Here is a 1,129,458-nt window from a genome sequence, read left to right as displayed (position 1 = left end):
CTTAGGGCTTAGAATCCTAGTGAGAGTGATTTCTGTATGCCAAAAAAGTGATAACTAAAGTAGAGATTTCCAAACTTCCTTGCTTCATGACACTCTTGGTATTCCATAATTTTTTTCACTGTGTCCCTAGGCCAAAAATAATACCTAATTGTTCCATTTATTAAATAGCTATATCCAAACACCTTAGTAAGTGCTTATGTTTTAACAAGTAAGGAGTTATATGAAAAGTTAATGCAAAATATTTGAAAAAAATCATTTTTCTTACATGCTTAACTCGAATTAGTTTTTAATGGATTGTAGCATGCCCATCTCAGAGCTTGAAATCAGATTGCAACCACAACTCTCATTTCCTGTTCCACATTGTTTCTTGCATGGTTTTATCATGCAAGATGAAAAAAGATAAAAGTTGTTTTATCAGCTTAACAACTACCAAAAATCCAGCTTTGCAAAGATATATGTTACCATCAAAAGGAACAAAGTGTGATTCTATTGAAATCATGAATTACCTTGAGCTAGTAGGTTGCACAGTGTCTGACAGATGATGAATATTGCTGTATTTCCTTAGAAAATGTACAGCAGCCCATGGAACCCCAGTGAGTTCACTACAGTTTCCTAGGGTGCCTGAGAGCACGGTTTGGGAACCATGGCACTAAGGCAAAAGTCCCAATAGTTTGGCCAATGTTAACTGTCTCATTGTTTTTCTGGTTTGATGGTCATATCATGCCTCCTGTCCCAGGCCTAAGGGCATTTGAAGTCGCAGAGAGAAGGTCAGGTCAAAGGTTACAGGACATGCCCAGCCCTTAAGCTGTGGTCATGTGAAATCCTCCAAGCGTTGGAGATGGGCGCGAAGCCTATGGTTCTCCAGGATTGCAGATGTTCTCTGGGCCAAAGAAAGAACACCCTGAGGCAGGGGCTGAGTGATCTGCCCACAGTTGATGGGCCTGGGAACTTGCCAGGATCATCCACCTTTCCAAATGGTGAATTGTAAATATAAGCATAAAGAGGAAGCGGCAATGAACATTTCCCCTGTCACTGTCTTCAATAAAACTACAGACTTCTTTTGCAGCTCCTGACTGCTATTCTTCTGGGCTGGCTGAGGGATCACTGTGCATCTGTCATTGTGCTCACTAGAATTTGCCCTTTCTCCTATAATAAAGGATGAGTATTCTCAGCCCCTTCTCCACCTCCTTCTATGAAAGTGGTGTTTCTGACAGAGAATGTCCAAGCCTGAAAGGTGGGTCTCTAAGCTGCAGGTGGGGGCTGTGATCTCCCTCCTGTTGGGATACTTGAAAGTAAGATTTTTCTATCTATAACCTTCTGCCCACCTTCTGACTGAGGGGCCAGGCTGAACAGGGGTCCAGTGGCTGTCGGATGGAAGGACATACACTCATGTGCTATAATTTTCCTTTTGTTTCTGGAGCATTTACTGCCTTTTGTCAAAATTTATAATCTACTTGATACTCATTATTGGTTGTCCAGTACCCAACATATGGGACTGACAATAAATATTTGTTAAACAAAATTTAGCAGGACTGAAATATGGTACAGGATGAGTAGGAAATTGGGTTTGAGACACAAGGCCAAGGATCAAAGCTAATGTGGCATTTCTAAGGGGCTTCCAAGGGTCATTAAAGCCAAGTTTTAAAAAAACCAGGAAAGAGTCGAAAAGTCAAAACTACCAATTGAGAGTATCACTTTGGTGTCACCAAATAGTGTGTGCTATGGCAGAGTCAGGATTTTCTATTTCTTTGATGCTTGATGAGCAGCTTAGATCCCTACAAAGAGTTTTTAATGGAATCAAAGGGTCTTTAATAACCTTTTCTTTAATGGAATGAGAATAACGTAACTTATTCTTCAACGGTTCAGAAGTGGGTGGGTTCCAGCACAAGACTGTGGTGAGATTGTAGGAGTCTCTGTAGCAGTGGAAGTATGTGAGCCTGCTGCCTGATGAAGACATTGTCATCTCCAACAGAGAGTATGGAATGGACGTGGGGAATAGATGAAGCATAGCATGTGTGTTATTGTAGTGTGATGACATGCTTGACTTTAAAAATTAAATGCAACTGGTTTTGATTTACTACAATATACCGTTCCTGAAGGAAAGACTTGTCAGCGCTCCTATTCCCCTCTCCATCTCTTTCTGTTTATTTTAGGATCACCACCCTACCTAGATCCACTTGTTCACTCATCTGATTAGGGTTTATCACATGACTTGCTACATGTTGGTCCCAATTGAAACATTCATGATATAAAGATAAGCAAGATGTAGATGGGACCCCGAGAATCTCACAGTATTTCACATGATCCCCAAAGTGAGATCTCTGGGCACTCATCTCAAATGTTTCTGAAGAAAAGGACCCAGGGCTGAGTAAGTTTGGAAACCGTTGAAATCACTCATTAAATGTGTGTTTTTACCGAAGGACCTCTCAGAGCCTTGATTCTGGGAATGTGCATTGCAAATTTCCAAGACGGGGTCTTCTAGTTCACTGTGTCTGAGAATTAATTTTACCAGAGGCTCTTTTATTTAAAAAAAGAAATCTAACTAGTATGGTGTTCTTGGGGGTTATATTTTGGAAAACTCTGGCCCAGGTAAAATGTTTTTTTTTCCTGTTCATTAGACCGTGTCCATCTCTGCTTCTGCCTATCTTTCTTCACATTCAGAATTTCCCTCACTCTCTTCTGTCAACAACCATAGCTTCTAGATCTTTCTTTGTCACCTCTATTCAACCTCATTCAACTCAACCTCTTTTATTTGATGCTATATGTCCTTTCTTGACTGAGGTCCTTAGCTTTACTAACTTGAGGCATCTAGCACACCTCAATGCTACTTTCTGTTTGTTTCTCACAACCATGGTTATCCCGGAAGTCCCTGTGGCTCCAGGATCTCCTGTCTGGACCAGATCTTCACAGTAGCCTTTCTCCTCAGGCAAATCTTGGAGAAGATTTGCCCGGGTTTTTCTGACCAGCAGAGGGCCCTTGGTAGCTGTCTAGTGACCTATGGGCATAACTACCCTTCCAAAGCTTAACCCTATCTAAATTCCATGTTTCAGTGAAAACATCAATTTCTGGAAAATGTGTTACTCATCTCTTTCCTCCATCAAATGCTACTCATGACAAGCACTTCTGGGGAGCTCACATAGTGTTGACGACAAGGAGAGACATCTATTTATTAAATATGTACATAGTGATTATACTGAGTCAAGCACAATGCTATTGTGTGAAATCCATGACACTATTATTATCTCAGGTTTACAGATGGGAAAACACCTGAATGATTAAGTAACCTTTCCAGGGTCGCACAGCTGGCAGGTGGTGCAGCCCATTTGCCCCAGGCAGGCTGGCTTCAGAGGCCATGTTCTCTACTGCGACACCTCACTGGCTCTAAATGTAATAGAAAAATTATATGGCAAATCAGAAAGTGCTAAGTGCAAAGAAAAAAGTAAAAGGAAAAGGAGAATTTGGGCCTGGTAGAGGGGATCAGGCAATCAGGTGGAGCTGGGAGGGGGTAGCTGTGGCTTCTACCGTGGGGCCAGGACAGGCTCATGGAGAAAGCGCCCTCTGAACAGAGACATGTAGGGGTGAGGGAGTGTGTTTCCACTGTCAAATGAATAGAAATCTCTGGAGAAGTGTGTTCCAAGCAGAATATTCAAACCCCAGGAGCAATTCTGGAAAACGTTCATGTGGGAGGGACTTCTGCATGCAACCACTTTGGCCTCCAGTTTGCCTGAGTCCCACCCCTTGTTTCTGAATTCCACTGATACTGTTCTCTTTGTACAAAGGGCACCATCCATTATCAAGAGCCATAGCACGGTGGCTTCTGCCTGTCTTTCTTCAAATCCAGGCCTTTCCTCACTCTCTTCCCTCTATCAGCCACTATAAGCTTGGAGATCTTTCTTTGACACCTTTAGATATTTCCCCATCTCCCCTTTCCCTAAATCCAAAATACTGCTATCTCTTTCCCAGTAGATTCATCACACTATCTCATTCCGATATCCATTTAGATCTCGGCATATAGTCTTGATAAATTAAAATTTCAAACTTACGTAAAATGTTCTGCCTATTCTCCCAAGGACATGTGCTATGTTTTATAATGAAATTTTAATCTTTATTTTTAAAATAATTTGTGCAAAGAGAAGGCATCTGGCTTTGTTTTATCTGCTACAGAAAAGGGATCATGTCATGGATATATTCTTTACCAGAAATGGGCAATTATTTTGCCTTCCAGCTGGATTAGAGAGAAAAACAGGCTCACCTTAGCAACAGCATTCTGATGCTGATGTCATCACCTCACATCATTTTGGTCTCATGTCACTGCATTCTTTCTCTAAAATCTCAAGCCACAGCTTTATAGATCTCTGCATTTAGAAGGCTTAATGAAAAAGGAAGAAATAACCATACTTAAATATTCACTGAGTCATTCTAATCTTGAACTCTGTTAGCAGGTCCCTTTTCCACAGAAAAACAAAATGAGAATTGTGCTTTTTCTACTCCAGTTTCTGCTGCAGCTTTGCCTGCAACCCTTGTCTCTCTCAAGCTCAGGCCCACACACTCCTCCTCTATACCCCCAACCCATGGGATTGCCAACCTCTCCAACAAGCCTGATCACTTACAAATAGAATGATTTTATTTCGCAAAGCAGTCCAATCCTGAGACGATTATGGTGAGCTTACAATCACGGATCCTAGGGCTAGAAGAAATCTTTCTTTTCATCTACACCCTAGCTTCTTATTTGAAGACGAGGAAGCAGACAGCAAGACAAGGCTTACTTTTGTAAAAGACAGAAAAGATTTTAACTCCCTGGAAGTTTGTGGCTCCTCAAAATTTCAATGAGGATTCTCATAGGGTGTCAGATCATGCATCAAATGTTATGTACCTCACCCCTTCCCCCACCCCACCCAACCCCTGCCTTCCTCTCCCTGCTACCCTTTCACCACCCCCTCCTCCATACACAAAAATCCCATATACCCAAGTCACTAAATCACAGCAGCCAGAAATCCTTCCCACACCAGGAATTGGACTGAGTCCCTTCCACTTAGAAGTTTCAATACTGACTTTGGTCTCACAGCAAATAACATTTAAAAACTGAGCACTTTGGGAGGCCAAGGCGGGTGGATCACTTGCGGCCAGAAGTTTAAGACCAGCCTGGCCAATGTGGTGAAATTCATGCCTGTAACCCCAGCTACTTGGGAGGTTAAGTCATGGGAATCACTTGAACCTGGGAGGCAGAAGTTGCAGTAAGCCACGATTGCACCACTGCACTCCAGCCTGGGCAACAGTGTGAGATTCTGTCTCAAACAAAAACAAAAACAAAAACAAAAACAAAATTCACAGTTGTATAGAATTATTTAAATTGTGTTTATGTATAGTTACAAAATTTGTATATATCAATATGAAAAATTCACTGTCAATGAATAGAAAACTATCCACATACATACTACACTTTGGTAAAATCAGGCTCTCCATTTTCAAAACCACAAGCTATGCCACAAAGACAAAGACTTCCTTTACAAGCTTTCATCACACACTAACCGTCATGTTCTAAAAGTAATTTTAAAAGTTCTCAATTTGCTGGGTCCCTGACTAAGAAACACAGATGACATTTTTAATCTATTTGAATCTTAAAGTTATTTTTAACATAATTAAGCATTTATAACCTTGCTTTATAGATACATACTCTGAGTTATGTAACATCATTGAGCTAATGCTTTGGACCACACTTAGAAAAAAATCTCTGTTCTTAAGATTTCACATTTAAATATACTGAGGACACTTTGGGTTTTTTTGGTTAAAAGTCAATGTCGGCCAGGTGTGGTGGTTCATGCCTGTAATCCCAGCACTTCGGGAGGCCAAGGCGGGCAGATTACCTGAGGCCAGGAGTTTGAGACCAGCCTGGCCAATACGGTGAAACCCCATCTCTACTAAAAGTACAAAAATTATACAGGTGATGCACACCTGTAATCCCAGGTACTTGGGAGGCTGTGGCATGAGAATTGCTTGAACCCAGGAGGCGGAGGTTGCAATGAGCTGAGATTGTGCCACTGCACTTCAGCCTGGGTGACAGAGCAAGACCTTGCCTCAAAAAGTTAAAAATAAAAATAAAAAGAAGTCAGTGTCTTTTTTTAAAGAACTTTTTAATATTGACAATAGCCAAACAAAAAGTTCATCAAACTTCTAGAAAACTAGAAATTTTACCAAATGAGCAATGAGTACACATTTTTCATAGTGTATAAACTAATAAGTATTAATTGCCTTAATTAGACTCGCTGACACCCAAATAAGGGCTTTATCATCATTCTCAAAGAAGACAAAGGGGCTAACTAATTTATCTTTATGTCTTCAATATTGGAAAGATTATTATAAAGCATTAATTGCACACTCTCCTTTGAACACTACTTTGCAGTAATTTATCACTTCATACTCACTCAATCTGGAAAGTCACTTTCTTTACCTTCACTTTACAAGTAGAGAAGTTGAGGCACATCAGGTTAAAGACTTAATCCTGGGCCTCTAAAGAACCTAGTGGCTGACGTGGATTCTGTGTAAAATTTAGGCCTCTTAGTGGGGCAAATACTCACAGTCTAATCCTAAAAGTGGAGCAAAGATTCGTACTCTATTAACATGTTTTGACAGGGAGTTGGCAAGCTGGCAAATTTTGGTGGGTTCTCTTGTTTATATAGAAGAAAATAATAATGGGTGACATTATCCTAGAAGTAGAAAACAGAGAACTTCCTGCAATATTTTAAAGGAAATATAGGGATTTAATTTAAAATATAATTACCCAAATCATGTCTTTCAAGGATTTTGAATTCATTTGTTGTACCTTTTTAGCTGGTTGGCTGGCCAGTTTGATTTGTTTGCCCCCGCATTTAAGAACTCTGTTGGATGTAAAAACCACTTACAGTCTGATCAAAATAATAATTTTTAAGTGTACATTCTCAGTTTACTTAATTGCTGAGTTTATGTCCAGGGAGGGCCACTGTGTATGACCATGAAGGTTGTATGCGGAAAATCTCTAGAGCATTATTTAGGTCATACTTAACATTCTACAGTCCACATTCTTGAAGTATATGTACCGCTGGAGTTGTATAGTACACAACCTACTCAACTGTACACATCTGCCCAGTTAACATCTTTAGATTAAGGTTAGGGTTGAGGAGGGTGAATGTTATTAGAGGTTGATCTCATTATTAGGAGCTTCTCACCTTTGGATAATCTTTGTGTTTCTGCCCTGGCTCTTTCCTAGTTTTGTCATTATTTTTCCAAATTTCTCAAGTCCCTGACCCACATGCATCTACCACTGAGACTTTTTTTACATGGCCTGTAATAGGGTAAAGACTAGGGACTAGGATTTCTACACCCCGGGAGATTGATTAGATAAATCCATGAATCAGCTTTTACTTTTGTAGTTCTAGGAACAATCCGGTTCTATCGTACAATCTGGGCCAAGCTGTAGGTTCCACAAAAGGCTCAAGTTCCAGCCCTACAAAGGAATCGGAGATATGTTGTCCCCTCCCTAAGTCACAATAATGATCCTCAACCATTGATTCCTACATCTATTAATTGGCACTATTCCTGTCCAAGTCTTTCTCATTGTTTTCCTGCTAAATAATGGTCCCACAACATGATCTTGGAAAATAAAAAAGAATTCCCCTTTGGGCTTATGTGGGAATCAATGCATACTACATTGTCCACTTGGAGATTCACACTGCACATGAGCATATTAAAAGCTCTGAGAAGTCCTGCAAGAAACAAAAGTTTAATTTTGTTTATCTCCAAACTATTAATTTCACAGACTCAACACCAGTCCTTGAAAGCAGCTGGGAAGGAGGCTGTACCCTGCAAAACCACAGGGGCAGAGCTGTTCAAGACCATGGGAACTCACACCTTACATCAGCATGACCTGGATGTGAGACATAGAGTCAAGGGAGATCATTTCGGAACTTTAAGATTTGGCTACCCTGCTGGATTTCAAACTTGCATGGGGCCTGTAGCCACTTTGTTTTGGCCAATTTCTCCCACTGCCTGTACCTCCACTGTATCTAGGAAGTAACTAACCTGCTTTTGATTTTACAGGCTCATAGGTGGAAGGGACTTGCCTTGTCTTGGATGAGACTTTGAACTGTGGACTTTTGAGTTAATGCTGCAATGAATTAAGAATTTGGGGGACTGTTGGGAAGGCATGATTTGTTTTGAAGTGTAAGAACATGAGATTTGGGAGGGGCCAGGGGTGGAATTATATGGTTTGGCTCTGTTCCCACCCAAATCTCATCTTGAATTCCCACCTGTTGTGGGAGGGACCTGGTGGGAGGTAATTGAATCATGGGGGCAAGTCTTTCCCGTGCTGTTCTCATGACAGTGAATAAGTCTCACAAGATCTGATGGTTTTAAAAAGAGGAGTTCCCCTGCATGAGCTTTCTATCCTTGCCAGCTGCCATCCATGTGAGACGTGACTTGCTCCTCCTTGCCTTCCACCATGATTGTGAGGCTTCCCCAGCCACGTGGAACTGTAAGTCCAAATAAACTTGCTTCTTTTCTAAATTGCCCAGTCTTGGGTATGTCTTTATCAGCAGCATGAAAACGGACTAATACACTCCTGTTAATATAAAAAATGCACATTGGGAAATGCAAATCTGCAGAATAACAAGTTCAATAAATAATGCTTCTCTGCATAATTTAAGACTATCCCCTAACCTCACTCTCATTGATTGCTGGTTTTTAGTGCCCATCATAGAGTGTGTAGCACAACCTTGGCCATTTACAGGTTTTCTCTAGCACTTTAGCTGTATAATGAGTTGAGCTTCAAAATGAATGCATGCAGGAAAGGGAAGGGGATCCAAGGAGGTAGGGAGAAAGTCGTGAGTAGAGGGAAAGGAAACACAGCAGAGGGACAACAGGCATTCAAGGAAGACAAGCCTGTTACCTGCCCTTGTATTACTAAATCCATTTTTCAAAGGAGGAAACTGAGGCTTAGCCAAGTTAAATAACTTGCTCAAGGTCACACTACTAGTTTGGTCATGACTTTAACCTGAACCCATATTGCAGACTTTGAATCCCATGCCATTCTCTTTCCATTTCATTGTATTTGGCATAGTATTACACTATTATCATTATTACTACAATATTACACTGTTATCATTGTTACTATGTTATTACTATTATCATTATTACTATCATTATTACTACAACTGATTGAGCAGGCTCCAATCAGTTCTCAAGTTCAAGTCCTATCTCTCTCACTATTAGCATGTGCCATTGCCTGGGGTCTCCTGTCCCTAAGATTCTTCTTTATCTCTGTAACAAGGATATAGCAATTCTCATGGGATTGTGGGAGGATTAAAGGAGTTAGTGCTCAGAAAATAATAAATATTAAATGTTGCCAATTGTTTTTATTATGACAATTCATAGCTTATTTCTCACACTTCACAAGATTCACAGCCAAACCTAATTATCAACACTCAGGAGCTACTGGAATAAGAAATAAAATATAATCCCCCTCCCTTCCACTCCCATAAAGCTGAAGGAAAGCTAAGAGATCTTAATATATGAAAAGTGAATCACATGCTTATCAAGTAGACTGTATGACATCCTCAGTCACGATGCAGTGAACAAAGATTGAAAGAACTGGGCATGGAAACAGAAAAGAGAAAAAAAGTCTACGTGGCTTGCTCTCTGAGGATCAGAACTGTAGAAATCACGATTCAGACAGGGGAGTAAATTTTGCTGGGTCAAATGCTTTCTCTCTGATTCATTACTGTAGATATGACTGATAGAGAAGAGAGGATGTTTACTGAGCGCTAAAGCCCTTCTCTGACTACTCATTGGTTTTTATATTGATTGATTTAATAGCTTTGATCTATAATCTCAAAAATAACTCATTTTTTATCATAGCAGTGAAGCTATTAGTACTTTCCTGATGAGGTAGACTGAGCACTTCACATGGGTTACAAAACAAAGGAAAATACATGTAAAACATTTCCCAATATTTCAAAGATTTCCTTCTTTGTGTTGTCTTTTGTCTTAACAAATTTGATTAAATTTGAAATTAGAATTTAACGTCAGTCATACATGTAATTCTTCCATATATTTTGATAACACAGAGTTGAATTTTGTGTTCTATTTGGGTCAGCTATGTAAATCAACAACATTAATGAGCTTTATTAAATCATCTTAGTAAAAGCTCAACTGTCTTAACTGTTTACTTAATTCTACATCCAACAAAAAACAGCTGTCACCTTCTGACAGATGTATTTCAAATGAGAGTTTTCTTCTTACAAGGAAAAATTGATCTAAGGTGTAATCCAACAGAAATGCCATATTTAGAGTCTTTTAAAAGGATACTCCCTTAAGTAATGAAGGACTTAAAGATTCCAACTTCCTGCTAAGAAGGAACATTAGGGAAGACAAGAAGTTCAAGGAGAACACTCTGCTTCTGTCATATACTTTATATGCAGAACTTTACTCTGTAGAAACCACTGAATTATCTTTTTTTTATTTTTTATTTTTTTTAGACAGAGTCTCGCTCTGTCACCCAGGCTAGAGTGCAGTGGCACAATCTCAGCTCATTGTACCTCTGGCTCCTAGGTTCAAGTGATTCTTGTGCCTCAGCCTTCTGAGTAGCTGGGATTACAGGCATGTGTCACCAAGCAGGTGCTAATTTATATATATATTTTAAAATAAATATATAAATAATTTATATATATTTTAAATATAAATATATAAATAATTTATATATATTTTAATATAAATATATAAATAATTTATATATTTTTAAATATAAATATATAATTTATATATTTTTTAATATAAATATATAAATAATTTAGATATATTTTTAATATAAATATATAAATAATTTATATATATTTATATATATATAATTTTTTTTTTTTTTTAGACAGAGTCTCACTCTGTCACCAAGGCTGGAGTGCAGTGGTGCAATCTCAGCTCACTGCAACCTCCACCTCCCGGGTTCAAGTGATTCTTCTGCCTCAGCCTCCCGAGTAGTTGGACTACAGGTACGTGCCACCATGCCCAGCTAATTTTTGTATTTTCAGTAGAGATGGCATTTCACCATGTTGGCCAGGATGGTCTCAATCTCTTAACTTCATGAACCCCTGCCTCAGCCTCCCAAAGTGAATTTTTATATTTTTAGTAGAGTTGGGGTTTCACCATGTCGGCCAGGCTAGTCTCAAACTCCTGACCTCAGGTGATTTGCCCATCTCAAAACAACGCTGGGGTTACAGGCCTGAGCCACCGCAACTGGCCTGAATTACCTAACAGACGACAATTACATTGACTTGGGGGACCCAACACTGAAGGGAGTTCGAGAGTGAGGCCAAAATGGATTGGGCCGCAACACACTCCCTGCTCCTTAAGAAGAAAACGTTTTCTAAATAAGTCTATACATCATTTAGTGGCTACATAATTAAGAATTTTTTCAAGATTCTTAAGAAAGTATAGTTTTTTTCTTCCTGAAACAGTCAATTTAAGCAATTTATGCAAATAAATGCTTCACAAAAAAATGAACTTAATGTATTTAAGGAAATAAAGCTAGGAGTTCCTGATATTGGTAATACTTTGCTAATGGCTTCAAGAGCTTATGTGTACTTAGACTGACAAAATTGTCTTCTTTTGAATGTGTGTTATAAAGTATTTTAAATGGATGTTTTGTTATTTTAGATAAGCCTTTTTCTAAGATATTTAATAGCTGACCAAGGCACTAAATTCAAGTCCCAACCTTCAAACTCTTTATGGATGAGATCTTGGACTCTATAACAAATCCCAGCCCTCGCCTCACTTGCGAGCCTTTCACATAAAAGTGGGGCTCACTGCGTTGAGAAGACGACCTTATCCTGTGGCCTGTGGGAGAAGGTCACACGGTTGCTTTCTCCCAGAAAGAGTACATGTGTTGCTGCTGCCTCTGTCTCGGGTAAATCCAATCCTCAGAGAGACAGCTAGACTCAGCAGACAGACCCCAGGTCATCAGGAGAGGGAACTGGCCTTTGCCAGTTAAAAAGGATTGAACTACACGTTGCAACTACAAGTTTTGTATTTCTTTTAGTACTTATTTACCTTGTCCATTCATCCATCCATCCATCCATCCGTCTGTCCATCCGTCTGTCCATCCATCCATCCATCCATCCATTCACTTATCATTCATTCAATTAAGTGTTTATTTAATACTGACTATATGCCAGTCAGTGTTCTAGGCATTGGAATCTTTTAAAGACTAAATACAGGTCCTCATGGAGAAGAGGGAGATTGATAATTAACTAACTAAAGGAATTACATAGAGTATTTAAAAATGATGAAGGTTAGGTACAGTAGTAAAACAGAGAAAAGGGATGAAGAATGAAGAGTCAGGCAGTGCTTGACAGTATCAATCAGTTGGCAGGGGAGGCCATGCCAAGAGGGTAATATTTGATCAAACACTAAAAGGAAGTAAGGAAGCAAGGCATAGAGATACCCGTGAGCACAGCTTTTGAGGTAGAGGAAACAGCCAGCACAAAGACCTTGAGATAGAAGCATTTTTCCCCGGAGCACAGAGGGTTGGGGATGGACGTGGTAGGAATACAGGTTAAACTAGTAGCAATGTGGGATGGGGTGATGGCCAGTGGTGCTGCAGGTGGTGTACAGAGTCATATAATATTATAAAGACTTGCGCCTCTATTCACAGAATTATTGATCCGTTTGTATTTGCCAATTTGTATGTGAATTAACAACACCAGGACTTGTTTTTACATCTATACACATAATAGTGTTTAATATGGGCACTGGTAAATTTCTGATGACCCCCAGAAATGTCTTCTGCAAAGCAGTGAATCTTGACCTTTTTATTTGCAAATGGTCTATATTATGAATAAAGTGCTAGACCCTTAATTCTGGTAAGAGGCATACTTCCCTACAGCTTTCCCATTGTCCAGCACAGCCCTTGTCAGTGAATCCTTCTGGTCTACCCATTACTCTAATCATGTCACTCCTCCCCAAAGGAAGAAAGAGAAGCTCAGAGGTGGAAGGCGACCTGAAGGAGGAGGAGCACAAAACAAGAAGTGGAGCCAAAGGGAGTCAACACTGAGCAATTCCTTTCACAATAAACAAAATCTACTGGCTGTGACAGACAGCACATAGTCCAGCCCCAGTTCAAACCCAGCCACTGTCCAGCCCCAGTTCAAACCCAGCCACGGCACCCACTTCTCAGCTGAACGGAGGAAACGGGATTGCTTTGATTTGGGTAACGGTTCATCTTTATAGTCAAGAGCATTTCTTGTCTTTTCCGTTCTATGTTCTACAGTTTAACCTTTTGACTTCCTTGCTGCATGGCATTTGAAAACTTTAGTGGGCATTTTTTCTATCTCAAAACCTAGGATAATGTTATTCACGTCTTTTGTTTAATACTTATTTTTTTTTTAAACATTGCAGTAGATAAGGATTCTAGGAAACAGAAAACCATGGAGATAAGGCATCAATGACAATAACAGTCATTACATATTAGGTAAAATTTGAGTGATTATGAATGTGCTAGGGGCTATTCTAAGGGACTTACATGTATTATTTCATTTAATTTTTACAACTCTGGAAGGTAGGTACTTTACACCCATTCTATAGATGGAGTACCGGTAATTGGCAGATCCGAAATTCAAATCTGGCCCATCTGACACCAGAGCCTAAACTCATCACCTTAATGCTCTAGGGGCGGTGTTTGTTAAAGTTAACTTTTCGTTATGGAAAAACTAGAACATTAATAGAAGTACTGGGAAGAGTATAATAAGCCTTCATGTATGCATCACCCAATTTCAATAAATATCACATAAAGCTAGTTCTATTTCATCTATTTCCAGCCCAACACAATGTTATTTTGAAGTAAATCCAAGATATCAGATCGCTTCAACTACAAACATTTCAGTATGTATTTCTAAAAGAGAACATTAAAAAATATAACCACAATACCATTATCACATCAAAAATATTAACAATAATTCATTAAAAGCCTCCAGTCTTAAATGTCCAGCCTCAAGCTGTGATTTAACTATAAGGTCATAATCTTTTAGGTGTAATATGATTTGGTACATATGAAGAAATAAATCTACCAACCCACTAATCACATCATTTGTATTCCAGCATTAACACTTAGATGGTGTTTGATCAAATGAGACTATTTTGCATGCAAGTTGCTTAGGCCATATATTTCTCCATGTGGCAGAGTAGAAAGTAATAGGATTTAGAAAGTTTAGGTTCAAGTTTTGTTGCTGTGATTAAGCATATCACTTATACTCATAAAACCTCAGTTTCCTATATATAGAAAGAGGGGTTTGAACTATCAGTGATAAATAATTCAGAATTTTCAACTTATAGAACCTTCTGAAGATTATAATTTCAATATATCTACTGATAAAGCTCCAAAAAATTATAATGAATAAAAGTTTTTAGTAGACAGAGCTTTCTAAATTTGAAAAAAATAGAATCACTGGTGTCCAAAAGGAATAATAAGTAAATAATTTCAAATAGCCTCTTTCCTGACTGATATTCAATATATTTGTCTATCTATCCATCCATCCATTTATCAATCCATTTGTTCATCCATCTATGTGCCTACTTCTATGCTAGCAAGAGGCATGTCTAAAGGTATTTTAAAATAATATGTGAAAAGAACAGAAAACACAGTCAAGCATGTGAGGTGCAACATTATAAGTATAATCATACTTTGTTATGTGACACGAAGGAAAAAGAAAAAGAAATAATTGGAAACTGGAATGCGAATCAGACAGGAGGACTATGTGTTTCTAAAGGTAAGATGGTCTTTTGAAGTCCCACTTTTCTTCTTATGGGCAGATGACTCTGACCCCAGCTCGTTTTACCAAGAAGAAAGTGATAGATCATTAAAAACTCATCACTCAGGGGCTCCAAAGGAGAAGTGGCTTTCGAAGAAAGTTTTTTTTTCTTCTTCTTTTTGGTCCATTAGCTTAATCAGTGAGAGAGATAGAGGAAATAATCTCAGAGGGAGAAGAGGGTCTGAGGTCATAGTAGGGAAAAAAGGGTAAAGATAGTTGATGAGAAATGAACTTTCATAAACAAAAGTAGAGTTTTAAAGGAAATAAGTCACAGCATAGTACCGCAGGACCTTGGGTGGAAGGTCAGGCAGCCAAGGTTCTCCAAAAAGTCACTCAGTCTACCTCCCTAAAGCAACTGGAGTTTTTCTCCAGGAATGGAGGGTAGAGTGACATGCTTCCTTAGCCCACAACAATGCAATAAGCCTACTTAGTTTAAAACACTTCACAAGTCCTTCACTCATCTTTCAGTGGTGTCTGTAGGTGCTATAATATGAAATAAGATACCCAAACACAAATAATGTTTGAGGGATTCAGTGAATTGCAAATTTTAAAGAGATGTGGCTAAAATGTCTTTAAAACTGTTTGCTGTCAAATCATGAAAAATGTAATCCAAGAGGATTTTTTGTTGTCCAATGACTATTAATATTCTATATGGAGTGATTACTTGTAATGTAAATATTATGAGTAGAAATTCTTACAAATGTGGTGTGTCTACTTAGCTAAGCCGGAACTATGTTTCTCCAGATTCCTTTCCTTGTATGGTTCTGGGTTAGTACTTGCCACAAGAGATATTTGACATGAGATGTAGACATGACCCAGCAGCCATCTTTCCTGAATCCTGAGTGTTAATGCAGGTCCCAGGCACTGTGGTGGATTGTGCATGATGAGGCTAATTGACCAGCTCACCTGGTAGGTGTGGCTCAGCATTTCAACTGACCGCTCCTCCAGTTCCCCAAAGATCTGCTCCTTACACCTCTCCAAGGCCTGGAGTGGGTGTACGTGCAGCTCTGTGCTGAAAGGTACCAGCATCTCCAGCAAGTGGCCCACAGCATGGAGGCTGGAGGTGGCTAGAGAAAGATGCAGGCTCCCATTTGTCTTGTGGGATCCAGTTGAATTTATGGGGCTTCAATTCATCAATGTAGACTCCTATTTGCTCTTGCTCTCAATCATTTCCAGCTTTCATCTCCATTTGCCAGTCTGGCAGATCCAAAGACCACATGTTTCAGGCTCAACATAGGTGCAGAGCCAACAGCCTGCAGAGATTTCCCCACTGGCTTCCACAATTGCAGGGAGGTCTAACCCCAATGAGTCCCTTAGGTTTTATCATACAAAGCAGTTCTGCTTCTTGATCAAACCTTGAGTGATACAACAACCCTATAAGATAAGAAAACTATTCAAGGCCAAATTAAGGAGACACCAAAAGTCCCCACATTTGTCAGTGGCAAGGTGAGGATGTGGATATAGGTACATCTGACAGATAGCCTGAGCTTTTAGCCACTGCGCTGTCAGCATTCCATTCCATGAGATATGGATCAGAGGCTTCCCAGGGATGAGAATTTCTTGGTCTCTCTAGTTAGACGTAATCTCTCTCCATACCCACAGCATTTTTTAAATGTCTTGTATAGCAATTACACATTCTGTGTTCGATAATGGTTGTCTATGCACATGTTTATTCATTCATTCCACAATTAATACTTAAGCCCCTACTTTGTGGCAGGCATAGATCTTGATGCCAGAGACACATCAGGGAGCACAATAGACAAACTCCTTGCCCTCATGGAGCTTTCATTCTAGTAGGGAGACAGACATCAGATCAAAGAGTGTGTATATAATACATGAAGTGGCCATAGCTGCTATGGAGAAAATAAGGCTAAGATAAAAACTGCCATATAGAAAGTGCTGCCCTTTTCAAAAGGGTGGTTAGGAGAAGGTTTTCCGACAAGGTGATGCCAGAGTAGAGACATGAACGATGTAAGGGAGCCAGTTCTCAGATCTCTGGAGGACCAGTATCTAGAAAGAGAGAATGGCAAATGCAAAGGCCAGAAACAGCAGGAGGCTGGGCATGTTTGAAGAACAGCAAGTGTGACCAGCACTCTTGGCCAAGGAGAAAGGTGGATATGGATAAGGTCAGAGAGTCAGTGGGGCAAATCATGCTGGACCTTCCACAAGCAGTTTGTAAGATCTATGGCTTGTCCTCTGAGTCACATGGGACGCCACTGGAGGGTTTTGAGCAGAGAAGTGACTGATCTGACTCACACACTGAGAATAGGTAGGAGGACCGGTGGGAGCAGGAGGCCAGTTAGGAGGTTATTGATTATGGTGGTAGGCAAGAGACAGTACTGGCTTGGATTGGAGCAGTGGCAGTGAAGATGGTAAAAAGTGGAGGGTCTGCATATATTTTGAGGATAGATTCAATGGGTCTTTCTGAAGGATTGTTGTGAAAAGAAAAAGAGAGAGAAGCCAATGATGGTTCCAAGGATTTTGGCCTGAGTGCCCAGAAGGATGGAGTTTCCATTTACTGCGAATGAGAAGACTATGGGAAAAGAAAATGAGTGGAAGGGAAGTCAAGGTTTTGATTAAAGACCTGTTAAGTCTAAGACGCTGTATTAATCAGGATTCTTCAGAGAAACAGAATTAATATAATGTGTATATATAGATTTATCATCAATTTATATATTAAATATATCTTAAATATATATATTAAAGATTTATTATATACCCTGCAGATCTTGGGACTTGCCAGCTTCCATGATCATGTGGTTGGCAAGTCCCAAGACCTGCAGGGTGAGTCAGCAAGCTGGAGACTAAGGAGATCCCATGGTGTATTTCCAGTCCGAAGGCCAACAGGTTTGAGACCTAGGAAGAGCCTATATTTTACTTTGAGTCTGAAGGCAAGAACAGAGCCAATGTTTTAGTTCAAAGGCCATCAGGCAGGAGAATTCTCTTTAACTTGGGGAGGGTCAGACTTTTGCTCTATTCAGGGCTTCAACTGATTGAATGAGGTTGAATCTCATCCAGTCTCATCAATGAGGAATCTGCTTTACTCAGTCTACTAATTTAAATTTTAATATCACCAATAAACACCCTCAGAGGATCACCTAGAATAATGTTTGACCAAGTATCTGGGCATCTCATGGCCCAGTCAAGTTTACATATAAAATCAACCATGGGAGATGCCTATGAGATGCTCAGAGGAAGGCAACTCAACATGAGTCTGAGATTCAGAAGAAAGGTCTGGTAAGAGTCTTATTTCTACTAATATCTTTCTAACTTGCTAAACATTTGTATACAGCATAGAAGTAGGAGCTCAATACACAACCATAGAATTAAATAAATAAAAACAACCACAAAACAAAGAATAAAAATCAGGCGAATGTTTAAGTAGTTAATAACCTTAACTGTTTAATTGGATCACAACATAATCCAAATACCCAATAATATTATTCTCTAGAGAAACATTACATTACTGAAAATAAAAATTAGAGGAATTAGAAATACTTCAAATAAAGTAGTAATGCATTCATAGATCAAAGAACACAAACAAATGTTCATGTGATTTTTATCAAGAGAATTAAATAAGAGAAAGAAAGCACCAAAAATGAGCAAAACCGGCTAGAAAAAAAATAGCTAATCAAAAACTGCTTGAACAAATGAAAAACCATCTCTAAGGCAAATGAAAAGAAAACTGGTTATAGCAGAGAACTTTGGGAGATTATCAATACTGTTCCAGGAAAATGAATAAACATTAAACTGAGTTTGACATGTTAATGGAATAAACATAGAAACTCAATAACTAGGAACCAGAAATCATCTTTTAACCAAGGATGTGTAATAGATAGTCTCACAAAAATATGAATCTATTGCAGAGATTAGGAAGTCATTCTTTTTTCTTCTGATTTAGTAAAAGTGTAGGGGGTATAAGGCAGAATAATCGTGCCTGCAAAGGACAATAATTTCTTAATAACAATAGAAACACAATATCAAGACAATGTATCTACCTAAGAAATAAAGTGCATTTGTTACTTCAACTAGAGAAAAACAATGAGCTGAGTTTACAGATAGGAGAGTTAATATGGGAGGCATCTGACCTCCCAGTCAAGTAGCAGGCTGAATAATCAATGTCTTTTGAGGTTCTGTGACTCTGCTTTTTAATTTGCAGTATCACTGAAAGCAATTTCCTGGCATTCCAGAATCTAGCTCTAGGGGCAAAGTAATTGGTGACCCTTGGTCTATGTAAACAATCTGAATAACAAAGATCACAAAAGGGACATTAAAGGGACATTCAATTTAAATTGCATCTTTCTAGGCTGCTGGTCCTCAAAGAGGGATCTTCAGAACCATATGGTGGCAAAAGATACCTTGGAAATGAGGAAGGTTAAGGAGAAAGTGTGTAAGGAATACCACAGTAATGAGAATTGTGGAAATGTTCTGGTTATTCTTTGTCTCTCCTTCACACCACCTTTCTGTGCCCAGAAATTGATCCTCTATGGACACCCAGGATTCATCTCCCGGACACTCAGGAGGAAGACATTTTTCTTCCTCATTTTGAGCATCGTTTCTAGAAGTCACTATGACCTCCATAGCTATAGGTGTTGTCCTGGGCTCCCTCCTCCATGGCTCCAGTAACACTTCCCCTCCAGTCCCCTCCAGACCTAAAGGTGATAATGGCTTGCTGCTCTTGCTAATCTCTGGGTGCCTTAATACCTCCTGTAGGTTCACTTTACTATGCCTACACCTCTAAATAGCCGTCTGTTCCTCAAAATTTTCTGAACCATTTAAATTGAATTCTGCTTCTTTGAATGACAAAGGAGTGCTAAATAATTTTAAAATGGCAACAAAAAGGGGAAGGACAGGAACTGTATAGCCTTAGAATCCCTAGAATACCTTCCAGGATACTTCAAATGTAGTGCAATCTTAATACTTCTCTGCAGAAATTGTTGGTGAATTATAGGCTGTATGCAAAGATGTGCATTTCCTATATCAGTTGGATCCATGAGTCTCTCAACAGTAATTTCTCAGCCTTTACGGTTTTCTACCTTGCCCACAGAGAATACCAGAGGGGCAGAGCTTCAACCTTGGAGGGCACAAAAGGGTAGATTAGATTATATTTCTTATTGTCTTATGGAATTGATATGAGACACGGCAAGGGTAAGATTAAGGTTGAAATTATTTGAAAACTAATGTTCCTTAAGCTAAAACGAATGCAGCACTTATACACACTTGTCTTGCTGGGACTATAGCAGTCCTTGGAGATTATTCTTCAGTTACCTTTTACTGATGTTGTCCAGTGTAGTACATGTATACAGCAACACTTGCTGTACCATTAGAGAAAAAAAACAACATGCTGTAGAATATGAGGCTCTCGTAATTAAAATGGATCCTCACCATGTTACATGTCAATTGGCAATATTAAAAATGTCCAAAATTACCAAGAATCAACCGTTAGTGAAAATGCACCTAAAACCTTTTAAAGTCACTTATCACATCTAATTATCTGATACCAGGTATTATAATTATGCTATTATGTATAATTTTAGTACCATGGCTTAGATCATGTTAATTCACCCTATATGCCATATTGAATTTCTAGCCTAAAATTATCAACATACTGATTGCAGCAAGACTAAAAACGAGCAAAGACAGTTATTCTAAGAGCCTTATAAACAAGCATATTTATTCATTTTTGAATTTATTAGACAATTTTTTTTCTGAGCACCAATTTTGTGCTATGTAAGGTACTAGATTCTGGTGATAACAGTGACAAATAATATGTCCTTGAGGCACACACAGTCTACAGGAGAGCAGAGTTGGGAGAGACAAATGTTCTAAATAGGGGGCCATGCCACAGTAGAGTGAATATGAGGGGCATGAAGGTATGAGTTGGCACCCTTGGGGTGGGCTGGGGGACAACTGAAATCACAAATGAGATAATGCCTGAGTTCTCGAGAACAAGGCATAGGCAGAAGATTCCAGGTAAAAAGTAGTGTCCTGAGAAGAGGATGTTCCATCGAGAGGTCGCCTCCAGATTGATATGGCTGCATTTGTGTTACCAGAAAGGGGTCCCAATCCAGACCCCAAGAGAGGGTTCTTGGATCTCACACAAGAAAGAATTCGAGGCGAGTTCATAGAATAAAGTGCAAGCAACTTTATTAGAGAAGCAAAGAAACAAAAGAATGGCCACTCCATAGGCAGAGCAAACCTGAGGGCTGCTGATTGGCTATTTTTATGGTCACTTTTTGATGATATGCTAAACAAGGGGTAGATTATTGATGAGTTTTCTGGGAAAAGATCAGGGATTTCCCAGAAATGAGAGTTCCTCTCCCTTTTAGACCACATAAGTTAACTTCCGGGCATTGCCATGGAATTTGTAAATGGTCATGGCGCTGGTGGGAGCATCTTTTAGCATGTTAATGCATTACAATTAGCATATAATAAGCAGTGAAGGCAACCAGAGGTCACTTTTGTCACTGTCTTGAGTTTGTTGGGTTTTGGCCAGCTTCTTTATCACATCCTGTTTTATCAACAGGGTCTTTATGTCCTGTATCTTGTGATACCAGCCCTGCTGACCTATCTCATCCTGTAACTAAGAATGTCTAACCTCCTGGGAATGCAGCCCAGTCGGTCTCACCCTCATTTTACCCTGCCCTTATTCAAGACGAAGTTGCTATGGTCGGAATGCCTCTGACAGTTCCAGGATTATACAAAGAGATGTTTGTGTATGAGAAAAGGGGCTGAATGGGTGGGCAGAGGTCTTGTTTGCCAAAGGGTTTGACTTGTGCTATGTATTTTCTGGAGATCACTGATATTTTTAATAAGTTTAATTCATTTGGCCACTTAACAATTATTTAAGGAGCCCACCTATGTACCAGGTACAGTGGTAGGCATTGAGGATATAAAGGTGAACCAAATGGAAAGGATCCCTCTCCTTGTGGAACTTATATTCTAAAAGGAATGCAATGGGGCAAACTCACTGAAAGTAAAACAATTTGATGAGTAAAGTAAGTACAATTTGTTATTAGTGCTATGATGGAATTATGATGCTGGCATTGAGAATTGTGCATGATGGGAACAGACTTTGAGTGGTATGTTCAGAGAAGACCTCTTTAAGAAGGTATCATTGAAAGAAAGATCTGAAAGCTGAGAAATATCCATTCATACACAAAGTCGAGTGAAGAATGTTGTGGAAGGATGTTCCAAGTAACATTATGCCCTGAGATGGGAGAGGAGTTTGACCTGTTGCAGAAACTAAAAGACCAGGGAGGCTGGAGCATAGCGAGAGAGAAGAAAGTGACCCAAAATGATGTGGGAGGTGTGATCAGGAGTCTGCCCTTGGAAGGCTGTGAGGTTCATTGAAGATGCTCAAGGAAGACAGTTAAGGGCAGTAAGCAGTGTGATGACATGGCCTGACTCTGGCTACCCGCTTCTTGACGTCTCTCCTACCACCACTAAAGCCTCAGCCACTGTGGTTTCCCTTCCAGACAACTGCCACATGCTGATCTCTCCACTCCCACTCTTGCCTACCTGCAATCCATTCTCCACCTAGTAGCCAGAGTCACTTTACCTTGATTATCACGTTTAATCCCCACAAAATCCCAAAGGTAGAAACTATAGTTATCTACATTTTACTGATAAAATAATTGAGGTTCAAATATTTTGCTCATGTTTACCTAAGCCAAGATTTGCAAACTCAGTTCAGCTGCAGGATTTGTGCTCTTAACCCATACATTGTATAATACATCCTCCCCATTTGTCAACTTTAATCTCAGCGGAAGCCAAGTCCAGCCCAGTGTCTACCAAACATACTTTTCAGTGTTCTGCTTTTCCACTATTGCCACATCTCACCCTCAACCGTCGTAGGGCCCTTGGGCCCCACCAACTTGGCAGAACCAAAATCCAACTAAAAGAGGGTATCTTTGCCCCCAGGCTGGAATGTCTAGGATGGAAAGTGTTTCAGAGAATGCATCGGTCTGCTGGGGAGAGCGGAACTGCTGTTCCTTTCTCACCTGCTGGGTTTCTCTTTTCTTCGCTTCTGACTTCCTCCTGACAACCTACATTAAGTCTGACCCTTTGCACCAGGCACCCAACTGCAGCCTTCTTTCAAAACAGCTCTTGTCCTCCATGTAACCACCCAGCTAAAAAAATGTCAGGGTTCTTTAGACTTGGGTGGGAAGTGGACAGCAGCTTGGACAAAGCTATCACATCAAAATGGCTGCTGGGTCTCTCTTGATTGAATTGTCTTGGGACTAAAGCCCAGAATTGTAAACTAACGTCTATTTTTCACCCGCTGGCTTCCTGGGTTTGTTTCAGCCTTCGGGTGAAACTATTGGATACTGGACATCCATACACACCTTGACTTCACTTCCTTTTTATCATAACTTACACCTTTAGAGGCATTGCAGCTGAGCTGCTTGTTTGAGAGTGAAAGCTAATACTATGTTTTTCGAACTGTGGCCACAGGTTCCTGGGCCCACCCTAAGTCAGAATCTCTACAGGTCAGGTCCTTGGCTAATTCTAATCTTTGGTGTCTAAAGGCTCTTTTCAGCCTTTTCTCAGGATCGTGGGTTTCCTGATTGCCAAACCATGGACAGGAAATAGGGCAGCTCAGCTGGGCACCCACGAGGCTGTTCAGGTTCAATAATTCTTGGGCACCCTCTGTCTATATTGAGGAGTTCAATTTCCTCTGCTTTCCAACTGGTTTCACCCTTGGAGTATTAATTATTTTCTTAAGCTCTGGTGTTAGCCCAGCCTTCAATTCCAAATTCTTCACTCTCACTTCTGCCTCTGACTGTTTGCATTTGACACCTGCCAGGTGGACCGGGTCTGATCTTATCTCCTCTAGTGGCAGATCAGTTCCAGCCCAGGGTCATATCTATTCTAATAGCGAAGATAACACAGAAACGTAGGGGTGGAGTCAGATCTGATCTAAATTAAATAGCTGGTACATTTTTGGGAAAGCGTGAACAATGAAGATTTTTTCCTCTCTTTTTTTCTGAATCCATATGCTTTAATATTCTTTCTGCTTCAGTATCTGAAGATGTTATTCTCTCATACGAGTTTCTTCCTTTTGAGGATTTGAATGTTAACCTCTAAAGGCCAACCAAGCTGCCACAGTAACAGGCCTGGGGTCAGGTTATTTCTGTGTTTTAGAGCATATAGCTAAAGACTCCCCATCTTACATAGCTACAGCAGAGAATAAAAGTTAGGAAATGCATCACAGTCATCCCTGACCTATAAACACCCAGATTATGACTGTCCTGTATAGAGGCATGTTCGATGCATGGGTGAAACATTTTCTTCTCTTTCTTTGAGAGGCCATGGCAGATGCAGGGTGTGGGATCCCTTCTGGCCATGTGCCAAGTACCCGGAGCAGCTGCAGAGGGATCCCCCTTCCTAAGCTTCTTCTCATTGGCAGGGTGGCATCTCTCTGAGCTGTTCTGAAAACAGCTGATGTCTACTTGCAACATTTTGAGCTACCATTCATGAATACATTTGCCTATAGGTACAGTAAATAAATAATCATGCTAGTCCACAAAAATCCTTTTAATCCAAAACACAGCAGAATTATTCTTCTTACATTTTGCCTGCACTTCCATCAAATAGGCATGGAGAGGCTGGCCTAACATGGATAACTTGTGTTTCTGTGTAGCTTGTGTTAATAACCTCACACAACTGCCGCAGGACTTTTCCTTAGTTCAGCTAAAGACGGGGTCCTTGTCCGTCCCACAGCCATGAAAATTCAAGCTGGCAGATGGTTTGCAGGGTGAGTAAAGCAGGGTTTTATTGGGTGAAAAGGAAAAAAGGGAAACAGGGACTCCTCAAGGCCAGAGTTCATCTAGTGTGCTTACTGCCTCGCAGCTTGAATCCCCAGCTCCACCCAGGAAGAGGAGGGGCCAGGCTCCTCCCCACTGCAAAGGGTTCACACTTCTGTGGCTCCACCCCAGTGCACACCCTTCCCAGGGCGCAGTCTGGTTGGAATTTTTCCGGGGACCCCCTCCCACCTGGCTGCCTCACAACCAATTTGCAAGTGAACACAACTCTCATGGAAATTGAAAAAAAGTCTTTCTACATAGGGTGCTGGTGACAACTCTTTTTTTAAAATCAGACCTAATCATTCCACTGTTGTCTACACAATAGTATGACTTCATTACAGGCATGGATTTCCAAGTAAATTATTTTTTTTTTAGTTTCATTTGACTTGTTTTTTAATGAACATGCTCATCTCTCATTAAAACTTTAAGTGTTATTATCTGGAATAAAAGCAACCAGAGCTATTTTAGCTAACAGATGATAGGTTTCAAGAGGAGATGAAATCAGTTCCTGATTTGCGAATGTTTGGAGCTGATGTATTCTAGCGCTCCTATAAATCCAACCTCAGGCTTCAAACTCTTTCAAGTTGGCCTCTGAAGAACAAAATTCAGAGGAGAGGATAACTGGTCACCATGACGGGAGTCATCCCTCACAGGAGTTAGCCCTTTATAACTCAGGGCTCCTCCATGGGCACTGCCTCCTTGACTATGCAAAAGACAGGTGGTTCCACTTTATGGATGAGAATATCAGGCTCAGAGAAAGTAAATGACTGGCTTGGGATCATAGAGATGTATGTGGACAAAATTATAGCCTTTTGACCTCTAAGTCCATTGTTTTTCTGCTATTCTACACTCTTGTTTTAGAGTAAATATCTGATCTGTAATAAACATGGCTTTTCAAGGCTTAGCATAGATAATTCTGGGAAATTAACTTTACCTCTTCCGATCTCATGTTCTTCACGTGTTAAAACAAAAACAAAAACATTTTCTCTTTCTTCCTCTATTGTTATAAATAGCAAATGAAATGCAAACAAACTGTGGTGCGCCATCCAACGGGAAGGGAGTATCAGTATCCTGGTCTTCATAAAGTGCTGGGGATCGCTGCTAGTGCTTGTTTCTTCTTAAACATTTATTTACACAGAACAAGGGAGCTGGAAAATGTACTCAGATCACCGTCAGCATCCTCGAGGGCATGGGTTGCTTTCAGGAAGGGCTGAGCTTCAGCTCCTGTCACCTGCTGTGGCTGGTTGGAATCTGCTTTCTGCCATGCTAAGATAGCACATGGAAACTAAGCCAGGGGTCCACTGCGGCAGGTGGCCCGAGCCCCACGCTGTCTTACACACTGCTGACACTTGTGGTTTGAACTCCTCTGCCCAAAAGCAGACTGAATGATAAAAAACATATCAGGCTGAGCTATCTGGTGTTTTTCTCCCTCGTCGTTGTAATCAGGCATGATTGAAAAAGCACTAGGTAGCAGGTGGCCCACGCAGAGTCACCAGCTGCACATGCTGTGCATGTGGTTCTGAAAGTAAACATTAATAACCATTTGCTGAAAATTGGTTAAAAGTCCTTATCTGTCCCTTTAAGTTGTGATCATATTAATTTTATTTGTGTGTACTGTGGGTTCTGTACATAGGGTGATAGATGAGCCAAGAAGACCAAAACATGTATGTGTCCACACATGTATATATAGACATAAAATATGCATACCCATTTACACACATATATGTATGCAAATGGACACACACATACATATTTACATGTATGCTCATGTGTGCATGCATATATACAGGAATGTAGCCACACATACTTATATGTATATGCTTATGCATTTGTACAGATGTATACACATGAGTATATATACACACCTACATGTATTTATATTTCCTCCCGTACACAAATGAGGAATTATTTTGGTTATTTTCCTACCACAACATTTAGTTTCATCCTAACAAAACTAAAATGTACTCCATCTACCTTGAACTACCTCCCTCCCTCCCTTTCTCCCTTCCTTTTTCCTTTTCCTTTGCAATAGGCATTTACTGATTTCCACCATATGCCAAGTACCTGTAGAACCAAGATGGAAGGCACAGTCTCCATCAACAATGAGTAAGAGATACAGGTAATTAAATCGACCTTAGAATTCAGTGATTGAGTGTTTTGACAGTTAAGTATAAGAAGTGTGGAGATGGCCAGGAACAGTGGCTAACGCCTATAATCCCAGAATTTTGGGAGGCTGAGGTTAGGGGGTCGCTTGAGGCCAGGAGTTTGAGACCAGCCTGAGTGACAGCAAGAACACATTTCTTTAAAAAAAAAAATACAGAAGTAGAAGGTGGAGCACATTGTCCACCTTGGAGTGACAAAGTCTCTCTAGATGGAGGGATGTATGAGTTGTTCAAAGGATGAGATGGTGTTAACGGGAATAGAAGGGTCCCAGATGGACAGATGAGTCTGTGTGGGTCAAGGTGTAGCGGTTTCAGAGGGCATGGATCTTTCAGGAATTTTGGGCAGTCTTGGCTGAAAATAAAGGAAGGAATGAGGTCTGGGTTGGGGGAAGTGGACAAGGGAGTATGACAGTGAGAGGAGACAGATTGATAGGAATCAGGTGATGGAGAACTGGGGTGTCAGGATAAGAAAGTTAGACTTGATGCTTGGAGAAGTATTGGCCCTCTGCCTAAAAGAAATCAGGGTGGGCTGAGTGAAAAATAAGCTTTCAAAGATGCATGTTCTCTTTGCCTTTTTTTTTTTTCCTTTCTCTTTTGGCTGGGTTTTCACATGTGTTAGTGTTCTGGGGGAATTATACGTGCATCAGACACGTGCAGATGTTTGGTTCACTCAGCTGGTTGATTCAGAAAGCTGCAGGAAGCAGTAGGTCAGGCTAAGGAAAAGGCATGCATATTTCAATATGTGTGTGTGGCAGGTGTGGGTTCTATGATCTGAACAGAAATGCAGGGGAAGAGGAGAGCCGGTGTATCTCCCAGCAAATGTCTCCACTCTGAGATGATGGGTATGATTATGGCCCCAGGAATGGTGATAATTCCTGATATTTGTGCATGAGTGTACTTGTCTGGGAGTGCCCGTATGCCCACTTAGGAACTGTTATTTGGGGAAGCATCCTGTGAGGTGTTTGAACATGGATCGCGAGCCCCCCGTGCAGAGGAGAGAACCAAGGTCTGGAGTGGTGATGGGATCACACCCCCTCCTTGATAATGGCTTCAGCTGAGACATTTGTCGGCCCAAGTACCTCCTAAGGTTCCTCTCAACTTTTGTAACTTCATTTTAAGGACAATTACTCTGTGGGTGAATCTAGGGAAAATATTCCCTCTGAAACCTAAAACAGCCTTGTTCTAAGCATGAATCTGTCAGTGGTGGTGATGAGAAACAAAATGTTTCCCAGCAGATTTCTCTAGTAAATCAAGGGCTACATCAATTCTCCGTGGGTTAGGGTCTAATATCTCAGTCCTCAGTGCATTTAAAGAAAGATATTATGCCAGTTTCTTTTTTTTTTTTTTTTTTTTTTGAGACGAAGTCTCGCTGTCGCCCAGGCTGGAGTGCCGTGGCGCGATCTCAGCTCACTGCAGGCTCTGCCGTCCCGGGGTTCACGCCATTCTCCTGCCTCAGCCTCCGGAGTAGCTGGGACTACAGGCGACCGCCACCTCGCCCGGCTAATTTTTGCATTTTTAGTAGAGACGGGGTTTCAGTGTGTTAGCCAGGATGGTCTCGATCTCCTGACCTGGTGATCCGCCCGCCTTGGCCTCCCAAAGTGCTGGGATTACAGGCGTGAGCCACCGCGCCCGGCTTTTTTTTTTTTTTTTTTTTTAAGCTGCATAGTTTGAGGGTTCCCGGTGGCAGAAGGCAACAGACAGGTTTGGCTTCCTAATTACATTAGGCAGTACTATGCATGGCTCTGGGACCTCATTCCTAATGTTTGCTGCCACAGCAAAAATAGGAGATTGCTTCTCCTATTTTTGAACCTTTTAGCTTCTCTTTCATTTTCCCCATCTCTGGCACAGACAAAAGCCTTTGAGTGACTTGCTACTTAGACAAAATCCTGGAAGAATATAAAGGAAATGTGAACAGGGACTAAATCTCAGTGGTGGATTTAAGATGGTATTTATTATATGTCTCTATTACTTTGTACTTATCTCTTCTTTTTGGTAATGAGACTATCTTTTATAAACAGGAAAACAATAAGACTGGGTCCTTTGTGAAAAAATAAAAATTACATACTTTCTAGTCTACACTCCAAAAGAAACTTGGTTTGTGCATTTCTTAACATCTGCACTTTCTAAGTACTCGTCTGTTAGTAAAGATCAGGTGGGATCTGCAAGAATCTCATTCTCCATAGGACAGAATGCACAGGACAAGAAATTCTTTGAAGATGGAATTCTCACTATTTTGAGGGTGGCAATAAGGCAGGGGAAGCCAGTGGGTCCCTACAAAACAAAGTCATTGAGTGATCACTTGGGAGCCTCTGAGATCCAAGATTAATATATTATCTCAACCTGGTGATACTCTTTGAGCACTGGAGGTGTCACGCGTGAAATGCCACCCTTTCCACCCCCTTTTTTTTGGTGTATGATCAAAATATCAATGCCTGTATTGTGATATAGAATGATCATTTGAAGTTTTATCATCAGAGTAACATGATAATAGGAATCACTTCTTTCTGTAATACTAATCTAATCTTAGAAGGATGATTTGCTGTGATCTCCAGATGAATCTGAAAGTATCCATAGTTGGAGATGGCAGATCCCGTGTTTAGACCAATGAAGGCCCAATATAGTTTTCTAGTCATATGGATAGTCATTCTGACCTGCTTTATTAATTGATCAACCAATTTTAATATTATGAGTATATAATACAATGTATAACTTTTATTAAAAGATAATGGTAGCTCAATTATACTAAAATAATAGCCAAGGTCTACTCTAACCAGGGCTCCTGATGGTTAGGTAAACTAAAAATATCCCAGAATGAACATCTGAGCAGCTCTCCGTGTAGGAGCAGGAAAATAGAGTGTACACCGTAGGAAGTCAGAGAGATCTAATGGAACTCTGAGGCTTGTGGATGAGATGACTAGGTGTTGCCAGTAACCAGGATTGGATTACAGGAGAAGGGGCAGGATTTGGGGAAATTACGAGCTCAGTTTCAGATGTGTTGAACCTAAGCATCTACGGCAGCATGCCTAATAAGTATGGGTCTGAAAATCAGGAAAGCTCTGGGGTTATGAAATTTACCCATCTGGAAACCGTCGTCTCACCTCCCCTTTTGGTGCTTAGCTGAGCACTGTTCCTGGGCTAGAATCCCAGGTATTAAGGCCAAACATTGAAGAGACAAGGGCTGAGTTATCAAGAGAGAACATCTAGGCTGAGGGCAATCTGGCTCAGGAATCTAAACCTGGAGGAGCTGGGTCTAGAGAAAAAGCCCAGGCATGGGCCATAAGTAGCAAAATGAAGAGAAGCAGTGGAATGTCGGGTGAGAGGTAGCATTCTGAAGGAAGGAGGAGCCACTAGAGGAAAGTCATGGGTGATTTTTATGGAGCGCCTAGCGCCTTGCCTGTCAGGGTGGAGGGAATTTGATTAGTTTCCTGTGGCTGTTGTGATGAATTAACACAAGCCTAGTGGCTTAAGACACACACATTTACAGCTTATAGTTCTGGAGGTCAGTCCCAATGTGCTTTTGTGCTGAAATCAAGGTGTGGGGGACCCATGTCCCTGCTGGAGATTCTAGGGGAAAATCTCTTTGTCGTTTCCAACTTCCGGAGGCTGCTCACATGCCTCTGCTCATGGCTCCTTCCATCTTTAAAGCCTCTCACTCCAACCTCAGCTTTCGTGGTCACAGTACCTTCTCTCACCCTCTTATCTCCCTCTTATCAGGTCCATTGTGAGTACATTGAGCTCAATATGGCTAATCCAAGATAATCTTCAGATCTCAAGATTCCTAACTGCAGCTGCAAAGTCCCTTTTTCCATGTAAGGTAACATATTCTCAGGTTCCAGGAATTAGGATGTGGACATCTTTGGGAGAGTGATTATTCAGCCTCCTGGAGGAATGTAAAGGCATTCTGGAAAACCTGATTCTCATTCCAAGGTATTTCAGATTTATGAAATATTTCTTTTATAAAACTAAGTTATTCTCTATTCAGTGATGTGAATTATTTACTGCAGGTCAACTTCAGGTCACCACATTTTGTACTTAACTCTCAATTTGGGATTCTTCTTAGAGTAATTCGGGACATCATGGATATAAATTTTATTCTTTGTTTTGGATATCAAATATCATCATAACTTAAGGTATGAACACTCTGTTGAATATTATGCAACAATTAAAAGCATGAAAACATGCAGACACACAAGAAATAATTGAGACAACATATGTGCAATATGAAAATAGCCCAAAAGGAAATATATCAAATGAATAATTGTTGTTTCATTAGAAACATGGGAATATGTCACACTTTGGTCCTTTTCTCTAATTCTCAAGCATTCTACAGTAAAAAAAAATTTTGGCTATTTTTGAAAAGTGACATACCAAAGAATATGTGTCTGACTCAGGGAAGAGATGGAGGAATAAATTATTATTGCCAACTGCAGACAGGAGGTGAAAACAGTGAAAATGGAGGAGTCGAACTCCCAACCTCAGGTGATCCGCCCGCCTCAGCCTCCCAAAGTGCTCGGATTCTAGGTGTGAGCCACCACACCCAGCCCAAGAATAGCCTGGCCAACATGGCAAAACCCCATTCCTACTAAAAATGCAAAAATTAGCCAGCTGTGGTGGTGGGTGCCTGTAATCCCAGCTATTCAGGAGGCTGAGGCAGGAGAATCACTTGAACCCAGGAGGCGGAGGTTGCAGTGAGCCAAGATCATGCCTGGAAGTCAGATAGTCACTGATGCTTGGTAGTGGAGGGGTTATTTCCAGGGGTGAGGGGGGAACATGGAAGGATGGGGATGGTTATTTTGGAGACCATGAGGATGACAGCTGGAAATCATTGCTTAGGGAAGGAAGATGAGAGCAAAACATCATGGAACCCAGGGAGCAGTAAGGTTAAGTAAGCTTTTTTGTTGTTGTCCTCTTCTTTTGAAAAACAATTTTTTTAAGAAAAGAGAGATTATTCTCACGTCTTACCAAAACTTAAGTAGATCTGTGTAACAAGAGCTAGACTATATTGAATGCACACTTTAGAATTTCCTAAGTTGATACCCTCTATATCTTGTAGGATAGAGAAACAGTGCCTGGTAGCAGAATGAATGTGAGAATAGTCTTTTCTCCCCCTAACAAGCTATGGGAAAGATACTTCCATTCAATGAACCTCAGTTTCCTCATTTTTAAAACCCATGGTTTGGATCAGATAGTTTCTAATGATCATTGAAGCTGTAAAACTTTATATCCATCTCTGAAGTCTCTAGCTCCATTTAAAAAGTCTTAGTTTCATTCTCTCGTCAGAATGATTAGACCAAAGCATGACTGTGAAAAAAAGAGACTGGGGATTTGGTTTCATATCCAAATGTCTCATTCCTGTACAGGCCAAATAATCAGCTCACTTGCCTGGAAGCATGTTTATGGAAGCAATTCAACAACTGAGAAAGATTGGTAATGCCAGAGAAAGTGGAACAATAATTCCTCCCTTTTATTCATATCAGATAACAGGTAAATACCAACCATCCACCTAGGCAAAGGATTGAAAATTGCCATTAAGAGAAAAATTAAAGAAAGTCCACAGGACAATGCCCATTTTACCTTCCTGTCAGAGCTGGGCAAGGTGCTTTTGGAGGCGTACCCAACTGTGGGCGTAAAATTGTCAAACTGTAAAACACCAGGTGCTGGCCACTATGTGCTTAGGAGAAATGCAAATGGTATCTGGGCAGAGAGGATCCCATTGGGTATTTGGCAGAATATGATGACAGTTTGGAGAGGGCTCAGAGAAGGGTAGAGGGAGAGATCAGTAGGATGATGAGAAGGTGTTTGCCAAACCTGTATTTCAGGCAAGAAGGGGAAGACATTTTATGAGTGCACTGGAAACCGAATGAGTCTTCTTAAGTTCTATGTGATTAAGAACAGAGGTAACTAGAGTTTAAGAAACATAGCTGCTGAATTTTGGGTAACTACTATGAAAGATAGAATTTGCCATGATTTCTATTAACTATTATAATACCAGGACTAAATTGTTGGGATAGAGAGACACACAGAGATCAGTGATACTGAACCATGAAAACAGAAGAGAAAATCAAATTAGAAAAACATCCATAGCCACATATGGATTAAGATTTCCTCAATTCCTTGTTGAAAAGATATTAGAGTTAACACAACCCTAGTCCATAACCTTTGATTTTGATGCATCTGCATTTATGTTTGACTTAACTATATAGCAATTACGTATTAAACTGTACGTACTTTCCTTCTGTAGTAATGAAGTCAGACTTTTTATTGATATTGTAAAAATCTTGAGTTTATTCTCCAAATATAGCAATAGATATATCTATACTTGGGGTAACTCATAATGAGCATTTATTATTCCCCTTTCCCCCAAGATCAACCCAGTTTCCTTGCTAAGACTAAATACACAATGGAGAGGAATAATTCTCAAGAAGGAATTCAAGATGCTCTTGGGAGGGAAATGTGTTTTGTGCAATAACAACCACCACCAACAAAAATCTACGTGTGCCCTTATAGCCACTTCTTGATTGTTGCCTAAAATTCACCATATCTTCGTTTCTATCTTGACAGTTCAAAAAATGTCTGAAAGTTAACTTTCCTAACACGTCAAAAGTGCGTTAACCTCCTCTTCCTAAAGGAAGATAACCCGAAGTCTTACCAGTTACCCCATTCATCTCCAAGCCTAGATTATCTGAGTGATGTCCATGTCTCATCTCATTCCATTGTGGTGTCTCATCAGTTTTCCACTTTAAAGCTAAATGGCATAAGTGTCACCAATATGCACCATATAAGATAGTGGAGGAAGGTAGAGGAAAGAGAAGGAAAATCACATAAAACATTTAATATATGTATTGCATAGCAAAGAAGGAAAAATAAGTAATAGCTGCAAAGATTAGTTCTGTTATCTGTCACCAGTGCTAACTGAATATTTATGACTTCCTTCGTCCACCTGCTGCTTTGACTTCCCTTTGTGTGGGGTTCTCTAACATGTGTATATTCTGAGCCCTGGTAGATCTACCTGTTTAGTTTGCATGAGTCATCAGTGTATAAGGTATTGCAAGGCAGCATCCATAGGATTGCCTGGGTTCCATCCATATGCCTTCCTTCCACTTTTGTGGCAGCATCCTATTATCTTTTAATAGTCAAAGTAAAATACATCATCCTAAACACTAACCCTCAGCACCATAAGACAGGGAGAAAAAATAAATTAAAAATAAAAAACCCCCACTAACCCTTCTTTTGCTTGTTTGTCCAGTGGCAATGATGAGCCTAAAATAACCAGGTTACAAGGAAGTACTACGCCTTTAGAACCATTCTGTATCCATTGATGGAAGGACAACTTTCTTGGGCACTAAAACTTCTCAAGCAGAAGATCTCAGTTACAGGCGCAGGAAACAAAGCTTTCACAAGTAGCTCATTGGACATAACCATAAGAGACATCATCTTCATGGTGGCTTTGTATTCTGTGTATTGAGGCTGTAACAATGTCAGTCAAGATGTGAGTAGCCAGAGAGAGAATAGCTGTCCTCTTACTGAATGGTGCTTAACTGAGATTGATATATCATATATTACAGTCACCAAAGTCATGCTTAGACTGCCTCCTGAAAACAGCTGAACCAATTTCTAAGATGACAGGCTTTAGGCACAAATTATCTTTCCTATACATGTTCAAAAGGGAGAATATTTTAGGAGCAAAACACGTAAAACTTTTTTTGGTAAAAACAACTTGGTTTCAGCACTACTATACATTTCATCATTTCCCCTGGCTCATCCATTAAATCTCCCTATGTTTCTGAGTTTGATTCTATCAGATTAGGGGAAAACACTATCTCACTTAAAAATTGCGTTCCTTTTTTAAAACTACCTATTCAACAAGCATTTACAGAGTCGTGTCCCTACACATGTGGCGGGCAGAACAGTGGTCCCTAGAGATGTCAACATTCAAATCCAGGAACCTGTGAATATATTATCTTACATGGCAAAATGCATGGTTAAATTAAGATGTGATTACATTCAGGGTCTTCAGATGGGGAGATTGTTCTGGATTATGTGAATGGGCTCCATGTAAGCGCAAAGATCCTTATAAAAGGGAGGTCAGAAGGGTCACAGAAGGGGATGTGACAATGGAAGCAGAAGTCAGAGAGAGAAGGGGAGAGGGGAGAATGGGGGGGGAGAGGGAGGGAGAGAGAGAGAGAGAGAGATTGACTTGAAGATGCTACACTGTGCTGCTGGCTTTCAGGATGGAAGAAGGAGCCATAAGCCAAGGAATACACAGTGCAGATGACCTCTAGAAGCTGAGAAAGGCAAAAGAATAGATTCTCCCTTAGAGCCTCCAGAAGGAATGCAGCTCTGCTAACAGATTGATTTTAATAAAATGTAACCCATTTGGGCTTCTAACCTTTAGAACTGTGAAATAATAGATCTGTGTTGTTTAAGGCCACCAACAGATAGATTGTGACAATTTTCAATTTTGTATAGCAGTGAGCAGTGATAGGAACTGGTACAACATTTTTTTTTTTTTTTTTTTTTTTTTTTTTTTTTAGATGGCGTCTCACTCTGTCGCCCAGCCTGGAGTGCAGTGGTGCCATCTCGGCTCACTGCAACCTCTGCCTCCCAGGTTCAAGCGATTCTCCTGCCTCAGCCTCCTAAGTAGCTGGGACTACAGGCGTGCACCACCATGCACCACACCCAGCTAGTTTTTGTATTTTTTAGTAGAGAAGGGTTTCACCATGTTGGCTAGGCTGGTCTCAAAGTCCTGACCTCGTGATCTGCTTGCCTCAGCTTCCCAAAGTGCTGGGATTACAGGTGTGAGCCACCATGCCTGGCCGATCACACCATTTGATAAAAAATGGTAAATTTTTTATAAATATCAACTCAGCCCATTCTTCTATTCAATGTTTTCCAGAATTGTATATCCAAATGACTTCTGGTAAATCATCACCCAGTGGTCTCAAACACATCTCAAGCTCAAAAACTGGTAACTTCTCCCTCAAACTTGGTCCTCCTCCAGTATCTGCTTTATCTGTGACTGGCACCATCGGTTTCTCAGACGTTCAAGCCAGAAACCTGGAGGTCATCTTTGATGCTGTTTCCTCAAAATCCCTAACCAAGTCATTACTAAGTCTTGTAGAGTTTACCTCCTAATTCTCTCTGTTTCAATTGCATCTCTCCATCTTCACCACCTTAATTCTACCACCGTAATCTTCCATCTGCACAATTCATAACTGGTTTTCTCTCATACATACCTTATACATTCTCTGTACTTCATACAAACTCATTTTTTTATGAAAATCTGGTCAGAAATTGTTCATGCTCTATGCAATTGAACAGTTTTCTATTGCTCTTTAAGACAAGAATCTATAAGGGGAACAAAAGGCCCTGTGACATCTGGCCCTTGCCCATCTTTCCAGCATCATCTCTGGTCACTGACCCCCTAACTCTCTCTACTGTGGCCACCCTGGACTTCTTCTTCTGTCCCCTTGACATTCCATGCTCCTTTTCTCCTTGGGGCCATCACACATGTTGTTTCTTAGCTGGGACAAGCACGGACTGGATTTTCTGGCCCAGCAGCATTCTTAGGAGTTGGGACTGAGCAGAAGAAGGAGCAAAAGGCCCAGAGAGTCAGGGCATAGTTCAAGGGAACCTGGTGATGTACTCTTACATGTCAGCAGGTCAGGAAGCAAGCAAGCCTGGAATTTAAGTCCAGGGAAGCAGGGAGAAAGCACTTTGCTAAGGAATCAGCCCAGAAGACAGTCCAGACAGGAACCTAGGTTAGGGAAGTGCAATGGGAAGACCACCCCCCACTCTGATGCCACCCAGGAAATGAGTTTGCTGTGGCCTAACAGTTGTTTTCTGAGTATATTTTCGTGTCAAATAGAAAAAGTAGAACCTTTGGAGGAGGTGTGAAGAAATGAAGAGCGACTAGAGGAAAATAGAGAGTCAGAAGTTGCAGTAGGTAAGTCAAAAGAGAAGATGATTTAACATGGTCAAATAAGGGAAGAGAATTCATGGTATTGAACAACAAAAAAGTCAGTAATAATGGCAGGTGAATAACTAAGTGGCCAGTGAGAAGTGGAGGCAGTGAGTAGTGAACACTAAAGCTGGCTTGTAAAGAGAAGTGGTGCATTACGTTAAGGGAGGCGTTGCTTGTTTTGAAATGGGAGAGGCTGGTCCATGCTGATATGTCTGTGAATTACTCCTTGTTCTTCCTTATTGTGGAAATGATCAGGTCTTCGATTATTTGTTTTCACCAAAGTGATTCAAGTAGTTCAAAGACTACTAAGAATACGTATAATTCCCAGCTTCAACTATTTATCTCAAATTAAACATTTAAAGCTATTTTGATATATACCATTGTATTTCTTTTTTGTTTTTGTGTTTTTGAGACAAGGTCTTTCTCTGTCACCCAGGCTGGAGTGCAGTGGTGTAATCATGGCTCACTGCAGCCTCGACCTCCTGGGCTCAAGCAATCCTTCCACCTCAGCCTCCCCAGTCGCTGGGACTATGGGCATGCACCATCATACCTGGCTAATTTTTGTATTTTTATGTAGAGACAGGGTCTCACCATGATGCCCAGACTGGTCTTGAACTCCTGGGCTCAAGTGATCTGCCTGCCTTGGCCTCCCAAAGTGCTGGGACTATAGGTGTGAGCTATTGTGCCTGGCTTACTATTGTATTTCTAAGCAGTGTTTATTTTAGACATTTCTATTGATTCTCTCTGCTATGAAAGATGAGGCTGAAGCACCCTTGGAGAAATCATATGGGCCCACACACGTTTCTCCTCTATTTTCCCAAAATGGTTGTATAACAATTTTTTACTTAAATATTCAGTCTTTACTATGTAATTATTATTCATGTTGAGCCACAAAGTACGCTATTACTGCTTTTTCCGTTTTGTACAGCTTGTTTTTTCATTAAATTTCCCTGTGCTGATCATTAATTATTCCACGTACTGTCTCATAGAACTGTATATTCGTCTCAGATAGTTAAACACACAAATAAATCAGTTCCATTTTCATAGTCACGGCTACCATTTAAACCATTCTCAGTGTCATCCTCCATCTAGCCTCTTGTTCAAATCTACCCTAGTTGGTCCCTCCTCATGCCAAAGTGCTATGTTCCTCGCATTTTCTTTGCCAGAATCCTGTGGATTTACTTCCATTGACTTTTTCTGTGTAGTATCCACTGTTTCCAAGACTCAATGTCTTTTTATTTGTTGATTAACTCTGACATTTTGGTAGTGCAACATCTCAAGGAGCTTTTCCAAGAACACATACATAGGAGGTAGATTTTTGAAATCTCAAATGTCTGGCAATGGATGCAACTTACACTTATACTTAATTGATGGTTTGTCTTAGAGAATTCTAGGTGGAAAATCATTTTCTACCACAATTTGAAGATACTGTCTCATTTTCTTCTAGCCGCCAATACTGTAATTGAGAATTCTGATGTTATCCTAATTCTTGACCCTTTATATGTAACACATTTTATGTTTCTGGAAATTTTTGAGATTATATTTTTACTTAGCATTCTGAAGTTTAATTATGATGTATCTTGTTTACATTTTCAGTCTTTGTATCTAACAGGCATTTTCTAAAAACACATATCTTCTCATTTTGGAAAAATGTTCTTATTATTTGTTTGATGATTTTCTTCTCCAACTTTTCTCTATTTCTTCATTCTGGATCATTGGACCTAATGCATTGGTCTCCTGTTTTTATATTATTCTTTTCCATTTGCCTTTTCTTTTTTGTCTTTTTGTTGTACTTTACCCTGGACTTTATCTTCTGAAACTCCTACAGAGTTATTGATTTTTGTTACCATAATTTTTAAGTTTCAAAAGCTTCTAATTCCTCATCAAGAGTTCTATTTTTATGGCATCATATTGTTCTTTCATGGCTGCAAAAGCTTCTCTTATTTCTCTTTTTTCTTTGGAGACAGAGTCTCTCACTCTGTCAGCCGGGCTGGAGTGCAGTGGTGTGATCTCAGCTCATTGAAACCTCTGCCTCCCAGGTTCAAGTGATTGTCCTGCCTCGGCCTCCTGAGTAGCTGGGACTACAGGCACATGCCACCATGCCTGGCTAATTTTTTGGATTTTTAGTAGAGATGAGGTTTCTCCATGTTTCCCAGGCTGGTCTCAAACTTCTGAGCTCAGGAAATCCACCTGACTCAGCCTCCCAAAGTGCTAGGATTACAGGTATAAGCCATCACACCTGGCCAAAGTGTCTCTTATTTCTATGGCAAAGATAACTATACATTTTTTTGTACCTTGCTTCGTATCCATTTCTCACCATTTGTTTATTCTCTATATTTTTTTTTCTGCCCTTCAAGAGAGAGAATTTTCTCTATTGTCTGTGGATCCTTGACTATTGGTTTATATTTAATAGTGAGAGACTAAAAATGTTGTTTGGTGAGATGTCCAATTGCAGTAGTGGCAAAGTAGGTCGATGTAGGGGAATTCTCCTACAAAGTATAATTGAAAAAATATAATATACCCTGAAAGTCTGCTGGGAGGTAGGACAAGGCTATTAAGGTATTCAGGACTTGAAGGACTGAAATTTCTAACTGAAGAGAAACATTTTGAAGTGAGACTTGCATTCTTTAGAACTCTTCCCCTCAAAGTATCTACAAATTCTTATGCAGGCTGAGCTGTACTCATTAATGATGCTGTTTACCCTCTTGCAATACATTGGTGGAAGTCCAGGTGAGTATTGCATCCTCTGAACCCTCTAGAGGAGTATAATGCTCCGGAGAGGCTTTGAGGTTCACATGGGCAGGGCTGCACTGCTCCATCTTTTATGCCTCCCTCTACCATCTACTGTGGAAATTAAGGCCTTTCCACTTTACTGTGGACCAAGCATGTTCAGGCTTCTATTAGCAATGAGTTTGCCCCAACCCCTGGGACCTTGGCCAGGGTATTTAATTCTGTGTTCCAAAAAAGTGCCCCCAAGTTAATGTATTTTTGCTTTGTATTCTGCAGTTTTATATTCTGACCTCCTTGATCAATCACCCCCAAAATATAATGCCAGGGGTACTATACAGACTTAATATATCCCTGCTAATTCTTTCAGTTTCTTTGATGAGCATTCTTCCTTCTCTTATCAGACCCAGCATGTCCCTGGCCAGGATATGCTGAGATTTAACTCGAGCTATTTGCCTGGCAGAAAAGAGAGGAGGGAAGCATGTGTTTACTTTTAGAGGAGAAGCTTCTACAGATTCTTCCAGCATGGCAGAGTAATAGCTTTTGCTAGGGATGGGACGGCTGGCCACCTCAGGGGTTTCTGAGTATTCAATGTGTGCAGAGCCAAAATCCTGGGGGGCATCCATCCAGATATACCCATCTCATGTTTCAGGGTTTCAGATTTTCCTAACCAGGACTCTGATCTTAGCACAACAAGCCTGCTTTGGCTATGCATTAAAACATCACTGGAGGTCTGCAACTCTATCAGGTCCTGAGTCTGCCCCTTAGCTGTGTCCACTTTTCAACTGCAGCAAAATAAGTACCTTTTTTTTAAGCTACCAGAGAGTCCCTCTGGCTCTCACACTTATTGTCCTCAGCTTCTCATCACCCTTTTGCAGGGTGGCAATACAAGTTTGTAATTACCATCCAACTCTGCTCTTGTTGGGGGCATTGTTCTCCACTTAGCTTTTAAATACCTGATTATCTGGAATCATCACACTAGCAAAGGATATTAACTTCTACTGGGACATTTTTCCAGGTCAACACCAGTGACATCTTCAGCAATTTGGCCACCATCTCATTCCAGGGGCAGTCTGTTCTCCATGTTTACTCAGGATGGGGTCCTCTTTGCAATCCAGGTGGTGTGTGGGTCAGTCCCTGGGCCCATCTTTGCACCCGTTTTCCTGGATCACTGTTAGGATCACTTGGTCAGTTCAAATCCTCTGAGAAGAAGACTTCAAGTCAGGATTCGTTGTATAAGAGATTTACTGGGGGAGACACCTATGAAAGATAAAGGGGGAAGAAGTAGGAGTGGGTAGGAGGAGCCTTCAGGCAGCAGTGCAGGTCTGGCACCTGTGAGAGGAGAGAAGGAAGGAAGGATTGGGTAGGAAAAGCCCACGATTGCAGTGTAGTTTTTAGAGTGGCTTGGCCAGGCTGTTGGGAAGTCCCTGAGACTTCCCAAAGGTTGCCTGTTGGAAGAGTCTTCCACAACTGTAATGTTCACTCATTGGCTGAATGTAGCCCAGGGACACATGGCCTCAATGCTCCTATGCTCTCTGCAGGGTATTTTCTTAAAGGAAACCTGAGGCACACCTCCACAGCTGCCACAGGTAATTATTTTCTCAACATGAGAATTCTATAGTCTCCTTCCCAGGGATCCAAGTCTGGTTCCCAGTAGTCTGTGAGCTGAAGTGGGAGAAAGGACTGAAGATGCCATCATCAGTTTGTGGACTGTCATTGAGTCTTTTTTTTTCCAGGGTAGTGACTCACCACCTGTTTCCACTGGCCTTAGTATTCCAGAGTCTAGAGAGTCTCTGCTTTCATTTTTCCAGAAAAGAAACCTTCTGATGCTGAGATAAGGGAGATCATTAATTGGCGTTGAAGTGTGCAGATGTGATCTAGGAGTCTGCTTCTTCTATAGCCAATCCTGTTTTCAGCCATACTCTGTGAGCCTGCCTTCCAAAATACCTGTTTGCCTTTGATCCCTCAGTTTGTCTTGGGGTTTGCAGCACATATTGATTTGCTTTTTGTTAGCATTTCCCTATGAAGACATGTAGCTTTCAGCTCTTTTCCCTCTGCTAAGTCAATCACCACTTATCCATCCTCTTTTTATCTTCCAAACTTGGTTGACATTATTCATTCATTGTAGACTTTGTTTCTGGTTTTCTTTGTCCTAATGAGTCTGTATAATTTTTATTCCTTTGTTCTTATTGGCTTGGAGGAGTGAGTAGAGGTAAGGAATAGATGCAACTGTAGTCAAGAGAAGGGTCAACTTTTCTGTGTAACCAGAAGACAGACAGAAGAAATCAGGTACTGAAAAGTCTGGCTGTAGAGTTAGGAAGTTAAAGCCATTCCCTCCTGAATGCCCTGTCTTTTCTCATGCCCAGCTGCCCACGCACCAGCTTCATTCCAGAAGCAGTTTATATTAATGATGGCATTTTTCACCCTGCCTAAGAGAAATCTCATTTTTCTTTGTGTTTACCTTAGAATAGAGAAAAGCAACTTCTAGAAGTTTACTTTACTGCAGATGCTTTGTACAAAGCTCTATAGGTACAAAAATGGGCAGTATCTGGCTCTTGCCTTTAAAGAACTTATAAACTAGTGAGACAGATGATATAAAATGACAATTTTAGCAGAATGTGATAAATTTTTATGGCACATGAATTTAGGGAGTTCCATGGAAATGCAGAAGAGGGCCCCAACATCAACCCGGAACTTAAGCAAGATTCCTAAAGAAATGGAGGTATCCGATAAGTACTGAAAGATGATTCCACATTAGCCAGGCAAAGATAGAAGGTGCAGATATTCCAGAAACAGGTGATGGGTTAGCTAGCATGTGGTGGTGAGACATATCCTGCTGTTTGTGGGGAACAAAGAGGCAAGAGGAGGAAGTGGTAGGTTTAGAGTGGACTTAAAGGAGGCTGGAAACGGGAAATGGCTGGATCACGGGCTTCTTTGGTTCCACTTAAAGAGGAGGAGTGACATGTCTGATTTGGGTCTTAGAAACATCACTCAGGCTATAAAGACTAAGGAGAGGCCAGGGCAGGCAGGCAAGTGGAAATGATGGCCTGAACCATGTTGGTGATGCCAAAAACTGGGACAAATGAAAGGCAGTCATTGGAGCCAAGACACTAGGCTGGACCTCACTCCTCTGCCAATCATTTGTGCACTAAGTCCTTCAGCCTCCTTCCTGCATAGTGGGAACCACAATCTCTGCCTTTTGGTTAGTTCTTTGTATTAGAGAAGACAGTGACCTAGTCCATATTTGCCTGACATAGCACTTGGCACATAAGCAGTTGTTTTTATCCCTTTCCTCATTCCACATTTCTAAGTAACTTCCAATTCCCCTCAGTGTCTTACCTTTGATTCATAGCTGTTTTAAGAAAATTGGAATGACAAGGAAACAGTCTTAGTGGATCCTTTTGCTTTAGACTAGCCTGGACCAAAGCCCATCCATTCATCGTTACATTATTTTTACAGATGCTTGTATACATACACACACATATACATACAACACATCCCTTTTCTTCCTCACTTTTCTTCCATACTCATTTCCCACTGCTCCTTTCCTCCATTTGATGGACGAAGAACCCCAGTGAGTTTTGATGATACCCAGAAATTTTAAGATGTATCAAAGATGTCATGGTCATGCAACTTGTGTAATTACATATATATCTATATATTTTTTTTCGAGCCTCCACTCTGTGCTAAACACTCTTCTGTGCAAAATAGGAAGCACCAAAGAAGAAAACTCTCTGTCTTCACTGAGCTCTGGAAGAGGTGGAAGAGATGGGAGACTTACAGTTACATGCTGACCTTTTCAGTCATTTGGAGGCCTCATGTTCTAGGCTCTTAACTGATAGCGATGAAGCCACCAACAGGTGTGAAAGGTGTCCTCTTATTTACACACTATTCCTTTGAATAGTGTGATTAAGTTTTCATTCTTACAGTTCTATACTATGACCAATTTGATAAAAGATTCTCATTTAACCATGCTGTCTTCATATATGTAAGCTTCCTTGATATCTAAAGAGTGTGAGCTCCTGAGCCAAGTCCAGTGGAAAATTTGCAGTCTCTTCTAGGATTAGATGAAGACCCAAGAATTCATCTTGCTACAGTGGGACAAGACTTGTCACAGATAGCTTGGATTTATGGGTGCTCTTCCACAGCAGAAATCGTTTCACCTTTTCAGGTGACCTTTACAGAATCATAAAATCAATCAGTTTTATTTGACATCCAAATCAGAATGCTGCCCTAAATAGATTGCTAGCACTTTACCTGGAGAACAAAATAGAGGAAATAGGAATGTGCCCAGGGCTAGGTGGAAGACGGCCCCGGAACAAGAGTGCTACTATTTAAAGTCCACACAGAGGACTCAGTGGACAGAGCTCCTTGAGCACTCTGTGGCTGGGGTCACCCTGGTTACCTCTGCTCCACTGCCCGTGATCCTGGTGGATACCACAAAAACAAGCTCTTCACCCTCATCTAGAGATGGACAAATGAAAATAAAGTGGCAGACCTGTATTAGTCTGTTTTCACTCTGCTGATAAAGACATATCCAGGACTGGATAATTTATAAGGAAAAAGAGGTTTAATGGACTCACAGTTCCACGTGGCTGGGGAGGCATCACAATCACGGTGGAAGGCAAAAGGCACATCTTACATAGCAGCAGGCAAAGAGAGAATGAGAGCCGAGCAAAAAGAGTTTCCCCTTATGAAACCATCAATCTCATGTGACTTATTTGCTACCATGAGAAGAGACTGGGGAAACTGCCCCCATGATTCAATTATCTCCCATAACACATGGGAATTATGGGAGCTACAATTCAAGATGAGATTTGGGTGGGGACACAGCCAAACCATATCAAGACCCAGAATGAATTTTACATAGGTCCATCCTCCTCTCTATCCTGTATGACTTGCTGACCACAGGAATCTAGGTAGACTTGGGTGGGAAAAGGGGCATAATTCTAAATGTATTCTCTGCAGGCAGATGGCATATATTTGGCTTGGTAAGTTTCAACTCTAAATGATTTATGTAATGAGGATATCAAGAAAAGTGTATGAAGTATGCCAGTGTGTGTTGTATATTGTATGTACACATGAATATATTTAGGTAGCTTCAAAAAAATTTTTTTACAGCTCTAATGATTTTGCAAAACTGTCTTCAAAGGAATTTAATAAGCCGAGAAACCAATATAATATAGTAGTTGCCAGCAAGGATTCTGGCACTGTCAGCTTTCAAATTCCAGTTCTATAACTTACAAATGGTGTGGCTTTTGGCAAGATCCCTAACGACTCTATGCCTCTATAGTTATGTTTCCTTAACAATAATAGCACTTGCCTTATATATGAGAATTACATGAGATAATGTATAAGCTCTAATAATTTCTGGCTTATAGGAAGTGTTATATATGAACTACTATTACACTTAAGTGGGCATAGTTGAACTCTGGAGAAAGAGCTAGGGTTGAAGTGGGGAGACAGTCCTGTGCAAACTGTGAGATCAGACAAACCTATATTTGAATTCCAGTACTTCCACTGTACAACTTTGGGTGAGTTACTTACTCAGTATAAAACTGTCTTTGCAAAAATTATGTCAGTGAGAAAATTATGGCAATGGAGGAGATTTGATCCAGCTCATCTCCCTCTTGCCTTTAGCCTTCAATCTGCCAAGATAGCTTTGGGAGACATGTTTATAGTTTAAATGATAATAAGCCTTCTCAAAAACTTAACCACCTATGTGAAGCTAATAAGAGACCACCAGGCTAGGGAGAGGAGAGGAGCCTGAATTCTGCTAAACTGTAGACATGAACAATTGCCAGCCATTATTCCAGAGGTCCTGCAGATAACCTCACTATTGTAGAACCTGAGATTGGCCTTTTGAGATTTTTCTTTCTCAGATTTTTTGCATGTCTGATACCCATGGCTCCACCTGGATCCACCAACCAGTGGCTTCTGTGCCCCCACCCAGAAGCAACTGAGTGCAAGAGAACAGCTTCAGCTCCTATGATTTCACCTCCAACCCAACCAATCAGCAGCAAGCACCCACTGCCTAGCCACCCCCAAACTTCCTTTGTAAAATCCCTAACCTACGAGCTTTCCATGATATTGATTTGAGTAATAAGTCTATCTCCTTGCGTGGTGTGGCTGGATTCATGTCAATTAAACTCTCTCTACAGCAATGCTGTCATCTTTGTTTGTGCAACTGGCAGGGAGACTCATTGGGCAGTTACAAGTATGGGATACTTATGTTCCATAATTATTACTAAGAGTTTTAAATGAGATAGCACATGTGAAGCACTTAGAAAAATGACTGGTTCGCAGCTGATAATAAATGGGAGTGGTAATTATCAGTATCATTCACACATATACACATGCTTTACATATAATCACAAGCTTACATATAATTCTTGTCTTTCAGCATGTAGAATTTAAGATGAACTCAGGCAAGTAAGGAAATTGACATTCTAGTCACAAAAAACTGAAAGGGGTCAATGTAACCCTATGAAGTGCAGTGTCAGAATGACCAGAATTACCACTGTTAAGATGATAATAATTTCAGTCATGCAGTAAGGTGATGGTTGTCTGGATGAAGTCACAATGTAAGTAAAGGATGACGAGATCCTTTTTTATTAGCAACTGGATCTTTTCCCCAAAATGCACTAAATTGAAGCCATCACATTTAGATTAAAGTCAAGAAATCAAGTGCAGCATTGTGAGTTCCATGACGAAGGGCCACATCAAGCATTGTGGCAGCACTGTAGGGAAATAACCTCCCAGAAAACCACCTCATCATCAGTTAAATAAAATGATGGAGCTCCTTTTAAGCATACATATTAGACAAGGTTTGGAAAGATTGGCACAGTCATAAATGGAAGGGCAGGCTGCAAGAGTAGTGTATACTTTTCAACTTGGCCTTCTCACCCATACAACCATAAGCCCTGGGAAGGAGGAAGATCTTCAAATGCGAAAGACTATTACATGGTCATTTCTGCATTCATGATGCCATTTAGAAACACAAAACGCTTTCAAAATAAAACATTTGGCTTCAGCCAGCTTGAGTTTTCTCAGAAAACTATGAAATCAGAGAAATCTTGCTTTTGTGAAATTTCCAACCAATCTGCCTCTGGTTGGGGACATATGGAGGAAGTATTCGAACATTGATAGATAGAAACGAAACCATCCGTTTTTCAAGCCCTTCTTGTCACCACTCTATGTCTGGTGTCCAGCAGAGTGTCTGAAACACTATTGCATTATTTGGTTTTTCAATCCACTCTTGGAGGATCTGAATGTAAGAAAATGAAACCACCTGAGTTGATTAGCCCCTTCGTTTCATTTGACAAAGTAGTGTCCAGTAAGAACTACAAGAACAGAGTAATCAAGTAAGAGTTACCCCAGATTATGGAGTATTCAGCAATCTGACTTGGATACATCAATAAGAAGTTATTGGTCCCTAAAATGGCTGTTGACAGGCAGGCTGTGTAGAGGGCATCTCTGAGCATACCCTGTACATTTCTGAAAGAAATCCAGAAATGAGAAGCCATGCGACGAAGGGGGGAGTAGATGACCTTTGCCCGCAAAGGACACAGCTGCAGGTCTAGGCTCCAGCACTTTCTGTCTTTGGTGATTTGGGACACCTTCTGTAACCTGTCTAAATTTCAGATACCTCCTATGTAACATGGTGAGAATAGTAAAAGGTCCCCAAGAGGCTTCTGAGAGATCAGATGAGACAAGGCATGAGAAAGCACTTTGTAAACTGCTGAAGTGCCACAGAAATGTTATTAAATTTACTGTTTCTGTAAAACATGACTTGGCAGTCCTTGAAAAAACACTGCACCATATTCTGTTCTAAATAAATGCAGATAGAAAATTGGGACCCTGAGTGATTATTTGTTTACATTATATTGGTATCTCTTCATTATGCTTAATCAATTCAACAAATACATAAAGTGCCTATTGTGTGCCGGGCACTATTTAAACGCTGAGGAGACATTGGAAAATAAAACAAACATCCAGACTCTCATGGCTGGTTTTCCAGTGGGGACACAGGAAAACAAATCAAGTTAAAAATTATTTAGAATATGATAAGCTAGTAAGTCCCAGGGGAAAAAATAAAGCGCAAAAGAGAGATAAGGATGGGGAGTGCAAAATTTATATAATATTCTCTTTTATTTATATAATATCTGTTTTTTCTTCATTGTTCTTCATTTATTGACAGTTTTGGAGAGCCACAGGGAAATGAAAGTTAATTTAGGAATTAATTAGATTTGATAAGTTTTGAAGCTGATCTTTTTAAACTTCTGGATTACATTTGGTTTTAATTAAAACATACGCAAGGCCGGGCATGGTGGCTCACACCTGTAATCCCAGCAATTTGAGAGGCTGAGGTGGGTGGATCACCTGAGGTCAGCAGTTCAAGACCAGCCTGACCAACTAGTGAAACCTCATCTCTACCGAAAATACAAAATTAGCTGGGCGTGGTGGCACATGCCTGTAATCCCAGCTACTTGGAAGGCTGAGGCAGGAGAATCACATGAAACTGGGAGGCAGAGGTTGCAGTGAGTGAAGATTGTGCCATTGCACTCCAGCCTGGGAAATAAGAGCCAAACTCCGTCTCAAAAATATATATATATATATCCAAACAAAAATTATAGACCTTGTCTTTTTTCTTTTCTTGTTACCAAGTGTGTTGATGTGACAATATATTAATTTAATTTGACAAATATATAGGTTAAGGGACAAATAATTTTTTAAACATGATACAGACCCTTTCTGAGACAGAATGAAATGCACTCATTCCCCTGACCTCATTTTCTATTTTCAAAATGGTCTCAACTTGATGAGGCACAAAAGACTCTGAAAGACAGGAATGTCACTACTTCTAAGACCAGGCCTATGATATATATAGAATGGAGACCTTTAGTTAAATCCTCTGCTTTATGATTAAATTAGATTGGTAATTAGCTATTACCCATCTAAATATGTTAAAGGAACTGATTTATTTAAAAAGGAAAATATAATGGATAAGTCCAATTTGAGGTTAATTTTACTTTTTAGAAAACAATAGACTTTTATAAATAAAGGAAATTAATTTCTTCTAGTTTTCTTTGCCTGCGCTTTGTCCCCTTTACTTTCTAGGTTTTCCTATAAAAATATCTACTTTCTGGTTTTCATTTATTAGACACACTTTTTTTCTTTTTTTTTTACATAAAGCATTAATGAATCTTTCCATGTTTGGACAACGATGATGGCAACATTGTGGAGCATGTAAATGAATTCATACAATCAAGAGACAGTTCTGACAGCAATTCATCTACCTCTTTAAGCTAAAGGCACCCTCTTGCATATGTTCTTTGTAATTTATTTTGCTATTTTGGTTTTGGCCTCGATTCCTGGGATTTTAAGTTGAATGACTCTGTGCTATTTTATTAATTGCTATTCTCAATATAGACAAGCAGCTGCCTAATTCTTTACATTTATTTATTCATTAGTTCAACAAATATTACTGAGCATTTACTCTGTGCTCTGTAATATTCAAGGCATTTCCCTTTTCTCAACTTTGTTACCAGAAGCAGAGCCCAATGGGGAGAATCAGATTAGAACAAGACCTGGGTAGTACAAATTTCAGGTTGTTGAGTTTTTCTCCCCTGAATGCTACAAATCAGAATACCCAGAATTGGAAAGAACTGTGTTGTATTAGCCAAGGTTCTCTAGAGGGACAGAACTAATAGGATATATATCTCTATCTATCTATCTATCTATCTATCTATCTATCTATCTATCTATCTATCAATCAAGGGAAGTTTAGTAAGTATTAACTCACACGATCACAAGGCCCCACAATAGGCCATCTGCAAGCTGAGAGCAAGGAGAGCCAGTCTGAGTCCCAAAACTAAAGAACTTGAAGTTTGATGTTCCAGGGCAGGAAGCATCCAGCACGGGAGAAAGATGTAGGCTGAGAGGCTAGGCCAGTCTCCTCTTTTCACATTTTTCTGCCTGCTTTATATTCTAGCCTCACTGACAGCTGATTAGATGGTGCCCACCAAGACTAAGGGTGAATATGCCTTTCCCAGCCCACAGACTCAAATGTTAATCTCCTTTGGCAACACCCTCACAGACATACACAAGATCCATACTTTGCATCCTTCAATCCAATCAAGTTGACGCTCAGTATTAACCATCACATGTGTCTTCTCACTCTGTGGCTACCTTATGCCTTATCTACCTGTCTCATCCACACCTATACTAAGGTAAAGATAAAGGGGATCCACTACTGTAAGTGCATGAATATGTTAACAGACTACAAGGATTGTTTTCAATTCATACTATTCATGTGCTACCTCATTATTTAATTCAGAAGGAAATATCCCAAATAATACATCCTTTAAGTTTTAAAAAAGTCCATGTCTGCCCCTAATATTTTCTTTACCCAACATGGAATGCTATGTTGATATTCCAAAGAGACTCATACAATTCTCTCCACTCCTGTTAGATCTTTAACAAACACTGCAACTGTTACTTTGTGTTTGCATAGCAACCATGCTTCACCCAGAAAGGCTTTCTATTTACTTATCAGAAAACCTTGATAAACAGTAGCCAAAGAGGAGGCAAGCACAATTTCAATGATGGAGAAAGTCTACACAAAGTAATAGCTTACAGCTCCTGCGTTTGGAAACAGGCTTCAAGGCTCTTGATATATAGAGGAGATTCTGTATGTCATGGCCAGTCTGAATTATATAAAGAGAAAATAAAGAGACTAGACAAGGTGGCATGCTTTTTGAAGTATACACCTCTTTTCAATAAGCATAACTATATCATACAGTTTTCAAGTTCTAGATTCTGATAAATAGCATTGTTCTTGAGGGAGCATCCTGGATGTTAGGGAGTCGCTAACACTCAGAAGATGTTTGACTTGTTGAGTGTCTCTATTAGTGAGGATTTACTACCCTTTACATTTCATAATTCGCATTATTAAAACATTTTAATTTTTTCTAGGAATAAGTCCATATTACAATGTTGAATATGATTTTCAAACTATGCAAACCCTAAACCTCCCAACTGAAATTTTGATTCACTCTCCCTTCCTCCAAATAATTAATTCAGAACTAAAGGACTCATAAAAGACATTTTAAAAATGATGTCAGGATGATTTTTTAAGAAAAAGTAGCTCATCTTGGGTCAGTGCTTTAGATAATAGAGTTTAACTGTGTCACAGATAGAGATGAAATGTAATAGCAAAGCCCCAATTAAATTACGGTGACAGTCCCCTTTTAAAGAACTATTATAAAAACATTCATTTCTCCTCATTTCCTTCAGGCTATATTTTAGCATAGACCCTTAAAATTTGTTTTGAAAATGAAGGGTTTTTTTTTTCTTTTGGACATAGGGTCTTGATCTGTTGCCCAGGCTGGAGTGCAGTGGCATGATCTCGGCTCACTGCAACCTCCACCTTCCTGGTTCAAGCAATTCTCATGCCTCAGCCTCCTGAGTAGCTGGGATTACAGGTGATCACCACCATGCCTGGCTAATTTTTGTATTTTCAGTAGAGATGGGTTTTTGCCATGTTGGCCAGACTTGTCTTGAACTCCTGACTGCAGGTGATCCGCCACCTCGGCCTCTCAAAGTGCTGGGATTACAGGCGTGAGCCACCACGCCCAGCCTTGTTTTCTTTTTCTAAGAATGGAAACTTAATGAGAACTGCTTGATTCAGCCCCACAGGAAGGCCACACCAGATCTTCATATGTGGCCAAGGAGCCCTGGTCACTGATGGACGGGCATCAGACCAGGAGCAAAATCAGAACAGGGTTTCTCCAGAATTGAGAGACATTTTCCCCCTTGGCATTATTTAGAAACAGAGAAAATCAATCACCTCCTTTTTAATTGTAAAAATTTGTATAAATTTGGCTCTGTCTTAAAGGATAATATAAACATTAATATACCACTTTACCAAAAAAAAAAAAAGTTTCTGTTAGGCTACAGCACAATAGTGATATTTACATGGTGCCATTTTCACTTCTGTCTTTGCATTTTGGCTGCTGCTTCACCTAAACTTGCAATTAGGCATTTAAATTGTTTTCTTTTGCACACATCTTTTTAATTGTTCATTGATTGATTTATTCATTCATCTGCTCATTCCTTATTTATTAAGGACCTCCGTGTGCCAGGCATTGCACTAAGAGACACCAGTTAATAAAGCAGAGTCGTGGCACTGAAAAGAACCAAAAGGCACAAAAATCCCAATATGCCAATCTGATTAATGCCTTGATAAAATATAACCAACTGGGTGCCATGGCTCATGCCTGTAATCCCAGCGCTTTGGGAGACCAAGGAGGGTGGATCGCTTGAGTCCAGGAATTCAAGACCAGCCTGGCCAGCATGGTGAAACCCCGTCTCTAATAAAAATACAAAAAATTAGCTGGACATGGTGGTGCACACCTATAGTCCAGGCTACTTGAGAGGCTGAGGTGGGAGGATCCCCTGAGCCCAGGAGGTCAAGGCTGCAGTGAGCCAAGATTGTGCTGCTGCACTCCAGCCTGGGTGACAGAGCAAGACCCTGTTTCAGAAAAAGAAAAAAGTAAAAAAGTAAAAAGAAAAATAAAATATATCCAAGGTACTGTGCTAGAAAGTTCTGCAGAGGATTCTTCCCTGCCTAGTCCAGCTTCTGGTAGCCCCAGGCATTGCTTGGCTTGTAGATGCAAAACTCCAATCTCTGCCTCTGTGGTCATGTGAGCGTCTTCTCCCTGTGTCTGTTTGTGTCCCTGTGTCCAAATTTCCCTTTTTCTTACAAGGACACCCATCACAGCGGATTAAGGGCCCACCCCTTCCCTGAGGATAGGGGGTGGTTGCTGAGAGTGTGTGCAGGTGTGTGCAGGGAGATTACAATCACAGCCTCTGCCGTGTGAGCGAGAGGAAGAGCAGGTGCTTTTATATAAAGTTGGCCACCCCCAATCACCCAGTGGGTATTCAGGTAAACTAGGCTCCCTTGATGCTGCAATTCTTCTCCCACCATCTGCTCAGGTGGAACAGTTTTGAGAAATCCTGAGCTGGAAATACAAGGTGCGGAGAAGGGGCAACTGCCTGGCCTGGCACCCCATAGAGTTTTGGAGATCAGTCCCCTTCCCAGATTTGGCAAATTCTACCACAGCTGAGAAGTGCTGTGCCTGGACCAGCTTCCACCCTGTCCCATCCCAGTTAGGTGGTGAGGGCTACCTCCCTCTCAGGCTTCCACAGGGCAAGGCTGCTCTAGGGAAAGCCTGGCTTCTTTAGCTGCTGGACTGCTCATTTTATTGTTTACAAGTTTGAATACGTGGTATCTGGACCTCGATTTGTCCTTTTTTCCAAACCACAAATATTATAGCCTGGAGAAAAAAAAGAAAGGAAGAGTGGAGTCAGATCACCAAAGATGTTATCCTTCAAGCCAGACCCTACACCCTGATGCTGCAATGCTTCTTCTGCTTCTTGCTTTGTTACCCTCGAACCTTTAAGCACACAGCACATTCTTTGTTGTTGGTGTTGTTGAGAGTGGTGGTGGTCTACAAATCCCATCACTCTGCGGCTCAGGTTGACAAAGGAAATGGTTTTCTTGAGTATCTCAGTGTTGATCCCTTCGTCTTCCCCTGAACCTCAGAATCTGGTTCCTAGGAAACAAGATTCTCACGACCTTTGTTTCTTGCCATCATTTCCCCAAATATCCTGACTCTCCTATCTCTCTCACTCAGTCTATAGTCTTCTCCCATTATAGATTTTAGCTAGGCATTCAAAAATAAACCTGTTTTATGATAGATCTCAAAAGATAAATTACTAAAAAACATTATCTTTCGTAGGTTTACACTCCTGTGAGCAGTATGCACAGATGAGTATGTTAACTCCAGCCAGTCTGTGCTGGTGGAGAGAGGCTGAGCTGCACAATGTTCTTTTTCTTCCATAATGACTGCTGACTTCCTCTTCAGAACAGTGGAGAAACAGTGAGGAGCGCTAGATACACATCTATCCCAGGGCTTTAGAACCTGCTCTTCGTATTTTTATAATTCCCTTAGCTATAAGCAGCAGGAACTGCAGTCATAAGACAAAGCAACCTACACATATGAGTATGCATGTTAAAAGTAACAGGTGTGAAATAGAAAAATACACCCACCTCTCCACCTAGGAGAAGTTACTTTGCAAGAATCCAAGTATATAAGCCCCGACTCATGGACCTAACATTTCCACTTATGCAGGGTTGCAATCCGGTAAGCCGTCTCTTTCCTCTTCTCCTACCACACTTTTCAGTCTTAGAGTCGATTTGATGTAGATCTTAGTTGGATGTTGATACGCTTTGGGTCTGTGTCCCTGCCCAAAATCTCACGTCAAATTGTAATCCCCAATGTTGGAGGTGGGGCCTGGTGGGAGGTGATTGACTCTTGGGGGCGGATTTCCCCCTTGGTGCTATTCTCGTGAGAGTGAGTGAGTTATCATGAGATCTGGTTATTTAAAAGTGTGTAGCACCTCCCCACCTTCTCTCTCCTCTTCCTCCTACTCCAGTCAGCTTCCTCTTTGCTGTCCTCCATGATTGAATCTGATCAAATGCTACTGTACTTCCTGTAGAGCCTGTGGAACCACGAGCCAATTAAACCTCTTTTCTTTACAAATTACCTAGTCTCAGGTATTTCCTTATAGCAATGCAAGAATGGACTAACACAGATGTACTCCTCAGACCCTGTATCCTGCATTAAATTTTTTATCTTTGTAAGAAATAACTATGTGTTCAAAAATAAATCCCAAACACCATGCAAGTGTGTGTACCAGTTCTAGGTAATCTGTACAGCTCACGGCAACTGAAGACATGGCAAGCACTCATTTGTCAGCTGCTCTCAAGTTCCCAGTTATTTCAGGAATGTTTATATTCTATCAGTGTGATGATATAATTCATGATCATCTAGAGTATACTATTCTATGATAGATATGTATTTTTGACACTTCCAAGGTGATGCTTAAACTTTCTGCTCATTCATAAATTACAGTTATAGTATTAATTATAATGAATACTCAGAGTTGTTTGTATAAATTTATCCTGAAACTGAGCCCAAGGTGTTACTGCACTAAGGGCAGTGCAGTACCTTTGACTTTCACACTACAGTAAAAGTCACTAGAATAGCTGGAAGTTCCAACATGTTCTGGGAGTTTCAGACTTGAAGTCCAACCCTGGCATGGAAACTACTCAAAGACTATCCTTACCCTCAATGGTGAGGTTCAATGTAGCTGCAAAAAAGTTTGAGATGATGATTCTAATGGGTAAGCAATGAGAATGGACCCCAAAGCTTGTAGAGGTGGTGGGCAAAAGCAGGTGCTGAGCTCTTAGCCACCAGAGTATGCACTCCAGTGGGATTGAACTTCCTCTCAATGCTAAATGCCATTGGGAACCACTCTGTGATGGCTTCAGTAAAAGACAACATCCAAACCAGTGCTTTTCAGACCTTACTATGCAAATGAATCACCTGGAATTTTCTCAAAAAGAAGATAAAGGACTTCAGTATGTCTCAGGTGGGACTTTCAGCTTTCAATTCCTCATTTCTAAAAGTTTCCAGGTGAACTGATGCTGTTGTCCATAGGCCACAATTTGGCAACCAACAAATATCTTCAAAAAACCACAGAAAATTCCATCTTTAGTCTTGGACAGAACTTGGCATGACACTATCTCAACTGAAAAATTGAGAATTAACTCTTTCCACTTTTGCCCAAACTATAGTGTTAGAAAAATGTAAGTTTAAAGAAGTAAACTATTGATTAGTGAAATAAAATAAATCCCTCTTCAGAAGGCTGTAAAATCAACAACTCTCTGGCTGCACCCATGCTAATAAGAACAAGTTTGGAAAGCCAGAATTCCTGATTCTCATTCTAAGGAGTTTATTCTTAAGAATGAAAAGCCAATGCCAATAAATATGGATTAGCTCAGCTCTAACAAAGCGATGAGTAGCCATGTAACTGAAAGCAAATTTATGGGCTTCCCTGCCTAATTTTGTGGGTGTGTGTGTGTGTGCATGTGTGTGTGTGCGTGTCTAGGTGCCTCATAATCCAGCTACTTAAATTTAGTGTCACCTCATTTTCTATACTGAGTTTTCAAAGAGTGAAGTACAAACTAAATGCAGTTCAACAAAAGCAAAGAAATTAGGCCATATCTGTTCTTAATTTCTAGTAAGCAGGTGGCATCCTGTTTCAGTGGACTTATACTTAACTGGCAGCAAAAATTCCTTTCAGCAAAAGCACTCTGAGATTTATTGGAGGGGCTTCTTCTTGCCTTTTGCAGAAAGCACAGAGCAGCCAGCTCACAAGGTGAGCAAAATGCAGTTTGGAATTTTCTTACAACTCAGCTGAAATGACGCAATTGGCTTGACAGGCAACCATTTTGTTGCAGAAGGCTCTTTCACCGTAGAATTAATGTTACAACAGAGAGCTTTCCCGTAACAGCAATAGTGTTTTTTAAACATAAGAAAATTACTTTTTTCAAAGAATAAAAAGAAATGAGCAAAGCCTCCAAGAAGTATGGGACTATGTGAAAAGACCAAATCTACGTCTGATTGGTGTACCTGAAAGTGATGGGGAGAATGGAACCAAGTTGGAAAACACTCTGCAGGATATTATCCAGGAGAATTTCCCCAATCTAGCAAGGCAGGCCAACATTCAGATTCATGAAACACAGAGAACGCCACAAAGATACTCCTCGAGAAGAGCAACTCCAAGACACATAATTGTCAGATTCACCAAAGTTGAAATGAAAGAAAAAATGTTAAGGGCAGCCAGAGAGAAAGGTCGGGTTACCCTCAAAGGGAAGCCCATCAGACTAACAGCGGATCTCTCGGCAGAAACCCTAGAAGCCAGAAGAGAGTGGGGGCCAATATTCAACATTCTTAAAGAAAAGAATTTTCAACCCAGAATTTCATATCCAGCCAAACTAAGCTTCATAAGTGAAGGAGAAATAAAATACTTTACAGACAAGCAAATGCTGAGAGATTTTGTCACCACCGGGCCTGCCCTAAAAGAACTCCTGAAGGAAGCTCTAAACATGGAAAGTAACAACCGGTACCAGCCACTGCAAAATCATGCCAAAATGTAACGACCATCGAGACTAGGAAGAAACTGCATCAACTAACGAGCAAAATAACCAGCTAACATCATAATGACAGGATCAAATTCACACATAACACTATTAACTTTAAATGTAAATGGACTAAATGCTCCAATTAAAAGACACAGACTGGCAAATTGGATAAAGAGTCAAGACCCGTCAGTGTGCTGTATTCAGGAAACCCATCTCACGTGCAGAGACACACACAGGCTCAAAATAAAAGGATGGAGGAAGATCTACCAAGCAAATGGAAAACAAAAAAAGGCAGGGGTTGCAATCCTAGTCTCTGATAAAACAGACTTTAAACCAACAAAGATCAAAAGAGACAAAGAAGGCCATTACATAATGGTAAAGGGATCAAGTCAACAAGAAGAGATAACTATCATAAATATATATGCACCCAATACAGGAGCACCCAGATTCATAAAGCAAGTCCTGAGTGACCTACAAAGAGACTTAGACTCCCACACATTAATAATGGGAGACTTTAACACCCCACTGTCAACATTAGACAGATCAACGAGACAGAAAGTCAACAAGGATACCCAGGAATTGAACTCAGCTCTGCACCAAGTGGACCTAATAGACATTTACAGAACTCTCCACCCCAAATCAACAGAATATACATTTTTTTCAGCACCACACCACACCTATTCCAAAATTGACCACATACTTGGAAGTAAAGCTCTCCTCAGCAAATGTAAAAGAACAGAAATTATAACAAACTATCTCTCAGACCACAGTGCAATCAAACTAGAACTCAGGATTAAGAATCTGACTAAAAACCGCTCAACTACATGGAAACTGAACAACCTGCTCCTGAATGACTACTGGGTACATAACGAAATGAAGGCAGAAATAAAGATGTTCTTTGAAACCAACGAGAACAAAGACACAACATACCAGAATCTCTGGGACACATTTAAAGCAGTGTGTAGAGGGAAATTTATAGCACTAAATGCCCACAAGAGAAAGCAGGAAAGATCCAAAATTGACACCCTAACATCACAATTAAAAGAACTAGAAAAGCAAGAGCAAACACATTCAAAAGCTAGCAGAAGGCAAGAAATAACTAAAATCAGAGCAGAACTGAAGGAAATAGAGACACAAAAAACCCTTCAAAAAATTAATGAATCCAGGAGCTGGTTTTTTGAAAGGATCAACAAAATTGATAGACTGCTAGCAAGACTAATAAAGAAAAAAAGAGAGAAGAATCAAATAGACGCAATAAAAAATGATAAAGGAGATATCACCACCGATCCCACAGAAATACAAACTACCATCAGAGAATACTACAAACACCTCTATGCAAATAAACTAGAAAATCTAGAAGAAATGGATAAATTCCTTGACACATACACTCTCCCAAGACTAAACAACGAAGAAGTTGAATCTCTGAATAGACCAATAACAGGATCTGAAATCGTGGCAATAATCAATAGCTTACCAACCAAAAAGAGTCCAGGACCAGATGGATTCACAGCCGAATTCTACCAGAAGTACAAGGAGGAACTGGTACCATTCCTTCTGAAACTATTCCAATCAATAGAAAAAGAGGGAATCCTCCCTAACTCATTTTATGAGGCCAGCATCATTCTGATACCAAAGCCAGGCAGAGACACAACCAAAAAAGAGAATTTTAGACCAATATCCTTCATGAACATTGATGCGAAAATCCTCAATAAAATACTGGCAAACCAAATCCAGCAGCACATCAAAAAGCTTATCCACCATGATCAAGTGGGCTTCATCCCTGGGATGCAAGGCTGGTTCAATATACGCAAATCAATAAATGTAATCCAGCATATAAACAGAACCAAAGGCAAAAACCACATGATTATCTCAATAGATGCAGAAAAGGCCTTTGACAAAATTCAACAACCCTTCATGCTAAAAACTCTCAATAAATTAGGTATTGATGGGACATATTTCAAAATAATAAGAGCTATCTATGACAGACCCACAGCCAATATCATACTGAATGGGCAAAAACTGGAAGCATTCCCTTTGAAAACTGGCACAAGACAGGGATGCCCTCTCTCACCACTCCTATTCAACATACTGTTGGAAGTTCTGGCCAGGGCAATTAGGCAGGAGAAGGAAATAAAGGGTATTCAATTAGGAGAAGAGGAAGTCAAATTGTCCCTGTTTGCAGATGACATGATTGTATATCTAGAAAACCCCATTGTCTCAGCCCAAAATCTCCTTAAGCTGATAAGCAACTTCAGCAAAGTCTCAGGATACAAAATCAATGTGCAAAAATCACAAGCATTCGTATACACCAACAACAGACAAACAGAGGGCCAAATCATGAGTGAACTCCCATTCACAATTGCTTCAAAGAGAATAAAATACCTAGGAATCCAACTTACAAGGGATGTGAAGGACCTCTTCAAGGAGAACTACAAACCACTGCTCAAGGAAATAAAAGAGGATACAAACAAATGGAAGAACATTCCATGCTCATGGGTAGGAAGAATCAATATCGTGAAAATGGCCATACTGCCCAAGGTAATTTACAGATTCAATGCCATCCTCATCAAGCTACCAATGCCTTTCTTCACAGAATTGGAAAAAACTACTTTAAAGTTCATATGGAACCAAAAAAGAGCCCACATCGCCAAGTCAATCCTAAGCCAAAAGAACAAAGCTGGAGGCATCACACTACCTGACTTCAAACTATACTACAAGGCTACAGTAACCAAAACAGCATGGTACTGGTACCAAAACAGAGATATAGATCAATGGAACAGAACAGAGCCCTCAGAAATAACACCACATATCTACAACTATCTGATCTTTGACAAACCTGAGAAAAACAAGCAATGGGGAAAGGATTCCCTATTTAATAAATGGTGCTGGGAAAACTGGCTAGCCATATGTAGAAAGCTGAAACTGGATCCATTCCTTACACCTTATACAAAAATCAATTCAAGATGGATTAAAGACTTAAATGTTAGACCTTAAACCATAAAAACCCTATAAGAAAACCTAGGCATTACCATTCAGGACATAGGCATGGGCAAGGACTTCATGTCTAAAACACCAAAAGCAATGGCAACAAAAGACAAAATTGACAAATGGGATCTCATTAAACTAAAGAGCTTCTGCACAGCAAAAGAAACTACCATCAGAGTGAACAGGCAACCTACAAAATGGGAGAAAATTTTCGCAACCTACTCATCTGACAAAGGGCTAATATCCAGAATCTACAATGAACTCAAACAAATTTACAAGAAAAAAACAAACAACCCCATCAAAAAGTGGGTGAAGGACATGAACAGACACTTCTCAAAAGAAGACATTTATGCAGCCAAAAAACTCATGAAAAAATGCTCACCATCACTGGCCATCAGAGAAATGCAAATCAAAACCACAATGAGATACCATCTCACACCAGTTAGAATGGCAATCATTAAAAAGTCAGGAAACAACAGGTGCTGGAGAGGATGTGGAGAAATAGGAACACTTTTACACTGTTGGTGGGACTGTAAACTAGTTCAACCATTGTGGAAGTCAGTGTGGCCATTCCTCAGGGATCTAGAACTGGAAATACCATTTGACCCAGCCATCCCATTACTGGGTATATACCCAAAGGACTATAAATCATGCTGCTATAAAGACACATGCACACGTATGTTTATTGGCGGCATTATTCACAATAGCAAAGACTTGGAACCAACCCAAATGTCCAACAATGATAGACTGGATTAAGAAAATGTGGTGCATATACACCATGGAATACTATGCAGCCATAAAAAACGATGAGTTCATGTCCTTTGTAGGGACATGGATGAAATTGGAAATCATCATTCTCAGTAAACTATCGCAAGAACAAAAAACCAAACACCGCATATTCTCACTCATAGGTGGGAATTGAACAATCAGATCACGTGGACACAGGAAGGGGAACATCACACTCTGGGGACTGTTGTGGGGTGGGGGGAGGGGGGAGGGATAGCATTGGGAGATATACCTAATGCTAGATGATGAGTTAGTGGGTGCAGCACACCAGCATGGCACATGTATACATATGTAACTAACCTGCACAATGTGCACATGTACCCTAAAACTTAAAGTATAATAATAAAAAAATAAATTTAAAAAAAAGAAAATTACTTTTTTCTCAGTAAATATAATGACCTTGGAATTACACAAGGGTGAGTATGAATGAAGCAAGACTTGGTTTGGGACTAAAAAAAAATTATTTAAAACCTGGATTTAAAAAATATATATTAACCATGGATAAAGAGAACAATTTAGAATGAGAGAATGGAAAACATATTTCCAACTCAATGGAAAATAGCTACAAAAAAATTCCAAAGTCCATGTGTGTAATTAGTTTCATGGTTCCCTGAAATCTAAACTAAGGAAACAAAAACCTCTAAAAATGAGTTCTTTTAAAAAGCATGGTCTCCCAGGAGTTTGGGCTCATCTTACAATTGAACATACCACAGTTGAAGGGACGATTACTCATAATTCTGACTGCATAGGAGTCATAGGTCTGTCCAAAAGGTTTTTTTAATCAAAAAAGTCCCCAATACTCTTAGCATCGCCTTCTCAATACTATTTATGCAGTACTCAATATTGGTCCGTCTAATCTTAGAATCACCTCTTTCAGCGAAGGTGAATTTTAGTTGAATCAGCTTGTCCATCCATCCATCCATCCATCCATTCATCCATCCATCCATCCATCCATCCATCCTTATACCATTTATTTATTCAGGAAACATTTACATAGTATCAACTATGTGTCTAGTTCTGCTAGACATGAGGGATAAAGGCAGAGTAAGACTCAAATTCTAGTTTGTGTTGCCTTCCTTGCATCATCCAAACGAATTTAATCACTCCCTCTTTTGTACTCCTGTTGCTAATCCATATATTTAAAAAATCAGCTGGGTAGCCTGTAATCCCAGCACTTTGGGAGGGCAAGGCAGGCAGATTCCTTCAGGCTAGGCGTTCAAGACCAGGCTGGTTAACATGCCAAAACCCCATTCTCTACTAAAAATGCAAAAATTAGCTCGGTGTGGTGGTGCATGCCTGTAGTCCCAGCTACTCGGGAGGCTGAGGCAGGAGAATTGCTTGAATCCGAGAGGTGGAGGTTGCAGTGAGCTGAGATTGCACCACTACACTCCAGCCTGGGAAAAAGAGCAAGACTCTGTCTCACAAGAAAAAAAAAAAAAAAAAAAAAAAAAAACCAACGGGTAAAAAATGGGGTTAAAAGCCTCTGTGAAAGCTAAAAGCCTTATTTAAAATTTTTATGAGAATGGGAAGAATCAGTCCATCTCCAGTCTAACTTTTTTTACACATCAAATTCTCTTTTATGACTTTGGGCTTCCAGAGGAAGAAATTCTGTTTATTTCACTTACCAAGTCTCCCCAACTTCTAGACATGTTAGACAGAAATGTTGAATGAATGAAGGAGTGAATGAATGCCTTTTATTCCTGAGCATACTGCACAGCCTGGCAGAATATTTATCCTACAGAAATATTACTACATGAAACAATTCATAAAGTTAACATTTACTGGATAGCACAGACTTAGAAACTCATCATTGGAAGAGAGTTTGGAAAGTCTCTTCTACATAGAAGCATGTCAAAGGATAGGAGTGACATATAGGAGAAATTTATAGGCACAACATGTTTGGAAGCCAGCACATTGACAAACTGTCCAAATTTTAGGAAGTCTCTTGGTAAAGTAGACATGGTCAAGTAGTTGTCTACTTTGTTCTCTCCCCCTTGTAAATGGGCACCAGGACTCTGGGCTGGGTGCAGTGCTTTAAGGTTTGTGGCTGCCAGAGGTACATATTATGCTTTGATCCAATCATTCTGAGACCAGTTAGACCTTCACAGATAATTGTAGCCTCATAAAAGGTTTTCTGCTTTTTCCTAAATAGTCTTTTTCTTACTGTATATTTACTTTTTAATCAAAATTACATGCGTTCATAGCTTAAAAATGAAAATTGTTCTATGAGGTTCATTTTTTAAAAATCCCAACAATCTTTTCTCACCTGTTGCCAGCTACCTTAACTTTTAACTATTTGTTTGGATTATATCTACATTTACCTAAATAATTTGCTTGCACTGTTTCTTCTTAATTTTTAAACTCTTTATAGAAGACTAAACTTTTGATTTTTCACTTCTTCCCCCTCCAAGAAAATACACACACACACACACACACACACTCACACACACGCTCAAACACACGTGCATGTGCTCCTCTTTCCACATTCTTTCTACGTAATTATATTATGATGTTTGGATTGAGAGACAGTGTTTTACATTGCTCTGAGTCAAGAACACACTATTCACAGCTGAGCCATGTAATGTACTATTATTACATTTCTTTTCTTATACTACATTTTTATGTCCCTGGAGTTAGTAATTTTTTACTTTTTTATTTGGAGGGGTGCTGCTTAGTTTTCTATGTGCCAATTGCTAATTGTACAAACTCTTTACCAGAAATGTAAATCTTCTTATATAGACACATTAGGTCTGCTATTTATTCTTCTTTTTTGAGAGATTTCTCCAGAGCTCTGTCTTCCTGCTCCAATCTAGAGTTAATATTCTCTAGATTTACCACTGAGATGTCATCCTGGGACCTCTCTTTGCCAGCATCCTGGGAGATTCCCTTGGTGCCTGTCTGTACTTGATTACTTGTTTCTTGGATCCAGTGTCTTTTTTCTTGATATACTCCCTCATTTGAGAGGATCTTATTCTCCATTACATTCCTGAGAAAAGGTGCAAGAAAGGTGCAAGAAAAATTTTTGAACCTTGAATGTCTGACAATGTCTTTATTTTATCCTCTCAATTAATTGATGATATGGCTAGGTATAGAATAGTGTATTCGAAATCATACCCGAAGAATTTTGAAGGCAGGCATTGATTATTTATCTCTTCTTTCCAGTGTGGTATTGAGGAGTCTGATGCTATTCTGAATGTTGATTATTTCTTTACTTTCTGAAAGCTTTATACAATTTTTTCTTTGTCTCTAGTATTCTGAAATTTAAGAATGATGTGCTTGGGGCTTGGGCCTTTTTTATCCATTGTGTTCACACTTGGCTGTACTTTCAATGTGAAAACTCATGTACTTCACTTTTCAAAATTTTATTTGTTGTATTTCTTGGATTTTTTTTCCTCTCTGTTTTCTCTTTTTTTATGAAACTCTTATCATTTGATTTTAAGCCTTCTGGATTAACACCACATTTTAAAAATATTTTTCCCTCATTCATTTATTGCCTTTTCCCCATTCTAGAAGGTTTTCTGAACCCTATCTTCTAACTCATCTATTAAGCTTTACCTTTTTCTTACGTATTTTTTAATCTCTAGATTCCTTTTACAAGAATGTTCTGAATGTTCCTTTAAAAAGACTTCATCTTCTTTGTTTCATGAATGTAATCAATCTTTTTGAAGTGTTCTCACTGCATTGTCTTTTTTAATTTCAAATTTCTTCATCTCTTTATTTTCATCTCTGACTTTCAGGTTGGCAGATTTCCTAAAATTACTGGTCATCCTTGGTTGTCTGCTTACAGATGAGTGGGCTGATAAAGTGCTGTTGGAAGATCTTTGTAGGTGGGCTTGTTGTTAGATGAAATATACTATATAGTAATCTGGCTGAGCATTTCATGGGGTAACTCATTACTATAAGTATTTCCAGGTCTCCCATATCTTCTCCAACCATTCAGGTTCTTCAGGGAAAAATCTTGTAACCTATTACCTAAAAGGTATTATCCTGGCTGCTTAAACATGGGCATCAAACAAAGAAGGGGGATGAAAATGGAGGCTGTCTGATAGTTTGGTGTGTAAACTTCCATTTAATTTCTCTATTTTCATCAAACCTGAAACCTGAAACCAGTTTGCACAGGCTCACAAAAAGCTGATTGTGTGCATCTCTTCCCAACTCCTTGACCAGAGACTTTATGCTGTCCATTTGAAATTAGCTTTGGTGGGAGTATTTACACCACTGCAATTGGCAATGACTACAAATTAGAGCCCTAGTTGCTCCCCAGCTTCCAAGCTGATAGTTAAACATACGCAGAGCACCACCGAACACACTATATCTGCTGTGTATGGTGTTTTCCCATGCTAGAACCCCTCTTTTTTTTAACCTCCTTGAAGAAATATACTTGTCATCATCTGCCAGGTTTGGGGAAAGGAAACATGATCACAGGGTTGTATAGAGTGAGAGAGGGAATCCAGGGTTTTACTGTATTTTAAATATACTTTTAAATCATCCCCTATTTGCAGCCCTCTTTTCACCCCCACTTTGAAAAGCATCTGCCACCGCCATTCCTGGTTTCTGAAGTGCAATTCAGTTTGCTTCCTGGCTTCACCCACTGATAGCTTAGATTTCACCTTTCTGGGATCTGCCAAGGCAGTGACCATTCAGCCACCTGCTTTCCAACTTGCAAAGTTAGGCTTCTGTTGCCCCTGCTCCTCTTTGTTGAGGGTTTCTGTCTTTTTTAACCTCTTATAGTCCTTTTAGTAGTTTGAGGGAGCTTGAGTAGTTTCAAGATTGACCTTGAAAATGCAAGGTCAATCTGCCTTTTCTATCCAAAAGTCTAACTGAAAGGAGGATGTTGTGTTAGGGGCAGGCCAAAAGTCCTGAATAGTTCAGAAATACTCTGACTTCCCTGGGCCCTGGGCAGCCCCACAGTCAAGGTTACCTGTCTTGAACTACAGTTAATAACTTTGCCAGGCATGGTGGCTTACAGATGTAATCCCAAATACTCGGGAAGCTAAGGCAAGTGGCAAGAGGACCACTTGAGGCCAGGAGTTTGAGATCAACCTGGGCAACATGGCAAGATCTCGTCTCTAACAATAACTTGTAGCTTTGTCAGGCCAGGCATAAACAGCCCCAATTATTGGTCAAGACTGCAACTGAGGGCAAGGTGAGAACCACATTGAGTGAAAATGAAGCCCTCATGTATAGGTAAGCATTTGCCTGACTATATTCAAGTCTTCACCAACTGCTATAAACTTGGTAACTCTTTAACTTCCTGAAATTTTACTCTTATTGGCCTTTGTAAAATACATGTTATTTTTTGTCTTAGAAAATTTTTCATGTATCAGGGCAACCTGAAGAGACCATGTGGCTTTGACCCATGACCTGTAGGTCTAAAAACTCGTTAGAATGTACTTGGCAATTGAGAAATAGATAATCTTGCTCCTGCTTCATGTAGCCTCAAGGGTCATACCATTCATCTTGTTAAATTCGGCTTTTCGACTCCAAAAAGTGAGGAAGCATCTCAGCATGGATAACTCTGAAGAACAAATGGCATTACTGGGCAGATCACTTAACGTAAACATATGGTGGGCAAGTAGAAAGCCTTGCTGATTCCTTTTATTCTGTGTTCTGTGCACCCACCAGCAGTGAGTGTAGGATGGCTGATTACTGTGGATTGGAAAAACTCTCCATTTTTGGTTACGAGATTGGCAACAATTTCTGAGACAAAAGCACGCCTGTTGCAGCAGGCAGCCATGCAGTGCCAGAGCACAATTGGAAAACCTGTCCTAAGTTGTCAGCCCTGACCCTCAGGTGATTTTGTTCGCAGAGAGCTGGTGTGTGATATGGTGGGGTGTTTCAGGCCAATCATTCAATGGATTTCCTAATTTCGCTTCTGGGAGAACAAGTCCCCTGCAGAGAGAGGAGGGAGAGGCATCTGCCCTCTTAGGAAATAACTTTCAAATATGGGAACCAAAACAGACAAATGATGCCATTAGAAAAAATTGTAGGGGTGGAAGAGTAAGCTGTCTGTCCATGATCTAAACAATTGGAGTTAGAAACCTGCAGGTCCCAACCTCTGCTCCACCAAGTTCTAGTATTAGTTTGTGTTGGGCAGCTGACCCTCTCTAAACCTCTTCCTTCTCTTCTGTAAATTGGAGGTAATAATAAGAACTACCTGTTTAAGCTGCTGTGAAAGTAGGTAAAAAAGGAGGCAAAGCTCTTAGCCCACAGCTAACTCATAAGCTCCTTAAGTGTTTGCTATTATTGGCTATGACTGTGGGTAGCATGTCTGCCCCTAGTCAGCTAGAGTCATACCAAGGTGGCTACTTGTGAAGCTATAGCCCAATGAGGTTTTAGGGGAGCACTGGGGCTGCTCTCTAGCAAGCAGAGAATGACTTAGTGAACCTGAGGAAGATGCAGAGTTGACATTAAATATTTACTAAGCATGCACAGTGTACGAGAAAGCAGATGAATTTATCTCCAGGAGCTCCAGGAGCACTTCACTTAAGACAAGGTATTAAACTTCCATCTGAAGCCCGAACATATCATCATTTAATCACTAGTGAGAAGGTACCTTAGGAAGCATAATGTTACGTTTCCGTAATGGCTGCCAGGGCTGAATCTTGTCTTATCACTTTCTCTCCCCTCTGTTTTACACCCACACAGTTCACTGGCAAAGCCCTGCATCTCCAAGATAAACAGCCACAGCCACAGTGGATCTTGGCTTCAGCACAGGCTTGTTTCACCAAATCTACACACACAGCAAACATATTGCGTGGAAAGTCCCCAAGTTCAGAGTTGAGTTGGAGCCTCTGCTCCTGTCTAGGCATTTTTGTGAAATGGAAATGTTCTTGTGTGTATGCATGTGTACAAGTATGTGTATGTTAGTGCATACGCAAATGTACATGTATTCACCCTAGGAATAGAACTAATTAACCCACTTTTACTTTGAATACCAGTAATTATTACTACGGAATTTCATTTTGGATTCCATCACATCTTATGAACGACATTCACTAACTCTGAAAATACAAGGTATACCTTAGCATAAATATCTTGAAATTTCCCATGGAAGACAATAATGGTGATTTGTCTTTTCTATGATGCTGCCTCTTAGTCTGCATGATCATTTTTTTCTTTTTAAATAGACTTTATTTAGAGTAGTTTTTTGTTTCACAGCAAAATTGAGCAGAAGGTACAGAAATTTCCCATATACTCTCTGCCCCTGCTCATGAATAGCCTCCCCTGATTATTGGCATCCCCCAAAAGACTGGTACATTTGTTACAACTGATGAACCTACATTGACACATCATTATCACCCAAAGTCCATCATTTACAATAAAGGCTAACTCTTGGTGTTGTACATTCTGTGGGTTTGGACAAATATATAATGAATGGTATGTAACCATGGGTTGTTTTAATAGTTCTCTGGGCCTTACCAAATTGAAAAAAAAAAGAAAAGCACTCTAACAGAGATTGTCCTTCTTCTCAGGTTCTACAGGCAGAATTGTCTCAGCTAAGAAATGCAGAGCTACCTCTTTAGGCAGAACATTTGCTAATCATATAAGAAGCCTCTATTTTTTGAAATTTCCTTCCCAGAGGTCTCAACTGGACGTTGTGAATAAACACTTGTCTATGTCAGGAGTTTACTGTGCTTTGTTATTCTTTTCCTCTTCTGTAACCGGTCGCTCAGCATCTTCTTTCTCAACCATGTATCCTTAACCATGCCGACTCCTCTTCTTTCCAAGGGCAAACCTGTACATTGGCAGCTCAGGGTGAACAGAGCATCGACTGGCGTCTGACTCTCCTGCCATTTCTAGTTGTCTCCCTTTGCTGCCCGGAGCCAGGACGTCCCCCGCCTTCCTCTTCCCACTACTCTCCTGCTCCTGCATTCTGTGTCTTGTCTTTTATTACTGCCCTCTAACTCTGGAACCCACTTTCTTACCTCCTTATTCACAATCAGCTGCCTCTCTTGCCTTCAGACCATGAATTTCGTCTTTTATCCTCATGAAAACAAGCCTTGGACATCAGGTAAACCAAGATCTGCATCTCCACTGTGTCAGCTCAATGCCATCCTTCCTGGATACCTACATGGACTCTGGCTGTAATGCTATTTCTTTCCTCTCTAGATTTTAAGGACTTAGAAAGCTGTCATTTTCATTGGCTCTATTATATTTTTCCAGTACCAGATATCTCCTAAACTTTAAACAACATGAGAAATGGATGTGAAATGTACTATTTCATTTACAAGATGAAGAATCAGGTAAATATGAGCATTTCTTTATTTAATCAGTAGGTAAAAAAAAAATCATTCCAGATAATCAAAGCAGGATCATTCCTAGCCACTGGTGGACTATTTCTTTACACTCAGCCAAAGTTACAGTGCTTGGTGGGGAGGAATGATTATGGAAACAGAGGTAAGGACAACTGCCAATATGAACATACATTCTATAAACACAGCTCAAATTACCTTCATACATTTTGAACTTAAAAATCTCACCAATCGACAGACAAAAAACATTCCTCTAAGTATCTATGTCTGGAATAATATAAAGTGAACAGACAGTGCATTCAGCACAAATACTGTTCAGTACTTCTCATGCTTCCTGCAACCTGCCTACTTTTCCAGCAAGCAAAGGAGCAAGAGAACCAACCATAGTAGTTCATTAACCTTTTCAAGTTTCCAGATGCTGTTCTTGTCTCTGTTTGGATAACTGCCATTATGTTCTGTTTCCAATGTAATCTTGTATCTAACACTCTCTTCCAGATACTGTTGACCTCTGCCATATTCCTACCAAAGTATACAAAACAAAAAGAGGTCTGCTGTGGTCCATAGCATAGCAGGAACCCCCCATGCCATTCACAGACAGATCCAATGGGAGTTGCCTTTTCAACTGAGGGATGGCAGTATGGTTTTTCTTGAGAAAGAAACATCCAAGCCAGAAGTAGCCTGCAGGGCTTCTATTTGGTCTTGCCCACCTCATCCATCAATGCTCTTGTTGGGTCACTGGCCATGGTCCCCTGGGAACAACACATCCTGAGCATCCCAGATAGCTGCTTTTTGGCTTTGGGTAGGAGGGAAGAATAGCCATGCATTATAATGAAAATTCTAGAATGTGGCTTTGGATTCTGAACAGGGGAAAGGCTTCTCTAAAGTCAGAGCTTCAGGCAATTTTTCTGTCTCAATTATCCCCACAAGATTAAGGTCCTTCCTTCCATACAATCCTCTCCATAGGTCTTTTGTTCCCCAGTGTGCTTTCTGAAAGCCCACCAATCAAGTGAGATCCCTGGCCAACAGCACTCCTTCTGTGCTCATTTTTCATTCATAGGTAATATTTGTAAGCTGCAAACCTCATTTCATTCTGAACAAATACATACGTTCATGCCTAATGCTTGGATGGAATGTTAGTGAAGTGTTGTGGGGCTTTTGTTCACAATAGACTGGATCTGTTGTTGGCAAAACTCTTTTAGAAAGTAGAACCTGCTGGGCGCGATGGCTCACGCCTGTAATGCCAGCACTTTGGGAGGCTGAGGCGGGAGGATCACAAGGTAAGGAGATCAAGACCATCCCAGCCAACATGGTGAAACCCCATCTCTACTAATATATTAAAAAAAAAAATTAGCCGGTTGTAGTGGCACACGCCTGTAGTCCTAGCTACTCAGGAGGCTGAGGCAGAATAATTGCTTGATCCAGGGAGGTGGAGGTTGCAGTGAGCCAAGGTCATGCCACACACCACTGTACTCCAGCCTGGTGACAGAGTGAGACTCCGTCTCAAAGAAAAGAAAAGAAAAAAGTAGAACCCTTTCTGCAAGTAAAACCTGACATGGAAGCCTACTATACACATCTGATAAAAATGCAACTGCTCAGGTGAGAATCAAGGTAGATCAATTGCTTGGTCTGCCTTGCCTTGTTTCAGGGAGCAGCCCCTGAGGGAACCAGGAAGAAGCCTTATAGCACCAGAGGGCAAGGGCTCAAGAACTCAGAACTAGACCACTTGGCAGGCTCTTTTCTGCAACAAACTATTATTTCATAATATAGTTACACTGTGCAGTTCCAAACACCATCCAATGCCCATATCTTTTAGCTTTTTTCAATGGAAAAATAATGATGGCCTCAAATATATAGCTTGAGGAATAAGTAATAGAATACGTGCTGCCAACTAGTTATGAAATAAAGTATGCAGTTAACATCAAGGCCCATGCCCTCACTTCATATGGCAAGTTATCACTGCAAGCTACTGGGCACCTGCATCCTCAGACACCTAGGTTCTTTTTCCTTGGACACTTTTCTCTTTCTTCTCATCATCCTCTCTCTTGCCTCTTACAGTCCCTTTTGCTCCCTCCTTTTCTCCATATCTTCCCTGACCTCTCTTTTCTCTCTTTCATTACCAATTCTTTCTTTCTCTTTTCTTTCTTATCATGTTGCTTTTTTTAGCCTTTGTTTAGCTTCTATCTACTCCTTCAGGATCAGTCAGGCCTGGTCAGGTTACAGTGCAATAACACGCATCTCCCAAATCTCAGATGCTTAAAGCAACAAAGTTAATTTTACAGTCTTTCCACAGGCCCGTCACAGGTTGCTCATTGGAGTTGCTCAGGGACCCAGGCTGATGAAGCAGCCATTTTCTCAAATGTTGGAGAGAGAGCATGTAGGGAAGCCTGCGTTCTTTCCTGAAGCTTCTACCTAGATATGAAATATGCATCACTTCCCACATATTTTATTGCTAAAGCAAATTACACAGACACAATTTAAATTGGTGGGGGAAGCACAATGCTACCATGTGCCTGTAAGTTTAGAGGGTTCTAATATTTGAAATTCGCCTAATGAGTACCACTGTCATTATGTAACCTTCACAGCTCTATGTCAGGGTCCTTCCCAATACTTTGCTTCTAATGTTCTTTCGCTCTAGCCCTGCACCTTGACCTCCTTATTTGTTCCTATTTGAGATCTTCCTTATTTCCTCCTCATCCTCCGCCGTCATGTGGTGGCTGCACCAAGAGTAATTATAAGAAGTATCACTCGGCTGGGCGGGGTGGCTCATGCCTGTAATCCCAGCACTTTGGGAGGCTGAGGTGGGCGGATTACCTGAGGTCAGTGTTTCAAGACCAGCCTGACCAACCAACATGGAGAAACCCCATCTCTACTAAAAATGCAAAATTAGCCAGGTGTGGTGGCACATGCCTGTAATCCCAGCTACTCAGGAGGCTGAGGCAAGAGAATTGCTTGAACCCGGGAGGCAGAGGTTGCAGTGAGCTGAGATTACACAATTGCACTCCAGCCTAGGAAACAAGCACGAAACTCTGTCTCAAAAAAAAAAAAAAAAAAAGAAGTATCATGTCTAGAGGCAGGGAGAGGAGCTTCATGGTTTTTAATGCACAATTTCTGGGATAACATGGTTATAGTCCTCTAAGCAGAAGAGAAGGCAGTATCAGGATCCCACGGGTATCTGGCCCTAGCTCAGACCCCTCCTTCACGGAGGTGCGATCCTAGCAGACACTGCTCATTCCCAGCTGTTGCTGCTAAGGTGAGGTTTCTGGAGGCTCAGTCAGAGCAGCCGCTCCCTTTTCCCACTCCACGTGGCACCACATTAATAATCATTTAAACACAGCTGGGTGCGGTGGCTCATGCCCGTAATCCTAGCGCTTTGGGAGGCCGAGGCAGGCAGATCACTTGAGGTCAGGAGTTCGAGACCGGCCTGGTCAATGTGGTGAAACCCTGTCTCTACTAAAAATACAAAAATTAGCCAGGCATGGTGGCGGGAGCCTGTAATCCCAGCTACTCGGGAGGCTGAGGCAGGAGAATCACTTGAACCCAGGAGGCAGAGATTGCAGTGAGCGGAGATCATGCCACTGCACTCCAGCCTGGGTGACAGAGCAAGACTCTGTCTCAAAAAAATCAAAACAAACCAAAAAACTCATTTAAACACTCTTCCTCCATAGCCATCATTGAACTATCCAAAAATAAGTCAGGGTAAAACCATTCCCATTATACTTTATACATACAGAGAAATTAAATGAAGCAAAAATAAAAGAGAGTTTACTCAGTATCAATCATAGTTAGAATGAATCCTAGGAAGTAACTGCATTGTAAAGTTATACAGAAATCCGTAAGTTAAAGTTAAATCTTGGCTATCAAGAAAACATCATCTGGGAATTAAAGAAAGGTGAGTACATTTATTTGAGTACAAACATTATTCATTTCATCTGTACCAGGAACTAGTAAACCAGAAGCCAGCAAACCTATCATACCTGCCTCCTGTTCTCCACCTTGCTGAAGAGTCACATGCAGTTTTGCATGTTAGACTCCCCTTCTGGATAGATTTCAACGGCACAGGGGTTTGGGGAATTTAGGAAGTGTTGATGGCAGGAAGGTCCTTCAAAGAATTCTAACATGTTGCCAAGAGTGCTGAGACCCAAATAAGCTAATGGCTATGTGGTATGATCAAATACAAGTTGGCCTAATATTGGGAGTGGTTACAGATAAATAGCTGCTTATATGAGATGACAAAGGACATAGGGAAGGTTTTCAAATGCTTCCCTCAGTGTTGACTATGTTGACAAAACTTTACATACAACCAGAGAATTCTTCCTTCAGGATTTTTTATTTTTATTTTTTAGTTTTCAAGAAGCACCAGTAAAAAAGAAAATATAGCAGGGAGCCACAACACTCATTTTTAAGCTATTATAAACTAACACCATATTACAGAGGTAACTGACATGATAAATCTGGGCTAGGTAGCTAGGTAGGAAGTGAAGAGTTCATGGTCCTAAGAGGATCTGATCCGGTGCTTCTTGGGAAATGGGAAAGACTGAAGACAAGACCTGCTACCTTCTCTCTCTCTCTTTTTTTTTTTTTTCCTAAAGAACAGCTCTGATTTTTCTCAAGGCAAACTAAAAAAATGTCTAAGATAAAAAAGCAAAACCCATCTTCCCAAAGTTGCATGTTGGTTGCATTCCCTGAGCCCCTAGCTATATCTGAGATTTCCCTTTAGGGAAAGTCCACAGGTTACAATTCCTTGGGTAGGGTCCATTTAAGTTGTTGGTTAGAGACGTGGGACAGGAAGCGGAAGCGGAGGTCAGGCTGAGAGGAGATGCCTAGGAAAGCCGGGGCACAGAGCAAAGCAGCCGTGGAGGCGTGCATGACCAATGCAGAGCCAGCCATAGACTCTTCCAAGCCTCCTTCGAGGAGGCCGGTGTGGGGAGGTGGAAAATGTAGGGATGAGCACCCACACTATGTGTGGAGGTGTTTCACTTTAGGTTTTGATGAACTAAGACCTAAGAACGATCGAGTTTTCACAGTAGTTCCAAACACTTTCAAATACATAACCTAGTGGAGATTGTTTAGACAAGGTCCTTGCCTTCAGCATTTGATGATTCTATTTATAATTGAGAAATCAGAGGTGAATCTATCGTCTCAATAATTATGACAGGCGACATTCCATTCTTTCTAGGAAATCAACCACTCCTGGTTAATGAGTTTTTAGAATGCAGAATTAATACCTTATCTTTTCTAAACTTTCATATTAAATCAACAACTTTCTACTGTTTTATATACAGTTAAGAATAAATAAGCACGGTTATAATAGGCATCAATTCTCATTAAATGAGAAAGCTTTAATTTAATTGATAGAGAAACCCTTTGAGTTTTTACCCCATTAGTTTTCCCTTTTCCCTGTCTATCAATTTCTACCGGTTGCTAGTCAATTTTTTTTCTTTTTTGTTTTGCAAATTAACCTTCTCTCTGGTTCAGTTCCTTAGGTAAAAAATACTAGCAGTGCCTTACTTTAGCGAACTGAATATTCTGAGCTATAGCCAAGGAGAAAAGGTGATCACACGGTGGCCTTCCTCTACCGGGGTGAATGCTCCAAGGCTCCTCAGACACAGCTCTCCATTCTCTGTGCAGCCTCTGCCTTCCATCTGCCTATGAACAAACAGCTACAGGCAAAGTAGTAGCTCACAACTCCAGTTTTGCATGGGAGTGACTCATGTCACAGAGAATGTGAGTCATTCTCTGCTCCAGGGGAGTTTACACTCAGGCTTAGCACAATCGTCCTTTTCCCTAGCCCTCCTCCCTTCCCCGCAAGCTTTGAGGACTTTGAACTCCATAAAACGATCCTATAGAATAAAAGAGAGTAGTGACAGGGTGTGTGTGTGCAAACTGTAGTGTGCACAGAGGCACCAAAGAGGTTGTAGACATAACTCATCTGCAATTAAAGACTGCAGAAAAAATATGTGAGCTACTTTTAAATGAAGAATATTCAGCATAAAGAACAATTGGAAAAATTCGAACATGTATTATCTCCTCTCAATAAATACTATTTCCTCAAAAGAACTGGCACAGTTGGCTGGGAGCGGGGAGCATTTTCCTACTCTTATGAAGATGGTTTACATTTGATTTGCATTTCAGATTTTTTTTTTTTGTAAATTACTGAACATACATCATGTAGTCAGACCCATCTTATGAAACGCCATCCTTCCTGCCATCCTAGGCACGCTCTCATGAGACTCCCTGCAGTGAGAGCTTGTGTCTAAATGTCAGATGTAGGACAGATATAAAGGACAACTTTGGTCACAACTCTGGGCCAAAATGATTACCTTTTGGGTTCTTCTCCTATAATCATCTTTTTTCAGAGAGCTTGTGGCTTATTCGTTTGCTCAAAATAAAGCACATTATTTTTCATAAGAGAAAAAGAAACTGAGCTTATGTGATCTAAAAGTGTTAAAGTATAGCCAATATGTATTATTAGAAGCAAATATGTTCTTTTTATAAAAGACAATGCAAAAGCCTTTCTAGACATTATTTTTGTCAGAATCTGCCAGAGAGAGAGAGATGGGCACAAGGAGTATTTCTCAGACGCCAAATCAAAGAGAAAAATCTTAGGAGAGATAAACATTATGTCATGTTTCTGAAACTTCCTGATTATACTTAAAGTAGACCATCTGTCCCCAGTGACGGAACTCACTGGATGAGACCTTGAGGAATGTAACTCTTTGTAAAATTTCTGAAACATTGAATTTGTTCCCCAGTAGTCCAACTTTGTAGCAAATCTGTTACCCAGATGTAAATTTAGAAGCATCCGAGTTCTTGGCTCCCTAAAGGAAGAATTTCAATTTAGAAGAGGCATTATAGACTCTAACAAGAGAAGAATGGCTCAAAACCTAAATTACCCCAAACAAACCAGGATGCAACATAAGGGAAGTAAGTGGAGAATTCAGCATTAGGGAAAGGTGAATATGAGCTGCTCTTACCACTGAGAGAAAAATACTGTTACTGCAAACAAAAATGAAACTCACAAATATGATCCAAATGTTAAATGTATGCTCTGGTTTTGAAGAACAAATTCATTCCTCACTAAGCATTTTCCTAAGCGTCATTCAGTACATGCACAAACTCAAACTTGACATGACATCTACCAAAGGGGTGTGTGTGTGTGTGTGTGTGTGTGTATCTGCCTGTATATCACCGGTCTTCTACAAAGAGGCAGATGGTACTAGGGAAAAAAAGCTGACAAACAGAGAACCGCAATATAAATCGTGATACAATTCTTAAGTTGAGTAAAAATGGGACAGGAGAATCGTACAAAAATTCAGCAAGAAAAGCTTGAAGGAAAAAAAAAACGTGGAGGAAATGGTGGAAAGCATCAGGAAGTGGAGCAAGCTTGGAAAAGTGAAGTGGGAGAAATGCTGAGTGACAGATGCCATGGACCTGTAAGGGAGGCAAGAGGATGGGTCCAGCCTATGGAAGAAAGCAGAAGAAGGGAACAGCCACTTGTGAAATCCCAAGAGGTAAGAGAGACAGAGGAAGTGATGGCTGAAGGTCAGGAATGTGGCATCCTCCCTGCCCACCACAGCTGCTGCCTCTCCCTGCTGTGATGGGGCTGAATGTTGGTAGTGAAATGGATTGATCAGCCTCCCAAACCTGCCTCATGGAGGCCTCTGGTTGTGGGGATCTTTGGAGTCTCAGGCAATATTCCCTCCATGTGTGTCTGAAGCTGGGCCATGACACACAAGGAGATTCTGTCCGCTTCTTGCACAGAAGCCCTCTGAGTGCACTTGGACATGGTGGTTTGAAAATCAAAAAGACTCCCCAAAATGAATCTGACATGTTCACAATGTCACTAATAACCATTGTACTCATGGCAATTATCCCCTAAATAGGTTTTATAAATCACTACATTGCTTTCACACTGCCAAACCAAGGTTGTAATTTTCCATTTCATTAGATTTATCATAGTTATGATAGTTTCATATAATGAACACCATATACCCATCACCTAGAATTTTAAAGTGTTAGCATTTTGCTGGATATACTTTAATTTTTTAATGTAGTATTTAAAGTAAATTCAAGATACTACATTTTACTTCTGAAGACTTTAGTAGCATCTCTATAAACTAATCTTGTTCTATATAATCACAATACCCATAGGGCACCTAACACAATTAATAAGACCTGCATATCATATCATCCCTGTTCTCTATTCAAATTTCCCCAGTTGTTGCCCCAGTGAGTTTTATGACTCATTTATTCAAAGCAGAAGCCAATCAGTGTTCACAAATTGCATTTACTCATTATATTTCTTTATTCTCTTTTAACCTCGATCAGCCCATCCACACCTCCTTCCCTGCATGTTTCTTTTCATGTTCTTGACCAGGAGGAGAGACTAGCAGGGGTCTTAGGGAATGCTCTACCTTCTGGATTTGTCTGATTATTGCTCATTGAGTCATTTATCTTGGTTCTCTAACCCCTATATTTTCTATAAACCGGAAGTTAGATAAAATTTATTGTATACATTTGGCAAAATGACTGCACGGATGCTGCTGCATCGTAGCAAATTGCATCAGGATCCGCAGGTGGTCCTATTTTTCGTGATGCTGAAAGTGATCTCTGGGATAAGGTGATGGTAACCTGATCAACATAGCTAGCATAATCCTACTTCTTAATGCTCAAACTTGCCAAATAAACTGCCCACTGGCAAAGTTTTCTGTGCTTACAGCAGTCACAAAGCCCAGGCCAAAGTCTCCCTCGGCTCCTTTGTCCAATGCCCCACCACTCTCCCCTTTCTTGGACCCTTCCCATTGGGCTAGACCGAGAGACCATTATTCTGTTTCTTGTGCTCGTGGAATGACTGGCAGCAATAAGGGCTAGCATAAGTATCCAGTGAAGTCGAGTAGAACTCCAGCACCTAGTGTGCCAAAACAGTAGGTATATTTAATGAACTAATTAATATGGGCTAATCTGGTTTGATGGGAGAGTGGAGGGTGCTATGGACTGAATGTTTGTGTCTTCCACCAAATTCCCATGTTGAAGCTGGGCACGGTGGTTCATGCCTGTAATCCCAGCACTTTGGGAGGCCAAGACAAGCCAATCACTTAAGGTCAGGAGTTCGAGACCAGCCTGGCCAACATGGTGAAATCCTGTGTCTACTAAAAATACAAAAATTAGCCAGGCGTGGTGGTACACACCTGTAATACCAGTTACTCAGGAGGCTGAGGCATGAGAAATGCTTGAACCCGGGAGGCAAAGGTTGCAGTGAGCTGAGATTGTACCACTGCACTCCAGCCTGGGTGACAGAATGAGAATCTGTCTCAAAAAAAAAAAAAAAAAAAATTTCCATGTTGAAACCTAACCTCCAACATGATGGTATTTGGAGGAGGGGCCTTTGGAAGGTGATTAGGTCATGGAGGTAGGATTAATGCCTTGATAAGAGGTCCCAGAGACTTTCCTGGCCTCTTCCCCTATATGAGGACACAGAGAAAGGATAGCTATTTAGGAACCAGGAAGTGGGCCCTCACCAGACACCAAATCTGCCGATGCCTTGATTTTCAACATCCCAGACTCCAGAACTGTGAGAAATAAGTTTCTGCTTGTAAGCCACCCAGTCTATGATGTTTTTGTTAGAGCAGCCTGAACAGACTCAGACAGAGGGCATAAAGCAGAAAAGAGAACACAAAGGAGTGGACATTTTATGGGAAATGGAGGGATGAAAGCCAACATTTTTGGAGATTTTTTTTAGACTTGTAGCATGATGTAGTATGGTAGCTAAGAGTTGAGACTCTAGAATCAGGAGACTAGGATTGACACTCCAATTGTCGTCTTTTCTGGCTGTGTGCTCCTGGGTACCTAATGTAACATCACTGGACCTTGTTTTCTCACCAGTAACTGCAGATTAAGGAGACTTTCCTAGTCTGGCTCCATGGCGAATAACGGTATGTAAAGTTCTTAGCACAGTGCCAGGCACACAGGAAAAGATCACCGTATAGAGGTTGCTACTATTGCTAAATCCAGCAAGGCATTCAGCGGTCATTTGCTGGTGCCTATTTTCCCATTAAACTCTCACAAGAGATGTCTTGGGAAAGTCTGGAGTGAGGGAAACCCATCAGAAGCAGTCGTTGTATGGAGGTCAGGAGTTTTGGTCAGAAATTCCCCCAATCCGACCTGATCCAAGTGATATGGCTTGGCTCTGTGTCTCCATTCAAACCTCATCTCCAATTGTAATCCCCAGGTGTTGAGGGAGGGACCCGGTAGAAGGTGACTGGATCACGGGGGCGGGGGGTGGGGGGTGGTTTCCCCCATGCTGTACTCATGATAGTGAGAGAGTTCTCATGAGATTCTGGTTTGATAAGTGTCTGGCGTTCCCCCTGCTCACTCGCTCTCACTCTCTCCTGCCGCCTTGTAGGACATGCCTTGCTTCCCCTTCTGCCACGATTGCAAGTTTCCTGATGCCTCCCCAGCCATGTGAAACTGTGAGTCTATTGAACCTGTTTCCTTTATCAATTACCCAGTCTTGGGTAGTATCTTATAGCAGTGTGAAAACAGACTTACACAGCAAGTATGGGTCAGAGATAGGTGCAAGAACAGCTAGAATGGAAAACTGTCTCTTCTTTAATGACACGGGGCTGGGGGCTTCCCAGATGCAGAATTGCCTCTTGCTCTTTTCCACCATGGGGATTCTAGGGGCCTGAAGCTCTCTCTTTTCCTTTAATCTCCTTGGGGAACACTTTCTGTATTCAGCAGGCCTATGGGTGACGTATGGCACACACCAACATCAATGGAACGACTCCTCAGCTCAGACAGCCTGGGATGCCAAATGCCAGGGAGAAATGTGGGAGTGCCCACTGCAGGGTGCTTAGGGGGTTTGGCAGGCAATGGGATGTTCTCCTTCTCCTCTGCAATGACTGGCACTAGACTTCCTGGCTCAGTGCGTGGCTCTCAAACAAGAAACCTCCTGTTCCTTTGGGACTTTCATAATGTGGTATTGCATTTCAATAATCAAGGCACTTTGTATTCCATAAAAGGGAAAGTCAATAACTTCTACCACTTACAGTTTTACTCTGATAGGAATTAAAGTTGAAGCTTTTCCATTTCATTGAGCCACCCACAAAGGGGAGAGAGAAAAGCACTGAACTCCTCAGAAAGCCCACGTTTGAGCAAAACAACCAAATAAACATTCACACTGCAGCTTTAAGATAATTTTCCTGAGTTCCACTTTTAACTTTCAGTGCAGCTTGTCAGGAGGCTGATCTCCTTCATTTGGGGAAGGTTCTACAGGATATAGCTCTCGAAAGAATGAGATACAAGTCAGCAGATATTTATTAGGCACTTATGACATTACCAACCTTAGTTACCAGCCTTAGGTGAATGTCTCCCAGGAGCTTTAGAAGGCACTTGAATCATGAGACATTTCCCCCATCTCTGAAAAGCGTGAAGAATGTGTGTGGGGAGGGTGAAGGGCTTGGCGGAGAGAAAGAGGACACTGAAGGTGATCAGCCCCTCTCTCCACCTCCAGCATACTGGGAAGGCATCCGTCTTCATCTCATTACCAACTCATCAAAACAGCACCATCTGGTCACCTGTTTTGCAGAGGCAGCCCCCATTTCCATTTTTAACAGCATTGCATGGAGCAGGGGATAGTGGGGGAAACCAGTGGCTGGGAGTCCTATGCCACTCTCAACATGAATGCTTACAGGTACGCTGGCACACACTACCAATGAAAAGGATTTTTTAAAATAATGATTCATTGTGAGTGGTTTCCTTCAATTTTTTAAATAAAAATCACTAACTATTTTGGTCGCTTTTAGGGCTTCTGATCACACATTCTGCAGACTCCTGGAAGCCTTAATAGCCACTAGCCTGTACAGTCCATAGGAACATGATCATTTTATTTATTGATCTCTCTCCATCACCTAAGCACAGTTCTGGGCTCACAGAAGGTGCTCAGCTGTTTCTTGCGGGAATGAACAGAAATGGTCATTAACGTGAAATGAAGGATTCTATGATTTCTTTCATTAATTGAATGCTTACTATGTGCCAGGGATTTCTTTCCCTATGTTATTTCACTGGCTACTCTCAACCACAATATGAGGTAGCTATCCTCACTTAAGCACGAGAAAAATGAAGACCACAGAGGTTTCACACAGGTCGAAAGTGGTGGAGCTGATATTTAAATACAAGTCCATCTAGGCCCGAAGTCCAAATTGTAAACACCATGAAAAGAAAAGGCAAAAGCTAGGGAGAGAGAAAGAAAAAGTGGAAAAATGTAATGTTATCTTTAAGAGACTTTTTTTTTTTTTTTTTGAGACAGAGTCTCACTCTGTTGCCCAGGCTGGAATGGAGTGCTGTCATCTCAGCTCACTGCGGCCTCTGTCTCCTGGGTTCAAGCAATTCTCCTGCCTCAGCCTCCTGAGTAGCTGAAACTATAGGTGCATGCCACCACACCTGGCCAAGTATGTTTGTTTTTGCTTTTGTATTTTTAGTAGAGACAGGATTTCACCATGTTGGCCAGGGTGGTCTCGAACTCCTGACCTCAAGTGATCCACCTGTCTTGGCCTCCCAAGGTCCTAGGATTACAGGCATGAGCCACTGCATCTGGCCATCTTTAAGAGACTCATAACCTCTCTACAGCGACAAGACACACTCTCATGAAATAAATAATGCAACACACAGCACAATAAGTTGCCTAAAACAGTCACTCAAGTTCAGTTAGCAAATGCTAAGAGAGGTCAAAGCTGGGGCAGATGAATGCCACTGTGTATAATCAGGGAAGCAGTGAGGTTTCAGGTGGGCTTAGAAAGCATTATGCTTTTGATGGGAAGTACTGTGAGAAGGAGACTGTGGTGGGGTGGAAGGGGTACAGTGGAACCACACTAGCAGATATGCGGCAACTGGTGTCATTCAGTTTTAACACACCTGGCCTCACTGGAGCGGGTGCTGAGTAACATTGGGGAATTACAGTATGTAAGGGGGAGAGGTGGGGAGCAGAAGGGTTACAAGCTTGGTAGACCTTCAAGGATAAGATAATGCATATGGATTTAGGCAGAAGAAGCCACCAAACACCTTGATCAAGCAAGTACCATGGTGAAAGCAGAGTTCCAAGAAGACTTGCAGGCGGTGGGCAGGATTCACTGGAGGCAGGAGCCTGGAGGCAGAGAAAGCCTCTGATTTTTCAGTCTCCAGGGAACTTGAGGAAAAGCGGAATGTCTCCTTCACTTAGCCATACCTGAGGGCATGGACAGCTCCATGGAGAAGCACAGACATTTGCCAAGGCTGGGACCAGGGTTAGATGTGGGTAAATATTTGCTTTGCCTCAGCTGGAGAAGATGGAATTTTAATAAAGAGGCAGCGTGACTCATGTCACAGAGTGTACCAACAATTCTGGAAAGAGCCACTCCAGAAAATGTCGAATGGCAGGCAGTCACTTGATGAGCTTCCAGGAAGGACCCCTCTAACACTTGATATACACACATGCGTGCACATGCACACACAGACACATGCACACTCATATACATGGACACATATACACGCACACATATACACACTTAAACACATTCACATGCATACATATACATTCACATACACATTCACACATGTGCACTTTCAGTGGCACCAGCACCACTCTGACCTGTGGTGTCACTCTGGGTCCAACAGCATCTCCTGAGGATACCTTGCTCGGCTCTCACACTCGTCCCAGAGCCCTTGCAGATGCAGCTTTCCTGAAAGCAGTGCCGTGTGTTTGGTTGTGATTACAGGAGACCGAGGGCCAACCGGACTGTGCCCTGTGACACTTTCGCAATGAAATCTACCACAGCATCTGCAGAGGGCAGAATTCTGAGGTGCCCCCCACCCAGGGTCTGGCCTACAGTGTCCTGCCCTATGTGATTCTCCTCCTTTAGGGCTGGTGGACCTGGACTTGCTTCCAAGCCATGGAATATGCAAAGGAGATGGGATGTCACTCCCATAATGATGTCCCATCACTATATATATATATATATATATATGACTTGCAAGTAGAGAAAGAGACACTCTCTTGCTGGCCTTGATGAAGTCAGATGTCACATCATGGAGAACCAGTCAGAAGGCCGATGGAACCCAGGGTGGGGCCCCCCCAGCTGAAAACCAGCAAGAAAACAGCCACCCAGTCCTACAGCCATAAGGCGATGGATTCTGTCGGCAACGTGACAATGAGTTTGCAAGTGCATTCTCCCTTGGTCAAGCTGCTGGATGAGAACATGGCCCAGCCAACGCTTTGATTATAGCCCTGTGAGAGCTGAGCAGAGGGTCCAGTTAAGCCATGCTGAAACTTCTGATTCAATAAATTGTGAGACCATAGATATGTGTTGCATTAAGCCACAATTTAGTGGGAATTTCTTGTGCCATAAGAGATAATTAATACAGCCCTCATCTTCCCATCTTCCACAGGAAGCCCAATATAGTTGTGTGATATATTGGGATACAGATCCCCTTAAAAAAACAAACAAAAATCCTGGAAGGTCGGAGCACGGTATAATGTTAAACATGAGAATATGAAGGCTAAAGTTGTCACTAACTGACTATGTAACTTGGTCAAGTCATATTCTTTCTCTGGGGCCCAGTTCTCTCCTGAATTTGATAGAATGAGGTGAGATGGTCTCTAAGTTTTCTTTCAACTCTAATAGATTGATTTATAGAACTGATGATCGAATGAACAATGTGGAGCATCTATTGGTGTGGCATGCTGAATGTTATTATACTTTATCTCATTTCAACTTCAAAAAAGTGCATCTTTCAGATTTTTACTGGAGTGCCTTGTAAAGATAAGTAAACTGAGGTTGAGAGAAGTTTAAGAATTTGCTCAAGACCACAAGCTCTAAAGTGGGAGAGTGGGAAATCGGACTTTCGATCTTTTGCTGGATTACATGCGCCAGAGCCCAGGAGAAAGTCTATTCAACTATCTCACTAGAAGCAATCAGGGAAAGAGAGAGAGAGAGAGAAAGAGAGAGAGAGAGAGAGAGAGAGAGCACGAGCGCTCAGAAAGGGGCTTGGAGTTGCAAAAACCGAGTAGAGGGCCATGTAAGTGGTAATTCAATCTGACAGCTAAGACTGAATAGATTGCCAGTGGTGGCTTTGAAAAAGTTAAATCATCAGGAAAGTTCATCAGAGGTCATTTTAGAGTGCAGAGAAGGAAAGAAATTAGGAATTTAGGAGAGTATCTTCCACCATGCCCTAAACACCGATTGTTCTAAATTGCTTTTTGTGGCCTAGACCTCTCTCCCCAACTCCAGACTTATCTCTGCAGCCCTCCTGGTGGTCCCAGTTTCCAACTTATCATATTCAAAACCAAACTCATGGTTTCTGTTACCAAAGGCACCTTCATTCTTGGTCCTTTATCCTGGTAAAATGATTTATCATCCACCCATAGGGTTTTCAATCTCAGCAACTCCCTTTGCTTATTTCTTATGTCTTACTAGTCATACAGACCTGTGAATTTCACCTCCCAAAGGTCTTGAGTCAATCTTCAACTCATTATCTTAACTCAAATTTCCATCATTTCTCTACTGGCTATTTCAATGTCTCCTAACTAATCTCTCTGTTCTTCAGCCCACCCCTTTACTCCTTTCGTAAACAAGTTCATTTTCCACACTGATTCCAAAGTGAACATTCAAAAATGCAAGTCACAGTTATAGCCCTGTAAAGACTCTCTCCAGCACTAACCAGATACATTTCAAACTCCTTGATATGGCATGCAAGACACTTGCTATCTGGCTTCTGCCTCCTTCTGCAACCTCATCTCCTACCACACTTCTTCTCATCCACTGAATTCTACCTTTGCTTATTGATCGTTCCATGTTTGTGTTCCTTTGCTTAGATTATTCTCTGCAATGTCCTTCTAAGTTTTGTCTATATACTCATCTTTTCAAAGCTCATGTGTCTCATCTCCTAGGATGGGGACCCCTCCCAGAGCAGCTTCATTGCACATGGGGACCCCTCCTAGAGCAGCTTCATTGCACATGGGGACCCCTCCCAGAGCAGCTTCATTGCACTTGCGGACCCCTCCCAGAGCAGCTTCATTGCATATGTCCAGAATATTATTCACATTGTATCCTAGGGGCTGTAAGTCATGTAGAATATCAGATACATAACCCCGCTAGAGGTGTATAGTAGGGCAGTACTGCATACCATCCTAAGTGAACTTGATCTCTCTCCCAAAATGAAGTCAATCTGGGAAGATATTTGTTTCCTTCTCTAGACATTAAGGTAAGCTCTTTAAATATAAAGACCATGTCTTATTCATCTTTGAATTCCTAATGCCCAACACAGTGACCCATGAATTGTAAGCTCAAAATAAATCTTTGCTAAATGACTGAACGAACAGTAGTATGCAGTCTTCAAGGATCAACATATGAGAGGACAAGAACATAAACTATCCATTCAGATTTAGAATCCAGAAGAAGGGACAGGATTTTGAGTCCAGCTTAAGTTGGGCCCTTCTGATGCACACCAAAGAGAACAATGCCAACTAATTGACTGGAATGCCATTAGTCTGATGATGCTGGTGCAGAAAAATAGAGCCAGTTTTTTCCAACTGCTTTTGATACACACACAAGGTATTTTTGCCCTTGGTGAAAATCTCAGTGGGCTTGATTCCAGCCACATGGAATGGATTTTTTTTTTTTTTTTTTTTTTTTTTTTTGCCAACTTAGGAAAAACTTGGCCATTTCAGCACAATCTAAAACATGTCTGTAGAAGATAAATCAATGTCTAGGTAGCTTTCTGGAGAAATGTAGGTAAATACTTAATTGTAGGTAAAATTTCCAAGACTAGGATAGTAGGAAAAATTCATTTTATTTATATATTAAGAAATCAGTCTTCCCATCCAGCCCTGTTTCTTCCATTTCTTCCAGCTGAACAGCTGAGTACATGAATTTTAGACTGCAGTAGAATCAGAGACTCTCCAGGGAATTTAAACTCAGTCACATGTCCAGAAACACATACATCTTCATATTGGGAAATAGGTTATAGAGTTTCTAGCCTTTCCCAGTTGGATATGGGCACTTTGGGGTGGGGCAGGAGAGAGAGAGAGAGAGATTATTCCAAGGCCCTTAAACTGGTCTGGTTTATTATAGAAATGCCACAGTCATATGCTCTGATACGATATAAACCTACTGTCTGAGAAGAGTAGCTTCAGAATTGCAGGGCATATACAGTTTCTTCTTAGTCTCAGAACCATTTACCAAGCTTCTCCAGGGTCTCAATTGCCAGACTCGTTAGGAATAGAAGTGGAATTCACTCAACAGCTCTAGACTAGGACATTAGGAAGACATGGCCTTACGCTCAAGAAGCTTATATTTACATCGGTCAACTCTTTTTTCTCACTTCACTTAAATATATCCACTACTCCTACTTTTCCAGAAAGGAGATTTGGAATCCTCAGGAATAGCCTGACTTTCAGGCTCATAGGTCAGTGTGTATCTGAGAAGTATACTCCAGTCTGAGAGCTCCTGGAAGTAAAAGTTTTCTGGTCAGGAGCATCTCCATGAAAGGAAATCTCCATTAAGAAAAATAACTCCCTTACATACTGGATATGCCACTTGACCAGGGACTCGAAGGTCAGGATTACCACTCACTCTTAGAAGTCCCCAAGTGCCCCTTATATCTCTGTGTCAAAGCTGATTATGCCAATCCAACCAGAGCTGATAGATCATACTGACTTGGCCATTTGAACCCATGCACTTACGCCCTCTGGGATTTATGCTTTTAGAAATAAGCTAAACCAATTTATACATATGGCCATTCACTTTGGGTACACGGTAGACAGCACTGTGTGTTGAAAACAAGACATTATTCAAACTTTTGAGGCTCAATAGGCTTCAAATGGGACAAATGAAACCTGACAGGTAGTATTACCTGAGGTGAACTGGACAGGTTTTTGGCACATGAGCTGAGGTGTTATTGAATGCAGGGAGAATTAAAAGAAGGGGCGAAGATCATACTCCAAAGAGGCAACATAATTTCCCAATGAGGCAATGATGTCCGCATGTTCTGCAGGTATGATGGTGAATGTTGACTATGTTATCTACAAAAGGCACCACATTGGGACTCACCATTAGCCCCTTTTGCCTAAACACATACTAAAACAGGACTGAACTCATAAACTCTTACATGTTACACAGTCGTCAGAAAGATTCTGACATATTAGGAAGTGTTAAAGACTGGAAGATGAAAGGAGCAGGATTTTAACCTGATTCTTGGACTAATCAGCTAGAAGAATTTGGGCAAGTCATTTAAATTCTCTTGGTCTCATGTTTCTTATCCATTGACAATTTTTTTTTTTTTGTACAGATGACCCCCAAGATCCCTCCCAGCTTTGAATTTGGTTACTAGCTGATTTTCTTTTCCCCTGTACTCTGTATTCATTATCCTATATATCAAAAGACATGCCAAAAGGCTGAATCTTATTGCTGCAAGCCAGGGAAGAGGAGTATAGTTTACCAATATGTAAGGCAAGTTCCTTGGAGGTATGGGTGTAACCATAATGGGTTCATTGCCTGGTGCACACAGCAAGTCAATATGCAAAGACACCAAGTTACAGCAGAGAAAAAGGCTTAATTTTAGAGTCATTGACCAAGGAGAAGGGAGGGAACCTCAAATCCATCTCTGAGGAATTTGGGGCTAGTGTTTTTAGGGGTTGGAGTGGGCTGAAGTGTGGAGACGGTTGATTAGTCGAAGAGTCCAGGGCGAAGTCATGGGACAGGGAGGGGAAGAAGCTGTGTTCTCATGCTGATCCCATTCCTTTGTGAGGGTCCTCAAACTGGTTGCTGGAATTCAGGGTCTGGAAAACATCTTAAATGACTGACCCTTAAACAAAAGCCTTATATGATTCTAATCTCAGAGATCCTGTCTATAGGAATAATACGAATGCAACTCAATTCTTAAGCAATCTTAGGACTCTAATGTCAGAAATCCTATCTAGAGGAACAACGGTATGCAAATAGTATCCAGTGCCATGTGACTTTTAGCAACAAGGAAGTGGACCAGAGTGCAGCCTGATTAATTGTAACTATTTTTCTGTCCAGAACCAAGCATGCAATTCTTGTCAACCCTGTGGGGACAGTTTCAAGGACTGCATCTTAATCATGTATTTTATTCTGAATGCCCAGCACAGTGCCCCACACAATCTAGAAGTCTGAAAAACTTAGGACATGAAAGGACAATTCCTAGTTAGAATGGTGGGTGGGAAGTGGTTGCACAACTAGACCCTCTTGCCTCCAGGTGGGGGCATGTGACTAGTTTTTGCAACTGAGTATGAACTTGTAAACCAAAAGTAAAATTCTAAGGCCCACAACCAGCTGAATGGGCATCCCCACCCCTACTCCCTTGGCCAATAGGATCCTACAGAAACCTGAAAATCTAGATCAGGCCATGACAGAAGAGTTGGGGGTAGCGGTCAGGCATGCCTCATTGTACCCCCTCCCTCTGGAATTCAGGCACAACTAACCAGGGTTAACAGTAAAACAGATCCTAAGACTGACAACACAGACTCTTTGTGGCAGTAAGATACAAAATTCCAACCTGACTCTGGTATGGTATCACAAGACAGATAACAAACCCTGAAGGAAATCAAAGTACTTTACTGCAAAATATATTTATTTGACCTATTTTGAAATGGCCATGCAAATTGTGGGGGAAATTTGCATTCTGCAGAGCATCCCCTTCCCTTTCCAGGATCCAAGAGAGATTTAACTAAGAGTCTCACACCTTTTAAGATCCTGTAAGAGACATTTACCATCTATCCTCTCTGAAGTCTGCTACCTGGGAGCTTCATCTATACAACAAGAACTCTGGCTTCCACAACCGCCCTTATCTTACCTCAGACATTTCTTTCTCCCGACTTCAATTCTTTAGGAAAAGCTTAACTTTTTCAACCAATTGCCAATTAGAAAATCTTTGAATCCACTTGTGACCTGTGAGGCACCCCCCTCCTTTGCCCAGAGATCCTGCCTTTCTGGACCAAATCAATGTATACCTTCCATTAATAATTTATGTCTGTGCCTATAACTTCAGTCTCCTTAAAAATGTATAAAACTGAGCTGTAACCCAATTACCTTGGGCACATATTCTCAGGACCTCCTGAGCCTGTGTAAAAGGCCACAGTCACTCACATTTGGCCCAGAATAAATCTCTTCCGACATTTTACAGAGCTTGCCTTTTTTGTCAATGAACTCTAGTGATATGTGTCCCTTCCAAGACAAGTGGATGTACCTTCTTCACCCTTAGAGGCCATGTGCTGAGGACGATGGAGTTCCTGGGTCCCTGAATGTCCAAGTGGAGCTGAGCACCCCATTCCCCACTTGCACCAGACTTCTGAGAGAACTTCTATTACAATAAGGCACTGAAGTTTGGGGGTTGATTGTTATAGCAGCTGTTTTGCTTTAATGAGCACACAGAGTAACAACTGCCTGAATGCCAAAGCACATTAGATTTGCAAGATATGGCAGGGTGGGGCAGGAGGAGGGAAGAAGAGGGACCAGAGGCTAAGCAAGCCTGGTCCAAAAGCCAAGGTTACTCCCTTATTCTGAAGTCTAGGAGAAGCAAATCAGAATTTGATGGCCTTTTAATACAGAAAATACTGTCTTGAGGTTTAAATATAGTACTTATGATTTCTATTTTAATGACAAGGAAACTGAGGCTGTCAGTGACTAAATAATTCATCCCAGAAACAATAAATGAGTGGCATGACTAATATATAAACCCAGTTTGGCTCCCAACCTTGTGTTCTTCCCCCGCATACACAATGACTCTTGGTTTCATTCTTACTGCCATGTAATAGAAATAGCAACCTTTCACTTGTAGGGCCCCTGTCTGCTTCGGCACAGGGAACTCCTTCACACCTGTCCATACTTCCACGAGGAAAGGGAGTGCTGTCCTCTTCTCCACGACCACAGCAGATCTTGTTGTACCCCAGGCCTGCCTCCTGCCTCCAGGGTGTGCAGTCTTCCAGATTTCTTGTTAGAACAGGAAGGCCTGGATGGAACCCCAAGCCCATAGGACCCGTGCTAATGTCCACACCCTCAGCGCCTGAGGCCAGAAATAGGCAAAGAGCCAGACCAGGTAGTGTGGCCAGCTGATCCCATTTGAACACAGGACTTTCAGTTAAAACTGGGAACAGAGGATGAGTTAGTCACTACACTTGCTTTTCCGCAGAGAGGCCAAGGCTGGTGTTGGAAGAGCAGAGACCCTCCTGCTGGGTGGAGCGCAGATGGGCAGGAGCCTCTGGTGTATGGCAGGGGCTTGCAGCCCTTCTTGCAAGTGTAGAGTTACATAATGACACGAAGATGGATATGATTCATCAGCCCCGAGAGGGGAGGAACACACACACACCTAAATATAATTTACAAGTGGCGCCTCTTGATGGTATTGCACAACCGAATTAGCTCCTTAAAAAAAAAAAAACACCCACTTTAAAGCACAACAGATGATCTGTACTTATGCTCCAAAGCATAAAAAGTTTGCTCTGGTGGCAGAAATGCCTGAGACAAACAGGACAGAATTTGGATTCAGTTCTGAGAGAATTGTCCTTGTTACTGCAAAACACCCCATGTCCCAGATGACTTCCAAGATTAAAGTCCTGATCCGACTGTATGTATCATATGCCTGGCTTTTCACATGACCACTTACTTATTCGAGAGCTCGCTAAGTACACCTAATTCCCTCCACCACAACGGGAAGATTGATAATGACTAACAGAAGACGGGGGGCGTGTCGAGTTTGTGAAAGCTTGCATCTGGACTGGTAGAAATCTCAGCTGTATTGCAGAATGATTGATTCCTCCAGGGAGAAGCAGGCTCATGGGGGAGAGGAGGATTGTAACAGCCAAGGGTACTGCAGTTTCAAACACCTAGAACTGAGAACTGGGGGTGGGGTGGGGGCTGGCTCTGGAAGCACCCCCGGAGTGCTGCCCTGCTGAGTTTATTTTGAAAGTCTGTTTTGAATTTGCAGCACTGCCTCTTTAGGAGGGTATTTTAAGATGCTCTGCCAACCCACAAGGCCTCCAAGTAGCTTTTGTTTCTGTACTCACACAGATGAGGAGCTAAACTAATTGAGAGAGTGACCCAAATTTGTGAGTATCACAGAGTATCACAATTGGCCTGAATTCCTGCAGCCTCTGCATGAGTCTATATTCATGTCCATTTGGAAGTCGCCCCTGGAACCCTTGCAAAAATGTCCTCACCCACATATAATCAGCAAACACATCATCAGTTCCCCTCCTAAGTGGTGATGTCGCAAGGTCCCATGAAGAATTTCAAGGGCTAAACTCTTTCTGAGGCTTTTGTTCATATAAACACAGCTTAGCAAAACAATTACTGTTTTCTTTGTTCATTAACAGCACAGTGCAGCTTGTACTCAGATATCTTCCTTTAATCGAAATAATTTGGGTGTCCTGGTGTTGATCTACCCAAGGTTGTAAGAGAAGAAGATTCACCTTACAACCTTGAAGTGTTTTCATTTTCACTCCTCCAAGCACAGTTTTCTAGGCAAGAGCACTTCAAACCATTGTCAGAATTCACGGAAGAAAATAAAAGGGGAAAAGTCTCTTTGCTCTCTGCCTACCCCTGTCCGTCCTCCGCCCCAACACACACGCAAGAAAAGGGAAGAGGCATCTAAGGTAAGGGACAGGAGTGCAGGTCCTACCAGGGGGCCTGTCGGAGAAGGCTTGTTTCAGATGGGCATTTTCTATTTAGTTTATAGGTCTCTTTCTCCCTTCTCCTTATTCCCAGCTTCCAATCTCCCTCATGATTAATAGATACGCCAGAAAGCTTCTTATTCTCACTTTGGGAATTATGCTTATAAAAAAGAGTAATTTGTGCAAAAAAGCAAGTTGCTGAGAGAAGGTGGGCAGGCAGAGCTCAGGAGCTTGTAAGGAAAAGGTTCGATGAAGGCGTGTGGGTGGCCTGCCAAGCACCACATGCAGGAGTTGGTGGGGACAGAAGGAGTCGTCTAGGCCTGGGCTATTGGGGGCACACTCACCTGCATTGCATCAGTGTCTGCCCAGAGTCCCATCTCCAGGTCAACTCAATGGCTGGCCAAATCCCAAGTCAGTCTGATTTCTTTCTTTCTTTTTTTTTTTTTTTTTGCTGGAGTCTCGCTCTGTTTCCCAGGCTGGAGTAGTACAGTGTTGTGATCTTGGCTCGTTGCAACCTCTGCCTCCTGGGTTCACGTGATTCTCGTGCCTCAGCCTCCCAAGTAGCTGGGATTACAGGCACACACCACCACGCCCAGCTAATTTTTGTATTTTTAGCAGAGATGAGGTTTCACTATGTTGGCCAGCTGGTCTCAAACTCCTGACCTCTAGTGATCTGCCCGCCTCGGCCTCCCAAAGTGCTGGGACTATAGGCGTAAGCCATCACACCTGGCCTGGTCTGATTTTTTTCTGAGGCATAATTGAAATTGGGGCTCAGGGATGGTGTGTTGGGGCAGCATTGCATTGAGACATTGCACTGGGGGCAGAGAGACTGAATCAAGCACTAAATAGAAACTTGGAGAGAAAAGTGGGAAGAAAAAGGAAGAAGAATATTGAATTTCCTTGAGCCTTGCTGGTCTACCGGCCAGGAGCATTGACATCTGCTGGAAACTCATTAGAAATGCATAACCTCAGGCCTCAACCCAGACCTACTAAAAAGGAACCTGCATCTTGACAAAATTCCTACGCACGAGAGAATATGAGAAGTGCTGATGTGGGTTATCACCTGGGAGCTTTGAAAAACGACCTCCACCTATTTCCCATCCTCAGGGCTTCCCGGTCAACTGGTCTGAGGCAGGGCACAGGCCTGAGTACTTTTTAGAAGCTCCTCAGATGACCTTAATGAACATCCATGGTTGAGAACCAGTAGAGTGCAATACAGCAGTGGTTCTCGAAATGTGGTCTTTAGGCCAGCAGCATCAGCTTCACCTGAGGACCTGTTAGAAATGCAGATTATTGGGCCCCATCTAGACCTATACTGAATCAGAAACTCTAGAATTGGGGGCCAGCAATCAGCATTTTAACAAACTCTCCAGATACTGGTCCAGCTTTGAGAACCACTGTTATAGAAGGATCCAAAGCAGAAATAAGAGCTATAAATGCATTCAATTCTACTACTCAAAAACCTCTGGAAAATATCCATCACCTGTGATATGAAGTCCAGACTTTTCAAATGACATTCCAGGCTCTCCATGAATTAATCCAGCATGCTTTTCTAAACATATCTCCATACTTTCCTTGAACACATGCTTTTAAAATGAGTGGATCGGATACTAGAGTCCCTTCCAGCTATAAAATTTAGTGATTCTGTGCTTCCAAAGCTATACCTTAGGCTAAATTCACTATTTCCCTGAATATGACAATATATTAATAGATGCTTACCTTGTTTGTCTACACAGGTGTCTCTCTCTTTCCATCTTCCCAGGTCAGGTGCTGCTCATTCTTCAAGGTTAGGTAGAAATGCTACCTCATCTACTAATTGGTTTCCCCAGCCAGAATGAACCTCTCTCTCTCCATATTTTTCATATCACTTGCTCATCGCATTCACTTCATTGTTTTCTATTAGTCATCTGCTTGATGCTTTGGCTCTCAGCCATATTTACTGTTTCTTGAAACAGAACAGTGTTTTATTCTTCTTCTTTAACCACTCCCTGCCTTTGGGTGTCTAGCACAGCCCTCTGCACACAGAAAGTGGCATATAAATATTGATTGCATTGAAACGAATGGGCTCTCAAGACAATTGAGACTCTATGATGAATCATGACTGGTTTTTCAAATACAGTAAGCAAGCAGAGAATGCTAAACCAGCCAACAAGAGCACAAATATCACGAGTCTAATGAAGGTGACTCTGTTCCCGTGATTTGGTTTCAAAATAAGTCTAAGTCACATACTCAACTGAAATCCAGAAAAAGGAATGATATCAAATTTTATACTGGCTGGTCCACATGAGTTGCTGAATAATTATTTTGTTAGATAAATTTTTAGATGGATATTGATAGAAAAATTTCAAGACAAAAGATCTTGAGAACTAAAGAGTCTTTATTTTTTTCACCAGTGTATACTAAATATAACCTTTCTTGAAATTTAATATGGATTAACACTCCCAGACACATTACAAATTTTATCTCTTTATCTTCACAACCCTAAGAGAGAGGTATTTTTGTTCTCCTTTTCCCTGGATAATCTTGGGCTCCAAGAGGTTAAATTCCTCAAGGCCTTCTGGCCAGATAAGAGGCAGGATAAGGAGCCACACTCTGATCATGCCAAGTCCAGACAGAACCTTTACTCTCTACAATAAGAGAGTAAAGAGAAAGATGCCTGGTATTTCAAAGATTTCTAAATACCTATTCATCCTATGTGACTAAGTAGACTGTGTGTTTATTTCTCCTTTTTGTGTTTATGTTGTTAACTATATGCTTCTAGATAGTAAGGCAACAAGCCTTATGAGAATGGTTACTGATGTGCCTTTTTGTTTGTTTGTTTGTTTTGAGACAGAGTCACGTTCTCTCACCCAGGCTGGAGTGCAGTGCGGTGATCATGGCTCACTGCAGCCTCGAACTCCTGGGCTCAAGAAATCCTCTCTCCTTGGCCTCTCAAAAGTGCTAGAATTACAGGCATGAGCCACTGTGCCTGGCCACTGATGTGCCTTTTCCTGAAGAGATTAAAGCGGAGAGGAGGAAAGAGAATAAGAATGTGGAAGGAAGAAACGAAGTCCATCTTCTAGGTAGAGTGGGATAGATCTGAAATGCGTCTGATGTTTCTTTAAGAATACTACATGAGGAAGATTTAAATTTGTATCTGGTAACATACGGCACAAACATAGGCAACACAACCTACCAAAGCACGTCAAGGGCAAAAGGCAGTGGCTTCCAGTAGTCAGTTGCAGGCACTGTCACCAATGTGCTGAAGAAATCTACAAATTGAATGATTTTGTCCTTTTACCTTCCTTTATCAACAGCATCGCCAAGCTCTGTTCCTCAAAGTGCTGTCTCATTTCCTCCAGCTCTAGAATCTTTATGTTTTTGGAACATCTCCCTATAGAAGGAATCATCTCCCTTCTTGTTTCATAGTTTTTTACATTTAAAAATGACCTCTTGCCCCACACCCCCACTTCTCAATCTTCCACCTTTATTCAGGACTGCCAATTTCTCACTGGGTGATAGAGTCATTTTACACTAAGGAGTGAATGACTAATAAACATTTCCAATCAGAGGAATGCACCTGAAAAAAGACATATATAAGACAATAAGAAAGAAATGATGATTAAGTGAGTTTTCAAGTAGTTAACATGTAGAATTATTTCTAGGTGGGGTCCAAGAATGGGTATATGTTTATTGCAGGGTGGACTGGGATTCTGATTCTCTCTGGTTGGTCTGAGAACAAAATTCAATATGGAAATTGAACTCAGAGAGGCTCTGATCCAAGTCAAGCACAATATAAGAACAAAGAGGCTGGAAAGAGAATCAGGAATGTTTAGGTCTAACCTGGAAAGAAGAGCTTAGTGCCACAAAGCAGAGACCAAATGGAGCAATGGAGGCAATAATGCCACCAATGGAAGTTGCCATGGAAACCCTCATCAGCAAGCAGGCAATTGGATTTTGGAAACTGACCGAAGCAAGACTTGATGGCAAGAGAGAGAAGAAAAGGATGAAGCCCTAAAATGAAGTCAGACATTGAAGACGAATGGAGTGACCCCATTGCCCTTGTGCCAAGGAAAGTGCACATCACTGGTACATGACTAAACATGACAGATCTGAAAGGCCAATCTCTCCAGCCAGGAGGTCCATGAGCAAATGTGTGAGAATCTGCCTTTTGGTGGCATTACAGAGCTCATGATTCATCCTGCAGAACCATGTGATAGGTGGGTGGAATCTCTTTTAAAATATTTTCAAGAAGAATAGGTAGCATGTCCATACCTAATTTTTAGCAGAAATTATTTCTCCACTGAAATATTAAGAGCAGAGGCAGGTAAAATCATTACCGCCATGATTTTTCCCACTCAGTATCCCCTTCTGAATGTGGATATGAGGATTGTGCCAGCATACCAAAGATTGATTTCTCTGTTTTCTGGCTGAAACTGATCCTGAAATTATATGATTATATGGACTTACAACATTGGCACTCGTAATGCACATGGATTGGTTTTCCATAAATTATCACTTGAAGAAAAGTCTGTGGTACTAAATGTACACATGTGGTTACAAAAATTTTCCAGAGAGGAAAAGCCGAGAGAATGCCAGAGAAAAGAAAGAACTCTTTCAGCATCACACAGGAACTACAGAGGGCTGATTCAAAAGTGGAGTATACACATACGACTGATCCCTGAAATATGGAATGAGAGATTCCTCAGGACAATGAATAAGCTCTTGGAAATAGTGTATATTAGAAAAAAGTAAAACAAGTTACCATGATGTAATATTGTATGTAGCAAGAAAAGAGCAGGTGCCATCAGGAATTTGAAGATCTGCCATGAGTGTTTCTGACCAGAGTAATGCTTCTATGTTCAATAATATAATATATATGCATTATGATCCTAGTAACTTCCTTTTGTAATTATAAGTTATATCCCAACTTGAGGCTGGCTACAAGAAGGACTTGAAGTGAAATGACAGGATAGAAAAATGCTATGCTTTTAAGGAATTGCTATGTTATTAGCTTAATGCTATAACCTTGACAGGCTCAACTGAGGAGTGTGCTGGGACTTCAAGTCCAGACTAGAATAGAAGAAAAGAGACTAGAACAAAAGAGGGATGAGGCATGACCAGGTCACAACAGCAAAGTTGGTGTATGATTTGTCACCTGGAGAGAGGGGGCGAGGATTTAATGGTTAATCACATTGACTGGAACCAAAAAGGAGATTATAGCCAAAGAATGAGTAAAGAACTAGAGCAGATGTTTCCAGGCAGTAGTAAATATTGAAGTTGAGTGATGGCAGCCCTTTGGTTCCAGAAAGGTTGTCCAATTCAGAGCACGACTTCAAGAGGTAGAGTAGGCATGAGAGTTAAGGGGTGAGAGTTAAGTCCCCTCATATGACAGGCCAGTAAAATTTAGGAAAGGCACCAAAGTCTTAGACAAGTGGGCTGGGATCCACCACGTGGGGTTGAATTCATGCAATGGACCCAAAACACAAGCCAAGAACGTAAGCAGGCATGGAATCTTATAGATTTCTGCAACCACAGAGGGAATAAAAGGCTACATCTTAGCAAGCTTGAAGCTGAGACTTGGCTTAAAATCATTTCCATATAATTGACTGCCTGATTTGTGGTAGTCAAGGTTTGGTTGAGAAAGGAGAAACCACTGCAGATATTTCCAGCAGAAAAGATTTGATGCAGGGAGTTTAAGGTTCACAAGACCTTTGGGAGGCTAAGGGAACAAAGGTCAGTAAGAGCTGCTTTTAGAATTTAAGAAAACTTACAACTATAATTTGTCAATTAACAATTAAAAAGTAAAAACATTAAAAAAGAATTTAGGAAATCAGGAAGTTCAGGAATTGCAGGAAACTTTAATCAAGATCTCAGATGCCTGCAACAGCCCTATAGGTGATTTACAGAAGGACTCTTGGAAGTCATGGTCAAATCTCACGCAGGCCATCTGCAAAAGTCCCTAAACCTGCCTGTTGCTGCCACAGGAACAATACTTCTGTCTCCTTCTCTTCTACCTCTGAATTTCACTCAATATCTTCCTATTCACAGAATTGAAGGAGGCTTCTGGGAAATGTAGTTCCCAGGCTTCGAAGCCCCTGTGATCCAGAACACAGAAAGGGGGAAAGAGATAATCTGGCACAAGGCCTAAGTGAAAAACAATATCCCGAGTGGAGGTAAAGATGTGATACTAAAATAACTCCCAGAAATGGGTCAGATTGAAACAGGAATTTGGTAAGGCTGGGGCGTGGGATGAACACTGAGGAACAAAGTCCAGTAGATCCTGTGGAGGCAGCAGATGCTACGTAAGTGCTTGGAAGGACAGATTGAAGAGCAGGTGAGACCATGTTGGGTAAGACAAGCAAGACGGGGTGTATGGTGTGTGCAGTGCTACTACCTCCAAGAGCGACATGATCCACTTTATGTTCTAGAACTTTCATTAAAGCATGGGGTATAAATGAAAGGCATATAGCACAATTGTCTGGGAGGCAGGATTGCCAGTTAAAAGGAAGCTTCTATAGTCACCCAGCCATTTAACTGATAATTATTGAAAATGTCCTATGAACAAAACATTCTTCCAGACTAGGAAAAAATTAAAGTAGCCTGAATTAGAGCAATAGTATTGGAGCTAGAAAGAAAGAGAAATGTGAAAGGAAATTGAGAAAGAAGTTGATAGAACTTGACAACTGAATGGAGAGCAGGTAGAGAGGAGTCCAAATGGGACTCACTAACCTGTGGTCTGGGTAACCTTGAGTAACAACTGCTCATTGAGATGTGGAGCATGGAATACAACTTGAACTTGTGTGGTTCTGTTTTGGATAGGTTCTGTGTGAAGCCCGTTAGGATGTATAAATGGAGAAGTCCAGCGACAATGGAGATGTGGGGCAGATTGGCCTTCTGCATTCCTGACGGACCAACACAGCTGGCCACACATGCAAATGGAAGTAACAATGACCTACACGTGTGATTGTGGAGGCGCTGATAAGGGCCATCCATCTAGAGAAGTTGTTTCCTCATTCTATGCCCTAAACCAGTTTGATGTCTGAAATCCAACTATTAGCACTTCACACTGTTAGCATAAAGTTAAAGCCTATTAAGCTTTTGCATGTGAGTACCTCCCTACAAGCGTGGGAGACTGGAAAGGCCACTTAAGTCACACTTAGCCTGAAGACAGTCCCAAACATTGATATGTCCCAGTTAACAACTGCTCTCAGAGTTAAGAACATGGCCTTGAATAACTGGGAGAAGAAGAACCTTTGGATCCTACATAATGCAGCGATGGGTCAGAGAGATATCAAGTGTTCATAGACTGGGAAAACCTTCCTGCAACTCTGTCTTCTGTCTTTCTTTATAGGCCCCCTTCATGCTTTATAATTTTTACTTTATTTCTCTATTAATAACTTGATTGTTGAAGCCTCAGGAAATTCCAAGGCTATTTCTCCCATCAAAATGAAAGAAATGCATTAAATGGTGCATTCCCATTAAGCTATGATTTACATTATATGTAATGTATATTACATATACATTAATATAGATTAATAAAAATGGAAGTACTCTGTTGGAGGGGAAATATACTAAAAAATCTCTTAGGGCTATCTGAATTAACATGAAATAATACCAAACACAGAGAGAGAAAACAAGAGAGAGAGAAAGGTATTGACTGAGAAAAAAAGCAGGACTGGAAACCTGCAGCCAGCTAAGTGGTGTGACTCATAGCTCTCAGTTTTTGGTAGACAGCTGAAGCCAGAGAACATTCAGAGCTGTAGACAAACACTTAAATTCGGTGTCCTGGTAGAGCAAGGGCTCCCACTGTAACTGCCTGTCCTGCAGTGCATATAAGGTCATCATTGTTATGTTGATTAATGAAGCTCCTGAGAACCCCTCCTGGCTGAAAACAATGGGTGTTACAAATGGTTCCAAGTAAATCCACAAGATTGTTCATTTCAACTATGCCAAAGAGTTCAACACAACAATCATGGGTCAAGAGCTATGTCATATACGCCACAGAATTCGGGATTGTTTCAAGTCATCAATGAGTGGAGGAAAATACCCTAAAGTGGTGATTCCTAGTGTTCTCCCTGGTTCTAGGAAAGTGTAGGGCCCAGAACCTTCCCCAATTTCCCAACCAGGCTGCTGTTGCATTTATGTACTTCACTTATTTATATGAACATTAAGACTTTTGTCCAAAAACAGATTGGAAACCACTGGCTGAAAGAATTGGCACACCTGACAGATGTTAGTTGGAAACAAGGTACAGGAAGAAAACACGAAAAAAGATGGACAGTCACGTTCCCGTGAAGAAGGGTTTACTTCAGTGGTGTGCTAGAGCCAGCTCGCACCAGCTCACAAGAACCAACTGGGCACATCTCCCCACAGTCTGGCATTCACTGACTCCAGTTTGGTAGTTTATTGTTGACCATGGTGGGAGTTTTTACACCATAGAAATTGTCAGATGTGGCCGGGCACGGTGGCTCACACTTGTAATCCCAGCACTTTGGGAGGCCGAGAAGGGCAGATCACCTGAGGTTGGGAGTTTGAGACCAGCCTGACCAACACGGAGAAACCCCATCTCTACAAAAAATACAAAATCAGCCAGGCGTGGTGGTGTATGCCTGTAATCCCAGCTATTCAGGAGGCTGAGGCAGGAGAATCACTTGAACCCAGGAGGCGGAGGTTGTGGTGAGCCGAGATTGTGCCATTGTACTCCAGCCTGGGCAACAAGAGAGAAACTCCATCAAAAAAAAGAAAAAGAAAGAGAGAGAGAGAGAGAGAGAGAAAGACAGAAAGACAAAGAAAGAAAGAAAAAGAAAGAAAGAAAGAAAGAAAGAAAGAAAGAAAGAAAGAAAGAAAGAAAGGAAGGAAGGAAAGAGAAATCGCCAGTTGCCACAAATCAGGGCTTTTCTTCTTTTGCTGCCCCCACCTCAATACCCCTGAGAGTCAGTTATAAAACATTTATCAGCATACCACTGGGACTGAATCCAAAAATAACTTGGCCAGCAAAACAGCCAAAGCCCTGTGAAGCTCTGACCAATGGCCTTCTAGGCACAGTCAAGTTAGGGATAGCGTGGAAGTTTGTAGAATCTGGAAAAGGGGAAGGAGTTCTTTTTGGGAAACACAGCTTTGTTATGCAGTCAGACAAGGCTATAGACAAGGGACCTACCAGTCAATATGCTAAGGAGGGTGTGGTAGGTACCACTCACATGGACAGGGAAACTTTTCTCATTTGATCAGGGAGTCCAAATAGATGAATAAGGTGGGTGAGTTGAGAAAGCTGGGATTCAGAAGGGCATATATACAGGGCACTCTGACAGCTAACCTCTGCTTCCTCCCAAGTCTAGACAAAAGCAAATCAGACTTCCACGAGGCATTCCTTAGACATCACAGAGCACTTTCCTCGAGCAAGGCTCAGCAGACCCTGGGTGGGGTAACTGAGGGAGGCAGCTGCAGTTCCTTCTGAGAGATGCTGGATGGATGCCATCTTGTCTCTGATGTCGGAGGCTTCTGCCTGGCCAGTGCAGATTGCGGAATCTCTTCTCTCCCTTCCTGGGTTCCAGGATTCCTCTGACAAGACATTTTGTTAGCCCTGACATGGCTTCCAGCAGGAAGGAAGAAGGGCAGAAACTGTTAAACACAAGAATAGGAAAGGTCCTGGAAAACTCATGGAAGGGGAAACTTGGTTCCGCTTTAAGGGAGAAGTTGATTTGTTTAAAGGAGTCTGGGGATAGCCCTGCCCTTGCCTGAAAAGGCCTCTTTGTAGGTCCCTCTGAGCCATGCATGTTTAAGATGTAGGGAAATCAGCTCAGAGGATCGACACACACAGCCCCCTGAAGCCATGGAGTGAGCTCCTCATTTTAAGCAGCTGCCTGGCAATTGTGTGTCATTGTCATGGGGCAGTCGAGCATGAGAGTAGGGGTGACAGTGCTTGTTCATCTCAATCCTGCGACCCAAGTTCAAAGGGAACGTCTTCCCAAAGAAGGCTGAGTGTCTGCAGAGGGCGGCACACTCCTCCGATGGCTTCATCTGGAAGAGTAAATTTTGCTTCCACATGAAAAATGGACTTATTTAGAAAAAGGTTAGGTGTACACATGGGTAGCTTTAGGAGCTGATATTCCTAAGACTTAACAAGGGAGTAAGGCAGTGACCCTGACCCATCAGAATAGTTGCTGGCCTCAGATCTAGGGGCTGGGGTGGGGGTATTGCAGGCTCCTGGAGAACCCCATGCTGTACCAGCCTTAACCCTTTAGACAGTGGGTTGTGGGGACCCCCTAGAGTCCCGGGGTTGGAGTGAGGGTGGCCGGGCACTAAGAGGACACTGTGCGCTAGAGCAGCACCAATGCATAGGGAAATGTCTCAGTATTTTAATGAGTCAACCCATACCTGTGGACATTCCCTGCCTACATGGACCAAGGGGAAAAACTTCCCACTCTGCCCCGTGCTTCAGTTCAGAACCTTGCTAATCATGTATCTGACCTTGTGAGCTGAAGAACAGGAATCTGGATTTAAATTTCTCAAATACATGTTAGATTTCGAGTAGGTTCTTTACTTTCATCTCTCTCTTAACCTCTTCCATTTTTTGAAGAACACCCTTTGATGTCACTCCGATGACGTTTATTAATTATCTTCTCCAAACCTGCTACGACACAAGAAACTTTAGTCATAGTACTGATTCACACTCAATGTTCTATGTTTAGCAACTATCTGAGAAGGATCTGAGTCTGCATTTAGCCCTAAATAGCTACAAATAAGGGAGTAGCAGCAGCATCCCTTCAAAAGCCTTTTTTAGGAAGTGCTGTGCCAGGGGTGGGATGACATGCCAGGAGCTACAGGTGAGGAGAGCCGCTCTCAGCCAACAGGAAACCAAGGTAGCGGCTGATGAAAGCAACAGAGTTGTGTACTACAGAGCAGCATCCCCCCTTCCTCGAGACAGGTTGTAAGGAAACACTGCAGAATGTTTATCTGTCTGCCCAGCCCTATTTAGTGAAAAATGATTGCTCTTTGCCTCTTGTTACCATGCTCAGATGATACTATGGCAACCAGGCTGCACAAAAGGGGAAGGGGGGGGGCTGACGCTGCTTAGCAACTTGAAGATTTTTAAAAGGCAAGTACTCATTGCAACAGCAACAGTTTTTAAAATGCCAGTTTTCAGGAGAGAAAAGAGAAGAACATTAGAGAAAGCAAATGGAGATGACACAGTAGAGGAAAAGAAAGAAAGGAGAAAGAAAGAAAAAGAAAGAAAGAGAGAGAGAGGGAGGGAGGGAGGTGGGGAGGGAGAGAGAGAGAAAGAAAGAGAAAAGAAAAGAAAGAGAGTCATCTGCATGTCACCTTTTCAAAGCTCTTTTTTGTACATCCTCACAGAACTCGCAGGAGCTTGGCTGGGTCTCTGTTCACTGGTGGGGAAACTGAGGCTCACAGGGTGAGTGGCGTGCTCAGGGTTTGTCAGCGAGTTGGGGGCAAGGCTGGGACTAATATGCAGGCAGCCCAGTTCCAAATCCCACACTCTTTTTACAGCTTCATGCTTTGAAAAAAAAAGTAACCAGGAAATCTGAGGAAGGGAAAAAATAAAATCACACGAAACTGCCAATGGTGTGAAAAGGATGGGCATCTGTTTCAGGTAGAAACTCAGCAAAAAGCACAAAAATACATTTGAATGTATTTTCAGAATTAAGTTGAAACGACAAGGTGTTTTCTATGTGATTCATTCATTCATTCACTCATTCAGTCATTCAGGGCAAAAAAGAGGTGGCACAGACAGTATTAAATTCCAGCATTCCTTGAACGAGCAGGAGGTTGCCTGTTTCTGGAACGTATAGGATCTGGACGAATTCCTGGGCACTGGAAGGATTCAGTGCTGAGGGGATGGAAGAAGAGAAGTGGAGAAAGGAGGGGAGGGGGAAAGTCTTGCCCTGGTTTAGGAAGAAACTGTCTTGAGTAGGACAAACATCCATCTAGATAAATGACCACATCATTTCAACCAAGACTATGTAAACCAAAGACGGTTCAGGTTCCAGTCTGCATTCCTCACTGGCTGATATTACATTTCTCAGCTCCTCTGCCACTCCAGCCTTCCACCCTTGGAAGCAAAATGCTAGATGGCTTACAAAACAGAGCTCGAACATGGAGCGACTATGGCGCTGAGCTTGTCTGGAGGTCCCAACAACAGGCAACGACAACACTAAGGAAACATCCTATGTCAGGCTAACGGGCGTTCTCTGAGGCAGAACTTGATAGAATGGGTTTCTGTAGATTGTGCCCTTTCTTTAATTAACTCAGTATTTAAGAGATGCCATTCAAGTCAGACCAAAGGTCTAAACCAGAACTGACCTTTCTGAAGCTGGCACAAGTTTTGTCTTTGTTTTGGGCTCTTTGAAGGGTGAGTGGATGGAGGAGCCCAGGGGTGAGAATAAGCCAGTGGGTGGAGTTTCCCGCTGCTTAGCGGCTCCTCGAGGGGCCCATTCCATAGACATACACGGAGGGCCTCCTGCGTGCCTCCCATGTGGGTCTCCTCACGCTCCTTCTCTCTGCCCCCCTGCACTGAAAGGACTCTGCAGGGCCCAGAGCTTCAGTTTTCCTCATCTTGGTGCCTGCCTCCCGGGAGAAGCCACGGCTGCCTTCCTGATTGATAACACAGCGCTGACAAGACAAGTGCTGCTTTGGGTTCCAGTGGTCACAACCAAGCTATTCTTATGCTCCCCTCCTCATTGTTTCCACTCGTTCCTAATTGCACTTACGCAGAGGGCTCGAGAAGCAGTAAACAGACGGCCTTCTCCTATACTCACAATTAGCTAGAAGAATCCAGGTCAAGCTTTTCCAACCTGCAGCCCATGGGTGGCATGTGGCCCAGGACAGCTTTGAATGCAGCCCAACACAAATTCTTAAACTTTCTTAAAACATTATGAGTTTGTTTTATTTTTTTAACGTGTCAGCTATTGTTAGTGTTAGTGTATTTTATGTGTAGTTCAAAACAATTCTTCCTCTTCCAGTGTGGCCCAGGGAAGCCAAAAGATTGGACACCCCTGGTACGTGGTCTGTGATGCCCCCAACTAAGCAGATGTCATCTAGCATTAGTTTTAAGGAGTCAGGCCAGGTGTAGTGGCTCACACCTTGAGCCCAGGGGGGTTTCAAGGCTACAGTGAGCTATGATGGCACCACTGCACTCCAGCCAGGACATCAGAGCAAGACCCTGTCTGTAAGGCGAGGTGTGGTGGGGAGCCAAACTAAGGGTGGGGCATTGTGGGGACTGCTCTTACTTCTAACACAGTAACTATGAAATGAGTGAACTTCTGGGTTCTAGTCCTAATTGTGCCATTCTTCACCTCCACCTCCATCCCCACTACATGCCCCAACCATACTGAATTTCATAAGAGCCCCAAATATACATCCCCACCTCCATTTGCACTGTCCCTCAATGTGTGAAGAGCCACTTACTACCTGACAGAGCAGAGCGCTCTATCTCTGACCCGGGCAGTTAATAATTACAACTTTCAAATTTCCTATCTCATTCGATGGGGAAAAGCCAACAGCAGTCACCCAGTGGGGGCTAGAGAACAACACTCCCATCTTAGGAGTCATAAGAATCAGAGAGAAGAAGTTTCGCCAAGTCCCTCCAGCTTCAATTCACCTGGCAACTAGTAACAAGCTAGTAAGGTTTGGGAGAAGGCCCGACTCCAAATCCCCTGTTCATTACAGGATTTGGAAATCTCGTTTTCTTGTGGCTTATGTTAATTAAACTTAAACCCATCTTTTAGAGCAAAACAAAACAAATACACTTACTCTTTCAAATATTGGCCTTCCAAATATTTGAATGGAGCTCCTGGGTGCCCTCCAGGGCTGCGCTTCTCACACTTTAAAGTGCGTGGATAAGTCACCTGGGGGCTTGTGAAACTGCAGATTGGGATCCAGCAGTTCTGGGAGGGAGCGGGTATAACAGACCCTGTCTACACTGCAGGAAACCCAGCCTCTACCTCCTCCCAAACCACTTTCAGAGGTCAAAAAAATTATGCAGTCTTTCGAATTAAATTGAAGACTTGCCACCTTCTTTTTGTTTCATGTTCCCAGGCACTTACAAAAGTGCCTGACTTACCTCAAGCACCGAATAAATCCTATCGAATATGTCTGACAGAAGGAGGCAGAAACGGTCAAATTAAATACCTCCCCTTCCTCATCCCTGCCCCCTCCTTGGTTTAGAAAGGGCATCTGCTTCTGCCACGTCACTAAACTTATCTGAATATCGCCGTCATCATCTGTAAATTGGGAATAAAAATGACTCCTTTTGGGGCACTGGAGACATCAAACTGCGAGAGGACCATAAGCGTGGAGATGCTTAGCAAATGTCATGAGCGCCCCTCAAGCAAACCAGAACCAAACAAAGCAAAAACTAAAAAAAAATGTGGACACATGGCAGTTGCCAAAACACTGTGTACTTACTTAAGTGAGGCAGGAAAAATGCTTCTACCGAAAAGAACACGGTGCAGGAAGAGCTCATTAGGCCTTCCCGAAGGGAACGCAGTAGCTTGCTGCTCGCCCGCAGGGCCGTGGGACCGCGCCGGGCGTCCTCTGCCGCCCTCTGCTGGACGGAACCCCCCAACCGCGCCCGCGTGTCTGGTCACAGCGCGCCGGCAGCGCCCAGGGGACCTGCGTCCTCAGCCAGCCAGTTATGTAACACCAGACTGCATCCAGAGCAGGCTTGCGAAGAGGAAATCACTGAGTTCATGACGCATCGATTCAAGCTGATAAGAGGAGGGGAGGGCAAGAAAACATTGTGTCTTTCCAACGTTCGAGGTGCTAATGAATTTAATCTGCAGAGGAACCCTAAAAAGCAAGGAGGGTCATTCTTGTTTTGTGGCGGAGCAAAGTGAGGCTCGGGGGGACTGGATAAATTACCGAGGGGAACATGGCTTACTGAGTGGCCCGACCAGGTTTTGAATTAGGGCCATTTTGATTACAGACACCAGGTTTCTATACCTGAGTCTGCCGTTAATTAGCTATGGGAGCGGGACCCACACACTTAGCCGTGTGGGGTCCTGGTGTTCTTTGCGGAGAGAGGGGTTGATGGAGGTGACCCTAAGGGTTCATTTCAGCTCTCACATTCTGAGCCAAGCCTTTTTTTCTTTCTTTTTTTTTTTTTAATGTGCTGTTGTTGTGTAGAAATAAATTGTTCGATAATCCTCCCCGCCCACCCCCGGCGGTGGAACCACGCATTTCTCATCAAGCAAGACAGCACCAAGCATGCCAGGGGCCCTGCCAAAGGCTACCTGGCTTCCATCCTCTCCAAAATGATCTACAGGCTTAGAGCTGTGGTCTGTGAACAAACTTTCATGTTTTAAAGATCCTACCATGGGTGAAATATATCAAAGGATCAGCCTTGCCTGCCCAAGATACGTCATTTATGTTGCAGAGAAAGGAATATTACAAATTAAGCATGTTTATCCTATGCTCATCAGGGTCCAGGAGAGAGAGACGCACATTTGTACATTCTCCAGGGTGAGTCCCTGAGGTTCCACTTAATGAGCTGGTGGGGTCATTTATCCCTTATTAAGCAGACTAGCTCTCAATCTGAACCTTCCCTCAAAAAGATTTAGTTTGATTCCTCTCTGATATAAAGACAGTGGACACTTTAGTCTTGTCTAGTCTGGATACTGACTTACAACATGCTTCTGCTTCATTGGAAACTTCAGCTCAGGAAATACTTTAAGGTTCCCCCTCCCCACCTCTTGTGGGGCTATGAAGCATCTCTCCCTCTCAATTTAACTGGAAATTTCAAAGTTTAAAAGTGCACACACTGGAAAGCACCATAGACATTATATGTTATAATTCTCTCATTTTATGGCTGTCAATCAGGGCTATTTGTTCACTAAGGACATTTCTCTAGAAACAATAAAAAGATGACTGAGCATCTTCTCCCAGACTTTGGATGGTACCTTACATGCATTGGCAGGAAGCCACAAAGAAAGCTGAGTCAGCACAGAATCAGGGCAGCCAACAGAAAGTTAGGATTCAGCCTGTTTATCACATTCGCCAGCTAAAAAAAGTCAGGTCTAGGGCCAAAAATACATGAGCCCCTTTCCCAGAGCTCTTCCCCTAGAAAAATATCACGCCTTGAGAGCTACTCTGGTCTCATGGAAACACCATACCTCACATTACCTAAGAAGGCCCAAGCGACGTCCATCTCTAAAAAGATGATAAAATACCCATCAAGCCTCCTTAGTCAGAGGCAGCCACATTGCAGCCAGAGACCGAATCTGGCAGGGTTTCCAGACTTATAGTACACGCCAAGCATAATTTAATGTGAGTATGATAAACAGTGATGGATCACTGACAGTCTGCGATGCTGTCAGGGCAAGGGTTCCCCACCATTCTGATATTGCAGCAAGATACCAGGAGGCCAGCTCCATCCCCTGAATGCTGTCATGCCAGCCCAGAGAAAACTCCTATTCCTATTCACTTCAAAATAATAACAATAATAATCATTTCTCTTTATTTTTGGTCCCCTTCACCATTTTCTCTGTTAACTTAGAACCTCTGTGGTTTGACTTTTATATCATACCATCCAGAGAAGAAACTATGTAAGAATCAAGTTGGGCCAACAGGCAGTGTTTCTTCTTCAGCTGAGGAATGTGGAGCCCCCGAGGGCTTGGGCAGGAGAGGACAGGAGGGATTGTCACGAAGTCCCAGGATGAACTTGGCCCATGTTCCAGGAGCACTTTTTTTTTTTTTCTGATACAGAGTTTCCCTCTTGTCACCCAGACTGGAGTGCAATGGCACAAGCTAATCTCACTGCAACCTCTGCCTCCCAGGTTCAAGCAATCCTCCTGCCTCAGTCTCCCAAGTAGCTGGAATTACAGGCGCCCGCCACCATGCCCAGCTAGTTTTTGTATTTTTAGTAGAGATGGGGTTTCACCATGTTGGCCAAGCTGGTCTCGAACCCCTGACCTCAGGTGATCCACCTGCCTTGGCATCCCAAAGTGCTGGGATTACAGGCGTGAGCCACTGCACCTGGCCCCAGGAGCACATTTATAACTCACAGCTTTTGGGGGGTGGGGAAGGGAGAGATGACACAGAAATATTATGAAGTAGCAAGTAAATTTTGCATGGGTTTTTAGGATGAAACACAATATTCTAAAATGTTGTTTAATTTTTTAAACATTTCCTTTACATTTTAAACAAAATTTCTTGTTTGTACCTGGTTGCTTCAAGCTTTGGCCTCTAACCTCTTGGGGGCTCACATATGGAAAATATAAGATTAGATATTATGATAGTTAATATTGAGTGTTAACTTGACTGAAGGATGCAAAGTAGTGTTCCTGAGTGTGTCTGTGAGGGCGTTGCCAAAGGAGATTAACATTTGAGTCACTGGACTGGGAAAGGCAGACCCATCCTCAACCTAGGTGGGCACCATCTAATCAGCTTCCAGCAAGGCTAGAATATAAGCAGGCAGAAGAACGTGGGAAGACTAGACTGGCTTAGTTTTCTGGCCTACATCTTTCTCTCATGCTGGATACTTCTTGCCCTTGAACATCGAACTCCAAGTTCTTCAGCTTTGGGGCTGAAACTGGCTTCCTTGCTCCTCAGCTTGCAGATGGCCTACTGTGGGACCTCACCTTGTGATGGTGTGAGTCAATACTCCCTGATAAATTCCCCTTTATATATACAGCTATCCTATTAGTTCTGTCCCTCTAGAGAACCCTAATACAGATATTTAATCCTACCTATTTTTTGCCTTGGAAAGATAGTTACTACTACTACCACTTCTACTTCTACTACTAATTACTATTCTTACCACAATTACCACTACAAATTCTACCACTAAATTTCCTGTTAAATTGTCTGAGAGTCATACTACTACTACTACTATGTGCTCCCTTTTTCTCCTGTTTTAAAAATTGGAAAATACCCCAGTCTCCAGGGAGACAGGACCACTGCTAGGTTCTGCAGAGCCTGAAAATACAGTGCTTTCCTTGACTTCCTGCCTAAAGAAATATCTATTTAAGAAGTACTAATGGCTAAAAATAATAAGAAATAATAACAACACAGAGTATTTGCTGACATGGTGGCCATCAGTGTTCTCAAGCTTGTGCAAACTCACCCCAGATGCCCCACGCTAACATTCGCAGGACATGCTGGGGCACATAGACGAGGCTGTACATGGCCAGTGGCCTTGGCATGGGGGTCCAGCTACCCCAGGCATCTCCTTTCTTCAATAAGGAATTCAGTAAGTATTTGTTGAATGAATGAATCATGTTCTTTTCCAGTTAAAAGCAGACTGAGAGCATCAAATCTATTGGAAACACCAGCAAGTACCATCACAGAACCCAGAGGAGAAAATAGCAGACCCCTGTGTCATGAGTGTCACATTCTGACCTCTATAGATAAAGGCTCCTTCATTTATAGAGGTCTGAATCCAGGCTTCTCCACTGTTCTCCTCCTGCACCACCCTAGGAACTGAAGGGACCAACACCACACATGTGACCTATCTGTGGCACTCCAGGGGTGATTCGATTTGGCTCTGTGTCCCCACCCAAATCTCATCTCGAACCTGTAATCCCCACAAGTCCAGGGATGGGCCTGGTGGGAGGTGATTGGATCATGGAGGCAGTTTCCCCCATGCTGTTCTCATCATGGTGAGTGAGTTCTCATGAGCTCTGATGGTTTTATGAAGGGCTCTTCCCACTTCACTCACCGTTCTCTCTTTCCTCCCGCCATGTGAAGAAGGTGCTTACTTCCCCTTCACCTTCCACCATGATGGTAAGTTTCCTGAGGCCTCCCTGCCACACATAACTATGAGTCAATTAAACCTCTTTCCTTTGTAAATTATACAGCCTTGGGCAGTTCTTTATAGCCATGTGAAAACAAACTAATACAAGGATCAAGATTTAATTTAGCCTATTTATGGCAATAAACCATTTGGACAGTTTTTCATTTATGAAAACAGAAAACTTCTCTTTGGTCTAATTAGTCCCAGATGTGAAGGAGTGTTTATTTATGGAGGTCTGAATGTGACACTCACGACACAGGGGTCTGCTATTTTCTCCTCTGGGTTCTGTGAGGGCACTTGCTGGTGTTTCCAATAGATTTGATGCCTTCATTCTGTTTTAACTGGAAAAGAACATCATTCATTCATTCAACAAATAGTTACTGAATTCCTACCAGGTGGTATGCACTCTGCTAGGCACTGAGGGTATAACGATGAACAACCACTGTCAGGTTCCCGCCCACCACGGAACTTTCCATCTAGGAAGGAAGGCAGATAAACCAGCAAATGCAATGCAGCTCAACCAAGTGAAATAGAGCCTGATGCATGGCACCCAAGAGCAGATTTTAGGCCAGACCTTGGGAACTGGAAGAGACCTCAGGAGGAAGTGAAGGGTCTAACCTGGGAGCTGAGGCAGAACCATCAGATGCTGGTGACGGAGACAGGGTTGCAGGCAGGGGCAGCAGAAACTGGAAACCACTGGGTAATGCTGGACGGTGGAATATTGGGAAGGTCATGGAGAGAGATGAGCCTGGAGTTCCAGCAAGGGTGGCTGAGATACAGTAAAAAAAAAAAAAAAATGTAATAGGTCCTTGTCCCCAGTTCCTGGCACAGAGCTCCTGAAACTCTTTTAATTTACTGAGTGATAGAGGTGAGAAGAACTATTTTTGTTATTTACAATAAGCCCCTTTATCTGAGTTTAATATGTTAATGAGATGGCTGGTGGCTGGGGTCCCTAAATGGCTTCAGGATGGGGCCTGGTTGCCAGAGGAGCCAACCACAGTCTTTGCAGGTTGGCACTTTCAGCCCCACTTCCTAAGCTCCAGGGAACGGAGATGGGTGGGGGATTGAGTTAATCGCTCATGGACAATGATTTAGTCAGTCAAGCCATGTAATGGAACCTCTGTAAAAACCCTAAACAACAGAGTCCAGAGAGTGTCCAGGTTGGTGAACACATGGAGGTGCTGGGAGGGTGCCATGCCCTGAGAGGTCATGGAAGCTCTGCACCCCTCCCTCATCTCTGGCTCTAGGTTGCACTTCCATTTGGCTGTTCCTGAGTTGTATCCTTTATAATAAACAGGTAAATGTGAGTAAAGTGTTTCCCTGGGTTTTGTGAGCCACTGTAATAAAATTTGAAGCCTGAGGAGGGAGTTGTGAGCAGCCTCTGACTTTGTAGCTGGTTGGTCAGGAGCATGGGTGGCTTAGACTTGGAATTGGCATCTGAAGCATGGTGGGGGGTTAGGGAGTAGGCAGTCTCATGGGACCAAGCCCTTTACCTGTGGAGCCTGTGCTAACTCCAGATAGTTAGTGTCAGAGTTGAACCGAGTTGTAGGACACCTAGTTGGTGTCCAGAGAGTTGGAGAATTGATTGGTGTGAGGAAAAACTTCACATCTTTGGTGTCAAAAGTACTGTGAGTAAAAACAATTCAGAAGTGGGAATTCAAATCTGCATTGCCAGTGACATCCCATCCCAGAGGAGCTGGCACATCACCACCTCAGGATTGGTCCTCATCGTTTTTGGCTGAATAGGTCAGGCCCACTCTCCACTGTCACTATAACTTATGATCTGATGTAATTAGGGGCTGTCATATAGACGCACTCTCCTTTGCTGGGGGTGTGAGAATTTGTGTGATAAAACATAAAGCTGCTGGTAGCTGTTTTCCTGGCATCCAGTTTTCTCCTAATAAGATATAAGCAAGTGTATTAGTCTGTTTTCACGCTGCTGATAAAGACATACCCAAGATTGGGCAATTTACAAAAGAAAGAGGTTTAACGGACCCACAGTTCCACATGGCTGAGGAGGCCTCACAATCATGGTGGAAGGTGAAAGGCACATCTTACATGGTGGCAGACAAGAGAAGGGAGTTTGTGCAGGGAAACTCCCCTTTCTAAAACCATCAGATCTCATGAGAACTATTCACTATCACAAGAATAGCAGGGGCAGGGAAAGACCTGCCCCCATGATTCAATTATCTCCCACCCAGTGGCTCCTACAACACGTGGGAATTGTGGGCTACAATTCAAAAACAGATTTGGGTAGGGACACAGCCAAACCATATCAGTGAGTCTCTGGCCTCCCAGCCCTATCCGAGGCTAGACCCAGGGGAGGGAGAGATGTCAGCTACCCACCCTGGAATGGGCCTCAGAGGAAGCAGAGCACCCAGACAGGGCCAGGTTGCTCCCATGTTCGCTTCTCGCTGCATTCTTACATCTTCATGAGCTCAACAACTTTTATTACCGATACAGTTTGGTTATTTGTTTCCTCCAAATCTCATGCTGAAATGGGATCCCTGATGTTGGAGGTGGGGCCTAGTGGGAGGTGTTTTGGTCATGGGGGTGGATCTGTCATGAATGGCTTTGTGTTGTCCTTATGGTGATGAGTGAGTTTTCTCAGCGATCTGATTGTTAAAGACAGCCTGACACTTCCTGCTTTCTCTCTTCCTTTCTCTCATCATGTGATGCCAGCTACCCTTCACTTTCTGCCATGAGTGAAAGCTTTCTGAGGCCTCAGTGCAGAGGCTGAGGCCATGCTTGTACAGCCTGCAGAATCATGAGCCCAACAGACCTCTTTTCTTTATAAATTGTCTTACCTCAAGTATTACTCTGTAGCAATACAAAAATGGACTAATACAATCACAGTATGTGTGTGATGGGAGCGGGTGGGGGGGGGGGGGCAGGGAGAGAGAAAGAGAAAGAGAGAGAGAGAGAGAGAGAGAGACTTTCTGTGTTGGGAATTATTGGGATGACAAGAATCCCAAGAGGCCTGAACATTCCTGCTTACCTATATCAGGTATGAGCCCAAGAAACAAAGGCAGAGAGCTGAAGATTAAAGAGAAAAAGTACAATTTGAATCAGAGCAGGATGGCATGCACGAAGCCATTATGTCATTCCTGGAGTCAGCGCTGTGGCCTGTCCCCTATCCCATGCTGGGGAAGCCATGATCAGGATTCTCTCTACACTCAACTTTCTCACAGCCAGCACTCACTTATGAATGTTGATTCCCCTGTCCTTCCTTTCCTTCTGGCCTTCAACAAATATTTTTTGAGAATGTTCTATGCATCAGATACTATGTTAAGAGCTGGAGATAACCCCATACACAGCTGTGGGAGTTTCAGTGATGCAGCTACTGTGGAGAAGAGTCTGATAGTTCCTTAAAAGGTCAAACACAGAGTTGTCATACAATCTGGCAATTCCACTCCTAGATATACATCCAAGAGAAGTAAAAACACATGTCCACATAAACATTTGTGCATGAATATTCATAGCAGCTTTATTTATAAGAGTCAAATGGGAAAAAGTCAAATGTCCATCAACTGACAAATGAATGTATAAAGAAAATGTTATATATAAACACACACATGAAATATTATTTAGCAATAAAAAATATGAAGTATTGATGCATGCTACAACATGGATGAACCCTGAAAACATGTGACATGAAAGAAATTAGTCACAAAATACCCCATAATGTATGATTCAACTTATTTAAAAAGTGCAGAATAGGCAAATTTATAGAAAGATAAAGTAGATTGGTGGTTGCTTAGTCCTGGAGGAAGGGAGGGGAAATTGGGGGGTGATGACTAAGAGATATGGGGTTTCTTTTTGGGGTAATGGAAATGATCTAAAATTGATTGTGGTGATAGTTGTTCAACTCTGTAAATATACTTGAAACCACTGAATTTTAAATTTTAAGTGCGTAAAAAAATAACATTTTAAACATTCTAAGGTTAAAAGAAAGAGTAGGGCTTGGATTCTATCCCAGAATGCTTATTCTGTAGCAGTTCTCATTAGTTGCCCCTGTCGGGCACTTTCAGATATATAGACTCCAGAGCTACACACCAGATCACTGGACTCAGAATACATAGATCTCTATAGAGCTATATAGACCTACCTGTAGCTATATCAATCTAGCTAGCTAGAGAGACATATATGTATGTATTTATATATATTTCCACAAGTGACTCTGATGCATTGGTATTGTTACACCTCTACCTATTTCCCATATATTTTAAAAAAGAGTCCCCAAATAGCTGCCACTTTTGGAAGACCTGGAGGCAATAGGAATTTTTATTCTCCTCCTTTCCCAGTTTTATGCCCCCTGCCTCTCTTCAACACAACTGATATTCCACAAAGCTTACCGCTGTTTTCTTCTTCACTATACTCCTTTTCTTAGCTTTTCAAACTAGTTCTGAGGTATACAGTTATTCCTTGGAGAAAGAAGGAAGAGTAAATGGGCAGAGCAGTGCCTGAATCAGTTATGACTACAACAGGTTAGATTAAAATTTGAAATCTGAATTGTGTGTGTGTGTTGACTATGGAACACAGCCCAATATCTATAATGAAAAACCCAGGATCTCTAGTAAATCTGTTTGTCCCATGATACACAAATCAATTCTAACCTTAGTCTTGGATACCACCAAAAGTTTAGATTCAGCTTGAAACTTTGATGATATTTTTCTTACCAATAGAGTAGAAAAAGACAGAGGTAAGGATAAAAAAGAAATGAGAATGTCAAGCAAAGATAGTTTACTTCCAGTTTCTTACTTCCATTGTTACTTTCATTTTAAAAGCTGTAAAAGCGATTGAGAAACCACAGGGTCAGGAGGATAGGAGAAAATTAAGATAGACTTTCTGTATGCAGTTGACCAAGAGAAGAGGACAATTGTAGGAAGCAATAAAAAGAGAAGTAAACTACAGGGAGAAAAAGGAGGGGGATTGGGGCCTGGACTAAAATGTGCTGCTGGAAAATGTGTATTGTCAAAACTGACATTAGAAAAAGTAGAAATCCCAAATAATTCAATTATCTTAGACACTCTCAAAACATTATCAAACCTCCCAGAACAGTTTGGGAACTAATTATTTTTAGGTGAATTTTTTCAAATCCTCAGGGATGTACTTCCTATTTTTCATAAAGAATCTAAGAACATAGAAAAATGCAGACCAATTTAGATTAACCCAATTTATTTTATTAAGTCAGAACAATTCTGTTAATGAATCCTGAAACATTTTCCTCTGATTGTCTATCTTTTCTTCCCTGTGCCCATTCCTTCTTTCCTTCTCACACACACAAATATAACTATCGATTGAAGTTAACTGATAGCTCAAAAATTTTGACAAAAGTCCCACTAAACTACTAGAAAACTATATTTTTAACAGGTAGTAAAATAATTCACTACAACCAAAAACATCATCAGAGTTTAAAATAATATAACATGTTTAATAAGTCATATCAGAAATATTTATCTGTATATAGGAAAAGGCATGCAATTAAATTAAAAAACATTTCTTTCTTAAAAAGAAAGAGGAATGGAAGCATACTTCTCAAAAACATAAAGTTTTCTTCAAAGCAACAGGCAGCAGCATATTTAACAGCGCCAACTAGAGCCATGGTTACTAAAATCAGGTCCTAGAGTAAGGAGCACACTATCATAATGATTAATTTACAGTATTCTGCAAGAAGTGTCTAATGCATTAATTCATAAAACTTAACTATCCTTCAAGAAAGAGGAAAAAGTTATAATTACTTGTGGGATATACAAATTACCCAAAATAAATCATGGACACTCTTTCAGAATGCCCAGGAGAGAAAGTAAAGTGAATGGGTATGAACAAATGTATAAAAATACATCTAATTTTTATCATCTCAGCCCAAAATCTCCTTAAGCTGATAAGCAACTTCAGCAAAGTCTCAGGATACAAAATCAATGTGCAAAAATTGCAAAAATTCCTATACACCATTAACAAACAGAGAGCCAAATCATGAGTGAACTCCCATTCACGTTGCTACAACGAGAATAAAATACCTAGGAATCCAATTTACAAGGTATGTGAAGGACCTCTTCAAGGAGAACTACAAACCACTGCTCAATGAAATAGAGGAGGACACAAACAAATGGAAGAACATTCCATGCTCATGGATAGGAAGAATCAATATCATGAAAATGGCCATACTGCCCAAGGTAATTTATAGATTCAATGCCATCCTCATTAAACTACCAATGACTTTCTTCACAGAATTGGAAAAAATTACTTTAAAGTTCATATGGAACCAAAAAAGAGCCCTCATTGCCCATATAATCCTAAGTAAAAAGAACAAAGCTGGAGGCATCAGGCTACCTGACTTCAAGCTATACTACAAGGCTACAGTAACCAAAATAGCATGGTACTGGTACCAAAACAGAGATATAGACCAATGGAACAGAACAGAGCCCACAGAGATAACATCACACATCTACAACCATCTGATCTTTGACAAACCTGAAAAAGACAAGAAAGGGGGAAAGAATTCCCTATTTAATAAATGGTGCTGGGAAAACTAGCTAGTCATATGTAGAAAGCTGAAACTGGATCCCTTCCTTATATCTTATACAAAAATTAATTCAAGATGGATTAGAGACTTAAATGTTTGACCTAAAACCATAAAAACCCTAGAAGAAAACCTAGGCAATACCATTCAGGACATAGGCATGGGCAAGGACTTCATGACTAAAACACGAAAAGCAATGGCAACAAAAACCAAAATAGACAAATGAGATCTAATTAAACTAAAGGGCATCTGCACAGCAAAAGAAACTACCATCAGAGTGAACAGGCAACCTACAGAATGGGAGAAAATTTTTGCAGTGTACTCATCTGACAAAGGGCTAATATCCAGAATCTACAAAGAACTTAAATTTACAAGAAAAAAACAAACAACCCCATCAAAAAGTGGGCAAAGGATATGAACAGTCACTTCTCAAAAGAAGACATTTATGCAGCCAACAGACACATGAAAAAATGCTCATTATCACTGCTCATCAGAGAAATGCAAATCAAAACCACAATGAGATACCATCTCACCCAGTTAGAATGGCGATCATTAAAAAGTCAGGAAACAACATATGCTGGAAAGGATGTGGAGAAATAGGAACACATTTACACTGTTGGTGGGAGTGTAAACTAGTTCAACCACTGTGGAAGACAGTGTGGCAATTCCTTAAGGATCTAGAACTAGAAATACCACTTGACCCAGTGATCCCATTACGGGGTACATACCCAAAGGATTATAAATCATGCTACTCTAAAGGTACATGTACACGCATGGTTATTGCAGCACTATTCACAATAGCAAAGACTTGAAACCAACCCAAATGTCCAACAATGATAGACTGGATTAAGAAAATGTGGCACATGTACACCATGGAATACTATGCAGCCATAAAAAATGATGAGTTCATGTCCTTTGCAGGGACATGGATGAAGCTGGAAACCATCATTCTGAGCAAACTATCGCAAGAACAGAAAACCAAACACCGCATGCTCTCACTCATAGGTGGGAATTGAACAATGAGAACACTTGGACACAGGGCAGGGAATATCACACCCCAGGGCCTGTCATGGAGAGGGGGCCTGGGGGAGCGATAGCATTAGGAGAAATACCTAATGTAAATGACGATATATTGGGTGCAGCAAACTAACATGGCACATGTATACCTATGTAACAAACCTGCACATTGTGCACATGTACCCTAGAACTTAAAGTATTTTTAAAAAAGTAAGACTCAATAAAAGAGAAAATACTAAAGTAAGTTGTTGAATAATATCATTTCTAGAAAAGAAAAATACAAATAAAACACAGAAGGAAATCAAAGAGTAGTAGAAATATAAGACTTCTTATCCAGGGTTCCCAAATAGAAAAAATATAAACTAATAAAACAAGTTTATTTGAAGTAGCGATTATTTGTATTATCAAATTATATATACACGTATTATATAATGTGCAGTCATAGATATATATAAAAAAATTAATCCAAAAGTTAATCCCAAAATCCAAGAAACCCTAACACAATAAAATTATTTTGAGTCCTTAAAAAAGTTATCCAAGTTTAACAAAGAAGGAAACAACAGACACTGGGCTCTATTTGAGGGTGGAGGATGGGAGGAGGGAGAGGAGCAGAAAAGATACCTACTGGGTACTGGGCTTAATACCTGGATGATGAAATAATATGTACAACAAATCCCCATGACACGTGTTTAACTATGTAACAAACCTTCACATGTACTCGCAAACCTAAAATAAAAGTTAAAAGAAAAAGTTTTCCAAATTTAAAAAACAAACAAAAAACACATCTATTTTTCACATGTATCACCAGTAATTTAAAATACAAGAAATAAATCTCTCTTCATAATATCAAGAAAATCATAAAATATGTAGAAATAATGTTACATCAGAAATACAGAAGACATATATGAATTTGTGATTCTAAGAATTAAATAAATGGAAAAGCTCATATTTCTGGATAGGAAGACTTAATAAGGATTTAAAGCATTTTAATAAAAGCCAAGATTTTCTGTGTAATTTATTAAAATGATCTTGCATTATATAGAAAAAGAAATAATAAGTGAAAATAACCAAGAAAAACTGAAGGAAGGAAATAATGATATTGAATTAATCTGCTCCCCAAGAAAAATCTTACTATAAATTATAATAAATAAGTCGGCATGCCAGTATTGAAAAAACATACAGACAAATGAAACAGAATAGTATCTTATAGGTTTGTTATATATAAGATGTAAATAAATAACAAAGAAAGTAAAAACCATTGGGAAGAAAAGTGTTATGCAACGGTTGTTAAAATTAGCTAAAATCAGGAAAGTCAGTCAGTTTGGCAGAAACCACTAGTTGCTACCCAATATCTAGTCTCCCCTTCTTCCTTAGCAACAGAGCCTGAATTTCTTTAGGAATAGTAGTGCTGAGTTATATGATTCCATCTCCCAGCCTTTCTGGGTTTGGCTGTGGCCCTGAGAGTAATCCTAGGCAATGGGATATGAGTGGAAATGCACTGTGGGATTTTGAGAAAGATCCTTAAAGGGCGCTGCCTCAGCCAGGAATGACCCTCTGGTTTCCCCTCCTTCCTCTCTCTTCACCTGGAATCTTGAAATTACAGCTAAGTTTCAATACCTATATAAACTGTAAAGGACCTTAAGAAGACAGAGCACTAACTGGTACACACACACACACACACACACACACACACACACACACACACACACCCCACATGAAAATATGTATAACTGGAAAAAGAATTCCTATCTTTTGAATGGACATATACAAACAGACATGAATTAACAAGAAAAGAAAAAATAATGAAATCTAAAACAGCTAAAATTTTGACCAAAGGGGAAACATAAATATTCATTCAAATATGAGATTTCAACTTATTTAGTAATCATGGAAATGCAAATTAAAACCACAATGAGCTACCTTTTCATACTGTAGTAGTCTGTTCTCACGCTGCTAATAAAGACATACCCAAGATTGGGTAATTTATAAAGGAAAGAGGTTTAATTGATTCACAGTTCAGCATGGCTGGGGAGGCCTCACAATCATGGTGGAAGGTGAATGAGGAGCAAAGTCTTACATGGCGGCAGGCAAGAGAGCTTGCGCAGGGGAACTCCCACTTATAAAACCATCAGATCTTGCAAAACTTATTCACTACCACAAGAACAGTATGGGGGAACCACCCCCATGATTCAATTATCTCCACCTGGGCCTGCCCTTCACACGTGGGGATTAGCACAATTCAAGGTGAGACTTGTGTGGGGACACAGGCAAACCATATGACATACCATCAGACGGATAAAAAAAGTTTATCAATTTCGAGTGTTGATAAGAATGGTGATCTGGTAGGAATTGAATGGTAAAAACAATTTAAGAAATGTTTTGGCATCGTATAGTCATTTGGAGAAGAACATCACTTAAAATCCAGCATTTTCACCCTAAGAATATCTCTTGAACATATACTTCAATGGACACATAATAATAGTTGTGGAAGCCTTATCTGTAATAGGTAATGCTAGAAACAACCAAAATCAAGGGTAGAATAAATAAATAAATGTGGTATATTCTTAGAGTAGAATATTAAACAGCAGTGAAAATAATTTTTTTACAAGCACCAATACCGATGAGTCTTAAAATTTCATGTTGATTGAAAATACCAAATCACAAAAAAATATATCCAGTGAATTCTGTGTATATAAAAGTCAAAAATATGCAAACCCAAACAATGTATATCACATGGATGGTAATACTATGCAGAAAGGTGAAATAATTGTATCTTCTTTTTACATTTCTTTTTTTAGCCACCAGAGATCCTTCCATGGGTATGCATTGCCTATGCAATAAGAAAAAGTGTTCTAATGAGTATTTTTCTTTTTTTTTTTCTTTTTCAAGAGGAGGCCTTGGTAGTTCTATGCTTTCGTTCCCAAGGGTCCCGTTTCCTGCCCCTCATCCTGGAGTTTCTACCAAGGTTTCTTATTCCCTCTTTCCCGTTCTCCTTTTCATGAGTTTTTTGTTGTTGTTGTTATTTTGTTTTGTTTCATTTTGTTTTGTTTTTGAGACTGAGTCTTTGCTCTGTCACCCAGGCTGGAGTGCATTAGCATGATCTCGGCTCACTGCAACCTCCGCCTCCCAGATTCAAGCCATTCTCCTACTTCACTCAGCCTCCCAAGTAGCTGCGATTACAGGTGCCCACCACCATGCCCGGCTGATTATTGTACTTTTAATAGAGACGGGATTTCACCATGTTGGCCAGGAACTCCTGACCTCAGGTGATCCGCCCGCTTTGGCCTCCCAAAGTGCTGGGATTACAGGGGGGTGCCACCGCACCTGATGAAGTTTTATTTCTTTTGGCCACCATCTGTGGCTTTGGGACTTAGTCTTAGTTTACACACCACCTAACTGGGAAATAACTGGGAAAGAGTGAGTTCATAAGGAGTGAAATCACTGGTTCCACTGATTTGGGGAATGGAGTAGAAATGGGTAAAGAAATATACTCCTGGCACAGAAGGATTGATGTTCACAGAGGTTAAGTTCGGGAAAACACAGAATGAGTTCTGAAATCCATACATTTGAATTACAAGGGATTTCATGTAAAAGGAGGAGAACAACGGCCTTTTCCAACTTTTTGGATGGTATCAGAGTCTGTTTTGCATATAAAAGCTTGTTTTAGTGCTTTAGAAGCACGACATTTAGGATGCTGAAACTAATCTTGCTTTGAATCTTAACAGTTTCAGACTTCACTTACCACTGATACCAATTTGCACCCGCTCATTATGGAAGTTGTTTCATTACACATGAAATAGGAATGCTTAGCCCTGCTACTGCATCGTTGATCTTGACATAGTTCTTGAGTGGCTTTCAAATATTTAAATATATGTTTAAGCTAAGCATATCTTAAGGAATTCCTTTAATTTTTTAGAATTTTTATCACAGAAGTTAAAATTACAGAAATTAGTGGTAGAAATCAGTGGTTCACACCAAGGTGATTTTGTTCCCCAGGAGACATTTGGCAATGTCTGGAGATATTTTTCTTGGTCCCAACTGGGTCTCGGGTGGGTGCCTAATGGGTGGAGGCCAGGGGTTCTGCTAAACATTTTAGAACACACAGGACAGCCCCCTCAACAAAGAATTATTTAGTCCCAAATATCAGGAAGGCAGAGGGTGTGACTCCTTGGTGCAGACTAACAGTGAAGAGAAAGCTGATTGATATTCAAGCCTTTTTATTGTTTTGAGTATAAAAGTCTTAGACAATGTGCATCAGCTTCATTGGTTCTTCCTCAGATGACAGCCTTCTTTCCTTGTGTAGTTAGCCAAATGGGTCAAAGCTATTTATGTTTCTCAGTAGTCAACGAGCGCGTTACCTCGTAGAATGCCTTATTTGAAACTTTCGTTTTGTCCTCCACTACTTCATCTGTTGGCTCAGATGGTGACCAAATTTAGCTGCCTAACTCTCCAGGAGTCACAGAGCTAAAAGTGTTTCATTTTGTATTACTGAGGAAATCTAGTGCAAAGACGGAATGTGTATCAATGTCACAGTGATTAAGGATTTCACTTTTTCCTTCAAAATCTAAACATTTTTATTTTCTGAAGCAGTCTAGTTGTGTTAATTTTGGATAAATGAATGAAAAAAATAATCAAAACTAACAAAAAATCAATGTCAGTGTTGGTTCTCAGACTATGAGAAAACTAATAAGAGACCACAGTGGCTTCATAAAGACAGTTGCACTCAACTTAGCCTCATGATCAATTATTTTAATTAACTCTTTCAAGGCGTCTGGCAGAATATTTCCCTCGGTCTCAGTGAGTTGAATACTGCAGACCATGGAAAATATATCAGAAGGACATTAAAGTATCATCTTGTACAAAATCAGCCAACCTATGACCACTGGCTGGACAATAATAATAATAAATTATTGGCCACGTATTGTGGTTCATGACTATAATCCCAGCACTTGGGGAGGTTGAGGCAGGCAGACCACTTAAGCTCAGAAGTTCAAGACCAGCCTGGGCAACATGGCAAGACTCCGTCTCTACAAAAAATACAAAAAAATTTTTAGCCAATTGTTGTGGCACACACTTATGGTCCTAGCTACTCAGGAGGCTGAGGCAGGAGGATCACTTGAGCCCAGGAGGATGAGGCTGCAGTGAGCTGTAATTGCACTCTGGCCTGGGCAACAGAGTGAGATTCAGTCTCAATATAATAAAATAAAAATAAAAACTATTATGCAAAAAATTAATGGGACAGCTTATTAAAATAATGCAGATCACCAGACACTGCCTTTAGAGGTTTGGATTAGTAAGTCATGGATGGGAGCCCAGAATATTTAACAAGCACCCCAGATGACTTGAAGTAGGTTGAGAAACTCTGGTTTAAGATGGTTTGCTTATAGTTCCTTGCTTGCCCCATCAGTAAGTTATTAAGGGAATTTCTCTTTCATGCCTGTCTTTTAGTACAGAGATCAGTAATACTGATTTAAAAGAAGTAACCTCGATTAACCCCTGCTGTGGAAATGGTTGGCCCCAGTGCCTGGTCTCTTTTGCCAAGGCTAAATCAAATTAGATGTCACATGTGAAATGCTTTCTAAATTGTAAAGAGGAAAATAAGCCTATTTTCATGTACTCAGCAAATAGCTTATACGTTGCCTCTCACACAACAACATACCTAGTGGCATAATGAAACCGAGAAAACCCACAGAATATCACAATGTGATTTTGCATTGTTCACTCTCATTTATCTCTTTATTTTTATGCCACTTAAGAAATATGGGAGGTACATGTGATATTTTGATATAAATATATAATGTGTAATGATCAAATCAGGGTAATTGGGATAGCCATTGCCTCAAACATTTATCTTTTCTTTGTGTTGGGAACAGTACAATTCTTCTCTTCTAGTTATTTTGGAATGCACAATACATTATTATTAACTATGATTACTATACTATCAAATACTAGAACTTATTCCTTTTATCTAACTGTATCTGCAATACAGATTGTAATACATACATTTGATAGATTGGCATTCAGAGTATACTAAAAACTTGTAAATTCAATAAAAGAAGACAAACAACCTCATTAAAAATAGTGGGTAAAGTCCATCATCTGGTGAATGGACAATCAAATGATGGTGTATCTATACAATAGAATACTTCTCAGCAATCACAAGTAACAAATGAGTGATATACACAACTTGAATTATTCTCAAAACTTGGAAATCAGTTAACACAGAGAGACATAAAAGACTACATGCATACTATCATTCTATCTATGTCAACTATCATGCCAAAGCCTTTGTTCTAGGGGGTTGTTTGAAGATTTGGAAATATAGAAAGGGACTATTTTTTTTTGTCTTTTAAAAAATATCTTCTAACTATTCTTGTACCCCCAAACAGATTTCTCTTCATCCTCTCCTCCTCCTTCCCTCCCCAGCCTCTGGTAAATGTCACTCTACTCTCTACCTCCATGAGATCCACTTTTTTAGCTCCCACATATGAGTGAGAACATGCAATATTTGTCTTCCTGTGGCTTATTTCCCTTGACATAAAGATCTCCATTAAAGCTTAGAAAACAAGAAGGACAAGTAGACATGAACTGACAATGTCCAGTTGGATGAAAAGAGCCCCCGATTCAAAGAGGTTTTGAGTCCTGGCAGTCCATCATGGAGAAGGCAGAGCAGGATTCTGCAGAAGACCCAGCAGAAATAGACAATCCTGCAGAGAGTGCACTGGCAGGTTTTCCAGGGAGACTCACACATTTGGACTTACAATCAGAAGGCTTGGGGGCCTGGCCTGGCTATCTGTGGTTTCACTTATAACTTGTGATATACCTGATCTTGGTCAAGATCCCCATTTTTGGAGATAAGGACAATCGCATTCACCTCAGATCATCACTGTGAGGATTGAAAGAGATAATGTGTGAAAAAGAAACCACTGCCCAAGAAAGCACCTGTTTCCTGCTGCTGGAGTCCTATATGCCAGCTCACACAATTGGGCAATGCTCACAAAAGACCCAGATGTCAAGTAGTGACTAAAATCAATTTATTATTACATACCAACACAGCCAACTGTGATGGGAGTTTGACAAATGGGTTGCTGAGTATGAATACGAATGGGCAGTGCTAAAAGTCTAAATGTTGGCATTGAGGTCTTATTTAATTGATCTGGCCCATTTATCTGAGTTCTGCTCTACCCTCCAACACACACACATGTGCACAAGCACACACACACACACACACACACAGAGGGGCAGGAAGAGAGAGCTTCAGTCTCATTCTCCCCAGCTAAGGTAGCTCTGCTTTTCCAATAGCATTCATTCTACTTCTGATGACTTGATTACCATCTTCTACCACCTTTTAGCTTCACTGAGAGGTCGCCGAATCCTAAAATTTGCCAGTAAAGACCTGAAGGGAGATGACCTGCAGTCAACTCCCACCACCCATCATCATAGCTGCCCTGGAAGGAGCAGGACTTTTACAGGTGTTGCAAATCACACATTTATCTTGCCCAAGAGTGTGCTTGACCAGCGAGGGAAAGTTGGAGTTGAGAGTAGCACATAGCAGCCAACAGAGGAGATGAAGATTTCCACAGAAACCTTGGCTTTGCCCGTTAACAGCTATCTGTGGGACCTGCCTGGAAGGACGAGTCTCTTATCACCGAGTATTCTGCTACCTCAAAGCTACCCCACTATTACAGGTGAAAAATAAAAATAAATTGCTTGATATGACTGTTGCATAATTGGAACAATGGAAAACATTGCCGTTTTTTGTTTTTGAGTCCGAGTCTCACTCTGTCGCCCAGGCTGGAGTGCAGTAGCGTGATCTTGACTCACTGCAGCCTCTGCCTCCCAGGTTCAAGTGATTCTCCTGCATCGGTCTCCCAAGTAGCTGGGACCACAGGCGCGTGCCACCACAGCCGGCTAATTTTTGTATTTTTAGTAAAAATGGGGCTTCACCATGTTGGCCAGGTTGGTCTCGAACTTCTGACCTCAAGTGATCCACCCACCTCGGCCTCCCAGTGTGCTGGGATTACAGGTGTAAGCCACCATGCTGGGTCAACATTGCCTTTTTAATGCAATCAAATAAGGGTAATGCAGATTGAGCACATCGAGTTTGTATGTTTTTTTCTAATTATGCTTTATTCCTACTTCGATTATTTTTTAAAAGTCAGGTTTATTGAAGTTGAAGTTGCATAACACAGAATTTATCATTTTAAGAGTTTAATTTCATAAACTTTGAGATGTGTATATGGTTAGGAAACCACTACCACAATTAACATAGAGAATATTTCCTTCACCCCAAAATTTCCATGTGCTCCTTTGGAGTCAACCATTCCTCAACTCCCCAGCACTGAGAAATCACTGATATGATTCCTTACACTATAGTTTTGATTTGTGCAGAATGTCGTGTAAACGGACTCATGCAGTATGTAGTCTTTCCATCTGTCTTTTTAAACTTAGTTTTATGCTTTTGAGACTCATCCATGTTATTGCATGCATCAAGAGTTGGTTGCTTTTTATCACTGAGTAATATTTCCTTGTATGAGTGTAAAGTAATATGTTTATCCACTCATCAGTTGATAGTTATTTCTTGGCAGTTCTAAATAAATTTTGCAGGTAGGCCTTTGTGTAGCCACATTTTTTTGTGTGTGGCTAAATACTCAGGAGTGGCATTGCTGGGTTGTATGTTGTACATTAAGTGTAGGTTTAGCTTTACAATAAACTGTTAAATCATTTTATAAAGTTGCTGTGACATTTTGCATTCTGACCAGCAATGTGTGAGAGTTTCAGATGTGTTGCATCTTTTCTAGTCTTTTCTATTGTCAGCTTTTAGTTTTTAAATGTTAGCCATTTTATTTTATTTTATTTTTTGAGAAGGAGTCTCACTCTGTCGTCCAGACTGGAGCGCAGTGGCATGATCTCGGCTCATCACATCCTCTGCCTCCTGGGTTTAAGCAATTCTGCCTCAGCCTCCCGAGTAGCTGGGATTACAGGTGCCCACCCCCATACCAGGCTAATTTTTTTAATTTTTAGTAGGGTTTCACCACGTTGGCCAGGCTGGTCTCAAACTCTGGACCTCAATGATCTGCCCACCTTGGCCTCGCAAAGCACTGGGATTACAGGCATGAACCATCACACCTGGCCTATTTTTAAATGTTAGCCATTTTAATAGGTTGTAGTGCTGTCTCATAGTGGCTTTAATTTGTATTAATAGTTTTTCGATGTCATTGAGCATCTTTTCATTGGTTTATATGCCTTTTGTATCTCTCTTCTTTTTTGTTTTAGTTTCTTTTCTTTCTTTTTTTCTTTTTTTTGAGACAGGATCTCCCTCTGTTGCCCAGACTGAATGCAGTGGTATGATCATGGCTCACCGAAGCCTTGACCTCCTGGGCTCAAGTGATCCTCCCATCTCAGCTTGCAGAGTAGCTGGGACCACCAGCATGCACCACGACACCTGGCTAATATTTTTGTTTTGATTTTTGTAAACATGAGGACTCCCTATGTTGCCAGGCTGGTCTCAAACTCCTGGGCTCAAATGACCCTGCCATCTCAGCCTCCCGAAGTGCTGGGATTACAGGTGTGAGCCACTACACCCAGCCTGTATTTCTTTTTTTATGAAGTGCCTGCTCAAATCTTCTGGCTGTCCTTTAGTTGTATTGTTTTTCTTACTTTCAGTTCTTCATATATTCTTGATACACATTCTTTATCAGGTATGTATTTTAAAATTAAAATTATTTTCTCCCAGTCTTTGTCTTGTATTTTCATTTTCTTAACAGTATTTTCCAGAGCAGATGTTTTTAATTTTGATGAAGTTATGCAATTTTTTTCTTTTATGGTTTGTGCCTTTTGTGTCCTATCTAAAAATATATGTTCAAACCAAAGATTACAAAGATTTTTTCCTATGTTTTCTTCTAATGGATGTTTTATAGCTTAGCTCTTACACTTAGTCTATGATTCATTTTGAGTTAATTCATATCTATAACATGATATATGGATTGAGATATATTTTTTATTTCTAGCTGAATATCTAATTTGAATATAATTTGTTGAAAATTATCTTTTCCTCAATAAATTACCAAGACGCCCTTGTCAAAACTCAAGGGAAGTAGATGTCTAGGTTCTCTTTCTGGACTGTCTATACTATTCCATTGATTTATGTCTATCCTCATGCCAATACAAGAGCATTTTGATCAGTACATCTTTCTGGTAAACTTTGAAACTACATAGTATGAATTCTCCACTAGGTCCTTTGCTTTTTCATATATATTTTAGAATGAACTTAGCAATTTCTACCAAAAAAATTCCTGCTGATATGTTGATTGGTATTGTTAAATTTTGTAGCATCAGTTTTACATTTTTACAAGATTGAAAAAAATTAAAAGAGTAATATTTTGTGGCATGTGAAAATTAGATAAAATTCAAATTTCAGTGTCCATTAATAAAGTTGTAGTGAAACATAGATAAACTTATTTGTTTATATATTGTCTATGGCTGTCTTCACACTGAAACATAGTGCTGAGTAGTTATAAAAGGGACTATATGATCTACAAAGCCTCAAATATTGATGATCTGGCCATTCTCAGTTAACTTTAGAGAGAGAGTTTACTGACCTCTGATGTAGATTACTGATTTGAGAGTCTTCTTGTTTTCTAATACGGATATTTAATGCTATAAATTTGCCTCCGAGCACTGCTTTACCTGTGTCCCACACATATTGTTGTTGTGTTCTTATTTACTTAATTCAAAATATTTTCTATTTCCCTTGTGACTTCCTCTTTGGCCCATTTGTTATTTAAAAATGCATTGTTTTATTCTCAAATATTTGAGGACTTCCAGATATATTTTCATTATTGATTTCTAGGCTTAATTCCTTCTTTTTATCTCTTTTATTATTTGGCCTAGTGTTATCATACATTTTAGTTTTACATGTTATAAGCCTCACAATATAGTGTTGCTATTTTTACTTTATAACATTAATTATATTTTAATGTGAAGAAAGAAAAAGAAAGTATTTTATATTTACCTTCATTTCTAGCCTTCCTGGCATTCTTCATGTCTTTATAAATCTTTTTGTAGTTGCATTTTTCCTGATGAGAAAATACTGTCACTCTTATCTTTGTTTCTCTGTACTTAAAGTACAATTGTTTCATGAATACCTGGGCCACCAAGCAGGTGTCCCTTGGGTCTTTTTCCCTGCCCTCAATATTTCTTGTGAACATCTTATGGAAGCACATGAAAAAGAGATTGCAAGTGTATATGAATTACCCTTATATCTGGGTCCCCTGGCTATACCTAACTTGTTTAGTTACCTATACTTGGCCTTTAAACATGTACCATTTTAGGTTATTTCTTTATACCCACTTATATTCACCTCTTCCTTCCATACTCTGCTAAGATGAAGCCATTTATGTGTTTCATCTTACCTTGGAGGGACTTGTAACTCACTAGAACTCAATTTAATTCGTTGCTATGACACGTTACCTTTTTGATTGGCTCAAAAAGTTTTTATTTTATAAATTTTTAAACTTTTTTCATTATTGGATTTGAAAGGACATCTTCTATAGATTTCTAAATCCCAAGTGAAATCAGAACTCAAGCATTTATTTAAAACTGTCTTCAGAGACAGTTTAAAATCAACAGGAAAACTGAGTCTGTTGATCCCCTTTGCACATCTTTTTTAAATCACTTACGATATTCCCAGCTTCACCCATCTTAATCCCCCAACTTGGCTCTAAATGCCAGTTTGAAAAGCCAAGTTAACCTTCACAGAATTAAGATGTATAGTCTTTGAATATATTAAAGGATGTGTTACAGGCTCTCAAAGAAATTCTTAAAGAGGAGTACTAAAAACATGTGAAAATTAGAATGTGTTTTGTCCTCGAGTTAATTGCTTTGAAATGTAACACTTATTACATGTAAGAGATTTTTGATCTGTTCATTTAAAGGAATCAGTTATATACCTTTTTGATAGAAGAATCATAGTAGTATTCTTCCAATGGCACAACATCAATAACTCTTTCTTTGACCAGCAAATAGACATTGAGTACCTTCTAGGGACTCCGTTAAGTGAACTCAGGTATCAGAAGGACATTTCAACATGACTTCTTTCACCCCAGAGAATAAGAAAATTTACTCTTAAACAGTATGCTTCCAAGGGCAAATTCTAGAGAATAAGAATATTCAAAATTTTACAGTATTTATTATGAGTGCAAAGGAATTCAAAGAAGGGAAAGAGCATGCCCTGGAGAGGCAGGGAAAGCTTCAAGGAGCTTGAGATGAACCTGGAAAGATGGCTTGAATTAATATTAACAAAGGGAAGGAGAGGAGAGAGGCCTGCAAAAACACAGAGGCCGGGGCTTATGAATAGGCCAACCTGGCTGGTGTGGTGTTTGCATATTAGGGCACAGTGGGAAATGAAGATAGGTTTGGGTCAAATTGTAGAATGCCTTTAAACATGAGAAGAGGAGTTTAGATGTTTAATGTCTTAGAGAAGAGGAAGTGATTGTAGACTCTGGAGCAGAAGAAATGCCATGATAAAATATATATTTTAGGAAATTTTAACTAAAAATAACACTTGGGGGTTTTAGAGCAGGAATTGTAGAACAGTCTATTTTAGCAATACAGGTATGAGAATCTGAAATAGAATAATGTGCAAATTGCTCTAGGCTTCCATATTTTCATATTGATATTATTTTCCCCAGAATTTCTATGATATTTATCCCTATCATTTATTTGTCAGTTATTTACTATCTGAATAGTAGTCATCCTATTTTGGCATTTCACATACCTCCTTCCCTAAATTACTTGCTGGGACCATATTGTATATTTAAACTTTTTAATGCACCAGTAAGTTCCTAAAATTGTTTGCCCACAATTGGAAAAAAAGAAAAATGAGCAAGATTATTGATATTAAGTACATTACAGAATTTAATTTAAAAATCTTAATAAGAAATGTAGAAGATAGAAGAGATAAACCTAGGAGATTAAATGAATAATGATATACTTAGAAAATGATTTCTTGTGGTGATAGGGAAAGTTGGTGAGTTAAGTTTTAGCTGTGTAAGATTTAAGGATATCCAACTAGAAATATTACGTTGGCTTTTGAAAACAATGCAAGTTTTCATGTTTTTACCTATCACTTATCATAATCTCTTCTTATGACATTATCTTATTATGACATCATTGATCACCTACTCTGTTTCAAACAATTGTGAATTTTATCTCTGTAAGTATGGTAAATGTAGGGTCTATATCTAATTTATCTTTGATTTCCTCAAAATACTTGGCATAGTTTTACATTATAGGTTATCAATATACATTTGTTATATCAATGAGGATATTGACAAATATTTACAAGTGTTTCTCAACCTCAGCAGTACTGACATTTTAGACTGAGTGGTTCTCGATTCTGAGGGCTGTCCTACTTACTGTAAGATGCTTAGCACCATCTTTGGCCTCTGTCCACCAGATGCCAGTAGTATTCTCATTCCCCAAGTTGTGACAATTAAGAGTATCCAGACATTGTCAGATGTCCCCTGGGGGAGGAGGTGGCACAACATCAGCCCTGGTTGGAAAACCACTGGTTTAGATAGATATAGGATCGGGATATCAATATTTAGGAGTCATTTGATTACAGATTATACTTTAAGTCTCGGTTCCATAACAAAATGGAACATAGAGAAGAAATAGCTGATGGCTAAGAACAAGCTTTGGATAACGAGTATAAAATTGCAGGGGAGTGGGTAAGTAACAAGGGAGTTTCCAAACTAGTTACTAATTCCATAATCCTCTTATTCTTGGTACATAGTATCAGCTCAGCAGTGTCCAATAGAAGCAGTGTGAATCACAAATGTAACTTTAAATTTTCTAGTAGCCACGATAAATAAAAAGAACCAGATAAAATTAATTTTAATAATACATACTATTTAATCCCATATATCCAAAGCATTACCATTTCAATATGTAATGAATATAAAATGTTAATGAGATATTTACATTCTCTCTTGCATGAAGTCCTTGAAATGGCTGTGTATTTTACACTTATTTCCATTTGGTCTATTCATTTTAAGTGCTCAACAGCCACATGTGCTAGTGTCTACCATATTGGATAGAGTAGGACAATTTAATCGATTTAAATAAATGTTTTCTTGTCCCTTTAATTAACATCATTATCATTTTCATAAAGGGAGCTACAATGCCTACTGACATGTCTGAAGTGTTTGCAAATTTACTTTTTACTTTATAAACAGTAAGTCACTTTTTGGGTGTGGAGTTCCATGAGTTTTAATAAATGCATGGAGTCAGGTAATCATTACCACAATCAGGATATAGAAAATTCTCACCTCCCAAAACTCTTTTGTGCTGCTCTTTTGTAGTCAACTTCTCCCCCTATACCTAGTCCCAATATTTTTATTTTTGGGGAGTAAGATTCTCCCCTTTATCAAAAACAAATTTCAGGAAAAAAAGACGGCAAACAGAAAGACAGTTAAGGAAGATGCAACCCTTGACATTTGAGAGTATATTCCTTTCAAAAGCTCATTTGCAATTATAGCTCTGCTTGACTTGAAGTCACACAAGCCCACTCAGAGAGGAGGACATGTGCTTCCCCTTCCCCCACATTCATCTGTCATTCCTCTGCAGGTTACAAGAATAGGAAGGCCTCTCCCAGAATACTCCCTATGACAGATGGTAAAATTACGCCAGGAGAGACCCAGAAGAGGGATGCAGGCAAGAACTACACAGGTGGGAGACTTTCCACAGAAACAAGGGTCTAAAGAGGGCCCCCATCAGATGCTAAACAGTACTTATGCTTCACTTTCTGGGTCCTCAAATTTCTCTCTTTCATGGCTTCTTTGCTCTCTTAAGGAGAGACACCTGGGAACAACAGCATTCTAATGCACGTGCAGTTCCTGCAGTGGACGGGCCTGGATTGCTGACCTTATTAAAGTGTAGGTGACTTGGGTTGTGCCAAACACCGTGAGGGCAGGTGTCCTTGGGCCAACTGACAGCAGTAGCTCTGGCTTTGCTGTGACTCTCAGCATTTCCATTCTGTTAAAAAAACCTAGGAAGCAGATGGGAAGAGGCATGTGGAGGCACCTCCCTCACATATATGTCACCATTGGCACCCAGGTTGGGAAGAGGAAGGTCGCCTGTTTGCTTGATGCTGTTCCAGGAGCTCATTCCTACTATGCTGCCCTTAGAATCATACTTTTTCTACTTTAAGTTTTACAGAAATAGAGTTCAGCAAGTCACTCACACACCCTCCAACACACACCCAGACATACAATACACACAGGCAAGCACTTTACCCTTAGTTCACGTTCTTGAATACTTGTCTTTGCATTTTGCAAATGTAACAACACAATTATGTTCTTCAGGATGCAGGTCTGTTCCTGGACCTCTCCTTAGTATTCTCTATGCTTTATCTACTTCTAATATCTCTTTTTATCGCCCACCCACCCTTACATAAATATAAAGCTTAAAAAACATCAAGAGATTGCGAGAACATAAAGGAATGCACTGACCTAAAGATATATGCACTAACTGGGCAAGTACTTTGAGTAACTATTTTGTAAAACTTTAAGTAGAAAAACAATTACATAAAAGCAAGAATGTCCTTTTGACCTCACATCTTATTCCTCCCACAATCTCCCAGCAACATGCGTATACTGGAAAATCTGGGGACCATCCCAAAACCTGCATGTCTGCAACAGATGACTATTGATTAGTTTATCCAAGTCATTTCAAGTTTACCACACAGTTCGACTAAATCAAGGATCCTCATTGGCATATTTGGAAGGGAAAATGTCCTGTTTATTGGAGCTTGCTAGGCAAAGTAGAAAAAGGGAAGTAGTGGCAGAGGCAGTGCCATATGTTCACAAATTCTTGTTTCGTTTTCTTCCTGGGAAAGTGGGAAGATTACCTTTTTCCAGTCCCCACTGCCAATTGGATTCTGACTAATGAGATATGAACTGGAAGTGTTACATGTAACTCCCAGATCTAGTACCTAAAACCGCCCACTCAAACTGCCATACACTCCTTGTGGGTTAACCTGACACAGGACATCCCATGAGGACTCAAGACCCCTGGGAGAGTGTAGCCACTGAATGGGAGGAGCCTGGGTCCCTGCGTGAGTGTGGAGCATAGCCTCTACCCCCAATTCATTAAACCACATTGGATTGTGAGGTGAGCAAGAAATAAAACCATTTGAGTCACTGAGCTTCTACAGTTGTTTGTAATCCATAGCATTTTTCACTTCCTGATCAACACAGGTACCAACCACCTGACTGTCAACTTTCTTTATCTCTGGCCTCAAGGTAATTAATTGTACCAGATACTCCTTTGGGTTGGATGTAGCTGTGAGAGGTATGATGCTTATCACTTTATGGTGACCAAGGATTATCAAGTGTCCTGTCTGATTTGACTACTGTCTACTATCCAACTTTTATTTGCTTGGTTTGCCTGTAGAAAAAATCATTAGGGACAAATTGGGTCTCCTGACATCACTGAGGCAAGCACCAGTTAGATACTTATTGAAGCCTGATTGGTGGTATGCTGGTAAATGTTAAACAACTGGTTCTCTTGGAAAAATTATATGCATACGTATTAAGTACATATATTTATTAATTTTACTGATATCAAGAATATGCAGCACACAATTCACAAGTAATAATAAAATGTACAATATTTTTATAATAAATTTATACAGCGAGTTGTCTTTTGCAGAATGCTTTCATTGATTTTTGCCAAATTCTTGCATCTACGGCCAAACTACTATTGCAATTCAACCATGATTTGACACATAGAGTTGCATCCCAATTTGCCAACTCTTTTTCTAACACATTTATCGTCATTATATCTGATATATGGTCTACCATTAAACTATTTGTCACCTTCAAACAAATTATATTCATTAAACTGAAACTTCTTTCAACTTCGGCACTACATATATTAGAATTTCACTCACTTGTGAATTACACGAACAACTGTTTTGCTGAATTAGTTAATAGTTTTTGAATACCGTCAGAATATTTTCCCAAGGTTGTATGCTAGTGACAGTGTAATGGCAATCCACATGACCCCTTTTTTTATGTTTAACCTGTATTATTAACATGTTTTTCCATCAGTATTTTAAGTCTAGTTGAGAGATTGGCAAATGTTTTCTGTAAAGAGACAAATATAAAATATTTTAGGATTTGTGGGCCACATAGTTTCTCTCGCCACTACCCAGCTCAGCCATTGTAGTCCAACAGCAGCCACAGACAAAACAGAAACAAGTGGGCATGGTTGTTCTTTAATAAAACTTTAGAGAAAAAGACCATAGGCTCAATTTGGCCCACTGATTTTGGTTTGCCAAACCTTGTCTAGATAATCAAAAAAACTATAAATCCAGCCTTGATTTGTAGGGTTTGTCAGTTTGTGTGGTGTAAATACTCCCACCATGGCCAATGCCAGGCTGATGTGAGTTGGGAAGACATGCAGTAGCACGGTCTCATGTGATATTTCCACCATTCATATGCAATAGAAAGAACTGCAAGAGCATAGATGATACTACAATGTAATAAAATAATTAGGAAGTAACCTCGTGTATTTATCACCTGTGTTTTTAATGTAATTTAATTGCAAGACTATGTAATTTAACTGTAACACTATATAATTTACTTTTAATAATGACTGCATTTCTGAGATCATGACACTGCACTCCAGCCTGGGTGACAGAGCAAGACCCTATCTAAATAAATAAATAAACAAATAAAGGCTGTGTTTAACAACTTGCTTACAAAATTCTTGAAATTTTTTATTTTTTTATTATTATTATTATAATTATTTTACTTTAAGTTCTCGGATACATGTGCAGAATGTGCAGGTTCGTTAAATAGGTATACATGTGCCATGGTAGTTTGCTGCACCTATTAACCCATCATCTAGGTTTTAAGCCCTGCATGCATTAGGTATTTGTCCTAATGCTGTCCTTCCCCTTGCCCCCACTCCCCAACAGGCCTATTTTTATTTTTTATCAATACATAGTTATACACATTTATGGTATACATGTGATATTTTGATACATGCATACAGTGTGTAATGATCAAGTCAGAGTAATTCAGTCATCCATTACTTTACACATTTATCATTTCTTTGTGTTGGAAATGTTCAAAATCTTCTCTTCTAGCTATTTTGAAATATACAATAAATTATTGTCAACTATATCATCCTACTGTGCTACAGAACACTAGAATTTATTCCTTCTTTCTAACTGTATCTTTGTATCCATTAACCAACCTCTCTTCATCCTCCTCCTCCCTACCCTTCCCAGCCTCTTGTAGCCATCATTCTAGTTTATGAGATCAACTTTTTTAGCTCCCACATATGAGTGAGAACATGCAATAAAATTTTTGAAAATTTATTAATCGGGTCTCACAAGAGTGTATAATCTTGTTCTACTACATCACTTGATCCCAGTTTCTCTTCTCCACAGCTGTTGCATCACAGTAGAAGCATATCTTTCTTTATTTATTTTCTTCAAAAGCATGGTTAGAGTTATTAGAAAGTAAATATTATTGAATCAGTTATTTTGCTCCAAAGATAAGTTTGTCAACACTTAAAACTCAAAGCATCCATCAATCCTTATTCATATGTTCAATGTTATTACAGATTCATTATATACTTTAAAGTAAAACATGTTCAATATTTTCCTTACACATACTTTGACTATAACTCATTCTTATTTAAGGGTAGATATGACAGATTATGATGTTTGAAAAAGTCTTATACACAACCTTTTACCCTTTTTAAACATCCACTCCAAGTTTAGATAATCAAAGCCTCAAATGTAAATAAACTGCAGCAAAAGGGATCTTTTAATAGAAAGTCTATGCATGAAGTAACCTGGTTTAATGAAAAGGATGCTGTCATGATTTGATTCTGTGTCCTCACCCAAATCTCATGTTCAATTGTAATCCCCAGGGTTGGAGTTGGGGCCTGGTGGGAGGTTACTGGATCATGGGGGTGGTTTCTCATGGTTTAACATCATCCTCCTTGGTGCTGTTATCACAATGGTGAGTTCTCATGAGATCTGATGGTTTAAAAGTGTGTGGTACCTCCCCACTCACTTGCTTCCTCCTGCTCCCACCATGTAAGATGCCTGCTCCCACTTTGCCTTCTGCCATAAGTAAAAAAGCTCCCTGAGACCTCCCCAGAAGCAGATGCCGCCATGCTCCCTGTACGGCCTGCAGAACTGTGAGCCAATGAAACCTCTTTTCTTGTAAATTACCCTGCTCAGGTTATTTCTTTGTAGCAGTGTGAGAACTGACTAATACAGATGCCAACTTTAGCATTTGAGAAATGTAGATTCAAAACCCTGCTTTGACACCTGTAACTTATGTAACCTCTTTAAGCCTCAGTTTCCTATTCTGCAAAATAGGTCATAAAGTTGTCAGGAGGCTTAAATCAGAAAAAAAAAATGTGAAATACTTACCACAATGTTCAGTTCATATAAAGCATTTGGTAAATACAAGCTATTATTATTATTCACTGAAATTTTCATATTACTGCATTAAATTTTCTAATAATGAAGCTGGTGATGTTAATAGTGATTTAAATGCTATACTGAGTCACAATTTTAACAGTTCCATATTGGGACTGAGGACCTAGTATTTCAGATACATATATCCTCTTTGCCATATATCAGGTACTAGCAGTTGTGGTACATAATCAAAATTTCTCAGATCTGCAAGGTTGAATTGGCAATTACCAATTGTCCATGTGGTAAACTAAGCTTCTACATACTTTCAAAATAGATACAACCATCCCAAAATGGCCTGCTACCACTTGAAAATAACCTGGTGGCCTACTGCCTCAGCGATTTTCCCACCTTACTTGGTAAAGCCATGTAAGAAGGCTAACCATAGCTGCATAGATGCACTTGGTGAAGGTTAGCTTTACCTCCTCCTGTTGTGTCTCAGGGATGGGTAGTGTTAGATTTGACCATGATGTTAAGATTAAAGCTTCATCCTAGACTATTTATACAAATACCCAAATAATTGTTTGGGGAGATCTCTTATTAACTTCAATTTGAAGTGAAATACAGTGCCATCAAACATGCTTGAGAGTTTCAACCCAGTATGTAAGGAGCACAGAGGCATATTTTGGTATTGTCATATATTGGTTTCTTCTTTTTTTTTTTTTTTTAAGATGGAGTCTCGCTCTGTCACCCAGGCTGGAGTGCAGTGGCGCGATCTCGGCTCACTGCAAGCTCCGCCTCCCGGGTTCACGCCATTCTCCTGTCTCAGCCTCCAGGCATGCGCCACCACGCCTGGCTAATTTTTTTGTATTTTTAGTAGAGACAGGGTTTCACCTTGTTAGCCAGGATGGTCTCGATCTCCTGACCTTGTGATCTGCCCGCCTCAGCCTCCCAAAGTGCTGGGATTACAGGCGTGAGCCACCGCGCCCGGCATGTATTGGTTTCTTTATCTCCTACAGCTTTTAATGGTGATAGCAAAACCACATTAAAAATTTGATTCACTGTTTCACTTTGAATTTTCCCAAGTTCCTATGGAAATGACCCAAAGTATAGCTTTTATTAACATTTTATCAAAACTTAGACACTCATGGCAGTAATCAAAACTCATATTCTAGACCACCTAAGAGTTGCTGATGACATCAATCCCATGTCATCAACTGATGATAAATAAACTTGGTACATTTGGTGAAAACATTTTCTTCATCATACTCAGAACATACATTTAAAAATAACTATGTGCTCATTTGCTTTGATTTTTTCAAATAGGAGAAATAAAACAGTCACCAGTCCCAATACTGGTCAAACAGCTTCCTGAAGAAATGAAAAAGTAACTTCTATTCTTTTTGTTTCTGTTCTTGCTTCGTTTTTTCTTTCAAGGAATATGTACTTAAATGTGACTTCTATATTTTGATAACCAGATACCTTACAGCAATTTGCCATTCTTGAGCTAAGCTGTATTTTGCTCTCTTTATCTTTTAATTCTCCAATTTCAAGCACATAGGAAAGCCCTTAATATTTTCTTGCCCAGGGAATTGTTGAAGAGCGGAACACAAAAGCCCTAGGCTCTTCCTGCCTTTTGTGAAAGCCTAAATACAGGGAAGAGATTACGCTGGGCTTCCCAGAGAACAGGCGGGAGGGATGGCTCTTTACGGGAATATCTGTGAGGTAAGAAGGGGAAATATTCTTTAGCAGTGGGCTTTGTGAGACATTAACAGAAATGTTCAGCATGCCCAGAAACTGCTTTGGTAGCCTTGGGAAGAGAACCGGTTTTCGTAACTTCAGCGATCAGGAAGTTGCAGCAAGAGCTCCTTGAGTCACAGGGGCTCCTAATGAAGGCAGTGCAGTGGCAAACAGAGAAGAAAACTTGGTAAGCAGTGGAACTCTCTGCAGAACAACTCTCTTCCTACTTCCACAGGTAGATAAAGTCTTACCTGGGCAAAGAATAGATATGAGAGAGAAAGAGAGAGAGAGAGAAGCTTTTCCTTCCTTTTTAAGGATGAAAAGATTTGAATACAAAAATATATTATTTCTCTTTCTCTCTATATATTTTTTCAAGACAACTTATTTGAGCTCCACATATTGGATGCACACAAACATCTAAAAGAATAACAAAACAAAGAAAAATATTATACAAGAAAAAAATTCCGTAGTTCAAAAAAAGTGATGCATCTGAATTATCGGAGGAAACGTTCTGTGAAGAGACAGATCACGCACCAAGCTGACTTCAGCAGAAAACTGTTTTTAAAATGTAATTTATATTCTCAATGGATTCCATAAGGTATTATATAAATGAAAAAGGAACAATTTGAGAACAAGAAAGAATACTTTCAGAGAGAAACTGTTGGACTAAAAATGGCAAATAGAGTGGAGGCCTTAAAGAACAGAATGAATAGTAAATCAAGAAATTAGATAAACAGCTTGTGAAATTCTCCATAGCTCAGAGTGAGAAAAAAAAAACCCACAAGTAATGACTATAAAAAATTTAAAAGCAAAAAGAATAGATCCAAGAGATGTAATATAAATAAAATAGGAAAGTTGTCTTCATTTATTTTCCTACAGAAAAACAGTAACAAAAAAAGGTGTTTCTATGCATCTGTGTGTACGTTGAGGAGCATGAGGGTTGTCGGGAAAGGAAGCAGAGGCTGCCACAGGTGGAGTATCAGGTGATCCACGACAAGCAGAAACTGTATTTTAAACCTTTTATTGTGTTTTTAGAATTATTGCACATATAAATTGTATCCCAAAATATATCCAAGTTTTTATTTTTTAATTTTCCTTTTTTTCTGAGATGGAGTCTCACTCTGTCGCCCAGGCTGGAGTGCAGTGGTGCAATCTTGGTTCACTGCAACCTCCTCTGCCTCCCAGGTTCTAGCGATTCTCCTGACTCAGCCTCTTGAGTAGCTGGGATTACAGGTGTGCATCGCCACACCCAGCTAATTTTTGTATTTTTGTAGAGACGGGGTTTCATCATGTTGGCCAGGCTGGTCTTGAACTCAGGTGATCCAACCACCTCAGCCTCCCAAAGTGCTAGGAATAAAAAGCACTAGGATTATAGGTGGTGTGAGCCACCATACCCAGCCCAAGTTTTTAATTTAACATCATGGGAAAAAACGTATTTCACAGAGCATTCTGCTACTTGCATAAGCTGCTGAAAAGTGCTAAAAATTAGATCAACATTTAAATATATATTATTACACATAACAAATAAATGACTACCCAAAAAGTTAAGGAAACATGGAAGTCACTTTTGTTTTGAGAGTTTGGCAATCCCAATTTATTATAATCTTTGATGGCCTTCTCAGTGGACAGAGACTGGACAGAAATCCAATGGCCTATACAAGATGGAGCATGCTATAAGAAATGCTCTGCAGTCCAACTCCCTGCACCCCTTATCACACACCCCTCAAAAAATAACTGCTGAGATTCCAAGTAATGTACTCAAAGGTGTGGGCAAACCAAAGTAGTAAAGCTCAAGGGGAGTTTCCTGCTAGTTTTGAATTATTTGGTTACACAGGTAATGTAAAGCCTGGAATTTGGTTTAAGGCAATTATAGAATTATAGGGACCACAAGTGCCTTGGAGAAGCAAAATTAAACACTTTCTAGAGGGAAGTACCTCCACTATATGCTCAACTAATTTCTGCAAATAATTTTCCATATGCATTGTAGCACACAGCCAAAGATACAACCAAACACCCAATGAAATTAGTCTTCATGAGTAAAACCAGAAAAATAGAAAACAGCAAAATACCCTAAAATACTTCATATATTGGGACTGTTAGACACAGACTGTAAAACAACTGGGCTATGTATAAAGAAACACTCAATAAGCTTAAATATATCTGCAGAAACACAAAACCATTTTTAAAAATGCAACATTCCATGTTTGAAAAATAATCAGATAAAAGTTTTATAAATTAAAAAGAAATTAACCTAGTTTGTTTTTTTTTTCTTTTTAAAAGATGGCTTTAACAGCAAATTAGACACCCTAAAAGAGAGAATTCCTAATCTGGAAGATAAGTTAGAATAAATTAAATACACACAAAAAACAAAACTAGGGGTAATAGAGAAGAGAGAATAAGAGTCAGAAGATAAAGTGAGAACATTTTAAATGTATAGAACCAGAATTCAAGAAAGAAAAAAAATTGAATGGGACAGAAGCTATATTTGAAGAGCCACTAATGGCAGATTAGACAGTGAAGACAAAATTGATGAATAGGTCAACAGAAATATCAAAACTGAAGTCATAGAGAGAAGAAACACTTGAAGTTACCTAAAGGAGCATTCATGATATGGGGCAGAACAATAACATGTAAGATCTTTGTAATCTTAGCCCCAGGAGAAAAGGATAGAATAAATGAGACTAAGTCAATATTCAAAGAGATGATAGCTAAGAGTTTTCCAAAGATGACAAACGGCACCAGTGCACAGATCCCACCAACCCAATGAATCCAAAGCAAGATATATAAAAAGAAATCTACACCTAGATGCATTATGGAGAAACTGCAGAAAATCAAAGACAAAGAGAAAATCTTAAATGCAGACAGAGAATAAAGATAGATTACCTTCAAAGAAACTACAGTAACACTGACAGTTGACTTCTCAACATAAACAATAGAATACAGAGGTTTGTGGAGTGGTATCTTCAATACATGTAAAGAAAATAACTTGCAAGTGGAATTTTATACTCATTAAAATATCTTTTAAGACTAAGGTGAAATAAAGATATTTCAGTCAAATGAATCTTAGGAGAAAATACATCCATAAGAGGTAAGTCCACACTGCAGATTTACTACCTAAGGGGGAAATGGACCAGGTCTAAGAAGCAGGCCTGCTTCTGAGTGACCCAGGTGAGGTTAGAGAGTGCAGAGAAGCTAAAGGTATAGGGGTAAGGTGGAAAGCTGAAAAGTGCTAAACACCGGATCAACATTTAAATATATATTATTATACATAACCCATAAATGACTACCCAAAAAGTTAAGGAAACATGGAAGTCACTTTTGTTTTGAGAGCTACATAACAAAGTCCTGATGAGAAGAAAGGGTTGCTTTAGCTTTTTAAAGTATACCTTCTTTGTTTCCATCATACTACCAGCCTGAGATGGTTGTAAACACTCCCACATAAATTTCAAGCCTAATAATGGACAAAACAAGACACAGACAGTGTAAGACAAGTAAGGGACATCCCACCTAACTTTCTTCCCAGGAAACCGTGCCCCCTATTATCTGAGCTGGCTACTTCACGACCAAGAATAAAATGTTAGGGAAACGGGATGGAGAGAGGGAGGCCAAGTCTATTCCCAAATATTTAAGATTCTTACTTTGTAAAATAACTGGTATTGAGAATGCTGTCAGGACAATTCAGTCATGAGAGGGAGCTAGTAAGACTTAAAATGTAAACTCTTAATGATATCTTAATGAATCCAACAATTCTACAACTAAACAGCCCTTTGCTGAGCTCAGAGGCTCTCAGGAGAAGCCTTGAGAGCCGTTGACTAAATAAATCCCCATTGCTACTGAGCTGATGCCTGAGTTGCCCAAACAAGAAGCTGCTCAGGCTAAGTGCTGTCACCTCCACCCACGACTTTGATTGGGGCATATGCCTGAAGACACTATTGCTTGCTCTGTCCATGGGATTTCTAACTGCTGTGTATAGATATGTATATCTATTTATAAATGTGTGTTTATATATGCATACACATATACATATAAACTCTTACAGCTAAAAGGGCCTTAAAAAATAATCTTTCCTCCTTCACAAAATCTAAAATATCCCCAAAGTAATAAAATTGGTAATATCTGAGTGATAGAATTATAGATGGTTACTTTATTAATTTTATGAAATGTTAGGTTACATTAGTAATGGTAAGATTTAAGATTGAATAAATAAAGCAATATGATTCTTTCACAGAAATCTCTATAATTGCTAATAAATAATTCTTACAATTTATGGTTTTATATATAAATGTACACATAAAAATTTGTGTATCTCTGTATATCTATTTATAAGTGTATGTTTACATATGCATACACATATACATATAAACTCTTACAGCTAAAAGGACCTTAAAAAATAATCTTGCCCCCTTCACATAACCTAACATTATCCATTGTGGCCTGTGGCAATTTTAAACCTACTTATGTTTGAATTTCATATTAATCAGCTGATTTGCCTGGAATAGCAGAGAAAGATATAGTCACTGGATACGAAAGCCAGAGGAAACTTAGCAGACTCGATTCAGCCCCCTGCCAGGAAAATGATTAATTTATAATCATAATAAGAGGTGACTAAGGAAATCAAGCCCAAGTTTGTTAACAGGTGTATCTTGGGAGTAATTATGTCTGGGCCAGAAGCCAGTTTCAAGATCACTGTTTTCTAAGTAGAGTTTTATGTTTAGTCCCTTTGCTGTGTTTACACAAGACAAAAACCAAACTGGCAATTGAACCATTTTAGTCAAAATGTTAGAATATCATTCATTTAGTTGGTCAACATGATATGAAACCATCAAATTAATAGATTTTTTGCCCTAAATTGAACAGATGTTTTGGTATCTGTAGGCATAGTCTTTCTCTATGGGATATTAAGGATTTTTACCTTCAAATATCCTACACTCCAAAGTAATCTTCAACAGAGACTTAACTCATATATACATCATACTTAAAAATCTGTTAGTCAATTTCAGGTAGATTAAAGAGTGATTTCATTGTGAAAGATAAAATAATAAAGCTTTCAATATGGAAGAATGTGTTCCATAAGATAAGCAAAGCAAACATTTTCTAACAGGATACAAAAAGCACTAATCATAAAGGAGAAGACTAATGAGTTGAAAACTTTTCTTCATCTAAAGACACCATTTAGAGTATGAAAAGACAAGCCATAATAAGGAGATAATTGCAATGCAGTCTGGGTCCACATACAAAACAGTGATCTTATAAGATTATAACATTGTATTTGTACCACATCTTTTCTACCTTGAGATATGTTTAGATACATGAATACTCACCATCCTGTTATAATTGCCTACAGCATTCAGTACAGTAACATGCTACCCAGGTCTATAGCCTAGAAACAATAGGCTATACCATATGGACTAGGTGTGTAGTAGACTATACCATCTAGGTGTGTGTAAGTACCCTCTATCATGTTCGCACAAGGACAAAATCACCTAATGACACATTTCTCACAACATATCTTCATGGTTGAGCGATGCATGATTGTATTTTCAATGACTAGGAACTCATATCCAGAATATTGAAAGCACTTCTACATGATAAGAAACGCATAGACAACCCAAACAAAACATGGACATAAGATTGGAACAGTCACTTTACCAAAAAGATCGATAAACATATGAAAAGTTATTCAACATCATTAGTTATCAGAAAAATATAAGTTAAAACTAAAAATATGATCCTACTATATGCCTAACAGAGTGACTATAACGGAATAACCTGACATTATCGAGTGTTGGTAAAAATGTGGAGCAGCAGGAAGTCTTGTACACTGTTCATGGGTGTATTAATCGATACAGTGCTTTTTAGTACTGTAAGACCTACAAAAGCTAAACAGAGGTACACTCTATGACCCAGAATTCTACTCATATATGGTTTCACATATACCAAAAAAAGGCATTTACAAAAATCTTCATAACCAGTAAAAACTCAAATGTCCATGAGTAGTGAAATGGAAAAATAGTGGTATATTCATCTAATGGACTACTATACAACAACGAATGTACTACTGCTACACCCAAAGCCTGGGTAAATCTCACAAACATGTTGAGAACATAAACCAAAAACAAAGACACACTCAAAGTTCACATCATGAATAGAAAGTGACATGACAAAGTGGGTTTATGTTTTTTCCAGCCATGGCCAGCTGCTCCTGGGGAGATAGGGAGAAGGCAGAAAGTGGGATGAATCCAGGGTCTGGGCTTTCCCAGATGATGGCAAAGGGAGGGAAGGAGACAGAAGATAAGGGCACATGCAGAGCAATACGTAACTGTGAATGTGAACCATAGGCTCTAAGTTGGGTAAGGCAAGTGAAAACTCCAGGCCTCAACGGTTTGTAAATCCTGGTGGGGTAGGATAATTTTTGGAGTTGGGGTACATGAGAGAGTGATCTGGCAAAAGATAAGAGGTGATGATGTCAAAGCAAGGGGACTGAAATTGTGATCAGGACTTACTAATGCACAGTGCATGCAGTACTTACTAATGCACAGGTCTAGGGTGTGACTGTAGGGGTGGGAGGCCAAGACAGGGCAGAGTACCGTTGGAGAACGGCCCTCTTCTCCAGTGGTCATTAGAGAAGAGGAGACCACAGAGTTGAGAGGTTGGAGAGTTGGGATGGTCATTTTTGTTGAATCAGCAGGAACTATTTCAGGACACAACTAGTGGGCCAGAGCTACAATTTTCTGTGACAGAGGACGGTGCTGGGGTCATTGTATAAGTAAGCCTAATCAGGCAGAGTAACTGGAGTGGAGACTGAATGCTTCAATGATGAAAGGGGAGAAAGGTCTGAAAGCAAAGGAAGAAGCCCAGACCTGTGACTAACAGGGCTGAGAGCAAGAAGCTGCCGGGAGCAAATTGCCCTCAGAGGCAACCACGTCTCCTTTAGAACAAGCATTTAGAACAGAGAGTGTTTTGCTACTGAGTGGCTCATTGAAAGAGCACAGTGAGGGGCTGGTGGTCTGTGATAGGGTCATTTGGGGGATCTCATGGGATGGAAATTCATGTGTTAAAGCACATGGAGGTCTTTGGACTCCTTGTGGTACTTTTTTTTTTTTTTAAGAGGTCTCATTGTGCACTGTGTTGTCTGGGCTGGAGCGCAGTGGCATAATCATGGCTCACCACAACCTCAAACTCCTGGACTTAAGGTATCCTCCTGCCCCAGCCTCCTGAGTAGCTAGGACTACAGGTGTGCACCACCATGCTTGGCTATTTTTTAAAATATTTTTGTTGAGATGGGGTCTTGCCATGTTGCCCAGGCTGGTCTCAAACTCCTGGCCTCAAGTGATCCTCCCACCTCAGCCTCCCAAAGTGCTGGGAATATAGGTGTGAGCCAAAGTGCCTGGCTGCTTGTTATGCTTAAAGTAAAGTGGAGCAGTGGACAGGATGGAATGAGTGCTGAGACTGCTTACCCTTTGGTGAGGCTGAGGGCTGGGGAGGGAGGAGTGAGCAAGTGAGGCTCTCTTCACTCCAACCAAGGCAGGAATAGAGGCTAAGGGAGCAGCTGCGTTAGAGGAATGCAGAACTCCCAAATTCCAAGCATCCATGATAACCACCTCTCCAGAGAAGTCTAAACAGGCCTGTTTTGGAAGTGAGTGCTAAGAGCAGGCAAATGGGAAGAAATGTCTGCAAAATATCTTTATTATTTTACCATTAACACCAATATTTCTAGGTCAGAAGGAAGTTTGATGAGCTCACCACGCAAGACTACATGGTTACTGACTGGAATGGCCATCAGGAGGGCAGAGAGCCACTGCGCCTCTTTCTGCTGAGGGTTGTGGATACAGATGGGAATTTGAAACCTTCTTTCCTGTTTGTGTGAAAAATTCAGACTACTGGTAAATTCTACCCTGGAAACTGACTATGGGTCAATGGGAGTCCGCTGGCGAATGGATACCGCCTGTTCTGTTTCCAATTCATCAGGAACCATGTGGAGAATTAATATCCTGCCCGTCCAGAAGGAAGGGAGTTATTATGGACAGCAAAGAGGAAAGGTAGCCAAGTTCAGATGTTCCCCAGGCTGTGGCTGCTGAAAGTCAAACAGTATGAAGTATAATGGTAAGTGGGGGGAAAGAAAAACTCAGCCAAGAATAGAAAACAGCACCTTGAGGGGCTAAGGGACAAAGGAGAGCGCTGCTGTCCTAAGATCCGCTCCTCCAAAAAGAGTCACCTTTTTGGTGATTTGATTTCACCACGAAACTGTTTGCCCAGAAGGTAAGTCGTCAGTTAAGGCCAAGGGGGAGGGGCATGTGAAGAGAAGAATGTTTCAAGCTTTTAGATCTCACGCAGTAGAAAAACAAAACCAGGAATCTATTTCTTTCACCTGCCAGAATGACGCTTCCCTTCCTCCAGCTAATTGCTGCTCGGAGAGTCCAGCCTTCTTGTATTAGCATCCAACCTGGATTACTTTCCTGCAAGCTGATGACATGTAGGCTGGCAAAGGGCAGGTCTGGAGAACTACTGAGTTGGAATCAGAACATTTCCATATAGAGGTGGCACACTTTGCCCCGGAATAATCAGAGAGTAAGGTGTCTGTATACTTCTTGGCTGGCTGGAAATCTCTACTTGGGTTTCAAACCTTAGGTCAGGTTCGCCAAGGCTCTGGCATCTCATCTCTGGAGAGCGAGGTCAGTTTTAATGGTGGAAATTAGTATGAAGGAGAGAGGATGAGCTTCAAGGTGAAGGGAAGCAGCTGTTTAAATAGCCACAGTGTTTACATCATCCTAATCACTGCTGCCCAGCCATTCTCCTGTTTATGCTGGAAGAAGCCCCGCTGGTAGGGGGAATCCCAAGTCAGAGCTTCAGACCAAAGAGCAGACATTAAATTCCACTTAAATACTGGATGCTCTCCCCTCCCAATTGTTCTGGATGCTGCTATACTTGCCCCCCTGCCTAGGGGCCCCATTATGTAAGAGGTCCCAAATAACCATCGGTTGTACTTGCTTTCCTGTTGCTCATGCCTTATCCAGCCGAAAGATCAAAAGCAAATGGAACCATAGTGAGATTCTGCACCACCCATCGGGTTTCTGTAGCTCCAGAGAGGGCGAATGAGCACGATGATCACATATTCCCAAAACCGGCCAGGTGCTGGGCCAACAGGTGATTTACTGCTGTGGAAAGCCAATAGGAGATTACTGAAGGGGTCAGGCCATAGGACATCAGTGGCTAAATGATTTCCTAATGGCCTGAAAGAGTCACAGTGCCTCCCTCCCTGACTAATTTCATAGCAGAGGGTGTCCTTTGGACTAGGGAGAGAAACTGGATTATTAACCCTAGCTGGATGGTTTTTAAGATAAGAGGAAAGAGGCTTGAGGCTTAGGGGAAATGCAGAAAGTTGAAAAATTTGGTTTTCCTAAAAGAGATGTGTCACAGGCATATTTATGGTTTTTTACATCATGGAACATCTGCTTAGAGGATGTAAAGTTTTTAACCCTTGCACTCCGGGGGGCTGTGTGTGTGTGCGTGTGCACGCGTGCGTGCACATGCATATGCATATACACACGCATAAGCAGATTTTACATACAATTGCAGAGCTTATGTACTCTTAAAGTTTATCCATTAAGCCCGGTTTAAGAAGTTCTGCCCTCTATAGGTTAAGAGGGAAATGCTTCATCCAATAACAAAATCTTTTGAAAACTTCAAAAATATTTTATATTGGTCGGTAGGAATTCCTCATTGCAACAAATAAGTAGATATTGGTTTTTCTTCCTCTTCTATTGAAGTACATTCCCGCACATTTGCCTCTAGATTATTTTTCAGGCATCCCTTGTCAATTTGTCACCTCTAGAATTAAATATGGGTAAAACTTAGTCATCTATTAACAAAATACGCACTTAGCATTTATAATGTGCAAACAAATATGCTAAGAGTATTCAGAGTAGCCCTGCCAAGTATTCAGAGATGAACAATGCATGCCCTAGATGCTCAAAGAGATTCTGCTATAAAAATGAGATACTTACAAAAACAGCTCTAATATGACATAGAATGTGGCATAAAAAAAGAGTGCAAGGTCAGAAGAGGAGAGTTCAATTCTGGGTGATGTAATCTGGAGTAGCTTCATGAATGACATGCAATTGAAACTAATGTTAACTAAGTGTTTTTCAAACATTTTTATTCCTATACCCTCAGTGAGAAATACATTTTGTGTCATAGTGCAGAACACACATTAATGTAGATCTGGAATAAAAATTTCACAAAACAGTATCTTCCCATATTATGAGATATATGCTCTGTTATGTCCCATTCTACTCTACTATACTCTATTGATTTCCACTTAACCAAAAATTCTGGTTGGGACCCATAAACTTTATTTCCCAGTGCAATGAGTTGTTGCCTATTATCTAATAAACACTGCCTTAAAAGATGGCAAGGATGGGGTATTTTGCATTATGAATATCGATCAGTCTTAACAGAAATTGTATGCTATAGGTATCAGTTTTATCCCTGTTTTTCAGATAAGGAAACTGAGACTTTGAGAGGTTAAGTTACATGTCTAAGGTCATGCAGCTCTTACATCGAGCAGCGGGGATTTGAGCCCAGCTCACGGTGACTATGTGAAAACCCATGGAGGGAGGAAACAATATTTGGGGAAGTGTGCAGCTTGGCTTTCATGTAGGGTATAAGTAGGAAAATTAGGAGAGATGATTATAAAAGGAATTATATCATTCATTTAGGTAAAATTATTTTTGTCTTTAATCCTTTATCTTATTCCCAACTTCCTCCTGGAAAATCTCCCTGAATCTTCAGTCTGATTCTCCCATACCTGGTTTGTAGTTATACCCATTAAGAAATACAATGTAACTCACAGGAACTTGTTGAAAATTTACGTGCTCAGGAAAACAGAATAAAAATATAACAAGAGACCTATGCCCGCAAAATCTTACTGAGGTAGAAATACCTTACATAACATAACTACAGGTATGTCAACCATGCACATACATGTAAAGTGTAAATTTATTTTCTAAAATGCCACATAGATGGGGCAAATTATAGGTACAATTTGGTAGGCAGGAAAAAGAGGACATATTTTCAATGGGTTCTTGGAATGCTTTAGGAAACGGATGGGAACTGGAAGGATAATATAAAAGGAAGATACAGTCCCAGGTAAGATAGTGACAATGTGAAGTTCAAAGAATACTTGGGTAAGGGCTTGTGGGAGGTAGACAGAGAAAGGGGACAGGAGGTGAGAGCAACTGAAGGAGGTTCAAAGGGTGGTGAAGAGATTCAAGGCTGGGATAAGATTATGAAGGACCATCGATGTAGTCGTAATTAAATTCTCATCTTCTATGTTTAATAGTCAATGTGGACTATACATCTGATACATCTAAACTGAGAATTTTATTCTTATAATAGCAGAGAGAAAAAGTCTAAGTATGAAAACAAAGCAAAAACCTAGCTTGTGTTTAAAGCTTGGAAAGTAATCTCTTGTATCATTTAATTTATTATTAGTGTTATTTCTGTGTATGCTCATATACATGAGAGCACCCACCCTTTGAACTGACCTGGGAACACTTCAGAGTTAATCTGCAGTCAGTGCTGTATTTATATTTTGAGAAATAATGAGGCACTCTCATTTTTCCTCTTTTTTTAATAAAATGCTTTCTAAAGTAATGGGAGGCATATCCATTAGAAAGAAAACTCAGTAGTTTAGATTGCTGGGTTCAGGTTCTTAATAATGACTATTAGTGCAGTGTTAAGGTACCATAGATATCAATCCTCTTCCTATTCTAAAAGTGATCATTTTAGTTCTGTGTTGACTCCCTGGATTATTTGCTATGTGTGTTTTTAATGTATCACCTGTTCAATAGAAAATGGATCTCAAAATATTTCTTTGGATGATCTGTGCTTTACTTTCAGCATCAATACAATGGTAGAATAATTCATGAACTAGACCCACTTTGAATGGCTATTAAAAACAAACATAAAAAGGTGTCTTTAACACCTTCCAAATTCTAAGACAACTGCTATTACAGTTTCCACTGGAAAAGTGCCTCTAATAGCCCAATACTCTCCTTTCAGGATTGGCTCGGTAAGAAGGAGGCAATGAAGGTTCTTAGCTAATATTAAAGCATCAACTTGGTCATCAGTTGGGTTTTGTGTGTGGGATTTTAAAAGAAAGTAACTAGCCGGATCTTACTCTCTCTATTTTGTGTGAACACTGCTAAAAATGGTTTGAGCGTCAAGCATTTGTTCTCGAAAAGTGCACCTGTCTGAAATACAGTTGATTCTTGTTATTCACATTAGCTATGTTTTAGAAAGTTGCTGTAAACACTGATTTAGCAAATATTGAATCATTGCTCCTAGGAAGAACAAAGGGTTAAGTTCCTGTGAGCCTTGGGTAACATTTTCATTCATTGATCAATACGTAAGTTTATTTTATCTGCATTTTTGTTTAAAGGCATCCATTTACTATATATTAATTCATTAACATTAAACTTATACCCAACAGCCCTATAACTCATGTCCTATCTAATACATGTATTTTCTCCGGAAGGCATATCACAGCCTTCCTGTACTCAGAAACACTGGACGGCACTTCCACAATATGCTCTGAGGGCCACTTTGAGGAGTGAAATCACCAACAGCAAGCACAAAAATGAAAAAAAAAAAAAAGGCACTGCACAGGCTGTGCAAGGACACCTGTTGGCTGTCTGAGAGCTGAAGCTAGAAGGTAGGGTTGCCTGGTTTCCACCTCATCTGGCACATGAGCAGCCAGAGACTCGGATTTTTGCCCCTATGGGCATGTCTACAGATGACTGGAAAAGAGCTGCAAGTATTGATTTTGGGGTCACGAATACATTTTAGCAAGTAGGTAAATTAGCAAATATGGAATCTGTGAATAATGAAGATTATGTCCTATTTCTGTGCTACCCTGAATTTATGTGGATATGTGATGATTTTAACAACACTACGGCTCAGTTATGCGTGTGACTCATGCTAGTTTTAGCGCCATTTAGATTTTGAACTGTAAGTTTATCTTGCATGATTTTATTATTTCTTTCCATCCCACTTAAAGAAAGGTAGAGAATTGCCTGTGGTTTACTGGTAGTGGTGACGGTGAATTTCCTCCGGGGCATGAAACTAGCTTTCCAGGGGTAACACGAATCAGCTACAGAGCAACACAAAAGGAATTAATAGAAATGTAATCTCAAAAGGTACTTCTGTTTAAAACCACAAAATCTTATGTACTATTTATTATCTGTGGGTTGAAAATAAATTTCAGAATCCAAAGAGGATTGAAAGGGTACAACAACTAAAGGATTGTTTGACATATATGAGTATTTTCTGTTTTTCACTGATTGTTACCAGAGACTAGAATTGTATGATTAAATGAATGGAAATATTGTATCTGTAATGATACTTAGAGAGACTTTATAAATATGGCGGTCCTTACACTCTTTCATACTTATGAGAGGAAAATTTTTGCTGGAGTATGTGAAAATGCTGATCAATTTGTCTGCTCTGCTCACATTTTTCTCAGATCATTTGTGTCTACAGCTGAGAGATGTGAAGCCATATCATGCGACTTTTCCTGCCCAGAGTTGATTAGACCAGGAATGGACACCTGACCCAAGATGGGCTAATAATAATTGTTACCCTAGAGTCATCATAAACAGGGCAAACCATTTAGTGGAATAGAGTATCCAGAAATAGATCCAGAAAAATGTATAAATTTGACAGATGACAAAGGACATATTTCAATTTCTTGAGGAAAAGACATTGTAATGCTGGTGCTAGCATAGTTTGCTCTCCATCTAAAAGAAATGAAACCAGACCCCGATTTCACAAGATCTACAAAAAATATCCATGATGATGTAATATTTTCACGTAAAAATAAAATCAATAAAAATATTTGAAGAAAGTATGTGTTAATATATCCTTGGCTGGAGAAGAACTTCTTACACAGATTAGGAAACTCAAAAACCATAAAGTAAAAAAAATTTTGAATATTAAAAAATCTTATTATGAAATAAATCCTAAAGAGAGTCAGAAGATGAACAGTGGACCAGAAAATATATTTTAAACAGATATTGGATTTAACAGAGTTGACTGCACCATCATCCTTGAAATATCTCCAAGTATTTGAATTTTATCTACAATGCTACACTCTCATGCTTTCTTTTCTACCTCACTCACTGATTGCTGCTTTCCAGCCCAATTTACTCCTCTCTTCTCCCTCTAAATTTTGGAGTACCCTAGAGTTCATTTCTTAGCTCTTTTTATATTTCCAGATGCCCCCTTGGTGATTCCATGGGATCCCATGCCACCAAAGGTCACTTACACTCTGAAGATTCACAATTTAACATCACCTGAACTGCTTCCCTGACAGCCAAACTTACCTTTCCAACACCAACCAGCACCTTCCTGTGGTTGTTTAATAGGCATCTCTATCTCAACATGTCCAATCAAGGACCTTTGATTTTCATTCTCAAAATGATTCCCCATCCCCACTCTAGCAATACTTGTTTTGCTAATGTTATGGTTTGCTATGGTTTATTTGGCTCCACCAAGTCTCATGTTGAAATTGATCTCTAGTGTTGGAGGAGGGGCCCGGTGAAGGCATTTGGGTCTTGGGGGCAGATCCTTCATAATAGCTTGTGCTGCCCTTGTGATAATGAGTGAGCTGTTGCTCTTAGTTCCCATTGGAACTGGTTGTTGGTTGTTGAAAAAGGCCTGGCACCTCCTCTGCCTGTCTCTCACCATGCAATCTCTGCATGTAGGCTCCCCTTCCTTTTCCACCATGAGTAGAAGCCTCCTGAGGCCTCACCAGAAGCAGATGCTGGGGCCATGCTTATACAGCCTGCAGAACCATGAGCCAAATAAACATCTTTCCTTTATAAATTACCCAGCCTCTTGTATTCTTTGATAGCAACACAAATGAACTAAGATAGGTAAATATTAATAGCACCAAGCTTTTGTTTAAGCCAAAAACCTGAGAATCACCCTTACTTCCTGCTGAAACCTCACATTCTACATCTAGCCACTGAAAAAGCTGCTTTGCATTATTTTCAAAATACATTCCCTAGGGCCGGGCGCCGTGGCTCAAGCCTGTAATCCTAGCACTTTGGGAGGCCGAGGCTGGGGGATCACAAGGTCAGGAGATCGAGAGACCATCCTGGCTAACACAGTGAAACTCCATCTCTACTAAAAATACAAAAAAATTAGCCAGGCATGGTGGCAGGTGCCTGTAGTCCCAGCTACTCGGGAGGCTGAGGCAGGAGAATGGCATGAACCTGGGAGGCAGAGCTTGTAGTGAACTCAGGTCACTCCACTGCACTCCAGCCTGCGCAACAGAGCGAGACTCTGTCTAAAAAAAAAAAAAAAAAATACATTCCCTAGACACCCATTTGTCCTTGTTCCTTACACTGTTCTCATCATTGAACTGCGATAATCTTGCTCCTAGATTACTACAATGGCCTTGTAACTACATTCCCCATCACACTCTTGACTTCCTCCATTTTATTCTCCATAAATGACCAATATGATAAAACAAAAGAAAACATAAATCAGACCATGGTTTCCCTCTAGTTGTAAGCCTCCAGTATAATACCATCTCACTTAAATAAAATGTAATCTCTTCCCCATGCCTCTAAGTCCCTAAATGACCTGGCTTTCCTCAAGCTCCCAGCCTTTTCCTCTGCAAGCTCACTTTCAACACTGCATTCCAGCTACATGGACTTTCTTGCTGTCCTCCAAAGAAGTCAAGCTTGTCTCTTAGCATGTGTACTTCCTTTGCCTGGAATACACCATCCTCAGGTTTTACCATGACTTTTTCTTCATGTCATTTGGAAACTTTTTCAAGTGTTTTAAGGTTTACTCAAACCATATTTGAAACCCTTCACCCCTGTCATTTTCCATCTATCATGATGTTTCCCCACACTGCTTGACATTACCTGAAATTATATGACTTTAGATTACTTGTTCCTTGCCTCTCCCAGTAGAATGTAGGCTTCACGAGAACATATACTGTGCTTTGTTTACCACTGCACTCCCTACCTTCAAAAGTGCCTGATAAGTAGTAGGCACTCAATGGCTGTAAATCAGATGAATAAATGACCCACACGGTGGGTTAATCTGCCAAACATAGAGTGCCTACAATATATAAACCATCCAAGGAATGAATGGATGTGACCAGGGCATTGATAAAGAAGCAAATATGATGGATCCTACTAATATATTGTAAAAGGTCAATATCATTAGTGTCCACATAACTGCATATTAAAACACTTAGATAACCTTTCCACTTAGAAGATTAGTACCAATTAAAAATTACTGATACTATTCACTGCTGAAGGAGATATGAGGAAATGGTCATTATTTTACACTGCTGGAGAAAGTTTAAATTGCTACTAAAATAATCTGGTAATAAATATTAATGTGAAAAATGCACACTCCTAGGAATGTTCTAGAGAGAATCTATAATATAGATTTAAAATCACATAGAAAAAAACTCTATTGCAGAATTGCTTGTAGTATTCAAAAGTAAACATTCTTTTTTAAATTTTATTTTTTAATTGACAAATAGTAATTGTTCATGTTTGTGAGGTACATAGTGATGTTTTGATGCCTGTAATAGATAATAATGAGACCAGAGTAATTAACATATCCATCATCTCAAAAATTTATCATTTTTTTGTTTTAGGAACATTCAATATCCTCCTCCTAGCTATTTGTAACTATTAATATAATATGATTGTTAAAATTGTTGTCCTGCAGTGCTATACAACACTAGAACTATTCCTCCCATTTGGCTGTAATTTTGTATCCTTTAACAAATCTCTCCCTGTCCCTCCCTTCCTCCTATCAGTCTCAGCCTCTCATATCCTCTGCTCCACTTTTTATTTCTATGAGATCAACTTTTTTTAGCTTCCATATATGAGTGAGAACATGTGGTGTTTAACTTTCTGTTCCTGGTTTATTTCACTTAACATAATTTCCACCAATTTCAAAAATGGAAATTCTAATGTCCCTCAATAGTAGAGAGATTGAATGTTTTAGGATATGTCCACACAATAGAATACTATGCAGCTATTAAAAAAAGTAAAGGAAATTTATGCATCCTAACTTGAAGGGGTGCCCAATATACCACAAGATTGAAAACTGGAAGTTAAAGGATAATGTGTATAGTGTACAAAAAGCAAACAGCAAACAACAAAAACCTGTGTGTGCGTGCTTGTGTTCACACAGGCTTGCAGAAGACAAGAGAAATGCAGTAACACTAATCTGTTAGGATGATCTCAGGGAAATACAGGGTAGAATGAGGGAGGGGTGTTAGTTTTTCTTTACGCATCTTGTATTTTAAAATATATTTTATAAAATTTAATTTAAAATTATTTATTTATAAAAGAATAAAAGTGGCAATGAAGTTAATAAGCCACTGACTCTCCTTAGTTATGCAGAAGAATACATAAAGAAATTAAACTAAGGAGTTTTATATTTTAAAAATTAAATCAGAATTAGAATAAAATAACGCTAGCAGATTTGAAAGTCTTGATAAAAGTTCACTTTTATAGAATAGATATATTATCAAAATGACTTGAGAGAAAGAATAGAAATCTTCTATTTCTTTCAATAGAAATAATAACTATTAAAAAATTAAAACCATTATCGAATAATTACTTCTCCAAAGTTAAGCCCTGATTATTTTAGCAGTAAATGCTTTTAAACTGATGATTTCAATACCACAAAAACAGTCCCAGAAAGGAAAAGCCTATAGAGTTGTTTTATTCATTCCACTGAAATGGAAATATCTATAAGTGCGTGTCAAATACACACACACACACACACACAATGAGAAAGACTACATCCATCACCTTTCTGGGGAAAAGTGCAAAAGCAGAGAACCAGAAACTTTGAGCAATGTTTGGAAGAAAAAGCAGACTGGATCAGAAGGGTGTAGAAACCAGAGAAAGAAAAATATTACACACAGAAAAGAAATGTGCAGACTAAAACCACACTTTTCCCCACTGAAGCCTTGGGGCCACTGAAGCCTGGAAAGGCTCATGCAATTCTTTGAGCAGAAATTGATTTGAGCTCCAACTTGAAACATGTAACCATTTTAATCTTATATTCCTTGAATAGCATATACTAATGAACCATAGTAAAATATTTTTTAAATTACAGATCTATAAGGAAAAGTTGGCAAAACTGTCAATACGATGGGAGACTTCAGCTCTCGAGCAACTGATAGACCAGGCAGACAAAAAAAAAAAAAAATCAGAAAAGATATACAGTATTTAAACAATAAGAATAATAAACACAATCTAATGGCTGTTACTAAAATAGTCTCCTACGTGTCCATCAGTCAGGAGTCACCCAAAGAAAGGAAAACCACTTTAATTATTTAACACAGGGTCGAGGGGATAGAGTGCAAGAAATTGGTTCCACGTGTGAGAGAAGAGTTGCAATGACAGATGGGTTTTGTTGAGCCAAGAGATTAGCAGCGGCAGGAAGCCACCACCGCTCCAAAGCTGGGATCAGTAATAATAGACAGCTTTTTCAAGGAATTTTACCATAAATTAGTTGGAGAGGGATTTGGGGTCAGGGTTTCATTTTGCTTTTTCAAGAGACTTCTCTGCTTGCTCCTGGAGGGAGAGGGTTTGAGCCTCCCCTTGGCTGTTGTGGATAGAAGTTTGAGGTCTAAGGGGAGAGCAGCTTAATCAAGAACATACAGAGGTGTGGGTCGGCCTCTCAACTGTCAGAAAAAAATACCTAAATATATTACACAAGAATAATTCCCTGAAACAAATCTGCAGATTGAAGCAGGGGCACACTGTGGTCCCCAAACTCTGCAATGTAGGAGGCTTAACACAGAGAAATATTCTGGTTTAGTGGTTGCGCTTCAAAGGTAAAAAAGGATTTCTTCAGGCATCCGAGCTTCAATATCAAATAGCCTAAACAGAGAAAGCCATTAGGCAGACCTCCAACTTCTCTATGGTGATGTCAATTATTAGCAGGCATTTGCTACTAGGTTCTGAAGGAGAGAGTGACTGAGAGCTACCGTGTCAGAGCAAATGTCTTTCCATCAAAACCAGCTACATAGTGGGGCCCAAAGCAAAATGAAAACGAGGTACCCCTAGATACAAAATATATTAAGAATTTCAAAATGATGACAGCAGAACATGAATTAGCCCAAGCATGGGGTACTTCTTGTCTCAGCGCAAGATTCTGTGTTGCTGCACGGGCTGCACACTAACAAAGTCAGCCCTGCTTTCAAAGATTTAGGAAACTTTCAGGCTTGCCCATGAAATACAGTGTGAGCCCTCTTCAGCAAATTCCTTGATGACAAAAAACCTAGAGAGGAAATTAAATAAAGAGCTTAGAAATGAAGGCTCTGCACTGGTGGAGAGCCTTGAACTGATTTATATATAAAACAAATTCTAAACAACTTTGGGAATTATCGTTACAGAATACAAATACTTGAAACAGGAAGAAGAATGAAATTGCTAGTGCATTCATCTAGCCCTGCAGGTAAGCACTTGACACTACCTAAAATCATATTGTGTTTTTAATGAGATGTAATGATTCTACACTGAGTGTTTTATTTGGTATCTTCCCTGGTATCTTCATGTCAGATTGGTAATGTGCTGACGTCTTAACAAGGTTTGAGGGAGGTTCATCTCACACAGAGCATGAAAACCCATTTATCATGCTCTGAACCACAAAAGAATCTGGAAGACTATAGAAGAATCTTTTGTTGGGAAATATCTCATGGAGTGAAGAAACATTTACGTGAGGATGAAGTGATCTCACTGGTTTTACTTCAGTTTATTTTTCTTCTATTAAATTTGGATAAGTTACATTTAATCCTTTTATTGAAAAATACATTATTTCGTTTTTACAAAAGTATGAATGTTAATGATTATTCACGTGTGATGGGATTTGAGTATTTTACTTTCATCTTTCTCTTCTTTGTCTTTTCTGTATTAATTAAATTATTTGTAAGTGTCATATGTAATTTTTACAGAAGCTAAATTTAATTTTATTTAATTAAAAAAATTAAGTCAAATATTACCCCACCCAAAGGTTCCAGTCCACAGAATTTTATTGGTGAAATCTATAACAACTTCAAGGAGCTGTATTTACTTTGTTTGAAAGAACAGAGAGCTAGAAAATTTCCAACTTGTTCTGCAATATATCATTGATACCAAACCAAGACAATTAACTACCAAAAAACAGACATATCAATCGCTTTGAAGATAGATGCAACAATGATAAGTAAAATCTTTTCAGGTGGCCACACCCTTTCAAATCCAGCCATGTGGGTGTGGGTTTGGGTGTGGGGGTTGGGGTCACAAGAGAGTTGTGTGGACATCGAGAGCCTAGCATACTTTTGCATGGAAGCCATGGAGATGTTCTCCTCCCCTGTCTCTGACACCCTGAATAACCTCTACTAGACTGAGGAAAATGTAGGCCCAGGGGTACTAAAGGGGTCCCAGGGATGGGCAGAAACTAAATTGGACTGCTTGGGTTCAAATTGTGGTGTCTTAACTATCACCAGCCTTCTTCAAGAGAGGCTACTGTCATGGACTGCTAAGATGGCATAACAAGGGTAAGGCAGTGGAAGAAATCCATCCAGAGTATAGGTCATAAGGAGTGCATTGCCTGTGGACAGTTTTGGAAACAACAGCAAAGACAGCCAAGCATTAGTCTGCTTTATGTTATCACCATGAGTCTAGTTTCAAACAATGTCAGTGATAAAATGCTCCTTTGTGGAAAAAAATCATTTCCTTCCAGGTTTACATTTTTAAACAAGATTTCAAAAATTGTATTTATTTGTTTATGTGAATTTACAGATGACAAAGTGTGTACGCTTGTGGTGGACAATGTGATGGTTTGATATATGTATCAAATACAGAATGTTTGAATCAAGCTAATGAACATATCCATCACCTCACATACTTGTTATTTTTGTGATGAAAACATTTAAAATCTACTCTCTTAGCAATTTTCAAGTATACTATACATTATTACTAATTATAGTTGCCATGCTACATAACAGATCTCCAGAACTCATTCCTATAGTCCCACTAAAACTTCGTACACTTTGACCAACATTTTCCCATTTCCCCAGCCCCTGGTAACCACAATTTCATTACCTATTCTTTAATAAATGCTGTGCTTTACATGAAGTTAATTTCAAAGATCTCTCAGTTATACAGTCAGCCCTCAACATCTGCATAATTAGCTACATGGGATTCTTTTATGTTTTATTTATTTATTTTTTGAGACAGTTTCACTCTTGTTGCCCAGGCTGAAGTGCAATGGCGCAATCTCACCTCACTGCAACCTCTGCCTCCTGGGTTCAAGAGATTCTTCTGCCTCAGCCTCCTGAGTAGCTGGGATTAAAGGCACGCACCACCACGCTGGGCTAATTTTTGTATTTTTAGTAGAGACAGGGTTTTGCCATGTTGCCCACACTGATATTGAACTCCTGGCCTCATGTGATCCACTCGCCCCATGGGATTCTTTTCAAGAGTAATGTTGTACTGGTTTGGAAAAGTTTGAGTTTGCTTCAGGAGCTGTTTGTGTCACCAACTTCAATGGCACCACACATTCTGTGTTTAAGCTGCAAGTTAGAAATAAACAATGACAGTACAATGATTATAATGACAAAGAAAATTTATGTTATTCCAATTCTATCAATCTATGTGATTTCTTGGACTTTTTATTTGGATTTAAAATTTGGATAGCCATAGGTAGAAGAATAAAACTGTACACTTATCTCTCACTGTATACAAAAATTAATTCAAGATTCATTAAATAATTAAATGTAAGACCTAAAATTATAAAAATTGTAGACGGAAACCTAGGAAAAACAATTCTAGCCAATGGTCTATGCAAAGAATTCATGACTAACAGCACAAAGGCAAATGCAACAAAAACAAAAATGGACAAATTTAACTCAAATAAAAAGCTTCTGCACAGCAAAAGAAATAACACAGTGAACAGACAGCCCAAAGAATGGGGAAAAATACTTGCAAATTATACCTCTGACAAAGGACTAATATCCAGAACCTAAAAGAAACTAAAGGGGGGTGGTTCTAAGATGGCCGAATAGGAAGAGCTCCAGTCTATAGCTCCCAGTGTGAGCAACGCAGAAGACAGGTGATTTCTGCATTTCCAACTGAGCAAACGGCACACCAGGAGATTATATCCCATGCATGGCTCGGAGGGTCCTACGTCCATGGAGCTTCGCTCATTGCTAGCACAGCAGTCTGAGATCGAACTGCAACATGGCAGCGAGGCTGGGGGAGGGGCACCTGCCATTTCTGAGGCTTGAGTAGGTAAACAAAGCCACTGGGAAGCTTGAACTGGGTGGAGCCCACTGCAGCTCAAGGAGGCCTGCCTGCCTCTGTAGACTCCACCTCTGGGGGCAGATCATAGCCAAACAAAAGGCAGTAGAAACCTCTGCAGATTTAAATGTCCCTGTCTGACAGCTTGGAAGACAGTAGTGGTTCTCCCAGCATGGAGCTTGAGATCTGAGAATGGACAGACTGCCTCCTCAAGTGGGTCCCTGACCCCTGAGTAGCCTAATTGGGAGGCACCCCCCAGTAGGCGCAGACTGACACCTCACACGGCTGGGTACGCCTCTGAGACGAAACTTCCAGAGGAACGATCAGGCAGCAACATTTGCTGTTCACCAATATTCGCTGTTCTGCAGCCTCCGCTGCTGATACCCAGGAAAGCAAGGTCTGCAGTGGACCTCCAGCAAACTCCAACAGACCTGCAGCTGAGGGTCCTGACTGTTAGAAGGAAAACTAACAAACAGAAAGGACATCCACACCAAAACCCCATCTGTACATCACCATCATCAAAGACCAAAGGTAGATAAAACCACAAAGATGGGGAAAAACAGGGCAGAAAAACTGAAAATTCTAAAAATCAGAGCACCTCTCCTCCTCCAAAGGAATGCAGCTCCTCACCAGCAACAGAACAAAGCTGGACGGAGAATGACTTTGGCAAGTTGAGAGAAGAAGGTTTCAGACAATCAAACTTCTCCGAGCTAAAGGAGGAAGTTCGAACCCAATGCAAAGAAGTTAAAAACCTTGAAAAAAGATTAGACGAAAGGCTAACTAGAATAACCAATGCAGAGAAGTCCTTAAAGGACCTGATGGAGCTGAAAACCATGGCACGAGAACTACGTGACGAATGCACAAGCTTCAGTAGCCGATTCGATCAACTGGAAGAAAGGGTATCAGTGATGGAAGATCAAATGAATGAAATGAAGCGAGAAGAGAAGTTTAGAGAAAAAAGAATAAAAAGAAATGAACAAAGCCTCCAAGAAATATGGGACTATGTGAAAAGACCAAATCTACGTCTGATTGGTGTACCTGAAAGTGACAGGGAGTGGAACCAAGTTGGAAAACACTCTGCAGGATATTATCCAGGAGAACTTCCCCAAATTAGCAAGGCAGGCCAACATTCAAATTCAGGAAATACAGAGAACGCCACAAAGATACTCCTCAAGAAGAGCAACTCCAAGACACATAATTGTCAGATTCACCAAAGCTGAAATGAAGGAAAAAATATTAAGGGCAGCCAGAGAGAAAGGTTGGGTTACCCACAAGGGAAAGCCCATCAGAGTAACAGCTGATCTCTCAGCAGAAACTCTACAAGCCAGAAGAGAGTGGGGGCCAATATTCAACATTCTTAAAGAAAAGAATTTTCAACCCAGAATTTCATATCCAGACAAACTAAGCTTCATAAGTGAAGGACAAATAAAATACTTTACAGACAAGCAAATGCTGAGAGATTTTGTCACCACCAGGCCTGCCCTAAAAGAGCTCCTGAAGGAAGCACTAAACATGGAAAGGAACAACCGGTACCAGCCACTGCAAAAACATGCCAAATTGTAAAGGCCATCGATGTTAGGAAGAAACTGCATCAACTAATGAGCAAAATAACCAGCTAACATCATAATGACAGGATCAAATTCACACATAACAATATTAACCTTAAATGTAAATGGGCTAAATGCTCCAATTAAAAGACACAGACTGGCAAATTGGATAAAGAGTCAAGACCCATCAGTGTGCTGTATTCAGGAAACCCATCTCATGTGCAGAGACATACATAGGCTCAAAATAAAGGGATGGAGGAAGATCTACCAAGCAGATGGACAGGCATCTGTCCATCTGTCCAAAAAAAGGCAGGGGTTGCAATCCTAGTCTCTGATAAAACAGACTTTAACAAAAATCAAAAGAGACAAAGAAGGCCATTACATAATGGTAAAGGGATCAATTCAACAAGAAGCGCTAACTATCTTAAATATATATGCACCCAATACAGGAGCACCCAAATTCATAAAGCAAGTCCTTAGAGACCTACAAAGAGACTTAGACTCCCACACAATAATAATGGGAGACTTTAACATCCCACTGTCAACATTAGACAGATCAATGAGACAGAAAGTTAACAAGGATATCCAGGAATTGAACTCAGCTCTACACCAAGTGGACCTAATAGACATCTACAGAACTCTCCACCCCAAATCAACAGAATATACATTCTTCTCAGCACCACACCACACTTATTCCAAAATTGACCAGTTGGAAGTAAAGCACTCCTCAGCAAATGTAAAACAACAGAAATGATAACAAACTGTCTCTCAGACCACAGTGCAATCAAACTAGAACTCAGGATTAAGAAACTCACTCAAAACCGCTCAACCACATGGAAACTGAACAACCTGCTCCTGAATGACTACTGGGTACATAATGAAATGAAGGCAGAAATAAAGATGTTCTTTGAAACCAGCGAGAACAAAGACACAACATACCAGAATCTCTGGGACACATTTAAAGCAGTGCGTAGAGGGTAATTTATAGCACTAAATGACCACAAGAGAAAGCAGGAAAGATCTAAAATTGACACCCTAACATCACAATTAAAAGAACTAGAGAAGCAAGAGGAAACACATTCAAAAGCTAGCAGAAGGCAAAAAATAACTAAGATCAGAGCAGAACTGAAGGAGATAGAGACACGAAAAACCCTTCAAAAAATCAATGAATCCAGGAGTTGGTTTTTTGAAGAGATCAACAAAATTGATAGACCGCTAGCAAGACTAATAAAGAAGAGAGAAGAATAAAATAGATGCAATAAAAAATGATAAAGGGGATATCACTACTGATCCCACAGGAATACAAACTACCATCAGAGAATACTATAAACACCTCTATGCAAACATACTAGAAAATCTAGAAGAAATGGATAAACACATACACTCTCCCAAGACTAAATCAGGAAGAAGATGAATCCCTGAATACACCAATAACAGGCTCTGAAATTGAGGCAATAATTAATAGCTTACCAACCAAAAAAAGTCCAGGACCAGACGGATTCACAGCCGAATTCTACCAGAGGTACAAAGAGGAGCTGGTACCATTCCTTCTGAGACTAATCTAATCAATAGAAAAAGAGGGAATCCTCCCTAACTCATTTTATGAGGCCAGCATCATCCTGATACCAAAGCCTGGCAGAGACACAACAAAAAAAAAGAGAATTTTAGACCAATATCCCTGATGAACATCGATGCAAAAATCCTCAATAAAATACTGGCAAACCAAATCCAGCATGATCAAGTGGGCTTCATCCCTGGGATGCAAGGCTGGTTCAACATACGCAAATCAATAAATGTAATCCCGCTTATAAACAGAACCAATGACAAAAACCACATGATTATCTCAATAGATGCAGAAAAGGCCTTTGACAAAATTCAACAGTGCTTCATGATAAAAACTCCCAATAAATTAGGTATTGATGGGACGTATCTCAAAATAATAAGTTATTTATGACCAACCCACAGAGAATATCATACTGAATGGGCAAAAACTGGAAGCATTCCCTTTGAAAACTGGCACAAGACAGGGATGCCCTCTTTCACCATTCCTATTCAACATAGTGTTGAAAGTTCTGGCCAGGGCAATCAGGCAGGAGAAGGAAATAAAGGGTATTCAATCAGGAAAACAGGAAGTCAAATTGTCCCTGTTTGCAGATGACATGATTGCATATCTAGAAAACCCCATTGTCTCAGCCCAAAATCTCCTTAAGCTGATAGGCAACTTCAGCAAAGTCTTAGGATACAAAATCAATGTGCAAAAATCACAAGCATTCTTGTACACCAATAATAGACAAACAGAGAGCCAAATCATGAGTGAACTCCCATTCACAATTGCTTCAAAGAGAATAAAATACCTAGGAATCCAACTTACAATGGATGTGAAGGACCTCTTCAAGGAGAACTACAAACCACTGCTCAACAAAATAAAACAGGATGCAAACAAATGGAAGAACATTCCATGCTCATGGATAGGAAGAATCAATATCGTGAAAATGGCCATACTGCCCTAGGTAATTTATAGATTCAGTGCCATCCCCATCAAACTACCAATGACTTTCTTCACAGAATTGGAAAAAACTACTTTAAAGTTCATATGGAACCAAAAAAGAGCCCTCATTGCCAAGTCAATCCTAAGCCAAAAGAACAAAGCTGGAGGCATCATGCTACCTGACTTCAAACTATACTACAAGGCTACAGTAATCAAAACAGCATGGTACTGGTACCAAAACAGAGATATAGACCAATGGAACAGAACAGAGCCCTCAGAAATAATACCACACATCTACAACTATCTGATCTTTGACAAACCTGACAAAAACAAGAAATGGGGAAAGGATTCCCTATTTAACAAATGGTGCTGGGAAAACTGGCTAGCCATATGTAGAAAGCCAAAACTGGATCCCTTTCTTACACCTTATACAAAAATTAATTCAAGATGGATTAAAGACTTAAATGTTAAACTTAAAACCATAAAAACTCTAGAAGAAAACCTAGGCAATACCATTCAGGACATAGGCATGGGCAAGGACTTCATGACTAAAACACCAAAAGCAATGGCAACAAAAGCCAAAATTGACAAATGGGATCTCATTAAACTAAAGAGCTTCTGCACAGCAAAAGAAACTATGGTCAGAGTGAACAGGCAACCTACAGAAAGGGAGAAAATTTTTGCAATCTACTCATCTGACAAAGGGCTAATATCCAGAATCTACAAAGAACTCAGACAAATTTACAAGAGAAAAAACAGACAACCCCATCAACAAGTGGGCAAAGGATATGAACAGACACTTCTCAAAAGAAGACATTTATGCAGCCAACAGACACACGAAAAAATGCTCATCATCACTGGCCATCAGAAAAATGCAAATCAAAACCACAATGAGATACCATCTCACACCAGTTAGAATGGCGATCATTAAAAAGTCAGGAAACAACAGATGCTGGAGAGGATGTGGAGAAATAGCAACACTTTTACACTGTTGGTGGGACTGTAAACTGGTTCAACCATTGTGGAAGTCAGTGTGGCGATTCCTCAGGAATCTACAACTAGAAATACCATTTGACCCAGCCATCCCATTACTGGGTATATACCCAAAGGATTATAAATCATGCTGCTATAAAGACACATGCACACGTATGTTTATTGCGGCACTATTCACGATAGCAAAGACCTGGAACCAACCCAAATGTCCAACAATGATAGACTGTATTAAGAAAATGTGGCACATATATACCATGGAATACTATGCAGCCATAAAAAATGATGAGTTCATGTCCTTTGTAGGGACACGGATGAAGCTGGAAACCATCATTCTCAGCAAACTATTGCCAGGACAAAAAACCAAACATCGCATGTTCTCACTCATAGGTGGGAATTGAACAATGAGAACACTTGGACACAGGAAGGGGAACATCACACACCGGGGACTGTTGTGGGGTCGGGGGAGGGGGGAGGGATAGCATTAGGAGATATACCTAATGTAAATTATGAGTTAATGGGTGCAGCACACCAACATGGCACATGTATACATATGTAACAAACCTGCACGTTGTGCACATGTACCCTAGAACTTAAAGTATAATTTAAAAAAAAGAAGAAACTCAAACAGCTCAACAACAACAAAAATAACAAAACCCATTAAATAGTTCACAAAAGATATGAGCAGACATTTTGCAAAGATATATAAATGGCCAAATGAAAAGCATATGAAAAAATGCTCAACATCACTAACCATTACAGAAATGCAAACCCAAACCATGATGAGATACCATCTTACACCACTCAGAATGGATATTTTAAAAAAGTCAAAAAATAACAGATGCTGGTGAGATTGGGGAGAAAAGGGAATGTTATGTACTCCTGGTGGGAATGTAAATTAGTACAACCTCTATGGAAAACAGTATGGAGATTTATCAAAGAACTAAAATTAGAACTGCTATTCAATTCAGCAATCCTACTCCTGGGTATGTACCCAAAGGAAGAGAAATTACTATAACAAAAAGATACTTGTACTCACATGTTTATTAATGCAGTATTCACAATAACAAAGATGCGGAATCAACCTAAGTTCCCATCAATGAATAATTGGATAAAGAAAATATGATATGAGATATATACATATACACACACACACACACACATATACATACACACACAACATGGAATACTGAATACTACTCATCGCTAGAAAAGAATGAAATCATATCTTTTGCAGCAACTTGGATGAAACTGGAGACCATTATCTTAAGTGAAATAAGTCAGAAACAGAAGGTCAAATATGACATGTTCTCACTTATAGGTGGGAGCTAAATAATGTGTACACATGGACATAGAGAGTAGAATAATAGACTTTGGAGATTCAGAAAGGTGGAAGAGTAGGAGCAGATGAGGTATGAGAAATTACCTAATGCATACAATGTGTTGTCTTTGAGTGATGATTACACTAAAAGCACAGAATTCACTGTTAGGCAATATATCCATGTAACAAAACTGCACTTGTTCCCCCTAAATCTATATAAATTTTTTAAAACCTGTGAAACAAAGAGCTCACTGAAAGGGGTTATATTTTTATTTGGTAAATGAATGTTTTAGTTCAAATGTGAAATATATTCATTTTACTTCATGATTATTACTAACGATAATTTTGTGGTACAGAGACGGGGGTGGTAAAACAGTGAAGAACTCCACACCAGGAGTGAGATAAGCCCCTGATGCTGACTCCTGTTTTTTTTTGTTGTTGTTGTTTTTGTTGTTGTTTGTTTTTGTTTTTGCTTTTTTTGAGACAGAGTCTCACTCTGTTACCCAGGCTGGAGTGCAGTGGTGCGATCTCGGCTCACTGCAACCTCTGCAGTGCAACCTGAAGGGTCCAAGCGATTCTCCTGCCTCAACCTCCCAAGTAGCTGGGATTACAAGCATGCACCACCACGCCGAGCTAATTTTTTGTATTTTTTTTAGTAGAGATGGGGTTTCACCATATTGACCAGGCTGGTCTCGAACTCCTGACCTCAGGTGATCTGCCCACCTCAGCTTCCCAAAGTGCTGGGATTACAGGTGTGAGCCACAGCGCCCGGCCAACTCCTGTTATGATGGGGACATGATAGGGCAATCCCCGGGACAGCAGACAACCCTGGGTAGAGCCAGAGTCTTCCAGGCATAGGGCATGTCTCTTCTCATCTCGGGCGACAGAAATCAGTACTGGTCTCCTGGCCTGAGTAAGAGCCCCAAACGATGACAGAAAGGGGATGCAAGAAAATAAAGAATGGGTTTCTCTTGGCTAGTTGGATGAAGACTGGTATTCATAGTAATTTGGATTTTATGTGCAGATTTCTGCTTCTGGCATGATAGGTAACTGGATGTGAACTTACCTTCTCATCATAAACAAATCAAAAGCCAGACTAAAGGTCGAGGCAGTTATGTTCAGATGCTGGACAGCAGGAAGCACAGGTCTGTGATCTCTGAGATGAGGAGAAGGAATGAGGAGGGACGCAGCTCTTTTCTTAGAGAGACTTACTAGAGAACGGTGCAAGGAGGGGTTCCCAGAGAAAAGTGTGGTGCTCTCTGTGAGATGAGGCAACAGAGAAGAGAATGTGGGAAAGAGGAAACCTCTGAAATTTGTTGGGTAGCGTAACAGACAGGAAAGTGCTATATGGCTCCAGAATTATGCGTAGGGTTCCCTTTTAGGCTGAATATTAAGTTTGTTAAGTGTAGGAGACTCTATGAATTGACCAATTACCAAGGAGCTTTAAGCCGAGCAAGTCTCAGAGCTCACAGAGAACTAGAGAACTTCAAGTTCCATCCAGCCAGGGCACTGCACACCCAGGACATTCAATAAAGACAGCAGAGGGGTCTGGCTTTGGTGGTGGGACTGAGCTAGTCCTAGAGTATAGGTTATTTTAAACCCACTGAACAAAACTTAAAAATAAGCCTGACAATAATCAAGTGGTCCACAAGTAACATAAGTACCTTCTTAAGCAAAGTTCAATATGCTTTACAGGAAGGTAACAAAACTTGGAATTCAACGAGACAAAATCCACTATGTCTGGCATCCAATACAAAAATACTTTGTAATGAAAATCCTTCCCATAGGAAAGTATCAGACCCAGATGACTTCACTGTTGAATTCTACTCATCATTTAAAAAAGAAATCAAACAATCCTTCACAAATTCTTCAGCAAATAGACTCACTTTATGAGGCCAGCATACTTGCACAAAAAACAAAAACCTTATAATGAAAGGAAACTGCAGACCAATATTCTTCATAATATAGATACAAAATCCTTAATCAAGTATTAGAAAAATCAAACTCAGCAATATATTAGCAAGATATAGACACATATTATATATATATACACACATATACTTATCTGTATATATACATGCACAGAGATAAATATATTTACATGCATACACATATACATGCATACACCAATGTTTATGCTAAATTTTTATATATTAATTGAACTGTACACTTAAGATTCATATCAGTCTCATATACATATTATACCCTTTTTACAATTATAAAAACATGAATAGGACAAAATTAATTGGAAAAATATTTACAAATTCTGCATCTGATAAAGGATTTGTATAAAGAATATATAAAGAACTTATGTAACTCAATATTAAAAAGACAAACAACCTAATTAAAGAATGAGTAGAGGATCTGAATAGCTATTTTTCCAAAGTAGATATACAAATGGCTAATAAGCACATGAAAAGATGCTCAACATGATTAGTCATTGGGGAAATATAAATCAAAACCACAGCGAGAAATTACTTCACATCCACTAGAATGGATATGATCAAAATGTCAGGTAGTAGTAAGCATTGATGAGGATGGGAAGAAGTTACAACCTTTACACACTCCTTGTGGGAATGTAAAATGGTGTAAACACTTTGGAAAATAGTCTGACACTTCTCCAAAACGTTAAACACAAAGTTATCATTTGACCCAGCAATTCCATTTCTAGATATATACCAAAGAGAAATGAAAACATATATTCACACAAAATCTTGCACATCAATATTCATAACAGCATTATTCATAATAGCCAAGAAGGCAGAAATGACCCAAATGTCCCTGAACTAATGAACAGATAAACAAAATGTGGTATACACATACAATGAAATATTGTTTGACCATAAAAAGCACTAAAGTACTGACACATGCTACAACATGGATGAATCTTGAAAACATTATGCTAAGCGAAAGATGTCAGTCACAAAAGACTACATATTATATGACTCCATGTATATGAAATGTCCTGAATAGACAAATCAATAGAGACAGAAAGTAGATAAGTGGTTGTCTAGGGCTGAAGGGATGGGAAGGTCTAATGTTGGGAGTTTTTGGAGTGGTTGTTAAAATGTTCTAAATTGCGCTGGGTGCAGTGGCTCATGCCTGTAATTCCAGCACTTTGGGAGGCCGAGGTGGGCAGATCACTTGAGTTCAGGAGTTCGAGACCAGCCTGGCCAACATGGCAAAACACTGTCTCTACTAAAAATACAAAAATAAGCTGGGTGTGGTGGCACATACCTGTAATCCCAGCTACTCAGGAGGCTGAGGCAGGAGAATTGCTTGAGCCTGGGAGGCAGAGGTTGCAGTGAGCCAAGATGGCACCACTGCACTCCAGCCTGGGCAAGAGGACGAGAGTCCACCTCAAAACAAACAAAAAATGTTCTAAATTAATTGTCGCACCACTGTATGAACATACCAAAAACCATTGGCGTGTATACTTTAGGTGAATTATATGGTATGCAAATTATAAATTAATAAAGTTATAATAAACAAATGCCAGAAAAAGAGTGGGTAAGAATGCGGAAAATATTGAAAGATTCAGAGACTGTGGATGAATAAATAGAGACAATCGCTGTGGAAGGCAGTTTAGTATTACAGAGTGAAATGAAATATCACACACCCTATGACTGAGAAATGCCACTTCCACGTGTGTGATCTAAAGCAGTCCTACCCCATGCGTGATTAGATAAAGAGCTTGTATCAGAATGTAAACCAGGGTAACTTCCTCCCCTGAGAAAGACTTGTTATGAGATGTCAGGTGAACTAAAAAGTGTGTTTTGGGACACAGTTGATGCTACTTGATTACAGAATCCTTATCTCTCCATAGACTGTAATAAGTTGTAGATGAACAGCCAGTTTGTGGACTACCCTTTAAGTAGCATCAGTCTAGAGAAACTTGACCTTGTGGACAAAGAAACATAAATGGTTAAATCGTGTTACAATGGTTAAAAATTAGAACAATCAGTCCATTAAGTGAATTAATAATAGAATTGTGGAATACTGATTTGATAGAATACCATTTAGTCACTAAAAGGAAACATATATATTTGTAGATGGAAAGATCCCAAAATATATAAAATATACAGAATATATATATTTACATTAATAAAAATTCATACAAATTAATACTCTTTTATGTTCCTGAAAACAAACATATATGTATTTTTAAGAGACTAAAAAATATATATTAAATTCATGATAAAGGCTACCTTTGGGGAAGGAAGGGTAGAATTCAAACTGGGAATAGAGAGCAAAAGGGACTTTGATTTTGTCCATAACGCTTATTGTATTTTCTTTCTAAAAAAAGATTTAAATCAAATGTGTCAAAATGTTAACAGCTTTCAATGATGGGTGGTAGGTTCCTGGATATTTGCTGTTATTTGTACTTGTCTATATTTTTAAATTTCTCAAGAAAAACAACACAATAAGGTGACTGTACTTTTAGTAAATTATGGCTTCATGTTACCCAGATATCTGCTCCAGTTATATTGAGAAACTAGAAGTGTGAAACTCCACCATCTGTTAAAGAAATCTTGACATCCATGGGTAGCAAAGAAACATCAAAAACTAATGTTAAGACCACATGACAGAGCAAATATACTTGACAACATTTAGATTATTTTATTAAGCAAGGGATCCTGGAAACAAAACCAGATTTCACTGTAGAGTCAGAGAGGATAATGTAGATCTTTGAGGTTAAATTATCAATGATATTGATTAAGGTTTCATATATGATTATTCATTGATTTTTCTGCTGGGTAGGAATAAAGATAATTTTTAGCTGAATAAAACTTGTTAAAAGTACAAGCTGTTCTGAGGAATTCTTATGTATATTCCAGGCTGTTATTACAGGATTAAAGTGTTAAGTGTGGGGAGGAACACAACATTTGAAGAATCTCAGCTCAAGGGCCCTCCCTCACTAGAAATGAATTGTTATTCTGACTCATCTTTTGTGCAGACGAAATTCATTATCTTTCAAGCACTTGCATGACTGTGAGGTTATTTCCTTGCTGAACTTTTGTACTGGAGACATGCTGAGGACAGACTATGGTGAAAATTTCCGAAAGTAGGTGCTTGCTGTGTAAATACTTTCCTTGATAAATGATGTCCCAATTAATACGTAATTGTGCAATCATGTAGTCATTTTTTCATTAAAAAGTTACTGATGCACTTAAATTTCAATTCCAGTCATTGGTTTACAGCAGACAAATATACAAAGTATAAGGCAAAATATTGATCTAGATAAGCTCATAGGTATTAGGACTTTTAGAGAAAATGAAGTTTTTGCCTTTATCTAGTAAATCAGTTCAACCAACTTTTAGTTAGTCTTTGCTAAGTACCAGATACTTTGTAAGGCATGGAAACTGTAAAAAATGGAAATTATATTTCCTACCTTTTAGGCAGTTGTCAAAGAGCATGGAAAACAGATATGTAAACATATTTATAATTCAATGAGATGTTAAAAAATAATATAACTTAAACAATTTTAAGCCCCATGAAGGCAGGACCACATTTTCCTTTCTCATAGCTCTATCTCAGAACTTAGCCTAGTGCCTAAAGCATTGAATATACTGAAAAAGTATTTAACTTGTTGTCTTAGTCTGTTTGGGCTGCTGTAATAAAATACAAGATACTGAATGGCTTATAAAGACAGAAATTTATTTCTTACAGTTCTAGAGATGGGGAAATCCAAGATCAATTTTCCATCAGATTCAGTATCTGCTGGGGGTCACTCTCTGCTTTGAAGATGGTGTCTACTTGCTGAGTCCTCAAATGGTGAAAAGGGTGAACAGGCTTGCTTAAGCCTCTTTTATGAGGGCACTAATCCTGCACATGAGGGCACTAATCCTGCACATGATGGCAGATTCCTCATGACCTAATGATATAGGGCTTAAGAAGAAATCACTTAGGCAGATAGCAACGGTATGGGCGTCCTTGGTAAGGTTTTTCTTTTTAATGAAAAGCAGCCCCAAATCATTTTCTAACAAAGAGCAGCCTGCAAGCTGGGAGCTTGCATGGATGAATGCCGGCAGGAACTAAGGACTAGACATTTTCAAGATGGCAGCTCCATCTTCCCTTCTCTGCCATCCATACGTGCTGTAAGGAGCAGACAGGATGGTACCCATCAACTGGAAAGCCCATTTACATAAGAAGATTAGGGTGGGGTGACCAGCCTTCACTGTGCACTATGTAAACGTCATAGCTGATTGAACCAATCTATGAGCCCTATGTAAACCAGACACCACCTCCTCAAACTGGACTATAAAACTTGGCACATTCACTGCCAGCCTGTCCTTTCCACTCGGAGACCCCTTCCTCTATAGAGGAAACTGGTTCTCTTTCTCTTCCCTTCTACCTATTAAACCTCCGCTCCTAAACTCCTCATGTGTGTCCGTGTCCTAAATTTTCCTGGTGCATGACAACGTACCCCAGAGTATATACCCCAGACAACGTGGCCGCTTCACTAATAATCCCCGGAAGTCCTCACCTCTTAACATTACCATTTTGGGGAGTGGGTTTCAATGTATGAATTTTGGGGTGACATAAACATTCGTAGTATTTGTTAATGAGCAAAAGTACTGCCGAAGAGAAAGTGATTATGATAGAAGCCATTTTTAAATCTTATGTTATCAGCTGGGAGCAGTGGCTCACGCCTGTAATCCCAGCACTTTGAGAGGCCAAGGTGGGCAGATCACGAGGTCAAGAGATCGAGACCATCCTGGCGAACATGGTGAAACCCCGTCTCTACTAAAAATACAAAAATTAGCTGGACGTGGTGGCACGTGCCTGTAGTCCCAGCTACTCAGGAGGCTGATGCAGGAGAATCGCTTGAACCCGGGAGGTGGAGGTTGCAATGAACTGAGATTGTGCCACTGCACTCCAGCCTGGCAACAAAGCGAGACTCCATCTCAAAAAAACAAAACAAAACAAAACAAAAAAACAACTTACTTTATCATGGCTAATTGGTTAATCCAAAAGTTTAGTTGAAATGGGTAGCCAAAGAAGACATACAAGCCTTAAGCATTTTTTTAAAAAATAAAAACATCAAATTTTAATTTTTTTTTCATTTTCCATTAATCTTTGGAAAAAGAACCAAAGATTCTTTTTTGTGTGTCCAACCCTACAAATTGGAAAACAGGCCTCTTTCTTGTGTAAACTATATTTATAATGTATCTTCCATGATTTTCAGTTTCAATGTATTTATAGAGCAGGGAACTGAAAAAGACTCATAGATTTTTGTTAACTATAGTCACTGTGCAGTGCTATTGAACTAGAACTAAGATTGTGAATGTTCCCAACACAAAGAAATAATAAATGTTTGAGGTGACAGATTTGCTAATTACCCTGATTTGATTACTATACATTGTACACATGTATTGAAATATTACATTGTACCCCATAAATATGTACAATTACTTTTTCAATTACAAAAAAAAAAGATACTCTTGTGAAACATCAGAGTTTCCTATCCCTCTAGATTTTTATTGTTTTGGAAATTTTCATATCTATTTTTCCTATTTAGTTTTTGAACTTCTTTGTGTGTGTTTTTGAACTTAGTCTTCATGGAGTCTTCGCAAAAGAACATTCAAATTAGCTTTCAGAAAGATATTAAATATATCTTTTGCCTATGCACATTTTCTTGGCTTGGATAAGCATTAGTTAAATTGTATGATTACAACAACAGAAACCACTGGTATAAGTGGTTTGAAGTGACTTTTAATTAGCCGACATTTATTTAATGGGAAAGCCAGTTGTGGCACTGCAGAACATCCTAGTAGAAGCCTGTATTGGGCATTTTGTGGGCATTTTACAGAGCAAGGGAGAAGGCTGGCTACTGAAGAGAGTTTAGGAGTGAATATTGTTAAGAGAAACCATCTATAATAATATCAGAAGAGTTGATGAGAAACCAAATTTAAAAGATGGTTAAGATTTTCTAGGTAGACTAGAAAGATAACTCTTCCAGAAGAGGCAACAACTCTTGCAAAGACACAAAGGTTTTAAGTAGGACCATGTTTAGGGGAAAATTGGCTTATTACTATATATCCTTATAAGCATTTTCTTAAACAAGTATTAATAGTTGCTTTTTCCAAGAGAGATATAACCAGGATTATCAACCCAGTCATTATTAAGGTGATTCACTAAGATAATCAATATAGTTGCTGTTTACACGAACCTATTATTGAACACACCCTCTCTAGAGAGTTACCATTTGATTTTGCATGAGAATAAAAAGAAGGAAGGAAGAAAAGAGGTGGGAAGGAAGACAGGAGGGAGCATACATAAATGGATTCAAAGCCAAATCTTTTTATAAGCATAGTCCTTACTTGCATGATACCACACTCCTGGTAAGCTTATTAAGGGTTCTTCTACCATCATGCTCAGCAAACTAACACAAGAACAGAAAACCAAACCTGCATGTTCTCACTCATAAGCGGGAGTTGAACAATGAGAACATGTAGACACAGGGAGGTGAACATCACACACCTGGGCCTGTTGGGGGGTGTGGGCCTAGGGGAGGGACAGCATTAGGAGAAATACCTAAGGCAGATGACAGGCTGATGGGTGCAGCAAACCACCATGGCACGTGTATACCTATGTAACAAACCTTCACGTTCTGCACATGTACCCCAGAACTTAAAGTATAATTTAAAAAAAAAGTTAGAAAGACCAACTTTAGAAATTATTTTACTTATTTACATAAATCTTCATCACACACACATAGATTCAATCCCTTTTTAAAAACACAACTTTATTTTTGAATATGAACATAAGATCAATCATAAAGTCATAATTTCAATATTATATTGTAAATACTACAAATTATCATTATATTCCAAAAATATACCTAAATTCTCATAAATAGCTTCCCCAGAAAAATGATATGTCATAGAGGGCTCATGGAAGTCATAAAATTATTAACAAGCTATAAAATAATAAAGATTGTCACTTAATTTAAAGTATTTTTTTCTTTGAGACGTTATAATTTTGTTTTTTAAAGAGGGAAATTTCTTGAGGTGACTGAAACCTTACCATAGAGATTGCTAATTTTTAAGATTTTTTTCCAGTACATTTTTTTCTTAAGATGCTTAAATTCTCTTTTCAGAAACCTTTCTAATGTTTCAAAGAATCTAGTTTTTGTAGTGGGTTTTAGTAGGCCCATTTCAGACTGTATGAAAATATTTGCTAAAATACCATGGAAACAAACAGAAAACCAGATCATGGAAACAAACTTTCATTAAACAGTCATTTTTGCTTTTAGACTTCCTGTATTACAACTAAAAAGATCTGTTTTAATACTTTCTTCCATTATTTGTGGATAAATATTTTTACTATTTTGTATCAAAGTAAAACATGTTCATGCTCTTTAAAGTCAAAATTTCCTGTTAGATTTATTTATAAGGAAAAACAAAGATTCTTTGTCCTGTCCATTTTTAACCCTCACTTAAAACTCTTTCTGCTTTTTTTGGGAATTTACCTTATGTTTTAAAATAATAGTCTCATAATGTTATTTCTTCATTTTTAAATTTTAGATATCTATAGATTTGTATTATGATAGATGAGGTTTTGTGTTTTTTTAACTTTTTTCAAAAAAATTAATTTTTGTGGGTACATAGTAGGTATATATATTGATAGATGAGATTTAATTTTCTACTATCTATCTCCCCCCATTTTCTCAAAACACTAATATAATTATTCATTCATTCAATATTCATAGTTTCTATTATTATGACATAAATATTACAAGTGAACAATATTGTGTATTTTTTTGTCTCATGTCTTCTTGTTTTTATCTGATTAATAAATGGTTTGTAGTTTTGTTTTTGTTTTTTTGGTTTCTTTGCTTTTTGAGAGAAGGTCTCACTCTATTGCTCAGGCTGGAGTACAGTGGCATAATCACAGCTCACTGCAGCCTCAATCTCCCAGGCTCAAGCAGTCCACCCACCTCAGCCTCCCAAGTAGCTGGGACCACAGGCATGCGCCAAATGCCTGACTAATTTTTGTATTTTTTGTAGAGATGAGGTTTTGCTGTGTTGCCCAGGATGGTCTTGAACTCCTGGACTCAACCAATCCACTGGTCTCAGTCCCCCAAAGTGCTGGGATTATAGGTATAAGCCATCACAACTGGCCTGTTTTATGTTATCCTCTTTTATCTTTTGCTTGCTAAATTGACTATGTCTGTTCTGTATTAATATTTTTATTTAAACTCTCCACAGGAACAGGAAAACTCCCGTGGCCAAATGCTGTTTCTTTTCATTGTGGAACAGCCCTCTTAGAATCTTTCGGCTCCCACTGGGCTCAGTGGCTCACACCTGTAATCCCAGCACTTTGGGAGGCCAAGGCAGGCAGATCACTAAGTCAGGAGATTGAGACCATCCTGGCTAACATGGTGAAATCCTGTGTCTACTAAAAATACAAAAAAATTAGCTTGGCATGGTGGTGGCAGGCGCCTGTAGTCCCAGCTACTCTGGAGGCTGAGGCAGGCAGGAGAATGGCGTGAACCCAGGAGGCAGAGCTTGCAGTGAGCCAAGACCGTGCCACTGCACTCCAGCCTGGGCGACAGAGCGAGACTCCATCTCAAAAAAAAAAAAAAAAGAATCTTTCTGCTCCCGTGTGGAAGAGTTGCCCTTTTATCTGCTGAAGGGCTCTCCTCTGGAGACTTGGGGAGTATGTCTCTCTTTAGCTCTCATAATACTTGATTTATATATCTTGATGCTTCAGTATTGGGTACATAAATATTTACTTGCTAAACTGACTTCTTTATCATTATATAATGACTTTCTTTTTCTCTTTTTACAGTTTTTGTCTTGAAATATATTCTATCTGATATAAATGTAGCAACTTCTGCTCTTTTTTGGTTTCCACTTGCATGGAATATCTTTTTCCATCCCTTTATTTTTAGTCTATGTGTGTCTTTATAGGTAGAGTGAGTTTCTTGTAGGCAGCATATGGTTGGGTCTTGGTTTCTATTCATTCATTATCTCCATATCTTTTAATTGGATAATTTAGTCCATTTACATTAAATGTTACTATTGACAGGTAAAGATTACCACTACTGTTTTGTTATTTGTTTTCTGGTTGTTTTGTTGGTCTTCTTTTTTCCTTCCTTACTTACTAGCTTTCTTTATGTAAAGAAATTTTCTCTGGTCAAATGTTTTAATTTCTTACTCTTCTTTTGTATATTTTATAGGTTTTTGTTTTGTAGTTACCATGAGGCTTGCAAATAACATAAGCAATTATTTTGAACTGATGTCAGCTTAACTCTGATTACGAAGAAAAGGAAAAAAGAGCAAAGATAAAACTAAAAATCTCTGCACTTCAACTACATCTCCCTTCTAACTTTTTGGCTTTTTTTTTTTTTTTTTTTTTTTTTTTGAGACAGAGTCTCACTCTGTCACCCAGGCTGGAGTGCCGTGGTGCAATCTTGGCTCACTGCAAACTCTGCCTCCTGGGTTCAAGCGATTCTCCTGCCTCGGCCTCCTGAGTAGCTGGGATTACAGGTGCTCACCACCATGCCTGGCTAATTTTTGTGTTTTTAGTAGAGACTGGGTTTCACCCTGTTGGCCAGGCTGGTCTCAAACTCCTGACCTCAGGTGATCCACCCACCTCCACCTCCCAAGGTGCTGGGATTACAGGCATGAGCCACTGCACCTGGCCAACTTTTTAACTTTTTATTGTTTCCGTTTATATATTTTTATATCGTCTATCTTTTAAAAAGTTTTTGTAATTATTATTTTTGATAGGTTTGTCATCCTACTAAATATATGAACGGTTTACATGCTGCAATTATAGTGTTAGAGTATTCTGTATTTGTCTGCATATTTACTATTATCCTTTTATACCTTCAGATGATTTCTTGTTGCTCGTTAATGTTCCCTTCCCCTTCCCATTCCCCTTCCCCTCTCCCTTCCCCTCCCCTCCCCTCCCCTCCCCTTTTCTTTTTTCTTTTCTTTTCTTTTAGACAGCGTCTTGCTCTGTTTCCCAGGCTGGAGAAGTGGCCTGATGCCAGGTGCAGTGGCATGATCTCGGCTCACTGCAACCTCCACCTCCTGGGCTCAAGCAATCCTCTCACCTCAGCCTCCCCAGAAGCTGCGTTTACACCACACACTACCACACTTGGCTAATTTTTATATTTTGTTGGTAGAGAAGGGTTTTTGCCATGTTGCCCAGTTTGGTCGCAAACTCCTGAGCTCAAGTGATCTGCCCACTTTGGCTTCCTAAAGTGCTAGGATTACAGGCATGAGCCACTACACCAGGCGTCATTAACGTCCTTTTCTTTCAAGTTGAAGAATTCTTTTTAACATTTCTTGTAAGTCAGTTCTGACTTACAAAAGCCCTCAGCTTTTGTCTGCGAAAGTTTTCATTTCTTCTTCATATCTGAAAGATGATTTTTCTGTATATAATACTATAGGTTGTTGCCAGTGTTTCTTTTCCTTCAGCACTTTGAATATGTCATCCCACTCAATCCTGGCCTTAAGGTTTCTGCTGAGAAATCTGTTGCTATACATATCAAAGTTCCTTTATATGCTATTTGCTTCTTTCCTCTTGCTGTTTTTAGGATCTTTTCCATATCTTTGACCTTTGAGAGTTTGATTATATGCCTTGAGGTAGTCTTATTTGGGTTGAATCATTTTGGTGTTCTTTAACCTTCTTGTTCTACTCTGATCTTTCTCTCTCTATCCTCTTTAGGGCCAGTAACTCTTAGATTCGGCATTTTGAGAATTTGTCAGTGGGCTTCATTAAATTTTTTTTTTCTCTTCTGACTGTGTATTTTTATACAGCCTATCTTCAAGCTCATTACTTTTTGTCTTCTGCTTGATCAATTCTGATGTTGAGAAACTGATAAAATTTTCAATTTGTCAATTGAATTTTTTAGCTCCAGAATTTCTGCTTGATCTTTTGTTTTAATTTCTATTTCTTTGTTAAATTTCTCTGATGGAATTCTGAATTCCTTCTGTGTTATCTTGAAGTTTATTGAGCTTCCTCAAGATAGCTATTTGGAATTCCCTATCTGAAAGGTCATGTTTCCATCACTCCAGGATTGGTCAGTGGCGACTTATTTAGTCCTTTTGTTGAGCTCATGTTTTCCTGGATGTTCTTGATGCTTGGGGACATTTGTTAGTGTCTTGGCATTGATGAGTTAGGTATTTGTTTCAGTCTTCACAGTCTGGGCTTATTTATACTCATCCATCTTGATAGGGCTTTCTATGAATCCAAAGGGGATTGAGTGTTGTGTCCTAAGCCTGTGGTCACTGGCTTAGGACAGTGACTACTGTCCTAAGGGTTGTTGTCCTAAGAGTTGCACAGGAATCCTGCAACTCTTTCAGACTCCTAGATACACAGCCTTGGTGGACTTGGGAAAGATAAGCGAGAATTTCCTGGTTACCAGGCAAAGTCTCTTACTCTCTTTCCTCTCTTTTCCTCAATCAGATAGAGCCTCTCTTTGCTCTGAGCTGCCTGGAGTTAGAGAAAGGGTGACACAAGCACTCCTGGGGCCACCATAGCTGGCATTGCACAAGGACACACTTGAAGTCTTGCAGACTAGCATAGTACTGGGGCTCACCCAAGGCCTGCAGCGACTACTTACTGGTTGCTTCTCGTGTTTGTTCAAGGCCCAAGACCACTTTCATCAGCAGGTAGTGAATTCTGCTGAGACTGGATCCATACCATCAGGGCAGTGAATTCTCTTCTGGCCTAGGGTGGGTCTAGAAATTCCATCCAGGAAAAAAAGACCTCAAATCTTCTTGCTCCTTCTCCCAAGCAGAGGAGTCTCTCCCAGGGCTGTACTTCCTGAGCTGGGGGAGGAGTGACGCAGGCACTCCCTTGGCCACCACAGCTCCTTTGGATTGTACCATAAGTCCACTGCCTCTGAAATTAGTGCAGCACCAGGGCTTGCCCAGGGGCTGCAGTCCTTTGTGGCCTGACTGCCACTCAAATTTATTCTGGGTTCCAGCCAGTGGTGAAGCTGGCTAGAACTCACGTTCCTCCTGCTGGAATGAGGAAATCTCCTCTGGCCCAGGCTGGTCTAAATGCTGCCTCGGTGGGCACCAGCAGAATTATGCTCTGTGTTGTGTTTTGCCATGACAAGGCAGGACTGAGCTTCAATGCAAAGTCACACCTCACTTCACTCTCTCTGCCAAACTCACAGATTCTTTTTCCATATGCTGCCTGGGGTTGGGGAACGGGTAGTATAGCCAATGCAAGACTGTCTGTCCTACCTTCTTCAGTGCCTCTTTCCTTTATATTATGTTCAAACAAGGTACTGTGATTACTCACCTGATATATTGGTTCTCATGAAGGTACTCTCTTATGTGGATAGTTGTTCAAATTGGTGTTCCTGCAGGAGAGAGATTACTGGAGGGTTCTATTCAGCCATCTGGCTCACAAGTAGATTTGTTAAACAAAAGGAATAAATGTTCAATATTCCAGAACTTACATTTTGCCAAGGCAAGGATTTCCATCTGTTTTATTTAATAATGTATCTCAAGAACCTATCATATAGTGAAAACTCAGTGAATATTTGTGGAATAAATGAATTCCACTGAGACTGGGTCCATACCATCAGGGCAGTGAATTCTCTTCTGGCCCAGGGCGGGTCTAGAAATTCCATCCAGGTAAAAAGACCTCAAATCTTCCTGCATTTGTGGCAGTGCCAAGTTAATACAAGGGTCAAGCAAAAGTTAGGCTTTACTGCTATATCAATATAGGCTTTGTTATTATATATCTAAATTTATATAGATGGATACATTATGAACACATATGCATGTATAAAATACCTTTATTTTAAAACATTTGATATAAACCTTGAAGTTGAATACAATTCTAAGGTGAAATTCATCATGGAGGGTTTTCTTGGAAAAAGCAATTCAAGCAAATGCTAGAGGAATAAAAATACTTGTTCAGCTCCACAGTTTGGAGTCTTATAGATCCTGGTAAGTGCCTGGAATTCTAGGTAATGGGGTCAGAGATGTACTGAAAGGTTAAACTAGGGTAGAGACATGGTCAGATTCCCACCTGAGATAGGCGAAGCTGATGGCCATGTTGGGATGGACTCAAAGGAGGCCATGGGTCCAGAAGAAGGCCTACTCTATGAAAGTTTCTGTAAGGGACAAGAGAACTAGTAGGCTTGAGAGATATTTGGAAGACAATCCACAAGACAGTGATTGACTGTAGAGTCATGGTGAATGATGAAATGGTGTCAAGACCCACGGACAACTGGATGATTGTAGTCCCACTCACTAAGACAGGCAATACATGAAGAGGTTGGGGATGAGAATACATGTTGAGAGATTGAGATGCCTATGCAACATCCAGTTGGAAATGCCAAGCAGAAAGTTAGAGAAATGTAAAGTTTGCTGTAGAGTTTATCTATAAACATGTGGATAAAATAGCTACATACATGCATATATGTACACACATATCTTTTAAAAAATAATTTTCCTTTAAAAATTATGGGTACATCATAAGTGTATATATTTATGGGGTACATATGATGTTTTGATACAGGCATATTGCATTAGTTCATTTTCACACTACTATAAAGAACTTCCCTGAGACTGGGTAATTTATAAAAGAAAGAGGTTTAATTGAGTCACAATTCTGCATGAATGGGGAGGCCTCAGGAAACTTACAATCATGGCAAAAGAGGAAGCAATCACCTTCTTCACAAGGCCACAGGAGAGAAAAGAACAAAGGAGGCACTTCCGAACACTTTTAAAACCATCAGATCTCGTGAGAACTCACTCACTATCATGAGAACAGCATGGGGGAGATTCCCCACCATGATCCAGTCACTTTCCTTCGTCGACATGTGAGGATTACAATTCGAGATGAGATTTGGTTGAGGACACAGAGCCAAACCATATCACATACAATGTGTAATAATCACATCAGGGTATTGGGGTATCCATCACTTCAAGTATTTATCCTTTCTTTGTCTTAGGAACATTCCAATTCTACTCTTAGTTATTGTTCAATATATAATAAATTATTATTGACTATAGTCAACCTGTTGTGCTATCAAATACCAGATCTTATCTATTATACACACATATACTCCTTCATCCATAGCTACATGTAACTATATATTTATATGTGAAGATGTAATTTATCTCATATACCTATATAAAAAGAAGTTTATCAGTAAGAACTGTTGATATAACTTTATATGAGAAGTGAGTCCTGGTTTAAATATTGATTTCAGACATATGAAATCAGAAATATCTGATATGTGTGTAGATAAAGCAATGGATAGTTATTTTATTTCATATATAAAAATATATGAAATATATAAGATATGGCACACACTGATGTTCCAAAATTTTATCATGGAAGTGAATGTATTCTAAATGGTTAACTCTGGGAGGTCACAGAAGTTTAAAAAAATTGTTATATCATGGTATGAAATGCTTAAATTTAATATTCTGCAAAACTCTTACACACAAACATCAAAGATGAAAAATTCCATGCAAAAATGGAGAAGGAAATAATAGAGGAAGACTGCAAAACCATCTGACACAGTGACTCAGTTGGATACTATGAGAAGAATGCAGACTGGGGACTGAAGCTTCTGCCCCCATACACTAGGGCTCCTGCAGAACATGGTGACTCCAGGATTCTACAGTCTGGACCTAGGGTAAAACTGGGAAGCAAATTTTGGCTGCCATATTGTCTGTCCAAATTATTTTTTAAAATAAGTAGTTTTCATAAATATATGCTCCCTCTGACAAACACACTGTCTGTACTGGATATAGGGCCAACCTTAGCATTAAATTCCAAATGAAAATGGGAGGAGACTTCTTACTCAGGTAAACACAGAGTAACTTTGACTTAAGACCTGCATTGTTTGAGTTTTTGCTTGTCACCAGCATGATACAAGGGAAGATTATGTTGTGTCCCCATCTTGTGGCCATGATATGTAACATTGAGCATAAAGAGCCATAGTCCACTTTGGAAGTATATGTATTTGTCACTATCTTAATCTCAAATTTGTTATCCAAATTGTCCCCTTTCTATAAGACCTCTCACCTGACATTCACTACTCACCCCTCCCACACACAAACTCACAGCCTTAATAATTATTAATGACCTCAACTATCTATAGCCTTTCTAATTTCAGTGGTCTAAAATTTATGCTGTAATCAGATTACAATTTGCAAAATAAAATGTAAGAGGTTACCTTAAGTAACACCTCTTTTACACAGAGTATTTGTTTTTCCATTCACACCTCCCACACCACTGCCCTACCCCTACCACCAGCCAACAAATTATGTCTTTTTTTGGAAGCTTAATATTTAACCAGTTGAGTTTTGAAGCATTTGAAACTTTTGCCTATTTAAAAACTGACTTCCTGACTTATATGAAATTTCTGTATGAGTAGCCATATACTAAATAAAATTTAAAATTTCAACCCTTTAAACATTTACCAACTACTGTGCATATCAGCCAGCCCTCAATCCTTCTCTCTCCTGAAACTTACTCCATCACTAACACAAACCCAGAGTGGTGATGGAAACAGCATGGGCTCAGGCACCATCAGGCAGACAAATTATAATAGTCTGTAGTCATGTGCCCATCATGCCCATTGATCAATATATTAAATAAAAATAAATGTAGAATGAACCATGTTATGTTGAGAGAGACGTCAGAGATTTTTGAGATGCAGATCCTTCACGATACCTGAGAATGAACATGTATTTTGCTTAGAATCAATGATGGGTAAAACCTTCTGAGATCAGCAAGAGGGAAGATATCTTTTGCTAATGAAACTAGAATTTTAAAACAGTGATCCTCACTGAACAGTATACTTGGGTTGTGTGGAGGGTGGCGGCAGGTCAGAGGTAGGCAAAGCAATTACCAATATATTTTTTAATTTTAGAAACGAAGGAAATAGTTTGGATCTGTGTCCCCACCCAAATCTCATGGTCAATTGTAATTCCCAGTGTTGGAGGTGGGACCTGGTGAGAGGTGATTGGATCATGGAGTCGGTTTCTTATGCTTTAACACCATCCCCCTTAGTGCTGTCATGGTGATAGTGAGTCCTCTTGAGATCTGGTTGTTTAAAAGTGCGCAGCACCTCACCCCGCTCTCTTGCTCCAGCCATGCGAAGCGGTGTTTCCCCTTCGACTTCCACCATGATTGTAAGTTTCCTGAGACTTCCCCAGAAGCCGAGCAGATGCTGCCATGCTTCCTGTACAGCCTGTGAAAGGGTGAGCCTCTTCTCTTTAAAAACTACCCAGTCTCAGGTATTTCTCCATAGCAGTGAGAGAATGAACTAATACAGAAATTATTTTGTCCTACGGACTACAGAAGTTAAAGCTTTGAGGAAACTCTTCCCAGATGGCGGCTGTGACTCTCTAGGAGGGAAGGAAGATGTTGAGATTTTCAAGTTTATCAAAATGAGCCAAGGATCAAAAGTATCATGAAACACTGCTCTGAAAAATGAAGGATAGGCTGGGTGTGGTGGCTCTTGCCTGTAATACCAGCACTTTGAGAGCCAGAGATGGGCAGATCCCCCAAGGTCAGGCGTTCGAGACCAGCCTTGCCAACACAGTGAAACCCCATTTCTACTAAAAATACAAAAATTAGCCAGGCATGGCGGCACGCCTGTAGTCTCAGGTACTCCCGAGGTTGAGGCAGGGGAACTGCTTGAACCTGGGAGGTGGAGGTTGCAGTGAGCCAAGATCACGCCACTGCACTCCAGCCCAGGCAACAGAGCGAGACTCCATCCCCCTCCCCCCCAAAAAAGGATATTATGCCTGGCTTTTACTCCCTGATTTAAAATCTTTATTTGGCTCTCTAGTAGAAAGCAGGTTGGTGGCAGGTCTAGAGAGAATACTTGGACCCTATTCCTATTTTCAAACTGTGTAAGAAATCACTTAATGTTTCACATTGTTACCTCTCTCTGATGACCTGTTATGTTTTCAGTATTAAAACTCCTTTATTACAAGAGTTTCATTAAACATACTATTACCTCCCTAAAGGCCAAGGCTGTTATAAACATATATTTTTTTAATTCCATTTTTTTTACCATAAAGGTAATATACATTTAGTATAAACGAATAAATTCAAACATTGATACAGAGAAAAAGGAAAGTTCTTTTTATGTAGAGTGAAGATTAGAGACGAAGTAAAGGTCATGGCATGGTGGTTAAACACAATCTGACGTGGCCGTCTTATAGTAGGTAATTCCATCAAAAACCGGTGTCAAATATTCGGCTTCTATGGTAATCACCAGGCCTGCCACTAGAGGGCAGACATGCCTAATTTTGTGATTAAATTTTCTGGAAATGGGATTGAGGCTTTAAGGAGTTTTTTGCAGACCTGACAAGGAAGTAAAACAAAAACAAAACAAAACAACCGCCCTCCTCAGCAATTTCTTAAAATACAAAAGAGAGAAAGAAAGGAAAACTGGCTATGTAGCTTTGCTCAGTTCCATTCAAAACACTGGACAGCTACACATTTTCATGTGTATGCAGGTAAGCAAAACATGCTAGCAAAATATGGCCTGTGGCTAGAAATTTCAGGATAAGAGAGAGAGTACAAATGCTTTTAAGAATCTCTCAGAGGCCAAATGACCAAGAAGGTAGAAAGTCAGGGTAGATGCTATGTCTCTCTCCCACCCATAAACGTGGATAGGGTTCTAAAAATTGAGAGATTTCCGGCCGAGCGCGGTGGCTCACGCCTGTAATCCCAACACTTTGGGAGGCCGAGGCGGGCGGATCACGAGGTCAGGAGATCGAGACCATCCTGGCTAACGCGGTGAAACCCCGTCTCTACTAAAAATACAAAAAATTAGCCGGGCGTGGTGGCTGGCGACTGCAGTCCCAGCTACTCGGGAGGCTGAGCCAGGAGAATGGCTTGAACCCGGGAGGCGGAGCTTGCAGTGAGCAGAGATCGTGCCACTGCACTCCAGGCTGGGCAACAGAGCGAGACTTGTCTCAAAAAAAAAAAAAAAAAAAAAAAAGATTAACCAAACTGATAGATAGTACTCTTTGAGTGAAAGGAGAGAAAACAAAAATTAGAAATATGAAGAATGAAAGAGCATATCACTCCAGTGATTGAAAGGAAAATAAAGAAATAATATAAATAACTTTATGCCAATAAATTTAAAAACTCAAATGAAAAATAAAACCTCCCAAACCTGATACAAAATAAGCAGAAAATTTTATTAAGGAGATTGAATTTGCTATCAAAATCCTTCCCTCAAAGAAAATGTCAGGTCCATATAATTTCACCTGTGAATTCTATCAAACACTTAAAGAAGAAATAATAGTAACTGTACACAAATTATTTTGGAAAGCAGAAGAGGAAGAAGGAATATTTCCAACTCATTTAATGAGGCCAGTACCATCCAGATATCAAAATATAAAGAACACACAAACAACAACAAATAAACCTTGCAAGAAAAGAAAATTATAGGTTAATATTACTCAAGAACATACAAGTGAAAATCCTTAACAAAATATTAGCAAATTGAATCAGTCAATATAAAAGAAGAAATAATACATCATGGGGTTCATTCCAGGAATGAAATGTTAGGATAACATTTGAAAATAGATGCTGTTCAGCATGTTAACAGAATAAAGATGAAAATTCATATGATTCTGACTTCAGTAGATGCAGAAAAAGAATTTGACAAACTCTGGCTCCAATTTGTGATTAAAACTCCTACAAATGAGGAATAGAATAATAACCCCATCTCCATTTTTGGTTCTGTGGAGATGGCTGAGGGCTCCCATGAGTCACACATGCTTGAATCTCTTCAACCAGCCCTGATGTGACTATATGCTCTGATCTTTGCATCCTTCTGAGGCACTAGCAAAAGGTTGTCTAGCCAAACTCTCAGTTTCTCCTCCAGAGTGCACTTTCTGATGGTAAATCTCCTAATTTTAGAACTTTTGCAATCTGCATAAACAGAATTTTTCAAATCACTGAGTGTTGGTTTTATTTCACTTAGTAGTTGTTCCCTCGATGTATTTCTCTCCTTTTGCAGTTTACTGTAAGCAGGAAGAAGAAAGCAGGTCACTTCCTGAGCATGTTGCTGGGACATACCCTCAGCTAAATACGCAAGTTTATCTCTTACAAGCTCCTGCTTCCCACATAACTGCAGGACATAATTCCAGGAAGCTTTCTGCATTCCCTAACAAGGCTCTACTTTGCCCCACTTTCCAATAACACAATCCTCCTTTCCTTCTGAGTCCTCACTTGGCAGCACCTTTAACGAAGGTTCTACAAACAGTCTGTTGGTGATGATTTAGGTATTCTCTGAGACAATACAAGAAGGCTTCTCACTTCCTTCTGACCTCTCGCCAACAGGATATTCCCCATCCATATTTCCCCTAATAGCCTGCTCAAGGCAATCTAGTCTTTTTTACCACATTCTGCAAAATTCTCCTACCCTTGCTCATTACTCAATTCTAAAAGCATGTCTATGTGTTTGGCACTTGCTGTAGCAGCATGCTACTTCCAAGTAGCAAAATCTGTATTCATTTTCTACTGCTGCTGTCATCAATTCCCACATTTTTTTAAATTTAAAGAACTTCACTTTCTTAAAAGACTCATAAAATTTGAACTTCAAATGGTTATAAACATATTATGTACATTTACCAAGGAAAATAAAATATATCCAACAAGTTTCTTTGTTGGTATATTTTTTAATGTTATAACCTGACGTCTTATTCCAATAACATTTGCTCATTGCAAAAAACTTAGAAAATACAGATAATAAAAAAGAGAAAATAAAAATCATCTATTGTCCTGCTACCCAGAGTTTCTGTTGACTCTATATGCACACGTGTCTGTCCACATCTATCTTATCTATATCTCTATCCAAATAGATACACATGTAGAGACACATACACAAACACATGTATACACAATTTTTACAAGTTGTATTATTATATTAAACTTTTAACAATACATGTTAATGGTAAGAATACTGCTATTCATCAATATTGTGTTCTTCTCTACTTCTAAGGGCACGAAATGACTTACTTCCCTCTCCTTTGAGGTTTGATGTGGCCGTTGACTTTGGCAAATAAAACGTAAGCTGAAGTGACATAAGTTACTTTGAAGTAGAAGCATTTTAATCCCTAGTAGTAATGATCTGATATGCTCTTTTCCTGCTGTAACTCGGAGATGGAAAAAAAGAGATTTTCCCATAAGAGGGAAATATCTGGAAATGCTAAACCAACACATACAGGGTGGACAGCTGCCCCGAAGAGTCACCTGGTTCTATATGTGCCATTGTGTAAGGCACTGAGAACTTTGGAATTGTTCTCAAACTACATTATGTCTATCTCTATTTATCTAGTTTATTCTGACCAGTAAAATCTTTAGCATTGTTCTGACATTAAATGTTCTACAAAATCATTTAAATGGCTAAATTACACTTTATTATACGAATGTGGTACAATTTATTCAGCCAACTTTTTAGTGTTGCATATTTAAATTATTTCCATTTTCTAAGTTTTTATAAACAATATGGTAAGGAATATATTTTTAGTTAAATTTTTGCTCATGTTTGTGTTGTTTTCTTAAGGTACAATCATGAAATGGAAAGTCATAATTTAAAAGATACACAAAACCATAAGTTTTTCATGTATAGCGTCAAATCATCCTACAAAAGATTATTGACAATATAATCAATGGCATAAAGAATACATGATTTCTCTATTTGATATAAATATTCTATCTATCTACCTCCCATACATTTCCCAAATTTAAAGGTGAAAATGATGTGCAGGCTTATTTCTGGGCTCTCTATTCTGTTCCATTTATCTACTTGACTGTTTTTGTACCAATACCATGCTGTTTTGGTTACTGTAGCCTTGTAGTATATTTTGAAGTCAGGTTATGTGATGCCTCCAGTTTTGTTCTTCTTGCTTACTATTGCCTTAGCTATTTGGGCTTTTTTTGGGTTATATATATATACACACACACACGTGTACACACACACATATACATATATATGTGTATATATATATATACACACACACACATACATATATATTTGAGACAGTCTTGCTTTGTTGCCCAGGCTGGAGTGCAGTGACCTAATCTTGGCTTACTGTGACCCTTGCCTCCTGGTTTCAAGCGATTCTCATGACTTGGCCTCCCCAGTAGCTGGGACTACAGGTGCGACCACTACACCTGGCTAATTTTTGTATTTTTAGTACAGATGGGGTTTCAACATGTTGGCCAGGCTGACCTCACGTGATCCGCCCACCTCAGCCTCCCAAAGTACTGGGATTACAGGCATGAGGCACCATGCCTAGACCATATACATTTTAAAATAGTTTTTTCTAGTTCTGTGAAGAATCTTGTTGGTAGTTTGACAGGAATAGCATTGAATCTGTACATTGCTTTGGGCAGTATAGCCATTTTAATGATATTGATTCTTCCTATCCATGAACATGAAATGTTTTTCCATTTGTTTGTCTTCTTTGATTTCTTTGAGTAGTGTTTTGTAATTCTCATTATAGAGATCTTTCACCTCCCTGGTTAGCTGTATTCCTAGGTAGTATGTTTGTGTGTGTGTGTGTCTGTGTGTGTGTGTGTGTCAATTGTAAATGAGATTGCCTTTCTGATTTGGCTCTCAGTTTGGCTGTTTTGGTGTATAGGAATGCTAATAATTTTTGTACATTTATTTTGTATCCTGCAACATTGCTGAAGTTGTTTATTAGCTGGAGGAGCTTTTGGGCTGAGACTATGGGGTTTTCTAGATAGAGAATCATGTCATCTGCAAACAGGGATAGTTTGACTTCCTGTCTTCCTATTTGGATGCCCTTTATTTCTTTCTCTTTTCTGATTTCTCTGGCTAGGTCACCCAATACTACGTTGAATAGAAGTGGTGAGAGAGGATATCCTTGTCTTGTGCTGGTTTTCAAGGGGAATGCTTCCCGCGTTTGCCCATTCAGTATAATGTTGGCTGTGGGTTTGCCATAGATGGCTCTTATTATTTTGAGGTATGTTCCTTCAATACTTAGTTTATTGAGAGTTTTTAACATGAATGGTGTTGAATTACATCAAAAGCTTTGTCTGCATCTATTGACATAATCATGTGGTTTTTGTTTTGGTTCTGTTTATGTGATGAATCACATTTATTGATTTGTGTATGTTGAAACAAACTTGCATCCCTGGGATGAAGCCTACTGAATCATGGTGGATAAGCTTTTTGGCTGAATTTGTTTGCGAGTATTTTGTTGAGGATTTTTCCTCAATGTTCATCAAGGATATTGGCCTAAAGCTTTCTTTTTTTGTTGTGTCTCTGCCAGGTTTTTGTATCAAGATGATGCTGGCCTCATAGAATGAGTTAGGAAGGAGTCCCTCCTCCTCGATTTTTTGGAATAGTTTCAGTAGAAGTGAATGGTAACAGCTTTTCTTTGTACATCTGTTATGATTCAACTGCGAATTCATCAGGTCCTGGGCCTTTTTTTATTGGTAGGCTATTTACCACTGATTCAATTTCGGAGCTTGTTATTGGTCTGTTTAGAGAATCAGTTTCTTCCCGACTCAGACCTGGGAGGGTGTATGTGTCCAGAAATTTATCCATCTCTTCTAGGTTTTCTAGTTTGTGTGCCTAGAGGTGTTTGTAATCGTTTCTAATGGTTGTTTTCATTTCTGAATTACCACAAATTTATTGGCTTAAACAACACAAATTTATTACCTCATAGTTATGGAGGTCAGAGGTCTGGAATAAGTTTCACTGAGCTAAAATCAAGGAGTCAACAAGGCTGCCAGCTTCCTGAAGACTCTAGGAGAGAATCCATTTTCCTGTTTTTTCCAGCTGTTAGACACCACCTGTGTTCCTTGGCTCCTGTCGTGCATCCCTCTGACCTCTGCTTCTGTTGCTATATCCTCCTCTCTGACTCTGACCCTGCTGCCTCACTCTTATAAGGATACTATGATTTCACTGGACCCACCCACATAATCCAGAACCATCTCCCCATTTCTACATCCTAAATCATATCGGCAAAGTCTCTGTTGGCATAACAGGTAACACATTCACAGGTTTCCAGGATTAGGACAGGGTCTTTTGGGGGGGCATTATTATATCTACCACAAATGCCTTTTATCAGGAATTATATTTTACTTGCTGTTACTATGGCTTGTTTTTATTAATTTTCTTATATATCCTTTTTATCCACTTATTTTCAACTTTCCTCTGTCATTTTGTGCCAAGTGTGTCTTTTGCATACAGGTCTTTTAAAAGTTATTATTCTTTTAGAAACGTCATTTGAAATTTCTTTCTCTGAAAGAGATAACTTACATACCTTTTGCAGATGTGTTAATTTTTAAAAGTCATCTTATGTAGATATCCTTTTCTCTTCAGGTAAGTTTTCTTTATAATAATCTTGATTCTCCAAGGCTGTTTTCTTCTCTTATAGGGCTCATAGAAAAAGTTTAATGTAGAGAAAATTATGGTCTGTGAATTTTTTTCCCCCATCTTTTAAAAAAAGACTAAGTGTTTGACAGTTACCTGGAAATCTGATTCATCTTCCAGACATCTGACTGTGCTTTTATTCTGGTATTAGATATGTCTTTTTGGCTTTAGTTTTGATGTCTTAGCTTTCAAATCCACAAGGATTATAAAAACCACGTACCTGCTAGAACAAGGGGTAAAAAGCTTGAGTAAGACAAATCTCAAATTGTTGAGAGCAATATAGCAAGTCATTTATATTAATGGCTTAGCATCTATATGTAGTATATTGTTACAATTTGGCTATGCTAATAGCTGTAACAATATATTACATACAATATAAGAATATCAGTCTTGAATGAGATGATTTCTTTCCTTTAGAAGTTTTTCTTCTCTGGGCTGGGTGCAGTGGCCCACACATGTAATCCTAGCACTTTGGGAGGCCGAGGTGGGCAAATCACCTGAGGTCGGGAGTTCGAGACCAGCCTGGACAACGAAAAAACCCTGTCTCTACTAAAACTACAAAATTTAGCCGGGTGCGTTGGTGTGTGCCTGTAATCCCAGCTACTCGGGAGGCTAAGGCAGGAGAATCACTTGAACCCAGGAGGTGGAGGTTGAGGTGAGCCACTGCACTCCAGCCTGTGGCAACAGAGCAAGCAAAACACACATCTGCAGTACCGCGACTAAGGGAAGATTCATGTTCAACCCTACCATGGATTGGTTTTTTTCACAGACTGAACCCTTCATTCCTTACCTCCACTCTGAATCTCTGAATTGAGTGACACCTGTACGTAAACTTCACCTGGAAAGCAGATAACTTAGTTTTGATGGTATACGAAAACTCCATTCGTGTATAGCTCTGCCTCTCTTTATGTTATTATTGTCACAGATTACGTCTTTATACATTGTGTCCCCATCAACACAGACATAGTATGTACAGCTGTCTTTTAAATCAGATAGGTAAAAAAGAATAACAAACAAAAATTCTGTATTTATACTATCTTTTGTATTTACCTATGTAAATACATGAGTATTAACTGGCTAGTTTTATTTCCACTTGAATCAGAATAATAGGTCTGATAATTCTAAATGATACGATTGATGTTTACCTTAACCTTATCAGTGTTCCTGCTTTTTCTCCATTGTATATATGTGAATAATTCACTGATAAGCAGTGAATGTCCTGTATTAAAGAGCCGTTCATTGACTCATGCTGCAAGCACCCATTGAGCACTGGACATTGGACTCTGTGAAGCAAGTGATAAACTGTAGACTGCCATCAGAGAATTAACCTTGGAGGGGAGGAAGCTGACATGCATCACCAGGTAATTTTATGATAATTTCATAAGTGCAACATTTACGACTATGTACCATTCACCATGGGAACACATCAGATCCAGCCCTGAGTAATCAGGAAGGCTTCCAAGAGAGGGGCCAGAAAAGGAAGGAAGGTGTAAAGGAAGATAAAATTGAAAAGATCAGCAGTAATTTTAAAAGATCACCTTGTCCACAGTGTGAAAACTGGTGTCTACAAAGGAAAATGTAGAAAAGGTAAAAAGCCAGGTGGGAGGTTATTAGCATTCTGTTCATGATGGGGGAGAACCAGGGTAGTGGTAGAGAAGTAAGCAAATTCTTGAGTCATGCAAAAGTGAGAAGTGATCGAATGTAGTGATTGTCTGGAGGTGGAAGGTAGGAGGTGGGTAAAAAAGGAATGCCTGTTAGATGTCTGTCTTGGGCAAGACAAGAGATGTATATCTTTATTTAGAGAAATAATGCAGAAGAAGGAGCAAGCTGAGAAGTTGAGAGTTGGGGGAAGGGGGATGCTAGACAGGAGGTGACTTTGCCTGGGAAAGAACCAGGTAGAGCTATCCAGTGGGCTGTCATTCAGTTGCCTTTTTTTGCATTTAAAAGATACGTATTGATCAATTTCTATGTGCCAGACACACTACTAGGTGCTGAGAAAACAATGCGCAGCAACATAGCCATTGTTCTTTCCCTTAGGGAATCTGATGGCAAAGGACAATAACATCTAAAAATTTTTTTCAAAAGACAAACATAGTCATCATAATAAAGAACATAAGTGAAATTACCATATTAAATCCCAGGAGCTTTGGGTGCTCATGGGAGGTGTGCTGTAACATATTGAGTGTTCAGAAAAGGCTTTCTAGAGAAAGAAATGTTTAAATTTAAACCTAAATAACATGTAGGACCTAGGAAGAATGTGTGATGGCATAGACAGGGGACCAGAGGAGCAGAAAGGAAGCCGGACGATGGACATCTTTCAGACAGGAAAGTACTACAGCCTGGAGATGCAAAAGATTAGATGGAATTCTCTTGCAATGGGCAGAAAATTAACATCACTGGAATACAGATTGTGAGTAGGCAAGAGACAAGAGATAACATTTAATAAAGTAATTAGGGGTTCAGGAAAGGCACAAAGCGTCTTATAAACCAGACTAAGAACTTGTGCTTTACTTGAAATAGGGTCACCAACCACTCTAGTTTTCCTGGGTCTGAGAACTTTCCCAAGACACAGGATTTTCAGTGCCAAACTGAAATAGTCCTGGACTATTCAGAACAACTGGTCACCCTAGAGAGCCATTTGATGGTTTTATGTAGAGGTTTTCATGTATGATGAGGTTGTAGATTGGGGAGACCACTGTGGCTATGATATGGAGAAAGAAGGAGACTGATGAAGATGAAATATGATGATGGCCAAGCTGGGGCAGGGGGAGGTTCAGTAGAGACAGAGAAAACCTGGGTGGGTTTGTTAAATTTTAAGAGATGTTATAATTAGACAGATGTGTAACAATTTAATGAATGAATGGGTTTAATGTGTGAGAAAGGCATGCGGGTGGTGGTGGTGCCATTTCCTAATTCCAGAGGGAGAGAAGTGGCTTTATATGATAATATGAAAAGTTCTATTTCAGACATATTGAGTTTGTAAGGTTGTCAGATAAAATAATAGGACATCCAGCTAAATTGGAATCTCAGGCAAGGAATGAGAACATTTTTAGTTTAAGGATGTCCTGAAGAGGAATACTTATGGAATGTACACACAAAAAGAAATTCAGTTTTAAATGAGTGTTCTGGTAACCTTATGAGTTTGGGATGCCTGGAGACATCTGAATGGTAATATTCTTTAGGCATTTGGGATGTATGGGTTTGAACTCAGAAGAAAGGTTTGGCTGAAAGGCCAGGGCAGTGCAATCACAGCGAATTTTTTATTTTGTTAGAGAATCATTCCACAAAGTAAGCATCACCATTTAGTTCCAAACTATTTATGACCTAGGAATTTGCATTTCTCATGGGAAATAATTTTGAACATTAGTTTAAGTGAAGGCAGCCTCTTTGCTCCTCGTCTAGTGCTGACAGTCACCCTCCAGCTGCCTTCTTATTGCCAACCAATTTGACCAAAATGTAACCCACATCCAGAAGTAAAGACCGACAGCCTGTCCTTTTGCCAAATGAGCTTTTGAAATCACAGGACCAAGTTAGAAAAGTGTATTGATTGATCTTAGAAAAGTTTTACTTAATGAACCAGAAAACAACGTCTTCGAATTTAAGCAGAATATATTCCCTGACCATTCTAGGCAACAGAATTTGCGAGTATATAAGCAAACATTTTGGAGTAGCAGATATTTTTTAAACCTCAATTAATATATACATCTACAAGTGATGCAGTTTAACAGACATCCTAGTAATTGATCGTGGAATGGCTCAAATAATTGATGATTTTATCCAAATGTTACTGAAAGCAAATATCATGGTGATTTTTCAGAAGGCTACCCCTCTTTTAAATCTATTTTCAAAAAGTAATAGGATATTTTCGGGAATAAAGTTGTACAAACGCCACAGCCACATTTTTCTGGCTTGCCGGAAGACCTTGCACATTCCTGCTGCCTTCAGGGTGAGCACAGGGCCCAGGGCTGTGTCTGGTTTATGCCTGCATTCTCAGAGAGTCTAGCAGAGATGCTTAGAATGCCTTTGAATCAGCCTCATTTCCATCGCTTTTGGTCCCACCTGCTAGTACAGGACCTTCAGGCTCTATAAATTCTCTCTCAATTATTTCCAGGAATTAATAGAGAGTGCTTTGCATGTGCTGAGAAACAAGTTTAGTTCACTACCACCCTGTGGCCAGGGCTGTTTCCCAGCCCCTATGGTCTCAAGTCGTGGAGTCCCACCGGCTGCACCGAGTTAGAATGGATCTATGCAGATCACAGAGGAGCGCCTTCCCGTATTCCTCATCCACTGTGCTGCTGCCTCCGAGGTGTCAGAGGGACAGTAGGTTGTCTGAAACTTACTGTGCTTTGTAGAAGTAAGGAGACAGATTGCTTTCCCATTTTGTGCTATTTTTTTTTTGTATTCATGCCAAAGCAACGTTGCTTGTACGCAGTGGCTTACAGAATTTTTAATAAAATAGCTCTTGTTCTCCATTATAACCTTCAGTCAACGCTGAACATTCAGCGCTAAGAGACAACAGTGACATCTGCTGGTGGAAGGAAGCACTTTCAGCCACAACTAACTTTTTTTTTCTCAGTTTATATGAACCTTTAGTCAACACAACACTAACCAATAAGAATGGTTCTATTGGCCACAATTATGTTATTTTAAAAGTGTTGCACTGTATATTCTTACTGATGAGCATATGTTATTTACTATTTGAGTAACGTACATATAAGATTCTAACCAAAATGAGTGAGCAGGTCAGAAAACTGCCTAGAGGACCTGATATTTCTAGGATATTTTGAAATGGAAAAATAGGAGTTTACTAGTTGCTTTTGGCATGATGTAGGACAAGATTCAAACTCCAGTTGTACAAAGGCACAAAACAGACAAATGAACAACAAACTTGTATTACAGTCAACCATGCTAGTACAGCATGGCGATTAGACACATGAACCCTAGGGTGCAGAGCTGGGTTTGAATCCCAACTCTTCCACTTAACAGCAATAACCTTAAGCAAGTAACCATATTTCTTTGTGACTCAGTTTTCTCATCAGTAAGGTGGGAATGAAGACAATCATATCTATATTATAGGGCTGTCAAGAGGACTAAATGAACTAATATGTACAAGTGCTTAGCATGTTCTCTGGCACATAGTAAGCACTCTCTGTGTATGATTAAGTAACACATATTTAAGAATTATTATTATTTAATGATTAAGTATTATTATTTTTAGTATCCTTATATATTTAAGTATTATTATTATTACATTTAGGTAGTGTTATGAAATGTTTCATATTAATCCTGAATGATTATCTGGAGAAGGAGAGGGAGTAAAATAAGTAAAATAAAGAACACTAAAAATATCAGTTACTTCATCATAGCCAACTTGATGGCAAAATGAATCTGCCAGGCAACCCTAAAATTTATACACTTTCTTCCAAAATTAAGAAGAAAAAAAATTTAGCTTTTGGTCAAGTAAAAATTTCTGATTTAGTTCCATTTCTACTAGCCATGGAATATACTGAAAAATTCAAGAGAAAAAGTAGAAAGTCATTTTTTTGCATTAGAACAGAGTCCTTTTAGGATTCCAGATGAATGGTTTTGTTTTCTAATTTTAAAATAGCTATACCTTAAAAATATTAACTAACAGGCATTAAATTACAGATTAAATATAAGAAGATCCCAAAAGCCAGCATATGTTAAGTGGCATCACTTAAATCACATTAATAAAAAATTTACCTAATTAAAAAAACCACCACAAGTGTGTTTCTAGAAAATGACAACAATAACCATGATTTGCCCTACGGTCAGTACATATTCAGACTAGACCTCTTTGTGTGTGTGTGTGTGTGTGTGTGTGTGTGTGTGTGTGTGTGTGTGTGTGTGTTTTGAGACGGAGTCTATACCTCTTTGTGTTTTTGTGGGTTTTTTTTGTTGTTTGTTTTGATTTGTTTTGTTTTTGAGACGGAGCCTTGCTCTGTCGCCCGAGCTGGAGTGCAGTGGCACGATCTCGGCTCACTGCCAGCTCCGCCTCCTGAGTTCACGCCATTCTCCTGCCTCTGCCTCCCGAGTAGCTGGGACTACAGGCACCTGTCAACACGCCCGGCTAATTTTTTGTATTTTTTAGTAGAGACAGGGTTTCACGGTGTTAGCCAGGATGGTCTCGATCTCCTGACCTCGTGATCCGCCCACCTCGGCCTCCCAAAGTGCTGGGACTACAGGCGTGAGCCACCGCGCCCGGCCCTCTTTGTAGTTTTAGAAGGTAAGTTTGCACATGCCGTTAGGCCACAGTGTGGCAGAGGTACACAGATTCGCAGAGAAACAGAGCAGCAACGTGTCAACACTTTTTCTGTACCAACCATATGGGGATTTTTTTTTTTATATTCTTAAGTTTTTATCAAACATATGCACCAGCAAAATTAGCAGAATTCTACTTCTCCATGTTGTCCAATGGAGTAATTCAGGTCAGTTTCATAATCATATTGAAAGACTAAACTCATATAAGAGGGCAGAAACAGATAAAATGTTATACATTTAAATGTTTCAGTCAGATTTGAAGTTGTTTTAAGTAAAACAACAACAACAAAAAAGGCAGCCTATCAAAAAATGCTTGCCTCATCAAAAAACTCAATACATTTTGATCTGCTCCAAGGACAGACTTGAACAACTTACTGATAAACTAAAATTAGTTCATTTGTAAACAATATGTGGATAAAAGTATTGATATTGGATGAAACAATATCAATATATTTGTAAGGAATTTCAAGGTAAAATACCAAAATGTGTTAATTTGTTGTTTGCTCCTAATTAAACTCATTTTCAAACGGGATTTTAAAAAGGGAAATAGATATCTACAGATGGGGCCCATCTATGACCGCAAAACCCACATCAAAACACTCCAGCAGTCAGTGCTTCAACCATCAGAAAATCTCTCTCTTGATTTTTTCAGAATATCCAACGACTAGTAAAAATAAAATGATTTGTGAAGACTTTTTAAAAGCAAGCTAAAATATCGCGGGTGAGACGCTCAACTACACTCAGGCTGCCAGTTTCCCTGCATATCCAGGCCAGCCCTGAAGATGCCAAAACAGAAACAGGAGATTGATAGAAGATACAAATACAACAGATGCAGAATTAAAACAGGGAAATAACTACAAATAAACAGAAATTATAAATGTGTGTGTGTGTGTGTGGCTATACAACTAAGTCGCGATAAACTTTAAAACCTAGGTGAAAAAGATAAATTTCTAGCAAAAACAATTTTAAAAAATTGAAGTAGAAAACACAAATGAACTAAAAACCATCTTAAAAAATTGACATTGTAATAACCAAAGAGCCCAGGCCAAAAATGTGGTACGAATGCATCCTAGCAAGCTTTTAAGAAACAGCTAATCATTTCCTTCTGCTAATAGAAGTCAGGCATTATTTTTCTGGGCAATGCAGTCATTTTGAATCTCTGCTAGAAATAACAAACAATATAAAGTAGAACTCATACTGAAAGATCACTCCAAGTTTTCCTCCAGCTGGTTTTTAGATCTGAGGGTCTAACACCAGCTGGGCTCGTGTTTCCTTTACTCACACCTGGTCCATTCGAAGGGCAAGTCTTTGGCCATGCCCTACATTAGCTCCTGAGCCAACCAAAACCAAAAGATGAGTCCACAACCTTCTGCATCCACCAAGTTTTATTCAGGTACAGTTATTACTGCAGATAGACATGCTGAGAAGTTTCTTAGCAGGAGGATTTTATGGAATCCTAGTTATTTCAACAAACTTATGTATAGTACCAGCTCAGTCTAATTTTCAAAATGTACAGCAGCAAGAATCATTTTCCAGCCTTGAGACTGCTGAGTCCTTGCTAATTCACAGGTGGATCAATATGGTTGATTTTCAAGTGGCCTTTAATATGAAACACACAAATCAGCTATACCTACATAAAGCTGTGGCCCACAAAAGATGTGTCCTAAACTCTTGAACCAGGCAATTTTCTTATTATAGAATTGTCCTTGGACCCAATCCATCTAGATATATGAGCTAATACTGTGTTGTTACTATCTATTAAGATGCTTTTGAAGTTATAAACACTTATTCATTCCACTATTTTTTATATGGCCAGCTACAGATTAAACAGAGCTCAAGACTCGAGAGAGAAATGGATGAACAAGACTGTCTTAGTCTGTTCTCATGCTGCTAATGAAGACATACCCAAGACTGGGAAATTTATAAAGGAAAGAGGTTTAATGGACTCACAGTTCCATATAGCTGGGGAGGCCTCACAATCATGGCGGAAGGTGAATGAGAAGCAAAGTAACATTTTACACGGCGGTAGGCAAGAGAGGATGTGCAGGGGAACTTCCCTTTATAAAACCATCAGATCTTGTGAGACTTATTGGTTATCACAAGAACAGCACAGGAAAAACCTGCCTCCATGATTCAATTGCCTCCCATTGTGTCCCTCCCACAACACATGGGGATTACTATAATTCAAAGTGAGATTTGGGTGGGGACACAGAGCTGAACCATATCAAAGACAGACAAGTTTCTTTCTGTTATAGAATTTATATTCTAGTGAAAGAAGGCAATTAAACATATAAGAAATGACTCAATTTATAATAATACCTAAAATGAGGGGGAAAAAAACCCAGGGTGATGGGGGTTGCTGGGAAAGCTAGATAAAGCACTTTTGGAAGACTTCCTGGAAGAGTTGATATTTGAACCAAAGCTGAATGTTAAATAGGTGTGAGTCTGGGAAGATCAGACAGGGGAATCAAAAAGCTAAAGCCCTAAATTTGAAATCAGCTTTCTGTGTTCCATAAACATCAACAAGGCCAGTGTGCCTGCAGGTGGTGAAGGAGGAAAAGAGGAAGAGGAAACAATTTCACAGAGGTAGGTGTTCATGCAATAACATAGGGCTTTGTGAGCCAAAGTTATAAGTGCTGTGAAAAATTGGGATTCTACTGTGTGTTTTAGTGCTAATGCGTTTTAAAAACAATTTATTATGGCTTGCAAATTATTACAAGGAAAAAATACTACTTAGGTCTGTTTCTAGTTTTAAAAGAATCTGCATAGTCCTTTTATGGTGTTGGTTTCATTAGAGATAGATGAGGGAGATCAGAGTGAAGTAAGTAACATATGATTGGTGGGTAAAATTCTCTCATGAAAAACTTAGTTAACAATTTTAGGTGAACAAACATGATTTTCTACACCAAAACAATCTTACCAATGTGATTTCCTCTGGTAGATATTCTTAGTCTCAAGGACACATGTCAATAGCCCTTGGAACTTGTAAGAACCCTTTCGAGATTGCTAAGAAGGTCTAAGAGCTTTTCTGTAAGTAGACAGATGTAAATTCACCCAATGAGGGCATAAGAATAAGCAAAGATTTCACTTAAATTTGTGAGTAACTAGTATATATATATTACCTATATTGTTCTTTTATTTATCCATAAGCGAGTAATGCCAGTTGAGCTGTTTTCTCAAGAACCATGCCAACAATCTTCCATTCTTTCAAGATTTCTTATTAAACTCTGAGTGGAGGCCTGCAGCTTCCCATATAGTTACTTTTTTTTGAATTAACAAATATGGGTGTTATAATTAACTCTTTCTACAGAAGTTAGATTTTATTCTAACAGAAATCCATTGGAACAGAAAGCAATGCTGCCTCCAATGGCAGCAGAAGCCATTGGAGGTTTTTGAAATAGGAGAACAATATGATATAATTTATATTTTAAAAAGAACACTATAGTTGCTGCCTGAATAGATATTAGCAGTCTAGAGTGAAAGAAGAAAGTCCTAACAAGAGGCTTTGGTGGTTACTAGGTGTCTGCTGGTGGTGACTCTGACTGGGGGAGATGTGGTGATAGGTGATTAGATTTGGGAAATAGTTTAAATTGCAGCCAACAGGACTTACAAACCAGATGGCGATCTGGGAGAAAGAGTTCAAAGATTGGAATCAAGAATGACTTCTAGGTTTGGGGTTTGAGCAATTGAATAAATGCTGGTACAATTAAATGACTTGCAGATTTTGCAGATATGGTACAGAATCAAAAATTGTTAGGCATCCGAAATTTAAAGTGGCCAATGAGACATCCAGATAGAGATGATTAATAGGTAGTTCATTATATGTGAATGATAATTAAGGGAGAGTTCTGGGCAGATATGCATTTACTTCATGGGATTGAGTAAGACTTTCTAGGGAAAGAGTACAGATAAAGAAGAGGCCTGAAGGTTGAGCCCTGAGTCCTTTCAGCATTTACAGAGCAGAATGGCAAAAGAATGCAACAAAGTTGCAAAAAAGGAGAAGCCAATGAGGGTGAAGGAATTCCAGGAAAGCAGAATGTCTGAGAAGATAAGTGAGAAAATTATTAAAAATACGTGAGCTTGGCCGGGCGTGGTGGCTCACGCCTGTAATCCTAGCACTTTGGAAGGCTGAGTCGGGTGGATCACATGAAGTCAGGAGCAAGACCAGCCTGGCCAACACGGTGAAACCCTGTCTCTGCCAAAAATATAAAAATTAGCCAGGCGTGGTGGCAGGCGCCTGTAATCCCAGCTACTTGGGAGGCTAAGGCAAGAGAATCACTTGAACCCGGGAGGCAGAGGCTGCAGTGAGCTGCCATCACGCCATTGATCTCCAGTCTGGACAAAAAAGCAAGACTCTCAAAAAAAAAAAAAATAGCTTGGGAGATTGCCCCTGGACATGGGAATCCGTGTATAATAAGCAGGGCAGGCCCTGGTATGCTGCTGGAAAAAATAGTCCAACAAGAATTTATTTCTCACTCATGCTGCACGCACAATGCAGGTTGGCCAGGTGCTCTACTCATTGTAGTCACTCAGGGACATGGGCTGATGGATGTTGTGTTTTGACAGATGTTCCAGGATTGACAGGGCAGGGAAAATGGACATGGCAAGTTATGCATTCACTCTTAAATCTCCACTTGGAAATGACACAGGGCCTTTATTGTTCACATCTCATTGGCCAAAGGAAGTCATGGCCTCAGCTCACTTCGAAGAGGTTAACAGAGGCAATGGTGCCATGTGCCCAGCAGGAGATAAAAACAGGTGCCTGTAAACAGCTCTAATGACTACCAAGCAGTGGGTGGCACTGGTGATTAGTACAAGCAGGAGAGTAGTGGTGCTCTGCATCACTTGGATACGCCTAGAAACCTCAGCAGTATTTTAGAAGCTTCTCAGATTTATTTGCCTTTTCCCAGGAAACCAGCAAGAAGGGATAACTTTTCTGCATGCTATTTTACCATGGCATAGAAAAAAAATCTGTTAAAAGTTCCAGTGCTTTCTCCTGTGACACAGTTCAGGAGACACAGTTCACGACACCACACTGCCTTAAGTGTAAATTCCTGATCCACCACCTGTGTGCCATGGTCTAGGGTTTTTGCTGTTTTCTAATTTTAAATTTTAATTAAAATAACTTTTTTAAATGCACCACGAAGAAATGTAACAGAAATGCAAAAATGATTATAGGCAGACAATAGATAATGAAAATTCTTTTTAAACAGAGATTCACAATAGGAAAGAAACAGTTTTAATATAACATGTATATATTAATTATAAACCATAAGAGTAAACACTTTCCAAATATTAGCAAAAAATGCCAAAAAATTGTATCCTCCCATTCTCTTGAAATTGTGCTAGACACTAAATATCTTAATGGATAAAATTTAATGGACAGAATTGTTGACCTGATAAAAGACGATTAGCTAGCAGAAAGGGCAAAAGAGAACTTTAAGGTTTAACAGGAGTAGCAGGTGTAGACAGCAGCTAGTGATGTGAAGACTGAGGGAGATGTGAACTAGGGAGGAATGCAGAGATCTTGAGGAGGACCCTGCAGGGCTGAGACTCGGGGCCTCTGGGCTGAAGGAGTAGCAGCTGGAGGAACACCCGTCCTGGGAGAAGGACTCCCATGTGCCTACCTGCTCTGAGACCCTGACAGCCTCAGCCACTGCAGTGAACTCTGCTGGGACCACCACTTTCCCTGTGAGTAGATCTCAGAAGGAAAACAAAAAGCAGAGAGAAAGGACAGTCCTGGTGTGTTAAATGATGTCTCCCCAAAAGATATATTGAAGTCCTAACCACAGGTAGCTGTGAATATGAGCTTATTTGGACATAGGGTTTTTGCAGACGTAATTAAGACCTAAGTTAAGATGAGGTTATACTGGAGTAGTGTGGGCCCTTAATCCAATATGACTGGTGTCCTTATAGAAGAGGAGAAGAGATACAAAATCAGACACACACAAAGAGAATGCCATGGGAAGACACAGACAACCCGAGGGAAGACGGCTCTAGGGACCGGAGAGGCACATCTATAAGCCAAAGACTGCCGGCAATCCCAGAAGCAAGAGGAAGGAATTGTAAAAGGGATTCTCCTCTCCAGCCTTAGAAATATGGCCCTCCAGATACCCTGATTTCACACTTCTATCTTCCAAAAGAGTAAGAGAATAAGTTTCTGCTGTTTAAGCCACAGCCTGTGGTACTTTGTAACAGCAGCCCTAGGACAGAAATGCAAGTCTTGCTGCCTCCCTTCTGGGCTCTCTGTTGGCCGGCAGAGGAGAAATGAATTTTGTGGAGCCCACTTCACAAACTATGATAAAGAAGGGTGAGTGTGGAGCTCAGGGAAAATAAGATAATAGCTGGTACAATCTGTTTGGCCTTGGTTAAGTTGAAAAACTTCTTTGATGCTCAGTTTCCCTACATGTAAGAGGGTGAACAATATTATGGCTCCTCATAGGGGTGTTGTGAGAATAACTGAGAAGGTGCACATAGTTGTGGTTTTGTACCTGCAAAAAAGTATTTAATAAGATGTGTCTTCATATGCTTAATATTTCCAACATGTACTGAAACCAAAGGAGAAGTTTTCTGATTCACTGAGGGAATTTACCCTGCTTTGGAGGAAAGAATAGTTGATAAAATTTCAATTCTCATGATGATTTAAAGCCTGTGCATCTGGAGACGGGAGAGGAAACCATCGTAACCCCTATAAATCCATCCAGCCGAAAGACTCTACATTTGGGATAACTCTCCCACAAAATCTAAATTAACATACATCCTTAATCCTTTCAGCATCCCTACTAACAAACTGATTTGAGGAGGAAAACAGAAGAGCCAATTAAAAATAAAGAATGTTATATAACAAACATCAACAATGGCAATACCAAAACACTGGGCTGCTTTAGTTCTGTAAGGGAGCACCTTCTACCACCTCTAACTTGCCTGGGTTGGAAATTTTTATTGCTATCTGGACACACAGGCACATTTCCCACAAAGCTAAGGGTCACTGGTGAATCTATTTAAATCTCTTCCATTTTGGTTAACAAGCTTAGCTTTGAAATTAAAGAAAAAAAACCCTGAATACAAATTGGGACTCATTCTAGGAGACAGCTGGAGTAAGTTTGCTCTGGGAAATATTTAAGGAGACTACAGAAATGCAGACTCTTCTCTACTTCCCTTAAGCATATCACACTCAGGAGTCACCAGAGTTGGCCTCAAGGAAAGGGCAACGTGAAAACTTAAAATAATTTTTTAAAATTTTTTATTTTGCATGAGCTTAAGGGGTAAAAGTTCAGTTTTTTTACAAGGATATATTGCATATTGGTGAAGTCTGGACTTTTAGTGTAACTATCACTAGAATAATGTACATTATATTCATTAAGTAATTTGTCATCCCTCACCCTCCTGCCATCCTCTCTCCCTTCTGAGTCTCCAATGTCCATTATTCCACACTCTATGTCTATGTGTATACTTTATTTAGCTCCCACTTGTTAGTGAGAAGATGTAGTATTTGACTTTATGATTTGGAGTTATTTCACTTAAGATAATCATCTCCAATGCCATCATGTTGCATAAAAACGTTCAGGTCTGTTAATGCTTCACCAGGCCTGGCCTCCAAAGACGCCCACTCCCTGAAATAACTACCCTACCTTGGTTTATGGTTACCATGCACCAAATTGTGTAGTCAGCACTGGAAAAACAGAAGTGAACAAGATAGTGAACAAGAAGTGAACTTACAGTCTAGTGGAGAAGACAAACCCTGAACAATAATTCATGTGAGATGGTCCTTCTAAATCTCGCTGTGTTTAGAACTTCCTGAAACATTTGTGTTCAGGTCATCCTGAGACTTGCCTGTGGTTCCTTATTGGATCCTGAAAGGGCCTGTCTTAATTCAAACTTGTTCTTTCAGAGCACAAAAGTCCAAAACTTGTTGCATACCCAAAGGTATCTGACTTCTGCTGACCTCCAGGAGCTCTTTGGCCAAATACCTGGCTGACGTCAAATGTCCACTTGCTGTACATCTCTTAGAAATTCGCTCAAGAAAGTGCTGGGAAGTTGTCTGACTTTGAGTCACCCCATTGTGATATCTGGTTTTGAGGAACCACCCTACCTAGGTGAATGTCCTTGGGAGGTGAGGAAATAGTAAATGTCTACGAAGTGGTCACCTGAGCACAGGGAGAACTATGCAAGTTTAGTGTCCAATAAAGTGTGCTGGAAAGATTGAATAGACTAGTCTTCAATATTTAAGCATTAATTGAAAATTCATGAAAAACTCTTTTAAAAAGGAATTCACAGAAAAATCCCCCATTTTCAAGAGGAGGTCTATGGCATTTCAGCATCACTCTCTGAAATCCTTGAAGATCTGGCTTCAGTGTTTCATTTTGCAGTGTGGGGTGATTGAGCTGAAATGAACACGAAATAGTCATTAACAGAGTCAGAATTAGGGGCAGTAAGCTGTGTGCAGTGGCTCATGCCTGTAATCCCAGCACTCCGGGAAGCTGAGGCAGGTGGATCACTTGAGGTCAGGAGTTCAAGACCAGCCTGGCCAAGATAGTGAAACCCAGACTCTACCAAAAATACAAAAATTAGCTGGGCATGGTGGGGGGTGCCTGTAATCCCAGTTACCTGGGAGGCTGAGGCAGGAGAATCACTTGAAACCAGGAAGCAGAGATTGCAGTGAGCTGAGATCGCACCACTGCACTCTAGCCTGGGGGACAGAGCGAGACTCCATCTAAAAAAGAAAAGAAAAAAAAAAAGAACTGGGGCAGTCATGCCAAGATTCTATTGCAGCAAACAAACACGACACATGTATACCTATGTAACAAACCTGCACGTTGTGCACGTGTACCCCAGAAATTAAAGTATGATAATAAATTAATAATAATAATAAAATTTTAAAAAGGAGAAAAGATGACCATCTATGAACCAGAAAGTAGACCTTCACCAGTCACCGAATATGCTGGCACCTTTATCTTGGACTTCCCAGCATCCAGAACTGTGAGAAATAAATTTCTGTTGTTTATATATAAAAAAATGCCCCTTATCATCTAACATATGCTTCTGATCCCCCTGCCACCAAGAGTGAGAAATGCTATTAAATTCTATTCCATACCAATGTAGCATGGAATCAATACTGCTTCACAGGAACTATGCAATGGACCAGTACTTTTGAGTAAGGAGGCCTGATGAAATATATTTCCATACGATATACCAGTAAATATGGTGTTTATTGGCAAAACCAGCCCTATGTGTGAGCAGAGGTGTTGGCATCTCTAGGACATGCTTTGAGATTTCTTGGAAGATGAAAGGTGTCAGTCTCTAGTCTTCAGTGTTCCATAAAGGCCTTCAAAAAGAGCTCTACGTTGTGAATAGGCTGACGGATTTTGAGGACTTTCAAAGGGGAGCCACATTAAGAAGGCTTAGTTTTTATGTTGAGGCCATTACTATGGCTTATCATATAACTAAAAATAGGGCTCTGAGGGAGAGATACTCAGGTAGGATCTTTGAGAGGATTACCATATTGATTTCCTCCATAACTAAGTCCACTTAATTGTTGTCTGTCGCATTCATTTAGTACCACAAAAGAAGAAAGCATGGGATCAAGGTGGAGTTTGGGCCCTGGAGTTAGATTTCTTGAGTTTCACGTTTTGGATCTGCCACAGCTATTGGACCTTCGGCAGTTATTCAATCTGTCTCATGATCTCATGTGTAAAATGGGAATAACGATAGAGCGAACTTCATAGAACGAGGTGTTATTTGGCATTAATAACACCCAATAGGTAGACATAAAATAGCATATTTTATCATGCATCAAGCCTTTCCTCCCAACTAGATAGTGAACTTATTTTAGATAGGTGTGAAATCTTAGATATTTTTATTCCACTCTGCCTGGCATGGTGCTAGGCACTTAATAGTGATACCTAGCATTGCAAGAAGAAGAAACTTAACAGTTTCTTTTATGGTATATTATTATATGTGCAGTTTTAAAATTTTTCCAATATTCCCACAAAACCAGGAGGTAGATAGGAAGTTATTTTTATTGAGAAAATAGAAACCTTCAGAATTTAATAACTTGCTTGAGGCCATGCAGTTAGAAATACCCAGAGCCAAATTCTGAAATATGATGGTTGTTATTACAAACCCAATGGCTGCCCTGCCCATGTCATCAGCATATCTTTAGTAGGCTCCCTGTTAATATCTGTGGCCATTTTGGTTGATTGATGGGAACACTAGTCATGGAGAATGCTGAGTGCCTGGGGAAGTTCCCCAAGGAGGATCTGAGACACACTGAGGATATGGTGCCCTTCTACAGTGCTCTAGACTCAGCCCTTCCCACTGGGCTTGCTGAGCTGTAGGCACCACGTCTTTGGTATCTGGCTACATGCGGAGCATAGGTCACTAACAGAGAGAGAGAGACTGACAGCAACAGCAGAGGCAAGCCTAGACTGGCCTTTGTTTATCCTTGCACACATGTGTGGCTGGGGTCAGTCCACAAGGGCAAGGAGAGGATGGATGAACACTACTACTCCAACCTTGGAACACAGCACACTATGCTCCTGAATGCCACAGACCTGTCTAATTTTCATTCCTTGCTCCCAGGGAAATGGCTGAGGGGTAAGAGCTTGTTTCCTAAGCTCTCCATAGCACACGAAAAGACTCATGTGGCAGGAATGCAGCTCACTAGAGAAACATGTACACATTACCCATGATTATTTCTGCTGATATGCAGCAAGATCATTCTTTGAAGAAAGTGAAAGAAGTAAGGAGTGGTTGTCAACTGGCCTGTTATGTCTGAGAACAGATTATTTGCAAAGTCCTAGTATACCCCTGGTTTCCAGTAATATAATAAAAGGAAAGCTTGAATTGTACACACAGCCAGCTTAAAAAAATGTCAGTTGCAAATAGACAATTTGCTATTTCAAAGCCCTCAGGGAGGGAAACTGTTATTTTTTACTCCTCATTTTTTTCTCCTTCTCTTTTTCCTGCACCCCCCCCAACCGTGTGTGTGTGTGTATGTGTGTGTGTGTGTACACAATGCTGTGGAATGACCACATGGCTCCTTTTGGGTAAATTTGCAAAGATCTTCCCAATTCCCCTGTTGTCTCTTAAGACATAATTATTTATAATTTGTCCCCCTGTGGATGGAGAGCCATCCAGTGTACACAGAGGCCACCTGGGATGAAAGTGTCTAAGAAATTACACATGTACAAATGCAATGTCCAAAATATATCATCACTCAGGGCTCTGAGCTAGAATGACCCAGAATGAAGAAAGGATGATGGCTGTGCCACCTAAGGCTAAAGGAGTTGAGATGCTTGTGTGCATGCAGTCAATCAGAGAAAAAACTGCAACAGAAGATAGCAACCATCCAGCTCATTCATAACTTACAGAATCAGTCTGTGGCATCCAACAGGGAACCGGAGATAACAGAAGCCATCTGGATGACTTCAATCAAAATAAACCAATATTTGATGTCTCTTGTCAGCTATAAACACAAGAAATAGGGACTTAAATGCTTCCTTTTAACTGATACTTCTGAAAATGTTCTTAACTTTGCTAACTTTTCCAGGGTTGCACCTGAAGACAGTTAAACAAATGACTTCCTAACTCAAGGCCAGGTCTGACTTCCTGTGTATGCTACCCGAGCAGTATCCCAGCGTCCCACGCTTAACAGGGTCCCTCATTTGGTTTGATGTTCTGTTGTGGCTGTCTTGAAATTCCTAAGCATGTTATCTTCGAGCTTGTGTTTTGTAAGTGAAATGTGACAGGACAATGGAGCATGTGAGTCACAGAGGAGTTACGTGTAATATGCATGTTCACCATCATTCCTTGCAGCCCTGTTTACAAATAGCATTCACAATGCCCAGTGAGCAGATAATTCTGGTGGACCCACAAGGCCGTGGAGTTCAGCGATACTTAAAGCAAGTGCTGGGTGAGTGTGTTAGGTCTACACCTGGGTAAAAGGGGCATTGACAGTCTCCATAGGTCCTGCTTTCTGTCTGAACCAACACTTGCCTAACATGCAGAAAGAAGGTAAGGGCATCCTAAGAAACATTAATGTGCAAAAAACTCTGTTCCCTCTTGTCTTGTGTTACGTCCCTGAATAAACCAATGGCTTATACTGACAACAATGACACAGAATTAGGGAAGGATAGGGCAATCCATAGTTCATCTTCCTTTCAGTCTTTCTGACTCATCAGTAAGCCAAAGAGAGAGACCGCGTTGTTAGAGTATGTGTATATGAAAAAGTGAGTGTTTCCATTATCCTGGTAAAAACGGAATACACATACATATGTGAGCTTTGAAAGTCAACTTGCATCATTCTGAAGATGCTTCACACTAGTTAAATGCTCTTGTACTTGCATTTAAAACTGGCATTGCGCTATACCAACAGTAAATTTCATGCAAATACTTTAAAATTTTAATTTTTCTTTAACTTAGAATGATATTACCTACCAAATAAAAAACCCCACCATGGCAGGTCAAGAGAAAGACTGGAAAAAAAAGAAAAGCTTTATTTTAACATCTGTAAAGGAAATTTTCTCCTGCTTTTTAAACTAAGATCCTCAAATTTTCAACACTAAGACCTGTGAATTATATAGCTGGCCTTGCTCAAGGTCTAAATAAGTGCATAGGACTATGGTGGAAAGAACTGTGTTAAGTGCACACTCCAGGTAATAATGACCAGAGAGAACACTGTCCTGGAGCTCAGCTCTCCCAACAGGAAAGTGACTGAAGCCCAAAGCCACTGGGTACAGAACATGATTTAAAAAACAAGACTTCCCTTGAGCTGTTCTTTTATCACAATTGGCCTGGAAGGTTGGTTTTCAGGAGGAAAGTCTTCCAGCACTTCCATCTCTACACTGTCTTTACACATTCTCAAACTCACTGCTATCCACCCAAATGGAAATCACTGGGTTACAACCACAGAGATGAAAAAAATTCAGGTTAATGTAAAGAAGTCATAAAAGAACAGAGTGAGAATATTTTCTTTTCAAATAAATATGTAATAAAATAACAAAATATGGATGTATTTCTTCAAAGAATATAACTTTGAGATCATAATGACCTTATTTGCCTTTAGTTAAACGTAAAATAAAACAGAAAGCTCAGATATAAAGTTTCAAAGGACTTCTGAAACCACAGGATGAGTGATCAGTCTCCTTTGACATAGAGAAGAGGGTTAGGGAGGTTTGCAAAGGCTAGGAATAAACCACCTTTGAAGACAGAGTAGAGATGAGTGAGTCACTCTCTCTGAAAACCTAGATCAACCAAATGAAGCATACGTTGTCTTTCCAATTATCACTAGACAGATAATTGTAAGAATTTAACAAAGGTTTGGACACAGTTAAACCCACAATTTGGATTAAGGCAGGATTTACAATGAAAGAGGATTAAATTTTTTTTCAACTTAATGAAATATCAATCTGCTATAATTAGGAAGGAATTAGTAATGAACAGCTTAATAATTTTAACTAACAATCATATATCAGTGTGCAAAGCAGAAAAGACTAGACCCTGAGGATTGTCTATGAAAATTCAAAGAAAGGAATAAATAGCTACTAAAACTAAATAGCTTATTATTTTATTTTTTTCTAAAAGTGATGACTAAGATGAGCTACTCTAAGATTCAAAGGATGCTATCTTTACATCTTAGCTGCACCACATTCCATTTCAACCTCCTCTTATTCACACCAACTCCTCCACATCCAGACCCTGTCCATCACAGAGATAAACTTGTCTGGTTTATTGTTCGTAAAACCCAGGCTAGTTGAAAACTATTTTGGGTTTCTTACTCAAATCAGATTTCAACTGTGATTTTTCAAAAGTCAATAGGTTAGTACAGTGGCCTGTTGTGTCAACAGAGCCCTGGAAAAAAATTAATCATGAAAGCAATAGAAAAGGTCAAAAGGAAGAAACTGAAAATGCTATAATAAAGACATCCCAGAGCCTATTATGTGTATTTCTCAGGTGTTTTAATTCAAAAGCAGAAGCATGACAAAGAAAATAAGATGATAGTGCTGAATCATGGTTGCTGAAAGGGAAAGGTGACATAAGATATTAACAGGGCATGGAAACAAATTTCAGCAGCTTATACTGACTTAATATTCTCTAAAGAATCTAATGAAAGAGCAGGAATTCTAATAGAAGTAGGAAAAGAATCTCTGTCAACAAATTATCTTTTAAGTATTAGGTGAAGTTAATGAAACTGGCATCGGCTGCTATGGAAAATACAGACAATCATCATTTCAGCACTGAAGAATGTGAAGTTTTGAACTTTTGTCAGAGTGTATGATTAATGTTGTGTTCACACAGTGATAGAGCAAGGTAGAACTACAGGAGTTGACGGCAGTGCTGGAACAATTTTCTACCATTCCAGTCCACCTTAACCATCCTATGCTGGTCGTCAGTAATGCCACATGGGGCTCAAAAAATCACAAGCTGCATTATGGGTATCTTGGCAATGGAGAGAATGTGGGGATCGTTTTACTATGGTGGGAATCTGAATATGTGCATGGGTGGAATGGAGTTTCTTCATGATCTTAGAGTTGAAGAGAAAGAGCGTTTATGTGATATGCTGGTATAGCAAAGCTTCCTTATGCTGGCAACGGACTTGGCACTGGGCCTTGAATCTGTTTATCTTTCAAAAAACCAGAAGATAGTTTAAGGAACCATGTGATTCCCATCCAAAGCTCTTTTAATAATTTCAAAGGTCCAAAATAAAAAAAAAGGAAATGAAACTTTAACCACGTAAGTAAACCCCAGAAGTTGAAAACCTGAACAAATAACCAAAAAATAATATATAATTAATATAACCCAACATATAAATACTATCAAACGTGTGAAAGATTAAACTTTAAGGTAATAACAACAATTAGGTTTCTTTCTTCAGAGAGTTTTCTAGAATTTTTTTTCTTAGTAGAACCTTGCTGATAAAATATTTGAATTAAATACTGCCCAACAGAAAAACTAGTGGACAAGAAGGTGCTGACAGCTTTTATCACACTTCCCTACTTAAAACACTTCCAGTGGTATCAAATTACACGGCCTGTGTAATTTGATCACAATTATCACAAACTTCGTGGCTTCAAACAATACATATTTATAATCTTACCGTTTCTGCGAGTCCAGGGTTAGGAGTCCGAGCACAGCTCACTTGGTCCTCTACTCAGGGGCTCACCAGACTGCAATCAAGCTATTGTCCAGGGCTGGCTTCTCATCAGAGGCTCAATGCGGAGGGATCTGCTTCTAAGCTCCCGCAAGATGGCAGATATCATTGCCTTGCAAGCTGGCAGATATCATTGCCTTGCAAGCTGGCAGATATCATTGCCTTGCAAGCTGGCAGATATCATTGCCTTGCAAGCTGGCAGATATCATTGCCTTGCAAGCTGGAGGATTCAGGACACTTATTTTTTTTAGGTTTAGAGAGAGGATAGTTTCTCCACAATATGCTCCCATTTTACTTTTTAGGACTTAGCCATCCTTCTTGCTCCCCTAGATTTACTTTAAAAAAAAAAAACAAACAGTATTTCAGGAAAATTGGGCCTCATGCTATTACCTAAGTACTTTCTTCTGTTCTCAGCCACTGTATTTTTGCATAAACGGACTCCTTTTCCTGAAATTCCTTCTTACAAACACCTACATTTGTTGAAGGTGTATCTCAAATGTATGCTGTATTTCTTTTTGAAGTGAAACATTTTGCTGATGATTCTTGTGAAATTTGTCAATCCTGCCATTTGTTTTTGGTTCGTTTCAGAGTAATTATCTCTCGGAAGCACTGGCTACTGCCCAAAAGTACATCCCAAGAAGACGACTGAGCCATGGAGTAACCCGCAGACTCCAGACTGCTTCGTCACTGCATTATCCCTTTTCTTTCCTTTGATTTCTCAGTCTTCTTGTGTTTTCACGTTATAGCTGTACATCATCTCCTCAGCTCCGCCTGTCCTGGTTGTCACTGGTTTTCCAAATACTGTCTCTGCTCCAAGTTAGAGCTACCCTCACCTGCTCTCAAATTGCCTTCCATTGAATTCTCTTCATTGAAATGCTTAGTTCTCATCCTCAGCTGATCTTTATTCAGTAAGTGCCCTAACTTTAGAGTGTGAGAATCACCTGCGGGAAATGTATTTTTATGCAAATCCCTGGGTTTCCCTCCCAGAATATGTATCAGTAGATCTGGTGTGGGTCCCAATAGTTCATATTTTTTTCAAGCTACATAAGGTTCTCCGATGCAGATAATCTGTAATCACATCCTGAGGAACCAGTTTGTACCTATTCAACCCCACTTTCTAATTTCGAGTCTTTATCAATTTTCTCGTGGTTCCTTCTTTAACCTCATCTCAGTCAATGTCAGCAGATGACTGAGCTCGGTGGTTCTCAAATCATAAAGTGGTTCCTTTATGTTACAACAACCTGGGAGGCTCATAGATAACCCAATACACAACCCACTTCTCATACTAATTGAGTCAAATGTTTTTTGGAGTTATTTTTTAATCAAGGTATAATTACATACAGTAAATGCACAGATACTAAGCATATAGTTCAATGAGTTTTGACACTTGTATTCATCTGAGTAACCAATGCTGTAATCAAGATATAGGACACTTATATCAACCTAGAATGTTTCCTCTTGCCCTTTCTGGTCAACCTCCCTCTCCTCCAAAAAGTAACTACTATTCTAGTTTTTAACCTCTTTAAGATTACTTTTTGCCTGATGTTAATGGAATCAGGATGGAATCATGGAAGTGGTTTCCTTTGCTGCTGACTTCTTTTGCTAAACGTAATGCTTTTGAGATGCATTCACGTTTGGCATCATTATTATTTAAAAATTTTGAAGTATTTACAATGTGCCATCAAGTTTGAGAATCAAAATTCATTTTAATCTTTTTCACCTTCAACTGCATATTATGATAACCTACTGACTGTTAAAAATATCAGTACTTAGCCAGGCATGGTGGTTCACCCCTGTAATCCCAGCACTTTGGGAAGCCAAGGCGGGCAGATCACTTGAGGTCAGGAGTTCGAGACCACTATTTTATGTCCATTGTCCTTCAATCATCTGTCTTCAATCTTTCCACTGACTTTTTTATTTCCCTCACTCTACACTAAACCTTAGGTTTCCTCTATCCTAAAGAAGGAATAAATTTAAAACCCCTTCTTTTAATTATGTCACCCTTTAAGCTACATCATTATTTCTTTCTTTCCATCATTTCCAGCAATTCGTAACTTCCTATTTTACTGTTCAACCTATTGCACAAACAAGCTTTGGCCCCTACCACCACTGAAATGGTTTTGATGTCACCAGTGATTTCCTAACTGCCTGATTCAATCTTTTCAGCTTAGTTTTCTTTTTTTTTTTTTCTAAGACAGGGTCTCACTCTGTCATCCAGGCTGGAGTGCAGTGCATAATCAGGCTCACTGTAGCCTCCATACTCCTGGGCGGAAGCAACCCTCTCGCCTCAGCCTCCCAAGTAGCTAGGACTACTACAGACGCGTGCCACCATGCCCAGCTAGGTTGTTTTTTTTTTTAAATTTGTATCTTTTGTAGAGACAGGGCCTCATTATGTTGCCCAGGCTGGTCTTGAACTCCTGGCCTTAAGCGATCCTCCCGTCTTAGCCTCAGAAAGCACTGTGATTACAGTTGTGAGCCACCTGCACCCTGCCTCATTCTGTTTAATTCTTGACCACTCTTTCCCCATATTCTTTTCAGATGCTCAATTGATTGGACAGTGGCCAGTGGGAGACAGCTTAGTCTCAACTAGCAACAAAAATCTGAAGACCTTAATATTAATTAAGGTCAAATGAGGAATCAGATTTATAGTTCTAGTAATAATTACCTAGTAACTATAGGCAATTGTTATTGCTTATTTTGTACCTATTTAACATGCTGCGTAGTATCCAAAGAGGAGACTATAAACTGCTCTCTCTTGAGATGCAGACAATCTTGTTGAATGGGCAAGACTCAAGTTTATAAAACTATTGTCATTTTTAAAATTATTAAGCAGTTTAAAAATGAATAAATGTTATATTGTATGGTATAAACTACAAGTACAGCAAGTATTCAAGTGAGAAAAAATGTATTTCTTGGAAAATATACTCATAGAGTACTATATTAAACCTGAAGTAAATTATAAGATTCAAATCAGAGAGGTGGGGTAAGAAGGATAGTTCACGCAGGGGCACTTGCACCAGCAGAAGCAAAGAGCTCCATTTCTCAATGACGGCTTTCTCTATTCTTTGGCTTTTTTATACTCCTCTTCTAACACTTCCTTTAGTCTCCAATTTCCACCTCTCCCTGCTTCCATGGGTCAACACACTTCACACTATAACTCTTCCTGAGCAGACTGGCAACCCCATCTCTTAGCTGTGCCTCCTGTCTAGATCTATTAGCTGCCTGGCTCTTTATCCACCTCTAGAAGATCCTAACAGCATCTCCCAAATTATACTGGGATTGAATCTAAGGAAGAACAAACTAACCAATCTCTTTCTCAACAGTTTTCTATCTGCCCCAGAAGAGTCCTTTTTTCAAAGAAATGTCCACAAGGACAGTTCTATTTTAAGAACATTTAAAGATCATGAAGTAATGTTCACATAGAAGCATAGCAGGTGGCTTACATTGGCACAACAATATCATACTTATTTTTTCGAAGAAACAAAGTTTTGCCCTTCTAAATTTTCATAATTAAGATCCCTTTAATCTAGATTTGGCCTTATGAAGTGATCTGTCTGACTCTGCTTTTTCTAGACAGACTAAAAAATGCCTGGAAATGAAAGTACTTTTCCAGCTAAGTGAGTTGCTTTCAAAACTAAAGTCCAGGGCTCAAACTTCTAGTACTCTCTCGCTCCACTATACCATAATGTCATCCTTCTCACCAAATAAATATTATAGGAATCTGGAAGGCATCACAATATCTGAATTCATTGCCAACAGAGTATAGATCACACAGATTGCTTTATTTAATCAGTACATCTTAACTGAGCAATTCATTTTGAAGGCAGTAGAAAATAAGTTAACAATTTTTCAAAAATCAAGACAATTCATCTCATGAGAATACTGCTATTATATCAAACATATCATATTGTGGCCAAAGTTATAAAAAAGTCAGATAAGACCATACATGGTTAGGAATGATAAGGTCAGTCATGGTTGGAATACTATCTGGAAGCATGATCATCTGAAGTTGAGTATGACGATGTTCAACTGATTGGACAGAGGCTCCAATCAGGAAATAGAGTGGTCCACGTTATCATCAACTATGTGTTCCTTTCTAAATAAAACTCTGAATAAGAACCAAGATAATTTCTAATATTTTACCCCGGCTAACCCCCAGCTGAACCATTAATGGCTCTTTGGAGAATGCTGTAATACTAACTCTGCTTTCTATGCAGTGTTCCACGGGGCTTTTTGGCGCAGAAGGCTTTAAGATGTCACTGCTTCCTAGTTAGAGAAGTTTTGAGTTTCTTGATTGTCATGACGATAAACCCCATTTCCTGCTTTAAAGGAACAATTGCAGCACATCACACAGGTGACACCTGTGCCGCTCAAATAGCTATAAATTTAAATGCTAGAATCTTGTTCTATTTGCTTCTCATTTTAAGGAAGAGAGTGCATTTCTGAATCTGGGCAAGAAACCAATTTTAAATAGAAGTTGAATTTTACCCTCATATAAGTCTTTGATTTAGGGTTGTTAAAAGACAACCTCAAGGTCCTAAATTTGAAGTTTAATGTACAATCTAAAATAGTGACATCACTTTCTAACGCAAGTTGCTTTAAAGATATATATTATTCTCTTTACATAGGGACTAGGATCTTTATTGGTTAGTATTTTTTTTCCTGCAAATTACTATTATTTAGAGAAAGAATTTGAGTTGTGGTAAGACGTAATGTTTAAAGGTAAACATTAAAAGATATAAGACACAATTCGTTCATAATAATCATCTTGTTGATGAAGCCAATTTAGAGTATTGGATTACAGTATATTGTTGTCTGAGAAAGCAATAGTTTCAATCAAATGACCTAGCCACCCACAGAATGTGGTAGTAAGAACAGAGGGCTTGGCACATAGGTTTTACACAGACCTCTATGGCTCTGACCTCGGGCTTGTCATTTGGACCACTGTAATTCTGTGTCCTCCTTTGAAAAGTGAATACATAGGACTGAACTTTTTAAAACGTCAGTTTAAAAAATTATAGTAAAATACACGTAAAAATAAATGTACTATCTTAACCATACTGAAGTGTAGTTCAGTGGCATTATTATTGTGCAACAATATTGTTATGCAACCACCCCACCACCCATCCACAGAACTCTTTTCATCTACCAAAATTGAATTTCATACTCGTTAAACAATAGCTCCTCATTCCCTCTCCCCACAACTCCTGGCAACCATTATTCTAATTTCTGTCTCCATAACTTTGACAACTCAGGCACCTCATATAAGCAGAATCATACAGTATTTGTGCTTTTGTGGCTGGCTTCTTTTGTTTAGCATAATGTCCTCAGGGTTTCTCCACGTTGCAGTATGTGTCAGAATTTCCTTCATTTTTAAAACTGAGTAATGTTCCATGGAATGTATACATCACATTTTCTTCATCCATTGATAGGCACTTGGGCTGCATCCACATTTTGGCTATTGTGAATAATGCTGCTATGAACATGGGCGTGCAAGTATCCGTTTGAGTCTCAGCTTTCAATTCTTTGGGGTATATTCCCAGAAGCAGAATTGCTGGCTTGTGTCATAATTCTATTTTTAATTTTTAGAGGAACCATTATACTTTTTTTTTCCATAGCACCTGCACAATTTTAACTTTACAGGACTGGATATTTTTAAATGTCCCTTCCATGTCTAGAGTTCTAGGACCCAGTACTTGTTTTTCAAATAACCTCTTTAAGTCATTTCCTCATTAGCTGGAAATCCTGCTCACTGTGGAAAAACACTGGGATGTCTTTTACTTCAGAAAGCCTTCATTTGGGTTTAGTGCCCTCCCAGCCCCTTATTTACAAGTGGCAAGCCCTAATCATGTTTTTAATTTATTTCTTGTTTTCCTATAAGACATCAGCTCCTGAAAGCAAAGATTATGTATTATTCTTCAATATCTCCACAGTGCTTGACACAGAATAATCAAACAGCAAATATCTGATGAATGCATAGGTGGGAACAAAACAGGGTCAACTATTTCCAAATGAAGAATTGAAAAAATGATTAAACATAGTAAAATTAGAGAACATTTTTTCTCCTAATGCAAAATATTTTCCTGCAGAGGCTGGAACTCAAATAATCAAAATGATAAGCACGATAATAAAAATGCCTAACTAGGGCTATCCCAACCATCAGCCAGGGCGGAATCTTTCCACCTGGGCCCTGGTGGGACACCTAACCTAATATTCTTGCTCCTGCTGGCTGGCATTCCCAGAGGATGGTCTATACACGGTGTTTGATGCCCATCAACATGGAAGTGCAGAAGAGACATTCAATGCCCCTCCATGGAAGAGCGAAGAGGGGCATTCTCCAAGCACCCCCATTCGCTAATACAGTGAACTCCTCTTTGATGCTGGAAGAGATCTTGAAGTTCAACGGTTCGGGGGGCCCTAGTATACTGGACGATGTGGCTGAGGTTCAGAGAAGAGAAAAGGCGATTCCTAAGTTATGTAGCAAGAAGGCAACCTACCCCCTAGATCTGGAGATACAGACAAACGCTCTTTGCAGGGATAGAAACTATTTTTAAGGCACCTTGCTAAGCGCTGGAGGGCAGGGTTGTAATTGGATACAGGGAAATGATAACGCTTCAGTAAGTCGCCTCCATCTCACGCTAAATAAGAGGCACTGGACGCCTGGGCGACAGAGCGAGACTCCGTCTCAAAAGAAAAAAAAAAAAAAAGAGGCACTGGGCTGTAGGAGAGTGGTGAAATTTCTGGACCAAGACAAGGCGGCCACAACCCTCCTGGGGCAACAACCCTCCCGCCGGGCTGGTGTTTTGGAACCTCTGCAAACACTTTCTCCTGGGTCAGTTTCCCGCCAAACCGGGACGGAGGATGTCCAGAGGTCCCGGGAGTGGAAGCCGCTGTCCCTGTGTCCACTGGGAAGTGGGCGAGGCGGGATGCTGCTGGCCAGGCTGCTCGGGGCGAGGACCCGAGAACACGCACTTGCTCTCTGGGCCTCGGAGGGGTGGGAGGGGCGGGGCGGTGCGCAGCCTCCCCGGGACAGGTCTGCGGTCCGGGACCAACCAGGCTGCACAGGCACTCGGGGCGCACGTCCGCCTCGCCAGGGCTGCCAGGTGAGCCGCGCGTGATCGGGGAGCGGGGCCCACCGGCCGGAGGGAGGGGGTATAGGGGACCCTGCCCTGACCCGGGAGCGGAGACGGGAGGTGCCTGAGGAGCAGGGGAAAGAGCACCCCCGCACGTCCCTGCAGCAGGCAGGGTCGGACGGAGCAGCGCCCCCTTCTTCTTTGGAGGCAGCAGGAGCACCCCAGATCCTGTGGCGGGAGGCGAAGTTTCATTTTGGGGAACAAAAAGCCCAGGGCGAGAAGACATTTGACTTGGAGAGAACTGGGGGAGTTAGGGATCGCTGATTTCATCTCATACTTTTTTTCATACCCAAGCGAGGGCTCTGGGAGGTGGGCAGGAAGAGTGCTTAGGAGACAAACAGAGTCAATCCCTCACCCCATTGATCACCGCCCCGCTGAATGTTCTCAAAGCTCACCCTGCATCGTGGTGGACTGTGTGGTGTTGGAAACGACCAGACACTGCCCAACCCCCACCCCAACAAGCGAGGAAAATGTTTCCCCTGAAATGTCTTTCTCCTCTGTCTTGTTTTTTGTTTCGTTGCTATGGATTCGTGAACTAGCTTGTAATGGTCTCTAAACCTCTAACTTGTATGTATAATATTTACGTGTCCATGCATGCATTTTTCTGAAGCGAGCTCTCAGAAGTTGTATTTGTTTCTCCCGAAGATTAAATAGGCAAAACCATATCTTTGGGCTGCATCAACATGACCTCTTAATAGTCTTCAGGGAAACTGAGTTGCAGATTCTTATTTAACGAATTGGGGATTGGCCGGGTGTGGTGGCTCACGTCTGTAATCCCAGCACTTTGGGAGGCCGAGGCAGGTGGATCACCTGAGGTCAGTAGTTCGAGACCAGCCTGGCCAACAGGCTGGTGAAACCCTGTCTCTATACAAATACAAAAAATTAGCCAGACGTGGTGGAACGGGCCTGTAATCCCAGCTACTCTGAGGCTGAGGCAGGAGGATCTCTTGAACCCAGGAGGTGGAGGTTGAAGTGAGCCAAGATCATGGCCACTGCACTCCAGTCTGGGCGACAGAGCAAGATTTCGTCTCCAAAACAACAACAACAATAATAACACAAACAAACAAAAAACCATAAAGGGGGGGGGGCGGTTGAGGGAAGAGCCTTGAGGCTCCCAGAAGGGTTGGGGAGAAAGATTCCTTCAGGGACCAGGGAGGACAGCACTTACCCAGTCACAAATTTACCTGTTTTAAGAATTGGTCTGTTTTCCACCAGTATGAAGTACAATTAGTTTTCAAATATGTAGACTGGGAAATCAAAGTAAGTCTTTGTGAATGAAAGGTCTACTTAAGTTTCTTTTTGACAACCCAAAGTGACCCCAGCTTCGGAGCTTCCAAGGACTCTGGAGAGAAGGTAACAGATGAAGTGTTCCAACTGTGCACCTCCCTCGTCCATTGGCATCTTGGGAAAAGGAGGAAAGAACCAACTGTGACCTCAGCGTGGGAGCAGAACCAGAAAAACCCAGGGAGTCTGGGGGAGAGGAAGGAGAGCAGGGAGAGGTACAGGCATTGTTGGATAATGAGCTTAACTTATCCAACAAAACTGATCTGCAAAACCAACAGGCACCTTAGGAAAATCACATTTCATCATTAATCCCACTTTCCTTGTTCCCAAATGGGCAAGAGTACTCTGTGGAGGTGAAGTAGTATCTGCTGCCGCTTAACTGGATAGCATTTCTGATCCTGCCTTCTTTACCCACAGAATCTTGGAATCCCAATCCGTGAGGTTCCCGGGTGTGCTGGCATCAGGACAGCGGTCCACGAACGGTGTGTTACCCAAATATTGACATCCTGCAGCTAGCCTCAAACAATCACAGCTACTTTCCAATTTCAGAGAAAAAAAGGCTAAAATCGTAAGCTTTTTCTTAACAATTTTTTTTATTTCTTAATTTTTGTGGTTACATAGCAGGTATATATATTTATGGGGTACATGAGATATTTTGATACAGGCATGCAATGTGAAATAAGCACATCATAGAGAATGGGGTATCCATCCACTCGAGCATGCATCCTTTGTGTTATTAATACAAACAATCCACTTACACTCTAAGTTATTTAAAAATGTGCAATTAAGTTATTATGACTATGGTCACCCCATTGTGCCATCAAGTAGTAGGTCTTATTCATTCTTTCTACCTTTCTTTTTTTTTTTTTGTACACATTAGCCATCCCCTCCACCAGTCCCCCACTACTCTTCCCAGCTTCTGGTAACCATCCTTCTACTCTCTATGCCCATGAGTTCAGTTGTTTTGATTTTTAGATCCCATGAATGAGTGAGAACATGTAATGTTTGTCTTTCCATGCCTGGCTTTTTTCACTTCCCATAATGACCTCCAGTTCTACCCATGAGGTTGCAAATGACAGGATCTCATTCTTTTTTATGGCTGAATAATACTCCACCATGTATAAGTACCACATTTTCTTTATCCATTCATCTGTGGATGGACACTTAGGTTGCTTCCAAATCTTGGCTACTGTGAACAGGGCTGCAACAAACATGGGAGTGCAGATAGCTCTTTGATATACTGATTTCCTTTCTTTTGGGTATATACTCAGCAGTGGAAATGCTGGATCATATGGTAGCTCAGTTTTTAGTTTGCTGAGGAACCTCCAAACTGTTCTCCATAGTGATTGTACTAAAATTATAAGCTTTTTCTTCACAAGTTTATTCCAACCTTTGATGCTGGCTTTTATTCATGCTGAACCTAGCTTAGTTCACACTTATATTTTTGGTTATGTTAAAGCTGAATACATCATTATTTCTTGCTTGCAAAGAACCCATTGGTTTCAAGTGATTTGTAACCTCCTCACGTTTGAGAACTACTGTTGTAGAAAGAGAAGGGAATATACCCAGGGTTGTGCCACATTTGTCTTTAATGTCCTTTGAGTTGAAATGATTTGTTTGTGGACCATCTGGTGTTCTGAGTTGTGGCAGTGAATTGTACTGGGCCCTGAAGCTAGGGAGGAAAGAAACAGCTTCATCCTACCTGCTCACAGCCCAGACCGGTTTTTTGTGTGCTGTTCTTAACATCACACGTATTTTGTAAACTCATACTTTTATGAGGTTTTATGGAACACAGATTAAGCTTCCTAGTCAACCCCTCCACCCTTACAATTGGCTAGTCAGTCTTCATTCAATCTGAATTGAACTATTATTTTTCAGAACAATAAGGCAGTTGTTTCTACCTATAACCCATCTTTTCTTCACAGAATTATTGTTTAAAATGGTCTCCATAACATGGCTAAGGGTTTATTTGGCAATGACAGGAATTGTAATTTTGCTTCCTACTTTAAAAGTCATGAAAGATCCAAGCTTGCTTTTTTTTTTTTTTTTTTTTTTTTTTTTTTGAAACAGAGTCTTGCTGTGTCACTCAGGCTGTAGTACAGTGGCTCAATCTTGGCTTACTGCAGCCTACACCTCCCAGGTTCAAGCGATTCTCATGCCTCAGCCTCCCAAGTAGCTGGGACTATAGGCATGGGCCACCACACCCAGCTACATTTTTTTTGTATTTTTAATAGAGACGGAGTTTTGCAGTGCTGGCCAGGCAGGTCTCGAACTCCTGACCTTGGGCGATCCGCCTGCCTCAGCCTCCCAAAGTGCTGAGGTTACAGGCTTGAGCCACTGTGCCTGGCCTAAGAACCAAGCTTTTTTTAGAATGATAGTTGCCACTTCAGTAGCCCTTCAGTACCATATAAGTTTTGCTGATGTTACTGGTTGTTCTTTAATGCATTCAGCAAATATTAATATTTACTGCACACCTTCCACGTGCCAGCCCCTGGGGTGTGAGGTGACTTGTGTTTTGCTTTCAAGGAGCTGACAAATAAGCAGCTTGGACTTGAATTCCCTCCCCTTCTCTTCCTCTCACGTCTCTGTTGAGGCAAATCCCAATTAGAATGAAATAACTCTGGAGAATTATTTTGGGCGTTACTAAAACTATCTTTACTTCTTTGCTCCAGAAGCAACATTAGCTACTTAGTGGCCTCTTGACATAATCTAAGAACTGTCTTTGGGACGTGCTGCTTCTGGGACTCCTTGGCTGTGACCATTTTCTTTCAAGTTTAAGTGACTTCCTGCTCCTTATGCATGAGTCCATTTAAGACATTCTGCCAAGGGAGAAGCCATCCACTGTGGTTGCCTGGCTTCAGAGCACTCTCACTGGTCAGCAGTCCCTGACTCCTATGACCTCCAGTGCTGTGTAGATGATAGTTTCACGAATAGCACTTTTAACATCTCTGTTGCATTAGGTATTATAAGTAATCTAGAGATGATTTACAGGAGGATGGGCATAGGTTACGTGTAAATACAATACCATTTTACTTTTATATCAGTGACGTGAGCATCTGCAGATTTTGGTATCCTTGGGGGTCTGGGAACCAATGCACTGCAGATACCAAGGGACAACTCTACAGTGTTTGATTTATTGAGCTTTCTGAGATATTCAGTCTTTTCCTGTCTTCACACTTGTTGTTCCCTCTATTATTTAGGGTAATCCTGATGAAAATCAACCAAATACACATGAAGAGACAGCACTGAGAGGTAATGTGCTAACTGGTCTTTGTGATTACAGGCACTTCAGATTTCCCTCTCGCCTACTCATTGTGAGATGCAGCCCAGCCCTGCAACAAGACTGACACAGTCGTATCCTGGCTCACCTCTAACTAGCGGTTTGACTTTGAGCACATCACTGCCTCCTCTGTGCCTCAGTTTCCTCTTTTGTTGAATGGGGATGATCACAGCACTACCTCACCATTTGTTGTGAGGATTAAATAGATTCAAATATGTAAGACACTTACAGTAGTGCTTTGTACACAGAAGGCACTATTATTTTTTATTAATCCCTATTTTTCCTTCCCAACTTCATCTCCCAATATCCCATAACCATGCTGAGTTCCTTACAACTCCCCCAGACCTCCTGGACTAAGTGAGATTTGGAAGAGTATACTCAGGGCAGTCAAGAAGGACTGATTCTGCTAATTTAGGATTTGTCGAGTTGGGTTAGTTTGAAATATACCTCTGTACTCCTCTCAGGAAATGCTGGATAGTGTAGATTTAGTATCAGATAATAGTAATAATGGTGGCAGACTCTGATGTTTCCTCCTTCCCTTGTGATCTCAGTAGTCTTGTACCATTCGTACATCAAATGACTTAGCAACTAACAATCACCTAATATTTTTTAAGCTTTTCTTATGTGCCCAGTAGTGAGCCAAGAGTTTTTCTTCCTATTTTTAACATACTATTGACAGCTCCATGAGGTGGGTTTATATTTTGTTAAAATAATTTGCCATGTCCACTTCCCCAGTAGACTGTGACAGTGGCATATACATCTGTGTGTGTTATTCAGTTTGTATCTCTAGGACTTGACAGAGGACCCAATACAGAGTGGGTGCTCCAGAAATGTGGACTTGGATGCATTTCACCAACAGCTATTTACATCCAAATAATAAGCTAATTATAACTCTTCTTCTAGATGTACTTTTCTCATTGCAAAAATTCAGCATCAAAATTTTTAAAAACACTAATAAGCAAGAAGAAGGAAGTTAAAATTGCACTCCTTCCAGCCCTAGAGAGCTTAATCAACTTGCTTAAGAACATGCTACTAAATGGCTAATCTGAGCATCAAAATCTGGCCATCTGGCTTCAGGGCTCAGCCTCCTAATGGTTGCATTATACCATTGATCCCGCCCCATCCACCCCAACACACACACTCCCCTGCACAAACAAATTATGTTAGCTATTAAAAGGAATTGGAAGGGTGGAAATGTGCAATTAAATCTACCACAAATACAATGTTGCAATGCGTGCAATCTATATTTTTAAAATTTACAGTATTCAGTGTTTTCCTGTCTTCACACTTGTTCCCTCCATTATTTACGGCAATCATGATGAAAATCAACAAAATACAGATTGAGAGGCAGCACTGAGAGGTAATGTAGAAAGGGAATGGCTTTTGAGTCAGACAAATGCGAGTGTGGATCCCAGCTAAGCCCCTAGATGTGTTACCAGAGACGAGCCGCAAAACATTTCTCAGTCTTAGTCTCTTGTAAAATAGAGGTAATAAGAAACACTTTTCAGTATTTTGTGACATGTAGAAGTAAGTGATGGTGGCATGCATCACACTTGGTTAATAGTAGGTCCTGTTGTTAAGTCTCTAATGGCGATACCCTATGGCTTCTCCAAATGGTGACCTTGCCAAATTGTTTTCCAAAGCGACATGTGGCTTTTTTCTCCCAATCCCTCATTTTAACTCTCATGGTAATTTAACTTTTATATTTTTATTAGATGCGTTTAGTAACTTGCCTCATAGTCATTTTCTTGGAAATTCAATTTCTTCTCCACAGGGTCTCTTTTGAGATTAAAGAGAGAGAAGTGGCAAATTTAGGATGTTAGAATAATTTTCATTTAAAAGTAGATCCTTGTTTTTTATTACCCTATCATTAATGTTTTCTGTTTTCCTTTATCAGCGAGTTACTGCTCATTTGATTCGTATTGCCAAACTGAACTCTCTTGTTTTCTTGCAAGATGAAAGGAGACAACCATGAATGAGCCACTAGACTATTTAGCAAATGCTTCTGATTTCCCCGATTATGCAGCTGCTTTTGGAAATTGCACTGATGAAAACATCCCACTCAAGATGCACTACCTCCCTGTTATTTACGGCATTATCTTCCTCGTGGGATTTCCAGGGAATGCAGTAGCGATATCCACTTACATTTTCAAAATGCGACCTTGGAAGAGCAGCACCATCATTATGCTGAACCTGGCCTGCACAGATCTGCTGTATCTGACCAGCCTCCCCTTCCTGATTCACTACTATGCCAGTGGCGAAAACTGGATCTTTGGAGATTTCATGTGTAAGTTTATCCGCTTCAGCTTCCATTTCAACCTGTATAGCAGCATCCTCTTCCTCACCTGTTTCAGCATCTTCCGCTACTGTGTGATCATTCACCCAATGAGCTGCTTTTCCATTCACAAAACTCGATGTGCAGTTGTAGCCTGTGCTGTGGTGTGGATCATTTCACTGGTAGCTGTCATTCCGATGACCTTCTTGATCACATCAACCAACAGGACCAACAGATCAGCCTGTCTCGACCTCACCAGTTCGGATGAACTCAATACTATTAAGTGGTACAACCTAATTTTGACTGCAACTACTTTCTGCCTCCCCTTGGTGATAGTGACACTTTGCTATACCACGATTATCCACACTCTGACCCATGGACTGCAAACTGACAGCTGCCTTAAGCAGAAAGCACGAAGGCTAACCATTCTGCTACTCCTTGCATTTTACGTATGTTTTTTACCCTTCCATATCTTGAGGGTCATTCGGATCGAATCTCGCCTGCTTTCGATCAGTTGTTCCATTGAGAATCAGATCCATGAAGCTTACATCGTTTCTAGACCATTAGCTGCTCTGAACACCTTTGGTAACCTGTTACTATATGTGGTAGTCAGCGACAACTTTCAGCAGGCTGTCTGCTCAACAGTGAGATGCAAAGTAAGCGGGAACCTTGAGCAAGCAAAGAAAATCAGTTACTCAAACAACCCTTGAAATACTTCATTTACTTAACCAAAAACAAATACTTGCTGATACTTTACCTAGCATCCTAAGATGTTCAGGATGTCTCCCTCAATGGAACTCCTGGTAAATACTGTGTATTCAAGTAATCATGTGCCAAAGCCAGGGCAGAGCTTCTAGTTCTTTGCAATCCCTTTATTGAGCTCCTCCACTGGGGAGATATAAGAATGGGATGCATGTATATCAGCAAAGTATTCAGACATAGTATTACAAGCTATTGGAACTCAGAGGCATCTTAGAGAACATCTGTTCCCACCAACTTACTATATATACACGGAAACCAATTTCTTACCCTTGCCCTAGATTGCTCAGTAAATTTGTGCCAAGATAGGAGAAAACCAATCTTTTCACTCATCATTTCATGCTTCTCTGCACTCTGGGCCTATTTGTATTGAACCATTAGACAATTCAAACCACTACTTGTATCTTTCTTAATATTTATTTTTTACATCTCAGAGCTCTACAATTTGTTTCCTTCAAGCTTAACTTTGAGATTATAAAACTGGGTTTAGCCAGTTCTGTATATTACTTCAAGCCAGTAAGATACCCTTGAAATAATTCAAGGACATCCATGCAAATAGCTGAAATTAGTACCTGCAATATATTTGGAGTATTATGTCTTTATTGTTGTTAAAAATTTTTATTGAATTTATGAAAATTATCAAATTGTATTCATCATTATTAACATGTCCTGGGGAAGGAAGGGAAACTTTCTAGGACAGAAGTCACTTTCAATATCATGTATGTATTGGGTGTTCAATCACATCTAACACTGTTTTGATTTTTGTGGGAAAATATTCCAGGAAACACTAATTCTCTTTAGACTCCTTGTTCTTTTATGACTACAATGAACATATGTCTATGTGATAGCTAAAGATATTTTTGAATTGTATGTGTGCTTAATTATCAGTAAGTATAAATATTTGAGAAAACACCTGGTCTGGATGTTTAAAACCCTCATAAACATGTTGGTACAGTTAATAAACTTATTTATAATTATGTGATAGGCTGTTTGGTCATATTTTTCTGTGAAAATGCAGTTTTATCACTATTATATTTACATGAAACTTATTTTCTCTATGGTTAGGAAAAAAATAAGTTAAGAATCAATAATATTATAGAATAAGGCTGAAATAGTTGACTTACACAGAGGGAAGGGTACCATAGAAATTCTTCCTGATGTTCCAGTTCTTCTAGGACATGACATCTGACTTAGACTTAAGTGAGGATATTCATCAGGAACCTCTTCAGAGCAAGTTGAAAGAAGGAAGAGCAAGCCGATGGATCTGAACATGAAGTTTTCTGGACAATGGTGCTTTTTGCAATCCCTACCTTCTGAGCCATCTTCTTCTGAGCCTTTCTATAACATGTGGAATAAACTATTTCACTAGAGGACCCCAATTTGCTCATCTGCCCTGGTTGTACAGCATCGAGAAGTATGCAGAGGTCCACCTGGAACTGCTAGCTCTTTTTCTTTTCCCTGATGCCTAGCCCAGCCCCTGGGCTATCACTAAAGTGCAGACAGACTTGCCTGTATTCCACTGCTGTCGTTATTCTAGCCTTGGGCACAAACCCCTTTCCTTTCTCTCCTCATCTTTATTCCTTCTTATTCCAAAGAGTTGGCCGGGCGCGGTGGCTCACGCCTGTAGTCTCAACACTTTGGGAGGCCGAGGCGGGCAGATCACGAGGTCTGGAGATGGAGACCATCCTGGCTAACATGGTGAAACCCTGTCTCAAAAAATTACAAAAAATTAGCCGGGCGTGGTGGCGGGCGCCTGTAGTCCCAGCTACTCAGGAGACTGAGGCAGGAGAATGGCGTAAACCGGAAGGCGGAGCTTGCAGTGAGCCGAGATTGCGCCACTGCACTCCAGGCTGAGCTACAGAGCGAGACACGGTTTCAAAAAAAAAAAAAAAAAAAAAGAGTTTACCCACCAGAGAAAAGCCACTTCAACATCCTTCATGTCTTTCTCAACTCATCTGTGTAGCTTCTTTTATTTTTTACCTTCTTCCTACCAATGTACAGAAAAACAAATCATCCTTCTGGCAGGAATTCTTGCACTTTATCTCTGGTCTTTATTTTGCTCTCTTAGGGACCTTGCTCCAACACTTAATCTCACTTTCTCACGTTTTTAATATTTTTATTACCCTGGATAATTGACCTCAGCTTGGAAGCATGCATAATTTTCCATTATCCGAAAAATGCCTCCCCTTGATTAAGCTTTTATGTCGTTCTGTTACCTAATCTGCTTCCCACAGCTGTGGGTTGGGTGCAGATGACAGTCTGCCCTCTAGGGTTCTTCCGATAGAACAGAATCACAGAGATCCAGGCTAAATTTAATTCAAAGGATGAGTTTTATTTTACAAAGTTAAGAGTTCTGGGTTATTTGTGCTGAAGGAGGCAGTTTTGAACTGAGGCCAAAAAAAGGGATTGATGATATTTCCCAGGCTAGAATGGGACCTGTGTGACCTTGCTGCATACAACCAGGCCTAGGCAGAGGAAGACAGAATGAGAACAAAAGAGCAGAGCTCTGACTGTGTCCACCAGGGCACAGCTACTCAGGTCTGCTCGCTGTCTGAGAACCGAAAGCGCAAGTCAGGCTCACTGCACCTGCATATGGGGAAGCCAGAAAAACCTGTTCCAAACTTCTGAGACATGGTAATCCCTTGCGATATTTGTAACTGTGTATTGTGGACATTTTCAAACAGTCACAAAATTTAAAAAGGAGCCAAATGGCCTCATGTAACCCATGCCTTAATTTCATCAATAGCCAACATCCCACCCTTCAGGTTTTCTCTCTCTCTTCCCACATCTTTGCTGCTAGAATATTTAAAAGCAAATTCTAGACAACATACAGTTTTACCTACAGATGCTTCAACACAGATTTCTTTCAAAACATACAAAACCAAAACAAAATAATAACTGATTTCTCAATATTATCTAATACTAATCCATGTTTCATTACCCCTGTTTCCCCCCAAAGTATGTTTATACAGTTTTTTTTTTCAAATCAGGATCAAAGGAAGCTCCATGCATTGCATTTGGTTGATATGACTCTTCAATTTATTTTAATCTAAAGGAGCTCCCCTTTTCCTAATTAATTGCCATTTATTTGCTGAAGAAATCAAGTCAAGTCATTTGTCCTATAGAATTTTTCACATTGCAGGTCCGACTGTTTTAATTCCATTTTGTTATTTATCACATTCCTCCAACCTGCATATTTGCACTAATTTGGAAGGTAAAGTTATAGGTTAGATTAGATACAGATTGTTTGTTGTTATTTCCTTCCCCCTTTCCCTTCCCTTCATTTCCCTTCCCTTCCTTTCCCTTCCCTTCCTTCCCTGTTTTCTTTCATTCCTTTCTTCCTCCTTCTCACCCCTCCCTCCTTCATTTCTTCTTTCTTTTCTTTTTATAGGAACACTAATTCACCTAGGAAGGTGCTTGTGTCTGACTGTCCTATGCTTAGCAATTGAGCAGGATTTTCAGGACGTATTATTCTGATCGTTATATCATAAGTTCCCCATCTTCTCCCCCTTCATAGCTTTATGTTTAGTGTTTTCAGTTGCTCATTTCTATTTTGATCCACTAGGTTACTTATAAAATTCTAACATTCCTCTGCTTTTATTATAGTTTTTCTAGAAAAGTCTTTGACCCATCAAAATTTTATACCCTCCATTCTTAACATAATTCTCACCCATGAATCTAGTTACTCTTTCTTTTCTGGCAAGGCAAAGGAAGCAATGAAAAGGGATGTGGGAGCTGCCTCCTAGTACTTCCTCAATGAGATCGTAAGGGTTGACGGAAATTTTGACAGGATTTCCTTTCAATATGGGCCAAGTTTTTGTTCTTTTAACATTTTGAGGTTAACAGCCAATCTTATAAGCCACAAGATTGAAGCTGCCCTCTTGAGGGAGGAGATTAACAGAGGAAATTGCCTTACTGTTGCTGTGCTTCTCCTCCAAACCCACCCTAGTGTCTTTGTGTACCCTCTTGGATCACGCAAGACATTTACACTTTCCTCCAGAAAGCTCTGAAAAAGACAGAATAAAACACTGATTAACTACAAGGCCATGTAGCACTTGAGGACTCCTGCTCTAATTTTATTCTTAAATTCTATCCAGCAACATCCTTCTATATAATCTATCTGATATTTTACAATGAGCTCAAATGTTATCAAACAATGTAAGGCAGGTAACATAAAAAATGCCTGAAGCATGAGAGTTCTTTCTATTATTGAGTTCTCAGGAAGAAATTAAATTATAACATGCAATGATCTGTTTTTTAAATTCTATTTCCTGTCTATGCTTCTGTCTGAATATTTTCCATCAATCTATTTCATTTCATTAATCCTACCTTGTACTGCATACAATTTGCCATTAAACCCATCCATTGAATTCTTAATTTCAGAGATTATGTTTTTTCATTTATAGAAGTATATGTGGTTCTTCTTATTAATTCTACTATTTCAGTGAGTTTGGTTGTCTTTCAAATCTATTTTGTCTACCTCTTTCTATATATTCCAGAACTGAATAATCATAGGTATTTTAAAGTTTTTATCTGTCCTTCTAATATCTGAATTACCTTTGGATCTGCTTCTATTGTCTGTCATTTCCTTCATGCCTATTGGTCATGTGATCCTATCTTCTTTCATGTCTATTAATTTTTTATTGAATAACAGAAATTGCATACGGAAAGATCAAAGAGGATCCTTTGATAGGCTTACCTTTTCTTCAGCCATGAAAATAGACTTGGGAATGTATTTCTTTAAATTGTAAATAGAAACTGGACTGGGCTGAGACTAGGTTACAGTTTTGGTACAATGCAGTTTATCTCTGATTTTCCTTTGTTACTGATAGTTAGAGTTTATTTTACATATATATATATATATACATGTTTGTGTCTAAACATAAGTATATTATATCATATATATTTGCGTTTATATATTTTGTAGACGGTACATGGTGAACCCTGTTTCTATCCCAGCTAACATCTCTGCCCTTAGCTGGAGTATCTGGTGCACTTATATTTAATGTAAGTATTGATATGGTTAGGTTCAAGTCTACTGTCTTGCTATTTTTTAATTTGTCTCTTCTTTTTTGTATCTTTGTTGTTTCTTTTGTGTTTCCTATTAGAAGAATAAAATATTTTTAATATTACTTACTTCCTCTATTGTGGATTCTTAGCTATATTTTTAAATTCTTTTATTTTATAGTAATTTTCTAGGGCTACAAATATCTTACCTCAAGTATCAAAAATTACTTAGAGTCAATTATGTTTCTTTTTTATTTCACACCTAAATTTTTCCACTCCGTACTGTCATCTTTTCTCTTCTCATTTCATACTTGATACTTTGTATTTTTCACTTCCCACTTCTTCTATGTTCAAAATATAATAACATTATAACAGTATTATGCCATTTACTCACTCTAACTTCTGTTCTATTGCTGTCAAAACTTGTTCTTTTAAATGTATTATAAACCCCAGTTTACATTGTAAATATGTTTACTTTACTCTGTTGTCCTTTAAGAAAATTAGAGTAAGAAAAAAATAGTCTTCTATAGTTTCCTACTTATTTACCAATACCATGCTTGTCATTTCTTCCTAAAGATAGGAGTGTTCATCTGATATCATTTTCCTCCAAACAAAAAACATTCTTTAGCATTTATTACAATGCAGGTGTGCTGAAGAGAAACTTTCTAAGCATTTATTTATCTGAAAATATCATAATTTAACTTTTTTAAGAAAGATGTTTTCACTGAACGTAGAAATGCCACTGGATGAAGGATTGCCACTTTTAATTTTAGCACTTCAGAGATGTTGCTCCATTATCTTTTCATTTCTACTGTTTCTGATAAAAAGTTCGCTGTAAGTCATATCATTGTTTCCTGTATGTAATATGTTTTCTTTATCCTCTGGTTCTTTTCAGATTTTCTCTTTATTGCTGTTTTAAAGCAAATTGGCTATTCTGTGCCTAGGTGTAATTTTCTTTGTATTTATAATGCTTAGGAATTATTAATATTCTTCAATCTTATAATGTACTCTTTTTCATCAAATTCAGAAAATTTTAAGCATTATTTTTTCAAATATGTATTCTGCTCCATCTTCACTCTTCTTCTTATGAAACTCCAGTTACATGTATGTCACACAACTCAATATTGTTGCACTGGTCACTGAGACTTCATTCATGTCTTTTCAATCTTATGACACTCTATTCTTCAGATCTATTTAAAGTTAATTGTTTCTTCTATTATCTCCAATTTACTGTTAAGCTCAATGAGTAAACTTTACATTTCAGTTATTTTTATTTCTTGGTTCTATAATTTCTTTTTTTTATTATACTTTCAGTTCTGGGATACATTTGCAGAATGTGCAGGTTTGTTACATAGGCATACACATGCCATGGTGGTTTGCTGCACCCATCAACCCATCATCTACACTAGGTATTTCTCCTAATGCTATCCTTCCCCTAGCCCCCTACCCCCCTACCCCCTGACAGGCCCCAGTGTGTGATTTTCCCCTCCCTGTGACCATGTGTTCTCATTGATCAACTCCCACTTATGAGTGAAAATATGTGGTGTATGGTTTTCTGCTCCTGTGTTACTTTGCTGAGAATGATGGTTTTCAGCTTCATCCATGTCCCTGCAAAGGACATGAACTCCTCCTTTTTATGGCTGCATAGTATTCCATGGTGTATATGTGCCACATTTTCTTTATCCAGACTATCAATGATGGGCATTTGGGTTGGTTCCAAGTCTTTGCTATTGTGAACAGTGCTGCAGTAAACATACGTGTGCATATGTCTTTATAGCAGCATGATTTATAATCCTTTGGGTATATACCCAGTAATGGGATTGCTGGGTCAAATGGTATTTCTAGTTCTAGATCCCTAAGGAATTGCCACATTGTCTTCCACAATGGTTGAACTAATTTACACTCTCAATAACAGTGTAAAAGCATTCCTATTTCTCCACATCCTCTCCAGCATCTGTTGTTTCCTGACTTTTTAGTGATCACCATTCTAACTGGCATGAGATGGTATCTCATTATGGTTTTGATTTGCATTTCTGTAATGACCAGCGATGATGAGCTTTTTTTTCATAAATTTCTGGGCCACAGAAATGTCTTCTTTTGAGAAGTGTCTGTTCATATCCTTCACCCACTTGTTGATGGGGTTGTTTTTTTTTTTTATAAATTTGTTTAAGTTAATTGTAGATTCTGGATATTAGCCCTTTTTCAGATGGATAGATTGCAAAAATTTTCTCCCATTCTGTAGGTTGCCTGTTCACTCTGATGATAGTTCCTTTTGCTGTGCAGAACTCTTTAGTTTAATTAGATCCCATTTGTCTATTTTGGCTTTTGTTGCCATTGCTTTTAGTGTTTTAGTCATGAAGACTTTGCCCATGCCTATGTCCTAAATGGTATTGCCTAGGTTTTCTTCTAGGGCTTTTATGGTTTTAGGTCTTATGTCTAAGTCTTTAATCCATCTTGAGTTAATTTTTGTATAAGGTGTAATGATTTTTAATCCCACTTCTCTGTTGGAGTTTCCTTCTTCACTAAACTGTGTTTTTCTTTTAACTCTAAACATACCAAAATAGCTGCTTTCACATTTTTACCTATTAAATCCAGCATTTGGTTTTATTACTTTCCTATTGCTGCTATAACAAATTACCACAAATATAGTGACCTAAAACAACACAATTTTACTCTCTTTCAGAAGTCAGAAGTCTTAAATCAATTTCACATGGCTAAAGTCAAGGAGTTGGTAGACCTGCATTACCTCTGGAGGCACTGGAGGTGACTCCATTTCCTTGCATTTTCCAGCTGCTAGAGACCACCTGCATTCTTTAGCTCATGGTCCCTTCACCTATCTTCAGAGCTGGTAGCATGGCATTTTAAAATCTCTCTGACCTCCACTTCTAATTGAACATCTCTCTCTGATGCTGATTCTTCAGTTTTCATCTTGTTGTAACTCCCGTGATTACACTGGGCCCACCCAGATAATCCAGAATAATCTCCTCATCTCAAAACCCATAACTTAATTACATCTGCAAAGTCTTTTTTGCCATGTAACGTAACATGTTCTTAGGTTCCAGGGATTAGAATGTGGACATTTTGAGAAGGTTAGTATTCAGTGTACCACAGTCGGTCACTTTAAAGTCATTTTCTAATGATTTTTTTCCCCTTAGCTATGGCACATGTTTTTCTGTTTCATGTATCTACCAACTTTTTACTGATATTATAAATAAATCATTGTAGAGATTCTATTACTATCTCGAAGACTTGGGTTTTTTTTCCTAGTAGACAGATAGATTACTTGCTAATCACCTTGAAACTGTGTTGGCTTAGTTTTGTGATTTTTAGGAACATATTTTGTGAGAAGTCCAAGATGTTTACCAAGCTCTTCTAATACAGTAAGACCCAATTACCAAATTCAATTTCTCCTGTAGTCTTGCTTAGACTTGGTTTTAGCCTTTTTTTTCCCCAAAGAATCTAGATTAGGGCTTACTCTGGAGCATGGTCTTTGCTTTCTGCTGCCTCAGCTAGATGAGTTAGTAAGATGGTAATGAGATAGTTTTTCCTTGGTGTCGGCTAGAACTCCAATGTTCTTGATCATTGCTTAATCACTGCTCTCTCTGTTCCCATAGCTTCTTTCTGATTAGCGTTAAGTCGTCTCTCCCTGCAAACACAGCCCTTGGCACAGAAATTGGAGAATTTTTACCTCTTCTGACCATGCTTCCCTCTGCCTTGGTGCCCTGCTTTAAATCTTTCAGACACTTCATGTTGAACACCGACCTCTGCCTCCTCAGCTCAAAGGGACCATTGTCTTCTGTTTCTATTCCAGATTTTTGTGCTGTGTTCAGGAAATTATGCCAGACCATGAGCCAGAGAGGTGGGATGATTGTAGGGCTCACAATATTGCTCTATCTATCATCCCATGCCTGGAAACATTTGATTAATGTATTTGATCTAGTTTCATTGTTACCAGTGGGAGAGGCTCTCCCTTATATTCCACTGTGATCTATTCCAGGTGAGGGAGCAGAAGCTATGTGGAATGCCTCCTGCCTTTCCCATTAATGCTGTTTACTATTTATCCTTCTAAAGTGTGAGATACTTCAATTTAAATATGGCAGTTTAACCATGACTCTTCTCCCCTAAAATGATACTAAAATAATAATGGTAATATTGATATGAACAGGAGGCAGGAGAGCAGGGTCGCTGTCAAGGGCTCCACCCTTAAGCTTGGACCCATGGCCCTAAATGAGAACAGGCATTCCCATTTTCATGTCCAAATGTTTCTTTTTCCAAAGCCACCCTGGCCTGCCATGGCCCCCAGTCCTGTAGCCATACAAATCCCAAACCCCCAGCTCCACGAGTAGAAGAGCAGAAAGGCAATAGAGCAACACAGCAGAGAAGGGGAGAAGAGAGGAGCATCTTAACCTTGAGGGAGTTGGAGAGGAGATTGACAGCCAGATGGTCAAACTCATGGGGAAGATCATCCTCCCACTCCATCCCCTTTCCAGCTCCCCATCCATCCCACTGAGAGCCACCACCATCACTTAATAAAATCCCACGTTCACCATCCTTCAAGTCCATGTGACCTGATTCTTCCTGGATGCCGGATAAGTACCTGACTACCACAAGGGCAGAGTTTAAAAGGCTGTCACCCTGACTCTCCACTGAGCTGATTTAACACTTGGCTGTCCATGGATGGCAACTACTAAGAGAGCATTAATTGTAACACACCCTAGATGCTACTGTAGGGCCGGAACCCAAAAGCACTTGCCCTGGCTCCTGCACCTGCCCGTCTGCATGCTCCCCGTCCTTTAAGTGGTTGGAGCACGTGGCAGCTGAGCAAACAAGCCACAACCCTGTCATAAGTCCCACAAGGGGGTCAGGGAACTCTCCCATTTCAATGTAACTGTAAAGATATTGAAAGCTAAAAGCTTACGGATAAATGGTGAAACAAAAGGGACCCAAAGCTGGTAGTGGAGAGAACCCAGAGACAGAGTAGTACATTCTGCTTAACTCCAAAATGTTCAGGAATTAGGGCTGCCAGTTACGTCTGAAAGAGGATTATCAGTAGACCTGACAATAGGAAGTTTCATGTAAAGCCTGAACAAAAAGCAATTACGCCCCTAGATATCATCCCTTTTCCTGTGCAAACCAATAATTACCTATCTTCTACACCAGGAGAATTCTTGGCTTTTCATTCTGGAGTGGTTGAAAGAAGGAGCAGAAAGATTCTTGACCTGAGGACAATACATATAGTCAAAGGAACGGTAAAAGTGAGGTCCTAAATTTTGGATAGAAACGCTTGGCTCTGATAACAGTGGCAGCTCATACTTACCTTTCCTGCCAGAATATTGTAGCATTCTTCTCTAGGGAAATGGAAACTACGGCAATGATAGATACAACTTATATAGCACTAGTGATGTGTTGGGCTGTGTTTTAACTGCTCTCTTTATGAATGCACAGTCTGACTCCAGAGCCCATGTATAGAACCACTACACTATGCTGCTTTTCACAAAAAGAGAAACTATTTAGATACCAACAGTTGAGGAACAGCTCAGCCTGCCCACCCCACAATGGCACCCACCAGTTGATCTGCCTTGCCAACTCAGCTTCTTAGTGCCATACTCTTAAATATCAGCATGGACAGTCATTAATAACACAGCAACTGGGGAAAGTCAACAACAGGAATCAGAGACTCCAAAATGATCAGACAAGAAAAATTAAAAAGAAAGCACTCAGAGAAACAAAAACCCTGTAGGAAACATAAGAAAATTTCAAAAAAACAACAAGACTCTCAGAGACATCTTTAAAACAGACCAGGAGGCTCTAAAAGAATGAATTTTAAAGAACAAAAAAGAGCTCTTAGTTATCAAGCCATGCTAGTTCAGTGGGGTTATTTCTAATGCCCTCCACTAACTGCCTACAACATGAGGTTTGCACCAGAGAACTGGGGGGTACTCCTGGCATCCCCTTTCCATTTATTTTAACTGTTTGATATTTAGAAGAAAGTCTTAGAGGCTAGTACTATGAGGCCAGAATTATTTGCTGGTTTTAGTTCAGGTGAAGCATTCTTTCATTTTTATTTTATATGCATTTCAGAGGTTTTAGAGGAGATTTTTTTTAAAGTGCACCTAAACCACTTGGTTTCTTAGAGTTGCTATATGTCTTCTTTCTTATTCTGTCTCTGCATATTATATGACATATGAATATATTTTCTATGGTTACATAGTAACAATTTGTTTTCCCTTGTTTAGAAATATTCCTATAGCCTGAACACATTGTTTTTCTTTCTGAAAATGCTTGCTAATACTACATTAATGCTTGTAAATAATTTTTATTAATCACAATAGCCTCCACAAACATTTGAAAAATGAAACACAGATGCAGAAAATATTATTTATTTAGTATATTTATTTGTTGAGCACAGAAACTTATAAAACAGAGGAATGCATAACTTATGTGTTTAGGATCACAATATCAGCTTAACGTCTATTTGAGTAAACTAACACCAGCATCTTTTGAACCCCGACTATGTGCAAAGTACTGTGCTATACCCTTGAGATATAAATCTTAATAATGAAACAGTACTCTTTCAAAAATACCACATTCTTGGAAACTAACTGCATTATTCATATGTGCCTTTTAGGTTGAGTGTTTGTTATGCTACATTTACTTATCAAAAGTCAGTGAAATGTTTGTCTAGTTCTTTTTGCCATTACCAGTTATCATTATCTATTTGTATTTTAAGGAGTGCACCCAAAGGATGCATTTCAGGAACTTATGTAACTATCTAAATCTCTCTCACCAACAACCTTAAAGTGTATTCTAAGTATACACAAATATCCTGGGGTGCTAACTGTACATGGCTAAATGCCCCATTTATCTGTTTAAACCCTCTAGGAGATGAACAGTAAGACAGTATTTGGTATTACGTACTTAGTATTATCTCATTATCAGAGGCAACACTGTAAATATATGAATCTTACACCAAGAAAGCCAAAAAATCTACATATGCATCATAAGAGATGGTCAAACAACAAGCCATCTTTTTCCCAAACGTTTTCTGATTTACATAGTCTGTCAAAAAGTTTAAATAACAGTGCTTTTTTTTAAATTTAAATTCAGAGGTAAAGCCAGACAGCATTCATATTAAAAAATTAAAACAAGTCCAATATTAAATCCCCTATTCAAGTTTTAACCATTTGTGAAAGCACTGATAAAGTTCAGTTTTTGTGGCTCTTGCTCTAACTGCTTAGCTCAGAGTGGGCAGTTCCATCTTTTGTTGTTTGTATTCTTGAAGCACTTGGGCAATTTATCATACAGGACTTGGATTATCACTCTTCTATGTCAATGTGCTTTTTTTTTCCTTGCGAGATTATGAACTTCTCCAACACATGGTCACATATTTATTTGTGGTCCCCGCACCCAATAATACACTAGAAGTTATGACACAGAACAACAGCAAAAAATGAGCCTCTTTTAGAATGAGAAATATCTGCCTTTTAAATCCCAATTCTTACCTGACCAATAGCTGAGTACAGAAAATTCACGCCTAAATGGAATCTTTGTATTGCCTTTGATGATGAGAGAAAAGACTTATGTTTCTGGTAACATGTTAGATTAAATCCATTGCACAACCTGCCAGTTGAAAACAATGAAAATGGCTAAGTAAAATCTTCTCATAAACCCCTATAAAAATGCTCACTGAGCTAAGAAACTAAAGAATCCACAAAGAGAAAAAATAAATATAAAGGTGAGAAATTTAGAAGTCAGTAGGCAGTACAAGCACCAATTTTCCCAATAGTCTCTTCAAAATCCTGGTGGGTTTTTCACCTACATCTTGATATCTGTGTTGGGATGTGTAGGATGATCATGCACCCTGGTTTTCCCAGGATAGTACTAGTTAATGCCAGTTGCCCTGGTATAATTATTAATAGTACCCACTTCTATTCTCAAAAGCGTCTGGAATGATATATAGTCACAATAAACATGGGAGAAAGGACATGAGGTATGCAATTCAACAAAGGTGGGGATTGTAATAGTAGACTCTTGCAAAACTCTGAATGTCAGTAGGCCATGTTCTCCACGTTAGGGTGAACAATAAATAAGGCTGGGGAAGAGAAGGGGGCAGCATGTAAAATAACCTGCATTGACTTTGACACTGGGTAGAGGGAAAATAAATTTGCCCCTGAGAAATCATAGTCAGCATCAAGCTTACATGTCAACTTGTTGTTACTTGCATGTTAAAAACTGAAGCTCAAGTGGGGAATTAATTTTAAAGTGATTTCCAGATGGGCAATACCACCAGGCAACTGGCAGAAGCATATAGAAATCTCTTTAAGAGATCACAAATTTAACACAGGTCTCAAAGGACTCCTATTGGTTAAGTTTCCAAGTATAGTGAGAAACTCACATTAAAAAGGAAATCACAAGAAATGCCAAGAAAAAGGCACAGTGAGAATTAGAATTAGAACCTCAAAGATTTCACAGATGAGAAAGATCTGAAACTGATTGTAAAATAGGATGTTTATTTTATTTCAAACAATAAAAGAGAGGCTTGAAATGAGCAATGAAAATGAGACTATTAAGAATGATTAAACTTTAAAAGAAACAGACTTCTAAAAATAACAAGTATAATAAAGTAAAATTTAAAAAAATAATGGATTGGTAAAACAGGAGATTAGATACAGCAAAGAGAGAATTAATGAACTGGAAGCAAGATCCAAAAACACTATCTGGAATACAACCCAAAGGAAAAAGAAACAAGAAAATGAAAAATATGAATGCTAGACCTGCAGTAGAGAGCGAGAAGATCCATTATATATGTGAGCAGATTTTCAGAAAGAGATAGAAAAGAATGGGGGAAAAAGCAACATTTGAAGAGAGATTGGCTGATAATTTTCGAGAATTTTTGAAAGCTCCTAAGCCCCCATGTTGTAAGTCCAATGTATACAGGCAGGGTAAATCAAAACAAATTGACAACTAGACACATCAGATGAAACTGCAGATCATCAAAGACATATCAGAAAGTCAGCCAGAGAGAAATGAAAAATCTCCTACAGAGAAGGATCTGTAAGACTGAAAGCTGACTTTTCTCCTTTTTTAAAAATTTTGTTTTATTTTACTTTAAGTTCTGGTATACATGTCCAGAACATGCGGGTTTGTTACATAGGTAAACGTGTGCCATGCTGGTTTGCTGCATCTATCAACCTGTCACCTAGGTATTAAGCCCCACATACATCAGCCATTTGTCCTCATGTTCTCACCTCACTCCCTGCTCTCTAACAGGCCTCAGTGTGTGTTGTTCCCCTCCCCTCCCTGTGTCCACGTGTTCTCATTGTTCAACTCCCACTTATGAATGAGAACGTGCAGTGTTTGCTTTTCTGTTCCTGTGTTAGTTTGCTGAGGATGATGGCTTCCAGCTTCATCTGTGTAAGGACATGATCTCAAAATTGCAAAATATAAATCATAATCACAAAAATATAAGTCATAAAAAAGTGAAATATTATCTTTAGTATGTTGAAAGAAAATAGTTGTTTACCAAGAATTCCGTATCTAGAAAAAGTAGCTTTTGAAAATAAAGGGGAAATGATGACCTTTAGAGGTAAAGAAGAGATAAAATGTTCACCACTGAAAGACTTTCACAAAAGAAAATTCTAAGGAATGCGCTTCAGGAAGAAGGGCAATCATGTCAAATGGATGGTCTTAGAGACAAGAAGAAATAGTGAGTGCAGGGATGGTTGTAATTGTTACAGGTAGTAAGACAGGCATAAGTGGGGCAGGAGAGGGCTCCCCCCAGCCACCCACCAGGAATGTCAGGTGATCATCAGTTGATGGTTCAGGAGTTATCATATTGCCTCTCTAAAAGTGATAACTTAGCAGCCAGCACCAGGGAGAGACAATCTTCTGATGGCCCACAGCTGTCACACTAAAGTGTTAATTGAACACAGGCACCAGGGAGAGGCAACTTTCCAAACAGAGAAAACACTTCCTCAACACGGTGTGCATGCTCACCAAGCATAAAGAGGGCACTATGCATGCAGGCAGCCCAGCCAAAGGGAAGCATCATGGGAAAGGGGCACAGGAAGCCAGAGGTGGGCCAGAACGTAAAGTCCTAGGATCAAGGTTAAGCACTGCATTTTCCCTTCCAGTTTCCCTCCTGAGTCTCCTCCAGGTGTACTTTCCTTTCTTTCCTGCTCTAAAGCTTTTTAATAAACTCCTTTAAATAAGCTTTTTAATAACTCTTGCTCTGATACTTGCCTCAGTTTTCTTTTCTGCCTTATGCCCCTCAGCTTAATTCTTTCTTCTGAGGAGGCAAGAATTGCGGCTGGCGCACACACATACGGATTTGCTGCCAAGTAACTCAGATACCTTCTACCCCTAACGTAATGATCTAGGTAAAGCTAAACAAAATTGACTGTGTAAAACAATAATTATAATGTCTAGTTTGCGGCTTTAAGAAACAAGGCAAAACCTAAACACTGAGAACTCTTGATATGGCTCCGATGACTGAAAAAAACACCAGGGTCCTTTGCCTTGTGATGATTTAGATAAAATGACACAGACACAAGTAGAGTGGTTTTAAGGAGCAGAGAGTTTAACAGGCAAGAAAGAAGAAAGAAGCTCTCCAGTACAGAGACAGAGGGAAGGGGACTCTAAGCCAAGAGAGGAAACCCTGAGTGTGGCAGAAAACAGTCAATTATATTAGGAGGCTGGAGGAGGCAGTGTCTGATTTGCATAGGGCCCAGCGGATTGGTTTGACCAGGTATGTCATTCACATAGCCTGCAAAAAAACTGGCCATCCCACCCTAGCCTTTTAATATGCAAATGCAGGGCACCATGATGTCCTGCACATGTGGGGTTATCTGGGGGTGGCTATGACTCTCAGCAGATGGGGTGACAAGGAGAAGAGGGAGGGAATCACCATAGTGGATGGACCCAGTTTCTTATGGCCAGCATTTGCATATCAAAGCCTGCCGGCCTGACCCTTCCAACTGCTTTTCTGCTAGACAAGAAATGTTTCTAGAGCTGCTTTAAAAGAAAGAAAACCTTTCCAAGGACCTCTTATCCACTCTATGTGCCTAAAATAATTTCTTAATAACTCCTATAATATTTACCCCGGAGGAGATGTCATCCTCACTACTGTTAGGGGGCTTTGGGCCACAACTCTTTCTGGCTACTTCCTGCCGCAAACGGGCGTCCAGTGGGAACAGCAGCTAGGGCTCCTCCTGGGGTCGATCTAAGGGTCCTTGGCAGAATGTTACGTCCATAGGTGGTTCTGTTTGCAGCCCCATTTGGCGTTTGATTGCTTCTAAACAAGATGAAACAATTCGAGTTATAGTATTGAGTATACAAGGTCTAAATATTAATGCAAGGCATATAAGCAAGAGGGGGCTTAATAAAAGAGCTAAACAATTCCATAAAGAAGACTGGAATTCATTTAACAGCCACTCGGGGCTGAAGCCTGCATTTTCTTTTAGCCTGTCAATAATTTTGATTTGATGCATTTTCTCTTAGCCCGTCAATAATTTTGATTTGATCTTTAAGTACCTGTAGATTTTCCTCTACTTTACTAGAGGTGTTAATCCAGAAGCAGCATGTTTAATTTAAAAGTGCACAGGTGCCTCCTACTTCAGCTGTAAGGACATCTTAGGCCCATCTATTTTGTGCTACTACTGAGGCTAAAGAGTCTATACATTGTTGTTGTGCCTCTATGGCACCCACAATTGCCTTCCATCCTCATTGCGTCATAATGGAGATATTAAGTACTGATCTTTCAAAGAGAGGGATGCTCGTAAACCAGAATAGACCTCTGGCTATGGAATTTTCCATCCATGGTTTTTCCAAGATGGGATTGTCTTATGCATGCCCTCCTCAGTCTGCCCTTTCAGTTAAATCTACATATTAGGGTATAGTTATGATAGCACTCTTTGTCCGGCATATTAGAGATAGTGTAGTTTCTAGAAAAGAGCCTAAGTTAGGGATGTCCCCAGATGATGCTGCCTTCTCAGTAGAATTTAAAAATAACAAGTGGGAAACTACTGCTCCTATAGTACGGGTTCCCTTCCAATGCCTTGGGAGGATTAGGTGTCCAGGAGCCACACAAAAAAATTCCTTGTAGGGACGATCCTAAGTTGTGCCTTGTGAGAGACACCAGCAGATTTTTCTCATATCTTAGAAGTTTCCCTTCTTTACATGTAATAGGGACATCCTTGGGATCAGGACATCCATATTTAAGATAGTCATTTACAATGCTGTTTGGAATTTGACAAGCCAAGTGAGAAGGGTCCACCTGACAAATGAAGTTTTGAAAAATTAGAGACATAATATGCCCTGGCCAATATCTCAGATGATCCTTGTGGCAAGTGCTGTTAGTCCAGATGTCTCCAGTTTGCCCACAGATCTGTAAGCAGCTACTATTAGCAAACATCATACAAGGGTCTGGAATTCCATGAGGGGGCATGTTTGGAAAATTCCCTGTGTCATTCTTTACATTATAGTCAAGGTGGTTGCTTAGAGCATGCTACTCCCATTGAGACTTCCAACCAGAAGGAAAGACTAGATTCTGAAAGCTCCCCACTAGGCCTTCTGATCCTTTTAGATCACCCTTGTTGCACTCTCCTCCCCCACATCTTTGAACTATCAGCAATTACAAGTGTGATGTTACCATATCTGAGATCTCCCAAGTATGGCCCTTTCTCACTGCTTTTTAAGCACAGGGAAGCATTATGCAGTCAACTTTTCCCAGCCTGAGGGTGTGGGGAGAGTGTTCTTTGGCACTGGGGGCAGAGTGTTCTCCTGATAGGAGTTAGTTACACAGTTGAAAGTGCTCCCATACCGTGTCCCATCAGGTATCTCCTGCAGAGCTAAGAGTGAAGTGGGGAGAGTAGGATATACTGGAGATAACAGAGCTGGAGTAGCCGATGGTACAATTGGAGGGGGACTGGAAGGGTTATGACATTCAATAGCTGTCTTAGATTGCTCCTCTGGAACCTCCTTCAGCTCTGGGGAACTATTCCCTGTGGGCTTGCCTGCCATGGCTGCTAAAAGAACTGGGTTGATTGTACAGAGCTTGTAAAGGTCTGGGCTGTCTCATAGGGCAAAGGCAGTCTGCACATAGTGGACCTCAATCCATTTGCCCTTCTGCCTGCAGAAAAGATCCAACTGTTGGATAATATTAAAATCAAGGCTTCCCCCAACAGGCTAGGTTTGTCTGTCCCCAAGATGGTAAGAAGGCCGTGCCCTTGTGCAATACAATATGAAGGGCTTTTTCTTCAAAGTCTCAGAATTGAAGGAGTCCCAGTGCTTTAAAATACACTCCAGGAGAGTGCATGCTGAAGACAATCTGTTACCCATGTAGAAAGAGAAGTGAGAATAAAGGTGTCCTTTTAGTCTCCTTGCTTTCTGTGTGTGACCCAGGGTGGAGAAGAAAACAGCGGGGGTGTCCCCCCAATTATTCCTGGGTCCTGGCACCCTGTTAAATATGCTGCCCATGACTCTAGGTGTGATCCTCTAAGCCATAGCACCAGAGGAACTAGACTTTTGAGACCTAGTCACGCTTACTCAAGTAGTCCTAGTCCTCTGCCTATTATTTCCCTTTGACCTCCTAGACTTGTGTGACCTGTGTGCCTCCTTAAAAATAAAATGGATCTCAGGAAAAACTGTATAATTGGACAAGGCCCCTTTAATGGCAAGGCATGCTAGATTGAACTCTATATCCTGCTATTATGGCCCATGCTAAAGCATTTACCCTTAGAAAAATGGTTCCAGTTAACTTCTGGACTTAAAATGCCCTTACTAGTTAAGTACTGTCTTAATCGGAGATGGAATAGGTACCTTAAAGGAACGCAGGAACCTAATGGCGGTTTTCCTGCTGAGGGGACGATATCGAGACTAAAATTTGGCTACGGAAGACATTTAACTCCTAACTGTTGAGAGTAGAATTTTCCCGTTCATGAAAGAGGCTTAGAGCCTGATTTCTAGTGGTGCAAAAGGAAGCTCATGTTACCATATTAAAAAAAAAAAAAAAAAAAAAAAAGCCTCATAGCCTCATGAAGAGGATTTCTATTTCCAGTAGGTGGCGATGTTGGCTTAGAAATACTATGTGCTCGCCAGGGTGGGGGTGGGGTGTGGCGGCGGGGGAGTGGGGGGAGGTGGGGGGAGAGAGAGCGAGAGAGAGACTGTTGGTAAGGGGAACAGAAGATTGGAACAGCATTCCTGAGCTACACTCCCGGTTACTAAATTCCCACACATTTGACACAGAGAGAGTAAGAGACTGCGGATAGGAAAAGGAAGGAGAGTTTTGGGACAGGATAGCTGGGGATTCTCTGCCAATACCCGAAATGGGCTGTTGGAGGCTAGGTTCGGTCCAGAGGCCTTTTGGGTAACGCCAGGAGGTGCCCTGGCCAGAAATTCTCAGTTGCCTCAGAACTTTTTCCAGCCGTGGGGAGGTTTTCCCACAAAAGGAAACTGATTCACAACATGGCCAACATTCCTGATGACCTGTGGATATTTGGGGGTTCTCCATGTTCTCACCAGCAAGTCTGTCATCTGAGTCTTTAGAACAGCAGGCACAATCAGCCTATTTAACCAGCTGATGGATGCCCATTGATTGATTTGATTTGATTTTAAAATAGAGGCTAAGATCACCTCAGAACGATAAAACAGATTTTAAGCTCACTCCCATACTTACCACGCTGTACCTTGGTTTCCCAGCCACTGCACTAAAATGATACGGCTCTGATGACTGGAGGAACACCAGGGTCGTTTGCCTCGTGGTGATTTAGATAAAATGACACAGACACACGTGGGATGGTTTTAAGGAGTGGAGAGTTTAATAGGCAAAAAAGAAGAAAGAAGCTCCCCCGTACAGAGACATAGGGAAGGGTGCTCCAGGCTGAGAGAGGAAACTCCGAGAGGTGGAAAACAGTCAGTTATATTAGGAGGCTGGAGAAAGTGACGTCTGATTTGCATAGGGCCCAGGGGATTGGTTTGACCAGGTATGTCATTCACGTAGCCCACAAAAAAACTGGCCTTCCCATCCTTGCCTTTTAATAAGCAGGGTGCCATGATGTCCTGCAAAGTGAGGTTATCTGGGTGCGGCCATGATGCTTAGTACACAGGGTGACAAGGAGAAGAGGGCGGTAATTGCCATATTGGATGGACCCAGTTTCTAACGGCTGGTATTTGCATATTAAAGCTTGCTGGCCTGGCCCTTCAAGCCACTTTTCTGCTAGACAAGAAACATTTCTGGAGCTGGTTTAAAAGAAAAAAAAAACCTTACCAAGGACCCCTTAAACTCTGTATCTGCCTAAAACAATTTCTTAATAACTCCTATAATACTATTAGCATTTACTTTGGGAGAAGTGATACTGTAATTAATACAGCAAGATCTTTACATTTGGGAAGAGAGTAGACACATTGACTAACTTTGGCTGCGTTAAATTTCAATGTGAGAACATCAAGGAAAAAAATCTCAAAAAATAAATTTAAAGAATTTAAAATCTAAGGCAACGGAAGGAAAATATTGAACAAGAAAAAGAGAGCATAGGAGGAGTAGCACAGAGGACGTAGGAAAGTTAGTGTCAATATTATTTATCTTTAATTGGGTTAATATATCACAAGTGTTTATTGTCTTAATAAACAAGCAAAGAAATAAATTAGGCAAAGGAAGACTTTGCATAGACCAGTGATGAGAATCTGTCATGAACCAAGGAGTATTACTAATCTAATTCTGTTTACCTGAGAGTTTTAAAAGATGAATAAATACATAAATGAATGAATAAATAAATATCAATGAACCCAAATGAAATCAAGAAAGAGGAGGGAAACAGAAGCATAAGAGACAAACAGAAGCCATAAAATAAGATAGAAGAATAAATACAAATATGTCAGTAATCACAATAAACGTAAAAACACTAAATGTTCCAGTTAAAAAATAAAGACTTTCAGACTACACCAAAAGTAGTATAATGTATGCTCTTTTAAAGAGACAAATATAGAGTATAAACACATTGGTAGATTTTTGTCTGTAGATTTTAAGACACATTTAAAACAACTTACTAACTTATGAATAAATTTTAAAAATGGAACAGAGCTATAAGAATGAAAGAAATAGAATTAGAAATTTCAGATATTCCAGTTAAGAAACACTAAGTCTATATGAACATGCAAGTAACTTCTATCAAAGATGCAAGAAGAGTCAAATTTCAGTTTTCCATAAAATATTATGAATGGAAACATGGATAATAGGCTAGCTTTTAACAAAAGCTGGAAAAAGAACAGTAGAGGGAAGAAAAACTTACGAGTTTTATTGTATTACATACAATAAAATAAACACATTCTTAGGCACTGATGTAAAAAGTCCTAATGAAGAAAAAAAGAAAAACTAAATCAATAATGCATTTTTAGCAGAAAACAATACAACATACCTAAAATGAGTTTTTAATTTCAGGAATGTAAGATTGGTTAAATATTAAAATCAATTTGTGTAATTCCCCTTATTCATGAACTAAACAAGAAAACAATATAAGCTTCTCAATAAATAGGAAAAGATTAATAAATTTGACATACACATTTGATACAAACTCTTAGCAAACTAGAAATAGAAGAGAACCTCCTTAGCCTACCTATCTACCAAGGAACCTCTGATAAATATAGTACTTAATTGTAAATCATCAACAGCCTTTCCTTAATATCAGAAACAAAATGACGATGTTCACTGTTGTTATTTTTATTCAATGTTGTACAGAATTCCCTATCTTGGGGTCAGCAAACTGTGGCCCATTAACCCAATCTAGTTTACTCTCTGTTGTTATATGGCCCATGAACTAAATGATTTTTTCATTTTTAAATGGTTGGAAAACAATCAAAAGAATATTTTTGACACATGAAAATTATACAAAATTTAAATTTAACTGTCCATCAGTGATGTTTTATTTCCTTACGTATCATCTATTTTGATACTATAACTACAGACTTGTATACCTGCAACAGATACTGTATGGACCACAAAGCCTATCTGGCCCCTTATAGGAAGAGCTTGAAGACCATTGCTTTGGTTGGCAGAAAGACAACAAATTAATTAGTTAAAAAGTTAGTTTTGCTTTGGTATAATTTACATACAATAAAATTAATCAACTTTAAATGTACCATTAATTGTGTTTTGAAAAATATGCACAGCTGTGTAGTCGGCACCACAATCATGATACAGAACATTTTTTATCAGTCTAAAAAGTTCTACATGCTCTTTTTTTGTGAGTTCTCTTCCCTCACATCCAGTCCCTGAGGATCTCTGATCTGTTCTCTTCATTTTCTAAAATTTCCTATAATGGTATACTGTGTCATCTTGTTTTTGAACTTCTTCCACTTAGCATAAAGCTTTAGAGGTTTGTCAATTTTTTTTGCTGTGTCAGTGATTCTTTCCTTTTTGTTGATGATTAGTATTCCATTTGTGCAGAAATGACTGGATTTATTTATACATTTCACCATATGAAGGAAACAGGTAGTTTCCACTTTTTGGCTGTTATACATAAATCTTCTATAAATATTTGAGTACAAATATTTGTGTGACTATATATTTTCCTTAGGGTAAATACCTAGAGATAAAATTGCTGGTTCATATGGTAAAGGTGTGTTTAGTTTTATTAGAAGCTGCCAAACTGCTTTCCAAGGTGGCTGTGCAATTTTCCATTCTCAACAGCAATGAATAAGCATTCTAGTTGCTTCATTCATTTGCCAGCAGGTGGTACTGTAATTTTTTTTAAATGTTGCCATTCCAGTCGGTGCGTAGAGATAGCAGGTTGTTGTAATTTGCATTTACCTGATGACTAAAAATGCTGCATCTTTTTTATATGCACATTGGCAATTTGCGTATCTTCTTTTGTAAAGTTTGCCTAATTATAAAGGGGTTATCTGTCTTTTATTATTGAATCGTAATTATTCTTTATATATTATGGATATAAGTCTTTTATTAGATATATAGTTTGCAAATATTTCCTCCCAGTTTGTGACTTGATATTTCATTTGTCTAAAAATGTCTTTTAAAGAGCAAAAGGTTTTAATTTTGATGAAGTTCAGTTGATAGTATAGTTTGTGCTTTTTGTTCCCTGTAAGAAATCTCTTTGCCTAGTCAATGGTCACAAATATTTTCCACTGTTTTCTTCTAGAAATCTTACAGTTTTAGCTCTTACATTTAATTACATTTAATCAGCTCTTACATTTAATGATCGATTTTGGGTTTATTTTTTGCATGGTGTGAGGTAAGTGTCAAAGGCCCTTATTTGGCATATGGATATCAAATTGTTACCGCAACAATTTACATTATTTGTTTATCACTGAATTACCTAGTCATTTTTGTGAAAAATTAATGGTCTATAAGGGTCTATTTATTTATTTATAATGTATTTATTAACTGTCTATTCTGTTCTATTATTTAATACATCTATTTTTAGTCTAACGTCGCACTCACTACTGTAGTAATGAGTAGTGAGTGCGATGTAGTATGGTAAGTCATGAAATTACTTAACATCTTCCAGGTTTGTTCTTCTTTTTATAATTTGTTTTGAATAGTCTATGTCCTTTGGCTCTCCATATACATATTAGAATCATTTTATTAATTTCTCCAAAGAATGTGCTGACATTTTGGCTGAGATTGCATTTAACCAACAGGTCAAGTGAGAAGGAACAGTACTCTAGCAATATTTAGTCTTCCCACCCACAAACATGGTGTATCTTTCCATTTATTCAGGAATTCTTTAATTTCTTTCAGAAACTTTTTTGTAGTTTTCAGGATCCATGTCTATTACTCTATCCTGCCCAGAAATTGAAATGGCTAAAGTATAAGGCTGAAAGGCAGAAAAAAAATACAAAAGTTGTAAGACAGAAATAGCCAAGACATGTCGAAGAACATAATTGGGTGGAGGTAATCAAGCTCTACTACACAGTTATGTGAATTTACAACCGTGTAGTGTTGGTATGGGGTTATGAAAATTAAACATTGCGAGGTAGTGGGAAGCCTAGGAGCTGATCCTCATGGATTTGGAAATTTGATTTATGATAGAGCAGTCACTGCAGGTATGTGTGGAAAGAATTTCTTACCAATAAATAGCGCTGGAAAGGCTGACCATTCATATGGAAATATAGATTCCCATATCACAGCTTTTACACAATTAATTCTCAGAGGATTGATAACCTAAACGGAACTACGTAGTACTGATAAGAATATAAACTCTAAAACTGTGGTGTCTCAACACAATAAAAATTTATTATTCGTTTTTCTGAATCAGTGTAGGTGTTCCTGGTCAGAAGGTAGCTTTTGTCCACACAATGATTCGGGGACCCAAACTCCTTTCGACTCATGGCTCCTCCACTGCCCAGCACCTCAGATGCTTCTTTTTCATCACCCTCTTCTTATGTGCCAGTGGCAATCACTGGTCCCTGTTCTCTCCATTGGTCCAGTTGTAGATATTTATTATATGGCTATTTAGGGACTAAAAGACAATTTATGTGGTTACTGTCCCCAACCTCAAAACATAAAGAAAAAGCAGATTAAAGATAACTGCAATATAAAATATCCTTCAGAAAAGAATAGGAGACAATAGTCAAATGAACTTCAAAATCCTGCCATATAGGCATTAGGAAGACTCCGTTCCCTAGCTACAGAGGAAGTTCCTTGATGAGACTCAAGTCCGTTCTCTAGGGGAAACTTCCTTTCCGCACTTCTCCACTCTCTCAGAGATTCTTATTTTTTCTCCTCTAAGGCAGTTTCAAGCTTTCAGCAAGCATCAGAATCACCTGGGGGGCTTACAGCACACATGGCTGGGCCCCATCCCTAGAGTTTCTTATTCAGTAAGTCTGGGTAATGTGCATTTCTAACATTTTCCTGATTGATTGTGATGCTGCTGGCCTGGGGACTACATGTGGAGAGCCCCACTGCCTAAGAACCCATCTGAAATGAGCTTTGAGGGGTCTGCCCTCCTTGAGAGGGCTGGATCTTCACTGCCAGCTTCTTGCTGGGGCCGGTTTATTGGAGGCATGAGGACTATTTTAAAATCACAGGCTTTTTAAAGCCAGATTGCAGTTTATTCAACAATATAATTCCCATGGACACAGTAGACTTCTCATCTATTCGATTTCAGTAAATCCCACGTATGAATAACTACATTCATTCTTCCCTCGACATAATTCTCAATCTGATTTATGTCTTTGCTTTCTGCTCCCTGTATCCCACCATTGGCTTTCTCAGTGTAATGGCAGATACCTTGAGGCCATCTCATAAAATAACTTTGAATTGGAAAGAAACAACCTTAATTTGATCTTCGCCACAAGGCCTAATCCTTTTGTGTAACTGAGAATTCCTAATGAGTCTTTCTTGCTCTAAGTATTTTTTCATTCTAATTTTTAAATCATGGTTTAGGGTACAGAAATAGCTTTGCCAATCCTTGAATCTCTAAATTTCTGGACTTTCTCCACTCCTTTCTATCTCTGCTCTCAAGACAACCACTTCTTGCTTGGACTCATCTTTTTCTTTATATACCTTGAGATAAGAGTGAGTAGAAACCAACACATGGTAACATTTTTAGCTCTTCGCAACTACTTCCTGCAGAGCTACATATCTACGAGGCATTTGATCTGCTTTCAGAATTACAGCAGGCACCATTTTATGCTACTGCATAACAGAGATCTCCATATTTCTGTCTTGCTTTATCTTTTTCCTTGCTTTCTATCACCCATCCACTATGTCAATGCCACATATTTTAGAATTTGTTAAGGTAGGTTTCCACTTGTAGGTACCAATTTCCACATTGGTTAGGGTAATACTACGTGATGAAATAAAATAGCCAAAAATTTAGTGGCTAACACAATAGAAATCCTTTTTTTTTTTTTTTTGCTCAAGTGGCTGCTGAATATGCGTGTTCCTGGTTGGCAGGTGTCTTAGGTAAGGCTGCTGCAATAAACTACCATGGACTGGGTGGCTTATGAATGACAGAAATTTACTTCTCACAGTTTTGGAGACTGGAAGCCTGCAATCAGGGTGCCAGCATGGTCGAGTTCTGGTGAAGACCTGCTATGAACCAAGAGTTCATAGAAAGTTATCTTCTTGCTGTTCTTTCTGGGGTCCCTTTTATCAGGGCACTAATCCCATTCAAGAGGGCTCTGCCCTCATGACCTAATCACTTTCCAAAGTCCCCACTTCTTAATACCATTGTATTGAGAGTTAGGATTTAAAATATAAATTTCGGAGGAACACAAACATTCAGTTTATAGTAGTAGGCTATTTACCTACACATAGTCATTCTAGCATCTATGTTCCTTCCACTTGTGGCTTCATCAGATCCTAGGATCCCAGAGTATTTGCATCTTTGTGGATGGGGAAGGAGATAATTTATCACTTCTTATATAAGCATGACATCACGTCTACTCGTATTCCATTAACAAGAACTAGTCACATGATCCCATCTAGATGCAAACAAGGGTTAACCAATCACTGACTGAGCAGTTTCTTCCTGACAATTCTATCTTCTGAAGAGAATAAGCACAAGGACTTGGTGGACAGTTAGCCTGCTTTACCACAGACCCAAAAGGGTGCAGTAACACTTTAGATGACATAGGACACTATTCTAAGAATCTAGGGGAAAAAGGATTTTTTAAACAAGCCACCAACCACATAAACCACAAATAAATTATTGATAAATTCAACTCCATGAAAACATTAAGAACTTCTATTCACCAAAATATACCACAGGGAGAGCAAAAAGACAAGCCTCAAACCAGGAGAAGATATTTGCAATATAAACCCCTGACTTTACCTATCTAGAAGATATAAAGGACTTACAAATGAATAAAAAGACAAATGGTTCAGTAGAAACTATAGGTAAAAATATATCGATACATACATGAAAAGTTGCTTAAACTCATTAGAATTCAGGGACACGCAAGATTGAGCTACAGAGAACTGCCATTTCGTATCTATCAGGTTGGTACATATTTAAAAGCTGGATAATATGAAGTATTTCTGAGGCAGTGTGGTGCAGTAAACACTTTTTACAGAGCTGTTAGGAAAGAACATTTACACGCCAATTTGGAAAACAGTTTGGCATTACCTCATAAAGGTAGTGGGTACAAGGGTATTTATTTTCTCATTATTCTTTTAAACTATGCACACACATACACACAACACATATATAATTTATTCCACAACATAAATATTTAAAACAATAATCTTTTGAGAATATGACATAAGAATTGTAGAAAAGGTGATTTGAAGTCATGCTGTAACCGCACTGGGCCTATTCTGTAACACTTGATACCTCTTCTTCATTCTAGTTTCATATTTAGAACTGTTCCTTCCTCCCATCATCATATAAGTAATGGATAGCATAGCTTCTTAGATTAATATGAAAGAGCAGTTCCAAACCAATCCACCTGATCATCTTAATCTTCCGAGGGTTGATGAATAAGGAGGCGAGAGTGCCACGCCAAGATCTCCTTTCCATCTCACCCCCCAGTCCTCTGGAGGAAGCACACCTTCTGTTTATGTCAAAAGGGTTAATTAACAAGAGTTGGTGTCACTTCCAATAATTACTAGGAATTAAAATTTACAGAAGGCACAACGAGGGCCTGGCAGCTGTACCAAAATAAATCTGCCTCTGATCATGCAGCCGCAGCTGTTACATCTCAGAACATATTTTCCAAATCACCTTGGCTTTTTCAAAGCCCAAGCATGAGTATGACCAGATTCCCACAGAGTTCCTTGGACTTGAAAACAGGAAGATGGGCCCAACAAAACACCATATGGATCTACCCTCTGGCCTTCAAAATTGAAGGGACTCATTTTCCTTTTTTCGGAGGACTGAGTTTCAAGCATTTGCTGCAGCAGCCAGAATTTAAGGCCATACATAAACTCTTCTCTTTTAACTTTCAAATGGAAATAATGAATTATTATAATAAACTGTAATATGTAGCCTAAATGAGACAGATCCTCCAGCACAGAGAAATAGTTTGAAAAATAAAGTAGAGGTTTACACCTATCTTTGTGCAACATGAGGTGAAGTCATCCTAGAATCCCTTGGTATCCTAACGGCCCTCCAGAAACCACTTTCAATGTTAAATTGAGAGCACAACCACTCCTTTAAAAATCCTTAGGCAAAATTTTGCTTCCTAATCATACATCACCTTGACGCCAATGCCAGAAACAAAACAACCACTAGAGGGCAGAGAACCTTATTAGAAATAAAAGCGCCTCAAAGAATGGAAAGCTTGAAATGCCTTCTCAGCCATATATATTAATTGCTGCGAAAGACAACATGAGGGTGGGTTGTTTATAAAATCTCTTTCTATAAAACCTGAGTCTTCCAACAAATATGAACCAAACTGGAAAAATTAGTGAATGTACATATTTTTTTTTTTCACTGATGAGCTGCGGTTCCTAACCTACCTTATAATTTAATTAACCCACAGATAACTGTTTTAAATTTTTTTCCATCCATTAGAGTCCTTTGCAAAAAGAAAAGTAGTATCCATTAAAGACTGCATGTTAGAAAAACAACACCTTCCTAATTTATTCTTAGAAAAGATTCGAAGGGAACCCTAAACCCAAAGAGATGGTGGGATATGGTGTGTGGAGATTTCATTTGGGAAAATCAGGATCCTGTTTTAGGAATCCTAATTTGCCCTGGGCTTGTTGGGATATAAGGTAATGACCATGTGGCTAGCTAATTCTTCAACTTGTTGATTTCTGGCTTTTGTTTGCATTGACACAGGCGGTTGTTATTGGTGGTGATGTTCATCTTGTGTTTCTGTGTGTCTTTCTCTCCAGAATGAAAGAAATGTTTTTCAGCTTTAGGGTCCTGCTTCATGACAAAAAGGAATTTCTAGGTCGTGCTACAACTTCCCTTGTCAACAACATTCCTTCTGTGTCTGCTGAGGTACAAAATATCTCCATATAACCAAAATCCCTGTGAGCTACAAGCTAACTCAAATAAGCATTGATGCATAAAGAAAAAATAACCTACCCTGAGGCTGCACCTGCCTAGTAAAGAATGGAGCAGAGTATGTGGGCTGAAAAGGAGATGCTTAGGGAAGTTTTTATTTATCCCAACTGGCAATCATTAGTTTCAAATCTGCATGAAGAATGGAAGTCAGGAGATAAATTGTGAAAAAAGAGTAAAAAAGAAAATCTTATGGGTTATTTGGTTAAATGGAGCTTGTGGAAGATTAGAAAAACAAATAAAAATGAAAAATGAACCAAAGGAGATACCCTATTCTAATTGAGCGCATGTGGAAAAAAATTTCCACATGGAAACTGCTGTTATGTTGTCTTTGAGAATAGGAACACGGATGAAGTGCAGTTGGAAGCTTTTGAATGGAACCCTCATCTTCAGAATAGATCAAAGAATTCCGTAAAAACTCATGTAAAATCCCTGTGGATGTCAGAGGGATCTCAAGTAAGCAGAATCCACAATGATTAAGTTTCCTTCTAAAAAGCAGTATGTGTGCTTAATTCACTACTTGGCTTGGAGTGTACTACAGTGGAGACATTTTATTTAGAAGTAACTGAGAAAAGCTGTTAAACATATAATAATGATAATGGTAATGATTATGATGTTGGTGACAATGAGAACAAACTCCTTGTAGTGCTTGGTTGTAAGCACTTCCCATATATTAACTCATTTAGCCCTTATAATAACTCTATGAATTAGAAATTATTATCTTGATGTCCATATTATGGAAGGAACTGAATTGAACTACAGGGAGATTAGAGGACTCACCCAAGGTCACATATAGAGTAAATGGTGGAAGGGGAGCTGAAACTCAAGCAAGTCTGTTTCAGGGGCTACACTTTTAACCATTGGTTAAGCTGCTTTTCTACACAATAAAAAATGCTTTGTTCACATTTTTCTTAGTACTTATTGTTGTGTGAGTAAAATGTAGAAATCTGTAAACCCATGTAGTTCAGGTGTCCCAGCCCAGTTGACTTGGATCCCTACGCAGATTAAGAAGTATGCCTCATGTATGGTGAACATTAAATCGATGCTGACTTCTTGCTATCTGTACACATTATCATCCAGATTGTGAATTTTAAAATATACAGTAGTACCTCAAATATTTCATTTTAAGGAATCAGATCTACTTATGACAATGTTAAATGGAAATCCATGTGATATGGTTCGGTTCTGTGTCCCCATGAAAATCTCACGTTGAACTGTAATCTCCAATGTTAGAGGTGGGGCCTGTTGGGAGGTGATTGGATCATCAGGGTAATTTCTCATTGCTTAACACATTCTGTTGGTGCTGTCATCACAATAGTAAGTTGTCATGAGATCTAGCGTGCAGCACCTCCTCCTTCTTTCTTCCTCCTGCTCTGGTTATGTGAAGTGCACTCTCCCTTTGCCTCCTGCCATGATTGTAAGGTTCCTGAAGCATCCCCAGAAGCCAAGCTGATGCTGCCATGCTTCCTGTACAACCTGTGGAACTGTGAGCCAATTAAACCTCTCCTCTTTATAAATTACCCTGTCTTAGGTATTTCTTTATAGCAATAAGAGAACTTACTAATACACCATGTTAAAAGGGAATCCTCCACAATTTTGCAGATTCTTGTCACCTGGAAGGAGTTGTTTGGAGTAATGTAAAGAAGGCAAGTTCAGCCACTGGTGTCGCCTACTCAACACCTCATCTCCTCCTGTATTATCTCTTCCTCATTCCCACTTTTTCCTCTTTCTTTTCTAGACCTGGCCTAACACTGAAGGATCATAAAAAATTTGCTTTCACCAAGAAGTTCAGAAACTTTAACATGACTGATGTGATAAAGTGTTGGGTCTTTCCCTGAAGGTAAGTCTTCCTCCCATTAATCATTTTAAAATAGAACATAGGCCGGGCATGGTGGCTAACACCTGTAATCCCAACACCTTGGGAGGCTGAGGCGGGAGGATCACTTGAGGTCAGGAGTTTGAGACCAGCCTGGCCGACATGGTGAAACCTCATCTCTACTAAAAAAATGCAAAAATTAGCCTGGCATGATGGCACACGCCTGTAGTCTCAGCTACTTGGGAGGCTGAGGCATGAGAATCACTTCAACCTGCGAGGTAGAGGTTGCAGTGAGCTGAGATCTTGCCACTGCACTCTAGCTTGGGAGACAGAGCGAGACTCCATCTCAAAATAATAATAATAATAATAATAATAATAAAATTCCATGACTTTGATCAAACCTGAAGGAACTCCAAAACCAAAAAAAGGTTGAGGGAGGATCTATGTGGCTCTGTGTGCATTGACATAATTTACCTACTCTTGTACTCCCTGCAAACATTAAATGCTGTAAAACATGGGTTTTCTATTTAATCAAATCATACACATTTAAGGCTTTTGCTTAGCAAATTTATCTGAGCATTGGCTTGACATTTTTAAATTATGTAATCGTTAAGATAATCCTTTAGACCCTGGCTTTCGAAGTGTGATCTGCACATCTCTGAAGGTCCTCTGGATTCTTTTGAGGGATCCAAGATGTCAAAGCTGTTTTTTGTAATACTACTAAAAAATGTGTTTTGTTCTTCTCACTGTTTGTCATTTACCCTGCTGATGCAAATGTAGTGGTAGGTCTAACTGCTGGTCCCATAGCACAAACCAAGGCAGTGGTATTAAGCTGTGCTAATAGTCATCACTTTCTTCACATCCACATACTCGCAGCAAAAAAGGAATATTTCAGTCTCACTCAGAATGCTTCTAATGAAGCAATAAAATTTATTATTAATTTTTTAAACATCTAGATTCTGAAATGAACATGCTTTTAAGGCTGTGTGTGACAAAATGGGGAGTATGTGTAAAGAATTTCTGTATTCTTCAATCCATAGCTGTCTTGTGCAAACACACTTGTGCAATTACTTAAGTTGCAAGCCGAACTAGCTGCTTTTTTCATGGAACATTATTTTCTTTTGAAATAGTGACTAACAGGCAAACTGTGCTTTTCAGACTTCTGCATTTGGCCAAGAGTTTCGGAAAATCAACAAAATGCACCTGTCCTTTCAAGGAACAAAACTGACAACATTTGTTTCCAGTAATAGAGTTCAAGCTTTCATGTGAAAATTAGAATTATGGAAAATTTGTATCTGTCCCATGAGTTTGACAGCTTCCCAATTTTAAAAGGCTTTTTTGATGAGATTTGTGGTAATATTAGCAAATGTTATTTTTTTGCATTGAATAATGAAATATGTCAATATTAGGAAAATACTTAACTTAATAAACCAGTAGGTTCCAAATGACCACTGCATAAGCATTAAAAAATCAAACAAGGGTAAAGATCTATTCCAAGTGAAGATAGGCAAAAATTTTAACCTAAAAGACATGAAATGTTGTTTCAGATATTTCACATTGCAACTAATCTTTAAGAAATTACCGTATGTTGCGTTTTGGTGTTGCATCAAAGAAGAATGTCCAAAATCGTCTGAAATGACTCGTAAATATACTTCTTTTTTTCCATGTATTTCAACCAAAACAACATATCCAAATTACTTAATTAGAGCCCATCTATCCTCTAGTAAGCCAAACATTGAGGAGGGTTACAAAAACTGTAAAACAATGCCACTCTTCTCACCAGTATTTATTGCTTTGGTAAGTCTTAGTTTTTATAAATATATATTATTTGTGCCACTGTGTAATGGGTTTATAATTCTCATTTTAAAATAATAATTTAAATTTTTTTCCATTTTAATTTCTAAAATGCTATGCAGTGATAATATTAGTCACATTAAACAAAGCTCTTTTAAGTCCTCAATACTTTTTTTATGAGTGTAAAATAGTCCTGAGACCCAAAAGTTTAAGAAATTCCGCTTTAGATATCTAGTCTTAGTGGCTACAAGCTCCATGTCTTATCATGACAGAAGTGCCACGCAGTAGTGCAAAGGCTGTAAGGTTGTTGTCTACATACTTGAGTCTGATCATGACTTACCCATTTACCAGCTCTGTGGTCTTAGCTAATTAACTTGGCATCCCTCAGCCCTCAATCCCTTTACTTGTAAGATGGATATAATAACTGCTTAGAATGTTAGACAGCTTCTATGAGTTGCCACAGGTAATTGGCCTATTCCAATATCTGGAATATAGTAGGCAATAAATACATAGCAGGTCCTTTCTGTTTCCCCAGGTGCCTATATCCATTCTACAATTATGTTGTATTGCCTCTAAATCCTTTCATTTTCCTCCCAATATTACACCAAAAAACATTTGCTTATTTCTTACATAATTAATACCTTCTCTAAATCCCTTCTTTTGACAAAATTTTCTAACCAAAGTAATACACACATATGTATATATATCAGAATATAATACACACCTATGTATATATATGAATATAATATATATACAGAATATATCATAATATATATACAGAATATACATATCAGAATATAATATATATGATATATATATAATATATCAGAAATAAACGGAAGCACAGGTAATAACTAAGGTCATGCAAACAATAAGCACTGGAGCCAGAACTCCGCACAGTACACCACTGGTTCTGTATGCATCAAGTTAATATATGACTAACGGAAAATTGACTAAGTCACATCAATATCTGCTCATTTTAGAAATTTCAACAGTTTCCCCTCCCTCCTTGCATTACTACCTCCATTGGAAAACAGACAGACCTACCATCATTTATATGGGTAGACCCAGCCAACACACTTACTCCTCTTCTTCCAGGTAGTAGCTTTTTGTAACTGGAGTTACTTAAACACAATCAGATAATTGCTTCTGGTGGATAAATAGAAATAATTTAATATTTTCCTTCCACATAATTGCATTTTAATCAATTTATTGGATCAATCCTTTATTATTAATTGTTGCCTGACAGCCTATATTAACTATCTTTAAATTGCCGGGTTTGGAGAGAAAGGGAAATTGATTTTTGCTTATATCAGCATGTTTGTATCCAACAGATACTGAAACTATTTTTTTTTAAAGAACATAATCACATAAATGTCTGACACACATTGTATATAAACTCAAGTAGTAATTTCAAAACACATCATAATTTTTAGAACAGATGCTACAAAGCTACCAGAAGAATCTAAACAAGCCATTTTTGGGTGCCATGGGAATACTTTGCTTAATTTTTTCTTTTTCTTACTTAGGTGTTAAATGACTGTCATTATTTATATCATCTCCTGTGCCTAATCAAGTTAATGCATATCACCAAACATTTTTCTACAATAGGACACAACTTTTAATATTTTCCCCTAGTTCAGTGCAAAGCTTTATAGATTCATGGAATATTAAAGCTTAAGGGGCCCTGAGGGACCATCTAGTTTATCCTTCTAAATTTACAGGTGGAGAAATTACTGGCACTGTACATGGTTCACAGTGGGGAGTAGAGGCAGGGATCTGGAATGAAGGAAGGATGGGATTTGGATTTCTTTTTCTAAATTTCCTTGTCAACTCCGGTGACCCTCTGTCTTCAGAATTCTTTTTCTCTACTATGTGTTTTCTTTGATCCCTGTCCCTTTTTCTCTGTCTTGATGGCAACTGAAACAGAGGCTACAGATCTTTCTCCTTTATGCCCCAAAATTCCACTCTCTTGATGCAACCATAGGAAATAGACTTTCACTGGGAATAAGTTGGAGTAATGGCGTGAGAGGATTTTGTCTCGTCACGATATGGGAGAAGACATTAAGCTGAATATTAGATTTCTCCCTTCTTAAATCTCTCAATGATTCTGGCAATTTCTACCTTCTGGTAATTTCCACCATGTTCTTTATATATCTTCAGCTTATTACCAACTTCTCTCTCTTGTGTCTTCTCCCAGCTCCATACTGCTTTTCTGGGGACACAGTTCTTTAATCTAACTCTGTGTTCCTGCTAACTCATCCCCTTGAGGCCTTACTTTTTGTTAACTTCAGTTTTTTAGTGTATTTTCTTAAATAAAAACAGTTATTTCCATAACAGTAACTCTGATGCCAACAACAAAATAATATATATACGTTATATTTTATAAATATTATATCTTAGCAGAAGTATACTTAAGGGGCTTTTTGAACAACTGGCAAAAGTGCTTAATTCTACCAAGGGAGGTCACTGTCTTAGTCAATTTGGGCTGCTATAATGAAAAAAATAAAACCATAGACTGTGTGGGTTAAACAACAAATTTTATTTTTCACAGTTTTGGAGGCCAGGACTTCCAAGATCAGGGTGCCAGCAGATCCTGTGTCTAGTGAGGGCTCTCTTCCTAGTTTGTAGATGGCCACCTTCTTGCTGTATCCTCACATAGTCAAGAGGGAGACCATCTCTCTTGTGTCTTATATAAGGACACTAATCCCATTCACGAGGGCTCCATTCTCATGACACAATTACCTTCCAAAGGCTCCACCCTCAAATACTATCACACTGAGCATTAGTCTTTAACATATGAATTTGGAGGGGTGGGGCACAAATACTCAGTCCACCAGAGTCAGATAAAGCAACAACTTTTCTCTGGGAATAAAAGGAGGCAAAATTGGGGAGAAAATTATATCAGGCTAATAGACCAGGTAAAGGTGAATATAGTACAAGTGGCAGATTACAGGGGGTAGAGGGTGCCTAAGGTTCATGGTTCCTATGGCTGGTGGGAGAAAATGATAGGCAGTTGCATACAGGGGCGGATATCAATAGGTCTTCTTATGTTGGTAGGGAATTCACATGGGGATCCAGGGCACTTGGATCTGGTTCATTAACCTCTTTCCCAATCAGACCTGCTCCCCATCCACTCTGGCACTACCTTAGTTGGGTCCGTCACATCTTTCTTGTACTATTACATTGTTTTAAGGTACAGAGATGAGGAAAAAAATGAGCTTCAGGAAAATAGACCCCTAACTCAGGGTGTTTAGAGGAAAATATGTGGAGAAGTAGTAAGACTGAAGCTGGAGAGACAAGCAGTAGCCAAGACTCTTTCCAAGGACAACTCTGGCATCCCTCAACTCTCTTTCAGATCCCAGCTAACAAACCACCAACCCAAATGTATTTATGCAAACTCCAGGCAGGAGCATGCTTAACGTAAAAACCCTTCTTCTGACTCTCCTGCAAAAGAAACATAACCAATTTGCATTTCTAGCAAATTTCCAGCATAGTATAAAAGTTTATTACAAAAATGAATATCAAAATAAAAATATTTTATTGGTAGAGATCGAAGAAACTAGTAGAGAAACTCCATATTTATGAGAACTGGTTGTAATAACTTTAGTTATTTGAGACCATCTATGCGAACATGGAAATAGCCTCATTATATGTAAACACAGAATAGTAGTTATTAAAATTTTATTCTTTTTGTACTGTACTCAAACAAAAAGAGAAACAGAACCTAAGGTAGGTTTTCTATGAACGTGGAATCAGAGAAACAAGTATATGTGAAAAGAAACTGCAGAGTTAGCAAATATTTTCTGGAATATCTAAAATTTTTATTAGAAAATCCAAGATGCCACATAGCTAGCGCCAGCTATTGGCCTAACCTTAACCATGCAGACCTGGCCATGCCCTGCATGGGGATGTCCACAGTCATCCAAACCAGCAGGCTGCCTTTTGAAGTGCTCTCTGCCACATCACATGTATACACATGCCTGCATATTTTTTCTCATACACAGAACTATCCTGCAAAATCTGTATTACTCTAAATTTTACAGATGAGACAAAAGTCTCAGCTACTGAATGAGTGCTCAAGGCTATAGAATTGATAAGCCAATATATAATTCAGATTCTTGCTTCTCAAAAGCTAGCCCTTTTCTCCTCGCACCTTCCTGTTCTCATGGAATCAGCTTTTCCCATGGGACTTATAAGCTAGCTAGAGTCTTAAAGCCTTTCCCTTGATATATGTTGCAAGAAGATAGCAATAATTTGAACCATCTAAACTTGTGGTTCATAGTTCAAACATGTTTACTATTTACTCATGAAGTTCTTTTGAATACTAGTTGTCCCTACTTTGCAGATGTAAGCTGAAACCATGCAAAATGGTTTTAATAGTCAATGTGAAAATTCTTTCTGTAACTTTTAAAAATTTTTTGTGAAATCATTACTCTTGTCAAGTTTGTAAATGTACTAAAAATGATGAAAATAGTAAAATTAATGTTTAGTATACTATAATTGAAAACACAAACACTGAGGATGAAAGCATTTTATTATTTGTAAAAAATTAAGAGTGCTTTAGGATATGAGGGCGATCTGGCTGAGACGTCTGTTACCCTATTGATCGCCAGGGTTGATTCGGCTGACCTGGCTGGCTAGGCGTGTGTGCTCTTCTTCCCTCACCGCTCTATGTGCATCCCTCCTGTCCCTCCCTAAGTGCGCGCTCCGTGGAAGAGGTCGTCCCCCAGAGAAGAGGACCAGTCTTTGAGCAAAGGTATAGGAGTAGCTGCACCCCCATGCTAGACTCTCCAAACAAGCTCTTTTGTTTTTTAAGACGGAGTCTCACTCTGTTGCTAGGCTGGAGTGCAATGGTACGATCTCAGCTCACTGTAACCTCCACCTCCCTGGTTCAAGTGATTCTCCTGCCTCAGCTTCCTGAGTAATTGTGACTACAGGCGCACACTACCACACCCAGCTAATTTTTGTATTTTTAGTAGGTATGGGTTTTCACCATTTTGGCCAGGATGGTCTCGATCTCCTGACCTCCTGATCTATCCGCCTTGGCCTCCCTACGCGCTGGGATTACAGGTGTGAGCCACCACGCCTGGCCAACAAGCTCTTAAAAGTAATTTAGAGCCATGGGTGGCTAGGACTGGGGACATGGCTGCCACTTAAACAGCAGAAGGCATGAATGCCGGTCGCTGCCAGCTTGGTTCCAGTGGGGACGGTGTCTTTCACGATGAGACGATGAAACTTTAACAGCTGGCACTGGATAATCAGAGAGCACTGCTTAAGAAGAAGCAGAGAAAAAAGCACCTTCAGCCATCAGCCATTCATGGTGCAGCCAAATCCAGAAGTCAGGCTAAGTTGGGTGAAGCCAAAGGCCAATGAGGAGCGGACTCCTTTGATGGACTCTCATACCCCCCCCCCCCCACAGAGCAATGTCGTCTTCATGGCATTGATGGTCTGGCTGCTGTCATGAAGCCAGATGCTCAAGATTTGGAAACCAAAGTTCATGTTCTTTCAGTCAGCTCCCCTGTTCTGGGAGAAAATGCTGAAGAGAGTGTTGATGGGGAAAACACCTTGGATACTGCTTCCAAGCCAGATCTTCAGAAGATTTTCCAAAAACAATAGTATCTCAGATAGTCTGAACTTTGATGAGGAGACTGATGGCGAGGAAGAAGAAGGAAAGAAAATAAGATCCCAGGCTACATATTCAGAAAAAGAAAGACCCAATTCCGCATCCAGCCTGCACTCGACCACAGATGCAAATGCTTCCGGTTCCTATGCTGCTGCCCAACCGGCCGGTAACGAGCTGGGGGAAGTGGAGGAACTGGAGGACTTTGCTTCCGTTTTCGATTTTGCAGCCCAACCGCTGCATAACCGGCTGCGAGAAGTGGAGGGCCTGGAGGACTTTTAAGCATAGTCCTGCCCCTTGAAGTGTCACAGTAAGATGTCATATAATCAGGGATAAAAAAAGGAATGGATTGGGGCCCCTGCTCCACTTACTGTATATACTTGGAAAAAGAAGAAAATCAGAGACATTTCTTCTTACAGCTAGAAAGCGGGAAAAGAGCAAATCATGCAACTGCCTTATCTCCACTGATCCAACTGATTTATCTCGTGAAGGAGGAAGGTATACTGGCAAACTTAGATCCAACCTCAGGGGAACCAAGTTTACAGTTTATGACCGCGGCGTCTGCCCCATCATGGCCGGAGTCTGGTAGGGAAGGCTCACACACGGCAGGAGCTGGCTGTCGTCTCCTGTGAAACAGGTGAAGTGGGATCTGAAGGTCCTAGGAAAATGTCTGTGACCATTCCCGAAATGACGGTGAATCACGAGCGGATCCCATTTCAGCCATGAAATAACTACGACAGCTTGTTCTCAAGATGGCAGAACAAAACTATGGTCCGGGTGCGGTGGCCCACACCTGTAATCCCAGCATTTTGGGAAGCAGATGCGGGTGGATGGCTTGAGGCCAGGAGGTCGAGACCAGCCTGGCCAACGTGGCGAAATCTTGGCTCTACAATACAAAAATTTACCGGTTCAGTAGCGTGCCTGTCATCCCAGGTATTCGCGGGGCTGAGGCACGAGAATCTCTGGAACCCCGGTGCTGGAGGTTGCAGTGAGGCGAGATCGTGCCACTGCACTCCAGCCTGGGTAGAGCGAGACTTTGTCTCAAAAACAAAAAACAAAAAACAAAAAACAAAACAAAAAAAAAAAAACAGGTGGCAGGAGAGGCTTTGGGGAGGATTCCCAGTGAACGCGAGCCCTGCAGGCCTAGGCAGGGCTTTGGGCTTTCTTCTTGGCTCCCTGAAGCCTGGATCATGGGCACGAAAGGTGTTTTGCTAAGTTTTTTGGATTATCAGCACCCCTCTGCGTATTATGTGACTCATAGACCAGTTTGCCCTTCCCAGAATGTGTCTGAAACTTGAGAAAGCAAGAGTTCTGTGAGCTCTGCTGTCAGCACCGTTCAGCCACAGCCCTTGTGCACATAACTGCCAGCATTGGGCGAGGCACCTGTGGCGGCTGCTCCCTTTGATTTCCCTTCTGTGGACTGACCTCTCATCCCTGCCTATGCTACACCACATTAGATAAGCATGTTAAGGAGAGCCAACTGGGAGCTGCGAAGACCCTTGGCTCATCTCCCACTGACAAGTCCCACCTGCTGGGTGTGGACAAGACTGTTTCCATCTCAGTCATGCTTCTCCTCAAGTGCCTCCCGCACAGCCGTGCCCAGAAGCCTCACAACTCGTCACCATCACTCCTCCCCCACTCTCCACTCCCCTTCCCCACACTGTCATCCTGAGGCACTGCCTGGCAAGCTACCTTCACTGAACGCAGAAGCTAAGGAGAACTTAACGGTGGGCCTACTGGACCTCATCCTGTTCTTCCTCCTCCCTCTGGCTTAAAGAGATATATAAATAACCTAATTTCACATAATTCCCGTTTGTGTGTGCAATTATTGGTTTTATATAAGTCCTATTTATACCTTTTATATGTTATAGAAATAAAAGTTAATTTCCATAGAAAAAGAGAGAATAGGCAGTGCTTACCTTCTTCTCATCATAAAACTGACAACATGGAGCCAGCATCTTTTCAATGCTTTATCCGATTGTCATACTCCTTTCTAAATTTAGATCAGCTTGCACCGTTGTATTCTTTGTGTCTTCGATGTCTTGAAGTATCTCTGAGAATTCCTATAATGTGAAGTTTTCTTCTTATCAGCTTCACTTCCTCTACGACATCTTCATTCTTTTCTTCACAACCATTCCCCTCATTTAGGTTGACAAGCTCGCCTTCACTAAGCTCCTCTGGCTGCATACTGAGTCTCTCAATGGCAGCAGCATCAACATTCCCATGGCCGGCTATTGCTTCTATGAATCCATTTATGTTTGATTTGAATTTCACATCCAATGCTATCAATTTTCATTTTTGGTTGGACAGCTTTTTTGGCCAATTCCCTCTCTTGATTGCCTATTTTTATAAAATGTCTCATAGGTCTATCACTGGGAGACAAAGAGGGAACACAACTACATGCCTTTGTTGTCTGTGTGGAAACTGAACAAATAACAAATGCAACAGTGACTGATCACCAGTACACTTTAAGAGAAGTGATTAGGTTGGTTACTGATCATGATGTACATCTGTTATTTACAAAGCGATTTAAGTAGTGAAGAGCTTGCAGCAAAATTTGTACTTCATGTCATTATTCACAATCTACCATGGGAACTAAAATTTAAACGAAGATGTTGGGTGGGCGCGGTGGCTCACACCTATAATCCCAGCACTTTGGGAGGCCGAGGCAGGTGGATCACTTAAGGCCAGGAGTTCAAGGCCAGCCTGGCCAACATGGCGGAACTCCATCTCTACCAAAAATACAAAAATTAGCCAGGCATGGTAGTGCATGCCTGTAATCCCAGTTACTCAGGAGGTCGAGGCAGGACAATCACTTGAACCCAAGAGGCGGAGGTTGCAGTGAGCTGAGATCATGCCACTGCACTCCAGCCTGGGGGACAGAGTGAGATTCTATCTCAAAAAAACAAAAACAAAAAAACCCCCAAGTTGTTGGGGCACTGACGTTATTCAACTAAACCATGATGACTGAAATTCACGCAAAGTGGAGTCATGTACAGTGAGGGCTACCTATATAAACATAATCAAACCCTGGAGTATTCTGGGATGGACGCCACTTTTTTTTTTGTCATATTGATTACTTTCCTTCCTTGTGTCTCTGACCTCAAAGGCAGTAGAGGGTGATGGCTTAACTGATCCTGGAGTTAAATTGCCTTTGGTTGCAGACTAGACTGCCGGTTCCTGTCTGGAACTTGTCTCACACCTGTTTTTCTCTGCTCCTCTATTTTCTCATCTGGTAAAACTATAATAATGACCAACCCTATCTTGTAGAGTTTTGTGAGCATTGCATGAAAGAATCTATGTAAAACCCTCAGCATGTATCAATCACAGAATAAAAGCCCAGTAAACACTTTTATTTTGATGACATTATTACTCATAGTAGGTGGTTCTGAAAAGTTATTTATTTAACAAATATTTATTGATGTTCTGCTATGTATTTGTTGCTGAGAATATAGTGGGGAAAGGTTTTTCCCCATACAGCTTACACTCTAGTGAGGCAAACATGATTTGTTCATTACAAATTAATATTCATTTAGAAAGATAAAAAATAAGCCTATGAAAAGATAGAAACATATAAAACTAATAGAAAAATAATTTCAGATAAATCATGTTAAATGCTTTTTTAAAAGTGAGGTTGTAAAACTGTTAAGTGCAGAAGAAAAAAAATAAGTGAATTTTTTGGACAGCCTAAGAGCTCTGCCCATGCTTTACGTACCTGAGAAAGAGTCACCTTTAGTCTTTCCCAACACAAATCTTTAAATCTGCCCTTTAGAAAATTATTTCCATGATGATGTATTTGCCTAGTTCTTGAAGTGAAAGAAAAAAACTGATTTCACCAATATTTACTTACTGCTGTTAACAGATCTAATGTTGAACAGCAGTTGGCCACCTCTGTACCCATTGCGAGTTTTTATCTTCTTTTACAGATGAGTGTATTTGACTATGTCATCCCAGACTTTCCTTACGATAAGTTGAGGTATTTGCTCATATAAATATTTCAGGAAGCAATAAAAGGAGACTTGGAAAGAATGCTTGAAGAGGAGATAGATCTATGTCCAGATCCTCCTCCTATAACACTTAGATGTGTTCTCCCTGTTCTTTAAGCAGAAAAACAAAAAGCACAGTTCTAAAAATACTTTATCAGTGCAATATTTCCAGATTTGAAGACTTTTAGAGAGGGCCTAAAAAGGGCCCAGCTAGGGGCTGACAGAGTAGCTGCCCTGTCTTTAGAATGCAGGCTATGAAGGGGACATCAGGCTCTCATCGTAGCACACATGGAATGTGGGAGGAAGCATTCTCCATGAATATCTTTGTATTTTGAAGAACCTTAATTATAACAACAGTGGTATTTTGACAATTCTCTCAACAATGTGGAGGAAAGGAGGCTTGGTGCTCAAATGATGTATTTCCTTGATTACTCTGAAGCTTCTCTTCATGTGGAGAGGGTCTTCTTGCAGTGTGAGGCAGACCGCTTGGGCATTCAAGGAGAAGGGGTGGGTCCTGTTCCACAAGGCAGATTAGCTGCAACCATATGCATGTACAAAAGGAATAATGAGGGTAAAACCACACAGTAGCGATTGCGAACTTTCTGCTTCCAAATTCTCCCAAGCTTTGAAGTAGGCGAAGTACAGGGCCTGCTGTCTCTGCTGAACAAATAGTAATGGTTCCAGCTGCATCCTCTCCTATACCATCCACTATTCCTTCAAAGAACTGAAAATAGAAGAAGCCAGCTTTCAAATAAAAAGTGCATATCCCAGCACTTTGGGAGGCCGAGGCAGGTGGATCACAAGGTCAGGAGATCGAGACCATCCTGGCTAGCACAATGAAACCCTGTCTCTACTAAAAATACAAAAAATTAGCCAGGCATGATGGTAGGCGCCTGTAGTCCCAGCTGTTTGGGAGGCTGAGGCAGGAGAATGGTGTGAACCTGGGAGGCAGAGCTTGCAGTGAGCCGAGATCACACCACTGCACTCCAGCCTGGGCGACAGAGACTCTGTCTCAAAAATAAAAATAAAAAAAAAGTGCGCGTCATTGTTGGTGGATCAGGTGGGCATCTTGGTGCAAAGGGTTGGGATGTGTGGCTTGTGAAATGAAGTTTGTTTTGAAAAATGGTAATGCAATCTTCTTCAGAGAAATTCATGTTTAAAGAATGCTCAAAACACTGAAAATAAAATTTAAAAAGAAAAAGAAGATCAGCAATAAAGCTATTAGGAAATACAGGTCAAAATCAAGGATTCATTAACTCGATATATATTTAATGAGAAAATACTTTATGCCAGGCAGGGCTGCTGTGTATGACTGTGCAATGTGTAGACTGCAGAAGAGCACTCAGCTGCTCACAAAGAAACTATATAGGGTGGTGGAGGCCCTAGAGTCAGACAAGTTTTTCTGTCTGGGGATAAAATGGTGAATCAAATAGACAAAGTCTGTCTCCTCACAGAGCGTACATTTCAGTGCAGGATGCAGACACATTAGTAGGAATGTATATGACAGTGTGTTGAATGTCATGTATGTGGAGTGTCATGGGTGCATGGAAGAGGACCTTGATCCACAGAGAATCCTTCTGGAGCGGCTATAGCTGGCACCATGGAGTACAGGCTGACACCTGTACATTTGTTGCTCAAATGACATATTTCCTTAATTATTATAAAGGTTGTCTGCATGTGGAGAAGATCTTCTCCCAGTGTGAGGCAGAGAGCTTGGGCATTCAAGAAGGGGCAGTTCCTGTTCCATAAGGCAGATTAGCCACAACCACACGCCTGAACAAAAGCAACAATGGGGGTAAACCCACACAGTATGTGAGCAATGGGAGCGCTTCAGACAAAGGGAGTGAAATTGGCAAAAGCTCAAGCAAAAGAAAGGCCTGATACTTTCAAGCCTCTGACTGAATTCAGTTTTAAGTGGAGCATCAAGAGTAAGGATGGAGAAGGAGCTGGAGAGGGAGGTAAGGGCTTGCTCACGCACAGCCCAGTCAACCATGCTAAAGTGTTTGGAGCAGTGAGTGAATGTTTGCAAGCAGGAAGGGGGAAGGGTCCCAGGATCTGCATTTTGCAAAGACCATTATGAATGTCAGGTCCAGATTGATTTGAGAGGAACAAGAGGAGAAAAAGGATGCATACCACACATTGCAGATTTTACTTTGGAAGCTTGTAAATAGTCTATTAAAAAATTTAAATAAATTAAAAAGGAATTAGTTAGAATTGAAAGTAAAATTCCATAAATGACCTTACCCATTTATCCACTTGGTGACAAAACCACACAGAGAAAAGTTGTTCTAAGTGATTTTAAAAAACATAAATGATTGTGTAACCCCAGTGGGATATACCCCAAGGAAAAAAATTCCCTGCAAAAAATCACTTAAACTGTTTTCAGTAATTGTTGGAGGAAATGTTAATATAATTATTCTGAGATTTTTAATCTAATATATGTAAAGCCATAAAAACATTGTAATTTTAAAGGAATTTAAAATTCGTAATACAAGAACAAGAAGGAATTGTGTTTGTATTACAAATGGTAGAGACTTAAAATTTTTTTTTAGGGAAAACACGTGAACGACATTTCTGGTGATAACAGGTGGGGCCCAAGGGTAGTCTGAAGTGGGAAGACAGAGACAAAAAAGCAAAATTATTCTACAAATTAAATAATAAGAAATTTCTGTTTTCTCTTAGCAGCTCAAGAAGGAAGGAGAATTTGAGGAAGGCTGAACTCAAAGAGAGGTGATAAAATAGAGAGAAAGGTCTCTGGAGAGATCAGCTACACCGTAGCTAGCTGGGACCTGTGGAGGACAAAGATCATTATGATATTCCCTGCAGCAGGAAGCAGCAAATGAACTGTCAGGCCAGTGAGGTCTGACACCCAATTATAAGTTGTCAAACATATACACAGTGTCTTTCCATCATACCTACATTTGTTAACGTTATTTTTATTTACCTTCTGTTTTGTGTCCAGCACTGATATTGTGCTAAATCCTTCAGACAAAGTTTGGTGCTTTCATGACCTGACTATGTGTTTGCAGTAAGTGTTTGGAGAAATGAGGGAGATGAGAGAAGAAGTGCTGTGTATGTTCACATTTTGGGGCACAGCAGTCCCCAGATCAGCTGGGGAAGCAAGGTGAGCTAGTGACAAGTTGGCCAGAAAGTATAGATGAGCAGCTAGAAACAGGAGTGGAGAGAGACAGGGTGAACCGGGGGGTGGGAGAGAGAGCTGGAAGTCTTAAGATTAAGCCAAGAAGTGTGGCAATAAGATGTTGTCACTCTGAGATGGGAGGGAGAGGTAGTCTTCATATTATGCCATATTAGATACTTATAATTGCTTGAGAGTCATACCTATGGATGTAATCTCTGCTATGCACCAACTAGCCATGAGAATTGTGGGCAAGCTATTTCATGTCCCAGAGCTTCCTCAATTTCTTACTCTGTAAGTTTCTCCTTTGTTCTTATTTGCTTCATGGCACTGGTTGACCCCATCTGTTCCTGCTCACACACAGCCAATGGATCCACAACACACAACTGCACGGGCCCAGAGGTGGCGGGCTTCACTCTCAATCACTAATTTCCAAATAGATCTGGAAAAAGAAGTTGATGAAGGGAGCTAGGTGAACTCACGGTAGTTCCTAAGAATCCCCTTTCCTTGAATGCTCAGACTGATCCTGTTTTACAGACCTTTCATGGCCCCAGTATCTTGGCACCATTTGTTATGCAAAAGTTTATCTTAGGCAGATGGGATGTCTCCAAATCTTCCATTTGCCTGGCGAGCCTAAGACAGTGTTCTTGATGTGCTTTTGCTGCCTGCCCTACTCAGCTTGGCGTTGCCTGGTGGTGGTCACTGTGCCTGTGCAGTCTCTCCATTTCCTAATGTCAGGCTCAATGCAGGGATGTGGGCTGAATCACAATTGAGGGGCGCACTGAGAGCTGAGGGAGCACTGAGAGCTGAGGGAGCACAGAAAGGTTGAGAATCAGTGAGCAAATTACCGAGTCCTTGAGGAGTTTAAATATATCTGAAATCTTGCAGCAATACAGCCAGTCCCTGGAAACAGGGTTAAATTTCAAACTTAAGCATTATAACACGTGTCTATGAAGTTTCTGTTTTGCAATGCTTAAAACTCCGGTTGACACTATGGGGCTGAGAAAAGGCCCATTTTTACTTAAAGCAATAAGTGTGCCATTCACCAAGGCAATGCTACCTTTCCCATGATAAATGGAACTGAAGCTCTTTTTGGACTGCTACCAAAAATATGCTGAGGAACATCTATCACATAAACGAGATTCCTTAATTGTTTAGCATAAAGATTTTCCAGCATTCTAAATAAATTGATTCCTCCTAGTTTAAACAAGAAAATGTGTCTTTTTTTAAAAGATATAAACAGTGACAGCTATAGAAGGATCAAATACGAAAAGAAATTTCTTCCATTAAGTCATTTCCAGAGGTTGTCGTTTTCTTAAAGACCACACACACGCTTACTCACACCCACACATACACAGGACTAATACAAATTACAGCTGACTGGGAAAATCTCAACAATTTTTGCTAATTTATTTTGTTGGCTTTTTCCCCCTAAAAATGGCAGCAAAAATGAATAAAATTGTGAAGCTCTGCACAGTAATACAATGTTACCATGAAGAAACATGTAGAGTTGCTAATCCCATGCATTTAGTTGTTTAATTGATTGTTTTTATATTTTTTAATTCAAGAAGAGTGACATCAACTTGAAGACCCCATAAGATACTAACTTCATACAGGAACATTTTTTGCTTCTTTTGATTTTTAGGGTTGACCTCACTTTTTCAGAGCCACACATTTAATAATAATGCATTAATAGTAATGCATTTAACTGTAGTGAACGCAAATGTTAAGTGTATGGTTTCAGTGGTAAACCTAAGATACGACCCAGTTTCTATCTAGACATCTTCCATTAGCCTTTGCTCTGACTGGTTTAAGAGAGATCCTACTTTCAACTTAAACAGAATAAGGACATCAACTTGCATTCCCTGTGCTCTTAATTAGTGTTTCCTACAAACAATAAGGTAAAGCAAATAAACAGAAAAAATGCACAAGGGGTGTGAAATTCAATTCCTGGAAGAGGACAGTTGACGGTCAATAAGCTCATGAGGCCATGTTCAACCTCCCTTATAAAAGAGAGAAAGGAAGATTAAAGAAACAATATGATGACATTTCTCACCTGCTCAGCAGATCAGCCAAAAATTAGAAGTCTGACCACCTGAGACTGGGTAAGGACGTGGTGTTATGGGAACCCCACTCGCTGCTTGTGAGGTTACACATCTATATGTATATTTTGAAGGAAAATTTGGCATCATCTAGAAAAGCTGTACTTTTTTTATTGTGAAATATTTTTAGTATACAAAAAAGGTAGAGAAAATATAATAAACCTCTATGTACCTTCCATCTAGCATGAAAAATATACACTGAAAATGCTCTGTTTATCTTTCCTCATTCCCCTTTTCCTCATCTCAAGTGAAACCACTGTCTTGAACTTGGCATTTGTCATTTTTCATGCTTATTTCACTACTTATGTATGTATCCATACACAGCATCTTTGACCTTTACATAAATGGTATTATATTGTATATTCCTTCCTGCAACTTGGGTTTTTGTTTATTCCCTTTTTCTTGAGCTAAATATTATCTTTATGAAATTTATCCACATGTTAATTTATCTATATATCCATGATATATGTAGCTGTAGCTTGTTAATTTTAACTTCTTATAGTGTTCCTTTGGTAAATACACTGCAGTTTATTTTTTAGTCTCCTACAGATGATCAATTAGTTTTATTTTTCCAGGTTTTTTGTTTTTTGGCTCTTATAAACAGTACTGCAATAAGCATTCCTGTGTGGATATTTACTGTGAAAATGTGGGTGAGTTTTTCTGGGTCTGTATTGTACTCTACGGAGTAGTATGGGGTAGTTTGGAAGAAAACTTCTCAACCTTTAACATGCATTTGAACTTTCTAAAAATGCAAATTCTGATTCAGTAAATCTAGCGTGCGAATAGAAATTCTGCCTCTCTAACAAGCTCCAAGGTGATGGCAATGTTGCTGGTCCATGGACCAGGCTGGGCGTTTATGAGATCTCAGAGCTGTTTGCTTTCCAGGCAGCTTCTTAGTACATCCCTGTGAGGAAACATCAGCATGCTTGTAGTCTCTTCATCTATACCACAAATGGCATTATTCTGGTTTACTCTTTAATACTGAATGGACCACTTTTCACAGGATAACCTTTCCAAAAAACTGAATACGCCATAACAAAGTCTTTAAAAGGTACAATACCATTTTTTTTTGAGACCGAGTCTTGCTCTGTTGCCCAGGCTGGAGTGCAGTGGCGTGATCTCAGCTTACTGCAACCCTTGCCACCCAGGTTCAAGCGATTCTCCTGCCTTAGCCTCCAGAGTAGCTGGGATTACAGACGCAGGCCACCATGCTCAGCTAATTTTTTGTATTTTGTAAAGACAGGGTTTCACCATGTTGGCCAGGCTGATTTCGAGCTCCTGACCTCAAATGATCCACCTGCCTTGGCCTCCCAAAGTGCTGGGATTACAGGTGTAAGCCACTGTGCCTGGCTGAGATACAATAGCATTTCTTTGCGAAGTCTTAAAGTTGTTATAAAACACGCCTTGAATTTGATATATAGGTGAAGTTATCTGTCAGCATTGGCCAGGCGCTGGTGCTGAGCACATATAGTGCTGGAGTTAAAGGGTTGCGATGGCATTTGCCCAGGGGAAAAAGGCTGTGTCCTTTGTCTTTTATTTTCTTAACTAAGTAGTGAAATGTGTTTATCTGGAGGTTTTTCGTTTTGTTGTTTTGTTTTATGGTATGTGTTTTGTTTTAATAAAAAATGTAATGAATGCACTTGGCAAAGAAAACCAAAATTAATGTGTGAAAAAGAATGAAAGTAAGTCTCTCCCCACTCTGTGCTCTGGGCCCTCTCTTTAGAGGCAAGTGCTGCTGCCAGTTTCTTAGATACTGTAGCAGAGACCTTTACGGTGGCCTAATGACCCCCGACTTCTAGTTTCCCACCCTTGAGCTCTCTCATCCCTTGAAGAGGGCAGGACCTATGACTTGCTTCTGACCAAGAGAACACAGGAAAGGGGGCGGGCTATATGTGATGACAATTATGTGATGATGTGACTGTGTTATGAAGACTGTAGTGCTATCTTGCTTGAGTTTCTTGCTTGCTTGCTGACTTTGAGGAAGCAAATGGCCATGCTGAAAACTTCACATGACAAGAAACTGTGGGCAGCTGGTAGAAGGTGAGAGTGGCCTCCCACGGACAGACAGTGCTGGTAGAGGAAAGCGCTCAGTCCTACAACCACAATATTGGATTCTGCCAGCAACCACATGGGTTTGAAAAAGTAGCTCCTTCTCCAGTCAAAACTCCAAATGAGAACACAGCCCCAGCCACCACCTTGATGGTAGCCTTGCAGAGAATCTGACTGAGCCATGCCCAGACCCCTAACCCGAAGAAACTGGGAGGTAAGTGTGCGTTGTTCTAAGCACTAAGTTTAAGGTGACATTGTTATACAGCAATAGAAAATTGATACAGTATCTTTCCATAAATTGTATGTGCAAAATATTTATACATGATTATTTTTGTTCCAATCTTGGAAATTATTCAATATGGTCATGTATACATCTGCCCTCTTAATTTTTAAGGCCGCATAACATTCCAGTGATTGAGCATTCAAATTTTATTTAGCCAGTCCCCAGTTATGGATTTTTAGGTTGTTTTCCTAAAAGACCCCACTCTGTCACCAGAAAAACCTGAAAGTGGCTGCAATGCCTCGAGATAGTAAATTATTTTTTAACAAACTTCTCTTTTAGTTCCCACTTAACTGTCCACTTTGTCTTTTTATTATTTCTTCCAGCTGAGGTTTTAAGCAGGGTTGCTAATCATCCTGGTTTGCCCAGAACTAAAGGGTTTTCTGGGATGCAGGACTTTCAGTGTTAACACCAGGACAGTCCCAGGGAAAAATGGGACAGTTGGTCACCCTATAACCCCTTTAAAAGTACAAATAAAAGGAAAAAGGTGAAAATCCCCAAAATTGCGGGTGACTTCCTCAAATCTCAGCCAACAGAGAAGGAAGAGCATTTCTGATACCTGGCTTCTGCTGGCAGAGGGTCTGCTCATCTCAGCTTGGGGTTCCCTTTGAGGCCTCTGCTAAAAGTAAATATGTAAGTTTCTTTATCTAATGCAAGAATGAAAGGAAGACTTTGGGTTTTCGGAACAATAATCTACCTCTTTTTATCAAAGGGATAAACCACTCAACCTAAAAGAATAGTTATCCACATAAGGCTTGGATTATCACCTCATAAAGCAGCAGGATTCTTCTATTATCACCTAAATAAAGCTGCCATGAAGCTGGAACAAATAGGCCAGGCAGAGAGAGTCTCTGCAAAACGAGAGGCTGTGAATTATAAAGGCTTTAGAAATCTGCGGCTGCAGACTGGATGATGCTTGCATTTGAGTCAGGCTTGCTAGAGGCCTTGAGCAGATGACTTCATGTCTCTGAATCTCAGTTTTCTCATCTGTTGGGTACGGTGCATGGCAGGTATTTAATAAATACAGGTTCCACCTCTCTTCCTTTCCTAGGAGAGGGAAAGTAGGTGATACTGGATGGGCAGAGGTGGACATGTATTCCAAGAGGAGCAGACATGCAAATTCTAACTGGATGTTGCCCAAAATATTAAGTGCACTTGGAAGGGGGCACTGAGAGAAACACTAACAGAGTGTGTGACCTGCCTGCTATACTCAGAAAGGGGAAAAACTAAGTTTATTGAGCACACTTTTACTATATCTAAGAGAGACACCAGCAAATCTGCTGAGTAGCACATTTGAGTGTTTCCACAGGCATGACGGTTAGAAGCTGCTTTCTCACGCCAATGGAAAGATGGTCTGCTTTAAGTTTACTACTTCATATTTCATTGTAGGCATTAAAAGCTTTCATTCTCCTTAGGAGGAAAAATACCCCGTCCTTTCATATACTTGAAAATTATAAACTAAAGCACCTTTTAGCCTTCTCTTTCCAACACTCAAAAAACCCAATTCATATACCATTTCCTCAGAAACAGTAAATGTATTTGTGAGGCAGCTTTGGGCCCTCCAACCACAGCTGTCATTACACAGTCACGGTGCTCAGAGACTCTGCGAGAAAGCTGTTACCTGCACTTGCCAGTTCAGTAGTCAGGCTAAGTGGAATAAAAAGGGCCCCAGGCAATAGGCATCATCCTTTCACTTTGATACTTCTGAATAGAGACACAGATGCCTGTGTGCTTGCTGTGTTCATTTGTGAGTGTCCTGTCTGCAGAAGAGCAGTTAGAAAATATCTAACGGGGGAAAAAAAAACAAAACAATCAAATGAGAGTAATAAAATGTAATGATTACAGAAGGCCATTCAGGATTTTTAGAACAAACAGGAATCTGGAGTCTTACTTGTTTCACACCAAAGGGTGTTATCAGAAAGAGAGAGCTGTGGTTCAACCACTGTCTGTGGGTCATGGGGACAAGGAAGGGAGCAGCTGAGAGGCTTCCTTGGGGGCACATACAGTGGGAAGAAACAAAAGAAGGTGACAGCCCATTCTGCTTCCTTCTCTACATTTTGTCCTCTTACCTCTCTCATTGCCTACTCCCACACACCACTCTACCTCCGAGATATTTCCGTGATCAGCCTTCTGACCCTCTCAACCTACAATGTATATAGCCATTTTAAGAAGAAGCAGGGATTGCATCTCTGAAAATGTCACTCAAGCTTTCTGCAGGAATCATTTATTTTGGTCTCCTAGGTTACTTCAACTTAGATGAGGTCTGCATCTTTCACAAGTACATACTGAGAGGGGGCAGATGAGAACTTCAAGCTTCAGGCAACAGGATGTAGATTACCCATATTCAACAGCAACTGCAGCAGAAAAGAAAAATGTATTTAGAGGATAAGTAAGTCAATAATGACACGTGTTTTCACTTTGAATTTTTCACTGTCCTACATCATCCATCCATTTATCAGACATTGATTCAGCCCTAGCTATTACCCCACTCATGTTCTCCTTTTCTTTGTAAACACCTTTAATTCTCTTGCTCCTCTGAACCAGCCTGGGCAAGACGAACACTGGACAAATGAAATACTCACTTATTCCATTCCTGCAGCGGAGCAGCCACACATTCATTTAGCAAAGCACACAGTTTTATGTTTGTCTCACTTTAATACAGGTTCAGACATTTCAATATTTCTTGCTAATCATATTATAGATCTCCGGTAGAGTCTGTTTCTCATTCTCTAAAATGACCTTTTGACACATTACTCTCTTGACTCAAATTTCTTGTTTCCCCTTTACCCTCTCACTGTCAACAGAAAACCTTGGCTTAAAGTTCTAAGAGGAATTGGGAGCTATCAAATGAGAAGTCCTTCTTCCCCTTACCTCCACTAAATTGACCAACACACAAAACATGAACCTAATCTTTTTTGTCTTCTCTTCATCTGCAGTGAATAAACTCTCTCTGCTTCTATCAACCACATATTCACCATCCTCTCCTTCCTTCCCGAGAACTTCACTCATGTAAGTGCCCCTTCTCTCTCCTGCATCACCAGCTCCCTCTTTGTTCCAGCTCAGTCCAATGCAAAACAAAAGTGCCCTCAATCTTTAATACAATACAAAACAGAACTTCAAAAAACTCTCCTGATATATTTCCCCACAGCTACTAATCCATTACCCTGCTTTACCCTCTTCAAGCAAACATCGTGGAAAGAGTTTACTAGAGTTTCCATCTTCACTACACGCTAGTGTTCCACTAAAACTGCTCAGTGAAGTTCCCAATGACCGTCACTTTGCAAAATAAGGCAAAATATTTTTTATTACCTGATTTCTCAGCAATATTTGATGCAGGTGGACATGATTCCCTCTTGAAACACTCTTTCTCATTGGCTTCTGCGATAGCACTCTCTCCTGATTTTTCTATCACTTGCTGTGGCCATGCCTTCATAGTTACTCAATCTCAGTTTCTTCTTTTGACTCTTGCTGCATCTTGCTTCTTCATGACACTGAAACGTTGGAATGTCCACAGGGATATGACCTAGGGCCCCTTCTTTTCCCAATCTATACTCTTCCTAGGTAGTTCTACATGTCCCATTTAAATATCATTTAGAAGGAAATAAGTCTCACATTTGCAAATATCCAGCTCTTTTAAATGCCAGACTCTTACATCTAACTGATTACCTATTAGCTTTACTCAGCAACATATATCCCAGTCTTTCTCATATCAGTAAGTGATTCTTGGAACTAAGGGTTAAGAACAAGATCAAGTTCTTCCCGTTTTCTTTATTTTCTTCCTCATATCTAATTCATTGGAAGGTTCTGAGAGCACTTCTTCTGGAAAACACCCTGAATCAATCTGCTTCTCTCCATTTCTAATGCCCCCACCTGAATCCAAGCCACCATCATTAATTATCTAGATTATTCCATTAGTCCCTCACTGATGTCCCTGCTGCCACATAGGCATTATTCCTATTTTACACATTAGAAAACTAAAGCTCAAAGGAGTCAAATGTCTTTATTCATTCAAAAATGGTTTTGGGCACCTGCTTTGTGCCTCCAGACACCTGCCTGAGTGGCATGGTAAATAAATGGCAGTGCCAGGTCTCTCTGACACTGAAGCCCTATTCTCAGTCTCATGCATCACACTGCTTTCAGGAATGCTCCAGAACATTCCTTCTAATGCAGAGACACACAGAAAATAACCCAAGAACAATGTACCTACACATATGCCACATGCTTCTCAAAAGCAAAACCAGATTAACACAGCCTGAAGGCTTTGGAAATTTTCTCAAGAAAGTCAAACTGGTCTATGGGAATTTCTCTCAAGGGACCTGACCTCTTTTCCTTTACCTATGGGGGTGGCTTCCCATACCTGGAATGCCTTCAAGCCACATGCCTGGCTAGTAACTATTGGGCTCTGCAAAAGCATCACCTTAAGTAGGGAGCTTTCCCTGGCCTCTCTAAACCAGCGAAGGCTCCCCTCCTCCATGCTCACTGGTTGTCTGTGTTTACTTTTATCATGACACTCCTCACACTGTACCACAATGCTTGGTTTATACTTACAAAGAACTTTGTCAAATGCTTTAAAAATGTTAGGTACAATTGATAAATCTAGACGGAGATACTTTAAAAATCCATAAAGAAAAGTCTAAATATCTAACTCCCCTTTGCAAAACCTGACACTCCTAATCGTGTTCACCCTCACCAGCTTAAACTTCCTGAAAACAAAAGATGTTCTAAATGCTTACTACATACATGGTTGAATGGAAATGTTAAGTCATGTCAGTCACTACACCAGTGTGTAGTGATTCTTCCTTTTGGTTTGTCCTTTTGGTTTGTCCAACTAAAAGGCTCTTCCTTTTGGTTTGTCCAACGACTCACTCAAGACCATTTGCCCTTCTTAGCAAAATATTTAGTGTCTCCTCAATTCCTAGTTCTATTGCTAAGAATTTTAGGGGCCTACTCTGTCCAAAGAAGACAATACTGCTTCCAGATGTTAGGAAGAGAGAGAGTCCTGGAAAGTCCAATAACCTGCAGCCCCAGAAGCATTTGAGCAAAAGACTGCGTGGTGTAGATCTCAGTGTATAACTGTAGCAGTGCCGCTGTCTGGATCAGGGCGACGGTTTTCAGAGGAATTCTAGAGTCAGATGCCAACTTGGGTTAAGGCCATCCCTCTTCCCAAACCCCCTGAGGGGTTTGTGTTGAGGTTAGCTAGGCCGGATCTTCCTTTCTTTTCAATGATTTCTTCCTGGAGAGAAGCGGGGTTGTTGATGTCTTTTATAGCAGGCACGCCTTACTTAGAGGCACCGGAATCCACTCTTACAAGTCCTTCTAACTTTCAATTTCAGTGAGCAGGGAGTGAGGTTTCAGTGTTTTTTCCTTCCAGAAAGCCTGAAGTTTTTTTGTTTGTTTTTGTTTTTGAGACAGTGTTTCCCTCTTGTTGCCCAGGCTGGAGTGCAATGGCGTGGTCTCAGCTCACAGCAACCTCCGCCTCCCGGGTTCAAGTGATTCTCCTGCCTCAGCCTCCCGAGCAGCTGGGATTACAGGCATGTGCCACCATGCCCGGCTAATTTTGTATTTTTATTAGAGACGGGGTTTCTCCTTGTTGGTCAGGCTGTTCTTGAACTCCCAACCTCAGGTGATCCACCCGCCTCGGCCTCCCAAAGTGCTGGGATTACAGGCATGAGCCACCGCGCCAGGCACAGAAAGCCTGAAGTTTTTAGGCAACTTGGTTCATACCAATTCCAGATTCGTGTTTCAAACAGGTCTCAGAGAGGCAACTTTTGCCAACCCACAAGATGTTCTATTATAACCTTGCCACATGAAAATGGATGCCTACCTTTTTGCCTTGCATTTACCTCAGAAATGCTACACGGGTGATTCTTCTTATCAAAATAAAAATACTAGCCAGGCAGGGTGGCTCATGCCTGTAATCCCAGCACTTTGAGATGCCGAGGCGGGTGGATCACTTGAGGTCAGAAGTTCGAGACCAGCCTGACCAAAACGGTGAAACCTCGTCTCTACTAAAAATACAAAAATTAGCCGGGCATGGTGGTGGGTGCCTGTAATCCCAGCTACTCAGGAGGCTGAGGCAGGAGAATTGGTTAAACCCAGGAGATGGAGGTTGTAGCGAGCTGAGATCACACCACTGCACTCCCGCCTGGGTGACGGAGCAAGGCTCTGTCTCAAAATAAATAAACAAACAAACAAATTAAAATCTTTCTTCAACTGGAGGCAGTATCTGGCATAATTTAGAGGATAATTTTTGCCTCACCTGATCACCAGTAGCCCCGTTAGACATGGGCGATAGGGCCCTACATTTTACATAACATGATAAAAGTTAATTGAATTAAAATATATGGTTCCTGCTATCACTGAGGGTCCAGTGCTCAGGGTGAGCACAGTGACCTAATGGTAAACATCTATTTTGGAGACCAAAACTGTGCAGGCCCCAGGGAAAATGCTTCTCCATGTTTTGCCCTGTGGGTCCTCTGGAAGCCATGTGGGTTGTTCTGCTGCCAAGTCAGAGAGAATGAACATGCTAATCTTTCCTTTCAAAGAGCATGAGTACAATATGCTTGAATAACAAAGTGGGTTTTTTTCTCTGACTAGTGCCAAGTGTTCATCTTCTTGTGTCTCTAGGTGTTCCAATCTGTGGTTCCGCAGATACTCAAGAATTCATGAGATATTGCAGCAGTTGCACATGCGTGGCTGAGGGACATTTTGAAGCACTAACAAGTCATATTCCTGTTAAATTTGTATAAATATATGCCTAGATGTGATACGCATGAGGGTCAATGCTTATTCTTCATATGGGCAACTAGGAGAGCTGTTCATACTGTTTAAATAGCATCTTAAATTTTATCTTAAAAAATATGTTCATAATTATGTTATTAATTGTTAAAGTATTGTAAAATTTTAGCTTTATTTAAAGATATTTAGTATATATTAACTATAATTCTTTTTTTGTCTTTTAGTTTTAATAGTCATTCTGAATATTTCAAAGGAAAAATAACTGAAAAGATACAAAAATGATGTTTTTAATTTTTATGTCTATTTAAATTGCATTTCAATAAAATATATTCAAACTTTAAACACTTTACTGCAATTAATTTAATTTTTAATTAGTTAGAAAATTACTTGTAAACTAGAATGCTCATTGTGTGAAAATATTAATTAAAACTGCACAATTAGCAAATTTTGCTGAAATACAGACAAGAAAAATAGATTTCATGAAAAAATAAATTATGAGTTCTTTATTGTCTCTAGTTTATTACTAATCTAAATATTGCTGGTTCATTCACAGAATGTACAGGCTTGCACAATAATAGAATTCAGTTACTTTGGTATTTTGCTGCTTTTCAGTCATATATCTGCTATAGCTATATATCTATTTTGTTTATAGAAAGAAATACATATATCCAGATAGGGTGACAAAACATGTTGTATTTAATGGATTTTTATCATAACTTATGACTTCTAACTATTAAAAGTTTTAAGTGGTATGGAGGCCTGTTTGGACTCTTGCCTTGGTTTCCCATGAGTTTTTGATGTGGGCCAGCTGATGGTCATTACCTGAACCAAGTAGCAGTACCGGTAAGAAGAAGGTTTTCTTCAGAGAGAGGCAAAGTTGGGGACAGTTTAAATGGCAGCAACCACATGTACATTGGCGTGATGGTTAATACTGAGTGTCAATTTGATTGGGTTGAAGGATACAAAGTATTAAGCCTGGGTGTGTCTGTGAGGCTGTTGCCTAAAGAGATTAACATTTGAGTCAGTGGGCTGGGAAAGGCAGACCCACTCTTAAGCTGCGTGAGCACCATCTAAACGTGGAGAGGTTAGACTGGCCTAGCCACCCAGCCTCCATCTTTCTCCTGTGCTGAATGCTTCCTGCCCTCAAACATCAGACTCCTAGTTCTTCAGTTTTAGGACTTGGACTGGCTTTCCTTCCTCAGCTTGCAGATGGCCTATTGTGGGAACTCATGATAGTGTGAGTTAATACTTTATTAAGTATTTACTTAATTACCTACGCTTTACATTAACTACCCTTTATATATGTATATCATATTAGTTCTGTCCCTCTAGGGAACCCCGATGAATACAATTGGCAAGCGGCATTTTTTTAAAAAGGACTATTTGAAGTCTTGAATTGTGCTAGGATAAATCTGAGAGGTGCACCTGGAAAGGTGATTGGGTTGCAGCTTGTGAGGCACTTCTGATTCTGCTTTTGGGGGTTTTGCCTGAAGGCAGAAAGGACAGTCACCCCATGAAAGGTTTTAGTCAATAGAGCAACATGGGTAACCTAACTGCTTCAGAAAAATCTCTTGGACCAAATCAGGAAGCTTACCTGGAGGGGATTACGGCTGGATAGATGGAGAGTCAGTAGTAAATTATTGTAATAATTTAGGAGAGAGGGGACGAGTTTCCCAACTAAAGTAAGCAACTAAACAGAGGCAATGGAACAGAGGGCGACACTGGATTTAAGCAGCATTTCTATGCAGCTTAGATGTATGTGAATGAGCAGTTCAGACCTCAGTGCTTCCAGACTGCAGCAGCAGAGATATTAATATTCCACTTACTTTTGAAAATTAAGTTGGTTTTGGGCTTCTTCATACTGCATAGAATTCAAGCATCTCATTGTGATGGATGGCGGATGGGAAGGGGAGACCCTGAAACTGTGTTTCTGCAGACTGACCATCCCAGCCCTCAAGAGAAGTGGGAACTGGGTATCTTGTCTTCATAAATGGATGTACTTTTTCTTCCAGGTGACTTGGGTTTTAGTTTTAATGGCTGTTGAGGCTCTTCATTCAAGGTGTTTTGTTTTGTTTTGTTTTGTTTTGTTTCACCAAGAATGCAACTGTATGCAAAGTTGGATTAATGCATGTTCATTGCAGCAACAGAGATGACACACCCTGGGGAAATGTGGGCCATCCCAAGAAGGGTTTTAATAGGATCTGAGCTTCTGCAAGGTGCTTTTTGGGAGAATTCCAGGAAGCAGGGATATGTTCTGGATAAGGTATTGTCAGAAAGCAGGGGTAATCTATGATTGGGTATCTTAATGAATTTTGTCTAGAAGCAGAAAAAATGGAAAGAGATTAAAGCTTTAATTGATAAAGAAGAGGCAGTCACACAAGTTCCCTAAGAGAGGGGTGGCCAGGTGCAGTGGCTCACACCTCTAATCCCAGCACTTTGGGAGGCTAAGGCAGGCAGATCACCTGAGGTCAGGAGTTTGAGACCAGCCTGGCCAACATGGTGAAAGCCTGTCTCTGCTAAAAATATAAAAAAATTAGCTGGGCATGGTGGTGCACGCCTTTAATCTCAGCTATTTGGGAGGCTGAGGCACAAGAATCACTTGAACCCAGGAGGCAGAGGTTGCAGTGAGCCAAGATCGCGCCACTACACTCCAGCCTGGGTGACAGAGTGAGACTGTGTCTCAAACAAGCAAACAAAAACAAAGAGAGGGAGATGCTTGGCTATTTCTTGTGGTTTGCACAGTGACCATGTCTTTGTCTGTGTTCTGACATGGTCACCAACTGGCCTTGGTTTTATCTTTTTTTTCCACCTTGTCTGAAGGTGATGGTCTGTAAGACTGATTATGTTCAACAAGGAAACCCTGAGGCAAGGGAAATAAGGGTTTTAATATTAAATGATGATATGGGGGAGGGTGGGAAGCCTAAAGTGAGAAGGAGTGATAGGAAACTTGCCCTCCAGACAGAAAAGTGGTCCACACTTGGGGCTACTACTGCCCCCAAAGCTGCAGGGGCCTTGCTCAAGTTCCCAGCAACTTCTGAGTCAGTCCTCATCAGTAACTCACCCCGCCGTCACCTAACTAAGCATTGCACTAAGAGATGGCAGCTGGGTTTGCAGGCAGAGGGCAACAAGCTACCAAAGCCATCAGCCTTTGATTCACCACAGACTCTGAAGCCAGACTGCATGGGTTTGAATCTTCTCTCTGCCACTCAGTTCCTAGCTTTGCCCATCTATGTTCTGTTTCTTCTTCTAAAATTGTGTATACCTTGTGGGATTATTGTATGAATAAAGGAATCCATACATGGCAATTTCCTAACCTAGTGCCTGGAGCATTGTTATCTGTGTCAGCTACTATTGCAATTATTATCTTCTCCCACAGAGCGCCCAAATACCCTGACCACACACACCCATTTCCAGAATCCCTTGGACTTCTGCAGGATGGGGAGGAGGGACCCCTCTCACACTTAAACTTAATGGTTAGACAAAACAAGTTAGAGCACCAGGGCAGATTATGGTGAGTGGGTAGGTCTGTTACATGGTAGTTGTGGAGCAAGCATGGCATAGAGTCTGAATCTGGGTGAGGCATCTGAGTTGGTCCTTCCAATCCCCCAGGCTCTGCCTGTGGTTACCTATAAGGCAAGGGGCATGGGGGCACGTGCAGAAAAACTGCTGAGCACAGTGATTCAGAAATGCCATTTTCCCAGTCTTCTTTCTTTCAAATGCACACTTTCACACACAACAGATCCCAGATAAGGCTGATAAAACTATCACGATTTTTCCATTTCAAGAAGGGTCAGCTTCCAATGACAGGGAGGGGCTGTAAGCAACGAGCATTAACACAAGTAAATCACAAGAATGGGCTCCACATGCAGCAGTTCTCTTCCTTATGAGCCTTTAATGTCTTCTTTCGTCACTGTGGAATATCTTATTTACTCTCTGCCAGAGCTTTGGCTTCAGCCCTTCTACTAGCCATAAAAGTAACAGCCAATGTTTGCACAAAATGACAAATCAGACAAGGAAAATATTATACATGTGGAGTACAAATCCACCTGAACTCCTTTTGATCTCTTATCACAAGGTTATTTGGATGTGCCAGAGTAAGAGGATTTAGTTCTGTTTCTTATCAATGCAAATCTTACAAGCAAGAGGAAGAAATAGGTAAAGTTTGATTTGAAGGGCAAAGGGACAGGTCTCTGTCCAAATCCCTATCCTCCATAAAATCTATCTCCCCCATTGGTCTATTGCTTAATATCAAATATTATTCTTTGGGGGTATTTGCATTTCAAGATGTGGCAAGAGTTTAAGTTGCAGGAGTAAATCTCAAGTTGTATAATTCAACATCAGTTAGTCTACAGTAGAGATACTTGCTTCAGCATGGCAGGTCGAAGTCCAAGGACATTGGGCTATAATTTGATACTTATGTGGAAATAGATAAGGGACCACTTGGACTCTAATGATGTAGCCAGTTCCTTTTAGACCTTTTAGACTGTGGCCACTGTATTCTGCTTTTGCTATTTTGCCTGCTTATGGTTCTACATTACGAGCGAAAAGTTGTTGACGTGGACCATGATGAAAATAGTTTAATTAGCTGCTTAATAAAAGTGCAGCAATTGTAACATCCCACTTCCTAAAAGCCTATGTTAGTTCCTAGTGGTAAATTACCAACTGGGTAAAATATCTAGGAGGTTGAAGATGACTTTTCTAGGATTGTGTTCTAAGGGAGGCCATGCTCTGACCTTAGGAAAAGAAACCATAGACCAAGGTAAACCAGTAAGAACTGTTCAACCATTATGGAAACAAAAGAATGGGACAAGGCATGGCCTAGATGAATGGAGTCCAGGAGACTTGACTCAAGGTCAGGATATTCTACTTTGTCACAAAACCTGAAATATACCTTAAATACTTCATCTTAGAGAGTGAAAGCTTCTGAATGTGCCAGTAAAGTATAGCTTTAACTCCACATGCAATTGATTGTTTTACTCAAGAGTGCGTGATCCGGGGGAAATCAGATGTCACTACATTGGAAAATAATGACACTCTTCAGAGGCAGCTACTATATATATTTCTGGTAGACAAATTTTCATCAACCTACACTGTGTTAATTTGTATACTGGATGTCAGAAATGGTTTTTTATTGGTAAGAAATATTGCTCTGTTGACTAGTATGAGGACTGTTAGAAGTGGGATCTCACTGGTAAAATTCAAGGTTTTCTTTTTCTTTATTTGTTATTTTTTAAATTATACTTTAAGTTCTAGGATACATGTGCAGAACGTGCAGGTTTGTTACATAGGTATACATGTGCCATGGTGGTTTGCTGCACCCATCAACCCGCCATCTACATTAGGTATTTCTCCTAATGATATCCCTCCCCTAGCCCCCCATCCCCAAACAGGGCCTGCTGTGTGATGTTCCCATCCCTGTATCCATATGTTCTCATTGTTCAACTCCCACTTATGAGTGAGAACATGTGGTGTTTGGTTTTCTGTTCCTGTGTTAGTTTGCTGAGAATGATGGTTTCTAGCTTCATCCATGTCCCTGAAAAGAACACGAACTCATTCTTTTTTATGGCTGCATAGTATTCCATGGTGTATATGTGCCGTATTTTCTTTATCCAGTCTATCATTGATGGGCATTTGGGTTGGTTCCACGTCTTTGCTATTGTGAATAGTGCTGCTGCAATAAACATACATGTGCATGTGTCTTTATAGCAGAATGATTTATAATTCTTTGGGTATATACCCAGTAATAGAATTACTGGGTCAAATGGTATTTCTAGTTCTAGACTGAGGAATCACCACAGTGTCTTCCACAATGATTGAACTAATTTACCCTCCCACCAACAGCATAAAAGCCTTCCTATTTCTCCACATCCTCTCCAGCATCTGTTGTTTCCTGACTTCTTAATGATCACCATTCTAACTGGCGTGAGCTGGTATCTTATGATTTGATTTGCCTTTCGCTAATGACCGTTGATGATGAGATTTTTTTCATATGTTTGTTGGTTGCATAAATGTCTTCTTTTGAGAAGTGTCTGTTCATATCCTTCACCCGCTTTTTGATGGGGTTGTTTTTTCTTGTAAATTTGTTTAATTTCCTTGTTGATTCTTGATATTAGCCCTTCGTCAGATGGGTAGACTGCAAAAATTTTCTCCCATTCTGTAGGTTGCCTGTTCAACTCTGATGATAGTTTCTTTTGCTTTGCAGAAGCTCATTAGTTTAATAAGATCCCATTTGTCTATTTTAGCTTTTCTTGCCATTGCTTTTGGTGTTTTAGTCATGAAGTCTTTGCCCATGCCTATGTCCTGAATCATATTGCCTAGGTTTTCTTCTAGGGTTTTTATGGCTTTAGGTCTTATGTTTAAGTCTTTAATCCATCTTGAGCTAATTTTTGTATAAGGTGTAAGGAAGGGGTCCAGTTTCTGCTTTCTGCATATGGCTATCCAGTTTTCCCAACACCAGTTATTAAATAGGGAATCCTTTCCCCATTGCTTGTTTTTGTCAGGTTTGTTGAAAATCAGGTGGTTGTAGATGTGTGGAGTTATTTCTGAGGCCTCTGTTCTGTTCCATTGGTCTGTATATCTGTTTTGGTACCAATTCCGTGCTGTTTTGATTACTGTAGTCTTATAGTATAATTTGAAGTCAGTTAGCATGATGCCTCCAGCTTTGTTCTTTTTGCTTATGATTGTCTTGGCTATACGGGCTCTTTCTTGGTTCCACATGAAATTTAAAGTCGATTTTTCTAATTCTATGAAGAAAGTCAATGGTAGCTTGATGGGAATAGAATTGAATCTATGAATTACTTTGGGCAATATGGCTATTTTCATGATATTGGCTCTTCCTATCCATGAGCATGGAATGTTTTTCCATTTGTTTGTGTCCTCTCTTATTCCTTTGAACAGTGGTTTGTAGTTCTCCGTGAAGAAGTCCTTCGTGTCCCTTGTAAGTTGTATTTCTAGGTATTTTATTTTCTTTGTAGCAATTGTGAATGGGAGTTCACTCATCAATTTGGCTCTCTGTTTGTCTGTTATTGGTGTACAGGAATGCTTGTGATTTTTGCACATTGATTTTGTATCCTGAGACTTTGCTAAAGTTGCTTATCAGCTTAAGGAGGTTTTGGGTTGAGACGATGGGGTTTTCTAAATATACAATCTTGTCATCTGCAAACAGAGACAATGTGACTTTCTCTCTTCTTATTCGAATACGCTTTATTTCTTTCTCTTGACTGACCACCCTGGCCAGAGCTTCCAAAACTATGTTGAATAGGAATGACGAGAGAGGGCATCCTTGTCTTGTACTGGTTTTCAGAGGGAATGATTCCAGCTTTTGCCCATTCAGTATGATATTGGCTGTGGGTTTGTCATAAATAACTCTTATTATTTTGAGATATGTTCCATCAATACCTGGTTTATTGAGTGTTTTTAGCATGAAGGAGTGTTGAATTTTATTGAAGGCCTTTTCTGCATCTATTGAGATAATTATGTGGGTTTTGTCATTGGTTCTGTTTATGTGATGGATTATGTTTATTGATTTGTGTATGCTGAGCCAGCCTTGCATCCCAGTGATAAAGCCAACTTGATCATGGTGGATAAGGTTTTTAATGTGCTGCTGGATTTGGTTTGCCATTATTCTATTGAGAATGTTCGCATTGATGTGCATCAGGAATGTTGGCCTGAAATTTTCTTTTTCTGTTGTGTTTCTGCCAGGTTTTGGTATCAGGATGATGCTGGCCTCATACAATGAGTTAGGGAGGATTCCCTCTTTTTCTATTGTTTGGAGTAGTTTCAGAAAGAATGGTACCAGCTCCTTTTTGTACCTTTGTTAGAATTTCGCTGTGAATCCATCTAGCCCTGGTTGGTAGGCTATTAATTACTGCCTCAATTTCAGAACTTGTTATTGGTCTATTCAGGGATTTGACTTCTTCCTGGTTTAGTCTTGGGAGGGTGTATGTGACCAGGAATTTATCCATTTCTTCTAGATTTTCCCGTTTATTTGCATAGAGGTGTTTATAGTATTCTCTGATGGTAGTTTGAATTTCTGTGGGATCAGTGATGATCTCCTCTTTATCATTTTTTATTGTGTCTATTTGATTCTTCTCTCTTTTCTTTTTTATTAGTCTGGTTTGCAGTCTATTTTGTTAATCTTTTCAAAAAACAAGCTCCTGGATTCATTGATTTTTTGAACGTTTTTTCGTGTGTCTATCTCCTTCTTTTCTGCTCTGATCTTAGTTATTTCTTATCTTCTGCTAGCTTTTGAATTTGTTTGCTCTTGCTTCTCTAGTTCTTTTAATTGTGATGTTAGGGTGTTGATTTTCAATCTTTCCTGCTTTCTCCTGTGGACATTTAGTGCTATAAATTTCTCTCTAAACACTGCTTTAGCTGTGTCCCAGAGACTCTGTACATTGTGTCTTTGTTCTAATTGGTTTCAAAGAACTTATTTATTTCTCCCTTAATTTTGCTTTTTACTCCGTAGTCATTCAGGAGCAGGTTGTTCAGTTTCCATGTAGTTGTGTGGTTCTGAGTGAGTTTCTTAATCCTGAGTTCTAATTTGATTGCACTGTGGTCTGAGAGACTGTTTATTGTGATTTTCATTCTTTTGCATTTGCTGAGGAGTGTTTTACATCCAATTATGTGGTCAGTTTTAGAATAAGTTTGATGTGGTGCTGAGAAGAATGTATATTCTGCTGATTTGGGGTGGAGAGTTCTGTAGATGTCTATTAGGTCCATTTGGTCCAGAGCTGCTTTCAAGTCCTGATTATTCTTGTTAATTTTCTGTCTCGTTGATCTGTCTAATATTGACAGTGGGGTGTTAAAGTCTCCCACTATTATTGTGTGGAAGTCTGAGTCTCTTTGTAGGTCTCCAAAAACTTGCTTTGTGAATCTGGGTGCTCCTGTATTGGGTGCATATATATTTAGGATAGTTAGCTCTTCTTGTTGCAGTAATCCCTTTACATTCTGTAATGCCCTTCTTTGTCTTTTTTGATCTTTGTTGTTTTAAAGTCTGTTTTATCAGAGACTAGGATTGCAACCCCTGCTTTTTTCTTGCTTTTCACTTGCTTGGTAAATCTACCTCCATCCCTTTATTTTGAGCCTATATGTGTCTTTGCATGTGAGATGGGTCTCCTGAGTATAGTACACCGATGGGTCTTGACTCTTTATCCAATTTGCCAGTCTGTGTCTTTTAATTGAGGCATTTAGCCCATTTACATTTAAGGTTAATCTTATTATGTGTGAATTTGATCCTGTCATGATGCTAGCTGGTTATTTTGCCCATTAGTTGATGCAGTTTCTTCATAGCATCGATGGCCTTGACATCTTGATATGTTTTTGCAGTACCAAAAACATACAAATTGGATGGTATCAGTTTTTCCTTTCCATATTTAATGCTTCCTTCAGGAGCTGCAATAGGGCAAGCCTGGTGGTGATAAAATCCCTCAGCATTTGCTTGTCTGAAAAGATTTTATTTCTCCTTCACTTATTAAACTTAGTTTGGCTGGATATGAAATTCTGGGTTGAAAATTATTTTCTTTAAGAATGTCGAATGTTGGTCCCCACTCTCTTCTGGTTTGTAGGGTTTCTGCAGAGAAATCCACTGTTAGTCTGAAGGGCTTCTTTTTGTGGGTAACACAACCTTTCTCTCTGACTGCCCTTAACATTTTTCCTTCATTTCAACCTTCACGAATATGATGTTTAAGTGTCTTGGGGTTGCTCTTCTCATGGAGTATCTTTGTGGTGTTCTCTGTATTTCCTGAATTTGAATGTTGGCATGTCTTGCTAGGTTGGGGAAGTTTACCTGGATAATATCCTGAAGTGTGATTTCCAACATGGTTCAGTTCTCCCTGTCACTTTCAAGTAAACCAATCAAATGTAGATTTGGTCTTTTCACATAGTCCTGTATTTTTTGGAGGCTTTGTTTGTTCCTTCTCATTCTTTTTTCTCTAATCTTGTCTTCATGCTTTATTTCATTAAGTCCATCTTCAATCTCTGATATCCTTTCTTCCACTTGATCGATTCGGCTATTGATACTTGTGTATGCTTCACAAAGTTCTCTTGCTGTGTTTTTCAGCTCCATCAGGTCATTTATGTTATTCTCTAAACTGGTTATTCTAGTTAGCAGTTCCTGTAACCCTTTATCAAGGTTCTTAGCTTCCTTGCATTGGACTAGAACATGCTCCTTTAGCTTGGAGGAGTTTGTTATTACCCACCTTCTGAAGCCTACTTCTGTTAATTCATCAAATTCATTCTCCATCCAGTTTTGTTCCCTTGCTGGTGAAGAGTTGTGATCCTTTGGTGGAGAAGAGGAATTCTGGTTTTTGGAATTTTCAGCTTTTTTTGTGCTGGTTTTCTCCTCATTTTCGTGCATTTGTTTACTTTTGGTCTTTGATGTTGGTGACCTTGGAATGGAGTTTCTGAGTGGTCATCCTTTTTGTTGATGTTGATGCTATTGCTTTCTGTTTGTTAGTTTTCCTTCTAACAGTCAGGCCCCTCTTCTGTAGGTCTGCTGGAGTTTGCTGGAGGTCCTCTCCAGACCCTGTTTACCTGGGTATCACCAGCAGAGGCTGCAGAACAGCAAAGACTGTTCCTTGCCCCTTCCTCTCGAAGCTTCATCCCAGAGGGGCACCTGCCAGGTGCTGGAGGGAGCTCTCCTGTATGAAGTGTTTGTCGACCCCTGCTGGGAGGCATCTCCCTGTCCGGAGGCACAGGGGTGAGGGACCCACTTGAGGAGGCAGTCTGTCCCTTAGTAGAGCTCGAGCACTGTGCTGGGAGATCTGCTGCTCTCTTCAGAGCCCGTGGGCAGGAATTTATGTCTGCTGAAGCTGTGCCCACAGCTGCCCCTTCCCCCAGGTGCTCTGTCCCAGGGAGATGGGACTTTTATCTATAAGCCCCTGACTGGGGCTGCTGCCTTTCTTTCAGAGATGCCCTGCCCAGAGAGGAGGAATCTAGAGAGGCAGTCCGGCTACAGCGGCTTTGTGGCACTTTGGTGGGTTCCACCCAGTCCAAACTTCCAGTTGGCTTTGTTTACACTGTGAGGGCAAAACTGCCTACTCAAGCGTCAGTAATGGCAGATGCCCTGCCCCCCACCAAGTTTGAGTGTCCCAGGTGGACTTCAGACTGCTATGCTGGCAGCGAGAATTTGAAGCCAGTGGATCTTAGCTTGCTGGGCTCTGTGGGGGTGGGATCCACTGAGCAAGACCACTCGGCTCCCTGGCTTCAGTCCCCTTTCCAGTGGAGTGAACGGTTCTGTCTCACTGGTTTTCCAGGCACCACTGTGGTACGAGAAAACAAAAAAACAAAACAAATAAAAAAAACTCCCACAGCTATCTTGTTGTCTGCCCAAACGGCCTCCCAGTTTTGTGCTTAAAACCCAGGAGTCTGGTGGTGTAGGCACCCGAGGAAATCTCCTGGCCTGCAGGTTGTGAAGACAGTGGGAAAAGTGTAGTATCTGGGCCAGATAGCTCTGTCTCTCACTGCACTGTCCCTCAGGGCTTCCCTTGGCTAGAGGAGTTCCCCAACCCCTTGCACTTCCCAGATGAGGCAACACCCCACTCTGCTTCTGCTCACCCTCTGTGGACTGCACCTACTGTCTAACCAGTCCCAATGAGATGAGCCATTGACCTCAGCTGGAAATGCAGAAATCACCCACCTTCTGCATTGGTCTTGCTGGGAGCTGCAGACTGAAGCTGTTCCTATTCATCCATCTTTCCCTGGAATCAAAATTCAAGGTTTTCAAGATATGTAGATGAGCTGAAATATTTTAGAGACAGTTTCCCCATTCTGCGCCCCTCACATTTTGCAATGATCAGAGTATAAAAGCCCAGCAAGGCCTATACACTGCACATTCAGGAGTGGCACCTGAGATCCCTAAACAGTCCTTTGTCCAGCAATTAGCTAGAATGATTTCTGATTATCTGATGCTGACTATAGAGTCAAAATATTGTCTCTGAAATGTTGTTGTGCTGGGTTCAGGAGAACGTTTCATGCAAATTATGGCAAGAACACTTAAAAGGACTGAGAGCTGGAACTTCATTAAACTTACAGAATATTTTATGCAAATCATTTTTGCCTCCTGGCTTAATGTTATTTAATAAATGTATTGCATGGGGGTTCAGCATGTATAACATACTCTTTATAATCTGGTAGTGGGACTGTGGATTAGTAGCCATCCCTTATCTACTGCAATCATTTTTGGTAGCTACTGTTCTCTACCAAACCAACAAAACACAAAGAATTATACACGACCATCTTTTCACCTTTTCAGGATGTAATTTGAAATCATTTTCTAGAAGAAGAATTACATTTTGTGATATGTAAATACTTTTCCAAATATAAGGTTCTATGAGAACATTTTTCTGGGGATACAGGGGAAGGCAAGGGATACCAGACTACAGTAAGAAAAAACTTTGAGGTCTTGAAGTGGAGATGGCATTGAAAGAGAGCATTAGAGGGAGTTAGAGAAACAGATTTTTTCCTTGCTTCTGCCACCAAACAGTTATCTGTGATTGGGTTTTCCTCTTGGTCTTCATTATTCTCAGCTATAAAATAAAGAAGATGAATAACAAAACCTCAAAGATTCCTTCTAGTTCTCAAGTTCAATGGCTCTCATTTGTAGAGTCCCCAGAGGACAGTAGTAAATAATTATCCTCATTTGTTTGGCAAGCCACCAGGAAAGCCTTTTCATCTCGATAGACTAACCCCCCAGCCTGAAATTCACCTAACTGGAAATGCACTTAGAGGGGCAATTCTCCTTTTCAATATAGTATTACTGGGGGAGAGTGGAATTTATTTATTTTTTGCCTCCATGTCTTAGTAAGTACATAGATTTTTTTAAATTTTGTTTTTCATTGACAAATAATAATTGTATATATTTTGGGGATGCAATGTGATATTTTGATATGTGATGTTTGTATACATTGTGGAATGGCTAAATCAAGCTAATTAATATATTTGTCACCTTACATACTTATTAATATTTTTGTGGTGAGAATATGTAAATTCTAAGTTTTTAGACATTTTGAAATATGCATACATTATTATTCAGTTTCTGGTTCCAAACTGGTGGCATACAAACAAGCTGGCCTCACTCTCCTCCACAGAAAATAGAAAACAAATATACAGCACTGAGATATCCCAGAACTCAAATATGAGGATGAAACAACTACCAGGGCCACAGAGATGTAAAAAAACTCTGAGTAGGCAGCAAAAAATCAGACTTCAGTATCTGCAACACCCCTCCCCACAATCTGTTTGGCACTAAACACATGGAAAATTTCCCCCTGACTGATGGGTTTCTACACTGGAAAAAGTGAAATCAAGGTGGACATCAGCTTCCCCAAGATCTTGGGTTCCCTGGCAGGAGATCCTGTCCCTGCTTTAACCCAAAGGAGACATCATCAATGCCTGAGGGAAGAAATATTTTTGATGACAACCAAAGACAATGATGGGAGGTGGGATTACCATCCCCAGCCCTGGAAACTCTGTTCTGCATCTTAGCCAGAGGAGATACCAAATCAGAGTGAAAAAATTAAAAATAAAAGTAAAAATTGGATGGGGGATGGAGTTAAAGCATAGGGTGTCTTTTTTATTTTTTTCTTTATTTGCTTTTTTCTATTCTTTTTTGTGTGATCTAAAATAAGTTGTCATCTCTTCAAAATTACTTATTATATCTATAAGATTTTTTTTGTAATCCTCATGTTAACCTCAATGCAAAAATCTGTAATAGATACACTCAAAATAATTAGCAACAAATTAAAACATACTACCAGAGAAAACATACCACTGTCTTCACTTAACCATAAATGAAGGCAGTAAGTAAGAATAAAGGAGTTATAAAACAAACAGAAAACAAACAACAAAATGGTAGTATTCAGTTCTTACTTATCGATAATAACATTAAATATAAATGGACTGAATTCTCCAATGAAAATACATACAGTGGCTGAATAGACAAAGAAAAAAGACCAAACTATATGCTGCCTACAAGAAACCAACTTCACCTATAAAGACATACATAGATTGAAAGTAAAGAAGTTGAAAAAGATATTCTATGCAAGTGAAAACAAAAAAAGATCAGGAGTAGCTATACTTATACCAGATAAAGTACACTACAAGTCAAAGATTTAAGAAGGTCACTATATAATGATAAAGGGGTCAGTTTAGCAAGAAGATATAATAATTATAAATATCTATGTACCCAATACTAGAGTACAGAAGTATATAAGGTGAACATTAATAGATCTAAAGGGAGAGATAGACTGCAATGCAATAACAGTAGGGGACTTTAACTTTCCACTCTCAGTAAAGAACAGATCATCTAGATAGAAAATCAACAAAGAAACATTGAAGTTAAACTACACATTATACCTAATAGGCCTAACTAACATTTACAGAAAATTTCACCCAAATGCTGTAGAATATACTTTCTTTTTATCAGCACATGGAACATTCTTCAGAATAAATTATATTTTAGCCCACAAAACAAGTCTGAACACATTGTTAAATGTAGAAATCATATCAAGTATCTTTTCTGACCAAAATATAATAAAACTAGAAATCAATAACAAGAGAAACCTCAGAAACTTCACAAACACATGGAAATTAAACAATGCAGTCTTGAGTGACCAATGGGTCCATGAAGAAATTAAGAAAAAAAATTAAAAATCTCTTGAAACAAATTAAGAGGGAAATACATGATTCCAAATACAGCAAAAGCCGTAGTACAGTTGTGTTTATGCCAATAAATGCCTACATCAAAAAAGTAGAAATACTTCACATGAACAACCTAATGATGTACCTCAAAGAATTAGAAAAGCAAGAATAAACCAAACTCAAAATTAGTAGAAGGAAAGAAATCATAAAAATAATAGCAGAAATAAATGAAATTGAGACGGAAAAGACCCAATACAGATCAACGAAACAAAACATTGCTTTTATGAAAAGATAAGCAAAATTGACAAATCTTTAGCTAGACTAAGAAAAAAAAGAGAGAAGACCCAAATAAATAAAATCAGAAACAAAAAAGGAGACATAACAGAAATCCATAACTGAGACCACAAAAATACAAAGAATCATTAGAGACTATTATGAACAACTATACACCAACAAACTGGAAAACCTAGAAGAAATGCAAAAATTCTTGGACACATAAAACCTACCAAAGTTGAACTATGAAGAAGTAGAAAGCTTCAACAAATCAATAATGAGTAATGAGATCAAAGCTATAATAAAAAGTCTCCCATCAAAGAAAAACCTGGGACCTGATGACTTCACTTCACATTTCAAAAAGAACTAATGCCAATTCAACTCAAACTCTTCAAAAAAGATTGAAGAGAATGGAATCCTTCCAAACTCATTCTATGAAGCCAGCATTACCCTAATACCAAAACCAGGCAAGAACACAACAAATAAGAAACCACAGGCCAAATCACTGATGAATATAGATGCAAAAACTGTCGGCAAAATACTAGCACATTGAATTTGACAACACATTAATAAGATCATTCATCAGGCTCAGGTGGGATTCATTCCAGGGGTGCAAGGCTGGTTCAACATATGCAAATCAATAAACATGATACATCACATTAACAGAACCAAGAGAAAAACACCTATGATTATTTTAACAGATGCTGAAAAAGCATTTGATTAAATTCAGCATCCCTTCATGACTAAAACCCTCAACAAACTGGGTATAGAAGAAACATATCTCAAAATAATAAAAGCCTATATATTCATTCTAGAACCTGGATGAGAAAAATAATAATAACAGTAATAATAATAAAGGCCTATATGACAAACCCACAGCCAACATTATGCTGAATGAAGAGCAAATGAAAACCTTTCCTCTTTGCCCACCTCCACCACTTTTATTCAGCAGAACACCAGATGTCCTCTGCTCAGAGCAATTATGCAAGAGAAAAAAATTAACGGCATCCAAATTGGAAAATAAGTCAAATTAGCCTTGTTCGCAGATGACATGATCTTATACCTAGAAAAACCTAAAGACTCCACCCAACTATCATTAGAACTAATAAAAAAAAATCAGTGAAGTTGCACAATACAAAATCAATATGCAAAAATCAGTAGCATTTACATACACCAACAGAAAACAACCTGAAAAAGAAATCAAGAAAGCAATCCCATTAACAATAGTTACAAAGAATATAAAGTACTTAGGAACCAATGTAACCAAATATGTGAAAGATCTGTATAAGGAAAAGCATAAAAGTATAAAACACTGATGAAAGAAATTGAAGAGGACATAAAAACATGGAAAGATATTTTATACCTATAAATTGGAAGAGTTAATATTGTTAAAATTACACTACTACCCAAAGCAATCTAAAGATTCAATGCAACCTCTACCAAAATACCACTGTCGTTCTTCACAGATATAGAAAAAACAATCCTAAAATTTATATGGAAATATGAACGACTTCAAAGCTAGAGGCACCACACAGCCTGACTTCAAAATATACTACAAAGCAATAGTAAACAAATCAGTGTGGTACTGGCATAAAAACAAATACATAGGTCAACGGAATAGAATAGAGAGCCTAGATATAAATCCATGCATTTTTAGCCCAACCCATTTTTGACAAAGATGTATAACAGGAAAAGGACAGTCCTTTCAATAAATGGTGCTGGATAAACTGGATAACCATATTCAGAGGAATGAAACTAGAACCCTCTCAACATATACACAAATAAAATCAACATAGATTAAAGATTTAAATCTAAGATCTGAAACTGTGAAACTACTAGACTAAAACATTGGGGAAATGCTTCAGAATGTTGGCCTGGGCAAAGAATTTTTGTGTATGACCTCAAAAGGACAGGCAAAAAAAGCAAAAATAGACAAATGAGATTATATCAAGCTAAAAAGCTTCTGTACAGCAGAGGAAACAATCAACCAAGTGAAGAGACAATCCACCTAATGGGAGAAAATATTTGCTAACTATCCATCTGACACTCAAACAATAGCAAAAAAATAATTTTACTAAAAAATGGGCAAAAGATCTGACTAGACATTTCTCAGAAGAAGACATACAAATGACTGACAGGCATATGAAAAATATTCAACATCACTAATCATCACACTAGTTAAAATGGCTTTGTATCAAAAAGATAGGCAATCTAAAGGAAGTTTAGATTGAGGATGCGGAGAAAGAGGAATGAACCCTCATTCACTGTTGGTGGGAACGTATCCCAACAATCTACTTTATGAGATCCACTTTTCTGGTCCCACATATGACTGAGAACATGTGACATTTGTCTTTCTCTGTCTGTCTTATTTTGCTTAACATAAAGTCCTCCAGTTCCTTCCATATTGCTGAAAATGACTGGATTTCATTCTTTTTAATGGCTAAATAGTACTCCATTGCATATATGTACCACATTTTCATTATCCATTTTTCCAATAATAGGCACTTAGATTGATTCCATATCTTGACTGTTGTGAATAGTGCTACAATAAACACGAGAATGCAGGTACCTCTTTGATATGCTGATTTCCCTTCTTTTTGATAGTACTTAGACGGGGAATTATTGGATCATTTGGTATTTTTAGTTTTTCTGAGGAACATGCACACTGTTCTCTACAGTAGCTGTGCTAATTTACATTCCCACTGCAAGTGGGAAGGTAAATGTAACGCTTTTCATTTTTAAAATGCTTTTTTAGTTAGATGTTGTATGTTATAGCTTGACTATATAATTTGTTTGTATTTCTTCTTCCATTTTTCCAGCTTTGTTTTATTGTTATTGTTCTATTCAGTGTTTTGCAAATAACATCTATTCAATAATTTTTTAAAGTTTATTCTCCTCAAAATACTGCCTTTAAAGTTTATTCCTCACTTTCTACCTTAGTTCATGCATTTTTTTTTCTTCTTAGTAGCATCATTTCAGTTAAAAGATAGGATAGAAGGATAAACAACAAACACACCAGGACAAAAACCTGTAAGACTATAAGGGTGTTTTAAAACTGGAATAAACATGATCAATACTCTTCTACTTCAGTAACCCCTCTGTGGCCATATGGGTTGAGATACTCCTGTGGCTCTAGTGGCCCATGTTCAAGGTTTATCTTGCTTCTAAAATTCTGATTGAACCAGAAGCTTCAGGAAAGAACCACGTTATCACCAAGTCCTTACATGGAAGGAGTACAAAATCACTGTCACCAAGCCAGCGGGCAAAGCCTGAGCTCTGAGCTTGTAGCTCCTTCGATACTTTTATTCAGACTATAGAAAATCAGCATTCCAGAGTGAGGGCAGTGTAGACTGTTTGTTGATCCTTCTGCTCAGTTCCAGAATTATAAGATAGGGTGCTTTTACTTTCATCTGCTCCAGAGGGTCAGAAAGGCCCCTTGGAATTATTGCTTTTGCAAACTTTCTCATTGACAACTCAAACTTAAAGTGTAATTGGACTCATATTCATGTACCCATACTCTGTTCAGATTGAATTTTAACAAGAAAATACAATTTTTTTCCTGGTTTTGGTTCTTCTTTTGGGTATTAAGATCTGAAATTCTACAGCTACAGAGATGAGATGCTAAAGCTTTTCAACCACAGGCAGTCCTCTATTTAAAAGATATATCCTAAATTGGCATTTATCTCCAGTTCCAGAGTTGGAGAGTGGGTAGTAACATCTAAGTACCTCAATGCCAGAAATAAATGGCTCCTGGGGTTAGGGACACCAGGAGAAAGCAAGGACAGAGGTTGGCAGGGTGTTTAAGAATTATGGAGATTCAAATATACAGCTTCTCTATCTCTATAAACTCAACAGTTAAATAAATGGTATTGGAAAGACTCTGTTCTCTCTGAGTATGAGGACTGTTTCTGTATTTTGCATCTGTCCACTGGGAAATCTGATTTTAACAGGTAAATCATGTAAGAGGAGATGGCTTGACAGCTTTTGAGAATCTCATCTATTTCTTAACTTCACTCCAGAGATATGAATGTACTAATTCCATCAAGACCAAATATTTCCATCAGCATAATAATGTTCAGATCCCATAACTGGGTTATCATACATTTGGGAATTTATTCTGAGGAAATAACTCTAAAGAGAAGATATGATTTTACCTGTTTTTTGGCTGCAAAATTATTTATAATTGCAGAACCATTGGGATTGACCTTAGAGTCACACAAAGAGGGATGGTATATAAATGATGATATTTTCTTGATGGATTAGTAAAAATTATTATTATTAAAACCATGGAATAGTAAGAAAAGAGATTTACAGTTAAATGATAGTGAGAAAACAAGAACATAAACTATTACCTGTGTTTTGATTACAAATTTTAAAGTTGTTTATAAGAACCAGGAAGAGAAAGGAATGGAAAGCAAAACAAAACTGTCAGCAGTTGCTGATGGAAGTTTAGATGATCTTTCTTGTTTTTATTGTTCCTTTTGTGGTTACCGTGTAGTCTAATTTTGAAACAGCTGTTTTGCAGAGAAGCAACTGGGAAGTTCTGGTCTCTCCCAATATTTTCTAAGTGTGTTTCATAGGACACTAGTTAGGTCTAAAATGTTAAGGCATCCAGCGAAAACGAAAGAAAGCAAAACAAAAAGAGATTTTGACGAAATGAATGTTATATACATTTGATGTCAAAGTTGTCACTATAGGGTTCCTTAGAGGAATGGTCCCCAATCTTTATGGCACCAGGGACCATTGGTGGATTCCCTTTTGTGGAAGACAATGTTTCCACAGCCCGGTGAGGGGATCCAGGGGGATGGTTTTGGGATGAAACTGTTCCACCTCAGATCATCAGGCATTAGCCTTATACGGAGCGTGCAACCTAGATCCCTTGCATATGCAGTTCACGATAGGTTTTGTGCTCCTATGAAAACCTAATATAGCTGCTGATCTGACTGGAGGCAGACCTCAGGTGGTAAAGCTTGCTTGCCCATCGCTCACCTCCTGTTGTGTGGTCCAGTTCCTAACAGGCCATGGATCAGGGCTGGTCCACAGCCCAGGGGTTGGGGACCCTTGTCTTAGAGCCTTCAATATGCTAATATAGAACGTGTATCTCCCAAAAGGGAAATAAACATGCAGCCTTTTAAAGACACAGCAGACCACAGAATCACATCTCAGCATCTCCCTCCAATACACACACACACACACTACACACATATATATACACACACAGGCATTCGGCATGCCCAGTGTTCTGCTGAGCAAGCTGTAGGTAATTTCGGGTCACAACTCATGCAGTCACCTTGCTCTGTCAAAACTAAACAAACACTTCTTTAGTGTCCAGAGTGTAATGGGTGGCTTAGCAATATCTTTTCATCTTTCAAGGTCTCACTCAAGTGTTGCATCCTCTGTAAAAACCTTCCCAACCCCAGGCAGAGCTAATCCTCACTTCCACTTTGTTTCTATTCCACTTGGCTTTTTGTCAGAACACATTGTCTTCTTTGACAATTATTTGTGTTTGCTCATCAGCTAACACAGCAATGTTCAGTTCTTGCTGTGAGTCAGAATCAACTGGGAACCCGACTACAACATAGACGCCAGGCATGACCTTCAGACACTCAGCTACATTCAGTCTAGGGGACAGATTTTGGCACAGCCTGATTGAGGACCATGGAGACAGTATCACTGCCTCCAGGCCAGAAGCAAGTTTTATTTATCTTTGTATTACCAGTGCCTGCCACTAGTGGGTGGGCACAAACTTTTGCGAAAAAATGTGCCATAGCCAGGAGGATCACAAGGTCAGCAGTTCGAGACCAGACTGGCCAACATGGTGAAACTCCGTCTCTACTAAAAATACAAAAATTAGCCAGGCATGGTGGTGGGCACCTGTAGTCCCAGCTATTCAGGAGGCTGAGGCAGGAGAATCACTTGAACCCGGGAGGTGGAGGTTGTAGTGAGCTGAGATCATGCCACTGCCCTCCAGCCTGGGCGATAGAGCAAGACTCCATCTCCAAAAAAAAAAAAAAAAGTTCCATAGCAAGAAATATATTTGCTTAAAAACTGGTTTTCTAATTCCTTCGTGGGAAATAGCACATTTTGGTTAAATAAATTCATTAATTTGCTATTTTGGTCATGGAAAGATAGCTACCAAAGTATCCATGATGGGGAAGAAGAATACAAAAGTTTAGCAATATGTGGAGGACCATGAAGAGAGAGAAATCTCATGCAAACCACAATGTCCGATGTTAACTCTTCTGTTTTGCTTCATTGTTTTACAATGCCTTGCCATTATTCTCAAACCTTAAGGTCTCAGTACTCCCCCATAATGTCCTGCAGTTCAACTAGCCAGGGCCTGAGCTGTGCTGGACCCCGAGTTATCACCTAAAAGGAAAATCAATCAGAGCCGAGGGTGGGGCTAGGTGAGTGTCATACTTACCTTGGGTGCCAAAACAAGATAAATATTTAATGCAGTATTTAAAAAATCAAATCAAAGCAAAAAATTCAACTTCAACAAAATATTAATATTTTAAATAAAGTCAGGATCCGTCCCAGTGATGTGTCAAGCCATACTTGGCCTAAGGCACAAAGAAACACCAGTAATATTGATCCTGCCTTTATGTAAAACTTTGGTATTATGTTCACCATGGATTTCTGCATTAATTTGGATTGTTTCATGTATTGCATTAAATAGTGTTTATCAAACACACCATTTATCTTGATTAGTGTAATGTTCAGTGTTCTCTTCTATTTCGCTACTGAGCAAGGACCTCATTGTCTCACCTTAGTCTCAACCCTGACATGGACACTTGAAAACTTCTCTGAAATTGGTCTTCCAACTTTGCAGAGAATGTTCTGTTGAGAACACACCCAGCCCAATTAAATTGCAAGGAAGAAAGCTAACGAGCAAATCCCTTCATGTCAACATCTATAGACACAGAATTTCTTACAGAAGAAAAACGATTATTTTCTGAAAATAGAAGTTTTCAGACTGGATCCCTAGTGGCCTAGTCTAGTTAATATAGACTGCATACAACCCCAAGCTGGGGATTGTCTTAAGAGTGGCAGAAATTGGAGAAGAGGTTGTTGAAACATGGAAAGAAATACACCAAGCATCTGTGACAACATTGGCACATCTCTGAGATAGAAAAGCTAGGAGTCTCTATCCTGAGATCTTGGGCATAGAACTTCACATGCCTCAGTGCCATGAGTTTTCTGACTTACAGCCCACAAATGTTTGTTAGGATGAAATATAGTCAGCATTTATAGGTACAAATTTTTACTCTGACCGAATGTAAGGAGAAAAACCACTGAGGGATACACATATTAGAGTGATTACTGCAAAGGAATGTATAGAGGGGCTGTCAAATATATGGCAGAACAAAGTATTTCTGAGACTATTTTATTGGGAACTCTTTGGAACAAAATGAACTGGAATAGCACAAGGGATTTATAGGAATTCTTGAAGTATTCTTTCCAGGTAAGCTAAATTAGGATAAAGACATTTGAGAGCAGAATTGGCTGTCCTTAGGAAAAATCTATAACAGCAAGGTCAGCACTGAAAGTCCAAAGCAGACACAGGAAGTGGAAGTCGCTGCAGGTCAGATTCAGCAATGAGATTGTGTCCCTGACACCAAGACATTATGCCAATCTTGACCTCCACTCCGGTGCCATCCACTCTGCTGCAACTCTAAGGCAAATGGCCATGAATAGAAGAGCTGCTGCTCATTCGTCTTGTACTTAAGAACCCAGAGTCTGTTTGGGAAAAGAAAATGGTACAGAAGAATGGAAACCAAGCCACCCAGGTTTTGGGAACTCAGCATTGTCCCAGAGCCTGCTGGTAAGGGCTCCAGGTATGGAAAGGGCAAGCAGAGCTCTGATGAGGAATGCTGGCTGCACAGAGTGCCCAAAATAGAAGGAGCATTGCCCTGCTCTGAATAGGGGTGTTGGTGGGAAAACTTCCTATAGAGAAAGAGCCTGCCAGCCTCAGAATGAGGAGTGCTCTTGTCTCTGAGCCCTGCCACTAAGGGGATGCTGAACACCTATGCTTCCCTCTCAGAAAGCCTGCTAGTAACTCCACTCTGTGAAATGAGGTTCCCTAAGAAAGAAGAAGAAAATAAGAGCTGTAATAGTAGAGATCTTGCATGGGGAGTGTGAGAAGCTCACTTCATAGTGAAGCTTAAATGCACTGCTCACGATGTAAAACATATACATGATGCAGGTGCATTGTTGTAAACCATCCTCTTTTGGGGATCAACTTGAATAATTCAGGCTTTCTCAGAAAATGATGTGTTTCTGTCTTTCCTGAACTCCCACACATCTCTTGGGGTACAAATTTAAGGGAGAGATGCCCTTGCAGGGGATGCAAACGTTTTGATGAGAGGGCAGGTGTGGTGGCTCACACCTGTAACCCCAGCACTCTTGGAGACCAAAGCAGTTGGATCACCTGAGGTCAGGAGTTGGAGACCAGCCTGGCCAACATGGTGAAACCCCATCTCTACTAAAAATACGAAAAGTTGCCGGGCATCATGGTGCATGCCTGTAATCCCAGTTACTTGTGAGGCTGAGGCAGGAGAATCACTTGAACCTGGGAGGCGGAGTTTGCAGTGAGCCAAGATCGCACCACTGTACTCCAGACTGGATGACAGAGCGAGACTCTGTCTCTAAAAAAAAGAGAGAGAGAGGAAAAAAAAGGTTTTGTTGAGAGAAGAATGTAATAGAGAAACAAACAAAACAATTGCAGTTTATCCTTGAATAATGCAGAGGTTAGTGGCACCGACCCCTACAAGGTATAAAAAATTATGACGTTTGACTCTCCCCGAATTTAACTACTAATAACCTACTATTGACCAAAAGGCTTCCTCATCACATAAACAGTTGGTTAACATATATTTTATATGTGCTATGTAGTATATACTTTATTCCTACAGTAAACTATGCTAGAGAAAAGAAAATATAAAATTAAGAAAATAATCAGGAGAGGAAAATATATTTACTATTGCTTAAGAAGAAGTGGATCATCACAAAGGTCTTCATCCTTGTCTTCGCATTGAGGAGGCTGAGGAGAAGGAGGAAGAGGAAGGATGGTTTTGCTGTCTCAGGAGTGGCAGAAACAGAAGAAAACCCACATATAAGTGGACCTGTACAAGCTTGTGTTGCTCAAGGATTGACTGCATTGATGACATATCTGTTGTAGTAAGAGTCCTTCCTACTGAGATGAGGAACATTTGTGTATGTGTAGCAAGACGTCTTGATGGGTCATTCGGGCCAGAGTTAGGAAGCACTCAGGCATGGCCTAGTTAAGCAGGGTTCACGAGAGACAGCCATGCCACTCTGCCTGGTAAAGTGGAAGACACTGTAGAGTTTCAGGAAATCATCGTGATGGATGACATGCTCTGCTGGATAGTGGAGGTAAAAGCAGACACTACAGGAAAGGCTGAGACCACGGTGAGGGTGTTGGGCCTTGGGGAGAGAAACCCGTGAAACAGAAACTCACTGTAGAGCATGGTGGTCCAATGCTCTATTTAAAGTTATCTGCTGTGCTTAGCTGTGCTGTTATCTCTAGCCTCACTTGTACACCAGTTAGTTAGTAGAAAGATACTAACCACAAGTGGCTTTCATGAATTGGGTTTTGAAGACAAGGCAAAACAAAACCAAAAAGAGTCAGTATTCTGTAGGTTGGTAATGGGGTGAAGTGAAAGGAATAGTCACAAAATGTGCGCTTCAGGGGAAAATAAGAATAACACTGAAATATAACAAGGGAACAAAAAAGAGATGAGAAGAATCAAAAGCCCTTGAAAGTCTTTGGCGCAATGGCAGGTGGAGGATGGAGAAACTGGAAATGGGGTTTCCTCGTCACATGAGAGTGGAGCTCCAGCCATTTCACCTAGCTATTGCAGTGAAAGGTGACCCCATAAGGCTGGCAGAGAGGAGGACTTCCAGGTGACTGACATAGAAATGAGGCTTAAATGCCATCACATGCCACATAATGGCATAATAGAGTTTCTTTTCCCAGAGTAATAATAATGCACTTGAGAAAAGGCTTTTACATGAGTAAAGAGAACATTATTTCTGAATATTTAATGCAAAATTGCCATAGAATAAAATGATCATTAAATATGTAAATGCTATTTACACGTGCTTATTACTCAGATAACTCATCTCTTATATAATGTGATCTCTGTGCCCTAATTTGTCACTTGGTCATGAACTCCACAAATCAAAATCTAGGGCAGCTTCTCACAAAGAAGCAAGTTGATGAAATGCATACTCAAAAAAATCCCTTTTCACTGCTAACAGTAGGTTTCTGCATTTGGTCTTGCTGCTCTCAACCAAGGGAGAAAAGATGGCAACAAGCACCCTACAAAAAAACTGATGTAATGCCAGGTGGTGAAGGGTCTTTGGATCAAAGATAAGTCCAAATATTCAGTCTCAAGTAGAGAGGAGTGGTTGCCATAGTCTCTTTTAACGTAGTACTAAGCAAAATATTAAGAATTTTTTAAATTGCCCTTTGTTCATCACAAATGAGCCAATTTTCTACTTTCCCATGAGGGATGCTTAAGTGGTATTTATTATTTCTAAAATAGAATAAAATGAAGCTGGCAATAGCTTCCTCACTTGTTCTGATGCTCATTAATGTGCTTTTATTTTTCCTTTCATCAAAGGGACCAAGTTACTCAAAGTGCCGAATTTCAGCCTTGCCTGTCCCCCTCTTCCCTGCAGAGCTACTGAATCAGAATCTGCATTTGAATATATCTCCAGGTGGATTGTATCCAAGTCCATGCTGGTTTTATAAGTGTCACCTCGGCAAGCTGGAACTACATTTCCCAGGGTCTCGTTGCTGTAAGGCCTCAAATTAGAATTGGCCAAAAGAGAAACCTCCATGAGATTTCTGCCACAAGGCAGAAGTGAAACAGCACCCTTTGCTCTCCAAGAGTCTCCATGGCTGCCATGAGACATATAAATATAGTCCCCTGAGTTCCAGTCTTTCTTAGTTCTCTCCCACTCTACATCCAGCTCTTCTTTCGCAGGAAAGACAAAAGTGTCATCCTTTCCATCACAGGAACTCTCAGCCCGCATCCAGACACAGAGGCAGTAGCCTTCCGTAGACTTCACTGCCACCCCTTCTCATTCCCACTGGCTTCTAAGATTTCCCTGGAAGCTCCAGCTGGTCCTCACCAATGGACATTGCATGTCAAAGCTTCAGGAAAGGGAGGTTCGTTAGTGACTTTTCTCTAATTCTCCAACTCTACTTCCCAGCTCATTCCTTAGTTCTAAGAGATCCAATGCCTCTAATAAACCCCCTTACTCCATATTGCTCATAGTGGTTTTGCTTTCTTGGTAGAACCTTAGTAATACATTGATGTTTAGAAACACTGGTCTAAGCTGCATGTATGCTTCACAAGAAACATTGCTAGTTAAAGATTTTCAGCAAGCCTGTAGCCCCATGCCATTACAGAATTTATCTGAATGACGTGGGTGCTTTTCAATCAGTGTTGCAGGAAGATTTGGAGGTCTCTTACAATTTTTGGTGAGTGTCCGTTATTTATATTACTAGAACTAGTTAAATGGAGGTAGTAGAGCCTGGGAAGCCTATTGACGTTGGTCCAGCTTGGCTGGAAGTTTCAGCTTGGAAGAGGTAGGTGGTAAAGGTGAACTGTTCTCACTTTGAACACCTTATCCTCATCCTTAAAATTTTTTCTGGTTTATTTTTGAGTGATCAGTTGCAAGCTCTTTGAATTCTGTGTTGATTATATCTCTCATTTGCAAGTAACAGACACCAACCCCAAACCAGCCTAAAGTGGTTAAAAGCATTGCTTTTTGTTTTTTCTCTCTTAACTGAAGCATTGTTTTTTGTTTCATTTTGTTTCTGTTGTTGTCGTTGTTGTTGCAGGGAGGAGTCAATTGAGTTTCAGGTGTGAATTGATCCAAAGACTTAGGTGACGTCATGGGGATTCACTATCTCCCCATCCCTCTGCTTTCTGTCTTTCCTTCTTGGCCTCATTTTTGGAAAGATTTATTTCAGTGACAGTTGAAGACACTTCACAGCTCTAAGTCCAGTTGAATAAGAAAGAGGACACTGACTTTCTGGTCATCCAAGCAAAATTCTGGGATTAGTCCAATGGGACTTGATGAGCTGGCATATATGTCCCTTGCCTATTTATGACCCAATCATTTGGCTAGGAGAAGGGATGCTCTGATGATCCAGGTCAAGATCATAGGTATAGGTCCACCCTAGTAGCTGCAATTGGAATGTCCGCTACCTGAAGTACCCTGTAGTCCTGGGGACTAGCACAAACCACCTGGGGCAAGCACAAACCACCACCACCACTGTAATGGAATAGGTAGATGGTCACTTCAGGCTCTGACTGTAATACACTTTAAATTTTTCTATACTAGTTATCTAGAAAGCAAATATAACAGGACATCACAGTTTATACATTTTAAATGCATTAAATGTTCACTGTTGGAATTTTTGAAAGTGCAAGAAAGTATAAAAAGAAAAAAAAATCACAGTAATCTCACTACCAAGAGAAAATCATTGTAATCATGTAGGTGCGTAAACATTTTTTCAGGTAATTTACTAAAGAATATTTTCCATATTATTACATATACTTCTATACTGTACTTTACAATAGTTGCCTGGTTTTCCTTGCATTACATTGTACACCCCACCAGTTCAATGTCGAGAGACCTTTTTTATTGTTTCTAAATTACAAACATTATGCTTAAATTACTAACACATAAATCTTTGTGATTACCTATGATAGTCTGGATGGGAGAAATACCAAACAGGGAACTTGCTGGATTAAAAAGCATAAACATTTTTCAAATTCCCAGCTTATTGCCACCCATAAATGCATTATCAATTTACACTTCTATCAGCTGTGCATTCTGCTACTTCCTCAACAATGATTATTAAAAGTATATTTTATGCTTGTCAATGTGATGAGCAAAAATAATGTCATTATTGTTTTCTTTTTTATTTGTGAAGTTAAACCAATTTTTCGTGTGAATATTTGTGCTTTTATGCATTTCATTGTGAACTTCCTCTTCAGTTCCTTTGCCCATTTTAAAAATTGAATTGTTTATCTTTTCCTAATAAGGAAAATTATCTTTTCCTGATTGTTCTGTTAGGCTCTTTGCATACTAGGAATCCTTTATAATATATGTTACAAATATTTTTCCCAGGTTAACATATAATTTTAAATTATTTTCAAAATCGAAACTCACATTTCCATTTATTTTTGTGGACCAAATAATCTTTCCATTTATGTAACTTGCTTTTAGTATCATTCTTAAAAATGCCCACATTCACTCCACTAAAAAGAAAAAACATAAATTCCTAAGTCTCCTTCAGGCATTCTGTGCTGTTAAATGGTTTATGATGAATATTAGTTACCCATTGATATGATTATCCCAGTAATGCTGCTGTTCCCCCCAATCCTGATATCCAAGAAGGCAAAACAAAATAGTAATTTCTGATGTCAAATAATGTTATTTGCACTGTATTCCCCTATGAATTTGGGTCTCTTTTCATTTGGAATCATTCATTTCTGGTGATACATTTCTCTATTCTAGTCCCAGAAACACATTGTTTAACAACTGTTGTTTGGTAGTATATTTTATTTTCTGCAAGTGAAAGTCATGTCTTATTTAAATTATTCAAAATTTGCATATTTTATTATACATTTTTGGACATGATGTGGAATAATTTTGTCAAGCTAAACAAGCCGTTCTGAGGTTTTTACTGAAATTGCTTTGAATGTATAAATTAATTTACAAGTTAAAGTATTTCTTCCCATCCAGTAGAATTTTATATTCCTTTCTTTTTCCCAAAAAGAAATTCGATTTCTCCTTAACTGAATGTGTTTTAAGCCCCATGAAACAGGATGACCCTTTGTCCACATTCGGAAATCTCAGTCTTGGGCTGACAGCAGTAAAAATGCTTATCATGTTTTTTCTTCCTAATCGACCTTCTGATCTATTCTGGCATTGCCACGGCTTTCCAGGGAGGTCTGGGAAGCTCTCTGACAAACTGTCGATAGCCAAGTGAGATGTGACCTTGGAAGCCCCACCCCTCCATAACAGAGTGACTGATAGGGCCCCTCCCATGGTCCTCTCTCTTAAAGGAAAGAAGACAATTTGCAAACACTCAGCCTAAAGTATGCTCCTTGAGGAAAGCTAGCCAGAACTCACAGTAGCAGAACGGGTCATTTTCTTCTACCTCAAAGCAAGTTCTCTTAGAGCAGCAGGAAATGAAGTGGTATTCACACTATCAATTACACCAACTGTTTACCTCATGAACTCAGCTGCAGAGACAGCCATGTTCCAGACCAAAAGAATTTAATAAGCCCATGGTAACCCTGCAGTAACAAGCACCTTGGCAAATTCAAGGTCTGAATTCACACGATTACAATCCAGCTGCCAGGAAGGTGCCATCCCATTATTGACTTATAATGCTATGTTATTTATTGGGATAATTATGCTTTTCTATCCCTCTGGGGCTCAGAATCAGAGAAAGTAACCAATGTATTCTTATTCATTCAGCATGTGAGCAAATTTCAAGTCAGAATAGATCTCTCCAAGATCTATTATACTGTATGGAGGCACCCTACAGGCTTTGGTCCCTACCCCTAAAGATTACAGGGGCTAACAGGGTATTGTATAAATCGGTGGGAAGTTGGTTCTTGTAAGTTCAGTGAAGCAAAATTTCTGTTTTGTCAGAGCAATTTTGCCTGGAACTCTCTCACTCACTGCTCTCAAATGTAAGCAACTTGTTCCTGCTCTCAGAGCTTCAGAGCTTCTTTATAATACTGTAGGTATGAAAATGAAATGTTTACATATTCAAAATTTGGCTATTATTTTATCATAATTTGCATATATTCTATGTTGCATATATTCTAAATAACCCTACAAAGAAATTATTATTGCAGATGAGGAAACAAAGGCTCAGAGTAACTACATGACTTATCTGGTGGACACAAGTAAATAATTCTCTGTTTCCTGAATATAATTCATTTGTTTACTTACCTGATTTCCTGCCAGGTTTCCTAAATCTTTGAAATCAGACATCTTCTAGCTAGATCCCTAATGCCTCAGCCCCTGGTGTTGGCCCTGATATAGAGTAAGAATTTAATGAATATCTGTTGAGTAGTAGGAAAATTTTGGGCTACAAGCCAGTACCAGTAAATGATGGGATCCAATCTCAGTCCTAATAATTATAAACCTTGTGAACTTGGGCCTACTACTTTTCTCTGCACTTCATTTTCCTCATCTCTAAATTGGAGCTAATAACACCAAATCAGACCAAACTTCTCTTTCTCACAGGTTTGTAGTAAGGATTAAATAAAATTCAATATAGGAAAGAATTTTCAAATACATTATGCAGTATGGATAAAATGAAATCCATCTTCTCAAATATCTGCTCATGGAAAGGTTTAGCCTAGATTGGAAGAGACCATTATGCAAGTGACATAGAGATCAGAGCTGTTTCTGTAACATCAGAGTTTACTGAGCCTGTTCCAGTGGATCCTTCTTGCTGATCACTGATCTCCAGTCTCTGAATCATTTTGCATGGTGCTATAGAAAGATCTATGAATACAGAATCAAAATATATAGGTTTAATATTAGTTTTGTCAGCAATAAGCCATGTGGTCAAGTTATTTAAATCCTGGGCTTCAGTTTTTATCTTGTTTTCTATAAAATAATGATGGTAGTAGTGGTGATAAGTATGTGTGTGGAGGGAGAGGGTGGAATGGCAGGGGATGGATTAAATTGTCTCTAAATGACATTGCAGCCTTATTATTATGTTCAAATTAGAGTTTGGAGAGAGTGGTGTGAATAAGATGGATGCTTAGAGTTTGAGGTATATGTATGAGCACGCAGGGTCATGGATAAAGAATGAGAATCCAGAATGCCATCTCCCCTCTCCCGCTAAAAGAAAACATTTTACACACAGAGGTCGCAAGTAAACCTGCTGCAGGGTTGGACCTACTTCCACTGGGGTTGGAGTTAGTTCGAATGCGGATCTATCCCTAAGTACCTTCTAACTGGATAGCTTCCCCCATTAAAGAGCCCTTGGAGCCTTGGGCAGCCAGCCCCTGCTGTCAGGGCTTTGGTTGTTGACTTCTACAGTGTGGGGTGGGGGGAGGGGTACTCACGGGAATGTTGTCAACAGCATTCACATGATCCTCTGAGGCCAGCACAAACCATCAGACACTGTCGCTTTTGTCTTGCTCTGACCATTACTCCTGGTTGTTTTCTTTCTGAAGGTGTCTGAGGCTCCAGCCTTTTCCTCCATTTCCCTAATAAACATTACCTAGCAGCTACAATTCTCCTGCAATACATCTGAAAAATTCATCACTTTTTTGGCGGGCTTTGAACTTTGCTGCTTGCTCAGAGGATGGGATCTAAATATGAAACTGATTACTTAGCAGTGGGAATAATACAAATTTCATAAACATCAAAGTCCTATTTTTCTGTTGTATTTCACATTAGTTTCACGTGATTCACATCCATTGCCATATTTTACCTTAAGAAATGGATCTATGTGTGAAAAAAAATGTATTCTTGTGAGGTTTGCAATGGAAAATTTTCCAACATCAACCATGTTATTGTATTTCCTTAGCACTGGTTAGTTACAGACCCTGCTGTGGCTTGATTCACATTCATGATAAGAGAAAACAAGCCTCTTAAGGCATCCTTGAAGTTAAGGATGAAGAAAAATGCCTTAAGGAGACATTTCAGCTCCAGAGTACAGCTCAGAGCCACCAAATCTGTGAGAAAGCTGATGATGAAAGACAAAAATATTTTTTAGTCATGGATTTTATAAGCTAAACCCCAGGGATTAGTTCTTGGTGGTGGAAGAATGTGAGAGGCACATTGGCAAAGAGCCTGCTGAATAATTGTAATGGCCTTCCCTACAAATAAAATAGTTTTATTACTTTGTACCTTTGCTAAGGACTAGGGTCTAGGGAAAGTCAGGCAGGCAGAAAAAGATAGTTGTCTTTGACTTCAGTGGTGGAAAATATATTCCCAAAATAATCACACTGGACTATGGAGTGCCACTGGAAGAACTCTTTAAAAAACAAAACCCCTCCAAAACACACACACACACACACACACACACACACACACACACACACACACACACACACACACAGAGTAAATCCCTGAGGTCCAAACTCAACTGGAGCCTCAGTACTGCCCAGCATTCTTATAGCTCCTTTTAGACTGCTATCTTCCATTGTTCGGAATGGTTATTTCAAGTCTTCTCCATTTATCTCCAAGTGTCCCAAGCCACCTTCCTCAAAGACTCCCCAGAGATAACACTGGGTCCAAGTTCTTAATAAAAGTAAAAGCAGCAGGTCAGTACTCCCTTGACTTTCTGTTGTTCAACAGGCAAACTTAATTTCACTTGCACCAAGTTAGTTTACTAGGCCTGCCGTAACGAAGTGCGAACTGAGTGGCTTAAACAACAGTAACTTACTCTCTCACAGTGCTGGAGGCTGGAAGTGTCAAATCAAGGTTGATTCCTTCTGAAGGTGGTCTTGGAAAATCTGTCCCATGTCTCTCCTAGGTAGTTTGCTGGCAATCTTTGGCTTTTTTTTTTTTTTTTTCACCTTCTGTTACATTTCCTGATCTCTGCCTTCACCACATGGCTTTCTCTCTATGTGTGCATGTTAGTGTCCAAATTCCCACCCCCTACTATTAAAAAAAATTTTTTTTTTGAGACAAGGCCTTGCTCTTTATTCAGGCTGGAGTACAGTGGTGCAATCATGGCTCACTGCATCCTTGACCTCCCCAGGACTCAAGAGATTCTCCCATCTCAGCTTTCTGTGTAGCTGGGACTACAGGCATGCACCACCACACCTGGAGATACATACATACATATATATATACACACACACATATATACACATATATATAGTATACTATATATATGTATACATATACTGTGTATATATGTATACTATATATATAGTATACTATATATGTATACATATAGTGTGTATATATGTATACATATATATAGTATACTATATATGTATACATATAGTGTGTATATATGTATACATATATATAGTATACTATATATATGTATACATATAGTGTGTATATATGTATACTATATATAGTATATATATACTATATATAGTATGTATAGAGTATAGAGTATATATATATAGCACATATATAGAGTATATATATATAGAGTGTATATATATATAGTATGTTGTAGAGATGGGGTTTTGCCATGTTGCTCAGGCTGGTCTCAAATTCCTGGTTCAAAAGTACTGGGATTACAAGCATGAGCCACCACACCAGCCTCCCCCTTTATATTGTCTTATTTTATATTTTGAGACAGAGTCTCACCCTGTCACCTAGGCTGGAGTACAGTGCCATGATCTCGGCTCACTGTAGCCTCTGCCTCCTGGGCTCAAGTGATTCTCCTGCCTCAGCCTCCCGAGTAGCTGGGACTATAGGCATGCACCACCATGCCCAGCTAATTCTTGTATTTTTAGTAGAGATGGGGCTTCGCCATGTTGGCTAGGCTGGTCTTGAACTCCTGGCCTCAAGAGATCTGCCCCCCTTGGCCTCCCAAAATGCTGGGGTTACAAGCATGAGCCACCATGCCTGTCCTCTTCTTTTTACAAGGATATCAAACATATTGGATTAGGGACTTACCTTACTTCAGTATAACCTCATCTTAACAATTACATCTGCAATGGCCTTATTTCCAAATAAGGTCACACTCTGAGGCAGTAGGCGTTAGGATTTCAATACATGAATTTGGGGGAGACACAGTTCAATCCATAATAAGTATCCACCTTTAACCCATGACTGATCTTTTCAAAAGTACATTTCCTTTTAGGTGTGGCTACTCCCTCCACAGATGTTCTGGAGTCTGACCATTGCTGCTACCTCAGAAACACTATTTAATCAGGCACCTCCTTGCTTCTCAGCAACTACAGTTGTTCCTTTCATACAACTCATTCTAATCAGCATTTAACCAAGTTCACCTTTCTCCCACCTCAAGAAACAACTGCAACAACAGAGGCTTTCATGAGCCTCACATCCCATGTGAGCTTTGGCCCTGTGCTCTCTTTTCCTTTGCAGTATACATCAGCTCTCTCCACTTGCTTATAGCCTGTTCACTCAGTTCACTACAATATGGCCTCCTCGCTCCTTACTTCATTCACATTACTATTGTTAAGAACAGGGGATGACTTTGCTCTTGCTAGATGCAATGGCTCTACAGGCTTCCTCTTACCCAAGTCTTCATCAAGATTTAACACTGGTGACTTATCCCAACTTCTGGAAGTCCTTACCTGTTTCAGATTCCACACTTCCATATTGCCCTTGAAACAGACTTTGCAAAAAATTTAACAATAAGAAAATTATGGCAGTAAAAGAGATCTGATCTAATCCACCCCCGTCTTGCCCTTCCCTTAATTATTCTTGGGCTTTTGGGCCAAGCTAACTTTGGAAGACATTTAGATTATGGTTTAAATGATAATAGCCCTTCTCTAAAACTCAACCATCAACCATCTTTGCAAAGCTAATGAAGTCCACCAGGCTACAAGGAAGAGAGGAGCCTGATTCTGCTAAGGTATGTGCACTTGTCACAAGATATTCCTGCAGATAACACCACTACTGCAGATTGGCCTTTTGAGGTATGTTTTCAGGAATTTTTTTTTGCATGTCTGACATCCCGGGCTCCACCTGGCTCCATGTGGGGATGGCTCCATGTGGACTCCCCAACCTTTCCCTTGTGGCCACACCCAGGAGCAATTCAGCTCAGATGAACAGCTTTGACTCCCTATGATTTCATCTCCAACACAACCAGTCATCAGCAAGCACCCATTATGTGACCACTCCCACTCCCTTCCCCAAATTGCCTTTGAAAACGACAGGACTTCAGGGGGATTGCTTTGAGTATTAACTGTCTCCCCTGTGACATGGCTGGCCTCATGTCAATTAAACTTTCTTTACTGCAATGCTGTGGTCTTTGTTTGTGCAGCAGGCAGCAAGAACCCCTTGGGCAGTTCCATTCTCATACCATGATTTTCTTTTTACCTCGCTGGCTGATACATCACAGTCTCCTTTGCTGATTCCTCTTTGTGAATCCTTTAAATGTCAGATGCCCATCTTCAATCCTGTAGACTCTCCTCTTCTGTGATGTCTTCCAACCTCAAAGCTCTAATGACTACCTGTATGCTCTTACCCTCAATTATATTTCAAGCTAGGATTTCTCTCCTGAGGTCCAGACCTATGTGAATAAAACCAGTGGACATCTTCAGATAGATATCCACAGACAGCTTAAACTCAACTTGTTCCAAACTGAATTCATCACAGGTCATCAAAATCTATTTCTCCATCTATGCCCAATATCTCAATGGCACTGTTATTTTACGTTGTGTCTCAGCCAGAAAACATGGATTTTTATTTACGTTTTTCTTTCCCACAAACCACATCCAATTACACCGATTCTTTGGACTCTCTCTTATCTTTTGAAATTCTCCAATTCTCTTCCTGGCAGTCCTTATTTCAGGCTATAAGCATCCTTTTCCCAGGCAACTGCATCAGCCTCCTAACAGGTCTCCCTTTCTCTGATCTTGCCATCTATGATGCATTGTCCACACTACAGTCAGAGCAACCTTTCTCATAATCTGTCCTATGCATGACTCCTTAGTAGCCCTGCTCCGTAGCCTAATGGAGAGCTCCAACCATTCCGAAGCTCTTGCCGGTCCCCAGTGCCTCACGATTTCCCTCACCCCACAGCCTTTATGCACATTGCTGTCACAGGAATGTCCATTCTTCACTCTTTTATCCTGTACTACCAACCCTCCAATTGGAAAACTCATATCCCCAAAACTGGCATGAAAAGTACTCCTAAATTTTCCCAGACCAGCAGGTTACTAGCTTTCCTAACTTTTATCACATCATCTATTATATATATATATATATATATATATATATATATATATATATTCTATATGTATTAACATATTCCTTGAGGACTAGGAATTTGCAATGTGTAGTTAAGAAATAGCTTATTTCTCACTGCACAGCACAGAGGCTGATATGTAGTAGTTGTTCAATACATGACTGTTTTGTTTTGTTTCTAGAGACGCTGTGTCACCCAGGCTGGAGTGCAAAGGCACCATAGCTCACTGCAGCCTTGAACTCCTGGGCTCAAGCAATCCCCTCACCTTAGCCTCCCAAGTTGCTGGGTCTACAGGCATGCACCACCACATGCAGCTAATTTTTTAAATTTTTAAATTTTTTGTAGAGACAGGGTGTCACTTTTTTGCCCAGGCTGGTCTTAAACTCCTGGGTGCAGGCTATAGTCCAACTCAGCCTCCCAAAGTGCTGGGATTATAGGTGTGAGCCACCGCATCCCTCCATAAATGTCTATTTAATGAATGAATAAATGAAATGAATAAATACATGAATAAATGATCAAGCCTTCAGAGATATTATTAAAACAAACCATATTTGACTTAAATAGCAAAACTGGAGGTGGCACATTTTGAAACCCCAAACAAATGTAATCAAATACAGGTAAGCTAAAAAAAAGAATCAGAAAGGCCCCCAAATGCTTAAGTACGTGGATAACTTTTAAGAACTCATTTTGTTGACAGTTTTAAAATACCACCTAGGTGTTTGTAAAGAATATTCAAGGTCAGATTTGGAAAAAAATATAAACTCCTCTTCATTTGCACATTGATTAAAAAATAGTCTTCCTACTGTTTCAGGTAGTCAAAAGCACTACAAAACAGACTTATTGGGATCTGTGTGTAATAAAAATGAAGTCAATGGCAGATTTATACTGCTAGGAGAAGCACATTAAAGGCTGCTTCTGTCACTGTCTCTGAAGGAAGCCTCTAGACTTTCCCACAGGGTTCAGCCTAGCATAATAAAATAGCATAAAGAGTATGAACTTCTAGTTCTTCTATTTGTAGTATTACAAGGTAATATTGAACCTTCATTGAACAGAGGAGGAGACATTTCTTAAGTCTAAAACTTAATAATAGCAAATCCTGTCAACCATCAGAATATATCCAAAATCTAGCTAGTTTTCACTACCTCTTCAGCTACCCCTTTTGTCTCCAATCACCAGAATTTCTTGCCTAGATTATTCTAAGGTCTCCTGACATCTGCCCTTGCGCTTTGACTTTCTGTTCTTAACATAATAGCTAAGGAGATCCTGCCCAACAAAAGTGAAAGCATTTTACTCCGCTGTATAATTCAAAATAAAAACCAAAATGCTTATAATGGGCTTCAACATCTTACAAGATCAGCCTCCCCATCCCCAGCCATGAACACTCTGACCTCACTTCCCCTCTCTCCTTCCTCAGTCACTCAATTCTAGCCACACTGGCTTCTTTGTTTTTCTTTAAGCACTCCTGGCATGCTCCTGCCTCAGGGCTTCTGGAATTCCTGTTCCCCCAAACGGAAGCATTTTTCCCAAACATCTCCATGCCTTGCTAATTTGCCTCCTCCACGTCTTTACTGTAATGATTACTTTTCTGCGGCATCTTCCCCGTCCACTTTATTTTAAATTACAATCCTCTGTCACCATTAGCACTCTCTGTTTGCCTTTTTTGCCTTATTTTGCTTCTTAGCACACAATTCCATCTGACAGTTCGCTTATATATTTGTTTCTTTAGTGTTTGGTTTCCCACATTATACGCTCTTTGGGATTATTATCAGCTCTTGTTTACTGATGCATTTCCCTGCATTTAGAACAGTGTCTGACACATAGTAGCCGCTCAATAAATAGCTGTTAAATGAAAATAAAATATCAAATTTGAAGACCACTTTAGCCAGGAGGACATAGAGGATCAAATTAATGTTCCCACTAAAAAAAAAATAAAAAATGGACAAGATAGATGAGGGTTTTTTTTTCAGATATTTGACAATGGGAAGCACAGAAAAGGACAAGCAACAAAGTGAGCCGCAAACTTGCCCCAGCTTGGTGCCTTAAAGGAATTTACAGGGTGCAATGCAGGAAGAGGCTCAGCAATATACCTAAGTTGAGGAGACAAAATCTAGGGAGCCCAATGTGGCTAGAACTCACAGGGAAGAGGAATGGAGAGGAGAGAGTTACATGGAGAGGCTCCAGACATCCATGGGAAGATCCCTTTGAATTTTCAGCTGAATACTGATCAGTGCATGCATGTGAAGAAACTACATCAGACCCGGAAAAAATAGCAGGAAGGATCTGACAGAATCATCCTCAATGATTGCACCAGCCAGAGTGGAAATGCCTCCTCACCCATAGAGCATCAAGTACAATCCTCAGAAGGATATTGTCACAGTAATGAGGTAAAGAAGAACCAGACTAAAAGTTGTTCTGGACCCAGCTAGCACAGCTTGAAAACAAACATGAAAAAGATCAAATTGTTTCCAAGTAATTTAAGTGTGTCTCTGAACAAAGACCAAAAATATTTAAGAGAATACAAAATTCTCTAGCAAACCATAATGAATGCACATTTCATAGCATCTGACATCCAAACAAAAATAAACAGGCATTCAAAGAAATAGGAAATTCAACCCATAATGAGCAGAAAAAAGTAAAACAATAGAAACTATGCAGAAATAATATTGTATACATTGAATTGTATCCCCCACTGCACCAAATTTGTATGTTGAGGTCCTAATTTGCAATACCCAGAATGGAATCTTATTTGGAAATAAAGTAATTGCAAAAGTAATTAGCTAAGTTAAGATGAGGTTTAGGGTAGCTCCTAAAGCAATATCACTGGTATCCTTTAAAAAGGGATAAATTTGGACACAGAGAAAAATATGTATAAGGGAAGATGATGTGAAGAGACACAGAAAGAAGATTACCAACTGCAAGCCAAAGAGAGAGGCTTAGAATTGATCCTTCCCTCATAATCCTTAAAAGGAGCTCACCCTGCCAACATCTTGATTTCATACTCTGGCCTCTCAAACTATAAGGTAATACATTTATTTTGTTTAAGCTCATTTTGTGGACTTTGCTATGGCGGCCCTAGATAACTATTGCAGACATCAATAATAATATTAGTAAAGAATGATATAAATATAAACAGTAGACTAGAAAAGGTAGAGGAAAACATGCACATGATAAACAGACTTTTAGAAAATATCTTTAGAAGATCCAATTTGAAGTTATATTGATGAAAACAACAATATTTGAGACCAAAAAATACATGAAGGGAATTAACAGATTCTACCTACAGAAGAAAAGATTAGTGAACTTGAAAACACAGCAATAATAACAACCTGAAATCCAACACAGAGAAAAAAAGACAAAAACAACAAAACAAAAAACCAACCCAAACCAAAAAGAACAGTATTTGTGAGTTTTGGAACAGGTTTTAGTAGCCTAACACAGGAAATTGATGTCCTAGAAGAAGAGATTAAGAGAAAAATAAATATTTGAAGAAATAACGGCCCAACATTTTCCAAGAAGCTTAATAAATTCCAAGTAAAAGAAACATGAAGAAAATTACATCAGGGTATATCTGATATGGTTTGGCTGTGTCCCCAGCCAAATCTCATCTTGGATTGTAGCTCTCATTGATACAGGAGCTAGAAAGAAATTATTTAGGCAGATAGTGAGGGTAAAGGAGTCCTCGGCAAGGCTTCTCTTTAAAAAAAAAAAGCAGCCCCCAAATCATTTCTTTTCTAATAAACAGCAGCCTGAAAAATCGAGCTGCAGACATAGATAAGCAAGCTGGAAGCTTGCATGGGTGAATGCCAGCAGCTGTGCAAAAAGAAAAGGGCTACCTGGAAGCCTGGTATGTTCAACATGGAAGCTTCATCTTCCCTTTTCTTTGTCACCATGTGTACAGTAAAGGAAGAGGCAAAATGGTGCCAGCCAAGTAGAGAATCCATCTGCATAATAAAAGATTAGGGTAGGGTGGCCAGCTTCTTCATGCACTATGCAAATGGAACACCTGGTCTGGCCAATCTTTTGTGCCCTATGTTAATCAGACACCACATCCTCAAGCTCATCTATAAAACCTTCTACATTTCATTGAGGAAGCAGCAACCCATTTTCTCTGGGATCCCTCTCTGTGCAGAGAGCTCCTCTCTTTCTTTCACCTATTAAACCTTTGCTCTTAACCTTACTCCTTGTGTGTCTGCATCATTGATTTCCTTGGTGAGAGGCAACAAACCTCAGGTATTACCCCAGATGAATGATGCTGCTTCACCATAATCCCCACATGTCATGGGAGAAACAGGGTGGGAGGTAATTGAATCATGGGGGCTTTTCTTTCCCATGCTGGTCTCATGATAGTGAGTAAGTCTAACAAGATCTGATGATTTGATAAAGGGCAGTTCCCCTTCACATGCTGTCTTGCCTGCTGCCATGTAAGATGTGCCTTTGCTCCTCCTTTGCCTTCCACCATGATTGTTAGCTTCCCCAGCCATGTGGAACTGGAGTCCACTAAACCTCTTTTTAAAAAATAAATTAACCAGTCTTGGGTATTTCTTCACAGAAATGTGAAAATGGACTAATACAATAAATTGGTACCAAGTAGTGGGGCACTGCTGTAAAGATACCTGAAAATGTGGAAGTGACTTTGGAACTGGGTAACAGGCAGAGGTTGGAAGAGTTTGGTGGTCTCAGAAGAAGACAGGAAGATGTGGGAAACTTTGGAACTTCCTAGAGACTTGTTGAATGGCTTTGACCCAAATGCTGATAGTTATATGGACAATAAAGTCCCGACTGAGGTGATGTCAGATGGAGATGAGGAACTTGTTGGGAACTGGAGCAAAGGTGACTCTTGTTATGCTTTAGCAAAGAGACTGGCAGCATTTTGCCCCTGTCTTTGAGATCTGTGGAACTTTGAAAGTGGGAGAGATGATTTAGGATATCTGGCAGAAGAAATTTCTAAGTGGTAAAGTGTTTGAGAGGAAGCAGAGCATAAACCTTTGGAGAATATGCAGACTGATGATGCAACAGAAAAGAAAAACCCATTTTTTGAGGAGAAATTCAAGCTAGCTGTAGAAATTTGCATAAGTAACCAGAAGCCAAATGTTAATCGCCAAGACAATGGGGAAAATGTCTCCAGAACATGTCAGAGGTCTTCATGGCAGCACCTTCCATCACAGGCCTGGAGGCCTAGGAGGAGAAAAATAGTTTTGTGGGCCAGGCCCAGGGCCTTGCTGCTTTGTGCAGTCTCAAGACTTGATACCCTGCATCCCAGTTGTGGCTAAAGGGGGCTAATGTAGAGCTCAGGCCATTGCTTTAGAGGGTGCAAACTCCAAGCCTTGGCAGCTTACCTGTGTTGTTGGGACTGAGGGTACACAGAAGTCAAGAATTAAGGTTTAGGAACCTCCGCCTAGATTTCAGAGGATGTATGGAAATGCCTGAATGTCCAGGCAGGGGTGTGCTGCAGGGGCAGATCCCTCACGGAGAACCTCTGCTAGGGCAGTGTGGAAGAAAAATGTGGGGTGGGAGCCCCTATACAGAGTCTCCACTGGGGCACTGCCTAGTGGAGCTGTGAGAAGAGGGCCACCATCCTTCAGACCCCAGAATGGTAGATCCACTGACAGCTTGCACTGTGTGCCTGGAAAAGCCACAGACACTTAATGCCAGCCCGTGAAGGCAGCAGGAGAACATCTGTACCCTGCAGAGCCACAGGGGAGAAGCTGTCCAAGATCATGGGAACCCTTGTCTTGCATCAGCATGACCTGGATGTCAGACATGGAGTCAAAGGATATCATTTTAAAGCTTTAAGATTTGACTGCCCTGCTGGATTTCAGACTTGCATGGGGCCTGTATCCCTTTGTTTTGGCCAATTTCTCCCATTTGGAACAAGTATATTTACCTAATGCTTGTACCCCCATTGTTTGTAGGAAGTAACTAACTTGCTTTTGATTTTACAGGCTCATAGGTGGAAGGGACTTACCTTGTCTCAGATGAGGCTTTGGACTGTGGACTTTTGAGTTAATGCTGAAATGAGTTAAGACTTTGGGGGATTGTTTGGGAGGCAGGATTAGTTTTGAAATGTGAAGACATGAGATTTGGGAGGGGCTGGATATGGAATGACATGGTTTGGCTGTGTGCCCACCCAAATCTCATTTTGAATTATAGCTCCTATAATCTCTACATGTCATGGGAGGGATCCAGTGGGAGGTAATTGGATCATGGGGGTGGGTTTTTCCTGTGCTGTTCTTGTGATGGTGACTAAGTCTCACAATATCTGATGCTTTTATAAAAGGCAGCTCTCCTGCACAAGCTCTCTTGCCTGCTGCCATGTAAGACATGCCTTTGTTCCTCCTTCTCCTTCCGTCATGATTGTAAGGCCTCCCCAGCCATGTGGAAGTGTGATTTCATTAAACCTCTTTTTCTTTATAAGTTACACAGTCTCAGGTATTTCTTCATAGCAGTATGAAAATGGACCAATACAAGATGATAATAAATTTTTTTTTTAGTGGGAAAAAATGTAAGTAGTCAGAAGGGAAGAAAGAACATATATACACAGGGACAAAGTTAAGAATGGCAGCAGTGTCAGAAGTAATACAAGAGAAAAGCAGGAGAGCAACATCTTTTAAGTACTGAAAGAGGAAAATTATAAACATACAATTTTATACCCAGCAAAACTATTTTACCAAAAAAAGTTAAAATAATCATAATGTGAAATGGCTCAGACTGTTAATGCCTTGGCTTTGCTCAGAAAACTTGTAGATATGCAAGCAAACCATGGACAATTGTCTGCCAACAATAATATAAAATCTTATGTACCTAATAACAAAACCTCAAAATAGGGTGGGTGTGGTGGCTAATGCCTGTAATCCCAGCACTTTGGGAGGGTAAGGCAGGCAGATCAATTGAAGTCAGGAGTTTGAGACCAGCCTGGCCAACATGGTGAAACCCTGTCTCTACTAAAAATACAAAATTACCTGGACATGGTGGCACGTGCCTGTAGTCCCAGATACTTGGGAGGCTGAGGCAGGAGAATCACTTGAACCTGGGAAGTGGAGGTTGCAGTGAGCTGAGATTATGCCACTGCACTCCAGCCTAGGCGACAGAGCAAGACTCCATCTCAAAAACAAAACAAAACCAAACCAAAATATATGAAGCAAACTATTATAAATAAAAAGAAATAAATACATCTAAAATCATATAGGAGATTTCAATATTCTTCTTCCAATAATTGATAGAATATGTATGCAGAAAATCAGTAAGGCTATATAAGATCTGAAGAACACAATTAACAAACTTGATCTAATTGATATTTATGAAACATTCTATCTACTAGCAGCAGAATTGACATTTTTTATTAGCACACATGGAACATTTACCAACGTAGGTTATTTCTAGTATATAAATGAACTCAAAGTAAATTTAATAAGATCCATAAGAACTGAGTAATATAAAATGTTATATGACTATAGCAGAATTAAATTATGAATCAATAACAAAAAGAAAGGGGGTTTCACCAATTTAGGACACTGAACAACTTACTTAAAAAAATTATTTTTCAATTTTTAATTGACAAATAATAATTGTGTATATTTATGAGTATAACATGATGTTTTGCTCTATGTATGTATTGTAGAAAGATTCAATCAAGCTAATTAACATGTTAATTACCTCACCAACTGTCTCAATTTGTTTTGTGCTGCTGTAACAGAATACCTGAGGTAAGTTAATTTATCATGAAAATGTATTGGCTCATGGTTCTGGAGGCTGGAAAGTTCAAGATTGAGTGGTTTGCATCTGGGGAAGGCCTTCTTGCTGCATATCTTATGACAGAAGAGAGAGCAAGAGACTGAACTTGCAGCCTCAAGCCGTTTTACAATGGCCATTAATTCATTTGTGAGGGTGGAACCCTCATGACCTGAATGTCTCCCATTAGGCCTCACCTCATAACACTGCTTCACTGGGAATCAAGTTTTCAACACATCATTTTTGGGGTATTCACATCATAGTGCCAAATTATCTTTCTTTTGGTGGTGAGAAAATTAAAAATCTATTCTTTTAGCAATTTTGAAATATATAATACATTATTAACTTTGCCCACCATGCAGTGCAATAGATCACTAAAACTTATTCCTCCAGTCTAACTGAAATTTTGTATCCTTTGATCAACATCTTCCCTTTCCCCATCTCTCTCCCTTCCCCCAGCCTTTGGTAATCACCTTTCTACTCTGTTTCTACCAGATTGACTTTTTTAGATTCTGCATATAAATGGGATCATACAGTATTTGTCTTTTGGTTCCTGGTTTATTTCTCTTAGCATAATGTCCTCCAGTTTCATCCATGTTGCTGTAAGTGACAGCATTTTCTTTTTTTTGAGACTTTACAGTATGCCACTGTGTGTATGTGTATGAGTGTGTGCTCATCAAAAGACAAAATTAAGAAAATAGCAAAATACAACACATTTGTAACACAAATATCTGACAAATAACTTTTATCCAGAGTAATTAGGAAACTCTTAAAACTCAATAATAAAAAGAAAATAACCTCATTTTGAAAAATGTACAAAAGACTTGAAAAGACAATTCAATTCAAAAGAAGACATATGGGCTCCAAGTCACTGTTGCACAGCCTTGGTGCCGCATACATGTGGGACAGTCCCAACCCACCTTGCTCTCTAGTACTTGTAAGGCTTTTCTTTTCAAGATGTCTGAGGAAGTACACCATGGAGAGGAGGAGGTGGAGACTTTTGCCTTTCAGACAGAAATTGCCCAACTCAGGTCTCTTATTATCAATATTTTCTATTCCAACAAGCAGATTTTTCCTTCAAGAGTTGATTTCTAATGCTTCTGATGCCTTGGACAAGATTCTCTATGAGAGACTGGCAGACACTTACAAGTTGGACAGTGGTAAAGAGCTGAAAATTGACATCATGCCCAACCCTCAGGAATACACCCTGACTTTGGTGGACACAGGCATTTGCATGACAAAGTTGATTTCATAAATAATTCAGGAACCACTGCCAAGTCTGAGACTAAAGGATTTATGGAGGCTCTTCAGGCTGGTGCAGACATCTCCATGATTGTCAATTTGGTGTTGGCTTTCATTCTGCCTATCTGGTGGCAGAGAAAGTGGTTGTGATCACAAAGCACAATGATGATGAACAGTGAGCCTGGGAGTTTTCTGGTGGGGGTTCCTTCACTGTATGTGCTGACCATGGCAGGGGTACCAAAATGATCCTCCACCTTAAAGAAAACCAGACAGAGTACTTAGAAGAGAGATGGGTCAAAGACGCAGTGAAAAAGCACAGTTCATAGGCTAACCCATCACCCTCTATCTGAGAAAGGAAAGAGAGAAGGAAATCAGTGATGATGAGGCAGAGGAAGAGAAAGGCAAGAAATAATAGGAAGATAAATATAATGAGGAAAAACCCAAGATTGAAAATGTGGGTTCAAATGAGGAGGATGACAGTGGTAAGGATAAGAAAAAGAAAACCGAGAAGATCAAAGAGAAATACATTAATCAGGAAGAACTAAACAAGATCAAGACTATTTGGACAAGAAACCATGATTACATCACCCAGGAGTGTGGAGAATTCTGTAACAGCCACACTAATGACTGGGAAGACCACTTGGCAGTCAAGCACTTCTCTATAGAAGGTCAGTTGGAATTTAGGGCGTTGTTGTTCATCCCGTATCGGGCTCCTTTTGACCTCTTTGAGAACAATAAGAATAAAGACACCATCAAACTCTACGTCCTTCATGTGTTCATCGTGCACAGCTGTGATGAGTTGATACCAGAGGATCTCAACTTTATCTGTGGTATGGTTGACTCCGAGGATCTACCCCTGAACATTTGAGAAATGCTCCAGGAGAGCAAAATCTTGAAAGCCATTCACAGAAACATTGTTAACTGGTGCCTTGAGCTCTTCTCTGAGTTGGCAGAAGACAAAGAGAGTTACAAGAAATTCTATGAGGCATTCTCTAAAAATCTAATGTTTGGAATCCCCGAGGACTCCCCTAACTGGTGACACCTGTCTGAGCTGCTGCACTTTCACAGCTCCCAGTCTGGAGATGGGATGACATCTCTGTTAGAATATGTCTCTTGCATGAAGGAGACACGGAAATCCACCTACTACATCACTGTTGAGAGCAACGAACAGGTGGCCAGCTCTGCTTTCGTGGAGTGAGTGCGGAAGCAGGCCTTTGAGGTAGTGCATATGACTAACCCCACCGATGAGTACCGCATGCAGCAGCTCAAGGAGTTTGATGGGAAGTGCCTCATCTCAGTTACCAAGGAGGGTCTGGAGCTACCAGAGGGTGAGGAGGAAGAAAATGGAAGAGTGCAAGGTGAAGCTTGAGAACCTCGGCAAGTTCATGAAAATAATCTTGGATAAGAAGGCTGAGAAAGTGACAGCTTCCAATAGACTTCAATCTTCACCTGCTGCATTGTGACTACCATCTATGGCTTGGCAGCCATTATGGAGCAGATTGCGAAAGCCCAGGCACTTTGGGACAACTCTATGATGGGTTACGTGATGGCCAAAGAGAACCTGGAGATCACCGTGACTACACTATTGTGGAGACGCTGTGGCAGAAAGCTGAGGCAGACAAGAATGACAAGGCTGTCAAGGACCGGGTGGTGCTGCTGTTGAAAACCAAGCTGTTCTTCTGGCTTCTTCCTTGAGGATCCACAGACTCACTCCAACTACACCTGCATGATCAAGCTAGGTCTAGGTATCAATGAAGATGAAGTGACAGCAGAGGAACCCACTGCTACTGTTCCTGATGAGATCCCCCCATTTGAGGGCAATGAGGATGTGTCTCACATGAAAGGAATAGATCAGGAGTTCACGCTTGGAAACCTTGTGCGCTCTGTGTAGTGTTCTCAGGGCTCCAACCACAGCCTTGAGTGGCCCTGTCCCAGCTGCCTCACTCCAATGATTTCTAGTGTTTTTTCTCTCCCATCCTTGTATCTAAGGCAGGAAACAAGGGCATCAAGCCCCATTTACTCCCTAATTTGACAACAGGATTGGATGTTGTGTATTGTGGTTTTTTTTTTAAATTTTGTTCTGAAATTAATCTATGAAAAATAAAGAAGCTGCCATTTTATACAAAAAAAGAAGACGTATGAGTAGCCAGTAAGCAAATGAAAACGTGCTCAAGACTTTAGTTATCAGGAAAATGCAAATTAAAACCAAAGTAAGATACTACTTTATACTTACTAGAATGGTTACAATTAAAGATGATAATACCAAATGTTGGCCAAGAGGCAGAGCATGGACTTTCATACATTGCTGACTACAAAACAGTACAAACACTTGGGAAAACGGTTCAGTAGTTTTATTCATTTTTCTAAATAAAAGCAAATGTATCTTAACCTAAGGCAGAGGAATTATACTACTAGATATTTACTCAAAATAAATGAAATGAGTTGTAGGAATTATTTGTATATTCTGGTTATGCGTTCTTGGTCATATTGCAGCTATCTTCTGTCACTCAGCAATTTGCCTTCCCCTGTCTTAGTATGCCTTTAGACAAACAGAAATTCTTACTTTTAAAGTAGTCCTACTTATCAGTCTTTCTATTTACAGTTAATGCTTTTTATGTCCTGATAAAACATATGTCCATAAAATGACATAAAAAGCAAGAACTAGAAACAACCCAAATGCCTATCAACAATTTAATGGATAAACAAACTGTGGTATTTTAACGTAAATACAATAATAACAATAATAATGAAGTGCTGATACAACAACATAGATTAATTATCAAAGCGTTGTATTGAGCAAAAGAAACAAGGTACAAAAGAATTCATGCTGAGTGATTCTATTTATATGAAGTTCTAGAACATTCAAAACTAAAATATAGAAAGCAAGGTGGCAGGGACGAAGATGAATTGACTAGAACGAGCATGAAGATGACAGGGTGATAGAAATATTCTAGATCTTGATTGGAGTGGTAGTTACACACATGTATGCATTTGTCAAAACACTTCAAACTACATTTAAAATCTGTGCATTTTATTATAAGTAAATTGTACTTTTACTTAATTGTACAATTTAATTTAAATTGTACATTGTACCTTTAATTTAATTTAATTTGTACCTTTATAATTTACAGTTTAAATAAGTACCTTTACAATTTGAAAGTATGTAAGGAAGGGGTCCAGTTTCAGTGTTCTGCATATGGCTAGCCAGTTTTCCTAACACCATTTATTAAATAGGAAATCCTTTCCCCATTGCTTGTTTTTGTCAGGTTTGTCAAAGATCATATAGTTGTCGATGTGTGGTGTTATTTCTGAAGCCTCTGTTTTGTTCCATTGGTCTATGTATCTGTTTTGGCACCAGTACCATGCTGTTTTGGTTACTGTAGCCTTGTAGTAAGAAAAGCACACCTTTCTTTCTTAGAGAAATAAGGAAAAGAAAAAAAAAAGCACCTCTCCCCCTCTATAGACACCCATGAGGACATGCAGTAATTAGATAAAGAACTTGAAGCCATGACGTAAAAGTGGCATGATCAGAGTGAATCAGGCTCATAGAAACGAGATAGTATTTCATCCAGCTTTTCAAGGCATACGAACATCTTCCCTCTGGAACACATAAAGACGTGCACACAAGTAGTGAAAATTACTTTCGATTGCCCTATAAGAAGCATCTAATCTTTAAACGTTTCCAGAGACTTGTGTGTAGGTTCTGCACCTGGTATCTAAGAAAGAGAGGCTTGGGACTGGGCAGACATTTGTCCAGCTGAAGATTTGAAGAGAAATCAAGTGTCAAGCACTATTTAGCACAAGCTATCTATTCTGAAGCCACTTAGCAAACAGGTATCGGCTAAATGACTACTTTGCTGTCTCAGGAGAATGGGGACAAAAATCCCTGAAGTGAAGCAGAGACAGGTGGGATTTCAGTGGCCCTTGCAGCATGACAGTTACATTGTTCTATGATTAGCCTTACACATGTCCAGCCTTAAGTGCAAACAGGAGCACTGTTGACATATTTTCAAGACTCCTCTGGAGGTGAATGTACTGGCTTTCAGCAAAATTTGACACAGCAGAGAATAAGGTGTGCTGTGCTCTTAGCTGCTTGAGAATTACAAATAGGTTTATGGTACAATAGATCTGATTTGGAAACTACATAAAATGGAATGATCTGTAACTCTCATTAAAAACAGATATTAAGAAAATACAGCGTTCGCCTACAGCCTTTGTCTTCAAGTTTGGATTTAGCAAATACTCATCATTATTCCTGCTTTCCCTCCAAGGCCTTGGGCCTTCCATAGTCAATGAGAGTTTCCCAATGCAGTCAAGTATGAACAGGAATAAGATGAAGCAATGAGCTGAGATGCGGAGCAGAGGGGATTCTTGGCACCTCTCTGCTGAGAGGCAATAGTTGGCTCTTCTGGTAGAGACTTTGCAGCTCATCGAAAATTATTTTACTGCTGTAAAGCGTTACCTGAAACTCCTCCACTGCTTCCAGCTACTTATCTTGCTTTTGCAGATATCTAGTGGCATTCTTGCAATCCACTGTTCTTAGCCACCTACAAAAGACAAGCTCCAAACAACTGCCATCTTCTCAAGTATTAGAACTACCACCATATGCCACAGATATGGAAAGCAATATCAGTAAATACTATTTATGTAAAGAGCTCTTGCAAATCAACAATGTAGCACAAAGCGCCTAGAGAACCTAGAATATAATTTACAAAAGAAGAAATACAAATCTCTAATCTATGTTAAATAGGTTCAGGTGTCACTAGTGAGCAATTTAAGCACAAATGAACTAGAGCTTTTCATGCCTCAGATTGGTGGTGATTTGGAAAATATGAGTATATGGCAAGATAAGTACTTGTATGCACTCTTAATGAAACTGTAATGTAATGGAAACCTTTCAGGGAAGCAATTTGGCAGTATGTACTCAGTGACTTAAATTGTTTCATGTCTTTGAATCAATCATTCTTCCAAGACAGTCAAAAAGAAATAAGCATGCTTGTAGACAAGAATGTATGCACAGGGATGTTTATCAGAGTTAGCCAAAATTGGAAACCACATAAAGGCCTAATAAAAGAGCAATGGCTAAACAATATATGGCATATTATGGAATATTATAAATCCATTATAATGTTCATGGATATTATGAGAAAAATATTCAAGAGATAATGTTAAGTGCAAAAATAGCATAAGTGAGCAAATCTATGAATGTATATTTCTCAGAACAAGAAGCCTTAGAGGTTGGCAATTCTGTGAAAAGATGTCAGAATTCCAGAGCAGTCAGAAAAATATGAATAAAAATAAAAATGGGATACTGATTTACAGGTACCATAATAGCAAAAAATTAGAAGAGCACATGATACAAGGGGTCTATAATAAAGTGGGAAGATGGAGACTTGAATAACACTGGAAAGCAATATGGTAGTACTTAAGATAGTCAAGGTCCCATGACTTTCTAATTGCATACATGGATATGTATTGCAGAGACATTCTTACACAGGCCCTTATGAGGACACATAAGAGATGTCTGTCATGACAATGACTATGGCAAGGAGAAGTCAGAGTAACCTTCATGGTCAACAGTGGAGGAAATAATAAGCAAAATGTAGTAAATGCATACTATATAATGACAAAAACTAGATGGTGCACACATCAATAAATATGAAAAACAGTTTTCAGTGGAAAAAAGGGAAGGATAGAATGAGATTTTAGGAAAAATTAATATTAAAGAACACGTACAGGCCAGGCACAGTGGCTCACACCTGTAATCTCAGCACTTTGGGAGGCCGAGGCGGGCGGATCACGAGGTCAGGAGATCGAGACCATCCTGGCTAACACGGTGAAACCCCGTCTCTACTAAAAATACAAAAAATTAGCCAGGCATGGTGGCAGGCACCTGTAGTCCCAGCTACTGGGGAGGCTGAGGCAGGAGAATGGCGTGAACCTGGGAGGCGGAGCTTGAAGTGAGCTGAGATCATGCCACTGCACTCCAGCCTGGGCAACAGAGCAAGACTCCGTCTCAAAAAAAAAAAAAAAAAAGAACACATACATAAAGGAATGCAATATATTGCATATATCAAAAACAATTTATATCACTGCAACATATTTCATATATCAAAATTAGTAGGGAAGTATCTTTGTCAGAAAGAAATAATGGTAGTTTTTATTGTTATTATTATTTTATTGTACTTATAATAGAAAAGAGCCTTGCTTACATCAATGATCAATGACTAAGTATTCTACAACCAAAGACATGATGCATTCAATGTTCTGTACCTAAGTTGTTATGTTTTTTGTTTTTTTGTTTTTTTTTCCCGAGACGGGGTCTCACTCTGTCACTCAGGCTGGAGTGCAGTGGCGTGATCTAGGCTCACTCCAACCTCCACCTCCCAGGTTCAAGCGATTCTCCGGCCTCAGCCTCCCGAGTAGCTGGGATTACAGGAGCATGCCACCACAGCCGGCTAATTTTTGTATTTTTAGTAGAGATGAGGTTTCATCATGTTGGCCAGGCGGGTCTCAAACTCCTGACCTCATGATCTGCCCACCTCAGCCTCCCAAAGTGCTGAGATTACTGATGTGAACTACCACGCCTAGCCCTAAGTTTTTTTAAAGAGCTGTATATTCAATTCATATCCCACACAGTCCCAATTTCATAGTAAATATGCAATGAAACACCAGAAGGAAAGAAAAACATTAAAAGGTTAATAATGGCAATCTCTGAATTTGATTTAATTATTTATCAATTGCTTTCTTTGTATTTGTAGCAAGGGTCCAAGCTCTAGCCTGTAATGAGCCCGCTGTTGGGATTTGAAGATGTTTATGCATAGTAGGGTGGGTTGCGGTGATGGGGTAAGGGGTGGTCTTGGTCCATTCAGACTGCTATAACAAAATACCATACACTGGGTAGCTTATAAATAACAGAAATTTAATTCCTGGAGTCTAGGAACTGCAGGATTACAGTGCTGTCAGATTCATTGTCTGCTGAGAACTTGCTTTCTGGTTCATGGATGATGCCTTCTTGCTGTCTCTTCACATGATAGAAAAGGCAAGGCATCTCTCTAGGGCCACATTTACAAAGACATTAATCTCATTCATGAGGGTTCTTCCCTCATGACCTAATCACTTTCCACCTCCTAATTCCATTGCATTGGTGATTAGGTTTTAACATGTATTTGGGGAGACACAAGCATTTGGATCATGGCAGTGGGCAAATTAAGAGTCAGATTAATTTTCTCATGGGAAAATCCCAGAGCTCAGGCACTAAAGAGGTAGCAAACATATTCTGAAGACCTGTCCTTTGGCATGGAGCTTAGGGCAAGGGGGATGGGAGCCATAGTCAGAAGACAAGAAGTTCTTCTCTAGTGTCCTATTGCCTCAGTAAGAACATATGGCTGGTTGTGGGGGGATAATGCTGGTCTCCACATTTCTGTATGAAACCAGTCAGAGGTTGAATTGCATCAAGGGTTTTTTGGCTACCAAAGGGTTCCGGAGCTCCAATTTCTTAGCGGGGGTTTGGGGTGTTTGGGGAGGTAGAGGGAGTGGGGCTCTGAGTGGTCACTTAAAGAAGCGCCCCATCCCATCACTCAGTTTTGTAGGCAGCTGACACAATTGAGGGTGACCATAGCTGTGGAAAGGGAATGGAAGAAATGCCACAAACAATGACCTAAGCTATTGTGAACATGGGTCCATGACTCTTGCTCTTTGGGATTCTGTGAGAGTCAATTTTACATGTCAATGTGACTGGGCCATGGGGTGCCCAGATTGTTTCTGAGAGTGCCCGTGTGGGTATTTCTGAAAGAGAATAGCATTTGAACAAGTGGACTCAGTAAAGTAGATTGCTCTCTCGGTATAGGCAGGCATTATTCAATCCAATGAGGGCCAAAATAGAATGAAATGGCAGAGGAAGGAGGAATTCACTCTTTTTCTTCCTGCTTGCCTACCTGAGCTGGAATATTCATTTTTCTCGCCCTTTTACAAAGACTTACACCACTGGGTCCCCTAGTTCTCAGGCTTTCTGTCTTGAACTGGAATTACACCACCAGTTTTCCTGGATCACCGTCTGACAATGGCAAATTGTGGGACTTCTTACTCTCCATAGTCATGTCAGTGCATTCCTGGTTTTATACAAATAATTAGTCCTTTTCTCTGAAGAACTCTGCCTAATACAGATTTTTAACACAGTCTAGAAGTAAGGGGGATAGGAGAGAACAATAACTGTTCAGGGATTTGAGGACTTGCATTAAGGAGGATAAAAAAATCAGTGAAATATGAATCATTATTAGTAGGTTTTCAGGTTGCATGACATGAAGAAATGTGTTATATGTTTTCTCTATTTTTCAAGCATTCTGTATATAAAGGAAATGTATTACTTTATAATGAGAAAAATGTTATAATAAATTTGAAAGTAAAAGTCTCAAGTATAAAAGAAAAATGTGGAGGCAAGGTATTTGCAGTAGAAGTCCTGCTGACGTTTTCTTCTCTTTCCAGGCTTTTGTTGTCCCTGTTGGCCACTTCATCCAGGCTTTGTGCTGGAGCCTGGGAAGGGAGAGACGAAAAACGCTACTCTGTTTCCAAACTACCTACAGACTCTTCTGTAAGGCTCTCTAAATGTGATTATTCTGACATAAGATATTTTAATTCTATAGTTCAAGTTAAAGGACTATTTCTAGGGTTATAGATGCCACATCTCATAGAAGGCTGTACTCCCACACAGTGACTCTTAACAATTAAAAAATTATATTGCATATTGTTTTCCTTCTGCAGTTGGAAAGGACGAGGTTAGAAGTATCATGGGATAGTATCTTCCAGGAAGCATCTTCTGCCTAATTTCTTGGATGCCCTTGGTAAGTATCCCATAGTCCTCTCCCAATAGGCCTTTCACCCCTGTTTCTTCCCCCTACTCAATCCTAGACCTAGGGCAAACTTTGGTAAAACTGATTGGCTTCAGGACTTTGCTCCCTCTTCTCTGCCTTTTTCACTTCCCTAGTCTTCCTCTTCCCCCATCCTTAGGGAGGTACCCAGTACTCTCCCAATGCCCTCAATCTCCCATTCTCACAACCTTCCCCCAAAGTCAAACTTTCTACCACAGGACTATGCACACCAACACATTTTCTCCCTCTACCTCTTCATCTTAATATTTCCTTGCAGAGCTGTATTTGCATTTTTAAAGCAAATATTATCACCTACGGATCTGTTAAGAATGCCATGTATTTTACTTATTTTCTGCTTCTCTACACATTCTCTCTCACTTCCCAACTATGATATAAAGTCCACAAGATCAGTGACTTTTGTTTCTTATTCTCTGCTGTAATCTAAAATCAGTGCTTTGCTCATACAGAAGATGCTTAATAAATATTTGTTGAAGGATGAATGAATTAGTGAATTTGAGGGAAATAATCTGGGTAAAGGAAACTTCCAAGCAGCCCTTAAATTAAAAACTAGTAGGTGATAGGCTATTCCATTCACTTATTCATCAGATATTTGTAGAATAACCCACTAGTCAATCACTAGCATGAGGGAATCGTGGTCGATAAAACACAGTGCTTGCCCTGGAGGGGCTTAGAGTCTAGAAGGATAGAAAGATCAATGGAAGCAAAATAGTGTGGAAATCACTACAATTGAGTAAGTGTGGAGTAGGAGCACAGAGGAAGGGCACCCAGTCTAATCTGGGGGGATTCCATAAGGGCTTCAAACATCTACCTGGGTTGGGACTGAGAAGTGAGTAGGAACAGCAGAAGGGTTTGAATTAGGGCACTTCTGGCAGAGGGAAAAATTGTGCCAAAGCTTGGAAGTGAAAGAGGGCAGCATGTTCTGGGCCTTGGCGCTGTACAACTCAAGGTGGTGTTCTTCCCGTCGTGTTTTAAGTGAATAGCTCTTCCAGGCTCTATTATGGAAACAGCTAGTGGTGATGGTTGCACAACATCATAAATGCACTGAATGTCACTGAATTGTACACTTCAAGAAGGTTACTATGGCAGATTTTATATTTATTTACCACAATAAAAACAATTTTAAAGTATATAGCTAAAATACATAAAAAATGTTATTATAGAGGTATTTCAAGGTATTAGTATACTGGATTTTATAACATTTGAGGTAATTTTTAGCTTTTATAATTTGTAATTTGCCATGATTTTTTGTCTCCTTTTGAGTTAATTTTCATATTACAAAAATAAAGTGAATAAGTAATTGGTATAATTGTTGCCCAAATGATATACTTGAAGAATAGCTAACTGGTAGACCTCCTCCTAGCATGTTTAATCCTACAGAAGCTCTGGGCTGTGAATACAAGTATCCTCTTTTCATGGGTGAACAAAGTGAGCTCAGCAGTTAAAGAACTTGCCTGTGAGCATCTAATCAGAAGGTCTGCCTGATTTTGAAGACTGTGCTTGCCCTCACTGCATGATGCCACCTCCCATTTGAAAACTACTACTTTAGATTATTACACGGTTAATGAGAAAAACCACTGAGCACAGTCTATAATTCCTTTCTAAGTAAATATATGCAAATAACCAAAAATTTTAGACTGCAAACTGTGAACTTTCCCTCTAAAAGAAGGAGCTCCTACTCAGTCCTGGCTCAGCCACTAACTAGTTGCAGAGCCCTGGAAAAGCCATTTAGTTGCTTTGGGTCTCAGTGACAGCATCTGTAAAAGCCAAGTCAATAATATGTATTGAGTGGCCACGAGGCACAAGACCCTGAGTGAAGATCTGAAGGATCTTGAGGTAGAGTCAAAAGCTCTGCTCTTCACAAACTCAGGATCTAGTTGAGGAGAACAGAGAGACCCAAGAAAGACGGCCGGGGCCTGAGGACAGAACTAATTCTGTCTGGGGAGGTAATACTAGATGAAGTGAGAGAAAGAAATTGATAGGCATGAAATTAAGTCACCAGGCTTTGTTTTGTGGGGGCTAGAGGTGAGGGCTTTTAGGAGCAGTCAGTGAAATCGGTTTTTCAGGTTACCTGGGTGGGTGAAACCCTGCCTTGCTCTCTTTAGTTGTCATCTCCATGGAGTACTCTCGAGTGGCTGTAGGTAACTTATGGGGGTCAGGGAGGTAACCTATTCTCCATCCTTTGCACAGTACACAGGCACACTACACACACCCCCACAGAAAGATGAAGTACTTTGCTGTTGGTTCTCGATGGTGGAAAACCACTGTGCAGAACAGAACAAGGGTAGGAGGCTGGCAGGGAGCCTTGCAGACACTCTCACTTCTGTGTACTCCCAACCCAGGGTCTCACTCCCCCACTACCCTGGTGTCTCTATCAGCACATGGACTTTCCCTCATTCCACGAGTCTCTGTAAGACTCTCTTTTGAGGCCCCACCCCGAACTCTACTTGCTTTAACCCCTCACATTCCTCAGAGTCTTGATTTCCACCATTCCCTTGCTGGTCATTCCTCATGATTCCTCCTTCATCTTAGGATCCTTAGAGGTGAGTTGTGAGTCACTCTATTCCCTCTCCTTTTTGTTTCTGCAGTTGGGTTATTGGAGGTGAGTCTGAGGGTAAACTCTGAGTCTTGAGGGTGAAGTAAGCAACAAGGGTCATTTTTAAAGAGGAAGATTCAGAATGGCAGCCTTTTTGATCTCCTCCTAATACCTAATTATATTCTAAAGTCTTAATATATTAACTTTGTCTGTTCCTAGTTCTTAATTTTTAAAAACTTGACCACTCAGAGGACCATAGACAAAAGATCCTACCATCTCAGATACAAAGGAGAGAAGGGTATTTCTGGTAGAGCGATCAGAAACAGCAAAGTTGAAAAGATGGGAATATCCATGACATCAAAGACACAGGAATAGTCTAATCTATCCAGTGAGTAGGGTGCTGCAGATTGTGGTAGAAAATGAGTCCTCAGGAGTAAATTAGGGCCATTCTTGAAAGGTCTTGAGTGTTACAATCAGATATGGTGGTCTTTATTCTGTAGTAAATGAGAGGTGATCACTTAAAGGTTCTGGACAAATGAAAAAGTGATTATGTATTAATTTTAGTTAATTCTGAGAGTTGTGTAGAATGAATTAAAGGAAAGAGAATCTAGGAATATAATTTGCTTGTTTATTTAACAGTTAATTTATAAGTTGTCTACAGTGTGCTTAGAAGTAAGTGGTGAATAAAATGGATAAAAATTCCTGCCCTCACAGTACTTATAGGCTATGAGTCAGAAGACTATTAGATTGTGTGGCCTTAAATGGAGCAATGACAGTAAGCATAGATAGGCAATATATGAATGTATTTGGGAAGTACAATTAATAGGATGTTTAAACTTGGTGTATTAGTCCATTTTTATACTGCTATAAGGAACTGCCCAAGACCGGGTAATTTATAAAGGAAGGAGGTTTAATTGACCCACAGTTCAGCATGGCTGGGGAGGCCTCAGGAAACTTACAATCATGGCAGAAGGTGAAGGGGAAGCAAGGCATCTTCTTCACGAGGTGGCAGGAAGGAGAAGTGCTGAGCCAAGGGCGAAAAGCCTCTTATAAAACCATCAGATCTCACAAGAATTTACTCAGTATCACGAGAACAGCCTGGGGGAAACTGCCCCATGATTAAATTACCTCCACCTGGTCTCTCCCTTGACATGTGGGGATTATGGGAATTACAATTCAAGATGAGATTTGGGTGGGGACACAAAGCCTAACCATATCTCTTAGGGTATGGAAGAAGGTGGTAATATAGTTGATGACTTTTAACCAAGGTAATATATAGACAATAAAAATATTTTCTGTAGATTTCAGAAAGGTGTGCTGTAGATATACTCATATGAATATTTCATAGGGAACTCCTGTGGAGGTGTCCAGAAGGCAGTAGTAAATGTGCTTGGAGTTTGGTAGACAAGTGAGGTCTATATATTTGAAAGGTACCAGGATATAGGTGATAACTAAGGCCACAGGCAGAGATGGGGTCACACAGACATAACATGCAGGATAAGAAGATGAGAAGGTGAAGGTCAGAAATTTCGAGGAAATATAGCTTGAGGGTCAAAAGACAAGAAACCGTTGAAGGACTGAGAGTGAACAATCACAGAAGTAAGAGGAGAAGCAGAAAAGATTGAGGTTTTGGAGCTCAAAGGAGGCAAGTGTTTCAGGAATGAATAGGTAAGGGATGGGAAGCTCAAGGTGACTCAAGAAAAGATCAAGCCAGTGTGGGAACTTTGAGAGAGCAGCTTCATTAGAGCAGAAAAATGCAGTGGGAAAGCCTAATTTTATAAAAGAGTTAAATAAAAGGAAGCTAAAGAAATACTACAAGCCATTTTCCAGACCCATATTTCTTAATTTGAGTCTAGAAACTGTACATTAGAAACACTTGTTTGAGTGTTCTGTGACTTCCTCTGCAACACTTATATAACAAAAAGTTCCTTCTCTATAATTTTCCATATGTATCCGGAGAGACAAATGCAGGAAGTGCAAAAATAATCTATCTTTTTCCCAAGTTTTGCAGGAAATGTCTGCTTTGAGAGAGGACTTCTTCTCACTCCTCAGAGAGCAGGGTGCCTTGAATTCTTTTCCCATTGCCCACAGCAATAATTCAAGAACTGCAGTGACAAATACTGTCCCAGCATCTTAGGAGATGGCGTGGGCATGTTTCTCTCCTTCACAGTAGTAGAAGGAAGGGGCTTCAGATCAAATGAAATTCCAATGAATGCCTCTTTGTGGTCAAGACATCTAGAAGGACTATCTTGGCTATACTGACATTCCAAAAGCAGTATTTCTGAGGCATCATAAATCAGTAAATAGTCTTCTTTGGATCAGAATAAACTGAGTGAACCTTGGCTAAGTGCTCTTAACTGGACAAGGCCTACAGTAGATTTAAGGGATTAATAACTCAAACTTCCTCCGGTCCACATGATGACACAGCTTGACACTGTCATAGGAGCACCCAGTACCTCGCTTTGCTCATTCGAGTTAAATTGCCTCTTCTTGCCTCCCATGGTTATTTCTTAGTGGATTTCCTGGCCAGCTCACACTAATTTATTTGTTTAAGTCTCCCCCATCTAGCTTTCCACAGAGCCTACAAAATTAAAAATTGTCAGTCCCCATAACTGCCTGACCTTTTCAATTGGAAAAGTTCAGATACTGGCCCACTGGGGCTAAACAGTAATTCTGCCAGAAGCAGCTGTGGCCTCAAAGAGTCAATGTAAATATTTCAACAGGTAAATAATCAGTCATAGATCTTGGACCAGGAAACTACAAATGTGGAGCAAGGCACAGAATCTCTCAGGTGGAGGAAATTTAAAAGGAACGCTATAGAAGTGACAACTCATAACAATAGAACCTTGTTTTTATTCCTATAAAACAAGAAAAAGAGCTTTAAGGTAAAATAATACTACTTCCAATAAATGGCTACTTTTCAAGAGAACTCAAGATAAAAAAATGGAAGAGCATGCAGGAGACTCCATTCATCCGGACTTTACAATATGAGTGCTACATCAGCACAGGGGCCAATGGCCACAATTACTATTTCAAAACTATTCAAAAATGTTTTTTTTTTCAGTCCTCAGGAGTTACTAGGTGATATGGTTTGGCTGTGTTCCCCCGCAAATTTCATCTGGAATTGTAGCTCCAATAATCCCCGTATGTTGTGGGAGAGACGAGGTGGGAGGTAACTGAGTCATGGGGGCAGTTACCCTTATGCTGTTCTCATGATAGTAAGTGAGTTCTCAAAAGATCTGATGGTTTTTTATAAGGGGCTTTCCCCCTTTGCTCAGTACTTCTCTCTCCTGCTGCTTTGTGAAGAAGGACATATTTGCTTCCCCTTCTGCCATGATTGTAAGTTTCCTGAGACCTTCCCAGCCATGTGGAACTGTGAGTCAGTTAAACTTCTTCCTTTACAAATTACCCAGTCCCAGATATTTCTTCATAGCTGCATGAGAATGGATTAATACGCTGTGTTATTCAGTAGCAGCAGTAGAAAGGAGACCAAGAAATTCTTTAGTGAATGAGGGAAGAAAAATGAAGGTGAGATTACAGGTCTTGAAAATCTCCCAAAAGTCTAGTAATCAATAGAAATGAAAAAAATGGAACTTACTGTGGCTGAAATATTCATCATGAAAGATTTATAAAAATAGAGAGGTGTGAGAATCAAGAGTATAGAAAAATCTCATACATTTATGGCCAATTGGTTTTGACAAGGGTGCCAAGATCATTTAATGGAGAAAGCATAGTCTTGTCAACTAATGGTGCTTGGACAACCAAATGTCCAGAAGCAAATGAATTCCTACTTTACATCATATTAAAAAACTAATTCAAAAAAGATCAACAGTCTACATATAGAGCTAAAATCATAAAACTCTTAGAAAAAAACATAGGAGTATCTTTTGATCTTGGATTTGGCAATTGATTTTTTTTATGACACCAAAAGCATAAGAAGTAAAAGAAAAAAATAGATAAATTGGACTTCATCAAAATTAAAATTTGTGCACACCAAAGATTATTATCAAGAAAGTGAAAAGACAACCTACACAATGGGGAAAATATTTGCAAATCTTATATTTGCTAAGAGTCTAGTATATCAAATAATGTAAATACAAACTCTTACAACTTATCAGCAAAAAGATAAACAACCCAATTAAAAAATGGGCAAAGGACTTGAGTAGACATTTTTCCAAAGATAACTTTCAAATGGTCAACAAGCACATGAAAAGATACTAGACATAATTTGTCATTAAGGAAATGCAAATCAAAACCACAATGTGCTACCACTTTGCATCCATTAGGATGGATGCAATGAAAAATCCAGAAAGTAATACATATTGGAGAGGATGTGGAGACATTGGAACCTTTGTGTATTGCCAATGGGAATGGAAAATGTTGCAGCTGCTGCAGAAAACAGTGTGGTGGTGCCTCAAAAAGTTAAGCATAGAATTACCATATAGCCAAGCAATTTCACTACTAAGTACATAACCAGAACAATTGAAAACAGACACTTAAACAAATACATTTACATGTGTGTTCATCGAAGCATTATTTACAATAGCCAAAAGGTGGGAACAACCCAAATGCTCATTGCTGGAGGAATAAACAAATTCTTGCATGTACATGTAATAGAGTATTACACAGCCATAAAAAAGAAGCAGGGATAAACCTCGAAAACATTATGCCAAGTGAAAGAAGCCAGACACAAAAGGCTACATATTATATAACTCCATTTATATAAAATATTCATAATACACAAATCTACAGATAGAGAAAATAGTTTGGTAGTTGCCTGGGGTTTTGGGGAGTGAATATTGAAAAGAGTAAATGCATAATGGGTACAGGGTTTCCTTTTGGGTGATGAAAATATTTTGGAACTAGAGAGATGATGCTTGTACCACATTGTGAATGTAGTTAATCCCACTGAATCGTTTACTTTAAATTGGTTCATTTTATTTTATGTAAATTTCACCTAGAAAAAAAAATTTTTATCACAGATGTGTGGTTCACAAATTCAGAGGTGGTCCTGAATTCCAAACAGAACAACCTGCTCTGGTGTGAAGCATTCAAGCCTGTAATATAAAGAAACATGTTTCCACAGGGGTCGTCCAAAGAAATATGTGAAGTAGCTTTTGAGACCTTTCTGTTCACATCCCATCCCATAGAAGTTGTGGGTGGAATAGGAGAAGGTTCCCTCTCACCTGCATGCTTAGTCTCTCTACCCACCGCATATCCCCAGCAGAGCCCCAGGCTACTACCCTGACCTCTCAATTTCATCCCTCCCCCGAAAAATCTCACCTATCTCACATGCCTTTGACTTGGAACTGTGCTGAGGGACAACAGATAGAAACCAGCTCATCAAATAAATCAGTGAGTTCATTGCTGCTATAGCTATGCACATATTCAAGTGAATTTATTACACTCATTCTTTAAGGTTCAGGTCAACCATTACTCCCTTTGGGAAGCCTTCCCAGTGCCCTTGGGCAGAATTCCCTCTTCTCTGTGCTAGCTCAACTTGTTAATGCTATTGTTCTCATTTTCTATACTGTCTGTCAAGGCTGAGTGCCCAGCAGTGTGCCTGGCATATAAGGAACACCAACACAATGCACTTAGATGGAAACACCCCTGCCAGGTGATGTAGTGACTCAACTCAGGAAAAGTATAATAGTTACTTAGTAATACACCTATCTGTGTGAGTCTGTGTGTGTGTGTGTGTGTATGCACATGTGTTTGTGTTTTGGGCAGAATGTATTTATTTGTGGAGGGTGCTTCATGAACATTAGCCACATCATCTGACCAGATGACCAACCACCTGTCAATGCCTGTGGGTACATCAGTCCTGCTGCCACAGAATCCATGCCCTTTAAAGAATAAATTTATCATTCAGAAACCAATTAATTTAAATAAATTCCATCCTCAGAATAAGCTGGGAGCTGCTTTCTTTGATGCTGGCTCTTTGAACTGAAGGTGATGAGGGGCTCTTGAAAAGTGTTCCACAAACAACCAGTTGCTGGTTGCTGGAGCCTGGAGGAGACCAAGAAGTTGCAACAGGGGAAGACAAGGGAGGCCACCTGCCACTCTGTACCTGGCTATGATTCTATCACCCCAGATGGGCTAATGAGGGTCTTGGAAGCCACAAGCCCCTGGCAGCTTTCTTCTGAGAGGAAGAACAGGAAAAAAGGAAAGAGTGGGAAAAAGGAAGAAAAGAAATACAATCAGTAAAGCAAAACCATCTTTTCCTCTCTAAATCCAAAGTCAACCCAATTACTTATGTCTTTGTAATAGCTATTGAAAAATGTCCAATTTTTCTGAAAAGTGAATTCAGAACCTCGTGTGGAATGTCACTGGTGGCAGTGGGAATATAAGAGGGTGCGGAAGACTTAGGGGCACCTAGGCTGACCTAGGTCAGGAAAGCATCCACTGCAAGCACCCAGCCCAACTCTGGTGCTCCATAAAGTACAGGAAAGACCAATTTATTTAAACTAAAATTTGAGGTTTGAAATGTTCCCATGTCTCCTAACATTGCTGCTGCTGCTGCCCATAGCACACTTTTGTTCTAAGAACTTCCAAATACCATGTAGTTTATTACCTCTAATAACCCTGTAGAGAGGACTCATCTTATGTGTATGTTTTGCTGGAATGTTCTGCAATTGTATTTATTGATTACCTGTGTTGGGCCTCACCTGCCCAGGCTACGGAACAGCACTTCATTATATGGCTTCCTCTTACCTCATCTAGTTAACTGCTCTTAGGAAAGCCACTATGGAAAAAACCTTAATAAAGTTTGTGATGTTGAATGAGAAAAGATAAGAAGAAGCTGGAGTTACTGGGGTTGGGGATACTTGGCAGTGTGAGCTGCCAATAAGTGGGTGCATAGTGAGTGCACAATTTTAAAACAATAGTAAAATTAACTTAAAGCCAGCCATTTTATTATCACCTTGTAGTTACAATTCTAAAACATATCAATGTTAAACATTATCCCCTGCCAGGGCAGCTCTTTCCCTCCTCCCACCCTCACCGCCTGCTTGGTAAACCATTGGCTTGAGTGTATAAACATAGGTACCATGTTCCTGAACTGCTCATTGTAACAATTTTTTTGCTATAGAAGCAGAATATTAAGGTCAAAGGAAACTTCAATATCATTTAACTGCATCTCTTTCATTTTTCCTTTGTGCCCCCTTTCATAAAACAAAAATCTGAGTGACCACTGCTAGGGATCATGTTTAACAAAACACATCTTTGCCCTCCATAAATTTATAAGTCAGAGAGTGGTTAATGACACTGAGGTCACATAAATGCTGAGGGGCTGAGTTAGAGAAGAATCTATGATATCTTCACATGACCTTCCTTCCCCAAAGGGTATAGGGAAGCTAGAGACCATGAACCACAGAAATGGCAGGGTCTTGTCACATCTTCAAACCTTCAACAACCCAAAAACATAAGCTTTAAATGCCTGGTATTTGTTAGCGAAAATTTGTTCTGGGTTTTGCTTTTCCTCCTTAGTGTGTGTGTGTGTGTGTGTGTGTGTGTGTGTGTGTGTGTGTGTGTGTGCGTGTGTGTGTAATTTCCTGGATTTTTGCAATAGCTTTCCTCATCCCCCACCACTTAGTATAGAGATTTCATTCCAGCAGCACAATTGCATTTTGAATTTTGTGCTTCAAAGTTAGTACTAACAGTTGCCTCCCCAGGTGCTGAGCAACCCCCTCAACATCACCTCAAATAACTTTTAATTAAATCAAACTCATTCATTCCTGACTTATGCTTTGTGCTTTTGCCTTCTATATCTAAAGTTCTACTTATAAACTGTTTAGTCATATGGGCTACTGATTTGGAGCCTAATTAGAGCTGTGTGATACAATATGGTTGCCCCAAACATTTGCATCATTCTCGTATGAGGCTGGCTAATTAATTGTCTGAGAAAGACCAATTGCACCTTCCCTACAGGTTTACCTGTTGATTCCATCTCACCATGCAGATGCATTTCATCTAAAAACCCCAAATCACCTACTATTCCTTGGCCATTTCTCTTGGATTAATGGTGGAGTTGTGTGTTGCAATTGAGGTAGGTTACCCCAGCTCCACACACAAGCCGGTGGCCATTGGTGACTCTAGACATACTTTGTACAGGTCTTGAGTCAATGCAGTGGGCTGTCACCTTATAATCTGCTGGTGGTATCAGTAGTCAAATGAGCAAGCTCATTTCTCCTCCCATTTTGAATAGAAGCCAGAATTTTTATAAAAGAAAGAATAAGAAATAGAAATCAAGTAGAAATTCAACCACTAGAGTCAAGGGCAAGCAAAATTGATTTTAAAGGGTTGGCTTCAAGCCATGGAAACAAGTAAAGTTGAAATGAAAACTGTGCTTTTCTGGTAAAATTGCATCAACTACTAAAGGAAAGGTATATAATGGAAAAGTAGACCTAAATGCTTCATGTTTAGCATGCCCAGTGTACTTGAAACTAAGATAACAACACACCCTTTAAAATTAAAGAAAAATTGCTCCCAGAATAGTTCCGTCTGCCTGAAATGTAAACAGAGGTACAAAAATCAGGGCAAAATGAGAGAGTGGTGAAAAGAAAAACACAGCTAAAATCCTGAAGCTACACATTTTTAAAATTTGATTTCTCTAAAGTAATATAATTTGCATTGTGTGAACAGGCTGTCCAAATTTAGACACTGCAACCCCACTTACAATGAACCATAAACAATGTAAGATATATTGAGTAGCCTAGTTGCAGAGCCAGAATGACTGAGTTCAAATGTTGGCTTTGCCACTAACTAGCTGTACGACCCTTGGCAAATTATTTGACTTCTCTGAATCCTAGTTAATTAATCTGAAAAATGGGAAACACAATAATATTATTTAAGTCATAGTATACAACATGAGTTACATATGTGAGATGTGTATGGGGAGTATTTGCACACAAGTGCTACACCAAGTGTTTGCTATTTTCATCATTCAATATTATTTTTAGTTGCATTTCCTGGTTATCTATTTCATTTCCCTCAAACATCAACAGAAAATATCAATGTAGGAAAACAATGCCTTCTTATTTATACTAATGTTATATGCAAATACTAATTTCAGGTAAATTGTAGATGTAAATAGTAATACATCTTATAGAGGAAAATGAAAAAAGATCTTCAGGACCGTGGCAAGGCAAAACAATTTTGAAGCAAGGCGTAAAAATTACTAACCATAGAAAAAGAACACTGAAAAACTGGGCTACCATATTTTCAAATTAAGAATTCCTGTTGATGAAGACAAATTGAGAGAGGAAAATGCAAGCTGCATAGTGAAAAAAGATAGTTGTAATGCTACAAAGACTTCTTATCCAGAATCTAAAAAGAATCCCTACAACTCAACAAGGAAATATCAGATAATACAATAGAAATTGGATGAAAGATTTGAAGAGGCACTTTGCAAAAGATAATATCCAAATGCCTGACATAAAAAGGTGTACAACATTAGTAGTCACCAGAGAAATGTACATGTTAACCAAGTGAAAATTCCTCATATAGCCAACCAGGATGGCTACAATTAAAAAGGTGCAAAACACTAAGTGTTGTTGAGGATGCTGATGAAATAGAATCCTTATACATAATTTTTCAGAGTGCAAAAGGGAAAGCATTTGGCAGTATTGACTGAAACTGAACCTGTGCCCACTCTGTAACAAAACAATTTCACTTGTGGATTTTTATTCCACAGATACATACTCCCAGATGCAGATAAAAGAATGTTTGTATTAGTATTATTATTAATGACCCCAAACTGGAAACAACCCATATTCTAATAGTATAATAAATGAATAAATTATGATTGTTTATGATATGCAGCAAAAAATGAACAAACGACTGTTACACAAAACCGTATAGGGAAATCTCAAAAAAGATTAAATACAATAAGCCAGATACATAAAAAACAAGCATTTATGTATGACTCAATTTCTATAAAGTTAAAAACAGATTAATTGATGGTGATAGAAGTTAGGATGGTGGTTATCTGTGGGGAAAGGGGTTAGTTACTAGCAAGGGCAAAAGGGGGAGCCTGGTAATAATTAAGTAAAATATGTGATGTCTACAATGTTGTGTTGTTTTGAAAATTCATTGAGCCATACACTTACGACTTGTGCACTTCTCTATAAATATGTTATACCTTGCTATTAAAAATATTAAGGCTATGAGGCCAGGTGTGGTGGCTCACACGTGTAATCCCAGTACTTTCGGAGGCTGAGACAAGTGGATCACTTGAGGTCAGGAGTTTGAGACCAGCCTGGCCAACATGGTGTAACTACATTCCACTAAAAATAAAAAAAATTAGCTGGGCATGATGGCATGCACCTGTAGTCTCAGCTACTCTGGAAGCTAAGGCAGGAGAATCGAACCTGGGAGGCAGAGGTTGCAGTGAGCTGATTGTGCCTCTGCACTCCCGCCTGGGTGATAGAGTTAGACTCCATCTCAAAAAAAAAAAAAAAAAAAAAAAAAAAAGAAGGCTCTGAAAGCTAATGAATAAATTTGCCAAGTAACCAATTTAACCCCTCAAGTGTTAGCATTTGGTTATTATCTATTTATATTTAAACTAAACTATGTGTGTGTGTGTGTACACACACACATGCCACTAGAAGTTATGGTCTATGAAGACAGGAATTTTTGAAGAGTTTGATTTGCTTACTTCTGTCTCTGGCCACTTCAACAATGTCTGGCATGTAGTAGGCACTCAATAAATATTTGCTGAATGCATAAATGCAAAAATGCCTTGCATTTGACAAATTAAAGGAAAGTTAATTTAATACTGTATTTGTGGGCCAGGAAACTAGAATGGATTTCTTCCCAGGAGGTATAAATATTATGATTGATCTACTTTTATGTTTCCTCCAGCCAGTTTTTCTCAAGCAGTGTTCATAATTGGAGAGAGTGATATATGAGTAGCAATCAACAGTGGGACCCAGTGTGCAAGGCCATGAAGCTTAAAGGAAATTAATTTCTGAGCCCACCAAGATATCTCAGTAACCATCACTTAACAGAGCACATGCATTCCTGCAAAGACAATTCCAAGGCAATTTCATTGTAAAAAGAAATCTGTTTTCCTATGGAACTCTCAAAAGAAGTTGAATGGGGATTTTCACGGGAAAAAGTCTCACAGTAAATGAGAAGTATTAATAAAAATAATAAAAATTAGCATTTCTGTGAGGAAAGACAAAAGATGGTGGTTAATTTCATGACATACAGTACTAGATATTACAGTGCCTTAAACAATAAGAGCAAACTTTCTCGCCATTGTTATTTCCACCTTGTTTATTACTTATTTGCATAAGTTTTTCAACTTCAGCATCTCCTATATTCAATGATGGAACATATTTCTGTGAAATTCTGTCTTCCCTCCCTTTTCCTTAGGCTTAGGCATTTTCTCTATATAATGAAGCCAATGTGTATATTATGTTTCATCTGTATTAATACTGATGCCAAACTCTAGCTTGAAAATTCCTCAAGTTTGAAATCTAAGATCTCATGAAATCAATTTTTAATTTGATAAATTCAAAATCGGGTAAATCAACCTCTATTTTCCTAATGGATGTATGGATATAATTTGCACACATCACAGATTCTAAAGCAATTAAGTCAGTGTTCCCAAGGGAACCACACATTCAGATCTTAGCATCTTAGGAGAGTGGGTCATCACACCAGAGTCTGAACCCATGCTCTGTTACGCGTGCTTAGAGCGTGAAGCATGGGCTTCAGTTTACTCATTTGCTAAAGAGGATGAAAATTCCTAGCTTGGCAGGTTTAATGAGCTAATGTGTGCACACCACAGAATAGAAGCTCCATAAGTGGTATCATCTTCATCATCATCACATCATCATCATCATCATCATCATCATCATCATCATCATCATCATCACCATTTACATCCAGACAGCCAGAAAATAGCCCAGTGCAGTTATTGCTGATTATTGTCTGGATGTTATAAAACTTGAATTTAGTTTAGCTCTAACTGAGAAGCAGCCTGCCCTGATTCATTGATCAACTGGAGAAACCAGCTATTGCGGATTCTGCTTCTGACCCTGTCATTGAAGAGCAACTCAACATCTGCTTCATATTTCCATCTGCAAAATGGGGCTGATACCCACCGCCACTCACACAAGCAATTATTTCAGTACAGACAGTCCTCAATTTACAGTGGCTTTACTTATTTTTTTAACTTTATGTGTTACAAAACCGTTAACATTTTGACACACCACTTTGAATTTTGATCTTTTCCCAGGCTAGTGATTTGTGGTATGTGAGATATTCAACGCTTCATTATAAAATAGGCTTTATGTTAGATGATTTTGTCCAACTCTAAGCTAAGGTAAGTGTTTTAAGCACGTTTAAGGTAGCTAGGCTAAGTGATGATGTTTGGTAGGTAAGGTATGTAGTTAACCATTGAATAACATGGGAGTTAGGGGGGTTGACCCCTCATGCAGCCCCAAATCCACATATGTAACTTTTGACTCCCCCAAAAACTTAGCTACTGATAGCCTACTATTGACCTTACCAATAACATAAATAATTAATATGTTTTGTATATTATATGTATTATATGCTGTATTTGTACAATAACATAAGCTAGAGAAAAAAATGTTATGAAGAAAATCAAAACTCATAAGGAAGAGAAAATATATTTACTATTCATTATGTGGAAGTGGATCATCATAAAGGTCTTCCTCCTCATCAACTTCATGTTGAGTGTGCTGAGGAAGAGGAAAAGGGGGAGTTGGTCTTGCTGTTTCAGAGGTGACTGAAGTAGAAGAGGTAGAGGAGGTGGAAGGGGAGGCAGGAGAGGCAGGCACACTTGGTACAACTTATATTTTAAAAACACAGTATAAATGGACTCGGACAGTTCAAACCCATGTTGCTTGAGGGTCATCTATATTAAATGCATTTTTGACTTCTGTTATTTTCCACATATGATGGGTTTATTAGGCCATAACCCTGCGGTAAGTGGAGGAGCATCCGTATGGCCCATCTTGGAAACTGGCTGTGGAAATAAGCAGAACCAGCCAGGCAGTGGGAAGGCAGGGAAGCCGTTGGGTTGCTGGTTGGAAGTTGGGAGCTGGAAACAATTCTCTCTGATCTATTGCCTGGAGAATACCAGGAGCCAGCTGGCCCAAGAAGATAAGAGAATTGCACTTCTCCAGGCTGGGTGGAACCATACCTAATAAGTTGTTGGGCAAGATGCTTAGCAAGTACTACTTTTACTGTGTGCCAAAGTCTGCATGCATTTCAGCTGGATTCCATTTTTTATCCTTTGCCACACTTTAAAAATTATTTTCTGCCTTCCCTGGAGGAAATAACCACAGTGTCTCTAGCTCTCCTCAGACAATTTGTCCTAAGTGTAAAGAATTGAAGTTGGGGGCGACAGTAGACATTGAGTTAACCAAATCCGAAGGTTTAAAGCAAGTGTATATTTTAAAAAGTGACTCCTTACGGAAACAATAGTAGCTTTGCATAAATGTTATGTTGCCCCTCACTCCTGCCTTCCTCTGTTTGTCGGTATGCTTGCTCTTCCTGTCACACTCTGCCTTGATACAAAAGCAGAAGCTGGCAAACTGAGAAGAAGAAGGGATAGCAACTGGTCTCTTCTGTTGCAGAAGGGCAGCAGCATAAGAATGAAGTCGAACATTGTGATGGGTAATTTTATGTGTCAACTTGTCTAGGCTATGGTGCACAGTTGTTTGGTCAAGTGCCAATCCAGACGTTCCTATGAAGGTACTTTTTAGATGTGATGAACATTCAAACAAGCAGACTTTGAGTAAAACAGATTACCCTCCATAATGCAGGTGGCTTCATCCAATCCGTTGGAAGCATTAAGAGGAGAGACAGATTTATTCTAAGACTGCAACCTAGAAACCCTTTCTGTGTTCCCAGCCTGCTGCCCTTCGGATTTCAGACTCAAGACTGCAATAGCAACTCTTACATGAGTCTCCAGCTTTCCAACCTACCATACAGATTTCAGCAGCTAGCCAGCCCCCATGATTATATGAGCCAATTCTTAAAATATTTCTCTCTGTCTGTCTTATTTTCTTTTTGGTTCTGTTTCTCTAAGGAACCCTGGCTAATACAAGCATCTCACTCTTACTGCACAGGGCAGATATGCTGCTCCCTAGGATGAGTGGTTGGATGGCTGACAAAAGATTGTCCATCCCCAAATATCCCCCTCCTTTATTTATCCTGCAGTCTACCAGCTAACCTGCACATTTGTTTTGGAAAATCACTAAGAGGACATTACTGAAGTCCATAGAAGCAATCCTGTCCATGAGGCCATTAGTTTGGCAAATTTCTCTGACTAGTCAGCTGGGCCTTGGATCCTGAAAATAGAGATATAATATCGACTCCTGAAAATGGAGTTTAATTCTGATACTCAGAAGATCTAAGGGGTAACGGCAGATAAGGGCGGTCTAAAAGGTAATGGACAGTAGCTGGAAAAGATGCCTAAGAGGAAGGTGAAAAGATACAAGGAGAACAATTTGTTATGTTTAATATTATTAATAATAATCAGCATTATAGTATTTGTAAACCCCAAACTAGGCGTGTAGTCATTGCAATACAAATCCCAACTCAAGCACATCACATATGCAACAGAGGTGAGCTGAATGCCAAATGGGAGCTGCACATTCACAACCATTTCTAGCTGCTGAGTGCAGCAGTAAGCCCAGATACCCTCCCGACCCTGCATAGGCAATACTCAGGGCCTTTCTTTTCCTGATATGGGAAGAGATACTTCAGGGTATTTTGGCTTTAAAAGATCTACCCAATTTCTCCTCTCCCAAATCCCATATCTATGGGAATATAGACTTTGTACTGCCCTGGGTTCTTTTCTTGGCAGTAAATTTTTTTTCTTCCAGTACTCAATCTTTGGTTTCTTAACATTCCTTTTCTTTTAAAACGCAATTACAGTTTATTTAATTTCTATTCTCTTATTCTCACTATGGCCCTTTGGAGTAAATATTGCTCCATTTTGCAAATGAGGTAACTGAGGCTGAGTTTGCTCAGGTGTCAGGAGCTAGACTGGAGCCCAGCTTGGTTAAGTGCTGGTATTGTGCTGACCTATGAGATTTCCAAAAACAACAGCCTAAGAAATGGCACCTTGGCCTAAGAGGGGCTCTGCGGCAGGGCCCCAATACACAAGTGGATATGGGAGTGATTTAAAATGAAAACCAAGGGGCTCTTTAATCCATGAGTTTACATGCAGACATGATATTAATGGCATGATAACCCAAGAACACTAACTCATCGCTCCTAATTAGACTTTGCATGTCTTTACTCTTTGACAGATGCAAGAATTTCAAAATATAATTAAACTTTCCAATACCCTTGTGAGGAGGTGGCAACATATTCATTTTACAGATGGGTGAACTGAGGCCAACAGAAGACACATCTCTGAAAGTTAACTCATGACTCTTGAGAAAGCATTCAGGAAACCCCAGGGTTCTTTGCTCCTCTGTGCTTCAGCTCCAACCAGCTCAGAGCACTGGTCTAGAATTTTTAAGGAAGGAGTCAAGGCTGAAAACTTTTCACCCATAGTTAACCTCAAGTAAAAGTAAATAAAAGTCAGTTCATATGTGCTTCAAGCTCCCACCTTAGTTGCAGTGGCTTTATCCAGGGGTTCCCCAAACTTTCTTGGTCATAAGATTCCTTTGTGATATTTGTTAATAACACAGATTTGCTGCATTTTCCCCCTGGAGATTCTGATTTTGTATGTAGGGATCATATCCTAGAAATCTGTATTTTTTACAAGTTTCTGGGTAGCATTTTATACCCAGGCATGTTTGGGAACACTTGATGAAGTATTCTACAAATACTCCTGGAATGTATTATTTACTCACCTAGCACTGTGTTGGCTTCTTTTGGCTATACTCAGAGTGTAAGAAACCACCTCAGAAGTCCTCTTCCCCTTATTCAATGTAATAGATAATGCAACAAATGTTTATTGCATTCTATCTTGCAATATACCCATTGTATTGATAGCCTTTAGCTCTTTGGCTGAGTACTATGGTAGTCACAAAGATGAAGAAGCAGGGAGAGACAGACTGCTAAACAATCACTGTATTAACATTAGATAATATTGTAATAGAGTTTGGTACAAAGAATTCTGATGAGGGAGATTGGGGAGCAAGTAACTGGCTGAAAGAAAGAGGCTGGGGGACATATAGCAAGAGAGTGACTTATGAGCTGGGTTTTGAAGGATGAACAGGAGTTTCTCTACTAGGGCACATTACAGAGAAAACAGCAAGACATGAACAAATAAAATTATAGGTACATGTGTGTGTACACATATTTTAATTACAATTCTTTGGAAGAAAGGCAAATGATAAAGCATGATAAGAACATAAATCTGTGATGAGGAGGGGTGAGTGCTGATCTGCTGAGGTAGGTTTTCAATGTCTTTGCACATCTTATTAATTAATTCAACAAGTAGATATCAAGCACCTGCTGGGTGCCAGGCAGTATCTTAGGTTCTGAACATTTAAACATTATAAACTCATTTTAAAAAATGCATTTCTTTGTGAGTTTACATTTTACGGGGTGAGAAAATGAACAAGACAAATAAAATATATGGTATGTCAGATGATAATAAATGCAATGTATGTGTGAGACATATACATATGTTTAAGATGTTGTAGTGACAGCTAATGATTTTGGAGATATATATCTATATCTATATATCTATATCTATATATATGTTGAGGGAGGGAGCCATCTGGGGGAAGAATGTTTCAGACAGAGGGAAAAGCCAATGTCAGGGCCCTGAGAGTCTACCTGGTGTGTATGAGAAAGAGAGAGGAGGCCAATATGACTGTAATGAAGTGGGATTGGAGGGGAGGGTGGCAGGAGATGAAGTTAGCAAGGTGACAGGCAGGAAAGAGGGGGGACTGATTGTGATGGGCCTATTTCATGGATTTTGGGCTTTTATTCTGAGTGAGAAGGGAAACCACTAGAGTGTTTTAAGTAGAGGTGTGACATGATCTGATGTTGTTTAAAAATGTGTCACTCTGTCTGCTGTGATGGGATCATCCTACAAGGGCCAAGGCAGAGGATATGAAAACAAAGAGGAGGCTACTGCAATGATCCAGGCATGAGATGATAGTGATTTGACCAGGGTGGAAGCAGTGGAGGTGGTACAAAATGGTGGAATTCTTGATGTACTTTGGGATAGGTTAAAAGGTTTGACTATGGGCATGAAAGAAAAAGAGAAGATAAAGATCTTGAGCCTTATTCTGGAAACGGTAACAGAATTTTGCAGTGACATTACCTGAACTATGGTTTTGTGAATTCCCTCTAATTTCAGAGCAGAAGATGGAGGGTAGGTAAAAGGCTATGATAACAAGACAGCAAAGAGATAGGGAAGGTTGACCAAGGACGAGTCTGTAAGTTCCAAAAAAAGAATCATGGTGAGAGAAGTATGGAAGAACAAACTGCAGAATTTGGTGACTAATTATATGTTTGGTGTAATCAAGACATGATGGAAAGAGAAGGGGAGTGAGATTCATGGTAGGAGAGAGGATGAGTTTGGTTTGGGCTTGTTGAGATGTCTGTGGTCTCTGGATGAGGAGTCATTAAAAGAATGAGCAATTTAACTCTGCCACTTGGGAAGCAGGGTGTAGCTAGGAAGTTGTAGTGACAGCTAACGATTTTGGATATTGCATGCTAATTTTAAAATAAGCTTTCTAGATCTTGCCAAGGATAACGATTTCTGCAATTTATAGTCCTCATATCTCCAAATTTGAGCACCAGGAGAGCTTAGTAAATGCTTAGAGATAAAATAGTCCAGCAGGAATGAACATTGAATATCGAGGATGGGTGGAAGGAATAGTGTGGGATGTGAGAAGTCACCCAGTCTCCTCGAAATGGAAATGGCCATACACTAGAAGCAGGCTGCATTATCTGTGAGTTTTTTCTTTGCCTCAATAAGTGTGATAAATACATTCATAAATTATTTTTGCATTCTATTTTTTTTTTTTTTGGAGACAGAATTTCACCCTGTCGCCCATGCTGGAGTGCAGTGGCGCGATCTCGGCTCACTGCAACCTCTGCCTCCAGGGTTCAAGCGATTCTCCTGCCTCAGCCTCCCGAGTAGCTGGGATTACAGGCACCTGCCACCACACCCAGCTACTTTTTTGTATTTTTAGTAGAGACAGGGTTTCACCATGTTGGCCAGGCTGGTCTCAAACCCCTGACCTCAGATGATCCACCTGCCTCGGCCTCCCAAAGTGCTGGGATTACAGGCGTGAGCCACCATGCCCGGCCTGTCTTTGCATTCTTAAAGCATGTTATGGGGATCCTCAGAAAAATTCCCAAATGTTTTTCAGACTCCCTAGCAAAGCCACATGGCATTTTCCCCCATTATGCTTATAGAATCAGAGGTTATTAATATTATAAATGTTTTCATGATTGAGGTAGGCCAAAGTCAATCCCCTTTTCCAATGTCTATAGATTTGCACTGGAGACAAATGAACGATATATACATATTCTTTCTTTGAAGTTCCTTTGTTTAGGAAGTTTGTCTCCTTAATTTGCATATACAGATTTGTCCCTTGTTTCCCAATTGAATTGGAAGAAACATCTAATGGAAATTTGCCATGGGCCTTATAGGATTAAAGCATGGGGAGGTTATTAATAAATTTCATTGTGGGCAGCAACCTCTGCCCCAGGGAGGGTTATTTAAAAACATCAGGACATCCCCTCAGCTTGTGGGAAGAATTCCCCCTTGTCACTCAACAGTGGTGTGACTGTTGGCTGGAGGCAAAAGGCAAATTCCTTTTGTGTCCACCTCATCATTTCGCTATACCAGTTCTGGAGTCTTGATCAGTTCAGAACATCCATGAATGTTACCTGTGTTTGTGAGCTGAAAATTATATATCATATCTAAATATTGAAATTTCCCTCTTAATGCAATTACAAGAATCAACACCACTCTAGCCCAGAAAGCAGTGGCATCCTTAATTTTGGCAACCTTAAAACAGTCATGAGCTTGTACATCTCTTGACCCACATGATCCTTCCAATAGCATAAAGCAGGATTCTAGGTAGAACTGCAATATCTCTGGTGATCTGAGTTCACTGAGAAGGAAAGGGGAACCCAAACTTTTGCCTGGGGCTCTGTTGCCAGAGGTCACAAGCAAAATAATCTCCCTAGAGTTCTAGAAACAATAATGGCCACTCTATGGTAAGGGGAAAGTGAGAACGTAGATACAAAATAACTTAAAAAAGAATAGAGCCCTTTGATGTTTACTCAAAGGGGAAAAGAGGAAGATTTTACTGGTACATTTTGGGAGGAGTGGGTAGGAGGGACTAGCTCAAGAATAAGGGGGAGTTTTGTGCACAGAGGAAACACAGATAGGCTTGAAAGGAGAGCAGGCCACATACTCCCTGGCTCATTGTAGCAGGTGGTGTTCTAAAATGTGTCCCAATGATCCTGCCTCCTGGCCTTCATGCTCTTGTGTGATACTTTCCCCTCGACCGTTGGCTGGATTTGATGATCTGCTTCTAATGAACAGAATATGGCCAAAGTAATGAGATGTCACCTCTGAGATTAGATCATAAAAGACTGTGACTTCCATCTGGCTGAAACTTTCTCATTCTAATGCCCACTTCTGTGAAGCCAGATGCTATGCTATGAACTGCCCTGTAGAGAGGCTTATGTAGCAAGAAACCGGGGGGTGGCTTGGCCAAGAGCCCAGGAGAAACTGAGGCCTTGAGACCAGCAACCCATGAGAAAATACAGCCCTCTGACAACCACTGAGTGAGCTTGGAGGCAGATCCTGCCCCAGGTGAGCTTCGAGATAATTACAGCCCCTGGAGAGACCTTGATTACAGCCTTGAGAGAGACTGGGGACAGTGGCACCCAGCTCAGCCATGGCCAGATTCCTAACCCACAGAAACTATGAGATAATAAAATGGGTGTCATATTAAGCTGCTAAGATTTGGGGTAATTTCTTTTACAATAGATAACTAATGCACCAATTGACCTAGGATAACTTGGGATGGTTTCACTGGAAAAGAAATAAAGGGTCTTACATAATGAAAATAAGAAGTTGTTAAACATGTGACCCTGACATAGAAGAAAATTTTAAAAAGTAGACTCCGAGAAGCATTGGAGCAGAGGATAGAGAGAAAAGTGTGGAAACAATGACCAACCAAATTTGAAAAGCAAAGGCAATTTATCTGGAGCTTGCTGTGTAGCAAAGGAGCTGGCCACCATCACTGGTGTCTGGCAGAGATTCAAAGGCAGGCAGAGGAGTGGGACAGCTTTATAGCAGGCACAAGGGATGGCTTCAGGTGTGCCCTGGTCAGACAGAGGCCATTGGCCTGGGGAAGCCAGGGGTGGCCAACTAGGAGTAGGGCAGCCATGTGATTGCTTAGAGGGTGTGTTAGCCCATTTTCACGCTGCTGACAAAGACATACCTGATACTGGGAAATTTACAAAAGAAAGAGGTTTAATGAACTCACAGTTCCACGTGGCTGGGGAGGCCTCACAATCATAGCAGAAGGTGAAAGTCACATCTCACATAGTGGCAGACAAGAGAAGGGAGCTTGTGCAGGGAAACTCCCCTTCATAAAACCATCAGATCTTGTGAGACCCATTCACCATCATGAGAACAGCAAGGGAAAGACCCGCCCCCATGATTCGACCACCTCCCACTGGGTCCCTCCCACAACACATGGGAATTGTGGGAGCCACAATCCAAGATGAGATTTGAGTGGGGACACAGCCAAACCATATCGGGGGCATATTTGAATTCTTTGGTTGGTCCTAAGTTGGAAGTGGGGACAAAAATCAGGGAAGTGTAGAAGATTAATCACATCCTGGCCATTTGAAGCTGATCAATATACGGGCTATCATTCGGTTTCCTGGATCGTTAGTAGAGACAGTGGTCTTTCACACAATTGACTTCCGGACAGTAGGTTGGATTCCTGGCCTGGTTTCCAGAGAGAATGGTTTGGTTTCCTGGACAGATTGCTGCAGGTTGTGGGTCAGAGTTCTATTTTGATATATGGTCTAGCCCTTGTCTGTTCCTATAGTCAGTCTCTCAGAAGAAAGAATAGCTTTGAAGAAATGGGGTCCTGAACTAAATCACGGATAGTCCCACAAATGGATTTAAGAGACCCCAGTCACAGAAGGATTAGGAGAACCTGCTGCTTTTTGCACAGCCTCATAGATAGATCATTGGTGAATATCACAAGGATGGTTCAGCCATACTATGTTTCAGAGATTTGGAACTCAGAGATTTGGAACAATGATCAGTCATCAGTTCCATTCAAATTGCTTGTTTTAGCCACACCTGGTTTTCCTTTCATTGTTTGGATCTGGAAGCAGTTTTGTGAAGCCATTTCTACAACACACTTTATAAAGTTTTTCATCTACTTTGCTTTTCTTTCTGTCACGTTTATCTCCACAGCCAGCATTTCAGTGAACTTGTACCACCACAGCCTTCTGTCTAGAATCAGTCCCAGAAGAGTCCTTATCTTCACAATCCTGAGATGCAGTATAACTTTCTTTACTGGATTCCTTTTAATATAACCTTTTCCACAGTCATACTTTGGAGGGTTTTGTTTTTTGTTTTTTTTTTCCTCTTTGCTTTTTACCTGCTGCTTAACTAGAAAATTACCCGGCACATAGGAAGGTAAATGCCATCTCATCCTGTTGCTAGAATAAAAAATTATCTTTTACCTTTGCTCTGTAGGTCAAACATCTACATCAGATCAACACTCCCTCTTAGCAAGTGGTGACTTTCAGAAAGGGGCCTGGGGCCTGGATAATAACAGCAGGGCTTGTAATCTTCCCCGTGCTAATGAGGGTCGCATCCTACCTGACATGTAGGCCTTCTGCAGAGAGAGTTAAAAAAGCTTCTCCTGCTTTAATTAGTAATGGGTGATGGAGGGGAAAGCCTGCACCTTGAAAAGTAGCCATCCTAGTGGTTTGAACAATGCAGAGAACAATTACTTGCAGGCCCAATGGCAAAGATGGTTAATTAAAATAGTGATGATGCGATAAGATGAATGACAAATGGGGCGTCTCTCAGTAATGACAGTGGTCGAATTCCAGGCTCCCTGCTCCCCTTGCTCATCAGGAAATAGCAGCGCGGAACCCCCGGGAGACTCCTGCTCAATTAGGCCTTGCAGGCAGTGGAAGCTGCCAAAGGCCAACCCCATGAAAAGAAAATTTAACCACCTAATTTAGGAGGGAAGGAGAGGGGGCACAAGCTTTAATGGAATATGCCATTGGCACTTCCAGGTCCATATATGATAGGAAGTGCCACTCAAGCAGTCCCCAGGAAGGCAGGAGGGTGGCTGCCTAGAGAGTACGGGCTTTGAAGAACACAGGCCAGCATTTGAGCCTCTGGTTTCTCATTGAGAAACATAAAGAAAATGACAATGACCTCAACAAGTGCTGTGTGTGTGTGTGTGTGTGTGTGTGTGTGTGTGTGTGTCATAGAGAGAGAGAGGTATAGAGAGAGAGCACATGGTTAAAACTGGCACCTTTCCCCTCCTTCTGTCCCAATAAACTGCCCTGATGGGTGTGATCCCTCTCTGCCATCTCTCATGCAACCTGCCCTTCATGGGGGATAGACAGTAGGTTGGATTCCTGGCCAGGTCACCAAAGAGAATGGGTTGGTTTCCCTGGGGGCTGCCGCAGGTTGTGAGTCAGCATTCAGTCATCTCTGCTTTGCCCCCACCATTGAATACGTGTCCATTGACAGTGTCCTGCACAACTTTCTTGGATATTTTGTGCTTTTTCTTATAGGGGCCAGCCTCCTGAGGACAGAAGCCATTCTTTCTCTTTCTTTGTCACCATCCTATCATCAAGCCTCGACAGGTCCCCATTTGTCACATCTAAGTTGGACAGCACTCCCCTTCACTGCCTAGAACAAGGGAGGGAAAGGAAGCCCTTGGAGGACTCAGGAGCGAAAGAACCCGAATTCTTGCTCTTTCTGGTTTTCAGAAACTCTCGCTAGTGCTAATACTCTCGCAAGTATATTTGTAAAGCAGAAGCATCTTGTTATCTCATTTTGTTCAATGACCCTGTGAGATTGATAAGCTGGGCAGAGACTCACAAAGTTTAAACACCTTGGCTAATATCTCCCTTCTAGGAAGAGGCAGAACTAGAAGCCAGGTATTCTGAGCCAAAGTTGGAACGTACTTTTCCATTCTGAAAATAACTAACGCTTGACTCTGTATCATTCAAACAAGGCTGTGGAAATCTCAGCGGCTTAAAGCAACAAAGGTGTATTTCTCCGTCACGCTGTCTGTCTACTGCAGATCAGCTGGGGCTCTCCTCACTAAGTCACCCCTGTAATCATCTGCACTTGGAGAGCCAGGCTGGTGGAGCAGCCACTCCTCTGAGCATCGCTGGCTGCTGGGCAGAGCGAAGTCAAGAATGCTCAAGCACGTGCTTGCTCTTAAAACATCAGCCTAGAAGTGACAACATTTCTCTCCAGTCACATTTCATTGACCCTGCCTGAGTCTGATGGGGCAGGGAAGGGTAACCTATAAACCTCCCCGAGGGAGGCACAGGGACTTCAGTGAACAGTCACACAGTCTACCATCAACCCCATTGCACTTTGTCTCAACTACTCGGTGCTATAGACATGAGTGGAGTCTGGTGGTGATCTTGTCAGCCTGGGAAGAGATTGTAGATGAAGACGGAGGTGGATAAAGACGGAAATCTGCAGCCCTGATTTCTTGCCCTGTGATGGCAGCAGAGACACAGGAAGGATATTCACAATAGTGTTTGCTTTGGAGGAGACTATTTGGAAGGTGATGTCGAGCTTGACCATCAATACCGTATGTTTAGATCTTGGACCACAGGTTAAAATATTAGCAAAAGGAGAAGCTGTATGAGCTGTGTTCCCACCTCTGTAAACCAATGTTCCAGGTGACAGGATGGTTCAAAGCCACACGCAAAGGCTTGTGGTCTTCAATAAGAAGGCATTAAAATGTCCCATATGTGTATGCTTGTGTGTCTGCTGAAAAGAAGAGAGGATCAAATAACTTGATAATGACAAAGGGCCATGTTTTCCCCTAGGAGCAGCAGATATGGCATCTCCATGGTGACAACAGAAGATGGTCGGGGGCCTCAAATAAAGGAACTGACTTCTCCATTTATATTTGCAGTACACTCTGCAACTTCATTCTAGAAAACAAACTTGTTCACAAACCCAAAAGGTAATAATGCAAAGCCTCTTCTTCCAGTTCGTGGAGCCTGTCCAATACAAATATACATCAGATATTTACTTATTTAATTAGACTTCATATTCCCCCTATTGCCAGGAAAATTTGAGGCAGGTTCTGCATGAAATGTACTGGGAAATAGGATGGTTAGATCTGAAACCAGAGCAAGTCAATGTTTCCACATCCCTGAAAATAAACAATGGCTTATGTTGGGCACTGACTTGCCTACAAAGTATCTGAAAGGCCCAAAAGGAACATGCTGACCTCTCTGGGAATCATGCGTCTGACAGACGGCCCACGTGATTATACAGGCGAAGTGTCACCCTAAGGGCTGTCCCCTCCCGCTTTGCCTAAGCCCCCTGCCCACTATGCAGAGGATTAGGAAAGGCTGATTTATTTCTAGGGTAGGTGTGCAACAAAATCTGAAGCAGCAGCCTACTCCGTGCCAGTTCACACAGGCTTGCCTCCGTTCCAGTGCCTCCTTCCCTCCTAGCCAACCGTCATGGGAAAAGAGTATCTGTTCGGATGTTACCTGAGAAGACCTTAAGACATGACCTCATTCGGGAATTTTCATTCAATTACATTCATCTAATATTTATTTATAGATTACATTTCCAGAGCCTGGAAATACAGAGAAGAAGAGAACAGGGGTTGTGGACATTCATATTTCAATGTGATTCTTAGGGATTCTCTGCATTTGAATGCCCAAAGGAGTTAATCTCTTTTGACAGAACTTCAGGTACGTCCTATGATTGGCCGAGGAAATTATCACAACTAGACAATCAACTCCCTCTTCCACCTCTCAAGCAGTCTCTGACTAGTGCTTGCCTGCGACATCTGGGCCAGCCATCCTGTCACTTCCTACCAGCATTGAGGCCCAGAGGGGCTGAGCATGAACACCAGCCCTGGGACCCCAGCAACCACAGCCGCCACGGTCTTCCTCCAGCGGTGCACCTCCTCGTGGGGAAAAGAAATGTGGGCCCAGGATAGATGTGTCCCCTGAAGCTTGTGGCCCTCCCCCATTCTATTCCATGTTCCAGGTACTGAGGACCCCAAAATTATTAGCCCCAAACAACCCCTCACAGCCTACAGGACCTGCAAACCTCTTCCCAAGATCCATCCTTGTTGGGGTTCAGTCAGGCTGGTAGGAAAAATATTAGTTAAGATAGCCACAAACCCTCTTGGAAGGCCTGAGAGTTTGCATAACTTTGATAATATATATGGTTGAAGGCAACCTGATCTCTAGCTAAATAAATTAGAGTAATAACAAAGGAATATGGGGAAGTTATCTAGCTAGCTTGTTTACTCATGTGGTCTTAAGACTAATCTTTGATGTACCGTGGGTGCTTAAGTGCTTTCTACTCAGGAAGTCCACAATGTCAATTACCCTCTAGTGGTGTTGACTCAAGCCTTTATCGATTAATCTTTACCAATAAACGCGAGTCTCACTAGCTGGTCAGGGCCACAGTCACAGCTGTTTACAGGACTCTGCTGGAGTCTGTAAGTGGCTTGGACACTCAGCTGGACTGGCAAAGCAGAATATCTGTGTGTCAGTGTACTTCATTCATCCGTCGCTGGGTCGGGGTTTGGGGGTCAGACCCCTGCAGCTGGTGCCCCTGTGTGAGGAACGCTACCACACATCCTGGCCTGGGTTGCGGAGTCCATCCAATGGGTAAGTGTTTGATGGGAGGGTTGGCCACAGCTTGCACCTCTGGCCTGAGGTGTCCACAGACTTAAGATCATCCCCCTTACAGCACGAGATGGAGTGAGGGGTGGGAAAGAGTGGAACGGGCAGCAGGCCAGGGCTTCTGCTGGAATACCTGTTTTTGATCCTGAAAATATGTTGGTGTTTTGTGATGAGGCACTCTAGGAGTCGATGGCAGAGCTGAAGTGAGAGCTGTGCTGATCCCCAGTCTAGAATGGATTTCTTTTTGCCAGCAAGGAGTTAATCTGCCACTGTTACCTGTTTCTGATTGTTTACGGGAAGATGTGATCATGAAAGGCCAATGAGAGTGTTCAGGACTCTGATTCTTCTTGTCTATCTAAATTACCATCTCAGGAGGTAAAGCAAACCAATTTACCTTGAGGTTTTCATCAAAGAAATCCATAGACAGCCCAGGAACCACATGCTAACAAGATAGTGAGTCCTAATGTAGAAAAAGAAACTAAAAGGCCAAACTCAAACTAAAATATATTGCTTCATGATAAGCTCCCACTTATCTAGGCAAAAGAATCAAGAATAGTATTATCAGTGGGAAATATAAACTAAAATCATCTGGTTTACCAAAGGTTAGGTTAGGATTACATGTCCTCGAATAAATAAAAATAGAAATATTAAAATTATACTAAACATAATCAGATCTCTTCTTCGTCATTAACCTCAGTAATTTTGGCAGATGGCTGAAATTTTTTTGTTTTTTGTTTTTTTTTGGGATGACAATACATACTTAGGTTCTCTTTCCAAAGACAGCTATGCAGTAGAACTAGGACAGAATTTCCCCAGTGGGTCCCTCCGTGTTATAACAGGCACACAAAAACTTTTCATTAGAAGAGTCACAAGTGTCCTTACAGACATAGTCTCCTGCCTGTAGCGTGTGACTTCATTATTGCAATGGTATCTGAATGTCAGATTGCACTATTCTCAGCTATTATGATTCTAGAGTGTATAGCTCATCAAAGAATTCTCTCTCAATATCCCCTCCTTCTCTCTGCTCTTCTTTCTACACTGGAGGTAGAACCACAGTTGCCTACTCAGCTATCAGAAGCCCACCACCCTGAGGGTTGTCCAGGTCTCTGCTGTCCTTTTTCTTCTTCCCTCATCTTCTTAATCAACTCTACCCTCACTCACCCAATGATCCCCTGAGACATTTTTCTCCCTAGAACATTTGGGGGAATTCTCCAAATATTCTGTGTAACTAGAACATAGGTCAGATTTCAGAGGGAGCAAGATGACATGGTTTGGGGACAGGGTATGGGTCGATGGGTCCTAATTGCTATGCTGCAGAGCATTTACTTTATCATAAGGTCAACTGTCACCATTAAGAATGTTGGCCATGGAAGTGACATGACCAGGTCTTTGAAACGGTAAGTTGAGCTGAGAGGAAAGGCTTTGGAGGCTTGAAGAACAATCATTGCCTAGCAGAACTTGGGCTTTAGGTTGAAGCAAAACTGACTTCAAATTCTAATTCCAATATTTATCAACTAAGGAACCATTAGGTGGTTATTATTTACTTTCTCTGATACTCAATTTTCTAATTAGAAAGAAAGATAATGCCTTCTGGTATTTCTGTGAAGATTAAAATAAATCTTAAAAGCTCCTATTGGCAAAAAGGATGAGATAGGATAAAATTCTAAACTGGATTGGTGGTTGTGGGAATGGAGAGTAGGAGAGAGACTTTAGAGACGGTGTTATGAAGATGGGTAAGAGGAGTTAGGGTGAGTAGGGCTTCTACCTTGCGTGACCCCATGAGTTGTACAGGTCATGACTCAATTGGGAGTTATAACGGAATACAAAAGCAAGAACAGATTTTTTTCAATGGCAAAAGAGCAGATAATGAGTTTCATTTGGGTTAAGTTGAATTGAAGCGGTGGGTGAAAGACATTTAGGTGCAAGTGTTCAGAAATTCACTAAAACTAGGGGCCTAGAGAACACTTTCTATTTGGGACTCATTAGAATATAGGTCATTAAAGACACTATGGGATTTGCTTAGCTTGCCTAAGAAGACATATTGGATTCACCCTCTCATTGATTCTTTTACCTACTAATTTACTCATCCAATGTATATAGAAAAGGTACCCAATACGTTCAGCATCACATCATGATGCTGATAATTCCAACATATATATAATATATAATATGTATATAGTTTATATATATAATATATAATATGTATTTTTATATATATATATGTCATAGTAGATATAGTAGATACACTGTACTGAGAGTACCTACTACATGCCAGGCTCAGAATTATTGAACAATAGTGAACAGGCAAAAGGTGTCCCTGACTTTAAGGATCTAAAGTCTGGGGTACAGGATCAAAGAGAGTCAAGGATGCCCCTGACCTTTAATCATGGGATATCAGGAATCCAAGCTTGTGCTGAGCTGGATGCCTGGATGTTGAGCTAGGCATGCAGTGAGGTAGAGCTGGGTCTGTGATTGTGGATTATGGCACAAGGACGAGGGAAGACTGTCTAGGCTGAAGAGCATCTGGGCACAGAGTAAAATACTGATTTAGAATAAGTTGTGTACAGGGGACAAGAAAGGTGGAGTGTGCAGGTACAGATGGTTGAGGGTGGAGAGTTTCTCTAAGGTTATTGTGAGGGACAAGGAATAATCTTTTCTAGATTGTTCTGACACTTGGTTTGTGAGTTCTAAAGAGATGCTGAAAACAGTGTTTGGGTCAAAACGACCCTATTCTTTTAATTTAGCCTCTAGTTTTGTGTTTGGCTCATGGAAAATGTTTAGTGAAAATTTTTAGAATGGAAAGCAAAAGGTATCATAAAAAGATAGAAAGAGTGAAAAGACTCAAATTATTATCATTCTGGGTTCTAGATTTAGAAAGTTGTGAAGATACTGTAGATTCTCTACTGATGCTCTATCAAGTCATAGAGATCATTATGGGGGAATAAACCTTGGTAGTGTGAGTTTGGGGACTGTTGAAAATTAATGAAAGCTATGACCTTTAGTAAAACTGGTAATTAATAACACCAAGATGTGTAACTTCATGGTGCGATGCTGAATGTATTGAGTAACTTTTCTAAATGTGAGTATCTCATCTAGGGATGGCTTTCTCTCCTAGATAGCAGAGCAAATGAGGCTGTTAGTGGAAGATCATGGCTCATCTGTGGCGACTGGGCTAACATACTGTGTGTGCTTCTGCTTTTACCTTCTCATGAAGAGCAGGATGGGAGTGGCAGGAGATTCATGGCAGCGACTCACAGCTGCACAAGTGAATACTAACCATCAGCAATGGCTTCTTAGAAGAACGGTAATATATATGCTTCTGCTTATACCTTAACTGGCAGGCTTCCTGGCAGGGCTCCTGGGAGTGATGCCCTAATTTGCAAGGATTTAATGACTGCTTGTAGTCTAACACCTGTAGGGATGGAGACAAGCAGGGGAGAACATTAGCACCTGGCTGTGCCCCAGATAAAATGAGCACCATGGATTTGTGAAGGCACTGTCTTTCCTTTCCAGAAAAAAATGCCTTGTGTTATATTTATTCAGTAACTCTTACTGTAATATTAAAATTGCCAGTGTTCTTACATGGAAATATTTAAAAATTATAGTATCAAACTAAGAAAATATCATGCTCCCTACTACAGAAGGTCACTTCCTTCCTCCTCTCCACTGTGTATGTTATGATGGGCTTAGCTAGTCATAAATTAAACCCGAAAACAGTTGCATTTCTGTAGTCCTGATAAAATTTTCATTCCTTTGTTTTTTTTAATCTCTGAACAAACATATTATTCAAGGAACTGATGACATTGTGAAAGCAAGCTGTCCCCATGGCTTTTAAACACTAATTTGTGAGATTCTAATTTCCTCTTTACCTTCATGTCTTCTTATTTCACATGCAACAACTGTTTGAATAATTTAAATGATCAGATACATGCAAGCATTACCCAGAACTGTGGGGCTTGACTTTGAAAGTGACTCAGTATTTTCAGATCAGGGTGAGAGTTTTCACTTTGTATAATTTCCCCACATCTTTTGATATAGTTACCACACTAACTATAATAATAGTATAGCAGCAACAACAGTATGAATCTACAGTCTTATTTCTAACCCAGAGTTTTTATCCAGATAATTAAAACAAATACTTGGAAGTAGGAAAAGGGAAGCATATAAATGTGAACATCTTCAAATTACATAAAGGAAAGTCGAATGTGGTTGCATTTCTAACATTGATTCAAATAAATGATAGCCTATCATAAGAGAAAATAAAACAGAAAAGCATAAATAGTAAAAATCATAAAAGAAGAAAACAACAGAAGTCAGTAATCTATAAATTATAACAATTCTCAAATAAAAAGATTTAGATTATGTGAAGAAAAGTTAAACTACACGTGATCCATAAATGACAAAATGTTAAAATAATACAAAAACAAGAGAATGATTTAAAGCAAAATGTATTAAATGATTAAAAAAAGGTCATTTTTTCTTTTCTCTTTTTTTTTTTTTTTTTGAGATGGAGTCTCGTTCTGTCGCCAGGCTGGAGTACTATGGTGTGATCTCGGCTCACTGCAACCTCCGCCTTCCGGGTTCCAGTGATTCTCCTGACTCAGTCTCCTGAGTAGCTGGGACTACAGGCGCCAGCCACCACGCCCGGCTAATTTTTGTATTTTTACTAGAGATGGGGTTTCACCATGTTGGCCAGGATGGTCTTGATCTCCTGACCTCGTGATCCGATCACCTTGGCCTCCCAAAGTGCTGGGATTACAGGCGTGAGCCACCGTGCCCAGCCAAAAAAGTCATTTTTATTGAGAATGGTAGCCTCATCAATGAAGGATATGAAAGTCATGAACACTAAATAACAAATCCCCAAAATATATAAGCTAAAAACTGTTAGGAATTGATAAAAACACAGTTATAGAGGGAGATTTTTATACACATTCTGTCTCTGATAAATTAAATATGATTTTATGCATATATGTGTGTGTATATAAACAGGAATATATAATTCAAATTATTATATATATAATATATACTTACATATATACTTTATATATATGTCTGTGTGTGTATATATATATATATATATATATATATATATATATATATATATAATTTGAAAAGACAATACATATTCATTTTAGGTATCCATGAAATTTTTATAGGAATTGATCACATACGGCCGGGCGCAGTGGCTCATGCCTGTAATCCCAGCACTTTGGGAGGCCAAGGCGGGAGGATCATGAGGTCAGGAGATCGAGACCACGGTGAAACCCCGTCTCTACTAAAAATACAAAAAATTAGCCAGGCTCGGTGGCGGGTGTCTGTAGTCCCAGCTACTTGGAAGGCTGACGCAGGAGAATGGTGTGAACCCGGGAGCGGAACTTTCAGTGAGCTGAGATCACACCACTGCACTCCAGCCTCGGTGACAGAGTGAGACTCCGTCTCAAAAAAAAAAAAAAAAAAAAAAAAAATAGAACACATACAAAACCCCAAAGGAACCTCAATGTAGTTCAAAAAGTAAAAATTTTGTAGGTGAAATTATCTGAGCATTACCTATTAGTTAAAAATAAAAGAAATAAAACAAGTTTGTTTCAAAAAACGAAAGGAACAGCTACAAACAGCAATGAGAAATTAAAATAAACTTTGACGGAGAAGTGAGTATAAATGATGAATAAAAATGAAAGATAGGCATTAAGAGAGAGATTAAATTGATTGTCCTTTTAAAAAAGATAAAAAGTAGACCAATAAAAGAGGTAAAGTAAATTATAGGCACAAATAGGAAACAAAAATACTACTAAAGGGAATGAATGTGAACAGGAAGGTTTATGGAAGAGAAGAGAAAACAGAGAGAAAAGTTCCCCAAAGTAGAAAACGAATGAAAGTTAATCAGGAAAATCTAGAGCCTCAGAATGGAAAGGATGTGATGAAGAGCTAAAAAATGAAAAAAAAAAAAAATAGAAATACAGACTTAAAGGAAAATTTTAAATTTAAGAGCAGACTGATTCCATTAAGTTGAGCAACTGAGCTAACACAGATCCCTCTTTCAGTTTTAAACTGGTGGAAATATTGGAAAAAATAATCCAAAATAGGTTAAAAAAACATAGCTGAGCTCAAAAGAGAGGAGGGCAAAACTCCAGGTACTCAGACACAGAAGTAGCTCAGGCAGAAGGCTACGGAGATGAGAACCTGGGGTTCTTTGGCAAGTTCATGGTCTAGTGTCCTGGAAAGCACAGTCTGTGATGGAGATGTCTGTGTGGAAAGTTGATTGGCAACACATTGTGGGGGGCAAAGGAACCAGAGTGGGCAGAGGGAAATGGTGAACTGAGGTGCTTTGAAACAAAGTCCTCAGCTGATCCTACGGGGAGCTTTGGAGCTAAGATGATCTTTCAGAGTTGTCTCTAGTTAAAAGCCCTGGCCTCCATCTCCACAGCAATATCATTAGATGGTCCCAAAGATGGCATGACGTTGGTAGAAGTGTCTCTCTCTAACTAAGGGCAAGTCCTTGAGAGAGACTCAGCTGAGAGCTGTCGGTCAGCAGCCAACACTCCCAACATCTTGAAGAATGAACACTTCAGTCCTAGGCCAGGTGGGGTGATTCTAGAGAGATACATATAATTTTCCTTGATTACGTAGATGAAATTTTTTGTTGACAATTCATTTAGCTGCTTCTAGGCAATTTTGACAATCTTGAATATTTTTTTTCTTCCCAGATTTTTGGGATGATACAACAAAGTGGTCCACTGTCCTATCTCAAACAGGCTTACAGAGCCTTCTACATAGTTGCTGCTTAGGTACAAATATATTAATTGCAGTGTTATTTATATTAGTGGAAAAATTGAAAATGACCAAAATGACCAAAGATATGGGAATCCAAAATTACATGCGGCTGTTAAAATTGCATTTTAAAAGAATAGTTATTCAGATGTTAATATATGTATTTCTACTGCATAGATTGCATGATTCCAATTTCCTAAAAATATTGGTTATTTAAAATTGTATCATAATTGCTAATGCATAAAAAGTATGGAAAGAGATTGATCAAAATAATCTTGGAGTCTGGCTCTATAATGTATGGATTTTAAAGTAGTATTTTCTATATTATCTAAGATGATGTATTACTTTACAATCATAAAAAATTAACATTATATGAAATAAAAATATAGGTTGGATTATTTTATACTCCATTAATTTGCAAATTTATATTTTATATGAAAACTGATCTGTGAAAGTAAAACCATATTACACGGAGAGTAGATTTTTAATAATATTTTCAACATTTTTTCAATCTTATTTTCAACACTATTTCCAAGGTGAATGGGAAAAGAAGTGAACCTTAGGATTCCCAGGTCCTTCTCTTATCTGAGGTTTTTCTCGCAAGACAAAAGCCCCCTAACTCTTTCACTCTGTGTGTGCACGTGTGTGTGTGTGCATGTGTATTTGTGCTGTGTGTGCATGCATGTGTGTGTGTGCCTGTGTGTGCACATGCATGCCATGTTTGTGTGTGTTTGACTTTCACTGTCTTTTGGAGCTTTTCCTGTGGCTACTTCGGTTGTTCTAAAGCCAAGTTCCCTTGCCTATGATTCCCATTAGACAGAGGGACATGGTCAGATTTTTCTAAGGTTACAAATCTCACCCATAAGCAAGAAAGGAATCCACAATTCCCACTTCTACAGAACAAAAAAAAAATGTATTATTCTATTATCATGCTGCTACTAAAGACATACCCAAGACTGGGTAATTTATGAAGGAAAGAGGTTTAATTGACTCACAGTTCAGCGGAAGGGGAAGCAAACACGTCCTTCTTCGCATGGTGGCAGCAAGGAGAAGTGCAGAATGAAGCTGGGAAAAGCCCCTTATAAAACCATCAGATCTCATGAGAACTAACTCACTATTACTAGAACAGGATGGGGAAAATGGCCCCCATAGTTCAATTATCTCCACCTGGTCTCTCCCACAACACGTGGGGATTATGGAAACTGCAATTCAAGATGAGATTTGGGTGGGGACACAGCCAAACCATATCAAGTAAATTGCATTGTTCAAGAAATTTTTGAATGAATGAGCTTTTTCCTCTACTAGAAATTTCTCCTTCTTTGCTTATATTACAGGAACTGGTTATTTAAAAATAAAATCTCACATTGGAGAAATACATTTTAACACTGTGGAGAGAGGCCCATGTTAGTGCTTGTGATTTTCTTCTGCTGTTTTTTCTCTTCCCCTTCCCCCTTCCCTCCTTTCCTTCTTTGTCTCTTTCTTTCTTTTAGACTATTCCCAGATCCTTTGCTCCAATCCCTGTTTCTCTCCCACTACAGTTTCTCAAATCTGTACCTCGTCCCTTCATCTCCAGGAGGCTTTTTCACATTTCACAGTGGATTTCAATGCGCTGGTGTGGGCAGCGAGGGGGAGAGTTACTGAGAACCATGGTTTTAGAAGCTTATGTTTCTGAGAGTTTATAAAATCCTCTCTGGCCTCAGAGGCTCTACATTGTTTCAATCCGTATTTTCTTTGTCTTTTATGGCTTTTCATGTTTCACATCCAAAAACCACATTTGCATCCAAAGCATGGATTTCCCGAGTTTGACAAAGCTGATCCTACGGATTCCATTTCCATAAATCCCTTAAAGTGTTTTAGTGACTTTGCTCATTTTGCAAAAATGTCTCTGACAAAAACACAGGGGAAGACAATTGCTCTTGACATCACAACAGTTTAATATTTTAACTTATTCATTAAATTGTGCTTCACATCAATGGAAATCTTCAGTTCTACAAACTATCATTTTTAAATAGCAATAAAGGTTGATAATGTCACAATACAGTCCCCTAGTAACTGAGTTCATACATATTATTGTACAGAAATAAAAGGAAATATCTCTTAAGAGAAATAATTTACTATCTACTGAATAACTATCTACATCTAAAATGGGTCACCACATAAAGATCCAGATTTTTCTTTCCAACACTGAAATGATACATTAAAAGAGAAATAATGCAATCAAAGCCCCAGAAGTACTTCTGAGAAAGAAAAAAAGGAAAGTGAAAAAAATGATCATATGATTAACAAATAAATGTCAAGGAGGTGGAAGACACATGTGACAATTACCGAAGTACACAAAACTTTTGCTCCTCAAAACACTGGTTTTTCTGGTAAGATGTCAATCTGGCCCTTTGATGAGTTCCCATAATGCAGCAGAACATGTAGCTCACACAGGTTCCACTGAGTGTGCCAAAGGATGACAGTTGCAATCCTTTCCACAGACATCTTGGAACACAGGCTCAAGAGACACCTGTCCATCTGCGTTCTCAATCTGGAGTACTGCTAGGTTAGCATGAGTCCTTGCCTAGAAGTTCAAGGGCTTTTGTGTTGCAGATGTTGCTGGTGTTTATAGCTAGGCCAGTCCTCTGGAAATTTCTGCACCTCTGCCAGGCAGGTTGGTTCTTTCACATGCTATGAAGATGGGTTCATGTGCATTCCACCAATTCATTAGGCTACAAAACACACAGGTTTCAGAACCTGCCCACTTGCTCAGAAGGGCTAATTTGAAGTCTCAAGAAATTAGTTCAGATTTGTCCAGGTGAATGTGGTGAGAAGAGAGCAGGCATTGGCTTATGTCCAGTGGAGATGGCGGAAGGGGAGAAGAAGGAAGGCCGAAAGTGCCTTGGAGAAAGAACCCTCGCATGCTCCTCAGATGGCACAAAATGGGTAGAATCATCAGACCCAGCCAGCCCTAATACCCAGCCTGAAGACATGCAGTTGCTCTGGTGACCAATGGGGTCACGGCAACTATGGGAAAGGAAAACCTTGGAGTCACAGCTGCGATCAGATCAGGGTATTCTTGTGTAAGTCCAACCCAGTTTTCTCTTTGATCTGATCCTTCCAACTCAGCTTTCAGTCCCTACAACAATTCCAATGCTCTGGTCCTGTCTCAAGATCCTCTTCATTCATTTCTTTTAAATAGCTAAAATAATTATAATCCATATGTTTCCAGGCTGCCCTAGTTCTAGAGGACAGAGACTGTATCTTAGTCATTTTTCTATTTTTTCAGTATTACATGTCATATATTTAATTCATTACCTTTCCACCTTGGAAAGATCTGCCTCCTTTAGGAGCCACAATTTTCTCTAGAGTTACTCCTACTCTCCCTAACCCCCATCTCTAAATGATCCCATTATACAGGACCTCAGATAGAGATCACGGTTGATAAGGAATCAGATAAACTCTCTGTGTGCAGATGTTATCTTAGGACAACTTAAAGCATTTCCTCTCTCCAGTGAGTATGCAAAGGGACTCATTTAACAGCCAATGAAACCTTTAAGAATGAAAGCAGTATGTTGCTGACAAAGTACCAAGAGCCTGGGGAAGAAGACATTAAAAAGGGAGAGTTTTCTTTTTTTTTTTTTTTTTGGTGGTGGGGGGTGGGTGGGGCGGGTTTATATTGATTTCCGTTAATAGGGAGTTGTGAGCACATTCCCTCGGCCTTCATATTGAATAGGTTTTGAGTTGGATGGAGTAGACACCCTGATAGAAGTGTTTGAATGCCTCCTCTGAGTTTTGGTCTCCCCTGCAGCACCGCCCATCTCTTGGATATTTCATTCCTAATAAGAGGCCCCCTCACTGGAGGTAGGGAGCTGAGAGTAAACTTGACCAGTGTCTTTGGCATTTTCCATGTCAAAAAAGGTAAGGAAGGATATAAATCAATAAAGATTTACATTTCATATTCTTGCAGTTCCCAATCCCAGTACTGATGCTGAGCTGCATAAAGTAGTCAGAAAGGCTATGAAGTCAAAAGGCTGGGGCTCTAAGCAACTTTCTTGCTCATAAATTAGAGTCGTTGGGAAATCTTTCAACATCTCTGACTCTCCATCCCAAACTAGCAAGTGGTGTAATGAATAGAGGTCCTATTTAGCACACAAGAATGTAATGAGGACCAAATGAGACAGCACATGCAAAAATGTTCTGAAAACCATTAAATGCTACACAAAGTGATGAATTTTAGTCTTTCGCAAAACATATGATGAAGTAAGTGACATTAAAAAGCACTTAAATATTGTTTGGTTCCCTTTTGTATCAGATACCGATAGTCTTTATCAGTATTAATTTCCACATTATTTCACATTGTTTCTTTAATAACAGAACCTCCTATGCTTATCAAGGCACATGACAATCAATAATAAAGACATTCCCTAGCCTTCTTTGCAGCTAGATGTGGCAAATGTCTAGGTTTTAACCCATGAGATGTGACTGGAAGCAATATGTGCAACTTCTCTCCACTTCCTCTCTACTATCTTAAATGTAAAGGTGATGGCAGGAGCTGTGGCAGCCATCTCGGTCCATGAGGTGGATGCAGCACATTAGGATGACAGAGCAACAGGAGAGGGCCTAGGCGTCTGGTAACGTCACACACCAGAGCTGTAAAACCAGTTTGCCTTTAAGTAAGAGAGAAATAGCTTGCATGTTAAGTCACTATTTTGAATTTCTGTATTAAAACAGCTGAATGGGAATTCTATCCAATCCATTTATATTTATTTTTTAATGATCTATTCTTATCTCCTTGCTAGGTCTATCTTGGGGACCTTCTTGCCAATATTAGTACTATCTCTACTCAGATTTTTTTAAAAAATTACCTTAAAGGCATAACAAGGAGTCCTCATACTTCAAACTTTTAATCAAACTAATTATGACAAAGTTACCTCCTTTAGATGAGAAGAAACACATCTTTATCATTTTTAATAAAAACACATGATATGATATGCCTCACTGTAGTCTAACACTGATTGTTAATGTTACCAATTACTATTATGAGCATTCTAATAATTCTCAGGGCAGTTTCCTCCAGTTTCCAAGAGTAGGCTGCCTAAAAGCTAGAAGGAGACAGAATAGATAAGTGTGTATCTTAGTCCTTAATAAAACACACACACACACACACACACACACACACACACGTGCACATATACACAAAGATGTCTCATCCTAATCTCCAATCTGGGTACTGAAGCTTCCATTGCCAAGAGAAGGGAAAGAACTGTAGGAGTCAATAGGGTCATAGAACCCCTGGGGATTGTTTTTTTCTTTTTTGTCTTTTCTTGGGCTTTTGACACTGATATATCTGGAGTTGATTTGGTTTGGGATTTAATGCTCCTGACTTCCATGGATCCTTAGGCCCAGACGCCTTCTGCTGGCATCACTTCCCTGAGCATCACTCAGCATGGAAGTGGGCAGTCAATTTTTGGAGAATAAACTGCATCCCTACCTCTCCATTTCTATCAACATAGGACCCCATGGGTATGACAAGCTTGCTGCTTTAGAATGAAATGATATGAGGGAGAAAGCCCATGTCGGTCTTTTTAATTTGCTTAGTACTGGCCTGGGGCCAACATAAAGAGCTGGCTCCCTCTGAACATCCTGATACCTGGTCTCAAGTGGAGCCCCATACATCATGCCTTCAGCAGAAGGCAGTGGAAGCCTTTGATACCAATCCCGAGGTGCCTAAGGAACAGCGTGAAATGAGCAGGGGCTGCCTCCGAGTCTCAGTTATGCATGAATTCCTTGCCAAAATTTTAAAGTGAGTTTAAAAGAAACAATCTGAATGCTTTCTAACTTGTTTTGATTTTCCACATGACAAAACACTGGATTGTTTGTGTGTGTGTGTGTGTGTCACAGGGGCAGGCAGAAGGATAATTTGCAGTCCTGCTATTCTAGGCAGAACAGTAGATCCTAACAATGAGATGAGAAGCTAGAGAGAGAGAGAGAGAGAGACCATCATTAATCCCAGCTGCAATCCTCCTTCCCTTCTTACCTTAGGAACAAATCACTGGAAATGGAGAAATATTTTGTGAGCCTAATCTCTACCAACTAACAAGCAACATTTACTTGGCCCCTTTTAACTTACTCTTGTATATGGCTTAAAAAACACAGCTGCCTAAAAAGTCATTGATCTCTCAGCTCATTGATGGCTCAGTGATGTGGAGGGGGCTGGACTGACCCAATGCAGTATGGCTCTGGGTCACTGTTAGTGTGGTGCTGTCATGGTTGGGCTACCCACATGGGTTAGAGACAAATGCTTATGGGAAATTGCAGCTGGCTTCTTGCATTATTGGCAGGAAGCTTTAGGTAGGACGAGCCCTTATTCCATATGGATATGGTGACGGAGTAAAGAGAACTTGACCTTTGCAGTCAGCTAGACCTAGCTTACAACTCGTGGAGGAGCTACTTATTTTCTGTGGGCTTCACTATTTTCATCTATGACATGGAGACTAACAATATCCATTTGTTGTGCAGAATATATTTAAGGTATGAAAAGGGCCTCGTTCAGTTCCTGGAGCAAGGGAGCCACCCGATAATGCCTTCCCTTGCACCCCAGATGAAGCCAAGCACAGTGAGAGAAGCATCTCCAGATCTCTATCTGGTGGAGCTGCTGGACTTCCCTCGGGGCAGGTAAGCACTCCATGAATGCTTGTGGGCTGATTGACTCACAACCCCAGAGAGAGTATTCTGGAGGCTGAGAAGTGGCTTAGGTAAAGCTAGCTTAAACATCAAACATGTTGGATATCAATGAAATAGGCTTTTCAATCTGATTTAGGGGTTTTACACATTTTGCCTTCAGCTCCTTGAAGGGATTGATCAGATCAATCCGTTGTGAAACTTCCCACTCACTCTGATCCTCCTAATAAATGCTAGACAAAGGCTTTCTCTTCCTTCTTCCATACATATCCCCTTATTAGTCAATAAAATTCTTGTTATTGTAGTTGGGATTATGAAAAGGCAAAAATAAGAACTCGGCAATGCAGCACATTTCTTGTCCAGTTTTAGACACTCTGGCCTGATTTACTGGCTGTGGCCACAGTCTAACAACAGGTAAAGATCATGTAGGAAGAAAACAGTGAACAGGCTGGAGATATTCAAGATGCTGGGAGGCAGAGTCTTTCTAAACTCCTGTGATAACCATCCCATGAATGGTATTCCATGTCTCCTGGCCTAATTCAGAGTTTTTATTCATTTAGTAACCTCAAATATATTTTGTATACATGCTAGCTAGGTTCCTATTCTTTGGGCCAAGCTTTTAAAAACATCTTTCTCTCTGTGGTGGCAAAATTTCAAGACTGGTAGTACCCGATTAAAGAACATAACTTCTCCAAAAAGGTTAAACTCTGAAATATTCCTTTAAAAATCTAAGGTTATGTGGCCAGTTTAGAAATGTTAGGCATATATTGACCTTCCTGATATTTTTTTCTCTTAATTTATCATTCATTCCTCACATTGAAAGTAACAATTGGTAAAGTGAGACCCCTTTAGGCATTAGCAAATAAGCAAGTTTTCTCTTAAATGCTCCTACCAATGTTCATTTCTCAGGGGCTACAACCTCCCCTGTCCTGGATCCACTCCCCATTCCCTAAAAGATGGAAGGAAAGGCATGGCTTAAGGTTATGATGTCAGGATTTTGTAGGATGTGGGTCTCTAGCAATGGTCAATAATAGGATAATTTTGTTTCAAAACAACTGCAACAACAAAACACGTTACTTGTGATTTAAGTCACATTCAAATAGAGTTCAAGATGACAGCCAACAGCCAAGTGGGGGTTGGTGTAAGACCTCATCTAAGGGCTGAAATGTTTTTCTCTTTCTCTCTCTTTATACCGACTGATATTCTCATAACAGGAGACAGTATGACATAGACCAGTTTCAGCAGAACATCCAAGCCATAATTTGGCTTTTCATGTGTGCCTCTGTGGGTTCCTGGTACCCAAACTATTCTATGCTCCTGCAAAGGAGATCACAGGAACTGTCTCCTTTTTCGGTGTGGCTCTCCTTGGCCTTCTAAAATGGTCTATATGGGATGCACTCCTACCCTACTTAATATCACCAATTGCAAAATGTCAAGAAAAAAAAAGAACAAGACGGATAATCTCCAGCTGGATAAAAATGAAGACAAAGAAGGAAGAAGATGTCCAAATCAAGCACACACAGCCAGATGTCCTCAGAATGGCCCAGCTTCTCCAAGGTACCTCAACAGAAGGTCAATGTGCCTGCTCATCCTCCCCCTCCTGAGAGAGGAGAGGGCAGGAGGTCACCATCTCACCACCTGGCTGTTGTAGTCCTCGGTGACAGTCCCCTCTGCAGCCCCATCTTCTTTGGGCCACTGGTGGTTCCTGTGCTCTCGCTGCAGCCTCCGCTCCTCCCGCCGCTTCTGGCGGTCCCTCTGGTGCTCTAGCTGCTTGGTGTGGTGGTAGCGCTGCTGGAAGAGATCTTTTGCATACTCGTAAAGCTGCATGTCCAGGAAGTTTAGATCCTCAATGCGTTGGCGGGCACCCTCGTTGATCTCCACGTTAGAAGCCCGCGTGATGTTGAACTGTGTGAAGGGGGAGATGAACTTGAGGTTGAATGTTCTCTCAAAGAGAAACTGTGTCTTCCTCTGGAACTCAGTGAGCCCAAAGAAGGCCATGTTCTTCAGGTTGTTCTTTGCACTCTGCAACAGGATGGTGTTTCTTTCACTCTCATTCATGAAAGTCAAGTTATAGCAGCCCACCAGGCTGAGGTCAGCCAGCATGCGCACCTGGCGATTGTTAGCCAGGTTGTAGCTGCAATCCATAAACTCCCGCAAGCTGACCCCAGACCAGTCATCCCCAGGGTAGCAGGTAGGCAGCTCATCTGGGGTGGGGCTTCTTCCATCACACATATGAAGAGAGGTTTTCCAAGTGGCCCCTCTCTGGACATGTTTCCACTCGCTCAGGTAACGTGACACTGGATCCCGTAACATTGTGATGTAATAGAAATTCCTAGAAGAAATTAGAGGAAGAGCATCAGTAGTTGAAACTCTAACAGAAGGGATCTAAATTTTTATAATTTTACATCGGCATTGAGTCAAGGGACTCTTTGCCAAATGTTCACGTGAGAGTATTCGCCTGCATTTGTGCCTATTGATGCATGTGCATATGTTTCCATAAAGACGTATGTACCAATTTTCAGTACTGAGTTTGTTGGGCTTTTCCTCCTTGCTCCAGTGTGGGGAAGCATGGGGTGGAAAGAATAGATAGTTCATTCATTCATTTGTTCAGCAATTATTCACTGATAAATTACTGCTGGTGATAACAATACCTTACATTTAGAGAAAACACCATGATTTTTAAGTTATTACCCATCTGCTGTTTCATTTGATCCTTACAGCAAACCTTTTTGGTAGATGGGGTTCTATACGATAGGGTTACATGAAGGAGGTGAAGTGATTTATCCAAGGACATGGGACTAGAAAGAACAAAGTTGAACATGTATTCTCCTTAATCTCTTTTTTTTTTTTTTTGAGAGGGAGTCTTGCTCTGTCACCCAGACTGGAGTGTAGTGGCACAATCTCAGCTCACCGCAACCTCTGCCTCCTGGGTTCAAGCGATTCTCCTGCCTCAGCCTCCTGAATAGCTGGGATTACAGGCACCTGCCACCATACCCAGCTCATTTTTGTATTTTTAATAGAGATGGAGTTTCATCATGTTGGCCAGGCTGGTCTTGAACTCGTGACCTCAACTGATCCACCTGCCTTGGCCTCCCAAAGTGCTGGGATTACAGGCATGAGCCAGGGTGCCTGCTGGCCTCCTTAATCTCTTTATACTGCTACTTGGGATTATGAGGTAGGTTGGTTGAGGAAGGATGGGTTGGGTGTGGAGACTAGTATTTACTGGGTGCCTACAATGTGTTAGGAACTGTGCTACATGCTTTATGGATGCTTTGCACAGATGATTCTCAAGACAACTTTGTAAAATGGGTTTTATTGTTACTTTTTAAAATAAAAGCTGAAGCCACAGAGGTTCAGAAAAGTGACACTGGAGCAAGTTAATACCTGACCTGCAGTCTAAGTTAGGCCTATTTGATTTCAAAGCTCCCATGCTTTCCTGTACATCATATTGGTATTTACATTGTAATTTCTATGTATTGACCACGTATTAATTTTCAGGTTCTGTGGTTATTACAGTCACAGATCTTATCTAATTCCACCTAATGGGTTACTGAAAATAAACCCATTATTAAATGGTTATCTTTAGAAGAATCACATAGAGATCAGGACATCTGTGGTTTAAAAGGACAAGGGGAGTGTTAAGAGGCAGGAAGGGAGATGGAGAAGTTGAGAAATGAAAGAGAAACAGCAGGCATTAGAGGAAAGTAAATACTGGTTTAAAATAAGGACAATCCTTTCCATGATTTGAGAAGCCTACCAATGGAATGGGCTGCCCACCCCAACCCCGTCTTTCCAGCAGAGTCTGGAAGTCCATTTGTCAGGGAAGCCATAGAAAGGACCCCATTGCGGAGCAGGCCCCCAAGCTGTCTTCCAACTCTCACATCCCACTGCAGTCTTTTGTCCTTTAGCACAAGCCAGTCTGATTCCAATTCAATTTTAGTTCAGTCCTTGGCTCATTGAGGGGGGCCAGCTCCAGAAATATAGGGTAGATGATAGTAACTCAGAGCTCCCCTCAATATTCTGAAAAGAACACCAGGCCTACCCTAACACCTGTACAAATGTCTTGGTGCAATAGAGAGCCCAGGAACCAAGGCTGGTGCTGCCAGGTAGGCTTCAATGTGACCTAGCATGTACTCAGTGGAAAACAGTTATTACCTAGCATGCCTGTCCTCAACCTGGCGTCCAGAGGACTGGAACAAAACCAGGTCATTTTTCTTGATTCAACTCAGTGTCTGCTCTTCAAAGAAACTTGATGATAAAATAAATACACGTATATAGATACACAGATATATAAGACAGATAGACAGTAGGAGTCTATTGAGGAATGACTTTTGATTGCCACTGCATTGTCATAGTTTTTCAAATATCTGTGTTAGCAAAGAAGGGAGCAGTTGTAGATATTCCTCCCCTGTATCATTCCTGTATGTTGTTAGGGCATGCATTTGTACTTAAAGATAAATGGTGGTGTGCCTGACTATAGATACTCTTTGACTTATGCTGGGGTTACATTTCAATAAACCCACTGTAATTCGAAAACACCCTAAGTTGAAAGTGCATTGAGTACACCTAACCTACCAAACATCATAGCTTAGCCTAGCCAAACTTAAACGTGCTTGGAATACTTGTATTAGTCAACAATTGGGCATATTTATCTAACATAAAGCCCATTTTATAAAAAAGTGTTGAATATCTCATATGTTTATTAAATATCTTAATGAAAATGAAAAAAACAGAATGGTTGTATGGGTACTCAAAGTATGGTTTCTACTGAATGCCTATGGTATTCTCATTATTGTAAAGTTTAAAAATAGCAAGCCAAGCCCTCATAAATCAGAGACTTCCTGTATATTTAAATCAAAGGATGTCTGATTCCTCAAAGACCTAAAGACAGAACTATCATTTGATCCATCAATCTCATTACTGGTTATAAAGCCAAAGGAATATAAATTATTCTATTATATAGACACATGCACATGTATGTTCTTTGCAACACTATTCGTGATAGCAAAGACATGGAATCAACCTAAATGCTCATCAATGATAGACTGGATAAAGAAAATGTGGTATATATACACAATGGAATACTATGCATCCATAAAAAAGAATGAGATCATGTCCTTTGCTTGGACATGGATAGAGTTGGAGGCCATTATCCTTAGCAAGTTAACACAGACACAGAAAACCAAATACTGCATGTTCTCACTTATTAGTAGGAGCTAAATGATGAGAACACATGGACACATAGACGGGAACAACACACACTGGGGCCTATCAGAAGTTGGGGGGTGGGAGGAGGGAGAGGATCAGGAAAAATAACTAATGGGTACTAGGCTTAATACCTGGGTGATGGAATAATCTGTACAACAAATCCCCATGATACAAGTTTACCTACGTAACAAACCTGCACATGTACTGCTGAACTTAAAATAAAAGTTAAAAAAAAAGAAAAATTGAAAAAAAAAAAGTTGGAGCAGTTGGGAAGTTGCTCTTACCCCCTTCTTCTCAAAACATTCATTTCCACTTCTTAAAGGTTGATGTTATCACATCAGGACAGGTTTGAAGCAGAAGAGAACTGCTTTGCCACCACACTCTGAAAATTGGCTTTGGTAAGAAAATTTTAGCATTGATTTCAAAGGAATGGTTAAGAGAGAAAAGGAAAAAGAAAATGATGCAATATTTTGAGTGTTTGTGGGAACTAAGAGTCAACAGAGAGAATAAGAAGCTCAGTAGAGAAGCTAAATCAATGGAAAAGAACACATTCCTAATTCCCAATAAAGGAAACTCAGCCTCTAGTGATGCCTAATAATTTTAGAGGCAAAGAATAAATTATTGCAGACTTAGATTTAAAGGAGATACTTTATTCATTCAAGACTAACTGATCACTTCCTATACCATTTAGAAAAAAATACTTTTTTCAAGATCTTGGGGCAGAAATTTTCTAATTTTGTTTTAAATTGTAACAGCAAATTTTTTATTTAGATAAACTCACTGAAACACTTGGATGTCAAATGCTTTACCTATAGTCTGGTGCCCAAGACCCTTGGTGTAGCAAACTTGTGAAGTGCCAGGCATGGCACTAAGTAAGTCTAACCTATTCCAGAATCCTATGAGATGTGTGCATATTTTGATTTATTTTTATTTGACTTAATGTTGAATAAACTAAGGATTTGGGGAGATAAAATAAGCTGCCCAAGACTATCTTGGTAGTAAGTTATAGAACTTGGATTAATCTGGTCAGATTTACTTAAAAAATAGTCACTATATTATAAGAAAGAAAACCTCCTATTTTGTAGGAAAAACTCAACCTAGTATGTGTTTAACTTGTCCAAGCTAAACTGAATTAAAAAAAAAATACACACCAACTAAAAGCAACATTTTAAAAATGAGAAATGTAAGGGTACAATGTTATTCTACTTTTCAAAAGGAATTGATGAGCTACAATATTTAAAACTATAAATTTTCTATATTCTGTTATCTTGACTGTCTAGCCTTACGACTAGGTAAGCCAGGCAGTTTTGAAATGTGCTAAAGAAACTTCAAAATCTTTAAGTAACATTCATTTTCCTTTAAATCAGGAGGTGAAATTTATTGAAACTGCCAAGGACAGAACAGTCTGAGCTCTTGCTTTTGCCAATCACCATTTTCCATGACTGTTGTCTTTCACTGTGACAGAATGACAATTCCATCAGTGTCAGAAAATTTCCCAAAAGGTCAGCAGGGAAAGCAGAAAGCGACTGACACAGCTTCTGGGCTCCAAGAGGAAGTACTGATGATAAAATTGTGCGCAGAGTGGATATTACTGTAGTTGAATATCATATGGCATGCCATTATTAATCCTGCTTTAGTCCTATTTTGGGACTTGTTCATGTTTCAGGCTTTTGTCTCAGTTGAGAAAATTGGCCATGGACCTTCCAGTACCATCATTCCACTGGAAATCTTCATTGTACACAATCTTAAAGCTGACTGAAACTGGTTTAGGCTTAAAATCGTTTTGGTTCCAAATTTAACTTTATTCAGTTTAACACTGCATCAAACATTGACTAGCCAAATTGTAGGATGATATTTACATGAGTAAAATAAGTCCTAAATTATGTCGTGGAGTTCTATCAGCCAAGGGGGTACAACTTGAAACTACCTCTGCTCTGACATCAAAACATAGAAATGTCCTAGTGGAATATATTTATTGATGAAGTATAAAGTCATCCTATCTTATGGTTCTGAATCTGAGTGGCTAAAAGCATCTGGAAATCACTTTAGACAGACATATTCTCATGTACATTTTGTTTGTTTCAATCCTGTAAAGCAGACTAAATAGAAAGTTAGAAGTAATAATAAACCAATAGGGTTGAAGAACTCAATAATAAATGATAAACCAATAGGGTTGAAACCAATAGGGTTGAAGAACACTCACCTATTGAAGAAAAAAACTGAAAATATGATTAATTAAATCATTTTTCTCATATCAATTTTTTTCTCTCTTTTCGCTTGTTTCTCTACTTTCAGATAGAAAACTACACAATTCATTGCTGTCTGTCTCCAGGCCACATGCCTAACCTTCATTGTTGATGAGCTTTGCTTTGGTTTCATGAATCTCCTCCCAACTCATTTTCTCCTGCTCCCATAAACTCGCAATTCAGTCTCTAATGAAAGTACTTAAAGGATCCAGTACTACTGAAATCTCCAACTTTATTTTTTAGGTCTTACTTGTTCAACAGCACAATGGAGTTTGATATCAACTACATTACTGTAGTTGAATATCATATGGCATGTCATTATTAATCCTGTGGCTTTTAGCCACTCAGATTCAGATCCATAAGATAGGATGACTTTATACTTCATCAATAAAAGTGTTCCACTAGGACGTTTCTATGTTTTGATGTCAGAGCAAAGTTAGTTTCAAGTTGACCCCCTTGGTTGGTAGAACTCCAAATCATTTTTAAGTGGGTAAAATGAAGACTAGAGAGGAAGAACGGGCAGCACCTGAGAGCTGCGTGGCCACAATACAGAGAACCTTCTGTTCCGTTTAATTCCATCTCACATGCATAGACAGTATCAGTTGTTTGTATATTTTCCGTTACAGTTAACCTAAGCTCTTCCCACATAGTGAAACAATAAATAAGCAAACTCCTATGCCCCCACCTTCAATCTATCTGTTCATTCATTTTTTAATTCTCCAAACTTTAATTAAGCCCCATCTATTTGCCAAACACTGGGACTAGGCAATAGGGACTCAAAGACTAATATTCCATGTCCTCAAGGAGATCTTAGGCACCCAGTGATTTTGGTAAAGTGAAAGAAATGCTAACTACCAACTTAAGAGAATGTTACACCAATCTCCCTGGGCCAGAACAGTCCCTCAGACAGATAGCTTTTTGTTTGCCATGGTGACAGCATCCTGTCAGCAGATCTTCCATTTGTCACCTACTTCATTGAGGGCTTGGGTGAAGTCATTTAAGAATGTCTGTAAAGCAATTGGAGCTCTTTAGAACTGCTGTTCTGTGGCCATGAGGGTTATGATGGCAAACACTTGTGTACTGAGAAAGATTAGGGAATGAGGTTAAGTCAATAATCATTTTAACTGATAATTATAATATAGGCCATCAAGGCTTACTTGAAGTTACACCAAATGGAATACACACATTTCCATAGCTGGTTTCAAACCACTTTTAGTATCTTGTTCTGCTGTAAGGCGATCACGTTAAAAAATCCTAAATACAACACAAAGGTATGACTGCCTTCTCTCACGTTGAAAGCCTTTCCCTTTCTTTGCTCTTTGGTATCCTGCATATCTTCCCTGGACCAGCTCAAGGCTCACATCCATCTTCCTTGACTTTCCAGCCTACAGAGTTTACTGCATCACTTACTGCACTTTTAACTTAAATGTAACAGTCTTGGTCATGTCTGCCCTCCAAAGTCCTTTTGGATAACCTTACCTTAGGCCTCAGATCCCTAGCAAAAGTCCCAGCACCTACCACAGAGGCCTACTCACAGCAGATATTAAAAAAAATTGCTATGTAAAAGAACATTATCACTACATGAAATAAGTATATTTTAATAACTAAGTCTAATATTGCCTTTGATAAATATGCCTTTCTTTCCTCTCCTAAAACTAAACTGATACCTTTTCAAATGCCTAAAATGTGTGCAAGGAGTAAAAAATATATAATCTTCTAATGCACTTGTCATTTGATTGTGATGGTAGGTGATATGGAGTGAAATAGTCAACACAGACTCACTGCAAAAAGGAGAATATTTTATACAACAAGTAATTAGTAACAATGAGGTTTATTTATTTATTTTTAAAATTAAACTTACTGGTTTTCTTCCCTACTGTTTCAAGAACCTATGTTTCACTGAGCAGTTTATTGTATAATTTGTTCTCTTCTTTAATTAGCAAGTCATTTAATTAACACATGCTTATTGAGGGTTCGCTATGTGTAAGGCACTGCTTCAGGAAATGTTGAGAACATAAAAAAAGAAGAAAATGCCCTCAAGTCTTACTGCACAGGTGTGGTAGAGTAGAAAAATGCATTCATTAGCAAGTTACAGAGGTCTGGAGTGGACAAATAATATTTAAGAGAGCTCTTCAAGAATGTACCTAGCAGAGTACTGAGACTTGACCAGGGAGCTCATGTTGTGTGTTTCACTAAACGTTCATTTATTGAATCAATGAATGGAAGGAGGGCATAGACTGGAGCAGGATGTTGAGACCCAATTGCCATAGGCTCTGAATGTGATTGTGAATTGCTGAAATTGAAAGTGTTAATTTAGAAAGACTCATTCAGCAACAGTATTAAAGTATTAAACAGTATTAAAGATCTCTACCTAAAGTAGGTAGAGATCACAGGAGACACTCAGCAGCCATGGTAAGAGACCAGCAGAGACAACCCCAGAACTGTGGGTGTTGAGGAGAAAGAATCCAGGACAGATTCAGGAAATGCCATGCACCTGCCTGCCACTGCTCTCCCTGGCTTTCTGTTGTCAGCCTTCTCTATGCTACTTTTTCCTCTTCTCTGTTTCTTTCTTTCCTTCTAGCAAATCCTTCCTTTTCAATACTGCAGTAGATAAAAGGCAGAGCTAGTATCTTCATCCAAATGGTAGAATGAAGAGTATAAGTCCCTGGAATCACTTTGCTGGTGGTGATTAAAACAAACTCATGTTTATGAGGCTATGACTTGCCTATCCAATGAGAATACACTTGAAAGAACTTCATAATGCTAGGTTCACAACAGTTTAGTAAATAGATTCCTTCCACCACCAGCTTAACCCTCATAAAACAAAGCAGCAAAATTAATAGCTCCACACTGCACAGTTTTATGCATTCATAAAAACCAGATCAGGTAGGAACTCCTCCACCCAGCCTGCTCTCACGTCCTCCGTGGAAGGGATTTCTCCCCCATTGCCCCACGAAACCAGAGATCCCCTCATGCACTATCTTTATTCTAGCGACCAGTCTGACTTATACAGGCTTTACACAACTTGAGAGGGGGAACCTTGCCTGACTCACCTTTGATTCCCCAGGATGTATAATGCATGACCTTATACATCATGGATGTTCAGTTGTTCAATGTTTGTGGAGTGAATAAATATATAGCATTTATCAGCCACTCTTTCAGAGATTCCTAGATCTTGTGAGGATCTTGATCCTCTCCATGGAGCATGCACAGGCGACCAGCACATCTTAAACATAAGCTGATGTGTGCATTTTAAAAAAGTGAAGCTTAGCTCCCTCTGCCCTGCTCTGCTGTGTGCAGGAGTCAGTTTCCAAATGTTCAGAATGGAATTAATTTCTTGGCTTTCTTTGTTGCTGCACACTCATCATGAGCTACTCATTCTTCATTATCTCACTAGAGTATTGTCTGCCCTGCACAGTATTTGATAGGGGTATTGCGGCAGTTAAGGCTTAGCAATCAGACTGCCCTTTGACACAACTATGAAAAGGCCTTTGATTCAAGTCTTGAGAACAAATTAAGGAAGTTAAGAACGATGTTCTAAGCCAGTGGGAAGTTGGAGACCAGAATTGCGAAGTATCATAATAAAGAGCTTTAGGAAGCTGACAGTGGTGTGTGTCAGAGCGATTGGTTCCGAGGGTGTCCGCAACATGAGGAGGAGGAAATGGAGATGCGTGCATGTGGTTCTCTTACCTCACACAGAAGCCATGTGCGTCGCACGGCACCAAGCTGCCATTACCTTCTCCCTCATGCTGACTTAGAAGGCAGTCAGACCCTTTGGGCTCAGGCATTTTTATTTTGCTTACTACCCATGTATCTTGACTCTCTTCAATAGGTAAGATGAGGGGATAGGAGTGCCCACAGGGCTTCCCTCAAGAGGGGAGAGGCTCGGGTGGCTTTCCTCACATATGCACCTGATAACTTTAAAGGAAGAATAGTTTAGATTTAGTTGTTTTGCTTTTTTAAAAATTATTATTTCTCCCACTTGGATACACAATAATGTATTACCATTATGGAAAATGTGGGAACTGCAGAACAGTAAAAAAGAAGAAAATAGACTGGGTGCTGTGGCTTGCACCTGTAATCCCAGCACTTTGGGAGACTGAGGCAGGAGGATCACTTGAGGTCAGTTCAAAACCAGTCTGGCCAACATGGCGAAACCCTATCTCTACTAAAAATACAAAAAGTAGCCTGGCATGGTGGCATGCGACTGTAATCCCAGCTACTTGGGAGGCTGAGGTAGGAGAATTGCTTGAACATGGGAGGCGGAGGTTGCAGTGAGCCGAGATTGCACCACTGCACTCCAGCCTGGACGCCAGAGTGAGACTCCATCTCAAAGAAAAAAAAAAGAAGAAAATAAAAATTACCTATAATCACTTTATTCATACATAGGCACAGTTAAGTATATATATATTTGATTATTATTTAAAGTTATAAACATGTTTACATTTTGAATTCATAATGCACAACAGATTTATAACATGTTTTTAACTTAAAAAGATGGTGAATGTTTTTCCATTTTATTTAATATTCTTTCATAAGAATACAATGTTCTTCCAGAAGAGCATAATATTCCATTTATGGATGTGTCATAATTTGTGTGGCCAATCTCCAGTTTGGGACAACTAGGGACATTCTATTTTGGGGATTTATTTTAAACAAGAATCTGATGAACATTCTAAGCCATGAATATCTGTGCAGAGAATAAATTCCTAGGAGTAGAATTCCTAAGTCAAGAGAATCCCTCCTGTTTCGTTGTCAAAATGACTCAATATGGTTTTTGCCAATAGTATCCAGGCACAGTCAAAGCCGGAAAGGACTTGACTATTCCATGAGGCCTGACATCATGGGGCACAGAGAGCATGGCTGCCTGGGAGCCAAGAGGGTGCTGGAGACAGGTGCTGCTCCCTCCTGGCTGGAAGATGAAGATGCTCTGCGTGAAACCTTGGTCTGAGACCGCCATTCCAGGACAGTCTGGTTAGAGCTTGTGACATGATGTTAGGGAAACAACTTTCCAAAGAGATTGTTTATTTTCCACTTAATGAACAGCTGGAATGTCAAATTAGACTAAGCATTTGTGGAATCAAATCCCACTCATCAGCACTGCAGCTATATTAAAGCCAACATCTGGATCAGAAAGATGGAGGTCCCTCACCCGATTATATTCATTGGCAGTCCTCAAAGAAACGACCTCTTGAGATGTAGTTTGTATGCAATGGCTGGGTGTCAGCTAACTTTAATTATGGGAAGCCACATATTATACAAAACAAACCAAACAAAAGCATCAAAGAAGAGGCTTCTCGATCATACAGGTCATTCCTTAATGATGATCAGTCAACCCCCTGCTTCCCTAGAGGGAGAGATGGTATTTATCAACAAGAAGAAATTTCAAATCTTGTCACGTCGCTGCCTTATATTGACAGGAAACCTGTGAGCATCGAACTCACTAAAATGCCATGATTTTCGGGTGGTTGTCACATTTGCTTTCACTTTCCCCCAAGTGGCTGCTGCAAGAATAAATTTCAGGGAATGCATGTTCTAGGGGCTTGTTTTTGCTATCTTGCTGAGTACAGTTCCTCCCAGTACAGTTTCAAATGTGCCAGGGAGGGTCCTGCTCTCATGCATTATTCAGGGACTTCCGTGATTATTTGGTTCAGAGGCGCCCTGCTTTGCGCTGCATCACTGGGATTTGGGCATGAGGATGTCTCAAGGCTCTCTGCAAAGCTGTGGTTTATGCATGCGGGTATCCACCTGAAGCCTGGAGCCGCCCTGGAGTGAGATAAGGCCCAATTCAGTCTCACTGGCAGCTCTAATCCCAGCCGGGCAAAGCAGAACACCAGATAGTACACTCAGATTGTGTTATCAGGCCCTCCGTGCTCAGCCATGCTCTCGTCTTAGCTAATTTCTCAGGCACTGCTTTTAGGGAATGTGAGAATTACACAGGTAGAAACCATGAGGTGTCTCCGTTGTAATTGCTTAGTGCCAGCCAATTTGGACAGGAAAAGAAGTAAATCAGAATATTTAAGAGCAAGGCATGTGTGCCAATATTTAGAATCTATATTTGACAGCTCTGATGCATATTTTCCAAAAACATCACAAGAATATATATATTTTTAATCCCCTCTCTCTAGATTTTGCCATTCTGTTATATGAAGGATACTTCTGTTTTAGGAGTTTTTGTTCACTCTGCTATCAGGACTGGGTAATCATTTTGGCATATTAAACAAAAATACTTGTGAGATTCCAATCTGATTCCATTCCTTCCCAAGTCTCAAACAAAGATTGTCTCTGAGGTCATCTCCTCGATAATGATTAAGAGGAATGCTAAATCAAAATATGGAATGTTCCATGTGCAGTGAAAAACTGATATGAATAACAATAATAGTGGCCAACGTTTATTGAATCCATACTATGTCCAAGTACATTTCTAAGTGCTGTACCTGTGTTCACCAACTTAGTCATCAAAACAACCCTTTGAGTCACGTACTACTTTTAGATGATGTCTGTAATTCACAGAGTGATAATAGTTTTGGCAGTTTCTTCCATCATCTTGTAAAAATCAGGCTGTCTTGGAAATTCAGTTTATGACTTAATGATGCAGTGGCCCAGGCTTTGTTGAACTCAAAGCTCTAGATGCAAAATGAACATCACAGGGTGAGGGACTTGTTTCTACCTGCAGGGAGGCAGCAGGAGATGAGAGAGAAGCAGCATCTTGCAAGGCCAGGGATGGACAGGAAGCAGCAGGAACACAGGGCCTCCGTTCTACTTTAGCACAGGAGTGCATGGATCCAGAGGATGCTCTGAATATATACAGCTTAGAAGAAGCTATAGAAACAGTTTTCCTGAGCCCAGCACACCCACAAAGCTGTAATAAATTTACACTTGAGGAAGGGGCATTAGAGACAAGGGAGAATTACTGCAGTTGCATTCATTTTTAACACACCTAAAGAATCTAGAAGCCAAAAGCTGTAGTAATGTCAGAACAATAAAGGCTGAAAATAGCTATGCAAGAGAACTGAAATAAAGCCAAAGCTCATTTCATGCCATAATGCTCTTTTCAGCCTTAAAACAGATCTTGAATACAATGCTAAGAAGACTCAGAAAAGTGTTCAGAGAAGGTTGCTGAATCCTGAAGTTGGCTGTCCCAAAGCCTGTATTCAGGAAGAGATTTAAGAAAAGTACAAGTCAAACTGTGCTCATTTGGACAAAGCATGAGTGCATAATTTCAAGAATGTTGGGAACTTCACTTTATATGGAGTGAAAAGAAAATAGGTTTGAAGTCAGACAGATTCGAGTTCCAACGTTAAACCCACCTCAATTTCAGTGTGACTTGGTTAGCTTATTTGACCTCTGGGAGCCTTAGTTTCCTCACCTAAACAGCTGAAGTATCAGTACTTACTTCATAGGGTTGTGGGAATTATTGAATAAGAAGTGAATATAAAGGGCCCAGCAGTAGCTGATACCTAGCAGATCCTCACCATTTATATACACACTCCGCACTTCAGCGTTCTCCCTTCTCCATGATTATTAGAGCCTCATAAACTGTCCAAATAGAGTGAAATTTCAAATATTAAACAAGATGTATTAATGAATATTTAAAAAACAACCTAAAGCAAATTTTTATTTGTCTAACATTTTTTAAGTTTTCAAACTACTTTCTTCATCCATTATTTCATTTGATCCTTCCTGATCCTCTGATATAACAAGATTATATCAGAGACAGGAAAGGAAAGATTCTTCGTCCACTTTTACAGATGAGAAAACTGATGCTCAGAGATATCCAAGCATTTTTCTTTTTTTTTTTTTATTTTTTGAGACAGAGTCTCACTCTATTGCCCAGGCTGGAGTGCAGTGGCACGATCTCGGCTCACAGCAAACTCTGCCTCCCAGGTTCAAACGATTCACCTGTCTCAGCCTCCCAAGTACCTGGGATTACAGGCATCTGCCACCATGCCTGGCTAATTTTTGTATTTTTAGTAGAGATGGGGTTTCACCATGTGACTGGTCTGTCACCATGGTGACTGACTGTCACCATGTGACAGACTGGTCTCAAACTCCTGACCTCAGGTGATCCACCGGCCTCAGCCTCCCAAAGTGCTGGGGTTACAGGTGTGAACCACTGTGCCCGGCCATATCCAAGGATTTTCTTAAGGTCAACAAGTAAAAAGTAGTAGAGCTGGGACTTCTTTTTTCTTACTTCAACTCCTGTGCTCATTTAGTTTGCTTGTTTAAATACAAGCGTTGGTTCTGTGTCTCATGAGAAACACTACGTGAGGTGCTTATGATATAATGGTACACTGCGTGGCCTGACCTTAAGGTGCTGAGTCATCAATTGACTACCCAACACCGTCTTATTTTGCTCATAGTTAAGAATTAGAAAGAAAACACAAAATTAGCGCTTTATTCTACAAGTTGGGAAGTTTCACTGATATTAGCTCATTTTTTTCTTTGAAATCAACTGAAAAAGGAGACCCAGGAGAATGAGCCAGAAATGCCAGAATATGGATATGCCTTCTGGTATGTTTTTTGATTATGGAAGAATCATTCTTAAATAATCCACTCATTTCTAAGTAGGTAGTGTTCCAGACTTCAGTCTGGAGGTGCATAAAGTCTGGGGGTCTCTCTTTTTCTGATGGCAGTGGCCACTGATGTTCATCCAGAAGGGGGTTGCAAAATGGTGAAAGTCTTATTCTGTCATTTCTTTTTTCATTTATTAGCTGGAATGCCTCTATAAAAAGAAACTTTCCCTTATCAACTATTTGGCATCCTGAGGTAGAGTTCACATAGGAAAGGCAAATGAATGTTTGATTCATTTTACTTACTAGTTTTCAAAATAGTGGGTTGCTTTCTTACAGTCTCCCCCAAAGGGGATTTTTATTGCTGTTTGTTTGTTTTAGTATCCCATAAGCTCATGAATCTAAATATACTTAAGAAGTTTCAACACACTGTAGTCATGATCCTTATTGATCCTCAATTTATCCAATTTTTGGCTAGTGGGAGTTTATTCAATATGGATGTGGAGTTCTTTTGATACAACCCTTGTAGATTTTTATGAATATTCTGAAAGGAACTTGCACATTGCAAAAGCTCTATATCAAGAAAAGACCAAGAAGGATAGTGTGGGAGCTTGGAATTTTCCACAGCTTCTAAAGAGTAAAGTGGTTGCTGCTCAACACTTCACCTTGGCTAGCATTACCTGTGCACTAGTCTCCTCTCTCACTCTCAACAAAGTGTTGTAACTAAGATTTTTGCTAATTGCGCCTGTGCATTGAAGACAAAATAGGAAACAGATACCATCTTTAACTTTCATATATTTTATCCAGGCCCAAACACCAAGGCTTTTCTCTTTCATTTTTGCTTCTCTTTTTGTTCTTCAGCTCCCACCCACGATATTTTTCTCCATGCTAGGAACAACAACCAGGGCTAGTAACTCATTTGTGACTAGAGGCCAGTGTCAGTCCACAAACTAATCTAGGGAAAACCAAATTATGCTGGAAATAATGCAGAGCCCTAATCAGGTTCTCTTCAAAATCCACTTATTCACGATAATTAGCATGAGTTTCTTCCAGAAGCCCAGCTTAGCACATGGACATTCAATGGGATCTTTCAGCTGCAGTGGCTCCGAAGCTGCAATTCTGCCTAATTAATAAAGCAACGACAGACATTTAGAAAAATATATGCATGATAATTTAAGTCTCCCAGAAAAAAATCAATTCGTTCTGTCTAAACTTTGCCTTGGGTGTTCTCTTCATCAATTCAAGTGTGGAGCACTGACCTTAAGTTGCAAATATTTTTCTTCAGGCATGATTGAAGCTTCGGGAGGTAATAGCTTTCAACATTCATTTCTTAGAGATTTTAAAACACTCAAATGGGGACACTATCCCACTTTTCACGGCTATATGTAAATCTGAGAAAATAATCTTTAAGACTTTCAAAGTAAATGTAGCTTAGGGCTACAAGAGGTGGCTTTTTCATTTGTGCAATCAATACATGATTAAAATGGTGTGTTGGGAGGGGGCGCATCCCTTAAGCAACAGAATAACACAACTGTAATTTCCCTTCTTAGTGAACTTCCCTAAACATGCCCCTTTGTGTTGATTATTTCTCTTGGTGATAAGCAGAAAAAAAGGTCACCTGTTACTGACGTCTGCTGCTATCTCTGTGTGTTTTCTTGAAATGACGTGTTATATTGACGCTAATCTAAATGAAAAACAATTCAAAGCATACACATAAAGCAAGCAAACAACTGCAACCAAAAGAAAAAGAGGGGGAGGGGAAGACCCATCAACAAAAATCCAACAAAAAACCAGCTAAAAGCTTTTTATTGATTTTCAGTTAAGGAAGATTATAGCCACAAGGGGGCTCTCGAATCTTCCCAAACACTAGTTAAGTGCTGAGAACTATTTTTCTAGTAATTAATTTCCACAAATCAATATTACCTATTAATGTATATTACAGAGGCAAGCTACAAACTTCTGACACGTTACATTCAAGCTAAAGAGAGAATTTCATATAAAAATTCAAGGGGCCCACAGTGATTGTAAGTCAAAGCTGAAATTAGTTGCACCTGTGATTTCCTGCATCCACTCTAGCATAAAAAATCCCAACACTGCAAATTTCACCAAAGGTTAAAACTGAATATGAAGCACTGTGTATATAATGGAATACATTGACCTCCGATGGATTTTAAAGGTTGTGTGCCTCCTCCTCCTCCATTGTGCATCCCCCAAACAGCCATGGAGGGGGACATAGCAGTTAAAATGCAATGACCCTTTCTGGGGGCAGCGGGAAGTTGCGACAGCCATTAGTTCTGGAGGTATTCAACTCATGCTGAGAGCCTGATGGTGCTGATGGTGTTTACAGCCTGAACCACAAAAGGCACTTGGAATTCAAGAGGGCGTTTTAATTTTCTGTTCAAGCCAGTAGATAGGGGCAGAATCTCGTACCACACTCGGGCAGAATTAGGACAGACGGGAATTGCATCTCCAGCAGAAGAGAGAATACCACCTAGCACCCTTATCAAAGGGAAAATGGAGGAACAGAAATGCCCCAAAAACATTATATCAGAGTAGTTAAAATACCCAAATAATCTTTGCACAAATTCAGAAAGCCTCTTGGAGCGCTGATGTGAAATGGCTTTTTGACAACTGCCTTTTCTCTAATCTAATGAGAAAATCATCCCAAGGAAAGTTGAGCATAGGTCTGCCACTGGGCAGGAGCACTTTTGTGGCATGTGGGGGATGTGATACCTTTCCCCTGGACAGCTGGCTCTCCTGAAGAGGGGTCAGGGAGAACAGGGCAGCACGATTGTCCCTCATAATCAGGGTCTTCACGCATCATGCTTCCACATTCATTTTGGTTGTTGAAATTATGAATCACTGTTGTTAAACAAATCCCTGGCTCAGGAAGGCCAGTGTTCTCACTCAGGCTCCCAAGAGACATGTTCTGGGACAGCAAATTCTTCTGTTGTGAAATCCTACTTTGCTTGGCAAATGCCCCCCAGTACAACGTGAACCAAACATTGATGTAAACTGCATAGACTTTTGGCTTAGGACTTTTAGAGTCACTGGTACCCTCGAGTTTCATTCCCAGTTTAAAGAGCAGTAGCCCCTCTTAATTTGCCTCAGTCATTTCTCTTTAGAATTTCCAAAGGTGACTTCTGGAATTCTAGTAACAGCCCTGTTTTGTTGTTTTCAGGTCTGGCCTTCCATTGAACCCTTCCATTGAAAACCTTCCTTTTAATCACTTTGCAAGTCACCTTTGTGCTTTCCAGCATCTATCTAGAGCGTTGCTGTCATTCAAGCACCTTCGGGATATGTGAGGCCTTCCTTGTTAGAACATTGCAGCCACGATCTGGGGATTTAAATTTAGTCTAGGGCTAGTATGTACAGACAAGGACCTTCTGCTCAATTCCCATTCAGAGCCCTGCCCCTCCTAAGGGCAGCTAGGACTTAGGCAGACCCCTGAAGGAGATGGACAGGCATTCCACAGGTAGAAACCTCCAGATTCTTAGCAGCTCATGGGGGATTGTGGCTTTGAACACAGCATATCTAGTCAAGTTTAAGTACATTTCTTTAAAATACATTTTGACCTTAAAAAGCTTAAATAAGTTAAAGAGAAGGAATTCCTCTCCTTTAAGCAGAAGGCAAAGGTTGGTGTTTTAAAGAAAATAAGTAGACCCCTCCTGTACCATCCTTCCCCTTTCATAGTGCATCTGGTCACAATAGTATTTTATCAGACAACTGCTCTCTAAAGAAATTGAGTGATTAAATGATCTGCTATGATGGGTGGGGTTAGTTAGGGGTGAGGCTTCAGAAGACTAGTCTTTCTCAATGAAGTACTGACCAGCCCAACTGCTGATTTTTACTAATCAACACAAAATCCATCATTGTTCTCCCACTGAGAGATGTTATGGGTTGAATTGTGTCCGTTCCGAAAAAAAGATGTTGAAGTTCTAACCACCACCCCACTGCCCCATACCTGGGAATATGACCTTTCTTGGAAATAGAGTCTTTGCAGATAATCAGGTTAAGGTGAGGTCATTAGAGTGGGCCCTGATCCAATATGACTGGTGTCCTCATAAAGAGGGGAAATGTGGACATAGAGACAAATATATGTGGAGTGAAGACAATGTGAAGATACAGAGAACCCCATCTACAAGGCAAAAAACAGCTGAGACTTCCAGACGATAGAGAAGGGGCCTGGCACAGTGTCTCCCACCCTCAGAGGAAACCAACCCTGCTGACACCTTGATCTTGGACTTCCAGATTCCAGAACTATGAGAGAATAAACTGCTGTTGAAGCCACCCAGTAAGTGGTACTTTTGTCACTGTGGCCATAAGAAATGAAAACAAGGTATATCTTTATTGGAGAGACAGATGAATGTAATGAAAGAAGGGACCTGCACTAGCTGCACACATTAATAAACTGAGTCTTTTCAATAAATATAAATGGACTGTCAAGAATACTAAATACTTGAGAAACACAAGACAACTTTAAAAATATTATTATGATTATCCTGATGACTATCCATTATGTGATCTATGAAACCACAACATAACAGGAGAAAAAAAGTAGAAGAAGTTCTTAGAAACTAATTTATACGCATATATGACGAGCCTGAAAATAAACCAATAGGTAAGACAAATGGTGGGGACCCGGCAACTTGTCAGATATGAAAGGGAAGGGGAAAGACATGCAAAATATGAGAAATTAATGTAAGAGACAAGGAGATGGAATCTGTATGTCCAATATCCATCTTGAAAAAAATCCCCAATAGAGAGCAAAGAGAAACGAAACCAAAAGAGAAGAAATAATAAAAGTAAAATTAGACTATTTCCTAAATCTAAAATACTGTGCATTGAAATTGAAAAGGCCTAAATGAATTTAAGGGGTCTGAATGAAATGTTAAAACCCCAAAGATAAAGACAAGATCCAAATGCTTCCAGAGAGGAAGAACCTGAAAAGAGGTTAGATACATGGAATAAAAATCAACTCGCCACGATTTTTCTCATCAGAACTCTGAAGACTAGAAATAATGAATCAGTAGCTTCAAATTTTTGAGGGAAAATTATTTTAAACATTGAATTTTATACCTAGCCAAATTATCAATTAAGTGTATAAGTAAAATAAAAAATAGTAATACAATCAGAGTATTTGCTTTCTTTGCACTCTATGGAAAAAAGGACTGTATTTGAAAAAGCATTCTAATTTAAATAAGAAGGAATCCATAAAAAAGAGATGGGATCTAAGACCCTGGAATTCACACAGTCTGCAAGGAAAAGATTTACAAGGATGACAATTCAGATATTTTTAAGGAAACATACATGAGAGGAAATTTTTCACCTTTCAATAGATACCAGAATTCACAGATTGAATATTTTAAATAATAATAATGAAAGAGTCATAGAATTATTCTCTCCATAAGATAAAAGACAATTAGCAACTCCTAGAAGAAACAAAAAGCTGAAAGAGAAAGTTACAACCATCTGTGATGCAAACTAAAATGTGGCATTATTTTAAGGACTAGAAATGTAAGAAAGTAGAATCCGTTTGACCTTGGCATGGGTTAGAGGAACCTGTGTCTATTCTTTTGTTTGTGAGTTCAATCACATCATTTGTGAGTATTTACAGGGTCACGTTATGTATGTTGTTTATTGGCTTTTTGATTTTTAGAGTCATCCTAGACAACAAGTTCAAAAGTCTATGCTACATTGAAGGCCAGATGTGAATGTTCAAAAGCCTTACAGAGTGAAGATAAGGCCAGTAGACGCTGGGCATAGAGTGAGCTGAGGGGTTGTCAAGGGAAGTAAAGACGCAAGAATTTCCTCATTTTCCACAGTGGAGAGTCAATATATTGCTGCGTGATAGAGAAAGACATAAAGCTTTTATTCACTGAGTAACAAATACATGTTGGGCTCCTACATTTCAGAGGCAGGAGTAGAGTGGAACCCCAGTGGAGAGGCTGTGCCCCAGGGTCTCATTCCTTGTTCAGTGACAATGTTAGTGGTGGGGTACGCAGATGGCGTTTATCCTTCTCAGGAAGAAGAGCTGCATGTTGAGGCCCTTTGATACCCTTCCATTCAGTCCAAGTAACATTTTGTGGGGCAGATTCTCCTAAAATTGAATACAGAGTTTATACCAGACTATTTTTCTGTGTTTTTAACATTTTCTGTCCTATTTTTGCTTTTACTCCTTTTTGTCAGATTCTAAGATAGCTGTGGGCTTCGTAAACCTCTACTTAGGCTGCTATCCTTCTGAAAGTAAATTGCAAAATTGATCTTGATACCCAACTGTCTCAAAAGCAAGCGCTTTAAATACAGTTCCTTTGCCAGATGAGAGATAGGATTAGAGGGCAGAGAGTGCTGATCCCACAGGTACTGTGATCAGAGGAGAGCATAGCAGGAAGTAGGCCCTGCCATCCCAAGTCTCTGTCCTCAGATGCTCTCATGATAGGAAGCTGATAATCCTATACCAGACTCCCCCAGGCTCAAATAACCAAGAGTCACTGAAAACATGGAGCTTTTCAGCAAATCCTAAGCTGGGTATCAAAGATATGTTCCCAGTTCCCAAAGATAGGCCCAACACCAAAGCCTAAGGGGTGTGTGTGTGTGTGTTGATTTTTAAATACAAAAATAATTCCTCATATCCAAAACAGGAAAAGATGCCATAATGGATTGACAACTTTATAATGGGAACAGTTTCACTTAGGAGGTGGAGTAACAAAGATCTCAAAGCTTGAAGAAGAAAATGTAACTGCTAGCAAGCTAATAATTGTTAGGCAAACTGCCGTTCTGTGCAGATAGATCATCATTGTCTTTTTGTGCTAGTGAGGAGGAAAAAAGTGTTGGAAGGTTATTTTAAGAGTCAACTTTAGAGCTCTTTTCAGGAGGACTGGTTTTGCTCAGTAACATGTCTACATTGGTGTGTTTTTACATAGAAGATGCTCCATTCTTAGCATGGAGGGGCTGGAGCTGGATTAAAGCAAGGGCTCAAATATTTTCTAGAAGAAGCTAACTTGAATTTGGAGTAAGAGGAAGTAAAAAGGAAAGAAAGGCTTCAAGAAAGAGAAAGGCAAAGGCATATGGGGAAATATTGGACCGCAAGAAGCTTTTGGTGGTGGAGTTGTTGAAACATTTGAAGAACAGGGATGACTAGTATTAATTTTTAAATAGATTTCCATGTGATTCTGCCACCCCAAACCATCTGTAAAGTTTTCTATACAAACAAACATCTTGTGTGGGTGGCAGATTGGGGCAATGGAGGAAAAGGGGCTGAGTTCTTTAGCTAGTGCAAGGTTGGGATGCCACTCCACTCAGGATGTCAGAGTCAAAGGTGACCTTGAATAGGAATGAAGTCTTCAGTTCATAGAAAGTGTAGTGAAGAATACATCCCACCCCAACCCCCCGGCATCCCTCAGGCTCTGATTCTAACGTTACCACCCCTGCCTCACACCCTAAGCACATCCATTCTTTGGTCAAGATTTCCCCGTTGCCTGAGTCTGTTCTAAGCATATTCTTCCTAATCTAATAGAAATTGAGTTTGGTAGCTTAGCCGAGACTTGAGCTTGAGACTCAGATATTGCTAATTCTCTCATGCTTTCATCTTTGAATTTTAGCCTTAATGTTCTTCACATATTAAACAATGCTTTCCTTTGGTGATAAAAGACTAAATTTCAACAGTAGGTACAAATAGTTATTTATTATATGTGCTCAACTTTCTAATTTGTTTTTAATGAGGTCTCCTATTTATGTGTTTTTTATTTATTAATTCATTCAACAGATACTTAAATACTACTATGTTGCAGCCACTGGATGCTCTATTCTATGAAATAATTCTGCCTTTTTACACTTTGTAATAAATGCATTTGCTTCCCAATATAGCAAAAATGGAATAATATTAAGTTCTTCTTTGATATTCTTTTCTCAAATAACTGCACTTTTCCTATATACATAGAGCTCAAGACATTCATTGAACATTCTCCAAAGATTCTTTAACATTCCAGCCAAGTAGGTGAAAAAGAATTGCTATTCTGATTCAAAGATGATTTAGGAACAGGGCCCAAATCATATCAGAAGTCGAAAAGCCCTTTAAAAATAGGACCATTTCTTCCTGGTCCTCTCTGCCAAGGCGAGGTGGCACGGGCTCCTAATGGTGCCTTATCACTTCTTAGCTAACATGCGAAGTGGATATTTCCTTTGCAGCCCCGAGGTAAGTAACAAGAATGGCTTTTCATTTCTGATGTTGGTTTTACACCAGTAAAAATGTTCATTTTACTTCATTAACAAGAAAAAGATTCACCTGTCTAGGGGCTTGCTGCTGCTTCATACAGAACATTGTTTCCTTATCACTTGTCCTAAACAGACCCATTGGAGTTGGGGGGCGGATCTCTAGAGAATTTGTTTTTGGATGGTCTCTATTGTTAGTATTTGGTGTATTGTTCACAGCTCAGAGGCCTATAATTAAGACTACAGGAAAACTTGAACTGTAATTTCTTATTTTTGACTAACACAAGTAAAAGAAAAGTTGCCTAAAGTCTTGGGCTTCATTTGTTTTGTTCATCTTGTGTTTTGTGGATAGCTTGCCATTCTGCAAAGGCAAAGTAGATCCCCTCACCCCTTAACACACATGCAAGCTCTCAGTTGGCAGCAAACACCCCACACTCAGGGCAAATCATGCTTTCCCTCTATTTTCTACTTAACTAGAAATCCATTTTTAACATCATCCTAAGACTTGTTCATTAGACAGAAGCCAAGCTTTGACACCACTTACTTGAACAAATTATTTAACCTTTCTGGAACTTTACTTCCTTTACGTCTAAATGGTGATAAAAATAGTACCAATCTCTAGGGTTTTCCTGTGAGGATTCACTGAGACACAACATGGAGAATTTGCACAGAGCCTATCATAGAATAAGCATTAAGTAAAGGTCAGCGGTTCTCAACATTCACAGAGTTTTATGGTCATAATAGTACATAATCACAGCCCAACAGACGCCAATTATGGAACACTTCCGATGTGCCTGGTTGGGGGTGGGGAAGGTCTGCTTCCTTCTTCTCTCTTCTACCCCTTCATCTCCCTCCCTTTCTGAAGGAAAGATAAGAAACTTCTAATAACGTTGGTTAAAGTCCAGGACAAATGGAGCAAGGTTTCCTGACAGGAAAGGTCACTAACCCTTCAAAACAAGTCATCATGGTAGGACTACCCTGTTCTGTCAGGCTGCCCGGGAGGCTGGGGTGCCTCACAGCGGCCTCTGGGTCTAAACCACATTCTCTAGATCACTTTTTACCTGGCTTCAGCATCAGAGGGTACTGGATGCTGTTTCAGCCCTTAATCAAGCAGAACTTTGATTCCTATTTGGCACTTTTTTCCTTAGTCCTGTACCCTGGTGCTAGCATTCTTGAGTACCAGCTATCTCACTATCGTACCAGTACTAGTAATTCACTCCAAATCCCAGGCCCCAGGCCCTGTGCCAAGCTCTATGGAAACATAACCTCATGTGAGCCCCATAAGCCTCAGGGAGGAAGGTGTCATTATCTTCACCTTTCAAGGGACCAAAGAGGTTAAAGCTCTTGTCACAGAGTTAGTAAGTTACAGCCAGCATGGAAATCCAGGTCTGTCTGGCTGAGTGCAAAGCAGCCTTATACAGTTCTGCCTCCTATGCAGAGGAATTAAGCGCCTGGGATACCAAGATAAATAAAACACACCTCTGCCTGCCCAGAGCTCATGGCCGAGTCTGGGAGCTCAGAGTCATTGCAGTGACCCTCCAGGTGTGGTCTGCTGCTCCTCTGTACAGCATCACCTGAACTACTTCTTCATGTGAAAGCTCCTGGCCCTCTTCCACCAGCCTTGCTGAATCAGAATCCCTCTTCAGTGGACCTGAGGGCTCTGTGTTTGTTAATATGTCGCCTGGCCATTCTTAAATAAACATTGAAAACCATTAGTTCCAAATCTAAAAGCCAAAAACAAGACAGGATACAAAATCGCATATTTTTAGGAAATGCCCCTATAACATTGATCCATAAGAATGTTCTTTTCACCAAACTTGTCTTTCTAAATTCCTAGCCTGAATCTTTTCTGGGGTTGCTTAAATCCACCAAACATAATCCTTAGTTAGGGAGAGTCATGTTAACATTGGATTACAATAAAGATTTTATTACTAGTCTTCACTTTAATAAAAAAGAATACATTATTACAGGGCTAACAAGAACCATAACTCAAACATGATGAACTTCAGTGAAATCCAAGGACCCAGAGCTTTTTCCTTGAATCTAAAATATTAAGCCAATAGCTCAAATGGTTAGAAGTGAATCTATAAATCCTCCCCCGGAGTGGCATGTATTTTGTTTTGCTTTGTTTGCTGGTTTGATGGAGGGTAATGCCATCATTTCAGGAAAACTTCTCGTCTCTTCACTTTCCGTCTGCATCCCGCTGTAGCCTGGCTGGGCTCTTTTCATCCCTGTCCTCCTCTTTAATTCCCAAGGATGATCTCCTTCCTATTAAGCATCAAGTTAACTTCTCTCATCTAACCTTTCCTCAAAACCAGTAATAGCCTCCTGTGAAAAGTTCCCGCTTCTTAATCTGACATGTGAAATTCTCTGCAATCTGGGCTCCCTCATCTCTTTTTCAGAACCTACTTCTTTTTTGAAATTATGCTTTCCAAAGAATTTACCTACTTGTGGCTTCTGCATTCCCAAATCCATGCTTTCACTTCTGCATTTTCTCAAGTGCTGGATCGGTCAGAAGAGGTTGGGTTATCTTCAGTAACTAAACAGCCCCTAACTCTCCATGACTAAAAACAACGAAGACTTATTTTACATTCAAGTCACGTGTCTATCCAAAGCAAGCATGGGGCTAGCTAGCCTCATCTTCCATGCTACAGAGTTAAACAATAAAACAGCCAATTCGAACCACGCTACAGAGTTAAGCAATGAAACAGCCAATTCGAATGTTGCTGGCTGCCATACCAGAGGATAAAGAGAACTGTGGAGAGACTCACACTGGCCATTAAATGCTTTGATCTGGAAGTGACACCTACCACTTTCACTCTCCTGAAACTAGTCACATGGTCCCACCCAGCCACAATGGGGTCAGGATGTGCAATCCTACTAGTGGCTGGAAGAGACAAAAAATATTGGTGAATAGCACTCATGACTGACAAAAGTATTTTCATATCTTATCCATACTAAAGGCTGGGCTCAAATACATTCTGTACTGTTTTTCCGACCAAGGCTCCTCTGTATGGCAGTGGTCTCTTTTTTCTTTGTCTTAGGACTCTTACTTTCTATTCCATTATTTTTGGCACCGTCCAGTCAAAACAAATTCCAAGTTATTATTTTAGGTATGTACATCTGATGTCCCCTGAGACAAGAAATTCTTTTTGGAAGTCAGTCATCTGATCTACCAGTTAAGAGTGTGTAATAGGTATTTAATAGTATATCTAGGCATTGCTTACCTTTTTAAATTACAGTTAAAGTCTGACATCTATAATGCTACACTTTTTTTTTTTTTTGAGATGGAGTCTCGCTCTGTAACCCAGGCTGGAGTGCAGTGGCACCATCTCGGCTCACTGCAAGCTCCACCTCCCGGGTTCCCACCATTCTCCTGCCTCAGCCTCCCGAGTAGCTGGGACTACAGGTGTCCACCACCACGCCCAGCTAATTTTTTGTATTTTTCATTCTGTGCCACTGATACAGATGCTCATTTCACACTACAGCTTTGATCTCCTTGTTTATTCAGTTAAATTCTTATGACAATCATCTCAAATGCCCTTTCCTTAGTTGTTTGTTTCATAAAGGCCTCCCTCCTAACTTCTGGCATTTTGCTGGCAATCGTTGGTATTTCTTGGCTTGTAGTTGCATCTTCCCAATCTCTGCCTTCGTTTCACATGGCATTCTCCCTGTGTGCATGTCTGTGTCCACATTTCCCCTTTTCATAAAGGCACCAGTTATACTGGAGTAGGGGGCACACCCTACTCTGGTATAACCTTAATTTATCTAATTACCTACAACAATTGTATTTCCAAATAAGACCACATTTTGAGGTACTGGAGGTTAGAAATTCAAGATATGAATTTTTAGGGGACAGCATTTAACCTGTAACAGGAGGACAGTGACTCAATTAGGCATTCAGGAGGAAAGATGGGGGAAGACAGAGTTTGGTTTGTGATGTAATTGTCACAACAGCAACCAGCATCTTTCTTGGCGTTTGCACAGGCATGGTGTTCATTGCTTCAGGGCTTCGGCTCCCGTATTCTTCAGAAGTGATTCTCACCAGGTGATTAAAATTGTCATTTCCACTTTCCAGAGGCTTAGAAATAAGCCACAGAGAATTTAAGTCACTTGGCCAAGGTCTCACAGCTAATTAGGAGCAGAGGAAAACTTTGAACCCAGAATATTTCTGATCCAGAAGCCTTGCTCTTATATTCTATGATGTGTCTTCCCAGGGGGAAGGCCATAAAAGAGGAGATCTAACAGGCAGTTGTCCCAAGTGAAGATACAGACTTGGCATATATCAGCTTATAAAAAGCTTGGACATTCCAGAATCTGTCAAAATCTGAGAATATATGAATCTCACCTGCAATTGAATAGTCAACATTAAACTGATTCATAGTTAATTTGCTCTAGATGTGTGTCAACCCTTTCAGTTAACTAAGGCTTCACTTTACAAAGCAACTAACAGAAATACTGAAGAGTCAGTGGGTGCTTTACTGGTGCTGATTTGATTATTTTTACTAGTGATCCAGGTAAATATTTTGTAGTATTTGCATTAATATGCTTTTCTCCCAAGCAGATTATTGTGACAATAACTTGACTAGATCCTAATATTATTCCTTCTAATTTGTACTTAAATGACATTTTCTTAGGAAAGCCTTTTCTCACCTGTTGCCACAAGGAAGGAGACACATTTCCACATGTTCCCAGAGGCCAAAAAGCTATCCTATCATGGTTCTACTGTGCTTTATTTTAATCATTTATTTAATTATCAGTATCTATTACTAGGTCATATGTTCAGTGATGACAACGGCTGGGTCCGTTATCCCTTTAATACCTGGCACATGCCCAATAAAATTTCTATGACAGCATGAATATATGCATTAATCGATCTTTGATTATACATTATTCTGGGGCTTGGAAACAATTCAGGAATGTTTTGGACCTGCCCAAGGATATTCTCTGGGTGAATTTACAATGACCTGTTTGCTTATTTGTCCTGGTTAGTTTCCACCACATTGATAAGATAGAATCAATCCCACCTCTAGCTATGTGCTATACTCGACAAGTGATATTGACACCTGCAATTCCAGGATTTGTTAGGGTGCATAAATACTTAATAAAAACCCTGAAATAGAATTTGAGGAAGATTCCTTGGAGAATAGCACTATCCATGCCTCCAGATACCCTAAAATACGTCTTTGGGTTAAGCCAGAGATTAGAGTCCTGCATTCATGAAACAAAGCTGTGTAGTTTCTGATAGGTTTTTTGGTAACTGAACTTCACTTGGATATCAATGTAAAGTAACAACTTTATGCATTTCTAATGCTGTCTAACTCAGTTTCACCATAAAAATATTTTGGGGGATATTGGTCACTAAATTGCATTGTGACCTCCGTTGGTGATTCCTGGAGAAATATCAAGCTCCATATTCTACTTCCTTTGAAAAATCTGTTTATGTTAATTGCATGGTCAAGTCTTGGTTTCTTTACTTGAAAGATGGAAATAATAAAGTACCTAGCTCATAGGGTTTAAGACGGGATATCATGGGTTAACACCAACAATATGCTTACTCAGCACAGTGCTTGGCACATAGTAAACAATAAGTATTGGCTATTTGTCTCATCATGACTGTCATTGTCGTCATCATCATTGTAATCACTGTATTAGTCCATTATAAAGAACTACCTGAGACTGGGTAATTTATAAAGAAAAGAGGTTTAATTGACTCACAGTTCCACATTGCTGGGGAGACCTCAGGAAACTTAAAATCATGGTGGAAGGGGAAGGAGAAGCAGGGTACATCTTACACGGTGGAAGGAGAGAGAGAGAATGAGCAAAGGGGGAAGTGCCACATACTTTCAAACAACCAGATCTTGTGGCAACTCACTATCACAAGAACAGCAAGGGGGAAGTCCATCTCCATGACTCAATCACCTCCCACCAGGCCCTTCCCCCGACACATGGGGATTGCAATTCAAGATGAGATTTGGGTGGGGACATAGAGCCAAACCATATTACCCTCTTGGCAGCTATCAGTGGAAAGCTCCAAAGCACATTCATGGCCACCTCTACCAAGTGAAATTACTTTACGTATGTCCAAAATAACCTTAGCTTCATTTTATTTTTTTGACCAATTTTCTCATTTACGTATTTCTGAGGTCATTTTTGTCACACTTTCAGATATAGGTTTACAACCTTTGTGAAACAAGGTGAGTTATTAATACATAAATACATATATATGTTCATTTTCAAAGGAGAAAGATGGATTACAGAGATTTGAAATGACTTGTACTGAAAGTAGCAAAGCAGGAACAATTCCTGTGTTCTAAATTGTAGCTCTCAGCCTTTTTTGTATAGAAGTCCACTGAAGCTTATCTTTCACTGAATTTTTACACAGTCCCGTCAAAGAGTCTGATGTGGTTTCTCCCACATTCCATGCTACTTATTGTTGAAATGAAAGCTTTCCTTCTGATTTGGTACAGAAACTGCATTGAAGGAAGGAAGGACCCTGGGAACACATCACAATCGCTAAAAAAAAAAAATGATTCTTTGCAGGTTTTGTAGGTAACCTAAGTATCGCATGGTGAACCTATATAAGCAGGAATTTTAATATTACTTTTAAAGAAACAAAAAGTCAATTTCTCTTTATTCCCAATAGTAACTGTGATTAATCTGTCGGGTAAGAAAAGGCAGCAGCCAGACACAGAGCCCTTAAGGATTTATGGCTTTGCATGTGTAATCAGAATAACTTTATAAATGTGTTGGTAAGCTCCCGGCCACACCCTTAACCATTCCAGGCACCTCCCTCCTCCTCTTTATACCACATGGCCTCAGAAGCCACATAAAGGACATTTGGTGCTGCCATCTGCACCACATTTCTCTATAGAGATTCGCTTTTCTCTGTTCCAACAAGTTTAGCTGCACACCCTTCCATCACTACCACTAGCCGTTCCCAATTCTGGCCTTCCAGGATTTGGTAACTTGACTCCATGCCTTTTTTTTTTTTTTTTTTTTTTTTTTTTTTTTGGCAAAACAGAGCTGAAAACCCCATGTAGAATGCTAACACAAGTGACTGCGCCACTGCCTTGGTGTACAAGTTTATAAGCTCATGTTTTAGATGCTACCCCCAGATCCCTGTCCAAGTCCAACCAGAGTCAGAAGGAGAGATGGGACCGAAAGCCTTTTCCTTCAGATAAGCTGCAGGCTGTTGAGGGCAGGACCCACACCTTACTTCCACAGTCTGTCTGGTTCTGCAGAACACAAATTGTGTTAGAAATGTCTTTCTTACATAATCCCTCCCCTCCCCAACACACACCCATCTAGATGTATATTCCACATTACTAAGTGTTTATTTAAGTACATTATGGAATAGAAACAAAATCACAATTTTCCTTTCCTGCTGTCAAAGACTCCAGATGCTAGAATTACCCACACCCCAACACGAAACCTTTTGCCTCCCCACTCTCAGTACTGGATCTAAAACTATCAACAGGCAAACAAATAAATTCTGGCAAGATTTCAAATTTGAATATAGGGCTGTTAGCCAGGATATACTGAGTTTCAACAGTGGTTTTAACTCAGAGTCTCTTTTTGGTCTTAAAAGAGAAAAACAAAACAAAACATATTTTCTCATCAATTTGTGCAAAGTCATTCTCACCTGCCCCTCTGGGTACGGTGAGGATTAATGGTTTCTATTTCCTAACAATACCCTAGTCCCTTCCTGGTAGTAAGTTAGGAATATGGGCCCATTAGCTGCAAATGTTGCTCTAGTGGCCTTAAAGGATTAATATACCTCCCAAAGCCCTTAACTTACTGGTACAAATCTGGCTAAATGAGTTAATGGGCTAATTAGTTAACTGTCAACTCTGCAAAGATGAGAAGTGTTGTTATTTTGTACTTTATTATATTCTCAAAAATTAACAACTATAGGCAGTAGATGGTAAGAGGACTTGAAATAGGCTGAACAATTTTGACATGCAATACTGGCATCAACAAACACTTGTCCAGCCTCCACTGGGGGAATGAGGTAATGGTGCTATTAATTGTATCCCATGGGTAACTCCGACAACCAGAGCAGTTGGGAAAAGATTGGAATTCATCATTTGAAAGTCCTTTGGTTGTGACAGTGTTTGTCATAAAGTAAAATGAAGAGTCAGGGTAAAATAATTCTCTGTTTCCACGTTATTGGGGATGAGGGAGGTTATGTACTGATGTGTGAGCCTGGACATGATGTGATCTGCAGCACAACTGAATATGCAGATTGATAAGGTACTTTTACGGTAAGACTTTAAAATGCCACTTGAAAATATGGTTTATTTTAGAGCCATAGGAAAGAGTACGGGAAAAGTATCTGAAAATGTGAATCTACAAATAAGAGTAAAGTGAGACCAGCACAGGGCATCTGGGTCACGGGGAATCCAAGGGGAATTTACTGAAAGATGTTCAACTTGTTGGTTACGATCAGAGATTATATAGCTTGGGCAACTTGTTTCTAAGGAGAAAACTTTATAATTGCCCAAGTTCCTGAATGGTTTGGGAATGTGTGCTTAATCCCTGAGCATCTCAGTACATCTTGAAGAATTGGACGCTTTACACAGAGCAGTCACAGACCAAATGATGGATAATTAAGCATTCTTGGTACCACAGGATGCATGTTTAAGGCTTTTGCCAACATAGTAGCTAATGAGATTGTTGGAAAAAGAGTATGTACGAAGAGCAGCTGAAAAGCTTTTCCTCACAAAGTGAGTTTTTGTTAAAAGAGAAAAAAGCTTTAAAATGAAGCACACACAAACACAAATGTACAGACAGAGATATTCTGCCTGAATTATTCCTTGAGAGATGGAGTAGACCCTCTTGGTTTTCTATACAACAGTCACTTTTCTTTCTTTCATTCTGACCCAGCCCTGATTTTCTTCTGGTTTCCAGCTTTCCATGAATCACGTAAATCCTGATAGGTCTAGGCCGTTAACAATGGGTCCATTGCTGTAAAGGACCGGTTTACAGGTGTAGGTAGCCAGTTTTGTCAATGAGATGTCAGAGAATGTTGACTGGGGGGTTTCTGTGAGTTTTCCTCCCTGATAATTTTCTTAAGTCAGAACTCCTTCCTCTTCCATTGCTGGATAATGTATTTTGGAGTGCTTCTGTAATTACTTCAACCATCTGGCAATGATGGGGAGAAACAGCCATTAGAGGAAGCCAACACACAGGACAGCAAAACAGAACCTGAGTCCTTACATTCCTGAGCTACTGATCTTCCTGTGACATCCCTCTGGAGTTCTGTTCATGTGAGATGATAAATCCCATTATGATTTATTCCAGTTCAACTGAGTTCTCTGTTGTTTCCTGCCAAGACATTCTCACAAATTCAAAAGAAATGGTCATGTCCTTCCCAGTCCCAGTTTGCTCCAGAAATGTGAAATGTAAGATTGCACGTTTATGTAGAGCACCAGCAAGAGGGACAGGCATGGAGTTGGATCCTGACTCTGTCGTGGACTGTCTGAGCTTGAATAATACACTTCAACTCTTTAAGCCTCAAGTTTCTGTCCCTCAAGGGACAACAGCCACTATCTCATAAGGACAGTTCATGAGATTATGTAAGAGAATGTTTTCAAAGTGTAGACTCTCAGTGATAATATCTAAAATACAAACACACACACACATATATAAAGGCAACCCTGACAGCTGTTTTCAACAGGAAAACAAATCAAGTGAGAAAATTAACACCATTCAAGCAGAAGGATAAATAAACCTAGAAAGACATACGGTATATTGGACAGCATCTGTGTATAGGACTTAAAACCTTTTTAAAATACCTAATCCAGAATGAAGAGCAAAAATAAGAGTATTTTTATCTGATCTCTTAGGAACATGAAATCTGAGGGAAGATACTTTTGGAACCTTGAATCTGAAAGGAACTCAATGTTTTGCATCCTTGGGATTGCCAGAGATTGGCAGAGGAGAGTCAAACATGGACACAGAGATGGAGCAGCCTTGATGTAAGTGGGAAAAGAACACACTGAATGTGCTGACCGAAAAGCCAAGAGAAGAAGCATTCATGAAGGATGGAGGGAGTGGACAACTGCGTCAAATGCTGCTAAAACACCAAATGACATAAGAACAAGGAAGAGAACCTAAGGATTTCTAGGGAGCCATGAGATGAAAACATGATTGGATTGGGTTGAGAATTAAAGGAGGGCTGAGAAATTGGGGACAATGGCACTTTTTATGTTTTACTAGGACAGGATAAATAGAAATAGGGCAGTAACTAGAGGGCCACCAAAGGTGTTTTTCTTTTTCTTTTTTTTTTTTTGAGATAACAGACGATGAAACATGTCTATATACTAATGTGAATGATGCACAAAAGAGGGAGAAATTGATGGAGCAGAGAGAAGGGAAGTGATGGTGGGAGTAAAGTTCTTGAGAAGGGGGGGCTAGTGGTGAGATATCTGGCATTCGTAGGATCTCGGGGACTTTATTCACTATAACAAGATAACCAGTAAGGAGGGTGGAGACAGATGCAGATACGTGGGTGGATTTGGTGATGGGAGAAGTAGATTTGTACTTACTGGTTTCCATCCTGAACAAAGATAAAGAATTTCCCGGAAATGGAAAAGTCTTATATATTTTTTACCTTGCCCCAGATTTCAAAGTTTTGACCTTGGGATACAAGCACAGAATTCTGCGAAAGGAGAGTGGAATTTGTCTCTGATCGGAGAATACTCTAATTGTTCAGATACTGCACTGCTCCGATGAACAACTTCTTTGGAATAGGTGTAGTATAAATGCTGTGGGACAGGATAGTCATGAATTTAACAGGAAAATCAATTCTCTAATCATTGTACAAATACTTGGTGGCAGCACAATGTGCTCAAAAAAAAACACTGAGGGACAGAAGAAATGAAGTGAAATTGCAGCTTTATAACTGACACATAACACATAATATTGAGCAAGCATTTTGCTTTCTCTGCATTTTGTTTTCCCTACCTATATATAAAATTACTGTAATAATATTTTGCATCTTATATATTTGATCTGAAAATCAAATTATATGAGAACAACAACAATAATAATAATAATGCCCAAGAGTAACAAGGGCTATTATTTGTGGATCTCTACTAGGCGGCTGTAATTCCGAACTATTCTCTTTCTCTCTTTCTCTCTTCCATATATATATATACATATATATATACACACATATATATACACATATATATACACATATATATACACATATATATACACACACACACACACATATATATATATATATATATATATATACATATATGTATTCAAAAGAATACCACTTTGAAGAGTCCAGGGTTTTGGGAGTTGTATTGTATACTAGGAGACTGGGATGAAGACCAAAACCAGCTTATAACTGGGATGAAGACCACAATTCAGCCCATAAATATGTTCACAGTTTTTTTTTATTATTATTATACTTTAAGTTTTAGGGTACATGTGCACAATGTGCAGGTTAGTTACATATGTATACATGTGCCATGCTGGTGCGCTGCACCCACTAACTCGTCATCTAGCAATAGGTATATCTCCCAATGCTATCCCTCCCCCCTCCTCCCACCCCACCACAGTCCCCAGAGTGTGATGTTCCCCTTCCTGTGTCCATGTGTTCTCATTGTTCAATTCCCACCTATGAGTGAGAATATGCGGTGTTTGGTTTTTTGTTCTTGCGATAGTTTACTGAGAATGATGATTTCCAATTTCATCCATGTCCCTACAAAGGACATGAATTCATCATGTTTTATGGCTGCATAGTATTCCATGGTGTATGTGTGCCACATTTTCTTAATCCAGTCTATCATTGTTGGACATTTGGGTTGGTTCCTCACCATCACTGGCCATCAGAGAAATGCAAATCAAAACCACAATGAGATACCATCTCACACCAGTTAGAATGGCAATCATTAAAAAGTCAGGAAACAACAGGTGCAGGAGAGGATGTGGAGAAATAGGAACACTTTTACACTGTTGGTGGGACTGTAAACTAGTTCAACCATTGTGGAAGTCAGTGTGGCGATTCCTCAGGGATCTAGAACTAGAAATACCATTTGATCAAACACAGTTTTAAAAGATTCATAAGTTGAAGCCCTAATACCCAGTAATTCAGAGTGTGACTGTATTTAGATATGGAGATAGGGCCTTTAAAGAAGCGATTAAGCTAAAATAAGGATGTTAGGGTGGGCTCTCATCTAATTTGACTTGTATTCTTATTAGAAGGCAATCTGGACACAAAGGGACACTGGGGTACATATGTACAGAAAAAAGACCATGTGAAGACACAGTGAGAAAGTGGTCATTTGCAAGCAAAGAGGTCTCAGAAGAATACAAAACTGCTGACATCTTGATCTCAGAATTCTAGCCTCCAGAATGGTAAGAAAATAAATTTCTGTTGTTTAGCTCATATAGTCTGTGGTATTTTGTTATGGCAACCCTAGCAGATTACACACACATGGAGACACACAAACACACACATAGATGCGTATATAATCTTTTATCCTTACCCTAACTCTATAAGGTAAGCATTATTATCCTTATTTTATAGATGAGGACATTGAGGCACAGAGAAATTAAGTGACCTTCCTCAGAGTCACATATGACAGCTAAATGGTTACAAAGTCCATAGTAACTATAGGATCCCTGCGATGTTGTGAAATATCTATTTGGTCTTCATCCCAGTCTCCTAGCGCACAACTCCTAAAATCCCTGGACTCTTCAAAGTGGTAAGTGTCTTTCTGAACACTGATGACTTGACTGTTGGCTGGAAGCCCTTAGGTAGCTTCAAGATGGGAGCTGGTCACCCAAAAGACAAAGGTAGGATCAGAGGGTTGGGACTTTCAGCCCATTCCCCAGTCTCCAAGGAGAAAAGAGGTTGAGTTTATTGGTTTCATCAATTGGGCCCATGTAATGAAGCCTCCATAAAACCTCCCAAAGACAGTGTTTGGGGAGCTTCGGGGTAGCTGAAGACGAGGTTCCTGGAGGGTGGTGCACCTGGGGAAGGGATGGTAACTCCATGCCCCTTCCCATATGCCTTGCATCTCTTCATCTGTATCCTTTTGTTTATATCCGTCATAATAAGCCAGTAAGGGTAAGTTTCTCTGAGGTCTGTGAGCTGCTCTAAGAAATTAATTGAACCCAAAGAAGGGGCTGTGGGAACTCTTATTTATAGTCAGTCAGAAGCACAGGTAAACCAACCTGTGGGCTTGTGAATTGCATCGGAAGTGTGGTGTAGGAGCTTGTGAATTGCATCAGAAGTGTGGTGTAGTGGGCAGTCTTGGGGACTGAGCCCTCAACCCGTGGGATCTGATGCTATCTTCAGGTAGATGGTGTCAGGAGTGAATTGAATTGAAGGACACTCAGCTAGAGTCTACTGCAGAATTGACGGCTTTCTTGCTGATAGGGAGAATCCCCACACACTGCTTGGTGACTACAGGGCACATAAGTCTTCTGTGTTGATTGCTGTGGGGTGAAAGTGGAGGAAAAGTTTGTTTTTTTCTACATAATCCCGTTGAAAGGTAATTGTAAAATAATTGAAGTCATAGAAACAGATTTTTTAAAAAGAACCATTAATTTCTCTGTTTCCCATAACCTCATTCTCAAATAGATTTCCAGTCAATGTGCTATGATTTCATAGCTTTGCCATTGTTGTTGTTTTCAGAGCTCCAAGACCACTATTTCTTCAAGATTTTTTAGAATTTTTAAACATCCTTCTCATTGCACATTTTATTGGTCCCTTATTGCAATTCTATCATTCAAACTCAATTAACCAAATTGTTTATTCTTTCTGCCTTTGTTTTCATCTCAGCTGGAGCTACTCCAGGGGTTTACAGCTTGCCAGGTTTGCAATGAAGTGCTTAGATCAGAACTCTGAGCAGGACCCCGTTTACTGGGACAGTCTGGCCATCAGATGGTGCCTGTATCAGTGTAGCCCCAGATCTCATGGCTTTGCAAACATCTGTGCTCTCTGCTTTACCCTGCAGCATTTCACTTCCATTAAAAGTGCAGCCTAAAATCTCCCTTGTGCATCCTTGTCTGGGAACTGGGTGACTTCCAGTTGAAGGGTCAATAAATATAATTAAAAGGATCATCCAACTGGATCTCTTTCTCTGAGTGTCTTCTCTTGGAGGGCCAACCCTCTCCATCTCATAAATGGATTTTTTCGAACATGAGGACTTTGAAAGGTGGCAGATGTCCTCAGCCTATTGATTTGTGTAGTTTGATGCCTGGCAAGTGGTAGTCAGAGTCCTCAGATTCATAAGGACACCCCTCATATGCAGAGGATTCACAGATGATATTCACTGTATTATGGCCTGACCGATAGTCCCCTACCAAATAAATGCTCATCTACTCTATCACCTCTCCTCATAGACAAGTAATAACACCATGACTTATTAGGAAATACAATGAGCGTAAAACAGTAGTAGCCAGCTTCCTGAATAACTGTTACATAACACGGCATTTCTTGGTACTTTCACGTACCCTAATCCTATTTTTGACAATAAACCTGCAAGCTGCTAGTTTTTACTTCTGTATGATTATTAAGGAAACCAAAACTTCGTGAATTTAAATGTGTTCAAAGCCTCATAATTATAAAGCATCTGAGATTATTTCTCCATCACCAAAGCCCATGTCTTTTCACTGTATTAAATTTTCTCTCAGCCAATCATCACAGACATTCCAAAAATATGAGTTTTCTTTAAAAAGTTAACCTTGGAAACTTCATTAAGTTGAACAGTGCTTCCTCCTACCACTAGTCTGAGCTGCTCTCTTGCTTTAGAAGTCTACATGTTCAGTGAAGTGATCCTTTGAATTATTGGTTTATTTGCCATATCATTCAAAAGAAATGACAGTATGGTTCATTTTAAAAATTTCCTTTGTGTCAGGTATTGCCAAGATCTGTTTATCGCTGTCATGTGGAAAAGGAAAATATGATGAGGCTTGAAATGTTCAAATGTGAAGTTTCCCTTTTCCCATTCAAATAAGGGCCAGCAACACATCAAAAGGCAAGATTTCATTTTCAGTAATTGATTTAGACAAACTAAAGCCTGCATAAATGCTGCATAAATTAGATACTGCTTAAAACCCGTGAATCATAATGCTTCTGAAAGGTAACAGACCTATTGGAAACAGATCTTCTATCAATACTAATGGTGACATCAAGGACTATGATGATGGCAGTTTGGGCTTTCACAGCCTTTTTCCTTCCAGAGATCTCCAAAAATCTGTTTCCTGTCAACAGATATATCAGGAAACCAAGACCACATCTGGCATTCACAGTGATTGTCATTGTGCTGGGCCACTCGGCTTCATCTCAAACCAGCAGCAGCCCCTCTAGGAAGTTCAGTTCCTTGCCACTTGGCAGAAATTGCAAAGGAGAATTCACACAGATGCTTGTTGCTATGGGGATAAAAGTAGGGAAGAAAGCTCTTTAATGGAAACTGGTCTCCCAACATAAAACCCATCACTTTAGATAGGATTCTCTTTGGGCCCTCTGGGCGTCAGCCTGGAAATAATTTGCAAAAAGTTGGAAATTGGAATGAGTAAGATAACAATCTTTCAACATAATTTTACAGTTATATTCCTGTTGCATTTTTGTTTGAAAAATGTAAGACAGCTATTAATGACTAATAGAATCACCAATGTAATAGAATGTTGATAGCTTAGCATTTAAGAGAATGAGGTTGGGATTCAAAAGGACTGGCTTTCAAATCCTGCTTCTGCCACTGATGAGCTACATGGCCTTGGGAAAGTTATATAACCTCTTTTGTCTTTAGTCCTCTCATCCATATGATGAAAATAATCATGTTAAACTCAGAGACTTGTCAGAGAAATTAATAATAGTAATAAATATCAAGCATATTTCAAGCACCTGGCACAAAGACAAGATTAAAAATAGAAGGTTTTAATATTAAAATTGATTATCAATATTATTATAGTATTGTGATAATAAGACTGGGTAATAATGTTACCAGTCACTTATAAAGGTAGGTGTATAAATGTGTACTTTGAAAGACAGTAAAGAAGATTTAAAAAAAAGAGTGAAAGGTTTGAGATATTAAAACGGCTGTGCTGGAATGACTTTGACATAAGTAAATTTTTTAGGCAGTGAGCCATTTTTTCAAAACTAAGCTGAACATATTTTTAAACCAGACAGTAGGGTACTAAGGTAGAAGTCACAGATGAAAATCAATATGCTTTGCCAAAAATATAAATAAGAAAACTCATCAGCTGGAAGAAGCATTGCTACAATGTGCATGTTGCTTCCGTCTGGAAGAAAAATGCTAGAAAGAAACTTAATATTCATGACTGACACATTTTCTTTGTGCTGTCAGTCAGCTGGAACGGAAATACACAGCTGGTTAGAAAGCCCATCTCTACTTCATGTTTCATCTGATGACCTTACACACCAAATCAAGAATTGTGGGCTGAAACAACATGCTTTATCCTGGTTTATTTTTTCAGAGGATGGTATAGTGATCCAAACCTGACACAATGTAACCTGTTTCCTTTCTTCATCTTTCAAGTTCATATCAGAAATCAACACTAGAATTCAAGAATATAAGTCCAATTATCAGCCCAAAAAATGAGGGAGGAAAAAAATACACACTTGGCTAAATATCTTATTTGCAGGTAAAGTAATTTGTCAAATAGAAGGTTTACTTTTGTTTCCAGAGCACTGAAATTATGTAGAGACATTTTAAAATCCATATTTTAAAAACTTGGCCACAAATATTCAGGAAATCTAAATATTGAAAAGAATCTTCATTGTTAACATATGTCTATTTTTTAAAGACTGTAAATTTCTCAAGTCAGATCCTATCTTTTATTACATAGTTTCCTAAAATTCTAACCTGCACAGAGGAATATTTATCAGATGTGTTTTGCACATACTTATAAGTTAAGAGTTTTAGATTTTCACATAGAAGGTGAGTGTCTTAAAGTTTTACTGTTTAATCAGTGATCAGGGATTGAAAAATGAATTGACACATGAAGGATGATATTAAAGCATCTGGATTTTTCGAAAAAGAAAACCAGTTCTCCCTTGGCATTTGAGAACACAAAAGTTCTCACAAATGGAAAATCAGTAGAAACAAAAGTAGTCAGGTATATACATGCCAAAATCTTGCTCCATGATTCCATTCCTCCTTAGCATGTCACAGTAGTTAATCAATAAGAACATATCTGGGTGATGATGACAAAACTAAAATAAAATGCATTATTATCTTTAAACAATATTTTGTAAGGGAGATAATTCTTAGAATCATACCCTTATTTCCTCCTGAGGGATTACTTAAAACTAGCATATAGGTCCCAGAGCATTGGCGTGGAAATAAATCCTAAGCTCTGTAGACTTCTGAGAATTGATTGTATATATTTTTGTTTTCCAGGATGTAGCAGACTCTAAAGATCCCAGGATGACAATATGTAGTTGTGATCCTGTGGTATAACAGATTTAATTAGACATCAAATGTGCATCGTCTAATGATGGTTGTTTAAATTATCAGGTCACACACTGCAGTCCTCCGACCCGAAAGCTGGCAGGAAACATTGAGGTAAAAATACAGTAAATCTCCTTTTGACATAATGGGATGCAGAGAAATAACGTGCTACCATGGGCAGGCCCACAACTCACCAACCCTCCTTCTCTAATAGGCTGGCTGTTTTGTATTTCACAGATGATTTCTGCTTATTCTCTGCCTCCCACCTACCAGGTCTGCTTGCCATCACATTTATCAATTTAATACCTTGGCTAATTTCACTCCAGAATAATGTTTCTGGTTATAGACGTCTAGCCTCTGTGGCAAGCAAAAGGTACCCGGGGGTTTTCAGGAAGCAATGGTAATGGATGCTGGAACGGTGAGGAGAACCTCTCCAATCAAAAAACAGCACCCACTTCTATTGCCTTGTCAGTCCTAGCCCTTGCAAAGTGGTGATTAGAATCCTGCTGTGTGCAGCTGTTCTTCTCAGTACAGCCTGTTGGAGTGAGAGGATACAAAGAGGGCATCTCGTTACCAGGACTTTGAGACTGTAAGGGAAAGAATAACGTGAAATGAATCCTCTCAACGAAAAGGTCAAGGGCTACGAGGGTATGCTGGCAAGACGCAAGGTCACTCACTCCTCATGGCTAAGCAATTTGTTTCATTTTCCCCCATACTTCTAACTTACAAAGCATGGACCACACATGACCAAAGAGAAGCAACTGTTAGTCATCTCAACAAATTGGTGTGGTGCCGAGAGGGAAGGCAAAACTTGCTGATTAGAGAAAGACTGATGACTGCGAATGTTTCCCAGGTATAAACCATCTGGGCAGGTATCTTTTAACTAAGATTAATAAACATATGCCACCACAAGTTTCTCATTACAAGAGGCATGATAATGCAGAATCAAAATTTTCTAGTCAAACTGCCAGGCTGCCACAGTGCAAAATCTCTCCAGATAAGCAAAGCTCTGTGCTCACTCAGATAGGAAAACTTCCCCTACTGCACTTGAAATATTTTATCCTCAAGGTCAATAGTCCTCCTTCTTTCTGGAAAAGTGAACATGGACCAGAGACCTCTCTGTCCAGGTCAAAACACAGGTTCTAAAATGTCCTCCCAACTGGCAATCTGTACCCATATGGACTAAAGGCAATGTCCTGGCCTTTAGGTTAATGCCTGAAGCCAAGTAAAAGACTATTTTACAGGCTCTTATAAGCAATAGATGGCCAGGGAGCTTGGAGATCAGCAATTTCCAGGGCAACCACAGAGAAGTTGAAGACTATGGTGACAAAAATAGGAAGTGTTCTGATAAGCACCAGAGGGGGCGTCACACTGTCAACTCAAAATTTACTTTTTTTCAAAATGTCAAGATGTGCTAGGGCTGTGAGCTCCCAAGAAGTCATTAGAACCGTCATTTCCAATTCAGAATGAAAGTATATTTCCATTATTCAGCTCAAGTGTGTAACTCCACCACTGAACATTAGTTTCAATCTTGCTGTGAAACCATGGGCAACCTCTTTTCACAAAGACTGCAAAGTGCTCAGAAAACAATCTCCTTGTCCACAAAAGATGATTTTTAATTTTTCCATTTCTTTTAACTTGTAGTGAAATGACAATTATTTTTCATTTTAGACCTAGAGTAATATGTGTGTATGTGTTTAATATATACACTCACGTATATATGTATATAAAAGTATATGTATATATGCATGAACACATTCATATATAATGCAATGTATATGTTACCATATATATGGTATGGCATATTTGTGTGTATACTATTTATATATAAAATACATAAAGACACCAGTAAATAATAACCATATTAGTTTGCCTCATAAAACTATTACATTAATCAAAAGTAAACAGGCAAACCCTTAACAAAGACTTACAGGAAGTCATCATTAATTGAAAACAGTTATCAGGGACAGAATGTTAAAGATCTAAAACACACGGCATTACTATGGGACAGCACAAACTGAAATCCAAGTAGATAAATGAGAAGGGCAAACAAAGGAAGAGGTGAACAGTGTTGTATTTTCAAGGTAAAGGTATCCTTTCTTGTTCTATAATACCTGGCCATACTTATAAAGGTTTCTCACATGAGAATGACAATGGGGGTATTATTTTTCCAAATAACACACATTATTTTTTATAGCCTGGTATATTTATGGTAAATAAACTTCATCCCATATGTCAAGTTTGATGGTTTTTTGTGGGTGCCTGGCCCCCTGTGTTTAGGAGGATTCTGAGGCTACATCTGGGCTCAGAGGGACCAGGGACAACCAACAAATAATATCTGCTGTGACCACAAGACAGGAAGATGGAGATCACACAACTTGTACTTTCCATGTCTCACCCTATACCTAATAGGTACTTATATTAATTGTTTAATATTGACCATGAAGAACGGAAAATTAGCATGCAAACACTAAAAGATCCAAGGGTCAGAACTTAGAGGATGGTGAAAATTAGCACAGCAAATAGAAGCTTCCCAATGTAATAGAGGTTCGTCAAGATTCAATAATTTGGAAAAATTATCGCAGCTGTATGAGGGAGTCATCTCTCAACCTCAGTAGAATATATTCCACGTTGCAAAACTTGAGGATGTCGTCCTAGAAATAGTCACTAAGGGCTAAAGGAAAAAGAAGATTCCCCCAAACTGTATCTAATATCAGTGGGGGTTGGAGGGAGAAAAAGATCTCTAGAAACACTAATTCAGGACTAACAACTTAGAAAATCAAAGCACATATGTTCTCTTGTAACACTAAAGAATTTTATTACACATATAGGAGGTGGTACATCCAAGGGAAATGTTTAAATGTTTAGGTAAACACTTATCAGAATTTTGTGAGGGAATTAATTCATGAGGCAGCCAAAGTCACTCTGAATCAAGGCTGGGCATTTGAATCTTAGAATCACCTGTGAAGGTGACTGCTATCAAGACATATTATGCAAACCTTCCTGCACAGGATCTGAGAATATGTATTTCATGATGACCTCAAAAAATTCTTATGCATAGATAGTATTGAAAACCACCAAAGTTTAACAGAATGTCTTCTGAAGTTCTATTTGGACAGGCAATATTTTGAAATAAATAAATAGATGGAAAATCATATTTGTGTGACTACTTGGCATAGTACTTAACATGCAGTAGAAACTTAAAAAATATTGGTTGACTCTGAATCTTAAATTAGAATATTTTTAGACTTCCTAATGTTCAGTTTTTCTCTCATTTTCAACAGTCTATATATTTCATACAGCATGTTACTTAATATGCAGTAGAGACTCCACAAATATGTGAAACTTGAGTTAGTTTTTATGACTTCCTAATTTTACGTGTTATCCCCATTGAGTAAGTTCTTGGGACTTCATAAGTTTTTGATCATTTCCAACAATGACTATAAGTGCTGTATATAGTACATAAGAGGAGTGTGTGTGTGTGTGTGTGTGTGTGTGTGTGTGTGTGTGTGTGTACGTGTGTGTTTTATCAGCAGATTGGGAGAAAAAGTTTGAAAAAATATAAGAACCTAAGAAAATAAAATTCACTTGATGGACTCAATAGCAGAGCACAGATAGCAAAATGAAATTAGTAAACTTACATGTAGATCAATAGTAAGTATGCAATCTAAGAAAAAATGGAGAGATTGAGAAATGCAAACAGTGCCTTGTGGACTCACAGGAAAATACCAACAAGTATTTGAGTTATTAGAATCCCAAAATGAAAGGAAAAAGCATGGTGCAGAAAAATTACTTGAAGAAATAATGACCCAAAACATCTTGAATTTGATAGGAAACAAACTTACAGATTTAAGAAGCTCATAAATCCCAAGCAAGATAAACTAAAAAAAATTCCAACCCAGACACATCATAATCAAACTGCTAAAAACTAAGAGCAAAGAAAAAAATCTTAAAATCAACCTGATAAAAGTATTGTATTACATACATAAAGAAGAATGATTGAAATGGCTGGTTTTTTTTTTAATGATAAACCACAGAGGCCAGGAGGCAATGCAACAACATTTTTTAAATGTTGAAAGAAAAGAACCCTCAATCTAGAAGTCTACATCAGCAAAAATATACATCAGGAATAAAGGTGAAATAAAGACATTCTCAGAAGAATGGAATCTAAGAGAATATATTATCAGCAAACCTGCTGTAAAATAAAAAAGTTATTTAAATAAAAACAAAATGATATGAGTGGGAAACCTGGAACTTCAGGAATGAAGGAAGAGCAACAGAAATGGCAGATAACCTGGTTAATATGATGGACTATTTTTCTCATGTTATTCTTTAAATGTGAATGATTGTTTGAGCCATCAGCCATTGGATCTAATATCCATTTCAATGATAACTGAAAGCAAAAATTGTAACATTGTCAGACTGGGGTTTCAATGTATGTAGATGTAATACATACGAAGACAACAAAATAAAGGGAGAAGGGCCAAAGGACCTCTATATTGATAAAATTCCCATATTCCACTTAAAGTAATAAAATATTAAGTCTAAATAGACTATAAAAGTATGTATATTATAATCCCTAGACAAACACTAAAAATCAATGCAAAGAGAAATATTTAAAAACTGATAGAGAAACTTAAATGGAGTAACAAAAAATATTCAAGTAATCTAGCAGAGAGCAGATATGAAGAAAGAAAAGAATTAAAAACAAAGGGAACAAGCAAGAAAAAAACAAATAAAAATGGTAGGCTTAAAACCAAGCATACCAATAATGAAATGTAAATAGTCTACACACCAATTAGAAGAAAAAGATTGACGGAATACAAGATCCAATTATATGCTACCTATAAAAAAACTACTTTAAATATAATGGCATAAGTAATTTAAAAGTAAAAGGATAAAAAATGTTACTCATGCAAACACTAATCAAAAGAAAGCTGGAGTTGTTATATTAATTTCAGGCAAAGTAGACTTCTAGACCAAGAAAACTACTGTGGATAAAAAAGGAAATTACATGATAATAAGAGGGTCAATTCACCAAGGACTCATAATAATCCTAAATGTGTATGCACCTAACAATAGAACTTCAAAAAACATGAAGCAGAAATGGACATAACTGAAAGGAAAAACAGGCAAGTCACAATTCAATATGTTCCCCTCATTTACCACTGTAACAAGTGAACAAAAATAAGCAGGGATGTAGAATTGAAAACACCATCAACCAATGGATCTAATTCCCATTTGTAGAACACTCCATAAAGAGCTGCAAAACTGCATACTAAAAATTACAGGCTGATGAAAGCAATCAAAGAATTAATAACTGGCCTGATAGATCATGTTCATAGATAGATGACCATGATATATCAATATACTTCACTGCAGGTAAGATACAGTAAAGATATAGTTAAGATACCAATATAGTTAAGATACCAATTCAATATAGTGAATACACCAATTCTCCCCAAGTTGATCTATGAATTTAGTGAAATACCAATCAAAATCTCAGGAGGATGTCTCGTAGATATAGTTAAGTTGCCACTAAAATTTAACTAGAGAGGCAAAAAAGCACAGCAAAAACAATTTGGGAAGAGATGTATGTTGGAGGACTCACACTACCTGATTTTAAGGCTTACTATAAGCTATAGTAACCAAGTCTATGTGGTTCTGGCAAAGGGATAGAAATGAAACATAACACAGAACCCAGAAATAGATCTGCACAAGTATGTTCAACTGATTTTTGACAAAGGTGAAAAAACAATTAAATGGAGGAATGATAGTGTCTTCAACAAATGGTGTTGGAGTAATTGGACATTCATGGGTCAAAAAATAAACCTTGACCTAAACCTGACTCCTTATATAAAAATTAACTAAAAAATGGATCAGCAAGCTAAATATAAAATGTAAAACTAGAAATTTACAGAAGAAAACAAGTGAAAACCTTCCTGACTTTGAGTTAGGCTGAGAGTCCTTACAAAAGCATAAGAAAATCATAATAAAAATATTGATATATTTGACCTTATCAAAATGGAACATTTTGCTCTGAGAACAACACTGTCAAGAGGAAGAACTGACAAGCTACAGTCTGGGAGAAAATATTTGCAAATCACATATCATTCAAAGAGGTGATTACAAAATACATAAAGAACTCTTAAAATGCAATGACAACTTAATTAGAAATGTGCAAAATATTTGAACAGACATTTCAGTAAAGATATATAGATGAAAATAAGCATATAACATATCTCAACATTATTACTCATTAAGGAAATGCAAATTGAAACCACAATAGTATACTATCATACATCTATTAGAATGGCTAAAGTAAATATATATATACATACATATATAAACATACATACATGCATGCATAAAAGATAATGACAAATGCTGGGAAGGATGGGAAACAACTGTAATTTTCATATATTGCTGATAGGAATAAAAACTGCCACTCTGAAAAATAGTTTGGCATTTTCTTAATAAGCTAAACATATATTTATCACTCCTGTGGTAGGAATGACATGACCCAGTCATCCTACTCCTCGGTATTTACCCCAGAGAAATGAAAACTTATGTTCACACTGAAACTTGTTCACAAATGTTTATAGTTACTCAGCCCATAATTGTTAAAAACTGGAAACAATCCAAATCTCCCCCAACAGGTTAATAGATAAACAAACTGTGGGACGTCCATACAATGGAATGTTGCTCATTAATAACACAGAACAATTAAGATACACAGACAACTGAATGGACCTCAAGGGAAATATGTTATGTGAAAAAAGGTCATCTCAAATGGATTCATATTATGTGATTCCAAATTTAGGACATTCTGAAAAGACAAACTATAGTAATGGAGAACAGATCAGTGGTTACCTAGAATTGGCATGATGCAAAGGTTTGATTAAAAAAGGGTAGCATGAGGGAGATTTTGGGAATTATGGAACTGTTCTGCGTCTCAGTGGTGGAGGTTGTTGCAAGAATCCATACATGTGCTAAAACTCATAGAACTGTACACCACAAAAGGTCAATTTGACTATATAAAAATTTAAAAATAATTTAAAAATTAAGTCTTTTACAATCATATGTATAATTATCCTAAATTTGTAATGCCTTCCCATGCAAGTATGTAACTTTTATTCGAGCAAATGTGTTTTGCCTATACAGATAACTGTTGATCTGTGTAACCACCAATAGGAGATCCTTATAATTTAGTGGAAGAAATACATGATTTAGGGGCAAGCCTGAATTTGAATCTTTGCCCCAAAACATATCCATTTATGAGTTAATATTTACTGTACACCTACCACGTGCCAGGTGTATGCCAGGGTCTGGGGAAAGATAAATAAAGCAGATGGTTTGACATTAAGGAATTTAGAAACTCATGAGGGAAACAGACACTAAGCAGATAGCACTAGAGTAGATAAATAAATGTAATTATAGACCATGGTAAGTGCTACCAAGAAACTGAACAGGGAGATGAACATGGAACTGGAGCAGAATGGGGTAGGTGCTGCTTTAGTTAGAGGGTCTGAGAAGAATGGGACATTTGAGATCTGAAGGATGACAATGAACCATTCACGCAAAGGGCTGGCGAAAGAGTGTTCTGTTGTAGGGAGCAGCAAGGGGAAGGGAACAGAGTTAAAAAGGGTCCAGTGTGTTCCAGGAACAAAAGAAAAGGCAATGTGGCTGCAGTGCTGTAAGGGGTGGAAAGGAGAGAGGTGAAGTAGTCACACCCTGTAGAGCCCCCTAGGTTATGGCACAAAGTTTAGTTGATTTTAAGGGCAATGGAAAGCCACAGGTTTTTGTTGTTATTATTGTTTCTTTAAGCAAAGGAGCAGCCATGATCTGGTTTATATTACCAATGTCATCTTTAGAAAGTGCTTTTAACTCTGAATTTCAGGTTCTGCATATGCGAAGTGAAGACACTACTTACAAAGCAATATTTCTGTGAGAATTTTATGTATATGTGTATGTCCAGAATTGTGCAGGTTCCATAGTAGGTGCTCAATAAAATATGGGCTTCCTTTCTTTCATGTATCTCTTTGCCTCTTTTTGTGTGTGTATGCATGTCTCTTGTTGCTTTCCTGCTTGCATGAGTCCCTCAGTTTGTTGTTGTTGTTGTTGTTGTTCCAGCCCATGCTGTGCTTATCTGTCTGACCTTGGAAGGAGAATCTCGGCAGGTACTCAAGCACAAGGCACAATCAAAGCCTTTGGCTTCTGCTATCTTTTGCCCACTTGCAACAGTGGACCAGGAGACAGGCAGCTCAGATTCTATTTGGTTGAACCACGTGAAATGGCTATTTTGGGAGATCATGACCAGTAGAATCAGGTTGAACCAATTTCACGTAGCTCAGTTTTGTAGCACTCTAAAGTGTGATTTTGACTGATCTGAGTTATTTCTTCATTTGCCAAAGATTTCATTATTTTTGAGACCCATTTACTGCTCTACATTCTGATTCTAATCAAACCATGTTCATCAAAGGCACACCCTTTCTCACTAGCATAGGTTAGCATCCATCTCTCTAGCACACTGCCTCTGTCACTAACAAATTGCCAGGAGGCTCTTTTTGGAGTCACATCATCAACATTCAAAAGAGAAACTTTTTTTTTTTTTTAGACAGGGTCTCACTCTGTCGCCCAGGCTGGAGTGCAGTGGCATGATCTCAGCTCACTACAACCTCTGCGTCCCAGGTTCAAGGGATTCTCCCACCTCAGTCTCTCTAGTAGCTGGGATTATAGGTGTGTGCCACCATGCTCATCTAATTTTTTGTATTTTTCGTAGAGACAGGTTTTCACCCTGTTGGCCAGGCTGGTCTTGAACTCCTGACCTCAAGTGATCTGCTTGTCTTGGCCTTCCAAAGTGCTGGGATCGCAGGAGTGAGCCACTGTGCCCAGCCTAAGAAACTTTTTTGAATACTGATTTTTACATTAAAAACATTTAATCCCTGTTATATTTTTATGAGGAACATTTTAGGGTTTCATTTCATGGAACACTGTTTCTATTACTTCATTGAGGAAGGGCTTGGCAGAAGGTACAAAAGAATTAGAGAGTCAAGTCTAACTAATACAGTGAGTTGATATGGGTCTTGTTTGCATGTTCAATTTGAGGCACCTAATTTATAGCTCCTTGAGGATAATATATAAGAGCCATAAAATGCATTTTGAACAATATTTTCAGCTGACTAATTAGTTGTTTGAAATAGAAATCTATTCTCCACTGATTTCTAAGCAAATCCAACTCATTTTATCTGCTCACAAAAAATAATGATGACATTATCATGCTCTTGTTGAACACTATTCTAAAATTGTCCCACAACATCGTATGTGTGTGTGCTTGGGTATAATAATATATATTAGCATATGTTACTTTATCCAGCTCTCTACCTCTCAGCTAAGAAAAATAAAAATATGAAAATAAAAAGTTATAAAGCTCAAGGACTCAATTCCTGATGAGCAGGCTGCAATTCTTTCTCCCTCCTCCCTTCATTGCTACATCTGCCAACCCCACTTCTGGAGGCAGTCTTTCAGCCAGATAGGTCAGTCAAGTAGGTCATTTATTTCTCAAGGGGTTTTGTTACTGTCATTAATCTCTTCTCAGATTCTCACAAGGAGATAAAGCAGATATTGATACAAATAAACACGCAACTTATTTATTTATATCAAAGTTCCTTTTTTTTTTTCTCAGCAAGAAGTGAATTTCAGCCTCAGCCTCCAATCTCCCAATAGTGATGAATCAAAGAGCTACAGCTGGGAGAGCTCAAAAATATGAAGATCAAGAGAGGCCTCCAGGACCTCATGTCCTCTGCTCTTTCTTCTGAATATTTCTTTCTTCAGGGTATTGTTATTAAACTCATTGAGAAGTGCTGGGGTGCAGCACCGTGAGAGTTTCTGAAGATCAATGACACACCAAATATAATGGTTTTAAGGCACTCTCTTTTCAAACTAATCAATAACAGCTTTCATGTGATCTTACGATGCAAGATCACATCACTTCCGGGCTCTGTTGAATCACATCTTATCTTCCTATCCAAGAGTTCTCATGGCTGAAAATTGCACTGCTCAGCCCCCAGTAAAAGGAAATGGTTTATATTGTCTCAAATTGCCTAACAAACCTGCAGTGGCTCCATCCTGTCCATAAATGAGGGTGTCAATGACCAAGCCCCTGGAAGACATTTTTCTCCTTACATAAGACAGAAAAAAAAAAGCTTTATTTTTTTAATGCCCCATAGTTGAGGAGGGGAGAGGACCATAGTAATCAGTTGTAGGATTCAATTTCTTAAGAGAAAAACAAAAACTGTTTTGAATATGAAACTTAAAGCATAACAAAAATCAAGACAAGGTAAGGAAGTAGCAGAGATTTCTGCAGTTATGAAACACTAAAACACTGGATAAAAATAAAAAAAAATTCAGCCAGCCTCCTGATGTTTAGTCTGTAGGCTGTCAAATGCCCTAATAGACTGAGAAGTAAGAAAAGCAGTCATAACGCAACATGGGGACAAATCAGCCCAGTTCAGGAGCTCAAAGATTAGTCATAGCTGTTGTATTCCTAAGAAAGAAACGGCCCTAACATACATCCTTAGTGCATTGAGACAGTCAGGGTTCAGCCAGTTCCATAACTCTGTTTTTATATTTTTGTGTCATGTTCATGAATCTTCCTAAGATGCTTGGTTCCTAAGACTCTTTGTTCCTTGAACAAATAATGTGCTCTATTTTGCCCTCATTTAATCACATTGTTCAAAATAATTTACTCAACTTATTTGTGAATTATTTCAGGTCCAGTGCCTCTGCTTGTTCTTATAGATGAGAATTTCTGGCCTCTCAGAGTTTATCTTTCTTGCCACAGATAATGGCTCCTCATTTTCTTTCCTTCCCATGATAATACAGATCCAGAATTTCCCACTTGAGGTATTTCTGGGAGGAGGAGGCTTTTCCTCTTTCTACTCAGAATGAATGATTTTAAGTGAATGTCAGATGAGCCTTAAAATGGGCCTGCTGGGTGGGCAGAAAGGTTCTCCTCCCTCTCTGCTCACCATTGGAGTTAAAGGACTATGTAAAATCAAACTTTTCCTTGTACAGGCAACCTACAATCTTAGTATGGATAATTTTATCTCACGGCAAGGATAAGCAATGAAAAAGCCAGGCACGGGGAACTTAAGGGCAAAATAAATGGGACAGCACTAAGATCATGAAAGAGCATCACATTTGCCAACTGAACCCGCCAGCTCCATTTCCCTGTATCACAACTTGTCCATTTCTAGTCCAAATCCTTGTTTAATAAAGCCTCCCAAATTCCAAATCCCCCTTAGTATGTTCACAATCTCAGAGCTGGCAAGTGACCAACTAGCAGCCCACAATGCCACACCCATATGCAAGGAAAGAGTCCAAACCAAACCCGATTAGGAACAAAGAAAAGTTATCTTACTTAGCACTGGTCTGATGTGTTCATGGCGACTATTTTGGAGAACAAGGAGAAAATCGGTAATCCTTAACTCTGGGATGATTTTTGCCTCCTTCAGTTTCTTAAATAATTCAGCAGCCTTCTTTGCTTTAAGATTAACGTATATAAACAGAGGAAATGGGGGGCAGCCTCTGGGCTAGATTAGTAAATTGATTATGTTCTCTGAAGAAAACCATCAGACTCTGGAAAAACACCAGTGCAGCTGATACAAACAAGAAAGTTCACAATAATTTCAGATGCAAATATATCACAAAATATGCCTTATCATTTCTATGTGTTTTCCTAACAGATTTCAGAGTTTATATTAAGGCTAAGTGGATGTCAGGCATGATATAATTTGGGGGGAACATATTTATGAAAATAAGATTACTCTTTCAGGGTTTCAGTCCCTGATTTTTCCTTCAAGGTTTGACAACCGACTAATAACAATGCCAATAAACACCAACAATAATGTATTTGTCATTCCACTATAATAGCTAAGTGGAAGCAATTTTAGCTAAACATGATCATCTCTTGGAAACAAGATTTGGATTTACAAGAAATGAAAAAAAGGTTCACGTTTTCCTTAATAATGGGAAATAGATTATTTTTGAGGCCCAAAGACAACATAAGTTGTTTTGAATTGGGCTTCATCTCATTATTGATATATTTTCATTTGCTGAACTGCAGCAGAGTTATGATCTGCCCTGGTTTCCTGTTGAGAGTTTTATCTTTCCATTTTTATAGTACATGCCTTTTCAAAAGAGTAAACTTCCAGAGCAATTTGTTTAAGAAGATACAGCTACTGAATATCAAGATCAGTGAGGAACTGTCATGAATACACTACAGCTTTTCCTGAGAACAAAGCTTCGTTGTTGGCTCTTCAGCTGTGATAGCATTTTGAAGAATTTGGCTCAAGCCTGCTATGTAGAGTTGGGCAGGTTGTTCACTTCACAAGGGCATCTGGCCAAAGGGGGCGAGGGGACTGAAAGCCAGCTCATGCTTTGCTCACCCAACTACGTGCCCTGGCTTAGGGCTGTGTTCACTTGGAAGACGTGTAGTGCCTTTCCCTAATTCACACAGAGGCACTTTATGGGCCAGTGGCAGCCCTATTTAGCTTGGCAGCTAACATGGAATAGGAAAATTCCAAAATGTGAAGATTAATTTTTGCTCTGTAAAGGGCAGGAAGAAGAGAGTATCTCCACAAGGAAAATGGGGGAATTGGAGAGATGGAAGAATGAGCATCTTCATAGTTAGACAGACACAGCTATCTGCCTCTGGATGCATTAAAATGGACTGTTCTAGGCTCAGTTTCCACATCAGTAAATTGGGTGTAATAATGTTTATGCAGTAAGGTAAAGTATATAATCTAGTTGCTGGCTCTTAATAGGCCTGAGATGCTTGGCAGCTGTCATTGGTGTTGCTGCTGCTGCTGCTGTTTGATTGGGCTGCATACTTATCCTTCCTCACACTTCCCAGTAAGAATGTCCTTCTGCCAGACCAGCTTGTCCATAGACACATGTGCAGCTAGGAATACTCAAGAGGTGAGGACACTAGCTCAATTCCACTCTATCTTCTGCCTGCTATACACATATAAGAAGGAGGCAGAGGCTTTAACTTGCCCTCCTCAACAGCAGCTAGAAGGTGCTCCAGAGAGAGCTGACTTCTTATCCTGTACTAGTGTTCTCAGCCAGAGGTCTGAGAGAAGTCTGTGAACCCATATAATTATAGGAAATATTTGAGGGTACATGAGTCTTTGCAGTCATCTGGAGAGTGGGTCTCTAGCGTTCACTCAATTCTCAAAATGCCCCCGATCCAAAGTTTAAGAACTATAAGAACTATAGCACTAGATTAAGGGAGGAAATAGGGAAAATGTTAGGGAAATTACTTCTTCCCTACCGCAGGATATGGAGGTCTTATCTGGAGTGAATATGTCAAGAACTGCCTTGTCCAGCTCCTTGCCTCCTATTTATCTCTTTTTATAAGACTTGCGCTGGCCAACTAAGGCTGCTGGTTCCTATTAATACATGAAAACTACGACTAACCTAAGCTGAGGCAAACACTTGGCATAACACCAAAAGTGCTTACTACTGCTTTCTATAGGTGCCATCAGTCTCTCTGCATGGATCCTTCAGCTCTACTCTCCATCTTCCCTCACAGCTTCTGAGTCTCTGATACCTGTTCACTTTTTTCTTTGGTACTTCCCCTCTCTCCCAGTTCTGTTTACAAATCCAGTTCTGAGCCTTGCCTTAGGAACTGTGTTCCAGGTCTGCCACTGAGATCCATCTCCTCCATGCCCTCTGCTCACTCTGCTTTCTAATTACCTTGTCCTAGTTCTTTGCTCTACTCACACTGACAGGATCAAGCCAAGGCTTTTAAAAATAATCATGCCATTCAGCAATACATTCCACTAACAGCATTCCAATCTGGTCATAGGTTATGACCTATCTTGACTTCTTTCCAGTCTCTCAACTTGAAATGTGATCTTTGTGAGGTAGTCACATAGATGCGAATGCCTCCAAATATAAGCATTATAAATAAGAACAGTGTTTTTTTTTTAAGTAAATATACATGCTTAATCTTGGGACAAGCCCCAAAGCCAAAGAGCCATGAGTTGTCTCACCATGTTCACTGGTCTGACCTCATGTTCACTTTCGCACAACATGTGAAGGACTCCTCCACTCTACGTTTCCACCTTGAATCTCTTTTTAGACTCTGCATTTCCAACAACTGTCACATCATCTTGGCACGTACGTCCTGCTCACTACTCATCCACAAAATGTCCAGATCCCTCAATTCATGGTCTTCCCTCCACGTGACCTCCAAACTCAAATGTATTTTTTGCACTATATTCACAAGGATCCTTCTCAAATGTAGCTCTCATATAGTTGTTGAGCATCTCAAAACATTTCAATAACAGCCCATTCCCATAGGACAAATTCCTATGGAATAAATTCTGGTTCCATTCCCACAGAAGGAATTATTATTATTATTATTATTATTATTATTATTGATACTTTAAGTTCTGGAATACATGTGCAGAACTTGCAGGTTTGTTACATAGGTATACATGTGCCATGGTAGTTTGTTGCACCCATCAACCCATCATCTACATTAGGTATTTCTACTAATGCTATCCCTCCCCTAGCCCCCCACTTATCAATAGGCCCCAGTGTGTGATGTTCCCCTCCCTGTGTCCATGTGTTCTCATCACTCAACTCCCACTTATGAGTGAGAACATACAGTGTTTGGTTTTCTTTTTCTCTGTTAGTTTGCTGAGAATGATGGTTTCCAGCTTCATCCATGTCCCTGCAAAGGACATGAACTCATCCTTTTTTAAGGCTGCATAGTATTCCATGGTGTATATGTGCCACATTTTCTTTATCCAGTCTATCATTGATGGGCATTTGGGTTGGTTTCAAGTCTTTGCTATTGTGAACAGTGCTGCAATAAACATATGTGTGCATGTGTCTTTAGAGTACAATGATTTATAATCCTTTGGGTAGATACCCAGTAATAGGATTGCTGGGTCAGATGCTATTTCTGGTTCTAGATCCTTGACAAATCGCCACACTTCTTCCACAATGGTTGAACTAATTTACTCTCCCACCAACAGTGTAAAAGGGTTCCTGTTTCTCCACATCCTCTCCGGCGTCTGTTGTTTCCTGACTTTTTAATGATCACCATTCTAACTGGTGTGAGATGGTATGCCATTGTGGTTTTGATTTGCATTTTTCTAATGACCAGTGATGATGAGTTTTTTTTTTTTTTCAAATGTTTGTTGGCCACATAAATGTCTTCTTTTGAGAAGTGTCTATTCATATTCTTCACCCACTTTTTGATGGGGTTTTTTTTTCTTGTAAATTTGTTTAAGTTCATTGTAGATTCTAGATATTAACCCTTTGTCAGGTGGATAGATTGCAAAAATTTTCTTCCATTGTGTAGGTTGCCTGTTCACTCTGATGATAGTTTCTTTTGCTGTGCAGAAGCTCTTTAGTTTAATTAGATCCCATTTGTCAATTTTGGCTTTTGTTGCCATTGCCTTTGGTGTTTTAATCATGAAGTCTTTGTCCAGTCCTATGTCCTGAATGGTATTGCCTAGGTTTTCTTCTAGGGTTTTTATGGTTTTAGGTCTTACGTTTAAGTCTTTAATCCGCCTTGAGTCAATTTTTGAATAATGTGTAAGGAAGGGGTCGAATTTCAGTCTTCTGCATATGGCTGTCCAGTTTTCCCAACACCATTTATTGAACAGGGAATCCTTTCCCCATTGTTTGTTTTGGTCAGGTTTGTCAAGGCTCAGATGGTTGTAGATGTGTGGCATTATTTCTGAGGCCTCTGTTCTGTTCCATTGGTCTATATATCTGTTTTGGTATCAGTACCATGCTGTTTTGGTTACTGTAGCCTTGTAGTATAGTTTGAAGTCAGGTAGTATGATGCCTCCAGCTTTGTTCTTTTTGCTTAGGATTGTCTTGGCTATACGAGCTCTTTTTTTATTCCAAATGAAATTTAAAGTAGTCTTTTCCAATAATGTGAAGAAAGTCAGTGGTAACTTGATGGGGATAGCACTGAATCTATAAACTACCTTGGGCAGTATTGCCATTTTCATGATATTGATTCTTCCTATCCATGAACATGGAATGTTTTTCCATTTGTTTGTGTCCTTCCTTATTTCCTTGAGCAGCGGTTTGTAGTTTTCCTAGAGGAGGTCCTTCACATCCCCTGTAAGTTGTATTCCTAGGTATTTTATTCGCCTGTGGCAATTGTGAATGGGAGTTCACTCATGATTTGGCTCTCTGTTTGTTATTGGTGTATAGGAATGCTTGTGATTTTTGTACATTGATTTTGTATCCTGAGACTTTGCTGAGGTTGCTTATCAGCTTAAGGAGATTTTGGGCTGAGATGATGCAGTTTTCTACATATACAATCAAGTCATCTGCAAACAGAGACAATTTGACTTCCTCTCTTCCTATTTGAATACGCTTTATTTCTTTCTCTGGCCAAAGCTTCCAAAACTATGTCGAATAGCAGTGGTGAGAGAGGGCATCCTTGTCTGGTGCCAGTTTTCAGAGGGAATGCTTCCAGCTTTTGCCCCTTCAGTATGCTATTGGCTATGGCTTTGTCATGAATAGCCCTTATTGTTTTGAGATACGTTCCATCTGCACCTAGTTTATTGAGTGTTTTTAGCATGAAGGGGTGTTGAATTTTATTGAAGGCCTTTTCTGCATCTATTGAGATAATCATGTGGTTTTTGTCATTGGTTCTGTTTATGTGATGGATTACATTTATTGATTTGCATATGTTGAACCAGCCTTGCATCCCAGGGATGAAGCCAACTTAATCGTGGTGGATAAGCTTTTTGATGTGCTGCTGGATTTGGTTTGCCTGTATTTTACTGAGGATTTTTGCATCGATGTTCATAAGGGATATTGGCCTGTAATTTTCTTTTTTTGTTGTGACTCTGCCAGGTTTTTCTATCAGGATGATGCTGGTCTCACAAAATGAGTTATGGAGGAGACTGTCTGTTTCCATTGTTTGGAATAGTTTCAGAAGGAATGGTACCAGCTCCTCTTTGTACATCTGGTAGAATTTGGCTGTGAATCCATCTGGTCCTGGGCTTTTTTTGTTGGTAGGCTATTAATTATTGCCTCAATTTCAGAACTTGTTATTGCTCTATTCAGGGATTTGACTTCTTCCTGGTTTAGTCTTGCGAGGGTCTATGTTTCCAGGAATTCATCAATTTCTTCTACATGTTGTAGTTTATTTGTGTAGAGGTGTTTATAGTATTCTCTGATGGTAGTTCGTATTTCTGTGGGATCAGTGGTGATATCCCTTTTATCATTTTTTATTGTGTCTATTTGACTCGTCTCTCTTTTCTTTCTTTGTTAGCCTGGCTAGCAGTCTACCTATTTTGTTAATCTTTTCAAAAAACCAGCTCCTGGATTCACTGATTTTTGGAAGGTTTTTTCATGTCTCTATCTCCTTCGTTTCTGCTCTGATCTTAGTTATTTTTTGTATTCTGCTAGCTTTTGAATTTGTTTGCCTTTGCTTCTCTAGATTCTTTTCATTGTGATGTTAGGGTGTTGATTTTAGATCTTTCTGCTTTCTCCTGTGGGCATTTAGTGCCGTAAAATTCCCTCTAAACACTACTTTAGCTGCATCCCAGAGATTCTGGTATGTTGTATCTTTGTTCTCGTTGGTTTCAAAGAACTTATTTATTTCTGCCTTCATTTCGTTATTTACCCCATAGTCATTCAGGAGCAGGTTGTTCAGTTTCCATGTAGTTGTGCAGTTTTGAGTGAATTTCTTAATCCTGAGTTCTAATTTGATTGCACTGTGGTCCAAGAGACTATTTGTTATGATTTCCATTCTTTTGCACTTGCTGAGGAGTATTTTACTTCCAATTATGTGGTCAATTTTAGAATCATTGCGATGTGGTGCTGAGAAGAATGTATACTCATTTGATTTTGGGGTGAAGAGTTCTGTAAATGTCTATTAGGTCCACTTGGTCCAGAGCTGAGTTCAAGTCCTGAATATCCTTGTTAATTTTATGTCTCATTGGTCTGTTTAATATTGACAGTGGGGTGTTAAGTTCTCCCACTATTATTGTGTGGGAGTCTAAGTCTCTTTGTAGGTACATAAGAACTTGCTTTATGAATCTGGGTGCTTCTGTATTGGGTGGATATATATTTAGGATAGTCCTTCTTGTTGCATTGATCCCTTACCATTATGTCATGTCTTTATTTGTCTTTTTTGATCTTTGTTGGTTTAAAGTCTGTTTTATCAGAGACTAGGATTGCAACCCCTGCATTTTTTTTTCTTTTTTGCCTTCCATGTGCTTGGTAAATCTTCCATCACTTTATTTTGAGCCTATGTGTGTCTTTGCACGTGAGATGCATCTCCTGAATACAGACACCGATGGGTCTTGACTCTTTATCCAATTTGCCAATCTGCATCTTTTACTTGAGGCATTTAACCTGTTTACATTTAAGGTCAATATCGTTATGTGGGCATTCAATTGTGTCATTATGATGCTAGCCGGTTACTTTGCCCATTAGTTGATGCAGTTCCTTCATAGTCTCGATGGTCTTTACAATTTGGTAAGTTTTTGCAGTGGCTGGTACTGGTTTTTCCTTTCCATGTTTAGTGCTTACTTCAGGAGCTCTTATAAGGCATGCCTGGTAGTGACAAAATCTCTCAGCATTTGCTTGTCTGTAAAGGATTTTATTTCTCCTTCGCTTATGAAGCTTAGTTTGGCAGGATATGAAATTCTGGGTTGAAAATTCTTTTCTTTAAGAATGTTGAATATTGGCCCCCACTCTCTTCTGGCATGTAGGGTTTCTGCAGAGAGATCCACTGTTAGTCTGGTGGGCTTCCCTTGGTGGGTAACCCAACCTTTCTCTCTGGCTGCCCTTAACATTTTTTCCTGCGTTTCAACCTTGGTGAATCTGATAATTATGTGTCTTGGGGTTGCTCTTCTTGAGGAGTATCTTTGTAGTGTTCCCTGTATTTCCTGAATTTGAATGTCGGCCTGTCTTTCTAGGTTGGGGAAGTTCTCCTGGATAATATCCTGAAGAGTGTTTTCAAACTTGGTTCCATTCTCCCCGTCACTTTCAGGTACCCCAATCAAACGTAGGTTTGATCTTTTCACATAGTCCCATATTTCTTGGAGGCTTTGTTCATTCCTTTTCATTATTTTTTCTCTAATCTTGTCTTCATGCTTGATTTCATTAAGTTGATCTTCAATCTCTGATATCCTTTCTTCTGCCTGATCAATTCAGCTATTGATACTTGTGTAGGCTTCACGAAGTTCTCGTGCTGTGTTTTTCAGCTCCATCAGGTCATTTATGTTCTTCTCTAAACTGGTTATTCTAGTTAGCAATTCCTCTAACCTTTTTTCAAGGTTCTTAATTTCCTTGCATTGGGTTAACACATACTCCTTTAGCTTGGAGGCGTTTGTTATTACCCACCTTCTGAAGCCTACTTCTGTCAATTTGTCAAATTCATTCTCTGTCCAGTTTTGTTCTCTTTCTGGCAAGGAGTTGTGATCCTTTGGAGGAGAAGAGGCATTTTGGTTTTTGGAATTTTCAGACTTTTTGAGCTGGTTTTTCCTCATCTTCATGGATTTGTCTACCTTTGGTCTTTGATGTTGGTGACCTTTGAATGGGGTTTTTGTGTGGACGTCCTTTTTAATGATGTTGATGCTATTCCTTTCTATTTGTTAGTTTTCCTTCTAACAGTCAGGCCCCTCTTCTGCATATTGGCTGGAGTTTGCTGGAGGTCCACTCCAGACCTTGTTTGCCTGGGTATCACCAGAGGAAGCTGCAGAACAGCAAAGATTGCTGCCTGTTCCTTCTTCTGGAAGCTTCATCCCAGAAGGGCATCCGCCAGATGCCAGCCAGAGCTATCCCGTATGAGGTGTCTGTCAACCCCTGCTGGGAGGTGTCTCCCAGTCAGGAGACACAGGGGTCAGGGACCCACTTGAGGAGGCAGTCTGTCCCTTAGCAGAGCTCGAACACTGTGCTGGAAGATCCTCTGCTCTCTTCAGAGCTGGCAGGCAGGAATGTTTAAGTCTGCTGAAGCTGCGCCCACAGCTGCCCCTTCCCCCAGGTGCTCTGTCCCAGGGAGGTGGGAGTTTTATCTATAAGCCCCTGACTGGGGATGCTGCCTTTCTTTCAGAGATACCCTGCCCAGAGAGGAGAAATCTAGAGAGGCAGTCTGGCTACAGCAGCTTTGAGGCGCTGCTGTGGGTTCTGCCCAGCTGGAACTTTCCAGTGGCCTTGTTTACACTGTGAGGGGAAAATTGCTTACTCAAGCCTTGGTAATGGTGGATGCCTCTCCCCGGACCATGCTCGAGTGTCCCAGGTCGACTTCAGACTGCTGTGCTGGCAGCGAGAATTTCAAGCCAGTGGATTTTAGCTTGCAGGGCTCCATAGGGGGGTGGGACCCACTGAGCTAGACCACTTGGCTCCCTGGCTTCAGCCCCCTTTCCAGTGGAGTGAACAGTTCTGTCTCACTGGCATTCCAGGCGCTACTGGGGTATGAAAAAAATACACTCCTGCAGCTAGCTTGGTGTCTGCCCAAAAAGCCACCCAGTTTTGTTCTTGAAACCCAGGGCCCTGGTGGCATAAGCACCCAAAGGAATCTCCTGGTCTGCAGGGTGCAAAGACCACGGTAAAAGCATAGTTTCTGGGCCTGAATGCACCATTCCTCATGGCACAGTCCCTCAGGGCTTCCCTTGGCTAGGGGAGGGAGTTCCCCCACCTCTTGCACTTCCTGGGTGAGGTGACACCCCCCTCCCCCGCTTCAGCTCACCCTCTGTGGACCCACTGTCTAACCAGTCCCAGTGAGATGAGCTGGGTACCTCAGTGGGAAATGCAGAAATCACCCACCTTCTGTGTTGATCTCGCTGGGAGCTGCAGACTGGAGCTGTACCTATTCGGCTATCTTGCCAGCCACTCCAGGAATTTCAACAGAGAAAATTTCAAACTTCTTCCATTCCCAAAAAAGAAAATCAAAACTTCTCAAGATGGCAATCAATACTGTAATCTACATGAGAGGAAGGACCATGTTTTGGCCAATATTACAATAACTTGCAGAAATGTTCTTCTTATTGAAGGCTTATTATATACCCATTCATGAACACTGATGTACTTATACAACTTCGGTGGATTTCTTAACATCCCTTAGTCATTGTTCAAAGAATGCTTCTAGCCCCATTGCTCGTAGAAGGTGCTTAATAAATATCAGTTTATTTCCTCATACCGTTGCCCTTAGAACAAGTTTTTCAATAGATAAGTCCAACATGATCTTTGATTTATTGCTATTTATCGTAAATATATTCATATTAAAATATTCTGAGTATTAGATAATCAAGGCCCAACAAAAACATGGCTTTTTTAATTCTGGGGCCCATCTTCTGCCTTTGTTCAATATAACCTTGCTCTCTTTGCTCTTCTTTAATTGAGTTTGCTTATAGAATAGCACTGAAATCTATAATTCCTGGTCTTGGGATGCAGTGGAATGAGGCATATTAAAACCTCTGTTAAAATAAGGCAAGCCCCTTTGACTCTCAGAGATGCATCTCCAGACTGGGAATGGGCAGGAGGCCCGAGGCAGCTGGTGTAAGTAGCCCCAACTCTGATAGCTCTGCAAGTTTCACTTCCCCTTTATGCATGTCTCACTTTGATTTCCAAGGCCCACACCAACGTCTCAGCTGCCAGATGCATTCTATTTCCCACATAAAACCCTGGCCCCATCACAAACCCAGATAGCTTCTTTTGCTATCCCTTAGCAAAGCTGAAATGCTGTGGAATTAAAAAATAAAGACCAAATATGAAAGAACAAAAATACAAAACAGTACCAGAAACATAAACTCTGTCATGATTATACCACATCAACTTGTATTTCATAGTATTTCATCATCCCTGCTCGTCCTTGTTAAGGAAATGGGGGAAGATGGCCTCCTCGGCAAAACATATCTTATCTTTTACATCTTTTATCTTTTTTTTGTACCTCCTAGAAGTCTGTCTTCAGGTTGATGCCTAATGTATTCAGGAGTTTTTTCCATCAGGTTGTGATTATGAGTATCAAAAGCAGTCATGTCAGGATGTGCTCTAACTGCCTGGGAGAGAATGGAATGCCTGCTGTGTCACAGGACAAAGCTGCCAAAATCTTGGAAGGCTTGGCACCTTGAAAGAGGAAATAACGCACATTTGTTTATTACAACACTCCTAAATGTACATCTGCTTTCTCCATTCTGAGCTGGAATCATTAGGTTTCTCCTCCTCTACCCCCTCAGCCATTTTCGGTCGGCTTATTTTATACTTCTGTGAACAGTAGAGTGATTACATGATTAGAATGCTTATCTGGTTTCCCTGTATTCTTTTATTTTTTTACTTTTTAATTTTTTTTTATTATACTTTAAGTTCTAGGGTACATGTGCACAACGTGCAGGTTTGTTACATATGTATACATATGCCATGTTGGTGTGCTGCACCCATTAACTCGTCATTTACATTAGGTATATCTCCTAATGCTATCCCTCCTCCCTCCCCCCACCCCACAACAGGCCCTGGTGTGTGACGTTCCACTTCCTGTGTCCAAGTGTTCTCATTGTTCAATTCCCACCTATGAGTGAGAACATGCGGTGTTTGGTTTTTTGTCCTTGCGATAGTTTGCTAACTAGAAATACCAGTTGACCCAGCAATCCCATTACTGGGTATATACTCAAAGGAATATAAATCATGCTGCTATAAAGACACATGCACAGATATGTTTATTGTGGCACTACTCACAATAGCAAAGACTTGGAACCAACCCAAATGTCCAACAATGATAGACTGGATTAAGAAAACGTGGCACATATACACCCTGTGTTCTTTTAAAAGAGGCCTCTTGCTTTCCATACATTGCTGATCCAAGAAAGCCATTGTGCCAATGGACTAACTACCTTACAACGGTGACAGCCTCCTTTCAGAGACAATAGCTGATTATGCATGTGCAACCTCATTAAAACTACCCTCGATGGGGCAACCTGCACAGCAGCAGAAAAGGCCCACAAAGGGTGGCCACAGATCTTAGATTCCAACTCAAGCTTGATGAAAGTGAGCACTGTTTGAAATGCTTCTATTGAATTCTGGTGGTTACTATCCAATAATTAGTCAATCTCTAATTCAATACCCATTTATTGAATGCTCACTGTGCCATAGAATCCACTAGTTTTTTTCCCCAATATCCTTCTATTTCCTCTCCACTGAGAAAATCAAGCACACTTTGTTTTGCATTATCATTTACCATATATTGCTGTAAGCAAAATTTGTCTTATAAAACTACTATTCATGTCAAGTAAATATAATATCCATAGAATCACTTGGTTCCAAAAAGCAGGCATGTAAGAAGAACATGAAAGTGTTAGTTCTGATATATATTTAAGTTTCTGGTCATTTAAAAAAATCAGAATATGCCAGCATTAAAATTATGCTCAAGAGAAACTGAGAATAGGTAAATGGCAGAAAACATAATCAGCATCCATTTTCAATTAATAAATTCATCCATAGGAGCTCCAGCCTGGCTTCTACAAATAACTAGACTGCATTGAGCAGGAAAGCCAACATTCAGAACCAATAACTGTACACACATAGTTCTGGACAATTTATTATTCTGTACAGTAAATGGCTGGCCCATAATTTACAAGCTGAGAGTTAATGAGAATATCTGTCCCTAATACCCATAACAAAGATAAGGGACTGGTATAATGTGGTTTATCCAGTACTTCTGAGCCTTTCAAGGGCAAGAGTGAAAGCCACTGACAGCAAAATGCAGAAAGAAATATTGCACTGACCTACAGACTTCTTGCTCTCCCATCAAACCAGTCCATGTGTAGAGGCATTAAGGAGCAATTCATTCTGAATAACTATTCCCAAATAACTAGATTATTTTAAATTGCTGGCATAATTAACTTAATGATGTAATTGTATGGCTCCAAAATAAGAACAGAGTAGAGTACGGGTATTAATTTACTTCCTCCTCATAGCAAAACTAGAATACATATGCGCGCGCACACACACACACACACACACACACACACACACACACACACACGCAGAGCTAGGAATGAGAAACAAATTAAACAGGGGAAAAGTCCCCCAAAAGAGTAATTGTTTATCAGTTTATCTGCTTTTATTACCAACCTTTAAAAAGTAAATATATGTTGAGGGTTTCATCAGAGCAGTAATAAATATTAATAATTACCAATTGATTAGAGGTTTTAAATGGTCCTAAAACAATGTGTCAGCAATACTCTTTTCCTAGCAGGCATAGAATGTATGTCTGCATTAACAGCTTCTCCTTTGTTTGGGGTTTTAAAGTCAGGAATGTTCTCAACGGTCTATCCTAATGGCTCTCTAACTCTCCCTGCTATTTCCTTAAAGGCAGCTGAGATGTCTTGTAAAGAAGATAAGTGTTACTGCCCTGTTGAAATGAACCTACCAAATCCCCTGCCTTAAATAAAAGCAGATTGTGTGTGTGTTTGGTGGGGAGGTGGGGCACGTGTGTGCACATGTGCATTGTTTTAGGTACCTGGTTGTGGGGGGTTTCAATGTGGGCCATTCAGCAAGGGGCAGTGTCCCCCAAATGGCTCATGGACCAGCAACATCAGAATCCTCCCAGAGTTTGTTAGAGCTGGAACAATGATCAAGTCTTTCCTGTTGTCAACCTGCTACATTCTGGGGTCTAGCCCAGGAATCTTTGTTTACAAACTGTGCAGGAGATGTTTTCTCCTTGGTAAAGTTTCTGAAGTATGGGTTTAGAGTTTTTCTTGACTCAAGGGGCCACCTAGATATTGTGCTGCGAATAAAGTGGTATAAGCAAGCAGACTAAATGGCATGAACACGGCCTTTCAGATTCCATCTAAATGACTCACGGGATCGATGGCATCATTTGCACACTAACTGAAGAGTTTGGATATTGCTTTCTATGAAGGGCACGCTCATGGGATCCGAACAAGCAAAGTGGTGTGAAGAGTCTGTTTCTCCTCCTGCATTGCAGTTTACGTGGCAGGAAGGAATGCATTCTATTCTAAGTTTAATCACACTCCAGTTAGAGCACAAGAAATGGAGTTTGAGTATTCATGTTAAAATTCTATACCCTAACAACTGTGTCTGAGGAGAAAGGAAGAAAAACCTAGATAAGAATACAAAAGTGACAGAGTCAGAGTTTGTGATCATTTGCTAAGAAAGGCTTATACATGTACTTAAATGTACTGCCTGCAAAATGCAGGCCCCAAATCACTGTTGGCAATTACTTTTCTGCACGGTCAGCTAGCTGAGGGAGTGACGCTAAGCATTCTCCCTTTTGCATATATAATATTCATTTCCTTTTTCCTTAATCTGTTGCTTCAAAAGCAGTTAAAAGTGGTGTCTGCATGCTAAGCAAGTGTGACCTACCTTCCAAGCATCATCGAGGTAAACAAAGAGAGGAGGAGGTTGGAGCTAGTGATTGGAAAAATAATGAAAGCATTCTTCTTTTCAGGCGCTTGAAAAGAGCTTGAGTCTTAAGACTCTACTGTGTCTGCCTGAATAAGAAGACAGAAAAGAAAACAAGGTGGTATGACCTTAGGGATGTTTTTCTTTCCAGTTCCTGGCCCATTTCTAGCTTACATGGGAGAGCAAAAGTATAATGGCTTCCAAAGGAGGCAGAACAAGGAAGTTACCTGATTGTAATATTAGCTCCTTCCAAAGACCCAGGTTCTTAGCTAGGCTTGGTTGAGGAGGATCTATTTGATAGAGTTGTCTCGACACCTGTCTTTTTCACTTTCAGCTCTGAGTACAATTTCTTACCCACTTAATAATTAATTTCTGGGCTGATGCACATTTGGACTACATATGTACTATGCAGGCTTTGCACCACGGTCCGCATTCTTCAGTCCCCAGTCTAATTTCTTCATCCTTATCCCTTCCACATGGCATCACCTACTATTTATCACCTAACAATGCTCAGGCCTCCAATGAACAGAAATGTTGTCAAAATCTGTATTTGCCACAGCATCCACAAACCAGTTTTATTTCAGGGTTGCAATTCAAGAGTTTATGAAATTACCATGGAAGCTGTGTACAAGATGTATAACAACAGGTTACAAATGAGGAAGATTTTTTATGCTTTTGCAATTCTCACTACCCTACACAACACATACATACCAAAGCCATTTTTTCATAACTTCAATATCACACACTTTTCCAAACCAGTGGTAATGAGAACAAGGTAGGTAGAGCTTTGATTGAGACATAGATGACCTTCCTTTTCTTAAACCTGAAGGGTGGGGTGCATGTGTATATGTGTGTGTATGTACACATATGTGCTTGTGTATTGGTGTATAATTCCACAGTGACTAAGTTAGTCACATTGTGTTATAGATAGAAGGTATTTGGTGAATGTTTGTTTAATGAATTATTGAAAATAGTTGTTGAATACTTGCTATGTTACTAGTATTGTCCTGTTGTAGATATAAAACACAAAGATCATGGATAGGATTTTGATGTGGAGCTGGGATTCCAGGCACGATGGAGTCACTGTAATCTGACAGTTAATGGTTATTCATTAACCATAACTTATTAAACTATCTCAAAGCCTTTGATGAATAGGCTGAAAATACAGAGTAATAATTATACTTTGCATAAAAATACACTAAAGTTGAACATGCTTAAGGCAATTTACTCATAAATTAGCTCTGTTCAAAAGCAAACTACCCTCAGAATGAGCCTGTTTGTTAATTTTATCAATTCTTTTAGATCAGTGGGGTTCTAACAGGACAAAGTTAGTACTGTCTATAATTTCCTGCATGCCACCAGAAGAGGTCCCAAATAATCTTGTTGAAGGGCAAACATCATGGCTGGGGATGGCCTGGTAGCTATAAATTGTATTTTGGTGACAAAGATGGTATTATTTTCATCAGAAAATAAAAAGACAGAAGCTGGTGCAAGGTTGCCTCAGAAATATTTCTCTGTGACACCCCAAAGGAAGCTTATCCTCAGAGAAAACTGCAATTCTTTTGATGGATTACAAGTGAAAGGATTCCCCTTAAAGATGTTAGAGACTTTCCAAGTCCCACAAACAATTAGCTGCAATCATGTAATCAGTCATCTCCAAATGTTATCCCACCTAGACTCATAAAACGTCTACTTAATGATTTTGTCAGGCAAGTCACCCTAAGGGAATTTCTGCCTGAAGAAAATAGGGGGAAAATAGACACAGCTAAGAATCTTCCTAGCTAAGGAACTGAAATAACAAGCAAAAGACAATTAGCACATACAATCAGTGCTTTGGAAATCTGCCGCAGTCAGGGTTTTAAAATTTCCCTTTTTAAGATGATTAACACCACACTGTCACATTTACTTTTCAAGGTATAAACAGAAATTCTGCATTAGAGGACTTTAAAAATCATTTGTTCTAGTTTGTAAACTAAGCTTTATAAATGTTTCTCATGGGATAATTAATTGCTGCCCTTTCATGTAAGTAATGGTAAAGACAAGGTAAATTCTAGTCTCTACAATTTTAACAGCTATTTTTCTTATGCCTTTTTTCTTACAACCCAGGGCTACAAAAGGGAATGGAGCTTAGACCAACTTAGTAGCTCTGACTGATTGACAATAGGTTGTACTGCCAGTTTATGCTCAAAATTTGTACATGAAAATTTGGAAGAATTTGCCTCAAACAATCAAATAAAAATAAACTGATATCCTGATTTCATTAACTGTAATGGCATTTATTACAGTGTCATTTCTACATCTCAGGTAAAGCTTTTATCTCAAAATAGAACATGTCCTCATCTCTTTCTGAGACCTGTTTCATAGTAAAACACCTGCCAACACTCCTAAAAGAAAAAAAAAATGCTCTTTAAAACTCAGTCTATATTTAGTACACAAAGCTTTTGTTGAATACATTACCATATTCTTTGTCAAGCACTTGGTTCCAACATACGAGGTGAATATAAGAGAGGTACACTATGTTGGATGGAGAGAGACAGAGACGGAAACAGAGAGAGAGAGAGAGAGAGAGAGAGAGAGAGAGAGAGAGAGAGAGCGAGCGTACATCTCTGTTCACAGAAACTTTCAAGAACTGCACTCAAGGTAGTAGTCCAAACCCAAGAAAAGTCCCTGGAAAAATCACAAAACGGTAGTTCCAGAGAACTCTTACATTCATCTAATCCAATTCTTCCCCTCCAGGGAGAGGAGGCTAAAGGTGACACAGACAATGTGTGGCTACTGAGTGCTTGAAATATGGCAAGTGTGGCCGGGTGCGGTGGCTCACGCCTGTAATCCCAGCACTTTGGGAGGCCGAGGCGGGCAGATCAGGAGGTCAGGAGATCGAGACCATCCTGGCTAACATGGTGAAACCCCGTCTCTACTAAAAATACAAAAAATTAGCCGGGCGCGGCGGCGGCTGCCTGTAGTCCCAGCTACTCCGGAGGCTGAGGCAGGAGAATGGCGTGAACCCAGAAGGCGGAGCTTGCAGTGAGCCAAGATCGCGCCACTGCACTCCAGCCTGGGTGACACAGCCAGACTCCATCTCAAAAAAAAAAAAAAAAAAAAAAAAGAAAGAAACAAAGAAAGAAATATGGCAAGTGCAACTGAATTTTAAATTCTAGTTACTTTCCATTTCAATTTCAATAGGCTTCCATGGCTAATGGGTAACTAGGCTTAACGACATGGCCAATGAATTAAACTCAAGATAATTAAGAAGACAAAAGTCATTCACAATTAATGAAATCCACAAAGCCTTCTGAAACCAACTACAAATGCAACAGGCATTCCAAGGGGAAAGTGATCAATAGAACAAAGACCCATAAAAAGCAAAAACACCCCTGTGGAATTAAATTCTTCCCAGAGAGTTGAAAAGATGAGAAAGAGCCAAAGTGGCACAAAAAGATCGCCGGGGAACAGATATGTCATTCTCACCTCTCAGCAAGCAAGGATCCTGCCTGCACAGAAAGTGTGAAGGAAAGGTTTCCTCCGCGCAATCAATGATTAATAAAAAGGGGCCACTGAGCAAGATGGCATGGCTGGAAAGACTTCGAAGACCATCCCGCCCATCTACCTTCTGTATCGATGCTGAGGGAATGAGTGGGCAACGACACTAATCAAGTATATTGGATTTTTATCGCTATGTTAGCAAGTTACAGTGTGACCTTGAGAAGCACGCTTAACTCACTATCCCACTTGCTTCATCTATTTAAAGAAATGATAATGAGGCTTGGTTTCAGGTGCTTTGGGAAGCCTAAGATGAAAGTGTAAGATATAATCATCACCTTGTCCCTTTTTTTCCTTTTCCATCAGACCATGCTTCCCTCTCAAGTTAATAAGACCAATCACTTTCAAACTACAGTCTAGTTTCTTGTTACAGAATTGTTCTTTGAAAACAGTCCAGCATAACACTTTTTAAAGCTTCTTTGGAAATACAACAATCGGAGCTAAAATTAGCATTGTTCATGTATTCAATAGAAAAGGCTTTATTTAAAGGAGAAGCATGACTATGTAAAGAAATCCTTAGAATCTAAAGACGTGAATGTGAGTAAACGTTAAATTAAGAACACTATGAACCATTTTAAATTAAGCTACAAATGACTGTGATTTGGTGGGTATAATAGAAAGCCATTGTAATATTTTCATTTCTACTATTTTTCTGCACACCACATTTTCCTTTGAAAATCTGCTTAGTTTCTAACTTCACACTTACCCAAGAGTAATTATGCTTGAAAAACAGATTGTTGCAGTATGATTTGTATCTTACATTCTTGTCCAATTTTTTTCCTGTGTACTTATTTTTTATTTTATCTAGTTAGGATGTTTCATATAGGACTTATTATATATTCAGCAATATTCTTAGCACTGTACACAAATTAACTCATTTAATCAGCAACATTATGAGGTAGGCACCATTACAATTTATATATGAGGAAACTAAAGCAAAAGGAGCTAAGAATCTTCTCCAAGCCATTGAGCTCCTAATAGTGAAGCCAGGATTTGAACTCGATGCAGTTAGGTAATGCTGCCTCATTTTATAAATAAATAAATTTACTATATTAAGTATATCTTGTATATTATTAAATACATAAAATTCATTAAATCTGTTACACAAATATATATTATATAATTTTTTTTGAGACAGAGTCTTACTCTGTTGCCCAGGCTGGAGTGCAGTGGCACCATCTTGGCTCCCTGCAACCTCTGCCTCCCAGGTTCAAGTGATTCTCGTGCTTCAGCCTCCTGAGTAGCTGGGATTAGAGGTGTGTGCCATGACTCCCTGCTAGTTATATAAATATATTCATATTAAACCTATTATACTAATACATTTATTATTTATATTACATAGAAATATATTAAATATATAAATGTTTCTATTAAACATATTTCTATTAAATATTCATATATATATACTTACGTCTAATGTTTAAAAAACCTTTGTAAAATTAACTGGCCTGAAAACTTTTTAGTAGTCCACATTTTTCTTTCTCAGAGTTGCTTCCTCACACCCTCTTCCTGACTCAGACTTTATCTCCAAAGAATCTAAACAAGCAACATGCCACATCATCCCATATAGGTGAATCATGTTTCTCAAGAAGAACTAAATCACCTTTGAACAAGGACCATATTGGGATGGAAACTTGGTTCTAATCTCTCTTTTTCATGTTATTGTATTGCTCCTGAAATTTAAGGAATAAAAATGGAGAGAAGACAGACTAAAAGAACAGAAAGAGGGGAGGAGACCAATGAAGGAGAGAAAGGTCAGTGGAGGAGATAAGGACATGTAGGGAAGACCTGTCAGCCTCAAGATAAATTTAGTAACTGCTAATTATCTAAAGTCAGTGACTTGAGTGGTTAAAGAATAGGCTGAACATCAAATAAATATACCTTATTCTCCCATAAAGAAGCAATCTTGATATGAGCCCTTGAGCCAATGAACAACCGTTTGTTAATTTTATTCACAGTGTGGCAAGGACACCTGAAGATCAGAGAATAAGACTCCAGCTGGAGCCTACACAGAACCAACCCACGAGAGAGATTAGTACAACTGAAGCCATCACCTTCCATTGCTGAGGAGATGCAGTAGGAAATGTTTACAGTTTGTGTCCCAACACACTCAATATTTAGAGCATTTTTTGTTTTGTTTTTTGAGATGGAGTCTCACTCTGTCACCTAGGCTGGACTGCAGTGGCACTGTATCGGCTCACTGCAACCTCCGTCTCCTGGGTTCAAGCAATTCTCTTGCCTCAGCCTCCCAGGTAGCTGGGATTACAGGCACCCACCACCATGCCCAGCTAAATTTTTTATATTTTTAGTAGAGATGGGGTTTCACTATGTTGGCCAGGCTGGTCTCAAACTCCTGACCTCAGGTGATCTGCCTGCCTTGGCATCCCAAAATGCTGGGATTACAGGCATGAGCCACCATGTGCAGCCAATATTTATAGCATTTTAAAAGAACTCCCCGACTTTGGCTTGATGGTAGGTATCTAAATATTTACAGATTTTAATTGCAAGCAATGTAAGTTCTAATCTCATTAGTTTACACATATACGTATATGTGTATATATATATATATATAAACACATAAAAATAACTTAAATGTAGTAAATATATAGCTGTGCATATATATGTGTCTATATAACAATGTGTATATATACCATAATATTATACTCATTCATTTCATGTTTAAACAATTCTTATTTTTTAAATTTATTATTTATTAGGCTCAGAGTGCAAAACAGAGCACTGTGCAAACACTGTACATCTTTTTCCTCTCAAGGTCAGAGTAAAATGGCCTAAAATGAATGCAGTAAATATGTGTATGTGTGTGTGTCAATAGATGGAATTGCATAAAAACAAGCAATTTGAAAAATTATGTGTGTTCCATTCACAATATAATAATTATGTAAATGAATATTCTCAAAACAATACTACATATTGTTTATGGGAATGTATGAAATAAAATTATGAAGATATGAACTAGATGGATGTAAACCTAATTTACATGAGTGATGATGGCCTCTGGAGAGGAGGAAGATTAGATTGGGAAGGGCACACACCAGCCTTCAACTTCATCTATTTTATTAAAAAAAGTAATCATCTGAAATAAATTAAAACAGTTGCTCATTCTGGGTGGTAGATGCCTAGATGTTTATATATTTACTTACTTGAAAAAATATGGAATAATATTAATGAAAAAAATCAAAGGTAGGAGATATGTAACCCAACAATGAAGATAAGAACTGTCTCACCCAAAGCAGCCACCAAAACCCAATGAAATTATAAAATTACAAATCAAAAAAGAGGAATAGGAGTGGACTGGAGGGAAAATCATCACGATAGTTAATTATATAACTGTTGATGAAACAGCTGGACCACTGGACCCCAACTATGCTTCTTGATAAAAAAATTGCCAGCACTTCACAGGGAGCTCCAGCCTGCAGTGAGCCGAGATTGTGTCAGTACACTCCAGCCTGGGCAACACAGTGAGGACCTGTCTCAAAAAAAAAAAAGTGAAAAAAAATTCAACACTTCATATATACAGAGAAAATGCTAAAAGTTTCCAGAGACAGAACTAGGTGGCTTAGAAAGAAAGATGAGAAGATTAACATTAGTCTTTTTAGCAAGAGCATTGGATGCTGAAAGATAACATAGTCATGATTTCCAAGAGCACAGAAAAAATAAATTTTAATATACAATTATCTGCCCATCCAATCTATAAATGAAATGTGGGTACAAAGAAAATACACCCTTTTAGAAGCACAAAAACTCGCTAATTTTACTAGCAATGTTTCCTATGCTAATAAAAAAGCAGAAAAAACCTCTTGATGAGAAATGCAAAAAATAAAATAATTGAACAATATGGAATTTAAACTTATAAAATAAAAACAGAATATCCATTAGTCTGAGATGTTTGGATGATTCTCCTTCTAGCAATTTATTGATATGTGATACATGATTTAATGATGTAAAGATATATGATTATGTTACCTATTTTCACTATCAGTTCAAATACTTCTTGGTACTACAGTGAATAAAATTTGCTATGTAAGCCTAATACCTACATTTGCTAATACTGTAAATGCAGATTTTAAAATAATATTTAAATTTTAAAAATTACCTTTATACAAAGCATTTTTTTTTTTTTTTACAGAACAACGTAAATGTTATAAGGTTGGACAATGCAAAATCATGTGCCTAAGTTGGTAGGCAGAAGTAAAATGGAGCAAAAATATGAGTGGTAAGTTTCTCAACTCTCATAGCAGGGAGTCAATAATTCCATATGAAGTCAATAAATCAAGAACTGTAAGTAAAGGGATATAAATAAAAATCATAATTATAATCAAAAGAAGATAAAAATTCTATACATGCTTGTATCTGAAGATTGAGGAAGGGAGTCTTTTATTTCTAACTTTAGATCCTTAAAATTTAAAAATGTTCCCATGGTAGTGCAATATAAAACAAAAAAATTTAAAGAGTTTAAAGAAGATAGAGAATTTTCCTTCTAGAAATACAACAGACTAAATAATCTGAAGGCTCTCCCATTACATTACAATTGGATTGCAGATATGTCATACAACCATTGATGAATTTTTAAGAAAACAAGGTGAATCTTTAAATGATAAACAACAACAGCAAAAAAAAAAAACATGTCCTAAGTACTGAAAGGTGGGCTGAAGGCAAACACTAAAGCTGGAGTTTCTTGGGGCTCTAATAATAGAACTGAAATCAGGAGATTATATTATGGAATAAGGAGTAATTGAAGCTAAGAATCAATTATTAGGATAGACCCTTCACATCCATGGCTGGTAACACTCAGTAGCTCTTAGAATGCATTCAGATCTTCTCTGAAGGAAAGTGTTCCAAATTTGCACTCTAAGAATTCTCAGACATTAAATTCAATCAAATATGAGCTAACAACCACAAATTACCAAACAGTTCATTTCTTTAAAAAGCCACTTACAGTTAAAAATTATATACTTATAATTTATAAATTATAGCATTATATGGTGGTTAACAACATATGTAGATTTAAAATATATCACAACAATAACACAAAGAATAGGGGTATGAATTGTGTTGTGGTACATTCTCATGTTTTATATGAAGTAGTGAAACTGACTCTAAGTAGATCATAATAAGTTTATTGTACATATTATAATCCCTAGTGTAAACATAATATATACATAAAAACACACAAAAGGTATACATAAAAAGCCATTAGATAAAACTAAAATTTTAAAAATGTTCTTTTAATCCAAAAGAAAGCAAGAAAGGAGAAACAGAAAACTGATGGGATGAATCAACTAAAAAATGGTGGACTAAAACCTGATAAAATAATAATTATGTTAAAAATAAATGGACTAAACACTACAATTAAAAGGCAGCAATTTTCCAACTGGGTAAAAATGTAGGGCCCAACTATATGTTAGCTTATATTAGAGACAAAATTTAATAAGTATAAGTCGCAGATGGATTAAAAAGAGGGAAAGTGATTTACCATGTAAAACGTAAATATAAGAAAGGTAGTAATATATTGATGTAAGACAAAGTAAACTCCAAGACAAGAAATAGAGTCATGTTATAACAAAAAGGTTGATTCTTTAGGAATACATAACAATAAAAATGTGTGAAATCTGATAATATAGATTCAAAATATAAGCAAGAACTGAGAAATCTAAAGGGAAAAATAGAGAAATTCAGGATAATAGAAAATTGTAATATATTTTTCTCAGTAATTGATTAAACAACTAGAGAGAAAAAGGGCAAAACAAAATGATATTTATAGAATGCTACATCCAACAACAGCAGTTGGAATGCACATTTGTTTCAAATGCAAAATGAAAAGTTCACCAAGATTGATATGTTGTATCATAAGTCTCAATAAATTAAGAAAAATGGAAATTTTATAGAATAGCTGTCACCACAGAGGAATTAGAAGTCAATGACAATAAGACATCTCAAAAATCCCCACGTATCTGGAAATTAAACTTTGCTGATCTCAATAATTCATGAGTCAAGAAAAATACAAAGAAAGTTAGATAATATTTCTAACTGAATAATAGTAAAAACATCAAAATTTGTGGGATAAAGCTAAAAGTTTTTAGAGGGAAATGTATACTAATATTTAATAACAATGATATGTTTCCTCCTAAGGTGAATAGAAAAAGAAAAACGAAATAAGCCGAAAGAAGAAGGAAAAAATAATAAAGGCCAGAACTCAGCAAAATAGAAACAAGATCAACAGATGGAATTAAGTAAGCTAAAATTTGGTTCTTTGAAATACGTTTGTTAAAAAATCATAAACCTCTAGCAGCATCAATCATGGAAAAAGAGAGAAAGCACAAATTATAAATGATAGACTAAATAAATAAATAGATTCAGTATGGAGAAGATTTTAAAAGGAACAACTTTATTGCAAAATAATTGACGACTTAGATGAAATAGACAACCTTCTTAAAAATCCACCTTTTCAAAATTGGCACAAGAAAAATAGAAAAAATGAATAGCTAAAATATACATATATTAAAGGAATTAAATTCATAATAAAAAACATCTCCATAAAGAAAACTTCTGTCTCAGGTAGATTAACTGGTCATTCTATAATTTAAGGCAGAAATGCCAATTTATATGTTTAGAAAATAGAGAAAATATGTACACCTCTACACATGAGACCAGCATAGCTTTATGACCAAAATCTTACAGACATTTCAAAAAAGAAAAATTCAAATTAATATTTTTCAAGAACCTCAATGCACACAAAATATTTGCACACTAAATTCATAATGTGTAAAAAAGATAATGCATCATGAAGAAATGTGGTTTGTCCAGGAAACGGAAGATTGGTTTAACAGTTGAAAATCAATCAATGTAATTCACTATATTCATTAAAAAAGGAGAAAAATTACATTAGCATCTCAATAAATGCAAGAAAAAATGACAAAATTGAATACTCTGTCATCATTTAAAAACTCTCAGCGAACTTACAATAGAAAGAAACATCAATCAGATAATGTGTATCTACAAAAACCTTACCGTTACCAGCATATTTGGTGATAGAATATTGAAATCTTTTACCCTAAGATCGAGACAAATCTTAGCAATTTTATTCAATATTTTACTAGAGGTACAAGCCAATACAACAATGTTAAGTAAAAGTATATTTTTAAAAAACCTCAGATATTGAAAAGGGAGAAGTAAAATCATCTGTATTTTCAGACAACCTGCCAAAGTAATCTACAGACCTCTACTAGAAATAATATATGTGTGGTAGACAGACTTTGAGTGGCACTTATGATTTGTACCTCCTGGTGTTCACATCCTTATGTAATTCACTATTCCTATGGGCCAACTCACTGGCTTGCTTCTAGCCAATAGAATATGTCAAATATTTGGGATGCCACCCTTGATTACATTACATTATATGACTGGTGAAGGGTGCCATTTCCGTGATTACATTATGTTGTATAGGCTCACTGTGGAGTGTTTCTTTTCATTGCTGGATTTAAAGAAGCAAGATTATATGAATTCTACAGCCAAAAAGAAAGGAGTGCCACCACCAACCCTGAAAACAGAGGAGCAGATCCTTCCCTAGGTATGCCTCTAGATGAGAGCACAGTTCCAGTCAAGACCTTGTCACCTTGGGAGACACTAAGCAGAAGCCCTAGCTAAACTTTGCATGGACTCCAACCCATATAAACTGTAAGAAAAGAAATGTGTATTGTTTTAAGCCACTGAATTGCAGTGATTTGTTATGCAGCATAGAAAACGAATACAATGTACACTTAGCAATGTCTCAGTAGATAGGACAATTTGCAAATTTCAATTGGATTGACAGATAGATAGATATGCAGCAAGCAAGTGCAAAATGAAATTTACAACTATTTCACAATAACATTAAACAAAATAAAATGTTTAGCAATAAACTTAACCAAATGTATGGAAACCTTCCATAATAAAAAAATACAACTATACTGGGACAAATTTTAAATATTATACATTATGCTTATGCATTGAAAGACTTTCTTTTGTTAAGATCCAGTATGTTCAAATTGATCCACAGATTAAATAAAATCCCAATCAAAATACCAGCAAGGTTTTTTTGGTAGAAATTAACAAGCTGATTCTAACATGCACAAGGGATACATCAAACTAAAACTGTACTGTATCTAGAAGAAAGTGTAGGAGAATATTCCCACAACCCTAATTATGCAAAAATTTCTTAGATCATATTCAAGAGACACTAAGTATAAAAGAAAATAAGTTCAATTTCATCTAAATTAAAATTTTCTGCTCACCAAAATGAAACGTTAAGAAGATGAAAATGCAAGCCACAGATTGGGAGAAAATATTCACAATTCATATATTTGACAAAGGATTTGTATGCAGAATATATAAACAACTTTTCTAAATCCTTAACAAAAAAGAAAACAATTAATATTGTTTTCCCAATTAATAATGGGGGAAAGATTTGAACAGACACATCACAAAAGAAGATACTCAATCGGCCAAGAAGAGAAGATATAGACACATGGCTAATAAGAATAAAAATGTGTTCAACATCACTCAAAAACAGGGAAGTGTAAGCTAAAACTAAAGTGAGTTAACATTTCACACTTACTACAATGGCTACAACTAAAGACTAATAACCCCCAGGGTGGCAAGAATGTGAAGCAAATGGTACGCACACAGTTGGGGTGTGAACTGGTACAACTACTTAAGAAAAGTGGTGATTTCTTATCAAGTTGAATATTCACCTACTGTATGACACTGCAGTTCCACTCCTAGGTATTAGCCAATGGGAAATGAAAATATATGTCAAAAATTACATACATCAATGTTCAGAGCAGCTTTATTCATAATAGCAAAGAAATGGTAAAAACCCAAAAGTCTATTAGTAGGAAAATGGATTTTTAAAAGCTGGCTTACATTCATACAAAGCAATACTCCTCAGCAGCATAAAAAACTGAACTATTAGCTGGGTGTGGTGGCTCATGCCTGTAATCCCAGCACTTTGGGAGGCCAAAGCAGGTGGATCACGAGTTCAGGAGTTCAAGACCAGCCTGGCCAACGTGGTGAAACCCTGTCTCTACTAAAAATACAAAAATTAGCCAGGCGTGGTGGCTGGCACCTGTAATCTCAGCTGCTCGGGAAGCTGAGGCAGGAGAATCGCTTGAACACAGAAGGCGGAGGTTGCAGTGAGCTGAGACCATGCCATTGCACTCCAGCCTGGCCGACAGAGTGAGACTCTGTCTCAAAAAAAAAACAAAAACAAAAACAAAAAAGCAAAAAAACTGAACTACTGATACATGCAGCTGCATGAATGAGTCTCAGAAGACATATTTATGAAAAAACAAGGCAAACACAAAAGTGTGTAGACGATCTAATTTGATTTAGATTGTATTCATGAATAGATAAAACTAATTTATGGTGATCAAAATCAAGACAATGGCTTATCTACAGGTGGGGAAATTGACCAGAAATGAGTACAAAAAAAACTTTCTGGGGTGAAGAAAATGTATATATTAAGTTGGAGGTCAGTTCACAGATACGTAACTTTATCAAAGATTGACAAATTATATACTTAAGATCTGTGCATCTCACAGTCCTAACATTAGTGTAATTTTAAAAAAAATTAAGAAAGTAAGAAGGAAATATACCAACATAAGATAAAATGATCAGGAAAAACAAATTACAGATTTAGACATGCAGATTGACTGTTATTATTATATATGATATATATGTACGTTACACCTATAATGTAATATGTAATATTGATATTATATAAAGAGAACTATAAATGTAAAGAAATCCATACTTAGACTACTTTATTGAAATTAAACAATCTCAAAGAAAGGAGAAGATATCAAAAAGAAAAAGAATACACAGATCTTCTACAAGGTAAAACAATTAGACTGAGAGTCACCAAGTTTCTTTGAAACACTGGAAGCCAGAAGAATATAGAATAATATCTTCAATGTGCTGAGAATTAAAAACTCTCAACCTAGAGCTATAGACCCACTGAACTGTTCTCTCATCAAATTTTCTTTTAAATAAAGACATTTTCAGGTAAACAAAAGTGGGATAGAAAAAGAGGGATGTCACCCGTATTCATTTATGTAGTTATACCCTTGGTACTCAAGTATACAAGTCCCGTGTAAGAAAGGATAATTAGCGTGTGAGCTCTTCCAAGGGCATTGAATATCCTAAACAAAATATCAGTAAATATAATCTGTAATGTTTGAAAGAGATATGACCACAATAGCATTATATATGATCAAACCTAGTTTATGCCAAAATTACAAAATGGATTTGGTAGAAGATATCTTTAAATACAATTCACCATGTTAATAGATTAGAGGAGAAAAAATAATAAATCTTCTCGATTGATGAAGAAAGGCCAATAATAAAATTAATTCACTCATGATACATATCACTAGAAAGGTAGAAATAAAAAGGGGATGTTTTGAGTTCAGCAAAGGAATGCTCCAAAAACTTGGATCAAAAAAACATTTTTGCTGGGTGCAGTGGCTCACGCCTGTAATCCCAGCACTTTGGGAGGCCGAAGCAGGTGGATCACTTGAGGTCAGGAGTTCGAGATCAGCCTGGCCAACATGGTGAAACCCTGTCTCTACTAAAAATACAAAAATTAGCTGGGCGTGGTAGTGGGCGCCTGTAATCCCAGTAATCGAGAGGCTGAAGCAGGAGAATCGCTTGAACCCAGGAGGCGCAGGTTGCAGTGAGGCAAGATCATGCCACTGCACTCCAGCATGGGCAACAGAGCCAGACTCAGTCTTAAAAAAAAAAAATTCTAACAGTACAATGTAATCCCTAAAAGTAAGGTTAATCACTTTAAAGTCAGAGGCAAGACAAGTATGTCCACTATCTGCTTCTATTGGAGTTGCATTAGAGGTCCTTGCTTGTGCAGTTACATGCAGACAATAAATTTAAAAATACAAACACTGGAACAGAAAAAACAACCAAAGAGTCATTTTCTACAGAAGATATAATTATCTATAAAGAAAACCCAAAATAATTAACAGAGATATTATTAGAATTAATAAGAGAGTTTAGCAATTTGGCTAAAAATAAGATCAAACATTTAAATTTTACACCATCAATAACAATAAAGAAAGTATAGTTAACAAATAGATAACATTTAAAATAACAACAGAAATATACAGTATCTAAAAATTTAATAAAAGATGTAGATCATTGTGGATATAATTTTACAACTTTACTGAATAACATCAAAGAAGTCATAACTATGTGAAGAGATGTAACATGTTCAGGGGTAGGAAGGTTCACTAACCTAAAAGGTATAATTCTTTCCAAATGTAATAAAAGATTCCAATTTCATGAGGGTTGTTTCGTTTTGAAAACTCTTGCCCAAATAATTCTAAAATGTATATAAAAAGGCAACAAGGCAAATACTACTGAAAAAGATTAATAGTTTGTGAGAACTTGCCTTATAATAACAATTTAATGCCACAGCAATTAAAACATTGTTGTATTATTACAAGGATAGATAAAAACACCAATGAACTTGAACAGAGAGGCCAGACAGTTGGTTTATGATGTGGCTGGCAACACAAATCTCTGGGAAAAGAGATCCTCTTCAAAAACATGCTCTAGGACAACTGTTCAGCGATATGTGGGGGAAATGATATTTGAACCCTACCTCACACCATTCACAAAAAAGAAATTCTATATGTGTTAAATATGAAAGGCAATTTTAAAGCTTTTAAAAATATGGGGGAAATATCTTTATATCTTAAGAATTTGGAAAGAATTTTTAAAAGACACAAACAAAACGTAAAAGAATTAATAGATATATTTCATCACATTAAAATATAAACTTTTATCATCAAGAAATATAAAGAGTGGAAGACAAGCTCCAAACTAGGGGAAAATATTTACAACATATGTAACTGACAAGGTATCTAGAATGTGTCCAGAAATCCTAAACGTCAAAAGAAAAAAGACAAATGATTGTGTAGAAAAATGAACAGAAGACATGAATAGGTCTTTCACATAGTGGGATATTAAAATGCTCTAAAAACACATTTTACAGCATTCAACTCAGCTAGTAATTAGGGAAATGCAAAGCAAGATCACAATGAGATTCTATTTTATATTCACTAGATAGGCAAAATAAAAACGTCTTTCACCATGAAGTTTTGGAGAGAATATGGAGCAATAGAAAGTGTTCCAACACTGCTGGTGGTTGTGTTAAAACTTTGCAAAGCAATTTGACGTTACCTTGTACACCTGAACATGTGCACACCCTGAGAATGTGCAAGTCCATTACACGGTGATGCATGCTCAAGCATGATTGTAAACGGCAAGTACTAGCAATGCTACAAATATCTCTAGTATCCATCAACAGAAAAACAGATACACAAACCAATGTAGCACAGGGACAAATGTTAGAAACCTTTGTTGAATGATACCAGCATATCTGAAATGACTACACGGATTGTGATACCGTTATATAAACTTGAAAAAAAAAGCAGTGTATTACTTCAGGAAACATATGCATTTTTAAAACTTTTATAAAACAAGAAATGATTTTTAAAAGTTATAGTAGTTACATTGGAAGGATATACAGGAGCATGTGGGAGACCATACAAGGAGCTTCATCAGTATTAGTAATAATCCCATTCTTAACTTTAATGAACAGTTTGTGAGTCTTGGCTTTTAAATTGTTTGTATAACTTTCATATGATTTTATATATATAGTTTATATATATATAAACTTTTTTAAAGAAGGAGAAGGCTATGTTATGCAGTATAAATATACTATATGTGTGTACATATGTGTATATATATACACATACACACATATGTATATATGTATATGTACACATATATACACACACACATACACACAAGCCACTGAAAATAGAGCCTTTTTTTCCTTAAACAGAATATCGAAGAGAAACATTGCATTAACTATAATTAGTTACATGCCTGCCTTCTTGGAACACATTAGGAGTCCAGGCTTTATTTAAAAATGTATTCATTTATATAAATTCCTGTCTGTCTGTATTGGTTTTCTAGGACTGCCATAACAAATTACTGCAAACTTGGTGGCTTAAAACAACAGAAATTTATTCCCTCCCAGTTCTGAAGGCCAGAAGTCTGAAGTAAAGATGGTATTGAGTTTGCGCTCCCTCCAAAGGCTCTAAGTGAGATTCTGTCCCTCCCTTTCCAGTTTCTGGTGGCTCTCAGGATTCCTGGGCTTATGGCTGCATCACTCCAATCTCTGCCTCCATCTTCACCCCACCCTCTTCTCTGGGTCTCTCTAGTTTCTTTCTGCCTTTATCCTATAATGACAAAATTGGATTTACAGGGCTCATCCAGATAGTCTGGAATGATCTCATTTCAATGTCTTTAACTTAATTACCTCTGAAATGACCCTATTTCCAAATAAGGTCATAGTTACAAGTTCCAAGTGGACATATTCTGGGAGGAGGAGCACCCTTCAAGCCATATCAGTAAGCATATCTCTATATGTTTTATTTTAAATACTGTTTTAATAAATATTCAAAACATATGATGAGGGTAAAAAAAAGTGATTCTCTTAATGCAAATATGTAGATAAAATAAACACAGATAGATGCCTGAAAAGAGTATTAGCCAGATATTGATTCTCTCTGTATGGAAGAAAATAAGCAATTTTAATTCTATATTCTCTATATTGTGTGAAAATGTTTCAATGAGACTGTAATTTTTATAAGCAAAAAAATTAAGCTCTTTTCACGTTGAAACTAAAATGCTATTGACATGTTTCTTTTTTATGTTTTGAAATCTTCACTTACATTTTAACTTAGGTCGACAGAATTTTCAAGGGAAGCTAATGATATTTCAGTTTGATACATCATGGCTCGTCTCCTACCTATTGGACAAAGTTTCCAGTCTTTCTTGAATGTCTACATGGTTAATTGTTTCCTCTCACAGAAGGCATAGGGGTCAGACTTATATATGAGTCTAAGGACCTTGCAGCATTTCTTCATTTGAAACAGATTTTTTTTTTTTGGCCAAAAGGCACATACATATACACATAAATACACATAAACAAAGCATTTAAAACAATTGTCTCATTCACAGTAACATTCCTCCTGTTTGATTAATGAAAGAGTTATCAGGAGGTATATGGCTTATGCCTTTATCTTCGCTTCACTACAAATACAGAGGCATGCTGAAGAAAGGATGTGGCTTGTCTCCTTCACCCAGTGAGGAAGGAGTGGTCTGGGACAGGACCAAGGTCATGACCACCAGTTCAGCATCACTGAAGGTTGCCACATGTAATATCACGTTTCTTACCATCCCTGGTCTTCCCTGGGGCTTGTGCAAACCTAAGCAGCATATCCAAAGGATACTAGTTTTTCCTGGGCCATGTAACTATCACTTTATGAGTATTTTTTACCAAATGCCAGCCTGGCAATGCTTGGTAACTGCTACCATATCTCTTTTATGGTGCCAGGGTAACTTAAATATGTAAATAAGGGGATTTGGAACTTTTGATTATTTCACTTCTCTTCTTGTTAAACTGATAACATTGATAAATGGAAATATGTGTTCAAGATCTCTGTAGTTACTACACTCTTTATACAAAACAATATCTTCTTCAATTTAATTATCAAATAGTACACTGAGAGCCAAGAATTTTAAGTGCGATTTATTCTTATGCCCATGGATTAGGTAATTGATGAATCAGATAGAAATATAAATAATAATATTAGAAAAGTAATATTATATACATACAGACATGACTTGAATAATTGTAAGAATACTATGCATAATCTTATACAAATACATTTAAAGATATGCAGGAAAGGACAATTTTCAATGACACTACAAATTATACAAATTGACTCAAAAAGATTTAAAATACTTCAGCAGATGAGTGACCATAGAAGAAATTAAAATTTGTTGAATCTTTAGCTCTAATTTAGACTACCAACCCACATAATTTTATAAGTCAACACCAAAAAAACAAGGCAATAAAATGTATTTATCTGACTTAAACTCTTCTGGAGATTAGAAAAAAATAGAAGGTTTTATACTCATTCTACAATGCTGATATAACATTGGCTCCAAAGTTGGGCTAGGTGAACACTCATGAATGTACACATACAATCCAAAAATTACTCTTTTATGAATTAAATGCAAGAATCCTAAATAAAATATTAGCAAAATTAATCTATATGTTTACTGACAAATTGAGTATATATGTATAATCCAAACTATATATATGCATAATCCAAACTATATATATGCATATAGAGAGATATGTGTAATTAAATACATAATGATACATAAATAACAAGACAGATGGTACATATTATGCTTTTTTCACTTAAAATGTGAAAAATATCTTGACTTATCCTTAATGATAGTATTTTATTAGGCACAAAGTATTCTGTTGAAATTATCACTTTACGGCAAAATAAAAAAAAATGTAGTTGTGCTGAAGACAGAGCATATTTGCAGTGATACTGGGGGAAATACTCAAATACCTGAAAGTTGCTCATTTTAGATAGTTTTAATAACTCCTCAAATAACTGTGGAATCAACGGTTAATTTTAGTTTAGTGAGAAATTAACAGAGCAGAGAAAAAATGGAAGGATGGCAGTGAGGGTAAATCTGACGAGCTAAAAGTATTTAACTGAGACATTTATTTCCTAAACTGAAGTATAATAGGAAGGGCAGGGGTTAGGAGAGACCAGAAATTTGTAGGATGTTATCAAGTGCCAACTCAAATGAAGGCAATGAAAATGGCAAGAATTTGTACTGATACAGAGCATTTAGTGACAACCAGACTCTTCTAGTTGCACTATAAAAGAAGGAAGGAGTATAATCATTATTATTTACTTCACAAACATTTTTGGGGGTCTACTACAAGCCAGGCAGAAGAGCAGGCAAGTCACTCATTTAGGGACTCAAGTGACTTCAAGCACTCAAGTGACACTTCATTGAGGCATAGTCACTCAATGAAGCTTGAACATTTACATTGTAGTGGGTGAGACCAGGCAAAACATTTATGGAAAAGTATACAAGGAGGGTAACAAAGATTGCATTTGAGATATTTGCAAACCAGCACAGTTCTGACTAGCTAAATACTGTACAACTGAATAAGTTAGACTGTTCCTGTGTAAGATTAGCCACGGTTAACTCATTAGCCAGGACCAAAAACTTTCCTCCATATTAACTTAGGACTTTTGCTCCTGGCTTGTGGTCTTCCTCCTCAACTGTTTTGGAAGGTTTTCCCCCTGATTCCTACCCTTTTCATAACACTCCACATCCTGGATTACAGGGGTAGACAAAGCCTGACCTAAGCCTTGTCTAGCAAGCATAGGATCTCTGTTTCTCCAACCAGTGATTGGTCCAGGGGAGGGCACAGGATCCAAGCAGAGGTACAGAGAATCTTATCCTGGGAGTTGTATGTGCGCTTTGAAAGACACAAGTCTTCTTTATACTCTGATGACCTGGATGGTAGAAATCTGGGATGCCATGAGTTTCTTCCATGCCATATGGGGAGCATTTGTTTTGTAACAACAAAGAATGAAGTAAACACAAAAGTGAAAGAGACAAGCCAATAGGAGAGATGGATCAAGAAAAATGTCCTACATCACATGTGAAGTGAGACAGACCTACAGCCTTCTCGCTTATAAAAGCCAAATAACTTAATTTTTGCATTAATTAGAATTCCTGACACTTGCAATAAAACGCCTCCTGAATATATCTTCCTAATAGCTACCCCAATCCTGAGAGACTTTCATATGGGAATGCATTCCCATATGGAACACCCTAGCATCATCATTTTTTGAGCACACTGTCTCTAGTTCCCCTGAACCTCAGTCTGCTTCAACCTCTCATTTCCATGGCCACAGTGAGATCCTTCTCATTAACCAGAACTGCCTCACTACAAAATGGTTTCTCCCAATAATATCCTCACTTTTATTAGTTATATATATGTGTGTATATATATATATTTATTAGTAGCTAGATTATGAAAAATCAACAGCCACACACTGCATAATATAATGGGATATAAAGTTTATTAGTTATAAAGTTATAAAGAAAATCACATTAATTATACAGATAAAACTAGCCATAAAGTATTTAAAAGATTCTTATTTGGGATAGTAATACTTTTAAAATCTCAAGTTTTCTACACAATCTCTAGCTAAGCATATGGCACATAAAACAAAAGATCTTGTAATGATTTTCATAGCACCTATTTTAAAACACATGGTCTTCTTATATACTGATCAGTCTTTAACCACAATAGATAAAAAGGAAAACCATATCATTCCACTCCCGCCAAAAGCTAAATATAATTGATCTTTTTTCTTCATATTTCTTTCAGCCTTATGCTGCATTTGTTAGGAAGCATATAGAATTAATTGAATTTGATGAGCAACTGAAGTGTTCTGAGATGGCAATGGGATAATAGAGAGGTAAAGAGCTTGGCCACTGTTAATCATAACAACATCCCACTTAAAAGCTGGAAGGCATCAGCAATCTGCTGTTGCCATATTGATTTCACTTAGCCCTTCTGGATGGAATATCTGGGAGACTTTCCAATGTAGAATCAAGACAGATGGTAGGGAGGCTGGGAAAAAAAAATAGTCTCGCAGTATAATGGAAGTCAAAGCAAAGCTTTTTGAAAAATATTATTATAATTCCCTGACAAACAACTGACATCAAACCAAAAATATCTATTAGTACCATGGCAAGAATCAATGGCATAAGAACCTTCCAGCTTTAAGTGATATTCTCTAGCAATTTACTTTTTATCAATGAGGTTAGATTTTTCAGGGCTATTGATGACTCCCATATAGGTCTATTCCTAAAATCACTTTAGAAATCAAAAGATATAATACCATTAATTAGATTAGAGTTCCAGGGGATATCTTGATGTAAAAATAGAATTTTCAAAATAACAATTACAGAGGAAGTGTTCAAATGTTATATCTTTAACTTAAAAATGATTATTAATATTCATGACTCAAACATTTATAATTATGCTTCATGATTTCATGTGGGACCAATATAGAAGTCAAAATCATGTTATTCTTAAAATGCAAAAAATGGACTTCCTATCTCATATGGGAAGCACCTACACTTCTCTTTATTCTACCCAAAGCATTGAACTAGCTAATCTAAACTAGCTAACAATATGGTTAGCACATTCTATATTCCTTGTTTATATCTTTCAATTACTATCCTTCTTTACACCTTTAGAATTTGGGGAGAAATGAATATAACTGTTATTTTATGTACTTGTTAAAGGAGATAGCAGGTAAAAGTAATAGAATTTAGGGGGCAGGTGTTTTAATCCAGTTCTCCCATATATCAAGTCTATGACCTTGGATAAGTTACTTAACCTTTTTAAGCTTTCAATTCCTCAATGCAAAACTGGAATTATATTAAAAATGTTAAAGGTTATTAAGAAGGTTAGATACATAACTATATAAAAGTGCCTGGATTTAGTCCTTTACTTTTCCTTAATCCTGGCAAGAAAATACACTCTTTTTAAATTGGGAGTTGGGCTGGACAAGTTTCAAGTGGAAGTTTTTGTACTTACAACAAATCAAATGAATTTCTTGGGTGTAGTCCTGATATTTCTGGGGTATCCTTTTTTTTTTAAAACTAGACAACTTATGCCCATTAGAAAAACCAATCAGAAACTGCTACTATACATGCTACAACACACTGCCTGGGCTTTGTATTTCTGCAGCGATGGGAAAGCCTGAAGATGAAAGGAAGGTTCCAGGAACAATGTCAAGAAGATAGAAGCGGGTTCAAGAGGAAGTTTGTTTGCAGGGCATGGCCAGTGGGAAGTTGGCTATAAGAGTAATGTTGGAATCAAAGCAGAAAGCTCTAGGAGTGCATATCAAACCACCTCCAGTGTGAGTTAAGCCAGAGACCTAACTAATCTAATGCATTGAAATGAATTCTGAGGTATTGAATTTGCATTAACTGTAATTGACCCATCCTGGAAATTCTTTGCCTTTTACAAAAAGGTCTGGTTTTATCCTTTTCCCCCATGACCAAACCAATTTCAATGGGGGCATGGTGACTCTCTCAAGGTTACTCTCGGGACTTCTGGCACATTGCTGAAATGTAAATGGCTCCAGCTAGGCTTTCACACATAGCTCCTGAAGATCTGATTAATCTCTTTTAAACGGACATGGAATTGTATTTGTCTACACCAGATGAGAGAGGTCATCACTTTTACAACCATATGGCTGGGCACTGCCTTAAATCCTAACACCTTTTGTCACTACCATTGTTTTGCACTTTATCTGTTCTCTTTTGCCTTTTGATTTCCACCTAATTCCTCCATAGTTTGGGAAATAGGTTCAAATTGAGGATAGCTTAAAATAATTGAGGCTATAATGTTTGATCTAGAAGGTGCATTAGAAAATATTTGTGTAAGTTTTCTCATTTTTGCAAAGGTCAAGAGGTTAGGTGGCTGCATGGATGGCAGGAGCAGTGGTAGAGATTGGAGCAGAACTCAGCTGTCTTGGGTGATCTTTGCACTTAAGAGGCCATGTATCTTCTTGGATATGAATCATACAAATTTCTGGACATTTAGTAGGCCTTCAGAAGGAAATGTTGGGTTAGTAGTTGTTCAACATGGAATTGCTATGTAAGATATTTGATCAGTAAGAAACTAGATTCCTCTGTGAAATTGACAAAAAGTAGAAAGCAATCTGATTTATAGGTCACCATTTTCCCTTTGTTCCTTTGGACTTGAGAATTGTGAAACACAGCCCAAGTATGTAGAAAGAACCCAGGTAAAAATGAGCTCTTTGCCCATTTTAAAATTTGCCCATGCAAATACACAAGCAATAGATCTGATTTTGATGGGCAAATCCGGTCACATTTTCCCCTTTCATCTTGGCTACCCTGCCACCGCAGAAAGCTCTGCCCTCATGACTGCAGTGCATTTGCTTATGCAAAGTTGGTATTAAAAATCTGGTTCATCAAAAGAGGAAAAAGATGATTGTCACAAGGGGAAGGCTTCTCAGAACTGAAGACAAGCTGCTCCTTTCCAACTGAAAATGTCAAACAGTTATTCATACGGTTCTTACCAGACTTGATTTATATGAGCAACTGCCAATCCTTAACCTCCCCCTCATGCAAGTGCAAATGGAAAGCCTGTTCGTTCAGCCATTAATATCGTGTTAGTTTTGTTTGATATCCTGAATAGAAAATCATTTCTTCCCTCTATGTAGGAGCTTTTGATTTACCCTGATGTTCACTTTAAAATCTCTTAGTTTCTAAATATGCTTGTTGTTTACCTGCAGTGTTGTAAAAAATATGATTATTTTCTTTATGGTTTTCTAGAAGTTTGGCTTTAAAAAAAACATTGCATGCAAACTGACTTGTAATTTGAATTCATATTTTCCAAGCCCAGTGAAAATTACGCTCCTTATGGAAAGAGAAAAAAATTAAAATAAGACAAAATTTCATTTATAACATGTTTTCCAGTAATAATGTAACTTATATCTTGGAGTCTATGCATTTTATGAAAAACTCACATGTTTTACATGTTTAACTTCTTGCATTTACTAGGTGAGATGTGACTTATAGAAATATTCTTTAAATGAGAATTAAAATAAAAAAATCACATGCATAGGTTTGGGGCAGATTGAAACAAGGCTTTCAGTGAAAATTCAAAAAGAGAAGAAAAAGAAAAAAAGCACGAGCTTGGCCCTACAGAATGTCAGTTATTTCAGAAAAAGAAAGGGGAGTCAAAAAGCATGATTTATAGTACCATGCTCCAATAAATCATAGCCAGGAAAAAAGAGTTGTAAGGTATAAAACATTTCCTGTGATATGCCTCTTCAAGCACCAGATTGATAAATCTTCAAAAATTAGACCCTACCCCAAATGTATATTACAACAGAGCCCTCTTGAAATCTCACAATTCACAACACCCTCATTGTCAATCTAAGAAAGAAAAGACCACAAGCTGTGTTTTGGTTTTATTTCACACACCACAAGGACTCAGAGCTTCAGAAAAACTAGAAAGAAACGTGCCCCCATTTCCTCACTTCAAAAACTAATAGAAAGACCAGTTATTCACTAAGTAAGATTTCTAGTCATTATGGGATTTCACTCACAGTATGCAGCGCTCCTAGAAGAGAATAATAGAGGAAGCTTAATAACCATGTTCTCCAGGGAAAGCTGGGTCATCTTAGAGGCTTTCCTTCCCAACACAAATGAGCAGTTCAAGGACTGCCTATGAGGCCACAGCAAGTCAATATTGGGATTGCCCGAGTGACTGTTCAATATCCTTCACATTCTTTTAGCACAAATTTGGACCCCTCAATGTTTTTCAAACTCAATTTTCCACATTGAATGACTTTCTTTTAAGAAACTCCTGATGAATAACACAGAGCAAAGAATGATCTGAAACAGCATAAATTAATCACTGGTTCAACTATAAAGAACCCTACACCTTCCCTGGTATTAATAAAAACTGAACCTGATCATCCAAGGTAGGAGATGGAGCATGATCTTTTTGGAGAGCTCATATTCCTTACTGTTGCTACATGAAAAATAAGTACTAACATTACAAAGAATCAGCCATGTTTCTCTTTTATCCTAGGAGGACAGGAAAAAGGTTAGAGTGGACACTCTCCACTTCCAGAGAAGATTCTCTCCACTCCAACACTGACAATCTGAACTGGGTTTTATTAAGGAAGTTGTTAGTTCTCAGTATTCCCTACATTCAGATTTTTTACTGGACTTAGATTGTAGCATCATGATATTCACATTCATGAGCTATAGTGAAAACTGATAGGATGCAAATTCCTACTGAAACTTGTTTCATATAAAATGTGTCTTCATTTGCAGCATTTTAATACAAAAATGAAATTAATATCCCTAATCATAAAAATAAGACTCTATTTTGTAGAAATAAACTTAGAAATTGGCATTTTGCTAGGAAAAAATGATCTCAGAATTTAAAACAAGTCTGAATATGCAGTTGAAATATCATGCACCTGAAATTGTGATATTTAATTGTGTGCTCTTGTTCTTTTAAGATGTGCATGAGTTGGAAATTTTACAGCAACAGGTAGCAAATAACGTCACTGTAGTGGCCTCAACCACAAGTACATTTATTTTTAACATTTGCCTGGTATATCTTTTTTCATCCTTTAACTTTCAATCGTCTGTGTCTGTATGTTTTAGGGGTGTCATTTCATGTGTATCACTTAGAATATAGCTGAATTTTAATTTTCTTGTATTCAAAAGAATATCTCTGTATTAAAGCTACAGTTTGGCCATGTATCCATTGAGATTATGGATATATTTGGAATTACTTCTAATCATCTTATTTTATTGTTCCTAATTTTTCTGCTTTTATCTATTTTTTCCTCCTTTTCTGCCGTATTTTTGTATTCCAATTTTTAAATTGTTCTCCCCTGCCTCTTGCCACTGGCTTGGGTGTGACATACACTGTTTTCATTCTTTAGTTTATTTCATAGCCACTTACATTATGTAGGATTCATTCAAAGTAAGTGAAGCACTTTGTACATTTTTACAATTGTCATAGCTACCGCTTTCACACACTCTCTCTCAACAGGATATTCATATAACTTTAAAGATGACAAAGCCTAATCTGGCTTGCAGAGACAGGGGATGTTTTGTTAACCTTGGGAAACCAATGAATCACATAAAAGGCAGTCAGAGTAGCATGAATGGGAAGAGGGGATGGAGCAGTGTGGTCATCAGACCCCCGTATTCAGTCTGTGCTGAATTCATCCATCTATCCATCCATGTGCTCAATGAGCAGAGTTTTGTGAAGTGCTCATGCTATTGACATATTTGCTTGTTATTAAAACCAAACTGCTTCATTTGTAAGGAATGTGTTAGCTGATGACATTGTATATTTCAAAGGAACTAATACATTTTCTTCTATTTATTTTCCAATTCTCAAACCTTAGGGTGTATTAAAGTCACAGGGTAAAGCTTGCCAGTCAGTGGGAAGATCTTGGGATTTGTATTTTTATCAAGCAACCTCCCTTAGATGAAGACTAAGCATGATTACCTTTGGATGGTCTGTCCTGGCAACTCTGCACACAGTGGTGCTTTATAAATGTTTGCCACATTGAAGTAGGTAGTTGCACTAGAACAAAGGGATATAGAATTCTACAAGGAAACTATAAACTAGAAGTTTAGGTATTAGTTGACAAGGTCTTGGAAGTGCAGTGTGCAGAATAGAAAAGCTAATCAAAATAATAATAACCATGATTACATTTGATCTTTATATTAGTCTGACACATTTAATCCTATAAAGTTGTACCAAGAACCTGATTCTTTTGAAATTGTCTCTGGCTGAGAAGCTTTTGAAATAGATTAGGCTAGGTAAAATAGCAAGGGAATCTTCGGGATTGTGAAAATGTTGCTCAGTGGCAAGAACAAAAAGAATGCACATTATGAGAATTTCCAGACTTTAATAATGCCACATAATGTCAAATGGCAGCCAATTATACACTTTTCTAAAAGAAGACATTTCTGGTGGCAGTAAATTGTTTTCCAGACAGAAAGTTACTTTTAGAAATAATAAAGAATGGATTGTTTCTCCTCGTGGGTTTATATTTCAGTTGAAGTGGAAAATGCTTAATGCTAACAAAGTGCCTTTGCTTAGCAGTATCATAACTGCTACTTCTAACCTCCCACAGTTACGTGCTGCTGTCTGGCACTTGTTTAATCAAGTATTGTTTCTGCCTCAGCCTTGTTGCCAGAGACTCTGAGTTGGTCCATTTGTGAGCAGTTATCCATCTGCCAGCCTCAGGCTGACTTCTGTCTCCCCCTTGGAAGAGGAGAGGAAATCTTGTTCTTGTGGCTGAAGCACTAATTTGACTTTGATCTGAGGAGCACTACCTTCCTGAACACGACTTTTCCATGAATTCTCTTAAAAAGTAAAGCAATGGCATGAGAGAAAATAAACCAGTGATGGAGAATATCACCAATTCTCCCCTTACTGACATATTAAATTACCATATCACTAGCAGAAAACCCTGTCCATAGCAAAGAGAGTGATTAACAAACCCAAATAGGCATGGAAGGCTTCATACTCTTGGTTCAAAAGCTGTTACTCCATCCCAACTTATAGTTGAGATTTTAGCCTTTCCCTCATATTTTACATTTGTTTGTAAATAATTGAATTTGATTGTTTTAAATATATAACACAAGCATACAATTCAAAGATCAAAAATGTATAAAATAAATGGTATGTTTCCCTTCCTCATTTGTCCCCCAGAAATCCAGTTCCTCTCCAGAGAGGAGCCTTTGTGTTCATTCTCTCATGAATCCTTCCAGAACTATGCCATGCACATATGAGGAACTAATAGCCTTTTCAACAAGTATTTACTGAGCACTCTATATGTGTCAGGCATTGAATTCGGGGCATATGAGAGTGAACGAGAGTCAGTATCACGTACCTTGAAGGAGTGTACATTCTGGTGTGGGGAGACAGGCAATGAATAAGATAAACATGCTATTTTATAATCTATTAGGAGATGATTGTTACTATGGAGAAAAAATCAAACAGAGACTGTAGGTAGGGAGTCTTGGGAGGCTGAAGAAATAGGTGGCAAAATTTTACAGTGGTCAGAAAGTGTCCCATGGACACAGTGTCTCATGGACACAAAGTGTCTCATGCACAGACTTGAAGGGGAAGTATAAGTGAGCACTGTGGCTATTGGGAAATAGCATCCAGAAACAGTGGCAACAAAAAGTGGGAAATGAGGTCGAGGTCCACAGTGGACCATATCAGGCTGGTATTTGCCATGGTGATGAAGTTGGCTTTCATTCTGAAAAAAAAAAAATATAGGAAGTAATTGAAGGGTTTTGAGCAAGGAGTGACATGATCTAACTTACATTCTGGTGGGCTGCGCTGGATGCTTTGTTGAGAATAGCCTGAAGAGGAGTGGGGTGACCATTAAAAAGAGCATTGCAATTATATGGTCAAAAGATGAAGATTGGCGTAGAATCATCATGGTGAGAAATGGTCCGATTCTGGATGTACTCGACAGGCAGAGTCAACAAGAACAGACCATGGCTTGGATGTGGGCTGTGAGATGAAGTCAGGAGTCAAGAGTGACTCTAACGATTTTAGCCAGAACAACTAAAAGAAGTGGCCATTCCCTGTGAAGGGAAAGACTGGAGTAGATATTTTGGGGGAAAGTGAGCAGTTCAGTCTCTGATATCCTAAGATTGGGAGGCTTGTAGATATCAAGTTGGAAATGCTGAGTAGGCAGTTGGATACACTAGTACAAAGTTAGGGAATGGATTTGAGCTGAAGATAAACACTCAAGAGTCAAAGGCAAAGAGGTGATATTTGAGGCTGTGAAATTGGAGGGGAATCCCCCACTCCAACACACACACACACACACACACACACACACTCACACACACACAAGCAAATGTTGATAGAGAACAGAAGGGGTATGAAAAATGGAGCCCTGGGATTCTCTAACACTTGGTAGTAAAAGGGATAGGAGAAAAAAGCAAAGAGACTAAGAAGGAGTAGAAAGGGGAAGAAAAAAAAACGTGTGCGGTGTCCCGAAAGCCAAAGGAAGAAAAACATTGCAAGAAGGCATGACAGTTGTGTTTAATGCTGCTAAATGATTTATCAAGATCAAGGTCATTGGTCATATTGACGAGAAGAGTTTTAGTGGAACAACAACAAATGAGAATGGATTTGGGTATAGAAAGTACAGGAGAAACTAGAGAAGTTAAATATGGACCAATTCTTTTGAGGTGTTTTGCTGTAAAAGAGAGTCAAGAAAAAGAGTAATAAGGGGTGAAATATGACCAAGAGATTTTTTTGCATGAGAGAAATAAAAATCCAGTTTGAAGGCTGATAGTAATGATCTCATTAAGAGGAAAATGTAACTGGGTTTAAATATATTTATTTTGTTGCACATATGATACATTGCTACACACTAAACTCAACTTTTTTCACTTAATTTCAGTATTTCATCACATTTACATTCTCAATGACCACAAGACACACCATTACTATTTTGCCACTACAAAAGGAAAAAATGTTCTGCTATTTAAACAATAATAGGGCATTATTTGAAATATACATCCTGATTTCAGAGATGTTAAAATGCTTAAAAATTTTTAAAAAGTTCCTCTCATAAACAATGAAACATGATCTGCATCCTGGAGATTTTTTCCATTTGAATACAAACAGAACAGCATCATCGATGGCAGTATATTCCATTTTATCAGAATTTCTTTAACCAGCTCAAAGAATGGACATTCTTTGACATTACTGTAGTCAATAACCTTGTACATACAATCATCCTTAGTATGTGTGGGTGAAGGTGAAAGAGAAATTCCCAAAAGTGCAATTGTTATCTTATGGACAATCCAAATGGCCATGCAGAAAGCTTACATCAGCCTTCGGTAACGTCTGAGAATGCCTGTTGATCCACATCTTTGGTGAACATAGGGTGTGATCAAATAAATATATTAATAAAGATAATAATCTTTGGTAATATAGTGTAGGAGGCAGAATAATGGCCTCCCAAAGCTGCTCACATCCTAATCCACAGAACCTGTGACTATATTACCTTACAGGGCCAAAAGGACTTTGTGAATAATGTAAGGATCTTAAAATGGGGATATTATCCTGGACTACGTGGGTAAACCTAATGTAATCACAAGGTTCTTATAAGTGAAGAAGGGAGGCAAGAGAGAAAGACAAAGAGATGAAAAGAGAAGAATGTCAGAAAGCCAGGTCAGAACAATGTGACTGCTGGCTTGAAGATGGGAGGGGGGTCAGAGCCAAAAGTGAAGGCCTCTAGAACCTGGAAAGGCAAGAAAATAAATTCTCACCTAGAGATGATAGCTTTATTAAAATAACATATAAACCTTCTTAGTTTTTACATAATCTGAAACAGTTTGAACAGCATGAGAGTTTTCTGTGATTTAACATTTCAATAGCCTGTGGTTTGAAAATAATCTCTTTTATAGAAATATGTCTGCATAGATTTTCTATATTCTATGTTTCTTTACAAATTCATCCTCTTCATTCATTCATGTCATTATGTTTGTATAAAACTGAGCAAAATAGTCTCTTATGATTCTTTTAGTTTCCACTGCATTTGTACTTACTGTCAATTTTTATAAATTCTTCTTTCTCTCTTTCTCTGTTTAAACTAGCTAATAATTTGCCCTTTTCCTGTTAATCAGTTTTTGGGTTTCCTGATTAGCTGTATAATTTTTCTATTTTCTAAATAATTAAAATCTGTTTTTATCCTCATAATTATTATTTTGTTTTTCTTAGTTAGAAGTTTAATTTTTTTTGTTAGTGAATCAGTTAGTGCTATGATTTCGAGCCTGACTTCAGACGTATGTTATAGGTTCTGACATATCATGCTTTCGTCAGTCTCTTCTGAATGTATTACAGTTTGGGTTTTGATTTCCTTATTGTCTCCATGTTTGTTTAAAAGAAATTTTGAAAATTTCCACATAGCTGTGCTTTTCACTGTTTCCAAATAATTATATTTTGCAATTTCTATTTTCATTGAATTTGATCAAAGAATGTTTTTGGTTCTATTTTAGCCTTGGTGAATTTGCTGAAGTTTTATGTATGGCCAGTATATTAATTTTTGCAAATGTTCTTATTCTCTTGGGGGTAAAGAGTCTGATATATCTATATCTATCTGTATCCATATACACACACTTACATGAATTAAATCTACCTTGTTAATTCTGCTATTTAGGTTTTCTATACACTTAGTTATGTTTGGTACATTGGGTGTATTGATGACTATAATAAATAGCTTAAAGTCTCTATATTGCCTTGTATTTATGATGATGTTTATAATGAATTTTGATACTACATTATTTGGTGATTAGATACTTCCACTGTTAGAACTGCACTCTTATCCTTATAAACTGCCATTCTTTGTCTAGATTTGCCATGGAATCAAATTCATCTGATATCAACAATGTTGCCAATACTTTATTAATATTTGCATTTGCCTTTGTTTGGGGTGTCTTTGCCCATCCTGTGACTTCTTCTCTTTGTTGGTCACTTGTTTGTTTGTTTTTTAACTTCTTTTTTAAGTTCAGGGGTACACGTGCAGGATGTGTGGGTATGTTACATAGGTAAACACGTGTCATGGGGGTTTGTTGTACAGATTATTTCATCACCCAGGTATTAAGCCTAGTGTCTATTAGTTATTTTTCCTGATTCTCTTCCTCCTTCCACTTTCCACCTTCTGATGGGCCCCAGTGTGTGCTGTTCCCCTCTGTGTGTCGATGTGTTCTCATCATTTAGCTCCTATTTATAAGTGAAAACATGCCATATTTGGTTTTCTGTTCCTATGCTAGTTTCCTGAGGATAATGGCCTCCAGCTCCATCCGTTTCCCTGCAAAGGATGTGATCTCATTCCTTTTTCATGACTGCATAGTATTCCATAGTGTATACATACCACTTGGTTTCAGGAGTCTTCCTTTTCTACAGCATACAGTGAGTTTTGTGTTGCCTGAGAATCTTTGCCTTAGGTGAGTTTAAACAGCTTAAACTTTTTTACATGATAGATACATTTAGTCTTAGCTCCACTTGTACTGATTTTACTCATTTTTAATTGCTTAGTATATGATACAAAAGAGCACAGTTTCCATTGGTTTAGCACAAAGAACTCAGGAAATACGAGGAAAGGTAGACAGGGCCAACTCTTGAATTGCAGGAATGAAGATCTTGGGTCTCTTCATTGTTTGTTCCTTAGGATATGGCACTCTGTTTTCTGATCCAATATACCAATATCCTTCCTATGTTTTTAACAAGTTTTAATGCTTAATATCCTCCCTTATATATGTCAAGGTTTCCTTTACAGTGAATACTTAGATTGATAAAATATATAGGTAACTTATGATTGATATTATTGACATGTTTCCATTCTGATAACTTTCCACTGTGATTCCCAGTATTTCTGAACATGCGTCATTCTTTCTCATATCCCCCTCCCAGAATCCCCATGCAAAACACATAAACTCTTCTTAGGTTTATAAAATAAAAATAATTTTGCCCTTGGAAATTTTGTGCTTTCTTTTTTTTTTCTTTAGATGATTTCCATCATATATCATCCCAGAATCTTTTTTAAAAATGTGCAGGTAAATAGCACATTAGACTATTTTGGTTAATGCACTCAGCTGAGCAGTCTACTGCATTGTTCAGTTGAAAGCCTGATGACTTTACTTTCTTTGTCAACTTAATATACTATGTTCTTAATTTGAATGAGTATAAATGTCAAAATCCAGCATCCAAAATAGCTCTGCAGCATCTCAACCATCAGCTTTTGGGGAGAATGCCAGAGTTTGTTCTAGAAGATGCTTCTTAACTGCTAATGATTAGCACCTCAAAGCTTAAAGGTACTCATGACTCCTCATCTGAAAAAAAAAAATACCCATTAGTAGAAGCTACACTGGTGGGTGTGAATGAAGGAAAGCAAATTTCTCCAGACACTGATCTGGCGAAGAGAATCAAATGGTTGGTGCGCTGTCACTTGATCACTCTGCATTAATGCTGCTTCAGGCATTGCTCATTTCAGTTTTGCATTAGCAAATAATCTTATTAAAGAGATGGCCACGATAACACTGATTGATGGAGAGGAAGCATGCCTGGTTTAAAAGACTCATAATTTATAATCAACTGTGCTTTAACAATGTAAAAATGTCATTTAAAATGCTGTGTATATTTAATCTATTTCTGAGGGAGCAATTACATCTATATGAAATTCTAATGATTTGAATGTAATGTTCATCAAAGGATTCTCCATTTTAATTTCAGTTCCTTCCTCTCTAACAAATAGTTACTTTAATCTATAAGAACTGCATTCTTGAATACTCAATGATTATTAAATGTCAAAGTCTGGATAACAAAGGTGGGACTAATGTAAGAGAAATCATAGTTTCACCATACCTCACTGCTAGACATCTTTAAACAATTTATTTCAAAATACTGACCTAGGAAGAAAGTCTATGACCAAGCTAGGAGCAAATGATTTTTCTTTATTCCTTGTAGCAATGGTATAGAGTATTTCCTTTGTGCAGCACTTACTTGTGAGTACTTCCTAGGTGTCAGGCAATTTGCTGCACACTGCCAGCATGCACTGAAATGACAGATCTGGTTCGTGTCCTCATGGAGCTTGGGGTCTGAGTGAAGTGGCCAGCTTATAAGTAAATAAGAGATTGGATTTTATTTCAAGGGCAGTTAGAAATCCCAGAAAGGTATAAGCAATGAAATGGCCAGGATCTGATGTGTATGTTTAAAAAGTTAAATCTGGCTGCTCTAGGCAGTGAACTGGGGGTAGGCTGAATTGAAACAGAAAAATTTAAAGTCTGTAGCAGTGGTCTAGGTGCAAGGCTGTGGTGGCAGTGGGAGGAATTGAGGTATTCTGGAGAAAGGGGCAATGGGACTAGATACTGATTAGATGTGGAGGAGAAAGACAGGAAGCCAATCAAAGGTCTCTCTTAAACAATGGGACAGAACTACCTTCTGTGATTGGGGAAATGGGGCAGGAGTAAGTCCAGAGCTCATGGTATGCCAAGAGTTTCCCCAGCTCATTACATTATCTATGACATTCACAAAACCTCAGAGTTTATTATTATACCCATTTCACTGGTGAAGGAATCTCCTTAGGAATTAAGGTAGGGTTACAAAGACATTTTTAAAATTGACAAATATCAAAATTGTTATAGAATATATATCATGTTTACATGTCTTGATTGCTTTTATTATCTATATCACTACCTGGAATAAGATAGCATATAAACTATCAAAAGAAATGTACAATCCTTAAGTACTTAAAATGACTGGAGAACATGGCTAAACATTGTTTTTAGAAGTCTGTAACATGTGATACAGCACAATAGCACAATGAAAAACAAAACCTATATAATCATTTTAATAGATATAGAAAAGGCATTTGGCAAACTTCAACATTCTTTTATGATATAAACTCTCAACAAATTACATATTGAAGGAATGTACCTCAACACAACAAAGTCGATAGATGACAAACCATGACTAACAGCATACTCAATGGGGAAAACTTGAAAGCTTTTTCTCTATGATCCAGAATAAGCCCAGAATGCCCACTCTCACCACTCCTATCCAACATAGTACTGGAAGTTCTAGCCAGAGCAGTAGCCAAGGGAAATAAATAAAAGGCATCCAAATTGGAAAGGAAGAAGTTAAACTGTCCCTGTTTGCAGGTAACACATCTTATATAGGAAACCCTAAAGGTTCCACCAAAATGCTGTTAGAAATAATAAACAAATTTAGTAAAGTTGCAGGATATAAAATCAACATACAAAATTAATAGTATTTCTATACACTAACAGCAAACTATCTGAAAAAGAAATGAAGAAAACAAGCCCATTTACAATAGTTACAAAAAATATTTCAGAATAAATTTAACAAACAAGGTGAAAGATCTCTACATTGAAAACTATAAAACGTTGATGAAAGAAATTGAAGAAGTCACAAATAAATGGAAACATATCCCATGCTCATGGATTGTAAAAGATACTATTGTTAAAATGTCCATTCTACTCAAATCAATTTATAGATTAAATGCAAAATTTGATAACTACCAAAATGCCGGTTACATTTTTCACAGAAATAGAAAAAACAGTTCTAAAAGTTGTATGAAACCAAAAAATACCCTGAATAGCCAACTGATCTTGAGCAAAATGAACAAAACTGAAGACATCACACTACCATACTTCAAAATATACTGCAAAGCTATAGGAACCCAAACAGGGTGGTACTGTCATAAAAAAAAACAGACACACAGACTAATGGAACAGAATAGAGAGCCCAGAAACTGTTTTCGACAAAGGCACCAATAATGCACAATGGGGAAAAAACAGACTTCAATAAATGGTGTTAAGGAAACTAGATATTCACACGCAGAATAATAAATTTGGACCCTTATATCACACCATATACAAAAATCAACTCAAAAATGGCTGAAGACTTAAATGTCAGACTTGAAACTACTAGAAGAAAATATAAACAACTCAAACAACTCAATAGCAAGGAAATAACCTGATTTAAAAATTTTAAAAAGGCCTGAACAGACATTTCTCAAAAGAAGACATACAAATGGCCAAAAGGTATATGAAAAAAATGTTAAGTTTCATGAATCATCAGGGAAATGCAAATCAAAAGCACAAGGAGATATCTCACTCCAGTTAGAATGGATATTTTCAAAAAGATAAAAGATAACAAGTATTAGCAAGGATGTGCGTAAAGAGAGGCCTTGCACACTGTTGGTGGGAATGTAAAATAATATGGCCATTATGAAAAGCAGTATGGAAGTTTTTCAAAAAACTAAAAATAGGCTCTGTGTGATGGATTATGCCTGTAATCCCAGCACTTTGGGAGATGGAGCCAGGAGGATTGCTTGAGCCCAGGAGTTCAAGACAAGCTTGGGCAACACAGCGAGACCCTGTCTCTAAAAAAATAAAAACATTTAGCTGGGTGTGGTGGTGCATGCCTGTAGTCCCAGCTACCAGGTAGTCAGAGGCAAGAGGATTGCCTGAGCCAGGAGGAAGGCTGCGGTGATCAGTGATCACACCACTGCACTCCAGCCTGGGAGACAGAGCAAGACCCCATCTCAAAACAAAAAAAAACAAAACAAACTAAAAATTGAACTACCATATGATACAGCAACTGCACTACTGGGCATATATATTTACAAAGGAAATGAAATCAATATATCAAAGAGACATCTGGACCCCTATGTTTACTGCAGCACTATTCACAAGAGCCAAGATATAGAATCAACCTAAGTATCTATGAAAAGATAAATGGATAAAGAAAACATGGTATATCTACACAATGGGATACTATACAGCCATAAAAAGAAGGAAATCCCGTCATTTGTGACAACATGGACGAACCTGAAGGACATCAGGTTAACTGAATAACAAAAATAAACCAGGCACAGAAAGACAAATACCACATGACTTCATTTATATGGAATATGAAAAAGTTGATCTCATGGAAATAGTTGAATGGTGGTTACCCGAGACTGGGATCATTAGAGGAAGAGGAGACTTTGAGGAGATGCTGGTTAAAGGATATATATTTATAGTTAGAAAGAAGGAATAAGTTCAAGAGATCTATTGTACAACATAGTGACTATAGTTAATGATGGTATATTGTATTCTTGGAAAATGCTAACAGAGTGGATGTTAAGTGCTCTCATCACAAAAATGATAACTATGCGAGGTAATGTTTATGTTAACTGACTTAATTTAACCATTCCACAGTGTATATACTTCAAAACATCATGTTGCACTTCGGGAGGCTGAGTCAGGAGGATCGCTTGAGCCCAGGAGTTTGAGACCAGCTTGGGCAACACAGTGTGACCTCGTATCTACAAAAATTTAAAAAATTCTCTGAGTCTGGTGGTGTGTTCCTGTCACCCTAGCTACAGGAGGCTGAGGTGGGAGGATTGCTTGAGCCTGGGAGGCCAAGTCTGCAGTGAACCATGATAGTGCCCCTTCACTCCAGCCTGGACCACAGAGTAAGACCCCATCTCTACAAAAATTTAAAAAATTCGCTGAGTTTGGTGGCCTGTGTCTGTGGTCCTAGCTACTTGGGAGGCTGAGTTGGAAGGTTTGCTTGAGCCTGGGAGGTAAAGGCTGCAGGGAGCAATGATCGTGCCACTGTACTCCAGCCTGGGCAACAGGGTGAGACCCTGTCTCAAAAAAAAAATCACATTGTACATGATAAATACACACACTTTTATCTGTCAAAAAAAGTGTGTCACACACAAAAAGATTTTTGTGGGGGAGGGTAGGAATGAGAGAGGCAAATACAACTGAATAAAGCTAATGGCTGACCTGGTGATCCAATTAACTCTACTAGTGTTTATCTAGTGCTTTTTACTTAGAAGGCACTCTATGAGATTCTGAAACACCAATCACAAAATTTATTTAAAATGGCTAGACATTAGAAATATTTGGAGGATTTAAAAGTGGCTGGCAAAAAAAAATTTTAAAAAAAACTAAAATGAAGGGCAACATGTTGAGCTGCAAGAAGATGACCAGAAGGGAGCCATGGGAATAAATGTCAGATTCAGTTTGAGCTACAACTTTATTAATGATCTGGAAAAAGACCTGCGTGAATGAAATTTCCAAATGACACTAAATGGGGAATTGTCAAGCTCACCAGTGAAAACAGAGAGATAATATTATACGCAAAGGCTAACAATAGCAAGAAATGAAGGTTATGCATACAGAAAAGATACAATTGCATGAAATCTCATGTTAAAAACCATTGTTTTCTATATAAAGGATAAAAATTTGAAAAATAAAATAAACGTTAATTGGATTGAGCATGTCTCAGAGGTGAGAGAAGTCAGTAAAACAATAAAATCCAAAGAGAGCAAAGTGTTACATACACAGAAAATGAAGAGGTAACTGGAAAGCCAATTGCTATCCAAATGAACTAATAATATTTTGTGGTGTTTTGAGTATAGAAAGTGTAAGTTATTTTTAAAAGCCTCAAACAAATACTAAAACAGAAGTTGATATTGGGGCCGGGCGTGGTTGCTCACGCCTGTAATCTCAGTACTTTGGGAGGCCAAAGTTGGGTATCACTTGAGGCCAGGAGTTTGAGACCAGCCTGGCCAACATGGTGAAACTTTGGCTCTACTAAAAAAAAAAAATACAAAAAATATTAGCTGGGCATGGTGGCATGGGCCTGTAATCCCAGCTACTTGGGAGGCTGAGGCAGAAGAATCGCTTGAACCTAGGAGGCAGAGGCTGCAGCGAGCCATGATCGGGCCACTGCACTCCAGCTTGGGCAACGGCATGAGACTCCATCTCAAAATAAATAAATAAATAAATAAAGTCACTATTGGAAGAGATTACTGAATTAAGTAATCTCATGGCACTGAGGTTTTGCTCCATCATCCTGCTTTTAGTTCAGGGTATAGGATGGCCCATGCTTTCTCTCTGATCCTTTGAAGGTAGACTCTTTGCATTCACATCAAGGCTGGGATGATGCAAGGACAGCACTACTTTTTGAAGTCTGTGAAGGTTCTGTGCTTAGAGTGCAGAGGTTGGATTCCAGCCCAGAGTGGCCGTTCTATTTAATACCCTAAAGGAAAAACACCCTTCCCCACACTCCCACCCCACTAATGGGCACCGTTATTGCCCATTGCAACTAGAACCCTATTCTTTTTTTGTTCTCTGTCAAAAATACTATATTTGTTATCTAAGTTTGTTCCCGGATTAGACAATGAAAGAAAGCTTCGGTTCTTACTCCTCTAGCATTCCCTACACATTCTTACATGAGGCATTCGCAGTGCTTGGTTGGGCACATATCACTCACCTAAAGATGAAAACTCACAATTTGATATGAAGCAAACTTCTGGCTCTTCCACTCTCTCTCTTTCCAACCTACACTGAATGAAGGAGGAAGGTAACTTCCATCATCACAAACACTCTGTCTTATATTTGGTTGGAAACTGAATGGTAGAAAGCACTTCCTTTAATGCAGCTCAGGAAAAAAAACAATTGTGGCTCTCCCTTGAACATGATTATGTTTCATGTGTCAGAACAGGGATGATTGATTAAAATCATGATTATGGGAAGGTGCCACATTGACTGGGTTCCAAGATAATGCCTTTCTACATTTGAGCTTGTCATACTATGAGAATGTGACAAAAAAGAATGCTAGATCATTGACCTTATAATTCTGAAAATGACTCACTATTCTATTCATATTTTGCGCAATGCAACATCTAGAAAATTACTCAAACAGTGAGTGGGTAGAAGACAATGTTCGGGAATAGACGTCATTAAATGTTAGAAAAAACATTTCTTATAAATATTTAAGGTGTCCCCTGAATTATGTTTAATCTCAACTCTAGAGTATCTCTCTGTCTCATCCATATTTTAGGGAGACAGAAAGATACCATGGAAACTGCCCTAATCTATAAGACCTGAATCCTGAATTCTACACATGAGTCTAACATAAGTTAGGTGAATGAATATAATATTGGGCTTCTTTATTTATTCATTAAATATTTTTAGAGTATTACCAACCGGAACTAATCCCACTTACCTCTGAACATATACAATAAAAAAGTGTACTTTACTTATTTATTTTGTATTTATTTTCAGTACTTATGTACTTGTTCTTCCTACTTTATTTACTCATTTGTCCAACAAGTATTTATTGAGAAGGTACATTTTGCCAAGAAGTGGGGTAGGTGGGCATTGTTCTTGCCTTCAAAAATTTTAAAACCAGTGGAATAGATAGATAAGAAAAGAGAGAATTACAATCAGCCTAACCAGAGCTACGATGAGGACTAAAAGGGTTGTATAAAATTTATCAAACAATGCCTAAACTAGACTTAGGCAGTTGGGGAGATTCCTGGGGAAATGGCAGTGGAAATAAAATTTGAAAGTTGTATGGAAATTAGCCAGATGAATAATGCAGATGATGCAGGTGTTCTAGAAAGAAATAGCATGGGAAGAGGCTGAGAGGTGAAAGAAAGCATAACTCTTTGGGAAAAGAGAAGTATAAAGTAATTTAGTAAGATTGAATAATTGACTGTGATTGAATGGAACTGGGGTGAGAAAATGTTGCCAAACCATGAGGTATGTGGTAAAGGAGACAAAGAACAGATTACCACGTAGTTTTTAAGCTAATGTGTTATTCTGGCTCCTTCCTGAGAGTTTTTATATTTTTTATTTTATTTTTTATTTTGGCAGTTAAAAGAGCATAAGCTGAGAACAATATGATTACAATTTTTATTTTACAATAAGCACTTTTGGCTTTGGAGCAGAGAACAGATTGTAGGAGAAAAGGGATGCAAAGCCACTGTAACAATCTAAATGAGAAGCGATGGTGAGTTGACCTAGTGTAGTGGAGTTTGAAATGTTAATGATAATGATAATAATAGTGATCATCATAAGAACTAATGCATATTGAGTATCAGAAGAATAAATGCATGTTGAGCATTTCTACATGCCAGGTACTACGATGAATATTTTTCATGTCTGTGAAACTTTATTATTCATATCAAGCCCATAATATAGGCACCTTTATTATCCCCACTTTACAGATGAAAAAACCAAGGTCTCCTCAAGATCTTTTATGCTTGAAGGCAAGTGTATCTAACTCCATTTATTAAGTTCACATTCTTTTTCTGACAGATAATATTAGGTGCTGAGTGAAGAATATTAAACCAGACAGAAAATGATCCTTTTCCTTTCAAACTGATAGAAAGACAGACTTTAATCAAAGAAGTGAGTATAAAACTTAAGTAGATGACAAAAGGGATCTAAGAATAGTTAGATAACTTGCCTAATATCACACAGAGTAGCAAAGAAAGCACATGAATCCAGACCTATCTACCATATAGCTGTGGACTGAAAACAGAGCCCTGAGCAGCACAAGCATATGAATTACTGGCTGACATGAAACATACAGAGGGAAAAGAGAAGGATAACAGCAGATTTCTCACTGGAAATAATGTAAATGAGAAGACAATGAAGCAACAAGCTTAAAGTACTGAAACAAAAAAAAAGTGGCTACAACCAATAAAAATATCTTCCAAAAATCTTAAAGGAAGGCATATGGAAAATTATAGTAGAGGGCAATATGGTTTGACATACAGGAAAGAAGAAATAAAGTTGTTTTTCCTCACAGATAACATTATTGTCTATGCACAAAGTCCAATGAATTATACAAGAAAAGCTACAAGAATAACTTAGTTTAGTAAGGTTATATAATAAAGACCAACATTTAAAAACTCATTACTAACCATATATTAGCAACAAAAAGTAGGAATTTGAAATGTAAAAGCAGACTAATTTACAATATCAAAAATATGAAATACTTGGGCATCAATCCTATGAAAGACATATAAGTCCTGTACACTGAAAATAACAAAACACTAATGAGAAAAACTAAATGGGAAATTATACCATATCCATAGACAGGAAGAATCAATCTTATTATAATTTCAATTCTCCACAAATTATTTATAGATTTAATACTATTCCAATCAAAATCCCAGCAAGAACTTCTGTAGAAGTTGTAAAGATGTTCTAAAATTCATATGGAAATGCTATAGATCTAAAATAGCCAAACCTACCTTAGATAAAAACATCAAAATCGACAGATTAATATATCTGAATTAAAAACATATCATAGGCCGGGCACGGTGGCTCACACCTGTAATCCCAGCACTTTGGGAGGCCGAGGAGGGTGGATCGTAAGGTCAGGAGTTAGAGACTAGCCTGGCCAAGATGGTGAAACCCGGTCTCTACCTAAAATACAAAAACTAGCCAGCAGCGGTGGCGGGCGCCTGTAATCGCAGCTACTCAGGAGGCTGAAGCCGGAGAATCACTTGAACCCTGGGAGGTGCAGGTTGCAGTGAGCTGAGATCGCGCCACTGCACGCCAGCCTGGGTGACAGAGCAAGACTCTGTCTAAAAAAATAAAAACAAATAAAATAAATTAAAAAAAGACATATCATAAAGCACGAAGACAAGACAATGAGGTGTTTGCAAAGATGGAAAAATATATTAAGAGAACAGAATAGAGTCCTGACATTCTCTCTTCTTTTCTCAATAGATAGATAGATTCACACAATCACACACACACACACACACACGCAATTCAGTGAAAAACTGTGTTCTCAACAAAAGATGCCAGAACAATTGGATATCCCTATGCAAAAATAAATAAATACTACATAAATAAGTAAATAAATGAACTTCTATCTACATTTTGTACCTACACAAAAATTAACTTGAAATGGAACATAATGCTAAAAGTAAAAGCTAAAACTCAAAACGTAGAAAAAAAGCACAGGAGAAAATATTTGTGTCCTTGGGTTAGGTGATGATTTCATAGATATGCCACCAAAATTACAATCCATAAAAGAAAAATATGATTAACTTCACTTACTCAAAATTTAAAAATTCTTCTCTTCAAGACGCTGCTAAGAGAATTAAATGGCAAGCCAAATATTATGGAAAAAATGTTAGCAAATCACATATCTGACCAAAGATTTGTGTCTAAAATATGTAAAAAACTCTCAAAACTGAATAATTAAAAATGAATAACAATAAAAATAGACAAAACATTTGAAGAGATACGCTACTAAAGAGATGTGAAGAGCAAATAAGTTCATAAAAATACTCTACATAGTAGTCATTAGGAAAATTCAAATTAAAAGCACAATCAGATACTGCTACACTTCTCTTAGATACTTCACATCCCCTATACCAAGTATCCGGGACAATGCGGAGTAATTGTAGTAATCACTCTGCAATGGAACTCTCATATGCTGCTGGTTGGAATATAAAATGTTACAGCCACTTTGGAAGACCATTTGGCAATTTCTGAAAAAGTTAAACATATGCCTACTATATGATCCAGTCATTCCATCCCTAGGTATTTATTCAAGAGAAATAAAATGTATGTTCATGCAGGGCTTGGATAGAAATGTTCTTAGCCACTTTATTTATAATATCCCAAGATTGAGAACAACCAAATTATCTACCAGTAGGTGAATAGATAAACAAATAATGGTATCTCTATACAATGAACTACTACTCTGCAATAAAAATGAACTATTGATGTACACAAAATATAGATGAATCTCAAACTAATTATGCTGAGGGAAAGAAGCTAGAGCAAAAAAAAAACCCTCAAGAGTATATATTTTATAATTTCATTTCTATAACAGTCTCCAAAATGAAAACTAATCTATAGTCACAGAAAGCAGATGAGTGTTTGCTGGATAAGGATGGGAGTGGGGAGCCAACAGAAGAAATCACAAAAGGGCACAAAGAGAGGTTCTGGGCTGATGGATGGATCTGTTCAGTATCTTGATTGTAATGATGACTTCATGATGCACACATATGTTAACATTTATGAAATTGTACATTTTAAAAATGCCTTGTTATTGTGTGTCAATTATACCTTAAGAACACTGCTTAAAAAGTTAGAGCTATAACTAAAGAATCCCTACCTTACCCAGTTCACTCCTTGTCTCCACATATGTAATTACCACTAAAGCTGATCTCTATCTGCTCAGTGCATTTTTTAAGTTTTTTCTACATTTTAGCGTACCCATACAATACATACTACTGTTTTGTGTGTTTTAAGTGTTCATAAATGTTAATATAATGTGCACATTACTTTTTATTGGCTTTAATCTCTCCAGAGTATTGTGAAAGATACATGAGCTTCACTTCTGAAGCTGAGGAGCCTGCTGGGAAGAAGAATATGATCCCAAGAGGGAAATAGAGCAATAAAGAGAAAACTTTTTGTAAATTGAAAAAGGAGACTAAAGAAAAAAATAACAAGAAAGAAAAGATAGGATGAAGAAGTTGGAAGAGAGGAAGCTAAAAGGAAGCTTGGTAAAGTATTTCACAATGAAACATCAAAAGAGTTCTATAATCATAAAATAGGAATTAAAGGAATTTAAGATGAGACCATTAAAAAGATCTTTAAGAGCCTGCAGGAAATAAAAGTGGGATAAAACAGAAATGTCATGTAAAACGCCTTACATTACAAACTGCTGGTTAAACCAAAATCATGTTGAAGTGTAGAGAAAGAGAAGGCACTTGCCAGGGGAGAGGACTGGGAGGTTATCCATGGGTGGGCTGTAAATGCAACACAGGAATTACCCAGTAAACCCAGACTGGAAGGTTCAGAAGAACTGCAAAGAGAGTTTAAAGGTACTAATGAAAAGCAGATTATGAGAAGCGAGAAACATTTACTGCAAGTTTTATCAGTTAGAATTAGGTTCAGCTGTAGGCACCGGACACCTCTAAATAACAGCGGCTTAACAAGATGGACTTTTGTTTCTCTCTCATACGCAAGAAACCGGGCATAGGCAGTGCAGGGCTGGGAGGTCAGCTCTGTAGAGTCATCAGGAGCCACCCGAGTTTGTTCTGCTCATCACTACATCATGCGTAGGGCGAGGTTCTTCATCACAGTCCAGGGGTTTCTGCTGGAGAACCTTACGGGGATCTCAGGGTAGAGGAAGGAAAAACAGAAATAACAAAAAGAACATGCCCACTGTTTCCTAAGGTCTCCTGGATGGTGTCACCCAGAACTTCTGCTTTCATTTCATTGGCATAATTTCGTGTCATGACCATACCCAGCTGCAAGGAAGGCTGGGAGATGTCGCCATGCACCAGCTAAAATTAAGGTTCTGCCATCAAGAGAGAAGAGGATAACAGAGACATTGGGTACACAATGAGCAATCTCTGCTACCAATTCCTTTAGGCTAAGCACTGTTGTATCTTGTACACACACACACACACGTATATTTTTTGAGACAGGGTCTTGCTCTATTGACCAGGCTGGAGTGCAGTGGCACGATCATGGCACACTGCAGCCTCAACCTCTCGGGCTCAAGCAATCTTCCCACCTCCGCTTCCCGTGTAGCTGGGACTACAGGCGCACGCCACCATGCCCAGCTAATTTTTGTATTTTTTGTAGAGGCGGGATTTTGCCATGTTGCTGAGACTAGTCTTGAACTCCTGAGATCAAGCAATCTGCCTGTCTCAGCCTCCCAAAGTTCTGGGATTACAGGTGTGACCCACCACACCCAGCCAACATATATATTTTAACATTCACATAAAAACTACAAGATAGATATTATTATTCCCATTGTAGAGGAGAATAAAATAAGGTTCCCAGAGTTCAAGTAAGTTATTGAAAGCCTCAGTGGGATTAAAATCTAGATCTGTCTGGATCCAAAGCAAAGACCCATGTGTTCTTTTTACAGTTGAAAATAGAAAATATAAGAGTCATGACCCTGGGGGAAAGTTTCCTGAGAAAAGCATAAATGTGAATTCAAAAAAGAAGCAGGAGACTCAAGTGGAATGATTAAAGACTTTATAAAAAAACAGGACAGTGCATTGACAAATTTGTGAGACTATTTTTATAACAAGAAATTGAGATGCAATATCCTATGGAATATTTTTGGCTTTGCCAGTGAAAACCTGGGATTTTAACATGTATTTCTTTCTTTGTTTTTTTTAAGACGGAATCTCGCTCTGTTTCCCAGGCTGGAGTGCAGTGGCACAATGTTGGCTCACTGAAACCTCTGCCTCCCAGATTCAAGTGATTATCCTGCCTCAGTTGCCAAGTAGCTGCAATTACAGGCACCCACCAGCACGCCTGGCTAGTTTTTGTATTTTTAGTAGAGACGAGGTTTCACCATGTTGGCCAGGCTGGTCTCAAACTCCTGACCTCAGGTGATCCACCCATCCAACCTCCCAAAGTGTTGGGATTACAGGCATGAGCCACTGCACCCGGCCACATGTATTTCATACAGGGTAACCGTCTCTTACTTAAATGTTAAATCCCCAATCTCTGAAAACCCCGCCTTTTTTCCCCTAAATCATTGATTGTCAAAACCTGATTTAAAGTGAAATAAGACCCTTTATATTTATTACTTAAATTATTTTGTTTAGCTATTCATAAGTTTCACTGCAGTAATTTTAATGAGCTTGGCTCCAGGAACTGCCAGACAAGCCCTGGGTGTCATGTAATATATTGCCAATGCACAATGCCATCTTAAACAGTCTGAAACTTTTGTTTAAGAAACATATCTGGCCCTATGTGTTTAGATAAGGTAATGTAGATTGTATAACAATCTTTCTACTATTGAAAATCAAATAAGGTAATATCTATGAAAGCGTTGGGGATGACTTGAGAAATCTGTAAGTATAGAATATATTATTATTATCAGTCCATGGCCAGATTGGCTCGTTTGACATTAGCTCAGTAAAGTCAATACCTGAGGTGCATTTTCTTCCATGAAAATGATGTGTCTGTAAATATTCCTTGAATATAAACGTCTCAGTATTATTATTAGAGAAATATTATTATTTATGCAAACATTCGAATTAACCCAGTTCAATTTGGTCATAGAAAAATCTCCCTCAGAGACAACACTGTACGTGTGGTAAATCCCTGAAGACTCCTAAGTGAAACACAAATCACTGGCTCACCAGAGGAGAGAAAAATATGAGGTCATTAAGTAGATAAAGATATAAAAATGCTGTGTCTTGTTCTAAAATTATATATCTAAGCACCTCATGCTCAGGTGATATGCACCATAAAAACACATGAACACCTTGCTCTTCAATAACAACAGGAATTATCATTAGGCTCAGTAGAGAGACAATCAGCAGGAGAGGGTTTCGAAGAATTTAAAACTTTGCCACAGAGGCTGCTTGTTAATTCACAGTTTCTAGGTCCCCGCTATCTGCTCATGTAAGTCTTTCTATAAATTTTATGATTTTTCTTCGGTTTCTTGCAGGGTTTATCATTATATAGTATTTCATTGAGTTCTTATAAAGATATGCAAGGAAGAGAGAACAGGATGATATGCTAATGTGAATTGTTCTTTTAATGACACCCTTAAACATGCTATAGGAAAGACATAAAACACGACTTCCTAAGTGAGCAGCCAACTTCAAAATACTGCAAAACATATCTATGTCATCATCTTAGGAGCCAGAGGCCTATCAAGATACAAGGATTATAACCAGAAGAGGAAAATCTTATTTCCATATTGCTTTGCATCAATAGAAGAAATTTCCTTTCGCAGTACATGTTGCGTCTATTTTGAGATGAGGATAAAAGCAAAGGATGGTGAAATAGCAACAAAATGCGTTATCAGGAGCCTACTCAGCGATGATAACTATAGCTAACCAGATATGCTGGCTCACTTAAAAATAAGCTAAAGAGAAAATAGAAGACCACAAGCATGTCACTGAAAGACTCTCTCTTCATTTTTTTTTTCTGACCCCCATAAGCCTCAAAAGCAAAATAAAGCTAGTGCGAAACCCAAGGATGGTGGGAGAATGAATATGAATCTCAGGTTTTCTTCCTTCTTTGGGGCTTTGAGGGGCTAATTCAGACTAGAGAAGAGGCATCCTGTAGGGTTAGTCTCTCCCTTCCGTACTTAATTACTACCTACTATATCCAAGTTACTATGAGTAAGACAAAAGAAGAAGATGGTCATGGTCTTGTAGAGCTTATAATCTATTTTGTAAGATAAAACTACACAAACAAACCAAATTCTTTAGAAGGCAGTGCATGATGAGTGATAACCAGGTCTTAGAGCCTATATACATTGCAGGCATTTATAGGAGGCAGAGTGACATGTTTAATTACTGTCTTCAGTGTCTAGGGATGTGAAAAGGAAGGCAAGAGAGAGGAAGAGTGGGGAAACAAAGATGAGACATAACTGATGCTTTGGTGTCTGGAGCCCCATGATATATGCACCCTGCAATTTGTTAGCCCCTTGTCTGAGACAGCACCCCCTTTAACCCAAGGAGAAATGCAGCTGCCTGTGAAGGCGTGAGCCCTTCAGCAGACAGGAGAAAAAGAAGAGACAGGAAGAAATGAACACATTAGGGAGACAGGGCTCTCAAGGCAGTCAAGAGTGTGTGTGGGTATTTTTATTCTGGGCTTAACTCAAAGAAGCTCCAGGCCAATTTAGCAAAAGGGAGATTCGCAGTTACAGGTAACGGTAGAGGTGCTAAATTATTTAACTAGATTTTCTTTAGTCCTGTGAGCAACAGCATCATAAACCTGTGGAAAGACATCTGATTCACCGAAAAAGCTGAATGCAGATCACATAATGTAAAACAGTAATTATGCTGGCAATTACTCATTTTAAAGTCTAAGCAAGCTGGCTTTAATAAAGCACAAACCACATATCACCAATACTCTCCTTTTTATTACAATAAAATAGCACTTTCAAGCTTGTAATTGCTTTATAGACCTAGAAAAAGAATGCTGATGAGATTATTTTCACAGGGTTCAAATATTTATGAAAACCTTAATAATTTTAAAAGTCAAAACACAAACATTACAGGGGAAAAAAAAAGCATGAAATCAAACAGGCTCTCTTGCTCTTTCTGCTGTCTTTTAAACCAAGAATAAATACTAGTCTCACAGTTTTCTGGCTTCTTGAAGTAGGAAATTCTTTTTTTGTTTTTTGTTTTTTTTGAGACGTAGTCTTGCTCTGTCACCCAGGCTTGAGTGCAGTGGCGTGATCTCGGCTCACTGCAACCTCCGTCTCCCGGGTTCAAGCAATTCTCCTGCCTCAGTCTTCCGAGTAGCTGGGACTACAGGCGCCCGCCACCACGCCCTGCTAATTTTTTGTATTTTTAGTTGAGATGGGGTTTAACCGTGTTAGCCAGGATGGTCTCGATCTCCTGACCTTGTGATCTGCCTGTCTTGGCCTCCCAAAGTGCTGGGATTACAGGCGTCAGCCACCATGACCGGCTGAAATAGGAACTTCTTACGTGCTATTTCAAAGATTGTGTAAAGAAATTTGAGTGGTATATGCCTAGACTCTCTAAAGGAACAAGCATCTTTATAAAGGTACACCTTTACTAAAGCTTTTTACTACAAAGTGAAAGAGAAAGGATGCACAGAGATAGCTGATGAATAAGGTGGAAAATAGTAGTCACAATGGCTAATGCAGGCATTTACCAGATATAGGCATTCATTCATTCTTTAAATTCATTCTGTCATTTAACACATTTTAATGAGGGCCTCTTCTGTGCCCAGTAGTATTTTTTGGGAGTTGTATTAGTCATTATTCAATTATTCATGACCTCTCACTTTATATAAAACTGACTAAAGTGGTATTTTATGAAGCTAGGTGTAGGTCATAAGTTCAATTTTATAACCTTTATTTTTTATAGTCGATCACCAAACAATATGGCTATTTTGGTGGATCCCTAAATTAGAAATTGGTAGTTACAGAGGTCAGCATCCAATTTCTTTTTTGCCCTTTTTGTTGTTGGTTCCATCCCATAGAAAAAATATCTGATTCATACTGAAAAGGAGTCACAGTTGGTAACAGTTCCTTAACAGCATGACAGCATGTCCTATAATCTCAAGATACTCTTCAATTAAAAAGAGATGGAAGGAAAGCTTTGATCTGAGGCCTGCACAAAAATGATTTAACCTAGCATTTATTTATAGATTTAATAGGTCACCACTAGAAATACGTGGTGAGAAACTGCTTGCTACCCTCATGGAATTTAAATCTTGTGGGGGAGATAGACATAAACAAAATTAATTCACAGATGATTATTTAATAATTACTGCAATAAGTACTACAGAGTGCTTTGCAAATGTTAGGTGGGATGCTGACCCAGACTGGGGCATTCAGGACATCTCCACGATTGTAGGATCCATTGGCTGTGGAAGGCTGGGGAAGAGGGAGGTGTCAAGGATTACGGAGTGAAGTCTAAGACAGGGAGACTAGGGTAAAGCAAGTTTGTGACAATTTTATTTTGCAAGTCAGGGAAAGTCAAATGTAATGGTCCTCAGTGCGTGAAAATCTGGGATATCACATCTCTGAGTATATTTTATTTTAGATATATAGACAAGTGATGCATTAAAAATGAAATTTCCCCACACATATGTGCAACTGCTAAAGCACCTGATGGGATCCTTGTGCGGAATTCCCTTCCATGAGGTAAGCTCTGGGGAACACACACCAGGCTTAAGTTCACGTTCACCATTTCCAGCTTGACACCAGGAGAGGTCTGTCTCATTTCTGAGATTTGATTTCTTCATTGTAAAATTAAGGAAATAAGGCCTCCCTCATGGAGTTGTGAGGAATAAATAAAATTAAATAGGAATGGTACCTGGCACAGTACTTAGTAACTAATAGCTATGCTGTATTTTCATTTACTTCTTTCTTTCTTCTTTACCTCTCTGCAAATAAAAATAAGGAAACACGCTTGCAGGGTTAGCATGAGGATTCAGTGCAGTCCTTTATGTGAAAGTATGTAGTGTGTGATATATTCTCAAAAAGTATTTGGAAGACAATGAACTGGAAAAAGACAGTAAATATGGCATTTCACATTTGCTTGGGGCCAGACACTTTTATTCTTCTCAGAACCCATTCCCTCTAAGAGTATAATTTATCAATTCTAGAAGAGCCAATGGGCCACGCATCTGCCTACCTAAACACTCACCCACTGGAATGCATTCTAGGAGATTTACTTCATGCAAGTGGACAGCAGAATCATATGATCTGCCACACAAGTGTCCCTACTCTATAAAACTATAATTTCTCTCTCTTTCTTGACTACATCCCTTTCAGATTTATGGATTCAAAAACTGAGCAGTGTTCTCTGCTCACAAATTACTCCTGGATGTTTACTAACATCCCAGACACAAAGGGCTGGATGTTCTTGTGCTGCCCCGTTTCTGTGCAATTTCCCCTCTGAGCTAGCTCCACATTTCATAGGTCTCGTTAGCTGATGGACCCGATTGTCAGTCCCTCCTGAATGAAGGAAAATGATACTAGGAGTTCTTCCATTACAGCCTGGTGTTACTTCATTACCTTCCTAGCTCATGCTTGATCTTACACTTGGCCCACTTACCTACACTAATGGAGGAGTCAAGAGAATTTGCTATCTTTATCATTGTTCTTGTTTTCTTTTTCACTTTACGGTTACTGTATGCTATCTTTTAAAAGTCTGAAAACCACTTTGTGTGCTTTATGGAACAAGAACAGAAATAAAACAGCTAGAGATAGGCATATATTTAGATAGATACATATCTAGATTATATAGATGGATGGATAGATAGATAATAGAGAAATGATAGATGATAGATGATGATTGATTAAATGATAGATAGATGATAGATGATTGATAGATCATAGATAATAGATCATAAATGATAGGTAAATAGATGATAGACAAATATTGCAGTGAGCATTTTTCATTAATTATCATATTAGAGAGTTGCAATTACTTAGTGACATGTCATTATTTGATGGTGAGTCTAGATCAAATATACTCACCTGGTTATTCCTAGAGATGGAATTTAAGTTGCACTCTTGGTTGTTATTCCTTCAAGAAATAACTGTTTAATATAAAGCCAAAGATTAAAAAATTCTTTGCTATTTAACAATGATGGGTTATGCTTTTCAGTAGTTTATTTCTTCTAGGCTTTAGACATCTAGTAAGTGATTTCAGTTATCTGTTTGGATTAATTTCTACTTTACAAAAATCTTTCCTAATCATTTTAGCCCCTCAATGGAATGCTTGATGTTATGGGACATCTGAAAATTTTGAGATAATGGTAGGTAATTAAAGAAATAAGAGTGATTAAAATTTCCAGGAATCATAAAAACAAATATGAGAAAAAGAATAAAACTATAATTTGCTGCTTGAATGTGTTTTAAATCACTTAAAATAATCACAATACTACAAATAGTCTTTATTAATTTTGATCTTTTAGTATACCACAGAGAAAACGCACAGAAGATTATATGATGATTATGGAATAGAATGTAGATATTATCAATCTGATGTAAAATTATAAAAGAAAAAGTCTCAGAGATGGAAGGGAAGGAAAACAGTAAAGTGTCTCCAGGAGAGCAGCAATAAATACTATCTATAATTCATGGAATTAGAAATTAAGATTTAGATATAATATGTTTCTTAAAACTGTATATGAACCAATAAAGGAACTAAAAATCTTGATATAACTATGCTTAAAAATTGCTGAGGGAAGGTAGAAAGTGGTCTGTTTGAGCACAATTAACAACTTTCATTATGGGAAATAGATAATGTTTCAATTAGTGGAATATTCGGCTTAACTAGAGATAGAGGAGAAACTGCTAGAAGAAACCTAAGGGTGGTTAATAATGGTTGCCTCTGGGAAGTGGTACAAAAAATGAAAGAAAGTCTAAGGAGACTACTTTAAATTTTTTTAAATTTTAAATCAGAAATATTTTAAGAATTCAAAAAAGTAAACTATAGATAACATAATAAATATCCAAGTACATCCCAAATTTATCAAATTTAGGTATTTTGCCATATTTGTTCTAGTTTTTCTAATTTACAAAGTTTTTAGAGCTTTTTTTAAACTAAAAAAAGTAAAACATAATTAAAGAACCAAATGTACTTCTCTAATCCATCATCTACCCACCTTTCCCAGGGTTAATGACTAGCTTGACATTGGTTCTTCATTCATTTGGATGTTTTTTTTTTCTTCATAGGCATAAATCCATAAAATACATAGTATTTTTTTTTTACTTTAAGTAACTAGTTTGCCAATTTTTCCTTCAATATTATTTGTTTAAGATTTTTCCATCGTGATATATGTAGCCCTACTTCTTCATTCAGGATTTTTGTTTTTGTTATTTAATATAGTATTTGTGATTACAATGTATTTATTAATCCTTCCATTAATGCACAGTTGGGCTGTTTGCAAATCTTCACTATTATAAATAATTATAAATATCCTAGGGCCAGGTGTGGTCACTTGCACCTGTAATTCCAGTGCTGTTAGGAGGCCACAATGGGAAGATTGCTTGAGACCAGGAGTTTAAGACCAGCCTGGGCAAAATAGCAAGACCCTGTCTCTACAACAAAAGAAAAAAAAATTAAATTAACTGGGCATGGCAGTGTGCAGCTGTAGTCCCATCTACTTAGGAGGTTAGGGCAGGAGGATCACTTGAGCCCAGGAGTTCAGGGCTGCAGTGAGCTATGATCTCACCACTGCACTCCAGTCTGGATGACATAGCAAGACACTTTTTTAAAAAACAATTTTAAAAAGAATATACATCTACTTATGTATCAATATACATATGCAAGCATTGTTCTAGGCTATGTAGCTAGCAGTAAGTTGCTAGAGAGTAGGGAATGCACATCTTCAACTTTAGTATATCATGCCAAATCAATCTCTAAACTACTGATACCAATTAAAATTCCTACCAGCAACACTTGAGTGTTCCTCTTGCTTCAAATCTTTCCAACTCTTGGCATCCTAAAACTTTAATTTTGGAAACTTGAGAAGGTAAAACCGGCATTGCTTTGCTTCATTCTCCCTTTACTTGATCATTAGTAAGGTAGAGCATCTTTTCATATGCTTATCAGACATTTGCCCTTCCACTCTTATGCTTATCCTACTCTTAACCCTTGGCCCATTTTTCAATTGTGTTGTTTTTTTGTAATAAATATGTAGAAGTTATCTGTATCATACTAATCTGTTGTGACATACATTACAAATGTTTTCTAGGTTGTCTTTCTACTTTGTATATATTTTATATAGATATTATACTTTTTAATATACTCCAATTTATCAATGTTTTCTTTTAAGGTTTGGAGGTTTTGTACCTTTAGAAATCTCTCCCTACCCTAAGGTCATAAAACATTCTGATATTTTCTTCTAAAAATGTTAAACTTTTTCATTTTCACATTTAATTGTTTAACCCACATGGGAGCTATTTTGGACATAGTATAAGGTAAGGGTCTTATTTTAACCTTATGGATAACCAGTTATCTCAGCAACATTTATTGAACAGCCAATTTTTCCTCTACTGGTTTATATGCTACTCCTGTCATACCAAATTTCCATAAATGTGAAGGAGATTGTTAGGCTCTTTGTTCTGCTCCAGTAATTATTTATTTTTTATTATCAGGTCTTCTGAAATATTGATTTTAACCATATATATGTATTTACATAAAAAAACTAATAAAAATGGAAAATCTTGTAATTTTTCACTCTAAAGATAAAGAACTTATTTCTCTTTCGAGGCTTTATGTGAAAAAAAAATGCTTTAGTAAAACCATGTCTGGCTGCTTCTACCAAAGCCCTACTCCAAGCAAATTACTTTTACAAATAGTCACAAAATTGTTGAATGCACATGCCTTGAAAATATATTTTATTTAAAACATTGGGTAAATTACTCAGTAGCATAATCTCCTCCATTGGTCTAAAATAAAATTCATATATGAGAGGTGTTCAGAATCTATTCTTGGAGAAGAGTTAAAAATGGGCTTTAATGCATTTTTTGGAGCCATTAAGCCTTGCCAGGTAAATAATGTGTCTTTTAAACATCTCTGAGTCTATGTTTACAGTCATATGATAAATGGTAATGGTTCCAAAGAGAAACGTTAAGTTCTAATGGACATTTAAAACAGCCCCTCAATATGTATTTATGCAAGGGATCCAAAGAGCCTCAAAAGCAGTTTAGTTCTCTTTGATCAATGGTTTTGAAAGATGTAGAATATTTAGAGTCCATATTTAAAACTCTTGTAACTAGCAGTCCTACAAACTTATGGCTATAAATGCTTCTTTGTAGCTTGGGACAGATGTGGAATTTTGAAAATATCCCATTAACATCAACACCCAAAAAAGGCCAAGAAAATTTAGCACAGAAAAAGATGACATTTCACAATAGTAAAGTTGTGGTACCAAACAAGGAAAGCTGGTGCATCCTTTTTATATCCTCAAATGGATTTTCATTTTATGTTACTCAGTAGGAGTCATTTTGAAGACAATTTCTTCTGAAAATAAGCTTTGAAGCTTTACCGTTTTTAAAAATCCCATTTGATTCAGTTTGCACAGGCCTTGGTTTCTATTTCTGTTCTTTTCTCCCTTTAGAACCACTTACATTTCCACTGCATTGTTTGAATGAAAGAATAAAATCACACCTACTGAGTCCTTTAAATGAACTGGGTGTGTGGGGAGCGAGCCGTAGACCAGAATTTGCATCAGATTCTTGGAAAGCCTTTCTGGGCTGAAGAGTGTCAGGAAACTGTAGTGGACCTTCGGAAGCCATCTGACAGTTGCCTATCGACATATGAAATTGAGTCACCTTGATAGATTTGGATGGCAGGCCAACTCTTCTTGCCCAGGAGAAACTGCTATTTGGCGCTCCCAAAGCATTAAAGTGCAGTGCTGGTGGCAAGTTTATTATCTTGTTATTTGGCCACACAATACCTTTGAACCCCCACCCTGGAATAATAGAGACCCTATGCTTTTGCTTCAGTGAGCCTCAGATCTCACTGTGTTCATACAAAATTCCAATCTAACAAATTCTATCACCATGAAACTCATTCCATAGCTCCAAGACATCAACTGATGTCTCTTCTCTCCTTTACTGGTATTCCAAATTCTTACAAGCATTAGGAAGTATCTATAGAGATCTGGATATCAAGAGAGATGAATTTATGTCTCTTACGTTGCTGTTCATGTCCTAATTACCTCTGCCATTCACCTCCATTTGATTCAACCATTCTTCATGAACCTAGGCAGCCTTCACATAATCCCTAATCCACAGGTCACTGAGTGAAGTGAAGAAAAATAAGGACTGGTTCATTCAATAGATAAGAAATGAAATCAAACCACACGTGGCTTATGAATCACTGACAAATACACCATATTAGAGAAAAGCATCTGTTATCCCAGGAAAATGGAGTTCAACACAATACATATATTTTATATTCCACTGGGGCAGAGAATCATTATAAGAAATCCTAACTTCACAAGTAGAATACTAACTGATCCACTCAACTTACTGCAACCATATTCAATGTCATTCTTTATGCAGAACATACCAGCAATAATAAATTAATTCACATTGGTCACAATCTGGATTATAAAGCCGCAATGTAGAAACAAAAACAAACATGGACCCATAAAGAATAACCCACAGGGAGAGTGTGACACAAAATGTACTGGGAAACACGTGGAAAGTCTGAAATGAGACACACAATGATATAAATAGAAAATATGTGGGAAGGCAGCCCCTGAAAAAGTCCTATGGATATGCAGATGCTTAATTGATGCTTTGGATGGTGGTTTGATAAAGAGACATCCTTAGAAGCTAGGAGAAAAAAATACATGAATGCAAAGAGGAAACTAAGAGGTTCATAGAAGGACAGGAAGTGACAAAAGCAAAAGGGAGTGAAGACAGACAAAGATGTGGGTCATTGTATCACAATCGCCTATATGCTATTTTCACACAGAGAATTACTTAGTAAATTTATATATTTCCCAATAAAAATGCATCTAGATGTTAAAATGTTACTTATTCCTTCTCATTATTTTATTACTACAGTATTACTTTATAAATAAATTATGAATATATTTAGGAAGTTATATGTTACATATCATTAGAGCACTTAGTTCAGTTCCTTTATTTTCTCCAAATAGTTCTATGACTGCTGGGTGTTCTGGCTGGCCAGGTTCTGAGAAATTGAGAGGTTGGGTTATTCATTTTGGGCAGGTCAGAGGTTATAGGCTGAGGTGTGGCCAACCAAGGGGGAGACAAGCCAGGCTGAGGTTACTGCCTGGTGCAGGTGCAGGGCTAAGAAAGATGCAAGAGCCGAGGAAGAAACACAGGTTGCTTGCCTCATTTTGGACGAGGCAGGTGACACATAAGACAGGTTCAGATGTAGTATAAAAGGGACAAAAGAAGATGTAGGACAAAGGGTGCTTTTTGTTTGAAGACCAGTTGAAGCATGGTATCACCAAGAAGTCTGAGAGAAATGTGCTATTCTAATATCAACATGATTAATCCAGTTCCAACTTGCTATGTCCATTCTGAGATAGCTCCCATTTCTTCTTAAAGAACAGGGACAGTTAATTTAGGCCTGTCTTCCCAGGGCAGAGGTAGATGGATCTCCCATCCAAAATCCTCACCACTCTGCTCACAGAAACTTCCTGGTCACCAGGCCAAGAGCAACAGTGTGCCTCTGCAGGGGCATCTTGGCTTGAATTTGTGAGGGGCAGGAGGTGGCCTAGGAGGCAGCACCTGTTCACTGGGTGGAAGTGATGACTCGGGTCCTCCCGCAGTATCCAGGCCTGTGCACTGGGGGACCCACAACAGTGCAATCAGCCTGCTTCTCTTCATGCTGAGAGATGGCTGAAGTAGGTATTTAACAAACATTTATTGAATAACGAAAAGAATGTGCTATCTGCCTATCATGTGTATTTACTTGCAGAGAAAATCTACTGTTACTTGTGTTCACCTGAGAAAGGCCAAGGCTTGATGTAGCCTAGTTTTTTCACTTTTGTCTCTGGGCCCTGAAGCAGTCAGCTCTGGATGGTCTGTGCTCAGGAAGCCTCCCTGTTGGGTGTAGGATGCAGGCATGACCCAGCACCAGCTGCCTGCAGGCAGAGCTCTGCTGAGTCAGGTCCCCAAATGAGTGTGGCCAGTGCAGCCTAGGTCCTGCTTTATCTTTCATTTCTAAATTTATTTTCAGATGACACTGCTTACTACTTCATCCTATTTTCTTTGGCTGTCTTTTTTGGCCATTTTCAAAATCCTGAGTTACACATTTAGTAGCCTAATGATATGTAGTAGGGAAATTAGAATAATAGTCACCACAGCAGTAATACAACCAAGTGATTATTCACTGTGCAGCAGCAGTTTTTCATCTACCTTACCTACCTTTCCTCCCCAGGTGACTGAGAAACAGCACAGAGTTGCAGTTAAGGGCATGGACTGAGGATGCAGATTCAAATACAGCTCTGCCACTTAGAGCCCTTGTTTGAATTGTGCATGGGTTTCTTTACGTCTTCTCCAAGCTACGAAAAGGTAATCATAAGAAAGATGGAATTTTCTGTTTCAATTTACCACTTCCTATGGATATTCAAATTAAAAAGTATATCTTAAAATGCTTGACCTTGAGCAATCTATTTGACATTTACTGATTGTTCATTGTTGTAGTCAGCTTAGGCTGCTGTAACAAACTACCACAGCCTGGGGGGCTGAAGCAACAACATTTATTTCTCATAGTTATAAAGGCTACAAGTCTAGGATCAGGGCACCGGCATGGTTGGGTTCTTGGTGCGAGGCCTCCTTCCAATTTATAGACAGCCACCTTCTTGCTATATCCTCACATGGAGGAGAGAGAAATCATCTCTCTCTTGTTTCTTCTTGCAAGGGTGTTTATCCCATTCATGAAGACTCCACTTTCATGGCCTAAGTCCTCCAAAAGCCCTCACCTCCAAATACCATCACAATAGGGGTTAAACATAAGAGTTCTGGGAGGACACAAAAATTCAAACCATAGCACTTACTATTGGGCAAGCCTCCAGGACGCAAAGATGAATAAGACACATTTCCTAAACTCAAAGAAATTGTAGTCGTGTGTGTGTGTTTACATGTTGTATTCGTCTGCTTTGACACTGCTATAAAGAAATGCCTGAGACTGGGTAATTTATAAACAAAAGAGGTGTAATTGACTCACAGTTCTGCATGGCTGAGGAGGCCTCAGGTAACTTACAGTCATGGCAGAAAGTGAAAGGGAAGCAGGCACCTTCTTCACAAGGAGGCAGGAGAGAGCATGAGTGAAGAGAGAAGAGCCACTTATAAAACCATCAGATCTTGTGAGAACTCACTCACTATCACAAGACAGCATGGGAGAAACTGCCCCCATGAGCCAATCACCTCCTACCAGGTTTCTCCCTCAACACATGGGGATTATGGGGATTATAATTTGAGATGAGATTTGGTTGGGGACACAGAGCCAAATCATATCACATGTTGAATGTCAGAAAGAAAGTTAAACAGAGATAGAGGAAAAGAAGAGACAATGTTTAGGAATGGGGGGGGGACAGGGGTATCCAACCTTTATTTTTTCTCCTATCCTTTCTTCCATCCATTAACAACTGAAGAGCATCTATGTTGTAATATCGCCTTTCCATTCCTTTGTCCTTCATTGATAGGCCTTCTCCATAATTTGCCATGCCAGAGAACTAACTGCTCCCCAGATGAGTTGAAAAGAACTGAACTCTCCCAGTTCAGTTGGTGTGGCCTGGCCAGGATCCTCGGGAGATTTTTCCTCTGTGGATTCACATTTCCCTGGAGTGAATTAGGTTTCAGGCTGTGCATGAAAGCTACCTAGTTGTGTATATGCCTGGCCAATATGTATGGAGAGGACAGAGGCTCTATGAGGAGGGAAGGAGAGAGGACAGTAGTACAGGTGACAAGAAAATAAGTGTAGGATGTGCTAAGCAAATTGAATATTATTGATTTTATGCATCAATATTTTTCCGACCTCCCTCTGTAAGACAATTGGCCTGCCAGAGGTCAGAGAAAGAGATTGGGGTATTCTCAAGTTGGACATGCTTTGGAAGAACAGAAAGTTAATATTAAGAATTCCATCTTATATGCTCTAGATAGAAGGTCCAGATTTTCATATGATCTCATGTTTTTCAGAAACCCTAATGCAAAGTCATTAACTATACTCAAATAATTATGGAAAAGGGTAAAGTGGCTTCTAAGTGCATTGTTTATTCATTTTCCCCAAACACACTATGAAGTTGCGAACATGTAAACCAGAGTCCCATAATGATTTCTGGCAGCTGTTTTCTTGAACTCATGACACCAGCACTTAGTGCTTTTCTGCAGAATGGCTGAAAGGTTCACAAATCCAATATCCTTAGAAGTTATTTTATTAGATTTCCTAACTTTAAAGCCTATCTAGAATGCCCTTATTCCTTTGCAACTCTTACTGACTGATGCTGATTATGCCATCAGCAAACCTCACTAACTCCAGTTCTTCACTTAGATCATTAATGGTCAATAGAGGGCCTGAAATGGTTCACTATTAACTTCTCATTCAGAGGACTGGTACTGAATACTTTTCCTTTGTTTTACACTGCATGCTAAGCCTGGCTCTCTATGGAAAAAGGAATAGGAGAATGAAATAAACTAATCCCAGATTCATCTTCCATTCTTTCTACATGTACATGAGAACTAGGATTGTCAGGGCATCTTTATATGAGCTGAGCACACAGACTGCAAAGGAGATGTCAAAGGTGCCTGACTCCCAGTGCACATATACAGAAGCCAGAAGGAAGCACACTCAATATGCACACTGCCACAATGTTTGCCTCAGTGCTTCTCCCATGTAGGTTCTTGGAGTCAGGCCTGGCTAAATGTATCACAATGAAATGGGTAGGCTTTAAAATTCAGATTTATGGGCATCGCCTCTAGAGATACTGATACAGAGATACTGATACACTTCTAGAGATATTGATAGAGATTACTGATTGCTCACTGTTCTAGTCAGCTTAGGCTGCTGTAACAAACTACCATAGCCTGGGTGGCTGAAGCAACAACATTTATTTCTCATAGTTAGGAAGGCTACAAGTCTGAGATCAGGGTGCCAGCAAGGTCGGGTTCTTGGTGTTAGGCCTCTTTCCAATTTACAGACAGCCGCTTTCTTGCCATATTCTCACATGGAGGAGAGATAAATCATCTCTCTCTTGTTTCTTCTTATAAGGGCATTTATCCCACTAATAAAGACTCCACTTTTGTGGCCTAAGTCCTCCAAAAACCCTCACCTCCAAATACCATCACAGTAGGGGTTAGAGTTTAAACATATGAGTTCTGGGAGGACAGAAAAATTCAACCCATAGCCAATCCAAGCCTCCAGGATGCAAAGATGAATAAGACACATTTCCTAAACTCAAATAAATTGTAGTCGTGTGTGTTCGCATGTTGTATTAGTCTGATTTCACATTGGAAAGAAACATATATATTTCCTTTTTTTGAAAGCTACTCAGATTATTCTAATGCAAAGTCAGGTTTGAGTACTGCTGTTAAGGCAAGATCTCAACCTCTCCCCATGCTTAAAAATGGCAAGGGTTGGAATGAGAAAGAATCTTATCTATTGGTACAATCAGAACTAGACTCAGTCATGTGAGCCTCCTAAGCAGGTTAATAACTTGTCACTCCTCTACTGTAGCTGTCTTTAAATATTGTTTTTTAAAAAAAATGTCTACGTGGAAGAGGCAGAATGTTGCAGAAGGGAAAGCAGGGGACGATGGATTGTTGGGGGCAATGGTCAGTCTTACTTTTCTTGTCCTGAGAAACTCCGCTCTCTCAAACTCATAGGTACCCTCTCAACAAAACAAAAGCCCTGCAATTAAAACGACCCATGGTCTTCAGAAGATATTTACTTGACCATTGGTTGTTGTAAAAGCCCACCTCCTGGGAGCCTCAATATCACACCTAGTAACTCATCACTTATTCATCTTAAACCAAATGCTACTTTCCCTGATTTTATATATATATTATATTATATTATATTATATTATATATATAATTTTTCTTGCTGTTACATTTCCATTAATGTTTTAGTTTCTAGAGATTTTGTTTGTTGATTTTGAGACTCAGGCTACTAACAACACTGCCTCCTTCTTGGTCTATCTCTGGGTGTAACACAGAATCTCAAACACAGCATCCGGGAACTAATGTTCATTTGTTAGGGGGATATGGTCCTAGGGGAAGAGGAGCATGCACATTTCCTTTCTGCTCTTTGGGGACAGATGTATTTTAAAAAATAAGAGAAACAGTTGTAAGTGGTTTCCTTTCTTACAAAGAATAAAAAGACAACTTAAGATTATGTTTTGTGGCAAGTGTGGTGAGGAAAGAAACCAATGGATTATTCCAAAAGGAAGGATTCTCAGATGAGCCTAGACTTGAAAAATCCTCTACTAAAAGTGGAGAATACTTAGATATCTAAAAGGAAAAGAAGATGAGAGCCAGTGAGAGTTGTTTGTCCCTGTTACCTTCCCTTGGGTAAAATCAGCAAAAGTTTAGTGATGGAACCCACAGCTGGAGACTCAATGAGACTAGAGTCACCTATGCCTGTGCGCAGAGGCCAGTGGGGTGGGTGGACGGAGCCTGAGCATGCTGCCTTGGAGACACCGGCTCCTGCTCTGGTGAGCCTGATGGGAGAGGATGCTGTTTGCTTGCCTGTGAGGTTCCTCCCATGCCACGAACAAGGACTTGCTTTGGGAAGGAATGCACAAAGCAGCCCTTTGAGGATGAGAAATAGGGAGAGGATGGTGAAGCTTGAGCTGGAAGTAACCCACCTTCAAGTTTCCCCTATGGGCCCATAGAAGGACCATCAGCATCTGAGTGCAAGGGAGGAAGAGGGACACTGAGAGGCTGGGATGGTTCCCTAAGGCTCAGTATCTTTTTGCAGCACCTATATGTAATTTCTGATTTCCAGTGCTCCCAGGAGGAGAAATATGCCAAAATACACAGTATCCCATGAATATTATCACCTGGAGAATTTGAGTAAAAATCACATTGACAGAAGAGTTAACCTGACTCTTGTCATTTTACCCTTCTCAAAGTTATCCTTACTTTTGTCCATATGCAGTTTTAAAAGTCCCAAGAGATTGGAGAGGAGGGAGAAATGAATAGGCAGAACAAAGAGAATTTTTAGGTAGTGAAACTATTATGGATGATACAATAATGGTGGATGCCAATCATTATACATTTGTCCAAACCCATAGAATGTACAACACCAAGAGGGAGCCTGAATGTAAATGATGGACTTTGGGTGATAACGATGTGTCAGTGTAGGCTCATCAGTTGTAGCAAATGCACCACTGTGATGGGAGATGTCAATAGTGAGGGAGGCTATACATAGACAGGAGGGCAGGAGTATATGGAAACTCTCTGCATTTTCTGTTCAGTTTTGCTGTGAACCTAAAACTGCTCTAAAGAATAAAGTTTATTTTTAAAATATCATAGTAAAGTCTCTTAACAAAATGATATTGCTTAAATAGTTTCTGAAAAGAGGCCATATAGCACCCCTATGGAATCCCAGGCAACTTGGACCCTTAACAGCTGCCTCCCCATCCCTGATAGAAACCTCAAGTTACCTACGAATTACAGTTGTGCGCTCAGACATTTAGGAATTTGGGGGAATTTCTTTCTCTTGCAGTCCTCTGAGTCAGCCTCCCTGCCACCTGGTGTTCCAGTTTTTATAGTTTTCATCCCATTCCCTCATACCTGGCTTCCTCTCTGCTAAGCCCCATGAGATCAACTCTTCAGAGGACCTGCATCTGGCTTCTTCCTCAGGCTTCTCTGCAGCCCATGCCTCAGGGTACCCAACTCAAGAGCAACACCTTAATTCTATATTGAATTTTAGACATACTGCTTCTATGTACATTCAACCATCTTGATTTCTGATCTTTGCTCCTCATCAAATCATAATTTATTAATCGACAATTACCTTCCTACTTGAGGCATCCACATCAATTTGACTGATCTTATTACTAATATTTTCTCTTGACAAGGGTGTTTATGGCAGAATAGCTCAGAAATAAGTCCTGTATGCTATCCAGACCAGTTCCATATTGTATGTGGAGAACCAAAAACTTCCAGGTTGGGACTTATTCTAGAAACAGGAGACAGACACTATAGGAATATCATGTGCAGAATTCCATCTGATCTCCTTAAAGTTAGCCAGAGACACAGTCCACTCTGTGCTGATATTATGACCCATTGATTTCTATTTGCTTTGGCGCAAATTATGGAACTATCTGAGATATTTGGAGTTAATTAGGAAGTGCTTACTTGGGACTATGTATTAGTTCATTTTCACACTTCTATAAAGAACTGCCTGAAGACAGGCAATTTATAACGAAAGAGGTTTAATTGACTCACAGTTCTACATGGCTGGGGAGGCCTCAGGAAACTTAGAATCATGGTGGAAGGCAAAGGGGAAGCGAGGCATGTCTTACACGGCAGCTTGTGGGGGTGGGGAGAGGGAAAGCCAAACACTTTTAAATCATCAGAACTTGTGAGAACTCACTCACTAGCATGTGAAGAGCATGGGAAAAACTGCCCCCATGATCCAATTACCTCCTACCAGGTCCCTCCCTTGATAAACGGGGATTACAATTTGAGATGAAATTTGAAAGGGGACACAGAGCCAAACCATGTCAGACTATTTTGAGGGTAAGGACTAATATCAACATGCTTAAGCCAAGCTCCTTTAAAACAGAAAATATCTAGAATCCTTTGTAAAATGCCCCAGCAGTGAAATAAATAATCCCAACAAATCCAGCAAATAGAACATAATGGAGCAATTGTAGTAAGTAGTGGTAACATTGATGCTGGTGAATTTATTGCATTTTCTTTGTTATCCCCACTTTAGACATATGAAAATATTTGCAGCAATTTTATGCTGCACAAAAACCAAGCGCCCAATCAGGCTAAGTGCCTCTGATGAGAGCACAACATTATTTTCATTCTCCATTTTTAATTAGGATGCACCAGTAAATTACAGGTTGCTTCCTCTTCTCACAACCTTAACAAATGCAGATGAGCAGAGCTGCTTCTCAGGTTAACACTAAAAATTCTCAGTGCCATTTGTTAAATACAGTTCTTAAGCAAGCTGTGTAAAAGCATCAATGATGGGCAATGCCGACGTCAATAGATCATTTAGAGAAGTTAGTCTTCAGTGGAAGCTACCTCATAGATACACAGGGTTTGCTACTTGGGAGCCAATGCTCTTACTGATAACAGTTTTCTTCTGCCTAGTATTAGGATTTGATTTTGAAATTAATGTAAGGAATTCATGGAGTAAATATATCTAATATACATAAATATTTTAGACCTGCAAGAAGCCTGGCCTTGGAGATTCTATAATTCCATCAATTTATAAGGCAAAGAAAGAAGTCTTAGAGTAGTTGAATGTGCTAGCCCAAAGTTATACAGCATAAAATAACAACAATAACAACACTGTATGCTGTGTAACTTCTATGTTTATAAACACTTCCAAGTATATCATTCCTGCTTCGGAAATTGAGGCTTAATTTATTTTCCCAGGTCACCTACCCTCTTCATCTCTCACCTCTTTTACTCGTGTCCAGCTAATATGCCTTGTGAACTTACATACTAAGAGTATTTTATATATTTAAGAGCTCCTTAAAGAGGTTTAAATCCAGTGGGCTTAGTTTTGTTTTTCTTGGATGCTTTCTGAAATTAAAAGAGTATACCCTCCAAAGTTTCATTTTTTCTGTACATGCAAGCAATTCACTTTGTAGGTTTGCAATAGAGAAGCAGTCAGCAGGCTTCACACAAGCTGTGCTGATACCCAAGGTAGTGCCAACAAGAAAAAAGTAGATGATCCTCACTGTACTCTGGAAGGTTCAAGATTAGACTTTGAAAGCATGGCAGGAATATGTGTTATCAGCTAATGTTATTGATTTGGCTCACTTACACACTAACTGACAGTATTTTCTTTTAAAAAATGCCAACTGTACTACATAGAAAGATTGTCCCCAAAGGGCCAGCCAGTCTGGACATTGAACTGCCAGAATGGTTTGCGTGAAAGGCCCCAGAGACTATAAATAAAGACAGGGAAATCTCTAAAGATAAAGCAGACTCCTTTTGGATTGTCCTACTGGGAGGGCTGCAGAAAGCTTTTGATATAAGGGGAGTGGACTACATCCTCTTTAATCCTCTCCTACATCTGTGATTTTTTTCCCACAACTAAAATGAAACCATAACCCAATGTTGCCTCTAATTGACTTCACCAAGATATGTAACTCCATCGATATGGTCCATCTCACCATCTCCCTTTTCACATCATCTTTCAGCCCATCTTCCTGTGGATTCCAGTGCTCACCTCTATGAAGCCTCTGTCCTTACATCTGTTGTATATGCTATATCATGTTTCCCTCAGCTCCCTTTGTTCATAGGCCATTTCTTTGTGAGTTTTGGTCTCACTCTGTCATCTAGGCTGCAGTGCAGTGGCATGATGTCAGCTCACTGCAGCCTCCACCTCCTGGGTTTGAGTGATCCTCCCACCTCAGCCTCCTGAGTAGCTGGGTCCACAGATTCACGCCTCCATGCCTGGCTAATTTTTGTATTTTTTTTGTAGAGATGGGATGTCATCATGTTGCCCAGGCTGGTCCCAAACTCCTTAGCTCAAGAAATCCGCTTGCCTCAGCCTCCCAAAGTGCTGGGACTACAGGCGTGAGCCACCGTGCCTGGTTGTTCTTATAGGTCAGTTACTGCATCTTTCTCATTTCCCTCGTTAAATTATAAACAATTTTGTCATGGGAACTCCTTTTTAAGACCATGAAGTGTCAAGTATACAGGAAAGTGCTCTGAGTATTAAATTTTGACTGACTTTCCTTCCCAGCTTTGTGAACTCCACAGTGTTGAATTTTATTTCTACATCTGAGAAAAAAAAATGAAGGCAAGTTAAGTGTGTATATTTAACCACTCCCAATAGTTATTTAAAACCCAGCCTCTTCTAATTTTATTCTTAAATACCATAATTAGGATTTGTCTATACATAATGTGGAATCTCAGTGAGCTACCACATTATTCCATTAGTCATTCTCTACATCATCAGACCAGTAATTAACATTTCACCTGTCTCAAATTGCACGTGGTATCTTAGATGAAGTGAAAACAAAGTGAAAGGCGGGTTTTAATCATACACTGCACCAGTCGTCATGATAGAAATGTTGTGACTTTGGTAAGTATAGTACTTCTTTTGTTAGATGGTAATTTTGATTGACAGATCAATCCAACTATTTAAAACCACTGATGATTATCCAACGTGTTTTTTTCTCCCCAAATCAGCTAAAAAATTGTTCTGCTTAATATGCTGATCGAAACAAGTCTGTGAATAAACTCTTCACCCTTAAATTGTGACCTTTATTCTATGAGGTGAATCTTCACTAACTGGGATGTTGCTTCTGGTGAAGTAAATGAGACCCGGATGTCCCAATGCCCTTGCCTGACATGAGTAAGGAGTTTATACTCATTAAGTCATTTTCCAGCCTAAGGATTAAATCCAAAGAGATAAGAGTGAATCATTCACTCTAGAGGAAGTGTGCCATCTATTTTAGGCCAGAAGGAAACAATTTTGAAAATGACCTTTTCCAGTGTGATAAGCAGTCTCTTTGGAGCCAGAAGGAATTAAATTCTATTTCTCCTTACAGTGGATAATTTTTCCTCCTTTCCTACACAGACCCAGACACAGTGTGACAAGCAAAGGACTCAACTTATTTTAGCATGAAGACTCACAGATACATTAGTATAGGTTTCTTATATGAGATAAAAATCATCCACAAAAATTTCAACAACATACATGATGGTTGTTCAAATAAAAAGAATGTAAAAGGAATAATGTAAAGTTTTTGACATAACTACAAACAAGTAACCAGGAAAGAAATGCTCAGGTCCTGAGCAAGGGAGATGATATGGTTTGGCTGTGTCCCCACCCAAATCTCATCTTGAATTGTAGCTCCCATAATTCCTATGTGTTGTGGGAGGGACCTGGTGGGAGATAATTGGATCATGGGGGCGGTTTCCCCCATGCTGTTCTCGTGGTAGTGAATAAGTCTCACGAGATCTGATAGTTTTATAAGGGGTTTCCCTTTTCACTTGGTTCTCATTCTCTCTTGCCTGCTGCCACGTAAGATTTGCCTTTTGCCTTCCGCCATCATTGTGGGGCCTCCCCAGCTACATGGAACTGTGAGTCTATTAAATCTCTTTTTCTTTGTAAACTGCCCAGTCTCAGGTTTGTCTTCATCAGCAGTGTGAAAATGGACTAATACAGGAGAGCTGTCTAAGGTATACACTGATGAAAAATAGTTTAGGGGTCCAGACTGTCAATAAATTCATTAGGATTCAGGAAAGCTATTGTCACCAAGAAGGCTAATACAATCTCAGTTCATCACTCAGTAGAAATGAAATATTTTAAAGGTGTTGTGTAATAAAGCAGCACTATTTAGTACTGATTCAGCAATATGTGGTATTTTGTATTTTGTGTTTGCTTCTGCATATCACACTTTTAAAATTATAACAACATTTCTGTTGAATTCCAAGTCTTTGCTATTGTGAATAGTGCCGCAATAAACATATGTGTGCATGTGTCTTTATAGCAGCATGTTTTATAATCCTTTGGGTATATACCCAGTAATGGGATGGCTGGGTCAAATGGTATTTCTAATTCTAGATCCCTGAGGAATTGCCACACTGACTTTCACAATGGTTGAACTAGTTTACAGACCCACCAACAGTGTAAAAGTATTCCTATTTCTCCACATCCTCTCCAGCACCTGTTGTTTCCTTTTTAATGATCGCCCTTCTAACTGGTGTGAGATGGTATCTCATTGTGGTTTTGATTTGCATTTCTCTGATGGCCAGTGATGATGAGCATTTTTTCATGTGTCCATTGGCTGCATAAATGTCTTCTTTTGAGAAGTGTCTGTTCATATCCTTCGCCCACTTTTTGATGGGGTTGTTTTTTTCTTGTAAATTTGTTTGAGTTCATTGTAGATTCTGGATATTAGCCCTTTATCAGATGAGTAGGTAGCAAAAATTTTCTCCCATTCTGTAGGTTGCTTGTGAATTCTGATGGTAGTTTCTTTTGCTGTGCAGAAGCTCTTTAGTTTAGTTAGATCCCATTTGTCAATTCTGGCTTTTGTTACCATTGCTTTTGGTGTTTTAGACATGAAGTCCTTGCCCATACCTATGTCCTGAATGGTATTGCCTAGGTTTTCTTCTAGGGTTTTTATGGTTTTAGGTCTAACATATAAGTCTTTAATCCAGCGTGAATTAATTTTTGTATAAAGTGTAAGGAAGGGATCCACTTTCAGCTTTCTACATATGGCTAGCCAGTTTTCCCAGCACCATTTATTAAATAGGGAATCCTTTCCCCATTGCTTGTTTTTCTCAGGTTTGTCAAAGATCAGATAGTTGTAGATATGCAGCATTATTTCTGAGGGCTCTGTTCTGTTCCATTGATCTATATCTCTGTTTTGGCACCAGTACCATGCTGTTTTGGTTACCGTAGCCTTGTAGTATAGTTTGAAGTCAGGTAGCGTGATGCCTCCAGCTTTGTTCTTTTGGCTTAGGATTGACTTGGCAATGAGGGCTCTTTTTTGGTTCCATATGAACTTTAGTTTTTTCCAATTCTGTGAAGAAAGTTGTTGGTAGCTTGATGGGGATGGCATCAAATCTATAAATTACCTTGGGCAGTATGGCCATTTTCACGATATTGATTCTTCCTATCCATGAGCATGGAATGTTCTTCCATTTGTTTGTATCCTCTTATTTTATTGATCAGTGGTTTGTAGTTCTCCTTGAAGAGGTCCTTCATGTCACTTGTAAGTTGGATTCCTAGGTATTTTATTCTCTTTGAAGCAATTGTGAATGGGAGTTCACTCATGATTTGGCTCTCTGTTTGTCTGTTATTGGAAATGTCCAACAAAGATAGACTGGATTAAGAAAATGTGGCACATACACACCATGGAATACTATGCAGTCATAAAAAATGATGAGTTCATGTCCTTTGTAGGGACATGGATGAAGCTGGAAACCATCATTCTCAGCAAACTATCACAAGGACAAAAAACCAAACACCGCATGCTCTCACTCGTAGGTGGGAATTGAACAATGAGAACACATGGACACAGGAAGGGCAACATCACACACCGGGGCCTGTTGTGGGGTGCAGGGAGGGACAGCATTAGGAGATATACCTAATGTTAAATAATGAGTTAATGGGTGCAGCACACCAACATGGCACATGTATGCACATGTAACAAACCTGCACGTTGTGCACATGTACCCTAAAACTTAAAAACTATAATTAAAAATAAATAAATAAATAAAAATAAAAGTATAAAAACATATTACATCCTTCTCTGGAAAATAGTAGAGAATAATATGAAAACACTTCAAAGACAAATGAAATAAGTAGTCACTTTGCCACCGAAAGATAACCATTAACCACTAGAAAACAATTTTCCCTTATACTTTTAGTTTAAAGGCATTGTACCGTTGTCTTCAAAAAGGCATTGTACCATCGTACCACATCTTGAAGGCCTAATTGAGCTGGATGGGCCATTAAGATATATGGGGTTTAACTTATAACTTAACTTTGGCAAAGTTAGGAAATAATTTTACTAATATCTTACCGAAAAAGTCATAGAGGTTATCGGATTGGCTTGAAACCAGTTTTTGATATAGTGTTGCTGATTATGACCTCCTTCAAAGGTGAGCTGCACTTCTGTTAACATTTTCTATCTGGACATTTTTAGGATTTTAAAAATATTTCTGGTGGTCTGAAATTTTGCTATATCTAGCTATAGGTGTTTTCTTATTCATCATATGTGTTTATAGGTGTTTTCTTATTCAGCACTTCATAGAAACTTTTAATTGGAAAGATCTTGTCCTCTTCAGTTCTAAAAAGTTTATTGCGTTATCTCTTTTCTATTTTCTCCTTCTATATTTTCTCTTTCCTTTTGGTGAAACTTTTACTTGCCATATGTTAGAGTACGTGGATTGGTCCTAATATCTAACATTTTATCTCATATTTTCCAACTGTTAGATTTTTACTATTTTTGGGATATATTTTCCTCTTTGTCCACCCAATCTGCTCATTTAAAAAGATTCACACACACACATTTATACATTTTATATGTGAACATACAAATATACATAACATATACATATATATACACACATACACACACATCTATACATTTTATATATATATATAAAATCTCCATGGGTACTTTTTGTCTCTCTTGTTCATGGCATCTTTTTGTTTTATGAATGTATTATCTTCTCAAATCTCCCTGAATATAATAGTTACAGTTATTATAAGTGATCTGTTTCCCGAATTTTCTGGGATATTTATTCTACTGTGCTTTTTTTTAGTGCTGCAGTCTTCCTCAAATGTCTGAAGATTCTGATTGCCCATTTATATTTAAGAATGAGAAAACAGACTGCCTGAGAGGCATGTCTGTACATGTGGACTACATTCATTCATTATTTTTTTGGTTTGGTGAGAGCAGGTCTTGAGTTCCCTGTCAGGCTCGGGACCACTTCTAAATGCCAAATGAGGCAGGGTTTACCCTTGTCTGTCAAAACCCATGGTGGCTGTCCTAATTCTTTCCAGGTGGTAGTTCTGCTTTCTTAGAGAAAAATTTTCCATGTTTTTGCTCAAGTATAAAGGTCATTTGTGTGCTGTTGTGCAAGAATGCAAGAAAGAAATATGTGAGGAGACCAACAGACCTCCCGGAAACACACTTTTCAGTCTGACTTCCCAGTCCTGCCTGAACACCGTTCCTGGGGATCGGCCAGGCCGGTCAGCCCCTTCCTCTGCTGTTGTTGGTCAGTGTATTACATATGTTGGGACTTCTTTCTCTCCAGTTCATCAGAGCACATACTTCCATCCATTTTATATTTTGTAGTGCGATGGTCAGTCTTAAGTGTCAGCTTAGCCAAGCCACAGTTCCCAGTTATTCAATCAATACTAATTTAGCAGTTGCTGTGAAGGTATTTTGTAGATAAGATTAAAGCCCGTAGTTAGTGACTTTAAATAAGGGAGACTATCCTAGATAATCCGGGTGTGCCTCACTCAGCTGCAAGACCACAGGGCAGAGCCAAGACACCCTTGAGAAAGAAGACATCTACCTGGGGACTGCAACTGCAGCCCATGCCAGAAAGTTCCAGCCGGCCCTTTTGACAGCCTGGCCTATGGATTTCATATTTGTCTAGCCAGCCCCACGGTCAAGTAAGCCAATTCCTTAAAATACATTTCTTAATACATATCTCCTACAATTTCTCTGGTAGGACCCTCATTGATACATCTAGAAATTTATTGAACTCTCTCATCCACTGAGAGACTCTTCTCCCTATGTAGTGTTCTTTACTGCTTATGGATTTATACTACTAAATTTTAATAAGTTATTACAAAGGAAGAAGTTATGAATATATATTCTTAGTTTAACATTTGGATTCAGAAGGCCTGATTCTTTAACCCCTTATTTTTGGATATTTTTCCCCAAATTTTCATTACTGCTGTTAATATGGTTAATGTTGGGTTGAACATCATGAACCTTATACTTCTCAACATGTTTATACTGAATTTTTATAAGAGAAATTGCTATATCAAAGGGTACATACTGGCTGGGTATGGTGGCTCACACCTATAATCCTAGCACTTTGGGAGGCTGAGGTGGGAGGATCACTTGAGGCCAGGAGTTCAAGACCAGCCTGGAGATCATAGTGAGACTCCATCTGTAAAACAAAACAAAACAAAAAACAGCTGAGGTTGGTGGTATGTGCCTGTAGTCTCAGCTACTCAGGAGCCTGAGGTGGGAGGATTGCTTGATCCCAGGAATTCGAGCTGCAGTGAGCTATGGTCATGATTATGCCACTGCACTCCAGTCTGGGAGAAACAGCGAGACAAAAACAATAAAAAGGGTAAGTACTTTCTAAAATCTTTCGTTATATATTGCCAAACTTCTCCAGGAATTGTATGCCTATTTCTCATGGCCACCTGTAAGATGTGAGAATGGCTATCAGACATTCAGAAAGGCAATGGCAACTGCAACACCTTCAAAGGAGACTGTCCAGCACAAAGGGTAGAATTAGAAGATGTCTTATGTTCAGTGGGATGATTGATTTAGAGAAGAAATCAGAGGTTACATGAAAGCCACCTTCAATATTTTGCCTCAAAGAAGTAAACTAGGACCAATGAGCAGAATCTAAAGAGATAGCTGGCTTTTTTTTCTGACCAACATAAGGAAGGACATTAAATAAAAAATAATTTTTTAAAAAAACTACAAAAGTATTCCTACATGAAATGGGCTTTCTCATCACTAGGCATGTTCAAACACTTAGCTGATATGCTAGCAAGCATCAAACAGCTGGGACTTTTGACCGAAAGTTTTTTAAAGACAGTTTTGACCGAGTTTCTAGGTGTCTATGTCGCTGTAAAAATCAGTGTGAGTATGCACATGCATATATATCAAGTTTGTGTTGTTTTTTTCCCTCACAAAATTTAAAACTATGACTTCAAAAGAAGACATATACATGGCCAAAAAGCATACGAAAAAAAGCTCAACATCACTGATCATTAGAGAAATGCAAATCAAAGCCACAATGAGATACCATTTCATGCCAATCAGAATGGCTATTATTAAAAAGTAAAAAAATAACAGGTGTTGGTGAATTTATGGAGAAATAGGAACACTTATACACCTGTTGGGAGTGTAAATTAGTTCAACCATGGTGGAAAACAGTGTGGCAGTTCTTTGAAGACCTAAAAACAGAACTACTAAAAACAGCAATCCCATTACTGGGTATATACCCAAAGGAATAGAAATGATTGTATCTATATAAATATATAAATCAACCTATCATAAAGACACATGCATTCATATATTCATTTCAGCACTCTTTACAATAGCAAAGACATGGAAGCAACATAAATGCTCATCAATAGTAGACTGGATAAAGAAAATGTGGTACATACACACCATGGAATACTACGCCGCTATAAAAAAGAATGAGATCATGTCCTTTGCAGGAACATGGATACAGCTGGAGGCCATTACCCTTAGCAAACTAATGCAGGAACAGAAAACCAAATACTACATGTTCTCACTTATAAGTGGGAGCTAAATAATGAGAACACAAGGACAGGGGAACAACACACACTGGGGCCTTTCAGAGGATGGAGGGTGGGAGGAGAAAAAGGATCAGGAAAAATAACTAATAGGTACTAGGCTTAATACTTGGGTGACTAAATAATCTGTGCAGAATACCCCCATGGCACAAGTTTACCTCTATAATGAATCTGCACATGTACCCCTGAATTTAAAATAAAATTTAAAAAAGAAGTAAAACTATAGACGGGAAACTAAGATATAACTTCCTGTAGATATAAGAAGGAAATGACTGCTCAAGCTCAGCTGCCTTTGGAGTTTTAGGTCTGTAAGTTATAAACAATTGCTAAGAACAGCAGCAAATATGAATTAAGGGTTAAATCTGGACCCATGTAACTTTACTTTAAAGAAAAGTCTCTGTTTCTGTCTCTCTACATCCCAAATAAAAGGTGTTCAGAGATTGAGAAGGTAAATATTAAAGTGTTCAATTCCAGTTTGAACTTTTGTAAAGGATGGTATCACACCGACTCTGCCTAATTCCTCCTAGGTTCTGCTTACAGTCAATCATCATTTTACCATGAGAATAAATAGCTGAAACAATTTGGATTACACAGTAACTATAATGCAACTGTAAAGAATCTGGCCGGCTGGTCATGGTGGCTCACGCCTGTAATTCCAGCACTTTGGGAGGCCGAGACAGGTGGATCACTTGAGATCAGGAGTTCAAGACCAGCCTGACCAACATGGTGAAACTCCATCTCTATATAAACACAAAATTAGCTGGGCGTGGTGGTGCATGCCTATAATGCCAGCTACTCGGGAGGCTGAGGCAAGAGAATTCCTTGAACCCGGGAGGTGGAAGTTGCAGTGAGCCAAGGTTGCGCCATTGCACTCCAGCCTGGGTAACAAAAGTGAAACGCCATCTCAAAATAATAATAATAATAATAATAATAATAATAATAATAATAATAATAATCTGGCCAAATCAAAAAATAATTCCATAGCAAAGTTATTTCTATCAAACATTAGAGAAGGTTGTTCCATATTCAATGATGAGCTTGGGATCTGTTTCTATGTTTTTATTAAAAACAGGTGAAACAGGACAATCAACTTTTTTACCCATCACCTGTAGAGACGGTAGCCTTATCTACCTAAAAGTGAGGTAATAGAAGAAGGGTGAGTATTATTTTAGAGAAGTAAAATGAAAGTATGAATTGGGATTGTAGATGGACATCAACCCTTGGAGGCTATTGTGCCTGAATGTGAAACTTAAGTTCTCAAATGGAAACCATCAGTTAGCTACAAATGGCCTTTTGAAGCGAAATTTACAATATGAGCTTGGTAAAATATAGACTGTACAATGTCCCTCAAATAGTACATTAGAAAAAGCACCAATCTGACAACAACATATTTTCTCCTACATAGTAAGTTTTGATAGTAGCAATTGGATTTGAATAATTCTGAATGCAAGACATAAATAAATCACAAAAGAATAGATTGAAATTAATAAGTGGATGCAAAAATATACATTTTTGTTTACAAATTTGAACAATAAAAGCTACTCCAGAAAAAAGAAATGAAAAATGAACATCTGTTATCCCATGAAACATTATTAATATTCACATAAAAATAGATGCTGCTGAATTGTTCAGTATGGAATCTTAGTGTAGCTTAATTATTTTCATCTTCAGGCTTTGCACAAGCCCCCTGAATGCAATCTGTGATTAAAGTTCCTAACAGATTTGGGAACATAATAGTGGCAAGTGTCCTTGAATATACAGTTGGTTCTCAGTATCTGTGGGTTCCATTCACATTCATGGATTCAACGAATCATGGATACAAAATATCTGGAAAAAAATTTTCTGTAGTGAACAGGTACAGACTTTTTTCTTGTTTTTGTTCCCTACATAATATGTTATAACAACGATTTACATAGTGTTACACTGTATTAGGTAATATAAGTAATCTAGAGATGATTTAAAGTATATGGGAGGATGTGTATTAGGGACTTGGGCATTCATGGATTTTGGTATCTGAGGAAGATCCTGAAACCAATCCCTCATAGATACTGATGGAAAACTGTGCTATGTCATGGCCCCCAAGGCTACATAATTTTGCAGAAATGAAGAAATTATTTCTTTCTGAGAAATATTTGTTTGAATGACTCTAAAAATTTCAATCTTGCCTAATTACCAAATGATCAATCTTCAATATTCTAAGACTAGTCTTTCTCTGAGTCATAATAAACATGATTTAGTTATGGCAGTTGGAGTATAAGTACCATATACTGTATTTAGGCTTAGGCTCAAATTTGAATGCTGTTTCTCTCACGTGTAAGTTGTATGTCCTTGAACGTGCATTGTTTAATGTCTATCACTGTTTTCTTCCACTGTAGAGTAGGAATATTAACACCTACCTGATGGTAATCAACTGGTGTTAGAGTTAAATGAGATTAAAGAGTGCCTTGATTAAGAGCTAGCTAAGAGCAAGCACTCATGTAAGAGTTAATTTCTTTAGGTTACACATCCAAATTTGCTATTTATCTTTGACACCTTTTCTCTGCTGAGTGAGTGTTCAGGTTGTTTCAAAGATATAGGACAAAGTGAAAGAAAAGAAAGAAAAGGAAAGAGGGAAAGGAAGGGAAGGGAAGGGAAGAAAAGTAAGGGGAAAAGAAAAAGAGGAAGAGAAAAGAAAGAAAAATAAAATAAGATAAAATAAAGAAAAAGAACTGATCAGAGATTTCTGAGCTGGCTAGCAAACTCTCAAAATGTGCTGGGCCAATATTGCCATCTTACAAAGTCAAAAACCTAAATTATAAGCTTTATCTAAATTCCAGCGGATTGTCCCATCTTTCTGTTATTTATATATGACTACCAGTGGTAAGAAAAAAGACAATAGGGTTCCTTCAAGTACTCAACACTTTAAAGACTATGGAGTTCAAATGAGTGAGGCTAGGGACATATTGAAGCTAACTGCCATCTTATATTTAACATCCCAGTTTAAATCCCTTATCTTCAGTAGCCTGTCACCAGAGCAATCATTTACACATGGCCCTGTGACAACTTATCAATCATGAAGCAGCTGCAAATTAAATATTTTGGCTGAAAACACCCCCTCCTTATGTCAGGACACATTAATTTGAAATAAACATTTTGCTGAGATGTGAAATGAAGCAGATCCATTAAAGGCTACTAGTCGTGTGTTTTGATTTATTACTCTCTGATGTAATATTTGCCATTGTGCAGACACAGTAATAGTTGACCAGTGTGATGAATTCTCTATGGGATGGGAAGGGAATTGGAAAGTACTGGGTGCCAAGGACTGTGCTAGACACTTGACATTTTATGTTTCTCTATAAATAATTTATTAGGTACACATTCATTCTCAACTTAGAGATGGAAAAATTTAAAAACAATCATAGCTGAGCAGCGACAATGAGAAGAATAAAAGTCATATTCAGATTATTTCCTTATATTTACTACATGTGTTCATTTCACAATTGATAAGACCTTCCCATGTGTTTGTAACGAATTTTATTTCCCTACCCCTAGGTAGTTTCCATGCAGAGTAATGATTGCTGCACAGAGGCATTTTTGAAAAGTGATAAAAAAATGCATTTCACCAATTTCAGAAGTCCTTGACAGCACTTGAAGGGTAATCTCTGTCCAGGCAAATGGAGGTAAATATTACAAGATGCCGAGTCAAGAGTACTTCCTCAGCATTTATTCCTTCCATGCCCAGGAGATGATTTTATTTCAGATGATCCATGCAGGTCCTGGGGCACATACTAGAGAAGTCTATGTGTATTTATAAGATATCCCATTATCTGGTTTCAAATACCAAATCAGAAGAGAGTCATGCAATAGCGTCTAGAAAAGCTTTTGTTATGAAAACTCAAAATACCAATCTATCAAGGATGACTTGATTACATTTTGAATAGTAAGTCACACACAGTCTATTATGTCTGCATATAAATTATAACCTGAGTAATCAAACCAAATGTTCTAGTATTTTTGTACTTTTGCCCAAGGTTCAGAGTCCATCAATTCTCTGTCCAGTATATTTTAAATGATAATATTTTCCTTTAAGTTTCTATTTCATTTCATTCAAAGATTCATTCATGCTATTAAACCTAATGTTGTAGGAATGGGATGGTATAAAACCCCCTTGTAAGGAGGTAAGGAATGAGTCCAACATCTCAAACCTGTGACTTAGCAACGTCCAGTCCTTAAGAAGGGATTTCTGTTCCAGCATCTATCACAGCTTTTTCTTCCCTGCAATTTAAAACACGAGCATTTAAAGGACACGTAGTGCCTTCTTCAAAACAGGCCAATTTTTCCTACTTGTTTTACCACCTTCTGCTGTGAATCTTCAGTCTATCATATAGCTAAGTTATCAATGTTAATGCAAAATCAAAACTGGACACTGCATAGTATAATAAAAAAGAGGTGCCTACGGCCCACATTCTCCGAAGTTAAAATTCTATTTCTTGACAAACATCCATTGACAAACTTCTGGACAATAAATAATGAAAGAATAGCCAAGGGAGCAGCCGCTCTCTTTTCTTCACATCTATCTATCTCTAAACATGGACCACAACTTGTGCTGCATTTTCTTGATGTTTATAAAGCAGGTATTCTTATTTTCATATGCCAATCTCCATACAATCACCAAAAAAAAAGAAAGAAAGAAAGCAAAAACTACAAACACAATGGGTGATCCTGATGACTAAGTAACAAATTAACACATTGTGGGGGACCCTCTTATTAAGCATAAGCCATGATGCACCTGCCCTTTATTTCCACTGGCAATGTAGTTGGGGTTATAGGGCATCTGCATAAACTATACCAGAATATAGTTTATCATAAAGGTTAAATTTGCTACAGATCAATATCTTAAATTTAGATGAGGGAAAGATATGGAAAATAGAAAAGACCCTGGATTTTATTGTCCCCAAAATTTTGGATTTAAATTCCAGTTCCTTTACTGACTAGCTGTAAAGAGATTCCTGATACCTGCCTTGCAGGACCCTAATGAGGCTTGGGAGTAGTAATAACTTGCCAAGTGCTGACTCTGTACAGTGGTAACCCTTATATATGTCATTTTTATGTGAGCCTCAGAACACTCCTTTGAAGGCTGTACTTTGATTACACTCATTTTACAGAAGAGGAAACTAAGAGAAGTGAAACAACTTGCCCCAGTCACACAGCTGATAAACAGCAGAACACAATCAGACTATAAAGTGTGAATCAATATCCACTACACTGGCAAAGGCGAGCCCCTAGCACAAGACCCAAATAATAGGTACTCCAAAGATGGTGCCTCTTTGGATGGAGGTGATTGAAAAGACCTCTGGGAGGACAGGATTTCAGCCGGATTTTTAAGTATAAGCAGGATTCAAACACACAGTAGTGAGGAGGATGCTCAGAGAGAGAAAACTTGGGTAAATGAGGATTGGCAAAGCACGGTGTACTCTAACCACAGTGGGTGGATGAAGGACGTATGCCAGGGATATCAAGTGGGGTCCTTTGCGTGATGATGGGCAGCTTATTTAATGAAGATTATAAATATATTTCATTATGCTAAATAGGTCACCTTAAAGGAGAGGGAGTTCATACACAACTGACAGATTCATAAGTTCAAGAAAAACTCATTAACGAAAACACTCTTAAATTTAGAGGTTGTTAAGTTGACAGTTGATGGGGTTAGAATAAAGCTCTATATCAAGTGAGCATCTCTTCTCCGCTATTCCTTCAGCACTATCCTTCATAAGACCTGCAAAGGTGCAGGCAGCAATTAAAAGCAGAAGGAAGAAAGCACCCTGCATCTTTCATTCTTTGGATCCAGACTAAACCAATCCTGCCTGTTCATGCCACCAGCTCAGCTTGATGAAGCCACATAAATCCCACTATCAAAATCCATTTAAAATATAAAACAAATTCACAGAAGCACAGCATTCAGCCACGCTCCCTTGGCCTAGCTTAGTACCACCAGAGGGAGGTTTGAAAGGCATTTGTTGACAAATTTGAAGCCAGAGAGAGTCTTTTTATTATTATTATTATTATTATTATTATTATTATTATTATTATTATACTTTAAGTTCTAGGGTACATGTGCACAATGTCCAGGTTTGTTACATAGGTATACATGTGCCATGTTGGTGTGCTGCACCCATTAACTCGTCATTTACATTAGGTATATCTCCTAATGCTATCCCTCCCCCTCGCGCCATTCCATGACAGGCCCCAGTGTGTGATGTTCCCCTTCCTGTGTCCAAGTGTTCTCATTGTTCAATTCCCACCTATGAGTGAGAACATGCGGTGTTTGGCTTTTTGTCCTTGCGATAGTTTGCTAAGAATGATGGTTTCCAGAGATAGTCAAATCCATTCACAGATTTATCAAGATTATGCAAATGGGGACAAATGCAGTGTTTGACTGTCTCATTCATTGTTTTAGCCAGTGTTTAGTGATAAATTACAATGTCAGTCATTCTGTCTTATTGCCTTTTTCTTCTCCATCTATTGTCCATATGCCTAAAAAGATGGAGAGTCTCAGTCCTTGACAATCCCCTTCATCTTTTACTACTTTATTCCCAATGCCACCAACCATCACACCTGCCCTTATCCGCAATAATATTTAGATACATACACATCATAGTGTGTACTGCCTCTCAGACTGACATGCACACTACTAGATCATTTTACAGATGGAAAATGCTTCATATTTTTCAGAGATTTGCTTATATGTGAGTTGGAAATATGTAATCATTTCTGCCCTTCATTTCCTACAAATCTAAAATACCAAAGTGAGCTCAACTGTGAGCATGTTTACAGACATTCTGCATATTGTAGTCATTCTTTAAATTCACCCTGTCTAGATGTGTTACAAACATAAGTTGCCCAAATTCAAAGTAATTGACTTTCAGCCAACTGTGACCAAATCGCACACACAAAAAAGAACACACCATGTGTTATAGCACGAAAACTCATCCCAAACCCAGAAGTTTCCACCACAAAAAACTTTTAATAGCCTGCCTTGAAAGCACACAAAGATTCTATTATGAATAAAACAATTTATTCACTGGGGCTAGAATGTGTAAATTTGTCTTACTGTACAGATTATTTTTTAACAGAATTATTTTGTATATTTGTTATAATAAAAATATTCACAAAATGAACATTTTGCCATCATATTTGTAAAAAAAAAAAAAAGCACTTCTTGCTTTTTCAGTATATATTTGGTATTTGCTCAGTGTTTCTTTAACAAAAAGGAGAAAAGAGGCCCTAAGGAAAGAGAGTAGCAAGCATGCGTAAATTAAATTGTGCTTTTATCTCCACTGAGTATTAAATACCAAAACCCACATTTTAATATATCTGATTATCACATGTTTTGGAATACACAATGAGGAATAGCATGAAAAGTAACTGTAGATAACAGATGTGTAATAAAGTGTATCTGTTACCTATTGCTATGAATCCCATCCCTCACACCAATGTTATGTACTGTTATCTTCTAAGTCTCTTTCCACAATAGGGAAATGAAGCCCCAGAGCGAGAATGTTACAGACTTGATTAGGGGCCTGATACAAATATATGACATTGTAACTTTTATTGACCTTAAGAGTACTGCTTTGTCAGTAAACCTTTCTGTTTTAATATTTAGTTGCATGACACATAGGCCCACTGTCATAAACTTCTTGACAGATGAGCTATCTTGTGCCTTCAGTGTCTCAGTAATAGAAATATTAGATGTCCTAAAATCAAACAACAACAAAAACAACAATAAAAAATGATGATCAAAGCTTCTCAGATGTGCTTAGCCAGCACAAGCCATGGAATAGTTTCAGTTACCTTACATTCAATGAAAATAATAATTCAAGACACTTTTTTAGATGGCTTTGACCTCTGAGTTGTACTTAAATACCATTTCAGCACTGTTTACACAGGTAATAAACTATAATTATTGAGTGGGGGGGATACATACATTGCTGTGGAATAAGCTACAATCTGGTCTCCATCCACATCAATAAAAATACCTTTTCACTTGTGATAGTTATTTTCTTGGCTTGAAAGGTCATCATCTGCTTGAATAAATAGGCGAAGAGGAAGGTTTTCAAGCTGTGTTTCTAAGGAAAACGAGACCTTGAATTGGAGGAGACGTGTATGGTAATGAGAAAGTGTGATGATGAGTTGTGTGTAACTGCAGGCAAACGCCTTCCTCCTTGGATGAAAATTTAATGATGGGTTATGTTTCCAGTGGGAAAGTAATAACTTAGGTGAGTAAAGTTGTACACTCCAAAAATGAAATTATTTTCTATTTTAAAAGATAACCCCAAAGCTATATACCTGTGATTTTGTCTGTCACTGTCATTAAGTGAGCACCTAAAATGCACTTTGAACATCTCATTCTCTGAATTACTTTCTGGCCCTTATGATTTGTCAGGGAATGAAAGTGGCATGCTGGGCATGTGGATCACATTTCTTGGCTCCTTGGAAGTTTTGGGAAACTACTCTGGGTCAATGAAGGAAAACGGGAATGAAATGGCAGTAGCTGTTACCACTGTGTGTCTGTGTTTAAGAGAATATATTTTATCTCCTTAAGGTATAATTCTACTTCTTTTTCCATTAGTCCCATCACGGAAGAGGTATGTTCTCAGATGGGTGGACATTGTGCATACACATTACACACCTAACTGCATGATGCCTCAGATGTGTGCATGGTCAATATATGATAACTGTGTCAGTGTGTTAGCTCATGATGTCAGGTTCATTTTCTATGTAGTATCTAACACAAATACTACATCCTGGTGGCATGAAACCCACCTTATAAATGGCTGATCAGAACCATAAATATGTGCTTATGATATAAACTTGAATAAAGCAACAAAATACAATACAGACTTTGATATTTCACATATCTATGCCAAATATTTAAAAGTTAGTACTCCTTCCACATCCAGTAGTCGTATTTCTGTATTTTATATGACAAGAAACCCCAAATGAGGTAATGAGATGAATAAGCTATCTGCACATAAATCCTCTTGACTTAAGCAAAATAATCAATATCTGGGCCACGTAGTGCCAAAATGATTAGTTTAACCTGAAATATCACTTTTCACTGGTTTGTTTTGAAATCATGGCAGAGAGAATAATAGCTAAATGATACTTATCAGTTAAAAATAGAAGACTGTCAGATTAAGAGAACCAGGCCCTGCCAAACAGGTCACTTCTGCTTGCTGTGTGCTGAATACTCAATTTATGTATTGATCTTTTTTTACTTTATATCTTTGCTGCAAGCTAAAGAACAAAATTAACAATGCTGTACAAATATGTTTGTGTCGTGTGTGTATACACATATATACATATATGCAATCTATGCATTATATATGTATTATATACACATAAACACAGAGCATTTCTCTACTGTCACTGTCCTGGGAAGCAGCTCTTAAATGCATCTAGTAGCTTCTTGCTTGGGTGGGTCTTCTTCTAGCATCCTTGCTGTCATATGCCACTGTGAAGTGCATTGTAATTAGCTGTATATTTTATGTCATGGAGCTGCACTACCCAGTGATAACAGGTTAGGGCTGTCAGTTCAAGTAGCAAGAGTGTGAAAGGATATTAAGTGAAAGGATGACAACACAATGGGAATACTTCAGATCCCAGTCATTCAAAGTTTGGCCCTCTGTCAAGCAACAAGCTACCTTTGCCATGGAATCTATTTCTAGGATTAGCTGGCCTGCTTCTCACCCCTTACCAATATGCGCATACAGAGAAATTTATTCTTAGGCTTGAGTTTCGGAGAAGCCTCTAAAATTATACACATAAGTCGCCTAGCCCTGATTCCACTTATATTTCTGACTACAAGTGAAGACTTCATTTCAAAAGTGTTGGATAGTGTCAAATATTAATGCTAATGTTTAAGTTAGCTATTTAAAGTTGTTCAAAAATTAGACATCTCCCATTTCCCTAGAACAGGATGCCTCTAGATGCAGAAATATAGTTTAAAACAGACCAACTTTTGGAACATGCATGTAGAAAAACCAATGAAAAGGTACATTAAGAAAAAAATTTAAAAAGAGAGATCAAGAGACAAGACACATTATTTTATTCAGATTCCTAGAAATTACATATGGTAGAAAATGTAGAATGTTTTCACTCTGAGCAAAATAGTTTAGTTATTGGGGCAATGCATATATGTGTGAAATCAGTGTTAGTCTACGCCACCCAAAACTTCTTTCCCCTAAACTACAACTGCTGAAATATTTCTAGGTAAATAAATATTAAAGGACTTGTAGAAAGTGACTTAGCTCTCAGCCTTTCAGATTTCCCCATATACAAAGATCATTTCAATTAGAAAAGTATGCAGAGTAATTTGGCACAGAAATGCCTACTTAAACAAACTCTACCCTCCAAATCCATCTACTCACATTTAATTGTTTTCAGATTCTAACTCTGTGGTTTGTAATTTTCTTAACACAAAGTTTATTAAACCGAAGATAGAAATAATTGTCTTCTATTATGCTATGTGACTAAGGATTTGTTTAGTTTTGTTATTATCATTACTAATGTTTTTACCTCCTGCAGAAAAATGCAAGCAAGAGTTTATTAATATCAATAGAAAGTAAACATATGATGAGACACTATTCTCCCAGAACTGATGATCATTTTACAACAAAGCAATTTCTTAGCCAAATAAACTAACATCTATTGGTATGAATGGCTATCAGTTCTGTTTCCACAGTGCTTTGGCTAGCACTTGCCTGAGACTAAGTGCCAAAAATAAATAAATTATAAATGTATTAAACCAATGATGAAATAATACCTGCTAGTATGCATGCTCTTACAATGTCTTAAACATACAATAAAAAGGAGAGACTGCTTTAGAGAATGGTCTCTATCAGTAAAAATTCTGCTAAGGCACATCAAGGTTTAATTAAAACATCAAAATGTGGGAAGAGACACAATTTGACAGATAAATGTGAATATCATGGCACTGTCACTGAGCTTTTCTAATGAGATTAGATTCCTCCTTTAATTGACATTTCTAACTGAGGCACAGATAAGACAGATTTAATGGGAGCAGTTATATATAGCTGGACTCTAGCTAGATGAAGGAGTGTTTGACATTTAAATATCATAAGCGATATATTATACACTCCCATCTCTAACATACTGTCAATATTAAGAAGGATAAGCAGATACTTTAAATATACAAGGCAGAGACTAGGACAAGTAATGCAAATAATCCTTATAACAACTCTGTTGCATCAAACAAACCTTCATGAAATACCTTCCATTCAATGCAGGTAGGTTGTTGTATAGAAAAAGAAAAAGTCTCCCATAAAATACCTAAAGGTAATTAATTTATTGTTTATAAAAATGAATGGGAGCATATAAAGTTGCTTCTGAAAATGTGTCAACGATTTTCTTTTTCGGGTGACACTAATAAGATGCTTTTCTGGAATTATTTTCACTTGGTACTAACAAAAGACATGGGAAAAATCCATCAACTGATGCAAGGTTGCATCATGGTAAAGATAAAAGAAATAAACCCATCATTTATTTTAAAATATCAATACAAGAGCTTCTTTCCTTACTGGCATTTAATGAGGTTTCCACCATGAATTCACCTTAAGCACTTTAGCTTAATGAAAAAAATGTGCTATTATGAAGTCTCTTTTGTATCAGGTCTATAATCCAGGTGCTACAGCTCCAGGATCTATGGCATAGTCCACTGTGTTCAGTTTCCTAAGACTCACTGGTGGCCTTTGGAGTCAAAATCATTCTCTTACATTTGCCCAATTTACAGCCGGAGCTCCTCTGATAATTCTGCACGTATCAAGCAATCATCGTGTTTCTACAAATCTTTAAATATAACTACATAGGAACAAAAGATGAACTAAACATGGATGAGGAATAAAACACTTAGCTTCAGGAGGCAAGATTTTTTACTGAGCTTGGTGAATATAAAGAGAAAAGAAAATATACGGAGATTGTATGCCTTAAATGGTTATTATGCCCCCTAAATATTTATGCACAAACACAATTTCAATGAGTTCAGTATGTATTTGTGACTACAAAACCATATAGGCATGTATAAATATATATAGGTCTGAATATGGGCAGACATCCTCAACATCCAGACTGAGACCTGAGTACTAGTTAATATTTGAGAGAAGAAAAATAATTAGTAAGTTTATGAATTGTGTTTTATTAGCTCCCTCCATATCTATGATGTACTCACTATGGTCCAGGCACCAAGATAAATAATACATTTCCTTGGCTTCCAGCAGCAATATAGCCAAGCAATCACATGAAAATAGATCCATGACTTTGTCCAGGTAGTCAGCACAGACTTTGCACTGAGGGTAATGTTTGAACAGAATACTAAAGGATGAGGAAGTATTTTTCACACAGATGGTGTGAAAAAGAAAGGACAAAACAAGATTTCTAGATGAGGCATGAGAGAACAAGGACGGTTCAATAAATGGCCATAAGTTCAGCAAATCCAGACCTAGTGGTTTAAAAACTGGGCTATGTAGACTTACTGCAGGGAAAAGGGGAGGTGGGAGTAATGGAAGAGATCGTGTTGAGCTCCAGATTTCCACTCCAGAGCTTAAGCAAAGCAGCCCTGTTTTATTCATTTTCCAAATAAGGCTTTAAATCAGATTTCCTCTGAAGAAATAATCTGTTGCTAAGAAAATACATTTTAAAATTATTTCATTAAAAATTAATTATTTCATTAATTAAGGACCTTGCATGCCCATCCTTGTCAATCTAGGACAGAAAGTCCAATGAAAGATGTAATGAGGTGAGTGATAGGATCAGTTTGCTTTTTGGGAAGGTAAGTCCAGTAGCAGGAGGGAAGAAAATGGTTTACAGTGGGAATGAAAAGACATAAGCTAAGAGATCAAGAGAGCCTGTAACTGAGGAAACTGGAATGGAGAGAAGGTATTGACAAGCATTTGAATGCAGAGGTTGGAAGAGAAAGAACAGTCTACATCCATTTCCCAAATTTGACAAAGGTGATTGGTTGCAAACAAGCTTCATAATGACTTATCTAACAAAGCATTCTTATCATGATCAACATAAAGCATAGTTTTGTAGTTATTTACGATATTTATGTATCAAACCAATGCAAACAAAATTAACATGATCCAGCACTCTTCTTCTTTGAGTGAAAACTGTGGAGAACCCCTATAAGCACAGTCCACGACTTCAACTAGGCAAAGAAAACAAATATCTATACGGCACGTTTTGAGGATTTTAGGAAAAAACAACTTATGATGCTGAGTAGTTTTGCCCCATTTTACAGATTTTAAAACTGAAGGCCTGAAAACTTATAATTTGTCCAGTGTCCCATAACTAGTCAGTAGCGAAGCCAGCATTCCAAGATGTTTATGTGGCTCCAAAGCCTTCATGCTCTTTCTCACCCACCCACATGCTCCTAATGCCTCCCCAATATTTTTGATCAAGCCTGGATTCCAGAAATGACTTTTTATGAAGTATATAATTTCCTGGAAATTTAAATATTCCTGAAGTGGGAAGAAAAATGTGTCCATGGCTAGAAGGGAAGATGCTTATGTCAAGATGGCGGGTCAGCCCCTCACGCCAGTCTTCTTCACAAGTTGGTCCATGGCAGCCCATGCAGATATAACCAAGAACTGTGATCTAACCTCTTAGGAGTATGATGGTTTCAAAACTTCCCTCAGGTGTGCTAGTACACTGTTTGCACCTCTGTTGAAATCTAGTTTACCATACTTGTGTGATGAAAGTGTCCTCTTCCCTCTAACCCCAGATTGGAGTGCACTAAAGTGTCCTCCAGGGTACAGGTACATGAGTGCCTAACCACCCAGCCTCAAATGACACTTAGTTTAAATTCATCCTCTTTACTCTCCCTCAGAGCAGTCTGGGGATCTCACAGGGCTTACAAATATGCAGGGAGATTGCCAGGTTCCACATATCCAATTGCAGGACTGGGCTGCACTACAACATCTTTTTGGGTCGAGTCGAGGGATTGCTGACCAGGTGGTGATGGCATGGTGGTGTGACAAGGCTAGGATCCTAGATGCCATCAGGAAGTGCAGAAAATGATTGAGAGGCCAAGGACTGTGTGGCAGCCTGTTTGTGTGAGTTGTCCCCCAGAGAGAGATGCTGGGATGGGCTTAAGGTCTTTCATAGCAGCCGGCTCTCATCCACAGACACTGGCATCACGCAGGCACCAAACCTGTCTTGGATGGATGGGATGGGACTCAGAGTCCCTTTCTTTACATCCCAGAGTGGCCTTCCACTTCCCCCCTTTGCCTTCCTTCCCCACGTTGCTACCACCTCTGCTTTTAGGCTTGAAACAGGATCTTTGTGGTCTTGGTATCCCCATTTCTTATGATGCGCAAGGTCCCTTGCCAGAATAATGCTCTTAAGACCGGGGCCAAGTCTCTTGGACCTTTTGATCCCATTGTTGGACCCCAGCACATACCATATCCTTAAATGTTTAATGAATGAATGTGTGATATATACCTCAAAGAGCAATCTGCTGTGTGCAACACCGTTGCCACAGTAACCAGCAGGCAACTTCTGGGAAAGAAGGGGGCTACAGGGGCAGGAAGCTAGGGAAGAGCAGCATTCAAGTGAGTTCCTCCTACTAAAACAAAAGGGAAGCATATCAAAAAGACCAGAAAGCAGCTGCAGGGGCTTGCTAAGGATAAACTGTCTTTGGCTCTGCATTGGGCAATTACTTTCGGGCTGAGGTTTAAAGCATGGGTGGTGGTGAGGGATGAGAAACAGGAGAGTAAATAAAAGGATCCAAATATGCTTGTGTGAATGTGTCCATGTTACCACTTTACATGAAGAAGATGTACAGCTGCTGGGGGCTGGGGTGGTTAGGAGTGCCTGGTCTCAGTCTCTTGGGGTGAGGCAAACAGGGATGTGGCAGTGGGCTTTAAACAAGCCTGCTCAGAGATTTTAAAGGAGATGCTCAAGTCTCATATTGTTAATTAATTAGGTCAGACATCAGTCCACTTTAGCTGTTATATTAGGATACTACGATGTTAGCATTTTATAAATGCTATTGATGCTTGGAACCCAGAGATAAGCATTGGCCCTACCCAACCACCACCTGAAGATTATATTGCCTTGTGGAACTGAAATAAGAAGCATAGTAGAATTTTGCTGAGGCAAACTAGATAGGGGAGGGTGTGGTGACTCAGTGAACAGAGCCCAGGCACTAATTCCCTTGGTTCCTACAGGAGTGACTTCTTTCTTCTATGACCAGCTCAGGAAATACATATAATTTTCCTACCATCTCCACACCCAGGGTGAGGTTGGGGTTGACATCTTAATGCACTGTTTTGTAAATAACAAAAGCATCTGTCTGAAATTCTGCTGTCTTTGTTCTCTGTGAGATACTCCTCATACTTTAAGGGCTGCATCAGTAGTTGGATTGATAAGAAAAATAAATGAATAATGAAAGGGATAGGGAGGTAATTAGTAGTTGCACAAATAATGAGGTGAATCAGAATCTATATCTAAGCAACTCTATATTATTGGCAATTCTTCACATTGCTTTTGAGTCAAGAAGGCCAATCCTGCTTTTATACTGTTTTTAGTTTAGTTTTGTTTTTTTTAGATAGAGTCTCACTCTGTCACTCTGTCACCCAGGCTGGAGTGCAGTGGCATGATCTTGGCTCACTGCAGCCTCTGCCTCCTGGATTCAAGCAATTCTCTGCCTCAGTCTCCCGAGTAGCTGGGATTACAGGCACCTGCCACCATATCTGGCTAATTTTTTTGTATTTTTAGTAGAGATAGGGTTTTACTATCTTGGCCAGGCTGGTCTTGAACTTCTGACCTCATGATCCACCTGCCTCGGCCTCCCAAAGTGCTGAGATTACAGGCATGAGCCACTGAGCCTGGCCTTTATTCTGTTTTAAATACTAGCTATCATGCTATACTAATTGCCTTGGTTTGAATGCATCCCCTAAAAAGCATACGCTGGAAACTTAATCCCCAAAACAATATTGTTGGCAGGTGTGGCCTAATGAGAGGTGAATAGACCATGAAGTCTCCATGTTCATGAATGGATTACTGCTGCTATTGTAGTAGTGTGCTTGTTATCATAAGACTGAGTTTATTATATTTATATTTTAAAAGCCAGTTCATTCCCCTCTTGCTTTTTTGCTTACCCTCTCTTTGCCCTTCCACTTTCTGCCAGGGAATAATGCAGCAAGATGACCCTCACCAGGTGCCAGCCTCTTGATCTTGGACTTCCCAGCCTCTAGAATCATGAGTCAATACATTTCTATTGATTATAAATTACCCAGTCTGCAGTATTCTGTTACAGCAGCATGAAATGGACTAAGAACATGTATATTAAAAATGGTATTGACAAATATTACAGGCCCGAGCTCTAAAAATATTTCTCTAAATTAAACAACTCATTATGAAACAATAAATAAGTAAACATTTTAGCCAAGTACAATATTCGCTTAAATCTTAAATAAGATTTATTTGAGTCTAGGATGATGCAAATTCTAGAGGAGAGAAAGAGATGTAATCAAATATTTACTACACAATGTCATAAGATAAATATAAGAATTGAGTGCAGAGCGACATGGGTACAGCATTGCTAATAATATCCTGAAAGTCAATCTTTCAAGCAAGAAATATAGCTTAGGGAAGAAAAAATGATATTTAATCTTTTCTTTCACTTTAATTTTTCTCGAATAAAAAATGTGTGAGATGTGTGCATATAAACATCCATATACACACACATATATGCATATATAATATATGTATGTGTATATATATGTGTAAGTGTACACATATATACATCCCTAAATTAAATTTAAAATGCCAAGAAATACATATGACCATTGTAGGAAGACCAGCCTACTCATATCCTATTAACAGAAAGGCTTTCAACCTAGCCAGATACCATATCTGCTGGCAAAAAGTGGAAGGATACAAAGCCAATCAGAATGTAATTGACATAAATCTATCTAGTGTGCCTGCTCTTTTAATGGTATTTTTATCTTACATTTTATTTCATCGTTACTGGCAGAGAAACTATCTTATCAAAATGCAAACAAATCCAAATAACCCAATTAAATACAGATAACTTTGACTCTTAAAAGACAATATAGACATTCTTGTACTTTGCCCCCATAAAATGTAACCTAAGTTCCAACTGATGAAGCAATTAATTTTTCTTAATCTGAAAATTTCCCCAACCACTCATAGAGATGACCCTTGCTCTACCACAAAGATTTGTTGCACACATCTTTATGTAGTAAGTATTTGAAAAAAGACAAATTAAAAAGCCAACTTTTCTCTACTTACTATGACCTTGACTCTCCTCCTGTTTTTAGTTCACTTGGTGAGATTTTCCAACTAAGCTCCAAACCTGCTGATTACCACACCCAAGGAGAGGATGCTAGAAGAAGCAAAATAACTTTTTGAGGAACAAATCACAGCCATCTAAGTTACTCCTTTGACAGAGCAATGGATCTTACAGATGAAAGAGAGAAGAAGGTGTCATTTATCTTGACTTCATAAGACTTGTCAACTTTTCCTGGTAGTTTCTGAGGAACATGTTCACAAATAATTTAGAAAATTATGACTTAGACCTCAAAAACCTTGAGGTAGACGACTACAACCCAGGAATAAGGACTTCAAGAAAAAGAAAATCTTATCTGTTTCTCTTGGGATGGAATGTGAATCATTAAGCAATTTGGGAAATATACTGAGCCTGGTCTCACCTACAATTGATATAAGTGGCTCATATCTCGAATAATTCAATTTCATTTAATTCAGTAAATATATGTTTCTTTACTGGACCTGCAATGGAGGTGAACGTTGTACTGGGTATGTCAATGATGGTGTTTTCACCCTGAGATTCGACTTCTGATTCAAGTGGCTCTGCCCATATAGAGTCTCTTAGGGGTTACATAATGTCTTTCCAAAATTCATACAATGAAGTCCTCACCTCCAGTATCTCATTATAAGAAGAGGAAATTCAGATCTACACTCACAGAGAGAAGACCCCATGTGAAGATATAGGGAACGATGGCCATCTACACACCAAGGAGAGAGGCCTCATAAGAAATCAACCCTGTTGACACATCAATCTCAAACTCCCAGCATCCAGAATTGTAAGAAAATGATTTTCTGTTGCTTAAGCCACCTGGTCTGTGGAGATTTGTTATGACAGCCCTAGCAAACTAACAGGGACCCTGTTCCAAGAAGCAGTTCTGGGCTGCCTGTGCACGGGTGGATCTTACTGGACCAAGGATGATCAAGTGACCTGAGGGGAACTCACCTCTAGGCTGACTGACCCTATAGGGTGGCCAGGAGCACAGATCACTGCCCAGACAATGATCCAGAGCTACCCAAACAGACTGGCTCACTCCAGGAATCCTACTGGTGGATACAGTAGGTTGACAGTTAAAATCAAAAGGGGGATGCAGGCATACAGAAATAAGTGACAGCACAGGGAGAGACCATGTGAAAACTAGAGAGGTGAGTACTTCAAGCTGCCTCAGGCTGATTTCCAAATCCAACTCCAATCCTCATTTTTTGCCTTACAATAATCTTTCCTCCCTCACACTTTTTCTTAAAACATTGTCATGTAACTGAATATGCAGAGGGTCTTACATTGTTTTGAAACTGGAAAAACAGTTATTCCAAATGTTAGAAGATTCCAAAGGTAAAATTCAATATGCCTTTGGGAGAGAACCCTCCAGTAGGACATTGTCATTCCACAGATATGACAATATTCCCACCCATTTGTTTCTTGAGGAAGCCCTACACTCAATGAAATAACCCAAATGCTCTTTCTTCTGAATGAAACAAAAATAAATATATCTTTTTATACTGGAAATTGAGCGACAAACACACATATATAAACAAATGTGACATATATAAATATGACATATAAATATATATTTAAACGTAACATATATACATGCATACATATATGTTCACATATAAATATATATGCCACATATATATATTCATCTCAAAATCAGAAAATGTAGTTCTTGATTTTCTCTAAATCTTGGTTTAGATAGAGATTTAGGGTGATCTAAATTTTAAAATTAAATTTATACTTAAAATTATGATTTATACTGGGAGAGTGGGTGTATTTGTGCATGTATGTTATGTTTCGTTTCTGTTCGCATTCTTGTCCAAACATTAGCTTTTCAAAGATCAGGAGTGGAGACTGGACTCCTGCAATAAAGGTTTGCAGGCCTGAACTTAGACTGAGCACAGCACAGCAAAAGCTGGAATGGATGATCTACTGCATTTACTGTTATTTCCGACTAATGTTAAACATAGTAAGTGAAATCCATGCATTTATCTCTCCTCCTGAAACATGACAGAGAGAACTGTAAAGGGATGAAAAGGGCATAAACTCACAAAAATCTTTCTCTTGAGAATGTGAGGAGACCAAAGCAAGTGACAGGCATCAACACAATTTTTGAAATCAGAGCTGAAACATAGGTGTATGACGCATGGGAGGAGGAACAGAGATAGGGCTAGATGAAGAAGTGAGCAGTGGACCACTGCAGAATCACAAAAAGGCTCAGAACTGGAGGTTCCATGTGTCTCCAGCATCCCCCAGCTGAATAAGGGATATTTACTTTCTGCTGAGAATGAATCAGTGAGGTGAACTCAACAACAATGAGTCCATGTGAGGGCCATGGAGGAAACATCTAATAGAGGGACGATGTGAGAGTCGGCTCATGAAGGAGAATCCTAGCCCCTTAACTTCCCCCTGTTCCCAGAGTGCTAGTAGCCTGGCTCACACCCCCAGGAGAAGCCCGGAGGATTAAATCCTCTCTGAGAAGGACCACCTATATGAAACAAAAAAAGACTGGAGAAATTGACCTTTGGAGGTTTCACAGTGTATTAGTCTGTTCTTGCACTGTTATAAAGAACCTCCTGGGACTGGGTAATTTATAAAGAAAAGAGGTTTAATTGGCTCACGGTTCCACAGGCTGTACAGGAAGCATGGCTTGGGAGGCCTCAGGAAACACACAATCATGGCGGAAGGTGAAGGGGAAGCAGGCCTGTCTTACATGGGGGGAGCAGGGGAAAGAAAGGGAAGGAGACGTTTTCCACAAACAACCAGATCTCATGAGAACTCATTCACTATCATGAAAACAGCAAGGGGAAGCCACGCCCATGATCCAGTCACCCCCCATTCTCCTCCAACAATGGGGATTACAATTCGACATAAGATTGGGTAGGGATACAAATACAAACCATATCACCCAGCAAAAATGCTGACTCACATTGTGATTGGCTTTTAAGTTTTTATCACCTCACCATGAAATATAAGCAAATATCCAGACATTTGAAGCAATCTTCTCAAATGAAAGAAAGAGGGGAAAAAATATATATTTTTTAAAGTACTTGGAAAAAAAGATGATACAGAAAGTTCAAAATCTAATTTAAATAATCATGCCTAAGAAATGAAAAAATACTGTGGTCATGAAACAAGAATTGAGATGTCATAAGGAAGAACACTAAATTAGATAATAACATTTTAATATCAGCAGAAGGGTTAGAAGAGATAAATTGAAGAAATATCTCAGAAACTGGAACAAAAAATTCAAGAAACAGAAAACACAACAGAAGATTTAAGTGAATTAGGGAATCCACCTAGGAGAACCCAGGAAAAACGGCAACCAACTAGACGAATTCTTTAAAAAGAGAACAGGGAAAATATAGGAGAATTAAGTTCAAAAATCAATAAAGAAAATACCCCTGAAATAAAGAACGTGAATTTCTAGATTAAATTGCCCTCTAATTGCCTACAAAACAAAATGATTGATGAAGACTAAACACTTCATTTTGAAATTTCAGAGAGAAGAGATTCTAACAGCTAAAAGCAACGAAATACCAGTTTACTTCCTATATATGACTGAATAATAGCTACCCGAAGATATCGGTTCCTAATTTCTAGAACCTGTAAATGTTACCTTAATTGGGAAAAGGATCTTTGCAAATGTGATTAAGTTAAGAATCACAAAATGAGGAGATTATCCTGGATTATCAGGCGGACCCTAAGAGCCATCATAAGCCTCCTTATGAGAGAGGCAAAGAAAGATTTAACACACACAGAGGAGAAAGTGATGTGAAGGTTTAGCAGAGAGACTTAAAGATGCTGGCCTTGAAGACTGATGTGATATGGCCAACAGCGTAGGAAGGCTGGCAGCTACCTAAAACTGGAAAAAGAAAGGAGAGGGTTCTCCTCTAGAGCCTCTGGAAGGAGCATGGCCCTGTTGACATCTTGATTTCAGCCCAATGTTGCTAATTTCAGGCTCTGGCCTCCAGAACTATGAGACAACAAATTTCTGTTGCTTTAAACCACCCAGTGTTGTCATTTGTTACAACAACCAGACGAAATGAATACACCCTCATAAGGTCAAAAGTCTAAACTGAACCAAGAGTCTCATTAGAAACACTAAAAGATAGAAGAAGATAAAAGGGTGCCTCTACAATACTCAGGGAATATGATTTACCATCCATAATTGTTAATTATCAGGTAAGTGAATTATCAGTTATTTACAAGGGTAAACTAAAGTCATATTCAGATATTCAAAGTCTTCAAACAGTTATCCCCCATGCCCTCTTTCTCAGGAAGCGGTTGGAGTATGTGCCCCCATCAAAATGAAGGAGTCAACCAAGAAAGAAGGATTGAGATCCAGGAGGTGGGGGATCCAACATAGGAGAGCAATGAACAGACTTCAAAGGATGAATCTGAAGGAAAGCTCCAGGATATCACTATAAAATAGTCTTGGAGTCCACAGCTGAGGTTGGAGATGGAGGGCTGCTGGAGAGGGGTTGCCAAGGAAACACACAGGCTCTTGAGATGACCTTCTATGTTTGACCATACTGACAGGAGTTTGAAATATTGGTAGAATGTTTGGGGATGAATTAGTGACAGGCACAAAAATTAAGCAAAGTAACAAAGTAATTTTAAGCTGTACATACAATAAAATATAGTACAAGAAAGGAAATATGATGTCCTTGTGGATCAGCTGTGAACAATACATAGTCATAATAAAGTAAACACTGACTAACCATTTGGTAATACATCTGTATTGGGAGTGGACAGGTATTGTGTATAAGAGGACACAAGAGAGCAAAATCTTCATATTCCATACTATGGAGCCAATGCAGAATATTTATCATGAAAATTAATAGCAGTCTGAGCATGGTATTTAGAAATATGGGAATAAATGACAGAAGAATAAATATTTGAATGTGGCTACTGTTAGGGAGCAAATATTGCAGATGGAGCTGGTGGAGCAGGAGAGTATTGATTTCATCATGTCATGCAATATTCTAACTTTTAAAACCACTATTTTGTTTTTAGGTATTAGTGTGTTAAAAATATTTTTTTAAGATTGAATAAATCATAACTCGGTGTTAGGAATTGAATCATGCCCTTCCAAAACTCATATGCTGAGGTCTTAACCCATCCTACCTCAGAATGTGACCTTATTTGAAGAGTCTTTGAAGAGATGATTAAATTAAAATGAGGTGATTAGGGTAGGCCCTAATTCAATATAACTAGTGTCCTTATAAAAGGGGGAAATTTGGACACAGGCACATACACAGGGAGAACACCAAGAGAACATGAAGGCCATCTGTAAGTCAAGGAGAGGGGCCTGGAACAGATCCTCCTCCCAGCCCTCAGAAGGAACCAACCTTGCTAATACCCTGATCTTGAGTTTCTAGCCTCCAAAGCTGTAAGAAAAATACATGTCTGTTATTTAAGTCACCCAGTCTGTGGTGCTTCGTTACAGTAGCCCTAGCACATGAATATACTTGGCAACTGATTTATGGTAACTGTCCTACCATAGGTCAATCCTGGACATGGATCCAGGATACATCTTTGTAGTTAGTTGGGCATAACTTCAGTTGAAGGGAATTGCCACTCTCAATCACACTGGGAAGAGGGTAAATACTGGTGTAGGAAATGAGCCGTCTTTGAAATATGTAAGGGAGAAAAGACTTCCTTCTGATTTGGGTTCAAAAGAATTTGGGAGGGTGGGGTAAAGGCATCCAAGCCTGTACACAAAGCTCTGATGACACTTGGAGCATTCCTAACAATGAGGGGAACTAGCTGGCTCCAACCTGTGTGGAAGCAGGTAGGCAGCTGCTGCAGCAAAAATTCTCTTGAGGTCAGGTTTAGGCTGAGGGGGTCCCTTCTAGTCATATTTGTAAGTTACTCTCCAGTGGTGTACTTTCATTACCCCTAAGTGTTCAGTAAAGTAAAGCCTATCCCTAAAGCTGCTAAAATTCATAGCCTGCCATTGGTTGCACTGGAGACCTAATCCCAGGTATCAGATACATGGTCAAGGAGCAGCCAGAGGGGAATATCAGCAGTAGGCCCCCAAGAAGCACAGCTGTGTCTGCCCAGCAGAAAGCACTTGCAGGACCTCTGGCTGCACAGATGCAAAACATTTTCCATCTCTGTTGGCCAGTCATTGTCCATTTGGTAGGACAGGTCCTCTTCCAAGGGCCAATGTTTTATTTTAAAGTATAAGAAAATATTTCATTCCAGGAAATCAAAATTTAATTCAAAAATATAAAAAGAACAGTTCAATATTTTATTTGATTAAATCTCTAGGCTTACCTTCATCTGTACTCATACAACCTGACTTCCAACCAATAACCATAGATGAACTCTCCCTGGATGAATCTAGGATCAATACCACTCTTGTGGTTTGTATTCCATCCTCTCCCTGGAACCTCCTTTCTCTCCAGCATCACCATTTCTCCTTTCTATTGAATTATTCCCACTAGTATACATTCTTGCTATAAGATCTCATGCCTTTAAAAAAATTACTCTTGATCTCACGATCCCCTCTGCTCTCACCCTGTTCTCTGTTCCTCTTTACATTAAACTCCCAAAAAAGATGTCTATATTCACTATCCCTGCTTTTCATCTGCCATTCTCTCTTGAATCTACCTCAAACAGACTTTTGTCCCTATTACCTACTAAAAATGCTTTTGCCAAGGCCAGTGAGAACCTCCTCTCACTCAACCTCAACCTCTAAGCGGCATTAAACACAGCTAGCCACTCCCATCTTCTGAAAACATTTTCTTTATTTGGTTTCCAGGATGCCACATGATTCTAATTTTTCTTTTTTATCTCTGACCTTGCTCCTTCTTAGTCTTCTTTACTGAGTTGCCCCTCTTTTCAGACTTCTAAATGTCAAAGTGCCCTGAGGCACTTTTTATATTAACTTCACTTTTTTACATTTACTCCTTAGGTCATCTCATCCAATTTCATGGCTTTAAAAATAATCTAAAAACTGGTGGTCCTCAAATTTAAATTTCTAGCCCCTATTTGTCTCCTGAACTCCACACCAGTGTATTTTAGGCTACTTAAGCCTTAATTTCCTCTTCTTCCTCAAAACCCACTCATATTCTCCTCTGTCTTAAGAAACAGCTGCACAACTAAGTCAATATAGCAACTATAATGACAATTTCCTACCACTTTAGCCTTAGAACAGAGGGTCTTTATTACGTAGTTCTTTTACTAGAGAATTTTTACTATTTTAAACACTGTCTCTTCTACAGCAGGATCCAGAGCAAAACAATGGTAAGAAGATCAAATGAAAAGAAAAAAGTACTAAAGAGAAGAAAAAAGTTTACTTCTACCCAGGAGTAGGAAAGTTGAAGAACCACCAAACCATGCATATACCCTGGTTACCAACTCTTTAGAAATTAAATAAGAAGATATGAGTTTAAGCCATTGTTGAAGAGACTTAAAGGAAGCCTTCCTCAATGTGAGCTCAGATGGGTTCTGGCTAGAAAAATGGGCCATTGAGAAAGGTGCAGCATTTTCCCTCCAAGTGCTTCCAACACTTGGGTAGGCAACAATCTGTCCTGAAAGATTTCAAGACATGTCTTTCCTGGAGGGAGAAGGAAGGATCCAATTACCTCCTGAGGGCCTATCTAACTCCTAGATTTACAGTTGCACAGTGCACTACAGTGCCACCACTCTCTGACAACACAGTGCAGTAAACTTGTAACATTAAACCAGTCACCATCTGGACCTTTCTTGGCCTAGACAAACTCAATATCCATATAGGGTTTATACCTAAGAAGATTCTCATAAATATGTGTGCCTCCAGCTTAGTTTATTTTATTTTATTTGAATACACAGTGCCCTTCAAGTTTCCTTTTAGGTCTACCACAAATAACAGGTTTTAGCACATCAGGTAATATTTTGCTTCCTGAAGCATTTAAATTAATCTTCTATTACCAATGCAAATGTGTACTTTCCAATTTACCCACTGCACAATAAAACCTAATTTAAAGCAATTAATGTTCATTAATGGCTCCATCTGCATGTTTATCGCTTTATCCTTAAATACTTGAGACATGGTATCCATATTTTATAGCTCTCTTCTTATCAGCAAGAATTCTTATCCTCAAGGGTAAATGTAAGACTAATGTGCAAGGATTTCCTATCTTTATAGAAAAACTGTTGCCTTTTTTTTTTGAAATATCTAGATGAATAGGTTGAATGTGCATAATAACAAATGTACCTGATACAAAAAAAAAAAAAAAAAATGGTTGGCACTACTGTGCTCAGCTCCCTCTCTTATCTTCCTCTTTTCCCAGAACCAGGGTGACACAGCAGTGAATATGCGCTAGCCAGTTCTTCCGTCTCCAATAAGATTTTGCCAGGAATGGGATAGAATGTAGCAGCGACAGTAGCTCTGTGAGGTTTTCCTGCCTTGTCCGTCAGCAGAAGGGAGCTGCCTCACACGGTATGGGCAGGCGAGCCAGCTGGTCTTATTATGTCAGGAAGCATTTGAGCATGTGCTTTAGCATCAGACAGGCATTACTTTACCACTTATTAGTTGCATTAGTTGTGTGTCCTCGTGAATATTGTCTAACCTTTTTCAGCATCAGTTTTCTCATCCTGCCGGTTTAGGTTTTTCTCATGACTGAATAAGATAATCCATTAAAAGCTAAAACATGTTGCCTGTAAGACAGTAGCTCCACCAGACCAGATTGCCAGGGTTCAAATTCTGGGTTCACCCTTCACCAGCTCTGTGTGTGTGTGTGTGCATGTGAGAGAGAGAGAGAGAGAGACCTCTCTGTGCCTCAGTTTTTTCATCTGCAAAATGGGCATTAAAACAGTATCTATTGCAAAGAGCTGTTGTGAAGATTAAAATGATTTAACCCTTGTACATTACTTAAAACTGAGCTTGGCAGATAGTAAGGACTTGGTGAATGTTAGAGGGAGAAAAACAAAAACAGTAGGTGCTTTGGAAATAGCTATTTTTATTAAAGATTTTCCCTCCAGTCATAGACTGTAGTGCTAAAATGTGGCTTCTGGGCTTACAGACAAGAATTCTGGCAGAAGGGCACATGCAGGTGGCTTTTTCCACTCCCCTTTCCCCCATCCTAGAGGAAGGCATAGTAAGTACCCCTTCTGTGACACTGTAATGTCTAAGGCTTTACAGCCAAGTGCATGTATAATTCTTGCAAAAAAGGAAAAAGTCAATAATGTTTACACCATTTTAACAAGAATAGCAAATGGGTTTGGGGAGATTTTTTATCTATAACATTGCTGAACACAAATCAAGCCATCAGATTTGCCTATTTCTAAAACAATAAGTTAATAAATGTTTCCACACGTGTGATTTCAGTGAAATTTACATTTACGAGTCATTATCATTTTGGTGGAAGGCTAAATAATATTCAGCTTGTCACTGGAGGGGCAGATGGAGATGGAGTTTAGGAAGTTGACAAGCTAGCTGACAGAAATGAGTAAAATTTACGTTCTCACGAACCTAATGGCAAGCAATTATTTCTGAACTAGGATAACAAATGGGCCTTTTTTATCCTATAACTTGACATGCATTATAGAAGTTTCCAGAAGGCATATTTTCTGTAAAGCAGCAACTGATTCTGTATTCAACGTTTAATGCAAGAGTTTAATTGGATACTGACCCTTTCAGAAGATTTCGTTACAACTTAGAAATTAAGAGAATAGAAAATCTACCTGAAGTTGTCTGCTACTTTCTGCTATTTCTCTGTTTTAATGTTGCCTTACAAATGTAGTTTTAATTCATATTCAATATGATTTATAGAATTTTGCATTAGCAAAATATACATTACTCTATGTATAATCCGTAGTCATACTATTTTATGAGTATCATAAATAAAAGAAATACAAGTGGGACGTCTGGTGTTTATCTTGGCTTGAAAGACTGTATCTTAGCATGAGAAAGATATTTTTGATTCCATGACTAAATGACATCCTACATAATAAAAAATGGGCAAATTTACTGGCATAGTTCATCATGGATGACATTATACAATTAAAATGTATTAATGTAAAATGTTACATAAAATAGTAACCAAACTAGACTCACTCTCCTATATAAAAATTGCGTATCTTGAAAACAAGGTGCAATACCTGTATAAGTTATTTTCATTTAGTTATTTTCATGAAGGCATAAAATATAACTATTTAAAAAGAAGTAAAATTTTGAAAATGAGGTCACACAGAAAATCTAGAAATGTACATTCACAACCTGTTAGAGGTGGAAATGATGACACTTCTATGGTTCATATCGTTTATGTTAGAAATAAGCCGAAGTTCAACGTGTTGCTGTAATATGCTAAATGAAGTATCAAGTGAGAGCAATTGTAAAGAGAAAATTAAAATATCTTCAGCCATTGAAAAATTAACCATAATACTACTATAGTATAATAGTATAATAATCTTAATCTAATAATATTGAAAAGAAAGTTATACGAGGAAAAACAGCATGAATGTGATGCATTTTAATGAATTGATGACAGACTTACCAGATCAAAGGGAAGAGAATAATAAAGGGATAGAAGAAAAGAAAAATAATATTGAGCACTAATATGGTTTGTCTGTGACTGCACCCAAATCTCGCCTTGAATTGTAGTCCCTATAATCCCCCCATGTCATCAGAGGGACCTGGTGGAAGGTAATTGAATCATGGTGGGGCTTACACCCATGCTGTTGTTCTTGTGATAGTGAGTGAGTTCTCATGAGATCTGATGGCTTTATAAGGGGCTTTTTCTCCTTTTGCTCAGCACTTCTCCTCCTGTCACCATGTGAAGAAGGACATGTTTGCTTTCCCTTCCTCCATGATTGTAAGTTTCTTGAGCTTCCCCAGTCATGCTGAACTGAGTCAATTAAATCTTTTTCCTTTATAAATTACCCAGTCTCGGGTATGTCTTTATTAGCACCATGAGAATGGACTAATACAAGCACCTACTATGTACTCGTATCATGGTAACATAGTTTACTCAAAAAGGCTTAGTTTAAAATCTGTCTCAACACTTGCTAGTCTATGTCCTTGGGCCAATCTAGTCCTGTGAGTTTCTGACTTCACTTTTAAAACTTGAGGTAATAATAACTAGAGCTATCATGAGTAATAACAAGACTTAAAGTATTAAACTATTCCTGTAGGATAATAAGAGTCCGTTGTACTCTGGGATCTTCAGATGGGTTCTATTACCTAATGCTCATGATCACACCACACCACAAAGCCAGTGGCAGAGCTGCGATTCAAATCAGGCCTGTTTATTCCAAAACCCAAGCTATTTTCATAGGTTTAGCCTCAAGAAATTTGTACATTTTTGCCCCTGTGCTAGAAATTCTTTTCCCATTCTTCTACCCTAAATCTCCAACTGCCTTCTAAACTCTATTCATCCTTCAAAATTTATTTAAATATAATTTTTTCAGTGAGCTGTCCCTAATGCTTCTATTTTATGTTCTCTTAGCATTCTGACATTTTTTCTTTGGTGTACGTATGCATAATTAAAATGAGTTAGTTATTTTCCTATTTTTAGTACTCCTTCGCTACTAGACTCTAAGTACCATGAGAACAAGGGCCATTTCTCTCTTACTCACCATGATGTCTCCAGCTCCATTGCTATGTATGTGGCACAATATAGGCATTCAATTGAAATGTATCTTATACATCAATGAATGCATGAATGACTAAATGAAGAATGAAGAAGCTTTGGGTTGCTAAATGCTTCTTTTTGGCCTTGTTTATTTATTTATTTATTTTATCTTTTTGAGACAGGGTCTCTATTGCCCAGGCTGGAGTGAGTGGCATGATCACAGCTCACTGCAGCCTTGACCTCCCGGGCTCAAGCCATCCTCCCAGCTCAGCCTCCTGAGTAGTTGGGACTATAGGCATACACCACCATGCCCAGCAAATTTTTGTATTTTTTGTAGAGACGCAGTTTCACCATGTTGCCCCGGCTGGCCTTGGACTCTTGAACTCAAGCAATCCTCCTGCCTTGGCCTCCCACAGTTCTGGAATTATAGGCATGAGCCACCACGCTTAGCCTGGCTTTGTTTATTAATGAGAGAATGCTAAAGAAGAAAAAGAAGAAATAGACAAATTTAAGATACAGTAGAGTTATTATAAGAGATGGGGTAAAGTCCCTGGGAAAGTCAGAGAACTTGATCAGGCCATGGAAGTAAGAACTGCCCAAAAAAAGGAAGAAAAACAGTTCTGATACTGTCTTAGGAAACAAGATGGAAAGATAGTTGTAGATGCAGAAATTATTTTCAAAAGAGATCCCCTCACCTATATTACATTCTCTGTTAAAGTAGGAGATGAAATTCACATGTCAGAGTGAGTGAGAGGAAGAAGATGGGGTTTTGAAGACCTGAGTGTAGAGTATTGGAGAAGGTAGAAATGAGAGACACAGGGCTCCCAGGAAGCATTAATATTCAGCTAAAGTTAGAGACTATGAAGTTTCAATGTTTTTGATCTATATTGGCTTGGATAGTATTTTCTGCTGCATGGCACAGCACAGCAACTGGGGTCTGGGTGATGAAATGACATATGGTTAAACTCAATATAAAGATTACAGTGATGATGATAATGGCAACAATGACAAACACTGAAACATTGACTCACTGTTACTATCAAGCACTGTGCAAAGCTGTTTCTATAAATTATCTTATTTCTTACATACACACAGCATGCATGGGTGCACATACACACATACACTATGTTGTATATATCCCTTCTTTACAGATGAGAAAGCCGAGATTTCCTTTTTATACAACTTGATTCATGTATAATTTTTATATAACACCACAAAATTTACCTATTGCATATGTAGAACTACATGATTCTCAATAAATTTATAGAGTTGGCAACCATCCCCACAAAGCAATTTTAGACCATTTTCAGTACTCAAAAAAAAATTCCCTTAAACCTGTTTGCACTCAATTCTGCTTCAACCTCCAAGCCCAGGCAACCACTAATCTGCCAGCTCCATAAATATGCCTTTTATGGATATCTTATATAAATGGAATCATACAATATAGAGATTTGTTCATTTTGTGTGGCTTCTTTCACTTAGGATAATGTTTTGTGGTTCACTCATTCTGTATTATATATCAGTATTTTCTTGTTTTTATTGCCAAAGAGCATTTAATTAAATGGATATATCACATTTTAAAATTGATGGACGTTTGAATTGGACTATTATATTAATAATGCTGCTGTGAAAATCCACATGCAATTCTTTGTGCAAACATATATTTCTATTCTCTTGTGTTTATTCCTAGAAGTGGGAACAGGGCTGTGTGGTACAGTTATATTTAACTTGTTAGGAAACTGCCAAAATGTTTTCCAAAGTAGATGTAGCATTGCATATTCCCATTAAAAATGGATGATAGCTTCAGTTTCTCCATGTTATTACCTATACTCTGTGTCTTCCATCTATTTGATTTTAGCCATTCTTATGGATATATAATGGCACCTAATTGTGGCTTTAATTTGCATTCCCTAATGACTCATGATGTTTGGTACTTTATTATGCACTTATTAGCCAGTTGCATGACTTCTTTGGTAAAATATTCTTACTCAAATTTCCCATGGAGAACTGTGGGACAGAAGTTTTGCACAGCTCTCAGCTACATTGTGGCCTGGAGATTAATAACAGTCTAAACTGAGAGTCAGGATCCCTGGGACAGGGGTGTGATAAGGAAACAGATCACATCCCCACCTGTCCAGGGCATGAAGCTGGTGCAGACTCCTTGACCTCTGCAGTGGCCTCAGCTCATTTCACCAGGAACTCCCCCAGCCACCCCTGTCAGGGCTGGTGCCTGTACTCATCACTGGGGTATTTGTGGGTGAGCATAGCGGTCCAGCTTTTCCCAGTTTTGTCCCCTCTCCCAGCTAAACAGGGAACTTAGGGCAGCAGGCATCCCACAGACCAGCCCACTACCTGAAAGAACAGAGAGCACCTCCCAACAAACAAAAATCAAGCACACACCCATCTGCTTCTACCATTGCTGGCTATTATCCATAAGCACCAACTACTGGCCTGGAGGTTGAACTGCACAACCCAATACAAAACTTGCTGACAGAAGAGCAAAGACCCTAACCAATATAAAGTCACACTCTCAAGAGGAAAGAAAACATCCCATCCAAAGCAAAGAAAATTCTAAATTAAAAAATGATAGCTTCTCCAGATGAGAAAGAACCAACAAAAGAACTCTGGCACCATTAAAAGATTGAGTGTTGTGACATTCCCATTATATCACACTAGCACTCTAGCAATGGATCCTAACTGAAATGAGAATGTTGAAATGCCAAATTAAAAATTCAAAATATAGATTTTAAGGAAGTTCAATGAGATCCAAGAGAAAGCTGAAAACCAACACACACACACACACACACACACACACACACACACACACCATACACACACACACAAACATGATATGAAAGAAGAGATCGATTAAAAAAATATCAAACAGAACTTCTGGAAAGGAAAAATTCACTGAAGAAGTTACAAAGTAGACTTTAAAGCTTCAACAATAGACTAGACCAAGCAGCAGAAGAAATTTCAAGATTGAAGACAGGTCTTTTGAATTAACCCAGTCAGAAGGAAATGGAATAAAAAAAAAAAGAATTACATAAAAAATGAACAAAGGCTTCAAGAAATTTGAGAGTATGTAAAGTGATGAAACCAGTGAGTCACGGGCATTCCTGAGACAGAAGAAGAAAAAGGAAAAAGTTTGGAAAGCCTATTTGAGGAAATAATTCAGGAAAATGTCCCTAGGCTTGCTAGAGATGTAGATATTCAGACACAAGAGACTTAGAGCACCTGAAAGATAGTTTGCAAGATGCACATCACCAAGGCATACAGTTAACAGGCTATTCAAAGTCCACGTAAAGGAAAAAATCCTAAAATCAGCAAGAGAGAAGCATCAAATTATCTATAAAGGAAATACCACCAGTCATAAAAGTAGACTTCTTAGCAGAAAATTTACAAGTCAGAAGGAATTGGCATCCTATTTTCAATATTCCTAAAGAAAAGAACTGCCAGAAAAGAATTTTGTATCCTGCTAAACTAAGCTTCAAAAATAAAAGTAAATAAAGTCTTTCCCAGACTAGCAAACACTAAGGGAATTCATCACCAATAGACAGGACCCACAAGGAATGCCATAGGCATTCTAAACATGGGAAAGAATGGGCAAAACTCACCATCATAAAAACACATGAAAGTAAAAATCTCACAGGTCTTATGAAGCAAACACACATTTATGACTATGAAGCAACTAACAATTAATATCATGACAGAAACAAAACCTCACATGTCAATATTAACCGTGAAGATAAATGAACTAATTCTCTACTTAAAAGATGTAGACTGGCAGAATAAATTTAAAAACTGAGATTCACCCATATACTGCCTTCAAGAAACCCACCTAATGGGTAAAGACATTCACAGACTCAAAGTAAAATGTTGGAAAAAGAAAAGCAAGCAGGAGTAGCTACACTTACATCAGATAAGACAACCTTTAACTCAATAACTGTTAAAAAAAGACAATAAAGGAATCAATTCAACAAGAAGATGTAACAATCATCAAAATACGTGCACCCAATACTGGAGCACCCACATTCATAAAACAATATGCTACTAGACCTAAGAAAGGAGATAGACAAAAATACAATAATGGTGGGGGACTTCAACATACCACCAACAGTATTAGGTAGATCTTCGAGGCAGATAATCAAAATCCCATGATAGGCCATCTGCAAGTTGAGGAGCAAGGAAGCCAGTAGTGGCTCAGTTCAAGTCCTGAAACCTCAAAAGTAGGGAAGCCAACAGCGCAGCCTTCAGTCTGTGACCAAAGGCCTAAGAGCCCCAGAAAACCACTAGTATAAGTCCATGAGCCCAGAAGCTGAAGAACTTGGAGTTCGAGGGCAGGAAGTACCCAACACAAAAGAAAGATGAAGGCCAGAAAACTCAGCAAGTCTGCTTCTTCCACCTTCTTCCCACTTCTTCTACCTGCTTGTTCTAGCCACACTGGCAGCCACCTTGTGGGTGGGTCTCCCTGAAGGTGGGTCTTCCTCTCCCAGTCCACTGACTCAAATGTCAGTCTCTTCTGGAAACTCCCAGAAACACGAAGATACATCCAGAAACAATACTTTGCATCCTTCAATCCAATCAAGTTGCCACTTAATATTAACCATCATGGTTTCTAATATTTATTATCTTAAGGTTCTTATTGTTTGATATTAATAGAATTCTTTGAGTTGTATTAATATTATAGTTATTGTTTCATAAGCAAAAATCATTGCCAAGTCCAATGCCACAGAGCTTTCACCCTGTGTTTTCTTTTAGGAGTTTTACAGATTTAGATCTTAAGTCCTTAATCTATTTTGAGTTGATTTTTATGTATGGCATAAGATAAGGGTCAAATTCCATTCTTTTCCACATGGATATGCAGTTTTCCCAACACCATTTATTGAAAAGACTATCCTTTCCTCATTGTGTATGAATAAATGTTGGCTAATATGATTTTACGTTTGTCAAACTTCTACTATTTATTTGTAACAGAAAATGTTTTGTATAATAATTTACCATTTTCAAAATGCTCCTGTGCCCTTTAGTATGTTTTATTTTTAAAATAATCCTGAGAGGCAGGTGTTATTGTACTGAAATTATAGCTGAGAATTATTCTGTACAGTTAATAAGTGGTAGAATCTTGATAGAAACTCAGTTCTTCTGATACTGTATTAATGCATTTCACACTATAAAATAGAGGCTTTCTTCATTAAAAATTTAATTGTCTTGTTATTCCTACAGCTTTGGTTTGAAATGAGGGTGCATTATGATTCAGTGTACTTAATAAAAAAACAAATTTAATCATTGAGTTCGCAAGCCTTAAAGGATCAAGTAAATATTAGTGCATCTATAAATCAAATCCCATCTATCAATTAAAAGTGGCATTATGTTGAATGTTTATTGTCATGAAAATATAACCCTAATATAATAAGTGGGAAAAAGTTGCAAAACACATCTTTTGTAACTTTTAACCAATATAAAAACTTTTCTGCTTATGTATCAACAGAAGAGATAGTCCAGAAATAGATGTACACACATGAAGTCAGTTGATTTGTGACAAAGGTGCCACTAAAATTCAGTAGAAAAGGAATTTATTTTCCATAAATGGTTCTGGAGCAATTAGATAGCTATATGAGACCAAAAAAATGAACATTGCCCCATTATTTCATACTATATTTTAAAAATTAATGTGAGATGGATGATGAATCAAAATTTGAAGAAAAACAATAAAAACTATTATAGCACCAGCATGGCTCAGGTATACATATGTAACTAACCTGCACAATGTGCACATGTACCCTAAAACTTAAAGTATAATAAAAAAAAAATCAAAAAAATAAAAATAAAAATAAAAAAAAAAAGAAAACATATATCTTCATACCTTAGGACAGAAATCTATTTCTTCATTAATACAGCAAAAAAAGATGCAATAAAGAAAAGTTATACATTTTAAATTTAAGAAGTAATTTATTAAAATATACCATGAAGAGATTGAAAAAATAATCCGGAGATAAGATATTAATAATCATAATACATATATCTAACAAAGAGCTTATATATGGGCTATCTCAAGAATTCCCATAACCTAATAAGAAAAAGGCAAATGAAACTATTTTTAAAATTGAACAAAAGATTTAAAGACACTCTGCAACAGAAAATATCCAAAGGACAAATCAGCAAATATCAATGTAATCAATCACCAGTGAAATGCAAATTAAAATAACCACCCCAAACCACTACATTCTCTATAGAATAGCTAAATCCAAAAAGCTGACAATGCCACTTGTTGGCAATAATGCAGAGTAACTGGACCATTCATATCTTGCTAAAGGAAGAATAAACTGTTGCAACAACTTCAGAAAACTGTCATTTTCTACTTAAGCTACATACATTTTTCCTCCATGATACAGCAATCAACACTGCTAAGCATAAAGCCAAGGTAAAAGTTCATACAGGCTAGGCACAGAGGTCCATGCCTGTAATCCCAGCACTTTGGGAGGCAGAGGCGGTGGATTACTTGAGGTCAGGAGTTCGATACCAACCAGACCAATATGGTGAAACTCCATCTCTACTAAAAATACAAAAAAATTAGCTGGGTGTGGTGGTGCATGCCTGTAATCCCAGCTAGTGGGGAGGCTGAGGCACGAGAACTGCTTGAATCCGGGAGGCAGAGGTTGCAGTGAGCCAAGATCATGCCATTGCACTCCAGCCTGGGCAACAAAAGTGAAACTCCATCTCAAAAATAAAAATAAAAAATAAAATAAATAAATAAATAAATAAATAAATAAATAAATAAAAGAGTTCATATAACCGCCATACAAAAACATTCATAACAGCCTTATCCATAACATCCAGAAACTGGAAACAACCCAAATAATGACCAATAGAAGAAAGATAAGGCCAAGCATGGTGGATCATGCCTGTAATCCCAGCACTTTGGGAGGCCAAGGCAGGCAGATCATTTGAGATGAGGAGTTCGAGACCATCCTGACCAACATGGTGAAACCCCATCTCTACTAAAAATATAAAAAAATTAGCCAGGCGTGGAGGTGCATGCCTGTAGTCCCAGCTACTCGGGAGGCTGAGGCAGAAGAATCACTTAAACCCAGGAGGCAGAGGTTGCAGTGAGCCAAGATCGTTCCATTGCACTCCAGCTTGGGTAACAGAGTGAGACGCTATCTCAAAAAAAAAAAAAAAAAAAAAAAAGAAGAAGAAGAGGAAGAAGAAGAGAAGAAGAAGAAGAAAGATAAATTGTGGCATATAACAGAAGAGTATATAGCAATAAAAAATTAACAAGCTAATAATACATGCAACAATGTGAATAAATCTCACAGACATTATGTTGAGAATCCAGACACACAAAAGTTCAGAAGATATGATTCCATTTATGTCAACATTAAGAATAGGCAAAATTAACAAGTGATGGCAGAAATCAAAAATCATCCCCATGGGGAAGAGGTACAACAGAACTTTCCGGAATGCCAGAATTGTTCTAGATTTTGATGTGACACTTACATGTAACTGCCAAGTCAAGTGTTGCTTCAGTTTCATTGTGCTTCCTCATGATCAATGTTTCATAACTGTTATGGGAGGACTGAAGCCTGACTTCAGCTACTAGCTATGGTGTGCTGCCTTGTTCTTCACAATTGCCTGGGTGGTAATTTCAAACACTGAATTTCCACTGGATAAAACAAGTTTTTGCACAATCTTCCATCCCCTCTCCCTTCATCTATTTCTCCATGTCTGCTGCCATGTTAGGTTCCGTAGGATCTCACTGAGTATTTCTGGTATTAGCATGTCCACCGTCAAGGATTCTTTACAAAAGCTCTTCTGAAAAAGCAACCAATGGCATGTGTAGACCATGATCACTCACAGCAAAGCATTTGAAAACTAAAACTTTTCATTTGAAACAATAATTGACAGGACATTGTGTTCTGATCTTAAACTGCTTATTTGTTTGTTCTGAGACAAGATCTTGCTCTGTTGCTCAGGCTGGAGTGTAGTGAAATGATCTTAGCTCACTGCATCTTTGACCTCCCAGGTTCAAGCGATCCTCCCACTTCAGCCTCCCAAGTAGCTAGGACCATAGGCATGTGCCACCTCCCTACATTGCCCAGCCTGGTCTCAAACTCTTGGGCTCAAGTGATCTTCCCACTGCAGTCTCCTAAAGTGCTGAGATTATAGGTGTGAGCCACTGTGCCTGGCCTTAAAGCATTGTAAAGGTGAATGAGTTCTAGGTTGGTAAGACAATATCTTTTTTCTTTTTAAAATTTCTCCTCGTTATTTTGATAATTTTGCTTTGCAATAAACAAAAATTAGGAAAGAATACATCTCTGTTTGTGCTGAATAAATATTAGGGATGGTTGGGTTCTACCTTTGATTATTTCCTGCTTTGCCATTTGAGGCACATCCCAGGTGTGGCAGGGTAAGACACATGTGCACATGTACATTCTCATTCATTCTCTCTCTCTCTCTCTCTCTCTCTCTCTCTCTCTCACACACACACACACACACACACACACACACACACACACACACACACACACACACACAAAAGAAAAGCCAGAGTAATCCATCTGGCCATAACACATTCAGGTTTTGACAAACTGCATCTGGCCGTGACACATTCCAAACATGGCTTTAGAGCAAGCATAAGATTATTTTGTATATAATTCCGTCAATCCAGTCAGTTTGCTATGAAATGTAAGGTTTAGAACTTGCCTAAAGCTTGGAGCTCAGGAGCATCAGCCTTGGTTTCTCAGAATAGCCAATTCATTGAAGGATTCCACCAAGATTCCTATGCCATCGTTTTTGAGACTCCTTCCTCCATTCTACTACAGAAGAGCTCAGAGCTGCACATTGTCCAGAGGCAGAAAAGTTCACAGTGACCCTGACCTTGAGCCCAAAGCCTTGGCCCTAAACACATTTCTTCCACATCAACATATTTTGTTTTCATCATCTCTTTTGTTTCCTGGCCTTTATTCTACTTTCAAAGTGAGCAGAAGTTTGAAATGTGGTCAGAATTAGTTCCAACAATGGATTTCTGTCATATCTTTTGGAACATGAGTTTACTATCTAATAACTTCTAGATCTGAACTTTTGATTTGTGACAGAAATAAAATGAGGCTTCCCTTAATGGAAAAAATGTTATGTGACATAACTGGAATCTTGTAAAGATACATAACTTGTAAATCATCTGAGAAATCATGGATGGACAGCATTATTGGAGAGCAAATTATTGAATTGCTTTAGTGGTCTCCTCTGCTCAATTCAGCATATAACTTTAGACCTGGAATCTAGACTCATTGTTCTAATTTATTTTGCTTGCATTTTACAAATACCACATTAGTTATTTTCAATAATGCTTCTTCAAAGGTAGCCCTAAGATAATCTTTGTAATTCTCTTAGGTGATGAACAAAGGCACAGAAATACTAGTCTAAATTGGAAGCTCTTGAGGGGATTATATCAATTAGTATGTTTCATACATCATCTAATTTCCTCGTGTCAAGGACATATTCTGAATTATAATTGTGGTAATCATAATAACAATGAAAATGAGTGACATATTTTACTATCATGAACTACACCCAGCCTTCGTTCTTGAGATGCACAATCTCCTTCCAGAAAGAAGTGGAACCCTGAGAAGCCTGATAGAAGATTGACAAGTAAATAAGACTAGGAGAAAGCTCTTCTCTCTGCAATAGTGTTACCCATCTCTCCTTTCCCAGCCAACATCACCCAGTTCCCAGGAACAAAATATGTATCTGGTTAGTATGGAAGGGACAAGATCAGTAGGAATTTGGCGACTTCGTTTCATTCTTTATCCACAGTACGCTTTTCCTCAGCACTAAACAGTAGTGATTTTTGTCAACCAAAAAAATTCAGAATTTTTTTTCCTAGATATGGCTCATTATAGATATATCAGAGGCTTCAAAAAAAATCTTATAAATAGAAGAATTAGTTATTTTATATAGGCTTCCAAGAAGACAATTTTAGGATAGATACAAATGAAAAGACTTAAACGATAATCAGCAATCCTCCATTTGACAACTCAATTCACAAGTTTTGAGTGAAAGTTCAAAAGGATGATAATTTTTCTATTGCAATCCCCCTCCTGGAAATATGCAATAATCTTTTGCATTCCAACACTTTGGTAGTCCCCAATGAACTAGACTCTGAAGCACATTTCTAACACATCAGAAATGTCCCCTGATTAACTCTCCTTCGGGAAAGTTGACAGGTGACTGTCAGGGGTTCACCATCTCTCTAGTCCTTGTCATCATAAGTGTGTTAGATGGAGAAGTTCGGTTGAGCTGAAAAGCATAAAATAAGGAACTAAGATGCTCATTTTGCTCTCCCTTGACGGATATTGGCAGAGAGAAAATATAAACTTAACAATGCCCTAAGGGCTCAGGTGATCTTTTTCCTTCACTTATAAACAGCTTAAAAATAAGGAAAATCACTGGTGAGCCAGCCAAGACAGCCAAGAAGTTCCTTATTCAAAATCTCGTAATATAAACTCTTCAGGGGAAAAATTGGCACTGCCCTTGTCAGGATAAATATCCACCTCAGACACATTAACTCCAGGCTCTTTTCTAATAGTTATGACTTAAGGAGCAGGCACATCTAGAATGTGTAAAAGTAATACAGATAGAGTGTGTGTTCTTAAATTGATGGTTAAAAATGAACAAGAGAGAGTCTGCTTCACTACAGACACCTTTTGTTTCAATCAGGATATTTATTTTTTACAAGCAGTAGTTTAAAAAAATTAAAAATATTTCATACTTCGCATCATATTCAGCCTGTGTTTCTTTGGCACAGAATGGAAGACAAGAATCAAACACAAGAACAAAGCTGGAGGCATCAAGCTACCTGACTTCAAACTGTACTACAAGGCTGCAGTAACAAAAACAGCACGGTACTGGTAACAAAACAGATATATAGACCAAGGGAACAGAACAGAGGCCTCAGAAATAATGCCATACATCTATAACCTTCTGAGCTTTGACAAACCTGACAAAAACAAGAAATGGGGAAAGGATTCCCTATTTAATAAATCATGTTGGGAAAACTGGATAGCCATACGCAGAAAACAGAAACTGGACCCCTTCCTTACACCTTATGTAAAAATTAACTCAAGATGGATTAAAGACTTAAATGTAAGACCTAAAACCATAAAAACCCTAGAAGAAAACCTAGGCAATACCATTCGGGACATAGGCATGGACAAAGACTTCATGACTAAAACACCAAAAGCGATGGCAACAAAAGCCAAAATTGACAAATGGGATCTAATTAAACTAAAGAGCTTCTACACAGCAAAAGAAACTATCATCAGAGTGAACAGGCAACCTACACAATGGGGGAAAATTTTCGTAATCTATCCATCTGACAAAGGGCTAATAGCCAGAATCTACAAGGAACTTAAACAAATTTACAAGTAAAAAACAAACAACCCCATTAAAAAGTGGGTGAAGGATATGAACAGACACTTCTCATGCCTGCATAAACAGACATTTATGCGGCCAACAAACATATGAAAAAATGCTCATCATCACTGGTCATTAGAGAAATGCAAATCAAAACCACAATGACATACCATCTCACGCCAGTTAGAATGGTGACCATTAAAAAAGTCAGGAAACAACAGATGCTTGAGAGGATTGGAGAAATAAGAACGCTTTTACACTGTTGGTGGGAGTGTAAATTAGTTCAACCGTTGTGGTAGACAGTGTGGCGATTCCTTAAGGATCTAGAACCAGAAATACCATTTGACCCAGCAATCCCACTACTGGTTCTATACCCAAAGGATTATAAATCATTCTGCTATAAAGACACATGCACACATATGTTTATTGCAGCACTGTTTACAATAACAAAGACTTAGAACCAACCCAAATGCCCATCAATGATAGACTGGATAAAGAAAATGTGGCACATATACACCATGGATTGCTATGCAGCCATAAAAAAGGATGAGTTCATGTCCTTTGCAGGGACATGGATGAAGCTGGAAACCATCATTCTCAGCAAACTAACACAATAACAGAAAACCAAAAACCACATGTTCTCACTCATAAGTGGGAGTTGAACAATGAGAACACATGGACACAAGGAGGGGAACAACACACACCAGGGCTTGTCAGTGGGTGAGGGGCTAGGGGAGGGATAGCATTAGTAGAAATACCTAATGTAGATGACAGGTTGATAAGTGCAACAAATCGCCATAACACATGTATACCAATGTAACAAACCTACACATTCTGCACATGTATCCCAGAACTTAAAGTATAAAAATAAAAAAAATATATAAAAAGAATCAAACACATGCCATGAACCAACAGTTGAGGTTTCCCAATCCTCAGAAAGTCACTCTTGGTTCAAGACTGGGCTGAATAATACAGTGATGTTCCCCTACCTTTTCTGCATCCACCTCAGAAAAGAGTTTAGCAAAAATGAGTCCCCAGACAGCAGTGACATTAAACAAAACATTTTTTTAAACGATCATTTCTATTTTCTTGGAGAACAAACAGTCAACCATCAGAGTTGGGTCATCAATTTACTGATGACTATTATAATGTGATTTCAATTTTGTGACAAAATAAAAAATTTCCTCCACTTTTCTCTGTAAGTGCTGCTTATTTTACAGTATATCTAAAGAGCTACTAAATATGAGGTTGAAGACCCAGAACCACCTTTTTAAGTTTGAGAGTAATTATGAATCCTATTGTTAACTGCAGCAATGTTTTCAGAACCCTTTCCCCTTGAGAGGTCCTCAAAGACTGGAGGTATAACTCACATCACAGATTGCCAAACACCTGGGTTGCTGAATCCAATCTTCCATTCATAGAGACATACAAAACAATTTGTTTTGATGCACTGTACAATCAAGAACAGATGAGGTGCTTTCAAATCATAGGGCTGTATATCAACAATTCAGTACAAGGTGATGATGGTTATTTTAAATACCAACACCTTTTATCATGTGTACCAAGTGCATTAAAGCACAGTCATTTGTTAAAGATTACAAATGAGAAAGCAAGAGGCAGACAAACAGAAGGAAGAAGGAGTGGAGGGAAGGACATGAGGGAAAGAAAGAAGGAACAGAAGTAGTGAGGAAGGAAGGGAGGGAGGAAAGAAATGGAAGAAAGGAAAAGAAAAATGGGGAGAGGAAAGGGACGGGACTGCATAGCAAATATGTATATGTATACATATAAAACACATTCATATGTGTGTATGTATACACTAGTATGCACACAGATGTGTGTTTATGTATGTGTATATATAGCTACAGAAATTATATATAATGGTAGAGTTTTAATACAGTATTATATATGATATATATGTGTGATATATACATATCAGATATGTAGTAGAAACAATACAGTATATTTTATACACAGATGTGTGTATACATAAACTGTATTACACAACTATATTATATATAATAGAAATTTAATACAAGTATGTGTATATACACATTTGTCATGTATATATATGCCTGAGACTATATATCAGGTATTAATACTCTTTATGTCTGATATGTGTCATGACTGTAACATACGGAGCCAAATCTGAATACTTCCATTCATTACACATATACTAACTGAAGACTTCTCAATAAATAATTGGACCATGTACTGTGAGGATAAAGAGCCAAGGTTAGAACATGGTTCTGGAGTCCAAATGAACTTTGTTTCAGTGAGAAAAGACATGTAAATAATAAATGAAGTAATGTGAGGCAAGTGTCCTGATTAGATACAACTAGATGCTGAGAGGCACTGGAGGAAGGAGGGAGTTTTATGATCTGGTCCAAGGTGGGAAGGACATAGGAAAATGTTACTTGAAGGAGAAGTTTTCTATCTCATTTTAACAGCTAGAGAAGGAATCAGAGTTCTGCAAGCCAATAGGGAAATACGAGTGATGGCATGTGATGAGGAGGGTACAGCATGCTCATGGATGGCCGCTTGATTCATACACCTGGAGAGCAGGGTGCATAAGGGATCCAAGCTGGGGATATCAGAGGAGGCAAGATTTTGGTGTAGGTGCCCCGCTGAGTCTAGATTTGAGGATGAAGCAATCACTGGTAGGGTCACAGATTATCATGCTGGATAGAAGGCATTTTAACTAACTCCTGAAAGATAAATACAGTTTCTTTAGTCAGAAGTGGGCAAAAAAGAACATCCCAGAAAAAGAGGATGATATTAGGAAAGGAGTAGAGATAAGAACATATAATGTTGATTTAAGGAATGGATAAGGATAACAAATACTTACTTCCTGGCATATAGTAGAGCTCAATAAATATCTGTTGAATAAATAATTGATGATAGAAAAATTGGAAGGAAAGAATTTTCAAAATATAGGTTAGAAGTAAACCTTGAATTCTAGACTAAGAAGTCAGGACTTTTTCCAGTAGCCAATAGGGAGGTATTAAAGGATTTGGAAAGGAAATAATGACAAGTCAACACTATGATCTGGAAGATGAACCTGGTGTTGAGAAAAAGAATGGATTAGAGAGGGCATGTCAGAAAGGACGGGCTATTTCTGTGATGTAGTATCACAGACTAAAGTTAAAAGGGACTTAGACAGGAGTAGAAATTTAATGGACAGAATGAATGGAAGGCAGTATGAACTATTTACTTGTATTATATAGTTTTACTAGACTTATCCACCCACACATAGAAGAACTTTGCAGGACAATACATATAGATAGACCACAAGACTTTCAGGCCTACCTGTGGCCATTGTGTGAACTTCACACTCACTCAGTTCCCCATGCATTCACCCACATCATTCTTATATTTCAGTCTTCCACGCTGCTGCCTGTTATAAGTTTCCATACACCTCTTGGACTTAAATCAAGTTCTACTTCCTCAATTTGACATTCAGTACTCATTCTTGTACTCTTTCTGTTCTTGGTTGTTTCAGATAAACAAATCCCTCATCCCAGCCTCAGCTTCTAGAGAAAAACCCCAAAAGTGACTCATTTGTTCAGAATGTACCTTATTCCTTGAGTCCCTCAGAAGTGACCCACCAAGAAAGAATGTAGAAGAGGAATGACTTTGATATAGATATAAGACAGAAATGAAAGTCAAGGATGAATTGCCTTTCAAAGGAAATCATTCATTCTTAGATATTTATAGTGTCTGCTAGTGCCAGTCACAGCTCTTCATTCTTGATATAAACCAAAGAACAAAACGATTGGCATTCCTGTTCTCGTGCAGCTTAACAGCTAGTTGGGGATATACATGGTAAACAATAGGTATGACATATATTTGTATAAATTATATAATATGTTTGAAGATGTAAAATGCTATGGAAAAAGTAGAGCAGGGTATGGGGGATCAGCATTGAGAGAAGTGGGAACAGCATGCCACACTGAATAGAGTTGTCAGGGTCTGCCCTACTAGGAAAGGGAGAAACAAGCAGAGGGTTGACAGAAGTGGGGGAATTAGCCAAGTGAGTCTTTAGGGAAGAGCATCCTGGTCAGAAAGAATAACTTACAGGAGCTTGTGAAGTTCAGCAAACAGCAAGAAGGCCAGCATAGCTGCTGCAGAGTAAGTAAGAGGGAGTATGACAGGAAATAAGATCACAGCAAAATCTACAGTATTTTACAGGCCATAGTAAAGACTTTGGCTTTTACTCTGAGTGAAATGAAAGGCACTGGAGAATTCAAGTCAGGGAGTGACATTATCTGACCTATATTTTTAAGAATTTTACTTTGAGTGTACATTGAGGAAGAACTGTAAAGGGGCAAGGATAAAAAACGTGAGACTCTTGAGCAGCTTCTACCATAATCCAAGTGGGAGATGATGATGGTCCCATCAGGATACAGTAATGAAGGTGGAGGAAGTGAACAGAATCAAGTGGTATCTTGATGGTAGAAGCAACAGGCTTTCCTTCTGACAAATTGGATGTGAAGTATGAAACAGAGAGGAGTCAAGGAAAATTCAAAGGTTTTCTTTGTTTCTTTCTGAACAACTAGAGAGATGGTGATATGGTTTGGCTGTGTCCCTACCCAAATATCATCTTGAATTGTAGTTCCCATAAACCCCATGTGTCATGGGAGGGACCAGGTGGAGATAATTGAATCATGGTGTTCTCATGATAGTGAGTTAGTTTTCACGAGATCTGATGGTTTTATAATGGGCTTCCCCACTCTTCACTCTGTACTTCTCCTTGCTGCCACCATGTTAAGAAGAACATGTTTGCTTCCCCTTCTGCCATGATTGTAGGTTTCCTGAGACCTCCTAAGCCATGGTGAACTGTGAGTCAACTGAATCTCTTTCCTTGATAAATTACCCAGTCTCAGTTATGTCTTTATTAGCACTGTGAAAGCAGACTATTATAGATGGAATTGCCATAAAGTGGGATAGAAAAGATTGTGGGTGGGGCAAATCTGTGGGGAAAATCAGGAGTCCAGATCATCACATTTTGAGCTCAAGATGTCCAAGTGTCAATATTAAATAAGAGATCAAATATAGAGGTCTGCAGAGAGGTCTGAGATCAATATAGATAGTGGAAAGTGCTCTGATTCACTATAGCAAAGACATGGAATCAACCCAAATGCTCATCAATGATAGACTGGATAAAGAAAATATGGTACATATACACTAGGAAGTACTATGCAGCCATAAAAAGGAATGAGATTATGTCCTTTGCAGGGACATAGATGGAGCTGGAAGTCATTATCCTCAGCAAACTAACACAGGAACAGAAAACCAAACACCGCATGGTCTCACTCATAAGTGGGAGCTGAACAATGAGAACACATGGACACAGGGAGGGGAACAACACAGACTGGGGCCTGTTGTGGGGGCATGGGAGAGGGAGGGAGTGCATCAGGATAAATAGCAAATGCATGCAGTGCTTAATACCTAGGTGATGGGTTGATAGGTACAGCAAACCACCATGGCACACGTTTACCTAGGTAACAAACCTGCACATCCTGTACATGTATCCTGGAAGTTAAAATAAAATAATAAAAAAAAGAAAGTGGAAAGTGCTCAGCATATGAACTGAAGGTAAACTCATGAGACAAGATGAAATTACCAAATAAGTAGGTATAGATCTGGCAGAGAAAAAACAGGACCAAGGACTGGGTCCAGAGGCACTCAAGAGATTGGGTAGAATAACACTAACATCCCTAGGGGAATAAGAGAAAATCTGAGTTTGGTGAGAGATGGTTGGTTAGACAAACAAGTTCTATTTTAGGCATGTTATATTTGAGGTGTAACTACAAATTTCAGGTGATAGCTTGTGTTGTGCTGGTGAATATTTAACAACCAACTCCAGGGGAGGGGACTGTAATTTGTAGCATTTGCCAATTTCTCTGGTATAAAATCTCCATCATGGCCAATTTTGAGCTACCAACTTGAAGTCACTGTATTTAGTCACTACTGGATACATAGTGTGCAAAGATCAACACTAAACTTATGAAATATATTTGTGGAAATCATTTCTAACAAGTGGTAATTAAAGCCAAAGGAAAGGATAAAATCTCCCAAGGATATATAATAAAAAGAAAACCAAAGGCAAGATGTAGGTAAATGTCCATATTAAAGAGTTCAGAAGATTTCCAAATGGAGGGAGGAGCCAAGATGGCCGAATAGGAACAGCTCTGGTCTACAGCTCCCAGCGTGAGCCACGCAGAAGACGGGTGATTTCTGCATTTCCATCTGAGGTACCGGGTTCATCTCACTAGGGAGTGCCAGACAGTGGGCGCAGGCCAGTGGGTGCACGCACCGTGCGCGAGCCGAAGCAGGGCGAGGCATTGCCTCACCTGGGAAGTGCAAGGGGTCAGGGAGTTCCCTTTCCGAGTCAAAGAAAGGGGTGACGGACGCACCTGGAAAATCGGGTCACTCCCACCCAAATATTGCGCTTTTCAGACCGGCTTAAAAAACGGCGCACCACGAGACTATATCCCACACCTGGCTCGGAGGGTCCTATGCCCACGGAATCTCGCTGATTGCTAGCACAGCAGTCTGAGATCAAACTGCAAGGTGGCAGCGAGGCTGGGGGAGGGGCGCCCGCCATTGCCCAGGCTTGCTTAGGTAAACAAAGCAGCCGGGAAGCTCGAACTGGGTGGAGCCCACCACAGCTCAAGGAGGCTTGCCTGCCTCTGTAGGCTCCACCTCTGGGGGCAGGGCACAGACAAACAAAAAGACAGCAGTAACCTCTGCAGACTTAAATGTCCCTGTCTGACAGCTTTGAAGAGAGCAGTGGTTCTCCCAGCACGCAGCTGGAGATCTGAGAACGGGCAGACTGCCTCCTCAAGTGGGTCCCTGACCCCTGACCCCCGAGCAGCCTAACTGGGAGGCACCCCCCAGCAGGGTGCTCACACGGCAGGGTATTCCAACAGACCTGCAGCTGAGGGTCCTGTCTGTTAGAAGGAAAACTAACAAACAGAAAGGACATCCACACCGAAAACCCATCTGTACATCACCATCATCAAAGACCAAAAGTAGATAAAACCACAAAGATGGGGAAAAAACAGAACAGAAAAACTGGAAACTCTAAAACGCAGAGCACCTCTCCTCCTCCAAAGGAATGCAGTTCCTCACCAGCAATGGAACAAAGCTGGATGGAGAATGATTTTGACGAGCTGAGAGAAGAAGGCTTCAGACGATCAAATTACTCTGAGCTATGGGAGGACATTCAAACCAAAGGCAAAGAAGTTGAAAACTTTGAAAAAAATTTAGAAGAATGTATAACTAGAATAACCAATACAGAGAAGTGCTTAAAGGAGCTGATGGAGCTGAAAACCAAGGCTCGAGAACTACGTGAAGAATGCAGAAGCCTCAGGAGCCGATGGGATCAACTGGAAGAAAGGGTATCAGCAATGGAAGATGAAATGAATGAAATGAAGCGAGAAGGGAAGTCTAGAGAAAAAAGAATAAAAAGAAATGAGCAAAGCCTCCAAGAAATATGGGACTATGTGAAAAGACCAAATCTACGTCTGATTGGTGTACCTGAAAGTGATGCGGAGAATGGAACCAAGTTGGAAAACACTCTGCAGGATATTATCCAGGAGAACTTCCCCAATCTAGCAAGGCAGGCCAACATTCAGATCCAGGAAATACAGAGAACGCCACAAAGATACTCCTCGAGAAGAGCAACTCCAAGACACATAATTGTCAGATTCACCAAAGTTGAAATGAAGAAAAAAATGTTAAGGGCAGCGAGAGAGAAAGGTCGGGTTACCCTCAAGGGGAAGCCCATCAGACTAACAGCGGATTTCTCGGCAGAAACCCTACAAGCCAGAAGAGAGTGGGGGCCAATATTCAACATTCTTAAAGAAAAGAATTTTCAACCCAGAATTTCATATCCAGCCAAACTAAGCTTCATAAGTGAAGGAGGAATAAAATACTTTACAGACAAGCAAATGCTGAGAGATTTTGTCACCACCAGGCCTGCCCTAAAAGAGCTCCTGAAGGAAGTGCTAAACATGGAAAGGAACAACCAGTACCAGCCGCTGCAAAATCATGCCAAAATGTAAAGACCATCGAGACTAGGAAGAAACTGCATCAACTAATGAGCAAAATCACCAGCTAACATCATAATGACAGGATCAAATTCACACATAACAATATTAACTTTAAATGTAAATGGACTAAATTCTCCAATTAAAAGACACAGACTGGCAAGTTGGATAAAGAGTCAAGACCCATCAGTGTGCTGTATTCAGGAAACCCATCTCACGTGCAGAGACACACATAGGCTCAAAATAAAAGGATGGAGGAAGATCTACCAAGCAAATGGAAAACAAAAAAAGGCAGGGGTTGCAATCCTAGTCTCTGATAAAACAGACTTTAAACCAACAAAGATCAAAAGAGACAAAGAAGGCCATTACATAATGGTAAAGGGATCAATTCAACAAGAGGAGCTAACTATCCTAAATATATATGCACCCAATACAGGAGCACCCAGATTCATAAAGCAAGTCCTGAGTGACCTACAAAGAGACTTAGACTCCCACACATTAATAATGGGAGACTTTAACACCCCACTGTCAACATTAGACAGATCAACGAGACAGAAAGTCAACAAGGATACCCAGGAATTGAACTCAGCTCTGCACCAAGCGGACCTAATAGACATCTACAGAACTCTCCACCCCAAATCAACAGAATATACATTTTTTTCAGCACCACACCACACCTATTCCAAAATTGACCACATACTTGGAAGTAAAGCTCTCCTCAGCAAATGTAAAAGAACAGAAATTATAACAAACTATCTCTCAGACCACAGTGCAATCAAACTAGAACTCAGGATTCAAAATCTCACTCAAAGCCGCTCAACTACATGGAAACTGAACAACCTGCTCCTGAATGACTACTGGCTACATAACGAAATGAAGGCAGAAATAAAGATGTTCTTTGAAACCAACGAGAACAAAGACACAACATACCAGAATCTCTGGGATGCATTTAAAGCAGTGTGTAGAGGGAAATTTATAGCACTAAATGACCACAAGAGAAAGCAGGAAAGATCCAAAATTGACACCCTAACATCACAATTAAAAGAACTAGAAAAGCAAGAGCAAACACATTCAAAAGCTAGCAGAAGGCAAGAAATAACTAAAATCAGAGCAGAACTGAAGGAAATAGAGACACAAAAAACCCTTCAAAAAATCAATGAATCCAGGAGCTGGTTTTTTGAAAGGATCAACAAAATTGATAGACCGCTAGCAAGACTAATAAAGAAAAAAAGAGAGAAGAATCAAATAGACACAATAAAAAATGATAAAGGGGATATCACCACCGATCCCACAGAAATACAAACTACCATCAGAGAATACAACAAACACCTCTACGCAAATAAACTAGAAAATCTAGAAGAAATGGATACATTCCTCGACACATACACTCTCCCAGGACTAAACCAGGAAGAAGTTGAATCTCTGAATAGACCAATAACAGGAGCTGAAATTGTGGCAATAATCAATAGTTTACCAACCAAAAAGAGTCCAGGACCAGATGGATTCACAGCCGAATTCTACCAGAGGTATAAGGAGGAACTGGTACCATTCCTTCTGAAACTATTCCAATCAATAGAAAAAGAGGGAATCCTCCCTAACTCATTTTATGAGGCCAGCATCATTCTGATACCAAAGCCGGGCAGAGACACAACCAAAAAAGAGAATTTTAGACCAATATCCTTGATGAACATTGATGCAAAAATCCTCAATAAAATACTGGCAAACCGAATCCAGCAGCACATCAAAAAGCTTATCCACCATGATCAAGTGGGCTTCATCCCTGGGATGCAAGGCTGGTTCAATATACGCAAATCAATAAATGTAATCCAGCATATAAACAGAGCCAAAGACAAAAACCACATGATTATCTCAATAGATGCAGAAAAAGCCTTTGACAAAATTCAACAACCCTTCATGCTAAAAACTCTCAATAAATTAGGCATTGATGGGACGTATTTCAAAATAATAAGAGCTATCTATGACAAACCCACAGCCCATATCATACTGAGTGGGCAAAAACTGGAAGCATTCCCTTTGAAAACTGGCACAAGACAGGGATGCCCTCTCTCACCGCTCCTATTCAACACAGTGTTGGAAGTTCTGGCCAGGGCAATCAGGCAGGAGAAGGAAATAAAGGGTATTCAATTAGGAAAAGAGGAAGTCAAATTGTCCCCGTTTGCAGATGACATGATTGTTTATCTAGAAAACCCCATTGTCTCAGCCCAAAATCTCCTTAAGCTGATAAGCAACTTCAGCAAAGTCTTAGGATACAATATCAATGTACAAAAATCACAAGCATTCTTATACACCAACAACAGACAAACAGAGAGCCAAATCATGAGTGAACTCCCATTCACAATTGCTTCAAAGAGAATAAAATACCTAGGAATCCAACTTACAAGGGATGTGAAGGACCTCTTCAAGGAGAACTACAAACCACTGCTCAAGGAAATAAAAGAGGATACAAACAAATGGAAGAACATTCCATGCTCATGGGTAGGAAGAATCAATATCGTGAAAATGGCCATACTGCCCAAGGTCATTTACAGATTCAATGCCATCCCCATCAAGCTACCAATGACTTTCTTCACAGAATTGGAAAAAACTACTTTAAAGTTCATATGGAACCAAAAAAGAGCCCACATCGCCAAGTCAATCCTAAGCCAAAAGAACAAAGCTGGAGGCATCACACTACCTGACTTCAAACTATACTACAAGGCTACAGTAACCAAAACAGCATGGTACTGGTACCAAAACAGAGATATAGATCAGTGGAACAGAACAGAGCCCTCAGAAATAATGCCGCATACCTACAACTATCTGATCTTTGACAAACCTGAGAAAAACAAGCAATGGGGAAAGGATTCCCTATTTAATAAATGGTGCTGGGAAAACTGGCTAGCCATATGTAGAAAGCTGAAACTGGATCCCTTCCTTACACCTTATACAAAAATCAATTCAAGATGGATTAAAGATTTAAACGTTAGACCTAAAACCATAAAAACCCTAGAAGAAAACCTAGGCATTACCATTCAGGACATAGGCGTGGGCAAGGACTTCATGTCCAAAACACCAAAAGCAATGGCAACAAAAGACAAAATTGACAAGTGGGATCTAATTAAACTAAAGAGCTTCTGCACAGCAAAAGAAACTTCCATCAGAGTGAACAGGCAACCTACAACATGGGAGACAATTTTCGCAACCTACTCATCTGACAAAGGGCTAATATCCAGAATCTACAATGAACTCAAACAAATTTACAAGAAAAAAACAAACAACCCCATCAAAAAGTGGGCGAAGGACATGAACAGACACTTCTCAAAAGAAGACATTTATGCAGCCAAAAAACACATGAAAAAATGCTCATCATCACTGGCCATCAGAGAAATGCAAATCAAAACCACTATGAGATATCATCTCACGCCAGTTAGAATGGCAATCATTAAAAAGTCAGGAAACAACAGGTGCTGGAGAGGATGTGGAGAAATAGGAACACTTTTACACTGTTGGTGGGACTGTAAACTAGTTCAACCATTGTGGAAGTCAGTGTGGCGATTCCTCAGGGATCTAGAACTAGAAATACCATTTGACCCAGCCATCCCATTACTGGGTATATACCCAAAGGACTATAAATCATGCTGCTATAAAGACACATGCACACGTATGTTTATTGCGGCATTATTCACAATAGCAAAGACTTGGAACCAACCCAAATGTCCAACAATGATAGACTGGATTAAGAAAATGTGGCACATATACACTATGGAATACTATGCAGCCATAAAAAATGATGAGTTCATGTCCTTTGTAGGGACATGGATGAAACTGGAAACCATCATTCTCAGTAAACTATCGCAAGAACAAAAATCCAAACACCACATATTCTCACTCATAGGTTGGAATTGAACAATGAGATCACATGGACATAGGAATGGGAATATCACACTCTGGGGACTGTGTGGGGTGGGGGGAGGGGGGAGGGATAGCATTGGGAGATATACCTAATGCTAGATGACGAGTTAGTGGGTGCAGCGCACCAGCATGGCACATGTATACATATGTAACTAACCTGCACAATGTGCACCTGTACCCTAAAACTTAAAGTATAATAAAAAAAAAAACACAAAAAACTGGGAAATTGAAAAAAAAAAAAGATTTCCAAATGAAGAAAAAAAGGTAAGAAGCTAAATTCCAGAATAGTTTCTCAAGCTACCATCATTTTGCTACTGTTGCAAAGTATCTCTTATTTCCTTTTTTCTATGTTTTCCTGTGAAATGAAAGTATAACAGATTCAGAAAAAAAACATTTAGCCTTTCAGAGAATGGGTAAAACTTCTTCATCATATCTATAAAAGGATGTCAGTTTCAACTTTGTAAGAATAATTTTTACAAACTTTCAGCTTTCCGTTAACAAAAAAGTTATTATGACATCCGTATACTGCAACACTTATACCATATGATTTTCAGAATGGTCAATGTGGTTTCCCAGACTTGCTAATACAAAATTTTGTTTGTTTGTTTAATCCAGGTGACATTTGGTACAAGGCATCGCACTTAAACAGTCAAACAGACTGTCACACTGACTAATACTGAAAAAAGGGCATTAGGAAAGGATGGGTGCATCTAGACAATTTGCTTTTTCTTTGTGCAACTTTGTTGAAGAATAGAATAAAACAGCATGACTAATTCTCATTTATTTAGATGCAACTCACGTTGTGGATAACCAGACATGTGATATCACTTTTTTAAAGTTCCATTTAGATTTGGGTTACAGCATACAAATGGTAATCATATTTCTAGAATTTTCCAGAACAGTCTCATTATTCTCATAAATGTATTTGTAATTGTCAAATTAAGTATTCTGATTTTTTTTCATTTGAAAAGTATTAATACTAGTAGCAGATTTGCTTTGGGCTGAATTAAATTTAGATTCCACCCCCAGTGTCTGACGGATGGTGCAGAGAAGGCCACCTAAGTCTAAGAATTATTGTGGAAAAAGCAGTAATCATCTAACACACACGTTCAGTGGGTCTGCACTCTTAGGGAAGCTCAGCTAGTCCTAGCTTGCTATAATAAATGCTAAATGTCTTCTCAAATTGTAGTTGAATGCTCGCCCTAGATCTTAGAAGAGGCTCTGAATCTAAGGAGTTCTCTGTTCCCAGTACATTGAAATTGTGACTTGAAAAAGGGGAAAAAGTCAGTTATTAAATTTTTCCCCGATCGAAAATCCAGTTGAAGAGAGTGAACCTCTTTCAAAAGACACAGCTCTGTCTCACCGTTTGGGGTCCTTGTGCAATCTCCCTCAGGGCCCATATGTGAAATGAGAACAATACGGAGACCTGCACGTTCACATAATTGATCCACTTTCATCGGCATAAAGGGATGAGAAAGTCTCAAATTATTAACAGTCCAGTGCTTTTACAGCTCCCACCTACCATGCACTTATCACTTTCAGAGTCGCCTAATTGAATTACTAAGAGCACACCAAATGACCTTAGTTGTCCAAGCACTATTTATCACTTTTTATTTTAAATGAATTATATTTTATAACAAAATATTCTCTTAATCCATTTGCCATCTTATAGTAATTATATCCTGGTGTCCTAATTTTTCTGTGACTTTTCTTTTCAAGAAAGAATGATTCACATTCAATGTAGTCAGTGACCTTGTTTGGATGACTCTGTTCACTCAGGTGACCTTGAAGCAAAAATTATAGAAGCATCAATTGGCAAGTTCACCAGCATCCAGCAAAGTATGAAAAGGGTAAGAGCTCTTCATTTTCCAGCACTGGCATTCATCATGGAAAGACACATAAAAAGAAAGGGCAAATTCCAATGACATGCATCCAATAAATTGGAGAGTCTTGTCACCGCAAACGCCAATTCAGCAGTTCATAATCACAACGCATAACATGGCAACATTATTTATTTTTTAACCCTCTAAATGGAGGCTTTTATTACTGGTCCGTCTGTTTCTTCCTTTGTACACTTTAAAATTCTAAGTTTTATCTGTTAGGAAATTGTCTTTCTAAGTCTATTGAATTTCATCTTGGCTATTAGTAGCAACTTTTTTTTTGTAATAGCATCCAATTGAAAATTACAGATTCAGAAATCTGAAAGATCTCCTAGTCCCAAGTAGACCACTGGGTAAACAGAACTACAGGGAAAATATGCTACCAAATTGTTTATAAACTATTTTCAGTACAACAAACCCAGAACTTCCCTTAGCAATTTCCATGGCATTTCCTCCCCTTTAAGCTGATAAACAGAGTCCAGATTCTCTTGCCTGAATTAGAGCTAACCTCAAAACAACCATTTAAGATGAGCCATCATTCCTAAGTTTATTTATAGACTAAAATAGTATAGTTCAATACAAGCTATATCTTAAGACAGTGCTCATACTGTGTGCTGCTCTCTATTAAATATGTTTGATTTTTTTCAGACAGTATGAATCCTCTAGCCAAAGTGCTTATAATAAGGTCAAACACACTTATGGAGATTTCAATGCACGTTCAGGCTCTCTCAAATCAATATTATATTTCACCTCGGTGGAATACGTGAATTAGAACAGTGACACGGAACAGATACTAGACAAAAGGAATCATAGGTATAGGGTTAAAGTCCAGTGCTATGACTCTTATAGATTCCATTAGACAGTCACTCAGACTCTCTGGGCCTTAATGTATTCATTTATAAAATTATTTCTGAAGTCATGTGATCCAACAGGTCTATGTGGCTAAAAGTAAACCAGATTAACATCAGGTTTTTGCTCTTGCTCCTCCTAAAACAAAACAAAACAAAAAAAAAAACAGGAAAGACACCAAGAACACAACTGGCTTTAGTACATACCCAAGATTGTGCTAAACTTTCTATCTTTGCAATCCTTCTCTTAAAAGCACTGGGAGAACATTTACCAGAAGTGAGAAGCACTACAGGGTTAACCCATGTTCTGATGCCAGTAACCCTATTAGGCAATACATTTATTTAAAAAAAAATCATTAGGCCTCTGAATCTCTTCATGGTGCATATCTAGTGACCTGAGCACACATATTAGAATTCAAACAGTTAGTATTTCTAGTAAAAGACTGATCTAGTTTATAAAGCAGAATATTTCTCCCACCTAAGAAAAAATTTTCTTGGAGATCATCCTTAAAATAATTGTTATTTATGGAAGCATGTTATTCCTGCAGAAAGATCCATAGAGGGAAAACCAATTCCAGAGCTTTCTTTTTTGAAGCATGGTTTGTCTATTTACCATATCAAGAAGCCAACAAGAGGGTCTGACAATTTTGCTTTCTTGAGTAATATGCTCCTATGACAATTCTGATCCTAAGGTACAGCCATGGGTTTCTGCTATTAATTTTCATATCCTATCTTGAGTCACGGACTGCATGTTATGAAGCCAGTCCTCACCACATTCTGCCAAGAATGTTAATCAGTCTCCTAGGCTGCTTCTACTCTCTGCACTCTGCACCCCTGAGGCAGTGCCCTAATCATCTCATATAAGCCCTGGCAGATCTCCATGCCCATGGGCAATGGTGGACTCCAAACTAAACCCACTAACAAGACTAAGGTTTATTGCCTGTATAATGCTATTTCAGATATTTCAAGGGCTTCTTTTCCTTAAATCATAATTTCAGTTTTCTCACTGAGGCTTCATATACCTTTAAGAGAACAGGAATATGTTTTGACTCAGTACACATTTTCCTGGGAGAAGTAACATATGACCCCAAATCTATATGACATAATTGATGAATGTCAAACCTTTTCTTGAGACTGGATAATAATGAGAAGTTTCACTGGCACTTGAAATGGGAAAAGTGCAGTAAAAGGAGGTGGAAGATAAAAAGTATTTTTCTTCTTTTGTGCTTCATTATCATATGCAATATGATGATAATAATGATCATCTCATGAGGTTGGTTAGCTAATTGATAACAAAAACAAACATCATTTATTGAGTCTTTTAACAGTGAGAAGTGGCATGAGTGGAAAATGCTGGTAAGGACATCCAAAAAGATTATCTTTCATAAAAGCAATGAAAATAATGGCAAAAAAATGTCAGAATCAACTTTTTTATAACTCTAGCCATTAACCCAAAGGCTTGCAGCAATTCAGAGAACATTTATTTTTCCTAAAAAGAAGCTAAATTTTATTAAGAAAAGCACATTGTGTGTTATTTTAACTTGCCCTATGCCCATCCACCTCCTCCCTCATTTCTGAGGTAACCTTAAAAACCAACAGGCCACAATCATAATTAACACCAGCAGCCTGGGAAGCCATTTGGAGGGGGTAAAATAGGGTAAGAACCCCTTCAAAGCCCTATTTCCAGATAATTATTCATTATTTGGTCTGTCTAATGTTTCCCTGGAAGACTCCACTCACAGGGCTGTTGGTACTTGAAGTGACATGAAGCTCACCCAGTCAACTTTATAAAAAGCTCACCCAATGAGCTTTCACAAAAAGGCTTTTTAAAGCCTTTTTGTGCACACACACACACAAATCAGAGGCAATTGTTTAAATTTTAACTACTACCTGAAGCAGTGGATAACAGTTGACACAAAACACTAAACAAAAAGCTTAAAAGGAAAACATAGGTAATGAGATGTCCACAGGAGTCTTTGAGAAACCCAACAAATTCCTGAGAATCTAGAAGCCCTTGTGCATGTGTAGGGGTGTGCATATAGCTAAGGCTGTGTGTATGCTAAGGAATATCTAACAAAGTCTAACCTCTGGCTAGACTTGGGGTTCTGTATGAGTAAAAAAATGAAGACTAAGAATGAGCAGCCTAGCTGAGTATTAAAAGTGTTCCCCTGTACACACGCCAAGCTCAGCAAAAATTGGGAAGATTTATTAGTTTCAGGCATATAAAAAAGTATCTTTCCAATCATTAGCTGACCACTAAGGTCACCTAGCAGGAACTTTAGTAGCCACACACAAAAAGAACACAGACTTTATAGAATTTACTCAGAAAAGTCACTAAGCAAACAAATAATAAATAGCAACAAATCTTGGGGAGTGAGTAGAATCTGATTTCCAGTGTTGCCACATTATATTAGCTAAAATGTGTGGTTTTCAACCCCAAATTACAAAACATGCAAAGAAACAAGAAAGGAGAGCCTAAACACAGGGGGAAAAAGCAATCAATAGAAACTGTCCCTGAGGAAGGCCAGATGTTGGACTTACTACAAAGACTTTAAATCAGTTATTTTAAATATATTTAAAGAATTTAAGAAAACCATGTTATAGAACTAAAGGAGAATGTGAAACTGATGCCTCACCAAATAGAGAATATCAATAAAAAGATAGGAATTGTTTTTAAAAAGAATAAAATAGAATATCTGATGTCAAAAAGAATAACTGAAGTAGAAACATCACTACATGGCTCAAGGCACAACAGCAAATTTGAACAGGCAGAATCAAAATTAGTGAGTTTGAAGATAAGTCAATTGAAATTATCTAGGTAGGAAACAGAAAGAATAAAAGAAAACTAGCAGAGCCTCAGAGACCTGTGGACACCATCAAGTGAACCAATGTGTACATACTGGGAGTCCCAAAATAAAGGAGGAAAGGGCAGCAAAAAGGAGCAGAAAGAATATTCAAAGAAGTAATGGCAGAAACTTCTAAATTTGATGAGAAATATAAATCTACACAACCAATAAGCTCAAAATCTCCATGTATGATAAATTCAAAATGATGCATACCTAGCCACATTATAATCAAATGGCTAAAAGTCAAGTATAGTGATGAAGAGAGAATAGTGAAAGAGGCAAGAAAGAAGTGATTCATTATATACAAGGGTCATTAATAAGATTAACAGATGATTTCTCATAATAAATTATGAAGGCCTGAAGACAGTAGGATTATATATTTAAAGTGTTAATAAAAAGAAAACTAGCAACCAAAACTTTATATCCAGCAAAATTATTCTTCAAAAATGAAGTAGAAATTAAGACATCCCTCCCCCCTTCAAAACTGAGAAAATTTGTTTTCTTTCATGATCTATAAGAAATATTAAAAGGAGTCCTTTGGGTTGAAGTAGAAGAACAGTAAACAGTAATTCAAATCCACATAAAGAGAACTGGCAAATCTAACCACATAGGTACATTTAAAAAAAGATATTATAAATGTTTTTTGTTTGTTGCTAATCCCTTTGTCTCCTATCAGAAAAGGTAATTTCATAATGAAATACCTATAAGTTTGTGTTGATGGACACAAAATGGGTAAATATATAATTTCTTTTACAATAACAGTACAAAGGAAGGAGAAAGAAATGAGCTATATAGGAACAAATATTTGCATACTAGTGAAACTATGTTGATATAAATCCAAACTACCTTGTTATAAATTAAGATGTTAATTGTAATCCTCAGGGCAACCACTAAGAAAGTAACTCAAAAAATACAATTTAAAAATGTCAAGGGAACTAAAATAGTACACCAGAAAATATCTATTTATCACTAGAGAAGGCTGTAATGGACATGGCATTAGTGACATAAGACATATAGAAAAAAATAGCAAAATGGCAGATGTAAATCCCACCTTATCAGTAATTGCATTAAATATAAATGGAGTGAATGTTTCAATTAAGAGGCAGAGATTTCTTCATGGATGATATGATTCTATATCTATAAAACCCTGAAGGCCAGAAGGCTCCTGGCTCTGATAAATAACTCCAGTATAAAAAATCAGTATTTAAAAAATCAATGTCCAAAAATCAGTAGCATTTCTATACAGCAATGCAGTTCAAGCTGAGAGCCAAACCAAGAACACAATCCCAATTACAAAAGCAACAACAAGAAAAAGTACCTAGGAATACATCTAAACAAAGACGTGAAGATCTCTGCAAGAAGAAATTTAAAACGCTGATGAAATAAAATCATAAATGGTACAAACAAAAGGAAATCCATTTGTCATACTGCCCAAAGCAGTGTACAGAATCAATGCTATCTTATCAAGCTACCCACATTATTTCACACATAACTAGGAAAAAAAACTATTCTAAAATTCATATAGAACCAAAAAGGAGCCTGAATAGCCAAAGCAATCTGAAGCAAAACAAACAAAGCCAGAGGCATCATATCATCTGACTTCAGACTATACTGTAAGTCTGCAGTAACCAAAACATCATGGTACCAGTATAAAAACAGACACACAGACTACTAGAACAGAATAGAGAATCTAGAAATAAAGTTACACACCTATGTCCACCTAAATCTTCAACAAAGTCAATAAAAAAGCAACAAAGACTCTCTATTCAATAAATGGTGCTGGGATAACTGGCTAGCTATATGCAGAAGAATAAAACTGGACCCCTACCTATAATCATATACAGAAGGTTACTCAAAATGAATGAAAAATTTTCATGTAAGACCTCGAACTATAAGAATCCTAGAAGAAAAACTAGGAAACACCATTCTGGCCATGGGCCTTGGGAAAGAATTTATGACTAAGTCCTCAAAAGCAATTGCGACAAAACCAAAAATTGACGGTGGGACCTAATTAAACTAAAGAGCTGCACAGCAAAATAAACTATAATAAACAGAAACCCTATAGAATGGGAAAAAAATATTCACAAGCTATGCATCTGACAGAGATCTAATATCCAGAATCTATAAGGAAATTAAATAATTGAACAAGCAAAAACCAAATAATTCCATTAAAAATGGACAAAAGACATGAGCAAACACTTCTCAAAATAAGACATACAAGCAACCAACAAACAGGAAAAAATGCTCATCATCACTAATCATCAGAGAAATGCAAACCAAAACCACAAGAAGATACTATCTCACACCAATCAGAATGGCTATCATTAAAAAATCAAAAAATAACATGCTGGTGAGGCTACAGAGAAAAGGGAACACTAATATGTTGTTGATGGGAATGTAAATTAGTTCAGCCACTGTGGAAAGCAGTTTGGACATTTCTCAAAGAACTTAAAACACAACTACCATTTGACCCAGCAATCCCATTACTGAGTATATACCCCCCCACCCACCAAAATAAATCATTCTACCAAAAGGACACACGCATGTATATGCTCACTGCAGCACTATTCAAAATAGCAAAGACATGGAATCAACCTAGATGCAATCAACAGTGGGCTGGATAAAGCCAATGTGGTACATTTACGTCATGGAATACTAAAACTACACAGCCATAAGAAACAAATGAAATCATGTCTTTGCAGCAACATGAATGTAGGTGGTGGCCGTTATCTTATGCAAATTCACACAGGAACAGGAAACCAAATACCAAATACCACATGTTCTCATTTATAATAGAGAGTGAAACAATGGGTATTTGAGGACATAAAGATGGCTACAATAGAAACTGAGGACTATTGTTGGGGGAGGGTAGAAGGGGAGGAAGGGTTGATAAAGTAAATATTGGGCACTATATTCAGTATCTGGGTGACAGGATCAATCATACCTCAAACCTCAGCACCACACAATATATCCAAATAACAAACCTGCACACGTATCCCTTGAATCTAAAATAAAAGTTGAAAAAATTTTTTTAAGTCTCTTTTGAGTTTAGATTTAAAAGTTTAATAGATGTATTATTAAGAGGCAGATATTAGCAGAATGGATTTAAAAATATAATCCCATTACATGCTTTTAAAAGAGACACACTTTCAAAGACACAAATAGGTTGGAAGTAAAAGACACAATGAGATGCATCATGCAAACAGTAACAAAAATAGAACCTCAGTGGTTATACTAACAGCAGACAAAATGGACTATAAAAGAAAAATCATTACTAGAAACAAGTAAGGACATTTTATACTGATAAAAGTGTCCAATTCATTAGAAATTATAGCAATTTTAAACATATATGCACCTAACAAGAGTCTCAAAATACATGTAACAAAAACTCAGAATTTAAGGGAGAAACAGAAATTCTAACAATAATAGTTGAGAACTTCAATAACCCACTTTCAATAATAGATAAAACAGAAATCTTGAATAACTCTACAAACCAACTGGACCTAACAGAAATCTGTTGAAGTCTCCCCTCAACAGAAGACTACATGTTCTTCTCAAGTGCACGTGGCACACTCTCCATATAGACCATATGTTAGGCCATAAAACAAGTCTCAATGATTTTAAATGCATATTGCTAAAACTGAATGAATTAAAACTCAATGGCTGGGAAATCTTTTAAGCTTTTAGTGTGTCTTATTTTTTTTTTAATTCTCCACAGTACTCTATAGTATAGTGTGATTACCTAGGATGATTATCCATCTATTATTCTATTCTCACACTGCTATAAGGACATACCCAAGACTGGGTAATTTATTTTAAAAAAGAGGTTTAATTGACTCATATTTCCGCTGGGCTGGGGAGGTCTCAGGAAACTTAACAATCATGGTGGGAGGGGAAGCAAACATGTCCTTCTTCACATGATGGCAGGAAGGAGAAGTGCCAAGCAAAAGGGGAAAAAAGCCCCTTATAAAACCATTAGATCTCATGAGAACTCGCTGTCACAAGAACAGCAGCATAGGGGTAACTGCCCCCATGATTCAATTACCTCCACCTAGTCCCTCCCATGGGATTATGGGAACTATATTTCAAGATGAGATATGGGTGGAAACACAGCCAAGCCATATCAATCCACTTACTACAGATGAAGAAACTGCAGTAGAGAGGGTATGTAACTTGCCTAAGATTAACCAATTAATAAGAAACAAATGTGTACGCAAAACTTAAATTCCTTTTAATGTTTGAGTTCTCAATTTAAATATTACCTCATTTGAGATATTTTCCACCCAATATGTAAAAGGTCCCCACTGTAATTCTATCTCACAGCATCCTATTCTCTTACTTCACAGGACTTTTTACAGTGTGGAATTATATATTTCTGGTACTGATGATAGGTAAGTAGGTAAGATAAGTAGTGTGAGCAACTCATCATGCTTTGCCTGAGACTTTCCCAGGATTGACACTAAAAGTTCCAAGTAGTAGGAATCCTCTCTGTCCAGGTATAACCAAGGTGGTTGGTCACACGAGGGAATGAACAAGCTACAAGTGTTTCTTCACGATGCCTAGGTGTTTTCTCCAGAAATGAAAGGAGCTATCACCCAAGATATAAGAATGCTATAGCTGACCATGTCCCTCAACAACCCTAAGTGGCTTCTAAACCAGAGGTGTGTCTCTGAATCAACTCATTACAAGGAACCCTTCTCAGGCACCACGGAAACATCATGAAGAAGCAAAACAAAGACAAAATTTTAACCTGGGCTTTAAATAAAAAGATCGACTCTGCAAGAAGGCATTACCATTTAGAGAGGAAGAAAGTATGTATTATTGTTTTTTTTTTACTTGTTTACTCTCTTTCCTCCATTTTTGTTCACCACTGAATATACAGCATCTAATAAATTCCTGGTACCTGGAGAGTATTCAATAAATATTTGTTGAGCCAATTACCATGTAACTTCTAAGGCCTTGCTCTTAATTATCATCTATCACCTGCCTTGTTCATCTCTTGCCTTAATACTAATACAAGCTAGTAGAATGAACTATTTGTTATGTCTCAGGCATGATGGTATCTCAATTAATCAGCAGAACAAGCTTTTGAGGTATCCCCATTTTCCAGATGAAAAGCTAAACATAAGAGAGATTAAGTAACTTTGTCAAGACCTCAAAATTAATCTCTAAACCACATATGTGTGCTGTATTTTTCTCAACTCTAACATCCTGATAGCATGAAATGTTTCTGTACCCACACAGTGTACAGCACAAAATATCAGGTGCTTAACAAATGCTCCTTACATAGACACTTTTCCACTCCTGCTCCCAATATTGTTTATCACACCAATCTGGTAAGGTAAATATTTTTCCTATCTTGCATAAAGGTAGTCTCAGCTGGGCCTCTCTCCAACTAACAAAGTTCAAATTAACACAGAGTTATATAATAACCTTTGAATTCATCAAGCACCAGCAAATTTTAAGTGCATAAATAATATATAATAACTTCCCTAAGTTTTTTCTTCTTCTATTAATAATTTCTAGGATGAAATTAAAGAAAACACTTGTATTCTTTGTTTAATTTAAATTTTATTTTTGTTCATAACCTATGTGGTTCTAAAACTTCTTTTTCTGTTTTTAAAAGGAATCCTCAGGTGTACATGCATGATATTTAAATTAAACTCCCTAAAGCCGAATATGATTTATCTTCAAACAGCAGAATGGAAAGGAATAGAGCAGAAATCTCCAAATATATATAAATTCATAACTAGCTTCTACTGAACTCCTGCCCTCGTCAACTCGTTTAAAACACAATTTTCCAAATGCCACTGCTTTCTGTGATTCTAGGGAGGGGAAGAGAGAGCTTTTACTTCATTAGATTTATGTCAATTCCATATTCTGAGTTTCTAGCAATAGGGACTCCTGGAAAAATATGTCAAGCTTCCTTTCAGAGCTGGGCTGCTGTTAATTCTGGCACCACAAAGCACCAAGAGTAAATAAAATGACTCATGTTGTGCTCTGGACCCAAGGGAGCCTGTGAGATAGGATGAGAAATCAGTTGATTTGCCCAGACCCTACCTCCAATGGCATGCTGCTCTTTTCTCTATAGTCAGAGCTACAGCCATGGCCAGATTGCACACTTGGAGCCAAATTCTCCTCTCAGCCCTGTGTGGGCAACTTCATCCAAAGTCAGTAGGTATGAAGTGCAGATATAAAAATGATGTTTGGCAATAGCACTATTTAGTTCTCTTATCAGCCACATACTTACTATTTAGTAACTGCCTTTCTACCAATTTCTGTACAAATGTGAGCCTGTTTGCTATTATCAGATGGCAGTGCTTGCTGTACGATTTCCTCACTTTTTAAAGCTTTTTGTGTTTTGCCAGTCAGAAGCACATTTTGCAAGTCCCTGGCAAACGCAAATGTACCCTCACTTCTTGGCTTAAACACTTGCAGAAGCCAGATGAAAGAAATGGCTCCCAGGGAAGACTCTGGGTTTCATCAAATTGTCGATGAAGTAGTCTGTGCCTCTGCAGTCAGGTTTTTAAGGGATTGTGTTTCTTTAACTGATGAAGTCAAGTACAGAAGAGGGTAAGTGAAGAAAAGAGCTGAAGGTTTACATTATTTGAGGAGTAGAATTTTCTGATCCTTTCCTCTGCTTTATTCCCATAGGCTGAGTTGGTGGTTTCTATACCCTGTGTGTAGTATTATATATCATATTCATGTAGGGTTAAAAGTTACCAGTACATACATCTCCCACATCCAGTGTGGGCTCCCAGAGGCAGGGCCAATATAGTGTTTATCACTCAATTTCTGGCATGTAGCAAGGGGTCTAGCAGTTCAGGTCAAGAAACATTTGTTGTCTACCTATTATGTGTGGAGCACTGCAACTCATTCATGGAGAAGATGAGGTTGTATACCTCTTTCTCTTGACATAGACTCTAGTCAGAACACAGATGCATAAGCATAATATTTGTATACAATGTGATTGGAGGTTATATAGAGCTATGCCCAAGGTGCTAAAGGGAACACAGCAAGATGGGTATGTAACCCTGGTGGTGCAGTCAGGAAGACTACTGGGAGAAGACTGTCAGAATTAGTGCTGAAAAAGAAATCGGTATCAAGTCAAGAGTTAGTGAAGAGGGGGGTGGGTTCCAGGCAAGAGCAGCAGCATAAGCTAAGGCAGAAGGGCACGGAATAGCAGAAATGAGCAGGAACTTACAAGCAGTTTACCCTGCAAATTTCAAGGGCTAGGCTGGGACCAGCAGGACATTGGGACTTGAGAGGTAGGCAGTGTCCAGGCAAATAAGCACTTAAGGGGAAAAAAAAACTTACATCTTATGAAAAAGATGGACATTGAAATCCTAAGGGAAACAGACTCATATCTGTGTTTTTAATAGTTTAAACTGGGAACATATAAAAGGGAGTAACATTTATTTGTGCAAGACTGAAAATAGGGAACCCAACTGAGAAGCAATTTTAATAATCTTGATGAGAGACCATGGGAGCTTCTATTAGGGCAGTGTTAATTAGGACTGAGAGTAAGGTGATGCAAGAAATGCCACATCAAGAACACGCAGAATGGGAATGACATTGTCCTTGGTTAGACATGGGAAGTGAGTGGCTTGAAGTACTCACTGGACCTTGGGATATGTGAGTCTGAAACTCAGTGAAGAGTCAGAGATTAAGATTAAACCTAATGACTCAAACTTATAGGAGTAGAAACAATCCTTGGGAGTAGATGAAATTTTCCATGAATAACTCATTGAAAGAGAGAAGCAGTAGTCGAGAATCGCTGGGAACAGACACCACTTTAGTGGGTGGTGGGAAGCAGGCACCTCTGCAAATGATGAGAATATATTTCAGAGACATACATGTGAGACAGAATGAGAGTTCCCGGAGGCTCAGTAGGAAAGATTTTTCACAGAAAAGGCAGGAAAGAGTGTTAATGCCACATCGCGGTAGAGTGAAGCCAATGTAGAGTAATAGCTAATCTTTTTGGTAATAAGCAAGTCTTCAAATACTTTTCTAGTAGCAAAGACACTCATACTGAGTGTTTGCTAAATATATAAATGAATGAATGGAGGAGACTAAGTCTTCTCTGACTCTGTCGCCTTAGGATGTGAAGAGTGAGGCTTTATTTGTTGGACAAAGGTTGTGTTTCAAAGGAACACAAACCTCTAAACTTACAGGTCCTTATTTAGTACTGGTGACACAAAACAAGCCATTCCGATGTGAGCTTTTACTGACTGACTTCTCCACATCTCCTTGCTGTGCATATCAGCAATGACAGATGGGGCAAGCACTGAGGTGCAAATGCAGAAGCCAGGGACATGCTCCCTTCTCACTTGTCACAAGTAGGATCCATTGCTCAGTTCGGCTGCTATAACAAAAGATCATAGATGGGGTGGCTTAAAAACAACAGACATCTGTTTCTCACAATTCGTGCGGGTGGAAGCCCCAGCTCAGGGAGACAGCATGGCTGGGTTCTGGTGAGGGCCCTCTTCCAGGCTGCAGATGGCTGCCTCCTCATATCCTCACAGGACAGAAGGAGAGTTAGAGAGCTCTCTGGAGTCTGCTTAATAACAGCACCAATCCCATTCATGAGAACTTCATCCTCATGACCTAATCACTTCCCAAAGGCCCCACCTCCAAATGTTGTCACAATGGGAATCAATGTGACAAGGTTTAATCTTAATCTCTGACCCTTCACTGAGTTTCAGACTCACATATCCCAAGGCCTAGTGAGTACTTCAAGCCACTCACTTCCATGTCTAACCAAGGACAATGTCGTTCCCATTCTGCCTGTTCTTGATGCAGCATTTCTTGCATCACCTTACTCTCAGTCATACATCAACGTATGAATCTAAGGTGAGTGGTGAACACAAACGTTCCATCCATAAGATCCACTTCCACATTTACATGTATATTTGGGGTAACAGGTGGCCAACAAGAATATTGATGAACATTGGAAACATCAAGACTTATTACTAAACCTCTACAAGGTCAGAGTTTCAGTACCAATTTCTTCACTGTGCTCAATGCCTACATCTGAGTCCATTATACCTCTAGGTCTTAATTCTTTTATCTTAGAATTGAAATAATAGACTAATGGACTTCTAAATTCTCTTCCACTTTAAAGTTTTTCTAGGGTTTTCACTCTCTAATACCTTTGGAGCATACTGCATTCACTTAATCAGTGCTCAAGAAATATCTCAGTCCCCAACTCATCTTTCTGTGACTAAAAATTTTATTCTTTCACAGGCAGAACTGTGTGCTGTGTGTTCCCGAAACAAGCTGAGACTTATTTTGTTTCTGCAGTTGCTCTTCATTTCTGCTTTCCCCATTGCGTTTTATGCATATGCCTCCCCTTCATGTTCCTGCCTTTCCATGCCGAAGTCTAAGGAACACCGTCCCTGCTGACGTGCACACCCGGGCCGATTTACAGAATGGAACTGGCATCACTCCTCCATGTTTTCACTCACTGCAGGGGTGAGGCACACTGCCAATTCTGCAACTTCCAGTGTTAGAAGAACGACAGGAAAGCAAGATGAAAAAACAGAAAAAAAAATTAGAAGAGGTTCTGATTACAAGTGTGGCTTTCAGCACAGTGAGAGGAGAAACACAAATAAATGACCTGAGTGATTTCACTGTTAACATGCACATCTCACTCACGTATTCCCAGATTTTTACATCTACTAATATCTTGCCTGGTGTATTCAGATGATGCCCCATCTGGTCAGAGGTACTGTTTTCTTTAATCACGCATGTTGCGTACAGCCTGAACTATCAAAGTTCCATCGCTGATGCTAACAACAAAAAGAAATGTAATTGCTGCAAAACAGTGACTCACTTTTAGTACGGAAGTTACTAAAGACTGGAATCCTGTTTATGTCATATACTGTTCTCAGAGCTCAGCAGGCCATAGCTAAATGTCAAAACCAGTGATCCCATCTTCCTTCACTGAGAGCATACATTTAAACTCTTAATGGTAGCTTAAATTCTCCGTGTATCCAAGGGTTGCTGCTTTGGAACTTCTCTGCAACAGCATTTAAAAAGATCGAATTGCAGAAAGCAAACAATGTTTTGATAATCAGAAATCAAAGCATATTAGCTGATATCCAGGAGCCCCCAAAACAACTGTTCACAAGTTGATATTCTTGAATTAAAAGAAGTCTCCATTAGGTCCTGTGTTAGTCAGTTCCTGCTGCTGTAACAAAATGCCCTAGAATGGGTCAGAAAAAAACAAAAAAAAAACAAACAAAAACAAACAAAAAAAAACACAGAAATTTATTTCTGACAGTTCTGGAGGTGGCAAGTCCCAGATTGAGGCACCAGCATTTGATGTCTCACAAGGTCCTTCTTCCTGCATCCTCACTTAGTGGAAACAAGCACAGAAGGGGCAAAAGGGATGAATGCTGCATCCTCACAGGGCAGAAGAGATGAAGGGGCAAAGTCACTCCCCTAAGCCCTTTTATAAGGCATTAATCTCACCCAGGAGGGTGGAGCTTTCATGGCCTGATTGCCTCCTAAAGGCCTCACCTCTTAATATTGATGCATTGGCCACTAAGTTTCAACATGAATTTTGGATGAGACACCAACATTCAAACCATAGCAAGTCCAATCAACGGAAGAGCCCAATCACCCTTGCATAGATTTCCAGACACATCTGCATCAGGCTTGACAAATGGCAGTTCTTCCCACTCTGCTTTGGCACTGAGTCTCTTATTTTGATTTCAAGGCAGTTTTTGTAAACCTCACAATACTGATTCTGATGACCTCTCGTTACTGAAAATGTTTAAGGAATATGTGACATCCCTACAAAAGCGAATTGAAATTAATTGGGATTTTGAGAATTTTGCAATATTACTTGGAGAAAACCTTGAGTTGTTAAGAAATATGACATACAGTCATCATGTACTGAGGTTAATTGCACTTTGGGAATTTTGCAACATGTCTGAGATATCAGTAGATAACTGTGAGATGATACAGACTGGGGCTGAGAATCAGCCCTTAATGATAATAGAATCTTCATATAGAATAACTGGTCATAAGGATTTATTTTTCCACACAAAGTACACTGTTTATTCTTAAAAATTGCTTGTTTACCTGATTAAATTTGAAAGCTATTGGACAAAGTCAGTGTCTTCTGTTAACAATCTTTTGAGAACAAAATTTATACCATTTATAGCTGATATTTCATGATTAAAAATTTATAATTCCTACTCCCTTTGATCTAAACAGCACCATAGGCTGCTAAATATTTATTTTTAGAAACAGAAGAGAATTGACAGACAATATCAAGGCACAAAGGGGAGGAAGGGTGCATAAACTATGCTAGAATAAAACCACTCTGAAAGGCTGAGAAGTTCTTGGGAAAAGATGAGCTGTTTTGTGTATGCCAACCCTGTGCTTGAAACCAAGGTGCCTGCCTGATATATCACCAGCACCTTTTCAGCTCATTTGACTACTGTTTAGTTCTGAAGATCTTTATTTCCTCATAAGAAATTAGCAACAATGTCTCATATGCATTTGTGCTTATACGTTGAGCATGTTTCTGTCTTTATTTAACATCTGAGTACTGAAACCCATTGATTTCTGTGTATAATAAGCTGTACTTCTAAAAAATGTAAGACTCAAAATAATTTGTAATTACATCCTTATTCCAACAGACACTACACAAAAAGACAACATAGAAAGGACTTCCCATTTCTGAAAGTGAATTTTCCCAACAACTTCCCATCAAAACCTTCCAAAAGAAAAACTGTAATAATTTAAAACAGGTATGTTTAAAAAGCAATCTCTAAACTGATGAGAAAATAAGGAATCCAAAATGAATTGAAAGCCCCAAATAAAGTGAAAACCAAACTCCAGAAAGGCAAGCCAGCATCAAAGCCTCAGATGCCCCGAGAATATTAGCCAAATCCTGTGACCCTGACTCTCTATTTGGGTAGCTTGTCAGGGTATAGGAGGAAGAGATAAGAGCCAGGGTCTGCTCAAAGTGAGGAACTTAATAGAACCCTATAGAAAGCTGAGACCCCAAAGTGGAAGAGTAAATGATAAACACCTGCAGGAAAGGCGAGTGAGGGCACCTGCCATTAGGTATAAGAGAAAGTAAATCTGAGAACTAGTAGTTATGTTCATCACTGTGGGGAATAAGGAATTTGTGACCCACATTCATGCTTTCTGTATGAATTTGAAAATCCCAAGCATAGCGAATAATTAAATTTGTCTCCAGTGGTCGTGGGAAATCCTCTCCGGAGGAACTCAACATCAAGCTGTAGATCAAATGGTTCTCAAGGTCATTCTAATAAAAACAAGGAAATTACAATTTAAAAACCACACACACAGAAACAGCACACCAAGAATGAGAGACAGGCAGAATGGCCTACAAATACTTCATATGTTAAGGCCATAGCACTCATAATATAAAAGAATTATGTTTCACATGCTCCCAGAAAGTCTTGAAAATACGAAAAAAATAATTTTTTAACAAAGTAGTTTTTAAAATAGCATGTGAATGTATTAAAAGTTTTTAAATAACATTTAAAATTCAGTAGGATAAATTAACAGTAAATTCAACATAGCTGAAGAATTAATGAACCTGAATTAATGAACCCGAAGTAATCAACTCAGAGAAAAAAATATTGAAAATAGAAAAGAGTGAAAAAGATGTAGAGAAACTAGACTGAGAAAGTTTAAAGTCCTCTGCCTGATATTTCTAGGGGAGCTAATGAATAAAATTGGTAGGAAAAAAAAACATTGCATTTAGCAAATGGTAGCAAATCATTGAAAAATGTTTTTCAACAATTTTGAAAGACAATAGACCTCAGATACAAAAAGCTCAATGGCTTCCAAGGTAACTAAATAAAAAGAAATCCACACCTAGAAATATTGATAATGAAAGTACATAACATTGAAAATAAAGAACAGATATTTAAAGGAAGCACAGAATAAAATAAATATCACTTACAAAAGAACAATTAACACTGATGACTGATTTCTCAACACAGTAGAGGCCGGAAGGCAGTGTGCAATGCATTGAGAGAACGCATGCATGACGTGGCCCTAGGATCCCACACCCACGATACTAATGTTCAAGAACAAAGGCAAAATAAAGACATTATCAGAAAAGCAAACCTATGAGTGTTCATTACATACAGACTCTCCCCACATGAGATCCTAAAGGATATGCTTCAAGAGGAAAGAAATTTAGTCAAGATGAAAGGCCTGAAATGTAAGATTGGATTCTGAGCAAGATATTGGCACATATATGACAAATACAAAGAAACATTGATGTATAAGACAGTTTAATTTCTGAGGATTATAAAAAGATGAAACATAATATGTGGAAAATAATAGTATACAAGTTGGGAGGGCAGTGGTTAAAATGAAAACATTCTAAGGTGTTTGGAACAGTTGGAATGAGAGTAAGATTAAGATAATTTTAAATTGTGCTAATTATGCATTTTAGCATATCCACAGTAAATGCTAAAAAAAATAAGCATAGAGAATAAACTTCAAAAACAAGTACACAGATGAAATTCCAAAGGAGGCCAAAAATGAGACAAAATTTAAAAACAAGACATGACAGAAAATGAATAAGAGTTGAAGGTAAAATAAAATTCCAATGAAATAACCTATGCAGTAATTTAAAGAGATAATTAGAGTAGACACATATACACACATATACAGATTCACATTTCGTTCATGTGTACGTACATATGCAAATATACACATATATCTTAAACAACACACACACGCACACATATGCACACACACATTCTGAACAAATAAGGATGTAAAAGGATAAAAAGAGTCACACCAAACAAATGCTAACCAAAATATCACAAAAAGAGTAGACTCTAAGGAGGAAAAAAAGTGATTAAAAAGTTTAACCAGTTAGACATAGTGATTTTAGAATTATATAAAATGTAACAATGTGGCTTTGAATTATATGCTTTGAAAAATTATAGGTACACAGGGAGAAGTTGACAAATTTACCAACATATTGGGAACTTTTAATGCAATCTCTCAAAAATTGATAGATTGAGCAAACAGAAAGCCAGTAAGTAAAGATTTGGACAGCATCAATTTGATTTAAATGGATGAAATGATTGTAGAATACAGCCTCCTCTTTAAGAATTTATGAACTATTTATAAAAATTGTCCAGAAGAGGCCATAAAATAAGTCTCAATATATTTCAAAAGATTGGTATCATGTAGGCCATACTCCATAAACATGAAGAAGTTAAAAATAAAAAGCAAAAAAATACCTAGAAAAAGAATTATATATTTGGAATTTAAAAAACTCACATGCTTCTGAAAAACGTAGATTATAGAGGAAATAACGGAAAATCTTAAAATGAATTGCTGAATGATCATTAAAATACTGCATATTAAAACTTGTGGGATTAAGTTAGTAAATACTGAGAGAAATTAATAAGCTTACATGCATACATTAAAAAGATGAAAACTGTCAAATTAATCAATTAAGCATCAAACTTAAAAAGTTAGAAAAAGAAAAATAGAATAAATCCAAATAAAGCACATTAAATAAACACATTCACAAAGAGAATAAAGAACTGGAAAACAAATAGACAATAGAAAAAACTAAAATGTCAAAAGTTATTTCTTTGAAAACAAAATGGGCAAATATTTGATAATATTAATTTAGAAAAAGATAGAGATTATACAAATAAACAATAACTGAGATGAAAAAGAAGATATAATTTCAGATGCAGAAGACATTTAAAAGATAATAAAAGGATATTATAAACACATTTATGCTAATACACTTGAAATCATAGGTGAAATGAATACATTTTTAGAACACACAACTCATCAAAACTGGCTCAAGAAAAATGAGAGAACATAAATGGCTATATTTAGTACAAGTAAATCCATAGTTTAAAATATTTTCACAAAGAGAAAATAGCAGGCCTGAATAACTTTACATAGAGAGTCTTACTATTAAAATAAATATTCAAGAAATAAAAAATACTAGGCATACACAAACCACTTCAGAGAATAGAAAAACACATACTGTAACATGTTTATGAGAGTAATATTACCTTAAAACAAACAGTAAAATAGAGGCAAGTATGAGATAATAAAATAATAGGCTAATACAAATCATGGATATATAGAAGTCCCCAAATTCCTAAACCAAACATTTGCAAGTAAAATCTATCATGGTATTAAAAAGATGCTCAACATAGCCAAGTTGTCTTCACTCCATGAATACAAGATTGTTAGAAAATTGCTTACTCTAACTTATCATTTCAAAAGATAAAAGGAGAAAAACTTGATCGTTTACGCAGATGCACAAAAGCATTGGTTAAAACTCAACACACATTTATGATTAAATCAAACCAAAATATATATGTTAACAAAGTTAATAGCAAGAAACACCTTTACTTTTGAGAGGGGCTGTATAAAAACATACGCAATAAATACATTTTGCAACCATTAACTTGAAGGTCAGAACAGGACAAGGATGACTTGTATTACTTTTTCTTTTAAAAACATTGGATGAGAGATCCCTGCCTATAGTAAGAAAATAAAAATACAGGAACCAGAGTGGAAAAACAATACTATCCTCATTTGTAAATGATGCGAGTGTATTCACAGCATACAAAACAAAGTTACTGATAAAGTGTTACAATGTATGAGATTTTAGCAAAACTGTTAGATACAAAATGAGTATTGAAAATTATCTGCATTTCCATATGCCAGTAACAATATGTATCTTTTTAAAAAAAATACTGTGTAGAATAGCATCAATGTTTAGTACTGAGAAATAAATTTAACCAATGATTTGCAACACTTTTTTTTAAATAAGAATTTTAAACAGAACAGTAAAGTCTACAAAAAAACAAAAATTTGATAGAAATGTCAAGTTCATGAACAGAAAGACCCAATATTATGAAAATAACAGTTCATCCCAAATTTTTCTATAGACAAATAGGTTCAGAATTTTACATGGAATAGTAAATGATCAAGAACAACCAAGGTACAACTGAAGAATAAAATAAAATAGAATACTTGTCCCACCATATATCAACATTATGATTATTATTGTGTTATATAAGAAGACAGTAAAATTATTGTTGAAATACATTTAAATAAACCAATGAAGCAAAATTGAGAGCTTTAATTGAGAGCATGTGTGAAAACTAATAATTGACAGAGTTGGTTGTAAAACTGTGGAGAAACGGTAGATTTTTCAATAAGTAGTACTGGATAATTAGTTTTCCATGCTAAAAAAATAAAATTAGATTGCATACCTTGTCATATACAAAAATCAAATTTAGGCGTATTAAAAGACAATATAGGAGAATATTTTTATAGAACTGTGGCATAGAAATATATGTAGACAATATAGAAAAATAGCAAAATATAAAAGAAAATACTGACAAACTGGACTATGCTAAAATTAAGAATTTCTCTTTACAGGCCGGGCGATGTGGCTCACGTCTGTAATCCCAGCACTTTGGGAGGCGGGTGGATCACGAGGTCAGGAGATCGAGACCATGCTGGCTAACATGGTGAAGCCTCGTCTCTACTAAAAAAAAAATACAAAAAATTAGCCGGGCGTAGTGGCGGGCGCCTGTAGTCCCAGCTGAGAGGCTGAGGCAGGAGAATGGCGTGAACCTGGGAGGCGGAGCTTGCAGTGAGCCCAGATCGCGCCACTGCATTCCAGCCTGGGTGACAGAGCAAGACTCCGTCTCGAATAAAAAAAAAAAAAAAAAGAAGAATTTCTCTTTAAAAAGACAAGCATAAAGAGAGCAAAAAGACTAACAGAAATCGGGACAAGTTCTTTGCAACTCATATATGTGCCAAAAATTAGAACCCATAATATACAAATATTTAATAAGAACAAAAATGGGCAAAAGTCACAAATAAGCATTTCACAAACTAACATATACAAAAAGGCTTATAAACACAAGAAACTATGTTCAATTTTATTAGTAATTAGGAAAATTTAATTAAAATATAATAATTTAAAGTGTAATTTGATTTAATACCTAAATAATGTGTTAATTGGAAAAATTATTAAAAATTGAGTGTTGGAAACAGTATGGAGCTATGGAAATTTTCACATAAGACTGTTGGGAATGTACATTGATAGTCGTTTTGGCAACCAACTTGCTATGCCTTGTAAAGTTGGACATGTAAATGACTTAGAGCCCAGCAAGTCTATTGCTCGATACATACTCAAAGAAATTTCTGGACACATGTGAGGTAGGGGACTGGAAGGACTTGTTTCCCCAACCAGATGGGAAACCAGCCCAAGTCAGCAAGTAATGCCAAAAGCAAACTTTAGTTACCCTTGCTGCCCATCAGCATAAGACATTCCCACGAGTGTCATGAGAGTTTACAAATGCCATGGCAACACCAGGAAGTTATTGCCCATTTTCTAGAGATTTCTGAATAAATTGCCCCTTAATTCACACGTAATTAAAAGTGGGTATCAATGCAGTAAGCCAACAGCCTACAGGTTGCTACTCCCTGTGCACTGCCTATGGGCTAGCTCTGCTCCACAAGAAGCAGTCCCTCAGCTGTGGCAGTGTCGCTTCAGTAAAGCTGCTTTCTTCCACTGCCTGCTTGCTCTTGAATTCTTTCCTGAGTGAATGAAGCTATGAATCTGTCCTGCATCACATGCACCAAAATACTGGCTCAAAAATCTATGCAGACCCACTATTTAATAACCCAAATTGGAAAAAAAATTAACAATAGAATGAATCAAAAATTGTGTTATATTCATTCAATGGTATATTTTATGGTTGTGAACAAGATTAATACACCAACCACACACACCATCATGGGTGAATCTGAAAAACAAAACTGAGCAAACAAAAGTGAGTCAGACACGAAAACAGAAAACCAAATACCACATGTCTCACTTATAAGTGGGAACTAATCATTGGGTATACATAGATATAAAGATGGAACAATACACAATGGTGACCACACAAGCCGGGAGGGAGGGATGGGAGACAGGGCTGCAAAACTGGCTATTGGGTACTATGCTTACTATCTGGGTGACCAGTCCAATCATACCCTAAAGCTCGGCATTACACAATATACCCTTGTGATAAACCTGCAAATGTACCCCCTGAATCTAAAATAAAAATGGAAAAAAATGTGAGTTCGAAAAATAAACTCTATTCTTCCATTTATATGAAATACAAATCTAGGCAAAACTAAAAAAAAATATGGTTTATGGTTACATATGTATGTGGAACAATAAAGAAACCCAAAGGTATCAATCATACAAAAATCAGAAGTGTTACCTTTGAAGGAAGTAAAAATTCTGTGGTCAGGTAGAGAGGGATTTTAAGCTATTGGTATTGTATTATTACTTAAGCCGTAATGGCATACAGATTTTCACTTTATTATTATTCTTTATGAAATATATATACACACACACCTATACATGTATATATGCACACATAAACACATGTGTGTATAATACATGTTTTATGTTTTGTATGTTTCACAATAAAAAATAAAACATATTTCACCTAATACCATATCACAAGCCAACTTTTAGGTAGCATTTCATATACCAAGCAAGATTTGACAAAAGGTAGATACATAGTGGAAGCAAGATCTTTCTTAGTAAGGAATATAATTATGCAATCTTAAGTTCAGGGCTGTTTCCTATCATGGAAAAAACAGGCAATAAATAAACGCTTGTTGAATTGAACTAAATTAAAGTATGTGTAATGCAATGGGCGAATGTGTGACACTGGCTACATTAGCCCTGCTTTCTTGGCATCAGTGTTCCACTTTCCATTTGGATTTCCATCTCTCACGCAGGCACCCTGTATACCACTGGGGAAGGTAACACCACTCTCAACAAGTGAGGTGGGCTCCAACTGGTTTAACAATCAGCTTTTCCCAATCATTTAGTTTCCCAATGTTTAGTTCAAAACAGTTAATGAAACGTGACCCAATGAGATATAAGAAAGTGGGGCAGGAGGGGGCTGAATACCTCCTAGGTTTTCTGAAAGAACTACTCAGACACTTATCTTGTTGGTTGAACATGAACAAGACTGGCTACATATCCCTGCCCCTAGAAGCTGCGGGAGCTACCTCTGTGACACCGAGAGAGGCAGCTTTCAATTGAAGTCCAAGATAGGCCAATGCTGCCTGCAGAAAGTTAGAAAGCTATAACTGGGTTCATAGGCAAAGTTTAAAGCCTAATCCTCTGAAAAATAATGAATAAAAATGAGGGTCTGTCCCTGCCCAGTGCCCCCCAGCACAGGGAGATATACTAGAGTCTGGGTAAATCAATGTTTCCTCGAGAATATATACTCCAGATATGCTGTCACATAGACTCATGGTCTGAATCTTTACCCTGATTCTTGGCTGGTAATACTCCTGGGATTCCTGCCTTCCACCTGTACCTCCACCCTAATGCTTACACCTAAGCTGTATAGGACACCACTAAGTAAAAAGAAAATAAGTTTATGGTGCAAAATTACCAAATAAAATGAAAAAAGTTCACTATGTGAGAGTCAGCAGATAAATAAAAAATAATAGATCCTAAGGATTTCAGATAATAGAACTATGAGATGTAGAATAAAAACTACACATACTTAAAATGATTGAGGACATAAAAAGGGAGATTGAAATTGTGTAAAAAGCATGAGTGATATTATAAAGCCAGGCAGACTTGAAAATAACCACCTGGAATGTCTAGAAATGGAGAAATTAAAATATAAAATACAAGAGACAGATTAAACAGCTAAATAAGACCCATATGAAGACAGAATGAAAGAACTAAAAGATTGATATTTTCTTAAGAAAATTATTAAGTAGGACTGAGAAAAATGTGAATCAATGAAAGAATAGAGTTAGGATGAAAACAACAAAAAGGCAAAAACTTAATCATTGTGACTTTCAAAAGAAGCCGTATTTAAGATGTGGGAAAAGTAGATAGTACAGAAAGCCATGGGAAGAGACAGAAATAAGATATTTATAGTAATCGTTTTAAAAGCTGCTTGATCAAATCTTGCCTGAAACCCTTTCTACTCCTTGACTTTTCTGTTGTTAGCCCACACATTTTCTTAACCATTTAATCCCATTTATGTCAAGTATTTTTCTTTACAAACTAACTGTTCTAAGTGATATGGAGAGTAAAAAAGTAAAAATTAGTCAGACTGAGAAAGTAAAAAAATACACCTGGCCATTCAACAAACTGGAATAATAGATGCAAATAAAGCCAGCTGACAATTTAACAGGAAATGATATTTCTCCCAAGTAGTTACCACAGCTAAAAAGTGTCATAAAAATCCCCTTTATCAGTGACTACTGCTTTTTTTACTCAAGATATTTGTTGTCTAAAATCATAACCTATCAAAAACTTTGAGTTTTTTTTTTGAAATTATATCAGTAAAAATGAAACATCCCATTCTTGCCTAGAGGATTTAAATCACTTTGACATAGAAATCAGCCACAATTTCAAATCCAGGTGCAGAGCTCCAAATAAGGGGTTTCTGGACACAACATTCTACATTTATCTTAACTGTGTAGTTTCCAAGGAAACAGGACCTTAGATCCACTTCACAGTCCAGAATTGATGTTAAACCCTTTGCACACAGCCCTGCTTTGCTTTGAGCCTATCCAAATACTGCTTTTTTTAAGTTTCACCTAAACTCCATTATCCCTCAAAATCCTATAATAACCTCTATCTTTTCCTTTGTTTGGTGAGACACCTCACAATTCCCCTGGTATGTGATCTCCCTCGTTGCAATGGTGCAATAAACCTGACTTTGCTGAGTAAAAATTCATTTCTGGTGATCTCGGCTGATTAGGCTACGACAGGAGATGAGGTAAGGCAAATCAAACAAACCAAGACATCAATTTATTTTTTTCAGCATTTGCCTAAAGAAAGTCATATAGAGAGGGACAATAAAGTTATAAAAATTAGGACAATTAGTCTGTAACTAAATCAATCCGGAGCGTTTGGGTTGGTAATAGCACCTTGAAGAAGGTCAGTCTTGGAGAGAAAGGGAAAGAGGTTTGTATTAGCCTGTTTTCACACTATAAAGAATACCACCTGAGACTGGGCAATTTATAAAGAAAGGAGGTTTAATTGACTCACAGTTCCACATGGCTGGGAGGCCTCAGGAAACTTACAATCATGGCAGAAGGTGAAGGGGAAGCCGGCACCTTCTTCACAAGGTGGCAGGAGGGAAGTGAGAGTGCAGGAAAAAACTGCCATTTTAAAAACCATCAGATCTCGTGAGAATTCACTCACTATCACGAGAACAGCATGGGAGAAACTGCCCCCATGATCCAATCACTTCCCACCAGGTCCCTCCCTCGACACCTGGGGATTACAATTCGGGTTATAATTCAAGATAAGATTTGGGTGGGGACACACAGTCAAACCATATCAAGGTTCCCTCATGCCCCATTAAGAACATGGAACAAGAGTCACAGTGTTTAAAGAAAAGAGCCCCCTTGCTCCCGCTTGCAGCTGCACTTGCACTTCTAGACAGCAACAGATCCTTGTTCAATGCAGGCAGCCCTTGGGGCTCCCAGGAAATTGAGCACAGCCTAAAACAAGTGCCAAAGCACACCCTGGGATCCAGCTGCCTCCCAGGTCTAGGACTGAGCTCCTTGGCTGTATTTTCAGCAGTGAACTGGCAATCATAAATGTCAAGCCCCAATCAGCATAATCGCCCTAGTTCTGCCAACTTAGTTTGTAGCCAGTAAAGGTGGCATCAAGATTTCCTATTTAAAAAAAAAATTAATTGCTGAACTCAGACATAACAAGGATGTTATATATGGCTTATATTTCCAGCAGGTTAAAGATCACTGAAGCATTTGTGGAATTAGATTTCTTTTTAATCAAGATGAAACACAAGATTTCAATATCTTCTCTGATTGCTAAATATGGTTATTTTACAGGTGGGGGAACTAATGAGAACATATCTGGCATAATGCCACAGTAAAAATAAAATAATCAAAAAGTGAAGCGTAATGAGGATGTATGTCGCTGATGACCTCTGTTCAAGAAATCCCATTTGTCCTCTTGGCTTCTTCAGATTACAGTAAGGCTTCAACCTTGAACTATGAAATGAAAGTCAGATGTTCAAGGCCTGGGTAGGTGCTTCACTGTTTCTCGAACCCAGGGTACTTGTGTAAGTGCACATTGAGGAAAACCACACATAAGCACAAACTGAACATTAAATAGCCTGAATACTGCTCTGGACCTAACTAGTTCATTTTTAGATTACTGTAGCCTCTTGGGCTCTAACAGTCCATTTGTAAGCTTTCCCAAGCATTTTTAAAAAACAGTCAATTTTCTTGACTAAACCATACTTAATAGAAAACCATCAAAGTGTTAGGGAGGGGTGCAGAAGCATTGGTTGTAAATCAAATATTGGGAGATTGTTTAAGCAGACAACTTTCTTTTATAGCAATAGTTTTGGGTGCTTTAAATCACTCAGGTAAGTCATGCATGGGCATCCCCATCCCCAATGGATAGACAGCCTCATCACCAAAGTCTATAAACTTTCCAGAAAATGCAAAGCATACATCATCTGCCAATCTCTACAGGTGTCAGCTTAGCATGAAGAACATGACAACCAGCTTCTCAGACGGGGAAGGGATCTGCCAATTCACCTACCTTGTAGGTTTCACAGACAGGAAATCTTAAACTGTTCCAAGCCCCAAAGTTTCATTGTTTACACCAATACTGCCACTGATATGTTGCTGGGGCCTGCCACCTGTCAACCTTGTCCAACCTACCCAAAAAGGAAGCTGTAAGGGTGCATGTGCCATTACTGTAGAATATGGGATATTAAAATAAAAAATATTCCAGCTCTTTGATTTCCTCTGATTTTGTGGGTAATACAATAACCAGAATGAGATAGCTGAAACCAATAAAATCTGATTTATAGCATTAAAGGCAATCTTTATAGCACTTATTTATGGTACATTACATCTAAAATCCAATTTCACAGGCTGCTGTTTGAAACTTTCTGTTCAATCGTAAATACACTACATACACTGCACCTCAGTGCCACAGAGTTAGATTATATAAATGCCTGTATCCCCAGAAGGTATTAAAATTTGGTTACTATGGTGGTGAGTGAGCTTGACAGTAATTTCCCCAACCAACTTTTCAACCAAAAAGATCCAGTGAGCACTTGATAAATACTAAAAATGCAAGCACTACTATCATTAAACCAGAAAAAAGTCAGATAACTCTACATTCCAGAACAAAATTAACTGAAAAGAAGTCATAGAAAAATGGGATAATTGATGATACTAAAGGATACTTGCATTTAATGTCATGGAGTACGTTTTCAATCCAATGACCAAAAGCACTTCCTTGCATGACACCATTGGTATTAACAGGAGGCACATGGCTAAGTCTATTCATGCTTCTTTGAAAATATAACCTTAAGTGTCTACATTCATACACTTCAATGGAGAAGACTATATTCTGTTCAATTACTGTAATCGTTGTCAAAGAGAGGGCAAAGAATACAATTTGACTTTTAGAGAAGAACTATCATTTGAATCTTAAGCAATTTCACATTGGTTTAAAAAGGTTTTTGCCTTAAAAAAAAAAAACCCAACTCCTCCATATTCTTTGCTTGCCAAGTATTTGCTAAATGTAAATGAAAAGGCTGGAATCTTTGCCTGATCTGAGAAGCATTGCAGGCTCTTGTTTTGTGAGAGATTAACCCCCTCGGCACTCAAGTTTTGTTTCCTAAATACAGTTCAATGGCATGGTCATCCATAAATGTGTACTATGGGTCCATCATATGCCTGTGTGCTATGCTGGTAAGTTGTTCTAGTATACAGTTCAAGGCTTGAATGTAAATGACAAAAGGTGGCAGAAATAGTGAATAGACTCAATACCAAAATAACTAACACTTGTCAGTCCTCTTCCATGCGTTAGGCATTGTACCACACCAGAAATGCCTCCAGATTCTATGGGGCCCGAAGCCAATACAAATTGAGAGTCCTCCGTAAGTTAAGAGAGTATAAACTTCAAATATAAAATTAGACTCAAGCATATTATTATTTAGAAGGAACCTATGCAAATAAGGGCCCCAATACCTGTGCCTTGTTAGTGACGTGATAAAAGCAACCCTGGTTCTTGTTTTTCATATATCATTCCTTATCCTCACAATGGCCCAGAAAGGTAAAAATTACTCTGAAAATAAAGAACCAGCCAGGGCATGATGGTTCATGCCTGTAATCTCTAGTCTTTGAGAGGCCAAGGCTGGAGGATTGCTTGAGCCCAGAAGTTCAAGACTAGCCTGGGTAACATAGCAAGACCCTGTCTTTACAAAAAAAATTTTTTAATTATCCAGGTGTGGTGGTGCACACCTGTAGTTCCAGCCACTCAGGAGGCTGAGAAAGGATTACTTGAGCCCAGGAGTTCCAGCTTGCAGTGAGCTATGATTGCACCACTGCACTCCAGCCTGGGCAACACAGTGAAACCCCATCTCTTAAAACAAACAAACAAAAGAACCTGAGGCTCACAGGGGTTGCCCAAGATGAGTGAGGTAAGAGTCTGTTCATTGGAGTGCAAGCTCAAGTTTGTCTGACATAGAAACCCATGTATACTATTGAGTTTCAGTTTAAGTTAATTGAGATTTGAGTTGTGTTACCTGGACTTTCCTAAGATGGGATGTTATTCTTAGTTGTTTTAATCCCTGGAGAATACTTCATATTAAGAGAAGACCTAAGGCTTCTTTTCAGTGGAACTGAAAGTTGAGTGTGCTTAGGATCACCTGGAGGGCTTGTGAAACCAGATATCTGGGCTCCACCTCCAGAGTTTCTCACTCTATGGCTCTAGTTGCTCTAGTTGGTTTGAGAATTTCCCAGGTGATGTTGATTGATACTGCTGCTTTGGGACCAACCCTTGCCAACCACTGACCTAGAGAAACTGAGTTAATTCTAGCATCCTGTTCATCTCTTGTTTACCTCGAATGAAACCACAGTAAGTATATTTCAGGTTTCCTTTTACTGGCTCAGCTAAATTGGAGCTAAACTCTAACCCTTCATGAAAGCTTTGGACTGGATTAGCAACAGCTGGAATCCAAAAGATGCTGAGGAAGGAACAAACATTAGTGAAAGATTATGATGGAAGTACTGACTGACTCTTAAAATGCAATTCAACCATGAAGAAATATATTTGAACTAGCTTCACTATTGCACAGTTTAAAACTATTAAGTAACTGTAGTTAACATAACAGATGAATATCCTAATTTTTATGTAACTAATAGAAAAATAGAATCAATGAATACACTGAGAAGCCAAGAAAATGGATTTACCATGTAAGGGACAAAAACTAAGAGACTAAAGGAATGAAATGTCATTTGAAATTGAGTTAGTAAGGTTTAATCAAGGTATTTAAATGTATTTTACAATACTTACATTCTGTATTTAAGTCTGATTCAATATAATAATAATGGACTTTTATTAGAGAAAGGCTATTCAGTGATGCCAGTGAAATGACTGTAGACAAATTATCTCCATGACATACTACAAAAGTCATATCTATAAATTAGTTTAAGACACCAGCACTAGGTATATTAAGGTTCGGAAGGCTTCAGTTCACTCTGAACTCTTATGTTTCTTGATCACATTTACGGAAAGAAGAGATGACCTTTTAACCACTATTATCTCATGAATTATTCTTTAATAAGCATCTTGTGTGTTTGTCCTTTGTTGGAAGGCTACGAGGCCCTTGGTTTATTCAACAGAAATTTACTGACACCTACCAGGTGCAAAGGAAACACAAATTAATAAGATGCTGATCCAGCCTTCAAAGAATTAGCCAACTTTGTCTACTTTACCTGAAGAAAGGAAATAGAATTATTACAACTGTCTAATAAGTTACCTCAGAGATATAAAATAACAATTGAGCTTTGGTTCATGAAACTATTTTTTCTAATAGTTCTGTGTAATCTATAGAAATGGAGGGACAGAGATCCAATGTTCTCATGCAGCAATCTTAGTATTGTAAAACAGAGTAATTTCTATGAAATTCTAAAAATATGGGCCCTGGTTAGAATGTTTTCTACTCCTGGGAGCAGGGGTACATAGGTTGGGTTTGTGCACATTAGCATTTACATAGGAATTATTACAAAGGTGAAGACTGGTGGCAGTGCTGATAATAAGAAGGTATTAAGAATTTTTCCAAATAGGAACACAGATTTCCAGAAAAGGAAATTTCTAAAAAACTGGTGATAAAATGTAATCTTTAATCCAAGATGATGTAAAAGAAAGTTTTGCATTTCCCTAGAAAATGTACCATTTGTGACAATAAATCTTAGCATTGATTTCCAGTCAATTGTCTAGTTTATGGATTAGCGAATAAGAAAATAATGAATTCCAGACCATTACCATGGGACACAGGTGCCTTCGTATATAAGAGATAACATGAGAAAATAAATATATGATCTGGAATATTAATATATGATACCATTCTTGCTTTCTAAAAATGGATTCTATAAGTTTTTCACTCCACATTTCACAGGCAGGTGGTTGAGAAAATACTATCTAACCAGAAACAGAAAAACACTTTTCCTGGCCAGTGTCAACTGTGTTTCCATTAATCTGCAATATCTGAAAGTAATTATTTTGATCCTTTCTCTAAATTGTTAGTAGGAAAGTTTCATTTACTATAATTAAGAAAAATAAAAAATTCCTCCTAGAAGTGGATCACTTCCATGGAGCAACTGCTTTCCCAGAGTAAACTCAGGTCACATATAACAAAAGGTACCAGTGTGGATATGAAATCAGCTTTTGGTACATTCCATAAGAAGAGATGCTGCCTATTTGCAGAATGCCTAGGATAACATGTCCATATGCACTTTGTGTCACAAGGTCTTAAAAACCTTCATGCTTCATCAGAACCTTTTAACAGATTCTTCTAATGGTTGTGTTTATTCTGCTTCATTTACTTTTGAGTTCACATCAAGGTTCAGAACTTCAAACTAGAAGAGAGGGACGTTGGAGATGATTTTGTCTCTTCCCTTCCAACTTATTTTCAGATATGATTTATTGAGACTCAGAAAAATCTAGTGATATATACAGGGTCTACATCCAGATGATGAATGGGCCAAGATTGATTAAAACCCTGGTCACATGACCCACCATCCATCGACATTGCTCTCATCATGTCATCTGATCAACAATCTTCCATGGCGCCCTGACACCTTTTCTGCAATTACATGCTCTCAACAGCTAGCTGAACTCATCAGATCCCGTCATTTGAAGGGTGGGTAAAAAGAGAGTCAGGGATGTGTACATGGAATTCTGAACTACTATCTTTTATCTAATTCACAGAACTATTGCTAGGGTCAGTCAATTGAAGCAATATAGGTAAAGTAAACTTTTGAAGCAATAGTCTTTGTAAGTTACAAAGTATGTTACAGTTTGGTGCAACAGTAATTGTGGTTTTTGTCGTTCCATTAATAGCAAAAACCACAATTACTTTTGTACCAATCTAATACTAATATAAGAAATTTTCAAATCATAAAACCTAAGATGTTACTATACAAAATTTTCTTTTAAAAAGCCAAGATATCTTGTAAAAAATGTATGGAATCCCACAAAATATCTATGCCAAACTCTACCCTCAGATAAACTGATTGGATAAGTTTTAAAAGATATATTATAAATAAATGTTAAGAATAGTCTTACTATAAAAATGTATTTGAGATGAAAACAAACCTAAAATTCAGTAAAAATTTAACCAGCATTTGTAGAAATTTGGTTGCTTTCTGAAACTAGCAAAACGTCAATTCTAAGAGAAAGAAATTAAACAAAACCATCATTTTACATTTTCATAATTAAAAGAAAATATATTTTTAAATGCCTGTAAAATGATAACACATTATTTTTATTTCCTGTCAGCAATCTTTATACATATGTAGTTCTGATCCTTCAAAAGCCTCATAGAATTTACTGAGCTAGTAATAAATTGGACTTTCACAAGTTAATAGATATTTTTCCTCATGAAAGATCAACTCATACAAAGATTCACAACATAAGCTGCTTCTATTATTTATGCTTTTTCCTTCGTCTGGAAAGCCTTCAACCCACCATCCCCACCAAACACCCTTGGCCCTATTTTGCTCTTAACTCTGAGTTGGTCTTGCAAATACTCACCTCTTGGGACACCCAACATCCTCTCCACCAAACCTTTCCTGTCACCTTTCCCTCCTTACCCATTTCTCCCAAGAGATATCTCCATGTTTCTGCTGCACTCTGGTAATAACTTTTTTTTTTTTTTTTTTTTGAGATGGATCCTTGCTCTGTTGCCCAGGCTGGAGTGCAGTGGTGCGATCTCAGCTCACTGCAAGCTCCGCCTCCCGGGTTCTCGCCATTCTCCTGCCTCAGCCTCCCGAGTAGCTGGGACTACAGGCGCCCACCACCACGCCCGGCTAATTTTTTGTATTTTTAGTAGAGACGGGGTTTCACCGTGTTAGCCAGGATGGTCTCCATCTCCTGACCTCGTCATTCGCCCGCCTCGGCCTCCCAAAGTGCTGGAATTACAGGGGTGAGCCACTGCGCCCGGCCCAGTAATAACTTTTGTACCTGTTTACTAGTCTGTCTCCCGGAATGTGAACTCCTCAGATGGAGGGATACCTTACAGGTCTTTATGTTCACTGCACAGCAGAGTGCTTGGCACCTGTCGTGATCAATAGACGCTTACTCAGTTCGATTTAGCTAACATTCCTCATCAAATATTTTATTGACTATTTCCCACAGTGCAATTAAAAGGAAGACATTTTACAGACAAGCCTCTTTTGATTAATTTGCTAGAGTCAGCCCATGACCATAAGAAAGCAGTCAAGTATTTAATATTTAGTATTTACTGCTGAGTTTACAATAGCAGTGTTTTAATAGAAAAGGGAATCATGTAGACAGATTTTAAAATGCAGAGAACTTAAAAAAAATGATATTCTTACAAGGAATAGTACATAGTGATTGAATTAAAACAAACTTTGAATGTATCCATTTCTTCTAGATTTTCTAGTTTATTTGCGTAGAGGTGTTTGTAGTATTCTCTGATGGTAGTTTGTATTTCTGTGGGATCGGTGGTGATATCCCCTTTATCATTTTTTATTGCATGTATTTGATTCTTCTCTCTTTTTTTCTTTATTAGTCTTGCTAACGGTCTATCAATTTTGTTGATCCTTTCAAAAAACCAGCTCCTGGATTCATTGATTTTTTGAAGGGTTTTTTGTGTCTCTATTTCCTTCAGTTCTGCTCTGATTTTAGTTATTTCTTGCCTTCTGCTAGCTTTTGAATGTGTTTGCTCTTGCTTTTCTAGTTCTTTTAATTGTGATGTTAGGGTGTCAATTTTGGATCTTTCCTGCTTTCTCTTGTGGGCATTTAGTGCTATAAATTTCCCTCTACACACTGCTTTGAATGCATCCCAGAGATTCTGGTATGTTGTGTCTTTGTTCTCGTTGGCTTCAAAGAACATCTTTATTTCTGCCTTCATTTCGTTATGTACCCAGTAGTCATTCAGGAGCAGGTTGTTCAGTTTCCATGTTTATTGCGGCATTATTCACAATAGCAAAGACTTGGAACCAACCCAAATGTCCAACAATGATAGACTGGATTAAGAAAATGTGGCACATATACACCATGGAATACTATGCAGCCATAAAAAATGATGAGTTCATGTCCTTTGTAGGGACATGGATGAAACTGGAAACCATCATTCTCAGTAAACTATCACAAGAACAAAAAACCAAACACCGCATATTCTCACTCATAGGTGGGAATTGAACAATGAGATCACATGGACACAGGAAGGGGAATATCACACTCTGGGGACTGTTGTGGGGTGGGGGGAGGGGGGAGGGATAGCATTGGGAGATATACCTAATGCTAGATGACGAGTTAGTGGGTGCAGCACACCAGAATGGCACATGTATACATATGTAACTAACCTGCACAATGTGCACATGTACCCTAAAACTTAAAGTATAATAAAAAAAATTAAAAAAAAAAAAAAAAAAAAAAAAAAAAAAAAAAAAAAAAAAAAACAAACTTTGAATTTTTATCATTCTATTTCTATATCATGGGAAAGAGATACTGTACCAACACCTCAAATTAATATATCCAAGTTGACTCATTCATTACACACAGAGCCAGGTCACATTCTCAGTGCCAGGCAAGTAGCGAAGCAGTGAACGAAACTGAGTCCCTGTTCTCAAAAGCAAAACTTGTGGTGGTGAAGCAGCCAGACTGCTTGAGTCCCAGGCCTACCACAAATGAGCTGTGAAATCTTAAGTAATTTATTTAACCTCTCTGTGCTTCAATTTTCTGTGTATCAAATGGAAATGTTACCACCTATGGCATAGGTGGTTATGAATATTAAATGAGTTAACATTTGTAAAGTTCTTAAAAGTCTGCCTGACATAGATGATATCTGATAAATAAAACTTCAAGATGCTTAAATTCTATCAGAAAGAGACCAACCTATACACCTGTATAATAGGTCAAGTGGTGATAAACACGAAGAAAGTAAGCAAGGCAAGAGAATGGAGTGTGGAGATCATTTATTGCTGTTTTACTTAAGGTGGTCTCTCTGATAAAGGGACTTTTGAGCAGAGACCTGAATCAGTGAAGGAGGTCTGCAGCTTTCTTTTGGAAGAAGATTACAGGAAGAGGCATAGACTTGTGAAAAGGCTCTGAGGAAGAAGGTTGCTCAGAGTGTTGAAGAAACCAGGGGAGACTGACTCGCCCCCATGAAGCAAAGCCAGAGAGAAGTGGGGTGGAAGGAAGCCAGGTTAGAGTGTAACAGAGGGACAGGTCACACAAGGCCTCAGACATCATCATAAAGACTGTACCGTGCACTCTGAGTGGGATAAGAAACCATTGGAGAATTTAGAATGGAAGGGCAATTTTATTAGATAGATGTTTTAAAAGGGGCACTGCAGCTGCTATGTGAGAGAGAGGAGTCCAGGATGACTCTAAGAATTTGAGCCATGTAGTTGGTATCAAATAAGATATGCAAACTAGGAGAAAAATCACCCTTGAAGTAGTGATCACAACTTCATTTGTGAGCATTTTAAGTTTCAGACATTTATTAGATGCCCAATAAGCAGTTGGATATATGAGTCTGGGATTAGGGTGAAAAGCTTGGAGCTGGAGCTAAATTTGTTATATTTGGAAATAACTTTATGAGCCATGAAATTGGGAAATGAGTGAGAACACATAAGTTAGGGGGTCAATTACTCAGCCTTGGAACACCAACAAGCAGAGGTGGTGAAGACATAGAAGTTACAATAAATGACCCTAATAAAGAGGGGCCAATGGGGTTGGGGGAAACCAAGAAAGAGTGGGGGTCTGGGAAGCCAAGTGAAAAATGTGAAGAAAGGGTGTGGCCAAGAGAGTCAACTGCTACTCTCAGGACCTAAGCAGGCACCTCACCCTGTGTTTCCTATTTCAGTTCATGGCTTCAGTAACATCTTCCTAATCACTCAAACTAGGAGACATCTTCCAATAAGTATTTCTCCCATTCTTTGCCCACCATATCTCCCCTACCAGTTGCACATCCCCGAGTTCTTCCTCTCTCTTTTATCCCCATATGAGACTACTCTAAATCAAGTCCCCACAATCTCTTAGGTGGACGAGTCAGCCCCCTAACTGTCTACCAGCCTCCACGTTGTTGCTTCTGGAATCCATTCTTGCAAATGCCATCTGTTACTTTCCTGACACAGACCAGATCATTTCCTCCTCAGAAACACTCGATGACCCCTGCTTACTTTGTCCAGTTCCCTGGATGTTCTGTTCAAGGTGCTTCCTGTTGACCCCAGTCTTGTCTCCACCCTTCTGTCCATGCTCACTCTGCCTGAGCCAAGCTTGACCCATTGCTAGTCCCTGAATCTTCATAATTTGATGACTTTTCATGACATTCCTTTTCCTGGAATGCATTTTCTCTCCTGTATGCCTGAGCAAAGGCTATTCAGTCCTTCAGTGATAACTCAGAATCCCAAATCTCTGATGGGGACTTCTCTGATACTTCTTGGCAGAGGCTTTGGGCTTTGTATTCTTGTCACACACATTTCATTTTAACTTAATTATTTTACATAGTTGTTCATTTTCTCATTTCTTTGAATAGACTGGAAGCTCTTTGAAGGTAGAGGTCATATCTTGTTTCTATCAGTAGGATCATAGTTCCTAGCACACTGCTTGCATTAAATTGGCATTCATACATTTGTTGAAATAAAATATTTGTTTCTATTAAAATTATTTGATATAAAAACTACTACTAAATCTTTCAAATGTTCTCTTTAAATGTTAATTTTATAATCGTATTTATTTTTATTTCATCAAATAAATGTCTATTTTTAATTGCCTTCATTTTAAAAATGTTGATAGGTAAATTGTAGAAGACGAGTTAGTGGGTGCAGCGCACCAGCATGGCACATGTATACATATGTAACTAACCTGCACATTGTGCACATGTACCCTAAAACTTAAAGTATAATAGTAATAAATAAATAAATTTTAAAAAATAAAAAATAAAAATAAAAAAAGAAAATAAAGAAAACAAAAGGAAAAAGGGAAAGAAATGAAAAGAAAGGTAACACTGAAAAGGAGAATTGATATGTCTCTGGTCTTTGCTTGTTTTTAAGCCTGATACATTTCTTTGGCTGATCATATAGGTAATACCCTTGAGCTTTTCATGATAAGGTTAAAAAACATTTCTATGCTATGTCAGTATATCTTTCAAGCAATATGCCTGAAGTTGTGGGGTGTTTTTTTTTTTTCATTTTTTTCAGCACAGCTACAAACTTTTCTGGGGAATGGGCTGTAAAGCAAAGATTTGGTACTATCTGTCTCTTCCATTTCAGAAAACTACAAGTTATATGCTTTGAGACATGAGGAAGTAAAACATCAATTGTATACAACATTTCAGTAGAGAAGGTATTCTAATTAACATGATAATCAACACAAGCCAAACATTCTTTATGAATCTTGATAACATACTTTACCGTCTGATGGATTTCAAGCTATTGGTGCTATTCCTTCTTTCTGGACACCAAGGTATACATGGCAAAAGGGAAGGAACAAAGAAAGAAGCCAACGTACATTTAAGAGTTAGCGACTAATTCATTATACAGGAGAATAACACCAGTTCCTGATACTTCTGGGTGCTGATTAGAATAAATCATAATGGGGGCACTGAAAATCAGTAATGTCCTAAGAAATCCTCTAGGATTTTTTATATTCATGCATAAGCCTCATTTCTCATCCCAAATTTTTGCTTAAAAATGAATAAATAATTCTAGCTGGAACAGAATGTATTCTAAGAAATAGTTACCATTTATTGAACACAAACTCTGCCAGGCATGGAACTGAACATTTTATGTATAAAATCTTAATTTTTCACAATGACCCAGAAGGGTAGCTAATTCTACCTTGAAATGCATAAATTGAAGCTTGGAGTGATTAAGTAACTTCTCCAATGCTACAGAAGCCATTAACTTTAAGATTAAAGCTGGGATTGGAACCAGGCTATTTAATGCCAGAAGCCATTCACAGAGTCATGCCTCTATGTTTGAATCTGTTTTCTGAGATCCTCCCTCCCACGTGCTTGTGTGCCATGTACTGTGTTGTCACTAGGGATACAGCCATGAAGAAAACAAGCATAATAGCTGCTCTTATGAAGTTTACCTAATTGTTCTGTAAAAGAGAAAGGAAGTTGGTTCCTATCATATATGCTTTCCTCAAGATTTAAGGAGAAGGCTATATTGCCCTTGCTAGTTCCTTTTCCATCATCAAATATTATCAGAAGCATTAAAGTTTAATATATTTTCAATTGAAGTATGTTTTAATGGAATTATTTTCATTAAAAATACAGGTAATTTTTCATAGAATATAACAATTTTCCCCTATTACATTCATGCTTCATAATTGAAGAAAATGTTCCTATGATCTTGCAGATACATAACTCTAGCTGAGAGGGCTACAGATGGATCATCTGGCACAAGCTGGGAGACAGCATCGACTGAGTTCTAGTCATAGCACTGCCTTGACTGACAGAGACCTCGTCAATAAGATATGTATCAGACACATGCCTCAGCTTACAATGGCTTGTCATGAGTTTTCTATGCTTTGTAGTCCCTGGAAACACTTTACAGTGTCATCTCTCTGAATGCAGGTTTCCAAAGACATCCATAGCCTGCTTCAAAACTAAATTTTACAAGAATGAAAAGAAAGGAAAAACATATAAAAATCCTCAAGGTATAACCAGCAGAGAAAAACCTGTCTTTATAATTTGGTGCTGTCTAGTAATTTTTATATTTATATTCTACCAAACATAAATTTTATAATTCTTTTTATTTTAAAATAAAAGAGGCCGGGCATGGTGGCTCACATCTGTAATCCCAGCACTTTGGGAGGCCAAAGTGGGTGGATCACGAGGTCAGGAGATCGAGACCATCCTGGCTAACACGGTGAAACCCCATCTCCACTAAAAATACAAAAAAATTAGCCGGGCGTGGTGGCGGGCACCTGTAGTCCCAGCTACTCGGGAGGCTGAGGCAGGAGAATGGCATGAACCCGGGAGGCGGAGCTTGCAGTGAGCTGAGATCATGCCACTGCACTCCAACCTGGGTGACAGAGTGAGACTCTGCCTCAAAATAAATAAATAAATAAATATAAATAAATAAATAAAAGATATCTATCTATCTATCTACACATACACACACACAAAAGATGTATGGCTTAATGAATTATTATCAGTGATACCACTTCAGTCAGGAAATAGAACTTTACCACACATTCCAGAAACCCCATTCCATTCACAACTCTGTTCCTCTCACCAAAATCATCATTCTCCTCATTTTTACAATACCTAACTTTAATTGTGTTTTAAAAATAGCTTTATCACTCCAATATCTGTCTCTAATTACTCTAGTTTTGCTCATTTTTAAAAACCTGATATAGTTTAAGTCACTTTTAATCTACAGGGTCCTCCTCCACATCTGCCACTTTCCTGCAATTTATCTTTTGGAAAACCCAGACAATTTGACCTATAGAGTTTTCCAGAATCCAGATTTTACAGAACACATCCTTTTGAAAGTGCAGTTCAGCATGTTCCTTTGTCCTCTCAATAGCCTTCTGCAATTTGCAGCTGGATCCAGAGAAGCATCAGAGTCAAGTTTAATCTTTTGTCATGACTATTAGTGGCATTTGGCAGGATTATAGGAGGCACGTAATATCCGGTCATCTGTGTTATGTGATCTTAGCAGCTGTTTGTGCTAAATGCCCATATTCATTCATTGGAAATTGCAAAATGGCAACATTCTGTCATTCATTTTTCATTTATTAGTTGAAATTACTTTTATAAAGAAATATTCCCACATCTACTATTTAGATACTTAGTGGTATAGTTCATTTAGGAAAGTCAGAATATATGTTTATATATTTCCCCTTTATTGACTAATTTTCATGTAATGATTGGTTTCGTATTATCTTCCAAAGATGAATAATTCTTTTGTTGTTTTTAAGTATCATTATGAACTCAAAGATTTTAACATATTTGATGGGCTTCAATCTACTGCAATTATCATTATTGAAGCTCAAATTCAGTTGGCAACTTTTAACATGGATCTAACAGTCTCTGAAAGCTTCCTTGATAGCTACCTTTACAAGATTTTCCGAGCCCACTTTATAGGCCATATCAGAGTTTCTGGGCTTTTTCAGTGCACAGAACTGGGAAGTATGCATTTGAAAATAAAATTTCTCTTGAGGTTACTCACTTTGATGATTCAGATTAGATTCAAATTCCTGACTTAACTTAATTTTTTCTCTAGCACACTGCTATCTACTTTCTTCAAAACCAAAAATCTGATTCTCAAGGACACGGGATGATACATCAAGACTATCCCATAATTATTCATTAGTTTTTTCCATATTACATAAATAATAGTCTCAGAACCTAACAATAATACCACCACCAATATGACTAGTAAAAACACTAAAATACAGGTTTACTTTTCCATTCTCCTCCCATTTGTAAAGTACTTACACTGTCTATACTCTCAGTTCATATGGCCATCACATACCCTCTCCTTTTCTGCCCCATTTACTTTAAGCTCTACAAGTAACTATTTATTTAATGTTCTCCACCAGTTCTTATGATGTCTCTCTAGTTATTCTACTTGTCTCAAGCCGGTTCTCTAATAAATTCCTCAGGAAGTGCTTATAGGATCTGAGTTCTTACATGTTGTGGACAGTTTTCTTGTGTCCTTTGCTAGACATTAGAAGGCTGTATTTTCTGGAAATAAAATCCATGTCTCGTGTATTTTTCCCTTGAGTATCTTAGATATGTTTCTTCATTTTCTTTTGGTATAAAGCATTGATGCTGAAAGATGTGGTAATTATCTAATTTTCTTTCCATTGTAAGTCATTTTTTCCTTTTGTTTACATAACCAAATGATTTATTCTTTTTCTTTAAAGTCCAGTAACTTTATCACAATGTTTTGATGTTCACAATTCTAAGTCAATATTCTTAAGGATGTGATGTACTCTTTCAGTAGGCAGCTTCACATTTTACTTAGAAAAGCTTTTTGAATTTTCATATTAGTGTTTGTTCTGTTTTCTTGCTTCCAAGTTTCTTCCACAGGGACTCCTACTATCATATATTCAATTTCTTTTCTTGTCTTCAATATTTGTCATTTTCTCTTGAATCTTTTTTATTGCTTTATTTTTGAGCTTTAAAGCTTTCCTCTTATTTCATGTTCTATTTCTTTTAAGATATTTATCTGTTACATGTATTCATTCTTGTCTTCCTTGTAGTTAGTTTTAATTTTTCTTTTATTTCTGTTCTTTCTTTTTTTAAAATGATTTCAACTTTTATTTTAGATTCAGGAGATACATGGGCAGATCTGTCATGTGGGAACACTGTGTTTCACTGAGGTATGGGGTATGGATGATCCTGTCACTCAGGCATTGAGCAAAGCACCCAATAGGCAGTCCCTCAGCCCTCACTCCCTCCCTCTCTCCCTCCCTCCCTCTCTCTCTCCCTCCCTCTCTCCCTCCTCCAGCAGTCTCTAGTACCTATTGCTCCCATCTCTATGTCCATGTGTATTTAATGTTTAGTTTTCACTTGTAAGTGAGAACATATACTATTTGGTTTTCCATTCCTGTGTTAATTCACTTTGGATAATGGCCTCCAGCTGAATTCATGTTGCTGTGAATGACATGATTTCATTCTTTTTTAATGGCTGCATAGTATTCCATAGTGTATTATGTACCACATTTTCTCTATCAAGTCCACCACTGATGGGCATATAAGTTGATTCTACATCTTTGTTAGTGTGAAAAGTGCTTCAAATAACATACGAGTGCATGTGTCTTTTTGGTAGAGCTATTTATTTTCCATTGGGTACATACACAGTAATGGGATTGCTGGGTCCAATGGTAGTTGTGTTTTAAGTTCTTTAAGAAATCTCCAAACTGCTTTCCACAGTGGCTGAACTAATTTACATTCCCAACAGTGTATAAGTGTCCCCTTTTCTTCATGGTCTCACCAGCATCTGTTATTTTTTGACTTTTTAATAGTAGCCATTCTGCATGGTATGAGATGGTATTTCATTGTGGTTTTGATTTGCATGTATCTGATGACAAGTGATGATGAGCATTTTTTCATGTGTGTTGGCTGCTTGTATATCTTCTTTTAAGAAGTATCTGTCCCTGTCCTTTGCCCATTTTTTAATTTTTTTTTTTGCTTGTTGATTTGTTTAAATTCCTTACAGATTTCAGATACTAGTCCTTCGCTGGATGCATAGCTTGTGAATATTTTCTCTGACTGTGTAAGTTGCCTATTTACTCTGTTAATAGTTTCCTTTGCTGTAAACAAGCTCACCAAACAGAAATTCTTGGGTGTTTTAAAATATTGAACCATTTGAAATTAAATGAGTCACTTAACTTTTCTGAATTGCTCTTTTGCTTGGTCTTTAAGTTCTAATGAAACCTTTTCTTGAAAAAGTAGGCAATATATCATTTACTTTACATATTGGGATGGAATAGTTCTGATTATACTAGATATTCTGGTTAGCAAAATGGAGAAAAATGGATGTGGATGATCATATGAACAATGTGTGGGGACCAAGAGACTTAGGACATATAAGTATGTAATAGTTTATAGAAAGCTCTGTGAAGTAAATAAATAGTTATGGCTTTAATTTATCTACTCCAACAGAAAAAAAGATATAAATAAAACCTGATGGGATTAAAGTGTGTGCCTCTAAGATGGTTTACCTATTTTAGGCATGATGATTAGTGCAGTAAGTCGTAATTTTCAGCATTTAGGCATTCTTTCAAAATAATATGTATTATAGGCTCCTATAATCCATAGGAATATTTTTACTTATTATTCACCATTCTTTCTGCACAACATAGCCCTTATCTTTAAAGGGAATAATATATCTCCACTGATAGGTAAGAATACCCTCAGGTCCTAGAACTGATAAGAAGTGGAGTGGAGCCTTTACAAAATCTGTTGATAAATTATTTAGAACTGACTGAGCTGGAAAACCACCAGGAGAGAAAAAATTTGGTAAATGATGTAGAAATCCTAGAAACCATCAATACGGGAATATTTTAAAGCCCCTTCCCTTTTCTTTTTCACCTCTCACTACACCAATCAGGTCTCCAAATGTCTGAACCCTCTGGTCAAATTCTATTTCAGAGAATCTACTTATGGAAATGGCACAGCAGGCATTACAGATGCCATTAAATTGACATCTGCTCCCAGACATATGAACCTTAAATGGTTCAAAATCATATAATGTGCCATGCCAACTTAAGAGAAATAAAAAGACAGAGGCAATAAAGAAGAAACAAAGTAAAAATACACTTAAATGAAATTTTTATTTAAATGTGTGCAGATGTGCATGTGCATGTACACACACATTAATATGCTCAACTTGTTTTAGATTCATGGCATTGAATCACAATTAGAATACTATAAGCTCAATTCTGATAATGGCATATATTTTACATTATTGTTAAAGAACTAATCATTATACTCTTAACAAAGTGTTATATTATCATTGATGCCATTTACATCTCTGCAACCTTTGATCATACAGAGAAAGGTTCTTTTCTGGTTATTTCAAAATAAGCCAAAACAAATGTATCTGATAAAATAAAGATATACATCAACCAATATGCATTGTCATCTCAAAGAACTGAAATTCTTTTTCTAGCACTAGGACCCTAAAGATATTCTCAGCACCTCCATTTCCAAAATACACTTGAAATTAATGGAAATTTGAATTATACCCACTGACTCTATTTTTAAAAATATTTTTACAAAGTAGAAAATTGTTTCCACTCAGTAAAAATGATGGATTATTCTATAGTGTGAAAAAATTAATAAGCAGATGGAATACCAACCCATTATTCATTAAAATATTACACTGGGTTAATTCAGCAAATAAAAATGGAGAATAGAGCAGATGGCCGTTTATAGTTCTCTTGATTTCTTAAACTACTTCTTTACAGCCAGAACTGCTCCTATATTTAACTTGAAATGCACAGCTCTTACCATATGCACAGTAAGCAAGCATTCATGTGACCTCATAAACTTTTCATATAAAACAGCAATGATTTTTATGATTTAGTTAAAGGAGCACTATACACTTACAGAGTAAGTTATTCCTATATCCCCAGTATTCTGTAGATAATTTAAATTTCCTAGCCTCAGTAGATCCTTGCCACCATGATCTGATCTGAAGTAGGTTCAAGTAGACACATGGGTAAAATTTCACAAAATAAAGTGATCAGCTTTGTTATAAACTGTGAAATATGCCAAGCATACATTAAATTATTACAAACTAGGCCCAGTCTCTCTTAAGCCAACACATTTCTTATTTTCATCATAACATGATCGTATAAATTATTGCATTAAAAATATTCTCTTCTATATAGAGCAATTTACTTCTCATGCAAGCAAATTGAATCAATCATTCTGGAAAACTGTTCAGCAGAATCTATTGCAACTAAACATACACATACCCTATGGCCCAGCAATTCCACTTTTAGGTATATACCCCACAGAAAAGAATACATATACCTACAAAGTTTATGGATATAAGTATTTATAGAGACACTATTTGTAAAAACTCATACCAAAAATAACCCAGATATAATCAAGAAATACATTGTGATGTATTTATACAATGGTATAATATAGGCAATGAAAATGAATGAACTACCACAAGAAAAACAACATAGGTGAACATCACAAACATAAAGTTGAGCAAAAGAAGGCAAAGACAAGAACAAATACTGTATAATTCAATTTATATAAACTTCAAAGTTTGGCAAAATCACTTTGTGATGACAGAAATCAGCATCATGGTTGATTTAGGGGAAAGGTAGAAAAAATGAGTGGAACAAAAAGTGGCTGTTGAGCGTCTGGTCATGCTCTTTTTCCTAATATACGTAGGTGGCTGTTACATAGGTAGAGTCCCATTGTGAAAATGCATTGTGGAGAAGGGCAGAGCAAAATGGCAGAGTAAGATGCTCCATCAATCTTTCCCATATGAAAACAACAACATTAATAATTATCCATGCACAAAAATACTTTCACAAAAGCTAAGAAAGCCAGGTGATACAGCATAGTACCTGGCTATAGCATGACAATAAGAAAAGACACATTGAAGAGGGTAGGAAGGACAATTTTACATTAAACATGTCATCCATCTTTCAAACCCAGGAAGTACACTGCAAAAACAGGTAACTGTCCACTTGAAGAAAACAGAGAGAGCTGAGTAGAGGACTTTACCTTGGACTCCAACGTTGGGCCTGGTACAGTAAAATACAGCACCAGGCAGAACCCCCACAGCCCCATAATCCAAGATAGTACTCACAGACATCAGTTCTAGATCCACTGTGGCACAAGGAGAGACCACACAGCATCAGGCTTCAGGATAGTATGGCGAACTTGATCTCTGAGCCACACTACTGCTAGGACAACTTTAGTGGGCCCATACTCCAGAAAGCCCTCAGCAGCTCTGGGCATCTGGTGTGCCCCAGAGCAGCACTGGCCACATCTAACACAGGCTTCTGATAGTGCTGCACTAGCTGCTGCAGTGCCCAGGCTTCTGACCTGCCCAAGCACCACACCTGCTATAGAAGGCCTCAGACGTCTGGTGTGTCACAGAACTGTGCTGGCTACAGGGATTTCCCAGCCAAAATCAGTGTATGAAGAATGAAATAAGTACCTATTATTAAAAAATACACAGACATCATGCTAAAAAAAAGATCAAGAACAATCAGGAAAACATAACATCACCAAATGAACAAAAATAAGATGCCAGCAACTGGCCACAAATAGAGATGGATATACTGCCTGATAAAGAATTAAAAAATAACTATTTTAAGGAAGCTCAGTAAACAACAACAACAACAACAACAAAGATACAGATTCTGTGAAATGAGGGAAACAGGACTTCTGCCCACCACTGGGGTATTGCATATACCCACCTGCTTCAGCCACAGCTGGTTTTTACCTGTGGGCACCTCCTACTGGGGTGGAGGCTGACCTGTTTAACGCAGTTTAAAAAATACTAGGAAAAAATTTAAAACTGCACATCACTATTGAATGAATATACTTCATGAGACCTCTGCCATTCTGGCTCCACAGGAGACAGTGAACCTGCTCACACACCCAGCACATCACTACTATAACCAGCATCTGAGAAAGCCAAAGATTCTCCATAAACAATGAACTTATACAGAGTCTTTGCCATGGAAAGCACCCAGATCCAAAGCTAGGTGACCATAAACTATACATACTAAAGTCACATCCTCAAAAGGAATTTTTTAAAAATCCAGTTGAATCAAAACTAAATTAAGAAATAATCACAATAAATAGTCTACCAAAATGAGAAGTAACCAGAAAAATAATTCTTGTAATATGAAAAAAAAGAGTTCTGCAACACCCCCAAAAGATTATACTAACTCTCCAGCAGTAGATTCAAATCAAAATCAAATCTTTGATATACCAGACAAAGTATCCAAAATGCATATTATTAATTTGCTCAATGAGATCCAAGAGAAAGTTAAAACCAACATAAAGAAATGAAACAATTCAGGATACAAATAAGAAACATTAAAGATATTTATAAAAGAAAATATAAACAGAACTTTGGGAAATTATAAACACAGTTAGGGAATTACAAAATACAGTGGAAAGTTTCAACAAAAGACTAGACCAAGTAGAAGAAAGAATAAAGACAAAACTTACAAATTAACCCAATCAAACAAACAAAAAAGATTGAAAAGAACAAAGTCTCCAATAGCTATAGGGATATATTCCTGAGGGAGAAGAAAAAGTTAAAAGTTTGAAAAAAACTATTTGAGGGAATAATTGAGGAAAACTTTCTTGGGCTTGCTAGAGATTTAGATATCCAAATACAAGAAGCTCAAAGAATTCCTGGGAGATTCATTGCAAAAAAGGACATCACCAAAGCATATAATCATCAGGCTATCTAAAGTCGACATGGAAAAAAGAATTCTAAGAGTAATGAGACAGAAGCATTGGATAACTTATAGGAAAAACCTATGAGACTGATAGTACACTTCTCAATGAAACCTTCCAAGCCAAAAGGGGTTGGGATCCTATCTTTACTGTCTTCAAAAAGAATAACCGCCAGCCAAGAATTTTGAATCTGGCAAAACTAAATTTCACAAATGAAGGAGAAACAAAGTATTTCCCAGACAAGCAAACGCTGAGGGAACTTGTCACCACTAGACCAGCCTGATAAGAAATGCTAAAAGGAGTTCTAAATATAGAAACAAGGTCATTACACACCAGTATAAAAACACTTGAAAGCATAAAACTCACAGGGCTTATAAAACAGTAACACAATGAAAAAAACAAAGCAACTAGATAATAATCATCATGATGACTGGAGCAGAATCTCATATACAATATTAACATTGAATGTAAATGGTCTAAATGCCCCATTTGAAAGGTACAGATTGGCATAATGAATTTAAAAAGCACACCAAATATATGCTGTCTTCAAGGGACCCAATTAACTTGTAAAGGTTCATATAAACTCAAGGTCAAAAGGTGGGAAAAAATATTCCACACAATGAAAACCAAAAGGGAGTAGGAATAGCTACTCCTATATCAGATAAAACAGACTTTAAAACAGCACAGTAAACAAAGACAAAGAAGGTCATTATATAATAATAAAGGATCCATTCAACAAGAAGATATAGCAATCTTATGTGTGTGTGTGTGTGTGTGTGTGTGTGTGTGTGTGTGTGTGTGTACCTAACTCTAGAGCTCCCAAATTCATAAAACAAATACCACTAAATTTAAGAAAAGAGATAGCAACACAATAACAGTGGGGGAGTTCAACACTCTACTGACAGCATTAGACACTCTACTGACAGCATTAAGGCAGATAGCCAACAAAGAAACACTGGACTTAAACTGGAATCTAGAACAAATGGCCCTTACAGACATTTACAGAAAATTCTACCCAAAAACTGCAGAATACACATTCTTCTCATCAGCGCATGGTGCATTTTCCAACATAGACCATATGATAAGCCACAAAACAAGTCTCAATAAATCTTTAAAAATCAAAATTATATCAAGTATCTTCTCAGACAACACTGGCCCCAAACTAGAAATCAATTCCAAGAGAAACTCACAAAAGTATACAAATACATGGAAACTAAAGAATCTGCTCCTGAATGCTCTCTGGGTCAACAATGAAATCAGGATTGAAATTAGAAAATTTTTTCAAAATGAATGACGATAGTGAAACACGTTGTCAAATCTCTGGGATACAGTGAAAGCAGTATTAAGAGGAAAGTTTATAATGCTAATGCTTCATCAAAAGGACAGAAAGATCACAAACTTACAACATAACATCACTCCTCAAGGAACTAGAGAAACAAGTGCAAAGCAAACCCAAAGCTAATAGATGAAAAGAAACAACAAAGATGAGACCAGCAGTAAACAAAATTGAAACAAAAAAAATACAAAGGACCAATGAAACAAAAAGTTGATTATTTGGAAAGATAAAAAAATTGATATAACACTACTTAGATTAACCAAGAAAAAAAAGAGAGAAGACTCAAAGCACAATTAGAAATTAAAATGAAGACATTACAATTGATACCACATACAAAAGATCATTTGAGACTATTATGAATAACTCATATACGTGCACACTAGGGAATCTAGAGAAAATAGATAAATTCCTGGGAACATGCGATCTTCCAAGCTTGAATCAGGAAGAAATAGAAATTTTGAACAGACTGATAACAAGCAGTGAGAATGAATAAGTAATTTTAAAAATCTCCCAACAAGAAAAAGCCCAGAACCAGAGATTCACAGCCAAACTCTACCAGATATTCAAAGAAGAATTGATACCATTCATACTAAAACTATTCCATAAAGTTAGTATCACCGTGATGCCTAATCCAGAAAAGGACAAAAAGAAAGAAAGAAAGAAAAAACTACAGACAAATATCCAATCCATGATGAACACTGATGGAAAAATCCTCAAAAAAATACTAGCAAACTGAATCCAACAACATATCAAAAAGACGATTCACCAGAATCAAGTACATTTCATGCCAGGGATGCAGGGATGGTTCAACATACACAAGTCAATAAATCTGAGCACATAAACAGGATTAAAACCAAAACCATATGATCATCTCAATAGAGGAAGAAAAATATTGATAAAATCCAGCATTCCTTTATGATAGAAACCTTCAAAAATTAGGAATAAAAGGAACATACTTCACAATAATAAAGACCATATAAGACAAACACAAAGCTAATATCATACTGAATTGGGAGAACTTGAAAGCATTGCCCTTAAGAACTGGAGCAAGACAAGGATGCCCACACTCATCACTTCTACACAACATAGCTCTGGAAGTCCTAGCCTGAGCAATTGGGCAGTAGAAAGAAATAAAGGACATCCAAATTGGAAAAGAAGAAGTCAAACTATCTGTTTGCTGATGATATGACCTTATACCTAGAAAAACCTAAAGACTCTTCCAAAAGACTCCTTGATTTCATAAATGAACTCAGTAACGTCTCAGGTTACAGATCAATGTACACAGATCAGTAGCACTGTTATATACCAACAATGGCCAAGATGAAAATTAAATCAAGAACTCAAACCCTTTTACAATAGCTACAAAAAAATAAAAAATAAAATATCTAGGAATATATCTAACCAAGAAGGTAAAAGATCACTACAAGGAGAAATACAAAACACTGATGAAAGAACTCATAGATGGCACAAATTGGAAAATATTCCATGCTCATGGGTTGGAAGAATCAATGTTATCAAAATGACCATACTGCCCAAAGCAACCTACAGTTTCAACGCAATTCCTATCAAAATACCCAGATAGATCATTTTTCACAGAATTAGAAAAACAATCCTGAAATTTATATAGAACCAAAACACAGCTCTAATAGCCAAAGCAATCCTAAGAAAAGAGAACAAATCTAGAGGCACCACATTATCTAACTCCAAATTACAGTATTAGGTTATGGTAATGAAAACAGCATGGCACTGGTATAAAAGCAGACACAGAGACCAGTGGAACAGAACAGACACAGAGAAATAAAGCTAAATATGTACAATAAACTAATCTTTGACAAAGCAGACAAAAACCTACACTGGGGAAAGGAATTTCTATTCAGTGAATGGTGTTGGGAAAATTAAATAGCCATGTGCCAAAGGATAAAACTGGATCCTTATTTGTCACTAGATACAAAAATTAACTCAAGATGGAATAAGGACTTACATCTAAGATCTTAAATCATAAAAATTCTAGAAGAAAACTTAAGAAAAAATATTCTGGATATTGGCCCATGCAAAAAAAATTATAACTTAAGACTCCAAAAACGAATGCAAAAATAAATAAATAGGACATATCCAAACTGAAAAACACAGCAAAAGAAATAATCTACACAGTAAATATACACCCTTTGGGATGGGAGAAAATATTCGCAAACTATACACTTGAGAAAGAAATAATATCCAGAATCTACAAGGAACTCAAATCATCAAGAAAAAAAAATAAATAATCTCATTAAAATGTAAGGAAATAACATGAATAGACATATCTGTTCATATTTTTCTCAAAAGAAATTATACAAATGGCAAAAAATGTGAAAAATGCTCAATGTCACCAATCATCAGGAAAATGCAAATTAAAACCACAATAAGATACTACCTCACCCAGCCAGAATGACCTTTTTTTTTTTTCCTTTAACTTTTATTTTAAGTTCAGGGATACATGTGCAGGTTTGTCATGTAGGTAAACTTGTGTCATAGCATTTGTGTACAGATTATTTAATCACCCAGTTACTAAGCCTAGCATGCATTAGTTATTTTTCATGATCTTCTCCCTCCTCCTACCCTTCACCCTCCAGTAGGCTCCAGTGTATGTTGTTGCCCTCTTTGTGTCCATGTATTCTCATCATTTAGCTCCCATTTAAAAGTGAGAACATGTGGTATTTGGTTTTCTGTTCCTGCATTAGTTTGCTAAGGATAATGGTCTCCAGCTCTATCCATGTCCCTCCAAAGAACATGCTCTCACTTTGTTTGTTTTTTATGGCTGCATAGTATTACACGGTTTACATATGCCACATTTCATTTATCTAGGCTATCATTGAGGGGCATTTAGTTTGAATCTATGTCTTTGCTATTATAAATAGTGCTGCAATGAACATATGCAAGTGTGTGTCTTTATAGTTGAAAAATTTACATTTCTTTGGGTATACATTTAGTGATGAGATTGCTAGGTTGAATGGTATTTCTGTCTTCAGGACTTTGAGGAATCACCACACTGTCTTCCACAATAATTGAACAAATTTACACTCCAACCAACTGTATATAAATGTTTCTTTTTCTCCACAACCTTGCCAGCATCTGTTCTTTTTTGACTTTTTAATAATAACATAATGGCCATTATTAAAAAGTCAAAAAACGATAGATGTTGACACGGATGTAGTGAAAAGGGAAAGCTTATACACTGCTGCTGGTGATGTAAATTAGTATACCCTATATGGAAACCAGTATGAAGATTTCTCAAGGAACTAAAAGTAGATACACCATTTGATCCAACAATCCCACTACTGGGTATCTACCTAAAGAAAAAGAAGTCATTATATCAAAAAGGTGCCTGCCTGCATATGTTTATTGCAGCACAATTTACAATTTCAAAGATATTATATCAACCTAACTGCTCATCAGCTGATGAGTTAATAATAAAAATGTAATATACACACAGCATGTATATACACACACCACGGAATATTACTAAGCCATAAAAAACCAAAATAATGTCTTTCACAGCAACTTGGATGGAGCTGGAGGCCATTATCCTAGGTGAAGTAACTCAGAAATGGAAATCCAAATACCATATGTTCTCATGTATAAATGAGAGCTAAGCCATGGATATGGAAAGACATACAGAGTGATATAATAAACACTGGAGATTCACAAGGGGAGAGGGTGGAAGGTGAGTGAAGGATGAAAAATTACCTGTTGAGTACAATGTACATTATTTGGTTGACAGGTATACTAAAAGCCCTAACCTCAGCAATATACAATTCATCCATGTAATCAAAAACCATGTGTATTTCCAAAGCTATTGAAACAAAAAAAATTGTTTTAATTCAAAACAGGGAAACAATAAATGATAAGAATAAGAAACTGAATAGAGAGCTTGGAATTTTTTTTTTAAATCAAATCCTGGAGCTGAAAAAAAAATAAAAGAAATTTAAAAAATGCAATAGAGAACATCACAGCAGAATTGATCATGGATAAAAAGTACTTGTGTATTTGAATACAGGTTATATGGAAAAATATAGTCAGAAGAAAAATAAAAAAGAAAGAAAAGGAATGAAGAAAGGATTCACGAAACAACATCAAAAAAGCAAATATTCAAGTCATAAGAATGTAAGAGGGAGAATAGAAAGATAAAGGGCTATAAAGCTTATCTAAAAAACTAGTAGCAGAAGACTTTCCAAACCTAGAAGAAGATGTAAATATTCAGGCTGAAGGTCACCAATCAGATTCAAACCAAATAAGACTACCCTAAGACATATTCTAATCATGCTGTCAAAATAAAAAACAAAAAGAGAGAGAAAAAAAAATCCTGAAAGCAGCAAGAGAAAAAAAAATAACATATAAAAGAGTTCTAATACATCTAATACTCCTAGCAGCAAATTTCTCAGGAGAAATCTTACAGGTCATGAGAAATGGGATGATAAATTCAAAGTTCTGAAGGATCCTAGCACTTAGCAAGGCCAAGACAGGAGTATTACTTGAGGCCAGGAGTTTGAGACCAGCCTTGGCAACACAGCAAGACTCCATCTCTACAAAATATTTGAAAAATTAGCCAGGCACGGTGGTGCACGCCTGTAGTTTCAGCCACTCAGGAGGCTGCAGCTGGTGGATCACCTGAGCGCATGAGGTTGATGCTGCAGTGAGGTATGATTGTGCCACTGCACTCCAGCCTGCGTGACAGAGTGAGGCCTTGTCTCAAAAACAACACAAAACAAAAACAAAAACAACAAAGTTCTAAAGAGAAAAAAGAAAAGCTACCAACCAAATATTCTGTAGCCATAAGGCTCTCCTTCAGAATGGAATCAGAAATAAAGATTTTCCCAGGCAAGCAAATGCTAGCGAAGTTCATCAGTACCATAAACATCTTAAAAGAAATGCCATCTTAAAATTGAAAGAAAAAAATGATAATGAGTAATGCAAAAATACCTGAAAGTATAAAACTTACTGGTAAAATAAGAACACAATGAAATTTGGAATACTCTAATATTATAATGGTGGTGTGTAAATCACTATACCTTTAGTACAAAGGTTAAAAGACAAAACTATTAAAAATAAAAATAGCTCTAATAATTTACTAAAGGATATAAAATACAAAACAATATAAATTGTGACATTAAAAATTCAAAATGTGGGAAAAGGGAGTGGTGTAAAAGCATATCTTATGTGTGTGTACACGTGTGTGTGTCAGAGTGTGATCGAAGTTCTCATCAGTTTAGAATAATCTTTTATAGCTACAACATATATTTTCTAAGTCTCATGGTAATGATATAGCAAAGGTCTATAGTAGATACACATAAAATAAAAAGCAAGTTATCAAACTGTACCACTAGAGAAAATCACCTAGTCACAAAGGAAGACAGCAAGAGAGAAAGAAAAGAAGATCTACAAAACAACTAGAAAACGATGAATGAAATGGCAGTAGTAAGTCCTCACATATGAATGCTCACTTGAATGTTAATATATTATATTCTCTAAAAAAAAAGACCCTGGCCAGGTGCGGTGGCTCATACCCATAATCCCAGCACTTTGGGAGGCCAAGCTGGCGGATCACCTGAGGTCGGGAGTAGGAGACCAACCTGGCCAACATGAAGAAACCCTGTCTCTACTAAAAATACAAAATTAGCCTGGCATGGTGGCACATGCCTGTAATCCTAGCTACTCAGCAGGCTGAGGCAGGAGAATTGCTTGAACCCAGGAGGCGGAGGTTGCGGTGAGCTGAGATTGTGGTGAGCTGAGATCGCGCCATTGCACTCCAGCCTGGGCAACAAGAGCGAAACTCCATCTCAAAAAAAAAAACAGAAAAAAAAAAGACCCAATTATAAACTGCCTACAAGATACTCACTTCACTAGTAAGTATGCACATGCATAGACTAAAGGTGAAAGGATGGAAAAAGATATTCCATGCAAATGGAAGCCAAATGAGGACTGGAATAGCAATGCTTATATCAGATAAAATAGAATTTAAGTCTGCAAAAAGAGACAAAGAATTTCATTACATAATGATAAAGAAGTCAATTCAGCAAGAGGATATTATAAATATACATGTACCTCAAAATGCAAAAAAATTCAAAATAAATCAGAGAAGAAATTCATAATTTTATCAGATAAATTTAACAAAGGACTGAAATAAGTAAAAAGAATCAAGCAGAAATTCTGGAGCTGAAAAATGAAGTGGGCACACTGAAGAATGCATCAGAGTCTTTTAGTAGTAGAATTAATCAAGCAGAAGAAAGAATTAGTGAGCTTGAAGACAGGCTATTTGAAAATACACAGTCGGCTGGGCACGGTAGCTCATGCCTGTAATCCCAGCACTTTGGGAGACAAAGGTGGGTGGATCACTTGAGGTCAGTAATTCAAGACCAGCCTGGCCAATAGGGCAAAACCCCATCTCTACTAAAAATACAAAAAACAAAAAAAAATTAGCTGGGCGTGGTGGTGTGCGCCTGTAATCCCAGGTACTCGGGAGGCTGAGGCAGGAGAATCACTTGATCCCAGGAGGCAGAGGTTGCAGTGAGCCAAGATCACACCACTGCACTCCAGCCTGGGTGACAGAGCAAGACTCCATCTCAAAAAAAAAAAAAAAAAAAGAAAGAAAGAAAATACACAGTCAGAGGAGACAAAAAAGAAAAAAGAATAAAAACAATGAAGCATACTTACAAAATTTAGAAAATTTCTAAAAAGGGCAAATCTAAGAGTTATTGGCCTTAAAGAGGAGGTAGAGAAAGAAGTAGGGGTAAAAAGTTTACTTAAAGGAATAATAACAGAGAACTTCCCAACCCTAGAGAAATATATCAATATCCAAGTACAAGAAGATTATAGAACACTAGGAAGATTTAACCCAAAGAAGACTACCTTAAAGCATTTAATAATCACACTCCCAAAGGTCAAGGATAGAGAAAGGGTCCTAAAGGCAGCAAGAGAAAATTAACAAATAACATACAATGGAGCTCCAATATATCTAGAAGCAGACTTTTTAGTGCAACCCTTACAGGCCAGGAAAGAGTGGTGTGACATTTTTAAAGAGCTTAAGGGAAAAAAAATCTTGTACCCGAAAATAGTATATCCAGTGAAATTATCCTCCAAACATGAAGGAGAAATACTTTCCCAGATCAAATAAATAAATAAATAAATAAATAAAATGCTGAGGAATTTAGTCAACACCAGACTTGTACTACAAGAAATGCTAAAGGGAGTATTTTAGTCTTAAAGCAAAGGATGTTAATGAGCCAAAAGAAATCATCTGAAATTACAAAACTCACTGGTAATAGTAAGTACACAGAAAAACACAGAATATCATAACACTGTAATTGTGGTGTGTAAACTATCCTTTTCTTAAGTAGAAAGACTAAACAATGAACCAATCAAAAATAACTACAACAACTTTTTAAAGACAGACATAGTACAATAAGATAGTAATATAAATAGAAATAACACAAAGTTAAAAAGCAAGAGAAGGGATAAAGTTAAGGCATAGAGATTTTGTTAGCTTTTTTTGCTTGTTTGTTTATTTGTTTATGCAAACAGCATTTGGTTGTTATCAGCTTAAAATAATGGGTTATGAGATAGTATTACCTTTATACCAAAGTCAAAGACATATTAAAGAAAGAAAACTATAGGCCATTATCCTTGATGAATATGGATGCAAAAATTCTCAACAAAATACTAGCAAACCAAATTCAACAACACATTAAAAAGACCATTCATCATGATGAAATGGGATTTATCTCAGGGATGCAAAGATGCTGCAACATTTGCACATCAGTTAATGAGATACCTCATACCAACAGAATGAAGTACAAAACCATTTGGTGATTTCAACTGATGCTAAAAATGTATTTGGTAAATTTCAATATTCCTTCAAAAAAAACTGGGTATAGAAGGAACATACCTCAACATAATAAAAACCTTACGTGACAGACCCATAGCTGGCATCATACTGAATGGGGGAAAACTAAAAGCCTTTTTTCTGAGATCAGGAACACAACAAGGACGCCCCCTTTTCTACCATTATTACATATGTTATTGGAAGTCCTAGCTAGAGCAATCGGACAAGAGAAAGATATAAAGGGCATCCAGTTTGGAAAGAAAGAAGTCAAATTGTCCTTGTGTGCAGATGAAATGATCCTATATTTGGAAAACCCTAAAGATTTAACTAAAAAACTGATAGAATTGATAAACAAATTCAGTAAAGTTGCAGGATACAAAATCAACATATAATATAATTAGCATCATTTTGATATGCTAACAGTGAACAATCTGAAAAAGAAATTAAAAAGTAATCCCATTTAGAATAGCTGCACATAAACTTAAATACCTAGAAATTAACTTAACCAAAGAAGTGAAAGATCTCTTCAATGAAAACTATAAAACACTGATAAAAAAATTGAAGAGGACTCCAAAAATGGAAATATATTCCATGTTCATAGACTGGAAGAACACTAAATATTGTTAAAATGTCCATGCTACCCAAATCATTCTACAGATTCAGTGCAATTCCTATCAAAATACCAGTGATGTTCTTCACAGAAATAGAAAAAGTCCTAAAATTTATGTGGAACCACAAAAGACTCAGAATAGTCAAAGCTATGCTGAGCAAAAAGACCAAAACTAGAAGAGTCACCTTACCTGTCTTCAAATTATACCACAGAGCTATAGTAACTAAAAGGGCATGGTACTGGCAAAAAAGCAGACATCTAGACAAAAGGGACAAAACAGAGAACACAGAAACAAATTTATACACCTACAGCAAACTCATTTTTGACAAAGATACCAAGAACATACACTGGAGAAAAGACAGTCTCTTCAATAAATGGTACTTGATAAACTGGATATCCATATGCAGAAGAATGAAACTAGGCCCCTTTCTCTTGCCATATACAAAAACAAAATCAAAATGGATTCAAGACTTAAATATGAGACTTCAAACTATGAAACTGCTAAAAGAAAACATTGGAGAAACTCTCCAGGGCATTGGACTAGGTAAAGATTTCTTGAGTAATACCCCACAAGTATAGGCAACCAAAGCAAAAATGGACAAATGGAATCACATCAAGTTAAAATGCTTATGCACAGCAAAGATAAAAATCAATGAAGTGAAGAGACAACCCAAAGAATGGGAGAAAATATCTGCAGAATACCCATCTAATAATGGATTAATAACTAGAATATAAAAGGAGCTCAAACAACTCTACAAGAAAAAAAATCTAATAATCCAATTTAAAAATGGGCAAAAGATCTGAATAGACAATTCCCAAAAGAAGACATACAAATGGAAAAAAATATGAAAATATGCTAAATGTCACTGATTATCAGAGAAACACAAATCAAAACTACAATGAAATGTCATCTCCCCCCCAGTTAAAAGTGCTTTCATCCAAAAGTTAGGCAATAACAAATGTAGGTGAGAATATAGAGAAAAGGGAATCCTCATACACTGTTGGTGGGAATGTAAATTAGTACAACCAGTATGGAAAACAGTTTGGAGGTTCCTCAAAAAACTAAAAATAGAGCTACTACCACCTTTCCCACTACTAGGTATAAACCCAAAAGAAAGGAAATCAGTACATCAAAGAGGTATCTGCACTCTCATGTTTATTGTAGCACTATTCTATTCACATTAGCCAAGATGTGGAAGCAACCCAAGTGTCCCTCAACAGATGAATGAGTAAAGAAAACACAGTACACATACACAAAGGAGTATTATTTAGCCATAAAAAATGAGATCCTGTGATCTACAACAACATAGATGGAACTGGAGATTATTCTGTTAAGTGCAAATAAGCTAGGCACAGAAAGACAAACTTCACATCTTATAACTTATTTGTGGGAGATAAAAATTAAAATAATTGATCTCATGTAGATAGAGAGCAGAAGGATTGTTTCCAGAAGCTAGAAAGGGTATGGTGGGAGGGAAAGTGGGGATGGTTAATGGGTAAAAAAATATACAGAAAGAATGAATAAGACCTAGTATTGGCTAACACAACAGGGTGACTATAGTCCAAAGTAATTTAATTATATAAATTAAATACAGAAATACAAAATACAGAAAAAGCAATTCTATGAGGGATGTTTATAGCAATACACACCCATATCAAAAAACAGAAAGATCTAAAATCATCTAAGGCTGCAAGAAATTAGGCAAAAATGCAAAAGTAAGCCAGAGGTTATAAGAAGGAAGAAAATAATAAAGATCCAAACAGAAATAAATAAAACAGTCAAGAAAAACAATATAAAAGACTAACAAAACTAAAATGTGTTTTTTTGAAAAGATAAAACAGATAAAAAGTTTAGCTGTGATAAGACAACAGAAAGAAAACCCAAATAAATTGGAAATTAAAAAGGAGACATTACTGACACAACAGAAATAGAAAGGATCATAAGAGACTTTTATGAACAATTATACATAAAAAATTAGATAACCTAAAAGAAATGCATAATTTCCTTGATGCTTACAACCTACTCAGACTGAATTATGAAGAAATAGAAAATTTAAACAGATCAAAAATGAATAAGGAGATTGAATCAGTAATACAAAATCTCTAATCAACAAAAAGCCCAGGACCTGGTGGCTTTACTGCTGACTTTTATCAAACATTTAATGAAGAACTAAAAACAATTCTTTTCAAACTCTTCCAAAAATTTAAGAGAAGGAAAAGTTTTTTTGTTTTTTTTTTTTTCTCTTGAGATGGAGTCTCATTCTATTGTCCAGGCTGGAGTGCAGTGGTGCTATCTTGGCTCACTGCAACCTCCGCCTCCCAGATTCAAGTGATTCTCCTGCCTCAGCCTCTGGAGTAGCTGGGAATACAGGCATGTGCCACCATGCATGGCTAATTTTTTGTACTTTTAGTAGAGACAGGGTTTTGCTATGTTGGCCAGGCTGGTCTCGAATTCCTGGGATCAAGCAATCCACTTGCCTCGGCTTCCCAAAGTGCCAGAATTACAGGCATGAGCCACCATGCCTGGCCTAGAGGAAACACTTTAAAAAAAATTACAAGGCTAGCATCACCCTGATACTAAACATAAACATACTACAAAAATAAAAATTCAGACCAATACACTTGATGAATATGGATGCAAGAATTATCAACAAAATACTAGCAAACTGAATTCAACAGCATTATTAAAAAAGATCATTCACCACGATCAAATGAAATTTATCCCAGGGATGCAAGGATGATTCAACTTATGTAAATCAGCAAATGTGGCACATCACATTGACAGAATGTAGGGCAAAAACCATATAATCATTTCAACAGATGCAGAAAAAGCATTTGACAAAATTCAATATCCTTTCATGACACAAATTCTCAACAGATTAGGTATGGAAAAAATGTACCTCAACACAATATAGGCCATAGATGACAAACCCAAAGCTAACATTATACTCAATAGGAACACTTTGAAAGCTTTTACTCAAAGATTCAGAGCAAGACAAGGATGCTCACTCTCTTCACTCCATTCAACATAGTATTGGACATTCTAGCTAGCTAGAGCAATTAAGCAAGAAAAAAAAAGGTGTCTAAACTGGAAAAAAAAAAAAGGTAAATTGTCCCTGTTTGCAGACTCTACACACACACAATACACATAAAAACTGTTAGAAATAATAAGCAAATTCAGTAAGGTGGTAGCATATAAAATCAGCAAACAAAAATAAACATTTTCTATTGACTAAGAGCAAATTATCTAAAAAAGAAATCAAGAAAATAATCCCATTCAAAATAGCATCAAAACATGAAACAATTAGAAATAAATTTAACCAAGCAGGTAAAATATCTCCATACTGAACACTGTAAAACATTGATGAAGGAAATTGAAGATAGTACAAACAAATGAAATGATATCCTGTGTTCATAGCTTAGAAAAATTAATATTGTTAAATTGTCCATACAACTTGCTATTGTTTAAACATAATTTGTCCCCACCAAAATACATATTGAAGCTTGTTTCCCACTGTAACAGTACTGAGAGGAAGTGGGACCTTAATAGGCCTTTGCATCATTAGGGATCCACCCTCATTAAGGGAGTAATGCCATCTCTCAGGAAACTATGAGTTATCACTCTTGCAAGACTAGATAAGTTACCACAAGAGTAAGTGGTTATAAAGTGAAGCCACCTGTTGGATTTGGTCTCATCTTGGCATGCTTCCAGTTGCTCTTGCATATGCTCCTGCCATGTGATGCCATCCATCTTGTAATGATGCAGTTTGAAGCCTTTGCTACATGCAGTTGCCCAACCTTGAACTTCCCCGTCTGCAGAAGCATGAGGTAAACAAACCTATTTTCTTTGTAAATTACTCAGTCTCTGGTATTCTGTTGGAGCAATACAAAATGGACTAAAACACTCCCCAAAACAATTACAAATTCAATGCAATCCCTATCAAAATATCAATGCCATTCTTCACAAAAATAGAAAAAAAAATCCTAAAATTTATGTGGAACCTACAAAAAAACCTGAATAACCAAAGAAATGTTGAGCAAAAAAAATAAATAAATAAAGCTGGAGGCATCATAATACCTGACTTGAAAATATACTACAAAGCTACAAGAACAAAAATGGCATGGTATTGGCATAAAAACAGACACAGACCAATGGAACAGAAGAGAGAACCCAGGAATAAATCCTTACATTTACAGTTGACTGACTTTCAACAAAGGTTCTAAGAACACACAATGGGAAAAGGAAAGTCTCCTTAATAAATGCTGCTGAAATAAAAAAACAATTACATATAGAAAAATGATATTAGACCCGTATCGCATACTATATATAAAAATCAACTCAAAATGGATTGAAGACTTCATTGGAAGACATGAAACTATTAGAAGAATATTAGGAGAAAAGTTCTATGACACTGGTCTGGGAATGACTTTTTAAATATGACCCCAAAAGCACAGACAACAAAAGCAAGAATAGACCAATGGGATTACACCAAACTAAAAATCTTCTGCACAGCAAAGAAAACAATCAAGTGAAGAGACAGGACACGGAAGGGGAGAAAGTATTTGCAAACCATACATCTGACAAGGGATTAGTATCCAAAATGTGTAAGGAACCCAAACAACTGAATAATAAGAAAACAATCTGCTTAAAAAACGGGCAAAGGATCTAAATAGACATATATCAAAAGAAGACATTCAAGGCCAGGCATGGTAGCTAATGCCTGTAATCACAGCACTTTGGGAGGCTGAGGCGGGCAGATCATCTGAGGTCAAGAGTTTGAGACCAGCCTGGCCAACATGGTGAAAACCTGTCTCTACTAAAAATACAAAAATTAGCCAGGCACGGTGGTGTGTGCCTGTAGTCCCAGCTACTCGGGAGGCTGAAGCAGGAGAATCACTTGAACCTGGGAGGTGCAGGTTGCAGTGAGCTGAGATTGCACTACTGCACTTCAGCCTGGGTGACAGAGCTAGACATCATCTTAAAAAAAAAAAGACATTGAAATACCCAAGAACCATATTAAATATGCTGAATGTCACTAATCAGGGAAATTTCAATCAAAGCCATAATAAGATATCTTTTTACTCCAGTTAGAATGAGTATTATATTATCAAAATGACGAAAGATACTAGCAAGACATAAGTACTATCAAGATAATAATACTAGCAAAAGTCCTAACAAGATAATGACTGTTATCAAAAAGACAAAAGAAACTAGCAAGACAAAAGTACTAGCAAGGATGTGGGAAAAAATAAACCCTTATATACTTTTGATGGGAATGTAATTAATACATCCATTATGAAAAAAACTTAATGGAATTACCATATGATTCAGGAATCCCACTACTTTGTAGGTATATATCCAAAGAGAATTAAATCAGTATACACATTTATTGCAGCATTACTCACAAAAGTCACAATATGGAGTCAATTAAGTGTCCATCAGTGGACAAATGGACAAAGAAAATGTGGTATGTATACACAGTGGAACACTAGTCAACCATAAAATATATGGAAACCTTGCCATTTGCTATAGCATGGATGAATTTGGAGGACGTTAAGTAAAATAAGCCAAGCACAGAAATACAAATACTGCATGATCTCACTTACATGTGGAACCAAAAATGTTGATCTCACAGAACTAGAGAGCAGGGAATGGTGTTTACCAGGGGCTGGGGAGGTTAGGGAAGGAGGAGAGATGCTGGTAAAAGGATATAAAATTTCAGTGAGATAGGAGGAATAACTTCAAGAGATCTACTATATAGCATGGTGCCTACAGTTAATTACATATTGTATTATTGAAAAATACTAGAAGAGTGGATATAAACTAATAGCTATGTAAGATAATGGATATGTTAATTAGCTACTTAGTCATTTTACAATGTGTATATACCCGAAAATATCATATTTTGCTCAGTAAATGCATATAATTTTTCTGTCAATTAAAAATTCTAAAAAAAATATTGAATTGCATACTTATGATTTGTGAACTTCGTAGCAGGTATGACAGACTTTTACTTTTTTTTAAGTTTACATTAAAACATAACTAAACCCTATAAAAAGAAAGAAAAAAGTCCTCTATAATAGTGCCAAGTATAGTCCAGAAATTTATGTTATTATTAATAGCAATTATATTGAATCACAATTAATACATTAATTAGTAATATAGTACAACAAATATGGTCTAACTAAATATTTTTCCATGCGACCATTTAAGCTCCATATTCAAAGAAAGTCCTCAGTAACTTCCCATTGATACAGTTACCCCACTGTAAAAGACATGCATTGTTTTTTCCAAGTATTTGACTGTTCTCTGCTAAGAGTACCCTAAATTTCATTTGTGAAATTCCCTTCCCCAATTCTCCTCCATGTGGTCTGTGCCCAGTGGTGGTATTCCCAACTCTGCAAGTGTACCCTCAATGGCTCAGCCAGTGTTTCTCTCAGGGACAATGTTCTTATTGGGGCAGAAAAATTCTTTGTTGTATGGGACTGTCCCATGTACTGTATCACGGTTAGCTTCCCTGGACCTTATAAAAGGTTTCAGTAGCCTGTAGGGCCTGAAATTTTTATTACATTTCTCCAGGAGCTCAAGGCTGCTCTTCTGTATAAGATACCAAAGACAAAAGACCAGGGATAATGTCTTATTCATTGTTATGCCACTTAAGCCTAACAGTACCTGGGACATGTTAGCTTGTCAATATTAGGTTATTTGGCATGCATTCAATAAATGTTTATTGAGCACCTCTATGTGCCAGGCATGGTCCTAGAAAATTGGGATAGACTGGTGAAGAAAACAGACCAAATCTTCTACATATTAAGTTTCACTTCTAGTGAGGGAGAAAAAGAGATGTTGAGGCCAGGTGTGGTGGCTCATACCTGTAATCTCAGCACTTTGGGAGGCTGAGGTGGGCAGATCACTTGAGATCAGGAGTTCGAGACCAGCCTGGCCAACATGGTGCAACCCCATCTCTACTAAAAATACAAAAATTAGCTGGGGGTGGTGGCACATGCCTGTAATCCCAGCTACTTGGGAGGGTGAGGCAGGAGAACCTCTTGAACTCAGGAGGCGAAGGCTGCAGTGAGCTGAGATCGAGATTGTGTCACTGCACTCCAGCCTGGGCAATAAGAGCTAAACTCTGTCTCAAAAAACAAAAACAAACAAAAAGATGTTGAACAAGTAACAAACTCAAATAGAATGAATACAGATAGTCATAAGTGCTGTGAACTTAGGTAAATATGATAGTGTAAGAGAAATAAAATGGAAGAGGGCTGTTTGCTTTAGCGATTCTCAACCAGGGATTATTTTGTCCCTGAGGCCGTTTGGAGATACCTAAAGACACTTTTAATTGTCACTAATAAGGCAGCTAGTTCACAGAGGCTAGGGATGCTAAGTATCTTACAATGCACAGGACAGCCAACCACAAAGAATTAAACAATCCAAAATCTCAATAGCGTAGAGGTTGAGAAACTCATCTTTAGATAAGAGTGATCAGGGGAGGCCTCTCTAAGGAGGTCTCATTGGAGTTAAGACTTGACTGATGATAAAGAGTCGTATGAACAAAACCTTGGAGAAACAGCATTCCAAGCAAAGAGCACAGCAAGTGCAAAAGCCCTAGGGTACAAACCAGTTAGAATGGTTTGAAAAAAATTAAGAAGGGTAAAGGAGCTAAACTTAACCAGTATGGTGGAGAAAAGCACATTCAAAATGAGGTTGGGCAGAAAGCATGGACTAGATGATCAAAGTCATGGTAAGATGTTGGAATTTTATTCTTAGTAGAAAGTGAAGCCATTGGGCGGGTGCTCACATCTGTAATCCCAGCACTTTGGGAGGTCGAGGTGGGCAGATCATGAGGTCAGGAGCTTGAGTCCAGCCTGATCAACATGGTGAAACCCTGCCTCTACTAAAAATACAAAAGCTAGCCAGGTGTGGTGGCACGCACCTGTAATCTCAGCTATTCCAGAAGCTGAAGCAGGAGAATTGCTCGAACTTGGGAGGTGGAGGTTGCAGTGAGCCGAGATGGCACCATTGCACACCAGCCTGGGTGACAGAGCAAGACTCCGTCTCAAAAAAAAAAAAAAAAAGAAAAAGAAAAAGAGAAATTGAAGCCATTAAAACGTTTTAAGCAAGGAAATGACATAAATAGAGTTTTAAAAATCACCCTGCCTGTTGGATGCAAAATGGCAGTTAGAGGGGCAAAGGTGAAAACAAAGGGGCAAGTAAGAAGACTATGGCTGGGGTTCTAGAGAAATAGGATGATGACCTGGAAGCGGTCATGCATGGAGTGGCCAGATAAAACATAGAATCCTAGTTAAATTTTGATTTCAGATGAACAACGAATAATTTTTGGTATAAAATATCCCATGCAGTATTTGGAACATACTTATACAAAGAAATTATTTGTAGTTCATCTAAAATCAAAATTTAACTGGGCTTCCTGCATTTTATTTACAAAATCTGGCAACACTATGCATGCATGAATGGACAAATACATGCATATGTAAATAGAGGATGGAACATATTTGGAAAATGAGCCGATCTGCTACATTGCCCAAGTTCAAAAATGAGAGATAAATGACTTCTATATGTAGAAGAGGAAATATGTACAAATATATATTATTTATACAGGAGATCAGATAAGTACCTAATCAATTCTGAAATTTACATCTCCTACTCATTAGTTCAAAATCTCCAACTTGCCTCAGGATATCCCTCCAGTATCTCCATGAAAACTGGAACATATTTAAGAAATGGTTCTCATTGTCCTGTAAGTCCTCAACTTTCCATTTTCTGTCCCCATCATCCTGGAATCTCAAGTACAAGATCTTGGGATAGGCTTCTTTCCATGAATTTTATTTTTATATGTGAACTAATAAACTTTGCAAATTCTGTCACTTCTCTGGAAATTTCTTTTAAATTAGACCCTCAGATCTAGTTTCCACAGATCCACTTTTGTGTAGATCTGATTCCTGCTAATTTCTCACATGATTACCAAGATCCTCTCTCTAATTCCCTGTTAGCATTATGTCATTCTCACGTTTAAATCTTCTGGTGGTTCTCAAGATTGTGCAGAATTGCAAACCGGTCCTTCTTAGGCTGTATCATGACAGCAGACATCTTTAATTTGGCTCCTGCAGTGGTTTTTAAAAAGGAGTCAATGTTTAAAATGAAGAGCATTTTCTTTAAAATCTTTGTGTCTGGATGCCTTGAAAAATCTGAAGATCTAGACACCAGATCTGCATTTGCTCATGGCTGCAACAGCTGGAGTTGAATAGAAAATGTTCTCTTTAGACAGATTGTACAAGTCCTCACTTGCTTAGGTGTCTTGGCTGGAATCTGGTATTATGACTAGAATTGGATTCCACTCAAATGCCTTCCCAGCCAGCATTGGAGATCTCCAGAACTTTCCTGTTCCCCACTTCAGTACAAACTCTCAGTGAAGTCTATATCCTCAACAAGCTCCTTTTTTTCCCTGCTCCCCTTGGCTTGGTCTTTCTTCCTACACCTCCAGTAGCCATGAGTACACGAATCCATATTTCCTCTTTCTCAATCCAGATTATTTTGACTTACTTTCTAAAATTGCTTTTGTACCAACATTGTTCATTACCTTGTTTTGCTTTTTGAAAGCTAACATGCATACATTCTGTAGGTGTTGTTGGGTACTTATCTCACCAAGACTACTGTCTCAGCTTCCTGAGGACAAAAGCTGTCTGGTGCTACTTCTTCCAGCAGTGCTGATCATCCAAAAACAGACTCAAAAAGTAGTTGTTGGCCAGGCGCGGTGGCTCATACCTGTAATCCCAGAGCTTTGGGAGGCCGAGGCAGGCAGATCATGAGGTTAGGAGATCGAGACCAACCTGGCTAACATGGTGAAACCCTGTCTCTACTAAAAAAAATACAAAAAATTAGCCAGGCATGGTGACATACACCTGTAGTCTCAGCTACTCTGCAGGCTGAGGCAGGAGAATCGCTTGAACCCGGGAGGCAGAGGTTGCAGTGAGCCAAGATCATGCCACTGCACTCCAGCCTGGGAGACAGAGTGAGACTCCGTCTCAAAAAAAAAAAAAAAAAAAAAAAATAGTAGTTGTTGCATGAAATGACTATTCTGCAATCTATTTGGCACACAAAGAGAAAAATGGGCTTGAATTTATTCCTTTTTCAAATGGTATACTAGTATGGTTTGAAACTTGTAATTTTCCCTGTAATCAACTAATCAAAAAAGCATGTAAGAAATAGAAATTAAGCAAGTTCTTTTAACGTTTCTGTTTAAAGTAATTTGATAAAGCCCCTCTGTTAAACCATTCTATCTCATTTTATTCTACAGATAAATTTGATTCTATCACCAATAAAAACTAAAACTTCCATTATTTTGTTCTTACTTCTTATGAGATTATTAAAACTCAGAGATCCAATTTTCAATCATTTTAGGAAGGCTGATTATTTAAATGTTAAAGGCTTGAAATAAATAAAGCATTCTGTGGGTTTCTATGTATCTATTAAAACATAAGGGAATAGATGAGAAGCCTGAATTCTAAGAAAAATCTTCTATGTAAGTAAAGAGCAAAATCTACATAAATGAGTATATAGAAAACAATATTTTAAGTAATTTATTTTCGTCATGCACCTTAAAAAAGAACATGATTTAAAGAGAGGTTCTAAAGTCAATATTTGCTTAATCAAAAAAATCTTTCCACACAATAATTACCTTCAAAGAAAATTTTTAAAAGGTTCAAAGTCAAAAAATAATTAGTAAGAAAGTCACTCACGGTAGGGATTAGCAAACAATCTGTGTTTTCCTAAATCATCTCCTCTTGATGTGTTGTCAGGATCATGAGGCATAAAAAATTTTAAATGGGCTTACTGCTGAGAACTCATCTATAAGGTACAACTATTTTGCCAAAAAAAAAAACAAAGTGTTGACCAAAGTAGCAAACATACGTGACTTAGCTGCTTCCATTACAGAGTTGGTTAGTGAAGGTGAAAATGATAATGTTATACAGAAATCTTTTAGGAAAGGCTCATGTTAATATGCTATGTGAAACTGAAAGCTGAGTATGGATTACACTCTTCATAAATATATATATGTGTGTGTGTCTGGATGGGGTCCTGGAAAATGCTTATTCATTAATGAATAAGAAAAAAATATTCCTCAGTCAAATTGACTCTTAGAAGGCAGTTTAGAGGGATTTTGGAGAAAAATATTTATATAAGGATACCAGTTGCTGATTAGTTTAAATCTTAAGGTATTATATAGTAAATAAAAGTTGAAGAAAATGTGAAAAATCTCTAAACAGAGAAAATTAATTATCAACTCAAATATAAGATAGCAGCATTCAATTATCTAAGAGAGAGATTATATTGTTCATTATCCAGCACATGACTTCCTTATGTCAGATCATTTGCATAGAATCATACCATATCATACCAGTAGCACTCACAGGGGATCACAGTGAGTGTCCATGACCTCTGTCACTCTAGAAATGCCATCAGGGCAACACCAAACAGTGACTCACTCAAGGTCACCTAATTTGTCTATGGCAGAGAAAGGGCTAGAACTTAGGCTTCCTGGGTAGGAAAAAAATAATGCTATTTCTTGAATTAGCTTAACTGATGTTTTTGCCCTGATGATATCTCGCTTAGCATTGGCTTGTTGACTTCTTTTCTTGTTTAAATGAAAGGCTAAGCCAAATATTCTACCAATTCTACAAACTTTTTTTTTTTTTTAACACAACAGAAGTTTATTTTTCTCTTGTGTAAGTAGGCAATCCATGGACTGGTGTGGCAGCTTCATAGTCCTACAGGATCTAAAAAGTTTTTTTTTTAGTCCATTATGATTTATTCTCTACAATACTTCACTAAAGAGTTTGTTGATTTGCACTCAGGAGTTATATAGCTAAGAGGCAACCAAGTGTAATACAAAGAATTGGTCTGAAGTCTTTGCACTGAGGTCATATAGTCTCTTGCTTCAGGGTATTAAAAGTGAAAATGAAAAAAACCACATAGCTCCCTAGGCTCCAGAATCCCTATAGAAAATAACATCAACAGTTAGTGAAATTATAGCTGTCAACACATCATGGAAAACAGATCTTGTACAAAATATTAAAATTAAAACCCAGGACTTATTTTGTATTAATGATTTTTATTATAAACAGTAAAATATATATATACTATCTCACCTACAAAGCTTTCATGTTGAAAGGGCCTCTAACATGAGTTATTTTAATATGATGAAGCAAAAAACTTAAGAATCTCACAGTGGAAATAATTTAATCGTGCAAACTCTAGTGATCAAAGACATACTCTTTTAATGTAAAACAAGGACAATTCATAATTACAGAGAATGTCCTAGCTCTGGGTTATTATGAGACAAGCCAAGTTTCTAGACCAAAAGGCTCTCACAGCTAGGGATGAAACAAACTCCAAACCAAGCCAGAGAATTTGGGCTAGTTCCTTGAAAACAGTGGCTACTGGCCGGGCCCGGTGGCTCATGACTTGAGGTCAGGAATTCAAGACCAGCCTGGCCAACACAGTGAAACGCCATCTCTACTAAAAACAAAAAAATTAACCAGGCATGGTGGTGTGTGTCTGTAATCCCAGCTACCTGGGAGGCTGAGGTGGGAGAACCGCTTGACCTGGAAAGCAGAGGTTGCAGTGAGCTGAGATCACACCATTGCACTACAGCCTAGGTGGCAGAGTGAGACCCTGTCTAATAAATAAATAAATAAATAAATAAGTAAATAAAAGAAAACAGTGGCTACCTACTCTCCAGCTTGAGCAGCCCAAGGACAAAGGAAACAGCAGAAAACATTCCCTTTTCTTTAAACCCACCACTCACACTGCGGGTAGTGGGCACCCTCATCAGTGCCTTCGTCAAGTGTGTGGAAGGCAATTCAGCTTCAGCTCGGAGCTTCATCTCCACATGGAAAACTGCCACGTGGATGACCCAAACTTGGCATTTTTCCTGAGACCCACCAGCCACACATTTTTATGAGGCAACCTTGACCATACACTTCCAGACTGCTTCCTGACTAGGCCCTGTTCAGGATGGATACTGACAGTGCTCATTCCTCATGGAGCCAAATAGTTTTCCTTGGTTTACTCCTGAGTACTCTTGACAAGGAAAGAGGAACTGAAGCATTTCCATTGCTGGACTTGTGTGGGAGGACAAGGGAATGGGCGGGGAGGAAGGCTTCTTCACTCCAAAAACCAGAGTCCACTTTGGTGTGGTGCTGCACTTAACCAGCCCGATTCTTGGGCACTGAATTTCTTTCACCACCACTTGGCATTTTAAATTTTCTATTCATTTTCTTAAATACTAGGTATCCTACTCCATGGTCAATAAAATGTAATTAAAAAGATCTATACAGTCTTCCACAATGGTTGAACTAATTTACTCTCCCACCAACAGTGTAAAAGCGTTCTTATTTCTCCACATCCTCTCCAGCATCTGTTGTTTCCTGACTTTTTAATGATCGCCATTCTAACTGGCGTGAAATGGTATCTCATTGTGGTTTTGATTTGCATTTCTCTAATGACCAGTGACGATGAGCTTTTTTTCATGTTTGTTGGCTGCATAAATGTCTTCTTTTGAGAAGTGTCTGTTCATATCCTTTGCCCATGCTTTGATGGAGTTTTTTTTTTCATGTAAATTTGTTTCAGTTCCTTGTAGATACTGTATATTAACCCTTTGTCAGATGGATAGGCGATTCCTCAAGAATCTGGAACCAGAAATACCATGTGACCCAGCAATCCCATTACTGGGTATATATATCCAAAGGATTATAAATCATTCTACTATAAAGACACATGCACACATATGTCTACTGCAGCACTATTCACAACAGCAAAGACTTGGAACCAACCTAAATCCCCATCAAGGATAGACTAGATAAAGAAAATGTGGCACATATACACCATGGAATACTATGCAGCCATATAAAGGATGAGTTCATGTCCTTTGCAGGGACATGGATGAAGCTGGAAGCCATCATTCTCAGCAAACTAACACAGAACAGAAAACCAAACGCTGTATGTTCTCACTCATAAGTGCGAGTTCAACAATAAGAACACATGGACACAGGGAGGAGAACATCACACACCAGGGCCTGTCAGGGGTTGGAGGCTAGGGGAAAGATAGCTTTAGGAGAAATACCAAATGTAGATGACGGGTTGATGGGTGCAGCAAACCACCATGGCATGTGTATACCTAGGTAACAAACCTGCATGTTCTGCACATGTATCCCAGAACTTAAAGTATAATAAGAAAACAAATAAAAGAAAAAATGTCTATACATTGGGAAAGATAAATAGAGCAACATTTTTTTTTTGAGACAGAGTCTCACTCTGTTTCCCAGACTGGAGTGCAGTGGCGCGATCTCAGCTCACTGCAACCTTTGCCTCCTGGGTTCAAGCGATTCTCCTGCTTCAGGCTCCCGAGTAGCTGGGATTACAGACGCATGTCACCATGCCTGGCTAATTTTTTATATTTTTAGTAGAGATGGGAGTGTCACAATGTTGGCCAGGCTGGTCTCCAACTCCTGACCTCAGGTGATCTGCCTGCCTTGGCCTCCCAAAGTGCTGGGATTACAGGCATGAGCCACTGCACCTGGCCCAACATTTCTACAAGAAAAAAATCAGCTTAAGGAGCATGGCACTGTAAATTTTTGCGTGGCCAATATCACTAAGCGTGCATGCTCAAGGGTGAAAGTTTAGCAATATTTTCTTGCTTTCTTTATTCTTTGAAATTAAACACAACTTTTGACCTAGAACACTTGCACAGTAATGAGTGTAGCCCTATATAATTCTTCAAATTGGAGGTGGGTGGCTTAGTCCAGAGCTGATCACCCTGACATCAATCCATGACACCTAAGAGTAATTGTTGCCCCATCTGTTTTTAACAAGACATTTATTCTCAGCAGCAGGAAGTCATAAAAACAATCCTTCCATCTTCATTTACATTGTCAAGGGAAACGTGGCAGGCTGCGGCAACCCAGTACAGCAGTGAGGGGGCTGTGGCCTGTGCACCCTGTCATCACATTTCCCTTGCACATCCCAGTTCCTCTCAAGCAGCACAGGACAGTGCCAAGCAAACCAACACACCCTCGCCCGTTCCCTTCCAGAAACTTGATGGCGATGCCTAGAACAGTACATGTGTTCTTTCTCACATGTGCCCCCGCTCCCTCTCCCCCATTCCTGGCAGGAGAAAATGCAAAAGCTCTTCTGACTTGAATATCTGCCCATTTCGGGAAGCCACACCATCACCACATCAACTTTTAAAAATAATTAAATCAAAACATTGTGTTCACTGGCGTGGCACCCAGTCCACTTGACGAGTTTTCTGAGATGTTGTTGAAAACCAGTGTCAGGTCCTTGGGATCCCTTCTTCCCACTGGTCACTTCTCCTGTGCATCATTTAGCAGTGCCTTTGTGACAATGTTTTCAAAGCATCTTCCAAGTTCCCTAGTTCTATGAACTTTGCCACCAAACAAGTGAAGAACAAGCAAGGCGAGAAGAAAACTTGCTGACAGAAACATGGAAATCAGCAACAATAAAAAGGGGAAATACGTCACATGAAAGTTGGAATTGCCTAGATTAAAACAAGCTATTTGGAAATTTGCCCTGGTGGGGTGAAGATTCCAAACCTGTTAGGCAAGCTAAAGATCTTCCTTGTGAAATTACACAGCTATGTCGTAAAGTCCTGAAAGGACTGAAACATCAACAGTCTTCCTACTTCTACAGGCAAACTAGAAAAAAGACTCCCCTGCTTACTGGTCCCTCACGATGTCTGTCTGAAAAGAAAACCAGCTCAGAGACCCTGCATGCTCTCCTATGATGTGTCCTCCTAAAGCCTAACTCAACTGCTTATTTGCCCATCTATGTTTCTGAGAACATAGGTCCAACTATAGGCACTGCTACCAGTAGGTGAGCGAGGTAGACGAGTGGTAGGGAGGAGGCCTCTCCTTTCACACCTGTGTGCAGTGGTGACATCACACCTTCCCATGGGTATCTTCATTCCATTCTTCAGCAGGCTACGCCACGGACGTCTATTCAGTAATCAGGAGGCTCGGTGCAGGAAGAGTGCCAGAAAACCCAACTAAGAGTGGGATGAAAATGAAAATATCCATGGCTTGCCAAGCAATGAGATCTGCAACGCCATCCAAAAGGCTTCTGATCATGATGGGGGTCTCCATCCAGAAGTCTTGAATAACTTGTAATCCCCTCATCCAACCCTGATGTGGCATCCACTTATGTATCATCAGGGTTGTATTCAACTCTTGGTATGCAATAAACTGGAAGTCTAAAAACAGGAATTTGAAACAACCTAAAACTGTTTCTTGTTGGTCTCCATTGCCCAGACTACCAGGGGAATACACCTACTTGATCTGGGGCAGCTGCAGGGGTGTGTGTGTGTTCAACCTTCGTGGATCATCAATTCCAGCTTCAGAGTGTGGCCAAACCCATGTGGCAAATACCAGACAAGGCTCTTCTGAACCCACACAGTAATTCCCACTAGTCAGGGAGGAGCCCCAGTCCACCAGAACCTCATACTAAGGGAAGGCTGAGATAAGGCTTGGGCCCCTCAAGTTCTGTTTCATTCAATGTAACCTACCACCCCTCAGTTAAGGGGAGGCAGACTTGGCAACAGAAGCTGAAAATGGTGCCGTAATAGAAGTAACTGGACCAGGAAGAGGAGGCACCTGCTCCAGTGATGTCACAGCCATTGGTGCCCACAGGAGAGTGGGACGGGTCATGCAGCCATGTGTCAGGAGTAATGATTGTAGGGGGAGGGGCATGAAGAGTATGGTTCTGGAAACAGTGCTGTCAATAAGCAATATACTCTGCAAAACTGATTGTCACCTTCTCACTTTAGTAACTGGTGAGTTTGACCATTTTTCCAAATTCGCTGGTAATTGGATCCTTAAAGCTACCTTTCCTGAGCAAGGACTCAGGTGAAAATGAGGCTGTACGTTTGATGCCTTTTTCCTTAATCAATTCAGTTTAAATCCCATGGACCCCTATCTCCCAGTCCAGGTAATCACTAGCATCCTCAAAGTTAGTATGGAGGGAGACAGAGCAGAAAAGCTTAGGCAGCCCCTCTCAGATTGGAGGAGATATCAGCTGTCCTTAAATGCAATGGCTAACGTATTCCCTGAGACCTGAATAAAGATTCATGGCTGAGAAGGTCCCAATGCAGCCATGAAGCCACTTGTCCCTCCCTGTCTTCCATGTCACAAAGAGCAGACAGGGGTCATTGGTGAATCTAGGAAGTCGTGGCTGTGGAAAGTCATAGAGCTGACAGTGGAGTCTGGTAAAGCAGTAGCAGCACATCTGTGCAGTCACCTCCGGATTCTTTGTGGAGCTGCCGTTCCATTAGACTGGGGGAGAGGGCTCAGTGCTCCTGATGCTGGATTCATTCGTGTGATGGGAGTGCTTCCAGGTCCCAGAGTTAAGTCCAACACACTCTCCTATCTGCTGCTGCTGTCTACATGCTGGCAGTTTTGAAGAGGTCCTGAGCTAGGGCCGGGGACGGCTGTGGACTCATTCTTGTGACTGTGTGTTTCACTTCCAGATAATTTGGGCTTCTTGCTCTCACAACAGCCTGCTGCCAACTTGGACTCCAGTGGAGGATGTATTTTTCCTATCCTGATTGGGTGCTCGAGTTCTAGAATTCTGCAGACCCTGAAATCAGAAAGTTTGTATTGCCAGAGGAACAGCTACAACAGAGGAGGGGAGCTATTTTATTTCTGAAATGAGACTTCTTCCTTCCAATTCCATTCCTTCTTCCTGTATCTTTTCTCTTGGCCCAGATGCTCTTGCAGGGACAGGACCTCTCGTGCTCTGCCTCCGCTTTCTGCTTCATGGAGTCATGCATCTGGCTGTGGGCTCCTGAGAAAAGTAGGCCCATAGGCCCAAAAGTTTTGAGAGAGCATAAAAAGGCATATGTACCTCTTTACCTAAAATAAAAGTTAAAAGAAAAAAATAAAAGGTACTTTAGTCAGGAACATAAAACACTATTTTCATTAAGAGTAGACAGGGAGATATCACACAGGAAATAGAAATAAGAAAAGAATTCTAAGACATTCTAATTTTTAACCTGAACTTAATGTCTACCAGCCAAGTAGGTCCGGAGAGGTGAGGCAGCTTGCTCAATGTTACACACCTAGTCGTTAGTAGAAATGGGATTAGAATCCACTTAGTCTAAGTTCTTTTCTCTGCACCATGTCCTTGAGTTAGGGTGAGGATTCATTATAACACTGAAAATGAACTGTTCATTGAATAGGATAACTATCATATGAAATATAAATGCAAACACCATACTCTGAAGTCTGATGTACATGAATGATTTGGGGATTATTCAGTGTTATACAATGTGCCTATCATTGCTTCTTGCAATGAGAATGGATAAGGTATAGTTCACTGGGACACTTTTCCAATATGCATCTTGGAAGTTGAACAGTCACTGTGTTAGAATATTGCCCTTGTGTCTTGAATGCAATAGCTCATTGCAGGCAGAGACCCAGGCAGCACCAACAGTTTAGACTTTAGAGTTAAAAGTTGTTTCAAGCATTAGATGAACTAGTTCATTAAAGATTTATTGATTCAGAATATTCGGGAGGAATGGAGTATGAAGTAAGGACAAGTGAATTGGCAAAAAAAAAAAGTCTACAATAAAATACTTTTGAAGAAATACAAATCAATTATTTTGAAGTAAAATAAGAAAAAGCAACCACTAAAATACTGCCAGATATATCTACTGTAGGGCCTATTTTAATAACTGAATAATTTATCTGTAATTAGCAAATTGTTTATATGCAAATGGCATTGGAAAGCATTTGGAAATATTTTAGCACATTAAAAATGTGCTATTGAATCTCATTTATTTCAAACTTGGCATGCCAAACTTTTCTCTCCAGAGAGTAGAGAGGTAAAATGTAGTCTAGTTCTACTTAAATGATCAGAAAGTCTCATAGCAATAATGCTGTTCCTGCTATAAGCAGTGATAATGATAGTAATAATAATTCATTTTCACTACTCACAGAGAGTCCGTAACTATTTTCTAGTTTGTGTCCCAACATATCTCTGTGCGGTGAGGACAAATAGAGGTTAAGGGACACGCCCAAGATCTATTAATAGCAGAAATTAAATTATCGAGCCTAGAACCCAGGTCTTTTGATTCTCTGCTTTGTACCCTTCCACTCCTCTACAAGGCTCTCTAGGATGGAGCACAGTCTTCTGGCTTAGGCTAGATGAGCTCTAATGTCATTTTGCATTGCCAAGGTCTCTATTTCTATGACTTTATGCACACTCTGACCTTAAAGCACACGGTGCATGGTACATGTATGTGCAATGGGGACTTAAACTTCCTGGATTTCAGGAACTCGGGATTTCCCTTCAGTGTGTTGTTTTCAGCATTTCATGGATCAGTACATGTGAATCCTTCTTGTTATGAGGTAGGCATAAATATACAAACTATCTTTGACTCTTTTTCCTAAATACTAGGTTTAATTTGTAAAGGAAACTGAGTCAACTATCCCTAAACCATTATAATGTCAAGGAAAAATGATAGCTCCTTATCTACAATTAACATGAATAAGACCTAGACTCATGGGTAATCTCTTCTCAAGCAACAATTACTGCAAGACTAGCTTTGGCAAGGATAGCAGAGACTCCAAAAGAATCTTGGAGATTAATTTGTTATACAGAGAAACATATGCATGATAAGGAAAAGTCTTTATGCTGTTAACTTATTAATAAAGAGGAACCTGACACAGATAAACATACATTTATTGTTCAATAAGAGTCCATTTCACCTTATTTTATTGCTGTTTGCTTGCTGATATTGTTTATCATTGACCTTATTTATATTGACATAGATACAATCTTAAATAGTGCTCAGTTTGAAGTTACCTAGCAGTGAAATGTAGCCTTTTGCCCTTTCTATATGATGAAAAACCAACATGTTCCACTGATTTGCATGCACATGCAGGATGGTCTGGCCATAGCAGATTATGATGAACAGACCAACAAATAACTGATCAATAAGCAGAGTTGAGCAACATCCCTGGAGAGGAAGAAAGAAGCCTTTAACTATAAATCATGCTGTGAATAGAGTAAGTGAACATTCATTGAATTGTTCCATCGGTCTTTTATCATCTAGATTTTTCAGCTTAATTTCTCACCATGCACATCTCTACCCTAGACCTCCTGAACTACATTCTCACAGATGCTTCACCAATAACTTTCTTAACATGATTACCACTATGAATAATCTTTTCTGGCCCAAAACACTCCCATCCTTCCTTCTCTCATCCATACGCAGAATTCTGCTCATATTTAAAGATCCAGCTTATATGTTACATCCTCAGAGAAGCCTCAAGCAACCATACCCTCCTCTATATTCAATAGTACTTTGGTCAAACCATTACTATAGTACTTACCATAATGTGTCATAATTACTTGACTAGCTAGTTCACGCATTAGACTATACATTCCTCATGGGCAGAGTCACTGTGTTATTCATTGTCATATTTCTGCTACTCTTTGGTCACCTGTACTTTACTTTTTACCCCCCCGCCAACATGCTTTCCACATCTTGCCCCCCGTTGGGTATAAAGTAGGTGTTCTATAAATGCTCCTAGAATGAACCACAGTGGGAGTGGCCAATGGACAGCCAGGAGGCAAGGGGTGCATGGATTTATATATGATGAAAACTCTTTTAACATCATGTGTAGACCCAAAGTCTCAACTCCCTGACCTGTAATTTAGGCTGCAAACCAGAGTGCCTGCAGCTTTGTTTATCCTTTTAATGTGCAACACCCTGAGATTTCAATGTCTCATTAATCTGGGATATTATTTCCACCAGCACTTCTGATGGAAGCTATAAGTTATATTACCAAAAAACCTTTCTGTGGCTTAAAATTCAGAGGTGTGGGAATACAAATGATATTAAACATTAAGTTGGCAAAGAGGTATGAGCAAAGAAACTGTATGGTATAAAAATGTAGGCCCCAAATTAAGACTATAACATGTCACAATTAAATCAGGATGAAATGAACAAGTATGATAGGTTGTGCATTAATCAGAAAGGATATAAACCAAACCAGACACATCTATCACTTAAAAAATCCTCAACTCCCTAATGTGCCTGTAATTATTAATTATTTATAAACAACACTGGAAGTGTTGACATTGTATATTCCTATAAAATGAAACATAAAATAATAATGTCTCAGTTTTATACATCCCTTCAAGTTAATGATGCAGTTTTAAAGGATCCTGTGAAGTTTTAGGTGAGCAGGCATTGATGAACACACAGAAATGGCAGCTGTTTTGTTGAGGTCTCAGTCTCCTCTTTCCATTTAATACTCTTTTTGACAACCCTGTAGAGAGACAGTATGAAGTGGCCAACACAGCCCTGAGATCTAATATTGAAATGCCTCAAACTTGCTGAGTGACCCTGAGCAGGGTTTACATTTCTCTGCACCCCACATTCCCTATTTAAAGAAATGGGCTAGACAAATTGGTCTTTATTTCCGTTCAGCTAGAGTATTCAACCATTTCTATTTTGAAGGTTTATTTTATTTGTTTTCCCAGATCTTACCACTTACTCAGAGGAAAATGTGGGTGTTACGGAAAAAAAAAAAGATTTTCAATTTTTAACATATTTAATAACTGCAAGTCAGTTTTTTTTCTTTTCATTTTCACCAGTTGTTATCCTTCCAGCCTCAAGTAATAGAAAGTTTAACCTCATGGGAAAGTATTTTCTCATATAATAGGATATGGACAGAATGCATGGGCTGAGGGCTGGATCAATGATAGTACTAAGGACCCAGGCTCTTTCCATCTCTCTGCTCTGCTATCCTTGGCGTCAGTCTCCTTTTCAGACTTACGGCAAGGTGGCTGGCCTAATTCCAAGGATACAATGGAGAATATCAAGACCAGAGAATATCAAGACCCACAGTGTCACATTTCCTGTGAAGGTGTCATTCTACTTAAAGTTAACAGCCAAGAGCTCAGGCCAGTAACTTCTTTCTGTCACATTATCAGGGTAATTTGGCAAGTAGCTATTGAACGTCTAGTAGAATCTCAGTATGATGCCAGGAACTATTAGTGACACAATGAAAAGAAGAATAAAGTAAAATGCATTCAGTTTTTCACTATGAGATCATAATTAGTTCAGAAAATAAAGTGTATCTGTTTTAAAGCCATAAAGCAACACAGAAACATTCTTTCCATGAAGACAACCAAGTTCTAGCTGAATCTCAGATATGGTTAGACAGTGTTACCTCATTCCCACTTAGGCAACAGAAAAAATTCCATGCTTATAAATTCCACACTTATGGATGATTTTGGAAAAGAATTTATTATCACAGGCCACACTTAGCTTATTCTTGAAGTAATTAAAGCTCAGCAATGCAGAATTCACTTAAGATTGCAGTGGATTGCAACCAAGTGTTATTTGAGATGTCCAGAATAAAATTTTCAGCAGGACAAACAGAGTATACCACCAAAACATGATCATAGCTACTATAGATTAAAATATATGGCATATGGTATGTATAATCCATTCCCAAACCCTGTGTTCTCAGATATGATCTGTTCACTAAATGACAAATATTTCATTATGTTCATTATGGTCTGAGCATGAAATATGTGATGAAATTGAAATAATAATATATAGACACTTGAATGTAAAGATTCAGAGAGCCGGCCAAGCGTGGTGGCTCACGCCTGTAATCCCAGCACTTTGGGAGGCCGAGGCGGGCAGATCACGAGGTCAGGACCAGCCTGACCAACATGGTGAAACCCTGTCTCTACTAAAAATACAAAAATTAGCCAGCCGTGGTGGTGCATGCCTGTAATCTCAGCTACTCAGGAGGCTGAGGAAGGAGAATCGCTTGAACCCAGGAGGCAGAGGTTGCAGTGAGCTGAGATCGTGCCATTGCACTCCAGTCTGGGTGACAGAGCAAGACTCTGTCTCAAAAAAAGATTCAGAGAGCCAAATGATGGTATTTGCTGAATACACTGAAGTATGAATATATCACAGAATATCTAACCATGTTACTATCTTTCATACTTCTAACAATGCTGTAATGAATACCCATGTATATCTCTACTGAGCTTATGGGTAGCAGTTTGTGTTGGAGACCTGGTAGTGTTAACTCCGAGGTCATAAGACATGCACGTTTTTCATTTTCATAAATGCTGCCAAATTACTTTCCAAAATGGCTATACAAATTCCCAGCAGCTGTATATGAAAGTTCTTGTTGCATTATATGCCCATAATTACATGATATAAGAAATTCTAACTTTCACCAATCTGGGGGGTGAGAAATGGCATCCCATCTTTTCTTATGCGCTTCCCTGACTCTCAATTAGATTAAGCTCTGACAATTTCTTATCTGTTTGTAGGCCACGATAAGCCTTTCTACTTCGGAAGAAATGCTCATTTGTTCTGGTTGCTCATTTTTCTGTTGGTATATTTTCTATTTCATATTGACTTTATAAGTGTTTCATACATGTTAGATATTATGTATGTATTCATGAAACATGTCCCAAATATATTCTTCCAGCTTTATTTTTAGTGACTTTTATCATGTTTTTTATTTTTATGGAGTCAGATTTGTTGACAATCTTTCCCCTAATGATTTGTGTTTTTGTGTCTTAAGATGACAGCTCTTTTAAAGAAGGTGTGTGTGTAAAAACTTTTCTGATCCTCCAATACCTAGAAATGCCTGTATTTTATCATTACTCATTATATAATAGAGTGATGCATATAGAATTTTTAGCTCAAAGTTACTTCCCCGCAGATTTTTTCATATTATTTTTGTGTCCAATGTTGCTGATGCGAAATCTGATGCCAATCAAGTTTGCACACCTTCAGAAAAGTGGTCTCCTCCTACCTCTACCACCCCCTCTCTGGTAACTCATTATTTTCTATTTATGCTTAAAGCTCTGGAATGTTACAGTGATGTGATTATGAGTGGGTTTTTAAAAAATAAATCTGAAATACAATTTTTGCTCAGTACTTAGTGGGATTTTTAATTTAAGACTTGTGGGTGTGGGGAGGCGGAAGAACTGTAGGTGAAGAAGAAGAAAAAAGAGAAGAAAAAAGAAGAGAGAAGATAAAAGAAGCAGTAAAAGAAAAAAGAGAAAATGGAAAGCAATACTAAACAATGGTATCATTAATAGGAAATATCCATCTATCTATACCTCTAATAAACTATATGTACATCTTTTCAGTCTTCCCAAGTTTTTGCTTATGGAACATAGTTATTTCTGTTTGTAAAATTAGAGAACGCTTTGATGAGAAATTCCTGTTTTTTTCTGAAATGCTTAATTCCAAAAGAAAAATTGGATATATTTATTTCCTCTATTATTTGTTCCTATATTTCCAAATGATATGTTTATAATGTTATTTTTTTAATTGATCAGCTTTTGACATGCTTGTGGTTGAACCTTTAACTCAGTCACAACACTTTCCTTCCCCATCTTCTCAATATGGTTTGTGATAAATTTGGCTTAGGAATGATCAGTGTTTACATTATTATGACTACTGTTTACACCACAGCTAAGTACTATCCTACAATTATGTCTAGTTTTTTGGTTCACTTTTTCTCTTACAAGAGTTAATAAATTACCCAGCTGTCATATTGGGACTTCCCGTTGCTCTTTCCCAGTGCTGGGTATTTTCTTTTATGTTTTCCTCTTTCAAGAATAACCTCATTTACTGAAGAATATCCTTTAATAGCTTTTTTTAAAGAGTTTTTACTAGAGTCAAATATTTGAGTCCTGAACAAAATGTCTTATGTTTACTCTTTTGCTTGAAAAAGAGCTTTTCTGGGTCTTTTTCCCAGGAAAAGAGAAGCTGAAAGAATTCCAAGTTGAAAATAATGTTACCTCTTTCTGTAAGGTTTTCATTCATAATCTTTTCAAAGGAGGTGCATTCCTTCAGTTCTAAAAAAATTATTAGTTTATTTGATTATTATCTTTCAGTCTCTCTATTCTCTCTGCAACTTCCATCAACCGAATGTTAGCTTTCTGTATTGATTCTCTAATATTATTAATTTTGTCCTCCTATTATCCTTTGTCTTTTTTTCTGGGAAATTTCTTTAATTTTTTCCCATTCCATTGAAACTTTTTTTTTCAAGTAGCATATATTTAAATCCAAAGAATTCTTTCTTTTTCCTTGACTGTTCTTTTTTACAGCATCCATTTCTTACTTCACAGATACAATACTTTACCTCTATGAGAATACTTATTATATGTATGAATAAGCCTGCATGGGGTACCTTTTATTCTGATCCTGATTATGTCTCTGTTTCCTCTGTCTGTATATTTCTGATTTATTTTTATAATCTCATGGAGGATGCTCTTCTCGGATGTCTGATAATCCTTGTCTGTCAATTTCCATTTAAGGCTGAGGTTTAAGAAAGTTTACTGGGGTAGGGGGGATCTTATTATGTACATTGACAGGGCTTGTTGACTGCTGAGCTTGAAGTGATCAGACTATAAGCCAGGCTTTTCTTTAGGATACCCACAGATTTTAGAACCTTAAAGTCTCTCCTTTGGAGCCACTGAATTTGTTTCTCTGAGCTCCTGAATAGTAAACACACCTGGTCTCTGGTATACTAAGAGCTGAGGTCCTTAAATTCAGATTTTAAAGGTTCATTTATATTCCCTTTTAGTGTCCCATCTCTCCCATGCCACCTTCTGCATTTAGTATCCTTTAACCTGAGACCTCTTGGTTTCAAACTCTTCAGAGAATAAACCATTTCCAATCACTGCCATGGAGTAGGAAAATGATACTAACATGGCTGCTATGGGTGAGGAAAGGCACTTGGGATCCCTGTCCTGTTCTTTACCCTACCTATTTTGGGATCTGAGGATCTAAATGGTGGACATTTCAAGGGAGTCTGTGGAGCAAAATGGATCACTCCTCGTTAGTATCCCCTTCTGTTACTTTATATAAGTTTAAATATGCACTTCTCTGCTAAATTAACTACCACTTCTCCACTCAATTTCTTCCAAAGTTTGTTCCAGTGTCTTCTCAGCTATTGCCTCCTCTCCTGTTATCTAGGTTCCTGTGGGTTAATGCCCCATTAATTCCTTTACTCTCATTTTGAGAAGGGTTTTAGAAGGGGAGAGAGATAAATGTGTGTGGCCAATTCACTATGTCAAGCAGAAGTCCCGAGCTCTCCATGTTTGAGATCTTCCTCACTCTCACATATGCAAGTTTATGTACTGTAGCTGCAGCTGTAATGTCACCATGGTCTCTGATCTTGTTCCTCTAGCATTCCACCTGCCATAGCACTTCTAATTTCTTCTCTCATCAAAGACACAGGTGAAAGAGAATGCTTTTATTCTGCAAATGCATATGGAAAATAGATAGTCTCTCATGGATTTAGTAGGAAATTTAGTTACTATGAGTGTTTTAAATTACTTGGGTTTTCTGTTTATTCCAGTATTCCTCTATTTGAGGACTATTCCAGTGGTCAATTGTGTATTTATTTAGGGTCATGAGGAATATCTTGTTTAAAACTAGAGATGAGGGAAGAATCAGTGTAGCGAGATCATGTGCCATTTCTGCTAATTTAATTAAGGAGCTCTTTGTTTAGATTTGCCCAGGTCATTTTGTGGAGAAAGCATCCCACATTAATTCTTACATGACCTTGTGCTTTTTTTTTCTTTGTATTTTCATGTATATATTGCTATGGTTTTAAGAGTCACTCCTAGTCAAATAGGGAATTTCTTCAGGTTTTGTGATTAAATGATGCTTAAGCAGTGTGCCAATGAGACATTCATTATGCAAGGTGCTAAGGCAAAGCACCCTGTGATCTGTGAAGGAAATAGAACTTCATCTTTGGTATTTTAAAAGTACTTTCCAAGACAGATTATAGCAGTTCACCACAAAGGGGAAAAATAGTGTCAAGTAATTTTATAAGACAAAAGAGTTGCAAGTCTGAGTTTTTCCCAAGCAAAGAATTCCTGAATAGGTAGAAGAAAAGTTCTACAAAATGCATCAGCCAGAAGTACTGTGCTAAGTTGCCTAATTACTCATGCTCTGTGGAAACTTTCAAAATGCAGCTGACAACACTTGCTGAACTTGTTACTTCATTTTCAATTGCAAGGAACAACAAAGTAGTTTATTGGTCTTATTTAGGGGGACTGAAAAATGAGTAAGGTCATAAAGTAGATACGTATCATTATCATTTATACCTGAAGGGGCTATGACCAATTATATTATTTCCTGTTATCTGCAAGGCAACAAATAGAAGTGGGAGAAAAGTCTAGAAGGTATTTGCACACAGGCTGGCCGTATCCATATGGCATGAGCCTCAGGCTTGGGGCTAAGACAGTAAGATGAAAGTGGGTAAGAAGGTGTGCATGAGAGGTTGATTGGGCTCATTTCTCTTCCAAAAACCTATCAACATAGAGACTGTATCATCAAGAAAGGGGTTGAACTTTGGCATCAGGCATGCCTTCCACAACATGGCCATTAGCAAGTCACTTAACCTTATAGAGTGACATGATTCTGCAGGACAATCCCAGGCTCCCTGTATCACCCATTACAGCTTTTGCCAGTAAGGCCTGCCCCACTGTGACCAGCCTTTTCTTTCTCTTTCTTATACACTTGGGATTTTTCCTCACAGTAACTTGAAACGTTTATCTTCCACTGCTGCAAGACTTTTTCAAGCATAAAAGTAAATATCTAAAGATAGAGCAGCTTTCTCAGCTTTTAAAAATAAAAGACTAATGAGTCTTCATTCTAAAGGAGCAGAGACCAAAAAATAATAAGAACTGTCAAAGAAAAACAAATCCTGCTACTCTGTTACCTCCTGTGATACTTGGGGTTTGATTTACTCTGTAACCACCTATGATACCTGGGGTTTGATTTCTTTTTAAGTTTATTTCTCTCCTTTATGATATGATATACTTAAGTGTAATAGGCTCACAATTTAACCAGGAATAGGGTCTGAGACAATGTGATGGAAATCCAGCCTTGCCTAAGCCACAGCCAACCTATGTCATGGATTCTTTTTATTAAAATACCTATGTAAGATGATTAGAAGGTTTGATTTATTAGAAAAATTAAATTGGGGTCAAAAGAAAATATGGTATAGGTTGAATTGCTAACTGGCTTTCCAGCCTTGGACTTTTTTTTTTTTTTTTTGCTATTTCTGCTGACTGGCTCCATTGCTCAGTCTAGGCCTACTTTCAGGGAGCAGCCTTCTCTTTCTTAGCCAGCCCTCAGAAACCTGACAGTTTCCACCTGGATCCCTCATCTCAGCATTTGCTGCTTTCTTTCTCTCCTATCCTGACCTTCTGTGAGCCACAAAGAAAGCACCTCTTCCAGAGATGCTTTCAGAGCTCTAACATCCCTGACTGTTCCATGGAGGGTTCCTAGATCCTGACTTCTGGGTGACAGACACCAATCCCAGGCAAACCTTCTTCATGCACATTGCATGTACATGATGAAACACAGCTGATTATTTTACAGGAACTCAGTTGCTAGAAATGATTTTGTTAATGTTATGATGCTGAAAAAAAGAGATTCAACTTCCTTTGTCAGTCCTTTGGCTCTAGATTTTAAAAATCTGAATGGTCAAGAGCAATGTGATAAAGGCAGTTTAAAATTATTAATTATTATTAATATTATCTCTGATGCTCGGCATATTACTGTTATTTTTTCAACTTTTATTTTGGGTTCAGGGGTTATATGTGCAGGTTTGTTATGTGGGTGTATTTTGTGATGCTGAGGTTTGGGGTATGAATGATCCTGTCACCCAGGTACTGAGCATAGTACCCAATAGTTCCTCAACACTTGTCCCCCTTCTCCCTCAAGCAGTCTCTAGTGTCTATTGTTGCCATCTTTATGGCATGACTACCCATTGTTTAGCTCCCACTTATAAGTGAGAACATGAAGTATTTGGTTTTCTGATTCTGTGTTAATTTGCTTAGGATAATGGCCACCAGCTGCATCCATATGGTGGCAAAGAACATGATTTCATTCCTTTTGGCTGTGCAGTATCCCATGTTGTATATGTACCACATTTTGTTTATCTATCCACCATTGAGGGGTACCTCAGTTGATTCCATGTCTTTGCTATTGTGAATAATTTTGCGATGAACATACTCATGCATATGTGCTTTTGGCAGAATGATTTCTTTTCTTTTGGACATATACCCAGCAATGGGATTGCTGGGTCAAATGGTAGCTCTGTTTTAACTTATTTGACAAATCTCCAAACTGTTTTTCACAGTGACTGAACTAATTTACATTTCCACCAACACTATGTAAGCATTCTCTCTTCTCCACAGCCTTGTAAGCATCTGTTATTTTTTGACTTTTTAATAACAGACATTCTGACTGATGTGAAATGGTATCTCATTGTGGTTTTGATTTGCATTTATCTGATGATTAGTGATGATGAGCATTTTTTATATGTTTGCTAGCTGCTTGTATGTCTTCTTTTGAGAAGTGTCTGTTCCTGTCCTTTGCTTATTTTTTAATGAGATAATTTGTTTTTTGCTTGTTTAAATTCCTTATAGTTTTTGAATATTAGACTTTGACAGATGCATAGTTTCTCAATGTTTTTTCCCATTCAATAGGGTGCCTGTTTACTCTGTTGATAATTTGTTTTGCTGTGCAGAAGCTCTTTAATTTACTTAGGTCCCACTTGTCAATTTTTGTTTTTATTGAGGAATTGCTTTTGAGGACTTAGTCATAAATTATTCCCAAGATCCATTTCCAGATTGATGTTTCCTAGGCTTTCTTCTAAGATTCTTATAGTTTTGAGGTCTTACATTTAAATCTTTACTCCATCTTGAGTTAATTTTTGTATACTGTAATAGGCAGGGGTTCAGTTTCATTCTTTCACATATAGCTAGCCAGCTATCTCAGCACCATTTATTCAATAGAAAGTCCTTTCCCCATTGCTTATTTTGTGGACTTTACCGAAGATCAGATGGCTGTGGGTGTGTAGCTTTATTTCTGCGTTCTCTATTCTGTTCCATTTGTCTATATGTCTGTTTGTGTACCAGTACCATGCTGTTTTGCTTACTGTAGCCTTATGGTGTAGTTTGATGTCAGGTAATGTGATGCCTCTGGCTTTGTTTTTTTGCTTGGGATTGCTTCACTCTTTTTTGGTTCCACATGAATTTTAGAATAGTTTTTTTTTTCTAGTTCTGTGAAAAATGTCATTGGTAGCTTGATAGAAATAGTGTTGAATCTGTAGATTGCTTTGGACAGTATAGCCATTTTGATGATATTGGTTCTTCCAATCCATGACATGAAATGTTTTCTCATTTGTTTGGGTCATCTATGATTTCTTTCATCAGTGTTGGGTAATTCTCCATGTAGAGATCTTGTAGAAATCTTTCACCTCCTTGGTTAGATGTATTCCTAGGTATTCTATATTTTGCAGCTATTGTAAATGGCATTGAGTTCTTGATTTGGCTCTCAGCTTGGTTCATTATTGGTGTATAGAAATGCTACTGATTATTTTGTACGTTGATTTTGTATCCTGAAACTTTACTGAAATTGTTTATCAGTTCCAGGAGCCTTTTGGCAGATTCTTCAGGATTTTCTATGTATAGAATCATATCATCAGTGAAGAGAGATAATTTGACTTCTTCTTTTCCTATTTGGATGAATTTTTACTTCTTTCTCTTGCCTGATTGCTCTGGCAAGAACTTCCAGTACTGCGTTGAATAGGAATGGTGAGAGTGGGCATCCTTGTAATGTTCCAGTTCTCAAGGGGAATGCTTCCAGTTTTTCCCTGTTAGTATAATGTTGGATGTGGGTTTGTCATACATGGCTCCTCTTATTGTGAGGCATAGTGTATTATTTTTAAAGAGCTACCATTTACTGAACACTTGCTAAAAGCTTGATACTAAGACTTTACATAAAACAAACTATCATTTAATTCTCATAAGGTAACATTATTATCATAGATGACTGAGTTACATGTCTAACACATGGCCACTAATAAGCACAATGTACATCTTTGAACCCAATGAACCCAAACAAGCACATTCAGGGGGCCCACACTCAAAGCCCCACACTAGCACTTTCTACAATAAATAATGTACCCATACTTTATTTAGTTGCTTACATAGCTTCAGGGTTGTTGCCAACTATAGGCCTGTGGAGGGCCTGAGATGAAATTATCATAGATCTCAAATTAGGAATATGCACAAAGGAGCCATAAATACATGTGTTTTGATTAGGATGACAATAATTAAAAATATAGTTGTATGAATGGTCATAGGTAATACTGATTAAACCAATTTAATAAAGCCCCCATCACCACTCCACTAAAAATACATTTTAGCATGTTGATGATTTGATCAAAGATTGCTATATTGCAATTCCCAGCTGCACAAAACCTATTCTCAAGCATGATCATTACAATCTTTTGCTTTATTAAACATCTGAAAGGAATGGCATAATGGTCCTTCAAGGACAGCTCCATTAAGAAAAAAAAAAGAATAATCTGCAGTAAAATGTGTTTAAAATGCTTTTTAAAATAGTGTTGTCATTAAGGTGATCAGCACCTGGGTTATTCTCATTGAAACAGCCTGAGGTCTGCTTGATTAAAGAGACAGCTACACCCCTTTTTCCTAGCTCATTAATAGAACCAAAGATATAATCTACACATATCTTCATGTGTTTTAGCTTCATTAAGATGGAATCTCCAAATACCAGCTAGATATCAGTGGAATAAACTAGACTGGGAAAGAGAGGGATTGGGATGATATGTAGCTTTATTGACTAATAAAATTTAATTGACTGGCCGGGCATGGTGGATCACACTTGTAATCCTAGCACTTTGGGAGGCCAAGGTGGGCAGATCATTTGAGGTCAGGAGTTCAACACCAGCCTGGCCAACATGGTGAAACCTCATCTCTACTAAAAATACAAAAATTAGCCAGGTGTGGTGGGGGGGGCGTCTATAGTCCCAGCTATCAGGGAGGCTGATGCACGAGAATCACCTGAACTCGGGAGGCAGAGGTTGCAGTGAGCTGAGATCACACCACTGCACTCCAGCTTGGTGACAGAATGAGACTCTGTCTCAATAAATAGATAGATAGATAGATAGATAGATAGATAGATAGATAGATAGATAGAAGATAGATAGATAGATTATATAGATTCTCACTTAGAATTGGTTAAAATGGCTCCAAAGTTCAGTTTGATGCTAGCAGAGCTTCCTTCTGAAGTCAAAATATGATTTAAAAAAACACAAGCCCACCATTCTCCATTTTTTGTTGGCCAAAATTATATCAGGCAATCAGAATGAATCTTGCCCAACAGTTAATTAATATTCACCAATCTGTGTGTGAGATTACAAGTAGAATTCTGTAAGTTTGAAAAATAAATAATAAGAGTAATAAAATTTACATTTCTATAATGACTGAAGATTTACAAACACCTTTCTTATCCATACTATTTTAAAAAGCTCACATTGACGTTATGATTATCATTCTTAAAATGAGGATTGAAATGGTTATGTGACTGGCCTGAGATAACAGACCCTAAATTTCTAAAAAGAAAACAAAAAAAATTCCAACAAGGCTTACTACTGACCCTGAGCTCTTTGTACTATACTATCTTTTTTAAGTTACACGTTCCCTCTTACCTGACACTGCCATACTGCCCAAATTCTTCAGAACATTATTACATGCCTTGTAAATGAATCTATAAATGGTTTGTGAAAAATGAACCTCTTATAGCTCAGCAGGCAGCCAGCAGTGATAACTGTTATCTACCTGCTGTGAGACTTAGGGCAAGTTAGTAAATCTCTCTGAAACTTAATTTTCTCTTCTTTAATATCAAAATAATAGTATATACTTGGCATTTGAGAGAAAACAATAAAGTACATGTAAGAGACACTCTCCCAGAACTTGGCACACAGTACATTCTCAAAAGCCACCTATTTAAAATGCATCTCAATTTGAGCATTATCAGAACCTAGGTGATAATTAAAGCTGTAACTGTACTTTTTTTCCCCAAAGAATGGGTTGTTGGAAAAGTATGTTTGGATGACACATTTATTTATAAAATAGGAATGTAACGAGCATTGAGGAGAAGATAGAGATAAAAAAGCAAAAAGGTAAAGGCTAAAGAGAATCAAAAAGAAGAATTTAAAGAAAAACGATAACTACACATACACACTTATCAGCCTATTGATGATAATTGGACAGCCCAAAGCAAATAGAGAATTTATATACTTATTTACCCCTCCTGCTAACCTTGTGAGGTAGCTATTATTGTTATTGTCATCTTACAGAAGAGTAAATTGAGGGACAGAGAGGTTAACTATCTTGCCTAAAAACACACAGCCAGTCAGTGACAAAAATGAGAAAACTTAACTGACTTCCAAAGTCAGTGCTCTAATCACTGTCTTATTCTGTTCCTGGTCTAAGCTAGGAGTCAAAGGCAGCAGAAAGATTGAGTGAGTACTGAAAATACTATTATCATGATAGAGGATGTCTGTCTTGAAGGCATAAACTACCCAAGTGAACCATGGTTTGGACATACCTAGCCCCATGCAGCAGTTCACTAAGAGCTTGGGATGATGAGACCTCAGTGTAGATATCCTTATTCTTCATGTACTTGCAAAGATTGTTGAAGGATCACTTAGGTTGAGAGGCTGAAAGACACAAATTTTCCCAGCAATCCAGTCCAAACCTTGGGCATGTGAGGACTGTCCTTTCATTGAAAGATCAGGAAGGTCTGAGTTTGCTGGGTTTTCTCATTGGTGTGGTGTCTTTCATATTTTTTCTTCAGATATTCTTTTCTCTCTTTACTTATAAGACCACCACTTCAGCTCATCGATCAGTGGCTGCATAGACATCAGATCCTAAGAGGTGGAGCCCTTCAGCACTCACTCCTGCTGGTAGCAGTTCAGACCTGGTTGTGCCACTGTTAGTCATATGAGCTCAGATAAGACATTTAACCTTTGTTAGTACACCTTCATCTATGAAAACTAATAGAAGACCCGCCTCACAGGTACTTGCAAGGGTACAATGAGCCTATACATGTGAAAATATCCAGTACTTGATACACATCTGTTGAATCTGGATTTCAGTAGCAAATATTACTGATGAACAGCTGGACTGGCTGTTTTTAGAACCTCACAGTTGGTGAATACATCTGAACTTTAAAGATGACCTATAAATCATGTGGATTAAGTGTTTCAGAAAATTGGAACTGACATCAGATAGAGGGCCATCTCTTTGCAGCATACCCAACAACGGCACTTTGCTGTAGCTGCTGCTGCCGACAAAAATGAGGGCAGCCGAAATATCCTGAGCCATGATTATATAGCATTAATGTCACTTGTAGCATTGGAAACTTCTTTTCCGTCATTCTTATGAGTAATGACTCACCCGTGCTTGGGCTACAGTTCCTATTGTTTGCTCTTCTCATAGAAGTGGATGGTTGGGAACACACACAAAATAGTTGGAATCAAAATCAGGATAAAAACTGCCTCACCTGTATTGCATAGTCCAATCAAGCCTCATTAACCAGTATTAAAATGCATTCATCTTTTCAAAACAAATAATTTTCCTAATCAGCTCAAAAGTACATCCAAACAGGATTTCTTTTTCAATGGTCAAGGGGTAATTCCACTTGACAAATGTAAACATCATGAGTTCTGGCCAAAGCTTCAAACCAATTTGAAGATGTTTGTTTAGATATCAATTTCCAAGAATGAGTTTCTATGAATGGGTGTAAAACCCAAATAAAATATTGCTTATGCTGAAAAATAACTTTATTTTAAAGTTAGAAATATAAGGACCATAATGTAAATGACCTAGTTATATACTAGTTAGTACCACAACTAGCACTAAAACCTAAATCTCTTTCCTCCAAGTCCAGCGGGGTTTCTTCTTTTAAGTCGTATAAATACAGAAGCATGAAAACCTAAGGCTATTCCAATATTTTATGAACAACCAGGCCCCTCCTATTCTAATACCAAGGAAAGCCCTGCTGTACCTCTCTCCAAATTTAAAAATAGCCTTAGGAAGGACACATGGTCAATAGTGGGTTGATCAAAAATTCATTTTCACTGCAATAAGAGTGGTTTAGATTCAAGAAGCTAAAGCTTAGGGCCACCTTGACCTTCAGACTGTTCCTGAAACTTTCCATTTCTCCTTAGTTCATATGCACAGGAGATCAAGATACAATGATCTATGATGCTAACTTAAGGTGGTTGAGATTCTGGGGAAATAAATTGTTCCAAGCAATTTTCCTGTTAAAAAGTCCAGAATTTATTGTCTCTGTCTAGCATTTACTGTCATTGACATCTGCGAAGATTTTCAGACAAGAATGTATTGTCTTCCACATCTCACTTCAGTTCAGTATACTGTATCCCATATAGAAGTTTTTTTTAAGAACCATCTGTTTAAAGAGTCTTTATTAATTCATTCTTGTATATTTTTGGACACATCTACAAATTACAGATCATAAATCTTCTAATAACAAAAGTTGTTCATAGAGCTCTAGGCAGAACCCAACAGGAGAGTCTAAATATAGAAGTGATATTTACATCTATACCCAAGTAATTCATACATAATACAAACCACGTTTGCTAACACCAAGAGCATGTTGTAGACAAGCCCTGATAATACCAAATACAATGTCGCTGTAGGTTTTCCATCATTAAGCCTTAGTGAGCTCTGCAGTAAGGCTATAATTTTAGTCTCATTATATATTTCTATCTTACCTTATGGTGTTCTTTAAAAATATCATATTTAACTTGAAATTTAAGGCAAATGTTTGCTTGAAAATATGCACCAAGCCCACTATTCCCTACTGTGAACCATTTGACCACTGGTCCTGAAGAATTAGGTCTAATGCTTTTCACTGTGTTAATAGAGAAATAAAAAATGTATATATTTATAGTGTACAACATGATGTTTTGAAAATGTATACATTGTGAAATACCTAAATCAAACTAATTAACACATACATTATCTCACTTACTTATCAATGTTTTGTGTTGAGAACACTTAAAATCTACTCTCTTAGCAATTTTCAAGCATACAGCATCCCACTTTACTCTGCAGAATACAGAACCATGTATGTATGTATGTATGTATGTATTGAGACAGGGTCTCACTCTGTTACCCAGGCTGGAGTGCAGTGGCATGACCACAGCTCACTGCAGCCTCAACCTCCTGGGCTCAAGCAATTCTCCCACCTCAGCCTCCCAAGTATCTGGAACTACAGGTGTACAACACACACCCAGATTAATTTTTCTATGTTTTGTAGAGACAGGGTTTTGCCATGGATCACTTGAGCCCAGGATTCGGTCTCAAACTCCTGAGCTCAAGTGATCCACCTGCTTCAGCCTCCCAAAGTGCTGGGACTACAAGCATGAGCCACTGCGCCTGGCCATATAGAACTTTTCAATCCCCACACTACAGTAAGTCTCAAATTGTCTTTTCCAAGCTCATGAGGGGAAATACCAAAAGGAGACTGCACTATGGCCCTGGGCTCCATGCCTGGAGGAAGGTGTGGGCTTCTGACACAGAGGAGGAGCTCCCATGCTCAGTGGTAGATGAAAATGGGATTTTGTGCAATGTTACCAGTTCCTTCTTTGACCCTAACGGTCCACAGATAAGGAGATTGTGCCCAGATTCTTCACCAGAGAAGCAAAATAAAAAGTTATTTATACAGTGAACATTGGTTTTGTTATAGCAGACACAGGGGACTTCTGTCAGCTTTTATTTTAAGCTGTTTACATTCTGAAAATGGATATTAACGGATGTATGCACTTGATTAAATACGGTACTCTTATTCATCTTAATTGGTGATTTCTGTCCTATGTATAATACCATTTTTACATAGAGATAGATAAATTTTAATTATTATACAGCAAGATATGATATCTGGAAATTCTCACCTCTTGGTTTGGTAACACACTTTCCTGGCTGTTATCTATTTTGAATGGTTGTGTCTCTGTTTCTTTCTATTGCTCCTTGTTTTCCTTCTGTGCCTTAAATTAATATGAAAGCCAAGGTTCCGACCTCTCTTCTCAATCCCTAACACAACCTGAGCTGTGGCACCACATTCTAATTGCCTGAACACGTTCACATCTATTTCCAGCTAGCTGCCTAATCAACCTTCTAGTTGTACTTCAGTCTTCTGCATTCATTACCTCGCACATGCACGCGCACACACATGCACGCATGCACGCACGCACACAGACCTCCCCAATGCGATTTATTGTACCAGTAGTCTCTGAGTCAGCTGGATTCAAAACAGCAGCCATCTTTGGTTCTTTTCTCTCCTTCATCAAGCTGTTACCTTCACAGCTCTTCATGATGCTCTCACAATTGCACATGTGTTCTGACATGCTTTTCTTCCTTACATGCCCATTTAATTCACCCTGTGTAAAACTAAGCATCTCCTTCATTGTATTAGTCTTGCATAAAATATTCAAGAAAGCTCTGGAACTACCACCTGAAGCTTCAACGTAATTTAGTAGAATTAATCTGACACTTAGGCTCTACCAAATGTGGGCACATCTGTGCAGGGCTACATTTCAGTTCCAACCTTGTCTGCTTGTCCTAAATGCCAAGAGAATGCTTTCCTATCTCTACACCTGCTCTTTCCTCAGCCTTATCCCTTGCTCTATACCTACTGAAAGTCAATCTCCAAGGTTCAACTCAAGGAAGGGTTCCTCTAAGAAACCTTCCATAAACACTCCTGGAACCCTATCTTTTTGCCCCTAGACAGCTGTGGTCTTCTGGACCATTCATATCCCATCCACCACCCAGCATCTCGACTTGGGCTTATTCGCATCCTTTTCATGCCTTAGCACCATAGTGTCCACACCTTGAAGATGCAGACTCTGACTCATTGACCACTGGAGCCCTCAGAGGATGTAACACAATGCCTTTGTACATAATAGGTGCTCAGTAAGCATATACTGAATATTGAGCAATGGGCATTTGAATCCCTAGGAAGGGGCTATAAGCCAGGAATAGAAGGACCACAATGTAGAACTGAGAAAAGATAAGGAAACAAACTGTGCATGTGGGGAATTACACAGACTCCTTCAAAAACACCAAGTTTCACAAGGTACACTATCTCCAGTCACTCCAAGGTCCCACACCCCAGGGAGGACTTGCTGATCCTTAGGATCAGGTGTGTCCTTTCTTTGCCCCTACCTCACTCCTCTCCCTGCAGGTAAACAACTCAAACCCCTGTAAGACTCCAAGGGCATTTGCTACAATTTCAGCCATTATAACTGGACTTATCTCTTCTGCCTGCACTCCAGTTCTGGTAGCTGGATTCCTTTGCTTTATGCTGAGGTTCTGCCTTACTAATCCCCTTCCCCCTGTCCTCTGAACTTTGGATTTCAATTTGTGTTTCTCAGTACCATCCTTATACCTCCTCCAGTATGTACTCTCACCTTTGAACCTAAGATAGGTGTCCCCTACCTGCTGAAGTAGGCCTTGATGCCAAATGCCTGCCTCCTATGAAACTGCTGCCAAGCTCCACCACTTGTCCAGATGCCCCTATTACTCCTCACTAGGAAGCTCTCCCTGTGCTAGCTCTTGCTGGCCTGGATGTCCAGCTTTGGCAGTCCCACAAGACTTGCATCAAGAGCGGGCAGCAGGATGACATCCACAGTGCCCATAGCCCCCAGGCGGGAAACTCTCAATTACGACCCTGAACCCTTACCCCCTGACCCTTCCACTCTAGCTGACCTGGCTCTGACCACAGATGCGACCACTTGCAGAAGGCCAGCTATAGAGAAGACAGAAACACCCAAAACAAACAGCGTGTCACCTTCAGAGTAGTTGGGGTCAGCTGCTGTCCATAGCTGCCCCTGTGTTGATCTTATTAATCAGGATGCAAGACAATGAGGCCTGTCCTCAGGTGATCCTATGAGGCGGTGGTCAGAAAAATACAAAAGAGCTTCAGAAAAGTAAAACGTGTTTAAGAGGAAGGACATTAAAAATATCATCCTAAGCCTCTGTACTTCTGTAATAGGTGTAATAGCAGGCATCTAAGCAATAAATACGTGCACACTGAATTGCTCCAAAACCACGGAAATAAACCAAATTCCATTTTTAATGCAAGCAATAAACTTTTTCCCTAGGATATCAGTTAAGATTGCTCTAACTTTTAAAAAAATAACAGCTGACTTATTCTGTATTCCTATAGCTCAGAATAAATAGATCAACTAACTTTAAAGTTGGCAGGTTTACAGTTCTCCCAGAGAAGAGAAATTAAAGCCAAACTGAAGATAAAAAGTAAGTATTTTTATATTTATGAAGTCTTAAAATTACAGAGCTGAACATACAAGGTCAATACAGAGCTGGCATAGAGCTGAGCTAAATGCTTCCTACATTAGCCTTATTTCCTCAAGTGAGAAAGTATGCTCCGGGGGGTGGCGATGTGTGCTGAGCAGTAGGCGAGGATGGCTGTGGTTCCGAGGTTCTGTGCAAACTTTGCATCCTGAGTAAACATTTACAGTTAAATCCCCAACTCAAGGCTCTGGCTAAATCCCTTCCTAAAATTAGGTCAAAATGTGAATTGTGAAATACAATGCTCTCTTAAGTATTTACAAATGACAGTGTCTTTATTTGTTAATGACTTTGTGTTTATTTTTCTGTGTATTTGTGGTTTTTATCCGCCTACCCCCCAAGAGTAAGCTCCACAGGACAAGATCCATGCCTTTCTTGTCCATAATCCCAGTGTTGAATATAACGTCTGCCAATGACAGTTTCTCAATAAAAACTTGTTGAATGAATACATACACATTTTTATTCTTACTATGACCTCCTCAAGGGAGCTCACCAACCCTTGCACCTATCTCAATGCTCAGAAAGAAGAAAAAACTCTGCCTGTTCATTAACTATAGAAGGACATCCAAGAACTGTAATGTAAGGTGTCACTTTCAAAGGTAACATTTTATTTGATCACTTTGAGAGCCTGTCTCCAAAGCATGGAGAAAGAATATTAATCTTCCTTATATTTGTCTCTCTGATCACTAGAAATTTATTAACATTTAATTGTCTTCAATTTGAATTTGGTTTTCAGGAAGCTTCAAAGAATTAGCATACTCTGAGTAAACCCTTGTAAGATATTAATTTTTGATCTCAAAGGGTAGTTAATTTAGGTTGTTTACATGACAGATTGGGACAGAGTTAAAGGTTAAACTCTACCTTTGAAGTCTAAAGATAACCGAAAGTTGATGTTAATAATTTTATAATTACTGAAACTATGATTAGAATTGTCTAAATATATCATGCTAGTAAAAGTGTCATATCATTCCTACTCACTCTCCCTGGGAGATGACCTGACTTTTGAATTTTCATTACCCCTAAAATTATCAGCTTCAAAACAGCATTTATGAAAAGAAATTAACATAAACATTTAAATGAGTTTTTTCTGAAAAGTTACTTGCTCATCTAAAACTGAAAGCCAACAATGAAATTACTTAAATTAATCATTCCTCCCTTCACTCAATACATAATTATGCCAAGTTTTGAGTATACAAGCAAAAACAAAAAAAAACATAAAATATTGTCCCTATATTTAAGGAGTCTGCTGCAGAAATCCATTTTTATATATTTGTTGATTTAATAAGTACTGGTGACAAAGATGACATGGCTTCGGTCCATATTAGGCTTGAAGGTTCACAAGGTTGGGAGCATGTATTAGTCTGTTTTGCATTACTATAAAGGAATGCCTAAGACTGGGTAATTTATAAGGAAAAACCTTCATTTGGCTCACAGTTCTGCAGACTGTACAGACATGTCACCAGCATCTGCTCAGCCTCTGGTGAGGCCTCAGGAAGCTCTTACTGATGGTGGAAGGTGGAGGAGGAGCAGGCATGTCACATGGCAAGAGAGGGAGCAGGGGAGAAAGAAGGGGGTTCCAGGCTCTTTTAAACAACCAGCTCCCACGAACTGACAGAAAACTCACTCATCACCAGGAGGACAGCACAAAGCCATTCATGAGAGATACACCTCCACGACCCAAACATCTCCCACTAGGCCCCATCTGCAACATTAAAGGTCACATAACATGCAATTTGGAGGAGACACACAACCAAACCCTAACAGACCACATCCATAATGCTCACCATTGAATCACTACTATGAGAAGCATAACAGTAACAAGTATGTATTAACATGTGATGCTTTTAAAGGCACTGTTGTTGCAGAAAGGCAAATGTGGAAATAGGGAACATACAATGTGACAAGTGAGATGACAAAAGAATGTACATAGTGCATTATTGCCAGAAAGGAATACCGAAGTTGGCCTGCTGGAGTCAGAGAAGATATTTCAGACACCATTGAGCGGAAGCACTATGAATAAGAAGGTGTCTCGGGTGGACAGGCATGAGAGGGCATTTCATGCAGAATAAACAGAATGGGCCCAGGCATGGAAATATGGCAAGCTCAAAGACCATGAACATCTTGGTACAGCTATCAGGGTGCTACAGACACAATCAGAATCGTTCTCAGGCCTTCTCATAAACTGTTACCTGGGTAAAAACAATGCCTCTGAAAGTAATCTAAGTGAAAAATTATTATTGAGCTAAAGTTTATATTTTACAATGACTTAATCAAAGGACAGATAACCTTTGACTATAGTTTATAAAACTAAAGAGCATTCACTTTAAATATTAGTATTTTTGATTACTTCTAGAAAAACAATTTAACAATTTCTATTCAAGCCTGGAATCAAATCAGAGCCACAGCTGTCCTTTGATATAATGAGGATTTAATATTCCAATCTACTGTTCTCTGATAAAGCCAGCTTCAAAAACTCCAAACCTCATGCCACCATTTCTTCCCAGTCTGATAAACTATCTATTTGAAAAACACAAATAGATGAACACTTGCATTCAACCAAACATAAACCATGGATCCTACAGGCTACAGAAGTTCTTTATTCTGCATACACATCCAGAAATCATTTTTATTGAGTGCCTCAAAAGAACAAAACCAAAAAAAAAAGGGAGGTCTGGTCAGTCTCGGAGAACTGGAGGAGTAAAACCAGCCCCCTGCTTTGGGATAAAACTGTGAGGAGGTGAGGAGAAAGGGCAACAGGAGTGCTAATGTACCTCAAACTGTACTATATGAGGAATGGCTGAAGGCCCGAGAGGTTCAGGTTGAAGAACTTTGTCTCTAGGGGAGTAACCATAACTGGCTTCAAGTGTTTGTAAGGAGAGTGTGAGGGTTGATTGTATGTGTCAATTTGACTGCGTCATGGAGTGTCCAGATACTTAGTCAAACATGATTCTGTATACTTCCACAAGAGTGTTTTTGAATGAGATTAGCGTCTAAATCCATAGACCGAGTAAGGCAGATTGCCCTCTCTCACGTGGGTGAGCTGAAAGTCTACACAGAACAAAAGGCTGACGCTCTCCCAAATAACAGACAATTCGCCTGTCTGACCTGATGACCTTCAAACTAGAATAATAGCAGTTTCTGGTTCTACAGCAGTCCACGACCTGCAAATTTCAACTAGGAGGCTGGCTCTGCAGATTTTGGACACAAGCCAATTCTTTATTTGATGACAAATGATAGACAGATAGATAGACATACATGTAGGTAGACAGATACATAGATAGATAGATTCATACATACATACATGTGCACTTGAGTCCATACCTCCTATTAGTTCTGTTTCTTTGGAGAATCTCGACTAATACACAAAGCAATAATGAAGACGAAATAGTATGAGAAAACAGGAAAAGTTGAGATAGTAGAAGACAGTTTGGGGTGACAATGCATAAGCCAGTTTACACGAGCAGAGCTCTTACAGGGATACGGCGTGAAAGAAGATGGAAAAGTGAAATTGGTGCTGTGGGATTGATTCCTGCAGATGTCCATGTCCCTGGATGTCTCTGAGTGAGGGTGGGGATTGACAAGCAAGGTGCATCTGGATGTGACGTGTAACCTACTGAAGGAGGAAGAGTCTGGAGGCCCAGGTTTGGTCATCATGTGAGGAAGATGGAGTTCCTCTATATGAACCCAATTTTCAATCAAAAAGAACTGGAAAATGTTTTGGGTTAAAAGTTAGGTTGGCCAAGGAGGTGGGAGGCGGGGGGTGGGGGGCGTGCAGGAGAAGCAACACTTCAAACAAAACAAAATCATTGAACAAAATGTAAAAAGATTAGGTTTGTTTTTCTGTAAACATTACACTCTTGCAACTTCTGCGCTTTTCTGCATTTCTCCTAAATAAAGCTGCACAGTGAAGGAGAATTATCATGACTTCCTTGGGTGCCTCTGTGACAGCTTCATCTTTCAAGCAAATCTCTAAGATTAAAAAAAAAAAAGATTATCAGGCCTTAAAACACCCCATGTACTGTAAGTCGTTTAAGCCAAGAACAAACTACAGACCAAGCAATGCTAAGCACTAAAACTGGAACCTTCCCCATCGTAGCAGTAAACACATTACTCATATAGATACGCTGGCCAGACTCCAAACAACTTATGCCACAAACGAAGATGAGGCAAAACAATCAAGGTGGCAGATAAAGCAGTGACACTATACAAAGAGAAGAATTAATTTAAATGTTCTGCAGAAATACCTAAGCCGAATTCTCTTTCTCTTTCTCTCTCTCTTTCTTTGTAAGCCTTTAACTTTTTAAACAAGGAAACCACTAAAGTTAATCTAAGGGAAAGCTATTCTATCACATTTAAGTTTTAAAATAAATATTAAGAAATTAATAAATATCAAATTAACGTAGTACCTGTCATTTAACACTAATGAAAGATATTACTGACGGTAGGGCTATTCTCAGCGTCATTTAGTGAATAAGGAAATACTAGACTGAGGGGCTGGGCAAACCCAAAAAGGAGAAAAGAAATGCTGGAATTGTTGATGGATTACCTTGAGCTAATTTTGGTACCAAGTTGATGTCCTGATATCAACAGCTACCTAAGCCAAACCCAAGCATATCTTAACTTGCACACATGCCCTGCACCATCTAATTGTTCTTTCCAGAGTTCACTTCTTTAGGTAATATTTATTGTTCCCTAAGAGAGAAGCTATTCCCAGTATCTCCTCACTTCCAATAGCACGTATTAGCTTTCACCAACTTACTTGCATAAGACAGCCCAACCGTTGCCAGGGGTAATGGAACCACAAGACCTTGAGAAGTAAAAGTCAAACTGCTATACCATTTTGTTTCTATAATTTACCATTTTCTTTCTGGCATCAGGGGTGGGCTACCCAGACCATATTCTCCTGCTAACATTTGTAAAGGTAAATACAAGAGGTGCATAGCTAAAACAACTGTGGACTCTGCTGTCCCTCTAGGAATCTTCCTTTCATGGTCCCAGGCCGATGCTGAAATATGTATTCTAGGGTAAATGCCCATTGTGACTTGGGAGTTTATTTTAAATTGAATCTTTAATATGCAAATGTGAGATTCACCTGGGGCACCATAAGAATGAAATCTATCCTCCATCCTGTCTTGCGCTCTTACATTAAAAGGAAGAAGAGTAATTTTTAACACACCCCTACGATGGTTTTATGCAAATTCTTCAAGCTAGACAAATTATTTTTGTGTTAAAATTTTTCAACCCCATAAAAACAGGAGTGAATTTATGTGGCATTTTAAAACGATGTTAGGCACATTGTAAAGCTATTTCATCTCATTTATAAAGAAGAGTGAACATAAGAACAGGCCATGGCATAATTAATAGTGAAAGGATTTATAGCACCAACTCCTCCATACATATTTATGCATTTTCTATAGTCTGGTGCAAGTTCTTCCCCTCCAGACCCTCAATCCCTGCCCTTGCAAAGGAGAGAAGTAGTATCAAGTGAAACTCGTAATACGGAGCTTAAATTATGTTTCACACACAAGTGTGAACACACACACACACACACACACACACCCCTGTAATGGTTCTCTAGAATTTTCTGAAGGGCCCTAAAGAATTCTATTATCCAGTTTCCACTCCTAAAGGTTCTGCTTGAATTGGTCTGTTGGGGGGCGGCCAGGGGCATTGAGATTTTTGAGTTTCAGAAGAAGCCCAGCTTGAGACCTACTATCTATGCTAAAAGGATATTAATATTATTAAGCAAAGTTACAATGTGCAATTTAAATCACCACTGTTACTAAATAACTTGAATAATAAACTCAGAGACCATACTGTAAGGCCATTCCATTTCTACTTCACCCTTCCATTTATGATTTACTGCAAATTCAACAAATATTTCTTGAGTGCCCACTATGTGCCAGGCACTGTGCTAGACCCTAGAGATACAAACATAAATAAGACAGACATGCCCTGTCTGTCCAAAATGTAGAGTTCAGCAGACATTTGTGGACTGCTTTTTCTACTTCCTGTTTCCCAGCTAACGTTCTACCTGTTCTTAATATCTGTGGATGGTATCCGCTGGCTCTGGAAGTAGCTATCGGATTTTCCTACTTGGAACCTCTGTTTTTAAATTCCTTAGGAATACAGATGAAAACTAATGAACTGATATATCTTTACAATGGCAATAAGAACACAGGTAATAAACAGATTTTGAAACTAATTAACATTTCAAAGAATGACCTGAAAGACAATAGGATACATTATCTCCTTATAGAGATTTGGTTCTCTCTTCTGAAGTTATGAGAGAAACAAAAGTTCAGCACAAACTATACTTACTACGCTTAAGTCTGATCTCCACTGGAAGTAGAGCACTGAGTTACCCCACTCTTCTTCTGCCCATGATCATCAAGGTGGGCTTCAGTATAATTTGAGATAAACTCTAAAATATTTTCTAGGTTTTTCAAAAGCATAGTCTTGCCTATGAAGGGAGTGCAAAATAGCAAATATGCCAGTGTTGATCATAGAAGGATATCATTTAATCTCTCTTTACTATGTTCAGCTGAAAAGTCTGCTCACAATGGTTTGATGAGGCAAATGGAAATAATTACTCCATTTTTATGGGGATAACATGAGCACAATAAGCTGAGTTATCAAACTTATGATCCAGATAAGTAGCAGAAATGTAAGCAAACACTGACTCAAAAGACAAATGAATTTTAGTCCTACATAGAACCCACCATGACTTCCTCATGGCTGACACAGGCTGCATAAATAATGCCAGCAAGACTTAGATAGCATTATACAGCTATGTTCTCACACATTTCTATTATATATTCACCAGGCAAGGAGTGCATTTTCTATTTTTTTAGTTAATAAACACTCATCTGATTCCCTCTAGAATACTAATTTTGAAAGGAGTTTCTTTATTTGTATAATTTTCAAGTATTTCTTCTAGTGCAAGCTTCATTTTAAAGCAATACATTCGTGAATTTCTTAATGAGGCTCATTTTTAAATAATATAATGAGCCAGATTTTCTCCAATGCCCAAGTCACTTCCTGGTAATTACTGAGCCTTCCAGGCCATAGTAATTTACCACTTACCATGCTCCATCAGACATTCACCAGAGAGGACGGCACTTCGGAAGGTGATGAAAACTTTATGCACAAATAAGAGAGGAGAAAGATGAGAGGGTCAACGCTGAAAAATATTCATACTTTGAATTTTTCCATATTGTGGGTCAAAAAAGACTAAAAAGAGTTGTCACAAAGATCATAATAACTTGAATAAAATAAAGGTAATAATGATTTACATTTTACAGATCTGTTCAATCCCCTATTTGATCATTTTCAGTGACAAAGTGCTCACTTTTTTGTTAAATAGCTTGTTCCACTGTTGGACTGTTCTAGTTTGAAATTCCTATCCGTCTGCCATCAATTGTCTTGTACAGCATGGTTTCTACCAACTCATTCTTCCACACACTAGCCATGTAAATATTGGAAGTAACTTATGTCTACCATGAGCCTTCTCTTTCTGTACTAAATTCTTCAGTTCCAGAAACAGTTCATTATATTATATAGTTTTCAGATGCCCTTGCACTGGAGCCAACGTACTTTGAATGCTCTCTGGTTTATAAGTATCCCTGTCAGTGAGTTAGTCCCCAAATTAGACGCAGTGTTCCAGATTTGAGTTTATCAGTGGGAATATCAGATTTCAGTGGGATGTTTATCAGATGTCAGTGAGAATATATAGTTCCTGGTTCTAGGCACTTGCCCTTTTGTTGCTATGCCATTCTGTGGATGTAGGGTGAGTTCATGGTCTACTGATGCCCTTAGGGTCTTTTCAGATCAACTACTGTCAAGTTATGCCTGATCTCCCTTACCCTGAACTAGTGCCAATAAGGTTTAGAATTATATGTATATACATATATCCCCATCATATTATATATCCATGGTTGAAACACATCATTCCATCCTATTAAGAAAAAAAAATTTGATTCTGTCATCTATTTTTGGCCTGATGTATTCAACATTTTTAATAGGTCATAAGAAGAGATGCTTTAAAACATATTTGTCATCCTTCATAGTTTGTGTTATGCCCAAAACTGATAAGTATGTTTCCTATGTAACTGAAGCACAATCAGCCACACTTTCCTGGAGAGTTATTTGGAGAGAGGAATGGGTCCTGAAACTGATTCCCTTCAAATAAAGATGAAAGGAGAATGCCCAGGTCAAGAAATTGGCTTGGCTTCGGATTTAATGGGGAAAAATATTAATAGTAAAGTTTCTGCTCAACCTTTGTATAGCTAAGAGATGATCCACAGGGAGAAGGCAGGCCTGAAATAGTTCTATCTTTTATATCCCTGAAGATTCCAGTGTAAAGAGCAAACATCTGCCAGTCAAGAAGACTCATGAAGTTGTTAAATGGTTTCCTTGGTGTGGGCAGGGGCATCTGTGAAGACTGTGCTTCTTTTTCTCAATGTGTCTTCTGACTGCTCTGAGAATTACTCTTGGGGCTGAGTGTCTATTTGGATCCTGTGATCACCCAGTGGATGACAACCAGATGAGCAGACAACCTGCACCACACGATGACAGGGAAACCTTGACCCAATCAGACCTGGGGGAGGATGACTGAAGTACAGCAGGAGATTATTCTAGACTGAACAAATCAGGTAGTGAGAAATGCACTGCTGGGAGCTGCTGCATCCTCCATAATCTGTACGGGAGATAGGAAGAGAAATAAATTCCTTTCTGTTCATGGTGGTGGCAATCCCTAAGGGGAGCCAAACAACAGATATGTAAAGATAAGGACATGGTATGTGATGAATGAAAAGTGTTTTTTCCTCAGAGCTCTCATTGGTTTCTGAAAGAATCTTATTTGATTATTTTTAATTGTGTCTCTCCTACCACCAGAATATAAATCTCCTTTTGAGCAGGAACCACCATCATATCTCCTCTCATTGTCCCAGCATCTAGAACACTGAACAGAGAAGTACTCAGTTACCACATTTGGCTACAAAGATAGGTTGAAAGATGGACTGAGATGGGGCAGAACTTGAAAGTGGCAGAGCAAGGACCGAAAATACCTCCTAGAGATTGACCGTTGTAGTCCTCTTCCCCATAGGACATACTTGAATGATCTTGAGTGGAGGTCATGTGAGCAGCAAAAGGGTAGAGTGGTGGAGGTGAATGCAGTCACTCCCACACTTACCAGTTTGCTGAAGTTCATGAACAAGAAGATATAACAAATATAGGGGGCTGTGGCTGGGAGGTGTCAGAACAGTCAAGGAGTGAAGCAAATCCCCTTGATTGCATTAGGAGTAATATGAGAACAAGTTCCCCCTTCCCAAATATGCCAGAAAAGGTGGACCCTTGAAAGCGTGGGAGGCTGTTACTTTGTTAGATTATGTATTTATGTAATTACATAAAAATATCAGTGGGGCTGCAGATATATTTTAGGGTGACATGAATCTAATATTTTACATACAGATATTTTAGTGAAAGGAGCCCAACTGACTCTATTATCATACTGCCCAATTTCTCCCTACCCACCAGGAGCATGTCCATATTGGGAGAAAGCTGCTGGCTAGCTCAATGAATAAAGCTAAACTCTATCTATGGGTAATGGTTTTTCCCTTCATCTGCCAGTCCAGTAATGCTACAAATACAAGGAAGTAACTGGTCATGTGTTGTTCTTAATGAGCCAGGGACCATCTCTTTCTTATGTAATTGTTAAAACATAATTTGTTAAGTATTTATCCCAGAGGCTTTCTGCCCCTAGGGATTTTTGAATCAAAAAGGTTTCAGATCTGTAGATACGCATAACTAATACACAGGAGGTAAAAGTGTTTTGATCCAATAATAGTAAGAAAGAAAGCAAACACAAAACTCCCAGAAAATGTACACTATGCTAAACTTTACTCCCATACTGTTCTATTTCAATTGACATAAGAAAAGCAACTGGTAAACTGTGGAACTGCTTCTAAATCAAATGATACGATGAGTTGTAGTCTACCAGGAAAATCACTCTTATAAATAATTTGGGAATGATGAAGATAATGTTATGTTTTGGGCATCATAGTTGCAAGCCATGGCATACTGGGCAAACGTTCTTATATATTCCATGAAGTCACAGAGTATCAGTTGGCTGGGGGAAGCACCTCCCATTTGGCCCTAGGCAGACATTATATCATCCCATTTTCAGAAGCTTCTCAGTAAAGTTATCATTCTCATTACATTTTGCATTTTTATACCACCTGTAATCATAGCTCCCAGGCACTATATACATTGTTAATTTATTATAGTCATTTCAATTTTGCTAGTTAACTCTCAGGTCTCCTTATGTGTTAAGCCCTAAAATCAGCAGGAAGAACTGAAATTCTTAAATACCCAAATCCCCGTACATTTTCAGGAACCAGAAGACCTGGGTTCTAATACTGTTTTTTGTACTAATCAGCTCTATGACTCCAGCAAGTCACTTCTTTCTGGGCCTCAGTCTCATGGGTAAAATGTCAGACTTGATCTAAATGGGGCTGGGCACAGTGGCTCACACCTGTAATCCCAGCACTCTGGAAGGCTAAGGCGGGTGGATCATTTGAGGTCAGGAGATCAAGACCAGCCTGGCCAACATGGTGAAACCCTGTCTCTACTAAAAATACAAAAAATTAGCCAGGCGTGGTGGCGGGCACCTGTGATCCCAGCTACTTGGGAGGCTGAGGCAGGAGAATCACTTGAACCCGGGAGGCAGAGGTTGCAGTGAGCCAAGATCGCGCCATTGCACTCTAGCCTGGGAGAGAGAGTGAGACTGTCTCAGAAAAATAAATAAATAAAAATAAATTAATAAACAAATGGCCTCTAGTATCCTCCCCAGCTCTAAGATTTTTGGGCTTTGTATAACAGAGCTCTCAGGAATAAGTCTGACATACATCTGCACATAGATGGAGATTAATCTGTTCCTGAGGTCACTCTGACTCTACACTCCTTCAGTGCATCATCCATTCTGGTGCTGCCAGCTGTCAGCTCCCTGTGGAGGACTCTATGTCAGATCTAATTCCAGAAGGTCCTCAGAACCAGAAATAAATAGGAATGCCTAGGGCTAATTTAGACGTCTGAAACTAAGCAAAGAGAAGCGATTCCTTTATGAAATTTATTTTAGAACAAAAATGGTTTGCAGAATGAAGTGAAGGAACTGGCATTAAGTTACAAGAGCATGTTAGTAATTAATGGCATGGCTTAAAATATCAAGTTAAGACATTATTCTCAGTGAAGAATCCATTAACCAAATCTAAACAAGGCTGATAAAGGCTCCTTTGCCTAAGGAGGGAGTGGCCTATTAGAGTGGTTGGGAGGAGGGTTGGAAGACATCCTTAAATGTTTTCTGCTATTCACATGCTTATAATTTTGCAGATAAAATGGATTCAATGTAAGTGAAGGGACAAGTTAAGCAAGCAAAAGACAAACAGATGTATACATTCACAAGCTTATGATAAATATTTGGGCATTTTAATTAAGTTTTATACCTGAGTGCTATAAAAACCTTAGAATGGGCATTTAGGGAAAGGTAAAATTTGTCTTGGAAAGTGGCTTACAAGAAATAAATATAAAACATTTATTAGGAAGTGACTGGGCAGAAATGCAATCAGGCTGAACTTGCCAAAGAGTTAGGTGGGTAGTAGGGTGTAGAGCAGTGCTCACCATGCAGCAAGACCCAACCTCCAGGAAAAGTTCAAAACTTTATCTGGTAATCTCCAAGTGAGTTTTCAATGTTGTGTAACTATGAAAGAGTTATCTGTAGAGATGGGGTTTTAGCCAGCAGCCACTATCCACTTGTCAGGCCTGTCAATGGCCTATACCCAACATTCTGGTCTTGTCACTCATCAGGAAGACTCTGAGCATGAAGCAATAAGGTAGATTCTCACATGGAGAATGTTTAGTCCCTGGGCTACAGGAAAATACCAGGCACATTTATTGTATGGGCCATAAGGTAGTAGTTGAAGATATTAACAGGGAACTGGTAGAACAAGCGGATGTGTCCAAATACAAAAGGAAGCCACCGTGGCTTTCTGAACCTAGGGGTGGTTCACTGGGGGAACTAAATACCTATTAATAAGCAGCCAATTATCCATCAGAATGTTTCTCTTTTCAGTTCCAGGAATAAATTAAAATGGTGGAAAAATAATGAAGAACTACTGAAAAATAAACAGACTTAAAAATGAGTGCCCGGGCTCACGCGTGTAATCCCAGCACTTTGGGAGGCTGAGGTGGGTGGATCATGAGGTCAGGAGTTCAAGACCAGCCTGGCCAATACAATGAAACCCCGTCTCTACTAAAAATACAAAAAATCAGCTGGGTATGGTGGCAGGTACCTGTAATCCCAGCTACTTGGGAGGCTGAAGCAGGAAAATCACTTGAACCCGGGAGGCAGAGGTTGCAGTGAGTGGAGATCTCACCACTGCACTCCAGCCTGGGTAACAGTGTGAGACTCCATCTCAAAAAGAAAAAAAAAAAAAGCGTCCAAACTGAGTTGTGCAAATGCTTTCATTGGGTTAAATTTTATAATCGTAGTCATAGGATGGAGACACATTGGAGCTCAGATTAAGGTTTACAGAGAACACTAGTGAAACAATGAATGCTAGGAGAGAACATAAACTGACAGAAGGTGTTTTCTAAGTTTATACTTTCCCTATTTTCTCTATGTTCCTATTTCTAGCCAGTATGGCCAAAGTATAAAAGCACCTACTCTGTTGGCCACTTTTTTCCAGATTCACTGGACATAATTCTCATTTGAAAATACTTCCCTGAGAAACCCTGGGAGAGTAAGCCACTACTACGCCTAGATAATAGCACAGCCCAAGCAGATACTGGAGCAGAAGAAAAATGTTGAGATCACGTGAAAAACACAGAACAAGGGATCTGTCCAAATAGCATCAATAGACAATTGGAAATGCAGAATCATCTCTGACCCAAGTCTTTTGTAACCTACCCTTACCAAGAAAGAGTGGAAATGGTATACATTCCACCGAAAAAGAAAAAGGCGCAAATATTTTTAGATAAGATTTTTCCCAATTTATCTTGAATTTTCTATGCGGTATAGATACTTCTGAAATCGATTTTCATGTGCTTAGCTGGGCATGGTGGCTCATGCCTCTAATCCCAGCACTATGGGAGGCCGAGGCAGGCGGATCCCTTGAGGCCAGGAGTTCAAGACTAGCCTGGCCAACATGGCAAAACCCCATCTCTACCAAAAATTCAAAAATTAGCCGGGCATGGTGGCATGTGCCTGCAGTCCCAGCTACTCAGGAGGCCAAGGCATGAGAATCACCTGAACCCAGGAGGCGGAGGTTGCAGTGAGCCAAGATCATGCCACTGCACTCCAGCCTGGGTGACAGAGTGAGACCCTGTCTCAAAAATAAATAAATAAATTTTCATGTGCTCAAATGTTTCACTGGGATATATCATAATATTTTAAAACAAAACTATTTTCCTCTTTCAAACTGTTAGTAAATTTATAATGCATTAGATCTCTATAATTAATATATAAGGCAAGAGAAAGGCATGACTATCATCATTTATTCTCTCAAAGTATGATTAGACTTACTGCATAAATTATTCACATATTCTACTAGCACAATAAAATAGCATCTGTTTCTGCATGAATCACATTATTTATTTGGAGCATGTAGTGAAGTTCCTTTAAAATGCTTTGCTAATATGCTGGACAGGGGACCTCAGGCTCTAATTCGTGTTTGGGTCCTCCTATTTGGAAGTACACAGTGTAAGCATTACAGTTGCATCAGTCTCTGGTTTATTTGCATCCATTATAGGTGAAGCATCACCTTCAAGATATGCCAGGCATTGGGCAGAACTGTAAGATTGAAGGGAGGAGTGACTTTATCTCATGCTCACCTCTTCTTCCGGTATCCTTTTTCCCCTTTGAAACCATCACTGTCCACCTGCATCTCCCACCATGATGAATCTCTATTTTACCCTATGCCTTTGCAAACAGAGGCAGACTCTCTCCCACTCTCATTTATAAAACAGACACTTCTGACACTCAACTTACCATCAAAAATGTATCAGTCCTAGCATTGGTTCACTGATTAGTGTCATTGCTTTTTGAGACACATTAATGAAATTAACTGATCCAGGATAAAATGATTTCTAATGTCATATTGTATTTAACATTTAACTGAGAATAACACCCTACTTCTAGTCATTAAGTCAATGATATAAGTATGCATGAAAAATGTCCCCTATCCTTAGAGATGTTTACAATCTTAGAAGTTTTAGGGAAAGAAACAAATGCATGTAAGAAATAGAATAACTGATTTTAATGGGCAGAAGAAGCACAGAGAAATCAATGCCTAATAGGGGATTAACATGGAATTAATTGCAACTGGGAGTGAAAACCACTTTTCTGTTATGACTCTCCTTATAGAGTCTTCCTCAGGTATAGGAGGTGATATGGTTTAGCTGTGTCCCCACCCAAATCTCATCTTGAATTGTAGCTCCCATAATTCCCACATGTTGTGGGAGGGACCCTTGGGAGATAACTGAATCATAGGGATGGTTTCCCCCATACTGTTCTCGTGGTAGTTAAGTCTCACAAGATCTGACGGTTTTATAAGGGGTTTCCTCTTTCTCTTCGTTCTCATTCTCTCTTGCCTGCTTCCACGTAAAATGTGCCTTTCGCCTTCCACCACGATTATGAGGCCTCCCCAGCCACGTGGAATTGTGAGTCCATTAAACCTTTTTCTTTATAAATTACCCAATCTTGGGTATGTCTTTATCAGGAGTGTGAAAACAGACTAATACAGGAAGCAAGAGAGAAGTGCTTTAGTCTAACTACCAGAGTATGGGCTTCGCAGAGGATTCTTACATCTTACACAAGGCAGGTGCCTGATAAATGTTTAAATAATGACTATTCAAATGAGAAGAGACTTAAATGGACCACCTGTATAGGTAGGTGGAAGATTTCCAATCCCCCCCAAAAAAGTGGGCTGTTGGCATACTACTGAAACCACACAACTTTGGTGGTTTCTGCATAAGACAGTATTTTTGCATAAACATCTCCAGAGAAAGTATTACTAGTCATGGGCTCTTTGAGATCCCTGAGGGCCACATTCTACCTGGCTGTTTCAGATTATCCTGAAAAACGGTAGAGGGTGGCAAGCACCAATCTGTTCCTTGAGGACACAGTTTTCCACCTTTCTTGGCCAACTAAAGCCAGTATCCCAAGCATGACTTTGCCTCTCCTCTCTCCAACCACAGATAGAGAAGAGCCACAATCTCCAGCTGTCTACAAAGAAACGAATGCTCCCAGCTAAAACTGCCCTTTATATTTGATCATTCTGGATCTGTACAAAATTTTCCTCTAAGCATCCCTGTGTGTGTTATGCACACAGAGGGAGAGCATCTTATTTTTATGTTGTCTATAATAAATTATAAGTGTAACAGCGGGAGCTTTTTCAATACTATTTGTAAATGCAGCCAGAGGCTATTAAGTGATTGCTGTATCAAATAAATATAATTAGTAAATAGCAAAATAACATGTTTTGTAAACTGCCTTTGGAAATATGTGATTAGACCAAAGACAACGATTTCTGCCAAAGCTTCTAAGTGTTTCCAAGAGATACCAGGAAAAGGCTTTAACAATTTTTATAACAACTTCGAAAAATGTTCATGTAAATCTGCTAAGAAGGTAGACAGTACTCAGTCCAAACTCCCTTTGAATGCTTCATGTTGAAAATTTAAGCATGGGGGTACACATAGGGCACATCATAATTTTTCCAGGGGAGTTAAAATGTGCTTGATTATTGACTATAAGTTTTTAAATTGGCATTTGATGAGGTTAAAAAGAAGGAGGTATAAATATAACTCCATGTGCACAGTGCTCTCACACTGTAGAGCTATCTCAATTAGTAACACTTTAAATTATTCCAGCAAGTCAATCAGTTTGGAGGGAGGTGAACTCATCCTGCCTCTCCCTCTTGCTGGCGTTAGGAAAGGGACTTTGCTTCTCAACAGCAATGTGCTTCTCACTGTCTGGCAATGAACACAGAAGAGTCACCCAAACCCACTGATTCTTCCTCTAGAAGATGCATTATGTTTGTCCCTTACTCATATTCCCTCATCTGCTACCTGTTATCTCATTTCCCAGCCTCTCATCCCCCATTATATTAATTATTCACTTTTATATGTGATTCCCTGATGGAGAACCAGATCTCCATGCGTATGTATCAAGCCACAAGTTCAAACCCTACCTAGATTTCAAGATTCTCCAACTTTTTTTTTTTTTTTTTTTTTTTTGAGACAGAATCTCGCTCTGTCGCCCAGGCTGGAGTGCAATGGTGAGATCTCGGCTCACTGCAACCTCCATCTCCCGGGTTCAAGAGATTCTCCTGCCTCAGCCTCCTGAGTAGCTGGGACTACAGGCATGTGCCACCACGCTCAGCTAATTTTTAGTATTTTTTTAGTAGAGACAGGGTTTCACTGTGTTAGCCAGGATGGTCTCGGTCTCCTGACCTCATGATTCACCCACCTTGGTTTCCCAAAGTGCAGGGATTACAGGCATGAGCCACCATGCCCGGCCAAGATTCTCCAACTTTTAACTCCACCCATACCTATAGAATAATCTTCTATGAATCCCCAATCAAACCTTCTTCTACTAAAGTTAGGCCTGTCTCCTTCATGTTCCATTCCTGGATTCATGTTTCTACCCCAGTCCCAGGCACACTTCTATTTCCACATTATTCAGGACTCTCTGCCTACAATGACTTACCCTCCAAGGCCTAGATATGTTCCCACTAAGTCAGGTTTCTCGATACACAGGTGGGCAGGCCTTACTTTGAAATGCTATGCTTTCACAGTCTGTTCTGCGTTCCTCTTTTTTTTTGTTTGTTTTTCAGACAGAGTCTCGCTCTGTCACCCAGGCTGGAGTGCAGTGGCGTGATCTCTGCTCACTGCAACCTCTGCCTCCTGGGTTCAAGGGATTCTCCTGTCTCAGCCTCCCTAAGTAGCTGGGGCTATAGGCACACACCACCATGCCTGGCTAATTTTTGTATTTTTAGTAGAGACAGGGTTTCACCATGTTGGCCAGGCTGGTCTTGAACTCCTGACCTCAGGTGATCCACCTGCCTCAGCCTCCCAAAGCACTGGGATTACAGGTGTGAGCCACCGTGCCCGGCCTCTTCTTGTATATTGTTCCTGTATGTGTGGCTTTTTCCTTGTCTTCTGTGGCAATGCCAAGTCTGGTGCTGAGAAAACAGCATATAAATAGTGACAACCACAATGGTGATGATGATGACAATGATGGAAGCTAACATATGTTGATTCTTCATGTATGGAGGCCCTGTGCCAATCAGTATTAATAAATTATTGCATTTAGACCCCCTAACAACCACACGGGATGGATGGGATTAAATACAGCATTTAAAACTGAGACATATAAAAGTCAGTTTGATTAGCTAGTCATCAAAACTGAATTTCAAAGAAGTGGGTATACATAATTATCCTGCAGATATTTAATAATACAGCCAGTATATATATCTGGATTACATTAGAAAAGAGATGGCTGTAAATCCTAGATTAGAACATTCCACTGAGTTCCATGAGCATCCATTTGCTCACCCATTCCTTTGACATACAGGAATCCAGCCCAGTCTATGTGTCATATGCTCTAGGGCTAAAAAATACATCAATAAAATGGTCCCTGCCCTCAAACAGCTCACCGACTTGGCAGTCCACAAAACTGTGTCTGTGGTCTTATTTCCCCCTAACTTGGAGTCCGAGGGAGGAATAATGTGTGATGCTAGAGAAGAAACATTTTAAAAACAGCTGAGATCCAAGAGTCATTTGGGGGCTGGAGAAACAATGCCTGATGGGCGGAATGAATGATGAGAAAGGGAAGGTGTGTGTAAGGAAAGGATGGATAGGGCAAGTGACTATGACAGCTCTCACAGAAACTTCTGGAAAAGCAAAGACCAAGTAAAGAGGTCCAGAAAAATCATCTCTGGACCCCCTGGGGCAGTATGCTAAAGCCCATATTTATCTGTCCATAGCAGAGGTGTGAATGCCTGCAAAGACCTCAAGGCTGGATCAAATGAGACTGTGCTTCTCTCCAGTTTGGGGCTCTGGGGATGACTTTAATACCGAGCACTTAGTCATCATGTTTGATGGCTTCCGTGGCCTCATTTATCAAGGATCTATAGTTAAATTTAATTTTCATGTGAGTGGAGGACAGCCATGGCAGCCCAGCTCCTTGTTGCTGATCTGCTCCCGCTGATGTCTTCTGAAGTGGAAATGATGGATGCCACATGTTCTGGCTGTGATTAAATTTGCTTTGACAAAGCAGCATGGAAATCAGATTTTCAATAGACTTCTGTATTTCACCTAGTGCTGAGTAAACAGATGCAGAACATAATGCTTGCATGGCTGTCAGGCCGATAGCTAATTCATTGTGGCCATCTAATCAGGCTGGCCATTAAATTATTATTTGTCGATAACATGCAGGATCATTTCTGAAACTCTGAGGAATGAGAAGCTTGTTTTTAAGTAAATAAACGTGGAGGGCTTGACAACGTCAGGGGTTTTTCTTAGGAGGGTCCAAATAACTCATCAGTCTCTTTGTCTCTACTCCCCTGAAGAATCAAAGCACCATTTAAGAAGTTTTTAGTTTCTCTTCGCTTGGCTCCCATTTCAAATGCAAGCAATATCATCCAATTACAACAGAGAATGAAGCTACAAACATTGACACTTTAGCTTCCCCAGTTTATCTTTAAAGGAGGAATGAAGCAGAAAATCACATTAAGTATGCATCTTATGTTAGAGCTTTTAACCTCCTGCCTAGAAATGCTGTGTGCAGACCACCTCCTGGAAACAGCTTCCACTTTAGGGAAACATTGGAGACAGCTTGGTCTTATCAGGCAAGCAAAAGTGGCTGAGAATATGATTGTCTATGCTTGTTCCCCTCCCACCCTCTTTTTGTTCCATCAGTGGTTTAAGTAGACAATTGGGTCCCTAGTACTATTAGGAAAGGTCCTCTTTGTTATCCTGGCACAAATTTTCTCCTGTAGCCTCATTCTCAAATTCAGACCTCCATGCTTTCAGTAATTTTTTGACTTCCTGAAGTTCGGGTCAACCACCTTCTTTTGTTCGGTGATTTAGGTAGACAACCAGGTTCCTAGTACTATTAGGAAAGGTTCTCTTTGTTAGCCTAGCACAAATTTTCTCCTGCAGCCTCATTCTCAAACTCAGATCTCCGTGCTTTCAGTAATTTTTTACTTCCTGAAGTTCAGGTCAAGCATTTTCTCACCTTCTTTGAGTCCTGCTTAGAATATCTTGGGCTTCTATCAACATTCTCCTTTTGAACCTACTCCTTGTGAACCAGTCCCATAGTTAGCAAATACTTTTCCCGATAAAACCCCCAGACCTCAAGTGTTTCATTATTACTAAAGAGTTGAGAGTGTGCAACACATTTGCATATGCAAACTAGCTGAAAGAACTTGAGCAAGTTTCTAAAACACGCTAAGCCTTGTATTTCTCATCAGGAAAATAATATGTATATCAAAGTACAGTTGCAGGGATTAAACAGAATAATGTATACATGGAATAAACAATGTTTCCCTCTTTTTAGATGCCCGTTATTCCCCATCAAATAAGAATTCCCCTTTCAGAAGTATAGGGGAGTCAGTTCTCAGTCTTCCTGATACAGTCTTTCCTAGCTTCCCAGGAAAGGGTGACAGCATACTGAGAGGCCTAACTGTACTCTGGATCCAGCCTGGGATGGGCCTTTCCCTTGCTGGGGACCAGGTAGGGCTCAGGTGACCAGATGGCCTGCTGTTACTTGTCCAGCACATCGGCTTTGGGAGGTAGGTATGTTCTATTTAGAAGAGAAAGAGAAGGAATCCCAGATGGGCCTCAAATCCAAGTTGTTTTCTTCCTCCAGCTTTGTCTGTGATAAAACTGATGTCAGAGACCATTGTGTTTATTTCTCAAAAGTGAAAGGACTCAGAAGAGAGGCAGCAGGAATTACTTATTATACACGTTGCCCCAACAGTGATGATTGGCACATATCAGCTACTCAACTTCTAGTGGCTTTTACAATAAGAAAAGTAATTCTATGAGATAAGGAATAGTGGTGATGGTTGCTGTTACGATTGTCATTGTCTCATTTGGCTTTCATAACACCCCAGGTAGGCAGGTAAGGCAAATAAAACCTCCGTTTCACGGGTGAGGAAATGAAGATGGTAATGGCTGCAAAAGCATTAATGGGTCACAGACCACCCTCTGCCCTGCTGACCTGCACCGGAGAGCAATAAATAGAGGAAACAGCTCAAGGCTTCTTATAATTATCATGAATTGAAATTTATGCTAACTAGTATCCAGCCAATACAAAGAGAGAACATTCTCAGTACACTCTACTAAACTTTGAGCTTGTAATGATCTTACAGTAACTACTTGGAAATAAATAAAATCTTCCACAGTATGTGTGAAAACAATAAATGAACACGTGTAAAATATGGTTTAATCCAAGGAACTTCTCGTTTTTGCAAATATTAATTTGTCACCAAATCAGGAGAATTTGGATCTCTCAGAGCCTGGCTATGGGGCAAAATGGTGGGAAAGAGGGATTTCTGAACTTTTACTTTATTACAAATAAATTCATTGTTTATTAGAAGAATTATTAGCACAATGATGAGGGCAGAAAGGAGAGTGTGTAGAGAGAGAGAAAGTGGAAAGAGATATGGCTAGAATATAGTGGAGATATTAGAGATATTCTCTGATCAGCATAGAATGATGCTCTGAAGATGAGGTGCTTAGAAGCAAAAAAGAATGATCTAAAGCATTGCTACTCAGAGTGTGATCAATGGACCAACTGAACAGAACTCATGTGAAACTTGTCAGAAATGCAGAATCATCAGATACACTAAATCAAAATCTGCAATTTGACAAGAACCCAGGTGATTCTAATGCACATTAAAATTTGTGTCTCAAGAGGGTATTGGGTGACTGACAACAGTTTGAGGATAAATGATCAATAAGAAAACACCATAGCCAGGGCAGTCCAGTAGTAGTCCAAGTGATTGATGACAAAGACCAAACTGTTGCTGGAAATAGAATGGAGGGAATAGATTTGAAAGATGTATCAGAAATAGAAAGAATGGTTTTAGAAACTGATGAGTTAGGCCAGACATGGTGGCTCATGCCTATAATCTCAGTTTGAGGTGGGAGGATCACTTGAGCCCAGGAGGTCCAGGCTGTAGTGAGCTATGATTAATCTACCACACTCAAGCCTGGGCGACAAAGTGAGTACCTGTTTCCAAAAAAAAAAAAAAGAAAGAAAGAAAAAAGAAACTGGTCAGTTAAAGAATATCTGTGTAAAGGAAGAATTAAGATGAAGTTCTGAGGCTTCTATTTGGGTCAACTTTCAAGCAAGGGGTTATTTATCTTATCTTTCCAGAACCTTCTGCAAATCTGGTACAGAGAAGGTAGGCACTACATGTGAGCTGAGTGACTGTATTCACTATCCAGATCATGGGATTTCAAATTATGTTCCATTAATCCCTAGGAACCTTAAGAGGTACTTTGGGAGCTGAAAAGAGGAAGTCAGATGGGCAGTGCTCCAAGTCCTTACTCCCAAACTTCATTTGCAAAACAAACAAAAACAACAAGTCCATCATATTTTCTTAATGAAATCCTATGCAGTTGGTCCACTGACCATATTCTAAGTAGCAATGATTTTGGTCACTCTTTTTCTGCCTATAAATGCCTCATCTTCAGAGCATCATTCAATGCTCATCAGAGACTATCTCCAATCTAACCATAGAACTTGAAGATCAGCCCCAAGTCTAATTTCTGGTCTGTTACCCTCCATGTTCTTGGATTCATGTTATTCCTTGAGGTATTGAGACAAATAAAATTTGGACACACTTGGCCTTATTACCAGCAACCTCTAGAATAATGGAGAGGAGAAATGAGTATTGTTTAAAATAGACAGTTTGCTCTTGTATAATAAAAGATAAGGGTGATCCTATCTAAATTTATGCTAAGAAAACAATTTGATAGAAGAAAGCCATTACAAATGCAGATAAATACAATGTGATTTAGCTCTAATATTTAAAAAATCACCTAAATGTTAAATAAGCAAAAATCATAAATGAATTATGGCACATTTGGTTTACATAGTAATAGGCAAACTTGAGAATAATGGCTATGAAGATCAAGACTCTACATGTTAAAAAGTTTACAATAAAAAGATAACCAAATAATGAAGAATATAAAATGTAAGATAACTATGGTTGCAATTACATAAATTCATGTATGCATATGATCAAAAGGTAGAAAGGCATATGGATAAATAAGAATGAGGTAAAATATTATAGACATATGAATCATCAGTAAATTTCAGGTTCTACCTTGTAAATATTAATATATCTGAATCCAATGCATTCTTACTGCATCTAACATGACTACCCTGATTCAAGACTTCATCTCTTAATTTGCGCATCCTAACTGGCCTCCATATAGCCCCTCTTATGATACACCCTTGTCTTCAGTAGCTACAGTAATACTTTATATATAAATTAGATCTTGTCATACCCTATGCTTAAATTCTAACTATGCTATTCCATTATACTTAGAATACAATCCAAATTTCTAACTCTAGATCAGCAGTTCTCAATTTGGCTTCAAGGACTCTTTAAATTCCTAACAATTATTGAAGAATCCCAAAATATTTTGTTTATGTAGGTTATGTCTGCTGATATCTACTGTATTTGAAATTAAAAATGATAAATATTAGAAATATTAGTTTACTAATTTGTTTATAAATGGCAATAGTAAATATATGCCATGGTAAGAACATATTTTTATGAAAAAATATTATTATACTAACTTACTCCTGAAATCTGAAAAGGGTGCCATTGTTTCATATTTTGCAAATCTTTTTACTGTCTGGCCTAAAAAAAGAAAGCTGGATTACCCTATCTGCTTCTGCATTTAATCCATTTTAATATGTTATTTTCATTGAAGGATGTAAAGAAAATCTAGTCCTGACAAATATGTTCGAAAAGTCAGGGATATCTTAGTAGTATTTTCAGATAATTGGGGATATTTTTCTTTGGTACAACATGTAAGTGGTAATGTCTTCAGAGTTATTTGCGATGTGGAATCTGAAGCTTTACGAATGAACCTTTTGTACAGTGTTATAGTAAAATACATTGTCAACTTTAAATGAATCTTTTACAACAGAGATGATTTTTGATATTACGTATTAAACATTGGAAACTATAGGTTCATTGAGTTATGCAGAACTTTTAAATGTTGGCATATTTTATTACATAATATCAAAAACATATTTATTAATTTCACCAACAATTTCATCAGCATTGGGCCCCTGTCAAGCAGCTCATGGAGGTTGACACTTTTCCAAAAAGTTCTAATATTCTCTTGAAATCTTAAATTTTATCATTAGCAACAAATAATGTCATTTGTTTTCCTCAAAGTGAATAGGCTCACTTTTGAAGTGATAAGTTCATTTTTGAGAAAATGTTTGCTAAATACCTGAGTCTGAATAACTAATTTGTAAGATATTGTTTCAAATATAAACAGTGTTCCATGAAAAACACTGCAAGTAAAGCTTACAATTCAATCGCCCTGGTGCTTTTCCTTGGGATAACCATTTTATCTGAGTATGCAGCAGAAGTATTTAGCATGTACTTCTCATCTTATTAAAAAGAATGTTAAAAAGATGTGTACTCACAGCTCAAGATTTAATGTAATTAATAATTTCACTGCTTTACCAAGGTCAGTCTTAAGTGAAGCTGGCATTATGTGTGTTGGTCCTGAATGGCAACGAGAATATAGGGACTACAAGAGTTTAGTGCCCCCACCTTGAAAGGCACTAGGGCTCCACCATGGCTTCCATCATCAGTGCAAATATTAACACACTAAAATAGCTTTGACCCTGAAGACACCCCTGACAGTCTTGGGATCTCCAGGGGTCTGTGAGTTATACTTTGAGAACAATGCTACCTACTTAGCCACGGCATCTGCTACCACTCTCCTGCCTCCCTCTGCTCCAGCCACAAGCACTTTTTTTAACACACTGATCTTGTGCCTGCCTCAGGGACTCTTCATTTGCAGTTCCCTCTGCTGGTGATCCTCTCACCTGTGAAGTTCACCTAGCTTGCCACTGCTCATCACTTGTAGTTTCTGTTCAAGGGATTTCTCCTCTAAGATGCTTTATCTGTCCCACTTATCTACAAGAGGCTCTGTCTTTCCCAGCAGAGCCTCAGGAAATTCTCGTACTCTGCTCTACTTCCTCCATACCACTCGCCAGTAACTAGAGTTACATTGTGTATTTATTGGCTTATTTGTGAATTGTCTGCTTCCCGCACTCAAATATAAGCTACATGGGAGCTAAGACTTTGTTGTATTTGCCACCACAGTTCTAACATGGTACTCAATAAATACTTATTGTCTGAATAGATTAACTTACTTTAAAAAAAACCCTTAAACACTGTTGATATGCTATTTTTAAATGAATAAAGGAGAGTTTTCTAAGTCAGTGTGGTCCAGTAAAAATATGTGAGCCCAGTGTGATGGCTCACACCTGTAATCCCAACAACTTGAAAAGCTGAGTTGGGAGGCTCAGTTGAGCCCAGGAATTTGAGGCTGCAGTGAGCCGTGATTGTCCCACTGCAACCAGCCTGGCTGACCCAGCAAGACACCGTTTCTAAAAAAACAATTTAAAAAAAAGTGAACCAATATACAATTTTACATTTTCCAGAAACCACATTACAAAAGTAAAACGAAATAAGTGGAATGATTTAAAAATCTATCTTTATTCAATATACCTAAAATATTATATAATTTCAATATGTATTCACTATAAAATTATTGCAATGCTATACTTTCTTACCTTTCTTACTACATCTTTGAAATCAGTGTGTACTTTACATTTACAGACTATCTCCATTCAGATTAGCTACATTTCAAGTGTTCAGCAGCCATTTGTGACTAGTGACTATTGTCCTGGAAAGCACAATTTAACCAAAGGTGGGGAAGAAACTAGATCACAGCATTTGCTTTCTCCCATACCTAATGAGATGAAGAAAAAACTTATGAACATTAGCTAGTAATAACAATAACAATAATTATCAGAAGCAACTAAATAAGAAAAGGGTCCAACTTAATACCCTAAGTTTTGCTAAAATGGTGGCCATGATTAAAGCAGAACATTCCGTCATAGCTTCACACTTCTAACCACTCCCAATCCAACCCCTAGCAATGGTACTAGGGAAAAAAAGGTGAGTTGCCAATTTACTGAGAATCTTCACTGATACCTCCTAATTTGGAGAGGATTAGAACAAGGAGGTAAGCAGACAGCCTAGCCCTTAACTAACACTGCTGGATCTCAGCAGAAATAAAATAAATCCCCCACAGCATCACACTGATTAGAGGAAATAATTCTAAGTCTCCACACAGCATCTAGAGTGACCTTTCTAAAATGTAATTCTGATCATGCTACTCACTTATTTGAAATCCTTCAGTGGTTCACCTCATCCTTGGGGTAAATTCCAAGCTCGTCAGCAGTGCATCACATAGGTTCACTGTGGTTGGGATCTGTGTCCCCCCTGGATCTTTACCCACCTTCATCTTCATCTTCCCATATGCATAATACACCTTTAACATACTGAACAAGATGTAGTTCCCAAAATTAGAAATCTCTGTACCTTTAACTAAGGCACTCCATCTGCCCAGACTATATGTCTTCTCTTTTCCTGGCTAACTTCAAAACTCCTCCAAATTCAACTCAGTAACCTACTGAAAACCTTCCTCTTCACTCAGTTTGTATAATAATGCATGTCTGTATTTATACAATGTCCTGGGAATGCCTAAAGGGTAAGCATACACAGTATTACAATTGTGGTTTTACTTGCATATCTTGCTGACTAAAGTACAAAGTTCTTGAGGTCAGGAACAGCGTCTTTAACTGCTTTGTCACCAGAGCCTAACACAACGCCCACATCATAGCGTACACAGTAAGTAGCTGTAGAACAAGTGAATTAATATGTTTAGAATTGTTATTTACTGATTCTCATCACGTTCATTCCTAATAGGTACATTATAAAAGAAACTTGATAATGAGACCAAAGCATTCTAACTAGGTGGCAAAATAATTTCATTTGAAGATCTTTCAAAGTCATGGATTTGAAACCATCTGAAATAAATGATAGCAAAACAGATAATTAAAGACCTGAATTTGAGTGGTGTGTGTGTGTGCATGTGTGTGTGTGTAACACTAAAACATCAGGAAAACGTCCACAGTTCCTGCTGCATTATATTGTCAGTAGCTAGTATAACCTGTCGGCTGTAGAGGTAACAGCCAATCTTCCTGGAGAAGCACCAGAGCAACCTGAAAATTCAGAGTCCACTGGTAACTAGGAAGGGAGGGGAGGGAAACAGAAAAGGAAATGGGTGGCTATAGAAATATATCAGTTTCTAACCTCCCATCTTTATTCTAGCAGGTGCCAACAATAAGCAGCTCAGAATTCACCTCTAGGCAAAATAAATGAAGTAACCACCCCCATCTATTTTTAAATAGAAATTAAGCAATTTGCCTGTGGAAAACTAGTGTGAGGAGAGAGGTTGAAGGTCAAGGTGTCAGTCTATTTCTTATCCAAACATTTTAAATTTAATTGATACGAGAGAAAACATAATCCAGAAAACAAAGAGAACTTTAAAAAATTATTCAGATGATAATTACAATAAAAGCCTAGACTTCACCATTATTCAATATATCTGTATAACAAAACTTCACTTGTATCCTTTAAATTTACACAAATAGGGAGTCACTTCCAAGATGGCTGAATAGGAACAGCTCCAGTCAACAGCTCCCAGTGAGATCAATGCAGAAGATGGGTGATTTCTGCATTTCCATCTAAGGTACCTGGTTCATCTCACTGGGACAGAATGGACAGTGGGTGCGGCCCACAGAGGGCAAGCCAAAGCAGGGCAGAGCGTTGCCTTATCTGGGAAGCGCAAGGGATCTGGGGATTTCCCTTTCCTAGCCAAGGGAAGGCCTGAGTGACTGTACCTGGAGGAATGGTACACTCCGGCCCAAATACTGCACTTTCCCCACAGTCTTCGCAACCGGCCTGGCTCAGCAGGTCCCATGTCCACGGAGCCTTGCTCACTGTTAGCGCAGCAGTCTGAGATCAACCTGGGTTGCTGGAGCTTGGTGGGGGAAGGGGCATCCGCCATTGCTGAGGCTTGAGCAGGCGGTTCTATGCTCACAGTGTAACAAAGCTGCAGGGAAGCTTGAACTGGGTGGAGCCCACTGCAGCTCAGCAAGGCCTACTGCTTCTCTAGATTCCACCTCTGGGGGCAGGGCATATCTGAACAAAAGGCAGCAGACAGCTTCTCCAGACTTAAACGTCCCTGCCTGACAGCTCTAAAGAGAGCAGTAGTTCTCCTGGTGAAGCGTTCGAGCTCTGACAACGGACAGACTGCCTCCTCAAGTGGGTCCGTGACCCCTGTGTAGCCTGACTGGGAGACACCTTCCAGTTGGGGCCAACAGACACCTCATACAGGTGAGTGCTCCTCTGGGATGAAGCTTCCAGAGGAAGGATCAGGCAGCAACATTTGCTGTTCTGCAGCCTCTGCTGGTGGTACCCAGGCAAACAGAGTCCAGAGTGAACCTCCGGCAAACTTCAACAGATCTGCAGCTGAGGGGCCTGTTAGAAGGAAAACTAACAAACAGAAAGGAATAGCATCAACATCAACAAGAAGGACATCCACACCAAAACCCCATCCGTAGGTCACCAACATCAAAGACCAAAGGTAGATAAAACCACAACGATTGGGGGAAACCAGAGCAGAAAGGCTGAAAATTCCAAAATCCAGAATGCCTCCTCACCTCCAAAGGAACACAACTCCTCACCAGCAAGGGAACAAAACTGGATGGAGAATGAGTTTGACGAGTTGACAGAAGTAGGCTTCACAAGGTTGATAATAACAAACTTCTCTGAGCTAAGGGAGCATGTTGTAACCCATTGCAAGGAAGCTAAAAACCTTGAAAAAATGTTAGACGAATGGCTATCTAGAGTAACGAATGTAGAGAAGAGCTTAAATGACCTGATGGAGCTGAAAAACACAGTACAAGAACTTCGTGAAGCATACGCAAGCTTCAATAGCCAATTCAATCAAGTGGAAGAAAGGGTATCAGTGATTAAAATCAAATTAATGAAATAAAGAAAGAAGACAATATTAGAGAAAAAAAAGAGTGAAAGGAGATGAACAAAAACTCCAACAAATATGGGACTACATGAAAAGACCAAATCTATGTTTGACTGGTGTACCTGAAAGTGACAGGAAGAATGGGAACCAAGTTAGAAAACGCTCTTCAGGATATTATCCAGGAGAACTTCCCCAACCTAGCAAGGCAGGTCAACATTCAAATTCGGGAAATACAGAGAACACCACAAAGATACTCCTCGAGAAGAGCAACCCCAAGACACATAATTGTCAGATTTGCCAAGGTTGAAATGAAGGGAAAAAATGTAAAGGGCAGCAAGAGAGAAAGGTCAGGTTACTCACAAAGGAAAGCTGATCAGACTAGCAGCGGATCCCTCTCGGCAGAAACCCTACAAGCCAGAAGAGAGTGGGGGCCAATATTCAACAAAATAAAGAAAAGAATTTTCAACCCAGAATTTCATATCCAGCCAAACTAAGCTTCATAAGTGAAGGAGAAATAACATCCTTTACAGACAAGCAAATGATGAGAGATTTTGTCACCACCAGGCCTGCCTTACAAGAGCTCCTGAAGGAAGCACTAAACATAGAAAGGAACAACCGGTACCAGCCACTGCAAAAACATGCCAAATTGTAAAGACCATCGAGGCTAAGAATAAACTGCATCAACTAACAAGCAAAATAACCAGCTAACATCATAATGACAGGATCAAATTCACACATTACAATATTAACCTTAAATGTAAATGGGATAAATGTCCCAATTAAAAGACACAGATAGCCAATTGAATAAAGAGTCAAGACCCATTGGTGTGCTGTATTCAGGGGATCTATCTCATGTGCAAAGACACACATAGGCTCAACATAAAGGGATGGAGGAAGATCTATGAAGCAAATGGAAAGCACACACACACACACACACACAAAAGCAGGAGTTGCAATCCTGACTCTGATAGAACAGACTTTAAAGCAACAAAGGTCAAAAGAGACAAAGAAGGCCATTACATAATGGTAAAGGGATCAATTCAACAAGAAGAGCTAACTATCCTAAATACCTATGCACCCAATACAGGAGCACCCAGATTCATAAAGCAAGTTCTTAGAGACCTACAAAGGACTTAGATTCCCACATAATAATAATGGGAGACTTTAACACCCCACTGTCAATATTAGACAGATCAATGAGGCAGAAAATTAACAAGGATATCCAGGACTTGAACTCAGTTCTGGACCAAGCAGACCTAATAGACATCTACAGAACTCCCCACCCCAAATCAACAGAATATACGTTCTTCTCAGCACCACATCACATTTATTCTAAAATTGACCACATAATTGGAAGTAAAACACTCCTCAGCAAATGTAAAAGAAGAGAAATCACAACAAACTGTCTCTGAGACCATAGTGGAATCAAATTAGAACTCAGGATTAAGAAACTCACTCAAAACCGCACAACTACATGGAAACTGAACAACCTGCTTCTGAGTGACTCTGAGTAAATAACAAAATGAAGGCAGAAATAAAGATGTTCTTTGAAACCAATGAGAACAAAGACACAACATACCAGAATATCTGGGACACATTTAAAGCAGTGTGTAGAGGGAAATTTATAGCACTAAATGCCCACAAGAGAAAGCAGGAGAGATCGAAAATCGACACCCTAACATCACAATTAAAAGAACTAGAGAAGCAAGAGCAAACAAATTCAAAAGCTAGCAGAAGACAAGAAATACTAAGATTAGAGCAGAACTGAAGGACAGAGACACAGAAAACCCTTCAAAAACTCAATAAATCCAGGAGATGGTTTTTTGAAAAGATCAACAAAATAGATAGACTGCTAACTAAACTAATAAAGAAGAAAAGAGAGAAGAATCAAATAGATGCAATAAAACATGATAAAGGGGATATCACCACCAATCCCACAGGAATACAAACTACCATCAGAGAATACTATAAACACCTCTATGCAAATAAGCTAGAAAATCTAGAAGAAAGGGATAAATTCCTGGACACATACACCCTCTCAAGACTAAACCAGGAAGAAGTTGAATCTCTGAATAGACCGATAACAGGTTCTGAAATTGAGGCAATAATTAATAGCCTACCAACCAAAAAAAGTCCAGGACCAGATGGATTTACAACCGAATTCTACAAGACGTACAAAGAGGAACTGGTACCATTCCTTCTGAAACTATTCCAATCGACAGAAAAAGAGGGAATCCTCCCTAACTCGTTTTATAAGGCCAGCATGATCCTAATACCAAAGCCTGGCAGACACACCACAAAAAAAGAGAATTTTAGACCAATATCCCTGATGAACATCGATGTGAAAATCCTCAATAAAATACTGGCAAACCAAATCCAGCAGCACATCAAAAAGCTTGTCCACCACAATCAAGTTGGCTTCATCCCTGGGATGCAAGGCTGGTTCAACATACTCAAATCAACAAACATAATTCATCACATAAACAGAACCAACGACAAAAACCACATGATTATCTCAATAGACGCAGAAAAGGCCTTTGACAAAATTCGACAGCCTTTCATGCTAAAAACACTCAAAAAACTAGTTATCTATGGAACATATCTCAAAATTTAAATAAGAGTTATATATGACAAACCCACAGCCAATATCATACTGAATGGGCAAAAACTGGAAGCATTCCCTTTGAAAACCGGCACAAGAGAGGGATGCCCTCTCTCATCACTCCTATTCAACATAGTATTGGAAGCTCTGGCCAGGGCAATCAGGCAAGAGAAAGCAATAAAGGATATTCAAATACGAAGAGAGGAAGTCAAATTGTCCCTGTTTGCAGATGACATGATTGTATATTTAGAAAACCCCATTGTCTCAGCCCAAAATCTCCTTAAGCTGATAAGCAACTTCAGCAAAGTCACAGGATATAAAATCAATGTGCAAAAATCACAAGCATTCCTATACACCAGTAACAGACAAACAGAGAGCCAAATTGCTACATTCACAATTGCTACTGAGAGAATAAAATACCTAGTAATGCAACTTACAAGGGATGTGAAGGACCTCTTCAAGGAGAACTACAAACCACTGCTCAAGGAAATAAGAAAGGACACAAACAAATGGAAAAATATTCCATGCTTATGGATAGGAAGAATCAATATCATGAAAATGGCCTTACTGCCCAAAGTAATTTATAGATTCAATTCTATTCCCATCAAGATACCACTGACTCTCTTCACAGAATTGGAAAAAACTACTTTAAACTTCATATGGAACCAAAACAGAGCCCGCATAGCCAAGGCAGTCCTGGGCAGGAAGAACAAAGCTGGAGGCATCATGCTACCTGATTTCTAACTATACTACAAGGCTACAGTAACCAAAACAGCATGGTACTGGTACCAAAACAGATATACAGACCAATGGAAGAGAACGGAGGCCTCAGAAATAACATCACACATCTACCACCAACTGATCTTTGACAAACCTGACACACACAAGCAATGGGGAAAAGATTCCCTCTTTAATAAATGGTGTTGGGAAAACTGGCTAACCATGTGATAAAATATTGTCTAAACTTGATGGAACAAGGAATAGAGGTTCAAATAGTTTGTCAAAAGGTAACCAATAGAATTACTAAATATAATAAAGACAACCATAATAGAGACACAGAGGAAAGAAAGGCTGGGGAAAATCAAATAATGCTTCATTTTTCATATTGAAGGGTCCAAAAGTAACATATACATTTTCCAAATCAAGACCTAAGTATATACACCTATAATTTAGCATTATGGAGGTAACCCCAGCAGAACTAGGAACTTCATTTCAGAACAACTTTATGGGATAAGTGGTATCATTTTGCCTTCTTTACACTGAGTCACAGAAAAGTTAAGTAATTCCCTTTAAGTTTCACAACTAATAAATCACACAGGTAGGATATAAACTCATTTGTCCTGATTCCAAAGTTTGTGCACCATACTGCCTCCTAAGCTATGAATAGGCAAATAAAGGTCTTTCCAAATAAGTTGTAACTGCCCAAGGGCAGAACCATTATTTACTCATCTTTACATACTCTACAGTGACCAGCTCACTTCCAGCCCTATTGTTGGAATCCAAGAAATGTCCACTGGTTGGACCATGCCCAGAAACACCCATCCATTTGTTCCTCTCTTCCCCAGTGGTAGGTTAACACACATAAGTTCAGTTTAGATACGGTCATTCAAAGCAAAACAAGACTTCACCTCAAAATAGCCAATCTCTGTTATATAATTTAGGGAAAGTGTACAGGTCATTGAGTGAAGCCATAGCTCTTCTCTAGGAGACAGACTATGAAACACGATACCAATCCTAGTAGGCAATTAGGAAAACGTTAGAGTCAATCAGAACTGAGACCACCAGTCATTAACAAAGTGACTCAAAGGCAGCATTAACCTTGCGGTAGACCCAGGGGATTGCCCAGCCTTTTCTGTGCCCTGCCCCTAAGAAAACATCTTCTGAAAGCAAAGAGAATGAACTCTGCGCCAAGTAAATAGCTATTAAATAAGTGTTTTATCATTTTAGACAACTTACCAATAAAAATTGGTAAAATAGAAAGTACATATTTGGATCATAAACTCTCTATTCTAAAGTCATTTCAGTCAAAATGTGAAAATAAGTGTTTTCTAATAGCTTGTACATAGAAAGGATAGAAAATAGAAACCTGTAGTTTTTAGAAATAAGTAAAATGATTTTAGCATGAATCCTGCTTCATAAGACAACTCAGAAACTACAAAATGACTTTGAATGAAGGATAGGCAATATAAAATGTTCCCTAATAAATTAGAAGTTACAAAATGCTTTCAGACATTTGCTTTTCATCTGATCACAGGAACACAATATAAGTGGATAATTAAATTATTCCTGTCTTAATCCAGACATTCTAATGTTTACAGCTTAAAAAACCTGCGAATGTACTCTCTGAATCTATAAAAATATAGCACATATAATTATGTATAGTACATAATACTTGATAATGATTAGAAATGACCATGTTACTAGTTTTAAGAAATGTTACTCATACCAAGCAAATAATAAGACAGAATGTTTACAGAATTTCTTTTTACTACCTGGCAGATAGTGAAAAAAGCTGATAGTTTTGTACACAAGATAATATTTTTTGTGATATTGTTTGTAAACAATTTTGAAGTTGCTACATAATATATAGAATATATTACAGAGATTAAACATACTTCTTTTAGTTGTTCAAACTAAATTAACTCATACTATTCCAACTGCTTCCCATAAAAAAGGGAATAAGAATTAGTTTGCAATCATGCCCATTAACACAGATAAGACATATTTAATTAATATTTCATATGTATTAATCAGAAAGAAATTCAGAATGTTCTGGATCTCATTGCTTTTATTTTAATAAAAATCTGTTTAGGAGATGGTGTCTCCTACAAGGGAAAGGAAGCGTTTCAAGGAAACCCAAATGGTCAGAGAAAAGAGTGCCTTTAAGAAAGGTGCATGGCTTTCTATTCCTGTGTCAGTTTGCTAAGATAATAGCCCCCAGCTCCATCCATGTTCCTGCAAAAGACACAATCCCATTCTTTTTTATGTCTCCACAGTATTCCATGGTGTATATGTACCACATTTTCTTTATCCAGTCTGTCACTGATGGGCATTGAGGTTGATCCCATGTCATTGCTATAGTAAATAGTGGTGCAATGAATATTTGCGTGCATGTATCTTTATGGTAGAATGATTTATATTCCTCTGGGAATATACCCAAATACTACACGTTTTCACTTATAAGAGGGAGCTAAATGATGAGAGCTCATGGACACAAAGAAGAGAACAACAGACACTGGGGCCTACTTGAGAGTGGAGGGTGGCAGGAGGGAGAAGAGCAGAAAAAAATAACTATTTGGTACTAGGCTTCATACCTGAGTGATTAAATAATCTGTATAACAAGCCACTGTGGCACAAGTTTACCTATGTAGCAAAACTGCATATGTACCCCAAGCCTAAAATAAAAGTTAAGAAAAAAAGGAAAATGTAGCCGACACCTAAAGATATGAAAGAAAGGTGCATGGGCTACTACAGTTATCAAAGTTTCTATGTCAAGGAAAATATAAAAGACCAATGTGGTAGATTGGATCATTGTTCCTCGTGTCTGCCCTCTCCCCCCATCTCCCTGGGAAGCCTATCTTTCTTGGCCCCACTGTTGTTAGGCTGGCCATATGATTTTGTTGTTACTGTTGTTTGAGACAGGGTCCTGCTCTGTTGCCTATGCTGGAGTGCAGCAGCACAATCACAGCTCACTGCAGCCTCAACCTTCCAGATCCAAGTGATTCTCCCACCTCAGCCTCCTGAGTAGTAGCTGGGACCACAAGTGCATACCACCACACTGGCTTTTTTTTTTTTTTTAATAGGAACAGGGGTCTCCCTATGGTGCCCAGGTTGGTCTCAAACTCCTGAGTTCAAGTGATCCTCCCACCTTGGCTTCCCAAAGTGCTGGGATTACAGGCATGAGCCACTGCGCCTGGCCTGGCCATATGATTTTCTTCAGCCAGTGGAATTTAGGTGAAAGTGATGATACTCCAGTTCTAAGCAAGGCCTCTTGCCCCTCTGGGAGCTTTCAACCACTGCCTTAAAAAGAGCCTGCCCGTGTGTCCCGCTGGTTGTAGAAGAATAAGAAATATATAGAGCAGACCTGAACCTCACCAACTGGTGAGGCTCTGAACCAAAACCAACTGAACCAGGACCTGATGGCTAAACCCCAGAGATTCACAGGCCTTTGTGTGAGAAAAATGCCTATTGTGTATGCCACTAGACTTTGGGGTCGTTTGTTATACTACATTGTTGTGGCAATAGCTGAGGCTAACATCTAAAAATTTTGAAAACTATTTAGGTTGTCAGTCCACCAAGACGAGGGTAAATGCAATTCTTTTAAATGTGTTCACTGAAATTCTAATGCAAATGATCACTCTGAACCAATAAGAGTTTTCTGCTGTTTTATGCTACACATAGAAAGAAAACTGAAGATATAAATTAAATATTTATTTAAAGAATAATAATTTGATAGCATATATATTTCAACAAAATATATGAGGAAGGGACAATGTTTTGCTATTTTTTGTGACAATCCAGAAGAATACTACTCAACATGTAACTGTTTAATTGATAATTACTATCTATTAAGTACTCAATATATGTGTGAATATAGAGATGAGAGGTATAAGTTAAGTAAACAGGGCATTTGTCAGCCACAAAGTAAGTATGACATAAATGTTGGCCGGGAATGGTGGCTCACACTCATAATCCCAGCACTTTGGGACGCTGAGGGGGGGCAGATCACTTGAGGTCAGGAGTTCAAGACCAGCCTGGCCAACATGGTGAAACCCCATCTCTACTAAAAACACAGAAAAAAATTAGCTAGGCATGTAAGTGTGTGCCTCTAGTCCCAGGTACTCGGGAGACTGAAGCAGGAGAATCGCTTGAACCAAGGAGGCAGAGGTTGCATTGAGCCGACATCACCCCACTGCACTCCAGCCTGGCTGACAAACCAAGACTGTGTCTCAAAAAAAAAAAAAAAAAAAAAAAAAAAAAAAAGTTAATGCTGTTAGTATCTTCATCATCATCATCTAGACAAACAACAGAGTGTACTAGAATAACAATGCAACAAAAGAACTGGTAAAACGGAGCTCTGCACAGAATTTCAGTAGGAGTCTATGGCATAAAGAGCCCCTGTCCACTTTAGGGAGTCTGAATAGTATCTTAGACTATACTATACGCTGCTATAAAGTATCTTAGACTATATACCACTATAAAGACATACCTAAGGCTGGGTAATTTATAAAGAAAGGAGGTTTGTTTAATTAACTCACAGTTCTGCATGGCTGGGGAGGCCTCAGGAAACTTACAATCATGGCAGAAGGGGAAGAGGTATGTCCTATATGGCAGCAGGTGAGAGAGAGCATGGAAGAAAGAACTGTCAAACACTTATAAAACCATCACATCTCACCTCCCACCACATCCCTCTCTCGACACGTGGGGATTATGGGGATTACAATTCAACATGAGATTTGGGTCGGGCCACAGCCAACCATATCAGAGGAGGTAGCATGTAAGATGAAAGGAGAAAGATGAGTAAGAGTGTGCAAAGGCAGATCAAGGAAAAGGCTTCCTAGCACATGTAAATGCATAAAACGTGAATGTGCTCTGCATGTGCAGGAAAGAATAAAGCAGAAGCAACTCTACTAAAATGTGAACAAGGCCATCCCCTCATGCCTACTATTAGCAAGGAGCTTGCTAACTGAGTGCTTCAAATCACGGTCCAATCCCCACAATTTGGACTTAGAAAGTCTCCTAGTGTACTGTGGACTCATTCAATCAATAATAATTGCTGTCTTCAATTCTCATAAAGGAATAACAAGGAACCCCACAGATTTTAATTTTTATTAGAGCTGCGTGTTCATGATTTATTCAAGTTTACCAATATTTGGCATTTGCAAACTAATGTTATATTATTCCTAAAGTTAATGTGGACTCTAGGGAAGGCATGTGCAGCTGCCAATCAACTGCAAGTCTCCTACTTTCCAGGCAAAGGTGCACACAGAGATAGATCAAATTCTTGACAATTTCAGAAAAGACACTTTGTTTTTAGTGCATAATCATTGTTGCCTTGAGGTGGCTCTGACTTTCAAATACTAATCTAAGTTTTGATTAGAAATTACTATTAGTTTACCTTCATCTTTATTAGTACTTATTCCCTGAACTGCTTGCTACCAGACAATCACTTGCATGCCTAAGAGTATCTTAAATTTAACTTGTCAAAAGTCAAACAGTTTGATTAATAACTCCTCTTCAAGATCACAAAAGTGAATAAATAAAAGGCACCTTACTCAGGGTTACCAGATTAGTCTGCTCAAGCTGTCATAACAAATACCACAGACTGGCAGCTAAAACAAGAGACATTTATTTCTCACAGTTCTGGAGGTTGGAAGTCCAAGATGGAGGTGCCAGCAAGGTACGATTGCCTCTGAGGCCTCCTTTCTTCTCTTGGCGTGTCGGCAGCCGCCTTCTCGCTGTGTGCTCACATGACCTCCTCTTCTTCTAAGGCCACTAATACTATCAGATCAGGGCCCACCCTTATGACCTCATCCAACCTTAATTACGTCCTAAAAGCCCCATCTCCAAATACTGTCACATTGGAGGTTAGGGTTTTAACATGAATTTAGGGAGTGGGGACACAATTCAGTCCACTGCAGCTACCTGTAGAAAATGGCATCTCCATTCATCCCAATGATCAGAGCGAGAAAAACCTTGAAATTGAACTCTTTTCAAACTTTATATCTCACATTGAATTAATCACCAAATCCTGCTGGCTGCACCTTCAATATAAAGCCCAAATACAGGAAATTCTCATTCGCTCTACTTCCATCAACCTACTGCACGCTGGTATCACTGAATCTCAGGGTTATGACAATTGATTCCTATTCATCTCTCTGTCCCCCTCTTCTGCTCTTGTTCCTCTACTCTCGATACTACATCCACAGCGACCATTTGAAAAATCAGTCACATCATGTGACTTCCCTACTCACATCCCTACTGCTTCTCATTGCACTGAGGCCCCGCAAGGCTCACGGTCAGGCTCCTGCCCACCCTCTCACTGCGTATCTCCTAACTCTCCTCTCCCACATCGCTACAACCACACTGCACTCATTCTTCCTCACGCACTTCTAGAACATTCCTTTCTCAGGGCCTCCTCTCTGCTTGGAAACTTTCCTTCAATAGTCACAGGTCTTGTTCTCATTGCATCTCAACAATATAGGCCTCTGCTCAAAGATGGCCTCCTACTGAACCACTTCTATCATCACCCTATTTAAAAATCCTCTTACCTTAGTTTGTGTAAGTACACTCTATGATGGTGCATAATGAAATCACCTGACAATGCATTTCTCAGAAAGTATCTCCATTTTTAAGCAACACATGACTGCAGTTCTCTGTTGCCTCAAATAAATTATAGACAGTATGATGATTCTAAAGAAAAGATACAAGAGTTCAAAGAATATTTAAGACAATGTAAGGAAATAAAAAGTAACCTGGCAGAGCTCAGGCAAGAAGTGGAAGGGAAAGATAAATACAAACTTATAAAAACTAGAACTAATATACATTAAAAATGTCAGTATCATGGTGAAAATTATATGAAACAAAATGGAAATTAGCAAAGTTATTTAAATTATTATGGCAATGCATACAGACATGAAAAGAAAAGAAAACCCCAAATGAGCAGAAAGCAGAGAACAGGGGAAAGAATAAATTTTTAAAAAGTGTTCAAAGACAAGATAGAAAAACTTTTCTAAAATAAAGGCTGGAATCTTTAGATCTCGCCCCAGAAAAAAAAAATACACAGAAAGATCAAGGCCAAAATATATTGTGGAAAGTCACTGGACTTCAAGGATAAGGAGAGAGATAACACAGACATCCAGTAAAGGGGGGAGGGGGAAGAAAGGCATTTAAAAAGAGAAAAATACAGTTTGATCTCAGATTTATCCAAAGCAACACACACAGCTTTGTGACAGTGCAGAAGTCCATAGAATTTCAAGGAAAAGATTTTTTTTCAATAACTTTAGAATCATCCAATTGGTGTAACAGAAAGATATTCTCAAGCATATAAGAACCAAGGGATGACAACATCTATGATGCGGTCCTTAAAAGTTTTGAGCAATACTATCGCTCCTCCTGTAGTGAAAGATCTGCCCATACTATAAGAAACAACAACAACAACAACAAAATGAGAGGTTAAAGAACAGAAAAGAGAGAGGAAGAAAAAAACAACCTTTATTATTTATGGATGGTATAATTACCCACAGGAAAAAAACAATTGAATCAACAGATAAACCACTGGAATTAATAAGAGGGTTCTGTGAGGTTGACAGGTACAAAATAAACTTATAAGAATAGTGACATTTTTCTACAACAATGAACTACTAGAAAACATAACTAATAAACCACTCACAATGGCAACAAATTGATAAATGTGTAGCAAGTTAAAAATAATTCATGATTCCCTAATGTATAATAGAAAAATTTTAAACCCACTGAAGAACAACAACAAAAAAAAACCCACAATAGATGGATACTTCATACTCTTCAATGCGAACACTGGATATTAAGAAGTAGTCAATTATTCATTAGTCAGTATAAAATTCAGTACAGCCACAATCAAGAGTTCCAAATGGATTTTTTGAGAATTTTGATAAACTCATCCTAAAACTTATTTGAAAATTTCAATAAAAGTTTCAAGAACAGTTAGTTCAATATTGTGAAAGAAAAGCAGACAGGGCACTTGCCCTAAGAGGTATTTTTAGAATATATCAGAGTCATAGTAACAAATACAATATGGTACTGGGGCAAGAAAAGGAGTTTCAAGATATAATTATATAGAGATTGTTCTTGCAGACATTCCCCAGCACCAGACTGGAGAGTGGCAATGAGGCAAGGATGCCTACTTTCACCACTCCCGTTCAACACAGTTCTGGAAGTCCTAGCCAGAGCAATTAGGCAAGAGAAAGAAATAATCTCTCTATATATACAATTATATATCTTTCTATATAGAGAGATACATAATTGAAAGGAGTTTCTAGATGTAATTTTGTATATACATATACAATAAAGTTGGTACCTTAAACCAACTGAGAAATATTAGTCTGTCTAGTAAATAATATGGGGGAAATTGGCTCATTATCTGGATAAAAGTAAAACTGAATTCCTGTCCAACACAGTATACAAAAGCAGATGTCAAACCAAAGTGTGGGAATTAAAACAAAAAAATTAAATGCAAAATGATGGAAAAGATTGTCATAACTTAGGAATGCAGAAGGACTTCTTAAACGTAAGCCTCAAGGCACAGACACAAACCAACGCTGATGGATTTGATTAAATTAAAAAATTCTGTTCACCTAAGGACGCCAAGTGCAAAGTTAATAGACAAACAAAAATGATAGATTGGGAGATGTTCACAATCTAACACCAACAAGGGAATCATATCTAGAATGCCCATAAATCAAAATCAAACAAACAAAAATAAGAAACAGAATTTTAAAAATGGGCTAAGTATACATGTAGGCAATTCAATGAAGGAAGAAACTCAAAAGCTAGCAAGCTCAAATTCATTAGTTCTTAGAGAAATTCAAGTTAAAATAACATTGATCCATTAATTTGAAGCCATCAGATTGTGAAAAACTAGGCTGCTGCCTACTGTGGGCTATTGGAGGGATGAGGATATGGGAATCCTCCTGCACTGATGATAAAGCTTACACAGCTGCAGTCATCCTGGAGCATAAAGTAGCTATTAGTAAAGTCTATCACATTGTTCAACTCTGACCCGGCAACCTCTAGGTACAAATTCCTAAAAAAAAATTTCACTCAGTTTCATATATGTAAAGCATGTCCATCTCAGCATGGTCAGTGATGGCAGAGTGTTTAATACAATCCAGGTATCCATGAACACAGTGCTGAAAAGATAAAACATGTAGAAAAGGTGCATAAGGTGACCATGCATCTCAGTGTGCTGAGTCAATCCCAACTTACATCTAGACTATTGTCCTGGTGTAATTATCAATAGGCCCTTTTCAGTTTCCAAAGCATCCCATTTTGGACAAAAAATTATACAGAAATACATGCAGTGGTCAAAGCAACAAACTTGATGATACATGCAGAAACATAAATAAAAGCTATAAATATCATGTAGAGTGAAAAGCGAGAAATTCAATGAGGCGTTTAGCACAATGTCACTTATGTAAAAAAACAATACTACATGTTTTACAAGAAAGCAAAAACTCATCAAATACATGAGATATACATCAAACACGTTGGAATGCTTATCTGTGGGGCTGAGTGAGGAGAATGACACTAGGGAATAAAATAGAATTAATAATAACGTTAATAATGTTAATAATAATTTTTTTAAAAGAGGGATTGTGTCACACGAACTAAAGAGCAGGAACAATCCATTCTCTAGAACTGAGGTTGAAAATTATGCTGGGTGTTCAAGAAAGCCAACACACTAAGGCTATCAATCACCAAGAAATCTCACAGAGTGGGCATCATTCCTCTGCCACCCCCATTAGAGCTGCTGCTACCCATGGTGGGGAAACTTGAGGACAGGTCACATCATCGGATTCCTTGCAGACATTCCCCAGCACCAGGCTGGAAGGGTGGCAACAAGACAAGAATGCCTACTTTCACCACTCCTATTCAACACAGTTCTGGAAGTCCTAGCCAGAGCAATTAGGCAAGAGAAAGAAATAAAAGGCATCCAAATTGTAAAAGAAGTCAAGCTACCACTGTTTGCATATGATATGACTGTATACCCAGAAAATCCTAAAGACTCCTAGGTTTGATAAAAAAAATTCATTAAAGTCTCTGGTTATAAAATCAGTGTACACAAATCAGTAGCACTGCTATACATCAATGACCAAGCTGTGAATCAAATCAAGAACTCAATTCCTTTTACAACAGCTGCAAATAAAATAAAATAAAATAAAATAAAATAAAATAAAAATACCTAGGAATATACTTAACTAAGGAGGTGAAAGATCTCTACACGGAGAACCACAAAACACTGCTGAAATAAATCATAGATGACACAAACAAATGGAAACACATCCCATGCTCATGGATTGGGAGAATCAATAGTGTAAAAATGACCATACTGCCCAAAGCAATCTACAGATTAAATGCAATTCCTGTCAAAATACCAAGATAATTTTTCACAGAATTGGAAAAAACAATCCTAAATTTATATAGAACCAAAAAAGAGCCCAAATATCCAAAGCAATCCTAAGGAAAAAGAACAAATCTGGAAGCATAATATCACCAGACTTCAAATTATACTACATGGCTACCGTTACTAAAACAGCAGGTTACTGGTATAAAAGTAGTCGCATATACCAATGAAACAGAATAGAGAACCCAGAAACAAAGCCAAATACACACAGCCAACTGATCTTTGACAAAGCATACAAAAACATAAATTGGGGCATGGATGCCCTGTTTAATAAATAGTGCTGGGATAATTGGAAGCAACATGTAGAATAATGAAACTGGATCCCTATCTTTCACCTTATACAAAAATCAACTCAAGATGGATCAAAGATTTAAATATAAGACGTGAAACTATAAAAATTCTATAAGACAACATTGGAAAAACTCTTCTAGACATTGGTTTAGGCAAATAATTTATGACTAAGACCCCAAAAGCAAATGCAACAAAAAGAAAAATAATGGGACCTAATTAAACTAAGAAACTTCCATAGAGCAAAAGAAATAATAGAGTAAACAGACAACACACAGAATGGGAGAAAATATTTGCAAACTACATATCCGACAAAGGACTAGTATCCAGAATCTACAAGGAACTCAAACAAATCAGCAAGAAAAAACAAATAATCCCATGAAAAAGTGGGCAAAGAACTTGAATAGACATTTCTCAAAAGAAGATGTACAAATGGCCAATAACGATATGAAAAAACTTTCAACATCACTGATCATCAGAGAAATGCAAAGTAAAACCACAATGAGATACCACTTTACTCCTGCAAGAATGACCATTATTAAAAAGTCAAAAAACAAGAGATGTTGCCCTGGATGCAGGCAGAAGGGAACGCATATATTCTACTGGTAGGAATATAAATTAGTACAACCTCTATGGAAAACTATATGGAGATCTACCATTTGATCCAGCCATTCCACTACTAGGTATCTTCTCAAAGGAAAAGAAGTCATTATATGAAAAAGACACTTGCACACGTATGTTTATAGCAGCACATTCAAAACTGTAAAGATATGGAACCAACCTAAGTATCCATCAACTAATGTGTGGATAAAGAAAATGTGGTATATATACACCATGAAATACTACTCAGTCATAAAAAGAACAAAATAATGTCTTTTGTAGCAACTTAGATGGAGCTGAAGGCCATTATTCTAAGTGAAGTAATACAGGAGTGAAAAACCAAAAGCCATATGTTTTCACTTATAAGTGAGAGCTAAGCTATGAGTACACAAAGGCATACAGAGTGATATAATAGACCTTAGAGATTCAGGAAGAGGAGGATTGGAAGGGGCTTAGGGATATAAAAAACTACACATTAGGTACGACGTACACTACTCAGGTGATGGGTGCCCTAAAATTTCGGAATTCACCACTATATAATTCATCTGTGTAACAAAAAACCAGTAGTGCCCCAAAAGCTACTGTGGAAAAAAGAAAATTATGCCAGGGGTTGTGGAGGATCGGGGGTGTAGGGGGATGGCTACTGAACAGATCCAGCCAGTTATGGAATAAATAAAGGCAAAAAAAATGAGAACTACAAGTAGAAAACTTATAGTACAAAGACTTGAGTTCAGCAGTCTATTAATTTAAATATCCAATGGCAATTATGAAACCATGGGGATTAATATTACCCTGCGAAATTTGAGTGTTATAAGCTATGACAACATAAAACATAATCATGTAACTAATAAAAATAGTGGGCGGTGGGTATCAAAGGGTACAAATGTGTTAATTTCCTCCTCTTTCACAGCAGAGAGTCAATAGGTAAAGTCCAAATTTCAAACATGTAGGTATAACAAGCATTGTAATTTCAACTCTTAAAGTTCTTCATCACTCTTATTTTTAACCTTAGACACTTTCAGGTTCCAATATTTTTGGTAAAGTACCCACCTGAATTTCAGTCGTGCTAGGTTCTGTCAGCTTCTTTTGTTAACTTCAAGTAAAATTCAACTGAATAGTTAATCTTAAAATGATGTGTATGGTATAATACATTCTAAAGTTATTTTGATTTTATTTTTCTGGAATGACGCTCACCATATAATAATGACGATTCTACCTGAATAGGATGCTCACTTTCCTTGTCTTTTTTAATTGTTTAAATTTTTAAGATGCGTGTAGCCTTTTTAGAGAGATAATAACATTATTATTATTAATAAAATGAAGGAAAATAGCAAGGACATGGTAGCAGTGACTGGAGCCGTTCTTATGAGCTGTTAGGCTATAAAAGTAAGTAGAGATATAGAGAAAAAGCAACAAGCTATCTATGCCCATTAATTTTCCAGGGCCTTATATTAATTGCAGAAAACTGAAAGCAAAACTATTATTCTGAGTGAGATCCTAGTTGCAAAACCCTACCTCCTCTTCCAGAGATCAGAGCTCTCTTCTTAGGATCTCAGAAAGAGATCCCAATCAGGGTCTGGCCTTACTCCATTGTTCATTACTGAAAAGGCAAAACCACAAAGGATAGTGAAAAGAAACAATGTCTGACTTGTCCTTGACAGCCAAACACTCTGTTTTCTGCTCAGGACATACATCATTCCATTTCACATTAAAAGGTAAGTTTGACCAAAACAGTGTCTATAGTGGATGCACCAAATTGCCAGCAGAATTCTCCAACAGAGGCTGCAGTGTGGCTGTCCTTGATATCTGTAGTTATTTGAGTTAAATGAAGTCTGACATATTCCCACACGGAAATAGTCAGAAGAAACCAATTTTTTTCAGTCTATTAAATTTAATTCATTGTGTATGTTTCCCTTCCTTATCAGCAGTTCAAATTAATTTTTCTCATTGTCAACAGACTGACAGTCTCACACTACTTTAAATCCAAGCACACAATATTTGTAAGAACTATCCATACCCACGGGTGTGGAAAACAACATGTTCATTCCATTAGGTCTTAGCAAGGCTCTAACAATTACACAAAATAATTTATCCCTTGACGATCAGGTACAGCTGTATCTAACTCCTCCTGTCAATTTCCATTTCAGCAGCAGGAATTGTGATGTTCTCAGGAGAGGAGTGATTGGTTTTCAGTTACACACTGCTACAGGTGGAAGTCATCTGAAAACCATAATGCCAGCATATGGATAACCTGTATGGCAGCATAATGATATTTGTACGTACCTTATAAGTGCTTATCCAGGACTATACCAATGTAATCAGTTTCACGGGAGCAGAAATAACATGGATCTCTCTCTCCATTCACTGATTGCATTGAGCACTGAAACAATAATCACCATCTAAATGGAAAGGCAGCATTCAATAGGAAAATAAGCGATAACTACAAAAGATGGTTTCCTATCCTATTTAAGAGATGAATTAATGGCAGCTACAACTTGCAGAGGCAGCCTTCATGGGAAGTTTCCCCACTTGTATATAGTACATGGTGAAAATACTTTTCCCATTTTAAAATCAGGAAATATTCCTGGAATCAGAAATTCTGTTTTTGAAAACCAGTACTCATTCCAGCATCCTGTTTCATGTTTTCATCTGTAAAATGAGGAACCTGAGAATGTCTCATTCTTACCTACTAAGAGCATTTTGAGGACAAATGGAAAAATAATTAAAAGTAGTGAGAGTTTTTCGAAGAAAAGTTCTCTGTTAATCCAAGCTATTACTATTATTATCACTGCCAACTATACGGCGGGTTCAAATTCTAAATCTAAAAGCTTTTTCAGACATCTATTATTCAAATCTTATTTAAAAAAATCCCTGCGTTATTTAGGTCCTTATTAGAGGTGGGTAAACTGAGACCTAAAATGAATAAGAAACTTCCTCAAGGTCACACAATGGCATAGAAGGTAAAGAAACAGAAGTACCGATTCTTCATGCAGCGTCTCAGAGACACAGTGGCAAAGTTAAATTCAGAACCATTAATATCAGAAACAGCCTGAACCAGCAGATTGCTTTTACATTTAAAACAATATCCAATTAAAAGCACTGGTACAGCAAAAGTCTTAAAGAAAAGCCCTTTGCAGAAAAGGTATGCATGGAACCATTTTCCACCATTTTCTTAGCTCTATTTTTAATGTGACATACGGTTTTTATTGAGCGTAAAGAAGAGATGTATATCTTTTCTCTGTGTGCTTATGAAAGGAATTTTTAAAGGGCTTCAATAAATTCCTTCATCAAATAACTAGAAGTCTACCCATGTGAAGTTGTCTTGATGTGCAATGTATTTTTAGAACAAATGAAGACAAGTAAATAATTCCTGCAAATGTGTTTTCCTCAATTCATTTCAATCCAAGTGTTTGCTGAGTACTTTGCATATGTCAGTAATTCTCTAGGTGACAGAGAGAGCTACAGGGAGGTATGAGTTCAAAAGTTATGTGTAAGTTGGACAAACCCAGGCACAAACTAGGCAACACTCAAATATTCCATCTCAGCCTGAGTTATACTTTGAGAATCCTTAGAAATATTTCCCAAATGGCAAGCTCCTCCACCTAAAAGGGCTCAGTGCTGGGAGGAATGTGGGGAGAACATTCTATGATGGGGCTCCCTTTCATGACCCACTTGCTGTTCTCATTAGTGCTTTTGAAATTTAGTGGAAGCTGCCTGTTCATATTTTCTTGCATGTTTTTGATGGATTTAAACCGCAGCCTGCCTATCTTTTGGGAATTCCCCCATGTGATTGCACAGGATGGAAAGCAGCAATTACAAAGGAATAAATTTGTTCCACACTAAAGCTATTTTCGGCTGCTTTGGGAGATCATTTAGAAAATTCTGGAAATGTTTCCATTATGTTGGATAAGCCATTATTTACACACTCACAGAAAGGATGCCACAAAAATCAGCACTTGAGTGTGTAACACAGTATTTTGGGTCAGTATTTTCTCATCTAGGGTAATAGTTCCCAAAAGTGACAGGAAGAGAAGCCTGACTGTTGGACATTTATTATTCTTAAATTTTATTTTTACATTTAGCAGTTACATCTTGAAATTGTAGTATTGCTTTATGTCTATTACATAAGACTTATGTAACAACATTTTATATATTTTTATAAGGCATCCTATCACAAGTGAACGTCTCTTGTCTGATATCACAACATGCTCATAATATAACGAGCCTTATTTTCTGAAGAGGGGGAAAAGAAGGTCATGTTTAATTATGTCAGGTCCCTTGGGACTAAGTCAAAGCATCAGAGAGCAAGGATGCCACCAAATGTCACTAAGGAGTAGGTTTGTGCTACCCCATCATTCTGTACCATAGCTGACTTCTCTCCCTCTTCCTCTCTCTTTTACTTTTATTTATTTTATTTTATTATTATTTTCTTTTTGTGCCTGCCTATTTCCGACTGTCTTTCTCTGTTACTCGATGTCTCCTTTTCCTGTCTACATCCTAAACCTCCTGAACCCCACCAGTAACATTCATTGCTAAGCAGTTGCTAACACCTGTTCAGAATCTCCTTCAAATATCTGCAGATTCCAAGATTTCCAACAACTTACCCTTGTTCACAATATACCAGCTACCACAACCACTGGCCACTAGCGAGGCAAAATAGCATAGCAGTCATGGATGTGAGAGTTGTACTGTTTGGAGTCAGGCTGCCTGGGCTCAAATGCCACCTTTCATCAGCTATGTGACCTTTGGGCAAGCTACCTAACTTTGCTATGGCTTAGTTCATCTTCTGTACTCCGGGAACAACAGTAGCAACCACTTCCTAAGTGCTATGAACTGAATGTTTGTGTCCCTGAAAAAATGTATATGTTGTACCCCTAAATTCCACTGTGATGGTATTTGGAGATAGGGCCTCTTGGAGGAAATTCAGTCATGAGGGTGGAGCCCCCATGGATGGGATTAGTGTCCTTATAAGAAGAAACAGGAGAGAGCTTGCTTCTCGCTTAGTCTTCACCTTGTGAGGCTACAACAAAAAGGCAACTATCTGCAAGCCAGGAAGAGGACCCCTCATGGGACACTCAATCTCCCCATGCCTTGATCTCAGACTACCCAGCCTCCAGAACTGTGAGAAATAAATGTTTGTTGTTTAAGCACCCCAGTCTATGGTGTTTTGCTATGGCTGCCCAAGCAGACTAAGACAATATGGTTTTTGAAGGAATTCAGTGTGTTCATAGACTTAAAGTAGTTAGCACATGGCATGGCAGATAAGAACCGCTCAATGAATGTGACCTACTATTTTTAGTCCAAACTCCCTCCACCCCTGTCAGGCCAGTTTCTTTGATGTTCTGGAAGACAACATGCTCATTCTCCCCCATAAGAACCCCTATCCCACTAGGCTGGAATACCTTCCAGTGTTCCTCCAGTAATAAATCCCACTCTTCCTACTAGGCCCACTGCCTCCAAGAGCTGTTCCAGGAATATGTCATGTCATGATGATCTTCCCCTGATGTCTTCTGTATCATTTACACTCTCCTATCCTCTCCTTGTTAATGAAATACTCTAGTGTGTTGCTAATTGTTTTCTGTGAATTCATGTTATCTTTATAGCTAAACACCAGGCCAGTACAGACACTGCCCTGACCTAGGCCTCACATGGCAGTTGCTCACCAATGGGTGGTTCTCAACAGACGTTGATTTACTCTGTTGTGAACATTCTAGGAGGGTTTGGTGTGCATGTGACAAAAAAAGAAGAGGAAGGAGAAGGAGGAGGAATAGGAGAAGCTGCTGTTTCCCAAATTTTCTCTATTTCATTTAGTATATGCACTTAGAAAACAAGCAATAATACAGGAAGGGTTCAGATCTTCACACACACAAAAAACCACATATGCACAAAATGAAGCGCACTAAATTTTCATTTAAGAAGAAAAACTCTTTTTAGTGAGCATAGACAGTGAATCTGCTGTGTATGATTTATTGAAGTTACACTCCAGCTGTAGTCAATTGACCTGATCAGGAATTCCCACTTGACAGATGGAAGCGCACACCACTGTGTCCACCCTATAGAGAAGATTCTATTAGGTTTTTCTTGGTCAAATCATGGTTTGTTCTTCCACACTAAGGATGTTGGAATTGGGTTCTCATTGGTATTCAAGATATATGGCTTGGCTAAAATATTTTAGATAGGTAAGTTACACTCACACCCTTGAATAAACAAAGTATAAAAACTACTGATGCCTATAACCTACCTGCACATGAGAGATGGTGCATGTTCCCGTCCCAGACATGGGCATTAGAAGATCACCAGTTGCATACAGCCACCTACATAAACTTGTACGGAATTCTTACTTCGGGATATTGTATGTCTGACTCCAGTGAATCTTCCTTGAAAGGCCATGATTATAGCATCTAAGAGACTGGGACTTCATCAAATTTACACAGAGGTTGTGTGTCTGCTTTGTCCCTGCTTGATAATAAATACATTCTTTAAATAACTATAGCAGAAAAGCTCACTTGTGAGAACATGACAGGAGTACTTTGACCCACTTCCCTCTCCATATCAGAACTTGTGATCTGTTCCCATTTAAAGTGTTCAAAACTGCCAGATGAAAAAAAAAAAAAAAAAAAAAGCACGTGAAGAGACTTATAGACACAGGCACAGGGTAGCAACATGCTGGTGCTTTACTAACCAGAAAGCTGTAGAAATCAAATCCGTCAATTAATACTTACTGATTGCCTGCTAGGTGTCCAGACCATGAAACTACCAGATATCAGAAACTGGCATTTCAGATATCACCTAAGATAAATCTCCAATCTGGTCAGGAACAGTAAGACAACTGAACAGTGCCACCTACACAGTAAGGTTAGGGTACCTGAGGGTCACTAGAACATTGTTAGTTATTATGCCATCTTTTCTTAAAGGTGGAAAGTTAGATCTACCTGTCATACAAGGCCTTAACAAAGATACAATTTATGGCCCATATGTTTGGCTATAGGTCTAAAGAGAGAAGAAACTGATAGAATAAAAGTCAGAGTGGAGGAGCAACATGAATTAAGACTCATTGTTTTTGAAATTTTCTTCATTCAGCATTACAATTGTATGCTAGCTAACAAAAGTTTTGTGGTATGTATATGTCAAAGGACAAGTTTACAAGTTTGATAAAGCCCTAAACAACCAACAAATTTAACTGGATTCATTTGATGTTTTATAGGACTTCCGGTTCCTACACTCATCAGGAATTTTTAGCATATCAGAATGTAATAGGTAAATTAGAAGATCAATAGCTCACATGCAACATATTGGTCTCATTTTGGGAAAAGGCAGAATTCAGGGTAGAAGAAAGGAACCCAGGCTCTGTGGCAGAACTTCGTTCAAATATTTGTTCCTGGAGCACTTGCTAAGGGCCCGGCTCTGTTCTAAATGTTGTTTACTGATGGATCCTCACAACTGCCCTATGAAGTAGGTTACTATTATCTCCATTTACAGGCGAGGGCGCAGGACACAGCACAGCTACATAACTTGCCCAAGGACAGCAACTCACACGTGGCATGAGCCAGAATTTGAACACAGGGAGCTTGGCTCCAGGATTCATTCTCTTAAGCATAGCATCTGCTCAGAGGATGTAATGAAGTTGAACATGAAAAAGTATATTACAGTAGTGGGCACTCAGTACATTTTGCTCCACTTTCCTTTATTTAGAAACCAATTTTATGTGCTATGGGCGCTCCAAGAATTGACACCCCTTCTGTCGAGCAAACAGACCGTTAGGTTCCAAACAGCAGCATAGGCACAACACACTAATGACTAATCTCATCAGCCAGACGCATCAGCAGCTTGATAGATGTGGGTTGTAAGATCTTTCTCTCTTCCTCTTTTAGACTCTCACCTCCACCAAAAGGCATTTTATAGTCAGTAGATAGGTGGGCTATATATTTTTTTCTAATCCTACCCATCTCCTCTTGCAATTCCTTCCACCCAAACTTTCACTCTACAAAAGAGAGAGAGAGAGCTTGAGATTGCCAAACTGCATTATAAATTGTAATCTGTCTCACAGCTTAGGATGTCTACAATTAGTGAAAGCACTTCAATAATATGGCCACACACTTACTCTTTGCAAGCCAACTACAGTTAGTTTCATAGCTCTAATATTATTAGAGCATTACATTTTAATAGATTTCATATTGATCTGGGGCAGTATCGTTACATCTATGAATAAAATCTCTCTCTAGAAAATACATGTCACAGAGTGATAATTTATTAAATGTGGGTTTTTACACCATTCCCAGGATGGGAGGCAGACTTGTCGATATGTTGTGATGGCTCATCCTAAGCAGAAGAGAGTGACTATCACTGGAGGTCCATGGCTCAGTTATGTCCTAGGGCTTCTAGTAGGTCAAAAGCAGTTTATCCTGCAGTCACCCTGTTCTCCCATCTGGATTATTGCAACAGCCTACTAACTTGGTCCCCCCATGTATACCTTTGGCTCCCTTCAGTCTAGTCTCAGCATAGTAGACGAAATGGTAACAGAGGTCATTCTGCTCACAGGTATATACCCAAGAAAAATTAAAATATATCCATATAAAAACTTGTACATGAATGTTTATAGCAGCATTATTTATAACAGCCAGAAGGTAGAAACAATACAAATGTTCAACCACTGATGAATGAATAAACAAATTATGGTTATCCTTACCACAGACTATTACTCAGCAATAAAAAGAAACAGAGTGCTGATACCTGCTACAACATGGATGAGCCTTGAAGACATTATGCTAAGTGAAAGAAGCCAGTCACAAAGGACCACAGGTTGTATAATTCCATTTATATGGGATGTCCAGAACTGGCAAATCCATAGAGGCGGAAAGTCGATCGGTGGTTGCCAGAGGAAGGAGGCAGAGAAGAGTGGAGACTGACCACTAACAAGTATACAGCTCCTTTGTGCGGTGATGAAAATGTTCTGAAATCAGCAGGGATGTTGCACAACTGCAGATATACTAAAACCCACTGAATTATATATTTTAAAATTGTGAATTTTATGATATATGAATCATATCTGAATAAAGCTGTAATTTCAAAAAACAAAACACTGACGTCAGATCATGCTGCTTTTCTGCTCAAGCAGACCAACGGCTCACCAGTGCGTTCAGCCTGGACGCCCAGGCCCAGTATGATGCGATGCACCCTCCCACCCACACTAGGGCCTCATCTCCCTCTGCTTCTCCTTTACCCACTCAGCTTCAGCCACACTGGCCTCCTGGGCCTCATTGCACAGGTCACGCACACTCATGCCACAGGGTCTTACCCAGGATGTTCATGCTGCCCAGAAAGTGATCATCCCAGAAAGCCACAGGGTTCCTGCCCTCACTCCATCACATCTTGCCTCACACGTCGCTTTCTTCATGCGGCCTTGCCCTGAGTATTCCACCTGAAACAGCTGTCCTTATCTCCCCATCACCCTAGCCCCACATTATCTTTCTTCTTTGCCTTTAAACTCACTTAATAACTTCAGTAAACAACCAAGGTCTCCCTCTGCTAGAATGTAAGCTCCTCCAGGGTAGAGATTCATGGCTCTTTTGTTCACATCTGTATCCCCATGACCCCAAACAATGCCTGATATGTACTATGTGCTCAATGATCATTTGTTGAAGAAATGTGTGAACAGGGCCAGGCATGGTGGCTTACGGCTGTAATCCTAGCACTTTGGGAGGCCGAGGTGGGCGTATCACCTGAGGTCAGGAGTTTGAGACCACCCTGGCCAACATGGTGAAACCCTGTCTCTGCTAAAAATATAAGAATTAGCCAGGCATGGTAGCAGCCACTTGTAATCCCAGCTACTGGGGAGGCTGAGGCAGGAGAATCACTTGAGCCCGGGAGGCAGAGGTTGCAGTAAGCAGGGATCGAGCCACTACACTCCAGCCTAGGCAACAGAGCCAGACTTCTCAAAAAAAAAAAAAAAATGTGTGAACAATCTTTCCAGTTTAATTCCCTTTGCCACAAATGTTGCATACTGACCTGAATGATAGAAAATTCATAAGAATCTGAAAGATGAGAAATCTTATTTAACATATTCTGTTGTACCTGGATGACTCAGTCTTTTCTTAGTGCAACTCAATATTCCCAATAACAAGGTAGGAGAAGTATGACAGGGAAAAGATTTAATTCAGCTCAAACCAAACAAACCAAATAAGAACGGGGACACTGGCTGAACAAGAAGGTGTGTTCACTGCCCTTTTGAATTTCACATTTTATTATAAAGGATACAAGTTGAATAAGTAACTAAAAGAACAGTGACATTACAAAGGGTGACTGTACCTGTCTAGGGGAAGACATGTCACAGGAACTAACCTGTCTAGATCTTCTGGGAATAAAATTAACAATGAACTCATAAGAAAAATATCATTAGTGAGAAATTCTACACAGGAAATTGAAATCAGGTGATGTAGTAAGAGCTGAGTGGTCACTATGGGTAGAAAAGGAAGGCTTCAATCAGGAGGAGACATTTAAACTGGGATTTAAAAGACAAGGAGCCATCCTAAAGAGGCCCAGAGGTGAGTGCTGCTGGGACTCAGAAACTGATACCCCAAAAGATGGTGCCTTGACATGCTTTATGGAAGAAGAAGCCTCAAGGTCTTTCTGACCTCCCCCTGCTCCACCTCCTGTCTCTCAATCCTCTGTCTCTCCAAAGCAGAGGATGAAGTTGTTTTCTGAAGTTCCCTTAACTGCCTAAAGTTTGGGCTCACCAAAGAAGAAAACAATTGCCTCTGGTCTCTTCCCTGGGTTACCATTAAATGAACTCAAATTGCAGGAAGAAAGACAAACTCTGTTGTCACAAACCATTGTCTGTTCTGTGGGCCCAACAGACCTTGTCCGAGGACACTGTGTGTTCTTCAAGCCCACTGAAATCCCCCCAAAATCATTTTCTACCCCTGTAAAAGCATCCAGACTTCCCTCATCTTCCTTTCCCCTAAGAAGAAGGGTATATAACCATCTATATTACATTGCATGGTGGGGCAATCACTCTGTGATTCTCTCCCATGTATGTTGGTGAATTTGTACATCTTTTCTCCTATTAATCTGCTTTCTGTCCCTTGATTTTTACTAAACCTTCAGAGGACAAAGGGGAAGTTTTCCCTATAGTGACAGCATGGTATATTCTAGGTATTTTAAGAAGGTCAGGAAGTCTGAGCCTAAAGTCATTAGAGGAAGCAACATGATATAGGGCTGGAGAAGTATGCAGGGGACAGATTTTAACCAGTTCTGAAGCCTCACTCAGAATTTTACAATATTAACCTAGGGGCAATGGGAAACCATCGGAGGGGCAGAAGCAGAACATGACTGATACAATCAGATTTTATTTTCAAAGGATCACTTTGAGGGCCTTGTGGTGAATGAATTAGAGATGTCTGAGCAAAGGGGCTGGGGGAGGAGTTAGAAGGCTGCTGCATCTGTCTACTCCATGAAAGGTGGCTGCTTAGACCAAGGTGAGGTTATTGTGAGGGTACATAAAAATGGATTGATTTGGCATATACATAGGAAGTACTGTAAACTAATAAGTCATTGATTAGATGGGTCTCAGGGAGTGATTGAAAGATGGTAATAACTATGCAACAATCTGGAATACCTCACTATTTGTACCTCACATTCCTCGGGGTGCTCATGAGTCTGCAGGACCAACCTTTTAAGTTCATGGGTCAGAATTCACCAATGCAGGTAGTAACATTAGCAGTCCTATACCCACTAGACGGCGAGGCCTGAGATTGATCCATGGATGGGCTGAGAGCACACATATATCTACCACTGGCTCCCTTTTCCTGTCCTCTGATGTGTTTTCCAGATTCATTCTCCATGTTTTCATTTCGACTAGAGATCTTCCCCTGGTGCCCAAAATAACCCTTGCCAACCTGTCACCTGTCCTGGACTAGTGATGGCTACTCCTTGCTGTCTTGTCCCACCTGCTATATCAGACCAGCTTGGGTATTCCCACCAGACAAGGTTAAGTCCAAATTATGCACCCTTAAGCACCACCACCGGGGCAGCACACAACCCCCATGAGGTATCCCTATATGTGTGTTAGTCTTCTAAATGATGGTTATGTCTGGTCCTGGCTTTCTTTCCATCCCCACTGACAAGGACCTCTACAGACCTAAGTTTATTCAAACTATCACAGGTATCAGTCCCTATTTCAATAGTCTGTTGCTGTGTAATAAGTCACCCTAAAGCTTAATGGCTTAAAAAAAATAGCAACGTGTTCCCCTTGTGATTCTGCAGTCTGGGCTGAGCTCAGCTAAGCTGTGCATTTTCTCCTCCACATAGTGTCTTCTGGGTAGGAATGTCTGAGATGGCTTCTTCATTGGCATGTCTGGCATCCCACCTGGAATGGTTGGAAAAGTTGTGTAGAAAGGTGAGAGCAGGCATATCTCTTTCCACATGGCCTCTCCATGAGGCAAGCTGAGACATGGTGGTCTCAGGTAGTCAGATCTCTTATTTGGCAGCTGGCTTCCAAGAGGAAGGAAGACCTAGAATGTCACTTTTGCCACATTCTAGTGGTCAGAGCCAGTCAGAAGACTGGCCCATTCAGGAAGACGGAATACAGATGTCCCTCTTGATGGGTCAAGCAGCGTGAGTGTACAAAGCGGGAAGGCATTGATGGTGGCCTTCTTGGAAGCAATCTTCCAGAGTTCCACAGAATATTTTCTAGGAACTTCAGACCTTCTCTCCCCACATTCCTCACTCCATCCCCAAGAAGAATGCCCAATTCAATAATAAAATGAATATCAGGGATAAAATGTGGCCACTGTAGTCAGGGGTGGGGCATTTAGGAATGGGATGAAAAAGGTGTTGGGTAGAATGGGATGGGAGCACAGTTCCTGCCCTTTACTGTGGCCAGTGCTCCTTAACTCACTGCCCTCTCTTCTCACCCTGCTTCCTCTAATGTGGCCCAAACAGCAAGACAGGCCTGGGGCCTCTGCCATTGCCCTTGCAAGGCCCAATTAACACGGGGTTGAGGCGGTGATTACAACCAAGGAAGTGCCAGAGCATGCTGCTCACGCCTGCTTTGCGTGGGGGCCTTATGCTGAAGAGGGAAAGGAACTACTGCGCTCTTCATGAGGGCAATATATGGGAGAATACATCCAAACCTTAATGAGTATTTTTTTTATGATGCTTTGCTCACAATGTAAAGTTTTGCAAATCTAGTATTAGTGGTTTGCAAAGGGATGCATTCAAAAATACTGAGACTTGGGTCTTGGCCACACGTTTACACAACTAACAATTTGTGGCCCTATGAAGTCACATCAATTACACTCCCCTTGCCCCAGGCTACAATGATATTAGAGTCTTCATTAAATGGCTGTTTAAATAAAGAGGCAATATGCTCTTTTCATTAAGCTCTTAATAATCTTAGCTTGATCAGGACTGAAGAAAGCACTAAAAGAAGCCATCAACAAAAAAAGAACAATCTCCCCACTTACTCCGTGGTGATTTTCCTCATCAACTCTTTCCACTTAACATGGAAAACCACGAACTCTCAGTGTTTAAAGCACTGTTAAAATTCTAAGGGGGTAATGATGAAGGAAAGGTGTTTTCACTTAATGAAGTCTATTTTAAAATACTTGTAATAAGAAAACTGCTAAGTAGCCAAAAACCAAAAGTAAAAACAAAAGGAGAGGGATATTTCTTACAAGCGACAATGACCCTAGAAATAAAAATCCTCATGATATGGCATCCTCTATGCCAGTATCGAAAGAGAAGAGTTCTCTTTTCATTAACAAATTCTGCAGCAATAAATTCTTAAATGCATTTGATAAAAGAACTAGGTGTTATAAACGGGCTGTGTAAAAAACAAAACAAAACCTTCCTCAGAGTGATTCTGGAAAAGAGAAGAGTATAATATCAGTTAGGAGGAGTAAAAAAGATGTCAAGACAGAATAAGAGAGGAAAAGCAGCTGGGAAGGTAGAGGAGGGAAAGAAACAAGGTGAAAAACTGAGAAAGCAGAGGATGGGAGCAATGTAATTAGGCACACGAAGCCAGATTTGTCCCAAGGGCAAAAACATTTCCAAGTATTCTTCATATTGCTATACTTCCTTAAGCATGTATCAAGGAGAGATTCAAAGGAAGATCTCCCAACAATACTAGTGATGCCAAAGCACAGATAAGTAGGACCAGGAACAATATAGAAGTCAGTTTTATTCCATCACCTGTTTATTAATATCCCACACTAATGGGGTTGAACCAGCATATGTATACCGAAGACGTGCTGAAAGGCATATTTTATCTTTTTCTTATCTCTTACCTCGTGTGTGTGTGTATGTGTGTGTGTGTGTGTATTTTGAAACAGGATGTTTCAAATTTTCTATTGGAGCTTAATGAAAGTACACATTCCTGGAACCTCCCTTTAGTGGCTGTGATTTAGTAGGTACATCGTGGTTCTTTTTTTTTTTTTAAATTATACTTTAAGTTTTAGGGTACATGTGCACAACGTGCAGGTTAGTTACATATGTATACATGTGCCATGTTGGTGTGCTGCACCCATTAACTTGTCATTTAATGTTAGGTATATCTCCTAATGCTATCCCTCCCCCCTCCCCCCACCCCACAACAGGCCCCGGTGTGTGATGTTCCCCTTCCTGTGTCCATTGTTCTTGTTGTTCAATTCCCACCTATGAGTGAGAACATGCGGTGTTTGGTTTTTTGTCCTTGCGATAGTTTGCTGAGAATGATGGTTTCCAGCTTCATCCATGTCCCTACAAAGGACATGAACTCATCATTTTTTACGGCTGCATAGTATTCCATGGTGTATAGGTGCCACATTTTATTAATCCAGTCTATCATTGGTGAAGGATATGAACAGACACTTCTCAAAAGAAGACATTTATGCAGCCAAAAGGTACATCGTGGTTCTACGCATCTGTAATTGTAGCAAGCTCCAGGGGTTATTCTGATGCATCACAAAGACGAAGAACCATTGACATAGTAGAAAGACAAGATCAGAGATTAAGGAATTATGTTTGAGTCACGACTCTGAACTAATGGCTTTTAAATAATGACCCTGCATGAGATCCAAGGTAATTCACTTAGCCATTCTGCAAAAATTTTCATAATAGTTAGTACTTATATTTGTTTTAAAATGTGAAATATTGATATTTTCCTTTAATAAATCATAACATTTTTTCTCACAACCTTCTATACCTTCCACTACTCTGATCTCCAGCATGTGTTATTTGAAGTTAAAAAGACATAACCATAAAAATATAAGAAAGAGAAAACTTTATCCTTTTTTCATAGCTTTTTGGCAAAGCAATACTACAACACATTTAATATTTTGCTATTGTAAGAATATGTCGTTCAGTTCATACATCGAGAGATCAACTTTTTCCTGATCATACATTAAGGTCAAGAGGGAAATATTAATTTATTTTAACAGATGAGTTCAATATCACTCTGAACCAAAAGTACCCACACTGTCACAAAGAAAGATGATAACATTGATCTTGCAGACAGAATGGCTGTAAAAAATGAATATAATAATGAGCCACTTTAAACCCCGTAAAACCTCCTAAAACCTAAATGGTCATCATTATTTAGATATATATGTGTAGCAAAACGCTCTATTGGTAATTTAACTTGTGATTTTTAAAAAAAATGCTTTATTGAGAGAAATCTTAGAGTATTACTTTGAAATCTTTGAGAGAAACCTTGAGAAGGATGATTATAGAGGTTCCTGGAATCATTAAGGTAACCTCCCTCCAAATGATGAATTGTCTGGGAAATGGGTATAGTCAGATCTTTTTTTGTGTTTAATAACAACAACAAAAAGCTACCCAACCTCTAGGTGTATGTCTTCAGGAACAGACAGGGAACAGTGGATCTGGTTCTGAAAAAGGACTAAATGAGCTAAACAGCAAGAAACATGACCTTGGGAAGCCAAGTGAAGGGCAACTTTTTCTAAGCGTGGTTCTGAGAAATTAAAGTTGTCCTCGCTCAAAAGTCAACATTGGCAGAGTGCCCTTGGCCAGTGTGAAGATGTGAATTAGCGGCATCTGTCGGAGCAGAGAGCATGATTTTGTCAACAGCCACCCAACTTGGCAGCAGCAAGCAAGCAACAGCATTAGCAAACTGATGAGAATTCAGTCTCTCTTCTCTTATAACAGAAATTAAGACCTCTCAACCCCCATTTGGAGTGAGCAAGCTCTCAGGTTTCAAGGAAATTTTAAGAGAGGAAAGATCCCAAAAGGAAGCTACAGTACTTCCTGTTAATATATAAGAAGACTCAAATCAATTTTAATTTGAGTTTAAAAGTCCTGGAGGAGTTCAAACTCAGATAGATACCCTCAAATATGTATTAGGGTCTCAGTACAGGCCATTCTTCAAAAAATAAAATTGCCCTCTTAGAAACGGTGAAGATACTTTGGAACTGATTGTCTATCCGCAGACACTGGGACTACATTTCTGCAAGGAAGGAGAGAGAGATAGGATGCCTGGCAAGGCAAAGTACTCAAATTACCAAGGGGGACTTGAAAGATATGCCCCCTACTATAGGACCAGGTCAGGGTGAGGGAGGTAGATGTGCTTACAACACAGAGTGGTATTATACAACAGCCCTACAGCTAGCCCCTAAAAAAACTGGTAGATGTTCCTTACCAGAACAAATTTTGAAGTAACGTAAGATGCTAACCTTTCCAAAGTTGGCTGAGAGAACTGAGAGTCTTTTTAGTTGCTGTAGAAAGAGTGTCACTGTCTGCAGAATGGGTGAATTTAGCAGCAAAAGCAGAGAGAATGAACCCAGCCCCTGAAGAATGTGGATTAACCAATAAAATGGCAGCATCTGTGAACTGTGAGACATGCTCATAGTACCTGGCACAACAAAAGCAACCTTACCTACCTACAATCAATCCATAGGCAAGAGAGGAAGAGATAAATCAGGGGGTTTTGTCCTCTGTAAAATGAATATGCCATTGAGAAGGATAGTCATTAAGGTAACTGCTCTCATTGTGGGGGGCCAGAAAACAACCACTAAGTGGGGTAAGTAGTGGAATTGAAGCTCTAGTAACAAAATTTGGGTTGAGACTAGATCTATCTCCATTCATTCTCTGGGTGGAAAATAATTAAAAAGTGAAAAAGTTGTCTGGGAGATCTTCGAGGCACATCTATCAGCAAAAGTGGCTGGAATTGAGAGATCTGAAAATGAGACCAAAATGAATACAGGCAGCATGACTTAGGCTACATGAAGGGTTTAGCATGTGACAGAGACTGGAAGAGGCCATGTGTATATGGGCTGACCAGTAGGAAATATTGCTAATAGCTAAGGTATAACTTATCAACAGAACTGGCCTGGTGGGTCCCATATGTCTATGAGTATGCAAGTTGGGAACGCAGGTGGGTGGTGGCAGATAATTCATTTACCAAAGATGTCCGATTTAGAAGCAGACAACTGGGAACCCCCATTTTCACCACACTCCTCTCAAAGTCCCATAATCATGAGTCTGCACTGTTCTGGGTATTTTTTTTTTTTTTTTGCACATTAGTACTACAATTATAAAGTTACCAATAACTTTTTATTAAGAAAATCATTTTCTTCCCCTTGAAAACAAAGTATGTCCTCACTTCCCCTGCTCTTTTATTCATGGCAGTATGAAATGTGTCCCTGATTCCCTCCGACCTGCCACAGAATACTGAAACAGTGGCCGTGGGAAGAAATACCAGATGGTATGCATATGGCTTTGGGAACAGCTTTCAGCAGTGGTCACTTGTCTTTTTTTAATGCATTTCAAAATGTGTTTGGTTAGCAAAAAATAATGAGATAATTCCCTCAAATAAATGGTGTTTCCCTTGAACTTAATTAGCTAAAGTATGAGACTCAGATCAACATGGGTCTTCTTTAGAACTAGTTCAAGAAGGCAAATCATGTTAAGAACTATCATATACCCTATGGTCTCCCAGACTAATTATGGAGGAAGTCATTATGAAAATGTTCAGAATGGCTCCCAAGCAGTCTGAAGTCACACACAACCATATCCTAAATACATGGCAGCAGAAAAGGTTCTTGCATGGTTCGCCATAGGTGGCTTGCTCAAGCCATCCAGATGTGACTCAATATTGATTGCTGGGACAGCAAGTAGCACAATATGCTCTAAGATGTGAAGCAGCATAGCCTGTGGTAATACAATAATAGAACCACAGCGTGGGGTTATCAACAAGTTTGCCTACTACCCTGCAAGTGCTGTGAAAAGCCCTATATTTAATGCATTACCACTTTGTAGATATTCTGGGGAGTTCTATTTATAGGCCAGATGATACAGGCGATTCAATAAAATATGCCTCTCAAGTGACATCAGAACCATGAAATGCAGTTGTTAAGTACTTGGAAAGACAGAGTCTGTAACCATGTCATTTAAATGTCCTAAGAATTTTCAGCACTGTAATACACATATTAATATTTTAAATGAACTTTTAGTCTAGTCAATGCAAAATAGTCATCTCATAAATCTTTTAGCATTGTAATACTTTTTCATTTTAATCATTTTAATGTCCCTAAAATTCTGTCCTGCACATTTATTTTTATTTATGAACCTTAAAAATACACTGAAAATGCTTATTTATAGTTGACCACCTTACTCCCCATGACCAGTTCATTTAGGTTAGTGTGCACATGTTCTACTTTCTTCTTTAGGAACCTACTACCATCAAAACACATGTCAGATGCCCTTATTCTGCTAAACACCATAAACATGTAACAGTTCTAGAATTAAGGCTCTGGGTCTGAACTAATTATGGATGCTTTCCTATAGAATTAAACTCAGCTGCTGCCGAATCCAAAAATATTTTAAAGAATATAATTCCAAGAACTAGTACCATTGCTTGTAATTATTGCCTATAAAACTGAAAGAACTAACTCTCAGGAATTTAATGTATTTGTCCCCATATGAGGCTATTTAATGCATCTCTGGGTTTCTGTAATATGCAAAGGAAGTTTCAGAGCTAAGTATGAGTAGAAGGGATGGATGGAGCTAATTTGCTCTACATAAGAAAATAGAATGAAATTTATTTTTGCACATAAGAAGGAAGGGGGCAGAAGTGAGAAAAGAGAAAGAAGACTGGCTGAGCTAGGTGGAAGAAGACATTTTAAGAATAGTGTTATCTGATATGCTATGATATAAATATACTCTTTCCCCTAAATGTCAACAAAATCTGCTCCAAATGTATAAGAAGTGTAAGAGTGCATGTGTGTGCATGAGTGTATGATTTAAACAACTTAATAAATGTAAAATGCTTACTCCAGTGCCTGGCACTTGGGAACTCTTAAAAAATGTTAGCTCTTATTATGATCCATATTAATATCATTTACCATTTACAGCCTTGCCTAAAGAAAGAAAGAGACATGATATGACAACACATATAAGCAGTGCTATTAAAAATAATTAATTTTTAAAGAAAACATGAAAAAATATTGGAAATAAAAAATTTCACCAGGAACTAAGGTGAGACAGTTACTCTAAGCATAAAATTTAATTCTAAGTTTGCCAGTTGGCAGTCAAAAATAGAAACATGTTTTTTATTTTTTACTAATTTTAGAAAAAAACTATATGTGTGTGTGTGTTTGTATATACAGAAAAATATTCCTGCCACAAATTCTTGTGAGTTTATTGTGTGTCTTGATGGATTCAGAGCCACTAATTAACATGAAGAGCCATTTACTGACTGGAGTTTGTTCTATAAGTAATCATTTTGCTATAAGAAGCCTTGGTAAAAGCTAAAAACATAATGTTAAATTATAACCTTAAAGGCTTTTTGGAGGGATGAAAACTAATAGAGGCAAGAAATGCTATTTCTTTTTATGTCAATAATATAAAGATGTATTTTAGAGACTCTAAAAGAATAGTTTGGTTAACATGCCCATTACAATGTTATTTATTTTTTCTCACAAATATTTCTGAGTGTCACATGTATTATTAATCTTCCTCTTCAGTAAACAAAGTACACATCCCCAAGGATCACACACACTGTATTAAACCTATCATACCATGGTATGTACATTCTTGACAATTTTTAATATTATTTTCCCCAAGAAGTAGAAAAAAATGCTTTTTAAGGATCTCAAAATTTTGTGGTGAGTGACAGGAAATATATTCACAGGTACTGAAAGTAAGATTGAATATATGGAATGGAAGAATGAAGTAGAAGCATTCAAAGTGACCAAGAATATTCTTTTAATTACATGCATCTTCCACTTTAAAAAGAAAAACTATCATGCAGATGGCAGTGATTAATCACCATGTACAAGATAATTCGACTGACAAAAGATTTCATGGCCCAGTTCTACCCACCAAGTGCATTTTCCTAATCTTCATAAATAGCCAACCACTTTAGGGCGAAAAAACTAGAAAACAAAAGAAGCTCAGCTTTTGAAAACATAAGCTAGCACTGTCCATGGACACTCAATCAGAAGTTACGACATAAGCCAACAGAGAATGATGAACCAATTTACAGTCTAACTTTCAGGAACACATCGCTCTTACTAAAATGCCTTGATATATAATACAACTACCAGTGCATGATTTAAATAACACTGTATAGTATGTATCATTATTAATTTAAAGCCTTCATCTTAGAGGCATCCTAAGAGGTACCGGTTTCCAAGTTTAAGGACATATTCTCAGCCTATTAAAGTGCAGCAATGGAACAGATTAGGAATGTTTCTGGCCAGCTATAACTGGAACACAGGAGAAAATATAAATAGCAAAATTGCCCTTTCTTACCTGTTATATAGGAGAGAAGAAGCCAAGTTCACGGGGTGCATACACATCCAAAGAGAGGAAGCCAAAGGGGGAGAAAAAAGAGAGAAAAATCATTTTGGGTAAATCTAAGGCACAGGTTAACAATAAAAATGAAACATTTTGCAAAGAAAAACATTCTATACAGATTCTGATTGTGTGAGTTTGCAGAGTTAAATAATTTTTTTCCTGACAAGTAAACTTGAGTTAATTTGTATGTGATGTGGTTGACCACCCACACTAGACAGTCTCAGGTGGTACACAGCTGTTTCCATTCACAATGATAGATGTACATAACCAGTCACATTTTGTAGGTAATTTGGCAATAGACAAAAAACCGAGTATGCGTTACATTATCAGTGTGCCACATTCAGTTGCAGGAACCCTTAAGTCACATCCAAATTCATGTTAAAAAGGGATGATAAGCCAAATATGAATGGTCTGAATGTGAATCACGGTCTAATTATTTGCTCTCCTTTGTTTAAATATTGATCACACCTGTAAAATATATTAAGAGCTAATTCTAGAAGACATGGCATATGGATACCAAACATGGCCTTTGTCCCTGTATGTATAATATTCTCCATGAATGTGGAAATATAAATGGGTAAAACTGGAGGCCATCAGTTAGTTATGAACCTGAAATTACCAAAAAGCAATCCCGATACCAGCCCTATCAATAAATATTAGTCCCTGTGGAAATTCAAGTTTTTTACTTTGCAGGAATGTCACATTTAGAAATTCAATTTAAGTGGGATGCATTTTCTAAGACTTTTTTAAGCCATTACCTATAAAGCCTCTAAGGAAATAAGGTACACAGACCAACCTAAGCCAACACCAACTCAACAAGTGCTCTGAAAAACCTCAAATATCCCCCTGAAATTTTACCTTTCAAAACAAGCAAGAGGGTCCTGCCTTGCCCTTCAAAGATAACATTTCACTATTAGAGTTTTCTTATTTTTTTTTTCACATTTATAATCATTGCATTTTCCTTTGGGAAGTAAAGGAACCAAAAAACACACAAAAGGAGTCAGATCTCCTTTTTATACTTCTGTAAAAACAAACAAAACACAACTGCAGTGGATGTGAGATACTTCCCAAGAGATGATCAGCCAAATATAAATGGTCTTTGATTGTAATTGATAATTGAACAGGGTCCAATCTTAGCTTTATTTACCTTACATGGAAACTTTCCAAATAATGTTTTATCTCTTAGAGTTCCCAGTCAGCCTATCCCTTTATACAACTTTTGCCAGAATGTGCACTCCCTAAACTGAACATTTTTTCTATTGATGAAGTCTGACTCAAGGGCATTTTTGCTATGGAATAACGCTAGTCATCTTAGTTTACTGCCTTCTCAGTTGAGGGTATCATAGGTCACATCAAGGCTGTTCTCATTTCAGGCTCCCCTGTAACAGATATTAATCATGCTATACCTCCAATCTATCTATTATCCAAGAGCTCCTAAATTTACAAGAAAAAAACAAACAACCCCATCAAAAAGTGGGCAAAGGATATGAACAGACACTTCTCAAAAGAAGACATTTATGCAGCCAAAAAACACATGAAAAAATGCTCATCATCACTGGCCATCAGAGAAATGCAAATCAAAACCATAATGAGATTCCATCTCACACCAGTTAGAACGGGGATCTAAAAAGTCAGAAAACAACAGGTGCTGGAGAGGATGTGGAGAAATAGGAACACTTTTACACTGTTGGTGGGACTGTAAACTAGTTCAACCATTGTAGAAGACAGTGTGGCAATTCCTCAGGGATCTAGAACTAGAAATACCATTTGACCCAGCCATCCCATTACTGGGTAAATACCCAAAGGATTACAAAACATGCTGCTATAAAAGACACATGCACACAGATGTTTATTGAGGCACTATTCACAATAGCAAAGACTTGGAACCAACCCAAATGTCCAACAATGATAGACTGCATCAAGAAAATGTGGCACATATACACCATAGAATACTATGCAGCCATAAAAAATGATGAGTTCATGTCCTTTGTAGGGACATGGAAGAAGCTGGAAACCATCATTCTTAGCAAACTATCACAAGGACAAAAAACCAAACACCACATGTTCTCACTCACAGGTGGGAATTGAACAACGAGAACACATGGACACAGGAAGGGGAACATCACACACCAGGGCCTGTTGTGGGGGGGGGGGAGGGATAGCATTAGGAGATATACCTAATGTTAAATGACGAGTTAATGGGTGCAGCACACCAACATGGCACATGTATACATATGTAACTAACCTGCACGTTGTGCACATGTACCCTAAATCTTAAAGTATAATAAAAAAAAGAAATTGATATATTTCTAAAAAGAATTTGAAGGCTATGAAGTATTGTAGCCTACATGAGCTAGACCAAAACAACTCCATACATGTCATGTCAGTAGAACTGATGTTCATTCATATATTTCCCTCCCTCCATCCATTTCATTAAAGAATATCTATAAGAATTCTATCACAAACATCATAGTTAATGGTGAAAATTTGAAGCTTTCCCACTAATTTCAGGAACATGATAATCATGTCCCCTCTCACCACTCCTTTTCAAATTTATACTGGAAGTACTAGCTAATACAGTAATATGAAAATAAATGAAATATGTACTGATTTGGAAGGAATAAAACTGCTTTAGTTCACAGATGATTATCTATGATGAAAATTCTAAAGATTTAACAAAAACCTCCTGAAACTTGTAAACAATTACAGCAAGGTTGCAGGATACAAGATTAATATACAATAGTCAGTTGCTTTCCTAACACCAGCATAGAACAAGTGGAATTTGACATTGAAAACACAATACTATTTATCTTAGCACCCTAAAAAAAATATTTTGGTATAACTCTAATAAAATATATACAACATCTATATGAGGAAGACTACAAAGCTCCTATGAAAGAAACTCAAGAAGAAATACATAAATGAAGAGATATTCCATGTTCATGGATAGGAAGACTCAATATTATAAAGATGTCAGTTCTTCCCAGCTTGATATACAGGATTCAATGCTATCCCAATCAAAATCCCAGCAAGTTATTTTGTGGACATTGATAAACTGATTCTAAGGTTTATATGGATAAGAAAAAGACCCAGATCAAAACTACAAAGGTATCACCTCACATCTGTAAAAATGGCTATTATCAAAAAGACAAAAATAAAACCTGCTGGTGAGGACATGGAGAAAAGGAAATTCTTGTACACTGTTGGTAGGAATGCAAACTGGTACAGCCATTATGAAAAACAGTATGGAGGTGCCTCAAAAAATTAAAATAAAATAACATATGACCCAGCAATCTCACATATATCCAAAGGAAATGAAATCAGTATGGTAGAGATATCTGCACTCCCATGTTCATTGCAGCATTATTTACAATAGCCAAGATATGGAAACAACCTAAGTGTCCATCAATGGATGAATGAATAAATAAAATGTAGTATTTGTACACACTGGAATATTATTCAGCCTTAAGAAAAAGGAAATCCTGCCAACGGCCACACCATAAATGAATCTGGAGGACATTACGCTAAGTGAAATAAGCCAGACACAGAAAGACAAATACTGTATGATCTCACTTACAGTGAAATCTAAAATAGTCAAACTTGCAGAAGCAAAGAGTACAATGGTAGTTGGTGGCGGGGGAAGGATAAATGGAGAGATTTTGGTCAAAGGATACAAAGTTTCAGTTATGCATGATGGATAAATTCTGGTGATCTAATGTACTGCATAGTGAATATAGTTAACAATACTGTATTATATACTTGAAATTTGCTAACATTGCAACATTGAATATGCCTTACATTAACAATGTGCACACATTGATTATGTGTTCTCAGCACATAGGAAGGAAGGAAGGAAGGAAGGAGGAAGGAAGGAAGGAAAGTAAGGTGACTGACATGTTAATCAGCTTGATTGCAATGATCATTTCACAATATACACATATATCAAAACATTAAGTTTTACACTTTAAACATATACAATTCTTACCATTTTTTCCTCAATAAAGCTGAAAAAAAGCTACAGTAATCAAGACAGTGTAGTACTGGCAAAAGAATAGACAAATCAATGAAATGGAATGTAGAGCTCAGAAATAGATCCGTATAAATATAGTCAACTGATCTTTGACAAAGGAGCAAAGACAATACATGAAGGAAAGATAGTCTTTTCAACAAGCAGTAATGAAACAACTGGACATCCTCATGTGAGAAACTGAATCTAGACACAGACCTCACCCTGTTCACAAAAATTAACTCAAAATGGAATACAGACCTAAATGTGAAGTGCAAAACTTTAAAACTCTAGACGATAACACACGAGAAAACCTAGATGACCTTGGGTTTGATGATGACTGCTTGTGAGCCATTCTGAACACTAACCATAATGACTTCCTTGATAATTAGGCTGGAGATCACACGGTATGATAATTCATAACCAAAAGGAAATTCCCCTGTCAAAGATGCTCATCTCTTAAGTAAGAAACATAACTCACAAAGATGTCCAGTAATATAATGTGATAAGTAATGTGAGAGTGAGCCACAGATTCCATACTTCAAATTTCTTAATTTCCTAATTCTGAAAGCACTCTTTATTCTTCTTTCAAAATAAAGCCAAACATCTCTTTTCAAATAAAAGCCTAACCATGTTACGATATTTAATTAAAATGCCTTAGTCACTTCACATGACGTTGCAGGGATTGTCTATATGGCCTTGGTGCCCTATTCTGTCTACCTCTTCTGCTCCATCCCAAACCACTGCCCTCTTGTTCTCTAAGCTCCAAACACACTCTCCTCCTTTCAGTTCATCAAAGATTCTAGGTTCTTCCCACCAATGGGCCTTTGCACCTACTGTTCCCTCTTAGTGGAATATTCACCTCGTAAGCGCCACCTTTTATCTGGGGAGCCCCTGCTCACTTCTCAACTTTCAGATCTCTAGTACCACTTCCCTGACTGTCATACATGCAAAATCTGACCATCCCCACAGTTAAATGCATTCATCAAACCATCAAGCCATATTCCTTTCCATAGGAAGTTAGCTCTGTTTGCTTTTATACTTTCATGAATGTGATATTCTAACTAATGACTCTAAGCTCATGAGGATGATGACTATGTCTGCTTTTGCATTCATATTATTTACCCTCAGCACCTAGTATCTGGCACAAGGTAAGTACTCAATAAACACCACTTACTATCAAATCAGCTGGTGGATTAAGAACTACTTTTAGTGTATGACATGCTAAAAGTAACATTAGGAAGAAAATGCACATTTGTGGGGATGCATCAAAGAAGTCAGAAAAAGTAATCACTTAAAGGCATGGGCATACCTTTAAAACTTTTTCCATTTAACAATATTTCCTAGGCTCTACTAGGAACAACTAAAAGTGAAACATACTCATGCAGATTAATCTGCCTTTTTAGTTTTGCACCCTTCCATAGATTTCTATCTTATCCACTTCTTTATATTTAATGTTTGACTGAACTTGAGGTGACGAAAGACAATTGCTGGATGGAACTGATGGAAAGTCATTTTGAAAGCTGGTCAGGGCCTAGATAGATTCAGCTGCCTCAGCCCAGGAAATGACCTTAATCAAGTCGTTTGATTATTATGGGCTTCTAACAACACTGCAGAGGAGACCACATAAAAAGTTAGTCCCTATAGGACAGACAAGGCTACCTCTAAGCTAGGCTTTACGGAAAAAAAAAAAAAAAAGAAAAATAAAGCAAGAAATGTGAACCTAAAGAGATGAAAAAATTATTGTCACATGAGCAGAAAATACATTCTATTTGGTTTCAAGGAGTCAGATTTGAAAGCTAATGATCTCTGTATCATAACAAGTCTCTCATTCAACCTCCACTGGGATCTATGGCAAAGAAAGCAGATTGACAGACCAAAATAATGAGCATGCATTTGCCCCAGGAGAAAGAACCCCGAAGATCAGTGTCATAGGTAACTAGTAAATATCATTGCTGGTGTAGAAATAGGTAACTCTCTGGGTTATCATTAATAAGAATATTTGTAAGGCATCCAGTGTGTGAGACACTGTGAATAACATACCTGAGGATAAGCATGGAGAAAGACAAGAGAGCATTTTGCTGAAACTTTCAGCAATAGTAAGGGATTTTTCTCCCTTTTTATTCTTTTATTTTTGGAGTTAATGAAGCACAGAAGGTGGAGATCTAAGAACAAGGAAGTGATCACGTTGCGAAGAGGACAGAGGTGAGTAGGACACAGAGAGAACAAAGAAAGGAAGAAAGAAACAAAGGTGAGAGAGGTGAGAGCCTGGCCAGAGAAGGAGAATTTTGAAAAATAATTAGTTTTCCTTTGGAGCTCCGAGCGCTTTCCAGTTTCCAAAGCACTTGGCACAGATAATGTTATCCCACCTCACAGCAAGACTGCGAGACAGACAGGCAGGGATCACCACCCTGCTCCTTCTTTTTTAGCTGATCACCTGAGGCTTAGAGAGGCTGCAAGTTGCCCAAAGTCCCTGAGCTGGAGAGCGGAGGGGCAGGACGGCACTGCATGAGTTTTCTGACTGCAGAAGGCATCTGGGGAAGGCAACAGAGAAACTCCAAGTTTTGAGGTTGGTGGAGAGTGAGTCTGTGTAACTGCTAGTGTTATTACCAGTCTGGGGGTTAAGCAGAGCTGCTTCTGGAGAAGACAAATCCTCAACTGGCAAGGCAGCACTTGATTAAGTCTTGTTTTTCTACTCTTAATTCATGTACTGAAAGCTTACTGTGGGCTTACTCTAGAGAAAAATGGACCCCAGATCCCGCCTAAAAGGAACACACTGCTTCCCTCTTCACTTGCACAGGAGGAAAAGCAGGGAACAGAGCTCTTGTTTCTGACTTATGATTGCTTTTTAAAATTAACAAGCACATTTTTTAAAAATTATCACTTTCTATCACACGTTTTTCTCAACAGCCTTGACAAGAATCCTAGGTCATGTGCACTTTGATTTTAGACAGTTCATCTTACTTTGACTTAATTGGTGTCTGAGGCAAAGGACAGAGATGGGCATGAGGTACTTGGGAGTTAATTCAGATCTCGAAAATTATTATGCAGAGAATATCAAGAAATTATCATTCTCTATCAAAACCCCAAATCCCAGGTTATGAAATAGAAAATAAAGGCTTTTAAATAGAGAAAATATTTTTGCGATTAATCAATCATTATGATTTACCATTTATGGTTTAGAATGAATCTAAGCAAAAGATGTCCAAAGCATTTAGTTTCTCTTTAGTACACCACTATTTTCAAATAGCTGTAAACATTTCTTCAGTAGCTGGGCACTGTGAGCTCCAGAGTACACTAAGGCCACACTCAGATGAATCCAACAATGTAGGATAGTCCACACAAAGACTGTGGATTGCTGGGGAGTCACTTCCCAGTATCGCACTAAACTTCCATGCAAACCACTTTTAAAGGGAAACATAACACCAAGACGGCAGAAAGTAGACAGAAGTGGGGATCAGGGAGTAGCACAGTGGAGAGAAGCCTCTAGAACCCAGTGAGGTACAAAAAGACACTCTGATATCATTGGTGCTGTTTTCACAACAAAGCAGCCAAATTCATGAAAGGTACTAGGACATGCATACCTTCCCCATCTCATGAATCAGCAGCCTAGAGTTTGGAAAATTAAGTCCAGTAATGTTGCACACAAACCCTACTCCCTTCTCTACACACACACATGCACACACACACACAGTCACACTTAAACACACGTACACATTCTTAAATTTTTGAAGTGGAGGCCCAGTGCCGTGGCTCATGTCTGTAATCCCAGCTCTTTGGGAGGTCGAGGCGGGCAGACCACCTGAGGTCAGGGGTTCAAGACCAGCCTGGCCAACATGGTGAAACTGCATCTCTACTAAAAATACAAAAATTAGCCTGGCACCTGTAATCCCAGCCACTCAGGAAGCTGAGGCAGAAGAATCGCTTGAACCCAGAAGGCAGATGTTGCAGTGAGCCGAAATCATGCCACTGCTCTCCAGCCTGGGTGACAAGAGTGAAACTCCATCTTAAATAAACAAACAAACAAATAAACAAATGGAGAGCTTCCTAGTCCTTGTGGTAGACAATACTAGTGTTTTCCAATATCTGGAATGTTTCCCACTCCTGAGCACACAGAAAACTGTACTTCTTAGCAATCCTGTCACTGAGTGGGCCCACTAGCTCTAACCAAGGAGATGGGAGCAGAATACAGTGGGTCAATTCTGGGCTAAGGTGAAAAGCTCACCCCAATTCCCCAGCCATTGTCTCTCACTGTCATGGTGTTTGCTGAGGAGTTCTTCTATTAAGATGAAGGTAATAGAGGCTGAAGCAACTGCATTGCTAAGCATGTAGGACGAGTGCCCAAAAGAGTTACCTAGACCTACAATAGACTCTGCGTAAGAAAAAAATAAGCTTTTGTTAAGCTACAGAGATGTGGGGTCATGTTTTTATAGCAGTGTAACTTAGTTTAATCTAATACCATCTGCTTGTCCCTATTATTAACCACCAATTTCTCTTAATTCCACCTCATCAATATTTCTCAGATCTATCCAATGCTAACCATTGTCACTACCTTAAATCAGGTTACCATTCCCTCTCACCTGTATTGATGGGACAGCTCTCCCTGCCTCTCAATCCATTCTAATCCATTTTCCTGTACAGCCAGAGTCATCATTCTAAAGTTCGAACCTAAGCCTTTTTCTTCTTTACCTAAAATCATTCAATGATTCCCCATTGCTTCAAGGAAAAAATAGAAACTCCTTCCATGGCCTTCAAGGGCCTCCTAATCGTTCCCCTCTCCATGTGCATCTCCTGACCTTCCACTCTCTATGCTTCAGTCCTAGAAATACCTGATTTCTCTGGAACTACCATTATACAGCCTCACTGTTCCATCTTCCTGAAACACTTTTGTCCACCTGCCCACCTTTCTCTAGGCTAATTCCTTAGGAACCCGTTTAGGCAAACGCTTCCTTTCCTGACTTCTTAAGGCTGAATTGAGTGCTCCAGTGTCAACCTCTGCTCACTCCTGCTAAAGGTCAGGATATAGAATCACTTGTCCCCTTGACACTCCTCTGCTAGGAGAGCTCCTTGACACAGACACTATTTTCTAGTGGTGACTCCATTCTTAGGGCCCAGCATGAGGGAGACCCAGCAGGTATTTGTGAAACAGACAAGTGAAAGAAAGAATGCTTGGATCCAATGTGCCTCTCTCCTGGTTTCCCTTCTCAGTTATTCCAAAGGTATAGGACAGAAGGAAAGAGAAAGGATTTAAGAGTCTAATCAATCTGTCTTTACGTTCTTCTTCTACCACTTGGAAACTGTGTGACCCTAGGCAAGCAACTTAATCCTTCTTAGCCCCCAAATCTCCATTTGTAAAATGGTAGTAATTGTATATATCTCCCTGATACAGTCGTAAATCGTAGTATCTGCATGATGGAGTTGTAAAAATTAGAGTTGTGAACATAAAACAGGCACGGAGTGAGAGACACAAAGCAAATGCTAAATATAAATGGTAGGTCTAATAGTATTCTTGTTATTATTATTATTGATCATATAAAAACTGGCTTGATGGCAGCAATGGAAACACCTGGAAGTGAGATCAGATTTCATTTCAAGCAGGAAGAGAGTAAACAATTAGACTAGAGATGAGACTATGGAACTCTATGGAGGATAATGGACTCTTACTTAACCCCCCTGCCAGCTGCTTCTGTCATCCTCATCCTTTCTATTTCACTATGTACATTAAGTTTTAACCTACTCTGACATTTCTTCCTTTTTCGCTGCTTAGGACTCCGGCGATGACTGCCTGCCTTCTCCATGTTCTCTTCTCTTATCATCCTTAAAACCCTTCTCTACACATTTTCACTGTTCTATCTCTGGCCAAAAAGAAGCAGGCAGTTAATAAACACAAATAAAACCCTGCAATCCATCCTCACTTAAAATTACTAAGTCTTAATTTCAGGTCTTCCAATGTTCCCATCAGTCATTAATTCAACACATATTGATTGAGCTCCCACTGTTGTAGGCCTGGGGCACTGAGCTAGGTCCTATTTTTTCTCTCTGAGCAAATATTAATTAGTTACAAACTACTAGCCATATTTAATTCAAATAAAATTTCTCAAAGGGAAAAGTTCCCCTTCTCTTCTTGATACTTTGTTTTATGGATACCCAGGCAAAAAGAGGTTTTTGTTTGGTTTGGGTTCGCTTTCGGTTTTTTGTGTGTATGTGTGGAATATGTAGCAAACTGGTAATACAATATATTATTATTATTTTTTTATTTTTATTTTTGAGATGGAGTCTCACTCTGTCACCCAGGTTGGACTGAAGCAATGGTGCGATCTCGGCTCACTACAACCTTTGCCTCCCAGCTTTAAGAGATTCTCCTGTCTTAGCCTCCTGAGTAGCTGGGATTACAGGTGCCCATCACCACACCCGGCAGATTTTTGTATTTTTAGTAGAGACGGGGTTTCACCATGTTGGCCAGGCTGGTCTTGAACTCCTGACCTCAAGTGATGCGCCTGCCTTGGCCTTCCAAAGTGCTGGGATTACAGGCGTGAGGCCGCCGTGCCCGGCCGGTAACACAGTATTTTGTTTTGGGTATATATGAGACTTGATAGTTAATCATAAAAATTAGTTACTTCTTTGATTGAACCAAAGGTGTAGGGCAGGCATGGATGCCAGTTCTCTTACACTAAGGACCTAAGCCTACAAATACATAAACACATTTACTTCTTGAACATAAAATCTCACTAGTGTCAACAAAGCATAGCCATTGTCACCTATTAAAGAATACAGTAATTTTTAGTTTTTTGTGTTACTTGCTGTTTTCATTCCTAAAGGAGTTTGATGACTGAAAGGAAAATTCCATTCGCATCCCTCTCTTCTTCCATTATCCCAGTCTCCCAGCTCAAAAGGCACATTGCTTAAACTAAATGAGGCAACAGGATAGTGTAGAGAATTCTGATCAGGAACTCCAAAGGTTTATCATCTTACAGCTAGTGCTAGGTAGAGTGTAATTTCAGTGATGGGGAGAGGGAGGAATGGGGAGAACTCTAAACTCAGCCTCTGGGTCCTCATGAGGAAAATGCAATTAAATGCTACATGGCCAAGGTTTTACTAAAAGGAGTTGATTTTTAAAACATTACACATAGGAAGCTGAAGAGTAACCTTTCTCAATAACTCATACCCAATATTAAATAGTCTTGACTTTCAGGAAATTCCTCCTTACAATTGATTTCAACTCTTCATCTGTGTAACATGTTCTGAATTATTTAGGAGAACTCAAGGATACCATCAAATCAAGGTGTTGTCATCCTCAGCTCCACTCCACCAGCTTTTTATAACAGCTTTTCCCCAGGAATTGGTTTCCCATCATTAACAGCATAAACATATTTCCCTTTCTATGATTCAAGGCACTACACCCCAAATAGATCCCATCCAAGTGAGCAACACCAGCGACGTTCACAAGATCTAATGTCACTGCAGGTAGAAAACTGTCTCGGCCAGGAGCGATGGCTCACGCCTGTAATCCCAGCACTTTAGGGGGCCGAGGCTGGCCAATCACGAGGTCAGGAGATCAAGACCATCCTGGCTAACAAGGTGAAACCCCGTCTCTACTAAAAATACAAAAATTAGCCAGGCATGGTGGTGGGCGCCTATAGTCCCAGCTACTATGGAGGCTGAGGCAGGAGAATCTCTTGAACCTGGGAGGCGGAGGTTGCAGTGAGCCAAGATCACACCATTGCACTCCAGCCTGGGTGACAGAGGAAGACTCCATCTCAAAAGAAAAGAAAAGAAAGAAAAAGAAAACTGTCTCAAGGAATCATTCAAGTCTAGTTCTCTGGCTCTCTGTCCCCATCAGCAACCCATCCATTGTATGTGTCTAAAGACCCCTAGCATCTGTCAAAAAAAATTAACCTAATTATCCGGAGTGTTAAGAAGTGTTTTTGGAGTGTTAAGACTCCAGCAAAGATGAAGATAGCTTCCTCTTATCGTGTCCATTTCAGATTATTCCTTAAATTTAACACCTTTCACCAGCTATGAGAATGGACCATTCATCCCTTTTAACAGAAATGTAGCTACCTCTTATTTTCAGGTTATTGTTGTTCTCTTCAAGCAAAAATTTACCAGCCTCCAAGGTATCTCAGCAGGTGAGCCTACATTCTTCTAACGCAGTCTGAATATGAGGGCTGAGGGATCAGGATGGTTTTTCGGTTTTTTTATTTGTTTTCATGATTCTTCCTGCCCTTCCTCCTTTTAGCCATGTGAGGGTTCTTGGATGAGGTTAATCCAATTATCATGAGCTCCATTTCAATTTGCAAATTCCTCATTCTGGCATATGGCCATAGAGGTCTGTTTGGCTTACTATGGTGACTCATCAGGTTTACCAATGGACAAACTTAGAATGATTTCAGTTGATTTTCTTTTTTGACCTGTGACCATTGTTGAATGACTTAAATCCTTAATTAACTAGTATATATCATTAGAAAAACTAAATTCAGAACAATTTAGGACAATTTTCTTTCTTTTTTTTTTTTTTTTTGGTAGTACCAGTTGCTGGGTAATGCAGCTATTTTCTCAGAGCTGTATTCTGGCCAAATAGCTTTTGCTGATACGTGTCTTAACAGACTGCTGATGGTCAAGGGACATGCAGACGTTTCCAGGGAAATAAAAGAAAACTTGTGAAAACTAGCTTGAAGGACACATGATATATTTATTATCAAGCAGCTAAACCATTATGCTTGTATTAGTGCCCAAAGCCTTCAGGAAAACGTGCATTCCTGGAACCTGTTCTAATAGCTTCTACCAGCTTCCTGTCATCCCCATTTAGTGTGCCCAGAGCTACAGGAGCACGGACTGTCCTGTTGCAAGGCATAGCTTAAACCAGGGAGCAGGCTTCTAAGTCATGGTCCATCTTCTTGATCCAAAACCAGAAAGGTAGAAAACTGAAGAGTAGAATAGCTCAGAGAATGCAATATGTTCTCAACCTAAAGATGTTCAGGACTGTTTGTTTGGGGAATCAGAGCAGGAATTTCCAAAAGCAAAATATAAATTAAAAGGTCTATTTAGGGACAAAAAAAAAAAAAGTAGCCTCACTGGTGAGAGAATAGAGTTGCATTTAGCTTTGAACCTTGCATTTTCTCCTAAGGAAATCCCAATTACTGTCAACTGCTTCCCCATAAGATAACATGCTTCAATAGCTAATCCATAGAAAAAACAGGTTTTGAGTTCTCCTCTCAGCACTGCACTCAGTTTCTATTTGATCTTATGCAATTTTTAAAAATGCCCTGTGCCTTAGTTTCTTATCTGAAAATTTAATACAGACAGAGCAATCCAAAGATTGTTTGAAAAAGATAATTAAAACTAGTCTAGATAGAGATGATAATTTTCTATTCAGTCTTTTCCTATTAAGTTGAACAAGCCTCCCTGGGGCAAACATTCCAGAGAGGTCGTTTTTTCTGGGATTCTGATTTCTCTTCATTGGAGCCGATTATTGTTCTACCTAGTGAGGTGGCTGAATACAAGAAAATCACTCCAAATTATTAACGTATTACATTAAACTCTTATTACTGTATAGAAAATGCTGTATTTTGTTTGCATTCTCACAAAAATACTGATGTGGTAATGCATACTGATTGTATAATGCAAAGATCTCTCTTAAATTCTGTGATTGGACCCACACCGAGTTAGCACTGCTGTCTTCCCAGGCCCCTACATTTGCTCTTCATCTAAGGGATCTGTCATCCTTCCTGTTTTATTTTTAAACATTTCCTATCCGTTTGAACACAGTCACGCCAGTCCCTAAGCTAACCTACTCAATGCTAATACACCATCGTCACCTTTCCCAAGCTTCAGTCTCATCTCACTGTGCTCCTCTCCAAATCTGACACGTTGCCATCACTAACAACTCCGTGTGATTAAAGAAACTGTCACTCTCAGTACTGTGCTTAACGCAGAGCCGTAACATTAAGATGTGTCCAACAGAGCAAAAAAATTGAAGGAGGGGGGTACATAAAATGAAGAGGATTCATTGACCAGCAAAAATCAATGAAGCAAAAATGGGCCATTTTCCTCTCATTGATATTCACTGCTCATTGTAGGTTGACAGCAGTCTCTGCAACGTTCCACTCCTTTTGTGGTTCCCAGGAAAGCCAAGCGACAACACAGGAATGCTCACCACATTTGGCCAGGTCCTTCCCATTCTACCGGGTGAAAACAATAGACTGGAAAGAAATTCACATTAAACAAAGAAAGAACTATGGTTTCTCACTTAGGAGTACACGGTAGCAAAAGTGTTCCTGAGCAACACTGTCCTCACTGGTTTCTGATGAAATCTCTCTGCAGCCTGTGCTCAGTGGCCTCTTGACTTTGGCCAGCCACATTCTCAGTTACTCCGTCCTGTGGGAATCAAGACCTACCCTTTTCCCGACTCGACCTTCCTATTCCAAAGGCATCTCATTTTACAAAAAGTGCCATCCATCATCTGCAAAAGCCAGGAAGTGTAAGTCCCTGCCAAGAGCAGGGGCAGATATTCTGAGTAATTGGACGCCGCCTCTGTAGACCTAGCTGCCGCCTGAGCAGCTGGAGACAAGAGGTGAGATGACAAGAAACCTTCCCCAGAAGAGGCAGCGATGCCAGACACTTAGGATTTCATCTCAGAGGCAATCAGGTGTGTGTCAAACTCCCTACCTATTTTTAAACAGCACATGCATTCTAAAACAAGCCAGCATATACTTTTTTAAGAAGTTATTTACCGTGATGTGTCATGCAGTCACTTGCTCTAAGAAGGTTGGCACGAGAGCTCAGATAAAGATAAACTCTTTTTGATACATGCCTGGAATATGGAGGAGCTCAGTCCTGGCTACACTCATCACCCTTAGTTTTTCCAATAAGAAAATAACCTAATAACAACTAAGTCTCCATTTCCTTATTAGCATTCCACTAGGGGTACTCCAGGCTATGCCTTTAACTACATATCAGTCAGTGGCAGGGCAAGAGTGCTTCCTGTGTAATTAAAACTGCCATGTTCAGGCAGATACCGCTAGGCAAGGTAGTAGCCTTGAAATACTTACAAGGAGGTGGGGAAGAGCACGCATTTGGCTTTGGAAAGTGATTTTTAGGGTCTGAGTATGTGCTTGTCATACTAAATATATGGATTCTCTAAATGAAAAAATAATGCTTACAAAATCAGGCCAACAATGGTATATTGGTTAAGGGCTACCACCTCATAACTATAGAAATAAGATATTCCAAACATAGGCTTACTGTGAATGAATAATAACGAATAAATAATTCATAAGTTTCCAGTGAATGAACTGTCTTACAAGTAACCAATCACCACCCTTTTCTTCCTCTTTCTTTCCTCTCTCCCTCCCTTCCTTCCTCTCATCTTTTCATCTTCTCATTCTTCTTTCATTTCACAAACATTGTTGATTGGATAACTACTAAGTGCCAGGTGCTGTGTTAGATTCTAAGGACACTAAGTTAACTGAGGTATTGCTATAGCCTTTGAGGAAAGTTCAATTCTACTTGAAGGAACAGATGGCTGAAGCAATGACAGAGCACAAAATAATAAGTACAATGCTAGAGACAAGCACAAGCTGCCAAGAAGCACAGAGGAGGGCATCGATGTGTGTTTCATGGAATCATGGAGGGCTTCCAGGAAGAAGTCTTTTCTTGACCTCAGTTTTAAAGGTAAAATAAGAGTTAGCTAAATAAAGAAGGCCAGAGGGGAGTCAGAAATAACAGCATGAAAGATATGCTATGCTCAACAGAGATTCAACTTGGCTTGAGCCAAATTGTACATATATAAGGGCAAATGAAAAAGAAATGAGACTGAAGAGATCACCCAGTTGCAGCTGCACACCTAGCCACCTAGCATGCTTAAAGAATTTGAACTTCACTTTGAAAACTAAAGTCATTGAAATCATGTAAGCAATTTTAGGATTCTAGTAGATTGGGTTCTTGTTCCCAATTCTTATTCCTTTCCACTGCCAGAGGAACTTGCAATAGAATAGAGAAGATGAAGTATACATCTCACCAACATTTAGCTTGGCCCTGTCCCTGGCCTTAAATAGTATGTGGGTGGTAGTGACAGCTGCTACTTCTGAGCCCAGGCCTTTAGAAGCAGCCCATGTTTCCATGAAGGCTGCTGCCCAAGAAGAATAAGCCCCAGGTAGCCTCTGCCTCTTCAGTTCCGATCCTTGAAGAAGCACCAAACCCAACCAACCTCAGCCAAAATGAGCCAAACCTCAGCTCCTACATACCCATGAGCAAGAAAAATAGATGCATGTTGTTATAAGCCCCTGAGATCTGGAGTATTGCTTCTTATTCTGCCTTACATTATAGCAACAGCTGACTAATATAAGCATGATTCCATTCCCCACCCTCCAACCTCTGCTTCTTAAACCAAAATAAAGTGATGTTCAACTCAGAATCCATAAGGACCATTAGCTCTTTTGATAAGAACAATATATCCCATTGTGTCAATGAGGAAAGTGTAGAGGAGTATGGAAGCTATCCTGGATAAACTCACTGTCTTGTAAATGAGGAATATTAGTCTTTAGAGAGTTTAGATGGCTTATGAAAATGAGAGAATCCTGGAAGACAGCTGCTCAACCATTCATTGGATTTTTAAGCAAGCATTGAAATAGACATACACTGAGTGCCTGTTCAGCTCATGACCCCCATTCTGCGAGCAGCCCATGACATCCTAACACCCTCAAGGTGCAACCCCAGAAGCCACGTTTCTACCACTTGTCTCTGCTCCCCCAGCATAGAGGACTGGAGCTGAGGATGTATAAACTCAGAAGAAGGAAAAGGATGCTGAGAAGAAGGAAATCTGGTCTATAGAAGGAAAAAAATTGGGCTAAAACATAGAAAGAAGCAGAAGCTAGTAGTTATTTGGCCCCTGAAGGCAGAGGACATCCAAGATAAATGTCTTGGTTCCTACAGCTGTCTCTTCCTATTCTCAGTCCTCCATGCCCTGGCAGCACTTTCTGTTGCTTGACCCAAGGTGTAACTCTAAGTCATAATAATAAATTCTCCTTTTGCTTATGCTGGTGGAAGGTTCTGTTACTGGAATCCAGAAGAAACTGGAGGAAAATATATGCCTACTTTGTGTCATACATGGGCTAGGCGTCAGGGATATAAAGCAAATAGGTCAGACAAAAGAATAAAATTTTTTAACAGTTCCTGGGTTATGACAAAAAAAATACAGATGCTATTTCTTTCCCAGACTTGGAGGCCTCCACAATGTCCTCTTGTAGGAACCTATAGTTAAGCTGAGACCTAAATGGTAAATTGGAGGTGGCCAGATAAACACTTTACCAAAAAGGGTGTAAGGAACAGGGTCACCAACCATACAGGTGGGCAGGAAAATGTCTGAGAAATGGCCTTGCAACTGAGCAAAAAAAGGGCAATGGCCAATATTGAGAGAAATTTTAGTGGAGTGGTGAGGACAGAGGCAAGAGTGCAGTGGGTTGAAGAGCTGAGTGGGAAAACAGAAATAAACACAGACAACTCTTACATTTTCAAGATGCATGACTATGGAAGAGGCAAGGTTCTAAGTGGGGAGGGGTATACACAGGATGACAATGGGGAGTTTTTTTGTTTGTTTAAGTGGGAAGGGCTTCCCATTCCAGATATGAGACACAGAATCACATATCTTGAAGAGGGTTTCTTTTGTGGGAGATGGTGAGCAGAAGGGACAGTACAATGAAATGGGAAGTAATGTGTCAAGAAGATAAAGACAGTCCATTCAGAATATGCAAATTTAAACTAAACTATTCTTCCTATAAACCAACTGCTTGAGAGGAAATTATTTAATATTTGGGGGAGGGGGAAATGCTTTGCCATCCTTAAAGGGAATGCTTAAAAACTAATTACTGTTCCTAACTTATTCATCCCCAGTGCCTCACCAACATGATCCTTTTGTAATAGATTCATATTTCAAAGTGTGGAATGAAAAAAGCATGTGCCAACCAGCAATGACACCAAGACAATCCTCTCAGGTATAACAACAAGGGAAAAAGTGAATATGGGGAGATTTTTAGCACTACTGTATTACAGGGTTGGTTTTCTTTTACAACTCTCATTTTCCAAGGGTACTCAATATATATCAAACAAATAATTTGAAATTTTATTTTGTTGGTTTTGAAGAATTTTCTATATGTATGTAGCAATATTTGATAAAGACTTTCTTCTTAAAATTAATAGTGTTTTTAGAGACAGAAAAATATTAGCATGAAAAGAATGCTATCTGTTGTAAAATGACCAGAGCACACAAATTTTTGTAAGTGTTGTACCAGTCACGTTTCCCAGACCCTTAAGTGGGATGCTTTTAAGTCACTGCCATAACCTGCCACTACTACCATTATTAATTTCTACCGACATCACCATTACCATCACCACCACCGCCATCACCACCATCACCATCACCACCACTACTATCTCTATTTTTATGACCACCACCACCTCTACAAACATCATCAACATCAGCTAGTTTCCTAGCATGATCTCTGAACCATGAGTTGCTGTTTGACTCAGTAATTTTTAAAATGGCTCATTGAATGGCAACCAAGTTCTGGGCTACTTTTGCTCCTGAAACTCCTTCCTTGCTCTTTTTATGGTTAATTACTATAGAAATACAGGCCAATGGCAAGGATGGAAAGCGGAGAATTAAACCTCAGGGTGAAAGGTGGAGGAGCTAGATACCATCTAGCGGTACTGTGATAAAGACCTGCTGCTCAAAGCACACTGGCCTGCTGAAGGATGGAATTTTGATAGGAACTTCCAAAAATAGCATGCGCAGCCATGGCTTTATTTTTAATGTCCCAGCATTGATCAAAAAAAAAAAAGTTGGGGGAGGGATTCAACTAAGCCAATGATGGAGAAAACTAATTTCATGGTAAGATAATTCTAAAATGTATTTAAGGTGCACTGGCAAGACCATTTTCAAAGAAATCTGCAATACAAAACATGCACGGGAATTGAAGACTCCATTCAGACAACCTTCAGCTGCTAAAGAAAAACAGTTATTCTTTAGTTCTCTCCCACTGTCTCCTGTAAACAATTTTATGAGGGAGAAAAAAAACTTCCTTACCACACTGGCCCTCATCAAAAGAAAGACACAGCATGGAAATATTTTCATTAGAAAAAATATTTTCATTAGAAAAATATTTTTTTCTTTAGAAAAAGACATGAATAAACAAGAGGAAAACAGTGGTGCTGAAATTATTTATTAGCTTCCTTAAAGGAGATCAATATGGAAAAGTCATCGAAAATGCCCTTTTTCAGGGCTTGTGAAAGAGAGAAGCTCAGTGAAGGTGTATCTTCTTGTGAGCTGTTATATTTTATGTTTCATGCCAAAAGATCCAAAGTAGAGATTTCACTTCTTAAAAATGTCCAAAATTCTAAATTATAGCTTCCACAGGCTCTGTAAACAAGGCTCCATAGGATACGTATAGTAGATTTTTCTTGTTGTTTATGATGATAACATCCTGCTCTTAGTGGGCACATGTTGGGTGGACTTAAACTTGCAGTGGGAACTATAATTCAACCACAGCCCTGCAATAGCATGTCTTTTACTTCTAGCTTCCTCATTTTCCTTGCAGAAAAAGAAGATGGAATTGATAATATTATGGAGTGTGTGTGTGTGTGTGTGTGTGTGTGTGTGTGTGTGTGTGTGTGTATGTCCTGTTAAATGTTAAATAAAATTCAAATGGCCATACAAAGTAATTCAATTAAATCATCATATAACCAAATAAATGTTCTATCAGTTCCATTTCTGTGCTCTTATTCAAATTCATTTCCATTTAAAGACACCCAATTTCTTCCTTTCTGAGACTTCTTATAAGTTATGGGGAAAAAATGCCCATTCAAGATGCCCAGCACATCATGCCACATATATTTGTACATTCGTTTCTAAGCCTGATTTGTCATTTTCTTAAACTTAAGGCTTAAAGTTCTTATTTGGGAACATGTACAGCAATTTCTGGCATTCTAAAATGCAAATCACTGCTTGGAAAAGTCAACAATAAGGTATGGTTAAAGAAAACAGAAGTTGTAATCATTAGGAAAACGTAGCCCTTAGATGTCAGCGTAAAGAAACGTAGGACTGAATACTTCCCCCCAGGATTAAGGGTTTAATGAAGTTAGTCGAATTCCTGGGTTTCAGCTACAATGTTGATACTGACTAATGCTGTTCCCAGTCCATACCTAGCTCTTGCACCAACCCTGTACTCTGCTTTATTTCACACTGAAGTTGAATGCCACGTGTGTACCGGGTATAAACAGTGGGTCAAGAGTTGGCTGCCTGGTTTTTAAATTCTCAGTGTACCATCTAGTAGTTATAGGACTTTGGGCACATGATTTTCCTTCTTCTTCTCAATGTACTCATCAGCAAAATGGTGACAAATGGTACCCATGTGATAGAATTGTTATAAGGATTAGGTGGGTTAATATGTGAAGAATGGTTATCACGCAGGAAATGCTAGATTAATGCTGTGGTTATCATCACTTACTATTATTAATTATTAGCACAAATATCTGTTCCTTTAGATTATAGGTTCCTTGAGGAAACAAACCAGGCCTTGTACATTCAGTAATGTGAACAAGCCTTGTACATGGTAGGTGCTCAACACATTAAACCTGTCTACCATCTGGTTTTCATTAGAAACTCTACTAAGGTAAAGATTCAAAATGACCACAGGCACAATTATAAAAGAATAATGAGAATTCCAAAAATATCCCATTTGGCAGCATGATCTTGCTCCTCTTTTCCTACAAGACTAATTAAAGAGAAACGGGACTCAGGACAGATTTAAGCAGAGGACTGTGCCAAGTGCTAAGATGACAGTCCTGCCTTCTTTCTCCTTCTTATCATATTGAATAGTAATGCTTGAGAGATAGCTTCCCATAGAATAGGCAAATAGAACACATGAAGAGTTGGGAAATATAATCAAACTTTGAAACTTCTAGGAAAAAAACAAGGTTGGGAACGGTATACATGATATGGTGAACTCAAGCAAGCAGAGCTGACTCAGAGACAGAAGGGAAGTTTATACATATGTTGCAATGGGAGTTAGAAAGAATATATCAAAGATATAGGTGGGAAGATGAAATGATTGAAACAAAGGAAAGCAGCTTCTTGTGCTATCTTTGGCTTCAGTAACACTGTATATAATTTTCTAACTTTTAACACTAACATCCCTGCTAAGTATAGAAAAATCAAATTCTACTAAGGTGTACCCACTATCTTCTACTGTGACCAAAGAGTTTTCTTATGGGACACATATACACTCTTCTCATCACAGGAGATTTCCAACTTAAAAATAATAGCATGATGGCTGTCATTTTTTTAGCTCTATTAAAGTATAATTGACAAATAGAATTGCATATATTTAAGGTATCCAACTTCATGGTTTGATGCATGCATGTACTGTGAAATGATTACCACAATCAAGCTACTTAACAACATAGCCATTACCTCCCATAGTTACCATTTCCTTTATTTCTCGTTCTCTTTCTTTTCTTCTTTGATTTAAAAAAGAAAGAAATCCTGACATTTGTGACTACATGGATGAACCTGAGGAACATTATACCAGGTGAAACAAGCCAGACATGGAAAGACAAATAATGCATGATTTCAGTTATATGTGGAACCAAAGGAGTCAAACTCATAGAAGCAGAAAATTGAAGGGGTGGGACAGCGGGTAGATGGAGGGGGCAATGGAGAGACGTTTGTCAAAAGATACACAGTTCCAGTGATGCAAGACGAATAAGTTCTACAGATCTAATCTACAACATGGTGACTATAGTTAATACAGTAATTGAATTGTACACTTGAAATTTGCTAAGATAGTAGATTTTTTTTTCTTTTTTGAGACAGTCTCACTCTGTCGCCCAGGCTGGAGTGCAGTGGTGTGATCTTGGCTCACTGCAACCTCCGCCTCCCGGGTTCAAGCGATTCCCCTGCCTTAGCCTCCTGAGTAGCTGGGATTACAGTTGTGCACCACCACGCCTAGCTCATTTTTGTATTTTTAGTAGAGATAGGGTTTCGCCATGTTGATCAGGCTGATCTCGAACTCCTGACCTCATGATCTGCCCGCCTCAGCCTCCTAAAGCGCTGGGATTTCAGGCGTGAGCCACCGTGCTGGACAAGATAGTAGATCTTAAGTGTTCTTACCACACACACACACAAATAAAAAATGAAAGAAAATGTGTCATTCCTTTTTGATTAACATTTTTATTTGGAAAATTTAGACAACAAAAAGAAATCTTTAAAAATTTAAAATTATTTTTAATTCTATGGCTCATAGAGAGTGTTGTTAATGTTTTGGTTTATTGCTTCATTTTTAAATTTATTGAGACACTAATCATAATATATACATCACAATGTATATAAAACATAAGAACATTTTAAAGAAGCAGAACCAAGTGAACACCTATGTAAGCACCACCCAGGTTCAAAAGCAGAAAATTGTACCTTACCTCAGACTCTCTTTTTTGCTCCATCCATGATCACGCCATATTTTTCTAAGCATATCCTCATCCTCTCTCTCTCCATGAGTCTAACATCTGTTTTGCCACCTGTGGGTTGCATCCTTAAGTAATGTATTTAAAGTTGTGTTTTGTATCTTTATGTAAATGAAACCGTATACTATGTACAACTGGAGGCTTGCTTCTTTTCATTCCTCCTTGTGCCTGTGCATGATTTATCCGTGGGAAGTCTCAAACTGTATTTCAATTCTTTTCATTGCTGTGTAGTATTCCCTTCTATGAGTATTCCCCCATGTATTTCTTGATTCTACTATCAATGGACATTTGGGTTGTTGTTTCCATATTCTGTTGCTAAGAATATTTGTATGAATGTTTCCTGGTACAAATATGCAAAAGTTCTCTGGGGATTTCACTTAGTAATTTAGTTGCTGGCTTCATGAGTTATGTGCAGACTTAAGTGTATTAAGTGATACCAAAGTGTTTTCCAGAGTAGTTATACCAATATCTATTCCCAACAGAAGTGGGTAAGCGTCCCCATCTACAACCTAATCATGGGTGTTATCAAACTTCCTAGTTTTTGCCCACATGGTGAGTATGCCTACTTATAACTACTGAGTTGGAGCATCTATTTGAATCAACTTCGCCATTAAAGTTCGTGTGTGCGCATGCACACACACACACATACACACAAAGCAACTTGCCAATATAGTAGATAATGCACTTACTATGGACACTGTGGATAACTATGTGCTGTGATAAAATTAATCAAAATGTAAGAAGCTCCTCTGGCTACCCTGCCTTTACAATCTAAAATCAATATATCAATGATTGGATTAGAAAAACTGTTATGGTTGATGGCACCACTATTCACATAATTGCCCAAATCAGAACCTGAAAATCATTCTACTCCTGTCATCTTATATTACCGACCTTCCAGTAGGTGATCAAATTCTACTGAGAATACTTCTTAAATGCATCATGATTTCTAGAAAATCAGCTCCCTCTTCTTCCATTATATATGTAACTACTTACTTATATATTCTATTTTTACTTATATAAGTAAGTTTGTTTCCACTTTTTAGCAATTACAAACTTTGATGTTATGAACATTTTTGTAGAGCTATGTATTTTTCTAGGATATACATTGAAAGTGGTATTTTAAGTCATGGTATTACTGAAACACCAGGGGTTCAGTCTAGGTCCTGCTGCTTGTCACACAGAAAGCCAGTGGCTGAGACAATGATTGTTGCCAAGGAAAATGTCGTTATTCAGGTGCTGCAACCAAGGAGATGGGAGATCAGCCTCAAATTTGTCTCCCTGACCAATTAAAATTAGGAGTTTATATAGCAGAGAAGAAATGTAACAATGTGTAAGAAAACAGGAACTGGGTAGGGGGGTAAGGAAGCAATCATCATGATGAGGGGTTTGGCATCTCATTGCCTAGATTCATGATCTGGAGAGTTTCAGATCTTTGATTTTTTTTTTTTTTTTTTTTTTTTGAGGCCTGACGGTCCTTTCCTGAGGAGGTAACTCAGATAAAACAAACTTAAGTTTCAAGCTTTAAAACCAGAAGGGTCAATTTATATGTTTATTAAAAAAAAAACCTGTCTATGGGACTAATGGGACAGATTCAATGGTAGTATATGAATGTTTAAATTTCTTAAGAAATCCAAAAGTGAATGTGGGTTCTCCACCACTGGTATAACCTTACAACACGTTTTACTTTGATAGCTTTACTGGGTGGTAAAGGTATTTCACTTTGCTTTCAATTCTTTCCTTGACTAATAATGTTATTTCACATCTTGTCACATGTTGTGAGTCATTTATGTTCCTTTTTCCTTGTGTTTATTTTCTATTTTCCTATTGAATTGTCTTTTTCTTACTGATTTGAGGAAGTTCTTTTGTTTAATCTGCCTGCTAGTTATTTCCCAGCTGTATGTGTTGCCAGTTTGTGGCTTGTCTTTTCTGTTTACATTGTCTTTTGATAAACAATATCTTAGTTTTAATATGGTCAAGTTAAATCCTTACCAAATGGTTTGCTCTTTTGTGTCTTGTATTATTTGTGTCTTGTTCAAGAAATATTTTTCTACCCTGTGGTCATAAAAACATAATCCTATATTTTCCTCTAAACATTTTATAGTTTTCTCTTTCACTTTTAAATTTTTTAATTACTTGTAATTTACTCTTGGTATGGAGGCAGGCACCCAATTTCACTCTTATCATGTGATTAATTATTTGTCCTAGCAACATTTACATTTACCTCTGTTCTACAATGCTGTTTCTATAAATTAAGTGTTAATATTTGCCTGAGTTCTTGGTGTGCTCTACATTTTACTCCGTGGTTCTAGTTCTAACTCCCTACAGTGTCTAAGCTGGAATATAGATTTAAATAAGCCTGTATTTGAAAGGGTTTGTCTTACCTTCATCTTCTTCATGGGTGTCTTGGGTATTCTCTGCACTTTCCTTTTTCAAATAAATCTTTTAAAAAACAGTTCGTCTAGTTACAAAATTCACACAACTCCATTAAGGTTAAATTGGCATTGAATCTATAAATCAACTTGGGAAAAGTTAATGTCTTCCTAGCTAGGAACATGATATAGCTCTCCATCCATTTTGGTTTTGTTTAATTTTTTCAAATCAAATTTATAATCTATAAGTGTTCCCTAGTACTATTTGCCTAACCTCACACATTATCTAAACGGAAATATGGTTATTACAAAACTTTTGTTAGATTTATTTCTTGTTACTTTATATTGCTACACCAAATTCTTGGTGCTAGCATCTAGAAATGCAACTCATTTAGATAGATAGATACAAACATACATAGACACACAGATACATACATTTATTGATTTTATATTCAGTAATTTGATAAATTGCCTTCTTAATTCTAGCAATATATTTGTAAATCATTTTGAGTTTTCTTCATTGATAACCTTTAAACAATGACAGTTTTGCTTCTTCCTCCAGTCATTCTTTTTGTCTGTCATATTGCATTGGCTGAAATCTCCTGTATAATAAAAATGAGGAATTGTGACAGTGGGCTTTCTTATCTTGTTCTTGATCTTAAAAAGAATGCTTTCAATATTTCACCAGTAGGTGTATGCTTATTGTAGGTTTTGTATAGATCCCTTTTGCCAGACTAATAAAGTTTCATTATACACCTAGTTCGCCACAAATTATTCAAGTCATAAATAAATGCTGATGTTCTTCAAATTCCTTTTTTGTCATTCTATTAAAAGTTTTTAGGCTGAGCACAGTGGCTCATGCCTGTAAACCCAACACTTTGGGAGGCTGAGGTAGGAGGATCACTTGAGGCCAGGAATTTGAGACCAGCCTAGGCAACACGACAAGATCCCATCTCTACCAAAAACTTTAAAAACTAGTCTGGCATGGTGGCACACACTTGTTGTCCTAGATTCTTGGGAGGGTCAGGTGGGAGGATTGCTTGAGCCCAGGAGGTTGAGGCTGCAGTGAGCCATGATCACACTACTGCACTCCAACCTGGGCAACAGAGTCAGACCCTGTCAGACTCTGCCTGAAAAACAAAAGTTTTCAAAAAATCCTTTAATTTGTTTTGTGTGACATAGTAATCAATTTCTTAATTTTAAATCAACTTAACATTCCTGAGATAACACAACTTGATCATTATACACTCTCTTGTTAGATGTATCTGGATTTCATGTGCTTAGAACTTTTATTAGATATCCATATCCCCATTCATGAAGAAAGCAGACTATAATTTTTATTTTTTTCTAATCTCCTTATCAGGTTTTTGTATCAAGGTTGTGCTTGCCCCATATAATGAATTTGGAATTGCTGTCTGTTCCTCCTTTTCAGAGGGCGTACAGATTACCCGTTCCCCAAGTATCTGGTGGAGTCACTTGGCACAGATGTGAAAGTTCAAGGTTTTGTGGATTTGGCAGAAAACCTCAGGGTGAAAGCCAACTTTGGAGCTGATCCACCTTGCAGAATTCCAGCTCTTAAGTTTTGGCCTCTTCAGATTCAACCTTTTTGTGTTAGTTCAGCAATGCAGTTTAAAAGATTTTTAAAATATATTTTTGCCAGTCTTTGGTTATTTTAATCAGGTAGCCTTTCATACTACCAGAAATGGGTGTCCTAGTGGCTGTGCTCTTCTAAGAACATTTGACCTGTCTTTATTTCTAGGACATGTATACCTCAGCTTACCACTGTGTCTCTGGCATGTAGTAGAGGCTCAGGTAATATTATTAAATGTACAAATGAATACTGCAATTGCATTAAACAAATTTTGTTGTTGTTCTTCTTATAATACATTATAATTTTTACTTAAATGTCAATCACTTCTGCTGAACTGTCAGTTTTTGAAGGATATGAAGCTGTTTATACATCTTCTCATTCCCAACGTCTGGCACATAAAAATACTGAATAAATGAGTAAATAAATACACAGATAAATCCAGCTCTATAGTTAATTTGAATATATGTAGGTTAAATTTCACCCAGATGCTTTTTTATCTGCTACCAAATCAGTAATTAATGCAATGCGGGGAAACCAAGATGTAAATTATTGAATTCTGCAGCAAAGTAAATTTACTGTCATTTAATTGGGTGTATCTCCCATTTTGTAGAGTTGCTTATGTAAATCGCAGACAATTAAAAGCCTACAGTGAGTTGTTCCATAGCACTTATGATGCTTTTTTCATTTCTGCCCCAGGCAGCTTGTTTTTGGCAATAGATGTCCAGCTCCCATGCATTGTTTGAACATAAGTTATACTTCCTGACTATATGCTCTGAACCACTCCATTGAAAGAGAGACAAGTCAAATAGGTCTGTGCTGAGTGGGCACACTGCCAGACCTATCTCCTTAACTGGAAACTGCTTACAAATAGAATTTAGAGTCATCTGAGCTGTCTAATTCTTAAAGCCTCTGTTATCTGAAGTAATGGCCTCCCACAGTTTACTATTAAGGATAAAAATACCAAAAATCAATACCAATGCACATGTATTTCTCTGAAGAAAAACAAATGCATCTATCATAACTGACTGCATCTAGTCTTAAAAGGTGTATAGACCAGGCCAACAGCTGAATTAACCCAGCTGTCTTTGAAAACACCATGATACTTCCAAAACCTGATAGCTCAAAGAAGATAAACTAAATATATGTACCAAACATTACTGAATCTTACAGAAAATATACGAACTCTGAGAAGGAAACAATTCCAAGATAAAGTTTAGTTACCAAACTAAAAGAATTTTTCTCCTACATATAAAATCATCGACAACTTAAATAAGTAGAAGAATTTCAAGCAGATAAATTAATTTCACAGCGTACACTTGTTTAATTTGCTAAATTCCCAGTACTATCTTATAGTCTGAAGCTAGACTTTCCTGTCTGATTCTGGGTTTGCTTTCTGCTCCCAAATACTAATAATGGCACAGTAGTGGGGTTAGAAACACATAGAAAAATGGTTCAATTCTGGGAAAAATAACACTCTTTCATGGAATTTGGTTTTGCCTATTGTGTTGTGTATATCTTTGATCTATCTTGAGCTTCAGGTATAAGATTCTAATAAAACGCCTGCCTTTAATGACTGCAATATAGCAAATTTAGCTACTCAAAAGTATTTGAAGTAAACCAATTTGCCCATTAATCATCATTACACTCACAAGAAGAATCAAGCAAATAACCTTTCAAAATGTTTCTCAGGTCAAATTTTACATCACTCCTACAACTTTCAAACACTGAATTTTAAATGGTGGTCTACAAATATATGCACACACCGTATCCAGCTAATTAAAGTAGATCTTGATTATCCCATTATTCAATTTATCATTTTAAAGGTACAAAAGCAAATGTCACTGATCAATCTCTTTACAACTTAGAGGACATCATTCTTGGGATGGAGCTGTAGCTAATGTGTGTACCTAGAGCTGAGAAAGAAACATGTATGCAATTGTACCAAGAATTGTTGAAATATAAGAGAAAAATTACAATCACATTTTTATCCAAATGAATATGTAGGAATTAACACACTGCAACACAGCAACAGCAGAATTACCAGAGTCCATCTTCTTTCCAAAACTGCATGCCTACCCCGATAGCAGAAATATTAACTGACGTACTAAGAACTGTGCCTAAATTCTCAGTATTTTTCCATATTGCATTATACTCTATTCTGAAATTAGTGTGACTTTCAGGTTTTTTTTTAACTTTTCCAATATGATAACCAAGATGATCTCATGAGAAGCAAGTCCATAATGATCCTGATATCCCTTTTTTGAAGTCAGTGATATCTCAGGCTCAGAACAAGATAAAGCATTTTTTCTTTCTTTCCTTCAGAAGTTCTATAGACATGTATTTATTTTTTCTTCATTATTTATGATAAAATTAGTAAACATCAAATAAGTATTAATTATATCCTCAGGAAGTACCTACTACCACATCCCAGTGCCTCTCCTGCCAGGATCAATTACAAATTGTAAAGGCTCCGCTGCTTTTCACGTCACCTCTTTTTTTTTTTTTTTTTTTTTTTTAAGACAGTCTTGCTCTGTCGCCCAGGCTGGAGAGTAGTGAAACAATCTCGGCTCACTGCAACCTCCACTTCCAGAGTACAAACAATTCTCCTGCCTCAGCCTCCCAAGTAGCTGGGATTACAGGAGCATGTCACCATGCCCAGCTAATTTTTGTATTTTTAGTACAAACGGGGTTTCACCATGTTTGCCAGGCTGGTCTCGAACTCCTGACCTCAGGTGATCCACCCCCTCCTTGGCCTCCCAAAGTGCTGGGATTATAGGCGTGAGCGACCACACCCAGCCATATCACCTCTTTCTTACAAACCTCTTCATTTTTATCAGTGTCTCCTGCAGTATCCAGTTCCCAGGTGGTTTTAATAATGTCCCAGCTCCCTCAGAAAACATATAGCAAAAAATGGACATATGATCTATGAATTTCAAATCTCAAACTGCAGTTCAAAGACCATTCTTTTTTTTTTTTTTGTCTTGAGAACTTGACAAATGTAACAGATGAGGTAGGCAGGACAGTCCCTTAGAACCTATTCCAAATGTTAAAAAAGAAAGTCAAACCAGAATCAGAGCACCTTGACTATGAAATGCAGCTGCTTGCTAAGGCTTTGTTCCTTCTCCATTACTTCTGACCCTTTTGAGTGAGTCTGAACTCAAAGAGAGAAATCGCTCCATTAAAAGAACTGAGCAGAAAATATCTAAGAAAAACTTCTCTGGATATTTTGTAATAAGATGGAAGCATCACAAATCGGATATAGTGCAACCAATCCATATACTTCGTCTTTCTCTCTCTCTTTTTTTTTTTAACTAGCAATATGATTACACAAATAAATGCTTAAAACAGAAAAACAGAATTTGGCATTCCTAATATCCAGTATATTCTTGACTCCAGGTTTTCAACCATTACCCTTGAGCACAGGACTCAGTAAATGCTTTTGGAATGAATGAAGGTAAGATCACAGTATGAGAATACAGAATACAAAGCAGGAATTGTGTTTACCTGGGTAACAATAGAAGAAAAGATACTACACGTTAGTAGGCAAATTGGGTCTTATCTTTTGTTAATCCTATTTCCTCCCCAGTTCCTAAAACTATATGCAATACTACTGGAAAGAAAAAAGTTATCTAGTAGAATAGGAGGCTTATCCACTAGCTACCGAACCCAGCAGTATAGACTCTTAGCCTTCTTAATGAGGAAAAAAGAAAAAAACTCAATGAAACAGGTGACATGATTGTAAAAAAAGAAGAAAAAGGAAAACAAGTTATCTTGGAAAAAAAAATGCCTACATGCAATTTATATCTTAAGTAAAATGTTTTAAATCTTCTTACTCAAGAGTATCTAATGATGAGATTTCCAGGTCTAAATTAACACAGCCACTTCTCCTTGATACAGAAATAGGTTCCTATTGATCAAATTCAGCAGAGGGCAAACTAAGCAGTCTTGTCTGCCCATCTGTATGTGTTTTGCCAGCTCAGAATTTCCCTAAAGAGGAACAGAAGTGCTTGGAATCAATACTGTCCAATCCAATTTTTTTCATGGCTATCAAAGAGAGTTCAGTAATTAAGAAGCAATTCCATTAAAATGTCTAGTACCTATACGATAATCAACAGGGACTCGGATGATTTTCTGTTTCTGAAATACTATTTATGTGTTCACTTTGTGCATCACATTTATTTAACTGCCACATTGTCACCAAGCAAATAACAATTTTTCTCTTTCTCACACCTGAGAAGCTAGAAGTTGAGAGTTAAGATGAGTAATTTTATATTGTTTGAGGTTGGGGTTGTCTTAAAGTAGTCCATCCTGGCATCTTAAGGTTTGGGACATTAAGCATTTTTACAACTTAAGCAAACTGCTGCCATTAAGTATTTTAAAGGTAAATGTCAATCTAGCTACATTCAAGTAACATAAATTTTCTATTAAAAGAATAAGTGTTTGTCCACTGAAATATACTTCAGAGTAAAAACAATATAAGAGCAGGGATTCTAATGAGGGTCATTCAGCTAATTGTAATCAGCCTCCCTAAAACTGATAGAACTTGAAGTCATACAGATCAATATTTTTAACCTATTATTTTACTACTGCATTAAAATATTACAATTAAAATTCTAGAAATTTAAAATCATTTGTACATGCTAAGGATTGCTACAGTAAAAGTTCAGAAAGATTAATTTATCTTATAAATATGCATTTTAAATATGCATAACGACTATATTTTCCAAAGAAGAACTCTGGACAGCAACAAATACTTAATCAGAGAAAGAAAAAGATATTTAGCATCAAGACTACACAGTAAAATCCATGACTTATTTAAACAAAGTAGATGTAAATATAAGTAAAGTTTTATAAATTCCACATAAATGAAATTATTGGAAAAAGATTAGAGCAAGAAAACCTCAGCATAAATACCACCATCACTGGGGAGAAACATGTTTCTGCAAAGCCCCAATATTAGATCACTTTCTCAGCTAACTTCATAATAAAGTAGAAGTGAAACTGTCCTCTAGGAACTTAAAATCTAAGGCCATCAGGGCTGATATTTTAAGGGCATGTGTAACAGATATACATGATAGATATTAGCAGAATGTATAAATAAGATTAAATATTGTATAACTTATCCCTAAGAAAAATGTATTTACTTACAACTTCGGAAAACGCATTTGCACGTCAGTAATTCATGTAATTGGGGTAGAGGGCTACTGGATATTCAAATCTAGATAAACTGAGACCACTGTGTCTCATCTGAAAATTGATTATAAATAGATAATGCATGTTCTGATTAATCTACTCTTCTTCAGTTTTACACAGCAGAAATGATTTCTCACAAAGGGTCAAGATGCAGATTATACAGCTAGATCAATCTAGTTTTCTTGAGTATTACACATCAGTAATTATAACAAAGCAGTGATTATACAGTAATTCTATTCCTGGAATACCTACTGTAGTCATTCTACTACACCTAAATAAAAAGACAAAAAAATACGTTTGTCCTTCTAAAAGTTTACCTGGAAGAGCTGAGTTTTTATAATTCCACTGTCCAACTAAACATACACATAATAAAAAGCACTCAATGAAATTGACTCTTCACAAAGGATAGCATAGCTTCATCACTGTACCAGGAACAACTTAAGAAATTGTGAATACTCAATTCAAGAGGCCTAGGTTTAACCATCAGCTTTTGAAAGACATTCGGTCATTTTTTCACAGTAATTCCACTGGCCTGGCTACCTCTGTTTCACAAAAGCACAGGCTTTCTGTTTCCATTATAGAGCCAGCATCAAAGAGTTTGAAACTGTTGTAAAGTCTTTAGCTAACAACCTGAATATGAATAAATAGTTCACACTGGTTTACAATAAAGTCAAAATTCTAAATTATTTAACTATCAAACTTTTATATTAAAACTATACTCAAAGTACTAAATGTAGCCACTTATTCAAGTTCAAGCCTTATTGCTTTAAATTTTTGCCTAATTGCCTTTAATTTTGTTTTATCTATCAATTAGTGGCTGGAGACACAAATATATTGACCACACAGTAGATAACCTATAAGTGATAGAGAGACTGATACCCAATTACCCCTTTGTAGGCTGGGTGTGGTGGCTCATGCCTGTAATCCAAGCACTTTGGGAGGCCAAGGCAGGCAGATCACTTGAGCCCAGGAATTTAAGACCAGCCTGGGAAACAAAGTGAGATCCTGTTTCTACAAAAAATAGAAAAAAAAATGTAGCTGGGCATAGTGGTACACGCCTGTAATCCCAGCTATTCAGGATGCTGAGGTGGGAGGATGGCTTGAGCCCAGGAGGCTGCAGTGAGCCATGATCATACCACTGCACTCCAGCCTGGGTGACAGAGTGAGACGCTGTCTAAAAACAACAACGACAACAACAACAACCCCTTGTAGTGGTGAAAACATTATTTTCCGCAACTAATACTTATTGGGATCTACTTCCCTCTTAAGAGTCCTTGCTTAATTTTACTACATTTTAACATCATGCCAAATCATTAAATCTTAACACAAAATGATATTGGTTAATACACACTGGTAAAATTAGCAGTCAGATGGACAGACAAAAATATAGAAGCTGAGTCCTGATTCAGAAAGCAGAAAAGGGGAGGAATTTACATCACTCACCCTCCCAGACACAGTAATTCATTTAACTTCAATTTCTTTCAGCATATCAAAGATATTGTATACTCTTCTGCTTGGCTGGCATAAAGGCGTATTTTTTTTTTTTTTTTAGAGTTCAATAATATCATTCCCTGGTAATAACAGAAGTGGCAAAAATAAAACAAGAAGTGAACCACATAATCAGTTTTTAGACTCAAAGTCTTAAAATGTCAGTGCTCCTATTCCTAACCACCATCCTCATGATCTGAGGGTTCTTCTACTGTCTATAGTGACTCACAGTCACACAGACTGCAAATCTGACTTTTCTAATGCAAATGAGTCTCTCCATCCATTAAAAAAAACTAAATGTTTTAAGTTGTAAGTAGAAAGCTCTGCTCCTTTAGCAAACGCCCTTCCAAGTGAAGACAGCATCACACATGAGCAGATTTTAGTGTTATAATCAATGCAACTTAAAAACATTGATCTGACATATAGTTAGTATTATGAATAATCATTGTGCTGCATGGTAATTGGAGATAAATGCTAAGTCGTTCACTTAAATGCCTACAATTAATGTTAGGTTTACACAGCAAAATCAAATTTTCATAGTACTACATTTTTCATTAAATTATCCCCAAAATCAATGATTGCTATTATACATAGTCACTCTCATACTCACATTGAAAAAGCAAAGGTCTCAAATCCTACTCCCCCATGGCTGGTCCGCATTAGCACAGACCCCACTATGATTTCACTGATGGCCCAGAACTAAGGCACATTCCGTTCCTAATATATGCCCTAAATTCCAGACCCTTAATCCACAGGCTCCATGAAAAGGCCCAGTGCAACATATTCAATCTTGACAACATCTACTGCCCACAAAGCCAATATTAAGACAGCGGAAACCCTGGACTCAGAAGGCCAAGGGTAAGCTGGGGTGGAGGAGTGGTGGAGGGAGAAGGGAGAGATTCTTCCCCTTTTGTGTCAACTTCTTTCAAGAATCTTATACAATTCCTTCCAATGATGACCAACAGGGCAAGGTAAGGAGGATAAGATAAAGGGGAGAAGACCCAGAAATGGAAGTGTAGTTCTCCTTAAGATACCCTTTTCCATATCAATGTTTTGATCAAACTTGACTCTCTTCATTACTGCCAGCAAAAGTTAGCCAAGAAATATTTAAATTTTTCAGATTATTCAGAGTTGGCGAAAAGAAGGGGTGTTATGTACTAAGCAGTGCTGTGATGTAATCCTAGTCTTGCTCTCCATTTGATTTCCAGGCGTATGGTGACTTTGAAGCTTTCTGAATGAGCAAAGTAACCAGTAGCTAATAAAATGGCTTGTAGCTTCAATAATAATTCTACCCTAGAACCCGTTTTCTGCTTCCTTCAATGCTACTGAAAGGACACCATGGGTGTACTACCTAGGGAAAGGCATATTGAGGCACGGCCTGGTTATTTTCACTTGGCTGTTGAGAGATGATTCTCCACGGTGTTTCTGCACATCTTATAGCAGCTTTTGTGCTGGCCTAATCTTTCAAGGGTGTTTGTGTGACAAACAGTCTTAGAAGATAAAGATAGTATCTTCCTTTTTTATAGCAAACAATGTGTACACATGGACATACAAAGTGGAATAATAGCCATTGGAGACTCCAAAAGGTGAGAGAGTGGAGAGGGGTGAGGGATAAGAAATTACTTATTGAGTACAATTTACCCTATTTGGATGTGGTTACTATAAAAGCCCAGACTTTACCACAGCACAATATATCCATGTAACAAGAATGTACTCGTACTCTCTAAATCTTTTTTTCTTTTTTTTTCTTTTTTAAAAAAAAAGAGCATTTTCCTCCAGGGCCATGGTTGGTCTGGTTTACACATGGTCCATTGTAAAATACTGGGATTTTCTTATGCTCAGGGATCCTTAGCTGTGTCACAAATCCTTGTGTGCACAGCATCTACCTAGGGTGCTCCTCATCTCCTCCATGGCACTTGGAGCTAGAGGGGCAACCCCAAAGCTCATGGCACCTGTCATGCCATGAGTCTCTGACCCAAGGGTCTCATGTCTCTTGCCAGCATCCACAAAACTATGGCAGGGTAACCTGTTAGCTTGCAAGCAGGGTAAAATTTCATCATGCAATTCCTCCCAGGTAGTAGGGTAGAAAGTTCCTATGGATTCTCTAACCCACCCTGGGGGGGAAATAAAAAACATAGAGGAATGTCTTAAAAAACATAGAGGAATTCCATACTCCAGGGTATGGAAATAAAAAACATAGAATAATAGGTAGCAAAAGAAAATTAATAGCCAGGCATAAAAGAACTTCTCCAAGACCTGGGAGCAGCCATATTTCCCTAAATAATCTAACAGTTCCCTTAATTGCATATTAGAAAAATGTAGATTATTTTAAGACACAAGACTTTTGTGATTCCTGATAGAACTGTTGATAATTGAAAAAAAAATCAGAAAGCTAATATAATTTTCTTAAAATTCACATTTTTGAAAAGAAAATTTGAATGAAATTGAAAATTGGATTTGTGATTGCATATTTAATTTGCAGTCTGCCTCCAAAATATTAAAAGTAAGCTAAATTATTTCATGTCAATGCATTTTTGTCAATCTTTTAAGGGAAAAAAGGAGAACTTTGTAATTTCTTGGAGTAAGAAAAATGTCTCCTTCAACACTTGAGTTCCTGCTGCTCAGTGGTGTCATTTGTTTGGAGCACAAACTCAATATTGTTCCAAAAGACAGCTATTTACCCTCAAGTTCTGAATCTCTATGAATTTAACAGGTTTACCATATAGATGTGCTGAGGGTTATGTTCTCCTTGGTTAGTTAATGCTCCACAAAATTTAATTCTGCATTACACAAATACCAGTGAAGAGAGTGAAAAATAAAACAAGATGCAAATTTTATGTTCATTGCAATGTGAAAATTAGGCCACAGAAAAATTCCTGGCTGGATTCAGAGTTTTCTTGTGCCAGCTAAAGCCTTGGTAAAATGTTAAATTATTTTTCACCAATTCAACAGAGGTAAAAACGATCACATAAAAACCAGACTAAACAAAAACAAGTCAATGAGGCTGCTACACATAATATACAAATGAAGGACTATCAAAACATTTCCAAATGTCAGGAATTCATTGAGAAATTTATAGTATCTTAAAAAAAGGAAAAACCTCCTAGTATAAATTTCCTTTTCTGTACATTTAATCCCAACCTCTCATTATCACAAAAATATCTATCTTCTCAATTTCTAGAACCATGTCTGTAATGTTAATTTGCAGAGTCCAAGCAGTCTGCCAGTGCTATATCCCAAAGGTGGCCAATTTGATTACAGTGTTTGAAGAAGATGGCCTAGAAGGACAAAACTGTACATAAAAACAATCAACTCTGCACAAGATGGCTTTTCATAATCATTTTTAGACATGCATAAATCAGAGATGCATTTGTGTTACCTAATCACTACTAATGAGGCTTGAGCAGAGAATTCAAACTTCAATATTTCGCTAAAATCCTGAAGTGCAGCATCTGAATTAAATTAATACCCTTGCTTGGAAAGCTAAGATAAAGCATTTTACATTTTATAGATTTGGTATGAACACTCAAGATTGGATAATATGACTATGCCTTAACCTTTAGACTACAGCGAAACTGAAACAAAGAGATGCAAAACCAGTCTTGCCAATACTGGAAATTCAAAATAAAAACATATTTTGGCTTTTTTTAAGGATAAAATTATGTTATCTACATCAACATCATTGGGTTTATTTATTTCAATAGTAGGAAAATAGGTAATGTGACTACCATCTACCCATCCTTTGTCCCCCTAACACTGGGTGATTTTTAATGTGTAATACTATTACACATTAAGTTACATTACACATTAAATTTTTAATGTGTAATACTATTACACATGATTTTTAATGAGGTAATACTGTTCTATGAAACATGGAAAAAGTTGGAAATAAACTAGCTTAGGTGTAGCTGCTTTCATGAGAGACTAAATCTGCTTCTGTAATATTGGTTGGTCTTTTGACACGGCAAAAACTGATTCCAACTGAGGCCTTCACATAGGGGTTTGAAGGGCTCCCATGAGGACTTCACAAGCCACAGACGAGTGTTTGTGTAACACCAGCATATTTGATACCCGCCCAGACTGTTTTTCTAGTATCATAATTTCACCTCTTTAGCAGAGGTGCCAAATGTTCTATGACAGGCTACAACTGCACTTTTGGCCACATCTATTTCATAATGAGCAGGGACAGTTACTGCCTTTTTCTCAGCAAAGAAAATATTGCTACAGCATAATTGCATATTAATCATAAGCACAGTTTCTATAGACAAGTTAGCCAGAAACCTCTGGGGCAATTTATATGCTCAAGACAATCAACTCAACTTCTTGTGAAACTGATAAATATTTGTACTAAAGAATGAAAGAGAGATGGCCTGTCTCCAGGGTATGGAAAAAATACTCAATAGTCATTGAAATCCCAGCTAGAATAAAAGCACAGAGATAGGCAAGCAGGGGTCTGTATTCAACACAAAATGTTTAAAGACATCTTTATCTGAAAATAAACAGATCTCACAATAATTCTATAAAAAGTCAACTATGGTGAGATTTTTCACGAACATCAATGTTCTGTTCAGATGAATAGATACGTTTTTAAATAAGTCTCAAAACGAATCATAAAAGTTCCTATGGCAAATACCAGTGGGAAAAAAGAAAGTAACAGTCTATCAAATAGGGTCACAAAACTGATAAAAAGCCAATTGTATATCCCCCCAAAAAATGACTCTGTTCAAGCCAACTCGTTTATAAGAACTACCCATCTCTCGGAGAGCATGTTTCCAAATTCACTGACCTACCATTGAGCAAAACATTTGTTTGAGGTCAGAAGGGCAAGTTCCACATAAAACAACTAGTTGGGTCTTTGGAACATAAGGCATAAATATGGGGAAAGGACCAAAATAAAAATTACTGTCCAACCTGCGGCTGCTCTTTGATGTGTTTTCTTAAAATCCAGGGTACATGTTTTATCTGTAGTTTTCATAAGTCAAATTAGAGTTTTAGCAAGCAATATAACGTAATGCACACCACCTCTCATCTCATAGAAATTCTAACTTTTAAATTCTATCATCATTTTTATAATGGAGAAGGGCAAAAAAGTCATCCAACAATGCTCAATATATTTGGAAACTGTTTCTAAGAAGTAAGTCTCTTGTAATAAAAAGCTAGATAGCCTACTACTTGCATTCTCTATAATAATGAACATCTATATTATTATAGTGTTCTGAACATTTAAATATATACACCGATTAGATATAGAGTTATACACATATATGTGAATATGTACATTTACATATGCACATATATACATATGGGAATATATATATGGAGGTATGGTCTCCTGAGGATAAATTTATTTGATTGTTTGAGATTTAATATGGGCCTACCCTATAAAGAGATCTGCTTGGTAGCTTTATTTGGTAACAATGAAGCCATCGTCCAGGAGTAAACTAAGAGAGACAAAGACCTGAATCATGAGAAGTATCCTCCCTTATAGAACTCTGCAAGAAGTGTAATCATCAGACTGATAGCAGAGGGATAAATTTTATTTCTCCCAGACTGGCATGTAGATGTCAGAAGGAGCGCCTTAGCAGTATCTTCCTGGGGTGGAAGGGGAGAGAGGATGTTTTTTGGACAAGAGTTCATAGTAAGCATGGTCATTCTAAAGACTTCCAGATTATGCCAGGCACAGTCGCTCAAGCCTGTAATCTCAGCATTTTGGGAGGCCAAGGAGGGAGGATAGCTTGAGCCCAGGAGTTTGAGACCAGCCTGGGAAAGATGGTGAGATCTGGTCTCAATGAAAAATTTAAAAATTAGCTGGGTATGGTGGCACGCGCCTGTAGTATCAGCTACTCAGGTAGCTGAGGCAGGAGGATTCCTTGAACCCAGGAAGTCGAGGCAGCAGTGAGCTATGATCACACCAGTGCACTCACGGTGGGCCACAAACTGAGACCCTGTCTCTAAAGAAAAGACTTCTAGATTATAGCAACTTATGCCAAAGGTGAGAAAAAATGAAAATAAAAAAATAAAAACTATGCCCCATCCAAAAATATATGCTCATTCTGTGGCTGCTAACGTGCAGGGCATGACATACAAAGATGAACTAAACAAATACTGTCATGGTCTAATGCAGACAGGCAAACAATTTCAACACAAAGTGCTACAGAAGAGATGTGGGAATACAGAAGGACACTTTGTTAGAGAGACATTAGGTAGGAGGGGTCGCCAGGGGAGGCCCTCTGGAGTTCAGCCTAGACAGTCAAGCGGATGAGGAGGAAGAGAAATTGCAGGGGTATTAGACAAGGAAAAAATGTACAGGGGCAAAGAGAACATGATTTATTAGAAGTATAAATGGCTTAGGGTGGATATCACCATTATTTTGAGTATTTATTAGGTGGTTTGCACTGTAGTAAACATTGGAAATACCCAGAAGAAAGCTGTGTTCAGGAGAGCAGTGAGAAATGAGGACTGAAAGTTTGGCCAGAAGTAGACTGAGATGAGCATGCGGTGCATTTGGTTTGGTATTTAGCCGTAAGTAATTTAAAAACCATAGAATAATTTTAAGCGAGGGGAAAACATGATCATACATGAAAGAGAGACATTCTGGTGGCCTATATAAGGATGATGACAATGGTTGATTAAATTTTAAGGAATAGACACAATTAAGCAGGTGTATATAAGCGGCATAGAAGTTAAGACAGTCAAATGTATGTTTAGTGGGCCGATTTTTAAAGGTAACCAAGAAACTTTGTGCCAAGAGAAAAAATAAGTTGCATATGCTCAAATTTTTAGGCCAGAACTAAAGATAAGAAGATTTGAGAAGGGTCATAGCTCTGGCTTCAATCAGCTGCAATAACTATACCATGGACAATTAGGTGAAGCCTCCATGATGATAAAAGTTGGCTCTATGAATAGGAAGAAGAGCACCATCTCCTCAGACTATAATAATGACACAGCTCTGATGAGTGGAGGAACACCAGGGTTCTTGGTCCTCGCACCAGTTTTGATAAAACGACACAGACACACATGGAGTGGTTTTAAGGAGCAGAAAGTTTAACAGGCAAGAAAGAAGGGAGAAGACAGAAGGAAGAAGCTCCCTGTACAGAGACAGAGGGAGGGGAGGCTCCAAAGCCGAGAGAGGAAACTCCTACTGCAGGGTGGAAACCAGCCAGTTATATGAGGAGGTGGTCTGATTTGCATAGGGCTCAGGAGATTGGTTTGACCAGGCATGTCATTCACGTAGCCCTAGAAAAAACTGGCCCTCCCACCCTACTCTTGTAATATGGAAATGCAGGGCACCATGATGTTCTACACACGTGGGGATATGTGGGGGCAGCCATGTTGACAGGCACATGTAGGCCAAGGGCAAGAAGAAGGCAGCAGGAATCGCCATGTTTGGGTGGACCCAGTTTCTAACAGCCAGCATTTGCATGTCAAAGGTGGCTTTCCTGCTAGACAAGAAATGTTTCTGGAGCTGCTTTAAAAGAAACAAAAACTTCCCCAGGACCCCTTTTCCTATCTATCTGCCGAAAATAATTTCTTAGTAACTCCTATAACAATAAGATGGAAATGAAGAAAATACAAAGATCTGGAGAGAGGGGTACACAAGTGCAGGTCTTCTGGGAGCTGAGGATGAGGTCTCAACGGGGCTGAGAAGGGGAAGAGGAGGGGGTAAAGAAGGGCTGACTTTCGACAGTTATGGATGGAGAGAATGCATGAAAGCGGATGACCTTATTATGCCAGCGAGCTTTGCCTCCAGAAATCGTTCAGCTGCTTAACTAGTTGAGCAGGACTAACAAGAAGATAGAAGTTGGTGCTTTGCTGAGGGTGCTCATCTAAGAGCCAGGGAAATCCCAGTCAACAGAACACAGGACGGCATGCAGGGTGATATGTGATATTGGAATAATTCAGAAATTGAGGGCTCTAGCTAAAAAACGGATAAGTTGGAGATTAAGAAGGTAGAAGAAAAGAGGACTTGAAGGCACACCTAGAGAAAAAGAGGTGTGGAGATGAGTGCGCTTCCTGGTTTCTGGCCAGAGAATGAAGTAGATAATAGTCTCACTATATGACCTAAGGAATTCAGGAGAAGGGCCACATTTCGAGGGCGAACTGCTTGCCTTTCTGGAACTCAGTTTCTTTACATAGCTATAGAATGAGGGCGTAGTCCTAGAGTGCTCTGATGGCCACACCAGCATTGGCTGTCTCTGTGAATAAAAAGTTAATTGAGAACATTCCACTTTTAGCCAATGGATCTCACACACTGCTCTCCTGGACCCATCAACATGCTTATTCTTTTCCACTGCCAAAGTTGCATAAGAACTCAGTAAAAAAAGAAACCTCCAGAATAAGAATAGCGACACCCAGTTCAAGGTTGTCGGGAGTGCCGAACAACACCTGTGAAGAGGGAGGTCACACCAGAGATCCTGCCAATTATTTTCTCCTATCATTGTGAGAGGGGAAAAATACTCCCACTTGTTACCCTGCACCAGTCTTGTCACATATAAAGAGTTCTTTCTTCATTAAGTAGCAGAGATCAGAGAAAAGCTGCATAGATGAAGGTGTTACTGCTGGGTATGTCAATATGCATGGTAAGATGCTGCTAATTAAATTTAGCCTCAGTTTACTGGTTTAAACAAATATGTCTGAAAAAAATTTAACTTACTTTGGAACTCAATTTTTTATAAAATTATAGAGACTGAGACTGATATCCAGCTAACATAAATTCCATAAACGAAATATTTTTTACTTAAAAAAACTTTTTTTTTTTTTTGAGATGGAGTCTTGCTCTGTCGCCCAGGCTGGAGTGCAGTGGTGTGATCTCTGCTCACTGCAGGCTCTGCCTCCTGGGTTCACGCCATTCTTCTGCCTCAGCCTCCCCAGCAGCTGGGACTACAGGCACCCACCACCATGCCCGGCTAATTTTTTTGTATTTTTAGTAGAGACGTGTTAGCCAGAATGGTCTCAATCTCCTGACCTCGTGATCCGCCCGCCTTGGCCTCCCAAAGTGCTGGGATTACAGGCGTGAGGCACTGCACCCGGCATTTTTTTATTTTTTATTTTTTTGAGACAGAGTCTCAATGCTGTCACTCAGGCTGGAGTGCAGTGGTATGATCTTGGCTCACTGCAACCTCCGCCTCCCAGGTCCAAGTGATTCTTATGCCTCAGCCTCCCGAGTTGCTGGAATGACAGGTGCATACCACCACACCCGGTTATTTTTTGTATTTTTAGTAGAGACAGGGATTTCACCGTGTTGGCTAAGCTGGTCTCGAACTCCTGGCCTCATGTGTTCTGCTTGCCTTCACCTCCCAAAGTGCTGGGATTACAGGTGTGAGCCACCACATCCAGCCATAACATTGTAATTTTAAAATTACTATTATTTTTGCCAAAGTGGTATGAAAGACAATATATAGTGTACTCTCATGGGGTTAATGTTGAGTGTTTAATAAATATTGTTTCCATACTAATAGGCTTTAGTTATTCTTTAAAAGGAGGCATTCTGGGTTTAACAATATATTCATTATCTATAAGACTTCAAACTACTTTTTAAGTATAAATATTAAATGTAAATGAACAAAACTCATTTAGCTGTCATATGCCTTGGATACAAACACCCATGTCAAGCATCTCCTGACACAGTTTTTACTCAACTGATTGTTTTATTTCATAAAAATTGTAATAGCTTCAATGTTTTCTTCTTCAGTAAACACAGGGTAATATCTGGTTCAATGCTTTCCAGCACAAAATTACACTGAAGAAAGGCCAATGTAATAGGTCTGACCTATTATTTTTACCTATTTCTTTCCAATTTCCACAACCTATTGTACCATCCAGCATCTCTAATGCAGGGTAATTCATTTCTGACTCTACAATCGACCTCTAAATATGCTGAGGTCATTCACTACATTTGATACCCCCATTTTTTTTAACAATTTCTCCTTCCACTTACATTATGCTTTTATTTAGAAAGAGCATAGTATGCTCTAAATCTTCTGATCTTCAAAGAGTATGTCTACGAGATTCAAGTGCAGTTTGAAACTGAAAAAACAGAAAGCTGTAAAAGTGCTGTTTCAGCCAATGCCATCCATTCAGTCTGTAAGAAACTACCAGATGAATCCTTTGGTTTCACATCACCATCCTGAGAGAAATCACATATATAAATAGCATAGTAACAATACCTGTTCTATATACCATGTAATTGTATTCTTTATCATGTTCAAATCCTTTTATTGCTCATAAAAAGGTGAACTCTACTAAATATATTCCTACATAAGAAACCCTATCATTTTGTATCATATTGAACCCAGAAAGCATAGTATAAAATATTGTTTATGCACAATCCCATTGGTGTTTCAATACAAAAATAAAAATTTTAAGATCCTAGCATTAAGAAATTAAGATTGATTAAATTATTAGACTGTTTGCAATACTCAAATTTTGTTCAACTTATAGAAACAAGACTAAGACCTCACTGTTTAAGTAAATGTTAATTAACATGTAATGTGCATTAGTGGGAAATCATCATAATGAAATTTCCCTTTTGTTCCCACATCAGAGTCCATTCCAAAATACCCAGTTAGTGCCTTAAAACCTACATGCCATGTGAAATAGACTACTACTCCTGGTCATTCCCAAGAAGCCATAAGGTCTTACTGTGTCACACTGTATGGTGCTTCCCTTTATATAACACAGCCCCATGTGCCTGCCACATTTGAGAATTTCTTTTTAATTTTTTATCATGCCCATGATTTAAAAGAAAGTAGTCCAGAAGGATCTATAATAAAAGAAGAGTTGCCTGCTTCACACTCTATACTTTTCTCCACCAGTCCTCATCCCTGCCATCTCTCAGCTTTTCTTGGCTGTTATGGAAAAGTGTAATATGGAAATAATAATAATGTAAATAGTTCATAGTGAAGGTTAAGTGAATTTGTGTACGTGAATATGTACAGCAGTATCAGAATTGTGGTTCATACTATGTAAGTGCAATCTGTGATGATTAATTTTACAGTTATCAGGACCGACAATATCAAGACCTAGGACACAGTATCTGCCCCATAACTAGAACTAAGTCTTTTTCTACAGGTTGATTCCAAAAGCTGAAAATGAATAACAAGTACTTACTTTGCCATAACTACAGGGAAACCATTTACTTCTCCATTCAAACAACAAATATTTACCAGGTAACTATGCAGGTTCAGACACTCTTCTACATGCTGGGAATAGAGTGGTGTACAAGGCCAACATAGTGCTTACTTTCTATTAATGAAGAAACAATAAATAAGTGAATAGATAATAATGCCATTTTAAAAAGAAATTTGTGTTATGATTCCCTTTTTTAAATGGTGATCAAAATTAGGCTACATTTTAGTCTGCTTTTTTTTTTTTTTTTTTTTGAGACGGAGTCTCGCTCTGTCCCCCAGGCTGGAATGCAGTGGCGTGATCTCGGCTCACTGCAAGCTCTGCCTCCCAGGTTCATGCCATTCTCCTGCCTCAGCCCCCCGAGTAGCTGGGACTACAGGCACTTGCCACCATGCCCGGCTAATTTTTTGTAATTTTAGTAGAGCCAGGGTTTCACCATGTTAGCCAGGATGGTCTCAGTCTCCTGACCTCGTGATCCGCCCGCCTCAGCCTCCCAAAGTGCTGGGATTACAGGCGTGAGCCACCGCGCCCGGCCTAGTCTGCTTTTTTAAAATGATTTTACATTTATAAAAATGTAAAATTTTTTTACAAAAAAAATCATTTTTCAAATTTTACATTTTAAATGATTTTACATTTTAGCCTGCTTTTTAAAATTTGTGTTATGATTCCTTTTTTAAATATTGATCAAAATTAGGCTACATTTTAGTCTGCTATTTTTAAATGATGTTTTCTTGTATATTTTTCCTTTCTCTGTCTTTGTTGGGAGAATTATCCATTTTTTACCTAATATTGCTCAATTTCTTCATTCTTTCTATGGATTGAAATTTTTTCCATTTTCTTAAAGTTGACCAGTCTCCTAATGTAATTTAGGATGTTCATGCGTGGACCAAGATTTTTCTTGTAAAGCTGTTTGTTATTCCTAGAATTTCAGTGGGTTTTTTGGTTTGTTTTTTCCTTAAGTTCGATTCGTTTATCATGTTCTCAGATTTTTTTTCTGTTTTACTTCCAGTTGTACTTTTTATCATATTGAACTCACTGTTTTCCCAGAACCCTGCTTCCTGAAGTCTTCTCTTCTTCTCTCCCATCTGGTCTCCCTAGGTGTGCTACAGAAATGTCATCCTGCAGTTTTGCTTCTCCCTTGGATGCATGGCTATTTGAAGCTCATAACTTCATTTTTTAAATTCTCATCCTCATTTTTTCTGCTATGCATGTTCAAGTAATTTCCTAAGAAAGAGTGCATAACTGAAAATGACTTTATTCTGGTTTCTGATTGATAATTTACCAGGACATCGAATTCTTGGCTGAGAATTCTTTCAGAGATGGAAGTCAGTGTTCAATTGCTTTCTAGGATCCAGTGTGCTGATGCACAGTCAGAGAAAATGTGGATCTTTTTTTTTCTCTTAGTTAATAAGTTTAATTCTCTTCATTTAACCTTTGTGTCCTAAAGATTCAAAATGATATTTTCAGCCAGGGGCAGTGGCTCATGCTTGGAATCCCAGCACTTTGGGAAGCCAAGATGGATGGATTACCTGAGCTCAGGAGTTCAAGACCAGTCTGGGCAACATGGTGAAACTCCATCTTTACAAAAAATTAGTTGGGTATGGTTGTGCACACCTGTAGTCCCAGCTACTTGGGAGGCTGAGGTGGGAGGATCACCTGAACACGGGAGGTCAAGGCTGCAATGAGCCATGGTCACTTCACTGCACTTCAGCCTGGGAGACAGAGTAAGACTCTGTCTGAAAAAAAAATAAAAAACTATATTATCATTCTGATCAGCCCACTGTCTTTTCAATGTGAGAATTTGTGACAATTTTTAACTCTGGAAAATTTTCCTATATGATTACAAATTTATTCCCATTGATTTTTTTCACTTATTAATTTCTAGAATTCCTACCAGTTGAACATTGAACATTTATAGATTGATTTCTGTGTCTTATCTTTTTCTCTTGTTTCTGTTTTCTTGTCTTTTTATGCTATATTCTCACAGATATCTTAAAAATTTAACTTCCAAATCTTCTATTGTATTTTGTATATCAATAGTAATATTTTTTACCTTTAGAAGCTCTTCTTTATTCCCTGATTATTCACTTTTACAGCATCATGCTCTGTTTTATGGATGTAATATCTCACATCTCTCTGAGGAGGCCAATTATAACTTTTTTATTTTCTGCACTTTCTGAACTCTGAATCACCTGCTTCCTTTAAGATTAGTTTTTTCCATGTTTTTGTAGCTCTTTCTCTGTAATGCTGAAGACTTTCATCAGCTGTCTTGGGCTTCTTTGCAGTGTTCATTCATAATAATAATTGTGTCTCTGTGTTCATGGGTGAGGCTTGTCAAAAGGCCAATTCGACTTTAGGGTGAGCCAGTGAGGAGCCGTCATTGTGCCAATGGCTCCTCAAGTACTGCTAGGTGGAGAGTTTTGCTCTGTGGAACCATCCCTGCCATTCATTTTCTTGATGCTCCCCGGTCCCCTACTCATCAAAAAAAAAAAAAAAAAAAAAAGTATATTCAAATTTTTTCAAGTCTTTATCTTAGTTTGGGCCACTGTAATAGAATATCATATACTGGGAGGCTTCAAAACAACAAGCATTTATTTGTCACAGTTCTAGAGGCTGGAAATCTAAGATCAGGGTGCCAGCATGGTCAGGTGCTTGGTGAAGGCCCTCTTCCTGGTTTACAGACAGCAGTCTTCATGTTGAATCTGCATATGGTGAAGGGAGAGCCAGCTAGCTCTCTGGCCTCATTTTATAAGGCTGCTAATCCCAATAGGGCTCCACCTTCATGACCTAATCATCCTCCAAATACCATCCCATGGGGTTAGGGTTTCAACATAGGAATTGGAAGAGACAGAAACATTCAGTCCATTGCAGTCCTCCGTCTATTTCTTAAATCAACTTAGCAATAAATGCTGGAGAAAAGGTAGGGGGTAAAGGGATTAATTATTCCTCTGCATTTCTCACTGTCAACCATTTTTTTTATAGTCTCAAGACTATTTCTTATAGTCTTGCTGGGATTCCTTAAGTCAAACCACTGTAGTCTCTGCTGTTCTGAATAGTTATCAATACTCTTCCATTTTATATCATCCAAAAATTTCTAGGACCCCATTGTCGATGCATAGCCCCCTCCCCTTCTCTTCACTTTTATGTGATGATACCAGTTTTATTTCTTCAGTGTGGTATTAATAAATTCTCAAGAATAAGAGGAGATAAAAGCATATGCAAGCCATCTTGAACTAAGAAAACCCTCTTTTCCTTTCCTTTCCTTTCTCCTCTCCCCTCCCCTCCCCTCTCCTTTCCTTTCTTTTCTTTTTCACAGAATCTCTCTTGGTCACCCAGACTGGAGTGCAGTGGCACAACCTCGACTCACTGCAATCTCCTCCTCCTGGGTTCAAGCGATTCTCATGCCTCAGCCACCCAAGTAGCTGGGACTAAGGTGTGCGCCACTATGCCTGGCTAATTTTTATATTTTTAGTAGAGATGTGGTTTCACCATGTTGGCTAGTCTGGTCTCGAACTCCTGACCTCAAGTGCTCTGCCTTACTTGGTCTCCCAAAGTGCTGGGATTATAGGCGTGAGCCACCACATCCAGCCAACCCTCTTTGTTTCTATACTAGGGAAAATTAACTTCAAGTTTAGCCTTAACAGCAAACAAACAAACAAACAAACATACACACACATATAAATAGGCAAGATCTACCCAAAGAATACTTACTGGTATAAATGGAGCATATCACTCTATCAACATATCAGTAAATAAGCCCCAGGCCTTTTAGAAATGGTGCCAATTCACCATACTTAGAAGAGAGTTCTATTTCTGTCTGGTTTTGTCTACCCATCTAAAGCAAAAGAGAAAATTGACCAGTGACTACCCAAAATTACCCAGACTGCCTGACTTGAGTTTACCACATAATTAGAATCCTCTCGTATGCAGAATCTTCTATTCACAATCTTCTATTCTTGTTCTGGCAGCTAAAACTCTGGTTAACCACACAACCCTAGCCTCTAGACATGTACTGCGTTAGCACTAACAGTCACATTCACACCTATTCTGAGTCAGACGTCATTCCAAACATTTAACATATCTTAATTCTGTCAATTCTCACACAACCCTACAGAGGCAGGATTCTTATTATTCACAGTTTACAGGAAACTGAGGCACAGGTAGGAAGAGTAATTTGCCCATGGTCACACAGCTGCTAAGTGCCAAAGCCATGAAATAAACGACACACAATCAGGTTCCAGAATCTGTATTCTCACCCTCTACACATGCTGTCTCCTCGCTGTGATTTACAATTAATTTATTTGAATTGCTTTGAACAAACCACTAAACATATGTCCCTTGGAATTACAGTTAGCATTTTATTTCTACGTGACAAACGGAACCATCTTGCTATAATTTAAGAGATTACCACAGCGAGTCTAAAATTACTATCTTACATTTTTATACTTTTAGATATACACATATCATCCGGATGGATCTTAACAGCTTTCAGTGGTGTTATTGTATGTTTCTAATAGATAAAGAGGACCAGGACCAACTGGTGATAGAGCTAGAACTAGAACCATAGTGTTCTGCTTCCTATTCCACTGTTCTTTCCACTAAAAAATGTGGCCCACACTCAAATATAAGATCTAATAGACGATCTCTAGCAGCCACATATAACCATCTTTTTTTTTTCTTTTTTTTTCTTTTGAGACAGATTCTTGCTCTATCGCCCAGGCTGGAGTGCAGTGGCACAATCTTGGTTCACTGCAGCCTCTGCCTCCTGAGTTCGAGCGAGTCTCCTGCCTCAGCCCCTTGAGTAGTTGGAATACAGGTACCAGCCACCATGCCCAACTAATTTTTTTGTATTTTTAGTACAGATGGGTTTTGCCCATGTTGGCTAGGCTGGTCTCAAACTCCTGGCCTTAAGTGAACCACCCACTTCGGCCTCCCACAATGCTAGGATTACAGGCATGAGCCACTGTGCCCAGCCATAACCATATTTTAAATCAGAAAAGATCTCAGAATTCTGGACTACCTGGCCTTATAGATAATTTCTCACGACATTTAAGAAGTTTCCTTAGAGTCATCTACAGGCATTATTGGTCAGGAACAATCAATTGTGAGGTCTCTGAGTAAACTCAGTACATTTTGGCTGAAGTGGTAGTCACAGTAAGCCAACTCCTCTGACTCAGAAATGTAAACAACAATGGAATGCCCAAAGTAGCTATTCTGTGATGAGCTACAGTGGATCAAATAAGAGCCAAGTAGAGAGAGATAGAACACCAGACTAGAAATTAGGAGCTCTGGATATGGCTTCTGGTTCCAACCCTAACCTTGTATGTGATCTTGAATAAGTCATTGCACCCTTCTGGACCTTATCTGTAAAATAAGAATTTCACATAAGAGTATGCAGTATGATGAAACACTAAGTCAGAATCTAAGATTTTCATCAGAATACGGTTAAAATTTGTGCATGTAATACACCTTTAAATGCTCTTGTTTTATATACCAAACATGAAGAAGAAAGGACATCAAATTATTACACAGTGAATAGTGTGTATTAAGACACAAGAACCAGTCTGAACTGAAAATAGACATCAGTCCCTGGACACAGTGGTGTTTATACTGAATGAATGAACCAGTGGCAAGAAATACATACGTTTAGAGCAGTGAAACTCTTAAAGATGAATGTTGCTGACATTTGTAAAGAGTAAGAAGTCATGACATCATAACAGAGTGTCCCCCAGCGAGTTCACTGTTAAGAGCGTTACTCCTTCCTAATACAGGTTGGAGATTTCCAATAACATTTGTCTGCGCCTCTGACTGTCACAGGAATTTATTGTGCATTTACACAAGCAAGAAAGAAAAATTAGAAAAAAGACCAATCCTCATACTTTTTAACATGAAGAGTATCCCCAGTTGGGTTACTGAGAAAACAAAATTCCCCTAAAATAATTTAAGTGCCTTTTCATCAGATGTATTGAACTGTCAATAGCAGTTCTGTTTTCCCTAGCATGTTATGAACTGACTACAGCAAGGAAAATACTGAATAAGCAAAGGCAATGCCTCAATCTAAAATAATAATCTACCTTTGTATTCAAATGTCCCCCTCATTTCTGAAAACAGATATTGATAGTTCCCATCAGCTCTGTTTCTGATCCCTTGTTTTTACCCCATATCATCATGAAGAATGAGTCATCAGATTCCCTGAATTTAATTCAAGAATTAAGCATCCTCATGTGTTCAGTGGTACACTAGCCCTGCTGGGAGAAAGATGTGGCAGAAAGGTGGGCAGGTGACTGGAAATGAGAAAGAAGTGATAGTATTTTCCTTGCCTTCAGAAAATGTAAAATCTTCAAAGCAAATAAGACTCAAAGAAGACAAACATTGAAGAGCCTGAATAACGAAACAAAGTAGCTGATGATACTCAGCAATTAGTATCATGAGCAACAAGGGACTAAGAATGACTAAGAAAGACATCAGTGCAGAATGGGTGGCCAGGGAGATCTCCTGGAAGGAGAGAAAATTAACAAGGTCATGCTGGAGAACAGGCCTGATCTGGATGTGCATGAAGAACAGGGAGGCATCTTGAGTTGGTAAATGCAGAACTCAAAGATCAAAACTGAGAGGAGTTTAGCATAGGAACAAAGAGAAAACAGACCACATGGTGACTTGGGTTATGTGAGGAACACACAACATATTTGGTAGCTACTACAGCCTTCTAGAATATTGTCCTAAAATATGCTCCCCCATTGAATTTATGAGGAAAGCCAGAAGGGTTAAAAGAACAATAGAAAAAAAAAAAATGGAGGACTTTAATGCCCTCCACCTAGAACTTTACCAATAAACGTATTTGAATGTTCACTTTTGCTACAGGGGTTATATTAGTTTGCTAGGGCTGCCATAACAAAAATACCATGGACTGGGTGGCTTAAACAACAGAAATTTATTGTCTTACAGTTTTGAAGGCTGGAAGTCTAAGAACAAGGTGCCAGCCCATACAGTTCTTGGTGAGGGCTCTTCTTCTGGCTTGCAGACAGCCACCTTCTTGCTATGTCCTCACATGGCCTTTTCTCTGTGAATGTGCAAACCTTGTATCCTTTTTATATGACGAAATTTCTTCTTCTTATAAGGACACTAGTCAGGTTGGATTAGGACTCACCCTGATGGCCTTACTCTAATTTAACTGCATCTTCAAAGACTCTGTCTCCAAATACAGTCATATTTTGAGGTACTGGGGGTTAGGGCTTAAACATATGAAGTTGGGAGAAGGAAACAATTTGACCAATAACATTGGTGTGTTTGGCCATCAAGGAAATATCAGTGGTAACTGTGTACAGTACTGTGAAGAAAGCATGATACCACTGACATATTTGTGAATATGAAATTCAACTTTTAAAATATGGATTTATACAAAGGTAGAGAGAAATACATTCCAACATAAATAGTTAAACTCCAAAGTTTTGCAAGACTGGGGAGTTACAAATTTAGACCAGGAAATGATAATGCTGACCTTTGATTTCTCCTCTATAGGACTGATGAAATGTCTCAATAGATAAATTTGGTGAAAAGACTTTTTCTTAAAACAAATGACTGTTTCCAAGTAAAACATAGGGCAGAGTGATGTAGGAGACACAGCCATGAGTGCTTGGGCATTCTAACTTCCAATTCCTGGCAGAAAAAGAGACACCCAAAGAGAACAACAAAGAGAAGAAGAGGAATTAGGAAAGAGCAAGATCTTCTTTCCAAGAAAGAGAATGCAGCTAAGAGTTCAGATAAATAAAGCCTGAGACGACTACGTGACATGGCACTTGGGAGCTACTCATGATCTTCAGAAAAGCAATGTTACTATAGTTGAGATCATTAAAGACAGATTTCATTGTTTGAAAGTGAATGGGAAATGAAGTACAAAGAATTCGTGATTATTTTCTAAAGTCTGATAAAAAAAAAGGAGTGATAACTTAGGGAAAAACTACACAGAAGTTTTGTTTTTATTTTTGTTTGCTTGTTTAAAGATCACACTAGAGTTTGTTAACAGGTTGAGGGAAAGGACCCTACTTAGAAGTAAGGTTAAAGAATCAAGGGAATGAGGGAATTCTCCATCTATTCACTTAACCAATATGCGAGGGCTTCCTAGTACTATGCTTGTCGCTCCCCTTCCTCGGGAGACTTACAGATTAGTTGGGATACAGACAATGGCCCTAAGTTATTTGTTTTAATGGTAATATGTCCAAAGGCACAGAATATATGGGGAAAGGAGCACCTAAGTGTCCAGTGGGATCTGGAAAGGCCTCACAAAGGAGGAAGGTTGGCACTGAGGCTGGCCAGATGGGTATGTCAGGCTAACAAACTGAAGACACATTTCATGGAGAAGAGTCCAGTCAAAATCAGTCATGAAAAAAATACATACAGACTCCATAAAGGAGTACACCTTGGAAGGGAATGAAGACACTTCTATCTTGGAAAGGAAGGAAAAAAGGAAACACGGAAAAAATATGTCAAGTTCTGAGAATAAATGAAGGAACGATGAGGAGAATTTCTATCTGAGGCTTCCATTTTCAAAACTGTCTTTGAAACCACATGAGCTGTTGGTCAAATTTAACCACTGCAACTTGAATTTTCACTTTTAAAATTTCCAGAGTGCTTCAAGGAATTTTTTAGCACTGAATATTGTCACCCTCAGGAAAAGAGAAAATAAGATGGACTGGGGTTGAGGATAGGTAGTAGGATTGCAAATTTACTCAGAGAGAAAGGGAAAAAAAATTAAAGTTAGGCAGACAAAAATGGTTTTGTCCATTAAGACAAACAACTCCACTATAGGGGCAACCAGGTATTATTTGATCAAGAAAGAAGGCATCCAATCTAGAATTCTTTCAATAAGCCTTTTTTATAATTTATAATTAATCAAGGGATTAATAATCTTGCAGGAGGATAAAAAATGAACAAAAGTATTAGTGTACAGATCAGAAAATGATGATAATATAAAGAATGTTTAGTTGTCATAAAAGCAATCAAGATAAAGATAATCTCATCTAGGTATGAGACCACCCAGAAAAGCTCAGGAAGAAGGGTGGGCAGCTTGGGGAGAGAAGCCTGGACCTTGGCAGAGCTTGTGAGGTCAAGGCCTGGTAAGAGAAGAGCCAGGGCACCAGCACCAAGAAAGGGCTGTAATAAAGACCTCTCTGAAATACGTCCTGGTGCCCTTCAGAGCTGGTCTCCAACTTTGGGTGAACCTGAACTGTATTTGGAGGCCAATCAGTTGTGCAGGTAAAGGGCAAGGGGCCTGCAGGGAGCCATTTGGCTAGACAACTAAGCCCAGGGCCAAGGCAGCCATCAGTCAAGGAAGGAAGGGAATTGGGTTACCACTGTGATAATTAGCATTGATGAACAGCAAAATAATAAGAAAATATCCTGGAGAGTGTGTTATACCCCAGGTTAATATTATAGTAGCAAGATAAGAAGAAAAATCCTAGGGGCATAATACACCACAAGTTAATATTATAATACTAATACTGCAACCTGGGGGTATACTATCAGTCTGTGAGGGCTGCCATAACAAAGGCTGAACAACTAAAACAACAAAAATCTATAATATTTTTCACAATTTGGAGGCTAAAAGTCTGACATCAAGATATGGAGTAGGCAGGGTGATTTCTTCTGAGCCCTCCACATGACTTGCAGACTGCTATCTTCTTCCTGTTTCTTCTCGTGGTCTTAACTCTGTACACCCTTGTATTAGTCTGTTCTCATGCTGCATAAAGACATACCCAAGACTGGGCAGTTTATAAAGGAAAGAAGTTTTGTTTTTGTTTTTGTTTCTGACAGAGTTTCACTCTTGTCACCCAGGCTGGAGTGCAATGGCATGACCTCGGCTCACTGCAACCTCCGCCTCCAGGATTCAAGTGATTCTCCTGTCTCAGCCTCCCAAGTAGTTGGTATTACATGTGCCTGCCACCACGCCTGGCTAATTTTTGTATTTTTAGTAGAGATGGGGTTTCACCATGTTGGCCAGGCTAGTTTCAAATTCCGGACCCCAGGTGATCCTCCAACTTCAACCTCCCAAAGTGCTAAAATTACAGGTGTGAGCCACCGCACCCGGCCAGGAAAGAGGTTTAATAGACTCACAGTTCCACATGGCTGGGGAAGCCTCACAATCATGGCGGAAGGTGAAGGAGAAGCAAAGGCACATCTTACACAGTCACAGGTAAAAGAGCATGTGCAGAAGAACTCTCATTTAGTGCAGGAGAACTCTCATTTATAAAATCATCAGATGTCCTGAAACTTATTCACTACCATAAGAACAGTATAGGGGAAACCAACCCCAGGATTCAATTATCTCCACCTGACCTTACCCTTGACACATGGAGATTATTACAATTCAAGGTGAGATTTGGGTGGGGACACAGCCAAACCATATCAATTCCTGTATTCAAATTTCCTCTTCTTATAGGGATACCTGTCTTTTTTGGATTAGGGCTCACCCCAATGACCTCATTCAAACTTAACTACCTCTATCTTCTCCCCTGCCTAAAGAAGCCACCTTGCTCAGCTGAGGGACTAGAACAACCTTGTTATTGACTGTTTCTTATCAGAACCGAGAATTTTATTATCGTTCAATTATTAGATCTCAGACAAAAAACGAAGAACACAGAGAGAAAAACAATTTTTTAAAAGAACAAATTTGGTTTGTGACTTTAGCTAGTATTCCCAGCTTCATTTTTCTTACTATTTATTAGCCAAATAGGCCTGCCCAGGATTTAAAGTCAAAGATGAGAGGGAAAATTACCACGCACTCTTCTCTTATGACTTTCAATATTTTAAAAAGAGCTTAAAGACCTTTTATTTTATACATTTGCCAGTAATTGTCTTTATGATTTTATTGGTACTAATTTCATGCAGCTCATTTAGAATGTCAAGCCACATATGCAACATGATAATAAAGTTATTATTACTTCATAGAGATATAATTATAAGTAATTTTGATTCTCTCATTTTCGTCCTCTCACTTTCTCCTCATTCCTGCCCATGTTTTATAAGAATGAAGATGAGTTTGCTGACCTTTTGCTAAGGAACATTTAGTATAAGAAGGTGTCGACTTCATCTTGATTGAGGCCTGTGAAACTTTTATTTTCTAGCTCCATTAGCTTTTTCAGAGTAAGTCTGGTTATTATATTACTGCATTACAAATAAACTTCTAAATTCAGAGAAGAATACAAATGCCACAAAACAGTAAATAACTCCAGTGATATGGGACCCCTTTTGGCCAATGAACCGAGTTTCAATAAAATGTTTGTGGCCTTTATTAACAATATACTAGAAAAGATATTTTTTAAAAGAAAAGAACAATGGGATAAGAGAATTAAAATTTCTCATTATTTAGTAAAGATCTGATGACATACACCATTAAATATAACACTATTAAGTTTCTCAGTATTAGGAAAGCAATGTAAAATGTATAGTAAATGTAATCTGTACCACTGAGGTAATTTGCATATTTCTACAGGGGTCATTAGCCATAGTTTTGAAGGGCTTTCTGAAACTATTAATTTCTACATAAGAGAGCACCTTAGCTGGTCCAAGTTAGGGCTAAGGTATCACTTTGGCAAATATTTTAGTTCCAAAAGTAAAGGAAAAAGGGCAAAAAGAAATGGAAGTTTCCATTTCCATACGTTGTTCTGGGAAGGGGCCAGAATAACACCCACTTCTGGTTGGAGAGATTTGAACCTGAAATCGTAAAAGCAGGAGAGGACCACTCATTTCAAAGATTGTGCTATGAGGGAATGAAATGGAGTAAGCAAAATGTACCTTTAGTGCTGACCATGCTTTGTTCTGGAAAAGACACAGGTATAGACCACTGAGTTATGACTATATAAAACAAATAACCGATTGCACAGTGGAAAGTTTGAAGAGCTGGGGCTTTGAGGAACTAACTTGCCCTACAAGAGATGATCTATGTCGTAGGCAAACGTTGCATCACTGAGCACAGACGTCTAATTGGACAAATAGTGATTGCCAACCATCGCTTGTTCTTGTGGGCAACTATTTGTTTTATTCAAGCTGTCTGCTCAGGTAAGCAGAGCCCAAGAGCATAAAGAAGGTGGAAGATCTTTGAAAAGGAGCTGGACTAGCTTGACAGAGCCCAATCTGGACTGTCCAGCAGAAGTCTAACACATGGCATTATGTAAAAATGAAATTCACAGATGCTAAAAAATGTCTCAATTAAAGGGCCTATCCTTTGTTTTTGTAATTCAGAAGAAGATGTGAGGGAGAGGTTTAGTAATGGGCCTTGGGAGGGAAAGGTTAAAACCACACCCCTGTGGTGGAAAGCAAGATCTGAAGGGATTGGACATTCCCACTGTCAATCACTCTGGAGAGACTGACAATGAGATTTGGAGGAGGGAACTAAAGAGGAAAGAGAAAAGCCCTTTCCCTCTCTTCATGTTGTTTTCTTTAATTTCCTTTTTCTGTTTGGTTTTGGTTTTGGTTTATTTGTTGTTGTTGTTGTTTGTTTGTTTGTTTTTTGTTTTAGAGACAAGGTCTCACTCTGTCTCCCAGGCTGGAGCGCAGTGGAGCAATCTCGGCTCACTGCAAACTCCAAATCCTAGGCTCAAGTAATCCTCCTGCCTCAGCCTCCTGAGTAGCTAGGGCTACAAGCACGTACCACCACACACTGCTATACTGTTTTCTGGAGATGGGCCTCTTGCTATGCTGCCCAGGCTGGTCTCAAACTCCTGTCCTCAAGCGAATCCCGCACCTTGGCCCCAGGGTACCTGGGCCTATAGACATGAGCCACTGCACCAGGCTAAATGTTGTTTTCTTAGGCCTGGACCCAAAGAATCTATCTCAAGAGGCAGACATAAGTGGAGAGAAAATGTGCCTCTGAAACATGGAAATAGGAGGACACTGGCAAAAGAGTCCCTGTGGTCAAGTGGGGCTACCATGACACAGGTGAGCAGAGCAGCAGCTTCCGAAGGGAGTGGCTGAATTGACCTTCACCTTTGAGGAAACCGGCACTAGTGGTCAATGGGAAGTTGGCCTCAGGGGAGCCCTTACTCTGGGCCATTTTGGAACTCAGACTGTAGGGAACGGCTGGAAGTCCAGGTGGTAAAGAGAAGAGCAGGGCCTTCTAAGACTAGCACAGAGGGCAGTGGTACAACAGCAGGAACCCAGGGGCCAACTTAGACACTTGGGATAGAGGCTTGGCTCATGGCAACAATGAGGACCTCACCCCAGGAGAGCTCGAGGTCAGCTCTCTGAAGCGGAATGGAGGGCCAGACAGTGCCCAGGGTAGCATCATAAGTTCATGGAGACACCGTCCTGGAAAGGTATTAGATAATGTAGGTAACCCTGAAGAATCTAGGAGGAAGGGCGTTCACCTACTACAGTTTGCCAGACAAAGACAGCCAACTTTGAATTTGACTGCTAAATGTGACATCATTTGTATTCCCCAAACTGGTGAAACCTATGAGATGTAGGCATTACACTTAAAATAAATAACTCCAATGAAGCCAGAAATTAGGTTCATTTTAATTTCATAGATAGAAAATCGAAAGACTGTGAGATTTCCTCAAACTAAAAAAGGGTAATACCCCAAATTAGAACTCAAAGCCTGTAGCATCCACAGCTATGCTAAGACGCTAGCTGCAATGTTGTCTCAGAGGATGAACACACAGCAAGTACATTAAATCAAATTGTGAAAGCATAGTGATCAGTGTCAATTTAGATTCTATGAATGAGCCCCTATATTTTATCATGCCTTTCTGTCAGGGTTTATTATTTGTTAAGGGGTTTAAATCTACAATAGAAAAATATTTCTGTAAAATCCAGTAACACACAGTGGCTAACCATAGCTGAATTTTATAAACTATGATTTGTCAAATAATTCATGCTTTTTCCCAAACACAAGAGCCTGCATTATTCTGACAGCAAAAAAAGAGTTTTCCTACTCCCTATAATTTTCTATCGAACCTACAGACTATCTGCTTTACCTGAATTCTTAGAGGGTTAGGAATTTAAGCTTAAAAACCACTTTGTGACAGGAAATGTAAAGTCTTACAGCTAAAGGGCTGAAAATATAATTTCTCTGGACTTCAAATAACACCACATATACACCAGCTCAGGTTGAGCAAAGAACACTGTACTCTTTAGACATGTCTAGGGAATGAACTTATACAGGGAAGAAAGTAGCCATCCATCAAACTAACAATTATTGTTCAGCAAGCTCTGTTCTAAATCTTCTAAATTTACATTAGTAAATCTACCAAAATTACATATAGTAGCTCAGTTAACTCCCCCAAAAATGAGACTGTTAGTGTTTTCACGAGGGCTAAGTTCTTTGTCTAAGATCATGCAGTGGAATAGTAACTTGGTATTTAAAACAGATATATCTAACTTCAATCCAATGTTCATTTTATAATATCACGCTGCTTTTATAGGTAACCTTTCGGTATTTAACCACTGTTTCTATCAGGAAATTTTTATTCTATTCTAATCTGAACCTCATCCATTGTCACTTAAGCCTGTTTACTTAAAAGCTGTTCTTGTAAAGTTTCGAAACAGCTGGTCACTGTCCTTGGTTTAACAGCTCATGCACATACAGTACTCAAAGATAATTAAATCCCCCATCAGCAATTTCTTCTTTTGGCTGAATAAGCCCTTTTCAATGTTTCTTTAAAAAAAATTTCTGTGCCTTTAAATATCTTGCAGCATCACCATAGCACGTTGACTTTTACAGCTGCAATACGGGCACGTGATTTTCTTATAGTCATTTATAACTACAAGGACCATTCCTACCCATCCCCATCATGTTCTTCCACCATATTCTATTTACTGCTTAAGCAGCTTGGTTCTCCCATTGAGCATTTTTGTCCTCATCGAGCTTCATTATGTTTGCTGTGATGGTTTTCTCCACTTTGCCAAGAAGCTGCTTCTATTTCTAAGGAGCACTGCAGAGCACTTGCATTCCTGGTTAAATCCTTTGCCTGCTCTATTTCAGTCTATGTTCTTACTTGATAAGCACCTGGAATGGGCTGAATTGCCACCCCCAAATTCATATATTGAAGTCCTATCTCCTTGTACCTGACTTTATTTGAAGATGGGGTCTTTAAAGAGGTAACTAGATTAAATGAGGTCATTGGGGTGGGCCCTAATCCAATGACTGGTGTCCTTTTGAGAAGAAGAGGTTAGAACACAGACACACACACAGAAGGTAAGACTATATAAAGACACCATGAGAAGATGGACATTTACAAGCCAAGGAGAGAGACCTCAAAAGAAACCAACCCTGCTGACACCCTGATTTCAGACCTCCAGTCTCCAGAACTCTGAGAAAATAAGATTTTATTTATTAAACCACCCAGTCCGTGATACTTTTTTTGTTTGTTTTTTGAGACGGAGTCTCACTCTGTCACCCAGGCTGGAGTGCAGTGGTGCGGTCTAGGCTCACTGCACCTCCGACTCCCTGGTTCAAGCGATTCTTCTGCCTCAGCCTCCCGAGTAGCTGGGACTACAGGTGTGTGCCACCATGCCCGGCTAATTTTTTTTGTATTTTTAGTAGAGATGGGGTTTCATCATGTCAGCCAGGACGGTCCTGATCTCCTGAACTTGTGATCCGCCCACCACATCTGTGATACTTTCTATGGCAGCCTTATCAAACTAATATAGCACCCTCAAATGTGTCTCATATTCCTATTATTAATTATGTAAAGAACCCCACAGATACCAACATCATGTACCCCTCATATTGAAAAGGGTACATTACTTCTATGGTATTGTTGCCAAAAATGCCTAAACTCAATCTGTCCATGAGTAGGCATCAGATAATCCCAAATTGTGAGGTATTCTACAACACAACTGATCAGTACTCTCAAAGTGTCAAGGTCAAGAAAGCAAGACAAGTCCAAGAATTGCCACAGATTGTAGGAGTCTAAGGAAACATAAAAACTAAATGCAATGTGGGATCCTGGATTCGATCCTGGAATAGACAAAGGACCTTTATGGAGCTCTGGTGAAATAATAGCATTGTACCAATGTAGATTTCTTAGTTCTAATAAAGGTCCTATAATTATGCAAGATGTTAAATATTAGGGAAAGCTAAATAAAGGGTATACAAAAACTCTCAGTTCTATCTTTGCAAAGTTTTTGTAATTCTAAATTTATTTCAAAATTAAAATAATATATCATAATATAATGTATTATAAAAGTAATATGTACTATGACTAATAATATAAAAATCGAATAACAAAATAAATGAACTAATAAAACACCACCAGTGGAGAAAAATAACATATTTTCATCATTGTGAAGTCTTCCCTGAAATAAACTCTATATTTAAAAAGGAGGGGAGAAAGAAGCTAACCTTCATTGAGATCTACTGATACTGAGTATTTGACAGGTACTATCTTATTTAATCCTCACAATAGCACTGTCACTTATAAAATGTGACATCTGATGAAACAGAAGCTCAGACATATTTCAGTGATTCATCCGAGGTCACATATCAAGTGATAGACTGGAATTCAGACCCAGCTCCATTTAATTCCAATGCACCATGTTTGTTCTTCTGGTTAAGTATGAATTTCTATGTCCCCACTAACTATACTTTCACCTAAGTATATCCGTTCTAACTTTGGATTTCATTCTTAGCCAAATATTGGAATCACCTGGGAAGCTTTAAAAATTCCTGAGGCTCAAATCCTACCCCCAATTCTGCTGTAATTATTTCAAGATTTGATTGGACCTCAGAATTTTTACATTATCCCCAGATATTTCATATGTGTAGAGAACAACTCTACTAGTTTATCAATGTTAATGTTATACAGAACAGAACTAAAACACTTGCAAAAGACAGGCAGTCATATTTATCATTTATTCAGGAGTAAGCATGTATCACAAAAATCAATTAAGTTCAACTTGTGCAACATACTACTTAAGGAAACAAGCAAAAGAAATTCTTTAAAAGACACATGGAGAACAGGGATCAACTTCAGAAGAGCTCTCATCAGCTAACTGCATAGAGCACCAGGAACATAGAAGCAGTTGACTCCAGAGATAAATCTCAAAACCCTTTCAATAAAGAGAAGAAAGTAGCAATCATTTTACTAAAAAAAGTCAAATGACTTACTGTCTCGGATTTTAATTTCCTCTAGTCCCTCTAAAATGGCAAAGGGAAACCATCAAGCTATGTAAGACTCTAATTGAAAATAAACATTTTCCTACTTTTGAGTGGAATTAAAGCTGGGAAAAACTGAATTGCTTCAAGGTGAGGAATGAAACAGAAAGAAACATCAAGAAAGCTGCAATGAGAGTATTTGGAAACCATTCTGTTTGCTGAATTGTCAGCCATGCAAGCACTTATAGACAATTACAACCTAAGAAAACAAATAAAAAGTGTGTAAGTAGGCACTTTGATGCTTCCTCCTAATTATAGGGTTTACGAGCTGGATTCAAAAAACACAAATAGAGGCAGTGCGAACAATAGTAACCCTGAAATGAGGTTATGAAGCTTATTAGCTTTACATAATTACACAGCTGTGACAGGTTGAAGAGACCCCTGCCTGAAGCACATTTCCTCCCCTCTTTACTACTGGGTCTTACAGCAAGGTGGCCATTTTTTTTTTTAATTTTACCCTTTTTAAAAATACAATTTAGGTTGAATCATGGACTAACCAATATTTGACCTACACAAGTGGCTATTTCCTATTTTGTGTTTCCATATGAAGATCTCCTTCATCTCTCTGGGGGTTCTCGGGGGGCACTGACTTGTTTTTCTCTATCCTTTGAAACATCCACAGCACCAAGCAGACGTGTGTGAATAACAGAGCATGCTCAGTAAGGGCTTGTGCAATAAATGAAAGAAATTCACCTACCTATAGGGAAAAGCTGTGTTTCCTAATATTTAACCTACTGAAAAGCCCTGGAAGCCACCATTTGTGATATGTATCTCCCCCTAAAAAAATCATTCTGGTAATTGGCCTGGACACCAAATTGTACCTGCAATTCAGCTGACAGTCTGGGGTTAGTAGAGAATGGTTATTTACTGTCCTGCCTGAGGTGTCTGTGCAGGGCTATGGGAAGGAGTAGGGTTAGGGGTCTCTCGCTGTATTTGCACACACATATACACATACACACACACACACACAGAAGGTTTACAATGAACTATTTTGCATATCTATGATTTAAAGATGCAAATATTGATTTTTCATTTTTTTACAAATAAGAAAGGAAACTCAGGAAAACAAGAGCAATTTATAAGAACGACATGAAACTAATATTTAGTCGACTAAAATTTTTAGTAATGAAGCCTGTGTATGAACTTCTTTGTTGCATAAACATTTTATCTTTGAAAAGCCAAATACGGACTTGGCAGATGTTCTCATATATGCCAAAGAGAGATTTCTTTAGGACATTTAATTCAAAAAAAAAGAGCAGAGCTCTTCAAGGCTTTAGGCAGCAAACTGCAGGATATAATAATAAAAGCTCACATTTATTTATTCCTTGCCATGCTTCTGTGCTAGCACTTTAAACATTTTAGCTATCTAATCCTCACAATGATCTAAGAGGCTGGTACCATGCTTATTCCCATTTAACAGAGAAGAGGCTTCGACAGGTCATTTGCCTATAGTTACATGCATATAGAAGGCAGAACGTGGGCTCTCACCCAGGTAGGTAGTCTCTCACTAGAGCCGGTAATCATACTTACCCCTCTCCTGACAGATAGATCATATCAGCAAACCACAACTTCTCCCTCTTTATCCCCCCAAAAATCTGCTACAATATTCATCCACAATAATATTCCAGAATTACACATCCCATTTTGTACATTATTTTGATGTGTATAGTAGGTTAGTGGCACCTATCTTGAATATTGCTCAATGGAAAAAAATGAGGGCCACCAATCTTATATACCAGCATGAATTATGTTTATTTTATTATGTGATCAATGGATTGAATGTTTATGTCCCCTCCAAATTCATACATTAATTCCTAATGTGCAGTGTAATGGTACTTGAAGATAATCAGGTCACGAGGGCAGATCCCTCATGAATGGGACCAGTGCCCTTATAAAAGAGGCTGGAGAAAACTCCCTCATCCCTTTTGCCATCTAAGGACCCAGAAAAAGTCACCATCTACGAACCAGGAAGTGGGCTGTTAGCAGACACTGAACCTATCAGCACCTCCATCTTGGACTTCCCAGCCTCCCAAACTGTGAGAAATAAATTTCTATCATTTGTATGCTATCCAGTTGATGGTATTTTGTTACAGCAACTCAAAGGGACTAAGATGTCACTTCAGGGTTTATTGTAAGTTCATTATGTAAAAGGATGTTTGTCAAAAACAAATGGTGTGCCCATTTAATGTATACAATATTTCTAAATGAAATACTAGCAAATGACATCAGGCTTTATATTTTAAATTTATGTAATTGTGTTTTGTGTTTGGAAACTGATTCATTGAAATCATTTACAGGTATAATGATTCAACAGGAATTGGCTGGACTTAAGTTTCATTAAAATAAAAGTGAATATGAATGAAGACATCTTCATTTTGATTGGAAATATTCCATGCTTTTGGAATTCGTTTGTTTGGTGATGTCAACTGTGGCAAAAATAACTTATCTCTAATAAATATGGTCATTGTAATTGGATTTCATATTACTGAACTAGCTAGAGAAAGATGATGCTTTATGGGAAACACACACTTGTAATATGAATATGAATAGTCCCTTAGGTAGTTTTGAATCCAGTCTTTATGAAGTGTAAAATTGGAATAACAGGCTTAGAATATTTAATGCATGTGGATAATTTGGATTGTTGCAGCCAAGATACAATCGCATGTTTGGGGAATGAAACAAGTTGGAAACCCACAGGTCGTGCTATGCAGTCACCTAGAATACGGCAGTGACCTCATAATTGACCTTACTTCCATGTTCGTCACCCCTTCTAGTCTATTCTCAACACAGTATCCAGACTGAGCCCTCTAAAACCTACGTTAGAGGAAGTGTACCATCACAGGGAGAATAAGACAGAAATCCTTACAGCGGCCAACAAAGTACAGCCTCCATTCTGCTCCAGCCATGCTGGCCTCCTGGCTGGTTCTCAAACTTGTGGGGCGGGCTCCTTCCACAGAGACTTTGCACCTACTCTTCCTTCTGCTTGGAATGCTCTTCCTGAAAAAATCCAAATGGCTGGCACTCATTTTTTCCAGGTACCCAAATGTCACCTCTTCAGAGGTCTTGACTGTCCACCCCATCTCAGACAGTCACCCTCACTCCACCGGACCCCAGCACACTCTCCAGCCAATCTACTCACTTTATTATTTTTCACCACGCTTGTTATTACCTGACAGCATCTACTTTTATTTTGTCATCTCCTGTCTTCTCCACTAAAAAACAAGATCACCAAGGAAAGAAACTTTTTTTGGACCCAGGACCCAAGACCCAGAACAGTCCTAGGCACGTCATGGGAAGTCTCTAAATATGTTTGGAATGAATGCATGAAACTGAGTAATTGAGTGAAAACTCATGAATGAATGGGCATTTTGATTTAAAGTAAAATACCCGAATTAGAATGAAGAGGGGACCCTCATTCTTAAGGAGAAAAGAGTTTGTAGCTTCATGGATTCTGTCTGGATGACTACTTTCCAAAAACCTGGAAAACCTTGGTAGAAATATATGAGCTCCTGAAAAATAAGAAAAAAAAGGCTTTGCAATTGTTCTATTCCCCACTGATGATTTTAATTTCAATTATATATTTATTTCATTTTAGTGCTCTTACCATAAAATATTTAGGTTTCCTTTAATGTCCATATTTAAAAGTATATTACTTGTGATGTTTTGATAGTATTACATAAGCTAAGTGGTAGGACTTGATGCTTAAGAAAGCAAGTCAAAAGGAGAAAACTTATTTTAAAAGTAAAAGATAAATGGGAGAATCTATTTTTTATTATTGCCTTTGGCTAGTTTCTTGATTCCTTCCTATCCAGTGCTTGGTGACCTTGCATTTAATTCCACAAGTATACACATACCTCATTTACAGGAGAGGAGTGGGGAATGATGGGTGAATGGGTGCATTCCTACAAACAGGAGCTCTAACAGAATTAGTTCTAATGCAATTCACATGACATGAAGTCATCAAATTATCATGCCCATGGAGACATATCACATAGTGGCAATTGCTCCTTCATCCTTCTCAAAATCTCTTGAAATTCTGATACACCTTCTGCAATATTTCTTCCAGACATCATTCTTAACTGTTGAACACCCTGCCCAGTCTGTTGTGATACATATGTGCCATGCCTTGTGTCAAGGATCTTCTACCAAGTCCTAGTTTCCTGATAAATATTGTCCTCTATTTTCTAGAACACCTCTTGGAGAACTCTGAAGCTGCTAAAAAACTCACATTGCAACATCAAAAGGATTCTCCTGTTTTGCAGAAATGCTCACCAAAATATAAAATACATGACAAAAGAAAGGCCACTGAAGACCAAACTACACGTGTTGCAGAACCCACTCAACTCAGAATAGCTCAGTGGCTCACTGCCTGAGAGTTTGCAATGCGATGTGCTAAGCAGTCTGGCCAGGACAGACTGCCATCGCTCTTACTGGCTGAGAGTGCATGACAAAAAGTATATCTTAACACTGTGCTGTAATTTTGTTTTAATTACAAAAAGACTTCTAAGATAAATAGTGTTAAAATGAATCAGTGTTATTCAGGGAAGCATGAAACGTGCGATATATTCAGAAGGAGGTGATAATTATTTCATGAATGATAAAACAAATTATGTAAAGATATGAAAAAGCTGAATTGTGGAGAAAATGAGCCAAGGCATGAAAACATGCATTCTTTCAATAAACATTCACTTATCTACATGCCAAATATCTAAATTTATAAACTGGACATGTAAAGATGAAAAGACAGTGTTCTTGACCTCAAAGAGCTCACAGTGTAGCATGGAAAATAGATATGCAAACAAACAATATATGTACTGTTTTACCAGAGTCGTTTTCAAAATACTATGGAAACATGGAGACGGAAGCCATTGAATTCTTCTTGGTGAGTTAGGAACACCTTTACTAGTGATTACTAAGAAAGAACCTCAGAGATGAATGCAGGTCATAGGGCAAATCAACCACACAGGGCCTCTAGGCAGAAGCAACACCATGAGCCAAGGTGAGAAGAAAAATGGCACATTCAGGTGACTACATGTCATTTGAGTATCGCAGAGGTCAGATCATAAAAGACCTACCTACCATGCTCAGGAGGAGCTTGGTTTTTACCTTGAGTAAAATGAAAGTTATTGAAATATTCTAAGTAAGTGAATATTATAATCAGATTTGCAATGCAACTTCAGCAGATTGTAAAGCACTGCAGATCTTTTCCCTTCCCTGAAGATTTGGGGCATTGACAATAACTAAATTTCTCCACAGGAAGAGAGGAAGTCATTAATGAATTGGTGACAAAACAATTTACGAATCTCTCTTCTTTTTTAACTGTGGTACTAAAGATAATCCTATTTTTACAGTGAACTATACAAAGGGACTTTTTGTGGAACAGCCCAAAGATATTTTAATAATTCAATGATAAATATTGAATATTTATCATCTGTTAATATTGATGTTAACATTTGTTATTAGCTTTAATATGCAACTCTGATTTCTACCTGTAAGTAACCTCCAGAGGAGGCATCATAACTGGGGTCTCATATTGGTCAGGAACTCTCAATAAAGCATCACAGGGAGTAAATTATTTGTGGCTGCATTTTCATAAGAGTAGAAGAAAAACAAAGGTTCAACCGCATGAAAGGTGGTAATGGAGTAAGAAAAAAGGTCAAACTGGAGCTAAGAAAACCATGGTTTAGAAGACATTCTCATTCACTAACCACGTGAACTCAGCAAATGGTTCACACTTTCTTTATTTCACTCCATTCAGGCAATGTAAAAATAACTATAGTATTCCTTGTCTATGCAGAAATGTTTCAAAATCAAATGAAATCATGCTTATAAGTAAAACGCACCAAATATCCATTGATACAGCATTTGTGGTCTAGAGGTTGAGGAACTGCTCATCATATCAATGCACATAACAGAAGATGATGTAAAAAGGACAAACATGGTCACTATGATGATGAAGCAGTTATAAACTTGATACTAGTACATATATGACCATCAATTATCGGCTATGTTTCAATATTTAAAATGTGTATTTGTTGCTCTAAAGTTAGATATTCCCCCAAGTATTCACCAAACTAGCAAAATAAGCAAAATAAATTTTTCAAATAAAAATTCCTCATCCACCGAGTCTAAGCGATATGTTATAGTACATTCAGCAAGTATATCATGAATCTGACAAAGAAACAGGACCACATAAAGGATGTGGGGAGAGTGAGGAGAATAAAGAAGAGGAGGATGCATAAACATCTCCAGAAAAGCAGGCATAACACAGGAGCCCTTCCAAACACAAACATTTGACTTTTTTTCTTCAAAGATGTACCGTAATCCCCTCATATAAACCCAGGTACTCACCAGGGACTCCCAGCACTCTTTTCCCCTGCCCAGCCAGAATGAAGCTGGTTAGAGCACAAAGTGTCAGCACAGGCAGATACCAAGTGAGTTGTTTGCTGCTGTTGACTTGAAAACTTAAGGAAAACCTGCAGCAGGAAGGGAAGCAGTCCAAAGGAAACCTAAGCTATGACTATGAGGTTGTACCCCAAACTTATATACAGGATTTTTATAAATGATAGCGTAACTCTTTCATTATGGGGTTAAATTGTGTCCCCTCAAAAGACATGAGGAAGCCCTATCCCTTAGAACTTGTGAATATGGCCTTATTTGGAAATAGAGTCTTTGCAGGTGCAATCAATTTAAGAGGAGGTCATTGGAGTGGGCCCTACAGCAACAAAACTGGTGTCCTTATAGGAAGAGGGAAATGCCATGTGGACACAAACACGAGGAGAAGACGACTATGCGTGATGGAGGCAGAGACCGGAGTGATGCATCCACAGCCAAAGAAGGCCAAAGACTGCCAACAAAACACCAGAAGCTAGAAGAGTCAAGGAAAGCTTCTCACTACATGTTTTAGAGGGAGCATGGCCTATGACACCTTGACTTTGGACTTCTAGCCTCCAGAACTATAGACTATAAACTGTTGTTTTAGGCCACCCAGTTTGTGGTACTTTGTTATGGCAGCCCTAGAAAACAAAACAAATATACTCTTTTATACAAATTTATCTGCCTACCTCTCTATCTATCTATCCATCCATCTACCTCCATTTATCTATCATCAAAACATCATGCCAAGCAGACCTGATGCCTTTGCAAATACCACATAAAATAACCCATCTTTTCTCCGTCTAGGCTCAATCAGATGCAAAATGGTCACATTTCCTCCTTTGTTTTGTTCTATAAAAGGCCATTCTATTTCCCCCCTACACTTTTATGCAGCTTCAGTATTAAGGTCTCTTCCTGCGCCAGAGTCTTGAAGGATGGTTTCACATTAAAACGGAAAAGGAACTCATAATTAGTGATTTACATTTGTTGACTAATTACATTTTAACTGAAAAGCATTCACACTAAATTGTTACATCTGAATATTTTTATGATCTTTTCCTTGCCTCTATAATTACAGAATGAAAGGCTTTTCTCCGCAATAAAGGCATTTTAGGCATCCGCCTATTCAATTGACACTAGAAAAAAAGTCTGACTTAGAATCTGTAAAAAGCCTCAAGACAGTTAATCAATCAAGAAGGCATTTATCGGGGCGTTTCATGCCCCTGGTGCTGAGCTTTAGACTTCCAAAGATGCAGACATGGGTCAGATCCCTCCTGCCTTGAAAGGACAGCCAGTTGGCTGAGAAGGGTTTGATCTTGAGGAAGCTAAGGCCGGCAGGTTTCTGAAGTGTGGAATGACCCAGTGAAGCCTGGAGTTAGAGTCGAGAAGCAAGAACCTGGCACAAAACAGAGAGCGTGGCCCTGTTACCACCTGGTAGAGCTCAGACAGCTTGTTTTCTTGTTTTTGCACACTGTTACTGCTGGCCTCCTCTCTTCCAACATTTCCTCTCCAGCTCAGTATTTGCAGCACCTGGGACATGGCCAGTTACAAGGCATGGTGGTTGATTGAAGCATTAAACCATTTGCATCTCTTATAGCACCTACCAGGTTATAGGCAGAAAAGGAAGAAAGAGGAGGTCAGATTGCTGAGCTACCACTTAAGGAGACAGGGCTTATCTTGCTTCCCTGCCTGGAGCCAAAAATGCCATTTCCAGGCTTTGGATTGCAACTCATCCAAAGATAAAGCTCAGAACTCACTGAGCAAGACAGAAGGCACAATTTAACATATATCATATATACAGTCAATCCTCAATTTGCAGATTTTGTATCTGCAAAATCGCCTACTTGCTAAAATCGTTCATAATGCCAAAGCCAATATTCAGAGAACTTTTGCGGTCATTCATACTGCATGTTCAATGTGGCAAATAATTTGAGCTATTCCCAATGGAGGTGGAACAAGGCTACTCTCCACCCTCTTGTTTCAGTTCTCATGCTGCAAACAAGTGTTTTTTTCATGGTCTATTTAGTGCCATGTGTTTTGCATTTCTGTGCTTTTTGTTGGTGATTTCACTATCTAAAATGGTCTCAAGCACCATGCTGACAGGGTGCCCGGCAGTCCCAAGCACAAGAAGGCTGAGATGTACCTTATGAAGAAAATACATGTGTCAGATGAGTTTTGTTCAGGCATGAGTTATAATGTCATGGCAGTGTTAATGAATTGACAATACATATTAAATAAACACAAGTGGAAATGTCCACGTGTGTTATTCAACAGAAACACACATAAAACAAGGATATATATCAATTCATTGATGAAAATACTGTGACTGGAGGCTTGCAGGAATCTAAACCTGTATTGCCTCTAAAAGCAATTAGTATTAATTAATTCAGCTTTCACAGCAACTTTATAGAACATCGTTACCGTGAATAATGAGGATAGACTATTATGTGTGTGTGTGTGTGAAATAAGCTATATATACACATATGTACATATACATATATAGGTATATGTATAGTTAAATGTTTATTTACATATATACATGTATACATCTGTGTGTATATATATGTACACACACACACACACGCACACACACACACACACACACACACATATATATGCTATTTTTTTTCACCATGCTGGACCCTCTATAGATAATGGTAAACCAAACAGATATGGCTGTACCCCTCATAGACATCCAAGTCTAGTAAAGAAGTAAAAGATTAATTAGCAAACCCCTTTGGGGTGCTACATTGACAGCCATATTCTCTAATCAGCTAAATCAGTAGTAAAACTTGATGTTTTTATCATCACTGTTTAATTCCTCTCTCTTTCTCGGCTGGCTATGAAGAAGAGTAGGGCAAGGAAGAAGAGTGTTGCATTAGAATGTAAGCTCATGAAGGCAGAGATCTTTGTTTTGCGCTAAACCTCCAGCTCCTTGCACAGGTACCTTGTACATAGCATTAGGTAAATGAATCAATTTATTGGTTCACTAAACACACCAACAGCTGGTACCTCCAAGAAAAAAAGAAGAGAAGCAAACTGCAAAATAAAATTCTGAAGCATGTCCACTTATCTGATAATAATTCTTCCAATGTCCCTTGCTAAGAATTTCTGAACGTGTGCTGGCAGCGTAAAAGTTACCCCATGCCGGCCAGGCGCGGTGGCTGACGCCTGTAATCCCAGCATTCCGGGAGGCAGAGGCGGGGGGATCACAAGGTCTGGAGATCGAGACCATCCTGGCTAACATGGCGAAACCCTGTCTCAACAAAATACAAAAAATTAGCCGGGCATGGTGGCGGGCACCTGTAGTCCCAGCTATTCGGGAGGCTGAGGCAAGAGAATGGCGTGAACCCGAGAGGCAGAGCTTGCAGTGAGCCGAGATCGTGCCACTGCACTCTAGCCTGGGCAACAGAGCGAGACTCCGTCTCAAAAAAAAAAAAAAAAAAAAAAATGTTACCCCATGCCTCTGCTGATAAGCAAGCAGGCAAGCCCTTGAAGGGACAGTGGAAATTGGTGAAAGAGCTTTCAAAAAAAAAAAAAAAATACACTTATAGTTTACAGTTCTAAAGAAGGATTCTTTTTTGTAACTACCTAATACCTTTATGTTCTCCAATCAATCAATTTATTGAGTTCAGTCGTTCAATAAATTTGGCGTGAACAACCAGCAAACAAAAATGTTTTCAGCATTCCAGAGATGATCAATAATAGCAAATGCCATTAAATGAAAAAGTATCCATAGGTTGTTTTTGTTGTTGTTTTTAATCCTAACCCTATGCTTAGTGATTGCAAAATTTATACCATTCCAGGTATGAATCTTAGTATTAGACTAATGGGATATTACCCATTCCAAGTCTGCAAATGATTAAGACACTTCAAACGAAAAATATTTTTTTCAATTGACTGCAAATATATTTTAATGCATGCATCCCAAGATACTGGCAACACCAATTGGATGAGAAGAGGCAGTTTGGCCAGGTGCCATTTTGCCACTAACTAAAAAAGCTAAGGACTGCTCTGAAAATCTCCTAAATAAAAAAGCAATCTAGTTTCTGGCAAGGAGATCAGCAATGGCCATTTCATATAAATGAATCTGTCATGATTTCATTTGTGCACAAGCTCGATCATCCAAAATAGCAGAAACAGCAGGCTGTGGTGTGGCTTTTATCTGTTTTTGATAGACTGCTTCTCCTTTTCCTGCCCCAAATCATGACTGCCACCGATGAAAAACAGTTCTGTGAAATTGCAAGAAAATTATTCTCAGTTTTAATAGTCAACTAACTTACCGAAGAGAAATTGTACCTCTTATTTTGTTAGTGCTTTACAGATCCCGAACACAAGATCAAGTACAAATATGATCCTCCCTTTATATATCTTCATCAAAATAAGATAAGTGGAGTATGACAGGCTATAAAATACGTTCTTTGCTTATTGGTGTGCCCACCTGTTCCAGTTCATTTGCAGGGCTGCCAGTAACAGAAGGAAGTGGCATAAATGAAACATGTTCCCCTTTTTTTCCCAGTAAGATTCTCTTGCAAGATCCACAGAGAACATCAGCCATTATTTTCTAAAGCCAATCAAAGGTCTTCCGTGTCACTGTGCACATCTAGACAGCTATGCAAGCTGGTCTTATTTCCCCCATCTCTGGCTATGCCAGTCATGAGGTGCCTAAGCTGCTTCATTAAGCAGAACCAGCAAAAACAGCGTTCAAAATGGTGTGCCTTTCAATCCAAATATAAAAGAGCACTTTATTTTTTTTTTTCTTCCAAAGGCAATGAAAATTGTCGTAGCTTAGCAAGAAGATAATGGAAGTGCATCACTGGGCTGTGAGAGGCTTTAGAGTTGTATTATGCTGTGTCCCTTTTATCAGCACGACTTGGGGCTTCTCATGGATTCCTGTGATTTCACCGGCAACGGAGTAAGATGACTCTACCTCCCTCCCTCTCCTCATAGGTTCCCACTCCCTCTGTACAGAACATCATGTTCCCAGACAACTTCCCTCAGGAACTGTAATTTTCCGATTAATGTTACACTGTGAGAGGATTCAAAATGGTTGAACAGGTCACCCCATTCCCCAAAGAACCATAGCTGCAAGGCAGTAATGTCCAAGCATGAATTTTCTCAGTTATGTGTAAAATATCCTATTTTTAAAGCTACATTTCTGAGTAATTAATATAACTATAGGAGCTAAGTAAGAAAAATAAAACATGTTGAATTCTTTTAAAATGATCTCATTTTTTGAAGGGAGGCAATTTAATTTCTTGCATGAATATCAAGAGTTCTGAGAAAGGCTCCATCCTTTCTTATAAAATATGCCACTTTTTGACTCTGAAACAGTCAATTTTGTACAAAATGAAAAAAAAAGCCCATATTTATTCAGCAAGATGTCACACTATGTTTAGAAAGAGTATTAGAACATGAATCAAGGCTCGGAGTAGTGGCTCACACCTGTAATCCCTGCACTTTGGGAGGCCAAGGTGGGCAGATCACCTGAGGTCAGAAGTTCTAAATCAGCCTGGCCAACATGGTAAAACTCTGTCTCTACTAAAAATACAGAATTAGCCAGGCATGGTGGCAGGCGCCTGTAATCCCAGCTACTCAGGAGGCTGAGGCAGGAAAATCACTTGAACCCAGGAGGCAGAAGTTGCAGTGAGCCGAGATCACACCACTGCACTCCAGCCTAGGTAACAAGAGCAAAACTCTGTCACACAAAAAAAAGAAAGAAAGAAAAACGAATCAAGAAATTTGGGTTGAAGTTAATATCACACAAACCTAGCTAATATTTGGCTTTGGGTAAATGTACCTCTTTGGACCTCATATTTTGCATATACAAATTAAAAGGTCAGACTAATGATATTAAGAACCCTTCAAACTCTAAAATTCAATTATTCTAATTGGCTGAGGAATAATATGAATAACATCATTTCTTAACTGCTTTATTTAATACTTAGTAAACCACAATGAAATGAATTTTCTCTCTGAAGGCCTGGCCTAGGTGAAATTTTTGTTCTTTTAAAATAGATCTCCTTAATACACACTATCAAAATACCCTATTGGCTTCACTAACCAAGGCCATTAGCTGAGAACTTAAGAACTGTAACAAAGTCAGCAAAACTCACCATGTAGGTTTAAAAGAACACTGAAAGGCTTTCTCTCATTTTTGACTTTGTCATTTCTGAAAGGAATTTGGCTATTGTCCAGTTTAATTTATGTAACACTTTGTTGCTTGTGTTTAACATAATTGCAAACATGAAATGCATTCAGAATTGAAACCTAAGCGCTAACAATCTATTTTTCATCTCACCAAAAACTATAGGAAGAAAGGAATTCCATCACGGATTTCGAGGTCAAATGCTAAATAGCAGCAGCAATCAAAGGTATTTACAGGACAATTATATTAGGTGTCATCAGGTTCCAGACTGATGATGTTTGTAAATTCAGAGATAGATTTAGATCCAAAACACAAATCGTAATCATTTTCACATGATAGGCATTCAAGCCTTAAATGTCCATCAAATATGTTATTCTCACAACTGTAGCTATTTATAAGCAAATTCAAGATGGATCTGGCAAGTAAAACAAAACATGTAGTGAATACCTGAATGCTGTTGAAATTGAATAGTGAAGACTTCTTCTAAAAATTGTTTTGCTTCAGTATCCTCTATAAATTCTCAAGCTTAATATTTTGCAAAATTAATTGTTTGAAAAGTCTTAACTAATTTGCATTGGTTTTCTATTTCTTCTACCCCCAATTTCTTTTCTGACCATATGTTTACTGAAATATCTTCACTCCAAAACTGTACTAGTTATTTTCCGCTCATTCTAAAGATAAAATAATTTGCTTTAGTCTGTTCAGTTTTATACTGTTTATACTCAATTCACTTTATTTCCAGATTATTTTAAGTGTTCAAGGTACTGTTACTCACAAACTTAAGAAACAATCTATCTAATCAATAAATAATACTCATGGCAATATGAAACATTATCAAGTCTGAAGCTGTTATCTGAAAATCGAATTAAAAGAACTATGTCATGTGATAATGAGAGTGAAATACAGAAAGCATCCCTTCAAAAAGGCAATTCAAGTAAGAATGTGCTCACATAGCAGGTGTCTATGGTGCTTGATGGGCATGCTCTCAGGCCTGAAACAAAGGCAGTCCATTTTTACTCTTGGGAGTAGATAGAAAGTAACATAGGAAGAAGGGGATTTGAGAAAAAGTGGAAAGAAGGGACACCACACAAAGGTCCCTTTATATTGCATTCTTTCTTCTTTCTCTTTCTTCAATTGATCATTCAATAAATATTGATTACTCACTATGCCCAAGGCTTATATATGTTTTTATATATAAATATATATGTATAATATACTGTATATGCAAACATGTATTCTAACATGGAAATTTGTGGGTTTTAATTGAATTTATTTCCTTTAAAACCTTTTCATTTCGAATTGAGTTGGAGATGTTTCTACTGAGTGCCTACAAAGTACTGGAAGAAAGAGATCCAACAGAAACCTTTCAACACTTTCCTCACTGATCTTCTCTGTGGTTTTGACATTCTCTTATGGTGGAAATTCTCTCTCTTCTGGCTCTATAACAGCACATACTCTTGATTCTTCTCTTAGCTCTCTGTCCATTGTGCCTGACAATTTCTACCCAAGAATCTTCTTAATCCATTTTGTTCTAATGGATTAATAATAAGATGGATCATGGCATCCAAATGGCAATGTTTCTCAGAATTATATCATCCCATCCTCTTTTCTTTACAAAAACTCTCCCTAGAATGTGTTCTCCTTCCCACCCTTGACTTAGAATCTTTATCTCTGACCTTGATCATCTTCCTGGGCCCCAAAGACAGTTTCAGTCCTCTGTTGGACTTCTCCTCTTAGAAATACCAGGCACGGCCAGGTGCAGTGGCTCTCGCCTGTAATCCCAGCACTTTGGGAGGCCAAGGTGGACAGATCACAAGGTCAAGAGATCGAGACCATCCTGGCCAACATGGTAAAACCCCGTCTGTACTAAAAATGCAAAAATTAGCTGGGCGTGGTGGTGCGTGCCTATAGTCCCAGCTACTTGAGAGGCTGAGGCAGGAGAATCGCTTGAACCCAGGAGGCGGAGGTTGCAGTGAGCCGAGATCGCACCACTGCACTGCAGCCTGGCTACAGAGCGAGAACCCTTCTCAAAAAAAAAAGGAAAGAAAAAGTAAAGAAAAGAAAAGAAATATCAGGCATACCACCTTCCTCTATTTCCTAATCTGTTTCTCCTTCTAATTTCCTGTTTGTATCAAGTGCTTCCTCATTCCCCTGGTGACTCAACCCTGAAACTACAAGTCATTATAGATTTCTTCCTATCACTCACTCCCCCTATTCATCTATCATTTAGCTCTGTTGTTCCTACCTCCCTTTTATATTTCAGATCCATCTTCTGTCCATCCCTCATTAACACTTCCTTTGTTCACGTCTTTACTATTTCTCATTTGAATGTCTGCAATACCTAACTAATTGCCCTGCCTCTAATCAGGTTTCCCGCCAATCTGTTCTCTAGCTTGATAATGAATGGTCTTTCTAAAACACAAATCTGAGTGTGCCACCCCTATCCTATAAGCCTATTTTGGTTTCCATGTCTTGCAAGATGAAGTCTTGGTTCAACACAGGAATTGGACCTTCTTCACTTCTTTGCCTCATCTAGTACTATTTCCCCAAAACCTCGTTTAGCTCTACTCCCACCAAAATGTTTGTATTACCAGAATTTGCCATGTTATCTCACCCATCTCAACCTTTGTAAATATCTTTCCTTTGCTTAGAATGTTCTCCTCATTTCAGCCTATGTAAGCCCCAAAATATTTCCCATGAGAACTCTCTGGCTCCTCTGTGTGGCTTTGATGCTCTCTCCTCTGCAGCCACCTGTTCCCAGGCTGCCAGTGTGGGCCCTGGAGAAGCAGCTTCCTCGTTGGTCAAGATCACTCAGAAGCCATCATGATGGAATGGGGGACTGTGGGGGTGGCTAAGAGGTATTCCTTTCCTCTCCAAATAAAATATTTGTCTTTTATTCATTAAATCCTGAAATTGATCTAAATCTTCAACACATAAATCATTTTAAATATATATTTTGAACCCTAGGTGGTCTTCACTGGTTACTTTTTTCACCCAAATCCCATCAATAATGGTTTGTGGGGCTGTGATGGTGAGGTCAAAGAACTTTAACCTGGAAATTTACCATCCTCATTCCTGGCTATGAGCTCCAGGGTTAACATATAATTTCAAGCTGTGTAGCAAAGCATTCTCTCATTATTTTTAAAGATTTCTATTTTATCACTTCTAAAGTGTAGGGAATTTGGAAAATATACCCTCCATAACGTAACTAGAGTTAGACACCATGACTGGCATTTAGATGTATTTGCTTCCAGTCTTGTTATTTATCTGTATTCCAATTTTGACAAAGTGATATTCTCTGCATAAGTATTGTTTATTTAAAATAATGCTAGTAGGTGCTTTCTGTATCATTGAATACTATATTTAAATATGTCTAACTAATATTACATTGAATGCAACTGGAATAATTTGGCTAACAATAATTATGGTTAACAAACCATATTTTTATACTACCCTATTATAGACATTTACTTTTTTTCAATGTTTCACTCTTGGGGGTAGCACTCCAACAAATAAACAGTATATCAGAGTGGTATTGTTGTTGTTTGCACAATTTCTCACCAGGACAAAGTATTTTTTTTAATTCATATCAGTTTGACAGATAATATAAGATATCTCATTATGGCTTTACTTCTTATTTCTTTGAATAGCAGTGAGGCTATACATGCTTGCTGTCAATTGTATTTCCTTGGAAAATTGCTTGTTCATTTCCTCTGCCTATTTTAACTACATAATTTGTATTTTTCCTATTGATTTATAAAAACTTCATTATTATATTAGTATCATATTATATAACATTATATCATGGATCTTAACCTTTTGATGTGTATTGTCTAAGTGTTCTACAGAGTTTGCCATTTGCTTTTCAACTTTGTGCGTAGCGTCTTGATTCTTTTGCTTTTTGGAAGCTGTAAATATTTGCGTAGTCAAAACTATCATTATTTTCATTGTTGTTCCTTTCATGATTTTATATATAGAATGTCTTTCTCCATATGAATGTGAGGAAGATATTATCCTTATAGTACTTTTATTATTTCTTTTATTTTATTTAACTCTGTAATCCACCTGGCATTTATACTGGCATACTGCTCGGGTAGGAATATAACTTTTTTCCCACTAAAATTTATTTCAGTCTCACTTATTGACTAAATCTTTCTTTTCAAGCTTGCTTTTAAGACCACACTTCATAAGATGTTTTATATGGTGTAACAGATCTTTTTAGGGGCTTTCTGTTTGTGGCTCATTTTCAGGACTCACAGATTTTGTGTCCTTGAATTAGTCAGTTCACTTCTTGGTGTCTAATTCCATTATCTGCAAAATAGACAGATCCGCTTGCAGACTGCTTTAAGATTAGAGATGATTCATATGAGATGCTTATCATAGCACATGGAAAGTTAGAAGCACTCGATAAATAGAAGTTCCTATATATTTATTGTATTGACTGATATCTTCTGCCAGCACCACAATGACAAACACATTTTGAAACTTAGCATATAACCTGACACTCAGCCGTGGGAAAACTCTTGCATGTTTACTTCCAACATAGGCCTCATTATCAACACTCTTCCCACCCAGGAGTCATAAGTTTAACAAATATTTCAGCACCTGCCATGTGTAAGGCATTGTAGGGAATAAGAAGATAAATGACAAATAGCAGCATTATACAGAATTTCTCTAATCCCAGCTTGCTTCTGCTGTGTACAATATAAATGAAATATTTTTATTCAACCAAATATTCATTAGCCCTTGCTATATGACTGGACACAGAGCTACTGGCTATCAGCATGGAGTAGCATGCTACTATTTTGTCCAGGATTCTTATACAAATTTGATCCTGCACATGCCAGATACGGACAAATATCACACATTTGGGGAATTTGCTGAGATAATCTCCCTTCCATATCCAGCCAAATACCTTCTTTCAATATCCAGCCAAATACCTTCTCTTTCATGAAGTCTTCCCTAGTTTCTCCATTAGAGGCTATTACTGTTTACTCAGAATCCCTTGGGTGTTTCTATTCATTTCTTTTTTTCTAGTAACTCAAATGGCACATTCCTCTGGCCTCCCAGAACATTTGCACGATGTTCGATTACAGTATTTTCTTTTCTTTTTTTTTTGAGACGGAGTCTCACTCTGTCACCAAAGCTGGAGTGCAGTGGCACCATCTCGGCTCACTGCAACCTCCACTTCCCAGGTTCAAGCGATTCTCCCTGCCTCAGCCTCCTGAGTAGCTGGGATTACAGGCCCCCACCACCATGCCTGGCTAATTTTTGTATTTTTAGTAAGACAGGGTTTCACCATGTTGGCCAGGCTAGTCTCAAACTCCTGACCTCAGGTGATCCACCCGCCTCGGTCTCCCAAAGTGCTGAGATTACAGGCATGAGCCACCACGCCTGACCTGATTAGCATATTTTTGTCTTGCTTCTGTGTTCATCTGTAGGCCTAACTGTCACTCACCCCCATCTGACTATCTTCTTCTCAGGATCAGAGCTACATCTTTCTCTTTGTATTCCTGGCAAACACACTGCCTATTCGACAACAAATATGTGCAAATGATGCTCATCTTCTATTTTCATTTATTATATGTTAGTTAAGTAAAGCTACCATATTGTAGCTTATATTTTAGCTACATATCTGTGCAATGTGCTCCAGTTTGGAGAATATTTTTCATGCATTTTTGTGAGCCATTGCCACTGGACTCATAAGTTGCACTATATTAACACACCATCTACTTTGAAATATGAATATTGGGGGAGGGGAATTGATCATACTTTCCATTATCAGTATTAAAAATAATGCAGGCTAGGCGTGGTGGCTCATACTTGTAATCCCAGCACTTTGGGAGGTCGAGGGGGGCAGATCACGAGGTCAAGAGATTGAGACCATCCTGGCCAACATGATGAAACCCCATCTCTACTAAAAATGCAAAAATTAGCTGGGCGTGGTGGCGCACACATGTAGTCCCAGCTACTCGGGAGGCTGAGGCAAGAGAATTGCTTGAACCCAGGGGCGGAGGTTGCAGTGAGCCGAGATCGTGCCACTGCACTCCAGCCTGGCAACAGAGCAAGACACTGTCTCAAAATAATAATAATAATAACGCTAAAAATCCTGAATATTATCTATATGGGAGTTTGGAGTTGTAACCAAATCTTCCCTGAATCCTGAGCCTTGACATTTTATTTAACTTCTAAGACTTGTATTATTCCCATCATTTACTTAACAATCTTTTTCTATCCTTTTCTTTTAGCATTTCCCTTGTTATTTTACTTAAAATTATTCTCAAACTTTTCAAATATTCAAGTGTTACTTCCCCATCTATAATTGTAATGTAAATTCTCCATGGACGAGGACAATTTCATATTCTGCTTTACATGTCCCACAGCACCCAGCACAGTGCTTTGATCTTGCTAGGTTATCAAAATCTTATCTACTGATTTAAGTAATTAGCACTTCACTGAGGGACACATTTAAGAAAGTACCAATGTGAATACAACCTATCTAACCAGGTGAACACCTATTGAGCCCCTAATATGTGTCCAATATTAGGCATATCACATGGCCTTGCCCATTTAATCACCACAACTCTATAAGGTAGATACTATTATTATCCCCATTTCACCAGTGAAAGAACCAAGACTTAGTAAAGTTAAACAGGGAGTGAATGGCTGAGCACAGATATGACCCCAGTCTATCCAAGAGCCAAGTTTAAGGTCTTAACCAATACCATGTACTGCCTGAAGAACTATATAAGGATGTAAGAATCATTGACCACTGAAGGGATGAATTATGGCTTATATATTATAAGATCAAACTGACAGAAACTTTACAAATAGCTCTCCCCTTTTAAACTTAAAATTTCACAAAGAATACTTTAAGTTTCAACATTAACAGATTGCATTAAGTTTTAATATTAACAAATACATTCATTTCAAAGATATTCCCAGGATTTAAAGTCAAATCCCGTAAAATTATATAACTTTTTATAAATCACTGCATTATAAGATGTTAATACAAATATCTAGAAGCTGAATTATAGAATGACCATCAGGATGCAACGTCCATTAAAAACATCAAATTATATTCCAAATGTACAGTTGTATATGTATCTTGTCTACAAAAAAATATTTAATAAAAGTTGATCAAATGGGTCATTATGGAAAGAGAACACAGGGGACTTCCTATACATTTTTGTCTGACACATATGAACTGTGTCAAATCAAAATCTCCTTAGAGTAACTTCTGACAGAAGACAAAATACCTGATATAAACCTCTATCTAACTTAAAGATCTGCATTCTCCCCACCCCTATTTAAGCCACACTGTGCTTAAATGAGTTGCCACTGTTGCTCTTTTACATTTTACAATTCTTGTTACCTAAAAAGAACACTAACTGCATTTTTAGAAATCAAGCCATTCCAAGAAAAATTGAGAATAAATATAGCGCAATTCCTACCTTGCTGTTAGATTTGTCTAAGCTGAACAGCTCCCTGGTTGTGAAATGCAAATGATAGCTAAAACATTCTGCTAATTCCAAAGTTCCAATGCAAGATGAATACACACAGCACTTCAGTGTTCAGTTTATAGCTAATGAATAGCACTGGTATTTTCACAGACACGAAAACAAACCAAGTACTGTAATTGTATGACACTAAGCAAAACGCACAAAAATAGGTAATGGTTGTACTCACTAGTATTTGAGAACAAAGAAATCGGTACCACTGAGCCTAAGAATTATGGTATAAGTCTTATATTCTCTTCAAAGTGTTAGTTGAATGGTTTTACATTGTTTTCATAATTAAGGAGCTGTCATAATTATCTGTATGTGATAGCAGAATAATGTCTGAATAAAAATATAAAACTGATTAGAAAATGCTGAGACTGTAATTAAACCGAACTAATCCAAAATACACACAACATTTTAATTTCATTAGTATTCCAGATCCTTAAACAGTTGTGGTACCTAGCATAAAAAGATTACAAATTTCAAGGAAACTACATTAATCACACAGCTGAAAAGTGAATTAGAATAAAAAGCATTCTCCAAAGTCTTAATGGAAAAAGGTGAGAACTTTATTTCCTATTGTTCTAACTTTCCAAATCTCTGAATTTCCCTTTCTTGTGGGAGAGGGGAGGGGAGCAAATTGGCTCAAAATTCACCTCTGAAATTTTATGAATTTGAATGACTCCTTAAAAAGAAACCAAAGACCACACCAAAGGCACTTGCAAGGAAATGTAAACAATCCTCCGAAATCTACTGTTCTCGCAAACCTGTCCTTTTTCGCACTGGCAGGCCTTTTGCACCAAGGAAAACAATCATTCCAAAGATTCTTGCTCTGCTATGCTATAGGTAATCTTTTTGCATAAGAAGGGTATTTTATATCAGCAAAAAATATAGAAAATATAGGATGCGCTTAATATTTAAGAAAAAGTGTTTGTAGCACTCTATCAAGAAAGATAATTATTCAGTACCCATGTCAGATAGAAAGCTCCTGAATCTGATTTTATTCCATTCACTGATATTCCTTGTGTGCCTATGAGAAATAAGGCATGGTGTTAGATGCAGAAGGTACAAAAATGAACAGATAAGGACCTTTCCTTCCAGGCCTTCCCATCAATCATGACCAAACATGGTAATATCATATTTCCATATGTAGCAGTATATTCATATTGTTCAACCTGCCACAAAATTAACATTTGTTAACATTCAATAGGCTAACAAATGAAAAATTTACATGTCTATATGAACTAAGTTCTCAAATATTTGTACAAATGATGGCATATACAGACATAAAATACAGAACTAACTCTAAACTTGAGGAAAATAAAAAATAAACATGCAAACTTTGGCTACTCTGGTGATCCCCTGCTGTATTAGTCCGTTTTCATGCTGCTGATAAACACATACCTGAGACTGGGCAATTTACAAAAGAAAGAGGTTTAATTGGACTCACAGCTCCACTTGGCTGGGAAGGCCTCACAATCATGGTGGGAGGCAAGGAGGAAAAAGTCACATCTTAATGTGGATGGTGGCAGGCAAAGGGAGAACTTGTGCAGAGAAACTCCCGTTTTTAAAACCATCAGATCTCGTGAGACTCATTCACTATCACCAGCACAACGCAGGAAAGATCCGCCCCCATAATTCAATCACCTCCCACTGGATTCCTCCCATTATATGTGGCTATTGTGGGAGTTACAATTCAAGATGAGATTTGGGTGGGGACACAGCCAAACCATATCACCTGCCCTTGCGTTTCTTTGGATTTCTAGCACAGAATTCTATTATCTGATCTAATTTCCCCCAGCTCACCACTGTCCTCTGATTTACTGTGGATTAGTGTGAAGTTTTTGCTGCTTTTAAGGTATTGGCCTTTTGCCAACTTCTTGGCTTATTGGCCCTATTTGGTGCCCTACAACTCCCAGACTTTTCCTTCCAAACTTTCCTTCCTATATCGCTCTACAAAATGTCTTCTATTCCTCTCCTGCCATGACTCTCACTCTAACATTTTTCCCTAATCCTTCATCACAATGACAGGTGAGAGTCTGCAACAAAAGGTTCAGAAATACGTCAGCCCACTCTTTAAAATGTTAAGTAATTTTGCTCACTGTCATCAGGTAGAGAGGAATATTCAGCCAGGTCTTTCCAGGACAGGATCTGCCTCTTGAGAATACATTAGGCTCTTTAGGCAACTACCTTAACAATTTTGGGTCATACCGTATTGCACTAAATTGTGTCCTATGGGCATATAAGGCACTGAACATCCTCCAAAGAAATCCATCTTATTCCTAGGGAATAGTGGGCTTTTTTCTCCAAAAATAAAACGTGATTTAAAATGAATTAACTGGGGGATAACTTCCCCAGTCTTCTACATGGGATTTGGAAAAATGGTTGAGTGTTAAAAGGTATGGACTTTTATAAATGTTTTATAATTGCAACTCCTCTTACATGAACAACAGATGCTAAAAGAAATCACTATTCTACAGAAACAGTTCATTTTAAAATAAATCAATTAGAAGACATTACTAAAGACAAATAAAAATATGGAGACATTTCTCATTTATATTCAAAGCTAAGGATTAGGAGAACAACCCAATTACTCATCCAATCTGCCCATTTAAGCCCCTGTCAACTAAAGGGATTAATATGCCTTATGTTTATGGAATTAGGGACAGCTCTGTCACAGTCTTTGCCTAAGAACCATTAACAAACACATTTTCCAAGTATGTATTAACATTTCTTAGCTGTCACTACTGTAATGACCCTGATACACGCTAATGAAAGCATTGAAGTTTCACAGCTATATTGTTGTACGTAGAAGATGGAGCCTTCCCCCAACCTGTCCCCCGAAAACATACAGTTGCTCTCCTCCACCTAAGGAAACAAATAGTTGTTTCAAATAACCAATTCATAAAAGCTAATTATTCTCACGGGGATTTTTTTTTCTTCTTGAAGAGACAAATTAAAACAAGTATAGGAAGGAAATGATTAAGTCACAAAAGTGTAAAAATGTTCAGAACTACATAATGTGGGATCTGAGTTACTGGAGATACCATATGCAGCATCTGCAAATGATGATCACTCTCAGATGGCAGCAACACCTGCTCTGGCTCTGATTGTGGTGTAAAACTCTGAAACCAAGGTACTGGCACTTTACTGAGTCTATTTGAGGATAGGTTAACCATTTTGGCAGTGACTTCCTTCCAGTGACAAATGGAATCATATGTCATAAATGGGCTGTATATACATAAATAACTTCATTGTTATGTAAGTACTCAAGTCACATAAAAATAATCAATAATAAAAATGAATCAATTAAAAATTAGCAAAAGATGAACCGACATGTCACAAACAAAGATGTTTGCAGGGCCAATAAGCACATAAAAAGAAGTACATCTTTAGTTAACAGGGAAATGAAAAAGAAAGCTATGATGAGATCCTCTTCATGTCCACTAGAACGGCAAAAGTTACAAAGACGGGGATCAGGGGGAACATGAAACAACTGGGAATCTCATACATTACTGGTGAGAATATAAAATGTTAAAACCATTTTGAAAACTGTTATACTGTTTCTTTCAAAGCTATCCTACACGCCAGTGATTCTACTCCTAGGTGTTACCCAAGCGAAAGGAAACATATATCCTCAAAATGGTGTATATAAAAATATGTATTGCAATTTTCTTCATAAAAGCCCCAACTGCAAACAATCTACATGTTCATCAACAGGAGAATGGATAAACAAATTGTATAGTCATATAATGGAACACCACTCAGCAATGAAAAGGATTAAACTACTGACACAACCACATGAGTGAATGTCAAAAATATATTTCCAAATAAAAGCACGACACAAAAGAGCATGCACTTTATGATTCCATTCATCTGAAGCTCTACTACAGCAGGGAGAAGAAATCTTTGGTGATATAAATAAGAAAAATGGTTTTCTCTGGGGACAGTGTATTGACTGCAAAGGGGCACGAGGAACTTACTGAGGCAATGCAAATGTTCTATTTCTTGATAGAGGTGTGGAGTACATAGATGTATACAGTTTTCAAAAGTCATCAAGCTGCACACTTAAAATTAAATTATGCCACAACTAAACACAGACCTAAAACTGATCAGCCATATTATGAACTATTCTAAAGCACTTAATAATAATAGTTAAAACTTACATAGTATTCATTATATAAATGACTGTTCTAAGCTCACATATTATCCAACTTAATCCTCATTACAATTTTATGAGGTAAATGCTATTGTTATCTCCACTTTATAGATGAGAATCTGAGGGGCTAAATAACTTGACTTAAGGTCTCATAGTTTATACATCCATCCATGTCTTATATAGATAGTTAATAAGTTCAACATATCTTACATCAACCTTAAAGAGGCCTAAGTAGAACTGGGTGCAGTAGTGCATGCCTGTAACCTCGGCTACTTGAGACAGAGCTGTGTGTAATCTCAGCTACTTGGGATGCTGAGACGGGAGAATTTCTTGAGCACAGGAGTTCAAAACCATCCTGGGCAACGTAGTGAGACATCATCTCAAAAACAAACAACAACAAAAGACAGAGTCCTAAGTAGTTCATAATTTGGATTGATGAGCTATTTAGTTCACAAGCTACAAATTAACATTGCATGAGGTTAAATGATAAATAACAATCCTGCTGGGTGCGGTGACTCACACCTGTAATCCCAGCACTTTGGGTGGCCGGGGCAGGCTGGTCACTTGACATCAGGAGTTCAAGACCAGCCTGGCCAGCATGGTGAAACCCTGCCTCTATTAAAGATATAAAAATTAGCTGGGTTTGGTGGGGCATGCTTGTAATCCCAGCTACTTGGGAGGCTGAGGCAGGAGAATGGCTTGAGCCTGGGAGGTGGAGGTTGCAGTGAGCCGAGATCGCACCACTATACTCAAGCCTGGGCGACAGAGCAAGATTTGGTCTCAAAATAAATAAATAACAGTCCTTATAAAGTATTTTTGATTCATGAATATGTATACTTGTGACAATTGTAACAAATAAAACTATAAGAAACTGAGAAAGGACAGTGCTACCAAGATTCACGGGGCACATTCAGATGCTGTCTGCCTGTAGAGGCAAGACAGATGGGCATAGCTCTGAGACAGTTATCTGTCTGCTAAGGTCCATTTCAGGACCTGACACAGCTGACATTTTGAATGGTGTCTTGGATGATGAGAAAACAAATAATGTGTATTAAGTTTGTATTGACATCAACTTGAAGGGTGTAGAGGGCTGGACACAGTTTCAAATGTCCCTTATGAGTCAGAGTTAAAAATAGAATGATGTTCAATAGTAACAAAGATTGGTCTTTTCAGTTAGGGGGGAAAAGCAGTAAGGTACAAAAGGCAAGGAAACTCTTCTGTTAAGACTCCCAATAGAAGGAAGGTCCAGCCTCCTTCTGCACCCTCCCAGTCTCCACATCATTTTAATTACTTTGATGTCTTCCCTATGCAGCTGAAAATAAACATTGAATAATCAACCTATTTTAAATTAATGATAGTTTCATATTCAAATTTTCCTGTTTTCATTCCTGATAAGTATGCTTAAAATAAAGATTTTTAGATTGTAGCTGTTTATACTGTCCATTTCTATCTCCCTTATATTAAAAATTAACACTCTGAGTCTGGAAACCAGGAGGTAGAATACTCTTCGGGGGAGGAAAAGAAAACGCCCGGAAATCTTGATGGAGTATAACTGAAGGATGTTAAAGCGACTAAGACGTGAGGAAAGAAACAAATTTTGTGCAAACCACCATGTATTTTACTACTCTTAGGTTTGTCGGAGACAAATTCCCAAACCACAAAGCCCTGCGCCATTGGTGGGATACTCCTTCAGCCCTTCAGTCCCAATACCTTCTCTCTCGTCACTCCTCTCCTGTGGCTTCATCTTCCCATCAATATCCCTCTTCTGATATGCTCCTGTTCAAAGGTCTCTAATTACAGCCATTACCAACTCCCCAGTGCCCATCAACAGTGGTAACTTCCTGTTATCACCTCTCTAATTATATCTATTACCACTTCCTTATCCACACTAACCAATTAATTCATTAATCAGCTAACAAACCTCAAATTAATACCTATCAGGACACATTACTAGATATTATGGGGTACAAAAATTGGTATGTGACACTCTTCCCTACTCTGAAGGAATTCCCAGCCTATTCAGGAGTCAAGAATTTGTGTGTGTGTGTGTGCGTATCTGTGTGTCTGTGTGTGTCTATATGTGTGTCTGTGTATGTCTGTGTGTATGTGTGTGTATCTGTGTGTCTGCATGTGAGTCTGTATGTGTCTGTGTGTATATGTGTGTCTGCATATATGTGTCTGTGTCTGTGTGTGTGTGTGTGTGTGATTTCAGCACTACTGAATTGAAGGGAGCATTTCCAGTATATTGAGATAAGCAGAGGTGGCTCCCACTGAAAAGGTGAAAGACCTGAGCTTCCCTCTCTGAATGAAAAACAGGACTCAAACTTTTAGTGAGTTGTGTGAACAAAACCTAGAAGTGAAAATGATAAGACCAATCTCCCCTGAAAAAAAAACTTTGGGTTCTGGAGCAGAGGGTCCCAGGACTGACGTAGTAAATTAGACCAGATCACTGAGGAAAAGACTTCAATAGCAAGGAGTATAGTTTTTACTTATAATGTAGGCATTATGAGTTGGTGACAACTAATATTGCATCCTACAGTAAATACACAAATAAACTTATTAAACTTATGTCTTTCAGTTGTAAGTCAGAACTCATCTATTGAAAGCCCGTAAGAAGAGAGACAGCATGACCGATGGCACCAGCCAGTGTACATGGGAGACCCTTGGACATCTCCAGCCCCACCTCAGATCTGGCAATGGTCAGTGATATTCCATGATGGGCAGCCCTCTGGCACGGGCCAAACATTCAAATATTTTATTTGTATTTGTACAAAGTAACTCTGCGCATTTCTTCACTTCTAGAAATAAACAATATAAAGAATATTTATATAAATTAAGGCCATCTTTCAGGATGATGATATAAAAATCTCAGTGAAGATTCCAAAATGCATAGAGGCTATGCAATGTTGTATAAAGAGGTGTGAACAGTAAGTAATCTTGCTATTAATCTAAACCCTGTTACAGACACGTCATATGTGATTAAATTTTCTCATCTATAAAATAAAAAGGTTAGGCTAATTCTAAGGTCTCTTTGAGTCTAAAAGGGTCTGTTTTATCTCTGTAATTTCATCATGCCATGATTAAAAACTATGAATAGCACTTTTCAAAAAATTAAAAACTAGATTTTATTTTGCTCTAATTAAAAATTAATAACGGCCGGGCGTGGTGGCTCACGCCTGTAATCCCAGCACTTTGGGAGGCCGAGGCGGGCGGATCACGAGGTCAGGAGATCGAGACCATCCTGGCTAACACGGTGAAACCCCGTCTCTACTAAAAATACAAAAAAAATTAGCCGGGCATGGTAGTGGGCGCCTGTAGTCCCAGCTACTCGGGAGGCTGAGGCAGGAGAATGGCGTGAACCCGGGAGGTGGAGCTTGCAGTGAGCCGAGATCGCGCCACTGCACTCCAGCCTGGGTGACAAAGCAAGACTCCGTCTCAAAAAAAAAAAAAATTAATAACATAGCTTAATGTGTAATACTAATTGGCAAAGGTTGGTCAAAATCAGAAAAGTATTCAGAAACTTGACTTGATATGTATATTAGTTATCTATTGCTGCATAGCTAATTACCACAAATTTAATGGCTTGTAACCACACAAAGGTATTTTCTGGCAGTTTCTATGAGTCAGGAGTCTGGGCCCAGCATAGCTGAGTCCTGTGCTCAGGGTCTCAAAAGTTGTCAACCAAGGTGCATTCCGTTCTGAGCTGGCGGACCTCAACCAAACTCATGTGGTTGTTGGCAACATGCAGTTCCTGAGGTCTCTGTCTAGTTGCTGGATGTCATGTAGGGGCCACCCTCAGCTCCTAGAACGGTCCTAGAGGCAGCCTCCAGGGCCAGCAACTGCTAAGACAAAGTCTTATACAGTATATCATATCCACAGGAGGGACAGCGCTTCTGTCCTTTGCCGTTTTATATCAGCTGGAAACAAGTCACAAGCTCTGCCTCTTGCTCGAGGGTAGTGGATCACACCAGGGCATGACTCACTGGGGTCACCTTAGGGTCTGTTCCCACAATGTGAAAGGTAAAACAATTGTGTTACGATAGCAACCTAACTTCTTTCAGTCAACTTTTTGAAACGCAACAGATGGGGCTGGGCTTGGTGGCTCACTCCTGTAATCCCAGCACTTTGGGAGGCCAAGGTGGGTGGAGTCACTTGAGGTCAGGAGTTCAAGACCAGCCAACATGGCAAAACCCCATCTCTACTAAAAACACAAAAATTAGCTGAGCATGGTGGCGGGTCTCTGTAATCCCAGCTACTCGGGAGGCTGAAGCAGGAGAATCACTTGAACCCAGGAGGCAGAGGTTGCAGTGAACTGAGATCATGCCACTGTACTCCAGCCTGGGTAACAGAGAAATATTCTGTCTCAAAAAAATAAAAATAAATAAAATGCAATAGATAATTAAGAACTAAAATGAGACAAGGCAGGATGCTATTGGAAAACTTTCTTATAATAGTTGCCATGACAAGAAACATAGTAGAAAAGCAGCATGTGTTCAGCACTTCCTACACACTGGGCTTTGCACACATGTTATTATATTTAACAGTCACAATGACCCTATAAGATAGGGTTATTATCCCCATCTTAGAGTACAAAACATGATGCAAAGATAGGTTAAGTGGCTTGCACAAGGCCACACAACTACAAAGAAGCAGAACTTGATAAGAACCCTAACCTCATTTTCCTGTACAGCAGCAAAGGAAATGTCTACTACATTTGGAAGCTTAGTAACTAGATTACTCAGCAAATCATTATAGTCTTAAGCCTCAGTTTCCTCATCTGTAAAATGCAGAAGATAGTGGTACCTGGTCTAGATACCTCATAAGGTTGTTGTGAAAACGAAATGAGAATGAGATGTATAAAGCTCTTCACACACTGTAAGTGCTTACTAAGCCATATCGTTGCTGTTCTGTTGTAAGTTCTGTGTAAACTCTAAAGAACTATACATATGAAAGTACAGGAAGGGCAGTGAACTTAATGTCTCTCTATGTTTTGTTTGTTTGTGTTTTTTTCTGACAAGAAATTTTCAGGATTCTTCAGTAAATCAGCCTACTACCTTCTCTGGTGAAAAGGCCCTGGAAGCCAGAAAAAAAATAAATATTCCATTGATCTTTCTGTAGGAGAAGCAATAAAGTTCTTGTCCACAAATAAATTGAAATGTAAGAGTTTTTTTTAACAATTTATATTGATGAGTCAAAGAAGTGGGCATTTATATGCTTGAAGAGAATGTTTGAGTTAACCTTTGTGAAAATATAAAGTATTAAGATAGACAAAAATGGATTACACAAAGAATGAGTGGATCAAAGTGAAAAATATATCTTCAGAAATATTTAATAATATAGTAATAACATTACAGGACATTATAAATGCTAAGTCATATTTAATAAGTCTACAACACGCTTTAAAAGTATATACCTATATTGTAAATTATTTAATCTAAAAATGCAGTTTTTGTTTTTGTTTTGTTTTGCTTTGTGTGAGACAGAGTCTTGCTTTGTTGCTGGAGTGCAGTGGGGCGATCTCCGCTCACTGCAACCTCTGCCCCTGGGTTCAAGCGATTCTCCTGCCTCAGGCTCCCTAGTAGCTGGGATTACAGGCACCCACTATCACACCCAGCTAATTTTTGTATTTTTAGTAGAGACAGGGTTTTACCATGTTAGTCAGGCTGATCTCGAACTCCTGACCTCAAGTGACTCTGCCCACCTCGGCCTCCCAAATTGCAAGGATTACAGGCGTGTGCCACCACACCCAGCCAAAAGGCAGTTATTTCTAAGACTAAGGGTGATCATATTTATCTACTTTAATTCCTTGGCTTTACCTTTGCCATGTACTTGTTTTTCATTTTTGTTTTTAGGCAAATCAACGTTGTCACCATTTGTAACTGCTGCATTGTCCTAAGGGGATATTTGCTAATAGGACACCCATTGCCCTTGCCCAAGGGCCACCTGTAGTGCAGGGCAGGAGGGACACAAGCAGTGCTGTGCTGGTAAGTGTTTAACAACTGATGGGGATGGGGATGTTTGTCAATTTCCATGGCCAATTTCAAGCTATCAGTGGTATGTCACTGATCAGGAGATGGGAAAAGGTGGCTCTGCACACCACATAGCCCAAGTGAAAAGATCAAAAAGGAAGACATCAAGGAAACATTAAAATTCAGCTTAATGCAGTAGAACCTATATATCTATATGCCAAGGCCTTGAATTTCTTTACTGGGCTGGGCAGGATTAATTTGGAAGACTTCTAGAAAGATAGAATTTTTCAAAGGGAAGAATTGGAAAGAAACGAATTAATTATACTAGATATCCTATAGATGTTATCTGAGGTAATTCCTTTTAAAAAACAAACAAACAAACAAACAGAGTCTCCCCCTGGCACCCAGGCTAGAGTGTAGTGGTGTGATCTCGGGTCACTGCAATCTCTGCCTCCTGGGCTCAAGCGATTCTCCTGCCTCAGCCTCCAGGGTAGTTGGGATTACAGGTGTCCACTACTACACCTGGCTAATTTTCGAATTTTTAGTAGAGACAGGGTTTCTCCATGTTGGCCAGGCTCGTCTCGAACTCCTCACCTCAAGTGATCCGCCCACCTCTGCCTCCCAAAGTGCCAGGTTTATAGGCATGAGCCACTGTGCCCAGCCAGCAATTCCTGATTAAACATGGAGGTAGGTATCATTTTCCCCATTTTACAGATAAGGAAACAGAGGCTCATGCAAACTTCCTCATAGCTAATAAGTGGAAGATTATTTCATTCTTCCACCTCTTTCTTACCTCTTCCCTATTTTTCTTTTCTGCCTTCTTCCTTCCTTTCCTCCTTCTCTCCCTCCTTGTATCCCCTATACCCCTCCTTTACTAAAAATCCACCTAGTGCCTTCTATGCCCAAGGCAGTGTGCATATAACCAAGTACATAAAAGTAAATAAGTATCATAAATATTTTTTAAATTCTGTCCTCAAGGATTCAACCCTACTGAAACTGGGAGCGGACAGGGGTCCAGACAGACCCCCCAAAATAGTTTTCCTAAGTGCAATGATAGGACAGCAATGAGAACAGGGACACTGGGAAGGAGCACATGAAATGAGAATTACTAAGTCCGCCATTATCTAAGTCAGCATTCAAAGCCATCTCTGAATGTGCTGGTAGGCGTTTCACATACTGGGAGGAAAAAAACAGATGGATGGGATGAGAGAGAGAGCAGGGTTGCGGCAGGGAAGAGTTGAGAAGGCAGCAGAGGTGGGGGAAGAAAAGAAGGGCATATTCTTACTATAACAGCAGACTTAGTGCTGGAGCACCTACTTAGAATTAAGACTAGAGTTTAGTCTGCTATTAAAGATAAATGTGACTTAACTAGTTTGTTTTATTACAAAATAGGAACAATCTCAGCTGCTGGAAACTTCACAGGGATGCTGTAATGCTAATAAATACCCTCTTTGTCATTCTCTAGTAGTACTATAAAAATTTTTACAATATTATTATCATTACAAAAGATAATTTATCTTTCAGCTCAGTGCTGGAAAAAGGAATAGAGCCTCTCCAATACCCTCTGGAGCAAATAGAAATCTTCCAAATAATATAAGTGCATTAGCCAGAAGCTTTTCTTTTGAGAAGACCACAAAGCAATAGACGAACAAATGAAGCCTTAATAGAAAGATATTCACAGTGTAAACAGGGAGAGGTGGCAATTATTTCAACATTTTAGCCACCCTCACCACTTAATGTTTTTCCTACAGTTAATAAAATAAAATAATAAAAATATCCATTAGTTTCACACAGTACACAAAACTAAATGATTCTAAGTATTTGCTACTACAATTCTGTCACCTTTGAGGGACATTTCTTTCTTTAAAAAATCCAAGCCTCACTCTGTACAAAAATGAGATTGAATCTGCAGTATTCTTACACCGTTCTGTATCATCATACCAGACAATGTACCATAAGAATTGGGTACGAATTCCAACAATAGGATCACATTCTAAGCTCTTTATTGCAAAGATTATTGTTAATATGCTATACTCATGCCTTTCTTCAAGTTCTGCACAATGAGGATTATACAGTTTTATACAAATGATATTTCTACCAGATACGCTCCATATCACCTCTAAAGTTAATTTATCGAACGCTAGGTATTGCTTTACAAAAAAATGAAATCATGCTGACTTAAAACTGAGACTACAAAAGATTGAAGAGCCTCTGCCCCGTCCAAAGAGTCAAAATGAATGCAGGACAGGAGTGAGGATGGGAGGACAAACTTGATGCCTTGCTGGAGTCTAAAAAGTAACGCTTTATCCCTTATCTCAAGACGTGCTAGTGCCTTAAACACTGCTAAACACTTGATTACCAGCTGTGGCCATTCCATTCTAAAAAAAAAAAAAAAAAAATGGGGGAAGCTGGGTGAGTGTGTCTCTGACTAAAGCACTCCTCTCAGTAGGCAGTAAGGGCCACAGGCATAGCTGTGGAGAAGTTCAACATGTAAACGGGCCTCAGCTACAACCAGACATCTGGTTTACCCTGCTTCCTCAGCACAGACACTAAGGAGAGAAAGCTAAGAGAACACAAAGGCTACCATCTGCCAAGAGAGATGGAGAATACTGAAAAAAAGCATATTTTGGTTTCTATATATTTGCCTGGTCATTTAAAATTGTACCCTACCAAAAATTTCATAAGACACATGGCTAAGATCACTCTTTGCCAAAATTACTTTCATTATTGAACCATTTTCTGGCATCATGAGCTAAAAACGATCACTAGCATCTAGATGCCAACCCAGTGGCCTTATCCACTAAGAATAAATACTGGGGTAGTTAAATTCTGGATGGCTCAGTTTCCTCACCCCACCCCTATAGCTTTACTTCTAACTTGGAAGTTCACGGCTAATATTTTATAAGGAATGACAGGAGACTTTATTCTTGCTGTCTTTAAACAAGCCCATCTCCCTTCCCTTGCCACAGCCTCTGCCGGCTGAGTTCTTTTTCCAAAACAAAAACTCTGCCTACTTACAATCACAACTAAATGGAGTCAAAAAGCAATGCCGCAAAGTTTAAATTCTTAAGGGCTTACCTTTCCCTTCTTTAAAAAGTAAAATCATCAAGATTTTTATCGGCAAGCAAGTAACCTTTTTATGTTCTCCAAGTACTGCCAAAAATATATGCCTATCTATAGGCATTATTTCAAAATTTATAGCATCAGTATGAAGATAATAATTACTAAGAAAGGACTCAGGTTATAAAATGAAAGAGAAGAAACTTTATTTAAACCATTCACTTTTTAAGTTATTATAAATCGGACATCAAATTGTCACACATTTAATGGTCTCCTGGATGATTATAGCAGCTTGCTACCTAAGGTCTCCTCCGGGCTGCTCCCACCTCTCTACAATCCATTCTTCAAACAGCAAGCCCACTGTATTAGTCTTTTTTCATGCTGCTGATAAAGACATGCCTGAGACTGGATCATTTATGAAGAAAAAGAGGTTTAATGGACTCACACTTCCACATGTCTGGGGAGGCCTCACAATCATGGTGGAAGGTGAAAGGCACATCTTACATGTCAGCAGGCAAGAGAGAATGAGAGCCAAGTGAACGGGGCTTCCCCTTATAAAACTACCAGATCTCATGAGATGTAGTTACTATCATGAAAACAGTATGGGAGAAACTGTCCCCACAATTCAATCATCTCCCACCAGGTCCCTCCCGTAGCAGGTAGGAATTATGGGAGCTACAATTCAAGATGAGATCTGGGTGGGGACAGAGCCAAACCATATCACCCCATGATCCTTTCAGAATGACAATATGGTAATGTAAACCCTATGTTTAAAACCCCTGAATAGTCTGCCACAGCTCACAGGATATTGATCAAACCATCAACATGGCCTTTGAGGCCCTGAGGGGTCTGCTTCCTCCTATACTTCCAGCCTTTCTCCTATCAGTCTCCCAATGCTTACTGCTCTTCAGCCATGCCAATTATTTTCGCTTCTTTAAATGTGCCACTCTCCAGCTTGCCACAGGGGCTTTGCACAGACTGCGCACCCATTTGGTATATTCAAAGCTCTCTCCTAACCCTATTTCAACTTCATTTACCAACTTAGCCCCAACTAATTCTTTGGACATCAGATCATGTGTCACTTTTTCAGGCTGTCATCACTTCCTTCAAACCAACCTTCTGGGTCAGCTGTCTTTGTTCCAAGTGCTCATGGGGTCGTGTTCTCTTTTTCATGTGCCGTTTGTTTTATTATTGAGGCTAATTACCCCACCCCAGTTGCCTGGAAGCTCTGTTAGGACAGGGGCCTCATCCTCTCCCTACTCATCATTGCATTTCCATCTCTGACCATAATTACTGGTACAGAAGAGATGCTCAATAATTATTGAATGAATAAATTAATTAATCAGTTAGTCTTGTCTTGTTTAATGTGACCAGGTCAAAGGATAAAATGATAGTAGAGCCCAGTGGAAATTTGGAAGGCGGTCAGCCTACAGGTATGTGCTGAAGCAAACTGTTAAAGACCACATACAAAAGGCTTAATAGTCTTTCTTCTAGGTAGAGGTGTTAATAAAAATGTCAGAAAGGGCAAGGAGAAGGGAAGGGAATGGACAGAGTTGGAAAAGCAGCTGCTACAGCAGAGAGTGGGCCTTATTCACTCAAGGAATACTGCAAATGCATTGTAATAATGTATCTAAACATTTGTTCAACATCTTGCCAGTTACAGACACGATTCACATCTGTCATGTCAGTCTTTCTTCATTCCTCTCGGCAATCCAGTGACATAGACAGGGTAGATGCTATTCACAACCATTTTAAAAATGATTAAACAATCTCAGAGAATAACTCCCACAATTCCCATGTGTCATGGAAGGAACCTGGTGGGAGGTGATTGAATCGTGGGTGCAGGTCTTTCCCGTGCTGTTCTTGTCATAGTGTGTGGGTTTCACAAGATCTGATGGTTTTAAAATCAGGAGTTTCCCTGCACAAGTGCTCCTCTCTTTGCCTGCCGCCATCCATGTAATACGTGACTTGCTCCTCCTTGCCTTCCGCCATGATTGTGAGGCCTCCCCAGCCATGTGGAACTGTAAGTCCATTAAACCTCCTTTTTTTCCCCCAGTCTCAGGTATGTCTATCAGCAGTGTGAAAACAGGCTAATACAGAGCACAAAAAGGACATCTATAGTATGAGAGCTGAAGCAAGAAGGCAGAGTGTCTGTTGCTTTGTGTGATCCCAGCTGAGAACATGCATATCCCACAACTCAAATTGTTTGCCATTCCACAAATGACTATGAAAGTGCATGACTACTGATTTTGGGGCTTCAAATAAATCTTAGTATGCAGGACACATTTTCAAATGTGGAATCTGAATAATGAGGATCAACTATATTTGGGTTCCACAAAGCACAAAGTAATGGGAACACACAGCCAAAAAAAGCAAACACAAAAACAATACATCTCTAAACTTACATGTACTGAGAGTAAAATGTAACAAATGAGAATGCAATGCTATCAAGCGAGCATAGAGAATGAAGTGCATCTTGAAGATGAAGGTATTTGCCAGACTAGCTGGGATGGAGGAAAAGTAGGAATCAGAAGAGGAAGTCCAAAAGATCACGTGAGTAGAGATGTACGGTGTGGCTGGGATGTTAAGGATCAGGGATCAGGCTGGCAGAAAAGATAGAAACATGGGTTTAAAGAAGAAAAAAACATTATATGTGGCTGCAATGGAACTAGGGCTTTAGCACCTCAATGGCGGGAAACAATGACAGTTTTTAAGCTATGGAGTGTTTGGAAATTTAGAAAAATAACTTGGTGATGTAAAGAAACCTGAACTGTATGAGACGGACCAAAGAGGACAGAAACTGGTGGTCAATTAAGAGGCTGCAGCAAGCATCTACCCAGAGGTGATACAGCCTGGACTAGCACAGCTGCCCAGAAAGAGTAAGGAAGGGGGCACTTGTTGGCAGATACTTAATAGGTAAAAAATAGCAGGATTTGGTGACAGATTGAGTGTTGTAGACAAGAGAAGGGGAAGAATCTGTTGAAGACTGGAAGAATGATCTCAGGATATTGTATGTGTCTGTCTTTATCTGCTCTGGCTGTTATAACAAAATACCATAAAAATGCATAGCTTATGAACAACTGAAATTTATTTCTCACAGTTCTGGAAGCTGGGAACTCCAAGACCAAGGGACTGGTAGACACACTGTCTGGTGAGGTCCTGCTTCCTCATTCATAAAAAGCCTCTTCTCACCATATCCTCACGTGGCAGAAGGAGACAAAGCAGCACTCAGAGGTCTTTTATATGAGGGGATTAATCACCACCACAAAGTCCCATCACGTTGTCGATTAGATTTCTACATATGAATTTGGTGGGGGGAGAAAAACATTCAGATCATAGCAGTACATTTAGCAATCTAATATCTTTAACGTTCTTATACGTAGGTTGAGTGCTTCTAATGGAAGAGGATCATTTAATTCACACTATGGGTCTGAATTATACAGCCTATACAATATTTTGAATGATATAGAAATTACAGATAATTTTAAATAAAAAGATAGTTTGTATCAATACTAAAGATATTTTCTAATCTCACTGAAAGTAAAATGGCAAAGAAAACAATTAATTTAGCCCCAGAGAGATACTGTCATTTATGTCATATATACTACAAAAAAAAGAGAAAGAACCAAAAAAAGAAATTACACACCAAGTTCAAAAGTGACATTTCAAGTTTTTGGTGACCTCTTATTGGCTTCCTTGCTGAGTTGGGCCTCAGTAAACATAAAATTGTTTTAAATTTTAATTTTCCACTTTCACCTGGCATGTGGAAAAAGCAACGGCCTAGGATATGGAAAACCAGAGTTCCATTTTGATTCTGTTTCTGTTAAAATCTTAGGGAGATCCCTTCAGCTATTTAGTCCTTAGTTTCCTCATCTATAAAATAAAGGGTTTCAGCTAAATGGTTTTTAAGATCCCTTTAATTTTGAATAGTCTTTTATCCATTGTGTTCATGTTCTAAGAGCTTATATATTATACACTCATATTTTCATACATAGTGCCTTTTGGTAGAGGAGATGAGATTTAGGGAGACTGAAATTCACTACTTATCTTTCTAGATAAATGCTTGAATAGCATTTTAAAATGTTAGGTCTTCCTATCAGTGTGTTTGATACAGAGAAAAATATTCCTATTTATGTCCCCTGGAGCAAGGGGTATAAATGATTTTAAAATCATTAGCAATAATTTATATCAACTTGATATACATATTTATTTCCAACCTATGAGGTTTTTTATTTTTTAAATAAATTTTATTGTGCATATTTGAGGTTTACAACATGATGTTGTGGGGTACATATAGATAGTAAAATCGTTACTATAGTGAAGCAAATTCACATATCTGTCATTTCACAAGTTACTTTTTTATGACAAGAACAGCTAAAATCTTATTTAACAAAAATTCTGAGTCCAGTACAATTTTGTTAACCACAGTCATCATGTCTTACATGGGATATCTAGACTTGTTTATGCTATATACAAGTCTAGTATATAGCAAGTCTAGTATATACATAGTCTATACTTTTAAACTATGGTTTAATTTTCTATCTCTACATTTGGCCACATTTTCAATGAGTTTATCAAATATTTAACCAATTCACAAGATTTCTACAATGTTTTTCCAGCTATGTTAGGTTAAGGATGTAGCCAAAAGTCGTGTATGTCCATTCTCACACCACTATGAAGAAGTACCTGAGACTGGGTAACTTAAAGGAAAGAGGTTTAATTGACTCACAGTTCTGCAGGACTGGGGAGGCCTCAGAAAACTTACAATCCTGATGGAAGGCAAAGGAGAAGCAGGCCCTTCAGGACAGAGTGAGTGCCAGCAGGGGAAATGCCAGACGCTTAGAAAACCATTAGGTCTAGTGAGACTCACTCATTATCACGACCACAGCATAGGGGAAACCACCCCCATGATTCAATTACCTCCACCTGGTCCCACCCTTAACACTTGGGGACTATAGGGAATTACAATTCAAGGTGAAGGATAGGGACACAGCCAAACCATATCAGGTAGGAAATTCCAGGAACTTTAAAAAAGTATAGAAAGAATAACATTTTTTCCTTTCTTATTGTCAGAAATTGTAGATATATTCGTATACTTCTTCAGCTCTAGGCCTATGGGCCCATTCTAATTTGAAAGATTGTTTACACAACCTACTTTGTTTGCAGAAGCCTATGAAATCATTTCAATTAATTATTCCTTATAACCCCATCTAGTTCAGTACATTAATATTGCCTTAGCATATTCATGAAGAATATATTTATCAGGCATAAATGTGATAACAATCCTTCAGAAACTATACAACACACCATCCTTGTGAACATTAAATTCTTTTAATTACAATTCATGGACTGACTGCTCTTAGAACCATATCCAACTCATTACTCAAATGACTCAGTAAGGTTGTTTTGATTCATTCTCGATAGCCATATAGAATTTGTTCACAATTGCTCCATGATTAAGCTCTTTAAATGCAAATGAAATACACACTAATTTGGATGTGACCAAAAGTGTATGTTTAAATACCTTGACATTTATTTTCTAGAAATCAAACCACAGATGAATCTATGGAAGTCCAGGCAAACCAGAGGGTAGTTGACAGTTTAAAGTCCATCAAAGTTGGCCAAATCGCTGTTTTATATCAGAATTGGTGGTAAATCCACTGCTGAGGCTCTAGGGCCCTAAGACTCAGAGGTGAAACCTACACCAGATGGCTGGCAATCAAGGAACCTGGCACAGTCACCTGCAAATGGCCCCTGAAGCACAAAGTAGCAGAAAAGAGAGAATTTACAGAACCCCCTGTAAGATCATCATGCAAATCTTCTGGACCTTGGTGAATCCCAAATAAATAAATAAATGGATAAGTAAATAAGCAAATAATGATAAATGAAAGTTTTGATTCTGCATGGGGAAGATGATATTTGGAGCCTTGGGGTAATTGGAGCAATTTAGTTGGTCCATGACTGTAAACACATTTTCCCCCAGTATAGAATAATGAAGTACAAAGCAAAATTTAAAAGCTCTTTATAAAACACCAGCCTCTCCACTGGATTCTGTTCCATCTCTATATTTGGCTGTATTATAATTCTCTGCATTCTGAACTACCTTTTATTTATTTCCAAAAGAAAAGAAAATGTTTTAACCACCATACACAGACAAATGACAAATAGCTCCACAAGAAGTATTATTCCTGTGCAGAATAACATTATGGCTCAACCATCTAATCCAGTATATAGAGAAAGGGTTTAAATGATTAACTTTGCAGGTGTGGATTATTTACTCTGAAGATCATCTATATTAACTTAAAAATCAGAGTCATTCACCACACTCCTGATTATCTTTCCACAGTGTTCAAGTTTTTACTCAGGGAACACAAACCCATTATGGTCTTAGACAAACAAAATAAGGATGATATAAAAGGATGATTTTCAAAAGTCACATAATGCATCTCAAAGCTATATATTAATATATTAGCTATATCATGGCTCCTTTTCATTGCAGAAGGCTGTCAACGATTACCTTCATTTGAAAAAGAAGCAAAGAAGGCATGGTGGCACATGCCTGTGGTCCCAGGTACCCAGAAGCCTGAAGCACGAGGATCACCTGAGCCTGGGAGGTCGAGGCTGCAGTGAGCCATGGTCATGCCACTGCACTCCAGCCTGGACAACAGAATAAGACCCTGTTTCCAAAAAAAAGAGAGAGAGAAATTCTAGGCATCTAATATACAGCATGGTGACTATAGTTAATAATGTGCAATTATTTTATTTATTTTGAAATGGAGTCTCGCTCTGTCACCAGGCTGGTGTGCAGTGGTGCAATCTCGGCTCACTGCAACCTCTGCCTCCCGGGTTCAAGCGATTCTCCTGCTTCAGCCTCCCGAGTAGCTGGGATTACAGGCATGCCCCACCACACCCGGCTAATTTTTTGTATTTTTAGTAGAGACAGGGTTTCACCATGTTGGGCAGGATGGTCTTGATCTCTTGACCTTGTGATCCACCCACCTCTGCTTCCCAAAGTGCTGAGATTACAGGTGTGAGCCACTGCACCCAGCCAATTTTTTATTTTTTATTGAGGTAAAACATACGTATAAAATTTACCATCTTTACAATTTTTAAAAACAATATACAACTTTTATTTGTCAATTATTCCTCAATAAAGCTGGGGGGAAAAAGAACAAAAAAAAAGTCTGTGAGATGTCCAACGAACGTGTCAGGCTGAGGGAAATGGAAAAATCTGGAAGGAGCATTGGCTTAGGGCAAAGGCATCATTCTGCACATCACTTTAGAAGTGCAAGTATATCGGCAGAATGGAGTCTCCATTCTGCTGCAACAGTTTTCTTCCCAGATTGCTTTTGGTGCTGCTTTGTTTAAAATACAATAGATATACTTACTCACATAATTCATGTGTCTGACTTCCTGCCATGTCAATATTTATTTACGCAAATCAATCTTGTTGCTTCGTCCCTGAGGGCAGGTGGTCAATTTGGGTCACTATAAAGCAAATTTACAAGATGTTTTCTCTTATGGATCTTTTTCTTTTTATTTTCTACACAATTTATTCCTGGTCTCCTCTTTTATGACCTCATTTCTTGGTTTAGATTTCAGTTTCTTACTCATAGATGCAAGCCTAACATGATTTTATAGCTAAATCATGCTGGAGCTTTGGTTTGTGTGTTTTTCTGCATGCACTACATGTACATAGTAAGAGCCCAGGCCTAGATTTAAATCTGGGATCTGCTACCTACTGGATAAATGACTGGGACAAGTTACTCAACTTCTATAAAATGGATATAGTAATGTATACTTAATGCATACCTTAATGAAATAAGATAATTCATGCAAATTACAGTACCTAAAATAGTAAGCACTCAAAAAAGAATTCTTATTATTACTATAACTGTCATTAGAATTAATTTTACTTCAATATAGAACATAATCCTGTGACTAATGATAGCATTATCTACATTTACATATTAAGAATGCTTAAGAGATGGACAAATGTGTCAAAGAATACATTTTGATGCTCATTGTCCAAACCTCCTAATTCTGTAAATATCTGTAGTGGGCAGGTAATTTCTCTGTGGTCATGCAGCTCAAGAGTGGTCCACATCCACTAGCCCATCCCAGAGGCTTCTGTCTTTCAGGCCAGTGAGGGACTTATCTACCTTTTTGCAGAAGTAGCAGGCTGGGGAAGATCTGGAATTACTACCAAAGTCCAGTGTGATTTTAACATGTTCCTATAACCAATGCTGTGTGGCAGTATGAATGAGTTAGCACACAGGAATGTTATTGAGGTCTTATAGATATGAAATAGCTGCAGAGGGAGGCTTTACTTTTTAAAAGGCAGTGAAGTGTATTTTGACAAATATTCACTTATATTCTTTCTTTGGAGCTAGAACGTCTCCTCTTGGAAAACTTATTTTAATCTCGAAAAAAATCTTTTTTTTTTTTTTTTTTTTTTTTGAGACAGAGTTCTGCTCTTGTTGCCCAGGCTGGAGTGCAATGGCGTGATCTCGGCTCACTGCAACCTCTGCCTCCTGGGTTCAAGCGATTCTCTTGCCTCACCCTCCTGAGTAGCTGGGATTATAGGCATGTGCCACCACACCCAGCTAATTTTGTATTTTTAGTAGAGATGGGGTTTCTCCATGTTGGTCAGGTTGGTCTCGAACTCCCAACCTCAGGTGATCCGCCTGCCTCTGCCTCCCAAAGTGCTGGGATTACAGGCGTGAGCCACTGCGCCCGGCCAAAGAACCCTTTTAAGAGTATTTTTTAATCATACAAGTCTGAAGCAAGTCCTCAACACTTTATCTTTGGAGTATACAACAAGATTGTTAACTAGAATCTGAGCTTGGGTAGTAAGTGGATGCAATCACTCTGTCCCTTACCCATAGGTTTGGTAAGTAAAGGTTGAGGTTGTTGGAAATTTGCTTCTAAGGAGTCTTCTGGGATGGAAAGTATTGAGAACACAAAGCCTGAGTTCTATGTTACTGAACCCTGTTGAGTTAGCCCTGACTCAGGCCAGGTTGGAGAGGACCTTGAGATAAAATTCACCATAAGCAAGAGTCACACCTCTGTCTAAACCTAACACCAGGGCGAGGAAGGAACATTTCCACCCACAGCCACAGCAATGGACACTTATTAGCAATAGAAAAAAACTCTCATTGGCAAACAAAGCAATACTTCCAACTACCTGGAATTAGTGGAAGACAAGACTAATGGGCACTAACTTTTTGTTTTCAGTAATCATACTTGACATTCTTGGATATAACAGAAGGAGGAACAAAATAAGATTTGCCGCAAGTAAGGTCAGAACTCAGAGTTACTATCATTTGCAAATTAAAATAAATATGATTTTAAATAAGAATAAAAAGAACAAAAATAAAATAAAATAATAAAATAAAATAAATGTGATTTTATATGTGGTCAGAGTCTGAAAGACCGAGGACACCTCACTCTAACCGCAAATGAAGTTACATTAATAGACCCACCCATGGCTCTGTCAGAGGTTCTTTTCCACAAGTATAACTTCAAGATCTTGGGTAGCCTTCACTTTTCCTGGTTTGTTTCTGTCTCTGGTATCTCAGGCAGTCCTCAAGAGGTGCCCCCATGTGCTCCAAGCGCCCCTGGGAGCCATTCCAGTGCCACTCCCACACTGTTGTGAGCCGCCATCTGCCATTTCCTTTAGTGTCTCTTCTCAGGCTTCTCTGGAGGATGGAAGTCTGCCCCAGCTTGCTGAAGCTTTCTTAAGTTGTATTTGTCTGCCTCAGGGCTCCCCCAAACTTGGGCCTCATCCTGACCTCTGACCTAACCTCGGGCCCCATCTGTCCATCAGAATTCACCCTGAGGTCAACCTGCTGCTCCCCACCACCTTGTGCTTCCCTCTCTTGGCCACTTGAAAACTAACCCCTTCCTCTATGCCCCCCCACTTTGAGGGAGTCCCCTTGCAGAACTGTTTGGCCCCCAGGATTTGAGCCTTTCATGGTTCACATTTATAAGGCTGTGCACAAACAGTCAAGGTCTAAGCAAGAGCAGAATTAGTTGGTGACTGACCTAGAAACCCTGCTGTCCCTCAGCTTCAGCTTCTGTCACCAGGTGTGGTTCATTGTTCCAGAAACTTCTTCCCTCAGGATAGATTCTCACAATCTCCCCTAGAGTCTGGATTGTCTTGAGTCCCTCTCTCCCACTTTTTTTTTTCTTTTTGAGACCAAGTCTTGCTCAGTCACCCAGGCTGGAGTACAGTGGCATGATCTGCAACCTCTGCCTCCCAGGTTCAAGAGATTCTCCTGCCTCAGCCTTCCAAGTAGCTGGGATTACAGGAGCATGCACCACGCCCAGCTAATTTTTGTGTGTGTTTAGTAGAGACAAGGTTTCACCATGTTGCCCAGGCTGGTCTCGAACTCCTGAGCTCAAGCAATCCACCTGCCTTGGCCTCCCAAAGTGCTGGGATTACAGGAGTGAGCCACCATACCCAGCCTCTCTCCCACTTTCACCTCATCCATCTCACCTCTCAAACTTGCCTCTATATAACTGACGAATTTTTCTAGATTAGGCACCTTTGTCCCTGTAAATCACCTCATACAAATGTATACCACAGTGTGGGGGTAAGTTGTTAACCTTTCATACCTAGTCTGTAGATTCAGAAAGCTTATGCTATTATACATACACATACATACACACAAACACACAATGAAAATATTTTACATATGTGCATGTATTTTTTCTCTTTGATATAAGTATTCACTGCTATTAATAGAATGTAGCAAAAATGAAAAATTAAATTATAAGTTAGGCTTAAAGTGAGGAAAGTAGATAAGGTGAGAGAAGAAATCTTAATAATATAGTTCTTCATAACTTTGATATTATTTTTCAGATGCAAATATTGACATGAGAAGCATAATCAGTGAGAAACATTAACTGGTATCTACTACCCGGCAAGGTAAATTTTATTATATTCATACTTTTCTAGAAGTGCACACCCCTTGGGCTTCAATTTCCAAAGTGATATGACTAAGTTTGACAATTACGTTTGTTATATTATTGCAAAACTTACAGAAACTCATTAGTTTTCTATGTTGACATATAATTCTTGATTCTAAAAACAAAAAGGAAAGAAGGACGCTTCAGTAAGAATGAAAGCATGACCTTGACTTATGCAATGGAGTTTATCAAGATATATTTTCTGGAACATTATAACCAGAATACCATCAATATCTTCCAAATCATAGTCAATAATAGCTTACCTAATAACACTCCATATTTATGAAGACTGTAGTTAATAAGACCCATTCATTTAAAGCCATATTGTTTTTAGAAAGGAAGAAATAGAGTTGCAATGAAATGAAAGTAAATTTCTCAGTCACAGAGTATGGTATAAGACCTGAAACCAAGGTTCAATGTCATGTGGTTCCTTAACATCTGATAAAATTGAAAAGGCCTTGAACAGCCTAATGAAAAGTTGCCCTCCCCACTCTGCTCCATTGACAAGGTCCTCTAGCAAAACAACCCTCCTTATCACAGGGACCAAGAGCAGCTCCTGCTTCTCCCTGAGTAGCAGGCTCCTGTTCCCTGTCAGCCCACAAAATTATTCAAACAAGCCAATCACATCCTCCTTTGGGAGCCATGAGCCGCCGTGCCTTCTTGATACTACCAAGCCTGCCTCCCACAGCTCTTGTTTGTTCAAAATGTTCCTTAATGCAGCCCCTGTGTGACAACCCTGCATGGGCCAGTGTCCTCCTGCCCCAGGCTGTGAGAATCTGTAACTAAGAAACTGCTGTTAATCTCGCCTGTCTAATGTCTGGTGTTGTGTGTCAGGCCATCCCCATAACTCTAGGGCAGGAATCTCTCCTTCATCAATGGTAAAAACAAACAAACAAACAAAAGTGATCAAAATGCAAGGCAAGTACATGACAGAGCAGGCGATCCTAGCCAGGCTTTAAGACTCCACAGCCACAGCTATCCAGACCTCCAGAGCTATCCCCACCCCATGAATGACAGTGAGCACTTAGTGAGCAATATCCAAGCATCAGACTCTGTGCTGAGCTCATTTCAGCCTCACAACTGCCATGTGAGGCAGGCAGTATTGTTCTTCCCATTTCACAGACAATGAGATTGAAGCTCAGAGAAGCTACGCAACCAGCTAGTGTGATGGACCCAGAGTCTGCACTCTTAACCCCACCGCCAAAAGAAACACTGGCCTTGGAATGAGTGGTAGATAGATAGATAGATAGATAGATAGATAGATAGATAGATAGATAGATAGATAGACATACACACACATATATACATATATGTATATAAAATAGATTTTACACACAATCTTCACCAGGTGCAAAGAGTTGAAAAATATAAGCTTATAAATACAAAGCTGGGCTTATAAATATTACTGATTTTAGTTCTGCTAACCACCAAAGAAAATACTAGTGCCCACTGAGCGTACAAAGTGAAAGAGCATTATCCATTGCCTCAAGCATGGATAAGGAAGAGCAGCACACAATTCATGTGTTATTATCCTGTGCAGTCATAATTTTTATTAAGTATTTGAAAATAGCTTAGTATTGTTTAGGTCCTCTCTTTTTTCTATGCTAAACACAGATTTAATTATACAAAATGATATGTCCAGCTCAAGCTATCTCCACGCCACTTCTTGAATTCAGCTGTTATGTCTCCATCTATCTTCTGAACATCTCAGTTTCAAACTTGGCACATTGCATTTTTATCCATGTCTTTTTCCCTAAACTATGATCCATTTGTGAGTAGCGACCAGGTCTTACATATTTCTTTTTACATCGACAGAATCTAACTCAGTCATTCAATAAATGTTTTGGAATATGAAGAAACAAATGAACATAAAAGTAAAAACTTTTAAGCAAGAAATTGTTTATTTAAAACATATTAAGGTATCAGTAGTTACTTTATCCAAAACTATTTCTTTATTTAGCAGCTAGACTTTTTCTGAATATTTTGATATATGTTTGGAAAAGAGTTTACAGTTTTTATACAAACGGATAAAGCAGATCCCTGAAAATACTCTTTAAGAACTTGTCATCTTAACAAAGTGTGCTAGGCCGGGTGCAGTAGCTCAAACCTGTAATCCCAGCCCTTTGGGAGGCCGAGGCAGGTGGATCACCTGAGGTCAGGAGTTCGAGACGAGCCTGGCTAACATGGTGAAACTCCATCTTTACTAAAAGTACAAAAATTAGACAGGCATGGTGGCAGGCACCTGTAATCCCAGCTACTCAGGAGGCTGAGGCAGGAGAATCACTTGAACCTGGGAGGCGGAGGTAGCAGTGAGCAGATATCCCACCATTGCACTCCAGCCTGGGCAATAAGAGCTAGACTCCATCTCAAAAAAAAAAGTGCTAACTTAAAACTAGTATCTGTTATAAGATTCATATGTCATCTGGGAACACAAACACATGAGCACATGCAAGCACAAGGTCAATCAACTGAAACCGTTCACCACCAACACTGAAACAGAATGTTTTATGAAGCAGAGAGCTGCTTGCTGAAAATATTTAAAATGTTCAATGACTACCTATCAAGGATGTGGAAAGGAAATTTTCTGTCTGAGTAAAGGTTGAATCCAACCTTTCTCTCAAAGCAGTTTTAGTTATAAAACTATGTGATTTCACAGAAACCCCAAACATCTTATCATTTTAATAGAAACTGGTTTTAGAATTTCTTCCTTTTTTCCTCTTGATTCACTTCTCAAAAACAGAGTGCTCATCTAAGCACTAGGCTGTTGCCACAATTCTAGAAATATTTCTAGAAAGAAATATTTGATAAAGCACAGCCTCACTGTAGGCAATTTTTAACCCAGTTCTCAAACGTAAGTCTGTAATAATCACCTAGGGAGGTTATCAAAGTGAAGATTCTAAAGCCCACACTATACTTCCCAAATCAGAAATTATAACCAGTAGATTCAGAATGTGGCTAAGAAATCTGCATTTTTATCGGGTAAAGATCTGCCTGTTTTGAGGATTATATCAACTCCACATGGAAAAATACTGCTTCAGAAAATGTAAAATCTGTTTGAATAATTCCTTAGTCCCTTCCAGCTGCTATGACAAGATACCCATAGATTGGGTAGTTTATAAACAATAGAAATTTATTTCTCACAGCTCTGGAAATTGAAAAGTCCAAGATAAGGTACTGTCAGATCCAGTGTCTAGTGAGGACCTGCTTCCTGGTTCATAGATGGCACCTTCTCACTGTGTCCTCGCAGGAGGGCACAAGCAAGAGTCTCTCCTGGTCCTCTTTTAGAAGAACACTAGTCGCATCCGGGAGGGCTCTGCCCTCATGACCTAATCATCTCCCAAAGTCCCCACCTCTGAATAACATCACCTTAGGGATTAGGATTTCAATGCATGAAGTTTGGGAGGACACAAACATTCAGACCATAGCAAACAGAACTTAAATTAAAGATTTTTTTTTGTTAAATCATTTATGGCAATGTGCAGAATGATCCCAAGTGAAAGAGTCTGTTGCCAAGAAAATGTGTTAAAATAATCCAGTTGAAGCAGACCATCAGTGGAGAAATGGAAAGAGGATGGTTAAAAAAAAGACAAAAACATTTAGGAGGCTCAATATGCACAGGCTAAATCAGTAAGACTTAGTGATTTGAGAGTGAGGCACAGTGCTGTAGAAAGAGCTGAGGGGAGAGACCAGGAGTAGGACATCTCTCCGGATTCAAGCTTTGGAGATGAACCAGCTGCAGATGCCACTAACTGAGAGTTTCTGATTATTCATCAAGTTTGTGAAACCCAGCAGGGATACTGCCAATCCATACAGTATTTTTTTAAAAATTAGAAAAGTCACCGCTTTATAGGCAGAGGTATGCCTGTGAGCACAGCTGGGTAAATGAACAACTCCTTTCGGCAAATGAGAAGATACCCCTGCCTGTGAGCAGACACAGCCCTGTGCCTACTACTAGGGAACAAAAACAAGGGCTGAATGTGAGCCCCACTTGACCCTAAGTTAAGGGGCCCTCATAGAAAGTACAGTGTGTTTGGCCCACTCAGTCGTTCAATAAATGTTTTGGAAAATGAAGAAATAAATGAACATAAAAGTAAAAACACTAGTAAGATTCAGGACATAGCCCTGGGAATGGATGGATAAAGCCAAGCAAGGTGAAGTCACCAGGTAGAACAGTTTCCAGGAATCATGAAGTAGCTTGTTGGATGAGCTGCCTACATGCATGAAGAGTTCTTCTAAGATTGTTTCCCTAAAAGGCCCTCTAGAAGCCTCATGGAAGCCCTCACACCTCTTCCGAAGCTAAGTCAGAAACTACTGCAGTAAGGCTTCATTTTAGTGAGGGCTTTGCTTTAGATTCACTGCTATGAATCTAAAACCACAGATAACTCTCATGACACTGCAGGACTGAAGAAGGTGGGGATAGCATCTCATTCATTGCTGTGTTTCCTGGGAGAGCACCTGGTTCATAGCATGATGCCATGGTGCCTAAAGCCCAGTATTCAATAACATTCTTCAATCACTTGCAAAAACAAGATTTGGGGTCCTTCTTCTTGTTTTAACCTTCCCCAATACTGACAAATAACCTTCCCCAAAACTGTCAGATGACACTAACAAGACTAACTTTATAAATGACGTCACTCGATCAATTCCATCAAAACCCAGTAAATAAAATAGGCTTCCTTTGGAAATTTCTTAAGGAAAAATCCTGCCAGGTATTTTATTGTATCCCTCTTTCTGTTACCCCAACTTGCACGTCCTTTGCTAACAAAACATTTCTCTAATTTTTATGAGCTCTGGTCCTGGTCCTTTAACAAGTTATTTTATATACCCGACCTGGATTTTCCCTCTTTCTTCCATGGTGTCACATTTCTACCACAGTCATTTAATTTTCTTGCTCTTTTGACAACAATGTTTACATTGTTTTGCCTCAAGGGGCACGTCAAATGGAAACAACAGAGATGTCAGCACCTGTATCCTAAGTCTGTGCCTTAATGTATCATTTGGTTCATTATTTTACAGAGTTTACATCCACTGTATGAATGTTGATTCTTTCATTAGAAAAAAATCTCAATACTACTGCTTTTATTTCTTTTGTACAACTGCTGCTATTAGTGCTCATAACTATGTCTAGAAGATCTAAATAATATAGCAAAAATACTTGAGAACTACCATCAATAATTATATATGTTTGTGTGTATTTTCGCTTTTAAAATTAAGCTATATTCTCTTAAGAAGAACAATGCTTCAGCTTACTTTTATTATTATTAATTATTATTGCTGTTGTTGTTGTTGTTTGAGACAGGGTCTTTCTCTGTCACCCAGGCTGAAGTGCAGTGGTGTGACCATAGCTCACCAGTGTCGAACTACCAGGCACAAGCAATCCTCCCACCTAAGCCTCCCAAGTAGCTGATGCATCACCACAGCCAGCTAATTTTTGTATTTTTTGGTAGACACAGGGTCTCACTATGATGCTTAGACTGGTCTTGAACTCCTGGGCTCAAGTAATCCTCCCACCTCAGCCTCCCGAAGTGCTCAGATTACAGTCATGGGCCACCAAACTCGGCCTAATTATATATATATAAAATGTATATTATATATTATATATTATATATATTATATATTATATATTATATATATTATATATTATATATTATATATATTATATATATTATATATTATATATGTTATATATATTATATATTATATATTATATATGTTATATATTATATATTATATATTATATATGTTATATATTATATATAAATATATATTATATATTATATATTATATATAAATATATATTATATATAAATATATATTATATATTATATATTATATATTATATATAAATATATATATTATATATTATATATTATATATTATATATATATTATATATTATATATTATATATTATATATAAATATATATTATATATTATATATAAATATATATTATATATTATATATAAATATATATTATATATTATATATTATATATTATATATAAATATATATTATATATTATATATTATATATTATATATATTATATATTAATATATTTATATAATATATATAATATATTTATATATATTATATTAATATATTAATATATAATATATAATATATAATATATATATTATATTATATTATATATATTTATATATATCAATAATATATATTATTATATATTAATATATAGAAATATATTATTTATTAATATTATAATTAATAAATATATATATTTATTATATATAATATATATATTATATAATATATATTATATAATATATATATTTTATTATATATAATATATATTATATAATATATATTTTATTATATATAATATAATTAATAAATATTTTATTATTTATTAATATATAATTATTATAATATATAAATATTATATATATTCTATATATTATATATAAATAATATATATATTATATATTAATATATATATTAATATATTATTTATTAATATTATAATTAATAAATATATATATTTTTATTATATATAATATATAATATATAATATATATTATATATATTTTATATATATAATATAATTAATAAATACAATTAATATTATATTAATATTATATCTATATATATTAATATAATAATATATATAAATAATATATATATTATATATAATATATAAAATATTATATAATATATATAATATATATTTAATATATATTATATATAATATAAATATATTACATATATATTATATATATTATATATAATATATTTATAAATATATTAATATAATATATAAATATATAAAAATATATTTGTAGAGATAGAGGTCTTGCTATGTTGCTTGAACTCCTGGCCTCAAGTGATCCTCCAGCATCAGCCTCCCAAAGTGCTTGGATTACAGGCATGAGCTACCTTGCCCACCCTTAACTTCTAAAAGACAAAGTTTCTAGGGAAAGGGAGAGCAGAGAAGACAGAATAAATAAGTATTTACTGAATGTTTACTATAGGAATTTACAAGGTTTCTCATGACACCCTCACAATAATTCTTGAGATTAGCATTACTCTTCCCATTTTGTAGATGAGAAGCTTCATAAAGACTAAGTAACTTACTGCAGGTCATAGATAATATCATAGTCAATAGATGTCATAGATAACGGTAAAGGTAGATCAAGGATTCAATCCCTGGTATGTCAGGTTCTTGCCATGCTACCAACCTTGGACAGTTTTGATGCAATTCAATTTTTTCTTAGCAAGACACTACAATCCACTTGGAGAATATGACATACTAGTGTCATGTGAATGTGACACTAAAGAATCAAACTTAGGTCCGGATTGAATCACTTTGCAGTCTGACTGCTTGACATGAAAGATAGTACAATGGCTCCCAAGCATTCATCTATTTACCAAGAGTCTCCTACAATGATATGGGGTTTATGGTAACAGATTAGCGTCTGTAGTTCATAATCCAAAAGCACTTTTCATGAAAAGCCCAAATGCTAGTGGCAGCATATTTGCACATTTGTTCTATAAAAGATAAACTTGTATCTTAGTTAAACCATGAAGACAAGTTTATTTTTCTTTACTTAGCTTAGTCCCTAGGATATTATTATCCACCCTTTTTAACTCCATCTGCTCTTACGACTGGAGTCACACCATCTATTTGGTGGAAGCCTGGATTATGTTGATCATTCGGGGTTCCATATGCTTCTGGGGCCATGATTACCATATTGCTTGACTTGCAAATCTCAAAAACAAAATTATTAAAGAAACAAAATGCCAGGAACTCAAAACACTGAAGACAAAAATGTAAATAAATCCAGGGAGAAGTGCTGCCTTAAATTATCGTTGAAATATATCCTTAAAAATTTATACACACAGAGAAGCTTTTCTCTTCCCAGGGTCTAATGAAATGCTAGTGTCACAAATAGCAATATTCGTAAAGAAAATCTTCACCAATAACATTTGACTTTTTAAGTCCATGGATATATTTTCCACATCAAGTAAATACCAGCATTCCATTTTCATTCAAGGTCAAATGTAGTTAGTACATTATAATTTTCTAGAGTTTAGGTGGCAAATGTTAATTGGCTTTTGTCGCCTGTTGAGAGATATTAATAAGCAATAAAGACAAATAATTGAGAACCAAAATAAGCACCCTGCTATACACACTGACCCAGGTCACAGGCTTGAAGTTAGAGACTGAGAGAGATGATGATAATTTATTAAATGTGCTTTATAGAAGAGCAATTCAATTGGCTCAGGAAAATGAAGTCATTCATTCAATGAGTATTTTTTGTGCATCTATCTATATACCCTTCTAGGCATTGGAATACAGCAGAAATAACCCAGAGATGATTCCTGTCCTCAAAGCATTTATATACTGGGGTGCTGAGTGAAGGTAGACAGTAAAAACAAAACAAGAAAGCAGGATTGCCGTAGGTCATGCTAAAGGCTATAAAGAAAATATTCAGAGTGATGGGAAGCACCTAGGAGGTGGAGGGGAACAGGTGAAGGGACAGGTCTTTACGAAGTAATCAGGCAATGCTTACTGAGAGGGTGGTGTTTTGGCTAAGTCTGGAGTGAGAAGGAACAAGGCAAGAAAAGGCCAGAGAAAGGTGTGCTGAGCAGAGGGAAAAGCAAATGCAGAGACCCTGAGGCAAGAGAGAGCTTCCTAGGTGAAGGGACAAGAATGGAAGCAAGATGGCTACAGCACAGTGAGTAGGGAGGAGACTGGCCTACGATATGGTTAAACAGGTGTGCAGGAGCCAACCTCCCAGGGCCTGTGTGGCATGAAAAGCTTATGAATGGTAAAGTAGAAGCTTCTTGTTACTTAGTTGATACGTAAAATTAATGCAGTGCATCTGAGCAAGCTAGTGAGTTAGAAGAAAATAATAATATTAATAGAATTTTGGAGTTGGAGGGGGATATACAGATTATCTACTGTATCCCTTGTTTTATAGATACTGATCATGAGGCACAAGGGAGGGACAGAGGGGTCAGTGAGGCAGGAAGTCAGAACTCCTTGTTCTCTGATGTATAGTGACCTTTTTGTGATGCCTGCAGGCTTATGGTTTTTACCACTCAAGACCCTCATGGCATTTTCCTAGTCCTTATCCCATGGCAAACATCTAATGACTAAAGAAAGCTACTCAAGCTCTTTGCAGAAGATGGAAATCAAAAAGGACAAGGAGTGTTCCTGCAAGCCCATTGGAGGGATGACTTGAAGGTCCTCAATATCTGCTCTTGCTTGGAACTACAGGAAGAGACAGGGACAAAGATTTGAGGAATGCTACATGAAGGAGAAATCTGATGAAATCACACAGAATGGGAAATCCCACAAGCCAAGATAACCGTAAGTAGCAGATATTAATAGGTAAAGCTGGAAAAGACTTGAAGTTTGCAAAAGACTCAAAATAAAACTATAAAAAAGACATTAAAAATAACTTCAAAAAATTAGTATTATAAAAATGTCCCAATTATTGATTGTCAATTAGGTTGAATTATCTTCCTAACGTATTTAACCCTCTTTTCAGTTCTTTATTGATAAATCAATAAAAACAAACAAAAATACTGTAAAGATTAAAACAATAATATAATAACATAAGGACATTTGACAGGATAGTTAACTGTGCAACAGATTAATAAGCATTAAGACAGGCACTCTCTTTCTGGAGAGACAGAGATTGCACTGGTCTAGTCAAGGTGTTTATCTGCTTTGGGGGCAAGAAACCAGACCAAATAACTTTATAATGCTGCTTCTTACAAAACCATCATTTTGTTCCCCCTGAATACAAAGCATGATTAGCATGGTCCAAATCCTAAAAGGGAAAAGGAAAGCAGATTTAAACTAACATCACAACAAAATAAGATAATTGCAACTTGGAAGTTGTGATAGTCAGACATAGTAGTGCTTTTCATGTCGATATCAGTGTGTCAGGCACACCATGATTTGCATACCCCTGGGATTACATTGGGAAAAACCCAGCCACTTATTTCAATCAAATTGATGAGAGCAGCCATGATTGAAATAAGCAGAGAATGCTTGAGGAAAAATTTGCTTAACACACACAGCTTCACATAAAACAGTCTTCTTACAGCTCCTTAAATCACATATTTGTTAACAACATGAGAAAAATCTAAACAGTCCCATTTTCAAATTGGTGGGGAATGCAAGTAATGACACACAGAAAATGGAAAGCTTATGCTTCAGAAAGCTTCATTCTGTTAGATTTCTAAATTAAGTAACAATCACATTTATACTCTTCTCACTCTTTTTATTTTAATAAAAATGATACATCACCAAAATCCTTTTTCAGAACATCATTTAAGAAAATACATATATAGTCCTATTCAATTTATGTATGCACTATGCATGGTCTCCAGATATTGGAATATTTAAAGATCATGTACTTCAATTTCAGGAAGGTAGGGTCCTTTACTAAGTTGAATGGTGGCCCTCAAAATGATGTGTCCACACCCTAATGCTCAGGAATATGTGACTGTGACCTTATTTGGAAAAAGGGTCTTTACAGATATAACCAAGGATCTCAAGATGACAGCATCTTGGATTATCCAAGTAGGATTTAAATCCCATGACAAGTGTCCTTATAAGAGATGTACAAAGGAGAGACATAGAAAGAAGAGAAGGCCATGTGAAGATAGAAGAAGGGATTAAAGTGATGCAGCAGCCACAAGCCAAGGAAGACCTGGAGCCAACAGAAGCTGAAAGAGGCATGGAAGGATTTGCCCCTGGAGCCTTCAGAAGGAGCATGGTCCTGCCAAGCCCTTGATTTTGAATTTGTGGTCTCTAGAACTGTAAGAGAAAAAAATTTCTCTTTGACCTAAGAAAAAAAGGGTAAGTTCAATAAGAGATGGAAATTTTAAAAAATCCAAATTCTAAAAGAGCACAATAAATGAAATTTTAAAATACAATAGAGAGCCCAGTAGCAGAACTGATCAAGCAAAAGAATCTGTGAACTCTTCAATAAATACTGCTGGGAAAACTGGCTATCCACATGGATAAAATGCAAAAACAAAAAATGGATCTTTATCTCACATGCAAAAAAATGAAATTGGATCCTTCTCTTACACTATACACAAAAATCAACCCAAATTAATTAAAGGCTTAAACATAAGACCTAAATCCATAAAATTCCTAGAAGAAAACATATAAGAAAAGTTCCATGACATCGGTCTGGGCAATACATTTTTTTGGATATGACACCAAAAGCACAGGCAACAAAAGCAAAAAGAAACAAATGGGACTACATCAAACTAAAAATTTCCTATACAGCATATGGAACCAATCAACAAAATAAAAAGAGAACCCAAGGAATAGAAGAAAATACTTCCAAACCATATATCTGATAAGGAATTAGTATCCAAAATATACAAGGAATTCATATACTCAATAGGAAGAAAACAAAAAAAGTCCTATTATAAAATGGGCAAAGGAACTAAATAGACATTTTAGAAAACATACAAATGGCCAACAGGTATGCAAAAAAATGCTCAACATCAGTAGTCATCAGAGAAATTCAAATCAAGATCATAATGGGATATCACTTCATGCCTGCTAGGATGCCTATTATCAAAATGTCAAAAGATAACAAGCGCTGACAAGAATGTGGAGAAAAGGTAACCCTTATATATTGTTGGTAGGAATATAAAATGATATAGCCATTATGTAAAACAATTTGGAGGTTCTTCAAAAAATTAAAAATAGAAATATCATATAATCCAGCAATCCGACCCCAGATACACATCCAGAGAAAATAAGATCACTATCTTGAAGAGATGTGCATGCTCATGTTTACTGCAGCATTATTTACAATAGCCAAGATATGAAAACAACCTAAGTGTCCATGAACAGGTGAATGGATAAAGAAAACCCATAAACATATAAACAGATAGGATACATACATACGCAATAGAATACTATTAATCCTTTAAAAAACTAAGAAGGGAATCCTGCCATTTGCAACAATATGGAAGAACCTGGCAGATGTTATGCTAAAAATAAGTCAGACACAAAAAACAAATATTGAATGATCTGACTTAAATGTGGTATCTAAAAAGTCAAACTTACAGAAACAGAGAGCAGAATGGTGGTTTCCAGGGGCTGGGAGTGGGGGAAATGGGGACATGTTAGTTAAAAAAATACTTACTTGCAGCTATAAGATGAGTAAGTTCTGGAGACCTAATGTACAGCATAGTGACTATAGATAAAAATTATATATTATATACCTGAAATTTGCTAAGAGAGATCTTAAGTAGGCTCATCACATACACACACACACACAAACACACACACACACGTAACTATGTGAGGTGATGGATAGGTTGATTAGCTTGATTGTGGTAATCATGTCACATTGTACATGTATATCAAAACATCACATTGTACACCTTAAATACATACAATTTTTATTTGTCAATTTTACTTCAAGAAAGCTATAAAAAAGATTTCTAAAAAGATATTTAGTAATCAGGTAAATGCAAATTAAGACCACCATAAAAAATACCAATTCATATATATATGAGATTGCCAAAAATGTTAAAGGTTGATAATGTCATGTGTTCACAATATGGGGTAGAGTAACATATAACCCAATATTCATTAACAAGATGACTCAATCAAACTATGCCATGTTCACACAAATTGAATTTTATATGGCAATGAAAATGAAATAATGCTACACAGCATTAATGACTTAGAAATAATTTCAAGTGAAAAACAGCTCATTGTGTAAAATAACATAATTATTTATATGATGCTCAAAATCCAGCAAAACCAAAAAATATATTGTTTAGTAATACAGGCATAGAGTAATAATCGATATTTTTATTTTTTATTTTTATTTATTTATTCTTTGATATGGTGTCTCGCTCTGTCACCCAGGCTGGAGTGCAATGGCACAATCTCAGCTCACTGCAACCTCCATTTCCAGGAGTTCAAGCAATTCTCCTGCCCCAGCCTCCCGAGTAGCCTACCACTGCACCTGGCTAATTTTTGTATTTTTAGTAGAGACAGAGTTTTGCCATGTTGGCCAGGCTGGTCTCGAACTCCTGATCTCAGGTGATCTGCCTGCCTCAGCCTCCCAAATTGCTGGGATTACAGGCATGAGCCACCACACCTGGCCAATAATGGATTTTTTTAAATGGGAGTGATGAAGACAAAATCTATAACACTGATTACCCTTGAGAGGGTCTGGAGACATGACATTCTAGAGGAACATATCAGGAAGTTCAATAGTGACGGTAACACTCTAGTTCTTAGGCTAGATAATGTGTTGATGGGTTTCCATATTGTTATGCTTCATAACTTACATATATGTTACAGAATTTTTTACATAAAAATTTTTACATACAAAATATTAGAAATTTTTTAAAGAAAAATAAGGAATCAACAAATGAACTGACAAAAATTTCATTGGTCTGAAGGGAGAGAGAAAAGCTGCATATAAACAATTTTGAAACACTGCAGCTGAAAATAACTTTAGCTACAGAAAATAACTTTAGCTAGTTTTCCATCCTAGCTGTATATTAGAATCACTCGGGGTTGTTGGAACTTTTATAGGAGCAATGCCTAGACCCCACCTGAGACCGAATAAATCAAAATTTATTGGACTGGCAACCAGTCATGGGTTTGTTTATTCTCTTTTGTTTTTGTTTTTACCATTGCCAGATGGTCCTAATATGCAGCCAGGGTTACAAATCATTGATCTAGACCAAACCTCCTATTTTATGTTAGGAAACTGGGGCCAGAGAGAAGTGACTTGCTCTATTAGTGGAAAATTAAGGCTTCAAGCCATCCACTAACTCATCAATATAATTATACTGTCAGGAATTTCACCCAGTTTCTACTAAAACTTAAAAAAAAATGGTAGAAAGAACATAGCCTTAAAAAAAAGATCTTCTGAAAACAGTCACCAATGCCCTGGCATTCCGAATTTTCTCCAGGTGAATAGTACATAAAGCCTCATCATTTTTCCCTCCCTTTCTTCAGAGGGGAAAAAACCCACCCTGCTTTATACCTTCTGCTCCACTTTGTACTGATTGATGTGCAGCAAAGCCCAAGAAATCACCCTGAAGAGGTGTCTACCATCCTCACCCTTGTGCTCATCAGTCTTGTTGTGTGTCTGCTACTCAGATGACAGAGGCCAGTGAGGTGCTAACAAATGTGCAGGGCTTGCTAGAAGTTCTGCACGTTTGTATGAAAAATACAACTTGCAGCATCTTCTTTCCCTAGGTTTTGCCTGGAAAGACTTCAGTGGCAGCTCAAAACATGGTGATATTGTGGGATCCCCAATTATACTCACACGGTGTCCTCAGACAGCTGTTAAGAATACCTAAGGCAATTAGGTCCCTTAAGGCATCTGCTTTCTGCTTCACCAAGCAGAAAACTGGGGAAAGAGTGGGTGATCCTTTGATTTGATAACCAAGTATCTGTCTGCACACTGTCCTGCAGTTGGTTCCAAAGGAGTATCTCCCGGTTGCTGCTTGGTGGCTTTGCTCCAAGCAGTGTCTGCCCCTCTCTTTAATATGCTGCAAGAGGGCATGACCCCACTAATGGAGGATTTGGTTTTTGTTCTAGAGGAAGGGATGAACCTATGGAAATGCACTGGGTTCATATCATGCCATCAAGATCATGGGTACGCAACCTCCCCTCAACTCTCACACCCACCCTCCCCACCCCCACAACATCAGTGAGATGCCATTTTTATCTTACAGACTTAATCCTCCTCAGTCCAAACACAGAGTACATTGTGATGGAATTTTATGTCTCTCCTAGACCCCCGTGATAGTAAGATAAATGTTTCCTGGGGACAAACATGTCCCTTACACTTTTACACAAAGAAAGAGGGATTAGGAAGTCTGTAAAGACTTGGATTGTTCATTATAATAAACATCAGCATGTGTCAGCAGTTCCCGTAGTCCCACTCTTAAATCATTACCCAACTTTTCCAATATCATAACTAACTTACTCCAGTTGAATCTCCTTTCCTTTCCCTTATGAATCCAGAATATTTTGCCTAAACTCAAAAACAAAAGAAAGAGGAAAAATGGATGGAATGATTTCTAACAGAAACAAATTCTAAATAATTGATAGCTGACTAAGGAGAGAAAATATATAACTGACAAAAATTGAATTTTTACTCAGTTTTATTATGTTTCTGTTAAAATGAAGAATTATGCTGTAGATACTGAATTATACCATGTAATTCAAAATGAAGAAGAAAATTATGGTTTTTTTTTTTTTAAAAGCTCTGAATATCAGGCTTGCTGGCTAGAGTCTGGATTCATGCTTATGATGTGAGAAGTCCTTTTTTTCATCGAACGAGTCTACCAGCTGGATTGTAAATATGTCCTCTTCAAATATAGTAAAGCTTAATATAATACGCATTTATATACAACATGCTATGACACAAACTAGCCTTCCTTTTACTACCAAGTTCCTGAAATTTTTGTTATATAATTTACAGGTACCCTATCTTCAATCCAAATAGGGTGGTCCTATGACTGCCAGCCCCTTACTTTTGGATGGGTAATAGGTTTCAACCAGCAAGCATAGAATAAGAACCTAGAGTTAGTGAACTATTATGCACACAATGAGAGAGGGAAACTCACAGGGTCTGAGAAAAGCAATAAAGGCGTTCCCAGCAATGCTGGGCTCTGTGGGGTAGAGGCAAAGCAACCATAAGGAATCTTGAGCAAAAACACGTGGGGAGTCTGGAGTTTTTGGGGTGAAATATTGTGTTCTGTGCACTTTCTTCGACTTCGTACATTTACAAAAGGAAAAAACCATAAACATCATGAAATGAGTTTTCATTGAGCTATCAAAAGAAACTTGTTGAAAGAACGCTGCTCAGTGTGGATGTAAAGTTAGAACAGTCACCAAGGGAAAGAAAGGGGAGGAGTGGGCAGCTGGCAAATAGATTAGGTTACAAAACCTACTGGCTCTCAAGACAAGCCCTTCCAATTAGGTTGGATATGACCTGCTTACTTCCTCCACTGTTGCTTCAATGTAACTGACGTCTAGAACAGTCTTGAATTCTTTGCACCAGCAATAATAATGGGTAACATGTTTTTCTTCTTTACATTTTGCAAAGAGCTTCAAGGTTAACTCATTTACATCCCTTTCATTTCCATCACTGTTAACATCTAAGAAGTGGAACTGTCCTAAGAACAGAAGAAAGAGCCAATAAAAACTGAGAAGCAGGAGATTAGGTGTGAATCCAGGAAAGAAAGCACAGTAAGAGTGTACCAGTGTCATAGTCAACAGCTATGATTTGAGGAAGTTGTGGATCAATATTTACTTAAAACACACTAATTACAGAGAACAAAATCCATACATATTAGATTTGAAAGAAGCAGTGCAAAAATAATTTGAACCCTATTATCCTGAAATTAAAATATTTTAAGATGCAAATCCTTTTATCGTTAATTTTTCAATATTGTTTTTATAATGTCACCATTGTCTAGAAATATAATTTCAGGGTTACTTACAGTTTTACCATAAAGAATTAAGGTATGTGTCTTATATAAGCTTTCCGTTTACAAAAACCATGTTAAATATGGCTTTTAATCTATTTGGCATCTTCCTTTATACAAGAGAAAAATGCAAATCATCATTATTCATGGCTCAGTTTAGCAATTTATTCCTTAGAGACCATATTAGTCTGTTCTCATGCTGATAATAAAGACATACCCAAGAGTGGGTAACTAATAAAGAAAAAGAGGTTTAATGGACTCACAGTTCCACATGGCTGGTGAGGCCTCACTGTCATGGCAGAAGGCGAAGGAGGGACAAAGGCACATCTTACATGGTGGGAGGCAAGAGAGCATATGCAGGGGAACTCCCATTTATAAAACCATCAGGTCTTGCGAGACTTATTCACTACCATGAGAAAAGTATGGGGAAAACTGCCCCCATGATTCAATTATCTCTACCTGGCCCCACCCTTGACACATGGAGATTATTACAATTCAAGGTGAGATTTGGGTGGGGACACAGCCAAACCATATCAAGAAATTTCTTTTTTTAAGCAACGGTTCTTGGGCTACCCCCACCAGAATCATCTGGGGTACTATGCCTGGGTCTTACCTCTAGAATTCTGATGTTATTGGTCTGGGGTGCATCTTGGGCATGGGGATTTTTAGAAACACCCTAGATGATTCTGATGTGCACCCAAAATTGAGAACCACCAGCCTAGACTCACTAAAGAAACATTTCTGTGCATGGGCCTTGAACTCTAGGGCCTTACATGATCCCCAGATGATTTTTACACATTTTATTTATTTATTTATCTGAGACAAGGTCTTGCTATGTAACCCAGGCTGGAGTGCAGTGGCACAATCTCGACTCACTGCAACCTCCCTGCCTCAGCCTCCCGAGTAGCTGGGAGCATGGGCGCATGTCATCACGCCCAGCTAATTTTTGTGTTAGTAGAGACAGGGTTTCACCATGTTGGCCAGGCTTGTCTCGAACTCCTGACCTGGGGTGATCCACCCACCTCAGCCTCCCAGAGTGCTGGGATTACAGGGGTGAGTCACCACACCCAGCCAGATTCTTACACATATTAAATTATAAGAAAATGAACAATTTTAATTTACATATCTCTGAAAAGAATTCAAAGATATTCAAGTGTATAAAAAATTCAACATCTTCTAATCCTTTAGTCACCTCCCTAGGGAAGGAGTAGGACTAATTCAGCAGTAGATATGATCATTTTAAATACCTCTGTAAAGTGCCTTAGAGTTTCTAAGGATTTCTCTGTAATTTATGTCATTTAATATGACAACAAGCTTATGGAGTCATCTTACTAAAATTCTTATTTTTAAATATTAGCAAATTTAGGTTCAGGGCTTTTGACTTACCCAAGTGTATCAGCTAGTAAGTGGTGAAACTGTAACACAAAAATCTCGATTTTTTTCCTGGAAAATATATTCTTTCCCTTATATGCATTACAACTATGTTTCCTAGAAGAACATATGGTTCCTAGTCTGATAAACTTGAAAATATTCATACTTCATACTCATGGCTTCTCTTTAATCTTTCTATTTAGATAGTCACAAATAACAATGTTAGAAACAACTTTTATTAACATTTACTTAATGCACAATACATGTTACATTGACACAAGAGTTTTCACAAAGAAGAATCATAGAATATAAGTAGAATAGTATAACAAGTATGATTTTAAATTCCTTATTATTAATCTTTTACTTCTACCTATAACATCCCAATGCCTAAGATGGAGCAGAAAAAAAAGAGAAAAAACAGGATAAATACTTGTTAAATGTGGTTGATCAAGACTAATATTTGTACCCCTACCTCATGCTCTGACAATGCCAGTGTGGCAGGTTGGCATAGAAAATTGGAAAATAACACTATAAGAATATTCATAAACACAAAACATATGCTTTTAGTTAAACCACACCCAGAATCTCCACAATGCCTCATGTGGCACAGGGTGGCACATTCTGAAAATGAGCATGTCAGGGAGGAACATCAGAGAGTCCAGTGAGGGGCGTTCCTCCTCCCAGACCTGGCAAAGTACATCTAAAACATCTCTGCCCAGGCTTCTATCAGTTCACACCTGGACATTCTGACTTAAAACCTGGACTAAACCTGACCTAGCAAAACAGAGTGCCTGGTCCAACCCCACTGGGTCACATTGGAGGGAAAGGAAGAATCTAAGAGTTTGAAGTATGTCCATTTAAATAAGTACTTAAAATAAAACAAATAGACACTTTGTATCAGCCCTTGGCAATTCTGTATTAGACAATGTTTACTACCTAGAAGGGAGATCATAAATGAATTTTAAAATTAATTGAGATAATCTGTTCTTTCATCTTTCAGACGAAGGTCTGACATAATCTTGTGTAATATGTGAAAGTAGCAGAAACAGCCGTTGACTTAAAGTCTTAAAATATTTTTCTTCCAATAGTATTTCCTCCTATATTTTTATTGCAGTAAAACATACATAACACAAAACTTGAGATTTTATTTTTAAGCGTACACTTCAGTGGCATTAAGTACAGTCACAACATTATGCAACCATCACCACTATCCATTTCCTGAACTTGTTCATCATCCCAAACAGAAACTATGTACTCATTAAACCATCACTCTCAGCTCCTCCCTCCCCCAGACCCTTGTAACTTCCATTCTACTTTTTTTCTCTATGAACTTGACTACTCTAAGTACCTCATAATAGTGGAATCATACAATACTTGTTCTTTGGTGTCTGGCTTGTTTCACTTAGCATAATGTTTTCAAGGTGCATCCCTGTTGCAACATGCATCAGAGTTTATTCCTTTATAATAAAAGACTGAATAATATTCCATTGTAGATATATGCTGTGCCATACTTTGTCTATCCATTCATGCGTTGTGGACATTTAGAGTGTTTTCACCTTTTGGCTATTATCAATAATGCTGCTATGAACATGGGTGTACAAGTATTTGTTTGAGTCCCTGAATTTGCCAGATCACGTGCTAGTTCTATGTTTAACTTTTTGAGGCATCATCAAACTGTTTTCCATGGTGGTTGCACCATTTTATGTTCCAACCAGCAGTGTACATGGGTTTCAATTTTTCTACATACTCGCCAACACTCATTATTTACCTCTTTTTTTAAGTAACAGGTATCTAAATGGGTGTGCTTCCAGTATTTTTATAAATTATTTTCTTTCTTCAAGAATGTTGAGTAAAATAAATTTTAGACTCATTCAACTTATCCAATATTTACCAAAATAAACATTAAAAAGATTATTTTGTAAAGGTGTATTTTTCTTTTCTTATATTTTCATTTATTTTCTAGTTTTTAAAAATAATTCCAACAAAGGAGAGAAATAGCGAGTGTTCTCTTTTTTCATTTCAAAAAAATTCATTACATAATATTTATAGAGCCCTAAAACTTGCTGAATAGAATGCATACAATTGAAGGAACTTTATTTTCGTCTCACCCTTTCCTTCTCATCTTTTGTTTCTCTCATCTATAACCTGATGAAGTATCATTATAAAAAATACCTTACTCTTTTGACTTTTCCATTTTTTTCAACTTTGGGAAGAAGGGGTGTTTTGTGGTGATGGTCTAAAAAGACTGATTGCTGCTATTGAATAAATGTAACCACACAAGTGTTTACAAAAGATAAGGCTATAGGAGAATAATAAGAAGAATGTAGTATGGATTGGCATAAATGCCTTTGGATTTAGCAATTGGGTTTCACTGGGAAATTAGTGTTTTTTGTTATGGTAGAGAAAGTTAGCCGCCTGCCAAAATCCTTTCTCCTCTTCCAATTTCCCCTGTACTTTTGCAGCTATGTGTGGCCATGCAATTCGTCCCTGTCAATGAAGGCTTAGGAAATGATGTGTGCCACTTCTGGGTCAACTTCTTCGCTTTAAACTTTAAATTTTGAAATCACTATAGACTCACAGAATGTTGCAAAAAAAAATGTACAAGAAGACCCCATAAACCCTTCACCCACTCCCATTGATGGCATCCTGCATACATATAATGGAATACTAAAAGCTGAAAAATTGATATTTGTACAATCCATAGAATGTATTTAGATTTGCAAGCACTCGTGTGTGTGTGGTGTGTGTGAGTGTGTGTGTGTAGTCCTATGCAATTCGATCACATGTATAGGTTTGTGTAACTGCCACCCCAATCAAGACACAGAACGATTCTGTCACCCGTGCTAAACCTTTATAATCATGACCTCCCTCTCCCATCCCTAACCCATGCCAACCTCTGATCCATGCTCTATTTCTATAATTTTGTAATTTCAAGAATGTCTTATAAATGGAATCATGTGGAATGGAATCAAATGGAACCACAGTATGCAATCTTTTAGTACTGGCTTTTTCATTCAGCATAATGCCTTTGAAATTCATCAAATTTGTTGCATATATCAATAGTTGCTTGCTTTTGATTACTGAGTGATAATCCACAGTGTGGCTATATCACAGTTTGTTTAACTATTAACCCATTGAAAAGCATCTGGTTTGTGTCCAGGTTTGGGTAATAATAAAGCTGCTATGAAAATTCATGTGCAGGTTTTTGCATGAACATGTATGTGTTCATTTCTCTTGAAGAGAGATCCATGAGTTGAGCATTTTCTTAATTGGGTGTGACTCACCAACTCTCTTTTTCTCTTCCACCAGCGAGATTCACACAGCAAGGCACGAGGGAGGGATGATAGAGACATAAAGTAGAAGAAGCCTGGTTTCCAAATCACTGAGTAAAGGAGAGCTTCCTATTGCTCAGAAATATCTACCTTGGACTTTAAATAAAACAGAGATAAGACTGTACGTGTTTGGGTCGATTTGTTATAGTAGTTTGGCCTATCCTATCTAAAACCACTAACAAATTAAAAATAACCCAATGAATACAACACATTCTAACCCAAGAGCTAAATCAACTTTTCTGCAATCAAATTATATTCAATAAGAACAGTTTTTTTAATTTTAAAAATATTTTGTTAGAAATCATTATTAAATATTATTTACTTTGTTTTTTAGAAAACAAAATCATACTGCATTATCACAGTAGTAACAGGAGTTGCACAGGTAATCCCTACATTAAATCTTCCTTGACCAGAATGGCTTATTCAATTTCTTTGTTTTTAGCTAGCCTCCCTCTGCTATTACTCTTCCACTGAATTTAATTTGCAACTTCCGCTCACCTATTACCTAGCACTGCAGTTCTCAAACTTGAGCTGCATCAGGATCACGGGGAGGGCTTGTTACAATCAGGTTGCTGGGTCCCATTACTAGAGTTTCTGATTGATTTGCATTTTAACAAGTTTCCCAGGTGATCCCAAATCTGCTGGTCTGAGAGTCACACATTGAGAACCACTGATCTAGAAAATCATAAAAAATAAGATTGTAATGTTTTTCAAACAAGAGAAGCAAGACTCTGAAGGCTACATGAAGGCATCTCTAATGAATCAAATAAGTTGAATTAGATAGCCAAACGCTGTAGCATCTACTTTAACTATGGAGAAACTGAGTTTTGTTGGAGAAACTGGGTTTTGTTGTTCTTTGGCTGGTTGGTAGGTTTTTTACCACTGGTTTTTCACTTGCTTCCAGCTTCTGATGGAGTCTTGGCACTCCGATCTTAAAGATTATCTAATCCCAAAATAAGCAAGCAGCCCGCTCTCTGTTTTAGCACTTCCAGGGATGGATAACTCACCCTTTTGTTGTTTTCAAATAGTTGAGTCTGTCAGATGGGAAGAATCTAGTTAAGTGTTACTTTTAAATGATGTGAATTAGGATACAAACTGAGACATGAGAAGATGAAACTATCTTAGCCTTCCCTAACAGACTTTTAAATTAGTCTTTTAAAACTTCTTATATTTTTTCTATTACACATTATTCAGAATAAGATAAAATAAAGAAAGTCATTTAAAAAGAGCCAAAAGGGTTTTTTTATATAGGCTCAACAGAGCACTGCGATAAAGTAAGGAGTCAGAGACTGGATTGAAATCATGGTCTTCTATGGATGAGCCATGTCAGTTACTGTTAGCCTGGACTTCATTTGCAATATGGGGATAAAAGTGTGCCCGTATTACTCACAGGTATAACAAATCATACTTAATCAAATAATATGTATCAAAATACTCTCTAAATCGAGAGAATCAACTTGTTAGCTATTAATAGCCCAATTAGTAATCTTAACCCTTTTATCTAACTAATATACCATTCTTGCATAGTGTTTCCAATATCTTAGTCTCTTGGTTAAGCACTCACAAATATATGGTAGAAAAATGCCCTTTCGCCTCCTCCTGCATTTTTTGGGGGGGGGGGGGGGGGGGACAGGGTCTTGCTCTGTCATCCAGGCTGGAGTACAGTGGCAAGATCTCAGCTTACTGCAACCTCTGCCTCCCAAGTTCAATGTATTCTCCTGCCTCAGTTTCCAAGTAACTGGGACTACAGGTGCCCACCACTACACCTGGCTAATTTTTGTATTTTTAGTAGAGACAAGGTTTCACCATGTTGGCCTGGCTGGTCTCAAACTCCTGACCTCAAGTGACCCACCTGCCTCAGCCTTCCAAAGTGCTGGGATTACAGGTGTTGAGCCACTGCACCGGACTTTTTTTTTTTTTTTTATAATACAAAAACAACATAAGTCAGGGTAGTCTCTGTCTATTGAGAATTTCAAAACAACCATAATGTTTCCACCTTGGTATCAATAGAAGTGTAGCCTGACAGGATATTAGTAGCTCTTTCTGATAGTGGGTGATTGAAATTTTTTTCAGCACCCTTCCCTGGCCCATCCTGCCTGTACTAAATATCAGATTTGCCTTTCTTCTCTTCTTTTTTTCCACAACCAGCTTGAAGGTCTAATCATTCACAATCCCTAGAGGGATTCAATATTAATTTCCTTTGTTCTGTACCCCAACAATGGATCACTGAATAAGACATTCCCCTATTTCTTTTGTCAGTAGCTCCTATAAAACATCAAAAGGATGCCTATACTTTTGGCCCAGAGGCTAAGGTCCTCTGAGTCTTTCTGTATCCTCCCTACAAAGTGGAATCTCTTTCAGCCTCCCAAGGAAGGTCCCCTGCTGCTGTTGGATTGTGCCAGCACCCCATCCTTCAATGACAGGGCTAGTTCCTATTTTCTCCAACACTGCTCCTAGCTTAGGAGCACCCCAAGCTGGCAAAGCATCTTGTTCACTTCATCTCTGCCCTGTCCTCCAGAAGTGTGCCCTCACTTTCTATGTGGATGACCTAGACTACGTCACTTCTCCAACTTCCCCATGGACCTTCACCCCTGCTCAGTGGTGGAATAGGGGTGGCTGGAGTGTATCCTTGTTCCTCCAGCTCCATGTCAACTCCTGCTTCAGTGCAAGTTTCTCTTCTGCCAAATCTTCCCTTCAACTCCTGCTGGAAACTAATAATGGACAGAAGTGTTTTGCAACTTGCTCTCCTTGAAAATATTAATCCATTTTCTCCTGCCCTATCTTCTGAGGCCAAATCTGAAGTTTTTCAGTGCCTGCAGTATGTTCAGACCAATGGTATGAATAACTTCAGAATCAACATGATGCTGATTCCCTTCCCCAAGGCCCTACATGACCAGCAAAGTGACTGGTGCCATTCCTGAAAGCCTATGTGTCAACGAAAGAACCTATCAATTTCAGTAATACAAATCTTGTTAAAACCAGGTTTCTGGGCCCCATCCCCAATGTTCTGATTAATTTGAAACCATAAGAAATGTCCCAGGTGATATCGAGCTGCTCATATGACAATAACACTTTGTTAGCCTGTTAATGGTTAAAATGAAAGAAAAGAAGGTTTTCTAAAAGTGTACTGATTAATCAACCTACATAAGTAGACAGTTTTCCACATTCTTACATAGAAATCCAGTTCAATAATTTTAAAAGCAAACATCTTTCATGATGAGCTGTTCAATACTCTGACAGCCAGTCAACTGTGGAGTACAAACAATCTCATTAAAGATACAAAAAGTTTTAGGATGAAAAAAGTTATCATAGCTGAGGCTGCTGTAAGTATATTCATTTACATTATCAATCGTAATGTATTTGTTTCTAGTAAGAATGAGAATCCCACTCATCTTGCCGAGTTAGGCCTTTCCCAAGCACCCTCCCCTAAACATTGTAATTGCCCCCAAAAGTAAAGATGAAGTCAGCACCAAGTACCTTCTAAAGCATCCACTGGAAAGAGTGCAAGCCATTAACACATATTTTATATTTTTCTTTTCATTTTTGCAAAATTTCAAACCCAGAGAATATTACAGTAAATATCTGTGTACATTTACCCAGATTAATCAATTATTATTTTGCCACATTTGCTCTCTGTGTCATCTCTCTCTAGATAGATAGATAGATAGATAGATAGATAGATAGATAGATAGATAGATAGATTATATATATACTTCCTTTCTCAATCATTTGAAGGTTGGCTGCAGACAGCATAATACCCTTAAGTATTTCAGCATGCATCTTTGAAGATAAAAATATTTTCCTAAATAACTACAAAACCATAATCACAACTAAGAAATTCAATATATAAACTGATATACAATTTATATTCAAATTGTCCCAGTTGTTCCCAAAGCCCCCAAATATCATTTATAGTTTTCTCTCTTTTCTTTTTATTTTTAACCCACTATCCAAACTCCACACACTGCATTCTGTTTTTAGGTCCCTCTAATTTTTTTAATTTAAATATTCTCTCTGCTTTTTTTGTGTGTTTTATGACATTAATTTTTTTAAAGAACCCAGGCCAGTTGTCTGTCACAATGTCTCCCTTTCTGCATTTGCCTGATTGTTTCCTCATGATTAGACCAGATGTAACATATTTGGCAAGAATATTACCCCGGTGATATTACATCAAATCTGGAGTCATAGACTACAAGATTGTTCCACTACCAAGAATCACATGGATAAGGTACAACATAAAGTACATTTTTCACTTTGTATTAGATAGGTAGCCTGTGATGAGATAGTATGAGAACATGTGAACACCCTGGGCCCCACCACCTTTCTCCAAAAGATTTAGTATTCACTGATGATCCTTGTCTGATCAATTATTAAAATGGATTACAACGCTGTACTTTTCTTAACCTGTCTTGTATTCTATATTTATTAGTTAGCATTCTTCCATTTTTATTTTTTAAAAGAGATTTCCATATATGTACTCTACAGGCATAGATCATTTTACTGCACTTCACTTTATTGCACTTTACAGATGTTACTTTTTTTACGAATTGAAGGTTTGTGGCAACCCTGCTTTGAATAAATCTATTCGCATCATTTTTCTAACAGCACGTGCTCACTTTGTGTCTCTGTGTCACACGTTAGAAATTCTCAAAATATTTCAAACTTTTTAATCATTATTATATCTATTATAGTGATCTGTGATACTATCTTTGCTGTTACTATTGTAATTGTTTTGGCTCGCCACAACCAAGCCCACGTGAGATGGTGAACTTGGCCAGGTACAATGGCTCAGTCTGTACTCCCAACACTTTAAGAGGCCAAGGCAGGAGGATGGCTTGAGGCCAGGAGTTTGAGACCAGCCTGGGTAACATAGCAAGAACCTGTAACCTGTAGTCCCAGCTACTCAGAAAGCCTAGGTGGGAGGATCACTTGAGGCCAGAAGTTCAAGACTGCAGTGAGCTATGATTGCACCACTGCACTCTAGCCTGGGCAACAGAGCAAGACCTGTCTTAAATAAATAAATAAATAGATGGTGAACTTAATCAGGAAATGTGTGTGTTCTGACTGCTCCACTGACTAGCTTTCTCTCTCTCCTCATGCCTCTCTATTCCCTGAGACACAACAATATTGAAATTAGGCCAATTAATAACCCTACAATGGCCTCTAAATGTTCAAGTGAAAGACAGAGTCACACATCTCTCACCTGAAATACAAAGCTAGAAATGATTAAGTTGAGTGATAAGGAAGGCATGTTGAAAGCCGAGATAGGCAGAAAGCTAGGCCTCTTACGCCATTTAGCCAAGCTGTGAATGCAAAGGAAAAGTTCTGGAAGGAAACTGAAAGTGCTACTCCAGTGGACACACAATTGACAAAAAAGTGAAACAGTTTTATCGCCAATATGAAGAAAGTTTTAATAATCTGGATAAAAGATCACACCAGCCACAACATTCCCTTAAGCCAAAGCCTAATCCAGAACAAGGCCCTAATTCACTCCAATTCTAGGAAGGCTGAGAGAAGTGAGGAAATTGCAGAAGCAAAGTCTGAAGCTAGCAGAGGTGAGTTCATGTTTAAGGAAAGAGGCCATTTCCATAACATAAAAGTTCAAGGTGAAGCAGCAAGTGCTGTTGGAGAAGCTGAAGCAAGTTATCCAAAAGGTCTAGCTAAGATCACTGATGAAAGTGGATACAAACACTAGATTTTCAATGTAGATGAAGCAGCTTTATATTAGAAAAGAATACCATCTAGGATTTTCATAGCTAAAGAGAAGTCAATGAGTGACTTCAAAGCTTCAAAAGATAAGCTGCCTCTCTTGTTAGAATCTAACGCAGCTGGTGACTTTAATGAAACCAATGCTCATTTACAATTCTGAAAATACTAGGGCTCTGAAGAATTATGCTAAATCTACTCTACCTGTGCTCTATTAGTGGAACAAAAAAGCGTGGATGACATCAAATCTGTTTACAGATGGTTTACTCATTATTTTAAGCCTATCGTTGAAACCTACTGCTAAGAAAGAATGATTCATTTCAAATGATTACTACTCATTGACAATGCACCTAGTCCACCGAAGAGCTCTGATGGAAATGTACGAGGAGATTAATGTTGTTTTCATGCTGCTACTGCTAACACAACATCCATTCTGCAGCCCATAGATCAAGGAGTAATACCTACTTTCAAGTCTCATTATTTAAGAAATATATTTTGTAAAGCTATAGCTACCATAGATAGCAATTATTCTGATGAATCTGGACAAAGTAATTTTAAAACTTTCTGGAAAGAGTTCATCATTCTAGATGTCATTAAGAACATTTATGATTCATGGAAGGAATTCAAAATATCAACATGAACAGGATTTTGGAAGAAGCTCTAATACTCATGAGTGACTTTGAAGGGTTCAAGACTTCAATGGAGGAAGTAACCACAGATGGGGTAGAAATAGCAAGAGAACTAGAATTAGTTCTCTTGAATATGAGAATTAGTTCATATCATATCATATGAAATGAGTTCTCTTGAATATAAGCCTGAATATGTGGCTGAATTGCTGCAATCTCATGATAAAACTTAAATGGGTAAGGAGTTGCTTCTCATGGATGAGCAAAGAAAGTGATTTCTTGAAATGGAAACTACTCATGGTGAAGATGCTGAACATTGTTGTAATGACAATGAGTTATTTAGAATATTACATAAACTTAGTTGATAAAGTAGCAGCGGAGTTTGATAAGATTGACTCCAGTTTTGAAAGAAGTTCTACTGTGCATAAAAATGCTATCAAACAGCATTGCCTGCTACAGAGAAATATTTTGTGCAAGGAATAGTCAATCAATTTATTGTTATTTTTAAAAATCACCACAGTCACCCAACCTTCAGTAACCACCACCGTGATCAGTCAGCAGCCATCAAAATTGAGGCAAGACCCTCCACCAGCAAAACAATTATGACTCATGGAAGGCTCAGATGATAATTATCATTTTTTAGCATTAAAATATTTAAAAAATAATGTAAGTACATTTTTAGACATAATACTACTGCATACTTAATAGACCATAGTATACTGTAAACATAACATTTATATGTACTAGGAAACCAAATATTTATGTGACTCACTTTATTGCTATATTTGCTTTATGGTGGCAGTCTGGAACCAAACCCACATTATCATCTATGCCTCTGTGCGTGTGTGTGTGTGTGTGTGTGTGTGTGTGTGTGTGTGTAATAACTATAGACTCATGCTTTTACTTTCCCCACCGAAGTCTTGAATCCCTCAAAGTCAGCCATAAGGGTTGGAATCAACTTCTCCCAAACTCCTGTTCAGGGTGATATTTTGACCTCCTCCCATGAATCACAGATGTCCTTAATGGCACTGCGAGTGATGAGTCCTTTCCAGGAGGTTTTAAATTTACTTTGCCCAGATTCTTCAAAGCAATCATGCTTTTACCTTTTATTTAATTTGCTTTAATCCATCACTATAGTTATCCTTTTTTGATGTTTAAACTGTCTAAATTTGACCATTTATATCTGCTTCATACAAAGTCCTGGAGGTGGAGACATTCTAATGCTGGTTAGTTTTTTGTTTAGTTGCTTAAGATATTCAATGGAATTTAATTTTAAGTGGATTTTGATATTTTCTATGGGAAATATAATTTAGGTAGTTGGGGAAATTATTGCTTATCTTACGGTAGCTTGAATCAGAATAGTCTGGAATCATACACTTGGAAATACTGACACACAATATGGTTCTATATTTGATAGCAAGTAGTTCCTTAATTCGATTTTAATGGACTTTTTTTTCAGGGTACTTTAAACTACTAATGCTGAGAGTAAATTTGTGTTGAAGATTAAACAGAATCTCACAACACTTACATTACCTTTTCTTTTACATTTTAAGTCACCTCTATGCAATTTACATTGTTGTAATGGTAACATGTACATTATTATTTGTTACTTCCACCTAATAAGCAGTAACATTATTTAATTCTTCATGGGACCAGACATAAATTTGAAAATATATGGCGTTTCATATCATATATCATAAAAACAAACCCTATCACAGATTTTTTAATTAGGTATTAATTTGTATTGTAAAAGTAATATAGATACATGATCATAAAAGAGTACAAAATGGAAAATAATGATTGAAATTAAGATTTTTTTCCCACTCAAGACCCCCCCAGTCCTACTTCTCAATAGCATCTGTTTTTATCTGAGTTTCCTTGCAGAAATTTCAAATGTACAAAAATAAATGTAAGTGAATCCTTTGTTGACGTTATTGTTAAACAAATATGATTTTTATAGCAACTAGTGTTCTGCATGTTAGGGTTCCCAAACTGTATTTGCATCACTTTTCATATCAGCATATCCCTGTCAGCTAACTCTCTTTAATAAATACATGCATAGTTTTTCACTGTGTAGTTATACCATAACTTACTTAACCAGTTCCATGTGGTTGACAATTTTCAGTTATTTGCTTACTTCTTACTGTTTCAAGCAATAGCGCAATATTAACTGTACATATATCTTTAAGCACATGGGATAGTGTGCATTTAGAGTAACTATCAGTGGGTCAAAACATCAAGGAATATTTCATTTTGAGAGATAATGCCAGTAGTATGTGACAGTTACCTCTTCCCCTATACCCTTGATAACACTGTTGAATTAGCAAAATTTTCATTCCTGCCATATGCCAGTGTGGTAGGTGAAAATAAGTTTATTTAAATGCGAAACTGAGTACTTTTTGTATGTTTATAAATCCTTTATATGTTGGCAATAGTTACCTCTTTATAATTTGTCATTGAATTAAATATCTTTTCCTTATGATTTTAAAAGAACTCTTTATACGTAAGGAAATCAAAGCTTTGGCTGTTGCATAAGTAAAGGTATATGTTTTTCCCTAGTTTGTTATTTATCTTTTGATTACTTATGATACATTTTCCATATGTAGTCAAATTAATCATTTTCTATATGACTTATAGGTTACAAAAACACTTTTCCCATTTATTTGAAAAAAAAGTTTGGTCACATTTTCTTCTAATACTTTCATTCAGTTAAGCTTTATATTTTCATCCTTTATTCGTGGAATTTTAGTGTAAAGAATGATTGACTCTAGCTTAATTTTCCCCAAATGGTTAGCCAGGTGGCCACAATACCATACATTAAATTGTTTCCACTAATCTGAAAGACCACCCATATTCTACACTAATTTCTCATAAGTACTTGAACCTATTCACTTCCATTAATTTGTCTCCCTATTAGTACTATCTTCAGTAATGAAGAACTATCTTCATTACTGTAGATTTAAGAATACACAAGAGATCAAGACCATCCCGGACAACATGGTGAAACTCTGTCTGTACTAAAAATACAAAACACACCTATAGTCCCAGCTACTCGGGAGGCTGAGGCAGGAGAATCACGTGAACCTGGGAGACACAGGTTGCAGTGAGCCGAGATCACACCAATGTACTCCAGCCTGGTGACAGAGCAAGACTCTGTCTCAAAAAAAAAAAGAATACGCTAGCTCTAGTAAACACTCAACCCTCTTTCCACTTAGAGTTAAGGATTTGTGCTGTAGAGCCACACAGCCTGGGTTCAAGTCCTGGCTCTGCCACTTAATGTGGGACCTTGGAGAAGTTATTTAAATCTCTCTGTGTCCCCAATTCCCACCTGTAATGGGACAATAATAACTACTTCACAGAGGTGGCAGGAGGCATAACTGATATAATTTGTACAGAATGCTTATAATTATGCCTGGTAAAGACTACGTGTTTAATAAATGTTAGCTTTTTCTTTCTAGAACATTTTCTGGCTATTCTCAGATACTTGTTTTTCTGTTATAAACACTGGGACTGATTTCCCAATTTTTAAACCTTCTATGGTAGCAGCCTCCAAGATGGTCACTAATGACCTATGACTCCTAGAAGTCATGTCCTTGGGCAGTCTCCTCTCACATTAACTAGGACTGGCCTGTGTAACCAACAGGATATTATGAAAATGATTATGTGTGGCATTCAAAACTAGGCCATAGAAGACCCTTCTGCTTCCACTGCACCGTGTCCCTTGGATCGCGTGCTCTGGGGAAGCCAGCTGCCATGCTCTAAAGACACTTGAGCGGCCTCTGGAGAGGCCCACAGGGAAGGAACTGACACCTACTACCAATGATCATCACCATGTGGATGAACCATCTTGGAAGTGAATCTTCCAGTTCACATCAAGACTTCAAATAATAGCAGGCATGACTGCAACCTCAAGAGAGATTCCAACCCAGAACCATCCAACAAAACTGCTCGCAAATTCCTGACACACAGAAACTATGTGAAATAACAAAGAAAAATTGTTGTTTTAAGTCATCGAGTTTGGGTTAATTTGTTATACAACAATATATAATAAATACACCTTCCTATTGGCAATTTTATTAGAAAGGCATTGAGTTTAAAGACTCATTTACATAGAACGGGCCTCCTCATATTATTGAATATTTCTACCTAAGTAGAACTTCTGTCTTTCCATTGATTCAAGACTTTTTAAAATTAGTAGATATTTTAAATCTTGTTCACCTAGGTCTAGCATAACTTCCCTTATTATTTGTGTTGCTGTTCTATTTCCTTCCATTTTATTCTCTAAATTATATTGATATTATCAATTTAATACTGTTAATTTTCTGTTAATTTCATATCCAGCCAACTTGCTAAATTCTTTTTGCTAGAAGCTACACTGATTGTTTTGCATTTTTCAGATGGGCAATCATACCATATGCAAATAATAATTTCACCTTCTATTTTCCATTTTATAGCTATTTCTTTCTCCTTTGTAATTTCACTGGCTGAAGTAGTAAATATTACCTCTAAAAATATATTACGGTAGAAGACATTATAGACCATCAGTATTCATCAGTTTGATTTCTTCCATTATTCTGAATATTCTTGTAGTTAAACACTGTCACCAACCAGGCATGGTGGCTCATACCTGTAATCCCAGCACTTTGGGAGGTTAAGGTCGGCAGATCACTTGACCCCGGGAATTCAAGAGCAGCCTGGGCAATGCAGTGAAACCCTGTCTCTACAAAACATAGAAAAATTTGCCAGATGTGGTGGTGCCCCTCTAGTTCCAGCTACTCAGGAGGCTGATCACCTGAGCCCAGTAGGTCAAGGCTGCAGTAAGCCATGATCATGCCACTGCACTCCAGCCCAGGCAACCCAGCAAGACCTTGTTTTTTTTTTTAAAAAAAAAAAAAAAAAAAAGACTGCCACCTTCCCCAGTTTGGGGAAGTTGAAATAGATAACATTTTTATTTTATAACCTCATAACCTCTAATTTTTGAATTATAACAAATTAAACCTTGCTTTCAGGTTCTTAATAATATGACTAAAAATGTAAGAGATGGCAGTTGTCATAGTTTATTATCTTTCACTTATTATCCTTAATGCTACGTGACCTTTAACCAATATAATTAATTATTTCTCTAAACCATGGGAAGTGGAAATTAGAACTACAGAAATAAATAAAAACATGGTTCTCAATGAAAAAGGTTACAGTTAAAAGGGAATAATGTCTTAACATTGCTTAGGGAAAAAAGTCTTCCCAAATAATTTTCCTTTTAATAACTTTCAAAAGAAATGCAATTTCTGAAATATTTAAGTTAAGAAACAATTTTCAAAATGAAATTGGATGGACAGGAAACAATGGGGAGCATTTTTGAGACCTGGGAAAATGAGAAAGCTACACTGTAACTGATAAATTGATTTTTAATAATGTTGGAAGCTTGCAAACCCTGTCTCTTCATTGTGCTGCACTAAGGAAATACACTAGCAGGTGTTAAAACACCCTCCAAGGATTTTCAATTTCGTTATTATATCCATGTGGAGGAAAGAAAGCCAAAATAACAACTAGGTAAAGTAAAAGGATCATTATTTCCTACAGTTGTTCAGTGTCAATTTTTTCCTTATCTATGTCTAACAGAAGAACATCTAGCGCCTTACACTGCAGGCAAAATGAACATATAAGATTAGAGTTAGAGACCCCCACATTTTATAGATTCTAATTCTGGAAACATATCTTGCATATAAATGCTATTTATGCTTGAGAAGACCCTTTTCTATGCTTTACAGACAAATGTTATGCCAAGACTTTTCAAAGTGACTGATCACAATGCCAGATTTATGAGCAGGTTTGAGCAACATTAGCAGAGTCATCTCACACCAAACATTATGGGATTTACAAGAGTACAGACCATGACGATAACATGTAAGCTGGCTATTTCTGTTTAACTTGGAACCACAGACATGTTCAGCTCAAACCCTTTCAAGTCTTAACATCTGTTGTGAGCATGATGAAAAACAATAGACGTGGAAAATTGGATTTATTTCAATACTAATTTCAGTAGCCTGGCTTAATGTAGCTACAGAATTTATACGAATAGTAGCAGAAACAAGGCAGACTATGCAATCTGGGCAAGGAAATTTCATGATTGTTGGAACTCTGCAGATTTGGAGTCTACACACTTAGGACTCTGCAAAATACTCTGTTCTAATACCCAGCTATGCCCTTCAGAAGCATAGCTTCTGAAGATTGTTCCAATGACTTAGTAATGAAAGACAGAGTTTCATCTTTACTTCAGATACCACCTGAACTGGAGTTAGATGATTTCCTTGGAAATAAATACTTTGTTAATTTCCTGTATTCCTGATAAGAACTCCAGTCAACATTTACACCAACATTATTTGCTTTTTATGTGAATAGATTCTCCTTAATCTTTGCTTACCAAACATATTGAGGTCATATGGCATTAACAATTCAATCATATTTCCTTTGTAAAATTTTTCTCTTCCTCTTTTAATTCTGCTGAACTGAAATGAACAAAGCAGTTTAAATGTTTGCCTTATGTTGCAATAAAGTCCAAAAATACAAGTTTGAAAGATAAACATGCTATAAGGAAACATCACTGGCAAGCTAAGACTTGCATTAAGCTATACCATTAATACACTTTCAGAACCGAAGTGAATCCCTATACTCTGAATCTTCATGAGGTTGAAGTATTATATCCCTGGATGTTTCCTTTCTCAGAAGGTGTTGTGACATTCTATTTCAATTTTTGAAAATGTGACGCAGCACTTTTGGAGAGAATTGTTTGGAAAGAGAGAGAAATAAACAAAGAACAATATGATTCCAAAACAAACTAATAAAAAAGAACCACACAATCACTTTCTTAAGAAGAATATAATGTAGAACACACAAACACAAAAAAAAATACTGCAGAAAAGGAACTCTTGATGTGCTTATTTGAAATTATGGAGAAAAGCTAAAAACTTCAGAACGAGTTGTTTTGCTTTTTAACCTTAACTTAGCAGACCAATCTCCACTAATCCAAAAATGTTAACTGAAAATTGCACTACTACTTTATCATCATTGCAATTCAGAAAAGAATTAGAGTCAAACATTGGATTGTATGTGAAATCAAGTCTTTCATTGAGATTTACAAATTCCTGTTTATAGGAAGTATCACATTTAGGGTATCACTAGTTAGACAAAAACAGTGTTCCAGGATACAAATTGGCATGAAATTTTAATTTTGTAAGCCCTAAACTTTTTAAATCTCTTTCCCTATTGGTTGTCTGCACTCAAAACATCCCTGACTTTTATTGGTGATGTGATTAGTAAAACTCAGCTGCCACATGTGACTAAGGACATGGTTAGTTATCAGGCTTTTCTTCACCTGCTCCTCTTTGAGCAAAAAGTACAACCTTCAAGATCATGTGTGAACTAAAGAGACGCAGATGAAAAGAGATTGGCTGCTCCAAGATGTGCCCACACCTTTTAAGTGTGCCTTGGGAAATGAGTTGAGACTTCTCTGAAGCCGGTCTATTCCAACTGCCTTGGATGCTAGCTCTCTGAGTAGCAAAATAGATGCCTGCAGTCCTTGTAAAAACAAGCTCAAGTAGCTCTGTGAGGGCACCTTTACAACACAACATTTAACAGTTTTTCAATGAATACACAAGTACACATGTTGGTTTCAGTAATCTTAAAAAATAGTTATTTGGAAAAAACAATGCTATTGAAAGCATATTTGCCATTTATGTCGCAAAGCTATGTCTCATCTTACATGGTTAGTCACTGATTAGTACTATTTCAGACACTAAAGTACTTTGAGGCACCTTCCCTCAGACCCTCTAAATACGACACAACCCACAGCTTTCAGTGTTATGTGAATAGCCAACACCTCCTGATGAGGAGTAATTGGAACTACAATAATAGGTCCTCAACTTGACTCTAATGAATTTTGAATGTTACACCTTCCAAGATGGCCTTCACTCTTGCAGAATCTATAGTTGTATTAGTTTCTTTCAGTTGACATCCTTGAATTTTCCAGTCAAGTGCTGCTTTAATATGCAGAAAAGAAAGTCTTAGCTTTCTTTCTTTCCATGCAGCTTTGCTAGGGCAAGTACTTCTTCCCACATTTTTTCTGATTCCATTGGTAAGAACTCTCTGATTGCATAGTGTTGACATTTAAATTTATTCAAAAAATATTTCTTCACCAAATATTTACTGAGTGTTTACTCTATGCCAAAGAGTGTGCTAGGTGCTAGAGATATAGGATGAATAAGAGATTTATGTTCCTTGCTTTAATTGGCCTGAAGCCTACTGGGAAATGTCAAGAATTAAACAACAACTCTACGGTAGAAGTGCTCTGGAATGAAAGCACAGAGCGGAGTACTCAGCCCAGTTATAGTGAAAGGGGTGGAGTGAAGAGGGAAAGTCAGATAAGTACCTGGAGAGTATCATTCGACTGGGATCCAATAGGTGATTGAGAAAAGAAAGATATAGTAAAAGGGAGCTGAGGATAGAGTGGAATTTTTCCCAACCACAGACCATGTATTATATGTTCTGTTCCTCTGAATTATAAGGCCAAAAACAATGTGGCATCACTGCCCAACATCTTTTCTGATTATATCATTAATTTCTATTAATGTTAACTATGGTTGAGTCATAAAGAAGGAATTTATCATATATTTCAAATATTAGGTGGTCCTGCAATATAAAATTTAAAAATTCCCCCAAACAGCAACTTTGGAATAAGCACACAAGGGCGCTTTCACCCAGGTTTCATTTACGAAATTCAATTTTCTGAACAATGACTGAGGAAACAATGATAATTTCATCAAGCCTGGGTCTTAAAAGAGGCAGCAAAAGACCAGAATGAGGCATAAAAGTGGTTGGGATGAATGGTCAACCATAACGTGCTTTTGTTGGCAACTCCATATGTTTCATGACAGAATGGATGCTTTGGCAAACAAATTCAGGAAAGCAGGCTGCATCCATTATCTATTTCTGTGTAGCACATTATCATAGAACTTAGCAGCTTGAAACAGTTCCGGCTTATTATCTCATAGTTTCTGTGGATCAGGAATCCAGGCACAGCTTATCTGAGTCCTTTGCTTCAGGGTCTCTCACAAGCTGCAATGAAGGTGGCAGCCAAAGCTCCAGTCTTATCTGTAGCCTCAACCAAGGAAAGACCCGCGCCCTGCCTATGTAGTTATTTGCAGGATTCGGCTTCTCACTGGCTGTTGGCTGGAGGCTGCTCTCCATTATTTGCCATGGGGACCTCTCCAACATGACAGCTTGATTCATCAAAGCATGCAAGCAAAGAAGGCTATAAAGTCAGCCAGCATGATAGCAGTCATGATTTCTTGTAACCTAATCATGGAAGTGACATCCTCTCAATGTTACCATATTCTATACTAGAAGAAAGTTACTTAAGGGGAAAGGATCACACAAGATCGTTAACCCCAGGGGCTGGAATCTCTGGGCGCCATCTGTGAGACAGTCTGCCTTACAGGCCAGTTCATGGGCCACTGTTAGTGTGTCTCAGTCAGTGTAAAACATGCCCAAGTTTTAGCACATTTCCAATTCTCTAGCAGGAATATACAAACATGAGATTATATACCTGTTTTTCTGGCTTTGTTTTATTATTATTATTATTATGTTTTTTTGAGACGGAGTCTCTCTGTCGCCCAGGCTGCAGTGCAGTGGCGCGATCTCGGCTCACTGCAAGCTCCGCCTCCCGGGTTCACGCCATTCTCCTGCCTCAGCCTCTCAATGTAGCTGGGACTACAGGCACCTGCCACCACGCCCGGCTAATTTTTTGTATTTTTAGGAGAGATAGGGTTTCACCATTTTAGCCAGGATGGTCTTGATCTCCTGATCTCGTGATCCGCCCGCCTTGGCCTCCCAAAGCGCTGGGATTACAGGCATGAGCCACCGCACCCAGCCCAGCTTTGTTATTTTAAGTAATATTTAATACAATCACAAACACAACTAGTTCCAATAGATAACTTAACATAGATACGTAATCAGATACGCTTTACTCTCTCAATAAAGCAGGGGTCCCCAAAACCTGGGCCATGGACCGTACTGATCCATGGCCTGTTAGGGACTGGGCTGCACAGCAGGATGTGAGCAGCAGGCAAGAGCGCATTACCACCTGAGCTCTGCCTCCTGTCAGATCAGCAACAACATTAGATTATCACAGGAGTGTGAAAACTATTGTGAACTGCACATGTTAGGGATCTAGGCTGCATGCTCCTTATGAGAATCTAATGCAAGCTTGTCCAACCTGTGGCCCATGGGCCACCTGCAGCCCAGGACAGCTTTGAATGTGGCTCAACACAGATTCATAAACTTTCTTAAGACATTATGAGATTTTTTTGGTGATTATATTTTTTAGCTCATTAGATATCATTCATATTAGTGTATTTTATGTGTGGCCCAAGACAATTTTTCTTCTTCCAATGTGGTCCAGGGAAGCCAAAAATTGGACACCTCTGATCTAATGCCTGATGATCTGAGGTAGAACAGTTTCATCTCAAAACCATCCCCACCCAACCCAATCCGTGGAAAAGTTGTCTTCCACAAAATTGGTCCCTGGTGCCAAACAGGTTGGGGATTGCTGCCACAGAGGATACCCACAAACAATGTGGTACGATATTGTCCCCTAGTACATGTGAAGGACACAGTAGAAAATGTAAATGGTAGATATAAGTGGGGAGTAAATGGATTCTACAGGACAAATAGAATTCTTTCACATCTACTGGTTTTTGGAATCCATTAGCAACATAACATCTTCATACAGTTCTAATAAATAATACCGGGCACTAGATATATGCACACACATCTAAAAATTAATCCAGTCACTAAGACAAACACGCTTTAGAAAAAAGCTGTCTAGCCTGATAATAACAAAGCCCTGAAACAACAATATAAATAAGAATATTTCAGGTAAATTGCTAGAGGCTGTATTTTGTTTTCTAAGCAATTGTACTTCTCAGGGATTGATGATAGCCTTATGAAAAACAGGCACTATGAGCTCACTCTAAGGAAGAATCCTCCTGAAGCCTGCCTAATTCAATGCAAATGTATCTCTAAAACAAAACAAGGACAAAATGTCTCTAGCATCCCTCATTCTAGGATGTTTCTCAAATGCTGCCTTAATCAGTGCTGTGGGCCAAGATTATTACTAACCCAAATGCTTCTTCCATATGAAACCTGAAGATAATTTTACTGGAAAATATGATCATGCTCTATTACTTTTATTCAAATCTGATCCTCACACAATTGAAAAAGAATTCCCTATTCTGTCATTATTTACACATGGACAAGCAAATAATAAGAGAGAAAGCTACAAGATCATGTCATAAGATTTCTCATCTATCTATGAGCAAAACAGGCATTTGTATAATACCTCAATCAGCAGGTTCATCACAGTGATTCCTAGGATAGTATTCCAGAGCAACAACATTGTTCACAAGCAATGACCTTCATTAAACAGAAACAGCCAGCATGAAAGGAACATCAAATGAAGGAAGTGAAATACAAACCAAATGCTTCTTTGTAATAGAGGACAGTTCAGGGTCAGTGTGTACCACTAACCACCACAGGAGAGAGGATAAATTCAATAAACACACACCAAAATGCAATATGCCCACTCACTAGGTTCAAAAAATGACCAATCAGTAGCAAAGAGAAGGAGCAGCAATGCATAATCAAACCTATAAATATAAGGTCAAGATACTATCATATGATAGAAAGATTGTAAGTTTGGCGTTTTGACCATCAGCTACAAACTGTCTGGCCTTGGGCAAGTCTACATTTTGAGACTCAATCTTGGAAATGAAGACAACTATACTTATCTCACAGAAGATATATAAGCATCCCCTTCCTCACATGTTATTTCTATAGTTGTATTAGTTTATTTCAGTCATAAGTGAAATTTATGAATAAGAAAGGATTGTATTGATTATTGAATAATTAGACAAATTACTATTTTCTCTGGGACCTAGAAATAGATCCTTTCATAGGGCAACCTTATAGAGTTCTTAGGAATATTAAAGTGTTAACATTTTTAAGAGCTTATTCTGACACCTACATATACACACCTATATAATATACACTATATAGGTATATGTTAAATAAGGTTAAAGTAAATAAGATAAAGAGACAAGTAAAGATACTGTAATAATGAGGCCCAGTGCAGTGGCTCATGCCTGTAATCCCAGCACTTTGGAAGGCTGAGGCAGGCGCATCACAAGGTCAGGAGACTGAGACCATCCTGGCTAACACGGTGAAACCCCATCTCTACTAAAAATACAAAAAATTAACCAGGCGTAGTGGCACGCGCCTATAATCCCAGCTCCTCAGGAGACTGAGGCAGGAGAATCACGTGAACCCAGGAGGCGGAGGTTGCAGTGAGCCGAGATCGCACTATTGCACTCCAGCCTGGACGACAGTGTGAGACTCCATCTCAAAACCAACCAAACAAACAAAAAACTGTAATTAAGGAGTGGCAGGAAATAAATAAGGGAAATGGAAAGATAAATAAAAGTATAAGAGTTAGAAGAAAAAAACACAATGGGAAGTGTAGCAAGAAAGATAATACTTCCTTCCAAATATGTCAATGTCACATTCTCCAGAACCTATGAATATGTGATGTTACACAGCAAAGGGGAATTAAGGAATTTAGCTGACCTCAGGATAGGGAGATCAGTCTGGATTATCACGTGGACCCAATGTAATCACAAGAATCCTTAAAAGTAGAAGAAGGAGGTCAGAGTGACACAATATGAGAAGGACTCAACTTCCTATTACTTGCTTTGAAGATAAAAGGTGCCACAGGCCAAGGAACGTGGGCAGGCTCTAGAAGCTGGGTAAGGCAAGAAAGTGGATTCTCCCTGGGCCTCAAGAAAAGAATGCATGCTTGCTGACACCTTGATTTTAGCCCAGTGAGGCAAGTGTTGGACTTCTGACCGATAGATAATGCATCTGTTTTGTTTGATACTATTAAGTCTGTGGTACTTGGTTACAACAGCAACAGTAAACTCATACAGGAGGGATAAAGAGTAGCAAGATAGCATGTGCTCTGGCTGAAAAAATGAGTCTGGTTGTCACCGATGCTGAAGAATCAGAAACTCCTATTAGTATGCAATTCCCTTCCAATGAAAGGAAAGTATCCATGACACCATAGCTAGTTTGGCTGTTATGCCAAGACCGTTTAAGAGAACAGAGAAGCAGTACAACATTGAGGACAGAATACAGACATGAAGTTGCAAGACACAGCATTTAGACCTGCAATAGTTAGGGCTAAGATATATACTTTCTAAAATATATCCGCTATCTCCAAATGAGTCACAGATGGAAACATTTCTTCTTGAATAACACAAAGCCTAACAACAGTGAGAAGACCAGAAATGTGCGGAGATAAATGATCTGCACTTGACACAGCGTGGCTTCCCTCTAGACAGGGTGAAATTTTTAGCTGATAATTAAGCACCAAATGAACCATTTGAAAATTTCAGTGCCATGAGCCAAAGAAAATTAAATTAAATCAGAATTAACATATTATGTCTGGGTTGAGTAAAGACAGATTATTGCTTTGTCTGGATTCTGTCTTGTTAAGGAGAAGCTATTCTTCAAAATATCCCCCTCTAAAACACAATTGATAGGATGACATTAGCAAGTAAACATGATAATTGACTCATTTAAGTTCAAACAAATGTGCGACAGAATGTTCTGTTGGCTACAAGGGCAATGCTTCAGGGGAACTCTATGAATGTGTTTTGGGATTCAGCTCAACTCCCAACACATATGACTGAGCCAGGCATAGTATTAGATACGTAGGCTTTAAAACTGAATAAAATAGTCATGTATTTTACCCTTCATGGAACTCAGTCTAGAGGAAGTAGATATGATAGACAAATAACTTAAATATAACAAATGATATGCAAAGAAACACAAACTGACATTGAGTCTCAAATCATAAATGTCCAAATATGAAAAGGAATGATTTGCCCATAGATACCTCAAACTGTGAATGACAAAATTTAAAGAAAAATTTTAATCAATGAGTTCTAAATATTATTTTTATCATAGATCCCTTTATTGTTCTGATGAAAATAATGAACTTTTTTTTTGTGGAGAGGGGAGAAAAGAGGTTCAGTGGTGGAGAGAAGATAACAAATAGAAAAGTACACACAGATATGTTCAATTTCAGGACATTCATCTGGGACCTCACTTAGAATATACTCCATCCACTGAAGATATGTACACTTAAAATCACTGCTAAATATGTAAATTACAATAGGCACACTAAATAACTCTTTATAGTAAAGTTTATTTGAAAATTTAACACTTGTGGTAGAGAAGAATGAAAATGCATCCCATGGAGTTTGGGAGTCCTACTTTTAGCAAGTGAGACATATTCTCAAAGTTTCCATTTTTAAACAGTCCATAAGAATTTTTACCCAATTTCCTATGTTTTGTTATAAAAATGTTTTAATTCCATCTAAGAGAAACCTAAAAGAGCCCATCGATCTCCATTTCTCCCCCTCCATATCTTTTCAAAATAAAATTTCCACTTAAGTGGACACCCCAGGTAGTTATGTCACATGTCATATTCACCCTAGGGCCTCACAACACCTGTGGGTACATTACTGTAGATCCCCAGGGTGAGAATATTCTAGTTTGAAAAGCATAACATAGGGAATTTGTTAGAGTGGGCCCTTCACTATAAGGAATTTGTATGTAATATAATTTACAAAAAATTATTGATTTATATATGGGCTGCACCAGATATGTTCAAAACTGTCCACATATATGTATGCACATATATTTATAAATTGCTTCCTTTTAAGACTGATGTGGTTCAAGGTTGCTCAATGTGAAGAAAAATTAGTCCTTCTCCAAAATGAAATATGAGCCCCTCCCAATAATAGTCAAAAAGTATGTCTCAAGTTTAACATATTTTTTTAAAATTGGAGTCTTTATTTGATTGTTTTAATCTATACATTGAAGAGGTAAAAATTAACAATATTCATATTTTATACCACTTTGAAACACTGTAAATGTCTTTAAAAGCAAAACATGGCATTTTCTCTTCTCCATTTGAAAACTGGCCAAATTCTGTGACAGATCTAAATAAAATAAAGAATATTTTATACATTATTTTTATTCCATAGCAAATGTATGCCATCTTCCCCCAACACTGTAGAAGACTACTTGGGAATAAATGCTTGATTTTTCCATGTACAACCAGAAAAGACTGAATTTCAATGACTTTTTTTGTTAGTTTAGTGATTATGTCTGAGAATAAAACATCCAATATTTCCCTAAAAAATAAACTGGAAGCTAAGGCAATTGAAGACTTTTGGGGTGAATATTGATTTAAGGATGGAATTAGTGATAAATAGATATTCATTCAAAAAACATACTGACCATCTCTTATATAGAATAGTATGTTAAGCCCTGAGATGGGAACGCTATAAATCGCATGGCAATGCCCAGGCAGAGTAGGGCTTGATATGAGAAACAGACATGTAAATGAAAGGACACCCAGGGAGAAGTGCTGGTGGCATGCTTGGGAAACCTGAGCAGGTCCCTCCAGTTCTTCAGTGTCTTGGCACCTAGTGTGGCACTGCACCTGTGTCTATAGTGTGATCACCATCAGAATCAGGGTCCTCACAGCTACCACTGATCAAACGCCCCCTCTATGCCAGGCGTTCTGCTAAGTGCTTCTCAAATGCTGCCTTCTGTACTCTTCACATCAACCCTATGTCACAGGGATTATTATCATCCGTCCTTCATATTTGAAGAAAATGTAGCTGAGAGAAGCTAATGTGCTCAAGGGAGCAGTGTAAATGACAGAGCGAGGCCCATCTATCTCCAAACTCACTGCTCTGAATCAACCACCAACTGTCCCTCCCATGTAAGGTGTCCTTTGGATTGTGTTGCTTTTTGTTTCCACAGATAGTATTTGTTCCTGCAACTGGTTCCAAGTCCAGGACCTCTGGGTGACATGTTGTTCATTTCTTAGGTCCAGATAGAGTTTCCTATGATTCAGCAACATGTGGCTAAAAGATAAACTATTTCCAACATACCTAATACATAATAGCCCATAAAACAACATAGTGGCAATTTAAAAAATTAATATGAAAAAGTAATTCAGAAAAGGGGAAAGTCTGGAAAACATTCCACAGAGCTTCTTGGTTCACCTTACGCAACTGGACCAAAAAAGTCAGGACTCTCTGTTCTGAATAAGAAAGTTAACTCTTCATCAGCAAACTTGCCAACCCCACCTCCTTCTGGAAATAGTTTCTTGATCATCTGCCTTCTAAAGTCTTGTGGTTAACACCCACAAAGAGCACCTTCCTTTTCCACTGTCCTCTGTATCCACACAGGGCCCACAGATAGATACACAGATGAGGATCAAGAGCCTCTTTCCAAGACTGGGATAAAGATAGTAACCCACTGTTACTCCCAATTGATGGGGGTGGTCTGGGGAGGCCTAGGGATTGTCTGAAGAGCTGGGCAGCCATGGCTATAATCCACTGGCTGAAGAACAATCCAGTTCTTCAATTACTTAATAAACTCCCGGTCTATTTGATCGCTTGATAGTCTTTGATACTGGGGGCTCCTCTCCCTGACATAGGCTCCTGGGCCCTGCCCTTGGCTTTTACTTTAGTGGCTTCTGCTCTCAGGCAATTAGAAACTATAGCCTTAAGCAAGGAAGCACCCCTCAAGCACTTTCTCCCCTCAAGCCTGATCACCTTGCAGGTGGAAAAGCTTCATGAGAAGAATGTGAGAGATCCTGATAACTCAGGCTATTTTTTTTTTTTTTGGCCCCATTTTATCTCCTGTGTAAAATCCACCTCCCTGTGTCTGCTTGCTCTAGAGAGAGAATTTGCCTTTTAAACCAACCAACAACGATTTTAGGCTCCAGACAAAGAGGGTTTGTTCTTCATCAATGAGTTTGCCAACTTACTACTGTTTTCTTAACAAAACTAATTGTTCTTGTGTGTCATTTTGTTGTTTTGTTGTTTTTGTTGTTTAAACACACCACCCTTGGCTCAGTCTTTTCTCTTTCTTGAAGGGTATCACCAAAGGCTTCATGGAGGAGCTGCACACTTCATGTCCTAAATTTTCCCTATTTCCCTAATATTTCATCCTTGGTAAGCACATCTATATCCCAATGTACAGCAGGCAGCAGTTTAACTGACTGTTCGGTAAAAAAAAAAAAAAAATCATGATCAGCAATTTTTGAACCCAGAAAGAAAACACCACTTCCTACCCTCGACTGTTGAAGATCTCAAAAGCAAAGAGTCTTGTTTTTTTGAAAGAGAATTTCAGTGTAAGGTAGTTCCTCCAGAAATCTGATGGATGAAATTGATGGAGGTACTGCCGCTGCCTCCTGTATCCCACCAAATGACAAGAAAGGGGCACCAAAGGTGAAGCCCTACAACTATAAAGAGAGAGAAGGAGAGAGACAGAAGCAAAGAGACTGGTATAACTGACGTAAGAGGGGAGGGCTGACACCAAAGCTGGCAGGAGGAAGTCCTGAAACTAGAGATTCCGAAACCCAAAACCCCAGGAATTCGAGGCACCGGGAGTCTCTGGAAGTAGGGCAGCATACGAACAACTGACAGATATTGGTAATGTCTGTTGAAAGAAGCACTGAGGTCTCCAGATGCTCTCTCTAACTCTTCTTGGCCAGGTGACTGCCCCTCTCATGCTCCAGCAAAGAATGGCAAGATTACATTGGAGACAGAAAGAAAGAAGGATTCTGAGCTCAGAGATGTACAGTACACCAGGGATAAGTGAAAATCTGCAGAGAGAAGTGTGAGCCCCAGGGTCCCCTTCCCTTAGTAGCTCCCCGAATACTGCAGCCAAGTACACCTTTCCCCGGTGCACTGAGACCCAAGAGAAACACCTCCACATCTGAAAGTTGGTGATCTTAGCAACGTGGCTCACCGGCCATTTGTGGAGTTTCAAGTAGCCTTTGTGTGACTCACCCTTACATAGCAATTGCAGCCAGAGGCCACCAAACATTGGAGAAAAGCCTCTAGAAAATCTGAGGACCAAAGTACTCAAAATGAAACAAAAACCTAAACATGGCAAAGACAATAGAGAAAAAAAAATCTTTTAAATTATATTTTAAATATCCTCAGAGAGATAAGAAAGTATCACATCTAAAAATAGAAAAAGGAGGCTATAAATTATTCAGGAAACAAGTGCCACCTGTGTTCTGATGTCCAAAACAAAAAGAATTTTTAAAAATTAAAATATGATTACACAAATGGAAAAATGACTTAAAGGACTGGAAGATAAAGGAGGAAATCTTCTAGAAACTGGGTTAAAAAGTTAGACTCTAGGGGATAAATTATAAGAAAATTCAGGAATCAATCTAGGTGGTCCTACTTCCAAATAACAGTTGCCCCCAAAAGAAAAAAACAGAGAAAATAGAGAGAGAGAAATTATAAAATTAAAATATTTTCTTTTAATGGTTCAGATTCTAGAAGATGAATTTCTTAAATGAGGGAGCCCACCAAATTCTCAGCTATAAAGATGAAAAAATACCTTCCCTGATGTAGATCACAGTGAAATATCAGAGCACTGAGAACTACAATGTTTCAAGTAGAGAAGGTGCAGGTGAAGTCACAACAAAGGGTCAGAAGTGAGAGTGGCCTCAGGTATCTCAACAGCAATGCTGGAAACTGGAAACAATGAAAACAACTGTAGGAATAGAACATTTCACATCCCATGAACCCTTCTCAGGGTGACACTGGAGACTCCAAGATGGAGCTGACAGCAATATCCAGAAGAAATTTCCTTAAGAAAAAATCCAAACTGGCTGGGCGCGGTGGCTCACGCCTGTAATCCAAGCACTCTGGGAGGCCGAGACAGGCGGATCACGAGGTCAGGAGATCAAGACCATCCTGGCTAACATGGTGAAACCACGTCTCTACTAAAAATACAAAAAATTAGCCGGGCATGGTGGCAGTGGCCTGTAGTCCCAGCTACATCGGGAGGCTGAGGCAGGCGAATGGCGTGAACCCAGGAGGCGGAGCTTACAGTGAGCAGAGATTGGCCGCTGCACTTCAGCCTGGGCAACAGAGTGAGAGTGAGAGTCCATCTCAAAACAAACAAACAAACAAACAAAAAAACTGATAAATCACTTCCTGTTTTTAAATGTTGAAAAGAGATGTATACTTATGTCAGGGTTGAGGATGAAGTAGTAACTGGTCATAAAAAACTAATCACATGGTAAGTGGGACAGTTATTAATTTTGGGAAGAACAAAAGGTTATTTAATCAGAGTGTACTTCTTGGCTCACCTGTGAGTAATAGTTTTATAATATTCCAACTCCAAAGAATAATTTAATAAATTTAGATGTTTATATATGTAAACTCAAGATAAGAACATGAGAGTATAAGAAAGCTAAAGTATTATCTTTCTTCCATACCAATGTATTAGTCTGCTAGGGCTACCGTAATAAATATCACAGACTGGGTGACTTAAACAACAGAAATTTATTTCCTTACAGATCTGGAGGCTGAAGTCCAAGATCAAGGTGTAGGCAGGGTTGGTTGGTTTCATTCCAAGCCTTTTCTCTCTCTCTGACTTGCAGATGGCTATCTTCTTCTGGTATCTTCATATTCTCTTCCCCCTGTACATATTGGTGTCCTAATCACCTCTTCTAATATGGACACCAATCAGACTGGATTGGGGCCTACCCTAATGGCCTCATTTTAACTTAATTACCTCTATAAAGACCCAATATCCAAGTACAGTCACATTCTGCACCACTGGGGGTTGGGGCTTCAACGTGTGACTTTAACAGAGACATAATTCAGCCCATGACAACCAATAAGTCAGTAGATAATACCTAAAATGGAAAACTCATGGTATTAGAAACACAGAGGCAAATAGTAGAAGCAGCTCAAAGAGCTCAAAGTAGTTGTCTCTGAAGCATGGGAATCTGGGGAGCAAAGGATGGTCAGGGAATTACTTTTCTGTTAAAAGTCTTATAGAACTAGTTGTCCTTTTTTAAGCACCTATTTAAATATGATAAAAATAAGAAAATTGGAGTATTTCAACAAAAAATATGAAAATGTGAATAATAACGTAATACTGTCTATATATCATTTCCAATTAGTCAAAACTCTCACCTTATTAACAGATGCTTAGGGATGCAATATTTTGTGACATTTAAGACATAAATAACTAAGAAAATACTGATAAACTAACCAGAATTCACAGTATTTTAAAAATGTCAAACACTTAAGTTTATTATAATACTTCCTAGGCACCGATATTCTAAAGAAAGTCACATATATAGAAGATATCAAGGAATTATTCTACCCCTGACACTCACAAAAGGAGTCTTTTTCTTTGTTCTCTATCTTTTAAGAAAACAAAACAGTGAAATATGCAAGCCATTAATATCCTATCAACGAGGACCCTGAAGGCCGGAGGAAATCAACTCTAAAGAGGAGGACTACACCAATCTCCAGCTAATTTATAAAACTACGCTCCGTGGGCGGGCACCTTAGTCAACTGCAGCCATGCATACCAGCTAAAACTGCCCCCTCACAGATTCCTCATCCAGAAGTTAGAATTGCCATGGAAACATTCACCCCAGCTATAGCTAAAAGACATTGGTGTATGCAGTAAGTAGAGTCCTATTTACAGAGGTACCAAATAACCAGAGCCACAGGGATGAGAAAGGGAGGCCAGCTTTCTTAAGACAAGATACTGTGCTGCTCCGTGGGCAAAGCCAGCAGTCAAGCACATCACAGGGGCCCCCAAACCACCCTGTTCATCACCGAGGTCAGTTCAAACCACTGAATGACGAATATGGTGTTGTCAGTAAATATACACCATCACTTGGAATGCCTACCTTGGTCAAAAACAGGTCTCGGTGACTCTAGAAACTTTTCAACTTCTTTTAACCTGCAAGAGTTCCTGGGACACCTCACATTGGATGTCGTTTCTACCTTCTCTCTTGGTGTGGTCCCAGGCTCTCCAGCTTCTGGGGATGGACTTTGATGGGCACATGGCACACATGACACCTCCTGCACCAGCCACCCCCAGTTAGTAACAACAAACACCCTCCTTATGTCAACAAGATCCTCAGCCTCCATGGGAGGTCAAGATGCCCACCAGCCCCCAGCCCAATTTGTACACAAGTTTTGGAAGATGTTTTCTAAGCTCATTAAGTTCTCTGAACACCTATTCTCCTTTGCCACTAACCAACTGATGGGAGAGCTAAGAAGAAGCATCAACTAGGTACTTGAAGAATGACTATAAGGAACTTATACCTATGTGTTAGTCCATTCTTGTGTTGTTATAAAGAAATACCTGAGGCTGGGTAGTTGATAACGGTTTGGCTGTGTCTCCACCCAAGTCTCGTCTTGAATTGTAGCTCCCATAATTCTCAAGTGTTGTGGGAGGGACCCGGTGGGAGATACTTGAATCATGGGGGCAGTTTCCCCCATACTGTTTTTGTGGTAGTGAATAAGTCTCACGAGATCTGATGGTTTTATAAGGGGAAATCCCTCCTGCTTGGCTTTCATACTCTCTTCCCCGCCACTGTGTAAGATATGAATTGCCCCTCCTTGACTTCCACCATCATTGTGGGGCCTCCCCAGCCATATGGAATTGTGAGTTCATTAAATCTCTTTTTCTTTATAAATTACCTAGTCTCATGTAGGTCTTTATGAGCAGTGTGAAAACTGACAAATGCAGTAATTCATAAAGAAAAGAGGTTTAATTGGCTCATGGTTCTGAAGGCTGTACAGGAGGTATAATGCTGGCATCTGCTTCTGGGGAGACATCAGGGATCTTTCACTCATGGTGGAAGGTGAAGTGGGGAACAAGATAGAGTTTGAGTTGGGAAGAGGTGCGACACACCACATTGTGTAAGAACTCACTATCGGGAGGATCCACCCCCATGATACAATCACCTCCCACCAGGCCCCACCTCCAACACTGGGGATTACAATTCAACAGGAGACTTGGCATGAACTTATATTCAAACTCTATCACTACTATAATTTTTGTAAGCGGCCTTTACCCAGTTTTGAGGCACTGGCTAGAAGCCAGTCAGCTCCCCTTTTTGCCCAGCTAATTCAATCTGCACTACAGTCACTTCCCTGATAGAGCGCTCATATTCTGGGCCACGGTGTACCCACCCTGAAGGCCGTGGTGCCAGGTACCAGACAGGTACCCTATGTCCCAGAACCTGCAGAATTATTCAAATAAGCCAACCCACAGAGAACCATCAAAACTTCCCTAATTCCACCCCACTTGCTATATATAAGCTTCCCCCTGGAGCTCCAGCTTGCTGTTACCCTGTCCCTGGATGCAACTCACTGTATGGTCCTGCCTGGAAGCTTTGGAAGCATTCTTTCAATTGGAGCTGTAAGTAACCAAGTGTTTTGCCTTTCATCTATTCATGTGTCAGTGTGGAGTGTCCTGCCATCAAAAAAAATATTTAAATCTTATAAAGCACCCACCCCCAAATCCACATCTTACAGAATTTGTTTATAATGCTTTACTGCATTCTTCTACCCTGTATATAACTCGAACTTCCACCCCTATGTATTTCTCCTGCAAATCCCAGAACTATTGCTACTCCAAAAGCATGTCAGCAGCTGGGTAAAGCTACAGGCTTTCCCAAAGCCCTCCATACAAACCAGCACTGCAGACCCCCAAAAGGAGAGGAGAGACTCAGCTCCCAAACTGTCTTCCTTGCCCCGGTCACCTTTCCTTGGTCTTGCACCTGACTTTTACCACAGGTCTTAACAGCAGTCCTCTCTAAAAAGTAATCACTTCAGGTTAATGATCTTCCAGGAAAGAACACAAGCATTTGGTGGAAATTGCTCTACATCTACACTGTGAATTATAGACATGGAATCTTTCCAAAGAGTCTCCCTTGCTTTGATTCTGAACTCAGATGTCATAATATGCAGTTATGGTTCTCCATATTAGCCTATGGCCCAAAAGAAGGACCAGCAACATGCCTGCATTTCCATTTCCTTTTTTAAGTAGATGTGGTCAAATAAATGTTTTACCCACGTGTCTTGGTCCATTCGGACTGCTATAACAAAATCTCAAAGGCTGAGTAGCTTATAAACAACAGAAACTTATTTCTCACAGTTTTAGAGGCTGAGAAGTCCAAGAGCAAGGTGCCAGTAAATTTGGTGTCTAAGGAGGACCTGCTTTCTAGATCCTAGATAGCATCTTCTCTGTGTGTTCTCACCTGGTGGAAAAGCTGATCTAGCTCTCTGAGGAATCTTTCAGCCCTAATGACTTAATCACCTCCAAAAGACTCCACCTCCTAATACCATCACATTGGTGATTAAGTTTCAACATATGAATTTGGGGAAGATACAAATATCCAGGACAATGTATTATGTGTTTCTGATGAACATATAAATAGACACTACACTACACAAGTCAGTTCATGGTTTAGATATTAAGCAATTTCCTGTACAAAATGTAAAATGCCTTCACTTTGTTTCGTTGCAATCCCTTCGGTCATAGTGGCATTCTTCAAGATTCACAGATTGAGCAGTACTTTTTCAAATGAGATGTCCAAAGAGGGCCTCTAACAATTAAGGGAAATTACACCCAGTAGCAGAGGAAGACAAAAAGTCCACCTAAAACAAGGGAACATTTCAAATGGTGCCACCCAGACTACATTCTCAGAAGACAGAACCACATATCTGAACTTTGTCAGGCTCCACAAAGATTTTCAGGAGGCAAATTCAACAGATTGTTAGAGTTTTACAGATGCTGAAAATAAAAAGATAAGATTTTCTCAAAGGTTACCAGTTAGTAAGCAAAACTAGAGCTAGAACTAAGATCCAAATTTTACATGGTCTGCAAGAGCCATATACCTCCAAATCTATAGTCCTTTTATGTATTCTACAAAACTGTTGTGTAACAAAATTTAAAACTATGATATGAAATTTGGAGAATAAAAAAACAAAACAGGAAAAAATGAATATATCAGATATGTTTCAAATTATGTCTTCATAAGCAGAATAAATTGGATGTTTTTCAATATTATTATTTGAGTACAGTTTTCCCACTATCTTTAGACTATAATTCACTTAGTATACAAGGTTTCCTCCAAGTTCATTATCACTAGGGAATTTTAAGCCACTGATCTCTTCTTAGATCTTTTCTTTCTCACAATAATGTCAAACTAAATTAAGTATTTTTAAAATACAGTTCTGTGTATATATTACCATATCTTAAGATACATAATGAATATAGGAGGGAAATGATTTTAACACACAAAACCACTTCTTACTAACGTTAAAGTCTGTCAATTTAAGTGGATTTCACAATATCTTAAAAACTTTCTCAACCAATTTAAATGACCAATTTTAGCCTCTCAAAGAATAAACCCCTTTTTTCCAGACTCCATTCATAGTCCCAGTCATTAATGTTAAATGTTTAAGATTACAGTTGTCCTTCAGTACCCATGAGGGATGGTTCCAGAACTCCCAAGGATACCAAAATCCTTGGATGTTCAAGTCTTTGACAGAAAATGGCATAGGATTTGCATATAATCTACACACATCATTCCATATACTTTAAATCTTCTCCAGATTACTTACGCTGCCCAATAAAATATAACTGCCATGCAAATAGTTGCATGGCAACTATTTGTTATTCTATTGTGTTGTTTTTTCATTTGTATTATTTTTTATTGTTGTATTGTTATTTTTAATTGTTTATTAAAGAATATTTTTGTCTGAGTTTTGGAAATAGGGTCTTTGTAGATAATCAGATTAAGATGAGGCCATTGATTTCTTGGCTCCAGAACCTGCAGATACAGAAGGTCAACTGTGTGTAAAACTATTTCCTTACCTTAGAAAATGCTGAAGGAGTATCATTTATATAACTGCATTTCAAAAGAAATACTTATCAAAAATACTTCTAAAAGTATAGCATTAAATAATACAATATGATCTTTCATTCTGTTTGTAAAGTCAGCTCTCTCAATTATGCACATAAAAAGTGGAAAAAATATTTCTTTTCATTGAATGTCTGGGAATGTTACAGTATACACCATGGTTTTACTGGTGAGTAAGTGATAGGCGGAAACTTTTTCTAGATAATTAAAATCTAAAGCTCTGCAATTTAAACAAATTGTCAGTCCTAAAATGTTATGCCCAAGCTACATACAATAACAAAACTAAAATCAGGTAATGCTGCCATAACAAAGCACCCCAAACTAGGTGGCAAAAACAACATAAATGGACTGTCTCACAGTTCTGGAGACCAGAAGTCTGAGATCAAGGTATCAGTTATCTTGGTTCCTTCTGGGAACTGGGAGAGACAATCTATTCTAGGCCTCTCCCCTAGCTACTGGATAGCTCCAGGCATTACTTGGCTTATAGATGGTGTTCTCCCTCTTTAGCTTCACAACATCTTCCCTCTGTATGTGTCTCTGTGTTCAAATGTTCCATTTTCATAAAGATACCAGTCAAACTGGACTAGGGCCACCCCAATGACCTCATCTTAATCTGATCATCTACAAAGACCCTATTTCCAAATAAGGTCACATTCACAATGGCCTTGGATTTCTAATTTCAATATATTTTTGGAGAGAGGAACACAATTCAACCCCTAACAGGTACTAACTAAATATCATGAATTCTCACAGCATTTGTCATCTCTTCCCTTGAATTCTTTAATATACCACATGGTCAGGGGTCAGTTTTCCTCTTATCTGCCCTAACAGCAGATTCCACACCATATCACTTTCTTCATTTTCAAACACCTTCTTCACTTGATTTCCAGGACACTATGCTCTCCGGGTGTGCTGGAGATCACAGCATTTGTAATCTCTTCCTTAGAATTCTTTAATATACCAAAAAAGAGTACCTTATACTCCTATCTTAAACATATGTTATGTTGGTGGAGCGGTTAGCCACTCAATAAAGTTTTTGGAGATGTTTAAAGGAGTTTTCTGTAACTTCTGGAAGCCTGTTAGTGCTAAAAACTGTCATTATCAGTTTCCTCTCTGAGTCCAGCTTACTACCCTCTATTACCGCAAATTTTCATGGCCAGCATGGAGGCACAGGGGACTAATAAAGCATCCAGCTTCTCAATGTGATTCATTTATAGGAGGCTTGTCACCTCATATCCTTTGTGGGAAGAGGTAGGTTATAATAAGAAAGAAAGCCCAATTTAAATCCCACATGGTATTCCTGCGACAACAACTATTTATTGAGTGCTTAGTGTGCCAGGCACTGTTCTTGGCACTGAACGAAATGGACAAAAATTCCTGCCCTTATGAAGTATATATTCTGCTGGTGGTGGGAAGAAAATAAACAAATTAAGATGTAAAATATATAGCATGTAAGATGGTTATAATTGTTGCACAAAATAAAGAAGGGAAGGAAAATAGAAAGTGCCAGAAGGCAGCAGATTGCAACTTTAAATAGGTTCTTCAGTGGAGATGATGCTGACTAAAGACAGGAAGGAGGCATGGGGGCCAGGGCTCCAGGAAGGAGGCACAGGGAGGGCAAAGGTCCTGAGAGGGTGTGTGCTCCACAAATAGCAAGGAGTCAATCAATGGGCTGGAACCAAAAGGCCTTGAGCAAAGGAGTGCCATGAACTATGAGGCTGTGGCTGCCATGTTGAGAATAAAGTTCAAGAAAGCAAAGGTGAAAGTCAAGAGGGCAGTTAGGAAGACCTGTGGGTAGTGGTGAAGGTGGCAAAGAGTAGTCATCCTCTGGGTATGTTTTGAAGACAGATTTATAGGACTTGCTTAAAGGTTGAGTCTGAGGTATCAGAAAGGAAAGATGTTAGAGATAATACAAGATTTTTAGTCTGAACATCCAGAGGATAGTTTCTATTTACTAAGATAGGGATGACTGTGGAAGGAGTAGATTTGGAGAGAAGTTCAGATGGTTGTTTTGGAGATGTTACATTGAGATAATCTATCAGATATCTAAAAGAAGTGTCACTATATATGCAATTCAATATATTAATCATGAGGGAAAGATATGTAGGCTGGGGGTATTGATTTGGAAGTGTAAAATATAGATAGTATTTGGAGTCCTGAGCATGGAGAAGTACAGAAGGGGTCCAAGGACTGAATCTTGTGATGAACCAGTGCAAGGAGGTTGAAGGGGTGAAAGGGAACTAGCGAGGAAGACTGGGAAGAATCACCTGTGAGGTAGGAGGCACACCAGGGGGGCACAGTGTCCTGGAAATCAAGTGAAAAAAGTGTTTGAAAATGAAGGAACTGATATTGTGTGGAATCTGCTGATAGGGCAGGTAAGAAGAGAACTGACCACTGACCATCGGATTTAGCTACATGTAGGCCATCAATGGCCTTAACAAAACAGTTTCAATTGAGTGACAGAAAGAAAGTCTGATTATAACGGGTTCATGAAAGAAAGGAAAATGTAGAACGGAGACAGTAGATTCTTTTTAGAGTTTCGCTGTAAAGTGGTTAAGAGAAAGCAGATGCTTGAGAGTGATGTTGAGTTAAGCAAGAGTTTATTTTCTTTTCATAGGAGAAAAACTGCATTTTATTTTATTTTACTTTAAAATTTTATTTTATTTTTTATTTTATTTTTTGAGACAAGGTCTGGCTCTGTCACCCGAGCTAGAGTACACTAGTACAATCTCGGCTCACTGCAACCTCCGCCTCCCGGGCTCAAGCCATCCTCCCACCTCAGCCTCTCAGGTAGCTTGGACTACAGGCGTGAACCACCACACCTGGATAATGCTTGTATTTTTTTTTTTTTTTTTTTTTTTTTTCTGGAGAGATGGGATTTCTCCATGTTGCCCAGGCTGGTCTCAAACTCATGAGCTCAAGCGATCCGCCCGCCTCGGCCTCTCAAAGTGCTGGGAACACAGGCACGAGCCACAGCGTCCAGCCAGAAGTAGCGTTTTTAAAATGTAGATATGGATAACCAAATAGAGAGGGAAACTAGATTATGCAGGTCAGGAAGCAGGAAAATCCTGGAATAATGTTCTTGAACAGACAGAGTGGTAGAAACTAACAATTAGGTTGAGGGATTGGCTTGATATAGACAGGAAAATGTTTGTCTGTGGTAGTTGTTATGAAGGCAGAGTATGTGAGTGGATAGAGGAGATGATGGGAATCCAGAAGTTCTGCTCTGATTAGTTCCATTTTTTTTTTTTCAGTGAAGTCAGAATAAAGTCACCAGCTGAGAATGATGATGGAGAACTGTTGGGAGTTTAGTGGGGAATGTATGAGATAGTCCAGGAGAGTGCAGAATGAATGGGCCAGGGAAGCATGGTACAAGCTCATTTGAGATTCATGGCTGTAACTTTAAGTGAAACCTACCAGCATGGTTGTCTATTTTTTCCCAGGCCACATTCATCTGCATGGGTACAGATGCAGAGAGGCAGAGGGTTGAATCTGCCACGGACTGAGGCATTGCTGGGAAAGTCCAGTGAAGTGACAGAGGAGCAGGAACATCAAGGGAAAGGGCAAGAGAGAGGCTAAAATGACCAACTATGGAACTTATGCTGAGTGAGGAGGAAGTTCAGGAATGAGGACAGTGAGAGACAGTGAAAAGGAGGTAGCCAGTGGATTGTAGTTCCCAGGGAAGATGAAGAACTACTGGAAACATGATACAGAGAAAATAAGTTGGGAATCTAGGACATGGTGATCAGAGGATGAGATTCTTGAAATTAAGATGTGGAGGAGTTCACATGATAAGTAACAGTGATAAATAGTCTGGACTAGCTGAGGAAGACTGGAGGAAAAAAAATCATCTGCAAAGGAGTGGTGATAAAGGACATGAGGGGCAAGAATACAGAAAAGATCATGAGATCACCAGAAATTACGACAGTGCTGTAAAGTGAGACAAATCTTCAAGGATTGAGGGGAATAATATGGGGATAGGTAGACAACTTCAACATGGAGGGATCACAGGTGACTTAGTCTAACAGCATGAGACTCAAAGCAGATAGACTGAAGCACATTTTTAAATATCCTATTGTCTTCATATAAGCTGAAAGAAGCAACCTTAACTTACTTCTTTAAAAAAAAAAAGTTGAGTTCACTAGACAAAGTAAAAAAAAAAAAAGGCTGCTGATTATTCATCATAATCAGGAGGGAATGAAAGGGGATAATTGTGCAAAGAATAGCATCTGGACCAAGAAAATCATGCTTCCTGCATGCACCAGCCCCAGGAAGGGGTCAGAAATCCACATTATAATATGCAAGGGTGTGAGACAAATGCCAAGCTGACCTGGATCAGCAACCACACCAATCTGATCTGACATCATGGGCCATGACACAGAAGCAGGAGTCTCTGTGAGGAAGTGGGGCTCCCCAAGGACCGAAGTCAACAGACTGACCCAACGTCTCACTCGTGGGAAATAGGAGTCCCCAGTATTCTTGATCTTCCCCGACGCTGGGGATGCTGGGCCCAGCCCCAAACCCTCCACACCAGCTGCTGGGCCATGCTGGGGCTAACATCTGTTGACAGTGATGAAGTCAGCTGAAATGCCATCTCAAATAGTAGTAAATAAGACACACCCCAGTGTAGAGAAAACTTAAAGTAGAAATCAGCATTGTGGTGAGTGTCATCTTAATCCAATCTCAAAGATAGAAAGGCCCATTTTCAAGCCTTCTGTGTTTCTTTGTCAGCTTTCTGTACATATTTATGCCTCGGCACAGTCTATTTCAATAACAACACTGCTTATGTACAATTGTAAAAAGCAACTAAAACTTATTAGAACCGAATGTTCTCACATCTCAATGAAAACTCTGGGATAGGAGACAATATAACACAAGGCACTGTGAAGGTTCAGTATCTCTTCTCCTAACAGTTCAGTTTGGTGTCAAGGAAGAGACACAAATGTACTTGGAGCTGTGAACGAGAAGTAAACAACATTTCAGAATCCAAAGGGGGGGAATATAAGACAAGCATCTTGCCAATAAAACAGTGTGTAGAAGATCAAAGTGTTCATGTGTGCACAAGAGTGACTTTTCAGGACAAAAAAAAGAGGAGAATTCCAGATGAAGCTGCACATGAACTCTCCAAGACACTGCATCAGGGAGGTCTCTGATAGATTCTTTTTGTTTGTTTTTCATCTTCCCTTTTCCACCAGCATGCAGAAAGAAAAAAAAAGTCATTTGAGGAGTAAACCGAAAAACTCACCACCACTGAATCACGTACGAACAAACTAATCAGAAGCCCAAACCACAGACTCATATCTGATGTCCACAGAGAACAAAGAAAAGTAATTTCTGGGGCAGCAATCTTGTTTTCCCAGTATTCAGAGAGCTCTAGTATTGGAAAACTTTCTGACTCCCAGCAAAGAGCTATAGAAAGATTGTTCTCAACTGCTTTAAAACGAAATCCTGAAATGCACCTGCTTTAAAACAAAATCCTAAAATGCACCTGCAAAAGTCATAACAAGCTTGTTAAATATTTCTTCTAGTGTTAGCATTGTAATGTTACAGCTAAGTATAGACTTTTATTCTAGTGTGGCTCAACATCGAAAATTCAATTAAAAGCCTAGGACATGGAGCAGTTGGAACTCTCACACACTGCTGATGGGAATGGAAAATGATGCAGCCACTTTGGGGAAAAGTCTTGCAGTCTTTCAAAGAGTTAAATATAGAGTTACCCTATGACCCAATAATTCGATTCCAAGGTATATATCCAAGAGAAATTTTAAAATACATGCCCACACAAAGACTCATACATGAATGTTTACGGCAACGTTATTCATAAGAGCCAAAACATTCAAACAACCCAAATGTCCATGAGCTGATGAATGGATAAGCAAAATGTGGTCTATCCATAGAGAGGAATATTATTCCACAATAAAATGAAGTGCCGTTATAAGCTAGAGCACGGATGAACCTTGAAAACATTGTGATAAATACTGTGATAAGTTAAATATTGTGATAAGTTAAAGAAAAGTTAAAGCAATTTATAGAAGATCACTTTTTTCAAATTCTGTTTATAGAAAATGTCCAGAATAGGCAAATCCATAGATACAAAAAGTAGACTGGTGATTGCCAGGGACTAAGGGATGTTAGAGAAAAATGGGGAGCAACTGCTAACAGGCACAGGGTTTCTTTTTTGGCTGAAGAAAATGTTCCAAAATTGACTATAGTGATGGTTGCACAACTCTGTGAATAGACTAAAAACCATTGAGTTGTACACTTTAAATGGATGAACTATATCTTAATAAGGCTATTTTTTTAAAGCTAAGGACAGATATTAAGGCAGAATTAACATTTTCCTTTGTGAATATCTGTACATCAAAAATTAGTTTTTCTTTCAATGTCATTGTTAGAACTTGGACCTAATAGGTGACCAACATCTGAGGCAGCACACTGACCAACTTCAAACTATACTATAAGGTTATAGTAAACAAAACAGCATGGTACTGGTACAAACACAGACACACAGATCAATGGAACCGAATAGAAAGCTCAGAAATAAAGCCACACATTTACAACCATCTGATCTTTGACAAGGCCAAAAAAAACAATAAGGAAAGGATCCCTATTCAATAAATGGTGCTGGAATAGCTGGCTGGTCATATACAGAAGAATGAAACTAGAACTTTACCTTTATTTCTTTTGTTTTGTTTTGTTTTGTTTTTTTGAGAAGGAGTCTCACTCTGTCACCTGGGCTAGAGTGCAATGGCATGATCTAGGCTCACTGCAACCTCCGCTTCCCGGGTTCAAGCGATTCTCCCTGCCTCAGCCTCCCAAGTAGCTGGGATTACAGGCAGCTGCCACCATACCTGGCTAATTTTTGTATTTTCAGTAAAGACAGGGTTTTGCCATGTTGGCCAGCCTGGTCTCAGACTCCTGACCTCAGGTGATCCACCTGCCTCAGCCTCCCAAAGTGCTGGGATTACAGGCATGAGCCACCATGCCTGGCCCTGGAACTTTATCTTTCACCATATACAAAAAGTAACTGAAGATGGACTAAAGATTTAAATGTAAGATCTCAAACTATAAAAACTCTAGAAGAAAACCTAGGAAATACCCTTCTTAACATCAGCCTTGGAAAATAATTTTTGGCCAAGTCCCCAAAAGCAATTGTAATAAGAACAAAAATTTACAAGTAGAACCTAATTAAACTAAAGAGCTTCTGCATGCCAAAAGAAAACCTCAACAGAGGAAACACCCTACAGAATGAGAGAAAATATTCACAAACTGTGCATCTAACAAAGATCTAATATCCAGAATCCATAAGCAACTAAAACAAATCAACAAGCAAAAAATAAATCCCCCCAACAAATGACATGAACAGACACATCTTAAAAGAAGACTATATGAGTGGCTAAGAAACATATTAAAAATGCTCATTATAATTAATCATAAGAGAAATGCAAATCAAAACCACAATGAGATATCATCTCACACCAGTCAGAATGGCTATTACAAAAAGTAAAAAAAAACAACAGATGCTGGCAAGGCTATAGAGAAAAGGGGACGTTTATATACTGTTGGCTAAGAATGTAAATTAGTTCGGCCACCGTAGAAAGCAGTTTGGAGATTTCTCAAAGAACTTAAAACAGAGCTACCATTCAAGTCAGCAATCCCATTACTAAGTATATGCCCAAAGGAAAATAGATCATTACACCAAAAAGGCACATGCCCTCACGTTCATTGCCATGCTGTTCACAATAGCAAAGATATGGAAGATCTAAGTGCCCATCAATAGTGGACTGGATAAAGAAAACGTGACACACACACACACACACACACACACACATATATATATATATATATATATAATGGAATACTACACAGCCATAAAAAGAATGAAGTCATGTCCTTTGCTGCAACATGGAAGGAGCTGGAGACCATAATCCTAAGTGAATTAAGTGCAGGAACAGAAAACCAAATATTGCATATTCTCACTCATAAATGGGAGCTAAATATTGAATACACATGGACATAAACATAGGAATAATAGACACTGCAGACTACTAGAGGAAGGAGGAAGAAAGAAGGCATGGGTTGAAAAACTACCTATTGGGTATGATGCTCACTACCTGGGTGCAGTATACCCATGTAACAAACCTGTACATGTACCCTCTGTATCTAAAATAAAAGTTGACATTTTAAAAAATAAATAAAAGTCTTATTTTTATATAATTGTCTTCTGATCAACACTGTGCTATTTTCAGTGTGGAAGGCGCTTATAGAATAAACAGAAATCATTTATACGCAAACACAAAATAATAAATAAAAAGTAATTATTTGTGATTTAAGAATGTCTATCCATTTTTTCCTATGTTGCTTTAGATGGGATACAGAAAGTAGAGAGAAAAGAGAAAGGGGGTAGGCGTGTTTGTTCATATGAGAAGAAATGTCCAGGAGCCAGAAAAGTAGCATCTGCTCCTGCTGGCTGTGACTAAAATTAAGCTCTAATTTAGCTTTCAGCTAAAATTATCATAATTGAAATAAAACTAACAAACTGGATGTGACTTGCAATTTTCTCATCATTTAGGGGAGACGAGGCCAAATGGTAACTTCAGAATAGTGGGCTTCTCCCCTGAAGTGTGTGTTGAATGGACAAAGACCTTCCCTAGCTATCCCCTCTCCATTGCTAGAGCTGCATTTCATCTTCACAGGTCCTCCAAATCCATGACAAATAAGTTGCATTTGGAGAAAACCCAGGGAGGCAATGGAGCTGAGCACCCTGGGATAGTTTGGAACTTAGGGAAGTTATGTTTCCTTTTTATTTGATTCTTCGTTTTGAAGCCCTTGCTTAAAATGAGACTTTTACATACAGTCATACACATCCACTGTACACACACACACACACACACACTCACACACAGGTGTATGTAGTGCATGTGTATATGCACATATGTGTATGTGTATACATATACATGCATATGCATATATGTGTATGTGTATACATATACATGCATATGCATATATGTGTATGTGTATACATATACATGCATATGCATATATGTGTATGTGTATACATATACATGCATATGCATATATATAAATATAATCTTATACCTTATACGTCTATAGTGGTCCACAAGTACTGGTTTAGGAAAACAAAATAGCACTTACCATGAGTCTATACTCCAAATATGTGTTCAATACAAACTGTAAATATCAACACAATAATGATTATTTTTAAAAATACAACCAGAAGTGAGCATTCCGAAGTTCTGGGGAGAAGCCAAGTGCTGAGGTATATCTGGCTTGCTGCACAATGGTGTCAACTCTCATTTTTCTTAAAAGGGGATAAAAGGGAACCTGGTCTTCTTATAAAGAAAACCCACTGACTTCATGAAAAAGTCACATCTCTCTTGGGTATCTATTTTACCTATTCAAATGACTAGCAAGCTTGCTATTGAAAATGCTGAGAAATATTAATACAAACACTCTCAGGTTAAAGATATAAAGTCTGTGAAAATACATCCAGCCATATGATTAACACAAAGAGTCCTTTTTTTAAAAAAAATGGCATTTTTATTTGTTATATTGGGTAACAGGCAGAATAAAAAGAAAATAAAGCAATGCATACAAATGAGGAAACTGCATTCTGTATTATATAAAGCTTTAATTTTATCATGAGCTTTGGAACATTCTATATAGGAAAAAATTGTTAGTTATTTTTCATTTTTAGTCTCTGAAAGAGGATCCTATATTAATCTAAAAACCTAAATGCAAACTTGTACCAGAGTTATTGTTCTAAATATAAATAAAATGTTTAAAAGCATATTCTTAAACTGAGTAAAGATCCCTAGTTATCAGCTTAAACAATGTGTTACATTTATTTTTGTTTATTCTGCAACTATTAATAATAATTGGCTATGTTTAAACTTTTCTATTTTCACAGAAATGATTACAGTCCCTTTCTTCGGTTTCTTTGTAATGGCTTGGGTCATAACCAACCAATATCAGTTGTCAAGATCTTAGAGAAATACGTCTGAACCAACCAAGAATAATTAATCTAAATCCTTTGTGCAGACACTGGGTGTAGTATGTTATGAGTCACTGATTTTCTCCTCTACAGCTGATATATTCAGCATGAAGAAAGACTTTCTGTTTAGTAACAATTGTACTTTATTTTTTCCCAAGGTCAAAAACATTTAGGTAAGGTCTGTTCATCTACAGATCTAGTGTTAGACTTGGGAAATTTAATAGTTTCTGACACATTCTGCTTTGTTGATATTGGTATATTTTATTTGTTTTTGCTTTTGTTGCCTAATCTATTATTTATTATATTTTGAAATTATATGAAGTATATGAAAATGTATACATGTATATGCACAATTTAAGAATCAGTAACAAAATGAAATATTCGCATCTGACTCCCTGGCCAATAAATAGAGGATTCCCAGATGCCCCCAAATTATTTTTATTACCTTTGTACATAACCTCAAACAATAAATAGTTTAGTTTTACTTGTTCTTATACTTTATTTGAATTGAATAATTCTGAATTTATTCTCCTCTGAGATTCTTTCATTCCACAATATGTTTTTGAAATTCATCCATGTTGATGAGTGCAACAATTATTCACAATGTTGGTCTATTTTTTTAACATAAAATATCTACCCTCTCCAAAGACATATAGACGCTTTATCTATTGGGAATAGAATAAGCATTAGTCTGGCAATGCTGAGTTACATCCAAAGGCTTCAAAGGCATGAAGAATTTCTCTTTCGTTTTCTTTCTGATGATGGGATAGATGAGTAACTTTTTAAGAAAATATCTGAAAAATAATAAAGTTAAATTTCCTTGCATTGCTGGAATACAAATTTCCCAATATCTTAGTAAAGCGTATAGATAACTGCCTTATGTGTGTGAGTATCTTTGTCGAAACTAAGTAAGATAATGGATTTCATATCTGGGTGAACTTGAGAACCACACTTGTACTCCAGCCTGGGAAAAGCCAAAGAGCTTGGGAAGGATTTTATTTTATTATTATTTGTTTTAGACGGAGTCTCACTCTCACCCAGGCTGGAGTGCAGTGGAGTGATCGTGACTCACTGAGACCTCCGCCTCCTGGGTTCAAGCAATTCTCCTGCCTTGGCCTCCCAAGTACCTGGGACTACAGACATGCACCATCATTCCCAGCTGATTTTTGTATTTTTGGTAGAGATGGGGTTTTGTCACGTTGCCCAGGCTGGTCTTGAACTCTTGACCTCAGGTGTTCCACCTGCCTTGGTTTCCCAAGGTGCTGGGATTACAGGCGTGAACTACCACTTACGGCCTTGGGGAGGATTTTAGGCAAATGCTCAGTGTGCAGTGGTCAATCAAGTCAATCTCGTCTACAATTAAAGAGTCAAGGAGACTCACACAGACACCTGTGCAGGTCAGAACAAGAATATACTAACTTCTCTCTGGTTTCTATCTTGGACCATCATAAAATTAGAGAACAAGGCAAGCTTATGAATCAGAGGTGCTATTTCAGTGACTCAAGCTAAGAAGGTAATAGGAATTCAGAAATGAAACACATCAGTGAGGAACAGAATATCTGAGGCTATCATGGGGGACATTACATTTGTAGTAGACTTGGGATGAATCTACAGCATTTAGGAAAATGGGCAAGAAGAGGGAAGACACCATTGAAGGTAAGTGGAAAAGAACTGCATGACCTAAGATACGTAAATGAGAATTGTCTAAGACAAAATGAAATGAGTGCTAAATCGAGGCATAAATAATATGGGGAAATCCAGAGGGAGGGATTAATTCTGTCTGACAGAAGAGCTTTCCAAAGAGGTAGCTCTGGAGCCTTTAAACATGATAGGGATTTAAATGGGCAGAAAATGGAGAAGAATTTTTACTTCTCATAAGATACTAGATAAAATAAACTTCCTAAAAATGTTGGATGCAATTCTTTTTAAAAACCTGTTCTAGGGCACAGCTGAGTTTGCAAGACAATAAGAAAATAAAGGAAATCCTAAAATAATAGAAAGCAAGAGCAAGAATCCAAGATGGGAAGCAGGCTCTCAATCCAGCAGCTACCTCGAGGCACTTGCCAGCTTCCAGTAACCTAGATGGAAATAGTCTACAGGCAAACAGTACCCAAAAGGAAGATGATACCACTATTTATACTAACAAATACATTTTAAGGCAATAAATATTTTTACTGAAAAAGAGGATAACTACATAATACTAAAACATTCAATCCTCCAAGAAAATGTAATAATTTCACTTTTTTTTTTTTTTTGAGACAGGGTCTCACTCTGTCACCCAGGCTGGAGGGCAGTGGTGCGATCTCAGCTCACTGCAACCTCCGCCCCCCAAGTTCAAGCGATTCTCATGCCTGAGCCTCCTAAGTAGCTGGGATTACAGGCACCCACCACTATGCCTGGCTAATTTTTGTATATTTAGTAAAAATGGGGTTTCATCACGTTGGCCAGGCTGGTCTGCAACTCCTGTCCTCAGGCAATCCGCCCGACTCGGCCTCCCAAAGTGCTAGGATTACAGGCATGAGCCACTGTGCCCAGCCAAGAAAATGTAATTATTCTAAATGCATATACAGCTAATAACATAAATTCCAAATAAATAAAGCCATATTTGACAGAATAAATGAGAACTTGAAAAATTAATTTTATTAAGGAGATATTTAACAGAGCTCTTTCAGTAACCAACTGATGACAGAGAACAATAACAGAAACTAAACTAAAACAGATTTAAAACAATTTAAATGAAATTAACAAACTATAATTTATTATAAAATTATAAGGTAAAATATGTACATATTACAAAAGTTGAATATGGACATATCACATTCACTGACGACAATGTAATCACATTAGAAACTAATAATGAAGAAAACTCAAACAATATATGATTGGTGATTTTTCTAATATATAAATAACTCAGAATTCAAATAATGAACCATAACACAAATTGGAAAATACTACATATCCAAGTCTGAGAAGTTCAACTAAAGCATCACTTAGAAATGAAGAAGGGCTGGATACTATCGGGTTAAGTGGACAATTTAAGAATTTAGAAGCTTAGCAGAACAAAATCTAAAGAAGCCAAAAGGCAGTGTTGGTACAGATTATGCAGTGCGCATTGGGTACTAAGGAGCTCTATGTTACTATGCAGCTAATATAGAATCTGTGTGATTTCAGGAGGGGGAAGACATTGTATCAGTTAGAAATATTTGTGTTTTAGATGACAAAAACAACTCTAAGTTAATGAAACAAAAAAAAATGAACTTACTAGCCAAAGAAAATGAGAAAGCTAGCAGAGATTTATTTAGAGGCTTAAACAATGTCCCCAGAGCCCACACTCTCTCCCTCTTGAAGCTCATTCTTCTCCACAATGGTTTTATTTCCAAGTTCTACTTGGTGGCTAGACAGTTGCCAGAAACTACAGACCTACATCTTCCTTAGATTTACCCAGCCCTTGGAAAATCTCTTTCGAACTCTGAATCAATTACTCTGAACAGGATATTGCAAAATGTTCTATTTGGTCTGAATCACATCCACCTCCAATATATGACATATGTGTAGAAGAGAAAAATATTTTTCAACAGAAATCCAGTTTACCTTAAAAAGACAGAGTATGGACGCTTTCCAGCCAACACTTGGGCATTCGTTTTAACCTGCTTTAAATCCATGTTTCATGACGACTACTCTGGCAGGAGTATCAAAGAATAAGGGGACAGGTGGCCCCTTTGCTTTGATGAGCTTTATCTCCTTCCTCTACCTTCTCTTTTCAGACTTCTGGAAAGTGCCCACCAGCCCCCACAACTTCCCACCAATTGCCAAAGTTTAAATTTCATGCATTTTGTTAATTCAAGAAATGTGTGTATGCTGCCATTCCACAGTTACAGAGGTTGTGGCATGTGAACTGAGAGGATAGAAATGAAAGAACAAGTAGGATAGCAACATTACCAAGGTTCTTCACTAAGCTCACAAATCCACCTTCCCCAGCTGTTCCCTATCAGTGGAATATGAGAGTCACTGATGGCTTACATGGCTATGCACATACCAGGATTCTTTTCATAAATGTGGTACATAGCATGGTGGTATTTTATAGCTTCATTTAAAAAAGAAACCTAGTTATCAAATTCATTTATTAGAGTACTTTTTGCTTATTTGCTCTCTTGGCTTCATTTGAGTTATCTGCATCTGAGGTAAAAATATTTTTGAACTTCCACATGTAAGTCTGAATTTCCTGATTTTCAAGGGCCTTTGTTTCGTGGGGGTGGTCAGAGGTATACATGCAACACATACAGGGAAGGGACAGGTGTAGTAGGAAGCAACAGACAGTATTTGCTAATAAGCCCCTAGCTTTCAGCTAAATAAAAACACATTTTTAAGGTGAACTGTAGTTAAATGAATATTAAGGGTAGCACTGAAAAAGAGAAGAACCCAAAAAAGTGCCACATACAATAAAGGAGTACGTGGATGCAGTATGTTGTGATGCACGCATACGTTTTTTTGTGTGCCACAGAGTGGGAAGGGAAGGAGATAGGGACGGAGGGAGATAGAGAGGGAGGGAGGGACATAGGGAGGAAGGGAGGGAGATAGGGAGGGAGGCAGGGAGGGAGGGAGACAGAGATAGAAAGAGAGAGAGCATATCTCAAATCTCCTTCCTCGTCTTTTCTAATTGTATGGATAATATGGGCATCTCCCATTCTTTTCAGTACTGGTTGTTAGATTTAACTTGTTTTTTTTTTTTTCCAGCCCATTTTTAGAATCTCTCAAACTTTCTACCTGTATCTAAAAAGCTGAGACAACCCTTCCACCTTCTGCAAACCCAAGACTCTTAAGCAAAGGATAGATTTATTGGCCATGGAAGCATAAGTCCCACAACACAATGATAAATAAATTTCATTTCAATAATGTTTAAGTTATTCTAATGTCATTGAAGCAGATTGCTCTCTGTTTGATTCTATATACATATATCTGTGTATGCATATGTGAACATGTATATGCATGTGTTGATATTTAGATGCTTGAAGAAAAATAATCAGCATGACAAAAATGCAAAGAACTAAGAAAAAACTTTTGAGCAATACTCACTATACACATATAAAATTCTTGAAGAGTAGATTTTAAAATACAGATTGTAATAGCCAAAAGAAGAAAATAAAATCTTGTAAGACTCACCTAGGAATAATCATTGTAGACAATTCAAGGACATCTTTCTTGTCTTTATTCTATGCATTTATAAATGTATTTCATTTATGTAAAATGTGTTGAATTATAAACTATATATCCACTATACCTAAGTTTTATAGCTTCTTTCCCCACTATTAGCTATTGATTTTCTCTAACAATATTCTTCTCATGTAAAGTTTCCTTAAGGACACTGATGTGTTTTTAAATTTAAAAAAATTGAATACAGTGTTGAATAGGAACATACGATCTTATTACATTTTTATCAAAGTTTAATTTAAATGATAAGAATAGAGAGAACATATGACAACTGACAAAATCTGGACTTTTTGCCAAAACAACTACTCAGTCATTAAATCTTATTTAAGTCACAGAGCTCTTTGAGAATCTATTAAAAGCTTTGATTCCCTCTCTCCGGAAAAATGCACATGCAAGCAACATTTTGCAAATTATTTCAGAGTTTGCATTAATGTTAAACCTATCTATGGAGCCCCAGCAGACTATAGAACTTGATTTAAGTAGCCTTGTTATATGTGAAAATTTTTCCACTAAGTAAACTAACTACTTGGGACAGGAATTCAATGAAATATTTCAAATAAATAAGCGAGCACCATCCTCCTAAAATGTTACATTTAAATTTTTATCACAGTCAGAAACCAAGTCATTTTTATCATCATTGATGTTGATTATCACCATTCAATTAGACAGTACCTATTGAACACTCTCTATGCCTATGCGCTATGCTCAGCATGAAACCAAGCAGATGCTAAAGTAAATGCCACCCCCTCCTTCTTCAAAAATGTATGGCTAAGTGAGAAAAACAAATAATAAAAACCAGAAGGTGGTAAACACTAAGAGTAGATGCAAGTACCATGGGATCCCGGTACATAACCTAGAACAATATTAGAATAAAATTTGAGGAAAATAAATATTTGCAAACTATGCCAAGTGTGTATTTGATCTGAAATTCACTTAGAAAATATTTAAAATTGTTTTTCCACAGTTGAAGTCTATGTAAATATTTTGTACAAATATAGAGGAAATATGCCAAATATAGTTTCTCTCCTTAACGCTAGACAAAGGTTAATTTTCCTAATCTTCCCAGGAAGTTTCTTGATTTCCTATCGGTAAAACTCTCTTCAGTCAACATGTGTATGCAATTTTCCCATTATAACAGACTATATCATGCGTACCACTAGACAGCAAATTGTCATGGATAGAATCTTTGCTTCCTAGAATAGAATGCATATTTATGAAGCTGTGAGCTTGAAAAGAACAAGCTAATCTTAACCAAACATGGCTGTTCAGAGGGGTTCTTGCTGAATACCAGACTTAAGAGCGTACAGGAAGAAAGGAATAAGGATGGAATGGAAATAGAAGCAAGAATGAAAATGGTCCCTCAGAAATTACCTTCACCTCTACCTTTCCAGAGTTAATAAGATGGATTTAAATAAGTCTTTTCAACCGTAAAAGTCTTTTACATAAGTCTGCTGCCTGATGCAAATATCTACTCATTAATTACAGAGAAGAGGAAACCATGTTGATTATTTTAATGACCACTATATCTAATGTTTAAACTCAGGTGCCTGATCTTGGATATTGGGTTGCCTATATTTTGTTTTCTGACATTTAAAGCATTGTTCCAGTACCAGCAATAAATATTCTCTGTCTAATTATAATTATTTGACTAAGAAGAAATGAAATGAATCTGTTATTCTTCTTGAAGGATAATGAATACCAACCTCAAAGATCACTGCAAATGCTTTCAGTGAAGCAGTATATAAGGAATTGATTGTGTTCCTTTTAACGTAATGTCTAATGGTGTCAGTTAAGTAAAACGAAAATCATCTAAGGAATCAGTCCTCTAAATATAAGAATAACTATTTTCTTATAGACTGAAAAATATCCATGAAGTCTGGCACTATCATTTTAATAAATACTTTCTCTCATCTTACTGATCACCATATTAAAGTGGTAGTTAAATGTTATTACTTTTCAGTATTGATACCCTTGACTCTCCATCTTCTCTCTCTCTTTAAAATAAATTAGTTCTTCATTTCTCAACAACTGATGGAAGTAATGTAAATCCAAAAAGCAGCAATTATGCAAAAACTAAAGTCAAAACCGTTTTCTTTTTCCCCCACTCTAACAGCTTGTAAGCATAATTAATCAAATCAAGCTTCCCTCTCATCGTGGAGAGCTGTAATTTCAAAAAGCAAATTACAGCATCTTTACAGTAGCACACAGAAAGTATATTAAGAAAATACGTATATGAAATAGGAATTTGTTCTTGGTGATAAATTTCATTTTAATAAATCCCACTCTGTATCATGAACTAATATTCATATAATATTTACTGCCCATTTAAGAAGATATCTTATTACTAGAATTTTTAAATAACTCAAAATACAATAAATTATTTCCTATGTCACAATAAATCAATAAAAAGAAAAAAATTAGTAAACACCACAGGTTCAGAAGTCATCTCAAGCCTATCTAATGTATTATATTAATAAATATACCTTGGCAGTTTTTTTAACAGACTCATCAAAAGTAGCATTTAAAAAATCAAAACTGTCTACAGTGTTGCAAAATGTCCACAATTAAGATATCACTCATCTAGTGATGTAAGTTTCTTTTTTCCATATTTTCCAGGAATCATTTAATAATTATTCTCATTGTTTGCAGAAATGCGTGGCTATTGCTCTCTGTTTCGAGGATATGTTATGCCAATGTGTCCAAATAACTGCCTAAGATTATGAATGCAGGAAAAACACTCAAATAGTGATTTGCTACCCAAGACATGATATTAGAGAGCACACTTTCTTTCACTGAATCATCTTAAAATCCCTCCTCTTTCTTAATGACTTCCTAGACTAACTGAATGTAGAAGACCAACAGAAATTTAATGGCACACTACCACTACCCTTTCCTATATCATTATTCCCCTGGGGGTCATACTGCTATTAAATCATCTATTTGGTGTATGAATTTTGGATCCTAACATTGATGGAGCTGTCTGAATCTCCTTTGTATTTACTTGAATCAGTGTTGCCTATCTGTTGTGCAGCCAATCCAGGATCAGCTCCAGGTAAGGCACTTCCAAAAGCTGCTTGGTATAAATGATGATGAAGAAAATTATTTATTAAAGTCCAGCTTTCTTATCATCTAGAATTTTGTTCTGTAGGGAGGTAAATCTATTTTCTCTTGAAGATACAGAGCTAATTTATTTGACTGAAGCACTTCATGACAGCAATCGTGGAACACAAAAAGAAGCTATCAATGTGCACACAGAAGCAAGAACACAGGCCGTGCACACAGGACAAGCACAGCAACTGACTCAAAAGATGAGCCCTTCCCCCAGCAGTCAGTGGGATTCTTCTGGTCCTCCTGGAAAGGATAAAGAACTTATGAGCACTGTCACTCTAAAAGGGACAGAATCTAACTCACCTTCATACAGGCCATCTGTAGCAAAAATAATTTGGATAAATTTTAACCAGCCGGGTGCAGTGGCTCACGCCTGTAATCCCAGCACTTTGGGAGGCCAAGGCAGGTGGACCACTTGATGACAGGAGTTAGAGACCAGCCTGGCTAACATGATGAAACCCCATGTCTACTAAAATATAAAAATTAGCTGGGCGTACTTTGGGAGGCCGAGGCGGGCAGATCACAAGGTCAAGAGATCAAGACTATCCTGGCCAACATGGTGAAACCCCGTCTCTACTAAAAATACAAAAATTAGCTGGGCATGGTGGCATGCACCTGTAGTCCCAGCTACTTGGGAGGCTGAGGCAGGAGAATTGCTTAAACCCAGGAGGCAGAGCTTGCAGTGAGTTGAGATCACGCCACTGTACCCCAGCCTGGCGACAGAACGAGACCCTGTCTTAAAAAAAAAAAAAAAAAAAAAAAAAAAAAGCTGGGCATGGTGGTGCGCGTCTCTAATCCCAGCTACTCGGGAGGCTGAGGTGGGAGAATTGCTTGAGCCTGGGAGGCGGAGGTTGCAGTGAGCCAAGATCATGCCACTGCACTCCAGCCTGGCCACTACGCGACACAGTGAGATCCTGCCTGAAAAAAAAAAAAAAGGGAAAGAAAGAAAGAAAGAAAGGAAATCTGGTACATAAATGTTAATAGAAATGAACCATGAACTCCGTCTCCAAAAAAAAAAATTAACTAAGGGGGAAAGGCAAACAATGACCCAGATAACAATATATATCAAAGCAAGTAACAAATTGATCTTGAACCAACTATGTATGCCCAAGGTATAATATATACATTATGTATATTACTGTGGGACACATGTAAATTGCAGTAAAAATAGCTAATAATTATTTTTAGGTATAACTACTGAGGATGTTAAACTATTAATGATTTACATAAGACCCAGTATTAGATTCTAAAATTAGTCACATATTATTTATGTGAATATAATAATGTAAAAAATTTACATTATTTTCATTTTCATACAGAGAAACTCTATATGGAATATGTATATTTACACAGTAAAATCTGTACAGATCCTACAGCATAAATTGTATAATTTGTGCAAACACAGAGCTGTCTGAAACTTGATGAGAATAAGGCAAGTTAGAAAACTCCATAAATGATGCATTTTACATGTTCTTTGTATCTCAACAAAAATTTGCTATCAAACTTTATTGCCTATCAAAGAATATAAAGATTAAAATATTCATGAAATATGGTAAAATTAAATATTTACTTAGGGGATAAATATGAATTTTTCAGAAATATTTATAAATATATCAAGCAATTATGAATGATAACATTTGACAACCAAGTTTATCATTGTCAATAGTGTTTCCCTAATTTTTTTCCAAAAAAAATCCATTAGGCTTCCTATTCCTAATAAGATCCATGTATACAATGGCTATAATTTAGAGACAGGAATCAATTTCAGAAGAATTATTAGATTCCTGTGATCTCTTGATGAATAAATAAATGTGGAACGATGTAAATACGGAAAGCTCAGAGCAGGAAAATCATTAGAAAAACATCCAGTGGCTCATGCCTGTAATCCCTGCACTTTGGGAAGCTGAGGCAGGTGGATCACAAGGTTAAGTTCGAGACCAGCCTGGCCAATATGGTGAAACTCCATCTCTACTGAAAATACAAAAATTAGCTGGGCATGGTGGCAGGTGCCTGTAGTCCCAGCTACTCAGGAGGCTGAGGCGGGAGAATTGCTTGAACCCGGGAAGCGGAGGTTGCAGTGAGCTGAGATCGTGCCACTGAACTCCAGCCTGGGTGACAGAGCGAGATTCTGTAAAAAAAAAAAAAAAAAAAAAAGAAAGAAAGAAAGAAAAACATGCAACAGTGATTCTCATGTAGTTCAGTTTTGAAGCCTTCCACATTATATATGTTATTCTCTTTCTTCTTCCTCAGGTAATCGGTGAGTTCTCAGTGTCCTCCAAAGACATCCCCAGCTCCAAAATGATCACCCTTTCACCCTCCCACCATCATCAGTCACATCAGTCACTCCTATTAACTAAGGCACATCTCCATTAGATGGTCCCTTGATTAGGCCTTGGCACTAATGTATAATAAATAATTTAATACTTCTTAAGACTAATCACATCTTTGATGCAAAGAAAGGCATTTTAAATCAAATACGTGTCTAATTAAAGAATTGAGAAGAAAATATTTAGAAGCACAGAAGACTCTGGTGCCTCTTTCTGTCTATTCTGGATGAGATGCAACTCCACCCTCAAAATAATCCAAGAAATAATCAATGACTAACCTAGTAACGTGAGGGCCAATCAAAACAGAATCTGCATGAGTAGAAAACATATGCCAAAATTGAAAATATTTGAAAGGTAAAAATCACATTTTTTTTTTTTTTGAGATGGAGTCTCTCTCTGACCCCCAGGTTGGAGTGCAATGGTGCAATCTCGGCTCACTGCAACCTCCACCTCCCGGGTTCAAGCAATTCTCCTGCCTCAGCCTCCCCCGTAGCTGGAACTACAGGTGCACACCATCACACCTGGCTAATTTTTGTATTTTTAGTAAAGATGAGGTTTTGCCATATTGGCCAGACTGGTCTCGAACTCCTGACCTCTGGTGATATACCCACCTCAGCCTCTCAAACTACTGGGATTACAGGCGTGAGCCACTGCGCCCTACCCAAGTCATATTTTTAAGCTAAATCTTCCTAGTTCCAGTCATTAAATCTTAGGTGAATTCGATTAAATAATTACAAAACAAAGTGAAAAAGAATCACAGCCAAAATCAATGCAAAACTCTCACTCAATTCTTTCACAGATTTATTCATATATTTTACCTTCGTCTTTCCAAATACCTATAGACCTTGATATTTTTTCAGATCTCAGGCATCTTTCCTGTGCCATACAGGCCTGTGTTCCTTTGATTCTACCCTTGTCCAGAATGTTCATCTCTCCATTTTGTTTCTTTGAGTTCCTTAAAGACAGGGACTCCTCATTCATCCTTCCCAGCACAGCCCCCCACAGAATGCCTCAGGCAATAAATATTTGCTATTGAAATGAATGTAACATTTCACTTTCAGTTGGAAAGCAGAGTAACCATTTTGCAAAAAAGCAACACTTAGCCCCTTCTCCTTCCTGCAAAACTAGATTGAAAATAACATTTTGTAGCCCACAAGGTCAGGTCACAAAGGAATGGCAGCAGCCCAGATCTCTGCAGTCCTCACTAGATCTAAGCTTCTCTGATTCTTCAGCAAAAGAGTCAACTTGGATTTTGACCTTTCTTAGCCCTGCGAATTCAATATTCACAAAATTATTAAAATATAGACCTTTAGAGAAGTTTAGGCATCAACATTTCTGTTAAACATTAATATGAAACTGTATTTTCACTGAATTCATGCATTTTTAAATGATAGAAACTTCCAATTCAATACTCTAGAATAAGGGTCAAAAAACGTTTTCTGTAAAGGGCCAGAAAGTAAATATTTTAGAACTTTGCAGGCCATACAGTCTCTATTGCATTCACTCAACCTTAACACTGTAGCATGAAAATAGCCATAAACAGCATATAAGTGAAGGAGCATGGCTGTGTTCCAATGAAACTATATTTACAAAATAAAGTAGCAGACCAGATGAGGTCTAAGGGCCATGGTATGCCAACTCCTGTTCTAGGATAAAATTATAGGTATATAGAACCTTAAAACAAGAGATAGCACACTATAAATCATCTAGCTTAGCAAACTTTTAAAAAGTGTAACCATTATATTATCACACTTATTATATCTCAATATTATATATTATATGTATATTATTATCCTTTGAGAAATACATAAACAATATTTTATTGAAGAAAATTTTGAAATAGAAAGCAAAAGTTCTCTCTAATCTCACAACACAGAGATAGCTACTGTTAACATGTTGGTGTTGTCCTTATAGTCATTACATATAAATCCCATGTATATAAATGTCATAGTTTTCATATTATACATGCACTTTCTTGCAAAGTAATTATCATATTACACATACAATTTTGTGAATTATTTATTCAACAATAGATAAAGAGTTATAAATAACCATTTATCTATTTGAATACCTACTTATCCTTTTTATAAAGATTTACCCATATCCTTAAGTAATCTTCAAGGGTATTTTAAAAGGCTATGAAATTTTGTTATCATCAGCTGCATATGTAATAATTTATTTAATCAGTCCCTTAATACAATTTTTTAATTTCCAATTGTTATGCTACTATAAATAACTCAACAATGGATCTTTTTGTACATAAATCTCTGTAGGACAATCTGATTACTTCCTGATGGTAAATTCTTAGAAAGGGAGTTGGTAGTCAAATAGAGTTTTAGAATTTTTAAAAAAATTTTGTGGCCATTGATACATATTGTCAGGTTGCCCTCCTGAGAGGCTTCCTCAACTGATACACCTCCAGTAGTAAACTATTAATATAACCCCCACTGCCACCCAATCTTGTGATGTTCTTTTTCTTATACACGCCAATTTGATTAGCTTAATGCTGTCATATTATAGTTTAACATGCATCTCTTCCATGAATTAAAAGAGTAGATATTTTTCTTACTTTTAGAAATTATTATTATTATTATTATTATTATTATTATTATTATAGATGGAGTCTCATTGTGTCTCCAGGCTGGAATGCAGTGGTGCAATTTCGGTTTACTGCAACGTCCACCTCCCGGGTTCAAGCAATTCTCCCTGCCGAGTAGCTGGGATTAAAGGCACCCGCCACCGTGCCCAACTAATTTTTTTTGTTTGTTTGTTTGTTGTATTTTTAGTAGAGATGGGATTTCACTATGTTGGCCAGGCTAGTCATGAACTCCTGACCACATCTGATCCGCCTACCTTAGCCTCCCAAAGTGTTGGGATTACAGGCATGAGCCCCCGCACCCGGCCAGAAAATTATTTCTTATTTCATACAATTCAGATTTCATCTGAAAGACAAGGAAGATCCAGAGGCTCAGAGAAGTTAAGTATTATATCATGGTCACAGAGATAGAGAGAGACAGACTCAGGACCAGTACCCAAGTCTTTGGCTGATAGAGCAAAGCTTTCTTCCCATTGCACTTTGCCACCCCTACATTCCCCTTTACAACCTGAACATTTGGATCAGTCTGATAGGCCTCAAAGAATGTTCCTAGTTCATCTTATTACTTTGGCTTTAAGCGCGAGATAATAAACTTTCTTTTCCCATTGTTCTCTCTTCTTGCCAAAGTGTTTCAGACCAAGGTATATAAGATTGGCAAATATTATGGTGAAATGTTTTATGTTTTGTTTTGTTTAACTGTATATAGGAGGAGGATTAGAAGTTAACATTGTGAATAAGAAATATATCAAAATATATATTGACAATTATTTCCAATGCAATGTGGGTTGTTCACAGAGATGACCATACATCTTGGTTTGCACAGGGACTAACTCAGCTTACATCTCTTGTGCAGCATAATAGTTAAAGGCATCCTCTGTCAGTCAAACATTGTTTCATTTGAAAGAGAAAGCTAATCACAGACGAGAATCATTGCCCAGATAAGGCAAATGCCTCTCTCTTCCAGAACTCTAGACTTCAATGTCTTCCTTCTAATGGTACTTCTGGTATTTTTTGATGTTACGCAAAATGTTGTCCAATTAACATTCTTAAAAATATTTCTCATGAGGACATTAAGTTGTTACTATTATTAAACATCTTTCAAAGTAAATTAAACTATACATTTTTATCAATTTTTTAATTTGCAACCTAACAGAGCAAACATATTTTATGAACATATTAAGCTATATATTTTTAATATAAAAAGACATAAAGTCTACCTTTGATTCTTGATATTAAAAGAAAAACCCATAGAGTGACTTGATTTTTAAAAGCCAGATAAATGATTAATAAATATTCATCTTCTCTAAACTTTTTTTCATGAAAGAAAGAATATTCTCTTCTACTGATAAAATGTTCTGGTAAATTTATCTCTGTAGTAAGACTTCTGATATGGTTTGGCTCTGTATCACTGCCCAAAGCTCAGATTTAATTGTAATCCCCAGTGTTGGAGGAGGGACCTGGTGGGAGGCGACTGGATCATGGCCATGAATTTCCCCCTTGCTGTTTGCCTGCTATTGAGTGGGTCAGGAGATCTGGTTGTTTAAAAATGTGTAGCATGGCCAGGTGTGGTGGCTCACTCTTATAATCCCAGCACTTCGGGAGGCCGAGGTGGGTGGATCACCTGAGGTCAAGAGTTTGAGACCAGCCTGGCCAACATGGTGAAACTCCATCTCTACTAAAAATACAAAAATTAGCCAGGTGTGGTGTCACACACCTGTAATCTCAGCTACTCAGGAGGCTGAGGCAGGAGAATTGCTTGAACCTGGGAGACAGAGGTTGCAGTGAGCCCAGATCGCGCCACTGCACTCCATCCTGGGTGACAGAGTGAGACTCTGTATCAAAAAAAAAAAAAAAAAAAAAAGTGTAGCACTTTTCCCTTCGCTTCCTCTCCTGCTGCCATGTGAAGACATACCTGCTTCACCTTTGCTCTTCTGCCATGATTGTACGTTTTCTGAGGCCTCCCCAGCCATGCCTCCTGTAGTCTGTGGAGCTGTGAGTCAATTAAACCTCCTTTTTAAAAGATAAATTATCCAGTCTCCAGTAGTTCTTCTTAGTAGTGTGAGAATAGGCTAATATAACTTGTTCATATCATAATTTGGAATATTTTAATTTTCTGGTCTGGATTATCCCATTCTCCCCTTCCTTCAAAACACCAATGTCACAGTGAATTTTTTTCTTCAGTGCAAACTTGAGTATACCACTCTGCTAAATGCTTCATGGACTCCTGGTAGACTTCATGCTAAAATGCAAATATATCACTTATCCCCCAAGTTCTTTCATAATTTGGACTTGCTGCCTCTAGAGACTTTCCTTTTGACACTGGATCCAACAAAAACATTGCATGTTCTCTCATGCTATTGTGCTTTTCCCACTCTGTTCCATTGTTCTGGAATGCCCTTCACAGTCAATTCCATCTGGTGGCCGTTTTCTCTATGCATGGTGACTTTTACATTACCTTCAAGACTTTGATCAGGTGGCACCAGTGGGGAGCCCTCTATGAACTGGATCAAGTACTACATCTAGAAGTTCCTTGTCTGCAAAATCCCATATCACATCTAACACATATTTATTCAGCTTCCGCCATGTGCAAAGCATTGTGCTAGATGCCAGGAACGAAGCAGTGAATGAGACAGGTGCAGTCCTACCTCCGTAGACTTTTGTATTCAAACTTACATTGTGGCACCATATTTTCATTGTTGCTTTATTTGGTTACTGCAACCAATAGATTGCGAATTCTACACAAGCAGCGACTCTCTTGTCTTTGAATTTCCCTGTGCCTGGATTAAGGGCTAAAATTAAGGAGTTTAATCCACCATGAGAAATAGCCCAAAGAAACAGTACATTTGGACTTTTCATTTCCCTAGCGTAAAAGATCCAGAAACAATTACTGAAACAGGGTACCTTTAAACTTCTAGCTTACTTAAAAGTTAAATATTCCAAAATACATTTTTCTCTACTACAACTGAACTTACAAATTTAAAAAGGATATTGCTTTTCCTTTATCTCCAACAGGTATTGGTAATCCTTTTTTCCTGCAATATAAAATTTCTTCCACTTAATTCCATGTATTTGGTAGAAGTAAAGCTGCGTGACAAAGAATAGGTACTCAGCTTCACTTCTGCTGAGCTGTTACTTTTTGCCCTTAAAATAGGCAGAGGACACAGAGGTCAAACATGATAACCTCATTCTGTGTGACAGGTCAACTAATATCTACAAAGCTGAAATGGAGTTCAGTAATAAAAAAATTTTGCAATTGCTGTAGAACAATTTGGGTGCTGCTTTATCTTGATTTAGGTAGCAGACTATTAGAGATGTCTCAGGATTCAAAGAATGTGCACAGGAAGAGGGCAAGGCATTCAGCCTCAGAGAATTCTCTGTGAAATGAACAATTACAAACCCGGGTGTCTGATCTAAGTAGTGTTCTTTGCCAAAGAGCCTAAAGAGAAAACTTACTTTATACTATTTATTTCAGCAGGAAGGCTTCTAAGAATGTGTAACTGTAGATTTTGCCTTAAGCCCATTTACTTTTCCCATCTTTCAATTTCACCATTTCCTTCCTCCCATCACATGCTATGTGTTTTGTGTGTGCACATGCCAAACCATGCTTATCTGAGTGCATACACATCTCTGTTTACTTAATTTGAAATTATTTCCTTTCTACTGAAAATCCTGACATCTTAGCATATAAGCAGAGCACAAAGAATCCATGAAATTACTACTATTAAATAAGACAGCTCTCTATATGTAAATCTAGCAAGCTGGACCATTTCAGTAATTATCTAAATACAACATATCTAACCAGTTAAAGTAAGAAATTAATTACTTCCCCATCCTAATCCAGAATTCATTCATGGAAGAGCCAAAACAACAGGTTTTTTTTAAAGAAATTTTTATTTAAAATAAATATAGTTTTGTAAATAGTTTTTAATAAAGTGTTCAGGCTTGGAAATAAGTTATTCCACTCATTCATTCATTCAAGATGCAATTTTTGGTGCATGTACTATATGCAAGATATATGAATGCCAGTAGAAGTGATCATAAAATTTTATAGGAGTGCAGATGAGGACATGGGCATTGCATACTGGGGGAATCAGAAATGCCTTCATCTGGGACACATCTTTTGTCTGGAAGCTCAAAAATGATTACAAATGAGGGAGAGGAGAACTATACTTAGAAAAAAGATTATTGGGCAAGGTAGAGAGTAAGCAAAACAAGGGCACAGAGAATGATTCCATTTGCAGGGACCACTCAGGGAAGGAACAGTGTGAGAACTAATGCTGGCAAAGTGATTTGGGAGGAACCCTGCTGTTCCTGGAACACCAAAGAGCTTTTTCACTTTAACCTACACGCTACAGGGAAACCACTGCAGGTTTTAAAAGATGGATTAAGAGTTCAGCTTTGGTTTAATTACTTTGATAGGAGAAGCAATATTTCTTTCCCTGAGAAGAGTGGCAGAGAAAGAAAATAAGTGAAAATGTAGAAATAGAAAGGAGGAAAGAAAACCACCTCAATGTGCACAGTAAAGTAAAATAGTCATTGTGGAAAACTAGTAGATAGAGGAGAAACTAGAAACCTGTGCAGAAAGGGAAAAGTTCATTATAAAGACTTATGTATTTATTAGAAATACTTCAGATAAATAGAAAAAAATAGTTTGAAATATAGTTTAAAACAGTAAAAAAACAGTTAGTTTGAAATATAGTAACTAGGGACCCAATGTGATAGGCCATTGAAAAAAATGTTAGAGTCTGAAATATAGCAAGCCATGGGAATCTAACAGAAGGGTTTTAATTGGTTTGGGACATGATCAAACATGCATTTTAGCAAGATAAAGTTAGTAGCAGTATTGAGAATAGACCAGAGAGGAGACAAACTAGAGACCACAAAACTAGTTTGTGGGTGAAAGCTATAAACTAGGCAAGAGATGTTGGTATCCAAGGAACTGTGTTAATAAATTAAAGTATTATCAATTTAGAATAAAGAGAAGGGACGATATAGCAAAATTGGTGGAAATGTTCCTGGTAAAACATTCGAATGAAACTATAAAGGTTTAAAAGACATTTTCATATTATAAAAGAGATATAACTTGGGAAATTTAAAAATGCCTGAACCCATTCATTCAATGTGGGTAAAAAAATGAATATCAGGGTAACATAATCAGGATCTCATCCATTTAAAGTCATCTTAACAGCTATATAAATAGTAAATTATTTTGTTAATTTTATAAAATACAAAAACAAATAGCCTGGAAAAATGTTAGCATTTTCTAAACACTAGGAATTTTGTGCCAGCTTTTCTCACCGTTGTTCTGTAGTTCACAATCTACAGACCACCATCACTTTCCCAAGAGTCTATTCCTGTGAGTTACCCAGGTATTTTAAAAACATTAGCTATGCCAAGAACCCATTCTGAAATCAAAGTCTAATCTCTCACCCAAAGATTCAATGTTAAGCTAGAAGTAATGGGAGCTGATTGCTCCTCTAGGGAAGAGCTGATACTTTTGATATTAATACTGTAAATTTAAAGGAATCCACAAGCTCATTGGAGAAATCCTTTTACAAGTGTAGAGTATAAATAGAAACTCTGTAGTGTATAGGTCAGTCTGGTATTTAAAATCCAGGGCAGGGCTGTCCAGTAGAATTTTCTGCAATTGGGAGAATGTCCCAGGTTTTCATTTCCCAATGCAGGAGCCACCAGACACACGTGGAGCACTTGAAATGTGGCTAGTGCGACTGCAAAACTGAATTTTAATTTTTGTTTAATTTTTATTTAAATGTAAATAGTATATATGGCTAGTGGCTCCTGTACTGAGGGCCCAGGACTAGACTAGACAATGGGCACACACTTGGAAACCCTATCTCAAAGATTTGATAATAGCAGAAAATTCTATTCACATGTCTCCCAACGAAGCAAAGTAGGCCCTCCATTAAGCATTTGTGTATGGGAAACCAATGCCCCTCCTGTGTGTATAACCACAGTCATTCTTCCCTGACAATCGGCACATCAAACCTTGATGTTTCCTGTTCCAAACTCAAGTCAGCAGCTAACATCAGACGTCCTTGTTAACGTAGTGTATGCTGATGCTTTCCATTTGATACTTACCAGACACCAAAACTGTCCAGAGAACAGAAAGTATAAACACAGTGTTCAATAAGGCCTGGCAGGCTTTTAATAAGACACACGGGAGCATACTAATCCAGATTTTTGTGGGCAGATACTTCATAAAAGGTTAATCAAAGTGCTGGGCAATGGGGAAACACCTGGATCGCGCTCAGCACTATTTTTTAAAGAGAGCTCAACATCTTTACTGAAGCCAGGATTGCTCAGTGGGGAGAACCCTCAGCCCTTAAAAACAGAAATCTTAATTTAAACAGAAAGATTTGCAATTGCATCAACTGTTGTTATGTTAACATGGCTTCTCCTCAGCAACTGCTTCTAAATCACAATGACACTTGGAAAAAAAACAACAAGAAACACTTCTCTATTCTGATATTTAATATGTTTCTTTAAAAATGTAAGAGGTGAGCATAACCTATTATATAATAAATATTATCTCTGTTGAAAACTAAAAAAGGAAAACATGGAGGTATTATTATCAGCAAATCTATAAGGTTTCAATGGAATCATTTTCATTCTATTATATGTATCCTGTTTAAAAGGTACAAAATACCTAGCCATGGCCATCTGGTGAAACAGCTGTGACGTAAAGCCCATTTGTTGATCATCCTCTTGTAATTGTTACCATGGCCCTAGTCTTAACCACATACTATTTTTTAAAAAACTGACTATAAAAATCCAGTGGTTTTGTTTCTTGCTATGACTCCTTTAACATAACTAATTCTATTTACAAAACTAAGGAAGGAAATTTTAAATTATAGAGAATTATAGCAATGCTATTAAGGATTAGGCAGGGTTTCCATCACATGCGCTCATTCTATATTGCATTTATATAAATACACTCTCCTCATTCAGAAAAAAACCCATGTTCATTACCAAGATCCACGTTATTACCTAAAATATTCAGTATAAAATATCAGCATATTTTAAAAGAATCTAAATAGTTAAGTTACCCTACAAGTGGTCAAAGATAATAAAAACAGCCTGGTTTAGTCTATTTTATATAAGCATATAAACTTATAATCACGGCCTTTTTACACAAAACTCTAATATGAATACTATTTCACAAATTCCTTCACCAACCTATATTGTTCTATTTAAGTTAACTCCTCCTCTGGAATGAGAAAATAAGTGCTGTCCAGTGGAATCTTCTACAATGTGGGGAACATCCCGGGTTTGCATTCCCCCAAGCAGGAGCCACTGGCCACATGTGGTTATGGAGCACCTAAAATGTGGCTAGTGTGACTGCAAAACTTAAAAAGAAAAACTTCCTTCTTTTAACTTGAGGTATTGTTGGTGAACCAAGAAATAATGTTGTAATAAATTCAGCTATGCTGAATTATTTCTTTATACCATACACTAGGAATATAAGCGTATAGACTTACTGCCTGAAATATCAACAGAAGGTATTCAAGATACCTATATAGAAATTGCTCTGAAATTAATCTAAATGTTGTATTGGTAACAAATAGTGACCATAATATCGGTTTCCTAAATAACCATTCACATTTAAATAATGTGTATAAGTAATTCTCTGCGTAGAAGTCTCTCTGTGTAATAAGAGATAATTATTCCTTTCTTGCCTAGAGACAGGAAGAAAAAATGCCAATAACAGCTTTACCAAATCCATCTGAGCTTGATAACCCAAGAAACGTAATGTCATTCCTCTAGACATTAATGGTCCTATTATCGGCTCCCTAAGCCACAACGGATCTATAGATCTTAAATTACAATTTAAAGATACTGCCACCACCATGCAACTGTGAGACTCTTGAAAATGCCAAGGTAAGAAAAGTGCATGGACAACTAACATCCTCTATCACCCCAATCCTCAATCTGGGGGATTTCCTATGAGATGATGTGGCTTATCAGTTTGCACACCTTGACATCTCAGCCTCTCCCTTTGTGCATCATGAAGACAGTGCTTTCTGGACAATTTCCACTTCATTTTCTTACCAATATGCTCCAGAGGTGATACCCAATTCAATCATAAACTGCTTAAGAGTTGGTTGTGACATGAATATCTGAGAATCATGGTTTCATAATATTATTAAAGGAAAAATATGTAATACTTATTAAATACTGAATTAACAACAATCTAGTGATTCTGAATAATACTTCCATCTTGGCAAACATGAGGGGGGAGTGTATATATATGTGTGTATGTCTTATCTGTGTGTGAGTTTATGTACATACAAGTGTACTGCATATATGTGTATATGTCTATATGCACACGTATGAGAATTTGTTATGAGAGTCAACTAGAAGTCAGTTCATCTAAGACAACTGTATTGAAAACATGGTGCACTCTATCTATCTGAAGAACAGTATCAAATGGGTAATTGGATATATCAAACTAAGTGATTAATCCACTAATGGCCCTTACTCTGAACTTCAAAAGAAAAGGCATAATATTACAGGCAAACTCAAGGTATCGGAGCAAAACATCATCAGTAGCTAACCCTGCCCTTCAAAAACTATTAGTAGAGTTCCTATTTTATTCTGAAGAAATATCAAATAAAAGATGGTCATGCTCCTAATTCAACCCTATTGTTTAATAATTTTACAAGTTTTTATTGTTCTCTTTCAGGGCACTATTACTTCATAAATATCTATACTATTTTATTCAATAATAAAATCTTGATTTGGGGGTGGAGGTGTCATATGTTAATATCTCTACAATCTCTCATTTCTAAAGAGAAACCAGAGGATTCATCATCACTAATCATCATCCATTAGTTGTGAACTAAATCTATGACTTGAGAACTAGGACTTGATAACACAGCATATAAAAGCAGCAATTCATGTTCAGCACATTTTGTCTAACAAATGTTTTAAATTATTTAGAATTTTCACTGTAAAATGTGAAATTGTTTGAAATGGAATAAAACAGAAAACTTGTTTTCTTTTCAATTTAATAACTAGAAAGAAGACTAAAGTTATTCTAATAATCTTGCTATTTATTCACCAAGCTGAATTCTGCCTTACAATGAATTCTCATTAGGAACAGAGTTCTTATCTCTGTCAGTCCCCAGTGCCTATTAGTACCTGGCACAGTAGCAAGCTCAATAAATATTTGTCAACCTACTAACTGTTTATTTAGCTGAAGTACTATATTTATAGTTTTATACTTTTAATAGAAAGGTAACTAAAATTAAGAATTTGAAAATTAATCCATTTCCTTGCATAGATTACAAAATGTACTGAATAACAAAATACCATTTGGCTTTAATAAAGCACTTTTAATTTAAATGGCTGTTTTTAATAACAAACATTTGAACAGACACACCCCCTCAAATCCATGATGAATCACTCCACTGTTCAAAGAAATAAAATTTAAAATACAAAACCTACCTTGTTAAAATAAAATAACTGGATTATCATGGTCTTTCATGTACAGATGCTTAATTAACATCAGAAAAGTCAAAATTAACTATCACTTTAAAGTAATATAAACCTTCTAAACTTTTATACACACACACACACACACACACACACACATTTACTCTAAACTTCTAAAAACTTCATATTAACATTTTATGCTAAATGTATCCTAAATTCACTTACATAGAACACCATTCTCACACATGTTAACACATGTTTTACAAAAAAAGTATTCCATGATATGGGAATTATAACATATTTCAAAACCTCTCTTAGCTATTTACCATCTCATAAGTCAAGGTTTTCTAAGCATATTTAATCACAGAAAAAAAAACTTACAACATAACTCTTAGCATCTTGTAATATAGCTTTCTATGGAACACGAGTTTGACAAATGAGACAAACCATATGTACTCAATAAGTACTCCATGGTATGAACAAGAATGTACTTTCTGTCCAAAAAACAATCATTAGGATCTTCCTGCATGGTGAATCAGATCATTATTTTACATTGATTTCATTGGAATAGAATCCTGCCTAGATAAGGTTTCCCAAATCAATTACATTTTGGTTTTAATTTTGCTAGCAGCACTTCTTTTTCCAGTTTTAAGTCATTAACAAAAAGCTTCATCACAGCACAAAACAATATTTCGATAACTCTTCATATTATTAAATGAAAAGAGTTTTATCTTCTGAGAATAATTGTTTTAAATAAATGCATTTATCTTATTCACTTGTCAGGATCATCCATGTTTTTTATTAAAATCAAAAGCTTATTATCAAGCTAAATCCAAATCAGACATTTTATATTCCCAATAAGATTTCTTCATCTTTCCACACTAGCACGGGGATTTTCCTTGTTTCCTAGCCCGTATTCAGGAACATGGCAGTTCCTATCCTTTCCCAAAACATGGACTGCACCAGGCATGTTGAGAACTCAAGAGTGCCTCACTCTGTCTCCACACAACCACCAACCCTTGTCATCAATACTAAACAAGCCCAAGGCTGGCAGAATCCAGGCCTTATTATTGTTTCATTGGTCATTTACTCATTTAACAAATATTTATTGAGCATCTACTATATGCCAGAGACTATATGAGGCCCTAAGGATTAAGTATTGAATGACACACAGATGGGGCCACATTCTATGGGAGAGACAGAAGATAGAAAAAATAAGTAAGTAAAATACACAGTATGTTATATTAGCAAATGCTAAAATAAAAGAAAAAATGGGCAGGATATAAAGAATATAAAATGTCAGGGATGAGTTTGAGAATGTTTAAAGGGTGGTCGGGAAAGACTTCACAGAAAAGGTTGCTTCTGAGTAAATGGTGAGAATGAAAGCAAGAAAACAAGGCAATGGATAGCCCAGAGAAGGGTATTACCAGCAAGTGCAAAGGCCCTGAGGTAGAGGATGCTTGGCCTGTGGGAGGAACAGTGAAGAGGTCAGTTGTGGCTGGAGGTAGGAGGCACATGGTGGTTGTGGTAGCAGATGAAATCAGAGAGGTGACAACCAGCTGCATCAGGTGGAGCTTTACAGGTCATTTTAAGGACTTTAGCTTTTTCGCTAAAAGAGGTGGGAAGCCATAGGTGGGTTCTGAGCCAAGGAATGAAGTGCTGTGACTTCCATTTTAATGAGATTACTCTGGCTGCTATACTGGGAATAGACTGACAGTGGGAAGAGAGTAGAGGTAGGAAGGCCAATGTAAAGGCTGCCTCCTCCTAATGCAGGCAAGAGCTCATGGTAGCTTTGACCAGAGCAGTGGCAGCAGGATGCATGTGAGAAAAAGCAGGAACCCTCTGAGGCATGGGGCAGTTCTTGGCTCCAATCCTCTTATTGTGGCACATGCCCTGAATATTAAATCTACTGAGGTGGTCACTCATCTTGTCAGGGTGTCTTTTGGGATTTGCACTTCTTTGAAATGCCTTTTTATCTCTGCAATTGTACCGAATACAAATTTCCTGCCTCTCCTTGGATCCCCTTGGTCATATTACCTGCCTATTAAACCCATTAACACCACAGGGATGCAACCAGACAAGAACCCTGGATGAGTCAGGCCATCCCCCTTGGCCCCTGCTATGCTGCACCGCCCAACCACATGCTCAGTTTCTAGGCCACTTCTAGACTAACATGAAACATCGCAATGGGAACATGGGAACTGGCATCAGGGGGAGCATTAAGGAGCTCTAGTGACACCCTCTGCAAGCTAACTGTCCATAGGACAATCAATGGCCAACAGGAAACAAGATACAGAGGGGGGCTAGCTAGGCAGACAAATTCCCTGTCCTCCCTCCCTTCCCATAGACTTCTCGGAAGATAAGTCCCCCTTGCAGCTCATTTGAGAAGGGTCATATGGGGAGAAAATATGCCAGCCAAGTGACTTGCTGCATCTTATATGTCTTTTTGGGAAGCAGTAACATGTCATGTTCTCTTGCTTCTCTTTCTTTAATCCTCACACTCGCTAACCTGGGTTTGCACCTCACAGATAAAGCTTCGCCCTTGAATCACAGCCTCAGATTCTACTTCCTTGGAAAACATACATCAAAAGTATCCTCTCAAGCTATGGCCAGTCTATTGTCTTTGTAGCATCTGCCATACTCAAATATTTTACTTTTAGGTGGCCAAAAGTGTTTTCTTTAATAGCTTCCAGACTTCTTGTTTTGGTTAGAAAGCTCTCCACAACCTGTGCGTTAACACAGGTATGATTAATCTTCCTCTTGAATTTTATTTTTTAATTTAGATCTTTTACTCTCTTGAAATTAATTTTGCATATATGTAAAATAATGGTAACCATTTATTTTGATTGCCAGTTGTGTGAGCAATTCTTTATCAACTAAATCATTCTTTTCATAGTGAAATAAGATGTCACCTTTATCATGGATTGTTTCCATATATAGTGAGATCTGTTTCAGGGTACTTATTCCAGTCTACCAATCTATCTTTGCTCTATTCCCACACAACACTGTTGTCATCACAGTTGTTTTACAGTATGTTTTGATATCCAGCAAGAAAATGGCTTTTTATTCTTCTTTATATTTTATTTTTTCTCCAGTGTTCTCTTTTCTTAATCTTGAATTTTTTAATTCAATTCAAAAAATAACTTGAGTTTCTAAATGAAAAGGCATTGAGTTTACATATTACAAATAGAGTATTAGTTCTCTTATTTGTTTAAGTCTTGTTTTATATCCTTCAATAATTTTTTATAATTTCATTCCTATAAATTCTGTGGCTTTCTTGTTAAAATTAAACCTAAGTATTTTAAATTTTTTGTCATTTTTATGACTGGAATACTTTTCCTATTTCCATTTCTAAGTGACTATTAATAGTATAAGGAAAGCTTGAATATTTCTCTTATAATCAGGCTCTTTATAAACTTCCCTCATCCATTCTAGCCATTTTTAGCAGCATCTCTTGGGGTTTCTAGATATGTAAGAAATCTCTTTAGGAAAAAAAAGTTGACTTTACTATTTCCTTAATTATATTTATATCTATGATTTTATTTTCCTGATTTGTTGCATTTAGTTCAACCTACAAAACACTGTTAATAATAACAGCAAAATAAGGCATCTTTTTCTCTATCCAGATTTCAATGAAAATGATATAGGGTTTTAGTATTTAAGATGATGTTTGCTGATTATTTTAGTAAATGGTCTTTATCATGCTGAAATATTTTCCTTTTATTTCCATTTTGCTTAGAATTTTTATTGGGAATGGCTGCTACATTTATCACTTTTTCAAGGAATGTAATGAATTTTTCTCCTTTAATTTGTTGATACAGCAAATTATATTCATAGATTTCCTGATACCTGACCCATCTTTATATTCCCAGACAGTAACCCTAGTTGATCACAGTACCTATTTTTTCTAATATATTACAGCATTCTCAGATTCTAGCTGGTAACATTTTGAGTAATCTAGTCCAAAATACAAATTTTAAAAAACCATCACCAGAATAAACTATATTATAAGAAATCTATCTAAACACAAGAGTTTTTAATAATTTGTTCAGAGGTTGAAAAATGTAATATAAATTACAATAACAAATTCATATGTGTATATTTATAATGAAGGGAAAAGCCAACAATATAGAACAATTTTCAGATCAGGTTCAGAGAGGGATTACATCAGTGACTCTCAAACTTATGTATAGACCAAAATCACCCTTAGGGCTTATTACAACAGATTTCCAGGCCTCATCTTCTAAGTTTCTGAATCAGTAAATCTGCAGTGAGTCCCAACAATTTGCACTTCTAACAAGTTCCCAAATGAAGTTGAGTCTTCTGGTCTAGGAACTACATTTTGAGACTCACTGCTATACAGCATACAAAGCTTCAAACTTGCTAATTAAACTTTGAAGCTTCAGCCTCCACATCTGCAAAATGGAGATAACCATCAATCCCCACAGGATCACTGTGAGAATTAAATAATCTAGGATATGCAAAGCATTTAGCAGAGAGCCTAGCACATAGCAACTAAATGTTGGTTGCTATGATTTTTTCATTAAAAAAGTAAAGAATTAAAGAATAAAAAGAAGGAGACGGGAGAAACAGAAGCTAAGAAGGAAGACTAATACAACACCCAGTGCCTTTTAGCTATTTCCACTTTATGACAATTACTAACATACTAAGTTAACAGCAAGAAGAATGAAGAATTAACTAGAGTAGAAATATTCATCTCTGTATGAACTGGGGATAAAAAATATTATAATTACGTTCAGCATTGAGCCATAAATTCCATGAAAAGAAAAATTAAATAAATCACCAATGTTACTTTAAATTTGATGTTAGGTATTATTCCATTTTAAAATGTTGACTGTAACTACTTTCCACATGTGGCTTGATAGTAAGTAATGACTTATATTGAGCTATATGTGGATAATGTTCTTTAAAGATCTTAAAATAGCTCTAAAAAGCTAAAGCTCCTTAAGGATCTTAAAATTGCCAAATATTAAAATATTTTAAGGCATTATATAAGATTTTTCTATATATTTTTATGGTTAAGACTCCTTGAAGTAAATCAGAGTTATCTCATGGATATTAAGCATTTGAAAGTATACCTTAATAAAAAATAATTCATTTAGATTTTTAATTATGAATTCAACAGGGATGTCTGAGATGTTATATAGAGGCTCATCCGATTTACTTTTATGAGAAAACATTGAGAATTAGGGACTGTGGCTGCTGGAGTCAACTTCTACTACATTGTGCCTTAGTGACAAAGATCTTCTTGTCTTCCAAGGACCTCCAGAGGAGAGGCTTTGCCCTGGCATTGCTGCCATGGGTGCTGGGTGTTCTGTTTCTCTCCCAGACGTGCTTTGCTGCTTTGCTCAGCACAGCCTGGACACACACACACGCACACACACTCACACACATGCACACTCAGGCACACACACATGCACACATACACATACACACCACCTCACCTAAGGCATAATTATTAATTATACCTATACAGGAGCATTAGGCAAAAGTCCACATATCCAGTGTTAAAACCCCCAGTCTTCCTCTCAAATCAGCTCCCAGGGTAACAGAGCCAAGCACAGACAAGCATATCTCCCATCAGGAGAATGAAGGTGCCATTTCTGGGTAATACAAACTGCCCAAAGTAAAGACTTAAGGACACTAAGCTAAATTTTTTTAATTAATGCTTTCCTAGCGACAACCACTGTTAACTCTGTGGAGAATATCCTACTGCATATCTTGTTGTTATCTGTATGTCTTCATGCCTACAGACCTAGAGATTCTATTCATCTGTGTTTTGAAGGATGCCATAGTCTACAGCTACTGGAGATCTGCTTTTGTATTAATGTATTATGAACATTTTTACAGGATGTTAAACATTACACAATAAAATTTTAAATAAACCCCCTCCCTCCACACACACATCCAGAGCTTTCAAAGACTGCAGGTAGGTCTATAGAGAAAGAGGGGTAACTCAGGAAGGAAACAGGAGGGATTTCAGGGCTAAATGATTAAGAATCAAATCGTTAAAGCAAAAAAAGAGGGAGAAGCTAAAATAAAGCAGAAGGGGAGAACGAATTGCCTAAGCTACACAGAAAGTGCCTCACTCTGTTCTCTGAGATTGCCACTTGTCAGACAATGTCAGCCTCAAGCTTCAGGTTGCCAACCTGGACAATGACTGGGAAGAATGAAGCCAACACCAAGGAAAACAGAACTGAGAAAGAGAGAGGAGGAAGTGAGGGAAAGAGAAAAAGAGAGGAAGAGAAAGAGAGGCAGGAAGAAGAAAGAGAGAAAGGGAGGGAGGGAGGGAAAGAGGGAGAGAAAGAGGAAGAGAAGGGCAGGCAGGAGAGAAAGAGAAAAGGAGGGAGGGAGGGAAGGAGGGAAAGTGGGGGAGAGAGAGAGGGAAAGAGGGAGAGAGAGAGGGAAAGAGAGAGGAAGGGAGGCAGAAGGAAGAGAGATAGATATCAATCTGATAACTTGATTAAGCCCCTGGATCTATCCATGCTTGAAGCTAGAGAACCATAAGACTTGCAAGTTATGCGAGCACAGAAATTCCCCTTTTTGCTTAAACCAATTTGAGATAAGTTTCTCTTCCTTGTAATGGAAAGATACCTTGTCCTTTAAGTTAAACTTCGCCTCTTATATCTCCAAACAGGCCAGAAAGACTCTCCAGTCCACAGCACGCCTACCAAATTCATCATTAGAGTAACGGTAAATATTGTGTGAACTAATTCATGACTTATTCCTCAGAACACCAATTTCTCTCACTAAGGCAGATAACTATTAGAATCTAAGAGCCCAATTCCCTATTCTGTACAGCTTTATTAAATCACATATGTGACCATATTTTCCATCTTCTCAATAGCTAAATGGCTGTTCTTAAAATGTAAGGTGATTATAGTTTCATAACTTACTATCGTGAATTTAGAAGTAGAATAAATAGCACTAAATAAAAGTATCTTTTAGTCTCTCTGGAAGTTAAATTATTGCTAAATAGTATATCTTTAAGATGATCAGAAGTGTCAGCTGCTCCTTGAAATTTATGTGCTGGGGAGCACAAGGATGATAAATCATCAACATGTCAGAGTTGTAGATCTTTCAGCTGAATCACACTGAAGAGGTGCTTGAAGTTCTGTCACACTGTCTCCTGTTCTTTTTTTACTGGTTGATTATCTTACACTGTCAAGACCTTACCAAAGCCAAAGATCATGAAGCGATGAAGTGCAAGACTAATAAGTAAAAATATGCATTCAATCTTAAAGCCCTAAGATATTAATATATGCACAGCCAACGCACATTCTCATTTCCTGAAAATCTCAGTTTTCAAGAAAGAAAGAAAGAAAGCAAATATGCATTCAATCTTAAAGCCCTAAGATATTAATATATGCATAGCCAATGTACATTCTCATTTCCTGAAAATCTGTTTTCAAAAAAAGAAAGAAAAGAAAGAAAGAAAGAAGGAAGGAGAGAAAAGCAAGCAAGCAAGCAAGCAGACCAGTATCCTCTTTACAAAAACCTTAGAAAAAAAGCATCCAACCTGTGATGGTTAATATTAAGTGTTAACTTGACTGGATTGAAGGATGCAAAGTACTGTTCCTGGGTGTGTCTGTGAGGTGTTGCCAAAGGAGACTAACATTTGATTCAGTGGACAGGGAAAGGCAGACCCACCCTCAATCTGAGTGGGCACAACCTAATCGGCTTCCAGCACAGCCAGAATAAAAGCAGGCAGAAGAACATGGAAAGACTAGACTGGCTTAGACTTCCGGCCTATATCTTTCTCCCATGCTGGATGCTTCCTGCCCTTGAACATCATCAGACTCCAAGGTATTCAGCTTTGGGACTCTTGGACCTTTGGCCACAGACTGAAGGCTGCATTGTCGGCTTCCCTACTTTTGAGGTTTTGGGACTTGGACTGGCTTCTTCGCTCCTCAGCTTGCAGACAGCCTATTGTGGGACCTCACCTGTGATTGTGTGAGTCAATACTCCTTAATAAACTCCCCTTCATATATACATCTATCCTATTAGTTCTGTCCCTCTAGAGAACCCTGACTCATACACAACCAAAACATCAATGGGGAAAAATTTGGTTCCCTATTACCTCATGGCTTTTAGATAAAAGCATTGCTCATCATTGTGCTTGGGTCAAAGGAAGCTGGTCCCACAATTCTTTTCGGAATCTCCATCTTTCTGTTAAGATTTGGGGAAAGAAACAAATGGAATAAAAATGTACATTTTCAGGAAGGTATGCTGGCATTTAATAAGCAAACTATCAATTTTAGAGTAAGACAACACTTATTCATTGTGAACCATCTGTACCCTCTATAACCTTGCTAGTCAAAGGGTGACCCGCAAGCCAGAGCATGAGCAAAACCTGGAGCCTGCTGGAAATACAGAACCTCAGGTCCCGCTATGGAAGAACTGCGTCAGAATCCATGTTTTAACAAGCTCCCAAGGTGATCTGTATGCACATTAAACTTTTAAAAGCACCGTCCCATAAGGAGCAGTAACAGAAATGCCTTAGAAACATAATTTTGTTGGAAAAAAGCAAATTATAGATAATTATACACATACACATATCTATGTTGAGATTACAAAATTAGTGAAACTAAATGGTATATTACTTGGTCATTCAGGTGTAGGTGACAAAACTATAAATTAAAAGGCAATTTAGGACACTATTCCCTCTGGGGGTAGGGGTGCACAGAGATGAAGTAGGGGAGGAGGACAAGACAGATGCAACAGAATTGTTCCAGTTCCTAATGGAAGGGGGGATTCACAGGTGTTCCTGTTAGGATGATGTTACATACAGTTTATATCTTCAAATACTACATGATAAACATTTTCAAAAATGAGGAAACAACCTCATTAGAATGAAAATAATCTTTGCAGTCATAAATAACAGCTTTTGCTGGGATGGAGAACTGGAAAGGACTTACTTAGCAGCTTGTAGAGTTACTAAGCAAGAACAACAATGATTTAATCCAGGTGGATAATAAAGAATACTTTATTACTTAGAAGCGGAAAGGTAATAAATAATGAAACAAATATACAAATAAATGAACTTATAGATCAAACATTTGCTTGCATTTTTCTGCAAAGAAAAATAAACACTCTGCATCACCATCATCAATGTATCTGATATGACAGAAACAAACAATGAGTCTGGGATAGCAGACGCTTGGAGTACAGTGAGGGAGAGATATTCAAGAGATGCCAGCCAGGTTACTCATCAGGGACTTTTGGAACTGGGGACAACTGTAGAGTGAATGGGTTTTCCAGCCAAAAATGTTGCTTTTAGGTAACCAGGCTTGTATTCCTTATTTGCTATTTTATGTTAAACAATAACTGATTTTAAAAATTCATGATCACAACAGCCCTTTGAGTAAACCCTGAATTCTAAAACTCTGCTTGCAAGGAAAGCAACCTTACTGAGGAAATATGCAGCCTCGGGTTTTCATGATACACCTCCTGACCAGGATATTGTTTCACAAATTTGCTTTCAGGTTAGTGCATCATGAGACAGTGTAAAAATTCTACGTAAGAACTTACATATTATTCAACATACTTGGAGTACCCTAATCCTGACAATGAGAGGGTGGAGAAGAAACTAAATATTGTATTTAGAAATAGAATAAACTAAATATTTTAATGAGATATTGTACGCAAAAGATGTAGGTTTAATTCCTGGCATCCCATGGCATGAGGACAGAACAACTTTGGGTAAGTCCATTTACCCCACTGACCCACATACGTTCCTCATTGGTTACTGAGTATACCCAGCTCTTCCTCTACTCTGTATGGGAATTCAATACACATGGATGTGTCTCCTGAAACATCTGGTGTGCTCCGCACCTACTTCACTATTCCTTCACCCCTTGGATGTTGACCTTCACCTGGTGAAAGGTCATGCTTCTGCCAATGCTCATCTAGCTGGACTCCTCCCAGCCACTGACTTTGACCGGACTTCCTGGCTACTGACTTCTCTCTCTTTCATGGGATACCGACTCCAGAAGAGTCACCCCCTTCTTCCACCTCCATTCCAACATTCTCACATCTTTGCATGACTGGGCTCGGGGAGAGGACTCATGACGTACCCTCTTCCCAGGCTTATTTTGCAGACCAAAGAAGGTACATTAGATGTGAAGGCATTTTGAAAAGTTTAGAATAGTTATTGAGAAGAATCGGAAGATTAAAATACAACAGAAGTTAACCTATCAACAGGACTTATAAAATTCAGAGAATTCACATAAGTACAGAACTTTACATAAGTATTATCACAACCAGTGCTCTTAAGTCCAGCTATGACACCAAGTGGACCCACTGAAAAATTCTTATTACAGATCTCTTGAGCTTTTCCTGTAGCATTGACAACAAGTAATCTTGCCATGAGGACGACAGACAGTCATGCAAAATATGAAGACTGCGGTTACCTAATGTTTCATGAGGGAAGTCTGAAAGAATTCACAGCTCCAAGTAACCTCAAAGAGTATCCAACATAACTCCTTCATTTTCTCTTCTTGGAAATATGCCTATGACCATAGAACAAATTAGTACTAGAACCAGAACGATAATTCAAGTCCCAGTGCAAAAACATTTCCAGTAATTTCAAGATGTCTAGTAAATACTTCTGAATGCAGGCAAGTTAACCACTTCAGACTGGTGACAGTATGGCTATTTTTAAAGCCATTAGGACAAAAATCCCACAATAGCCCTCAACATTCTATTGTAGTGCTAGAGAGGCATTACCTGTACTACTAGTCTTTCTCCTCACAGTTGTCTGAATTATTCTTACTGCAATTTTACCTATTTTGTTGATACCAAAAAAAGCATGCACAGTTGTTTCTAGTTTTCTTGCTAGCAATACTCACATTTATGAGAAATTGGCTGATTTTCTTTACAGAACTCAAAGCAATCAACTATCCTTAAAGATAAAAATTTCTGGGCTAGGCGCAGTGGCTCAAGCCTGTAATCACAGCACTTTGGGAGGCTGAGGTGGGCAGATCACGAGGTCAAGAGATCGAGACCATCCTGGCCAACATGGTAAAACCCCGTCTCTACTAAAAATATAAAAATTAGCTGGGTGTGGTGGCGCGCACCTGTAGTCCCAGGTACTCAGGAGGCTAGGGCAGGAGAATCGCTTGAACCAGGAGGCAGAGGTTGCAGTGAGCCGAGATTGTGCCACTGCACTCCAGCCTAGTGATAGAGCGAGACTCCATCTCAAAAAAGAAAAAAAAGATACAAATTTCTGTTGCTGCATGGGAGTATGCTAAAAAGAGCTGCCCTTAAGAGAAGCAGGATATGAAAAACCAGTATCTACAATTCACAGCCCCTGTTGTTACTTTGATTTGAATCTTACATTGAAATTAGCATTTGTTTTACAAAGATATGGTGTCTTTGTATGTGTGGTTTGTCTCTCTGTCACATGTACTTCTCTTATTCTGTTGCAATATTAACTGTTGTGCCAGAAAATGGCTATCATATTGAGGTACATCTTCATGAATTTTGCACAGGCCACAAAGCTCTTTTAAGACAGACTACACTAGACCTATCTTCTAGATTTCTCTGCAACTGTAAATACATCCAGCAGGTTTTGTGTTATGTAGTTCAAGAGGGATAAAAACATAACTCATTTTATATTGATTACAAAATATATACTCTCTTCAGGGAGTCTGAACTCTCTGATGGTTCAAACAATTTAGAAAAAATCTACTTTTCTATTTCATTTATTGCTGAATGGAATACATCCTGAATTTGTCACCTCTTCTTTCTCTACACTGGGTCCCTCACGTTGAAGGCAATCACTCAATTGGTTTACAGTATAATACCTGAGAGCTGCAGTTACACATCACTTTGCTGATAGAAATAATAAACGTAGAATGGAGAAATGGTAGATTTTTTTTCAATGGACTGAAAAAAAGAAGGTTTCATTGGCAATTTTTTGGCAAATATATCATCAAAGACTAGAACATATGGCCAAGAAGAAATGGCTCATTTCTTGAAGAAAAAATATTTCATCGCAGCTATTAACCACCAGGTAAGAGACTTGTCAAAAAAGAAAATTTCAGTGACACATCGCTTTTGCAGAACCATCCAGGAGCTAATACTGTATACAAAGCAAGCTTTATGTTGACAGACAATAAGAACCAGCCAATGTAATATGTTGCCAAGCTACTGACTGAGGACACCAAGGCAAAGGGCTGACAAACCCAGAAGCTATGTCCACATACCGTTGAAGCCACAGGAGCAAAAATTCAAACGTTTTAGGGAGTTGTAGTCCCTTGCCATTTTTTATACAAAATGATTAGATATCTTGTAAAAATATTAACAATCTTAAAAAATAAAATTAAAGTAGCAAAAAATATAGTTTTATGGGGTGACACTGAGAAGAAACCTCTGAACACCAAACTATAGGCACAATTGAGAATCTCCAAACATTGCCAAATTACTCCCAATACAGAATTAAAGAAGCAGGTTGACTGAATGCTAATGACTACTCTTTTATGTGATGTGCAAAAGACAAAAGAGCAGTTCTGAGATAAAGAAGGTAAGAAAGAAGAAAGGGAAATAGAGCAGGTAAGAAAGTAGATGAGCAGCTAACAGAAGCAGCAGGATTCTTTAATAAGACTATCGCAAGAACAAAAAACCAAACACCGCATATTCTCACTCATAGGTGGGAATTGAACAATGAGATCACATGGACACAGGAAGGGGAATATCACACTCTGGGGACTGTTGTGGGGTGGGGGGAGGGGGGAGGGATAGCATTGGGAGATATACCTAATGCTAGATGACGAGTTAGTGGGTGCAGCGCACCAGAATGGCACATGTATACATATGTAACTAACCTGCACAATGTGCACGTGTACCCTAAAACTTAAAGTATAATAAAAAAAAAAAAAAAGAATGGCCATGGCTGGGGTCTAGATAAATTCTACTCAGCTCTTAGTTCTTAATTTGGCAGTTTTCTTTCTGCAATCAACCTTTTTCTAGCCTCTCGAGACAAGATTAGATGTTCCTGTTGAGTGCTTCTAACACTCTGAAACTTGCTCCTTCGTATCACTTATAATTTATATAGCTATTTGTTTAATGTCTATATTCTCCTAGTCCTCAACTATAAACTCCACAATGCTAGAGACCATATATACCTTGCTCACCAAAATATACACCGTACCCAGCATATACTATGTGTTCAATAAATATATGAGTAAACAAATTCAATGTAATCATTAATGTAAGTATGTGGAGAGACAGCATTAGCATAATGATTAAAGGAAAAAACTCTGGGTTCTGATTGCCTGGATTTGACTTCTGTTTGTGACATTCACCATCTGTGTGAACTTTGGCTATTCAAGCTTTCTTCCTTTTCTGAAATTACTTTATTTATATACAATTAAAATGATACATTGAAAGTCAATTACTCTATGCTGGTTTAATGTATTATCTGTTCCTCCATTTATATTGTAAGATCTTTGAGGATGAAGTCCGTAACCTGGGCTGCTTATTGTTCACTCATTGTTCTGCCTCCATGAGGGCTGACACAGTGTTGGAAATTCAGCAGGAATTATATTACTACTTGATGGTTAAAATAAAACAGGTATAATACCTGAAGAACACAAAATTACATTAACATTTCAATAAATTTGTTCTTAAAAGGTATTGGAAGTGTGATTGCCAAAACTCATGAGTTAATTGATAAGTTGTAGTTCCTCTAAAATACTACTCAAATCATTTATAAAACCTTGAATAAGGTTAGATAACCCATTACTTATATCATTGTAGCTATTTTTTAAGAAAACATGGTTAAAATTATAGCTGATTCATTTTATTCACACCTGATTAATTACAAGACTTGATCAAAATTAAGCAGTTGATGCGAAACTTCAAAAGAAATTATTGATTCTTCTCATGAGCAACAGCCAATTAAAACAGTATGGTGCAAGACTGCTCTAGTTCTTAGTCTTCTAATTTTGGATTTTTTCTCTTCAATTTTTTAAACAAAGAACATTATATAAAGACTTCAAATTAGCTCTTGGCTTTTCCTATTCAATATCAGCCACTTACCGAGTGCCAATCATTTTGCTGAACCCTTCTTTAAAAAAGAGTTTTGCCAGTGGCACTGCAAATGAAAAGAGATGATGAGATAATCATAGCAAAATCTTACTCCGGTGTGCTGCCTTTCTTCCCTGATGAAAACCCCACAGGATATTATGCTGGAAAAGGACATGATGATTCAAAGACCAGAAACTGTTTCTTGCCACACAAACAAAATGCAAGACAGTCCCAAAAAGCGCTTGTATGTGGATTTTGAGTACAAGAAGTTTAAGGTATTGATTGTCATAGGTCTTGAATTTCAGATATCCTACTGGCAGTTTTACTCCTGGGAGGAAATTGAAATATCGACCTTACAATAAGCATAGATAAATAGCAAGTTTCCAAGATGGCTCTCCTAAGACAGGTTAGCCATGTCAGCCATGTCTTTAAAATACCTCCTGTATTAACTGAGTCCTCATTATTAGTTAAGCTAAAACTTAATGCACAATGCTGTCAGAATTAGCTCATGCACTGAAGACTGCTAAAATCTCTGTATAGCTCATGTCATTTTCCATTCCCAAAAACTGAATATTTTTCCCATAGCTGACAACAATCCAAACTGTCTGTCACTGTTATGTTTCCCATGATTTCCATGAAAGCAGTACTGTAGTATTAAAAATAGAAAATAATTTGTTCATTAATCTATCACCCAAATATAACTATTTTCATATCTGTGTTCTCTCCCAGCCTTTATTCATGCTTTTTCATAGCAGTAATTGTAGTATAAATATAATTTTATGTTGTTTTACTCACTTAAAATTAAAAAAGAATTTGTGACATTTTCATGTTGATATATAATCATCATAGTTATAATTTTAATGAATGCATATATTCCATTTAATTAGTACAATATCCTCAACTATCAACCTCTGACAAGGATATTTGGAAAATCTATCACCTTTCTGAATAAATAAAGAAATTGACTTGTATTTTTCAAAAATTCTTACTCAGTAGCACAGGAGCTCTAATCTTTGTCTCTGCATTCATATAGCTCTTAAATAAGACAGTGGTATCTACTGTACACCTACTAGGTCTCCACATTATAATAGAAGTGGTGAGAAATACCAGAACATAACACATAATCTCTGGTTGCAACCAATTTATAATACAGTAAATGACACAAGACAAAGACAGAGGGTAAAATTCAACCATAACATCAGAAGTAAGCTAGATCCATGAAGACTGTGCTATTCAAGGAATCCTTCACTGGGTACATGGACTTGGATGGAACTTGAAATATGGAGAAAGTATATTTAGCAAGATACAGGAAGGGCATTCCAGAAAGAAAACAACTTATTTTTGAATATGTCCAAACAGGGACTTTGGCAAGAGTGGTGGAATCTGTCCCAGGCTGAAGCAGGACTGGGCCTGTGCATAAACATTTCATTCTTTCCAGTTGTGAGGATTTCATGGACAGAGAACTGAATAGTGAGTAAATCTACACTCTTGGCAGTATTTATCCAACAAGAGCATGAAGGGAGTCCTAGCCTCCAGAACTGCAAGACTGTTGTTTAAGTCACCAGCTTGCAGTATCTTGGTAGCGTGGCCAAAGCAAACTAATACATGGTGCTTTTCAAAATGCAGGTTCCTGAGCCTTATGGTAAACCTAAAGCCAGAATCTGTGGGCATGGACCCATCTCTATAAATCACCCCAGATGATTCTGGCACACTTAAAAGTCTAAGAATCTTCCACATAACCTATGCCAAACATTAAACTACAACACCAGCAAAGAATTTTCTAGGAGAGATTAGCTAATAAAGATTATAGAGCTTATTTTTCAACAGAAATCCAATGAAATAAAATAGTTAACCTGTATAGCAATATGTGCAAGATACTTTCACATGCTTTACTGTATTGAATCTTTAGAACAATTGTGAGCTACATACAGGTGACTATTTATACTGGTCCTGTTTCCAAAATAAAGAAACTCAGTTTCAGAATTTGTCCAACTTGCTGAGCATCACACAGCCAATAAGAACCTGAGCTAGTGCTCCCAGTCAGGTTTGGGGACTTGCTCAAAAAATGTTTGCAGGGTATTGAAGGTCAAAGCCAATCAAAAGGAAAGATTAGGTAATGGCATCAGAGAACGGCATTATGCTCCAGATAACTGGTCTGTTGGGTATCAGTCAGGGTAATGTCTTGGGTCCAGTTCCACAGAACAGAAGACAGGGCTGGAGGGAGGAACAAGGCAGGAATCCTGCCTCAGTGGAAAAATGGTGGGCTGCTTAGACAAGCGGGATAGCAAATTTACTTCTGACTCCTAGTGAAAATGCACTGACTGGCAAAACCTCCACACCAGCAACAAAGGGCAGTCAGAGGCTATCAAGGCATGCTGGGAATGGCAAGGCATGATGGGAATGGTAAGGCATATGGGAGAGGCAAGGCATGATGGGAACAGAGGGCAAGTCCTAATGGAACCAGGCCGACTAACTCCTGCCCCATACCCACAACTCTACACCCAGGCTGTGCTTAACAGGCATGGAGAGGCTTTGCACACATAATTTTATGTAAGCTTTGGAAATTAATTCAGAACCACCACCACCAAAAAAAAAAAAAAAAAGAGAGACAGAGAGAAGAAGAATGGTACTGGCATTTGGATTATTTAACTTCACAGCTACTGACATTTCAGAAAAGTCTTGATTGTCACCTTGAGCCTTGCATAAAAGCTGTGAAAAACAAAGGAACACAACTTGAGGAAACAAAGATTTCAAAGAAGAATGCTTTAAACCAAAATGATAGCTTATGGATGTGTGTTTTACTACTTTTTCATATTGCATTTTTACCCTACATACATAATTCATTCTTAATATCATGTAGGTAACTGGAGAAAGTATGTTGTGATACTACGACTTTGGAAACATTGTTCTATTGATTAGAAATTTCTATAGAAATGGGGAAAAAATTAATACATGGAAATTCTCTGAAAATGAGAATGAAAATGCACTGCCGGTTGCTGTATGACTCAAATTCCCCAAATAATTATTGGTAGGGCCCATTGCCATCTAGTTGTATAAACATAAATGAACCCACAATAACACCCAAAGCTCAAAGAGTAATGACAAAGGTGGAAGAGATGGTCTAGTCAGGCATGAAATTGATTTTATAATAACAAATATCTGTTGCCTTCCATGTGCTAAGTAAATAATTCTGAAGCAGGGGGTAAAGATAATAAAAACAAAACCATTAACTGCTTCTACTAAATCAAACATGGAAAGGAACCCGTCGTCATGTTGACCCTGAAGCCTGTTTAATGGCTAACTAAAGCAATTATTTTCATCACGACACAACCCTTCATCATAGGTATCTTCAGAGCTGTAGGAGACTTTGGCTGGTAACTTTGTTGGGAGGAGGTTTTTTTACTCCCAGGATTTACGCTGAAAATGAGTGAAACACTATGCTAAGGTGTGGCTGGAAAGGAGGCACTAGGAAATAAACCCAGCGCTGAAGCCTGCAACAGAATCATAGGCCCCTCTATCTAACCTTGAAGGCAGGCTTCAGTTGATGCCATCTAATTCTTCAGTGTGTGTGTGTGTGTGTGTGTGTGTGTGTGTGTGTGTGTGTGTGTAAAGGACTAAGTTAGCTAATCACTGATAATGGAATTTTATGGTCAGCTTTAAAAAGTCACTTTCAATGTCATGATGTCATTTATGTTCCCACAGCTTCACTTGGTTGATTAGAATATAATTCTATGGAGAGCAGCATTTCTGGTTCAATGCTCAGGTGGGTCAGTTAGCTTTACTTAGTCCCTTGTCCCCACAACTCATCATTTTCCAGCTAGCTGTTTCCAAATGTGAGACTTTTATCCAAAAGAAATCACAAAAGAAAATATAGAGGAAAGAATGTTATACATTTCCAAATTCCAGCAATAACTCAAGAAAAGTTCCACCCAACTACCTTATTAATGGTGTCTGCACACATTATAGACACACATGGAGTAACTACCTATGGTTCTTGTCTTCCTAGCACCCACTCACCTTCTTCTTGAAGGTGATCCTCTCCCTAGTCTAATGCAGCTCCTAGGGAAACTGCCTTGGTCCTACAGGGCTCAACCTCCTGGCCTCAGCTGGTTGGTTAAAAGGTTGACATTTTTCCAAGCTTATGCCCAACAGAAATCTCTGCCTGGGAGTTCTGAAACTGGATTCAGAGAACATGTGTAAGTCTGTCCTTCTTTGATGATGGAAACAGTCAGAACTTTGGAATTCAGGAGCTGCTAGTGGCCATATTTTATACCACTGTGCAAGAAAGTTGGCCTTAATAAGAAAGAGCGGGAGTTTGAGGGTGCGGTGAGCCATGATCATGCCACTGCACTACAGCCTGGGGGACAGAGCAAAACCCTGTCTGAAAGAAAGAAAGAATCAAATAAAGAAAAGAAAAGAGAGAAAGAGAAAGAAAGAGAGAGAAGGAGAAGGGAGGGGGGAGGAGGAGGGGAGGGAGGGAGGAAGGAAGGAAGGAAGGGAGGGAGGGAAGAAGGAAGGAAGGGAGGGAAGCCACACAGAGAGAAATAGAGTCAGAAGGTAGAAAGGAAGGGCCTGGCAGGGTTTGGTTCCCAAACTCATTGTTCCTGAGGCTCAGCTCTTTCTGTGCCTTCTCATTGTCTTACTTTTTAACTCTTTGTTAGACTCCAGGTGCTGCTAACTTCCTTTGGTTTTGCCTCAACTAATTTCAGTTGAGTTTCTGTTATTTGAAACCTAACAGATACTTGCACACTCAATGAAAGGCAATCCAGAAAGAGAATGTCACCTTCAGTTCTGGCAGTGACTCCAGTTATCAGTCTGAAGAGGTTATGCATCAGCAACAAACAACTCCAAGCCTCAGTAGCTTAAAGGAACAAAGATTCAGTTCTAAGTGACTACACATCCCTGTTTACTCACAACAGTTCTGGTTTATACCTGTTGTCTCAGCCTCCTCTTAGTCTCAAAAGTGGTCTGCTTGGAATGAAAAATTATATGCTCACCCTACTGACTTCTCATTTTTGCCACCAGCCATCACGTGGGACCCAAGCTGATGAAGCAGTCAGTATCTGAAACTCTGCCAGTCAACACAGTCAAGAGGGAAAAATGTCCTAGCATCTCAAACTAGCAATTAAATGCACTGGACTATAAGAATTATCTACAAGCATTATTTTTTATCAATGATTCATTGGCCAGAACTAGCCATAGCCCTACCTCATCATGAGGCATCAGGAAGGGCCATCCTACCCAGAAGACCAAGAACTTGCATTATTTGGCGAGCAGCACTAAGGACTTAGAAACTCTAGCTCCCCTTAACTGTATATCAATTTTCCTATCATTCTTAGTCTTTCTAATGAAATATTACGTGGATCTTTAGATTCAATTCTATTATTTTAGTGTAGGATTCCTTTTCTAAACTTAGCTCTTTGAAAAAGCTGCATGATTTCATTTGACATTCATTGTATCCTTGTTTGTTAGACTTAGTGCTAACTCTTGAAGGATAACACAATGAATAAGACATGATCCCTCCTGCAGAAGCTTCACACACTTAGTATTCTTTAGGGTATTTTTTTGGCTCACTGCAGCAGTAATTTACTAAGTGATTCCTTTAAGAACTGCCAGAGTTAATATCCCCAAGGTATGGTTCACTCACCTGGTAAGACCTACTAAAGAATATCTCAATGTAAATTTTAATATAGCTTGTTCCAATTTAATTTTAACTGTATAGCTTATAGTCTATTGCAATGAAAACTCTGACTTTAATTAAATAAGCACAATGCAAAAAACCCTAATATAAAACACTAGCAATATCCCTTACATAGAATTTACTTCTTTTGCATTATAGCTACTGGAACTTTCTCCCCCACCCAGAATTTTCCATCTACTACTATTGGGGTACTCAAAACTTAACTTCCTCTGTTATGACTAAAACTGAGAGTACATCAAGAAGTTTCTATTCCCCTTGCTCAAATTCTAAACAGGAATTGGGGAGGAGGAATTCCTATACTCATCACCAGAGAGGAAAAAGCAAAATATGGGGCTCTAGCACCAGAATTGGGACTTGAAATGCATTTTCTCTCATAGAATATTTTAAAAGGTTGTGAGCTATTATGTTATTAGTGTTATATTTCAGCACAGTCGTGAGTGAAATGGCTTTTTATGGACCAGTCTAGAGACCTCACTACCATTTATATCGTTATTATGCAGAAATATGTTCTGAATTCCAAGCAAGTAAGTTATACGTTAACTTTCAGAATACTATTTCTTAAGTCAGACTTATCTGAACTGCCACATGTACTAGGTCAGGATGATTTAGTGAGATGCCCAAAAAAATCTTTTGCTTTAAAGGCTATTACTCTTTATAATGGCTGTGTTAAAGACTTTAAATAAATACCTTGGCTTCAATCATTCAACCAAGATGTATTAAGTACCTCATATTTGTAAGACACTATTCTAAGTGCTGGTGCTATGTTAGCGAGCAAGAAGCAGATTGTCTATCATCCCTTTGGTATCATCTCTGCCCTTGTAAAGATTCTAGGAAATGCAGAGAGCCCTGAAACAAGTCTTTAGGATGCCCATCCCATATGGTATCAGTTTAGAGTTATCCAATGAGAGGTGTCCATGTGGGATTTGGACTTCTCTGGCAGCAGTTGCAAGGAGACTCATAGCAGAAGTCTAGTTCTTGAGAATTGCTAAGATCAGCAGATGAAATTCCCACTGAGATTGGGAGATTCTCTCAGACAGCTTCTGCGTAAATTCCTACATGTCACCTGCTCCCAAGCACTTGCATCCATGACCTTCCAAAGTAGTGTAAGTTTCTAGTTCCTTGTATGAGCCCCTTTCCATTCAGAATATCTAAGTGGCTTCTGTTGTCCCAACCCAAAACTCACTGACACAGGAAGGCAAGAACAGTCCCTGCCTTTAGGAGCTTACATACTCATGGGGAATACAGGCATTGAATAATTGATTACACCTGTAACTGTGTGATTGTCAGTGATGTGCTGGAGCCAGCTCCTACTGGTTGTCTGAGCTGCTAGCAAAAGCAGGAATTTTGCACAACCCGGTCATTAAATAGTCATATTAAAATTATATAAATTTTAGGTTAATTATATGAGAAACTTTAAGCTTACCACTTCCTATTTTACTATTTCTGTGCTCTTGGGATTCTTCACACACGTATTTGCATCTGTATGGTGTAAATTCTATGTAATGGCTTGCTACTGAGCCTCTCTTTCCAACTCGACATTCAATATCATCACACTGGCCGCTTGAAATCACCATGCTGGAAGTATTTACACCACCAAAATCAGCAAACTCTATACACCAGGGCACTTTTCTTCCCCCCATAGAGCCAGCTGTTAAACATTTACCAAACTGTCACTGGTAACTGTGATAAGTACCAGAAACCTAATTACTCAATAGCATAGACCAGAAAGGCTCTGCCATAACCAGGCATTTCAGGGAAACTTCCTAAAGACTTGGAAGAAACGGTACTTGAGTTGAGCTCTGAAAGTTGGTAGGTGAAGGGGTGGAGAAGAACATTCCAGGGAAGGAAAAGCATATATGAACTCAGTGAGGAGGGAAAGATCTGGGTCCTGGCAAGCAAATGAAAGGCTGATGGAGACACAGTGCAAAGAGAGAGGGTATGACATTGAGCTCCATCGTTTCAAGCTTCCTTTTTTTTCCCAGTCTCCACAGTCTGCCTTGTAGTCTTGTTATATGTGCATTTCTCTTCTCTGTCACTCAACAGACAATTTTGTTGAGGACAGGGACCATTAATTCTTTAACTTTCTTCTTCCAGATGCCCAGCACAACTCTTTATATACCCTCAGCATTATTTCTAAATGAGTGACTGAATGAATCCTCATAACACTAAGCTTGGTCAACATGAATGGTCTAATTTTCAGAAGTGAAGGTAATTCATAATCCAACTTTTTAAATTTAATTACATTAAAATAATAGGTTTCAAATTAAAAGAGACAACTGAATGTGTATAATCACTAATGACAACTTAGAAAAAATCAAAACTGAAATAAACATATTCTATTTTAAAGAATAATAGGTCTATTAGTCTGCTTGGGCTGCCATAATAAAATCCCATAGACTGGATGGCTTAAACAATAGAAATTATTTCTCACAGTCCTGGCATCTCAGAGACTAAGATCAAAGTGCCAGCAAAGTAGGTTCCCTTCTGAGTCCTCAATCTCTTGACTCATGGGCAGCCTCCTCCTCCCTGTGTGCTCACATGACCTCTTTGTGCACACACACACTCAAGTGCAAAGAGACAGAGCACACTGTGGTGTCTCTGCCTCTTTTACGAGGAATGGGTATATAAAGAGACAAATTGGGAGTGGAATCTGGGGAAAAGAATTAGACCACTGGACAGATAACCAGGTACGTCTGAGCTCTCACGGCTGACCAAAGGACAGTTTGGTTGCCCTTGGCTGCATTCTGATAAGTCTTGTTGGAAGGAAGGGATTGTATACAGAGAGCTAGAGACCAACAAGGTTTATCAGCTGATTCTCCAAGTGGCTGAGATAGTTGATTAGAGCAGAGAAGCTGGGCTCAACGAAAAGACAAAATCTAACATAGCTACATTATGAACTGCCAACAATTACCTACATTTATCAGACTGCAAAGGACATCAGATCATCTTGCTTATCCTCTTGCTTCCTGACAAAATTGCACATTAATGATTCTGGGTGGAGGTGTGCTTCACATATCAAATAATTTTGGGAAAAGCTGACTTTAGCACGAAAACTCAGTCAAAGCTAAAGACGACTTTCCTTTGGGTCTGGTATTCCTGATATTATTATGTCAGTTTCATCCTGGTGCTAATTCAAGGAAATGGACACAATTTTTCAGTTACAGATAATTTAAATAATCACAGAGATGTAAATTCTGAACAGGCAGAAGTGCACGTTTCATGGAAAGCAGAATGACTTCCCCCCACCTTGTCTCTAGGTTAACAAGCTATTGATGCTTAGTTGTAGTATGCACAAAGCGGTCACATTTTGTTTGAGGAATAGGTTGATAAACACCATGCATTTTTCAAAACTCACATAATTCAACACTAATTTTTCTATTGTAATAAATTGTAAGGCAGGGGGATGCATCCCAAGACTTCATAAATCTAGCACAATTGCCATGTAATTTCATTTTTAAATATACATTTTATGTATGTCAAATAGTATAAAATTACACATGAATACATGCCCCATAAAACCATAAAACTTTGACCCTTTACACAGTTTATTACATCTAATTTCATTCCATGGTTCTTGATTTGGGGGCATGTTTAACAACACTACCACTCAATGAGTTCTGAGCCATTGTTACGGTACATACAAACAATTATAAATTGTAAGAGCACTGAACATTAAGATAACAGTACAATATAATAACAGTTACACAATCATTCAGGAATGTTTTCAGGCTATAAAGTCAAGTGTGGTTCATGGGATACTTTTATTTCCAATATTTTTGCTTACCAGCCAGAGTGGTGCTAGCTCATGGGCTAGCATAATGCTACCTGCGGTCAACCTACTCAGCTCCCAGATTTGAAGGAATGTGATTCATGGATGGTTTTCAAAGTGTGTGTGTGTATGTGTGTGTGTGTGTGTGTGTGTGTGTCTTCAAATTTTTTATGTCAAGTTATATTGCATGTAAATACAAGATATAATATACAAAATATAAATGGTATAATTAAATCAAACCATTTCAAGTTGGTGTCTTTCAGTGTTGTATAATATAGGAATATCTCACATCTATATCCAGTAACAGTTATCATGATTACTAATGAAATTTTAGGAAGAGTTGCTTTATACCATATTCTCAAACCAAAAATGTGATATATGCTCTCACATTAAGCCATATTGCTATGGACTTGATGTGGTTTGGCTGTGTCCCCACCCAAATCTCATCTTGAACTGTAGTTCCCATAATCCCCACGTGTCATGGGAGGAACCCAGTGGGAGGTAATTGATGGGGGTTGGTTACCTCCATGCTGCTCTCATGACAGTGAGTGAGTTCTCACAAGATCTGATGGTTTTGTAAAGGGCTCCTCCCCTTCTTCACTCTGCACTTCTCCCTGCTGCCGCCATGTGAAGGACATGTTTGCTTCCCCTGCCATGACTGTAAGTTTCCTGAGGCCTCCCCAGCCCTGTGGAACTGTGAGTCAATTAAACCTCTTTCCTTTATAAATTACCCAGTCTCTGGTATGTCTTTATTAGCAGTGTGAGAATGGACTAACACAGGACTAAATTGTGTTTCCCCAAAATTCACAGGTTAGAACCCCAACCCCCAGTGGGACTATATTAAGTATAGGGCATTTAAAGAGGTGATTACAATTAGAAATCATGAGGGTAGAGCCCTCACCCAACAGGATTGATGTCCTTATAAAAGATGAAGAGACATCAGAGCTTGCTCTCTCTCTCTCTTTGCACTTGAGTGTGTGTGTGTGTGTCTCTGTAAAGAAGAGGTCTTGTGAGCACACAGCAAGAAGGAAGCTGCCTACAAGTCATGAGAAGAGGCCTGAGTGTTTAGGTGAGAATCTGTTCCATGTTTAGTCCTTCCTATCAACAAGATCCTCACGTGATAAGCCCAATGGTAACCAACCTCCCAGCAGGAGCAACATAACTGCCCCTTCCCCTGCCTACTTCCCTGTCCTCTCCACCACATGAAATTCTTGACTTATCAGTTTCACACAATTTCTCATCCTAGTGGGAACCATCTTGCTAATGTTATAATATAGCACTTATAAAATCAGCCTCAGACATTAAAATTTACAAAACAGTTTATACTAGCATAAAAGAAATTAAGATGTAAGCTAATAGTTGAGTTCATGATGAAACTTAAACTACATGGTATTATTTACACAGTGTCTTGGAAAGACTAACACAGATTTTTTAATAACACAAAGGACATTCAAATAATCAGGAGAATAGATTTTCTCCCTTCCCACTGAGGAAAAGTAGAAATAAAATGGCTTAAGTTGAAACCAGAAATTTATTAAAGATTTAGAAATGGTTAAATTAGAATTAGAATTTAGATTTAAATTCTAAAAGATTTAGAATGGTTAAATACAATTAGAAGAAGAAACCTAAAATACTATTTCCTGTTAATGTACAAGATGAGAGATGCCAATTGTGTTAGTCCATTCTCACGCTGCTATAAGGTCATACCCAAGAGTGGATGATTTATAAAGGAAAGAGGTTTAATGGACTCACAGTTCCACTTGGCTGGGGAGGCCTCAAAATCATGGTGGAAGGTGAAGGAGGAGCAAAGGCACATCTTACATGGTGGCAGGCAAGAAAGCACGTGCAGGAGAACTGCCCTTTACACAACCATCAGATCTTGTGAGACTTATTCACTATCATGAGACCAGCACACAAAAAACCCGCCCCCAGGATTCAATTGCCTTCCACTGGGTCCCTCCCATCAGGTCCCTCCCATGACATGTGGTGATTATGGGAACTACAATTCAAGATGAGATTTGGGTGGAAACACACAGCCAAACCATATCACCAATCTTTCAGAAATGGTTAGAACATACAGCTCAGGATACGCAGACTGACCATTCCTTGGAGGCAGGTACTATACTTATTTTGTTCACTTCTGATTTATTGGTAGCTGGAATGTGTGTGGCATATAGGCATTTATTGAACAGGCATTCAATAAGCACTTGTTGCATGAATGAAAGGCTCATTAAAGTCTAAAGTCAAATATATTAGCTATAGTGTATTTTTTTATCCAACATTCCTAATCATTGAAAGTGAAAAGAATTTTAGAAATTTCAAGGGATGTACCCACAGTCAAAATGGGAATTAGTGCAAATCTAAAATTGGGTCTCCCAGCCCTTTGTTCTGTCAATTAAACGACTCTGTCACCCTTTTAGGAAAAAAAGATGAGCAAAATTTGAGTGGAGAATCAATGAATAATGTAAAATTTTACTTTCAAATATTTATTGACACATATCTACTGTGTAAAGTGGGAACAACAAAAAGTAACTTGCTGTTTATCCTGTCCTTCAGCCCAGACCTCTGTCCCAGGTAATCTCAGAATCTTTACACCCAACCTCACATTCCCTTTGCAAATGATTCTCCAACCTCTGCATATTGTAATGCCTGCACCAAACCCTCTCAGGATCAGAGTCAGGAATGACCATACCTCTTCTAACAGAAGTTTGGGTCCCCAAAACTGATTAACATGAATGACACTCTGATCTGAGGCACCCAGTGAAGGGGAGTTAGCAACTTGTATTTTCCACAAAACATCAGATGATTCAACATATCAACTACTTAGAGACCCAATTATTGGCAGTAAATTCAGACTAGACTAAAATGTCTTGCATCCATACTTGCTAAGCATTGCTATGGTGCTCTTGCAGGGTATTTAAAAAAAAAAATAACCCTGCAAGAGCATCATAATATGGGGATGATAATTCCTACTACATGGAGTAGTCCAGAATTCTACTTAACTCTACAGAGGTTATCCCCATCTTACAGATAAGGAAAAAAGCCACAACAAAGTGAAGCAAACTGCCCAATATTCCTCACAGACTTGAATTGAAGCCAGATATTTTTATTCTACCTCCAGTGTTGTTTACATTATATCTTGAGTAACCATGGAATTCATAGGCAATTAAATAGGGTGACCATCTATTTTATCATCCAAATGAGTAACCTTCTGAGAAAAGAAAGACCATGACAACAAGTATAAACTGGCTCTATTCTGGTCAAGATGAAGGAAGGTCACCATGGTCCTGTCCACTGACCCCTCCCCGCATCATCACGGGTCTGCAATTCCATCATAATCCTAAATTACTCCATCACAAAGCTTTCCTTCTTTTGGGTCAGCCTATGTGCCGATAGTTCTTAAATTCCAAAATAGGAATTTTTACTTTTCACACTACAAAAAATAGCTGGAGTGTTATAAGGGATGCTAAATGAATCAGAGTCAACAGTGTTGTGCTCATTAAACACGGTGTCTCATGCCTATAATCCCATCACTTTGGGAGGCCGAGACAGGAGGATTGTTTAAGTCCAGGAGTTTGAGACCAGCATGGGAAACATAATGAGACACCATCTCTACAAAAAAAGAAAATTTTTAATTAGCTGGGTATGGTGTTATGTGCCTGTAGTCCCAGCTACTTGTGAGGCTAAGGTGGGAGGATCACTTGAGCCAGGAGTTTGAGGCTACAGTGAGCCATGATCACATAACTACACCTAGCCTGGGTGACAGAGCAAGACCCTGTCTGGAAAAAAAAAAAGTGTGTGCATATTAATTAAATTAAGATTGCTTAAAGAAAGTCCATTTCAATTCAAAATTTCCAAGAAAGAGTAATTCCTTTTTTCTTTGTAGGGTAACATCAATAGCACTTTGCAGAGGTATGAAGAATGGAGTGGAAGTAAGTTGGACTCTAAGACCCCAATTTCCTACCCAGTACCACAATGTCATTCTATATTTATATAATGTCTTTGGGTTGGGAATTTGATACACAGAGGTTATTAGCTAGGGAACTGCTCAGCGAATGGTAGAAAATGTCAATTCCACTTATTATTGCTTAATTAGAACTTTTAAAAAGTTATTTTCAAATTTCAGCATTTTGAAATGTCAACTTATAACACTGGCAAATAATTTTTAAAAAGGCTGTACAAACCAAGCCTTATACCTTTGCCTTTTAGAAATAACCCATGGTGACACTGGATTGCTTTGGAGAGCTGCAAAACCTCTCATCTCCCCAGATCCCCAGAGTTCACTTCCCTGCACTGTAAAATAAAACTGGGAAAAGGGCTTGAATAGAAGTTACATACGTTTAAGCTCAGAGTTGATCAGATACTTTGTTTTCAGCCATTCATGAGGGCCAGGCTCCACTTTATAGACAGAACAACTTTAAAGAGAGACCAGGTTGTTCCTTATTTGGCAGTACCAGAAATACAAGCGATCTAATTTACTATGGTCCACGGGCTGTGTGACTTGCCTCCCAAGTATGGATAAGCCAGGGCCAGCCAAAACACTTTCCTAGAAATCAGGGTTTTCTGCAGCAAGGGAGAAGTTGGCACTTGGTTTTACAGGCTCTGGAGCCCCTTTCAGTGAAAGCTAGTTAAAAATGGCTCTATGTGAACAGAAGGTACCGTCCCTCTGTAATCTTTATTCTGGAGATCTCACCCATTACCTCACTTCAGTACCTCTTCTGGTATTTGCACAGCCAGTCCAGGGAGGCATAGTGATACCTGCATAAACGTGGAAGATGCATTTGCAGCATTCTTTGCTATAAGAAACTGCATTATCTGAGATTAAAACAGAAAAAAAAAAATCATAGGCATGAGTTTGTTTTCCAGGCATGATGTTCATCCAGATGAAGCCATTAATTCTCCAACATTCTTATATACCTAGGAGTGGGAAGGAGCATAGAGGTGAATCCCTCACCCTGGCTGGCTCCTAGCCCTGGAAGGTGGGCCAGAGAGTGGTCCCCACAACCCAGGAGGCCAGGCTCCATTCTGAGAACAGGCATGTGGCTGCCATTGCAGCAAATTCCCTCACCCCTCAATAACTGTCAAAAAAAAACCTGTCTCCTCCCCTACCCAACCCTCCCAGGGATTCGTTAATCAAGAAAACACTGTAAATCAGAGTGAAACATCCAGATCTGGACCTAGGTCAGTGGCTGCTCTGTTCTTGTCCATATCTGTCTTTTGTAAGCCAATAGACTCCAGGTAATAAATGTCTGAATCTTGGCTTCTGCTATCTATAATCTATACTAAACTTTTGTGATTCATTAAATACTTAAGAACTATGTATCATGGGCACTAAAAATATCCTCATTTTCTGAAAATTTGTTCACATTTCTTGAATAATTTTCCACCCAAACAATATTGATATTCTTATGTCTTAAGGAGAAAGCTAGGGCCAGAAAGGTATTCCCAAACACATCATTATTTTCAATTAGATCCAGTATTCTAATTATAATAAATATTATGATTCATTTATTTTCCATTTCTTATATTAATGTGGGTGCTTACATGCTTTTTCCCTTCTTCTGTAAAAGTTAAGTCAACTGTAGAATACGGACTGGGAAAACTTTCTAAGTGAATAGTTCTCAACCTGGGCTCCTTGAACTCTCAAAGGGATCAAGAGTAGAACTTAGGGAGTCCATTTATTTGGATAGAAAACTATACTGAAACTTTATTTTCTCTACCTCCAGTGGAAATTTAAGTTTCCTTGAATTATAAAGATAGGTGACATGTCACCATAGTATTAGCCAAACTTGTGACTGTCATCAGTAGAATTCACATATATTTTCATATCACATGAGGTTTTAACAGCTATTTTGCAAGAGTAACTATATTCATCATTACTTCAAAATCATGGTACCTAAGACATCTACCTAATTTCAAATTTTTGTTTTATAAAACTTTAAAAACAATACTTCAATATATGTGGTTTCTATTGTAACCCTATGTATTTTATTTTATGCACTTAAGAAAACATTATTCTGAGAGGTCATACATAAGCTACCACAGATGAACAAATACGTCTGAGGTATAAAACAAGTTAAGAAACACAGTTAAGTACTCATACTTAATAATATAAATAAATTCAGGGAAGTCACACAAAATAAAAAAATACTTTCTATACTCATATCTGATAATATCGTATGCCTTATTTTGACTTAACTGCAGATGTCACTTCTGATTAGTTCTTGTTCTTTTAAGAGATATCCTTTCTTGAAAGCTAAAGAGAAAGGAACTTTCCCAGCTCTCTGGTTGATGCATGAGTATAACAGTCAGGTTAGCTGAATAAGGACTAATTTCTGCTCTGGTAAACCCAGAATGGGTAGACGGACACAAAACTGACCATGTAACTCTTAAAAACTGTTCACAGATAATCTTACTTTTGTATTTTTTACTGTCTGATTTTTCATTTCATCAAGTCAAAAACTTTAAAAGGTACTATGTAAAGGAACAATTACAATCTAGGCTTGGTCATAATTTTCTTGATTTTTCCCCAAAAAGACACATGCTATCCTTAGACACATATGTCACAGAAGACAGAAATATCCACCCAGACTCTTCAGGGATTTCAGACTTTCCCACTTTAATGATTCTGTCTTAAAGCTCAACCAACAACTCCAGACTAGACAAGAGGTCCCTGGGCCCTAACAGTCTTTTAAACATAGAAAACGTTTGCCTTCTATTTCTATTTTTCTTTACATTTTCCACCTGCTAATAACTTTTTTCTCTCCCTCTTATTTATTTAGAGTCAGAGAGTTAAATGGCCCTTCTTAATTTCCTGGGGATAAAGACACCTAGTTGTGATGATGTTGATATCTTACTTTTGAGACATTTTGAATGACAGTCGTGATGCACCATTCTGATAACCTTCATTCATCCCAGATAAACACCACAGGGATAAATCATCTCACTGTCATGGTAATACACATTTACTTTCTAAGATGATTCTAGGGTTCTTATTGTACCTCTACAAAAGCAGTTGATCCTTCTCTCAGTTCCTTCCACAAGAGCCTTGGTTCAGGTTACCTGTGTTCTTGTAGATTCCAAACACACTGACCAGACTAGGCTGAAATGAATTAGTCTGGAACCATAAAATGCCTTTATCTTCATATTTCAATGTCAGAAACCAAACAATTTAAAAAATAAAAACAGGGACCATATTCTCTACAGAGCCACAGCCTCTACATATTCTATCTTTATACCAATTGCCACACTTTGGAGAATAGCATTTTAAAGACTCTAAAGTTCAACTGTTTCAGTTTCCTGACTTTCTGTATAAGAAAGGTAGGCCTAAACAGATAGAGTGACTCATGCAAAATTGTTCAGCTGCCAGAGCTGAGGAAAACCAGTTTCCTCTGTTTTCTCCATTTCACCAGGCCATCTTCTGGCCCTCTGCTACAGATCCCCTAGTCTTGTATTTGTGCATATTTAATACTGAAAATAAAATCTATCATCAAGGATGTTTACTAACATTTTAAAAGCAGCAGTGTGCAATCAATTTCCTCTTTCATTCACAGTTCCATATGCCCTTTTTCAATTGGTACTCTCTATATCCAACTTTAGCCCCAACCACTTCAAGCCTATCATTACTACATTATGTATATACATATATACATATATATACATATAATCATTCACATATATATGTGTATATATATATTTTTAGGGATATATATATATTCATGACTGTAAATTATTTATATTAGCTTTACAACCACTAAACAATCAGTTCCTATTATATGTTATTAAAACTTACTGGTATTTACTGATGAATTTCTGTGAAACTAAATATAAAACTTTTAAGATACAATTCAAAGACATTTTTTAAAATAATGAATTTGTTCAATTGAACAGTCTCCAATAAAAAAAATACTATGACCAAATATATGAATTGTTGTTCTTATGATTCCTATTTGGCTTTGACTAGAAAACCCAGAATGTCACCCATTATAAAGGGGGTTAACATTAGAGGCAAACAGACTTAACTATAAGAAAATCCAGGACAGGCACAGTGGCTCACACCTGTAATCCCAGCACTTTGAGAGGCCAAGGAGGGCGGATCACTTGAGGCCAGAAGTTCACGACCAGCCTGGCCAACATGGCAAAACCCCATTTTTACTAAAAATACAAAAATTCGCTAGGTGTGGTGGTGTGTGCCTGTAGTCCCAGCTACTTGGGAGGCTGAGGCACGAGAATCACTTGAACCTGGGAGGCCAAGGTTACTGTTAGCCGAGACTGTGCCACTGCACTCCAGCCTGGGTGACACAGCAAGACTCTATCTAAAAAAAAAAAAAAAAAAAAAAAAAAAGAAAGAAAGAAAAGAAAAGAGGGCCAGGCACAGTGGCTCACGCCTGTAATCCCAGCAGTTTGGTTTGGGAGGCCGAGGTGGGCGGATCACGAGGTCAGGAAATCGAGACTATCCTGGCTAACATGGTGAAACCCCACCTCTAGTAAAAATATAAAAAAATTAGCTGGGTGTTGTGGCGGGCACCTGTAGTCCCAGCTACTTGGGAGGCTGAGGCAGGAGAATGGCTTGAACCCAGGAGGCAGAGCTTGCAGTGAGCCGAGATCGTGCCACTGCACTCCAGCCTGGGCAACACAGCGAGACTCCGTCTCAAAAAAAGAAAAAAGAAAAGAAAAGAAAAAAGTAGGGAGGGAGGGAGGGAGGGAGGGAGGGAGGGAGGGAGGAAAGAAGGAAGGAACGAACGAAGGAGGGAAGGAAGGAAGGAAAAAAATAAATGCACCCAGCAAAAAGAAAATATTTCAAAGGCCATTCAAGCTAGGATCCTTGCAAAGTAGTGATCAAATGATTCAAGCAAGGATATCGAAGAATATTCACATTTAGAAGTTGTATTGGATGCTTTCATTATTTTTGACAGTAGCAACAAAAGAAGATACATAGAAGGCTCTGATTATTGACTCATTTTGTGTTTCTACAGAATTCAGAAGGAAACAATATAATCATCACTCAAGTGAGGGCACCACCAAGAAAATAATATTTTATGAAAAATATTGCTACATACCCAAATCATGGTTTAATGCAGCCAATAGTTTAAACTTTATAATAGAAATATAATTTGAACAAATAAACAAGAAACAAAAATTTCACCTCTCCTCTTTATCTGTGACTACTCTTTCTCTGACAGAGATGCTAATCAATAGTTATTTTGTTTTCTAGTTAAACAACAACAGGTAGAAAAAGGAGAAGGTAAAATGGATAGAAAAATCCAAAACTCAATGATTGAAGTTAAATGTCTATAAAGACATGAGGCAGAAAGAACCAAAGAAAAATTTAAAAGATGACAGGTTGGGGTTGTGGCTTTCACATGTTAAAATGCTATCTTTATAGTAAAATCAGAAAATCACAAGAAAATACAAAATGTTTTCCACGGCTCTTCAAATACTGAAGAATTGCTACTGAGTCAACTCAAACCGGGGTTGGATTTGTCTAGATTTTACATCCAATCAGCCCCAAAGTCCTGTCATTCTTGTATCCTAGGATTTTTGACCTATCCCACTGCTCTTCCCAGAGCCACTGTGTGCTTCCACATCCTCTTGTTCTCACCTGGACCACAGTCATCCCCTATGACAGTCAGGGGAGCTTTCTAGGTCTGTGCCTGTCAGTAGTTGCATAAAATCCTTCACAGGTTCCAATGTCTTTAAGATAAGGTTTAGGTGCCTTATCATGTCTTGAAAGGCCTTTCATGATTTGCCACCACCTGAGTTTTCACCCTGGGTCCTCCAGCCTGTGCACAAGTGCAAGGACACCCACGCACACATACACGGACACACAAACACACAGACACACACACACACACACACACACACTGCTTTCCAGATAAGCTAAAGTGCTTGCAGTTTACAGCAAGTTAACGTGCTCTCTCCTTCCCCTAATGTCCTGCATATGTAATTCCCTCTGTGTAGAATATCCTTCCCCTCACTATATCGGCTTGGTGGACTTAGCTCAAATACCTCTTCTTCTGTGAAGCTTTCCCCAGTTAGAGTGAGACACTTCCTCATTTGTGCACCCATAATCCCTTCTACAGACTCTACAGTGCACTCATTACCATGTAATTCTCTTTCTAGTCTATAATCACCTATAGGGAAGAGATCATGCTACGTTCATCACTATTTCTCAAGTCCTTAGCATAGTAACTGACATATAATAATTAATGGATGATGAATGAATGGATTTGGTTGGACCATTATTCATTCGATAATGAATAAATATCCATTCAATATCTACTATAGGTCAGACACTGTTGGATGTTGGGGATATACTAATAAAAAGGCATTGATCTGTATGACCAGGAAACAGCCTGGTGAATGGCAGGTAAAAGGAAAGAGCCTATCCTAAGTGCCCATTGCTCTCACAAACATGATCTTGTTTAATCTTTACTCTGACTGTATGAGGGGCTGCCAATCCCATTTCATAGACAAGCTCAGAGAGTTCAACAAACAATTGAGGCTCATACAATTAATCCCACAGCCAGAATTTTAATACAATTCTACCTAATTCCAAAGCCCAAAAGCCTTTCCTCTGTACCTTTGTGTTCTTCTAATGTTTAAACTTCTTGGGGTTTTTGTTGTTGTTGTTGTTTTGAACATCTGACATGAGAACTAGAAACTAGACAATAAGATGACCTTACTCAGATCATCCTGTAGAAGTGATTCGGAGATCATATTTTCCAGGATTTAGAAGCAGTCATTGCCAGAAACTGTGCTGTCAGTTCTATGAATGTTTCCATTTTCCTGTTTCATTTAAAGGACTCAACAACAGACATACTAAATCCACTTCGGTCTCATCCAGACTTCAATAAAGAACTACCACTTCAGAACTTCCAAGTCCTGAGGCTGGACCACTGGATTTAACTGATGTAGTGAACTGCCATCAAGTCCAGTGGAATTTAATATTTTATGACAATGATTAAAATATTGATGATGGTGATGACAATAGTAACAACAGTAAAATAATTGCACTGGCATCCCTGCAAAATTCAATTGCACTCAAAGAATAAAGCAAAGGAAAAATGACGTTTGTCTTTTGGGTTCATTATACCCAATGAAATATCAGCTCTTGTAACACAAAGATTTCTATCTTAAAATCTCCTGTGGAATGTATTTCCTACTGTTCTTCTTCTCTCTAATACTCTGTGCTGTCTATAGAACTCACTTTTATTTTATCCTTTCCTTTATTCCCATTTTTATGTCTGCAAGCATTTCAAACCTAATGTCATCAGTACCTGATTATATGTAGAAGCTTTATTTATACTTTTACTTAGACATATGTATATGCTTCTTGCTAAGTAGTATGCACTGTAATGAGCATTTTAAAAATGTTAATTAATTTATAAATGAATTAACAACAATGTTATGAAGTAGCTACTATTATTATATTATTAATGAAGAAATTGAAAAAATTAAGTAACTTGTCAAGGGTCCCAAAATTGATAAGTGGGTAAAGCAAGGTTTCAAACCCAAACAGTTTGGCACCAGTCTTTGTTCAAATTACCAGGTAGGCTGCCTCTCAGATAAATATGATAATCCCTATAACAACCTTGGATAGGAGTATCAGCATGGATAATTGGAAAGATGCAAATAATCTATAAATAATCTTTGACTTTGAATCACAGAGCTCTGTATTACAGGTGTTATTACTTGACTGGAATTAAACTTTTACTGCAGATGCACAGTAGATAGATGGCAAAGACTCTTCTGAGGCCAGCGTAGTAGGATTAGGAAAGGAAAATCCTCTAGTCTCTTGTTAAACCCATTAATCTCAAGGGCCTGGTACCATTAAGTACTGGCACTATTAAGTACAGTGAAAGGGTGAAACTCCTGCCTTTGGAAGGATCTCTAAAGCTTCTGAGAAAGGCCATCCTCAGAAATAAGTCCACTCATCCTTAGAATGCAGTTATGATATTAATTCAACAGAAACAGGAAGTCCTTTTGAGAAATGCTCCACCTGAAATGTTAAACCAGATCCCAAATGAAGCACGTCAACCACAAATAGAGAGACCATATATCCCCTGGTTGCCTAGGACCATTCAAGATTCCTCCTGTTGTCCCGATGTAAATATTTATAGCACACTCTTTCACTCTCAAAATGATACTGGTTTGGATGATAAAATATGCTGCAATTCTCACCATGGACAACCAAGGGTTGGTTGTAACTCTTAATACATCCAGGAGAGAATTATCTATGCAGATGACCATGCACAGCTCATCTAAAGATCTCTAAATTTACCACCTTTGCCTTACGACTCTTCATCTAAAATTCAGCTCTACTACTAAATCATTCTAATCAGAGAAAATCTAACAAATAAAAAATACTTATTAACTATGCAACAACTTGTGCAAAGCCCTGTAAAGGCATGAAAAAGTGGTCTCTGCTCTCCAGGCATGTACTAACAGCTGGCTTAGAAGAGGCTGAAGCTGCCTTCCTGATCCCTACCACACAGCCAGAACTATACTAAACCCTGTAAGCACATGATTTAATCTTCACAACAACCCTGTAGATAGGAATCAATATCCTCTTTAAAGAAGAAGAGTAAAACTGAGGCTTGGAGGTTACTGTAGCACTGATCAAGTAAATTAATAAATCGGACACTGTTGAAATAAAATGGAACGTGTAGTTCCCACCCTCGCCACACTTGTGAGATGATGGAATGTTTCAATACATGTGACAAGGTACTCACATTTCATACAACCTTTACTGTCACTTATTATATGGTGAAACTCCATTTCCTTCTAGTACCAATTGCAGTGACCATATATCACCTGATGGCATACACTATGGCATGACGGCACTACCATCGTCTATACAATAACATTTGTGTAAGTATTTGAATATTTCGCTGATCTTTTCTGTTTTATGAAGCAGATGAGAAGACAGAAAAATAAAAATGCTAATGTCAGTGCAAATATAACTTAAGAAATGCATGCTATCATTAAGCATGGCAAAAGCAAGACATCAAAAGCTCATGGGACATGAGTTGGTCAATGGTGAGTTTATTTGTGAAGGAAACGGTAATTATTTAATGACATACATAAATGACAGAACTAGGGTCAAACATTGTGCCTTCAATTTGAGGTGTAGGTGTAGCAAAAATGGAGAGATCTGTAAAATTGTGAACTCAGAATCAAAATCAGAGAAGCACTGAAGTGATTCAGATACAAAGAGAAACTTGGAAATCACTAGAGCTGTTCATATGGATAAAGTTTTCTACAGATTTCTTATGAAGAGAAGACAAAGGCTAGTTTTAACACTCTTTCAGCAAGTTTTATATGGAAGTTGGTAAGTCTCCATTAAAGTCCACAACCTAATTGCCTGCTGAATCTCCTAAAAAATCACAACCAGAAGGCCTGCCCCAATGTTAAAACACATATCTTCTATCTTCTAAAATTCTGTGAGGTTGAGAGCCCTAGAATTTTAGATGGGAAAAAAAAATGTAAATGAATTTAAATCACATGGTTTTAATTCTTAATATATTTTTAGTGTATTAGACAAATATACACATTGTAAAGTTTAGAAAGAAAATCTAGGCCTATATAATATACTTGATACTATAATTAGAAACTTGATAATGTTTTCACTTCTGTGGGATTGTCTCTTCTTGACTTCTTGCTATTAACCTGAAACTTAGCTTTTGTATATGACTGCTATCCTTGTTTGCAGGAAGACATCATGCAATAAAATAGGATAACATAAAAACTGTTTGCTGTCACAGTAAGCCTGTAGCAGATAGGGCAGGTCCCACAGCCCTAACTTAGAAGATCAGCTCCCTGTGGATGGAGATGCTTATCTCTGAGTCTCCAATGCCTAACCTTGTTCCAGCTAGGTAACAGATACTAATTACTTGTTGAATAAATTTTGAAAAGGTTCTGAAAAGTTAAGTATATTTCCAAAAGTAAGAAAAATGGAATATCTTTTCTAACCTAACTTTCACCATTTACTCTGACGCGTTCATTTTACAAATGGTTTTTAAACAGCTGAAATCCACTTAAAATTCTCACAGAATATTGGCTTTCTATTCACTGCTATGGAGAAAGCCACAGGGTCAAAAATCACACTAGTCAGCTTTTTTCTTGGGGTTTTCAGAACATACAACCTTCTCTTTTCTGGAACAACTTGAAGTTACTTCTTTATAAAGCAAATTTTTTCCTTTTAGGCAAAAAGGCTACTTTCTTTGGTTTTGCTAAGCTAGACAGTTTCTGAGCTTCTCTCTGGAGTCTGTCCTTCCCTTTGAGATTTTCCATATCTTCTTACCTTAGAAACCTGAAATGACATCACTTTCTTTGGCTGATTCCAACTGAGCTCTTCCAGCAGGAACTGTGAAAATAAGCTACAAATTGTCTTTGTAAAGGGCCAGGCTTTTGGAAAATAAGGTGGATCACCAGGCACTGATAAGGAGGGATGTCCACCATGTAAGCGTGAAAAGAAAAAAGTGTGTATATACATATATATATATACATAATTTTTTTTTCTGTGACAGGGTCTCACTCTATCGCCCAGGCTGGAGTGCAGTGACACAATCTCAGCTCACTGCACCCTCTGCCTCCCGGGTTCAAGCAATTCTCCTGCCTCAGCCTCCTGAGTAGATGAGATTACAGGCACGCAACACCACGCCCAGCTAATTTTTGTATTTTTAGTAGATACAGGGTTTCACCATGTTGGCCAGGCTGATCTCAAACTCCTGACTGCCTCAGCCTCTCAAAGTGCTGGGATTACAGGCATGAGCCACCGCGCCCGGCTGGAAAAAGTATATTACAGACCAATTTGCTCTATGGTGGAAAAGTTATATTTGTAACCTACACACATTCAGAAAATTAAAGGCTGTACTCCAAATATTGGAATTAAGGATAATACTTGCCCTTTTCACCTTCTACATTTATGCCATGTTTGAAATTTCAGTAATAAGCACATATTTCTTTGGTAATTAAAACAATAAAGAAAAAATGGTCAATCTTTTTCAGTATGCAATGCCTTCTTTTTGCAAAGTCTTGCCTTAGAGAATAAGAATGACAAGATAAATTAATGGAGCCCCATCACAGAAAAGCTCATGATATTAGGGACATGGACACATATACCAACAGCAATACTATATTCATTTTGATCTGGATGCAGACGAGTAAATAAATGGTAGATATTTAATACCTAGAAAGAAAATAATCTATTCACTAGTGCCACTGTCTGCTGCCAGGCGGAAGGTAAAGGAATTTTGAGTGAAAAGAAAAATGAGAAGGCAACTGAGGCATGACATCAGTGAGACGGTGGAATATGAGGCCCCAGCTCTCATCTCTCCAGAGAAATACTGATTTTGGCGACCACTCATGGATGAGAGTTATTTGTGGGAGCCCTGAAGTCTAGTTGAGTATCCAGCATACCAATGATGCAAAAAAATCTGGGAGTGGATATATGGCAGAGAGTAAGGACAGCAGCCACTTCACTTGTGTCATCCCTTTCCAAAGTGGCACAGCTAAGTACGAAAGGCCTCCTTGGCCCATGATTTCTTCCATGGGGAAAAGTGAGAGCCCCACTTTCCCAGCATTGCAGGATGCCACCCAAGAGGTCCACTTATGTTGCACCTCATCTAGAACTGAAGGAGTCAGCACAGCGGAATCACCTGGGGACATCTAGGAGCAAGGGGTAGGGGAAGGAGCACACAGCAACTGGCCTGCAGTTCTCAACAGCCAACTGCAGATTCTACTAACTGGCTCACAAACTCCACCAAGAGGCCCACCCATGAAGCCCACAGGATGACTCACCTGAGAACCTTCTCAACCAGCCAACACATACCCTAGCACCCTATGTGGTCCCAATGGGCAATACCTCACATGTCTCTGAGCACGACTCACATGACCTCCCTGTATTAGGTCATTCTTGCGTTGTTATAAAGAAATATCTGAGACTGGGTAATTTATTTAATATAAAGAAAAGAGGTTTAATTAGCTCATGGTTCTGCAGGCTGCAGAGGAAACATAGTGCCAGCATCTGCTTGACTTCTGGAGAGGCCTCAGGGAGCTTTGACTCATGTCAGAAGGTGAAACAGGAGTAAGGGAGAGTTGGGGGTGGGGTGCCACACTTTACAACAACCAGATCTTGCAAAAACTCAGTATTGTGAGGACAGCGCCAAGCCAGGAGGGATCCATCCCCGTGACCCAAACACCTCCCAACAGGCCCCACCTCCAACACTGGGGATTACATTTCAACAAGAGATTTGGGTGGGGACAAATATCCAAATTATATCACTCCAACAAACAGCACACGGATCTCAACAAAAGGTGCATATCTGAGCAACTGGCTCAACTTTGATGGATTGGGAGAAACCTGAACACTTAAATACTTCAAGGCACTGCCCTAGGCTAAATAAATTGGAGGTTCTCAGCACCAGACCTGACTGCAAAACTGGGGAAGGCACAACAATCCTAAGACTTGCTCCATTGGAGGGAACAGGAGGCATGGAGAAAGGGATTCCATAGAAAAGGTAGAAGAGACCCCAAGAATTGCCAGGTGGGCTCATGGGTGAAGATCTTTGTCTCCTGAAGCCAATCAGTAAAGACTAGAGGAAATGACTCCTTCTTCAAATGCAACTGTCACAAGAAACAAAGAAGGTCATTATATAAAGGCAATGGGGTCAATTCATCAAGAGAATACATCAATTGTAAATATACATGTACCCAACCTCAAACCACTTAAATATTATAAAGCAGATATAACTGAAGAAATAAATACACAGCAATACAATCATAGTAGGAGACCTCAATAGCCCACTTTCCAGACACAAAATTAATAAGAAAACCACAGACTTGAATAACACTATATGCCAAATGGACTGACCAGACATACACGAAACATTACATCCAATAGCAGTAGAATATATATTCTTCTCAAGCACACATGGAACATTCCCTGGGATAGATTATATATTAAAAACCAGTCTTAACAATATTAAGAAGATGAAAATTATAATAAGTATCTTTTATTTGACCACAATGGTATGAAACTAGAATAACAGGAGGAAAACTGGATAATTCACAAATATATAGAAATTAAGCAACACACTCCTGAACAACCAAATAATGGGTCAAAGAAAAACTAAAAAGGGAAATCAAAAAATATCTTGAGATAAATGAAAATAAAAACAAAACATACCAAAACTTATGGGATGCAAGAAAAGTCGTTCTAACAAGGAAATTTAGAGCAATAAAGGCCTAGATAAGATAAATGACAGATCTCAAATGAACAATCTAACATTATATCTCAAGAAAAAAGAACAAAGCCCAATATTAGAAGGAAAAAGACAATAAAGATTAGAGCAGAAATAAATGAAATAGAGACTTTAAAAAATAAACAAAACTAGTTATCTTTTTAAAAGATAAAACAAAATCAATAAACCTTTAGCTAGACTAGCGAAAAAAGAGATGGCTCAAATAAATAAAATTATAAATGAAAGAGGAGACATTCCAATTGTTACCACAGAAACACAAAGGATAATAAGAGATTACTATTAAGAATTACACATAAACAAATTGGATAACCTAGACAAAATGGATACATTCTTAAAAACGTATAACCTACCAAGATTGAACCATGAAGAAGCAGAAAATCTAAATAGATCAATAACAAGTAAAGAGATTAAATCGGTAATTTTTTAAAGACTCTCCCAAAAGGAAAAGCCCGAGACCAGATGACTTCACTGGCAAATTCTACTGAAGACCTAAAGAAGAATTAACACCTATCCTCTAAAACGCTTCCAAAGAAATTGAAGAGAAGGGAAAACTTCCAAGCTCATTCTACTCATTTTCCTGATACCAAAGCCAGACGAGGATACTACAAGAAAAGAAAATTACAAGTCAATATCTTTTATGAACACAGAAGCAGAAATCCAGAACAAAATGCTAGAAGACCAAATTCAACAGTACATTAAAAGGATTATGCACCATAATACCAGCAAGTGAGATTTATCCCTGGGATGCAAGGATGGCTCAAGTCTACAGATAAATAAATGTGATCCACCACAATAATGGAATGAAGAATAAGAAACATATAATTATTTCAATCTATGCAGAGAAAGTATTTGACAAAATTCAAAAGCCTTTCAGGATAAAAACTCTCAACAAATTATGTGTAGAAGGTATGTACTGCCGGTATCTAGCCGTATTTTGCCGAATGGAGAGAAGTTGGAGGATGTATTGTATTCCTAGGCCCTCTGTAACAGATTACCATAAACTTGGTGGCTTAAACCAATAGAAATGTATTCTCTCACAATTCTGGAGGCTGGAAGTGTGAAACCAAGGTACTGACAGAGACTGTTATTCTGAAGACTCTTAGAGGAGAATTCTTGCTTGCCTTTTCCAGCTTCTGTTGACCGCGAGCATTGCTTGGCATCACTCCAATCTCTGCATATGTCTTCACACAGCCTTCTCCTCCAAGTCTTCTCTTCTGTCTCTTACTAGGACACTTGTCATTGGATCCAAGGCCCACCAGGTAATGCAGGGTGATCTCATCTCCAGATTCTTAACTTATACATCTACAAACACCCTTTTTCCAAATAAAGTCCCACTCCCTGGTTCCAGCAGTTAGAAAACAAACATATCCTTTGGGGGATCACCATTCAATCCACCACAGGGGTTTTATGGGGTTTGTTCTCCCTCTGCCCTAGAATGCTACCTCTGCTGAAGTAATTCAGTTTCCGGATCATCTTTTCATCCTGTGCAGACTGTAACATACCAGACACAGTATACAGCTTCTATCTACAGAATTTTTAAATTATTTATTGAGGTAAAATATTCACAACATAAAGTTTACCATTTTATCTATTTTTAAGTGTTACAGTTCAGTGGCATTAAATCATTCACTTTGTTGTACAAACATCACTGTCATTCTTCTCCAGAACTTTTCATCATCCAAAACTTAAACTTTATACCCATTAAATGATACCTCCTCATTCCTGCGCAACACCCTCATAAACTCTAATCTACTTTTTGTCTCTATGAATTTGACTTCTTTAGATACCTCATCTAAGTAGAATAATAAAATTTCTGTCATTTTGCATCTGGCTTATTTCATAGCATAATGTCCTCAAAGTTCATCATGTTGTAGCATACATCAGAATTTCATTCCTTTTTAAGGCTAAGTAATATTCCATTGTGTGTATATATCACATTTTGGGTTATTTCTACCCCTTGGCAACTATGAATAATGCTGCCATTATCTCCAGATTTTGACATGAAAAAGATTCACCTACAGAAAGCTATTGTATATGTAGCAGATTATACTGGGGAGATGAAGTCATTCATACTGCAAAGAACGTAAATAATCTAATTTTGACTAGCAAACTACCCTGTCCTTACAAAGTTCTTTGGCCTTTTCTACCAACTCTGTTTCTACTTCTCTGTCAGTTTTTCAGCCACTTCTCTTATCTTCCCTCTCCTCACCTCCTACTCCATTTCTCTCCTTTCCTTCCAGCCTCAAATATCTGTTCATTATGCATCCAGGGTGATTTAGCTTCCTTTTTACACCTTATCTTCTGTCAATCTTTTTTCTCAGGTTTCAGTTTGCAGCAGCAAATAACAATGCATTATCTTAAGCAAAGTCCACCACCTCCTGAGAGGGATTTCTGGGGCCCAGTGTTAAGATAATGTATTTCCTCCCTACTATGTTATACTTGAAGTAGCACTGGGACACAAATGTAGAAAAGCAACTAGTTGAAAATGGGAAACAGGAGGATATGAAAGAGAACAGGGTTTGAGATAAAGAACTCAGCTTTGTCTCCCCAAAGGCTGGTATTAGATGAATGAGAATAAAAATCGTCTTCAGGGAAGAGAGGAAAGAGAAGACCAGAGGACAATGACCTTTCAGAAGACAGGAGGAGGAAATGGCACCAGCAATGGAGAGAACTGTCAAGAAATCCATGAAAGGTTATAAACCTACTGGGTGACAGAAAAGGTGGCCACATCAATTACACCAGATGGCAGATGTGAAAATTTGTCATGCACAAGATTTTGAGATAACTTGACTAGCACAGGCTACTATATAAATCGTATATGTGCTTGCTTAGAATAGAAATAACAGGCATTCCTCATCTGAATTAAATTTAAAAAATACTTTGAATAGCAGTTTTCAGGTGGTAGGAGCTTATCATATATAATTTTAATTGGGAAAATTAATATGTTCCCAACTCATCCAAATACCTGTCCAATGTCCTCAAATATGAATAAAATCACTGTAAACACCTGCATAGCCATCCAAATCCAGCAAGGATTTCTGATTTATATAAATTAAGTTGTTTGAAATATCAATTACCTAATTCTTTAACACATAATGAACTGTTTGGAGAGTATGTTTGTATGCAGTACACAAAGAAACCTTCCTTATAGTATCAAATAGAAATTACATTTTCCTTTTATATGTGCAAGGAATTATGCACTGTAATTTAAATAAACAACAACATAATATGTAACAGATACTAAAGATCCTATTTAAATTAGACACTAGTTAGAAGTGCTCCCAGGCTCTTGGCAGAAGTGAACTGAGACTCAGGAAAGGCCAAATCCTCTGGGAAAAGGAGGGGGAAGGTCACAGAAGCTATGCAAACACTTTAAAACAACCTGAGCCAAGGGCTTAAGGCTGCAGCCCACTCACACTACATAGTCTTGTCTGATCTGTACAACAATAAAAGGTTTTTGTTGGTACAGGCATGTATATTAATTATGGTGAGAGTTTGATTCAGTGAGTTTAGGGTTAAAGTATCTGCAAATCTTCAGGGCAAGTATTTGAATAATGAGAGTTTACAAACTGAAAGACACTGTATACTTTAAAAGGAAAACAGACTATAAGTAAGTCTGATTTATAAGATGATTATCTTGTCTTATATTAATTCTGAATTGAATCCAAATTTTGAATTCTGTGTCTAAGGGATTACTGTTATAGAGTTGACACCCAAGTGAGAAGGTATACTGGAAAGGCAACTAACCCTATCCCTATAACCTTAAGATTACATAAAATTTAAAATGACCCTCACATTAACTGAGTATGCTGAAGTATGAACCTGCTGTATGCAGTATGTACATTAGGTTTCCAGGTTAACAAAAAAGAGCCACATTAAAAGTAGGCTCTGTTATGCTGTCATGCTGATTTGCCAGTTCAAAGCCATCCACTACAAAAAGGAAGGGAAGGAGGAAGGAAGAGAGGAAGCCAGAGAGAGAGAAAGGAAGGAAGGGGCTTGTATTGGTTCATTTTCACCCTACTCTAAAGAAATACCCAAAACTGGGTAATTTATAAAGGAAAGAAGCTTAATTGACTCACAGTTCCACATGGCTGAGGGAGGCCTCAGGAAACTTACAATCATTTGGTGGAAGGCAAAGAGGAAGCAAGGGCCTTTTTCACCTGGTGGCAAGAGAGAAGAATGTGCAAAGGAGGAACTTGCCACTTATAAAACCATCAGATCTCATGAGAACTCATTCACTATCATGAGAACAGCATGGGGGAAACCACCCCCACGATCCAATCACCTCCCACAAGGTCCCTCCCTTGACACATGGGGATTATGTGGATTACAATTTGAGATGAGACTTGGGTAGGGACACAGAGTAAAATCATATCAGGGCTGTATTAAAACAAGAATTTCCCCTACCAATTACCTGTTCAATAGACATGTTGCCACCAAGAGGAAAGGGTCCAAGGACTGGAGAGGTGTTCTGGGGTCCAGGATGGGAGAGGAAAGTTATTCTGAGAGATTTCTCTTGAAAGTTAAGATTTTAAATATTACCAGAGGGAAAGGAAATGTCTGATTTGCTTTCCAAAATGTAGCTCTCTCAGCCCAGGGTGTAATGAAATACAAAATAATCTCTCTAAAATCTATCTAAATCTCTACACATCCTCACAAGAATGTGAATACTTTCCTCTATTTTTTTTTATTTAATGCAACACAGTCTTCCAGGTTTGTTTTTAGCAGCAGATACTAAGCAAAATCAATTACCATTCTCAAGAAATAGTCCCACTGAAAACTTATTTTTGAAGACTGTCACATCTTTTACACTATCTGGCCCATAAAGTTATAAATCCTCTCCCGATGGAAATCCATTCCATCGTGGGGAAGAAGCTAAAGTTCTATGCAATCCAATCTTCTCTAGGGATCTGAAGACAATTTCACGGTCCTGTTTTTAAACATCTTGAAAAATCTTTACATTTGCTTGAAAGGGCAGATTGATGTTCCCTCTACACACACAAAAAAGGAAACAAACACTGTATTTCTGGAATTTAGAGAAGCTACCAGGGCAGTTTCTCTGGCAAATATTTCAATCAAGTCTATATTTGCAAACCTTTTTTGAAGTATCTGCCTTAAAATCATGTAATCTAAAAACCAGGGTGAAGAAATCAACTTCAGTAAGCCCTGATTCTACAGGACTGTCCCCAGACCAGAGTGAAAAGGTAGCTGCCTAACCATTTTTTAAAATAACCACTGCAAATGTCCTCGATAATGTATTTCAATGTGTCAACCTATTAGCATCAAAAAGTTCACCTTGATAGCTAACCTAATTTTCTTCCATTGCAAAATAATTTCAGTCTTGGGCAGGGAGGGAGGAAATGGGCAAAGAATTCTGAGTAAGAGAATCTCGTTTCAAGGCCTGGTTGGCTACACTGGCTGTGTGTCTTCATGCTATGGATCTCTGTTTTCTAATTGTTAAAGTACTGGACTAAATCTGGTTTTTACAGATATGGCTCTCCTCTGAGAGAGAGAAACTAATAGGTCACTACAAGCCACAACAAAACAGCCACTCATGTATCTACATACATATTATTTAATTTAATACTGAATATATTTCATTAATATTTTAGCTAGCTTTCTGTTACTCAGATTGACTAACCCTAATCTTTTTTTAACATTTCCAAAACTCTATTCGGTTTGTTTACACTTGCAGAAAATAATAATTTAACATATTAACTAATGTAGTTTCCCCCTCTATATTCCCTGTTATCCCAGGATGTTCCCCTATTCCCACATTCTCAAAATCTAGGAAACAGGTAGGCACTTGGGGGCTTCTATTTCAGAGTAGACCCAAATAAGCAAATTCTTGACTTTTGCATCTAAAAACCCAAAAACCTAGCATGAGCAGTAGATTTCATGGGAAAAAATATGCTGCCTCTTAGCCTGTTTTCCATTCCTACCAAGAGACTACTATAGTTTGTATGGGGTGTCTAGTCTCCCTAGACAAGCCCAGAGGGTACCTAATGGATAAAGAAATGGCTCTAAAGGCAGTCTGGACCCTGCAGACCTTAGCATCAGGAAAAGGATAACTTGGCATCAGTAATCTGTAGGGAGCAACCAATAGGGTCTAGAAAGAGGACCAGAGTGAACCCTCAGGTCTCAACATCTATAAGGTCCCTGGAAATTAGCTGGAACCAATGAGAAAGTAGACACCATGAATGGGCCAAGGAAACTCTGAATTGACAGCTACTACCTTAAATTGTCAAAAGACTTGAGATGGAAAAAATAATTAAGTTACATCCATTGAAGACGGTAAGATAGTGATCTTAATGCTATACCCCTTGTACTCTTCTGTAACTCACTTTTGGTGACTGTAAGATTGCAGTCTTAATGCTCTACCCCTTGTACTCTTCTGTAAGTCAATTCTCTGAATTTTGTGTACATTGTAAGTTTCAAACTCAGTATGATGACAGAGGGACCAGCTCTAAGGAGAGTTCAAGAATAATCCCATTGTTTGCAAGTGTCATATGTTGGTTGCAAAGCAACACTGGAAACTTGATTTCAATCATCTGGGATGATTTAGTAATGACACACAAAATGAGTGCCACAGTTGCTGATCTCATTCAACCAAGTAGGCTACGAAGTAAAATTTTGCTGTGACTAAAACAGATTAAAATTAATATTTTGTACATGCTGTGCCTTCTGAGCACAGGCATGTGAATAACATTTAAAGCTAATAGCTATTAGCAGCAACAACAATTTTATTTTCAAACAGCTATACCTATCTTAGAGAGAAAATATAATACACTCAAATTTCCCTTGAGGAAAACTGACAACATTTCATTATCTATGAACAGAATACATCATATTTGGCAGACTTCTGTTATAGGCCACCCATAGATTTCAATCCCTGGCAGAATATATCTCAATAATTAGCACCAGAGGTGTCAAATTTCAGTTCTATTTCTTCTGTTATAAATTTAAAACTAGCTTGGATAATCCTCTTCACGTCTGTGAATTACCTAGAACTAGGTGAAGAAAACAGTTATTTCTTTTCCATTGATTAATAGCAAAATAGATGGAATGCATGACAACTCAGTTTGCTTTGTATTGTGATAGGATTAAGCATTTCTGATTCATCATGATGACATCTTCTATTTCCTTAATTTTCAGAAAATCAATTGTATTAGAAGAAAATTAGCACACCTCCTTGATTAATTTAATATAGTGGTCATAATTACAGAAAAAAATAAGCTCTCTTTTCATGCAAAAGAACTCTGGTCTGCAAATGCAAACAAGACTTTCAATTATAATACTGGTTTTGATGTGATATGTTTACTTTAGCATAAAGTCATTAGAACAAAGTGATCGCTTTGTCAACCTTCTTTCCTATTCAGTACAGCTGTGAGATTTTCTAATCTCAGTTGCAGTTCAAGAATGTGCACTATTGAATTCATATTGTATTCACAATGGTAGAAGCCAAAAAAAGAAAAAATCTTACAACCTGAATAATTACTATTTTTTCATTAATCCTAAATGTAACGGTGATGTAATTTTCCCAATGGAATGGTTAAACTACTATGCTAAAGTTGAGACTAGCTTTTAAAAACAGCTTTATTATCTTCCTACATTCATTTTAATTTGAACAAATTAAGATTCTCGGGGGGGGGGCTTTTTTAGTTTGTTTATCTTGAAGTCCACTGCTCCCAGCATAAAGGCTTATCAGAAGGAGATAAAGATATTTCCAGAATCTGGGCAGCCCCCCTTTCCACACCCCACCCCCTCAAAAAAGAAAAAGTTTCTAAGGGACTAGTTAGTACAGCTAAGTCAATTTATTTTCAAACTAGGTGAAAATAAGTAAGTCAGATAAGTCAAATATAGGTGTGATAATATTAACCAATTGATAAGCACCCCAGGGAAAATTTAAACTCATAATTTTTTAAAGAGCATCTAATGCCTTCCAAACGATTAATTTGCATGTAAAGATGTTCATACTTAAAATAAAAGCTGTTGTGACTGAAAGCAGCTGAAAAGCCACCTCAGTCCCACCCCAGGATGCTCACAAATTTAAATGATTGTCTAATGACACACGCAGCAGCTATTAGCAGCCTTGTCAATTATTTACAACTCTGACAACTTTGTTGTTCCAAAAAGAGCAATCCAGTTTCCAAAGTACTAGTCAGCAGACTAGCATTATCAAGGTGGTTTAACAAAAAGTTTCATTAGTCAAAACAATTCAACAAATGTGATGTATCAAGCTATCTTACTAGGCTGGGCATTATTCTGAATACCTTAAGAGTATCAAAGGAGTTTAAAAATATGATTCCTGCCCTTAAGAAGCTTAGGGTCTGCTAAGAAAACAAAGAATGCTCAAGAAACAACTAGCAAATGAAAACAAAATTTTAGCACTAATATTTGCCATATAGATTTGCATTGCCCAATATGGAAGCCACTAGCTATACATGACTAGCAGCACTTGAAAGGTGTTTAGTCCAAATTGAGATGTACTACATGTGTAAATTCACACTGGATTTTGAAGACTTAGCGCAAAATAAAAAGAACATCAAGTATCTCAATTTGTTTGTATCGATCACATGTTAAAGTGGCAATATTTTGGATGTACTGAGTTAAAAATATATTAAAGTTAATTTCAACTGTTTCTTTTTTTGTAAATAAGAAAAATTAAAATTACATACATGGTATGTGTATACCACATTTTCTTTATCTATTTATCTGTGGATGGCATTCAGGTTCTTTCCATCTCTTGGCTACTGTGAAAAATACTGCAATGAACATGGGAGTGCCGATATCTTTTGGAGATAGTGATTTCAACTTTTTTAGAATTGAAAAGAAGCAATCCAGAGGTGAGACTGTTGGATTCTATGGTAATTCTATTTTTAAATCTTTTAGGAATCACTGTACTGTTTTCCATTGTAGCTGTATCATTTTACCTTCCCACCAACAGGGAACAAGAGTTCCAATTTCTCCAGAACCTCACCAACACTCGTTATCTTCATGATTCAACCTTAAAAAAGAAAAGAAATCGTTTCATATGCCACACCATGGATCAACCTGGAAGATATTATGCTAAGTGAAATAGGCCAGTCATAGAAGGACAAATACTGTATGATTCCACTTATGTAAGGACCTAAAATAAACTTGGGTCGGGCACAGTGGCTCACGCCTGTAATCGCAGCAATTTAGGAGGTCAAGGTGGGCAGATCACTTGGGCCCAGGGGTTCAAGACCAGCCCGGGTAACATGGCAAAAACCCCATCTCTATAAAAAAGACAAAAAATTTTCCAGGAGTGCATCTGTAGTCCCAGCTACCTAGGAGGCTGAGGCAGGAGGATCACCTGGACACGGGAGATCAAGGCTGAAGTGAGCCAAGGTGGTGGCACCATTGCACTCTACCTTAGGGGACAGAGTGAGACCTTATCTCAAAAAAAGAAAAAAAGAAAAGACTCAAAAACAGAAGGTAGAATGGTGGTAGCCAGGGGCTGTTGAAAGGAGGAAATGGGAGTTGCTGTTCAACAGGCATAAAGTTTTAGTTATGCGCCCGGCCCCCCACTTCTTTAACATTAGAAAATGTTACATCAGGCCGGGCGCGGTGGCTCACGCCTGTAATGTCAGCACTTTGGGAGGCCGAGGTGGGCGGATCACGAGGTCAGGAGATCGAGACCATCCTGGCTAACACGGTGAAACCCCGTCTCTACTAAAAATACAAAAAATTAGCCGGGCATGGTGGCAGGCGCCTGTGGTCCCAGCTACTCGGGAGGCTGAGGCAGGAGAATGGCGTGAACCCGGGAGGCGGAGCTTGCAGTGAGCATAGATAGCACCACTGCACTCCAGCCTTGGCGACAGAGCCAGACTCCATCTCAAAAAAGAAAAAAAAAAGAAAGAAAAAAGAAAATATTACATCATTCCTTTTCATCTTTGAACTCATAATTCTGTTCTACTTCTACAACAAAATTTTAACCCAATGTAACATATTTTATGCTTGAAAGTCTTTTATTGATTACCTTATCACCCATCTCTGCAAAAAAAAAAAAAAAAGTTGGTAAATTTAATTTTTATTGAATCTCCTGGGACCATAAGGTTCTAAGTGATAACATTTTTCTTCTGCATTGAGTTCTCATTAAACTACCATTAAATACGATTGATAAACCCAATGTAACATATTTTGTATTTTGACAAATATATATTAATTATATAAAACAAAATTTAGATAGAACTATTAATTTAAATGCTTTTTTTCAATTATTTCATAGGTCCATGGATAATATAACTTATTGAAAGAATGAGGCAATGTTCTACATGAATTTATTCGTGTTTTTCATTTTTATGTAAGTGCCTAGAACATTTTTTACACAAACAGGTGACAGAAATGGAAGGAGTTGTATTATAGCAATGTCATTCAATTCTTTAAACTCTTGAGTTATATGACAAAAATCAAATAGTGATCTAGCATCAAAAATTATTTTAATGATCAGCTGACAGTTCTATTAGGCGTTTCTTTCATTTTATGGAAAAGAAAAAAAAAACAGAAAGGACCTGATTTGCAAAAAGATTTATTACCCTCTCATTTAGATCATTCAGTTTCCCAATATAAATGCTATTGCTTCTGTGTAGGGCCCAGGGAGGCGATGTGGCCAGTAGGAATAAGCTGCAGGTCCGCCCTTCATATGCCAGGGCATATATCAGGCCAATTGAGTCTCCCGAAATTCAGAACCAAGTATCTACTTAACCTATTGGTCATTCTAACTCGTAAACACTTTCTGAATCTGTCCACTTGCCTCTATTCCTGCCCCTGGCCTTGCCTAATAAAAAGCCTCCATACTACCTTGCCTGGAACGCATAACCACACTGTAGCTAGAAAGGTTAAAAGGATAAAATAAAACTGGATCATGTCCTGACTCTCCTTAAAATTTCCAGTAGCATCCCAGGTTTAGGATAACGTACAAGTTCCTTTATCATGGCTCATGGGCACTGCCAATGTCTTCTTAGTTTATCTCCTGGACCCATCACTGCCACTTTTCTCTACACTCCAATCTCTCACCAGTCTGGATGTTTTTCCATTTTTCAAAGGCTCCAGAACCTACATACAGGCTCTTTCCTTTATCCTCTTTACCCAATTCCTACTTAAATAAAAGGCTTAGTTTAACTTTATTTCCTCCAGGAAGACTTCCCTCATCCCTAACTTAGCAGATGAATGTTCCTGTGGAACTTTTTAAAAAATATATACAATACATTATTATGTATTATAGCCACCATTCTTAGCAATAGAGTACTAAAGCTTATTTCTCTTGTCTGACTGAAACTTGGTACCCTGTGATCAACATCTTACTTTCCCCATCCACTCCCCTCCCCTAACCTTTGATGCTTTTAATTTCTCAATCACAGCACACATAATATGTCACTGGAGCAACCTGTCTAATGTCTCATTTCACTTTGTGACTATCAAATTTATACTGCTAGGATCTTATCTTGCTTTTGTATGCCTAGTACTGAACCTGAAATGCTGTAAGTGCTACATAAACGAATAGTTGGCAAGTTAAAAAGTTTTCTTATTAATTCATAACTAAAATTTTATTATCAGTATATTCACCATTCCCTGACCCCAAATTTGCTTGAAATACACAATTCTCCATTATCACTTGAAGGCAAATTTAGCGTTTCATTTCCAATGACTTATAAAAGCATCAAAGATTCCAAAGTGACTAAACATAGAGATCTAACCACCAAGAGTTTGCTTTTCTATTGCATTAAAGATGCTATTAAGGAAAAAGCCAGCTCTCTTGAGTGGACACTGACTGTAGCTTTTACCAGTATTCCACTCAGGTAGAATCACATCAGTCACCTACATGGATTCAGGTAGGAATTTCATTGATTTAAAGGATTTCCTTCCCCCAGATGCTCCAAAGAGGCTTAAAATAGAAGTTATTAATTTCTGACAAATTTCCATATACTGTATTTGTGTCTGCCTTGCCTTTTATATATAAACTCTTTGTGTGATAATATTCATTATTTTTATCTGCATGCTCACAGTAATTGACTATTAAATATTTCAAATTTCTTTTGTACAGTAAAAATTAGCAAAAACAAATGTGTAATTGGCTTTAATAAAACAAATGAATGCCTTGCAAAAAGCATTGTATTTGCTTAGAATACAGTTGAATTGTATTCACCAACACTGTTTGCCTTATTAAACCACCCATTATAATTGCTTTTATGGATAGCATCTTTCATATAAAGTAGTGCAATGTGATAAGGCAACTGCTGCTAAATGATTGATTTCATTTATAGAGCCAGATGAAGGGATGCCTTTCATATTAACACTCTAAGGCATAAGACAATCATCCAGGGAATTCTTAGATAATCAATAAGCATCTGTCATGTAAATAATTAACCTTCATATGAACCATTTCCGTGGTACACATTCACTGGGTGTATATAGATATTAATGACCTGAAAGGTGCCCAAACTTTCTCAACTTTAATTGCTTTGTGGTTTCTGTTCTGTATTCCATTCTGAGTCATTGCATGAATGCAATTTTTGAGTCAGGTTGCCTGAAGAGATTTTGTAAGGATAAGGTCTCCCATATAAGGAACAGAATACAGAACTCTGAGTATTCCTTCCTCAGTCCATATCACTGCCCTACTTCCCCATCCCTGAGAAGATACAATCATTTTGTCATTTTTCAAGGTCTAAATCTTGCTGTTTATTTTGTTTCCCGTGTTGCACTGCCAACCCTTACCACTTATGCTGTGTCACCCAGGCACAAGACAATCATCTTACAATCTGGATCATTTTTACCCTTTCTCTTCACGTAGGCACCAAGTAGAATAAACACTTGACAAATATTTGTCTATTCATTTGTTTCACAAATATATTGAAAGCACGCTATCGACTATGCACAAGCACTGTGCTGGGTACTGGGGTAAAACAGTGATCGGAGGGGACAACAACCTGACTTCTTGGGGCTTCCAGCCTTGCAGAGGAAACATACAATAAACACACAAATATGCATAATCCTAAGCCATAAGTGTTGTAAAGAAAACTAAAACTAAAATGGCACTGTGCTAGAGAATAATGACGAAGAAAGAATTCATTTTAATTACGAGTTTGAGGAATGCCTCTCTGAATTAACTGCATTTAATCTAAAACCTAAGAATGAGGTCGCAGTTGCAAAAGACAGGCACAGAATCAGGCTGGGATGACAACAAAAGAGCCTTGTCGGCCATCATAAAGAGCCTATAGTTAATCTAACAGGCGAAATTGGATTTGCCTTCAAAAAAGAAAGCACTTTGGCTGACCAATGGATGAAAAGTGGCAAGACTGGGTGCAGGGAGAGTTAGTTCAAGTAAGGGATGATGTGGCTTGGCTTAGGATGTTGATGGTAGACATGGGCCTGTACTATGACAGACAGTTTTGAGATATATAGAAGGGCAAAGCCATAGATTTTGGTGACAAATTGCATGTGAGAGGTAAAAGGGACAAGCAAGGATGACCCCCCCCAGAGTTCTTTCCTAAACAACTAGATAGATGGTAGTAGTCTTTACTGAGATAAGGAAGACTGAGAGAGGAACAGGTTTGGAGGATGGAATTCAAGGTGCCACTTTGGACATGTTAAGTTTGAGAAGCTCATAAGATAATTAACTGAAGATGTCAAGATGGCAACTGGAGATTCACAGGTAGAGAATAAGATCTATCAGAGAGAAGGTACAGGGGTAGGAGGAGTTAAAAACCAAGGCCCAGGTTTAGCTGACAGAAACACCAACATTTTGAGGCAGAACAATGAAAAGTCATCGAGTGAGATATGAAGAAAAACAAGAGGGTCTGGAGTTTAAAAAGCAAAATGCAGAATGTTTCAAGAAGGAAGTGGTCAACTAAACCCAGCACTGAGTAAAGCTTAAGACCAATAAGGACAAAGATGTGTCCACCGAATTAACCCATACAAAGCTCATTCATGACTTCGATGAGAACAGTTTCAACTGAGTGTTGGGGTTAAAAACAAGATTAGAGGTAAAGCATTAGAGACAGCACACGTAGACAATTTTTTAAAGACAGTGATCACTAAGAAAATAGGAATGGAGCAGATATAAGGGAGGAATATGAGGTCAACTATTTGAGGTTTATTTTTAAACACTGATCTGGTAATAAGGAAGAGATGAATGATGCAAAGAGAAGAAACGAGTTAGAGAAGGAAGTCCCACAGAAGGCAGAAAATCAGGAAAAGAATCCAGTGGAAAATAAAAGAACTGGCTTTGATAGGAGGAAGACGAAGGGCAATAGAAGGGGGAGGAGAAGGAAGAGAAGGAAGAGGAAGAGGAGGGATATTTTCCCTATTGTAATAAAAGGGGAGAATGATGTAGATGCATTTATAGATTTGGTTAGGAAAAAGCAAATAAACTTCATTCTGTTGGCTTCTATCTTCTCAATGGCCTAAGAGGCAAGGTCACCAGCTGATATGATTTGGCTGTGTTCCCACCCAAATCTCATCTTGAATTGTAGCTCCCATAATCCCCATGTGTTGTAGGAGGGACCCAGTGAGAGGTAAATTGAATCATGGGTGGGGTTCCCCAAGCTATTCTCCTGAGCAACTTCTCATGAGATCTGATGGTTTTATAAGGGGCTTCCCCCTTGGCTCAGTTCTCAATCTCTCTACTGCTGCCCTGTGAAGAGGTGCCTTCTCCCATAATTGTAAGTTTCCTGAGGCCTCCCCAGCCACATGGAACTGTGAGTCAATTAAACCTCTTTTCTTTATAACTTGCCCAGTCTTGGGTATTTCTTCAAAGCAGCATGAGAATGGAGTAATACACCAGCTGACAGAGAAGTGGGAAGAAGAGGTCTAAAAAGATTTGAGGAGAGCAGATGAAAGGACAGAGCCATTTCAGGAAGTGGGAAATTGAGCCTATTGGAGAAGTATAGTAGGATAGCAGTTTGGTGCTGACTGGCTATTTGAGGTTTTTGATCATGCATTTAAAATTAAATCTTGGCACCTCTCGTGTATTTCTTCTCTAGGAATATTCAGCTGCTTGAGTGCTGGCAAGGAGACAGTGAATGACAGATTCATGGCGTCAGAGTTTTTCTAGAAATAAATAACAGAAGAAGAAAGGTAAAAAAGTTGAGGGCTTTAGCAAGGGAGTTATGGGGGATAACTATGGAGTCTAAGCTGGGTATGGAGGAAAGTGAAGAGAGAGTGGCAGAGGTGAGGAATGGACAGTGAGACTGTATTGCAGGGGACAGTAGAAAAGGTGATTGTTTGAAAAGATAAGGGAACCAAGAGGCTAGGGGTTGGATGAGTGAATGGGTGTCAAAGCTGCCTGTGATGGTTAATATTAAGTGTCAACTTGATTGGATTGAAGGATGCAAGATATTGTTTCTGGGTGCATCTGTGAGGGTGTTGCTAGAGGAGGTTAACACCTGAGTCAGTGGACTGTGAGAGGCAGACCCACCCTTAATCTGGGTGGGCACCTTCCAATCAGCTAGCAGCACAACAGCATGACTAGAAAAAGCAGCTGTAAAATGAGCTGACTTGCTGAGTCTTCAGGCCATCATCTTTCTCCAGTACTGGATGCTTCCTGCCGTCAAACATCGGACTCCAAGTTGTTCAGCTTTTGGACTGTTGTACTTACACCAGTGGTTTGCCAGGGGCTCTCTGGCCTTTGGCCACAGGCTGAAGGCTGCACTGTTGGCTTCCGTACTTCTGAGGTTTTGGGACTTGGATTGGCTTCCTTCCTCCTCAGCTTGCAGATGGCCTATCGTGGGACTTTACCTTGTGATCATGTGAGCCCATTCTCCTAATGAACTCCCCTCCATATATACATGTATCCTATTAATTCTGTCCCTCTAGAGAACCCTGACTAATACAGCCATAAAAATAATAATCTGGTTTGGGGAAGGAAATAAGATTTTGGCATCAGGAGCTAATCTTCAATTAACAAAGAGGGATGACCAGGAGATCAGTAGATGACAACTAGGATTTGGAGGTAAAGGTGTTATATCTGTTCAGGGGTTTTTGAATGGTGGTTGGGGGAGGAGATTGCTAAATCTTTAAAAAAATAATAGAGGACAAGGAAAAAAAACAACCCATGCTACGCCCTTTTTATTTATTTTACATTTCACTGAAAACTTTTTGTTGGTATTTTAGATTTATTTGCTAGGAATGGTGATCCCATCTTACTCCCCTATGACCCGTTTGTGGCTTCCTCTTTGCTGGTTCTACGTGTGGCTCCAAGCAGCCTGCATTCCGCTTTGATAAAAAACAGTTTCTGCTTGGTAGGGTTGTGGGGAAGCCCACCTTCGAACATCAGTTGACTGCCTGCTCTGACTAGTTCAAATCCTTGTGGTCTGGCAGCTCAACCAGAGTACTTCTTAAAAGCTAGATTTCTAGATAGTCCCCTAATATAAATTTTTTTCGACTAGCAATCATAAATAATAATGAAATATCCAGTACTCATCTATACATTTAGTTATATATATTATTTCCCCATATCGTACGAACTATGGGAAACTACTTCTCTTCCTTAACTGTATATCACATTTTTCCAACAACATTAAAGATTCTTCTACAACATGGTCTTAATAAATGCATGGTATCACATTGGATAAATCAGCTGAGAGTTATTTATGCAATTTACTATTTTTATATGTCTCAGTTGTTTCCAAATTTGGGATATTATAAATAATACTGTATGAGCAACCCTAGGCATAAATCTTTGAAGATATCTTTAGATATTATTATCTACAACAAATCATTTGACATAGTATTATTTAGGCATAGAAAATGGGAATTTCTAAGGTTTTTGAAACATATTATCCAACTGTCTTCAGAGGAAGTTTGTATAAGCAGCATCTAAGAGTGCCCTTGTACCTTGCCAAGCTTGGGTATATTCTTTTCATATGGTTTGGCTGTGTCCCCACCCAAAACTCATCTTGAATTGTAGCTCCCATAATTCCCACGTATCATCGGAAGGATATGGTGGGAGGTAATTGAACCATGGGGGTGGGTCTTTCCCAGGCTCTTCTCATGATAGTAAGTCTCATGAGCTCTGATGGTTTTATAAAGGGGAGTTCCCCTTCACATTCTCTCTTGCCTGTTGCCATGTAAGACATGTCTTTGCTCCTCCTTTGCCTTCCACCATGATTATGAGGCCTCCCCAGCCATATGGAACTGTGAGTCTATTAAATCTCTTTTTCTTTATAAATTACCCAGTCTTGGGTATGTCTTTATTAGCAGCATAGAACAGACTAATACATTTTGTTTTTTGTTTTTTGGGTTTTTTTTGAGACAGAGTCTTGCTCTGTCACCCAGGCTAGATCTAGGCTCACTGCAGCCTCCGTCTCCTGGGTTCAAACGATTCTCCTGCCTCAGCCTCCCTAGCAGCTGGGATTACAGGCACGTGCCACCATGCCTGGCTAATTTTTGTATTTTTAGTAGAGACAGGTTTTCACCATGTTGGCCAGGCTGGTCTCAAACTCCTGACCTCAGGTGATCTGCCTGCCTCAGCCTCCCAAAGTGCTGGGATTACAGGCGTGAGCCACCGTGACTGGCTTCTTTTTCTTTCCTTTTTTTTTTTTTAACAGATGAAAAAACAAAGACCCAAAAGAAAGAGTCTTGTTTATAAGTTGCATCCATTGCAGAATGTGGGTATGTTGATGTGCTATGGTGTGTCCCATCCAACACACAGTAAGTAAGGTAACCACATTCTTTCCCCTAAAATGCCTCTCCCTGGCTTCTTTGTGAGTCTGCATCCTGAATGCAAATTATTTCCTGCTGTAATTTTGACCATGTTAATCCTTAACACTAAATCCCCAAAAGCTCCCTGAATTATATTTAAATTCCTTCCATAAATTTTATTTCCTGTTGACAGACTTGCTCCGACCACATCTCTAAACTTCAGGCACCAAGTCATTATCAGCTTGCTGCCCAACTTCTCCACATTCCCTCTTCCTATCAAGTTTAATTTCTGAGTGAAGCTCCCAGTTAAACACAAATGGCTATCATCTCATTGTTTTCTATTGTGTTTCATTATCTCCTTTATTATTCTCCCGATTTCCTTCTGTGTTTTCGGTCTTCCTCATAACTGGCTTTATCTTCATTTGTTATGTATCCTTTCCAGCCCTCATCACTGTTTCTCTTTCCATTTCAGATTTATTTTGCTGGAACTCTTCAAACTATAGTTGATTTCTTAGTTATTCCAAACCCTTTATAATAAAATGAATGTTCTATATTCATCAAGTTCAAAACCACATTTTCCACTGGCTATTGCTTTCAATGGTACAGTAATAGCTACTACACAAAACTAAAGGAACAAAAAGAAGAACCAATGATGCAACACTGCAATATTCTACCCATTCCATAGCCATGACAAGACTTTTGCATATAATACCTTATATAACTTCAAGAAAAAATAAATAAATAGTCCTTTTTCTGGATGGAAATTCTACTCTTGCTAGCCTAATAGTGGTCCCACTTAGAGCAGGAAGTTAGAAATTCATTTTATTGTAATTTTTTTGTTTTCCAATTTATAGAAATATTTCCACACTACAATTAGAGAAAAACATATTCTTTACACAAAATCAGTATTTTATTTTTAAAAAGGCAATGTATCAATCATGCAATAGATTCTTCTGCACTGTCATTCAAAAAGAATGCTTAACATGTTTACCAAAAGTATGAAATTAAACCTGTAGAGGTTTCTTGTTTGGTAGGCATAAAATAAGCAGACCTCTTCTTTGGCTGACCAAGGCCACATACATCATGAAACACACTAGGCCTAACCACCCAACACATCCATCCTGGGAACACGTTTGCTAATTTCTTTCCCAACATCATTTTTACCCAAGTTTCAGCCAGAACCCCTAGACCAATCAACAAAATCTCTGTTGCTTCTCATCTTTGAGCACAGCACCAAGGGAAATCATCTTTAGGTACCAATCATTTCTCCCATGTTCATCTTCCTACTGATCTTCCCTTCCCTGGTTGCACCTGATTCCCCCACAGCCAATCCCTCTCCAGTCCTTGTCTCTGGGCTCCCTGGAAACCCTCCTGCTCATTACCACTGTCCCCCTGACACTCCCATCTGTGATTTTTCAAGCTTATCTCAGGATGCTCAGAGCTCTTCACCAACCTATTTAGATCCTGCACTTCCTAGGTACTGATTTTCCCCTTTTAGCCCTCTCTGGTGGAGACCGCACATTCTCTCACACCCAATACAGAAGCATTCTTGTTTATATTTTGTCTGCCATTTCTGGTTACTCTCCTACCTTTGTAGGACATTTCTCAGAGGCTCACGACCTCTGACTCTACTATCCCCAACACCTCCTTTTCCTTATTACTACAATCCTATGATCTTTTTCACAACCAGCGAAGCTTTCACATTTGTCTTTCTCTGATCCTCAACTCCTGCCATCCATCCCAACACCTACTTAACAACCACACTGATAGCCACTGTTGAACTGTGTCATATCTCAGGCTACCTACCTCTGCTCTAGCATCTTATACTCTGAATTCACACTCTCAGAACATAATTTCACAACAATCCAGTTTTCTCACTCTTGCACCTTAACACCCTCTCCAGGCTATGTGCTGTACCTCTTTTCCAGATCTGGTCAATGTGGCACATTTCTTCAACTTTCCTACCACACTCCCCTTCAGAACAATGGGCTATGTGTATCCCTCTTATACCCAAGCAGACAAATGCTGCTGGAAACAAGCACACAATCATTCACACTGGTGTCATTAACATTTTTATTTCCAACATCATAGGGAACAATAACTTGTATTTACACTTTATGACTGGTCAGTACAGAGACTGAGGCTAGCGTCAGAAGGTTAACCCCCCTATGTACTCTATCAGCAGTCTTCATCTAACCCCATGCTTCATATAAACATATAATCTTAGTAAATACAGCGAGTATATACAAGCCAGTTCCAGAAAAATGTCCTACTTTCTTGCTACTCAAACTTTTGCGCATGGGCCTTGATAGGGCTTGGGTCTGTGTCCCTGCCCAAATCTCATGTCCAATTGTAAATCCCAATGTGAGAGGTGGGGCCTGGTGGAAAGTGACTGGATCACGGGGTGGATCTCCCCTTTGGTACTGTTCTCATGATAGTGAGTTATCATGAGATCTGGTTGTTTAAATGGGTGTAGCACCTCCCCTCCTGCCTTCCTCCTGCTCTGGCCATGTAAGACACACCTGCTTCCCCTTTGCTTTCTGCCATAGTTATAAGTTTCCTGAGGCCTCCCCAACCATTCTTCATGTACAGCCTATGGAACCGTGAGCCAATTAAACTTCTATTCTTTATAAATTGCCTATTCTTAGGCACTTCTTTATAGCAGTGTGAGAATGGACTAATACAGGACTATAGTATCAGCATCACTTGGGACTTGGGAGTGTCACAAATTCAGGATTTCAAGCCCCACCCCAGACCTAATGAATCAAAATCTGCATGTTAGCAAGATTCCCACAGGATCAACAGGCACAGTAAGGATGGAGGAGCCCTGTACTGGCCCCACTTGCTTTCTTCTCCAATCCATCCCTCAACATGCACACATTCTGGAGTTTCACTGAGGCAGCCCCTCCCTGCTTTCCTAACTGGCCACTTCCACATTACCCTTCATACCTCTCTTTCCACCTTACCCAGGGTAGGTGGTCTTATCACCTCCCATATAGACAAGATGTAGATCCAGGTGGGAGCCGCCTTAACTTCTTAATCCTCAACCACTATATTTGTCAGTTTCTGCAAGTATCTTCACGTCTTTCTGTTTGTCTTGGGTTCCATTCCTATCCAAGTTAATCATTTGGATCCTAACATTTTCAGGACCCTGACTCCTTTCTCTGCTATATTATGAACCATCTGTCTTTACTGGCCCCATCATCTCAGCCTGTGAACATGCTCAGATACTGCCCATCTTTTAGAAAGCTTCTCTTGACTTTGAGTCCCCTAAAAGCAATTTAGTTCCATTTTTGTGAGAGAAGTCTACACTCATGCCTCCACTTCCTCCATTCCCATCCAGTCCTCTCTTGGCTTCCATACTGCTCCTATGCTCCTCCCAGATATTGGTCTTCACCAAATTCCATCCTTGGACCTCCTCTTCTCCTATAACTCACCCTCCCTGACCTGTTTCCTCAGCTCCCAAGGCTTTGACTACAATTTCATGCTGAGTAACTCCCAAGTCTGCATCTCCAGACCCATATTTCACCTGGGATCTGAATAGTTACACTTGGAACCACAAATTCAGCATCTCCAAAAACTCAATTTACCTTTCCCATCAAATCAATCCAGTGATCCCTATCTGGTTGATCATCCATACAGTTGTCAAAACCAGTACCCTGAGAGTTTTCTACCCTCTCTGTTCCAAGCCTCAATGCCTTTTTAACTTTTCATCATTTCTCACATGGACCAAAACGATGGGCTCTTGTTTCCCTGCCATATCCTGTTGCCCACTCCAATCCATCTTCTACATTACACTCTAAAAGACAAAAATGAGTATATCGCTACTCTTCTCAGGGTCCTTCAACAACTCACCATTATCCACAGGATAAAGTTGAAACTCCTTAATATGAAAAATCTTTCAAACTCCTAAGCTCTGATGCTCTTTTAGACTCATCTTCTGCCAATTCAACATGTTCTTCCCATGCTCTAACCTGAGTTACTTGCAATTCTTGAACATACCCCGTGCTTTCCTAACTCCGCATGTACTGTAGAGAATATTCTTCTTGGTTACTTCTTACTTGTCTTTTGAGACACAGCCTAAATGTTTCCCTCTCTGTGAATCCTTCCCTTGCCCTAACCTTCCAAGCAGAGTTAAGTGCTTCTGCCTGAATCCTCCCTTGCAATGTGCCCTTTATTTAATCATGTATCACTCTGTAATACTAACAGCCTAAAGGGGGGGGTCTCCCCCTGAGATAGTGAACCCCTTGAAGGCTGAAATTATGTTCTCTTCTGTTATTTATATCCTCAATACCCATTTGTTATGGACTGAATGTTTGTGACCCCCAAACTTATATGTTGAAGCCCTAACTCCAAATATGATGATAACTGAAGGTGGAGCCTTTGGGAGATAATTAGGGTTAGATAAGGTCATGAGGATGGAATCTTCATGGTAGCATTAATGCCCTTGTAAGACCAGACACTAAAGGACGTGTTTCCTGTCTCTCTCTCCACCACATGAAGACACCATGAGAAGGGAGCTATCTGTGAGCCAGGAAGAGAGCCCTCACTAGGACCAAATCCACCAGCACCTTAAGCTTAGTCTTCCCAGACTCCAGAACTGTGAGAGATAAGTGCATGTTTTTTAAGCCACCCAGAGTATGGTATTTTATTATAGCAGCCTGACCTGACTAATGCACCAGTCTAATTCTTAACTCACAGAAGGTGGTGTAATAGTGATTACCGAATGACCAAATGTACATGGAGGAATGAGAAATGGCAAGTGCTGTCCAGCACCAAAGTGATAGGCCCCAAAAATCAGAGAAAACCAAAATCGGTACCCCTCCTGGGTTTTTCAGCATAAACCATGGCATTCAAACTAAGTATATAATTAATTTCACTTTTTGGTATTTTGATGGCTATACAAAAGAGCAAAACCAGATCTTGAAATGGGTGACATTTTGGCTCCCTTATGATAACTTGAAACCCTTCCTAAATTTAAAAAGCATCTTCTGCCTTTTCTTGTCTGAGCTGCATGTACCTTAGGACCTCTGCTTCTCCATCCACACTGCTCTCCTCATACCCACGCCTACACGCACATTCCTCTGTGCAATGCTTGCTCCTTAACTCACCCTCTCCTGGTCCCTCTTCCTCCTTCTGGGGCTGGCCAGAGAATTAGTATGGTTTTGGTTTTAGCCTTTAATGATGTTCTGTTTTATTACATTGATCCGTTTTTATGTGACTGACTTTTCCTCCATCTGAATGAAAAGCTCCCTGAAGGCAGAAACAATGCTTAATTCCTTTGCACAGAGTTTCAAGAAATGAATTAAAATAAGGGGTGGCAAACAACATCCCATGGACCAACACTGGCCCATTGCCTGTATTTGTATGGCTACAGGCTAAGAACATTTTTATATTTCTAGATGGTTGCATAAAAAAATAAAGAATATTCATGACAGGCCGGGCATGGTGGTCCACACCTGTAATCCTCGCACTTTGGGAGGTCGAGACAGGAGGATCACTTGAGATCAGGAGTTTAAGACCAGCCTGGCCAACATGATGAAACCCTGTCTGTACTGAAAATACAAACATTAGCTGGGTGTGGTGGCAGGTGGCTGTAATCCTGTAATCCCAGCCACTCAGAGGCTGAAGCAGGAGAATCACTTGAACACAGGTGGCAGAGGTTGCAGTGAGCCAAGATTGTGCCAATGCACTCCAGCCTGAGTGACACAGGAAGACTCTGTCTCAGAAAAACTATATATTCATTACACATGAAAATTATATGAAATGTCAAATTTTGATAGCCATAAATAATATTGTATTGGAACACAGCCACACCTATTCACATATGTATTATCTATGGCTGGTTTCACATCATAACAACAGTATTTAGCAGCTGCAACAGAGAACATATGGCCCACAAAGCCTGAAATATCTACTACATGATCCTTTATTAGAAGGCTGAGGTGATAACCTTCTAAGAAAGATCAACTGAACTAAGTTCTCCGAGATTGTTAAAATATGCCCTCAACATACCTCTCCTATTCCCACGAATTTTTTTAATGAATAAGTAGAGATAAAAAGAGAAATTACAAGTCCTCTCTTGGAATACCCAACCATAGAATTGTTGATGGTATAATTTGATACTGTGAGATCATAAAGCAACTGGAATTCAAAAGAGAAGGTCAGTCCTTGTGTCATCTTGCACCAACAATCACGAAGAAGCACGCAATGAAGGCCTTGTGCACATTCTCTACCTGGACAATCTGTATTGAAATTAATATAAGAAGACATAAAAGAGCTTTGTTTCCAGCAGTTGAAACCCATGTTGTGTAGAAAAAAATATGACTCATAGATTGGAAACAATGAGGCTTCTTGTCTAATTAATCACTTTTATGCATTTGTCTCTCACTGCAGGATAGAAATCAGTTATTTAAAAAATAACCTGAAAGAGCTAAATTTTCCATAGCTACCTTTGCCTCCTGCAACCATGTGAATAAATGCAAGTGAAAGCCAGTGGTGTCACAGTACAGAGGTTCTTTGATCAAACAACGGGAGATGTAGAACTTGAAAACTTAACCAAGTTAATAAAGGGCTGCCTTTACCTCATCGTAACATCTGTACTTGTCTGACCGTGGCCATATAGGTGCCAATGCATTAACTCAGTCGGCTTCCTACGTGATATCTCAGCTTAATTAGGACCATTTATCAAAATGACACCTGTTTTAGAGGCCAGATGAAATTGATTAGCATGGCTCTCGACAAGTGCTGTTAAGTATCTATTTTTAGAGCAAAAATGGGTAAATATTTATCCCAAAGTTTGTAGTAAATATAGTCTGTTGATGAGAAGAAATATATCTGATATGAGAGCCGTATTTGTACTTTTGTATGGAACGTGCAAAATATGGGATCAGGTAAAACCAATATTTTAGGGCATATTTTTCCCAAGAGATTAGCCAAAAATACTTCTATCTAGTGTCAAGATAAAAGGACTAATCCTTACAACTATGGATTTTACAGGCCACAGTTTTAAATGATATAAAAATATTTATGCAGCACACTAGCCAGATAACATCACGATGGAGCACCAAGACACTACTGACTGTCTAATCAATTAATGTGAATAATGTTAAGAGTAGCTGGCTCTCATCAATAATAACCATTGTTAAAAGACTTTGCCTTGTACTTGACAAAAGATTCTTTCATATCTTGGTTTAATATTTCACTTTACCACATGTATGTGCCATAAATGTGTATCCATACCAAGATGTCTATCCTAGATTTAAAGGCCCCCAAGAACATAACTATGCCATTTTATTTACTTAAACAGAAAAATATTCACTATGTATAAGACAGAAATTGAAACACAGAATGTGTTGTTCCATGTAAATAGTATGTGTTAGAAGGTTCACATATTTTGATTAGCAAGAATATATACAACCACCACCAAAACAAAAGATATTATAATGTCTTAATTTCTTTATTATTATTATTTTTTTTTTTTTTGAGATGGAGTTTCGCTCTTGTTGCCGGGGCTGGAGTGCAATGGCACGATCTTGGCTTACCGCAACCTCCGCCTCCCGAGTTCAAGCAATTCTCCTATCTCAGCCTTCTGAGTAGCTGGGATTACAGGAATGAGCCACCATGCGTGGCTAATTTTGTATTTTTAGTACAGACGGGGTTTCTCCATTTTGGTCAGGCTGGTCTTGAACTCCCAACCTCAGGTGATCTGCCCGCCTTGGCATCCCAAAGTGTTCAGATTACAGGCGTGAGCCACCGCGTCTGGCCAATTTCTTTATCTTAATCATAAAAATCTTCAAGGTATTTCCTCTTTGAAATGTACATAAATCTATTGGTTGGTTGTTTTTAAGTGTTCTAAATTATTTAAATTAGTATATCAAATATGTTTTTGAGAGGGCAGACCCTCTCCAAAACCAATCAGTCTACATTAAAGTGACACTTGAGGTTGTGTCTTCACTGAAAGCTGATTATTCCCACCACCACTGAGGGCAACAGAAGCCCAGAGACCCAACAAAATGCACTTAACTAAGATCAGTCAGTCATTGGCAAGACCATAAACCAAATTTCCTAATACTACTATCCCAGGACTCTCCATATAAATGGTGGCATGCTTATAAGCTACTTCTCTATACTTCTATTCACTCTTTTACATTCCCCCTTTTTTACCCAGTTGAAATTTAGTTTCGATTCTTTCTTAAATCTTGAGATACTTAACTTTCATCAATTTTAGTTGGTCACAAACAGAAAATATAGACATGAAAACCAAAAAATCTGGGTAAATAGAATTGCCAGATAAATAACACAGAATAAAAAACCCAGAATCCATTTGTAAATGTATCATTTATTAAAAGAGAAAAGTAAAGTTACTAAAATAAAATGTTCTATCATAGACTGATGCAAGGTGGGATGGATGTACAAGAACACTTAGATCTATTGCTTCCCTTTTCTAGTACTACCTCCTCCATCAATAAAATAAAGAGCTGCATATTCAACATGATTATCTAAAATAATCCTAACTATGCAGTGAGGAAAATATTCCAAAGTAAGATGATTATGTCCAGTAAAAATGTTCCCCTTTGGGGAAAAAAACAAGACTTAAAATATTAAAGTCTGATGTTCCCTAACTTGTGGACTTTGGAAATTATTTGTTAGTTCATTAAAAGACTTCCAAAAGGAATAAACCCCATATAGCTAATTGTTTACACCTCCTAGTGTAGGTGACTTATAGTAATGGCATAGCATTTCCACATACTTATTTACCCCAGATAATTTAATTAGGCCAAACTTGATGTGATGCACATTTACTTCTCAAATGGCTTCGCATATGGGTAGACCTGTCAGGTGTGACCAATTAAGTCTACCATCTACAAAAAATGTCTCTGATCAAAATTCACATTTTAAGCTCCCAAAATACTTACGATGCTTGAAGGAAATGTTTCATTCTTAGGGACTCTCTCAATTGCCAACTTACAAGCTAATATATTGTGGTGCATAAACCATGCATTCAACTTCAGAATAATTCAATTACCCTTTGGAAAAATTAAACACACTCCCAGTAACAATGCAAACACACTCCACTTAAACAAACATAAAAGTCTGCCCAATTTATTTCAGAATGGCCTAAAAGAAATCAAAGTAATGGATGGTAAAGCAGACATTCATTTTTAGAGAATGTGAGATTCTTACCAGAAGAATCCTGTAGAAGGATCACTGGTCTACAGGCATCATGAAACAATTAGGTGGCTCTGTAACCTTCGATGATCAAGCACTGCCTAATTCTAACTCTGTCTCCTTTTATCCTAAAACAAGACAATTTATATTCTGCCTAGAACATAATACTGTGAACATATATAAGCAAGGTTGTTTTGTTAATTTCTAAAAGGTGACATACAGATCGGGTGTGATGGCTCACACCTATAATCCTAGCACTTTGGGAGGCCAAGGCAGGAGGATCACTGAGCCTAGGAGTTGAAGATCAGCCTGAGCAACATAGTGAGATCCTGTCTTAAATTTAAAAATTAGCCAGGCATGGTGGGGCATGCCTATGGTCCCAGCTACTCTGCAGGCTGAGGCAGGAGGTTCACTTGAGCCCAGGAGGTCGAGGCTGCCATGAACTGGTGATGGCACCACTGCACCCCAGCCTAGCAGACAGAGAGACACTTAAAAAAAAAAGTGACAAACAGCTCATCTCAAATTTCTCAAGTTAGAATTTGGTATAGGCCTCGAGACTTTACTCTTCTCTATCCAAACCAGCACTGTTAACAGTGATGGGGCTCTGGGGTCTCATTTGCAATCATTAGCCTGAAGAACCACAGGATAACTGAAAGCACCACAGAGGCTGATATCCTGACTTGGAAATTAGAACATCTCGAAAACCCACAGGTAACATGGAAAGGAGCTACGTGTGCCTCTAGGATGGACAGCTGGTTGCTATTAGGCTGAGTCATGCTCTTATATATTTACTGAATTTATACTGTGCAAAAGGAGAGGAGAGAAGAGGAGGAAAGGGGAAGGGAGGGATGGGAAGAAGAAGAGGGAAGGGAAGATTGAGACGGGAGGAGAGGGGAGGGAAGGGAATATTTTGCTTGAGATTATATAAAGAACTAGCTGCCATCTGGAAGAAACTGCCCATGGCTTAGAGAGGGAGATTGAAGTCCCCCAACTAGATATCCAAGGAAAGCATTGTTGACCTTTTATGTTAGCAACTATCAGGGTCAGTTACATAGTCATAGCCAAAAATTGTGGCATATATGTTATTACAACATCTAAGCAATCTTATTTCTTCTTCTACCATCCCCCAAGTTAGACACAAATAAAGAAATAACCTGAAAATAAAAAACGACAAAAACGCCCCCCCCCCCAAATCCATTCCAGAAAGGACATTCAAGGGGTTATTTTGTATCACCACAAAGTACAGCTATTCTATTCTGAAAGCAATTGCTCTGGTCCATCCATGAATGTCAATGCTAGAGAAGGTTCTTGGGTTCAGGCCCAGGCTGGGGCATCAGAAAAATGCTCTGTGTATATCAACACTGCCAACACCGAAGCTGAAATTAGCTGAATGGTGTCAGTGAGGCGTTCAAGCCACTGTGCAGGCAACCACATTGCAAAGGGCATTGGAACAAGCTGTCCTGTTCCAGAGTCTGGGGGCTGTGCTGACCAACACAACAAGCACGCCTCTACATATGAGGCCACCTCATCATCAGGGCATTTGCTAAATGGCAACTATCATGTTTCGTATTGCAGAATAAAGATGCCTCCTTCCTGTCCCACTCTGCTTCCCTGCTCCAATATCACTCATGATTTCTCCCATTCTTGTCCTCATTGGATTACACAGCTAACATACTAATACTGAAAATTCAACTGAAAAAAATTATTTTGTTCTCTCATGAAACCAAGTATTCCAAAGCAAGCATGGCTAACAATAGTAAGAGTCACTTAAAACACAAACACATCCATCCATACTAAGGCATATTATGCAGTCATATTCCATTTCCAAATCAAAATGCACAACATCATAAATTTTGCAGCTCCATGATATAACAATGCCACAGAAGCTCCTAACTTGACACCTTTTACTAGGTCATATCCACAAACCCCACTGAAACATATATATACACAGGCTACAAGAAGAGTCATCCCTACTCCTTACAAAAGAGTCCTAACTTGAAACTCTATGAGCTAAAGCATGCTCCCAATAAATGAGAAATTAATATTCAAATGGAGAAGGATGGAAATCTAAAAAATGGCATAGAAGGCATAGAAGTCCTAAGTGTAAACTATTTAAAATTCACTAGCAGACACAATAATTCTCTGTAAATAAATTCCTTCTAATTTTTCCATTTCTGATTCAGCTGTCAGGGCGATAGGCCTGAATACAGTACTCCTATAGAAAGAGCAATGCTCTAAGGAGAAATCATCCAGCAACAAGGTAACAAAACTAAGCCCACTTACCTGGTGTTATTTCAGTGGGCAATTTTCATTAAAGAAAGTTAGAAGCTGCTGTTAGCATTCGCTGATCTTGTTACCTCGTTGCTTGGATATTGACCTTGCACCAGCTATTTTGCCTCCAGTTTTCTCTGAGCTTTACTATGTTCTTTAATTTCCTGTGGTATTAATCTTCAGCCCAGGAAAAATGAAGTTGATGCTGTACCACAAGAAATGTTGCAATCACCTTTCAATACAGACATCTGCAGCATTTTACAGGGCCTAGAAATTACTAAAGCCCATTTCAAGGCTTTTATTTATTCTTTGTCTTATGTAGTTTGTCCCTTGTTAAGAAATAAAATCAATTTATTCCCTGTTACATCATAAAGTGTCCAAGAGGGAAGTCATATTTACTTCAGCATCTCTAGACTGTCTTATGAAGTTTTAAATAAAGAATTTGATTGATGTTTTACAGTTGCCCAAGGAAAAATATCTTTGATTTTATCTAATCACACTGTCAATTTCATCATCTGTATTTCAAAATTGGAACACTTTTTAAATCAACATGCTATAGTTTATAGTTCAGCCATCTAAAATCTATTATGAAATTTAAAATAACAGTTAATTCACCATCTTAAAAGAACATTTATTACAACTAAGGTTGATTGATTTTTTTCCATTTCAAAGAGAAGATATAATATTTTTCAGTCATCCATGCTAAAGTGACAAATGACCTAATGTAAGGCTATATCTTATTTTATATCCCAGTACTCCAGTACATAGGATATTCTATGTTGCTTACATCATACAACCTGCTAATAAACTCTCCGACTATCTAGAATTCCAAGGGTTATGTGTCAATAGCCTTGTTCCTTCTGATATATGAGATTTTTGCAGCCAGCTCCTAGCTTGCTAGACTCTAGGGATCACCAGTTTACCCCATCACTCCTTGATATCTGTACTGTATCTGACCTCTACTGTTTGGTCAGTAGACTAAAGTCCTGTTGAATGGACTTTACAGCACTCACCTGCATCTATCTGTTCCCCCAAATCCTACCTCCTCCCCATCCCACTGCAGTTAATTAGAATCAGATCACATTCACTCAAAAAATATTTATTGGAAGCTACCATGAGCATTGTTCCCAAGGCCTGAACACTACACTATTTAAGACAATCAGAATCCCTAGCTTGAATTCTATAGCTGGGAATACCCCATAAGCAATGAAACAATAAATAATTGAAAACGACAGAAGGGTAGGGATCACACAGCAACTTCCCAGCATCACTGCTACTTTTCCTTGACCAATAATTTGAATAATAGTCATATGCACCCCACACAAATAGGTATTTCCCAAAAAGACTCTCTCTGACCCTAACTGCTTTCTAATTAATCAAAAGCAGGAGTATCACAAAGTAGTTTCTCAACCAAAAAGCAGCACCTATTTTTCCTGTTAAAAAAAGAAGGTTTTCTTTTGTTTTCGTTTTTATGGTGGAGGGAGGGCAGAGGGACTATTTGAGACACTAGAAAAGGTAAATTTTCTTCTTTATTAGCTATTTCTGTCCATTCATTTGACACAAATGTATAATAATATTTAAGATGTTCAATTTTTAATTATTTTAAATTCAGTTTGAGTCAGTATTGCAGCAGGAAATACATGGAACACTCAAATTGCATAATTGAGTAATTTCTTAATGCAATTAATATTTTGTAGTGGACTGTCATGGTTTTAGTAACTGCAAACAGGATGCTTCAACACTGAGGCATTAAAAAAATGAGAAAATCATGACATTGTCAGACAACATTAATTTCAACAATTATAGAATTAAATTCATGAAGCCAGTGGGACAGCCTTAAAAATTTACATCATAGGGCTCAGCCATCTAATATGTGAATTTATAGAAGCCCTGGGCCAGATAAAATGTCACAGATTTATTAGGAGATATAAAGCTATTAGCAGGGAAAGAAGGTAAAACAAAGTTTCTTAAATTTTTTAAAGACAGTGTCCACATGAAACAGATCATCAAAAACAACCTGGCTAGCTCAAATAAGCTAGCTCAAATAGTTTAGAGAAAAAGAGAACCTCTGTCATTGTTAATTAGAGCTATTATTTGGGTGGCAGAAGAAGGAAAAATGACTTCGGATGACTGTGAGATAACTGCTCTACCTCACACCCTTAGAGAAAAAAAGTGCCTTCCTTTACAACCCAAAAGCCAAGAAGACAAATCAGAAAATTTAAAACTTTAATGATGCTTGAAAAGTGTCTATTTATAAAGCGCTTACAAAAATATTTTCCCTCCAGATGATCTTTCCCAAAAGTCTTTCAAATACATCTAATATCAGATTTATTATCTGCATGGAAAGGATGACAAATAAGATTTATTAAGCAACTATTATGTGCCAAATCCTACCACTCTCCAAGATAGACACTGTGTTCTCCATCTTATAAAGGAATGTGCTCCCAGACAAAAGGGTGCAGTCTGCTTTGTCTATCTCCAATTTGCCTAAAAAACCGCCTGGTACATAGGAGGCGCTCAATGAATATTCTTGGAATGAATGAATGAGCGAATGAATTAATGATGCCACTAGAGTTTAAGAATCCTGCCTGTGGGCTGGGAGCTGTGGCTCACACCTGTAATCCCAACACTTTGGGAGGCCGAGGTGGGCAGATCACGAGGTCAAGAGATCAAGACCATCCTGGCCAACATGGTGAAACCCCGTCTCTACTAAAAATACAAAAATTAGCTGGGTGTGGTGGCACGCGTCTGTAGTCCCAGCTACTTGGGAGGCTGAGGCAGGAGACTCGCTCGAACCCCGGAAGCGGAGGTTGCAGTGAGCCAAGATCACGCCACTGCATTCCAGCCTGGACGACAGAGTGAGACTTCGTCTCAAAAAAAGAAAAAGAAAGAGAATCCTGCCTGTGGTTATGTGAGTTCAGGCCTATGTTTCTCCATCATCCACACTTTTATCAACATGCCATGTTGAAAGAATAGGGTTGAAAATACAGTCACAGGAAATCATCACCACAAAATATTATTCTTGCCAAGAAATGCAAGCTCTACCACCTACAGCAATGTGTTATTATTTAGATGGGGTTCTGCCTCTAAAATTCCTTAACAAGGATGATAAAACTATATTGGAAGGGAAAATGGGCAAACAGAAGGAAAGAAAAACACCAAGCATTTAACAAGGGAATTATATAAGGTGACAGCTTTAGGCAGAAGGTGAAAGCAAATAACTAAGAGAGTGGATGTTAAGTATTCACACCATGAATAAATGAGAAGTAGGCGAGGTTATATATATGTTAGCTCGATATAGCAATTCCCCATTGTACACATATTACAAAATATCAGATGGTACACCATAATTATATACAATTCTTATTAATTTAAAATTTTTTTGAAAAGAAGGTGAAAGGGAGTGAGATCATCTGTGAGCCAGGCAAGCTAGTGGAGTTAGTGTGGCTCTGGAAACATGCCTGTATGCAAGGGTCTTAATTTAGGCCGACTAGCAATGGGAAAATGTACAGGGACTGGCAGAGGTCACAGCTAGTCCCAAGGGCACCTTCGTGTGAAAAGATGCGGCCCTGTCAGGGGATGGCTTAGGAAGCCATTGGCATCATTGTGGAAGGCAGAAAAAGACTCAACAGATACTCCACCACAGGCTACAACTCTAGGTTCTTAACTGAAAACTTCCACTGAGAAGTAGTGTGGGCTGGGGACTGGAGAGAAAAACAAAACTAATAGCAGAGATGATCCTTGCCAAGAGCAGTACAGGCCTCAATTGAAAAAGAATGGTACACACAGAGACTCAGTCCAGCAGCAGGAAAGCCCATCTGTTGAATGATGGACAGCAGCAAACAGCATCCACTAGATCAAGACGGAGTGCTCTGAAGCTGTCTAAACCCAGCCCTTCAGCACATACCTTCACAACTTAGCCAGACCATGACACGTGTCTTCCTGGCAGTTTCCATCTCTGGCCACTTACTGGCTTATGCTTTTAAATATGGCCCTAATGTTTGTCTTCTCCCCACGTGGCTGTGAGTGACAGGGTCCTGACTCTTGGTAACTGGCATATTCCCGGAGGAACTGTGACATCCTGGAAACAGACAGATTAGCGCACACAGCCATTCGCTGCCAGATCTCTTCCCCTGCCTCTCCAGGTCTTTCCACCCTTCTCCATCCTCCTCTCTGCCCCAGAGGCTGTCCTGTGAGGACCACAGCAAGGGGCTCCCTTGCCCCCCGGCTTCCCATTGGGTTTGGTGGTTGGGAAGTTCAGGCAGGCAACTAGAGGGAGAGAGGAGAGTGAGGCCTGACTCCCTCCCTGGGGGCCCCTCAGCTTCTGTGTCCCTTGCCTGACATTCACTGGTCCTCTTGTCTGGTTTCAGTAGCCACCCACTTCTCTCTGGGGACACAGAGATGGTGAGGAGCATTGCTGATGCCATTCCTGAGTCCCAGAATCATCCTTGGGTCTTCTGGCTTGCATATTTAGAGGAGTCATTTCATAATTGAAGTCTCCTTTAAATATTTTACTTTGACATCATCTCTTTCATGTCTTTCTTATTGGGACTTGGACTCATGGAAATGTATTCATGCATTTAGAAAATACTTATTAAACACCTACTGTGTGCCAGACATTATTCTATGTGCTAGAAATACAGCAGTAAATGAGATGGGCAAAGAAATTTATCCATCTATCTATCTATCTATCTATCTATCTATCTATCTATCTATCCATCCATCCATCCACCCATTCATTTATGTATCTATGTATCTAACTATACACATAAACACATACATGTATATATATACACATGTATATGCATATGCATGCACACCTATATACATACATAGTCACACACACAAACATACATACTGCTTCTCTGCAGTATAACAGTTATTAACAGTATAGATTCTGAAGTTAGACTAGTTTCAAATTCCTGCCCTACTTGACTAAACTTTAAGACCCTGCCAGAATTTATTAAACGTCTCTGTGACTTAGTTAATTCATTTGTAAAATTAAAGATAGAGAGATGGATGGATGGATGGATGGATGGATGGACAGAGAGAGAGAGAATAACACCCACTTCGTTAGGAAGCTGCGAGGATTAAGTGAGGTAAGTAACACAAGTAAGGCCCTTAGTGATGCACACACAATATGCCCTGAACAAATGCATACCCTGGGTATTATCTAATGGGGCTTCCATTCTGAAGGAGGGGAACCAGATGAGTAAAAATAGCCTGGGTTATACCCATGCCAAGAAATGGGCCTTGAGCACAGTATTTCAAATTTAAGATTTGAAGTTTAAGATTAAACTTCTCAACCAGTTTTCTAAGATTCAGTTTTCTCATCCATTAAATGAGAAAAATAAACCCTCTCTTCAAGTTGGGGAAGAATTAAATTGGATTGGATATGAGAAATAGCTAGTATAATTATGTCATTCAATAAATGCTACTGTCAGACCCCCTGCTTTTCAGAATAGATATGACGTTCAAAATAGGTTGCTTCTTTCCGGACCCCTGGGAAACTTCCGTCTGGCTCCCCGATACCCAACTCCTCAACTCAGGCCTGCGAGAACAAGCCACTGGATCGAAGAAGCAGATGAGCAGGTTCCAGACCCACACCCTGGCGGTGCAGGCGGAACTCAGAAAGAGAGAGAAGACAGGGTGTGGTCACAGTGACTTCTCTCTGCAGAAGGAACTCAGGAACCGGAAGGAGCAGGGAAAACGAGGCATGCAGCGACAGAAAAGCGGACTGTGCTTCTCGGGTTTTCTTTTCCTTCCTCTTGTGTGTTCCTTTTATTTTTAGTAAAATTCCCTTTGAAAACTGTAACCTGTCTTAGTGTGCTGAATGAAAATAGGAACTGGTGGATGATCTGTGCTTTGGCCAGGATAATAAAAGGCAACAGTGGCTCCCTCTAGGGCAGGAGAGAGGGACCTGAGAGGTAGCAGCCTCCAAGCTTCCTCTGGGCACCTGTTTGCAGATTATGCCTACCCCCCAACCACTTCACTCGTCCCTTCCCACCCCACAACGACACAGTTCTTAGCCAAGGAATGATCTGAAGTATATATGATGACACTGTAGCTTGCACAAATCCAGTTGTTGAGTCATGGGTATCTCTTACTTATACTTCTTTGTACACAGAAGGTATTGTCAAAATTAAAACTCCACCCTTAAATAATCTGAATTTTTAACAAGGACGTAAGCAAAAGAATATTTCTCCTAATATTATTTATTGGTGGGCGGGGAGCAGGAAGGAAAGAAACTTTCAGTAGTCAACATTGAGGCAACGGCTCAGTGAATCATGACACACCCATTCAGTGGAATATTAAGCAGTCATCAAAAAGACTATTTACAGCATGGGAAAGGACTTTGGTTACGTGAAAAAGTAGAATCAAAATGTATATGCAATGCAAACCATTAAAATAGGCTAGAATGTCAGCATTAATTGACCAGAAATTGTGCAACAATAATGGTTAACATTTACGTACTATGTGGTAGGTATTATTTTATGTTGTTCATGAACATAAACATGTATACTTCTCAGAACAATTCTATGATTGTTGGATGGATGAGGAAACTGAGAAACACAGATGTTAAAGAACTTATCCACGTTTACCCAGGAAGCAAGTGGCAGAAACGGGATTTGAGCCCAGTGGGTCAGCTCTGGAAGCATGTTCTTCACTACTATGCATTATTACCTCCCATAAATAGGTTGATAACAGCAACAACTACCAACTGTCAAGAGTAGTAATCATTTTGGTTAACCTTCACAACAACCCTGTGTGTAGATTTTATTAACCCCATTAAAAAGATGAAAAATGCAGCATTAGAAAGGGCTAAGTAAATTGTCCAACTATACAAAGCCAGGAACCACAAACTCAAACCTTACTCCATAGCCCATATCCTAACCGTGACACTATATATTAATTCTACCTTGTGCTATTTTCTAAATCTTCTACAATAAGCATATATTACTTTGATAAAAAAAAATAAAGGGAAAAAAACAGAAAAAAGTTCAACAGAAAAAAAGCTTTTTTTAACAACAAAGAAATTGAAACTACAAAAGAATCTCACATTTTAGACTTAAAAACAAAATTTAAACTCCCACTTTATGGCTTCCCCTTAAGTCTTTTTTAATATTCATTTTCCACAGAACTATAGAAGAGTACACAGTTTTATATCACCAAGAAATAATTTTGACTGGTAACACTTGGGAAAGGCAACATTTCTTTATATGATAGGTTGGATAACCCCACTGCCATTGGCATTTCACATCTAGAATTCAATTTAATGGAATGACCAGTGATTTTCTCTCCAAACTATCCAAGCTGTGTCTCGTTACCCATTAACAACCAAGAATTACTAATCACTGGGTGAACAGAAAGCCATACACAGGCACATGACACATTGCAAGGAGGGAGCCCCTGCTTCCTCGAGAACATTGCTGATATGCAGCGTCGCCAGTTGGACAAAACGGGTCCATATTTTGAAGCTGCTGTTGTAACACAGACACTATAACACAGAGATAAAGGGCCCGAAAAGCAAGCTGCCTTTATCACCATCCTCATCCCATGGCAAAACCGTGCTTCATTTCTAAACACCCCTGTGGTTTGACGACCCCCTCCCACTCTGGTAAAATGGGTCTCAGCGAGGAGGAAGTGTGAGGGCAGAGGTGGGGATCAGATAAAATCTGTCAAATCAACTACATACAGGCTGGCACCAAAGATGTGTCACTGCTCAGTTCACATTCTAAGCAGCACGTCTCTCTTTTTCTCAGAATTCTGTTGTATTTGAATGGTCTAAATCTCAAATTCTTAATTTTGGTCTTAACGTTATAGTGATCATCTTCATTTACTTATATAAATAATAAACTTCTTTGCTTGATTTCTGTTTTTAAAATTTAGAGACAGACATTTCTACGATCTATAGGTTTCCCATTTATGCCAACTGGAGAGATATTCAGGTCACGATATGGTTACATGTGCACAGCTCCAGGCTCAGTTAAATTTCTACCAACCAATTCTGGGCCCTCAGTAATGCACATCCCATATACACCTACTATGTACCCATAAAAATTAAAAATTAAAAATAATGTACATCCACGTTATTTAGTAAACTTTCAAATACTAGTTTGGGGAACAGGTGGCTTACCTTAGAGACTAATACAGTTAATGAGGACTTTTTAAGCAACAAAGCTTTTATTTTAAAAAATTATAATGAGATGAATTGACTAGAACTCCAGGAGTCTGGGGGAAACAGACCACCATGGCAGGGCTACTCCCCAAGAGAGAAGTAGTGGTCAGAGATGAGATGAGATTCTACCTCTTGGGGGATTCGTGGGGCTATGTAAGCAGCTGCAATTCCTTTGTACAACAGCCCCCATCCACCATATCCCCAAATGAGATTATGGGGATTATGGAGATTACAAATCAAGACGAGATTTGGGTGGGGACACAAAGCCTTATCATATCAGGCAGCAGGCATGATGACACCTTTTATATACAGTTTCTAAAAATGAAAAACAATCAAAGTTTTTGGTTAGACATACATGCATATGTAGGATAAGTATAAAAACATGTAGAAAATGATCACACCAAAATTCAAGTTAGTAATTGCTTCCTGGTTATGAGACCTGGGAGGACCCACATAGACCTTCAACTGTAATTGTTAGGTTTTATTTCCTAAGCTAGGGAATGGGTATGTAGGTGCTGTTACATTATTCTCTGTACTTTCTCATAGGTATAAATATTTCACAATAAAAACAGAGTAAAGAACTCCATTAGCCAAGGTAGACGTAACTGGTGAAATAAGGACTTAGAGATCTAGGACACACATACTCTGTAATAATATTTCAGTATCAGAATATCCAAATGTATCCTTTGGGACCCATTTGCAAAGTTAATGCATTCTTCCTATCTCTGAAAATGACTAAATGTACATACCTTAAACACCTACATGCTACATCCACATACAAAACTGATTCCAGGAGTTTTCCTAGTTTTCTCTCCTTTTATAAAGAGGCACTGTTAATGTGGTTCACCATTCCCTGACATTAAAATGTCCTGAACAGAGTGAGCTGAGACCGCACCACTGCACTCCAGCCTGGGCAAGAGAACAAGATTCCATTTCAAAAAAAAAAAAAAAAAAAAAATGTCCTGCACAGAGGCAGTCGGCCATAGGCCAAAGGGTAGGAGACATGAATTTGCTTCCCTTGGTGTTCAGCTCAGCTGTCATAGTACAGGTAGGAACAAAGGAGACCTCACAAGCACAAAGTGGAATCTTTAAGACTGGACAAAACAAACAGTTAAAAATATATCCCCAGCAAAATCAGAGAAAAAAGCAAAGGAACACAGGGACCACAAAAAAGGGTCATAAGTGTGGACACCACAGTGGCACAGTCCAACACTGGATCATTTCCTTTATATGGCTACATGATAGAAACTCTATGAAAACTACTTATACAAGGGAACCAAAATTTTAAGGAAAACCTGGGGCCATCTTATAAAACCCCAATGGGTTAAGTCAGGTTTCTTAAAGTCAATATTTGGATTTGTAAACTCCTGGAGAAGCCAGTGCAAAATCGCATAAAAATCCCTTGACCTAACTCACAGTTTATACATTAAGTCAAACCAAAAATAAGTTATCAGCTGCTCTGTCAGTATAGAAAAATCAATATTTTCCTATCACACCATCTGCTTTAGCATTACAGGTTAATAAATTTAGCTGGTGAAAATTTCTTCTATTTTTGGGTTCTGGAGAGAGAAAATATATTTTCAATAGTTAATCTAGTCACTAGGAATGAAAAATGAAATACTATTATTTGAACATGTAGAGTCTGCCATGTATGATAATAGAATTCTTCAACCACTGAAGCAGCAAACCCATATCACATCTATGATTCAGTGCCCTCTATCCCTAGTCTTCCCGCTCCCCAAATTCTTACACACTTTACCCCCCAAAAAAGTATCAGCCAACCAAGAGGATAAAATAACATAAACTCTAGAAAGTAACTTAGCACTTGAGACCCATCTTCAAACCTCAAACTCCTAGCTTCAAGTGACCCTCCCACCTCAGCCACCCAAAGTGCTAGGATTACAGGCATGAGCCAAGGTGCCTGGACTTCCAACTTTCAAACCGGAATGCATTTCGTTTTTCTCTGAAAATACGTAATTGACTACATTTATGTAATTTGAACACATACATGCAAGATCTACAAGCACATAAGATTCAGAGAATTTTCCTAATTTTCTCTAATTATTTAGGAAGATGTTGCTGAGACAGGCACACATTGAAATTCATCATATACTGATAATACTTGTCTTTTGAAGACATTTAAATAATCCCCAATGAAAATAGGCTTTCATGGATATTTTCAAAACAATGAAATATATATTAAGTACCTACTATGTGCCTAACGTATATAACGCCTTCATGTTTTCTTGTGTGCGTGGCTAAAACTAAAAAATCCAGGCATTAAAACTGATGCTGGTATTTCAATTCAATTCCTCTCTCACCACATTTCAAAAATTCTACAAAAAAGCTTTCTTTTAATTTTTACCCTAGAGATATTTTCCTATTAATATGTCTGGCAGCAATTGACCAGTCAGACAAAAGCTCCTTTTGATGTAAGTGTTTAAGTTAGTGGGGCATACCCAAATTGACTCTGGTTTGAGAAATTGTGAAATTAACAGAACTTGCCTGCTTCTGGTATACTCTACGATGGCAAGAAAATTGCCTATCCTTTCTGTAACTTTCTTTCCAGTTCCCATTTATCTCACCCTCTGGGGTTGTTGAAAGTTAATATCTAAAAAAGGTTTTGTGTTTTCTTGACAAAAGGAGGGTAAGTGAGAGAAAAGCAGCAGTATATCATTGTAATGTGTAGACATTTCAGTGAGTTCCATACAACCTGAATGTAAAATTTTAAGTTTCCCAGAAACACAATATAAAGACAACTACCTATGGTGCCATACTTCCATGAGAGAATAGCATCCTCTTTATTGTCTTTTTTTGTCCTAGAAGAGAAGAAAATGAAGATTTTTGGAATAAGAAAATATCTAATACAATAATAGAAAACAATATATTTAAAGGCTTTGGATATTCTCATATTATAAAAGACATTTAGGTAATACACAGCTCTGTGCTCTGAAAATTGGAGCAACTAATTCAGTCCTCAGAAGTACTAAGCTGAGATTCAACAAGCCTAGCAAACATCTATTTACATAAGCCAGAAAGTACAAGCTGAACATTGTAGTCGTGAGGTTATCACTGGGGTGCACACCAGTGAGGCAACTCCAGAGGTGCTGTGGGCCATGGTTTGGAGTCAGAGTGGGTGGGTGAGGCAAGACTGGCTCCAGATGAACAGTGGTCAGGTTTCTAGAAGACCCATGGCTGGAAGTTTATCTCACCAGCTAAATAAATAATAGCCATGATAATAAACATAGAAATGATGCTGGATTATGGGCTCACATCTGTAATCTCAGTACTCTGGGAGCCCAAGGCAGATGTATCACCTAAGGTCAGGAGTTCGAGACCAGCCTAGCCAACATGGCGAAACCCCGTCTCTACCAAAAAATACAAAAATTAGCTGGGCGTAGTGGCACATGCCTATAATCCCAGTTTCTTGGGAGGCTGAGGCAGGAGAATCAATTGAACCCAAGAAGCGGAGGTTGAGTAAGCCAAAATCATACCACTGCACTCCAGCCTGGGCAACAGAGTGAGACTCTGTCTCCAAGAAAAAAAAAAAGATAATAATCATAGAAATGATAACAACTGATAACAACACTGGCTGGGTGTGGGGGCTCATGCCTGCAATCCTAGCACTTTGGGAGGCCGAAGCAGGCGGATCGCTTGAGCCCAGGAGTTTGCGACCAGCCTGACCAACATGGTGAAACCTCGTCTCTACTAAAAATATAAAAATTAGCTGGGCATTATGGCACACGTCTGTAATCCCACCTACTCGAAAGGCTGAGGCAGGGGAATCACTTGAACCCAGGAAGCAGAGGTTCCAGTAAGCTGAGATTGTGCCACTGTACTCCAACCTGGGCAACAGAGTGAGTGAGACTCCATCTCAGAAAAAAGAAAAAAAAAAAAGAAAGAAATGATAACAACATTGACAAGGACACAAACAGGCAACTAAGTTCGTGTGATCGAAAAAAATACACAGAAAGATAACATTTGTTCTCCTTTAATTCTACTAAGGCTATGGGTATGTGAGCAGGAGATTGCTGAATACCCTAGAGACCCAGGGTCACACCTCAGGACCCGCCAAAGTTGGCAAAGTTGCCTGTGCCTCTACAGTGGCGAGAGAGGAGTGCGTTTCCAAGGAAGGTTCTCAGGAAAAGTCTCTTCTCTCCCTAGTTATCACAGGTTGGGTGCAGGACCGTTCAATGTTTGAAATTTTGGCAACAGGAAAATATTTTGAAATGGAAATATTTTGGCTTACATTTGTCACTTCCTTAATTCCTGGTACTAAATACTTCCTGCTTTTAAAACTTTTTCTTAAAATGCCCCAATATTAGCAGGCATATTTAATTAAACTGGATAGCAAAAAAGTACACATAGGGGGAAAAAATATCTCAACCAAGGCAGTATTCCATAGGACCATTCAGTCTTTCAATCACTCAATAATAATTCACTGAGCATCTACTCTGTTCTATAGCAGTAAACCAAACCAGGAAGATCTGTTCTCACAGAATTACAATCTGCTTGGGGAAGGCAGACAAAGAACAAACAAACTAAAATGATATTTTCAGACAGTGATAATTAGACAAAGGAAATTAAAGAGGACAATGTCATCAAGTCTGGACAGGAGGTATGGTCACCCCTACTGGATACGGAGGTCACACATGACCTCTGAAGAAGTGACATTGGAGCCAACATCTGAACACCAAGGAGACAGAAGCCGTGCTATGTATAAGGGTGGCTAACAGCAGTAATAGCAAGTACAATACCCCTAGGCTGGACTAAGGTTGAAATATTTGAGGAAATAAAAGCCTGGATGGGTGGGTGGCATGAGAGGTGGGGCAGGTGGCAGGGGTCACCACATGGGCAACCTGTAGAAGGTCCTGCTGACACTGCTATAGCCAAATGTTATTTTTTTGACTAGAAATTCTCCCACAAAGGTATCAGCTACTTTTACTACTATCAGACCCACTATTTTTACATCCACCTATTCTCATGACTCCTTGTTCATAACAGATAATGAGCTTGAGAAAGTCTAGAGGCCAACAATAACGAAGATTTTTTTTCTCACAGGAAACCAGAAAAAAGCTGGGGAGCACCAATCATCTGTTACACTGTGGTACCCTTGTATAGCATTCACTCCATGACCTCAGACCTTCTCCACAAAATCCAGCATAGTAGGTGGCAAGAGCACTGGTGTAGGAGTTGAGACACCTTGTTCTAATATGATCCCCGCTACTGCTAACCCACAACTTCTGTAAGTTGCTCAATGGCTCATTTTCTCAATTCTCTCCCTTGTAAGATCAAGGAATTACATAGACAATCCATCTTTCCATCTATATTACTATATTGATGTCTACACTCTGTATCTCCTACTAGTCAAATCCGCATTCAAAACTTATTTACAATTGAAAAGTCTATGGTAGTTCTGTATCCCAAGCCAAATTAAAAATCCGAAGTTATCTGTTACATAACTTTGGAGTGTGCACAAACTCATGCAGTTAATGGGCTCAGTGGAGCAGTAATGTTAAAAACAGTATTTCTCTTCCCAAAAAAAGGTGCCTGCTAATTTTCCCCAATATTCCATATTTCCAAGAAGATATTTATACATGGGAAAAATCTGCCTTGTTATCTGAAGTATTAACAACTATTCCCAAAATAAATGAGGGTAAACAAAAAACAAAAATTCTCTTTCACCTCGTACCCTTTTAATTGAGGATATCAAAGTGTGTTATGTAAATAATATCAAAGAAGAGGACTGCTACTACTTAACACTGTCTAATATTGTGTTTCGGATAAACCATCAAATAAAAATTGCATATTATCTTTATACAGTGGTTCTTCCCAAACACAACCACACTAAATAAAAAATACAGTAACTAATTCTCAAATTCTAACAATAGTTGGCCTATGTCATGAGAAAGAAAGAAAATATTTTATTCTAAAATACTTGGTATTAGTAAATCTCTAAAGAATCAGTTGAACCCTCAGAAATTAGGCAGGGTATTAAAATACTAAATTTACATTTCTGGCAACCCCCCCTCTAATAATTCATCCTACAGAAAGAATTGCTTATGTACCTGTATATCTAGAGCCAACAATGCTCCCTACAGCATTGCTAGTAATACCAAAAATTTAGACACAGCCTAAAAATCCATCAGGACTGAAAGGCCCAAGAAGCTGTGACATATACATATAACATATCCTTTGTAATCATGAAAAGAATAATTTTTAATGGAAAAATATCTACATGAAATAAAAAATGTCAGTTGAAGACCAATATATTGATCATGACTGAGTGTTGGAGGGAAATTTTTAAAAATATATGGAGGGAGTGGGAGGTGCTTTAATATTTTATGATTTTAGAATTATAATGGTAATATGTATTTTTGAAATGTTCAAAAATATAAAGCAACAAAGGAAACTGTAGAAATGATTTTGTTTATATGATCTATTCCTTTTTTATAATTTACCAATGTATGTGTATTTTTCTTCAACTTTTACTTTAAGTTCTGGTGTACATGTGCAGGATGTGCAGGTTTGTTACACAGGTAAATGTATGCCATGGTGGTTTGCTACATAGATCATCCCATCACCTAGGTATTAAGCCCAGAATCCATAAGCTATTCTTCTTGATGCTATCCCTTCCCCCATGGCACCAACTTACAGGCTCTAGAGTGTGTGTTGTTCCCCACAACCACGTGCCCATGCATTCTCATCATTCAGCTCCCACTTATAAGTGAGAACATGTGGTGTCTGATTTTCTGTTGCATTAGTTTGCTGAAGATAATGGCTTCCAATTCCATCCATGTCCCTGCAAAAGACATGGTCTCATTCCTTTTTATGGCTGCATAGTATTCCATGGTGTATATGTACCACATTTTCTTTATCCAGTCTATTATTGATGGGCATTTAGGTTGATTCCGTGTCTTTGCTATTGTGAACAGTGCTGCAATGAACATACACATGCAGGTATCTTTATAACAGAATGATTTCTATTCCTTTGGGTATATATCTAGTAATGGCATTGCTGGGTCAAATGGTATTTCTGCCTCTGCATCTCTGAGGAACTGCACACTGTCTTCCACAATGGTTGAACTAATTTACACTCCCACCAACAAGAAAAAGGAAAACGAACAAGAAAAAGGAAAAGCATTCCCTTTTCTCTGCAACCTTAACCAGCATCTGTTGTTTTGTGACTTTTTAATAATAGCTGTTCTGTGCACAGTACCCTAAAACTTAAAGTATAATAAAAATAAATAAATAAATAATAAATAAATAAAAATAATAGCTGTTCTGACTGGCATGATACAGTATCTCACTGTGGTTTTGATTTGCATTTCCCTAATGATCAGTGATATGGAGCTTTTTTTCATATTTGTTGGCCACATGTATGTCTTCTTTTGAGAAGTGTCCATTTATGTCCTTTGTCCACTTTTTAACAGAGTTGTTTAGGTTTTTTCTTGTAAATTTGTTTAAGTTCCTTTTAGACTCTGGATATTAGACCTTAGATGGATAGATTGCAAAAATCTTCTCCATTCTTTAGGCTGTCTGTTCACTCTCATTATAGTTTATTTGGCTGTGCAGAAGCTCTTTAGTTTAATTAGATTGCATTTGTCAATTTTTGCTTTTCTTGCAATTGCTTTTGGCCTTTTCATCATGAAATCTTTGCCCATGCCTATGTCCCGAATGGTGTTTCCTAGATTTTCTTCTAGGATTTTTATAGTTCTGGGTTTTATATTTAAGTCTTTAATCCATCTTACATTAATTTTTGTACATGTTGTAAGGAAGGGGTCCAATTTCAATTTTCTGCATATGGCTCGCCAGTTGTCCCAGCACCATTTATTAAATAGAAAGTCCTTTCCCCATTGCTTGTTTTTGTCAGATTTGCTGAAGATCAGATGGTTGTAGATGTGTGATCTTATTTCTGAGTTATCTATTCTGTTCCATTGGTCTGTGTGTCTGTTCTTGTACCAGCACCATGCTGTTTTGGTTACTGTAGCCTTGCAGTATAGTTTGAAGTTGGGTAGCATGATGCCTCCAGCTTTGTTCTTTTTGTTTAGGATTCTCTTGGCTATTCAGCCTCTTTTTTGGTTCCACATAAATTTTTAAATCATTTTGTCTAATTCTGTGAAGAATGTCAATGGTAGTTTAATGAGAATAGCATTGAATGTATAAACTACTTTGGGCAGTATGGCCATTTTCACAATACTGATTTTTCTTATACATAAGCATGGAGTATTTTTCCATTTGTGCCCTCTCTGATTTCTTTGAGCAGTGGTTTGTAGCTCTCCTTGAAGAGGTTCTTCACTTCCCTAGTTAGCTGTATTCTTAGATATTTTATTCTCTTCATGGTAATTGTGAATGGAAGTACATTCATGATTTGGCTCCCTGCTTGCCTGTTGTTGGTGTTAGGAATACAAGAGATTTTTGCACATTGATTTTGTATCCTGAGACTTTGCTGAAGTTGCTTATTAGCTTAAGAAGCTTTTGGGCTGAGATGATGGGGTTTTCTAGATATAAGATCATGTTATCTGCAAAAAAAGATAATTTGACTCCTCTCTTCCTATTTGAATACCCTTTATTTCTTTCTCTTGCCTGATCGCCCTGGCCAGAACTTCCAATATTATGTTGAATAGGACTGGTGAGAGAGGGTATCCCTGTCTTTTGCCAGTTTTCAAGGGGAATGCTTCCAGCTTTTGCCCATTCAGTATGATACTGGCTGTGAGTCTGTCATATATTGCTCTTAATATTTTGAGGTATGTTCTTTCAATACCTAGTTTACTGAGAGTTTTTAACATGAAGGAATGTTGAATTTTATCAAATCTATTGGGATAATCATGTGGTTTTTGTCTTTAGTTCTGTTTATATGATGAGTCACATTTATTGATTTGCATATGTTGAACCAATCTTGCATCCCAGGGATGAAGCCAACTTGATCGTGGTGGATAAGCTTTTTGATGTGCTGCTGAATTCAATTTGTAGTATTTCATTGAAGATTTTGTATCGATGCTCATCAAGGATATTGGCCTGAAGTTTTTTTGTTGTTGTTGTATCTCTGACAAGTTTTGGTATTAGGATAATGCTAGCCTCACAGAATGAGTCAGAGAGGAGTCCCTTCTTTTCAATTGTTTGGAATAGTTTCAGTAGAAATGGTCCCAGGTCTTCACTGTACGTCTGGTAGAATTCAGCTGTGAATCCGGATGATCCTGGGCTTTTTTTGGTTGGTAGGCTATTTACTACTGTCTCAATTTCAGAATTTGTTACTGATCTATTTAGGGACTCGATTTCTTCCTGGTTCAGTCTTGGAAGGGTGTATGTGTCCAGGAATTTATCCATTTCTTCTAGATTTTCTAGTTTATGTGTGTAGAGGTGTTTATAGTATTCTCTGATGGTTGTTTGTATTTCTTGGGGTCAGTGGTAATACCCCCCTTATTTCTGATCGTGTTCATTGGATTCTTCTTTTCTTCTTTATTAGTCTAGCTAGTAGTCTATGTATTTTTTAATTTTTTCAAAAAAAAAGCTCCTGGATTTGTTTATTTTTTGAAGGGTTTTTCGTGTCTCTATCTCCTCCAGTTCAGCTTTGATTTTGGTTATATCTTGTCTTTTGCTAGATTTCGAGTTTGTTTGTTCTTGGTTCTCTAGTTCTTTTAATTGAGATGTTAGGTTGTTAAGATCTTTCTAGCTTTTTGATGTGGGCATTCAATGCTATAAATTTCTCTCTTAACACTGCTTTAGCTGCATCCCAGAGATTCTGGTATGTTGTCTCTGTTCTCATTAGTTTCCAATAACTTCTTGATTTCTACTTTAATTTCATTATTCACCCCAGAGTCATTTAGGGGCAGATTATTCCATTTCCATGTAGTTGTGTGGTTTATGAGTGAATTTCTTAATCTTGAGTTCTAATTTGATTGCACTGTGGTCTGAGAGACTGTTATAATTTCAGTTCCTCTGCATTTGCTTAGGAGTGTTTTATTTCCGATTATGTGATCAATTTTAGAGTAAATGTCATGTGGCAATGAGAAGAATGTACATTCTGTTGTTTTTGGGTGGAGAGTTCTGTAGATATCTATCCACTTGACCCAGACCTGAGTTCAGGTCCTGAATATATTTTTAATTTTCTGTCTCAATGATCTGTCTAATATTGTCAGTGGGGCATTAAAATCTCCCACTATTATTTTATGGGAGTCTAAGTCTCTTTGTAAGTATCTAAGAATTTGCTTTATGAATCTGGGTGCTCCTATATTGGGTGCATATCTGTGTGGGATAGTTAGCTCTTCTTATTTAATTCAACCTTTTACCATTATGTTATGCTCTTCTTTGTCTGTTTTGATTTTTGTTGGTTTAAAGTCTGTTTTGTCAGCAACTAGGATTGCAACCCCTGCTTTTCTATGATTTGCCAATATATACATATTTTAATCAAAATTAAATTTTATGACACATATTAATCTGACATTTGATTTTAAGCTTAATACATATATGCTTAAATATGTAATATTTTAATAGTAATCTTTTAATAGTCACATAACAGTTTATAGTATGAATGTATGAAAACATATTCAACTTGTTTCCTTTTGATGAATAGCTAGCTTGCTTCCTTTTTTGGCTTTATAATCATATGTGATATTTTAAGATAAAGATATGAATATGAATACCAAATAGATAGTAATCTTTGTGAGGGTAGAGGGATGTACAGGAACTCTGACATTTCATTTCTTTCATAATACCAAAAAGGCATGGAATTCGGAATGGTATTTCCTTACTTTTCTGTATTTTCCTGATACTTTAAATTTGAACCCACTTTGAACTCCCTTTCACTAGGAAAGTGTTTAAGATTGAATCCACTGCCAGTGTTTCCCTCTAAGTTTCATCCAAGGCATTTGGCATATGGTATTTGGCTTCTAGCATCCTTCCCACGTGAACAGTCAGCTCACAGAAAGGAGTCCAAGTAAGAAGGGGGTGTGAGGCTCTAAACTGGAAATGTTGAAAGAAGACAGTGGAAGCAAATTAATTTTAAAACAGATTAACACTAGTTTAGGATAGTTTAACAGTATGGTGTTTGCTATAGACTGAATGTTTATGTCCCCCCAGAATCCATATGTTGAAAGCTAATCTCCAATGTCATGGATTTGGAGGTGAGGCCTTTGAGGTACGATTAGAGCATAGAAGTGAAGCCTTCATGAATGGGATTAGTGACCTGAAAAAAGAGACCCCAGAGGGCTTCTTTGCCCCCTCTTGCCATGTAAGGACACAGAGAGAAGGCCGCGGCTGGTAAACCAGAAAGAGGATCCTCACCAGACATTGCATCTACCTGGTATCTTCTTCCTGAACTTTCCAGCTTCCAGAACTGTCAGAAATAAATTCCTGCTGCTTATAAGCCACCCTGTCTATTGTATTCTGCTATAGCAGCGCAAACGGAGTAGGGCCGTGTTTATATCTTAAAATGGAAAGTGAGAGGTCAAGCCCAACATGCTTCTATAGGGAGAAATATCGCTGGTGCCATAAGTAACAGGCAGACAGTAACATGAATGAGTAAATGAGTGAGGGAGTGAGTAAATGAGTGAGGGAATGAGTGAATGAGTGAGGGAGTGAGTGAATGAGTTGAAGAACTGAAAGAATGGGAAGAGGCCTTTATCACTGATGAGTCTGTTGAACCTTCTCAATAACCTAGAATAGATTTGCCTCCCTAAGTTCATCTTGGAGTTTATCACACACTGAAAAAGTCAGAGCTGCAATAACAAAGAGCAGAACTGATAATTTTCAGAAACTGGTCCCAGACTTTCCATTCTGTGAACCTGAGTCATTTCCACAATGGGCAAGTCAGTCACAAATCCCCAGTGAATCTCAGCAGGATTGCCCTATGTAACCTGTGAGATGAGTTCCTAAAATTTTGAGAGGTGAAAAATCCTTGAGAGCTCTTGGGATGGTCAAGATGATGGAGAGAAATGAACATAAATCAGAGTGGTCTGCCTTCTCGGGCAGCTCTGCCAGGAGCAGCTGCAGATGAATGAGAGCGGCTGCTCCAATTCAACTTCTTGGGGTTGCATCAGGGATGCTGAAGCACAAATGATCACAGGGCAGTGAGCAGGAAGCCACGGCACGGTGGGATGGAAGAGATGACGTGCAAAATCACTGAGAGACAGGACAGCAGTGTCAATGGTTATAGATGACTGGGGCAGGGAATAAAGGCATTTGATGAAATCAGCGCAGTTACATAAAAAGGAAGTGGAATGCAGAAGGGATAGTAGCTAGAAAGCATTAAAACCTTTGATCAGAAATTTCAACTGGATGTGAGGAGTACCTGAATAAGAAAAATACATTTCCCCTTTACCCTCTCTAATCATTTCACAGGGCATCAAGGCATTAAAATGCAGTTATCTGGTGTGATTCATTACAAAAAGTTTCATTGGTGTCAGATAAATTCATTTTTTAAAAGACATTAAAAGGAGGATTTAGGGGACAGAATAATTTTTTATAGCCACTGCAATGTATCAAAGTAGTCAGCAATATGCAGGTGTTAATCTTGGAGTGCTTATTTTAAAACAGATCTATATTAAGATGGTTTGGATATTCAAACTCATCACAATTTTAATTTTGACTAAATGTTTCATTTTATTTCACGATATGCAAATTCTTAATTTTAAGGGCCCAGTTCCTTTGAAACAAGCAACCAGTATTTGGCACAAATAATCCATTTCATATATACACACACACACAGGATACAAACAAGTATTTTCTACATTTGCAACACTAACAAGTTCAATGACTATATAGATGGAAATCTATTTTATATTGAAATATGTAATGAGACTGTGCTACTCTTAGTACCTAATAAATATTAAATACCCATCCTCATCAATTTCACGAAAACGTATTCATATAATTCTCACATGGTACTTGCTGAACATTCTAAAAGCAGGGGATACAGAGAATCTTCAGCTCATTCTTTAGAATTCTTCTATGCAGATTTAAAGCTTATACTCTAAGAAGAGTGCTAACACCACATATTATATGGTTCTTAGAGCCATATACCTTGAGCACTGGAAGGAATCCAATTCAACAGGAATGAAATTTTAATGTAACATTATTCATGCAATGGCAGAAAACATAACTCTCCATGAAAAATAATGAATTTTTACTTTCGATATCAATTTTTTAATGTTGCTATTTCGTTAAATTTTTTGTGTAAAGACCAATATTAGTCACAGAAACCTGGGGTGGAAGATATCATTATCCCAACTGGCCTAATCTAGGATGGGTTCCTCCACGCAAGGAATTTAGAAATTTGAAATGGAAGCTAATTGGAAAGCAGATCAGCGCTCATCTGAAATTCTGATGAAGCCATTTTGCAGGCCAAGCTTCCTTTGAGGCAAGGAATTTCACCACTTAAATCAAGCCCCAAATCGATCCATCTATTTAGCCCCTATCGTCAGAAATTCTGAGACATGCCAGAGCTCAGAGTGAAACAGGTGCGTCTGCATATAGCCGTCTGCGGGATGCACACCCACTCCCATGCACAGCTGGGATGTAGTAATAGATGCCTGGCAGACTGTCGTTTATCAACTGTGTCTCTAATCTCAGAGATAACCAGGCAGAATACCATGGCCACCTGCCATGAACTCACAGCCGTAAGTTTTCTAGCCTGGGCTCTGTCCTGACAGGCCCAAGGGTGGCACTAGAGCACACACAAAAATGGGATGGTGGGATCAGGCTAGGAATGAAGGAGGGTTACAGTCCAGAGGCAAAGTAGGATCATGTATTAAAGAAAAGCTAAAGTGGGAGGAATTTGAAATGAGAGGCATTCTGAATACGATGTAAGGTATATTCTGTAGTCATCCACTCAAAAGTATAGCTGGGCACTCTTCTAGGTACCTGAGATACATTAGCGAGCAAAACAAAAATTCTTGCCCTCAAGTAGTTTGGGGGAAGATATCCAAAAGCAACAGATATAACAAATGGGAAAAAATAATATAGTTATAAAATGTGCCAAAATGAAATACTACAGCAGAGTAAGGAGGACTAGGTATGCCATGGTCTGGGGAGAGAAGAGGAAAGATGGCCAAGTTGCAACTTTAGATAGGATAGTCAAGGTATGCTTTATGAGAGTGCAATATTGGAGCACAAAGAGGACTTAAGGGAATTAACCATGTAAAACACTTAAGAGAGGAGCCTTCCAGGCAGAGGGAACTGCCAGTGCCAAGTCCTAAGGCAGGAGAATGCCAGGCCTGTCAAAATAGGAAAGATGATCAAGTCAAGAAAGTAGGGGAGAGTGATAAGAGATAAGTTCCAAAAAATAAGGGAGTTGTATCATGTGGGCCTCGAGAGCCATTGCAGGGTATGAGATTTTACTGTGAGTGAAATGGGCAGCCATTGCAGAGTTGACTATTAGAATTCCAATGGTTAAGCCCACTTTTTGGTTCCACCTCCAACTATGCCAGACACTTTTGAAATATTGGGGCACACAGCTGAATGATCTTTGCAAATTTCAGTTCTGATACTTTATCGTAAGGGAAGTTCATTTTAAGTGTTTGTTTAGAACTAAGTATGGCCTATAGTTCTTGAAGACATTCTATTTGGAGACTTGAAACATGGATTTAACTCATTTTCAGTGTCAGAAATATTTTTCTGCTCCTGAAAAGAGTCTAGAAGTCAGCTACCAAGGCTGGTGGCTACTCTGAGAAAGTTTAATTTTAATCTTATTCTCATTTGGCCTGCTAGAAAGCTATATATAAAAAAATATGAGCCAGAATCTGCACATCCTTTGACTATGACACTAGCTAAGAGGCATTCCTAGGCTTTTCTCTAGCCAAAAAATGAATAAAATTGTAAATGGGTTGTTTCTTGGTAGGCCTATCTTGTACAATTCAAGTCAAAATTTAAAATAAAGTATGTTACAATTTGCCAGAGCCTCGGCTTTGTCTTAGAATAAGAATAGTCTAGATTTTAAAATTAAAAATGCAATGAAATACACAGAAGCAATGCAGAAATCAGAACCCCCAAAAAATCAATAGATATTTAATGGTTCTCATTTCTTTATAGCTAATACTCAGTTATTAAAATGAATTTAATGCTGAGTAGGCACTTGGCTACATAATAGCCTGCTAAGTTTCATCCAGCAAGTTTATAATTAATTTTTAAATTAATACAATTGAAGTCCTAGGGATAAATAAGTAACTATCAAGACGTACTCTGTGGTTGCTCCTTTTTTAAGTAAAGCAATCTAATATCATATATACAAAATCTCACCTTCACCATAATTGTTCCACAATGTACACGGAGAATACAATTGCATGTTGCCAAAGCCCTGTTTTAACTCCATAAAGCACATTCATTTATATATTGTTAGTGTTTAGATGTTAATATGGTTTGGCTGTGTCCCCATTCAAATCTCAACTTGAATTGTAGCTCCCAGAGTTCTCACATGTTGTGGGAGGGATCTAGGAGGAGGTAACTGCATCACGGGGACCAGTCTTTTCCGCGCTATTCTCATGACAGTGAATAAGTCTCACAAGATCTCATGGGTTTATCAGGGGTTTCAGCTTTTGCTTCTCTCTCATTTTCTCTTGCCAACACCATGAGTCTGAGGCCTCCCCAGGTATGTGGACCTGTAAATCTAATTAAACCTCTTTTTCTTCTAAGTCTTGGGTATGTCTTTATCAGCAGCATGAAAACAGACTAATACAGTAAATTGGTACCAGGAGAGTGGGGCATTGCTGAAAATACATCCAAAAATGTGGAAGCAACTTTGTAGCTGGATAACAGGCAGAGGTTGGAACAGTTTAGAGATCAGAAGGAGATACAAAAATGTGGGAAAGTGTGGAACTTCCTAGAGACTTGTTGAATGGCTTTGCCCAAAATGCTGATAGCAATATGGACAATAAGGCCCAGGCTGAGTTGGTCTCAGATGGAGATGAGGAACTTGTTGGGAACTGCAGTAAAGGTGACTCTTGTTATGTTTTAGCAAAGAGACTGCCAGCATTTTGTCCCTGCCCTAGAGATCTGTAAAACTTTGAACTTGAGAAAGATAATTTAGGGTAGCTGGCAGAATAAATTTCTAAGTAGCAAAGCATTCAAGAGATGACTTGGGTACTGTTAAAGGCATTTAGTTTTATAAGGGAAGCAGAGCATAAAAGTTTGGAAAATTTGCAGCCTGACTATGTGATAGAAAAGAAAAACCCATTTTCTGGGGAGAAATTCAAGCCAGCTACAGAAACCTGCCTAAGTAGCAAGTAGCTTATTGTTAATCCCGAAGATCAGGGAGGAAATGACTCCAGGCCACATCAGAGACCTTCATGGCAGCCCCTCCCATCACAGGCCCAGAGGCCCAGGAGGAAAAAGCGGTTTCGTGGGCCAGGCCCAGGGTCCCCACACTATGTGCAGCCTAGGCACTTGGTGCCCTGTGTCCCAGCCGTTCCAGCCATGCTGAAAGGGGCTAACATATAGCTCAGGCTGTGGCTTCAGAGGGTGTAAGCCCAGAGCCTTGGCAGCTTCCACATGGTGTTGAGCTTGTGGGTGCACAGAAGTCAAGAATTGAGGTTTGGGAACCTCTGCCTAGATTTCAGAAGATGTACGGAAGTACCTGGATGCCCAGGCAAAAGTCTGCTCCAGGGACAGGGCCCTCACGGAGAACCTGTTAGGCCAGTGCAGAAGAGAAATGTGGGGTCAGAGCGCCCACACAGAGTCCCTACTGGGGCACTGCCCAGTGGAGCTGTGAGAAGAGGGCCACTGTCCTCCAGTCCCCTGGAAAAGCCACAGACACAAAACCCCAGCCCATGAAAGCTGGAGATCATTTAGAGCTTTAAAATTTGACTGCCCCACTGGATTTCAGACTTGCCTGGGACCTGTAACCCCTTTGTTTTGGCCAATTTCTCCCATTTGGAAGGCTGTATTTACCTAACACCTGTACCCTCATTGTATCTAGGAAGTAGCTAGCTTGCTTCTGATTTTACAGGCTCATAGGCAGAAGGGACTTGCCTTGTCTCAGATGAGACTTTGGACTATGGACTTTTGTGTTAATGCCAAAATGAGTTAAGACTTTGGGGGACTGTTGGGAAGGCATGATTGGTTTTGAAATATGACGATATGAGATTTGGAGGGACCAGGGGCAGAATGATATGTTTTGGCTGTCCCCATTCAAATCTCAACTTGAATTGTAGCAGAATTCCCACATGTTGTGGGAGGGACCCAGGGGAAGGTAACTGCATCATGGGGGCCTGTCTTTCCTGTGCTATTCTCACGATAGTGATTAAGTCCCACAAGATCTGACGGGTTTATCAGGGGCTTCTGCTTTTGCTTCTCTCTCATTTTCTCTTGCCACTGCTATGATTCTGAGGCCTCCCCAGCCATGTGGAACTGTAAGTCCAATTAAACCTCTTTTTCTTCCCAGTCTCGGGTATGTCTTTATCAGTAGCATGAAAATGGACTAATACAGATGTACTTTGGCCCTGAAAGCTAAAGAAAATTTCTATCATCTAACTATCAAATACATTTCAATCACTTGTCATGTCATTGACAATGAGCCAGTCCTCTGTGAATCACATAGATCCATCTAGAGGTCACACAGAGAAAGAATGGCAGAGCCAGAAATATAAACCACAGGATGATGCAGAAACACTGGTAAGAAAGTTGCGTTTTGGAGTAAGGAAGGCACTTCCTAACTCTGAAAAACAAAGGCTGTGAGTGGATCAGCAGATGCCATGGATGCAGCTGCAGCTGAATAAAGCTCTCTGCCCTATGGCAATATCAGTAGCTAAATAGTGGGGTCTTGTAACAAAGAAAGAGAAGGACAGAAACCAACTATGTCACTGGTGAGTCTCTTCAGAAAGGTCCCTCCGTGGTTGCTGCTGCCCACCTAGCACAGCTCTCCCTCCAGTGACATCAGCATGCTGCAGGTGAGCTCTGCACACCCATGTCTTCTTAAGCCCCTGCTCTGAGCTACAGAAACAGTTACCAAAGTCACAGTCATCATCACCATGCTCCTCAAAGCACAGCAAAGCATTCACCAGTCCCATGGCCTTGAGAAGTTACTCATTCTCTCTATGCTGTTTTGTATCAACTGTCCAAAAGAAGACTCAATACCCATGGTATAGGGCTGTTGTGGGGATTTCTGTCAACACAGTACCTTTCCCCTCCTGTCTGATTTACCTTTCAAAAAGTAGAGAGCAGAGGAGACATTCTCGGGGGAGACACTTAGGAGATGCCCATCAAAATCCCAACAGACTATACACATGGGTTACAATCCAAGTAGGCGAGGCCAAGAGGGTCAGACCAGCTACGAAACTGAAGCAACAAGGATGGCAGAGACCAGATAAGAAGAGAGATTTGAGTAGGAGGGTAGAAGGTGGCCGCCAGGAATCCTATGGGCTACCAGCGGTGGCTGCCTCAGCCAGTGGCAGAGAGGAAGCAGTTGATGTGCGGACCCAGTGTGACATTTCATACTAAATCACTCTTCACTTTCACTCACATCTGTGCTCTCAGGAACATACTGTAAGAGTACAAAATGATGCCTTACACTTGAGGAAAAAGCACACAAGTAAAAGCAGATCTAAAATAGAAAGAAATCGTTTGGTTCCTGGGATTTATGAACTCAAGCCTACTCTTAAGAGCAGAAAAAAAATGTTTTAAACTAACATTTATCGAGCGCATATTTTACTACATGCCAGGTACTGTTCAAGATGTTCTGGGTGTTTTATTTCATTTACTCACATAATAACTTTATGTGAGAGATATAAGAATATCCCAGTTTGGCAAACAAGGGAACTAAGGCACAAAGGGCTCTGAATTACTTTCTGCCATCCGTGAACACTTGGAGTGAATGAGAGTAGGTGATAATTGACGGAAATAGCCAAGCAATGCGTCTCAGGTACTGGCTCTACAGCAAATGCTTGCTACTGAGTGCATGGTGTCGGCTACCAAGCTGAGGAGCTCACTCCCATCCTTATAACCCTAAAAGACAAAGTGCAGAGTGATCACCCAGGGCCATGTTTAGAGTCCCACACATAGTTGTTGTTTGCAGTTATTCACAACGAGGTCATAGTTCCTTCCTGACAGAATTTATGCACACACTTGAAGATATGTAGGGCTGTGAAGAAGGATTAAGCATGCCACTGGGACCGCACTTATGCACAGAGATGAGAAGATGCTCTGGAAAGGATAAAATATTTCTGCAAAGAGTGTTTTTTTTAAAACCTTCGAAGCTATACAGTAGTTCCTTTTATCAAGCAAAAGCTCAAAGATGGCACTAAAGATTTTCTCTGTTATTCATTGCTACTTTCAGGAAGCAGGGAAGTCTGCAAAAACACATGTTCCATCTTCCAATTTGACATCTTCAAATAATATAATTTCTTACGTGGGTCTGTTAATGTTATTTTTGTTTCCCGTTTTAGTTTTGACATTTTAAAAAAGAAAATCCTTGAAACTAGCAGACAAATCTTGAACTAGTAACAATGAAAGCATCATTTTCCCCCCAACATATTGCTCTCTTGAAGGAGTAATGGTTTTATATCTGAAATCAATGAAGTTGCATTTTAAAATAACCATTAAAAATAATATTCACATTAATTCCACGAGCAGCACATGACCTCTAAGTCTAATCAATAACAAAATGTTAATTAAAGTTTGGAAATGGGATCAATTTACCTAATAGAAATGATAGATAACTGTTATAAGAAAGGCTAAAGGGAATTAAAAGAAATAAGAGGAACATAACAATGTGAGTCTAAAGAAGTCAAACTAATAGGAACAGAGTAGAACGGTGGTTGCCAGAGGCTTGGGGGTGAGTGAAATGGATGGCGGGGGCTTGTGGGGGAGGTGGGATTTGGTCAAAGAATACAAACTTTCAGTTACAAGATGAATAAGTTCTGGAGATCAAATGTACAGTATGGTAACTATAATTAGTAATAATGTATACTTGAAATTTGCTAAAGTACCCTCTACTCCACACACAAAAAATAGTAACTATGTGAGGTGGCAGGTGTGTTAATTAGTTTGATGATGATAATCACCTCACAATGTATATGTATATCAAGATATCACATCATATATCTTAAACATATATAATTTTGTCAATTACACTCCAATAAAGCTGGGAGAAAATAATTTTTTTAATTTAAAAAAATGAATTTTCTGGGTACCAAGATAAGTCTAGAAAATAGAGACCTCCATACTTCCCTGAATTTATAATTGACAATAATTTATCTAAAGGGATTATGTTAAAAATTCAGAGGCCAGGGCTAAATATCTTCAAATGAACTCTATTTCACATATGGCTCTTTGGTTTAGCTTCCTGGCAATCAGGTTTAGGCAGACACAATGCATTTCCTACAAGCAGATTTTTGTATCCTCCTGGTTTCCCAATATCGTACATACAATGAAATGAGGATGCCAGAAAAACAGCTGCAATATGTGGAATGGCGGCAAATAAGGGAGACGAGGGCTTTGAGAATGGGCAGGGGAAAATGTCTACTCACAGGATTACTGTGCAGATTAAAAGAGAATTCCACAAAGCTCAGATCACAAACGCTTAGCCCATTGTAAATGTCCAATAACTCATGTCTGTTGTTATTATTACTGAAAAGCAGCAGAATTCTTCCTAGAATGCACATCTGGAAGCTTCCTGGGTTCCTCAAGGAATTCCAGTTAATGAAGTAGCAGATTACCCGAAGTATTAATTAGCTCTGGTGGCCTGAAAGAGTTGATTCAATTTACAAAATAATAAGATGGCTAGAAAGGGGCTTAATGAAATCCCATAAGAAACTTCACTACTCCTCTTTCTAAATGCCCTGCACACTTATGCAATGTACATTCAAATATTATCAAAGCAACTGCCAACTCTTAAGACATAGGCTAGATCATTATTGTTTTCAGCCTACCTCTCTCTTTCTTTTTCTCCTCTCAGATTTCTTTTTAAAATCTGTAACATCTGCTCCAGTTTTGAAGAATGTGCCCATAATCAGTATCACCCTAAATATTTAAGACATATCCACCACACAGTCTCTGACCTGTTTAAATTGATCGCTGTCTGAGAGTTCGACATTTTTTTATCCCTAGCCTCCCCCAGCACGTTTCACAGCTCTCTTAGAAAGCTTATACCAAAGTCCCCTTCACTTTTCTTCTCCTCTGCCTTTACTCAACCACTTCTTCCCCATTTTAGTTATCTACACTACCTTAATGACATCCCCAAGTAATACAGAATCAAGTACGCAGTGGGAGCTGAAAGTGCGGATGGAATGGAATTGAACTGTCAAGCCATGTTCCTTCCTATTTCGTTCGGCTTTGAGAAGATGATGCTACTCCAGCAACAAAAACATGAGTGGTTTTGTTCAGGAACAAGATAGAAGTGGGAAAATCCCCTGGATTTAGCAGATCCCACCTAAAACCTAAGCAAAGAGATCTCTGAGCTTCAGCAACCTTGATTTCTCTCATCTCTCTTTGGACAGAAACCTGGAGCCAATGCCATCAGAAGGATGAGAGGAAGTGCTAGAGACAGGACTAGCATCAAGGAAGTCATGGACTTGGCAGCTCTGCAATTTGCTGAGAGAGGAACAGCAGCAATCAGGGAGGCTGACAGACAGTCCAAGATCTCTCAGAAGACTCTTGACTGCAATAATACTTCTCAGAGAGCTCAGAAAAACTTTTTCCTTCAACCCGTCCTTATGTTGCACCATGTTTCACTTTTTCCCAAGTTTATACTCATTCTAATTTAATATATTTCTATATTAATTTACTATCCATCATGTCTTTTAAAAATTATCATATTTGATCCAATAATCCCATTATTGAGTATCTACCCAAAGTAGAATAAACCTTTATATGAAAAAGACACTAGTACACATATATTCATCGCAGCACTGTTCACAACAGCCAAGTCATGGAACCAACCTGGAACCAACCTAAATGTCTATCAGTGGTTGACTGGATAAAGAAAATGTGATATATATATATATATATATATATATATATATATATATATATATATCCCATGGAATATACACAGCCATAAAAAAAGAGTGAAAAACAGAAAACCAAATAACACAAGTTCTCACTTAAAAGGGGGAACTAAACAATGGGTACACACGGACACAAAGATGGAAATAATAGACACAGGGGACCCCAAAAGCAGGGAGGGTGGTAGGGGCACAAAGGTTGAAAAAGTATCTATTGGATACAATGTTCACTATTTCAGTAATAGGTATACTAGAAGTCCATCCCCACCAGCATGAAATATATCCATGTAACAAACATGCACATGTACCCACTGAATCTAAAATAAAGTAAAATAAGTATCTATAATAGAAAAAAATTATCATATTTGGTCAACATATATCTTGAAAATATTCATATCTGAATTTGAGTACTACTAATAATAGTAATAATATTTGCCAGTCACTTTTCTAAGCACTTTTGTTACCTCCTTTAATCCTTACAGCAATCCTGCAAGGATTAGTAATTTGCCCAAGACCATAATTAGTAAATGCCAGAGTCAGATTTGAACCCAGGTCTCTGGCTCCTGAGTATGCACTGGGTAAATTACTTGGCCAAAGTCTTGCAGTGAGTAAGAAGAGTCAAACTCTGGTGTTGTGTGGCTCAATGTTCTCTCCACTGCACTAAGCTGCCTATGCTCTCTGACTCGAAAGAATGCTCTTTTTCTTTCCATGTGCCTGACTCTACTTAGGTTTCAAGAAACAGCTTATATTATATCCTGCCACTTTACTTAATTCAGCTAGCTTTTATACAGCTTATTTTATTTACAAAGCACTGGTTGACTCATAGAGAAAAAGATCCTCTTTCTTCACATCTTTGGCCATTTGAATTACATGTATATATTCATTTGATTGACAAAAATTTTTAAACATCCACTAGTACTAGGGCACCGTTTTAGGCCTTTCAGATAGGAGAGTAAATAAGACAAACAGCTCACACCGTGATGGGAAAGACAGATAAGAAAAATATGGAGTGATGCTAAAATAGGAAGGAACAACACAAGAGGCAGTAAGTGCACATAAGAGAGGTAATTAACTCAGACTAGGTTGCTAGGGAAGAAAAACACTACTTGTGTCTAGGCCTTGAAGGAGTAATTGAAGTTATCCAGGTGCAGGAATGGAGAAGAAACAGAATGCACAAAAATTAAGCACTCCTAGTCATAAAAGTGAGAGAGACTGTGATAAATTCAAAGAACTACAAGGACTGTAGCACAGTAGGACTGTGCTCTTGTGTGTATATGCAGCAAAGATGAGAGAGGTTGGAGCACAAGGGAATTGGAAGCACTGAATGTCTTTATGCTGCAATGGACTTGATCAAAGTTGCATTTTAGAAAGGTCATTCTGGCAGTGAGGTAGAGACCGGGTTGGAAGCAGGCAAGTCTAGAGGCAGAAAAAACAGTCAGAAGCTGCCATGAATGGTGATGGCATGGACTGAGGAAGTAGCAGTGAGAATGTAGAGAGGTGGGTAAAACTGAGAAGTTTTTGGAAAACAGAAAGTCACAGATTAATTAGACATAAGAATGGGGAAGAAACAGGAACCAAGAATGATGACCAGGCTTCTGGCTTGATGATGGAGCCACACGAACAGCTTCTCATCACACTTGAACCATATTGATTGCGGCCTTCACAGCCTATCATGTCTGGGTCCTGGCCACCTCTCCAATCCCATCTAGCCTTGTGTCACTCAGCCCCACTGGCCCTCTTCAAGCATGCCCCACCTTCTGGCATTTTCACCAGATGCTCCCTGTACCTGAAGTAGAGTTTCTCCAGGTCTTCACATTCCTGGTTTCTTCTTTCCATTCAGGTCCATACTGAAATGCCACCTCTCCTCACGAGGCCTTCCCTAACTATCCTATCTGTTATTTTATTTTTATTTCCCAGTATTCTCACTCACTATCTGCATTTAGTTCCTTTATTATTTGGTACCTGCTTAGTGCTGTCTCCCAACCTTCAAAATGTAAGCTTTAGGAAAGCAAAAAGCTTGTTTTGTTCATTGCTTTATCTCCAACACCTTGAGCAGCACCTAGCATAGGGTAAGGAGTCAGTAAATATTTGTTGAATGCCATGAATGAATGAATGAATGAATGAATGAATAACTGATTGCATGAGCGAGTGGGGACCTCATCGGGAGAGTATTTGGGGAGGTGCAAGGAGTTTGATTTCAATATGAGGTACTAGAGAGGTATAAACCAATAAAAGTACATGTATCCATGTAGAAGATAGTTAATACGCAGCTCAGGACAGAGTCTGTGCCCGAGAATGGGTTCAGTCACCACCATACAGATGGTAACTGAAGCCAGGGGACTGAAGGAGAATGCCCAGGCAGAGGCCCAATAAGAATGCAAAGGAGCTGGCACCTAGAACAGTACCTGCAACACAGTAAATGCTTCTAAGTATTTATTGTACAAATTAACAAATGAATGGATGGATATGTCGTAGTCACTTGCAAATACATATGATCCTATCAAACACTATATAAGTTTCCATTGGACATCAACTGTGGGCCATTTATCTTTTTAACATTTACAGCCTACTACATGGTTCAATAAATGCCAGGTGAGGGAATTTATAATATATTATGAATTTTTACCATCTTATTTCTTCCCTAACATGTAGGTGGATTCAGAAGATCTGAGTCAATGTGGGGTGGGCTGCACTACCGCTCACAAATATCTGCTCTCCTGTCCCTGCCCTACCTCCACCCTGTGGAATTGGCCGTGTGATTGGTTTCAGCCAAAGCCCTGTGAGCAAACATGATGCCCCAGCTTTAAATCTGATCATGTAGTTGATTTAGTCTCTTGGGTTCACTCCCACTGCAATGAGAGGTCCCAGACTGGAGTGGCTCCTTTCAGTCTAGGGTCCAGAAATGTCTGACCCACAGTCATCCCGCAGCCCGGGCAAAAGCCACAGCCAATCCACAGCCACAAGTAACATGAGCAAGAAGCAATTTTTCTCTGGTGTAAGCCACTGGGATTTGACAGTTATTACTGCAGCAAATGTTGACTGATTCTTGGATCCCCAGAAGACACTAAATGCTTCTGGAATGGTAAGACGAAAGTGCAGACCTCAAGATGAGGACCTCACAGACAAATTCCATGTCAAATAACTCTGTCGAGAGATAGCCCTACATCCTAGATCCATGCTAGAGGCAAGTCCCAGCCAAGACAATGTCATTTTTACCTTACCTAGTGACAAGTGTCCAACTGAAAATTAATGGTTGGATAACACAGGAACTTTGATTCATTATTAAATGTAATTTAATTTGAATCTGCTACTGTTGACTCTGTTACAACCCCCATGACTTATTTCCCCATCCTGTATTCGGCCCCCACTCACGAACTGTTTTAAGTTTTTAAGACTACAGTTCACAAGCTTCTCTGAAAGAAAACTCAATAAAACTATAAATAAAAAGAGCATTAAAATTAAAATAATAAAAATAATCAATTTTCATTTCTTTTAGTCTTATAATTCCTATAGATTTAATCAAGTCATGAAATTTTATTTATAGAAAATTATAGATGAAGAAAAATGAACTGAAATGTATTTTCCATTCTTGCTTAATTAAAATGATTCCCCCAAATAAAACAGTATAAATACCTGGATTTAATACCATATTCGTGCTAGCCATAGCTACATATTTTCTATGATGTGACAATATTGTTCTTAATATTTCTGTCAAAAATTAAATATGAAATAGTATATTGGGAAAAAGCTTGTATACCAGCATACAATTAACCTAGATACTCATATTCACATCTTTCAGCCAACTCTTCTAATTATGGACAATAAATATCCCCAATGCAATCATCTGATAATAATAACAATTACACATTAATAACTATATTACACATTAATAACTATAATGATAAACAAAATTCAAAGAAAATGGGTTAAAAATTACTCTGCAATGATTCCCAGTTTATAAGAAAAGAGAAATGCCATTTTGAGGACTCATATGCCAAGCACCATCCAAGGCACTTTCCATATATTCCCCTCCATTAACAATAAATGTCTAAGTGAGGAAGCATATATATTATCTCTGTTTTACTGATAGGGAAAATGACTCAAAAAGATTAAGTTGATCAAGATTTTACTTACTTTTCTAGAAAGTTTACTCTAATTTGTTTGTTTGTTTGTTTTTGTAGCGATGGGGGTCTCACTATGTTGCTCAGGCTGATCTTGAACTCCTGGCCTCAAGAGATTCTCCAGCTTTGGCCTACCAAAGTGCTGGGATTACAGGCATAAGCCACCATGCCCAGCCTGATTTTGAAACAAAAACAATGTTACATATAAATTAAAATTAAGACTAATATTCAATTTTATCTAAAAATCACTATAAACATCATACTTACTAAACTATAGCCAATACACCTACATATCATACTATGTCAAGTTCTCTCATGTTTGTTAAATGAAACACAGTACTTTACAGTAAGCCTCACTTGTGATAGTATTTAAGTGACACCCCAGGGATGTGGGCCAGAGACAACACTCCCATGACCTGGTGCTATAGGCGGAAGAGGAACACACCAGAAAATAAACATATGTCTGTTTTGTATACCAGTATACCCTAGGTAATTATGAATATAACCAGCACCACTCTACAAATGACAAGATTAGAACTTGAATGGCTAACATTTGACAAGTGCCAGAAGAGGACCAACATAGACACCAATCTCCTCTTAAGGAGATTCATTCAAAGGCATTCATTGTCAATGGAGAGAAGGAAATTATCACTGAATTCTACTACTTGGGTAGCAAGTTCTCGGACAGCTGCTGGCCAGATAAAGAAGTTGCTAGCCAAGTCAGCAGGAGGGCAGGTAGAATGGAACACCAACACGGCATTGGCTGGCCAATCAAAGGGTGATTCCTTGTGTCGAGTCCATGACATGTCAGAATGTTTAGGATCTGCCATAAATAATACATTTAGAGTCTTGAAAATTGGCCATAGAGTCACTGAGTCACACTTCACCAGCGGTCTACAGCCAATATTCAAGTGCCAGAACCTATTCTATAACCTAATATGAAGCCACGGGGCACTGCGGTCACATCAAGTAAAATACAGGCTTTGGAGTCATAGAGCCCTGGGCTCTAAACTGGCTCTGCCACTGACTAACTGGGAAACCTGGGGCAAATTGCTTCATATTCTAAGTCTCAAGATCCTCATCTGTAAAATGAGAATAATGCCTTACCTTCCCGGCAACAAAATAAATGCAATAGCATAGGTAGGACGCATGGCACCTAGCAAGTCCTCAGTAAATGGCAGTTATCTGTTGTTAATTATTTGATCAGCTTGGAAGTGGTATTCTCAGCTGTAAAGGTATTCTTAACCAGATGTGGGACAGATATATGGTATCACAAAAGTTGCTGCAAAGTGAACAGAATGCAGACAAGTACCAAAAGTTTTACAAAGGCACACTAAAGCCCAGACTCAAAGAGTGTTCTTTTTACCTGCAAAATGCTGAGAAGCAGCCCTGCCAGTACCAAAGTAGAAGACATGTGTTTGGTGCCTCAGTTGTGGCAACAGTACTGGACAGATTGTGAAAATGAAAGCCTGGGCCCCCAGTAAATCAGGTCTGATCACAGCTAAGAGAGTCCTGAGCCATAAACCAAGAAACAGTTTTCATAGCAAATTACATTGCAGAAACTGTTAATCATACAGTGGCCTCTTCAATCACATCTGCCCTTGAGGCTAGCATCATCACTGGTGGCACCTGAAGGACAATAAAATAAATGCTCCATCAGCCCATTGTGAATAAAGGTGAAAAACCCATGCTGAGAGTTATGAGTACTCACACACAGAGCTAAGAACAGCAAAAGAGACTTATCCATCAGAGAGTCTGATTAGAAACGGATATGTGAAGGAACATTCAGGGGAAAAATGTCATAGGCTCCCTCTGAGAAGCATTCTATACATTTGCCCACAGAGTCAAAAATAATAGAAAATGGTGACCCTGATGTACACAATTTACTTGGATTTTCAAATATCTTTAGATGAGGCTTTAAGTCCTGGGGTGTTTTACACCCACACACAAAGGTCTCCTCAATGGAAAGGCATCCACACATTACTTTGAATCACATCAAACTTTCAAGACCCATCCACAGAACAAACACTGAGTGCATAATAATGTAAAGTCAGAGTTTAAACTTGTGTCCTAAGTCTCAGCAGGAGAAAGGATACCAGTGGCAGATTAAAGAAAGATTCAATCATATGCAGTCTCTTCCAGAATTCCTGCCAGTAGAGGAGACCTGGTAAGGCAAATGCTAATGAAATCCCAAGAGCTCCACCTTTCTCAGGCTGAACTGTAGATGAGGGAGCATGTATTCTTTGTGCTCTGAGCCATCTCTCCTTTCTTCTTTCATTTTTCACAAAAGGAAGACATTTTGCAAGACCTCGTCTGTTTTCATGCATATACGAATGGTGATGCCTTAAGAAAAATAGCCAGCTTGCTCATTTTCAGGAAAAAAAATTATATATATGTTTATAATGTCCATATACACGCATACACACATATATGCATATAAATGTATTTACATACATATGCATGCATATATATAGTTTATATCCACACATACGTACACTCTTAGATCCATGCATACACATAAACATACAGTATATAACTTTATTTAGACCTACTCCACTTTTTTTAGCACCTCAGCACAATTCAGGAGAAGCAGATAGGTTCTGTACATGTGAATAAACGTTTCCCATTGCAAATATCCTATGGTAAATGGCCTCCCATTACCAAACGCATGATCATCTAAGGCAAGCAAACACAGAGTGAAATTCCGAACATTGAAGTATTTCAAGTACCTTTATTTTCTCTCTCTCTAAATTCAAGTAAAATATAAAATTTTGGAATTGAACCATTGCCACTGAAAAAAATGATGTGGAATGTATATGTTTATGTGTTTTGGTATATCAGCCAAGCATTTAGACAATTAATAACAGGAGAAAATGCAGTAAACTTATATAGGTAAAAACTCGTCTTGATCAAAAACCACAATGATAAGAGTGTGTGTTTTCATAGCACTTCAGAATGTTTGAAATGGTCTCTGCCCTCAGCTGTGGCACAGTGAGGAGGCAGCATTGTGCGCAAGACAGAATAACAAGTGTGCAGCCAATGGGCCTTGGCTGGGGCCTCACCCTGCCACTCATTAGATGTTGAAAACGAAGTTTCTCTTCTTTAAAGGGCAGATAGTTATACCTACTTCACTTGGTTGCTATGAGGCATAAATAAGAAAGCATCTTATAAATGTTAAAGCACTCTACAAACAATAAGGAGAAAAACAAAGTCTTTATAACTACTCCAAAGTAGATGGGACAAGTGTTATTACCTCAATTTCACAGAAAAACTCAATACAGCTATGTGATGGACAAACTTAGTATTCTGTAACATCCAAATTGGTAAATGGCTGACTCTAGATTGCTTCTTTTACAGCACAATTTCTCATTTTTATTATGAGTTATTAAGATCATATATTTTAAATACCTTTGGAACAAACTACAAATACACAATTTCTTCAGATCTGTGTTTTTACAATGTCATGATGAATTCTGTAGTATGTCTAAGACTCTTAGAGAAATTATTTGTAAATTGTGAAAATGAGAAAAGTTAAATAGATATATATTTTCAGTCAATTCACTGAATATCTACCATGTTCACTACCTTGTGCCAGGGCCCTGGGGGGATAGCAGGGAAGATGATGAGATCCTTACCCTCGTGGAATTTGTATTCCCCTGGAGAAGAAAATCAATAATCAATCAAACAAGAAAAGGATGTAATATGGTAAGTGTGCTATAAAATATAAATGGGGGTTGAGATTGAAAATAACTGAGGCTGGGGTGGGGGCAGGGAGGAAGGACATGTTAAAACAGAGGGCGAGAGAGGCCATATTTGAGACAGGACTTTTACAGGAAGTCCTGAAAGATGAGGGGGCCTGTCTAGTGAAATATGGAGGAAGAACATTTCAAGCAGAAAGAGAACCAGGAGAAAAGCTAGAAAGGACATGACTGAAGAACAGGCAGGTCATTGCCGCAGGGGAAAGCGCATGGCATAGGGCCACTGTGGTAGAGACTGAGAGCAATGGATGGAGTAGAGATACATTCTGGGGGTAAAGTCACCAAGACTCAGGGATGGATTGGATGTGTGGGAGAGATGGATTGGATGCAAATTTTACATTCGAGTAGCTGAACGTTTTGTAAGTAATAATTAGAAAAGGTGAGATAATTGAGTTAGGGAGGAAAAAAATCCAAGTACAACAGATAGCATGACAAAAGAAGACTTAAAAAAAATTTTTTTAATTGTGGTAAAATACACATAGATAAATCTTACCATCTTAACTATTTCTCTCTCTCTTTTTTTTTTTTTTTTTTTTTTTTTGTTTTTGGAGACAGAGTCTCGCTCTGTTGCCAGGCTGGATGGCAGTGGTGCGATCTTGGCTCGTTGCAACCTCCCCCTGCCAGGTTCAAGCGATTCTCCCACCTCAGCCTCCCGAGTAGCTGAGATTACAGGCATGCACCACCACGTCCAGCTAATTTTTGTATTTTTAGTAGAGACAGGGTTTTACCATGTTGGCCAGGATGGTCTCCATCTCTCGACCTCATGATCCGCCCACCTCAGCCTCCCAAAGTGCTGGGATGACAGGCGTGAGCCACCATGCCTGGCCCATCTTAACCGTTTCTAAGTGTAAAAAATTCAGTGTCATTAATTACATTTGCATTGTTATGTATCCATCACCACCATTTATCTCCAGAACTCTCTTCATCTTGCAAAACTGAAACTTCATACCCATTAAACACTAACTCCCCATTCTCCCTTCCCCCGGATCCTGGAAACCACTATTTTCTGTCTCCATGAATTTGACTATTCCAGGTACCTCATACAAGTGGAATTATTTGGTATCTGTCTTTTTGTAACTGGCTTATTTCATTCAGCATAATGTGCTCAAGGTTCATCCATACTGTAGCACAGGTAAGAACTTCCTTTAGAAGGAGATATTTTTTACGATGTGGCCATGGACAGAGTAATGGAACCCACAACAACATCTATCTGGGCCTCAAATTGAAAGGGAAAGAGTAGATGTTTTATGATAGGGTTATAATTAGAAGGGGATGGGGGATAATTTATAACTCTTAAGTACTGGAAAGAAGAGTTGAAAAACATCTCCAGGTGCCTACAGCAATTTCCCCTAAGGCACACTGAATGAAATGAAGATCATCCCAAACTTTCTTCCACCTCGAGCATCTAAGTCTCTCCAGGTGTGGGACCCTAGTGGCAATCAACGCTTCAATTCAGTTCAGCCTCTCTTACCAAACATGAAGGTATACCTCTTAGATAACAGTAAAGGAGAAGAAAAATCAACTTTTATACGAGACTTCCCCCCCCCCACCCAAAAAAAAGCTTTAACATAGCACTCTGTAGTTTCCAAGCTTATATTTTCAATTCAGTCATTTTTCCAAGAAAATGGAGGTTATGAAAATGATTATTATCCACAACATTTGGTAACAGAAAAACAACAGGGCCATGTCCCATGTTAGTTTCTACTGCCATCTAGAATCAGCTCTCAAACAATTTCTATCACTTCTTTAATTCACCCAGGAGGAGGCTACTGACAACAGCTGTCCTCCACAAAATGGAAATCCTTAATCTCCAAATACTTGGACAAAGAAAGAAATTGCAGAACACTTTGAAAAGGAAGCTAACAGTTTAGATGTGAGTGACTAGGCTATTTTTCTGATATTTTATTTCACTTGATTCCTAGTCTTACAAAGGTCTTTAGTTCGGAAGAGAGGCTTCAGAAAGAAGAAGGTGAGACCAGGACATTATTTTGCAACTAAGTATTAGTACAAGGAATTTTGTTAAGGATTTTATTTGCTTATTCACAACAGGTATATTACATTTGATGCTATGTCTGCTGCCGATTGCAAAGAATGCTATGCCTTTGTTCATAACAGGTACTGAACAAGAAGAAAAGGCAAAGTAACGACAATATAGTTATTTTTAATCTGCAGCAGATACAACATCAAATGTAGTATAACTAAACTAAAATAAAATCAATACTCCTCTTCATTAACATTCTACTTCACAAACTTAAGAATATTACCCATGAATATCTAATTGCAGTTTTCCCTCATGAAGTTCTATTTTGAAACCTCTGTCAAACTGAAATTGAGCTCCCTGATCACATTAGTGAGCAGAGTTATTTTAGGAATAAAAGATTCTTGTCTTAAATCATTAAGACATCGCCTTTATGGCCCAGCATACTTTTAGCAACTGCTGGAATCACTGTGCCCCAGAAGTCAAAATGAATTGCAGGGTTCAATATTATTTTAGCAAAAGTCAAGGGTTGACAATATGGCAAAGTTTCAGAAACTCAAATTAATGTAAGAGAGGACTTTACAGAAAGTGCTATTTTGGGAATGTTTTATATGAACAGCATGGTCTAGTCTCAAGAGGCGTGGACCAATAGTCACGAACTCTGATGTTCTGATTCCTTTGCCAACTAGTTACATCATTTCATGAGTCCCTGAACTTTTTCAAGGCTGTCATTTCTCATCTGACAAATTTCTTCCTCTAACTCACGGAGCAGATAAAACAAAACAGGGTAGGTGAATAGGCTTTTAAAGCCAGAAATTACTAAACCTCTAAGGTATTATTAAGTAAAGCTAACTACTGGGTAAAAATCATCAAGTAAATATTCTACAATATCCTGCAGTGCGGGGGAGAAAAAAAAGATAAATTGCAACAAACCAGGACAGAGGTGTGGCTATAAATTAAAACGCTCTTTTTAGTTTAGAGAAACAGCTTTGAAGGGCGGGGGTTCTAGCCAACTCCCAAATACGCTCAATCTAAAAGATCTCAAGAAGGTGGATTCTGTTTTAGGAGCATGCTGGGCAGTCACAGAGTTCTGAAATGGCAGCAAGCATCCTCCATCCTAGGATCAGCCTTCCGAGTCGAATGTGCCTCCTGTGCACCTCTAAGACAGAGACCCCAGCAAGAGCTCTGAAAAGCAGACCGTCTGCAACTCCACCAGGCCAGGGCCCTGAGAGGCCTGCAGCACAGCTAGAGACCCAGGAAACTGCTGGCCACTGAGCTCAAACGAGGCAGAAAAAAACCTCTCCTTTCCTCAGGAAAATATTCAGAGGAAAGTTTTTCCAGTCATTGCTAACTACGATAAATGCATTTGACATTTTAAGAGCACGACGCAATAGCAAAAACATGTCAATGCAAATGACTCGCAGTAGGAAATATCAATGTGTATACATTTGAAGACCCATTGCTCCTTCTTTGAGGAAATGTGCCTCTGAAGTTTCTCACAGTTGAAAGTTTGGGGGAAAAAAAGGTCTGTAATATACCATGAAATTTTGAGTAGGAATAATTTTTATAATCTAGTACCAAATATCCTAGAAGATAAAATTTCTAAATTTGATTATATTGAGTAACTTATGTAATAAGATAAAGTATTTCTCTACTACATGCAGAGTAAAATTGAACAACTTAAATTAGCCACTACTGTTCACTAAATAACCAATGCATGTGATAACAGAACATTAATATTATTACCTTAAGCAGAATGTTATTTTATAAAAATTAAGTATGTTGTGGTAAATTAACTCTCCATAACTCCATACCAATGTAGTCATACATTCTTATTCCCTATGCCTCTTTATAAGTTATCCACATTAATAAAGAAAAAAAGGAGAAGGAAAGAGGGGAGGAAGGAAAGGATGGATGGATGATGTTTGTTACTTTAATACAATTGTCTTTGGTTCAAATCTCAGACTCACCACTTGGTAGCTATGAACAACTTATTTAATGGCTTTAAGCCTCAGACTCTTAATCTGCTCTAAAATAGAAATAGCAAAGGTACCTGCCTCATAGAATTGTTGTGAGAACTAAATAAGTTATTCCATATACAACACTTGCCTCAGTGCCAGGTACATATAAGTACTCAATCATTCTTATTGTTTTGATGTCAAATATTTTCTATTAAACAATTAATCTCACTGTTTGCAAGATTCTTTTGATATCATTAAAAACAGCTGAAAAGTTTAATAAATATTTATTAGCCCTTCCTTATTTATTTTGCTGTCTTTCTAGCAAAAATCTCTAAAGTTTTATGAATAAAAGCTTTTTTTCTTTTCGAAAGCAACAAGAACAACAAAAACTTGGAATTGAGGTGGAAGATTTCTAACAATAATTCCTAGGATCAGAGATGAAAGAGAGACGTAATTTTCATTCTCTTCCTGGTAGGAAAAACTGGCTAATACGGAGGAAGGGATCAAGCTACAGGCTCAGAGAGCAAAAGTGTAGCTTTAGGCATTTGGTCATCTGTTTTAGAGCCCCTGACTAATGCACATGAGTTTAGTTGGTTGGCGTGTGTGTGTGTGTGTGTGTGTGTGTGTGTCCCCACATAGTTGGGAAATCACACAATTGCATCCTAAAAGCAGGAAACACAGGCTGGGTGCAGTGGGTCACGCCTGTAATCCCAACACTTTGGGAGGCTGAGGCGGGTGGATCACTTGAGGTCAGGAGTTTGAGACCAGCCTGGCCAACAAGGCGAAACCCCATCTCTACCAAAAAACACAAAAGTTAGCTGGGTGTGGTGGTGCATGCCCAGCTGTAGTCCCAGTTACTCGGGAGGCTGAGGCAGGAAAATCGCTTGAACCTGGGAGGCAGAGGTTGCAGTGAGCCAAGATCCTGCCACTGCACTCTAGCCTGGTTGACAGAGTGAAACACCATCTCTAAATAAATAAATAAAATAAAATAAAATAGCAGGAAACAAAACATAAGTAAAGATATGAAAGGTGGGAAAAAATTACACAATAAATGATTGCTATTCCTAATCTAATGGAAGAGATAGACTCATAAGTACAATCCAAGACAGACTGTAGTGAGTAGTGTTTTAGAGATGCTAAGTAACAGGTGATAATATGCAAGAGACTGACTTAGTAATAGTCTCCCGCATGTTGGCCCAAAAGGAGAAGAGGCCATGAATGATCTTTGCAAGACTATTAACTCTGTGAATGCAGGAACCACATTTATCTTGTTCCCCACAGTGGGCCCAGCACAGAGCTTGGTAGACTGCAGGCACTGATAAATACATGGTGAATGGACGAGTAAATAAATGAATGACTCCAAGGTGATGAGCTCAAGGAGTGAAAAGATGGCATTATCAGAAACTTCAGTGGGGATTATAAAGATAATGCTGGTTTGCAGCTAAGAGACTAAAAAGGATAGCGTTTAGTTACTGATGCAGGGAGTTTGCTGATGTTTTTGCTGATGGTCAATAGTGACCTTCAGGAATGCAGTCCTATTACTGTGGTAACAGAACCTATATTAAATGGGGTCCCATCTGTTAAAAATATAGTCTGGATTTCTTTTTTTTGAAGGTACCTTGGCCATGGCACACTCACACTCAACTCTCTTTTCTACCCACTATTTTGAGAGATATTCACCGTTTAACTTTATACCAACCACTTCAGCATTTTACTACTTAGTGGAGTCTGGTATTCCCCAGTCTAAAAATTTCACTGTTCAAACCTGGTTCCTGATTACTTATTTAAAATTCTGAGATGCTCTGTGTTATTTTAGTAAATGTTAGTGTTTGTGTTAGTAAATCTCTCCATTTCTTAGTATTTGGCCCAATGCCAATATAATTCAGGTTTTGAAAATATTCTTTTATATAAAACCTGGTCAATAACTTTCAGTAATCTAAATGAAAGATCCAGCTTTCATTTTAATTTCATCAGATATGTGCTCAATGAGGCAGTGGTGTCTGTGCCCAGGGGGTGATTCCAGCCTTCCCTATTCTTTACTCCCCATCTATGAAGAAACATTCCTGTCTCCCAAAGAGCAAGGACAAAGCCATCCTACGGGCATCTGATAGGAATGATGCTTAGAAACAGAGAGATTCACTCCAACCTAAGAGATCTCAGGTAGAAAGTATCCCCAGTGCGCTGCAGAATGGTAATCAGGCTAACTTACAGAAAGGCTTTTTTTAAGAACACTTCTCACCCTCACAGCTAGACAAACAACCAAGACATTTGCCCCAAGAGGAAGCATGAGATCTACACTGCAAAAAATTTACCAGCGCAGTGTATAGTTCCAGGGTAGAAGTTGGTCCCCGCAAAGTGAAGCCCTCCTTCTTTTGGCATTTCAAAAAGCAGTGCATACCTCAAACACCCTCAAGTGAAGCTGGACAGTTTAAAGTCCCCACCAATCAACATGGAGCCCAAAGTCAGCCCTCATCACAGAGAAGAAGGCCCACTGAATCGCCAAAGAAATCCATTCTTGCTACTCAATTTTAACCCAAACTAGTTTTTTATTTTGTATTATTTTATACTTATAAAAATATTCCAAACATATAAAAGGTTCAAAAGGATAATATAATATACTCCCATGTATCCAATATTCAGCCTCAAAAGTATTAATTCGTGGCCAGTCTTGTACCCTATCCACCTCAACTCATTTCCTCAACCCACATAATTGTTTAGAAATTCCCAGATACCAAAACACTCCATCAGTAAACATATAGTTATACATCTCTAAAAGATAAGGCCTCCCCTTTGCAATGATAACCACAATACCTAAATCACAGCCCTCCCCAAATCAAAAATTCCTTGATATCATCACTCAGTGTTGAATTGTCCTATAAATGATCATTTTAAAACCACAATTGTTTATTTGAATTGGGTTCCAAAACAAGGAGCATACATTATGACTGGTTGATAAGTCTCTTGGTTTCTTATACTGTACAGATTTCCTTTCTGTATCTTTTTATTTTATTTATTTATTTATTTATTTTTAACTTTTATTTTAGGTTCGGGGGTAGGTAAGTGTCATGCAGGTTTGTTGCACATATTATTAATATTCCATCACCCAGGTATTGAGCCCAGTACCCAACAGTTATATTCTCTGATCCTCTCCCTCCTCCCACCTTCCCTACTAAACAAGACCCCCATATCTGTTGTTTCCTTCTTTGGGTTCATATCATTCTTATTATTTAGCTTATCATTTAGTTCTTATCATTTAGATAAGAACATGCAGTATTTGGTTTTCTGTTCCTGCATTAGTTTGCTAAGGATAATGGCCTCTAGCTTCATCCATGTTCCCTCAAAGGACATGATCTCATTCTTTATTATGGTGGCATAATATTACATTGTGAATATGTACCACATTTTCCTTATCCAATCTGTCATTGATGGGCATTTAGGTGGATTCCATGTCTTTGCTATTGTGAATAGTGCTGTGATGAACATTCATGTGCATGTGTCTTTATGGTAGAATGATTTATATTAATCTGAGTATATACCCAGTAACGGGACTGCTGGGTTAAATGGCAGTTCTGCTTTTGGCTCTTTGAGGAATCGCCATACTGCTTTCCACAATGGTTGAACTAATTTAAACTCCCACCAACATTGTAAAAGCATTCCTCTTTTCTCCACAACCTCACCAGCATCTGTTATTTTTCAACTTTTTAATAATAGCCATTCTGACTGGCATGAGATGGTATCTCATTGTGGTTTTGATTTGCATTTCTCTAATGATCAGTGATATTGAGCTTTTTTCATATGCTAGTTGGCCACGTGTATGTCTTCTTTTGAGAAGTGTCTGCTCATGTCTTTGCCCACTTTTTAATAGGGTTGTTTGTTTTTCTCTTGTAAATTTGTTTAAGTTCTTTATAGATGCTGGATATTAGACCTTTGTCAGATGGATAGTTTGCAAATATTTTCTCCCATTCTGTAGGTTGTCTGTTTACGCTGTTGACAGTTTCTTTTGCTGTGCAGAAGCTCTTAAGTGTAATTAGATCCCACTTGTCAATTTTTGCTTTGTTGCAATTGCTTCTTTCCATCTCTTTTTGCTTCCCTGCAATTTAAATTTGTTGAAGAAAACCATTTGTCCCATAGAGTTTCTCAAAGTTTGGATTTTGTGGATTGCCACCTCATGATGTCACAATACATTCCACTATTGTCCATATTTCTTGTATGTGGACAGGTTTGTTGGAAGCATGACCTGATTTGGGTTCAATTTTTTTTTTTTTTTTGGCAAGACCACTTCAAAGATGGTGTATGTACTTCTCTTACAAGGTACCTAAGGTCTGGTTTTCCTTCTTTTTCCAAAGTTAGCAACCATTGATAATCACTGCCTAGAACAAGGTATTCATTAGGGTTCCATCAGAATTATATTCTTATTCTATCACTCCTCCATTTATTATCTAGAATACTTCTATAAACTTCCTCTTATCAAATATTTGATTATCCTTAGGTACTGTTTATATAAGAAAGGCATGACACACCTCAGTTCTTTTCCTTTATTAAACAACTTTTAAAAAATGAGTGTTGTATCTTACGGAGGTAATTGATGAGTTGTGTGAGGAAAGGTTGTTTGTTTTTGGTTTTCTTTTTGGTTGAGCAAAGTTATTTGTTTTATTATAAAATCATAGATTTAAATATATTTGGCCAGGAACGGTGACTCACTCCTGTAATCCCAGCACCTTGAGAGGCAGAGGCAGGTGGATCACCTGAAGTCAGGAGTTCAAGACCAACCTGGCCAACATGGTAAAACCCCGTCTCTACTAAAAATACAAAGAATTAGCCAGGCATGGTGGTGCACACCTGTAGTCCCAGCTACTTGGGAGGCTGAGAATCACTTAAACCCAAAAGGCAGAGGCTGCAGTGAGCTGAGATTGCACCACTGCACGCCAGCCTGGGCAACAGAGCAAGACTCCGTCTCAAAAAGAAAAAAAAAAGAAAGAATAATTTTAAAACCTAATTTGTATCCTCAGAGAGAATCAAGAGGATACTGCGGCCATAAAACAAGAATAAACCACTTTGAAGATGTGAGAAGTAAGAGAACAAGAGGGGAAATTAGATTTTTTTTTAGCCAAATTCACTAGAAAGGCTAGAAGATTAAGTTGAAGTAATTACGCAAAACATAAAATAATACACAAAAAGGTTAAAAGTCTGTGAGAAAAGTTCATAGGTCTGCGGGATCCATTCAGATCCTGCAACTATCTAATAAGAATTTCAGGGAAAAAAAAGAACAAAAAAAAGGCAGAAATTTTTTTTAAAAAAAAACAATCACTTCCCAGGGCCGATGATATTGAACTGAAAGGAACCAGCAAGTGTCAAACAGAAATCCAACCTGACCCAGCCTTGTGAAACTTCACATATCAAAGATAAAGAGAATATTTTAAAATCTTCAAAAGAAAAAAAAAACTGTTACAAAAGGAAAGGAGCTAGGTATCAGACTGCTCACGAACAACATCAGACGATGGGAAAGTGCACACGCTCCCGGGAAAATCAGTTCAAGCCTCTGCATTTCCACTCACCCGAACTTTCACTTCAAATCAAATATTAAATGAGAGGGCAAAATAAAGACATTTACACAAATGTAAGAACATTGGCATGTATCTTATGAGAAAATTACATAAAGGATTTCAAAAAAAGGGAGTATAGGGGATCCAAGAAATGGTAAGACTAATTAAGCAGTCATGAAAAAATTCTAGAATGACAGGCATGCAAACCCAAAAATAATAAATCCAAGAATACATTTCACTTAATAAAAGCCATAATTTTTTAAATTGGAAGATTTAATGGTATGGTAAAGAATGCTTATCTTCATTGTGTCTACAAACCTAAAGCAACACTATTAGAAACACCAGGAAAAACAGAAAGTTGTACCCAAAAGCTATGGCCTAAATTTGGTTCTGAGGAATACACATTTTTTTCAAGAGAGAGAGAAATATCTTTTGACTATAACTAAGAAGTAAGAGATCCATTCTGCAAGACTATATTCTCTGAAGGTCCAATCATACAGTGGATTCTACAGTAAATAATATTTATTTGATCATAATATTGTAAATGTTCCTTATTGGTTTTCAGTTTTTAAGCATTTAAATATAGTTTAGAAAAGAATTTAAATATATAAATCCTGATAATATGAGCAACTGAACTAAAAATGGGGAGAGAGAAAGTGGTATATAGGTATACATTTAAAGTTAGGAACCCCAACCAAAGATCCAAAAATAATATATCTACTATACCAGGCATGGTGGCATGTACCTGAAATGCCAGGTTACTTGGGAGACTGAAGTGGGAGAATTGCTTGGGCCCAGGAGTTTAAAGCCAGCCTGGGTGACATAGTAAGATCCCATCTCAATAAATAAATTAATTAAATATCTAAAAAATTTGGAGGGAAGAGGGAAAGATGTGTGAGATAAATTCCTCTTTCATGATTGGGATTCAAGAGATATTATCTAAAGTTGAAAAATCAGGGGATAAACATATAACGCATTATATAGAATATTATAAACATATAGGCAGAAAAATCTGGAAGTGATTGCCTCTGAGGAGGGGAGCTGGCGTTGGGAAGCTGTATAGTCTTTATGTAATGCCATTCTGTATGCTTAGAATTTTTTCATAATAGTTGCATTGGAAATAAAATATGAGAATGAATAAAATGATGATTAGCTAGTATTTACATGCTTTCACTTATAACCTGTTTCCCAGAGCACCAAGGAACTGACAACTGTTCCTATCTGTTAAAAGCCTTCCAAAAGTAGTATTAACAGATGATAATTTACTTTGATGCCCAAAACACAGTGTGACAAGTATGGTTTACCTACAGATTACACATGCCCTTTGGAGCTAACTCAGCCTCCTTCTGTCCATCACTCTCTTGTTCTCTTTGCCATGTAACTAACCATAATAATAATACAAATACATTACTATCCACACACACACACAAAGAGAAATTAAGGTGCTTAATTTGGAATGCAATCCTCAATTGATTTTTTTTCTTATTTACTAGGCGCCAATTAAAATGAAAATGATCTCTCTTTCTTGAACTAAGTAAATATTACTGTCCTCTGGACTCCATTTTTTTTTTTTTTTTTTTTACAACCTGTGACTCTGCCTAGTCAAAGAAGTCTGCTATAGCAGGTAAGTCTTGTTTGTCCTCAAAGAAATGATTTCACTTGATTACACTAGGCAGTGTTTGCTTGAGTATTCGATGATTCCACCTCTCTTATAATAGGTTTTATCTCCTTGGTAAGTGTGTGAATGAGACTGATCTTTCTGTAGCTCTCAAGCTCTTTATAGATGGGAGTTAATGGTAGAAATTCTCAGACGCTCAGACACAATGACATATCAATTCACACACTTAGAAAAATATGTTAATAATTTTATCCTTGAATTAGTTCAAGACTTTTGAGTAGCACCAATTCCTTGATTAGGGCAACTTGAATCCTAGGAAGGATCTTTGCTAATGGTGCTATCATGAACAAGTCACTTAATCTCTGGGAGACTCAGTTTCTTCTTCTGTAAAATGAGGATAATCACACCTAGTTTACAGAGATACATCCCTGACTATCTAAAATGACATATTTATCATTCTCTTTCTCTTTTATCTGATTTAGTTTCTTCATCACAGCACATATATCTATCAGCAATGACTCTGTATACCTATTCTTTTCTTTGTTTGTTGCCTGTCTCCAACACTAGATTGTACGTTTCTTGAGAATAGGGTTCTGCCTACTTTGTTCACATCTTTATCTGCAGCCCTTAAAACAAAACTTGGCAAATAGCAGCTGCTCAATCCATTTTCTTGAATGCATGCTTGAATGAAGAGTACTGCTGATAGGATTTAAATGAGATAACATGTAAAATTCTTGGCACTTTGGCAAAAAGCAGGCACCTACTGAGAGATAAGTATTATTATTTTTCTGTGTCTATTACATTAATACTTTTCACTATTTGCTCAATATTAAAAGACAATGTAAGCAACACCTTTAGAGATTAAGATAAAGAATTTGTCGTGTTCTTCTGCTTTCTCCTTTTCATCCCTAACTATATCAGATCTTTTCTAACACGAGAAATAAGATGCACCTGAGCCACTTGTGGACTGAACTCTACAGTGACTGTTTTAAGGAAATTTGGAAAATACTTATAATAGCAATTGTAAATAATAATTTATTTACAATTAAAGTGTTACACTGATAAAGTGTTACTATGTTTCTAGTACAAAGAAATAGCAAATGTTTGTTATAAAATCAAGATAGTATATCTGTTGAGAGTAAGTAACAGGAAAGTAATAAGAGGACCCAATGCTAAGGGATTCATTAGTGATTCTCAAACTGTACACTTTAAGCCGCTATGGTGAACTCACAGGGCTTTTTAATTTCTGAAGAAAGCACAGCCCTATCTGACAGACACTGCAGAAGTTACTACCTCAAGATGGTTCATGGTTTCAACATTGGACTGCATGATATACCCTTTGATGATGTCATTGCCTTGCAAAGCTGGGTTTTGGCAGTGGAAGTGATAAAAGGCAAGTATCCACATGAAGATCACTGTGGAATGAAAAACGAGGTTGAGGGCGTCCAATATGATTTCAAAGTTTGTGAGGCTGATCAGGACTCAACAAATACACATATTTCATTTGTGAGTAATTGTAGTTATTTATGAGTTAAATACAAATATTTTTTCTATCGATCTATGTCTATTAATTTCTCAAACAGCCATAATTATTAGAACATGAGGTTTGTGAAGTTGTGCAGGGCTCAACAAGAAACCATATTCCCTTAGTAAGTAATTGTAGTTATTTATGAATTAAATATAAATATTTTTTTTTCAATCTATGTCTACTAATTTCTCAAACAGCCATAATTATTAGAACATGAGGTTTGTGAAGTTGTGCAGGGCTCAGCAAGAAACCATATTCCCTTAGTAAGTAATTGTAGTTATTTATGAATTAAATATAAATATTTTTTCTTTCAATCTATGTCTATTAATTTCTCAAACAGCTATAATTGCTAGGACACAACTACTCATTAAGTGCTTTGACCCTAACTACTTAATAAGCAGAACAATTAAATTTATTTGTTGAAATGAATTACTGAGAAACTCAGGGCTCCATGAACTGATGAATTCTGAGAACCTCTGCCACAGGAGTTACAGAAAAACCACAATACTGCATGTTGAGGCCAGAAAACAAAACTTATAACTTGCTACAAAGTTCAAATATAGTATGAGATTGGCTGGGTCCCACTGGGAGAAGAATATTGTCAAAGAAAATATATCCCGATAACCCGAGAGGCGTGAGCAAGCATCCTGGACACCAAATCAAAGAATTCTGCAAAGGAAACTCTGGGAGGGCAATTCCATTCCGTAAGGACAGCCCTGCAGCTGGGCCATGCTTCCCTGTCGCCAGAGAAAGAAAAGACATTTTGACCTGTGAAACCACTCACACAGGACAGATGCAAGGATGAGGGGTGAGAAAGGGTCGAGGAAGGTGGAAGGAGATGGTCAAAGATAAATGCATGGAAATTCAGGATTTCATTTTCATGGGTACTTTGTTCTCAACCATTCTCTCTAAGGTTTCATATTTTTAAAATAATATTCACCTTTTAATTTAATATCTGAGTGTTTCCTATCATAGCTGATTCTAAAATTATGGGATTTTGTGGTCTTCACCAAAAATATAGCTTCAACATTTCTTCATAAAAAGGTATCTAACTAATCTATATGTGGATAAAGTTCCACTTATCAGCATGACCTGAGATTAAATCTTTCCCAAACATTTTTAAAATAATTTCAGTACAATCCAATTGGCCTACGTGTGTGTGTGTGTGTGTGCACGTGCGCGTGTGTTTTAAATAATATAAACCCCTTGATCTGGCATTCCTACTTCCAGAAATTCAATACATTTTCCTTCACCACGTTTCTGTGCTACATCAAGGCCTCACTTGCTATCAATTATCCAATTTTTCATTTTGGTTTTTGAGCTTCCACAACCCAATAGCATTTCTACCACTTCCTGTGCCTATCAGTAATGCAGTCAAATGGGTTCACTGTTTTCTCATCTCCATTTTCCTCCTCTGTAGCAATGAGTTCCCCATGACAGTTCCAGTGAGGTCTTTATCAATCTGAGTCCTGAGATTTTCCTTACTCATCAGCTTTTCTCCAGGTGTTAGCTTTTGAAAAAAAAACCCTCTCTCCCACCATTTTTAAACTTCTGGAGATCTGCAGACTTTAGAAAATTGCTTGGCTGCCTCGTTGCCCCTGCAGGAAGAGCTCACTAACAGGATCACATGAAATGACTTATTTTTAGGCAAGAGGAAGAGAATGTAAGTAGGCTGTGCTACTCTGACATCAAGTTGCTATTCTCTATTTAAAGTTTTCTCTTCCATTGGCGGCAGCAGCCCAGATTCAAATCCTAGCATGACCACTTATTAACTGCGTCACCTTAAGAAGGACATCAAACTTTCCTGGTTCCTGGTGTCCTTATCTGTAAGATGCTAACAATACCTTCCCCACCTGGTGGTGCAGATTGAGTATAAGTGGCCGATGGGAAGGATACAGCACCCGGTGTCATTTATCCCTCTTCCCCTCTTGTGTTGTTTACTCTTGATTGTATTAATTAACTGCTAGTCAATTAAACACTTACATTATCAGTGTGGATTATGTGATGGTCATGAAACAACACAAATGGGAGCACTTTAAAATACAAATCAGGTGGTTTATTTTTATCATAAGCAAGTTCTGATTCTTCTTCCCATCCTTCAACAATATAACAGGCAATAATTCTAACTGGGTTGGTTAACATGGTAAATAAACAAAACAGACTGATTTAAACAAATACCCTTTCTTCTGAGCCATGTTATCCTCACATCTGTAGCCCCTCACTGTTTAAAAAATTGTATCTTATTTTTGTTTGTTTGTTAAGACACGGGGTCTTGCTATGTTGTCCAGGCTGGAGTGCACTGGCTATTCACAGGTGTATCCTACTACTGATCAGCACAGGAGTTTTGATCAGCTCCATTTGGCCCCAGACCATGTCAACCGTTCTTAGGCAACCTGGTGGTCCCCGCTCCCAGGAGGTCATCCTATTGATGCTAAACTTAGTGCGGACACCCGATTGGCACAGCACACTACAGCCCAGAACTCCTGGGCTCATGCGATCCTGCCACCTCAGCCCTCTGAGTAGCTGAGACTACAGGTGCCTGGCTCCCCACACCTTTGAGGGCTCATGGTTGCAAAGACATCAGCAGCAAGCATGCACAGTATTAAAAACACTCCTGCTGGAGCCTGAAGGCAGCGTGATGGGTTATACACTTGCTCAGGGATCCTTTCCGCTCTGTGATTCCAAACAACTCTGGGATTCTATGCCTCATAACTCTATCAAGACAACTTCTAACATTCCAATGCTACCAAACAGTTTTCCTATAGCAGTGTTATTTAAATAAGGGACTCTGGTTTACATGGAAAAGGCAGTATTTGCCTCACTCTAATCCAGAATGAGAAAAAAAAAATGCCACACTGGACATGAGAAACTCCCAGTCAAAATCCCATTTCTCTGACCCTCAGTCATCTAATCTGTAAAAGGCGGGCTGAGCTCAGCAAAATCTTCAGTTTCATTTCAACTCTGATATGCTGATTCTAGGATAAGGTTGCAGCCCTTCGCAGGGCTAGGTACAACAGCAGGCCAGAAATAATCATGAGAGGACCACCACCTGTTCAGAAGTGCCCCATGACCATGCCTGTTTCAGCCCTGGTTATCTCTGAGAAAGGGGATGGGGTGGAGAGCAATAATCAGATTGGCTAATAATAACAATCTTCTAACTAGGAAAAGACAAAAATGGGAGAGTGAGATGGGGTGAGGGTTCAAAAATTATCTATTTGGTACAATGTTCACTATACAGGTGATGGGTGCAGTAGAAGCCCAAACCTCACCATTACCCAACATATCTATGTACCAAATCTGCACATGTACCCTGAGTCTATCATAAAAAATTAAAAAGTAAAAATAACAGACATGTATTAGAATCAATAGGTGCTTTCTGCTCTCTATTCTAAAATAGTAATTTTTTTTTTTTTTTTTTTTTTTTTTTTGGTCTCACTCTGTCACCAGGCTGGAGGGCAGTAGCATGACCCCGGCTCACTACAGTCTCTACCTGGGGTCTAGCAATCCTCCTGCCTTAGCCTCCTGAGTAGCTGGGACTACAGGTACACACCACCCCCTGGCTAATTTTTTAATTTTTTGTAGAGACGAGGTCTCCCTATGTTGCCCAGGATGCTTTTGAACTCCTAGGCTGAAGGGATCCCCCCGCTCCGGCCACCCAAAGTGCTGGGATTACAGACGTGAGCCACTGCACCTGACCTGAAATAGTAATTTTATCTTGGAAGTTACTCTAAGGGAGTATAGGCAACCTATATAAAACAAAAGTAAAATAGTAATTTTAAACAACTGGTCAATGATATGCCTTTGTGTACCAGAAATATTCAGGAAAGGACTCGTGTGTCTTAAAGATAATGATTCTCCCGGGGAGCTCAGACACCAAAACTGCTGGCTCCATAGCCATCCCTCCTTCTAGACAGCACATACATTTCCTCCATACATGCCCTAGAGAGTGGTTAATTAGCACCATCATGGGCCCAAAATAAATAGAGACTAGTTTTCACGGTCTAGAGGCCCAGATTATTTTAATATTCCAAGAGTAACCAAGGCAACTAGAGTTTAAGAAACACAATATTACTGCCAATAAAACTTTCTGATTTGTTCAATTTTGTCAGTTATTCTTTGAAACTGAAAAAAATGGTGTTAGGTTTTAATGACACTTGGAAAAATTTTCAGTATTAGCTTCCAGCTTTATAATCTAAGCCCACAGCACAAAAATCTTAATCATCATCCAGCACTTTACACACATATATACAGAGTTTATTTATATATCAGAGATACCACATCTTTAGGCATATATTTATAAATAGGCTCAAGGAGAAATTTTCATAGAAATGTTAATGATTTCCAAAAAAATTCTCATATACTATATGACACTTGCATATAATATCTTAATTAATCACCTATTCATGAAACACTTGAGTACTTGCACGATTCAGCATGATTAATGCGGCATTAGTGTGAGGACATAGTAAAGACTGTCTAATAAACCTTTCCTCAAGATGCTTCATATTTGCAAAGCGCCACGGCTTAGGAAATGACCCAGTGGCCTGACAGATAATGCTCCAATCTGTTCTGCACATGATCTGACTTCTTGCAGCCCTGTTTGACTTAGAGCAGATGAGTCACATGGGAGATTCTTGGGCGATGAGGAAAGATAAACCAAGAGCACATGGCACTTTGCAGCCCCAAAAAGCTAATTCAAAAATAGATGTGTGTCCTTCTTCCTGAACAAACACTGGAATTATGATTGCTGTGGAGAAATAACTCTGGCAGAGGGGAAAAAGATGAGTTAAAGATATCTCTTTCTTAATAATGGCTACCATTTATACGTACTTACTGTGTGCCAGCAATGTGTATCTACAAACATTATGATAAATTATCCCAACATCCCTGTAAGATATGCATGAAAATCTCCATTTTTCTGTTTGGAAAACTGGAAATAAGAGAGGTAAGTGTCAGGGATCTGATCGCTAGTCTTTGCAACTTCAAAGACTGCCCCTGTATTATTAGTCTGTTCTCACGCTGCTAATAAAGACATACCCAAGACTGGGTAATTTATAAAGGAAAGAGGTTTAATTGATTCACAGTTCAGCATGACTGGTGAGGCCTCAGGAAACTTACAATCATGTGGGAAGGGAAGCAAACATGTTCTTTTCACATGGCAGCAGCAAGGAGAAGCACTGAGCAAAAGGGGTAAAAGCCCCTTTAAAAAACGATCAGATTTAGTGAGAACTCACTCACTATCATGAGAACAGCATGGCAGAAACCACCCCCATGATTCAGTTACCTCCCACTGGTCCCTGCTATAACACGTGGGGATTATGGGAACTAGGATTCACAGTGAGATTTGGGTGGGGACACAGCCAAACCATATCAGCCCCCTTGCCTCTCCTTTGAAAGAACTAAGTTATGGCAGGGTACAGTGGCTCACGCCTATAATCCCAGCACTTTGGGAGGCCAAGGTGGGCTGATCACTTGAGGTTAGGAGTTTGAGACCAGCCTGGTCAACATAGCAAAACCCTGTCTCTACAAAAAAAAAGAAAGAAAGAAAAGCAAAAAAGAACCAAGTTACAAAATCTAGACTATATTAAAAGACTATAGACTATATTAAATTCCTAATCAATAGACCTGAGAGGTTTCAAGAGCCACACTCATCCACTCATCCCCATTCTGTGCAAAGGGCTTAGAGGAGAGAGAATGTTCTCCATGTGGTTTTGGTAGCTGAACACTCAGGAATCGGTTAGGCTGTATCAGTGAGCTGATGGGCTACAGTAGGAACCAAGGGGTCAGAGCAGTATGAGAAAGTTTACTTTTCCTTTGGATAAGATCAATTAGCAAATGATTCCCCCACACCAACCTCCATCCCAACCCCATTCCAGCTCTTAAAAACTCTCTGTGGCATGTGCCTGTAGCCCCAGATATTCAGGAGGCTGAGGCAGGAGGACTGCTTGAGCCTAAAAGTTCAAGGCCACAGTGAGCTATAATTGTACCACTGCACTCCAGCCTGGGCAACACAGCAAGACTGTCTCAAAAATAAATAAATAAATAAATAAATAAATAACCCCTTCCACCCTTCCATCCTTTGTTTCAGCACAGTTGAGTTCAGACTGTGTTCTGGTCTCCCTCCCCTAGGGCAACAGCCTTAAATAAAGCCTTCCTTGCTTGTTTAACTTTATCTCATGCAATTTTTGTTGTACCCTGCCAAAACACCGTACCCTGCCATAACTTAGTTCTTTCAATATTCACCACCCCTTCCTAAGGGAGGACCGTATTCCTCACCCCACTGACATAGGTTTGGCTACATACTTGCTCTGATAAATGAAAAGTGAGCAGAAGGGATATGTCTCTTCCAGGCCAGGTGCAAGCTCTGGGACCTAGCCTGTAGTTTGCTTGGTCTCTTTCCCACTACCACAGGTCTCTTTCCCAGACATGACCCACCCACCTAGGTTCACAAGTGATGACAACAGAAGCACAGCCACAGCTGACCCATTTGCACACATGTAGGAGGAACAAGAGCTACTACATCTCCACAGTTGTAAGCCACTAAGATTTTAGGATCACTTGTTACCACAGCATAACCAGCAGTCTTAACCAGTAACACATCCTTTCTGGATTTGGCACTGCAAAAGAGAAGGTCTAGAACACACCAGTTGTCTCCTAGAAGCCTGCCTTCTGTTATTGCTTTTCATAAACTAAGGAGTCCTCCAGGGCAACAGAAGTCCCCCAGGACAAAAGCCCCCAGAGAGAATACAGGGGAAGCCATGGGGCTTCTAAAGTTACATATGTACTGCACCAAAAGAGGTAAGCCTATAGAAAGAAGGAGCCAATTGAGGCCTCCAGACAATCCTAGGTGGTTTCAAAGACTTGTTTTGGTGTTCTTCAAAATGCTCTGCTCACATTCCCCCTAAAATAACTTTGAAAAAAAAAAAAAAGAAAGAAAATTATGTACCTCCTTACATATTCTTTGCCACTCCAAATTTTTCATTATAAGTTTTAAAGATAATTTTTTTGTTAATAAGAGGTATGAAATAGTAAAATATAAGACAAAATCAGGTGAGGCTTGACTTTAACTGAAATCAATATTTCATGACATGCTTTGATAAAATGGGTTTTAACTATCTTACTGGAGAACTCCACTGAATCAGAAAGAAAGAATATGAAATATGTATCCGTGGTTTTATCTAATGTATCTTTTAAACTTTGTTAGTCCTGGAAAACACAGCTGTAATTAAAAAAAAAAAAATCAGTACCATTAATCTACATTGCAAGGCCCAGCTTCATCCTAATTAGAAATACATGTAAGACCAGAAAGACAGGAAACCCACAGGTTTCAGTTTCCTTAATTAATCATTAAAGGAGCTAAAACTAATATTTCTAATCATCCCTTTCTTCTGTGCATGGAAAGTTTCTAATCCTAGGGCAAAGGTACCATATTAACACTTCAGATAGGTGAAGAGGAATGTGTGGAGCAGACACTTTCTCAGGCAATTTTAAAAAGAAATAAATGTAAAAGTTGATTATCTTTTTTTTTTTTTCAGGCAGGGTCTCATTCTGTCTCCCAGGCTAGAGTGCAGTGGTGCGATCATAGCAAACTGCAGCCTCAAACTCCTGGGCTCAAGCAATACTCCTGCATCAGCCTCCCGAGTAGCTAGGCCTACAGACACGTCACCACGCCAGGCTAATTTTTATGTTTTTAATTTTGTATAGACGGTGTCTCACTATTTTGTCCAGGCTGGTCTCAAACTCCTGGCCTCAAGTGATCCTCCTTCCTTGGCCAAGTCGAGAATCTTGAAAGCAGCATGTTACTGCAAACGCTTAACACTAGCCATGCATGATATCCTTGGAAAGCATGCATGCCCCTTTTTGAAGAATGCTTTATATACATTGAGACACAGTTAGCATGTATGTGACAAAGATGCAGATGGGTAGGCTAATTCTCATGGGCACTTTCTGGATTTGCAAAATAAGCTTGAGCAGAAACCCTAATCCCATTTAAAGTGACTCTTCCCCCAAGATAGGGAACAAGGCCTCACTGCAATGATAGCCACAGTCCCTGCAGTAAAGCACCAGGAATCATTCCTGGGGCATCAGTGAAGATTGAGAACTATGTTTCCCAGAACTCCAATCATGTATCTTAGAATGCCAGCAAGACTATAAAATGTTTCTCCAGTTTTATACATATTTAAGAACTCATGAGTAATATATCTAAAGTCTTCTACTAAAAAGACCCCTGCTAGCAACTGCACTTTTGAATAAAGAACTGTCAACACTGGCAGATTCAGAACTTCTACTGAGAAGAATTTACCACAACAGAATGATCTAAGTACATCATTTCATGCAGTAGTAGTTTAATAATGATATATTTCCATGCTGGGGGGAAAAGGGTTTTTTATTAAGCTATTGATATATTAAATATCATTATACCTATCATTATAAATTAATCCTATACTATTATGCCATTATTGATGGCATTTTTCTTCACAGAGCACTATAGTTCAAGATACCACCTGGACAGGCACCAAGGAAAATTCTCTAGGCTGGTCTAGTTTTTCAAAAATGTATCACAGGGGCTGGGTGCAGTGGCTCATGCCTGTAATCCCAGCACTTTGGGAGGTCAAGGCGGGCAAATCACGAGGTCAGGAGATCGAGACCATGCTAGCACTAGTGAAACCCCATCTCTACTAAAAATACAAAAAATTAGCCAGGCATGGTGGTGGGCGCCTGTAGTCCCAGATACTCAGGAGGCTAAGGCAGGAGAATGTCATGAACCCGGGGGGTGGAGCTTGCAGTGAGCCGAGATGGCACCACTGCACTCCAGCCTGGGCGACAGAGTGAGACTCCATCTCAAAAAAAAAATGTATCTCAGACTTAAACACCAGAATGCATTGAAACAACACAGAAAAAATATTGCACTTACATACCCACTGCCTCATAAAAGCAGCATGTTACTCCACATACAAAAGAACAACTCTATAAAATCAGAAACTTCCCTCCTTTCTTAAGAATTCGCAGCTATGATCATTCCACCCCTTGTTAGAAGTTTGGAGTCAGGTCCTAAAATATCATATTTGTTGTTATCAGATTATTTGGGGGAACCTCTTACGTGCATCATTTAGTAGCCATCATAATTTAGTCATTGATTTTGGGAAGGGGATGGTAGAACAACAACAACAAAAAAAACTAAACCACATTACTGTTTACAAGGAAAAACATTCATAATAACCAAACACAATAGTTAATTAACATATCAAATATAAACCAAACTACATAATCCAAACACAAAACACAAAACATGAAAAAGAACTGCTAGATAACATAAAATGTATTGCCTTTCATCTTAACTGTGATAAATTTTTAATGGGGCAGACCTCATTGTATCACAGTTGACTTTGATTTAATAAAGTTAAACCACATAGTACAACAATTGTATATCAAATAGAATTCTTCACACCACCTTTTATCACATTTTCCATTCTATTATACACTTGAAATCCTTCAAGTATCGCCTCTGTGTTTTCTCTTCCCTACCTCCCTTCTGAGCTTCCAGACTTAAAGTTTCTAGTACTGGATAAAAATGTCCACAGGGATGTTTCTCCAGCACCTCCAAACCCAAAGGTCCCAAAACAAATAAATGCTTTGCCCACAAATTTTTTTCTTCCAGTATTCAGTGGCGCTGTCGCCTACCTATTTAGTCTCTCTGGATCCTCTTCAGCTCCCATTTTCACACTCGATATCTAGATATTTGACAAGTATTCCAAATGTCTCACATATTCAACTCTTTCTTCTACATTCCCCTTATTCTACTTTCTCTTTTTCACCTTCTGCTCTTTCATTTCATTAGATGGATATTGGAGCTTATGAATCCGTCTACCACGTCACTTAAATTTTTTAAAATACATTTTTATATCCTTACTTCTGTGCTGTATTCTGGGAAAATTCCTTGATCTCCCAAATCACTGGTGTACTATTAAGCTGTTCCCAGGCTGTGATACAGCCTATCAGCTATGTTTTTCATTTTAATAATTTTATTTTTTATTTCCAAGATCTTTAAGTAGGTTCTTCATAAATGTCCATTCTTATTTTGTAAACGTTTGTTTTTGTTTATAAATGTGAAGACATTTATCACCCTAAAGATATGAAATACTTTCATTTTAAAGTATTTTTCATATTTTTCTATTTCCTTGGGAGCAAATCCTTGTGTAATAACTAATGGTGATCTCTTTCATGATGGAAGCCTTCTGCAGGTCTTTGTAATTCCTTACTGAATTCCTATTTTATGTGAGAAAAATTTCGCTTCTGCTCTTATGTGCTTCTGCTTAACCCATTTGCTTTCTTCTGTTAGCACAGATATGAATTTGTTGGTTTTATAATCATTCCTTTTAAATATTTCTCTGAGTTTTGTGTGGGAAGGGAAGATTTCAGAATAGGCTTTCTTCACTAATCTTGAACTAAACATAGCTCATCTGCACACTGAGAGGGCCTGATCATTGAGTTTAGTATTATTCTTTTACCTAAAGAGTAGTAAAATATGTTCCTAGGTCTTCCATTCCAGAAAGAACTCCATGTTAGGAATCTTAGTGGAGAATACAGTCCCATCTCATTTTTCCAACCTATTTCTCACTGCATCTTTTCACAAACTCTGCCCTCTAGCCATCTAACTACTCAAAGAATCTATGCAATTTCACGTTTCCCGCCTTCGCTGACACTACTCATTTCACTTCCACGTCCCATTCACTTGTCAAGATCCAGATAAGATCCTACTATCTCTCCTATGAAACTTTCCATCTGTTATAGACATTTCTTTAACTGGGCCTCTATAAGGTCTCCTATCTCTGTGAGTGTACTTATCTCTTTCTGCCTTAATCCTCAACTAGGTCATAACATCTTAAGGGCAAAAGTTATTTATTATTTCTTGCCATATTTCAAGCAGAACCTAGCCCAATGCTCAGCATATAATAGGCACTGGATAACTTTTTTTAAAGAGATGAACCTTGCGCCAATGCCTAGAAATGCTATTTGGCAAATATGTATTTATAAAATTAACTTCAAGGAATTAAGGAATTAAACATCAAGGAAGTACAGAATCAAACCAGGATTTCATATTATAGCTCTAAATTATAGCAAACAGGAATTACCTCTTCAAATTTTGAGCCTGTACCAGCCTCAAGTACCACCTCCCTTTGTGAGAAGCTCCCAGGGCCATCCCAGCCCTGTGGGTTCTATTGCATGCCTGCAAGCGTCTTTCACTGCATTTACCTTCCTGTAGTGTACCTGTACATCCATCTGCCCCATCAGATTGTACACCCTCTGGAAGCAGAAAATAAGTAAAAGTGTGTTGACTAAATAAATGCTTAAACACCACATTTTGCCTCATTTGTCTTCAGAATAGCCCCAAGCTATAAGGGAAGCTGTTGTTATTCTCATTTTCTAATAGGTAACCCAGAGTAAATGGAAGTTAAATGAACTCGGGGTCATGAGAAAGAAACTTGGTAGCAGCATTCAACTCTTCTTAAAATCAATCACTACCTCTGTAGACACTCCTACATAGTATATAGCATCCATGGTCAGGAATATAAGAACGGGACAGCTTGGATCTCTTTACCTAAAGGAAATAACCCTTACTATAGCATAATGAATAAAACTGACCTTTAACAATCCACAGAGTTCTGTTTCAACCATTCACTCAATTCAAAGAGCTTCTAGAACATAACTAATTAATTATAAACAAAGTATTCACCCACACAGTCATCAGAACAGCATAATGATTTCTAGGTGCCCAGGGAAACCATATTAAGTCAACCTCTTCAGAAAGACTTTAGAAAGCTATAAACATAACCAGATTTAGTGTATATTAATTTCTACCATTTTCAGCATTTTCCTTACATACAATGTGCTCTATTAAAAACAAGATGCTTCTACGAAAACCTCACATAGCTATATGGATTTCAAGTTATTATTGCTATTATTCAGTTTATTAGCTATTGAGTGCTTACTACATGCCTAGCATGTTGCTAAGAACACAAATTATCTCATTTCATCTTCATAAAAATATTACAAAATAGATTCTATCGTTACTGCATTTTACAAATGAGAGAACTGGGGCTCAGCGAGATGAAGTCATACATCCAAAGTCATGCAGCTAATAAGAGATCAAGCAGAGACATGTTCCCAGCCCTCTCTGGTGCCACAGTTCTGGCTTCTACCCACTGCAGACACTGCCCCTCATTAGTGTTCACTGGAAGGATACGCTTGCTCAGAAACTCCCATGTTTTTAGCCTTATTATCAGATTGAACTCCATGAAACTGCTCTTTTTGTAGCTCAAAATTAGTCAAATGGTTTGATCTCATACAATGAACATTAGATATTAATACCTGCAGCTTTTTTCTTACCAAGGTATTATTTCATTTTTGTTTTGTGTAATACATTTAGTCAATGACTGCTGAAATTATTATTACAAATTACAGTATAACCAGTAGGACATAAACACCAGTCAGTCATTTCAAGTACTTCCCCAGTTCTGATCTCAGACAGTCTGGATATTGATTATATGAGAAACACATTGGAAAGATGTGACCCGGAATTCTCTCCCTTAAGAAAACCATTTCCAGATTGGCATGTGTGACAGCTATGGGTAATGATTTGTTTCTGCAAACCTACAATGGTTTACTGGTACAGTATCCTTATTTCTTTTAAAAAGCAAACAACAAGACTAACTCCAAGGAAAAAAAGAATAAAATAAAATGAATGCTATTTTTATTTACCACTGCTCCCTCAGGCAAGAGTTGAAAACGAGGGCGTACCTGCAATTCACTCTCCTCCTTTTCACCTTCATTGATCCTTGTGTCTTTCCTTCCTGTCTTGGAGGGAAACGTGTCCTGCTTCTTGACGAACTTGCCCTCCCATTCCTGCTCTTTATCCCAGCCAGCTGCTGTCACTTCCTCTGGATACTCCTTCCCCTCTGTCTGTACCCGCAACTGCTCCCTCCTTCCTGGCTTTGCTGTCAGCACACAAACATATTCAGGGGGTCTTCTCTATCACAAATACATACACACAACCCCTTCCTTAAACTCTTTCCTTCTCTTCTCTTCCCTGCCGAAAGGATTCACTAAGTGACAGTTTCTGCCTATGTGTCCTTGCCCCCAGACCTCCTGCTCAGTCATCATCCCAAAGGACCCTGGCTCTTGCTCTCCCGACTCCAGAATCACTCTCAGGAATGTCACCAGTGACCTCCTGGTTCCTGGGCTCTCAGTTCCCCTTCTACTTGGTCTCTCCCTAGCTTGTGTTAATGTTGTCTCCTCCCTGGCCCAACACTGTCCCTGGGACTCACTAATACTAAACTTTCCCAGCTGTCTTCCTACACCTCTGACTGTTTTCCAAGGCTCTCTTCTTCTCTTTTTTTTTTTTTTTTTTTGAGACGGAGTCTCGCTCTGTCTCCCAGGCTGGAGCACAATGGCGCGATCATGGCTCACTGCAATCTCGGCCTCCCGGGTTCAGGTGATTCCCCTGCCTCAGCCTCCCGAGTAGCTGGGACTACAGGCATGTACCACCATGCCCGGCTAATTTTTTTTGTATTTTAATAAAGACAGGGTTTCACCATGTCGGCGAGGGTCTCTCTCAGTCTTATTTGCAGGTTCCTTCTTTGGCCTTTGTTTCTAAGGGTTCTCCACCTTTTTCTTGGGGTTCCCTCTACTCTCTCTCTCTCCTACATACCTTGGGAGGCTCCACTTCAAATTAGCTTTTCTTCCCAATTTAGATCCATGCCATCTCCCAGCAGAAACCACCAATCATTTTGACCTCATTCCCGCATCCCCCTCTACAGCCTCATGTCTTAGCACTCCTCCTGCACAGCCAGGCGACCCATCTAACCACACCACAGTTCTCCCCCGGGAATGGCCCACAGCCTTGATACCCTTATACAATGGCGTCCTTCCTTTACATCGCTCTTAACCTTCAGATGGCCACTCAAGTGTCACATACTTTGTGAGGCTTTCTCTCATCTTCCTAAGAAAACTCATTTCCTCCTCGATGTTCCCAAACCACTTTGTGTACACCAGTAACACAGCATTTACCAGCCCGGCACCCACGGTACCTTTGTACAGTCCTGCCCCACTTCATTTCTGTTTCTGTCTTCATTGTTCCTTGAAGGAAGGGGCTGTCTTGCATTCCTCCCTGTGTCCTAGCTCACAGTGCGTCTCCAAAGATATCTGCTTCGTTGAGCTAATCCATCTGTCTGGTAAGGTTTATATAGAATCCGCATTCGAAATAACACATATTAAGTCACTTTTTGAGTCCTCTTGCACACTAATCATTCATTATGTAAAACCACAAAAACAGCTCAAGAGGTGATTAATATGACACTATTTTTTTCTTCCTGAAATAAGTGTTTTCACAAAATATAACCCTCTAGTTCTTATCCACTGAAAGTTACCTGCACTGAATAAAAGAGATTCTCTTGAGCACACCAGTTTCCCAAGTCAGCCAACTGCTTACTGTTGCTTTCTTGACTCCTCCTTTAAAAGTCCAAAATGACAAATTATCTCACAGGTCCCTGAGCAAATACTTCATTGCTTTCTGAAATGTCAGTGCTGTGTCTATTCCTACTCAGATTTGCCTTGCTCTGAACCAACAGAAATATCTCCTCCTGCCAGCTGACATTTTGTTTTATAAAATTCTTTTTATCCTTTCTTATTTTCCAGGATACAATTTTTTGGATGAGCTTCTCCTCATTTCTAAACTTTGGGGAATTAAAATCTCTGTAATTTCATTATCCCACTGAAAGACGGGGAGAAGAAGCTAAGCTCTGAAGAAGATGGCAATAAAAATGAAAACTGGAGAAACCAGAGCCAAAGTCTTTTCCAATGGTAACATTTACTAAATGGCAGCAAATACTAATGTAATAAGAAAGTAGGTTAGCGATTAAAGACCTTATTATCTGACTTTAATGCTCATCAGAGCCCTGCAAGGTAAATGTCATTATCCTTGTTTAATAGATCAATAAATGGAAGTTCAGAGAAGTTTGGTAATTGCCCAAGGTTACCCAGACAACAAATGCTAGCCCCTGCCACGTGCTGGAGTGACCTGAAACAATTTTCTGAGGTAAAAACTGAACAGCCTGAAGGTGCTCCCTTGGCTCACGGACATATGGTTCCTGGCCAGGCACCATTATTCCCATAAGAGAATGTCAATCCTATACTCTGCCTGCATTTATGTGAGGCACTGTGCTATGAGCTCTTAATATATTTTCTCATGTAATTACTGAATGAGCTATGAATGGCCAGTATGATTTATCAAGTTATTTAATGAGTGGTAAACGGGGCAGTAATATCCTTACAGAGAAGGAAACAAATCTCAGGACCTGAAGTCAAGAAACAAACCCAAAGTCTCAAAGTTAGTGGAGTTGATAAACCAATCCTCTTCCCCACACAAAGCCCACGTCCTCAAAACTAATCCTGCTGCATCCTTTGACTGTCATGGTGGCTGACACTGCCCTAAGTCAGCAGGAATCTTGCCTAAGAATATCACCAGGAACTCAGCTCTACCATTCTGAAATTTGATGGTAAGAAGTGGTATTCAATTCTGTTAGCCTTCTAGGTCTTCTTAAACATATGCTTTTATCATGCCACCTAATCATACAGCTGCGTACCTTTCACTCTCCGGATTTCTCCTAGAAATGCCTGCCTCACTAAACCATATCTGGGTTTTCAGCATTCTCAGTGCTTCTTGTCTGCACTGTAAGAAGCAGGAGGATGCCACAGTATAGCACCGATGCTAGGAAATCAGACAGCTGAGTTCCAGTCCCAGGTCTGCCATTTACTAAGGGACTTGAGTGAGTCTGCCTCTCTGTTTTGTCTCAGTTTACTCAACTATAGAATGGGGATAATGACCCTATCTTCCTCAACGGGCTTCTATGACTCTTCACTGAATTAATACCTGTAAAGTGCTTAAAATTGTCCCAACTACATAGTAAAACTCAATAGATATTAGCTAGGTATTTTATAGATTGTTAGATGATTCTATATTGTGAGAAGAGAGAAAGAGAATGAAAATCATGAGGGTGTAACTTCCTTGAAGCTAAAGGGAGAGAATGTTTCAATCGGGGAGGAAATCACGTGCCTGGGCCTTTCGAAGGTCACTGAAAAAGTGATTTTTGGGTTTGGCTAAAAATAGGTCTTCAGTAAGCTTTAAAAAAAAGTTTCATAACTCTGTGACTTATTTACCAAACAATGTCACATGTTTATGATTCCTTCCTATTCACTCAGAGAAACATCTTTGGAAAATTAAATGCAATCCAAAATTTCATATACTTTGACAGAAAAGTAGTAAGATAAATTGCAGATCAAGATAAACTAATCTTGCTTAAGTTGTTGGCCATGGAAGCTAGAATTACTTTGTATATACTGAAATATGTTTTCTATCATCAGGTTTTCATTATTTAAAATGCTTGCCATTCTTAGCCTTTTTAAAAAAAAAAATCCTTAACCTTTTTTAAAGGAAAACTCACCAGAATAGCATAGACATGAATTTTTATTGTATAAATTATCCCAATCAAAACTTGTATTAACCTCTGATGTCTTCCTCCTTCCCTAGTGCCGCATCTAGGGCTAATTAATACCTATTTAAGCATTCAGCTTTTGCCCCAGAGGCCAAGATAAATTTGTCCACAAGGAAAGAATATATTTGCCCAAAAGTAAATCTCAATGAGAAAAGCATTATTTTTTTGTTATTTTATTTAGAATTTTGTTGTAAAACTATAGCAAAGAAAATTTAAAGAATGTAGAAAGAGGAAATAGAATCATGATACCACCTCTGTTAGGTAATCACTACTATTATTTGGGCTTTTAAGGTTTTTTTCCATGCATATTTTTATAAAACTTTAATTATGGTATACATGTAATGTTATATTGTAGTTCTCAATACAACTATCAACATTTTTCAAGTGGGTACATGGTCTTACATGTATTGTAATACACGTGTATTGACTGAACAATATATAACTGAATGATTAACTTAACCATTTCCATAGTGCTGAGCATTAATACTGCTTCTATCTAGTCTGCATAATTTTAGATAACATTGTGATGAACACTTTGTTGCAAATGTATTGTTCTACATTTGTATTATATTCTTAGCTTTAATTTCCAAAGACAGAATTGGGAGTCTACAGGTATAAATATTTATGTCATTATTGATACATATTCCCAAACTGCCTCTAAAAGTATTGCACTAATTTCACTGCCATCAATATTCTAGGTGAGTAATCAATGTCACTAGATCCTGACTCTTTATTAAAAAGTTTTCCTATTACAATAGGCTAGAAAGAGAAAAAATACATACTTCATTGTGTTAATTTTTACTTCCCTTATTACAGAGAATGGTTATTTCTCATGGTTATTTTATACTTTTCCTTTGTGAGTCATCTATTCATTATCTTTATCTGTTCATCTATTAAAGCTTCTTTTTTATTGATTTGTAAGAGGCGATCTCTTTTACTCATAAAATTATTTAATACTAAGAGTAAGAATATTAGAATTATCCTTGACATTTTACTGATGTTACACTAAGCTGAATAGTGAAATCATCATTAATAGATGAAAATTAAAATATTGTAGAAACACTTCACCATTAAGTTCTGACATTACTTGAGGGACAATTTGGAGGCTTTAAAAGTCTTTACTTTCCCTGAAACTTACCTATCTGTTATAATTACAGTTATCATTTGAAATTAAAAGCTTTCTTTAAATACAGCATGCCAGCCAATTAAAGATAAATTAATTATCTTATTCCCTATCTCTCCCTTGATCTTTAAAAGCACTGTTGAAACAGTTCAATGAATACAAATAAAACTGATGAGTCTGCCACTCTAAAACTGATGCTTACACTAAATCTCAAATTATCTGATATTTAATATTAACATTATAATTAATATTAATATTAATCACCTCATTTCACTGAAAAATCACTAAGTGCCAGATAGTGTGCTGTTTTATATAAAATATCTCATTTTATTCTCATAACAAACCTCTGAGGTAGGTATTAGCTTTCCCATATTACAACTGAGAAAACGTGGGTCTGGAATGGCTAACTACCTGGGCAAAGCCAATCAGCTAGCAATGGGGTGGAATGAAAATTCAGGGCCTGTGTCCCTCGCCGCTAAGCATCTGGCCTTATATTAATGCACTGTATACTAATACTGATTCCAAGAAATTTAGAAAAGGACATTTTAGCAAGTGCATTTAGCATATATATTCTGGTTGGAAATTCCTCAACTGATACCTCCATTAATAAAGGTTGACATCACTGATTACATTTTTAAAGTTTAGCCTATGTAATTTACTATAATTTGAAACATGATTTTTCATACTGGTAGTTTTAATAGAAGAAATCACATTTAGGTAGATAATATAAAATTCTCAAGTTAAATACTTTGCTAACTTTTGTGATATTTGCATACAGAACATGAGATTGATTCAGATAAACTATGTGTCCTGGAAATTGATCCAACGGCCACATCTTCTAACCATTTTCAGAGGAGCTACAACCTAACCTTTCACATAGCGGGGATGAAATGGGGCAGGATAAATAAAAGAACCCTGGCTCAGAGGGGGAAGAGACACCCCGAGAGGAAAGCCAAGGTATCATTCCCTACAGCAGTTGCAGAATTCTTCCCCCGGGAAATACCCCCGCATTGCACAGATTTAATAAGTTATTTCTCGCATTTGGTTATCTGCACTCTGATTCCTGTTGATTGAGCTCGTGCTTCTGAACTCTACATCACTCTCTTGTGTGCTCTAATCAGTAACAACTCAACGTCTGTAATGAGGGCTCATAGATTCAAGGCAGCATCCTAGGCCACTGTGGGAAATGTTAAGATAGACAAGACACACACGCTGTCTTCAAGGGCTTTACAGTTTAGGGGTTGGAGATGTAGGTGTGTGTGTCCATATGCTCACGTGTGCACCTGGGAGTTCAAATAAAGGTGACAGAGCATCCAAATGAAGGAACTGGTAAAAGCTCCGGGAGATGGTATTTCAGGTGCTACTGAAGAGTGGTAACTAGTTTAACAGGTAGGGAGGGGAAATGGGGAAGGCATTTCAATGAATGCGAACAGCGTGCATTAAACTAAGGATATAGAAAAGTGTACAGCAATTTTGGAAAATCACAAGCAGTCAGGCTAGATTAGAGCACAGAATTTGTGTATGAGAATTGTGAGAACTAAAACTGGATAAAAAGGAGAGAGTCAAATCATGGATGACCTTGACTGCCAAAGAAGTAAGCTTTAGAAATTTCATTCAGAGAAGCCATTGGAGGTTTTGGGGAAACGGAACAATAAGATTAGAAATGCACCTTAGAAATTGAATGGATTGCATAGGGAATCATATAGAAGCATATAAAAAAGACTGCTGATAGTATTAAAAAAAGAGGAGCCAGGCGCAGTGGCTCAGGCCTGTAATCCCAGCACTTTGGGAGGTCAAGGTGGGCGGATTGCAAGGTCAGGAGATGGAGACCATCCTGGCCAACACGGTGAAACCCCGCCTCTACTAAAAGTACAAAAAATGAGCCGGGCGTGGTGGCGGGCGCCTGTAGTCCCAGCTACTCAGGAGACTGAGGCAGGAGAATGGCGTGAACTCGGGAGGCGGAGCTTGCAGTGAGCTGAGATCGCGCCACTGCCCTCCAGCCTGGGTGACAAGCAAGACTCCGTCTCAAAACAACAACAACAAAAAAAAAAAAAAAAAAAAAAAAAAAGGAAAGGGGCCAGTTGGAAATATACTTTAGTATCTCAGCTAGAAACAGTCTCAACTAGGGAGTGGCAATAATAGCAAGGGGACATTTAAGAAATGTTGTATCCCAGAAAATCTCAATAATGTGGGACTCCATGGATACAGGGGAAAAGGAAGAGTCGATGTAACTTTATATCTTGAGAGACAGAAAAGAAAGTATTCAAGAGCAGATTATTTTCAACATAGATTATTGGATAAATTTGGAATATGGGGATTGCTATGAGGTGAACTGTGTCCCCCCACCCAAAAAAGATACATTGAAGTCCTAACCCCTAGTATCTCAGAATGTAACCTTACTTGGAAATAAGGTGGTTTTGCAGATGTAATTAGTTAAAGCAAGGTTATACTGAATTAGGGGGCAGGCCCTTAATCCACTAGGAGAAGTATCCTCATAAGAAGAGAGAGACATGCAGGAAAGAGGGGTGCCATGTGGAGACACAGACATGCAGAGGGAAGACTACCATGGATGGTGGAGGCTTACTGAGGTGCTGCAGCTGAACACCAAGGAGCATTCAAGATTGCCGGCCAACACCAGCAGCTACAAGAGGCAAGGCAGGATGCTTTCATACACATTTCAGAGGCGCATGGCCCTGCCGACACCTTGGTTTAGGACTTCTGACCACTAGAGCTGTGAGACAATAAATTTGTTGCTTTAAGCCACCCAATGTGTAGCACTTTGTTACAGCAGCACTGAGAAATTACTACAGTAATGTTTTTCTATTTATAAAACAGTCAACTATAATCTCTCCACCAAAAGATAACCACTGTTGACACTGTGTGTATATCCATCTAGACTTCATGGTGTAATTGTTTTTTAATGGAACTTGCATTGTTCATACTATTTTGTATCCAGACAGTCTCTTTTTTTTTTTTCCGAGATGGAGTCTTGCTCTGCCGCCCAGGCTGGAGTGCAGTCGCGGGATCTCAGCTCACTGCAACCTCCACCTCCCAGGTTCAAACAATTCTCCTGCCTCAGCTTCCCAAGTAGTCATGATTACACGTGCATGTCACCACACCCAGCTAATTTTTGTATTTATAGTAGGGATGGGGTTTCACCATGTTGGCCAGGCTGATCTCAAACTCCTGACCTCAGGTGATCCACCCACCTTGGCTTCCCAAAGTGCTGTCATTACAGGCATGAGCCACGGTGCCCAGCGTGTATCCAGGTAGTCTTTTTTTAGTGGACTGGCTAGAATTATGTCACATGGATGTCCCGCCATCAATTTCCTGTTGGTAGGTATATCTGCTGTCTATGAAGCATCTCCTTAGAAATGTTTTCAAACAACCTACATGCCAAAAGGAAATAGTAATAGATTTGCCGTCCACATTTCCTCACTCAAGTTCCCCTTAAGAATATAGACATATATGTTTATTCACATTATATATTATGTTACACATTATATATAGTTATATAGTTTAGTACATTTAGATCTTTTACTTAGGAATTTTATCAAAAACTTTCTTCATATTCAAAATACAGTATAGAATCAGAGTGCCCAAGAGGGTCCTTCATGGACATCTAGTCTAGGGTAACACAAGAACCAGAAAATTAGGGCATCGTGCTCAAAGTCACAGGGGACCCACGGGGACAGGAATCCAGTCTCATTTCCAATGTTATTACTGCTTGATGTGCTATCATAAAAATGACAGAAGAATCATTTTAAAAATAGGTGTAGATCTTCCTCTCAAGATTTGTGGTAAAATGTAGATCTTCGCTGGAAACTATCTCCATTTAACTATTTTTTTTAAACTGTAAATATTCTGTCAATATTCTACTGATAGTGAAAGGAGACAGACAAATTCCTACGCGGACAGGGACAGGTCCCTGGTGAGACCCAACCTTCAAACCAAGGAAAGTCTAAAGCCTAAAAACCAAGCTGCCAGTTCCCGATAGAGTCCATGACCAGAGTGAGAACTTCTATCCCTGGCTTACCCACTCTAATGATTGGTTCACTCTGAATGATGCCTCTTAACCAATCGAATTGTGCTTTTCCCAAGACCACCCATGGGCCAATTAGCACACACTCCCCCATTCTAAGCCCATAAAAAGTCCAGACTCAGCCTCAAAGAGGGCTACCAGCTTTCAGGGTCCCCTCTTGCCACTGAGAGCTTTCCTTCTGTCGCTCAATAAAATTCTTCTCTGCCTCACTCACTCTCCGGTGTCCACGCACCTTATTCCTCTTGTTGTGGGACAAGAACCTGGAATTCGCCAAGCTGCGGATGGCAGGAACAAAACAGGCATATCCTGTTTGCCAAGCTGCAGGTGGCAGAAACAAAAGAGCTGTAACCCTCCGTCCCGCTCACCAACCTATGAGAACAAAGACGCCGTAACACCACCACTAGCAATTTCACTGCTAGTAAAGATAGTTGTCTTCAGATAACATTTTATTCTCTATAGAATTAATTGAGTCATTCTCAGATATCTTAAGAAAATACATATATTAAATTCCAAATACAGGCATTATTCAGCTGCTAATGAATGACTGTTGTAGCTCTTCATGAAAGTTTTCCAGATTCTTCAAATCCTTTGGCTGTAAAATAGAAAGTTGTACCTTGTATTTCTGTCATGGACATAAAATTTTCAAACTGCCATTATAGGGGAGGATTGCGTAAATTTTTTAAAAATATGCATTATATTTTCTTTAATTGATCCAAATAAAATGTTTACTTTTTAAAAATAAGATGATGGTCCATCATGAATTCATGTTTTGGTTTACTCTTCTCTGATGCCCTGAGTCACTGGCAGCTTTGGGACAAACAACTTGGCTTTTCTCACTTGAGAGGGATCTATAATTCTTATTGCGAATGCATGTCACTTTAATAAGAGGTGAGCATTTTCTCTCAAAACAGGAAAATGGGAGGTCACACTATTGTGGCTATAAAGAAAAATGAAAAATGCTATAAAAATGAAGGCGTTACAAAAATGATCATGAGCTACTCTCATAACAAAAAATAAACTTTCATTTTGTGTCCTTTGACACACAGCATAACGAAGCAGGCACTAACAGTTCAGAGTGATCGAAAAATCACCAAGAATAGTTTTCTACTGTATCAAAAAGGTGTTATTTTTAGCACCTGGAGCCCGAATCATCAATAATTGGCATTCTAATGTGAAAGTTATCAAGACCTGTTTATTTAAATGATCTTTGATCAATTCCCTGCCAAGTCTAGTTTGTTTCCCTGTCCTTCAACCACATTGTTTCCTATTCCATTTTCTAAATGAGACGCTATATTTTACTACAAAGGCAAAAATTTTCTTTAAAGACAACTGAATTTTGTTTTGGAACCAATCCTCTTTTCCTTTGCATCTAATAAACAGGATGTGTTTTCTCAGTCTTGTTTTCCTCTCATACATAAAGACTATTTTGTCCCTTAGTGTATTTCGCCTTGCAGTCACCATATGTTTCCTGGTTTTATCTTTTCATGCCATCATTGATACGCCTTATTTCTGGTTTAATGCTTACTCTAATTCCTAATCTTTACTCTTGGACATTTCCAATGTGCAGCTCTGTGTAGCTACCTGGGTTTCATCCTGTTCTCTTCATCCTCTTGCCATCCTTATAACTATTGTTGCTTTAAGAAATAATCTAATTTTCATGGGTCCTTCCACTTACAGGTCATTTTCTTATATTTAAATTACTAAAGTTGACTTTCCTAAAATTCATTATCTTTAGGTTGCTGTTTCCACTTCTTTGGTAGTCTTTGTGTAAACATCAATCTTTAAGTGCATTTTCTTAATTAACTTAAGTGTTCACTTAATAAATAGCTCTAGTCTGCAGGTCCGAAGTCAGAAGTAGCTAAATACTAGCACAATCTCACCTCCCTTTTTCCTCTGTCTCTATTTTTGTCTCTCTCCACAGACCCTACTCACAGGTATTTCTGCCTGACCATGTTCAGGATATACTCTCCCACCTTTGAATTAATTGACTGTGAGATATATTTAATCTCTCATTGAATATATAGCTTTGTCCAATATGCACTTAACAGTAAGTCCTCAATGTCATCAGTAGGTTCTTGGAAACTGTGACTTTAAGCAAAACGCTGTGTAACAAAACCAATTTTACCATAGACTAGTTATTATATAAACAAGAGTTAAGTTGCTATGGTATGTTTATGGTCACAAAAACAACACCAAATTTCTAAATAAAGAACCAAAACACTTCTAATATTAAACACTGAAATAAATGTGAGCTATACATACATTTAAGAAGGATTAATACAGACAAGGAAGATAATTATTTACCCAATTTTTGGGTCATCAGTGAGTGACACAGTCACAGTGGTGGTGATGAAATCAGTGAATAAATGTTTGCAATCTGAAAATTGTCCGGAGCACCTCCTACGACCACACAGTTCAAAAACAAGCAATAACACATATGGTAGGCTTGCTGAGTGCTTTCACACTACATTGTTTATTGTTATGCATTTTTATGATTGTATATGTTACAAATTTTCATTTTGCAATCATTTGTATTCATTCATTCATTCATTCATTCATTCATTTTCCAAATTGTTTATTCCAGTTAAGGGTGGCAGATGGCCAGAGTCTCTCCCTGCAGCTCAGGGTGCAAGGTGGGAACCAGCCCCGGACAGGACACCATCTCATCCCATCATAGGGTGCACTCACACTCACTCAGACTGGGACTGTGTAGACATGCCAATTCACCCAATGGGCACAGCTTTGAGCTGTGGACGGAAACCAGAGTACTTGGAGAAAACCCATGCAGCCAGGGGTTGGGGAACAAGCAAATGTGCAAACTCCCAGAAGACAGTGGCCCCAGCCAGGAATCAATTTATTTTTTCTCAACAATGTTATAATGAAGCAACATTGAACAAAACAACTTATTGCAGGACCTGCTGCAGAATGATGGTTAGTGACTCTTCAGTTTCATTATGACTTCTTATCGTGACAACCAAAACCAGGGAACCTCTGTAAGAGACAGTTAATGAGGTGGTCAAAGGGCAAGTTAGCTGTGATTTGAGTGATTTGGGGTAACCTGAAAAATACAGGATAAAGTGGGAAAGATACACAGCCTTAATTTATTAATGAAAGTGGATTTTTTATGAATGACACTCACTCCAATGATTAATAATTGAGCTAATCCTTTATTATGTGCTCTGCTGATCACTATCAAGAATAACAAAACACGTTTGCTCTGTTTTCAATTAAAATGTGTGGAAGCACAGAAATTTGAGAAAATGAAAGTTTGACTTTTAAAAGGTCCTTCAACCATACTTAATCACTTTGCTGACTTTTCTTCATCTTTCTGCATCTCAGTTCCTTATCTGGAAAGTACAATAAACTTTCCTGTGTTTATTTATAGATGGTATAACAACCTTCTTTTGCAGCTGAATTCTCCAAGTCAATACCACCTTCTGCCTCATCCATGGTTCAACTCCATTTGACAGTTCAAAACTAGCTAATACAATTGTTTACTTATTAAATGTACTAACCCCTGAATTCTCTGAATTTCTTTAAATAACTTTAAAGAAACCATAAAGTACTCAATAAACAATTTTTCCAAGAAATGTATTCTCAAAGTGACCACACCTACATACGAATTCATTAATAAAACGGCTTTTCTTACAGGCTGACATAAGAGTCCAAGGAAACAGGGTCAGGCAGGAATGAGAAGAAGAGACATCATCTTTACGACATGATTGATAACTGTATCTTGAATAAATCCAAATACATATTAGGAGGCATCTATCAGAAGTTTCTGTGCAATGTCTTTGAACATCAGGGTTTTCTAATATATTCCAATATTCTTTTTTAAAATCAATGTGCAAAAATCACAAGCATTCTTATACACCAATAACAGACAAACGGAGAGCCAAATCATGAGTGCACTCCCATTCACAATTGCTTCAAAGAGAATAAAATACCTAGGAATCCAACTGACAAGGGATGTGAAGGACCTCTTCAAGGAAAACTACAAACCACTGCTCAATGAAATAAAAGAGGATACAAACAAATGGAAAAACATTCCATGCTCATGGGTAGGAAGAATCAATATCGTGAAAATGGCCATACTGCCCAAGGTAATTTATAGATTCAATGCCATCCCCATCAAGCTACCAATGACTTTCTTCACAGAATTGGAAAAAAACTACTTTAAAGTTCATATGGAACGAAAAAACAGCCTGCATTGCCAAGACAATCCTAAGCCAAAAGAACAAAGCTGGAGGCATCACGCTACCTGACTTCAAACTATACTACAAGCCTACAGTAATCAAAATAGCATGGTACTGGTACCAAAACAGAGATATAGACCAATGGAACAGAACAGAGCCCTCAGAAATAATGCCACGTATGTACAACTATCTGATCTTTGACAAACCTGACAAAAACAAGAAATGGGGAAAGGATTCCCTATTTAATAAATGGTGCTGGGAAAACTGGCTAGCCATATGTAGAAAGCTGAAACTGGATCCCTTCCTTACACCTTATACATAAATTAATTCAAGATGGATTAAAGACTTATATGTTAGACCTAAAACCATAAAAACCCTAGAAGAAAACCTAGGCAATACCATTCAGGACATAGGCATGGGCAAGGACTTCATGTCTAAAACACCAAAAGCAATGGTAACAAAAGCCAAAATTGACAAATGGGATCTAATTAAACTAAAGAGCTTCTGCACAGCAAAAGAAACCACCATCAGAGTGAACAGGCAACCTACAGAATGGGAGAAAATTTTCGCAACCTACTCATCTGCCAAAGGGCTAATATCCAGAATCTACAATGAACTCAAACAAATTTACAAGAAAAAAAAAACAACCCCATCAAAAACTGGGTGAAGGATATAACAGACACTTCTCAAAAGAAGACATTTATGCAGCCAAAAGACACATGAAAAAATGCTCATCATCACTGGCCATCAGAGAAATGCAAATCAAAACCACAATGAGATACCACCTCACACCAGTTAGAATGGCAATCATTAAAAAGTCAGGAAACAACAGGTGCTGGAGAGGATGTGGAGAAATAGGAACACTTTTACACTGTTGGTGGGACTGTAAACTAGTTCAACCATTGTGGAAGTCAGTGTGGCCATTCCTCAGGGATCTAGAACTAGAAATACCATTTGACCCAGCCATCCCATTACTGGGTATATACCCAAAGGATTATAAATCATGCTGCTATAAAGACACATGCACACGTATGTTTATTGCGGCACTATTCACAATAGCAAAGACTTGGAACCAACCCAAATGTCCAACAATGATAGACTGGATTAAGAAAATGTGGCACATATACACCACGGAATACTAGGCAGCCATAAAAAATGATGAGTTCATGTCCTTTGTAGGGACATAGATGAAGCTGGAAACCATCATTCTCAGCAAACTATCGCAAGGACAAAAAACCAAACACCGCATGTTCTCACTCATAGGTGGGAATTGAACAATGAGAACACATGGACACAGGAAGGGGAACATCACACACCGGGGACTGTTGTGGGGTGGGGGGAGGGGGGAGGGAGAGCATTAGGTGATATACCTAATGCTAAATGACAAGTTAATGGGTGCGGACACCAACATGGCACATGTATACATATGTAACAAACCTGCACGTTGTGCACATGTACCCTGAAACTTAAAGTATAATAATAATAAAAATAAATAAAATAAAATAAAATAATTTTATTTATAAGCAACTTCAAGATCACATCTAGTCCATAAACTGCATAAGATGAGGTATTTTTATACATGACTATTTGATAGTGAACACAACCTGAAAAAGAACTTGGATCTCTTGCATTTCCACTTTCAACCCTCGCAGGATTAAGGTTTATCTCCTAATTCTGATGGAAATCTCCTATGCATTGAATAAAAGTGGTGAGTGTTTTTCTCTGTGCTGGGATACTAACTGCATAGAATTATGTTAGTAATGAGTTATTACATTTATGCATCAAAAGTTTGGAAGCTGACATTTCTAATAACTATTTTTTACAGTATACTTAGTAATCTTAATATAATCAAGGAATTGCCTCTGATATTAAATACATTCTAGTAAACTATAAAACACTCAGGTGAAAATTACTAATATGTTCTATACTAGATTTTTAACATAAATGATTATTAATTCTCATAACTCTGCCAAACAGATATTTTATCCTCCTTGAACTGATGAAGAAATAGCTCTTGCCAAAATCATATGGTTAAGCAACAGCAGAGGTAGATTTTGGACCCCACTGTGTCTGATTTCAAAGCTTTTCACTGTATCATGCTGCCTTTATTTTGAATTAAGTTTAGGATTCCCCCAAGTTAATGAGAAACACACATACCATAAATTAAAATCAACAGTACATTGAAAGCCTGATTTTAACTAACAGCTTTTGGGCAAAACATTTTCCTAATGTTAATAAGAAAAACATTGACTCATCTAACTTGCTTCTTGCATTGCTCCCCCTCTATCATCCAACCCCATCAGGATGCTGCTAAGCTCTGATATGAACAGAAGGTAGACAGTAGCCAGAAAAAGAAAAGAAACAGAGGGCCTGAATTATCTACAAACTGTGTAACCAGCTCCCAAACAATCAGAAGTGAACTTAATTAAATGGTTTGTTTAGAGTGTGTCTAGAAAGGGAAATAATTCATTTTTAATTAGGACAGTCTATTTTTTTGGTAAATGGTAATCATTTTAAAAATAGAAATGATCTCAAGTACTTAAATCATAGTATTATTTTTAGACATCTCCTCACTTTAAATAATTTAGAAATTCAATTATAATCATTTGCCATAAACCACTTACAAATACTTAAGGTTCTTCTTGAAACTGCCTTGTCTGCTTAAAATATATATTATATATTTATATAAACATATATTTATATATTTGCTTAAGAAAATTATATTCATATATTAGTATATTATGTTTATATATTTTTTAACAGACAAGGTAGTTTCAAGAATATATATCAGACAATCAGCCTAAATACAAAATGGTTAAGAGAAATTACTGTGTCACTATTTTTACTCAAAGTTTTTGTTTTGATCTGTCAAAAAGTTTTGGGGAGCTCCGTGGATTTTTAGAGCTCATTTTCTTATTTCGTAGTGATATTAGCTTCATTATACAATGATAGTGAGGCATTTGATGGCTGCTATCAATAGGATCTGTGTTCATCCACAGAGACATTTCAAATGAAGTGAAAAACACTTGCTGATTACATTATGTTATGATAGTGAATGATTTTAAAAGATGTCAAGTTCTGCTTAAGGAGTTTTATATGAAATAGCATTTACATTAGAGGAAGGTTTGGGGGAGGTAAAATATGTAAGTCATCAGAATTTCATTTATTTTTAAATACAATTAAGCTCTCGGAAAGCATCAGCACTTTAACGCTGAAATATCTTTTTTTAAAGACATTACTGAATTATCATTATTACTGTTTCTTTATTTTGTAATACATCCCTGAAAATGAGTTCACTTTAATAAGTAGAAGGATTTGTGAAGAAAAATAGGCTATAAGCACACAAGAAGGATAAAATATTTAATTGCACTAATTATTCATGTGTATTCATGATACACCATTGTTTCTGACATATATGTTTACCACATTTCTAAACTTCTATAATAATACTATGGTAAGAGATGTTCACGTGTATCATAACTACCCATAGCCACAGTTCACACACCTTTTTGCCACAGGAAAATTAGAGTACAATATATTCCCTTCCAATCATACAAAGTATAATGCATGTACTTGTGAACATTATATTACTACTAGATTGAATATGATAGCATCCATTTACACTTTGGTGGAGAGCTGAGACACCTGCCTTAGGAGTCACTGACTCGGTACCAGATTCTTTTCAGTCTTATTTCAACTTCACTAATATTGGATCTTGGATGCAAGATAATTAATTGTTAGTTCTTTGGGAAAAGTGCTTTCCAGGAGAATGACTTATCCAAAAAATACAAAAGGACACTGCCGCTAAAAATAAGTGAGAAAAAATGTACAATTACCTTTAAATATTTTTAGAGAATACTTTGTTTTGTTAACAGTTACACAAACTCTAATTTTAATGGAAATTGATAACTATATTGATTGATGCTGTCACTTTCATTTCCTTTTAGTATACTAATGGATGAAAATAAGTATTGAAAATATTCATTTCTTCAGGCTCAAAATACATTTGACCCTTGATTAGCTCTTGAATTTCTCCATGATGCCCATTTTGAAAACATTCACCTCCCTTGGCCACCTTTTTTTTTTCTTTTTGCCATGACCACAATCACTTCCATGATTTCTTGATTGGCTCTGTCATAAATCTGGCAAAGTCATGCATATCTGGACACGGTTTTCTTCAGCAGGAATTTAGTGGTTTCAGGCTTGATGGCATTTACAACTTTATTCTATAACAGTGATGGCATTTTCAAAGATGTCACCCTTCTAGACTTTCATGACGTTCTCTCTCTCAGGGTTTTCTTCCACAGTGTTGACAATTCTTTCCATAGAGTACTGTGTGTAATGAGCCTTAAAGGTCCTTAAGACCCCCCTGATCTAAAGGCTGAATTAGAGACACTGAGTATGGGAGCAAGTCGATCACTTTGGAACCTTCAGTGTTGAACTCATGCATTTTGGGTAGCCAGGGGCACTGCCCAATATCAAAAGAAATTTAAAAGACAGTCACTAGGCCAGGCATGGTAGCTCACATCTTAATCCCAACACTGGGAGGCTGAGGCAGGCGGATCACTTGAGGCCAGGAGTTCGAGACCACCTTCTGCAAAAATGAAAAAAAATTAGCTGGGCATGATGGTGCACACCTGTCTCAGCTACTTGGGAGGCTGAGGTGGGAGGATCACTTGAGCCCAGGAGTTTGAGGACGCAGTGAGCCACGATCATGCCACTGCACTCCAGCCTGGGCAACAGGGTAACAGAGCAAGACCCTGTTTCTTAAAAGAAAAAAAAAAAGTCCTTTACTGGCAAGATACTTTCTGACTTTAGGAATAAAGCATCTTTGGAACCAATCCTGAAATAGAGTTCTTATTGTCCAGGCATTCTTGTTGTACAACTAAAAGACTGCCATCTGGTGTTAACTTTTTCCTTCAAGGTTTCGAGCTTAGCAGCTTTGTAAATTCGGTCCTCATCATAAACCCGACTGCATTTGCACAGAACAGTAGAGTTAGCCTGTCTCTTCCTGTCTTAAATCCCTTCTCTTCCTAATACATATCTTTTGTGACATTCTTTTGTCCAGAATAGGACACTTTTGTCTTCATTAAAAACCTGTTCTGGCAGATATCCTTTCTCCTTGATGATTTTCTTCGGAAAATCTGGAAACTTGTCAGGAAAAGCTGCTTCTCCTGTTATGTTGACATTTTTTAAGCCAAACCTCTTTCTAAAATTATTAAACCATCCTTTGCTGATAGTAAATTCTCCAGCTTTGATCCTTCACCTTCCTTTTTCTTTAAGTTGTCACGTAATGATCTCAATTTTTCTTCAATCAATAGTAGAATCTGTAGTTATGCCTTTCTTACAGTAATCCTGCACCACATAAAAGCTGCATTTTTGATATGAGATAAAAAGGATTTCGTAAGAAGTACAAGGTTTTCTCACCTTCTAGTGTAACTGCAGCAATGGCTTCACGGTTTCCTTTTTTTTTTTACAATGGTCTTTATGCAAAATTCATTTATTTTGAAATAGCAGGAAACCATATCTGCAGACCTCTGTCAATGGTACATATCAAGCAATTAAACTTTTTCTTGTAATGTCATGACATCTCTCTGCTTCTTGGGACCACTTCCAGCATCACTAGTGCCATTACATTGGGGTCCCATGGTGTTAGTCAAGGTTTACAATGTTGCACTACATACTATGAAAAATATACCAGAACCGAGAGAGATCACTTTTCACTGCAATAAGCAATTTACCAGAGAGATGAACAGCTGTCTAGTAAACTGAATTAGTGTCACACAGTGTTTTAAGCCTATACAATGCTTGAGCTCACTGCAATAGCCATAGAAGGTGGTTACAAAATTATTACAGTAATACAATATATATACAGTTAATTTCATGCAGTTATGATTTAATACTGCATCTTTATGTTTGTGTACATTTTGGCAGTATGTATGGTGTTTGTTTGCATACGTTTTGATATATTTTAACTTTTTATAATAGATCTGTGTATATTTTATGGTTAGCGTATAATAAAATAGACTGGTATCTATCTGTATTTTATATATTCATCACCTATCTAACTTTTTCTTAATTTTTTGAAATTTCTAGGCTACACGGTTCATCTGCGAGTTTTTTCAAATTGTCCCACATCTCAAAAAAACTTTCCAATATATTTATTGAAAACAATCTGCATATAATTAGACCCTTGCAGTTCAAACCCATGTTGTTTAAGGGTAGACTGTGGATACTTGGTTTTAGGCCCAAGTACTGCACCCAAATAATGCACTAAACTTTATATGTCTTGAGAACAGAGATACCACTCTTTGCTTTTTAAAAATTTTTTTCCTAGAGGCCTACTAACACAACGTAGGCAATTACTATTTTGTTGAAGTAAGTAAAAATAAATATATAAACTTTGTAATCATTGTTATGTTTCATACACTGTAGTCCTATGCAAAACTCATGAAGAAAAATTACTCTTCACCTCTTCATGATGTACACTTCACCATGAATTATAATTTTATAAGAATTATAATTTCCTTATATATATACCAAAGTAACTTATACATGGAATTTTTTTTTTTTTTTTTTTTTTTTTTTTGCTGAATCTTACAGTATTTCAGGAAAAGGGTTTCATTCCCAACTGACAACAGGGAAGATCAGCTCATCCTTAATTCATTAAATGCCATTTTTTACCCGCTTACACTCGTCAAATTACAGGATTCATTATAACAGGGATGTAGAGTTATGGCTTTAGCTCTTTTTGTTCTAATCCTTTTTTCATGTATTCTTTCCTTTGATTTGCGACCTTCATTACCAAGAGAGCTCACATAATGCGTTCAGTTCCAGAAGGCTAAGCAGTCAGCTACTGCAGGAATTATTTCACATACCACAGTTATTAACATGATTACTCAGAAAAATTATATTAATATCCAAAGCGCTCCAGCACTTCCAGAAAAAAAACGGTGCTTCTTTATCACAACTTTTCCTTTCGCTTAGAGAATACATTCTTAAGTATTTACAGCTGAAATCTTCAAGTGAAAATTCCTCAGCCAAGTGGAAATGCATTATAAAACGTTTGCTGTATACTTAGATCGCCTAATTCAAGGCTTGCTTTACTTTTTTTCTGATTATAAAATAATGTATTCTGATTTTACTAAATTTAGAAAATATAAAATAGTATAAATTAAATAAATCACCCATAATCATGCATACCCAGAAATAACCATATTTTAATATGTTTCCTTCATTTTTTTCTATACATGTTAATGGCATTTTGTGTGTGCCAATTTAAAATCAGTCTGTACTTATAATTTTACATCATTTTTTCCACATAACACTGTATCTCACGTAAGTACTTCCCATGTAATTATTTTTCAAAAGCATTATTTTAATTTTAACACAATGTAGACAGGCCATAATTTATTTTACTATCCACTTAACCAAGCTCTACAAATGCAAACTAATACATATTGGCAGAAATCTGATTTGTGGTTGATGGCACTGGGTGAAAGTTAGGACAGGAGAGAAAAATTTTAAAGTGACACAAGGAAACTTTTAGAAATGATGGATGTATTCATCATCTTGGTTGTGGTGATGGTTTTATGGTACAAACGTGAAAATGTATCAAATTTCATAACTGTAAATATATATATTTATAAACTATATATGTATTTATAAACTATATATTTATAAACTGTAAATATATATTTATAAACTGTAAATATATATATTTATATATGTTATATATCAACCATACCTGAATAAAGCTGATAAAATAAGTTTTTTCAGTTCTCTTATTATTGCACAGTAGGTTAGTTTCAATCTTTAGCTAGTATAAAGTGATAACAAATATAATTCACTACTTTATTTCAAAAAGAATATAACTTTGAACATGTAAAGCTATTCATAAATTTGAGAAAGTGACATTTCAATTCCTGTGCTATTCATAACAGATTTTGTAAATTACTTTTAAATTTGCTGAAACTCAATTTACTAAAACCTCCACTAAACTTTCACAGATTTCCAGGGCATTCAACTTTACCCTACTCGTCTAAAAGTATTGGGGGCAAAATTAGGTAAACTGTTAATTGCTATCATTACAGCTCTCACATTCACTGAAGACTTTCCAGGAACTAGACACTTACTTATCAGCATTTTACACTGCACGTCAATTGTCTTACTTGTTTCTTTCAATAAAAATAGGCACAATGATGTAAAAACATGACAATATTAAGTAATGAGGTCAGAAAGAAGCTTGCCTAAAGAATTCAAAGTTCTTTAAAAATGTTCAGGATAGTCCCTGCAACTTCCTTATCTGCTTCCCTGGGCGGCCTGAAACAGGGATGGGCCTTGTAGGGTCAGATGCTGACATGGTGGCCCACGGTGGCAGAAAGGCCAGGCCTGTAATCCCAGTACTTTGGGAGGCCAACGTGGGTGGATCATGGGTCAGGAGTTCAAGATCAGCCTGGCCAACATCGTGAAACTCCCTCTCTCCTAAAAATACAAAAATTAGCCAGGTGTGGTGGCACATGCCTGTAGTCCCAGCTACTCGGGAAGCTGAGGCAAGATAAGTGCTTGAACCCGGGAGGCAGAGGTTGCAGTGAGCTAAGATCACACCACTGTACTCCAGCCTGAGTGACAGAGCGAGACTCTGTCTCAAAAAAAAAAAAAAAAAAAAAAAAAAGTTCAGGATTGTTCCTCTAGGTAGCAAGAAACAAAATCTCCAGAGGGTAGAATGGAAAAATGATGTATTCATACCATGAAATGCAATAAAAATAAACAAACTATTCATACCTGCAATAACATAGCTGATGAGCCTCTAAAACATGCTGGGTGAAGAAAGTCAGACACAAATTAGTACATGTGGTATGATTCCACGCATATGAAGCCCAAGGACAGGCAAAATTAATCAATGGTTACAGAAGTCAGAAAGTGGTTATTAAATGGGGGTGGGGGTGGGGGTGGAGGAAGAAATCAATTAAAAGGGGGCATGAAAGAACATCCAGGAAGTAGCTGCAAGGTATATACAATGGCCAAAACATACTACGTATTTGAGATTGTGCATTTCATTATATAGTAGTTATATTTCATTAAGGAAAACTGGGATAAAATAAGTCTCTAGAAAGCTAAGGGTTTAGCTCTAAAATGATTCCAATTCAATGCTCAGACCTTTTGTCTAGCATGACCCTTTCACTCCACAAAGTCTGCAGGATATGAGGAAAACCATCAATACCTAGATGGTATATAACCAAGGATGATGCTGAGGAGAAAGGATTTCCTCTATCAAAATAAGTAAAAGTAGATGAAGAAACTCATTGCAAATGCAAATATCCTATTTTGAAATAGGCTAATCAAATCATTTGTATATGTTAATTTGTTTCACTGTAGTAACCATTTTACTATATATATATATATGTTTCATAACATTATGCTGTATACCTTAAATATACATGATATGGTTTGGATTTTTGTCCCCACCAAATCTCGAACTATAATCCCCAGTGTTGGAGGTGGGGCCTGGTGGGAGGCGACTGGTTCATGGCCGTGGAGTTCTCATAAATGGTTTAGCACCATCCCCCCAACCTTGGTACTGTATAGTGATAGACTTCTCACAAGATGTGATTGTTTAAAAGTGTGCAGCACCTCCCCCTTCTCTCTCTCGGTCCTGGTCCTACCATGTAAGACGCCTGCTCCTGCTCTGCCTCTCACCACGAGTAAAAGCTCCCTGAGGCCTCCCCAGAAGCAGATGCTGCCACGCTTCCATATAGCCCGTGGAAGCCAATGAGCCAATTAAACCTCTTTTCTTTATAAATTACCCAGTCTCAAGTATTGTTTTATAGAAGAATAAACTAATACAATACACAATAAAATTTATTTTTTAAAAAAAATCCAATTTAAGGCCAGAGGTAAAATGAGCACAAGGTCAAAGAATCACAGAACCTTCTAACCTCCTATAGGGTAAACAAACCTGTGCATTGTAGGTGCACCTGATGGTGATAACTTACCTTAAGCATACCCTCAGAATGACCCTATACGGCAGACACACCTGAATGTGTGTTGGGAGTTCCAAGTGTGGCCAATCAGAAGATTCATTCCTTATCTACGAGAAATATCTGAGCCCACCGGTGGAATGCAGGCTGCACCGGGGAGAGAGGCCCTTTCTTTTGGGGTAAGTGAAGGTTGCCAGGTGTAGTTTGTTGGTGGGGGTGGAGGTGCTCAGTGAAAATGCTATATAAACTGCATGCTTTTTATAAGTGGTAGTGGTTCTTCTGTCCTGCTACCACTGAGCCATCCCCGTAAGTCCTCAATAAAACTCTACGCCTAATTCACTGGCTGTGGGTCTCTGGCCTCTTGAACCGGGCACCATCCCTGCTGAAGTTAATAGGCACAACACCTCCCTAACAACGGCCCTATTAGTCCATCTTGGTCCGCTCTGAAGCAGTATGCCGTGTGGTTAACAGTTTTCACATTTGAATTGTTTTTCTCCATAAACACAGACAAACTTGGATCCCTGTAAATTCCACCCATTTCATCTAGTTCTGCCCTAGTTAGCAAACTCCTCTTCCATGACAGCCCTAGGGATACCGCCAATAGCAAACAAATTTTCTTTAAATTCCTCTTATAATTAGACTCAGTATTCCTTCAACTGTTCCTCATATGACATGATTTTTAAGTTACCTCACCATTCTATTTTTAAAGTATATGTCCCAGACCAGACTTATGATTCCCTGTGTGTTCTTACCATAACAGAGAGCAGTAGAGTTCTACTTTTATTTGTCCAAGTTTGTATTTTCTTTCAAAAAGAAAAGAAAGTCCATGGTGATAACTGCAGCCCACGTGTTCCTGGGACACGTGGGAATGAAGGAAGAAGATCAACACACCCAGCAGTCTCCCATAAACCTGCTAAGAAGGGTGGCAGGTCCAACCCAACATGCAAGGCAGGGTGAGGTAGAACAGATTTCAGGAGCATGACTGTGGTCTCACTATACAGCCTCCTTCCAGAATGGTTTTTTAGAAGTTTCTTCAGCAATGTCAGGTCTCAGGAGCAGCCTTCCCCTCTGACCTCTTCTTTCAGTAATGTGGCGCAGTGCTGAGAAACTTGCAGGTCCCAATGACTGTGTCAGACAGAATGGATGTGAGACTGTGCAGAGTCTAATATACAACTGACCAATATGGGATGCAAGAAAAGAAAAACTCTAATTCTAATATAAAATATGCCCCTTCCATAAAGAAAACTATTATTCTTGGATCAAAAATGTGTTATATGCAATTCTAGGGGTATCCATGATGATTTCATTTTACCTGGAGAATTCACACTAGGCATATGGAGAGAGATTCTGCAAACCCAAAAGAGCAACTGTGAGAGACGGTCAGGACAAAAACATCCAAGACTACAGAGGCAAGAATGTCCTTGTAATTTTCATCACCAACAAAATGCTTGTGTGTCTTTAATTTTAAGAAATAATAAAGAAATGGAATATACCAGGAAAACCAGAAATAGACAAATAAATAAACATGAAAGGGTTTTGAATATTACAATGCAAGTAACTAGTAAAAGCCTATACAATAGAGTTACCAAAAGCTTAGAAATAAAAAGAAAAAAATTATGACACTGTTAAAATGGAAATGGGTAAAAAATAAAAATCAGAAAAAGAGCAAAATAAAAAATATTAAATACAGAAAATGAAAAGAAGATAAATAAAGGTAAAACCACGACATCAAAAAAGAGGGGGTAAAAAAATAACACAAGTGAAAAATTACCATATAAAGTATTAAAAGTATTAGAAAAAGACATTAAAATACATAAAGCCATAAGCCGAGACATTTAAGAGTGTAACTGTAATAAGACAAATATAAAAAAAGTTTCAACTTCTCTAAAATTCATAAGATAAAGAAATAAAAGAACAACAAAAGTAAATGGCAATCAAAACAGCAAGAGGCTGGCAAAAAAAACAGACACACAGACCAATGGAACAGAATAGAGAGCCCAGAAATAAATCCATGCGCTTACAGTCAACTGGATTTCAACAAAGATGCCAAAAATAAACAATGGGGAAAGGACAGTCTCTTCATTAAATGATGTTGAGAAAACAGGATATCTGTATGCAGAAGAATGAAATTGGACCTTTGCCTCACATCATACAAAAATCAACTCAAAATGGATTAAATGTTTTAATCCATTTAATCAACTCAAAATGGATTAAAGACTTAAATGTAAGACCTGAAACTGTAAAACTACTAAAAAAAAAAAAACATAAAAGCTCGAAGAGTTGCTCTGGACAATGATTTTTTTTGTCTATGATCACAAAAGCACAGGCAACAAAAGTAAAAATAGACAAATGAGATTACTCCAAACTAAAAAGTTTCTGCACAGGGCCAGGCAGAGTGGCTCACACCTGTAATCCCAGCACTTTGGGAGGCCAAGGCGGGCAAATCACCTGAGGTCAGGAGTTCAAGTCCAGCCTGGCCAACATGGCGAAACCCCGATTCTACTAAAAATACAAAAATCAGCCAGCCATGGTGGCGCACACCTGTAGTCCCACCTACTCTGGCGGCTGTGGCAGGGGAATCCTTTGAACCCAGGAGGCAGAGGTTCCAGTGAGCCAAGATTGCACCACTGCACTCCTGCCTGGGCAACAGAGTGAGACTCCATCTCAAAAAAAAGATAATAGGTCAGGCGCAGTGGCTCACGCCTGTAATTCCAGCACTTTGGGAGACCGAGGCGGGCGGATCACGAGGTCAGGAGTTCAAGACCAGCCTGGCCAACATAGTAAAACTCCATCTCTGCAAAAAATACAAAAATTATCCAGGCATGGTGGTGGGCACCTGTAATCCCAGCTACTCGGAGGCTGACGCAGGAGAATCACTTGAAACCGGAAGGCGGAGGTTGCAGTGAGCTGAGATCAGGCCACTGCATTCCAGCCTGGGCAAGAAAGCGAAACTCCATCTCAAAAAATAATAATAATTAATTAATTAATTAAAAAGCTTCTACACAGCAAAGGAAACAATAAGGTCAAGAGACAATCCACAGAATGGGAGAAAATATTTGAGAACCATGTATATTATGAGTTAATATCCAAATATAAAAGGCACTCAAAAGATTCAATAGCAAGAAAACGAATAACCCGATTAAAAAAAAATGGGCAAATAAACATGTCTGAAGAGGCATTTCTCAAAAAACATACAAGTAGCCAACATGTATATAAAATAATGCTCCACATTACTAATCATCAGGGAAATGCAAATTAAAGCCACAATGAGATATTACCTCACACCTGTTATAATGGCTATTAACAAAAAGACAAAAGATAACAAGGGTTAGTGAGAATGTGGAGAAAAAGGGACGCCTGTACACTATTGATGGGGAGTGTAAATTAATACAGCCATTAGCTGGGGGGTGCAGTGGCTCATACCTGCAATCCCAGCACTTTGGGAGGCTGAGGTGGGAGGATCACTTGAGGCCAGGAATTCAAGACCAGCCTGGGCAACATAGTGGGACCCCATCTCTACAAAAAACTTAAAAATTAGACAGGCATAGTGGCATACGCCTGTGGTCCCAGCCACTCAAGAGGCTGAGCTGAAAGACTGCTTGGGCCTATAAGGTCGAGGCTGTAGTGAGCTGTGATTGTGTGCCACTGCACTCCAGCCTGGGTGACAGAGCAAGACCCTGTCTTAAAAAAATAATAATAAAAATAAAAAATTCAGCCATTTTAGAAAACAGTATGGAGGTTCCTCAAAAATTAAAAATAGAACTACCATATGATCTCACAATCCCATTACTGGGTCTATATCCAAAAGAAAGGAAATCAATATATTGAAAATATATCTGCACTCCCATGTTCCTTGTAGAACTATCCGTAATAGCTAAGATACAGAATTAACCCACGTCTATCAACAGATGAATGGAAAAAGAAAATGCACTCTCTGTGTGTGTGTGTGTGTGTGTGTGTGTGTGTGTGTGTGTGTGTGTGTGTGTACTGGAATACTATTCAGTCTGAAAAACGGAAGGAAATCCTGTCATTTGCAAAAACATGGATGAACCTAGAGGACATTATGTTATATAAAATAAGCCAGACACACAAAGACAAGTACCACATGATCTCATTTATATGTGGAATCTAAAAAAATTGAACTCAGAGTGTAATGTTTTATAAAAAGTAGAGTACCATATAAAAGTTTTTACCTTATTTTTTTTTATCTTTTCCATGATATAAGGCTTAGTGAAAACTTCCTAACAATTTTGTGACATTTGTCAGGTTACAAACTTAAAAATAATTAGATGGTCTCCACGCCATTATCTATCTTAGACATTTTATTTTCTAGGTAATAAATGATATGCGATTAAAAAAAAAAAGAGTAGAATGGTGGTTACCAGGAGTTAGGGGAGGGAGAGGAGACTAGGGAGATGTTGATCTGATCAAAGGATACAAAATTTCAATTAGATGGGAGGAATAAGGTCAAGAAACTTAACTTAGTGACTATAGTTAATAACAATGTATTATATACTTGAAAATTGCCAGAAAAGTAGATTTTAGGCATTCTCACTACAAATAAATGATAAGCATGTATGGTAATACATAATGTTAATTAGACTTATTTAGTCATTCCACAACATACATATTTCAAAACATCATGGGTACATCATAAATACATACAATTGTGTCAATTTTTTTTAAAAGTTTTTTTAAAAAAAGTAAACCTCAATAAGATGTTTAACTTCAACCAGTAAGATTTTTTTTAATTTGTTTAAAAGAAAAAATATCCTAAGCCTTAAGTAGACTAATAAGCAAAGAAAAACATTCTAAAGAATAAACGGAAGCAGTTTCAACGAATAGAAGAGTTTCTTTAGTAAAGTAAAATATACTCTTCTCTTAGATGTAGTTAATGACTTGTTTTGAGTTCAGCTCAAAGGCAGCAGATGTGAAGATTTGACCTTCCAAGACTTACAGTTTCTGGCAAAGGATTTCAAGGCAGTTTTAATGGAAAGCTGAGGGCAGTGAGCTGACGAAAGCCTAGAAAGATCAGAAACAGTACACTTGCCATGGCAGTCGCTCACGCAGTCCCTGACACCCCCTGGCCCTCAAATACTCTGCTTGGTAGTGGGAGGGAACAGCGTTAAGAATGCAGGTAGCTGAGCAGGGCTGCAGGGCCAGCAGAGGGTATCTTAGGGTTTGGCAAAATGGGTAAGGCTTGGACATTTCTAAAAACTACAAGGAATGAGCCATCAGAGAAGAAGAGGTTGAAAATCTGAAAGCAGCAATAATTGAAGGAGGAAGTTCCAGACTAGGAAGGATAGGATAAAGAGCTCAGAGAAAGCTGCACAGAAATTCATTAAATGCAAATCCTTTTATAAGCAGTTTTTAATGCAATACTACAGAGCTGACTGAAAAGCCCAAGGCTTAACCAATAGGGCCAATAATGAATGCAGATTTGGGGATATAGGTGCTCCTGGCATTACCTCAAGAAAAAGGAATTAAGGAAAGACAAGTTCACAATGATTGGTTAGGTATGTTATTTTTTCCCCATGGTATTCACCCCATGTCTTGAGATCCTAAAAGCTTCCTCAAATACTATCTGGTCAACCATCTCAAATGACAGATGTAATTAATCTCTTTTCCAGAAATCTTGTTTTGCCTATAGGACAATATTACTCATTTTAATGATAACAAATCCTGATCCCTGCAGAGTGTAATTAACCCTTCAGGCACAGTTCCTTCTAGGTCAACTCAGAACAGTTGCCAACAATATTCCCACTGTCTCTTAAAGGGTTAAGGTTCCAGTACACCTCAGGGGAGGGTGACAGCCACCAATGCCCTCCCAGCACCACACGCATGCCCTTTCAACCAAAGCAAAGCCATTCTGCTAGTGTGTCCTTTAACACTCTTCTAAAAAGCAAAAAAGATTCCCTACCAAGTAAAGTTTGAAAACCCTAGTATAAATTAATGTATATACCAAAAAGTTAGCATCCTTCTCCCCAAAATTACATATTCTCATTTTTGGTGGGAATATCTTTCAAACTCTTCGCTATTATCTTCCCCTCTCTAAATACAGAGCTGAATTATTTAGTCTAATTCTGCACCAGGAATGAGACACACTACACTAGTTTGCTAATTTGTTTCTTAGGGCTAGCATGACAAAGTACCATCATCATGGTGGCTTCATCAACAGAAATATGTTATTACCTCACAGTTCTGGAGGTAAGAAGTCTAAAATCAAGCAATCTACAGAGTTGGTGCTTCTAAGGGGTATGAGAGAACAATTTATTCCAGGCCCATCTCCCTCTATGTGAGTCTGTCTTCAAATTTCCCCTTTTTGTAAGGTCACCAGTCATACTGGATTCAGGTCCAGCCTAAAATAACCTCATTTTAACTTGGTAAAGACTCTGTCTTCAAATAAGGCCACACTCTGAGGTACTGGGGATTAGGAGGACAACATATAAATTTGGGGAAATACAATTCAAATCATCACACAAAAGACCATTACTATTACTCAAGATAAGTCAGATTAATTTTTTAAGATAAGATAAGCTCCAAATTAACTTTGATTCTTGGTTCCCAGTCATTCTTGGTTTCATACAAACTAACGGATAGAGATCCCAGGGACACGAAATGACTTTATTGTACCAGAACCACAAGAACCAGAACAGAAGATGTTTCAATAAACTCCAATCCCAAATTACCTAAACCAAAACTATGCTGCAGGTTCCACCCTCTGTAACTTATTCCATATGCCTTAATACAGTTATAAGGTTACCTGGATGCATGTTTACTTCCCATGGCATCCTTCCTCAGAAGTACAAAATGATCTTCTTGCAGAACCATGGCCGGAATAAACCACTCAGGCTGTTGCCTATATCACCACCAACATTTTCATGTTTAAGAAACAGCTTTGATTGAGACACTTTAGAAAGTGAGACAGAGAAAATTTTATTGCCAGAATTGCTCTTAAGGGGAGCTGGGCATGGTGGCTCACAGCTATAATCCCAGCACTTTGGGAGGGAGGCTGAAGCAGACGGATCACCTGAGGTCAGGAGTTGGAGATGAGCCTGGCCAACATGGTGAAACCCCGTCTCTAATAAAAATACAAAAAATTAGCCAGGTGTGGTGGCGAGCACTTGTAATCCCAGCTACTAGGGAGGCTGACGCAGGAGAATCACTTGAACCCAGGAGGCAGAGGTTGCAGTGAGCTGAGATTGCCCCATTGCACTCCAGTCTGGCAACAAGAGCAAAACTCCGCCTCAAAAAAAAAAAAAAAAAAAAAAAAGCACAGGGGGAAAAAAAATACTTTGATAAACCTCTTGGGATGAAAGGAAAGATCTCCCAGGCACATTCACATTTTTAAATGGTAGTTATCAAGCTCTCTGCATCAAACAAAGAAGGGAAGGTGTCTAGTTCTTAGAAGAGAGAGAATGTGATTGAGGGGAAGAGAAAGAAGACAGAAAAGCCAGGAAAGGGGTGAACCAGGAGATGCAGAGAGACTGCAGATATCAAATGCAATTCCCGCATGAGCCCCAAATCTCCAGTAAACTAACAGATGAAAACGGAGGCCCTGGGAACTTGAAGGGAGATGAGCTTTGCACCAAAGTAGGGCAAAACCATTCAGCACCTTCCTGAGGAGCCAACTAAGGAGGAGAGCCTCAGCTGACATCCAGCTTGCAACTTCTTCCACTTAGTTATCTTGGAATGCACTTTAAAGCCAACCCATGCTGGACCCATCCTGACACAGCACAGCTCAATGTCAGCAGCTGTCCAGAGAGGATATCCATGGGACAAACAATCGGCAAATCTTTGCCTTCTAAATATTCTGGGCCACCACACTGCTATGCCTCACAGGACAGAACCAAACACTGCGTCAACTCTATTAGTTATAAGCACATTCAGAGCTGCTTTTAGAAGAAAGTTTTGATCCCACCCGTAGGTCATCCTGCAGTCAGGAAACTTAATAACTGGAGAAAACAGATAAGGGTTTTAAATTTCCATAACAAAACATTGGCTTTCTAACTTAGCACAGTACTTAACATACAGTAATCACTCGATAAGTGTACAACAGAAGCAATTCACGAAGCCTTTGACAATACAGATACCCAAGCCTCATTCCAATCACACTGACTCAGAAATTCAGGGATAGGGTTGGGTATATATACTTAAGTGATTCTGTTGCAGTGGGTATGGGGATCTTATTTCAAAACCTTTGGGAATATGCTAGCTGTTACCTCTTCCTACTTCTCTACATTCTAATATTTAAGCAGTTCAAATAACCAGAATGTTACAGCTCTAGATGACTTCACTCTGATTCCTAAGCAACCAATGAGCACACAAGGGGTAGATGAAATTACAGAAATGTGTGAGATCCTGCAAGTACCGTACCTAGAATAAGAGCAGAACTAAGGACATATATCTAAATAACACCAGCATTTGAAGGGCATTGGTAGGATAAAAGAGAATTTTAGAAAGACAGAAAAGGCAATAGTGAGAGAGAGAAAAGGAGAATCAAGAAAGCCTGATAACAGACGGCTTCAACCAGAAATTAATCACATAGAGCAGGGGTCCCAACCCCAAGGCCACAGACCAATACCAGTCCGTCGCCTGTTAGGAACCAGGTGGCACAGCAGGAGGTGAGTGGCAGGCAAGCGAGCAATACCACCTGAGCTCTGCCTCCTGCCGGATCAGCAGCAGCATTAGATTCTCATAGAAGCACAAATCCTATTGTAAACTGCACATGCAAGAAATCAAGGTTAGATGCTCATTATGAAAATCTAATGCCTGATGATTTGAGGTGGGGCAGTTTAATCCCAAAACCATCCCCCCACCTCCAACCACTCCGGGTCCATGGAAACACCACAAAACCCATCCCTAGTACCAAAAATGTTGGGAACCACTGACATAGAAGAATGGCAAGTATCCATTGGAATTAGCATAGTAGCCAACATTAGCATATGAGGCTCCACCCCCATGACCTCATCTCCTAATACTATCACATTGTTTGGTAGGGCTTCAACATATGAATTTTGTGGGGACATAAACATTCAGTCCATTACAGGTATGAAATAGAGTGCCAAATACTTCATTGTCTTTGATTGGAAAAAACAATAAAGATGGCTGAAATGGTAGCTAAATTTTCAGGTGGAACTCAGAAGAAGTAGGGATCACCTTTATAGGCCCAGTTTTCTTGATGCAGCAGCAAACAAAGGCCATCTACTGAGAATGAGAGCTGGGGGTAGAGGAAAGGAGGTGAAGGAGAAGACTAAAGAGAGAGGTGAAAAACTGAAGGCATAGAGGCCCAGATGAGCCAGGACCCCTTGATAATGTCATGGCAACAGGCTGAATATTTGCGTGGTTTCCTCCAACAGGGTTGTGGAGCCCTAATAAGATAAATAAACAACAGTGATGAAAGAGTCGCACATTGGGGAGTACAATTGTTCCAAGAGCTAGCCAATCACAGAGAACCCGCTGGCCCAACATCCTGTTCCCAAATACCGTACATAACCCCAGCAGCACAACCTTATCTGCACACCTTATGTGCATGGAGCCCCAGCAGCACGACCCTATGGACTTCCCTCCAGCCCCTGCCTCTTTGCAGACAGCCCCTTTTCTGCTATGCTGCCCATTGCACCCTTGCAATGTATCTTCCTACTTTCTCTAATAACTCTGCCTTTCTTTACCTACAAATGTCTTAGTAAATTCCTTTACCATCCATGAGGACAGCCCCAGCTAGTTGCACCTGTGACAACGGTTCAACGACTAAGGTCATGTGGAGAGGAAGCAGCAAACTGTAGCATCAATCCTGATTCCACATTTTGCAGAGTGGGGTGCTGGAGGAGACCAAGCGTAGCACAGTTAAAAATGCTGGTGAAAGAGTAGTTAGGATGATAAACCACATGGCCCCTACTAGGTTGGAAAAGAATAGAAGTCAAGAAGGGGGCTGACTAGCAGATGTGGAAAAGGAGAGGACTAAGGGATTAATGGTCTATATGAGGTCAGCAAGCAGGTCTGGGAGAAGTATAATTATGAGAGATCAGGAGGAAAGGAAGCACATGCGTTTACGGAATTAAAATTAAATAGCCACGGTCACTGGCTAAAATGTTCTAGCAGAATCTTGACCACCTGCCGTTACTTGTAAAACTTTTTCAAGAGTTAATTATAGGAAGGGGAACATCACACTCTGGGGACTGTTGTGGGGTGGGGGGAGTGGGGAGGGATAGCTTTAGGAGATATACCTAATGCTAAATGACGAGTTAATGGGTGCAGCACACCAGCATGGCACATGTATACATATGTAACTAACCTGCACGTTGTGCACATGTACCCTAAAACTTAAAGTATAATAATAATAAAAAATAAAAATAAAAAAATGGAAGAAAAAAAGAAATAAGAAATGTCATCATTTAGCATAACTTTTAATAATTTGTATATTTTATAACAAAAAGAGTCAATTATAAATGACCCCATTAAATGATTATGCATATTGTATAAAAACTGTAATTGAAGACCCTACTCATCATGGTACTTATTTTTATTTTGTTTATACTGTGCCTTATGCTATGTAGGATTTTGGTGGCTTACAAAGATGAAAATATAGTATGATAGAATAAATTTAAAATAAGTGAGACAGACGAGGTTAATAAAGTTAAATAAGTAAGATAGAACTGGAAATGAGGTTGGTTTATGAAGCTTAATGCACCTTAAGTTAAGATCAATGCAATAAATTCTTGTTAGAATTTTGTGCCGGTTAAAAGATTTCTCCTAACACACCAGTATATTTTTCATTATTAAACAAGGAAAGTTATTTAACTCATTCCATTTTCATTTGGATCTTGACTCCAGGAAACTTGGAAGTAAATATTTCCCCCAGTTGTAATTACTACCTTAACCCAGGATATTCTATTAAAACCACCCCCCTGCTTCATTATTTATATCTCACTCTTTATCTTTGATTTAATGGCAATTTGGTGGTTTTAATTTCACGCCACCTCAGATACCCTTGCAGTATGTACAACATAAATTAGAAATAAATATTCAAAAATCTCATTCTTAATTGCAATCCAAATAGCCAGTGCTTTACTTTAAATCACTGGCTGCACACTAAATTTCAACATCTAAAAATAATCTCTCAAGTTATCGTACTCTAATATCTTTTTTCTTACTTTTCTAGATACAGCAGAATGTCACACAGTAAAATATCCTCCAAGAGTATGGTATATCTCTATAGCTATCAGTCTATATTCAGGGGTGGTGTATCATTGGTAGCATACCATACATTAAACGTCTAATAAGTTGTGTTGCTTATCAGTACTCGATCTTACCTGCACTGTCTACATGTATCATCAAAAGCAAGAATCTTTAATAGCAGGTAGCAAGCCACATGTGGTGAGGTCAGAAAACTGCTTAGTTAAACCAGGTCTTAATGTGGATGACTGCTTAGATCAGCAAAATATTCTTTACCTGGTTATGCCCTCAGCATGTAACCCAGGCATGTCTGGCTCAAAAGTAGAAATCCAACACTAACCCCAAACACCATACCAAAGAATCATCCATCCTCGCTGCTGTTACATGTTTACAGGTTTTTCAGGTCAAAGTTGTTTACACACTCCATTACTGAATGGGAATAAAACAATACCTACTTATTTTTTTCCTTCATTTTTCTTATTTTAGTTATTTATTTTATATCTATTCCATTAAATAAGAAATGAGATGTGTCACAGTAACGAAGCAGACTGGTGGGGCCCATCCACCAAAGAAGCATGGCTAAATGATTTTGTCCACAGGACCTTTAATGCCTGGAATCAGTTCTCCCACTCAAGTCCCTGGTGGTCTCCTTGTCCTAAAGGATAGCCCTCCTGAGATGGTTAATAACTTCACAACTAGCATCGCTATTCCTGGCAATTCAGTAGAACAACAGGCTAGAAATTGCCATCAAGAGAGTAATAAGCCCCAGTTCTAAAAACTATTGAGGAAAACTCCTGAACATTTTACTTTCTCTTCTTTTTAATATCTGGGATAATTCAGTCCCTATATGAAAAAATATGAGCGCTAAAATGCATGATCTTCAACAGGCTTAACCCTGATGCCATTGGTCAAACCTCCTAAACTGCCCATGCATACAATTAACATTCCAATAAGCTCTGCATTTTTAATTTTCTGTAACAACCAGGTGGTCCTTTTCTATAATACTTCTAAGAGGATTCTTAACTGTAGTATTTCAAACCCTCAGCAAAGTAGCTTTTCTGGAAGAAGCTTCAAAAGGATTTTTGCATCCCATAAATCCTTTACCTGCATCCTCCACTCATTGTGAAAATTAAGGTATAGATGAGTTATAAAGGCAATCATAGCTGGAAAAGGTTTACCCTTTTCACAAAAGATATCATGCCAAAACTCCGCTGAGAATAAACCCTAGTTTATTCCAGGCTGCTTTAAGGGAAGAGAATTCGTATCTACTCTGGTCATATTCAACGCCAGACTTCTGGGAATGGTTTTCCTCAGTAATGGAAACCAGTTGAGAAAATTCTTAACATTTGTGTTGCTCTCTAAGAGTGACAGAAAGGTCTCATGAGTTGACATAAGACAAAGGAAATCAAACTAACCAGTATAAAGAACCTGAGCATTGGCTCCAACTCGCCTTTTCCAAAAGCTTTTCTGATACCTCAACCAAAGAAACCCACCCATTCATAATACCATTTGTCCAATCCTCACTTGAGCACTGAATTTAAAACTCTATTTAATCTGGATACTTTTTACTCATCAGTTGATGGTAAGAAAGGAAATCTATTGCACTTGAATAATATGTATTTCCTCCATTATTTAAGAATACTCCATCCTTCTAAAAAAAATAAGCAAAACAAACGGCATGGATAAAACTCAAGGATTGTTAAGCATTGGTAATAAGTAAGTTAACAGCTTAAGAGAAGAAGCAAAATTCATAGGGAATATTAAGTAGAGATAGCAAGTAGCTTGTGAAACATGGTGACATCACAATGTGTTAAATATGGATAGTAAGTTCAACTTATAAGGCATGTTGAAGACAGAATAGATGGGGTATATAATGGAATAAATAAGAGCATTGCTCAATGACTGGAGGTTTGAAAAGACCAAGTCCTAGGGTAAAACTATGCCAGTCTGAGCTGACAACTATTGCTATCCTTAAATCAGCTATCTAACCCAGTTCAATTCTGCCCCTACATGCTCTCTGCCAAAAAAATACAGATAAAACCCAAAGCTATTTGGCAATCTAATTGGCACACTAAAGCTGTTAGTAGGCGTGCTTGTCCTTGTATTTCTCGGATAGAGCAGGTCTGTCCCCCAGAAGCCTTCCATCTGTTTGTTAGGGCCCCTTTCCTCAAACCCCATTCTCATCCTCGTAACCACAGCCCCAGTTCGAAAGGCTGATGTAGCAAAGAGACAGATATATGAACATTGTATAACCCAGCATTCAGGTTGTCTAGTCACCCCACTTGTATACTATCCTAAGTGCATTAACCTATTGTATCTTCTCCCCCTTGATTTTCATTATATGTTTTAAATTGACTTAATAAAGCATGTGATTAAAGTGTCTTAATTTTGTGTGTGTCTTTCTGTTCAGTGATCTCTGGTAGTGTATTCGAAAGCTAACATTGCATCAGTGTAATTTCCTATACAACAATGTGAGCAGAGAAATATATTAGGCTAAACAGAAAATACATATATTTAGTTAGGGGGTTTGCAAAAGTATAATCATGAGATTATGTTAATTAAAATATGAGTACAATATTCTATAATAATAGATTTAGAAGAACATGTCTTTGTATGTTGTCTTGTGACAACTGAAGATAACAGAATCGAAGCCATAGTTGGAAAGAAGTAAATATATATAGCTAAGCATGCAGGCTTTTGAGTCAGAACTCCTGATATCAAATCCTGGTTCCACTACTTTCTATCTTTGTGACTTTGTGCAAATTACTTCTCTGTGCCTCAGTTTACTCAGCTGTAAAATAGCAATAATAATAATAGTAATAATAATAATAATACCTGAAAGGGTTATTTTGATGATTAAAGGAAGTACTAGCATGTAAATCTCTTGCATTAGCCAGCTCAGAGGAATTGCATCTAAATTTCTTAGCTATTGAAAAAGTAAGAGTAAATGAGTATGACCAAAGGGAATAAAGTGTTTTGGGGCAATGGGTTTCACAAACATTACTCCTCATTGCCATGGTAATGATAACCCTTTTCTCATGTTAATGCCAGTATATGAGTAAAAATTACAGTATATAAAGCAATAATTAGTAACCAACATGGAGTAACATGTAATATTGTGAGTTTCTCTTCAAGATTGGGATGAATTTCACGGAGTCATTGGGTGGTAAATGAGAAATGATTCAGGGAGTCCCCCAGCTGGAAAACTCTGGGAGCCCAGGACCAGCTGCTCCTCCAAATGGAGTCACCATAGCCAATAAAAATAAACTAAGATTTCACAATCTGTAATGTCCTACTTATAACCACTGCTACCAGGAAGAAACCATGGACTGGAGGAGAGTTGACCTCACTCCTAGGGTTGCTGTTATGAACTGGTTCGGGCTATTAGCAATTGCGGCCATCTACTGCTTCATTTGTTTTCTCCATTGTTTGATAGCATCAAAGAAGTTCCACCTGCCCAAAGGGAAGGAGGGTGCCCACAAGATGTCAACATTTACAAGATGTTGTAAATGAATAATAGCAATAAGTGTATGCCTTTTGTGCAGATAGCGCTAGTCCACACCTCTCAGGTGACCCTCATCTCTAATCATTCTAGCCTTACTCTACCTTTGCTTGGCTCCCTAATGAGCCTCTAATAAACTTCACCAAGAAACCCATAAAACCTACTTGCTCGAATATAGCGCAATTCAGCTAAATTAAATATATCTTAATTCAAAGTATTAGTAAATCAGTAACTCAGAAATTACATACTTTTAAAACCCCAAAGGGAAAGGAAGGCATTTCTAAAACCTTAGGATGGATGGAAATACACTTATAAATCACTTAAAATATTCTTCAGATAGGTATGCAAATAAACTTAAGTCCTCTGTGACCCATTCTAACAGTTTCTGTTTTAGGTCTCAGACTTGGAAATGAAACCTTTGTGCCCAAGTTTAATTAGGCACTTTTCCTATCCAGCCCAGGCCAGGCCCTATGGCTATTCATCACTTCAGAACCCGCTATATTCATCCCAAACTTTATCCAGTCTCCAGATGAGACTGACCTGTAATGACCTAATATATAATGTTCCACTGCTTTTGTAATACACGTCCTTTAGATATGTCAGCCTCCTCAATTTTATACATTTTAACTGATTTGTCACTGTTTGGCCTCTTGTATGTCAGAGCGGATAATGGTTCTGCCAAGCTCCGTACACAGAAATTTACACTGAAAAACAAAAGTTTATAATTGTGTTTTTTATTAGGTGACATAGATGCCTAAATCACAGCAGACAAAACCAAGTAAAATACATTGTTCTTCAAAAAAAATTCATAGATTTGTATCTCCTTATAAAATTTGAATAATTCAGAAAAATATAATAAAGGAAATAAAGTTCAAAATACTACTAATCAGAAAAAAAAACTTGTTTTAACTCTACGATGTATAGGAAATAAATTGAAGGAATATACATATATACATTTAGGTATTTTTTAGATAATAGGACAGAGCATATAGAATGTCTTATAACCTGCTCTTCAGTTATTAATATATTGTAAGCAGTTTTTCTTGCCTTAAAATAGTCAAGAACATGCTTTAAATTACTGCAAAAGCTGCACAGTCCCTTTATTAGTGTCCTAGGATTGCCTAGTACTGTTAATACAAACTGGGTAGCTTAAAACCACAGAAATATATAGTCTCCCAGTTCTAGAAACCAGGAATCTGAAACCAGGGCCCCAGCCCCTCTGCAACCTGCAGGGAACCCTTCCTTGCCTCTTCCTAGCTTCTGGGGCTGCCAGGAATCTTTGCCATTTCTTGGCTTATAGCTGCATAACTCCAACCTCTGCCTTCCCTCTCACAGGGCATTCTTCCTGTGTCTCTCTCTTCTTAGAAGGACGCCAGTTATATTGAATTAGGGGCCTGCCCTAATCTAATATGATCTATTCTTAACTAAATTACATCTGCAACCATCTTATTTCCAAATAAGGTCACATTCTGAAGTACTAGGGGTTAGAACTTCAACTGATTTTCTGGAAGAGGGGACACAATTCCATCCTGAATAATCCCCTAGGGTAGAGCACAGTTTCCTTTTTTTTTTTCCTATTATATTTAATGCTGCAAATAGTCTGTGAAAGTAATTTTAATCATAAGGCAATATTTTAGGACTCATTAGTCCTCACACAACAACCCCATCTCCACTGTACAGAGTGAAAACTGGGGGAGCAGAAATGTATTAAATACCTGCCCAAGGACACTCAGATAATAGACAGAGGAGCCTCCAGGCCCTCTGGCTCACAGTCTTCAAGATTAATTATACTCTATAGTAGGAAGTGGGATAGATCCGATGCAAATTTCACTTAATCAGGAGGTCAAAATGATTGATCACTGAGCAATCAGGCATTTTTTATTTATCTCAATCCTTAAGTAGTTCAGACCATCTTAAAATCTATTATCCGCCCAAATTTGTCCTGAGTCTCAATTTTGCTATCCTGAACTCTAATAATAAAACAATATCTAGCATCAAATCTTACTTCATAATTTACAAAGTAAATCAATATCTATTATTAAATTATACTTAATAAAGAGATACTATAATCATCAGTGTACTTAGAAAGCATTCGAGTAAAACATCACTCTGTTTTTTCCAATTTAAAAAAATCATCTCCTGTTATTTTAAATTCCCTTAAATGGCTTTCATACTCTGCATTAAATTAATTGAAATTATTTAATGCTATTTATACTATTTATAAGAGATTAATTTATATTATATTTTATATGTATATGAAGCACTAGAGACTACAGATTTATCCTATATGCTGTAATTGTGCTAAACTCTTATTACTATAATGGTTTTAAGTTGATTTCTTAGGCTTTCTAAACACACAGTCATTTGTATGCATTTAGTAACATAAGCTATTCATCTTGTCCTTTATATTTTTTCCATTCATAATTCTCCAGCAAATATTTTTAATGTTCTTAATTAGTATTGATAGAACGCATTTCAACATTTTTCCTATCTCTCCTTTCACAAGTTCTTCTTTTCCAAATCAGAGGAAGTTTCTACTTCCTTCATATGGTTTCATGGAAATTGTCCATCATTTTCTTTTGGCATCTGTATTAGTTTGCTAGGGTTGCCATTACAAAGCACTACAAACTTGGTAGCTTAAGCAACAGAAATTTAATCTCCCACAGTTCTAGAGGCTGGAAGTCCAAGATCAAAATGTTGGCATGACTGGTTTCGTGCTGTAGCCTTCCTTTTTGGCTTGTAGATTGCAACCTTATCTCTGTCTTCACATGATCTTCCCTCTGCGTGTGTCTGTATCCTAATCTCTACTTCTTATAAGGACACCAGTCATATCGAATTAGGACCCACCCCAATGACCTCATTTAGCCTTACTTATTTTTTCAAAGGTTCTACCTCCAAATAAAGTCACATTCTGGCTGGGCGTGGTGGCTCACACTTGTAATCCCAGCGTTTTTGGAGGCCAATTCGGGTGGATCACTTGAGGTCAGGAGTTTGAGACCAGCCTGGCCAACATAGTAAAACCCCATCTCTACTTAAAAAATACAAAAATTAGCTGGGCGTGGTGGTACACACCTGTAATCCCAGCTACTCAGGAGGCTGAGGCAGTTGAATTGTTTGAACCCAGGAGGAGGAGGCTACAGTGAGCCGAGATCAGGCCACTGCACTCCAGCCTGGGTGACAGAGGGAGACTCCATCTCGAAAAAAAAAAAAAGGTCACATTCTAAGGTACACGTGAGTGAGGACTTCAACACATAAATTTGGGGGCAGGGGACATGATTCAGCCCATAACAATGTCCCTGTTAGGCACAGATTTATCTCAATCCATTTTCTAGATTCATGCAGTCTATTACATATTTTTAATTCAATCACTTAACATTATAGTTTACAACTAACATAAAGCTTCACTTCGGTGCTCTAAGCCTACCCCTCCTTGCCTGCCTTATTTTTTGGCATTTCTGCAGCATTCCATGTGCTGCAGTCATTCATCATCACTGCATATTTTCATAGACATTATGTTTTCTTTTCTATCTTCTCCAGTGAATATCATCATTCAATCTTATCTCTTTCTGATTCGTGACATTTGTTTTCCACCTCAACCAATGTAAATGCCTGGTCCTGAAAATGTGTTCTTCCTCTTTGGTGTTAAAATACTTTCGCAATTACAACTGGTTTTCTTTATTTTAAATTTGCAATTATTGTTTTTAAAGGTTATTTTCCCTTTGTGATACTTCTTATGATTTTTGTTATTCTTCTGCTTTATTTTGATGTGTTTAGACAATAGGGGGTATCTTACAATGTTAATCTTTTAGTGTTTTCCTGAAAGTTTTTCTGTTACGAAATATTCAGACCAAAATAGTCTCTTTCATGCTACAGAAATAAGGACTCCTAGGACTCCATTCAAAATAACTCTCAAACCATTTAAGGAAGTACAAAGCAAGGAGAGTGAAAGGGAAGAGAATTAAATTACTTATACAAGAAATTTTATTTCACAATCTTAAATGTGCAATCCTAAAAACTAGGCTAAATTATTTATCTCATTTTACAGATGAGTAAATTGGAGATCACAGGGCTTAGCGACTTTCTGAAGTTTATATATGTAGTCAATGATAAAGCTCAACATCAAAATAAATGTGTATCCTCCAAAACCCCGGCTTTTCCCCTTACTTCATACAAATATGCATCTCTCCTTAAGTATATTTTTACCTACTTCGAGTTTCCCTGAGCCTCTCTGAATAAATGGAATGGCAAGAACACAAGTCAGGTGCCAACATAATCACAACAAAACAGTGGTTTGGCTCCATGCACCTCTCTCTCTAGCCCTCCTCTCTCATCAACAATTTAAAATAGCAGTGTTCAGGCATTCATTGGAAATTTACTGCAATTTATCACTTGCTATAATGAGTGAACTATCAGGTATCTGAAAGTTCAGTTCAATAGTGCATACTGAGCACCTTCTGCATGCCAGACACCACCCTGATTGCTTAGAATTCATGGATGAATAATACGCTTATCTGCTGTTGAAACCTCATGGCTTGGGAATGGAGTGGGGATGGGAGATTTCACTGCACGTTAAACGCATTTTGGGGGTGTCTGCCATGCTGTTGCTTCTTTCTCAAAGAGCCTGCCTCAGGGAAAATCTCTACTGATTAGGGGAGACCACATGTGTACATCATCACCAGCATATTCCCTCCTGCCACTCCCACCCCACAGCTGGGTCAGGGCAGACACCTGACTCTAGCTGATTGGCAATCCATGGGACCTCACAAAAAGGTGAGGTGGGCCAGTCAGATTTCTCTGCCAAAAATATATAATCAGGCCTATGAGAAGCAATTCAGGTAGTAGCAGTGTAAAAGAAGCCAGTACGTGAACAGACTATGCACTCGAGTCGTTGAAGGAGAGCTAATTCCTGCGGCTGAGTTCCCGGAAGCTGACCAGGTTCTTACAACTCTTCCTGTCACCTGTTGTTCTATTGTCTGTTTTCCAGAGATGCTGCTGTGTTGCCCCAGCATCCTTAAAAATAAACACCACTTTTAAAAGAAAACATTTATGCGGCCAACAAATATATGAATAAAAGCTCAACATCACTGATCATTAGAGGAATGCAAATCAAAACCACAATAAGATACCATCTCATGCCAGTCAGAGAATGGTGATTATTAAAAAGTCAAGAAACAATTGATGCTGGCGAGGATGTGGAGAAATAGGAAAACTTTTACACTGTTGGTGGGAATGTAAATTAGTTCAACCGTTGTGGAAGACAGTATGGCGATTCCTCAAGGATCCAGAACCAGAAATACCATTTGACCCAACAATCCCATTATGGGGTATATACCCAAAGGAATATAAATCATTCTACTATAAAGATACATGCACGTGTATGTTCACTGCAGCACTATTTACAATAGCAAAGTCATGGAACCAACCCGAATGCCCAATGATAGACTGGATAAAGAAAATGTGACACATATACACCATGGAATACTATGCAGCCACAAAAAGGAATGAGATCATGCCCTTTGCAAGGACACAGATGAAGCTGGAAGCCATCATCCTCAGCAAACTAACACCGGAAAAGAAAACCAAACACCGCATGTTCTCACTCATAAGTGGGAGTTGAACAATGAAAGCCCTGGACACAGGGTGGGGAACAACATATACCAGGGCCTGTTGGGGGATGGGGTGTGAGGGGAGGAAACTTAGAGAATGGGTCAATAGGTGCAGCAAACCACCATGGTACACGTACACCTATGTAACAAACCTGTACATTCTGCACGTGTATCCCGAAACTTAAAGTAAAACAAACAAACAAAAACACCACTTTTAATATGGCCTAGTTAGATTGATTTCTGCCACTTGGAAGTATGTCAGCTCCAACTAATGCAAAAATGTAATATAATGTGACAACAGACATATCAACAGGGTTCCATGTCTGTGCCAAGAAAAAGCCCCTGACCCCTTCAACAGAATGACCCCTTAACCATGTCCTGTAAAACTAGTAGCAAGCACACAGAAATGGAGGCAGGAACATGGGGCCAAAGGTCAGCACAAGGTCAAGGAGGAACAATTCCTATGGTTACCTAAACTTGGACTAACTATTAAACCCAGTAATCAAAAAGTCACATCTCTAGAAATTCAGTCAAAAACTGATTGCCTACCATGACCCAGAATGTTAATACAAACAGGTAGAGTCCTTGCACTAAAGAAGTCATGGTCCAGTGTCAATAGCTTCGCTCCCAACACAAAGACTTATTTATGAGAAGTCAATGTCTATTTACTAGGCCTGGGGGCATGGTGTTTTGTGACAAGAGCAGTGTTTTATTTATTTGAGTGTTTTTACACCCATCTATATCTTATGAAAAGCAACAGTATACTAATAGCTAATACTGGCACAGGGCCTTATATACACCAGACACTTTTCTAAGCACTTTACAAACACTAGCTCATGTAATCCTCAAAACTCTATAAGGTAGGCCCTATTATTATCCCTGTTTCGTAGATGAGCAAACTGAGGCACAAAAAATGGTAAGTTACCTTCCCCAGTCACACAGCTGGTAAGTAGCAGAACTGGGATACAAATCCACAATCTTAACCACTACTTCATGCTGCTTTTAATAGTAATAAAGAAAAGAAAGGGCCAGGAACGGTGGGTCATCCCTGTAATCACAGTACTTTAAGAGGCCAAGGGAGGAGGATTGCTTGAGGCCAGGAGTTCGAGACCATCCTGGGCAACACAGCGATATCCCAACGCATCAAAAAATGAAAAAATTAGCCAGGCACGGTGGCAACCTTGTAGCCCAAGCTACTCAGGTGACTGAGGCAGGAGGATCACTTGGGCCCAGGAGTTTGAGGCTGCAGTGAGCTATGATCACATAATTGCGGTCCAGCCTGGGTGACAGAGACTGACCCTGTCACTAGAAAAGAAAAAAAAAGAATTATTATATTAATAAAGAAAATAGAAAATAAATTAAAATTACCCACATTTTCACAACTGTTTTCATTTTATTACGTTTCTTTGTAGAACCTGACCATAAGTATAGAAAGCTGATCACTAAATAGATACTATTTTGTGTCTTCTTTAATTTAACAGTGCCTCAAACATCCTAATATGCGGCTCTCCATAATTATCATTTTAATGGGGGCATAATATTACATCAATTTGTTGTACCATAGTTTAACCATTCCCCTACTATCCAAATTCCTAGTTGTTCCACTTTTCCAATTTTTTGCCATTATAAATAATGGTAAAATGAATATATTAGTGCATATACCTTCTGTCTTTTCTTCTCTTGAATTATTTCCTTAGGATAAATTTCCAGAGGTGAGATTCCTGGTACAAACATCCATGCGCAGGTTTTTGATTCCTAATATATAGTCAGACTCCTTTCCAAAAACCAGCAATGGAAGGTTCCAAATTTACAAATGAACCCATTTCACCACAATTTCATGAGAACTGAATATTATATCTATGCTTTTTAATGTTTACTCATTTAGTAAGTGTAAGCTATGTTATTTTCTTAATTTATATTCTACTTGCATTGCTTACAGATGAGGTTAATATTTTTCTAGTTATTTATTTACTAACGTTCTTAATGAAACAACTGTACATAAGTTTTGCCCAATTATCTATTAAGAATGTAATAATGTTTTCCACCAGTTTGAATGCCTTTAAGAAAGTCAATAATCCTTTCCTGTCATACTCTGTCAATCTGTTAATGGGGGGCAGGGGTGTGCTTTCCAAACTTCTAGAAAACAAGTCACTGAGCTCCTGCTCAGAGATACCTGGCCTCAGCTCTGAGTCTGGCTTCTCCCCATAGATAGTCTGTGACCTTGAGGAGGCTAAGTTTAGCTCAAGAACAGGAGAGCTTGATTATTGTAAACACCTCCTTAAATTTAAGTGAATCCGTGTTTGTGTGACTCATCCTTGGATGGTGATTTAAGCCCTGAGCATAAATAGGCTTGAGGTCTAGCACCACCTGGTCTCGGATCTGGAGGAACACCACACACACCATGAGGGCAGTGCCCATTGCAGCAGCCCTACACCCTTACCAAACTAGAAGTCCCCAAGACAGAAGAGAGCTGTTGGAATTCACTACATCTGCTCCTGCTCTATGTGACCTCCCCACTCCAATAAAACCCTGTATCCCTGACTAAATAAACTAGGAATATCATCTAATCTTACCATGGAATGTGTGTCTGTGGTATTCCTGCCAACGCAAACCCACAGACACCCTCCACCCAGTCCTCTTCTTCTTCATTTTATTTAAGTTATGTTGTCTTCACTACACATGTTTCACTGTTTGTTTGTTTGTTTGTTGAAACAGAGTCTTGTTCTGTCCCCCAGGCTGGAATGCAGTGGTGTAATCTCAGCTCACTGCAACCTCCAACTCCTGGGATCAAGTGATCCTTCTGCCTCAGCCTCCGGAGTAGCTGGGACCACAGGTGCACACCACCGGCCGGGCATATATATATATATATATATTTATTTATTTTAGAGATGGGCTTTTATCATGTTGCCCAAGCTGGTCTCCAACTCCTGGATTCAAGCATTCCACCCGCCTCAGTCTCCCAAAGTGCTGGGATTACAGGTGTGAGCCACCACGTCTGGCCTGTTTCACCATTTAAATATAGATAAATCTTTCATGTTTTCCCTTGTGCTTCCTTTTATCCCTTAACACACTAGAAAGATTCATTCTTTCCAAGGAACATAAATATGCCCAATTTTACATTATCCCAAAGCTTATATTATTTTCTTTAACTATTAAATTCATCTGGGATGCAGGTTGTTACATAATTATGTGATACAGATCTAAAAGAGTTTGCTGTGTTTCTAAATATTGTGGGAAACTGGTTATTAAATGAGCATTCCTTTCCCTACCATTCTGTAAGGACTACTATATCACACATTCAACTCATAAATATAATTGTATCTATTTCTGGGGCTTTCTGTCCTATTTATGTATACTTCGAGCTATGCATCCAGAGATGTAGTTTTAATTTTGTTTCCAACATGGTTTATATCTGGGACTAACTCTACCTCATCACTTTTCTTCTTCAGGAATACTTAGGGTATCCTAACTTTTTTCAAACCATTTTAGAATGATTTTGTCAAAAAAGGACTAGTAATTTCTTTTCTTAAATTTATAAATTGTAAATTTTTATAATATGGTTTCTTACATTCAGAAAACATTTGTCTATTCATTCAAGCCTCAATTTATCTCCAATGAAATCTGCAGTTCTCTTTATGTAGGTCACAGTCATCCCTAACGAAGCTTATTCCCTTATATTTTATATCTTTGTCACTACAGTGAATGAGAGCTTTTCATTATATTGTCTAGTTGCTTATTGCTGATATACCAAAATCTCTGTTTCATAGAGTGGATGTGAAAAACAGTCTTTTGAAGAATATTCCTGTGTCTTCTGCAAAACTATTGTGGAAATACTGTTCAGGATGTCATCCCATGTCCCTTTAAGCAAAAAATTCCTTCCAGAGGTCAGAAAAAAAGAATTTTTTTTTTCTGAGACAAACTTAACCCAATGACAAGGGCTCTCTGTTTTATTTATTTGCCTTAGCAGCCAAGATATTAAAAGCTTAAGTTCCTGTTTAACAGCAAAAATGGATTATACCTAGATGTCTGGCACACATATTTTTCTGTTCCTTTTCATTGGTTTTAGTTTTACTCATATTTTTAATTGTCCTATTTTAATTCTCCAATCCACCTCAAATTGTCTTTGGAAGTAGGCAGTTAGCCTTAGAAGGTTATGTGCCTTAATATGCACATTCAGAAGTAATTAAGCTATATGATAATTGAATAGTATTGTTCATCTGTTCTTAATTATATATGCTAAAAATGGAGTAATCAACCTTTTTCCTTTAGGACACATTGTAAATCTACCCCCTTTGTATCTCACTCAAGAAAGCATTACAGAACATGGGAGTGATCCTGCACAGTCAACTAGAATTTTAATTTATTTTTTAAAATAAGCATTTTTCATAAACCATGGTACTTCTAATATTTTTAATAATAAATCACCTATGGTATATCTTTATACTAGTCAATGTGTAGCAAACAGCATGTCATCAAGACACATCAGGACACAAATGGGGGAAGAATGGTGAGAAAATGATCTGGGAAAAGTTCCTTGGAAAGGTAAGTAAGTTGTGCACAGTGCCTGAATTACTGCTTCTGAAGTCTTCACCACACCCCTCAAGGAAAATTAACCACTCCTTATTCTGAATTCTGATGATCCTTTATAATTAAAACATTTCCTCCAAAAAGGCTGATACAGTTTGGATATTTGTCCCCTCCAAATCTCATGTTGAAATGTGATCCCCGGCCGGGCATGGTGGCTCACGCCTGTAATCCCAGCACTTTGGGAGGCCGAGGCAGGTGGATCAGGAGGTCAGGAGATTGAGGCCACAGTGAAACCCCATCTCTACTAAAAATACAAAAAATTAGCCGGGCGTGGTGATGGGTGCCTCTAGTCCCAGCTACTCGGGAGGCTGAGGCAGGAGAATGGCGTGAACCTGGGAGGCGGAGCTTGCAGTGAGCCGAGATGGTGCCACTGCACTCCAGCCTGGGCGACAGAGTGAGACACCGTCTCAAAAAAAAAAAAAAAACACAAAGAAAAAAAGAAAAGAAATGTGATCCCCTATGTTCAAGGTGAGGCCTGGAGGGAGGTGTTTGGGTCATGGGGGTGGGTCCCTCGTGAATGGCTTGGTGTCCTCCACATGGTCACAAGTGAGTCTCACTCTGTTAGTTTACAAGAGAGCTGGTTGTTTAAAGGAGCTTGGCACCTCCTCCTCTTTCTCTTGCTCCCTCTCTTGCCATGTGATGTGCCTGCTCCCCCTTTGCCTTCTGCCATAATTGTAAGCTTCCTGAGGCCTCACCAAAAGCCAAGCAGAAGCTAGTGCCATGCTTATATAGCCAGCAGAACTGTGAGCCAAATAAACTTCTCTTCTTTAAAATTACCCAGCCTCATGTATTCCTTTATAGCAACACAAAATTGACTAATTCAGAAGCCTCTCCCACTCTGGCTATGCTCTGCCTCTGTGCTTTGCAGCTCTGCTCCCACACCACAGCACATCCCTCACTGCATACTGGTGGCTGCCCACTGTAATTTCATTGAGAAAAAAGAAAATATCTGATTCACCTTTTTATTTCCAATGCCCAGCCCAGTACCCGGCACTTCCAACCTGCTCACATCATAACTTAGATAGTGGTTCACATTGCCCAGGACATGCCATTTTACTGAACACTAGATGTAAGGGCTTAATAAACAACTGACTGAGGTGCATAGCTCACCATCTGCACCCTCCTATCCCAGCTATCTTGGGCCACTTTTGGATCTTCATTTCTAGGCCTTTCCTTCATCCCCTTTGACTTCCCTGATACCTCAAAGTCACTAACACCAGTGCAACTTATTTTACTTTCTCTAACACTTCTCCAGAACAGAACAAACAGATATCAGATTCTGATAAATGTAAGTAGCTTTCTAAATGTGGAGAGAATCAAGCTTTAGACAAAACACAGGCCAATCTGCGAATGAGTTCCCTTGCACACATAAGCAATGCATAACCTTTTGGAAACTGTAATAATTATCCTCTAATGCATCCTTCTTCCAGCCCATCTCATCAAAACCACAAGTGGTTTCAAATAGTCTAACCCATTTTTATGAACGTGAGTTGCCTCCTCAAGAAACCTCTATTTCCCAGAGACCTATCCACTCACACACTGACATACGATCTGCTGAGTCACAGTTGGTTTCCAGACACTAGGGCCCAGCTCACATACAACAGTCAGACTCTATTCCCTGTGAGGTCATCTGTCTACCGGAAAATCTCATGTATCAGGCAATGTTTGTGACAAACCTGTCCTTCACCAAAGATTAAAATGTAAAAATGCCTTTAGATAGCCAACTTTACAAATACTGTTCATGCTTCTGCTTTCTCCCCCATAAAGAATGAATGCTGAACAATTTTTAACCATTTCTTGTTAACTATGATAGTTAAATATAAACATAGTTACAATATAAAGATCCAGATGATAGAGGGATAGAGATAGAGATAGAGATAGAGATAGAGATAGAGATAGAGATAGAGATAGAGATAGAGATAGAGATAGAGATAGGAGTGGTTGTCACAGATTTAACCTTTCATGGAATGCAGCCCTGTGACCTCCTTACTGTCCTGGAGTTCCCATGCACCTGATGGGATATTGAAGGATGAGGAGCTTTTTACCCTTCTCTACAGAGCAGGATTCAGGTTCTTCCAATGCTTTCTTTAACTTCCTGTGGCTACTTCTTTTCTATCTTTCCTATTTTTTATTTTCTGCTCTCTTCTCTGTCCTTTACCTCTTTCCTTCCTGTCAGGGAACCAGCCCCCAATATTTTAACGTAGGTTCTTTTCTATTTTCCCTAAGTGTCGGCTGGTCTGAGAATAAAGGGAAAGAGTACAAAATTTTAAAGCTGGGTGTCCGGGGAAGACATCACATGTTGGCAGGTTCCACGATGCCCCCTGAGCCACAAAACCAGCAAGTTTTTATTAGTGATTTTCAAAGGGGAGGGAGTGTACGAATAAAGTGTGGGTCACAGAGATCACATGCTTCAAGGGCAATAAAATATCACAAGGCAAATGGGCAGGGCAAGGTCACAAGGCCAGGGCAAAACTAGAATTGCTGATGAAGTTTCATGTCCCACTGTGCATGCATTGTCACTGATAAACATCTTAACAGATTTCAAGAGCAGAAAACCGGTCTGACTAGAATTCGCCAGGCTGGAATTTCCTAATCCTAGCAAGACTGGGGGCGCTGCAGGAGACTAGGGTGTGTTTCATCCGTATCTACAACTGCATAAGGCAGACACTCCCAGAGCAGCCATTTTAGAGGCTTCCCCCTGGGAATGCATTCTTTTCCCAGGACTGTTAATTATTAATATTCCTTACTAGGGAAATAATTCAGCGATATTTCTCTTACCCGTTTTTGGCAATAAGAGAAATATGAGTCTGTCCTGCCCGGCTCCCAGGCAGTCAGACCTAATGGTTACCTCCCTTGTTCCCTGAACATTGCTGTTATCCTGTTCTTTTTTCAAGGTGCCCAGATTTCATATTGTTCAAATACACATGCTTTATGAACAATTTGTGCAGTTAATGCATCATCACAGGGTCCTGAGGCAACATACATCCTCAGCTTACGAAGATGATGGGATTAAGAGATTAAAGTAAAGACAGGCATAGGAAATTATAAGAGTATTGATTGGGGAAGTGATAAATGTCCACAAAATCTTCACAATTTATGTTCAGAAACCGCAGTAAAGACAGGCATAAGAAATTATAAATGTATTAATTTGGGGAACTAATAAATGTCCATGAAATCTTCCCAATTTATGTTCTTCTGCCACGGCTTCAGCTAGTCCCTCCATTTGGGGTCCCTGACTTCCCGCAACACTTCCCACAGTCCTGCAATACTGAACAGCTGAGAAGTCTGACTTGCAGAGGAAAGAATAATTATATTCTCACGGTCTTCTGGAGCACATGTCATATCACTGTCACCCTTCACCCCTGGGGCTAGCACTGTGGACCTCCTGACCTACAGCACCAGGAGGTCCAACTCTACATTCCTCTCCAACTCTACTTTTATCATCATTTTTGACATCAATATTCTCATGGATAACCCATCCAACACCTTGTCCCGACCATTCTTTCACCTTCTTAGCACCAGTGATCACTCATTGCCCCATCTTAGGCAGCCATTTACAGAGACCATATAAGGAATAGTCTCCACTCCAGCATCTCAATTTCAAATGCCCTTTTCTTTGACCATTATCTCCTACAGTCCAGCACACTTACACCAACTCTCCAGCACTCCTACTCCTACAACCCCCATACTATCATCAACCTTAACATATAATATTGACCCTACCACTTTTCTTATTGTCTATCACCCAACCTCATATCCTTGCTTATCTCCCAACAAATGACAAGATCTTGCACTAAAATGTTCCCTTGCAAATATCCATAACTCCCTTGCTACTCACTGGGTAAAACTCCAGTGCTGGTTAAACCCAATTGTGTAATTTTGCCTCCATCCGAACAGTTAAATGTTACTGAAGAAAATTACAGAACCATTCTAACTGGACTGATTTCAAATGTATAATCACAGATCTCAAAACAGAACTCAATACTGCCAGACAACTTACTTCCCTAGGAAATGTGTTTTCCCAACTTCTAAGATAATTATTCACATCTCTGCTCTTCTCAAATTTCTGACATTCCTTCCCTTTCCTCACGACTCTCAGCTAATGACCTTGCTTTGTACTTCATAGAGAAAAGAGATGCAATCAGATTAGAACTATCCCATCTTTCAACTATCAATTCCACCAACCATCCTGTATCTGTACTCAAATACGCTGCCTTCATTTTGGTTAAAAAGGGAAGAAGATAGATGAGATACTTCCTGTGCTCTGTGATCAGATTGTCTCTTATCTTCTTAAAAATATCACCCTACTCTGTTTTTTCATTTTTGTTAGTGTTCATATCTGGCTCAGGGTCTCTCACAAGGCTGCTGTCTGTAAAGAGCTGACTGGGGCTGAAGGATCCTTTTCCAAGCTCACTCACACTGCTGTTGGAAGGAGGTTTCAACTTCTTGCCAAGTAGGCTTCTCTATAGTGCTGCTGAGAACACAGCTTCCCCCAGAGTAAGTGGAGAGAGAGAGAGAGAGCAAGAGACAGACAGAGAGCATGTACACTGAAACAAAAGCCACAGTCCTTTTATAACCTAAACTCAGAAGGGGCATCTCATCTCCTCTTCGGTTGTACTCTATTAATTAGAATCAAGTCATTAAAGCCAATACAGGGCATGAAGGGATGCATTAAGCTTCACATCTTCAAGGAAAGAGTATCAGAGAATTTATTGGACATTAATACTTTAATAACTACTACTATTTAAGAGTTTTAAGTAATTCTAAATTTCATATTGAATCAAAAATAATTTCCTCAGCCTAGCATATTTTCAGAACCCTCTATATACAGCTCTACAACCAATCCAATATCACCCCATCACTTCAGTCAATATAAACCCTTCACTGCCTGCCTTGTTCATTACTGCAAATGCCTTCTTCAGCAATTTTATAAATAGTTCTGATTACAATACCAGGAATTAACTAAAATGTTGTGATGTAAATATTTCCAAGTCATTTTGTCCATGAGTTACATAATGATGATTTCATTCTTTGCAAGCCAAGACCAAGTCTTCTACTCAATTTGTATTCTTCACAGGGTCTGGTATTGGGCTATGTACAAGCATGAATGAATCAATCAATCTAGTTAGCAATAGAAAGAAAATAATTTCAAAATTAAACATTATTATATCTCTCTTGCCAACCATTCAATGTTTTATAACATTACTTTTTTATTTTTATTTTTATTTTTGAGACAGAAATTCACTCTGTCACCCAGGCTGGAGTGCAGTGGCGCAATTTCAGCCCACTGCAACTTCCGCCTCCCGGGCTCAAATGATTATCCTGGCTCAGCCTCCAAGCAGCTGGGACTACAGGCACCCACCACCACGCCTGGATAATTTTTGTATTTTTAGTAGAGACAGGTTTTCACCATGTTGGCCAGGCTGGTCTCAAACTCCTGACCTCAAGTGATCCACCTGCCTCAGCCTCCCAAAGTGCTGGGATTATAGGTGTGAGCCACTGTGCCTGGCCTATAATATTACTTAAATTATAAGGAATTGTCTGTGTCAGGTTTTGCTGGGTTTCACAGCTGTAAACCCTTCCCTTCTCTCCCTCCCTCATCCTACTTCCATGTCCTTCCACAGCTTAGAACCATGTGACTTGGAGACTTGATCCCACTCCAATCTCTCAAACCAATTCACATCCATGTCACATCATGGGTGTGACAGCACAAATTAGTCTGATCCTATGTCTAGTCTCAATCTGACTTTGCACCTGTACTCTGATCACTGGCTTCTGCACTTTTCTTCTTCTTTTTTTTTTTTTTTTCCATCTTTATGCCTTTGGTTAATTACATTATTTGTCCTGTGCAAATAATTACATTATTTGCCCTGTACATTATTGTGTCGTTTCCAATCTTGATAACTGTTTTAAGGATACCCAGGCTTTGTTTTAGTCAAGTACAGTAAGACAAGCAGACACATAAACAACCATCATGAAAAAGAAGGATTTTATCCTCCCTGGGAGATCCCTGGAAATAAGAAGCAGGCCACACCACACCGGGCCACAAAGGGAAGCACAGGGGTCAGTCAGGAAGCCGAGGGAGAGGGGAAAACACGGCCAAGAGCCTTTATTGCGGTATCCATCGAAAGAAACCAGTGAGACAGGGTAAGCAGGTTTAGGACTGGCCAGTTTGAATCATTTCAGCAGGCCCTGGGGCAGTTGTCTGGTGTCTGGCCCTGGAGTGATTAAAGCAGTGGGATAGTGGACTGTATTGCAAGAGCCCACTAAAGCAAGTAGTTAGGGGTGTGGGCTCTAGATTGGTTGGTTTGCATACAAAAAGTGTGCTGGAAGGTGAGTCATTTACTAACTCTAGGAATTAGCTAACCCTAGGAGAGGCAGTCCCTTCAGGGTCAGCAAGGCCACAAATGTCAAAGCGTGAAAATCACACTGTGAATCTTAGGGTTTTCTATCAGCTTATTGACCTTCCTCCAAGACTTCCTCCAGCCCAGGAGTTCCATGTATTCTAGGTCTCGAGACATGGAAGTCTGTCATATCCTGGAGTTGATCAGTACTAGGCTTCACATATGAAAATCAGCTCATTAAGAAGCAAAAATTATTCTGCCAGTAGATCTTATTGCAATGCAAACTTTAGATTCTGGAAGATTTTATTTTCTATTCTAAAGTAACTTCGTGCTTTCTTTGTAATTAACTGCAAAACCAAGTATGAATAGAACAATTCAACAGTCTTCTCAAATCAGAAATTTTCTTCATTTTCTTAAATGAAGAAAAATTACACTCTCAGGTCACTTTCAGGACATATTAACCTGCAGCTATAATTTATCTCTATTATATACAGTCACGAACACAAAATTTAAAATATTAATTTCATAATTTTCTCAAAAGGGTAAAGCAATGGGGAAAAAAAAAAAAAAAAAACTCAAACCTTGATCTATGCCAAATCCCTAGGAGGAAAAAAGGTTTCCTGATGGTCTAAGGGAAAGACTTACGCACTTAGATAAGTCATTTATGATATAGAATGTCCTGTTTTAAAAGGAACTGCTCATTACTCTAACAAGTTGTTGAGCTAAATGTGTATTTTGAATATTTTCAACTTCATCTTTGTCATTCCGGTGTTTTGAAATGCTCTATAAAAGCTGAATTACATATTCATTGCATTTTCAAAATCCAACTTTCCTTCCTTTTCCATTTTATATCAAAAGCCTTCTTACGTCAATATAAATTTAAATTTGTATAGCACAGTACTGTATAATTTACGAAGTGCCTTCGTAGTCATTTTCTCACCCCACAACTCCAAAAAACAGGATATAGGGCACACATTCTTATCCAAATTGTCTCATAAATTAGTAAATTTATTTACGCTTGCTTCATTCTTTCATTTATTCAGTCAACATTTGTTTGACAGCCATTATGTACCAGGCACTACTCTAGGCACTGATAATGCAGAGGAGACCACAAACTCACCAATCTCAGGAAACTGATATGTTGGCAGGAAATGATATAATAAATAAGTGAACGAGTAAGTGAGGAAGCCCAGATTCAAACCCTGGTTGCCTGATTACAAATTTAGAGGTCTTTTCTGGATACCACTCTGCCAAATTATGCAATGCACAAGTTCTCTTTGCCATGAATTTGGTAGTTTGATTTCTTCTTGGACTCATCTCTCTTTAGGTTTCAAAAAGGTCTCAGATTTTCCCTAAACTCTGAAGTAACTCTGTTATCAACTGTCAAAACATTATTTAATAACCATCATTTTCAGGGCATTACTGTAAATGGTTAGGGAAAACCAGCCCCTCCACCCGCCTCTCAAAAAAAGAGAATTATGGATTTTTAAAATTAATTTTAAAAAGAAAACACATATATGCCAAGAAAAACATGTACCGATAAAATTTTAAAGTACAAATTAATATCCTGCAAGAGCATACTCACTGAATTATTAGCAGTTGTCTGCCTACACAGTGTTTCTATAGGACTGCATTTCAAATTACTCCCTTTGCCTGTTTTCCATCTCATACCACTCACTAGTAAGTTAACTTGTTCCATGTATCATTAGTAATTCATGACTTGCTTGCGAAAGTGCAGGGACAGCACTACTACAGACCTAATACAATGAATATCTTATTAGGAAGAAATTAACAAATGAATTGTTGCCGATCAATAGGTGTTGAAGAGAAAATTACAATGATAGTAAAGCCTAAATAATTTATACACAATATTGATTTTTTCATTACATTAATTATTCTTTATAGCACACATAAGGAACTTGGAGAATAAAACCTTCAAAGCAAAGAAATTATCTGCAGTGGTGTTTTAGGCCTCAGTCTGAATTTAAAAGACAAAGAATGGCCTATGAGAGTTAACAATATATTTTTATTTTTTGTTTTGAGACAGAGTCTCACTCTGTCACCCAGGCTGGACTGCAGTGGCCCGATATTGGCTCACTGCAACCTCCACCTCCTGGGTTCAAGCAATTATCCTGCCTCAGCCTCCCAAATAGCTGGGACTACAGGCCCCCACCACCACGCCCAGCTAGCAAATATTTTTAAATTAAAAATGCACCCAATAATAAATTGGACACTTGCGATGTACACAGGTTCCTTCATGTTGTGAGAAGTTTTTACACACAAGTAGTTTTGACATTTATCAATAAAAGTAGTGACAGAAATGTTTATTCATAGAAATATTACAGATAGAAATATCCATTAGTCCACCTCTTTCATCGAATATACAGAAGGCACAATAAGGAAGGAAGCTGTGTGGGGAAAAAAAAAATACCTTCTCTGATACCTCTCCCAGATTTTCTAAATTCACTGGACTTAAATTCGGACCAACAAAGTGCACATTCCTTAGAACTAATAACTTTCATAGCCAGCAGAAAACAATTCCTCAGGCAACTTTTTTGTGGCCTCAGAGACAAAGACCTGAAAATGATCCTTTTGTTTACAGGCCATTGATGACTCTAGCTATGTCATAAAATGGTGTATGTGCATGTGCAAGAGAGAGAAAGAGAGAGAAGAGAGAAAAGACAGCTCCGTGTAAGGCGGTACAATGACAGAGAGGATTCAGGTTGGTATATTCTCCACGGATGGCATTGTTCCCAGCAACTCAAAATCCCCTCCTCTGGATGGGAGAAATGAACGTGACATATATGTACCAATGTCAATAGATATACTGCCTACAGACATGGTATTGGATATGCATTTTGTCATCTATAAATATATATGTTGAACAGTGTTTTGCTGATGGCATTTTGACTCTCAGAATTCAAGCAGTGAATTGAGGGTTCTTGTGCCAAGTTTTGTCAGATACCAATTTTATGTAAATATTTTTAGTATCTAGTATTAGAAGCTCTTCATAATATTTTGCACCAAAAGGTACATGCATGTGTACTTTCAACATATCACATTCCCCCAAAATAAATGCAGAAATATTTGCTTCAAAAGTCCTTTAAAATTAAAACTAAAAATATGAGGATAGTTTCAAACATGACACAATGTATTTCTTCCCTCACCTATTACCTTCAGAGACTTAAAGCTCATATATATTACTCTAGAGAATTTTAATGCTCTTGGAAGAAAATCTAAGTGGCAGAAAAGGGTCTCATCTCGTAAATGTTTTTGCAAACTATAGCCAGTTTTGCAAACTACTTGTCATGCCTTAACTAATATTGTTACATAACTTCAAATTTATAAAATGTGCGTTGTCTACTGTGCATCATAATATAGATACGACTGGCCAAATCTGTCACTATTATCAGATGATTCTGGGGTACTAAGATGACAAAACACCCAAATTAGCATGATTTTTATTACTCAGCGAAAAGTCACTTTGTCTGTGGTAACTGTTCCTTTGGAGAGTGGCCCTTTGCTGCACTCATCATTCTTTAGGTGGAGACTAATGGTCCATGCAGAAAATCATGCAGTACAGGTACTAAAATATGGGGTATCCGTTCTTGGTTTCATTTGTAGAACACAACCAGGGCACCCATAAACTGAATTAGAAGAAATTTCAAACTACTTTTAGACACTGTGCAAGTTAGTCTCCATTTTCATCCCTCCCATCACTGGACCCCAAATCCATTTTCCATCTTTCTCTGACTTGCTGAAGGCCACAGAATGCATCAGCTCTCTTGCCCTTTAGCTTCTAAGTGGATTCACTCTGGAAGACAATAGGAGGAAATGGACAGGTGGGAGGAGAAAGCATTCCCACTCCTTTCTCTTGGCCTCTGCTCTATAGCTCTAGCAGTGGCTGCTTTCTGCAAACACCTCCTCTCCAGAAGTTTCTCCTTCGGCTCTCTCCTACTACTGAAACTGGAGCTCCTGTCAGCCACCAGCAGGCAAAAAATACTGATAACACAGTTCTCTCCTTTTGCCTCTTCACATCCAATGGGGTTAACAGTTTCCTCTTGTCACTGGTTGCAAGGTACATTGAGGTCCAATATTGGTTTCCCTATCCCTGTCCATACCTCTCAAACTAGTTCCTTTGAAATCCCAAAGTGTGCCTCTGCTTGCTGCCAGGACCTGTAAAGCTACCAATACTTTAAAACAGCAGCATGATACAGAAAATGAATGCATAAGTAGATAAATATACATTAGTAGCACTTAAATATACTCGACCTCCAAATCAGATAGCCTTCTGGATAGTGGATTACTTCCCCTAACTGCAGCATTGAGACAAACCATTGCATACCAGATAAATTTCTGTCTTCTATGTTCAATATTACCTTCTTTCTGATTCAGTTATTTTAGGATTTCATTCTTTACCTTGACTATTTTTGTTCTTCTTCTCTCCCTCCTTTGTATCATTCTTCCAATTTACACTTTATATGATCACTGTGTGATATCTCTTTCTTGGCATGTCACCTTGTTCTTTACTACATTATGGGGCTCTTACCCTCAGATTTACAGACACGCATTAAGTTACCACATGCCTTTCTTTCAAACCGTGTTTGCTCTTCTTTCTAGGTCTATGTTTTCACATTTGAAGTTTCTACACATTCCTAGAGTCCACAAAATACAGATGCCATCTCTCAGGTTTACGCTTAAATATCCAGAACCTTTAACTATTTGGAAGAAATACTTTGTAAATCTAATAAATAAATACCAAGGACATCGAGGTGATTAGCATTTATACCCTCTGATGTTTATAAGAAAACTAGAAAGCAGGAACAAACATAAATACACAATGTCAAATGCAAGGTTCTGAAAACAAATGACACAGTACTTACCAATAAAAGCATGGTAAGATATTAATAATAGGAATGAACTACAAATATTTATGTGCCCACAGGCAACTAATTCAATTTCACTGCAGGATTGCTTCATGTATGAATTTAATTGTATATGTTTAAACATTTTTATTGCTGTTTCATTAATTTCCCATAAAAAATAAAACTATATGCTGGGGGGGAAAAAGACTGCAAGTTTCCATTCTTGGACTGAGTGCCCAGTGAATATCCACAGCATCCTAAGAATTAACATTGACATTATCATTTACGGCTTCTCTTTTGCATCACAGCTTGAAAATTCATTTTTACACTATTCAGGAGGAGAAGTTCCAAATTCAAAAAAGATGCTACAGGTTTAGCTATCATTTTATTTTTACATAAAAACAACATATATGTGGTGGGGTGTGGTGGCTCACACCTGTAATCTCAGCACTTTGGGAGGCAGACAGGCGGATCACCTGAGGTCAGGAGGTCGAGACCAGCCTGGCCAACATAGTAAAACCCTGTCTCCACTACAAATACAAAAATTAGCCGGGCATGGTGATGGGCGCCTTTAATCCCAGCTACTCGGGAGGCTGAGGCAGGAGAATTGCTTGAACCTGTGAGGCGGAGGTTGCAGTGAGCCGAGATCGTGCCACTGCACTCCAGTTTGGGTGACAGAGCGAGACTCCATCTCAACAACAACAACAACAACAACAAACATATATGCATGAGATAAGTCTCAGGAGAATATAATAATAGCTAACTCTTTTATGATTTCCTCACTATGTGTCAGGCTTTGTCCTAAGAGTACCACATGGGTTACCAAAGCTCACCATGAGATGGTGCTCTTCTTATCGACATTTTCCAGAGAAGGAAACTGAAGTGCAGAGCAGATAATTAACTTAACCCAGGGCCACATGACAGTAAGTGACTGAATCAGATTAAAATCCAGGTAGTTTGACTTCAGAGTTCATGCTTTTATTTCATTTTATTTTATTTTATTTATTTTTAGAGATAGGGTTTCACTTTGTTGCCTAGGCTGGTCTCGAACTCCTGGGCTCAAGAGACCCACCTACCCCTGGCCTCCCAGAGTTCTGGGATTACAGGTGTGAGCCACCATGCCTGGCCAGGGTCCATGCTTTTAAACATTACCCCAATTACGTTCACAAATCAAGCACTCGCATGATTTTCAGTGGCTGATAAATTTGTCATTGTTTTCCTCCAATCTCTCTTGAAGTCTTTTTCCTAATTCATCATCTCTTTCTATTGTTCTCCAATATTACGATCTCCAACCACCACCACCTCAGCCACCTAGCCTTGACCAGTAGTAATCTAGCATCTATATAAACCAGAGGTTATATTAATATATAGCTCTCTCATCCTTCCATCCTACATCAGAGTTCACACCCTCTCAGTTTACGCTGATTTTTTTCTAAAGCACAAATGAATGATTACATTAACCTTTTCAAGAGGCAAATACATCTGTCAGTAAACAAATGAATTTCTGATGTGTGGCATACAGTCTAACAGGAGAAACCTCCTCAATAGTCCAACAAGTCCAATAAGTCCGATAGTCCAATAAGTCCAATAAGTCCAATAAGCTCTGGTCTCCATATTTACTTTTATTTCTCTTCTAGACAATCCGGGGAGTGGGCATCTTGCTAATTATGGAAGGCAACCACTAATAATTAGAATTTGCACCTGAAGTAACAGAGTCATTTGGAATTTTGATAATTCTATCTTTTAAATAACACAATCTTGTCAAGTTATGCTGCTATGTTTTCAAGGTAATCTAAAAGCCGACATTTATTAAGAATCTTCTATAAATTAATCTCTATGCTGGGCACTTTACATGTGTCTTACTGAGCAACTGAGCAACTGTATTTGCCAGAGGAAGATAAAAACAAATAACACTGTCCAAGTTAAAAAATGTTTACTATTCCTTCCAATACATGAATGCTCAGCTATAATTTAAACAAAGTTGTATTAGCTAATTAAAATCAACAGGGAATTTATAAATGATATCTACAATCTAACCAACTCAAAAACAAGATAAGTGATTACTACAAAACATTAATTTGGCCAATTAAAATCAACGGGGAATTTATAAATGATATCCACAATCTAACAAACTCAAAAACAAGATAAGTGATTACTACAAAATATTAATTTGGATTTTCCATTTAATTGTTTTCATACTGAACCTATTTCTTGGCCCAGTAATTTATTTCATGACTCTTAAAATCACATTAGGATTTGCCAGTCTCAATTAAACTGTTTAGTTCATTATCAAGCATAAATAACTTTCAAATGCCATAAGCTTCTGATTGTCTTTAGTCAAAATGAGATGATAATAATTAGCTTTGGGGAATAATAATATAAGAGTCTAAGACTAAGCAAATCCACATTGTTGGCAGCTAAATTTGCCTCACTTCTATTATGAGAACATTTCAATTTATCTAAAATCAACCCAATCAAAATTCCAAGGTAACCATCAGGAAGAAGGCAGAAGCATAAATCATCTATTACCATTTACTACTTCCAATTCATGTCTTCACTACTCAAAAAACTGAAAGGGTTTAATTTAACCTCTTTCTGATTTATAGCAAATATTGTTGGTTTGAAGCAGAAGCAGTACTTTAGGAGACTCTATAATGAACAAATCAGTAGATATGGCCTACAGACAGAACAATCTCATATCTCTTTAGTTTTACACTGCTCTTCAGTTTTACACTACAAAAACCTTATGGTAAAAATTAACCTTCTTGGCAGTTCAACAATTCTAATTAGAAGAGACATCAAACAGCTTATGCTTTAGAAAGCAGTACAGCCATAATAGTCTAGTCTTTGAAACAGAGCTCTGTAACCTCCTTATATATTTCAGCCTGCTGTCTAAAGGAAAAGCAATAACCAGATAATGTTTCAAAGTGGTTCTGGTTTTTGTGGCAAGTTGCGTTATATTTTCTCATCTTATCTTTTTATACTTATTATTAAGAAGCAGACGACCTAATACACAGGACCCATTTACTGCTTTTGGCCCTGAATGTGTAAAACAGTCTATACCATCAGACTTTACAAAAAGTTTCCTTGGTAGAAATATTTACAAATGCTAGAGGACTAGTTCATTTATAATCCTTTTTTTCTTTTCTAAGCATGGGGTAGGAAGGAGGAGAAGAAAGATACCCTGCACTCAGCTTACATTAGAACTAACGAAACTTAAAATAAAAGGCCATCCAGGCTAACCCTTTCCCCAAGAAGAAATTCCTTTTACAACATCAGTAGTTACCCAGACATTCCTCGAGTTTTTACTGAGAGTGAGCATCACAGAGTTCACGCTCTTTTTAGACAGTTATAAATTTTATTAAGTTCTTTCTTACTCTGAGTTGAAATCCCATCAGTTCTTATCCTAGTTCTATCCTTTGGAGCAATACAGAACAAGCCTCCCTCACCTTCCACATTTCATTCCTTTTACTATTTGAAGGCAGCTTTTATGTCTCTCCTTATTTTTCTCATCTCCATATTAAATATTACACATTCTTTCAATTAATTCTCATATGACATGGTTTCCAGATGCTGCAAATAAATTCGAGTTGCAGTTTGACTTAAAATTTTTCCTAAGTGGGATACAAAAAAAAAGAGATCTGAAGGTTCATTTATTTCTCATGTATTTGCACCTACAATTGACACAGTTGGAGGGGTTGTCCAGAATCCAGTGGTCCATCCAGGAGCTGTATCTATGGCAGCTCCTCTTCTTCCTGATAACACACACACACACACACACACACACACACACACACACCAGTCATATAAATGGTTCTGTGATACAAGGTGAGTCAGATAACCTTATCTCTCTCTCTGGGCACAATGATTGACTGAAAGAATAGTCACAAGTTCCAAGCTGGGCTAATCAGAGTCATTCCCCAAAATTTCAAACTGGAACTAAGAGAAGGCCTGCTTCCCTCTCGGCTGTGGAGCTATTAGATATGAAGAACATTTGCCCATCTTGTGGAATTGGCCAATTTGATAGAATGAGATCAATATGGAAAGGAGTATGGGAAGAAAGACCCCAAATCTCCAGTTCCAGTCATTCCTGAAACCACCTCTCCCCAACCTTCCGGTGGTGTGACTGGGTTAGCCAATAATTCCCCTCCAGCTGAAATAAATTTGGGTTAGGTTGGTATAACCTGCAACACAGAAGGTCCTATTTAATATAACATTCACAGGGTTCAAACTAGTCTAACAAAACTAATGGAATACAGGTTATAAAAGAGAAAAATTGCCATTCTATCCTACAAAATGATGCAGATAGAATATCTTTCCATCATTATTTAAGAATGGGAGTGATACTCACTTACAAGAGATGAAGCCTAGGCTACACAGGGCTGCCAATATTCAAAACGCAATTCCCAGAACTATCGTAGTGCCTGACACATAGTAAGCAGGTGCTTAAGGCACACTCCACTACACTTTCCATAGTAAACACAAGATATATAGTAAGCAAAACATTGAATATAAATTATGAAAATGGAGACATGAATTCCCTCAAGAAACCTTAGGTATATCATTTCACCTTTTTATGGTTACATTCCCCATGAAAAATGTGGGACTAGATTCTCTCTTCAGTCCTTTTTAGCCATAAAATGCTATGATCCTATACATACTCAAGAATGCTAAAAAGGAGTCTTTTAAGGCTCTGGACATGCAGATTAAGGGGTGTACAGTAATAAAGAAGGAAGCATAAAGAGAGTGAGAAAGAATAGCCTGCCAAAAAAATAACTAGGGGGTGGGGGGGAAGCAACACAAAAATAATGGGAACAAATCATCAGTGATATGATACAAGAGGTAATTCCGATGTGCCATCATCCTATTCTAACCAGTTTCTGTGGTCAGAAGTTACCTCTGTGCTGGATTCAAACCACCAGCCCGGGGTCCTGCCCCTTCATGACCCACATAATCCATATGATGGCCCCTTGAAGTTCGCCATGTATTTCTTTCCAGAGTTGGCTTCCTGCTTCTGCCTTCAGTCCTAGATGTTCTCACCTCCTCGCTCACCATTCCAGATAGTTTTTTGTGTTACCAACGGAATGTATATCCAATTATATTGTGTGCCCCCAACTTTGTTCCCCACCTTGCCCCCTGCAAAGACTGATGCCCAAATGTCCATAATTTTCAACTTATTGTTTAAGTTTGCAACCTAGGATGCTTAACACAAGTAATCATAAAATGGTATCTCTGTAAGGTGACCCATTTATACAGATCTTCTCTAAGAAACTGACCTCATGGTTTTTTAGGAAGAAGGCCTTGAGTGGGGAACCTATCGTTGCAATTAACAACTGATATTGCAGTATTACTATATATCCACATAGTAAGCACGATATGCCAGCATATTATACTACGCATATATATTATGCTAAGCATTTTGCATGCATTGATTCATTTAGTTCTCACAACACCCCTGTAATGGCCATACTAATTATTATCTACACTTTAAAAGTGAAGAAACTGAGACTCAGAAAGAGTAACTTACTCCTGGGTACATGGCTAGTAAGTACAAGAGCCATATTTATCTGACTCCAGAATCCTTACTCTTACCCATTATGTGATCCATAAGGGCATTGATCTCTGAGTGAAATTGGGAGGAGGCGCTTTGGGGTGACCAAAAGCAGAAAGACTAGGGAACCAAAATCAACAAGATCTACTTATCAATTTTGCTTAGAGTCAGCCCTATTTGAAGTAGAACCTTGTTCCCATTATGTACCAATAGATTATCTGCCATTTTGCATTGTGAAAATGTACCCTCCATTATCCAGGCTAATCTAGTTGACTGTAGAATGCTGTACACAGACATTACAATGACAGACAACTAATTCAATCTTCTCTGCTAGAGAGATGCTACTGTTAACATCCTTTCAACTTTTTCCCTATAGCTTTTGATGCAGGGCACTTCACATATGCCACAACTATTCCCTCCTACAGTATCTAGAGCAAGGAAGTAATTGAGAATTACTGGGGAGAGAGAGAGGGTGGGAAGGAAAAGAAAGGATTATAAAATGAGGTAAAAACAAAATACTACCAAAAAAAATTTTTTTTTTTTTAGAAAGAAAAGGAAACCAGAACAGGGTGACTAATTGCCTGCTAACTTGTGATTCAGGGAGAAGTGAATGTTTATGCTCCATTACTAAACAAAGAAAATAACTTGATCATACACTAGAAATCATATGTTTAAACAGTCACAGTGGAGTTTTCCTGTGTCAACAGAATAGAGATATTAAGTATTTCCTATAGAAGTGAGACCTTACTGCTTGTCACCTATTCAGGGTCTGCAGTAACATTACTCATCACTAAGCAAAAATCTAATTATTTTTAGATTCCACATCCTCCTCTAAGTCCTTTAAAATCTTCATCTATTTACTAAGACTTTTATGAACCTGGGACAAAAATAATGCCAGCCCCTACTGAAGAGTAATCAGACATTTCTATGTGATAATCAATAAGACTCCAGTTTTAGTGAAATGGAAGCTGGGAAGCAGTCTAGCAAACCCTTTGAGGTCAATCAGGAATTAATCTAAACAGGGAGTACAAGGTTGGACGAAATGTAGCAGAAATCGTGTCTCATTGAAGTAACAGTGTTATGTGTTAGGAGGCTTGGAAGTAATACTTAATTGAAAAACTGTTTTAAGCTAAAAGAGAGTGGCACGATCCAAAGTAATACACTATTAAAAATATTTAAAAGCAAAGGATCCATAAAATATACTAAGGGAAGAGCCTAATTCCCTCATTCCAAATCCAGTTTCTTATTCTAACTAATGTGCAGGAAACAGGAAAAGGAGCAGGGAGGAGGGAAAGTATCTGAAGAATTGCCAGAGTAAAAAATCTCATAATGAAATTTTGCTCATTCTTGGAGAAATGAAGTAGAATTAGATGCTTCAGTGGTGGTGAATTCCAGAATCTGGGTAGCTTCCAGTAAATGAAGCTTTTCTATAACGTCAAATGCAAAAGCTATCTGGGATATCAACATAATCAGCTTGAGCTTTTAAATTCCTATTTCCTCATACCAAATTGTTTGAAACCTTTAAGATAAAAACTTCAATGAACTAGTGTTCCAAGCTTTTAATGGTTTCGTCCTTTAGCAAGCATATCAGATTAATCTTCAAATTGCAGTGGGCAGAAAGAACCTTCAACCAAATTATTAAGCCCATGTCTCTCTCAAAGCATGTTAATAATGTAAGCAGTTTCATTGGCTATTAAGATTTTTAACTTTCCTAATTCTCCACTGTATTACTGTTTTTTAAGGCTGGGAGGCAGGGGATCAAGAATGTCATTCCATCCTGAAAACAAGGGATGTCATGTTATCTTTATACTCACTTAACACCTAGCACACTGTCAGGCACCCTGTAGGCATTTAACATACTTTTGGAATAAGTTGATGTAATGGCCTAGGAAGAGCATGGAAATCTTTCTGAGGACAGGTGAGTCCAAATCCTGGCACTGCTGGGCAACAAAGACCATCTCCAGAATTAGAGTTATCTATCGAGGTAGAACAGGAATTTGCACGTGTGTCTTCAAAGTGGCATCAAGAGGATTGACTGTTTCCTGAGCTGCCACCCAAAAGCCACTTATGGAGGGATTATATTCGTCTCCAGCTTTACCACGCCTGGAAAACTCCTGCCCTGCCTCTCTACTCCCCCTTCCTTTTCCTGGGTTTGCGTTTACACTTCCAAAACTTAAGTTCACAATTCTACAAGGCTGGTCTAACCCAGACCGCGATCCGCTCCCCATTTCAGAGCGTTTTTCCAGCGTCCACTGGGAGGAAGGCCAGGCCGTGCTAGGCAACAGGCAGGATCCACACGGTGGCTCCGCACATCTTAGAGGGTGAAGGCAGAGGGGTGGCGGGAAGCGGTGGGGGCTGGGGGAAGAACGAGTTCAGGACCTGGGCACTATCCGGAGGTTTCTCATCCCTCCCCAAAGCCACGGCGCCAACCGCTGAAGACGCCAGGAAACCATCGGCAGGGGCAGGGAGCGCGGGGTCGCTCTGGGTCAGGACTGAGGAAGAGGGACGGGGGGTGGGGGGGAAGAACAGAGACGCAGCGGGCGACAGTACCTGGTGTGGCTGTGGTTGCGGGGACAGTCCTTCTTCTCCATGATGGCCGGCACGCAGTTGGTGAGCTCCGTCCAGTCGGCGTGCAGCCCACAGCTCCAGCCGGTGGAGAAGCGGGAGAAGAGCCACGTCTCCTTCTTGCCAGGCCGGTGGCAGGTGCACTTCTTCTGACCGGCTTTGCAGCTACAAGGCTGCTCCAGCCGGATGTTCTTCACCAGGTGCCGGCCGAAAGTGGTGCCCCCGGTCTTCTGGATGTGGAGGAACACGATCACGTCGCGCCCTTTGATGTTGAAATCCACGAAGCGGGTCAGGTCCTTCAGGCTGAAGTTGAAGCGCGGCACGAATCGCGGCAGGGAGCCGTTCTCGGGGGCCTCGGGGTCCGGCTCGTCTTCCTCCTCCTCTTCCTCCCCCTCCCGGGGGTCTCCGGGCTCCTCGTCCTCCTCCTCCGGCGCCGCGGCCCCCCGAGGTCCCTCGGGGGGCACCCGGGGCGGCGGGGGCAACTGGGGCCGCCGCTCCCACTCCTCGGGCGGCGCCTGAGCCCGGCGGGCGGGACCCGGGACGGCGGGCGGGCCGGCCTCCCCCGCGCGGGGCTGCTCCCCGAAGTTGGTGCAGGAGCTGGTACAGGAGGGGGACACGTACTGGTACATGATGACCACGAAGAGGAGAGTGAGCACCGGCGTCAGCAGCCACTTGTTGAACCTTTCATCCATGGTCCCGCTCTCAGGCAGGCAGGCGAAGCGGCGGCGGCGGCGGCAGGGCGGACGGGCGCCCGCTCGGAAGTTTCGCGGACTCCGGGGCGCGGCTCGGAGCCCGCCGTTCCTCCATGCCCCTGACGCCGAAGCGTGTGGCTGGCTGGCGGCCCCGCGGCCCTCGGGGCTTGCGGAGCCGGGGCCTGCGAGCCGGGCGGGGGAGGCGGGCGCCGGCGCCCTCGGCTGCGGCTGCGGCGTGGGGCGCCCTGCGCTCCCGGGGGCGCCCGGGCCGGCCCGCTCCCTGCTCCCGCCCCGGCGCGGCGTTCTCAGGCGACGCGCGGCATCCCGCCGGCGGCTTGCAGGCGCTCAGGCGCTGGGGAGCGGGGTTCGGGTCCTGGACCTGCCGCGCGCAGCCGGGCAGCCGGGTAGCTGCGGCCGCGAGCGCCGGGGCTGCATGAGGCTCGCCAGGGCGCCGGCCAAGGGCGAAGGCGCGGCCCGCTGCCGCCGCCCCGGCCGGCCGCGGGCACCGCGCCCGGCACGCGCGCCCGGCGCCTTTGCCGGCAGGTCGCGGGGCTGTGGAGCCGCGAGGGCTGACGGCGCTCGCCGCAAGTTTGCAGAGCGGCCCCCGCAGCGCAGCGGCAGCGGGCGAGGCGCCTCTGCGGAGACGCCTCTCCCGGCGAGTCGCACTGCCGCTCCGGGCTGTCCGCCCAGGCGCAGGCACGCAGACACACTCGCACACACAGGCTGGCACCGCCACAACCCGCCAGCCGGTGTGACAGGAGCCCTGCTACCCGCAGCAAAAACCTGCCCTAGGTACGGAGCATGCGCCAAAGCCTCCCCCAGCCCCGGAGGAGTTTCCAGGGGAGGAGTCCGCTGCTCCGCGGGGCTCGGAGGAGGCAGCTGGGGGTGGGAATCCCTTCGGCCGGGAGCAAGGAGAGATTTGGCAGAAAGGCAAAGGTGGGGCGAGAGGAGGCCCCGAGGTAAGCGTCGCTGGCGTTGATCTGACACCTTAAAATGGGCAGCTTCTCTGTCTGGTAGTGGCCGGCCTTATTTTCAGGAATAACACCTGCACACTCCCGGGAACACTCACTAGACCAGACTTTACACGGGTTGGCAGTTCCCTTCTCAGCAGGAGAACGTGGCTCCAGACTGCTGTGAATTTCTACCCAAGACATTCTAAGTGGTGTTCGAGTTTTATGGTGGTCCTCCCTTAATAACAAACTTGGTGCGTCCAACTATGCAACTGTATTCAACCAGCATCAATTAACCATTAAGCGCCTAACTGTGTATCAGGCTCTATGTTCAATACACACTTTCTTTCAGCACTAGACAGTCCAGCCCTCAACCATGCAGTACTTAGAACATAAAAAGGAGTTTAGGGATCACCTCCTAAAAAAATCATTCTACTAATAGACGTTGAACTCCTAAATGTTCAAGATTTATTCCTTCCCAACAATGGTGGAAGATAACACTTAAGCTTGCCTATATTTCATAAGCCCTAATTTGTATGCAGATGTTTTTGGAAACTTTATTTTTCAAACATCTAGATGTTGCATTTAGTATTACCCCAGAACTAAATCTTTCCTCAATAACAACTTCTGTTTTTCAGATAGTGAAAAGATATACGATCAAATTGTTGTAACTGCCCTACCACAGTCCCTAGACCTGCTCGACCTATTTTCCGAGTGGAGAGTGGCAATGTGTGAGGACGATGCAGTGTGATTCCCTGGCCCAGACCAATGTGTCCCTCCCAGCTACACTGCCGTATTCCATAGGTGTGCTATAATATTTCATAGCAGCCCACCTTCCCATCTGGCCTTTTTATGAATCCATGCACTTGTTTCTTCCTGAGACACTCTGTCGATGTCATCTATTTATCAGGGTGTCCCCTCTGCAGCCATCAGTGAAGATCTAGAGCTCTTTCAGGGATGCTAAAGCTTGCCCATAGGATACTATTTTCATTGTTTAGACAGGTGGAATTCTTCTCAATAAAACTTCCCTCCTCTGCTTCCTTTCCTGTTTTCAACTCTATAAACAACTCCAACCCGTGCCTTTCCTAATATGTAGGAGGCTATATCAGTAGAAAAGGTGTTGAGTGAGATGAATCAGCTTCTTTAAAGCTTATTTGATTCTATTTCTTTTTCTCTCACTTAAGTTTGAAATCCTATTAATGGCATCACACCCCACTCCACAGCAAGAAACTGTGATAAAACAAAAGCCCAACAATTATTTTCTGAATGTGTCTGGTTAATATACACATACCTCTGCTTTAGTTAAGTAAAACATCATTATACCTTTTTATATCACCTTATTGAAGAAGCTTCTCATTTCCTATAAAATTGCTTGATATCACATGGATAAACATCACCTTATTAGCTACCAAAATGGATAACCAGAATGCTAGTGGTAGTTTGTATAGTGGAAAGCACTCTCCTAGCCATTATTTCATTTGCTTCTCAGAACAACACTCTAAGGAGATAAGAGAAGTATAATGTCCCATTTCAGAGATGAGGAAACTGAAGCAAGGAAAGCTAGGTGAAAGCAAAGCCAAATTAGAAACT

The 1,129,458-nt window shown here is 38.6% G+C and overlaps 3 protein-coding genes, 1 long non-coding RNA gene, 1 other non-coding gene and 1 pseudogene across 5 annotated transcripts; 3 read left to right on the top strand and 3 right to left on the bottom strand.

Annotated features, from left to right (window-relative positions):
• Positions 1-158,308: 158,308 nt before the first annotated feature.
• LOC115930489 (small nucleolar RNA U13) lies at positions 158,309-158,410 on the bottom strand. Its single transcript, XR_004067125.1, has one exon. It is a non-coding gene; the product is annotated as a small nucleolar RNA U13 (small nucleolar RNA).
• Positions 158,411-222,993: 64,583 nt separating this feature from the next.
• Positions 222,994-229,909, top strand: OXGR1 (oxoglutarate receptor 1). Its single transcript, XM_019039550.3, has 3 exons — positions 222,994-223,183; positions 225,816-225,867; positions 227,793-229,909. Exon 3 carries the CDS (start codon positions 227,867-227,869, stop codon positions 228,878-228,880), a length of 1,014 nt encoding a protein of 337 aa, XP_018895095.1. The 5' UTR covers positions 222,994-223,183; positions 225,816-225,867; positions 227,793-227,866; the 3' UTR covers positions 228,881-229,909.
• Positions 229,910-248,084: 18,175 nt separating this feature from the next.
• Positions 248,085-275,605, top strand: LOC129526284 (uncharacterized). The gene is made up of 3 exons (XR_008670917.2): positions 248,085-248,185; positions 259,647-259,748; positions 273,813-275,605. It is a non-coding gene; the product is annotated as an uncharacterized lncRNA (long non-coding RNA).
• Positions 275,606-325,977: 50,372 nt separating this feature from the next.
• Positions 325,978-331,948, top strand: LOC109029337 (heat shock protein HSP 90-beta-like). Its single transcript, XM_019039561.4, has 6 exons — positions 325,978-326,113; positions 330,210-330,355; positions 330,699-331,083; positions 331,207-331,288; positions 331,322-331,447; positions 331,738-331,948. Exons 1-6 carry the CDS (start codon positions 325,978-325,980, stop codon positions 331,946-331,948), a joined length of 1,086 nt encoding a protein of 361 aa, XP_018895106.3.
• Positions 331,949-376,240: 44,292 nt separating this feature from the next.
• HS6ST3 (heparan sulfate 6-O-sulfotransferase 3) lies at positions 376,241-1,127,671 on the bottom strand. Its single transcript, XM_004054668.5, has 2 exons — positions 1,126,212-1,127,671; positions 376,241-383,321 (listed from the first exon to the last, which is right to left on the bottom strand). Exons 1-2 carry the CDS (start codon positions 1,126,916-1,126,918, stop codon positions 382,613-382,615), a joined length of 1,416 nt encoding a protein of 471 aa, XP_004054716.5. The 5' UTR covers positions 1,126,919-1,127,671; the 3' UTR covers positions 376,241-382,612.
• On the bottom strand, positions 648,500-649,740 carry LOC109029294 (AMMECR1-like protein; annotated as a pseudogene).
• Positions 1,127,672-1,129,458: the final 1,787 nt, after the last annotated feature.

The sequence above is a fragment of the Gorilla gorilla genome, chromosome 14 (genome assembly GCF_029281585.2).
Source record: "Gorilla gorilla gorilla isolate KB3781 chromosome 14, NHGRI_mGorGor1-v2.1_pri, whole genome shotgun sequence".
NCBI lineage: Eukaryota > Metazoa > Chordata > Mammalia > Primates > Hominidae > Gorilla > Gorilla gorilla.
Note: the sequence above shows the minus strand (reverse complement) of the source record. Positions and strands in the feature narration are given on the sequence as shown.

What these genes read in the sequence shown, in the direction of transcription:
- LOC109029337 (XM_019039561.4), top strand. Translation starts at nt 325,978, where the DNA reads ATGTGGGAAACTTTGGAACTTCCTAGAGACTTGTTGAATGGCTTTGAC. An exon ending in TGTTGGGAACTGGAGCAAAG is followed by an intron (nt 326,114 to 330,209) that starts GTGACTCTTGTT and finishes CCCAACCCTCAG; the next exon opens with GAATACACCCTGACTTTGGT. An exon ending in CCCGAGGACTCCCCTAACTG is followed by an intron (nt 331,289 to 331,321) that starts GTGACACCTGTC and finishes GCACTTTCACAG; the next exon opens with CTCCCAGTCTGGAGATGGGA.
- OXGR1 (XM_019039550.3), top strand. Translation starts at nt 227,867, where the DNA reads ATGAATGAGCCACTAGACTATTTAGCAAATGCTTCTGATTTCCCCGAT.
- HS6ST3 (XM_004054668.5), bottom strand. Translation starts at nt 1,126,918, where the DNA reads ATGGATGAAAGGTTCAACAAGTGGCTGCTGACGCCGGTGCTCACTCTC. An exon ending in CGCAACCACAGCCACACCAG is followed by an intron (nt 383,322 to 1,126,211) that starts GTACTGTCGCCC and finishes AATTTCTTCTAG; the next exon opens with GAATTTCTATTACATCACAA.